Here is a 1,138,534-nt window from a genome sequence, read left to right as displayed (position 1 = left end):
TGTGAATGGCAGTAGCCCCCCCGTGCCTTGCATTTCTGTTCAGTCCACCGTGAGCCCTGCGAATGGCAGTAGCCCCCCTGTGCCTTGCATTTCTGTTCAGTCCATCGTGAGCCCTGCGAATGGCAGTAGCCCCCCCGTGCCTTGCATTTCTGTTCAGTCCACCGTGAGCCCTGTGAATGGCAGTAGCCCCCCCGTGCCTTGCATTTCTGTTCAGTCCACCGTGAGCCCTGTGAATGGCAGTAGCCCCCCCGTGCCTTGCATTTCTGTTCAGTCCACCGTGAGCCCTGTGAATGGCAGTAGCCCCCCCGTGCCTTGCATTTCTGTTCAGGTCACCGTGAGCCCTGCGAATGGCAGTAGCCCCCCCATGCCTTGCATTTCTGTTCAGTCCATCGTGAGCCCTGCGAATGGCAGTAGCCGCCCCGTGCCTTGCATTTCTGTTCAGTCCACCGTGAGCCCTGCGAATGGAAGTAGCCCCCCCCGTGCCTTGCATTTCTGTTCAGTCCACCGTGAGCCCTGCGAATGGCCGTAGCCCCCACGTGCCTTGCATTTCTGTTCAGTCCACCGTGAGCCCTGCGAATGGCAGTAGCCCCCCCTTGTGCATTTCTGCCGCTCTCGTGCCCTTCACCCATGAGTCTTCATGGGAGTCTCACGCCCACCTGAGACACCAGTCAGGACAGGCAATTGAATCCTTGGTCAGCAGAGGCGGAAACAGGCCTGCCATCTGTTAGAGACTGAGCCAGTTGCTGGCAGGGATAAAGGAAATCCCCTTCGCCTGGCCACCCCATCACCCTGGACATGCAGAGGTGCTCATGGGGGTGATTTGGGAGGCATGAATGCGTCCAAACCACTTTTCATTATCACCCACGGTCCACGGTTGACGTTAGGGTTCACTCTTGGTGTTGGACACTGTAGACTTGGATGAATATGTCATGGCACTCATCCGCTATCACATCAGTCTCAGGCGGAAGGGTTTCACTGCCCTCCAAATCCCCTCTGCTGGCCTGTTCATCCCTCCCGCCTCAGGACTCTGTTTTTTAAACTGGAAAATCCAGTTGCAGTTAAATGTATCCCCAACTGAAATCGCCCTGGATCCCTGACACCTTTACTGGAGTCAGGCATTGATGAAAGTTGGGACATGGCCATAGCTCCCATCAGCAAGTTAGTGATCCACATACAGAAACCTGAAATGGCCATAACACCCCATGCATTTGAATAGTCAAGTACTCAGCAAGTACTTACTAAGCACATTATCTGTGCTGGATACCTGCAGGTACTTACAGAGCACGCCCTCTGTGCTGGGCACATGCAAGTACTTAGCATGCCCTCTGTGCTGGGCACACACAAGTACTTAGCATGTCCTCTGTGCCCAGCACACGCGGGAGCTGGAGACATAACTGTGTGCAAGACATAGACCCTGCCCACATGGGGCTCACCTAAAGTCAGACAGCAGAGAAAGTGAAAGGGAGCCCTCCGTGAGGAGCTGATATTTCAGCAGGTCCCTAGACAAAGCTAAGGGATAGCCATGTGAATGAGAGCGAAGTGTTTTGGGAGGAAGGGGGAGTGGTGCAAAGACCTGAGGCAGGACCGCACTTCGCATGTTTGTGGACACCAAGGAGCCCTATGGCTGCAGTGAAGTGGGGGTGCCAGGAATGGGGGAGGCACTGGAGAGGTGACCAGGGACCAGGTCGTATTGGCCACTCAGTAACGCCACTCCTGGGCATCATCCTAAGAGACAGATTAAACAGAAGCAGAAATCCGCGCACAGGCACTGGCAGCACTGGCCCTGAAGCCAGACGTGTACAGGCGGCCTGAATGGCCACCCACAGGGGGGTGTTTCACAGGCGATGGCCTCCACTTCCCAAGCACTCTGAATGACAGGAGATTTTGTAGCAGTGAGGAAAACGGGCATGATATAATAAGTTCAAACTATGGTCTGGCACCTGAATGGAGACAGAGAGCTGTTGGGTTAGGTGGGAGGAATGTGGGGAGCAGTTCTTTTTTTCCTATTTCAAATTTTATATAATGCGGTGGTTGTATTATTTTTATGATTTAAAAAAATTAAAGGAGAAAACGTGTTCAAACCAAACCAATGGCTGAGTGGGGGGGGGGGCAATGAAAAAGATCAGTTTCCCTTCCTCATGATACAACCTCCCACCAGGGTTTGGGGTTTTCTCACCACTGCCTGCTGGAACCCAGCCAGCCCAGGGAGTGCTCTGCCCGGGCCCGGACGGTCCCGCTACTCCTGTGCAGCCCCAGAGGGGCCACATGGTTTCTCAGGAATGGGAGACTCCTGCTCCCTAAACATCCTTCCTACCCAAAGCCTTGCTGGACATCTAGAGTAGGCAGTGGAGTCGGGAGTGGTGGGCAGAAGGCGTTCTTGCACGACGCCTGAAAAATGCCTCACCCCAAAATCCATCCCTAGCCTCCGCTTGAAATTCCACCATCTGAGACGCATTCGGTTCAGCAGGGGCTCCCTCCTAACCCCTAGTGGAGACCACCTGTCTCCCTCTCATGCCCCATGTTCAATCTGCAAGGCTCCAGCTCCAGCCAAGGCCAGTCCCCACTGCCTCCACCCGGGGAGAGTGAACAGGCTCGGGCTGCCCTCCCAACAGCCCTAAAGCTTGATGCCACAGCTTGTGGGCAAAGCAGAGGCTGCCATGGCTATGACACCTTCCGTGGCTGCCCACGGTCCCTCAGCGTGAAGCACAAAGCATTCACGGGAGCTGCGTGTGGTCCTGCCCCCTTCTCGGCCTACCTGCCCTGTCTCCCCAACCCATTCTCCTTCCCCAGGTGCCAGTAGGGCAAGCGGGTTGCTGTTTTTTCAACAACACTGGGCTCCCTCTGGCCTCTGTGCCTTCACCCACACTGCTCCCTGGGCTCCAAGCCTCCCGCCTGCTCTGTTGGGCTCTGCTGGGCTGAGCCCTTGACGCTCAATGCAGAAGTCACCTCCTCCAAGCAGCCTTCCTTAACCTCACTACATCCCACCCACCACGGCATTCATCCTATCCCCAACTTAGAAGGATCTGGAAATTTGACAACTTGAAGGAGATTCCTATCCATGCCTCCACATTTAAATTGCCTGGGCGGCTATTCGTGACACCCTGGCTCCTGCAGACAATAGAATTCGGGTGCAGCCCAGGCAGAAGACTTCAAAGGAACTGATCCCGATGCTCTGGGAGAAGAAGGTTGGGCGTTTCCAGTGGGCTCTGCAGCCATTCAGGCACAGGGAGCTCTGCCTTCCCAGTGAGGCCTCAAAGGCTCTTGAAAAGACAGAGAAGGGGACAGGAACCCAGCGATCCCAACAAGCCGGTTGTCCCCACCTCCACGTGTTTGCTAGACTCTTCGGAGGGAGGGGTGCGTGGCTTCACAAGAGTGCCCGTCCCTACAACATAATGCAGTTGCTGTACTGTTTTATGATTTAAAAAAATTAAGAGAAAACGTGTTCAAACCAAACCACAAGCCTTCCTCCTGGCTCCCCTTTCCCTCTGAGAGCCCTGGACAACCTCAGAGGTCTGGTTCGAGTCCCTTTCTGTGACCTGGGCAGGCAGGGCCCTTCGGGCCGCTGTGTCCTGAGTACAGACGTGGGCGGGCACTGGAGATTCCATTCTAGTTAGTATTTTCCTGATTCCAAGTTGGGCTCATCCAAAGACACGGCACCTTCGGTGAAAACAACACCTCATTAAAGATTGTACATTTTTTTTTAGATAAGGTCTTACTCTCTCACCCAGGCAGTAGTGCAGTGGTGCAGTCAGAGCTCCCTGGGCTCAGGCGATCCTCCTGCCTCAGCCTCCTGAGTGGCTAGGACTACAGGCTTGTGTCACCTCACCCAGCTAACTAATTTTTTTGTAGGAGCAGGGTCTCAGTATGTTGCCCAGGCTGGTCTCAAATTCCTGGCCTCAAGTGATCCTCCTGCCTCGGCCTCCCAAAGTGCTGGGATAATTGGCATGAGCCATCAGGCCCGGTCGAAAGATTGTATTGTATAATAAAATCGCTTGCTCCTTCCCTTACAACTCACTCAAAACAAACCCACCCTTCATGGACCGACAGGCAGAAAACCAGCTATCAAGAAGGTGAGGGCATCTCATTAGGTAATCTCTTTCATTTTTAATCAAAGACCCCAAGAACCATTCCAGCTGGGTTCCGGAGTCTTAACAGAAACGGAGTTTCTGATATTTCTCTCCCACTGTGTTCCCAGCTGCGCTCAGCTCAACACACAACAGGTCCAATTAAACGAACAGAAACTGGCTGGGAAAGGGTGCGGTGAGGGGTGAGGCCGAAGTCCATCTGCGAGGCCAGGGCCTGGGAGTCTGGTGAGGAGCGGGTGGGCCCCCACCTCAGCTTCGGGTGTGGTTTCTGCATCTGCTCAGGCTCCAGGAATAGGATGAGCCCTGGTGTCGTGGAGAATGAGAATGTGGAAGTGGAGAGCTGGAGGGGGGCCTGCAGAGATGAGCAGAGGAAGGGGAGGGTGGTCCTCAGACCCGCCCTCGAAGGGGGCCTGGATGTCACTGGAGCCCTTGCTCACCGTGGGGTCTTAGTCAAGCCACTATTTCACCACCCTGAGCCTCGAGTGTCTTCCTCTGTGAAAGGGACACAGAACAGATGTGTAGGCAAGAGTCCCCCAGATGTCCACAGCCCAATCCCCGGAGCCTGTGACTATGTTGGGTGACTTGGCAATGGGGAATGACGTGGAGGATGGGATGAAGGCAGCTACTCAGGTGACTTTTAAATAAATTATCCTGGGCTTTTCCAGTGGACCCAATGTCATCGCAAAGCCCCTTTAAAGTAAGAGAGGAGAGGACCCGAGGGGTGCGACTTGAGGGCTCGACTGCCTGACACACAGAAGAAGGGGCCGGGAGCCAAAGAGTGCAGGTTGCCTCTGGAAGCTGCAAAGCCAAGAAAGTGCATTCTCCCCCGGAGCCTCCAGAAGAAACCAGCTCTGCCCACGCTTTGATTGTAGCCCAGAGAGACCCACGTTAGACATGGCCTCCCGCACTGTAAGATGCCTTTGTGTTATTCTAGGACACAAAGTTTTGGCCAGGCACGGTGGCTCACTTGCAGTGGCCTGTAATCCCAGCACTTTGGGAGGCCAACGTGGGCGGATCACTTGAGGTCAGGAGGTCGAGACCGGCCTGGGCAACATGGTGAAACCCTGTCTCTACTAAAAATACAAAATTTAGCTGGGCGTGGTGGCACACGCCTGTAATCCCAGCTACTCTGGTGGCTGATACAGGAGAATCACTTGAACCAAGGAGGTGGAGGTTGCAGTGAGCCGAGATTGTGCCACTGCGCTCCAGCCTGAGCAACAGAGTGAGAATGTCTCTAAATAAATAAACAAATAAATAAATCGAAGACACTGAGTCTCAGCAATTTGTCGCTGCAGCAGTTGGGAGCTGCTTGTCCGCCTGCCGGGGTTGTAGGTGTTAAATGAGCACATGCAGATGCAGTGCTCAGCAGCGTTTGGCACATTGGAAGCTCCCTGCAGATGGCAGCTACTTTTATCTCCGAGGGAGTGATGTGGGGGTTGGTGCTGACCGACTGCTTTCCTGATGTCCAGTAGAGCAGCCATGGGAGCAGCCGGCCTGGCGCACCTCTCTCGACGGCCCTGGTCGGTAAGACTGGACCAGGGACCCGCAGGAAGTCATCAGAGCCATTTCTCCCTTGCTCACTGGGCAGAGGTGTAGAATTATCAGTGGAGAAGTGCATTCCTTCCCCCAGCACCCACCAGCCAGCACCGGGTCCTCCCTAACCTCCGGGCCAGCCCAGGCATCCTTTGTTTTTAAAGTTCCCCACGTGATCCTAATGGACGGGGTCGAAAAGTCCTCTAGCCTAGAAAGAATACTGACCAAAGGCTGATGCTCTGACCTTGACCACTAGATAATACCAACGACAACGGTGACAGTGGTGGCCACCATTTGCTGACAGGGTAATGGTTAAACACTTTGTTAGCTACCCAAATCCTTCAACCAGATTTGTGGGTAGTACTGGCACCCCCACTTCAGAGATAGAAAACTTAGATTCAGAAATGCAGAGAAAGTCCCCCACAGTCACTCAGTGATAGAGGGGTGGGGTCTGGATTGAAAATCACAGCCATCCATGCAGACGTCTTCCCCTCAGCCACAAACATGTGAATCCTCACCCAGTAACACATGGTGTGCAGGGTGAAACCACCCTCCCAGGCCCCAGCTCCCTGATGCAGATATGGGGCTACAATGGAAGGAAACACTGCTCTGGTTTCAAGAGACCCGGGTTCAAGTTTGGACTCGAAGGGCGAGGTGTCAAATACGTCTTTCCATCACTCGTAACATTTGACTTCTTGGTCTGTGACTCACCTTGAAAGGAGTGATCTGGAATCAAGCCTTACCACAGTGAATATCTTTGCAAAATAAGTTCCACACACTTTCAAAAAGATGGTTTATTTATAAAGGAACAGAGGTATGTTTTGTTCAGAGAATTCTATACTTTTCAGAGTGTCGTGCCTCCAGCCAAGCCCCCCTGGAAGCCTGTGCTTTAAAGAGTCAGGTTTATTCCTCACTGTAACGAGGGTGGACACTCCCCACAGGAACCCCAGCCTAAGAGGGTGTTGGGAAGAGCCCCTGTAGGGTTAGGGGTTCTGGGGAGTGGTGGGAAGGGGAGGGTCTAGGGAAGTGGGGCTCAATAGACCAGGAGCCAACAGAAAGGGGGTGATTCTCTGGGTGGGGGCCTCAATCACTGTCACCTCCATAAAGGGGAGACCGCACCTGCATAAAGGTGAGATTGGTCAAGAATCAGTCATTCCCCACTTTAGTGGGAAAGGCAGAATAATTAGTGTTTGTGAGTGACACCGTGACCTGGCTTTGTCTCACTACTGTGATCTCAGAGTGGCCTGTGTGCAGCTGGTGTTCTGGGCGATGTTTCATGTCAAACAGGAGACCGATGCAGCCGGCTGGGGTACCCGGACAGTTCCCAAGTGTCGGCAGTTCCTACTTTCCTCCTCGAGAGTAATGAGGCCATGCCACTCCACGTCTGACGTTACAGACTCTGGCTGGATTTCTGCGTTCCACACTCAGGCGGATCACTTGCACAATTACCCACGGTTTTCAAAGCATTTTCCACATAGCACTTGTTTTGTAAACCTCATGGGAGTAATGGAAGAAAAAGGTTCCCTGAACTGCCGAGTTTGGGAAGCACTGAGTTCCTTGCTGCAGGACTTATCAGAGCCTTTAACATGCTCCTGGGCGTTATGAAACATCTGGAAAGAACTGGGGTGTTTTCAAAGCTTGTTTGGCTACATAACTTCCATTTATTTGGCTGAGTTGCAAATGAGGTCAGTATCCTACAGGACAGAGTTTATAAAATGATGAAATAAGGGGTCTAAAACGAAGAAGTCTGACTGGTAGGCATGGGTTCCTGAAGGACCCAGGGAGTCCTCACATGCATTCGCATCTCTGTGATGTGAACTCCGTATACCTGGATGTGGTTCGGATAAATGGGAAGCCCCTGGGATTAGGGACACATTGTTGGCCAAAGCATGACAGAGAATTCAGCACAGCATGTGACATCTACAGAGGTTCCCTGTCCATGGGGAGGAGGGAGAAGCCCCGTGTGCTCTGACCAGTGCTGCACACTGCTTGGCCTCTGCGTGTTCCCTGTGGCCCTCCTTCTTCACCCTCCAGCTAGGAACTGGCCCCCTCCTAGCTCCTCCATGGAGCACACGCCTGCCAGCTCAGCCACTTCCTATGTGCCTCTGACCAGGCAGACCTACTGCCTCCCTCACCCCATAGACGCCCCTCTGCCAGGAAGCCCCCCTTCACTCACTGGGTGAGGTCAAAGCTCCTGCTGTGTTTTCCAGCAGCCCCTTCCCCGAAGTGATTGGCATGTTCTTCTCTACAATTGATTATTGCAGGGAGTGGGGCAGGGGATTCCCTGCCCAGGTGACGGGCAGGACCATGTCTGTTTTGCTCTGTTGCAACCACAGCTCCTAGTATTGGACTTGGCATAGAACAGGTGCTCAACAACCATTTATTGAATGAATAAATGAATATGAGGCCTCTGCAGAGTATTTTAACATGGATTTTATTTTTTAGAGACAGGGTTTCACTCTGTCATCTAAGCTGGAGTGCAGTGGCGTGATCATAGCTCACTGCAGCCTTGAACTCTTGAGCTCAAGGGACCCTCCCGCATCAGCCTTCCCAGTAGCTAGAACTACAGATGCTCACCACTATGCCCAGCTAATATTTTTTTATTTTTACATTTTTGCAGAGATGTGGGTCTCACTGTGTTGCCCAGGCTGGTCCCCAACTCCTGGCCTCAATCAATACTCTCCCTTCAGGCTCCTAAAGTTCTGGGATTATAGGCATGAGCCACTGCACCCGGCCTCTCTTAATATTTTAAAAGGTCCCTAAGACTCAAATGCTGAAAACCACAGGTCGAGAAGAGGCATAAAAGTCTTAACACTTAAAAAAATATGAATAGGTGCGGAGTGAGGGCTTTTGTGGGACGAGAGTGATGACAACGTTCTAAAATTGACTCTGGTAAAACGGTTGCACAACCCGGAACATGAAAGGCCATTGAGATGGGTAAACTGTACGGGGAATGAATTCCGTCCCACGGTTCTCACAGAAAAGCAGGTGAATCTGGGCAAAACACTTGAGAGTGTTCTCTGTATAATTCTTATAACAGTCCTGTACATGTGAAATGATTTCCCAATAAGGTTTTTAAGTGGGTGAATCAGACACCACCTTGAGTCCGTGGGATTTTGGAAATCTTTCTTGCCCTCACCCAGTAAACATTTATTCCGGATTTATTCCAGGCCATGCTTGTCACCATGGTGAGCACTGGATAGGCATTCATTCCCTCGGTCCTCAGTGCCCTCCTGGGAGGTAGGTCCTGTGGATTTCTCCACTGTACAGGTGAGGAAACCGAGGCCACCTGAGGGGCATGGCTGGCCTTGACTTACAGTAGAGAAAGCAGGACCCGAAGTCGGGATGTCTTGCCAGAGGGTCCCTTCCCTACGGGCCAGCCTGACCCAGAGCCACATCCAGGCTTCCATGCTGGTTATGGGGTGTGGGTCCAGAGATGAACCCTGAAAAGAGGCAGGAGGGTGTTTGTGTGCGTGCGTTTTTTAAGGGGGTCTAATCCAGTCACTCACACACGTCTTGCCCACAGCACCTGGGCCAGCTTCTGGCCGGAGGGGCCTTAGAAACCTCAGCCGCGCGTGTTGCAACAGCGTGGCTGCCACACGGCAAGGTGGATAGCTGCTCAGGAAGGTGCGGCGTCAGGCTGCCCGACACAGGTAGCCGAGAGACGGACGGACCGACCGCCCTGGCCACACGCAGCGTGGGGTCCGGCCTCGAGGCCAGCGTGGTGTGGCCGGCCTGCTGGGGGCCCTCACCTCCCCGCTGCCAGGTGAGGGGAGACCCTGAAACCGAACCTGCCCTGACCAGTTCCCCTTCCCAGGCCAACGAAAAGTGGGACTCCCACCAGCGATTCCGCTTTGGGAGTCGCCTGTCCCGTAGAGCAGGACGTGGAGAGCTGGATTCAGGAAGTTGCTGGGCGTCTTCAGTTTTCAACTTCGCGTTTTCACTTTTCTTATCAGAAAGGTGCATGAGTAATACTGTGAGCGCAGCACCTCGCGCGGTGGAACTACCTTGAGGTGTGGCCTCCCCGAAACTTCACTCTTCTCTTCTGTGAGTGTCAAGGTGGGGATCTGAGATGAAACGAAAGTCAGAATGAAAAGGGCTGAAATAGAAACGAGAAGAGCCAGAGCAGGTCCCGGGCTCCGGGTCTCAGTGCGGGACTGGAATGTTCTACATGCACAGTGCACTCTCAATGGCCTCGCTTGGGGACAGCACCGTCCCAGAAATGTACCCAGTTTCCTGAGCCACCTGGACCTGGCTCTGCCCGTGGGCAGCAGCTACCCGACACGCAAAATCACTTCTGTCAGCCTGTTTCCTCATCTGTAAAATGGGGCACCAGGAATGCCCACCTCACCAGGTTACAGAGGGTGAAGTCAGCCTGGCCATCAACTGGTGTTAGTAATTCTAATAATAACTAGGATGTATTGAACACCTGTCTTATCTCTATCAATCAAGTATCATGCAACATTGAGGTGTTTGCAGGGAAACCAGTTACCCTGCTCTGGCAATCACCCCAGTGAGAGATGGTGGTAGCCCAGAGGGAACAGCGCAGCCAGGGGGTGGCATGTGGGTTTCTAACTTCATAGCTATCCTCATCTGAGATACAGGAGCCAGGAGGAGGAGGAGCTTTGAGGTGAGGGGAGAGGGTTGCAAGGACAAACTTGGGTTAAGACATTTTGAGTATGAGGTGCCTGCAGGCTGTCTGGGCAGAGCAGTTCAGAGGGTATTTCTTAGACAGTTCTTAGAATCCATTTTACTGATGCTAAAGAAATGGACTTGTAAGTTGTCAGCCAAGAGTGGCAGCTGCATCATGGGAGTAGATGTGGTCCCATGAGAAGGCCCAGGGCAGGCCTGCACAGCCCAAGGAGATGGCAGAAAGTGACCTGAAATTCCCTCCCGGCGATGCCACCAACACATCTGAGACCACACAGGCACTCTTGGACTAGCTCAGTTGCTTCGGGCTGCCCATCGTCCCCCTTCCCGGGGCCAGCTGGGTACCCTGCCTGTTCTCACCTGGCAGCCTTCTCTGACCACCTGCATCTGCTTTGCTGCCTGGGCAGAAGACAAAACAAGGAATTCACACCCTCTGGGAACGACACTTGGATATGTTACGTTCACCTTCGTAACAGCCCTGAGAAATAGGTACTCTCAGTATCACCCTGCTGTACAGATGAAGAAGGTGGCGCACAGAGACAAGGGGCCCCTGGCCCACTGTCACACAGCTGGTAGGTGGCAGAGCCAGGACTCCGGCTAGGCCACCTGTCACCAGGCAGCACCGATAGCCGGTCATGCCTCCTCATAGTTGTACCCAGCTATGCCCAGCATGGGTGCTCGCCATTCACCTGCCCCGACACTGGGCTGCGCCCAGCCATCTCCGAGGGCCCCCACAGATAGGAATAGCAGCGTGTGTTATGCTGCTGGCGCCGGCCCTGTCCCAGGTGCTCTCTGTGCACTGCATCCTCGCCAGCCCATGCCTGGGGCTTCTCTCATCATGGTTTCCACTACAGGACCAGTGCTGGAGCTGCTGCTTCACTGGAGGAAGCCCCTCTCTTCACACTCTAGATTTGGCATTAAAAAATAAAGAAAAATCTGGGTTCAAAATTAGCACAAGATTCGCTACAAAGAACACAAGACACAATTTCCTGTATGGTTTTTTTCTTCTGTTTTTTTTAAGACTTCCAGAAAAGTTTCCACTGCAAAACTGAGAGCAAAAGGGTAGAAAATGCAAATGTGAGGATCCAGCCTTAAGCCATCATCTGCCTCCAGCACAGGCAGCCACAGAGAGGTCGGGAGAGGGACAGCTGATCGCTAAAGACCGGAGGAGAGAATCGTGGGGGGAATCCAAATGGGAGACGGGGTAGAATCGTGAGAGGTCAGCAAGGCAGTGGCTCCTCCGACCCTGTGCCCTGAGCCTGCAGGTGCTTGGCTCAATACCTGGATGGAGGATGGGTGGGGAGGTGGGGAGGTGATGAGTGGGTAGATAAGCGGATGGTTGGTTGTGTAGGTGGATGAATGGATGATGAATGGGTAGGTGGGTGAATGAGAGTGAGTGGATAAACTGTTTCTGAAAACCACATCACTTAACAGCTAACAGAAACCAGCATGAGAGGAAATGCAGCCAAATGCTTATAATCGCAGTTGTGGGACTCACAGACTCACAGCCAGCTTTGAGTCCTGGCTCTGCCCTGGCTGGCCGGGGACCTTTGGACGGGGCTCCCCCACAGAATGGATCTGCTGGTCCTAGCAGCCCACAGGTCAGAGCTAATGCATGCGACCTAAGAGCCCAGGGCCCTGCATTCAACACAAGAGATTGTAGTTTGCCAACAGTTTTCAGGGGAGGCCAGACTCCAAATAGCTGTTCAGACCCAGACAAATGTGTGGACTAATAAGGAGGCAGAAAACCACTCAACAGGAAAGATCCACTTTTCACCAGCCAAGTCTCTCTGCAATGGAGGAAGCAGCTTTGTGTACACTAGAGCTCCCCATCCTTCAAGGATTCAAGCCCACGAATGGCCAATTGTGGTAGATTAATCTTGGTCACTGATTATCTGACACCCATCCCATTAAAGGTGGTCTGTGACACTTTCTTCAATCCAGTGGGCTCTGTGCCTGCTTTGACCAGCAGTGATCTGAGCTGCTCACTACTCCGGGCTCTTTACCTCGGGAAAGTCCTTTAAAGACGTTAGTGAGTCTGGGCCTCGGTTTTCTTCCAGAGTGCAGTATGGGAAGGGGGAGGAGAGTAACTTCCAGTGGAGAACCCGACAGCCAGCCAGGTGGCCAAGGTCACCTGTGGTGCTTAGCACTGTGGTAGGTCACACGGACAGCGTGGCCATGGGCAGGAAGCCGTGAGAACAGCACTTCAACCTAGAGTCTTCCTCCCAAAAACCCACGACCCCAGTTTAACCATCAGAAAAATATCAGAAAAGCCCGAACTGAGGGACCTTCTGCAAAAGAGTCTACCTGAGTAATCCTCAAAACGGTCAGCATCATCTCAGACCTCTCTGTGCCTCTGCTTCCTCATCTGTAAAATGGGCATGACAAAAATGAGGACCTCACAGCACTGTTTGCAACTAAAAGAGATGACCCAGGCAGTGCTCCAAAGATGGTCAGTGTCACCCAGGAGACAGAAACTCCGTGTTCTGCTCACTGCTACGGACCCAGGCTTGGCATGTGGGTGGTTAGCAAACAGCTGTGGAATTGTTAAATAATTAACCAAGTTTTATAAGACAAAACACTGAGCTGAAGGTTCTGTAGTAGAACAAGACACAGGTTGGAAGAAAAGACTGTGTTTCCTAGAACGTGTGAAATATTTGCCTTGTGGAGTGTGGCAGGTAGAATAATGGTGTCCCATCCCCAAGACCTCCATGTCCTAACCCCAGAACTTAGACAGGTTAGGGTACACGGCAATGGGGGATTAAGGTTGCAGACAGAATCAAGGTTGCTGATCAAATGACCTTAAAAGCAGGAGTTTATCCTGGATCATCTGGGTGGACCCGCTGTCATCAGAGGGTCCTTATAAGTGGTGAAGAGGCAGAGAGTCAGAGACATGGGATGTGGGAGGGACTCACCTGGCATCCCTGGCTTTGAAAGTACAGGGAGGGGCCACAAGCCAAGGAGTGCAGGCGGCTTGTAGCAGGTGAAAAAAGCAAGGACACAGAGTCTCCCCTGGAGCATCCAGGAGGAACAAAGCCCACATCTCGACCTGAGCCCACTAGGACTGACATTGCACACCTGGCCTCTGGCAGTGAAAGAGACTATGTTTGTATGGTTCGTAGGTATAAATGTGTGCTTATCCATTATAGCAGCCATGGGAAACCATACAAGGAGTGTGCAAGAGGCTACAGAGATGGCCAGAGTTACCTGCTCAGCCAGTCACAGGGACGAAAGGGGACAAAGGCTGTAGGCATTTTTTGGGTACAGGGAGAGACTGGTAAACTCTTGGCCACTCAATACTCTTCTCACCACTTTATTTGCTGTTATTTTCAGGTTTTTAATGTTTCGGGTGACTGGCCACAAACTTCAGTGTTTAAAAGCAGGTTACCAAGAGGAAAATGCTGAAAATCCATGCTCTCGGTTCCCTTCCAACCTGTACACTCTCAGACACCAGATAGGCCATCAAAACAACTGAACAGATATCTGGGAGGTGAATTACGGCCCCTTTCGTATACTCAGTCTGTGTCCATCCCTACTCTGTAGTGCATACTTGTCACTAATCTGGACACCCCAGCCTCAGCCCATATGCTCTTTAAAGGATTTCCCCTCCCATGAGAGGAGAGTAGGATATGCCCAACACTCATGTGCCCAGGCTCCTTTGCAGCTAGACTGCAGCCATGTGACCCAAGCTCTCCAAGTGGCCCCGTACCTGGTGTCGACTCTGTAACCAGTGCCCCAGAAGCAAGGGAGCAGAGCCCGGTGTCTACCCACCCAGCATCCTTCTATGAGGTCCTGTGTACCGTAGCCACAGTTGGCCTTTGCTGATTACCACAAACACTCGTAGCTGATGCAGGGCTGGGACCACGCATGGCCCTGCAATGCGGTCATCAAACGGAAGTTCTGCAAATGGCCCACCGGCTATTTGGTCCTCCCTCTCCCCAGGAGGATTAAGGAAGGCTTGGTATTATCATCACCAAATACAATTAAGCAGCACAAAAACCACACAGACTAGCCAAAGGAGAATTAGGAAAAGCCACCCGAAAGCAAAGAGCACTGCCTGTCCATCTCTGTGGGGCGCTGGGTTCCGTGGCATTGCCGGAAATGGCACGATGGGAAAGGTGGCTCACCCTCTCTCACTCTTTCTAGCCCAGTGGCATTCTGAAAGTGCCTTACTTTGCATATGATACCTCGTTTTCACTCCAGAAACACAGCCAAGTGGGCAAGGCAGGAGAGTCCCATTTTACAGCTGAACAAGTGGAGGCCCAGAGGGGTGGGGCCGTTTCCGTAAATGATGGGGCCAGCACGAGAACAGAAGGCTCTAGAGTCCTCAAGCTTTTCTAATTGGCCAAAGAAGGGGTGGGGAAAGAGGTACGGAAGACGAGTCAGATAATGGCCCTCAGGATGCCTCGGGCTGCAAGGAGCAGAGTCAGTTTCCTTGACTCCAACTGGAGGGAATGTCTGCCCCACAAATGGAGTCCTAAATCAGGGCAGCCTGGGCCTAGCACTTCAGGCTCTGCCACTCCCATCTGCATGTGTCAGTGCCATCCTCAGCTGGTAGCAAGATGGTGACCCCATTTCCATCCCATCCTCAGGACATGTCACGTGGCAAGGAAGGAGGGACCTTCCCAGAAGCCCCAGCAGGTCTTTTTCCTCTCAGCTCATTGGCCATTATTCAGTCCCGTGCCCCTTACTGAGCCAGTCACTGTCAAGAGGGTGGGGACCTTAGGGATCAAGATTCATAGGTAACAGTGAGGATGGGGACCCTCCCCTTGAACCATGCAGAGGAGGAATAAACAGCTGACAGGAGGATTAGGGCTCTGTGAGTAAGGAGGAAAGGAGAATGCACAGTGGAGGGGAAGCAACCATCTTCTTTGAGGGTCCTGGACGGCCATCCCTGAGTCTCTGTTTCTGTTTTTTGTTTTTGTTTTGAGACAGGGTCTCCCTCTGTCACCCAGGCTAAAGTACAGTGGTGCAATCACTCACTACAGCCTCAAACTCCAGGACTCAAGCGATCCTCCTACCTCAGCCTCCCAAGTAGTGGGAACTACAGGTGCATGCCACCATGCCTGGCTACTTTTTTTCTTTTTTTTGTGGAGATGAGGTCTCCCTAGGTTTCCCAGGCTGGTCTTGAACTTCTGGGCTCAAGTGATCCACCCACCTCGGCCCCCAAAGTGCTGGGATGACAGGCGTGAGCCACTGTGCCTGGCCTCCGTTTCTCTATCTAAACAGTGGGAACAATGCTCTTGGAAGATGGTGGGAGGTTAGACAGCATGGTATTGTCACAGGTTCTCAGTAACCTTGAGTTCCTGTCCCAATTAGGAAGACACCTGGTTGTCACTAGGACATTCCTGTTTTCTTCCTTGCTCACGGAGTCCTGACTTTGTGCACATGTCCAGTCCTCCTTTATATGACTTGAGGGGAGGGGTCCCTATCCTCATGCCCAGCTATAAATCCCCATCACTCTCTAAAGTCCCCCATCCCCCTTGACAGTGATTGGCTCAAGAAGGGGCATGGGACCAAATAAACACATGGACCTTCCCTGCACGCCAGATGCTCCACAGGGCCTTTCAGTGGCTCTCATCAACGCGTTATGGTGCCTGTGTCTGTTTCTTCCAGACCTGGAGCAGGGCCTGTGTTGGAAGCGTGCTGCCGCCCCGGGCCCTTTGGGTCACGAAACTGAACTGTTTACCCAGAAGTGCCTCTTGGTCCCCATGCAGCAAGAGTTATGGTCACCAGGAATCCCTCAAGGTAATTAGCTCTCACCTGATAAATGGTTCAAAGTCAGAACACGGGTCAGCATTAGCAGAAGATGGTCAGTTCTAGAACATTCCAGTCACTTCAGAATTTGTTGCTCACCCACTCATGCCTTCATCCATTTGGTCATTCATTTGACAGACATCCCTCGGGTGCCCACGCTGTGCCCAGGAGTGGACTGCTCGAGTCTCTACGCACAGGCTCTTCCTATGCTCTCGGCATTTTTAAAGCAATCCCATTAGAAATGCAACAGAAATTGTAAACCTCATTTAGAAATAATTCTTTTCTGGCCAGGTGCGGTGGCTCATGTGTGTGATCCCAGCACTTTGAGAGGCATGATGTGAGGTCAGGTGTTCGAGACCAGCCTGACCAACATGGAGAAAACCCTGTCTCTACTAAAACTACAAAATTAGCCGGGCATGGTGGTGCCTGCCTGTCATCCCAGCTGCTCGGGAGGCTGAGGCAGGAGAATCGCTTGAACCCAGGAGGTGGAGGTTGCAGTAAGCCAAGATCGCGCCATCGCACTCCAGCCTGGGCGGTAAGAGCGAAACTGTCTCAAAAAAAAAAAATTATTTTCTTCCCACACAACCTAAGACAACATGTCTGATGATGTGAGACCTTCCAACTACGAATCACCTTTCATTCAAGCCCAAGAACATGATGGATGGGAAGGAAAGTTTCTTGTGAAACCTCCGCCCTAACCGCAGTTTGAGAGGAAATATCGTCTTGGCTACAACAGCATCATGGTGGAATCTCACACCCAGAGAAAGGAAATGCCGACTTTAACCTCAAGACGAGGAAGAGCAGAACAGTGAAAAAAAAAAAAAAAAATAGACAAAAAACGCCTACCCCAGAAATCCCTAGCCACTGCCCAGCCCAGGAACATGTTAGGAATCTGAGGAAAGAGATGGCTTCAAGGCTAACCCCGGGAAGGTTGAGAGCTTGGGATAGCAGAGAACCCGAGAGGCGGCTCCGGGAGGAAGTGGCTTTGTGAGCCATCGACCTCACAGGGGAGAAGTAGAAACGTAACCAAGCAAGGTGCAGAGCTATTTTCAGCCTTGGGGTTTTTACCCCAGGGTCCCCGAAGTGTTTGGGGCAGAGTACAGCTCCCCTTTGAGAAAGTCGGGGCTCTGGGCTGACTGCAAAGGACAAAAGAGAAGCCAGGTGAGAGGAAAGAGAGTCAGGAGGGTGTGGGGTGGCTCATGCCCTCAGTGGAGCCTTGGGCTCCGGACACCCACACTGAGGGCCTCAGTTTCCTCACCGGCTCACTGAGGTTCTGTGTGAGATTCCTACGGTGACCGTAACAAATGACCACAAATTTGGTGGCTTGAGACAACACACATTTATTCTTTTACGGTTTTGAGAAGTCAGTGTGGGCGGAACGGTTCCTTTCTGGAGGCTTTAGGGGAGAATGTTTCCTCGCTTCTCCAGCCTTTCGAGGCCACCTGCAGTGCCCGGCTCACAGCCATCTTCAAGGCCAGTAGTAGCATCCTCCTGACCTCTGCCTCCCTCCACCATCTCCTTGCTGATGCTGACCCTCCTGCCTCCCTCTCATAAGGACCCCTGAGATGACATGGGGCTGTGAAAGGAAAATCTTTTGGGCCACTTCAAGCTGGGAACTGCTCAGGGCAAATCTCCCTCCCATTCTATTCGAAGTTATCCCTCTGCTCACTGAGACAGATGCATATTCTGATTGCCTCACTTATCAGAAACTCAAAGAATGCAACTCTTTACCTACCTGTGACCTGGAAGCCCCCTTCCTGCTTCGAGTTGTCCCCGGCTTTCTGCCTTTCCGATCGGAACCAGTGTACTTCTTACATATACTGAGTGATGCCTCCTGTCTCCCTAAAGGTTGTAAAACCAAGCTGTGCCGTGACCACCTTGGGCACAGGTCATCAGCACTTCCCAAGGCTGGGTCACGGGCGTACATCCTTCACTTTGTCAAATGAACCTCCTACAGTGACTGAGACTTGTCCTTTTTCTCAATGGACAGGGCCAACCCAGATAACTAGGCTCCTCTCCCCATCTCAAGGTCACATCTGTAACAATCCTTCATGCCATGAAAGGTCGCATATTCACAGGTTGTTTCCTTGAATTCTCTAAGAGTCTCCGTAACATGATGACCCTCCTATGAAACCCGCTATTACTTACAATGGTGGCTAATGTCTATCCAGGGCTTCCTTTCCCCCAGCTGCCGCTCGGTGACCCATGTCATCTACCAGCATCCCCATGGGTTAGATCCTGTCCTCATGTCCCATCCACAGATGGGAAAGCGAGGCTTGGGGTGAGCACACCAAATTACTCATCCCCATTCACACACGGCAGCAAGTGGCAAAGCACGAGCTCTCGACCACATCAACATCCTGCCACTCTGGTGTCAGAGGCAAGAATGGCCTCACCAGCTGAATCAAAACAGATCCAAGGACTGAACGTAAAGCTTCTTAGCAACGGGCGCTGTCATCCACAGCTCCAGGGTGAGGATGCAAGCTGGCACCGCCACCTTAAAAGACAGCCCGTCAGCTTCTATCAAAACTAAACACCGTTCCCATGCAGTCCAGCAACCGTGCTCCCAAGTGCTTACCCAGACGAGCTGGGAGCGTATGTCCACACCAAAACCACACAGATGTTCACAGCAGCTTTATTCGTGACTGCCAAGTGACACGGAGCTTACTGAGATGCCACCAGTGAGCTGTGCAATGCCATCTGAGCTGCTGAATTAAGACAAAGTCCAGGAAGGAAAGACCAAACCCATCACCACAGTGGCCTGGCCTGTTTCTCACTGCCCTCCAGGCATGGTGTTCTCCACCCCTCACCATTCCCCTCACACCACGTGCCCTCTGACCTTGGTCCTTCTCACTCTGCCATGCCCTCTCCCTCCCTGTCATCCTAATTCCTCTCTGTTCTTCAGGTCCTGGATCAAACCCTACCTGCCCTCCGTCTAAATCCCTCTGTGGCCTTGAGATTGGATAAGGAGCCCTCCCCTGTTTGCTTTTTCTAGACCATAAGCTGTGGAGGGCAAATGCAGGAGCACCTGCTGTGAGCCCCGAATCCCAGCTCTGAGCCTGGGCTCCCTGATCTTCAGCAGGTGGTCTGGATACTCAGGGTTCCCACGTGGGTTCCCATCCTCAGTCTCTCCTTTCCCTGCCTAGACATCTCCAGAACGCACCCCTGGGCCTCTAGCCCCCACCCTGACGAAGCCCTAGAACTTACTGAAAATTCATTGAGAGCCACATGTGAGCAGGTGCAGGCACTTACCCAGGAGCCCCACACAAGCATGTGGACCCCCAGAAACTACTACCACCATCCCTGTTTTGCAAATGAGGAAACTGAGGCTCAGGAAAGCCAGGGGACCCATGCATGCTCAGCTGGCTAGCAAGTGTCAGAGCCGAAGTTCACACACGTCAGTCCCGTGCCCTCTCTCATCTTACACCTCTGAAGGCCCCATTGCCAAACAAACCTAACACACAGTGTGGCATTCAAGGCCGTTTCCCACTGTGGCTCATACCAGACCTCGTCATCCCACCCCTCACCATGCCTGCACAGCACAGCCGTCTCCCAGACACGGCCTGCCACGTGGGCCTCAGAGGTCATGCTCTTCTTCCTCATCTGACATTCTCTTTTTTTTTTTCTTTTTAACTTCAAGGCCCAATTTAAATACCATGTTTCTGTGATGCATTCACCCTGGGAAGAGTACAGCCCTGGGATCAAAACAAGGCTCCCTCATCTGGGGAGCATAGATGCAGCTAACCGAGATTGAAGCTGGATTAGGAGGGGATGGCAGGCATGGGCCGGTGTGGTGAGGAGCCTGGGGCTGGTGGTAGAAACTGCCAGGAAGAGCTGAGTGAGCGGCAGGAATTGGCCCCAGGCTGAGTGGTGACCCGGCTCCCTTGTGGAATCCCTGGGAGCCCCACGTGGGACCTGCTGTCATGTTTGAGACTTAGACCTTCTCCAGGTTTCCACCACAGCTTCTGTTTACCAAGAGGGCCCATGCAGAGTAGGCAGAGGTATATTCCTAATGCTTAGCTGCAGGCACCAGCCACTCCAAGCAGAGGCCACCTTCCCGATCCCTGAACACCCAAGTGTCCTCGAGGGGAAGATGAAAGGTAGTGGAGAAGCAGGACGGCCTAAAGTGGCACTTGAGCCAAGACACAGACAACAGAGAGCCCAACTCCACCAGTCATGGGAGAAGCGCCAATTAAAACCACAGTGAGTGCCGCTGTACCCGCCAGGATGGCTAAAGCACGAACAGCAGAAAGTAACACGTGTTCCTAAGGATATGGAGTCACGGAAAAGCTCGTGCTGCCCATGGCCACGTGCACCCAAGCAACCGATGGGAGACTGGCTGGCTCGGGTCAGCAGGTCGTCAGCTGAATGCGCACGCACCTGTGACTCAAATCCTGCCCTGAAACAGATGCACCTGTGCACGACCACTCACTGCCGGTTCCACAGTGGCAGCCAAAATCTGGAAACCAAGCAGGTGCCCCTCGATGGGAGAGTGGGCAGTCATGGCACAGTCACACCATTGAATGCAGTGGTGACACTGAAGGAGTGGTCCCAGCTACAGACAGCAATGGGGGCTCTCCTCACATAGGCCTGAGCAAAAATCAGACACAAAGGAACGTGTACTGTCGACTTGCATTGATATAACCCTCAAAATAACATGAACGTGTTTGGGGACTAGTTGGCAGTCAAGAGTATAGAGAACAGCGGGGTGCTTACCCTAGAAGTCAAGATTGAGCTGACGTCAGCGGATCAGAACGCCTTCACACCAGCATCTCCCCTCGGGGGGTGGAGGGAGAGGCAAGCATTAGGAGCCAGCTTGGCCAAGCAGAAGATGGCGAGGAGGAGTTTCCCCAGGCCCATTCTGCAGCAGCTAAGGCCCTTTAGCAAGAACACATCACACTGTGTCTTCCCACCCCATTTGCCAGGTGAGGAAACTGAGGCTCAGGGAGGAGAAGGGACTTGCCTAAAGTGGCACAGACACAGCAAAGGCAGACAGCCTCCCACCCCACCCACCCCCATTGCCTGCTCCCAGCTTCCCGTGCTGCTGCCCTTCCCGCTCCAGGCTGGGGCCTCTGGGTTCTACAGGCTTTCCTGCCTGAGAGGAAGAGAAAGGATCTCAGCTGACATCAGAATCGGGAAATGAAAGGACCCCTTGAAGGAACGACCTCAGGTTTCAAAAAGGCCCAAGTCCCCACCTTCACCCAGGTCTTCCTATGAGCAGGCTCACCCTCAGTGAAGCTGCTGCTCCTTGGCTGAGTCTGAGCCTTCCCCGGGCTGAGCAGGCACAGCTGTCTGGAATCACTGTTTTCCTAGTGACTGAACAAAAGCCACCATGTTGAAAAGCCCCGAGTATCCCCATCTGCCACCCTGAAGGCACCGAACACCCCCATCTCTCCCCTACTCCAAACCCAGTCTCTAGGCCCCAGCCCAAAGCAGCCACCCCCATCCTGCTCGTCCATCAGGGACCAGCTGATCCCCCCTCTACGGAGCCCTTGTCCCCATCCTCTAGGTCCCTGAAGCCCCTGTCAGGTCCAGCCCAGGTCACTGCTTGCCTCAGAAGTGGGAAGCATGTTTACCAGCTCCTGCAGGCAGCCAGCACTCGCCCATGTGTCAAGAACCATTTATGGAACTCACAGTAGGTGTTGAAGTAATGGTGAGCAAGACAGATGCAGGCCCTCCCTCTGCAGAGAAAGATGCCACTCCGGCCTTTCTCCATCCCAGTACTACTGACACGCGCGGTGGGATCACTCTAGCTGGGCAGGCGAGGGCCGTCGTTTGCTCTATGGGGTGTTAAGCATCGTCCCTGGCCTCGACCCACTAGATGCCAGTAGCACCTGCTTCTTTCCATCATGGCAACCAAAAAGGTCTCCAGACATGGCCAGATGTCCCAACCCCTGGTTGAGAACCACCAACTGACTGGCGGACACAGCTGCACCGCATCCTTAGTGAGCGCACTAAGTAGATGACCACGAGAGGACTGTATCATTACACCTGCTAAAGACTTGCAACCCGCCGACTCCTCTGGCCCTGGGAGGGAGGAGCTCTTTTACAGATGAGCAAAGGGCCCAGTGGTGCCTGCTGTGGGACTTTCCCTTGCTCACGTTATAAAGGGGCAGAATGAGGGTCCCAGCCACAGCCCGCTGCCCTGCTTCCTGGTGGCAGTGCACAGAGAGGTTGGGAAAAGAGGAGTGTTATTGACACGTGCAGGCTTCGGGGACCCTCCTTGCCACAAAAATTGATAAATCTATGAAAGAAGCTTCCTCTACAAAGGACAGGCTGTAAAAATCGGCACTTTGTGCAGCTCAGAAGAGGCACACAAAGGCTCTTCAGAGACCAGAATAGATGACGGGGCGTGTGTCAATCAAGGGGGACCTGGGCACAGAAGCAAAGCAGGGAAACTGATTCAAGTGCCGGCCCTGCCCCCATGAGAACCATCCAGGGTGTTCTGGCTATGGGCAGGGGCATCCTTGGCATGGTCGTCCTGAGAGTGAACGAGAGCAGCTCGGGCCGGAGGTGCCGTGGGGTGCTGGTGGCACGTGCCTCTGACTCTGGAGCTGACCGTCCTCTACTGATCGTGCGGCCAATCTCCTCGAAGTTACTTAGCCCCTCTGTGCCTCCGCTTCCCTATCTGCAAAACGGAGAGAATGAGAATGTTACCAGGCTCACAGGACATCGGAGTGATAGAACGCATGCCGGTGGGTCCCAGGACAGCCCTTGGCATACTCACCCGAGGTTAATTCAAGGAAGGGATTTGCAAAGGGACTAATCTCGTGGGTGTGGGTGGGTCTCACGCAGAGGTCACAGACTTTTCTCTGGAAAGCTGGAAAGAGTCAGATAGTGAATATTTTAGGCCTGGGGGGGGCCACGCGGCCTCTGCTGCAGTTGCTGAATTCTGTCATTGCAGCTCCGTGGCCAGCTTCGGTCTGCAAGCCAGATTTGCTGACTCCTGATCTAAGGGGAACCAAAGGAGAGAGGGCAGGAACCAGGATGAGCAGAGCTGTCACCAAAGGCGGGGGGACCCAGAGGGGCCAGGAGAGAGCATGGCTGCTGGAGCCCTGGAGGAGAGCAGTGGGGGGGCCGCGACTCAGGGAGAAAGTAGGGGAGTCAGCGCTCTGACCTCTCTCTCCTCCCTCGCTCTGGCCTCCTCCTGGGGCACCTGTTGGAGAAGCTGCTCACTGTCCCTGGGAGAGCAGGTGGATGCTGGGGACAAAAGGACAGTGTTTAGCAAAAGAAGCTTAGAGCACGGTCTGCTCAGGTAGGTGCTCCAGCTCAGTCGTAGCTACGTCAGTGAAGAAGGACTTCAAGAAATCTCTTCACTCCATCTGATCAACTCCCCACGCGCTAGACAGCCTCCCACATGGCCGCCTATGTCGCTGGGCCACAGGGAGAGGCTGACTCAAACACCGGGGTGTGCTGGAATTTTAAGCATCCCTCTGTCACTGAGCCAGGGAGACCATTGTTAGGTGGTGGGCCTCTCCCCATGGGCCAGCCAACCCGGGGGCAGTGGGGGGCAACCAGTAGGGTCGAGGACCAAGCCCAGGGGCAGAGGGCCAGCTGGCTTTTGCCATGCCTGAGTCAGCACACACGATTGAATGCCTTGCCACAGAAACTGCACCTGGGAACAGCCCTAAACCAGCAGCCAGGGTCCTCTGTGAAGAGGGGGTTCAAGCCAACAACCCCCAACAGCCACAGTTGAGAAGCAACGCTCTTCCTCCAGGGCCGTGCTGAGTTCTCTCAGCATCACTGTCAGGAGGATCCTCCCCCTAGCAAACACGCAGCCGGGGTTTCTAATGTGCGGGGTGCTTTCTAAGCATTTCACATGCATGGTCTCATTTCATCCCCACAAACACCCCAGGAGGTCAGGACAACGAAGCCCTGCAATATCCGTGTGACGTGGGAAGAATCCATCGCGTATCACCAAGGATACAGAAATTCAGAGAGAAGACGTCATTTTCCAACATCACACAACTCATCAGCAAGGAGTCAGGATTGGAACCCAGGTCTAGCTGACTTCTCAGCTGTACCCTTTGCATCAGCCCACACTGGACCTGGGTAGGAATTCAGGCACATTTCCCAAACTGTCTCCTCCTTCTCCCCCACCTCTCCAAACAGCACCCTCAGTCCCCTACCCCATCCTGCCACCCAGAGCTTCCACCCCCAGGAGTCTGCCTCTGCCCTGCAGCCCTATCTGGTCCAGTGATGCAATAGCCCCAGCCTTGCAGTTGAAATGTTCTGAAATGTACAGTAGACCAGGCCATCTGCTTCCTCCAAGCTTCACCTTCTGCCTCTGCTGGGAGCCGGGGCAAACGTGCAAGGACGCAAAAGCAACAGTCACTTTATTTCTGGGCTCAGGATTTCGAACTGGCCTGGATTGCTCAATGTCTCCTTTCAGACACAGAGAGCAGAGAGGCCAGAGGAAGGCCCTGCAGATGCTGAATGGGGAGGTCACATCTGGAGCTGCTCAAATGCACTGTGATTTTTCTCCCCAGAAACTGGTCAAGAAAACAGCCCAGGCTCTCCAGGGAAGATGAGCATCAATAAAAAATTAGAAACTTTTTTTAAAAAACAGCCAGAGTCCCCTCTGAGAGATTTTTGTTTTCAAGTTTCCTTTTTCTAACTCGCCCTTATTATTTTTAAGATGGAGTCTCGCTCTGTCACCAGGCTGGAGTGCAGTGGTGCAATCTCAGCTCACTGCAACCTCCACCTCCCGGTTTCAAGAGATCCTCCTGCCGCAGCCTCCTGAGTAGCTGGGACTATAAGCGTGCACCACCATGCCCAGCTAATTTTTGTATTTTTAGTAGAGACGGGGTTTCACCGTGTTGGCCAGGATGGACTTGATCTCTTAACCTCATGATCTGCCCGCCTTCACCTCCCAAAGAGCTGGGATTACAGGCATGAGCCACCTCATCCAGCCCCTTATTATTTAGAAAAAAGGAGGAGGAGGTAACTTTTGTGAACCAGGCCTTGGTATATGCATGTAACCCACATAAAGCAAGGAGCCCCAGAGGAATGACCTCTTGAAAAAACATAGCCCAGCAAACAAATGGAACCTCAGGTTAACTCAGACCCTCCATCCGCACAAGTTGAGACCCATGAGGTGAATGCACACAGAGAAGCCACCACCTCTGGAAACAGCCTTTCCTGTCTGTCCTCTGCACCTCCTTCGGGCCAGTCTGGCGACGCCTGGATGCTCCCCGGGAGCACCTTCTTGCCTTTCTCTCCTCCTTCCCTTTCTTGATCCTAGAGTTCAACTTAACCTCTGCCCAGCAGGAACTGACCCCTCCAGGAAAGGAGGAGCAGGCAGACATCGAGCTCACAATCATTTTCTCCTTGGAAGACGGCAGAAGGGAGAGTCTCACAGGGGTTGCTACTGCAAGACTTTTGTTCATTCATTTAACCTCACAGAGAGCACGTAATCTCACTCTTAATGTTTTCAGTGTTTTATCAGGAGAGGATGAGAAGGGAAGCCCGTGTCTGCGCAGCTCCTGCTTGCCAGGCAGCTCTGGGGATGCTGCTTCCGCAGCTGTTCCGGCCTCTCCTGGAGCCCCGTGTTCACGTCCGTGTGCTCGAGTGGCCTCTTGTTCACGGACACCTTCACCCACAGACCCCAACCCCTCCGTGTCCACTCACTGCCGCTCACTCTGCAAGTATGAGCCGAGTGCCACTGAACCAGGTGCTGGGCCAGGGGCTGGGCAGAGCTGGGACACGCCATCCTCACCCTGGCACGAGCACAAGAGCAAATAAGTAATTATTTAATTGTAATTATTTAATAACTGTGTGATAAATGCGCAGCCACTGTGGTATCTGATAACCACATAAGTATACCATCACTTCCATAATCCACATAACTGCGAAATTATATTTACAATTAAAGGTAACCAAACAACTCTATATAATTCTATAGTGATCACATTATTTAATAATTACTAATTATTAAATAATTGCCTGTAGTTATTTATTGAGTTTGTTGACATAAATTACCGTATTCATAATACTTATAAATGTTTAATAGTAATAAGGAGGGTAGGTGTTAATAATATATGCAAACCCACTTTCCTAGTACGTGCTATGTACCAGGCGCTGTTCTAAGCTCCCCATACTTAAGTCATTGAATCCTCCAGTAGGTAACGTAATTTCCCCCTTTGTACAGATGAAGAAACTGAGGAACAGGAAGTTTAACACACACAGCTAATGATCCCTGAGCTGGAATGCAAACCCTGGGTCATCTGTGATTCCAGCCACTACACACACTTCCTTTGAAAGTTGTGACAAATCCTCTCCGCAGCAAACACAGCCCCTCACCCACCCACCCCACCAGCCCCATTCTAGTGTGTGCAGCAGTGGCTCCTCTGCCAGCACATACAGCAGTGGCTGAGGCTTCACCAGTCACCTGAGCCCACCCATGCACACGGGCAAGTGGAAAGTGCCAACTAATTATCACCTCGGGGCTGGCTCTGCAGAGCTTGGGTCTCAGCATTCCTCAGAGATCCCAGGCCTCCAGCAGCCCAGGGTCACTGTGAGAGCCACAGGTCCCCTTCCCCTCCCAGTGCTTCTGAGATCACCTTCCATACACGCCACTTAGCTTGAATCCTTTTGCTCTGTCTCTGCTTCTGGGGAAATCCAAACCCGACTCTACCCCACTTTCCAATAACCACAGCTCACACTGATAAGCTAGGAGTCTCTGCCAACCGCTGTTCTGGGCTGCCTTGATGTGTTAGCACACTCGAGCCTCACAAGTGGTGAAACTGAGGCTTGGGGGGTATGAATAACCCAGCCTCTTTCACTGGGCTACACGTGGTAGAAGCAGAAGTTCAAACCAGGCAAACCTGGCCCCACACAAACCATAACCCATGTCAGGCTCTTTGTTTATCTTGCTTGCTCTTACCAAGAAACTGGCCGAGGCTTAGAGGTGGGGATGAGGAGGCAAGGAAAGGTGACCCTGTGTGCCCTGAGGGATGGGGAATGGTCCGATAGGGGGAAACTTCCCACTGAGCTCTCGCCAGAGCAGCCAGTTCACCAGAACTAAAAAGCACCCTGTGTCGGCCCTGGCAGGGAGGTTTCTTTGTAACATGGTGACATGTCAGAGTCCTGCTCTGAGAGGTCTTCAAAATGGACAAGAAAAGGCTACATTCTGAAGTAGGCAGAGTCGACTGTCATACTCCCAAGACAAAGTGAGGAAAACACTCACCTGCCTGGGACTCAAGGAAGAGGAGCAGAAAGGAGCCAGGATGCCCAGGGAGAAGGCAGGGGATAGCAGGCAGGTGGGATGGTAGCAAAGGAGAGGCTCCGGGGCCCCCATGGCAGGTTTAAAGCATGGCTGCAAATTCCTGGACACCTGTTCCTCAAGAGGTGGAGTTTCTGCCCATTCCTCTTGAAACTAGGAGGGCTTGTTTGTCCAGTTCAGTGATGGCTGGGTCACAAATATCCATTCAGCTTTCCCTTTGTCCATGGGACTGCCCTGACACTGCCATATTGTGAGGAAGCCCAAGCTCCACGGAGAGGCCACAAATCAACATTCTCATCAGTATCCCAGCTGTGCCCAGCCTCACCTCCGCCCAGCCCAAGCACCAGACATGTGAATGCAAAAGCTTCCAGGTGGTTCCTTCTGTAGGCCTTCAAGTCACTCTCAACTATTCCCAGCTAAGATTCCAGACATTGCAGAGCAGAGAAAAGCCAAAACCACCATACCCCATCTAAATTCTGACACACAAAACAAAGTGTTTTTTATACTACTAACTTTAGAAATAGTTTGTTACATAAAAAGAGGAGACTGAAGTCTACCATGCCCATCCCTGGTAGACTCCATCCAGACTGAAAGGTAGCTGAACAAAAATAGGAAAGAAACGATGTACACACTCTCCTCAACCTCTAAGATGTTCCAGTTGGATTCCGATAAAAGACTGAACTCTCGTGGGTACCTCTCATCCACAGACACACTGCAAGGCAAAACAACAAGTCAAATAAGTTTGGGGAATGCTGGATTCAATGAGCGTCTTACCATGAGTGAGACCTTTTCACAGGCCAATGAAAGGAAGTGCTTGAAGGGAAAGCTTGAGATCAGGTGTGCCCTGGGGTCAGGACATGTGTCATCCTCATTCTCCTTGGAGGAGGAGCAGCCAGATTTTCCACTGAGAAACCACCACCTCTGCTCTCAGCACTCTGGGTTGTTAAAATGACAGCCATCAATTACAGATTATTCTTTAGAATTTCTAAACATTTCTGAGTAATTGGATGCAATTACGGAGAGTCTGAATCGTGCACAGGGGTCATCTCTTCCTGACTCCTGCAGCTGCTTTGTGGGGAGAAAGTCTCCCTGCAGCAGACATGGATAGCTTCCCGGTAAAGCCCTTTCATGAGGATTTCCCCAGGATTTCTAGGACCCACCGGCTCCTGGTGATGCTTAGACCCAGGGGTCATTATCTCCAGCCTTCTGGATATTAAGAGGGCAAGCAAAAATACTGCATCCCAGATGGATTTTGCATATGGTTTTGTTTTTTGGGTTGTTTTGAGATGGAGTCTCACCCTGTCACCCAGGCTAGAGTACAGTGGCGCAATCTCGGCTCACTGCAACCTCCACCCCAGTGGGTTCAAGCAATTCTTGTCTCAGCCTCCCAAGTAGCTGAGATTACAGCTGCCCGCCACCATGCCCAGCTAATTTTTGTATTTTTATTTTTTAGTAGAGATGGGGTTTCATTATGTTGGACAGGCTGGTTTCAAACTGCTGACCTCAAGTGACACACCCACCTTGGCCTCCCAAAGTGGGATTTGCAAAATTAATGGACTAAGTGGCAATCGCTCAGAAAGGGATTGTTGAAATACCTTAACTTCTTAAGGCATGTTTGAAATACCAAGGGTGGCAGTGGCTCGTTTTTCGGGATGTCCCATTGGCCAGTCCCCACTGAATTCCCTTCAGGGCCCAGAGCTAACTGGTCAGTGTGGGGTCAGCATCTCAGAAGTCAGTTCACATCCAGGGCCCCCCAGCATTCTCTAGAACACCCAGTTCTTACAGACACATCCCGTCCTCAAATTCCGCCCTTTGCAAATTAAAACCCTCCCCACTCCCCGCCTCTCCCCGAGCTTGCTGCAAGAAGCTGAGTATGAAGAATCTGTCGCCTGTCTGCGTGAGTGCCGAACCTGGGAAGACAACAGACAGTATCAGCTTTCCACGTTTGGCCCTGAATCCACAGGGCAGAGAAGAGCTTGCTTGTAAACAAAACTCCTACTTGCAGTGTATGGACGTTAGTGTGACTCATGGCACAGATGCCGGGGAAAGTGAGCCACGGGCCCAGCTGCTGACCTTTCATGTGGGGTGTCAGCAAGCCCACCAGCTCAAGGACAGCAGTGGGATCTCGTCATGAAGCCTCTCAGGCTAAGCTGTCCTCCTGCGATGCAGATGGCTCTAAGCCAGCCACACGTGAGCCTGTGCCTCAGTTTCCTCATCTGTAAGCTAGGGATAGGAACATGGCCAGTCTCATCGGGCTTGTAGGAGGGCAGAGGAGAGTGAGAACAGGCCTGGCCTTGTGGATGAAGCATGCTGAGGAACATCTCTCCACCTGGGTTGGCCAGCCCTGCCCCTCCCGGAATTGATGGGTTTGGGTCTGTGCTGATGGGTGGGAATGTTCCACTAGACTGGAAGTCATCTCTGTGATGACCAGGCTGGGTCCCTCATGTCCTTGCTGTCTCCTGAGGGCCTAGCACAGTGAGATGTGCTTCCATGGAAGGACACACGTGCCAGCCACGTTTGACCAGGGAGGCCTCCTGCAAATCTCCCCCAGCCATATTCAGGAGAGTGAAATTGGCACAGGATCACGCCTCCTCACACCCTTCGGCACACTCATCGCTCAGCTCGCAGAACCAAACCGGCACCCATTCGGAATAAAGACATTCTCCAGTGTTTCTAGTCCATAGGATCAGTCCAGGTCTCCATATCTCTTTGCTGTTGTTTTGGGGATAGGTTGAAAAAAATCCTTAAAATAGGACCTGCATGAGGTGGCTCACACCTGTAATCCCAGCATGTTGGGAGGCCAGCAGGGGGCAGGTCATATGAGGCCAGGAATTTGAAACCGAATTGGGCAACATGGTGAAATACCATATCTACTAAAAAAAAAAAAAACAAATTAAGCAGATGTGGTAGCACATGCCTGTAATCCAGCTACTCGGGAGGCTGAGGCACAAGAATCGCTTGAACCTGGGAGGCAGAAGCTGCAGTGAGCCGAGATCATGCTGCACTCCAGCCTGAGTGAGAGAACAAGATCTTGTCTCAAAAAAGTCCTCAAAAGCTCAGTGCAATTGCGTTTGAATTCAGTGAACTGAATTAACACAGCACATTGCAGTATCAACTGCCCCTTTAAAGAACCTAGAATCTGGTGAGAATTAGATCGTATCTGACAGTGACTACAAAATACAGTACACATCAGCTTTATAAAAAGAGCATTTTATTTTAATAAAGAATTGAGATCAGTATACCGTTTTAATGGATACAAAAATAAATATTCACTCAGCATATTAAAGATATGTGTCTTAACACTCATTTAAATTGGAGAGCCAAGCCTATGGTTACCTTACGAACACTTCAGCAAACAGGTCTGTCACTCTTAAAAAGATAATGCTCACTTCGTTGGACAAAAGGGAAGAGCCACGTTCCCTGGTCTTGTCCTGTGTTCACGTGTGAACTCATCCACATCTAAAGGACCTCTGGGTCTGACTGTCACCTTCACAGGTATGGCGCTGGAGAAAGGAAATGGGCATTCTCTGGCTTTTCAGATTTTAAACCAGAACCTCCCATGATCACAAATCCACCATAAGACTTGGGAGGTGGGATGAGCCGTCCCCAAGCCACACCACCTTCCATCTTCTCAGAATGAAGGCTGACAGGTGAGGCCCCTGCCTGCCCTCTCCCTGGGCAGTTCTGAATGTGGGGTGGTGCTGACTCAGGCTGGGCTAAAGGGGAAAGAGGGACATGGAAAGTAAAATGTTTCTAGTACAAATATATATATATTTTTGAGACAGAGTCTCACTCTGTCACCAGGCACCAGGCACCAGGCTGGAGTGCAATGGCGCGACCTCAGCTCACTGCAATCTCCGCCTCCCGGGTTCAAGCAATTCTCCTGCCTCAGCCTCCCGAGTAGCTGGGATTACAGGCACGCACCACCATGCCCAGCTAATATTTTTGTATTTTTAGTAGAGACGGGGTTTCACCATGTTGGCCAGACTGGTCTCTATCTCTTGACCTCGTGATCCACCTGCCTCGGCCTCTCAAAGTGCTGGGATTACAGGCGTGAGCCATCTAGTACAAATATTTTAAACATATGTGAAACCCATTTGGAAAGAAGAAAAGAGGTATCTGGAATGATTTAATGACAAAAATGAAAAAAATATATAAATTTAGTTCTGAGCTTCCTGGCAGCAAAGCCCCAGAGGAGAAGGTTTCATTGTCTGAAGATATATCCAGGCGAACAGTGTGTTTTTGACTACGCTCCTGCTCTGAATTCTAGAAAGAATATCCTTTCTTCTAACAACCCAAGAGTTTTTCTTGCACTCTTTAAAGGGGGGGAGGGGCTTGTATCTAAATATTTTTAAATCTTATTAAAATGCTTAAAAGTAAAAATATATTTCACATACAATCAAGCCTACGAAATCATAAATCTATAACTCTAACAAAAGATAAAGACAAAAACAACCTTGCTTTCAGAGGTTGATTTTAAACTCCAGATTCCTCGACTCGGAGCAGCTTCCTGCTGATATTACTGAATGACAAGTCTTTGGAAGTGAGAGTTAACCGAAAATGCAGAAAGAATCATAGCAACTAATGATAATGAAGGGGAATGTAGAAAATGCCATGTTTAGCCACAGGTTGTGGTTACAGCATCGGGGCCGTTCAGTCGGATCCCACCATTGACATCTGATCGGCAGGGCCGCGCCGCCACACCGTCCAACGTCAGCTCCTCCAAGAATGCCCGTACTGAATTAAGTGCAAAGTAAGGCACCCCACCCCGCCAGAGGGATCCACAGCCTGAATGATGATGATGAGGGCCGCGGGAACAGGGAGACGGATGCCGGACGCAGGCGGGGCGCGGCGCCCAAGCGATGCCCTTAGACGGTGATCTGCTGGTTTTCTCTGAAAAACGGTCTCTGGTGTGAGGCACAGATATCTGGAAACATGCGGAAGACCTGGTCGGGCAGGGACTCCTCGGGGGCCTGAATCACGGAGCCAGCGCCGCAGCTCTTCCCGGCCTCTTCTGCCAGGTGCCGGATGTAGAGCTGCTCGATCTAGACAGAAGGTGCAGAAAGTCAGAGGCGGAGGCTCCAAAGGGGGTGGGCCCTGTCTTTGACCCCAGCCAGGTCCTCTGATTACCTAGTGCCACATGAGTCTCAAGTGAATGAGCCAGAACGCGGAGAAAGGGCAGGCAGTACTCCCGCCAAGACTGTCCCATACTCCCCAGTCCTGTCCCAGTTGGGACAGCCAGCACCCAGAATCCCACCATTAGAGATTCACTCCTTGGGCTACATTAAATAAGGGCCAGCAATGACCTAATCTGCCACTTAGACCTTAAGGCAATGGAACAGGTAGAATCTTTCTGGAAAAGAGGTTCAGATTTATAAAAGAAAAGAGAAAACACATACAGAGATTAGGTGCGTCCCAGACACCAGAAGATAGCTCGGAGATGGCAAGAATCTACTTAACCCATATTGAAGGCCTGACTCCCACACAGGTGGAAACCCCATCCTTGTGGCCTCTTCTCCAGCCCAAAACTTGATCCTGACACGAGGGGGCCAGGAGACCAGGCTGCAGGGCTCACAGCTGCCCACACTTACCTGCACAAGAATGAGTTTGGAGCGCAAGGGGGCCATATCCGGAAACTCTTCCCCAAAGCACAGCACCACCCTGCTGTCGGGAAGCCGGCCCTGGCTGTTATAGAACTGCTGCAGCTCTGGAATGACAGGGGAAGAGGGTGTTTGCAAGCAAGGCCGAGATGACCTCCGACTCCCGCAGCAGCAGGGCTGGGGACCAGGAGGCCCGGGCCTCAGCGGGGATGATGCAGCATTCAGGCCAGGGCACTATGGGATCTCAAACTGGTGGCCCTTGGGCCAAATTCCAAGCAAGGAGCTACTGGCGTGGCCATTCCTGGTTGTTGCCGGGATTTTAATGCCGGGTTGAACACCTCTCCGTGAGCACGGCCGCCTGAGGCTCCCTCTTATCTCTCTCTCTGTGCATTACTCTTACCTGCCTGGCCCCTGAAGGCAACTGAGTTTGCAGCCCTACCTGAGGACGCCCAGGGAGGCTTCGGTCCTCACCCGATTCTCTGACAGCCAACTCAAAGGGTCTCAAAGTGGGGTCCGGGACCAGCAACAGTAGCCTCTCCTGGAAGCTCATTAGAAATGGAGAATCTTGGCCCCCACCTCAGACCCACAGAATCGGAGGAGGTGAGGCAGGCCCAGGAATCTGCATTGCAGGATGCCTTTCCATGCTGCTGCTGCTGCCTGCTCAGGGGTGACAGCCCCAGCCTCACATCTCCTCACTGGGGAGACTCCTCAGGGCTTACGCATCTGAGCTCACATACGCACCCGCCCTTCCAGGCCCGTCCTCTGGGAGCTGTCAGGCTAAGAGGCGGCTGAGACCTGACATTAGCTCAGGCCCGCGCTGCTACAGGGAAAGGAGCAGAGAGCATGGGGACATGGAAAAGAAAGCTGGCATCCTGACCCTACAGGAGACACCCAGGCTGCGATCCTACACATTCTCCTCACAGAATAACAAGAGCTGATGGGCAGCGTTTAGTGCGTGCAGCTGCCACCCTGAGCACTCACCATGCGGAAAGTCAGCGCATCTCAAAACCTGCACCTAGATCTCCAGAGACCTTGCTCAGGTGCAGGTTAGGGGCCTGTGACTGGAGCAGGGCCTCAGACTCTGCATCTCTAGCCAGCTCCCAGGACACGGGACCATCCTCAGATGGTCCAGCATGCATGGGGTTAAGTTCCTTAACCCTCCCAACAATCACCCAAGGAGGGTGCCGATTCTGCATCCCCACTGTACACACAGGGAAGCTGAGGGATGGAGGAGCGCCCCAGGATCGCTCAGTGAGAGATGGCAGAGTGAGATTAAAGGAGCTTCTCCTTACTGCACCTGTGCCCCTCGCTCTTCCCCATCCCTCCTTAGGACCACAGGGCTGCCCTGAGCTGCAAACGGCACACGGACAGGAGGCATGATCCCTAAGACGTGAGACGGCACAGACCTCGGAAGAACTGGCTGGTGTCGAAGACCTGGACCATCTCGTCGCGCTCCAGCTTGTTGGGTCTGCCCTTGCACACCACGGCATTGCCGCTGCAGAACACGCGGCCCTGGCACTGCCGCTTGACGAACACACCGTGCCGGCTGCCGTACAGCACCACCCCGCGCTCCAGGTGCCCGAACAGCTTCCGTGTCACCTGCCTCTGTCGCTCGCTGGGGATGGCGTCGGCCGGCGGGAAGCACACCAGCTCCAGGCCCTCAGGCCCACACAGCTTGGCACTGGGCAGCCCCGGCTGGCTCAGGGACAGGAGGCAGCCCTTGGGGCAGGTGGTGGTGGCCTGGCCCACCAGCTTGCCCCCGTAGTAGAAGCTGATCACCATTTGGGAGAACCCTGCGGACAAGAGGGCACAATGAGGGGGCCGGAGGGAGAGGCACAGGGTCCCTCCTGCCCAAGTGCGCAGTCCTCACACCCACACACATAACTGCGTCTTGAACCACTTCGGTATTCTGGGCAAATCCACGTACTGCTTGTAGATGTAATGTTTTTATAAGCATGAAAAAATACACAGAAGGACTAAGGAAACCAATGACTTGAAGAATTGACTGCAACAGTGTTCTCTGTACTTTTTTTTTTTTTTGAGACGGAGTTTCACTCTTGTTACCCAGGCTGGAGTGCAATGGCACGATCTCGGCTCACTGCAACCTCCACCTCCTGGGTTCAGGCAATTCTCCTGCCTCAGCCTCCCGAGTAGCTGGGATTACAGGCACATGCCACCATGCCCAGCTAAGCTATTGTATTTTTAGTAGAGACGGGGTTTCACCATGTTGACCAGGATGGTCTCGATCTCTTGACCTCGTGATCCACCCGCCTCGGCCTCCCACAGTGCTGGGATTACAGGCTTGAGCCACCGCGCCCGGCCTGTTCTCTGTACTTCTTTAGTGACTCTTTACACACGAAGGCCAGGGAAGGTTTGGTAACTGCTGCAGTTTACAAGTCAGGCTGAGGGCAGATGTTCCCACAATCGTCATTCCTTATGATGATACTTGGTTTCAGAGGCACTGCTGAGGACACTGCGGTCTGCTGCCTCCATCCATAACAAAGGGAGGTGCTAAATTTAAACCTGAAGTTACAGAATCTTTTCCTGAACAAATTCAGATTAAGAACCTGGGTTTCAGATAAAGAATCTCTGCAGAACACTTCATCCAAATCTGTTCTCAGGAAAGAGTCTGAAAAACACTCAAACTAAAGCAGGGCTTCCCCAAATGTGGCACCCACAGAATGACGGGGCAGGGGCGAGATGTGTAATCCAAGGATTATTCCATCTTCAGTATTCTCCCAACTTCTGATTACCTCCAAAAGTAAGCCTCCGTGTGGTGCTGCAGCTCTCTAACACCTAAAACCTGTCAAGCTCCCTTGTGAATAATGCACGCAACTAGGGGCCCTAAATTCAGGGCTTTCTCAGAGGTCAAGAAGAACTCGGTGAAAGCCGAATACAATCTTAGTCAATTCCAGCCAGCCAGTACTACCTGCTTACACCAAGTGGCACAGGTCTTCCTTTACAGGCAATGATAGTGGGTTCTCATTTAAAATAAACTTAAGTTTTAAAAAATAAGGAGATTTGAGGGAAAACATGATGTTAATAACAGTCCAGGCTGTGAAAACCCATCGTGACAGTGGACCTCAGGTGACGAAAGTTTGGAAAACACTAAACTAGGGTAGGAATGCAGGTGACGTGTAAATGCAGGGGGTATCTGCATTTTAATCACTTTAAACCAAAAGAATTACACATGCTAGCCGTGAGCCTGAGTTCAGAGCACCTTCTAAGCACCCCAGACTAGCTCAGGGCTGCCTTGTGGAGCCACACAAGTTGGGAGGTGCCCAACTCCATGGTGTCCCTTAGAGTTGTGCAAGGCTCCACATCTGGGAGTGCCCTGAGGCCACCTGCATTCCCTGCTGACACTGCTGGCCACACAGAATTCCCTGGACCCTCCCAGTGGGCTCTGCTCCCTGACTTACTATTTGACATCTGACTGTTCACAGGTTCCATTTCCAGCCACGCTCCAGTTACACAGGTTCTAGAATCATGCAGGGTAGGAAGCCAGAGCTGCAGGAGCTCTGGTCCAACTCATTGACTGACACTTGAAATTGAGGCCTAGATACGTTCACCCAGAAGGAAACGGTAGTGCTGGTCTCACTCTTCCCCACTCGCCATCTGCCTCCCACGCCAGGTCTGCCACATCTGTGCTGCCTGCTGACTCCACACCCTCCCCTTCCTTTACCCTGGAGCAACTTTCAAACTTTGTTCCAAAAGAATGAAATGCTGGCCAGGAGCGGTGACTCAAGCCTGTAATCCCAGCACTTTGGGAGGCCGAGGTGGGTGGATCACGAAGTCAAGAGATCGAGACCATCCTGGTCAACATGGTGAAACCCCATCTCTACTAAAAATACAAAAAATTAGCTGGGCATCGTGGCGCGTGCCTGTAATCCCAGCTACTCAGGAGGCTGAGGCAGGAGAATTGCCTGAACCCAGGAGGCGGAGGTTGCGGTGAGCCGAGATCACGCCATTGCACTCCAGCCTGGGTAACAAGAGCGAAACTCCGTCTCAACAAAAAAGAATGAAATGCTTCAGGCCACTCCATCACCCCTTTGGCCCCTTGCCCTGTCATTTCCGGGGCCTTATCTCGGTACCAGCACCTTCTCAGTCAGGTGATCTGACAGCTTCACCTGGAACAGCTAAGCACTTCAGAGACACCTAATCAGGAGTGTCTTAATGACCACACGCCACAGAACATCTTATGCTGAGAGAAGGTTCCAGCTGTCAAGCTCACACCTGACAGTGGGAAGCAACTCACCAAGGGCTGCCCAGGTGAGACCGGTGGGCCTTCTGTAGCTCTAAGGACTCCACTGTAACCCAGCCCTGCCCTTACAGAGCCACTCAACTGCAAGGACAGCCTTGCTGGGAATGGCCTGGCCAGAGAGGCAGCAGCAAAGACGCCCGCAGCAGAGACTCTGCAGCCCGCCTGCCTCATGTCTGATGTGCAGTCCCCGCGCAGCCACTGCCCAGCTGGACAACCGGGGCAAGCAGCTTCCCGCTCTGTGCCTCAGCTTTGCATCGGCAAAGCGGAGATGAAAACTGCACCCACATCACTGGGCTGCCGTGAGGATGATCGGAGCTTGTGTGTGCGCTTGGCACAGGTCAGCACCAGCTAAATGAGCATTTGTCCCATTACCCAGTTTATCTACACAGATGAGACTCCTGAAGTTATAAACCATAGCACATACCAGGTACCGTGCCCAGGGCTTGGGACCTACCAGCACATTTAACCCTGTAAGGTGGATTCTTAATTATTATACCCATTTTCCAGGTATGGAAACTGAGGCATGGATTTATATAGAGGTGGCAGGCAGGGCTGGACAGAGGTGCCAAAGCCCACAGCTTCTAGAAGGACATTGAGGTTGTTCTGTGCATGGGCAGTGGCTGTGACCCCGCTGGACTAATTCAAGGACATGGTCTTCCCAAATTGTGTCTCTGCATCTCGCCGAGACGGCCCCCACTCTGTGCCCGGCTACTCCCCAGCCCTCGGACAGCATCGGTCAGCAGACTCCCAGGCCACAGCCCAGTGCTAACGAGCCGAGGGTTGGCCCCATGACTCGGGCCTCCCAGAACGGGGTTCCTGTGAGCATGGCGGCTGCCGAGCACAAGGAAGCCTCAAGAACAGGCTCCAGCCAGAGGCCACGTGACCGGGGCGAGCCCCTGAACTCCCCAGCCGCAGTCTCCTCACCTGTGAAGCAGATTGAAAACAACCCCCCAGCTCCCAGGAAACCGACAAGAACTCCATGGACAGGGTGTTGTCATCTTGACAGTTTTCCCGCCTGGGTGAGAAGCAGCCTCCACAACCCAAAAAGCACTGTCCCATGCTGATCTCGGCCAGCATGCTTCTATCCGGGCTGCATCTCCTCCTCTGCCCACAGGCGGGTCTGATGAGACCAGCTGCTCGCCTCCCACAGAACCAGCCAATGGTGGAAGACCCCCGGCTTCCTTGCTCAGAAGATGCTGTCAACATGCCTGAGTATCACCTCCTGACGCAGTTGGCAGAAGTGCAGCCAGGGTCCTTAGCCACTGAGACTGCACACAAAGGCCACCTCTGCCCACTGCAGGCAGGCGTGGGGATGGGACCACCGGGGGAAGCCTCCCCGCTCTGTGGCACACAAGCTGCATGATCAGGGCTCCTGAGCCCATGCAACTGGAACAGCCACACCCACCTAGAAGTGGCCGGCACAGGGGCCTGAGACGAGGCTCCATCATTCCACCTGCAACCCCGCAAGAGAGGCAGTGCTGGGACTGACACCAGCCCATCCCTCACTCGCTCTCCTGCACAGTTATGGCCTCAAAGAGCACGTTGCTTCAACGTGCTGGTCCAGTCCCAGAAAAGGCTCAACAGAGGCCACTCGCCTGCTCCCGACCAAACAGTGAGGAGGAGGAATCGGGCCCTCGACTTCCACACCAGGTCTTGCCCGTCCTGAGAACCAAGACCCTGCTCGGGTCATCTGGGCTTTGTCTTCAAATGGTGCCCGTGCCCTGCGCTCAGCCCGGAGCACCCGTACCTGAATGGTGCGCGTCGTAGGCACTGTACCCCATCACCAGCGGCACGCCTGTGGGAGAGACAGGAAAGCAAGCTCAGAGCCACCCAGGTGTGGGATGCAGGGAACCACCCCAAACGCTCTTTCTCCAAAAGTCCCTTAAAAGGCTGCACACGGCGCACCAGAGGCTCAAGGGAGCACAGGCTTCCGCGGGACTCGGTGCTTTTCCCCACCAGAGCACAGAGCCATTGTTTCACAAATGCAGAAAACCAGAAGGGCAAGTTGGGGGGGCTTCCTCTACGCTGCGGGATTTCTGACCATGTGTCAGTGTGACACTGTGGGGCCACATTTCCTTCCCACCTCAAGCACCTGCCCCCAAAATATCACTGTACTGCATGCCCACCACCCAGGGCTTATCTCTGGGGCAGAGCCTGCAGGTCCACACTAGCTTTCCCAAAGGTTTTCCTGCAGCCCAGACAGAGGCGCCTTTCCAGGGGCCTCTTACTTGACACCCACAGCCTGGCAACCTTTGAGGACTGCAGGGCCAGCTGCCACCTCCCAGACTCCCACAGGGGCTGTGGGGCTGGGGGAAGACCCTGAGGGGGGGAAGCACATTCACAGGCTGCAGAAGCCCGGGCCTGGCGGGGGTGGGGCATTTCTAGCAGCTGGGGGCTCTGAGTGGCTCGTCAAAGGACGAATGCCCCATTTAACCCTCACAACCCATGGCGCAAGTCCTGGTTTCTCCATTTTATGGATGAATAAACTGAGGCTGAAATAAGACACGCAACTTCCCAGCGTGGGATTCAAACCCAGGGCTCTGTGCAACTTCCTATATCTGGTCTGAGTTCTCCTCCCCTCCAAATGCTGTGGGCTATCTTTGGTTCTGAGGGGGTCCTTCAGGTCATAACAGACCAGCCGACCTAAGGGAGCACCCAAGGAAGGGACGCCAGTGTGGCCGACAGCTGCATCTTCCCTCTGCTCTTAAACAAGTTCACCAGACCCTCTCCCCTGGACTGTCCCAGAAGCATGGGGAGAGCTGGCATGGACATCATCTAGGGAACAAGCAGCTTGCATCCTCCTGGGAGGCAGCACAGAGCAGAGAGCAGGGCCAAGGGCACAGCTGGGCTCTGCCCTCATGGTGGAACACCTGTCCGGGCTCAGCCACCTTCAATGAGACACGGATCACCATAGCAACAACCCCCCCGACTCTGTCCCTGGCTGGTGGAATGCCATAAACCATTCAGGCTGTGCCTGCTGACAGTTCTGGGGTGCCCACCCTCACCTGTGCTGGGCTGCTGCGCCCACCAGTCTGGAAGGAGCTGGCTCCGACAGGCCTCTGGCGGGGAAGGGCTCCTTTTGATCATCCCCATGTAATCGTCCACAGAAGGCTGCAGAGTAGGGGAGGATAGGAGAGCAGCTCAGTTACCGAACTCCCACCTGGGGCTCCAATGTTTGTAAAAATGAACAGTTGGTGTGTAGCTAAAACCATATTGTCACCTTCATCTCAAGAGACAAAAGTCAAGCTTCACTTTGCAACCCGAAAGGCCCTAGACCGTAAATCTACCAGGTTTAGCATTCAAACCATGTGGCCAAATTACGAAGCTTTTTGGGGGCCATAATAAGTTTCTTGGCCCTTTCCAGGACCTGCCTGTTGCAGACGCAGTGTTCCAGGTTATCCAACTGCCCCAACGCTGTGCACACGCAGACAAGCTCTGAGACTCCAGTGAATGGGGATGCTGGCCAAAGCCTGCCATGCTTTTAAGACTCTCGCTCAATGGGCCACACAGAGATGTTCAATCTCTGGCCCATTTCTTAAAGGAGGCTGATAAATGCAATTATGACATGTTTTGAAATTGCTTTTCTTGTGACCCTGGTGTGGCAATCCGATTATCTCACTCTCCCAGCTGAGTCAGCAGAAAAGCCTTCTAGAGAAAACAGGACATTGGTGGAGGGACACCAAGCCAAGAATTCACTCCGTCGGCTGCCAAAGACCACCCAGAAGCTTGGCCGCTGCCTCTGCAGAAGAGCAAGGCCATTTTGGGTAGGTTCCATTCTGTTACCTTCATTCTGTGGCAGCCAAGCTACTCCTAAGGACTCCATTATTGTATGTTATTCATAAGAATTTCCGCAGTACCCACACCACCTTCTGCAAAGGCTGGGTGAGATTATTTTAGCTATGCAAATGTCCACCTTGTAATGCCCATAAAAAGCACAGTTAAGAGGCCACAGATAGAAGAAAATGGCATCCCAGTAGCTGAAACGGGTATACAAGGGCCGTGCGTTCCTAAGGAGACCCCAGTGACGCCCTCACTTGTAACCTACTGAGAGTTTAGGTGCGACCCAAACACGCTCAGTCATCCAGTTTTCCAACCCATTAAGGAATAAAACCCACACATTAAAAACGAAGCAATGAAATAGCCACGAGAGCTGGTACAACGACGCACGACATGGTGATGGGCATGGGCAGCAAGGAAGGTTTACGTTTTGTTCTCCATAGCCCACTGAGAGGGCACAGGAATTCATGATGCCGTTGGCAAGACTGCCATCCCTGCCATCCCAAACATTCGAAATGTTTGAACAGTTTGGAGCTGACACGTAACAGGCAGGTCAGGCCCAGCCCTAAGAATAAGGAGGGATCCGACATGGGGGGCGTTGACCGGTTGGCAGAGGCCAGCCTGGGGTGGGTGCCGGCCAGTCCCTCCACGCCAGCTCTGCACAGGTGAAGGTGCTGCTTCCTGGGAAAGCCCGAGGCTCTGGCTGCCTTCACACAGCAAGAATGCTCCCCGTCCCTGCCGGTAGACATGGGACTCCTACCGGCAGGGCTAGACCCCTGAAACGCTGCCTCTGCTTACCTCCTTGATCAGCTCTTCGATGTCAGAGCGACCGCACTCCATCTCTGTGACTTCATTCACGCAGCCAGCAGCTGCCACGCCTAGTTTGCCTACAGAAAACCAGACAAGCACCGTGACATGAGACATCACAACCTTCACTGCAGTCAGGATCCACGTTGTAAATGCTGAGTTTAAGGAAACATTAAGCTAGTGAGTGTCTTCATTGGCTTGGCAAAGGCACAGATTTTTTTTCCCATGCTTCAGTCATCTGATCAGCAAAGTCAAAAGAGAGAAGTTGGTGGTGGCGCTGGTTGTTTCTGCTAACGCTTAAACAATAAACACAGCACTTTGGCCTCTTTCTTCTATTTTCTGAGATCCAAAATGAATCTGTATCAAATATGCTTTACCCCAAGCGTTTGCTAACCTATACAGGTTACATTTACAAGCCAGGGCATTTGAAAACACTCAGATTTCCTGCCAAAATGCGTTGGCAGGTTGGGGTCTTTTGCGTATCGCCAGTTGGCAGGAAATCTCTTTTTGGCCTTTCCAAATATACACGTGTGCATCAGTGCACACAGCCATGCACACACACACACCGCAGCACAGACACTCACTGCTGCCCAGTGGGCACCAGCCATAATCACAAACCCCTAAAAGCACGCAGCGCCCACAGGAGCACACTGGGCCAGCCTCTGCTCTTTCCTATCTCCTGTCTCTTCCTCAGTGGACAACTGACCTTACGAAGTTAATGAGTGTGACAAACACTTACGAAAATTCCTTATTCCCAGTGACCTACAGAATTTATCCACTGTTTCCTCCTGGCTGAATTTTGATTCCATTTCAATAGATTCAAGAATTCACTGAGATGCTACTGATGCGGAAGTAGGGAGTAGATGGGGCGCCTGCCATGGAGCTTGCGAACCACTGAAGTTCAGAGGAGACTGGGCCCATGTCGGCAATTATGCAAATGCCACGTTGCTTCGCCCCTGAGAACCTCCTGAGGCTTCTTGAACCTCACTAGCAGGCGATGCTGGCTGCACCTGGGCTATAAACAAGTCGGGGTCACCTGCGGGTTCAAGCCTGACTGATCTTGGGGGAGGGGACCAAAAGAAACTTCTCTATTTCTTCAAATCACAGTTTACTTTTTGGTGACAAAAAATTGTCGAAAACTGGGAAATGAGGCAGAAAGATGACTACTTAGCCTGTACGGGCCACCCCAGAATGTTATATGGAGGTTTCCTCCTAAAGGGCACCGGATTCTCCAAGGGAAGATCAGTGTGTTGGCCTTACTATTTAGCATTGATTGGGGTTCAGGCTCAGTAGAGTTGGGTGCTAACTGCAGATGATTGGGCTACAAATGCCCAAACCCACACACAGTTGGGCTGTCTGGGCCGGTCCTGTGCTTCGGCTCAGCTTTCTCGTTCAGGGACCGCATCCACCAGCGCCTCAGATTCCCTGTCCGGCATCTCCATCATGCTGCATCCCTCATGATGATCAAACAACTCTGACATTTGAGTCACAATTTTAAATTTTTTTTAAATTCTAAGTCAACACCCTCACGGTGGGAAGAGTGCAGACTTCAAACTTCTGTACAGCCCCAAGAAGTTTTGGGGGGTTCTGTTTCTAACAGGCATCCGTTGACTACTCAGAAGCTTAAAAATGGGAAAGAGCATGCCAATATTCTGAAGTACCTATCGAGTGGCTAAGAAAATCAATGTGTTGGCCGGGCGCAGTGGCTCACGCCTGTAAATCCCAGCACTTTGGGAGGCCGAGGCGGGTGAATCACGAGGTCAAGAGATCGAGACCATCCTGATCAACGTGGTGAAACCCCATCTCTACTAAAAATACAAAAAAATTAGCTGGGCATGGTGGCGCGTGCCTGTAGTCCCAGCTACTCGAGAGGCTGAGGCAGGAGAATTGCCTGAACCCAGGAGGCGGAGGTTGCGGTGAGCCGAGATCGCGCCATTGCACTCCAGCCTGGGTAACAAGAGCGAAACTCCGTCTCAAAAAAAAAGAAAGAAAATCAATGTGTTAAAAGCATGTTCTAAACCAGTGCTGGTAATTAGGTTTTATCCTGTCAGTCACCTGTGGTTCATAGCAGCTGCATAGCACAGGGCTTTGAAATGGATTCTGAGGCCAGATCCCAGCTCAGTAACTTTGGGATTGATTAGTGATATAGGACCAGGGAACCACATGTTTTTGCTGTCCTGCTTGAATCCATCACAAATGCTTTCCTGGGATTTGAGAGCTGGAAGAGACCTCGGGAATGATCGCATCCCAGAGTTCCCAAATAACCATTGGGCTTAACAACACAATGACACACATCCCATCACCAGCAAGGAAGCCCGTGGAACCATCTTACAAATTCATCTGGGAACTTGACTCCCAACCCTCACGACCCAGCCCTTCTGTGGCCACCATATTTTCCCCTACCCTCTTCTGGGAGCTGCTGGAAAATGAAACTGCTGGAGTATGCTTCTGTCTGTCCAGGAAGGCCCTACTTGTGTCTGTGGTCTGGCAGTGAGTGAGGTGCAGGCTGGACTGCACCCAATCTCCTCCGCCGTTCCCTCCAACCGCACTGCCGCACCTTCACCTGCAGCCACCACTTGGACAGCAGACAATGTGTGAAGTCACCGGAAAGAGATCTCAATCTCTGCTTACGTAAAGAAGAGCACTACTTTAACTAAAACCATGTGTCCCAGACCCCGTGTCTACCCCAGACCCAAGTTCTGTGGCTGCAGGCCACAGCAACTTCTGGAAGGTTTCGTGCCCATAAAGGATAGTTACATTTTTGCTCTTCCTCAGGGACAATTCGGTAAACTTTGTAAGGCTCGGAAATGTCCAGCTGGGACCGGTCCGTCACTTCCTCAAAATCTGGGCTCTTATTCAGAGCACAGCGTAACCTCGTCTTCCAAGTGGCTGGTTCAGCTTTGTCTCCTTCTTTAAACTTCCCTTTAAAAACTGCCCAGGCCTGAAGAAAGAAACAGAAACACGTTAAATTCATGGCCGACTACAATCACAAATATTCGTAACCATGACCAGGACCCCACACATAGTTTGCTTCCCATGAGTCTTTGTTGACCGTCAACTCCCATTCAATTTCAGGACCCAAAGACTTCAGGCAGATGTCTTAGACCAGGGTGGGGGTCCCCAGGTTCACACAGCTGAGTCAGAAGTGGAACCCAGGCCCAAGGTTCCTCCAACACACACTCCTCAAGTGTACCTTTTAGCCAAGCCCTTCTCTGGATAAAGAGACACCTGAAGTTTATACAGCACAAAGAGGAAGTTGCACGTGGCTTCATCAGAGCATTCAAAACAAAGAAGCAGTCTTGTTCAGATTGGCCTCCAAAATTTGGCATGAAAAGGGGACATTTGCAAAAAGTCAAAACGGTCCTCCAACACCCTGTTACTTTTAATAGAAACTTTGTTTTACATTTTTGTGCTTATTCTAGACTTTCCCCCAGGTGCTGTTTAAAATATAATGAGATATTTTCCCTTTATTGTTTATTTTTTCAAATAAATCTGTTTTCAGACTTCTCCAAACCTTAGAATCTGAACTGGGACAGAAATTCAAAGCTGAAATCTTAAGGTCATAAAGTAGAATGGAGCAGTATGGATTCTAAAAAAATAAGACAGGTGAATGGGCAGATTTTAAGATGGCAACATTGGAACACAGACACACCAGCTAGGAGGTAACCACAGTCAGGTGAGCATTATCTTCGGTGACAGGAAAAATCGGACCATGTCCTCCGGCCTGCAATGACAGATCTGTTGGGAATTCCCAATCCCATTCGGGCAAATGCAACTCCAAGAGGTAAATAACTCCCGAGGTCATCAGTCTGGGATTAAATGTCACTCTACCCACTTTCAGCCCAGGAGTTTCTCCATCACAGCAAGTGTTCTCAGGCTGAATGCGTATTCCAACCCCCTGCCCTGGGAAGCTTGTGAAAACACAGATTCCTGGGCCTTGCCCCTCAAGATTCCCATTGGGAAGGGGGGTTAGGTCCAGGTGACTGTCTTCAGCCAGTATCCCAGGGATTCAGATTTAGCTGGCCAGGAGACCACACTTCCAGAAACTCCATCAGCCCCCTGTGAGTCCCGGCTGCTTTTCCTTTCCAAAAAGACAGGAATGCTTATTGTTCAAGGCCAAGGCAGTCTGTTCTGTCGATGCAAAATGTCGCACCTCTGCCTGGGGCAAAGAAACTGGAAGAACGTTCCTATCAGTGAGCAGAAGTGGTAGTTTCCTTACATGACGTTGACGTAAAATCCCCTCTAAAATGCTCCTTAGATCTGTGTTCTTCCATCCTCCTTCGTAGCTGCATTGAGTTCTGTTGCTGTTGCTTTAGTACATGCAAACCGTTTACTAAACGAACCGCAGTTTTACATTTTTATTACTTTAAATCGGGGGTTCCCCACCTTGGCTAGCCTGACATGTCAGCTGGGACCCTTCTTTGTGAAGGGGGGTCCCGTGGATTGTAGAACATTCAGCGGCATCTCTCGGCTTGACCCACTGGATGCCAATAGCACCCCTCCCCCCGCAGTGACAACCAAAAATGTCTCCAAACATGGCCAAGTGTTCCCTGGGGGGTAAACTCATGACGTCTCCCCGACGTCTGAGAAGCAGGGGGTTAACCCACATCCCAAATGGCCTTGAAAGGCACAAATTTCACGGCAATGTTGTGATCAGCTGGTACACATACACAACTGCGGGGCCTGCCAGGCACTGCCACGTTCACTCGCTCATGCCAAGCTTACACTCACTCCTCGAGCAAAGCCGGGGCACATTGTCCATCACAGCAGGGCCCATAGCCAGGAAGCATCCAGGGCCACCATCGAGTACCTGCCTTGCAGCCGGCCCGGAGCCCTATGACACACACAGGCACCTGGTTCTCTCCTGGCCTCTCTAGGCAGCACTAAAAGGTCAACTTAGCTGGATGATCTCTTGAAATCCTTCTCAAGCTACAGCAAAAACTAGACATGAAAGTGATCTCAGGGACCCCCCACCCCCACCGCCAGCAACAGTCACTACGGCTCATTCAGCCCCCACCATAACTTCTTTCTCCTGTGGACGCACGGCTCATGCTGACAGCATTAAGCTCGGACCAGGAGGTCTTCCTAATTTGACATTATTGTTTCATATTATGTTTTTTAAATTAAATGCTATTTTTTCCCTTCAAGCCCTGCTGAATTTGAAATATCTGAGCCACTCAGTGAGTTTGAACTCACTCAGGCCTGGAAAGACCACGAATCTTAACCTTCACATAACCAGACGTCCCCTCATCGTCACGTCAAGGAGGTAAAGTACTTTTTAAAAACTAAGTGAGTTGATATCAGTGTACTCAGGGCTGGTACAAAAGGAGCTCAACGTTTTTTCAGTTTCTCACCCGTGATCTACACCATGAGGCCAGCCTCAGGATGAAGCCTGCGGACAACGAGGGATTTCCTGGAAGAAGTGGCCTCTTTTATCATCCACTTATGACGGAAGAAACCAAACTCATACATTTCTCTCTTAACTCTTAAATCGTTGAAAGGTTTTCTTTGAACATTTGAAAGAAACAAGTGTCTACATAACCAGAGAACCCCTGAGATGGCTCTATCTGACCGAGGTTGACTTCATCCAACAGCCGAAGTCAACACACAGGCCTCTCAAAGGGTGGATGGGAACAAGCACAGCTCAGGGACACACCGGAGGGGTTCCTGCTGGTGCCGTGTCTCCACCGGCGCTGATAGCCATCCTGATGGCCTCCCTGCTCCAGCAGGCACCCGCATCTCCCTCCTGGCCCCATTCCTGCTGAGATTGTAGACTCATTTCAGATTGCCACATCGGTGACTGCGTAACCAACGGAAACATTGGGAATCTTGCACATTTTTCTCAACGCTGTTGAAACGGCCATGAAGAACATTGCATAAGCTGTATAAATCTGGGGCTTTATTTCATTACCCCCAGAGCGTAAGTTGAAGCAGGGAATGGGGTGAAGGGAGAAGCTTGATCTCTGTCGGCAAGTCACATGCCAGGGCTACACAGCCTAGTCCAGACCCTCAGTCATGTCTTACAGATGTTTTATGATGCCCGAACTGTATCTGCGCTCTCAGCACCCAACACCCCCAGTTAAGTCTGGGGACCCCGGCAGTGGCCAGCTCTTATCAGGGTTCTCAATGGGGAGGGGAAGACTCTGCCCCCCCAGGAGAAACTTGGCAATGTCCAAGGCATTCTTTATTGTGACAGTAGGGGAGGGCATGCTACTGGCATCTGGTGGATAGAGGCCAGTGTTGCCCCTAAACATCCCACAAGGCATAGGGAACCCCTACAACAAAGAATGGCCCAGACCCAGGTATCAATAGCGCCCAGGTAGAACTCCAGCTTTTGGGGTTATCTCTAATACAGAATTCCCAATCAACTGGATGGGACTTTCACATTGTTTAAATTTGCAGTTCTTGCCAAGAGAAGCTCACCATGATGCCAAAGGTGAAAAAAGAAGGAAAGAAGGAAGGAAAGCTACGCTCAAACAGGAGAGGAATCTGCAACGGCTGTAAGGGAGCAGAAGCGGACACCGGCTGTAAGGGAGCAGAAGCGGACACCGGCTGTAGGGGAGCAGAAGCGGACACCGGCTGTAGGGGACCAGAAGCGGACACCGGCTGTAGGGGACCAGAAGCGGACACCGGCTGTAGGGGACCAGAAGCGGACACCGGCTGTAAGGGAGCAGAAGCAGACACTGAAGCGGACACTGGCTGTAAGAGAGCAGAAGCGGACACCGGCTGTAGGGGAGCAGAAGTGGACACTGAAGCGGACAGACACCGGCTGTAAGGGTGCAGAAGCAGACACTGAAGCGGACACCGGCTGTAGGGGAGCAGAAGCGGACACCGGCTGTAGGGGAGCAGAAGCGGACACCGGCTGTAGGGGAGCAGAAGCGGACACCGGCTGTAGGGGAGCAGAAGCGGACACCGGCTGTAGGGGAGCAGAAGCGGACACCGGCTGTAGGGGAGCAGAAGCAGACACCGGCTGTAGGGGAGCAGAAGCGGACACCGGCTGTAGGGGAGCAGAAGCGGACACCGGCTGTAGGGGAGCAGAAGTGGACACTGAAGCGGACAGACACCGGCTGTAAGGGTGCAGAAGCAGACACTGAAGCGGACACCGGCTGTAGGGGAGCAGAAGCGGACACCGGCTGTAGGGGAGCAGAAGCGGACACCGGCTGTAGGGGAGCAGAAGCGGACACCGGCTGTAGGGGAGCAGAAGCGGACACCGGCTGTAGGGGAGCAGAAGCGGACACCGGCTGTAGGGGAGCAGAAGCAGACACCGGCTGTAGGGGAGCAGAAGCGGACACCGGCTGTAGGGGAGCAGAAGCGGACACCGGCTGTAGGGGAGCAGAAGTGGACACTGAAGCGGACAGACACCGGCTGTAAGGGTGCAGAAGCAGACACTGAAGCGGACACCGGCTGTAGGGGAGCAGAAGCGGACACCGGCTGTAGGGGAGCAGAAGCGGACACCGGCTGTAGGGGAGCAGAAGCGGACACCGGCTGTAGGGGAGCAGAAGCGGACACCGGCTGTAGGGGAGCAGAAGCGGACACCGGCTGTAGGGGAGCAGAAGCGGACACCGGCTGTAGGGGAGCAGAAGCGGACACCGGCTGTAGGGGAGCAGAAGCGGACACCGGCTGTAGGGGAGCAGAAGTGGACACTGAAGCGGACAGACACCGGCTGTAAGGGTGCAGAAGCAGACACTGAAGCGGACACCGGCTGTAGGGGAGCAGAAGCGGACACTGGCTGTAGGGGAGCAGAAGCGGACACCGGCTGTAGGGGAGCAGAAGCGGACACCGGCTGTAGGGGAGCAGAAGCGGACACCGGCTGTAGGGGAGCAGAAGTGGACACTGGTGCTGCAAAACTTCTTGGTGCCCAGGCTCCCAGACCTGGGGTCCTTGATTAGAAAGAGTCTGAAGGGTGGGGGGGCCACCAAGGGACCCCTCAAAGGTGAGTGCAAAGCCTTCCCTTGTGCCCATTTTCCTCAGAGGGGTCAGTAATGGGCATCCGATTCTCTAGAAGATAGCAACCCCAAGGTGCAGATGTAACAGAATTGCAGAAATGCATAGCCCTACTGCAAACCTCGCTCAGGGCAAAGACGTGAAGGACCAAAATGCATCTTAAGCTACCTTTGACCTATTTATGGTCCACTCTGGGGTGAAGGTGTGATCTTTTGTCATTTGTGTTCTCTGGTGTCAGAGATGGTCATCTGTGGCTGGCGTCTGGTGCTGTCACGGGGCTCTGCAGCCTTGACCCCCCTCCAACTTCTCTGCGGTCTCAGGTCTGATTCTGGCCCCTCACAACTCAGTGCCCTTTGCTCCTCTCCCACACTCACTCTCCCCTCCCCATCCCTGGCCCCCAAATGCAAGAACATAAGCTCACAGGGCAATGGCTTATAACCGGGGCTATGACTCGGACTTTGTGTGGTGTCACATTTGCAAATGTGGAGGTCTAGGCCGACCTTGACCTAGGGCTCTGGATCTCCCAGAGGTGAAACCTGGACATCTGGAGACTTAGAGATGCCCACACAGGACTCTGATGACCCACAAGGGACTTGACAGCCCAGCTGGTCTGCAGAGCTGGGCTCCCCCAATTCCTGGTTCCTCTGTCTGAATCTGGGTATAAATGGCAAGAAATCTGTTTATCAGCTATTCTGGGGTTAGGACCAAAGGGTCATAGTTGGGCCATCTGCATTTGAACTGGCTCCATCAGACAGCTGTGAGACCTCAACAAGTCGCTTCTCCTCTCAGTGCCTCTATAGAATGAGGGTGGGAACAGCACCTACCACACAGATTCGTGTGAACGGAAAACAAGCCGTGGGCCAGGCCTGGCACAGAACAAACCCTCCATCACGTCTCTCCACACATGGGAGACCAGTTACTCCCAAGGAAGGTGAGACTAATTTTAGACATCTGCTGCAGGTTCACAACCCCCCACATGACCGAGCCCCCAGAGGAATGACAGGTGGCATCTCGCCCCTGAGCTGGCCCTGCAATGCCAGGTAGAAGTCCCAGCTTTGAAGGAACAAGGACTGAAACCTTCCCTGGTAGATGCATCGCCTCTAATAGAAGCCCATGGGGAGAAGTCTTAGCGTGAAGGTCTCAAGTCTTTTCTCCCACTGGGCTCCTCAGGAAAAGGAAGCGGCAGAGAAGGTAAGAAAGAGTCTTCAATGTCATCGTCAGCACACATGCAACCACAGAAGTGCCTCCCTGATTCAAGAGACATGAAATCAGCTCGTGGACATTTCTGAGACACACTCAGTACTCCTGAACCAATGTTTGCTTTTTAAAAAGTGGCTTAATTTTTGAGTAAATGACAAAGACATCACTCGACATGTCCAGCAGTGCACGAGGGAAAAGGGACACTGTGCCCGCCGGGGCAGGGAGCTGGGGTCTTCACCTTAAAGATGGAGGCATCCACTTCCTGATTGTAATCTTGCTTGCCAGCGTGCTTCCAAGGGATCCGGAACATGCCCTTCTCGTCATTCTCCCAGATCAGTCCTGGATACATGCTACTGTCGATCTGCTCGATCAGCCACTGTCGGAGCCGCCGACCGCCATTCCGGTCACACATCCTTGGAAAGACAGAAACACACACTGTGATGTTACGGACACTGTCTCATTCATCACAGCAACCTAAGAACTGCTCACGGGAAATTCAGAGGTTAGCAGCAAAGGTGCTGGCTTTGGGGGAACCCACACATCCAGGGACTCCGGGCTACCTGCCATGAGAAAGCAATGCTGGTCTCCATGACCTCACAGCCCTAAATGAAAACTGAAAGCTCCGTGGGAAACCTGAAGCCACCAGCAGCCCCATGCAGGCCCCTCCCACCGTGCTGCCTGTGCCCCTTCCAGCCCTTTCTTTTCAGGCAGACACAGCCACAGTAAACAGCTCCAGTTTTAGCATGAGACTGGGAGGGGAGGGGGAGTCACTTTTTTTTTTTTTTTTTTTTAGATGGAGTCTTACTCTGTCACTAGGCTGGAGGTCAGTGGCACGATCTCAGCTCACTGAAACCTCCGCCTACCAGGTTCAAGCGATTCTCCTGCCTCAGCCTACAGAGTAGCTGGGACTACAGGTGCATACCACCACGTCCAGCTAACTTTTTGTATTTTTAGTAGAGAAGGGGTTTCACCACATTGGCCAGGATGTTCTCGATCTCTTGACCTCGTGATCTGCCCATTTCCACCTCCCAAAATGCTAGGATTACAGGTGTGAGCCACTGTGCCCAGCCAGGAGAACCACTTTTACAGCATCAGGTTCCTTCACACCTTTATCAGTCTGTTATCCTTGGAACCAACTGGGTTATCAGATGCCCAGCTGGCCCCATATTCCCCGACAGAATATAGCATCTGTGCCATCTGAGAAAGAGGAGGCCCTCAGGCTAGCCCGTCAAAACAGCTGTTCCTTCCCAGTGACAAGAGCAGGGGTTTGAAAATGAGATAGAACTCCAATCTCATTCAAGTCTCGCCACTGCTCAGCTGGGAGGTCTCAGATCTCATTTAACCAGGGGCATCAGCTACTGGTCCCAGAAGAAACTCAGGAAAACCCGATGGGACTGGGTGTAGCGAGAATTCAGCTGGTACACAGAAAGCAACTGAGACAGAGCGTGGACCTCACATGCCAGATGTCATTATCATCTAGACTTCCTTCCTGGACAGCTCCTAAGGCCAACTGAGAGATGGGGACAAGAGTGAGAAAATAAACTTCAGCTACAGAATAGACAAAGTTCACTGGGGTCCTTTTCCAGAAGATGTCACGCTCTAGGGACCCAACCACCCCAGGGCACCCAAAGACATCCTTTGGAAGGTCATTCTTACCCAGGCAGACAGCTTCCCCACAGCAGAGAAAGAGAGAGAACTCGAATGACCTAGCGACTCAGAGCCAGCATTTACAAGAATAGTGCTGGAAATCCCCAGACAGCTGGATAGACGCCCACCCAAAAAAAAATAGCATTTCTATTATTCTGATGAAAATGTGACCTCTTTGGGCAAATGAATTTGAAACCATTGGCAGTGACAAGACATAATGTTCCAAAATACAGTAGACCCCTGCTGGTCCAGCAAGCAAAGTAACAATCAGAACCTTTCAGAATGCCCGCAAGAAGTAGGCATTCTGGAAACTCCAGCCACCCTGCAGGTGGCTGTGAGATGGGAAAAGGGGCCAGGTCTCAGGGAGGAGGAGGTGGGATCCCTTAAATTCTCCATCCAACAACCTCAGTTGTATATTTATGGATTTAAAAGGTGAATTCATTTTTTTTAATTTTAGAGACAAGGTCTTGCTCTGTCACCCAGGCAGGAGTGCAGTGGTGCCATCAGAGCTCGTGGCAGCCTGAAACTACTAGGTCCTCCTGCCTCAGCCTCTTGAGTAACTGGGACTACAGACATGTGCCACCACACTCAGATTTTTTTTTTTTTTTTTTTTTTTTTTAGAGACACGGTCTCGCTGTGTTGCCTAGACTGGTCTTGAACTCTTGGCCTCAAATGATCCTCCCACCTCAGCCTCCCAAAATGCTGGGATTACAGATGTTAGCCACTGCGCCCATCCAAATTAGACCTTGGTTTGAAAACTCTGAACTCTGGCAAAGGCTTTTCTCTAACTAGACCTTGGGAAGTCACTTGAACCTCTCTCTGAGGCTTCCTCAGCTATAAGTTGAGAGAATGTATCTCAAGAAACCCAGAATTCTAAAGCAGGCCATTATGTTTATCATAAAGAAGGGACAGATGTGGGAAGAGGGTACCTGAGAAGAGCAATGGAACACCACTAGACAGGACCCCCCAAACAACTTAGCAGCTCTCTCCTGGGACAAGTTAGAAAAATTTCTGCTAGCTTGTGGAATGAGCTGCATAGAGGAAGAGGAGCTGGCCAGAACACAGCAGAGGGGTTGGCATCTGAGAATCTCAATTAAATGAGACACTTCCCCTGATCCCCTTGCTACAAGGTTCTTCAACTAGAATCCACAGTCTCTGAGCCTCCTGCAACCAAAAGTGAAATTTCGTGAACACAGGCATTTTTCTAGAAAGAGGGTCAACACTTTCTCATCAGGATTCATAATCTCTAAACTGTTCAGGACAATAGTCCTGGTGATTCAGAGGAAAAAAATTTTAAAAGGTAAAAGAGAAGAGTGAATTATAGCATCTGAAAGCTGGAAAACGCTTTAGAAATCATCTAATCCAGCCCCCTCTTCATTCAAGAGAGGAAAAACGGAGGCCCAGAGAGGTACAGCGAATACCCAGGCAGCCAGCAGGCCGTGTTGGAACCCGTGCCACCGCCCCAGACTCACCAGCAGGCCATGTTGGAACCCATGCCACCGCCCCAGACTCACCAGCAGCTTAGTTCACGCACGGTACAGAGGAAAGTTTTGGTCACCTTACAAGATCTCTGCACATGTGCAGCCCCATCTGAGTGTCCTTCATGGTCTCCCCCCGAGATTCTAAGTAACATCAAACGCCTGAGATTCTATTACAATTATGATCCATGAGGATTCTTTAAACATTAACAAACTAAGTCCACCAAATGCCCAGCCAGGAAAAATTAATAGTCCAGTCACATGTTTATAACTTCCTCTTCTTGGTTTGAGGTAATCCATTGGCCAAGCCCTATCTGCAGCCCTATAAACGTACCCAGCAGTCAGGCTTTGCAGCCGGGATGTGATAAGCGGCTGCCCTGGGCCCACCTAACCCAGATTGCAGGATACACCTGAGTCGGCAGCAGCAGAACCCACCCTCTTCCCCGCCTGGGAGAGCCTCGGGGCACCTACCTGCTCTGGCCCGGTATATCCTTATCACTAGACCAGAAAGCACCAAAGCCATTTCTCTCTCTGGCCCCAATCTTCCCAAAGTGACTGAATCACTCCCAAATCTTTTCATAGCAGAAGCCGCCATAACCCAAAAGGACAAGCTTAGAACTGTCGTTTAACCACTAGCTCTTACCTTTGGTTTAAAAAAGAAAGTAGGGGGCCATCAGTTGGGGGGACTTCTTAAAATTTTGGAAAATTCAGTGTCTAGTTTCCATCCATAAAGCCCTTCACAGCTCTGGGTAAGTAACACCTCTCACCTTAGGAAAGTCTGTCCTAGCTCTTGGGATTCATTTTACAAACAACGTTCTTTAAATACATTTTTTTCAAACAGTGTTTTTGTGAGCTGTGGCCCGTATACAGACTCTCTTGCCAAGGATGACTTGGCTGAGATTGAAGCAAAGGACTTCAAGCGCAACTCGGAAATCTTAACTGACTGTCATTAATCAGAATTTTTGAACCAGTCTGTCCCCTCCTCCACAATCTCGACCCTCAATATACGACTGGTTATTGGGCAGTTCCACAGTTCTGCCCCTTCAAGCATTATTCCACGTGGTACAATTCCAGTGGGATGACAGACCGGTTTCAAGATAGGGGTTCCTATTGCCCTTCCTATATGAGCTCTCCTAACGTTTTCCACGTAAACCAAATTTTAAGAAAAATGAGATTTTTAAAAAGGCATCTGTCTACCCATCTTTGGAAACAGGCAAACAATAATCACCGACTTGGGCGTTCAGATTGGATTTAGGTGGCTGGAAAATAAGCAAAAAGCAGAGAGAAGGGCACGGGCAGCCACCGAGCTGCGCCTGGGGACATTACGGTAGTTCCAACCTCATGCCCCGCTGGCGTAGGGGACCCCACGGGAAGGGACCGCGCGGGACGCGGGCGCCCTGCCCGCCCAGCGTGCCTACCTGCCGCCGCCTCGACGCCCGCGTTCCACGCTCACGGCCTGCGTTCCCACGCTCGCTGCAGAGCTCTAGGAGATGCGCCAGCGGGCGCGCGACTTTAAAAAGCGCAGGGGGGCGGGGCCGGAGCGCAGAGCGACGGCCGCACCGACCAGTGGCGTGAGGGAGGGAATGGACGCCGCCCAATCAGCTGGGCTCTCGCGTCCCGCCTTCTTCGAAGTGCCTGGCTTTCCGAGAAATCCCTTTCCCGAGCGGCCGTGCCAGGGGGCTCGGGGCCCTTCGGGAGCCGTGGGCCGAGCCCGGCTTCTCACACCTGGGGTCCCGGGACGGCCCGGGAATTCCGGAGGCCCCGCGGAGTGACCTGGAGGCAGACAGCGCGGGGAGTTCGGCAGGTCCGGAGCGAGCCCCCCGCGGTGAGCAGGACGCGGCAGCCCGTGCGGGGCGGCTCAATGATCCGAATCCGGAACCAGAACCCAGCTGCCCGCCAGTCTCCGCCTCCGCGAGTGCTGGGTGTGGGGCGGGGACGGGGACGCGAAGGCCGTTTACAGACCGTCCCGCGTCACCCGTGGCCAAATGAAGCCACGGCCCGCTGAGGCCGCGATGGAAACGGGAGCGTCCAACGCCAGCGGATAGAAGGTCCCCCTGGGGACATTGTCGGCAAAACTCCTTTTCCCCAGAAAGTGGCAGCGTTAACAAGACGTCCCCTGTGGGACCAGCTGCTCCTGGGTGTGAACTGACATTTATTGTAAAACGAGGTGGGGTGGGGAGAACAATGCTGGAAAAAAGCAAGCAATTGTTTCCGCGTTTCGGCGTTCCATCCTGGGGGAGCCCTAGAGTAGTGGGGGGAGGACACGAGGGTCGCAATTGGCTTTTACCGCCCAGTGGAGAATCACACATCGGGGCTGTTTTTTCACTGAGCTTTTAAGGGACCTATGAAAATCATGTTTGAGAGTGAAATGTTATTGGCTGCACAATACAAAAAGTACACTGCAAATCTGAAATTAATGTTTAAATGAAGGTCCTCAAAACATGTTAACGTCATCATTCTAGGGTATTGATTGATCCGTGCTTCATTATTTTCTGAAACCCTACGTCAGCTGTCCCTTGGTATGAATTCCCTAATGCCATGATTGCGGGGAAGTCATAAGCAAGTTCCCCATGATCACATAATTTCAAATAAAACTATTGTTGTAACACTCGCATTAAGAGCATTTAGAGAGTGTGAGAGTATTTTTAATGTATTTGCTATGATGTGGGATGGAACTTCCAGGAATCGGAGCCCCTAGGGCCTCAGGGGCGTTGAAACAGCCTCAGTATATGTTTACTCTCAGATATTGTTGTCCATCTGCCCTTAAGCCTACACAGATCTGCTTACAAATGCTGCGGCTGCACAAAGATGTATTTGGGTTTCCACCAGCCTCCACTTAGATAAAGACAAGGGTAAGTGGATATAGGAAAGCGACAGTGGAAGGGCTCCAGCACGTGTCACTGGCAGTAGGTGTCACTATGTACATTACAGGACTGGCTTGCATTAAAACTCCTCCAGAAACCCCATGTTTTCCACAGGGTGGTTTCTCACTGCCTAGGAACAATTTCTAACCAGATCTGTTTAGTTCTGCTCTTATTTAATGGGCATTTATGAAGCAACTACTATGTGCTAGGTATGGTGCCAAGAACAGGACACCCAAAGAATGAATGTGCTGGCTCATCCTTTGAGACACTCCTTCCCGGGAATGTTAGAATCCAGAACCCAGCCTGCACTGCAGTCTCAGCCTGGAGACTCCATGGAGCCTGCCCCTCGGATATTAGGAGGAGAAAAAAATCATTTCGTGCATGTGTATGTTGTTACTTGTTATATTACAGTGTGGTTCTATTCTTTATTCCCTGGAATTATATTTCCAATTGAAAGACCATTTTTCTGGCTGGGTGCAGTGGCTCACGCCTGTAATCCCAGCATTTGGGAGGCTGAGGTGGGCAAATCACCTGGGGTCAGGAGTTGGGAGACCAGCCTGGCCAACATGATGAAACCCCGTCTCTACTAAACATAGAAAAAATTTAGCTGGGTGTGGTGGCACATGCCTGTAGTACCAGCTACTGGGGAGGCTGAGGCAGGAGAATCACCTGAACCCGGGAGGCTGAGGTTGCAGTGAGCCGAGATGGCACCACTGCACTCCAGCCTGGGCAACACAGCAGGACTCCAGGAAAGGAAAGGAAGACCATTTTTCTGTGTACACCAGATTTCTGCTCACATAATGGAAAGTTTTCTTAGGTTTTAAAGAGCTTCATTTCCATTTTAGTCCACTGGAATCTAGCCCATTCTAACAGCTGCACATATTTTGTTGTACATATTTGCCTTAATTTATGTCATCAGTTACCTAAATTGCTTTGGATGATCGATTTGACCACCTAAATTGATTATTACCTAACTGAGCATATCGAGTGAGCTCAGATCAGCACTCCTGATCTAGGTGGTGTGTAAATAGGTGTGCACATACGGAAAAGTCACCCCATCATTTTTTTTTTTGTCATATAAATGACAACAATGACCACAATGAGGACACCTGGCAATAAATGGTATCTCATGCAATACCATCTATTGAGGCAAAAACATGCAGAATCTGGTCCCTGGTTCTCTGATCATTCCTTCCAGCATCTCGCGATCCCGGTAAACTTCCTCCAGCTCTCGCAGTGGCCTGCCCACCCTGCTGCCTCCTCACCCTTTCTCCACCGATTCCACTTTGCCACTCTGCCTTTCTGTCTTCAGGGGCTTCCCAGTGGTGCCTGCACAGGTCTCCTCCTGGCATCTCGGAGTCTCAGTCAGCACCCTCATCTCTTACACATTCCCACGGGAACCTGTTTCCGTGGCTGGCAGCCTACCGCAGCGGGTTTGGGAGTTACACCCCAGTTCAAATCCAAGCTCCCTGACTCACCAAATGCGTGAGCTTGAGCAAATGACTTAACCTTCCAAAGCCTCAGTTCCCCAATCTGTGTAATGGCCTTGATGGTAGTGTTAGGTTAAATTCTGTGACATCACCCACGTTCCACTTTTTGACCTATAGAAGGGCAGTTACTATGGCTTAACCTGGTCACTCCTGCCTCTTAGGATTGGTGGGCATTGAATGGGACAGTATGTGTGTGTGTGAGAGAGAGTAGAGCTCTTTCCTCCACCTTGCTCATTTGAGCAAGAGGAAGAGGTCAAATCGTCACCAGTGACAGAAGTCTAGAAAATGGACACAGTGATCTCTTACTGTAGGAGTGACCATCGCAGACCAGTAACAATCTGCCTCCGTGAAGGGCAGGAAGGCTTCCTCCAATCTGCTCAGCTCCCTGGCTCCTCTAACACCTGCCTGCCCCTACCAGGTCACAGGTGGGTGCTAATCACTGGTTCTCACCTCCTCACTTATTTTCCTGGCTTTTAGAGACCCTTTCCTCTTCATGGAGTCCCTTTTTCTTTCTTTCCAACCTCCTTAATTCCTACCTTCCTGATCTCCAGAAACCTCCTGTTCATCCTCCCTCCCATCTGTCTTGCTTGGCCTAAGCTGCCAATCTGTCTGTCCAGTTCTTTCGATGGAGCAGGTGCAGAAGTGATGAAGGAAGGGCTCCTGCCACAGCCAACCTCAGGACCAAATCCCTCGGAGGCCTTCTGACTCCGACAGTGCCTGCTATGGACCAGACAATGGCCCCCCAAATACACGTGTTGAGCCCTAACCCCCAAGGTGATGGTATCCGGAGATGGACCTTTGGAAGGTATGAAGTTTCCATGAAGGACTAGGGACACCAGAGAGCTTGTTCTCACTCACTCTGCCCGTGTGAGGACCCAGCAAGAAGGTGGCTGTCTGTAAGCCAGGAAGGGAGCCCTCATGGACTGTGCTGGCATCCTGATCTCACACTCCCAGCCTCCAGAACAGTGAGAAAATATGTCTGCTGTTTCAGCCGCACAAGCAATGAGGTTGTGTGATGGCAGCCACAGCTAAGGAAGCCCGCAGGGAGCGAGTGAGCACAGCACGACTCTTCCGCTGCGTGTTGCTAATGGAATGCCGGCACCTCTTCTCCACTTCTGACAACCTAACAAAAGGCCCTCCTCTATGGCCCTGGCTGTTTTTCCTGGTCCTGGGGAAAGGGCGCTCTTTCTCAAGATGGAAACGAGAGTGGTGGAAATCCATCCAGTCTCACATAAACTCCTTACCACGGTGCCTGACACAAAGTGAAAGCTCAATAGGTTACAGTGAAAGATGTTACATTCTTCTTGGCCCGGCTTCTCCAGACACCAAGTCCACCAAGAGCCAAAGTGTATGAGAGGTGCATGTGCAGATTTACCCCTTGGCCAGAGCAGAGACATAAAATGGGTTCGAGTGAGAGAAGGAGAAGGAGGTGAGAGCCTTTCCAGCTGCGGACCCCCACCCTCCCTTCACACTCTCCAAGCCAAGCTTAGCACGGGAGTTCAAGAGTGCTTGGAAACATGTTTGCTGAGAGCACAGGTGTCAGCTCAGTCCTAAGAAAGCCAGATTCACCTGCAGATGGGGCTCTGACTCCTGCCTTGGAAATCAGCAGGGCCCTTGTGTGGTAGCACCAAGTGCCATCTGGTCTGGGAATGGTGGCACCCCCAGCGTCTGCTGGGCAAGGGGCACACATGTGTTTCCCACCGGCCAGAGCTGGGCCACGCATCAGAGAGCCAGTATGGGGTCCTGCCCTCCAGGGCATCCTGGAAAGGCAGGGGAACCTGGAGAGGCTGAAGTGACTCAGGCACTGGGGGCTGAGTCACAAGTAGCGCTTGGAAGAAGATGCCTCAGTTGGGGTGAAGTCAGGAGACAGGCTCCCAGTGGGGAACGTGGGGGGAGCCCCGAGACTGCCCTGAGTGAAGCTGCTTCAGCCATCCTTCTTCCTGTTACTATGGCTTAAGCCAATTGTTCCTGCCTCTTAGGGTAGTGGGCATTGAATTATTGATGACAACATTACATACTCTCTAGGCCTGGGGGTCACAGAACCACCAGCCAAGTGCAAACTCTCCCAGTGCCTCATCTCGCTGGTGTCTGCAGGGCACGGGGGACGCAGGACTCTCACTAGGATCTGAAGTCTCTGCATCTTCATTAAATCTCCATCAGGGCCCACACAGGCTCATCCATTCCTTTTACTGGTCTCCTCTTCAGCCCAAAAAAAAAAAGCTATGAATCTCATTTCCTAGGGTGGCTGTCACAAATTATCACAAGCCTAATGGCTTAACACAGCACAGGTTTACAGTCTTACAGTTCTGCGGGTCAGAAGTGCAACACGGTGTCACCGGACAAAATGAAGGTGTCACAGCGAACTCCTGGAGGCTGCAGCGGAGAATCCGCTCCCTGTCTTTTCAGCTTCTCCCCAGCTGCCCGCCCTGGCTCTCGGCCTCTTCTTCCATATTGAAAGCCCACAATACCGGGTGAGTCCTTCTCATGTTACATCACTCTTTCCTTCTCTCCTGCCCCCATCTTACACTTATTTTTTTGTTTTAAGAGACAGGGTCTTGCTCTGTCTCCCAGGCTGGAGTGGGCTCAAGCAATCTCCCGCCACAGCCTCCCGAGTAGCTGGGACTGCAGGCACACCACCCTTTTCCCCATTTAAGGACCACGTAATCATTATATTGAGTCCACCTGGATAATCTCCCTATGGTAGGGTCAGCTGATTAGTAACCTTCATTCCGTCCACGACCTGATTTCCCTTTGCCACGTAGCTTCACACAATCCCAGCTTTCGTGGGCTGAGATTTGGACTTCTCTGCGGGCCATTATTCTGCCTGCCACATCATCCGTAAGATCCACCTTCAATCTTCCCCTCTTTCCTACTCCAGCCTTCACTGACCCACGTTTTTTAAACGCTGGACCCCAGTTATGCTGAAATCTTTATAGCATCATTTGGTACTTGCTCTATATTATGAATTATTTCACTGGATTATTCTTGAGGTAAGGGGGAGAATCTTCTGCAGTTGCAGTGCCCCTTCTTATCCCAGCACTCAGTTAGAAATGCCTTAAATAGACACGGTGTGGGTTTATTGGAAGAGAAAATCTCAGGGAAAGAAAGTTGGAAGAACATTGAGGTGTGTTAATTTCTATCCGTTTCTGAGTTGAGGCCCCAATAACACCCCAGGCTCAGTGATTCCGCAGGAGGAGGGACCACAGGACTTGCCATACAATTGCACTCATTTACTGCAGCGAAAGAGATGCAGAGCAAAATCAGCACAGGGAGAGGATGCATGGTTGAGGTCTGGAGGAAGCCAGGCCCGAGCTTCCACAGTCCTCTCCAGTGGAATCCCAGAGGAAGCACATAATCTCTCCATCAATGAGTTGCAACAATACATGTGAGATGTTGCCAACCAGGGAAGCTCACTAGAGATTCAGAACCCGGGTTTTTATGGCAGGCGCTGGCCATGTAGGCACCTTCTGCCTGGCATGTTCCGAAAAACTCCAGACTCCCACAAGGGGAAAGCAGGCGTTCAGCATAAACCACACTGTTTGCACAAATTATTTAGATACAGTGAGCCACTTTTATCAGTGAGAGTAGAAGGAACCCTCCTGAAATCCAAGTTCCAGGACAGCAGCCAAGGGCCAACCCCGGAGCAGGCCTTCTGGGAGGCAGCAGTCCCAGCCTGCAGTGCGAAGGTCCTGCACTTGCTCCTGATTCCAAGGAGGCTCCGATGTGCCACACCTGCTGCTGGTTCCAAAGGTGCCTGTGGCTACTTCACCTGCCGTTAATTACCTGCACGTAGCCGCCTGTAACTAGGGCAGGCTGCATCTTCTCGGGCTTCATTGACTGGGAGGCCCAGGCTTAAGAACGAAGTAGCCACCACACACCAGCGATTCAGAGGAAGGTTGGAATGAAGGCAGGAAAGCCCTCACGTCTGCTGCGGCCCCTCAGTGGAATCGCCCTACCGGATGTGGGTGGTCTGTAAACCGGTGTGCACATCTGGAAACGTCATCCTGCAGTTCCCTTCAGGTGTGTATGATAAAAATAAACACAATGAGGGCACCTGGCGAAGATGTCGGCTCCAGCAAAGACTTAAGTATACCTTCTCTAAGTGGAGAGCTAAGATGCAGTCACAAGCACAGGCAGCCCTGGGGCTACAGAGGCTGGAAGGTGTATGACTCACGTGGGAAAACCAGAGTATTTGAAAGGTGGCAGTTTACCCTGGCAGATAAGATTCGTTTATGAGTTTACTCAACACAGAACAAATGATACGGTTTATCAGGCAGTTTCATACACAGGGTGTGTGTGCGTGTGAGTGTGTGTGTGTGTGTGTGTGTGTATATATATGTGCACAACAAGTGGTAAAGTTTCCATGTAAGAAGCTATCTTACAATAAAAGTGAGATCTCTAAAAGGCAGTAAGTTGGTACTGACTCGGGGGATTTAGGAACAGAAATATTGAGAAACTGGGTAAAATGTATCTGCCCTAAAGACATGAACTTCGACCCCATTTCACTTATAGTCATTTCTCTTTTACTGAATCAGTTTGCTCTATCTGTTCCCGGTGGGTTTGGATGATCTGTTTCTTTACCCTAGAAGGATTACAAATAAAAATCTGAGATAGCTGGGGGGTTTTTTAGTTATAAAATTCATTACTTTTAAATGCATTGACATTCGTTTATTGGGTGTTTATTAAACAACTGCAATGTGCTAGGTATTTCATTCATAACCCTCCTCCAAGGAGTGGCAAAGTGTGTAAACATTTAGTGTAAAGAAAAATAAGCCCACAGAGCCAAGTCAATTCTAAGCAAAAAGAACAAAGCTGGAGGCATCATGCTACCTGACTTCAAACTATACTACATGGCTACAGTAGTCAAAACCCAACATGCTACATGGTACTGGTACCAAAACAGAGATGCAGACCAATGGAACAGAACAGAGGCCTCAGAGGCAACACCACACATCTACAACCATCTGATCTTTGACAAACCTCACAAAAACAAGCAATGGGGCAAGGATTCCCTGTTTAATAAGTGGTGTTGGGAAAACTGGCTAGCCACGTGCAGAAAGCTGAAACTGGACCCTTCCTGACACCTTACACTGAAATTAACTCTGATGGATTAAAGACTTGAACATAAGACCTAACACCATAAAAACCTTAGGAGAAAACCTAGGCAAAACCATTCAGGACATAGGCATAGGCAAGGACTTCATGACTAAAACACCAAAAGCATTGGCAACAAAAGCCAAAATAGACAAGTAGGATCTAATTATACTCTAGAGCTTCTGTACAGCAAAAGAAACAGTCATTAAAGTGAATCAGCAACCAACAGAATGGGAAAAAAATTTTTCAATCTACCCATCTGACAAAGGGCTAATATCTAAAATCTACAAAGAACTAAAACAGATTTACAAGAAAACAAACAAAGCCATTCAAAAGTGGGCAAAGGGCATGAACAGACACTTTTCAAAAGAAGACATATATGAGCAAACATATGAAAAAATGCTCATCATCACTGGTCATCAGAGAAATGCAAATCAAAACTACATTGAGATACCATCTCACGCCAGTTAGAATGGCGATCATCACAAAATCTGGAGACAACAGATGCTGGAGAGGATGTGGAGAAATAGGAATACTTTTACACTGTTGGTGGGAGTGTAAATTAGTTCAACCATTGTGGAAGACAGTGTGGCGATTCCTCAAGGCCTTAGAAATAGAAATTCCATTTGACCCAGCAATCCCATTACTGGGTATATATCCAAAGGATTATAAATTATTCTACTATAAGGACATATGTACATGAATGTTCATTGCAGCACAGTTTACAATAGCAAAGACCTGGAACCAACCCAAATGCCCATCAATGATAGACCAGACAGGGAAAATGTGGCACACATACACCATGGAATATTATGCAGCCATAAGAAACAATGAGTTCATGTCCTTTACAGGGACATAAATGAACCTGGAAACCATCATTCTCAGCAAACTGACACAAGGACAGAAAACCAAACACCACATGTTCTCACTCATAGGCAGGTATTGAACAATGAGAACACATGGACACAGGGAGGGGAGCATCATACACTGGGGTCTGTTGGGGGCGTCTAGGGGAGGGACAGCAGCGGGTAGGGAGTTGGGGAGGGATAACATGGGGATAAATGCCAGATATAGGTGACGGCGATGGAGGCAGCAAACCACATTGCCATGTATGTACCTATGCAACAAGCCTGCATGTTCTGCACATGTACCCCAGAACCTAAAATGCAATAAAATATGTATATAAAGCAAAATAATTGCATTAATCATTCAATAATATTTTGCCTTTCAGATATAAATTTTATCCACATGTATTACTAACGGAAGAATTTGAAACAGTTCTTGTAGGGAAAAAAGTCTTAAGAGTAAAAGGTTTCTTAAGCATAGATCAAAAATATCCTGAACATTTAGGGCTATTGCCAAAAAATACTGGTTTATGAAAAATATAAATTCTGGGCTGGGCCCAGTGGCTCATGCCTGTAATCCCAGCACTTTGGGAGACCAAGGCAGGTGGATCACTTAAGGTCAGGAGTTCAAAACCAGCCTGGCCAACGTGGTGAAACCATCTCTACTAAAAATACAAAAACTTGCTGGGCATCATGGTAGGCACCTGTAATCCCAGCTACTCAGGAGGCTGAGACATGAGAATTGCTGGAACCTCGGAGGCGGAGGTTGCAGTGAGTCAAGATTACACCACTGTACTCCAGCCTGGGCAACAAGAGCAAAACTCCATCTAATATATATATATGCATACATATATATACATGTATATATGTGTGTGTATAAATATATATAAATTCTATATATATAAATTTTAAAAGATATATATGTATATGTATATATATAAATTCTGACATGGGACACAGACAAGTGTTTTTAAATTTTAGCATGAATAAGCAACATCGGGACACTTATGAAGAGGTAGCTTCTCGGAAGTACCCTTTAGAGATTTTAACTCAGTGCCTCTGGGGTGGGGTCCAGGAATCTCTGTGCTTGGCAGCAGTGCCCCATAATCTGGAGCGCTCGCCCAGGTTTATGTCCTTGACCTCTGCAGACGTGCAGCAGCTGCACCTCTAAGAAACAGAGGCAGAAGCACAATGCAACCTCACTGCAGCAACAGTGACTCACCTCTAAGGAGAAGCGCACATTTTGAGCAGGGGAAGAGATTTTTTTTTTTAATGCAATGCTAGAAGTCCATTTTTACCTGGCACTTAGAGACAAGACTGCCAGTGTTGTCATTGTCTTCATTTATAAGCAGGTTTCGCTTCAGATTTTGGTGGCGTATGGTAGTTGTGTCAGTGGGCAGGATTTGCCCCCATGCTTACCTCGGTCCTCTTACTCATGGGCTGGGCTTTAACAATCTTTCTACAAATGGGATGAGGTGCCTGGTGATGTGGGGCCCCCATCCCTGGAAGCGTGAAGGGAGCGCACGCTGGGTCACCTGTTAAAGGTCATTGCAGTGTTGCTGTCATTTGGGAGAGGGTACTAGTTAGTCCATAATCTTCAAGTCCCTTCCAATTTTAAGATTCTGTGATTTGAGGTCGACTTCACTGCCATGGAATAGGTCTTTTGTAAATGTTTTCGGAATGGAAGCAGTCAAATGCACCCCAGCTCGTGATTCCCTTCTGTTTCCTTTGGCTGTGTTTCTTTCTCTGTAATAGCATGGTTGGCTGGGATGCATCCAATGATGACCTTCAGAGGAAGGATGCCAGGAAGGGTTCTGACGCAGAGTGGGTTCCCCAGGCTCAGGGATAAAGAGGGATCCTTTGAGTCCCAGCACTGAGTTCTAGAACTCAATGCAGGAAACGAAGGAGACCAATTTGCTAGGCAGCTTTGAGGGGGACTAGGAGTAGCAACTCAACGTTGCAGCTTGCTTTCTCTTTTACAAAATACTTGCTCTTAAATCATCTCATTTGCACTGCCCAGTGGGGAGGGCAGGCACAGTTATCCTCACTTGACAGATGGGGAAACTGAGGCTTGGGGGCTGGGGGCTGTTGCCTCCAAACGCAAGACTCTTTCCATTCCTCCACATTGCTCTGCTCAGGGAGTGGAGGTGTGCAGCCCGGGGCGGGGGGGGGGGGGGCGGGTACCATTCACACCTCTATTTCCTTTTCTATGAAATGAAATGGTTGAACAAGTGAAGCACTCGGGTTTCTCCCAGACCCGAAAGCTTATGATTGTACACAATTTCTCCAGGAAGAGTTGTTTTACAAACTGAAAATGAACCTACTGGGAACTTGGTGTGGGAGTTGCTGGGGACAGGATACAAATGGCTAAAATTTCTTGACAAGTTAGTCATTTCCTTCCTGACAGCCTTCTTCTGGTTCTGGTCTCATTTTTACCCCTGTCACCCACTCATGCAAATAAATGCATCATCACTTTCAAGCCAAGCCAGATGAGTGTGCGAACAACATCTGCTTGTGAGCCGCTTATGGGACGTCCATAAAAGTCAGGTTGAGGTAGGTCCGCATGGAGCTTCTCTTTCCTGGCTGGGTATGATGGCCCATACCTATAATCCCAGTACTTTGAGAGGTTAAGGTGGGAGGATCCCTTGAACCCAGGAGTTGAAGACCAGCCTGGGCAATATAGCAAGACCTCATCTCTGCTAAAAATTTAAAAATTAGCTCGGTGTTGTGGTGCGTGCCTATGGTCCCAGCTACTCCGGAGGCTGAGGCAAAGGATGGCTTGAGCCCAGGAATTCAAAGCTGTACTGAGCTGTGACAGCAATCACTGCACTCTAGCCTGTGTGACAAAGAAAGACCCTGTCACAAAAATTCTTTTTTGTCACCTGGCTCCATTTCTCGGGTTCCTCTTGGAACCTCAAGGAGTTTGGGGCTATAATTTTCAGGGACTCCTTTTTCGATTTAAGTAAATGGAAAACTCGTTTGTTTCACCCCAGTATGTAGTGATTCTGGAGATAACAGTGAATGCTGTGTATCATGGCTGAAACTCCACCACGTTGCCTGGAATATTCATCTTTATCTTTTTGAACTATGAATGTCAGATTTCATTTCCCTGAACCTTATTCTTAAGCTTTTATTTCCTTATTTGTTGCTTAGATTGGGTTATTTACTGTTTTGTTTTGTTTTTCTTTTTGTTGTTGTTTGTTCTTGTTTTTGAGATGGAGTCTTGCACTGTTGCCTGGGGTGCAATGGTGCAATCTCAGCTCACTGCATCCTCTGCCTCCTGGGTTCAAGCAATTCTCCTTGCTCAGCCTCCCAAGTAGCTGGGATTACAGGTGCCCACCCCCACCCCCAGCTAATTTTGTATATTTTTAGTAGAGACAAGGTTTCACCACATTGGCCAGGCTGGCCTCAAACTCCTGACCTTGTGTTCACCCACCCCAGCCTCCCAAAGTGCTGGGATTACAGGCGTGAGCCACCATGCCTGGCCTATTTACTGTTTTGACACACAAATTTCCTCAAATGACTGACGTGATATGTCCATTTATCATTGAGTACTTAACCATGACCAGACCCCTCTCTCTTTTCCTGCAGTGGCATGGGAATAAATTTCTCTTCAAGTGTCTTGAGTCTACATGATCTAAAGAAGAATATGTGGTCTAATACAGAGAAATGGCTAGTGATGGGAGGAATTCGTGACAGAAGGGCGTAGGGGTTTGGGACAACAGGACAAACACGATCGATAGTGGAGATGATTTGTCACGAATCCTGAACTAGTCTACAGGAGCCATCCGGTTTTTTGATTGGGAGGAGTATGATGGGGAGAATGGGTGAGAATTAAAATCCTGGCAGCCGAAAGTCGGGAGATGAAGGGCTTGAGCCCCGTAATCATGGGGAATGAGGGGACACGCTGGGACCACTACCTAGTGCTTAGGGTTCTTCAGTGAAGTTTGGATTGGAGAATGGCGGGTAGCTATTGCGGGGAGATTACTGTTCCACACTATGGGGTTTACTTGGCTGAGGAACTGGGGATTTAAGTCTGTTTAATGTTGAGTGTCTGAGGAGGGGTTTTGTTCTTGACATAATAAATAAGCGTGGCTTTGGTGTAGGGTCAGTAAATGAATGATTCCTCCTAGTTTCTGTAGAATGTCCCTTCCTAATAAAGGAACGGGACAGTGAGGAATGACCACGAAAGCCTGGGTGACGGTGACTTCCTGAAACGGGCAATAGAGTGGTGGTGTTTCCTGTGGTGTTTCATGTATGCCCTTCAAGCCAGCAACAGAAACGGGTGATTGTTCTGATGGGCCTTGATGTCTGTTAATACCGATGGGCTTGCCCCAGTGTTCAAGAGAGAGGAAATAATTACCATCCCAATTACCCTGGGTTCCATGGGCTCACTAGACCTGGGAGTGGAAAATCCCCGGCACCCTCAGTCTTCTGCGGTCAGCACTAGCCTTGAAGAGGTCTCCTCCTGTGATGGCCAGAGGGGCTTGACGATGAGTGGCACCTGAATGGGGAAGGTGACCCCATTGGGGGCGGTCCATTTCTCGGTGTCCACAAAAACCACAAGTTGGGCATGGCTTGGTTGGGGCCAGGGCTTAAGACAAGACTTTGTCCAGTGTCCAGGGTTGCCCCATTGGAAACGGACTCCCAGAGACATGGAGGAGCTTTCTTTTGGGTTATCGGGAGTTTGACTATTGGGAATAATATGCCTTGACAATTGCCCAATTCCCCAATACCTATTTCCCCTCAGACAACAGATAGAAGGTACATTCGTGATTAGCTAGGGCTAGGGATTGTGAAGGGAAGCAAGGAGGGACTGCAAAGGCATGTGGGCTTTCTTTTTGGGGTGAGGAGATGGTTCTAAGATTGATGGTGATGATGGTCACACAGCTTTGTGAATGCACTGAAAGCCATTAAGGTGGACACTTAAAATGGATGAATTGTATAACGTGAATCATTTCTCAATACAGCTGTTTTCAAATATTCTATTTACCTGGATAATTCACAGATTTTTAAAAATTCCAAAAAGCCAATTAGCACAGAGAAAGATGCTCAATTACGATAGTGATGAGGAAAGAGCAAGTCAGACGATGGCACAGACTCTCAGCCCGTGATCAGCAGGACTCACAGCCTGCCAGTGCCTAGCACGCCTGAGAAAGCAGAGAAATTGGGAGCATCGTATTCACTCAGTCACATGTTGGTGGAGTGAAGCTGACAGAACCACATGGAAATTGCTGGCATTGTCTCCGAGGGTAAAGATGTCATGCTCAGCCAGGCACGGCGGCTCACTCCTGTAATCCCAGCACTTTGGGAGGCTGAGGCCGGTGGATCACTTAAAGTCAGGAGTTCAAGACCAGCCTGACCAACATGGTAAAACCCTGTCTCTACTAAAAATACAAAAACTATCTGGGTATGGTGGCATGTGCCTGTAATCCCAGCTACTTGGGAGCCTGAGGCAGGAGAATAGCTTGAAAACACGTACCCCAAAGTAATGTGTATGAAATGACATCAGCAGACGTAAAATAAATATGTGTATGAGGATGATACTGACTGACTTGAAGGTAGCTGTGATCCATGAGGAGGAGGAAGTAAATGACATCCATGAGGCGTGGCCAACAGGGTCTCGGCCATATCTGCTCTACCATACATAACAAAAGCAATGAGAAGTGAATATCGCACAGGGTACAGACTGATGAAACTGGAGGTGAACATTCACTCTATTTTTCTCTTCTTTATGCTTCAAAGGTTAATGACCTTTGAGGAAAAGCGTTGATACGCAGCGCTGTCTTGAAATGTTTACATGAATACACTCGTGATAAACTTGCAGGTTGGCAGGTAAACTCTTCAAAGCAGTATCCAGAAAGATCACCCACCCAGAGGCCTGGCTGTACAGGCTCAGGGTCATGGATGGATGGAGCAAGGGGAGGCTGCTGCCAGGCAGAAGCCAGGAATTCCAGATTCAGACCTGAGGACTACAGAAAGCCCAGAGCCAGGGCGCCTTAGTGGGTGGACCCTATGATGAACTTGCAAATGGAAACGTGTCTGAAGGTGAGAGCCAGAAACCAGAAGAGGTTAAACTGAAAACAGAAAGTCAGGTGAAGGCTGAATCCAGAGAGGAGCGGGTGTAGGAAAGGAGAGGGCCAGGTAAGAGCCAATGCATACAGTGAGAGGAAGCCACTTAGACAGCACTTACACCGGGACACAGGGATGAGGCACCACCGAGGGGCAAACCCAGGACACGGAAGGAGTTATGCTTGGTCCTTGAAGCAGGACTAACCTGTTGACATAGCTGTTCACAAAACAGCCAGGAGCAGTGGCTCACACCATTGGGATCCCAGCATTTTGGGAGGTCCAGGCAGGTGGATCACCTGAAGTCATGAGTTTGAGACAAGCCTGGCCAACATGGTGAAACCCCGTCTCTACCAAAAATACAAAAATTAACAAGGTGTGGTGGCATGCGCCTGTAATCCCAGCTACTGGGAGGCCGAGGCAGGAGAATCGCTTAAACCTGGGAGACAGAGGTTGCAGTGAGCCAAAATCTCACCACTGCACTCCAGCCTGGGCGACAGAGCAAGAATCCATCTCAAAAAAAAAAAAGAAAAAAGGAAAGAAAATGTGTGCAGTGTAATCAAATTAGAACTCAGGATTAAGAAACTCACTCAAAACCGCACGACTACATGGAAACTGAACAACCTGCTCCTGAATGACTACTGGGTAAATAATGAAATGAGGGCAGAAATAAAGATGTTCTTTGAGACCAGTGAGAATGAAGACACAATGTACCAGAAAACATACCGGCACAGGGTGTGCTAAATGCCCAGGAGGTGTGAAGAAACCGGCAGCCTCCCTAGTGGGAAAATTCTGACAGGTGTACAAATCACTACAACTCAGAGCAAACAATCCATGTGGTTGAGAGGATTTGAACTGGGCAGGCGCCGCGGGAATTCACAGGGAAAGATACTAGGTCTATGCACAGTGCACAGGAATAAAATCCACGAAGCTCTTTCCCCGGGGCTATTGTCGGGGCTTCTCTCCAGCCTTGCGGGCAGCAGGCCAGCCCCAGGCAGAGGCCAGCCCCAGGCAGAGGCCAGCCCAAGCCCACATGCAGCAACTGTGATGCAGAGAGGTGAAAACAGGCCCTCAGGACACAGCGAAGGAGCAGGGGAAACTCCAGTGTTTTGGTGTGAAGTGAGTGGGGCTTATCCCACTGCATCAAATTTGCCCTACATGGGAACCACCAGAAAAGGCTTTGTGGGGGAGGCAGCAGGTGCAACGGTGTAAGGGATAGAAAGGCTTTCCACAGCTGGCGGGAACAGACCCAAGCAGGAAAAAATGTAGTGCAGGAATGCCAGGGGGCAGTGGCCCTGTGTGTTCTTGGATTCTGCAGCTCACACAATGAGCCGTGTGATCCTGGACCTTGAGCATACCAGGGGGGCAGTGGGAGGCACAGCCCACCGCAGCCATCATTACAGGAGGAAGGAGCACACAGGGTGGTGGGAGCCTGGCCTGGAAGGACTCTGCGCTAGAACAGGGACTGTGAGTGGGACAGGACAGGCACTGCTTGCTGCTGAGCACTGAGAAACAGCAAGAGATGTCCCTGAGGAGCAGCTGGAACAGCGGAGGCATCCCTCGGGAGAATAAGGAGGGGACACAGGGGAGGATCCCTCGGGAGAACAAGGAGGGGACACAGGGGAGGATCCCTCGGGGGAACAAGGAGGGGACACAGGGGAGGATCCCTCGGGAGAATAAGGAGGGGACACGGAAGGATCCCTTGGGCAAACAAGGAGGGGACACAGGGGAGGATCCCTCGGGAGAATAAGGAGGGGACACAGGGGAGGATCCCTCAGGAGAATGAGGAGAGGACATGGGGGAGGCAGCCCTCAGGAGAATGAGGAGAGGACATGGAGGAGGCAGCCCTCAGGAGAATGAGGAGGACACAGGGGAGGCAGTCCTCAGGAGAATGAGGAGAGAACACCAGGGAGGCAGCCTTCAGGATGTTGAGGACACAGGGGAGGCTCCCTCAGGAGAATGAGGAGAGGAGTCAGGAGAGGTGGCCCTCAGGAGAATGAGGAGAGGACATGGGAGAGGCATTCCCTCGGGAGAATGAGGAAAGGACATGGGAGAGGCTCGCTCAGGAGAGGGTATGGGGGGAGGCAGCCCTCAGGAGAATAATGAAGAAATGGGGAAGGCATGCCTCAGGAGAATAACAAGGGCATGGGGCAGGTGTTCCTCAGGAGAATACTGAGGGGACACGGGCAAGGTGTTCCTCAGGAGAATGAGGAGAGGAAATGGCAGATGCGTCCCTCAGGAGCGTCATGGACCAGGGAACTTCCTTGGTCATCTTCCTCTCTGGCTCTCCGTGGAATTCAGGAAAGTTTTCCGTCACGGTGTCCCATTCTCGCCACTAACCTGGGGGTTTCCACAGGGCAGCCCTCTTCCTGGCTGCTCCTCCCGCCAGCCTGGCAGATGCCCATCTGGCTTCTCACCCCTCACATGTGTCTCTGTGCAGGAAATATTCGTTTTTTTACATCCTCTATTTGTCAAATGCGGTGTCGACACTGTTACTATGGTGAACGCTACACATGCTGCAGGCGAGGGAAGAAGTTAAGTCTGTGCCTCGGCATCGCCAGGCGTTCTGAACGCGACGTGGGTCAGCCCTGGAGACATGCCAACTTCCGCCGAATTTTACCTCTTAAATTGGGCGATTTTATAGGACGTGAATTCTACGTCCATCAAAAGAAATGAAGACAAGCATCAGATAGCATCAACAGGTTTAGAAACAAAAGCTGTTTAAACTCAGTGTAATGGTCTATTTTTAGCCATCGTGTTATTTCAGAGAAATTGTCATTGAACATTAAAACTAAAATCACCAAGACTCTACTCTTCATGTCTCCTAAGCTATTGAAATATGGTTTTCTCCCAAGGTTTCCCACTTCTCTATTCTGGTTTTGACTTGAGGAAATTTAAAAATTATGTCATCAAAGAGATTGAGGTCCCTTTACTGTGCAGATACCCAAAAAAGACAAAGAAGGAAAGAGAAAGGAAAATGCAAGGACCTCAGGGCAGACAGGGTGATCAGGCGGCTTGGAGGTGACATTTAAGCTGAGACTTGAAGAGCCAGAGAAATTGGCTGTAAGCTGCGGAGAAACATGAAGTCATGTGGGTGAAAGTGCTTTCTACACGGCAAAGCTCTCAGTCGGCTCTGACCCCACCGTGGCTTCAGATGTCTCTGGAGAAGTGGCAGGGGCCGGGAGTGGGTGTCAGTCTTGAGACTGACCTACAAAAAATAGAGCCCAAAGCTGAGAAGCATCAGCCCAAGCACTGTGGGATTTTCCACCTGCCAGGAAGGCGTTATGTGAGTGTCAGGCTGCAGCATGTCCATGGAGAGACTGTAAATCACCCTCCATTCAGTGGATTCCGTTTATGAGACGAAAAGAATGCCCTCGTCAGCCTTCGCCATAGTTGAATCCTGTACAGAAGCTGTTTAAACAGAAAAAAATGCATCATCATTTTCCATTTACAAGACACATACTTCACCTGCTTATAGAGTGAGGAACGGAAGCAAGTTACAGGAGCAAAATTCGTGACAATGGGAAAGTCTGATAGGATAGACAAGATCGTGGAGCGTCATAATCTTTCTGTGTCATAGATTCTGTAGTGGGTTGAATGGTGATCCCCTCCTCTAACCAAAAGCTAAATCCACATCCTGAATTCCAGAACCTGTGAATGCGACCTTATTTGGAGAAAGAGTCTTGGCAGATGTGATTAACCATCTTGAGATGAGATCATCCTGAATTTAGGGTGGGCCGTAAATCTACTGCATGGTGTCCTTCTGAGAGGAGAGGACATGGACACTCAGAGGATGCTGTGCAAAGACAGAGGCAAAGACGGAAGTGACGCCCCCAGCCGAGGACCACCTAGGGTTCCCAGCCGCTTCCCGAAGCCGGGAGGCAGACAGGGAATGGATACTCCTTCAGGGCCTGTGGGAGGACTCAGCCCTGCTGACCCTTGATTTGGGCATTCTGACCTCCAGAACTGGGAGAGAATGAATGTCTGGTGTTTAAAAGCCCGCCCCAACCCCTGACCTCTCAGTTTCTGGTCACTTTTGCAGCAGACGCAGGAGACTGATACCAGCTTCTTGGGCAATCTGCTGAGGCCTAACAGACCCTTGTCAAGAATAATGGGAGTTTGGCCAGGGGGCTTCTTTTTGAGTTTTTTTTTTTTTTTTTTTTTTTGAGGCGGGGTCTCACTCTGTTGCCCAGGCTGGAGTACAATAGTGATCTCAGCTCACTGCAACCTTTGCCTCCTGGGCTCAAGTGATCCTCCCACCTCATCCTCTGGAGTAGCTGGGATTATAGGAATGCGCCACCATGCCGGGCTAATTTTGGTATTTTTTTTTTTTTTTAGGGATGGGGGTTTCATCATGTTGCCCAGGCTGATCTGGAACTCCTGAATTCACCTGCCTCAGCTTCCCCAAGTGCTGGGATTATACAGGCATGAGCCACCACACCTGGCCAAAAATAATGTTTTTAGCTGCATATAAGAAAATAAATAGAATGAAAAGAAACCGAATGTGTTGAAATGCGCTTCTTGGTGGAGCCCGTACAGTCCCACTGAAGAAAGAGGAGACACTTCTGTGACTCTTGGTGGAGAATCTCTTAGAGTTTGTCTCTATTTGGTAACAGGGGACACCCCCAAGAGCCCCACTAATTTAGCACCTTCCACACACTAGAATTCCTTACAAATTTGTGCGTCTGCTCCAGAGACAGCAGTGTCCTCAGGGTCTCTTCCGGAAAGTTCGAACCAGAGCACAATTCCGAGCTTCAGTGCACGTGAATAACAGGGTTTTAATTAATGTGAAATGTAAGCCCCAACCAGTGACTTCCAATAGAAATGAAGGAATACAAAACACGGCTCTTGGGCATCTTCTACTTAACTGTCTGTAAGAGGAATGACAGCACCATACACCACGCTCGTTTCAGCGGACAGACACAATGATGCCAGACTCTTCAAGAGGGCTGGGTGGTCCTCTAACATGGGATCTGCTCAAATTCCAGATGGGCCTGGAGGGGTCCTGCAGCACCTGCTCCAGGTCGCTGTGCTCCTAGCCGCATGGGATCCCATCCTCACCACCAAAAAGTATATCTATATATACTTTTGAGTGCGACTGTGGTCCCAGCTACTTGGAAGGCTGAGGCGGGAGGATCCCTTGAATACAGGAGGCCAAGGCTGCGAGTGAACTGGGATTGCACCATTGCACTCCAACCGGGGTGACAGAGCAGACCTGACTCAGAACAGACAAAACTGGCGACATTTCCTCCACCCATCCTAAAGGACTCGGAGGCCTGGGTAGTCCTCAACAGCAGGAGATGCTGAAGAGTATTCTCAACTATCCAAGAGGTGGCGATTTAAGGGTGTGGCGCCATCCCTCGTAATCACTCACTGTTCCTCCACCAGTCCAAAGACACTCCATCACATTTTACACCCATTTCTATTTCTCCTGAAGCTGTCCTCCTCCTTAGAACAATTTTAATCCATTTATAAGTCAGCGTTTATTTTGTCCAGCATGCTGGGTTCTAAATTCCTCCCTTAGAAAAGCCATTCTTACAATTGCCGTGCCCACCATCCAGGATGTAAGGCTCTGCCAAGCACACCACCTCCCAGAAGACATCCTGGGATGGGTCTCAGGGCTGGAGGTCAGGGGACGTGGAGTAGGATTGGTGGGGAGATCTCCAGGGTCATGTTTTGAAATGCATTCTATATTTGCTTTGGTAATAACATGTGACACCCTTTGTTCCTTCTCAAAAAGTTTTGCTCCAAAGCTGCTGACCTCGCTGACATGGACAGTGGCCTCAGCGGGGAACTAGGCTCCTTCCTACAAATTCCAGGCTAGGCTGAGCGTGACTGACCCAGGAGAACGTGCTTCCTCTGGGTCACACGACCGAACAAGGGTGACTGTGGGACGGGAAAAGATAGCATGCTTCACTCAAGTCCCCAAGTTCTCCACAAGCAGGTTATCATGTTTCTCGCGTTGCGGTTGAACCAGCATTCCTACGAACATAGACACAAAAGTCCTCATCAAAATATGAGCAACTCGTAGCCAGTACAGCAAGGCTGTACATCAGCAAACAGCATGGATGCCTGGAATCCAGCTTTGGACCAGCACTAAAAGGTGCATCAGCGTAACCCTCTATACTAGCAGACTGAAGAATGAAAACCACACTATTATCTCCATAAATGTAGAAAATGCATTTGTCTAAATCCAACATTCATTCATGATTTAAAAAATAAAACGCTTTCAGCAAGCTAGGAGTATAAAGCAACTTCTCTAACCCAATAGAGAACACCTGCAAGTAGCCTCCCACTAACCCTCCAATACATGTTGAAAAACTAAGGCTTTCCCCAAGTACAAGAACAAGGCAGAGAGATGTCCACCCTCGCCCTACAGAAGTGAAAAGTTCTGTCTCCTCAAAAACCTGTACAGAAAACTCAGAGCAACTTTATTCATAGTCACTAAAACTCCAAAACAACTCCAATGTCCTTCAGTGGGAATAAATAAACAAACCGTGGTACATCCATAAAATGGAATTCCACCCAGCAAATGCAGCGAACAACAGGCACGGGCAACAACACGGCAGGATCTGAGCACCTTAAGCTGAGTGGAAGAAGCCAGACACAAAAGCTTACATCATGTACACTTCCAAGTCTCCGACGTTCTCTAAATGGCAAAACGACAGGGAGAGAGCTCACATCCTGCCTGCCAGGCGTGGAGGGAGGCCTGGCTGCAAAGGAGCCACAGCAGGAACTCGGGGAGGTAGAACGTTCTGTACCCTGGTGCATCTCCACCAGGGCATGCCACCCCGAGAATGTGTCAAAACTTAAAGAATCGCACGGCAAAACACAAGTGAATCTTACTGCATGTAAATTTTGGAATAAAATTTATAAAAGCTGACAAAGTACATACATTTCCTGGCCATCCTCCTACGTGTAGTCTTAAAAATAAACTTGAGAATAATGTGTTAGGAAGACAGAGAAAGAAAAAAGAGAGAAAGGGAAAGAACGAGAGAAAGAAAGAGAAAGGACAGGAGAGGAAGAAAAAAATGAAAGAAAAGAGAGAGAAAGAAGGAAAGAGAGAAACAGAAAAATAGAGAGAAAATCAGAAAAAGAAAAGGAAGGTCATAGAACGGCATTACATTTATAGAAAATTTATGGCGAATTGACATATTTCCCTTGTAAGTCTTTCTCCCCAGGAACAAGTCATCTTTTATGCTCTTCAATGGAGTGTCTTCCATTTTTTTCCCTTTGGGTCCAGCACATACTTTTTGTGAAATTTTCCCTAGTTGTTTTGTTTCTATTGAGAACAAACTCTTTTCTCTATTACAATTTTTGAATTCTCATTACTAGTAAGTACAGATTTGAGTTCCTATTCTGGAACTGGTCGCTTCATCAGCCTCCCTTGTTGTAATTAATATCAGTTATTAATTAATATGATACGACATATGCTGACATCATCCATAAATAGCAACTGACTTTTTCCACTGTTTATATGCCAACTTCCCCTTTCTATGGATGATGACTAACACTTTGAAAACAGGGGTAAGTCATCTCACTTTTCTTTTGAGTTTCACCCGCATATGGAGGATAAAACGGCTGTGCAGCTTTTGCCCTCAAACATCATTTTCTCTGACCTAAAATAGTGAGCCCCGTATAGAGTCATGTCTCTATTTCTCACAACAGTTTTTTATTGATTAAAAATTAGTGGTTCATCAGGATTGAACTTGTAAAAGAAAAAAAGGCAGATCGTTCCCAAATCCTCCAACTCTAACGTATCAGTGGTCTGTACCCTCTGCTGCTCCCTGTCTGAGCTCATCTGGTATGGCATTTCCTCAGGCTGTGATCACAGCCCAGGAAGGTCACTTCCTGGATTTTACATTCAAACTCGAGACAGAGGCAGCCACCTGGCACATTCCCACCTTGCCATCAGATGGGGGTTAGGAGAGTTGGTAACAGGAAAGAATCGGTTAGGAGCGCCTCTAAAGACCAACCAAGATGAGAGGAAAGAAAGGGACTGGGCGTGCCAACTGGCCCTGAATTCCCTCACACGCCCCAAAGACACAAGCAAGGAAAGGAAGAACACACACAGTCCTGGAGCCTGCAGCATGGCCGTTCCGGCTGGGTGATCCAGGAGAACGGCTCCAGGTTTTCCTGTCATCCACCAGCTGTGACCGCCTCCCCTTAGCAGAAAACACAGGATGAACACCGAGGAGGCTTCAGCGCTCGCACGTATCTGTTTCTTTGAGAAAACAGGGCAACTAGGATGGGGGTTGGGCTATCGGAGCAAGGAAAGTGAGAAGCAATTCCAGATTATTCAAAGTCATAACATCGCAGCACCTCTGTGCTGGGAATGACCCAACATAACTCTCCAATTTCTGCAGGCATGCCCTCTTCACAGCATCTCCAAATTATTCCAGTAATAATGAAAGTGCTATCTCAAAAGCAGTGTTTGGACCGTTTGATATTTAGCAAACTCTCTTAAATTGAGATAAAACCGGTTCCCATTCAAAACCTGAAGTGGTGCTATCGTCTGTAGTGAGACAGGGTACGCAGCTCCTCATTCTAGCACAGAGCTCTCTTTTTCTCTCTCTTTTTTTTTTTTTTTTTTTTTTTTTTTTTTGACGTTTGGTGAATTCGCTGCTGTTTATAGAGAATTCCTTTAACATATGGTATATTGTTACGTGGATTTAAGTAGAGAAAAGTCTATAAAAATTCTATTCATAAGTGGGAGGCTCATAACCACGGGTTATATCCAAAAACATTGCAGATTGTTTTAAATTTAAAAACCAATCTTTAAAATGGTGGATAAATTTAAAGATAGTCCAAAAGAAAATAAGTAAGTTTTCAATTCAGTTTTGTCACCGTTCTATTACAAAACAGGAAAAAATGACTAAGGAATGGGAAAATATTACCCTCATTTTCACTTTATATTGCTGCTATAAGAAATCACCAAAAACTGAGTGGCTTTAAACCACGCAAACGTATTATCTTACTGCGGGTCAAAAGTCCAACATGAGGCTCCTGGGTCTAAAATCCGGCTGTGGGCAGGGCTGGTTCCTTCTGGAAGCTCCAGGGGAGAATCTGTTTCCTTGACTGTTCTAGCTTCCATGGGCTGCCTGCAGTCCTTGGCTCGTGGCCCCTTCCTCTGTCTTCAGAACCAGCAGCGCTACCTCCCTGACCCTGCTCCCATAGTCACAACTCACCCTGTCTCTCTCCTGCCTTTCCCTCCACAGCGAAGAGCCTTTGTGGCTGTTCTAGGCCCACCTGGATAACACAGGATCATCTCCCATCTCCAAGTCACCTGATGAGCACCCTTAATTCTTCCTGCCTCCTTAATTCCTCTTTGCCAGGTACATATTCACAAGTCCAGGGATTAAGAGGTGGGCATCTTTGAAGGACCCTTATTCTGCCTACCACAGGTATTTCTTCGATTGTTGATACTTGACAAGAAGATGTAATGAGAGGAAGACAAGCAGGTGCATTGTCAGGAGTTCTGATCACATCTCTCGAGTTCAAGCGACCGTCTGGAGCCTGGCAGGAACGTCGGCGGTGGTATTCTGGTCAGTCCCCGCCTCTGCAGTCTCACTTCAGTGCTCTGGCTTCCTCTGGCCTTGCGGTCATCACTGCTTCTCTCAGCTTCTGAGAGCTTCTCAGTGGGTTTTTTTTGTTTATCTGTTTTGTTTTGTTGAGATAAAGTCTCGCTCTGTCAGCCAGGCTGGAGTGCAGTGGCATGATCTCAGCTCACTGCAGCCTCCACCTCCCAGGTTCAAGTGAGTCTTATGCCTCAGCCTCCTGTTGTCCCTCCGCTGGGATGACTGATGTGCACCACCACACCTGGCCACGTTTTCAGTTTTGGGGTTTCATCATGTTTGGCAGACTGGTCTGGAACTTCTGACCTCAGGTGATCAACCCGCCTCAGCCTCCCAAAGTGCTAGAATTACAGGCATGTGCCACAGTGCCTGGCCAAGAGGGGTTTACGAGTGTGCCTTTGATGTCGCAGGTGAGCAGCAACTATCTTGGGCTGGTGGTGCCGGGTCAAGAAGAATTTGCCAAGACGGTTGTTGGTAAAGAAAAGCAGATATATTAGAGAAAGGATGAAAATATGTTGTAAGGGAACAATGGGCAGGCCAGCAAGAGAGGAGCTGACTGCAGGGAGACAGAGGCTTTCTGGGGCCTTCATAGGACCGTGCTTGCGCTGCGTGCTGGAGAGAGCAACGTGCAGTACTGATGGCAAGGCTGCAGTGCATGGACTTATAGATGTCTGACAATAAGTTGGGTGCAGGAGGGCTACATGTCCTGGACCATGAAGAAAGGCAGACTTGTGGCTTACCTGCTTTTTCTTTTTGCTTTCCCTATTTCCACCAGCCTGACTCTGTTTCCCCAATTAGGATTCCACATTTGAAAAAGAATGGAAGCAACCGAGACTGAAGGAAGCCTCTGGAAGGAAGGCTGAGGAGACCCATGCTCCTGATCCTGCACAGTGGAAGGAAGGACATGGGGGTGGGGGTCTGATGGATGAGAGGCTCCCCACTTCCCCCCTGGGGACATTCACTTCCAGGAGAGGGTACTGGGGCATCAGGTCACAGAGCAGAGTATCCAGTGTTCACTCTCCCTCCTGGTGCACGTGTGTCAGACTAAACTGATGCTGACTTCTAAAAGACCCTGTGGACCGAAGCTGGGAAAACTCTCATTTAAAAATTGTAAGCAGCTGCAGTCTAGAAAAGGGGTATTCTTCACATTCATTAGATGAGGACACAGAAGACAGCAGTAGGGATCACAAGGCACCCTGAGGCCTCTGTGGGGCATCCTGAGGCCACGTGACTCCTGCCCTGTCCATGGGTCTTAAGTGGCAGTTCTAGAATGGGTGTTTAGGCAGAAACTCAGTCTGCGACATTCTTATTTTGGGGGCTAAAATAGCCTTCCTGTTATGAATAATGACGCTACTATACGGTAATTGGTTCTTAAAACAACGTGAAGTATCAACTCCCCCACACATTCTTTTTCTAGTGGTCTCTGAAACACACAAGAATGGGAAGCCCTGGAGCTCCACACTAAACCTGGGGACGCATCACAGACACATCACACACAAAGGCAGAACATGACATGAGGGCGCCCCTGTATTTCCAGGTGTGTGGCAGACTGGGAATATGGAGATACAGTTGGCCCTTGAACAACATGGAGCTTAAGGGCACTGATGCCCCAAGCAGTCAAAACTCTGCGTACAACTTTTCACACCCCAGAAATGTAACTACTAGTACCCCACTGCTGACCAGAAGCCTTACGTCAATTAACACATAATCTGTATGTTATGCGCCTGGACTGTTTTCTCACAACAAAGTAGGCTAAAGCAAAGAAAAGGTTATTAAGAAAATCATAAGAAGGAGAAAATATATTTACTGTTCGTTAAGTGGGTCATCATAAAGGTGCTCATCCTTGTCATCTTCAGGTTGAGTAGACTGTAAGAGGAGGGGGCTGTTCTTGCTGTCTCAGGGGTGGCAGAGGTGGAAGAAAATGTGCCTATAAGTGGACCCGTGAAGTTCAAACCCTTGCCGTTCAAGGGTCAACTTTATGAAAATATGGGTTTTAGGCCTGGTACAGCGGCTCACACATGTAATCCCAGGACTTTGGGAAGCCCAGGTGGGTGGATCGATCACCTAAGCCCAGGAGTTCAAGACCAGCCTGGGCAACACGGCAAAACCCCATCTCTTTAAAATTTAAAAAAAAAAAAAAAGGAAAAAATTATACAATAAAATAAAATACGGGTTTTAGGCTGGATGTGGTGGCTCACACCTGTAATTCCAGCACTTTGGGAGGCTGAGGCAGGCGGGTCATCTGAGGTCCAGAGTTTGAGACCAGCCTGGCCAACATAGTGAAATCCCATCTCTACTAAAACTACAAAACTTAGTCAGGGGTAGTCCCAGCTACTTGGGAGGCTGAGGCAGGAGAATTACTTGAACCCACGAGGTGTTGGTTGCAACGAGCTGAGATATCACAGCACTGCACTCCACCTTGGGTGATAGAAAGAGACTCCATCTCAAAAAAAAAGAAGAAAAAAAAAAACCATGGGCTTTAGGATGATAAGAAACTGCCTTTTTGCCTTTTTTTTTTAGCATTGTTACATTGTTTTTTAGCATTGTTACCTTGTTTTTTAGCATTGTTACCTTGTTTTTTAGCATTGTTACCTTGTTTTTTTTAGCATTGTTACATTGTTTTTTAGCATTGTTACATTGTTTTTTAGCATTGTTACCTTGTTTTTTAGCATTGTTACCTTGTTTTTTAGCATTGTTACCTTGTTTTTTTAGCATTGTTACCTTGTTTTTTTAGCATTGTTACATTGTTTTTTAGCATTGTTACATTGTTTTTTTAGCATTGTTACATTGTTTTTTAGCATTGTTACATTGTTTTTTAGCATTGTTACATTGTTTTTTTAGCATTGTTACATTGTTTTTTAGCATTGTTACATTGTTTTTTCGGCTGCATTTGGTGTCATTGTTTCTCCCAAAAGAAGCTGTGTCTTACTTTTTCTAGTAAACAGAATAGACTAAAAACAGAACCCCACATAAATACCCAGTGGATTTTCTGCAAAGATGACAAAGCAATTAGTTGAGGAAAGAATCCTCTTTTCAGCTGATAATATTAGATGCGATATTGAGTATCCCTATAGGAAAAAAGTAAATCACAGCTCTCCTATTGTATGCAAAAGTTAACTCAAAATAGGTCTAAGACACAAATTTAAGAGCTACGATTATAAAACTTCTAGAAAAAACACAGGAGAAAAATCTAAGTGACTTTGGATTAATCGAAGATGCCTTAAATAGGACACAAAAAGCACAAACTATAATATTTAAGAAATTGGAATTTGTAATTTTTTTAATTTTTGTACTTCAAATGCCACTGTTAAGAAAATGAAAAGGCGGCCGGGCGTGGCGGCTCACACCTGTAATCCCAGCACTTTGGGAGGCCGAGGCAGGTGGATCACGAGGTCAAGAGATCGAGACCATCCTGGTCAACAAGGTGAAATCCCGTCTCTACTAAAAATACAAAAAATTAGCTGGGCATGGTGGCGCGTGCCTGTAATCCCAGCTACTCAGGAGGCTGAGGCAGGAGAATTGCCTGAACCCAGGAGGCGGAGGTTGCGGTGAGCCGAGATCGCGTGATTGCACTCCAGCCTGGGTAACAAGAGCGAAACTCCATCTCCAAAAAAAAAAAATGAAAAGGCAAGCCACAAAAAATGTTTGCAAAACACGTATCTGACAAAGATGTGTATCCAAATATGCAAAGAACTCTTTCTGCTCAATAAAGAAAACAACCTAATTTTTTTAATGACCATATGATCTAAACAGACACTTCATGAAAGAAAACATACAGGTGGCGAGGAAGCACGTGAAACCGTCATCAGTTCTCAGGCAAATACAAATTAAAACCACCAATCAGTAACTCACTCTGGTCACGAGGAAGGTTAAAATTTTTTAAACTGACAATCCCAAGTGCTGACAAGGATGTGAATCAACTGAAACACTCACATGTTGATGGCAAGATGCAAAATTGTGCAGCCACTTTGGAAAACGGTTTGGCAGCTCCTTATAAAGTTAGACATAAGTTTACCCTGTGAGCCAGCAGCTCCACTCATAAATGTCTACTCCTACCTGCCACCAAAAAAAAAAAACAAAAAACATATGTCCACATTAGTACCTGTTTTTGGTTTGGTTTTTCTGTGAGTCATTCTCTTTTTGTATTTATTTTATTTTACTTTTAATAGTTTTTGGTTACATGGGTAAGTTCTTCAGTGGAGATTTCTGAGATTTTGGTGCGCTCATCACCCTAGCAGTGTACACTGCACCCAACATGTGACCTTTTAGCCCTCACCCTGCTTCCACCCTTCCCCACCTCATCATTCTCAGGCTTTGTCATTCTCATAGTTTAGCTCCCACTTGTAAGTGAGGACATACGATATTTGGTTTTCCATTTCTGAGTTACCTCATTTAGAATAATGGCCTCCAACTCCATTCAAGTTGCCGCAGAAGCCATGGTTTCATTCTGCTTTGTGGCTGAGTAGGATCTCCATGGTATATATGTACACATTGTCTTTATCTGCTGGCTGGTGTGTGGGCATTTAGGCTGGGTCTGTTTCCATGACTGGAAACTGTGCTGCTACACAGACGTGTGTGTGTCTGTTGCATATAACGACTTCTTTTCCTCTGGGCAGGTACCTAGGGGTGGGATTGCTGGATCAAGTAGTAGTTCTGCTTTTAATTCTTTAAGGAATCTCCGTGCTGTCTTCCATAGTGCACACCTGCTCATGTGTTTACAGACGCTTTGTTCATAATGGGCAAGGGAAACAACCTCGCTACCACCTGGTGAGTGAATAAACACATTGTGGCTGCAGTGGTCCATTTTCATGCTGCTATAAAGAACTGCCGAGACTGGGTAATTCATAAAGGCAAAAGGTTTAATCAACTCACAGTTCAGCATGTCTGAGAAGGCCTCAGGAAACTTACAATCACGAGGGAAGGCGAAGAGGAGGCAAGGCACCTTCTTTATATGACAGCAGAAAGGAGAAATGCCAGGTGAAGGGGGAAGAGCCCCTTATAAAACCATGAGATCCCGTGACAACTCACTACCATGAAAACAGCATGGGGGAAACTGTCCCCACGATTCAGTTACCTTCATCTGGTCTCTCCCTTGACATGGGGGGGTGGTATGGGGATTACAATTCAAGATGAGATTTGAGTGGTAACACAAAACCAAACCGTATCAGTGGCATCTACATACCCCGGAATACTACACTGAAATAAAAGGAACCGACTACTTACACCAACGTCAGCATGGCAATATGGATGGCTCTTCAAAGTGTTATATTAGGTGTAAAAAAAGAAGAGACTAAATACTGTAAGACTCCATTTGGCTACAATTCTTAAAAAGGCCAAACCAATGATGAAAAGCAGATCTGTGTTTGCAGGGCACTGGGACAGAGCGTGGGTTCATTACAGAGGGGAATGACTGGACCTCTGGAACTGTGGGACCTTCTGGAACGGTGGGACCTTCTGGAATGGTGGGATCTTCTGGAATGGTGGGATCTTCTGGAATGGTGGAATCTTCTGGAATGGTGGAATCTTCTGGAATGGTGGGAACTTCTGGAACGGTGGGACCTTCTGGAATGACTGGACCTTCTGGAATGAGGGCACCTTCTGGAACAGTGGGACCTTCTGGAATGATGGGAGTGTTCTAGGTTATCATTGTGGTGGTTACACAACCGGACATGCTTCTCAAAACCCTCCAAATAGTACACCTAAAATTGGTGGGTTCTGGCTGGGCGTGGTGGCTCATGCCTATAATCTTAGCACTTTCGGAGGCCGAGATGGGCAGATCACCCGGGGTCAGGAGTTCAAGACCAACATGGTGAAACCCTGTTTCTACTACAAATATAAAAATTAGCCAGTCATGGTGGTGTATGCCTGTAATCTCAGCTGCCCAGGAGGCTGAGGCAGGAGAATCGCTGGAAATCACGAGGCAGAGGCGCAGAGTGTAGTGAGCTGCACTGTACTCCAGCCTGAGCAACAGAACAAGACTCCATCTCAAATAAATAAATACAATTGGTGGGTTTTATTATACATAAGTTATACCTTGGCAGAGCTGAACCCCAAAAGCACCATGCAGTGGAAGCCACTGACACGCCATTAACCAAGGCCAAATCCGTATCCTGTGGCCACCAGGAGGCTACCAGGGGCAGGGGCAGCGGGTGGGGCGGGGAGTAAGATTTCAGTTTCATTTTCCCAAAGGATTCCTCTAAATTTAGGTGAGCAAAAGCAAAACATGCTGCAGAATTTTTAGAGCTTTCCTGACGCCTCCTCTACCCCTGTGCTCCGGCCAGCCCATGGCAGCTCTCCCATCACGAGCATCTCAGTTTCTCTTCTTCCGAGAGAGGTCTGACCATATGGTCAAAGGGGTGTTGGTTCTCAGCCGCCACATCAGCGTGTACTTTCCAAGCTGCATTCTCTGATGGGCAGCTGGGACCTGTCACCTGGGCCATCTGTGTCTGCTCCCGTGAATGCTGACCTGCATCCTTTGCTTCCACATGGCTTATGGCAGAAACGTGCATGCAGGGCAGATGTGGCAAGAGCAAGGTCCTGCGTGGGCAGCACCCGTGGACGGGAAGGGAGCATCAGACCCAGGAGCACAGCTAAGACCGCATCTTCCAGGAAGCCGTTGCCACCCTTGGAAATAGCACAGTGGACCCCAAGACGGGGCCTGCCACTGTCCCTGATTGCTCTTTCCCGGGAACAGAGCTGCCCCGTCACCCAGTCTAACAGGAGAGTGTGTGACCATCCCTCTGCTGCGAAACAAATGAACATTTTCTGGATTTCTTTACTGTTCCTCATACCAGGGGAGTCTTCACCCCTTCGCTTCCTTGAACACGCAGACTAGACTCTCCTTATCCATCTCCCCTGCTCCAACATCTGTTCCTGACTTCCATAGCGGCCAGGCCCCAGCCCCACCTGGAAAGGCAGAAGTTGGCCAAGACAGTGAGGCCCACCCATAGACCCCACAGAAAGCTGGAAGGTGCCCATGTGGGGCCAAGTCCTCAAGGGACAGCTCCCAGCGGCGAGATGCCTACCTCCGCGGTGACAGGCCAGTGGGTGGGGATGCAGGCGTGAAAGTGCTCCACATAGAGAAGGCAAAGTCGGGGCCCAGAGCCTAGCCATGAGCCTTTCCATTTCCAAAACTCACCCAAAGGCCCACTGGCCATGCCGTGCGCCACTAGTCACAGCTCAAGAAAATTAAAAATGGGGCTTTTCCACTGCAGAAATTCCGAGTCAAAGGAGGAGTTTTCCCGTAGAGCTTGAGCGGAGGTGACACGACCCGCATCCTCCCAGCCTCAGCCACTTCCTGAGCAGCATCAGGCCCTCTCCTCCGTGGCCCTGTGGACACTGGGGACCGGGTCATTCTCTGTGGTGGGGCTGCGCTGGGCACAGTAGGATGCTGAGCAGCATCCTGGCCTCGACCCACTGGGTGCGGCAGCACCCCTCAGCTGCGACAACCGAAACTGTACCCAGACGTTGGTGAGTGTCCCCTGTGAGGGACTGTCACCCCCTGCTGAGAACCCCTGATTTATGCTTCTCCTTTTATGTCAGTCTCCTTTCAGTCCTTTTCCCTCTGCTCCCTACAGCCTCTGCTCCCCAACCTTCCAGCCTGCACCCACACTGCAGTCCCCCTTGGCACGTTCTGCAGCCTGCAGACCCAGAGGGGAGGGAACCTCTCAACAGTGGCAAAGACAAGAGTCATCCCACGTGAGGGCTCCCCAAGGCAGAGTCCCCAGGAGGCCTGGTGACATTTAACACAACGGAGTGCTGCTGTCCTTGGGGAGGTGGCAGTCCAGCAGAGAATGGCCCTGGCCTGCCACCTGCCTGCTCTGAGTCACCCACATTTCCTCAGCACGAGCTGGGGGCCTTCCAGCTCAGGGGGCACCCACCCTCTCCCACTGATCCTCAGACTCCACAAAGTCTGACTGGCAAAGCCCCACACACCAGCCATTTCTAGGAAGGGCTTTTCCCTGTCACATCTTTAGATACCAGAGTCACTGAATGCAGAAGAAATGATTTGAAAGGAAACTGAATATCAGGCGCCACTTCCCATCAGAGGGACCCTCCCATGCATGGAACTGGGGAGTCCCTTGTGCTGCCTGAGTCACATGCATAGCCCATAAAAGGCCTTGAAGACACACCTGTCAGATCAGCCCACAGCACAGACAGAAACTGGGCCTGCAAACCTCTCCTTCCCTGGTTTTTCCCAAACCAGAATGGGTCACAATCCCCAGGTCTGGATGGGAAATAGCTTCTGAGCTGGGTGGCTGTGCTCCTGCCTCAGTGGACCTGTTACAGCCTGGGGTTTCTTTACTTAGGTTGTGAACCCCGGCCTGTCTGGTACATGCGGCTGTGATGCTGATGGTGCCTCGCCCTCTGGCTTGGGGTTGTGGGTAGCGAGTGCTATGTTCAGACAGTGGTCCCGAGTGGAAGAGCGGGTCTCAGGCAAACAGCCCCACGGCCTGGACATTCATGCCTCCTCCCCTCCTGCCCCTTGGCACTGCCACCTGAGACCACATTAGAGCTGAGAACAGCCATGGAGGAGCGCGAGGCCATTTACCTGGGTTCCACTGAGAATGCTGGAGATGTCCTGAGTGTCCCTCAGCTCCTCCGCTCCCTCCTCCAATGTTGCCACCCTCAGTCCACAGGAGGAGGTCCCACCCCCAGTGCAGAAAAGGAAGGAGAACCTCTTCCCACAGAGGCTTGCCAGCCTGCAAACGCCAAGCCTGGGGAAAACCACTCTCTCCCTCCACACCACTGCCCAGTAGCTGGACACAACCAAGGGATCTCCCTCTGCAACAGGACCTTGGCCCCCAGAAAGCCTTCCCGCCCTTCCTCTGTCCTAGACAACTCTCCCCCAGCCTCCAGCAGCCCCGTGGCCTTACTTTTGTTTCACCGAGAAAATAGAAGAAGCAAAGAAGAAGGTGCATGGCGTCCCTGAGACCCAAGAGGAGTAGCAGGGCTTGGCCGATGGGCTGGGGCCCACCTGGAAGCAGGGTCTTCAAGGAAAGTTGCTTCCCCAACCCCACGCTACTCTAGCACCAGCTCACCAGGCCTGGCACTGCCCACAGCATGACATCACGTAAAGAGGCCTTGGTGGTCACGTAAGTGCCACCTTGAGATGGGCTGGAAAGCCCTTGGGTTTAGAGTATGATATCTGTCTTTATTCCTCTCTTATTGGACAGATGCATGCCCAGGAAGGGGAAGGAAAGGATGAATGGAGAGACGTTGGGGAAAATCCAGCCCATTCCTTTCTAGGTCCCAGGAAGGCAGCAATGAGGAAAGAAATGGAGTTTCCCACACAACTGCGGAGTGAGACGTCCAACACACGTCTCACATCTTTGGTAAGGTCCAAACTTACCCCAGAAATGGAGAAGAGGACAACGGTGTGCTGATGACCTGTGCAGAATGACAAACATGTCCTTCTGTGAAGGGCAGGAACAGGGCAAGTGGAGGAGGGAAGGAGGAAGACGGAGACAGAAGACAGGAAAGAAAAGCAGAGATGGAGACAGGATAAAGTGAAGGAACCTGAGATGGGAAGTTACCCTGGAATCTCCAGGTGGGTCCAGTGTGCCTGCAGGGTCCTTATAAGAGAGGCCAGAGAGCTGGAATCAGAGGAGATGTGGGAGGATTCAGAGTGCATCGTGGAGCTGCCGCACAGCTGGCCTTGGAACGGGAGGGAGGGCCACAAGCCAAGGCATGCAGGCGACCTCTAGAAGCTGGGGAAGGTGGGAACAGAAAGCATGCCCACTTGCTGGGCTTGCGTTTGTCCTATCCGAGAAGAAGAAAGACTGACGTCATGCTCTCAAGGGCCGCCAGAAGGAAGGAGGCCCTGCCAGCACCTCGATCTTAGCTCAGTGAGACCCACGCTGGACTTCTGACCATCAGAAATGGGTGAGGACAAAGGTGTGTTGTTTTAAGCCACAACGTCTGTGGCCATTTCTTACAGCAGCCACAGGAAATTCATGCAGGACCTTAAATGCCTCTTGTCTCAATCCATTCCTTGAATGACAAAAAAAAAAAACTGAAGAAGGAAAATCAGGGGCAGTCCAGTGTGGTGGCTCATGCCTGTAATCCCAGCACTTTGGGAGGCTAAGGACGGTGGATCACCTGAGGGCAGCAGTTCGAAACCAGCCTGACCAATATGGTGAAACCCCATCTCCACTAAAAATACAAAACATTAGCTGGGCATGGTGGCACATGCTTATAATCCCAGCTACTTGGGAGGCTGAGGCAGGAGAATCACTTGAACCTGGGAGGCGAAGGTTGCCTTGAGCCAAGATTTCGCGACTACACTCTAGCCTGGGCAACAGAGCCAGACTCAGTCTCAACAAAGAGAGAGGGAGAGAAAAGAGAAAAGCAGGTGGTATCTCAAGGCTGCACCTGCTAACTAGGGGCCACATCAAATGCACAGGTGGAAAGCCCCACCCGGACAGCTGGCAAGTCTTGTCATTCCCAGCTGGAGTTCAGCAAGAAACGTCCCGGACTGCTGGGACAGAAATGTCTGGAACCAAAAGAAACACAGATCTCCCAGGCCCCAAGACAAGAGCTGTTTGTCTGCCTGTTATGACCAGCAAAGCCACAGGAAAAGATGAAGTTTAGTGTAAGGTGTCAGGAAGGGGTCCAGTTTCTGCTTTCTGTGCCATGGAATACTATGCAGCCATAAAAAATGATGAGTTCCTGTTCTTTGTAGGGAAATGGATGAACCTGGAAACCATCATTCTCAGCAAACTGACAGAAGAACAGAAAATCAAACACGGCATGTTCTCACTCATAGGCGGGTGTTGAACACATGGACACGGGGAGAGAAGCATCACACACTGGGGTCTGTGGGAGGGAACTAGGAGAGGGACAGCAGGGGATGGGGAGTTGGGAGGGATAACATGGGGAGAAAGGCAGCAAACCACACTGCCATGTGTGTACCTATGCAACTATCTTGCATGTTCTTCACATGTGCCCCAAAACCTAAAATGCAATAAAATATATATTTTTTTAAAAAAGGTGAAGTTTAGGGACCAGGTCAGCACCCACAGATAATTGTTCTAGGTTTAGTAGGAGTCACACTTCTTAGCTGTTGGAGTATTTCCTGATAGACTCTCTGCTAGGAGGAATTCTACACACAGTCAACAATTAGGAAACATTTCCATTTAACCAAAAGAGATTTTGAGTTTCTGTGACCTATGAGCCAGGCCCTAGGCAGGCCCGGGTGGGCGATCCCAGGCCAGGTTAAATGTTATAAAATGCTACAGAGCAGCGTATAAACAGCAAACACTGGGCAGGCCAGGGGCGCCTCTGTGACAGAGGACAGGTTGGAGACGGGCTCTGAAGGTTGGGCAGAACTTGGGCAGGCAGAGAAGGTGGGGTGGCATCCTGTAAGACTTGAAGCCCCTTGCAGAAGCCGGAGGCCTGACACTCGCTTTGCTTAGCAAGTCAGGGCATGAGCAGTGGGCCCTGTAGCAGGACTTCCTGTGGCAGGACGGCTCTTCCTTCCAAATGCACACAGCCCGAGAGCAAAGCATTACTCAGCCATCAAGGAGGGAAGCACCGGCACACGCTGCACCACCGAAGAACGTTAAAAATGCAATGCGGAGAGAAAGAAACCATTTGTCTTTGCAGATGTCAGTAAGTGAAGGACCTCGAGGTGAGAGCAGCCTGGATCACCTGGCTGGCCTGAAACCAAGCAAGAGATGGGTTTTTTTGTTGGTTTGGGTTTTGGTTTTGTTTTTTTGAGACAGAGTCTTGCTGTAGCTGCCCGCTGGAATGCAGCGGTGTGATCTCAGCTCACCGCAACCTCCACCTCTCGGGTGTCCCCCCTGGAACTCAGGGGATGTCAGGACCGGCTTGTTGAGGATCTGCCCCTCCACTTTGGACCCATTAGAATCATTTTTCTCATCTGGAAAACAGAGCATCAGCACTCCCCTCACCTGGTGACTGAATGGGATGTTTGGGAGGCCAGTAGCCCACACTTACTTGATCCATTTTCAAAATTCTCTCTCCGTAGTGTGCATTTCTTCTACCTCAAAGGCACAGGTCATGTGCTTATTTTAGTTCAGCACCTATGCGTAAGATAAATAACACATATACCTTGTCGAGAGAAAGTACACCCTTCTGCAGAGGGCCCCTTGTCATGGCCAAAGTACCTTCAGCAAATGTGGAACTTGTGCTTTGAGGACAAAGAATATCTCTCATCCTTAAGAAAGGCTGCCAGTGAATGTCTGCGCCATGCAAAGTATCTCCGCAGTTATGCTCTATTTCCCTGCAAATTACTGAAAGTATTGCGTTAGGATAATACACTCCAAAGTCCGGTAAAGCAGACCTGCAACCTGCATGTGTCTCGATGTGCAGCCCACACAAGTCTCAACATGCAACCATGGTGGAGTTTCCCCTTTGCCCTCAGGGTCTTCTTTGTCCTGCACATGACACTTGACATCTGACAACCTCGCAAGAACCAAGGGAGGGTGCTGGCGTCTCCCTGCTTCTAAACATCTTCAAACTTCATTTTCTTCTTAGACAAGCAGAAATACAAGTGGAAGTTCAAATATGTTATTCTCTGACTCCAATGGGTCGTCTGCCCACTCTGGAGTGAGATAGATTGGAATCCTCCCAACCTGGGACACATTGGAGGAATGGGGTGGTTAGGGGATGACAGGATGGTCACTTCAGTGTGAGATCATCATCTCCTAAAAATCAGGATACCAGGAAGGGACACTGGTTCGCAGTCATGAGCATAGCAGGGACACACATGGTCTCTCGTTGGTGCTCGAGCAAGCCTGTCAGTAACGTAGGGATACTCCTAGAAAATCCAGGAGCTTCTAGGAAGTCCCGTGGGATGTTAGAGCAGTGTCCTGTCAGAGAAAGGAACAAAATCTGGAGTCCTGGGGTCAAGCCCTGACTGCTAGGAACTGGCCGTGTCTCAAGGTAGATTGCCGCAACAGTGACGCCCTCCCCCGACGTGGTTCATGCTTCCCTGTATTCTCACCCCTTGGTCATGTGGCTTTGCTGCTCCTCCCAGCAATAAATGAGGTCTTGGCCAGGCACGGCAGCTCATGCCTATAATCCCAGTATTTCGCGAGGCTGATACAGGTGGCTCACCTGAGGTCAAGGAGTTCAAGACCAGCCTGGCCAACATGCAAACCCCTGTCTCAACAAAGCATACAAAACTCAGCCAGGCATGGTGGCACACATCTGTAATCCCAGCTATTCAGGAGGCTAAGGCAGGAGAATCACTTGAACCCAGGAGGCGGAGGTTGTAGTGAGCCGAGATTGTGCTATTGCACTCCAGCCTGGACAACAAGAGCAAAACTCTATCTAAAAAAAAAGAAAAGAAAAGAAAGAAATGAGATCTAGGCCAGATGCTGTGGCTCATGCCTATAATCCCAGCACTTTGGGAGACTAAGGTGGGCAGCTCACCTGAGCTCAGGAGTTCAAGACCAGCCTGGCCAACATGGCAAAACCCTGTGTCTACAAAAAAGTACAAAAATCAGCTAGGTGCGATGGTGCACACCTTTGGTCCAAGCTACTTGATACACTGAGGCAAGAGAATAGCTTGAACCCGGGAGGCAGAGGCTGCAGTAAGCAGAGACGGCATTGCCGCGGCGGGTGAGGACGGCATTGCCGCAGTGGGCGGAGAAGGCATTGCTGCGGCGGGTGGAGACGGCATTGCTGCACCCCAGCCTGGGAAATAGAGCAAGACTCTGTCTCAAAAAAAAAAAAAAAAAAAAGAAAAAGAAATGAGGTCTATTTCCCATTTCCCCCACTCCTTGCCCCTCTGGGGTAGCCTGTGACATGCTTTAACCAATAGGATGGAGTGGAAATGTCCTGCAATTTCCAAGACTAGAGAGCTCCTACTCTGGTCCCTGGGAACGTTCTCATCATCATTTGAAGATGCTGGGATGAAAGCTTCTCAGTGGCTCCTGCCACACGAGTGAGCCCAGGTAAGCCTGGGTAAGATCAGCTGAAGAATCATCCAGTCAAGCCACAGAATCTTGAAAAATAATTCATCATTGCTGTTTTAAGCCATGAAGTTTGAGGCTCATTTGTTATGCAGCAATGCTGACGGATATACCTTCCCAGTCTGTTTATTCCTTTTCTGTGTGTCTCAGTTTCTTCATCTAAAACATGAGGTTGAATTAGGTGATCTCTAGGTTCCTAAAGCTCTGATGCTCAGTCATGGGGAAAAGAGAGAAATGTTTGCCACAGCAATAAATGAAAAGACGGAAAAGATGCCAAGTCAAAGAGAGCAGTGCCTGGGAATGGGCCTTGTCTCCTCCTGGCTGAACTGTCCCATTCCATAGACGCTGCCAAGGAGGGCATAAAGTTTACTCCAGCTGCACACATGGGAGCGTTGCACCCCCTAGGACATGGTACAAGACAGAAGTGATCTCAGACATGGGCCACGCAGTTCTCCAGCCCTGCACTCACACCTCGCCTCCAATGTGCCACCCTCATGACCTGACCCAAAAGTCCCTTTGATCCTGAGCCTGCAACCTCCATTGCACACTGCAGACACAAGTATCCGCCTCAAAGAGCTGCCACAAGGATTAAATGGGCTGTATGAAGCTGGTGCCTGGCAGGCAATGAAAGTGGCAACTACGGTCTTCCCGCTTCAACCCACAGGTGCATGGAGATGACCACCTCCAACAGGCAGGAGGAAGAACTATGATGGGACAAGCAGACAAGGAGTCAGGGCGCTTTCTATCATGCCTGCAGCTTCAATGACTAGTACTGTTACGTGCAGGCGGCCTTCATACAAACTCTGAGTGCTTGTGGAGGCAAGACTGTCAGCGGGTGGCACCCCTACCCCTGCACCTACAGGGACTGGTGCAAACAGCTGAGTCAGTCACGAGGCAGACTCCAATGTTGGTTGTACATTCCTCAGGACCATAAGCCAGTGACCCTCGACCTCCCCATTTTAAGCAAAAGGGCATTTCAAAGTAGCAGTCCAGGGTCACTGCACTTCCCAGTGGTAGGTCATTCTATTTTCCTCTAGCCCTTCTCTAAACTCTTAACTTCCCCATGAGAATCTCATTGAGTTGAACTCTCATTTCAGCCTCATTTCCAGAAGGATTTAGGCTCTCAGTTCTTCAAGTCTGTCTCATCAGAGTGCATATTGAATGACTTCTATGATGCTTACCTTGGCTCTCTGTGCGGGAATCACGGATCAGCTCTAAGTGTGCCCTGCTGCATTTGACTTCCAAATTACAGCTGCCATGAGGGCATGAAGTCCAGTCTCTCCACCTAAATGTCTGCATGTTGTGAAATCGGGGTATAAAGGGATGTTCAGAAAATAGCTTCTCCAACAGGGCTTCCTTCCTGTGGCCAATTTCATGTAGACATGTCACAATTGCAGGGAGAAAAAAAAAAAATGAGAGGTTAAAAAAATACACTGGATTTGCTGAAAAGTTATTTCTTGTAAAAGCTTCTCCCTTCCACTCAGGGAGAAAACAAACAAGCAGATTCCCCTTTGGTTTCCTAAGCTTGTGAAGCTTCAGAAAAACCCTCGCTTCAGCAAGAATCCTGTGACTAAGCCTGCAACCCCCTGTCCAGCCCAGAGTCCATCAGACCAAGCCCCATGTTCAAGTCCCGTCCAGCCAGTTCTATTTGAACACTTTCCATGACCTCAGAAGAAAAAAAAAAAAGCAGAGGACTGGGCTCCCTGCTGAGCTTGGGTGAGATTTCGGCAGGTGTTCATTTGCCCTGAATACGGCCTTTACAAAGTATTCTACTGCACGTCACTCGTGGCAACCCTCTGTTAGTTGCTATCTGAAATGTCATTGTTTCACTATCACCCTTGAGTGACAGTTTAGCTGGGTTTATTTGTTTTTTAGTTTTTTGGGTTCTTTTTTTTTTTTTTTTTTGAGACAAGGTCTCACTCTGTTGTCCAGGCTGAAGTGCAGTGGCGCAATCTCAGCTCAGTGTAACCTCTGCCTCCCAGGTTCAGCCATTCTCCTGCCTCAGCCTCCCAAGTAGCTGGGATTATAGGTACTTGCCACCATGCCCAGCTAATTTTTGTATTTTTAGAAGAGGTGGGGTTTCACCATGTTGGTCAGGCTGGTCTCGAACTCCTAACCTTGTGATCCGCCCTCCTCGGCCTCCCAAAGTGCTGGGATTACCGGTGTGAGCCACTGCGCCTGGCTGGTTTTTTGTTTTGGGTTTTTTTTGTTTTTTTGGGGGGGGCGGGTTGGTTTTGTTTTGTTTGTTTTTGCTTTTGATTTTGTTTTGAGATAAGAGTTTTGCTTTTGTCACCCAGGGTCAAGTGCAGTGGCCCAATCTCAGCCCACTGCAACCTCCGCCTCCCAGATTCAAGCGATTCTCCTGCCTAAGCCTCCTGAGTGTCTGGAACTACAGGCACCTGCCACCACTCCTGGCTAATTTTTGTATTTTTAGTAGAGATGGGGTCTTCCCATGTTGGCCAGGTTGGTCTCGAACTCCTGACCTCAAGTGATCTACTGGCGTCAGCCTCCCACAGTGCTGGGATTACAGATGTGAGCCATTGCACCTGGCCTTAGCTGGGTTTAGATTCCATCTTGCCAGTCATTTTATGCCTGTCTTTGGAGACTTTCTTCTACTGTCTTTTGCATCTAGAGGTGCAGATAAGAATCCATGGGACGCTGATCTGCGTGACGCTGGGGAGGTTTTCCCTCTGGCTGCTGGCAGTCATTTCATTGTGTTTCATGTTCTGCAGTTTTGCTGCAATGTGTCTAATCGTGGGTTTCTTTTTATTTGTCCTGTTTTGTACTTGCTGGATGGAAAAGTCACGTCCCTATGAGATCTGAACCTGTACAGAGGTTCCGTCTCTCAGCACTGTCCTCTCTCTCCCGGAACTCTGATGAGCCCGATGCCAGACTCCAGGACTCTGAAAACTCTCTTGAATGATTTTTCACACCAAGTTTCTCATTCAGCTTCTGTCTTATTCCGATAATTGTTTATTTTCTTATATTTTTAGTTTCTTTTATGTATTTGAGCATTTAAACATACTTATCATCTATCAGATTGCCTGGTTCTCTAAAGTGACTAAGGATGTAACCCTGTATGTAGTGTGTTGTCTATCATCAATTGCCTTACGATTGTTGGAGACGGTTACTGCCCTGACATCTGCCAAGAGAATTCGTGCAGTACTTGATTTATCTAAACGTTTTCACCATTCTCATGTTGTGAATGAAGCGACTTACTGGTGGTTAATGTTTTAAAATAATTATAAATTTGAGGGGAAAATAATCTCCCTCAGTTTATGGAGATAGTCATGCAGAGGAAGCAAAGGTAAATTATTAACCAAATTCAAGCGAAGGAATAAATTTGAACGATCATCTAATCTTTAGCTCTGGAAGGATCGGAGTGTGTTAGGCTCTGCAGGCCACACTGTGTCTATCACAGCTACCCGATTCTGTGCGCCGAAGATGCCATAGTGGCTGTCGACCAGTGAATGTGTCTGCGTCCCACTATACTTTCAAAAACAGGAGGCAGGTGGAATTTAGCCCACGAGCCATAGTTTGCCAAACCCTGATCTAGTCTTGTGTTTTACTCAAAGCAGGAACATTTTCCTCAAAAATTCCTGGAAGCCTGTTTGAATACTTTAAGTAGGAGCGTTAGTGAGAACAGACACAACAGAAACCAATATCCACGTCCTTCAAATGATCCTTTTTCAACGATCATTCATGTCTGTGAAGGAATTCGATTTTTCAAGGATCATTCATGTCTGTGAAGGAATTCGATTGATCTCATACATCTACGAGTCCCCAGTCCATCTGCAGTTGACAAATGGGAAAACAGAGGCTCAATGAGGTTAAATGAGGCACCCACCGTGGCACAGCGGGCTTGCGGCAGAACTGGGTTTTGCCCCCAAGTCAGTGTTTATTTCCCCACACCACCTTAACAGGACTTACTGGCCAAAGATCAGGGACGGAGATTATGATGGTAATGATGGAGCATGTGCGGCCCGGGAGAGGGTTGTAGTGGGAAAACGGGGACGAAACCATGCTTCTGGCCACTAGTTTCTTATTCGATTACTCATCTGTAGAGAGATTTGAGACATGTCACCTGATCTGTCAGTCACTCCGCATCTGACATCTAAAAGCACCAGAGTCAGTGCGGGGAAAACACTGTTTAAAAAATTCCCAGTTTCACCTCAATATCCCAAGCTTCGTCGCTCAGTGGGTACTAATGAGACCGTATTGACACGTACGCCAAAAGGTTTCCAGCTCAACAGTCCCGCAACCTGCTTGTCTGCAGGACCCAGCCCTCCCTTCGAGGATGTCTCTAACACACGTGGGGGCCCCAGCAGACACCTTACAGAGCGGCCCAGGCTTCCAACTCAGTGGGTGCAAAGTGGTGTCTCATCACAGTCCAGAGCTGCACTCCTCAGCCATCCTCCCGCACACTCATTGGCATAAGCACTCTGTCTTCCATGCGATGTCTGTTTCTGCCTTTTGCCCCTTTTTTAATTTGGCTGTTTATGTTTTCTTAGCACTTTGCAAGAGTTCTCTATATAGTCTTACTGCCAAACCTTCATGTGTGTGAAGAATATCTTCTCCCAGTGGGTGACTTCTCTTTTCCCTTTCTTCGAGGTTCTTCTGAAGACTGAAAGTGCTTCGTTTTAATTCAGTCAAATGGCTCCACTGTTCTGGTGAAATATATTGTTAGGCACTCTTCCCACTCTGGGTTCTGCTGAATCGCACTGCATCACAAACAAGCCGCTATAGTCACAGACGTTTGTCGTCCTAGCTCACAGTCTGTGGGTTGCCAAGGGCATCCTGTGTAAGGCTGCAGGGTAGCTCCAGATCTGGTCTCCAGGCCTCCCCCGGGGCTGGTGTCTACCTGGAGCACGCTGTTCCCATGGTAAGTGGCAGAAGCACCGGCGATCAAGCCAGATCGTGCAGACGCACTTAGGACCCCAACTTCTGTCACCTCTGCCAAACTTTTTTGGTCAAGCAAGTGTCATAGTGTCATAAAGAATTTAACCTTTAGCCGGGTGTGTTGGTACACACCTTTAGTCCCAGCTACTCGGGAGATTGAGGCAGAAAAATCACTTGAACCTGGGAGGCAGAGGTTGCAGTGAGCCGAGATCACGCCACTGCACTCCAGCCTGGGCAACAACAGAGCGAGACTCTGTCTCAAAAAAAAAAAAGAATTACACCTTGATGAAAGAGATATCTGGCCTTTGCCCTCAACTTCTGGAGAGTCACTGCTAAGCCCTTGCGGTGCCATGCCTGGTAAGAGTACCTGTTGGCAGGAGAGCCTTGGAACAGCTGGATAGGGACAAAGTGATTAAGGACGGGGGCTTTGGGTCACACAGTACCAGTCAATCTCCAGAGGGGCTGGAAGCCGAGGTCAGCCATGCAGGCTGTCATCCAGGTTTGTGCAATGGAGCCCAGTCTAGACTCTGGACACCAAGTCTTGGGTGAGCTGCCCTAGTTGGCATTACTCTCCCTGTGCTCTCACACATCGATGCCAGGAAAGTAATGCTGTCTCACACCACGTTTGGAACTTCCCCGGACTCTGCCCACATCTCTCTTCCCTTGGCTGATTTTCATCTGTAACCTCTCTCTGTGATAAACCATAACCATGAGTATAACAGCTTTCAGGGAGTTCTGTGAGTCCGTCCAGCAGTTAGCAAACCTGACAGTGGTCCTGGAAACCTCTGCACCTGCAGTTGGGGTCAGAAGTGTGGACTCTGTTTTCTCTAACCTGCACATGGCCAGGTTCAAAGCCAGTGAGGTGGGTACTCAGCTTGCTCCGTTGTGGGTGCTGCAAAGGCATCTGGCAAACACAGAAGCAGAATTCCATGACAGGGAGGAGAAAAAAACTGGAGCTGTGAGCCAATGGACCACATTTTCTTTTCTTTTATACATTTATTTATTTATTTTAATCATTGCATCTTAGGTTTGGGGACAGATTCTTACACGTGAAGAACATGAAAGATAGTTGCATAGGTACACACATGGCAGTGTGGTTTGCTGCCTTCCTCCCCATCACCTATATCTGGCATTTCTCCCCATGTTATCCCTCCCCAACTCCTCATCCCCCACTGTCCATCCCATTTCCCCCCCACAGACCCCAGTGTGTGATGCTCCCCTCCCTGTGTTCACCTGTTCTCATTATTTAACACCTGCTTATGAGTGAGAACATGCGGTGATTGATTTTCTGTTCTTGTGTCAGTTTGCTGAGAATGATGGTTTCTAGGTTCATCCATGTCCCTACAAAGGACATGAACGCATCGTTTTTGATGGATGCCTAGTATTCCATGGTGTATATGTGCTACATTTTCCTGTCCGGTCTATCATCAATGGGCATTTGGGTTGGTTCCAAGTCTTTTCTATTGTAAACAGTGCTGCAGTGAACATTCGTGTGCATGTGTCCTTATAATAGAATGATTTATAATTCTTTGGATATATACCCAGTAATGGGATTGCTGGGTCAAATGGAATTTCTATTTCTAGGTCCTGGAGGAATCGCCACACCGTCTTCCACAGTGGTTGAACTAATTTGCACTCCCACCAACAGTGTAAAAGTGTTCCTACTTCTCCACATCCTCTCCAGCATCTGTTGTCTCCAGATTTTTTAATGATCACCATTCTAACTGGCATGAGATGGTATCTCAATGTAGTTTTGATTTGCATTTCTCTAATGACCAGTGATGATGAGCATTTTTTCGTATGTTTCTTGGCCTCAAATATGTCTTCTTTGGTAAAGTGTCTGTTCATGTCCTTCACCCACTTTTGAATGGGCTTGTTTTTTTCTTGTAAATCTGTTTTAGTTCTTTGTAAATTCTGGATATCAGCCCTTTGTCAGATGGGTAGATTGCAAAAATTTTTTCCCTTTCTATTGGTTGCTGATTCACTCTAATGACAGTTTCTTTGGCTGTGCAGAAGCTGTGGAGTTTGATTAGGTCCCATTTGTCTATTTTGGCTTTTGTTGCCAATGATTTTGGTGTTTTAGTCATGAAGTCCTTGCCTATACCTATGTCCTGAATGGTTTTGCCTAGATTTTTTTTCTAGGGTTTTTATGGCATTAGGTCTTATGTTTAAGTCTTTGATCCATCTGGAGTTAATTCTAGTGTAAGGTGTCAGGAAGGGATCCAGTTTCTGCTTTCTGCACATGGCTAGCCAGTTTTCCCAACACCATTTATTAAACAGGGACTTCTTTCCCCATTGCTTGTTTTTGTCAAAGATCAAATGATTGTAGATGTGTGGCATTGCCCCCAAGACCTCTGTTCTGTTCCATTGGTCTATATCTCTGTTTTGGTTCCAGTACCATGCTGTTTTGATTACTGAACCCTTGTAGTATAGTTTGAAGTCAGGTAGCGTGTTGCCTCCAGCTTTGTTCTTTTTGCTTAGAATTGACTTGGCTATGCGGGCTCTCTTTTGGTTCCATATGAAGTTTAAGGTGGTTTTTTCCAGTTCTGTGAAGAAGGTCATAGGTAGCTTGATGGGGATCATGTTGAATCTAAATTACTATGGGCTGTATGGCCATTTTCACAATATTGAGTCTTCCTAACCATGAGCATGGAATGTTTCTCCATCTGTTTGTGTCCTCTCTTATTTCCTGGAGCAGTGGTTTGTAGTTCTTGAAGAGGTCTTTACATTCTTTGTTAGTTGTATTCCTAGGTATTTTATTCTCTTTGTAGCAATTGTGAATGGCAGTTCGTTCTTGATTTGGCTCTCTTCAAGTCTGTTATTGGTGTAGAGGAATGCTTGTGAGTTTTACACATTGATTTTGTATCCTGAGACTTTGCTGAAGTTGCTTATCAGTTTCAGGAGATTTTGAGCTGAGACAATGGGGTCTTCTAGATATACAATCATGTTGTCTGCAAATAGAGACAATCTGACTTCCTCCTTTTCTAATTGAATACCCTTTGTTTCTTTTTCTTGCCTGATTGCTCTATCTAGAACTTCCGATACAATATTGAATAGGAGTGGTGAGAGAGGGCATCCTTGTCTAGTGCCAGATTTCAAAGGGAATGCTTCCAGTTTTTGCCCATTCAGTATGATATTGGTTGTGGGTTTGTCATAAATAGCTTTTATTATTTTGAGATACGTTCCATTGATACCTAGTTTATTGCGGGTTTTTAGCATAAAAGGCTGTTGAATTTTGTCAAAGGTCTTCTCTGCCTCTATTGAGATAATCATGTGGTTTTTGTCTTTGGTTCTGTTGATGTGGTGAATTACGTTTATAGACTTGCATATGTTGAACCAGCCTTGCATCCCCGGGATGAATCCTACTTGATTGTGGAGGATAAGCTTTTTGATGTGCTGTTGCAATTGGTTTGCCAGTATTTTATTGAAGATTTTTGCATCTATGTTCATCGTGGATATTGACCTGAAGTTTTCTTTTCTTGTTGAGTCTCTGCTGGGTTTTGGTATCAGGATGATGTTGGTTTCATGAAATGATTTGAGACGGATTCCCTCTTTTTGGATTGTTTGGAATAGTTTCAGAAGGAATGGTACCAGCTCCTCTTTGTATGTCTGGTAGAATTCAGCTGTGAACCCATCTGGACCTGGGCTTTTTTTAGTGGGTAGGCTATTAATTGCTATCTCCACTTCAGGCCTTGTTATTGGTCTATTCAGGGTTTCAACTTCTTCCTGGTTTAGGCTTGGGAGGATGCAAGTGTCCAGGAATTTATCCATTTCTTCCAGGTTTACTAGTTTATATGCATATAGTTGTTTGTAATAATCTCTGGTGATGCTTTGTATTTCTGTGGAATCTGTGGTGATATCCCCTTTATCATTTTTTATTGCATCTATTTGATTATTCTCTTTTTTCTTTTTTGTTAATCTGGCTAGTTGTCTATTTTGTTGATCTTTTCAAAAAACAAGCTCCTGGATTTATTGATTTTTTGAAGGGTTTTTTGTGTCTCTGTCTCCTTCAGTTATGCTCTGATCTTAGTTATTTCTTGTCTTCTGCCAAGTTTTGAGTTTTTTTTTTTTTTTGTGGTTTCCAATAAATTTATTTAATCAGAACTTCAAAGGGTTCTAGAAACTTGCATTTTTAACAAGCACTACAGATGATTCTAGGTTTTCATTAAAAGTGTGATTCAGGTAAGCAACTTTACCCTTAATTGTGTGTCAGATTACATATAGAGTCAAACAAAAAGTCGTGTAATGGAACAAAAAATTGCTTTAACAAAATAGTAGTAAATACAATTGGTCTTAAAAATAAAATCATATATATATAGTTGTATTCCTAAGTACAGTAGTGCCTCACTCATTCCAAGTTTCCTTTCTGTGGTTTCAGTTACCTGTAGTCAACTACATTCGAAAATAGGTGAGTACTGTACACTGTATAAGAAGGTATTTTGAGAGCAACAAAGACCAACCACATTCATGTAACTTTATTACAGTATGTTATCATTGTTCTATTTTATTAATCTCTTGTTATGCCTAATTTATACATTACACTTTATCATCGGTGTGTATATATAGAAAAAAGGTGTATAAAGGTTTGGTACTATCTGAGGTTTCAGGAGTCCACTGGGGGCCTTGGGATGCATCCCCTGAAGATAAGGGGAAACTACTGTATGCAAAATCGAAAGCTATACAACAATTAAAAACATTGAGAGAGCAAATCTAAGTATAAGTGAAGACATTCCGCTGAATTCCCAGGTTTCATCGAGCATCAAAAACGACCACTGGATTAATCTCCACAGATATATATCATTGGTTGCTGCTTCGGAGGTTGAACGTCCTTCTGAGTGTCCATTGTTAGCCCCCAACACGGGAAAGTTTCTCCGCGTTTCCAAACACGATCCCGAGTTTTTTTTTTTATCTTGCTCCTCTAGCTCTTTCAATTTTGATGATAGGGTGTTGATTTTCAATCTTTCCTTGCTTCTCATATGGGCATTTATTTCTATATATTTTCCTCTAGACACTGCTTCAAATGTGTCCCAGAGATTCTGGTATGTTGTGTCTTCATTCTCGTTGGTTTCAAAGAACTTCTTTATTTCTGCCTTCATTTCATTGTTTATCCAGTCAACATTTAAGAGCCATTTGTTCAGTTTCCATGAAGCTGTGTGGTTCTGAGTTAGTTTCTGAATTCTGAGTTCTAACTTGATTGCACCGTGGTCTGAGAGGCTGTTTGTTATGATTTTCATTCTTTTGCATTTGCTGAGGAGTGATTTACTTCCAATTATGTGGTCAATTTTAGAGTAGGTGTGATGTGGTGCTGAGAAGAATGTATATTCTGTGGATTTGGGGTGGAGAGTTTTGTAAATGTCTATGAGGTTTGCTTGTTCCAGGTCTGAGTTCAGGTCCTGGATATCCTTGTTAATATTCTGTCTCGTTGATCTGTCTAATATTGACAGTGGAGTGTTAAAGTCTCCCACTATTATTGTGTGGGAGTCTAAGTCTCTTTGTAAGTCATTAAGAACTTGCTTTATGTATCTGGGTGTTCCTGTATTGGGTATGTATATATTTAGGATCGTTAGCTCTTCTTGTTGCATTGATCCTTTTACCATTATGTAATGTCCTTCTTTGTCTCTTTTGATCTTTGTTGGTTTAAAGTCTATTTTATCAGACACTAGGATTGCAACTCCTGCCCTTTTTTGCTCTCCATTTGCTTGGCAAATCTTCCTCCATCCCTTTATTTCGAGCCTATGTGTATCCTTGCATGTGAGATGGGTTTCCTGGATACAGCACACCAATGGGTTTTGGCTTTTTATCCACTTTGCCAGTTGGACCTACATTTTCTACTAAAACTTTTCAAGTTTTGTTTCTGAAGCTCATTTTTTTATATGGTGTGAGGTAGGGATTCACTTTCACCTTTTTCCATATAGCTAAGCATGCCCCCAGCTCTGTCTTTGTAACAGTCTCTTCATTCCCACTGACCTCACTTGCCACCTCTGTTGTATGACAAAATCCCATCATGCATGATCTGCTTCTGGTCCCTCCATTCTATTCCAATCACCAATTGCTCCTTCTATACAAATTCCTTACTATTTTAATTGTGTAGTTTTGTAGCAAGAAGCAAGACATAAAACCACAAGCCTCCTTCTCTGCTTTACTTTCTCAGAAATGTTCTAAAGAAGTGCAGGCCCTGTCAAGGATAGGAAAGTCACCCCCCAAATTGGGCTAGAGTACTGAAAGACTAAATCCTAACAGTAAGGGTAAATAAAAAAATAAAACAATGTTCATACAGAAGAACTAAGATACCCTCGAAGAAGAAAAGAATGGCAATTTTTTTCCTTACCAGCTATCAAGATTTATTATGAAAGATATAGTAACTAAGGCAGTATGGCATTTGTGTCAAAAGTACAAAATGACACAAGGCACAGACTAGAGAACCTAGATCCATGCATGAGTCAGCACCATATTTATGATAAAGATTGCACAGCGTAGAAGTGGGGAAGGGTCATCTTTTTAATAAATGTGCAGGGAGAATTGGGCATTTGTATAGGGAAAAAACTGAAATTGGATCCCTACCTCACAGAATACACAAAGTCGGTTCTATGTGAATTACAGATCTACATGGAAAAGCAATGCTATAAAGTGTTCAGACTTAGTATAGGAATCTCACTTCATAAACTTGAGGTAGAGAAGGTTTCCTTAAGACAAAATAAGTCATTAACTATAAAGGTAAAGATAGACAAACTCAACTCTACTGAAATTTAAAACTTTTATTTATCAAAAGATGCCATTAAAAAGGTGACCAGGCAATCAGAGTGAGAGAAGATGTTTACAGCATATGTACCAAACAACTGTTCTTATAATATATAAAGATCTCCAATAAATCAATAAGAAAATGATAGACAACATAACTGAAAAATGGGCAAAAACCTTGAACGTACTTTTTCACAAGAAATCCAGAAGGCCAATATAATTGTGAAAACATGTTTGACCTCATTAATAATCAGAGAAATACAAATTAAAACCACAGTGAACTACAATTATGTATACTTTATGATACACAATTCTGCATTTAACATATGCTGATAGAAATGCAAATGCCAGCCTCAGCATGGTGGTGTCTGTAATCCCAGCACTTTGGGAGGTCCAGGTAGGTGGATCCCTTGAGCCCAGGAGTTTGAGACCAGCCTGGGCAACATGGCAAAATCCTGTCTTTACCAAAAAATACAAAAATTAGCCAGGTGTGGGGACATGCACCAATAGTCCCAGCTACTTGGGAGGCTGAGGTGGGAGGATCTCCTGAGCCTGGGAGGTCAGGGCTGCAATCGCTGTGATCCTGCCACTGCACTCCAGCCTGGGAGACAGAGTGAGACCCTATCTTAAAGAAGAAAAAAGCAAACACCAGGATGCATGTACCCAAAGGTGTCTGTGGCATTATTGTTTGCAATCTCCAAAGTCTAGAAGAAAGAAAAAATGTTCATCAACATTAGAATAGATAAATAAATGTTGGTGTATTCATGCAAAGAAATAATATACAGCAACAAAGATGAATGGCCCACAGCTATATACACATGCATCTTTAATAACACATTGCATGGAAGGAGCCAGACCCATCCATTCCCAAAACTAAAAATATATATCACATGATTCCACTGATATCAATTTGGAAACAAATGAAATCTTACTAAATGGTAATGTTTAGGGTCACACGCGGTGGTCTGCTGGTCAAAGCAGAAGGCAAAACGAGACCAAGGCCGTAAAGCTCAGGGTGGCTCTCCTGGGCAAGGAGTCTTGGGATGCAGAAGGGCATGTGGGCACTTCTGTATGTGGGCAGAGTTACTTCTTGATCTAGGGGTGCTTCCTAAGAACGCATCCACCTGTACATTTTTATTTTATGCACTTTTCCTTAAAAATATGAAATAATAAAAAGTTAAGGGTAACTGCTAAAATAATAGAAACACAATCTCTATCTTCCAAACAAGGAGATTAAAAAAAAAAAAAAAACAGGGCTGGGGGAAGTGGCTCACACCTATGATCCCAGCACTTTGGGAGGCCAAGGCAGGTGGATCACCTGAGGTCAGGAGTTTGAGACTAGCCTGGCCAGCATAGTGAAACCCCGTCTCTACTAAAAATACAAAGATTAGCCGGTCGTGGTGGCAGGCGCCTGTAATCCCAGCTACTTGGGAGGCTTAGGCAGGAGAATTGCTTAAACCCGAGGGCAGAGGTTGCAGTGAGCCAAGATCATGTCACTGCACTCCAGCCTGGGAGACAGAGCAAGAGTCCAACTCAAAAAATAAAATAAAATAAAAATAAATAAACAAAACAGGAACAGGGCTTTCAGGGGTGTCAAAATACTTACCAAAGCTGAAAGCAAAAAGTGGGCTGGGGGGAGGGGGGTAGACAGAAAACACACAACACAACGTGAGTGTCAGAGGCAGGAGGTTAGTTCAGTGCATCAGGGGTTAGTGAATTGTCTGAGACCATGCAGGGCAACTGCCACCTCAGCACTCACCTTACCGTAGCAAGAGGAGAGGAAGGTCCCACCCCAAGGCAGTGTTCCATTCTGACTGTGTTTAAAGTAAATATATGCTAATGGCGGCTGTGTATATACGTTAAAAAAAGTTCCGGGGATTATTTATCAAAATGCCAAACAGTCATTATTCTGGGCGGTAACACTGTGGGTAGTTTTTTGATTTCCCACTTTCTACCTCTATTTCTAACTCTCAACAATCGATTTGTGTTACTAAGACTGCCCTTTAGGAAGTGGGGAGTGAGTGGAAAGGTAAGATGAGACCACGGTGTGTAGATCACTGTGGGCCAAGCTGAGTTTAGACCTCATGCAATAGGGAGCTATTCATAGTTCTTGAGCAGGGACGTGATGAGACAAAGGCTGGGTTTGGAGAATATCTGCCCCCCAGGAGCAGAAAGGAGTGTCGTGGGAGGCCAAGAGCTCAGCCAAGAGGTACCGAAATGATCCTGAGGGAAGATGGGGGAGAGGTGGATGGGGAGAGCTTGATGCAAGAAGGAAACGAAAAGGGTAACCCTTTGAGGCCGAGCACGGTGGCTCATGCCTGTCATCCCAGCACTTTGGGAGGCCGGGGTGGGCAGATCACTTGAGGTCAGGAGTTCGAGACCCTGGCCAACATGGTGAAACCCCATCTCTACTAAAAATACAAAACTTGGCTGGGCGTGGTGGCGCACACCTGTAATCCTAGCCACTCAGGAGGCTGAGGCAGGAGAATTGCTTGAACCCTGGAGGTGGAGGCTGCAGTGAGCCAAAATTGTGCCACTCTGACCTCACTGCAACCCTACAAAGTAGAATGATTGTTGTCCCTGTTCTGTAGAGGGGGACAGTGATGCTCAGAGAGGTCGAGTGACTTGTCTGAGACCATGACCAGGGGGTGGCGGGACTAGAACTTGAACTCTTGCCTCTACTGTATCTTGGGAGCTTCCTTGAACCCGGGAGATGGAGGCTGCAGTGAGCCAAAATCATGCCACTGCCCTCCAGCCTGGATAACAGAGCAAGACTCTGTCTCAGGAAAAAAAAAAAAAAAAAAAAAAAAAAAGTGAGCCTTTGGATTCTTTCAGGACACTTGGGAGGGAAAAAAATGTGAAACATGGTGAGTTTCAGGTGGATGAGTAGGACCGGGAAGGGGAGGGGAGGGGAGGGGAGAGAAGGGTGGGGAGTGGAGAGAAGGGAGGGGGGAGGAGAGAAGGGAGGGGAGGGGAGAGGAGGAAACTGGTACAGATGATGCTGTCTGCAAACTTGGCAACCAAGTGAAGGAGAAGGCAGAGGATGGAGCAGGTAGTCTTGGAAAAGAGACCTACTCCTGTGTGAGCAGCAAGGACACAATGCATTCTGTCACCTGCTGCTAAGGGGAGACATTGAACTATCCTTCCTCCCTCTTGTAATTGAAGAGTCAACAGTCCCAAGTGGTACCCAGCTCCCAAGATACAGTAGAGGCAAGAGTTCAAGTTCTAGTTGCCTCTGAGACATCCCCTGGTCATGTCTCAGACAAGGCACTGGACCACTCTGAGCATCACCCTCCTCCTCAGCAGAGCAGCGACAGGAACAGTTCTACTTTGTGGGGTTGCGGTGAGCTCAAAGTGCCACAGTTTTGGCCATCTCCAGATTCTCTTCATCCTGTAGAGCTGAATCTCTGTCCGGGTTAAACACTGGGTCCCACCTCCAGCCCCCAACCCCAGCAGCCAGCATTCTACTTTCTCACGCCACACCACGTTTGTACACCTTTGAGACACCGCAGGATGCGGGGGGTTGCCAGACCCAGGCTGCGGGTTTGCTGAGAACCCATGGTCAGGAAGGTCCTCTCCTGACCCATCTGAATCCACAGTGCCCGCTGCATCCCTGGGTCTTGCTGGGAGACAGCCGGCGGGCACTGTGTGGGGGTGATCAGGTACTTATTATCCCACCTGGGACACTTTCCCCCCACACTTCAGCAGAAACGTCTCAAACTCGCAGCAAAGCAGAGATGAGCTCACAGTGCAGCTCCTGCCCTCACCACCCGGAGGCCGCGTGGACACTGGCCCTCCCTGCCCGGTCAGGCAGCTGTCTGCCCATCCTCCCTCACCCAGCCATCCGTCCACTTTGGCTTTTTGACAAATGTCAGAGCAGACTCCAGACGACTCCAGCCCCCTCCTCTATCCAGTAGCTTAGTGTGCATATTGCCAGCTCATGGCCGACATCCGTTTACAGCTGCTCAGTACTTGCTGAGTTCGGGCAAAGGCGCGCACCTGTATAACCCCAACCCCCATCAGGGTCTATGTTACCACATCCCGAAGCCCTCCCTGCTTCCTGCCATTTCCTGCTCAGTCGCTGCCCACGCACACAGTGACCACCGTTCATCTGGGCTTTTCCACCACGGGGGGATCTGCCAGTGTGGGACTTGGCAGACATGGAATTGCACAGGGAAGCCCATCCGGGCGGGGCTTCCTCCACTCAGCACAGCCTTGCTGAGCTTCACCCACGTTGTCATTTTTCCCCTTCTGCTGCTGAGTGACATTACACTGCACAAAATGCCACAGTGTGTTCATCCACTCTCCCTTGGGTGGGCGCCTGGCCGGTCTCCGATCTTGAATGAAGCTGCTCTGTCCATTCTTGTGCCAGCTGCTACGCCTTTAAGAGGAAAAGTGAGCATAATTAATTCTTTGCTTTGTTTTGTTTTGTTTTGGGGACAGGGTCTTGCTCTGCTGCCCAGACTGGAGTGCAGTGGTGGGATCTCAGCTCACTGCAACCTCCACCTCCCAGGCTCAGCTGATCCTCCCATCTTAGCCTCCCAAGTAGCTTGGATTACAGGTGTGCACCACCACATCAGGCTAATTTTTTTTTTAAGTTTTTTTCTAAAGACGGTTTCACCATGTCGCCCAGGCTAGTCTCAAATTCCTGGGCTCAAGGGATTTACCCACCTCGGCCTCCGAAAGTGCTGGGAGGGAGCACAGTTTAAAGTGAAGCGGCCACCACTGGGTGAGCTGGGACTGCCCAGCATGCTGGCACCCCGGGCAGTGCACAGAGCACCCGGCAGGGCCCACTTTCCATCACGTGAGTGGGAACCTCCCAGTTCCGCCCCTGTGGCATGGATGCTCTTCCTCTGCCTCCTCCCTGAACTCAGAAGTGAACGCTCATCTTTCTGCTACCTGGTTTCCCTCCAGACCTCGGTGCCAGGCCGTCTGGGGCTCCAGCAATATCTGCTGCTGATTTCTTCTGCTCCTTCCCGACACTCTTCTGGAGCGTCACGTTTCCAGGTTCCCCTTGCCGGCTGTGAGACCGTCAGCTCTTCCATTTGCAGAGAATCTTGGTGTCTGAAATCAACCACATCTTAGAGATGCTCCCTCCCAGCTTGGCCTTCTCCTGTGACCTTGAGTGTTCTCCCCACCTGCCCTCTCGCTGGCCAGCTCCAAGGCTCAGTGCAAAGAGTCAGGCTGCCCATGGCTGCCAAATCTCCATCTTCCTGTCATCTTTCGCAGAGAGCCCTGCTGGCCCGCACACCTTCTCCTGTGCCCTGCAAACCATCGCCAGACCAGGGCTGTACACACAGGATGTCTCAAACCAATCCGTTTATCCTGCATGAAGTCTCAGCGTGCAACGTCCCGGGGGAGACCCGGGAGCCCAGCCAGCCTGAGTGACTCACACAAGCCAGAAGCTTCTTCAACAGGTAAAACCTGCCTTGTCCTAAGAGAGGTCACCCCGTATTCACTTTCTAGCCTCGCAGCGACTTTGGGTTCCAGTTAACTTGGGCTCTGACATCCGAAGCTCCGGGAGGCATATTTATATTTACATTTAGCTTTTTCGTGATCCCGGCTGTGTGTGGGCCAGCACGCCTTAGCCACAGAAGGACTCCGATAAATATTTGTGGAAGAAAGAGAGTGAAGAAGGGAGAGCAGGATAACGGCACGAAGGAAGAGAAAGACCCAGGGGGTCTCCTGCAGGCGCACTGTTTGCCTGGCCGCTGTGTAAATATGTGAGTACCAAAACTATACACATATTTTTTTTGAGGCAGGGTCTGCTCTATCACCCAGGCTGGAGTGCAGTGGTGCAATCTTGGCTCACCATAGCCTCAACCTCCCAGGCTCAAGCCACCCTCCCACCCCAGTCCCCGAAGTAGCTGGGACCACTGGCTTGCATGACCACAGCTGGTTAATTTTTTTTTTTTTTTTTGTAGAGATGGGGCCTCACTGTGTTGCCCAGGCTGGTCTTGAACTCCTGGGCTGAAGTAATCCTCCCGCCTTGGCCTCCCGAAGTGCTGAGATTCCAGGTGTGAGCCACTGTTCCAGGCCTACATCTTTTTTTCCTTGATAATAACTCTAAGGGCAAAGCCATAAGGAAAAAGAAAAACAGGCGAAGGCGCTTGGGCAAAAATTGGGATTCAAACAAGGTGCCTACAGGAACGAGTTCAGCATCGCTGAGCTCAGAACACAAGGCTGCCTCCCAGCTGAGGAGCTTGTGACCTGTGTTACACATGTCGGGATGTGACGGCAGCCTCGCCAGGCCAGGACGGGAAATCCACGCGTCCTCACAAATCAGCAATGCGGCCAGCGGCGGTGCCTCCATCCAGCCAGCGTCAGCTCCCTCCACACGCTGCTCTCAGCCGTGCACCATGGGCCATTCTTGACCAACTCAGAGTGCTGAAGGCAATGCCGGATTTATTTTACAGGCAAATGTATTTCAATGAAACGAGCCCGCCTCCACCCCCCAAATCCTCTGTCAGCACTCCAGAATTTAAAAGTGGGAACTTTTTAAAAGCCACAGCACACGGCAGATGTTCAACCTGTAACAAGTCTGTAGCTAGACACGCGCTCACTATATGACCCAGAGCTCCCGCCGCCCATCCGTCTCTCCCAGCCCACATGAGACTTAACCTTCATTTGACCTTCAAAAACCCACAGACGCATAAACAGCGTGAGATAACACACAGCCCTGAGACGTCCGCTCTGAAGGGAGGCTGGCGGAGAACCTCAGAGAGGGAAGTGGCTGCATTGTTTAAATAGAGCATGTTAGTCACCGAGTTCCAGTGCAGCCTCCTCCCAGCAGCTGCCTTTTGCTGTATCATTAGAGCCAATGTGCTCTTGGCTCCAGAATCACAGGAAAAGAGTGCGATGGAGGGTCAAAGCGGTAATACCGAGGAGCACGAAGCAGAAGCCGGGAGGAGGTGGCGTTCGGGGAGCACACTTGCAGAGCACATGCTGCCGTGTGCACAGACATTTCCATCGCCTAACAAACTCGAGAGAGTGAAATGCAACAGAGAAATCAGCTGATTTGGGCCAGGCATGGTGGCTCGCCTCTGTAATCCCAGCACTTTGGGAGGCTGAGGCGAGTAGATCACTTGAAGCCAGGAGTTTGAGACCAGCCTGGGAAACATACAAACTCTACAAAAAAAAAAAAAATTGTGATTGGCCAGGCCTTGTGACTCACACCTGTAATCCTAGCTACTCAAGAGGCTAGATGGGATGATCCTTGGAGGCCGGGAGGTTGAGGCTGCAGTGAGCTGTGATTGCCACTGCACTCCAGCCTGGGTGACAAAATGAGACCCCATCTTTAAAAAAAAAATAGAAGAAAGGAAGGAGGGAAGGAAGGAAGGGAGGGAGGAAGGGAGAAAGGAAGGAGGGAAGGAAGGAAGGGAGGGAGGAAGGGAGGAAGGAAGGAAGGAAGGAAGAGAGGGAGGGAGGAAGGGAGAAAGGAAGGAGGGAAGGAAGGAAGGGAGGGAGGAAGGGAGAAAGGAAGGAGGGAAGGAAGGAAGGGAGGGAGGAAGGGAGAAAGAAAGGAGGGAAGGAAGGGAGGGAGGAAGGGAGAAAGGAAGGAGGGAAGGAAGGGAGGGAGGAAGGGAGGAAGGAAGGAAGGAAAAAGGAAAAGAAAGAGGGAAGGAGGGAAAAGAAAAGGAAGGGAAGGAAGGAATCAACCTATTTATACAAGATCTGGAATTAGGCATTTCTGCTGAAAAGGGCCAGAGTTGAACCAGTGACACCAGTGAGAGACTTAGTCCCTGTGCTAGGTAGTCTGATGAGGGTATATGGAAGTATACGGTGGACACATGCAATAAAACGATGACAGAAATTCCAAATGAAGACGAGGTGGAGGGAAGCCAGCATCAGGAAGTCAGTAACCCCGTGGTAACGCACGGACAGGACTTTCAGGAACCAGAAGCAGAGCATGGGAGGCCAGCCCTGAAGAGCTGGGATGCTGAGGTGGGGGCTGAGAAGTTCCACACTACCAAATCCTGAGGCAGCGTGGCCAGAGGAGTCCAAAGGAGTGGCAGAGGGACCCAGCAACATTGCTGCTCGGGGAGAGTTCACATAGCAGCCCAAGACCCTGCCCCTGGAAGGCAGCCTCCAAGGTCGGCCCTTGCCTGGGAACTTGGACCTGGAGGGTTCCCACCATTTCCAGAGGTGACATGAGTAGCTCCGTGTGCCTAAAGCGGGTCAAGAGTTGACCGGAACGGTCAAAACCAAGGTGTTACTAAAGCCACACCAGGCTTCTTGACAGGATTTCCAAAATCAATGCATCCTAAGTGTAAACTAGATCGATTACCAGCAACGGCAGCAAAAAACCAGGATTCACTTGGCCTCTCTGTTTCGCGTTGAACTGTGACTCCCAAAAGGATATATTGACCCCTAGATCCTGTGAATGTGAAGGGGTTTGGATAGTTCCTATATGATCTTTGCCGATGAAGTCAAGTTCAGATAATGTCGTGCTGGATTGGGCTGGGCCCCCACCCAGGGACTGTGCCCTCATAAGAACAGGGGAATCTGGACCCAGGGAGGAAGGCCCGGTGCTGACGCAGGCAGGACTGGGGTGACGCATGCACAAGCCAAGGACTGCTGGCCACCCACGAAGAAAGGAGAAAGGCAAGGAGAGACCCTCCCCTGGGGCCTTCAGAGACAGCATGGCCCTGTGCACAGCTCAGCTGTGAACTGCCGGCCTCCAGATCTGTAGCCGAGCACAGTTCCATTGTTTTAAGGCATGCAGTTTGTGGTACTTTGTTTTGGCAGCCCCAGGAAACCTACACTGAGCGACGTAGTGGGGGCGGAATGTCCCCTGCGTCCTCTGATGTCACGTCCAAAGCTTTCTCCCTACTCCAGGTGTTTCAAGGAGATGCACACGACCCAGCTTCCCTCTGTGTAGAAGTGAGTTGGCTTCAGCCAACCAAGTGGCACTAGCCGTGGTTTCATGCACCCTCCCCATCCACCGGCCGCTTCTCTTCTCGCAAAGCGGAGCCTCTGGCACTCAAAGTTGGGGCCGGATCCATCAGGGTGAAAGGACACCCCCCATGACAGGTGGGTTAGTTCTCCGTCACTGACGGCGTGGCTTAACAAGAAGCCCATAGAAACCCAGGCTCCTGCCAACGGGGGATAAACCACACAGCTTCGAGCTTCACGGGAGCTGTTCGTGTGTGGGAAAAAACTAGTCTTAAATTCTATATGGGAATCAAAAGAAAAAAGCCTGCACCTCCAAAGCCCTTGTCCCGGGTGCTTTAAAATGTCCAAGACAGACTTTGGAATCTTGATACCACAAAGCAGACTTTTAATTCTCATCCATGCCCAGAATCACCAAAGAACTCACGGCAGGGTCTACAGCAAGTTGGCGACATGGACAAGGGGACAGATATTCACGACCCCATAAAAAGCTCCAAAAATGTCTCACTTGCCTGTGGCCACAGCTCTCCAACATCGTACATAGAGATTCTTAGGGCCTCTCAAAGCGGATCTTAGAGCCCCCTTCCTCCATTCGAAGGATTAGGAATTTTGTAGCCAAAAATGTGAACTGACAGTCTCCAGGCTTCACAGACAGAGGGGCAGAGCTAAGCTCCTGGCTCCCTTTCCCTTCCTCGTCCACGTCCAACCCAGCCCAGTGGGCCTGCAATCCCCACAAGAGCACTCTGTGTATTTTTTTCTTAATTGCTACATAAGCGTACATATCTATGGGGTACATGTGACAGTTGGGTGCATGAACACAGCGTGTATGATCAAATCAGGGTAACTGGGATATCCACCACCTCCAACCTTTGCCATTTCTTGCGTTGGAAACATTCCAAATCTTCTCCGCTAGGTATTTTGGGAATGTACAATAAATGACTGTTGACTGCTGTGCTACAGAGCACGGGACCCTATTCCCTCCTGCCTGGCTGTATGTTTGGAATGAACTCAGTTGTCTTCTCCCGCCGCCCCACCCTTCCCAGCCGCTTTGTGCATTTCTGCACTCAGCCCATTTGACAGGTGGGAAAAAGGGCTCAGGGAGGCGAGTGACGCCTCAGCACACGGTGGAGTTGGGCCGAGCATCCAGATCAGCAGACGTTCTCCCAGGCAGACTGTGCCTCTGAATTCTGGGCAAAGGGTTTGATCCAGCCTGGAGGGCATGTGAGCAAAGGCTTTCCTTGGGCTTCAGCGTGGGATATCTGTGACCAGGTGGAAGGGGGGGGCCTTCATTTTGGCACGAAGAAGGAAAGAGGGGAGGGAAAAGGAACGCATCTCATGCACTAGCCCTGGAGCCTAAGTCTCTGATTCTTGGTGCAGCAAAGCCAGGCCAGGATTTGGGGGCGTCTGTGATGATAATTCAGATGAGGGAGCTCACCCCAGCTGTTGTCACAGGAAACAGTCCAGAACCTGGCTGCTGCACGGGGACGCTCCCATGAGGTGTAAGTTCTCCCCAGTGGCTCTGCGCTCCCCAGCAGGCCAGTGCCCAGCTGGGCTCATTCCGGGTGTTAGCCTTCGCCTGGCCAAGGCCCATCTCCTGTGTCTCTACAGGATTTTGGGGACCACTGTGGATCACCAAGTCTTCTGCACACCAAGGACATGGAGCAGGGGCTGTGACCCTGCGATTTGAAACTCTGCCCAACGCGGGAACCCTGGAGGTCATCTGGGCACCTCTGCCAAGGTAGGGACGGGCTTGTGGACTCTGAGGTCCCCATGATGAGACAGCAGAAGAGACTGTGCCTGCCCAGGTTGGGAACTTCTAGAAATGGGTTCAGACGTAGAACGCTTTGGGGAGGAGAATGATTTCGGCCTTGCTTTGCACTTGCTGATACCAGGAATGTACCTGAGCTCACACATGTGGGGACTTCCCTCGCGGTCACCCTGAGCTCTGGGTGTGGGGCGTGGTCAGATGAAGGTTGGCAGAGGGGATGGAGGGCACGGGAGGACTCCCTCCACCCTTCTAACCCTCGGTGACTTATGGGGTCGTCGAGTCAGATGGGATCCCCACAAAGACCCTTTCCTTCAGCACTTTAGGAAGCGCCCCTCTTCCCGCAGTCCCAGCATGGCTCAGGACACCTTAGGGCACAGGGCCCAGCTCTGTGTGCAGAGAGAAGAGCCCAGAGGGAAGGGGCCCAGCTCCTCCGAGTTGAGGGAGGGCAGTGACTCCACAGGGAAGGAAGGGGGCAAAGTCAGAGGTAGTGAAGGCCGTGTGAGGGGAGGCCAGAGACAGTGAAGCCAGGGGTGTGCTCCAGACCAGCTTGTGCTAAGGAGTTCAGGCATTTTGTCCCATTGGCTCCTTCCATCCATACTCCAGTGGAGATCATAAGGCCCTGCTTTACAGGGTAGGATCAGAGGAGCTGGTGACTTGCCCAGCAACACACAGCATGGGGCTCAGGCCAGGGCAGCATCACGGACACCCTGCCTGCCCTGCACCCACAGCCTGTTTGAAATCCAGCACACACACTGGGCCGCCCTGTGTCTGCGTCCCCATCCAGCTGGGATGTGGCCATGCACGGTCGGGCAGCCACTGGCACGCACAGCCCCACTTCCACACTCCCACGGAGACCACAGACCCGCGGCTGGGCCTTCCAGCTGGGCTGGGCCACCTCCTGCTCCCCCAGCAGCAACCCTGGGAACAGAGGCTCCATGGGGAACTGAAAACCAGTGGCACGGTCCAGCTGGAGTGGGGGAGCTCGGCTCATGGGGACTCCGCCTGGGGACCCAGTGGAAGCCACGTCTATGTTCACGTTTTGCTCACCAACCATTCCTCCAACACCTGCCTTTCCTGGTATCAGCACGCCCCTTGGGGGCCTGACCATGTCTTCGCTCCCCACCTGTCTATCCCCGGGCTTCCCACAAAGCCTGGATACTATGAGACAGTGGGCTTTCCCCTGCCAACCAGCTCACTGCAGCTACAGGCTCGGGGCTTGGGGGCACTCAGAGGAAGACTGAGGGAAGAAGAGAGGGGGCCTCTGGGACCTCCTCTGAGGACCAGGGGCACTGTCCCACTCTCCCTCCCCTCAGCTCTGAGCTTCACATGGTGTGCTGAATGCTGGACGCAGGGGATTCAGTGGTACTCGGGAGGACGAGTCAGGAAACACGATTCTGCCCCACCTACCCTTGCCCCACATGGGCACCTGAGATGCACCCCAGCAGCTGAGATGATCCTTCAGTAACATGTCACCCCTCTTCTGGGACCCCCATCAATGCTCAGCCTGCATTCAAGAACTGAGGAATCCTGTTTCACTTGGTCTCAGGGGCACACCGGGCACCATGCCAACTGCTCTTGAGTGTTCTGGACAAGCTTCTGGACCTGCTCTGCCGGGCACGCCGAGGCTCACCAACAAGGATGGCAGGCCGGGTGCTCCTGGCCCAGAACGGAGTCTCAGAGCAGCGCCGGAGCACAGCACAGCCCGGCCACCCTGCTGCCCTCCCCGCCTGCCATGGGGTCTCACTCATCTTGGTCCCCACTCTCTAGTGACCCACCCCAATTTCCATCCCGGAAGAGCTGGTACCCATCACTCCATGGGAAGCCACCTGTGAACATGGCTCAGTGGCTTCAGAGTATTCAAGGATAGGAACATCAGCGCCCCGCCGCCCACCGAGGGCCTCAGGAAGAGGACCCCAGGCCACACTGGAAACTAAATACCCAGGCCCAGCCTGTGATTTATCAGCCATGTCACCTGCCTTATCACCCCTGTGGCTACCGGTGGCCTGAGCAGTAAGCCAGGGCCCAGGCCTTCTCACAAGGGTAGGGAAAGATTGAACTCAAGGCCTCCCCAAGTGGCCAGGCTCGACGATTTATGATTCTGACTTACAAAACCTCGAAGGGCCCACTTCCTCATTCGAAATGGAGGGACTTGCTGAGGACCCCAAGGCACTTCCACTTCTCCACGTCAAAGCCATTCTCTGCAGAAAGCATCGGGGGGACGCAGGCGAATTCCTGGGAGCTCCAGGACATCCCCTGAAAGCTGAGGTTCCTTCTGTCCTTCCGATGCCTGATGTCCACGCACTTTCTTATAATTGGCCTCTTTCTTCTAAACATAGAATTTTCCTAATTCTCTCATTTGAGGTTTTACTTCACGGTGAATTCTAAGAACAGCATTCACTCGTATTTTTTCCAGGAAACACTTTGGACTTCAAAGCCAAATACAAAAGCACTTCCACCCGAGTCCCCCTGGTCCTGAGAGCTTGGATAGAAACTTAAACTTCTGGCTCAAAAGCCAGAAACCTGTTTTGAAAATTAGGTTTTCTGCCTTCCTCCTATTGGCTTTGAAACTTGGGGAGCTAGGGGGTCTTTTAATTTCAACTTTTAGATACAGGGAGTATGTGTGCAGGTTTGTTACATGGATATACTGTACCCCAGTAGTGAACATCACAACCCATAGGTAGTTTTTCCTTTTTTCTTTTTGAGACGAAGTCCTGCTCTGTCCCCCAGGCTGGAGTGCAGTGGTGCGATCTCAGCTCACTGCAGCCTCCACCTCCTGGATTCAAGTGATTCTCCTGCCTCAGCCTCCCAGGTAGCTGGGACTACAGGCACCTGCCACTATGCCTGGCTAATTTTTGTACCTTTACTACTAAAGACGGGGTTTCACCATGTTGGCCAGGCTAGTCTTGAACTTCTGACCTCGTGATCCACCTGCCTCAGACTCCCAAAGTGGGCATTACAAGTGTGAGCCACCATGCCCAGCCTCCTGAAAAGCCAATAGGTAGCTTTTTGACTGATGCCCCTCCTTTCCCTCCCTGGCAGTAGTCCAGTGTCTATCCTTTCCATGTTTATGTCCATGTGTATTCAAGTTTTAGCTCCCACTTACAAGTGAGAACAAGAGGTATTTGGTTTTCTGTTCCTGCTTGAACTTGCTTAGGTTAATGGCCTCCAGCTGCATTCGTGTTGCTGCGATGGACAGGATCGCATTCTTTTTTATGGCTGCATACTATTCCATGGTGTACACGTACCTGATTTTCTTTATCCGGTCCTCCACTGACGGGCACCAAGGTTGGTTCCATGTCTTTGCTATTGTAAATAGAGCTGTGTTGAACATACGTGTGCGTGTGTCTTTTTGGTAGAATGATCTGTTTTCCTTTGGGCATATGCCCAGTCATGAGATTGCTGGGTCAAATGGTAGCTCTGTTTTCAGTTCTTTGAGAAATCTCCAAACCGTTTTCCACATAGCTGAACTAATTTATGTTCATCCTTTTCATAGTAGCCTTTAAAATAATCTTTGAAGTCGAGAGTTTCACGGGCATTGATTGCGTCTGCTCCTCCTAGTTCCAAGGTGGGGGTCACGGTCCCCATTTGACAGAAGAGCCACTGGTCTTAGGGACAGTCCCTGGGCCATGACACCACAGCCTCCAGTGCAATGTGCCTCCCAGCTCCGTCTGGTGTGCTCCCTCCTCGGAAGCCCTGCCCCGCAAAGGCTAATTCCAGGGTCTGGGCTGAGACCAGCTCTGGGGAGCTGTGCCTTCCACTCCCTCCAGCTGAGCTGGCTTCACACACCTTGCTCACCCCTCTGACCTGTTCCACAGCCACTGATACTGTTTCTAAAATCCGGTCTCAAAGAACAGAGCATGGGGTTGCAATGGCTTCTCGGGCCACAGAGTGGTGGTTCACCCCTCCTTTCCACCCACTCTTCCATATTCGAATTTTACTCAGCTCACCCAGTGAGCTGAAAGATTCAGAACTGGAGTCAGAACAATTGCAGTGAGGCCACTGGATGCTCCTCCAGTGCAGCAGGTCTCGGGATAGGCGGCACAGACAATCTGGCGTGGTCACTGCCGGTCCTGGCGCTCCCGGGAGGCTTTCTGGTAGACCTGTCTGCTCCCACGACTGCAATCTCTTGTGTAATTGTGACATAAAGTTGTCACACCCAGCAGTGGATGCCATAACTCCACCACATGTCCTCTGGGGTGGCACACCTGTGGCAGGCTTCAAGATACACATCTACAACTTTCCTAAGGGACCTTTGATCCTGGTTTCCCTGGGTAGGGAGTCATGTCCCCAGCACATGTGTGCGCTGCATCACAGAGAGAGGGCAAGTGACCTGCAGCACAGCTGATTACGTTTCTAGACCCACAGGAGCCATGAGGGCAAGGCAGCCAGCCTCGGCTCCCAGCCGCTCACCAGAGCCCATTCTGGGCCCCTCATTCCAGCTGCTCGTCAGTGACATGGCGGCAGTGACGTGCAGTGGGCCATGGTGGAGGATTTTATTCGCTGTGATGAGCAAGGGCTGGTCTGCATTCCTCTCACCTGTCCACAGAGAGGTGGGCTCCATGAACCCCCAAACCCCTTCTGGTTTCTGAACCAGTCTACTGCACAGCAGACAGGAGCTCAGAGGAAGGGCCCGGAAGCCCAGACTTGCTGCCCGGCTTTCCCTCAAGAGCTGCCTCTCCTCTTCTCCAAGATGCATCAGCCCCCCACAGGGACAGGGCCTGCGGCTGCTCAGCATCTGTGCGGGGCTGTGTGACAGGCCCACTGAAACGGAGCCCCTCGTCCTCTCCCTGCAGCCAAGCGGGACTCAGTCTGCCCAGTGCATTCCTGGCTCAGTATTCATTTTCTGCTTACGATTTATAAGGGACATCCTGTCTTCCAGAAAGGCCAGGGGGAGCCTGGTACCCCGACAAGCAGCACCTGCCACTGCAGAGAAGAATCTGGAATGAGGGCCCCGGGGTGGCTGGGGATCCTGTCATTCTCTCCAGGAGACCTCATGGGGTGACATTTGGTCCCCTGTTCCCAATCCTGCTCCAGAATCTGCCAGCCTCAAAGATGCAGAACTGAGTAGAGACCCTGATCCCCTAGACCTGCACAGGGAGCCAGGACGCCGACATGCTGATCAGCACTGAACATTCTGCATGTCACGGCCTGGAACACACCTGCCAGTGTTGCCTGCACAATCTCTTGCTTTGAAATACCTGAACAGGCGGCTTCCTGGCGAGCTCAGAGTTAGACAGCAGGAGCTGCATGAGGCAGACACCCACAGCCTCTGCTGAGACGCCTGGGCCTCCCTCCTACGATGTCCGGTCGCTCACAGCCAGTACGCCTGGGACACCGTGCAGCAGAGCTGAGGCTGAGTCCCTGCGCCTCTGCTCTGCCCGTGCCTTCTGTGGTCCTGCCAGACCGTGCGCGCCTGGAGCCCGCTTCCGACGTTGGCCGACCTTTGTCTCTGTGCTGGTCCAGTCGCCTGACGAATGTGTGAGTGCTGGTTAAGGCTGCCCAGGTTCCAGCGCTGGCTCTGCCTCCTGCCAGCAGGGGACACAGGACACACCACAGACTGCCGCCCACCTCTGTGTGCTCAGCCTCAGGTCGGGAGGGTGCTGGGCTCGCCCGCTGGGCCTGGAGGGCTGTGTGGGACAGCACCCAGCACAGAGCCGGGCGCACCACAGGAGGACCACGGCTCCTGAAAGGGGCCGGGGCTGAGCTCAGAGGGTAAAGCTCTTTCCTTTCACCCTCCCCTCCAAGCGGTTCAGGACCTCCTCAGTGGACAGGTGCTCCTGAGCTCTCAATTCTTGGAGGTACATTGAGGTGCAGGAGGTTCCCCCACACCCGTCCCAGACACCCAGAGAAAATCCATTGCACCGCCCTGTTGGAAGCTGCTGGTGTTGAAATGGCTCCTGCGCCTTCTGCCCTGGGCCCACAGCCACTCAGGGTCCTACTCCCTTCTCTGCAAGGTGGCCATTGCAGGACTGAGGGTCGCAGCCCTCACCAAGCCCCTTCTCTGATGAGCAGCTCCCATTCCCTTCGCTGCTCCTCACTCCTCACCAGCTTGCTTGGGTCTCTGGACTCCAGCTGCACCCTCGCTGCTCCACTCCTGGTAAGTGGAGGAGTTTCTCCATAGACAGAAGTCAAGAGTGCCGCCCCATCTCTAGCCCAGCGGCCCCCACCATTAAGCACTGAACCAAATGACAGGAGAGCTAAAGTGTGGTCTGTCACTTCCATACGTTCTCCTAAAAGCAAAAGAGCTGGCTCTGTCTCCCCTCTCCCCCTCTTGCTGACTTGAATGCAGACACGATGGCTGGTGCCTCTGCAGCTGTCTGAGCCCCTGAGGTGCTGTGCTAGAATGGCAGAGGAGCATGAGAAGGCAGGCACTGCAGACCATGCTGTGGTCAGCCCTGAGCTGCTGCAGATACCTGTAGAGCTTTCTTGTTTTACTATGTTGGGCGGGGACAGGGGGGCGGGGAATGGCCTGTCTAGAGAAAAAAGAACTGTTCCTCTCTCTTTTTTTCCCTATCCATCTCTCCTTTCTTTCCTCTTTCCTTTTCCCCTCTCCTTCCTCCAGCCCTGTCTGCCTCCCTCCCTCCTTCCCTCCTGTGGTGCAGCCAAATGTGACTCTGATATCAGCTGGCACCGTTTCCCTCTCTTCTGTCGGGTGGACCAAGTGGAATAAAGTGAGTGGAGCCCTCCCAGCACCTTCTCTGCAGAACGCCTCCCGTCAGAAGAGGCAGGCTCCTTCCACACAAGCCAGCCACCTGCTGCGGAGGAGCAGGGACCCCACCCTGAGTGGGAGGACAGCCCATTCCTCTCCCACCAGCCCTGGCTGGGACAGGCCCAGTGAGCTTGGCCCCCCACCTCAGGCAGGCCTGGCTGAGGGCAGAACAGCCCTCTCCCTCACTGACTCACTCGCCGCTGGGGTGAAGGGGACCCATGTGACCTGTGCTGGAGCTGCATGCATCTGATTTCCAGAGTGGGAGGAGTTGGGGGAAGGTGGCAGAGGTAAGCCGAGGCCTGGTCTGGAGCCCGGGTGTCACGCAGCCGCCACCCCCAGTCTCATCTGGGGCTTGGACAGCGCACTAAACCTCGGCGCCAGAATCTCCCCTGACTCAAAGGGAAGTGAGGAACAGGATTTAGCATCAGCCCAAAGTGCCTCTCCCCAAAAGCATCTTAAAACAAAGGGAGGAAGTGCATTTACTATGGAGGAACCCAGCTGACACATGGAAGCCAGAGCCACCGGCTGGACAGGCCCCACTGTGTGCCCCGCAGGTGCACTGGGAATATCTCGCTCCCTTCCGCGCTTTCCCAGCCACGGTACAGCACGTGGGTCCCCTCGTCAGGAAACATCAGACAAAACCAAACTGAGGGGCCTTTGACACTAAACCAGTCTGTGAGACCCACACAGGGGGAAGCCACAGACACGAGGAAAGATAGGACTATTCCAGGTGAGGGAGGCGGAGCTATGGGGTCAGCCAGGATGGGACAGGACTACAGCAGCAGGTGCCCATCTATTGGGAAATCCAAATGGGGTCGCTGGGGATGGGGATGGGGAACACAGGTGTTTGAAATACTCTTTTTATTTCTTGACACAGTTTCCCTTTTTTTGCCCAGGCTGGAGTGAATGGCACAATCTCGGCTCAGCACAACCTCTGCCTCTGGGTTCAAGCAATTCTCCCGCTCAGCCTGAGTAGCTGGGATTACAGATTTGTGCCACCACCACGCCCGGCTAATTTTGTATTTTTAGTAGAGACAGGGTTTCTCCGTGTTGGTCAGGCTGGTCTCAAACTCCCAACCTCAGAGCATCCTCCCGCCTCGGTCTCCCAAAGTGCCGGGATAACAGGCCTGAGCCACCACGCCCAGCCTTCTCTCTGAAATAATCTTACAACCTTTCTGTAAGTTCAAAAGGGTTTCAAAATAAACAGTCGCGATAAATGGAAGGAGAAAAAAAAAAAAGACATACAGAACAGAGAGCAAAGGAGCTGTGGTACCTCCTGAAAGGACGAGGGGGACAAACTCTGCTTCTGCCATGTCCTCGCTGAAAGCTGGCCCTGAGTCAGGACGCCTCGGGGACAGACGGCCAACAGGCACCTGGGAGGTCCCCCACTCACATCCCGCGTGCAAGGCGGCCTCCAGACACTGGCCCAGCTTCCTCAATGAGCAGACAGCTAGAAAGAAAGAACTGAAGGAGGTTTAAGACACACGTCGACCTTTTTGCATCTGAATTCAAGTAAAGGAACAAACCCACTTTAGGAAGACATTGATGATTAGATCAGCGAAGCCTGACTGTTGCCCGAATGTTAGATGATGTGAAGGAAGCATTGTTCAATGGTCTACATGGAATGATGATATGGCTGTGAAGGTTTTTTTTTTTTTTTTTCTGAGTTTTGTTTGTTTGTTTGGGGTTTTTGGTTTTTTTGAGACGGAGTCTCACCCTGTTGCCCAGGCTGGAGTTCAGTGGCATGATCCCAGCTCATTGCAACCTTCACCTCCTGGGTTCAAGCAATTCTCCTGCCTCGGCCTCCCTAGTAGCTGGGATTACAGGTATACACCACCATGCCCAGCTGATTTTGGCATTTTAGTAGAGATGGGGTTTCACCATGTTGGTGAGGCTGGTCTCGAACTCCTGACTTCAGGTGATTAGCTTGCCTCGGCTTCCAAAATTGCTAGTATTATAGGCATGAGCCACTGCACCTGGCCTGTTTGGTTTTTTGAGACAAGGTCTCACTCTGTCACCCAGGCTGGAGTTTAGTGGTGGGACCATAGGTCTCTACAGCCTCAACCTCCTGGGCTCAAGCAATCTTCCCACCTCAGCCTCTTGAGTACCTGCACATCACCTCACCTGGCAAATTGTTAAACTTTTTGTAGAGACAGAGTCTCACCATGTTGCCAAGGTTGATGTCAAACTGCTGGGTTTAAGTGATCTGCCCGCTGCAGTCTCCCACAGTATTAGGATTACAGGATGAGCCACAGTACCTGGCCAGGTCTCTTTTTTTTTTAAGTTTTCTTCTCTAAGACTATTTAGACACATGCACGGATGAAAGAAGACGATGTTTGAAATTTGCTTAAAAACACAGGGGTCACACTGCACAAATGTCCATCAGCAGCTGAATGAATACACAAAGTGATATATTCAGACATTCAGATGGTGGAATATTATTCAGCCTTGAAAAGGAAATTCTGATACACACTATGACCTGGATGGAACTTGAAACCGTTATGCTCAGTGAAAGGAGCCAAACAAAAAGGACAAATACTATCATTCCACTCACATGAGGTTCCTAGAGCAGTCAAAATCATAGTGGCAGAAAGCCGAATGGCGGTGTGCAGAGACGGGGAATGGGGGTGAATGTCTAATGGGGACAAAGTTTCCATTTCGAAGATGAAAAAGTTCTGCAGATGAACGTGGTGCTGGTCTCACAGTAATGTGAACGTGCTTAATGCCAGAGGTGTGCACTTACAGATGGTTGAGGGGGCCCGGCACAGTGGCTCACTTTTGTAATCCCAGCACTTTGGGAGGCTGAGGTGGGCGGATCACGAGGTCAGAAGTTCAAGACGAGCCTGGCCAACATAGTGAAACCCCACCTCTACTAAAAATACAAAAAAAAAAAAAAAAGAAAAATTAGCCGGGTGCGGTGGCACACGCTCATAGTTCCAGCTACTCGGGAGGCTGAGGCAAGAGAATTGCTTGAACCTGGGAAGTGGAGGTTGCAGTGAGCCGAGACCATGCCATTGTACTCCATCCTGGGCAATAGAGCGAGACTCCATCTCAAAAAAAAAAAAAAAAAGATGGTTGAAATGGTAAAATTTAGGCTATTTGCCACAATAATTTTTAAATACCAGGGTGGGTGAGCGCTGTCAATTACCATTGATACTGGGCCTGGAAGCGTGGGGAGATCTTTGAGTACCCACTGCATTTTTCTGTGTGTTTGAAATTTTCCATACAGAATGCTTCCTTTAAAACTTCATAGTAGAGCTCAGACTCTGTCTCAGGAAAAAAAAAAAAAAAAAAACCTGAGAGTAAACAGCAATCCAAATCCATCAGGGCTAATGAGGAAATGCAGGAAACAGCGGCATGTGAAACTCTCATGGGATTGTGGGGTGCAAAATCTGACTGCCCACCTATGTCTATGATATTATTTCCATTATATGCAAAACAGGCATTAGGGGGAAAAGTCTGGAAGGAGATATACCAAAATTACAATAGCTATTCAGACAGTGGGGTGAGCAGTCACGGCTCTTCTTTTTCCGAAGCTTCTCTGGTAGAGTTCCTTGTAGAGTTTTTTTGTTTGTTTGCTTTTGTTTTTGAGACGGAGTCTGGCTCTGTCACCCAAGCTGGAGTGCAGTGGCGCAATCTCAGCTCACTGCAACTTCCAGCTGCCAGGTTCAAGCGATTCTCCCATCTCAGCCTCCCCAGTAGCTGGGACTATAGGTGCGCATCATCACGCCCAGCTAATTTTTGTATTTTTAGTAGCGACGGTGTTTCACGATGTTAGCCAGGTTGTCTCAAACTCCTGACCTCAGGTGATCTGCCCACCTTGGCCGCCCAAAGTGCGGGGATTATAGGCATGAGCCACCACATCCAGCCCCCTTTTGAGTTTTATAAGTAAATTACATCCACCCAAGGTAGGAACAGAAGAGAGGATGTCAGGAAGTAACCAGGGCAGGGATCTGGCAATACCACTCTGGAGAGCCCGGCGGCTTCCTGAGAGAGGCAGGCTGGCAGTCCACCAGGACAGCCACAGCCCAGAGCAAGGAGCTTGCAGGGCTCTGCTCCAGCTGTCTGGCCCTCAATTTGAAGGCTCCCATCCCAAATGGACACAATGCTGGTCAAAATGGCAATGAAGGAGGGAGCCAGTCTGCAAAGGAGCCGGTCCACCTTCCCACGTGGGCCTGCACCTCTGCTGCCCAGGGATCCCACCACGGGCCTTCAAGCCTCCCCGTCCTACCCTCTCCTGCCCACATTCTGTTCTCTCAGGGGTCCACCCTTTGCAGCCACAGCTTGTTGAGGCCAATTGCTGCTGGCTCCTGGGGGTGCGATGGGCCAGGCCGGTCCCGAGAAGGGTCCCTGGCAGGGAGGGGACCTCAGCACCCACCCAGCTGCAGCAGGCCCTGTGGAAGGCGCTTCCTGCCCCTTCGCCTCCCGCTGCGGCGTCCATGGGCTTGTGGTTGCCTCGGCCCAATCTGGACTCCGAGTTGCTCAACCAGCCATGCTTTTCCTGTTCCCCTTTTCCCAGGCGGGTGCAGCTCCTGCCGGTGTGGTCCTGGCCTCTGCGGGCTCACCGCAGGGAAGCACGGCCCCATGCATGGCGGCCCCCAGGGCTGTTTCCACGTCTCTGATTGCTTTTTCCCTCCTGGGTTGCCAAACAGTTGATGAAGAAACCCCTTTCATTTGCTTTTTTATTTTAAGGAAGGAGCCCAGGCTGTCTGTCTGGGAAAACGCTATAATGGTCCTAAGGACAAGCCCCCAGCAGACCCGAGAGCCGCTGGAAGCACCTCTCCTGCCTGTCCCTGGGTGATGGTGCCCAAGCAGGGCTGTGCAGTCATAACCGCTGGTGTTTAAGGCGACTTCCTGTTGACCCGAGGAGCGAGTGCTAGCCCATCCCACCCTCCCGGGAGTCCTCCAAAGGGGTGTCGCCGTGACCCTGGTGTGCTGACAAGATAATTGTGCTGGGCTTAGGAGGCGGATGGCACCACTTCCCCGTGCAGGACCACCAAGCACTGTGCCAGGTGTCCACAGGTGTCCACGTATGTCCCAGGCCACACAGACGTGGCGGAATCCTTTGGTGAGTGGAGACTCACTCCTGAATTCACCCTTTTCAGAAGGAAATGTCAAGGGGCAGAGAAAAACGCCTGCACCCGGGAGACTCCCTTCCGGGGGGGCAGGGCAGGATGAAGGCGGGGTCCCGGGTAACGTGGCATTCTTACGCCAGCTGATGGGTCCACAGGGGCTCGCTGTGTCACCCTGGACACCGTTCTGAGTGCTGAAATCTTTTATAACATGTTTAAAGCTGGGTCCACAGGGGCTCACTGTGTCACCCTGGACACCGTTCTGAGTGTCTGAAATCTTTTATAACATTTTTAAAGCAAAAAATGGTAGTTTTCCTCCCTAGAACTGAGGAAATGCATGGAGGAATGTTAGCCGTGTGGCTGGTGGTCTATGTATGGAAGACACTGGGCTCCACCATTTATCCCAGAACACACTTTCAGGACCCCAGTACCCAGCACAGAGCGTGAAGGCGAGGCGAGGCCCACCCTAACGCCTCACGTGGAATTGGAATCGCGGGTTGATGGAGAGTCCCACCACAGCCCCTCCAGCCTCCGAGGGCCGTCTGACCCCACCCGCAGCCACAGCCTGTGCAGGTCACTCCTGAGGACCATCCCTCCCCTCCACCAGCTGTGTAGAAGCAGCAACCCTCACTCGAGGAACCTGCTATGCTTTTTAAGCCCAGAGAAAGAAAGCCGCAAGCTGCTCAGACACCTGAAACAAACACCGACTTGGCTTTTGTGACCCCGAGTTCCACAAGGATCTTTATTACATAAACCTCTGAAAGGTCCGTTCTCTGGAAATGGACAAAATACTGACTCACTCACAGCATCAAGAGCCCAGCATCCCACTGCTCCAGTCTGCAACTGTCAATCATTATTTTTATTTCAAAAAATTCACAGAGGGTTTCATGGCCAGTGACCAACACTCACCTCCACGAGCAGGTGGGACGGCGGCAGCTCTGCAGGGAGAGAGTGGGAGAGACTGGACTTGGCATGATAACTAGAGGGCCCTGGAGGTCCCCATGCCGTTGCCCACCCCCAGCCCTCTTCTGTGCATCTGGTGTGGGCTGGATTCTGAACGTTAAAATACTGAGATTGCTTCAAGTTGAAAACACTTTTACAGGACAGGGAACTATGCTTTACAACTCACGTTTTTTGAGCCGGTCTCAGTCTGTTGCCCAGGCTGGAGTGCATTGGTGCGATCTGGGCTTGTTGCAACCATCACCCAGGCTCAACAGATTCTCTTGCCTCAGCTACCCAAGGAGCTGGGATTGCAGGCATGCACCACCACACCTGGCTAATTTTTTTTTTATTTTTAGAGACAGGCGTTCACTATGTTGGCCAGGCTGGTTTTGAACTTCTGGGCTCAAGTGATCCACCCTCCTCGGCCTCCCGAAGTGCTGGGATGACAGGCGTGAGCCACCGCTCCCAACCTGCTTTACAGGTCACCTCCGTGAGCCTGAGGTCTTTCTGTCCATGACACGGGTGGGTGGACTGGATCAGTGCAGAAAAGGTCACCTCACAGATCCCAGGTGTCCACGGTGACCCTGTGAAGAGCATCGAAGTTAGGGGTCTTTTGTCCCAAGTAACGGAAACCTGCCTAGGCTGATGAAGCCAGGGAAAGAGAGATGCATGGACCCGCAGAACCAGGAAGTCCCAAAGTGGATCCACTGTGAAGGGGAGCAGAGACTCAGCAGTGTGTGTACACATGTGTGCCTGTGTGTGCATGTGTCATGGGCATGTGTGTGTGCTTTTCATGGGCACACATGCATGTGTACATATGTGTATGTATGTTTGTGCCTGTGTGTGCTTTGTTCATGGGTGTGCATGCGTGTGTGCTCTGTTCATGTGTAAGCATGCATGTGTATGCACATACTGTGTGTGTGCTCTGTTCATGTGTAAGTATGCATGTTTATGCACATACTGTGTGTATGCTCTGTTCATGTGTAAGAATGCATGTTTATGCACATACTGTGTGTGTGCTCTGTTCATGTGTAAGTATGCATGTTTATGCACATACTGTGTGTGTGCTCTGTTCATGTGTAAGTATGCATGTTTATGCACGTGTGCATGCTTTGTGCATGAGCGTGTGAAGCCCACGGCCCAGTGAGGCCTCTGGACACAGGTCTCCTGGGGAGTTCGTTGTGCTGCCCGGAGCCAAACCCTGCAGGAGAGTTTTTCTGTGTTTGCTTCAGAGAACGAAAACATCTCAGACAAAGCCGGGCCCCTTCATTCTCACAATCCTCCTCCCTGCCCTCCTTTCCCACATGCCTGCATTTCTTCTGCTACGGCGGAAGGCTCTGTAGGAACTGTCTGTTGCCACCTTCTCTCTAACATTTGTCCGAAGAGGCTTCGTACGGCGCAGACCCTCAGCAGCCTCTCTCCTCACGCCCTGCATGTTTCCAAGATCCTCCCGGCTGACGGAGGTACATCTGCTGCTCCCAGATTCACTGCGGGATGCGACTCTCGGGTGTAGCCCTGTCGCAGCTGGTTTCTTCTTTCCTCCCAAGATAAACGCTCGGGCAGGGACCTCCACGCACAGCTACGCCTGGCATGGCCAGAGAGCATGGTCATATCCGTTCACTCTCCTACCACCTGCATTTGAGACTGGGGGACATATTTCTACTCAAAACAGGGTGGGCAGGGGACCTGCAGTGACGAATGATGGAGAAGAGGAAGGATCCCACACCGGAGCAGGAACTGCGGGCACGGACACCCCACACTTGCACTGGCGCGGGGATGCCTGGGAGGAAAAGCCAGGCCAGCAACAGCCCGTCCCATCCGGTCTCCCAGCCCGGAAAGACTCAATACTTCCAGTGCAGGCTTCCAAGGACTTTTTAAACATTTTTAAAAGTAAAATTTAACCTGAGATTCCTGGCACCTTGAAGGTCCATGAAAGAGATCCATGGGCCTGACAGCCTGGGTGCAGGAGATTCTGCGAGCCAGACAGGCTGGGTGCAGGAGATTCTGCGAGCCTGACAGCCTGGGTGCAGGAGATTCTGCGAGCCTGACAGCCTGGGTGCAGGAGATTCTGCGAGCCTGACAGCCTGGGTGCAGGAGATTCTGCGAGCCTGACAGCCTGGGTGCAGGAGATTCTGCGAGCCTGACAGCCTGGGTGCAGGAGATTCTGCGAGCCTGACAGCCTGGGTGCAGGAGATTCTGCGAGCCTGACAGCCTGGGTGCAGGAGATTCTGCGAGCCTGACAGCCTGGGTGCAGGAGATTCTGCGAGCCTGACAGCCTGCGTGCAGGAGATTCTGCGAGCCTGACAGCCTGGGTGCAGGAGATTCTGCGATCTTGCCCATACTTCTGGAAGACGGCCGTCAGCTCTTATTGGGTTTTCAGGAGCTGGGAACTCTGAAAGTCAGGATCTGTGTATTAGGTCAGGGCTCTTTCTGTTATGAATGGCAAAAAAAATAATAAAAATAAATAAATCCAACCTAAACTGGCTTGAGTGAGAAAGGAGAACGAATAGAAATGATTGGCTCACATAAGCAGAAGGTCCAGGGCTTGCCAACCACACCAGAAAACAGGCTCTCAAAGGCTTCATTGCCAGACGAGCGCCCTCCACCTGGGGTCTGCCACGAAGTAGAAACTGCTGTCCCTCGGTCCCTCCAGCAGAAGCCCTGGAGTCCAGTGAACCCACTCAGGTCATGTACCCATTCATGAACAGTCCCTCTCACGGAAAACTGGGATGAGCAGGTGGGTTCTGGCTGGGTGCCACGCCCACCTGGCCTGGGGGATGCTGAGTCACCTGTCCCCACGTGGCTGGACATGGGAAGTGCGAGTCCCCACCAGAAACGCACATGATTCACTGCAGGAGAGGGTACGGAGCAGGGCGGGGCATCGAACATCTCTTGTATTCTGGACAGGCACACTGCTGAGCCTCAGGCCAAGCTCTGGGCAGTTTGCTATGGCCAGTCTGGTCGAGGCCTCGTGACCCTGGTGCCATCTGCAGGCATATGCTTTTGGTGGGGGGGATGGCAGTGCCATCTGTCGTGGGCTGGATTGGGTCCCCCCACCCCAGAAGTATGTTAAAGTTTTGGAAGTCCTAACCTTATGGATATGCCCTTACTAGGAAATAGGGTGTTTGCAGATGTCATCAAGTTAGGATGAAGTCATGCTGGACTGGGGGATCCTAAATCCAATGACAGCTGTCCTCAGAAGAAAAAGCAGAGAGGGATTTGCAGGCACCAGGGAGACGTCCTGGAGACAACACAGGCAGAGACAGGGGTGATATGACTGAAGCAAAGTAACGCCAGGAAGCACCAGAAGCTGGAAGAGGCCAGGCAGCCCCCCCGGAGCCGCAGAGAGCGTGCCCTGACAATGCCTTGACAAAGGGCACACAGGACCATGGGGAACACACCTCTGTTGTTCTAGCCCCCCAGTGTGGGGCTGTTTGTCACAACAGCCCCAGGACACTGTCACACCCACTGTCCAGTGGTGCCGTTGTCTCCGACAAGGCAACGCGCCCAGGCACCCCAATGCAGGTGCACGGTCACCCTGGCTCATATCCCTCACAGCCCCAGACCACTGGCTCCTCCACGCCCATGACGATCCCAACCTGGGGTTTTCCAAAAAGGCCACGAGGAGGTTTGAGGAAGTCGTGGCCCCAATGGCTGGGAAAGTCCTCTGGGCAGCCTCATGACTCTGCTTCCCAGGTGACCCCAGAGAGTCTGAAGACGTGTCCTCCTCCAAATCCCCAGGAGGCTCCTGATCAAAGGGAAAACCCCAGGGACCCCCCCCAGCCCAGCACACCCACTGCTTGTGTGGGACGCCTGAGCAGAACCAGAAGCCTATACAGCCATCAGCCAGGAAGCCCAGACATAGAATGACTGCCTGAGTCCCCTGCTGGCGAAAGCCTCTGACCACACATGGTCACCTGCAATTGGCACTCTTTGGTATCTGGACATGCCTTGTCTCAGCATCCAATGGAGGAGCCAAGCCACAGCCATTCCTGGCCAAGTTGGCGTCAAGGGCTCGCACGTGCTCAGCTCAACTCTTATCTGAAGTCTGTGCTATCAGCCAGGCTACGACGGCTCAGGGCTGAACGCCCAGTCTGTGGAAGTAGACAGACCTCAGTCTGAATCCTGGTTCTAGCGGGATTGGCTGTTTTCAAAGGCAGACACTCTTTGGAAGTTGTTCTGCCTTTCTTGGTGTGTCCATCTGGAACAGAAAACCGTACTTCCTATCTGTTAGGACGGTAGGAAGAGGTGAGATGATGCACAACACAGGTGTTCACAGGATTGCGTGAGTACGAGGCACTCATGCAGCAAGTGTGGACCGAATGCCTAATGTGTGCCAGACAGTGTCCTAGGAGCTAAGTGTACAGGAGAAACAGACGCCATTGTCTTTACGCTTATGAAGATGATGGCGGCGATGAGGATGAGGGTGAAGATGATGCTGATGCTGAGATGATGATCATGGTGGTGATGATGGCGATGGCGATGATGGTGGTGATGGTGATGATCGTGGTGATGGCAGTGCTGAGATGACGATCATGGTGGTGATGATGGCGATGATGGTGGTGATCATGGTGATGGCGGCGCTGAGATGATGATCATGGTGGTGATGATAGTGGTGATGGTGATGATCGTGGTGATGGCAGTGCTGAGATGACGATCATGGTGGTGATGATGGCGATGATGGTGGTGATCATGGTGATGGCGGCGCTGAGATGATGATCATGGTGGTGATGATGGTGGTGATGGTGGTGATGATGATGATCATGGTGATGGCAGTGCTGAGATGATCATGGTGGTGATGGTGGTGATCATGGTGATGGCAGTGCTGAGATGACGATCATGGTGGTGATGATGGTGGTGATGGTGGTGATGATGATGATCATGGTGATGGCAGTGCTGAGATGATCATGGTGGTGATGGTGATGATCATGGTGATGGCAGTGCTGAGATGATGATCATGGTGGTGATGATGGTGGTGATGGTGGTGATGATGATGATCATGGTGATGGCAGTGCTGAGATGATCATGGTGGTGATGGTGGTGATCATGGTGATGGCAGTGCTGAGATGACGATCATGGTGGTGATGATGGTGGTGATGGTGGTGATGATGATGATCATGGTGATGGCAGTGCTGAGATGATCATGGTGGTGATGGTGATGATCGTGGTGATGGCAGTGCTGAGATGACGATCATGGTGGTGATGATGGTGGTGATGGTGGTGATGATGATGATCATGGTGATGGCAGTGCTGAGATGATCATGGTGGTGATGGTGATGATCATGGTGATGGCAGTGCTGAGATGATGATCATGGTGGTGATGATGGCGATGATGGTGATGATCATGGTGATGGCGGTGCTGAGATGATCATGGTGGTGATGATGGTGGTGATGGTGATGATCATGGTGATGGCAGTGCTGAGATGATGATCATGGTGGTGATGATGGCGATGATGGTGATGATCATGGTGATGGCAGTGCTGAGATGATGATCATGGTGGTGATGATGGCAATGATGGTGGTGATCATGGTGACGGCAGTGCTGAGATGACGATCATGGTGGTGATGATGGTGGTGATGGTGATGATCATGGTGATGGCAGTGCTGAGATGACGATCATGGTGGTGATGATGGTGGTGATGGTGATGATCATGGTGATGGCAGTGCTGAGATGACGATCATGGTGGTGATGATGGTGGTGATGGTGATGATCATGGTGATGGCAGTGCTGAGATGATGATCATGGTGGTGATGATGGTGGTGATGGTGATGATCATGGTGATGGTGGTGCTGAGATGATGATCATGGTGGTGATGATGGCAATGATGGTGGTGATCATGGTGATGGCAGTGCTGAGATGACGATCATGGTGGTGATGATGGTGGTGATGGTGATGATCATGGTGATGGCAGTGCTGAGATGACGATCATGGTGGTGATGATGGTGGTGATGGTGATGATCATGGTGATGGCAGTGCTGAGATGATGATCATGGTGGTGATGGTGGTGGTGATGGTGATCATGGTGATGGCAGTGCTGAGATGATGATCATGGTGGTGATGATGGCGATGATGGTGATGATCATGGTGATGGCAGTGCTGAGATGATGATCATGGTGGTGATGATGGTGGTGATGGTGCTGATGGTGATGATCATGGTGATGGCAGTGCTGAGATGATCATGGTGGTGATGATGGTGATGATGGTGATGATCATGGTGATGGCAGTGCTGAGATGATGATCATGGTGGTGATGATGGCGATGGCGATGGTGATGATGAAGATGAAGCCAAGTCTACTCTCTAGACCACAGGATCCTCCTGAACAGGAACTGTATCTCACATTTTCTGTCCCCCTCAGCATGTAGCACAGTGCCTTGCACAGAGTAGGTACTCAAGAAACGTGTGTTGTTGGATTTATCCTTCTTCAAGTTGCTTTCAGCAAAGGAGAACCCTCTGCCCAGAGTAGCTCCAGCTGGCCTGCATGCAAAGTTCTTTGAATTTGTGTATTTTAAGATTGACTTGGGCTTTTTATTTCATTCTGCTGTATATCCATGTTTGTTTTACTTATAAACAACAAGAACGTTTTTCCAAAACTTTGAGTGAAAACGATGCCCCCACAGAAACATGGCTTGTTTATATCTGTGGCTTTTGTGACACTAACCACCCCCACACACTCACTGACCCTCCCACCCCCAACCCTGCAGGCCGCCACCGCATGTGTCTGGAGATTCGTGGAGCCCGGGGCCAGATGCACAAACCCAGACCGCTAAGCTGCTCTGGAAAAAACACTTCTGTCTCCCGGTGATGCTGGGGTGCAGCGAGCCTTTGAAAGCAGGGGTCTCTTCTGCCAGCTCAAGTGCCTCTCTGCAATCCGAAGAGACAAGGCCTGGACGAAACCACTGGATTCTTAGAGCCAAAAGCATATCCAAACAAGAAGGCCCTGAAAAGGTCTCTGGAAATTTGGCTTGCCCTTTAAAACCGGGTGTTTCCAGCATAGGGGCCAAGTAATGGGGCTGAACAGCCGCTGGGTGGCTTGGATGCCCCGTGTGGGTTCTGGTATCACCCTCGCCAGTCGGCCAGGAGCCAGCACCCTGGGGCCGGCTCTGGAATCCTCGCAACTCCCAGGTGCCAGAAGGTCTCTGATTAGGCCACTTCCCAATGGTAGAAGCGAACAGGAAGTGGGCAGGGCCCTCACCCAGGAAGTGGGGCAGCCCAGAGCTCCGTGCAGAGCTGGGCCCACTGTGGCCCCCCGCCGCCTGCCCGGCAGCGCCCAGCCTCTCTGCCAATTCCCTGTGTTTCTATTTCCCAGTTCCTAAAGTGAGGCCTTTCTTTACTCGACCGCTGAGATGCGTTCCGCTCTGTCACACACGCTCATCTTCAGAAGAGTGGGAGTGGAAAGCGCAGCACGGATCATTTGATAACAACACGTGCTCAGAAGTAAATTGAAATTTACTGTGCAGATGAGAATGCTCTGGCTGGGCCCAGAGGATGGACGCCCCATCCTTCCCTGGCAGAAGCATGACAGAGACGGGGAGACAGGGGCAGAGAAAGCCCACCATCTCATTTTCTCCCTCATAAGTCGGGAGGGAGCCCTACAGCCCAACCACGTGGATTGTGCCTCTCTCACCAAGGAGGCTTGGTCTGCCTCCGAGGGTGCGCGGTGCCAAGAAGCCTGTAAGGCCGGTGCGTCTTTGGGAGATGTAACTTGTGGAATTTATCGAAATACTTTTATGTCTGTGTTAAACACAGCAGTGTCGTGGAGCAAAATGGGAAATTTCCATGAATTTTCAAGATCAAGCACAAGACTTTTAAAGGAATTTGACCTGCGTGGTAGGACAATCGGGTCACTGCCCCGTAATCCAGAGGGAGCAGGCTTCCCCTCCTGCTTCTCAGCAGGTGGTTTCAGAAGAGCGGTTAATGGAGGGAAGGAGAGCAGCCGCTGCGGCTCCAGGACAAGCGCGGGGCCCTGGCGCCACCTGGTGCTCATGCGGGATATGACCGTCCGCTCCGCGCCACGGGCCGGGAAGGTGGCCGGGATTCAAACGCGGACAGGTGGGTACAGTCCTGGGGGAGGGGCTGCTGTATGGAGGGCAACCTTGCCTTAGGGACCTTCCCCTCTGCGACCCCTGCAAGCCTTTTTCAGAAGTTGGGCCCCACCCCTTTATGAACAGTTTCCTTTGGCCTCAAGGTGCTCACCTGTGGGCCTGGTAAGCTCAGACCCCTTCCCCTGGAGATTCTGATTCAGTAGCTCTGGGTTGGGGCCAAGAGATTTGTGTTTCCAACCAGTTCCCCAAGTGACGTTCTTGATCAGGGTTGAACCTGCATTAGAATCACCTGAAGAAACTGGAAACTACAGATGCGTCTGGTGCGAGCGCCTTGAAACAGTTGCCCAGGTGATTCGAATGTGCAGCCTTCACTGAGAAACACTGGAGAGAAGGCCTTGGGCCAACATGCTGTTTTGTTTTGTTTTGTGACAAAGTCTTGCTCTGTCACCCAGGCTGGAGTGCAGCAGCGCAATCTTGGCTCACTGCACCCTCCACCTCCAGGGTTCAATGGTTTTCCTGCCTCAGCCTCCCGAGTAGCTGGGATTACAGGCACCCACCACCATGCCCTGCTACTTTTTGTATTTTTAGTAGAGATGGGGTTTCGCCATGTTGGCCAGGCTGGTCTCAAACGCCTGACCTCAAGAGATCGTCCCACCTCGGCCTCACAAAGGAATGGCATTACAGGCATGAGCCACCACACCCAGCCTGGGAATGGGATTTTTTTTTTTTTTTGAGATGGAGTCTTGCTCTGTCACCAGGCTGGCATGCAGTGGCACAATCTGGGCTCACTGCAACCTCCACCTCCTGGGTTCAAGTGATTCTTCTGCTTCAGCCTCCTGAGTAGCTGGGACTACAGCTGCCTGCCACCATGCCCGGCTAATTTTTTGTATTTTAGTAAAGATGAGATTTCACCATGGCCAGGATGATCTCGATCTCCTGACCTTGTGATCTGCCTGCCTCGACCTCCCAAAGTGCTGGGATTACAGGAGAGCGCCACCGCACCAGCCTGGGAATGGCATTCCTAACACGCATCCCAAAATGAGGTGCTGGCCACAGCACAGGTCTCAGAGTGGCTCAGCAGGTGACTGGATAGTTGGGGACTAGTGGGCGTCTGAGTTAGCTGCTCTCACTGCTGACCTTTGGTTAGGTTTGGAGTGGTGGCAAAGGGGCAAGAGGTGAGGAAGCTGTTTGAAAAGACCCTCAGAGGCTGCCCCAGGCCTACGGTTGCACGTGCTTGTTGACTGAGTAAATACTATGTGCTCGGTGCTCTCGAGGTCCCACTGGACTGGACTGACTGAATTCTGGTGTAGGCTGATGAAATTCATATCCCAGCTCTACCTTTATTGGCTGTCTGGCCTTGCGGAAGTCACTTAACCTTTCTGTGCTTCTGACCCTTAACTTGTGAAATGGGATAATAACCCCAGGGTTATTATCTGCCTCGGTTATCCTGCCGAGGAGATGACGCACGCAAGGCAGCACATGGGGGCTCACATCAGGTCTGGCGAGTCCGCGACCCTGCACTTACCCTGTGCCAGGTGACTTCAAGAATAAAGTCCTGGCCAGGCACAGTGGCTCCAGTCTGTCACTGGAGGTGACATTGGGAGGTGTCATTGGGAGGCTGAGGCAGGCAGATCACCTGAGGTGAGGAGTTCCAGACCAGCCTGACCTACTTGGAGAAGCCCCATCTCTACTAAAAATACAAAATTAGTCGGGCCTGGTGGCAGGCTGAGGCAGGAGAGTTGCCTGAACCTGGGAGGTGGAGTTGCACTCCAGCCTGGGCAACAAGAGTGAAACTCTGTCTCAGAAAGAAAGAAAGAAACGAAGCCCTGGTGCTGAGTTAGGGCCAAGCAATGCCAGAGGCCACATGCAGCTGAAGCTAGGGAAAGACATTTTTCCAGCATTGTGAGCCCGCAGCAGACCCTTATAAACAGTGTGCTTGCTTTCCGGGGCTGTGCCAAGTCAGCGTCTGTGCAAAGAATTCTTGGTGGTGAGATTATGTTTCCAGGCTGCGGAGCTGTTACCTGCTGTAAGACACTCCTGCTGGCAACGACCCTGGCAGCTAGAGGAGAGGGAATCACAGCAGCCGCCCGGTGAGTAATGTGTTTATCCGGAGCCATCCTGCAAGTCCCCTGCCTGTAGGCAAAGTGCCGCCGCCAGAAGCGATGCAGTCGGGCACAGTGGCTCATGCCTGTAATCCCAGCACTTTGGGAGGCCGAGGAGGGCTGCTCTGTCGAGGTCGGGAGTTTGAGACCAGCCTGGCCAACATGGTAAAACCCTGCCTCTACTAAAAATACAAAAATTAGCCAGGCCTGGTGGTGCATACCTGTAATTGCAGCTACTGCAGAGGCTGCGGCAGGAGAATCACTTGAACCTGGGAGGTGAAGGTTGTGGCAGGCCGAGATGGCGCCACCGCACTCCAACCTGGGTGACAGAGTGAGACTGTCTCAAAAAGAGAGAGGGCGGGGGAGAGAGATGCATGTCTGAGGGAAAAATAAAAGAGAAAGAAGAGATGCGTGTGTCCCTGCCTTGCTCTCTGGGCTGGAGGAAGCTTCAAGGAGAAGGAAGTTCACTGAGCCGCGGAACCAGTTTCTGGACATTCCCGGCTCTACAAACAGGACGGTTTTGTCTCTGTGCGCCCTCTGCTGTCCAGAGCTGAGAATGCAGCCCAGAGAAATGCAGGTCTAACTCCAAGATGCAGGTCCCAGTGCCTCCCATCGCTGAGGTTTGAGATGCCTGCAAGCCGGAAACAACGCTTTAAAAGGCATCTGAGGCCGGGCGTGGTGGCTCACACCTGTAATGCCAACATTTTGGGAGGCCAAGGCAGGTGGATCACCTGAAGATCAGGAGTTCAAGACCAGCCTGGCCAACATGGTGAAACCCTGTCTCTACTTTAGAAAATACAAAAATTAGTCAGACTTGGTGGCAGGCACCTGTAATCCCAGCTACCCGGGAGGCTGAGGCAGGAGAATCACTTGAATCCAGGAGGCGGAGGTTGCAGTGCACCAAGATCACGCCACTGCACTCCACCCTGGAAGACAAGAGTGAGACTGAGTCCAAAAAAAAAAAAAAAAGGCATCTGAGCCCCAGTCTGGGGCAGGAACTGGGGATCAGAGGTGATGAAGGACACAAACACAAATGAACCTCCCGTGGTGACACTCCCTTTTGGCGAGCACAGTGTGACCCCCAGTGTGGCCCAGGGATCTCTTAGGCTCAGAGCCCCGCCTGACACCTGATGGCCACAGAACTGCATTCAGGTCATGAGGACACTTCTCAGCATCCTCGACCTTGCTGCAGGCTGTTCCCCGCCTGGGCTGGGACTTCTCAAAGAAACAGGAACCACACCAGCTTGATAGTGGAAATGTAAAATGGTGTAGAACACTTTGGAAAACAGTTCAGAAGTTTCTCCAAAAAATTCCGTATAAAACTGCTCTATGGGCCAGGCACAGTGGCTCAGCCTGTAATCCGAGCACTTTCACCTGAGGCCAGGGGTTCAAGACCAGCCTGGCCAACATGGTAAAACCACTTCTCTACTAAAAATACAAAAAAAAAAAAAAAAATGGCCAGGCGCGGTGGCTCACACCTGTAATCCCAGCACCTTGGGAGGCTGGGGCAGGTGGATCAGTCCAGCCAACATGGTGGAACTCCGCCTCTACTAAAAATTTTAAATTAGCCAGGTGTGGTGGTGTGCTACTTGGGAGGCTGAGGCAGGAGAATTGCTTGAACCTGGGAGGTGGAGGTTTTGGTGAGCCGAGATCGCTCTAAAGAACCGAGGCCGGGTGCGGTGGCTCACGCCTGTAATCCCAGCACTTTGGGAGGCCGAGGTGGGTGGATCACAAGGTCAAGAGATCAAGACCATCCTGGTCAACATGGTGAAACCCCGTCTCTACTAAAAAAATACTAAAAATTAGCTGGGCACGGTGGCGCATGCCTGTAATCCCAGCTACTCAGGAGGCTGAGGCAGGAGAATTGCCTGAACCCAGGAGGCGGAGGTTGCGGTGAGTCGAGATCGCGCCATTGCACTCCAGCCTGGGTAACATGAGCGAAACTCCGTCTCAAAAGAAAAAAAAAAAAAAACCGAAAGTAGGGGCTCCCACAGATACCTGTGTACCTGCGTTCCTAGCAGCGTGATTTGCCAAAAGGCAGAAACGACCCAATTTCCATTGACAGATAAATGAATAAAGGAAATGTGGTATATTTTACAAAAATGTGGTTTGTCTGTTCCATGCAGTGGAACAAGAGCTCCCACGGGGGTTGTTTTCATTTGAGGCTCAAAAGCGTGGGCCTGGCCTCTGGGATTTCAGGCTCTCTTCACTTTCCCCATGAGAATCTGGATCTTGCCTGTCCTTTCCTTGCCTGTTCTGGTCGGTCCCTTTCCACTCCCAGCAGTTTCTCTGCAGCGTGGGTCCCTGCCCCAGACAGCAGCCCAGGACGGTGGATGTAGAGAGCGCTCCAGCCCCTTTGGGACCCACTGCGGAGCCCTGCAACCATCTGTTTCTGCAAGGGGTGGCCTCCCAGCTTCATGGGAGGGTCACCGTGCTTCCCAGGGAGTACACTGCTGCTGTGTCCCAGGCCCACCCCCTGTCCCCCAGGTTCATCTGCTGTCCCCTTGCTTCCCTTTGCATCCTGCTGCACCAAGGCAGATGCTGTGCCAGGCTGTGGCACAGGTGACTTGTCCCCACCTATTTGCATTCTGCAGATCATGGGGGGTTTGTGGGATATCTCCTTGCCTTGTATTGTCCATTGGGTTTACAGTTTTGCTATCAGTTACTCCATCTTTACATGGGGATTCAGGGAGATTCACACACTCTGCCCCCATCTTCCCTGAACCCCCTCCCCTCTGCGTTTTAAACCAATTGGCCACTGTTGTTTTGACTGCAGTGTTCAGCCAGTGCTTGAGCAACTTTGCCTTCACAGTTTTCAGCTCCTTTGCTCGCCACTTCTCCTGGCGTCTCACTGCTCTTTGAGCTCAGTTTTCTTCTTGCTGGGCCACATCCTTTAGCACTCTTCTCCACAAGGGCTTGGTAGTGGCAGACACTCTCCATCTTTGCCTGGAAATAACTTTATTTTTTCTCTCTTCTTAGTTAAGAGCTTAGCTGGTACTATGAATCTAGAGGAAAGCACTGCTCCCTTGTCTTCCAGCTCCTAGGACGGCTGTTAATATGTCTGCTGTTGTCCTGCCCTCTACAGGTAATCCTTTTTTTAAAAGCGGTCTTTTTTTTTTTTTATGAGACAGGGTCTTGCTATATTGCCCAGGCTGGTCTCAAAACTGCTGTCCTCGGCTGAGCACAGTGGCTCACACCTGTAATCCCAGCACTGTGGGAGGCCGAGGTGCGTGGATCACCTTAGGTCGGGAGTACAAGACCAGCCTGGCCCACATGGCAAAACCCTATCTCTACTAAAAATACAAAAATTAGCCAGGTGTGGTAGTGTGCACCTGTAATCCCAGCTACTCTGGTAGCTAAGGCAGGAAAATCACTTGAACCCAGGAGGTGGAGGCTGCATTGAGCCAAGATCACACCACTGCACTCCAGCCAGGGCAAGAGACTAAGACTCCGTCTCAAAAATAAAAAAAAACTGCTGGCCTCAAGCAGTCCTCCCACCTCAGCCTCACAAGTAGCTGGGATTGCAGGCACAAGCCACCATGCCTGGCCATGAACTTTTACATTCTGGAGGGTAAAAAACTGCCAGCTGGGAAGAAGGTAAGCAGAGTTAAGAAGGAAGACGAGTCACAAAGAGGGACAATGTATTTTAAATTGCAAGGGGCTCTCCAAGTTTAGGCTGAGGGATGGGGTCTCTCATGGCCCCACATGGAGATGCCGTGTGTGGACGGGTCAGGAGGCTCATCTCTGAGGATCTCCCCTTGAGGCCTGGGCCTGGGGAGACAGGGGCTCCTCTGGCCTCCAGTGAGCTAAGCTCAAAGGGCTTGCTTGGCTCAAAGTCCTCCTGCTCCAGTTTCATGCCTTGATAAAGAGCCTCGATAGTCTCCCCGAGCACCCTGGGAGGGGCGGGCTGGGGTAAAATGAGACCCCACACATCACCCAGAAAGGGCTCGGTCTTCCACCTCCTCCTGTGTCTCACAGTCCGTGTGTCCTGGCATCTGAGAGCTCCTGCCTTGCCCCCACTCTGCCTCCCCCACTCCCCACAGTGGTTCTGCCTGGTGGTCGCCTTGCCGTCCTTTGAACACACCCCGCCCCGTTCCGCCTCCCGCATTGCACCTGCCTTGCCTGCTCGGTGCTGTGTCCACCTGGCAGCTCAACCTCCCCTCAGGTTTCAGCTTGAGTGTCTCATCTCATCTTCACATCTCAGCTGAAATGTCCTCTTCAGTGACAGCTGCCCGACCAACCCCACCCATAACCTTCTCTCCCTGCCCCGCTTCCCTCAGCCCTGCTGGGTCCTCTCCTCTGTGCCTTTGTTTCACTTGCTGTCTGCCTCCCTGTGAGCCTGGGAAGGTGAAGGCCTGGGGTCATCAAGTCAGCATCACATCACCATGGCATGTGGGTCGTGACTCATGAAGGACTGTGGGCTGAACCCAGCCATGAACCCCTGCGGCCTCCCAAATTCCCACTAAAATGGCAGGAAAGGGATTTTTTTTTTTTTTTTTTTTTCCAGCATGAGGAGGACAAGGAGATCAGGGCAGACAGCCACGTTTTAGAAACTGAATCCAATGGCCAAATGGCAGTTCTCTTAGCAAGGTCGAGAGCACGGGTTCCTAAGCAGTAGGAGGGAAAGGCCAGGAAAAGCCTGACTGTTCTCAAGTGGATTCATTCGGAGCCACTCCAGGCTAAAAGCAGAGGGCTTGTGCAGCAGGCCCAGTCCCACAGGCAGACACCTCTGCCTGCATCCTGGGGTGACAGCTCCTTTCTCCCTGCCTGTCCTGAGGGAGATGCGGGTGGTGATGAGCCTGGCCTGCTTCCTGGCCCAGGGCAGGTGGCTGTGGCTCCACCAGTGCTCGCTGAAGGGTCAGCAGAGCCAGACAAAGAATGGGGGCCCAGGTCGAGCACTTCAGCTGCCACCCCCCACCCCCAGGGAAGGAGCTGAAAATGACATCCCCCAGAGGGCGATGTGGGCTTTTACAGTTAAGCCATCAAGGGGCTCACACTAGTCCCCACGGCAAGACTTCACAAGGCCCTGTAGCACGCCCCCCTCCCCCGCCCCCGCCCCCGATCCCACTCTCCCAGGCGGCTCAGCTGGCCCTTGGAAACATGGGATCAAGGGCGTTTCTACTGCACTGGAGGAGACGCTTGATTGAGGTGTATTTGACCTGCTCTTGATTTTGAACTTAGCCCAAACTTTCCGGCCAGCCAGGGTCCTAGTCCTGTGCTCTTCCTCTTGTCAAGCTCTAAGGGCCCCATGTCCCTTCCTGGCTAAGGCTGGGCCCCCTGGCCGCATTCCCGCCCACCAGTGCTGGCAGGACAACCCTCTCTGCCAGCCGTCACTGCTACTCCCAGCACACGTGCTATATTCCAAGATTTGTTCTCTTCTCCAGACAGGGTCTCCAGTTTTGGAACTGGTGCTTGGATGGGACGGGTAACAAGACGAGTCCTGGAGGGAGCGTGCCAGGGACCAGGATGATGCTGGTAAGACCACCTTATTTGACATCAGCTTTGTGACTACATTTTAGGTCAAAGAGCTGTGAGTAGGCTACAGACAGGCCAAAGCAGATGGGCCAGCACCCACAACTCGGTCAGAGCTCAGTGGGCTGTCCACCCCAACCAACACGTCAGCTGCAGGGAGGGAGGGACAGCCCCAGAAGAAAAGGGGTTCCTAGGCTGGGTGCAATGGCTCACACCTGTAATCCTAGAACTTGGAGAGGCCGAGGGAGGTGGGTCACCTGAGGTCAGGAGTTCAAGACCAGCTGGGCCAACACAGCAAAACCCAGTCTCTACTAAAAAATACAAAAATTAATTGGGCATGGTGGCGGCCACCTGTAATCCCAGCTACTCAGGAGGCTGAGGCATGAGAATCACTTGAACTGGGGAGGTGGGGTTGCAGTGAGCCAAGATTACACCACTGTACTCCAGCCTGGGCGATAAAAGAGAGACTCCTCACCAAAAAAAAAAAAAAAAATTGGTGTGTGGTAACTTCCGCCGGTGTGCCCACTATAATGGGATTTTACTCATGCAAAGATCTCTTGCCAAAAACCTCAAATTCCCCACATCAAAGGATTCTATATTTTCAGTTTGTAAATGTCTCCTTATGCAATTTAAGACACTTGATTTTTGCTATTTCATGTGTACCCAAAGTATATTTACTCCAGACCCCTGGCAGACACCTACTGCTTTACTTGGCTTTCAAGCAGGCTTCATGAAAGACCCGATGACAAGGGTTTCAGGTAAACTGGTCATTTATTAGCAGTGGTACTGTTTGGCATAACAGGTTCCCAGTACAGAGGCATGGGGTCGCACGGAGGTGACACAGCCTGGCTCGGCACAGGCCAGCATCTCTCACTTCTTCCACTCCTTCTTGTCGTAGTCCCACTTGGAGGCGAGGCCATCGACGGGGTTCACCTTCAGGTCCAGCATCCTCTTGGTCTGCATGGCCACCCACTCTTTGTCAAAGGTGTGCGGGAGGGGGCCGTACACTACAGGGCGAGACGAGGCTATGGGCAAGACTGTCCCAGCAGCTTGTGTCTAAGCCAATCCCTTCCAGGTGAAATTCTCCCGACACGGCAGCCCCCAGGTCAGCAGAGCCGCCTGCCACTCAACACCGCTCACACACACGGTTTCTATTTCTGACCACTGACAACCACGGGATTTAAAATTATCCCTCTGTTTGTAAAAAGTTAGCAATGGGGTAAGCTAAAAGCAGGTCCCTCTAAAGGCTCTGGACAACAAGGTCTAACGACAGCCCATGGTCACCTGGGAGATGAGACTCAGGTCTGTTACTAACCCACGTCCGCATTCAAACCAAAAGTACGAGAATATACCTATTGAGAATGCAAAAACACCTGCTCAGCCTGAACAAAAAGAACCATGAAGAGCCGACAGTGCGTGCGCGACCCAACAATGCCTAAACAGAAGCTATCAGGTCGGAAGCCCCAAATTCCGGCTGTTGAGATGTGGTCCTCACGACAGTTGACATGTCATTAAATGACAGAGTCCCCTTCGTGCTCGAACCTCCACAAAGTCATCTTTTGATAACTGACTGGTGAGTGTATAACCGCAACTGAAAATGCGGTATGCTGTACGTAGAGTCTTTCACCGCCAACCGAGTCTGCCCCCCGATGAATAATCGGATGCTGGCGTATCAGCTAACCCCCATGACTTCCATTCTGCAGGCCGCCAAGGCCCGGAAACCAGTCCTGAGATGAACTCTGGAATGGAATCCCTATCTCATGGCCTCAAGGTGGGGGGTTCCCCCACAGCCCACCATTGGGTACTGCAGGCTGGAGCCCCAGTCCAGGCACCCCATACTTTCCACCATCTCTACTCACCATAGCGCTTCTCCAAGATGATAAGAATTGCGGTGAAGCCGATGAAGAACATGGCAGCACCCACAACCGTCTTCCACTCATTGGAGCCCCTGTTCATCTCAGCAAAGCTCTCCTTGAACTGAATACGATACACTGCGGGCAAAGAGGACAGCCATTTACAGGCACAAAGTGGGTCGGCAGCTCCCTCCTCTGCAAGGTTCAACCGCTTCTCCCCAAAACCACACTTGTGAAGGAGAAACCCAGAGGTGAAGGACAGGCAGCCGGGGCCACATCACGTTCACATGCGTGCGTCACACATGTGGCTGCGCAGGCATGTGACGGGCAAAGGAGAGGAGAGGATGCATGGAGTTTGCTTTAGGTGGAAATTAAAATTGCGAAATTATTTCTTATTTGAGTGACAGTGTTAGGGTCTATCCCATCTCGTTATTTTCATGCTCCTCTCACACCGAACAGCAAGCATTTTGCTGAGTTTCTTTCGATAATTTCCAGTAAACAATGTCCCACCCAGCACAGAGAAGGGAGCCAAGCAAAAGAAGTCAGCTGGCAGAGCACGCAAACTGGGGCCCTGGGACAGTGACCCAGAAACCCAGCACAGCAGCCCCACTGTGCAAGACTGCTCTCTAGACAGCCCAGAAGTGAGCAGAGGCTCGCTCGCTCGCGCAGGCGCACACACGCACACTTCCGGGAGCTGCTGGGCTCGCCTGTGGGTCCCTTCAATACCCACACTCGACTTTCTCATCCACAGAGAGGCTGCTCCAGGAGGCCTTCTCCTTCTCCTTCAAGGCCTTCTGGCTGGCCGACAGGTGCCTGACATGGGCCACATCGGGCAAGGGATAGTCACGCCGATCCATGTAACTTGGGAGTGCATAGTCTTCGCTCTTCACAACACTTCCTGAAAAACACATTGGATAAATCTTTGAATCCATGTAAATTGAGAGTCACAAACAAGGTGATACTTCTGAAAACCAAAACAAACACACGTGTGCACACCTTGAAACCCTCAGTCATCTCAGGGGGTCACAGCCACTGTTTGAAACAGGTGCAGGACTGTGCTGGAGGGTGAACAGAAGCACTTTTCATCACTGCAAACAAAAACCCACCGGGGGCAACTGCTACTGAACCCTGGGGCCAAGGTGGCCGGGGGCAGCTCTTCCTATGTTAACAGTTATCCCCTGCCCTGAACAGGAGACTGGTCAAAATGAGGCCCAGCTGCAAGGGACTCAAACCACAAGGAAGAACAGGAACAGTGCAACACCCAAAGCGCTTCCCGTTCAGAAACAAAGGCACTGTTCAGGAAAAACCTGTGTCCAACCAGGACTGAGGAAGAAATCGTGCCAGCTCTGTGAAACGAGGACCATGGAGCCACTCGTTCAGAGAGTGTTTACCAAGCACCCTCTACAGGCAAGGCAGGGCTCTAGGTATCTGGGTTCATCTGTGAACAAATCAAATCAAACATTCCTGCCCAGTGGCACTTAACATTCTAAGAGTGGCAAACAAACAATAAACATAATGTGCAAATCACATGTTTAGACAAAAGTACTCTGGAGAAAGAAGAGAGCAGGAGGGCACTGGCAATGTGTGGATGGCAGGAACCAAGAGGCAAGGTCCACAGGACCGGGCAGACCTAGAGCCCGAATGCGACGGCAGAGTGCACTCAGCCACAGAACAAGGACAATGCTGTGTGCCTCCTTATGGAAGTCATGCACACATACTCACATACACATAATCCACTCACACTCTGACAAAGCAAGCTTCAAGCCGCCACACACGGGAGGCTGGGAGAACCTCGCGAGGATTTCTGCTCTATCTGCCTGTGATTTTAGTGCCTTCCAACCAGCCGGTATCACGAGGAAAGAAGTCCAGAAATCAGACAGCTAAGGAGTATCTTGCTTGTAGTGAGTCTTCCCCTGTTAAAAGCTGTTTCTCAATTCTGTCCCACACCTACCTGCAAGAACTGTTAGATACTGATCTGGAGGCCTTATGCCCTGCGACAATGCTTCCCCTCCATTAGCTCAGTCCCAGTGATTCCCATCTCCCAAATCTTCTTCTTAGTAAATCACGTTAAGCTTCAAGCAAAGTCACACATAGAGTTCTCTAGATGTTTATCTTAGCCATGAAAATGACTAGGATACTTTCAAACTTATACCTGACCTCGTCCCAAAAATGAGGTGGGATTTAAGGGACATGAGGTGGAAATGGCCGGATTACTTTCTAATTTTAAAGCCCTGATTCGATGAGGTGATGTGTGAACTAAAAAGAGCAGTTGTATACCGAATATTTTTATCAAGTTTAGCACCCTCCAAAAGTTTCTAAAATTTAAAACACTCAGTTACACGAGTTATTCAAAATAGATGTAAATATGGGTGATGAAAATGTTCTAGAATCAAACATTCATTGTGGTACTAATGACAAAACTCAATGAATATACTGAAAACCACTGAAGCCTACACTTTAAAAATGGGCGACTGTTACATGAATTGCATCTCGTAAAGCTGTCGTAAATGACATGACAGGAAGACTGAGGGGAGAAATGTTGTAATGATGTAAACCCTCAAAACCTTGAAGCAGGCAAACCTTAAAATTGCATCTTCCAGAATAAGAATAGCCAATTCCTGGTTTCAGGGGTTCTTCAGAGCTTCAGGCCTGGTCCCCCAAGGAATGAAGGGAAGGCAATGGTTACTTTACCAAACATTTTTTTAAAAATAGAGAAAAACAAGACTCCAGATTCTAATGAATGTCTGTCACTGCTTCCACATGGATGGGTTTCTGCTGAGCCTCCCCTGGGGAGGTCTGGTACATCTGGGCGCCCCTCGCTCAAATGTGTCGCCATGCAAATATCCCAGCGGACTTCAGTGATGGCTGATGGTATTCCAGACGGCTGTAATATCTTCTGCTGAGAACAGATTCATGTATTATTCATGAATGATTCACATAAGTTAAAATTTAATAGGCAAGACTTGTCTAAGAGCCTGCAATTCGTCTTCATCTGCCTCCTAGGTGCTAGAGATACAGCAATGAGGAAGACAGCAAGGTCCCTGGCCTCAAAAGGCTTACACTCTAAGAGGCTGAGACAGCGATACTCAAATAGACACGCATTCAGGAGGCCCCCAGCAAGGTGAGGTGACAGGGAGCTTCCTGCAGAAGGGTGGTGAGGAGAGGCTGTTCTAAAAGCACATTAGTATCGAGGGTGAATGATTAGACAGGAGCGACCATCCACAACTTGGAGCTCTACTGGAGAAATGGAATAAGACCAGGGGGCTGGGGCAGGGAGCAGGTGGGGAGGGGCAGTTCCGATAGCAATTCTTGGTTTTTGAGTACATTATGAAGTAATGAGACTGGAAAGGCAGGCAAGACCAGCTCTAACCAGGCAGGGCATAGACTTTACTGAAGCAATGTAAAGACCATGGAGATTCTCTGCAGAAGCCCTCCGTGAACCCCGCACCGGGCAAATGTTTCTACCCAGAGCCATCTCTTAGTAATTAAAACGCTGCCTTCATCCTTCTGTTCCTCCTCATGTTTCCATGAGGCAAACAGCCTCATGGAAAGAGTGTGTATTTCATATTCTTTTCATTCTCGGTGCCTAACAGTGCCCCATACAAAGTAGATAGATGCCAGATACATGCAAAACGAAATGTGCTGTATGCCAGACACAGAACTAAGCTCTACATATACTTCAGGTGAGGAAACAGATTCCTAAGCTTCAGTCCTTGATAGAAATGAGATGAAAACCCAGCTCAGGCTAAGTCCAGGCTCTTTTGTTTTCATTGCCGCTATAAACAGATGTGAAGCAGTGGGGGTGAGGTGGGGAGGGAGGTCATTAAGGTCAGTTCTGGTGCAGAAGATCTTTTCAAAGGGGTAAAGTTTGAAGCTTGGAAAAGTGGAAAGGAAGAGAAGGATAAGGGGGGACATAGCAGTATAACCAGAGATCCAGAAGAGATTCAATCTGATTCGTAAACATTACTTCATCTAGAACCAAGCCTGTGGGAATATCTGTATCTCTGCTGAAGACCCCCTAAGAGCAGAATTAAGGTCTTTAAAACTCCAGCAAAGGGCCTTATACACAGCAGGAGCAAAATGAAATTAGCTCAGCCTATTTAAAAGTGAGAAAAGTCACACTTACCGTGTGCTCGTACACACACCGAGGTGGAAATTGCTCGCTTGCCAACTAGGCTAAATACCCTGGTAGCCAACATTCTGAAAGATAAAAATGTACACCTTCTCTATGAATAACGGCAAACAGCCAGGAATGAGTCTTCTTTTTTGCCCCAGAGCATTTTGGACCTAAATTCTTTTGTTTGCTTCTCCCCAACACAAATGATCCATTCTTTATTACTGACTCATCACAAAATAATCTAGGATGAGGCTTTTCTTAGTAGCTGGCATGCTTTTAAGGAGCTTCATTACAAATCTACTGCCATAACATATAGGTGCTTCAGGCAATTAACACAACATTGGTCTTTTTAAAAAACAAGGAGGCTGGGTGTGGTGGTTCACACCTGTAATCCCAGCACTTTGGCAGGCAGAGGCAGGAGGACTACCCGAGGTAAGGAGTTTGAGAGAAGCCGGACCAGCACGGTGAAACCCCGCCTCTACTAAAAATACAAAAATTACCTAGGCATGATGGTGCATGCCTGTAATCCCAGCTACTCGGGAGGCTGAGGCAGAATTGCTTGAGCAGAGATTGTGCCATTGCACTCCAGCCTGGGCGTCGCAGCGCAACTCTGTCTCAAGGAAAAAAAAAAAAAAACGAGAGGCCGGGCACGGTGGTTCACACCTGTAGTCCCAGTACACTTTGGGAGGCCAAGGCAGACGGATCACCTGAGGTCAGGAGTTCGAGACCAGCCTGGGCAACATGGTGAAAACCGTCTCTACTAAGAATACAAAAATTAGCTGAGCATGGTGGTGGGCACCTGTAATCCCAGCTACTTGGGAGGCTGAGAAAATCGCTTGAACCCGGGCGGTGGAGGTTACAGTGAGCCGAGACCATGCCATTGCACTCCAGCTTGGGCGACAAGAGCAACACTCCGTCTCAAAAAAAAAAAAGGCAAGGAGGAAAAATGTTAACAAGGTGACTGAAAAACCTAGAGAGCATCAAAGCACTGTGCTGCCGTGACAAGCTCCATTCTTCAGGGCTTGGTGGGAGGAGGTAACAGCTCACCGGGACGGTGACACACATCACAATGAACTGAGTATTTATTTAAAACCTAATACCGTATGTATACAGACTAGAAGGGGAAATTGGAGAAGGCTGCCAGCACACCCCGGTCTACTTCCAATCCCTGAAGAGAGCGGATAACCTAGAAGACCCCCGCCTCTCCAGGGCCTTCCTCGATTCAGGCCCGTCTACCTTACACCGCCCGTTTTAAATCGACCCTTCGGAAGACCGGGGAGAGCGATTTGGGAAAATACCATCCTTGGGGCAGAATAACCAAGCATGACGTCAGGGCTGAACGCTTGCGTCCAGGTTCTCTCCTCCGGCCTATCCCCGGCGTGGGCAAACAACTGGCAGGTTCCAGGCTGGGAAGCCGAGCGCCGCCCGAGAGCCTCGCGAAACCCGGGAGAGGCTGCAGGGACCGTTTGAAGGAGCAGGGGAGGAGGCTGCAGGCACAGAACGCGAGCCCGGCTCCCCGCAGCTGGCGCCCTCGGCCAGCGGGCGCTCCAAGGTCAGAGCCCGAGGTCAGCTCGCAAACGCGGCGCGGCCGGGTAAGCCGGACCGGGCGTTTCCTGGCGGCCCAAAGGCCGCCGCGCAGCGGCCTCCAGAGCCTGGAGCCCCCGCGGGCCGGCCTCAATGTCACCCGGCTGGAAGGCCCATCCCGTGCCTCCGGCCGGCACCGGGCTGCGGCCGTGCAGACTCGAAGGCTCCCGGCCCCCGCCCCGGCCCGGCCCGGCTGCACGGCACCGGTCACCCACTGCCTCACCTGCCGTCGCTGCCCGCCGCGACTGCCCTCTAGCCCGGTGTCCCGCGACCGGAAGAGAGCAAAGCCACGCCGCGGAGCACCACGGGATCGAGGAAGACTCCGCCCGCACCCGGCCGCGCGGAGGTTTCAGTGGAGCGGAAAGAGGGGAGCGCCGCCAGCGTCGTAAAATGCCGGGCCGAGCTGCTTTCCGGCAGGCACTGGAGAGGCCGTTTTCCGGCGGCGCCGGGCGAGAAGCGCAAGTGTAGTCCGAGGCTGGGGCTTCCTAAGGGCGCGGGTCCCTTTTCCAGGAGCCGAGGCCCGAGCGGGGCCGGGACTGAGGGGCCCCCACCAGCCCGCGGCCGTGCCATCAGTTGTCGCCGCCTCGTCCCGCTTCTCTGTTGAGGCGCCGCGCAGCCGGGCAGCAGGTCCAGGCCTCAACCGCGTGCCCAGGGGCCTGCGGGGCCCTCCCGGGTCAGCATGCCCGGGGTGAAGCTGACGACCCAGGCCTACTGCAAGATGGTGCTGCACGGCGCCAAGTACCCGCACTGCGCCGTCAACGGGCTGCTCGTGGCGGAGAAGCAGAAGCCGCGTAAGGAGCACCTCCCCCTGGGCGGCCCGGGCGCCCACCACACCCTCTTCGTGGACTGCATCCCCCTCTTCCACGGCACCCTGGCCCTCGCCCCCATGCTGGAGGTGGCCCTCACCCTGGTAAGCGCGGAAAGGGCCCTTCCCCGCCCTGGCAGGCAGCCTGGCCTCCCCTCAGTCATCAGAGAGGAAGCTGGCCCAGCGGCCGCCCTCCAGCAGGATCCTAGGACCCACTCCCTAGGGTCGCCGTGGCCAGCAATGGATTCATCCGCGGTGGCGCTTGGGTCTTGGCTCTGAATAAATAGCGTCTCGTAGTAGCGTGGTGGATGCTCTTAGAAGCGCTTTAAGGCGACTAGTTACACATTCGTTTCCTGAAATCAGTAGCCTTTGTAGAAACTCGTCGTTAACTTTGTGAGGATTCGACAGTTTCCATTGAGGATTTCGAGTTGCAGGAAGTTTTCACGTTAAACGCTTAGCGTTTGGTTCTTCACACCTTCACAGAGGCGTTTCCTTTCCCGGCAAAGTGTAAATGTTGTGGTTCTTGGCTGTCGGTCCTCGAGCACCCCAGAGCTCAGACACTTTGAGAAAGGTGGTGTAGCATCGGCATCTCAGGCCTCGCTCCCCTTGAATGTGCCTGAGCTTTGTGTAAGGAAAATTTGTTCCAGTTTAGAGATCAGCACCTTATCTAGAATGTTTCCATGGCTTTTAAAAAGTTAAGGAATTTGTGTGCAATTAAACAGCAGAGCAGACGGTCTATATCCATCACGCTTTTATGTTTCCGCTTGCAGTGACCGCTTTATTGAAGTACAGTGGGGAAAAGCGCAGCATGCAGGCGGACTAGCCCGTGATTGAATTTTAGGCAGCAGCCTTTCAGTGACAGTGATCGGGGGAAAAAGACCGTCTATAAATTCCGTCAAGTTGTTAAGACCTGAAGGAGGAGTGAGCTGTGGCCTCGTCCCTGCATGCCTGAGCTGAGCTGCTGTTTGTTTTTCGTTTAAGAGTAAACTGCGATGCTAAAAAATAGTAGCTAATTCACGCAAGAAGTAGCTAAGCTTGAGAAGGTCTAAGTAAAATTTCTTTATCTGTGCTCCCCCCACCAAGTGAAACGAAGCCATTTCATAATCTGCCATTTCATAACTTAACCTAATGATGACACCCAAGTCAGTTCTGGGCAAGCAAGAAGTATTTTTTGGCAAACAGTCCTGGCCAAAGGTTACTGGGCACATCTTTGAGTGCCTGTTAAAGTTACACTTCATATCATTTCCAGGTAGGATTCAGATGATTCTGATACTTAGACGATATTTATAAAGTCAGCCATTTTCGCTCTAGAAGAAATGTACTGTCGGTACTGCAACACCGCTGGGGAGTGTGTGTATATGTTTCAACCCAGGTCTTTCCAACCATCTTTTCTTTTTTTTGGAAATAGAGTTTCACTGTTGTCGCCCAGGCTGAAGTGCAATGGCATAATCTCGGCTCACTGCAACCTCCGCTGCCCGGGTTCAGGTGATTCTCCTGCCTGAGCCTCCCGAGTAGCTGGGATTGCAGGCGCCCACTCAGCACCCGGCTAATTTTTGTATTTTTAATAGAGGCAGGTTCTTACCACGTTGGCCAGGCTGATATAGAACTCCTGATCTCAAGTAATCCACCCACCTTGGCCTCCCAAAGTGCTGGGTTTACAGGTGTGAGCCACCCGCACACCTAGCCTTTCCAACCATCTTAATTTTTCTGTTCAAGAGAATTATTTGGATCTGTGAAATGCTTTGACCTGCAGGGAGCTAGATTCATCAGCAGCATTTACGCAGGATTATTCACTTCTCCAGTAAATGCTTTTGAGTTTCTGTTCTGTGTCAGGCCTGTGCTCCAGAGGGTATGGCTGTGGATGAAACACGCAGTACCTGTTTACCACTTGAAGGCGCAGCACAGTTCCTAAACCTGACAGGCAGCTAAGTAAAAACTGGCAAGGGATTCGAGAGAAGTCAGCCAGCCTAGCCTTGGGCCATCAGGGCAATCCTGTTGCCCAGATAAGGGGGGTGTAAAGGGGCATCGGGCAGAGAGAGTTGAGCGGTGGACACATTGCTTTATAGTGACCTTGTAGATCATGCACAGGCATTTGGGCACCATCCTGAGGACAGGGAAGCCACTGGAGGAAGTGGCATGGTCAGATCTGTGTCCTCGAGTGATGGCCGCAACCTGCAGCAGAGAGGATGCTGGAGACAGGATTACACCCAAGACTAGAGGCAGGGAGATGGCAAAACTGAGCACAGCGTGTGTGCGTAGAAGGGGACAGACAAGGGAGAGCAGGATGAGAATCCAGAGGTCTTGGTGACTAATTGTACACAGACCTAGGAGAAGGAAGTGAGGGTGACGCTGGTTTGCTGGCTTGTGTTCTGGGAGGACGGTGCTCTGGGAGGATGGTGCAGGGGTGCCATTTGAGGGAAGAGGCAGAGAAGCAGGTCTGGAGGAGAGGTGATTACTTCCATTTGGGGTATGTTAAGTTTGAGATGTTCAAATGAAGAAGTCCTAGTGTTGAAAGGTGAGGAACAGGTCTGGGTACAGAGGCCAGTGGTGTGCCAGGGACTTCTGGAGCCAGGAGAGTTTGTCCTGTCTATCGCTTGGGGACTACACAGGGAAAAACTCTCCATCCACATGCTTCTTCTCCTCTCAACACAGAGGAAGCCCTCTGTGATCTAACGTATAGGAGTTTTCCCCATACACCAAGCAGCGGACAGCAGCTAGGCATCCCCGCATTGTGTTCTGCCACTGCCTACCTGGAGATAGTGTCACATCCCATCCCACAGGTTGAGGGCTCTGGTGAGTCCGGGCCTCTGGAACTTCTGGCTCACCAGCTTCAGGGTGGGATTTCCGTGGCCTCCTGGAGATAGTGTTACATCCCACAGGTTGAGGCCTCTGGAACTTCTGGCTCACCAGCTTCAGGGTGGGATTTCCCTGGCCTCCTGTTTGGGTTTGATTTGTTTGCTGGAGCGACTCAGAACTCAGGGAAACCCTTACATTACGGGTTTATCATGAAGGACCCTGGAAAGGTTACAGATGAAGAGACACGTAGGGCGAGATATGGGGAAGGGGCCTGGAAGCCCCCGTGTTCAGCTGCCGGGGGCTTTCATGTCCTCTTGGGTTTTATGGAAGCTTCATGATACCAGCATTTTTTCCCCCAGGATCTAGGGGGGACCCTCTCCTGGGAGGGTCTTAAGACCCACTGTCAGCAAGGGAGAGGGGGATAATGGAGTGGAAGGAGGGCAGGAGAAGGTGAGGCCCAGCAGCCCTGAGGCTCACGCACCTGGCATTCTAACAGAAGACTAACCAGGGCCGTGAGGAGCCAGGAATGGGGAGGAAGACTGGTATCTCTTACCACACCCCAGGAACATGGCCTGGGGGACGCTCTGGCTTTTATGGGGTGAGTGGAGGAGGAGTTACAGAGCGACTGAGGACCAGCCCAGGGGTGGGAGAAGAAGGTGTGGCTGCCAGCCAGGTAAAATCCTGTCAGAAGGAGCTTCTTAAAGAACTTGAACCTCACTTGGGATATCAGCCATCACTTATTCTAAGCATTCTTACGTAACCTTGACAGAGTTAAACACTTGTGTTCCTACGATGGGATACGAATGCAGTACTTGACGGAATTAAACCCGGGGCCTGTAAACAACTGCATTTGAATCACCTGTACGGGTATTTTCCCCAGGAGAGCCGGGCTGCCTCCCAAACCACTTACTTGGCAGGGAAGATGCCCAGAGGGGACCTTGACTGCCTCCTACCTGAGCGTGAAAGGGCACCGCAGGGGGCCGCTCTGACCTTGCTCCCTCACCCAGCTCCGAGTTAGCTCCGCACTGTAGACACCCAGCTTCAGCACCTCCCCTGACAATGAGTCCCCGCCCAGCAAGTTAGGGCCACACTAGGTTCCCTCAGTAGTGAAAACAAGCAGCCCAGGTTTATCCTTGCCAAGCAGTAGTTGTTCATACTGACTCTTTTTTTTTTGTAATAGAGACAGAGTCTCACTCTGTCTCCCAGGCTGGAGTACAGTGATGTGATCTCAGCTCACTGGAACCTCTGCTTCCCAGGTTCAAGCATTTCTCCTGCCTCAGCCTCCCAAGTAGCTGCGACTACAGGTGCACGCCACCACGCCTCGCTAATTTCTTTTGTATTTTAGTGGAGACGGGGTTTCGCCATGTTTCCCAGGCTGGTCTTAATCTCTTGACCTCAGGTAGTCCGCCTGCCTCAGCCTCCCAAAGTGCTAGGATTACAGGTGTGAGCCACCTCGGCTGGCCCTGACTTTTCTTTTGTTGGCAAAAACTCATTGCCTCAGCAGTTGACAGATGTGAAAAAGACACCAGTCCAGTGCATGTGGAATAACTTGCAGAGGAAAGTTACAGAGGAAAATTTGCAGTTGGAGTCCATCCAAAAATTTTTTAACTTCAATTAAGCTATTTAAATTTCTATTTAACTTTTGACTTACTGACTTTCTAACCTGAATGCAATGAAAAATCTCAGTGTTTACTGCCACAGTTTATCAGGTTCTCAGCTACGGACGATGCAATTTTAACAAAGCATCGGCCAGGCGTGGTAGCTCACACCTGGAATCCTAGCACTTTGGGAGGCCGAGGCAGGTGGATCACAAGGTCTAGCGTTCAAGACCAGCCTGGCCAACATGGTGAAACCCCGTCTCTACTAAAAATACAAAAAGTAGCTGGGCATGGTGGCACACGCCTGTAGTCCCAGCTACTTGGGAGGCTGAAGTGAAAGAATTGCTTGAACCCGGAGGCGGAGGTTGCAGTGAGCCGCGATTGCACCACTGCACTCCAGCCTGCGCGACAGAGCGAGACTCCATCTTAAAAAAAAAAAAGGCATGTAAATCCATGCATCTGTGTAAGTGAGGCCTTACTCTCATGGCTCTGTTCTATTCAGAGAGCTTTGCACTGGAATTATTTTTGATAAGTGGAAAGACATAGGCTGTGCATCAAAGGGCAGCATTAGATTCCTTTGAACGGCTTTTCGTTATTTTCCATTACAAAAAAATCCTTGTATTTCTGCATGCTTTTTTTTTAAGTACTTAATGCCTATTAACTTATTTATCCTTATAACCCTTTGACGCAGATAGTGAAGGAATTATTTCTAAAAGCAGCAACCCATGAAATGCTAGTAGGAAAATTAGCTTGAACCTGTTTCTCTGATCCCTTTTTGTCCTTTCCCCGGTTGATTTGTGGAGCAGCTTTCTGGGTGTTCTGTTCCGGTGACTTGCTTGCCTGCTGATTAGCCTCATCACCATGGTTTCAGGCCAGAATTCTTGCTGTGGCCTCCATGTGGAGGCCCTGTGCTCCTCTCAGTGGCTGCCCTTGAGCTCTCCCATGCCCCCTCCCTCCTGGCCTTTGTTCCTCTCCAGAATATTCACGTGCTACCCTGGGCATGGGGAGAGGGCTGCTCCGGTTCCCGCTTTGAGCCCTTCCCCCTGAACTTCATCTTCCATCTCCATCCCATTGACTTCCCAAGCTTTTTCATGGTTCCCACTCCTCCTCATTTCGTAGAGAAATCAGCAGCTGACTTGAGAAGGAGCGTTCCTTCTCAGTGAAAATAGCAATCCCTCTACTTCTCAACTCCAAGGCCTACTTTGTGCTACAGACAGGAAGACTCAGCAGGTTACCCTCAGCTTGTGGGTAAGTGGCAAGTTGCGGTCCCTGCCTCGCCTTCTGCACAGTTACTGTACAGTGACGGGGCGTTGGGGGATAGTGTGGGTCTTAGCAAGGCTGCTGCAGGAAGTTAGTGCCTCTGGGCAGAGCCCCGCTGGGAATGAATGGAAGGGCCCCAGCCCTGTTAATAGTTCTCTCCCGTGTCTGGAACAGAAGGAGCTAAAAGGGCGTTGAGCAGAGGGTGGTGGACTCCTGCCAAGGTGAAAATGACCTTTCTCTACACAAAGTAAATGAAACTGCATGAGCAGATGCAGAATGTGGAGCTGTCTGTATGTATTGTCATTTTGACTACAGTGACAATGGTCTCCACAGTTTCTGCCTGAATTTTTATTTTCATCTTGATATTTCACAAGATGCACATCAGAGTGTGGGGTGTCACACAGAAAAACAGGGACATGGAAATAGATCTGTTGGGGACAGAAGTTGAGTGGCTTCTCCACCCTTGCCTTGCCTTGCTTTGGAGCAAGCTAGTTGCGTTGACTGTAGATGCCGCTTAAATCCTCAAATGACCCTCCCATGTCAGCCTCCCAGGTGGCTGGGACCGCAGGTGTGTGCCACCCTGTCCGGCTAATTTTTAGTTTTTTTGTAAAGACAAGGTTTCACCATGTTGCTCAGGCTGATCTTGGACTCCTGGGTTTGCATGCAGGAACCATTTGGGCTGAGGGCACGATCTTGCAGCCACTGGAGACCTGGCTGCCCCACCCACACCCACACCCCCAGCACGCCTCATCTTCTTCTACCAGCTCACTCCACTCTCACCTGACATCTAGTTCCAAATTCCAGACCATCAGAGGAAGCTGCCCTTCCTGTTAGAACTTGTTCACCCTGCTGCTGTGTGCTGAGGCCTGGCCAAGTCTTTGTTCCTCCCTTCGAGTTCTCCATTCCCTAGTTGGTGAACCGGCTATGTGTGCCCCTCACAGGCATACATAGAGCTAACTTGGTTATTCTTGTTTGTGCCATTCTAAAGCCAGGCCAGCGCTTCTGTGACCTGATTCACTTTAAGGGCAGGGCGGCCTCTTCCAAGAGGTTTGCTGGAAGTTTCAGGTCATGACGTTTTTCTGCTGGAATTTGGTTGGGCTCTTGGAGTTTTTCTTACAGGAATTTGTCCCTCAACAGGCAAAATCTAAATTGAGAGGTACATAGTGTTTGTCACAGGAATCATCTTTTGTACCAAGTGCTTTCTGTACTCTGAGAGCAGGTACAAGGTGACACCATATGTGTTTACTGGGCTACACGTCCTGACCGGGTGGCTCCATCACCCCAGGAAGGCGGTGGAGGAGCCAGCTGAGACTGCTGCTGGGGGTCTTCAGGAAGTTGTCTGTAGCTAAATAAAAATAAAATATGTCCTGTGCTTTTCCTGGAAAACTTTGTATGGTGTGGTCAGCTGAGTAGTAACCCCCCAGATAATGTCAACGTCCTAATCCCCAGGCCTTCCATAGCAAAAGGGACTTTGCAGATGTAATTAAGAACTTGGGGTGGAGAGATTATCCTGGATTATCTGGGTGTGCCTCATGTAATCACAAAGGCCTTTGTAAAAGGGAGGCAGGAAGGTCAGAGTGAGAAGAGAAGGATGGTGGAAGCAGAGGTCAGAGTGATGTGGCTGTGAGCCAAGGAATGCAGGCAGCCTCTAGATGCTGAGAAAGGTAAGGAAAAGGACTCTCCCCTAGAGCGTCCTGAAGAAGCACCGCTCTGCCGACCCGTACAAACTTCTGACCTATAATATAAAAACATTTTGGCTGGCATCATCCTTAGCAAACTAACACAGGAACAGAAAACCAACCAAACACCTCATGTTCTCATAACTGGGAGTTGAACAATGAGAACACATGGACACAGGGAGGGGAACAACACGCAGCAGTGCCTATCAGAACAGGGGAGCGAGGGAGGGGAGAGCAAATAGCTAATGCTCGTGGGGCCTAAAACCTAGGTAATGGGTTGGTGGGTGCAGCAAACCCCAAAGCACATGAATACCTACGTAGCCACCTGCATGCTCTGCACATGTGTCCCGGAACTTAAAGATTTAAAAAAATATGCTTAAATCAAGTACAGTTTACCTCAGAAATGGAAGAAGTTAGGGAATTAGAAGTTAGAAAATCAAAAAATGTACACATTAAAAATTCTGAGAAGAAAATCATACGATAATCTCAATGGATGGCGAAAAAAGCCCTCAATAAAATGTATTACTTTCCTTAAAAAAAAAAAAAAAAAATGTTTTGTCTGGGCATGGGGGCTTGCACCTGTAATGTCAGCACTTTGGGAGCCAAGGCTGGAGGGTTGCTTGAACCCAGGAGTCCACGATCAGCCTGGGCAACATGGTGAGACCTTGTCTTTACAAAAAAATTTAAAAATCAGCCAGACAGGGTGGCACACACCTGTAGTCCCAGCCACTAGGGAGGCTGAGGTGGCAGGATCACTTGAGCCAAGGAGTTCAAGGTTTCAGTGAACTGTGATCTCACCACTGCACTGTAGCCTGGACAACGGAGCGAGACTGTCTCAAAAAAAAAAAAGTGTTTTTTTTAAGCCACTAATTATGTGTAACTTGTCACAAGGGCAATAGGAAACTAAGACAGTGGCCAATCTATGAAAATAAGGGCAGCCTGCACTGGAGAGCATGGATAGGGACTCCTCAAGGGAGGACACACTCAGGAGGCCGGCTCAGGATGGCAGATGAAGGCTGGGAGCATGGTGCGAAAGGATCAGCTAATCAGGGAACCCTGACCAAATTTAGAGCCGGGCCCTTTGATAGTGGATAGAGATGTTTGCTATAAGCAGCAATAGAAAGCTTCTGGAATCTGTTCCATTCAGAGGGGATAGAAACAGAATATGAGTCGTTTGAGAGCTGTTTTCAGCAAAGTGCCAGTGATAGCACCATTATAGATATTTTAGGGGCATAATCCTGATCTTTTATGTGGATAACCAGAATGTCTAGTTGATTCACTGAGCCCTAGTTTTGACCCAATATGGTAATTCATGAGCTCTTAGGAGGCCAGAAATGTCCTAATCCTGTGCAAGCCAGGGACCCTTGGACTGTAACTGTCTTGTCTGCTTTTGGTCACGAAGGAGACTTGGAGGCCCAAACCAGAATTCAAAAAAAAGAGCAGTAGGATTGTGTTTAAAAAACATGCACACGTTTTTAATCAGTTAATTTACTGCAAAAAAAAAAAAGGGTACCAATTTTGTTTCCCCTTGTGCAGACTGAGAATAGACTTTATTGCAAGGTATTAAAGTCCTTACGACAAAACAGAATAGCCTTTTGTTGTTTTTAATAACAGTCTTAGACCTGCAGGAAGCTGCATCTGATAAGAAACGTGGTATCATAAAAGCAATGCCAAAATGTCAGCGGTCCACCCCATGCTCCCATTTCAGAGCACACTGTAGAGAATGCAGGACATAGGCATATGTGCACCTTCCTAACTTTGTGCCTCTTTACCCTACACCCCAGCTGAGGGGGATGTCATGACGTGGTGCTCAGAGTGCTGAAATGGCGTATTAACAGACTTGCTTTGGCCGGGCGCAGTGGCTCATGCCTGTAATCCCAGCACTTTGGGAGGCTGAGGTGGGCGGATCACCTGAGGTCAGGAGTTTGAGACTAGCCTGACCAACATGGTGAAACTCTGTCTTAAAAGAAAAAAAAAAGACTTGCTTTGAAAGGTACTGAGATTCCCCTTCATGCTCTACTCTTACCTGGTTGTGCAAACTTAGAACCTCTCTAAGCTTTGTTTCCTTAACTATGAAGGATTGATTTAAATAATTTTAAGGATTTCTCAAGCCCCAGAAAGCCCCACTTATTTATAAGAGAAGGTGGGTAAAGATGATCTCCCCTCTGACTCTCCACAGCACTGGACTGATTTAGCACCTGTAGACAAAAGGGCCTCCTGCTGGGACTGAGGAAGACGCTCATTCCTTATGTTCAAAGTCCTGCGCTTCCTGACCGTTATTCCTGAGTCCCAGCCTGTCTTCTGGGGAGCAGGGTATGAGGATTAAGATTCTGTCCTGTCTTGTCCCAGCATGTGGGGTGCGGTCTTGATGCTTGATATTTTTTGTGACTTGATATTTAAGGGAGAATCATTCATCTTTTCCCGGTTTTTGTTTCTCTTTCAGATTGATTCTTGGTGCAAAGATCATAGCTATGTGATTGCTGGTTATTACCAAGCTAACGAGCGAGTAAAGGATGCCAGGTAGGTGGATGCGGAACCCTCTCTGGGCAGGAAAGTGTGCGCATGATGGGCAGAGCCCGTCTCTCTTGTGCTTTTCAACCAGATGTGAAACCTGTGGGCCCCACGCCCCTTCCCTCTGTGCTTGTTTATAGTATTTGAGGTGAACTGTGGTGTGGATAATTCCAAACATTTCTATTAACTTTGGGTTTCTATTTTGTATCTTCTTTATTTTGCTTGAAGGGAGTTCATACAATGAAGGTGACATTCGGGGCTCTGGTTTCTGTCCCTACTCAGCTCTGCCTTGCCTCCCCTTCCCAGACCAGGGACGGCGTCAGGTGGAGGAGCACTGGGACGGAGTGCTGCTCTAGTTTCTGGTAAATAGAACAGCCTTTAGGTTTAGGGTCAATACTCTGATGAAAATGTGGTATTTCTGCCCCCTTTATACTGGCTCCAACTTCCTTTTATCAGGATCCTTCCCCCACCGAGGCTCTCACTAATAATGAAGCTGAGAATTTTTCTGTGTGTCTGCGTCATCTTGGCCCCAGCAGGAAAGGAGATGACACACACAGGTTGGGATAATCTGAGAAGGGCTTAATAAACAGGCTGTTGACAAAGGCGTGGGCTGTAGAGAAGAACGCACAGGGGTCGTGGAGTAACCATGGCTGGCGACAACAGCCCTGGCCGTCCCTCGGCTCAAAGGGCAGGGAGGAAGGAGCTGGTTAAAGAAGTCCATCTTGAGAAGAACAGTGCCCTTGGGCAGGTAGCCACAGCCAGCCTGATGTGGCCTCCCATCGGGAGGTGTGGCCCACAGCAGTCACTACGTCATGTCCCTCTTCCATTTTCCTTTGGCTGAACCCAGCCAGAAGTCAGAGGGGCAGCTAGAAAGAGTCCACACGGTACATCACGGGGGTATGTGTCAGGCTGCCCTGACGTGGCTTACTCACACTGTCAGATAGAGCCGACCCTCCAGTGTCTGGGGAGATGGGTCCTGGCGTTAGGTCCACTTGCTCAGTAAAGATGAGAAGGTGAGCTTGAGCACTCTGGAAATAATACAGTGAGCTGGTGGCAGCATTGCAATCACCAAAGAGGCACCATTGCACTTTAGAAACACAGTTCTCTTACTGTGGAGGGCTGGGTCCAGGCACAGCACCTGAGGGAGACCGATGTCCTAGGAGGTGCTGGCTCAAAGTAGTCCCTGGAAGCGCCTGCCGGGTGGTCGGGAGCACATGGGAGCCCCGTGCACGCTGGCTCTTCTGCTGCTTCCTCTGGGCCCACGGGCAGCACTTGCCTGCCCTCCTCAGCGCGTCTCTTCTGCCTCTCACTTCTGGGACGCTCTCTGTTTGATACCACCCGCCTCCCTTTGTCGATGACTTGGTGTCTTCTGTCCCTCGCTGAGCGACAGCCTGCCCACAGGGCCACATCCATCTTAGTCTTTGTTAGATGAAAGACTAGGCGTGGGCTGCGCAGGGCTGAACTGTGTGCTGAGGAAAGCGCAGCACTCTGTGCCTTGCCCTCGCGTGGCTAAGGTGAACATGAAGGGCGGTGCAGGACAGCCACCCCTGCAGGGGGCTTGGTGGCAGGGGCCCGGAGACTTACGCGCTGTGGAACGATCCAAGAAGCCCCAGGGCATAGTGTCCTGTAAAGCAGGCCCTTGAGAGTGGGCAGCGTCTTGTCAAGTGCAGACGTGGAGACTAGGAGCCTTCCAGCTGTGGGACAGCAGACACGGGGGGATGGGGCAGGGGCAGGGGCTGGAGCCGTGCCCACATGGAGGGAGATGCTAGGAAGTGAGGCTGCACAAGTAGGTTGGGCCACACATGAGGGCTCCTCCGTGCTCAGAAGCATTTTGAACTTCACCCTGCTAGCAGTGGGAAGCATGCTCGGCAGAAAGGTGGTCCTAAACCAAGCAGCGTCTCCCACAGCTGCTCCTGCAGAAGACAGGAGACTGGGCAAGTGGGAATGGCACCAGGTTGCCCAATGAGTGCAGGGGCCTCCCTTTCCTTAACCCCCAACCCACAAATTCATGCCTGGCATGGTCGCCCCACACAGACCTGTGCAGGGTCTCCCGTCCTCTTCTATGCCTGCGCCTCATCTGGCTCCCAGCCCTCATGTTCTTGCTTCTGTGCTGACCTCATTACAGCCCAGCCTGGAGTTACCCTACTCAGACACAGTTTTCCTGCTCTCCATACGTTCTTCTAGATTGTCCTCCCCGTCCTCACCTAGTCCACATCCTTCCGCGTCCTCCAGGAGATTTTGCAGTCCTTCGTGAATACTGACTTTTAAATGCATCCTGAGCAGCCATTTGTCAGATCCGTAGAGAGGGTAAACCTCAGCTAGGGGTCTGCCACCCTGGAATTGGCAGTCCAGCCCTGGTGTGCCCCGGTGGCCGAGGAGTAAGCCTAATGCTGTCCTAGCCTTGGGCTCTGTTGGGTCGTTTTATTGAAGCCTCACAGCATTGCACAGGTGAAGAAACTCCAGCCAGAGAAAGTGGCTTCACAGAGGCCATACCGCTTAGGAGCTCAGGAGCTAGGATCTTGCCAACTTCTGACTTAAGTACGGTTTTGCTTCTGTCTAGAAAACTTCACTTCTCTTCAGCCAGACCTAGCTGAAAATTTGCTCTTCTTATTCTAGAACTGTCGCCTGATTCACAGTATCTTGCAGCATGACTTGGAGGTGGGCAGACCTAGATTAAAATCCCAGGTGACTTTTAACCTCCCTGGGCCTCCGTGGCCCTGTCTGTGACATGGAGCTGAGCTCATGTCTCAGAGAGTGACCATGAAGACAGAATGAAATGGCGCACAGCGTGTTTGGCCTTGTGCATGCTTTACCGCAATGGCGGGGACTGTTATTAGTGCTGCGATTACTTTCTCAATGATACTGCTCTACTGTGGTGTTTATACCTTTTATGAATTTCCTAAACTCTAGTTCATTCCCTCAAGTTTTGTTCTGTGATTCGTTGTCCTGGGGTTTTGCTTCATAGTTAGCATTTTACGTGGGCAGGTTTCAGTGCCCGGCCCGGGCCTGAGGCAGACGCCCAGGAAGAAGCTTTTAGATACACAGTGTAATATAGCACCTCCATGCTGGCCTGCCATGGTGCTGGTGGGAGGGGTGAGCAGAATGGTCTGCCTTCGGGGTGCCGGCAGTTTTGGCTGGCAGCTGCCTCTCCTGGGAACAAGGAGTTACCAACTAGCGGGACACAAAGTGTGGCAGTCTCCATTAGGGAATGAAGTGGGTCAGTACTGGAAATTTAGTGTCTAAGACAGAAATGCAAAGTTGGCAGCTTTTTCAAATACTTGGATAGTTCATTCACTACAAATTTGTTTTAAGGGGGTGGGGACAGAGTCTCGCTGTCACCCAGGCTGGAGTACAGTGGCACGGTCTTGGTTCACTGCTACCTCTGCCTCCCAGATTCAAGCAATTCTGTCTCAGCCTCCCAAGTAGCTGTGATTACCGGAACCCACCACCACACCCAGATAGTTTCTGTATTTTTAGTGGAGACGGGGTTTCGCCATGTCAGCCAGGCTGGTCCTGATCTCCTGACCTCAAGTGATCCACCTGTCTCAGCCTCCCAAAGTGTTGGGATTACAGATGTAAGCCACCCCACCCAGCCAACTACAATTTTTTACACTCCTTTTAAAATAATAAATTTCAAGCCAGGCATCGTGGATCACACCTGTAATCCCAGCACTTTCAGAGGCCAAGGCGGGAGGATCACTGGAGCCAGTTCAAGACCAGTCTGGGCAACATAGCAAGACCTTATTTCTACAAAAAAAATACGAAAAATTAGCTGGACATGGTGACGCACGCCTGTGGTCCCAGCTACTGGGGAGGCTGGGGCAGGAAGATTACTTGAGCCTGTGCGGTTGAGACTGCAGTGAGCCATGGTCTTGCCACTGTACTCCAGCCTGGGCAATGGAGCAAGACCCCATCTCAAAAATCGGCAAATAGATAGGTAAATGTTAAGAGTTCTTGCACATCTAAAATGGTAGTTTTTCCTTTTAATGAGTATTTCTTCACCCTCTTCCCAATAAAAATCACCAAGCACACGCAGCGTTAAAAGTGTGAGGGAAAGGACTTTGCAGGCTCTTTGTAGCAAGCGTGTTCCTCAGCAAACGCGGGAGCAGGCATAGGTGTGCATGGGCACCCTGAGGGCTGTGTACCCGCTCCTCCGCTTCTCACCATGTGCTGTCGGTGCCATGGGGACCTGGCACTCACTGACTCCTGATCGGCACAGTGAAGCACTGCCTTGTCTGCACTAGGAGCTGCCATGATGCTGCTTTCTTAAATACGATTTGCTTCCACCTGGAAAACTTCCCCTTCCCTCTTAAGTCATATTTTTCTTAACACTGCAGACCATCACTTTGTCAATTTTGAAAATAAAAATAGAATCATAGAAGATAATTTGTTCTCATAAAACATTATTAATTTTTTAGCCTAATCACAAGGGAAGGATTGTAACTATATGTAGCGTGTGTTGTTGATTAACTTAAAAAAATTCATGTATTTTTGTGGCTGTTAAATAGGATGGCTCTCGGTTCCTGCCACAAAAAGCTGAAACGCTTAATTTTGCAGGGCAGATAGGTTGCACAAAAGGAAAGCTGCACATTACACGGACTCCGTGTTGGAGCCTCTTAGAAATAAATCCTCAGAACTCCAGCGGGGCGGGGGTTGGGGGTGGCTCATCCAGGGTGATTTGGCAGGGCTTTGTGGCAAGGGTGGCATGTCTTCTGGGCACTGGAAGAGGGGAAGCAATTCAGTAAGGAGAGCTTGGTCTGGAGAGCCAGACAGGGAACAGTGTGAGTAGAACAAGAAGGGCATGTGAGGGAGAAAACACAGGCAGATTTATGAAAATCAAAGACACAGCATTGCTCCTGCAAATAAGCATGGTAGTTCAGTTCACCGTGAGGAAGGCCCGACTGCCAGCTGAGGATGGCAGCCTTCACCTTGCAGGCAGTGGTGAGCAACGGTCTGTGGGGCTGCGAGCACCGGGGGACGCGACGGAAGTTGTGTTTTAGGAAAATTCAGTTAAGGAAACTTTTCAGGTTACATCGGATAAGAAGAGCCTAAGCTTGACTTGATGGCATGTGGCTGTGGTCCCAGCTCCTTGTGAGGCTGAGCAAGGAGGATTGATTGAGACCAGGAGTTTGAGGCTGTGATCACACCTATAAATAGCCACCATGCTCCAGCCTAAGTGATAGAGCGACACTCTTTCTCTTTTTTTTTTTTTTGACATGGAGTCTCACTCCGTCAGCCAGGCTGGAGTGCAATGGCACAATCTCAGCTCACCACAACCTCCACCTCCTGGGTTCAAGCGATTCACCTGTCTCAGCCTCCTGAGTAGCTGGGACTGCAGGTGTATACCACCACGTCCGGCTAATTTATGTATTTGTAGTTAGAGACAGGGTTTCACCATGTTGGCCAGACTGGTCTCAAACTCCTGACCTCAGGTGATCCACCCACCTCAGCCTCCGAGAGTGCTGGGATTATAGGCCTGAGCCACTGCACCCAGCTGACCCTGTCTCTTTAAAAGCAGAGCAAGAGTCTAGAAATTATGAGACTCTTTAGGGAGCAGTTCCAGAAGCCCCTGACTAAGGTACAAGTCTGAAGGAAATGAAGGGCAGGGAGAATGCAGGAGGGAAGGGCAGAGAAAGGGAACACTGCTGGGCAACTGGGCATACCACGCAAACAGGCCTTTGCCTCCCTCCAACCAGAAAGCCCTGGTGATGGGGATCTTGAGAGGGCATCTCCTAATGAAGTCTCCCAGGAACCCAGCGGAGAGTGGTCTGCAGGGTGGGGAGAACAAAGGGAAAGGCAGCCTCAGGTCCGAGAGGCTGGAAGCAGAATGGGTTGGCCTGAGCTTGATAGGTTCCCACAGGGAGGCTTTTAAGAGGCCAGCGAGCTTTCCACCATCAGGCAGTGCTCAGGAGACTTCCAGAGTGCTGCTCTGCAGGCCAGTGGGTAGGCGGCAGATTGTGCAGAGCTGTGGGGAGGACGTGCAAGACTAGCAGCCTGTTAAAGAAGTTCAGGAAACAGGCTTGGAAAGGAGGAAGGAAGCTGGACAGCAGCCAGAGGGAACCAGTTAGGTGCCTTTGGTTTTCCCTGAAAACAAAGACTTGCACAGATTTGAAGTCAGAACTGGGGCCAGGCACAGAAGGAATATAAGTAAGGCCCCAAGGAGAAGGCCCCTTCCTGCCATAGGTGAGAAGAAGAACTGTGTTTGGAGACGTGGAGCAGGGATGGCGTGGGGGCTGCTCTGTGATCCGCTCCGTTAACTTCAGGTAGAAAGGTATCACTCAGCGTTCGGTGGTGGCAGCGCCAGAGCCAGCTGTTGAAGCTCATGAGCATGGAGAAGATGTGCAAGGCTGAGGATTCCTAAAGCAGGATGGACTGCCAGCTGCCCTGAGGTCGCTCTTGTTGCAGTGGACAGGTTGCTTTGCTAGCGTGCAGATGGAGAAGGCGGGCCCAGGAGGCTTGGAGTTTGGCCCCGGGGCTGGCAGGCACCCAGCAGCGCAGTTTATCTGCCTGCTTCAGGCCACTCTCCGCTGGGTTCCTGGGAGACTTCATTAGGAGATGCCCTCTCAAGATCCCCATCACCAGGGCTTTCTGGTTGGAGGGAGGCAAAGGCCTGTTTGCGTGGTATGCCCAGTTGCCCAGCAGCGTTCCCTTCCTTGCTGGCCACACCCATCACAGTGCGGCTGTAGTCACCAGGAGCCACTGGAAATGGGCGAAACGTATTTACCTGGCAGGAGAGCCCCCACGATCACAAAGCTGGCCTTCCCACAGCAAGGCTGATCCAGTGCACTCCAGATGCGTGACCCCTGTGGTTTCTTCATATGCGGGGAACTGCACTCACTTTCCCCTGCAATAAAAATGCTTAAGTAGGCTGGGCACAGTGGCCCATGCCTGTAAGCACCTTGGGAGGCCAAGGTAGTAGAATTGCTTGAGGCCAGGAGTTCAAGACCAGCCTGGGCGACATAGCAGGACCTCATCTCTACCAAAAAAATAAAATTACTGGGTGTGGTGGCATGTGCCTATAGTCCCAGCTACTCAGGAGGTTTAAGTGGTATTGCTTGAGCCCAGGAATTCAAGGTTACAGTGGGCTGTGATTGGGCACTCCAGCGTGGGCAACGGAGCAAGACCCTATCTCTACCAAAAAATTCAGTAATAAGTAGACAGGTGAAATGAGCACCTGCAGCACATTGGCTCTGCCAGTCTCTCTGTCGTTGCTTGTTAAGTCTTGGTGGTGTGACCGTGCCTTTTGTAAACAGTGTTGAATGGCGTTGACTGGAAGGTGGTGGCCTGACTGTGTTTCTTTGGCAGTCCAAATCAGGTTGCAGAGAAGGTGGCCTCCAGAATCGCCGAGGGCTTCAGTGACACTGCACTCATCATGGTAAGTGGCTTCTGTGCTGCCGGCGAGGCCCTTACGCCTCCTCTGGCCCACGTGGAGCTTGCTCTGCAGCAGTTTCCTTCCCGCTAACCCCTTCACTCATTTATCTGCTTGAGACCATTGCCGACTCTTGCAGTTTCTCCCAGCTGCAGACCTAGGGCTGTCAAATCCCAGGCCATGGCTCATGTGCTCCCGCATCACCACACGAGTGGGAGTGGGGTCCCCTGCCAGCTGCGCCACCACCTGGGAACCTGTTAGAAATGCGAATTCCAGGCACCCACCCCAGATGCCACTGAATCAGAAATGGGGGGGGCGGGGCCCAGCAGTCCGTATTAGCACACCTGCCGGATGATTCTGATCCGAACACGCCAAGCGTGAGAAGCCCTGGATTAGAACAGCCAGCACAGCCTCTGGGGCGCAGGGAAGGAAGGCGCTTGTGTGTGAGCTGATGACCTCGAGGGCCTTGCTGAACAGCCTTGATTCAGACAGAATCCTGGGATGAGGGAAGAAGTCACGTTTGGAAGCTTCGCTTTTGTGAAAAAACAATGAAGGACTTGCCATTTTCCTGCATAACACAACAGGTTTTCTCAGGCCACACCCTCATGCCACACCACAGACCGGCTCTGTGGGAAGAGTTCTGCCTAGCCAGCGTGGGTGCTGCTGCAGGGAGAGCTGAGGAGGCGCCTGCCACTACTCCTCAGCTAGCATTCTGTTCACTCTCGTGTCCTTTGCCTTGTGCTCAGGTGGACAACACCAAGTTTACGATGGACTGCGTAGCGCCTACGATCCACGTGTACGAGCACCATGAGAACAGATGGCGGTGCAGAGACCCACACCAGTGAGTGCCGCCGCATGCTGCCGCGCTGGCTGGGCTCCATCGGCACCCAGCTACGGGAGAGCTGTTCTCACCCGCCCCACCCGTGTTTTCAGTTAGTGTTTTCTCCAGAGGCGTGAATCCGAGCAGATTCCCTGACACCTGTGGGCCCCAGTGCTCCAGTGCTTCCAGGCAGTAGAGGGAACTTCCCTCCCTGGGCCCTAGGGCACAGACATTCTTCCCAGGCCTTTGCTTTGATGCATCTGTGGCCACTCAGAAAGCTTCAGCCATTTGCCTCCAACTTTTTCAGAATGCCATGTGAGGGGCATCCCCTCCATGTCTTAACCATGTTTTCTGTGCTCCACATACGTCTTCATGCGGTTACAGTGCCCATGGCTGTCAGTACCCTGCATCCTCCCTCCTCATACCACTGCATGTGGCTGGCCTTCTCTCCTGATGCTGTCTACAAGCCGCCCGTTTTCACTGTTAGATGCTCACTTCTTCATGTTTGACCCGCAGTGACTACTGTGAAGACTGGCCAGAGGCACAGAGGATCTCAGCCTCGCTCCTGGACAGCCGGTCCTACGAGACGCTCGTGGATTTCGATAACCACCTGGACGACATTCGGAATGACTGGACAAACCCAGAGATCAACAAAGCTGTTCTGCACCTGTGCTAAGCAGGCGTCGCCGCGGCTGCGCTCTGGGCACTTCCACCACGTCGAAGAAGAAAACCTATTTTTAAATGTAAATAAAATATCTTGTATCCTGTGTGGAAAGCTGACCATTTTAAGAAGTGGCATGTGCCTTGAAAGGGGGCAGAGTGTTGAGTCGGTCATGTTGGTGACACAGAGTCTCTAGGAGAGGTGCAGCCATCCCGTCTGACTGTCCCTGTGGACTCTCTCTCTGTTGTATGTTGCGCTAATCCTCCAAATCAAAGCTCTTTCTGCTTGTGCAAGATTGTTCCTATTAAACACTTCTAACTACCCTTTTATAATCTGGAGAGAATACTTTTTAAGGTTTGTCAACTATCTTTTTTAGATGAAAAAAAAAAGCCCACATCTTATACTCCAATGAGTGTGTTTGTGAGTTTTTATCCTGTTTGAATTTTGGTGTCATCCAGGCACCTGGGATTAGGGTAGACCCGTGGAGTGCTGGTCCTGAGCTGTTGGAGAAGCTGTGCGTGGGTGTTTCTGTGGTAGGCTAGGCTGTGAACAGCACTGCTCGTGGAGTCGGCTCACAGAGCCACTGCAGCTCCGTACCACGGAGCCACGGAGTGACACCACTGTTGTGGAGAAGCCTGTATCGTTAGGGGCAAAAGCGAACATCTCTGGGAACAGGAGCTCAGTGCAGTGCTCCCCAGTTACCCAGAAAGCTCACGTGCCTGCAGGCCCGGGAGAAGGGATGATCATTTCTTTTGTATTAGGAAAAACAATATGTAGACTTCCTGAGTTGTACAGAGTAGCGTCTGTGCTTTTATACTTAGAACATTTGGTCAAGTTTTCTAACCAAACCATAGAAAATTGAGAGGGAATCTTTATGGTACCTTTACCTTTTTCCTTTTTATATGAATTATTTTGTACACGTTCAGAGAGTGGTACCTTTCCTGTCTTCTTGGACTGCGTGGAGGAATGTGTAACGATTGGTGTGGCGTATTGAAAGGGTTTGTGATACAGCAGTCACTATTTTAGCACATAGGAAAAAACTGAGACATCGCTACAATAAATGTGCTTTGTTTAATCCACCAAATTCTCTCTTCCCCTTTCTTCTAATACCTCTTACTCTTGATTGTTTAAGCTGGCATTCTTTCACGTGGGGAGCACAGGAAAGGGTGAGCTGCCTGTGGGCCCCCTTCTCTCCCCCGCCCTTAGATGCCACAGCGTCACAGCTGGAACAAGTAGGCAGTCTTGTTCAGAATGGGCTTGGGTTTGTTTCATAAAGGGAGAAGAATCGCCTCCAGCATTTGCTCATAAGAAGCTGTTCTGTCCTAAGACTGCAACAGGAGCATAGGCTACCTACAATGAGAAGTCCGGGGAGCCGGCAGAGCTGCTTGGAATGCAGCTGTGCTGAAGGTTAGCTAAAAATACACCCTTCCGAAAGCCCTGCAAGGCGGTTTCCCTGTGTCGCCTCCCTGTAGAGCTGTTTTCCTTGCTTCTCTTGCCTCCCAGGAGCGTACGCTGTTCTCCATTTTGGATTTAGGCCAAAGCTTAAACTACATACCTGTTCCCTGTCTGTGGCTGAGTCAGGCTTAAATTTTCTAAAGAAAGTTTATGAGATACCCTGAAGCAAAGGATATATTTGTGAATAAGGCAAAACAGATACTCGCTCCTGTATTCCTTGTAAAAATAGCAGAAGCCTCTGCGGAGCCCCTAGACCCTATGCTGAGACCTCTCTCTCTCTCTCTCTCAGTCTCCACATACTGTGCTATGTAGTCTCTGCTGCCTCCCTCTTACCATCCCCTCAAAACATAGAGCCTGGCCCTGAGCTTAGGTTCTGCCTTGCCCCACCCAGGATGAAAGAACAAGCCTGTTACAGAGCCACCTGGAACTTCACACTCTGCCTTTTTGTGGAAAAGACTTGGAAGGAGCGACACAGTATGTTTGTATGTTATTTCGCCTGACAAAATGTTGAAGCCAGGTCCAGCAGTGTCCACCTGGAGTTCCGACTACTCAGGAGGCTGAGCAGGAGGATGCTTTGAGCCCAGGATTTTGAGGCCAGCCTCAACAACTGGCAAGACCCTGTTGCTTAAAAAGCAGATAAATCTGAGAGGGGTCGCACCTATGTTCACGAACATTTAGAGACACCTCCGTTTAGAGCCAGCCATCTGCTTCCAGTCACTCTGGTGGCCGTTTCCATCTTTCATAGCATCCATCCATTCAGTGAGATACGTACATTATTAGTTTGTATGACAATGTCATTTTCCGTTTCTAGGCGGGGTTGCCTTTAAGAACCGAGGATAGTAACCATGAAAGAAAGGCAGTCACTGCATAAGTACTTTAGAAAGCAGTGCACTTACTGCAGAAAACGCTTGCTAATGCAAGTGAAATTGGATTCCTTTAGAATAGAAAACTAAGAAATCTTAGTTAATTTAAACGCTCCAGTCAAATTTCCAAGGATCTGGTATTTGTAAGCCTCCTCGACGTAAAAAGTCTGTGTGTAATCAGCTCGGGTTTATTTTGTTTTTAGACAGGGTCTCATAGAGGCAGGACCGTAGCTCGTTGCAGCCCTGAGCTCCTGGGCTCCTGTGGTCCTCCACTCTCCCGGCATTACTTGAATAGCTTGTTTCTGACGGTTGCCTTGAAAAACTTGTTGTCTTTGCACACTGTGTTTCCTGGCTTTCCACGCCTGCCTTGCGTTGTGTTGCGTTTGCAAGCCGGCGTTTCCAAAACCTCCTTTTTGGCGGCTTCTCTTGCCACAGCAGCTACTCACTGGCGACCTGGTAAATGGAAGCAGAAAATGCCTTGAGCAGCAAACTGTACACCCCGTAGACATTTTTAGCAATTTCAGTGAAGAGAGCTGAACTTAAAAATAGGCTTCCGCTTCAGGAATTGACATTCCTTGAGGCTTCCCATCAACTCTTAGTGCCTCTTAGGCATCGGACTTTTTTTTTTTTTTTCAGTTCAATAAAAAGCCTGGTAGGAATTGTTAGGGTTGCCCTTGCCAAGGGCTCAGGTATGTGGTGTCTTAATCTGACTTCATTTCCATACCTCTCGGAAGCCAGGAGATAATGTCAATATTTTTATCCTCACAGAGTTGACTTGTTACTCCTTAAAATGTTCACAGTATCCTTGAATGGGACAGAATATCTAATCGAGTTTGCTATTTCTAATCACTGGCTGGGCGCAGTAGCTCACGCCAGTAATCCCAGCATTGTGGGAGGCCGAGGCCGGTAGCTCGCCTGAGCTGAGGAGTTAGAGACGGCCTGACTAATATGACGAAACCTCATCACTGCTAAAAATACGAAAGCTAGCCAGGTGTGGTGGTGTGCGCCTGTAGTCCAAGCTACTTGGGAGACAGACAGGAGAAGCGCTTGAACCCAAGGGAGGTTGCAGTGAGTCGAGATCACACCACCGCACTCCAGCCTGGGCAACAGAGCAAGATTCTGTCTCAAAAAATCTCCATTCTTCTGAGGAGCCTTTTTTCCCCTTAGGATTAACTTCTTAGAGAGGACGTTGCAGGTTTCTGAAGTGCTGCCATTGGAGAAGTGATCTGAAGACTTCTGTGGAATATGAGATCTAGCCCAGCTGTAGAACAGCCGAGAATCGTGTTCTTGTCTTTTGCTTTCAAAGCCGAGGACAGGCACCCGCACAGCAGCCACTTGAGTTTGACTAGAGGAGCCCTTCGGCTCCCACTTGCTGTGCTACTACGTAAAGCTGAATAGCATCCGGTATTTGGTGCCGACTGAGAAGCTCTAGACTCCATCAGTACACCTAGAGAACTGCAGTTCAGAATTCTCATGACACCCTGTGGGCCCCCGGCGTTCCCCCAAGCACCCGGGGTGCCTCCCCTCACTGACAGTTCAGTGAAGCCTCAGGTGGCCCAGGATTTAGTAGCCTCCAGGTTCTCTTCTCTGCATGGCCTTCAGTACTAGGAATACAGACTCTTCATGGCAGGATTTTCTCAAAAAGAATCTTGCTCTTCGTTCCAGCAGTGCCTGTTCCCCATTCTTTCTTCTTTTTCTTTTTCTTTTTTAGACAGTCTCTGTCTGTCACCCAGGCTGGAGTGCAGTGGTACAATCTCAGCTCACTGCAACTTCTCCCTCCCAGGTTCAAGTGATCCTCCCATCTCAGCCTCCCGAGTAGCTGGAATTACAGCCGCCCACTATCACGCCCGGCTAATTTTTATATTTTTGGTAGAGGCGGGGTTTCACCATGTTGGCCATGTTGGTCTTGAACTCCTAACCTCAAGTGATCCACCCGCCTCAGCCTCCCAGAGTGTTGGGATTACAGTTGTGAGCCACCATGGCCACCATTCTTAACATAACCAAGCAGAGCTGTGACAACCCCTGCGGTTTCCACCAGCAGAGGGAGCTAGTGTGATGCGGCTTAGAGTCCTGCTCCCAAAGCCTCCTGGGCCACGGGTGTGAATCCCAGCTCTACCACCTTCTAGTTCTGCAGCCTTGGGCAGGTTACCTCCTCATGCTAACACCTGCTGCGTGGGGTTAACGGAGACCCAGAGGGAAGATCACTTTTGCTAATACTTAGCAGAAGATTAGAGCCGCGATGAAAAAAGTTCTTCGCTGGTTCGTTGTTTGGTAAATGTAGAACATTCTGTGGGCCAGAGTGACCTGAGAGGTACTTATTCATAGCAAACCTTCAGTGAACGTTTATTGCATAAGGGAATCAACCAGTTCTTTCCCAAATTCGAGCAGTTTACAGTGGTCTTCCCAGCAGCCCTGTGACGTTTCTATTCCACAGACAGACGGAAACCAAGGCCCAGGGAGCAGATGCCATCTCTTCCTCAGCTTCTCATACTCCCCCCGTCCCCATTCTTGCCCACCCTCCACTCCGGTTTTAATACATTTTCTTACTTTCTACAAAATCGATGTATTTCATGGTAGAAAATCAAAGAGAGATGGCCAGGCACAGCGGCTCTTGCCTGTAATCCCAGCACTTTGGGAGGCCAAGGTGGACATATCACGAGGTCAGGAGTTCAAGACCAGCCTGGCCAACAAAGTGAAACCCTGTCTCTACTAAAAATGCAAAAACTTAGCCTAGTGTGGTGGCAGGCGCCTGTAGTCCCAGCCACTCAGGAGGCTGAGGCAGGAGAATTGTTTGAAACTGGAAGCTGGAGGTTGCAGTGAGCCAAGATCACCCCATTGCACTCCAGCCTGGGCAACAGTGTGAGACTCTGTCTGAAAGAAAAAAAAGTAAAAGGGGCCAGGCACAATGATTCACCCTTGAAATCCTAGCACTTTGGGAGACCAAGGTAGAAGGATCACTTTAGGCCAAGTTCAAGACCACCCTGGACAACATATCAAAACCCCGTCTCTACAAAAAATATTTAAAATTAGTCAGAAGTGGTGGGGCGCACTGTAGTTTCAGCTACTCAAAAGGCTGAAGTAGGAAGAGAGTCTGAGGCTGCAGTGAGCCATGATCATACCATGGTACTCCAGCCTTCAACATGGGTGATAGAGGAAGACCCCCCCCCGCCTCCATCTCTCTCTTTTTACTTTAGGTAGCAGGGTCTTGCTAGTCTTTAAGTCCTGGGCTCAAGCGTCCTTCTCTCTCAGCTTGGGATCACCTGATAAACCACAGCCAGCACCCTGTTCCTTCTTCTGTTTTATTTTTTGAGACAGACTCTGGCTCTGTCACCCAGGCTGGAGTACAGTGGCACAATCTCGGTTCAGTGCAGCCTCCACCTCCCAGGTTCAAGCAATTCTCCTGTCAGAGCCTCCAGAATAGCTGGGACTACAGGAGCACACTGCCATGCCCAGCTAATTTTTGTATTTTTAGTAGAGACGGGGTTTCACCACGGTGGCCGGGATGGTCTTCATCTCCTGACCACGTGATCCGCCCGCCTCGGTCTCCCAAAGTGCTGGGATTACTGGCATGAACCACCACGTACCCAGCCAGCACCCCATTTCTTAAAGAAAAAAAAAAGACCTAAGTACCAGTAAAATATTAGAAAACTTGTGCAGATTCCTGGGCTCAGGTCCAAAGAATTCAGGTTCACTGAGATTCGGGGCTTAAAACCTGCATTTTAGCTGGTGGATTCAGGCCATGCTATAAATACCCCTGATCTTTAACCAAAACCTGCATTTTACGATGGAGAACTTCATTTTATTATTATTATTATTGAGACAAACCTGCTCTGTCACCCTGGCCGGAGTGCAGTGGCACAATCGACTCACTACAGCCTCGGCCTTCCAGGCTTAAGCCATCCTCCCACCTCAGCCTCCCAAGCTGGGACCACAGATGCATACCATCACACTGGTTAATTTTTATAGAGACGAGGTCTTGCTTCGTTGCTTAGGCTGGTCTGGAACTCTTGGCGTCAAGCAGTCCTCCCACCTCAGCCTCCCAAAATGTTGGAATACAGATATGAACTACCCAACCACGCGTAAGAATTTCAGATATGTAGAAATCAAGCAATTTGCCCAATGGCACAAGCTCAGCCAGGAACTGAAGAATTGGGCCATACGGTTGAACCCTATGAAACTGCTCATTGGGTAGGTCAAATCCTCAAACATCAGCAATTTCAGAGGGGTCGACCTAACAGAATTCAGGCCTCCTGAATGAACCCTGTTATCTGTCTCCATGAGAGGCCGTCTGATTTTCTCCTCTTTCAAAATGTGTTGCACAAAGAATGCCCAAACGTGATCTTGCTGAAGAACACTGGAGCAACATGAAGCAGAGTGTGAACCGTCTCAGCCCTGGAGCCAGGATAGCAAGAAAGCGCAGGGCTTTACCCTGCTTTCTGTCTCCCAGAGCGTCCTACTCGTAGAAGATCTTGTTGTTTCTCGGGGTTTTTTTTTTGTTTGTTTTGTTTTTGTTTCTGAAACAGAGTGTCGCTCTGTCACCCAGGCAGGAGTGCAGTGGTGCAATCTCAACTCACTAACCTCTGCCTCCCGGGTTCAAGCAATTCTGCTGCCTCAGCCTCTCAAGTAGCTGGGACTACAGGTAGGTGCCACAACACCCAGCTAATTTTTTGTATTTTTAGTAGAGATGGGTTTTCACCGTGTTAGCCAGGATGGTCTTGATCTCCTGACCTCATGATCTGCCCGCCTCGGCCTCCCAGGTGTGAGCCACTGCGCCCAGTGTTTGTTTGTTTTTTTTTTTTTTTCTAAGACGAAGTTTCACTCTTGTCACCCAGGCTGGTGTGCAGTGGCATGATCTCAGCTCCCTCCAACCTCTGTCTCCTGGGTTCCAGTGATTCTCCTGTCTTTGCCTCCCAAGTAGCTGGGATTACAGGCACCCATCACACCCAGCTAATTTCTGTATTTTTAGTAGAGACGAGGAGGGGTTTCACTATGTTGGCCAGGCCGGTCTCGAACTCCAGATCTCAGGTGATCTGCCCACCTTGGCCTCCCAAAGTGCTGGGATTACAGGCCTGAGCCACCGTGCCTGGCATATTTGTTATTTTTACTTAATTTTTGAGAAGTTGAGTCTCTAATCTGTCATGTATTTCCCGCTTCCAGCAGGCAACTCTGTGGCAAGACCTCTCTGGTCTCTAGGGCCCTGTCCTAGACCCTGTGTATGCAGCTCATGGCCCCAGAGACATGCTCTTGATCCCTGTTTCTTTCAAAATAGCTCTACCTTTGTCACCAGAATAATGACTTGTTGGGTTTTTGTTTTTTTTTAAACAAAGGTACAAACTAAAAAAGCAAAATCACCTAAAATCCCCTCATTTGCTGAATATCCTTCTAATCGTCTCTCTCCGGAACGTTGGGATTCTTTATTTCTGGCTTCTGAGCTTGAATTTTAATTTGTTGCTAGAGATGTATGGTGGAATTTTCCCTGGCAAGACTGTAATTCATATTTTCAGGATTATGTAAACACTTCATTTCCGAAACTGCTATTTCCCTACTATGTGAATATCCTAAATTCTGTTTGTGTCCTCCTCTTAGATGGGTTTGGCAGAGAGCGTTTTTGAAAATGAAACTTACAGCCGGGCGTGGTGGCTCACGCCTGTAATCCCAGCACTTTTGGAGGCCGAGGCGGGTGGATCACCTGAGGTCAGGAGTCCGAGACCAGCCTGGCCACTATGGCAAAACCCCATCCCTACTAAAAGTACAAAAATTAGCCAGGTGTCGTGGTGGGCACCTGTAATCCTAGCTACTCAGGAAGCTGAGGCAGGAGAATAGCTTGAACCCAGCAGGCAGAGGTTGCAGTGAGCCAAGATTGCGCCACTGCACTCCAACCTGGGAGACAAGAGAAAGACTCTGTCTCAAAAATAAAATAAAACTTACTTATTGACGTTTAAGAGGTACGCAGAAAAGGACACAAATCACAAGTGTATAGCGCAGTGAACCTTCACGAGGTGGACAAAAGAACAGGCTCCTGGAAGCACCGGCAAGCTCATAAAACGATCTAAGACGCCCCGGCCCTCAGGAGCCCTGGTGCCCACACCTGGACTGGCTCTGCCTGGCTTTCAGCCTGTGTAAACGGGAGCAGACGATATGTGTTCTTCCTGTGTGTGTGAGTCACCCGTGACGTGTGATGTAGCAGTCTTGTCTTCATTTTCACTGCTGTGTGTTACTTTGTTGGATCCGTGTACCCTCATTTATCCATTTCTGTGTTGATGGCTATTTGGGTTATTTCCAGCTTTTGGCTGGTACAGGTGGGGCTGCAGTTAACATTCCCGACATGCCTTGCCACCCACCTATGGAAGCTTTTCTTTCAGGATATGTAGACGTGGACTTGCTACGGGGTGTGCGCTCACGTTTCAGGATATGTTGCCAGCTTTACAAAGAAACGGTACCAGCTGAACCTCCACCCGCAGTGTCTGAGCCTTCCCGTCTCCTCCGACCTCAGGACTTTGTGCTGTTAGTCTAGGGTCTCACTCTGCTGCCCAGGCAGGAGTGCAGTGGTGCAGTCATGGCTCACTGCAACCTTGACCTCCTGGCTCAAGCAATCCTTCCACCTGAGCCTCCTGAGTAGCTGGGACTACAGGTGTGTGCCACCACACCCAGCTAATTTTTTTGTAGAGACAGAGTTTTGCCCTGTTGCCCAGGCTGGTCTCAAACTCCTGGGCTCAAGTGATCCACGTGCCATGGCCTCCCAGAGTGCTGGGATTATAGGCGTGGGCCACCAGGCCCGGCCATCCGTCTTTCTGATTTTAGACATTTTGGGGGTAGGTAGTAGCAGTATCTCACAGATGGTTGGTCTAAATATGAAAAGTAAAACAATACAGCTTTTAGACATTACAGGAGGATATATTCATGACCTTAGGCTTGGCAAATATTTTTAAACAGGACACATACATGAGAAGCGGTGCTACATTAAAAATAAGAATTTTGTTCATTAGAAAACACAGGATGGTGAAAAGGTAAATCACACAGCGGGAGGTATTTGTAACATGATTATCCAACGAAAGACCTCTTTCCAGAGCCGGGTGCCATGCCACACGCCTGTAGTCCCAGCTAATTGGGAGGCTGAGGCGGGAGGATCATGAGAGCCCAGGAGTTTGAGGTTGCAGTGACCTATGATCACACCACTGCACTCCAGCCTGGGTGAGACAGTAAGACCCCATCTCAAAAAAAAAAAGTTTCTTTCCAGATGAGGCACATCCCCAGTAAACATATGAAAATGTGTCTCACTAATGTGATCAAAAAGAAGCAAAGTGAAAACATGAGTCTGTTTTTGTTTTTGTTTTTTTGAGACAGGGTCTCCCTCCTTGGCCTAGCGTGGAGTGCTCAAGTGATCCTCCCATGTCGACCCCGCCGCGTGCTGGGATTCCAGACCGAGACCATGGGACCAGCCATGAGTCTGTTTTCTTTTCTTTTTCATTTTGTGCTGACAGTCTCCCTCTGTTGCCCAGGCTGGGGGGTAGTGGTGCAATCTCAGCTCACTGCAACCTCCGCCTCCCAAGTTTAAGCAATTCTTGTGCTTCAGCCTCCCAAGTGGCTGGGATTACAGGCACACACCATCATACCCACCTCATTTTTGTATTTTTAGCAGAGACAGAGTTTCACCATGTTGGCCAGGCTGGTTTCCAACTACTGACCTCCAATGATCCGCCCGCCTTGGCCTCCTGAAGTGCTGGGATCACAGGCGTGGGCCGCTGGACCCACCCATGAGTCTCTTTTGTTTTTTTGTTGTTGTTGGGTGTTTTTTTTTGAGAAGGAATCTCACTCTGTCACCCAAGCTTGAATGCAGTGGCACAATCTCAGCTCACTGCAACCTCCGCCTCTCATGTCAAGGAATTCTCCTGCCTCAGCCTCCCAAGCAGCTGGGATTACTGGCAAGCACCACCACACACAGCTCATTTTTTTGTATTTTTGTAGAGATTGGGTTTCACCACGTTGGCCAGGCTGGTTTCGAACTCCTGACCTCAAGTGATCTGCCCACCTCAGCCTCCTGAAGTGCCGGGACTGCAAGTGTGGGCCATTGCACCTGGCCATGAGTCTGTTTTTTAATGGGAAGAAAATGTTTAGAAGCAGAATCCTCTTTCTGTGCACAATTCCAGTGCCCTGGTCACCCCAGGACAATTTCACATGTTTAACTGAGTATCAGATGCCTTCAAACGAGCAGCAGCCTCCATTACCGCCTTCAGTCCTAGGTCTGAATATTCTTGAAACTCTTGGCTTCAGCTCTGAATGAAGAGACCTCCCAAACAGGCTTTGTGTGAGCAACATGGCTGTGTATTCACCCGGGTGTGGGCGGGCCGGGTCAGAAAAGAGTCAGCGGAGCGCGGTGGGACAGGAGTTGGTTTTATAGGTTTGGCGTGGGCAGTGGAAAGTTACAGTTCAGGGTGGTTTCACAAGCTGGGAGGGGGTCACAGGGTCTGAAGTCCCAAGGTTGACCAAGGGCAGTTACAACGTCCAGTTGCCTTATTAGTTGAGGCGGGAATTAGGAGAAATAGAAGAATGTCTCAAAGTTAAGTAGGCGCCACAGGGGGTGATCATTCTTCCTTTCTTTGTGGTCTTCCAGTTACTTCAGATTTTCTAGGAAGGCCTCTGGAGTGTCCGTGCAGGTCACAGATGTTACCATGCCATCCGTGGTGCGGTCACTCAGCCTAAAAGACCTTACAAGTACCTGGCCTGGGCACATAGGCAGCAGTGGTTCTTGGGCTGAGGATTTCAGCCATGGATTTCTGCTTCACTATTGAGTGACTTTTCTCTGGGGGGCTTTTAAGAAAGGCTACTGCAGTCCCAACCTGGATGTTGTCACCTGTTGCCGCCACCAGCCTGGCCTCCCGTCAGTCCTGCCCTGGAGCACAGAGAAAGACCTCCCAGAATCCAATTGTTCTGTTAATCACCTATGATGCCTGGAATTCTCTCAGTGCCAGCTTTCCGAGGAGCTCAAAACCATTTGCAGATACTTCTGGTAAAATGGCTGCCCTGAGGTCAGCTGAGCTCTGTGCTAAGTTACTTTTGCAATATGAGGCCGTTTTCCAAACTGTGCCTGAGAGTCCCAGAGACTCAGAACTCTGCATCCACTGGAGGCTCTGGGAGAAAGGTGCTATTCAAACAGACATTCTGGGACTCCCCTGTCAGGGTGGCGGTCTCCATATTTACAGGGATGTGCTTCACGGCGGGTAGATGCATCTGCACACGCAGCCACTCCACCTTCACACCTGGGCAGAGGGAAACAGGCAGGACTCGGTCTGGGCAGGCAGGTGGGCTGGAAGTAGAGAAAGAAAGAAAGGATGCCTTTTCATTGGGGGACCCCTGGAGCACAGCAGGTGGGGAAAAGTCCGGGACCCAAAGAAAGTGCCAGCTTACCTGGGTATCTCCCCATCTTCAGCAAGGGGTCCTTTGGCTCACTTCCCATATGCACTTCCCAAGCAGCCCACCCTGGCACAGCCCCGGATGTCCTGAAGAGCCCATGTCTTCCCTGGGCCTCCAGGAATATTGGGCATAGCTGCTCTGAGCTGCCCCACCCAGACTCCACCCTCGAAGATCTTACCCACGCTGATTCACTGTCCTTCTGTTACTCAGCCTTTTTGGGTGCCGTGTTTGGGATAACGGAAAACACGAAAAATAGCCTGGGGGCTTCAGGCAGTGTTGAGACTAACAGGGTACAGGGCAAACCACAGATGGGAAGGAACCTGAGTGCCTGGAGGGGTGGGGAGGTATCCTGGGGAGGATGGAGGCCCCAAGCAAGAAGGGTAGCAGGTGGGGCTCCCAATTACCTGTCCAGGTGGCAGGGGCATGACATCCTGTGGGAATTGGGCAGAGAAGGTCAGGCGGGACAAGAGAAGCAGCTGAAACAGCAGGAAGCCCTTCCTGCCCCTAGCCACTGCCCACTGTGCCATGGTTCCACAGCTCCTGGGGATGAACAGAGTCTGGCAGTGGGCACAGGAGCACTCGCCACAGTGGGCGGCCCCCAGGGTCTAGGGCTACAGGCGACACATCTCATTCCATTTGCACCCCTGATGTTTCCTGTGCCTGGACATCTAGAACAGGCAGGGTCCCCAGTGTTTGCATGGCAGAAGTGTGGGTGCTGCCTGTACAGGCTCCACCGAAGGGGGCTCCAAGGAAAGAAAGTCACGCTCCATGAACCAAGCGGCCCTGTTTACACACATCCCTCATCGATATGCCGATGACCTAAGGCCCCGAAAATGTGGGGTTTGGGGCAACGCGCTCCCTTCTGCCCTCACTCAAGTTTGCCCACTTCCCACATTGCCAACGTCCCCCGTGAAACCCCCGGTCACGGGCAGCCGAACCACCTGGGGGCACTGATGAAAGACAGACCCCACCACCTGTGCTCCAGGGCCCCTGGGAGACCTGGGCTTGTGCGGCTCCAACCTGCCTCTGGCAGCCCCTGGCTTTCTGCCTCATCTCGGAGGGATTTGGGTGGGAGCTGGAGCATCACTGGCCAAGCCTAGAGCTGAGATGAAAGCTCGTCATTTATTCTCCCTGTTCCTAAGGGTGTTGTTGGCTGGGGCAGGAGCTCTGCGGGGCTGGCCCATGTGGTCGGTGGTCGGGATGCCCAGCAGTTGCTGTGTCTCTGGGAAGGAGCTACACAGACCGGGCAGGTCCCCCAGCCATGGCCTCCACCTGGTGTCCCTCCATCACAACTCACCATCCCACCAGCCAGGAGGCCGTGTTTTCCTGGTGGCACACTCAACTGCTTGGCCAGAGCCTGTCTTTCCTACCCCACAGGACCGGCCTAGCCCCCCAGCAACCCAGCCTTTGTCAGGATATGCTGTCTGCGACCGGGAACGTGGGGGAACTCCCTCCTCCCAGGTGCCTGTAGCCTGGGAGTGAGCAAAGTCACTAGGGCCTGGGCTAGCCGACAGCTTGGTGCTCAACACTGCAGCCTCCGCCTCCTGGGTTCAAGGAACCCTCCCCAGCCTCCCGAGTAGCTGGGCTTACAGGTGTGCAGCAGTATGCCCGGCTCCTGGGTTCAAGGAATCCTCCCCAGCCTCCCGAGTAGCTGGGCTTACAGGTGTGCAGCACCATGCCCGGCTCCTGGGTTCAAGGAATCCTCCCCAGCCTCCCGAGTAGCTGGGCTTACAGTGGGCAGCAGTATGCCCGGCTCCTGGGTTCAAGGAATCCTGCCCCAGCCTCCCGAGTAGCTGGGTTTAGAGGTGGGCAGCAGTATGCCCGGCTCCTGGGTTCAAGGAATCCTGCCCCAGCCTCCCGAGTAGCTGGGCTTACAGGTGTGCAGCACTATGCCCGGCTCCTGGGTTCAAGGAATCCTCCCCAGCCTCCCGAGTAGCTGGGCTTACAGGTGTGCAGCACTATGCCCGGCTCCTGGGTTCAAGGAATCCTCCCCAGCCTCCCGAGTAGCTGGGCTTACAGGTGTGCAGCACTATGCCCGGCTCCTGGGTTCAAGGAATCCTCCCCAACCTCCCAAGTAGCTGGGCTTACAGGTGTGCAGCACTATGCCTGGATCCTGGGTTCAAGGAATCCTCCCCAACCTCCCAAGTAGCTGGGCTTACAGTGGGCAGCAGTATGCCCGGCTCCTGGGTTCAAGGAATCCTCCCCAGCCTCCCGAGTAGCTGGGCTTACAGGTGTGCAGCACTATGCCTGGATCCTGAGTTCAAGGAATCCTCCCCAACCTCCCGAGTAGCTGGGCTTACAGTGGGCAGCAGTATGCCCGGCTCCTGGGTTCAAGGAATCCTCCCCAGCCTCCCGAGTAGCTGGGCTTACAGTGGGCAGCAGTATGCCCAGCTCCTGTTTTGGTATTTTTAGTAGTACCCAAACTGCTAGTCCAGGGCTCCTGAGACAGGCGCTTGCACTTCTGGCTGGTGGGTGGGTGCCCTTGGATGTAAGAACTGGAGAGGCCAAGGAGCAGACAGTTTAGGCCTCACCAAGACCAGTTGACAGCCCAGGCCCCCGGGAGGGAGGACGCAGCTGGCCTGATAGCGGGATGTTTGCTGCGATCTCCCTCCCTCCCAGGCGTCTGGCTTTCAGAGCCATGTGGCTGAGCATCGTCGCCTCCTGGCTGGCAGGGTTTTGTCTTTCATCCTCTGAGGCTCCCTCCTCTCTAGCTTCTCCTGTCCTTGCCTCCCTGCCTCACTTGGCCGTGACATGTCAGGGTTCCCTCTTCCTCCCAGAAGTGAAAACACCTGTCCACACAAAAGACTGTGCTGGCCGGGCGCGGTGGCTCACGCCTGTAATCCCAGCACTTTGGGAGGCCGAGGCGGGTGGATCACCAGGTCAACAGATCGAGACCATCCTGGTCAACATGGTAAAACCCCGTCTCTACTAAAAATACAAAAAGTAGCTGGGCGTGGTGGCGCATGCCTGTAATTCTAGCTACTCAGGAGGCTGAGGCAGGAGAAATGCCTGAACCCAAGAGGCGGAGGTTGTGGTGAGCCGAGATCGCGCCACTGCACTCCAGCCTGGGTAACAAGAGCGAAACTCGATCTCAAAAACAGACTGTGCTTAGGATTGCCCGCATGTGCACAGCAGCAGCAGGACCCACAATAGCCAGAAAGTGGAAACAACTCAAATGTCTGAACTGCTGATGGATAAACACCACGTAGTCCATCGGCACCGTGGAGTCTGCTCAGCCGCAGAAAGGACTGAGTGCGGATCCGTGCTGCGACACGGCCAGCCCTGAGAGTGGCGTGGGGGGAAAGCAGTCAGCTACGGGGGGCCGCTAGCACATAAGGCCCCTCATACAGACTCCCTCTGTCTGAAACAGGCCAGTCCACAGAGACAAAGCAGACCAGAGATCTGCCGGGGCTGCGGCGGACGAGGGCAGCAGAGGGCAATGGCCAGATGCCGGGGTTTGCTTTGGGGGCGATCGAAATGGTCCAGATTTAGAGAGTAGTGATGGCTGCACAATTCTGAATACACTGAAAATTACTGTAGACTGAAAAAGAGTGGATTTCATGGTACATAAACTTTATATCTTTTTGTGGGGGGGGCGGTTTGAGACAGTCTCACTCTGTTACCCAGGCTGGCGTGGTGTGGTGTGATCTCAGCTCACTTCAACCTCTACCTCCTGGGTTCAGGCGATTCTCCTTCCTCGGCCTCTAGAGTAGCTGGGGTTATAGGCACGTGCCACCACGCCCAGCTAATTTTTGTGTTTTTAGTAGAGATGGGATTTCATCATATTGGCTGGTCTTGAACTCCTGAACTCAAGTGATCCACCCACCTAAGCCTCCCAAAGTGCTGAGATTACAGGCGTAATCCCACCATGCCTGGCCATGAACTTTATCTTAATTTTAAAATAAGGTGGAGCACGGTGGTTCACACCTGTAATCCCAGAATTTGTGGAGGCTGGCAGATCACTTGAGGTCAGGAACTTGAGACCAGCCTGGGCAGAATGGCAAAACCCCATCTCTACTAAAAATACAAAACTGAGATGGGTGTGGTGATGTGCATCTGTAGTCCCAACTACTCAGAGACTGAGGTGGGAGAATCACTTGAGCCCAGGAGGTCAAGGGTGCCATGAGCCATGATTGCGCCACTGCACTCCGGCCTGTGTGACAGAGCAAGACCCTGTCTCTAAATAAATAAGTAAACAGTGGAACATCAGGAATGGAAATCTGGGAAGGGGGCATAGGGAAGGGGGAGCCCTCCTGGGCCACCTGAAACCCCAATATGGGGATCACCACCAGCCACCACCTCTCTCCCACCCCCATGTTGAGGGTCCCCAGTTGGGTATGGAGGTACTGCATTCTGCTTTTCCTCCCTAAGGTCCAGCCTCAAAGAGCCAAGGCCACGCACAGCTAGTTCTCATGGGAAGACTGGAAACTCTCCTCTAAGCCTCTCAGGTTTGCAAGGAAGTGAAACCAGCATCAGAACCAACCTCTCCAATAAATCCAGTGCAGCGATCAGCTCCTGCCCAACCCCCAACACACAGGGAACTCACTGGGTCTTGAGCAGCTCAGCCCCACTACAGACTGCCAGAAATTCCCCCCTTTTGGGTATGGAAACCATTTCCTGAATCTCCCATACTGACCCCAGGGCCACCCCTAGGGTCCCCCAAGATCCCCGCCCATGCCTTCCCCGGGACACACTTCCAGAACTGGGCTCCTCTTCCCCGGGTACATGCTGCTGTCAGTGTTCCTCCTAGGTGGAGGCTTGGTCCCCCCACCACGTGGGCGTCTCTCTTCTGCGTGGGCTCCAGCTGGTCCATTTCCTCTAACCTCAGGCAGACGCTGGGATATGGAAAAAGGGATTAAAGCTTCTGACAGCCACCGGGGCAACGGCGCGGACTGAGCTTAAGGATAATTTCCCTTCTCTGCAAAGGCCAGGCATTTAGTCCGAATGGTCAGAGTCTGGACAGAGTGGGCCAGGAAGAGTTGGGGAGCAGCCACGGCCCAGATGGCCCAGAAGAGCGGGCGACGGTCCACAACCTGAGTGAGATCCCTGAGGCACAAGGCAGACGCGGATCTCTTATCAGAGGTAGGAGGGAAGGTGGGTGGGAGCCTGGGAGGGGGCTCTGGGCAGAGCTGGGGGCAAAGGAGCCTGGTCTTCTGCCCTGCCCCAGGTCCCTGGGAGGTGTGAGGAAGAGCTTCCTCCTCTTTGCCCTCACTCTTCACCTCAATACTTAATGCCACCTTCTGGGTGCCCACTGTGTGCCAAGCACTTTCCTCTACCCCTTCTCGGTGAATTTTGAAAGATGTTATCTTGAGTTTCTCATAGCAGAAGTCATATGTACTCCAGTTTGTTTGCAATGTAAAGATGACAAAAATCTATACAGAGAAAGCAGCGGCTATGCTGCTTTCCCTCCCACCGCCACCCCCGCTCCCACCCCCGCCCCCACTCAGGCACGTTGGAGTGTGAGTCATTCCAACTGAAATTAAATGGCATGTAGAGAAGAGAGTTCATTTTCTTCTCACCGTTGGCTGGCAGCGCCTAGAGGGAAGATTATGTTCATTTGATGCACAATTCACTTGCTGGTGGAGGAGAATTCACTGCCGGGAGAGAATTTCTGAGCATCCAGCTTTTCTCTGTGGAGCTGCAGGGGAGCTGTAACCACCCTCCATCCTCAGCTGAGGCAGCCAGGGACTCCTGGGGAGGTGAGCTGGCTCTCCCAACTCCCAGGACAACTTAAGGGTGGACACTAGGACTCAGGCTGCCCCCTTCTGTGCAAATGCCACCCTGTCAAATATATATATGTATATTTGAGACAGAGTTTTGCTCTTGTTGCCCAGGCTGCAGTGCAATGGCTCGATCTTAGCTCACTGCAGCCTCCGCCTCCTGGGTTCAAGTGATTCTCCTGTCTCAGTCTCTGAAGTAGCTGGGATTACAGGTATGCGCCACCGCACCTGCCTAATTTTTGTATTTTTAGTAGAGACGGGGTTTCACCATATTGGCCAGGCTGGTCTCTCGAACCCCTGACCTTGTGATCTGCCCACCTTGGCCTCCCAAAGTGCTGGGATTACAGGCGTGAGCCACCGAGCCTGGCGTCAATTATTTTTATAGCTGGAAGATGGAAAGATGGGGCGTTGGGTTGTGAGGTCCTCAGCAACATTTATAAGTAGATGCACCCTGGTATGCTGGGCGTGCCCCTCCAGAGAGATGGGGCCAGCTTGGGAGAGGGCCCAGCCCTGAGGCTCGGCTGTGAGCCATCAGCAATCCGCGCGGATCCCACCTGCCTCTCGAGGAGTTAGCGCCCACTGTGGGTGATCTGGCACCTGTAGACTAAAAACAATTTTCAATCTCTGGAAAAGGAAAGAAATGAGCATCACTTAGAGGCAGTAAACAGAAGGGGGTAAAAATGCAAATCTGGAGCCTGACTGAGCTCAAATCCTGGCAGCACCACTTGCCTAGCTGGTGACTCTCGGCAACTTCCTCAACCGCCCTGTGCCTCAGCGTCCTGGCTGTAAAATGGGACCATAATGAGTGTCTACATTTTATGCGTGTTGTGCTTAGGTGGCTTTTTGGTGTCCAGCCCGTAGCCAGCTCTCACTGGATGTCCACGACTGCTAATAATGAGGGCCTTCCGTTCCCAGATGCTGCCCATTAAAACTTGGAGGCATTTTTGTCCCACATCAAAATAGTACCGCCGACACAGGCACTATCATCCCGTCGTTCAGATTTTCAGATGTGGAAACTAAAGCACAGGGAAGTTGGGTGGCTTTCTCAAGGTCATTCATTCATTCTTTTTTGTTTTTGAGACGGAGTTTCACTCATTGCCCAGGCTGGAGTGCGATCTCGGCTCACTGCAACCTCCAGCTCCTGGGTTCAAGCGATTCTTGTGCCTCAGCCTCCTGAGTACCTGGGATTACAGGCATGTGCCAGCACAGCAGGCTAAGTTTTGTGTTTTTAGTAGAGACGGGGTTTCACTGTGTTGGCCAGGCTGGTCTCGAAATCCTGACCTCAAGTGATCTGCCTGCCTCGGCCTCCCAAAGTCCTGGGATTACAGGTGTGAACCACAGCACCCAGGGCTAATTCATTGCCTTAATTGAGAGGGGTTTTCAGTTTTTATTGTGAAATACTTCAAGAATGGGAAAGTACAAAGAAGACTTTCGTGTCCACCAGATACTTACCAAGGGTACCATACATTGCCATAAGCTGCTTGATTGCTTAAGGGATGAAATGCTCTGAGAAGACCGTCTTTGTCTTCTCTGACCTGGGTTGTGGTTTTTTTTGGCGGTGGGGAGGTTTCAGACAGAGTTTCAGTCTCTTCACCCAGGCAGGAGTGCACTGGTGCTATCTCGGCTCACTGCAACCTCCACCTCCTGGGTTCAAGCAATTCTCCTGCCTCGGCCTCCCAAATAGTTGGGATTACAGGTGCCCTCTGCCATGCCTGGCTAATTTTTGTATTTTGAGTAGAGATGGGGGTTTTACCATCTTGGTCAGGCTGGTCTTGAACTCCTGACCTCAGGTGATCCACCTGCCTCAGTCTCCCAAAATGCAGGAATTACAGGGGTGAGCCACCGTGCCCAGACTTGACCTGCCTTCTTCCCCTTCTCAGAAGCACCCCCTCCTCTGCAGCCAGCCAGTGTCCCTCCCGGGTGGTCCTTAGTGTTTCTGTGTACTGAATGCTGCTGTGTGTCTCAGACACGCTCGTGCCGGATGTCACTGTCCAATTCTGCTTTCCCCCACCCATGTCCTTGGCTGTTTCCTGTGGGTTCAGGCGGACCTGGCCTGTTCCTTCTGGCTTTGCAGTGGGCTTCCACCGTGTGAACGGGCCATGATAACAGGCCACAGCTGGTTTATCCGTGCTTCTGATGAACATTTACTTCCAAGTTTGCAGTTTCACCAGCGATGCTGCAGTTGCATCCCGTGCCCGCCTCTTTGTGCTTGGGTGTGAGTTTCCTGGGGAGAAGGACCTTGAAATAGAGTTGCTGGGTCCAAGGCATGGGCTTTCCAGAGCTGCCCGATGCTCTGCAAGAACTGCCCCCCTGCCACTCCCAAAGCAGAGGGGAGTTCCAGATGCCACAGCCTCAGCTCTCTGGCAGGGTCTAGCTCTTAATTTTGCCAGTTGATGAGCATGGAGTGGAATCTCGTAGTGGTTAATGCATTAAATGCTGACTAGCATTCTGCAGCTGGCCAGGCCCAGCGTACAGTTACCAAGGGACAAACCAACAATCCCAGATAGAGAATTCTAAACAGGCCCATCTCTGCTCTCCAGCGCTGTAGCATTGACCAAGCCTGGAATTAGATCAAGGTCAGCTTCCCAACTAGGCAGAAATCCGTTCAGTAAAGGATCTGGGTTTCACTGTATTTTGTATCTCTAGACCTAAACTGTCCTGACTGGCAGCCACCAGCCACAGGTGGCTCCAGAGCCCTTAACCCCTGGCTGGCTCAAGTCAAGGTGTTTTTTATTTTTATTTTTTGAGATGGAATTTCACTCTGTCACCCAGGCTGGAGTGCAATGGTGCAGTCTCAGCTCACTGCAGCCTCTGCCTTCTGAGTTCAAGCGATCCTCCTGCCTCAGCCTCCCGAGTAGTTGGGATTACAGGTACCTGCCACCACGCCCAGCTAGTTTTTTTGTATTTTTAGTAGAGATGGGGTTTTACCATGTCAGCCAGGTTGGTCTTGAACTCGTGACCTCAGGAGATCCACCCGCCTCAGGCTCCCAAAATGCTGGGATTACAGGTGTGAGCCACCACGCCAGGCTCAAAGTGTGTTTTAATGTAAAATACACACCAGCTTTCCAAGACTTCAGACAAAAAGAAGAGAAATGGAAATGATCTTATTAATAATTTTAATATTGATGGCATGCTGAAATCATAATTTTTTGATAAACTGGGTTAAGTGAAAGATGTTATTACAATGAATTTCACCTATTTCTTTTTACTTTTTTTTTTAACGTGGTTACTAGGAAATTGTAAGTGACACTTGGGGCTCAGGCAGATTTTTATTGGACTTGGGCCTTGCCGGCCTGGCACCCCACAGGAAGTGCCCAGGAGAGCTTCATAAACGGACAAAAAGATGAATGAATGAATGAATGAATGAATGAAGCGAATACCTAAGTGAATGAAGGAGTGTGGGAGTGGCCAGACCCTTGAGAACAGGACCACGGTGCGTCAGAGTCCCCGCTGGCCCCATTCCTGGTGTTCTCAGACTGTGCAGAGAGGCAGGTCCCTTGGTGAGGGTCTGACACCCCAGGTGAAATGAGTGGACTCATTGGGGTAAATGAAAGATGTTATTACAGTGAATTTCACCTGTTTTTTTTTGCTGTTTTATTTTATTTTTAGTAGAGACGGGGTTTCGTCATGTTAGCCAGGATGGTCCCCATCTCTTGACCTCGTGATCCAGCCGCCTCCGTCTCCCAAAGTGCTGGGATTACAGGCGTGAGCCACTGTGTCCAGCCTACATTTTTTTTTAACATGGATTTTTTAATGGGCTGCAGGAGCTGTGCCCATGAAGGACGGCCTGAGCGTCCTCCAGCCAACCTACCCCCTCCCCTGGGCAGGGCCTCACAATAGCCGGGAAGCAGCATCCTGCAGAACAGCTCAGGCCCCTCTGGGGTCTGGTATGCACCCCTGGCCCCTCCCAACCACTGACCGATGCATGTGACACCCCCACACTTCTAGCACTGATTCCAGTGTGTTCATGCAAAGCCCATGGGGGCCAGGACCACACTGTAGCAGGCTTTGAGCCAGCTGCTCTGCCTGCCCCTGAGGCCTCACGGAAGAAGAATGCTGAAGCCGTGCTCAGCCCCCAGGACGTGGTGCCCAGGCCAGCCCAGGCAGGGGCCTGCACACCACAGTGCCCGCTCTGATGCCCGAGAAAGGTTAACTAACTTTGAAGCTGCCAGTCTGAGCGGCTGAGCCAGGCAGGCTTTTAGTAAGAGTGCGAAGGCTTCTAACCCTGCAGCCTCTGGTTCACCCAGGCTCAGATGGGGCACAGGGTCCGAATTTCGGGGAGACACTCGCTGGACTCAATAGCACTCCCCTCTCCTTTCAAAGATGTGCAGAAACCCTGCCCATTTGGAACTCTTGGGAAAAAAGATTTTACTTCAGCTTCCAGGTAGCTGACTTTTAGCCCTTGAAGCACGGTGCTCAATTGACCATGGTAATGGTTCAGGAGAGAAGTGTCTAACAATGGCATTTATCCTTTTCTTTATGACAAATGGTGGCATAGGGAGGTCCGAGGCTAGACTCTGTTGGACCAAAACACTCTTGGCACTACTGGGCGTGGAACACTGGGCTGGGTGTCTCTCCACAGCTCTCCCCAGCAGCCACACCGTTTGGATGCTGGGTCTCCTTTTCACAGTTCTTCATTCTGGCTCCTGCTGCATCAGGGGAGGGCGTGGTGTTCAACCTCCTTCCCTGCGGCTCCTTCCCCACAGCCCACCTAAACCACCTCAGACAGCTGCTTCTGCTATGCCCAGCTGGAAAAGCCAAGCTTATTCAGTATATATACAATTAGGCAGGGCGGCTCACACCTGTAATCCCAGCGTTTTGGGAAACTGAGGCGGGCAGATCATGAGGTCAGGAGTTCCAGACCAGTCTGACCAACATGGTAAAACCCCATCTCTACTAAAAAATACAAAAATTAGCTGGGTGTGGTGTTCCTCACCTGTAATCTCAGCTACTCAAGAGCTGAGGCAGGAGAATCGCTTGAACCCAGGAGGCAGAGCTTGCAGTGAGTTGAGATGCCACTGTACTCCAGCCTGGGTGACAGAGCAAGACTCCGTCACAAAAAAAAAAAAAAAAAAAACAGAAAGAAAGTTTGGGCCAGCTCTTGCCTCTGATTGCTGGGTGGGCTTTGAGGCCAGGCTTTGAGTCCCTCTAGACTCCTCTGCTGCCTCCTGATTATCTGTCGAGGTGCTGACAGGTGCGGTCCCCAGGCGTGCCCTCACATTAATGGCATTACTGTCCTTGTCAGGATGTAATTGGTCTATGAGCAGAAATGCCTGTTGCTCGAAGGCAGCAAGTTCCCTACAGACAGCAAAGTACCAATCTTAGTGTTTTTGAAATGGTTTCAGCATCTGCTACTTCCTGAATTTGGCAGGAAATAATTCAACAAAACAAGCTCACCCATGGGCTGAGGGGGACACAAGGCTGAAGCCTGGGACCTGCACTAAATCCCTATCCACTTGGCCACAGACCCGCCCCACCTATACCCCACCCACCCCACGTCACAGGGACTCACTTTACCTCCCCACTCCATACCCACGGCGTCAACCCATAAGCAAAGCTGGGGCCTCCCACTCTCTTGTTTGGGGAGGTCCCACTCCTGAGCCCAGCAAGCTTATAAAAAAAACCCACCCACTTACGCCATGAAATACCATTTGTTCTGGAACATGTAAAGAAATTTTTTTTCCCATTTCCTATTAGAGTAGCAATTTGATAATATATATATATTTTTTTTTAATTTTGCATTTGAAATTATTTGGCTATAGGTAACTTATTCAATGTAATGGTGGGCCGGGCACAGTGACTCACACCTGCAATCCCAACACTTTAGGAGGCCAAGGCAGCCGGATCACCTCAGGTCAGGAGTCAAAAAAAGTGACAGGATATAGAAGCTTTGTCATTCTGTGTGGGGGTGTTTTTTTTGTTTTTTTTTTGTTTTTTTTGAGACAGAGTCTTGCTCTGTCACCTAGGCTGGAGTGCAGTGGCACAATCTCCAGTCGCTGCAGCCTCCACCTCCTGGGTTCAAGCAATTCTCCTGCCTCAGCCTCCCAAGAAGCTGGGACTACAGGCTTGTGCCACCTCGCCCAGCTAATTCTGTGTATTTTTAGTAGAGATGGGGTTTCCCCATACTGGCCAGACTGCTCTGGAACTCCTGACTTCGTGATCCACTGCCTCAGCCTCCCAAGAAGCTGGGACTACAGGCTTGTGCCACCTCGCCCAGCTAATTCTGTGTATTTTTAGTAGAGATGGGGTTTCCCCATACTGGCCAGACTGCTCTGGAACTCCTGACTTCGTGATCCACTGCCTCAGCCTCCCAAGAAGCTGGGACTACAGGCGTGAGCCACCGCGCCCAGCTAATTCTGTGTATTTTTAGTAGAGATGGGGTTTCCCCATACTGGCCAGACTGCTCTGGAACTCCTGACTTCGTGATCCACCTGCCTCAGCCTCCCAGTGTGCTGGGATTACAGGCGTGAGCCACCGCGCCCAGCCGCCTTTCTTTATCTCTTTATGGTTACAAAGCAGTCTTTTGCTTTTAGTTTTGGGGGTTTTCCCTTCTGTGGAACCCCTCTATAGGTTCCTGGAGAGCTCACCAACCCAGGCATTGCCCACCTCCCGGCGCAGCCCCCTCTCCCCTGACTGAGTACTCTGTGCCCCGCCAGCCTTGCTGAGCACCCACTCACCCCAGCAGCAGGTGGAGCCAGCTTCCCAGGCAGCCACTGATTCTGCCCCCTGCCCCTGCTGAAAACACCTCGGTAGCCAGCTCCTTGCATCAGCAGAGTTGGGAGTCCAGACTCCAGAATGGGACCCCAGCGCCTGCAGGTCTCCGAGGACCACACTGCCCACGCCCTTGGGTCCAGCCCGCCGGCCTCCTAACTGGCCGATCCTGCCCTCCGGGCCTGCCTGCTCTAACCCCAGCCCTGCCATCTGCCCCTCTGGCCTCTCCACTTTGCTTCCACACTGGCCTCACACTCACCGCCAGTCACAGTCTCTGCCCGGGGCCGCAGACTCCGTGAGTAGGGGAAGAGGCCTGGGGGCAGGGGTTCTTGCTCGTGTGTTCCCCAAACTGCCAGCACCTGACTGAGTGTCCAGCTCGTATGAGATGCTCAGGAAGCAATGTCAGGAATGAGTGAGGAGAGTGAGACTGCCGTAGTTCTTCCTGTCCCAAGTGTGGGCTGGGAAATTTGAGACCTGACTCCTAATCCCAAATGTCCCCTAACCCACGGGGGACCTCCGGCAGCTTGCTCCCCACGTGACAGCTTGACTCTCCTCACCTGCAACACTGGGGCACCCTCCAGGACCCAGCACGGCTCTCCCGTCCTCTCCAGTGCCCCGCCCGCCTCTTTTCCTCCCCTTCATCTCCTTCTGCTGTGTGGTGGCTTCTGCTTTCTGGCTTCCTTCCTCTTTCCATGTGAATCTTCTTGTTTTCTTAGCACCCACTTTGCCCTTGTACCTCCTTCCCACAGGAGACTGCCCTCCCACAACTAGGGGCCAGGCTGTTCCTCTTTTTGTGTGTGTTTTTGAGACAGGTTCTCACTCAGTCACCCAGGCTGGAGTACAGTAGCTCGATCATGGCTCACTGCAGCTTTCACCCCCTGGGCTCAAGTGATCCTCCCACCTCAGCCTGCCAAGTAGCTGGGACTACAGACACGCATCACCATGTCCAGCTAATTTTTTAATTTTTTGAAGAGACGAGATCTTGCTATGTTGCCCAGCTGTGCGACTCCTGGCCTCAAGCCATCCTGCCTAAGCCTCCAGAGTGCTAGGGTCACAGGTGCACACGCCACTTATGTTCCTCTCTGTGCTGCAGAGCCAGCCACTGGGACTGCAGGGCCCATGCACCCTTGGCTCTGCCGCAGCAGTGGGGCTGCCTGGCATCTGCGGGTGATGCAGAAATGCCAGGGTCTGGCTGCTGTGCTGGGTGAAGCACCCCTCCTCCTTTGTCCCTCATGGCCACACCTTGGGGGTGTGGCCATGGTGGCTGTCGCTGTTGTCATTATTGTTGTATTACAGCCTCACTGAGTAGGCATTTCATGCCATAAAATTCACCTGTTTTGCCAGGCATGGTGGCTCACGCCTGGTATCCCAGCACTTTGGGAGGCCAAGGCAGGCGGATCACCTCAGGTCAGCAGTCCAAGACCAGCCAGACCAATGTGGAGAAACCCCATCTCTACTAAAAATACAAAAAATGGCCAGGCACAGTGGCTCACACCTGTAATCCCAGCACTTTGGGAAGCCAAGTCACGTGGATTATGAGGTCAGGAGATCAAGACCATCCTGGCTAACACAGTGAAACCCCCTCTCTACTAAAAATACAAAAAATTATCCAGGTGTGGTGGCATGCGCCTGTAGTCCCAGCTACTCAGGAGACTGAGGCAGAAGATTGACTTGAACCTGGGAGGCGGAGGTTGCAGTGAGCCAAGATCATGCCACTGCACTCCAGCCTGGGCGACAGAGCAAGACTCCATCTCAAAAAAAAAAAAAAAATTAGTCGGGCATGGTGGCGTATGCCTATAATCTCAGCTACTCAGCAGGCTGGGGCAGGAGATCACTTGAACCTGGGGGGTGCAAGTTGTGGTGCGCCGAGATCTCGCCATTGCACTCCAGCCTGGGCAACAAGAGCAAAACTCCATTGCAAAAAAAAAATTCACGTGTTTTAAGTATACAATTCAATAGTTTCAGGGAACGACAGGTCTCTCTGCCCCTTTGCAGGCCCTCTTCCTTCCCAGCCTTGGTCCCAGGTCACCACCCATCGGCTCTCTGTGTGTAAACACTTGCCCGTTCTGGGCATTCCATAGACATGGACCCATCCAGTATGCCGTGTTGTGCGACTAGCTTCCTCAGCATCATGTTTTTGAGGTTTATCTACATCGTGGCATGTATCGGCACTTCGTGTGTTTTTATGGCGGAACAATGCTTCACTGTAGTCCGGGCATGGGGGTTCACATCTCTAATCGCAGCACTTTGGGAGGATGAGGCGGGCAGATGGCTTGAGCGCAGGAGTTCCAGACCAGCCTGGGCAACATGGTGAAACCGCGTCTCCGCAAACAATGCAAAAATTACTGTATCTTTGTATACCAAAGGCTGTGGTGGTGCAGCATGCCTGCAGTCCCAGCTACTCGGGAGGCTGAGGTGAAAGGGTCACTTGAGCCTGGGAGGTTGAGGCTGCAGTGAGCCGAGGTCACACCACTGTGCTCCAGCCTGGGTGACAGAGAGACCCTGTGTTCTGGCTGAATCATATTTTGTTTATCCACTCATTCGTCGACCCACACCCCACGGTTGTGTTGTTTCCATCTGTGGCTACTGTGAGTCCAGCACCGTGAACACGTGTGTCCAAGTCTTTGTATGAGCATGTGTTCTCTTCGGTGGTACCTAGAAGTGAAATTGATGGATCACGTGGCAAATAAATGCTCGACTTTTTAAGATGCTGCCAAACCGTTTTCCAAAGTGGCTGCATCGTTTCACAGCCCCGGCGGGAATTGAAGCGTTCTTACACAGCCCGGCTGACATTTGTACTTTTCTAAGTCACAGCCCTCCTCGTGTGTATGAAGTGGGGTCTCACTGTGGTTTTGATTTGCATTTCCCCAATGACTAATGACATTGAGCATCTTTTAGCGTGTGTCTCGGCCATTTGTATATTTTCTTTGGTGAACTCTCTACTGAAATCTTCTGACCAGTGGTGTTTTTGTTTTTAAGACAGGATCTTGCTCTGTTGCCCAGGCTGGAGTGCAGTGGTGCGATCATAGCTCACTGCAGCCTCAACCTCCTGGGCTCAAATGATCCTCCTGCCTCAGCCTCCCGAGTAGCTGGGACCACAGGCAGACACCACCACGCCTGGCTAATTTTTTCTTTGTTTTTGAGACAGAGTCTTGCTCCGTCACCCAGGGTGGAATACAGTGCTGTGATCTTGGCTCACTGCAACCTCTGCCTCTGGGTTCAAGCAGTTCTTTGTCTCAGACTCCCAAGTGGCTGGGATTACAGGCACTAGCCACCATGCCCGGTTAATTTTAGTATTTTTAGTAGAGACGGGGTTTCACCATTTTGGCCAGGCTGGTCTTGAACTGCTGACCTCATGACCCACCCACCTCAGCCTCCCAAAGTTCTGGGATTACAGGCGTGAGCCACTGCGTCTGGCTTGCTTCGCTAAATTTTTACTTTTTGTAGAGATGGGGTCTCCCTTGTGGCCCAGGTTTGTCTGGAACTCCTGGGCTCAAGCTTTTCTCCTGCCTCAGCCTCCCAAAGTGCTGGGATTACAGCTGTGAGCTACTGTGCCCAGCCCAGTCTTTTTGTTTTTCTAAAGACAGGGTTTTGCTATTTTTATGGCATGGTTGACTATTTCTGCGACTTCCCCTCCATTGGGAGATGCTTTTGTGCTGGGTGCAGTGGCCTAGGCTTGCTCAGGTCTGTTTCCTGTCGTCCCCTTAACACCTGGTTGGCCACAGTGTGTGACTCTGATCCATGTCCACCGAGGAACAGCACGGTGAGTGTGTCTCAGATCAGGCTGCCTCGGCGGGAACCCACGTTCTGACGCCCACTCACCTGGGGCAAGTGAGGACATCACTCCACGCATCAGTCACTTCCTCTGCAAAAGGGGAATCAAAATAGTCCTGGCCTCTGAAGTCTATGCAAAGTTCGCCCTTGAAGCAGTGCCTGGAACTTAGGCAGCTCACAACAAACACTAGCTAGGATTCGTCTGGTTGACTTAATTTCACGGTGAATTTACGCTCACGCTCACCCCGTCTTCACAACAGTCCTCTGAGTGGGGCTGCTCAGCCCCTGTCTGAGACTCAGAGAGGCCGAATAGCTGCCGTGGCTTCAACCCAAGCTGGGGGATTCCAGATCCCCTGCCACCTCGCTCCCCCACAGCTGCTCCCAGGAAGACAAAGTGAGGTTCACTCCATCCATCTGAAAGCTCAGGCAGAGGCTGTTCTGATGTCCCTGGCCCCAGGCTGATGCCGCTGAAGAAACCAAAGCGTGCCAGGGGCTCGGGCGTAGGGCTCCGTCATGACAGGCCCAGCTCCCAAAGCGTGCCAGGGGCTCGGGCGTAGGGCTCCGTCATGACAGGCCCAGCTCCCAAAGCGTGCCAGGGGCTCGGGCGTAGGGCTCCGTCATGACAGGCCCAGCTCTCAAAGCGTGCCAGGGGCTCGGGCGTAGGGCTCCGTCATGACAGGCCCAGCTCCCAAAGCGTGCCAGGGGCTCGGGCGTAGGGCTCCATCATGACAGGCCCAGCTCCCAAAGTGTGCCAGGGGCTCGGGCGTAGGGCTCCTTCATGACAGGCTCAGCTCCCGCTGCTGCGAGAGGAGCCCTTGGCCCTGAGGGAGGCAGAGCTGTGAGGACGTGGGGTGGGGTTAGAGGGCCCTGGGGTTTGGGAACACTCAGGAGGCTGGAGAGGGGCATGAGGACAGGGCATGAGCCTCCTGCATGGATGGGAGCGTCCCTGCCTCTATGACCATCAAAGTCCCCCACCTGACTCTCCTGAGGCCTGTCTCCCCAGAGCCTGTATTTCTTGTTTGTTTGTTTGAGACAGAGTCTTGCTCTGCTGCCCAGGCTGGAGTGCGGTCGCATGGTCTCAGCTCACTATAACCTCCACCACCCCGGGTTCAAGCAATTCTCATGCCTCAGCCCCGCGAGGAGCTGGGATTACAGGCATGTGCCACCAGGCCCAGCTAATATTTGTATTTTTAGTAGAGACAAGATTTCACCACATTGGCCAGGCTGGTCTCGAACTCCTGACCACAGGTGATCTGCCCACCTCAGCCTCCCAAAGTGCTGGGATTACAGGTGTGAGCCCCTGAGCCTGGCCCTGTACTTCTTTTTGTTTTCTTTTTGGCTTTGTTTATTTATTTTTTGTTTTTGAGACAGGGCCTCACTCTGTCGCCCAGGCTGGTGTTCAGTGGTGTGATCTGAGCTCACTGCAACCTTGACCTCCTGGCCTCAAGCATCTTTGCACCTCAGCCTCCCAAGTAGCTGGGAGGTGCCATCACTTTTTTTCTTGAGTTTTAATAGCGATGAGGCCTCTTTATGTTGGCCAGGCTGGTCTGGAATTCCTGAGCTCAAGTGATCCTCCCACCTTGGCCTCCCAAAGTGCTGGGATTATAGGCGTGAGCCACCGTATCAGGCCTTTCTTTTTTAAACTCTGACTTAGGGAGTTTTCAAACATATATATGGAGAGAGACTGGCACAACAAACTCCACGTGCCCATCACCCACCTCCAGCAGTTACCACTGTGTCTGTTCCCCCCAGGCAGAGTACATTCCTGGCACCCTGTCCCCTCGGGCCTGGGCCCACCCCTCTGGAGTCCCTCAGTACAAGTGTAGCACACATCTGCACACGAAAGTCACCCAGAACCAATGGAGCCGCCTGCCCTTGACCTGCTGTCTGCCCGTGTGTTGGGTCCTGACCACAGAGGCAGCCTACCCCTTTCCAGTTGGGTGTCCTTGGCCCAACCATGTGGCCTCTCTGAGCCTCAGTTTCCTCACCTGTACAATGGGATCCCAGTGCCTACTCCCTTGCATGGCGGCCAAACAATAAAAGCAGAGCAGGGGGCAGCTCCAGAGTCGGGGCAGGGAAGAAGGGGAGGAATGCGGCAAGGGTGAGGGGCACACACAGGGCTCTGAGCATCTGTAACAAAGAATTCCTTTTTCTCTCTCTTTTTTTTCTTTTTTTTTTTCTTTTTTTGAGACAGAGTTTCACTCTTATTGGCCAGGCTGGAGTGCAATGACATGAACTTGGCTCACCAGAACCTCTGCCTCCCAGGTTCAAGCAGTTCTCCTGCCTCAGCCTCCTGAGTAGCTGCGATGACAGGCATGCACCACCATGCCTGGGTAATTTTGTATTTTAAGTAGAGACGGGGCATCACCATGTTGGACAGGCTGGTCTCAAACTCCTGACCTCAGGTGATCTGCCCACCTCGACCTCCCAAAGTGTTGGGATTACAGGCATGAGCCACCATGCGTGGCCTCTCTTTTTATTTTTTTTTTGAGAGGGAGTCTCACTCTTTTGCCCAGGCTGGAGTGCACTGGCGTGATCTCGGCTCACTGCAGCCTCTGCCCCTCAGGTTCAAGGGATTCTCCTGCCTCGGCTGCCTGAGAAGCTGGGATGACAGGCACCTGCCACCACACCTGGCCAATTTTTTGTACTTATTTTTTTTTTAGTAGCAGCTCCACTATATTAGCCAGGCTGGTCTTGAACTCCTGACCTCAGTTTATCCACCCACCTCGGCCTCCCAAGGTGCTAGGATTACAGGTGTGAGCCCCCACGCCCAGCCTATAAGGAAGAGAAAAATGTCTTCTCGAAAAAAAACCTCAAGCAAATATAACAAATTGGTTTGTGATCGTTGGGTGAAGAGGTGAGCATACCTTTTCTCATGCTCTAGAATTTTTCTGGACATTTCAAATAATTCAAAATCTAACTACAGAGAAAACGAATTTAGAAATCTAATTAGTCTTAACAAAGCTCAAAGCAAACGTTAACTCAGAACATGTCTGTGCCGCATACTTAGTAAGAGCTTGCTACCAATCTATTGCTGTGTAACAAAACATCCCAAAACTTTGTGGCTTAAGACAATCACCATTTTACATTTTCTCCCAGTTCCATGTGGCCTAGGCTCTGCCAGGTGGTTTCTGGGCACCTCATGACACTGGCTGGGGCTGCTGTCACGTGATGGGGCTCTCCTGGGCTGGGCCTCCAAACTGGCTCCACACATGGCCAGTGTGAGTGTGCTGGCCCTCATGGGCAGAGTGCTCAGCTTCGGGTCCCCAGCGAGTCTACGCCCAGGCCCTCCTGCTGGCTTGGGCATCTCAAGGCACAGTGGTTAGGGTCCAAGAAGGAGCCCCCTGACTTGGTCTCTTATGGGCTTCTAATAAAATGCTTAGACCAGGCCATTTCTAAACAATAGGCACTTATTGCTGACAGTTCTGGACGTTGGGAAGTTTAAGATGAAGGCAGTTTTGGTGTCTGGTGAGGTTTTGCTCTCTGAATCAAAGGTGGCACCTTTTGGCTGCATGCTCGAATGGCAGAAGGGTCAAGTCCGAATCACCCCAGGCTCTTTTATAAAAGCAAAAATTGGCGGGGTGCAATGGCTCATGCCTGTAATCCCAACACTTTGGGAGGCTGAAGCGGGTGGGTCACAAGGTCAGGAGATTGTTAGACTATCTTGTTAGACTATCTTGGCTAACATGGTGAAACCCTGTGTCTACTAAAAATACAAAAACTTGGCCAGGCATGGTGGTGGGCACCTGTAGTCCCAGCTACTCAGGAGGCTGAGGCAGGAGAATCACTTGAACCTGGGAGGTGGAAGTTGCAATGAGCCGAGATCACACCACTGCACTCCAGCCTTGGTGACAGAGCAAGACACTTTTGAAAGAAAAGAAAAGAACGAAGGAAGGAAGGAGAAAGAAAGGAAGAAAAAAAGAAAGAGGAAAACTGAATGTCACAGGTGCACCGCACATTGGTGGAGACGTGGGGAATTGTGAATGGAAAGAGGGTCTGCCTCCTAGCCCCACTCCCCACCCTGCAGGACCCCTGGGAGGTGATGCAGAGCCCCCGGGCTCGGGTCCCTGCTGAGTGGGTGTGGCTGCGGGGTGCTCCCTGTGCTGCATCCTGAACCCGGAACTTGCCTGGGAGTTTTTTCCCCTTGCACCTGCCCGGGCTTCCTCCAGTCACTGGCTCCTAGAGGCTTTTTCTTGCCCACTCTGTCTACAGTTTTGACTCTCCACCCTCACCCACTGTAGCCTCTGCTGTAAACGTTTTCTCTGCAGCAGTCAGGCGCTGGTGCCCATGAGGCAGGGTTTGGTCTGTCTTGCTCAGCCACTGTTTTCTCAGGGCGTGGAGCGCTGCCTCATGGGCACCAGTAAGTGCGTAGAGCTCTTGTGGGACTGTGTGCACACGAAGCTGCTCTCCCAACCTTTACTCTCCAAGGGGAGAGGAGGGGAGAAATTGCCCTAATTCTTCTACTTCCTCTGCAGACCCAGAGTCTCCCAGGTCTGAAAGGGAAGGACGGGACTCAGAGGCCAGCTTCCCGCCCCGCACCCACACCTAAAGAATCCCAGTCTCCAGCACCTGCCCTTCCCCGCACTCCAGCGGATTCTGATCACAGCAGGTGTGGGGCTGCCCCTGGCCTCATCTCCAGGTCTGCAGGTTCTGCACTCCCTGCAGCTCTTCCCAGGTGGCGGCGCAAGGTGAGGCTGCTGAGCGGAACTCTCCTCCCAGAGCCCCTGGGTCCCCACCAGCGGCTGCCCACCACCAGCCCCACCCCAAGATCAAGACCAAGTTCCTCGGGCAGGCACCTCTCCTGGCTGCCAGGAAAGTGACATGCAGGTGGGCCCTCTGATGCCAGATTCAGACTTCTCTGTCAGAGGCGACTGTTAACATCACCCAGGTCAGCCTCAACCTCCCAGGCTCAAACAATCCTCTCACCCAAGCATCCCAAGTAGCTGGAACTACAGGCGTGCGCCACTATACCTGGCAAACTTTTTGTATTTTTGTAGAGACAGCAGGGGTTGTGGGGTGGGAGGTGTCTCACGATGCTGCCCAGGCTGGTCTCAAAGTCCTGGACTTGAGCAGTCCTCCCGCCTCAGCCTCACAAAGTGCTGAGATTACAGGCATGAGCCACCACACCTGGCCTCACCTGGGGTTTTTACATAATACCCATACCTGGGTTCCACCTGGGCCAATTAAGCCAGAGCCCCTGGGGTGACGCCAGGGCCTGGGTATTTGCTCTATTCACTTTTATGTATGTATTTGTCAGCTCGCCCAGTGATCCTGGCATTCAGTCAGGGCAGGGAACTATTGGGAAAGACTCAGGGGCTCTCAGCCCGGGGCATGGTGCTCCCAGGGGACAGGTGGCAGTGTTGGGAGATATATTGGTTGTCATGACTTTGAGGGACGGTGCTCCTGGCACCTCGGAGGCAGAGGCCAGGGATGGTTCTCAGCACCCACAGTGCGCAGGACAGCCCCAGCACAAAGGGTGACCAGCAGAGATGCCCACGGCGCAGACACTGGGAAACTGATGCGGGAGGGCAAACCCACTGTTCTCTCGGCAGCAGCCTCCTGGGGGAGGAGGCAGATTAAACCGGATTCTTTCCATTCCTCATCTCAGTCTGTATAGTTGACAAAACACATCTTCCTTGGCCTTGGCTCATTAGTGCAGCATCCCCTCCCCCAGGGCTGAGGCAGGAGCCAAACTCCCCAGGGATGAGCGACTCCTGTCTCCTCCGCTGGGGGCAGGAGAGCGCAGGAGTGGAGACCGGCTGTCTCCACTCCTCGATGGCTGGGAGACCCACAACCTGTGACCTCCCTAAGCCCAGGGCACCACACCTGGGAGGGTTGCCACGAACAGGCCACCTGCTCGGTGAGGGCTGCCTGCACAGTTGGCGTCAGGTTAAATACAGAACCTGATAAATAAGTAAATCCCAGGTTCTCTTTTGAGGAAACTGAGGCCCAGAGACAAGCTCATCTTCATCAGTGTCACCCCTTCTGCATCCTTCCAGAACAAGAAGGCAGGGTGAGGGTGCCTGCCTGTCTGTCATCCCTAGGGACTTCCGCGACACTATTAGAGGAGACAGTTCATAGTGGCTCTGCCTCAAAGCTCCCTGGGGAGGAGCAGGACATGCGACCCTCAGCAGCCCAGGAAAAGGCCCCTTGGGACCTTCAGGAGGGGCTGCACTTTCCCAGAGACCCGCTGACTCCTTGAAGGGCTGGGGCACAGGGAGCCCCTGGGAAGGGCAGGAAGCAGCAGTGCAGGGAGACAGATATTAAGCACATCTTTGCCCAATCCCGAAAGGGAACCTGGCTCCAGGGCAGGCACAGCTGGGTTGTGAGGTGACCCATGGAGGAGGGAGTGCTGTGCTGTAGGGTCTCAGAGCCTTGGTTCTTAGTCGCCTAGGTTTGTCCATCTCAGTTCCTCAAGAGCCTAGATCTGATCACTGCCTCCCCACACCCAAAGGGTCGGCACACAGCCAGGCATGATGATTTGCCCACAGCCAGCTTGCTGAGCCCCCTCCCCCTCGTGCCCTGAAGCCTCTGAGCTCTTCCTGGCTTTCTAAGCCCTCCCCCAGGGATGTGCCCTCAGCAGGGAGCCTCCTGCACCCCCCCAGTCCTGCAGCTGGGGCAGCAGCTTTCATGGGCACACCCACCAGCCCAGCACGGGCCAGCGGCAGGTCCCATCCTGCCTCTGGAGGGTGGAGATGAGTAGAAGGAAGGTCCTGCCCCAGGCCTACCCTTGTCTTTGTTAGAGGGATGGGAGTGGGGCCCATGATCCATTTCTGCCTGTCAGGGTAACCTGAAGATCACCCCATTTTTGGCAATGGCTCAAGCAGCAGTACACGGCTAAGACGATGACTCCATTTCCTGCAACTCTTTGCCACATTCACTAAGGCAATGTCACTTTCCTGCTCTGTGACTCAGTTTCCCCTCCTAAGACTCCAGAAATATACAGGGCCCAGGGTGTGGAGACCTTGGGCTTGTAGGGTCGGGAGGGTACCACAGGCTTATGACAATGACATGGAAAGCACAGGGCAGGCATCTTTGTGTTCCTCCTACCCCACTGGGCAGATGTCCGCAGAGGCCTCCACACAGGTGGGGCTGACTGAGGGTGTGTGCCTCCTAAGAAGCCCATCTGGACAAAAGACTTCTGTGTCCACACTGCGGGGAGCTGGGGGTTCCTCTCGCGGGTGCTCAAGGTCAGCACCAAACACCTGCAGCCGCCCAGGGGGCTCAGAAGCAAGCCCTGACCTCCTTGTAGACTGGACCCCCAGGTTTACCCGAAAATGGGGTGCAAAGGCTTGCGTGGAGCAAAAGGGAACGCGCACAGCTGGAGCGACAGGGAAGGGGCACTGCCTACCAGTCCCTGGGGTCATGCACCACCGGAGGGCGGCTGCAGATGGCCAGATGGGGGAGCTCCCTGTTCTCGCCTCCACTCTTCACATCTGGGCGGCGGGGTTCACTGAAGCCGAGACCCCCAGTATAGAAGAAACCCTGGTGCTCCGTTTCACCACCCAGGGCTGGGCAGGGTCGCAGGGAGCCCGGCACCCAGCCCCGGAGAGGGGCGCACCGTGGGGAGCCCTACGGACCGCGGTCCAAACTTTCCCCGGGACGGCCCAGGGCCTGGCGGGAGGAACCAGGCGAGCAGCGAAGGGTCGGGACAGCCGCCGAAGGCTCCGGGCGGGTCCTGGCACGCTCCAGGGAGGCGGCGGGCGGGTCCGCTCCGCCCCGCGCCGGACCGGTGCAATCCCGGCGCCCGCGGCCCGGCGGCTGCAGTCAGCGCCGCCCTCCAGGAGTGGGGCGGGACCGCGGGAGGCGCGCGGCGGCCCGAGCGCCGGCCGGGCCATGACCCCCGCTGTTCTCTCTTGCAGGCTCGTCGCCGCGGCCCCCCGAGCCCGGCCGCAGCCGCCACCGCCACCAGCGCCCGGGCGTGCCCCGCGCGCGGCTCCGCAGTAAGCCCACCAGGAAGGAAGTGGTGAGTGCCCCGCGCCCGCCGCCCCTTCCCCGGGACGCCCGCCTCCCCAGAGCACCGCGGCCCGGGCCGGGAGGCGTCCACGCCCAGCAAGGCAGCCCGGGGCGCTGTGGGGGACCCACGCGGGCCCTGGCGTCCCCCCAACTTCTTGCAGACTTTGCCGCGGAGACACAGGCTTTGGGAAACTTGGGTCGGCCGCACTGCAACTTACACCGGCGATGGGGGTGTGTCCCCGCGCGGAAGCCTCTGGCCCCCCCATTCCCCACGGGCCACCCCGCGCTGTCACGGGTTCCTTGGGAATGGACCAGAACGCCATTCCTGAGAGCTGGAAGCCAGCCCGGCGGGGGGCGGGGGCAGGAGGCCTCCCGAGGAACCATTTCCCCTCGATCGAGTATTTCCAAATCTATTATTTATAAACCGCCTCACTTAGGGGCGCCCTGCGCTCCCAGGGCATCAAAGCAGGTTTGCAACCGCAAAGGGCGACCCGTGTGAATGCACCCGTGCCTTCTTCTGGCTGTCTGCGCTCGGGTGGAACTGGGGGAGGCCTCAGTAAAAAGGGTACCCGCAGCTCCCCCCAGGGATAGGCGGTGGGCGGGTTACGGGGCAGGCTGCGACTTCTCTCACAGTCTCTGGCTGCGGGGCCCGCATGGAATCAAGAGAAAATCTGTGCAGCTGGACAGCCTTTGACGCCCGAGGAAGAGGGAGGAAGGGAAGGCAGTGAGGCAGAGGCACTTCTGAGTTAGTGCAGGCCTCGGGAAACGAATGCCTCAATGTACAGGTGGGGAAATTGAGACTCAAGAGAGGCATACCCTGAGTCACAGGCGCTGGCGTTTCCTGCCTAGACCCCACCCACCCAAAGTGGGACGAGGCCCCTGTTCTGGGCTGGGTTCACGCCAAAAAGCACCTCACCTGTGCAGGCCACGCCCTCCTTGGGTTCTGCGCCCCCACTGCTCGGGACCAGGTCCTGTGGAGGGGAGGAGGCCATGTATTTATGGAAACACTTAATCCCTCTGCCAGCCCCAAGGAGGCTGAAAGCTCACCACCTAATCTCCTCTCCCTGGAAGCGCCTTCCCATGCCGGCCATGTGCACCCCAAACACAGAGAGTGCATTTTCCCAGCCCGAGGTGCAGTTCACCTCGGGAGACTTGAAATGGGAGCGTCCCGTCAGTGGACACTGAAAAAGAGACCGTGGTATTCCATGCTTACCAAGCGTTCCTGGTGCACCAGACCCTGTGTTTTCCGTTTTAATCTCCTAACCAACTCTCCAGCCAAATACTGTTAGCCCATTTTAAAGGTGAGGAAATAGGGCTGGGCACAGTGGCTCACGTCTGTAATTGCAATACTTTGGGATGCCAAAGCAGGAGGACCGCTTGAGGCCAGGAGTTTGAGACCATCCTGGGCAACATAGTGAGACCCCGTCTACAAACAATTTTTAAATTAGCTGGGTGTGGTGCACACCTGTAGTCCCAGCTACTCAGGAGGTTGAGACAGGAAGATTCCTTGAGCCCAAGAAGTTGAGGCTGCAGTGAGCTATGATCACACTAGTGCATTCTAGCCTGGGCCACAAACCCAAAAACGTGGTGGCTTATGCCTGCAGTCCCAGCACTTTAGGAGGCCGGGGGCGTGCGGGGGTTGGGGGGGGAGTGGCGAGCGAATGGTGAGATCGGAAGATCGAGATCATCCTGGCCAAAATGGTGAAACCCCGTCTCTATGAAAAATAAATAGCTGGACCTGATGGCATGCACCTGTAATCCCAGCTACAGGAGAGGCAGAGGCAGGAGAATTGCTTGAACCCAGGAGGCAGAAGTTGAAGTGAGCCGTGCCCCTGTATTCCAGTCTGGCAACAGAGGGAGACTCTGTCTCGAAAAAGAAATCCAAATAATTAAAAAATTAAAATGAGGAAAAGAGAAGTTTGTAAAGGCAGAGTGACTGACGCAAGGTCACATGGCTGGAAAATGGCAAGGCCAGGCCTGGAACCCTGAGCCATGGCACTGAATTGCTCTTACCTAGAGTGGAGGCCAGGCTAGGCCTCTGGGTCTGCTAAGTATCACTCCCCCATCTTTACAAAGATTAGTAAGTGGGCTGGGCATGGTGGCTCATGCCTGTAATCCCAGCACTTTGGGAGGCCAAGGCAGGCATATCAAGAGATCAAGACCATCCTGGCCAACATAGTGAAACCCCGTATTTACTAAAAATACAAAAATTAGCTGGGGTGTGGTGGCTTATGCCTGTAATCCTGGCTACTTTGGAGGCTGAGGCAGGAGAATCACTTGAACCTGGGAGGTGGAGGTTGCAGTGAGCCAAGATGGCGCCACTGCATTCCAGCCTTAGTAAGTGATGGGGCCCAGGCACAGTGGCTCATACCTGTGATCCCAGTGCTTTGGCAGGATGAGGCACAAGCATCATTTGAGGCCAGGAGTTTGAGACCAACCTGGGCAACACAGTGAGACTCCTATCTCTTTAAAAAAAAAAAAAAAAAGATTAGAGATTGTAAACGAAAAAACAAAAATAAGAATTCTAAGCCTCCCAACCATCTGAATGGAGCACTCCTCTAGGCTAAGGACATTCCAAAGCTAACCTGAAACACGAGTTCAGGCCATGATGGGAAGGAGCAGTTGCATGTGCCTCTTTATACCCTCTTCCGTGCTGAAATTCAGGCCCAGTGGACCAACACTGACATCAGTGCAGAACTTAAGACTGATGGGACAGACCCTTTAAGTCTGATAAGAAACATTTACAGTCTGTTCTCTCTGAAGCCTAACACCTTATCCTAACCCACACATTCCTTTCTATTGACTCCAGGTCTTTAGATAATAATTCCTTCAACCAATTGCCAATCAGAAAATCTTTGAGTCCTTCTATGACCCAAAAGCCAAGTCCCAAAAAACACCCCATCCCACCTACCCTGCACCAGTTGTCCCACCTTGCCGGACTGAGCCAATGTATATCTTACATGCACTGACTGGTACCTTGTGTCTTCCTAATGTATAAAACCAGGCTGTAGCCCAGCTCTCTTGGATACGTGTTCTCGGGATCTCCTGGGGCCTTCTGGGCACTCATATTTGACTCAGAATAAAGCTCTTCAAATATTTGACAACTTGATACTTCCTGTGGGCAAGACGATATGACCATTGTCATCAGACTTCCAGCCCCTGGACACCCCAGCCACCCCTTCATGCTCCTCCCAGCCATGGTTTCCCTTTGGGTAGCCGTTAACCTGACTTCTAAGGGTAGACCCCTTTTATTTATTTTGAGACAGGGTCTCATCTGTTGCCCAGGCCAGAGAGCAGTGGCATGATCATGGGTCACTGCAGCCTTACCTCCTGGGCTGAGGCGATCCTCCCAGCTCAGCCTCCCAAGTATTTGGGACCATAGGTACGTGCCACCATACCCAGCTACTTTTTGTATTTTTTGTGGAGACAGGGTTTTACCATATTGCCCAGGCTCGTCTCAAAGCCCTCTTATTTTTTGGTAAATGTTTTTCTTGTTGTATGTACAGAAAGGCTCTCGAATCCTAAGGTGTTCAGCTCTGTTATTTCACAGTGGCCCAGAGGGGACAGTAGGCAAGTATTTTGCTGTAAGTCACATACTCGTGGGAAGCCAAGCAGGTAGGGATTTCGGTGGGCATCCTGCCCCGACCCCATCCTGTTTTGCTTCCTGCTGGTGAAGGCTTCCCGTGGGCCAGGTGGAGGTCGCAGCTACTCAGAGAGAAGCTCACTGTCCCTGCAGGACCCTGGCTAGGCTGCAGGCAGCACCCCCATCTCCCACTCTGCGGACCAGGATGGAGGCATGTGAATGCGCTTCCCAACCCAGTTCCTCTGGCTGGAATTGCAGGAATTCTAATCCTGCTGCAGAAACAAAGTGGCTTTCCTCAACAAGAAAACCACCGTGTGTGTCATGAGCCTGCTGGGAGCCCAGCTTGCCCACACTCTCTTCCCTGTTTGCAGGCCCAGAGAGCTGCAGGTGCTTACCCAGCCTCCCCACCACCCTGCCCCACTGTGACTGGAGCCCACTCACCTGGCAAACTGTCACATTCCTCAGCTGTGACTCCTCTTCATTCCTGCCCTCTCCTGGGTCCTGCCAGGAGGTCTTTGTTAGGCAGGCAGGGCAAGGTGCCACAGTGACTCAGGACCTCCATGGGGTTACTCTGATTTCATCTGGGAGGTGGCTCTGAGGGGACCAGTTCATTCACTTTCCCTGTCTGGTTCTCCAGGTCCCCATTTGGGACAGCCAGCTGTTAGAAATCAGATGACCTTGCATAGGGTGGCCAGATTCAGCAAATAAACCCAGGATAACTAAGTTATCCAGCTAAGTGTTTGTTTGTTTGAGGCGGAGTCTCACTCTGTCACCCAGGCTTGAGTGCAGTGGTGTAATCTCCACTCACTGCAACTTCTGCCTCCTGGGGTCAAGCGATTCTCCTGGCTCAGCCTCCCGAGTAGCTGGGATTACAGGCGTCCGCCACCACACCTGGCTAATTTTTGTGTTTTTAGTAGAGACGGGGTTTTACCATGTTGGCCAGGCTGGTCTTGAACTCCCGGCTTCAAGTGATCTGCCTGCTGCCTCATCCTTGCAAAGTCCTGGGATCACAGGTGTGAGCCACCGCGCCCAGCCCCGGCTAAGCTTACTTGCAGATAAACAATGAATGGTTTTTATGAGTGTGTCCCACGCAATAACTAGGCATCCTGTATTTTCCCTGGCAGCCCTCTCTGACTACTTCCAGCTCTAGATTTGTGTGACTCTCTCCAGGATGGGTGTATCTCATACCCTAGAGTTGAACTTCTGTGATCCACCGAAGTGGTCGTTGAAAGGCATCGGCAAACGTTGGAACCCGCTTTGAAAAGCAGGGTCCCTCTGGCCGGCGGGAGACTGCGTGTCTGACACGCAGGGCCACGTCTTGGTGGCTTTTGACTTTGTGAAAGAGCACGTTGTTCTCGTTTCTCTTTGCACCGAAAACCTGTAGAGGGTGAGCTGGCAAGCACTCATGCTGTGGGCCGGTAATCTGTGGCAGCTGCCTTCAAGTCTGTCGAGAAAACAAACATGGCCACAATGGAAGTGGGACCTGTCCCTGGAGATGCTCTCAGGCTTAGAGAAGCGGTGCGCTGTGCGTGACGTCTGATGTCCTTCCATCTTGCTGCCCCTCGGGAGGAGGTGGACTTCTGCTGAGGAAGTCAGTTTTTATCCTTGTTCATCCCTGCCATCAGAGAGAATCTCATGACTATTCGGTCATAGGGAGTTTCGCTTTTGTTGCCCAGGCTGGAGTGCAGTGGCGTGATCTCGGCACACTGAAGCCTCTGCCTCCCGGGTTCAAGTGATTCTCCTGCCTCAGCCTCCCGAGTAGCTGGGATTCAAGCATGTGCCCCCATGCCTGACTAATTATATATGTATATAATATATAATATAAAAAACATATAATATATATTATATATAAAAATATATATCTCTCTCTCTGTTTTTTTGAGACAGAGTCTTGCTCTGTCACCAGGCTGGAGTGCAATGGTGTGATCTCAGCTCACTGTAACCTCTGCCTCCCGTGTTAATGTGATTCTTCTGACTCAGCCTCCCGAGTAGCTGGGACTACAGGCTCACGTCACCACGCCCAGCTAATTTTTGAATTTTTAATAGAGATAGGATTTCACCATGTTAGCCAGGATGGTCTCAAACTCCCAACCTCAGGTGATCTGCCTGACTTGGCCTCCCAAAGTGCTGGCATTACAGGTGTGACCCACTGTGCCCATCTGACAGGGAGACTTTTATGCCAGGGTGCAAGAAGGAACCTGTTCTTCTTCAAGCTGTTGTTCAAATAATTAAGAATCTAATATTTCAGAGGGAACATAAACAGAGCCCAATCCAATATGAAACGGAAGTTTTTCACACCCCTGCAAATGCGTGAAAAGGATAGAACATTTATACCTAAGCCAGCAGTTCTTATGGGCCCAACTGCTCCCAAACCATCATGCTAGGCTAAGGGTATCCTAGCCTTAAATCTTTTTTTCTCTTATTACATCTTTATTATTTATTTATTTGTTTTTATATTTATTTATCTTGAGACAGGGTCTCTCTCTGTTTCCCAGGCTGGAGTGCAATGGCACGATCTTGGCTTACTGCAACCTCTGCCTCATGGGTTCAAGCAATTCTCCTGTCTCAGCCTCCTGAGTAGCTGGAATTACAGACGTGTGCTGCCATGTCCAGCTAATTTTGTATTTTTAGGGGTTTCACCATGTTGACCAGGCTGGTCTCGAACTCCCAACTTCAGGTGATCCACCTGCCTCTGCCTCCCAAAATGCTGGGATTACAGGCGTGAGCCACCACTCCCGGCCTAAATCTTTATTTTCTAGTGACAAAGATATTATGTCTTTGTTTGTAACAAACTCAAACAGTCTAGATCCCCAGCGTGTAGAACGGAACCCTGAAGCCCAGTGCAGTGATGTGGGCTTGGCTCTGGTGTCTGGCAGCCCCGCGCTGCAGCTTGCTAGCCCTGGGTGCTGGGAAGTCACTGGACATCTGTGGGCTCCAGCCCCTCGTTTGTGAAACAGGGTAGTGATCATGTTTATCTCTTAGGGCACTGTTAGGGTTCAGTGGTGTCGTTTTTATAGCAAACTTGGCCCAGAATTTGGCATACTGAAAACATTGGCTGGATGTCTCTCAGCCGATGTCATGTTGGTGATGGTAAGTTTAAGGTAGAAACAGCTGCTCTCCGGGGTTAGACAACTGTATGGCTCCCATTCAGACAGATGCAGAATCGAGCTGTAACTCCGTCTCAGATACTTCAGCTCGTCTTACGGACCGTCTCCCATGTCAGCATCTGCGGTCTCTGCAGGGCACTGACCCCTGATCTAAAAAGGAGTGAACAGGGCTCTCTGCGCTCCCACGCTGTGGAATAGGGGTCATGTAGTGGGGGTGCCCTGGTGCTGTCTAGTATCGATCACGCTGATGACGATGATAAGGAGGATGATGGTGAAGGTGGCAGCAACAATGACAATAACGAGGATGACAACCGTGAGGTGACATCTGTCTTCGTCCGTTTGTGTTCCTACAAAGGAACATCGATGGCTGGGTAATCGATAGAGAAAAGTGGGGTTCTGCATGCTGCACAGGAACATGGCGTCAGCATGACGGCCTCGGGCTGCCTCCACTCACGACGGAAGGTGAAGGGGAGCCACAGAGATCACGTGGCGAGTGGGTGGCAGCAAGTGGGAAGCTGGGAAGGTGCCAGGCTCTTTTGTTTGTTTTTGAGATGGAGTCTTGCTCTGTCACCCAGGCTGGAGTGCAGTGGCATGATCTTGCCTCACTGTAACCTCTGGCTCCTGGGTTCAAGCAATTCTCGTTCCTCAGCCTCCCGAGTACCTGGGATTACAGGTATGCATCATCGCAGCCGGCTAATTTTTATGTTTTTAGTAGAGAGAAGATTCTGGCATGTTGGCCAGGCTGGTCTCGAACACCCGGACCTCAAGTGATCCGCCCACCTCGGCCTCCCAAAGTGCTGGGATTACAGGCGTGCGCCACTGCGCCCAGCCCCCAGGCTCTTTTTAACAACCAGCTCTTGCATGAACCAATAGGGAGTGAACTCTTTCATTACCGGGAGGTGCCAAGCAAGCTGTTCATGAGGGATCCGCCCCATGACCGGACACCTCCCACCAGGCCCCACCTCCAGCGCTCAGAATCAAATTTCAGCGTGAGGTCTGGATGGGACAAATATCCAAGTTATATCAATGAGAACGATGAGAATAATGACAGTAACTGATAATGATGTGATGATGATGAAGACGGTAGTGACAGTTCTGTCCCAGGCTGTCCTGGAGGCTGGTGGCTCGATGCCTATTTGACGGAGGAGGACACAGTGCCTGGGGGACCAAGCCCCAGCACCTGAGACTCGGAAATGACTTGCCCAAGGTGATGCAGCTCCTCTGGACTCCTGATTCTTTCTCTTCCCCTCAGCCAGTCCTGTGCCCACTGCCTTCACACTGTTCATGGAGGGAGACAGAAGCAGGAAGACAAGGGCAACTGCAGGGACACTGTGGGGGATGAGAAAATGTGATGTGTGAAAACTCTCATACACCCCACGAGTTCCACACACCCCACATCCAATTGGCATATGTGGACCTGACCAGCCTCCATGCTGCACCTGCCTGCCCCTCACAGCTCCTGCCCCCAGTGTCACCTGAACCCTGGCTGGAGCTGATCCTGGCCCCCCCATCCTCTGGTTTGCTCCTTCCCTCCTTCCCTCCCCGCCTTCCTTTATTCCCCTGTGTGTTTTGAGGTAGGGGTCTTTCAAGTTGCAAGACAGCTGTTCGGACAAAACCTGTCAGTTCCAGACACTTCTTCTGGGAGGGCACAGCATAAGAGAGAGGCTTTGCTTGGCCAGAGCCTGGCCCCAGGAACACATCCCACCAAATCACAGAAGCTGCTAGGAGGAAAACGGGATCTGATGCACGGCTGCAGCCCGCGTCCCGCTGTGGGAGACCGTGGTGGGGAGCCCAGGGGTGCGTGGACTGAGCTCTTCTCTCTTCTGGATGTTGCCTTTCTTTCCTTTTTAAGCCTTTTGCTTGGGGCAGTTTCAAACTTAAAGAAGAGTTGTGAGACTGTAAAGAGCGCCTGCAAATATCCTTCATCAGAAAACCTTCAGCTGCAGGCTCGTCCTCACCTCTCCCTGCTTGTGTTTGTGCATATCGTATTTTCCTGCTGAGCAATCTGACAGTTAAGTGATGACTCTTGACCCCAGACATGCCAGTGTATATTTTCTTTCTTTCTTTTCTTTTTTGTTTTTGAGGGTCTTGCTTTCTCACCCAGGCTGGAGTGCATGGCACAATCTTGGCTCACTGCAACCTCCGCCTCCCAGGTTCAAGTGATTCTTCTGCCTCAGCCTCCTGAGTAGCTGGGATTACAGATGCCTGCCACCACGCCTGGCTAATTTTTTGTATTTTTATTTTTATTTATTTTGGGATGGAGTCTCACTCTGTTGCCTAGGCTAGAACAGTGGTGCAATAGCTCACTGCAACCTCTCCCTCCCAGGTTCAAGCAATTCTCTGCCTCAGCCACCCAAATAGCTGGGACTACAGACACCCACCACCAAGCCCAGCTAATGTTTGTATTTTAAGTAGAGACAGGGTTTCACCATGTTGGCCAGGCTGGTCCCAAACTCCTGACCTCAGGTGATCTGCCCACCTCAGCCTCCCACAGTGCTGGGATAGCAGATGTGAGCTACTGCACCCGCCATCAGTGTCTCTTTTCTTTTTTTTTGAGACAGAGTTTTCGGTCTTGTTACCCAGGCTGGAGCGCAATGGCGCGATCTCGGCTCACCGCAACCTCCACCTCCTGGGTTCAGGCAATTCTCCTGCCTCAGCCTCCTGAGTAGCTGGGATCACAGGCACGCGCCACCGTGCCCAGCTAAGTTTTTGTATTTTTAGTAGAGACGGGGTTTCACCATGTTCATCCTGGTTTCACCATGTTGACCAGGATGGTCTTCATCTCTTGACCTCGTGATTTACCCGCCTCGGCCTCCCAAAGTGCTGGGATTACAGGCTTGAGCCACCGCGCCTGGCCTCAGTGTCTATTTTCTAAGAGCAAGGATCATTGCTTTTTCCTTCCTTCCTTCCTTCCTTCCCTCCCTCCCTCCCTCCCTCCCTCCCTCCCTCCCTCCCTCCCTCTCTCCCTTCCTTCCGAGACAGTCTCCCTTTGTCGCCCAGACTGGAATGCAGTGGTGTGATCTCGGCTCACTGCAACCTCCACTTCCCAGGTTCAAGCAATTCTCCTGCCTCAGCCTCCTGAATAGCTGGGATTACAGGCATCTACCACCACGCCTGGCTAATTTTTTGCATTTTTAGTAGAGATGGGGTTTCACCATGTTGGTCTCGAACTCCGACCTCGTGAGAGCAAGGATTATTTCTCACAGAACACAGTACAATAGTCAGAATCAGAAAATTTAATACTGACCCCAAACTGTCACCTAGAATACAGTTGTTTCCCTTCTGATCGTTTTATTACTTCTTATCTTTTCTTTTTTGAGACAGGGTCTCGCTCTGTCTCCCAGGTAGTGCAGTGGCACGATCATGGCTCACTGCAGCCTCCACTTCCTGGCCTCAAGTGATCCTCCCACCTCAGCCTCCTGAGTAGCTGGGATTCAGGCATGCGCCACCACAGCCAGTTAAGTTTTGTATTTTTTGTAGAGATGGGGTTTCGCCGTGTTGCCCAGGCTGGCCATTACCTTTCAGACAAGCACAGCAGCACGTCGTGCTCCCCATCTCCCGGTCCCAACAGTAAACAGCATTCCGCTGCTGTCCTGGCCGCGCCTCCCCGCGCCTCCCCGCACCCACGCCATTTTGTTGTTTTGTCCTTCTTGCTGTTGTTGCTGATGTTTTACTGGAGTATTTTACAGCGAATTCCAGACATCATTCCATCTGTGAGAACTTTCGTACAGATCACTGGGTTTCAACCCCTGGGTTGAGCTGTGTCATAAAATCCGCCAGGTGGGCTGTGATCAGTGCTAACAAAGACAGGCTGGAAGGCACTGGACAATAAAATCGGAGTTTGCTGTGCAGGGCCTGCCCGCTCTTGGTTGGGATGTTGAGTGTGTGTCTTACAGGAGGCCGCAGTCCAGGCAGGTTTGGGAAGCTCAGCCAGCAGAGGCCCTGGGGCCTCTTGTGGTTGATCCTGATGTCAGGGCTGCAGGACCCCTCGGCAAGGCTGGCGGCAGGAGAGCCAGCATGGGCACAGTTGATGAGGGATGGAAATGAGGTCTGCTCCGCCCTCCCCTGTTCCTGGAAGCTCTGTCTTCCGGACTCCAAGACATTCCAAGTCTGCCCGGTCACGGAAAGCGTGGGCTCCAGAGTCCAGAGTTCTGGCTTCAAATCCCTGCTCTGCCACTTGCTACCCATATGAGCTTGGGCAAGTGAACTTATTTCTCTGTGCCTCTGTTTCCTGTGAGATGGGGACGGGAATGATCCCAACTTCCTGGGGCTGTCGTGAGGATTCACTAACCATGAACATACACAAAGGGCTCTGGACAGTGCCGGGCACATGGTGAGTGCTAGGAAATGTGCCTGTCACTCCCGCTGGCCCGGGCTCTCTTCCCCTCCGACCCAGCCCCAGCTCCTCTGCTACCCCTCACTCCCCCCTCCCCACCCCAAGGAAGGATTCTCTCTCCTGCATGTTAGAGTCCTGCCGGGAGCTTTTTAAAATCCCGGTGCCGGTCCGGACACGCTGGGTCACGCCTGAATCCCAGCACTTCGGGAATCTGAGGTGGATGGATAACTTGAGGTCAGGAGTTCGAGACCAGCCTGGCCAACATAGTGAAAACCCGTCTTTACTAAAAATACAAAAATTAGCTGGGTTTGGTAGTGCATGCCCATAGTCTCAGCTACTAAGGAGGTTAAGGCAGGAGAATCGCTTGAACCTGGGAAGTGGAGGTTGCAGTGAGCAAAGATCGCACCACCGCACTCCAGCCTGGGTGACAGAGTGAGACTCCATCTCAAAAAAAAAAAAAAAAATCTGCTGCCAGCCACACACAATTCTGGGACCAACTGCCCCAGAATCTCTTAGGGTGGGACTCAGACAGCAGCTTTTTTTTTTTTTTTTTTTTAAGAGACAGGCTCTTGCTCTGTCACCCAGGCTGGCATGAATGGCACAGTCAAGGATCACTGTTGCCTCAGTTTCCTGGGCTCAAGTGATCTTCCTGCCTCAGCCTCCTGAGTAGCTGGGACTACAGGCACAGGCCGCCATACCCAACTAATTTTTAATAAATGTTTTATAGTCAGGGTGTCCCGTGTTTTGGCTTCCCTGGGCCATATTGGAAGAAGAAAAATTGTCTTGGGCCACACATAGAATATACTAATGAGAGCTAATGAGCTGAAAAGCAATTCTCAAAAAAATTCACAATGTTTTAGGACAGTTCATGAATTTGTGTTAGGCCGCGTTCAAAGCTGTGCTGAGCTGCAGGCGGCTCGAGGGCTAGGGGTTGTACAAGCTTGTTCTATAGAGACAGGGTCTTCTTATGTTGCCCAGGTTTGTCTTGAACTCTTGGCTCCAAGCAGTCCTCACGCCTCAGCCTCCCAAAGTGCTGGGTTGACAGATGAAGCTCCTGGGTGACGTGCAGAGGCCGCAGTGCCCAGCTCTTCTTGGCTGTAACATGGTGCAGGTTCTGAGTGCGCAGGCCCAGCTCAGGCCTGAGAACCTGTATGCACAGCTCTCAGGAAGCCTGTGCTGCGGTTCCATGGGCCACTCTGGGAACAGCAAGGCCCTGGAGAAAAGGCCTAGCTGGAAACCTCGCCCTCCCTTCCCTCCCTCACTGTCATAAAGGACAGCAGCAGCTGATGTTGCTTGGATTTTCCTCTGTCCCCAGTGCAGATCACCTCCTGACCCTCAGCCCTCACTGCTGCTCTCAATGACTGTTATGTGCCTCATTCCATTTTTTTTCTCTTGGGATGGAGTCTCCTTCTGTGGCCTGGCTGGAGTGCAGTGCTGCAATCTGGGTTCACTGCATCCTCCACTCCCGGGTTCAAGCGATTCTTCTGCCTCAGCCTCCCAAGTATCTGGGACTACAGGTGCTCGCCACCATGCCTGACTCATTTTTGCATTTTTAGTAGAGCCAGGGTTTCACCATGTTGGCCAAGCTGACCTCGAACTCCTGACCTCAAGTGATCCACCCATCTCGGCCTCCCAAAGTGCTGGGATTACAGGCGTGAGCCACCACGCCTGGTTACCTGATCCCATTTTAAAGCTGGGGAAAAGGAAGTCTTAAGATAAACTATCCGCTGTCACATGGCTGGGAGCTGCCAAGCGGGGGCCTGGCCCAGCTGGTGTGGTGGAAGCTCTAGAGACCGCTCCTAAGTCGGAATGGCCGCCTTTCATATGCAGCTTGCCCAAGCCTGTTCCCATCAGTGTCTGTGGCCCTCCCTCCCTTCCCCAGGCCCTCAGTCTCTGTCCTGGTGGTATCTCCCATCCATGTCCTGCTAGCTCCACCTGGACTTCCAGCTCCTTCTCCCTCTGAACCCTTCCTGACCGCTGTCTTCACAATCACCTTCCTGATTTCTGGCCCAGAGCAAGCATCTGTAACGTCAGCAGGCACAGGAATCCCTGGGGCCTTGTGCGCCTGGGTGGGCCTGAGCAGGCCTGAGCAGCTGCCTTTTTCCCCAGTCCCCAGGGTGCTGATGCTACAGCCTGCAGGCGAGGGCCAGGCTCAGGGTCTCCTCACTGGCCCCAGCCACACTGCCCTCTAGAAAGCAGACTTGCTCCTTGGCATCCTCAAAATAAGCTCTTAACTCCAAGCCAGCCTGAGACCCCAGGTCCGATCCATCTTTGGCTTCTCCCCACCTGTTCCTGCCTGACCTCCCACCCCCTGCTTCCTTCTACCCCCTGTGCCTTTATCTTCCTCTGGACCTCTGGACACTACAGGTCTCTGTGGGGTGGGTCTCCAGCCTGGGGATCAGGACAATCCTGGGTTCCAGTCTCAGCTCCACAATCCCTAGTAAGCTGGTAGCCTCGGGCACATGCTGCCACCTCCATGAGCCCTGATTTTTGTGTCTTTGAAGTGGAGACGGTAATAGTACCTTGCAGGGCTGTTACTGAGGAGTGAGTGTCAAGAGCACGCGGGGACCCTGCGCCACTGGCTGCTGCTTTTACTTTACTTTTCAATTTCCCAGAACTCTAAGGATGCCTCAGGTGGAAGGAACATCATGAGAACACTGGTTGGGACAATTCTAATATCCTGTGGGCTGGGGCCACGCGTCCTCTAGAGCTCAGGCTATTAGATCTCGAGAGAACCTGCATTAGAAAAAAAACGGGGCATATTGGAAGGGGAGGGGCACCTGCCTTGGGGGCCTCTGGGCCACCCCCAGCCCCGGCTGGCAGGTCTTCACACCTCCGCAGCAGCAGCCCTCCTGTGGCTCTTGAAAGGAAAGGCTCAGTGGTGTCGGTTCCCCCCTCGTCAGTTCATTGCAGCCTCCGCCTCCTGGTTTCAAGCGACCTCGCAGAGCCGGGGCTGCCGTCGCCACCTTGGCCTCCTGTATATTTAACTTTGAGGCACCCTCAAGCTTTTTCCACCAGCACAGACTCCAGCCCAGAGGTTGACAGGTGGTGTGGCCTAGAGGCTGGTGGTTTCTCTCCACCACAACCTCCTGTTTTGTACTCACCAGGGCCGGGGTGGGGGCCTGGCCACACATGGCCAATCCAAGCAAGGGGCGGCCGCTCCTCTCTGAACACTCTCCTCCCTCCACAGGCCTGTGGAGACGCCGACATGGGGCTCAACATGTCCTGCCTGAAAGGTAAGGCTTGGCGTCTGCCCCCGGCAGCTCTCGTGGCAGGGGGTGGGCTGGGCTGGGGGCAGGAGGGAGGGGGATGAGGCCATCTACCCTGCAGAGGAAAAGGGGCACCATCCCTTAAGCAGTGCCGTACACAGCAGGTGCTCTATAAATGCTTGTCCTGACTCTGAGCACCCCTCCAGGCCTTCCATTTCACTATCAGTGAGTGACTGGGAAGGTGGCAGTGCCCTGGTGCCTCAGTTTTCCTCTCAGGGGGACTAATTTCAGGCTATGGAGAGTGAGGGAGGGGTGGCCTTTGCAAAGAAGCCAGGCACACATGGGGCTGTTTGCTTTCGCAGGCACACCCGGGACTGTAAACACCCAGATAGGACATCCAGCGTCCTAGTGCTGAGAGAGTAGGTCAGCAGGAGAAAGTTCTAGAAAGACACAAAACCACTGATGGGTGTTGTGGGTGTTGGTGAAGCCAGTCCAGACCTCTGTCCTGTGTGTAGATGGCCTTGGGGGACCTCAGACCAATGTGGCGGAAGGCCTCCCACTCCAAGTCCATTGCTGCCCCTCTTCTTTACCTCAGTGACAGTTGCCCTGGTCTCCCCAGCCAAAAATCTGGGAGTCACGTGGGCGGCACCTGGTCCGGGTGGGCGGTGCTTCTTGATTGACAGCTCCTCCAAGACTGCTTGCAGAGACATTGGTTCCCTGGTGAATTGGTGTGTCTTATGCTAAGTGGGATGGGATACCAGACAGGCACAGTCTGCATCCCTTGCAGGGCCTGGTTTCCTCTGAGACTCCAGGCTCTGACTTGGGGCCCCACTGCCTGAGACCGACTCTGGCTCCAAGTGTCCTGTGGCCAGTGGCGTGAGGGCCAGGCTCCTAGCCTGCCCCGGGGCAACCTGCCTGACCTCAGCAGCCCCTTCCAGGTGGAGGCCACCGGCCCACCTGGAGAGGTGGCCGGAAGCTGAGCTTGCCTGGGACTCACCTGCATGGTGTGAGTTCTGGCCTCCCCACTGCCTCTGTGGGACCTGGAGCAAGGGAGCGCGAGAGCAGGGCCTGGCACACCCGGGCAGTGGCTGCTGTTAATTGCATTATCTCCTTCATCAAATTCATCGGGCTCTGTAGCCCTCTTTTGGGTTTAGGCAGGCTTAGGGCTTTTGGATGCAAGCTACAGAAGCGGAAACAAGGAATTTACTGGAAAGTCGAGGGGAGCCCACAGGAACAGTAAAATACGGAAGTGCGCAAAGGTCCCCGCTGGGAGCCAGGATGAACGGACCCTTCAGCTTTCCAGGTTGGGAGGAATCCTCTCCAGGAGAGCATCTGATTGGCCCAATGTAGGTCTTAGGCCCACCCCCTTAGCCTGGAGGGCGGTGCATCTTGATTGACAGCTCCTCCAAGACTACTTGCAGAGAGATTGGTTCCTCTGACGAATATCCGGGTGTCATTTGCTAAGTGGGATGGGATGCCGGACAGGCACCAAGGGCCTGTGTCCCCTCCAGGGCCTGGCTGCTTCTGAGACTCCAGGCTGAGCCCACAGAGGAGTGAGGAGATGTTTGTTGAGTGAGTGCGTGTGAGTGGCTGAGGTTGATCCAGCAGCAGACGGTAGTTGAGAGGACCTAGCCTGAACCCTTGAAACTGGAGGACTTTCTTCTCTTAGACATGAGTTTCCCAGTGCCTGACAGACACCACGAAGGCCATTTTTCTTCTTTAAATAATTATATATAATAGCATAAAACTTGGCATTTTAACCGTGAAGCTTACTAGCAGCAGCATTAAGCACCGCCATCTTCAGAATGAAGGTTTCATCATCTCCCACTGAGACTCTGTCCCCACTAAGCACTAACTCCCCGTTCCCTCTCCCCGCCCTTGCCAACCACCATTCTACTTCCCATCTCTAGGAATCTGCTCTTGGGACGTTCTGTAAGTGGAATCACACAGCATTTGTCCTTTCGTGTCCGGCCTCTGTCACTCAGCGTGACGTTTTCTAGGCTCCTCCACATTGTAGCATTCATCACTGCTTTGTTCCTTTTCACGGCTGAATAATATTCCGTCCTGTATACAGACCACATTTTCTGTATCCGCGTATCCGACGCCGGACACTGGGGTGTTTCCACCTTTTGGCAATTGTGTCAAGACATCTTTGATGAAGAAACCAGGCCCTGGAAGTGTCTCTGGACCACTTTCCTTCCAGCCCAAGGCTGGGGCTTTACCAGAAAAGTAGACCAAGATGCTGCAGATCCTGACAGTACCTGGGAAATGCACTCCCACCTTCAGCCCCCCCCCACCCCCACCCCCACCCCTCACGAATCAATGCCAGGCAGCCAGCTCAGGGCCCCTGGGGCTGGGAGCTTTTAAAAGGACCGCCTTCCTGTCGGCCCTGGAGCTGCTAAGTGCTGGAACGGCTCCTGCCCCAAGCACCGCTTGTTCATCCATTTTTCATGGCTGGCTCTGCTGCTGTTGGCTCCTGCCCACTGCCACCCACCCAGCCTGGGTCTCTGGTGGTGATGAGGCCCACACAAGCATGGGCGTGACTCAGGCAAAGGGGAGCGTGCGGGCTAGGACTCTTTTAGGGGGGAACAGAGTCTCGCTCTGTCACCCAGGCTGGAGTGCAGTGGTACAATCTTGACTCACTGCAACCCCTGCCTCCCGGATTCTAACAATTCTCCAGCCTCAGCCTCCAGGGTAGCCAGGATTACAGGTACGTGCCACCACGCTCAGCTAATTTTTATATTTTTAGTAGAGATAGGGTTTCACCATGTTGGCCAGGCTGGTCTTGAACTCCTGACCTCAAGTGACCTGCCCATCTCAGCCTCCCAGAATGCTGGGATTGCAGGTATGAGCCAGCACGCCTGGCCCAGAGAGACACATTTTAACTCGACGTTTGAAGTAGCCAGGAACTCTGTAACATGGGCTGCCGTAAGTGAGAGATTACCCTAACCTAGGTGGTTTAAAACAGTTCTGGAGGCCAGAGTGTGCCGTCCGGGTGTGAGCAGACCTTGCTTCTTCCGGAAGCTGTCAGGGGGCTCCAGAGCCTCTAGTGGCACCACCCATCCTTTGGCTTGTGGCTGCTTAGCTCCAGCCTCTGCCTCGTGGCACATGGCTTTCCTCTTGTCTTCCCTTCTCTTTTAGGGACAACTGTCATTTGCTTTAGGGCCCACCCTCTTCCAGGATCATCTCATCTCAAGATCCATAATTCAATTATATTGGCAGGGCTCCCAGGTGGTTCCTGCCCATCATCCCAACACTTTGGGAAGCTGAGGCAGGAGGAGCTCTTGAGCCCAGGGTTTCAAGACGAGCCTGGGCAACGTGGCAAAACCTCATCCCTACGAAAGAATACAAAACTTTTCTGGGAATAGTGGTGTGCATGCCTGTAGACCCAGCCACTTGGGAGGCTGAGGTGGGAGGATCCCTTGAGCCCAGGAAGTCAAGGCTGCAGTGAGCTGTGATCACACCACTGTACTCCAGTCTGGGTGACAGAGTCAGACCTTGTCTGAAAAAAAAGAAAATTCCATCACAAAGGTCCTATTGTCATAAGGTCAGATTCCCACTCACAGGTTCTGGTTAGATGTATCTTTTGGAGTGGGCACCATTCAACCCTGGGTACAATTTCTCTCATTCCCTGGGGCCTCAACACTGCATGCTGCCCCAGGCACTGGGAGGAGGGACCCGGCAGGACCCTCTGTTCCTCTGCTCTAGCCCCACAGCCTAGCCCAGGGACTCAGACCTGCTCGCGTGTTTCCAGGTGACCCTCCCTGTACTGTGCCCCCAGCTCCAGGCCTCCCTAGGTTCAGATCCCAGCTCTGCCCATTAACAACGATTTGGCCTTGGAGCGGGGCCAGCTTCACGGGCGTGTGACCTCTGCAGCTGTGCAGGGGCCCGTGCTCAGTTTAATGCTCTTAATATATATTGAACCGTGGGCTCACATGTTCATTTTCCACTGAGCCCACAAATGACATAGTGGTTGCTGCCTTAGGGCGAGTGACCTTGTCTCTCGAGGACTCCGTTTCCCCTGGGGTAAACTGAGGCATCCTGCATCCAGCCCACAGGTTTTATTGAGTGCTGGGTTTTGGAGAGGACTTGAGGGATCATAAAGGCAGGACTCTGCCCAGGGACGTACTACCTAGAGCCACCACCCAGTAGAAATGGGTTGTCACATTTCTAGCAGTCCCATGAATAAGGTGAAAAGAAACAGGTACGATTGATTTGACTGTTTCATTTCATTGAATCTATTCCAAACATCGTGTTAACGTGTGGGTCCAGTTCACTGGTCTGGAAGATCCAGTTAGCTGATCTGGGGAGGTTCAGTTGTCTAGGGGATTTAGTCTTACGGGTCGGGGGGTTTCGTTGTCTGATCTGGAAGTTACATGGCTGGGCTGGGGGCTTTACCTGGCTGGTCTTGGAGGGTTTACCTGTTTCATGTGGAGGTTAATTGGCTAATCTAGGGGTTCAGTTGGCTGGTCTGGGGGTTCACTTGCCTGGTCTGGGGCAGGTAGTTTGCTGCCCTCCTTTCCCTTCCCCTCCAGTCTGGGAATCTCTTTCTGAGGCAGCTTGGCACTCATTTTGCAAAGCCTTACGTTACAGATAGGGAAATGGAGGCCCAGGGAGAGGAAGTCACCAGGTACAGTCATGCCTACTAGAAGTGAGACCTGGGCTCCTGGACGGAGGCAGCTCGGAGACCTGCTCTGGTTCCCTTAGGAGGAGTGGTTATGGGAGACGTGGACTGAGCCCACTCAGCAATGTGAGGGTCACAGTGAAGCCCCAGCCCTCGCTGCCTTCTCCTTCCTCAGCTCCCCCATGGGCTCTGAGGCCGTGTAACTGCCCAGGAAGACGCAGGCCCCTTCCCCATTGGGCTGGCTTTGTGTCAGTGGCACCTGATGTGGCTGGCCGGGCTGGGGTCCGCCCACTGCCAGGCTGGCTTCCGTCTCTACTATGCATACCTGCTCATGGCTGCCGTGACAGATGACCACACACTGGGGGCTTAAAACAGCCATTTTTATTCTCTCCTAGTTCTGAACTCCACGCCGGCAGGGCCACCCTCCCTCCTCAGCCCCAAGGGAGGAACCTGCCTGCCTCTTCCCGCTTCTGATAGCTTCAGGCATCCTGGGTCCAGGCTCTGCCTCCAAATTCACGTGGCCTTCCTGTCTCTGTGTCACCCTGTGTCCAGTCTCCCTCTTCTCCACTTCTGAGGACACCAGGCGTGGGATTTAGAGCCCCTCCTAAATCCAGGATGAGCTCATCACGAGATCCTTAACTAATTACATCCGCAAAGACCGCATTTCCAAATGAGGTCATATTCTGAGGTTCTGGGTGGATGTGAATTTTGGGGACACTATTCAGCCTCCATCAGATCAGTTCGCCTCTGAGCTTCCCCTGTGTGGGGTAGGAACGTGCTTCTCCAGTCTGGCAACAAAGACTCAGTCCAAGGGTGGTAGATATTCAGAGGGTGGCATGGGAGAAACACGGCTGGGCCAACACCCCTTTATTTCCGAGTCCGAAGGAGAGGGGCTCCATTGGTGGACCTTAGGCGGAGTCCCTCTGCTCAGGGACCTGGTGGTGGTGACTGTGACCCATGGAAGTGTCCCACAGGCCAAAGAACATCTCCCTCCATGCCTCACCCTATAAGGGATGGCATGTCCTGGCATCAGCAGGAGCTGGGCACGGCTCATCCTCATCACAGCTGAACTCTACAGATGGAGAGACTGAGGCACAGGGGATCTCCCGCTGGCTCAAGGCCACATGGCCAGTTAGCAGAGGTTGGCTCCACAGACGGAAGGGGAAAGGGCAAGTCACCTCCTTGGTTCCTAAGTGCACCCTCTCCGGGCTCCAGCAGGGCGGCACAGCCAAGGAAATGGTGTGGCCCTGCCGCGTGGTTCTCAGTGGGGTCTGGGACCTTCTGCAGAGGCATCCCTGGGAACCAGTCGGACCATCAAATTCTCAGGACCCACTGGACCAACTGAGTTAGGAGCTCAGGGTTTTCAGCATGTCCTCTGGGGGATTCCAGTGGCTGTGTAACTTTGAGGATCAATGGGCAGGTGGCTCTGGGGTCCGAGATGTGAGTTCACATTCTGAGTCTGCCTCTGATTGACTTGCAACCCTGTGCAAGTCACTCCCCATGCCCAGGCCTCATTTTCTGTGTCTGTAAAATGGAGTGGCAACTGGAAAGATCTCCTGGGTCAGGTCTCGAGGGTTTTCTGAGATCAGCACTGAAGATGGCACCCAAGAAGCCTTTGCAGCTTCCTGCCATGGAGCTGTCTGCAGGTGTGGGGGGCTCCTGGAGACATGGGCTTTCCCACTGGAGTGGCTGGCTGGGGCATCAGGGCTACCTGGGAGGACCCCTGTGGTATCTGAGGTTCTGTGGGGGCTGGGGGGTGGGGCGTCAGCTCCAGCATCACCACAGATACAGGCTCCTGGGAACGAGACTGGTCCCGTCACCTGTCCTGGGAAGGTCCCTTGGGGCTGCCTGGGGCTTGGTGGGAAAGATGAAGGCTTTGTCTGGGGTTGGTAGTTTGTTATTTATTTATTTTTTTTAGTAGACTTTATTTTTTAGGACAGTTTTAATTTACAGAAAACTTGAAAAGATAGTACAGAGAGTTCCCACATGCCGGCTTCCCTGTGACTAACATCTTACACTCACACGGGCCACTCATTACCACAAATGAATCAATACAAATCCATCGTTATTTATTTTTTAGTATTTTATTTATTTCCTTATTTATATTTTTGAGACAGGATCTCATTCTCCCTCTGCTGCTCAGGCTGGAGTGCAGTGGTACAGTCACAGCTCACTGCAGCCTTCATCTCTGAGGCTCAAGTGAGTCTGCCTCAGCCTCCCAAGCAGCTGGGACTATATGTGTACAGCACCATGCCCAGATAATTTTTTTTTGTAGAGAAGGGGTCTTGCTTTGTTGCCCGGGCTAGTCTTAAACTCTTGGCTTCAAGCCTTGGCCTCCAAAAGTGCTAGGACTCAGGCATGAGCCTCCGCACCTGGCCAAATCCATTATTATTAACTAATGTCCACACTTTTTGTTTTTCTGAGACACGGTCTGGCTCTGTCGCCCAGGCTACAGTGCAGCGGCAAAATCTCAGCTCACTGCAACCTCCACCTCCTGGGCTCATGTGATTCTCCCACCTCAGCCTCCCGAGTAGCTGGGACTACAGGCAAGCACGACCACACCCAGCTAATTTTTTTTGTATTTTTAGTAGAGATGGGGGTTTTACCATGTTGCCCAGGTTGGTCTTGAACTCCTGCGCTGAAGCTATCCTCCTGCCTCAGCCTCCCAAAAGTGCTGGGATTACAGGCGTGAACCCCCATGTCCGGCCAGATCTGTTATTATTAACTAATGTCCACATGATTCAAATTTGCCCCATCTATTTTTTCTGTCCCAGGACCCCACGTGACATTTAGTTGTCACACCTCCTTAGGCTCTTGGCTGTGACAGTTTCTCAGACTCTCCTCGGCTGCCAGGCAAGGCTCTCACTCCCTTGCTCAGGGGGCTCAGCCTAGGGGCGGTTGGTGGTTGGCCATTATAACACCCGTTTTTCTGATTTGCCTTCAGAGGCTTGCGTCTGGCCCCTGGTTAACCCCAAATCTAGAGTCCCTCCCTATGGTCCCATGACAGTGTGAATGCCTGGCTCCGCTGGTGGAGAGCAGCAGGCCAGAGCTGCATGAGAGGCTGTTCCTTCCACAAACATGTATGGCATCCCTACTGTGTGCTGGGCGCTGGCCCAAGTCCTGGGGCTACAGGGATGAACTAGGCAGTGTTGTCCCGGCCACCAGAAGGGTACAGAGGCGAGGAATGACCTGAGTGCCAACTCAGTGCTAGATGGAAGCTAGCACTGCCTACCCAGGGTGGCTAGGGGTGGCATCACCCAGGAAGCAGCCTAGCCTGAAGAGCTGGCCTGGTACAGAGTGGGGAAGGGGTGGGTGTTCCCAGTAGCAGAAACTCATGGGCGCAGGCTGGAAAGCAAGCAGGAGCCTGGCGTGCATGGTGGAGGAACTGCCAGGGCCACAGTGCCGGAAAGGATAGGAATAGCCAGCTGGAGCCAGGCAGGGAACGTGGAGTTTCCACCCCCAGGGACAGGAGCTCCATGAAATGGGAGGGCAAAGAAAGTGTCCGTTCCACTAATACATCTGAGCGGTTTTCAGAAGGAATTGGGAATTTCATACGTTGGAAGGGAGGTCACATGGTAGAATCCAATCCCTGCTGCAGACCAGGAGTTAGAAAATAGCCAAAGTCAAGGGCCAGGCGCAGTGGCCCACGCCTGTAATCCCAGCACTTTGGGAGTCTGAGGTGGGTGGATCACCTGAGGTCGGGAGTTCAAGACCAGCCTGACCAACATGGAAACACCCTGTCTCTACTAAAAATGCAAAATTAGCCAGGCATGGTGGCACATGCCTGTAATCCCAGCTACTCGGGAGGCTGAGGCAGGAGAATTGCTTGAACCCGGGAGGTGGAGGTTACAGTGAGATGAGATTGTGCCACTGCATTCCAGCCTGGGCAACAGAGCAAGACTCCACCTCAAAAAAAACAAAAGAAAAGAAAATAGCCAGGGTCAAGTACCCCACTTCCCTGAGCTTTCCTGTCCCTGTCTGTAAAATGGGCTGCAGGCTCCTGCCTGCGGGGATCCTGGCTGAGGTCCCCGCCTACTGCCTGCCAGTGCCACCACCATGTTCCAGGGGTCCTTGTCTACTCTGCTGACCTCCACACCCACACATGAACAGGGGCCAACACACAGTAGGTGTTCCAGGGTACCAGTTCCCTTCCTCTGTGGGACAGAGCCCAGATGAGGGTGTGTCCCAGGCAACTTCTCACATGTATTGAGTACCCGAGGCACGCCGGGCAGCACTCTCTGCTCTCGGGATGCAGCAGTGAGCGGCGCAGAGCTCCTGTCCGTGTCGGAGAGACGGAAACCTCAAAAAGCGTGTATGGACAAATGCACACCCAGGCTGGATGTCGTGGTGAGCACCATGAAGGGAACCGAGCAAGGGGATGCAGTCGAGGGGATGAGGAAGGGTGACGAGCTCTCTGTGGTGCCAACACCAGAGTCAGCCATGTGGATGCAAGGAACAGTGTTCCAGGCAGAAGGAACAGCAGATGCAAAGGCTCTGAGGCAAGATCAAGAGTGCTGAGCTGGTGAGCAGCAAGGAGGCAGGAATGGAGGCCAGGCTGAGCTGGAGGAGCTGAGGTCCTGGGGCCAGCAGGTGGTAGAAGCTGAGGTGTGATCCGAGAGTAATACAGGCCAGGCACGGTAACACAGGCCAGCACTTTGGAAAGCCAAGGTGGGTGGACTGCTTGAGGTCAGGAGTTTGAGACCAGTCTGGGCAACATGGCGAAACCCCATCTCTACAAAAAATAGAAACATTAGCTGGGCATGGTAGCATGCGCCTGTAGTGCCAGCTACTCAGGAGGCTGAGGTGTGAGGATTGCTTGAGGTCAGGAGATGGAGGTTGCAGTGAGCCAAAATTGCACCACTGCACTTCAGCCTGGGCAACAGGGCAAGGCCCTATCTGGAAAAAGAGGTAACGCAGAGCACTGGGTCATTCTAGCCCAGGAGCCTAGACCTCTGCCGCACACGAGACTCTCCCAGAAGGCTTCAAACAGAGGCAGCCCCGGCCGGTTCCCCAGAGGTTCCAGGCACTGGTGCTCCAGGGGGCTTCCTAGTGATTCTTCTGGGGGGCCCAGGCTGACAGTCAAGGCCCTTGCCTTGTAGATGGGGGCTGCGGTGGGGACTGACAGCCCAAGGTAACAGGGAGCAAGTCAGCCTGGCTGGGGACCCAGGTGTGCAGGCTCGGTTCCAGGGCTGTTTCTGGAACCTTCTCAACAGATCTCTCCTCAGGAGGCAGGAGCTCCTGAGAGATATCCCCTCCAGCCTCCCTTCAGCTCAGGGGCGTGGTGCGGACCATCAAAGCCTGTTTTAAATGAGGGAGCAGATGGCGCCTGATCTCGCCCCCCCTCCGCCCAGGGCAGCGGGGGCAGCCCTCCTGGCTCACAGCAGGGACTTAGCCGGTCTCCCCATCAGTCACCCATGCTTAAGCTAAACCTCGGGCCCCTGATGTCCTCAGGAAGGAGGGAGGCGGGGCCAGTGACGCAGCAGGTGGGAGCCGAGGCATTGTCCCCAGCTGTGCCTGGATAGGTCAGCCCAGCTGGTCTACACCCCAGCACTCAGTGTTGGTATTCCGGTGACAGTTCCCAAGGACATTCTCCTCCTCCTCACACTCCTGGCTCTGCGGGATCAGGAACCACGCTGCCTCACTCATCCCTGTAGCCCTGGCACCTGCCCAATACCCGGTTACCTGACACAGAGGCACTACAACACAATGAGTGTGCTCTCAGCCTCAGCACGCAGACCCTCCCCAAACTGACCCTCCCGCCGGCTGGGGTGGCTTCCCCATCATCCCCATCATCCTACAGGGAGCTCAGCACTCCCAAAGCTCACACCTCGCCATGCAGTTCAGCTCTTTCCCTCAATGTCCTCTCATCCGCACAGCAAGGCTTCCACACTGTTCGTTTTCCCCACTGTAGATACGGAAGCTGAGGTGTTGGATGGTAAAGGTCACTCAGCCAGAGTGTGGCTGAGCTGGATTCCTGGGGCCCTCGGGAACACAACCCAGCCCAGCAAAGCCACAGCCCGGCCGCAGCCTCCTCGCCATTCCCTGCAGTTTCCTCAGGGCCCGGCAAGCGCCACGTGCTCTAGAGGTATCCAGGGGGCAGGGGAAGTGCAGAGTGAGCCTCCAGGGAGACAGGTGGAGAGTGAGGCGGGTGCTGGCACCCACAGTCCCATCCGGGGTCTCCCTGGCTTTCTGCTGCTGGAAACTCAGAAGCCAGGGCAGGCTGGGTGCAGTGGCACACGCCTTGAGACCAGCTTCGGCAACATAGACTCCATTTCTACAAAATAAATGTAGCCAGTTGCCACTACGTTCCAGCCTGGGCAACAGAGTGGGACCCCATTTCTACAAAATAAATGTAGCCAGGTGCCACTGCATTCCAACCTGGGCAACAGAGTGAGACCCTGTCTCCGAGAAAAAAACCATAAAAGGAAGTTAGGGCGGTGCTGACCAACTACCAGCTGCTGGGCGTGGCTGGGCGTGGCTGGGCGTGGCTGGGCATGGCTGGGCACTGGCTGGGCATGGCTGGGCACTGGAGCAGACCAGCCTCATTATCCCAGGCTGGGCCCTTGCTGCTTCCCTCCCAGGGGCCTGGTTTTCAGGGAGCAGATGTGCATCTGGGCCCCGGCCTGCTCTTGTGCCCTGTTCTTGTCACCCAACAGCATAGACCAGGGATGGCTCCTGTCACCCCCGTGGCAGTGCCCACCTTCTCCTGCAGCTGCACAGCACTGCCCTCAAACCCAAACCTGGCTTGCCGTGCCAAGCAGGACTTCCATAAAAATCCTTCTACAGACCATCCACTCAGAAGGCATCCTAGGGTGGAACATTCTAGATGGTTGGAGGGTGTGCACCCTTTACATTTTGACAGTTTTGCCAATGACCCTCCTGAAGCCACACCAGCAGCCCTCCCCCTCCCCCTGCGGAGATGACGGAGGCCACAGCGTTAACGGCCTTCCCATTTTTGCCAGTCTGATGGGTGCAAAACGGTCCCTCAGGGGTTCATGTTTTCTCTCTTTTTAGCAGGAAACATTTAACTTTTCTCTCCTTTTTTTTTTTTTCTTGTCCCAGTATAGATGGGATCTTGCTATGTTGCCCAGGCTGGCTTCATATGCCCGGCCTCAAGCAGTCGTCCTGCCTCGGCCTCCCAAAGTGCTGGGATTACAGGCGTGTGCCGCTGCACTTCTTTATTCTTTTCATATTTGAGACAGAGTCTCGCTCCATCACCCAGGCTGGAGTACAGTGGCATGATGTCAGCTCACTGCAGCCTCCACTTCCCAGGTTCAAGCGATTCTCCTGCCTCAGCCTCTGGAGTAACTGGGGTTACAGGCACGCACCACCACAGCCAGCTAATTTTTTGTGTTTTTAGTAGAGACGGGGTTTCGTCACGTTGGCCAGGCTGGTCTTGCTTGATCTCCTGACCTCAAGTGATCCACTGGCCTCAGCCTCCCAAAGTGCAGGGATTATAGATGTGAGCCACTGTGTCCTGCCTGGCCTAACTCCTGACTGAAGTGAAACATGCAGGAGAAAAGACCCGGGTCATAAGTCAGCCGCTCCATGCATTTTCACACTGACCAACAAACAGTTCAGCTCCCCAGAAGCTCCTCAAACTCCCTGCAAGGAGCCAGGCTCCTGAGTCCTAATCTTGACCTGCATGTGAGCTCCACGTGTCTCTTGTTGAGCAAGGACCTGGTACCCACTCACACCACACCTGAAGCTCTTCTGAGACCCTCCTCTGGAGGCTCAGTGCGCCGGCCGCATGAGGGAGGGGTGTGCCTCCGGCCCATACGTGAAAGCTGTGGTCTCAGCTCCTCCACGCCGAGAGACCCTTGGTCTGCACCTGAACTTCTCCCAGCCTCAGTTTCTGTGAAGTGAGGGCTGACCTGCCTCTCTCAACTCTAACACTCGGACTGCATGAGATGCTCTAGGTGAGGTCCCATTTCCTGGCTGTCACCCTCGAATGTCATTTGTTGCCAAACAGAGCCTCACCCTTTACAGGTGGGACACTACCCCTGGTGGATGGGCTGTGTGTCCTTAGCTGCATGATCCTGGGCAAGTGGCTCAGCCTCTTTTCGCCTCCGTTTCTTCCATTATCGGCTGGGCCAAATAACAGCAGGGGTTGTTGAGATTGTTTTGGAAGCCAAGCCCGAAAAGGCACTGGCTGCTGGAGCGCCCAGGCCACCATGGAACACATGGAGGAGCTGTCACTGTGCTTGTCTCAACACAGGGGCCCTGGGCCAGGGCTTTCCCGCTAGCAGTGAGCCCCTCTGTGAGGTTCGCTGAGGTTGCCTGGGCAACAAAGGCCGGTTCCCAGACCATGTTGCTGCTGTGGGAGCCCAGGAGAGGCCTGGTCCCTGATCAGGGAGCGAGCAGGGCACGGCAGCCCCGGGGCCCAGGTCCCACCCTGGAGGGAGCCAGGCCTCCGCGGAGAGCCGGCGGGGCAGAATGCTGGGAGCTGAGCTGTGAGTGACGTCCTTGCTTCCGCTCCTGAGAGCTGCTCCTACCCGCAGCTGAATGTCCAGCCCCACCTTCTGTCTGCTCTGCTCTCTGGCTGCGTCCTCTCCCTGCTTCAGCTGCCCACAGGGCCCAGGTTCTCTGGGAGACCCCCAGTGTGCTCAAGTAGCCCTGTCCACCTCCTTTCTGTGGTCCTAACTGGACTCGACCTGCTTATATGACCCCTTTCATAGCAGTCCTAATAGTACTAATAATACGGCCTCTCTAAGAACCTGCCCTTGGACACCTTCCATTTCATGTCATGCATCCTCCAACAGCCCTGCAGGATAAGGATTATGATGTAGGGCAAAAGTTACAGGCAGGGCTGGCCACAGTGGCTCACACCTATAATCCCAGCTACTTAGGGGGCCCAGGCAGGAAGATCGCTTGAGCCCAGGAGTTCAAGTTCCACCTGGCAACATAGCAAGACCCACATCTCTTAAAAAAAAAAAAAAAAAAAAAAAAAGCCAGACAAGGTGGCTCACATCTGTAATCCCAGCACTCTGGGAGACTGAAGCGGATGGATCACCTGAGGTCAGGAGTTCGAGACCAGCCTGTCCAACATGGAGAAACCCTGTCTCTACTAAAAATACAAAATTAGCCAGGCATGGTGGCGCATGCCTGTCATCCCAGCTACTCAGGAGGCTGAGGCAGGAGAATTGCTTGAACCCAGGAGGCAGAGATTGCGGTGAGCCGAGATCGCGCCATGCATTCCAGTCTGGACAACAAAAGCAAAACTCTGTCTAAAAAAAGAAAATAGAGGTTAGAATCTCTGTCCCAGTGAGAGAGCTGCCCATGCATAGCGATGTTAGCCTCCTTAGCCCGCTTTGCAGCAGGCGACAGAGAGGGTAAGAAACTTGTTCAGACCACACAGCAGGTCAAGGGCAGTCTCTGGCTTGGGCCATCCTGGAGCCCCTCCATGTAGCCCCAGGCACTTCGGCCACATGGGGACAGAGGAAGCCAGTAGCTCCATGCCAGGCGTGTAAGGCCAGCCCTGAATTGCCTAGTTATTGTTGTAATGAATGTCAATTACCTGTGTGGTTCAAGATCGGGGGTGACTGGCCTGGTTCCCCCACAGCCCCGTGTAGAGTTGCCAGATTGAGGAGGACAAAAACATAAAAACAGGATGCCTGGTTATATATGAATTTCAGATAAACAAGGAATAGTGTCAAGCAGAAGCATGTCCCAAGTATTGCATGGGGCAAGGCTCTACTGAAAAACGACTTGTTGGCCAAGTGCAGTGCTCATGCCTGTAATCATAGCACTTTGGGAAACCGAGGCAGGCGGATCACAAGGTCAGGACATCAAGACCATCCTGGCTAACACAGTGAAACCCAGTCTTTACTAAAAACACAAAAATTAGCCAGGTGTGGTGGCATGCGCCTGTAGTCCCAGCTACTCAGGAGGCTGAGGCACGAGAAACACTTAAACCTGGGTGGCGGAGGTTGCAGTGAACGGAGATCCCACCACTGCAGTCCTGGGCGGCAGAGCAAGACTCCATGTCAAAAAAAAAAAAAAATGGGCCGGGCGCAGTGGCTCAAGCCTGTAATCCCAGCACTTTGGGAGGCCAAGGCGGGTGCATCACGAGGTCGGCAGATCGAGACCATCCTGGTCAACATGGTGAAACCCCGTCTCTACTAAAAATTACAAAAAATTAGCTGGGCACAGTGGCGTGTGCCTGTAATCCCAGCTACTCAGGAGGCTGAGGCAGGAGAATTGCCTGAACCCAGGGGGCAGAGGTTGCGGTGAGCCGAGATCGTGCCATTGCACTCCAGCCTGGGTAACAAGAGCGAAACTCCGTCTCAAAAAAAAAAAAAAAAAAAGAAAAAGAAAAACTGTTTGTTAACCTGAGATTCAGATGTGACATGACAGATGGCCTGCATTTTACCTGGTGACCCTACCCTCCAGGGACAGTTGGCAATGTCTGGAAGTGTTTTGGGTCATCACAGCTGGGGGTACTACAGGATCTAGAGGCCAGGGACACCTGCTAAACATCACGTGACACAGAGGACAGCCCCACCACAGAGAATGACAAAAGCGTCAGCAGCGCCGATGCCAGGGACCCTGGGCCACACGCGAGCATTCCCATGGCCAGGCAGGGTGCCAAGTACCTGGCTTGTTTTTTTTAACTTCAATTCTCATGGTCGTCCTGCTCTTGTTTCCATTCTAGCGGTGAGGAGATTGAGGGCTGGGGGAAGGGCTGGACCTGGGTTTCATTTTTTTGGAGACAGAGTTTTGCTCTTGTCGCCCAGGCTGGAGTGCAATGGCATAATCTTGGTTCACTCCAACCTCTACCTCCTGGGTTCAAGCGATTCTCCTTCCTCAGCCTCCCAAATAGCTGGGATTACAGGCACCCAGCACCACACCAGGCTAACTTTTTTTGTATCTGTAGTAGAGTTTTGTATTTTTAGTTTCACTATGTTGGTCCAGGCTGGTCTTGAACTCCTGGCCACAAGTGATCCGCCCGCCTCAGCCTTCCAAAATGGTGGGATTACAAGCATGAGCCCCCACACCGGACCCTTTTTTTTTTTGAGACAGGATCTCACCCAGGATGGGTGCCGCGGGGTGATCACAGCTCACTGTAATCTTGAACTCCTGGCCTCAAGCAGTCCTTCCGTCTCAGCCTCCCAGGTAGCTGGGACTACAGGTACACATCACCACGCATAGCTAAGTTTTTTTTTTTTTTTTTTTTAGAGAAGGGGTCTTGCTATATTGTCCAGGCCAGTCTTGAACCAGGATTGCTGGACTCAAGCCATCCTTTGTCCTTGTCCTTCCAAAGTGCTCAGATTACAGGCATGAGTCACTGCGCCCGCGCTGGAACCGGCCTTTGGAACCTGGGCTCTCCGCACTGTACCCTCACCTTCCACAGCCATCCCAAACACACAGCGCTAGGATGAGCAGGGCCGGTGCACGGGAACTGGGAGAGCCGGCCGGGAGGGAAGAAGCACAGTCAGTGCTCAGGGCAGGAAGGTGGACTGGCTGGGCAGAAGCCTCAGGGGCATCTTCCCCCCACTTGCTGTGTCGAAGCCTCCTGTCTCCAGCTCCTCTCAGGTTCTCTCTCCAGCAGCTCATCCCTGACGCAAGCTAGGGCTTTTTCCTTAATTAAAAAGAGATTTAAAACATCCACTGCTGTCTCTATTAGGCCTGGGATGCCTCAAAAAGGTAAAACCACCAGAGCTGCCCCAGCCTCATCCATAATAACACAAGGCTTTCCCTGTAATTGGAATTAAAAAAAAAAAGATTAAATGCATCTGGAACCCTTGGAGGAATTTATCAGTTTGCTTTGGAAAGACCTACACTAAATCCAGATACCCAGTCATCTCTGAGGGATTGTGTCAGCCCCACTCAGCCCCTGTGGCCCCTGTGTTCCTGCCCCAGGCCCTTTGCGTGTGCTCTGTGCTCTGGGTGCCTCAGGAATCTCTGCTGCTGCTTTCTCATGGTCCCTTCTGGGAAGCCTTTTCCAGCTCCTAGTCTTCCCTAAACCCTGCTTCTCCCCGCTGTGAGTGGGCTTATCATCTGCCCCTCATCCCTACTAGAACTGACCCAGGCTCTTGGAAATATCTGTGTGCTTCTAGCCCCCAGGGCACAAGGGCCCTGACTGTTCTGTGCCTCCGTTTACCCATCTGGAGGATGGGGTCTGATGAGTGTGCAGAGACACTCAAACAGTCCAGCCTCCGACAAGCCCAAGTCTCAAAGCTCAGCACCGTGGGCCCCTCCCAGTGATGGCTTCAATCACCAGAGACCCTCCTTTTTTTCCAGCTGACCCTGAGATCTTTGGGGCCCCATCCCTGCGACTGGAGCTGGGGCAGGAGGTGTAGAGGAGAGGCACAGATAAACCTCTGTAGAGGCCGTTCTTTCCTCAGCAGCGTCTGCAGCACCTGGGGCCGTGCGGGGCACACAGCAGGTGCATAATACATGCCTGTTGGCTGGGCACCTTACTGACCCAGGCTCAGAGCTGGGGCATTACACCTGTGCCGTAAAGGAGCACGTGACATAAGCTGGCTCTCCAGGTGAGAAAGCCCAGGCCAGGGGCAAAGCACAGCAGGAAACAGAAGTGAGAGTCAGATGGGATTTCCTCCTTCCCAAGCCCCTAGCCTTCCCAACAGTGAGGGAGAAGTGTCCCCCGAGAGTCAGGTTGGAACCAGGAATATTTTGTGCGGCATCCATTCCAGCTGTGTGACCGCAGCGGGGAGACAGGCCCCAACCCACACTCACGGGGCTGTCAGTAGCCGGTGGCATCCAGTACGTGTTGCATATTGGCAGAACCAGTGAATGAGGGCCCTGACTCAGGACAGTTACACCTGTGGTTCAAATTACGTGTATCAACTCGTGATGTGAATGACAGCTTGTGTTTACTGAGTGTGCACAGCAAGGCCAGGACTGGGGTTTTCTCTTCCACAAAATGCATATGTAATCATCGTACCACCTTGCCTGGACACCAGTCTGGGGCTTAACCTCTCGTGCTTGCCCACCCAGACCTGGGCACTGTTATTTTACCCCAGTTCCGAAGGTGAGGAAGCAGAGGCCCAAACAGGTGGAGCCACTGCCCCGGTGGACTGTGGCCCAGGTAGGCCTTCTGGCCGCTGGTGGGTTGCGTGGTGGGTCCGACAGGCTGGAGTCCTCTGTGTGTATGACGGTGCCCTGAGGAAGAGGGTGTGGTCCCATTCAGGGCCTCCAAGTGGAACACCTGGGGCTCCAGCCTGACCACTGTTTTGTTTCTGAGACAGAGTCTCGCACTGTTGCCTGTTGCAGTGGCACCATCTCGACTCACTGCAACCTCCATGTCTCGAGTTCAAATGATTCTCTCACCTCAGCGTCCCAAAGTAGCTGGGATTACAAGCACCTGCCACCATGTCCAGCTAATTTTTTTGTATTTTTAGTGATGGGGTTTCACTATATTGGCCAGGCTGGTCTCGAACTCCTGACCTTGTGATCCACTGCCTCAGCCTCCCAAAGTGCTGGGATTACAGGCGTGAGCCACAGCGCCCGGCCCTGAACACTTTTTAAAAGCATCAGTCTGCATGGGGTGTCTCGTAGCTGTAACCCCAGGACTTTGGGAGGCCAAGGCAGGAGGATCCTTTGAGCCTAGGAGTTCAAGACCAATATAGTGAGGCCCTGTCTCTACAAAAAAAGTTTAAGGCTTAGCCAGGTGTGGTGGAGAGTGTATGTCATTTTAACCAGCTCTTTGGAAGGCCAAGATGGCAGAATCGCTTGAGCTTGGGAGGTCAGGGCTACAGTGAGCCTCGGCCACAGAGAGAACCGGTGTCAAAATAATCAAGCAATTAATTTAAATGAAATGAAGAAACACCAGGAGAGGGCGCCTGTGAGCCGTCATGCCAGAGCTTGCTCCTCTGTCCAGCGCCTGTCAGCAGTGGCCTCAGGGCAGCAGGGAGTTCACCAAGAGCTGGCACAGAGAACGGTGCCCTGACCCCAGGGACCTGGGCATCCTTTGCAGAGCCTGGATGTGGTGTCTCGGCCACGGGCTTGCCAGGCTCAGTGCTTTTGAAGGATGAGAAGTAGCAGCAGATCCCAGCAGTGGTGAGGGCAGTGGGGCCTGGAGCCACATCAAGCCCAGCCCTGTTCCCCAGCCTCTGTGTATTCCCAGCACGCTGGGAATTCCTGTCTCCACAGCTCAGTGTTCTCTGTAGCATGGGCATCATCCTCGATTGCATGCAGGAGTGCAAACGGCAGGCTCAGCCCAGAGCACAGCCCCAGATGCTTAGGAAGGGGTGGTCTCAGCGGGGAGGTGAAATGGCACCCCCAGCTCAGGACCCCGCCAGGCCCCAGCCAGCTGGCTTGCTGAGGGCCATTTCTCCCCACACCTGGCCTTTTCTGCAAGGCTGGTGTAACATTTTTACAGCCAGGGAAACTGAGGCTCCAAGAGTAAAGCCGCCCGTTTCCATGGTGGCCCTAGCTCAGGGGTTCCCAGCCCTGGCTGTTAGAGTCACCTGGGAGCTTTTCAAATTCCTGGCGCTGCTCGCAGAGCCATGAATCGGCTCCTCTGGGGCGAGGTCCTACATGGGTAAGTGTTAACTTCCTAGGTGATCTCAATGGGCAGCCTCGATGGAATCCACCGTCCTGGGACCAGGGAAGCACAGAGCCGGGTTTCCACACCTGTCCGACCTCACCCTGCCACCGCCTGCCTGTGTAACCTGCGGGGAAGGCTGGCTCCAGGGTCCCGGGTTCTGTGGTCTGGTCTGCGTGGCTTGCCCTTAATGCAGAGGACAGTGCAGGCCGCAGAATGGGGGTCAGGGCCTGGTGACCCGGAGCGTGAGACTGGGCTGCCTCCCTGGAAGAGGGAAGGAAGGGCTTCCTGCACAAGCTCCATCCCTCTGAAGACTTGGGTTGGGGCTGGGTCCCTGGGATCTGCTCCCTTCCTACTGGAATCCCACGCTCAGAAAATAGGCTTTTAATAGCCCGAGGCAGGCACATAATTACCAAATAACGATTCCGGCCTTAGCACAAATGAGCTCCTTGTCTGGGGCTGGGGCTGGCATTTGGTTTCTAATCCCCAGCGTTGGCCTGATCCTACTGAGAGCTTTTCCCTCCTGTTTGCCACCTCTGCTGCTGAGGCTGGCCAGTGCAGCCCCTGGGGATGTGAGAGGGGCCAGGTCCCTCCCTCCTCCTTGCCTGCCCTCCCCTCTCCCTCTGGTCCTCCTCTCCCCTACTTGTCCCTTCCTCTTCCCCTTCCTCCTCCCTCTCCCTGTCTCTTCCCTCCTTCTTTCTTCTCTTTCCAGCCCTGTCTTTTCTCTTCCCTCCTTCTCTCCCTCTTTCCCTCTCCTCCTCCCTCCCTCTCCTCCTCCCTCCCTCTCCCCCTTCTTCCCTCTCCCCCTCCTTCCCTCTTTCCTCCTTCCCCCCCTCCTCTTCCTTCTCCCCTCTCCTCCCTCCCTTCCTCCTCCCCTTCCTCCCCTCTCTCCTCCTTCCCTCCTCTCCCTTCACTCCTCTTCCTTCCCTCCTTCCCACCTCTTCCTCTTCTCCCTCCTCCCCTCTCTCCTTCTCCCTCCATTCTCTCCTCCCTCCTCTCCTTCCAACACTCTCTCCGAGCCTTCTGCCTCTCCTGGGCTCACTGAGAACCTGATGCTTCAGATTATATGTCTGGGTTTATCCTCAAGCTCCAGACCATGTTAAAATGCAAATGTGGTGTGTTTTATTTTAGAATGTTGGAGTATGCACCGAGGAAGGGGTTTGGAGACTGAGCAGGGAGGCTCCCTCCTGTTACAGATATGATCATCAGCAACTCCTTTTGTCAGGGGCCTCTGCAAGGAGCTCTTTACGGATGATAATAGAGAACACTTAGCTGGCTGGGCAAAGTGCTTCCGTGATTTCCTTCATTTCCTCATATGCAGCCCTTCAAGAGGGGTCTGCCCTGCCCACCTGCAGCCGGGGTTTTGGCTGTGGCTTTTGTTTTTGGCATTAACAAGCCTCAGGCTCTGGAGGTTCTAATATTGCCAGTTATGACATCAGGTGTGTCCTAGATCCCAAGTCCCCTCTGCAGCCAGTCCTGGATGTGCTCGAGCAGGGACGGCACCACAGCCCTGGCACCCAATCCTGCGGATGCTGCTCTGAGAAGTAAAGTTTTATTGAGACAGAGTTACACTCGTTCATTTCCACGTTGCCTCCGGCTGCTTTCAGGCTGCCGTGGCAAAGCTGTGTGTAGTTTGTGTGGGCACAGAGACTCCTGCCTGGCCCCTTGCAGAAAGTCTGCCAGCTGTTCCCTGGGACGATGGCTACGGGAAGCACCAGCTCTTAGACTCAGCCGGCTCCCAGTGTGGGGACGGGTCCTGGCTCTGCCTCTCCCTAGCTGTTCGGTTGTGTGCGGATGTTACTCTCTTAGGTCCCCAGTTTCCACGTCTGCGAGATGGGGCTGGTGACACCCAAGCTACTGGGGCTGAGAGCATGGAACCTGAAGGACGCATGCTCTCGGCCCCATAGCTTGTCTGTACGGTGGCAGCACGTGCCTTTGTTTGGGGTTGTTTGGGGTAGGGGCGCCTCTCTCCAAGTGGCTTCCTTTGAGTTGTTTCACACTCTGGGCTTCTGTGTAGGAGAAACGTTCTCTTCTCTAAAGAAGGTTTGGCTGGGCGTGGTGTCTCACACCTATAATCCCAGCATTTTGGGAGGCTGAGGTGGGCGGATCCTCTGAGGTCAGGAGTTTGAGACCAGCCTAGCCAACGTGTCAAAACCCTGTCTTTTCTAAATATACAAAAATTAGCCAGGCATGGTGTATGTGCCTGTAATCCTGGCTACTCAGGAGGCTGAGACAGGAGAATCGCCTGAACCTGGGAGGTGGAGGTTGCAGTGAGCAGAGATGGTACCAGTGCACTCCAGCCTGGGTGACAGAGCAAAACTCTTGTCTCGAAAAAAAGAAGGTTCAAAACCCACTGCATTAGGCCTGCTTTGGAGGGGCCGTGTGGGGGCTAAGCATTGCGTCGGGGAAAGGTCGCCTCTTCCTACAAACTCTCCAGTTGGGGCCAGGAGTCTTCCAAAGGAGGGAACAGGGTTGGGGTTCAGAGGGTGGGAAGGTGACGGTGGCGGGGGAGGGCAGTGGCTGGGGGGAGAGGAGGATGCTGGTCACTGTGGGTTTGAGAATGAGGTCAGTGACCGTGCATAGAATGAAGGTGGCTCGTCACGGTCACCTCACTCCGGTCATGTGTGCCAGGGACTGTGGCAGTCTCTCCCCAGCCCAGGTAGTGGCTGATTCCCCCACTACCACCCTGAGCTTGTTGTCCATGAAAACAAGAAGTCTGTGAAGAGTTAGACTCACTGTCACGTGGAGGGGTGCATAAGACCACCTACCCTTCTGCCGCCAGCTGCAGGTTTGGGGGTTCCCCAAAACACCCTCCTGTTTGCTCATTTGCTGAAAGGACTCACAGAACTCACTGGAGGCTTTGATTCTCGGTTATGGCTCATTCCAGGGAAGGGACCCAGGTCAAAGAGGAAAGGGAAGGTGCTCACAGGGCAGATCCCAGGAGGCCCCAGGCACAGGCTCCTACCGTCCCTCCCCGTGGAGCTGTGGACAGCGCCCACTCCTCCCGCCGATGACGATGGTGTGTGATGGCACGGAGCATCGCCAGGTGGGAAGCCCCTGGCCTCAGTGGCCACAGTTCTTATGGGGCATTATGGGCTGAACTCTGTCTCCCAAAAATTCCTAAATAATCCTCCTGGCCCCAAGGGCCTCAGAATGTGACCTTGTTGGGAGTAGTGTCTTTGCAGGTGTACTGAGCTGAGATGAGGTTATTTTAGTAGTGTGAGCTCCTAATACAAAAGGACGAGTGTCTTTATCAAAAGGGGAGATCTGGGCCGGGCTTGGTGGCTCATGCTTGTAATTTCAGAACTTTGGGAGGCCGAGGCGGGCGGATCACCTGACGTCAGGAGTTTGAGACCAGCCTGGCCAACACAGTGAAATTCTGTCTCTACTAAAAATACAAAAATTAGCTGGACGTGGTGGCACATGCCTGTAATCACAGCTACTCGGGAGGCTGAGACAGGAGAATTACTTGAACTCAAGAGGTGGAGGTTGCGGTGAGCCAAGATCATCCCGCTGTACTCCCGCCTGGGCAACAGACTGAGATCCATCTAAAAAACAAAAAGGAGAAATCTGGACAGAGACAGGACACAGGGAGAAACAGTATGAAGGCAAGAGGCAGAGGTGGGTGATGCTTCTACAAGCCTAGGAACGCCAGATTGTCAGCAGCCACCAGAAGCCAGGAGAGGGGCCTGGAACAGTCTCCCTTGCAGCCTCCAGAGGATCCAGCCCTGCCGACACCTGGATCTGGAACTTCTGACCTCTGGATCTGTCAGACAATGAATGTCCTTTGTTCCAGCCCCCCGGTTTGCTGTGGCAACCGCAGGAGACGAAGGCATGGGGGCTTCTCTGGAGGCTGATTGATTGCTCACTTGGAGCTCAGGCTGCAGGCTGCCGTCTCTCTGGGCATGACCCAGGGCCCCCACCATCAATCACATCTTTGGAAGCCAGGTATAACCAAGGCCCCGGCAAACAAAGACTCTCCTATCAAGCAGGATATTCCAAGGGCTGAGAGAGCACCTCCCAGAAACTGCGGACAGAAATCAACCTCTTTTTAGGCAAGGTTAAATTCTTTTTCTTTTTTTCTCTTTTTTGAGATGGAGTTTCGCTCTCGTTGCCCAGGCTGGAGTGCAGTGGCGCGATCTCGGCTCACTGCAACCTCTGTCTCCTGGGTTCAAGTGATTCTCCTGCCTCAGCCCACTGAGTAGCTGGGACTACAGCCACCTGCCACCATGCCCAGCTAATTTTTTGTATTTTTATTAGAGATAGGGTTTCACCATCTTGGCCAGGCTGGTCTTGAACTCCTGATTTCAGGGGATCCATCTGCCTCGGCCTCCCAAAGTGCTGGGCCAGATTCTTTACTATGCACAGGGTCCAGAGAGGAGATGCAGTGCACCCAGGGTCACACAGCTGGTGGCCTGATTCCAAAGTCAGTGTGTGTGCTGCCTTCAGTTTTTCTGAGCCTACAGCTTTCATCAAGGGGCAAGTGAACCAAGAGTTTGGCCTGAATGGCATGGCTTCAGGTCCCCTAGGTGCACATGCTTTCTGTGGATTCAAACAGACTGTCCCGGACAGCCCAGAGGTAACCTGCCCCTCAGAGGAACACCCCTTTGGTGAACAAAGGTTGCCCTGAGAAGCCCCCTGTGATTTCACATACCACAGCCAGGTATGCGATCCCCACTGTGCACCTGCCATCCCTTCCTCCCGAGGTCAGGGAAAGATTTGCTGACTCTGTCGGTAATCTATCATTGCTTAACAAACTATGCCAAAACGTTGAGGCTTCAACATCAAGCTTTTATTATCTCAGAGTTTCTGTGGGTCAGGAATTGAGGAGTGGCTTAGCTGCCTGGTTCTGGCTCAGGGTCAATCAGCCAGGGCTATAGTCTCATCTGGTGGCTGGACTGGGGCTGGAGGCTCATCTGGTGGCTGGACTGGGGCTGGAGGCTCATCTGATGGCTGGACTGGGGCTGGAGGCTCTGCTGCTGAGGTGCCTCCCTCATGGCTGTTGGCTCAAGGTCTTAATTCCTCACCCGCATGGGCTTCTCCATAGGCCACTTGAGCATCCTCATAACATGGCGGCTGGCTTCCCCAAGAGCAAGCAGTCTAAGAGAGAGCAAGAAGGAAGTTGCCATGTCTTTCATGACCTCACCTTGGAAGTCTCGCACCATCATGTCTGTCCTATTTTGTTTGTTGGAAGCAAGTCACTAAGTCCATCTTACACTCCACCTCGTAGGGCCGTAGTTTAGAACCTCCACACTGACCCTACGATGGTCACTTAGGAACATTGCCCTGATGGTGGTCACGGGAGGCCTGAGAACATTAGGAAAAATAGGTCCCCCCAACCCCTTATACTCAGCGCCTCCTGTTGGTCAGGGGCTCTGGTGCTTGAGCTAATTTAATCCTAGCCTGGCACTGTTTGGGGCAATCCCCAGAGTGACGGGTGTAGAGACAAAGACTGATGGTTTTGGTTGCATTTAAATGTTATTTTATTTTTTTTTTTTTTTTTGAGATGGAGTCTCACTCTGTCGCCAGGCTGGAGTGCACTAGTGTGATCTCGGCTCACTACAACCTCCGCCTCCCAGATTCAAGCAATTCTCCTGCCTCAGCCTCCCGAGTAGCTGGGACTACAGGCATCCACCACCATGCCCGGCTAATTTTTGGATTTTTAGTAGAGATGGTGTTTCACCACTTTGGCCAAGATGTTCTCAATCTCTTGACCCCGTGATCCACCCACCTTGGCCTCCCAAAGTGCTGGGATTACAGGTGTGAGCCACCTCAACACCCCCCCCCCCCGACTTTTTTAAAAAATTAAGACAGAGTCTTACTCTGTCACCTAGGCTGGAGTGCAGTGGAACAATCTCAGCTCACTGCAACCTCCACCTCCCGGGTTCAAGTGATTCTCTTCCTGCTTCAGCCTACCGAGTAGCTGGGATTACAGGTGTGCACCACCACACCAGGCTAATTTTTGTCTTTTTAGTAGAGGCAAGTCTTCACCATGTTGGTGAGGCTGGTCCCCTACTCCTGACCTCAGGCGATATACCCACCTCGGCCTCCCAAAGTGCTGGGATTACAGGTGTGAGCCACCACTCCCGGCCAGCATTTAGAATGTAAAGCACTCCTACTTACTCTGTCATGAGCATGTCCTAGGCTCAAGGGAAACACAGGTGAATGAAGTAGTGACTGTCCTCCTGGTGTTCACAGCAAAGAGCGACAGAAACGAAAAAAAAAAAAATCATTGATGAATGAGTGAGTGCAGATGGGCAAAAGCGGGAGCCGCAGGTCTGCTGGGGTGCCTTTCCCAGGGAAGAGCCTGGCGCACTGGGCTTTGAAGGATAAGGAGGAGCTTGTTACTCTGGCAGAGAAAGAAAGAGCGTCCCAGGCCAGGGGAACAGCATATGCAAAGGCATGAAGGGGCCCAGGGAGCCGGGGAGTCTGGGGAAGTATGAGTGCTTTGGAGTATAGGGGCTGATGGCTGCAGGTGAAGCTGGAACTAGCTGGGCCACATGGTGAAGGACGAAAACTGGACCCAGAGGCTGACTGGCCTGTGAGCCGCATTTCCCAAAATCTGTTTCCCGACTCATGGTTCTGTGAGATGTGACAGGGGCTCAGTTAGCATTCCTGAGACTCGGGTTTTCATCTGTGGGGCGGGGACAGCGGCGCCCTTTGCTGTGAGGCGTCAGGACTCAAGTGACGGTGAATGGGGGGGCGGCCCACGGTTCCTGGCGGCCACTGATCCTGTCTCTCTGTCATGTGTGTACGTGCGTGTGTGCTCCACGCCTGGCTTCTCAGGCTTTAAAATGTGTGTCAGCAGCAGCAGCAGCAGCCACGACGAGGCCCCCGTCCTGAACGACAAGAACCTGGACGTGCCCGACATTATCATCACGCCCCCCACCCCCACAGGCATGATGCTGCCGAGGGACTCAGAGAACTCAGGTGAGGCCGCCCCCTGCGCCAGCAAGCCGGGTCGGATCTGGGGGCCCAGCAGAGACCGCTCTCAGGGGCATGCTTCTGGGCACGGGACTGAGCTTGCATCCTCGCCTCCCCCGGGTTCATTAACCATTTAGTGTCAGACTTGTGTACACTGCAATGTGAGCCCCCCGCCAAGGCGCCAGCCTCAGCGCAATGTGGCGTGTTAAGTAATTAGTAGACAGCCCCTGCCAGCCAATTGATGGATGGAGCCAGGCTGGCCCGCCACGCCAGGGCTCCCGCCAGCCAAGGTAACTGATGGATGCTCCTTCCCCTGCCAGCGGGAGGACCACTGCTCCATCTTGTTGGCCGCTGCCGTGTGGCTGGACAGGACAGACTTGGAAACACAGCCCACGCCCATGCCAAGGCTGGGGCTGGACCCTGGGCCTTCCAGATGCAGCTCACTGCCGGGAACGGGGAGGAAGTGGAGTTCTTCCCAGTGAGAGGGTGCGGGGGTGGGAGACAGAGCCCCAAATCGCGCTCCCACCTGCCCCTCTGGAGCTGGTGGAATGACTCGTTCACGTGTTCAGCGAGCAGAGATTTATTGAGCTGGGCCTACGCCAGGTACTGAGGCTGCTGCTGTGAATAATAATAACAATAATGGTGATACCAGGTCGTGATAGGTAGCACCGTACTGAGTGTAATGAATGGATTTCCTTTTGTCTTGTTTTGTTTGAGACGGAGGCTCACTCTGTCACCCAGGCTGGAGTGCAGTGGCGAGATCTTGGCTCACTGCAACTTCCAACCTCCAACTCCCGGGTTCAAGCGTTTCTCCTGCCTCAGCCTCCCCAGTAGCTAAGATTACAGGCATGGGCCACCATGCCCAGCTAAGTGTTTTGTATTTTCAGTAGAGACGGGTTTCTTCATGTCGGTCAGGCTGGTCTTGAACTCCCGACCTCAGGTGATTCACCTGCCTCGGCCTCCCAAAGTGCTGGGATTATAGGCATGAGCCACTGTAACTGCGCTATTTTTATTTATTTTTTGAGATGGAGTTTGGCTCTGTTGCCCAGGCTGAAGTGCAGTGGCGTCGTCTTGGCTCACTGCAACTTCTGCCTCCTGTGTTCAGGTGATTCTCCTGCCTCAGCCTCCTGAGTAGCTGGGATTACAGGCAGCCACCACTATGCCTGGCCAATTTTTGTATTTTAGTAGAAAGGGGTTTCACCATGTTGGCTGGGCTGGTCTCAAACTCCTGACCTGAGGTGATCCACCCACCTGGGCTTCGCAAAGTGCTAGGATTACAGGAGTGAGCCGCTGCGCCCAGCCACACCCCCATTTTAGAAATGGGTAAACTAAGGCTCAGAGAGGTTGAGACACTTGCCATGCTGCTGGTTGGTGGTGCAGCAGGGATAGAACCCCAGGCTATGTGATCTGAGCTTCGTCCCACGGCCCCCAGGCCGGACGCTCTCCCTGCGGGTGGCACCAGTCAGCTGATAGCCATCATGACATGGGTCCTCCTGGACCCGTGCAGGGCACACAGCACCCATGAGGCTTGTGTAGGGTTTGTGGAAGGCTGTCTGGGAGGGGGACTCCATAGACCCTTCCACATGTCCTGAGTTTGGGTCTCCCCTTGCTCAGTAGAGCAAGTGACTGGGAGAAAGCTGTCAGGCCCCCTGGGCTGGGCCAGCGCAGGTGTTATGGTGGTTGCAATAGGGGCACATTCCTCTGTGACCTTTCCGAGTGCATGGCACTGGCTAAATGCTTTTCATAAATCTCATGTAATTCTCATTCCAACTGTGAGGTGGTGAAGACCACCCTTATCTCTAGTTTAGAAATGGGGAAACAAGCCAGGCTCCATGATTCACGCCTATAATCCCAGTACTTTGGGAGGTCGAGACGGGCAGATCACCTGAGATCGGGAGTTCAAGAGCAGCCTAACCAACATGGAGAAACTCTGTCTCTACTAAAAATACAGAAAATTAGCAGGTATGCCAGGGGGCGCCTGTAATCCCAGCTACTCTGGAGGCTGAGGCAGGAGAATCGCTTGAACCCACGACGTGGAGGCTGCAGTGAGCCAAGATCGTGCCATCAAACTCTAGCCTGGGCAACAAGAGTGAAAACCCATCTCAAAAAAAGGAAAAGGAAAAGAAATGGGGAAACAAACAGGTCCAGAGAGGGACAGTGCCTCACACAGGGGCACACAGCAAGGTGGGAGAAGAGCTGGGCTCCGGCACCACAGTGGTGCCTAATCAGAGAGCCAAGTGTGGGCAGACAGAGGCCCAGTCCTTAGCTCGGCTCTCACAGTCCCTTCCCTCTCTGAGCCTGTGCCCTCACCTATAAAGTGGGATCATACCATCTTCCCTGCTCCCAGGACCAGTGTGGGCACAGCGGAGACACAGGGTTACTCTCCAAGGTCCAAGCCCCAGGGAGGTTCCTGAACCCTGGGACAGGTTTCTCTTAAATTTAAGCATCTCCAGGGTCTGATTCACCCAGATGGATCCACCATCACTGGGTCCCATCTCAGCCTCTGGCAGCACCAGAAAACAAGGACACCCAGAGACCCCTGCCCTGCAGCTCCCAGGGAGGCGGGCCTGGGTGTGGTGGGGGCAGGGTGCATCCAGGTGTCCATCCCTCTTTCTCCTAGTCTGGCTGGATGAGACAGGGTCATGCCCAGATGACGAAGAAATGGACCCGGAAGCCTGAGGCGGTGTCATCCAATGATCTGGTGGACTCTCACTCCAGCGTCCTGGCTTCAGGTGTCCGGGGGCGTGGCTGCCTGGGGAAGGTGGGCCGAGCACCATGGATGGGAACAGCAAATCCGGGCTGCCGCTCAGAAGGACGTGGCAGGACCAGCAAGGAATCCGGCCTGCCTGCTTCTACAACAGGGTTTCCCAGGCCCCGCTGAGTGGACGCACCCCTGACGCCTCCAGGTTCTTGCCGACTCTAGCCTGGTAAGAGAGAGCGCCATGGTCCTGGCTGTCGGGGTCCCAGGGAAAGGCCTTTTTCTGGACAAACACACCCTCCCAGTCCCCTGGGCCGGGCAAACATGGGTCTCTGCCATCAACACAAACAAGAACGTCTTGCAGGCGTAAAAGTGTTCTTTTACAGATATGGAAACAGTCCAAAATGGGATTTATAATTTCTTTTTTGCATATAAATAAAGATCCTCTGTAACAAATGGTCAATCCTTTTCTCTTTTTTCTTTTTTTTTTTGACGTGGAGTCTCCCTCTTGTCTCCCAGGCTGCAGTGCAGTGGCATGAACTTGGCTCATCACAATGTCCACCTCCCGGGTTCAAGTTATTATTTTGCCTCAGCCCCCTCAGTAGCTGGAATTACAGGCAGGAGCCACCACACCCAGCTAATTGTTGCATTTTTAGTAGAGGTGGGGTTTCCTCATGTTGGCCAGGCTAGTCTCGAACTCCTGACCTCAGGTGATCCGCCCACCTGAGCCTCCCAAAGTGCTGGGATTACAGGCATGAGCCACCGCACCTGGCCTCAAACAGTGACTCCTGCTTCTTGGGTCAGGAGGCGGCGGTGGATGGAGCACACGAGGCACAGCGTGGGTGTAAGAGAGACACTTAACACGGAGGAGCGGGTCTGGTGTGCAGGCCGTTGTGGAGGTCTTGAGCCCCTTCTTTTTCAGCCTGTGTGGAGGCTTCAGCATGGCCCAGGCCTGGGCTCTGAGGTCACATGGACCTCGTTTGAGTCCCAGCTGTAGGATCCTGGTGATAACACACCTGTAGGGTGAGAGGCAATATTGTGTTGGTTTTTCTAACAACCTCACATCGGTGCCAGGTGTGGTGGCTCACTCTTATAATCCCAGCACTTTGGAGGCTGAGGCAGAAGGAGCTTGAGACCAGGAGTTTAAGACAAGCCTGGGCAACATAATGAGACCTTGTCTCAATCAGTCTCAAACACTAAATGGTCAGTGTTCCCAGCTTCCCACAGAGCACTCTGACATTGGTGTGCATATGTGTGTAGTGTGTGTGTGCATGAGTGGGTCTGTGCAGGTGTGTGCATATGTGACATGCATACATGTGTGCATGTACGCATGTATGTGCATGCATGCGTATGTATCGTGCATGTGTGTTTGCACATGTAATGTGTACATGTATGATGTGTGTATATGGGTGCAGTTGTGTATATGTGGGTGAATGTGCATCTGTGTATGTAGGTGTGTGTGTATGTGTGTATGTGTGATGTGTGTATGCATCTGTGTATGTGGTATCTGTGTGTACATCTGTGTGCATGTGTGATTGTGTGTGTCTGTGTCCATGAGTGTAGGTGTGTGCATGCGAGTGTGTGTGGTGTTTGTGTGCAAGTGTGTGATGTGTGTATGCATCTGTGTATGTGTGTGTACGTGTGTGCATGTGTGATGTGTATGTGTATCCATGTGTGTGTGCAGGTATGTGTGGCTGTGTGTGTGTGTATGGCGTGTATTCATTTTCTGTGGCGTCTCCTGAGTTTGGTTTTTCTTGTGTCTCAGGGTCCCCAGAGCAAGGCCTGAGCTGAGGCTTTGGGCGTAAGGGGGAGATTTGGAGGCGGTCCCAGGACACCCATGGGAGTTGGGAAAGGCAGTTCAGGGGTCCCCAAGACCACCCCCAGGTCTAATCATCCACCAGAAGAACTGAGAAAAGCCATGTGCATCTTGTTGATGGCTTATGATGGCAAGCAGATACAGATTAAAATCAGCAGAGGGCAGGAGACCCCAGGACAGGACAGGCGCAGGCTCCCAGCCATCCTCTGACCGCTGAGTTGTGGAGAGTGGGCAAGTGCTAACTTTTGACCACGATGTGGGACCACACGCACAGAGCATCACCAACCAGAGACACCTCGAACCTCAGTGTCCAGAGGCTTCATCGGGGCTCGGCCACATCGATGTGGCAGACACCGCATGGCTGACCTTAGTCTCCAGCTTCTCCAAAGGTCAGCTGACAGCATGTAGCCCCAGGCCCCACCATAAATCCCATGCTGAGCCTAGGCCACCCTGTGTAGCCCACGACCTCGGCAAACAAAGACACTCTCATCAGGCAGGACTCTCTGAAGGCTACAAGTGATGGGGGAAAGGCCAGGCCTGTCTCTGGACATGGCTGATCTTTTGTTGTGCAAGAGGCCAGGCAGGGTGGGAAGGAGCTCGTAAGGTGCCATGGAGGCCTCTGGGGAGGCAGTGTGGATCCCTTCAGTGAGCGGGCCCCTGAGGGGTGAGATGTGGGGTGTGTATCCTCCCACTCCCACTCATCACTGGCCAAGAGCAGCTTCCAGAGTCACCCAGCATTCCCGGCCTGTCCACCCACGGACAGCAGTGCTCACAGAGGATGTGTGTGCACGCACCGGGCTCTGAGTCCTGGGGATATGGCGGGCCCCGTGGCTAGGGCCCACTCTCTGGATACGTCCTGCACGCGGCCACAGGGCCAGTCTCAAAAGCCCACGCTGTGTTCAACACTCTGTTGTCGCTCCTTGAAATTCTCAATCAGGGTCCAGCATGGTGGCTCGTGCCTGTAATTCCAGGGCTTTGGGAGGCCAGGGTGGGTGGATCACTTGAGCCCATGAGTTCAAGAGCAGCCTGGGCAACATAGAGTCCCATCTCTTCTAATTTTTTTCTGAGACAGAATCTCACTCTGTCACCAGGCTGGTGTGCAATTGTGTTGTCTTGGCTCACTGCAGCATCTGCCTACTGGGTTCAAGTGATTCTCCTGCCTCAGCCTCTCGAGTAGCTGAGATGATAGGCATGTGCCTCTACACATGGCTAATTTCTGTTTTTTGATGTGGTGATGGCATTACAGCCACCTGGGGGCCTCTGCCTACCGTCCCCCTCAGCCCATCCTCCTTACAGGTTCACACCTGTTGGAGGAACCGGTCCACATCCTGGGAAATGGGGAATCTTTTTAGCTGCCTGGCAGTGGCATCTAAGCTGCTAAGCCACCAGCCCATCCTGCCTCAGTGTTTTTGTTTGTTTGTTTTTGTTTTTGAGATGGAGTCTCACTCTGTCATCCAGGCTGGAGTGCAGTGGCACAATCTCCGCTGACTGCAGCCTCCGCCTCCTGGGTTCAAGCGATCCTCCTGCCTCAGCCTCCAAGTAGCTGGGTTACAGGCACCCCCCTCCCCACCACGCCCAACTAATTTTTGCATTTTTCGTAGAGAAAGCGTTTCACCATGTTGGCCAGGCTGGTTTGAACTCCTGATCTCAAGCAGTCTGCCCACCTCGGCCTCCCAAAATGCCGGTGTGAGCTACTGCACTGCCTCCAGCTTTTAAACTTCGGTATTAAGGTATTACCTGGACAATTAAGTCTACTCCAAAGTCAGTGTGCAGCAAAGTCAGGTGCACGTGTGTGTCCACCATGAAAGCACCTCCCTGATCGAGAGAGGACGTCGCTGTGACCCTGGCCACAGGCTTCCCTGGGCCCTTGGAGAGGTCGTTGCTGTCCCCATCCCTGGCCATGGTTCCTCTGTCCTGTTCTTGCCCTTCATGTACATGGAATCTTCCTACGGTGGACCGCCTTTGCTGAGTAACTGTTGTTCCTGCGGGCTACAGAAATGCCTTAGGCTGGGTAATTTATAGACAGTAAAATGTATGGCTCACAGTCTTGGAGGGAAGAAGTCCAGGAGCAAGGTGTCAGCAGATTTGGAGTCAAGTGAGGGCCTGTTTTCTGCCTCAGAAGAGGGTGCCTTTGTACCACGTCCCTGCCCGGTGGAGCGGGCGAGGCAGCTCACTTTACACCGCACCCTCCTGACTTAATGGCTCCTCTCGGGGCCTCAACTCTTAATTCTGTCTCACTGGGGTTGGGTACTGTAACTCACACCTGTAGACCCAGCACTTTGGGAGGTGGAAGCAGGAGGCTCACTTGAGCTCCGGAGGGGGTCGAGACCAGCCTGGGCAACATGACGAAACCCCGTCCCTACCAAAAATATAAAAAATTAGCCAGGTGTGGTGGCACGAACCTGTAATCCCAGCTACTGAGGAGGCTAGGGCAGGAGAATCACTTGAACCCAAGAGACGGAGATTACAGTGAATCGAAATCATGTCACTGCACTCCAGTGAGTGGGCGTCAGAGTGAGACAAGAGAGAGAGAGAGAGAGACCAGAGAGGCGAGAGAGAGAGCACTGAGACGTGTATGTCATCTGGGGCTAGAAGATCCACTTCCAAGATGGCACATCCACATGGTGAGGCACCTACCAGGTGGCTGCCGACTTGGGTCTGGGCTCTTGTTTTTCTCCACAGAACTTCTCCCTGGGCAGCTTGGGCTTCCGCACAGCATGGCAGCTGACGTCCAAGTAACAGCATCTCCGGACAACCAGGTAGAAGCTGTATGGCCTGTGAGACCCAGTCTCTGCAGCCACATGACATCACATCTGCAGTAGTCATGGGCACCCTGATTACAAGGGAGGGAACATGGGCGCCACCTCCTGAGGGGAATAGTGTCAAAGGCATAAGTATAAACAGGTTGAGTGAGGTGGCGTCTGCCTATAATCCCGGTGCTTTGGGAAGCCCAGGGAGGAGGTTCACTTGAGGCCAGGAGTTTGAGACCAGCCTGGGCAATGTAGTGAGATCCTGTCATTACAAAAATAAAAAATAAGCCAGGTGTGGTGGCTCATGCATGTAATCCTAGCACTCTGGGAGGCTGAGGCGGGCAGATCACCTGAGGTCAGGAATTAGAGGCCAGCCTGACCCACGTGGAGAAACCCTGTTTCTCCTTAAAATACAAAATTAGCCGGGCGTGGTGGCATATGCCTGTAATCCCAGCTACTCAGGAGGCTGAGGCAGGAGAATCACTTGAACCCAGGAGGTGGAGGTTGCACTGCAGCCTGGGCAACAAGAGCAAAACTCCATCTCAAAAAAGAAAAGAAAAGGAAAGAAAAATACAAATAAACTCGGTGTGGTAGTGTGCACCTGTAGTCCCAGCAGCTGGAGGCTGCAGTAAGCCGTGATCACACCGCTGCACTCCGGCCCGAGTTACAGAGCTTTAAGACCCTGTCTCTAAAAAAACGGGAGGAGGAGGAGGAGGGGGAGGAGGAAAGAAGAAGAAAAGAGGAGAAGAAGAAGGAAAGCAGAAGGAGGAGGAAGAGAAAACAATGTGGGATGGGAGATGTTGTGGCCCCATTTGGAATTACAACTTGCCACCCGGTTCAGGCAGTTCTTCTCCCTGAAATGCCTTTGCCCCCAATCCCAGTCTCTCTGTAAGATCCAGTTCCATAGAAGCCTGGTGCCCCCCTGTGCCAGGCTCTGCCAGCAGAAAGCCTTGCTGCCCTCCGGCTCCCACAGCAGGTGTTCCCTCCCTCCACTGTGAGCAGGATGCCCTTCTGGTGTTTCCCAGTCGCCGATGTGCAGGACATCACAGGAACGGGTGCCTTGTCCCTGGGGCTCAGGGCCTAAGGTTCAGCAAGTCACCAACATGCCAGGAACTCCTGCCACTGGCTCTAATAAATACATTTCCCAAAGGTGCTGACTTAGTCTCACGCTTCGGTGTATTCCCAGCACCTCTATCATAGCTGCTAACGTATTTATTTAGTTTTCGGTTTTTGTTTTGTTTTGTTTTTTAGAGACGAGGTCTTACTGTCACCCAGGCTGATTCTCTCAGGGGTCTGGGCTGAGTTCCCTTATCTCCTCGAGGAACTGGGGCCCAAGGCGTCCATAGCAATCCCCGGCTTTGGGCCTGGTGTGGCCAGAGGCCTCAGCCCTGGTCAGCATCTCTGGTGAGGTCAGCATTTGGGAGGTGTGACCCCATGATGGTGTCTGCTAAGTAACGGCAGAGAGAGTCTTCCTGGTGACAGCTGACCCCCATGCTGCCGTCAACCCTGTGGCATACCCACTGTACCGCTCCTCTGTCCCTCATGCCTCTGCCTCCCATAAGCTCTGCCTCCTCTAGGAAGGGAGGGGCATGGCAGAGAGGGGCCTGCTCCGGGCAAGCTCTCACACAGGAAGGCATGGGAGCTAGGGGAAGGGCCCCCACTGCAGCCCTGGCACCCCTCCCCTGAGCTGTGACAAAGAATCTGGGGAATGGGTAGGAGCAAGGGCTTTGGTGTCAGTTAGCTCCCTGTTGTGCTGTGTGATCCTGGAAAGTCACTTGACCTCTCTGAGACTCTTCTTCACCTGTGAAGTGGGGATGGTAACTACCCACCTTATGGAAGCACATGAGGATTTTGTGGCTTCATCCACGTAATCCCCCCACCACGAGGTTTCGTAGCTGCCCAGAGGTTCCCAGTGGGACTGAGCCCTGCTTGCCAGCAGTAGAAACCTGCTCGCTAACCTGAACCGGCTCCTTCTCAAGGTCCCGTCTCAACCTCCCTTCCTGGGACTGCCTTCCAAATAAACCACTTCCATTTGGATCCTGTTTGGGGACCCAGCCTCAGGTGACATTCCCATATTCCACCCATCAGCTGGATTGTTGTACCCGAGCGAGTCATGGAACACGCCACACTCTGAGATTGAATTATGAGTCCTTTATTATGCCAGCGACCGAGAGGCAGTTAATGCCCAAAATTCGCCCGGCCCCTAAGAAAAGGTTAGGTGGTTGTTTATACCCTAGTTTTGAAGGGGAGGAGGAACCTAGCTGAAGCAAATTTTTCACAAAAGCAGAGTAAGCAAGAAGTTAAAAGATAAACTAGCACATGAGAAATTAAACAGTGCCAGGTGCGAGGGGTAAACTCATACAAGACATCCAACTTAGAGATAGCGGGGGCTCTGGGCGCGGGACAGCACCTGCATTCCCAGGCTCTGCTGGTACCACTTAACTCGGCCTCTTACCAACAAATGCATTCCTGGAGGTGCCCAGGGTCAGCCTTCCCCAGCCACATACTATAGTTACATACTCAGTGGTGGGAAAATAAAATGAAGAAGCTAAGATGGAGTGTGTCCGGCTCGGGAAGCTAAAGCCTGAACAGCTTTTAATCTGAGAAAGACGGAGTTCGGCAGGTTATCACAGGGTAATCTCGAGCAAGTCACTTGGCCTCTCTGAGCCTCAGTTTCCTTAATCTTCAAATGGAGACAGTAACCAGGTTGTGCAGAGGAGGATGTAACTGAACACACGCGGGGAACTGGGAATGCACCAGCGCCGATGTTTGCACAGCTGTGCAGGAGAAGAGCAAGGCTGATTTGTGTGTCACAGTGTTGCTGGGGTGTTGGGTTCTCAGTGAACCGGACCCCTCATCAAAGGCCGGGATGCTCTGTAGGTGGGGTGGGCGCCTCTTTGGAGCAAGTCCAGAGTGAGGATTTATGTTGAACCCAAAACATCCCTCCCCTATTTTTTTCTTTTTGAGATGGAGTATCTCTCTGTCGCCCAGGCTGGAGTGCAGTGGCGTGATCTTCGCTCACTGCAACCTCTGCCTCCAGGGTTCGAGCGATTCTCCTGCCTCAGCCTCCTGAGTAGCTGGGACTACAGTTGCGCACCACCGTGCCTGACTAAGTTTTGTATTTTTAGTAGAGACGGGGTTTCACCATGTTGGTCAGGCTGGTTTCCAACTCCTGACCTTGTGATCTGCCTGCCTTGGCCTCCCGAAGTGCTGGGATTACAGGCGTGAGCTCTTGCGCCTGGTCCCCCATTCTTATTTTTTGTCTGTTTTTCTTTAAACACATCCTGGAGGAATGGTTCCGAACGTCTGCAGTTTATTTTTCGTTTATATCCAATGCCAAAGCCAACCATACTGACTAAAACCAACAATAAAAACGCTTTGTGAATGGTTACCCCGAAGTGTGTGTTGGGGGAGCGTGGGGCCACAGTAAATGGCAAATGTAGAGGAAATAGACGGAAATCAACAGCACCGGCTGCCGGCAAAGCCCGCTAACCCTAACCCTGGTGTGTCAGGAAGGTTCCTGGGTTCCAAGACGCGAGGGAACGTTCTGGTCTTGAAACTTGGGATTCATGTTGTATTCCTCCAGGAAGGGAGGCTGGGAGGGAGAAAAGTGTGAAAACAGATGGAAATGTAATTTTTTAATGGCAGCAGCAGATGGCAAAAAGACACAAGAGTGTATTCACACCATGTCGGAGCCATTTGAGAACGCCAGGCCCAGCCATAATGTGCACGACGGGGCTGTCATGATGGCTCCCCGGCCAAACCCAGGAGCTGCAGGCAGGAACATGCGGGTCCCCCAAGGAGGCGTGGGACGAGCTGCCAGGCGGCGGTGCAGAGCTACAGGTAGATGGGGAAATACCTGTGGCCACCCGGGTTGGATCTGGGAGCTTCCCTGTGCCTGGCTTCTCTGGGCAGAATGTAGATGGTCCATGGGCTCTAGATTCAGACAGACCCCGCTCTTTGCTGCCTTGGCTGCTCCGCTCACCTGCCTCCAGGTGAGTCTCCTGTGGCTACACTGCATCCTACCCTCGACTTCGTGCACCCTAAGTTCCCTTCTAGTGTATATCTAGGCTGGTCATGGTGGTATGCACCTGGAATCCCATGGCTTTGGGAGGCTGAGGCAGGAGGATGGCCTCAGCCCAGGAGTTCGAGGCTGCAGTGAGCTGTTACCATGCCACTGGATTCCACCTGGGGAACACAGCAAGACCTGGCCTCTAAAATAAAATAGCCTGGGTGTGTTGGCTCACACCTATAATCACAAAACTTTGGGAGGCTGGGGTGGAAGGATTCCTTGAACCCAGGAGTTTGAGACCAGCAAGGGCAACAAAATGAGACTTTGTCTCTATAAAAAAAACTCAAAAAATGAGCTGGGTATGGTGGTGCATGCCTTTGGTCTGAGCTACACAGAAGGCTGAGGCAGGAGGATCACTTGACCCCAAGAGGTCAAGGCTGCAGTGAGCTGTGATTGCACCACTGCACTCCAGCCTCGGTGGCAAGGTGAGATCTGTCTCAAAAATATTAATAAGATAGGCCGGGCGCAGTGGCTCATGCCTGTGATTCCAGCACTTTGGGAGGCTGAGGTGGCCAGATCACGAGGTCAGGAGATCGAGACCATTCTGGCTAACACAGTGAAACCCCGTCTCTACTAAAATACAAAAACTTAGCCAGGCGTGGTGGTACACACCTGTAGTCCCAGCTACTCGGGAGGCTGAAGCAAGAGAATTGCTTGAACCTGGGAGGCGGAGGTTGCAGTGAGCCAAGACTGAGCCACTGCACTCCAGCCCGGCGACAGAGAAAGACTGTGTGTCAAAAAAATAGATAATAAATAAATAAATGAGATGGCTTGCCTTAAAGCGCTTCCCACTGCCTCAGGATCAAGTCCAATTTCTTCAAAGTACCTTGCAAGAGCAGGCCCCTTCAGGCTGGCTCCCACCCGTCTTTCTGGCTTCACCAGTCGCCCCTGCCCTGGTGGGAAGCTGCGCTCAGCGGGAGAGGACAGTCTTGCAGGGCTGGTGAGAAACAAGCTCTGCTGCTGCCTGGAGGACGAGCCACTGTCCGCTGAGCAAGGCTGTGCCAGACACCCCTGAGGACTCCACCGGTGTCAGTCCCTTTAAGCCTTGCAACAGCTCCAGGAGAAGGTGATGCTCAAAATAGGCCACAGGGGAAGTGACAGGGACCCCGTCCATCCGAGCTACTGCTGCTGGCCAGAAACACTGGGCCATGGGCACCAGGTGGAATCGGCCTGCAGGAGGCCACACGGTCACCCGCTCCCAGACCGAGGCATAGTGAATGTCCAAGTCCCCCAGCAGGAGCCACAGAGGTGTCCACTCTCCGGCCCCCAGCGCACAGTGGACGCCCCGCTTGCAAAGTCATCCCTTTCCGTTCTCATGGTCCTGCTCCGTGCCACAGGCCTGCATTCTTTCAGTGGAGGCAGGGCAGGAAGATGGGCTCCTGAAGACTTGTTTTCCATTCTGTGTGTCTTTTTGGCTGTGTCACTGTTTTTCTAGCCCCCTCCTCCACTCAGTAATGACACCACCACCTGCTAGCTACTGCTTTCCCCTAAGCTCCCCCAGGAGGCCCCGGGAGACAGGCTGAGCTCACTTTATGCCACAGCAGTGGCTCCAAAGCTTGGCTGAGGAATCTGGAAAATTGTTTCCCCAGCCCTGCCCCTATAGGTGCCCATTTCTTTGGTCCAGGAGGAGGCCTGGATGTGGGGCAGGTGGTTCTACTGTACAGGTGGAGCTGGGAGGGTTTTTTTCTTTTTTTCTTTTCTTTGAGACGGAGTTTCCCTCTTGTTGCCCAGGCTGGAGTACAATGGGTTGATCTTGGCTTACTGCAGTCTCTGCCTCTCAGGTTCAAGTGATTCTCCAGCCTCAGCCTTCCGAATAGCTGAGATTACAGGCATGCGCCATCACACTTGGCTAATTTTGTATTTTAGTAAAGATGGGGTTTCTCCATGTTGGTCAGGCTGGTATTGAACTCCTGACTTCAGGTGATCTACCCACCTGGGCCTCCCAAAGTGCTGGGATTACAGGTATAAGCCACTGTACCCAGCCAGTATTTTATTTACTCAGTTTTTTGAGATAGAGCCTTGCTCTGTCTCCCAGGCTTGAGTGCAGTGGTGCAAACTTAGCTCACTCCAACCTCTACCTCCCAGGTTTAAATGATCCTCCTGCCTCAGCCTCCCAAGTAACTGGGATTACAGGCACCCACCATCATGCCTGGCTAATTTTGTATTTTGGTAGAGATGGAGTTTCACCGTGTTGGCCAGGCTGGTCTCGGACTCCTGACCTCAAATGATCCGCCCACCTCAGCCTCCCAAAGTGTTGGGAGCCACTGCGCCCGGCCACTCCCATGTTTATTACAGTACTATTCACAATAGTCAAGATATGGAATCAACCTAAATTCCCCTCAAAAAATGAATGGATTAAAAATGAGGTACAAGCCAGGTGCAGTGGCTCACGCCTATAATCCCAGCACTCTGGGAAGCCAAGACAGATGGATCACCTGAGGTCAGGAGTCTGAGACCAGCCTAGACAACATGGTGAAACTCTGTCTCTACAAAAAATACAAAAAAAAAAAAAAAAAAAAAAAAAAAAAGCTAGGTGTGATGGCACATGCCTGTAATCCTGGCTACTTTGGAGGCTGAGGCAGGAGAATCACTTGAACCTGGCGGTTAGAGGTTGCAGTGAGCCAAGATTGCGTCACTGCACTCCAGTCTGGGCAACGAGAGCGAGACTCTGTCTCAAAATGAACAAAAAAAGAAAACATTTCCCCAATAAATTTAATAATTTATTTTATGACAATAAATCAAAACCTAGAGAAGCTGGCACACATATCTGCAACTGCCAGAGGGACTTTCTATTTTGGGAGGGACCAGGTGGCCCACAGCTGCCCCTCAGCCGCAAACACTGCAGGCTCCTCTTCCTACTTCATTTTGAAGATGAAGAGACAGGGGTTCAGAGTGGTCACTTGCCCTTGGTCACACAGCAGCCAGAGTGACCTTTTATTTCTTCTCTTTGAGCATACTTGTCTTTTCTCTTTTGTTTTTGTTTTTATTTATTTTACTAGAGATGGGGTCTTGGCATGTTGCCTAGGCTGATTTCGAACTCCTGGCTTCAAGTGATCGTCGTGCCTCAGCCTCCCAAAGTCCTGGGATGACAGGCATGAGTCACTGCACCTGGCCAAGAGTATTTGTCTTCATACATGAAGGTAACTCAGTGAAATCTACAGGTCTGTAACGGACAACTTCCAAGGCAGATACACAACAGACACAGCCTTGTGAGCAGCCCTGTGGGCGGGCGGAACGTCATTAGGCATTTATTTCGTTTTCATGAGGCTTCAGGGAGGTCAGAGAGGAGAGCACCCGGTTAGTTCGGAGGCAGTGGTAGCTTTCCTGCTGGAATTCCAAGCCCTGGAATCCTCTTGTCTCCTGTGATTTTTCTCAGGGCCTGATGATCAGGGTTTCCAGTTCGAGTGCGGTCTTAGACAACTGTTTCCCCCTCGGGAAGCTTTTCCCACCATGACCACTCCATCAAAATCACCTGGCCCTGGATGAAATTCAGCTTTCTGTCCTCCCCCGGACTCCTGAATCCCAACTCCCAGCAGTGTTCACACGGACAGTGGGCACCAGCTAGGGGATTTTCACACAGGTGCGCTCCAGCCACCGCTCGGGCTTCACCTGCGCCCACTGTGCGGGGGCAGCTGTCCAGCGAGCAGGTATTTGCTCAGGTGGTGCAAACCTGCCACTCCTGTGTCATCTGGGGCTCCTGCCAAATTGGTGCAAATTCCGAGCCCCTGCCCTGAAGCGTCCGAACTGGAAGCTGTGGGGTGGGATGGAGGAACCTGCATTTTAATAGATTCTTTAACCAATGTGTGCAAAAAGGGCAGAAGAGTGTGAAATCAATGGAAACAACCTCTTCCCTCATCCCGGTATCTGTCAGCCCAGGTGACGCTGCATTCCGGGCCGGGTGCTGAGTTTGGGCCAATAAATGCATTTACTCTCTGCCTGGCACAAGGGCTCACACCTGTAATCCCAGCACTTTGGGAGATCGAGGTGGGAGGATCGCTTGAGGCCAGAAGTTCCAGGCCAGTCTGAGCAACATAGGGAGATCCCAAATCCACAAAAAGTTGTTGAAAATTTAAAATAAAATTAACACGTTTACTTTTGGCCCCATGCGGAACGGTGTTTACGGTGGGCGCCGGGCGCAGGCGACGGGACAACGAAGCTGCCGCCGGCCGCTAGAGGCCCTGACAGCGCCAGGTGCGCGCCCACGGGCGGGGCGGGGCCTGTCACGGGCCGGGGCGGGGCCGGCGCTCAGCCTCACTCGGACTCGCCAATCCGCGGGCTCCTAGCGACCGTGGTCTCGCGTTCCTATAGGCTGGCGCAGGCCGTCTTCCGGTCGGGGCGGGCTCTCGCTGTGGCGGGAAAACGGCGGCCGCGGCACCACCTCCGGGACGTAGAGGGGCCAGAAAAGCCCGTGAGGCCCTGGCTGGCTACTCGCGGTGCCATGGACGCGGCCGAGGTGGAGTTCCTGGCCGAGAAGGAGCTGGTTACCATCATCCCCAACTTCAGCCTGGACAAGATCTACCTCATCGGGGTGAGGCCCGGGCTCACCGTGGGACGCGGGGCGGGCGTGGCCGGGGCTTCCGCGCGGCTTTCTGAGCTGGGGTCGCGGGCTCGCCCTGCTCCCGTTTCCGCGGAAGCCGCCGCTCGGGGCTGCACTCGGGCACCGCCGTTGCCGCTTCGCGAACGAGGAAAACGAGGCTGTACGCCATTGCCAGTGGCCCCGAGCGCCCGGCTTTACGGGGTTTTTGTTTGGTTTGCTTTGGCTTTTGAGACCGTCTCTCTCTGTCTCCCAAGTTGGGGTGCAGCGGCGCGATCTCGGCTCACCGCAACCTCCGCCCCCCGGGTTCAAGCGATTCTCCTGCCTCAGTGTCCCGAGTAGCTGAGGTTACAGGCATGCGCCGCCACACCTGGCTAGTTTTTGCTTTTTTGGTGGAGACGGGGTTTCGCCATGTTGGCCAGGCTGGTCTCGAACTCCTGACCTCAGGTGATCCACCTGCTTCGGCCTCTCAAAGTGCTGGGATTCCAGGCCTGATCCACCGCGGCCAGCTACTTTATTGGGTAGAGCTGGGGTTCTCCCTGTGTTGCCCAGGCTCGCCTGGAACTCCCGGGCTCCCCGAGGCGACCCTCCCAAAGTGCTGGGATTATGGGCAAGAGTACGCTTTGCGTTTGCTTGTTTTTGTCTTTATTTTTTGAGACAGAGTCTTGCTCTGTCGCCCAGGCTGGAGTGCAATGGTTCGATCTCAGCTGACTGCAACCTCCGCCTCCCGGGTTCAGGTGATTCTCCTGCCCAGCAGCTGAGATGACAGGTGTGAGCCACTGCACCTGCCCAGCTTTGTGTTTTAAGTATAAAGGAGGCGCCGGGGTGCTGAGAGTCTAGAGAAGGAGTACCTGCCCGCACTCACCTCCGGGCACCCGGGACGCCAGCACTGGGTGTGTGAAGCCTGTTCTTGAGTTGCAGGGTGCAGGCGGGAGAAGGAGAGGGGAGCGCCCCCGCCCGCTCAGGGGGACCTTGCATGACTGCGCCCCAGCTCGCAGGTGTCTCGGAGCTGCTTAGCAGGGGCTTTGTTGTGAGTCTGAGAACAGCTGGGCTCTTGTTTTTATTTGCGTTTGCACTTCAGCTTCTGCGATGGCCGTTTGATACAGTGACACACAGTAATGGTTTTTGTTCTTTTTTAATCTTACGGGGAATTGTTTTACTTTTGACAGGGGGATCTGGGGCCTTTTAACCCAGGTTTACCAGTGGAAGTGCCCTTGTGGCTGGCAATTAACCTGAAACAAAGACAGAAATGTCGGCTGCTCCCTCCGGAGTGGATGGACGTGGGTAAGGATGCGTGAGAGACGCGTGCGTGGCGCTGGGTTGGGGTCATGCCCTCTCCCACGGGTGGAGGCATGGGGCCTCCTTCCTAAGTCTGGGCTCCCTGTGCTCCATTATCCACTGAGCAGCTGAAAAGAGTACTTCCAGATTCACCTCTCAGCAGAGTCTAACCACTGTTACTAACATGTTAGGTTTTGGGATTTGTGAAAATTGTAGTTTACTTTTTCAGACAGGGTCTAATTCCATCGCCCAGGCTGGAAAGCAATAGTGCTATCTTGGCTTCCTGCAGCCTTTATCTCCTTGTCCAAGTGATCCTCACACCTCGGCCTCCCAAGTAGCAGGGACCACTGGTGTGCTCACCACACCCTGCTAACTTTTGCGTTTTTGTAGAGACGGGGTTTTGCCATGTTGCCCAGGCCGGTCTCAAACTCCTGGGGTGAAGCGAACTGGCCGCCTTGGCAGATCTGCTGGGATTACAGGCGTGAGCCACTGTGTCCAGCCTATATTTTAATCTAAGATATTTCAATTTGCTTTAAAATAAATGACTTAAAGAAGCACTGGTTTTAAAGTTTTAAAATTAAGTATAGATTAGCCTGTAGAGAAGCAGAGTAGTTATAGAGAATGCCTGAAAATACTACATCACAATAGGGTTGAATAAGATTCAGCTATAAAAGGCTGAAATTGTGACACAGCCTGCTGCGTGGATGAACCTTCAGCTTCTTGTTGAACGAAAGAAACTGGGCACGAAGACTACACGTGGCATCATCACGTTTATATGAGCTGTCTGCAGTAGACAAATCAATAGAGACGGTATGGATGAGTAGTTGCTTAGGGATGTGAGTGTTGGGGGTGAGGGAGGAATCGTGGAGTTTGTTTTTGGCACGATGAAAATTGGGATAGATTGAGGTAGTGATTGCACAGGTCTGAATGCACGAAATACCATGGACTTGTACCATGATATTTGTTGTGGTTCCTGAGATGGAGTCTTGCTCTGTCACCCAGGCATCTCCGATCACTGCAACCTCTGCCTCCTGCGTTCAGGTGATTCTCATGTCTCAGCCTCCCGGGTAGCTGGTATTACAGGCGCATACCACCACACCGGGCTAATTCTTGTGTTTTTAGTAGAGATGGGGTTTCACTATGTTGGCCAGACTGGTCTCGCACTTGTGACTTTGTGATCTGCCTGCCTCGGCCTCCCAAAGTACTGGGATGACAGGCGTGAGTTACCACGCCTGGCCCCATACACTGCGTTTTTAATACTCCATAGTTCTACTAAAACTTACATACTTTAAATGGCTGAATTGTGTGATACATTAATTATGGCTCAATAAAGCTGCTAGGAAAAAAAGATGCAGACATTTTTTGTTCTGAGCCTTTGCAACCTTTTTCCTCTTTTGGAGATGAGTAGCTCATTATAGGGAAAAAATTTTAATTTTACTATTTTTTTGTGGGAAAGGGATATAGTCATGTGGGATTTGAAAAGACCCTGAATGATTTTTTTTCTTTTTTCTTTTTGTGTCAATGGGGTCTCAGCCCTGAGTGATTTTTGACTGCCCCTCCTTACTGGGAATCACTGGGGGTACCTCCCTCCTAGAAGCAAGAACTCATTGAGCTAGCCACTCTCGGGTTTGTTTAAGACAGACTGCTTGGTGTATCTGGGGTGCAGTGGTACAATCATGGCTCACTGCAGCCCTTCCCATGTCAAGTCATCCTACTGCTTCAGCCTCCTGAGTAGCTGGGACTACAGGTGTATACCACCATGACAGATTGACTGACTGACTGATTGATTGATGGAGATGGGGTACTTGCTATGTTGCCCAGGCTGATCTCAAACTCCTGGACTGGAGCAGTCCTCATAGAGTGCTGGGATTACAGGTGTGGGTTGTTGCCTCTGGCCTGAAGGCTTTTTTTTTTTTTTTTTTTTAGGCAGAGAGATCCACGAGGCCTGGCTCCATTAGTGCAGCATCCTCTCCTCTCTAGGCCCCTTATTTAAAATCAGTCTCTGGCAATTTGGGCCCACTCAGACCTGAGGTGATACATGGTAAGGGCCTGTCTCATCGCAGGCTAGAGTCAGAAGGTGTGGAGAGCTCTCCTTGAGTTTTCTCCCTGGGCTGGAGCTGTTTCGTGGGAACAGTGAGGCACCACTAGCCAGTTGGTAGACCCTATATATATATGCCAGCAGCCTGCTGCCTCTGACTTCTCCACCATAGATAAGTTCTGCCGCTTCTGGGACTGCATACAAATGGAATAATCTAGCATGTTGTTTCTGACCTCCTACCCAGCGGCGTTTCTGAGATTCACTGATGGCTGCCTGTATCTTTTTTGTTTTTTTTCCAGACAGAGTTTCGCTGTTATCCAGACTGGAGTGCAATGGCAAGATCTCGGCTCACTGCAACCTCCGCCTTCTGGGTTCAAGCAATTCTCTTGCCTCAGCCTCCTGAGTAGCTGGGACTACAAGCGTGCACCACCATGCCCAGCTAATTTTTAGTAGAGATGGAGTTTCACCTTGTTGACCAGGATGGTCTCGATCTCTTGACCTTGTGATCCACCCGCCTCAGCCTCCCAAAGTGCTGGGATTATAGGCGTGAACCACCGCCCCCGGCCTGCCTGTATCATTACGTACCTCCATTGCTGGGTATTCTCCATCATATGAGAATACCACATATTTGTTCACCCATTCTGTTGGTAAATATTTGGGATTCCCATTTTTGGCTTTTAAAAAATTAGAAGCCAGGTGTGATGGTGCACGCCTGTAATCCCAGCACTCTGGGAAACCAAGGCGGGTGGATCACCTGAGGTCAGGAGGTCGAGACCAGCCTGACCCGGTAAAACCCCGTCTCTACTAAATACAAAAAAAAAAAAAAAAAAAATGGCTGGGCGTGGTGGCACATGCCTGTAATCTAAGCTACTTGGGAGGCGGAGACAGGAGAAGCACTTGAACCTGGGAGGCAGAATTGCACAACTGAGATTGTGCCATTGCACTCCAGCCTGGGTAATGAGCAAAACTGCGTTGAAAAATAAAGAAATAAAAATACGTAAATAAGAGACTGGTTTCTCTCTGTTGCCCAGGCTGGAGTGCAGTGGTTGTACATAGGTGTGAGCGTGGTATGATTACTGCAGCCTCCAACTCTTGGCTTCATCGATCCTCCTGCCTCAGCCTCCCTTGTAGCTGGGACTACAGGTATGCACCACTGTGCCCGGCTCACTTTTAGCTTTTCAGACAGTCTCTCTCCGATGCCCAGGCTGGAGGGCAGTGGTGTGATCATGGCTCAGTGCAGCCTCCACCTCCTGGGCTCAGTTGATTCTCCCATTCAGCTTCTCAAGTAGCTGGGGCTACAGGTGTATACCATTACACCCAGCTAATGTTTGTCTCAACAGTTGCCCAGACTGGTTTTGAACTCCTGGGCTCCCACCTCGGCTGCCCAGAGTGCTGGGATTACAAGTGTGAGGCACTGCGCCTGGCTCATTTTTCACTATTCTTAAGGCTTTTGTGAATATTCTTGTCCAAGGCTTTTCATGGATACATTTTTTCCCCTTGGGTAAACAAATACGTAGTAGGACGGACTTGCTGGCTCTTAGGACAGGTAATGCTCAGCTTTGAAAGAAACTGCCACCTGGTCCTCCAGAGCAGCCAAGCCTTTACCCTACAAGAAATGTATATGAGTTCCCGTTGTTCCATGTCCTGGCCAAAAATTTTGATTGTGTCTTTTTGACTTGCTAGAAAGTTGGACCAGGGGTGTTTGATAAGCTGACTGAGATGTTAGTGAAAGGGGACTGTGCTGTGTAGAGAAGGTCGGCGTGATGGGAGTGGAGCAGGGATTCATCCCAGAAGCACTGAGTAGCCTCTAGCTGATGGAGGTGGGAGACCTGGTGGGTGTGTAGACATGTTTTGAAGGCAGAAGCACCCAGATTGACTGAAGGACTAGCCGTGGGGTGTGAGGGAGAAGAGTGAAAGCTGATAGGCTGTTGGCTTGAGGCCCAGAAGGAGACGGAGTTGCTGTGTCCTGAGGTGGGAGGCTGTGGGAGCAGGGCGTGGGCTGCAGCGGGTACCAGGAGTTGTGGTGTGAACTGTTGTGCTTTTTGGGTATTCAGGGGGAAGTTACAGCAGTGATGAGGTACTGAGTCAGGAGTTAGGACTTGCGGCTGATGGGGGCGTACATTGGGAGGTCTTTCTGAGCACGAGGTGATATTTGGACATGAGGTAGTGGAGAAAGGGGTTGGGAGCTGAGCTCTGTACCGGTGTCGAGAGGTCAAGAGGAATTGGCAAGTGACAAGAAGGGGAACCTACTGAGGTCAGAAGAAAGCTCAGAGGGGTGTCCTGGTACCTGGAGAGGGATTTGGATGAGGGAGGGCCTTCTTTGTAAGGCAGGAGATGTTAGTGTGTTTGCGAGGAGGGTCAAGCAGGGAGGGGACAGTGGCCATCTGAGACAATCAGAGCTGCTGGAGTGCCTTCCTGTGCAGGTGAGAGGAGGGCCCCAGGACTCCTGGAAAGCTGGTCCTCTAGTGGGTGGGAGCTACGAAGGGAGGTTGGGGGGTGGGGTGGCATGTGGGTCACACTCAGCTGGGTGTCAGGGGTGAGGCAGTGCTGATGGAGGTGGACAGAGGGTGAGTGGACCGGGGAATTGGAGCAGGATTGCTGGGTAGCAGCAAGGGCCCTGGGGACGGGTAGCTGGCCCTTTATGCTGCTGTCCTGCAGCAGAGTTGTGTTGCATGCTTGTCCCTCAGCTACATTCCACAGTCCACACGCAGGACAGGTTTCTCCGCAGAGGGGGAAGGCTGAGGGAAATGGGCATGTGTGAGAACAGTGCTGGTAATGGTGGAATTGGACACAGCTGCTTGATTCTAGCTGCTGGGCTTTAACAACTCTAGGATCTTATGCCTCCTCCTGGGGTGGCTTCACTGCCCCCCGCCCGCCCCCCCCACCCACTGCAGGATGTTGTATCACGCCCGGGTCTGGGTGGCTCTAGTTTTGTAAGCTGTCTTGCTCTTTCTGAGTGAGGCTTAGTATAAATAAAGTCACTGACTACTTTGATTACTTACTGCATGAAAGGTAAAGTACTGACCAGGTATAGACCCACTCCTGTAATGCCAGCACTGTGAGAGGCTGAGGCAGGAAGATGACTAAGGTAAAGTACTGACCAGGTATAGTGACCCACTCCTGTAATGCCAGCACTGTGAGAGGCTGAGGCAGGAAGATGACTAAGGGAAAGTACTGACCAGGTATAGTGACCCACTCCTGTAATGCCAGCACTGTGAGAGGCTGAGGCAGGAAGATGACTAAGGGAAAGTACTGACCAGGTATAGTGACCCACTCCTGTAATGCCAGCACTGTGAGAGGCTGAGGCAGGAAGATGACTAAGGGAAAGTACTGACTAGGTATAGTGACCCACTCCTGTAATGCCAGCACTGTGAGAGGCTGAGGCAGGAAGATCACTAAGGTAAAGTACTGACCAGGTATAGACCCACTCCTGTAATGCCAGCGCTGTGAGAGGCTGAGGCAGGAAGATCACTAAGGTAAAGTACTGACCAGGTATAGACCCACTCCTGTAATGCCAGCACTGTGAGAGGCTGAGGCAGGAAGATCACTAAGGGAAAGTACTGACTAGGTATAGTGACCCACTCCTGTAATGCCAGCACTGTGAGAGGCTGAGGCAGGAAGATCACTAAGGTAAAGTACTGACCAGGTATAGACCCACTCCTGTAATGCCAGCACTGTGAGAGGCTGAGGCAGGAAGATCACTAAGGTAAAGTACTGACCAGGTATAGACCCACTCCTGTAATGCCAGCACTGTGAGAGGCTGAGGCAGGAAGATCACTAAGGTAAAGTACTGACCAGGTATAGACCCACTCCTGTAATGCCAGCACTGTGAGAGGCTGAGGCAGGAAAATCACTTGAGCTCAGGAGTTTGAGACCAGCCTGGGCAACACAGACCTTGTCTCGACAACAAATAAAAAAAAATTAGCCAGTTATGGTGGCATGCACCTGTGAGCTCAGCTACTCCCTGGGAGGCTGAGGCAGGAGGATTGTTTGAGTCCAGGAGGTTGAAGCTGCAGCGAGCTGCGATGGCACCACTGTACTCCAAGCCTGGGCCTCAGAGAGACCCTCTCTCAAAAAAACAAGTAACAGTAAAGGTAAAGTACTTTGTTTTTTCCCTTAAAAACCAAAACAAACATTGAGCTTTTGACTCTGACATTCTTTTTAGGGATATGCACTACAGGCCGAGGCAGCAAGAAAAATGTACCTTTCTTTTGGAGAGAGTTTCAGGGAGGTGATCTGGAATCATGTAGTTAATGAGGCAGATGTTTCCCAAAACATTTTTTCACATATTTGCTAGTGGATAATGTATTTGCTAGATAATGTAGGCCCTTGGCAAATGTGGCAGGTTTAATATCTTATTTATAATGATGGTAAAATGTATTAACTTCTGAATTTCAGAAAAGTTGGAGAAGATAAGGGATCATGAACGAAAGGAGGAAACTTTCACCCCAATGCCCAGCCCTTACTACATGGAACTTACCAAGCTGCTACTAAATCAGTAAGTGGGTACCCTGTCTTAGGGCCACACCCGAGGCTGGACTTACCATGCTCCTCCTCTCACCCTCACCTTTCCTCTCCGCTTATTGCCATAGAAAGTGGCAGCCGAGGCCCCGTTAGGTCCGTGACAGTGAGGTCATCTGTGTGTACACACCTGCCAGGCGTTCTCTGTCCATCGTGTCATTTCTCTGTTCTTTCCCTTTCTGTCTTATTTTTCTTTCTCCACCCCCCAGTGAAGCCCCTGGCTCTCTTTGTTCTGCCTCACGTCACCCTACCTTGGGCCAGCAGCATCCCGGCAGTAGCCGTCCTTAGTCACGTATGTGTTCTGTTTAGCACAGCTTCACTCTTGGTTTTCCTTGGAATATGTGGATTTGAGTTTTTGGGTGTCTTTCACAGGAAAGGCCAGAGGGCTCCCGTTTGCCTCTGCCCTTGAGTAACAGGCAAGCCCCCTGCCTGGCAAAATCATGATGTAGTAACCTGGTACTGGCTCCTGTCAGCCTCCCGTTCATTCCTCACATCACAGCCAGAGTGGCCTTTGAAAGGCAGAACTGCCATCTGACTCCCTGCTTAAAATCCTCAGTCTTCCAGGGTTCTGGTAAAGTCCTGTGCATGGCATTCTAGCAGTGTGTAGCCTGGTGCGTGCTCCTCCTTCCTCTTTGACCCCTCTCTGCGGCTCTTTCCTCTGCTTCTGGAGGGCTCAGGCTAACACTGGCCTGTGTCACTTCTCGTAGCATTCTGACTTTGCATGTACTGTTTTTTGCCCTGTGAGTCCGTCCTTTGCCTCTGCCTCTGGTCACCTCCTCAGGTTAGCGTTATATGTCTCTCCCAGGTTAAGTATACATGTTCTCTTGGCAGCTCTATATGTTACTATGGCATTTTCCAGTTGTGATTTTCTTGATTGGCTGTGCCATCACATGTACCCATTTTGAATGGGCAGGGGCTGGCTGCTGTATGCATATGTTCCCAGTGAGATGCCTGAGGCTCATGTTTGTTGAGTGAAAGAGTGAAACAGGTAAAGGCTGACAAGTGTGGATCATCTTGCTTGGGAGATATGTAGAATGGAATTGATACAAAGTAAACTTCTGAGGCTCCCCAAGCATCCTTGAGCTGGGTTCAGGAGCAGAGCTAGAATAAAAAATTGGGACCCTAGTACTACTGCATGTTGCAGAGCAGTGGGAAGGGCCAGGCTCACTGAATGGCACTGCTGAGTCTAAAGGAAAACTTGAGGTATGCAACATGGGCTTGTGTGTAGCCAGCCATGCATTTCATAAAAACTGAGAACCAGCAATGCACCAAGAATTCAACTCAGCAGTGGAATTTGTCCTGTAGGTCTGGTTCCTGGTGTGATGTGGGTTCCTGGTGGCGATGTAGGTCTGTGAACCCACAGTGAACCTTCATCTCGAAAGTCCATCGGGCCGAAACAAGGCCAGGTTGTGGCAGAGAAGGCTTCATAGAGTTTTGCCGGGACCACAGATCTGCAGGGGTAGATGGGAGGGAAGAGGGCGGTGAGGCAGGAGGAGCTGATGAATGTTGAAGGCACAGAGTGTGAAGGGGTCTAGGATGTAGCCAGGCAAGCAGAGGTGTTTGAGCATGTTGAGTCCATTCGTGGGAGCAGGGGAGAGGAGCCCTAGATTCTCCTGCCATGGCCAGCCTCTGGGAGGGGCGTGCCGCCTCAGAGGGACTTGAGAGATTGCAGTGGCAGTGGGGATAGTAGCTGGAAGTTAGAGGATCTATCACCAGACTAGGGAAGAATTTGCCATTAGCTAGGTGAGGGGGCCTATTCCTTTTCCATTTTTGAAGCTAAATATATTATGTATACAGTCTTTATCAAAAACCTTGTTTAATAATTCATTCAGCTGAGGGACTTAATTTTATGTTTGTTCTGCAGTTCAGTTGACAAGGAGTTGGGGTCCTTTGTTTAACCTGCTGTTCAGAGCACAAGCTCTGAATGTCGGGGTTTATAAATGAAACTCACTACATAAATTTTGTGCCAGTGACTTGCCACCTAATGGTCGTGAGTTAATTGTAGCACATGGAGAGAGGATGTCCAGCATAGCGTGGAATGCCTAGTGATGAACAGTATTAGCTTCTGCTTTTATCTTGTAGTTTTTCTTCAGAGGTTCAAAGTGTTTCAGAAAGGGAGCCTGGACTTTGTGAAAGCCTTCCTTCAGCCCTTGCTGACTTTGAACTTCCAGCCAGAATTCTGCTGTGCGTAGGTGTGCTCACTGGATACTAATTTGCAGTTTCTTCTGTGAGTTTTGAAAGTTGGTTTTGTCTTTTCTGAAGAGCAGGAGAGCCCCTTCCCTTCAGGGCTTTGGTGAGGACAGAAATGCCAGGTAGTGCACTAAGCTGAGTACCTGGCCCAGAGCTGGTGTTTTCCTTCTCTGGACTGCGAGCCCTGGATTCCTCGTGGGGTATAGGGACCCTCCTCAACACTCGGTACATAAGGAGCAACAGAACTTGACCTTTGAGCCAGCCCTTGAAACCGATTCCTTGTAGATGGAGGCTATGCAGCAGGGAATGCTGTTCCTCTGAGAGGGAGGCTTCTGACTTAGAGCTGGTTCGCTACTCATTCTTAGGTAAACAGAGGTCCTGTTCAGCAGCCTAACACAGGGTGGTTAACGTGAGCAAAAGATACTCCATGTGGATCACTGCCAAGTGCCCTTGGCACCAAGCTTAACTGCTACACATCTTTACATCTTAGAATTGAAAACAAAGCAAAACAGAGCTTGTGGGTCTGGAATGGCCAGAGTATTTTGCCTGGAAAGAGCCACTCTGTCCAGCGCTGCCTCAGTTAATGGCGTGTTCCCTGACTGACTCTCCCCCTTGCTACTTCAGTGCTTCAGATAACATCCCGAAGGCAGATGAAATCCGGACCCTCGTCAAGGACATGTGGGACACTCGTATAGCCAAACTCCGAGTGTCTGCCGACAGCTTTGTGAGACAGCAGGAAGCACATGCCAAGGTAGGTGCCACCTTGCCTGACTGCTGGTGGCCTTGATGTTGCAGAATTTCACATGGCAGAATTTCTGAGGCTATCGCGGGCAGGCATTGCTAGCTGTGCTTTTTAAAAGGTTCATTGGTTTCTTATTTTTATTCGGTAGAGTTTGCCTTTTTCTCAAAATCAGAAACTCATTTGCCAGCTCTGTCTGTTTTCTGTTTTAGCTGGATAACTTGACCTTGATGGAGATCAACACCAGCGGGACTTTCCTCACACAAGCGCTGAACCACATGTACAAACTACGCACAAACCTCCAGCCTTCGGAGAGCACCCAGTCTCAGGACTTCTAGAGAAAGGCCTGGTGCAGGCGGCTCGCTGGGCATGTGAGTGCTCGGGACATGAGGTCCTTGTAGTTCCGGAGCGCTCTAGATGCTTTTGAATGCATGAAAAATGGGTGAAGGTGCAAGGAATGGAGTTGTGACATTGCTGGAGAAGCAACAAGTTTGTGATTTGTCCCTAAAACTTAGCTCCCTGGGACAGTCTTCAGTTCCACATCTGATTCTAGAAACTAGCTTTTCCGCTGCCGCGCCCCGCGCCCCTCCTCCCCCAGCTCCCTTGAGAAATTAAAAAGCTTTAGGCAAGTAAGTTATTTTCCCTATCAGAGTCACTTGGGTCTCCTGTGTAGAAACCGCCACACTTGGGTAAGTGTTCAGTGACTGTTAGGTGTAAATACAGCAGGAGCGGCCATGTGGCCAAGGGCTTTTTCCCCCCTTCTTGATCCTGATTTTTTTGGGCTAAATTTAGACTCTCCCACAGAAGTGGCTCCCAGAGGATGGCAGATGGTTCAGCTAAGGATGCTGACCGCAGTGAGCCCGGACCCACAATAAAAATGGACTCGGCTCTGACTCTTAAGTTTGTAACTACCAAGTCAAAGGACTGAGCCCTGTGGCTGAGGTGACCCCGTCAGCTAAACTGAGGTGCACAGCAGTCCACTGGAAACTGCAAACCAACACCTGGGTGTCTCGTGCTCTGGGCTGTGTGTGGCTCAGGTTAAGAGAAGAGTCGGGAAAATACAATCTGATGTATTAAGCACAAGTGACATTTAAGACGATGCTAGAAGAAAAGCAGACTTTTTTTTGTTTTGTTTTGAGACGGAGTTTAGCTCTTGTCACCCAGGCTGGAGTGCAACGGTGCGATCTTGGCTCACCGCAACCTCCGCCTCCTGGGTTCAGGCAATTCTCCTGCCTCAGCCTCCTGAGTAGCTGGGATTATAGGCACGCGCCACCATGCCCAGCTAATTTTTTGTATTTTTAGTAGAGATGGGGTTTCACCATGTTGACCAGGATGGTCTCGATCTGTTGACCTCGTGATCCACCTGCCTCGGCCTCCCAAAGTGCTGGGATCACAGGCTTGAGCCACCTCGCCCAGCCCGAAAAGCACTTTTAACGCTGTTTTTCATGGACTTAGGACTTTTTTTTTAAAGACGGAGTCCTGCAGTGGTGCAATCTCACCTCACTGCAACCTCTATCTCCAGTGTTCAAGTGCTTCTCTGCCTCAGCCTCCTGAGTAGCTGGGATTACAGGTGGTGTCCAGCTGATTTTTTTTGTATTTTTAGTAGAGATGGGGTTTCACCATTTTGGCCAGGCTAGTCTACAACTCCTGACCTTGTGACCCACCTGCCTCGGCCCCCCAAAGTGCTAGGGTTATAGGTGTGAGCCACCATGCTGGGCCAGGAAAGGACTCTTTGTTGTAGGTAACCGTGGGCTCAGGGAAAATTAACATGATTTGTAGCATTTTGGAACTGCTAGGTCCTTTGTAGACATGACATTACCTTGAGGTGAAGTTGTCCAGCATCGTGCAATGGATAGAAGTTTCTGTAACTGGCTTGGAAAGACTTTCAGACAGGGTCTCGTTTTTTTACCCAGGCTGCAGTACAGTGGCGTGATCGTAGCTAACTGCAGCTTCGAATTCCTGGTCTTAAGCAATCCTCCCCCCTCAGCCTCCCAAAGCACTGGGGTCCTAAGCAAGTGACCATGCCTGGCTTATTTTTGGCTGGGTGGTGTCTGGAGAGCTCTGAGAACGCACACGTGTGACAGGCTGAGCCTAAAGACGAGCACCCAGGGTCTGCCCTCTTGCGGTGTAGTTTGCCTGTGTACTACTGCTCCATGTTGTTTCATGTGGCCCTGCCAGGCAGGTATTGGTTGGTATTCGGACCCTGAAGGGTCAGACCTGGAAGAGTGGGGGACCAGAAGATGAGGTCTCCATAACTTTAGGTGCTATTCAGCGTTCCTTCAGGTCATAGGACTTGTTTCATCTCACCCTTCCTCGGAATCCTCCAGCTTTCACCTGGAAATGACACCACTTGTGGAGGGCAAGGGACCCTAATGCCCTGCTTTTGGAGGCAGTCTGCGCGTTTTAGCTGTGGAGCTTTTTATTGTTTGGCCTTGTTTTATTATATCATAAAAGAGATTTGCCTCTTAACATGATTTAGGAAGATTTTATTTTTTGGATGTCAGAAATTACAGCAATATATTCATAAATACCTAATTACTACATTCAACAAATAATATTACAATACAATTAATTCAAACAAGTACACTTAGAACAGGTTTAATTTCACAGCATCTAGACTGCCCCCAGAGTGACCGAGGCACCGGTGGCCTCCCTCCCACCTGTGTATGGGTTTACTGTTCTAGAATTAAGCACAGGGTACGTACAAAACACCACCAATGAGCATGGTCTTCCTCAGGTCAAGGCAGAGTTTAAGGAGTTTTCTAGGTTAAGCACTGCATTGAAACTTGGGGAGAGGCTACTGCAAGTATTAAGAAAGCCAACAGCTTGGTTACTTGAAAGAGTATAGAGACTGCTAAGTGGCTAATACAGTTTAAAGAGGAGCAGAATCGGTTGTGCTGACCATCTCCATCTTGTGGTGGATCCCTGGAATTTTCTACACTTGTGTGAAACGTGTGGTTCAGGGAAAGGGGAGTATCTGGTTTGAAATTCAGCTTAATTTTTGAGATTTGGCAGTATTATGAGCTACCTGAAGAAAATACCATTCTGCTACAAACTGGACTCCCTGTGTCAGAACCCTTTGCTGTTGCAGGTGTGGGCTCCTTTAGATACTCTGAATTCTCTTATGGGTGCAACCTATGCAGATGTTAGTGCCAATTCAGTGTGTTGTTCCTTTAAGCTTAGAATATAGACAGTGTGGATAATACTGGCTGTCGCCTATCTGAGACATTGGCTTTTATGTCAATCTGGCTCTGATTATATGAAACAAAGAATAATAAATTGTTTCAATGAGAAACCAGATAATTTACTATTAAAAGGTATCCCTCTGTGGAGGATAGATGGCAGTTCCCTTCCAGGTAATATAGGAAGATGGTCAAAGGGACCAAGCTGAGGGCTTCATGGATAGCCTGACACCCAAGTGGCATAATCCTCTCTGGAGTGGACAAAAAGCTTCAGAGATTGCATCTCAATTTTTAAGCCCGACTGAAAAGAGATTTAGATGCAACTGTGTTGAGAATCATCTGAAAGTAAGTTTGCGAAGTATGAAAGGAATTGTCGGATGGGAGAACCATGACCGGGTGCTGTCTTAGTGGTGTGCTTTCATTTTTGAGAGATGCTTCTTACCTTTTTCTTAGTTTGTGTTGTCTTACTGGTTTGTATTCTGATTGTCGTATTACTTAGGAGTACTTGGAGATCACCACAGTAGGTGGAAGGATGGGGAGATAGGAGAGAAGCTCAAGGGCTGGGCAGAAAGCAGCTATTGCTAACTACAGGGACATGGCTCCCCTCCCCGGGCAGACCTCTGAGTGTGCCACCTGTCCCCTGTGCCGTCACAGAAAAGCCAACCAAGGGAGTGCTCCTTGGATGGTAAGGGATGGGCTGTGTTTTTAAGTTGGCAGATCTCTTTCCCTTTTACTTCAGCCAAGGCCCTTACCAAAGCCAAGCAGCAAAAGCATCAGACGCCTGTGATGGAGGCGGCGGCCTGAGCGGAAGTGCTAGCTGTGACTCCTAAGCCTTGTTTTCAGTGGAGAAATCCAGTGAGATTTTGTCCTGATTGTTGGTAGGGGACTCCCTCTGAACACCTGTGGAACATGCTGACCTCCCCGTGTCTTTTGGTGGGGGAGGCCTGTAGCACAGCCCCCCGAGTTCTCTTCCAGCTGCTTCTGTGGAGAGCAAGGCGCTTGCTGACTGCTGATAATACTGGTGGTACATTTATCTGAGTTTGCTAATAACTGGAAGATTCTTGGCAGACTTACAAAGCAAACTGTGGGGGCAGATAAAGTGACAGGCTGCCAGCTGCCAGCAAGCTGTTCTGCACAGCAAGGGCTGGGGCCAAGGGCTTGGCTGCTGGTCTCAGCAGTGAGCAGTCTGCACACAAGTCAGGCACTGCCCGGAGCTCAGGACTCCCAGGTGACCAGTCAGTGGGGGCCCTGGCCTCTGGTGAGGGCCCATGGGAGCAAGAGATGCCTTTGTGATCTCAACACTACCACCACAAGCAGCACCTGCAAGGAGGACGCGCCTAGTGCTCTGCCTTGGTGTGAGGAGCCCAGTTTCTGGCTGTTCTGTGCTTGTCACAGGAAGTTCAAAAAGGAGGGGTTCAGCTCAGACCTTGTTTGCCCTACTTTAGGCTTTTACAAAGCTTTGCATTTAAAGCCTCTGAAGTTCCTATTCTGTACCTGCTCTCAGACACCTTAGACTTTTATCGCAGAAATCATTTCGTTTCTGGAAGGCTTTTAAAAGCCCCCGCCCATGTGTGCACATGGTTGTCACACGCAGGTCCTACACATCACCCCTCCTCCCTTGATAGCAATGGGCGATACTAGCTTGTCCTGATGCTGGGGGTGGGGAAGGGGGAGTGGAGGAGGTAAGCAGCACCCCATGGCTTTCTACGGTAGCTTCTGGTGCAACCCAAGCTAAAAATGAAGTGATCGCATAGGCGCCAGTGGTAAGCTCTTTTACTTTTCTTCTTCTTTAATTTTTAAAAACACTTCAATATTTTAACGTCCTGACCAGCAGCAGTACAAACACTAAAAGCAAGGGGTTTTTTTTTTTGCCCAAAAAAAAAAAAACAAACAAAACCCCCAACAGGAAAAACAAACAAAAATCCCCCAAACCACATATTAAAAATGGCAGGCTTTTTATAACAATAAAGTAATAAAAACATACAAAACTTTGTTTTTTAATATATATACACAGTACAAGGCTGAAGCACCTTTGACTTTTCTCTCAAAATTGACGTCTGTATGAAAACCCCACCCCCTGTAGTAACAATCTGGTGGGTGTGAAGCTGTGTATCCACAGAGCTCTGTACATGCTCCCCACGGAGTAATAAAAAGGTACCTTCAGTTTGTGAATTCATTTTCTCTTTAGGTAAGAGCTTTTCCAGGGAAAAGCCTTTGTGTGCTCCTAGGACTTGTTGCTTTGAAGAAAATTTTGCAGGAAAGTAAATGAAACAAATAAGCCCTTTTTACTTACAATGCGCCCAACCTTCTTTTCAGTGGAGCAAGTTTCACTCCTGGGGAGGAATGAGACTGACCCCATCGCTGCCGCAGAAGCAGACTTGGCTTGAGGCATAGTAACATGGCAACACAAGAACGAACAGAACCGGTGTGACCCGCTCATGTGCACGGGGGCTGGAAATCAAAGTTTTAGTGTTGGTAATGGAGCCTTCATATTCAGACTAAAAAACAATGTGGGAGAGGAAGAACTAAAACCACCTGTAAAGGAACTATGGCATCCTACATTGGTTGCTCGCTGAATGACAAAGGTATTCAGTTGCATTGAAGTCAAGGTGAGTTCATTCTTTTTTTTTCTGGAGCCTGGAATCCTTTGCTTCATGCATGGCACATTCTCATTTTTTAAGCTTCAAACCTCCCAGTGAAAAATATTAAATATTCAAGGTAATAAAATAGATAATATTTCTATACTATAGGTTCGGCCTAGTGCAAGGGAAACCGTCACCTGGGGTATCCCTTCAGGTAGCCCCTAGGCCAGTGCATTGCAGGCAAGGCAAGGCACTTTCGTAAGTGGTCCAGTTCTGCCTGGAGCCGCTCGCGTTCTGAGACCATCTTCTGTTTCTGGCTCCTCAACTCCTGGAGAGAGGGAAATCTGTGTCAAAACCAACCCCTTTTTTCTGTAACAACAAGCAGGTGGTGGAAGGAAAGGCAATCCCGGTTAGAAAATGTCTTGGCTGGGCATGGTGGCTCCTGCCCTGAGGCGGGTGGATCACCTGGAGTGAGGAGATGGGGACACCAGCTTGGGCAACAGAGCAACACTTACAAACTCCCCCGCTCAGCCTATGTTCTCTGCTGAGCTCTTCTAGGGTCCTAGAGAATTGGTATCTGCTGCGGTCTTGGCTCAAACTTGGGAGTCCTTGGAACCCCCAGATGTAAAACCTTTGGAGGGATGGGGGACCTCTTTGCCCAACAAGGACCTCTGCTGGACCACTCCTGCTAGTGCGGCTGGGAGCTAATGGGTGCTGAGGTGGTTTCAGGTGATTCAGCTTTCCTTCTCTAAGACAGTTCCCTGCTGCCCTCCCCTAAAGTGCAAATCACAATAGGGGAGACTGGTACAGGCAATAATTCATTCTGGAAACAGCATCCCTACCCTTCCAAGATCAAGATGCTGTAAGTTAAAGGTATTTCCCTACTTATAGCTAAATCCTAGATAGTCAACTGCTGCCTGAATTTTCCCTTTAAAAAAAAAAAAAAATGGAAACAGTGCCGTTGCTCTGGTACCCGGGCTGGAGTGCAGTGGCAACTCCTGTGATCCTCCTGCCTCAGCCTCCCCAAGTGCTGGACTTACAGGAGTGAGCCATTGCACACAGTCCAAATTTTGCTCTCTTAAGAGCACATTACCTCTCTACACCACCTTCATGGGTGCTTTTGAACCCAAACTCAAAAGGCTGTGTGTTTTAAGATTTCTGTGCCTTCCCAACTCACCGCCACACTGTGGGAGAGTTGCTCTGCTGTCAGGCTGAGACTGTAGTGCCGGGCTTCCAGTCGTCTGCACTGCGTCTGCAACACCTGCCGCTCCAGATTTTGCTCTGAAAACACGAGAGATGGTGATGTGTCGTCTGCGTGCAGGGGCCCTAAGGCCTGGTGAGTGCTCTCCTCTTCCCACACTGCGCTGCAGTTCCCAAAGCCCCGGCTATCAGCCACAGTGGCCCCAGGCCTAATACATAAACATCACTAAATCAGATCCAACCTACGGGAATAAGGACAAAGGAGCCAGGACCTACAGGCAATTTGATACAGATTAGGAAGACATTTTACGGCCTTAAAATGCATCTTTAAAAAAAAGCAGGCTTTCAGTTTATTATGGCCTTTTCCCAACAGTCTAAACTTGGAGCAGAAACTGTTTTACTAAATAAATCTGTGTTCTATCAGAAGATACCAGGCCTAATTTTCGTAGAGTGACTCCCAACCTTTAAGTCCCTATTTTATGCAGAGTGTTTCAGAGACTAACTGCGAAGGTGACAACAGTCTGGACAACACAACAATAAAAGTAAAGACTGCAAATACAAATCCACCAAGGACAGAGCAACAGCCAGAAACCTGCGCACGGGCACCTTTACAGTTTCACAAATGGGGGCCCATCCGTGCCTGTCTTCGGCAGCACCAGCGTGACAAGACAAATTCAAAAGGGAAGAACCAGAACTTGTATTTGCAGAAGGTTTGATAAACTGTGATTCCTGTGATCTAAGGAATAACCATAGAGGAAAAAATCCTAAAGCTTTCTAAGCTACAGTGGTTTTTGGAAACAGTCCCCAAAACCTATGTGATAGCTGAAACGGAGTCTAGTCCCAAATGATCACAATGACTTCATAGTTTGGTACCATATCCCCAGACAAGGATGCCAAGATGCCACAAGTCCATAACTTCAGTGCGACTGAAAATCCTAACCGGACTCAGGGGGGAACAGAAGGCAATCCTAAAATCTCTGGGGGAAAGCCATGGCCCAAGACCTGAGGAACAGCAGCTTAGGAAATGTGTTCAGGGCAGGTCATGCCCCACCCGGAAGGTGTAGAACTCCTTGTCTGGGTGGGAAAGATGCAGTTAAAATTTCTACCGTCCTCTGTACACATGAATCTTACGCAGAACAGCCTTGGTGTGTGGAAAGAATTCTCAACACCACACCAAGAAACCCAAACCACCAGAAAAGATGGAAAGATTTCATCCCAGGAGAGTTAAAAATCACTCTGCATCTTGCTTCTGGATCGTTATAAAGAACAGCAATGTGCGGCCGGGCGCTGTGGCTCCTGCCTCTAATTCTGAGCATTTTGGGATGGCCAGATCACAAGGTCAGGAGTTTGAGACCAGCCTGGCCAACATCCTGAAACTCTCTACTAAAAACACAAAAATTAGCTGGGCATGGTGACTCATGAGTAATCCCAGCTACTCAGGAGGCTCGCTTGACCTGGGCAGCAGAAGTTGCAGTGAGCCAAGATCACGCCACTGTACTGCAGCCTTGGCTACAGAGCAAGACTCCATCTCAAAAAAAAAAAAAAAAAAGAAAATTAGAAACCTGTAGGGAAGTAGTAGGTAATAAACTGGAAAGATTCCACGGGAGGAGGAAAGGAAGCCAAATACAGGATTTGCCCTGGTTGTGGCTACATGGGCATTTGTTTTTAGTTTGGAGAACACTTTTCCAAAGAAAACTACTTTTCAAAGTATGTGAAAAGGTTGACATTCACAATTAAGTCCTATTTACAACATTGTAACACGTGATGATAAAAAGTCATCTAGGATATGCTGATAAACCACTTGTAGGCGGCTGCCGAGTATGCCTCCTGCCTGGCTAAGGATTACTCGGGGGCCAGTGGGGACCAGTAACGTTTTCAGCTACCTTTAGCCAGGTGTTATGCCAGGGGAGACAGGCTCCTGGCAAAGGCTTAGTCGAAAGCCCACTGCCTCTCAAAATACCCAGAATGTTTTCATTCCCCCTGGGAATGTACAAGCCACCCCCCCCCCACCCCCCCGGAAGCCACAGCACCAGGCAGACTCCATCACATCTCCTCTGCCAGGGAACAGAATCATGAAACTGGCTGCTGCAGTTATACAGCAGCCCACCTCCAGCCTCTATGCCTCAGTTACCCGAGGATAGTGCCAAGGCCCATTTGGCTTGGCCCCCAGGTGCCCAGCCTTCATTTTGCACTCACCATCCTTACTGCATGGGCACTGCTGGGCAAGGGTGCAGCCACCTAGAAGTGGTTATAGGTGTGAGCCACCGTGCTGGGCCAGGCTCAGCAAATCAGCCAACTATGTCATTTGCCAGGGCCCTTACCTGAAGCTGAGGCCGACATCCACACTGTTGCTGGGTCTCCTAAAGCAGAGCCCACATGAAGAATGACAGGTGCCATGAAAATTGGCACCTTGGTGCTTGATGCCCCAGTAAGACTGGCCTCAGGTTCCACCATAGGGCATCACCACTACCAGAAGCCAGAGCAACCTTCTAGTATTTATATCTACTGTGCCTCAGGATGCAGGAACAGTCCTCAGGCTGGCAGAAGTCTGCATGAACTTGTCACCTTTCCAAAGGTCCTGTACCTCCTCCCCTCTTCCATACCAACCACATACCTTCTATGTGTTCCTGGTAAGCTTCAAAAACGGCCTCAATCCCTTGCCACTTGCGCCTGGGGGCTTCCTCATCCTCTTCTCCATCTTCATCCTCTTCCTCCTCCTCCTCCGAGTCCTGGTCCACCTCCTGCGTTGGGGGCCCCTTCCTTGAAGTGGGGGTCTCCTGCTGCCCATTGTGCTGGGGTGGACGGACGTGGCTGGAGGACTGCAGCTCGGGAATGTTGTAGTGGACAGACGCGTCTACCTTATGGTTCTGCTCTGCGGATAGCACAGCCACGCTCCCTGCAGAAGGGACAAGGCTTGCATCAGTGTGTTGGGGGTCACAGAGTGCTGTCTCAGAAGGCAGCTCTGCCTTTGCTGCAGAGTCAGCATGACTGCAGGTCTCCAGGGGCCAACATGACACTGTGCAAAGAGGAGGGAATCTAGCCAAAGGCCTCTGGGCCACAGACCCAGCGTGACAAGGTCTGAGACAGCCCAGCCCTGAGTACCAGCCGATCCTGGTACGTGGACCATTTTAATGAAATGCATCTCTGAGCCTCCATTTTTTTTTCTTGAGACAGAGTCTCACTGTGTCACCCAGGCTGCAGTACAGGACCTCCTGTGAATACCAAAAGCCAAGGATGTTCAAATCCCTAACAGAAAATGGCATAGTACCTGGACACAACGTAACACCCAGTATATACTGCCTACACTTGTACCTGGAGTACTTGTAATAATATATTGCCTGTACTTCACCTGATTTGCATGGATTCAATGTATTACTGGTGCTTGGCAAATCTGGAACATTGTGGAATTCCACCCCACCCACAAATATTTCTAATCTGAAGGTGGTTGAATCCAAACACATGGAACCCATGGATCCAGAGGGCTGGTGGTGACATCTTTGCATACCACCAGGAAGGAAGGGAATCTCTACCCTGAGGAGTAGCAGCCATCTGAATCTACCGAACATTCTGTCTTGAAAAACACGACTCTTTCAAATCAATGCTGGTAAAAATCCAATCACGCACTCTTCCTGCCTTTGGGGAACCTTTCTTAATCTCAGCAAAAACCAGTGCCTGCGGCTCTCCTCTCTTACCTCCTACGGATCGATGCACCCCTGCTCACAGCACAGCATCAGCGCTGGTACCTAAAAATGCTTTTCACCTACAAGTTCAGGTTTTAGAGTGTAGAGTAAAACAAACATGGTTTTGGCACGGTAACAACCTTATTTTCTTCTGGTGATTGCAGTTTATAAAAATTGGTACCCACAGCTGAGCAGCTGTGTCCGGCCTCAACCACAGGCAGGAGCTGAGTGAGGACTGGCAGCCTCATTACCTTTATGCTTCTGCAGGGCCTTCTGGGTGGACTGCAGCACTGACTCGTGGAACTGATGGGCAAACTCTTCCGCCACAAAGGGCTCCCATGGCTTGCTCTTCCCGTTGGTGCTGTGGGACAGCGGCACAGGAATGTCCTTGGGTGCAGCGCCCCGGATGTAGTGAAGCATGCTCAGGTTCTTCTTGCCTCCAGGGCCCTCGCTTAGCCTGGCCCTCTCCGCACTGGCAGGAGCTAGCTCCTGGACTCTTGACAGCTCCTGGGGCCGGACCTGTTCCAGCTTCCCAGGCTCTGTGGCCTTTGGGACGTCAGACAAGGAAGCAGCAACACCAACCGGCTTCTCCACGTCCAGAGAGGCTTGCTGCGTGGCTGGTTCTTTTAGAGACAGAAAGCCAAGGAAAACATTAAGAGATGTAGGTTAACAGGCTGAGGGGCGAGCACACAGACCCTGGTCTCTAGAGCTTACTCTTAACAAGACCTAGTGCAAAGAACCAACACCCGGGGAACATGTACATAGCTGCTGTGCACGTGGCTCTGAAGATGGTGGCGTTTGGTTGCAAGTCCATCCTCGAAAGATAACTCAAGAAGTAAGAAACAGATCTGCAGGAAGAAGCAAGTCCCCCAGCCAGGGGACTTGCGGGGAGAGGGATTCACTCCAACCGGATGAGAGACTGCAAGTGGAGCCGAGAACCGGGATGAACTGTATAGATTCCCTGCGACTGGACAGGACAGAGGTCGCTCGACTAGAGATGTAAGAGGAGGAAAGCGGGCAGGAGGTGCCGGCAGGGTCCAGAGAGCAGAGAAAGACGAAGATGCAGGAGAGCCAGGGCAGGCAGGCCAGTGGCGGGACCAGGGCGCAGGCACGGAGCCTGGAGCACGCCCACCCTCCTGGGATGGGGCCACTGGAGTGGGCTCCATCTGAACTTCAGTGCTATAACTGAGGGACAGGTTACTACCACCACACTGGACCTCACACTGAGCTCCACAGAAGCTAGACCCTCCCTTAACTCTGAGCCTGCCTTCAAACTGATGTTCTGTCCCCAGGACCGTCACAACTGTGCAAGAATGGTACACTTGTGCAAGAAGAATGGCAGAAGACAGTCTGCAGGAGGCCATTTTCACAACGATGAGGACCTCAAGTGGTCGCCTCCAAGCTGGGGCAGCCCTCGGGATGATCCTAAGTGGTGGCAGGTGGGGCTATCCTTCCCTTACCACTCAGGGAGACGGCAGGACTGTCCCTCGGAGAGTTTGTCAAGGAGCCGGCCACTGCTGGTGACAGTGCCTTCTGCTTCATGGCACGGAGCATTTCAACAAGCCTCTCTTTGTCTATGGGAAAAGCAGCCTGAGATTAACGAGCCAGTTGCATCATTTTTTTTGGAGGGAAAGATGGTGGGATTCTAGCCTTGATGGGCAGGTAAAGCGCTAAAGCCAGAAAAACCAAAAGCAGATGTGACGAGGCAGGCCCGGTTTAAAAGAAGGCACCACATTACGGCGAGCCCAGACTAACACGCATCTACCACACAGAGTCTTAGACGTGCTCCAAAGACAGCTGTCTGTGCAGTGATTACACCTCTGTGAACACTGTGCCCACGGACCTCGGTGGTGATGTGTGGATATATTTTATTTCAAGTGAGAAAAGGTGGCCCCAACACCAGGAAATGCCCCAAAGGCCCAGGCCTGGCACTCAAGCACATCCTGGCTATCATACTGGCACTTCCTGAGAAGGAAAGATGACCCCATGCTGTTACACACAGCAGATTCCTGGTGTCACACAGCCCTTCTTGACTCTGACACTTAAGGGCTGCATTGCTCTGAATTTTTTTCCTCTAAAAATTCAGCCACATCAGAAGATGCTTTGTATCTAGGACTTTGGGTTGGCAAGCAACAAAGCACCAGCCCGGTAAGAGAAAGGAGAACGCCTCCTGACTGGCACAAAGCAGAAAGGGAACGGCTGCGCCCTGACAGACACCTTGAAGGAGCCAAAAGACCGAGAAGTAACTCTGCTTTCCTTTCACTTTCTCCCAGAGAGGCGGCCAGGGGTACCCTGAGGACTTGAAGGCTCGCCAAGGGGCAGGGCCAGGAACGTCATCATGCGGGCACCTAGCCAGCCTGCGTTGCAGGCCAAGGAAGCCAAAACACTAAGTGGGGGTTGTAGCCGCGTTGTCTCTTCTGCTGTGTGGACTCCAGCCCAGAGGATTTGTTCCCAACGTGGCCCTGTGTGGCCAGACTAACTGGAAGCATCTTTCAAGGCAAGCCATCTGCTCTGTGCGCTGCCCTGCCTGGCAGCTTCCCCAGGCCTTTGGCCACCAAGACAACGCCCAGCTGACCACCTAAGTAGTCCAGCAAGAGGAAAAGCCTGCAGCAAGATGAACCTGAACGCCTGGCACCTCCCCTCATGCCTTGTGCAGTCCCTGGCACACTTGGCTCAAAGAGCGCCTTCTCGGGCGCTGGGAGATGGATGAGTGACAAGGGTAGTACTCCGCTCAAGACGGTGGGGGTCTCCAAGCAAAGCCTGCCAGGTAAGGGCTGCTGTGGAGGGCTTCCGGGAGCTGGGAAGAGTGAAGGGGCAGCCTCCAGCCGAGTGATCCCAGATCCTGCCTGGTGTCTGCTGCTTCAGAAACCCACGCCCACCCCATTGAGCCCCCGCCTTCCTACCCGGGTGAGGCCCCACCTTTCCTCTTCTCAGCGCTAATGTGGGTCAGGTTGAAGATGGTCAGGAACTTCTTCTTCTCTTCGAAGTTGGGGCTGTTGTTCATCTCGTCAGGGCTGTAGCGGGTGGACAGCGCCAGTCTCGGCGAAGGCGTCTGCCGCTTGCTCTGAATTGTGGGGGGCGACGGGCTTCTCTCTCTCAACATCCGCCGCCGCTTCCTCCGCTTCTGGGCCACCAATTCCTCCTTCTGCTGTTGGGTGGTCAAGCCAAAAAGTTGCAAAAACTCTAGCTTCTAGATTGGGAAAGAAAACAAAGGAGTTGGAAGCCACTGGTAGTGGTATTCTTTCACTGTCCCGGGCCCCCTCCTGGGGTCCTCGAAGTCTGTGCCATGGCTGGCTGTGCCTGGCTACAGCGCAGCTTGGTGTGACCAACCCCACCAGGACTTCTGGAGGAACCCAGAAGCAGTGGGAAGGGGTGCGGGGTGTGGAAGCTGGGAGACAGGCACTGATGTGGGGGCCCAGCCCAGCCCAGTGTGAGTCAGTGGGGAGGAGAGCCCAGTACCTCAGAGGATGTGTCCAGTTTGAGGGGCGGCTGCTCGGCCACGCAACGGAGGTGGGCCCTGACCTCCTCCTCATCGCTCTCGTCATAAGAGTCATCAAGGTCATAGTAGTACCCTGATGAAAAACGGTTGGATGTAGCTGGACAAAGAGCCTTCATCTGTCCAGCAGACATGCCCTTAAGGCACATGACTGCAGCCTACCCATCAGGCCAGGCCTGCTGGCACCTGAGCACCCCGAAGGCCACTTCCTTTCCACCCAGGTGGAAGCCACCATTAACCCAGTCCTAGGGCTCTGTGTGACCGCAGGTCCCAGGCTTCCCTGGGATCCAAGGCCCTCAGAGGCCTCCAAGTGGCTGGGTGGTCCCCTGGGCTGGCAAGACCTCCTTCCTCCCCCCTGCAGGGACCATCCATCACACAGGCCTGGGGCCATGTGCACATGCACTCCCCCCTGCTGTGGCCATCTGGGTCCAACCCCTGGGAGGGGACGACAGGCACAGAGAACAACAGCAGAGTCCCTGCCCAGGGGCACCAGGGTAGCCCGCTCCTCCTTTCCAAAGTGAGTAGGGGAGAGAAGCCTAGCTGGGCCCTCCATCCAGCCTCCCCGCACCAGGAAGATGGCCTGTACCCCAGCTTCTAGTAAAGGGGTGGCTGAGCTTTGGCATGGGATGGGACCGAGTGTCCAGCAGTAGGAAAGAGATGGGGCTGGAGCCCTGCTCTCTCCTCACACCTGAGCCTGCTGGATGCTCTTCCTGGCTCTCTCAGGGACTGCCGGCTGAGGACTCCCCAACCCAAGCAGAAATGGGAATGAGGTGCCTGACCTCTTGCCCCGACTTGGGGCAGTGCCAGCTGCCACCTCCTCCCCGCCCTGGCCCACCTGCTGCAGGCAGCCCCGGGTGTGGAGCCCCTGCTGGGCCCAGGCCGGACCTCCTGTTATGCTGCACTATTAATATTTAAACCATCTTCTTAGTCTCTGCTCATCACTTATTCATCGTGCATGTCTGCAGAACTGTCTTTACAGGCAGGCTTTGATTTGGCTTTTTGGGACAATTTGCACGGAGGCAGGACAGGCATGGGGCCTAGGGTCTGTCTCCCCTACAGGGGCGTGAAGCTGCTACACAGAAGCCAGTGCATTTGCCACGTGGGGCCTGGGACTACCCCAGGTGGAAAGCAGGAGGGGCGGGTGGCTGGCACGCAGGCTCCCCCTCCCCACTGTGCGGCTCTCCCTGAGCAGGTTGGGGCCCTCCGGGCAGCAGACCTTTCTCCTGGGCCTCCCGCCGCCTGCGCTCCTCCAGGTCCAGCTTGCTGACCAGCTTCCGGCGCTGCTGCAGGAACTCATCATAGATGTAGGCAGGGTCAGGGCCCCGTGGTACTGGGGACCGGTAGGGCGAGCCAGGCTTCAGGGGTCCACTGAGCTCCCCAAAGGTGGCTGCCTGTGGGAGGGAGGCCCGCTGCTGGCCCAGGATGGTCTGGGTGGACTTCTCAAGCTCAGCGAGGAAGGGCCCAGGCCCGGGTGGGAAGGTCTGGTGTTCCAGGGTCCCTCCCTCTCGTGGTGGTGGCGGAGGTGGTTGGTACTTGTCCACGGGGGCAGGCTCACGCTTCCGTGGCCCCTCTTCCGCTTTCTCCGGGCAGAAGACCCGCTCCACCTTCACCAGTGGCACGGCTGCCTGGCGGCTAGGCTCAAATGCAGCCGAGTGGCTGTGCAGAGGGTGGCTCTCAGGGCGCCGCGTCTCCAAGGTGTTGTCCATCAGGGACACAGGGTTCCAGAGGGCTGTAGGTGCAGCATGGAGCTGGGGCTTGGGCGAAATCAGAGGTGGTGGCCCCCCAAAGTGCTGCGGAGGGTCACGGCCACCTGGCTCGTGACGGTTCGGTCCTGGCCTAGGGAGTGAGACCAACCTGTCAGGGAGAAAAGACCCCTCAGCCCCCCACGGGCTTCCCCAGCAGCCTGCACTCCTAAGATGACCCAGATGGCACAGCCCCGTAGAGCACTGCTGCCAGCAGGGCAGCAGGGAGAGGGCACACACCCCACCCCAAGGACCATGTTTTCCATCCTCCATTTCTCTTCATTTTGTTTTCTTTGAGATGGAGTTTTGCTCTTATCACCCAGGCTGAAGTGCAGTGATGTGATGTCAACTCACTGCAACCTCCGCCTCCTGGGTTCAAGTGATTCTCCCACCTCAGCCTCCTGAGTAACTGGGATTACAGGTGTGTACCACCATACCCCGCTCATTTTTTCCATTTTTAGTAGAGATGAGGTTTCACTATGTTGGCCAGGCTGGTCTTGAACTCTTGACCTCAAGTGATCCACCTGGCCCGGCCCCTCATTTCCTCTTTAACACCCGTGGCAGGTATGTGCAGGCTGCTCCAAGAGGACAGGGAGGCTCTAAGCCTACACTGCTCAGGAAGGCGGACCTGCTCGGGCCCAGGACAGACCCAACTGTGCTTGAGTTTCCCACCCTGCTTGTGCAAATCCCCCCAAGGGCAAGTGTCATCCTTACTTTCCATGGGAAACCCACTCTGTGCTAGGCTGCAGCCCTGCCACCAGTACCTTCCTCCTGCTGTGCTTTGTAGGGGCAGGCTGGTCACGTGCACAGGGCCAGTGCTCTTCCCTCCCCACTGCCCTTGCAGGCAGCCACAAGCCACAACCCTCCAGTGCCTGCCCAGCCCAACCCAGCCAGAGCCAAAACCAACAGTGAAGTGCCAGGATGGAGCCTGTGCCAAGAGTGCCCCGCAGTGGCTCCTGTTAGAACTGCAGCAACCCCAAGTGGCCAGTGGCAGAGGCCAGAAACTGTGTCTTCAAAGACCCAGACTCAGGCCTGCTGAGGCAGGGAGGGAGGAGGGGTTTCTACCATCAGAGCCTTCCATTAAGCAAGAAGCTGCCCTTAGTTGCACTAACTGACTTGTTTCCTCGGTGCATTTAAAACGAGATTAAATCTACTCAAAGGGCTATTTTTAGTATTGTTTTTCCAAAGTTTATCTTTTTCAATAGAGATGGGTCTCGTATTGCCCAGGCTGGAGCGAAGTCGCTATTTACAGGTGCAATCCCACTACTGACCAGCATGGGAGTTTTGAGATGCTCCATTTCCAACCTGGGCGTTTCGCCCCTCCTTCACCAGGCAACCTGCTGGTCCTCTGCTCCTGGGAGGTCACTGCATTGGTGCTGGACTTGCCTTGCATACCCAATAGGTAACAGCGCACTACTGCCCCTAACTCCTGGGCCCAAGGGATCCTCCCACCTCAGCCTCCAGAGCGGCTGGGTCTACAGGCACGTGTCACTGTGCCTGGCTTTCTTTTTTGTAAAGAAAGATGAACTCCCAGGATGTTTGGACCCATACTCCCCAGTGACCCTGTGCAAGCCTTGAGGGGAAGGAAGAGACAGAGGCCATGGCAGGCACGCGGCCAGACTGCCCCAGTGCCATTTAAACACAGCCACCAAGGCCCTCCCTAGTAGTTCCAGACTCAGGGCTGGGGACAGATCTGGCACTGCCGCCCCCTTAGGAGAATACAGCAGGGAAGCCCAGGGAGAAACCCTGTCCTTAGTGAACTGCAGGAAAATAAGTAGTGCACGTGCCACACCAAGCATCAGACACTTGACCAGGGGAGGCCTGGGCCCTGCTTCCCACCATGCCCAGGTCCAAATGGGACAGCTGCCCTGGCTGGAAGCAGTCCATGGGTGGGCGAAGTCACAACACCTATACAGGGGCCCTGGGGAGCTCTGAGGAAGAAGATGCCTGCAGGAGTCAAGGCACCCCCATGTTATCAGGCCATGCCAGTGGGGAGCCAGCTGCCTTGAGTCCTCTGGGTAGCAGGCAAGGCTGAGCCTGAGAGGCCTTGGGGGTGGAGGCTGGGAGAGGCTAAGAGGCAGAGGGGCAGTTGGCAGAAGGGGCCTCCCTTCAGCCATGCTGGACAGCATGAGCCGCAGGGAGATGCTGCGGTGGGCCTGGTGACAGTCACCCCTGATCAGCAATGTGCATTTCCTCGATGCCCTACTGGACAACGGAGGCAAATGGAAGGGGGGTCAGATTTTACATAGCAGCACACCCCCGTCCCAGAGCCGGAGGGTTTCTTATTCCACGACAGCACCATGGCCCTGAGAGCTGGAAAGAGGCTCAGAAAACACGCCACTCTCCTCCGTTGAGGAAACTGAGGCTCAGGGAACAGAAGCAGTGTCCCTAGGTCCCAGAGCTAGAGAAGCCTGGCAGGTCATCCCCACCCACTCCTGCTGAGAGTGAGCCCTAGGGGGCTTCGAGGCAGGAGCTGGGACCAGCATAGCACCAGGGCAGGCAGGCCGGGGGGCACTCGGGCCCAGCTCGTAAGACTTGTGTCTGCAGCTGGGGTCCCAGGTACCGCCACAAAGCCTCCTGGGGATAAAGGGCTAGAAAATGGGCATTATCTTATTAATATGAAAGCAATAAAACTCATTTTTTCCTTAAAATCAAAAGCCATCCCCTTCTCTTTAAAAAAAAAAAAAAAAAAAAAAAAAAAAAAGCCCAGGCTCAAAAGCAGAGGAGGATGGAGAGGACAGGTATTATGAGTAATTAAAGCTTCCACCTTGCGCTCTCAGCTGCTGTGAATGGCCTCCTGGGAACCGGGCCAGGCTGCGTGGGCAGGGCCCTGGCTCTCAACATGGACCTGATTGGTCTCCTTACTTACTGGTGGGGATACCTCTGAGCAACCATTTTCCTCCTCGGTCTCAGCTTCCCCACAGTTAAGACAGGCATTGTAACGTGAACATGAAAGAGCAGAAATGCTGGGGCGGGACGTCGGGCAAACAGCAGGTGCCCAATACACACTGAACAAATCTGAACATGAAGGCTCATCCCTCCTTCCCTCCCCGGGCTCACACATGGGAATCCCTGCTGCCCAGGGCCCACCTGGTGGTGCTCTCAGGCCTGTGCTCCGCCTCTGCAGGCACTGGGGGCCGGCCCATGTCCAGGTGCTGCTCCAGCACCTGCTGCCGGAACTCGGACACCTGAGACTGCCGGTCCTCCTTCTCCTGCCGCAGCCGCCGCTGCCGCGCCAGCCACTTTTCCTCCTCGTTGGTGCGCTGGATCAGCAGGGCTGTGGCAGCGCTGCTGCTTGGCAGAGAGAAGATGCCATGGTTGGAGATGAGGCTGGGCACCGCGTGGTGTGGGGTGGGCACCGGATGCAAGGGGTGCTGCACGGGCTTGGGCGCCTGGAGGCCGGCATCCTTCAGCTTCTCTGTGGGGGAAACATGGTCAGGCAGGGTCTCAGCCATGAGGGCCAGCATGCTCCGTCCCCCGCGTCTCTCACCCAACTGCCCACAGAAACCAGAGCCCTTCCTAAGGGTTCTTCCCACAGCCAGAACCAAGAGATTCCAGAGGGCCTTATGGGAGCTTTCAGGAAGCATGCCTTGTCCCTAGGAGGCAGCGCTCCATGGATGGCTGGCACACCTTGCCCAGCCAGTGGGGTGCCAGAGCCAGCTCACACTGGCTCAAAGAGCAGACTGTTAAATTTTCAGGAAACATGCAAAAGCCGGTTGTTACAACTATGTGACAATTAAAGCACTCGAAACCTATCCCCAGTACCCTGGCTACATTTCACAGCTGTGCTCGTGGGGTCGCCCACATCCCGTGTCTGTGTCGTGTGTCCAAGTGCCTCTGTTCCCTACTCTGTATTCAGCTATGAAAAGCTTTTAGGGTGAACTCAGCAGGGGAGCATTTACACCATGGCAACTGGCACATGCCGTGGATTGGAGCTCCTCCCCATGGGTGGCTGAGACCTTGGCCGGCACAGCCCACCCGTGCCCAGGTACCTGCTCGGGTTGGGGTCAGCTGCTCCGAGGGCTTGCCCCGCTCCTCGGTGGCATGGCCACGCAGCCCATGCAGCTCGGCCACAGGCAGGAAGGCGGGCTCCAGGGCCTTGGCGGCCAGCAGCTCCTTCTCCCGGGCCCGCTGCTCCCGCTGACGCTCCAGCTCCCGCTCCCGCTCCTTCTCACGCTCCCGCTCCTTCTCCTGCTCCCGCTCCTTCTCACGTTCGCGCTCACGCTCCTTCTCACGTTCGCGGTCAGCCTCACGCTCACGCTCACGCTCCCTCTCCCGCCTCAGCTCCTCGTCCATCTGAAGCCTGCAGTGTGGGGAAAGAGTTGGGGCTGTGCTGCGCCAGGAACAAGAGGGGGACCGGGGGCAGGCCCTTAAAAAGCATGCCCAGGAACGAGCCAGGGCACTGATCCAAATTGTACGGGAGGTGAGCAGCATCTCCCTCACTTTTACTGGTGCAGGAAGAACTTAAGGTCCATACAATCAAAGCGGCTTACAAAACCCCCAAGCGCCCCCGAGAGCGCCTCGCCTGTGGGCTTACAGCAGGAGTCTGGCTGCCGAGACAGGTGCTGTTTCAGAGCGTAGAACCCCAACAATCACTGTCCCATTTGGCAGGCGGACAAACCGAGGGCAGGCACGGCCCAGGACCCAGTCAGGCTCCAGCCCAGGCTTTCTGCCTCACTGCCATCTAGGGACAGGAAGGGTAGAGGGGCTCCCTGGGCCGGGACACACTCACCTCTCTGCACTGAGGCCGGACATGCGCTCGGAGTGCAGCGCCGCTAGGGATGAGTGGGAGAGCTCGGGTGGGTAGCGGACCCCGGAGAGGTGGAGGTGCATCGCTGATGGGTGCAGTGGGGGCAGGGAGCCGGGGGTGGGGATGGGGTAGAACGGGGATCTCAGGGCAGACAGGCAGTAGGAGTCATCCATCCTGTGTGGAAAAGACAAGGCTGTCAGCACCAAACTCTAAAACCAAGGGGAAGACCCAGCCCTATCAACAGGTGCGCCTCGGCCAGGTCCGCACAACTGCCTGAGTATGGGGAACGTGGCAAACTGGCTGGACGCGAAGGCTGCACCTGCTATTAGCCCCAAAGCCCCTTAATGCCAGAAGCTGCTGGGTGCCGACAGCTTGGGGTTCCAGAATGCTACTTCCACCTCCCTTGGCTCAGAGTGAGCCAGCGCACAGGCCCTTCCGAGGCCGGCCAGCAGGCTGGGCTGCCCTGACATGGGGCAGTCTGTGTCGTGACTACACGCCTCCCTGGCTAGGACGTGTGGAGCTTCCCCATGGACCCAGGCTCTCCCACCACATGGCCAAGCAGCACCCCTCCCACAGGCAAAGCCCTGCTCTCAACAGTGACAGCACAGTCACCAAGGGGACTGTCCACCAGTGGGCCATCAGGGCTGAATTTGAGCTCAAAGCTGGGGATGATTTCAGAGGCCACTCTAGATGCTCCCCTGGGCACCTGGCCTCCAGGCTGTAAGAAACCCCTTCCCTCCAGGTTCTGTCTTGCCAGGAGTAGACTAGCACCTGGATGAGAAGGCACGCGGGGGCCACCTCACCTGAAGGCCGGATGGGGGAATGGGTGCGGGGCCAGGTAGCTGGGGTGGTAGTAGGCTGCGGCAGTGGCCGGGTCCAGGCCGAGGGGAGGCAGTGAGGACACGCGGAGGTCGTCAGTGGTGTGGTAGGGCCGGAAGCTTCTCAGGTAGTCCTCGGTCACAGTGCTGGGGGGCACCACGTGGTGCACAGGCCGCTGGAGGCTGCAGGCCGGGACAGTGGGCGAGGTGGGAACAGGTGAGTGGAGACCTGCTCCTGCTGAGGGGATGGCTAACCTCCCGGCGTCCCCACTGCCGCTCAGCCGGCACCCAGAACCAGAACGGAGCTAAAGCAGTGTGGGCAGTGTGCTGCCATCACCACCTCAGCGTGGAGGGGCACAGACAGGGCTGCAACCCTAGGGCTGAGCGGCTGCAGAGGCCGATGACCCTCTGGCGGGCCCAGCCTCAGAGACCGAAGGCTGCCTGGGGACCCAGACCCTGCCTGGCTGCCTCACGAAGCCCCCGCTGGCTGACTTACTTGAGTGGCGGGAAGCGGGAATCCTGCACAACCGAGCTGGGGGAGAGGCCGAAGGGGTAGGGAGTGCTGAGCAGGTGCGAGGGGATGGCTGGGCCCCCTGCCTTCTCCTGGGGGAGCGGGGGCTCCACAATGAGGCGTTCCCGACCACCACTGCTGCTCCTGGAGCCGGCGTCCTGCAGAGGAGAGTGTCTGGTCAGGGTGGGAGCTGGTACAGGCCAGTACACACGGGACACAGCCAGGTCTAGATTTAGTTCAGGTTCTAGAAACATCCTTTCCCGAAGGCTTTCTACACAAAACATGCTGCAGGTGGCGCGGGAGGTAAAACCGTAGGAAGGGGACATGGCTCTGCCAGGTATGGGGGGAGGCCCGTCTCAGGTCCTTCCTGTCCCCCTCCCTGGGCCTCCTCAGGCCAGTGGAAGAAGTAGAACCGCCCCTCCCCTCACCAAGAACTACAGCGTGCGCAGGTGATGCAAGCGGGGTGACAGGAGCTCCTGCCTCCTACCCGTCCTGGTGCCCACACCCAGGGAAGAGGTTGCTGTTGGCACCTAGCACACGTGAAGTGAGTGCCATCATGTAGCCAAGATGTCAGCTGTGCCAGCAGCTGCCCACCCCCATCTCAGACGTCCTGCCCCTGGTGCCCATGTGGAGGGCAGGGGCCATAGGAAGCTGGTACTGGCCCCTGGCTGAAGGTGCTGGTCTGCTCCCAGCCAACTCCTGGGGTGGCCCTGGCGCCCAGCAGGGCAAGGTGGCCCAGGGGACTCAGATGAGGAGTCTGCTCCAGGCACAAAGCAGGAGGAGGTGGTGGCCCAGGGCCCACCTTCCTGGTTGAGGTCCCCTCCAAGTCCACGAATGGGCCGTGCCAACCCTAGCCACTCGGAAGGCTGTCCCCCTCAGACCCATCCAGAGTCCAACCCAGAGAAACCAGAGTGGGAAAAGCCTTGCTTTTTCCTGTTATTCGTGTGACTAAGCAGGGGCGGGGCAAGGCTTAGGGTGGCCCAGACTGGCGCTGTGCTCTGGACTCCAGGCTGCCAGCCCAGACATCACTCTATCACCAGGCCAGCTGCTCTCAGCCCCAGCGCCCACCCTGACCTGGGGGTATCTGAGAGCTGTGGCCACACTGGCCCACCGAGCTTCCCTGCCCTTCCTCACATCCCATGTGGCCTCATCAGAGTAATGAATGCTGATGAGCAGGCAGCGCTCTGCTCTGCCTCCCTAAGCCACAAAATGCTAAATACTTGGAAAACAAGGGGCCGGTGACTGTCTCCCTACCAAAGCGGCAGGAGTGACGGTGCAGGCCTCTGAGACCTGCCCCAGCACGGGAGACATCTGCCTCCCAGAAGCTGAGCTGTGTCCCTGACCCTCCAGCCCCTCTTCCTGGCCTATCCATCTTCATGGTGGCAGACGATGACCCAGCAGTGGCACATGGCACCCACAAAGGCAGCGCAGCCAGGCCTGGCCAGCGCCTCCCAAGCTCCACCCTCCAGAAGACAGGCAGCGAGGATTAATAGGAGGAGCTGCGGCCACCTGGAATCTTCAATGAAAGGCAGCATCTGCTCCCTTCCCGAGAGCTCAGCCCGGGCCCCTGCTCTCTGCAGGGTCCTCCTGGGTTCACGACCTCTGACCCGCCCTTCCAGGGTGCTGGTCTCAAGGGTGGAAGGCACACACAGGCACTGACACCCTGCAAGGGGGCAGGAACTTCCAACAGAGGGGCTAGCACCTGGCCTTGGGGTCAACTTGGCCTTGGGAGACCTGGCCATCCTGGAATGCCTTGTGCACAAATCAATGGCATGCACCCATCACGGCACCCTCTCAAAGGGCAGTGGGGGTCGATAGCACAGCTGGGCACAGGCGAGCTGGGGATGCATCAGCAGGGTGGGAGCCGGACAGAGCAGGCGAGCCACCAGGCTCACCCGCCTACAACGGCCCTGTGAGGCCACGTCCAGGCGGGACTTCTAGGTCATCCCACACGCCTCTATCCTACCTGGAACAGGACTGAACAGCTGAGGACCGGATCCGAGGAAGGACACGCCCTGTCCCTAGGGGCTGGGATGGGCTGGACAAGATGGAGTGGCCCCTGGACCCCAGCATCTGGGTAGCGCCCCAGTCAACACCAGGCCCAAAGCTAGTGGGCTTCCGGACTCCCAGAACCGGCTCTCGCCTGCTCAGCCATGGGGGGGACCTGGGCTCCCTCTCCCAGGCTGGTGCTAAGGCCTCCCCTGGCCAGGGCATGAGGGAGATGACAGCCCAGGGGCTCAATCAGCATCTAGCTGATTGAGTCAGAAGAGGGCTGGAGGACAGACCTTGACCCCAGGACGGACCCAGGCCTGCCACCCTCCTCCACATGCTCCCCACACTGTGGGACACATCAAACAGCAGAGCACAGGGCCCCAGCCACAGGGAGGGGCCTGTCCTCACTCCAGACACGCCCTTAAACCCCTGCTCCCCTCAGCCGAGGACAAAGCCCTGCTTCCAAGTGGCCAGGCCAGATGGCACCTTCCTGGCCTGGCTGAGGACAAACGGAGTCCGGGAGGCAGGCGGGGGGGCAGCCAGCAGGCAGGGCAGGGGCCTGGCAAGCCAGACACACACGTCTGTGGCTTCCGTCTGGCTGGCACCCAGCCAAGCCTGGCACAGACACCTGGGAACTAGGTCAGCAGGGCCTGGGGCAAGGCAGAGAGCTGCCCCCCAACCAGGAAAGGCCCGGGAGGCCCGGCAGCCACCCCAAGGCACCCTGACAGCAGCAGGCAAGGTCCCACTTCCGTCTCGACAGACAGGCGCATCACGGCGCATCTGCGGGCAGCTTTTCATTTCTGAGCAGCGGCTGCAGGCGCAGCTGCAACGATGAAAGAAGCCGGTGCGGGTGGGAGGGGAGGAGGGGCAGAGGGGGCTGAGGGGAGGAGGCAAATCCGTCATTCTCGGGTGATTAGAGCGAGGGTTCCACAGTCAGACAGGCAGGACATGCCCTGTTAGCCTTAAAATAGGCTTTTTCATCTCATCTCTCCTCTCGCAGCTCCCACTACCTGGGAGAGAGGGGTGACCCCGAGAAGGGGCCAAAAAGCCTCCCGTCCGGTGACCCCCGGTGGCATCTGCAGCCTCAGAGGCCACTACGATTCCTGGTCGCAGCTCTGGGAGGGGAATCCTCTCTCCGCCTCCCTGCTCCCTGAGAGGATTAAATTCCCCACTGAGCCTCTGTGCCCGAGCGAGGAGCGAGGAGCCGTACATCACCTGCTAATCCAGCTCCCATCCCCGAGCCCTCCCCAGGGGCACCATGTTGCATTAAGCGCCATGGCGGTAAACTGCCGGAGCAGATCTGTCACTCCCCTGCTCTGCTCTGGGGCTGCTGAATACTCCCCAGGCGGGAAGGACCCCCTCTGAGGAGAGGGGCCAGCTCAGGGCACAGGAGTCAGTGGGAAAGGCGCTGGAACCTCCTTGAGGTGTCCTGGGCCTCAGCCCAGAGCTCTGGTCGGGCTCAGGGCAGTGGCTGGGTATGCGGTCCCAGCCGGTGGAGGCTCCTGATCCAGGCTGGGGCAGGAAAGTGCCCTCCTGTGAGCTGCAAGCTCCGGTGCCACCAGCCAGGCCCCACCACTGGGGGTGCATGGAGTCCCGGCTGTTTGCGTCAGGTGACTCAGGGCCCCTGGGGTCAAGACTGACCGCTCTGGTGGCCTCTGGAGACAAGGGAGCTGATGACAACTCCCTCATCCTCCCTCAAAGCAGGACCAGTGCTGCCCTGGGCTGCTCCATGCCCCACGGGGTGTGGAGGCCTCTCTGGCTCCAGACCACACAAGGAGAAGGGAAACTAAGATGGAGTGGCTTCACGGGAAGAGGGGTCCAGCAAGGTGAGGACCCTGGGCAGGTTTGTTCCCTCAGCCAGAGAAGACGTGGAAACCAGCAGAGATAATGCCAGGTCCTGGGGGTCCCACTCCAGAGCTCTTAGGGACCCCACAGGGACCCTGGATCAGGGCCTGCCCAGGGGTGTCACCTGTGGACTGAGGCTGGCTCTTTTCCCACCTCTGGGGGTAGAAGACAGGCCCTGGTGATGACCAGGTGGCTCCGACACCCACGTCCCCCTGGGGGAGAAGGCCACTCTCTCCCCTTCCTCCTCGTCTTCTCTGTGGTTTAATTAGCATTTCCAAGTGGGGCTTCCCTCTCGGAACTCAGCAAAGTCCAGGCGAGAGTGGCCACTGAGAATCGTTCTTAACTATGGAGGGCCCACTCCAGGCTGCATGCGGCATGGGGTACTGGGGAGCCACGTGGAGCTGCAGGGAGCCACCTGAGGGTGTGTGGGCCCCAGGCAGGGCAGACAGCAGCTCCCAATGCCAGCTCCTTCCACGTGAGCAAGCGCCAGTGCAGAGGCAAGGGGCCCACTAAGAGGAGCCCTGAAAACTTGGGGAGGAGCCTCTGCTGGGAGCCCCAAAGTCAGACAGAAACAAAAAACCCAGCAGATGTCTTGTTCTGATGGCTTCTGCGCTGGCCTCTTTCCTAGCTCAATTCCTTGCTCAGTGCACAGACTACAGCTCCAGTCTGCAGTCTTCTGCAAACACCACCTTAGGACACCACAGCGTTACAGCGTGAACCGGACCCCCCAGCCCCGCCCAAGCCTGCGTGTCAAAGCCTGAGGCCCAGGACCTCAGAAGGAAGTGCATTGGAGACAAGGTCTTTAAAGAGGCGATTAAACCAGGATGAGGCCACCAGGGTAGGCGCTAAATCAACTGACAGGTGTCCTCACGAGAAGAGGAGACCACCACCCAGACATGGAGACATCACAGGCGACCCAGGTGCAACCCAGGAGACGCCTCTGGGGAAGCCAGCCCTGCCAGCCCCCATCACGAACCTGTGACCTCCAGAACAGGAGACAGTAACTGGGGACGCCCCCTAGCCCGTGGTTTCTTCCGACTGCCTGGGCAGACTGACGTGTGGGCCGCTGCCCTCACCTGCACAGGGCCTCCAGCCGGGTGACGTCAGCCCCACATGGCAGAGAAGGAGACGGAAGCTCAGGCTGAGGGGGCTGTGTCTTTGGAATTTAAGCTCAACCTTGAAAGCTCCAAAGCCCCCAACAAATGCCGCATCCAGCCTCCCCTAGAGGATGCCGGGCACCCCGTCCCGCCCTGTCCCGCCCCGGGTCACTCACCTGCCGGCTCTCGCTCCTCCAGACGCCATTGACGGTTTTGGTTGGGGCGATGGTCACCACTGGGGGTGTGCTAGGCACACTGTGGCCCCCAGGAGGGACAATGATAGGGCCCATGGGCACACGCTTGGGTGTGCTGGCAGGGGAGCTGTGGTTGGTAGCCGGAGAGGACACGGGGGACGACTCGCTGCTCAGTGAGGACCCTGTGGAGGAGAAGAAGGTAGACTGAGCAGGAGCCATGGTGACAGCCACTCGCCATGCCAGCTGGGGACCCAGGCTCCAAGTGAGCCCCCAGAGCACCAGGTCTACCAGCCTTGTGGGCCCCTACCCAAGACCAGTGGATGGTGGAGACACCCCTCCTGAGGCTGGATCGGGCCAGCAGCTTACCCTGCCCCAGGCACTCCCTATCCCTTCACCCCACGGGCCCCGGTCACTCGGCAAAAAGCACAGATGCTCCAGTGACCAGGGCCACCCACTGCCACCAGACAGAAAGGAGTCGGGGCAGGGCACGCAGGACCCTGAGTGAGAGCCAAAGGTGGCACCTCCCAGGCCAGACACAGAGCCCCAGAGGAGAGCACACGTTTCTAGGTGGTGTCATGAGCCAGGGGCTGTGGACGTCCTGGGACACACAGGCCAGCTGGGCCAAGCACCCTGCCCTGCTGAGAAGCAGCCTGCATGTGAGCAGCCAAGACCCCGAGCCCGAGTCTTCCCAGAGAGCCCCGAGTGCGTGGAGGGTGTGGCAGTTACAGGAGAAGGTGCCCCTCTGGGGGTTCTTTGGGCTGCGGAGACAGGTGGGGATCCAGTCAAGCAGGGACGCAGCACGGTGGTAGCTGAGGAAGCCGAATGGCAGCCACTCAGGGTGACCCTGGCAGAGTTTTCTTTAAAGATGAATTTGTTTTTAAATGTCAGACACAAATATAATTCACTGTCTTTGAGAGTATACTCAGGGGTTTGAGTATGTCTGCTGATCAGATCCACCACCACCTACCCTAGAACTCGCCCACCACCTCAGAAAGAACCCCTCAGCCCCGCAGACGCCGTGGGGACCAGAGAACGGGTGGCTGCGGCCTGGCTGGTAGTGGGGGGAGGGCACAGGGAAGGCAGGAGGGCTCGGGGCCTGGGTGACTGGTAGCTGCAGCCAAGAGGACACCCCAAGGGCAGGGGGTGTGGACGGGCAGGGGGCATGGACGGGCAGGGCCATCCCGCTCATCTGCAGGTGCAGTGGGGGCAGGGACGGGCAGATGGGGAAGAATGTTCCCAGGCCCTAGGGGAGGAGCTCCCACCATCCAGAGCAAACTGCCTTCTCAGACCAGGGCTCCGCTCCGCTTGCTGCCTGCCTCCCTCCCTCCCCGCCTCCCCAGGTCAGAAGGGGACCGAGGGTGCGTGGTAACGTGGTAACGGGTGGGAGTAAGGATGTTCCAAGAGTCCTCCTGTCCCCACGCAGGCATCACCCTCGCTTCCAGGGGGTCAAATATCCGTGACTGAGCGGGGAGCAGCTCCCTAGAGGCTGAGGCCCCGGAAGCTCTGCGGTTTAGGGGTCCACGAGAACCCTGCCCAGACTGATGAGACCCAGGGTGTGCACGGTCACACACCCACACACACAACCACTCACACGGCTGTGGATTTGTCCACAGGTCAGCGTCTGGCTCACCCTCCCCACATTCCATTCCCCGGCCCTTGACACAGGCCTGGGGCAGATCTCCACCCTCAAGAGCCACACACAGCCCCCAACCAGGGTTCAGCAGAGGCCAAGGTTCCCAACAGGGCAGGCGGAGAGGTGCGCCGGACCTTATGGTGCCACAGCACAGAGTCCACTGGGGCAGGCTCTGGCAGGACCAGGCACACGTCCACCCACCAGCAGCAACAAATGTCCAGGCACCCAGCTGCTGGGTCATAGGGGCTGGGAGAGCTCGCTCGCGGGCTCATGGGGATCAGCGCTGCCCTCTGAGGAGGTGTGGTACAATTGAGCACCATCTGTTTGCAAAAGTCCCACTTGGGAGGCACCTGCAGCCCAGCGCATGGCAGAAGCAGGGATCAGACACCCTTCCCAGAAAGAGAATCCAGGCCAGGGACTCCCGGCATCCTCCCCAGCTTCTGCTCAGAACTGGTCTTGGTTCCAGGGGCAGAAGCAGCCTCACGTCCCCTTCACTGCATCCCGAGTGTGCACACGTACATTCACCAAAGAAAACTGCTCCTCACACGGCTGCTCAGAGGCCTCAGCCAGCCAGTTGCCTCAGTGGGGTGAGCAGGAGACAGAGGTTCTACCGGCACCCCGATGTCGAAATAGAGCTGTGCTCTCCAAAAGCTGCTACCTTGGAGTGGGGCAGGTGCCTCGTCCCCAGGACACAGTCCTGCTGCCTCCCACAGAAATGCTATCCGGGCCTCTCTAAGGCGGATTCCCAGGCTTGTGTACAGCCCGCACAACTGGACAGGGAAGCTCCATAGCAGACAGTCAAGCCAGATCCACTATGCCCAGAGCAACCCAGATACATTCACACTGTGCCCAGCAACCCCTGAACTGCCCAAGCCAAGGCTCCCCTGTCATCACGCTCCCACCCACCGGGACCTGGCCCTGAGGCGTGACCCACCCCGAGACCCCCAGGATCGACCAGCAGCTCCTGCTCACACCGAGAACTCCACCGAAAGTCGGCTGGACCAGCCCCTGGGACTGGGCACTGTGCCCAGCGGGCTACTAGATCCACTCAGGGAAGGGACACGCCGGCGGCAGGGCAGGGCTTCACGCCCCTCACCTCTGGGGCAGAGGGTGGGGAAGGAGAATGAGCCTCAGCCCTCCCGATCTGTGGGTTCGCTCCCAGACGCTGGTGGGTATGTCCTTTTCTGCACATATTTAGTTAGTGAGAAAAAGCTCGCTTTAGGTTTTCTGGGGGAAAAAAAACTAAGGAAAGGATCTTTCTCTTTAAAAAAAAAAAAAAACTGGCATGGAACTTCCATGGCTCTTCGGTTCCAGCTGTGATGGCCTCACTGCCCTACGATTCTGCCCCATAGAACTCGCCCGTCGATCGCCCGGCCCCAGGGTTCCCACACTTCGAAGCTGCGCAGGCTCACCACAACCCGTTTTAGGGCATTTCCGTCACCCCAAAAGGAACCTTTACCCACACGCAGCCAGTCCCCTCTCCCTCAGCCCCGACACGCGGCCGGTGGCTTTCCATCTCTACGGAGGGGACTGTTCCTCTGGACACTTCCCGTCAAGGGAGTCCCATGCTGTGTGGCCTGTCCTGCCAGGCTTCTCTCACTGAGCGCTGTGTTTTCATGAGAATCTCTCTCCTTCCTGTGGCTGAGGGACAGTCCACAGTGTGCCTTGGTTTACCGGCTCCTTGCTCTTCTGCCCCACAAGCTGGGCCCCACCTTGTGGACACTGTGAACAGCCCTCTCTTTTTTTGGGAGACAGTATCTCACTCTGTTGCCCAGACTGGGCTGGAGTACAACGGTGCAATCAGGCTCAAGGCAGCCCCAGTCTCCTGGGTTCAAGGGATCCACCTCAGCCTCCTGGGGAGCTGGGACCAAGGGCGGGTGCCACCAGTTCCAGCCAGTTTTTTTTGTTTTTGTTTTTGGTAGAGACAGAGTCTCGCTACGGTGCCCAGGCTCGTCTCAAACTCCTGGACTCAACTGATCCTCCCATGTCGGTGGCCCACAGTGCTGGGCTTACAGGCGCGAGCGACCGTGCCTGCCCCACCACCCTCCGAGATGCTCACGCCCGGCCCTGGGACCCTTGGAAGCCCTCCTCTGCACCCGGCCCAAACCCAGGGTGCCCCTGTCCAGATTCCAGCGGCTGGGCTGTGAGTGGGGAGAATGTGGACATTTGTGCTCTGGAACTGAAAAAGGAAAGCAACACACCAAGAGTGGCCACCCATCGAGGCGGACGCTGCTGACAGATCGGGACCTGGGCTCCTGCTGCCCAGCGGAAAAGTTGGGAACAATGGCCAAGTGTGCTCGGGGTTCTCCCTGGGACCAGACAGAGTGGGAGCTTCGGAGCCACACTATGTGCCAAGCCCAGGGACCTCACAGACGTCTCTGTACCCCAACTCTACAAAACCCCTGGCGTATGAGGGCACACAGAGACCGAGAGCTGCCTGCCTCCAGACTCTGCTCTGCTCCAGCCCTCTGAACCCCACCCTCCCAGAGAGAACCCTCACCACGACATGAAAGTCTCTGAGCCTCGTTTCCGAGCACCAGTGAGTGAGAAAGAGAGAGACGGGAGGGGAGGGCAGCCTCTCTGGGCAGGGACTTGCCTGGGGCCAGGGGAGGCCATCGACACTCAGCAGCCTAATCCCTGCTGGAGGGGCTGCTCACAAGTCAGCTCAGCCTCGATCGATGCCCCCACAACGCCAGGCCCATTAGCGAGGCTGGCGCTCGGCCCTCGAACCCTCATTCTCACCGCGTGGCTGGAGCAGGAAGCTCTGTGACTGCTATAATTAACTGCCGGTATTCAGCCAGGAGTGAGTCAATGAAACGGATCTGGATTGGGGATGACAAGAGGCAGCGCGTGTCCGCGTCACCTCTGCTGTATGACCTCGAAGATTAGCGCCAAGGCCCACGGGCAGATGTAATTAACAGCTGAGACCCCACAGTCAGCCGGGGAGCAGATCGAGGGCGAAAACGCGACCGGAGCGCCGCAGCAGCACCTGTCAGCCACCCAGGCTCGGCCCACCCCGCCAGCCGAAAGCCACGGCACCCCCTGGAGGGTGTCCACAGCCAGTGCCCACCCCACACTGCCAATGGAAACACAGTGAGGGGCAGCTTGAACAGACAGGTGAGTGACAGAGCTCCGTCTCAGCCCCATAGAAGGAGGGTCCCCAGCTGCATTTGCCTCCTGCTTTCAACCATGCGGGGGCAGGTGCTGGCCAGGGAGGGAGCCCAGGGGATCCTGTGGGTCCACTCACCTAGGGGCTCTTCCCTCCTGCCTTCTGTTCTGTCCCCAAGTCAGTATTCAAATTTTTTTGAGACAGAGTCTCGCTCTGTCACCAGGCTGGAGCACAGTGGCTCGATCTCGGCTCACTGCAACCTCCACCTCCCAATTCAAGCGATTCTCCTGCTTCAGCCTCCCCAGTAGCTGGGATTACAGGTGCCCACCACAGCCAGCCAATTTTTGTATTTTTATTAGAGATGGGTTTTCACTGTGTTGGCCAGGATGGTCTCAAACTCCTGACCTTCTGATCCACTTGCCTCAGCCTCCCAAAGTGCATGAGCCATTGCGCCCGGCCTAGTTTTTTTTTTAATTAAAAAATATTTTTAGAGGCAGGGTCTCTCTCTGTCGCCCAGGCTGGAATGCAGTGCCGTGATGGTGACTCACCGCAGCCGCAACCTCCAGGGCTCAAGTGATCCTCCTGCCTCAGCCTCCGAGAAGCTGTGACCCCAGGCATGCAGCACCATGCTCAGCCCCCAGCTCAACCTTTAAGCTGCCTCTGGGCAGAGGCTACCCAGCAGAAGCCTTGGTGTACCATGTGCCACGACTCTGGAGCAGCCACGCCCATGGCGATACCAACGGCCTCCTAGGCCTCACTCTACCAGCTGGGACCTCTGGTGTGGGCTGAACAGCTGGAGGGAGGGGTGGGCCCACAGAACCTGCACCTCTCGGGGCTCCTCCTCCACTCGCTACCCTCACCTGCCGACCTGTTTCCATCCAAAACCTGGGAACTGGGCCCTGGCGGACTTGTCCTGACGTGGACATGGAAAGGAGCCTGGCTGGAGGTCGGGCAGGTCCACGGGGGCCATAGGAAGCCGCCAGCCAGTGAGTGGGTGAGTGGGACAGGGGCTGAGTCACCCAACCGCCTTCCTTGAAATCTACCCAGCAGACCCCAAAGGAACGAGCCAGTCAGCCCCGCTGCCCGCTGGGAATCATCCGGGTCCAGGAGGTGGAGCCCCCATTGCCCAGGAGACGAGAACAGCTGGGGAAGCCTTCTGGAATCACTGACGCCCCAGCACACAGGACAGCGGGCATGTCCAGGTGCAGTGCTGAAATCACAGCCGCGACCTCTGCGTTTCAGGGCGAAATGGCCAGATGAAGGAGCAGTGGCCGCCCTAGGAGGCTCCCCAGATGGGGGTCTCCAGACCTGCAGGCTGTGTCCACCCACAAGACCCCACATCACAGCCACAAAGAGTGGGAGGCGGCCGGACCGTGGCGGGCTCCTGTGACCACCCGGCCATCTTGTGCCACAGTCATCAAACCCAAAGTGACAACGGGAGGTGTGGGATCCTGGTTTGAAACGTATTTTCCTGAGGCCGATTATCTGCTGAACAGCGTGAGGTGAGATGCTGGCCCCGGGGAGCTGGATGGGGCTGGGAGAGTCCACGTGGGGCCAAAGGAGCTGAGAAGGGAACCCCGAGGGAGGTGGGGTGTTAGGGTGAGGAGGAAGACAGGGGTGGAGTGGCTAGGGAGGCCTCGCCTCTGTCATCCCAGGACAGGCCAGTCAGCTTGACACGCCAAGTCCTGGGCCCCACCACCCCACCCACACCCCCCTCTGTGCTATGCAGAGAAGGGGCCAGGATAGGTGGTAAGGTCTTCTCGGGCATTGATCCCCTGGCTCTGGACTCCCCTGCCCACCAGTCCCCTGCCCCCTCCCCGCCCTAGCCAGGAGCACGCAGGGGCAGCATGAGGACGCTGAGGCACTCACACCTGCGCTGGAGACAGACGGGCTCCAGACGCCTGCGGAGCCGGGAGCCCCTGCCGCAGACTGACACCCACGCGAGGCCCGCCTGCCAGGCGGGATCCTTCCTCCGTGTTTGTTTTACTGAGAGGCAGATTTCCGAGGCAGCGGCAGAAAGGGGAGCCTCTCCCCCGCCTAGGCTGGCTCCACGGCAGCTCATGGGAAGGCTCCACGCTCCCTGCTCCCTCGGGCAGGAGCTGGGTTTCCGGTGGCACCAGGGACCGAACAGTAACCAGATCTGCCACCCCTCTTGCCTGCAAAACCAGTGACAAGACGAGGCAGTCAGCCAGCTGACACCGAACGGCCCCTTGGGCCTTGATGACAAAAGAGCAGTTCCAGCTCCACCACCACGCCCCTCAACCCTTTCCCTGTGGCCCAAGCCAGGCTGTGGGTGGCTGGGCCACACTTGCTTGGAGAGGCCCAGGGCCACTTCCAGGGCGGGCACCACAAGGCCCCCTGGCTGGAGTTAAGGGAGCAAAGTGTGGGCGGGAAAGCCATGAGTCCTGGCCACTAGGCTGGTGACAACAAGGGGGTGGGAACAAGCTCAGCCTTCTGTGCACCCAGCCCCAGCTCGCTGCACCATGGGTGGCGCTAGAGGCGAGGTGGAGCTTCCTCTCCAGCCAGGACCACCTGCTCAGAACCGTCCTCCAGACGGCAGCTCCCCCGGCCCAGCTGGGAAGGCTGCGGCACCACTCTGTTCCCGGAGCAAAGGCCAGCAGCACGGTCACCCCTCACTGTTTCCCAGGGAGAGGTGCCCGGCCTCAGGTGCTGCCTGTGCCTCCCGGAGCAGCTGAGGACACTCGAGGCTCCCCATACCTCCGCCCCTGCCGCCTTGGCAGACGGGCGCTGCATCCCCGTGGGAGGCTGCTGCCTCCTGCGCACGGCAAGCAGATGCCACACAGCTTTCGAGGGCGCCTGGCAGCAGCCTTGGCTTCATCGCACGCCGGTGGGGGCGGTGGTGGGGGCTCCAAGGCCTGTCCTCTGCAGGGGCCAGACTCAACAGGCAGCCCCCAGCCTGGACAGTTCCGGGGCAGGCCCGACAGCTGGCAGACCCCTGCCTGGCTCACGGCTGCCTTCAGGGTGTGGGGCTGGTGGGGGCTTGAGGCACAAGGCCTGGTTCCAGGCACAGGTGTTCCTGGGACACCCTCAGGGCAACAAGCATCTCCAAGGACAAGGGATGATGTGGCATCCCAAAACTCCTGCTAGGCCTGGCGCCCGGGAGGCAGAGAGGGGTCCAGCGCGGTCCAGGGCAGGGGGTGGGACAGAGGGCTGGGGCCCACGGCTGGGACCCACCCTCTAGTTTTGGGACTCCTAGGCTTGGGTTTCAGATGCCTGTGGGGGTGGTCTGGTCTTTGTGAGAAGAGATCCTGGTAAGCGAGGCAGGGAGGGAGGCGGTGGCCAGGCCTTCATCCCAGGAGTGGAGAGGGCCCAGCTTGCACCCGAGGAGGCTGGGCTACGGCGGGAGATGTCCCAGCAGCGTGCAGGGGGAGGCAGGGAGGGCCGGGCTGCCCCAGGGAGGGACATCCCTTGGTGGCTGCCACAAGGTGGAAGAACAAAAAGACCAAGAGCCACCAGGGTGGAACAGGGTCGGGGACGCCTGGGCTCAGACCAGAACCCTGGCTGGTTGCAGGGAAGGGGCCGGGGGTGCAACCCAGGATCAACTCGGGCTCACACCCAAACCTGCAGCCCAAGGCTCCTTGCTCCGCGTGGGCCTTGGGTACTCCCAGCCCCTCTTCCAACCAAAAAGTCAACAGGCAGCCACCGGGCCCTGCCTGCACCCCACCTGAACCCCGCACCATGGCAGACGCCGCCCAGCGCCATCGATGGAGGGAAGCCTTGGCGGATACACACCTTCCAGGGCAGGGAGGGGTGGGGCAGGGTGCAGAGGGCAGCGTAGCAACAATAAGAAAGGTGACAGGAGACAGCATTAGGGTGGGGGACAGGAAAGGGGAGGCGGGGAGGCAGGAGCGAGGGTGGGGGCCTGCATTTACGCTCCTGCCACTCCTGCACCCAGCTGAGTACACCCACTCAGTCCCCACGACTCATGAGGTAGAGACCTGCTCCTCACCCAAGAAAAGCCAGAAGCTCAGACAGGTGAAGCGGCCCGCCCAGATCACACAGCAAGGAAGGAAGGTGTCAGGGTGTGCATCAGCAGTTCCCAGGGGTCCGCCCTCACCCCAGGAGCCTCAGCCTCGGGAGAACATAGGCTGAAGGGTCAGGCTGGCCCTGGGGATGGGCGTCTGGCCCTGCGCTAGTGGGCTGGCGACTGAGCTCTGAAGGTGGGGACACGTCTCAGCGCCGCCAGAAAAATAAATCCCAGCAGCGGGCCTCCTCTTCCTCTCTTTCCCAACCTTTCTCCCGGGCTACGCACGCCATGGCTTCGTCTGAACTGAATTTTTAAACCGCACCCTTGAGACACGCTAAGAGGAGAGAGGCGGAGGCAATCGCCGCCGGACACTGAAAAACGAGAGGCACTTTCCGAAGTCGGGCGCATGCTGGAGAGGAGGCTCAAGGCAGGTGAGGAGGCTGCGGCAGGCGGGGCCAAGGGCACCCCCGAGGAGGGGCCTCGTGGGCAGCACAGCCTCTGCGGTTCCCTGGGTGCCACCAGCCTGCCACCTCCCCCTGCAGCTCTGGGAGCTGCCCTGCTTCCATCCTGCCCCCTCTGCCCAGGACGTGCCGTCGCCAGGAGGCAGCCCTGGCTGCAGGCCTGTGAGCTCATCAGCTCAGCTGCTAGCCTGCAGGGGCTTGGTGCCCTCTTGAGCACCTGGCAGACACCAGAGGGACTCAGCTCCCCGGGAGGCCTGGCTTTCACAGAGGCCCAGGCTCCCTTCCTGCAATGGCGGGGAGGAGGCTACGGAGTCTCAGGCACGAGTTGGGGGTTGGAATTCCCCACGCCACCTACAATGTGGGACCCATGTAGGAGGCTCAGTTCCCGTCCACTAGAGGCAAAGGTTGTGTGAGCATCACCGTAAGACTGCCAGGTGCAATACACAGCCACTGTGTGTGATGAACGTGGGGAGGCCCTTGCTGGTCCGCCCCCAGGATGCAGCTTCAGGTTGTCGGCCCCACCCAGCTCTCCCCGGCCTGAAATGTCCAGCCAGGAGAGGCGGTAAGGGCTGTCATGCCACAGACGACCCACGAGCACCAGGAGACGTCACACTCAGAGAAGCCCAGACACGCACCTCGGCAGCCTGTGTGTACCAAACGCCCAGTACAGTCTACAGAGGCAGAAAGACCAGCCGCCAGGGGCTGGGGGAGGGCGTGGGGGCTGCTGGCAAGTGCAGCTGACGTTCTACTCTCAAGGGTGACCCGAATGTTCTAGAATTAAGAGAGCTGACGGTTGTACAACTGCACGAAATCACCGAATCACGCGCTTCTACAGGGTGAATTTCACGGCGTGTGAATTATAACTAAAAAATTTTAACAGACCCCTCCCACTGCCAAGTCCACTGAGGATCCTCCCTGTTGCCCTCTGGTGCAGGTGGAGAGGTGCCGCAGGGAGCTGGGCGCACAGGGAGTGGGCCCCACACGTCCCTGCGGTCACCCAGGATTCCACACCCCCAGGAAGGCAGGGTCAGTGAGCTGATGGCCAGGCAGAGACTCTTTGGTGCGCTCAATGCCAGCTCCCTGCACCATGGCTCCCTGCACCATGGCTCCCTGCACCATGGCTGGGAGGGACCTTGCTGGCGGCGAGGGCTTCCTCTCCAGCAGGGACCACCAGGACCCCCTGCTCAGAACTGTCCTCCTACAGGCGGCTGTCCCAGCCCACCCAGGAAGGCCCAGCAGCAGCAGAACATGGGCACAACCCTACCCGCAGTGGCCACCGTCTTGCAACTTGACCTCTGAACCTCGGCCTTCGCACCTGCATGAGGGGCCCAGGAGGGCTGCCAGCCAGTTCCAGACGGGGAAAGGTGAGGTCAGGGTCGGGGCGACTCCATGAGAATTGGGACCAGGTGCACTAAGTGGCTGAGGTCACGAGGAATAACCCGGTCCCTCCTCATCCAGACCAAGGCCGGACCAGGGCTGACCCGATGGAGACTCATCAAGACGGGGTGGGAACGCCTAGGGCCACAAACGCTGCTCCACGTCCACAGACCCCGAGCCCTACACACCTCAGCTTCTCCAGTTCGACAGGATGTGACCTGCATGAGTGACCCGGCAGGCACAAGGCTCAGGCAGCAGCACTGCCACTGCTCACCTGCCCTCCCAAGACCCTGTGCCACCCAGTGCCAGGCATCCATCCTTTCCTGGGGGATCCTTCCCAGAGCCTTTTTCCAGTGCCCAAGTCACAGCTGGGAGGGGAAGGGTCCCAAGGCCACAGTGTCTGGCCTCCCGCCATGGGCGCCCAGCAGCACACTCTGTTCCCAGACAGTGGGAACCAGCGGCCTCTGGCTTTCAGGCTGCCCGATGGCTGAGCAATCAAGCCAAGTGCTGGGGCCAGGCTGGGGCCACAGAGAGGAAGCCCCACAAGGCAGGCTCCTGCTGTGACGCCCGTGACCTGCTGGGCCCACGGAGGGAAGCTGAGTCTGAACACCTCTCTACCATGTTCCTTGGCAGGCGGGGAAACCTGCCTTTCCTGACCGCGTCCCCTGCAGCGTTACCCAGGGTGGAGCCCAGATGCCCCAAAGCGGACACAGCTGCTTGCTGAAGCCAGGATGCAGGGGTAACCCAGACCCAGCAGCACCAGCGCCAGCCACATGTCACTCGCAGCCTCGGAAATCCCATGCCAGCCCTGCCTCTCCCTTCTAAGCCGTCCCTCCCTTCTCTCCGCCTCTCTCAGGAGAGCCCGAGTCTCAACTCCAAGCTCAACTTCCCCCAGGTATATCCTTAGTTGCCTTGTTCACCACCCCAGAGAGCCCAGGATGCCAGGCGGAACCAGGCAGGGCGCCTGCTTCCTCTGAGCCATCTGCCTGCAGCTGCCCAGCCTCTTGACACAGGTGGGGCCCGTGCAGCCCGGCTGCTCAGGCATGGCCAGGGAGTCCCTTGCCCAAGACATGGAGGGTTTTCTGGTGATCCCAGCTGTCCCTGGTTCAGCAGGAGGACCCAGGAGGCAAGGGGGTGCCCCCTGGTGACAGAGAACCCAGACCCACCTGGCCTCCCTTCTGGGCCAGTGCCCTTGTCCTCTTGCACTCCCCCATCTCCAATGAGCAGAGGCAGAAAGGATCTGGGAAGGAGACATTCACAAAGGAGGAGACCCCTAGCCGCCCTGGTCAAGGCAAGCGTCCCCTCTGCCAAGCTGGAACCCCAGCATGTAAAGACGGACACCACTCCTGCACACGCTGCTCTCTGGCCTCGCAGGAGGGCCCTGGAACCCGGGATCCTAACCCTTGGGCCTTTGAGGGGAATGAAGCACGTGAATGATGGGCAGAGCCACTGGGGTCCCTTCTTCCTCAGCCCCTGCCCATAAGCAGCGGGGCCAGAGGGCGTCCGAGGCCTGGCCAGAATCCACAGCACTAAGGCCCCCTGCAGCTCCAGCCGCCCACTGCCCCTCCCATTCATGCCAGTAACAACCCGGGCACAGGGAGCCAATGGTGATAATGGGCCCCAAAAAGCGCCCCAAAGTCAGATCCAAAGGGGGCCTCTCTAGAGCCTCACTGCACAGACCAAATAAATGGAGCTCAGAGGGTCAGCACTTGCCCAAGGCACACAGCACATCCCACCCCGGTGATACCAGGAGCCAAGGCTCAGGACCCCCGGAGGCCCTCATCTGCGCCCCCTGGAGTTAAACAGTGGTAGGGTCCGCTGTGCCAGAGACCCCCGCTCCAAACCAGTGTTTCCAGGGACGCCACGTCCTCTGCCATGTCTGGAGCGGGTGTTGAAGCCTGAGCAAGGGGCCACTTGGGGAGCAGCTCTCCCTCTGGAGCCTCTTGGGGCTCCCCTGGTCCATGGCATCCACCCTCCTGACTGAGCCACAGGGCTGGCAGGAACACCTCGCTACGGCTCTGGGGGCCGAGGAAGGAGAGACGGGGAGCAGAGGCGAAGCGGAGGTGCTGGGGCGGTGGGGCGGGCGGGCCCAAGGTCTGCAGCTCCCACAGTGCTGCCTGCTCCAGGCGGAGCCCACGGCGTGGGAAAACCAGACTTGTTATGAGCGTGCACGTGCACAGCGGGCGGGAGGCCGAGTCCCCGCCTCGGGAGCCGCCGCTCCCCCCACGCACAGCCTGGCGGGCCCCCTTACCTCTGGGCTCCTCCGCCTGTTTGGCGAGCTTGCGCAGCGCGGCGGCAAAGCTGGAGGATGGCGCGGCCTGGGCCGACAGCGCGCTGCTGGTGGCGGGGCTGCCGCTGGGCACCAGGGCGCCATTGAGCGGCGAGGGGGTGAGGGGGTTGACGGTGGCGGTGGTCCTGGTCGCGGTGGAAAGCATCCCTAGCGAAGGGGACTTGGGCTCATGGCTCATGCCTGAAACAGGAAAAGAAGAACCAGAGGTCACCCAGAGAGCAGGAGCGCCCAGCACCAGAGCAGGGTCGGCAGGGCCGGTGGGGGGGCAGGGGGGGGCGGTGTCAGCAGCAGCATGCAGGGAGCAGGGGCGGCCCCGGGGGCTCCAGAAGCCAAGCAAGAGCAGACAGAGCCAGTGCTGCAGAGAGAACAGACCCCGTCCCCACAGTCCAGCTGGGACCTGACATAGACCCCAGGGGCCTCCAGGATCCCAGATTCTGAAAGGCTCAGGCCAGCACCACCCTCTACCTCTCCAGGGCAGTCCGGGCTGCGCAGGCCCTAAAGGATCGCACACGCCAACCACAGATCCCCAGCCATCAAAGGGTGTGGGGAAGGAGATGGGCCCAGGGTGAGGGGGCGTTTGGCCGCATCCTCAGGACAGAAGCACGCTGGCAGAAGGCCCAGGGATGACGGGAACCAAGACAATTGCTGTGGCCACCGACGCAACATGTACACAGTGCCAGGCATACATGGCAGTGCCCTCGGGAGGCTGGCGCCAGTACTGCCCCACCTTACAGAAAAGGAAACTGAGGCCCCAGCTTGGCCCAGTCCACACAGGCAGTCGGCGCAGACCCCTGGCCTCCCGCCACCCAGGAATCCCGTTTGTCTCTGTCTGAGACGGGTCCCAGAGTTTGGGCCACACAGGCAGGCTGACGAGGAGCGCTGGGGAAGAACATAGTCATCCCGAAGACCCCACTGTGGCCCCTTGCTGGGCACAGATTCTGCCATGAGAGGCTGCAAACAGACAACCGCAAATCCAATCCACGGTCCAGCATGGAACCCTCCCCTTCCTCCCGGGCCAAGTTCAGGCCGACCTGGCCCAGTGACGGCTGACCGGGCCCTCCTGGCTTGGGGTGGCAGCCACAGCAGCAGCAGGAAGAGGTCTGAGCCCAGGTGCAGCCATCCAGGTGACATCAAAACCACTAGGGGAAAGGCACAGCCACCTCCAAACATGCCCTCAGTCCTCCCACCCCCTGTGTACAATCAATAAAAGTCCAACCTGGTCAGAATGTTTTCCACCAACATCCCTTCCCTCCCCAGAGACGCCCCCAACCCCCACATCAGCCACAGGCCGGGTCCCGGCTTCCCCCTTGTGGACACATCTCAGGGGAGGGGCCTGGGACCACACACAGTGTGGCTGGCATCTCAGAGATCATGGTGGGGGGGACACGCAACAGAAGAGGGGCAGACTGTGCGCTGCCTAAGGGGCCAGGGCAAGGGGGCCCCCAGGCTCTCTCCCTGGGCTGTGGGCCCACCCCCAGGAGGCTGCCCTGGCCTCAGAGCCCAGCTCATGTCTGCCAGATTCTGTCACACTGAAAAGTCTGGCTGGAACCTGCTCACATGGGCTGCAGGCTGGGCGCAGAGTGGGGAGGACCCCTGGAGGCTTCCTTTGTCCACCTGCTACCCCGCCAAAGGCCACGTGCCCTGGGCGTGTATTCAGGGAGCCACGCTCCCCCTCTCCTGAAAGAGGGGCTGCAGGGGAAAATAACTCTTTGGGGCTCTGAGGGGAGGGCCCGGGACACTGACCGTGAGTGGGGCTGCCAATGAGAGATCAGCGAGGCGGGAGCGAGCTCACACCTCATGAACAAAGGACCCTGAGAGCCCCGCGCCTGCCCAGCTGCCAGCAGTCAGGAGGCGGCATGGCCAGGCCCTGCAGCAGCGGGCCCCATCAGGCCAGAGGGCCAACCCTAGCCCGTCCTCCCTTGGCTCTTTCTGGAGGGGCCGGGGGTGGAGGGGGGACCTGCATACCACACACTGCCTTTCCAAGGCCACTTCAACCTGGCACAGACACCCAACCACGCAGGAGAGCAAGGGCATCTACCCAGCAGCCTGGCTTCCAGAAAACAAGGGCTGCCAACAAGAGCCCTTCCTCGGCCAGCCTGGTCCCCGCCAGCTGCTCTGTGCTCCCTGCCGCCGGCTGCACTGCCCCCGAGGCTGGCCTGGCCTCCGCCTGTGCCCCGCAGTGGGCTGCTGTCAGCGCCTCTGCCTGCGCACAGAGATGGAGGGAGGGAAACGCATCTGTGGCTCAGACCCAGGCTCTGCTGCTTCTGGCTGAGCAACCCTGGGTGAGTTACTTCACTCCTCGGGGCCTCGGTCTCTTGATCTACCTAACAGGGTAACAGCTCAGCAAAGCTGACCTCATGAGGTCACTCCCCGAGCGTAACAGGGTAACTGACGCAAGGGGCTTTAGAGCCTGTGGGGCGCCCCAGGGCTGTAACCAGACAGTGCTCCAGCGACGACAGTCCCAGCAGGCAGGGGGGCCGGCCACGGGCACGCAGATGTCCCAGCGAATGGCACCCACACGCTGGGTCCGTGCTGCCCACCCCACCTGGGGGCTGGAGCTGCAAAGAGGAGGGCACAGGGCATCCAGCTGGCGGGCATCCTGCCCAGGAGCCCCCTGCCCTGGGCCCATGAGCCCATATACCTCCCGCAGAGGGCCAGCCCATGACCCCAAAAAGGTTGTGGCTGGAGAAAGGTGACTGACAGGACAAAAAGGGTGGTGGCTGGGGAAAGGTGACCGACAGGACACCAAGGGGTGGGGGAGACCAGAGCTCTCGTCCTGCTGCCTGCAGGGGACACTAGAGGACGTGGCCCATAGGGGGGCTGCCAAAGGCCAGTCCAGAGGACCTCCAGGTCCCACCTGTCACCAAAGCACCCTCAGCCCCACATGCAGGAGGCTACAGAGTATTTATGAGGGAATGTCTAGAAAGACCAAGTGGCACAGGACCAAGCTCCACCCTCACGGGGAACCAGGAGGATATCTATGAACAGGTCCTGGTGGTCCCAATGAGGCACTGAGGCGGGTGGTGAGAGGAGGGCTGCCTGGAAGACAGGACGAGGGCCACGGGGACCACAGAGACCACCCTCCAGGGAAACCGCAGCAGCTCTCAGAAGTCACAGACCAGTGGGGGACCTCCCAAGACAGCCTCACCATGAACCTGGGAGAGCCCACGGCAGCCGTGCTGTCACCATCATCCCAGCCTATGTCCCACCCCTCACAGCCAGCACCCAAGCCCAGGAGGTCTCAACTGTAGATGGGGAAACTGAGGCCGGGAGATGACCTAAGCCTGGTCCAAGGTCCTCCGGGTTCCACGTCCAGGACTGGAACTCAGCTTCCTGGGACCCCACTGCTCACCACCAGCGCCTGCCCACTCCATGGCCCAAGCAGGGCACAGGATCAGAAGGCATGAGCAGTTGGTCTCACGCACACGCACACACGCACACGCACACACGCACACGCACACACACGCGGCTAAGATATACTGGACTGTAACAGTTAAAACATTCATCCTGGACAAGGCAGCTCACACCTGTAATCCCAGCTAAGTAGGAGGGTGAGGTGGGAGGACTGTGTGAGGCCAGGAGTTCAAAACCAGTCTGGGCAACATAGACCCTGTCTCTATAAACTACCCTTCAACTACAAGTGCAAACCTGTAGTCCCAGGTGTTTGGGAAGATGATTTGAGCCCAGGAGATGAAGCTACAATGGGCTATGATCATATCACTATACTCTAGCCTGGGTGACACAACTGTGTCACTAAAAAAACCAAAAAACAATGTCTAGAGAGTCTTCACCCATCATGCTTTCAGGAGGTAGAGACTAATTCCCTTTCCCGAGCACGGGCCAGACTGTGTAACTCATTTCTGATGAACAGAGTATAGTGAAGCCGCCAAGGCAAGCGCACCGGACACTGTAGCTCTCTCCTGGACCTCTTGAGTCACTCCAGTGGAGTGGGGGCAGCCGCCATGTCATGAGGATGCTCAAGCAGGTCGTGGAGAAACCCACATTTCAAGGAACCAAGGCCTCCAGCCAACAGCCATATGAGAAGCCACCTTGGCAATGAATCCTCCAGCCCCAGGCTGGCCTTCTGATGAGACTGCAGCCCCAGCCAACACCATCATCACAGACCCTAAGCCAGAACCACCCAGCTAAGCCACCCTCCAATTCCTGGCCCACAGAAACAGAGATAACAAAGGTTTTGTTAAGCCACTGCGTTGCAGAGAGTGGGTTACACAATTCTAGATAACTGATACGGTCAGCATCTCCACACCCTCTACTCATCAAGGATGTCCCTTCAATCCAGCAGAAAGCCAAGAAGTGCAACTGTCTGCACACAGATACTCTGCACCTTCACCCAGTCTCCAAAACATGACCCTGCAATGCCAGAGACCATCAGCAACCCCCTTTCCCATATTCCTCAGAGAGCCAGCCACTCTACATGTTGGGCACGCTGTGAGAAAGGTGTGACTGGGCCCATTCTCCCAGATGGGCAAGGCAGGCTCAGACCCCAGAGCCAGAACAGAGCAGGGCTGAGATGACCTCCGCACAGTGCCCGCGTGACAAACCAGCCAGGGCCCTGGCTGCAGGAGGGGTGATCTCCACTGCGGGTTGGGTTGCTGTGTGGTCCACACCACATGCTGCCATAGAAGAAGGGGGACATGCGGTGATGTATGGTCGTTTCACCTCCAGGTGGCACACTCTGGAGGTCTGGGAGCAAGATGCCAATTCTCTGTCCCCTGGCCTTCAGGACAGGCTGGCTGGCCACCCAGGCAGATGTGCTGTGACCAGCAGCCAAGGGCATGGGTTGGGTGGTTGGACGAGGCTGTTTGCGCTGCTATGAAGAGTAATACCTGGTGCTACATAATTCATAAAGAAAAAAAGGCTTTTTCTGGCTCCTGGCTCTATGGGGTGTACTGGAAACGTAGTGCTGGCATCTGCTTCTGGGGAGTCCTCAGGAAACTTCCCATCATGGTGAAAGGCGAGGGGAGGTGACATAAGACGGAGCAAGAGTGGGAGGTCCCAGGCTTTTCAACACCCAGATCCGGTGAGGCTCACGCGAAGAAGTGTTATGTCTCCTGGACCATCCGGGTTTGATGGCAAAGGTGATGGGGTAACCCCTTCATGAGATCCAACCCCACGATCCAATCCGTGCACCAGGCCCCGCCTCCAACACTGGAGGTCCCATTTCCATGAGACACATCCTAACCCTATCAGTGGCACAGAGGAGAGGCCACGGCACGAATCCCAGGCCAGACCCTAAATGGCACACACACCTTGGGGCTACTGGCAGTGCATTCGGATAGCAGAAAGGGGAGCTGTGTTCTTTCCCTTTCATCATTTTTCTCTCTCTGCATTCTAATTCTTCTGCAGTGGACCAGGCTTTTAAAAAGGGGCTGTTCAAAGGGATGGCGGTTTGACGTAGGAAGTCGGCACCGCCAACAAAACCATGGGGCAATCCAGCCCTGGGGCAGGAGGGGAGGGAACTGGGGTGTCCCCGTGGGAGTCTGAACCTGAGCCCTCACCCACAGCTCCTAGCCCTTCCCCGGTGACCAGGGAGGCCCCCTGCAGGCTCCCTCCATGCCCAGGTCTGAGGCTACCTCAGTCTCACTATCACCAGCCTGCTGGCATCCTGAGAGCAAGCTCCCTACCCTAGCCTCTGACAAAGCCCAATACCTGCTCCCCAGGCCCCGCAGGCCCCGCAGGCCCCCTCCAGCCCCAGGTATGGTCTCCCTGGCTCCCTGGGGGTCCCCGGCAGGCAGCATCCCTGCCCGGTGTCAGCTGCAGGCTCCAGAGGAGCTGGGAGCCTGGGAAGCAGCTCTGCTGATGTCAGGTCACTTAAAATAGAATTCCAAATGAGTGGCTTCATTAGAGCAATCTAAAATTAGCGCTGCTGCTCAGTATGTGTGCACTGGGCGGGCGGGGCAGGGGCTGCGTCTTCAGGAGGCAGCTCCCTTGAGGCCAGGACCAGAGGCCGAGCACTGGGGAACCTAGAGATCCTTGGAGGGGTCCCCTTGGGCCTGCTGCGAATGAACACGGCCTCCAGGGCCCACCTGCCTCCAGCCCCTCTGTCACCTGCCTGGTGAGGTCACTTCAAGGCTGCTGCCCCCCAGGCCTCGGCACAAAGCCCCCAGCCCTCTCCAGGGAGGCAGATGTGGGCCTCCCCCCCACCACAGGTGTTCTCTGGCTGAGGCCAGGGCAGGTGCCAAGGTGTCTGTGGGGGACCCGGGGCAGCCAGGCAGAGGGGAGAGGGAGGCCCTGGGAGAGTGCACCACCTGCTACCCTCATTAGAAAGGTATTATTAACTTGTGCGCTCCTGGACATTGACTGAATTCTTGTCTACATCATCAGCTCATGTAAATTCATTATCGTAACAGCTGGGAATAAGCTCCACCGTGTGAAGGCCTGTGATGGATGAGTGCCGGGGGGCTGGGGGCTGTCTCCGCACCGTACAAGCGCTCTTGACATGTGCAGCTCAGCAGGCGAATACGAGCCAGGGGTCTAGGTGGGTCATATCTGCGAGGCCCCCACCCACGCCCAACCTCTCATTCACATCACATGCTACTCAGGACAGACCCCTTTGGGCCACTGTCAGCTGCCACCTTTGCTCCCCCGGTGGCCATATCCATACCCCTAACGGCCCCTCAGCCCTGGGCACCCTTAAAACGAGGATCCAGGGGACAGACCCCTTTTCACGTGAGCCTCAACTGTCTGCTCCCTGAACCCTTCCAGAAAGAAGCCACCTGGTCTACACCCAGATCTCCAGAGAGCTCAGGCTTTTCAACACCCAGATCTGTGTGAAGCTCATGCACTCACACAAAGCAATTTTTTTGGCGGGTGGAGGCAGGGGAGGGGGCGGGAGACCCCAGGGGGAGGTCTTCTTACTCCAGATGCAAGAGGGTAAGCCTGCTTCTGCCTTAATTTTTTTTCCAAATTTTTTTCAGTCCTCCTGGCAGAAAACAGAGAATGAGGCAGGCAGCCACGGTACCCCAAAACCCTCAGCCCCACATTTCACCGATGGGGAGGGTCTGGGGAAGGAAAGACCACAGTCGTTGGGGTGAGGTCCCCTGCCCTCCCCGCCCCCGTAACAAAGCACCGCTTTAATCAATAGTTTTTCTCCTATTCTCTGCTTAGCTTTCTAATATGGTCAGAAGCAGCACAATGCTATTAATAAAAAAAAAAAAAAAGGCAAGAAAAAGAGGAAGCAAAGTCCCAGTGGGGAGGGGCACGACTGGCCGGCCCGGGGAGCCCAGCTTGTTCCTGGTTCTTCAGAACAGACCCCAAACGGGCTTGCCTGCTGTCCAAACGCTCCACAGCAGGATTTCAAAGAGGGGGGAGGCCTCTCTACTCCATTAAAGACGGTGTCCCATCCCTCGCTCCCCCTCCCCGCGAGGGTGGAGGGCTTATTAATCAGCGTGCCAGCCGCCCTCCCGGCCTCCCGCCGACCCTATAATTACTGCTTCCTTTCATCCCTGCTCTTCCCGGCACCAGACCTCAGGCCTGCTCCCTCCGTGCTCTGTAATTACAAGCTAATAGCTGAGATGAATTTTCTGCTGGGTCCCGGTTCAAGCACCAATCCGCCCCTTCCCCCTGACAGCCCCCCGTGGGGTAATTACACCCCGTGGGGCTGGGCCCAGCAGGGCTTCACTTTCAGGGCCCGCACGCACAATCTGGACCTGGATTCTCTAATCACCCCTCTTGGTAATTTTTCATTACCGCAGAAAGAAATGTTTGTGAACAAATAAAGGGCATCCCCCAGCTCAGAGACCGATGCCCGCCCCCATGATCCCCGCTCCCCAAAAAGGGCAAAGCTTCCGTGGCCCTAAGGAGGACGGGTCGCCCTGCTACAGGCCCTGGCGGCTGAGGCTGCCTGGGCACCACGTGATCCTGGGCAGCTTCATAACCAATTCATGATCATATCTGCCCTCCACGCGTTCTGAATGCACTCACACAAAGCAATTTTTCTGGGGGGTGGAGGCAGGGGAGGGGGCCGGGAGACCCCAGGGGGAGGTCTTCTTACTCCAGATGCAAGAGGGTAAGCCTGCTTCTGCCTTAATTTTTTTCCAACTAAAAACACCTCCCCCAGGCTGCCCTGAGTCCTCACATTGGACTTCCTTCCCAAGCTCTATGCCCCAGAAACTGCCCAGGGCCATCACTCATGGCTAGGGCAAGGGGCAGCCATCACAGGTGGCCTGGATCCTGACTTGGAACCAGAAGGGCCAGGAAAACACAGGCAGGTGGGCAGAGTCAGCCTGCACAGCCTCCAGAGCCCCTGCCCCAGGAGGAAAATGAGCAACGCAGTGCCTGACCCACACAGACCAGTGCCTCGGCCACGCTCACTGAGCCACGGCAGGAACCCCCAGACACTGCCCGCCAGGGACCCAGTAAACCACGCAGAGCCACCTGCAATGAGCCAGCTCCAAAGCAATGCGTAGGGTCTCCAGCAGCCACCCTGAACCCCATATTCTGCCCGAGTCCCCCGACACTCTCAAAGCTGCAGTCCTGCCCACGGCCATGCTGGGGACACAAGGTGGGCCGCGTTCTGCAGGAAAACACAGGGTGCAGAGCTCTCAGAAGGCCCTCACACAAGGGCACTTGGCAGTGCCAGGGGCCAGGTAAAACCCAGGGGTGTCCCCGGTGGGGATGCGTCATCTGCAGGAGCTTCCCAGATTGGGCGCCACACTGCAGTTCCTCCGACAGTAGCGGGGCTCTGCACGACGGTGCCAGACACTGGGGTTGCATCCTGGGGCCAGCAGACTGCGGCCTCCTAGGAGTCGACAGTCCTACGACAGGTTCACGGCCACAGACGTATCCTGGAGGTTCCCGGATGGAGGCGAGGGACGGGAAGTCAGGCAACAGATGGTGGCAACATTTGACGCGATTATCCTAAGCGGCTGCTGCGTGTGCGGAGAAGCAGGCCGGGCAGATGAAGGGCTGGAAAGGAGGGCGGCGGGAAGGGTGGGACTGGCAGATGTGGGCGGCAGCCTGGCCTCGGCAGGGAGGTGGCCTCCTAAAGGGGCACGACAGACCAAGGGGAGGGCGGGGCCCTGGGTCAAGGCTGGAGTCTGTGTCCAGAGCTGGGACTCCGGGGTATCAGAGGGCGACTTTTACACGGTGCCGGCTGCCTGTGCCCTTACTGCATATAAGCATACCCCAAAAACCAACCCTGCACAAAGAGCAAAGTAACGCCGGCTGCAGGGGCCACATGGCTCAGCTGAGACTCACCCATGCTGGCTAGTTCCCAGCCCCTCTGTCACCCTGTGCCCTTGGCGGTCCCTGGAGTCCCCGTTGCATTCTCCCCACAGGCCGCTTCTCGGAGGCAGTGGTCCTGGCGGTGCCCGGGCCCAGGAGCCACCCTCCACCCAATTATTCCACACAGCGGGATGCTCACTCCCCGTCTACATGGGGTGAACAGAGGCTGGAGATTCATACCCTCAACCCAGTCAAGACTGGGGCCAGAGAGACCCAGCCGTCCTGGCCACGGTTCCGGGTGCCTCCCTTTAACGTGAGAAGAAACTGCAAACGACTGGCGTCACCTGGGGTCCCCTCCCTGCTGCAGCTCTCACCCTATGGTGCTGTTTGAGTACCTACCCGTGTGCTGTACCTGTTTTACAGATGGGTGGGGCTGGGGGCCTGGGCCAGCAGGAGGAAGGGGGCTGGAGCTGGAGGCGGAGGGGTCAAGGCCACGTGCCCTCATCACGTCCTTCAGGTGGACAGAGCCGGAGGGAGATGCAGAGACAGTTACTCACAAGGACCCTCTCCAGCTCCCCAGTGTGGAGGAGGCTGAGTGTTTAACAAGCTCCCTCAGGTAAGCAGGAGGGACAGAGGACCCAGGAATGTCTCCTACACATGCCTATCCTGCTAGTAAACCAAGTGACTGCCGACAACACCTGACTATGGGTCACCTGGGGCAGCGAGGACACTCCCCCTGCCCAGGGCCCTTCGGGACATGGCTGGGCTGTGCAGGGGCTGGGGGGCTGGGCTGTGCGGGGGCTGGGCGTCAACAGGTGCTGAGAAGAGTAACGCAGGGGCCACGGTAAACGGGGCGGGGGCAGGAATCGCCACATGGCCTTGGAAGGGCCCAGGGTCTCCAGCTTCAGAGGCAGAGAGATGGCCACGACTAGAAAAGGTCCCTTCCCTCCAGCAGGGAAGACACTCGCACCAGCGGAAATGGGCCCCTTGAAGTCAGAAAGTGCTCTGTGGCCGCCTGTGGGCACCGGGACCCTCACATCCCACTCAACCTGCCTGAATTTCCACTGAGAGCTGTGGAGAGGGAGGGAAAACACTATGGGGGCTGAGCTAAAAGGGCTTGGTCCTGAGCTGGAAAACCCAAGGAGGCTGGGGTGGTCTGAGGCTGACTCACGCCCAAAGGCTCCATGCAGACATGCAGGGCAGTGCATGACCCGAGCCTTGGTTCCCCCGTCAGTACCATGGAGAGAGGGTGAAAGTGATTAGGACCAGAGGGTCGGGGAACAGAGGCTCATGCCTGGAATCCCAGCGCTTTGGAAGGCCGTGGCTCACGCCTGGAATCCCAGCGCTTTGGAAGGCCGAGATACCACCTGAGCCCTGGAGGTTCAGACTCCGTGAGTCGTGATTTCACCACTGCACTCAGCCTGGGTGAAGAGCAAGACCCTGTCTCAAAAACAAGCAAACGAAAAAAAGAGTAGACGGGGGCAAGCCTCTTATCCTTCAACCTGTTTTTATCCGACCTCAAGTCAGGCTATGTTAAGTGAGAATCAATCCACCACATTCTGAAACAGGCTTCGAGTCAACATGAAGGCATCCAGTTTCTCTTGAAAAATCGAAGCTATAAAAATCCCAATCCCTTGAGTGGCACCTGTCCCTTAGTTTGTCCCTAGGTCTCCAGGTTGCCAGAGTTGCCCCCCGCCCACCCCCCGCTGACTCCCTATGGTCTCAGGCCTGCCAGCTTCCTCAACACCAGCCTAGTCTCCCCAGTTCTGAGCCACTAACACCAGCCCTGCTGGAGCCACAGCAGCGAGCCTCAGTGCAGGGACGCAGCTCAGACGCTACCAACACGCTAACTCCATCAGGTGTAACCCCTTCCCATGCCCAGCTTCGGGGGACACCTACGAAGGCCACAATTCTGGCGCGTGTCAGTCCCAAGGTGGGTCCCGCCTGAATCTAAGTCAGCTCACCAAGCCAGGGCTTGTCCAAGTCATAAGCAGTCACATCTGCTTTTGCAAAAAGGTCCATTCTCACTGGGGTTCAACGTGGCAGAGCAGACCCTTTCCCCAGGAAAACACACCTACTGCATGTCACGTAGTTTTACCAAGTTCACAGAACCTACCTGTAAACCCTGTGGGCGTACACGTGTGAAGACGGATAGCATCTGCAAACCCAGTCCACTAACTCCTACAGCACAGGATTCCCCAAATAGCAACCCATGAGCATTAACACCCTCCCCCCCATATGACCCACCTAGGCAGAGGAAGCGCAGGATGAAAAAGAAAGGGCCCAGAACGCTCCAAGTTCTAATGCTGTTTCCTCATCCAGACTCATCTCCCATTTGCAAAGCCCCACATGCTGTGCCCCGACATCACTAAATGTCTCACCGGAAAAAAACCAAGGACCCCACAGCCAAGATGGGGGTTTGAAATGGGGTCATCGGGGAAAAGCTCCCGGAACAGTCACGTGCCAGGAGTCCTGCACTCCCTCATCAAACCCAGCCGCCGAACAGGGCAAACTGGTCACGATCATCCCGTCAACTGCCGACTGGCTGACTGCTTAGGTCTAAATGAATATGTAATTCCCAACATGCCCACGTACACACCCCTCCAGAATCCCAGTGAGGAACTTGCAAGTTTCCCAGTGAAGTCCAGCCCTGGCTGTTGGGAGCTGGCAGTCTCTGCCCACTATGACTGGTAACAAGGCTCTCCCAGAGTGCACCATGACAAGAAGTCCAGGGCATGTCTCCGGTCTTGCAGGCTGTGGGAGCATGTGGGGGGGGGGGGGCGGGGAGGGAGAATGAGCCCAGGTTAGGCGGGTAAGCAGAAGTGGGCAGGAGCGCCCTCCCCACCCCTCTTCTTCAAGGGTAATCTGGCAAAATGAACACAACAGCCTCTCCAGTGGGCAAAAGACACAGAGGACACGAAATCCCACCGTCCACGCTGCCGGCCGTGGCTGGAGAAACTCCAGCTCCAGCATCCCAGCGGATGTGGTCCTGTCATTAGTGGATTCAGAGTCACTCCACAGGATCCTACCCGTTGCCACCTGGAAGCCAGCTGCTTGGCTGAATGTCCTCCCTGTGCCCAGGAGACAGGCTCCAGGGTCCACCATCCCTGCGAAGGATGGATTAACTGCCTTAGTCCTACGGAGTCTTAGAAGACACACATTGAGGTGGAAACAAGTTGTGAAACGTTAAGACGACGTGTTCAAAAGGCTTGATTTAGAACAGACGCGATCTCAGTGCACACCTCCACTCCCCTGCAAACTCAGGCACAGAGCAGGCCAGAAACCCTTTTCCAGAGGGTTCCCCAACAGCTCAGAGACTCGGGGCCTAGCGGTGCGCCGGCCCAGGCATCCCACAAGGGCCATTCCAAAACCCTTTTCGTATCTCTTCTTATCTGTGGTTACGGGGTGACGAACCACAGTCTCCTGGCAGGCGGCAGAGACACAGGATCCACGAGGACCCGCAGCCTCTGGGAGGCGGAAGTCTCTCCAATGCGCCCATCTGGCTGAGAATTTCTGCTTTTACCGTATTCCACTGTGTCTTCAACACCCAGTATAGCTTCGGCTGTCTAGTGGGTCCTTGTGTATTTAAGTGAATGGAAAAAATACCACATGTCAAATGCAAAAACATTACAAAAATACACTCAAAGAAAAACGTACACTGGGAATGCAGTTGGAAGAATCCACTCCCATCCTGAGACTGGGTGAGGCAACTCAGTTTAATTTTGTTTTGTTTTCTGCTGAGACAGGAGTCTTGCCGTCACCCAGGCTGGGGTGCAGCGGTGTGAGCATAGCTCACAGCAGCCTCGAGCACCGGGGACTCGAGCGGTCCTCCCTGCTCAGCTTCCTGAGCACAGGCCGTCCCACCCGCCTGGCTAGTTTGTTTTTTTTTTTTTTTAATGTTTTGTAGACAGAGAGTTATGAACTGCAGAGCTCAAGCCGCCCACCTGCCTCAGCCTCCCAGAGTGCAGGGATGACAGGGAGGGAACTGGATAAGGAGGCTGGACTGGGAATCTGACCACACGGATTTCTGCTCCTCTACCGATTACCAGCTATGTGACTTCAGGCAGGCTATGGATCCCCAGGGCCCCTTTCTTCCCGGTTGATGGTTAAATGGGGATAATCCCTACCTAGCAAGCCAGGCCCTCCCCGGGGAGGAGGAGAGTGCTGGAGCAGGAACATCCCCGCACCGTGCCCGGCGCACAGCCCACCCTGCGGCCCTCACAGGCCGGGCCGTTGCGGCACCTCTGGATACGCGCATGTAGTCTTTCCCATCTGGTTACTAAATCCCAGAGACAACCCCTTAAGTGGGATCAAGACCTGGCCAGCGGGCCATCTGGCCACAGATGACACCATGGAAAGGCGCCTGCCACCCCTTCAGGCCCCCATGGGGCTGTGGGGTGCCACTTGGCATTCCCCAGGCTCTGCCTCCCACCTCAGAAGAGAAAAGACTCCGGGTTAGCACAGAAGAGGCCCCTCAGGCTGTGGCTCCCACCCTCCCCACTCGCGAGCTGTCCTGTGCTCAGTTTGACACATAGATTTTCCTTCGGGACGGCTTAACCTGTCCATCATCAATACTGCTCGACCAAAAGCCAGGCGATCAATACCGTTCATTGCTGCCTGCAGCCACAGACCCGCCATCCGAGAGCAGGAAGGGCAGGGCTGGGGTAGACAGTTTGTTAAAGCACCTCCAGCGGAACCACCAAGGAGGAGGCAGCAGCGTGTCCCTGTGAGCCTGAGGGGTGCCGGCGCTGAGGCTCCACAGCAGAACCTCTGGTTGCCGACCCAGCAGAGGGCTCGGCAGGGGCTGCTGGGGTGCCTGGAGCCTCGGGGCAGAAGAAGCAACTCCAGACTTGGCGGGAAAAGGGCCTGCAGCCGGTCTCCCACCCCCAACACTGCAGGTGAGTGAGCTGAGGGTGGGGAACAGAGCTTGGAGTCTTATTGATGAACGCTAAGCTGGACGCAGCGGCTCACGCCTATGACTCCAGTGCCTTGGGAGACTGAGACAGAAGGATCACTGAAGATCAGGAGTTTGAGACCACCCTGGGCAACACACTGAGACCGTCTCCACAAGGAAAATTTTTAAAAATCAGCCAGGTGTGGTGGCGCACACCAGTGACCCCTACTTCTCAGGGGGCTGTGGCAGGAGGCTCACTGGAGCCCAGGAGTTTGAGGCTATAGGGAGCTGTGATCGTCCCACTGCATTCCAGCCTGGGCAACAGAGCAAGACCCTGTCTCTAATTAAAACAACAGGAGTAGCCCAAAGGCTTGCGGAGCCTGCGTCAGGGCTGTACTAAGCACTAGGTAAAAAAGCCTTTAACCAACAGCCTCAGGACACAGATGACCTCATCGTTCCCATTCTTCAGATTAGAAGAGTGAGGCCCAGAACACAAGTGCCCAGGTCACCGAGGCGACGCAGGAAGCGGATATGAACTCTCAGATGTGCCGACAGTGGCCAGGGGATCACCCTGCACTCCAGGCCTTCTCAGCCCTCACCCGCATCTGTCATTTACTGTCGGGGCATGGGGCAGCCATTACAGCATCTCATCCTCACCCTCAACTTACAGATGAGAACACCGGGGTGGGGGTGGGGCTCTGTTGATCAACGTGGGAGGGTCTACGTCACCATTCACATGCACCGCCCCACCCATCCAGCATCCAAAAGACACAGTAACACACCTCCTCAGACACACCAACTCCTCCAGCCAGAAGGACCGGTTCAGAACAGGAAATCTACCCATGTCAACTGGAGTCTGCATTTGAAAGCCCCTCTGGAAGGGCTCCAAGCACACCTGGGCCAGGCACAAACCACCATCAGGATTCTGCCCGGGGCTCACACAAGGCCCAGAGGCATCCAGTGCCCGGCTGGGTGAGAGGTGCCTGGTCCTACGTGCAAGGTGAAGCAGGGGGGAGATGTCCACGCTCAGTCACTAGGGTGCTCCATCCGACCCCGGGGGAAGCAAGGTGGTCTCTGGCTTTCCAGGTGGGAAGCCTGCTTAAACAGCATCAGCCCATCTTGCCCAGGGGAAGGAATTCCTCCCCACACTGACTCCCCGCAGAAGAAGGCCCTTCCGGAGTGGGGAGGTCAAGTATTGGAAAGCTCCCACCCTGGCTGGGTGCAGTGGCTCATGCCTGCAATCCCAGTACTTTGGGAGACCAAGGTGAGTGATTTGAGGTCAGAAGTTTGAGACCAGCTTGGCCAACGTGATGAAACCCGTCTCTACTAAAAATACAAAAAAATTAGCCAGGCGTAGTGGCAAGGGCCTGTAATCCTAGCTACTCGGGGAGGCTGAGGCTGGAGAATCTCTTCAACCTGTGAGGCGGAGGTTGCAATGAGCTGAGAATGCGCCACTGCACTCCAGCCTGGGCAGCTGAGCAAGACTCCGTTCCAAAACCAAAGAAAAACAAACCAGCCTCCCGCCCTGGCCCCCAGGTGACTAGAAAGCAAAGCCAGGGTCTCAGCGACAATCAACTGGGGGTTTCAAACATGGACGCCCAGGCCTCATCCTGAGAGGTGGGCTGAACTGCCTGGAGGAACGGCCTGGGCGCTACTGCTTTTAAAGCTTCCCAGGCGATTCAAAGGTACGGCCAGGAGAGACCACTGCGCTAGAGGCTCCCCATTCCTCCACCTGCCTCCAGCTCCTTCCTCCAGGCCTGGACTCGGCCCCAGCCTCCCAGGGGTGGCTCTCACTTCCCCTCTGAACTCCTGTTTGCAGACACGGGGGTGGCGTGCGGGTATCGGGTCAGGAGGAGCAGGTGGGCTGTCCTCAGGAACAAGTGGGCTTTGGGGCAGACGAGAATCCCAGGCTGCTGGGACGGCCCATGGTAGGACAGGGACGTGGCCAAACTCAGGTGTGTGGTACCGTCTGGCTGGAGCCGAGGGCGTGAGAGAAGAGGCTGGTGGGGGATCAGGGCTGCAGAAGCAAGATTAAAAGGCCCCCGAGTGTGCGTTTGGCAGGCGTGCAAAGGGCTGCTTTTGGCCACGCTCCTGTTTTATCTGTCTGTACACCTCCCAGCAGCAAGCACACGGCTGGGTTCAGAGGAGGAGCTCAATAAATTCTCACTGACAGGGACACTCAGAAACGTCACCTCCCAGGCTGTGGCCTCAGCCGGGGGAGAAAGGCCAGCATGCGGAAGTGGAGCCAGCAGTAGCACGGCGTCCCACACCGCACGGAGATCTGAGGCTGGGGGGGGGCCGGGGGAATTAAAGCCAGCCGGCCTCAGCACAGTCACCAAACTGAAATGTCATCTGGAACATGCATCTCTGCAGGTTAAAATAACAGCTCTCCTGGCACACCAGGAAAGGGAGGGAAGCCCTGTGGTTTCAGAGGACCCTGCTGTTAGCCACAAGAGGCAATTCATATGCTACCCAGAGACGATTCCCATCCAAGCCCAGCCAGATCCTGGGGTTCGATCCTCAGACTTCAAAAAACCCAGGCTGGGAATTCCAAGGCTTCAGACAGGGCCAGGAAAAACCGGCCCAGCTAGCCGGCTCCACAAGCCCCTGCGAGTTCCCGGGGGCAGGGAAAAGGTAGCAGCCAGGCTTCTGGCTTACCAGCACTCTTCCAGAAAAGTGGGAGTCACCAGTTCCTGATGGTATCTGCCCCAGGGGCGCTCAAGGGGAGTTTAGGACTCCAGGGCTGGCAGGAGTGGGCTCCAGCTTGGAGGTGCAGAACCCTGGTCTGCCACAGAGTGGCGCTGTGCAGACCCGGCGCTTCCTCGGGCCAGAGATGCTGAGCCCACAGGCAGGCCTGGCTTCGGCTCTAAACCACAAGGCACTCAGCTCTGCAGCCCCTGAACTTCCCCCAGAGACGGGGAAATGACTGCTGGAGGGGAGGGCTCAGCGGGGCCTTCGGAAGAGGCTTCCTGCTTTGAGAGCGCTGTCAGCCCCGCTCCTGGCCCCAAGCCTCAGTCTGCCCCCAGTCTGTGTATTAGGATCACCTAGCGAGCTCTGAAAACCATCCCCCAGGACCGGGTTCAAGAACGCAGAGGCGGTGGCTTAATTGGGCCCTTTGCAACAGTGCAAAGACACCTAGTTTGGAGATCCACAAGCCTCTTTGAACGCGGACACGCCAGGGTCCTAAAAACTGCCCCAAACAGCTCAGGGCCTGCTCCAGCGCACACCTTGCTGCCTTCCTTGTCTGGAGCGCAGCCTCACTCTGCCTAGAACCAGGACCTCCCCGGCTCCCTTCCCAAGGCGGGGCTGACCCCAGGCCACCTGGCTGGTTCCCCCCCCAGCTCTGGCAAGGCACCGCCCCCAAGGCTCCAGGAAAGAAAACCTGGAGCGTCAAAACTTTGGCTGGCTCCAGCTCCCCCGCTTCCCCCACTGGCTTTGGTGTCTTCTGCCAGAGTGACAAAAGCCATCCTTGCACCCGGCCCACAGGAGATCAGGAATGCTGCCAACACGAGGCTCTCGGAAAGTCTCTTAGGAAGCACAGAGGGCGCTGCCCTCGCAGGTCAGCGCCTCTTCCAGTCTCCCCATTACCTGGGCGGGGCGGCTCCCTGCACAGCCGGCGGCCGAGATGACACACTCCGCTGCCAGAGCCTGCGCCCTGGGCCCTCACCTGTGGCGTGGCGGCTGAGTCAGGCGCAGCCTGTGCCTCAGGTTCTGCCGTCCCTGCTGACGGAGGCGGCCGTAAACACAGGGTGAGCAAGGCTGAGATGACTCGGGCAGAAGCAGCACCAAGGCCGGCCGGGGATGGCAGCTCACCTGGGCCCCGCCACCCTTGCCACCCCTGCTGGGGAGTGGGCGCGCGGAATCCCGGGGGAGTGGATGAGGCGGCCGACCAGGGGACACATTTCAAAGCGCCCCACCAAGACCTTCTCTCTGCCCCTTTGTGTCCCCCCCCCCCCCATCGCCTCCTGGAAATCGGCTTAGGCGGGGACGCTCCCACCCGGAGCGCGGCTGGGCCTTTTGTTCAGGCACCGCTGACAAAAGGAGTCCTCTCTCCATTTGGTGGTCCCGCTTTTTGTTTCCAAACCCCAACCTGTGTGGGCCCCTACCCCTCAGGCCCCAGATAAGGCACCGCAGGGGTCAACAAGGGTTTAGTGTATTTTAAACGCACTTTACAGACAAAGGCTAGTTTGTTAGAGCCAAAGCGACTCAACTTCGGCTGGCATCCCCCGCCCAGCTGAGAACGCGGCAGGTGCTCCCCACCGCCAGCACGCTGCCCTGGAACTCAGAAGGGCACCGGAGCCAGGCCCTCGGCCCACCACATGGAAGGGGCACAGTCTCCAGCCCCATCCACTGGGTATCCCTTCCCCTAATCTGGGAATCCCCTCCCCAAGGCCTGGGCCTCGAGTCTCCACTACACATTTCTCAGTGGCCCCCGGTCCCCACCCGGTGCTGGGGCGGGGAGGCGGGAAGCTGGGGGGTGGGCGGGCGCAGGGAGGGTGAGCTCCACTCCGGCTCCGCCTCCATGAAGGGAATTTAATTAGCCTGCTGGAGAGGCAGGCGGGCGGCCGAGGTGTCTCTGGTGCTGGAATATAATTGAATCGGCTCCACTCGGTCGGGCCACTCGCCGCCCATCAGCGCGGCCGCAGGGCCCGGGAGGGCTGGGGGCGGGGAGACGCATCCAGGCGGAGCAGGAAGGGCCGGGGAGGGAAAAAGGCCAGCGCGGGTGGGGGGCGGCGGATGTGCAATCCCTCTCCCACCTCCCAGGCTGGGGCAGCCATCTTCTGCGGGGGGAGGGGAGGGGCAGGGAGCTGCTCCGCCACGGGAGGTGGGGGGGAGAGGGAGGAGAGAAGCAGCCAAGCCCGGGGCGTGCCCTTCCTTGGGAAGCAGGGCGTGGGGGTCACAGACCCGGGAGGCGCGATCCCGCCCTCCCGACCAACTCCCCCGGAACGAGGGGTGGGGGGAGGGGAGCAAGACAAAACCCCCAACCGGCGTGGACCCAGTGGCTAACCCCCCCCCCTCGCCCTCCTGGGCCATCGCCAGCACCTGCCGAGGGGGTGCCCAGACACCCCCTTCACTCCCTCCCGAGCTGCTGCAAAGTTTTCATCCAGCTCTAGAGCACCCGCAGCTCTCAGAAACACCCCCGCCACCCCCATCCCCCCACTTTATCAGTCCTCTAGTCCCGGCGCACTTACACATCCCCCCCCACCCCCCGCTGAGCCCGGGGCCCCTCCGTCCCCGCCCGCAGCCAGGCAGCCCAAGCCGCGACCCGCGGGCGGGGGAAGGGGTGGCCTTTGGTCGCCTGCCCGCCCTCCCGACTCTTATCGCTGCTCACACTCCGGGGAAGTTGCCCCGAAGCCGTTGGCGGCCACCCCCGCGGAACCCGCGAACTTGAGGGGGAGAGTGCCGTGGGGTGGGGGGGGGAGGACCCGCGCTCCCGGCCCGGTGCGGCGCGCTCACCTTTCATGCCAGGGCCCCGCAGCTCCGCTTCGGCTGACACATGCTGGAGCCACCGTCGCCCAGTGTTTGTCTAAACTGCTTATCTCACCCGGGGCTGCTCGGCGGCGGCAGCTCGGGCCCGCTGGGGAGGTGGAGCTTCCGGGGCCCCGGCCAAGAAACACCTGCTGCTGCCGCTGCCGCCGAGGACACACCCAAACGCAACGCCGCCCACTCTCGGGCCACTGGCTCGCTCCCGGCTCCCTGACCTCAGCCAGCGGGAGGTGTCGGGTTTCAGCCGCAAACACACAGGCGCGCGCGCGCGCTCCGACAGGCGCCCGGGTCCACCCGCCCAGGCACACGCCCCTCCCCAACCCGGCCCGCCAGGTGAGCCGAGGACACCAGAAGGGCCGCGGACGTGCCACCCCCACGCTCCCGGGAACCCCTGGCTGTACTGCTCGGGGGTCCCAGACACTTTGGTGGCAACGACCGGCCACTAGACTCTAAAAGTAGGGAGCAGCCACAGCACGCTCGCCACGTGAGAGGAGCCCTCCCACTTCTCGCAGCTGCGTCCCGGGAGCCTAGAACAGTGCCTGGCAAAGAGCAGGCCCAATAATGGGCGGACGGATAACTCCGTGTCCTGGAGGCCTTTTGGAAGAACTTTCTTGGCGCGTGGGGTGGGATGAGGCGACACAAAAGAGGCTGAATACCCAAGCCCCCTCCCCATGCCTGACCTTATTACCGCAACTAGAAAAGCTGAATACAAGAACTTGGCCTCAAAATTCCGTAAGGCACCCCATCCCCCCGTTTTAAGTAACTTTTGGGAAGGCCCCAGTGCGGGCCGCTGCAGGGGGTGTTTGTTCTTTAAAGAACCCACGGCCCAGAGGCTGGAGAGCCCATGGAGGCGCCGCTCCGCCAGGGGGATCATTAAGTAGCTGGGGTTGCGGTCAGAGGCGAGGTCGCCCGCCTCCAGAAACTGGCACGACCCACTGCGCTTCTGGCCCCAGCGCAGCGCCTCCCCATTCCTGACACCCCCCCCCACCCTACCTCACCCAGGCACTTGACTGGAATGACTCAGGGAGCGTCCTGAAATTCCTGGGCACCCACAGGCGGCGCGGAGAGGGACTGAGGGCCCCAGCTTCCCCACCCCCGGCTCCGCCCACCCGCCCCGCCCCCACCCCATCGCGGCGGGCGCGTCCCCAGGAAGCCCGGGGTTAAAGGGGCGGGCCTCAGGGGCCGGGGTCGCCAGGCCTCCCCCGCCGCCTTCCGCCGCCCGGGCTGTAAACCCCAACGCGGCTCCGGCCCCGGGGTAGCTCCCTCCTCGTCCTCTTCCAACACCCGTCTGATCTGGAGCGTCCCTACTTCTGAGACCGAAGGCAAACCCGCACCCCCAGGTCGGCCGCCCCAGCGCTGCGCTGCGGGTTTGGACTTTCGGCCCCCCGTGCCAGTCCCAAACCTGCCCCGGGACATGCCCGCGCCAGGCTTGGCAGGCGCGCACGCTGCCGTCCTCGCGGGCCCGCCTCCCCCGCCTTCCTCCCTCCCCTTCCCCGCGCCAGCCTGGATTGCGACGGGAGCGAGCGCTGGGCGCCTGCCACCCCCCATCCATCTGTTCCCGATGACGCTTGCCCGCCTAGAGCATTCGGGGCCCGCGCCAGCGGGGAGCAGAACCAGCCTGAGTGCCCTCTGGGGGGCGGGGTCTGGCGGGCGCCCCCAGGCCCCGCGCTCCCCGCTCCACCTCCGACCGAGCGCACGCCAGAGCACGGCGATGGGGGCGCACGCGGGTCGGCGTCCCCGCCTTGCACAAGGCTCCGGGCCGACCACAAACGAAAAAGGAAACGGACCGGCGAGGCCGGGTCGGGCCGTTACTGGCTCCTACCTGCGGACGCCGGGCGGCCCTGGCACGGCGCGGGGGGGGGGGGCTGCTTCCCCGCACGACCCGCCAGCTCCCCGGCGGCGCCCCTCCTTGCGGCCTCGGCCTTGGCCGGACGCTGTAATTTACGCACCACACGGTGGCTCGGCCTCGCGGCCCCGGGTAATTTATACCCGCACTGGCCGACGGATTCACCCGGCCCCAGGCGGCCAGGCTGGGAGGGGGTGGGGCGCCTCCACCCGCCCGGAATCACGGGCGGGGGGAGGGGAGGATAGGGAGGTGTTAGGAAGGAAAGGACGACGACTGGCCCCGAGCCTTAACAACAAAAATTCACCTCCGGGACTAGTCCAGCCCCTTTCCCACCTGGATTACAGGCTGCGGGGGGGAGGGGAACAGCATGCAAATGAGCCTCTCGCACCTGGCCGGGAGCTGCCTCCGGCCTAGTTCTCCAGGTAGACCTAGGCCCCACCTCCACGTCTCTCACCGGAACAAGGTGCCACCGCCTACTCCCTACTTCCTCGGAGAGACCCTCGGGCCAGGGGTGAAGGCGGGGTGAGGTTTCTCCACCTGTCCGAGCAGGACCACGGCAGCCAACCGCAAAAGCATGTGGAATGGCCACAGAGGTGTAGAGCTTGGCTACCTTTAGCGCTGGGCAATCCCTCTGGCGTGTACATCTAGCTCCCCTGGATTACGAGATGGGTGGTCTGCTCCCCGATCACAGGTGAGGAAGTTGAGGCCCAGAGTTGCTCTAGATCACGTGCAGGCAAGCTGCGCCCACACTGCTCACACCTGGAGTCTCTCCCCTTCCCAGCCCAGTAGGCCTAGGAAGCGAGGAGCTGCTGGACACCCCCGCGGCCGCCGGGGGGCAGCAGCGAGCCGCTCTGTGAGTCCTGCCCGGGAAACGCTGGCGGCCACCAGGCGGGCTGGCACAGCGGAGATGGATGACACTCACTGTCAGTGCGCCCGGCCTCCGGAAATTAGTAATCCGGAGCACGGCCTCGGAGTTTAAGGGTGGGAATTGCTCTCCTGCAGCCGGGGCGCTCCTCGCTAACGAGGTTTGTCGTTTGACTCCTAATTTCCCGGCACTGGGGCTAAGCCTGGCCTCCCTCCATTTCCCTCCAGGCTTGCTTCTTCTCCTCTCTCTTCCTAAGCCGCGCCATACCTACAGCCCCACACCCCCAGATAGTGCTAGCACTTCTGGGCACATCTCTCCTTGCCTGGACCTCCTCCCCACCCTCCACTCCCATGTGCCTGGAAGGAGCTAGCTAGGTATGTGGCAGGGCCAGGCCTGAGGAGGCATCTCCCAGAGCCAGACACCTGTCCTGGTGAAGCTGCCCGAGATGCTCCTTACCATGGACTGTCCTCTGTGCCAGGGCAACAGGATGCTGGCTGGTGCATGCTTGCTCGCACCCTGCCAAGCTAAACTGTGCCTCCAAGAGCGGGAGGCCGGCTCTCAGCCCCTCACCTGGCTCAGGAACCTGCATCAGTGACACCTGGGTGCAAACTCCAACCCTCCCTCCACAGCCCTGGAACCGATCAGACCTGCACCATAGAAAGAGATTTAAATTTTAAAAGCTGTCTGACAGGGCATGGTAGCTCACCCCTGAAATCCCAGCACTTTGGGAGGCCAAAGCAGGCATACTGCTTGAGATCAGGAGTTTGAGACCACTTGGACAACATGGCAAAACCCTGTCCCGCTAAAAAAGTAAAAAAAAGAAAAATTAGCCCGGCAGGGTGGTGTGTGCCTGTGGTCCCAGCTACTTGCGAGACCGAGGTAGGAGGATCACTTAAGCCCAGGAGGCAGAGGTGGCAGAGGTGGCAGTGAGCTGAGATTGTGTCAGTGCACCACACACTGGGTGACAGAGTAAGACGCTGTTCCAAAGGGGAAAAAAAAGCTTTTCGACTCAGATGAAAAGGAGCCACATTAAACTTTCTCCGTGAGCCCAGGAGCTTAGAGGGGTGTCTAGAGGCATGAGGTCGAGCAGGATCCCCCAGAAAGAAAGGGAGGCCTTGAACCACAGGGGTGGGTGGTTCTTCACTCAACACACACACTAAACCCCAGGCTCTGTTTACGCTTGATTTTTCCAGAAACAAAACTGAAAATTCCAGCAAGCGCCTCACAGAGGCCAAGGTCAGCTGGGCCTGGTGGTGCAAGCCTGTGATCCCAGCTACTCGGGAGGCTGAGGCAGGAGGATCATTTGAGCACAGGAGTCTGAGGCTGCAGTGAGCTATGACTGTGCCACTGCACTCCAATGCCTGACCCACAGAGACCCTTTTTTTTTTTTTTTTTTTAAAGTTGGGGACAAGGGATAAACACCAAAGGGCAGATGCTGACAGAGGAGACAGCTCAAGGCAGCAAGGAATTTGGAAGGCCAGGGGCAGGCTGACAGCACAGACCATCACCACTGCCAGGGCATTCAACCTAGGCCACGTCAGGTGCTCCGCGGTGAGGGTGCCACATGTGACTGTCACTAGGTCCTAGCACAGGGCCTAGTCTTGGTTGAGGACGAGTCCTGGACACATGCTTTACGGTTCTGCTTCCTCTAGTGCCCAGCAGAACAGCACACAGCCCAACCTGAGGTCCTTCACCCTGGCCAGTTGTTCCCAGCACGTAGGGACTATGTGTCACCTTCATCATGCTGCCTGGGCATCCTGTTCAGCGCCTGCATCCGCAAATAAGTATCAGGGACCTGGATGTCTGAAGCCTGGGAACTAAAGATCACCTCTGCCACTCACCAAGCACCTAACAAGAACAAGCATCGCTCAGCACATGTCACTGGGAGCCCTCCTGGCCCTGCAAGGCAGGCAATGACCTCCATTACACAGCTCGAGTGGGGAGACCTGAGAAGGTTAATTGACCTGCCTCAGGCACACACATTCCACCACTAGTCTCATCCAGACGTGGCTCTCACACCTGGCAGCATTTCTCGGTAACCACCTGCCATGGTCACTCTGATTATTAAGAAAGATACACCTGCAGGGGGGTGACAGGTCTTAAGCGCCTTAAGGTCGATGCTGTCACCTCTGGCCAGCTGTCCAGTGCCTGAAAACCATTTGGGTTGGGGGCCGGGGGAGGGGGCCATTCGCTGCCTAGAGCTGAGCACCCTGGGATTCACCCGGGTCCTCTTCATCTGCGGCCCACCCTCCCCAAGGCTACCGGCCCTGGTGCAGGGGTAAGGGGGACCTAAGTCCAAAGAGGGCACTAAATCCTGGGGGCATGACAGGCCGAGGGGAGGCAGAAGGCTGCTTAGCCCCCCAGCCCACCCTACGCCTGGGTGAAGGTGCAAGCCCCCGCCACTTAGATTCCACCCTCCTCTCTGTTTCCTGCCCTGCTGCTATCACTGGCCCAGAAATCCTCCCCATTCTTCAAAGCCCAGCTTACATCTTATCTCTTGCAAGAAGGCTTTTCCCATCCCTGCCCCTGGAATTCATCTCTGCAGGCTGCAGCCCACTCTTAGATAGCGATCACCAGTGCAGTGGGTCTTAAATCATGGGAAGTGGGGAAGGAAAATACAGATCCCCAGGCCCCTCCCCTTACTGAGCGAAGGTCTCCAAGCGGGTCCTGAGAAGCAGCATCCTCCACCTTGCAGGCCAGGCCACAGCGTGTCTGCTGCAGTCCAGGCTCCCTGCTCCCAGCGGCTGTCGGGGCCTCAAGGGAAGAGGGCCTGCTGTCTCCTAGCAGGGACAGGGTCCCCAGCCGCTGGACTGAAGATTCCACCGAGGTCTGCTGAACTGATCAAGGCTGGAGGGGGAGAGGGGAAAGCAGCCCCCGCCTCTCCCTGCCTGCCCCTCTAGGGGAGGAACCAGATTCGCCAGGGATGCTGGGGAAGCCCCCCCGGCAGCTCAGGTGGCCCTCAGTAGCCCAGGTCATCCCCAGGGGAACAGGAAAGGAAGGGTTAAGGCCCGGCCAACTCCCCCCTGAGGAGTTTTCCTCTTAACCCCGGGCTGCCCCACACTTCCTGCCCTCTCAGCGCCTGGTTCCAAGCCGCACCCCGCACACAGCTGCAAGGCTTTACAATCAGTTAACAGCTGTTTTGCATAGATTTTCAATTCTAATTGCCTTGCTTTGTGAGCGCGGCGGAGCCCTGGTGAATGGGGACGCTGCCGGGCGGGAGAGGGAGTAAAAGGAAGCAGTGTGCATCGGGGCGCCGGCTTTTATTTTTCTAAATCAGGAAAGAATACCCCTGCCACCAGCCTCCCCCCAGCTCCTGCCTCTCCTCCTGGAGCAGGGAAATCTCAAATGGGTGCCCCTACCTCTGGAGGGGCACCCACCCTGTGACCTGGGCTCCCTGACCCCATCCCAGATACAGGTCCCAGAGGGCAGCTTCCAGCTCCAGAGCTGGCCCAGGAGCCACGGGTCCCCTCCTCCTCCTGTCCCCCACTTTCCTCCAGCAGCTCCCCTGCCCCCTGCCGCCCCCTCCTCCCTCCTGTCCCCCTCCTCCCTCCTGTCCCCCTCTTTCCTCCGGCAGCTCCCCTGCCCCCTGCTGCCCCCTCCTCCCTCCTGCCCCCCCACCCCAGGCTCTCCAGTATCCAGATATGGGAAGCTAATTGGACAATAAAGTTGAACAGCAAGGAAACGCGCTCTCTGGAGACAGCTGGCATCTATAAAAGAGAAATATTTGCATTTAAAACCTTTAAACTTTATATGGTGGGGCCAGGCTGAGGCAGTGGAAGGGGGACGGGGGTGGGGGCAGTGCTCGGACCCTTGAGAGAGGCAGAGAATCCTTGGAGTTGTGCACCTTCTGCCACCAGTGAGTCCACCCACACATATGCCCATTGCCCTGTTACTGTCTGGGGTCAAGTCGGCCCCTGCTAGCTGCATGGCCCTGGTCAAGGGCAACCATCCAGGGGTCTGAAATCCTGGGAAGAGTTTGCGTCCACTAGGGCTGCCAAAGGCAAGCCAGGGGGATGGTAGGGCATCCGAGCGGGGTCCTGCACCCTGGTGGCAAGTCTGGCTCAGCTGTTCTCCACAACCTGCCCCTCTCCGAGGTCACCCAGAAGCTCCAGGGCCCAGTGGAGGGCAGACTCAGTGGGAAAGTGGCCCCTTCCTGGCAAGGACACGTTCCGCCAGGAACCTCCTCCGGTGGCCTGAAGCTCTCTGCCCCGTCCCCCACACACCCAGACGGCGCAGCTATGTGAGGGCACCTGACCAGGTCGGCGTTCAGGGCCGTGCGAGCGGGCACCACTGCAGTGCCCAGATGAGGTTGCAGAGGCTCAGAGAACCCGCCCTGCCTTCCCAGGGCTCCTGCTGTCTGGGGTGGGGATGCCAGGCTTTCATTTCCTCGCATGCCTAGTTCCCATTTTTCATATTTGAGAGAAAACTGGCCAAATTCTCCTACTGTCAACATTGGTGATGTAAAGCAGGGAGAGCATGTGTTCCCGAGTGGTCTCATTTTAGCAGGCTTTTAGAAAATCGCGGCACGCCGAGAGCCCCGTCTACCTGGCAGGCCTGCTGGAGGGCACTGTGCCATGCAGCCTTCAAGGGCAGGGGTTGAAACTTCTGTGGTGGAGGGAGGAGGAGGGCAGGGGATGACAAGTCAAGCCCAAGGGACACACGATGTCAACTGGACAGAAGCCACAGCAGAAACAGGTCCACTTCCCCGCAGCTAGAGGGAAGCAGTGTCTCCTCCTCGTAATTTCTCTTCCCATCAGCAAAATATCTCCAGTCCAAGCCACGCGGTCTCAGCTCCTGGGCCGCCACTTGAGGCTTCCAGTCACCTACAGAGCGGCCTTCAGTGTGTCTGGCTGTCTCCCTACAGGCAGCACCCGCTCTACCCCTTACCACCCCGGGGCCAGACGTGTTAACCCCATTCAGTGACCACCCAGAGAGCAAACATTCAAATGTGGGTTTGCAGAGCACACAGGGTGCTGGTGGGGAGGGTGGACACAGGTCAAGCTGATGCACCGGGCACATCGCCCACCGCGCACCGGTTTCCTTAGCTGCTGCCCTGCGAGGAACGCGCCCCCTGCCGCCGTGAGGACCAGACAAGAGAGACAGCCACGTCCCGGGCCTGGGATGCAGCTGGAGCTCAGAAGCATTCCTTTTCATTTGCTGTGCGGAAGGGTAGCGGCACGTACACATAAAGTTTTACGAGGAAGCACTTCTAGGCGCCAGACCAGACGGGCAGGGAGGTCAGTCACTTGAGACCACTTCTGCCCTGGGACATCAGGCCTGGAATGAGGGCAGCAGAACTCCTTTCTCCTCCCCACAGACAGGAGAGGCCTTGGAATGTCACATACACTCCAAGAATCACACCAGCAGAGTGCATGAGCCCAGCCCCTCCGGCCACTGGCTGGTCACAAGGCAAGGGGAGCAGGACAGCAGGTGGGGCCTGGCCGGCCACCCGGGGCCCTAGCTTCTCTGAGTATGAAGATGCTGACAGCAGGCCTGGGCAGTGGCTCACACCTGTAATCATAGCACTTTGGGAGGCCTAGGCGGTGGATCACCTGAGGTCAGGAGTTTGAAACCAGCCTGTGCAACATTGTGAACTCCTGTCTCTACTAAAAATACAAAATTAGGCGCGCATGGTGGCACACGCCTGTAGTCCCAATTACTCGGGAGGCTGAGGCAGGAGAATCACCTAACCTGGGAGGCAGAGGCTGCAGTGAGCAGAGATTGTGCCACTGCACTCCAGCCTGGGCGACAGAGCAAGACTCCGTCCCAAAAACAACAGCAACAATTCACAGAAAGAAAAAAAGACACTGACAGCACCCTGTCTGGCTTTCCCTCTGAGAGACATAGGTTTTCTTTTGAGACAGAATCTCACCCTGTTGCCTAGGCTGGAGTGTAGTGGCACGATCACAGCTCACTGCAGCCTTGACCTCCTCATCTCAAAGATAGGATCCTCCCGCGTCAGAAGCTGCATCTTTAAAGATTATCCAGTCAACTCAAATGACCATCGACGGGGGAAGAGGTAAACAAAGTGTCCTGTGTGCACACTGGAATGATTCAGCCACAGAAAGGGGCCCGAAACACAGTGAGCCGTGAAGCATACCCTCCTATCCACGCCAAACCTGTACAGACATTCCCATGGGCATTGCTCATCAGAGCCAAAAGGTGAAAACCTACATGTCCACCAGATGATGGACAGAGGAAGAAAACATGGTTGATCCGTGCAGTGGACCATTACTCAGCCAGAGAAAGGACGGAGGTGCTGGTCCGCGCCACAACTGATGACCCTCCAATCAGAGGCCAGACACTGGAGGATTCCATCTGCATGAAATGCCCGAAACAGGCAAACCCAGAGACAAAAGGCAGAGCTGCTTCGGGCTTTGGGAAGGGAGAGGGGAGTGGCTGCTTATGGCTCTGAGTTTCCTTTCGGAGTGGTCCATTGGTCCCTCTATCTTGTCCTTGATGTGCCGGCCCCCCCTTTACTTCCCCCATGATTGTTAACTTTCCTGAGGCCTCCCCGGAAGCTGAGCAGTTGTGAGCCTCATGCTTCCTGCAAGGCCTGCAGGTCCGTCAACCAATTACATTTTAAAAAAAAAAAAAAAGGAAAACGATTTGGACCAAGACAGAGGCGAGGGCCGCGTATCATGAATGTTCTAAATGCCGCTGAACCGCACCCTTTAAAACGGCTAATTGTATGTTACGTGACAATTTCACCTCAAATAAAACCAATCCAATCTGGCTGGGGCCCAGTGGCTCACACCTGTAATCCCGGCATTTTGGGAGGCCAAGGAGGGAGGATCGCTTGAGCCCTGGAGTTTGAGACCAGCCCAGGCAATATAGTGAGACTCCATTGCTACAACAACTCAAAAAGAAATTAACCGGGCATGGTGGTAGATGTCTGTGGTCCAGGTTACTCAGGAGGCTGAGGCGGGAGGATAGGTTTGAGCCTGGGAGGTCGAGGCTGCAGTGAGCCATGATCGCAACACCACGCCACAGCCTGGGTGACAGAGTGAGACTCTGTCTCAAAACAAAACAGAACAAAAAAATCCACTCTGAAGGCCTCCACCTGTCTCCAGGAGAGGCCACATGCAGGGCAGTGCCTGCAGTTTCCAGAGAAGCCTCAGGCAGATGAGGCCTTAGGAGAAGCAGCCCCTGGAAATCCCCTTCCAGGCGGTGAGCATAACCCTTGGGCATTTGAGGCTGAAGCTCACGGAGAAGCCAGCCATGCGCCAGCACATTCTGCTTCCAGGGAACTTTCCCCGGCCAGCCTCCCACCCTCTTACATGGACAGGGTGCCCTCTCTGTGGACCCAAGCTCTGAGATGGAGGGGGTGACAACATCCCCTCACCCCGCTGAGCTCCCCCAACACTGATCTATTTTTGGCCTTGCCCACAGCTCTCCCATGCGGAAGGGGCAGGCCTTGCCACCTCCTGGGCTCTGAGCAGCTGAAGGTGGTGACACTGAAGGGCACACACCTGTCTCCAAACAAGGCTGCAAGGCGGCTCCTGCCACCTGGAAAGCGGCCAGCTGTGACCCTGGCAGGCCTGGAGGGGATGGGATGGCAGCCCAGGCAGGGGCACAGGGAAGCAAGACCTGCAGAGCTCACCAGCTGGCCACAGAGCCCCCAGTCCTGGACCCCTGACCTGAGGCCAGTGTGTAGGGCCCCAGCGGGGGAGGGAAAGGGCAGCCCCCGTAGCCAGGCACATCTGTGGCAGCAGTGAGTACACGTCCACCTGTGGAGCGTGGACACCAGTGGACCAAAAATCTGGGTGGTTTGCTGAAAAGCCCGGGAGGAACTGTCCTCCTTGGTGAAGATGAAGCGGCCGTCCTCGGGCAGGGTGCGGGGCCTTCCTGTGGCTTCCTAGTCCATCTGCTGACTCAGGACACCACGCCACAGACCCCCACCAAGGTCACCACCCAGGGACGGGCTACATGCAGAGAGAGCACCCGGGAGGGCAGGTTCTGGAGCAGCTGGGCACCCTAGGCCAGGACAGACGTGGGTGGGGCAAGGCAGGGGGAGTGGGCTCACACCAGGAGGCACTCCAGAACCCCAGGCTGGCAGGGCAAGGTCTCCGTTAGCCCCCAGGAAGTCTCCAGGGATCCTCAGACACTTATTTCTGAGTCCCTGTTTCCTGATTTTCTACCACATGTTAAAAGCCTTCAAAGTTCTCTTACATATCAAATAGCACAGGCTGGGGACACACAGGCCTGTGGCTTGGTCCACAGGCTACCCCGTGCCTCTGCCTCCAAACAAGCCCCCGGGCGCTGTGTGCTGCTGACGCGGCCCTGGCAGCAGCCCTGGCTGCTAAGAATCAGCATTTGTCGAGTGCCCGCTATGGCCCGGCCTTCTGACTTCATCCTTCTCCCTGGACGCCCTGAGGTGCTTCTTCTAGAACAGCACTCTCTCTCCTCCCAGGCCATCTCCTCCCACTCCCTTCCTGCCACCTCCCAGTGCTCCTGACAAATGTCTTGATTACTACGCTACTGCTTGTCATTAAAATCACAAACTGTCACTTGGACAATCAAATCCCAGTTGCCTTTATCACTTGCAGCCTTGACAAGCGACAGAGGCAGACAGAGGAGACCCTGCTGTCCAGGCAGCACCTGCCCTCGCCTACTGCAGGAGAGGCGGGCCCTGGGGACATGGACACGGTGGCAAGGCCCAGGCTTGGGCCCCCTAGCTCAGGATGGCTGCTAGAAACCCTCTGCTCTGGCTCTTGCTGTGTTTATCTTTATAATTTGGTCACAAATTAAAATAATCCAAAAGGGAAGATTGGATGGACAGTTGTTTTCACCGAGCGAAGTTCCTGGTGTTGAGATTTTAGCCAGCTGCCTGTGGCCCTTCTGGGTGTCTGCCAGCCCCGAGCTGAAGGTGAGCCCGGAGGCAGGGGTCCACAGGTCATGCCTGGCCTCATTTCTACCTGTTTGCTCTGCCTCTTCCCGCCTAGCCTGGCCTTCCTCGGGCCTCTGTCTGCGAGCTCCCGCCCTGAAAGGCCTCCTCCCCACTGGCCTGGCCCCTGCAATCCCTGCTGGTGCCTGAGAAATTGCTGCCAGGTTCCCTGACTCTGCCGTGAACCTGGCAGGCACCCATGGCTGCCCCACCCCTGCTGCCCACATCTCCCGACCCCTCCGGCCATCCCTCTCCCTCAGCCTGCCTCTGGGGCTCCCACAGCTTTGTTTCCCCTACGAGGCTCCCTCCTGGCCCTCAGGACTGCACTGGGCTTCCAGAAGTGTCTCGGAGTCTCTCTAGACTCACCCAGCCCCAACACCCTTCCCTGGGCCTGCTGTATCCTCCCCAGCACAGCCTCATCTCTTTTATTCAAGCCCTAACCTCTTCCCTCAAGCCCTGGCTTAAAATTCTGCCTCCTCCAGGGAGTCTTCCTGGATGGCAGCTCTAACTCCCGCTGGTGGAAGCCGACCCTCCCCCCTCCCACCCAGGGGTGGCTTTGGCATTCTCGCTCCCTGCCAGGCACTCACTGAGCCAGGCTGTTGGAGAGGAAACTGAGCTAAATGAAATCAAGAAGCCCCCAGGAGGACAAAAACCCTCATCAGCGCCAAGCAGCCCTCCTGTCCCCAAAATAAACCCAGCCGAAAAAGGACACGGGAACCTCCTGCAGGATACACACCACGCTGTCTTGTCCAGGACTGCTGAGTGCCTTTCCCCAATTGACAAGGATGGGTTTATTTCATCAGCCCTCAGAGTCCCTACATCTGCGACGCTACGCCAGCCCCTCCCCGCTTCATAGCTGGAGTGTTTTGCAAAGAGCCACCTGGGTTTTTGGTGTGTGTGTGTGTGTGTGTGTGTATGTGTGTTTACAAGGCTCCCAAATGATCTTAAAAGCAGCACACAGACACACACACCAGAGCCTGCCCAGCCACAGCCGCCACCTCTCAACAGTAGCCTCTCACCCAGAGTTCAAACACCCTCCTCTCCCACGAAAGACAGTGGCCTTTAAGAGAGCCCTTGGCCTGGCCTTCACCATCAGGACCGGGTGATAGCTTCCCAGCCCCTCCCCTTGGCCTGCATGAGGCACCGCAGCGGCCCAGCCCCCTCCTCCCAGCTCAGCTCCCTGCACAGACCGGCCTGCCTGACAATTTGAGCACAGGGCGATTGCAGCCCGGCTCAGGTTCTATTCCTGGCTCAGCCAGCAAACTGCTTCTCGACTTTGGGAAGTCCCCACACCGCTCTGCCCCCACATCTGTGAGTATTCCCATTAATAACCCAAGGTGGCACCTTAAAAGCAGGCTCAGCTCAGAGAAGCCACATGGATGGATCAGGCCTGGAGAAGGAAGGTCCCGGTATCTCTGGCTGTACAGAGCTGTGGCAGCACATGCCTGGAGAGCACCTGCAGCCACCCTCGGAGGCCACAGAGAGCTAGAGGGATAGCCAGGCACGGCTTCAGGGGGCCCACACAGGAGGGGCCGTGCCAGGCCCCGGTCACAGGGAGGACATCTGCTGCCTTCCCATTTTAGAGAGGAAGGGTCTCAGAGCCCGTGGTAGCAGCCTCATTTGTCTTCTAGGTGGCAAGTCTGTTGCCCAGACTGGGGGGCAGTGGTACAATCATAGCTCACTGCAGCCTCTAACTCCTGGGCTCAAGCAATCCTCCTGCCTCAGACTCTCAAGTAGCTCACGCCTATAATACCAGCACTTTGGGAGGCCGAGGCAGGCGGATCACGAGGTCAGGAGTTTGAGACCAGCCAGGCCAGCACAGTGAAACCCCGTCTCTACTAAAAATACAAAAATTAGCTGGGTGTGGTGGCACGGGCCTAGAGCCCCAGCTACTCGGGAGGCTGAGGCAGGAGAATCGCTTGAACCCTGGTTGGGGACTGCAGTGAGCCAAGATCACACCACTGCACTCCCGCCTCGAGATACAGCAAGACTTGGTCTCAAGGAAAAAAAGGACAGAAGGAGAAAGAGGAAGGAAGAGAGGGCAGGGGCTGTGCTAAGCGTCTCTTCCATCTCCTCCAACTGCCTCAGCGTGTTTCTGGCAATTCCTCAGGTTGAGAGAAGACCAGAGGTGAGATGCAAGAGGCTGTGGTTACAGGTGGCCAGGGCAGCATGTGGCCAGGAAGCCACATCCCAACATGCACCCCAGCGCCACTTCCACTCACACAATCCCCAACCTTCACTTTGCACAAGAACCGGCTGGTCCCGTGTCACTGCCCCCACCTCCGTCACCCACATTCCAGACTGGGGGCAGGTCCAGTGTGGAGCCCAGGAACCAGGGCTGTCCACAGGGGGCTCCTGCCCTGACTCTCAGGGGGTGCTCTCAGGCTGCCCGGGAGCACCACCCCGTGACGCCAGCTCACCTCATCATCTGGCCTGTGGCATGATCGTCTTTTAGAAATTAACTGTAATTCATTTATTCTCCCAGCCTCTCTCTCCAAAAGAATCTGAAGCAGCATCGCCAACCTCTGATGCCGACGTGTGTTTATTATTTTTATGGTTTCCCCAGGAAGCTCCGAGTAACTCGAAGGGGAATCCTATTCAGAGAGAATTGGGTCCCTAGTGTAAGTCAACATTATTCATTTAACAGCTTCTATCGGCGTACGAAGATGTGAGCGGGCCTTACCCGAAGACGTCTCCTGCGATTATTGGAAGATTGAATTCACAACATCCAAGAAAAATAATTAAGGGGGAGGAGGAGAGACGAGGGTACAGAGCAGGGCCTGTGGCTTGGCAGTTTCTCGTACCACCCACTGCCCGACGCTCCCGTCATCGCCTGCGGGATTTGTCACTGATCACAGGCCACGGGTCCGTGCTCCAGCCAACAAGGGGCCACCTCCTCATCCAGGGGTGACAGACACAAATGAGGGGGCCAGCGCCACAAAGCCCATCTGGACAGCACTTTTGGAAGAGGTGACAGCCAAGGTCCAGGCAGCCGAGCCACCTCCCAGCACTCAGTGGTTGGGGGGGGTGCAGCCCTTGTCCCATGCCTACTTGGGGGACCCACTTGGCCTGGAGCCCCCGCCTCCTGGTCCGGCTGCCCAGAAGGCACCTTCCCTTGCCTTTGGGAGCGTGGGGTCCGAGCACTAGAGATTAAATGCCCCGGCTCAGCTATCTGCAGTGCTCGTGCTTTCTTAAGTACATTCATTGTCAAGTACACTGGCAATCTCTGAAAGATCAAAGTTGGTTTCTTTTTTTCTTTTTGCGACACAGTTTCACTCTGTCACCCCAGCTGGAGTGCAGTGGTGCAATCTTGGCTCACTACAAGCTCCATATCCTGGGCTCAAGCAATTCTCATGCCTCAGCCTCCCAAGTTGCTCGGATTACAGACACACACCACTTATGCCCCGCTGATTTTCTGGTAGAGATGGGGTTTCGCCATGTTGTTCAGGCTGGTCTCGAACTCCTGTACTCAGACGATCCACTCATCTCGGCCTCCCAAAGTGCTGGGATGACAGGCAGGAGCCACCGTGCCCGGCCAAAGTTGGTTTCTAATATGCATAATTTGGAGGCAGGGTACTGAACACAGAGAGCCAGACACACGGCTCTGGGACCGTGCTGGGCACTCCCCAAAAGCTGATGCCCGCAGACAGGCCTACCGAGGCGCGGGGACAAGCTCTCACGGGCAGCCTGCCTGAACTGCCCTGTGCAGCTGGGTGCTGGCAAAGCCAAGCACAGCACGTGGGTCCCGGAGAGCAGGAGCCAGCTGCAAAGAACCTTGTGGGCCCTCTTGTCCACCCTCTCCTCTGCTGAGAGAGGAGAAAGTAAAGGAAAAAAACAAACAAGCAAACCTCAAGCCCGGAAGAGAGAGACAGAGAGAGAGAAACATCCTTGCCTCACTGTTCTCTCCAGACGGGATACACTTTCTCCCTGAAGCTGTCCAGGGTCAGGTTCCGGGGTGTCTCGTCTCTCAGTGCGCCAGTCATTTTGGCGTTTTACGTTCCATTTTCCACTCTCCTCTCTACAATCCAAAAGAAGCAAGGCACCCCAGGGCCGATCTGTACTGGCCAGAAAGGTTAAACACCTGAATCAGTCACACAGCAGCAGAGAAGATCAACATTCAAATCAGATTCCCAGCTCATTCTCCTATAGGGAGAATGCAAGAAGATGCAACCTCAGACCAGTAATGGCTGAGGGTGGCCCATCTTTTAGTTACTGAAGAATCCGGCCAGGCGCAGCGGCTCATGTCTGTAATCCCAGCACTTTGGGAGGCCAAGGCAGGCAGAACACTTGAGCCCAAGAGTTTGAGACCAACCTGGGCAACATGGCAAAACCCCATCTCTACAAAAATTAGCCAGACGTGGTGGTGCCTGCCTGTAGTCCCAGCACTGGGGAGGCTGAGGTAGGAGAACTGCTTGAGCTCCAGCAGTTGAGGCAGTGAACGGTGACCTCACAGCTGCAGTCCAGCAGTGAGACCCTCTGCCTGCTTGACAGAGGGAGATGCCACCTCAAAAAAAAAATTATAAAGCCATTCTTCTGCCTCAGCATCCCAAGTAGCTGGGGTTACAGGTGTGTGGAACTACACCCAGATAATCTTTGTGTCTTTAGTGGAAACGGTTTTGCCACGTTGGTCAGCCTTCCTTCCAGCTGTGATGCAGCAGCGGGAGAGGCAGCCAGTCTCTGCCAGAGAAAAGAGCCCACCTTTAGACCAAACAGAGGGACTACAGATAGACGGCGGATGAGTGCATGGGTGGAGGGACAGGTGGGTTCATGGGCGGATGGAGGAATGGGTGGGTGGATGGGTGAATGGGTGAACCGATGGGTGGAAGGACAGATGGGTTCAGGGGTGGATGGAGGAATGGGTGGGTGGATGGAGGAGTGGGTGGGTGGATGGAGGAATGGGCGGGTGGATGGAGGAATGGGCGGGTGGATGGATGGGTGGAGGGACAAATGGGTTCAGGGGTGGATGGAGGAATGGGCGGGTGGATGGGTGAATGGGTGGATGGATGGGTGGAGGAACTGATGGGTTCAGGGGTGGACGGAGGAATGGTCGGGTGGATGGGTGAACGGGTGGACCGATGGGTGGAGGGACAGATGGGTTCCGGGGTGGATGGAGGAATGGGTTGGGTGGAGGGTGAATGGGTGGACCGATGGGTGGAGGGACAGATGAGTTCAGGGATGGACGGAGGAATGGGCAGGTGGATGGAGGAATGGGTGGGTGGATGGGTGAACGGGTGGAACGATGGGTGGAGGGACAGATGGGTTCAGGGGTGGATGGAGGGATGGGTTGGATGGAGGGTGAACGGATGGACCAATGGGTGGAGGGACAGATGGGTTCAGGGGTGGACGGAGGAATGGGCGGGTGGATGGAGGAATGGGTGGGTGGATGGAGGAATGGGCAGGTAGATGGGTGAATGGGTGGACCGATGGGTGGAGGGACAGATGGAGGAATGGGTGGGTGGATGGGTGAATGCGTGGGTGGATGGGTGGAGGGATGGGTTCAGGGGTGGATGGAGGAATGGGTGGGTGGATGGGTGAACAAGTGGACCGATGGGTGGAGGGACAGAGGGGTTCAGGGGTGGATGGAGGAATGGGTTGAGTGGAGGGTGAATGGGTGGACCGATGGGTGGAGGGACAGAGGGGTTCAGAGGTGGATGGAGGAATGGGTGGGTGGATGGGTGAATGCATGGGTGGATGGGTGGAGGGACAGATGGGTTCAGGGGTGGACAGAGGAATAGGCGGGTGGATGGAGGAATGGGCGGGTAGATGGAGGAGTGGATAGGCAGGTAGATGGAAGAATGGGTGGGTGGATGGAGAAATGGATGAATGGAAGGATGAAAGGATGGATAGATGGCTGGGTGGATAAGTAAATGAATGGGTGTGGGGATGGACAGAGGAACAGGTGGATGAATGAGTGGGTGGGTAGATGGATGAGTGAACGAATGGATGGGTGGTTGGAGGGATAGATGGGTTCGGGGGGGATGGAGGAATGGGTGGGTGGATGCATGGGTGGGGAGATGAGTAGGTGAGTGGATGGATGTAAAGGTGAGTGAGTAGATAGAGAAATGAGTGGGTGGATGGAGTGGGTGGAATAGATGGGTGATGGATGAGTACATGGATGGAGGAATGGTGGGTAGATGAAAGAATGGGTGGGTGGATGGAAGGATGGGTGGGTGGGTAGATGGCTGGGTGGATAAGTGAATGGATGAGTATGAAATTGGATAGAGGAAAAAGTGCATGAATGGGTGGGTGGGTAGATGGATGAGTGGATGGGTGGGTGGCTGGGCAGATGGAGGGGGGATGGGTGGAAGGAAGGAAGGGAGGACAGATGAAATGTAGATGGTAGGTGATGGATGGATGAATGTTCAAACACTGAAGAGGTGACATTACAAAATCCCGAACGCTTGGAATGTGTCGTGGAGGTTTCTCAACAGGCAGCAGCAGGTTTGCACATACTAGCATTTCCTGATCGACAAGACCATGAGGTCTCTGAGCCAGCCATCTGCCCTGAGGGGTTTTCGGCCAGGAGGCACAACCCTCCCAGCAAGCCTTGGTCTCTCAGTCTCCACAGAGCGGCCTTGAGCCTTCCGGCCGCCTCTGTCAAACTGAAAAGGAGAAGCTGGGCTCCCAAAGAGAAAGGATGCTTTCTCAGCTTCTCCAGAGGCAATGCTAGAAGACCACAGGAAATAAAGACACTCAGGTCAGCCTGTGAGGCCTGGGCACTTCCAGGAGAGAACACCGTCTGGAGGGGATGCGGCGGACAGAGCAGGGCCATGCACGTGCTGCTCTGAACACAACAGAGTCGGGAATGCCCTGGCCTGTGCGGGCCCCAGAGGACCTGCCCTCCCTCGCTGCCCCTCTGCCCTCCACCTCTGCCCCCTGGTTTCTTTCCAAGGCTTCTCAATCCTGGGCCCTTCCCACGGCACTTGGTACCTCTTCCATCTGCGCATTCAGCACAGCCTCATGGGCCTCCAACAATGGCCAAGGTGAGCGGCGCTGGTGCCCTCCCCAGGAGCAGCCACGCACCGGCCAACCACAGGCACTGTGCGTGTATTTAGTGTGGGTGTCCCCAGACTGACGGTATCCACATCCTGTCCTTTGATCCTCCTAACAAACCCATCAGACAGGGACAATAACGGCTCCTGCTTCACAGAGGAAGAATACTGCTCCGAGAGGCTGAGAATCTTACTCACATCACACAGCGGGCGTCTGACCCACGGGGACAAAGTTAGAATCTGCACTCTCATGTAGGAAGAGGCTCGGTGGCTGTTTGCTGAATGAATGAATGAATGAATGAATGGGTGTGTGAGGGAGCCAGTGAAGGAAGGGCAATTTTAAACAGTTCCTGGAGTCTAGGGGCCAAGAGCTCACTGGAGGGACAGCATGAAAGGTCAGCAGCCCGGAGGAAGGCCCTGGCGAGGCAACCCGTCCAGCCCAGGAGCTGCAATTCCCTTGGAGACTCAGGGCTCACAGATGGGGCCTGAGGCATGGAAAATAAAGAGCCTTCAGTGGAGAGCAGATGGAGAAGCTGACCGTGGCAGGGCAGGGAGGTCTGGCGGTTCCAACCCCTGCCCGCCTGTCCCCTCCGGCCCCCCTACCCCCCAGGGATTGGATCCAGGCCCTCCACAGCAGGCCTCCTGCCCTGGCCCGTCAGGGCCACCCGACAACTGCCAGGCAGGCCAGGCCTTGGGCAGCCCTGGCTGGTCCCCCTCCTCCCCGAGGCCCCTCCCCTCCCTCCCTTTTTTGCAAAGAAGTCAAATTTGCCACTCTGATGCATTAACCAAGCCGGGTAATGAATGGGGAGTGTGTGGCGCGCCCGCTCGGAGAGAGAGAGGCACAGGCCAGGCGCGGACCCCAGCAACTGGGCAATTTTCCAGGCTCTGCTTCCGAGCCCCTCCATGCAACCCCCTCCGGCCCCCCCCAGATGAGAGAAGCAGCATGCTCTGTCATCAGAACCGCATTGTTCTGGCCAGAAGAAAAAACGGGTCCAGCAGATGGCAGGTGTAACAAAAGCAGCTTGCTGTGGCCAAACCAATTATTTATCTAATTATGATTTACCACTTAACCACATGATCTTTCTGCAGAGTTGTGGGCAATTAAAACCAGGGTGACTGTGTGGATTATGCAAATGGGCTGGAGCCCAGCGAATAAAATTGGAGATTAGACATTCACACAGGCAGGCGCTAGCACAGGGCAGCCGGGGGGTGGGGGTGGGGGGGTGGGAGCAAGGGGAGGCTAAGGGGCTGGGCTTGGGAGGGCCAGGAGGGCCGGGGGTCAGGACATGGAAGCAGGAAGGAGAAGGAGAAGCAGGGAAGGGGAGGGGAGGATGGGAGGAGGCAGTGGGAACTCAGCCTCCCTCAAGCTGCCCCTGAATGATGGCATCAGGCCTCTGGGAGAGGGAAATCAAGGCAGTTGACCAAACCGGCCCTGAGAGAGCCAGCCTCGCTGGGCCCTGGACGGGAAGCACCCTGCAGCCTCCAGAGCTTGTGCTGGGCCCGGTGGGGCCAGGGCACTCTCTCCTGTGGAGGGGTGGGGCAGGGTGACCTGGGCTCGTCCCTCCAGCTGGCTGCCCCACGGTGAAAGCTGCCCCATAGGACTAGGTTTGGTCAGGTAGTTGGCAGCCACCACAATGACCCACTTGGTAGACCAGGACGCCCATGGTTGCCCCCAGCTCTGTGACTGACCCAGCAGCTGTGTGAAGCCAGCCAGGTCACTTGTGGTCTCTGGGCTCACTTTCCAAACAAAAGGCCCAGAGAGGATCATTCCTCCACTTCCCTGCAGCTCTAAAATATGGGGTGATGCTCTCCAAAAGCCAAATACAATCCAATTCTCCCAAAGTTGGCTGAACAGAGGCAGTGGGGGCCTAAAGAGAGAGGCGGCCATGAGGGTGTCCAGGCACCCCCTGGTCTCCACACAGAGCACCCCCACCCACACTGCTCTGAATGCTTAGGGTGACTCATCCAGGTAAGCCTTCCAAAAGGTCTGTGAGGGGTGCCATCGCCAACTCTATTGACTGAGGCACAGAGAGGTTCAGTAACCTGCCCAAGGTCACACAGCTTATAAACGACAGAGCAGGAACTGTCACACATCTGTGTCTCAGGCTTCCCTGAAATGCCAAGCTGTGGTGGAAATCAAATGTAAAAAGCAGTGTCACCAAGACCCCCATCCTTGAGGGGCTGCATTCTCCAGGAGTGATTATTTCTGGATCCGGCACGTTTAGGCAGAGGAGGGGCCGCAGGTAGAAAGTCTCCTCCCGCCCCACCCTTGCAAGTGCCCAGGCAAAACCCTCCCAGACACGTGTGAAGGTTCCTGTGACTCGACCAGGGTCAGCAAAGGAAATTGGCACAGGCCGGGCACAGTGGCTCACATGCATAATCTCAGCAGTTTGGGAGGCCGAGGTGGATGGATCAATTGAGGTCAGGAGTTTGAGACCATCCTGGGCAACATGGCAAAACCCCATCTCTACAAAAAAATTAAAAATCGGCCAGGCTCGGTGACTCACGCCTGTAATCCCAGCACTTTGGGAGACCGAGGTGGGTACATCACAAGGTCAGGAGTTCAAGACCAGCCTGGCCAACATGGTAAAACCCTGTCTTTACTAAAAACACAAAAATTAACCAGGCGTGGTGGCGGGCACCCAGGAACCCAGCTACTTGGGAGGCTCAGGCAGGAGAATCGCTTGAATCCAGGAGGCAGAGGTTGCAGTGAGCCAAGATCGTGCCACTGCACTTCAGCCTGGGCAACAGAGAAAGACTCCATCTCAAAACAAACAAAAAAATTGGCTGGGCATGGTGGCGCACACCTGTGGTCCCAGCTACTTGGGAGGCTGAGACAAAAGGATCACTTGAACCCCGGAGGTGGAGGTTGCGGTGAACCAAGATCATGCCACAGCACTCCAGCCTGAGCAACAGAGAGAGACTCCATCTCAAAAAAAGAAAAGAAGAGCAATCTGCACAGTGAAGCTCTTCCTCAGGTGGCGCTCCTCCCCCAGCTCTGTACTGACCAGGGGTGCCCTGGCTGCAGGTGGGCCTTAGCCTTAAACTGACATGAATTAAAGTTAAATACAAGGAGAGTATCTGTTCCTCACTGCTGCAGCCACATTCTGAGCACTCCATGGCCACATGTGACCGGAGGCTCTCGATTTGGACATTGCCAATCTAGAACATTCTATCACTATAGAATGTGCCAGCAGACAACGCTGCTCTGGAAAGTTGGCTCCAGGAACACAGGATTTTGGTCTTGTGTTGGCGGTGAATTCCCAGCACCCAGGACAGTCCCCGGCTGTCCATGATGGAGTGAAAGAAGGAACGAAATGCTTCTACCATAAAGAACAAGGGTTGATTTTGAAAAGGAGCCTGCGGAGTCCTGGTGAGGTCCGGACCCTGACTGGCCCGTCTGCCTGCAGCCAGGAGCCCCCAGCCCCGCTAGCCCGTGCCTGAAGCCTAGCCCATGCCCATCCCAGGGCCAGAGGGAGGGCTCTGTCTTGCTACGGGGTGGCAGCGGCGGGGGGGGGCTGCCGACAGCCAGGTGACCGCCTCCAGGATCCCTCCCCTGCGCCCCTGAGCCAGCAAGGCTGTGAGGAGGAAAGGGTGGCTCTGTTTGCAAAGAACCGTTCCCACCAAGGCTCCACCTGCATTTGTCGGGGGAGAAAAGTTAGGGACACTGGGCTCCCAAATCTCCCTTCTCTTAGCCCAAACTGACCATCCTCATCTCCCCACTTTCTAAGTTGGGGCGCTCAGTTCTAATGCAGTCTGGGGTGCCAGGGTAGCAACTGGAGAGAAAACTACAGCTAAACAATTAAATTCCTGGGTACCTCCAGGAGCCCTGGAAATAAACCAGGAATGCCCCATAGGGCCCCTACGCCTCCACCCCAGGGTCAGGCGCTGTTCTCAGGATCCGATGAAAATCGTAGGCCTTCTGCTAGGACTATGGGGAAGGACCCCAATTTTGCCACCAATGTCAGGGAGTCCTGATGCCCCCTGCCCTAGCATCTCTTCCCACATGAACAAGAGGAAGGCAGAAAGGGCAGGGTGGCCATTGGGACACATGCCTCAAATGCCCTGCTCCCCTGGAGGGCACACAGCTGTGGGCTGCCTCTGGTCCAGCTCCGAGAGCACATGTGCTCCCCTCCATCACACATCAGCACCGAGCGCAGCCCGAGCACCATCCCAAGAATCCTCAGCCAGCCTTGGGGAAAACAGGGTTCCCGGTTTACAGTACAGAAGAGAGGCCCCAAGAGGCAGAGCGAGCTGTGGAGGGTCACAGAACCCAGCGGGAGTGCAGTGTGGCCAGGTGGGAGCCCCACACCTACTTCTTCCACAAAGGGACCGCCAGACGTGCTCCACACACACTGAGCCCCTCCCCACCCCCACGCTCTCTCACACATGGTCACGTATCACGCGTGCTCAATCACACATGCTCACACACGCAGGCCCACACATTCACACACAAAATGTCACACATGCACACACTCATTCACATGCAGGCCCACACATTCACACAATGTCACACATGGTCACACACTCATTCACAGGCAGGCCCACACATTCACACACAAAATGTCACACATGCACACACTCATTCACATGCAGGCCCACACATTCACACAATGTCACACATGCTCACACACTCACACACACTCATTCACAGGCAGGCCCACACATTCACAGATACAATATCACACATGCTTATTCACACAAATCACACGAAATCTCACATTCACACACACACACACCACTCACACTCAGTCTCATGTTCACACACACGTTCACTGACATTCACACATGTTCACATTCAGGCTCACTCAGATTCACAATCACACATTCACACATACAATGTCTCAGTCACACGTTCATAGTCTCTCACACAGGTTCACACATTCACACATTCACACCCGTCTCACACGTTCACATAAGTTCACGCAGTCACGTACCTCACACATGCTCATGCAATCATTCACACACACATACACTCACAATATCTCACGTTTACATTCGCATTCCATACACACACATTTGCACTCACATTCACACACATTCGCATGCACACTCACAAACACTGGATCACAAACACACACGATGCTTCAGAAATGTTTTACACTTGGAGACCTGGTAAACAAATACCAGGGACCCCCCACCTTCCAGAGACGCCAGAGAAAGTCAACACGCCAGGTTCCTGCCATGGCTCCTCTGGAGTTCCTCCAAAAATGCCCAGGCCTTGCCCCATCCATGCCAAGGCTCCTACCCAGTCCAGGCCCTGCCCACCCAGCATCCAGGCTCTGCCCAACATCCAGGGGTCTAAGGTCCACAGCCCCCTCCACCTACATCTGCAGCTGAGAAACCAGGCCACACCCGAGCTAGAAGCACCCCCTCAACACTCCCCACCCCAACAGGTGCTCTGGTGGCATCCTGGGTCTCCCATGCCCCAGGTGAGAGGTCTGGGTGCAGAATGGTTGTCAACACTCCTTTTACCTCCTGCTAGGAAGCAGGTGGGGGCAGGGGCTGAAAAGTCCCCAGCTGGACAGAGAGAAGGGAGGGAGTGAGGGGAGAGGCGACGTACATGGCGATACCAGGAAGGAAAGCATTTGGAGCCTGGAAGTCAGGACAGCCCATGGCCCTCCTAGCACGCAGGAGGGTACCCCACCCTCAGATGTGTGAGAGTATGAATATGTGTCAACATATGTGTGACTGTGAGATGCTGTGTGTGTGAACATGTGTGGGTGTTAAAGTGAGATGCTGTGTGTGAACATGTGTGGGTGTGAATGTGAGATACTGTGTGTGTGAACACGGGTGAGTGTGAATGTGAGATACTGTGTGTGAACATGTGTGGGTGTGAATGTGAGATACTGTGTGTGAACATGTGTGGGTGTGAATGTGAGATACTGTGTGTGTGAACACGGGTGAGTGTGAATGTGAGATACTGTGTGTGAACATGTGTGGGTGTGAATGTGAGATGCTGTGTGTGAACATGTGTGGGTGTGAATGTGAGATGCTGTGTGCGTGAACACGGGTGGGTGTTAATGTGAGATGCTGTGTGTGTGAACATGTGTGGGTGTGAATGTGAGATACTGTGTGTGAACATGTGAGTGTGAATGTGAGATACTGTGTGTGTGAACATGTGTGGGTGTGAATGTGAGATACTGTGTGAACATGTGTGTGTGAATGTGAGATACTGTGTGTGAACATGTGTGAGTGTGAATGTGAGATGCTGTGTGTGTGAACATGTGTGGGTGTGAATGTGAGACACTGAACATGTGTGAGTGTGAATGTGAGATGCTGTGTGTGAACATGTGTGGGTGTGAATGTGAGACTGTGTGTGAACATGTGTGGGTGTGAATGTGAGATGCTGTGTGAACATGTGAATGTGAGATGCTGTGTGTGAACATGTGTGGGTGTGAATGTGAGATGCTGTGTGTGAACATGTGTGGGTGTGAATGTGAGATGCTGTGTGTGTGAACATGTGTGGGTGTGAATGTGAGATGCTGTGTGTGAACATGTGTGGGTGTGAATGTGAGATGCTGTGTGTGTGAACATGTGTGGGTGTGACTGTGAGATGCTGTGTGTGTGAACATGTGTGGGTGTTGAGATACTGTGTGTATGAACACGGGTGAGTGTGAATGTGAGATACTGTGTGTGTGAACACGGGTGTGAATGTGAGATACTGTGTGTGAACATGTGTGGGTGTGAATGTGAGATACTGTGTGTGAACATGTGTGGGTGTGAATGTGAGATACTGTGTGTGAACATAGTGCAAATGAGAAACTGTGTGTGAACATGGGTAGGTGTGAATGTGAGATACTGTGTGTGTGAACATGTTTGAGTGTGAATGTGAGATACTGTGTGTGTGAACATGTTTGAGTGTGAATGTGAGATACTGTGTGTGAACATGAGATACTGTGTGTGAATTGTGAACATGTGTGAGTATGAATGTGAGATACTGTGTGTGTGAACATGTGTAAGTCCCTGGGGGGCCTCTCATTCCCCCAGAGTGTGCACGGCTGCTCCCCGCCCCCTCGGGGGCAGCAGGTAGAGGGGCTGAGGGTCATTCAGAAGGTGTCAGGCCGTGGGTGCTTATCCGGGCTGTCCTTGGCCCTCCCAGCCTCCCCGGGGCCCCCTGAAAAAGGCCCTCCTCCCTCCCAGAAAGTGCTCCTTGTTAATAATGGCCACCGCAGATTTCGGCGCCTGCCCGCGTTGACAGGAGATTTATGCAGCCCGCCAAGTCGGGCAATACAGAATATTCCTGATAATGCTTCTTGCCCCAGCAAAGGTCATGGACAGGGCCTATCCACCCTGAGAAAGAACCCCCCGCTCTTGCTCGCTCTCGGCGAGGCAGGAGAAAAGAAGAGCCCCCCGCTCTTGCTCGCTCTTGGCGAGGCAGGAGAAGAGCCCTTTCCTTCACTGCCTCATCTGGAGCACTGGCCGGGGTTGTATGTCACCCAAATTACGGATTTAGCAGTAATTTACCAGATGTGGGGGCTCTTGCAGGGCGCTTGAGGATCATAAAGCTGTTCCCACACTCAATTAGCAGCCTAGCAGGCCCAGGCTGGGACATGGGTCCCCCAAAGCCCCCGGCAGGGAAGGGGGAGCAGCCAGCTAGCAAGCATGTGCTGCCCTTCTCAAGGCCCAAGGACCCCCTCAAGAGCAGCCAGGCTGGTAGTGGCCGATGCCACGTAGGGGACGCTGTGTTCTGGGAAGCTGGTGGCCGCCAGCAGTGGGTACAATACTTGGCTGGCCCTCTCCTGTCCTACTAGTAGAAAACTGAGTGAGATGCAACAAACCAGCTGGGGCGGGGGGTGGGGTGTCACCCCAGTGAGGTGAAGCTGGCGAGGATACCATCACCCAACACCAAAGGGGAAGGTGCAGGCCTGGCGCGGTGGCTCACGCCTCTAATCCCAGCACTTGGGGAGGCTGATGCAGGTAGATCACGAGGTCAAGAGATTGAGACCAGCCTGGCCAACACGGTAAAAACCCTGTCTCTACTAAAAATACGAAAATTAGCTGGGTGTGATGGCTCGTACCTGTAATCCCAGCTACTCAGGAGGCCGAGGCAGGAGAGCTGCTTGAACCTGGAAGGCGGAGGTTGCAGTGAGCCAAGATCAGGCAACTGCACTCCAGCCTGGGCAATGGAATGAGACTCCATCCCAAACAAAAAAAAAAAGTGGGGGGTGAGTGCAGTAGTGAGTCCCCTGGCCTCTGGAAAGAGGAGGACGCAGAGGCACTGCCTCCTCTGTAGAAAGATGGGGGGACAAGGACGGCCAGGTGACCAATCACGATGATGGAGGGCATCCACAGGGGTAACGTTACATTTAACCCCCAGCAAGGCAGGGGCTGAAGCAGGGTCGGGCCTGACTGTCGTGCAAAACCTTAACTCTTTCACTGCCCAGTCATGGGACGGTCGGCGGGGGGTGGCCAAGGGTCCGGGAAGGCCTGTGGGTAGGGAAGGTGAGGAACAGGCTCTTTACCATCCAGCACAAAAGTCCTGCAACGTTTTCTCCACCAACCCAGACTAAGTATCCGGCCCTCAAGCACCGGCTCCCTGAGAAGCAGCTGGGTGAGGAGAGGGCTCTCAGTGGCAGAACCTTCCTGGGTCCTTGCACACCATGCTCTGGCCTCTGCTCAGTGATTGGGTAAAACCAAAGGGGCCTGGGCTGAACCACAAGCCCCAACCCCGCCCAGGTTCATACCTAGGTATACCTGGGCCAAAGGTGCGAAGCCCCTGGTGCGTCCCCAGGAGCCCAGCAGGTACGCGGTGCTCCTCGCCCTCCCGCTCCAGAGCCTGACCACCCAGAGCCCCACACGCACCACCTCACGCTCAGTTCTGCTGTGATGTGTTTTATGAACATGCAGATGGCACGGCCAGGGCCAGGGGGAAGGTTTTACCTTGGGATAAGAAATTAACACTGGCAAATAGCAAATTTACTGCGTGTATTTTCATTTTCCTAATACCTACACCATCTGCTAGCAATTGGGGCTCCACATCGCCGTTTTCCCCTTTATTTCTCCCTCCCGCTCTTTCCTGTTTCCATCTTCCCCATGCCGGGCCCTCCAGACGCCGCCGGGGGTGGGGGTTTCATCCTCAGACCAGGGTGCCCACATTGAGACCAGCACCCTGCACCCCTCCAGCCTGAGGCCGAGGTCCATCCCACTTCTGTCTCCTCCATGCGGCAAGAGACAGAGGTGCCCCCACCACACACACAGTTCCATGCCTTAGAGGCGTGGTGTGAGCCTAGCAAGGAAACAGCCTTTAACCAACCCTCACTCTCAACCACGGTAGTGCAATCACAACAGCTCTATCCAGCCCCTGGCAGCTGTGGGCACTTACTCCTCCCGCCCTGCGTGCTGGAATTATTTAAAATACAAAAGTTAGCTACTGTGCCTTCCGCACGGAGCTCGCCTGGACTGGGGGAGTAGGGAGGGGCTGCAGGGGGGTCTGGGGGCACAGAGGAGAGACCAGGCTCCAGGGTTTCCTGCCGCCCAGGAGAAAGGGGCCCTCCAGGCTGGGGCTGTGGATGGGGGCCTCACACCGCTGCTCTCAGAGGTGGGAGAGGTGATGCTTTCCACATGGGAAGCCACGGAGCAGGGCAGTCAGGGGGTGCAGGGGGCTCGTAAGCACGTCGTAGGAACAAATGGTTCGACTCTTGGCTGTGCAGCCTGGCAGTGGGACAGCTGGTGTGGGCCAGCTCCCGGGAGGGACTAGATCCATCCTGGGAGCCCCTGGAGAGCAAACAGACCAGGGCGAACCGGGCTGATGGCATCAAGAACCAGCCTTCGGGAGGAGCCCGCAGGGAGGTGAGATCAGAGGCACGGGGCTGGAGGAGAGAGGCTGCCCCTCCCGCACTCATTCGGGAACCTCATGGAGAAAGGCACTCCAGCCAGGGCCCCTCTGTCCAAGGCAACGCTGACGTCATGGGCCGACCTGTGTCCCCCAAATTCATACACTGAGGTCCTAATCCTCAGTGCCACAGAATGTGCCCTTATTTGGAACTAGGGTCATTGCAGATGGAATTAATTAGTTCAGATGAGGCCACACCGGGGTAGGGTGGGCCTGAGTCCTTCTAACAAGGGGAAATCTGGACACAGAGACAGATGCAGACAGCAGGAAGAGGATGCAAGAAACACAGGGAATGGACGGCCCAGTCGGGGAGAGGCCTGCCTGGACCAGACCCTCCCTCCCAGCCCTCAGTGGGAGCTAGCCTGGGGTGAACCTGCACCTCCCACCAACACGCAGGCTCTTCTGTTATCCCCACTTTACAAGTGAGGGAATTGAGGCACAGAGAGGTTGGCTGACTTGCCCAAGATCACACAGCTAACAACTGTCAGAGGCAGGAAGTGACCCCAGGCAGGCTGGCTCCAAGTCCATACTCCTGACGCCGGCTCCAGCTTGTACCTGCAGCCACAGGAAGTGTATGTGGATCAGACACTCGGCTTGGACCCTCGCTGGGAAGCTCTCAGGGTGGGATAACGCTGGTGTCATCACCGTCAGCTCTACACAAAGGAAACTGAGGCCCAGAGAAGGGAGGGCACTTGCTCACCGTCATGAGGGGAGAGATGCCAGAACCAGGCTGGGCCCCTGGAGCCCTGCAGCTGACTGCAATGATGGGAAGTGTCTAAAACTTGGGCTGGGACAGGGCAGGAAAGTCTCCCCTCCCCCCACATGGAGACACAGCTGGGCAGAGAAACACCCCAAAACCAACCGTGTGCCAAAGCGAGCATCTGGAGAAGCTGTGAGTGATGCAGAAGAGAGTCCTGCTGCCCTGGGCATGCTCCATGGGGTCTTGTGGCACGGGCCTCCAAGCTCAGGGGCCACACATGGGCACCCTGAAAATGCCCTCTCGGCTGCCACACAGAAGCAGCACCAAAAAGGGAAGAGAAAAGGCAGGTCCCCAGACAGAGTGGGCCCTTCTGGAAGCCTGGCATGAGGGCAGGACTTGGAGCCATCCTGGTTGGGCCTCTGGTCCCTGGAGCCCTTGGGGAGCAATGGGTAGAAGCCTCCCGACCCCAGACGCTGGCGACACGCAGTGTGGCAGGCAGAGCTGGGGTAGGGGCTCCCGAAGGCCAGGCAGATTTGTATTGTCCCTTCCTCTGTGGCCTCGCCAGAGACAACAGCAGGTGGAAAGCGGCACGCTCAGCAGCTGATCACGCCTCTTTTTCACCTTTTAAAAAATGTCCTCACAACTTTTCTTTCCCATCAGTGAAAGCTCCCGCCTCACACGCTGGATCTGGCCTTAAAAGACAAGGTCTTCCGACTTTCCTGGCCATCTATGGCGGGTCCCGTCACTGAGACAACCTGGGCCAGGCGGCCCCACAGTTTGCCTCCTTAGAGGTTGTGGATGGGGCTGGAAGGGGTGGGGGAAGGAGTGCAGGGGGCAGGGGTCTTGGCACCCGCACCTTGGCACGAGCTTCCGTCCCACATAGCCACCCCCACAGCCTGCTCAGCCGAGCTGCTCCCACCAACTTTTCCGGCCGGAGGGAAGCCAAAGCATGAGATTGGAGGATAAAATTTGATTTGAAAGAATTTTATCGTTCAGCCCAATGATGGTTTTAAATATTAAAAAGGCATAAAACGGAGGGGGAACGGAAAAGCAGCACCAAGTACCAGCCTCAGATGGCTTTTGCCAAATAACACTGCCATCTGAGAAAGAGCGTGTGCAGGGAGAGGGAGGGGTGGGGGAACCGCTCCACCTCCCCGATCCTACTGCTTCACAGGCGTTTTCAAAGCAGCATCCCGGGTCTCCCAAACCTTCCCGAGACAGGTAATACATTCATTATTGATGGATCAGTACCCGGAGAGTGTAAATTACTGAAACAAACACGGCATAATTAGGGCATTAGAGGCAGCATGGAGGGAAGGCGGGGCGTGCTCCGCTTGGCTGTGGCTTTCATCTTTGCAGGTGTTCATGTTGGTGGTAGCCAGCATCCCAGCCTGCCTACCATATGCACATCCCAGCTAGCCAGTTCTCAGCTGGGAGGCCCACTGGGAACTCCCTCCTGCCCAAAAACAGGGGAGCCAGGGGCCCCGAACCAGCCTGGCATCTCGGAGAACACGCAGAGAGGGAGGAAGCGGGTCTCCAGACAGGGGCCCACGCACCCACATGCACGCACGCACACAAAGACCCAAGGCCAGTCTGCGGGCTGTGCAGCTGGCGAGCCTGTGTCCCCGTCCCCATGCGTGCCCTCAGGATTTCATGACAAGAATGAAACTGATCAGGCGGCCTCCAGCTCCATAATTAGGGCCAATTGAAGGAGACAAAGAAATCTATGGAGATCGCAGTGGGAAGTGGTAGTGATGAACGCTGGCTTTGAAACGGCATTTTGTACTTACTGGACCATCACTGTCTTTACATAAAAGCCGCCTGCCTCCTTTCCCTCGCTCCCCTCCCCGGGAGCAGAGGCCGCCGGAGAGGCAGGCTCCAGACAGGCCCTCCACCAATTGCCTTTTCTGGGTCAGGCCTCATTTCTCGTGGCACGACAGGAGGAGGATGGGGGGCGGGTGAGGACTCCTCTTCTGTTTTTTTGTGTTTTGGCAGTGGGAAAAGACAAAAGGCAGGCATGAAAAGCCCCCGATCCCACGTGCATCTGAATTATGGGGGGCTTGGGAAGGTGACTCACTCACTGGCACGCTGGGAGAGCACAGGGCCCGGGTGTGAGTTTGCGTGCGAATGTGTGAGCATGTGTGAGTTCTTGCGTGTGTAACTTCAGGCGTGTGTGCATGTGTGCGTGTGTGTGTGCACGCGCTGGAATAGGGGGGTCCTGGAAGGGCCAAGAGACTTGGAATCTGAGGATTCTGCAGCCCATTCTTGCTATTGCTTTACTTTCTAAAGTTATGACAACAAAACCACACTGGGGCCCAGACCTGGAAGGCCTCAGCTGTGGAGGAGCCTGGAGGCAAGCAGACAAAGGTGAGTCTGGGGGGGACAGGGAAAAGGGCACAGAGCACACCCGGCCAGGGCTGCCTGGACACAGCTCACTCCCTGGGGATTCTAGAAGGAGATCCCAACTGAGAATCACTGCATGTCCTGCCTGTTACCCCTAGAATCGAGGGTGGGGGGGTGGGATCAAAGACAGGGCCCGCGTGCCCTGCTGCCCCCTAGTATTCCAGCAGGAGACCCCCAGGACACCCCTCTCACAGGAAGGTGGACACTGGAGAGCTGGGGGTGCACCCTGTGGGGAGGAATTAGCGGCTCCAGGAAGCCACCCTGGCTGGCATCCCCGAGATGGTGCCAGCCTGCTCAAGCACGCATGTGTGGCTTCCCTCCCCGTGCCCACAGTAATCCTCTGACTTTACAGCAAATTATTAAAACTCACTTATATTTAATCTGCCTTCTGGAATTAATTGAATTTTTACGCTCAGCAAATGCCACAGTTTGTGCTGCCTCCTGATCGCTGGCTTGGAACAGCTAAATGACAAGGCGGCCGACCAACCGCAGGCTGTGCAGACGGGCTCTCGGGGGTGAAAAGGCATTATGAGGCGTGGGGGGTGCTGCGCAGGACGGCCCCATCCCCACCCCAACGCCCTGAACCATAGAGAAGAGCAGCTCAATTTATCAACACAGGGACGCCTGAGCTCTGGGCGACCCAGGGGGCTGTGTGGGGGGCACTGGGTGTCAGCTCTGGGGATGCCACCGGTGCTGCATGGGGACCACCAGAGGGAGGAGCCACCCAAGAAGCAAGCCAGGCAGGGCTCGTCCCCTCACCAAGGGGAGGTCCTCCCAGGTGATGTCGGGGCCAAGGAAACTTCACCCCTTCCCAAGTGACCAGGCTCTGGCCAGTCCCAGAAAAGGCCCTAAGAACACCAATTCCTCCCAGCACTTAGCATTCCTGGGAACCCAGCACATGGGGGCTTCCCCATCCCCCCTGAACCATGGCCCGCTTCCGCAGTGAAGTTCTACCCTAAGGCGAAGGCGTGGAGGAGCCAAGGTCACACTGAATACTGGCACGCTCCCTTCTCACCGAGACACATTAATCCAGGGGGTGCCAACACCTCGGGGGAGGAGGGGCAATGTTTTCAGAGCCCTGTTCGGGTGCTAAGTGAATCATCTTGCATTTGCCAGGTTTGGAGTTTTCAGTGAGATGACACCAGGGCACCTGCAGAACTGGCTGTGTCTCCTCTTGCCTCCTGGCCCACCCAGTTCCGCCCCAGGAGCCCAGGGATGGAGGCCCAGGAGACCGATCCCACAAAAGCCAGTACCCACTCCACCCCAGGGAGCCCCACACTGGCGGTATCTGCCTCTTCAATCTGACTGATCATCCACTTGGGATGGGGAGCTTTGGAAAATGCAGACTCCCAGGTCCCACCCAGGATCCTCTGGCTGGAATGTGCTGGGTGGCAGAAAGCCAGGGAAATTTGTATTTTCTAGAACCCCGTGAGATTTGGATGCAGCCAGTGGGGACCAGGAACCTCAGCAGGAGAAGCCGCAGCCTTGGGTGGAGACTCCGTCCGCTCATGCCTGATGCAGCCCTCCCCGGGAGGAAGGGCGAGCTCACCGAAGCACACTGGTCAAAGGTCAGCCCAATTCACCCTGAGCACAGAAACACACACTGCGTTCAGCACAGCCGGGCTGCTGGACCAAGCCTGTCTCTCGCCCTGCGTGCATGTGGATGCGCACGGACACACACAGGCTGAACCTCTATGGAAGAGAAGAGCAGGAGGAAGAGAAGACCCCAGGGCGGCTTGGGGTCCCTCCCCACAAATGTGGCATAAACCTCTCTCCAGAAACAGAGGGCCTGATAATCCCCCCAGCTCCCCAAAATCCTAATTCTAAAAGGCACTCCCCAGGGTTCACCTGGCTTCAGCAAAGACCTCCCACCCAGGCCAGAGCCCCATATTCCAGTCACCAGGGACACTGCAGTGTGGCCCCTGCAACATGGAGACATCAAGGTCTCATTTTCCTGCTTCAGAGCTGCCAACCTGCCTCATTTCCTGGGCAGTGAGTAAGGGGTGGGGGGATTCGGGCAGAAAGAGATCCTCTCCCTCTCTCAGGGCTTCTCCACCAGCCCCCTCCCCAGTGAAGCTCCCTTCAGAAGGAGGCTGGGGAGCAGCTTCGGGGAGGAAAGCCCATGTGTGACCCCTGCCCCCCACAGGCTGATCACTTCACCAAATCCTTATTAAAACCAACCCTGCTCAAAGGCAAAATCAGCCAACCACTCATGTCCCTCTGACCTAATGCCCAGCAGGACAAGAGCCCAATGCCCGGTGTCAGCTCCAGAGCCTCAGCAACTGTGCCCCTCTGCCCAGGCTGCCAACAAAACACCCTGGATTTCGTGGCTTAAACACAGCAATTTGTTTTTTCATAGTTCTTAAGGCTGGGAAGCCAAGATCAAGGTGGCGGCAGGGTTGATTTCTGTGGAGGGCTCCCTGCTAGTGTTGCAGACGGACACCTCCTGGGCTGAGGGCTCATGTGGTGGGGAGAGTACGCTCTCTGGGGTCTCCTCTCATGAAGACACTAATCCTAGCAGAGCAGGGGTGCCCTTGAGGACCGCCCTTCACCATAACTTCTTTAGGGGCTCCATCTCTGACTGTAGCCACCCTGAGGATCGGGGCTTCCACATCTGAATATGGGGGAGCACAAACATTCAGTCTGTGACAGGGGCCCCGACAGATGTCAGCCACCACAGCCAGGCTATGTGTCCCAGCAGGAGGACACGGCCTCCCTGGGCATGGTTGGGGCATGTCTCAAATGGGTCTAAACGGGTCCCTCTGGCTGAGAATGGGTCTGAGGGGCTCAGTGGCAGGAAGGAGCCCAGTTCAGTGGCAGAGAGCAGGCCCTCCGTGGCAGGGGTTCAGATGCTGCCCAGCTTGCGGGGGTCACCGGCTACTGCCTGAGGCCCCCGCTTCTCCAGGAAGCGGTCCCTCCTTTGCTCTCTCCCTCTCCCCATATGCTTTTCCACTGTGAGACTGGAGCATCAGGGGACAGCCAAAACCTCCTCTTCCCCTGCAGGAGCTCAACAGACTTCCGTGGAATGGACATACAGAGCAGCACAGTCCAGGAGCCACGTTCCAGCCATGAAGCCTCTGCACCTGCCATTCCCTTCCCCTGGCCTCCCCTTCCCCCAGAAATCTACCCAGCTGGTTCCCCTCCTACCATCAAGGGTTCGTTCAGAGAGGCCCACTCTGCTCCTCCCATGGAAACTCCCCCTCCGAGCTGTATCCCTTCTCTGCAGCCCTAACATGGATTCCACTTCATTCACCGTGTCTCCCGGATTCCACTTCATTCACCGTGTCTCCTGTCTGCCTCTCTAACTACTAAGTCAGTGCCAGAGGCCCCGAGTTTTGTCTGTTTAGTTTAGCCCTGCTTCCCCAGGCCCTTAGTGACTAGTACGCAGTGCCTAGCAGCTAGCAGATGCTCAATAAATGCCTGCTGATTGAACGGGATGAGCTCCCCGTCCACGGAGGTGTTTCAAGCCAAGCCTAGATGATCTTTGAGGGCTAGTTCTAACCTAAGACGGTAGTTCCACAACTTTCTTCCTGGCCCAGACCAAAGAGGAAGTTTCTTCGGGAACCCCAGGCTGGGATCTGAGATGGGGCTCCTTGGAGGACTCTGGCTAGGAAGAGAGACGGGTAGGTCACCCAAGCTTAGGTCTGGGGAAATCTCCCAGGCTCCAGGCCCCTCAGGAGCGACCCTGCTGGCCCTGGATCTCCAGGACACGTCCCTCTGACCTGCGTACCCCGCCTGTGAGTCCCCAGCAAGCACTGCAGACACAGGCTGCCCGGCACCAGGGCCAGGCTGGATTATCATACATTAAGACATAATTACTCCGCGGAAATTTACAATACAAAGCGCCCTCCCCAAGTTGGCTTCAGAAGGATTCCGAGGATACAAAGCCCTGCTCTGTGTCTGCCACGACCCACCCGAGCCGGCCCACCCGACCCACCCGAGCCACCCAAGCCACCAACCCACCCGAGCTGGCCCACCCGACCCACCGACCCACCAACCCACCCGAGCTGGCCCACCCGACCCACCAAGCTGGCCCACCCGACCCACCGACCCACCAACCCACCGAGCTGGCCCACCCAACCCACTGACCCACCCAAGCCAGCCCACCCGACCCACCCGACCCACCAACCCACCCGAGCCGGCCCACCCGACCCACCAACCCACCCGAGCCGGCCCCAGCCAGAATTTCAAAAGAAGTGGGTGGGTTAGTTTTTGCAGAAACCCCATTCCACCCTCTAGCCAGAAGCCCTGCCCCAAGAGGAGGGCCCTCTGATACCCCAAGCCCCACCCAGAGGGGAGGGTCCCCTCCATCTGCACCAGACTTGCCCCTAAACTACTCGGGTTCCCCCAAGCCCAGAAGCTCCAACCTGACACCGCCGAGGTCACCCCACTTCTCCCAGCAAGTTCTCCCTTTTTAGGCTACTTGGGCCTAAGGACGGAAAGAACCTTAAATCCCAAGATGACAGCTCTCGATCTGCTGTGAGGTGTGGCATCCACCTAACTGACATTGACTGAGCACGTGCTGTGTGCCTGGTACTGTGTCAGCTTCGGCTTTAGGGTGCCACAGAGGACAAGACTAAACAGATCACTCTGCTGCGGGGAGCTCACAGTCCAGTGGGGAAAACACATTAAGATGCTTAAAAAAAAACTGCGGGTCACATGTGCTGGGTGGCGGATGTCTGATTCAGGGGACACTGGGCCTGCTGTTCTGTCCCCTCCTGGCCCTGGGATGCAGAGCAAGTCAGTTAACCCTTTAAGCTTCTGTTCCTCCCTGCAAAGTCAAAACAGGGACAACAGCTAACTTGGACTTGTTAGAGTCGGGAAAGGGAGGGTCACGCATGTGAGGGGCGGGGGAGAAGCTCTCTGAGCCTCAGCTGCCCCATCTGTGAAACGGGAACCAGCCCCTGCCAACAGGAAGTCTAAAGGCCCAGTGATTTGTGCTTTGTCATTTGGGGAGCCTCAGCTCTTGGAGCCCAGAGTCGGGGACAGGCTGACACCGTTATCCAAGGTATTAAGGTGAAAACACTGATGAGATGGTTATTTATCCCTCTGGCCATAAAACCCGGGGACAGCTGCACAGCAAGCAGCTGTCCCGGTGCCGCCCTTCCAGGTGTCGGCGCGTAATATCTGGGGCAGCTCAGGCGGTCCTGGGGAGAGACCCTGCCAATCACCTCCAGCCTCCTGGGTGCCAGAGTGGGGAGCTGGGACCGGCCCGCCCTCAACGGAAGAACTGCAAGCCTTTCAGCAGCCTCCTGCAGGAGAACAAAGGCCGAAGCCTCCAACACCAGGTGGCTGACATCGAAGAAAGAGGCTCAGAGAGGGCAAGGGGCTTGCCTAGAGCCACACAGCACGCCGGGCTCTGCAAAGGCACAGCCATCAGGCGTCCGCACCTGCGCTGCTGACTGGCTTGGAAGGCTCGGCTTGGCTGAGAAATGCAAAGTGCTGGAACCCCTGGAAGATGAAGAAGGAAAAGGGGAACCTGGAGGCCAAGCGGTTATCTGTGCCGCTGGCGGTGGGGACCGAGACTTCTTCCTGACACTCCGCGCAAGGGTAGAAAGAAACATCAGTTCCAAAGTTAAGCGTAGAGCCCGTTCACCCCATCCTAGGATTGGTGATCAGGACCTGCCGGGTCACCCTCCATCTCTGTGCCACGCTCACACCTGGGGAGGTGACTGTGCCTCTCCGGGGCTCAGCCCCTTCTCTGTGAAAGGGGGATAATCACAGCACTGCCTCCTGGGCGAGTGAGGAAGAGGAATGGGTACTGCATACAGAAGCTCTCAAAAAGCTTCAGCTCTGGCCAGCCCAGGATGGAGGACTCTCTGGAGGTCCTCCAGTTTCTGGGTGGTGGGGGTACCTGTCACAGCAGGCCTATCCTGGCAGAGACCCCTGCAGAGACAGCAGAGAAAATCCAAAGGGCCCTGAACGTACACCCACTTCCCTGAGAGGCCCACTTGGCAGGCCAGGCACCTCCGCTTTCTGAAACCCCAACTTCAAGGACATCAGCCACCACCTACCATGAAGAGAACCTCAGAGAAGACCTGCGTCTGCCCCTAGCCAGGTGCCAGGGGACAGATCAGCTCACCTCCGGGACCTCAGCATCCTGACTGTGACGATCAAGACAGGGCCACCTGAAGCCTTCATGCAGGGCCCACAGTCAGGGAAAGGCCTGCCTGCTCCTGTCAACAGTGTTACAACACTGGGGTGGGGGAAGCTGAGAGCCCAGTGATAAGCCAGGGTATAACCCACAGGCTTTGCGGTGGCAGAGCAAGGCAGAAGCACCATAATGTCCCCACGGACAGACCAGGGCACCAGTGCCCAACCGAGCCTGGAGTCCCCATTTGCAACCCCAGGACACAAGTGCTTTTAGTCCTTCTGGACCAGTTGGGAAGGAAAGGCATTTCTAAAACTCTACATCAAGAATGGGTGATGCTTCAAAACACCCCGTAATGCCCATAACATACCCCTGCTCTTAGCACTGCTTAGTTAGAAAGAAAGGGTCTGGGCTGGGCGCGGTGGCTCACACCTGTAATGCCAGCACTTTGGGAGGCCAAGGCGGGTGGATCATGAGGTCAGGAGTTCGAGACCATCCTGGCCAACATGGTGAAACCCTGTCTCTATTAAAAATGTAAAAATTAGCTGGGCATGGTGGCGTGTGCCTGTAGTCCCAGCTACTCAGGAGGCTGAGGCAGGAGAATCGCTTGAACTCAGGAGGTGGAGGTTGCAGTGAGCTGAGATTGTGTCATTGCAGTCCGGTCTGGGTGACAGAGTGAGACTCTGTCTCACAAAAAAAGAAAAAAAGCAAGAAAGAAAGGGTCTGGGGACAACATCCCCCTGGGAGAGGGGACAGTGAACCGGGGCTCGCTGGAGGAATGTGTGCTGCTCACTCCGGGCCTCTGGCAGAAACCAAGACCAGCGTGCAGGCTCCAGAAGCGGTGGCAGGGGCAGCTCTTAAAAAGCAAGCCGACCTCTACGCTCATTTCAGTCTTTCCTTAAGAGATAAATTATTTCCTCTTAGAGTCTGTAAAACCCGTTGATTTTCAAATTCCAGTTCTACCAGAGACGACGTCCCTTTCAGTGAGCCTTCCCCTCCGGAATCCAAGAGACTCTGAAGCATTTGGTAATATTGTGTATTAAGGACGCACCATAAAAATAAATTGCGTTGTGAAAGTGGCCTCTTACCAGACAACCTTAGCTCCAGGGTTAAATGTCTAATTCCGTACTATTACCCACAGAGAGATGAGATAAATCAAAGGGCACCGGCATTCCGGCCATGCCCCCGGGAGCCTCTGGCCTGCCACGGAACGGGTAAAGCAGGCCCCAGGATGAGAAGCCTCTTCCAGGTAACACGCCTCATCACTGCTGTAATATCAGGAGCATCTTCAGAACCAAATGCTCCCAAAGACAGCTGTCAGACACATTAAAAAACAAGAAGAAAAAAAAACCAACAAAAACGAGGCAGCATACCAAATGCCAAAATAAAATGAAAATTCAAACAGCTAAAACAAATAGAACCGTAAAAAGACTGGAGCCCTGGAAAAGCGATCTCTACAATTCAGCAGATTTCTGCTAGATAGTGATAATCACCTAATTATACTATTAATGACAGTTCAACCTGCTTTGAAAGAAAAGGACATTCTTCCATAACAGGGTGCCAGCTGTTAGTTACAGATGTCACACATCTTTAAAGCATTATTATTAAGGGGGAGGGAAAAGAACCCTATAAAATGAACACATCCATATTCCCCGGCTCCATGAAAAAGAAATCACAATTAGCCGTGTGCTTTTGCAGTGCCCAAGTGAAAAAATAAAATTAAAACGTGAAAGCCCGAGGAGGAGAGCAGAAGAGAGGGGAGACGGTCCCCCTTCCTCAGGCCCATCCTCGGGGCGCACAGCAGCGGAACGTCGCTAGGATGGTCTGTGTATATTTTAACGGCCTCTTTAATTCCTTCCAATGAAATAATCTCCGGAACCAGGATGTTTATGCCGGATAACAGATCTCCCAGCGATTCCGCCAGAACTCCCCGGGTCCATCGAGTGCCTCGCAGGGAAGCTGTTGGCCAGAGCCAAAGCTGGGAGCAGCGCAGGTCGCAGAGGTGGCTACAACCTGCCTGCCCTGGCCCTGCAGACATATGCTCGGCCTCATTCCCTGCCAGTATTTCTTCAAACTGTGCGTGCCTTTGACATTCTGTAGCGCCAAGGTGTGATAAATATCCAACTTTGTCTTCTGACAATAGGCAGCCACATTTAATTAACTGGAGCGTAAAAAGCCGGGGGCGGGGGGGCGGGGGGGTGGGGGTGGGAGGGGGGTGGGGAGCCCACTCCCGAGTGAGGGGATTAACCTTTGAAGCAAGCCGCTGGCAGGGCAGGGGGGCTGCCTGGCTTTGTCGGAGGGTGCGAAGACAAGCTGGCTCCATCTAAAGAGGGGGCGCTCGGGGTTAAATCCCCTGCCTGCCAGGAGTGCAGATCCCGATATAACCAGGGCAGGCTCCAGCAGGGAGCCCCCGAGGGTCTGCGACTGATGCCTGCTGCCTACCACCCTGGCTGTAGGTGGGTGAGGAGGAGACCCAGGGGGCCTGAAGCACAGGAGGAGACCAGCCAAATCTCAGCAGAGCCACTGGCGGACAGGCTGGCACGGTGCTTTCTGGGGGAAAAAAACAAACATCTGGCACACTCCACACCAGCACCCTCTTGGGCTCTTGGCATCATGGCCCAGGTGTCCTCTGGAGGCCGGGCAGAGAGGCTGAGATAGGAAGGACCTGGCTTTGGGTATCTTCTATGAGGTCTTCTCCCTGTAACTTCCTGACTCCAGGGCCTTGTCAGAGGCAGAAGGAACAACTTTGCAGAGTTCAGCTACTGCTGACATGCAGGGATAAGCCTGGGATTTTAATGGGATAGCAGACGGGGCAGACTGCAGAGCCCCTGAAAGGCGCAGCCGGTGTCAAGAAGAGCCCTCCTGGTCTGGCCTCTAACTGTCTGTGTGACCCCGGGCAGGTCACTCGCCCTCTCTGGGCAGCAACTGAATAATGAACACTGGGATTTTCCCAGGCTGGCTTCTCACTGCGGAGTGGAGGAAAAGCATTCTGGGGGCCGCTACTGAGGGTCATTTATCCAGTTTACAACTTCCAGAGCCGGCCCTCAATGGCTTCCTTTCTCTCCCACAAGAGCGCTGGGCCAAGCCAGCTCTGCACCAGTTGGACGCCCTCCAAGAAAAACTCAGGCTCCGGGGGCTGCTTGTCAGGACCAGATGGGAGGCCCGGCGCCCCCGCCCGCCATGTGTGGGGAGCGGGCCTCTCCCAGGCTAGTCCCCGCGGGGGCTGAGCTGATGGGATGTCCCGCTTCTTCCCTGGCCAAAGAGATGGCGCCACATCTGCCGAGTTCTCCTGAAATTCCCACCCAAGGAGGGTGGCAGCTGTCACCCGCCCTTCCTAACTTTGGTCTCTTTTTCTGTGGAATTCAACTTTGGAGAACATTTTCTTGAATTCCCAGGAAGTTCCCCAGAAACACATGGAGGACACTCACTCACAGTAACGCCAATCTCAGCAACTGGTGGCTGGAAGAGGAGAACCGCTTCCCTGGCCAGAGTGCCACCAGCCAGCGCGCCTGCAGGCTCCCACTCCGGATGCGCCCACGGTGACGGCTGGGTGTTGCTAATACCAGCAGCAATGAAAAATACCATTCGGCTCCTTCATGTTTCCAAATAAAATACATTACTCGATACAGAGAACCAGCAGGTCCCCAGGACACAGCTCCATTTCACAGCTGGGAAAACTGAGGCTTGGAAAAAGAGTCTGGCAGTTCCTCAAAAGGTGAAACAGACTTAGCAGATGGAGCAGCAACTCCACTACAGATACAAGCCCAAGAAAACACACAGCCACACCAAAACCTGCACGCCAATGACCACAGCAGCATTATTTCTAACAGCCAAAAAGCAGAAATAACTCGAGTGTCCCCGCCAGATGCATGGATGAACAGAACGTGGTCTATTCACGCCATGATGGACTGCTGCATGGGATGGAGAGGCGAGGAGCCCCACCCAGTGCCAGGTCCTGCCTGCACATGGCATCACCCCCAGCCACAACTCAACTAGAAAAAGGAATGAAGTACTGGCCCAGCATGGTGGACGCCTGCAGTCCCTGTTACTTGGAAAGCAAAAATGGCTTGAGTCCAGGACTTTGAGGCCAGCCTGGACAACATAGCAAGACTCCATCTCTTAAAAAAAAAAAAAAGAAAGAAATAGGCCGGACTCGGTGACTCACGCCTGTAATATCAGAACTTTGGGAGGTCAAGGAAGGCGAATCACCTGAGGTCAGGAGTTCAGGACCACCCTGGCCAATATGGCGAAACCTTGTCTCTACTAAAAATACAAAAATTAGCCAGGTGTGGTGACATGCGCCTGTAATCCCAACTACTCGGGAGGCTGAGGCAGGAGACTCACTTAAACCCAGAAGGGAGAGGCTGCTGCAGCAGCAGAGATCACGCCACTGGACTCCAGCCCGGGTGACAGAGCAAGACTCTGTCTCTAAAAAAAAATGAAGGAATTAAGTACTAATATATCTTACAACAAACATGGATAAGCCTTGAAAACGTGGCGCTAACTGAAAGAAGCCAGACACGGAAGGCCACATTCTGCAAGTCCATCCATGTGAAATGCCCCCAGTGAATCTGTGGAGACAGAGAGCAGAGCCGTGGTTGCCAGTGCCCGGGTGAGGGAGACTGTAGGGTGACTGCCAATGGGTTTGAGTTTCTTCTGGAAGTTAAGCGCGGTGGCTCAAGCCTGTAATCCCAGCACTTTGGGAGGCCGAGGGGATCACGAGGTCAAGAGATCGAGACCATCCTGGTCAACATGGTGAAACCCCGTCTCTACTAAAAATACAAAAAATTAGCTGGGCACGGTGGCGCATGCCTGTAATCCCAGCTACTCGGGAGGCTGAGGCAGGAGAATTGCCTGAACCCAGGAGGCGGAGGCTGCGGTGAGCCGAGATCGCGCCATTGCACTCCAGCCTGGGTAACAAGAGTGAAACTCCGTCTCAAAAAAAAAAAAAAAGAAAAAGAATGTTCTGGAGCTAGACAGTGATGAGAGTTGCACAACTTTGTATTAAAAAACACTAAATTGTACACTTTTTTTTTTGAGACAGGATCTTACTCTGATGCCCGGACTAGAGTGCTGTGACATGACCACGGCTCACTACAGCCTCCGCCTCCCCAGACTCAGGTGATATTCCATCTTAGCCACCCGAGCAGCTGGGACCACAAGCACACGACACCACACCTGGCTAACTTTTCTATTTTTCTGTAGAGGTCAGCAGTGGGGAGGGGGCTCCTCGCTATGTTACCCAGGCTGGTCCCGAACTCCTGGGCTCAAGCCATCCACCCATCTAGCCTCCCAAAATGGTGGGATATGACAGGTGTGTGCCACCATGCCAGGGTGAATTGTACACTTTCAAGGGTGACTCTCATTGTAGGTGAATTACATCTCAGTAATGAGAAAAAAGCATCTGAGGCTAGGGAAGGTGCAAGGGCTGTGCACGGAGTGGTGACTGCGGGTGACGCCGCATGCAGGTGGGGCCTGGCGCTGGGGTGGGGCTCCTGTCTCTCCACACCACACAGCAGCTTTGTACCCCAATCTGGGGTTGGGGGCAATTGGGAGCCTGAAAAACAAGGGGGTCGGCACTGTCTCTGGAATCAGAACGTCAGGGTTCAAACCCTGGCTCCCCCCTTACTAGCTGTGTGAGGCTCTATGCCTCAGTTTCCCCCTGAGGGCTGATAACAGGACCACCTGCCTGGCAGGGCTTTCGAGAGTTGAATGAAGTGAGCCATGAAAAGCCCCTTAAAGTCCTCGCCTGGAATTCCAGGTGCCCCAGAGCAGAGTCCCCCACACTCAGCAGCAACAGAACCGAAACCTCCCCTGCCCAGTCCCAAGCTTCCCGACTGCTGGGCCTATGAATGTTTCTCTCTCTCACGATGCCCTGACTTGTTCATCTGCAAATTCTCCCAAGTGGGCCTTCTTCAGGTAACAGACGAAGGCCCACACCTCTTCCAGAAAGCCCCTGACCACCCTCTGGCCTCCCTCTCCCAGATGAGGTCCCAGAGCAGCAGGGGCCCCTAGGGATGGGGGAGCCCTCGGGAACTGAGGGAGGAGAGTGGGTTCCGAGCAGCCCATCCCAGGCACACCAGTCAACCTGCTCTGGAAAAGAAAGCAAGGCACCTGTGCTCACACACAGGCTGGGGTGTGTGGGGGGGCAGGGTTGTGTGCATGTGTATGTGTGATGTGTGTGTCTATGTGTTGTGTGTGGTATGTGTTGTGTGTTATGTGTGTATTGTATGGTGTGTATGTGTGGTGTGTGGTGCTGTGTGTGGTATGTGCTGTATGTGTTGTGTGTGTGTTGTGTGTGTGTTGTGTGGTATCTGCTGTGTATGTGGGGTGTGTGCGTACGTGATGTGTGTGTACATGGTGTGTGTGGTACGTGTGTACTATGTAGTGTGTGTGCTATGGTGTGTTGTGTGTAGTATGTGTTGTGTGGGTGTGGGTTTGTGTGGTGTGTCATGTGTGAATGGTGTGTGTTACATGTGTTATGTGGTGTTTGTGTGTGTACTAGGTGGTGTGTTTGTGTGGTGTGTGTGTGAGGTGTATGGTATGTGGTGTGTGTGATGTGTGCGTACTATGTGGTGTGTATGCTATGTGTTGTGTGTTGTGTGTGGTATGCAGCGTGTGGTATGTTGTGTGTATATACGTGTTGTGGGGGGGTGTGTGGTAGGTGGTGTGTGTGTGTAGTATGTGTAGTGTGTGTGGGGTGTGTGTATGTGCTGTGTGTGGTAAGTGGTATGTGTTTTTGTGTACTATGGTGTGTGTAGTATGTGTTGTGTGTGTAGTATGTGTTGTGTGGTATGTGGTGTGTAGTGTGTGAATGGTGTATGTTGCGTATGTTGTGTGTTATGTGGTGTTTGTGTATGTACTATGTGATGTGTGTGCTATGTGGTGTATTTATGTGGTGTGTGTGTGGTGTGTGTGTGCTATGTGGTGTGTTTGTGTGGTGTGTGTTGTTTGTGTACTATGTGGTGTGTGTGCTATGTGGTGTGTGTGGTGTGTGAGGTGCGTGTGTTATGTGGTGTTTGTGTGTACTATGTGGTGTGTGTATGTGGTGTGTTTGTGTGGTGTGTGTGTCGCATATGTTATGTGGTGTTTGTGTGTGTACTATGTGGTGTGTGTTGTGTGGTGTGTGTGTGCACTATGTGGTGTTTGTGTGGTGTATGTGGTGTGTGTGCGTGTTTTGTGTGTGGTGTGTATGCATGTGTGTTGTGCATGTGTGCATGTGTGTGTGCTATGCGTTGTATGTGTGCATCGCTAGACACTAGTACTGATGTCCTCCAGGGTCCACCTGGTCCCCAAATCCAAAGCCACCTGCCACTGGAAACCACTCCTTCCTTCATGAAACTGCCACTTGGTGGTTTCTGCCCCACACCCAACTCACTTCCCCATTTCACGGACAGCCAGCGTCTCTCAGATTCCAAATATGCCCCTTGCTGCCAGCTCCTCCCTGGGCCTGGCCACCCACAGGGACCCTCTGCAGCCTCAGCTCTGCCACCACACCTCTGTGTCCCTTGCTGGGGCCTCTTGCGGCCTCTGACCTGTTTCTCCTCCTCAGTCCTTCCTGTGTTTAACATCAAAAGGTCAGTCAGGTCCCTCCTCCAGGTCCCTGCGGCCCCAAACACGGCAACGACCTCCCCTCTGGGCGCTTGAGAGCCTCCCCAGGAAGACCTGGCGATGCTGCCGGGCCTGTGCCAGTATCGCTCCGGGAATGCAGCTTCTGGGCTGAAGACTGGCACAGTCCAGGGGAACCTTCTGGAACAATGGCAATGCTCTACTGCACTGCCCGACTGGGCAGCCTCCAGCCCCAGGTGCTGTTGGGTGCTGCAGATGGAACAACGGTGACTGAGGCACTGAAGTTCTCATTTTATTTTATTTTAATCATTTAGTGTTCAGGTCTGATTGTCATGATCTGTGCTAGTGGCTACTGTGTCAGGAGGTACAGGTCCAGTGTCCTGGCTACCTGACGCAAGGCCTCTGTGCCAGCAGCACTGACGCTGCCCCAGCCTTGGAAGAGTGCACGTGACTCCGGGGCTCAAGGGAGGGAAGTTCCCCTGTGCCCTGTTAGAAAGGCCGAGCCTAGGACCCCTCCCAGACCCGCTGAATCTGAACCTTCCCTTTAGCAAGATCCGGGTCAGTGGAGTACACAGTACAGTTTGTGGCATGCTGAGATAAAAACCACTCTCCTCTTCACACCTCCCCCTGCTTCCCTTTTCAAAACCAACCAACGCTTCAGAATCTGCTTCAAGCACCACCTCCTGCAGGAAGTCCTCCCGGACCACTCCAGCCAAAGGGAAACTTGCCTGGAGTCAGCTGTATCCTTCCAACCCCCAGAAACTTGGAGTCAGTGGCCTGCGGCTGAGCTCCTGCCTCCTCCAGTGTCCGGGAGGGCCTTGAAGAGAAGCCTGTCACAGACTTTCCATCCTCCCCCTCAGCCCCTCCAGAGCCTGGCACCAACAGGTGCTCAGGAACTGCCCTGGCACTTATGCTTGTGAGAAGCTAACGTCTCTTTCCAAACGAGGGCAAGGAGAACAAAGTTGGTTGTGGGCTATTTGCGTTCCTGTTCCTCCCACACAGCTCACCCCACCGGTCTGACACACTGGCCGCCTCTCTCCGAGCGCCCTGGCACCTGGGAGGCGACAGAGCCGTGAGTCAAAGGCATCAGAATCAGATGAAAAGCCAGGCAGGTGGAGTTATGGGTTTCAATAGCCAATAAAACCACACATGCTTTTCATGACTCTCTCTGCAGGCTGGGATCGAGTGCCACGACTTGGTCACACAGCAGGTGTCAGTTCTGGAACTGCCTGCCAGCAGGCCGCTGCGGGAACCCCCAAAGCCCCAGAGAAGCCCTGGTGACGGCGGGTCAAGGCCAGGTCCTTCCTCTCCCCGGGGCACTCCCCCTCCCGTACGCAGACTTGGCAGCTTCTCACGCGCTGGGAGGTGCTGAGGACTTCCAACGCCAAGGCCCACGAAGATGGACACTGAGCAAGCGCCAAGGCCATCCGGAGCTGCCCTCACCCTGGAAGAGGCCCTCAGAACCAGCCTGTGCCCAGGACTCTGGCAGGCAACCTTTCCTCCCATCCAGCCACTCAGCCAGCCCGACGGCTGCGTCTCTAAAACGCTCACTGCAGAAGTGGTCAGCTCAGCCTGGGAACTCAGGGCCGCAGTTCCTATCTCGGCTCTAACCCCGGAAGCCACCAGAAACCTCACTTTTTTCTCTGTCCTCCTCCAAGAGAGGCGGGAATTGAAACCCCAACCGCCCCCCCCCCCCCCCCCCCCCCCCCCCCCCCCCCCCCCGGCTCGAGCTCAGGCAGGAAGTGGCCTCGTCTCCACACCGGGGTGGGCAGTCTCCAGGGCCTGTATTACAAATGGGCCTGCCCAGGCGGTGGGCAGGTTCAAGGCCCCCCAGAGACCAGCAAAACCCGCACGCACAGGCCTGAGGCGGTGCGAGGCTCTCCCAAGGCACACGTGCCGCCGGGCAGTGTAAGCTCTTCGGACCCTGAAAAGCAGGGAAAACACGCAGAACACGAGACTCCAGCCATCCGCACGTGCCCCCGTGTGCTGGCACCGGGCCGGGGAGGCCCAGGAGTTCCTGCGCTGGAGCTTCTGTCCCAGCAGGAAATACGGCGAAGATGAACGGTAATACCAAGAGCAGGTCCGCCCCTCCTGACAGTCCGGGCACCACGCTAAGCTTTCCAAACGTACACGGCCTTCTCATTCTCATACCAGCCTCGGGAAAACTACCCTCCATGTTTACCACCCAAGTAAACTGAGGCCCAGAGAGTTTCAGTAACTTGCCCACAGTCTCACGAGGAGTCAAGGCAGAGCAAGAATTCAAATGTGACCATTTGGCCCCTGGGCCCAGGAGCTCAGCTACTAAATAAATAGTTACAACGGTAGGTCACGCTTGCTCACCATCTACCCAAGCGCACACAGCAGGGAGCAGCCACTCCTAACAGGAGGGAGCACTGACAATTCCCAGACCCTGGAGCTCAGCGCTCTGGGTAGCAGGAACGGCCTGGACAAAGGTGTGGAGAACAGCAGAGAAGGTCAGGCTAGAGTGCTAGGCAAGGTGGGCCTTGGAGGGGAGGAAAGGATCCCAGCAGAACCATCCTGGAAATGCGAACTCACTATTTCAAGTAGGTTCGAGTTTGGGAGGAGCCTCTGTGGCATGCCAGCCAGAAAGTGACCTCAGTGCCACTAACCATGATGAAACTCCAGAACCAAAGACTATCTGCAAAAGGGATCTTCATTTCTAGGAGGCTCTAAGAGGGGACCAGGGGCAGAGAAGCAGGAACTTCCAGCTCCTTCTGCACGGGCATCACGCTTATCAGAGGTCCACAGTGGCAACAGATCGCCGTGAGCCCAGGGGGGACCCAGGGGCTCAAGAACCCTCCGACTTCCGCTCCCATCTTGAGCTGGCCCCAGCCCAGCCCTGGTCTGGCTTCAACTTTGCTAATGAGCTGTGACTTACCAGCCCCACCTCTGGACCAAGAAACTTAGGGAGTGAACGGGGAAGGGTTTCCCAAGAGCCTCCGCCCCAGGTAATAAGCCTGTATCTGGGTCACGAGGCTGGCTGCCTGCTCTAGCCAATGATCAACTCCGTGCTGAAGTTAACAATGAATATTCATGAGCCTATCTGGTTCCACACTTTCATTTCTGGCCCAAATTAATAATTTACCATGGAGTTTCATAAAAATCAGACATAGCTCATTAGCAGCTCCCCAAAAGGCACTCCCGTCTTCCCACTGATCCAGTGAGGGGCTGGTCTTGCCTCTGTGACAAGAAACAGCGCCTTCATTTTCAGAGACAGCCCTCACGGTTATTTCAGAGGGCTGGAGAATCTGAAACTGGGGGCTGCCATGATAGTGGAGGCCCACCCAGGAGGCCTAACAGCCTCCACCCCAGGGCACCAAGGCCTCTGCCCACAAAGCTCCTTGTCACATGACTTCAGGAAACTTCAGAAGCAGACCCTAAAAGAAGATGGAATTGCTTCCCTTCCTCGAGGCAAGGCTACCACTATCTGGAGACAGACCACAGAGGCCGTGGGTGAGTGGAGCACGTGCAGCTGATGACATCTTCCAGAGAGGCAACTCACCCACACCTCCCACAGCCATGCCCTTCTACAAGGGTGCCATTCCGCCATTAACTAGTGGAGCCTAGGTCAGGCATACTGGCTCATGTCTGTAATCCTAACACCATTGGGAGGCCGGGGCAGGAGGATCACTTGAGCCCAGGAATTGGAGATCAGCCTGGGCAACATAGCAAGACTCTGTCTCTACAACAAATTTAAAAATTAGCCAGGTGTGTGGGTACATACCTAAGATCTCAGCTACCTGGGGGGCTGAAGCAGGAGGATCACTTGAGCTCAGGAGGCAGAGGCTGCAGTGAGCTGTGATCACACCACCGCACTCCAGCCTGACCCACAGAGCGAGACCCTGTCTCAACCAACTAAAGAGATGAAGCCTAACTCCCCTCCAGCGGAATCTGGGCAGGCTGGTCCCTCACCTGCAACCAGTAGAATGCGGCGTGGCACAGTTTGCCTTTCGAGGCTAGACCCTGAAGGGCCCTGCAGCTTCCCCGTTGTGAGCTGGAACCCCTGCCTTTGGAGCTCTGAGGCTGCCATGTTGTGAGGAAGCTCATGCCACACTTAGGGGCCACGAGAAGGCGCCCCAACGTGAGAGCCCCAGCTGTGGTCTGGCCAACAGCCAGCGTCAACTGCCAGGCCTGAGTGACAAGAGCCTTCAGACGACTCCAGGCTCCGCACAGCCAATCACCTCGCCCCCTAGTCTTCAGGCGTAGCTGGCCAGAGACTGGTTCGACCCCACCACTCCCTTTCTGAATCTCCAACCCACAGCAGCTGGGAGAATAAACCATGTTTTATGACCACACAGTTGCTCATGAAGTCTTCCTCCATGCCAGGAGTCTGGGTACCCGGCAGACCCACCCACCAGCCCCCGAAATGGTTGGTCTGACCTGCCCACCCACAGGCCAGCACCCTGCGGTGAGTGGAAATCTGCCTGTGAGTGAAATGTTCCAGGAGGGAAATTGGGCAGCAGGGGGGCGGGAGTAACACCTCATCCCTGGGCCCTTAAGATCTAAGATAAAGGCAGTGACACTTCCGACAGAGACACAGGTTTTTGGAGCTGGTGAGAGGCCTGCACGACAGACCGCCCATGCAGTGGCTGGCCCTCCTCACCTCCCCGCCCTTCCTCCCGAGGCGCCTCCGCAGCCAGTTCAATTAAGACCCCAGCATTATCTCCTCCTCCCTTCTTTTATGTTCCCTGCCAGCCCCCCTTTCTCTTGTCAGATAATCACGGGAAACCAGCAAACGGTTGACACAGTTACCAAGACGACAGAAGTTAGGGCCGGCGAGGAGGTCTGAAAGCTAATCCTAAGTGAATTACAGGACAAGAATGACGAGACGTGGGGAGGGTCGGGCCAGTTCAAAGGCCCCAGAGTCTGAGACAAGGTGCCGTCGGCCTCAGGGCACTGGCGGCGGGCTTGTCACTCGCTACGGATGACACTGAAGTCCTCTGGGGGTGGGGAGGTCGAAGAAGAAATCTATTCCAATGAGATTCTCCATGGAAGCCAGGCTGGCCCATGGCATCTTCCGTCCAGTGACTCTGGGGCCTGGGGTTCACGCAGTTCGGCTTTGCTTCCGTGGGAGGCGGTAGAGGGCGGACCGGGACGACCTCAGCAGGGGATTCCATTTCTCCGTTACTTATTCAGATCTTGCTGCCTTGTGACCATGGCGCTGTGCATGGGCCAGGCTGGCTGACAGCCATTTCGGGAGCCTGAGCTCCTCTGAGGCCCTCCCTGCCCAGTCCACTGCCTCCACGTGGAGGACGTGGCCAGGTCTCCCGGGTAGGGCCCTCCTCTTCCAGGCTACTCCCAAATCCAAGACATGGACGGTGTGACACCCATAGCCAGGAGCTGTCACCCCAAACAGTAATTGCAGCTCAGGGTCCTACAGCGCTTGGTCCCTCCAGCCCAGCAGTTAACTCACTGCACGCTCTCAGCAACCCCAGGAGGCAGGCTCTGCTCCTGGTCCCATTTAGCAGATGAGGAAACACAGATCCAGAGAGGGTAAGGATCCTGCCCAGAGTCACACAGCCAGTAAGGAGCAGAGGCAGATGGAACACAGCACCTAGGCAGAACGGCAGCCTCAGAAAAGCCTGCTGCCCTCGAACCCGCAGGGTCTGCCGGAAGACCCAGCAAGGACACCTGGGAACCCTGACCGTCTGGACCCAGCTCCTCCTGGAGCATGGCTGAGACCCAGGGTCCCTCCTGCCGCTTCTCACACCTTCTCTTCAGCCTTAGGCCAGGTTCAAGCACCACTCGCCCCACAGCCCACTCTCAAACCTCCTGCTGGTGGCCGGGCAGGTAAAGGGGTCAGGCCTGTTCTCTCTCACTCCAGCCACCACTGGAATCCTGGAGAGGGCTCAAGAACACGCAGACTCCATAGGAAACAGACTCAGCACCCCCCACACCCTGCCTTCTCTGCAGAGTCTCCCTGGAGGGACCCTTCACCATGGGCCCCTCACCGGCATGGGCACTCCACGAGGACACAGCTCTTGGGACTTCTTGGCAGTGTCTTCCTGTGCCTGTCGTGCTCTATGTGCATTAAACAAGCCCGGGGAGCTGCTTGCCCCCCTTTTTTTTTTTTTTTGAGATGGAGTTGTGCTCTGTCGCCCCGGCTGGAGTGCTGTGGTACCATCTGGGCTCACTGCAACCTCTGCCTCCCAGGTTCAAGTGATTCTCCTGCCTCAGCCTCCTGAGCAGCTGGGATTACAGGCATGCACCACCATGCTTGGCTAATTTTTTTGAATTTTTAGTAGAGACAGGGGTTTCACCATGTTGGTCAGGCTGGTCTCAAGCTCCTGACCTCATGATCTGCCCGCCTTGGCCTCCCAAAGTGCTGGGATTACAGGCGTGAGCCACCATGCCTGGCGGAGTCGGTTGCTTTTAAGAACCCAGGTTCTCACTGACAACAGAATCGAGTTCACATGTCACTGGCTTGATGACATTCAAGACCCTCCAAGACGTGTCTCCTACCCACTCCGCAGCTTCATTCCCACATTACCACCCCCCACCGCACTTTCTCCACCCTAACCTCTGGGCTCTGCTTCCCACCGGAAGCTGTGCCGGGCCCCATCTGCCGCAGCCCCGGCTCTCTGAGGACAAGGGCCGAGCCGAGCACCATCTCTCTGGCCTGCAGGGCCGGGCACATGTGGACTCTCAGTTCCCAGGCTGGCCAGGGAGGAGCGGGAAACAGGCATAGCCGCCCCTTCCACACAGTCTCCTGCAGCCTGCACTCTCTCCTACTGTTCCTCGGCTTCTGGAACCGGCCCTGCTGTGGACGCCCTCCCAGAGTGTCCCCATGGTGTCTCCGCAGGAAGCGCAGGCTTCAGAGCCCCACCCCTAGAGGGTGCTGCTGAGCACGGGGACAGGAGTGCTGGCCTTCCCTCCCAAGTCCCCACTGGTGAGGAATGTGGGTTTCCCCAGAGTAGAAAGGACAGCTCAAATGTCACCTCCACTCTGTGGCCTTCCTGGACACAGCCTTCACCCCGGTCTCAAACCAAACTGTTTTCCTCTGCATACCGAGAAGATCCTACTCACAGCTCTCAGCTCCGGTACTTGTCACCCTGATTACTCAATCCATGCCCCCACACCACCACCACAATGCAGGCTCGGAAGGTACCATGCCCAGCCCTCGGCACACCCGACGTGAACTCAATGTGCTGAGTCTTGGAAGACCAGTTTCCCTATTTCTGCTTATCCCTCCTCACTGTGCTAGCCTCTTCCTTCCAGCCTCACCCACCTCAGAGCTCCAGACTTCCAAAGCCTGCCTTTAGTGCCCCTCCTCCAGAAAGCCTTCCTGGATTCCCTCTGCCACAGTGCTTCTAATAGTTTCCAGAGCATTCCGTTTGCTCAGCTCTCTGTTTGAAGACACAGACCTCCTTTGCTGCTCCTGCCCAGTGAACGGATGCAGCGCAGTACATGGGACCCACTGGCACAGGCCCTGCCCAGCTCAGGGGGAGGCCAGACCAGGAGATGCTCAGGAAGTGGGGGCTTGGTCTGTGTCCTCGGAGGACAGGACTGGGTAACAGGCAGGTATTCTGTGCAAAAACCGACATCCTACCTCGCCACAGTGGCACAGCCCAGTCCCAGCTTGAGGTGACCACGAGACCCCCAAGTCCAACGACAGGAGGGACAGGCCGTCTGACCTCTGAGGTCCCTCCCAAGTCCAATGTTCCGTGACTTCCTGACCCCGCGGGTCATTAAGAAAGCAGCCAAATGCCCACTGGGCGGCGGTCCAGGCCTGGTCAGAGGGTGCTTCCTGTTTCCCTGTGGGAGGGAGAGGATGACAGAGCTGCCCAGAGCCTTCAAGGCCTGGGCTTCCAGCAGGCCTGGGCTCCAGGGCTGGGAGTGACGGCGCTCTGGGGATGAGACCTGGAGTTGGCTGTCCCCAACCCTGCCAGTGCCCTGCCCCCGCAATTCCCCAGCCCCAGCACCCGCTCCAGGCATCCAGGATGGCTGTAAATGGGGCTGAGGGCAGCAAGCAACCCCAACTGCAGCTGCCAAGGGCCTGGCATGGGTGGGAAAAGCCGGAAAAGAACATTTTCCCCTAAAGACTTGTAAGAAAATTCTCACTGATTTTTTTTCCCTTTTACCTCAAGCTTTCACAGCACTAAATATGCCACACTTAGTCATTTTACGAGCAAACCAAACTATACGTTACACGGTTTTATGTTCCTAAATTAACAAAAGGACTTTAAATCTATATGGAACTCTTAAAAGAGGAGGATACCACATAGATTTTTATTCCCTGACCCCGAATTCCCTCTTCCCTTCCAACACACGGCCTCTGCGGCTTCAGAATTTCTGCTGACCCTGCAGCTAGACCACTGAAGGGGGACAATCCCAGAAGGGGACAAGGATCTGCTTTGCTGAGGAGGTCCCCTAAGAGGGGACCCCACCATCCTTCCTGAAAGGCATTTTAGGGGCCACAACAGTCTGATTTTCCCACAAAGAGTATGATGGGATGCACCCCAGCTGATGAAGAGGGTGCCTCTCCTGCCCAGTCTCCCCGAAAGTCTAAGGAAAAGAATGTGAAGTCAACAGGCCCCTCGGAATCTCCTGACCCCTGTGTCCTCATCCACACAATGCCAGGATCCCCCTGGACGCTGGTGAGTGGAAGCCCCGTGGGACTGCTCCCCTCACACATGTCCACGTCCGGGGGAGGATAGCCAAGTGACACGGAACACCAGGTTCGAGGCAGGAGGCCAAGTCCAGACACATCCTCCTCTCGCTGGCTCTGCCGAGGAGCTGGGTGGCTCGGCCCACCCGCGGCTCCCACCCTCAGCTTCCCCTGCGTAGGACACTCATTCCTGCGCCAGAATCCAGGTAACGTAATGACCATTTGCTCCCAGAGTACAAAGAAACGTCTTTTGTCTCCAGAGTCAAGGAGATAAGAAGCAACAGTTTCCAGAGGGACTGTATCAGTTTCCCACCCACGGCGTAACAACAACACACTTAAGCAAGAAAAAGAACCCTAATAAGAACCAAATTGGGCAGGGGGTGGGAACCAGACCAGGCCCCTCAGAGGAGGGCTGGGCTGCAGCTGGGACAAAAGGGCCCCCGGCTTTCCCAGGCGACAGATGGAACCGTGGCGGCCTCCCCATTTCTCAGGGGTATCGGAAGATTAATTAGTGACTGCCTGGAAAGTGTGCTAGATGGAAGCCGAGAGCCTGTCCCCGCTGAGTTTCTGAGCAGTAAATAAGCAGCTTTCTCAATCACAACTAAAATAACCATGTTTTCCTTTTATCTGAGTCAGGTCCCATTAGACCTAACCTGCCCCTGGAGCAGGTCTTGGGTGGTTCCTGCGTCTGGTTCCCTCACCACAGCTATGGTTTCCTAAGTCCCGTGACAAGCCTGAGGCCACGCAAGACCTCCATCCCTGTGGGCGCCCCCTCCCCGCCTCGGCTCCCAGCACCCTGGGAGTTGGGTTCCAGCCTGATCTCACCTCCAGACACCACCCCCAACCCAGGAGGGCCTGCGCAGAGACCATCACCCTGGAGGGCCCGGGGCAGCCTCCCTGGTAGTGGACAGTGATCCTGACAGAAGGCCAGGGTCACCCAGAGTTCAGTGTGGGGCTGGGGTGGAGTCAGCTGATGGCTGAGGAGTCCTCCCTGCAGAAAGGACAGGAACCAGATAACAGGCTGGAAGGGCGCCGCTGCCAATACCAGCGGCCAGCTCCCCTCAACTCGGTCAACAAATATTTACGAAACGGCGACTGTGGAGCCAGACTGCCCGGGGTCAGCCCCTGGCGGCACCATTTACTGCACGTGTGACCTCAACCGCTCCGCACCTCAGTTTCTCCAGCTGTCACGTGGGACGAGAGAAGCCTGATCTCCCTGGTGTGGAATGGGAACAGCACATGAGGCAGCCACTGCCTCTTCCTCTTCATTAATAATTTTTGTGTGTGAGAGAATCTTGCTCTGTAGGCTGGAGGGCAGTGGCACGATCTTGGCTCACTACAACCTCCCCCTCCCGGGTCCCAGTTCAAGCAATTCTCCTGCCTCAGCCTCCTGAGAAGCTGGGATTACAAGTACACGCCACCCAGCCAATTTTTGTATTTTTAGTAGAGACAGGAATTCACCATGTTGGTCGGGCTGGTCTTGAACTCCTGACCTGGTGATCCACCCACCCCGTCCTCCCAAAGTGCTGGGATTACAGGCATGAGCCACACCTGGCCTTTTTGTTTTGTTCTGCTTTGTTTTTTGAGACAGAGTCTCGCCGTCTCACAGCCCGGGCTGCAGTGCAGTGGTACAATCACAGCTACCGCAGCCTCCACCTCCTGGGACCCGGACACCGTCTCACCTCAGCCTCCTGAGGGGCTGGGTCTACAGGCATGCCACCAAAATTGGCTAATTTTTTTTTTTTTTTTTTTTTTTTTTTACTTTTTATAAAGAGGGATTCTTATCATGTTGCCCAGGCTGGTCTCGAGCTCCTGGGCTCAAGGGATCCACTCACCTCAGCCTCTCAAAGGGCTGGGATTATAGGTGTGACATCTTGCCCAGTCCTCATTATTATTATTTTTATTTTTAGGATTGTTATTATCAGTCTGGTACTGAGTTCAGTAAAAAGGAGGCACCCAGACCCCACCAGCATGGGGCTAGATGCCTGGTGGAGTTCAGGAAAGGTGGAATCTAGGCACAAGTACATACAGAGGAAGGGTTGAGAAGGGACCCCTGCTTGAGTTTCCCAGTTGCCCCAATTGCAGGAAGGTGGAGGCCACACCTTGCGCCCTCCCACCCGCCAGCCCCATCTCCTTTCACACACTCCCCCACACCTTGCTCTCCCTGTAGCCAGCGTCCCCTCACCTGCTACCATTTCCCCCTGGCCAGTGAAGCACCACCAAGAGGCGGGCAGTACAACCATGGTGGCAAGAAGCGCAGGCCAAAGACAAGAGTTCAGGTCTCACTACGCAGCTCTGACCTGGCCGGGCATGGTGGCGCACGCCCTCGATCCTCTAGGAGGCCGAGGCAGGCGGATCACGAGGTCAAGAGATCGAGACCATCCTGGCCAATATGAAGAAACCCCATCTACACTAAAAATACAAAAAATTATGTGGGCATGGTGGTGCATGCCTGTAATCCCAGCTACTCAGGAGGCTGAGGCAGGAGAATCACTTGAACCTGGGAGGCGGAGGCTGCGGTGAGCAGAGATCACACCACTGCACTCCAGCCTGGCAACAGAGCGAGACTCCGTCTCAAAAAAAAAGCTGTGACTTGCTGCAAATAATTCCACCTCAGTAACAATAGTAATGAGCATGACAAATAACAGTGACGATTATTACAGGCGTCACTCTCATTTCAAGCGCTAACTTCACCCCGGGCACCATCTTCAGGGAACCCGCTCATTCCATTTCTTGCAACAGAGGGTGGGCAACTTTTCTCCTGTTCAGGACTAGATAGTAACTAAAGATTTTAGGCGTGGCCAGCCCAGATGGTCTCTGCTCACGATTCAACTTGGCCATTATAATGTGAAAGCTGCCAGAGGAACAGGCGTGGCTGTGTGCCAATAAACCCTGACTTACAACAGGCCCGGCCATGGATTGCTGACCCTTGCCTTCCACTGATCCCGAGGGGGATACAATTATGGATCCCATCTTATAAATGGGAAAACAGACTCAACTCAGAGCATCAGTCACCTGCCCAAGGACACAGCTCACAAGGGGCAGAGCCTGATTTCAAACCTAATGCCTAGCCTCAGTCCTCTTGCCTGTCAAACAGGAGGTGCCTGATGCCAGCCTGACTGGGAACTGCCCCCAGGGCAAAGGCTGGACAGGCAGGTTCTAGGCCCTTGCTCCCTGCGGTGTCTGGGACATGGCATCAGGCATGGAAACCAAGTCCAAGAGGCTGCAGAGCACCCAGGAGTCAGGCTGGGTGGGTGGGGGTGGGGGGTCTGCCTGTCATCCAGAACCTCAGGCCTGAAGCAAGCCAGGCTGGCTGCTGCACCTGAGCTCCCTCATTCCCAGATCAGCGTGGCAGATGAAGCCAGCTCCATGTCCCAGCTCCGCTGCTTCCAAGCTGGGCAAACTGCTGAGCCACCGGGCCTCACTTTGTTCATCTGTTAAATGGGTAGATGGCAGCACCTATCTGAAAGAGAGGAAGTGAGATCTACAGAGAGTCCACAAAGCATTTGTAACAGGACCTGACAGCACTCAAGAGGACCAGGCCAGGGCTGGGCAGGTAAAGCCTATAATCCCAGCACTTTGTGAGCCCGAGATGGGTGGATCACCTGAGGTCGAAAGTTCGAGACCAGCCTGTCCAACATGGCGAAAACCCATCTCTACTAAAAATACGAAAATTAGCCTGGCATGGTGGCAGGTGTCTGTAATTCCAGCTACTTGGGAGGCTGAGGCAGGAGAATCTCTTGAACCAGGGAGGCAGAGGCTGCAGTGAGCAGATATCACACCACTGCACTCCAGCCTGAGTGACACAGAAAGACTCCATCTCAAAAAAAAAAAAAAGGAGGACAAGGCCGCTGCTGTTACTATCACTCTCAACGCATTAACCCCAGGCCTGGGAAGCCTGGGCACCTGACTCTGAATATCACACTAAGACAATGAAGCATAATACCCCAGTGGGGACTTTAAATACAACCAAAAAAACTAAAATGCAGGAAAAGCCTGCATCCACAGGCTGAGAGTTGCCCCGACCTGCCTCTCCTCATCTCCCTGGGGGTCAGGGCAAAAGTCACCTCTCCTGCCCGCCCACTGGGGGCTTTACACCAGCCTGGGCAGACCTTCCTTAACGGCTTTGAATTTCCTAGGCTGACACTTCCTCCTCCTCTTTCTGAGACTCCCTGTGTAAATAGAAAAGCGGTCACCTGATGAATAAATATGTACCAGCAGCCTCCAGTGGCAGGTGAAGAGGGGTGTAGATTACAAACACCTGTGCTTTGAAGACGCCCTGTACTTAAGAAGATTCATTCTTGGCACAAGCTTGTCCTGAGCGCCTCCAAGGCAGGCACAGCTGCGGGGGAGGCACAAGCTCTCTGCTTTTCCCCAGCCACAGCCCAGGAGGAGGCAGACAAGAAAAACCCAGATACAGCATGAGGATCTGTTACATTTTGGGTTAAAGGGCTCTGGGGAATGTCACCGCGACTCACACCCAGCCCTCATTTCCCTGGAATCTTCCAAAGGGGGAGATGGCTCTGAGCTCCCATGAGGCTCATTCCGCCCTCGCCTTACAACCTTTATTTGACTAAGTTGGGGGTTCCCGGTTCTAATTTGGATTGGATCCGCTCAGGGAAGTGCGGAGGGGGAGAAAAGCAAGCTTGCTGTTTGTTGATTTGCATTTCCGGCAGTGGAGGGGGGAAAAAGAGAGCAAGGATGAAATGGAAACGCGGGGAAATATTCAATATTCTTCCTATAAAATCAGCGTAGACACCACAAAACTCAAAAAGAATGAAGTACAGAGTTCCTAAAGGCGGAGTTTTTCCTGCCCCTTTTTTTTAAGTCAGTTGGACTCTGGTGACCCTCCACCCAGCTCTATTAACTCAGTGAAAACGTTTGCCCTGGTTAGGGGCAGCAAAGGCCGGATCCAAGGGAAGTGGGTCCTGTCCAGGCCCCTTCCTCCCCCACACACTCCTCTTGGGGACTCCAGGGCCATGTGGAAGCCTCAGCAAAAGTGACAGGATCTTCTGAACAGAGAAAGAAAAAAAAACCTGAAACCGAACACCCGGCCACGTGCACCTTTCCCCAGCAAAACAATTCAGAAATAAAGCTCCAGGGCAGCGTCTTCTGCAGAAATTTATAAGCCTCACCATAGGAAAACTAGGAACTTCCCCTCTCCTCTCTACACCCCACATCACCTCCTCCCCCTACACCCCAACTTCATTAGGTACGGTGAGTCAAAGCTAAGGCAGATCACCTGAGAGGGAGGGAGGAAAAATAAAATCAGCTCATTCCTAGAACCTGCGGCCACAATCCGCACAGCCTTCCTGACCTGCGGTCACGTGGCCCCACCTGGGGCAGGCCGGAGCGTCTCTCCCCGACCCCGGGGGGAACAGGGGTGGTGGTGCCGGGGCGCCGTGGGGGAGGGCCCTGGGGTCCACCACCGAGGGCTCCCTCGCCAGAATTTCTGGATCACCAGCTTCCATTTAGTCTACACTCAATTTTAAGGTTTAGAAGTCCAAATAAGGTGAATTCAGGAGGGGCTCCCCAAACCTCCAGCTGTCAACCCCCCTTCCCTCCCCTCCAGGCTGAAAGCGCGACTAGCCCCGAAACAGAAAGTTACAGGGCGAGCGGCTGTCACCGCGCAGGAAGGTTAAGGAAACAGGAAGCCACGCCAAATACCCTCCTGAGCTTCCCCGGCCCCCTCCTCCGACCTCGGCGGAACAAAACCTTCCAGGGAATCCCAGGCAGGAAGGGGGGCGGCGGGATGGAGGGGGGGACGGCAGGATGGGGGGGCCGGCGAGGGACGCTCGCGCCGAGACCGCGCACAAGGGGTTGGCTGGAGGGAGGGAGATCAGCCCCAGAACTGGGGTGGGGGGGCATGCTACCCGATCGGGGCGGCCTGCAGCAAAGTAACTTCACACCCGGCGCTTAATTCACCTTGGAAGGCTTAAGTGCCTCGGCCGCTCGCCGCGCCGACGCGGCGGAGCCGGCTCCGGGCAGACAAAAGGAGCGAGACGCGCAACCCCCGGCGGCGGCGCGGTGGGGGCGGCGGGCCGGGTGGGCGCTCCCCGCCGCACGTAGCCGCGCACTCCGCGGGCTTCACTGCAGCGGGGAGGATCCGAGGCCGCGCGCGCCCGCCCGCGGGGGGCACGGCGGACCCACTGCCCCGACCCTGACTGGGGGGTCTAGGAGGGGGGTCGGATGAGGGAGGGTCCCGGGCGCGCCGGCGCCGCGCGGGACCCGGGGAGGCGCACGGCTCTCTTACCTGGTAAGTAATACAGAGGCGGTTTCAATCCAAACATGGTTCAAATTAGAATTCCATAGTGGCCAGAGAGGGATGAAGAAGGAAAATAGTATTAAAACCCAGCAATGAACAAAAAGCACCGTTCAAGCCACGGCGCTCAAAAATGTCCAAAACAATAAAATAAAGGCAGAAGAGCGATCCCGAGAGCGACGGAAAAAAAGAAATCAGTCTTTCCCCCACACACACAAGATGATCAAAAGGCTCTCTCTCCGGCCAGCGCCCGGGCAATTTCGGCCACCTTGGCCCTGGCAGATCCACAATGAGGTAATTGACGACCAAGGACGGGCCGGAGCCTCACGGCTGCCCGGGTGTCTTCGCCGCGTGTGTATTTTCTGCCTTTTGGACTTGAGATGCAAATAAAAAAAAGGAGGGGGGAGCAGGCGGGGAGGAGACGCGAGAGAAAAATAAAGGGGGGAGGTGAGGGTGATGAAATTGGGGGGTTAAGATCTTCAGGGATTACTCATTTGAAAGGAAAAGGGGGGGAAGAGAGAAAAAACCAGCCCCCAAGACGTGCGAGTAGCAATCTCTCCTCCATTCAGCCATTTGAATGTCAAGGGCGAGGGTCAAGAGACCTGTTTCCAACAGGGTTTCACGTTCAGAACCAGAAGGAAAAAGGAAGGGGGGGCGGCGGGAGGGGGGTATCTCTTGTTGCCAAGGAGAAATCGGCTTTGTTTTGTTTCCCCTTAGCTACTGGGTGAGGAGGGGCGGGGTGGCGGGGAGAGGAGGAGGGGGCGAGCGGGAGAGGGGAGAGGAGAAAATTAATACCCAAACAGCCAAGAAGTACCGAGGGGGAGATTTCTTCTCGTAAATAAAAGAAGCAACGATTGCAAACAAGTCTCCGGCAGGAGAAAGCAGGCCGGGGCGCCGGCTCCCCTCCCCCTCTCGCCACCAACACCCCTCCCCGCTTTTTTGGTTATCTCCCTGGCCCGGCGTCCCACCACTGACTCAGACAGAGGGGGTGGAAGGAGGAGGAGAAAGAACTCGCGGGGGCTCTGGCGCCTGGGCAGAAGGAGGCAGGAGGAGAGCGGGGAGGCAGGCGAGAGCGCACGGCGGTGGAGAGCCCCTCGATCAATTTTCATGCAAGAATCATTATCGGTAAATTGGAAAGCTGGCTGCCTGACAGCAGATTTGTCTCCCCTAATGAAAGCGAAAGGGTAGGGGCGCAGCGGCGGGCGGCTGAAGGCGGCGGCGGCAGCGGCTCCTTCCGTCTCTACGCGGCATCTTCCAACAGCTCCATGCTTCGCAGGGCGATAATAATAGTTTCACTTGCGAGCTTCCCCCCGCGCGGCCGCCAAGCTGGGCGGCAGATCCATGCGGACGGGAGCGAGGCGCAGGAAGCCGGGCACCCCTCTCCAAACCCTGGGAGGGTGCCGCTGCCGGAGGCGGGGTGCTCCCCTTCGCTCCCAAGCGGGGGCCGTTTGCAAACAGTGGGCGGCTGCGGGCGCCGCTGGTCCCCCCTCCGGCTGCCCAACTCCGCGCTCTGGCCGCCCGCCCGCCCGTCCTCCCTCCCTCCCCACCCACGACTGACAGCTGCGGGAGCCAGGAGTTCGCCCTCCGCCAGGACCCGGGAGGAGAATCCCCACACCGTGACCGGGGGAGTCGGGGCCGCCTTGTGTGGAACCCACGCGGGGCTGCAGCAACGCACACGCCGGCCGGCCCCGGTGAGCTCCTCGGGCGAGCGGTTTGTTTCCCTCCTTTCCCTCTCACCCCTCACCCTACCCCCTAAAAATCCCTGTTGCAAGTGTAATCAAATGCTTGATAGCATCTCCCACACTCTCGGTGCTCTGGTGCATTATCAGATCCGGGAAGGCATGCTTCCAGGCAAATAGACCTAATAAACGCTATTACTGGGATTCTGCAAGCCCCGGCTGCACCATAGTAACGAGAGCCCCGGCTAATTTGGTTTAAGAAAACGATCAACTGCACAGTGTGTGTGTGAGTGTGGAGCCTGTATCTCTCCTCCCCACGCCGCCTCCCTTTCACACCAGCTCAAGAAGGCCCCATGTGATAATTCCCCAAATCGAAGGGGAAAAAACCCTGCCGCCAAACCACATCCTGTGCGCTCATTGTCCAGCCCAGCGATTTTAAAGAGACAGGATCCATTTACCCACGTCCCCCGACCGCCTCCTTGAATGCACGCCGCAAAGCTGCCTCTTGATGTGACAATTTATTTTCAAGCCCTTTTACCTCCTGAAGGGCCCCTCGGTGGCACAACCAGCGGGAATCACGACTTGGTGACACTAAGGGGTCAGCTTTTGACCCCAGATACAATCATGGTTTGAGGAACAGACCTGAGCCCGCAGGTAACGCACGGCGGGGCACCGCGGTCACGCCAGGCTTGGGTTCCTGCCAACGCTCTCCAACCACTGCGTAAATCAGGGGTCCCCAGCGGCAGCCCCGGGGTCCCTGCTAAACGCTGCGGCTTCAAATGACAGCTGAACTCCCGGAATACGATACCCTAGAGAAAAGCTCCGGTGGGCACACTGGAGGAGGATGGGGAGCGGGAGCGGCGTGCCTTTTGACCTCTCCAAGCCACTCGCCAAACCCTCGCCTACCCCGCCAGAAAAAATCTTAAATGAGCTGGGCGGAGCGCTCGCCGCCACGGGAGGGGTGGCGCTCTTCCCCGCTGCAGCCGGCGGCTCGGTGGCTGCCGCGTGCGGGCGGCCGCCTTCCTCCGGGGCCCGGAGGCCGGGGGTGCGAGGAGCGTCTCGGAGTCCCCCAGCTCCCTGCGGGCCCCGCCTGGCGCCCCCTCCCCGCGGGCGGCCGAGCGCACGCGTGCGCAGGGGAGGGCGCCAGAGCTGCTGACCTGGAGGAAACCCGCCGCTCGGGGCCGCCCGCGCCCGCCGCCAGCCTCAGACTGCTCCGCCCCGCGCTGACCCTGAAGGTCGCGCCAGGCCCTCGGCGCCGGCGGCCCTTTGTTTCTGGAGCTGCGTGGTGGCGCGCTCTCTGCGCCTCCCCTTGCACCCGCCGCCGGTGGCGGCCTGGCAAGAGGGGCAGCGGGGTCGGGGTCCAGCACCTGCCCTCCCTGCGCGCCCCGCCAGGCCTCCCCTCCAGCCCCCGCTTCCCCCTCCCACCCATTTATCACCCGCGCGCGGTTCAATCTGCGCCCCTAGGGGGCGGGGGTGGGGGGTGGCGGCGGTCAGGACCTGGGTTAGACCGCCTAGGTGAGCTACCACCCACCCTCTAACCACTCAAATTGGAAAAATCTCCCATCTTACTTAGAGGGGGAAAAAACTATTTTTAAAAGACCCTAAACTATCAGTTTCTGTTGTCATTCTTTTATTGGTTTTTAATTCTCCGGGATTACACGAACAACAGTAGTAATTAATACTAAACCTTCCTCTACTGTATATGCTAATGGCAGGAGCCATAAAAATTAATTTGCAAACATGTCATTACACAATAGCTGTACAGGCAATAAACCTGTAATTATGGGCCAATCACACGCATGGTACAGAGGGAGGGGTGCTCCCCCAATCTGCTGGGTGCCCCCCTTCCCCTGCTGCAGTGGGGAAGACGATGCCAGAAAGAAGCTTGCCTCCTGGGAGCCACCTGCGGGGAAAGGGAAAGGGGTCTCTAGTCCGGAGCTCCCAGCAGCCTGGCTTCCAGGCAAGACCACTGGGGGCCAGCCATGGAGGTCCACCTGAGACTGAAACTGATCAGGAGAGGCAAGGCCGGGGCTTGGAGAGCTCCCCAGGCCTGGCTGGCAGTGGGTAGGCCAGACCAGGAAGGAGAGGAGCGGGCACGCTGGTGGGCCAGCTCCTAGCTGATCTTTGCTTCCTTCTCCAGGACAAGCATCTCCCCCAGTAAGTATTTGAATGCCTGCAGCGAATTACCGAACTGCTTTTGGCCACACCCTTGGGAAAGAGAGCTGTAAGATTCTAGTGATAGCTTAGCCTCCTCTGGCCCTGGGTCTGGACGTCTCAAAGTAGGTTAGTGACATTTCCTGATGACAGGGACCTTTGTAAGGGAGGAAAATATGAGATCCACTATGGGAGGGTGGTTACACCACAGCTGCCGACCCAATGCCAAGCAGCTGAGGAATAGAAAGTAACCCCACCGTGCCCCACCGCGGCCTCCCTGGCAGCTTTCCATTGAATGGCCGCTTGTGTGCCATGATGGGGCTGAACTCGGTCGTGGGAAGGATTTTCCCCTTTCCACTGACCCTTGTGGCTTGGCTGTGGTTTTTGGAAGCCATCACTACAGCCATTCATTTCCAGGGGAGCTGCACCCCCGCCCCTGAGGGTGCCTATGGCCTGGCTAGGGGTCACGGGCCACTAGTCTAGGCCACACCAGGATGGAGTGCCAGGTGCTCAGGTGAGAAGGGCAGGGCCCTTTGTAAGATTTCATCCCAGAGGGATTCTGTCCAAGGAAAGGATGTCTCTATTTCTCTCCACCCACACTTCAGAAAAGCCCAGTGGTGGCAATGCCCTCTCTCCCTGTCCCTGAGCTCACCGCTAGAGAGGAGTCAGACATTTATGGAAAAGAGGTAGGAAACTGGGCAGTCTGGACCACCCAGACCTGAGCCTCCAGGTACCCCCTGTTAACAGCTGGGGACACCACGGAGCAAACTCACCCCACATCTACCTGAGGAACCCTGCCCACGCTGCAAGCCCACCCAGGGTCAGAGGGAAGAGTGGGGCCCAGCAGCTCAGGGCCACATTCTGAACACAGCAGAAAAAAACAGAAAATTCAGTGACTCACGCGTAGGAGGCTGAGGCGGAGGGCGGATCACGAGGTCCGGAGTTTAAGACCAGCCTGGCCAACATAGTAAAACCCCATCTCTACTAAAAATACAAAAAAAATTAGCTGGGCATGGTGGCACTCGCCTGTAATCCCGGCTACTCGGGAGGCTGAGCAAGAGAGTTTCCTGAACAGGGACCTGGGAGCCCGAGGTTGCAGTGAGCCAGGATTGCGCCACTGACCTCCAGTCTGGGCTACAGAGCTAGATTCCGTCTCAAAAAAAAAAATTGCTTCATCTCTTCATCTCTATGGGGAGAAAAAAAAAAAAAAAAACCTCTCAGGAGGTCTCATGTACCCCACCAGATCCCTACCCTGAAGATGCAGGGACCCCAATCATCTTTCCTTCACAAGAGAGAGTCCCCAGACTCCTCTAACGGGGTTGCCTTAGCCACAGCAGAGACAGCCTAGCTGGCCAAGAGAGTCAGCTGAGAGCAACATAAATACCTCCCAGCACATGCTGGGAAAATTGAGGCTGCAGGCTGGGGCCTGGAGTGCATGAGGCGGGTGCCTCGGCTGGGAGCTGTGCCCATGGGCATCTGGGGGTCCTGCAAGGCAAGGCTGCAACCAACCTCTGCGGAGAGGGGTGCTTCTCCCCAGATTCCAGGAAAGGGAGGGACAGGAAGCCGCATGGCTAACCTGGAATGCCCTGTCTGTCCTCGGGTGGGCAGCCTCTGTTTCCCTCTTAGGGTAATAATACCAGCAGATGCTTCCCACGTGCTCAGTCTATGCCAGCTGCTGTTCTAAGCACTTTTCCTGGATAGCGCATTGGATCCTTGGGACAATCTTGTTCAAGGTCACTATGAGTTCCATTTTCCAGATGAAGCACAGAGAGGTCAAGCAACCTGCCCAAGGACACACAGCTAGTGGGTGGCAGAGCTGGGTTGGGAACCCAGGCTGGTTCAGAGTGCATGTTCATTACCATCAGCAAAGGTTTGCAGTCAGACTTCAAATTCCATCTGGGCCCCACCCTCTGCGTGCCCTTGGGTGGTGTTGTCAACATTCTGACCTCAGTCTCTTTACCTGGAAAATGAGGTGAATCACCCCTGCACTCATGGCAGATGTAATGACTGTGGCGATGGGCACAGAGTCCACGCACAGAGCAGCCATGAGTCCTGCCATTCGGATAACAGCGTAAGGTGCTAACAGCAGCTCCCACGGACGGGCCTCAGGCACCGGGGCTCCACGCTGCCAGCTCTCCTGCAATGTCATCTTACTTGGGACCTGCCCCAGCATCCCTTCCTCTTGAGACGGACACCACAATGGCCATTACCCAGTTTTGTGCATAAGGATGCTGAGGCCCACAGAGGTGAAGGCACTCACCAAGGGCATACAGGGAGGGGACACACCCTGTTTCTTTTTCCATCTGGCTCTAGTTCTGAAGTTGATGGACTATCTATGAACATTCCAGGTCTCAAGCCAGTCTGAGGTTGAAAGAGAGAAGGGAATCTCTGTCTGGTCGCACCTCATGGTGACTTCTGCATATGCAGCTTTTGTTTTTACCTTTGCTTGGTGCGAGCTACAGGGCACGCCCCACCCATGTGTGCTGTCTCATCTCAGAGCCAAGGGCTAGCCAGCCTACCCCGTGCAGCAAGAGAATGGTAATCTGCCAAAAGTTATGTCCACATTGCCAGGTACAGTGGCTTATACCCATAATCCCAACACGGAGGCCGAGGTGAAAGGACTGCTTGAACTGCTTGCCCAGCCTGGGCAGCATGGTGAGACTCCATCTCTACAAAAATAAAAATGTTAGCCAGGTTTGGTGGCATGTGTGTCTATAGTCCCAGCTACATGGGAAGCTGAGGCAGGAGTATTTCTTCAGCCCAGGAAATCGAGGCTGTAGTGAGCCATGTTTATGCCACTGCATTCCAGCCTGGGTGACAGAGCAAGACCCTGTCTCAAAAAAAAAAAAAGAAAAAGAGATATGTTCGCCTGGTACCTGTGAATGTGGCTCTATTTAGAAAGAGTCTGTGAAGATGTAATTAAGAATCTCCACGCCAGGCATGGTGGCTCTCGCCTGTAATCCCAGCACTTTGGGAGGCCGAGGTGGGCAGATCACCAGGTCAGGAGTTTGAGACCAGCCTGGCCAATGTGGTAAAACCCTGTCTCTACTAAAAATACAAAAATTAGCACAGCGTGGTGGTGCACCTGTAATCCTAGCTACTCAGGAGGCTGGGGCAGGACAATCACTTCAACCTGGGTGGCAGAGGTTGCAGTGAGCTGAGATCACACTACTGCACTCCAGCCTGGGCAATATAGTAAGACCTCATCCTAAAAAAAACAATCTCTAGGCCATGCACGGTGGCTCACATCTGTAATCCCGGCACTTTGGGACGCTGAGGCAGGTGGATCACGAGGTCAACAGATTGAGACCACTCTAGCCAACATGGTCAAACTCCATCTCTACTAAAAATACACAAATTAGCTGGGCATGGTGGCACATGCCTATAATCACAGCTATCCAGGAGGCTGAGGCAGAGGTTGCAGGTGCAAGATCAGCCAAGATTGCACCATTGCACTCTAGTTTGGCAACAAAGTGAGACTCCATCTCAAATTTAAAAAAATCTCCAGATCAGATAATCCCGGATTATTAGGGTGGGCCCAAACTCAATGGCAAAGGTCTTTATAATGAGAGGAGCCATCTCCCTTCTGCCCCCGTTTATCACAGAACTATTCAAAATAGCCAGAACATGGAGTCAACCTTGTGTCCAACACACATGAATGAATCTAGAAAATCTGGTACATACACACGATGGAATACTACTCACCCATAAAAAAGCATGAAACCCTGTCACTTGCAGCGACATGTGTGGAATTGGAGATTCTTAGGTTAAGTGAAATAAGCCAGACACAGAAAGACAAATACTGCATGATATCACTTATAGGTGGGAGCTGAAAAAGGGGCTCTCATGAAGACAGAGAGTAGATGGTGGCTACCAAAGGGGGAGGGGAGGGCGGGCAGAGGACAAGGTGATTAATAGGTACAAATACACAATTAGATAGAAATAAGACGTAACTACAAAAAAAAAGAAATAAGACCTAGTGTTCTGTAGATCAGTAGGTGACCACAGTTTCTATTGTATACTTCAGAATAGCTAGAAGAGAATAATTTGAATATTTCTAGACTAAAGACAAGACAAATATACAAAGTACACTGATTTTTTTTTTTGTTTTCGTTTTTTGTTTTGAGACGGAGACTCGTTCCGTCACCTGGGCTGGACTGCCGTGGTGTGATCTCGGCTGACTACAGCCTCTGCCTCCAGGGTTCAAGTGATTCTCCTGCCTCAGCCTCCCAAGTAGCCAGGATTACAGGTGCATACCACCATGCTTTTTGTGTTTTTAGTAGAAATGGGGTTTCGCCATGGTGCCCAGGCTGGTCTCAAACTCCAGACCTCAGGTGATGCACCCTCCCTGGCCTCCCAAAGCACTGGGATTACAGGCATGAGCCACTGCATCCAGCCCCAGTACACTGATTTGATCTACACAAATTATATAAATGTATTAAATTATCACATTAATTATATGAATGTATTAAACTATCGCAGTACCGCCCCCCCCCCACATTCTTTTTTAAAAAGCAGCATACAAAAGAGAAGACACACAGGAGAGACGGCCACATGAAAACAGAAGCGGAAACTGGAGTGATACGGCCACAGGCCGAGGGACGCCAGGACCCCCGGGTGCTGGAAGAGGCAGGAAGGAGAGTCCGCTTGAGTCGGGAGCACGGCCCCACTGACATGGATTTGTTTCATTCCGTGAAAGAATACCTTCGTGTTGTGTCAAGCTGCCACCCCATTTGCAGTGATTTGTTAGAGCAGCCGCAGGAAGCTCATACATCCTGTCACTTCTGTCAAACGACCTCTGCCCTACCAGCCCTGGGAAGCCCTGGGCACTGTCCAAGTCTGGAACCCGCATGCTTTGGGCCAGCTGGGTCAAGCTGTCCTTCAGGTGTGTCACAAGGGCTGAGATTGAGATAAAGTATCTTGAGGCCCTGAACAGGGGTATGGTGAGGCTGCCCGCCCTCCACAGAACTCACGTCAACACTCCACTGGGACCTGCCCGCTCTCTCATCTCACCCCCTCGTGACACGCATTTGCCAGCCAGAATTTGGGTGGAAGCCTGGCCCCAGGAGATCGTCGGATGTGGCCATCTGCCCCGGGAAATGGCCCGCCAGCCTTCCTGAGGGTCAGCCTCTAACTGCCAGCCTTGCGCACACCTGCAGGTCCTGTGGGGTCAGGGGGACTGTAACGACAAGAATCTCTGGTAGCCAGCTTCTTACCAAGCCATGCCCTTTCATCCCAGCCTCTAGGGCAATTGTGTGCAGACAGATGACCAAGTTCTCGCCAAGAGAATGTGGTGGGCGGAATAACTGGCCAGGTCCAGGCCTGGCCTGGAAGAGTTGCCTGTGTGAGCCTCTGTTTTCCCTTCCTTGGTCTTTGTAATGGATGCCAACTCCCAGGATGACCCTGAGTGCCGGCAACACCTCCATCAACTCCCCAAATGATGCTCAGGGCAGAGGCACCTGTCCTGGCTCCCCACCAGTCCTACATTAAGTGGGCATGTCCTTAAGAAATAAATATCTACGGTACAAGTTCTATTAGAAGATGCTCCTGCTGTGTCGAGCCTCTCGGTTCCGGGGGCTTGTGTGAGATTAACTAACGGCCCAGGCCGGGCGGGATGGTTCACGCCTGTAATCCCAGCACTTTGAGAGGTTAAGGCGGGTGGATCACTCGGGCCACGAGTTCGAGACCAGCCTGGCAAACATGGTGAAACCCCATCTCTACTAAGAAACACAAAAATTAGCCGGGGGTGGTGGCGCACATCTGTAAGCCCAGCTGCTCAGGAGGCTAAGGCAGGGGAATCGCTTGAAGTTGGGAGGCAGAGGTTGCAGTGAGCTGAGATTGGGCCACCGCCCTTCAGCCTGGCCAAACAGTGAGAGTCTTATCTCAAGAAAAATAAAAGTAACAGCACATACCCGTGGGCCTCCTTTCCAGATGTCTGAGCTATGCCAGGTACTGTGTTACACACTTTAAGTACATTATCTTGTTACATCTTTGCAACAAAAGTAAGCCTATTATCTCCATTTTTTTTTTTTTTTTTTTTTTTTTTGGAGATGGAGTTTCACTCTTGTCGCCCAAGCTGGAGTGCAATGGCATGCTCTCTGCTCACCGCAACCTCTGCCTCCCAGGATCAAGCGATTCTCCTGCCTCGGCCCCGCGAGTAGCTAGGATTACAGGCATGTGCCACCATGTCTGGTTAATTTTGTATTTTTTAATAGAGACGGGGTTTCTCCATGTTGGTCAGGCTGGTCTCGAACTCCTGACCTCAGGTGATCCTCCCGCCTCAGCCTCCCAAAGTGCTGGGGTTACAGGCATGAGCCACCGTGCCTGGCAACTGTTATCTCCATTTTTTAGATGCGGAAATTAAAAAGGCCTAAAGTGACTTGCCGAAAGTCGCACAGCCAGTGAGGGAGAGTGCTCACACTGCATCAGACAGGCCGGAAGCCGGCCCCTGCTTTCCAAACCTCCGTGCGGCCACCCTCATCTCTCTGTGGCAAGAGATGGCCAAGACGCTTTACCCAGAAACCCTTCTTAATTAAAAGCAAAACAAACAAAAAACAGGAAGGGCAAGAACACCGCGCCTGCAGTCTGCAGGCAAAGCTGCGTGTCTGCCCTCCAGTTCAGGCCTGCCCCGGGAGCGGCCTGCCAGCAAGCTCAGGATCTGGGAGCTCTTTAAAATAATGGTTTACAAGATAGCGGCAGCAATATGACAAAAGGCCTTCCTTCCTATGGCTACGGAGATGCCAGAGAAACCAGACAGCGGCCGCGCAGGGGACTGCCCAGGCCACATGGCTCATCCCCGTGAAGGGACCCTCTGCCTGTCCTCGAACGAACGGTGCCCGGCACGCAGACAGGCCACTTCTGGAGGGAGTCCATTCACAATCTCAGACAGCTCTGGTTGGCAACATTCAGCATCGTGCGGAGCCAACGGAGGCCTGGCAAGAACCGCCGGAAGGCACCTCGGAGGTCTCCCGAGGGGAGGAGAAACAAGGGAGTAAATGCGGCTCCGCAGTCCCTGCACGAGCGGCCCACGCCATCTGTGGACGCCGTGGCAGCCCGGGCACGGCTGGCCTCGCACATCCTGCTCCCACCACGCTCCTGCTCTGCTGCCTGGGACAAACTGACAAGGCTTTCTTCTCCCCACTGGGGCCGGCCCTCCAGAGATGCCCTGCTGCAGGGAAACAGGCTCTGTGAGCAGCCCTGCCTGCTGTCTGCAGCTGGGGTCTGCTGGGCAAGAAGCCACTGCCAGGCTGTAACTCCCCATTTGTGGATGACACACAGATCCCGCTGTCCCCCCCTGGGCCTGACTGGTTCAGGCCGTGTAGCCCTCTGGCCAACAAGATGTGGTTTCTCCCAGCGGCTTCATCTCTGCCTTTCCCCTCACGCCGGGTGTGAGCTTTTTAGTGCGACAGACTGGAGTGGGGTGTCCGGGGCCCTCTGTGCCCTTCTCTGCCTTTACCTTGCAAAGAAATCCAGAGTCACCCCTGGCCACTTCCTTCCCTATCAGTCTTCCTCACCTGCTCTTTCTGAGCTGTCCCATGGCTTGAACTGTCCTTTACCTGCCCTCCGGCGGGTCATGGCAGAACTGATGAAGGAATTCTTGATATGTCCCCAGCATGGGGTATTCAGTAGAATGGCTCCCTTGTCCTGGCACTTACAAAGCATGGGCATGGCTCAACATTTCGCAGCCTCAGCACAACTGACACTGGGGGCTGGAAGATTCCCCACTGCGGAGACTGTCCCGTGTATCGCGGGATGGTGAGCAAATAAAACAGTATGGTCACGATCACCACTGCTACGGCCTGGCGTGGCGTCTGACACCTGTAATCCCAACATTGGGGGAAGCCGGGGTGGGCGGATCACTTGAGCCCAAGAGTTCGGGACCAGCCTGAGCAACGTGGCAAAAACCCATCTCTACAAAAAAATGTGGTGGCGCATGCCTCTAGTCCCAACTACTTGGGAGGCTGAGGCAGGAGGATTGCTCGAACTTGGGTGGCAGAGGTTGTAATGAGCTAAGATCGCTGCCCTCCAGCCTGGAGGACAGAGCAACACACTGTCTCAAATTAAAAAAAGTTTCCAGTTACAGCCAACTGTCCCCTGAGGAGCAAACCTGCCTCAGCAGAGAACACTCAGATAGCCTAAAAAGCCAGCACCTGGGTGACACCTGCGTTAGACCTCCTTTTCCCACTGGCCTTGAGCAGACAGCTGCCCTGTCGTGGCCCCAGCTTTACCACACACACAGGTAGAAGGCCCACATTGGGGGCTCCGGCCTTCCAGCGGTCTCAGATTCTCCACTGCTGCTTAGAACCAATGGTTCCAAGATGGGGTAGCCTTGTAACTCAGGACAACAGGATCAGAAGGGAAGGGACCCAGGGCCTGCCCCTCAACAGGGCTCATGCAAAACACAGGGAATGAGGTGAGGACAGTATGGGGTGGGCAGCCCTGGTGCCTCTGGCATCTCAGTTTTCTCCCTTTTCTCTGCGGTCCTCTTTCTCCCCAACCTAAACAAAGCCTGCTCTGAAAAGCAGTATCTACTCTTAATCATTCACACTCTAGTATGAGTTAGCCTTACCTCTACTGTCTCTATAGAATCCAGGCTGTATCCCCTGGGGCCACCTCCTAGCCCCTGGAAGAGGTATAGGATGTATTTGGAAAAAGCAGGGCAAAGGAGACATTCTTAAGTGCATTTAAGCTAAAAACAGTGGCTTCCAGCTCATAAGGTCACGTGATAAGGAACACTACTGAGTGCCCTGCATTACAACAGCAGGGAGGGAGGGGTCCAGCCTGGTGCTAGTCTTGGGGGAGGTCATGTGACTCAGAGGTAGCAGGGCCACCCACAAACCAGGTGCTGTGCGCCCAGCTTCCAGATCATCAGTCTCTATGGCGAACACCAGCTTGTGCTGGGCTGAACACAGCACCCAGGCCAGGGCACTCTTAGCAGCCACAGTCCCAGCCCATGTGCCCCAGACAGCCCTTCCGGATGTCTGTGGGGGTGGAGTCTCCCAGAAGCATCTCCGCTTCGGCTTTGCGTTGTGAGGTAGGCTGGCTGTGCCTGGGCAGAGGGAGACACACCTGTTCATGTCGGCATGGGAGGGGGGCTTACAGTGTGGGAGAGGATGCTGGGTCCCGGCATGGCTCTGCCCCTGTGGCAGCTGCAGCCTGGCTCTGGCCTTCAGTCTCCTCCTCTGTAGGACGCTTGGACGAAATGATCCCCCAGGCCCTCCAGCTCGGTGAGCCCATGATTAATAAAACTCAGACACACCATCTGCTTACTCTGACATTTAAGAAACAGAACGGGTTTCCAAAGAGAAAGCTGCCCTGAGCAGCCTGCTCCCCGCCTTCGCCTGCTGATCCAAATGTGGGTTCACACCCTCCCCACATCCCAGCCCTGACTCTACAAATTCCAGCATGCACACACACAATCACATGCAGAGTGGGCTGCCTCTCCTCCACCCAGAAGGTCAAAAACGGATGGGGTGCGGGTGGGGCAGTGCAGCGGAAGGCAGAGGCCTGCCCTAATAAAACCCTGAAACGACTGAGTGTGCTGGGCCTCCCACCCTCCACACTGCGTTCTCTGCCCCAGGGCAAGGATGCATTTCCATAACCACACATCTCCACACTTCACAACTCCCTCAGGCCGAGACAGCTTTCCCGTGTGCTCAGCCCGGACCCAGTGCTGGGGAAGGAGACTGCTTTCCCCTTCTGCAGATGGGGACAGTCAGCCCAAGGTCACACCAGGGACAAGCAGCGAGGCAGGAACGTGGCCCCTGGCAGAGTACACGCGTGTGGAACGATCTGTGGCACGCAGGGTCCACTCCCCCTGTAATGCTCATCACCACCACCCTGCCCTCTGCCCTCCACACAGCCCTTCACTGTGCAATGTGGCTCTGCCTCTTACACAAGGATGCAGAAACGGGGCCTCGGGCCCACTCCGATCCCAGGCACAGAAGCGAACCCTCTGTGCTGTGCCCATGCCTTGCCTTGGCCAGGGAGTGGCTGGCAACTGTGAGTCCTTAAGGCCAGGCTGAGAGGAGGGCAGTGGGGGACAGTGTGGACCCCCACGTGAGACTCTCCCATCAGCCGCACTCAGGAAGGGATTTCACTTGGCCCAGGAGCTGAGCCGGGGCGGTCTTGGATGACTGAGCTCGATCACCCCCAACTCAACTGTCCTCTTGAGGCCCTCCTGGACCCCCCAGATGGTCAGCTCTCACTGTCCCAGCCTTGGCCTATCGGCCTCCCCTGCGGACTTCTAGATTCTTCCTCTGTGCTGATCTCTTCCCAGACACAGCACGCAGCTGCCTACTCCCACCCTGACTGCGCTGGACAAAATGTCTGCTGCTCCCCGCCATTCTCCCTGCAGGCACTGCCCCCAGACTCTCCTCTCAGGTGCTGTCTCCACCCCTACCCCAGTCCCGCTCCACCACCCTGCTTGGAGAAGTGGCCTCAATGTTTTTCATATTGGCCAGTAAGACCAACCCAAACAGCTAGGTAAGAATGTGCCCCAGCTGCTTTTTTTTTTTGAGACAGGGTCACTCTATTGCTCAGGCCAGAGTGCAGTGGTGCAATCACAGCTCACCACAGCCTCAAACTCCTGGGCTCAAGGGCTCCTCCTGCCTCAGCCTCCCTAGTATCAGGGACTACAGGCCCATGCCACCTCACCTGGCTAATTTTTTGTAGAGACAGGGTAGGGTCTCACCACGTTGCTGGTCTCAAGCTCCTGGGCTCATGCGATCCTACCTCAGCCTCCCAAAGAACTGGGATGACAATTGTGAGCCACCACACCTGGGTACCTCCAGCTTCTCAAAAGCACTAAAGAGCAGGCCTGGCTCAGTGGCTCACGCCTGTAATCCCAGAACTTTGGGAGGCTGAGGCGGGTGGATCACTTGAGGTCAGGAGTTCGAGACCAGCCTGGACAACATGGTGAAACCCCGTCTCTACCAAAAATAGAAAAAATAGCTGGGTGTTGTGGCATGTGCCTGTAATCCCAGCTACTCAGGAGGCTGAGGCCGGAGAATCGTTTGAACCCAGGAGGCAGAAGTTGCAGTGAGCTGAGATCATGCCATTGCACTCCAGCCTCGGCCACAGTGCAAGACTGTCTCAGGAAAAAAAAAAAAAAAAAAAAAAAAGCAGCACCAAAGGGCTGTGAAGACTAAAAGGAATCCCCACACCAACACGCATGGGAAGAGGAAACCGCCAAGCTGACCTGGTACAGAGGCCACATTTGCCCAGACGACATCTACAATGCTACGAGATTTGAATTTCTGTTTTTATGGCCTTGATGGTCAAGGCGGAACACAAAGCCAAGCCTCAGGCACTTTGCACAAGTTGGGGATCTGAGAGGAGACCCTCTTCACAGTAAGCTGGGACTTCAAAGAACTACCTGTTCTGCACGAGTGATGGGCAATCGACCAGCCCCTGTGCAGAAGTACAGGCAGGGTGGCATCTGTAGTGCTGTTCAACGGACATCAAGTCCTGAACCGGATGAAGGGGGTCCAAAGCTGTGTCTCCAGGCACCTGCCAGACATGCAAGTCCTCCTGAAGAATAGCACCTTCATTCAGGGCTTCAAAGTACGCCTACAAAAATCTTTCAAATACAATGAGCTGTATACAATCAAAAAGAACCAGGCACACAAGAAACCGCACTTCCCAGTTGAGAATCAGCAGCCACAACAGCTGACAGAAGCAGACCCGTGGTGACTTCAGAAAATGGAATTATACGCACCTGCAAACAACGCCCACTGACTTTGATACAAAATAAAAGACAAGCCTGCAGCTGTCCGCAGAGAACAGGAAATCCTAACAAGAGGAGCAGCACAGTCTCACCTCTCACCGGAGCGAAGGCCCCATGAGGGCCAGGCTCTCCGTTGCTCCCTGCCGTGACTTCCGGAGCAATGCCGTGCCCACATGGGAGCCCAGGAGCAAGCTAACTAAATGAACACACCTTCAGGGAGGGCACAGGGCAGCCATCTGCCTGTTTCAGGCAAGCCTGGTGAATCTTTCTAGTCGGTGAGCAGATAGGTGAGAGGAGGTGATTAACCCCAGATTTCCTTCAACGTGACATTTCTCTGTGTGAAGGCAGGCGCTAATGAAAAAACAAACCCAGCCACAGAATGGCCTCCACAGTGGAGAAAAACAACCCAGAGGTGTAATGACTATTGCAAAAAGCTGAATCCTTTAGGCCAAAACAAGCACCCCCCACCGTTATAATTCCGAGTTATCCATTCTTGATTACAACTCATAGCCTTGGCTTGAAAAGCTTCTACCAGGGATTCTTTCTGTGGGGGCAATTTTGGTGCCTGCAATTAGCTGAACAGGCAGCTTTTGTCCCTGCTAAAGCACTCAATTGCAGGTGTAATTAGGTTCCCTCACCCCTGAAATCTGCAGAGAGCCGCCCGCCTTGACTAACTGCACCCACAATTAAGTGCTTACGGGCATGTGGCTGGAGCCGGGAAACATGTGCACGCAGCTAATCGCAGGGGCACCAAGCAGGTTTGCAAAAATAGACGCTGCGGTGGAGAGATCCAGCCTTTTTGGATTTGTTGTTGAAACGACTCTGTCCAGCTGGGAATAACGAGGAAAGACAAACACACCAATTAGGCTGGGACCATACATAAATACACGACACAGCTCCTTCATTAAGATACTTACAGGAGTGGGCAAAGCTGTGCGGAGGCAGGGAAGGTGAGCCATGCTCCACGGGGCTGGCACTATGCGGGGCACCAGCCTCGGAGAGCACCTAGAGTGGACGCCATGGTGGCTGGGATCGCAGAGCTGATGGCAGACCTGCTCCTGGTGAATGCAGCTGTGGTCCACTCCAGCCAAGGGATACTGAGGCAGGTGGGAGAGATTTAGGGGCTGGAGAGGGACTGATGGGATACGGGGAGGAGCCCAGAGGCCCCCCAGGGCAAGAGGGAGGTAAAGGCAGGAAAGGCAATGAAGGCGGTTTAAATCCAGTGTTCAGGGAATGGCAGTGGGGCACTGAGCCTGCTCCCGGGTCCTTTTCCAAGAGCTGCTTGGTCTGCTGGGTGATCTCCTCCCTGCCCTCTCCTTCTCCACTTCCTCCCCTCAGGGGCCTCCGAAGGCGGCTTCCAGGGCCGGCTCCCCCAGGACACTTTTAATGGAGACCCAGGCCCTTGTCAAGCTCCCTGGCTACAAGCACAGTCAGAACAAGGAAAGGACACATGCGGCGGGCGGCGAGGACGGTAGATGGCAGGAGGTGAAAGGCCGCTGGGGACGGAGGGCGATTTCTGTATTTCTCCCCCTCAGCCCCCCACACTTGTCATTCCCTGCCTCGCTGCCCTATTGCCTGTCAACAAGAAAACCAAGCAGATGATAGTTGCTGCGCTCAGGCCAGGGACAAAAGCTTCCCTCTCCCCACAAGTCGCAGTCACTGAAAGCAATTTGCCTTTTGCGGCGCTCAGCAGTCCTGGCTGAAAGCAAAGGGCAGAGGTAATATTTAGATAATTAAAAACCCACGGCTGTCAGGCCAGCCGGGCGACCACAGGTGGCTCTAGGGTGGCCCGGCAATGGCTCAGAAAGGCCAGCGTGTGTTTCTTCTCCCCCCACTTCTGGCCTGGCTCTCCCGATTCAGCTGTGGCTGCCTGGGGGAGACGAGAATCCAATCCCGCCGTGACCAGTGGGGAATGCAGCCCAGGGAGGGGTCCGGGCCCAAGGCCCTCGTTCAGGAGCCGGCCTCAGCTGCCTTTCCGTCCACTGCTGCTCCAGCCACGCTCGCCTCCCTGCCTCAGGCCTCTGTACTGGCGGTGCCCTCTGCCTGGCTATCCATGGCTCCTGGCTCTATCCCAGTCTGTACACAAACACCACCTCCGCAGAGAGGCCCTCCTGACCTCCCCAGCCTCCTTTACCCTCACTCTCCTGTGGGGCTCTGGGGACCATGTGGTCTGAGTTCACCCCTTGCTTTTCTGTCTTTCATTCATCCTTCTCTCCAGGGCATCTTCAGCCTTCACCCCAGGATCAGCTGTGCAGTGGGCACACAGTGACTGGACAAGTGAGTGGCCAGGCACCTCGAAAGGGAGCTGGGCATGAATCCAGATGGGGACTGTGACCTCTGAACCCTCCGGTAGCTTCCTTCCATGAAGGGGGTCCCTGTTCCATGGCAGCTCCAGGCCAGAGGGCGAACCCTGGCTGAGCTCCACTCCAGCTCTCAGGAGCCCGGCCAGGCAGCCCGCAAGCCTTCACTTAGCTTTGCCTTTGCATTTTTAAAGCTAGACTCAGGATCAGGGGTCGAAGAGCTCCCAGGAGCAGGCAGGGGTCTTCTGTCCTGCCTCTCTCCACTCCCCTGCTCTGAGCAGATGCCCGTGAAAATCAAAATCAGGATCGGCTCCTTTCGCACGGCCCAGCCTCAGTGATCGGTTGTCATGGGGACAGCCACAGCGTGGCCACCACCGTCCACGGCTAACCTGCAGCCCCTAATTCTAGGCCCTGCGTCACCTGCCTTCCGACCAAACACTGCCCGAGCCACTAATGAGCCACCACATGGGCAGCTGGAATTTCTCTCCCGTCTCACTGCTGTGTGGGTTTCACTGGAGCCTTCCTGGGCGACGTGTTGGAGAGGGCAGGCCCACTCATCGGGGTGGGGCCTGCTGGCTGGAAGGCTGGATGACCTCGTCAGGCCTCCTGCTCTTTCTCCAAACTCAGAGTCACCATTCCTCGCCGACTCATCCCAGGTCCTGAGTTTCTAGAGACTTCCCCTGTGATCAGTGATCTATCCTGACAGCTGCCCCATCACTTTGCCTGCAGAAGTGGCCAAATCAGCCACATCTGACCCTTCTTAGGAGGCCTGGGGTGCCTCTTCGCTCCCTCCCACCCCTGGGAGACAGGAACAGTGAGATGGCCATTCCAAGCCAGCCAGGCTTCTGGGGCGGGCAGGGGCCGGGAGCCAGAGGGCCTGGGTTCAAAGCCGCCACCACGCAGGGCCTGTGGCCTCGCGGTATCTCAGCTCCTTGACGCAGAGTGTGGGTGAAGGAGCTGCCTCCTGACAGCATGAAACATAGCAGAGCCCCAGCCGTTCCATCATCCGTGCTAGGCGAGGCCCTGGCCACGGCCCACACAGGCAAGGACTACAGAGGCGCCTGGCGAGCGGCAAACCCCTTGGAGACCCTCCTCCTCCTCCTCCCTGGGAACTGAAGGCTCTTGGCCGACTGTCCTGGCCTCCTGCAGCTTCTGGATGGGGCCGTACTTCTCACCCCCAGGCAGCCAACTCCACTATTGGTTACTGAGAGAAGGTTCAGCCTCTCCATTTTTAAAATTTTTTATTATTTATTTATTTACTTATTTTTGAGTCGGAGTCTCACTCTGTCGCCCAGGCTGGAGTACAGTGGCACACTCGCCTCTCTGCAACCTCCGCCTCCCGGGTTCAAGCGATTCTCCTGCCTCAGCCTCCTGAGTAGCTGGTTTTACAAGTGCCCACCACCACGCCTGACTAACTTTTGTATTTTTAGTAGAGGCAGGTTTCCCCATGTTGGCCAGGCTGGTCTCAAACTCCTGAGCTCATGTGATCCACCTGCCTCGGCCTCCCAAAGTGCTGGGATTATAGGCAGCCTCTCCTTTCTCAGAGGCGCCCAGTCTACACCTGAGCACCAGCCACTTCCCTAAAGGAAGCAAGCCAAGGGGGCCACGGACAGAACTCAGAACCTCCTGGCCTTTAGCCACAGAAGCCTTGTTGGTGACCTGGCCAAATCCCATGAATCTCTAGAGGTGGCTGGGCCTCCCTCCTGGGGACCATTCCCCTAAGACATTTTCACCGAGTTCCTCTGAATCTCTTTCTAGTGGCCTTCTTTGCTGCTGTCCCCTCTTCCATCCCCCGTCCTGATGACTCGGCCCTTACTGTGTCTTCTATCTTTGAATCTCAAAGCCTAGGCCTAGGGCCTCTGTATGGCAGGTGCTCAATAAATGCTTGCCGGGTATACAGCAGGTATCTAATGAATGCCTGTCAGAGACCTCATGCGGCAGAGGCAGGGCTGGGCAGGGCAGGCCTTTGAGACTGAAGGGAATTAAGAAAGAAGATCCGTACTTTGGGAGGCCGAGGCGGGTGGTCAAGAGATCGAGACCATCCTGGTCAACATGGTGAAACCCCGTCTCTACTAAAAATACAAAAATCAGCTGGGCATGGTGGCACGTGCCTGTAATCCCAGCTACTCGGGAGGCTGAGGCAGGGAATTGCCTGAACCCAGGAGGCGGAGGTTGCGGCGAGCCGAGATCGCGCCATTGCACTCCAGCCTGGGTAACAAGAGCGAAACTCCGTCTCAAAAAAAAAAAAAAAAAAAGATGATCCACTGGCCCTGTGGCAATGGCTTTATTTCTGCAGGCAAAGTAGGGGTGAGGGTGGAAAAATGGCTCCCAGTGGGGCCAGGCCAGGGGCTGGTATCCTGACACATGCAGCTCCAGGTCAGAGACAGGACCTACTGGTGGCCCCACCCACTTCTCCTTTCACCCAGTATCACCCCAACCCCCAGGAGCCTTCCTCTTATCAGCCAACTGTCACACCCAGAGGGCCACGGTGGCTTTGCTTTTTAATCCCTCCCTCCCAGGCCCAGATAAGGAGGCCAACCTTTACCCTCTGCTGCTTTCCCTGGCTGCCTGGTGAGGCTCCCAGGTCACAGAGGTCTAGGGCTCCATAAAATCGCACTGACTCTGGAGGTAAGCCAGGCGGTGTGGAGAAGGAAGGCTGAGGCTGGGGTTTCCATCTGGGAGAATCTCATACCCCCGAGACCTGGCTGTGGCCCAGACAAGAGGAGGCAAAGGTGAGCGCCTGATTCCCCGAGGCCCTGTGAGGACGCCTTGTGTGACCGTGGCTCTGGCGCCTGATTCCCCGAGGCCCCGTGAGGACGCCTTGTGGTGTGACCGTGGCTCTGAACTTGGGGCTTTACCATCTGGGCACCATGAGGCAGGAGCCAGAGTCAGCTGGGGGCACACAGGGCAGGCCTTGCTCATGGCTCCCCCAGGCAGGTGCGGCCCTGCTCCACCTCACTGAGCCCGGAGCCCTCTGGGGCAGGGGTCGGGTCTCATTTCTGTCTGTATTCCGGCCCTGAGAACGCCTGGCCCCTGCTCAGACTGTCTCTGCAGGTACGAGACAGTCCCACACAACCAGCTCTAACAAATAGGTGTGTAAGGAGCTGCTGCCATGCTGTGCACACAGGCTACGAGACCACGGGCTGCTCAATCCTCATTCACAAAGCCCCAGCCGGAAGCAACCCAAGCCAAAGAATGGACCCAACCACTAACTCCCCACCACGGAACGCGGCGCAGCGCAAGAAGAGGCCACCAACACTCACAGCAGCGCTGACAGATGTAACAGGCAGAGGAGCAGCGCTGTGGGACTGCATTTCCGTGAGGGTCCCCAGCAGGCAGCATTACCCCAGTCATCACCCAAAAGAGGCGACAGCAAGGCCCCCACAGACACTGCACACCCGCGCTCATGGCCGCACGACCCGCAGGGGCCAAGAGGCGGGTGCAACCCGAGAGTCTGTGGATGAATGACGGGTCCACAGAACGTGGCATGCACACACAGCAGATGACCCTGCCTTAAAAAGGAAGAACATGTGGACCCATGCCACAGGCTGCGTCCCGCACTGGGTAAAGTGAGCCAGTCACAAAAAGAGACTGCAGGATTCCACGTAACGTGACGTGTACTTTGCCACGATCTTCAACGAAAAAGAAACTGGCCAGGCGTGGCGGCTCACTCCTGTAATCCCAGCACTTTGGGAGGCTGAGGGTGGGCAGATCACTTGAGATCACGAGTTCAAGACTGGTCTGGCCAACACGATGAAACCTCATCTCTACCAGAAACACAAACATTAGCCGGGCGTGGTGGTGGTGGGCGCCTGTAATCCCGGCTACTTGGGAGGCTGAGGCAGGAGAATTGCTTGAACCTGGGAGGTGGAGGTTGCGGTGAGCCACCGCTGCACTCCAGCCTGGGAGACAGAGAGACTCCGTCTCAAAAAAAATAGCATAAAATAAAACATAGCCTAGAGTGATGGAAAGCAGGGGGCAGTTGCCCAGGCTTGGCCACGGCAGAGAGCCGAGATGGGGGAGGAATACCTAGGAAGAAAGGTTCTGGAGTAGCGGAGTCGTTCTTGACTTTAGCAGGGCGGGGCTTACACAGACGCATGCGTGTGTTAAACGCCAGTGAGCAGCACCCTCCCAGTGGGTGCATTTTATTGAATGCGAACAATCCCTCAGTAATGCAGAGTTTATTTTATTTATTTATTTGTTTTTTGAGACGGAGTTTCGCTCTTGTTACCCAGGCTGGAGCGCAATGGCGTGATCTCGGCTCACCGCAACCTCTGCCTCCTGGGTTCAGGCGATTCTCCTGCCTCAGCCTCCCGAGTAGCTGGGATTACAGGCACGCGCCACCATGCCCAGCTAATTTTTTGTATTTTTAGTAGAGACGGGGATTCACCATGTTGACCAGGATGGTCTCGATATCTTGACCTCGTGATCCACCCACCTTGGCCTCCCAAAGTGCTGGGATTACAGGCGTGAGCCACCGCGCCCGGCCGAGTTTATTTATTTTTAAGACGAGGTCTCCCTCTGTTGCCCAGGCTGAAGTGCAGTGACTGGATCACGGTTCCCTGAACCCTCCACCTCCCGGGCTCAAGTGATTCTCCCACCTCAGCCTCCCAAGCAGCTGGGACCACAGGTGCATGCCACCATGTCTGGCTAATTTTTAATTTTTTTGTAGCGATGGAGTCCCACTCCCACTATGTTTCCCAGGCTGGTCTTAAACTCCTGGGCTCAAGTGATCCTCCTTCTGCAGCCTCCCAAAGTGCTGGGATTACAGGCACGAGTCACCACACCCGGCCAGTAACACTGACATTAAAAGCTAAAAACATACTTTGAACACCGATCTGCCAACATATGCATATTTATTTAGGAGTTATTTTTATGTACTATATGTTAAAGAGCTCTCCATTATAACATATGCAAACAGATTTTTTTTTTTTTAAGAAGGAATCTCGCTCTGTTGCCTATGCTGGAGTGCAGTGGAGCGATCTTGGCTCACTGAAACCTGCATCTCTGGGTTCAAGTGATTCTCCTGCCTCAGCCTCCTGAGTAGTTGGGATTAGAGGTGCATACCACCACACGTGGCTAATTTTTGTATTTTAATTTTTTTTTTTAGTAAAGATGTTAGTCTTTACTAACATGTTAGTCAGGCTGGTCTTGAACTCCTGACCTCAGGTGATCCACCTGCCTCAGCCTCCCAAAGTGCTGGGATTATAGGCGACAGCCAGTGTACCAGGCCAAACAGAGAAATTTCTAAAAAACAAGATGAACTGAATTCTAGCATTTTCTTCCAGAGCCTGCTGAGTTGCTATCCTCACCTTGGAGACCAGCTCGACACTCTTCACAGGCAGCAGCTGACGCCTCCGGCAGGATAGGACATGGGGAGCGGGCTGGTTTGAAGTGGGCTGGGAGTACATGGGGCATGTTCTGGGGAAAATCTCAAGCCCCTAAAGTCTGCCAATGACAACCACCAAACCTGGGGCCACAAGTACAGGATTTTTGGGGAGACCCGTTTCATGCCGCATGCACTTTGTAGCTTCTGGGGCCCTCTGCCTACACCCTCACATATTACAACAGGTATGACCCCAAAATACACATGTAGCAGGTGGGCCAGAATTCTTCAAAGCAGCCAAAGTCTCCGCCTGGAGCCACAGGCCCATCCTGCCTTCCACCCGACGCTGGACCCTGGGAGCTCTGCTCAGAATCCAGGCAGGGTGGGGGCGACCACTGAAGGCACACAGACGTGGCATGTAGGGCGGTAATCAGGAAGGAGGGGTCCAGAGAAGAAACACCCGGGTTCACATTCCAGCACTAGGCCAGACGTGCTGGTTTATCCCTGTAATCCCAGCACCCTGGGAGGCCAAGGCAGGAGGACTGCTTAAACCCACAAGTTTGAGGCCAGCCTGGACGACAAAGGGAGACTTTGTCTCTGCAAAAAATAAAAAGTTTAGCCTGGCATGGTGGTATACACTTATGGTTCCCGCTGCTTGGGAGGCTGAGGCAGGAGGATGGCTCGAACCCAGAAGGTCAAGGCTGCAGTGAGCCAGGAATGCGCCACAGCCTGCAGCCTGGACAACAGAGCAAGACTCCGAAACACAACATCCCAGCTCTCCACATCTTAGCTGTGTGGCCTTAGGCGTACTCCCACGTGCCTCAGTTTCCCCATGCTTGGGTCATCAAAGTTGTGACGACTAGGAAGCTAATATGCAGAGCCAGTCTACACACTATTAAAACAGAGCGTCTGTGTCCGTGTTTGTGAAGACTAACACGGTCAACACACACAGCCCCCAGAGCAAGCCCAGCGCTGCAGGCCAGCCGCCGTTACTGTCTCCCTAGACACCGGGGTCCTGCCTGCTCCACCCACCCCCCACCACTCGGGCCCTTTCTCCGTGGTCGTCGGCTCCCTGGGGAATCTGTGTTCTCTCCGAGGGCACCAGGGGAAGGGGAGGAGCATCTCAATTTCAGCCAAGAGTCTCTCGCCTCTGCAGCCCAAGTTGCAGTGGGTGTGTGTTTATCTTCAAGTTGTCCTTTCCTGACCTGCGCCCAGCACCTAGCCCCTCCCTGGGCCCATTGTCTCAGGAGCCAGGGCCATCCGGTCCATCCTGGGGGAGAACAAGGGAGCCCCCCGCCCCCATTTCCTCAGACTTCAAGTCCCTCGGCGGAATAAACACAACTGCACACAAAAGACATCCCGGCAGGGCCGTACAGGAGCGTGAGGCCGGAGCAGGGCGGAAGGGGGCAGGCGGAAGCTGCTGTTCCAGAGCATTCTGTGTAAGGTGCCAGCAGAGCCATCTTTGGGTTCCAGGGATTCTTTCAGCAGAGGCTGGGGCATGCCTGTGTGGCTGAGGCCCTCCTACAGGGCTCCTTCCTCCCTCTCTCCTACCCATACCACGCTGACACGCCCTATGAGCATCTACAGATGAGTCTGTGCTGGCCCCCCCACCTGGGCAAGGGCCCATGGCGGGGGTCAGTGGCCCTGGACAACTCGCTCCTCCTCCCAGGCTGTGTACAGCCACCATCTGACCTCCTTGCCCTAGCACTGTGTTTAGGGCCTCACAGGACACAGGATAGAGGGGCACTGGCGGCTCAACACCCAGCCCTCTCAGAGATGAGCCAGGCCCCCTTCCCAATTTCTCCTGCTTGCTCCAGAGATCATTTCCCAAATAAAGCTCCTGCACTGAGATCCTTCAGTGGAGGCCTGAATCCAGGCAGCAAACCAGAGGCAAAGGTGTGTGCATGGCATCGGCTGACAACCTGAGAGCCAGAGATCAGTGCCTGCTCCCAGCACGCAGCTGGGCCTGGTGGGGTTCGGCCCAAGGTGGCAAACCGACAGCGCAGGCCACACAAAGGGAAGCCAGGGCAAGCTGCCATCCAGGGAGCACCGAGGGGCCACGACTCTGCCCTGGGACGGAAGCTGCAGGAGGAGAATCCTCCTCACTTGGGCCTCATGGCTTCCCCTGGGCTCGGTCACGTTCGGGTTTTCCGTCCTCCGAGGAGACCGGACCGTCTTGGACAGAACCAGCTCGCAGGCTGTAATCCTTTCCTGCGTATTCCATCCATTAACTAGAACTTGGATCCCCTGGCTGGCTGCTCCGTGAGGCTTCAGGTAGCAATTTTCCATTTGTGTTTCAAATTTTAATGAACGCCCCTGTCCCCTGGGCCCTCGCTGCAGCCTGTAATCCTCACAGAGCGGGTCGTAGGGGTGTCACCCAAGGCTGGGCTCCAGCGGGATTTCTACAAGGGCTTGATTTCTCCAGGGAATCGCTCCAACGAAAAATGGTCCATGCCACAGACTCCTCCGCCTGCGCCGCCCTCCCCGCTGGCTCAGCGTCGAGCTGGCTGCAAATCGTAAGATTATTATTTCTTTCCGACATCCTCAAAGTATCCTATATCCCAAGATAGAGAGCAAAGTTCAGCTCTGATAAGATTGCATCACTGGGGGGGGGAGATACATTCTTGCCCTTGCTCCCTCTGCCTCTGGCTAACATAATTCCTTTCTGATCTTTCCCAGGGCATCCAGTCAGGCTGGGAGGCAAACAGGATAATCCATTTTAGAGAGATTGATCAATATCGTTAGGAGCCTTTTAAATGGTTCCACAGGCTTCAGGGAGCCAGGGCAGACAGCTGAGCTGGGAATCAGGGGCTGGAGGAGGCAGGAGGGCAGGCGCTACCCTCGAGGATATCCAGACAGTCCTTCCATTTCCTACCAGGCTTCAGGAGCTGGTTCCCATCAGGGCAGGAAGGCCAGGTACATGCAGGCAGGTTGTGCACTGCACAAGGGGCTGGGCAAAGGGGAACACCAGGCTGAAGTCTAGTTGACCTCTCACTCATCTTGCCAGCGCCCCTCCAAAAAGAGAGGGGATCCCTTTTCTAATCTGCAGCAAGATGCCCTAGAGGCCACGGCTGGTCCTGCTGGCAAGGGACAGAGGAGTTCCCTGGCTCCCAGCTGCCCAGCATTCTCAGTCCTGTTTCCTAGTAATTAGGAAGACAGTCTTTCTGACAAATCCCCTCTAGCTAGAGGTTCTAATCGACGAGGTTCTGGAAGCCTCCCTGTTCTGTCTCCACCTATCCTCCACCCACCTACGCTCAAACAGCCCTCCATGTTCCAGCCAGGGACACTTCCAGCCAGGGACACTTCCAGCCAGGGCTTAGAAACTCGGGTGCTGGGAGGACCAGTTAGGCGGGAAAAGGGGCCTGGTGGCAGGGGTGGGGGGTGGCTAGAGCTAACAGGAGGGCGCCTGCCCTGTTAGCGCTGCAGCGGCTGCTCAGCTCCCCCCAACAGGTGCCAAGGGGTGCATAGACCCAGGGTACCCGGAGCTTCAAAGAGATGCGGGGACTCTGGAGTTTAAATGTGGGGAAGAAATTTCTTTGTTTTTAATTTTAAATATTGGCCATACATCTTAAAAAATAAAATCCCATGTAGGAGCCAAGGAAGCATGGCTGCAGGCTGAATATGGAGCCATCGGGGCCTTCCACCAGCTGCAATCTGCGGACTCTGCCCCTGTGTCCCTGACCACGGCTGACGTGCCACGGAGTCACTGATGTGTCCTTCCAGGCCACACACCAATGGTACCGCTTCTCTGCTGAAAACCCCCTGACAGCTTGACACCCCCAGACAGTCCCACATACAATTAACCACCTGCACATATACGGAATTGGACCCAGTCTCACCCGGCCCTGACCGCCTGGGACCACTGCAGCCACGCCTCACTGGCTCCTGCTGCCACCCATGCCCCCTACAGTCCATTCTCAGCACAGCAGTAGAGGAGGCAGGTCCACCAAGATATGGGTGCCTCTGCCCAGAACCTCCATGGCGCCCATCTCGTGCTGAATAAAGGCCCACTTCTTACAATGACCTCTGGGGGCTCGAGCTATCTTCCTCCCACAGGCTGATGTCCTGGCTTTCACTCCCACCCCCGGCCCCCTGCAGTGGCTCTTCACTTTGCCTGTCTAACCTTCTCCATGAGGCATCCATAGGACCAGAAAGGGCTTTATCAATAATCCGCTGGAACAAGAGGTTCACAAGTGCTGCGCACTTCCGCAGAGGACGGGACATCCCCCCACCCTTTGTCTCTTCTGTGCTCTGCCAAAGGGTATCAGAAGGCCCTTCCTGACCACCCATTGGAAAAAACAAAACAAAAAGCAGAAACAGCAATCCACAGCTGGGTGCAGGGGCTCAGCCTGCAATCGCACTTTGGGAGGCTGAGGCCGGAGGATCGCTTACAGCCAGGATTTTGAGACCAGCTCTGGCAAGATAATGAGACCTCATCTCTACTAAAAATTAAAAAAAAAAAAAAATTAGCTGGGGGTGGTGGTGCACACGCCTGTAGTCCCAGCTACCAGGGAGCCTGAGGTGGGAGGATCACGTGAGCCCAGGAGGTTGAGGCTTCAGTGAGCTGGGATCATGCCACTGCACTCCAGCCTGGGTGACAGAGCAAGACCCCGACCCAAAAAACAAACAGAAAGGCCCAGTCCTCCCTGCCCCGTTCCCCAGTCCCTCTTAGTCCGTTACATCTTCCCCATACCGCTTGTCACCATCAAACCTAACACAGATTTATCTATTTATCTGTTAGTTCAAGGCTCTCACTACACTGCACGCTTCACGGGGACAGGAGTCTGGTCTGTCCACCTCACGGCCACGCACCCAGGTTAGAACAGTGCTGGTTGGAACAGTGCCAATGGCTGAAATGTTCCCCGCCAGGCCTGTTCGAGCTGCTTCGACTAATGCTGAGCCCCTCACGCCCCTGCCCACCTCTGCAGCTGCCCCCATCTCTCCCTGTCGTGAACCGCTGGAGTGTGAGAACACACGTATGCACTTGCTCCTCCCTCCCTTCCAGGAACGGCCTTCTCCTTCCCACCTACCAGGCAAAGTCCCATCCACCCTTCAAAACCCAGTGAGGAAATTCCCTACTTTAGGAAACATTCCCTGCCTCTGTTCCCACTTCCACCAGTTAATCCCTCCTCCGAGGTCACTCCTAGATGTGTCTGTGCTGCCATTCATGCGCTCCACACCCATCGCTGTGGGCAGGTCTGTGCTCTCTTCCAGAGCACAGGCTTCGAAGTCAGCCCCCTGTCCCCAGCCCACTACTGACCCCACCTCCCCCGCCAGGGCCGGCTGCTGGTCACGGCACTGCAGTGACTGCTGCAAGCCCTCCCCGAGGCAGCGGGGTTTGGGGTGCATGGGAGGGAACCACCTCCTAGCACACAGTGACTGCCTAAAAGCCGGGAAGAGGGTCAAGAGCCTGGCGCTGGCCCCAGCTGTGGGCACGCTGCCCTCGTCCCCAACCCCCACCTCCCCCATAACACTGGTCCATACCGGCCCAGCTTGTTCCCGGGAGGGGTTCTTCTGAGGGAGAGTCCCTTTAGCATTGCCTTTGTGGCTTCCCACGCTCCCAGCAGGGCCAGCGGCCTCCCCATCAATCATCCGCCTCACATGGTGCCCTGTAATACACGCATGTGCACAGGTGGGCGAGGCTGGACCCTCAGGGAGACAGGCCCGGGCGGCAGCTCCTCCCGAGAGGGAGGCATGAGGAGCCAGGCTGCATCTCCCTGGGCTTGGAGTCAGGCCGCTGCTCAGGAAGACGGAGGAGGTGAGGCGCGGGTCAGGGCTTCATCCGCATCATCCTGACCGGACAGGCGAGGGCAGGGACAGGGTCACCCCCTCCCCAAATCCCTGCACCAGGGACAATATTTTTACAACACGGTTTTGGCACTTCCACTATGAGCTCAATTTAACATCCATATTGCTGCTACTTAATTAAATAGATGAACTCATTTTACATTTACAAGTCTTAATTCATCCTGAACAAAACTGATGTGTTTAGTTCTTTATACACTAGCAGCTCCCTGGAACAAATGGTGACCTTTTCCAGTTAACGGTGGGGACAGGTTAAAAGCTAATTATCGGCTCTGGTCGCCTGTAAGAGAGCGAGCAGACGTCTTTATCCATCATCAGAAGTGAGCGGAGAGGTGGCTGGGTTGAATTCTTTCTTATGCAGCCACAGGCAGCTGGGCTGGCAGGCAGCGAAGAAGTGGGCCCAGATCCCTGATGGTGGGCAGGTGGCCCTGCCCCCTCATCTCTGCTTTCTACCCACATCCCACCCTGCCTATAACAACTGTCCTCTCTGTACTGCTCGAGGCTGCCCGGCTGACCCCGGCCTTGTTCCCAGGCAGCCCCTGCCCTTGGACCCACCTTTCTCTCCCCACAGCCTGACCCTTCCAGACCCCTCTGTCCTGGATGCCAACAGTCCTGGCTGCTGGCACGTGGGGGACTGGCCGTTCTTCTCGCCCTGTGCTAACAGTGGGGCACACACTCTGTACTTTTTCTTTTCCGAGAGAAAGTTTCACCCTATCGCCCAGGCTGGACAGCAGTGGCACGACCTCGGCTCACTGCAACCTCTGCCTCCCGGGTATCAGTGATTCTCCTGCCTCAGACTCCCCAGTAGCTGGGACTACAGGTGCCCGCCACCACACCCAACTTATGTTTGTATACTTAGTAGAGATGGGGTTTCACCACATTGGTCAGGATGGTCTCAAACTCCTGACCATGGGATCCACCTGCCTCGGCCTCCCAAAGTGTTGGGATTACAGGTGTGAGCCACTGCGCCCGGCCTAACACTCTGCATTTCTGTAGCTTTTGACGGTCTGGGGCCTCCAGGGCACTGCTGGAGGCCCCATCGCTACAGATGGCAAAAGGGAACAGAGAGTCCCTATCTGGGGGGGGGCTGCGGAGAGGCTTCTCGAGCTAGTCCCTTGTGGGGAGTAGGTGCCCAGTGAATGCGGCTTGCTGCTGAGCCCAGGGTGTGGGTGGCAGAGTTGTCTGGTTGGTGGGCTGGAAGTCAGGTGTAAGGCTCAGGTGCCTGTCTCTCAGCAGCTATACCGGGTAGGGACTGTCTGCACCCAGGAGCCAGGACCTAGGGGACAGACAGAAAGCTGCATGGTCCCTGGACCCTTGCTGGAGACGCCTGGCAAGTTCCTGCCTTTCCACCCCAGCAAAGTCCATGCAGCCAATGCGAGGCATGCTGGCTGGTGTCCTAAAGGCTGATGGGAGGCCGTAGGGCCAAGGCTCAGGCTCAGCCACCATCCGTGAGGTATCCAAGGCGGCCAGTGCTCCCTCTAGGAGGCAGGCAGGTCCTATTACTACCCCTGCATTATAGGAAGAAACTGGAGCTCAGAGGGGTTAAACAGCTTGTCTGGGGTCACACAGCTAGCAACTGTGGGGACAGGAATTGAGCCCAGACACACTAGCGGCAAAGTCTGTGGTCTCATCACAAAACACACTGCCCCTTGAGGGACAAATGAAACCCCTGAAGGTGGCTAACTCTGTAGCCTGGGCTCTGTGATGTTAATTGGTCCCCAGGCATGTGGGCAGTGACACCCCCCATTTTGGGGATCAGCTCCTACACCATGAGGCATTGGCCCCCAAGGAAAGCCTGCCAGCCTGCCCCGGGCATCGTGAGCAGGGTAGGAGAGAAGGCCCAAAACAAAGAAATGTGGCGGGGTGCGGTAGCACACGCCTGTAGTCCCAGCTACTTGGGAGGCTGAGGCAGGAGAATCACTTGAACCAGGGAGTCGGAGGTTGCCGTGAGCTGAGATTGCCACTGTACTCCATCTCAAAAAAAAAAAAAAAAAAAAAGAAACAAGGAAGTCTGGGGCTGGCCTGGCCCCCACGCTCCTTCTCAGCCCCCTGGATCTCCCAGATGCTGGGCAGATGACAACCACGCCTACAGGTACTCTCCCACAGCCGCCCTGCCCTCAGGCTGAGCCAGCGACACAGTGTCCACAGCGGGGAGAGGGGCGCTGATCCCAGGAGAGGGGCAGTCTGTGGCCCTGGTGGTCACCTCACCATCATTTGGGGGTTCAAGTGGGCCAGAGGAGCCATCTGCAGGCGGGGGGCAGCCGCTGCCAAGTTGCCCCCTGGCCGATGAAACCACTGAGCCGGCCAGGGGCCAGTTACCCCCTGGCCCACTGGCCTCAGGTTCCCTGTGGAGGCCAGGAGGCTGGTGAAACCCCCCAGGCAAGCGGGTGTGGTGACGAAACCATGAGGGCTGATTGCAGCAGAGGCTGCTGGTGGCAGGTGAGACTTGAGGCAGCCAGATCACCCCAGGGGCCAGGTTGTTTGTTTGGGGAAAGGGGAAGCAGGCACTGGGGGAGTCACTCCTGGCAGCCTCCGTGGCCTTGGAGCAATGCACAGAAGAGGCAGGTCTGCTGCAGACAAGCCCGAGACCATGGACCAGCTACCTCAGTTTCCCTAGGTGTAAGTGCCCTGCCCCTACCCCCCACCCATACAGGATGCAATGAGGCTATCAGATAACTCTCGGGAGAAGCTAACTGGCCCCTGTGCCCTCTCCCCTCCTGTTTATAGGCCTGGCCTCAGGCTTCCTGGCCCAGGAATGCAAACAGGTTGGGACAGTGTCCACATACCCGGCTTCCTGGCTGAGGCTGACAGCCCCTCCCCACCCGGGGCATGAGGCCTCAGCATCCCTCAGCTCCTCTTGGACCCTGCCCTCCCATACGTGGCAAGCCCCAGGACGAAGACTGCAGGACCCAGGGGTGCTTCTGGCCCGGGAGCAGGGTCCCATCTGACAACGAACTGCCACAGCCACAGCAGCCGCTCCAGCATCTAGGAGCCCTCATGTCTCTGCCATCTTGTTCTGAGCTTCGCAGGGAGCCCCATTTCTAGACGAGCAGACAGAGGCCCAGAGAGGCAGAGCTCCCTTCCTGAAGCCACACAGCTGGCAGGCAGCAAGGCTGGGCTCGCGTCTAAGGTGCCCTGAGGTCTCAAGACCAGAGCTCTTCCCATCCCCGCCACCCTGCGTCACCCCCGCTGACACACCCACAGTCACATTCATACACAATGCACAATCTCACACACAACATACTCCCACACAGATCAGAGTCACATGCACATACAACATACACAAACACAAAATCACACAACACACAGCCATGCACACAACAAAGTCACAGACAACAGACACCCATATGCACATACAACACACTCACTCCTAAGACACTTATACGTATATCCAACACCCATTCACACCACACAGCACAACCACACACATACACACAGTCAAACTCCAACACTTTGCACAATACACAGACACCCACACAAGCACCCACTCATGTCCTCACACTCACAGACTTGGAGCTGGCCTGCTATGCACCTTTGGCAAGTCATATCACCGCCAGGTGACTCAGTTTCCCCATCTGTAGGGTGCAAATTATCCCCCCTTTGTGAGCCACAGATGAGCTAAGGCTGAAGGCACAAGCAGTCCTCAGAACAGCACCACTGGTTACTCTCACCCCCATGAGACACGCAGGGGCAAGTCGGTTAGACGAGGTGGGCAGGAAGGTCTCCTCTGCAAGGGAGGGGGTCATGCTGACCCCAGAAGGGCATGGGGAGGGAGGGCTGTGTCCTGGGGGCTGGCGGGTGGGCCCAGGCTGTGGACATCTTGTGTTTTTTTTGAGACGGGGTCTCTCTGTCGCACAAGCAGGAGTGCAGTGACTTGATCTCAGCTCACTGCAACATCTGCCTCCCAGGTTCAAGCGATTCTCCTGCCTCTGCCTCCTGAGTAACTGAGATTACAGGTGCGTGCCACCGTGCCCAGCTAGTTTTTGTTTTTTTAGTAGAGACGGGGTTTCACCATGTTGGCCAGAATGGTCTTGATCTCTTGACCTCGTGATCTGTCTGCCTCAGCCTCCCAAAGTGCTGGGATTACAGGCGTGAGCCACCATGCCCAGCCTGTGGGCATCTTCTATACCTCACCACGGCTCGGGCAGGTGTGTGGAAGGGCGCAGTGCAGGGGAAGAGATGGGGATACTGGACAAGCCATCAGTCCAGCCAATCCCACAACTCATCCGAGGCTGTGGGAGGAGGACAGGAGGGAGCCCCGGTTCCTCAGGCATCCACTAAGGCTGGTTGGGTGGGGGCTGGCGATTGTCTCATTAAATTCTTAGTGCCGCCACCAACCCAGATATGCCTGCCTGGCTTCCAAACGCCATCTTCCCATGGGGCTCCTCGAGTTTCTAGGAGGCTCTGGTGAGGCTCCCATGGGAAGCTGCTTCCGCTGCCACCTTTGCAGCTAGAAGATGCCCCTGGCTTCTGTGAGAGGGGCCCAGCTTGACGCTGGCACGCTGTGTCATGGGAACACTTGGCATCACCGAGTCCTCATTAGCAGAGGATCTTAAAACAGTCATGTGGAAACCCTTCACGACCCCCTGGGCCGACTGCCAGCACACTCCGGATTTTATGGGGTGAGAACACTCAGACAGAAGAGGCTGGCCCCTCTCAGGGCGCTTCCAGTGCACAGCCAGGCCCCTGCCCTCTACACAACACCCTCCTGCTCCTCCAGGCAGGAGCTGGAAACCCCTTAGCAGCTGCTCAGATGCCAAGGAAAAGGGGGGCTGCAGACACACGTTACTGACTGCAAGGGAAGGATGCCTGAGCTGGAAGGGGACTCCAGGGACACCACTGCAAAGCAGAAGATACCGAGGTCCACAGAGGACCCAAACATGCCCAGAGCTGAACGATGGCAGGTGAAGCTGGGGCCTGAAACCCCGGCCTCCCAACGCCCACAGGCCTGGCCCTGGACAGGATTCTGAGAGCCCGTATGCCCAGAGAGGCTGGGATGGGAGGACCACATTGGATTGGAGGCAGGAGCTTCGTACCCCATCCTGGCTGCTTCACAAACTTGCTCTGGGCTCCAGCTCCTCTTCTACAAAGGTGAGTGCAAGGTGAGTTTTAAGTGCAGGCACAGGGTCACTCTTCAGGTTTATGTCTCTAAATCTAAACAGAAAACCAGCTCCCAGGCCTGGCGGTGGTGCCTCTGATCTCTGACCCTGCCCTGGGACCACACCAAGTATCTCTGGATGGCAATCAGTGGTCAGGGGTCGAAGGCCTCCGGGCACTGGTCAAGACAGAGGTGCAGCCTGGAGGTTAGAGTGTCAGCAGTGACCGTGTTGATCTCTGAGATCTTCGCAAAGAACCCAGACAAACTGGCTCGCTGGGCTCCCAAATGCTCCTCAACCCCAGCTGAGACCTTCCAGCCCCAAGCCAAGACCTGCTCGACCAGTCTCTCTGCCAAGCCACCTCCATCCAGGACGGTGCTGGCCAGCTATCAGAGGCTGGCAGGACCAGGCCACTCCGTCCTTGGTCCTGCACCTAGGACATGCCCTGTTTCTCCTTCCCCTGAGGCTGGTCCCCATTGTGATCCACAAAGCCCTTTTCTCTGGCATAAAATCAGAAAAAGCAGATGTGGGTGTGTGTTGGGGAGTCTTGGCCTCCGAGAGATTGGGGATGAAAATAGCAGGGGCGGGCACAGTGCCTCACTCCTGTAATCCCAGCAATTCAGGAGGCCGAGGTGGGCAGATCACCTATGGTCAGGAGTTCAAGACCAGCCTGGCCAATATGGTGAAACCCCATCTCTACTAAAAATACAAAAATCAGCCAGGCATGGTGGCAGGTGCTATTCTGGAGGCTGAGGCAGGAGAATCACCTGAACCCGGGAGGTGGAGGTTGCAGTGAGCGGAGATCGTGCCACTGTATTCCAGCCTGGGTGACAGAGCAAGACTCCATCTCAAAAAAAAAAAAAAAAAAAAAAAAAAGCAGTAGGGCCATGAAGATTCCTCAGAGACCCTCCATGTCTTATCTCGGGGATCTATGACCATCCAAATGTTTGTGTCCCCTGCCCCCAATTGCTGTGTTGAAATCCTCACCCTGAAGTGATGGCATTAGGAGCTGGGGCCTTTTGTGGTGACCGCGGCATGAGAGCACACCCCTCATGACGGGATCAAGCTCTTGTTAAAAGCCCCCCCTTCCACCATGTGAGGACACAGCGAGAGGACGCCATCCATGATCCCTGAGGTGAGCCCTCAGCAAACAGCTCATCGGCCAGCACCTTGACCTTGGACTTACAGCCTCCAGAAATGGAAGCAATACACTTCCGTTGTTGTTAAGCCTCCTGTTCTGGGATATTTTGTTACAGCAGCCTGAGCTGAGAGAGGGCCTCCCTGTGCACCCAGAAGGGCTGGCAGCCCCAAAGCACAGTGGGTCATCAAGGGAAGCCTCTGGGACCCTTTCCCAAGTATAGAGAGCATGAGAGAAAGGTACCTTCCTGCTCCTCACCCCCAGCCAGGCTTTCCAAATCCCAGGGAAGCAGCGCCAGGAAGGAACAGGAGCACTTGGACTCCTTAGCCATGAATAATAATGACAATGACAAATGGTAGGTGATGAGGATGCTGGTGATGATGGTGATGATCATGATGGTGATGGCGATGATGATGGTGGTGACGGAGACTGTGGTGAAGGTGAAGGTGATGGAGTCTAGTGATGACGGTGGTGATGGTGATGATGATGGTGATGGGGGCTGTGGTGATGGTGGGTGAGGGTAATGATGGAGACTGGTGATGATGATGGTGGTGATGGGGGCTGTGGTGATGGTGGGTGAGGGTGATGACAGAGACTGGTGATGATGGTGATGATGATGGTGATGATGGTGATGGTGGTGATGGGGGCTGTGGTGATGGTGGTGAGGGTGATGATGGAGACTGGTGATGATGATGGTGATGGTGATGGTGATGATGGTGATGGTGATGATGGTGGTGATGGGGGCTGTGGTGATGGTGGTGAGGGTGACAGTGATGGTGATGGTGGTGATGATGATAGTGATGTTGATGGTGGTCAGGGTGATGGTGATGGTGGTGGGGACCGTGATGATGGTGGTGATGATGATAGTGATGGTGATGGTGGTGATGGGGGCTGTGGTGATGGTGGTGACGGTGATGATGGTGGTGATGGGGGCTGTGGTGATGGTGGGTGAGGGTGATGACAGAGACTGGTGATGATGGTGATGATGGTGATGGGGGCTGTGGTGATGGTGGTGAGGGTGATGATGATGGAGACTGGTGATGATGGTGATGGTGATGATGGTGGTGATGGGGGCTGTGGTGATGGTGGTGAGGGTGACAGTGATGGTGATGGTGGTGATGGTGATGATGCTGGTGAAGGTGATGGTGATAGTGATGGTGATGATGGTGGTGATGATGATACTGATGTTGATGGTGGTAAGGGTGATGATGATGGTGAAGGTGATGGTGATGGTGATGACAATGGTGATGGGGGCTGGGGTGATGGTGGTGACGGTGATGATGGTGATGGGGGCTGTGGTGATGGTGGTGACGGTGATGATGGTGATGGTGATGGTGGTGATGGGGGCTGTGGTGATGGTGGTGACGGTGACAGTGATGGTGATGGTGGTGATGATGATAGTGATGTTGATGGTGGTCAGGGTGATGGTGATGGTGGTGGGGACCGTGATGATGGTGGTGATGATGATGGTGATGGTGATGGTGGTGGGGACCGTGATGATGGTGGTGATGATGATAGTGATGGTGATGGTGGTGAGGGTGATGATGGTGGTGGTGACGGTGGTGATACAGATGGTGGTGAAGGTAAGGAAGGTGAAAACATGAACAAATACCTAGAACCTAAGTGGTCCCAACACCGGAGACCCAGTACCTCATTTAACCCTCATGGATCCCTGTGAGGCAGTGGCTTCATTACTCTGTCCAGAGGAGAGACTGAGGCACGAAAGGAAGGGTGGTCTGCAGTCACACAGGGTGGCGGAGGGGCTGGGATCTGAACCCAGGCGGACGGGCCCAGCGTGCAGTCCTCACCACCACGTGGTCCTGCCTGGATCCAGGTCCACGGAAGAAAAAATTGAGCTGGCCGAGGGACAGCACAGGGTCTGTGTCGGGGGCCCAGGTGCGAGCCTCAGCCGGGTGGCAAGAAAGGCCCTTATTTTCCACATGGGCATCTCACAGTGCCAGGTGCCAGTCTTGTGTAAGGATAGGTCCTTATACCACGGGGGTGCTAAACCCATGGTAGCGGCTCTGGGCACACCTGAGGGCACATCCCTGCTTACCGGGTGATTTCCACGCCACATCTTGGCTTCATGGCCTGACTCTGAGTCTCCTCTGTGCATAAGACACGGTACTGTGCTGTCCCCACTTACAGCTGGGGACACAGAATCTCAAGAGCAACTGTTGGCCGAAGGCAGAGTTGGGGCCAGAAGTGGAACAAGACCCACTCTGAAGCACCCTCAGCAGCCCAGCCTCGGCTCCCAGTGTGTGACCTTGGCCAAGTCATTTCTGTGCCTCAGTTTCCTCTGATGTAACGCGGATGGTTGCATAACAGTGAATGAGATGATGCAGACACAGCACACAGGACAGTCGCAGCCACACGGTCAGGGCACCGCTCTGTGGCTCCTTTCCATAGCTCCTTCCACAACCTGCCCGCCCTCATCACCCAGAGATCCCCTGCATTCTCTTTATTTTTTTTTTTCCTTTTTGTGGAGAATGAGGTCTCACTATATTGTCCAGGCAGGTCTCGAACTCCTGGGCTCAAGCTATCCTCCTGCCTCTGCCTCCCTAAGAGCTGGGATTACAAGCTTCAGCCACTGCGCCTGGTGACCCCCTGCATTCTCTCTCAGACCCTCACACCCAGAGAAAACTGACCCCATGGGGCACACCCAAAGTCCCCCACCATGGGGTCACTGGACCTGGGCCTGCAGGCACAGATGTCTGGGTGGCCAGGGATGGCGGGGCCATGGCAGCGGCCTCTGCAAGGCAGTGATAACCAGGCTGGCACTGGCGGGCTGTGCCCAGTTTCAGCAGATGCACCTGTCAGGGCATCTTGGGCCAGGAGCCACATCCCTGGCTCCCGGCTCGGGGCCAGCAGCAAGAAGCGACAGGAAGGCAGAGTCCCTGACAAAGCAGGCGTCCTCTGTGAGCAGAGATAAACCTCGGAGGGGAGAGAGGGGCTCCATCAGCCTTGCACAAGCCGCCACATGCTGACAGGGCACATGAGAGGCCTTTCGAGGCCACACGGCTCCACGTGTCCTTATTCACGGCGGAGCCTGCTTTATCTCCTGCACAGAATGTGAGGCCACAAGGCGGGCGCTGGCTCCGCGCACGGGGCTCCCTTAGAAAATATTAATATGTAAATGTCACTCTCCGAAGACCAGAAATGAAATGGAATGACCGACTGCAAGATGTTCTGCTGGCGAGATAAAACGAGAAAAGAAAAGGAGAAAAAGCTGCCGGGGCTGGAGGTGGGGGCGAGCTTCGCGCTTAGGCGGTGGGGCTGGAGGAGAGCGTGGGATTCGGGGGCTGGGGGTAAGCCACTTCCACTCTCTCCAGGCAAACGGCTTTGGCACAAGGCCTGAAAGCAGGTGGAAGCTTCCAGGCTGCGGCTCCAGGGTCTTCTCCCTGTACAAGATGACACATGCGGGCACTCGTGTTACTCTCTCCAGGGGTCTGCTGGGAGCTTTTCATGCGCAGAGCTCACTCGGTCACTGGCAGCTCTACTGCCCCATTTCACAGATGAGAAAGCTGTGGCATGGGGAGGCTAAGTGGCAGGGCCAAGGACCCACGGCTATGTTAGAACCGAGGTCCCCAAGTGTGTCCTCGGGGGACCCCATCTCCTCCCATCTCCCTCAGAGACACCAGGAGGGAACCATATGATGGCCTGTGTGCCTAGGGTGCCTTCTTCATCTCCCCAGCGAGGGGGACACAGCCTGCCCTCAGTGAAGGCAGAAGTCCTTACCCACCAGGAACATCAAATACCAGGACACACCCCCACACCAAGCTGCACCACCTGATTAGTGGTAACGCTACAAATACCAGCTGGCTCCTCAAATCGAGGTGGAAAAAAATGGCAGGGGGGCCTTAGAAAGAATCCGGGCCACTTCCTGCTTCATTTCTCTAATTTTACAGCTGGGGAAACTGAGTCTAGGGTAATTTTTAAAACTTTTTTTTTTGGCCAGGCACAGTGGCTCACACGTGTAGTCCCAGCACTTTGGGAGACCAAGGCAGACAGATCACGAGGTCAGGAGTTCAAGACCAGGCTGACCAACATAGTGAAACCCATCTCTACTAAAAATACAAAAATTAGCTGGCGTGGTGGTGGGCACCTGTAGTCCCAGCTACTCAGGAGGCTGAGGCATGAGAATTGCTTGACCCTGAGAGGCAGATGTTGCAGTGAGCTGAGATCATGCCACTGTGCTCCAGCCTGGGTGACAGAGCGAAGACTCCATCTCATCTCTTTTTGAGACAGGGTCTCCCCCATTGCCCAGGCTAGAGTGCAGTGGCGACACCATGGCTCAGTGCAACCTCCACCTCCTGGGCTCAAGAGATCCTCCATGCCTGGCTAATTTTTATTATTTTTTGTGAAGATGGGGGTCTCGCTGTGTAGCCCAGGCTGATCTCCAGAGAATATTTAATCATTGTTGAAATATCTACCACCCGCGGGCCACACCACACTCCAACATTCCCGCCTCACACCCCTTTGAACTCTGGTGACTGGGTGCCGGCACCACCTAAGAGTCTCAGTCATAGTCACAGGTAGAGCAGCAGCCTGCCCAAGATCCTGCGATCACAGGCGTTGGCACCAGACCACAGCCCAGCTCCGCCCCCTTCCCCAGGCCTCCCAGGAGTGAGTACTCCAGGGGGCTGGTCCCTGTGAGGCTCACATGCAACGATCTGTCCCCAGCAGGGACCAGAGACTTAGCTCTAGGGAAGTCTGTCAAGACTGAAGACCAGGACACCACTGCCCCCAGGCCTCCCTTCCCAGCCTCGGCTGCTGCATCTCATTCCTCCTCTTCCCATCTCTTCTCCACCCCTTCCCCCGCTTGCCCCCTGCCCCACGTGTGCAGTGCTGAGACAGCAGAGAGTGGCATCCTGGGCTCTGGGTGGGGGCGCCCACTGGCCAGAGCCAGCGGGGAAGGGCAGGGTTAAGTCCTCGGTAGAAGAGGCAGGCGGAGGCAGACTCTCTTCCTCTGGGTTTCTCGGGTGCTTAAAGGGCTGTGTTCGCGTGTGCTGGGGGCCACTGAAGAGCACTGGGGTGGGTTCCAATGTTCCCACCCCACCCCATCCTAGCCTCAGACCTCAGCTCTGCACAGCCCAGCTGCAGGCGCCCTGGAAGGTATCAGGGGCATTTCCACCTCCAGCCCCTGCCCTCCACGCCGCTGACCTGTTCAGGCAATCTCCCCTCACACAGAAAACTGCCTGGCCCAGCCCGGGCCCCTGCCACCCGAGTCCTGAGAGGGCACAGGCAGAGCGGAGACCAGCCTCTGGCCCTTGTTTCTGAGCTCCTGCTCTCCCTCACGTCCCTCCACCCGCCCGCTGCCAGATCTCATCAGCAGGCTCTCAGGGTGACCCCAGGCCCCGAAGCTAAGGAGCAGTTGTGTTTCTTCGTCAGTCACTGCCAGCTTGCTACTTAACCCCATCAAGCACGGAAGCCCACGGCCCAGGAGGCTGGCAGGAGGAGCCTTGGGGGAGCGTGGGCTGAGACCAGCAGGCTCCTGGCTCCCCAGGCACTGCCCCCAGGCTGGAGTGCAGGCCCCTGGGACAGGGATGGGGGCAGAGGTGAGGCGGGCACCGGCAGATGGAAACAGTGATTTCAGAAAGCTGGAATGCTGCTTGGGAAATATCAGGGCTTGTTCGTCAAAGTGAGGTGCACTGGGAGTGGTGAGGCTGGCTCCTGTGGTCCCCGGAGGTGGAGTGCCCCCGACACGTGTGCGCGTGCATCCAGATGCAGGCATTCATACACACACATGTACACACATCCACCCACACGGACAGTCATGTGTGCATGGGTATGCCTACACACACACACATGCATGCCCACACGCACGTACAGGCAAACACACACACGTGTGCACGAGCACACACATCCCTGCCAAGCCTCTGACTCACCAGCCTGCCCTGCAGGGACTGGGAGAGGAGCCGTTGGGGGCTCAGGAACTTCCCGCCAAGGCCCCGACCACCCCCAGGCAAGGGGCAGGCAGAGGGCAGGCACTTGGGGCCAGGACGTGTGACCTGGCCTTGGGAAACCTCCATCCTGGAATGAGAGGTTTCTGGCAGCAGAGGCCCTTCCCAGGGACAATGGGCGCAGAGCCTCTGAGCTCGGCCGCCTGGGTGAGGAGCCGGCAGGGTGAAGAACGGGGCTGGCTGCCTTCCCAGAGGCCGTGCCAAGCCTTCTTCGGCATTGCTCTCCCAGGCAAGGGGGCTACACAGCCAAGCCTGACACCTCCAGGCCCGACTGCCCTGCCCTCCTTCCAGAGCCAAGGAAGCCCCAGGAGCTGCCCTCTTGGGGGGACTCAAGAGCAGGCAGGATCCTGGGGGCAGAACTCAGAGGGTTCAGGGGATGGGGGGGGGTCCCACGAAGGGGAAAATGCAGGCAGCCAGTAAAAAGGTGTTTCCAGGGAAGCCCTGGGGGCTTCTGGCCCTCCTCCCCTGAGACTCAACTAGAGGGAAAGGAAGAGGAGAGAGAGGGGAAGAGAGAAACAGGGGAGGTAAGAGGGGAGACAGAAGAGGAGGAAGAGGGGAGGAGGGACGCTGAGAGGAGGGAGAGCAGGGGAGGAAAGCCGGATGGGCAGGGGTTCTTCTAGGAGTAGGTGGGGAGAGTGAGTAGCCCTGAGCTATGCACCCAAGGGAGAACCCCTCTTTCTTCCAGCAGAGTGCACCCTGGAAACACCTGGAGACCTTGCGGTCTTCTGCTGTCTTTAGGAGGCGCCAGAGATCGAATGCGGAGTGGTCTCAACGGAAGACTCCGCACAGCAGCCACACCACGTGGGAGCAGAAACGCAGATGCAGATCCCCGGGCCCTGGCCCAGAGGTTCAGAGGCCGAGGCAGGACCCGATTTCTGTGTTGTCCACGTGCCTGGCCCCAGGGGGATTCTGATGTTTGCAGGAGTGTGGGAACCCCTCCCAGTCTGCACTGGAGCCGAGGGGGGTGGCTCCAAGAGCAGCCCTTTCTCAGGAGGACAGGGAAGAATGGCCCAGGGGCCAAGTACCAGGCAGGAGGCACAGGCCCAGGAGAGCTGTGGGGATTTGGGCGGGATTCCTTTTGCTTCCTGGAGGAGGACGGGGAGGCCTGGAGGCAGCAGATTCCCCCAACTCCCTCTAGAAGCTAGGTGACAAGGAAAGGGCTGGCCCAGTGAAGCCTGGCAATGTGTTTTCAGGCTGAGGAGCAGCAGTGGGGAAGAGAAGAGAGGAAGTAGCTAGTGATGGAGGGAAGTCCTGGGTGCCCCAGTGCTGAGGGGGACAGCTGGCACGAGCCCCCACGGTGAGGATGGCTAGCGCTTCTCCGCACCGTTTCAAGCACTGTGTGAAGGCTGTTCTTCCCACACTACTCAGGGGCAAACAGGACACAGAGACATTAGGCAAGTGGCCTTAAGTCACCCAACTGCAAAGTGGCTGAGCTGGGAGAGGGAACCAGGTGGGCCGGAGCCCAGGTTCATGCCCCCAGTCACCACCTCTGAGCCGGGAGAGGGAACCAGGCGGGCCGGAGCCCAGGTTCATGCCCCCAGTCACCACCTCTGAGCCAGGAGAGGACAGGCAGGACACAGAGGTGGCAGGAGTCAGGTGTGGCTCGGGGGTCCCTGCTAGGCCAGTTAAAACGCTGCCCCGATGGCTGATGGACCACAGGACAGAGTGATAGGGATGCCCACAGGGCCCAAAACTCAGGCTTCGGGTCTGGAGAAAGCAGGCAAGGGCACAAGAGTGTTTCCAGGGCTTCCAGAGCTCCCCACGCAGCTGGGCTTCAGGGTCAGGTAAAGCATGGTGGGCAGAACAGCATGGCTGTAGCTGGCCCTTCCGACTCCCCCAAGGCCCTGGCTGGTGATGCGCCACTGCCCAGCTGTCCCTATGACTCAGCAGGCTGGAATAAGCAGGCAAGATTGGGGTCCCCCATCCCTGACCCTCTCAGACCTGTAATTAAATGAGCCTTCGTCTTTACCAACATCGCTGGCTAATCAGCCCCCGCCGCTCCTGTTCCCTGGGTGAGGGAGCGCTTCGGTAACAGAGTGGACTGTGGTGCGGGCGGTGTGAGTGAGGGACCCTTAATTTATTACGAGCCTGTAATTGATGTTTATATAAAGTAGCTCTTACAGCTACTCAGAGTAGGAGATCCACAGCAGTCAATCAGCCATTCGCCTCGGAAGGGAGGGAAGAAAACACCACACATCTCACAAGCAGTCCCTGAAAAAATCCTGGGGAAGGGGCTGGGTTATTAGCACGTGAGCACTTCAAAGCGTGGGGTTCCCACCAGGCAGACGGATGGCACAGCCAGGATTTGGGGAGTGGCACAGGCTGCCCTGGTTCACAGAAGCACAGTGAATGAGGGGTCCCTTCTGGAGAAGCCAGGCCTCCATGCAAGATGCTGTCCTGGAGCCCAACAGCTGTCCTCGGCACCTGGCTGGTCCTGCCACCTACACTAACCCCTTCCCAGCAGCCTGCTGTGTTCCTTCTGGGTCTTGACTCCAGTGAATACTGCCTGGGTCTAGGCTGGGAGTTGAGGGGGCTCTGCTGAGCCTTAGGATGACCCCAGGACCACACCCCTACCTCACAGCTAAGGTTTAACAATGCCCATGGTGGGCCCAGCCGGGCTGTGGACTCACAGAACACTGCTCCTTATACCTTGTGCAAATTCTCTCCTCTCTGCTCCCACCCACACATTGCATCCACCCCGGCAACCTCCCACCACTGCAAAGCAGCTTCCCCCAGTCCTGCATGGAGACCCCAACCACAGAGCCATGGAGAGGCTGGGATCAGAGCAGCCTGCAGGGGTCGCTGCCCTGAGTTGGCTTAAAACAGCAAAACAGCTTCCTCCCACTTCTGGAGGCCAAGAGCTGGAAATCAGTAGCAATGGGCTGACAGCAAGGCAGAGGCAGGGCCCGCTCCCTGCGGAGGCTCTCGGGAGGCACCTTCCTGCCCCTTCCCGCGCCGGGCTCCAGGCATTCCTTCATCTGTGGCCGCATCGCTCTAACCCCTGAGTGTCTCAAATCTCCCTCTGCCTGTCTCTTCAGAAGACGCCTGAGATTGCATTTAGCCCACCTCGATACCCCAGGATAATCTCATCTTCCAATCCTTAACTTAATCCCCTCTGAAAAAACCTCTTTTCCAAATAAGGTCAGGTATACAGGTTCCGGGCATCAGGGTGTGGGCCTCAACTGGGTGGCCATCTTTTGTTTTTGAGAGTCTCGACCTGTCGCCCAGGCTGGAGTGCAGTGGTGCGATCTCAGCTCATTGCAACTTCTGCCTCCCGGGTTCAAGCAATTCTCCTGTCTCAGCCTCGTGAGTAACTAGAATTACAGGTGTGCACCACCATGTCTGGCTAATTTTGGTGTTTTTAGTAGAAACGGAGTTTTGCCATATTGGCCAGGATGGTCTTAAACTTCTGACCTCAAGAGATCTGCCTGCCTCAGCCTTCCAGTGTGCTGGGATTTCAGGCTTGAGCCACCACATCCAGCCTTAGGCCATTTTTCAGCCTATCACACATACAAAGGGAAAAGCCTTTCAGGTTCTGGCTTCTCTAAGTCCAGCTCAGATGGCCACAGAAAGCCAGGTACTGGGCCAGCAACTCTTCCATCCAGCTAATGTTCACGGAGTGCCAGGCGCTGCTCTGGGCAGTGGGGACATAGGAGTGAAGAAAACAGAGCACAGACCCTGTCTTCGTTAAACAGCAATGCACACAGCTGGGCGCGGTGGCTCACGCCTGTAATCCCAGCACTTTGAGAGGCCGAAGCAAGCAGATCATGAGGTCAGGAGTTCGAGACTGGCCTGGCCAACACCCTGTCTCAACTAAAAATACAAAAAATTAGCTGGGTGTGGTGGTGTGTACCTGTAATCCCAGCTACTTGGGAGGGGGAGGCGGGAGAATTGTGTGAACCCGGGAGGCAGAGGTTACAGTGAGCCGAGATCACACCACTACACTCCAGCCCGGGAGACAGAGCAAGACTCCACCTCAAAAAGGAAATAAAAAGTGGGGGCAATGCACACAAGTGGAAAACTAAAGCCAGAAGAGGAACTGCATGTTTTCTGACCCAATTTTTGACAGGGCGGTCAGGTTGGCTGCTTTTGAATAAAGGCCTGGAGCAGTTGGGAACATAAGCTTGTGCAGATCTGGGAGGGGCGCTCCAGGGAGAGGGGATGGCAGGTGCAAAGGCCCTGGGGCAGAAGCCATGAGACCTGTGAGGCAGGAGCCATGAGACCCGAGAGGCTGCAGTTGGGTACACGGTGCGGGGAGCAGGATGAGCAGGAGGCCTGCGGGGGTCTCCGGGAGCTCTGGGGTTCCAGTTGGGGCTCTGACTTTCACTCTTCATGGTGGGTGGGAGCTGTGGAAGCGTTCCTACAAGACCAAAGCTATGTGCACCCACACCTGGGGGCCTGCCTCCCTAAGAAGGCTGGGTTCCCCTCCCTCCCAGTGTTTTCTTCCAGCAGAGCGCCTCGGACCCCTGCTGAGGTACCAAGCCCAGGACCTGTTCCCAGGCACACAGCTGTGGGCACAAAGCAAGGCTGCCATGTGTGCCCCTGCCAAGGCAGGTGCGTGCGGGCCACACCAACACACACACACACACACGCACTGACACACAGGGGCCTGTGCAATCCACACACCGACACACACAGACCCGTGTAGTCCACACTGACACACACTGACACACACAGCTATGCAGGCCACACCAACACACACACACACACACACACACACACACACACACACAGGTTGGAGCCCTAGGTCCTAGGGGCCCTAGGGCCCCCCCCGCCCCCCAGTCCTAGGCTGAGGGAGGCTGTGGGTGAGCCCAGGGGACCCTGGAGCGCAGCTTCCATTAAGAATTTATCAGCCCAGAGGGAAGAAGTCTTTCGTGCTGGGCCTCACACAGTGGGGTCCTCCCGGCAGCAAAACTTTGCTTCTGGGAATAAAATGGAAATTCAGCCCCCGGAGTATAATGAAAAGCCGGCTCACAAAGCATTTTCCTCTGAGCGGCTGAGCGGCCCCCTAATGATGGGAGAGCTGAGGGGCAGGCTGGAGCCCTGGGGGCTCCAGGGCGGGTGCATCTGATGGTGGCTGCGTGGGGGTGCTTGTCGCCCCCGCCCCGGGCCCCACCTGCTCAGTGCTGCCTGGCCTAATAAAGCCTCTCTCTTTGGAGTCACATTCAATGTGGTTCCAACAGGGAGCCATACGTCACCAAATCCAGCAAAAATTTGTGCTAAATTGAATCAATCCATCTTGGAAATGGCTCTTGTCAGCTTCTGTCAGAGAAACCGTCTGCGGGGGACGAAGGGATCAGGATGTTGGGGGTTGGGGGTCTCCTCTCCCTTCCCAACACCTGCAAGGTTTCCACAGTCTCTGACGGAGGTGAGGAAGGGACTCACGCACACATATATACCCTCAAGAATAAGGCTCAGGGCACGCATCCAGGGGACAGGCGGGCAGCGGAGGTGTGCCGGTAACAGCACGCATGTCCCCCACCCAGCATGACCAGTCTGCCCTTGCTCCCCACATTGGCCTTTGGGGCAAGCACACGGCCTCAGATGGAGCCTCCAAGCCCCTCCATTCAATGTCACTCCATACTCATCAGGCACCTGCAAAGCATCTGCTGGCAACAGTGAGGGTCAGGGTGGCTGGCCAAATGGAGCTCGGACCCTCCAGGTGGGTGACCAAGGACGACGGCCCCTTTGTACTCTGGAGCTGGCTGGGAGGGCCCTGGCCTTGGTCTTGGCTCCTCCTAGTATCTGTACACGGAGCTGGGGGCTTCTGACATAAACAGGACACAGTATGGGAGCCAGCCATTCCCCACTGTTCTGAGGGGCAGCTGAGTGAGATTCAGGCAGCCTGTGAAGGCCCCAGCCTTGGTCCCCCCACTGACACTGCCTTCCCATGGCCGGAGCTTGCTACCTCCACCCAAAGCTGTCCCCAGCATGGATCCAACCCTTCCCGCCCCCTTGCTTCCACACGCACCCACACAAACCCGCACACCCATCATGTGGGCAGAACACCTTCTCCGTCACACAGTAACCACACTCTACCCTTCTTCTCTACAGAGGCCACGCAGATCCCTCCTCTAATTCAGGTCCTGGTTCAAGTCCCTCTCCCTGCCGTTCCCGCCTCTGCCCAGCCCTACCAGACATATCCACTGTGTCCCAGACAGCCAGGTGCCAGTGACCAGGAGTGCTGTTGATCCATGAACCACGTGTGCCTGACTGGTGAACATGTGCGGGGTAGGAGAGACCCCGACACGAACGACTGTACATCCCCCAGGACCTGACACCAGGCTGGGCACAGTGACCAACCTTTCTGCTGGACGTCAAGTTCAAGGGCCCCAGTTCAGGTAAAAGACAAAGCATGATGAGCTGCCTGCTTATCTCAGTCTCTACAGAAAAAGAGACCAACACACCAGCTGCCACCAGCATGTCCAGTGCAAGGGCAGCCTGCCCTGAGACACCTGCTGTGTCTCGGTAAGTACTGCCACGTGTTCATGAGGCAGCTGCCTCAGGATGCTTTAGAGGCCTCGGGCCCCACCCTAACACCCACCCAGGCCACAGCCGGGGCATGGATGGCTGGAGGTTAAGGCTGAAGTTCAACCACCTCTCCCCGCTCGAAGGCAGGCTCCTGCAAAGCCCTCCAGGGCCCTGTGCTCCTCCTAGAGCTGGTGGCTTCGCCCCCGTCCAGTCCTAACTCACCTCTCTCCCCTGGTGGTGCAGAAACAGAGCAAGTGCTGGGCGGAAGCCACCTATGTGGGTCACTCTGTAATATGTGTTCCGAAAAATTAAGTGAGGGAGGCTGGGCGCCGTGGCTCCTGCCTGTCTTCCCAGCACTTTGGGAGGCCACCTGAGGTCAGGAGTTCGAGAGCAGCCTGGCCAACATGGTGAAACCCCATCTCTACTAAAAATACAAAAATTAGCTGCGAGTGGTGGTGTATACCTATAATCCCACCTACTCGGAAGGCTGAGACACAAGGATCACTTGAACCCTGGAAGAGGATATTGCACTGAGCCAAGATGGAGTCACTACACCCCAGCCGAGCGACTCCATCTGAAAATTAAAAAAAATTAAGTAATGATCTTAGAAGTCGGGGCACTGGCTGCCTCAGCAGGGGGCCAGAGGGGGCTTTTGGGGGCTGGGCACACTGTTTCTCCTCTAGGGGCCTGTGACACAGTTTGCTCAGGTCCTAGAAATGCACGAGGCGTATGCTCACAACTGTTCTGATGAATAGGACGCATCCATTTCAAATCGAAAAAGAGGGAAAATGGGCCGGGAGCAGCGGCTCACGCCTGTAATCCCAGCACTTTGGGAGGCCGAGGTGGGCAGATCACAAGGTTAGGAGATTGAGACCACCTGGCAACATACTGAAACCCTGCCTCTACAAAAAAAATACAAAATATTAGCCAGGTGTGGTGGTGCACACCTGTAGTCCCAGCTACTCAGGAGGCTGAGGCAGGGGAATGGCTCGAATCGGGAGGCGGAGGTTGCAGTGAGCCGAGATCACGCCATTGCACTCCCACTTGGCGACAGAGCAAGACTCTGTCTCAAAAAAAAAAAAAAAAAAAGTGCAAGGTAGCTCACGCCTGTAATCCTAGCACTTTGGGAGGCTGAGGCAGGCGGATCATGAGGTCAGGAGTTCAAGGCCAATCTGACCAAAATGGTAAAACCCTGTCTCTACTAAAAATACAAAAATGAGTCAGGCGTGATGCTGGGTGCCTGTAATCCCAGCTACTTGGGAGGCTGGGGTGGAAGAATCACTTGAACCTGGGAGGCGGAAGTTGCAGTGAGCAGAGATCCCAGCATTGCACTCCAGGCTGGGCAGCAGAGTGAGACTCTGGCTCAAAGAAAAAGGGAAAATGACACCTCTGATGGGCTGATTCTCATCCTCCCCAAATTGATATGCTGGGATCCCAGCCCCTAGGCCTCAGAATGTGACTGTATTTGGAAATGGAGCCTCTGAGGAGGTGGTAAGTTCAAATGAGGTCACCTGGGCGGCCCTCATCCAACAGGACTGGTATCCCGGTCAGAAGAGGAGGTGTGATCACAGATCTGCACACACACAGAAGGCAGCATTCACAGGCCGAGGCCACAGGCCCCAGAGGAAACCATCCCCGCTCCCACCCTGACTTCAGGCTCCTGGCCTCCAGAACTGTGAGGACCTCCATTTCTGTGGCTGAAGCCAGTGTGTGGCTTTTTGTCATGGCAGCCCCAGCAGATGAACGCAGCACCCCCAGGTAAGGAGCAGTAACCCTGCGGTCCCGAATGGGAATCCCAGCCTTCCAGCTGCCCTCTCCACCCTAGCCCAGAAGTCTGGCTGAGGCCAGAGGAAGAGACAGATGAGCGAGGTTTGGCCTTGTGGGGTCACCTACCACAGCCCCCACTTGGTTTTCAAAGCAGATACCACATACGAAGAACGCTGAGGACGGGCTCTGCTGAGGGACGAATGAGCGGGTGGAGGGGACAAAAGCAATCTCTCCCGACACAAATCTAGATGAACACAAATCAAAACGTGGTTCGGGGCCGGCGAGTGGTGAGGACGCCCGCCGATGGATCCTCAGCCACGCAGCTACGCCAACCAAGTATGTCACCATGACGCGCTCCTGAGAAACCGCAACCCCACACGGACACCCCAGGGCCAGGAAGAGCCGCCGGTCGGCTTACACAGGCCACTGAGGCTATGGACTCCAAGCCTGCGGGGCGGTGTGCGTGCATCTCCGGACCATGCCTTGGGAGGAGGGGCTGTTGGGGCCTCCCCTGGCTCAACAGGGGAGGGTAGCTGAGCAATTGCTGGGTTGCTAGCGCTGTCCCCCCACTAAGCTGTAAGGTTTAGGGGAACAAAGGCTTCCTCTGCTATGATCACCTCCCCCAGCAAGTAGCAGGAGCTCACGAAACGACCGATGAATGAATGAATGACAGTGGATGGCACAGGGCTAATCACTGTTAGCAGTTATGATTACGGCGCCAGGTTAAAATGCACTGAAAACACACCTCATCTACGTACAGGATCACACCCAACCCAGGAGAGGGCGTTTCCCCTACCTGGGGCAACCTCCTGTTCCATCCTCAAAACACGCCTTCTGCACCAGCCACTCCAGCAGTTCCCCGAATTGTCAACAGGCCTTGCTCTTCTGGTTCCTCCTTCACTTAAGAAAAGGACACCCTTTTCCTGGAATAACCCTTCCCTCCCTCCCTCCCCGGTGGACCCACCAGATCCCTCAGGGCCACGCCTGGACGCCATCCATCAGCTGAGCCTTCCACCACCGCGCCTGCTCCTCCCCACCCCAATAGAGCCTCGCCATCCATACGGTAGCCACATGTGGCTATTTACATTTAAATTATTGAAATAAAATCAAAGGAAAAGTTCAGTTCCTGGGCCTCACGGACCACATTCCAAATGCTGAAGCGCCACATGTGGCTGACGGTGACCGTCAGGGACACACCAGACACAGGACATTGCTCCACGGATGCAGGAAGCTCTGCGGCACAACTGCTCGAAACAGCTGGTGCCTGCAGGGGAGCTGCCTGGGGGTGAGTGCCCAGTCAGACTCACAGTGCGCCCTCTTAAAACCTGGCATTCAGGAGGCACTCAAAACTTGCACACAAACTGGTGATGTTTAGGGAGAGCACCGAGTCTTCTTTTTTTTTTTTTTGGAAACAGGGTCTCCCCCAGGCTGGAGTGCAGTGGTGCAATCACAGCTCACAACAGGCTTGACCTCCCAGGCTCAGGCAGTTCTCCTGCCTCAGCCTCCCAGTGGCTTGTACCACAATGCTGAGTTCGTTTCTTATTTTTTGTGGAGACAAGGTCTTGCTATGTCGCCCAACCTGGTCTTGAACTCCTGGCCTGAGCCTCCCAAAGTGCTGGGATTGCAGGTGTGAGCTGCTGCACCCGGTCTACCTTTTGTTCTTAATTCCAGGGAGGAAGTTTCCAAAAGATTTTGTATCACAGTCATGTGTGATGGGTATCTAGACAGGCCAGACCCAGAGCAAGTGCCCCCGAATCCCACCTTCGCCCTGTGATGTGTGATTTCACATCAATTGACGCTGATGCCCTCACAGGCGACGGAGCTGGCACTGGAATGGTGGGTCTGATGCGACAGCAGCGCCTTGAAATCACTGCTGTAGGGCCTGGGCTCCACTCTAAATTCTTGGTAGGACCAGCCAAGGGCCATCCTCCGTGACCTTCCCTGCCACCCAGGCAAGTGATGGGCACCGAGGCCCAGGTGCACTCGCTGTGACGGATGTGGGCATGTGGTAGCCTCAGGAAGACCTCCCAGGTGGGACTCCCAGGCTCATGAGTGGTTGGGGCTTGAATTGGCCTTGGTCTCCCTGGTCACATGGCAGGCCCTGAAAGGTGAGGGAAAGGCCTCAGGTGACCAGAACGTGGGCAGATGCAGAAGCTCATCACCCCATCACCCTATCACCCTGCTCTCGGCGTACCTCCCACCCACAGCGCCACCCTTCCATGTGCGTCAGAGATTCCATCCTTAGGCACACGACAGGGCCAGGCCCAACATTCAGTAAACCAGGGTCCAAACTGGAGAAGGAGAAGGCAAATTTGGCCTGGGTAAGAGATGGGAGTGCTGGGTCCCATGGGAGTGTGTGTGCGACCACGTGTGTGTGCGCGCGCGTCCATGTGTGTGTGTGTGCGTTCGTGCCTGCATGTGTGTGCGTGCATGTGTGTGCGTGGGCGCCTGCATGTGTGTGCATGTATGTGGTGCGTCATCTGCATGTGTGTGTGCATGCATGCGTGTGCATGTGTGTGCACAACTGTGTACATGCATGTGCGTGTGTGCACACGTGTGTGTGCACACAGGATGCCCATGAGTAGAATGGCTGTGAACAGAGGGAACTCTCAGTGCAGCGACTTCATTGTCATTACTTCCTTTCAGGCCTTCCTCTTCCTATAGATTCTTCTTGCACCCAACAAACAACCCCAAGGGCAATGCTCACACAGAGGGGCAGAGCCACGGCCAGCCCCCCCACACCCTAGCTCTGCACCCCTTGCTCTGGGACATTAAAACTCCCTAGACAGTTTAAGCCAATTTGAGTCAAGGTTTTCTGTAACCAGCAGCCCCACCATCCGGACAAATAAATTTACCTAAAATACTTATTATCTAAATAGGCTCACTTGCCATTTTTTTTCTTTTTTATTTACCTTTCTTATTTGTGTTTAAAAATTTTCTTTTTTCCTTTTTTTCCCTTTATTTCCAGTTCCTCCAAAGCAGAATCTTTTTCTTTTTTGAAATGAAGTCTCACTCTGCCGCCCAAGGTGGAGTGCAGCGGTGCGATCTCGGCTCACTGCAACCTCCGCCTCCCGGGTTCAAGTGATTCTCCTGCCTCAGCCTCCCAAGTAGCTGGGACTACAGGCATGTGCCACCACGCCCGGCTGATTTTTGTATTTTTAGTAGAGAGGGGATTTCACTGTGTAAGCCAGGATGGTCTCGATCTCAACCTCATGATTGGCCCGACTCAGCCTCCCAAGGCGCTGGGATTACAGGCGTGAGTCACCGCGCCCGGCCAGCAATCATTTTTTTCACAATTTTAACTACATGGCAATCACTCACTGTTTAACCAGACTGTCCCTGAGCCCAGACACCCAAGGACCCATGGGCTTCACGCAAATACCTTCAAACAGCCATGGGGTGCCTGGTGAGTCAGAGACACACGTGTGTGCCCCGTGACCGCTCTGCAGGCTGCAGCTATCCTCACACCCAGCTTTGGAAAGCCAGACCTCTGGGTCTCAAAACACCTTCCCAGATCCGGGCCCCACCATTCCACCTCTAAGGGGAAAGCGTGTGGGCAACAGCGCGAGCCCAAACCCACTTGCTCACGACAGGCTTTGCAAACCCTCAATGCCTGTCTCACATTGTGGGCTCTGCGGGTGGCCCTCAAGGAGGGTCCATACCCCCACTCCTCATCCCACCTACCCCAAGATGCCCTCCGCTGAGCGGGGTCCCTGCTCCATCCGACCCCTCTTCATGCATGGGGTCCTGCAGAGTGCTACCAGCTGGGAGGGATCAGCAGTAAACACAGGCCTGGAAGAGGGGTGCGGGCGGCGCCATGGGAGGCAGAGGGCGGGCAGCCAATGGCGCTTTTCTGCAGGGTCAGCAGCCCGTGCTCCCGAGACCACCGACACACCAGACCCTCCCTCCTAACAAAGGGAGCAAAAAGGATGGCCATCTATCTTCCGCTCTGCCGGTCCTAATTAAGCGCCGGCGAATTCCCCGGCCTGGCTGCTTTCTGTCCCTGGCATAATATGTTATTTACCTGCAGCTAATGGGTTCACGGGTGACGATAGTCTTGTATCAAATGACGGCCGCTTGGCTTCTGACAGTTTTAAAGACCAGTCTCGGGGACACCACAGTTTCTAATTACAGAGTCTGTCATCGGCGAGGTTTGCTTCGACACTGCCTTCTTCTCCCTCGGGTGACACTTCTGTCCAGATAGGAAATTTAAGTTCAGCCCCGACAGTTAAGGTTAAAAATACTGCTTGGTACAAGGCAAGAGATCATAATTTGGGTCGCTGCCGTGTTTAATTAATTGGACTTCGGCAATCAGAGCTCTGTGGGCCGTAATTACCGGCAGGGCCAGAGGCCCCGCTCCCCCTCGCCGTGTCTTACAGCTGTAATTTTGCAGAGGCTCTGACCTGGCTCCAAGCAAGAGGCCCCGGAGTTGTCTGCAGGCCCGAGGTCCTTCATTAGGGAGGCCGTGATTTGGGAGGAGCTGGAGGAGGAGGAGCAGCAGCAGCCCAGGCCAGTGGAGGCTGGGGAGCTAGGGCAGGGGGGGCTGCACCTGGGCATGCCGTTCCCACCGTGGGGCTGCCTCTCCACCAGGTCATCTTGGAAGCTGACCCTCCTGAGACACCAGTGCGGTGACCCCTGGATGCTGGAGAAAGTCACAGGGAATGAAAATCCAGGCTTCAGAGTCTCCCTCGACCCCGTGAGTGGTTCCCACCCACTCCGGGCTCCTGCTGTTCTGCAAATGGGCTGGGCGCGCTGAGACGTCAGGGCCTTGGCACTGGCCATGCCTCTGCCTGGGACACCCGTCCCTCAGTGTCAACAAGGTTTCCTGCCACTCTCTTTATTCACATACAAGCTCAGTGTGGCCTCCTCGTGGGGCCTTTCCCAGCCTTCTTACCCGCATCACACTCCAGCCCCAGATCCTGCTGTGTCTTCCAATGATCCCCCTTCCTGGGACCATCCTCCAGCCGTCTTGCAAACGGCCTTCCGTGAGGACCCAGCCCTGGCCTGGCCTGGACAGGCAGCTCTTTTTCACCCCACTGCCTGTTCCTGGTCCCTCAGGGCCACTACTGCTCTCCAGCCCAGGCTGACCTTGTTCAAGCTTCAGGGGGATCCCTGGACAAGCCAGAGTGAACACTTTCTGGCTCCCCAGGTGCCAAGATAGCTCTGTCATGCTGGCTCTTTGACCTTGCCCCCGGGCTCCTCTGCAGGTCAGGGGTGGCCTTGCCTCTGACCCTATAGGGTTCCTTCTCTAGCTTCTTTTAGCTCATGATCTCGAGGGCAGAGGCCTCATAGCCAACATGGCGGACAAGCCAAGAACTCGGACCACCACCTGGAGGAGGTCTTGGCTCAGGCCTGGCCCAGTCCAGTGGAGCTCGGGAAGGCCCACTGCCCTCAGAACCTCTCTCCACAGCCTCAGGGTGCACTGGTGATAGCTGGAACTTTGGGTCCAGACTGCCCCCTGTTGAACCTCAGTTTCCCCATTGGTAAAATGGGAAGAGTCCTGTTTCCTCCCTCCTGGGAGTTGTCCTTCCAAGCAGATGAGCTGATGGTGCTCACGGCCAGGACCATGAAGATTCCACGCTATCCACAGTGGAGGTGGGAGTGGCCAGGCTGACTTCCTGCGGAAGCTGCCGGGATCAAAACCAACCATACAGGTCCTACAACCCCACGCCTGAGGCGTCACCAAGGCTGACTCGGGATTCAGCCCCTATGGCCCCCATGGCTGCCCCAAGCTCGGCCGGGCAGGTGCATCCCACCTTGCGCAACCTCGAGCTGCCTTTCCTTGGGCTCAGCACCTGCAGCCAGCACAGCCCCTTCCCACGGAACCCCATCAAGCCCTCCTGCTGCCCACTCCCCTCCTGCCGGGATCTTCCTGCCAGAGAGAGCTCTCGGTGGGCATCCGACTCCCCTGCCAAGACCCCCGTGATGGGAGCAGTCCCTCAACCCCGCCCCCCAAAAATATTCTTAGATGACAGTTGTCCCAGGGCCTGGTGGAAATTCCTAAATGAAATTACTCATATGAAGGAGATCTAGTCTGCAATCGCTGGAGAATGAGCAGAGGAGGCAGGGCCCCATTGGGGGTGGGTTCCCATTCTAAACCCACTCAGCCCAGGGGCAACATCGGTGGGCAGCAGTCTGACCTGGGCGGCTCTCACCCCAAAGGGGGTGTTGTGGGCTGAACTGGCACCTCCAAAAGATATGCTGAAGTCTTGGTAAGGCACGGTGGTCCACACCTATAATCCTAGCGCTTTGGGGAGAACTGCTGAGGCTAGGAGTTCAAGGCCAGCCTGGGCAACACACAGAGACCCTGTCTCTGCAAAAATATTTTTTTAATTAGCTGGGCATGGTGGCACATGCCTGTAGTCTCAGCTATTTAGGTGGCTGAGGCAGGAGATCACTTGAACCCAGGAGTTTGAAGCTGTAGTGAGCTATGATTGCACCACTGCCCTCCAGCCTGGGCAACACAGCAAGACTCCACCTCTTAAAAAAAAAAAAAGGTGAAGTCCTAATCGTAGTGCCATGTATTCTGATTTGGAAAGAGGGTCTTTGCAGATATAAGTTAAGGAGAGGCCATCCTGGAGTAGAGTAGGCCCTTCATCCCAAGACTGGAGTCCCCAGAAAATGAGGAGAAGGGACTCACACACACAGGGAAGACAGCCACGTGCTGACATAGGCAGGGGCCGTCAGGAAGCTGGAAGGGGTAAAGAAGGATCCTTGGCCTGAGAGGGAGCATGGCTCTGCAGACACCTCGATCTGGCACTTCTGGTCTTTACAACATAAAAGAATAGATTTCTGTTGTTGGAACGCCCCCACCCCCGGCCCCTGGTTTTGGTACTTTGTGTCTGCAGCCACGGGACACTGATGGGGGAAAGGGGGTGACACGGAGACGGAGAGGGGCAGAGCAGAGCAGCTGGCTGATGCCCTGGCACACCCTGCTCGGTGCCCTCTATGGCGTGCCCAAATCCATTGCTGTCATGACGCGCCCCTCCCCCCAGACCCTTGGTGCTCGGTTCCCATGGAGCTCGGGGACTCAGGGTGGGGGACAAACGAGGCTGTTTATTAGGAATCGCAGGCTGAGCTGTGCACATCTCAGTGGAGAGCTGCTTTTGAAGTGCCAAGTGATTTATTTTAGCCAATTACTGGTGCACTTCCCCTTCCCCAGGACCACACGTAATTGATTGAAACCTATTGAAAACAAATTAGCCAGCACCAGGATGCAAAGATCTGTTTATCACTTCTCTGGAGGTTTGCAGGAAATCCACGTGAATGACAAAACACATTCCCATTTGTTCTCCCCTTCCCGAGAAGGACAGGAGGAGGAAAAAGAACAAGCCTTTTCCAGACTGAGCAGGCCTCACTCTGCACCTGGCAGCCTGTTATTTTCTAGCTCTTGCAATATCGGGGATGATGACCTGGAAGGGGCCCTCATATTCCACTGTACTGACCGGGTGCGGTGGCTCACACCTGTAATCCCAGCACTTTGGGAGGCCAAGGCAGGCAGATCATGAGGTCAGGAGATCAAGACCATCCTGGCTAACATGGTAAAACACCGTCTCTACTAAAAATAACAAAAAACTAGCTGGGCATGGTGGTGGGCACCTGTAGTCCCAGCTACTCGGAGGATGAGGCAAGAGAATTGCTTGACCCCAGGAGGAGGTTGCAAGGAACCGAGATCACACCCCTGCACTCCAGCCTGGGCGACTGAATCAGAGTCCTTCTCTAAATAAATAAATAAATTTGGCCGGGCGCGGTGGCTCACGCCTGTAATCCCAGCACTTTGGGAGGCCGAGGCGGGTGGATCACGAGGTCAAGAGATCGAGACCATCCTGGTCAACATGGTGAAACCCCGTCTCTACTAAAAATACAAAAAAAATTAGCTGGGCATGGTGGCGCGTGCCTGTAATCCCAGTTACTCAGGAGGCTGAGGCAGGAGAATTGCCTGAACCCAGGAGGCGGAGGTTGCGGTGAGCCGAGATCGCACCATTGCACTCCAGCCTGGGTAACGAGAGCGAAACTCCGTCTCAAAAAAAAAAAAAAATCTGCCACACTAACACCACAACTCTGTGGTGGGGTGGTCCCATGTTTAGGGTGGTCCCATGATTCTGCTGTAGAAACAAACATCTGCATACCCCCGTTTACGTGTCTGTCTGCTGTGACTTGCTTTCTTATAGTAAATTCCCCAGCAAGGGATTTCCGGAATCCAAATGAGGAAACATCTCCACGTGCCTTTTTGCTTTTCCACAAGGGTTTTTCCCACGTATGTGATGTGAGGGTTGCAGAAGTCCGTCCACTTCACCACGACTGCGCCAGCAAGAGGTGTTATCGTGTTATGTTTGGGGCGGACCTAGCAGGTGTAAAATGGTACCGTAGGCTGGCTTCAAACTGCACCTTTTATGTAAATTTTTTTTTTTTTTTGAGACGGAGTTTCACTCTTGTTACCCAGGCTGGAGTGCAATGGCGCCATCTCGGCTCACCGCAACCTCCGCCTCCCAGGTTCAAGCAAATCTCCTGCCTCAGCCTCCTAAGTAGCTGGGATTATAGGTGCCTGCCACCATGCCCAGCTAATTTTTTTTTTTTTTTTTGTATTTTTAGTAGAGACAGGGTTTCAACATCTTGGCCAGGCTGGTCTTGAACTCGTGACCTCAGGATCCTCCCCTCTCAGCCTCCCAAAGTGCTGGGATTATAGGAGCGAGCCACTGTGCCCGGCTGCAAGTGTCACTCTTTTTTTTTTTTTTTTGAGTTTTGCTCGTTACCCAGGCTGGAGTGCAATGGCGTGATCTCGGCTCACCGCAACCTCCGCCTCCTGGGTTCAGGCAATTCTCCTATCTCAGCCTCCTGAGTAGCTGGGATAACAGGCACACGCCACCATACCCAGCTAATTTTTTGTATTTTTAGTAGAGACGGGGTTTCACCATGTTGACCAGGATGGTCTCGATCTGTTGACCTCGTGATCCACCCGCCTCGGCCTCCCAAAGTGCTGGGATTACAGGCTTGAGCCTGTAAATTTTAAAAAATTATTTTTAATTGCAGTAAAATGCACATGAACTTTTTGCCATTTCTAAGTGTGCAGTTCTGGGCTATTAAGAGCATTTACATGGAGCTGCATTCTTAAAGATGACTTTCCTGCCTTCTCTGTGACAGCTGGCAGGCGCCCTCTGGCTGATGGCAATCTGGGTCGTCCTTTATGCCGAAGCTCCAGTGAGCTTCACTGTGCCCTAGCCTTGACCTCAGGAGCCACTCCAGGAGTGTCCTGAGACCTACTTATCCTGACGGGCTACCACCGGGGCCTCCTCCCCTGCTCAGAACCTGCAGTCTCTCTCCTCTGCCTTTCCCATCAGGCCCCAACTCCTCCTGGAGAAAGCCCTGCAGGCCGGGCGCGGTGGCTCACACCTGCAATTCCAGCACTTTGGGAGGCTGAGGCAGGCAGATCATGAGGTCAGGAGTTGGAGACCAGCCTGACCAACATAATAAAACCCCGTCTCTACTAAAAATACAAAAAATTAGCTGGGCATGGTCGCGGCACCTGTAATCCTAACTACTTGGGAGGCCGAGGCAGGAGAATCACTTGAACCCGGGAGGCAGAGGGTGCAGTGAGTCGAGATTGCGCCATTGCACTCCAGCCGGGACAACAGTGTGAGGAGTCTCTGTCTCAAAAAGAAAAAGCCTTGCCTTCCACCAAATGCAGGTCACATGGTAGCCCCACCCTGCCTGTCTCCCCGCTCTGGCATCGAGCTTCCAATTGCTGGACCTGGTATTTTCTCTTCCCAGTCTGTGCGATGTCTCTTACTGCCAGTCTCCAGGGCAGGGTGGCCAGGCCAGACAGTGGTTCCTCCAACTGGCATCCAAGTGAGGCCTGCCTGTGCCACCCCTGGCCAGCTGCACCATTGCCCAAGCTGAGGAAAGTAAAAGCTCCCAAGCCGTGGGAGACCCCAGCCCTGTCCCCTGCTGTCACAGTTACCACTGCATGCCGCCATGTGCAAACATGTGTGAGTGTGGGGGTTGCCTACATTGTATGTGTGGATGTCGGTCTGTGTACATGTTCTTATGTCAGTATCTGTGTGCATGTGTTATGTACATATATGCACACATCTGTGTTTACACACATGTATGTATGCATGTGGGTGCATGCGTAAGTCTATATGCATGGATGTCTGCGTACATGTACGTATCTCTGTTTATGTGTCTGTATGTGTAGTGTCTGTCCCTGTGTATGTGTCTGTATGTGTAGTGTCTGTGTGTATGTGTACAGCTGTATGCAGCGGTATCTGTATATACATGTGTGTGTCTGTGTGTCCGTATGTCTGTACGTTTGTGCATGTGTATGTCTGTACGTTTGTGCATGTGTATGTCTGTGTGTCCGTATGTCTGTACGTTTGCGCATGTGTATGTCTCTGTGTGTATCTGTGCATGTGTGTTGGGGAGTGGGGAAGGGCGCACACTGAGGACACCCCAGCAGCTCAGTGCCATGGAAGGATGGGCACAGGCTGAGAGGACCCCGGGAGAGGAACCACAGCCCGCAGAGCACACATCAGGGTGGGCACCGCACTTCTCTCCCCCACCGGCTCCACCCCTTCTTCATCAGCCAGCACAGCCCTGCCCACAGGCACCAGGCCCCCACCCCCTCACCCCACCCCACTGGGGTGTGGCACTCCTCCATAGCACACAGGCATGGTGGTCAGGGTATGCGGTCCCTAGGTCACCCGCCCCCACCCCCACATCCCAGCTGTCACGCTTCTGGTAAAAGCAATGTTAGCTCCTCATTCCTCAGTTTCCCCATCTGTAAAAAGGGAAGACCAACAGTGCCACCCTCCCAGGCAGGCTGTGGGGATTAACAGCGTTGCCGCACCAGCTGCTGAGAAGGCGCAGGCTCCGGGTGCAGAAGTGCAGCCTGCCCCACCCGGGGGTCCCCAATCTCAGACGTTGAAGAAAGTGCTGGTTGTATCCCCCAAGAAGGCACGCCCATGTCCAGTCCAAGGACCATGCATGGGACATTGTGTAGGGGCGGCGCCTTTGTAGATGTGACAAAGGTGTAAGTTCAACCCACACCATGCTGCTGCCCGGACATGAGAGGCTGGTCCCTTTCAGCAGGTTCCTGTGTGATCACAGTTAAGAGAAAAATAGGTTCCCTTTAGAAATAATGACTAAAAATGAGAATGGGGTGCCTTTCCGGGAATGATGGCTCTGTGCCAAACACTGGCTGAAGAATTCACGCGCATGGTCTTGCCTATCCCAACCATCCTGTGGCCCCCTGGAGAGCTCTAGAGTTTTCCATTCTACAGATGAGGAAACTGAGGCACAGGGCTGAAGCCTCTCCCTCCAGGTGCCACACGTGCTGGGATCCGGGAATCCCTGCTGCCACAAGAGTCCCAACGTAAAGCGCAGAAGGCAGAGAAGGAGGCCTAACACAGAGGCGCGCCCACCCCGCTTCGCCCACCTGCTCCACCCTCAGGAGACCCCGAAGCTTCAAAGAACCAGAAAATCCCAGACCAGGGCTGGGTGCGGTGGTTCACATCTATAATCCCAGCACTTTGGGAGGCCGAGGTGAGTGGATCACCTGAGGTCAGGAGTTCAAGACCAGCCTGGCCAACGTGACAAAACCCTGTTGCTACTAAAAATACAAAAATTAGCGGGGTGCGGTGGCGCACGCCTGTGATCCCAGCTACTAGGAAGGCTGAGACAGGAGAATCACTTGAACCTGGGAAACAGTGGTTGCAGTGAGCCAAGACCGCGCCACTGCACTCCAGGCCGGTCGACAGAGTGAGACTCTTTCTCAAGAAAAAAAAAAGACACAGACCCAAAGGGGGGACATTGAAACCCTCCTGCCACAGGGGCTGCCTTGAGCCCCAAACTGGTTGGTACAGGAATAGGTGAGGGGCACTTTACAGGGCTGCCTGTCCTGGGTCTCTGGTGACAGTGTCTCTTTGCTCCAGCCTCCCTCTCCTGCACCTGTATCCCAACTCACACCCTCTGTGGAACCTGGCCTCTAGTCAGGCTCTGAATCTCCCAAGCACTCCAGCTATCTGTCACGACACCATGGTCCCAGCTCCCTGCAAACAAGTCAATTTCTCCCCAATTCCATGTCCGCCCTCAGCCTGCAAAAGCTGCCCAGTGTTGGGTAGGTCAGCCCCCTGCCCACAGCTGGCCTGGCTGCCACTCCGCAGACACGCCCCAGTGAGGCCTCCCAGGCTGCCCGCCTCCCCAGCACCCTTTGCTGGTCTCCCGGGTGCACTAATGGTTCCCTCTCTGGAAGCTTCCACACGGTTTTATCACTCTGCTCTCTGTGAACCTCGTTTCCGGCACTGTCGGGTCCCAGCGGCGCTTGGTGAAAGCAGCCTGAACACCGTCACTTACACGGCATAAACCTGTTGTAACCGTCCCAGCAGGCTCGCGAGGGGCGGCCCATCGCTCATCCCTGAGGACGGCCTTGGAGCCATGGGGTGGCGGGAGATGGATGGTTCTGGGAATTGCCATCGGCTGGAAAGTGGGCACCTCTCACCTCTGGGGAGTGGGGTCAAGTCACTGTCACAGTAGGCTCAGACCCTGGGGAAATGAAGCTGAAGACCCTGCTTGAGGCCGTGCCCGCAGGAGCGTGTCTGGATGGATTCCACACAGAGATCCAGCTCTGGCTTGCAGAACAATCGATTCCCCTGGCCCCCGGGGCTTTTGACAAATGAGGAGTCTGAGACCCATGGACACTGGATGAATTACCCCAGGTCTCCAGGCTCCTGTGTCCTTTCTATCAGGACAAGCTGCTCTGGCAGGCCTCAAACTCAACCTCCCTCCTCCAGCCTCCAGGAGGCCTTCATTGGGCCCTAACTGCCCTTGCAGGGGTCTAAAATGTTCCCAGCATGGGCGGGCGTGGGGTTTAGAATGTTCCCAGCATGGCCGGGTTGATGGCTCATGCCTGTAATCCTAGCACTTTGGGAGGCCAAGGTGGGTAGATCATCTGAGGCCAGGAGTTTTGAGACCAGAATGGGCAACATGGTGAAACCCCATCTATACGAAAAAAAAATTTTTTTTTTTTTGAGATGGAGTCTCACTCTGTCACCAGGCTAGAATGCAGAGGCATGATCTCGGCTCACTGCAACTTCCGACTCTCTGGTTCAAGCTATTCTCCTGCCTCAGCTTCCTGAGTAGCTGGGAGTACAGGCGCCCGCCACCACGCCCAGCTAATTTTTGTATTTTTAGTAGAGATGGGGTTTCACTATGTTGGCCAGGATGGTCTCAATCTCCTGACCTCATGATCCACCCGCCCTGGCCTCCCAAAGTGCTGGGATTACAGGTGTGAGCCACCGAACCGGCCAATTTTTTTTTTTTTTTCAGTTAGCTGGATGTGGTAGTATGCGCCTATAATCCCAGCTTCTTGGGAGATACAAGAATTACTTGAACCCGGGAGGCAGAGGCTGCAGTGAACTGGGATCCTGCCATTGCACTCCAGCCTGGGCGCAACAGAGCGAGACTCTGTCTCAAATAAAATAAACCAAATAAACAAACAAACAAATAAATAAAATGTCCCCAGCATGTCCTCATCTGAGCTTCAAACCCAGCAAGACAGCATCTGCCTTCGTCGGTGGCCTGAGCAACCTGACAGGCCGGAAGTCCCACTCTAGTGCCCCTCCTCTCCCCATGCCACCCTCTCCCTCAGAAAACATGGTGGGCAGGGGCTTCCAAACTAGCTTGACTCAGGGTCAGGGGTTTCAGGGACCCCAACCTAGGCTCCTGGGGAAAGGGCCCAGCCATCCTGGCCTTTTCTCTCCCTTTCTCCCTTCCTCTCAAAGGGCAAAGAACACTGGAATAGCCACATGTTAAATAATTTAGTGCTGGAAAGAGTCCAGCATGATCACAGCCTGTAGGAAGGCTACCGGCCTGACCTAGAAACTCCTGGGCAGGGCGGGACCCAGCAGGGCTCCGCCCCGTGCCCAGGGGTCCACCTCTCCACCATCCTCCCCCGTTTTCAGGCAGTAGGGGGTCAATGCAGAAAGCCTGCACTGGCAGGGGCAGGGGACAGGGCCCGGCACCTCCTTTCTGTATGGGGGCTGCCATGGAGGCACCTCGCCTTCCTGGGCTGGGCTTCCTCAGCAGAAGAAGGGGCCACACTTGGTGAGCCCTAAAGCCCCTTCCAGCACCTGAGTCTATGCTAGATTTAACAGTGTTCCCCCCAGACTCATATCCACCCAGAATCTCAGACGTGACCTCATTTGGGGCCAGGTGTAGTTGCTTATACCTGTAGTGCCAGCACTTTGAGGGCCAAGGTGGGAGGACTACTTGAGTCCAGGAGTTTGAGGCCAGTTTGAGCAACATGGCAAAACCTCATCTCTAAAAAGTAACATCTCTACCAAATACAAAATACATCTCTACAAAAATACCAAAAATTAGCTGGGTGTGGTGGTCCCAGCCTGTAGTCCCTGCTACTTGGGAGGCTGAGGTGGGAGGATCACTTGAGCCCAGGAGGTGGAGGCTGCAGTGAGCCAGGGCTGTACCAATGAACTCCAGCCTGGGTGACAAAGTGAGACTCTGTCCTGGGGGAAAAAAAAAGTGACCTTATTTGGTAGCGGGGTCTTTGCAGATGTTCTGAGTTACCAAGAATAAGGTCCTTTTGGGATATGGTGGCCCCAAGTCCAACATGACTGGGGTCCTTACAAGAAGACACCCAAAGCCAGAGAGAGACCGCAGTGAAGAGGCCACAAGCCAAAAGACACCCAGAGCCACTAGAAGTGGAAGGCGCACAGAAGCGTACTCCCCTAGAGCCTGCAGCGGCAGCATGCCCCTGCTGATGCCTGGATTTCAGACTTCCAGCCCCAACAACTGGGAGAGGACACGCCTCTGTGGTTATAAGGCCCCTGTTTCGGGAAGGTTCTTATGGCAGCTTTAGGGAACTCATACACAGTCCTGTTTGTTTGTTTGTTTGTTTGTTTGTTTGTTTGTTTGTTTGTTTTGAGACAGAGTCTTACTTCATCGCCCAGGCAGGAGTGCAATGTTGTGATCATGGCTCACTGCAGCCTCGAATTCCTGGGCTTAAGCGATCCTCCTACCTCAGCCTCCCAAGGTAGCTGGGACTACAGGTGTACACTACCACTTCCGGCAAATCCTTTTTTCTTTTCTTAGAGCCAAGGTCTCACGTGCATTGCCTAGGCTGGTTTTGAACTCCTGAGCTCAAGCGAGCAGCTCCCAAGCAGCTGGGACTACAGGTGTCTATCATCACAGCTAATATTATAATTCTTTTGTAATGATGGAGTCTGCCTCTGTGGTATGCTGGAGTACAGTGGTGTGATCCAAATTTACACTGCAGCCTCCACCTCCTGGGCTCAAATAATCCTCCTGCCTTGGCCTCCAAGTGGCCGGGACTACAGATGTGCACCGCCATGCCCAGCTAATATTATTTTAATTTTTTGTGGAAATGGGGTCTCATTATGTTGCTCAGGCTGGCCTTGAACTCCTGCCTCCAAGCAATCCTCCTGCCTCGGCAAACCCAAAGTCCTAAACTTCAAGCCAGGTACACTGGGAATGTACCAAAGCAAAGTTCTGCCTGGGGCCTCTGCATCACCCGTCCCTGGAGATCACAGGGCTCGATGGCTTCCTTCTGCCAGGCCTCTGTTCCAATGTTCCCCCACCAGCCTCCGCTGCCCGACACAGGCGCCAGCCCTGTGGCTCTACGCCCCGCCTTGGCTCTGAGCTCTCTTACTGCACGTTGCCATAGACCGATCACCGACTCTCAGACGTTTACTGTCACCCCCAACACACAGTATTAAGAATATAAGCTCCTCCAGGGCAGGGGTGTCGACCTCTGTCCCCGCTCTGTCCCCAGCTCCAGGTTCACAGCAGATGCTCAGCAAACACTCCTAGGACGAACACATGTAATCTGGGCCCAGCTCCATGCCGGGCAAACTCAGGAAGGAACAGAAAGGCATTGTGAGTTCACGGTGTCAGAACCCCCAGGGACGGCTCCCTCTGGAAAGGAAGAGGCCTGAGTGTGTGTCACCACTGGTAGGCAGCGTGGCCACTTAAGGGCGTTGTATCTGGAAACGGCCTGTGTTCAAACCCACCCTCTGCCACTTCCGAGCTGCGCAGCCTCAGGCAACCTGCAGAGCCTCTCTGGGCCTTAGTGCTCCATCTGTAAAGTGGTTATATGAAAGCACCTCCCCTCGCTGAACTCTCGTGGATATTAAACAAGTAAATGTGGGAGGGGCCCTCAGAACAGGGGCTGGCGTTTCTAAACACCAGGTAAGCACGTGCTGCTGTTGCCGTCATTGCTGGAATTCCAGGGAAGGAATTCCTAAGAAGGTAGATTACAGCAAGGGGAAGGGGATTCAGTTCGAGAGGGAGACTCAAACGGGGAGGGGGCCTGCTGGGTGGAGGGGACAGAATCTGAGTTCCCAAACTGCGTGAGATGGAACCCCAGAAACCTCAGCACAGGATGACAGGGGACCCGGCCAGCGCAGCCCGCGGTCTATTTATAGATGAAACACATTCGCCATCAAGGTCCCTGTGTCCCCGCCAAAAAGCTGGTTCTGACGAGCAGGAAAAGCAAGTCGACTGGAGCCTCCGGCCAAGCCTGTCTGGCACCGCTGCCTCTGAGGGATGGGCGTGGCCAGTGGTAGCCAGCTCTCCAGGCCTGGCTGCCTGTGCCAAGGGTCAGCTTCCTAGCACCTTGGTGCTGCCCAGGTGAGCAGAAAAGATGCACCAGCCCACAGGGTCCCCAGGGCAGCCCCAAGGCCCCGACGGGGGTACAGGGACAGGCAGGCAGAAGGCACCTCCCGCCCTTATAAGGGGAGCCATGTGGTGTCAACACAGGCCACAGCCACCCCCAGGCTGGCCGACCGAGAGGCGCCGTGTCTTCCAGGAAAGGGGCACCCTCCAGGCCGCATCAAGCCAGGCCCAGTGTCACCCCCTCTCTGCCCCTGTCCTTGTCAGACTATGACACTGATACTGGTTTTTAAGCTCCCAGCAGGGCTCGGGCACCCCCTGCCCCTTCCTATAAGGAGACCAGGCTTGGCCACTTCCCTCGCCTCCTCCACCAGTAGGTCTGACTCCTCAAGCAGCCCATGACCTAGCCTGAGCCCAAGCTCCTTCCAGCTGCCACATGGGCCTTCTCGCCCTCCATGCCCACAGGCCATCCCTCCCCTGCGCCCCAGCACCCCTGCCAGAGAGCAGCTTCTCGGCTGACACCCTGGCCCCACCAGTCACCATGCACATATCACCTTCTTGTTAAGCCCTTCCCAACCCACTCTTCTAAAACCATCCCCAACCCCCAGAACACCCACATCTTCCAACACCCCACCTCTCCCGTTCCTGTGGGGGGCTTCCTGCCTGTCTCCAGGGGCAGGGACTGTTCCCCATGGCTCCGGGGCACCCCAGGTGCTGGTAGATGCTCAATGAACATTGAGTGAAGAAACAGATGGCTCCTGGGTCCCTTACTGTGGTCCCAGGTGGCACCCAAGGGGGCCTGAATTAGGCCTGCTGCTGCGTGAACACGACAGTGCCTGCTAGCGGCTCTGGGCTGAGCTGCAGTTAGAAGGTTCTAACACTTTTTCCAGCTGCTCCAGTGCCGCCCCCTCGTGATGGGGCAGGGGTAGCCTAGCTGCACCCTCCCCTGGCGACTTCAGAATGTACCTCAAGGAGGGCTTCGGGGTACCCTGGCAGCCAGGGGCAGGGGGAGAGATCGGGGTGTGGAGTCCAGCCCTGAGGTGGGGAGGCTCCTGAGGACACTGATGGCTGTGCCCCCACCCAGTGGACTCGGCCAGCATTAATTTGACCATATACACACACGCTAATCAGCTGCAACCGTGGCACCCAGCTCAATTCAAATTGATTTACTGAGCCTGGAAATGGATACAAATGTGATTAAAGGCTTTTTATTTTACATAGGTTCTCTATAAAATGATTTAAATCAATTGCCCGGCAGGCCCCGCGCTGCTGCTACACAGCCTTCCTCTTCTATTGATGGATACGCTGCTCCGAGCCAGAGCTGGACTCACAGTGTCCTCTGTCCCTGCCCAGGGATCGAAGTCGGGGCTGCCACAGCATCCACTCGGGGTGCCTCTCTGAGGTGACCAGGCACCTTCTCAGGGCCTCAGGAGCTAGCTCTTGGGTGAGGGGCAGGCTGGGAGCCAGGCGGGTAGTTATGGTGATAGCCTCCTGCACCATCGTTCCTTCTGGCCACAATGCCCTGAGCCTGGGAGGTCAAGTTTAAGATCCAGACCTCTGGGGTACGGGGGTGGGCGGCGGGAATGAGCGCTTCTGTAGCTATCACCTGCCCTGCCCTGCCGCTCCTTTCACACGTGAGGAGACCAAGGCCCAGGGGTGTGCACCAGGGTAGCAGAAGCGGGGACAGATGAGTCCCATCCCCTGGGCCACCCACGGCATCCATGAAGATCCCGCCTGCTCACATGAGCACCTGACAGCTGTTGTTGGTTTATAAAACATTGTCTCCTGCAGTGAACACAGAAAACAGGAGGTGCTCATGGGCCCCTCAGCCTGTGGGAGGGCTCAGCATGGAGCCGCGTGCCACCTAACATCTAGCTCAGGGGAGGCCTGGGCAGCAGCCAGCGGGCCAAGGCAGGTCTCGGCCACCACCCCCATCTGTCTCCTGGGGCCACCATCACACAGGACTGCAAACGGCACAGCTAAAGCCACAGAACTTGCTTCTCTCAGGTCTGAAGCCCAGAAGTCTGAAATTCAGGTGTGGGCAGGGCCGCGCCCCCTTCAGAAGGCTCTAAGGGAGGTCCTTCCTGCCTCTTCCAGCTCCCGGTGGGTGCGGGTGCTCTCTGGCTGCGGCTGCCACAGCTCTCCTCTCCTACCTGTCTATCCTCTTCTCCTGAGAACTACCAATCGGATTGGATTTAGGGCCCACACCAGTCCCATGTGACCTCATCTTAACCCAGTGACATCTGCAAAAACCCAATTTCCAATAGGGTCACATTCTGAGGTTCTGGGCAGACACGCCGTTTGCGGGGACACTCTATTCACCCCAGTCCAGACAGGGTCTGAGTCACCACACTGGGGGTACAGCTGGGAAGAGCCCAACCTCTTTTAAGGCGGAGCGGGCCATTTAGCAACTTCGAGAATGAAGCCCAGCTTGTCGGGTGGGTGCTGGGCCACGTGCCTATGTCCGATAGCTGCCCAGTCCCTGCTCTTTGGAGGGGCGATGTGCCACCACCTGTCTCTGCTCGAGAGCTTCCGCAGCGGTTCTGAGGACTGCAGAGGCAGACGCCACCTAGTTTCCAGGTAGACCCCCGGACCTGGGCTCCCACTGGTATGCAGGGGCCACTAGCTTCTTACATCTCGGTGGTAGGGCCGTGGCTCAGAAAAATCCCACCAGCCTGGCTCAACAGCCCATCCAGGATGGGTAAGGGCTGGCCGGGGCAGGGAGAGGGTCCCTGTCTCACTCTAGACCTGAGCCATCCAGTAGAAGAGCCACAGGTGGTGATTTCAATTCAAAGTTAAACTAATTAACATGAAACAAAATTAAGATTCCATTCCTGCATTGCCCAGGCCACGAGCAGCTCGTGCAGACGCGGACACTTCACAGCAAGAGAGAAAGATCTGTAGGCGGCTCACGCCTGTAATCCCAGCACTCTGGGAGGCTGAGGCAGGTGGATCACCTGAGGTCAGGAGTTCGAGACCAGGCTGACCAACATGGTGAAATCCGGTCTCTACTAAAAGTACAAAATTAGCCAGGCGTGGTGCATGCCTGTAATCCCAGCTACTCGGGAGGCTGAGGCAGGAAAACTGTTTGAACCAGGGAGGCAGAGGTTGTAGTGAGCCGAGATCGAGCCATTGGACTCCAGCCTGGGCAACGAGAGCGAAACTCCGCCTCAAAAGACAAAGCAAAGCAAAGCAAAACAGAAGAAAGCTCTGCGGACGCGGCTCTGGAACCGCTGCTCCTCGTGTCGTGTGTACCATGCCGCCCACGGAGCAAGAAAGAATCCACGCAAACACCAACAATCTAAAAACCAAGCGCCAGGGCTGCTCATGCCCCTTTACCCCAAATCTGACCCGAGGGGGCTGTTAGAATCAGGGGTCTTCTGCTGATTCAGCTTCCCTCTCTGCCACACTGTCCAGGAAATCACCCTCTTCTGATCCCCCGCCCCCAGCCTAAGAGGCCCTTCCCTAATTCTCTGGTCTGCTCAAGCTTCTCCCGGAGGCAGTTCAAGGTCCTCCTCCAGTCTCCAACACTCCATCCTCTGCTCTCCACCTCACAAACTCCTGCACGTCCTTCAAAACCCAAGTCCAACTTCATGACCTCCGGAAAGATTGTTCCTACAGCACCTTGAGCTTCCTCTCTTGTGGCTCTTTTCACCGAGAACCCGAGTCCCCGGTGCGTCTGCTCTTCCGTGCCTGCCTGTGAGCATTTCGGAACCGGTCAGTTCAGCACCTGGCAGGAACAGGGAGCTTGGACCAGCCGAGAGGGCAGTAAGCCGGACTCAACATGACCCTTAGTTTCCAGAGCGTAGCCACGCAGAGAGCCCCGAAGGCTGTAACATGCTGGCTGGCTGAATGAATGAACGCATGACGATCACAGACGGGAACCAGGTCCTATCCTCTGTTGGAACTCTGAGCATACTCGTAAGCATACAGTAGGAGCTTAGTAAGCGGAGGTGGGGAAACGAGCTGAATGCAGCGGAGAGGACTGCAAGGCGATGAGGACACAAGACGGGCAACCGAAGAGCTGGAAGGAGCAGTAAGACAATGAGATGGACAGGGCCTGTGTCCCTGGAAGGAAGGAGCCGCCCTCCAGAAGCCGACCCCATCACTGGGCTTTTCCTCCACCACCTTCCTGGCTGCAGAGGGAATCATGGCCCTGCAAGGTCACAGCGAGCACGACCATGGACTCCAGGACATTCCCCCACGCTCCCCCACTCCACTGCTCTGCAGAGCCCAGAGGAGTGACAGTGGCACTGAGGTACAGCCCTAGAGCTGCCGGGGGCATCGGTGATGGGCGGGTCACCCTTGCCCCAAACCACCCTTTGTGAGGCCAGGAGCCACACAACTGAGGGACCACAAGCTGAGATGGAAAAGGTGACGTAACCATGCAAGGTCACACAAACACCTGCCATTCTGGAGTGACCAGTGGCCTGGAAGTCCCGCCTCCTTCCCTCACCACGCCCCATTTCCCCGAGGGCACAGTCCTGGCCCCAAGTCCCCAGCTCCCTACTTCTATTTCGAGGTCGCCATCAAGGTTATATCGCAGGGTGATTCCCATCTGGACTCGGGGACCTGGACTCGAGGGCCTGGGCCTGCCGTTCCCAGCTATGTGACCTGGGTGGGTCAGCTTGCTGCTCCTTGCCTCAGTTTCCCATCTATAACACAGATAGAAATAAGGGGAACAATGTGGTCCCCGGGGGCTCACATCTGCCCGGCTCATAACAAGGCCTCAGTGTTCAGGAAATCAACCTGCCCAGGTGCAAATACAGACCACGTGAGGGTTCCCAGGCCCCTTGGACCTGCCCGTCACAGCCGGGAAGACTCTATGGTCCCCAGAGCTCTGCTCTGCAAAGATTGGGTTCTGAAAGATTCCTCTGTATCCACGGGACACAGCTCGCCATGTGACCGAGGGAGAGGCAAGGCACTGAGTGCAAGCTGACTCAGTCATTTTGTAAATGCAGAATTTTCCCTGGGGGTGAGGGGGTGGCACCCAGTGAGGCGCTATCAGTATCCATGCTCACTTAGAGCAGGACGGTCTCTTCTGCTCCTCTTTTGATTCCCCCCTTTTCCCAAGTGGAAAGAGAGCCCATCCGCTGGAGCAGGGCAGCTTCTGGAAGCTTCCAGAATCCGTACTTTTCAGCATGGCTCAAAGCCTCCCTGCATCGGAACCCCCTGGGGTACAGAGTAACCACCAGTGAACCCCGAGTCCCTGGTGCTACGGTGAGGTGGGCACAGGGCTAGGCGCAAAATGACCACTTGAGAAATTGGTAAAAAATTAATTTCGCCTGAATCCCACGGCCTGCATTTAGCAACAGCTGAACTCATCCCAAGAAACGCATGCTGAGGCCACGGACCAGTGAGGCCCCAGCCACGCCAGGAGGGAGGGAGAGGGCTCTTTTCCCAAGCAGTGAATGGGAAGCTGGGCACTCCCCCGCCACCCAGAACAGCCCATGTGACAGGGTAGAGGACAGTTAGACCCCCTCAGCAGGGCAGAGGTAGGGAGGCACTCCCCACCATCCTTGCTGGGGCAGGAGTGGGATGAGGCTGGCCAGGCCGGGGTGGCCCCTCAAGGAGAGAGAACTCCACACCAAGGCCTGCTGGCCACGGGAGCTGTGGACGGTTCCACACAGAGGCAAGGCCGTATCAGTCTGGAATCCTGAAATTCTAAAGACAGGAGGGAGACAGGTCACCCCCTGAACGGAGCCACCTGGTGCCACTTAGTGGCTGTGATATCTTTTTGATGCCTGCCATGCCAAGAGCTGGGAGCTGTGCTGCAGGGTGGCAGTGGCCCTGGGCAACCCGGGGGCAACAGTGGGGTGTCCCTGCTGCCCTCAGAAGGCTTCCCGGGCTCTCGTGTGCACGTGAGAACATGCACGTGGGAGCCTGTGCCTGTGTACACCTGTGACAGCAGGTGACAGCGTCCACCTGTGAGTGTAAGGGAGCGTGTGAATGTGAGTGTGCAAATGTGTTATGTGTGAGTACAGAGAGAAGGGAGAGGGAGAGACAGGGAGGGAAGGAGTGGGGAGGGAGAGAAGAGGGAGAGGAGGTGAGGACAGGGGCTGTGCTGCAGAATGACTGTGCGTGGGGTGCCCCGTTGGCAGGGCTGTATCTGAGGGACCCCTCACTGCACTGAGCTGCCAGAACATCCCCATTTGTAGAATGGGGCCATGACACCCGCTAGCAGGCTTCTGGGCCAGAATGGGGCCCCTGCGGAGGGGTGGCAGCTGGTGCAGGCTCATGTCCTCGGGGCCGGGTGAAGGGGCCCGGGCTCCCTCTCCGTGGGTGTTTCCTGGAGCAGCAGCAGCTCCCCGAAGTCCTCATCTGAGGCCTGGGCTGGGCAGGGGCTGCTGGGGGAGGGCTGCTCCCGCCTGCCTGCCGTCCCCAGGGAGGGTAGCATCAGGCTCCCCAGGAGCGAGGTGGCCCAATCACAAGAACAATTACGGCACGCTGATGCACAGCCAGCCGCCTCGGTGCCCACCTCACGAGTGACAAGCTGGCCCGGCGGGCTGCGCGTGGCTTTAATCCGGGGAAGGCTCTCTAGTGCTAATGGTGCGAGCAGGCTCATTAGCTGTAATCCATCTGTCCTTAACTCGGCGGCGGGCGGGGCGGCGGGATGAAGGATGCCCTCCCAGACCTGCGGGCGGCAGGCACCGCAGGCAGGGGCCAGACCTGGCTCCCTCCTTTGCCACCCAGGAACATGAAATAAAGGCAGAGGTGAAGGTACGGGGGAGGAAGAGGAGGAGGACAGGGCTCCCCACCGCCCCTGGTGTGATGGCGGCTGCGCCAGGGCTGCGCAGGACCCGGCCTGCCCTGCTGTGTGACTGCATGCTCCTGTCTCTCCCTCTCTGGACTGACGCTGTCCTCCGGGAAAACACAGGGCCTGGGATCCATGCCTCTGGGCACAGGAACCCATGAGTGGGTGGCCCTGGGGTGCCTGTCTCCGGGCACAGGCTGTCGCTCCACCTCCCCAGGAGGTGTGGTGGTGTGAACGCCGTCCAGAACGTTCCAGATGGTTTTCTGACAACCATAAATCCTGCCTTTGTCTGTGGTGGAGGAAGTAGCCCGACCACACCATCTGGACGGCGGGTACCCTGGCAAGGGGTACTCACTGTTGGGTCCCCAGGGCCTGGCCCCAGGCCTAGGACAGGTGCTGAGGAATCAAGGCTGAATGAGGGCTGAGCAGGCAGGTTCCTCAGGTCAGACCTGGGGGGCAGCCTGTGCCCAGAGCAGGCACAGGGTGGGGCGGTACCCAAGCGGACGTCACGGTGGAGGGCAAAGACTGTGAACTGGAAAAGCAGCCAGGGAGACAGGCAGGGCAGGGGAACCAGCTACAGAAAAGGGGCCGCCTGGGCACAGAATCAGCGCACGGAGCAGAGGTGGCACGGGTGAGAGGTGCTCTGGGCCAGGGCCCCGGTTTGCAGTCCTGGCTCTGCTGTGCAATTGAAGGTTACTTAGCCTTTCTGTGCCTGCATCCCCAGCTGTAAAAATGTGGGAAATAACAGCCCCTCCCTCAGGAGACACATGAGCTACCGTGGGGAAAATCTGTTCCAACAGGCCTGACCCCGAGGCACCAACGGTGGCCCCCGCTGTGCTGCTGGCGTCTCCCTGGCTTCGTCACTCAAGGGCCCTTCTGCAGTTTCCGCCTCGTCTGCATACACCCTGCCCCGTGTTATTTACTGACTCCTTCAAACCCATCTGTTGCTTCTGGTTTGGGTTTTGGAGGGATAATTTATATCAACTAATCTTTAAAAACTAATTTATCTCCAGAAGGAACCTGTCGGTCACTGGCAGAAACAGAAATCCGGGCTCCCATCCGAGTTATGCTGGCTGTGCTGGCTCTGAGCGCAGACCCCTCTCCCGGTTCCCAGGGGACCCGCAGAGAAGAGAGGGAGGGAGGTGGGTGTGTGGGACCCCCCTGCGTCAGAGGACTGTTAGGATGGAAAAACCTCACCGGGGTTCTATGGAGGGGCATAGGCCTGCGCAGCGTAGCCAGTCTGGTAGTCACATAAAGTCACCAAGGGTGGGACGCCCCCGATCCGAGGGCCTTCCAGGGTAAAGCATCACAGCCCCTAGCTCTGCCTTAGTTTCCCCATCTGGAAAACAGGGATGCACCTGCCGGGCACTGTCATGGAGGGGGCTTCGTCCAGCGCTCAGGTCTGAAAGTCCCCCACTGTCCCCGCTGAGGGGCCGGCAGCAGAGCTGTCCCCCTGATGGGCAGGGCCCAGAGACCTGCTGGCAGGGGACAGGAGGACGGTGCGCCAAGGACTGCAGGCTCCCCGACATTCTTCAATTATTCAAACAATAATCACACCCTTATTTAAAGTCTAGCCTTGCATTCTCGGCACCCCGGCGGCAAGCACCGAGCCTGCTGGTAGGTTTACACGGAGACGAGCTCCCGCTCTCAAAGCCAATTAATTAAGCAAACGCTTCTGCCAGCATGTTCTCAGGTGTGCGGCCAGGAGGCCCGTCCGTCTCAGCCCACCGCCTCGGGGACACTTGATCCCACAGGGCCTGCCAAGTGGGCGGGGACAATGGCGAGGGGCCTGGGCAACGCCTGGTGGAAGAGAAGGGACCAGAAACAACTGTTGACAGGGTTCGGGGAGCGCCCGCTGCCTGCCGGGCACTGGACGGGCTCCCACAACACTCTTGGCTGGTGCCTTAGCATCCTTAGTACAGGTGGGGAAACTGAGGCAGAGTGGGTGAGGGACTTGCCCAAGGTTGAAGGCCAGAGAGAAGGGGACTCAACACCACACGCTCCCTTCTGCCCCCACATTCTGTTCTCCCTCTCCCCTGACCCGCCCAGGCAGGGACAGCGGGAGTGACAGCTGAGGCTGCCTCCTCCGAATGCCCGGGACAGAGTGCCTCGGCTTTTTCGGATCTCAGAGTATTTGCATGTATTAACATGCAGCGAGATGTCTTGGGGCTGGGACCCAAGTCGAAATGGGAAATTCATTTATGCTTCATATACACCTGATCCACGCAGCCAGGAGGTAACTTACACAACATTTTCAAAAATTTGTACACGAAATGAAGTTGATGTGGGGTCCTATGTGTGAGTTTTTCTAGCTGTAGTGTCGCATTGCCACTAGGGGAGTTTTGTATTTTGTTTTTGTTCTTGGAGATGGAGTCTTGCTCTGTCGCCCAGTCTAGAGTGCAAGGGCGCAATCTCAGCTCACTGCAACCTCTGCCTGCTGGGTTCAAGTGATTCTCCTGCCTCAGCCTCTCAAGTAGCTGGGATTACAGGCACCCGCCACCATGCCCGGCTAATTTTTGTATGTTTAGTAGACACGGGGGTTCACCATGTTAGCCAGGCTGGTCTCAAACTCCTGAGCTCAGCCTCCCAAAGTGCTGGGATTACAGGCGTGAGCTACTGTGCCCGGGGTTGCTTTTGTATTTTGGAGCACCTTGGATGTTGGATTTTCAGACGGGGGTGCCCGATCTGTACACACAAGCTTCGAAACAGAGGTGGGTACTGAGATGGGGGGCCCACTACATCACTCACATGCATTTTCCCATCAGGCCCCAGGTAAGGACGATTGTTACCAGCATTTCAGAGAGGGAAGACACTGAGTCACGGGGAGGCGGAGGGACTTGCTCCAGGTTGCACGAGCTGTCAGGGATGGGCTGGGGGTTTGAATCCAGACCGCCTGACTGGGCCCCTGCTCTGGAGCCAAGTAGGGCCTTTCTAATCCACTTGCAGGGCAGCTCAACTCACCCATGCCCTCCTCCAGGGCCTCCAGGCACACAAGTGTGTTCTCTTGCCTGGCAGGACTGGGCACCCACCCGGATACCCCCAGCAGCAGTGGGCGCCAGCATGTTCTGGAGGGTCCGGGAGCTGGACCCTCACTGACAGTCTCCCACTGTCCATGGCTCTTCTCCAGCTGACGGTACCAGGCATTATGTGGACACACTGAGCATCGTGCCAAGGCCTCCCTCCTGCAGCCGCCTGAGCCCAGAACAAACATGACAAGGTGCGTCTTCCACAACAGCAGCTCCCTTTACGGGTGGGGACATGAAATCCAAAGGCTGAATGCTGATGCCAGATGGCCCCACCTGCAAAGGGGGTAGAGCCACTGAGGGCTTAGGCCACCCTGCCCCCGGGGCCTCGAGGAGCCGGCCTCTGTGGCCCGCAGGCAGCTGAGAGTGTGGATGCCGGGTTGAGGGCTGCTCTGCACCCCAGCTCTGCCACTTCCGTGCTGTGTGACCTTTTGGGCACATCACAAGTAACATCTCTGGACCCCAAAATGTGGTCTCACAGGACCATCTTCTCTCACCTTTCCATACTTCTCGCCACGTCTCCCAAAGTGCTGGGTAGAGTCCTCCTAAGGCACTTGCTCTGGTGGCAGAATGAGCGACACCCAAGGTCAAAAGGGTCTGCTGGCTCCACCTGCGCACGCCAGCTCCTGGAAACTGACCATGCCGAGTGCTTCCAGCAAATGGACATCAATTGCCCAAACCCTGGCACACACACAGGACAGAAGATTCCAGCCAAGCAAAAGCATCTCAATCAACTCCCCACCCAGATGGAAGAGGAGCCATCCACAAAGAACTACCTTCAACTCCCTGGCAAGGTTCCTCTTATGTGGATTGCCCTTCTCTCCCTACCATTGCCTTCCAGAAAACTCCTATCCACCCCTCAAAACCCTTCCTAAGCCCATCTGTCCCCACCCAGAGTTAACCACTGTCTCGTCCCTTGGGAGCCTGGTACAAGCCTCTCTCATGACAAAAACAACTGACTGTACTAAGCACTTTACATGGTTTATCTCAGGAAATTTTTCAAAAAGGGAGGTGTCTTTTATCTCCATTTTACAGAGAAAGAAACTGAGGCACAGAGTGGCTATGCCGTGCACCAAGGCTGGGTGTAAAGCTGGGAAGTCCGGCTCTGACCTCAGCTGCTCTGGGATGGAGCGGGTGGGGAAAGGAGCAAGGCGTGGCTGCCCCAGGAAGAGGTGTCAGGGCAGGCTGGGGAAACCCCGAAACCAAACGGCCCAGAGAGGGAGCAAGCGCAGGTTAAAAAATTAAACTGAAATCAGAGCAAAGGCAGCACATGCTGTTCCGGGAGGGGGTGGGGCCCTGTGGTTTCACACGCGCTGCTCCCTGGGGGCCCCGCCCATGCTCAGGTGCTCACTCAGCGTGGAGCCCAGCTGCGCTGGAGTATTATTTCAGGAGTGCTGGGAGGTGAGCGGAGGTCTCTGAGCCTCAGGTCGCAACTTCAGAGAGGGGGCACTGGGATGTCAGAAAAATCAGCCAGTGGGGATGCGGGTCCTTGAGCTGACCAACAGCACCAGCCACCCAATCTGGCCCCACTCTTCCCAGGGGCCCGGCCACCCTGCCACCCGCTGCACCTGCTGGGAAGGTGACACCCCTGGTGGGTTGTTCCTGCTCCATCTCGCAGGACGGCAATTGGACACCACTTAGAGGAACAGAATCTGATGGGCTGTGTGATTTGCTCTGGGTGGCTGAGGACGGCAGGGACCCCATTGGGCCTCCCAGGACAAAGAAAGACTGTCCCATTAGCAGTCACAGGAGTGTCGAGGCCCAAGTGGGCTCTGGAGCAGGGTGGAGTGGAGGTTGTGGCAGAGCTCCCTGGGGACCTGGGAACAGGTGGAGGGGAGTAGAGGCTCACGGAGGCCCTGAATGTGCCCCACCGCATGGCCAGGAAGCAAGTGAGACGCAGAAGATGTCACCTAGGAAAATTGACAGTCCCAGTGGGGACTTGCCCAGTGGGGCCCCAGAATTTCCCCCCATCCCCATCCAGACATCTGCTTCTCATGCAAGTGAGGCAATGTCAGGGTCACGCTGTAGATTCTGAAGCCAACCGCCTGAGTCCGGCTCCTGGCTGGGACCCTTGAGGCTGATGGCCCTGGCTCCTTACTGCACCTCTTCATGCCTCAGTTTCAACATCTGTTAAATGGGAACAGGACATTCAGGATGTTTTGAGAGTTTAGTGATTTCAACCAAGTGATGGAACTGTCCAGAAACATGGGCAATGCCAGGGAAACATCTCCTGTCACGCCTCGTGACTGCTGTGTGGCCTCAAGCACCCAGGGCCTCTGAGTTTTGGGTCCTTGGATCTGGAATCTGAAAACCAGACATGGAGAGCTTCGAGGAGAAAACAAATCCGGATGCTGCAGAACTATAAGCCACTGGTCCCAGGCCTCAGTTTCCCCACTCTGTACTGGGAGTGATGACAGTCCCGCGGGAGAGCTGCTTGAGCTTCTGTGAAGGGTTCGGGCTAGCACCTAACACACAGTGACGCCCAGAAAATGTTCACTCCCCCACAGCAATGTGACATCCACAGCCAGCCCCTCGCTGCACTCAGTGTCCCCAGCATCCACAGGAGGTCCCCTGCACAGAGAACGGACGGTAAGCCAAAACCTCAATACTCAGTGAATCAAAAACATAGCATGCAAGCTGGGAGCGGGGGTTCACACCTGTAATCCCAGCTCTTTGGTAGGCCAGAGCAGGTAGATCACCTGAGATCAGGAGTTCGAGACCAGCCCGGTCAACGTGGAGAGACCCCATCTCTACTAAAAATACAAAAACTGGCTGGGCACAGTGGCACATGCCTGTAATCCCAGCACTTTGGGATAACTTTGGGATAACAACAGGAGGGAGGCTGAGGCAGGTGGATCACTTGAGGTCAGAGTTTGAGACCAGCCTGGCCAACATGGCAAAACTCTCTCTGCTAAAAATACCAATAAATAAATAAATAATAAAAAGCCGAGCAGGCATGCTGGTGCAATCCCAACTACTTGGCAGGCTGAGGCAGGCTAATCGCTTGAACCCGGGAGGTGGAGGTTACAGTGAGCTGAGATAATGCTACTGCACTCCAGCCTGGGTGACAGAGCTAGATTCCATCTCAAAAAAAAAAAAAAAAACGTACACAAGAACGTTCATGCCAGCGTCATTCTCGATACCCAAATGGCAGAACTGGCTCAAATGGCCACCAACTGAGGAAAGGACACACTGATCTGTCCGTGCCATGGAATTTTTTTTTTTTTTTAGATAGAGTCTCACTCTGTTACCCAGGCTGCAGTGCAGTGGCATGATCTCAGCTCGCTGCAACCTCTGTCTCCTGGTTTCAAGCTATCCTCCTGCCTCAGCCTCCCAAGTAGCTGGGATTACAGGCACCAACAACTACGCCTGACTAACTTTTGTATTTTTAGTAGAGATGGGGGTTTCCCTGTGTTGGCCAGGCTGGTCTTGAACTCCGGGTCTCAAGTGATCCGCCCGCCTCAGCCTCCCAAGGTACTGAGATGACAGGCCTGAGCCACCGCGCCCAGCCCCATGCCACGGAATATTACTCAGCCACAGGAAGGCAGGAAGCACTGAGGCACACTGCTGCACGGATGAACCACGAAAATGCATGCTTGATGGAAGCAGCTGGCCACAAAAGGCCACACGGTGTGGGAGTCTGTTTCTCTGAAACGGGGAGCTCCACAGACAGAAAGCAGAGGAGTGGACATCTGAGGCTGGGGCACAGAAATGAGAAGTGGGGAGTGACCGCTAGTGGGGAGGGGAATTCTTTCTGGGGTGACAGGAACGTTAATGAGGGTATAGTGACTAAACGACATGGGCCTGTACACTTGAAAAGGGTGGGCTGGGCACAATGGCTCACGCCTGTAATCCCAGCACTTCGAGAGGCCGAGGCAGGTGAATCACAAGGTCAGGAGTTCTAGACCAGCCTGACTGACATTGCGAAACCCCGTCTCTACTAAGAATACAAAAAATTAGCCAGGTGTGGTGGTGCGCTCCTGTAATCCCAGCTACTCAGAAGGCTGAGGCAGGAGAATCGCTTGAACTCGGGAGGTAGAGGTTGCAGTGAGCCGAGATCGAGCCATTACACTGCACTCCAGCCTGAGTGATGGAGTGACAAAAAAAAAAAAAAGGAAGAAAAGGGTAAACGTGACATGAGAACTTCATCTCAATAATACTGTTTAAAAAAAACACTCTAAGACCTTCCTCCGCACCTGGAAAGTGACCACAGAGAGCCCAGGAGGCAGGAGGGACTCACAGCATTCCCGAGGAAGAAGCTGAGGGGTGTGGGTAGTGCCAGGAGGCTATGGGCATGTCTGTCCGTGGCTGGGGGCACCCCCCTGTGTGGGCAGCACACAGAGGAAGCAGCTGGGGTTTCAGGTTTGACTAGTCATGACATGGACCTTCAACACAACAGTCTTCACTGAGCAGCTCCCATATATACAAGTTCCGGGCACCAGGGACAGGCTGCTGCGCCAAGGGGCCCCCCAGTCCCTCCGGGTCAGCTCCAACTCAGCAGGAAGCTGCACAGGGACCAAGAGCCACACATGCCTCCCAGCACTTTGGGAGCCAGGGCAGGTGGACCAAGTGACCAGCCTGACCAAAATGGTGAAATCCTGTTTCTACTAAAAATGCAAAAAGGAGCCAGGCATGGGGGTGCGCCTGGTATTATCCCAGCTACTTGGGAGACTGAGGTGGGTTCAATCCCTTGAACCTGGGAGGTGGACGCTGCACTGAGCTGAGATTGCACCACTGCACTCCAGGCTGGGCAACAAAGCAAGACCCCGGCTGAACAAAAGGAACCACATTTAATGCCAGGCACATGGTGGCTCACACCCGCTGCCTTAACACTCTGGAAGGCCAAGGTGAGAGGCTCACCAGAGCCCAGGAGTTCAAGACCAGCTGGGCAACATGGTAAAACCTTGCATCTACTAAGAACAAAAAAATCTGTCAGGCCTGGTGGTGCATATCTGTAGTCCCAGCTACTAGGGGGCTGCAGTGGAAAGGGCCACTGAGCTGTGATCATGGCACTGCGCTGCAGCCTGGACACAGTGACCCTATCTGAAAAAAAAAAAAAAAGAACCACATAAACACGCTGGTCAGCCAGGAACAGCATTCCAGATAGTGGGAATAGCATGTGCAAAGGGACAAGGGGGATGGGATACAACGAACCAAAAATGGCTGGTCACCCGGGGAACAAAAGGCAAGGGCAGAACCCACCACGAAGCCGAGACACGCGGAGTTTAAAGCAGAACGTGCGGTCCAGGTTTGTGCACTGCATGCCTTATTTGGGACTGTCATATGCATGTGTGTGGGGGGATGAGACACCTCGCCATGCATGAATGTCACCCCAGCCTTGGCAGGTGCTGGTGCTGCCAGGCTGCCAGAGGAACTCCTACCTGATTCCACTGAGCACCACCCCGGGCCTCCAGGAGCCCACCGTGTTTTTAGGAGCCCGAAGGCCTCAACAAAAGGTAAGACACGGTAGCTCGTGCCTATAATCCAACACTCCGGGAGACCAACGCAGGAGGATCACTTGAGCTCAGCAGTTGGAGACCAGCCTGGGCAACACGGCAAAATCCCGTCTCTACAAAAAATTCTAAAAATTAGCTGGGCGTGGTTGTGTGCAACTGTAATCCCAGCTGCTGGGGAGGCTGAGGTGGGAGAATCATCTTAGCCGGGGAGCAGTGGTTGCAGTGAGCCAAGACGGTGCCAGTGCACTCCAGCTCGGGTGACAGAGACAGCCGTGTCGCAATAAGAATAACGACAAAGGAGGAGCTGGGTGTGATGGCTCACACCCGTAATCCTGGCACTGAGGAGCTGGGTGCGACGGCTCACACCTGCAATCCTGGCACTGAGGGAGGCTGAGGTGGAGGCATCACTTGAGCCCAAGAGTTTGAGACCAACCTGGGCAACATAGGGAAACCCTGTTTCTGTAATTAAAAGAAGAAGAAAAGCAATTAGAAGGAACGGTCCCACGGCTCCTGCCTTCTCTTTCTTCCCAGTATAAGCAAGATGCCCCAGCTCCCTCTGGAGAGGGCCCCTGGCCTGAGAAATCTCAGACCTCAACCCCCAGACAGAGGCCCTGCCACTAGATTTACAGGCCCAGAATTGCCCGAGCACTGCAGACTGTACTGAGCATGCTACAAATAATCCAGCTCCTGAAGGCCGGAGCCAGCGTTACGATAAATCATCACTCCTCAGCACAATTACAGGCTCCAGGCAGAAGACGGTCTCCACCTCAGTGTGGCCAGGCGGGAGGGACAGAGCCTGCCCTCACCTGCTTCAGGACACCAGGGGCCTCTAAGAGGACAAACACCGCCCTCCGCCTGCATCCCACCCCAGCGTGTGGCCCACAGGCTGGTGATGTCCTGCCCCACCCAGGTACAGGCAGCCCCGAGGGCCCCCAGCACTGATGACAGATTCAGCAACGTGCTTGTCTACACTTGCACTCCTCTACAGACTGCCCCTCCCCTGCTGCCCCTGGTTTTCAGCGGATGGGGTGGGGTCTGGCCTGCTGGTGGCAGGGAGAAGGGGAAGGAAGGAGATGGGAAAGTTGGGACCCTGTCCCAAGGGGCAGGAAGAGAAGGGGGCCAGCGGGGACCGCCCGTCACAGTGGGGCCAATTAATCCATCGGGAAGTGTTACAGCAAGGCACAATTGATCGTCCCTGGGCCACATTAGCGGTGCTTGGGGGACATGGGGTCGCCCGGACTGCATCAGGAGATAAAGTGGAGAAGGCTGCAGAACAGCGTCGAGGGGCAGATTACACTGAGATTCAGACGCCAAGGTCCCGGCCACGAATCTGTCAGCGCCACAGGGTCCGTCCAATAAATTAGAGAAGATAAGGATTGAAGGATGGAGTATTAAAAGCAACATTCATTTCAGAAACTGGCACTAGGGCTGCTGGGCTTCTTCCTTCCCCAGGCTCCCCCCTCCAGGGGTGCTGGAGGCTCCAAGGAGAGCTTGTCCAGAAGGGGAAGGTGGGGGGGGGGTAAACAGGGAGGGGAGGGGGCAGAGGAGAAGAGAGGGAGGAAGAGGAAACAAAGGAAAGAAGGGGGAAGAGAAAGGGGGGGTGGCAAGATCGAGGGGGGCTGGGGGAGGAGAGAGGGTGAAGGGGATGGACGTGCCCCAGGGAAGCACTTTCCCCAATGCTGGGTCAGGCTCTGGGCACAGGCACTCACGTTTAATTGTGGGAAATGCCACAGAAAGGGAAATGAAATGTGATTCCCCGCCTGGGCTGGCCTGGCCCCTCTGGCATCCCCCTGTGGCCTGAGGTCCCCCTCCCAGCTCCCTTCATGCACCTCCAGCTGTTCTCCTCCAGCTCCCAGGAATAGCAGCTGCCAGCGTGGCAGGATGGGAAGGAGGGTGGAGGGCAGGACAGGCTGCTTGGGGGAAAGACAAGGCAATCAGGAGCCCATCCGAGCACGGCAGGCAGGGTGGGCAAGGCGGGCAGGCAGGGTGGGCAAGGCGGGCAGGGTGGAGGCTGCTCCAGACGCGGGCTCTCCCCGCATGGAGAGACCAAACCCACACCCAGGTCCCTGGCCTGGCCCAGCACCTCTCACCTGGATGGGTACAGGAGCCAGCTCACTGGTGTCCCTGCTTCTGCCTCAGCCTTCAGGCCCCATCCTCCATGTGGCGGGAAAGGACCCATCAGAAGAGGCATGGGCACATGTCTGTCCTCTGCTGGGAACCTTCCTATGTCACACCCTGCCTGCCCTGCTGGTTTCAGGACTGCTGTCCCCGGGCCTTGCCCCCCCCACCTTGCTCCCCCAGGGCCTTGTCCCCCCACCCCCGGCCTTGCCCCCCAACCCCTGGCTTTGCCCGCCCCCCCGCCAGGCCTTGCCCCCCGGAGCTGTTTCCCAGACATCAGCACTTTCCCAGCTCCAGCTCATTTTTGAATTGGGTCTGGTCACACTAACGCCTGGGAGAGTGTTCCAGACAGACCCGCCCCTGCAGCTCCCTGCTCCCCACCACAGCCTTCCCAGAGAGGTCTCCACTATCCTCCTGTCTGGCTGAAGGGTGACCCCCCAACAAAAGACAGGACCACGTTCGGCCCTGGGAATCTGTGTGACTTCTTTGGAAAAAGGCTCTTTGCGGATGAGACTGAGTGAAGGCTCCTGCAATGAGGTGGCCCTGAATTATCTGTGTGGGCCCTCAATCCCATGATACGTGGCCTTATACGAAGAGGGGACGAGCAGCAAAGGCCACATGAAGACAGAACAGGGAGATGGAGCCACAAGCCAAGGACCACAGTAGCCAGGAGGAGCCAGCAGAGGCAGGGAGGGAGCCCGCGGCCGGATTTCACACTTCCAGCCTCCTGAACTGAGACAGAACAAACATCTGTGGTTTTAAGCCCCTCAATGTGTGATGCTTTGATCTGGCAGCCCCGGACTCCCACCCCCCGCTCTGAATCCTGCAGCCTGCCCACCCCCCGCTCTGAATCCTGCAGCCTGCCCACCCCAGCTCTGAATCCTGCAGCCTGCCCACCCCTGCTCTGAATCCTGCAGCCTGCCCACCCCTGCTCTGAATCCTGCAGCCTGCCCACCCCTGCTCTGAATCCTGCAGCCTGCCCACCCCAGCTCTGAATCCTGCAGCCTGCCCACCCCTGCTCTGAATCCTGCAGCCTGCCCACCCCCGGCTCTGAATCCTGCAGCCTGCCCACCCCTGCTCTGAATCCTGCAGCCTGCACACCCCCCGCTCTGAATCCTGCAGCCTGCCCACCCCTGCTCTGAATCCTGCAACCTGCCCACCCCTGCTCTGAATCCTGCAGCCTGCACACCCCCCGCTCTGAATCCTGCAGCCTGCCCACCCCGTCCGTAGTTCTCAGCCCTTCCCCTGGGCTAACTTGGTTTCAACAGCACTTTGCACCTTTCAGCTCATCACTTTTCCTGTTTATTGCCTGAAACAAGCTCCCCAGGCGGGGACCTACACTTTTTACTCAAAGCTGTCTCAGTGACGAGGACAGCAAATGGTGCCGTCGGTGACCAACGAACAGGCTGTGCTTTCTGCACCGCCCTCCTGCTTCCTGCTCATCTCTATTCAGAGGTCCTCCCTGAGAGGCCTCCCCTGTGCCCCGCTCCTGGCATCTTGGTGCCGAGGTCACACCCTGGCCCTGAAAGGCTTAGCCCCCTTCGCCTGTGCCCACGTGGAGAGAAGCCGAAAGCTGCGGTGGAAAGCTCTCTGCAGACACACACAGAGCAAGTCTCAGCCAGAGAAGACACAGCATGGCAGGGGCTTCGGGGAACCTGGGAGGAGCCATAGCCCCACCTTGCCCCCGTCACCCTGCAGCACCCTGCTCCCCACCAGAGGTGCCAAAGTCATCTCGCCTGGATCCATGTAACGATGACAGCTTCCCAGACCTCGTCCTTTGCCTTCAGGCTGTTTAAAGTCGTTTCCTGGCAGCAGAAGCAGACAGCAGCGCACAGAGCAGCAGGGTCAGACCAAGACAGGCCTTGGGCTCCAACAGGGGGAGGCCAGACTGGGCCCTGAGCTGCTGCTGAACTTGGGGTTGTGCGGGGCTGTGCATGCCTCCCGTAACACATGGCCACCCTGTGAACACGGCCTTAGCTGGACACAGAGTCCCTGCAGATACCATTAGGTAGGAGGAGGCGACACGGGAAGGTGGGCCCTAAGTCCAGTGAGCTGTCCTTCCAAGAAGGACATTAGGACACAGAATAGCACATAGAGGTGCACACTCAGACAGAAGGGGTTGGAGGAGGAAGCAGGACCACAGCGATGTAGCCATAAGCCAAGGAATGCCAGGAGCCACCAGAGCCGGGAAGAGGCAGGAAGGATCCTCCCCCAGGGCCTCCAGAGGGCAGCCCTGTGCGTACATTGAGTTTAGACTCCTGGTGTGTCCTCGTGGAATTGTCTGTACGTGTGCATGCATAATAAAACCACTCTCTCACAGTTGTGGAAATCACTGACGCGCACCTCCTCCTATTCATTTTTGTAACCCTACTGCCTGGTACATAATATACCCTTATAAGTGTTTGCAGAATGAATAAATTTATATTTAAAGCCAGAAAAACAAAAAAAAGAATACATTCCTATGGTTTCAGGCTACCCGGCTTATGGCCGTTTGTCACGGCAGCCCCAGAAACAGATGTGCACCTTAAGGATTTCTCAAAGGGGACATTTTGCATGCTCCCCAGTCTCCCAAGAGACACCTGGCAGTGCCTGGGCAGTTGTCTGCTTGTCACACTGGGCATCTCGTGGCAGAGGACAAGGTCAACCTACAAAGCACAGGACAGCTCCCAGGACAGAGAAGTAACTGGCCTGAAACCTCAACGGCGTTGCGGTGTGAACACTCGTCAGGTTTCTCCCATCAGGGGCCACCACAGGCTCCAGCCAGCCACAAATGGGCACTTAACAAATGTGGGCTTTGCCGGGCACAATGGTGTGTGTCTGTAGTCCCAGCTGTCTGGGAGGCTGAGGCAGGGAGACCACTGGAGCCCAGGAGGTCAAGGCTGCAGGGAGCTATGGTCACACCACTGCACTTCACCCTGGCCACAGAGTGAGACTATCAAAACAAGTAAATGAAGAAGTAAACAGGCTTGGCACAGGGGCTCCAAGTAATCCTAGCACTTCGGCAGCAGGGCGGACTGCTTAAGCCCAAGTTCGAGACCAGACTGGGCAACATAGTGAGACTCTGTGTCTACAAAAAAATGAGCTGGGCATGGTGGTGCCTGTAGCCCCAGCTCTTCTGGGACACTGAGGCAGGAGGATCACCTGAGAAAGGGAGGTGGAGGTACAGTGAGCCATGACTGCACCCCTGCACTCCAGCCTGGGTGACGGAGTGAGACCTTGTCTCAACAAATAACAAAGAAAGAAAATCAAATACATATGGGTTGAAAGGCCTTTGAGCCTGGCATATGGTACCATGCAACCAACATGACAATTTTCACCTTAAACTGTGACTAAATGAGCTTGGAGCTAAGAAATCCTCAAATGAAATAAGGTGGCCTGGCACCGGCAGATCCCTGCAACCAGCCACCCCTGGGGCTGGGGACCTGCCCCCATCAGCAATGCTGAGAGCCCAGCTTCTTCCTCAGGTCAGCAGGGAACGGGTATCTCTGGGCAGGCGTCAGGCTGACAGTGCCCAGGGCAGATGGGGGAGGACTGAGCCGTGTACCTCCGACGTGGCTGGGCTCACAGACATGCCGTGGAGCCGTCCATGGAGGGAATGCTAACAGCTCCTGCTCTGGGCTGGCAGCAGATGCCCCCAGCGTCCCCCTCCCTGCCGGTACCAAGCTTCAGTGGGTGCGTGTCTGCCAGATGGCAATGCGCTGTGTGTCAAGAGATAATCACTATTAAAAATTCACTGGGTTTTATCTTTTTATTTTTTTTTAGGTTCTGTCGGGGCTCTCTGCTTCCTCCTAAAGCAGCTACCAAACTGCCAGGGTTCCACTGTTTTAACCGCCACTCATTAAACACTGACGGGGTCATAGCATTTCTCCACCACAGCAGCTGTGGGGCGAAAGCAAGCGGCCAGGGACAGGGGCTGGCTCCCTGGGCAGCTCAATGGCTGCAGGCCCTGCCTGCCCACTCACGCCTGTGGAGGAGCCCCGCAAGGCACAGCCCCTTCCTGGGGCACCCACACAACCCTGCCAGACTCCAGCTCCCTTGAGGCACGAAGCAATCACTCTGCTACCCGGAAAGGACTGTGGCCCCGTCAGATGCAGGTTGCCAGCGAGAGGCGTTTAGAACCCCAACAAGGGTACCCAAGAAACTGCACACGGAGCATCCCTGGCGCAGTGGCCGGGCATGAAGGGGACCCCGACTGGCCCTGTTACTCGGGAAAGAGATGCAGATCCCAGCTCTGTGTCCAGGGCCTCAGGCAGGCCCTGACTTTCCAGGCCTGAGTCCCAGCTCTGCCCGGTGGTGTGCCAAGCTTGGTCTGGCTATAGCTGGATTGCCAAGGGGTGCCGAGCCCCACAGAGGCACTCCAAGTCGGTGGGAAGACCTCCCCCCACGGCTGGCCCCAGGTCCCCTCTCATGTCAACCGAGGATTCAGGCACCTCTTAGTCCCAGCAAGTTCTGAGTGTCGTGGGCACAGCATGAACCGCCCAGCCGGCTCCAGCTGCTGACTTTGTAGAGGGGTAGGAGGTGATGAAAAGCAGAACGTGGATGTGGCTCCCACACCCTGGAGCCTCGCCCTCACCCACAGAGCGAGCATATCCCAGGGGGTGCCTTGGGGCAGAGGAGGGGTGGCCTCTCAGGCCTGGGGTGAGCGCACCCTCCGTTGCCGCTTCTGGGAATCGCAGTGAGGACGGGGGTCCCAGGGTACCTGTGCCTGGCTGGGGACTCTGATGGGCCAAGGTCCCTGGCTCCCCTCCCACTCTTGGTGTCCCTATCTGTGGTTAGGTGACTCGCTTGGACTGCTTCTGGGGAAAGGGCTGGATTTTCACAAGGTGCATTTTGGACAGGAGAACCACCTTTCTCCAGTCAGTCCGGCTGATTGCTCTCACCTGAACAGGGTATCAGAGAGAGAAAGGGACTTCCCAGCCTCAGGAAGCGGCAGGACCCAGGTCCCTGAAGCCAGGTCTGCATCCTCTTGGCTGCCCCACAGTACTGGGGGCCTCAGAGTCCATAAGAAGCATTAGACGGTATTTTTAAGCATCGCTCATTTTAAAAATATGTAAGGTGGGGAAAAGGCAATGCCTGTGTCCTAGCACTGCCTGAACAAATGGCCACCAAATGGATGACTGAAAACAAAGAAATGCGTTTTCTCACAGTCCCAGAAGCCACAGAGGCTCTTCAGGAGGGTCCTTCCTGCCCCTTCCAGCAGCCAGTGGGCGCCAGCACCTCCTGGCTTATGGCTGCTCCGCTCCCATCTCTGCCTCCTTTTTCGCACAGCTGCCTCTGTCTGTGTTCTCTCCTCTTCTCTCATAAGGGCCCTTGTCATTGAATTTCAGTCACGCTTTTGTTTTGTTGCTCAGGCTGGAGTGCGACGGCCAGATCTCGGCTCACTGCAACCTCCGTCTCCCAGGTTCAAGTGATTCTCCTGCCTCGACCTCCCAAGTAGCTGGGATTACAGGCATCTGCCACCATCCCCAGCTAATTTTTTGTATTTTAGTAGAGATGGGGTTTAGCCGTGTTGGCCAAGCTGGTCTTGAACTCCTGACCTCAGGTGATCCACCCACCTGAGCCTCCCAAAGTGCAGGGATTACAGGCATGAGCCACCGCGCCCGGCCTCAGGCCGACTTTAATACAGGATAATTTTAAGCTCAAGAGGCTTAGTTAATTACACCTGCAAATAAACTAGTTTCACATAAGGTCACATTCCGAGGTTCCCAGTGGATGTGAATTTTGGGGGTGGCCCTATTCAGCGCAGTGCAGCTGGTCAACACCACCAGCACACTAAGATTAGCCATTCTTCCAGCTCATACTCAGACATCAGTAGATCGGGAGAGACAGCCACTCTTGCCAACATCTGTTTTGTGCGGCTCCAGACAGGAAGGGGAGGGAGACGGCCCTCCCTCTCCCAAAGCTCTCCAAGATGACGCTTCTAGGTGGCACAGGCTCAGAAGGGCCCTACAAGGCTGGGTGTGGTGGCGCACGCCTGAATTCCCAGCTACTCAGGAGGCTGAGGCAGGAGAATCACCCAAACCTGGGAAGTGGAGGCTGCAGAGCTGAGATTGTGCCACTGCACTCCAGCCTGGGTTTCAGTAAGACTCTGTCTAAAAAAAAAGGGGGGGGGGAGGGGGAAGAAGGGCCCTAGGAGAAGCTGGTCCAGCCCTTCAAGGAGTTAGGGAGGCTGAGGCCCTGAGAAGCTTCATACCTTGCCCAAGGTTCTGGAATATTTCCTGTTCCTCCTGGGCTTTCCCACCTTCTTGTGGTCCAAGGAACCCCAAGCACAGAAACAGCTGAGACCCGACAGGTGAGAATCAATCTCCCATCAGGACCTCTGTCAAGAGGTTCAAGGTGGGCCATGGCTCTCAGGAGGAGGCCAGGGGGTCCCTCCAGTAACACAGTGAGGGATGGGCAGAGAAGGAGCCCTCCCTGGCACGAGAAAGTGAGTCTGCACCCACTGACTCCCCACCCCGCGTTCTCTTCCGTCCCCTCTGTGTAGCTTCCGATTCGGACCCTGCCTCAGGTCCCAGCTCAGAGAAGCGCCGACACTCAGTAAGTACTCCCTGTGTTGTGACCATGGTTCACATGAATCAACCATTCACTCCAACACCCCGAGCAGGTGAGTGAGACTCCTGAGAGCAACCAGAAATTCTTTGACACTCCTCCCAATCGGACGGGGTATCTCCGCACGGGCTTTGGTGACTGCCTCCGTAGAAGTGATGCCACGTGACCCATGCGGCTGGGTCAGGAAAGGCCACACAGCTTCTGTGGGCCTCTCTTGGGACAGTGGTTCTGGGAGCCACGTAAGATGTCCAGCTAAAGTCACCAGGTTGAGAGATTTGGGGGGTGAGACCAACCCAGCATTCTCACCCCACTCATTTGAGTCTTCCCAGCCCAGACACCAGGCACAAGTACAGAATCGGTAAGATGACCCCTAACCCAGCTCCCATCTCACTACAGCCACCAGACCCCCAAGAGAGCTGTTACCTGCACCCCCAGTTTCACGAGCAAACAAAACGTTCATTCTTATTTTATGCCCATGTCTTGGGGTAGCTTGTTACACAGCAATAGCTGACTAGAACAAGACAGTTGCCACCTTATTTCTGCTTTTATAGATGAGGAAACTGAGGCACAGAGAGGCTAAGTGTCTTGCACACGGCCAGTAAGAGGCAGCAGCAGGCAGCAAACCCAGACTGGCTGGCTCCGGACCCTCGCTCCCAGTGGCTCGGCCAGGCAAGGGTGAAGACATGGGTGTCTACACCATCCAGCAGCGGCCTGCACACTCACCCGGCTGCTGGAGGCCAGGACCCGGGGCCAGTCTACGGCCCACCCTGCCCTGCTTCCTGCCTGGCCTCTTCTTCTTCTTTTTTTTTTTAAAGATGGAGTTGCCCAGGCTGGAGTGCAGTGGTGCGATCTCAGCTCATTACAACCTCCGCCTCCCAGGTTCTAACAATTCTCCTGCCTCAGCCTCCCAAGTAGCTGGGATTACAGGTGTCTGCTACCATGCCTGGCTAATTTTTTTTGTATTATTAAGTAAAGATGGGGTTTCACCATCTTGGCCAGGCTGGTCTTGAACTCTTGACTTCGTGATCCCTCCCAAAGTGCTGGGATTACAGGCGTCAGCCAACATGCCCAGCCCAGCCCTTAATTTCAAAGCACAGTGAGAGGCTGGCTACCAGCGCCTGGGCCCTTGAAGAGCGGGTCAGCTGGCAGGCAGCCGGGTTACTCTGACCTGGCTTTGGGGATGATCCACCCGTGTCCTTCCAACACTGACTACGTGTTCCACCAAAGTGTCCGTGTTCTCACATTCCCACAGCTGGCCTCCTGCTGTCAGTGAGATGTGAACCTGCCCTCTGGGCCCCAGAGGAAAGCTGAAGCTCCTAGGCTGGGTCCACAGTCCTGCCAATGAGCTCATCCACCCACGGGACCTGCAAACAATTTTAAGGCATCCCTAAGTACAGACTGACTTCGTATGTGACTCCACTAACATTAGAGCAAAGTTCTCACCGAGTATCTGGGAAGTGGAACCACTCATTGGTCTGGCCAGAAAAATGGTTATTCTCTATTCATCTGACAAACACTTATTGGGCACCTACTGCATACTCAGCAGCTCGGAAGATTCTGAGATGAGAATGTAAAGGATCTTCTCTCGAGGAATGTCTATCTGACGGAGAAAAAACAGCTACAAAATTCTACTGAGAAAAACAACACAGACCATGAGGAGGCAGGAGAGATGACTTATGGCTGGGCAGAATCTGAAAGGCTTCTTGGAGGAGGTGGCATTGAAGCTAGGCTTTGAGATATGGGGAAGCAGGAAGGGACTTCCGGATGGAAGAAAAAATAGCAGCTGACATTCATGACACTGATAGTGTAAGATCATGAACTGTACTGATGCACTTTCCCTAGCAGGGCGATACTGCGGTCCGCACGGCACGAATGGGAGAATGCGGCACAGAGAGGTGAGGTCACTTGCCCCAAGTCACACAGCAGGAATGAAGAAGAACCCGGATGGGAGCCCAAGCCTGGCACTCTTCATGGTTCTATTACAGGCTTCCCTTACAGCCCAGGCACCAAGCGGAGATGTGGAGGGCCAGGGCATGACACAGAAGAGGCACGAGATTCAGCTGGCAGGAAAGCTGGGGAGGCATGAGCTCCAGGAGGGTGGGGGGCAGCCCACAGAGGAGCCCAGACTGCCCACCCAACTGCTGCATGCTCCCAGGAACCAGGGCCCGTCCCAGACTCCTGGATATCCAAGTGACTGGATCTTTCTGGAGCTGAAGGAAGAGGTGCCAATGGCCACAGATGGCTAGTTGGAGGTGTGACCCTGAGTGGCACTGCCCAGGCTTCCCCCAGCCTCTTCCCTTTGCACCTCACTAGTTGTGTGACCCTCAAAGACGAGCACCGTTTCCTCACTTGCAAAAACAAGAGGGCACGAAGCCATTGCCTTCCCCCTGATGCTATCATGAGGACCGAGGCGCGACCACAGGGAAAGGACACAGGAGGCCCCATTCTATCTGTAAAAGGTCCCGTCCGGCAACCACCCAGCACTTAACACAGGCCTCTCCAGCTGGTATCCTCCTGACTCCACTAGCTGGGCTTCGGAAACAAAGTGAGGCCCCTTCCAGCTCCACGCAAGTCACCTCTGCACCTGGACAGGGGAGCCGGGGTGGCAGAGGGGGAACGGCACGGAATCTAACCACCACAACCTGCAGGCCAGGTACGCCCTCCGCCTGGGAGACGGTGGCGCATTCCCAAGGCTTTTTGAGTTCCCTGTGCAACCCGCGTGACCATCACCCCTGGGGAAAACAGAGACTCCCAGACACCGCATGACCAGGCCAAGGTCACACAGCTGGCGAGGGGCCTTCTGGGGCGGCTGAGGCCCTCCTCCACCAGCCGGGCACCAGGAGGAAGGGCGATCAGAGGAAGCCAGGCAGAGGGGAGCAGTGATCAAACACCCAAATATGAAGAGAGTTTTGCAGGTTCACTTAGCTTCAAGGAAAAAAAGCCTCCCCTTTTCTCTAAGCGGCTGCCCCCCACTCCGGCCCCCCAGGAGAGCACTGGAAACCGCTTAAGCCGACATCTGATGGACAGGGATTTGTTTTAAGCTCTTTCTACCCACTGGACTATAATCATCAACCGTTCTCGACCTCTCCACAAATGACTCTTTCTCCCCCTGAGTTTTCAAAAGGCAAAAAGCTTTAAAAGCTGCCGTTCAAACAGGCAGAGAGGTGCACACAGAGAGAGGAGGGGCGGGCAGGCGGGCGCGGCAGCCGGGAGGGGCCAGGCATGGGGGATGGCGTCCTCCCCCAGCTGCTGGCCTGACTCACCTGGAAGAAAGGCCTACAGGTAAGGTGCCCAAAGGTCAGGATGGGAAGCAACAGTCCTGAGGCCAGTGTCCTTGCCCATTCTGTCACTGGAGCCACCATGAAGGGACCTTGGTAGCCAGAGTCATATTCATTGAAGCCTCCTCTCTATTCCTCGCTCTGGCTGCCCCTCAGCCACAGGACCTCAGTGGTCCGCTGCCAGCTTCACATCTTCACCTTTGCGGCACTGCCCGGCACCTCAGAGTCCCGCTCACCCTCTCTCTGATGGGACTCACAGTGTTACCCACTCTGAACAGGCTCTGTGACTCTGACCCTCTCACTGCCCAACTGTGCCAGTGATATGAGGGCTTGATGCCAGGAGTTCTCTTCCCAAGGGAGCTGATGGGGCCCAGGAAGGGGGATGATTGGGCAGTTTGGGGAGGGGCAGGTTGAGAGTTCTAGACCCACAGCCCACCCCAGGCCCACCTGTGCCAGCAAGAGGGTGCAAAGTCCACATACAAAGCCCCATTTCCCGCCTCCCAGGTCCCTGCAGGCACAAGGGGCCCTGCCCAGGTTGCCACCCACCTCCTGGGGCCACATAGCCAGGCTAAGACAGAGCCTCGCGGGTCAGCAAGGCGGTGCCCACTGGCCACATCCCACACAGGCTCTGAGGGCAGCCGCTCTCCCACACAGGCCTAGAGGCCACCCGGGCGCCGCCAGACAGCGGCAGTCGAGGCTTTTCTACTTGAGGAAACCAACCCATGGCTTTTGAGTTGACAGCCTGAGGAGGCGGCGCTGGGGAGCACGTGCGTGGCCTGCAGGTGACGGGGCTGGAGGGCGAGGCCGGGTGAGTGCGGGGCCGGGTCCCAGCCCCGGGGGTGGGTGGCACGCCCTGGAAAGTTCCACCCCGGACCCCCCCCTCCGGTCCACGGGGCGGTGAGCCCGGCACTTACTGAGGTTCTGCGGCAGAGACGACCAGGTCTTCATGCCCAGCATCCTGCCCCCCGCCCCCGGCCGCGGGACCCGGGGACTCTAGGAGGGGCTGCCCGGCATGGCCCGCAGCGGCGGCGGAGAGCAGGAGGGGCGTCACGAGGCGGCCGAGGGCGGCCCGGAGGGGGCGGGGGAGACGGGATGGAGCCGCCGGGCGTCCCTGCGCGATGCGCCCTGCCCGCGGCGCGGAGCCCGGGGAGGGGCCGGGGTGCCTGGGGACCCCGCAGCCGCTCACGCCGCCCCCGGCCCCGCGCCCCCGGCTTCACGCACCGCCAGCCGTGGCCGCCTCGCAGCCGCCACCTCGTCCCCCGCCCGGCCGGCGCCGCCTCCCGCCTCCCGCCGCCCTCCCCCGCCCGCGCTCCCCGGGCAGCCCCCGCTCCCCTGCACTTGATAACGCGCTTGTCAAGACTGCTGAGTTGTTCCTGACCTCTCCCCCGCCGCTGCTAATTAAGGCTCCGCCGTGACAGTTCAAGTGCCGAGCATCAAGTTTGCAGAACCAAAGCCTCTAATTGGGGCCGCTTTTCATTTCTCCATCCCCCGGGCTGGGGCTCCCCAGACCTGGGCACTGGCGCATTTTTCTTTTGTATTTTTCATCAGGGAGGAGGGGGAGGAGGAGAACAGGCACCGGGAGAGGAGGGCAGGCAAACAACCAAAAGGCTGAGGGTAGGGAGGGTGGAGGGCCCCCTCCTGCCCCACAAAAGCCAGGTGGCGGCCACAGGACACCTCCCTACCAGCCGACCTCACATCTCTTCTAAGCCAGGGGTCTCTGTCCCTGACTTGGGCTTTAAGGAGCTGAGTCCATCCTACAGGAGTCGACCGCAGGGAGACACCCCTCCCGCCAGGCCCCCGCCACACACACACCCTCTGCTTGCCTGGCAGGGGGGGCAGACCCGAGACTGGGCACTGGGGGCAGAGGGTGTGTGTAGCTCTGGTGCCCACAGCTCTGCAGAGCACAGCCTCCCTGCCCCAGTGGGGAGGTGTGCTCAGCCTCAGTCCCACTCCCCGGGGCCGCTGGCCTCTGCTTTCCAGATAAGTACTGTGAGCACCGAGCCTCTAAGTGACTCTTCAAGCTGCCTTTCTCCTCCACCGCCTACTAAATCAAGCTGTGCTGAGAGCCACGGGCTGGGAGGAGAGCAGGAAGGAGGGGCAGGGCTGCCTGCTGCTCTCAGGAGCCAGGGCCGGGTGAGGGCTGGGAGAAGGTCCAAGGGGAGGGGAGCGGTGGGGAGGAGAGGAGGAGGCCCAGCCCCTGGGATGGAAGAGGGGAGCTGCAGGAGGTCCAGAGAGGCTGGCTGTGGAGGCCTCTCAGCACCGGGATTATGGCTTTCCCAGCCTGCTGAGGAGCCTGAGAATTCCAGGTGATCCTAATTAAATGGGGGACTTTTCATTTGAGCCACTATCCAGGTGATTCTTACACGAGTCAAGTTTGAGAAACAACCATGTACACCAGGGGGTCTCCAACCCCTCGCAACAGATTAGAACCACCTGGGTGCTTTTAAACCACACCCACCCCTTGCCTGGGCCTTCACCCAGACCAATGACATCACACCTCTGGGCACGGACCCAGGCACTGGTATTTTCTAAAGCTCCCTGGGGGGTTCCAATGTGCAGCCAAGGTAGAGACCCTTTGTTCCAAACCAGTGGTTCTCAAAGAAGAGGGGGGCTTTGTACCCCAGGGCGTAGTTAGCAACCAGTGTCTGCAGACATTTTTGATTGACACAACTGGGGGTCACAGTGCTGCTGATACTTCTAAACGCCCTGCAGCGGACAGAACAGCCCCCACACCAAGGGAGCAGCCAACCCCATATCAGTAGTCCCAAGGTTGAGAAACCCAGGGTGAGCCCATCCACCACAGGGCAAAGACCCTTTGGGAACCTCTTCCACTGTGTCCGGCTCAGGGCTTGCCCGAAGCAGCTGCCCCCTAAGAGTGTGGGCAGAGAGGCTCTCTGAGTCTCTTCCCACACTGAAGCTCACTCCTTCCCACCAGGCTGGCTGCTGTCAGCCTGTGACTGCTTGGTTACAACTGCTTCCTGTGTTGTGCTGAAATCTCCCTAACTTTCACCCCACGGGCCAATCCCGTTCCCATCTGTCATCAGACCTCACGCTCTTATTTGCAGACCACTCTCACGGTCCCCTGGGTGTGAACTGCCCCAGCAGACTCTCCTCACCCCCACCCCAGCTTCCTCAGCTCCTCCTTGGATGTCCCTGGTTACGTGGCTGTGAACATCCTCCTAAGGTTCGGGACCGCAGGACCGCGCCTGCCCGTGGGTGCTTTGCCCTGGACTCCCACACCCCCCATCTCTCCAGGCCTTAGAAGTGACATTAGCTCAGGCAATGAGAGGTCACTGCCAGCTCCTGCCCAGCGTGGAACAGTTGAGGCCTCATTCACCCAAACTCTTGACAAGTGAAGACCCTCACTTTCTGCTTGCCAGTTTTCTTCTGAAACAAAGTGCTTGGCTTTCCACAAATGACCTTGCAATTTACCAAGCGCTTTCTTCCCATTGTCCAGCAGATGAGCAAGATAATGCGGTTTCTGAGGCTGAGTCTTCCAGTGTCCCTCTGTTGAGGGTAGGGCCTGGTGGTCACCCCCGATGGACAGGACCATCTGGGGAGTTTAATACCAGGCTGGGCTGGGCGTGGTGGCTCATGCCTATAATCCCAGCACTTTGGGAGGCTAATGCGGGCAGATCATGAGCTCAGGAGGTCGAGACCAGCCTGGCCGACATGGCGAAACCCTGTCTCTACTAAAGAGACAGATTAGCTGGGCATGGTGGTGCGCACCTCTAATCTCAGCGACTCGGGAGGCTGAGGCAGGAGAATCACTTTAACCTGGGAGGCGGAGGTTGCAGTGAGCTGAGATCACGTCACTGCACTCCAGCCTGAGCAACAAGAGTGAAACTCGGTCTCAAAATAAATAAATAAATAAAAATAAAATACAATACCAAGCTGGACACTACCCCTGAGCAGCTGCATCAGAATCTCTAGGGAAGGGGCCCAGGCACCAGTATGTCTTCACCCGGGTGGTTCTAAGGTGCAGCGATGGCTGAGAACGGCTGCTGGAAGGATCAGGGACTCAAGGCCCTTCCCCAGGCCAGCCCGTTTGACCTTGAACACACTTGGTATTTCAGGCTGGAGTGTCTACAGGGAGTGTTTATCTGGTCAAGGGATGTGGGCCGGGAGCCGGCATCCCCAAAGGACAGTATGTCCTTGCTAGTCGGAGGCCTGGCGCTGGGTGAAGGTATGTGCACTGCTGAGCCCTGGGGGGGTCACGCACCCCACCGGGAGGACGGGATCCCAGGGAACAGGGTTTGCTTTCTGGCAGAAACTCTTTGAGAAGCTGCTGGGAGGAGCCAGGAGCCTGGACTGAGCTCCAAGCAGGCCACCCACTCACTGTATGAGCTGGGGGAATAGCTCAGCTTCCCTGGCCGTCAGCAGCCTCCTCTGTGAGGGAGGGGTGAATGCTTGTTCAGCCTTGCGCAAAACAAGTGCTCAAGACCAAAAAGGGAAAGCCACCGGGAAGGAGAAACGGGTCTTCACAGCGACTTGCCCAAGGCCACATGAACTTGCAGGGCCTCAGTATACTCATCTGCAGGACGGGCAGACTGGGCTCAATGAGCCCCTGGACTCCCCTACGTCTCAGCGAGACCTTGGCATGAATTAACAGACCACAGCCACCCCTCCACTAAGCACATAGGCAAAGGAAACCCAGCAGAGCGTGAAAATGGATGCCCTGGCCTCTCTGGGGTGAAAGGGCAGCTGGGTGGTTTGTGCTCTAAGCCCCTAGCAGCCAATGGGATGGTGATGGGAGCCAACAGGAGCCCAGGGAACAGGGCTGCCATGGATAGTTGCCCAGATTGTTCACTGTACGAGAGCTCCTGGAGGAAATGGCAACAGGGAGCTGAAACCCAATGCTCACTGTACTTCTTCAACAAGCACCTGGGCATGGGATGGGTCTGCCTGAAGTAAGGGGCACCTTCTAATTTGCACAGAGGAGCTGTATGGGCAGGTGGGGGCCCTGTGGAGGGGCAGCCGGTGGCTTCCCAATTCCTGCCCTCCCGGCTCCAAAGCCCTTTCCGAGGAGAACGTTCCCTTAAGCAGACTAGACTTATAGCCTCCCAGGAGGGACACAGACTCTTACACTCATGGGAAGAGCCAGATGCCTGACACCTACAACTCCCGGACGCATGTGGAGACACAGACGGTGCCTGGGAGGGCATTTGGGGTTGGCAGGGTAGTTGTTCTAGATAGATTCCGCCTGCCTCCTGATTCTGCCCTGATGCCATCTTTCTGGGTGAGTGCAGGTGGCATCAGAGGCCACTGTGTAAGCAGAGGGTATGAGCCAGGCACCACAGGCAGCAGCTGACAGAAAGCCTCAGTCCCTGCCCAGGCCCTGGGCACAGGGTGGTGGGAGTGAAAGCAGTTAATACTCCTGAGAGTGTGGAGGGCACTGCTTCCTCCACCCAGGCCTGTGGGCAGGTGGCACGGTTTCTCCGGGGCAGGAGGCTGGGCACCTCCTTGCTGAAGGTGAAGGAACACATCTCCCCTCTGGCCTTGGATGGAGGATTAGCAGCAGCATGAGGGGGCCCCAGGCTCCCTGAACCCGAAGTGACTTAATCCCTCCTGCAGCACAGGGGGCCTCACGCTTTGAGAAGCACCAGGGGTCAGGTGCGGTGGCTCATGTCTGTAATCCCAGCATTTTGGGAGACCAAGGCAGGCGGATCACCTGAAGTCAGGAGTTTGAAACCAGCCTGAGCAACGTGGAGAAACTCCGCCTCTACTAAAAATAGAAACATTAGCTGGGTGTGGTGGCAGGCGCCTGTAATCCCAGTTATTCGGGAGGCTGAGGCAGGAGAATCGCTTAAACCCAGGAAGAAGCAGATTGTGGTAAGCTGAAATGGTGCCACTGCATTCCAGCCTGGGCAACAAGAGCAAAACTCCATCTCAAAACAAAGAAGCAGCACTAGGATCCCCAACGGGGCTTGGGAGAACACAGCCTTGCTCTGCCGCCCAACGTTTCTCATTTAGCAGGTCTGGGGTGGGGCCTGAGAATCTGCGTTCCTAATGAGTTCCCAGGGGGACCCCACTTTGGGAACTGCTGCTCTGGTGTGATGGCCACCTGCAATGTGGAAGCCCCAGCTAAGCAGCAGCCCATCAACAGGAGACTGCCCTGGACCCTGGGCCTCCATGCTCAGCTCAACTGCCCTCTCCATCTGGGCATCCTGGTACTGGGGACAGGGCCTCCATCTCTCCATGCCTTCTTCCAGTGCCCTCCTGCTAGGGCAGCATCTGCTCAGCTCTGGCTGCCATGGGGTGTGTCCTTCAGCTCCAGCTGTCAAGGGCTCCCCTCCAGGCACCTGCACCAGGAGGCCCATTTGTCCAAGTGGGGCTTCCTTTACCTGTGGCCTTGCAGCTTCTACTGCAGCGGTGTCCCCAGGGCTGCACTCCTACCTCCTCCTTGAGGGCAGGACTCTGCCTTTTCTGGAATGTTCCATGGCATCCAGCTGGAGCCTAGGCAAGGGGTCCCTGGCACTGGAGGGGGGTCCAGAAATGGCTGGCTCAATCCCAAGCCCTGGGAGGGCAGGTCAGTGCCAGCTGGGGCTGCAGAGGGGGCTCCAGGGAGGCCCAGAGCAGATGGTAGGGTATAAGGAGTAACTCCACCCGAGCACCTCACTACAAGACAAGAACCAGGGTGTACCAGGACGGGTCACTGCTGTGTGCCTCAGTTTCCTCACAGGTAAAATAGGGTCAATAGTAGCCACTTCAATCTCAGACAGGCTCAGGGCAGAGACACACATGCTCCCCTCGCTCTGGGGTCCTGATCTTGCCCAGATACTCTCGGACAGGCCTCTCCCCTTCTGCTCTCCCCACCCTTATCTGGCTGTGTGTGATGCGATCCCAGCAGCCTCTAGGGCAGACCCTGCTGCCCTTTCTTTTGGGGTCAGAGGAAAGTGAGAGGCAGGAGGTGCCTGGCTCATCCCCACAGCCACCCCAGGCAGGCAGCAGTCTCAGGACACCTACTTCTGAGACTCATTTGTCAGAAGATGCTTTCCAGCCCAACTGGCCAAGTCTTCCAGAAAGGAGGCTGCGGAAGCCCTTGGTCAGCTTTTCTGTTGGGAGTGGTTTCTTGTGACTCAGCAAGGCAAGGCCCGTTTTGTCCTGGGCTGTTCTGCGAACGGCATCTTCTTTGGAGACATAGCCTGCCCGTGGTCTCCCCTGTGAGACCCACTGTCCCTGGCAATGGCGGGGCTTGGGATGTTGCAGGGCACAGAGGGCAGGTTCTCCCTGCCAGGACCTAGTGGGGCTCTCACACCAACGCTCGCCCGCTGCAGCCTCCCTCCCTCGAAATGCTTAATCTTCTTTAAATCCCACTTAGCTGCCTCAAGTCCTTTCTGGATGCAGAGCAAAAAATCACAGAGCACACACACACACACACACACACATACACACCACACACACCACACACACACCACACACACACATACACCACACACACCACACACACACCACACACACACCACACACACACCACACACACACACACACATACACACCACACACACCACACACACACCACACACACACCACACACACACATACACCACACACACACCACACACACACATACACACACACCACACACACACACCACACACATACACACCACACACACATACACACACCACACACACACACCACACACACACACCACACACACCACACACACACACCACACACACCACACACACACATACACCACACACATACACACCACACACACACATATACACACACCACACACACATACACACACCACACACACCACACACACACATACACCACACACACACCACACACACACATACACCACACACACACATACACCACACACACACCACACACCACACACACACATACACCACACACACACACAACCACACACACATATACACCACACACACACCACACACACACACACCACACACACATACACCACACACACACCACACATACACCACACACACACACACACCACACACACACACATACCACACACACACCACACACATACACACACCACACACACATACACACACCGCACACACACCACACACACACATACCACACACACCACACACACACACATACACACGCACACCACACACACACACACACACACACCACACCCAACAGGAAAATGACTGTCCCCTCCCTGTCCTCAGGGTGCTTGGGGACTTGCAGCGGGGACGGGTCCCTGCCCCACCAGCCTAGACTTCCCAGCTGTGTGAAATGGTGGACTGCCTGCTGCTGAAGTACAGTTTGGAAATCCCAGAGCATAATCTGGAAGGCAGAGGGTGGTGGAGACGGCTGAGCCCCCGTTGTTCCAGAACAAGCTGGAGGGTCCCAGCCCCAGGTCCTCCCTCCTGCAGGCCCTCCCCACTGGAATGCCCTCTCTCCCTCCCACCTTGCCTCGCTGGGCCCTGACACCCAGCTCCACTGCTTCTCAAAACCAAATATCAAGCTGTCGACAGACCCACTTTGAACCCCATTACAAGATACCAGGGGTCTGGCCCAGGTGTCCTCCAAAATACTGTCCTACCCCTCGGTGAACCTCCTCTGAGCCAGGACTGGGTTAACTCGGGGAGGCACAGCTTCCTGTGGACACAGGTGAGGATGAGTTGAGTTGAGAGGGAGGGCCAGACGCCCAAGTTCAAATCCTAGCTGTTACTCACAGCTGGGTATCCTCAGGCAAGTCATTCACCTCTCTGAGCCTCAGTTTCCTCATCTCTAAAATGGGGACACTATGAGTTTATCTGTAAGGCGCACAGAGCAGGGCCGGACCTCAGGGGTGGGGTGGGTCCCTGGGAGGGAAGGGCATTTGGCCACGATGGTGTCAGGCGGCAGGATGGGCTCCTGGCCGGCATGAGATTGGAGAGAGCGCGGGACACCTTCACAACCAGACAGCTGCCGGCACGCCACGGGTCGCATTTCCCCCGAGCTTGTCAGAAACTGAGAGCAGAGCTCCCCAGCGTGGGAAGTCTTGGCCACCTGAAGTCTCCTGCGAGGGAGGCAGCTTGCAGTGCGCCAGGCTCCCCGAGTCTGTCTTTGATCTGAGACTGAGCCGTCAATTCCACACGGGGCTGAGTTGCAGGGCAGATAATCGGGGGACCCCAAATGAGCAGAGGCTCTGCTTGCCCTTCTGTGTCCTGGGCAGCTGCTGTAAACCCTACACTAGCCTGAGCACGGGATGTGAGTCGGCCACGGGGTCTGCTGTTAGAATACCCCAGCTCCACCCCCAGCTCCACACTGAGTGTGGAGTTTCTTTTTTGTTTCTTTACGCCAGGTTTTGCTCAGTCTCCCAGGCTGGAGTGCAGTGGCACAATCTTGGCTTACTGCAGTCTCAAACTGCTGGGCTCAAGCGGTCCTCCGGCCTGTCTCCCCAGTAGCTGGGATGATAGTGGAGTTTGGAGTCTGTTTTCTTACCTGTAAAGAGGGACCCTGGGGTCACCTTGGAAGAGAACGAGGGCCTGCCCTGAATAACCATCACCTCACCTCCCTCCTCTGACACTTACGAAGCCTCGTGGGATGTGCCTGTGTCCCCATTTAAAGAGGCGGAAATGGAACATGAGGTGCCTGCACAAAACCTGGCACCCGGAAGGATCTGCCCACACCCTCGCAGGTGACCTTGCTCGGAGGCAGGGGTTCTGAAGAAGGGATGAACTCGAGGCTCCTGAGATGAGCTCGTTCTTGATGAGAATGGGCTCCACGCCTAGGGAGGAGTGCCCTTATGAGACACAGAGGAGACCCTGACCCAGGGAAGGCCGAGTGATGACGGAGGCAGAGCCTGGAGGGACCGTCTAAACGGCGAGCAGTGTCAAGTGTGGCCGGCACGCCCAGCGGCTGGGAGGGAGGCTGGAACAGATCCTCCACCAGAGCCTCCAGAAGGAGCCCATCCTGCTGACAGCTTGACTTTGGACATCTCCAGAACTGCCGGAGAATCAGTGCATGTTGTCCTGAGGCCCTCAGTTTGGGGCGATTCATTACAGCAGCCCCAGGAAACTCAGCTGGTGTCTGCCCAGGAGCCTGGCTGTATGGACAGATGCTCCAGGAAAATGAGCCCAGCCACAAAGGCACTGTGGGCTCACTGGCCCCTGACCCTGCTGGCAGCCGGGGGAAACTGAAGCCCACAGGCATGCCTGGCCAGCCACCCGTCCGGAGCCATTCTGCCTTGGCTTGGGGCCATCTGCTGGCTGCTCCCCTGCTGCACAGGCAGCCCTCCAGGGTCACTGCCACCACCAGGGCTGAGGGTGAGGAACCAAGGGCCTGGGGCAGCCTTGGAGAGGCTTGGAAGAGCAAGAGTGCCAAGCGAATGGGGCCAGCCCTGGTCAGACACACGCCTGAGGGCCCTCCCAGAGCTGGGTGGGGTGTGATCACCTTGTGCAGGGTGAAAAAGGGTCTAGAGAGGGAAGGGGCTGAATGAAGCAGGATCACCCACAGGGAAGGCAGCGCTGCCCCCTCTTCTCGGCCCCCAGGGTTCCAGACCTCAGATCAGGAACTACCCACTGAACCTGGCCTTACTGGGGCGGGGCAAAAGCCAAGCCCTAAGCTCAACAGCTGGGGCTTCAGGAGCCACACCAGCCCCAGCATCACCACCTGAGGGACCTGCTACCTCCACCACCAACCTCCTCTTGAGGAAGGAAGTGTTCTCACACCTAAGCTGGGACACCCCCCCCCCCCACTGCAAGCAGCCCCATCTTTCACCCTCCCCATGGCCTCGCTTGCTACAGCCAGCCACCCTGGCCTGCAATGTCACTGCCTCGGCCTGGCACGCCCTGGAAACCCCGTGCTGAGCCCTTCGTACACACTGCCTCCGTGCACGGTGTAGTCTGCCTGGACTTCGCGGAGGGAAGGGAGGTGGAGGAGGCTGGGCGGGCTGCCCAGGGTTCCTGGGCCACCGTGTGACTTTACCGCAGAGCTCCCCAAAACAGCTTTTCTTCACACTCCCATCAGCCGTGCCAGTGTCTAAATCTAGAACCTTCCTTGGATGTGGGAGCCGGAAAGGACTGCCTTGCAGTGGCTAACCCCTTGCCCCCATTTTACAGGTGAGGGACCCAGGCCCAGGGGCTTCTGTGACTCATCTATCCAAGATCATACAGAATCCCAGGGTCCCTCCACCCTGGGCCTGCAGCATCGGGTACACAAAGCCAAAACACAGAGGCAAACTGCCAAACCACACAGCCAGAGACGGCCAAAAGCTCCGGGAAGGACCCTCAGGGCCCGCAGGGTGGGGTTGGAGGCACGGAGTGACTGCCCAGTCCCACACCCAGCAATGCAGCACTAACCTAGCCCAGTGCTGGCAGAGGGAGGGGCGCGGTCCCTGTTAACAAAATGATGGGGGAGAGAAAACGCCACACGCTGCCACTACTGGAAAAGACACCCAGCATTCTGGCCACCACCCACCCGGGGGTCCTCTCTCCAGGGCCTGTGCTGAGGGTCTCTGGCTTCAAATCCTTCTCTGAGTTTCAGTGAGGCCTAAGGAGGAGAAGACCACAGGCCTCCCGTGGGAACAGCCTGGGCCCACTGGGGCAGGGGACTCAGAGGAAGGAGGCCGTTCCAGCGGGCCGCAGCTGCAGCCCAGGCTTCCGGGAGAACCTGTGTTCTTCAGATCAGGGGTTTCTGGGTCCCCCCCAGGGTAGTTTTGAAAAATCCCAGTGGCCTTACATCAGTCCCAGATCAACTAAGAGTCCGTAGGGGTGTGGCCTGGTCGTCAGCATTTGTTAGAGTGTCACCAGATGACGGTCTGAGCTGCCAGACAGGGAGAGGTGGGGGACGGAGTGGGAACACACAGGCTCAGCACTGCCGTTCATTACCGGGGCCTACTGGCACGTCCCAGCTCAAGAGAGTTGGGTAAATAAATAAATAAGTGCACTGGCAGGGCCATCAAGCATCGTCTCATTAGGGACGCGAGGAGTCAGACAGCTGGACTCTCAAAACACAATCGGCTTAATTGCAGGCCCTGGTGCAGGCCGGGGTGGCAAACGGCTTCAGCACTCCCATCGTTTCATTAAAATGCAATTATTCACGCCGGACACGGGTCTCTCTGGCAGGGACAAAGATGCATCTTCAGCCATGGTCTAACCTGACACCGAGACATGGGCCTTGGGTGGGGACGCTTCTAGCTTACAGCACATGGTGTCCCGGAACCAGAAGCTCAGTGAGGGGGGCAGGCACAGTCGGGCCTCTTGGGTGGCCTGTTACGAGGAGCCTGGCAATGTGACTGTGGGCTCCAGTGTGTCCAACGGGAAAACCATTTGTGGTGCATCCACACAAGAGTGCCCTTCTGCAACAGGAAGGAATCAACCACCATCAGCACACACCAATCACCACCATCAGCACACACCAATCACCACCATCAGCACACACCAACCACCATCAGCGCACACCAACCACCATCAGCACACACCAACCACCATCAGCAACCACCATCAGCACACACCGACCACCATCAGCACACACCGACCACCATCAGCACACACACCAACCATCAGCACACACCGACCACCATCAGCACACACCGACCACCAGCGCACACCGACCACCATCAGCGCACACACCGACCATCAGCGCACACACCGACCATCAGCGCACACCGACCACCATCAGCGCACACACCGACCACCATCAGCGCACACACCACCATCAGCGCACACCAACCACCATCAGCGCACACACCACCATCAGCGCACACACCACCATCAGCGCACACACCACCATCAGCGCACACACCGACCACCATCAGCACACACCGACCACCATCAGCAACCACCATCAGCACACACCAACCACCATCAGCACACACACCAACCACCATCAGCACACACCGACCACCAGCGCACACCGACCACCATCAGCGCACACACCGACCACCATCAGCGCACACACCACCATCAGCGCACACCGACCACCATCAGCGCACACACCATCAGCGCACACCGACCACCATCAGCGCACACACCACCATCAGCGCACACCGACCACCATCAGCGCACACACCACCATCAGCGCACACACCACCATCAGCGCACACCGACCACCATCAGCGCACACACCACCATCAGCGCACACACCGACCACCATCAGCGCACACACCACCATCAGCACACACCAACCACCATCAGCGCACACCAACCACCATCAGCGCACACCGACCACCATCAGCGCACACATCGACCACCATCAGCGCACACCACCATCAGCGCACACCAACCACCATCAGCGCACACACCACCATCAGCGCACACACCACCATCAGCGCACACACCACCATCAGCAACCACCATCAGCACACACCAACCACCATCAGCACACACCAACCACCATCAGCGCACACCGACCACCATCAGCGCACACACCGACCACCATCAGCGCACACCACCATCAGCACACACCAACCACCAGGGCACACACCAATCACCATCAGTGCACACACCAGCCACCACAGCACACACCGACCACCATCAGCACACACCGACCACCATCAGCGCACACACCGACCACCATCAGCGCACACCGACCACCATCAGCACACACCAACCACCAGGGCACACACCGACCACCATCAGCGCGCACACCGACCACCATCAGCACACACCGACCACCATCAGCGCACACACCAGCCACCACAGCACACACTAACCACCAGTGCACACACCAACTTGGATGGGTCTGAACCCTGGCACACTATGCACAGGAGTCTTTGTACTGAACGCCTCCACCTACATGACATCCTAGCAAAGGTGACACAACAGAGTCAGAAAACAGACCCATGGCTGCAGGGGCTGGAGGTGGGGAAGGATGGCGAAAGGACACAGTGGGGTTTTCTGGGGTTGGACACAGAATTTTGTAAACCGAGCTGTAGTTTTGCTACTGTATATGTTTGTGAGAATTCACCAAATGATACACTCAAAAAGCGTGAATGATCTTGTGTATAAGCTGTATCTGAATAAACCCACGTTTTTTTTTTTTTTGAGATGGAGTTTTTCTCGTCACCAGGCTGGAGTGCAGTGATGCGATCCCGGCTCACGGCAACCTCCACCTCCTGGGTTCAAGCGATCGGTGCACGGCCTGAGCCACCATGCCCAGACAAACCTGGCTTTGAAAAAATATGGAAGGTACCTAAAATAGAACTGGCCACAAAGTCCTCACCATGGTAATGGGGTGGCTGGGTGCAGCTGTGCAGTTCCGATTCTACACCAAGGGGCTAGAGGGAGAAGGCCACTGGGGCTGAGACCAGGCCCTTCCTTCTGGGCCAAGCTGGGAGCCCTCATGGGCACAGTGTGGCCAGAAGGGGAGCGGTGGGCAGAGGTAGCACAGCACACTTTCTGTTCTGTCCCCACCGGGGAAACGCTTATTATTGCCGGCACCATTGTCATGATCAGATTCACAAGGTGGATCTTTAAAAGCAACCCTTATATTTGCAGGCGACAGGATCAGAGAAGTCAAGCGACCTCTCCAAAGTCACACAGCAGCAATCCAAACCCCAGGCACGCTGGCCCCAGAGCTCCCAGCTCACAACCGCTACACCTGGCCCCCTCCTCAAAGGCTACCAGTGTTTCCTGAACATATCTCAGCTGGGCTGAGAAAGAGGCATTTGGGCTTCATAAGTGTCCATTCCGGGAGAGAGGGCGGGAGCCGCCTCCCACTGCGATTTCCAATCAATCTCACTTGGCAAGCGTCGCTCACCTCATCTGGGCCTTATGGAAATTGGATTCTCAGGTGACCCTGTGGCCAAAGGTGGCCAGGCCGGGCCATGACCGCAGCTGGATATGGGAGCCGGGCTCTGTTCTCCCGTGCCCCTGTGCTGCCTCAGCCCTGAGGTTTCCCAGCCACCCCTTGGCTTTGCTTTTCTGAGCCCTTCCAGGCCCAGAACCATCCAGAAAAGTCAGTTAGGCCAGGAACAGCTGCCTGGTGACTCTTGAACAGCTCAGATGTGGTGCACGGTGAAGACCCGCGCCAATATGCTGCCCCTAGGTGAATCGGGCACCATTAGAGTCACAAAGACCAATTAAAACAAGAGGAAAAACAGCCTTCCTTCTCCCAGGGCGCCCCGGCCAGCTGCTCCCTGCTCCCACCTCACTGGCCCCAGGGGCTGCTCCCGGCCCAGTTTCCAGCCCGGTTCCCTCCTGTGCCCGGCCACCTGCCTTTCACAGAGTCAATATTGACGCCTGAGAGGCCTCCCGCTCAGGCGAGTGAGGGCCGAGGGGGTGGAGGCGTGGGGAGAGGCAAACAGCTCCTGGATTTTCAACTCAATTGCTGCGAGGAGAGATGAGAAATTGCCTTTCTGACCCAAACCCGGAGTTCACAGCTGCACTTCATTACCGATTTCTCCAGGAGGCCCTGGGAGAGGCTGGGCTCCGGAAGGGCTCACCTGTTAGCAGCAGCTGCCGCCTGCCTCTTTCATAAACACGTTGGTGGTTTCCTGCCCAGGGTTGCAGGGCCGGGGACGTGGGCGGCGTGGGGCGGGCTGCCAGCTGTGCCCCCGGAGCCCCCCCGCCATCGCTCCTGCCAGTTTGCATTAACTTGGCAGATGGAGGGAGGAAGAGACGCCAGATAAGTGTGCAGGAGGGAGAGGAAATGGCCACAGGTCTGGGTCGGCTCTGCTCGCGTTAGAAGGGGCCAGAAGGTGAGGAGCACGTCTTCCCCCTGGGGTCCCACCTCAGCTCTCTGTCTCATGTGCACCACACAGGGCTAACAAGAGCATGGCAGGTGACTGGAGCATGTCCAGGTACACAGTAGGTGCTCAGTAAGTGCTCTCTCCCCTCCTCACTCTCTCTGCTCTCTCTGCTTTTGAAACACCACTGTTCAATATTTGGTCATCACTCAAAGAGCACAGGGTCCGGCACCCCAGGGGTCCTCCACTCTGGCTGTACAGCAGAATCATCTGAGAGCTTCCAGAAAGGTCCCGAAGCCCGACTGTTCCTCAGAATCCCTAATCTTTGGCCCAAGTATGTTTCCAGAGCTCCCGGGCAGCTGGAACACAAGGTGAGGCTGCCATGCTGTCTGGGGTCATTGTCAGCTGGCCCTTCATGTCTGCACATCCTTTTCCAGAGAAGGGGATGCGGGCAGGGCAGGCAGAGGAGCCCAGAGCCGGGTGCACTACTGGGAGGAGGCCTAGGGCTGATGAGCCCTCGCTGGCCGCCAGGCGCTTTCTTCTCAGCTCTGCTTCTCCCCCTGACATTAAGATTTGCACTCCTGTTCCCTGCACTAAGCCACAGCAGGCCCTGAGGTAGCAGGAGGAGCTGGCAGTGAGAAGCTGTGTGACTCTGGGAAAGTCACTTGAGCTCTCTGGACCTTTGCTGATGAGCCTGGAGACTGAGCCAGATGGCCTCCGAGCTGCGCCTGGAAGGCATCTCAGGCTCTGACCTCACGCCTAAAGGTGCAGATGGCTGCTACCTTTGGAAGGCTCAGCAGCTCACTGACAGCCTTTCATTTCTTCTCAGTCTCTACTGCTGCATACCTGCGTGATCCTGTAAGCCCAGAGCCCCACAGAGCCTCGGTGGCCTCATCTGGTGAGTGGGAAGATGTGACACCCCACAGGGTTGCCGTGAGGGTGAAATGAGGAAACAGGCATGGAACAGGCGCCTGGCCCATGATGGCGACAGCTGGTGACAGCTGGTGTGTGTTGTGCACCTGCGTGAGCCACCTCTGCAGCCAACCAGCGTCCTCATCCTCATGGCACGGCACTGCTGCTGGTTCCTTTGGCTGCCCCGTTTTTCAGATGAGAAGGTCACAGTCCAGAGAGGTCATCTGTCTAAGGTCAAATAGTGGAGCTGGAACTTGAACTGTGAGCCCCAGCTCCTGGCCACTACACGCTTATATGAGCCTTCTTCTGGTGGCTTCTCAGGGCTAATGGGACCTCAGAGGGGCCAGAACAGACAGTGACCCAAGAAAGAATCCTTGTGGGGAAACAGGGCCCAGACCACGGAGGGCTGGGGGTGTGCATGCACCTAACTGGTGCCTTCTTCCCTGCAGAGCAGGCAAGGCAGCCTGGTGTAGCCCTGGTTGCTGGGAGGGCCCATGGCATGGAGGCCCAGGAAGCAGCAGGGCAGAGCGCCTGACTCGAGAGGCCCAAGCAGGGTCACTGCCCTGGGCAGGGTGCTTTGTGTCCTGGCTCAACAAAGAGGCTCAGTGCAGGGGGTGTGTGTGGCGCGTTGGGCACCTGACAGTGTGCTGGAGGGCTCGGAGGAGTCGGGCTGAAGACGGTGGGGGAGTGGGCACAGACTGCAGGAGAAGGGTGTGTCCAAGCAGAGGGAAAAGAAGGCCAGATGGGGACAGCTGGAGTGGGGTGGAGGGCCCTGGGAGGAACCTTGGGGAGCACCAATGAGGAAACTGAGCCTGAGACAGAGGCGCCAACCTGCCAATATGCCTAGGAGGCCGTGGAACAGGATGCGGGCTACTGCCTCCCATGCCTGCTCTTCCCTGGCACCTCCGTTTCCCAGGGCTGAGCTCCAGTACACGGTAGGTCTCCCCGCCACACAGGCAGGGAACCCACTCGATGGCATTTACCAAGCCCCCTGTACCCTGCAGGGGCCCAGCCCTGCCCCGGGCCACCCTCTGCTCCCAACTCCTACTGCTGTCCTTCCACACAAGCCCAGTCATCACAGAACCCAGAGCTAACGCCGGGCCCACCCGGGGCTCTTGGCAAACAGGACTGCCACCAGCAATGCCAGGGGTGGTCATCTGCCCATGCCTACCACATGCCAGGCTATAGTCCAAGAGCTTACAGTAGATCATCTCCTATAGGCCTCTCAGCAGCAGCATGAGGTTCAGTTCTGTTTCTATCCCTGCTTGACAAATGGGGAAACTGAGGCAGAGTGTTGCAGCTGCTGCCCAAGGTCTCACAGCAGAGAGACCATGAGGTAATCAGGCCATCTGGTCCAAGAGCACCCATCTCTAACCAATGAGTGGAGGACCCAGTAGGGAACTTGTCCTGGGAAATACAGGTCCTCCAGGGAACAGGCCCTGTCGTCCCAGATCTGACCCCAAACAGCTCCCAGGGACGCCAGGGCCAGCGGGGCTCTCTGGAAGCAATACTACTACCAGTCAGGCTGCTGATGGCACTCACAGCAGCAGCTAACATTTACAGAACGCTCACTGTGTGCACCCAGGCACCCTTCCAAATGCGACACACACAGCCATTACCCATGGAACCTCCCAAGCCTGTTAGGTAAATGCCATTATTTGCCCATTTCACAGACCGGGCACTGGCAGCACAGAGAGGATAGGACACCTGCCTGAAGACACACAGCGACCAGGTGTCGGTACAGGGATGTGAAGTCATCAGCCTGACCCCATCAAGCTGCAAGGGGGGGGCCCCAGCAGAAATCCCACAAGTGCAGCATGGCCGCAGGGGCCAATGGGAGCAGGCCGGCCACCCACCGGGGCGTCCGTGGGGAGCTCTCTCGCGCCAGGGGAGGGCTGCTGCTGCTGGCGTGCTCCCCGAGAGGCCAGGCCTTGCAAGAGAAGCAGAAATCTGTCGTTAACACCGTGCCAAACCCGAAGTGGCTGCTCCCAGACTGCAATCCAATAAAGCGCGGCTTGTCTGTTTATCATCCTCGGGGCTTTTCATCGCAGTGCAGATGGCTGCTACCTTCGGAAGGCTCAGCAGCTCGCTGCCAGCCGCCCGCCACGCAAAGCTTAGCTCAACAGAATCTGGGCCTGCACCTGTGAGGGGCCTGGGGACCGGCTGCCCCCAGCCTTGCCGTGCACGGCCGCCAGCGAGCACACTCAGGCGGTCCAGCCCATCTCTCCTGGGCCTCTCCCTGCCATGCCCAGGGCCTGTTTCCTTTGCAGAGGGGGGTCGCCTGAACGGTGAGCAGCACGCCGGCCCCTGCCCTGTGCTAGCCCCAGTGGCGGCCACACCTGGTGTCAGACCCTACCCCATGTGGCAGCTGCTGCTGAGAGGGGAGAACAAGCAGCAAGGGACCCCATGGGGGGGGTTCAGGTGCACGGCACCACAATGCCCAGTGCCAGGCAGCTCAGAACAAGGGGGCCCTGTGGGGTGCCACCAGCAATTCAGGCTGGAAGGAAGATACAACCAGGGAAGATCAAGGGCAAGGCGTGCACAAGAGACAGCCCCGCTCCCCTGCCTGAGTGCGGTGGGAAACCCAAGGCATGAAAAGCCTCACCTGCTGCGGAGCTGGCAGCACACCTGGGCCTCCTGTGACAATGGTCAGCGATGCCCAGCTTCTGCTCCCACGCTGGAAACACTCACTTGGAGGCAGGAGGTGGGGGAGGCACAGCCAGCGCCGCCGAAGGGGGCACGGGAGGGACACCGCAGGGTCAGCGATGCCCAGCTTCTGCTCCCACGCTGGAAACACTCACTTGGAGGCAGGAGGGGGTGGCGAAGGGCAAGTTGGGGCCGGGACCCAGCACAGAGCTGGCACGAGAGGTCAGGCCTGTGCCAGGTGCTGGCTCCTACCCTGCCGGTCGGTCACAGGAGGCAGCTTTTCTAGCCACATGGAGCCTGGCTGTAGCGTGTGTGTACATATGCATGTGTGCACCAGTGTGTGGAGGGCTGGAGGATTTACCCCAACTGGCCGGCAGAGGTCCTGGGGATGGCTGCAACCAGCTACTGGGGCACGGCCAAGCTGGCAGGCCATGACCTTTGCCCTCTGGACTATAACGCAGGAAACGGAACACCCAAGAAGCCCCTGTTCAGGGTTCCCCAGGCTGTCCCATGTCACCTCTCCAACTAAACCAGACTTGACAGCTCTCTATGCCAGCGGCCTCCTGCGTCCTTCCTGCCATCTCTCTCACCTCCCTGGACACGGCCCCTCACGGCCTTTCGAGACTCTGTCCCCTGGTCGCCTTTGCTTATGCCCTTCAGGCTGCCTAGAAAGCACCCCCAGGCTGGGCACGGTGGCTCACGCCTGTCATCCCAGCACTTTGGGAGGCTGAGGCAGGCGGATCACGAGGTCAAGAGATGGAAACCATCCTGTCCAACATGGCGAAACCCCATCTCTACTAAAAATACAAAAATTAGCTGGGCGAGGTGGCGTGTGCCTGTAATCCCAGCTACTCAGGAGGCTGAGGCAGGAGAATCACTTGAACCTGGGAGGCAGAGGTGCAATGAGCTGAGATTGTGCCACTGCACTCCAGCCTGGTGACAGAGCAAGACTGTCTCAAAAAAAAAAAAAATAGCACCCCCCCCCACCAGCTTCTGCCTTCCAGAACATGCCAACCCCCATCTGGGGCCCCCTTCATCACAGAAGCTCTCATGCAGGCCAGCCCGGGGCTTCTGCAGGTGTGCTCTGTGGTCACCACAGGTCACCAAGAGTGGGCACAATCTCAGCCTGCAGCAGAGCCAGGAGGTGAAGCTCTGAGAGGCTGGGGCATCCGGGCAGAGGGCACTGGCACCTTCCCAGCTGGGGCCCATCCACTCCGAGGCCCCTCCATCATCCAAACGTTAGGCCCCTCCCATGCATCCAAACGTTAGGTGCAAGGACTCCCAGCAGGGAAGGCAGGCGGGTGGTGGTGAGATGCAGCGTCACACCTCCTGGTGCCATGCCTCGGTTCCCCGCTGCCCTCGGCACACATCACGGGAACAGCGGGAAGCATCTGTCACCTATGTTTCCCTGAGTCTTTACTTTTTGTAATAATAAAGTTTCTACTTACAATAATAACAGTTAATGCTTATCTACACATTACCACGGGCCTGGTGGAAGCACTTTCCATTCATTTCCTCACCAGAGCTCAGGTGGAGAAGTGGCCACAGACAAGTGAAGACACTGGCCCGAGGTCAGCCAGCGGGAGCCGGGCCAGGCTCTGGGCCATGCACTGCGCTGCACTGCCTCTCGGTGCAGGGGCCTAAGAGAGAGGCAGGCGAGGCGGGCCTGGAGGGGGTGGTCAGGGCCTGGCGGGCACGGTGTGCCGGGGTCAGCCCCTCATGGAGCGGACAGCCGGAAATGGGAGCTTCACTGGGCTGGCACATTCAGGTCCACCTGGAACCTCAGGCTAGGACCTTACTGGAAGGAGGATCTTCACGGATGTCATCAATCCGAGATCTCAGATGAGACCACACCCTGATCTAATGGCCGGTGTCCATGTAAGAAGAGAAGACACAGAGCTCACAGGGAGGACGCCATGGGCGGACGGAGCCAGAGGGTGGGTGATGCAGCCACAAGCCTCAGGACACCATGGGTCACCAGCAGCCACCAGGGCTCGAAAGGGGCAAGGACAGATTTCCTCCAGGGGCCTCCAGGAGGAATCGACCCCACCAACACCTTGAAGTCAGACTCCCGGCCTCCGGAACCGTGAGAGAATGCATTCCCGTGTTTTAAATGAAAGCACCATGGCAACACGTTACTGCAGCCACTAATATGGGAGCTCCTGGGGCGGCCACTGCCGAGCACGGGGCCAGGGACTGCCTCCCTCTCCACCTGACGGGGCGCCTGGCCTGGGGCGTCTGGCCCACAACGCCACGTGGGTGCCCTCTGGGTCTGCAGCAGCAGGCATGAAACCTAACAGCAGTGACGTCACACCCACCTCCTGCCAAGAAATCCCAATGACCCCTTGGCCAGACCCTAGATGCTGTGCACCTCCCAGCCTCAGTATACCCCATGCTTCCCAACACATCATCCCTCCAGCCTGCTTAGGCTCCCTTCACTCTGTCCCTTCATTCATTCATTCAACAAACATTTGTCCACCACCTGATGGACACCCAGCTCTGGGCCAGGACGCAGCAGGAAACAGGGTGGAAGTCTTCCCGCGTGGGCAGATGCTGAGACGGGACCAGGATGGTAAACAAGGAACAGTGTTGCAGCGACGGGGGACCCCACAATGGAATCAAAGCCAGTGACCGAAACAGCAGAACGGCTATGTAAGGAGACAGGGTCAGCAAAGGCCTCTCTGGGGAGGTGATACCTGAGCTCAGGCCCGAAACAAAGGCAGGAGTAAGTTCCGGGAAGACTCAGCGGAAGGCTCTCCAGGCCACCCACAACAGCGGGTGCAAAGGCCCTGGGGCACAAGCAGATCTGGCTGTGTGAAGACCAGCAAGTGGCCAGTGGCGCTGCAGCGGGGCCCACGTGGCGGTGGAGACAAAGCTGGGGAAGGCCACTAGAGGCCAGAGCATGCGAGGCCTTTAGAGTTGGGATTTTATTCCAAGTAGCACAGGAAGCTGGGGGTTTTGGTGAGGGAAGCAAATGGGCTCTGGGATTTTTTTTTTTTTTTTTTTTTTTTTTTTTCCGAGACGGAGTCTCTGTTGCCAGTCTGGAGTTCAGTGGTGCAATCTCGGCTCACTGCAGCCTCCACCTCCATGTTCAAGCGATTCTCCTGCCTCAGCCTCCTGAGTAGCTGGGATTACAGGCGTCCATCACCACACCCAGCTAATTTTTGTATTTTTAGTAGAGACAGAGTTTCACCATGTTGGCCAGGATGGTCTCAATCTCCTGATCTCGTGATCCACCTGCCTTGGTCTCCAAAGTGCTGGGATTACAGGTGTGAGCCACTGCACCTGGCCTGGGCTCTGGGATGTTCCAAAATGGTCCCTCTGGCTGCTGCCAGGAGAAAGCATTGTCGGGGTTAGAGGGGAGGCAGGGAGGCCAGCGGGGAGCCCACTGCCGTCAGTCCTGGTGCCTTTTTCTGGTCCTTCTCTCTAACACAAGAGCCTTTCCTGGAAAACTCCTACACACCCCTCAAGACCCAGTTCAAATGTCCTCTGTTTTATTTTGTTTTTTTTGAGACTGAGTCTCACTCTGACACCCAGCCTGGAGTGCGGCGGCGAGATCTTGGCTCACGGCAACTTTTGCCTCCCAGGTTCAAGTGATTTCAGCCTCTCGAGTAGCTGGGATTACAGGCCCAAACCACCGCGCTCAGATAACTTTCTTATTAGTGGTAGAGATGAGGTTCCACCACGTTGGCCAGGCTGGTCTCCTGGCCCGCCTCAGCCTCCCAAAGTGCTGGGACTGCAGGTGTGAGCCACCGCGCCAGGCCCTGTCCTCTGTTTTGTGGCAGTGTCCCTTAACCCAGTGACTCTCAACTAGGAGGTAACCGTGCCCCCCAGCGGACAAATGGCAATGCCTGCAGACATTTTTGGTTTTCACAGTTGGGGGCACAGGATGGCCCTCACCACAAAGGGGTTCCGGCCCAAACGCCAACAGTGCTGAGGCTGAGAAGCCCCTGCCTGTCCCCACTCTGCAGCCCCCCACAGAGTCTCCTGAAGCCCACACCCTGATGTCACAGCACTGGGATCAGCTGCCACCCATCCCCCCGCCAGCCCCTGGTTCCTCAGGTGTGACCCAGCACATGCGGCGGCCTCCTGAGAGCTGGCTAGACATGTGCAGCTTAGGCCCACCCTCAGGGGGTGGCCCGGGGCTCGCCTTGTCACGAGCCCCTGCGTGGTAGGTGAGCACTCAGGCAGGACCATATCCTCGGGGAAGCTGGGCCGGGGTTGAGCCAGCTGGCCTCCCAGGGTGCAGATGTGGCCTGCCTAGTTTCACAAAGCTGCAGGAAAAGCTCCCAGGAAGACCCCATCTCTGGGGACAGACTCCAGGCTGCGCTGTGCCCCGTGGCGGTTCCTGGGGCCTCAGCATCACAGTTTACCCGACCCAAAAAACGCAAAGGCTACAGAAAATGAGACCCGGCCAGATTAGCGTCCAGCCAACCAGTGACCACGGAGCCCAGCCAGGGAACCCGGTACGTCCCTCAGCAAAGTTAACCCCAGGTCCTCCCAGTGTCAGCTGAAGGCCAGCAGCTGGGCTCTCCCGGTGGGGTGGGTATGAGAAAGAGGATGTCTGGGGCTGGCCAGCTGTCTGTTTCCTGCTCCAGCAGGTTCATCTCAGACACATAGGAAACTTGTGGAACCCAAGGCAGTGCCTCCCCCAGATGGCAAGTGCTTATTCCAGCGGCCGGCAGTCTCTGGGTGGTGGAAAGGAGCACTGTATGAGGAGTCCTGAGGCCTCAAGTCCAGGCTGGTGATTCGCTAGAACAAGCTGTACCTGCAGCTGTCCTTCTCTCAGTGTTCTAAAGGTATTCTGTGGTCCCCAGCAAAGCAGAGGGCTGAGTCCTGATCCCCGCCTCCAAACCCCACTGGTCTCGGTGCCAAGTCACGATGGGATTGGAGCCATCCGTTCATTCACTGACTCAATAAACTACCGCAGCGGGTCCCGTGCTTGGCACTGGGGACATTTTGGAGAACAAGACCCGGGATGTCAATTTGCTTGGGGCTTCAACCTGAAGGGACAAGTGTCTGCCTGTGGATCTCCGCACACATCTGTGTGCTTGTAAATTCATGTGTATATGTGCACATATGTAATCGCGTGTCTCTGCATGAGTGTCTCTGTGTCTACACATGTGTACACACGTGTGTATCTATGGGTGTGCATGTCTATATATGTGTGCGTGTCTGTGTGTTTGTGTGTCTGTGTGCATGCATGCATCGTGCCTGTGGGTCTGTGATCTCTGCACGCCTGTGTGTGCACTCACTTCTGTGTGCATGTCTGTGTGTGTCGGGGAGAGTCTTCACCCGGCGAGGCGGGACCTGCAGGCCCAACAGGAGCCCACCCCCAACTGACACAGACTGGGAATTACAAAGCGCCTCAGCATGGTACCTGGTGTGTGCGTGTGTGTGCGCGCGTGTGTGTGGTACCTGGTGTGTGTGTGTGTGTGTGGTGCCTGGTGTGTGTGTGGTACCTGGTGTGTGCGTGTGTGTGCGCGCGTGTGTGTGTGTGGTACCTGGTGTGTGTGTGTGGGGGGGGTAGCTGGTGTGTGCGTGTGTGTGCGCGCGCGTCTGGGCGCGCGCATGTGTGGTACCTGGTGTCTGTGTGTGTGTGTGTGGTGCCTGGTGTGTGTGTGGGGTACCTGGTGTGTGTGTGTGTGCCTGGTATGTGTGTGTGTGTGTGTGTGGTACCTGGTGTGTGTGTGTGTGTGCCTGTGTGTGTGTATGGGGGGTGCCTGGTGTGTGTGTGGAGGGGTGCCTGGTGTGTGTGTGCCTGGTGTGTGTGTGCCTGTGTGTGTGTGTGGTGCCTGGTGTGTGTGTGCCTGTGTGTGTGGGGGGGTGCCTGGTGTGTGTGTGGAGGGGTGCCTGGTGTGTGTGTGTGGTGCCCTGGTGTGTGTGTGAGCCCATGTGTTTCCCCGCCTGTGAGCGCCTCTGAACAAAGGGCACCCTCTACCTCTCTGAGCCCACCGCCATCTGTCTCTCCCCCTCCTGCTCGGTCATTTGAGCCAGTGAGGGGGGCACTCCTAGCCTCCCAGGCTGAGAGAGCCAGATGGCAGGAATCAAGGCCTCATCCTGCCCCAGGGAGGCCAGCCCCCAGGCCACCCCTAATGCCCCTCCCCAGCCACCTGGGTCACGTCACGGGGCAGACCTCCACCCTCATTCTTGGTGCCTCTTGGCTGTCCTGACCCCTGTTCCCGGGCCCCACCTCAGTGGCCTTTTGCCTCAGCCACATAAATCACCATCCAGGTCAGTGCTGGGTGAGGGGCCAGGGCAGGCAGGGCATGTCCCCTGGGTCTGCAGACAGAGTGGCTGCCGAATGACCCCTGACAGGCCTGCTGGGGGCCTCGGAGAGCCAGAGAGTGGGTAGGGAGGCTCTCATGTTCCCCTGGGCTTTGTGGGTAATCCTGGCTATGCCCCACCATAGGGAGGTTGCCCCTGATCACAGGGCCTGGGACAGAGGTGCAGGCCTACACCTGCTCAGGTGGCCCTGGAGGCAGGAAGGAGGCCGGGGGACCCTCACCCCAGGACTGCACAGGTGGGTTTCCAGGACGCAGCGGTCAGCATGGTAGCACACAGTGTCTGCAGACCTGAGCGCTGTTCTCAGCTCTGCCAGCCACAGCTGAGCGACACAGCACCCTTGGCTTCTTCACCCCAAAATTCAAGTGCTCGCACCTACTTTATCCTAAGTTCCCCCAGGGTCCTCAAGGCAGCTGTCACTCAGTCATTCAACAAACAGAGGCCCAAGAGGCTGTGGCCGGGACAGGCAGGCTCTGGCAGCAACTGCCTGAATTCTGGTGTCTCCCAAGTTCATGGGCAAGTGACGCTGCAGGTGTGGTCTCAGTTTCCCCATCTGTAAACAAGCAGGCTGGCCGCACCTACCTCATGGACTGCCCCGAGGACTAAGTGAGGCAGTGCTTAGAGCAGGCCCACCACTCACAGAGCCTCTCCAGGCGTGGGTATTACCCACGAAGGACCTCTGGGCAGCCCAGGTTCCCAGAACAGAGTGGGGTGCATCCCTCCTGGCCCTCCCCAGAGGCCACCACTCCCGACTCTGCCCAGCAAGGAGCAGCACAGATCCAGAGAGTCTCCACCACGTGGCCTTGCAGGGCCCCTAGGGTGGGCTAAATCCGACAGCATCTGGAGAGTCCAGTCATTTACTCACTCACTCTCATGCCACACATTTGATGGCGTGTCTGCCTGTGTTAGGTACCCTGTGGGGGCTCACAGACTGATGGGGGAGGCAGAGGCGAAAACACAGTATCCTGTCCAGGGGACAGAGAGGCGGGCAGCCCCTGGGGTGTGAGAACAGAACCCATCTCCCGCCATCCCCACATGAGCCCGGAGTAGTTTTGGACACGGAACTGGGTCCTGAGCGGTAATAAGAGTAGTTGGAGATGTCATTCACGAGCCTTCCAGGCATAAGTGACTTAATCACCATGCAGCCCTGATGGGAGGCAGGTGCCACTGTCATGGAGGAGACAGCCTCAGAGAGGTTCAGCAACATGCCAGAGACCCCACAGCTAAAGGGTGGGAGGGAGATTTGAACCCAGAGCCAGTCCAGCCACTGAACATAGCCCCTGCTAGCTCTGGGGGTGGTGCTCAGCCTCCCCTGCCCCCCAGCCCTCATCTGTGGATTCCTAGACAGGAGGAAGTAACCAGGAAGCAGACCGAGTTTAGCGGGGAAACAGGTCCAGGCAGGGCAGGGCACAGGAAGCCGAGCAGGCTGAGGCTCTGATCCCCAACCCCCGAGCTTGCGGCTGCCCCTCCTCGCCCCTCTTTTTGGTAGAACCTGCAGGGCTGTGCAAATACTTGGCTCCCTCCTCCCCAGGGCCCTGTGGGCACCACCTCCCTAGGTGCCATGTTTCCTTACTTCTCCTCCCTGGCACCATGCGGGAGGGTCTCCCCATTCAGCAGGAGGCCCTGGATCTTGGTAACATCCTTCTTTCTAGAAATAAAAATGAGAAGAGGGAAAAAAGCCTTCCAGGAGGCCAGTTCTTCTATTTACATGTAAAAAGGCCTCCTCCGCTCCCTGTCCCTCCCCCACTTCTTCTGGGGGTTGGAGACTGTTTGGAGGGCATGCAGGGGGCCTCTGTGACCCCAGCAGCCTCCTCAGGGAGCCAGGCAGAGGTGTCCACAGGGAGGGAGATCAGAAGGCCTCAGAGGGCTGGGAGGGCTGTGGGGAGGGGCAGGCCACCTCGTCGCCCCACCTCCCTTAATGGGGAATTTCATGGGTGTGGTAGCTTGTGAGACCGGCCGGCTGCGCCCAGGCCCCCGCCTCCGCCATCTGCTCCAAGGCCAAAAGTCGCAGGGGTGGGGAGGAGGCCTCTGCCAGGGGCTCCGGGATCCGCTGCGTCAACCTCAATGGTCACCTCCCCAGCCCCACATTTTTAAGCAGATGTCTCCCGTGATGAGCTCCAGCGTGCCCCACAGTCCCGGCCGCCCACTGCGTGGGATGGGGAAACCGATGCCAGTCCACACTCTGGCCTGCGGGCTCCCACTGCCAGCCCAGCAGTCTGGCAGCCACGAGTGGGGTCCCAGCCCGGAACCAGGCACCTGGCCAGCAGGGGCTCTGCCAGGCAGCTGGCCCGCCCCTTGGGCAGGAGACTGGCGCCCATGGGCCCTCTGGGGTTTGGGCCGTGCCCAGCTGGCTGGGCCTGGGGCTAGAGCTGGCTCCTGGAACTCTCTGGGAGGTCAAATCCTAACCCCACAGGGGTACCGAGGTCCTCGCCTTCACCCTTTGGGCTGAGTTTCACTGTTTGCCCCACGGAGGAAAGGAGGCCCCTGTTACTAGGAAAAGTGAAGCCCACCTCCTGCATTCTAGATAAAGAGTTACCCTAAGTCAAGGGTAGATCAACCAGCGAGAGGGCAGATGGGCAGAACTGCACTGGCGTGTGGGTGACTGACAGAGAGGCCTGGATGCCGGGGCAGGACTCAGGGCTGGGGCGGTCCGGGCCAGGATCCACTGTGGCCTGAGACCACATCATGAGCTCTCTGGCCAATTTCCCTGCTTGCAACACAGGAATAAGAAAGCTGGCTTGCAGGACTCCTGCGCGCTGATGCCTTCCTGGGCTGCTGCCCCAAGAGCAAGGGAAGGAGGGGAGAGGAGTTTAGGGGTGAAGACTTTTAGAGCACAGGAGGTTCAAGCAATTGCCCTGGTAACCCAGGGCTGGGCGAGGCCCCTCAGTGACCCCTGACTCCTAATCTTTCTGGAAGGCTATAGAGGTTGCAGGCGAGATGATGACGCAGAGAGCTTAAAGAAGCTTCTGGAAGCTGCCTGGCAGGGTTCTGGCCCCGGAAATGCAGACCCACACGAACCACACTGGTGAGATCTGGGAGCCCCAGACCCCGCCTGCCTTCTGGGGTGACTGCATGGGGCTGGTGGGACACCAAGGGCTTGGCACAAGTGAGTCTCCTGTGGCCTCCGCTTCCTGCCTGGGCAACATGGGACCCCATAGATCCACCTACAGCCAGAGGGTCCTCTGGGTGCATGGCGCCTGACCAACCCTCAGCCCAGCCTCATTGCACAGATGAGGAAACTGAGGCACACACAGGCGGGGATGGAGTCACAGAGCTGAGTGGAGCTGTCAGGAGAGGGAATTGCAGGAGAGGGAATTTCTGCTCTCTTTTCCAGGCCATCCTCATCCGGTACCATCTCTCTCCCTCTCCCATTCTCTCTCAGACATTCCCATCAAACCCAGATCTTCCTCAAAACCCACTCAAGGGGAGCAGTTGTAGAGGCAGCAGGAAGGCAACAGACCCCTCCCCTCCCTCAGCCCCAGCCCCGCCCCAGAAGTCAGAGGCGCACACCTGCCGTGGGGGCTGTGACAGATCTAGGGCACAGGCTCAGAGGAATTTCCGCCGCAGTTGAGGGAGAGGGAGGGCGGGAGGGTGCAGGTTGCGATCTCTAGAGCTGGGCAGAGGGAGGACCCAGGCCAGGTCCCCCTGGAGGCTGCCCCATGGAGGGCACAGGCTCAGAGGAATTGCCACCATAACGGGGGAAGGGGCGGGAGGGCGCAGGGTGTGATCTCTGGAGCTGGGCAGAAGGAAGACCCAGGCCAGGCCCCTAGGAGATGCTCCATGGAAGGCACCTCCTGCTGCGTGCAGGCTGAGGCTCTGGGCATCCAGGCACTGCTGCGCTGTCAGCCTGCCCGGGCCTCCACCTGACCTAGGCAGGGAATCCAAGGCTGCGGGGCTGGAGGGGCCCCAGTGCAAAATGAAAATGGGTATCTCCTGTTCACAAATGATGAAGAGCATCGAGATGGCCACACCAGGGCCATAAAACCAAGCGTGGGTGTGTGTGGCTGCCAGGGCTGCCCAGACACGAAGCCTCCTTGCTGCAGGTCAGAGAGAGAACAGGGGAAGGGCTGTGACCACAGGGGCCCACCCCAGTAGGATGGGGCAGTAGACCAAGACGGGCAAGCCCAGCACCCTGCCTGTCTTTCGATTCTGGCTCTGATACTTCCCTTTTTTTTTTTTGAGACGGAGTCTCGCTGTCTCCTGGCTGGAGTGCGGTGTTGAGATCTTGGTTCCTGCAACCTCTGCCTTCTGGGTTCAAGCCATTCGCCTGCCTCAGCCTCCCGGGTAGCTGGGATTACAGACGCCCACCACCACCACGCTCGGCTAATTTTTGTGTTTTTAGTAGAGATGGGGTTTCCACCACGTTGGCCAGGCTGGTCTTGAACTCCTGACCTCAAGTGATCCACGTGCCTCAGCTTCCCAAAGTGCTGGGATTGCGGGCGTGAGCCACCGCGCCCAGACCGGCTCTAATACGTCCTAACTGGAGCCTTGGGCAAGCAGCCTTGTGCCTCGGTTTCCTCATCTGTAACATGCGCTGTTGTAATAACACGGTAGTCCTTCCCTTACTGGATTGTTGGGGAACTCAAAGGAGTCACCTTTACAAGTAAAGTGCCATACACAGGAGGCGGGCGGTCCCGGTTTTTATTATCATTAATTATCACTGGCCACCATCCCAGTGACTCCTAGGCCACAGCCTGGATGGTGCTCAAGGGGCAGGAGGGGCTGTAAGGCATCTTTGGGAACCTTAGTATGTCACAGAAATGAGGCTGCAGTCCCGGCCCTGCAGTCAGTAAATCCTGCGGCCAAGGCAAATCTCTTTTCAAGTCTCAGTTTCTTTCCTGGCGAGAGGCTGGGCCAGTCCTTCAGACTCTGATACTGGAGAATTTCTGCTGCCCCCCTGGGGTGGGAAACTGGTGCCCACACAGGCCCTGAGGTTTGCTTTTTGCCCAGGTGAGCAGGCCTAGGGCTGGAGCTGCTAATCCCCCTTTCTACCAGGGATATGAGGAATTATGGCTCTTCCTTCTCCTCCCAGAGCCAGAGATTTCCATCCTCCCATCTAGTCATCTAACATCCATCCATCCAAACCACTTCCATCCATCTGAACAACCAACATCTATCCGCCATCCACTCATCTATTCTCTATCCATCCAAAATCCATCCATCTATCCAACATCCATCCATTCAACCCTCCATCCATCGGCTATCCAACATCCATTGATCCAGCCATCCTTCCACTCATCCAGTTCCATGCAAGTTTCTACCCATTCAACATCCACCCAGTCATCTCTCCAGGCATCTGTTCGTCCATCCGTCCGTCTGTCCATCCATCCAAGATCCTTCTCTTCATCCATCCATCAACACAGACTTCATCAGGTCAGAGAGACAGACACCAATGCCAAGCAACAGGGCCCAGAGCTGTCAGGACTCAGTGAGTGGGCAGCAGAGGTCCCTAGGGGTGACCAGGGATTGTGGCCAGTGGTGTGCCCTCCTGCTTCTCTAAGGCTGGCAGAGGGTAGGGCAAGGAATCTGGGGGAAAGTAAAGGACTAAGGTCAAATCACAGCTCTACTTTTATAATCTGGTAACCTGACCCAGGTGACTAACCTCTTCGTGCCTCTGTTTCTTTGCCTGTAAAATGGGCATAAGAGATGCTTCTTTGGAGTTCTTATGAAGATTAAATGAAATGACATCATAGGCCGGGCGCAGCGGCTCATGCCTGTAATCCCAGCCCTTTGGGAGGCTGAGGTGGGCGGATCACTTTAGGTTGGGAGTTTCAGACCAGCCTCACCAACATGGAAAAACCGCATCTCTACTAAAATACAAAACTAGCCGGGCGTGGTGGTGTATGCCTGTAATCCCAGCCACTGGGCAGGCAGAGGCAGGAGAATCGCTTGAACCCAGGAGGCAGAGATTGCAGTGAGCCGAGAAGGACCTTGGATGGATGGACTCCAGCCTAGGCAACATGAGCAAAACTCTGTCTCAGAAAATGAAAAAGAAAAAGAAAGAAAATGACAATATAAACAAAGCCAGAGAATGCCTGGGACAAGTGTTGAGCCCAAGGCTGGTTGCGTTACTCGCCCACAGCTCGAGGCTGCTGTTGAAGAGGGCACCTGCCTGGGCTGGTGGCTGAGTCTCCCCGATCCCCTGAGCCTCATTCCAAGTTGCCTAGGGGAGTCTCTAGGGGGGGATCTGTCACCACCTGATGCCGAAAGCAGATCTGAAAAAGCACAAGATAAAAACGGGGATCTTCCATCCCCAGTAAGACTGCTCTAGGCCTCTGGGGTGCCAGATTCAGTCCCTATCTGCCATCCCAGTAAGTCCTGGGGCCACAGGATAACCCGTGTAGAGCTGCAGAGAGTGCCGGGGTAGGCAAGAATCCCCAACCACAGACCGAGGTTCAAAGCCCAGCTCCATCCCCAACTGTGCAGTTGGGCCTGCTGCTTAAGCTGTCCCGGCCTCACTTTTCTCATCTGTTAACTGGGGACATTCCCGACATTGAAGAGAAGACCTGGAAAACATCTGATACACATCTGCCCCTCAAGAACGCCTGTTTTCTTTTTCTTCATGAGAGATGTGGGAAGAGGAGAGATTCTGGCACACAAAGGTGGCATGAATTCTGCCCTGCAAATGGCACCTGCTGCAATGTACACATACGTGCTTTCGGGCAGGGCCCTGGAGAGACCAAGCAAACGTGGAAAAAACCGTGTGCAGCTGTGTGTTCTGGGCCTGCAGCTCAGGCTCGGCACCTGGGAGACAGCGGGCTGGGCGGAGCTTCCAGCTCATTCTCGCCCTCTTCCCACCCAGTCTCTACTTGCCTGTGAGGTGAATGCCACTGAGAATTCCCACCTCCAGGGAGGAGGTTTCACTTCAATACAGACTTGAGGGTTGATTGCGAGTGCATCCTCAGTTCCCTAAAATTACTCAGAAGGGACGGCTGTGTGCAGACCCTCTGCCTCCTCCATCTGGGCGTGCCTGCCTTGGCCAATGGCAGAATGTTCTGGAAGCATGGCAATCCATTCTGCCCACGTAGAACCTAATCTTATGACACTCCAAGGGCTTTATTAATAGCCTATTAGCGGGTAATTCATGCATTTTGATGAAAAGTCATCCAGTGGCCGTTTATGGGGGAGGAGGTACGGGGGGGGTGAGTTTGGGCGCGTGGAGCTAGAGGGTCACCTCCAGTGTGCATCCCAGCACCTGCCCAGGCGGCGAGGATTCCACCAGGCGCCCAAGCCGCGGCGTGCCTGGGATGCCCCTCCCACAGCCCCACCACTCATTAATCTTGATGAGTTTTCTGCTGAGTATTCTTCCAGGGTTTTCAACCCGCTCGCTAATTGCAATTAATCACTTACTGAAACAGATGTCAGGAACAATGGGACTGGGAAGGCTGGAGGCTTGATAGAGCTGTCACGAGAGGGTGCGTGGGCGGCTGGGGGGCCAGGGAGGTGAGGCGGCCCAGATGTCCTCTGGGCCCTGGGTGCTCAGGGTACCAGGCAGGCCAGCTCCTGTCCTGGTGGGCTGGGTAGAGCCTCCTGCCATGGGAGGACGGAAGGTCAATGGCGGAAGGCAGGTGCCATGGCCAAGTGTCTCGGGAATCATGGGCAGGGCAACCTCAGAGGCTACCACGGCTGCCACCCCGGAGTTGCTTTCCAGCCCTGATGCTCGAAGGACCAGATCTGGGGCCAGCAGGTGTTAGATGAGAGGAGAGCTCTCCAAACACGGTCGGGCGTTGTGTGTTTTTTGCCCCACGGTAACGAAAAAATTGTATTTTCCCATTAGTTGCCAACATTTAAAAATCAGATAGGACAGAAAAATCTGGACTTCCGGCTTCTCTCTGAAAACACAAAGATTCTGCCATTCACCATCACGCGACACCGCGGGCTGGGCCTGAGCGAGCTCCCGTGTGGATGGGCCTGGATGCGGGCTTCTGCCAGTGACTCCTGCACATTCACCCCACGGGCTTCCCTCCTTGGGTCTCCGGTTCCTGCGCCCCTCACATTGTGCCCTATTAGGCTAGATGAGGGGTTTTGCGGACTAACACCCCTGGGGGCTTCAAGCAATTTCGAGCCAAGCTCAAGAGGGTCTGAATCCAGGACGTGAGAAATCTGCCCCCCCACCCTGCCCACCCGAGGCAGTGGCTTTCAACCTGAGCTGTACATTAAAGTCACTTGGGGAGCTTTAAAAAGTCCTCAGGCCAGGGACCTGCACAGGGGCTGGAAACATTCTCTATCGGCGGCTCTCAAAGTGCTGTCTTCAGAAGCTCCACTCCAGGCCCTGATCTGGGGGCAGCTCTTGCAGGTGTGTGGCTACGTCAGAATTTCCCCAGAGGTGCCCTTCACACCAGTCCCCTCAACTGCCGCCGCCACCCCGTGCCCAGCCCACACCTGGGCCTATCAAGGCAGAGCCTCTAGGGGTGGTACCGGGTGTCCCTGTTCTGTGCGGCTCCCAAGCGCCCGCAGCGTGGAGCCGGGCTATGTGGCTCCATGCTCACCCGCCCCCTCCTTGGCCTGGACTTTGAGACGCAGGGCAAGTTTTCAAGGTCATCACCAGGCCAGGCTCCCTCGGCCACCCTCCCAGCGCAGTTCCCACCTGTGTCCCTCATGGAGTTGTCGCTGGCCCTGCCTGGCTGGGTGGCCTTGGGCAGGTTGCTCAGTCTCTCTGTGGGCTTCTTCCCCTGTCTGTGCCTGGGAATGAGGACTGCCCGAGAGGCTTTCTGTGTGGCCCCCAGTAATCATGGCTGATCTCAGTTCTTCCTTCCGCGTGTGTCTTTTTGCTCCAAACTGCTTTTGGAGCTGAGTCATCCTTCACTGTAGCCTCCACCTGCCTCCTCTTCTGTAAAATGGGCTTCATACCCCACGAGGTTGTGAGGATTAAATATGCTCAAGGGCAGGCCGGGTGCGGTGGCTCACGCCTGTAATCCCAGCACTTTGGGTGGCCGAGGCAGGCAGATCACAAGGTCAACAGATCGAGACCATCCTGGCCAATATGGTGAAACTCCGTCTCTACTAAAAATAAAAAATTAGCTGGGTGTGGTGGCGTGCACCTGTAGTCCCAGCTACTCAGGAGGCTGAGATAGGAGAATCACTTGAGCCCGGGAGGTGGAGGCTGCAGTGAACCGAGATCTCACCACTGCACTCAAGTCTGTTGGTCTAGTGAGAGTGAGACTCCTTAAAAAAAAAACGTTCCTAGCCGAGCCCCTGGGACGTTGTAAGTGCTCCGAAAGTGCTAGACATTGCAGGGACCCTACTCCCACATCACCGGGCTGCGACTGAAGGCCCGATCAATTCCCCAGGATGGGGAAATGCAGAGACGGGAGAACGAATGAAATCCCCTGACCTGTGCTTACTGCACATGTGCACATTTTTACCGAGCGCCTGCTGAATGTCAGGCCCCGTTCACAGTCCTGGGAACAGCATCAAGGAGAACAGGTCACCGGTGGAGCTGACAGCCCAGCAAGGGGACAGAAAATAAGCACACAGCCATGAGTAAGCTAGCTGTGATCCAGAGCTCTGGAGAAAAATGGAGAAGTGAGGAATGCAGGGAGGCCGCCTGGCAGCTGTGGAGGAAGGAAGGGGCCTCAGAGCCATGCATGTCTGTGCAGGCAGGAGCAGCGTTCCAGGCAGAGGGAACCTCGGGTGCAAAGGCCCTGGAGCAAATGTGAGGACCAGGGAGGAGACCTGTGGGACTGGAGCAGAGCAAGGAAGGGACATATTGGGAGGAAGCAAGGACAGGAGATGCCGGGACCTGGGGTCCATGGAACAGATCACACCAGGCTTGGAGGCCAGGTAAGGACTCTGGCTTTTATCCCCAGGGACATGGGAGACAAGGGAAGGTTCTGAGCAAGGAGGGACATGATGACAGCTCATTAGCAGGTTCACACTTATCACAGCTGCGCCTGCCTCCACCTGCAGAGTCCCCGTCCCTGGTTCCTCTGCACTTGGCTTCCTGGGAGGTTTCAGGGCAGGAGTGTAGCCCCTTCCTGGAGAAGTTCTGTCCCAGACCCCGCGGGGAGCTCCTCCTCAGGCTCGGACTATGTGGCATCGCTATGTCACACACCGGCACGTGTGCAGTGCACATGCCCACGGCGGAATGTGCCAGTCATGCATGCCACAGAGAATGTGACTGTGGCATCTGGCACTGCCAGGCATCCTCAGAGATGCTCCGGACACAGGTCCTGCGGGGGGCTGTGTGTCCCGAGAAGGTGCGCATGCCCTGGCTGTCTCCGAACCTGAGCCTCTGCATGTATATTGCACGTGCTTGTGATGAGCGGGCACCTGCAGGGCTGCCCCTGGTGCCTGCTGCTCCTGCGTGTTTACCATGAGTGATGCAGCGTGTGGGGCGTGCATGCAGGGGCTTCAGAGCTGTGGGCGTGCCACATATGTGCACATGTTTTGTGTGTGATGTATACGCTACTGTGTTATGAAGCTGAGATTCTCGAAGGTGGCTGGGCAGAAGGAGCACCTTACAAATGCTACTGCTCACTCCAGCTGCTCAGGATGGCGGCAACAGCGCACTCATCGGTGACAAAGACAGTTTACTGGTCTGCTGTCAATACTAGGGGCCCCCAGACCTTTGTCTACTGGAAGCAGAATCAATTTTTCCCTACCTACCAAGTATCCCCCAGTCTGCTCCCACCCGGTGGACCCCTGGGAACTAGACTGGGGGGTTGGGGGTGGAAGGTGAATTCAAGTAGGAGCCAACAGTGAAATTCATCTTCCAGGGCTGTGGACAGGCCAGCTCAGGGGAGGGCTCACCTTTCAGCAGGGTGTCCCCTCAGAGACAGCTCTCAGAGGCTGGGCTGCAGCCCCACTCACCCGCCCACTCCAGAACCCCACAGGGACCCAAAGCACCTTGTTTATCGAGGCAGGTAACTAAATCGTTAGCAGTGCTGGTTCCAAGTGCTACCGTCACTCGCTCAGCACCCAGTGAGGCAGGGGCTGTTATCGTACCCATCTCAGAGCTAAGCAAGCTGAGGCCCAGCAAGGTTCAATCCCGTATGCACGTCACAGGGCCAGCAGGTGGCAGAGCTGAGTTCTGAAGTCAGACGGTCTGGCTCTGGAGTCTGAGCCACGCCATGTCTGACACTTGCCTCCGCCATCGCTGCCCCTCACCGCTCTCACCAAGGCACAAGGGAGTACTGGTGGTGCAGGAGGCCCAGCTCAGGAGCCCACAGCCAGGGCTGGACCATGTATAGGGCCTTGGCCTAACCTGGTAAGGAGGGGCCGGCCCCTGTTCTCCCTCCTGCCTGCGATCTGGTGAGGCTCAAAGAGATAAGGGTGGGTGAGGCTCACCAGTCCCAGCACTGAAGCCCCTTAAACAAGGGGTCTATCTCAGTGCTGTCCAACACAGCAGCCACAGCCCACGCGTGGCTATGGAGCATTTAAAACGTGGCTGGTTCCAACTGTAACGTGCTCTAGGTTCAAATTCACACTGGCTTTTGAAGATCTGGGACAAAAATAAGGGTGTGGAATATCTGATACTTTTAAATACTGTCCACATGCCGGAATGATAACAGGATATATGGGGTTTGTTAAGACACATTTTTTTAAAAATGGAGTCTTGCTCTGTTGCCCAGGCTGGCGTGCAGTGGTGCGATCTCAGGTCACTGCAACCCCCTCCTCCTGGGTCTAAGTGATTCTCTTGCCTCAGCCTCCCAAGTAGCTGGGACTACAGGCGCGCAACACCACACCCGGCTGATTTTTGTATTTTTGGTGGTGCGGGGGTTCACCATGTTGGCCAGGCTGGTCATGAACTCCAGGCCTCAGGTGATCCACTTGCCTCAGCCTCCCGAAGTGCTGAGATTACAGGCCTGAGCCACTATACCCGAACTGAAACATATTTTAAAAATCAACTTCACCCTTTCTTCGTTGTTTAAGGTGACTACTGGAAATAAGCCTAAGCCGGCACGTGGCTCACGTTTGTGCCCGAGTTGTGTAACCTGCAGATGCTGTCGCTCTGCTTTGACCTCAGGCACCCTGCAGGGTGTGGGAGACGCTTTTCCAAGGGCTGAACCCACCTGAACCTGCAGGACTCCCAGTGCATAGCCGCCATGTGCTGGGAAGTCTGCGCTCACAGGTAGGGATGGGAGGGGGAAGGCTGCCTCACGGCTCCATTTCCCAGGCAAGCAAACTGAGGCGCCCAGGTCACTCAACAGTAAGGGGCACAGTCAGGATTCAAACCACGGTCCATGTTCTATTCCACCCTTCCCAGACATTTTTAAAGCACTTCTCCTTAAAAAATAAAAGATGAGGATCCATGAGCCAGAAGTGGGCTGAAGGCAGGGTTAATTTAGCACACTCCCAGTGACTGGAAATAACACAGGTCAAGGGGATATTTTTCTGTGGCTCATTCATCCATCCATCCTTCCATCTACCATCCATCCATCCTTCCATCCACCATCCATCCAACCCTCCATCTCCCATCCATCCATCTACCATGCATCCATCCTTCCATCTGCCATCCATCCATCCTTCCATCTACCATCCATCCGTCCATCCACCTGCCCATCTACCTACCCATCTATTTACCCATCCTCCCTTCCTCTTCCTTCCTTCCTCCCTTCCATTCACCCATCTACCACCCAAGCATCTACTTGTCTGTTCATTTGTTCTTCCATTTATCCATCTATTCACTAATTCATCCATCCACATTCATTTACCCACCATCCATCCACCATTCAATCATCTATCCATCCATCCATTCATCTACCCTTCCTTCCATCTATCTATGCATCCAACCTACCCACTCACCCTTCCATCCATCCATCCATACATACATACATTTATTCTTCTGTCCTTCCTTCCTTCTACCCATCCATTCATCCATTCACTCACCATCTACAATCCACCCAACTACCTACCCTTCCTCCCATCCATCCATACATTTACTCTTCCTTCCTTCCCTCCCTTCCTTCTTTCCTTCCTTCCTTCCATTCACCCATCCATCCACCCACACATCTACCTATCCATTCATCCATTCACTCATCTATCCATCCACATTCCTTCACACCATCTACCATCCATCCATTCATCCTTCCTTCCATCCTTCCATCCATCCTTCCTTCCATCCTTCCATCCATCCATCCTTCCTTCCTTCCATCCATTCATCCATCCATCCTTCCATCCATCCATCCTTCCTTCCATCCATTCATCCATCCTTCCATCCATCCATCCTTCCATCCATTCATCCATCCATCCATCCTTCCATCCATCCTTCCTTCCATCCTTCCATCCCCCTTCCATCCATCCATCCATCCATCCATCCATTCATCCATCTATCCTTCCATCCATCCATCCTTCCATCCATCCATCCTTCCATCTATTTTCCACTCCTTCTTAGAGAGTGGGGGTTAAAAGTGTAGATTCCAGAGGAGGATTGTCTAAAGTTTGAATCCTCGCCCTACCACTGACCATCTGTGGACAGGAAACTGTCCATGTCTCAGTTTCCCCATCTAAAAGAAAGGGACGATATTAGGTAGCCTCAGTCTAGGATGTTCAGATTCTTACTTGCCTTTTACTTGCCATGGATTTTTGTAAAAGTCCCTTTGCCTACCAGTCTCAGTACCCTGTAAACTGGGAACAAAACTGCTCCCTCCTGGCAGTAAGTGGTCAGGAGCTCAGACTGCTCAGTGCAGTGGGTCAGCTTTCAGCATGGGCAGGGCAGGCTCCCTGGCTTGGCTTGGAGGGTGTGCAGGGTGGCTGTGTGTGGGTGACAGTATTCTTTACTGCCCCTCTTCCCTGCAGCTCAGTCTCGGCCAGGGTGTGCATGGGTGTGGCTCCGCTTCAAACCCCCCTGGGAGGAGACCAACCAGCTCCTTTGCTGCCACAAGATGAATTTTGTCTCACGAGCATCACGGGGCGACTCCCCTTATCCTGACAATGGCGGCCCAAGCCCACCAGCGCAACTCCTCCAAGGTCGCCCCCAGGTCCATCCTCCACCAAGCCTCTGTGTCCAGCACCTCCACCCTTCCCCCTGTGCCCCTCCCCCACCACAGGGGCGGGGCTGCTTCCTGCTGTCACCATCTCACATCACCTGTCCATCCCCTCCTGACTTCTGGGTCCTCCAGCACCTGCTCCGAGGTGCCCTGAGTCAAATCCTCTCCGTCCAAATGCCTGGGGCAGCTTCTATCTTGCCTGGCCCCTGACTGAGACGGTACAGAACAGACAGCTGTTCAACAGCTGGGACAATGCAGGACAGCCAGGAATGCTGGCGGCTGCTGGGACCCCCACCCCCCCACGGAGCACCCAGGGAGGGCCTACCAGAGTACTGGGCAAGTGGCCCAGGGGCCCCCAGCGCAGCGCACCGCAGCACAGCTCGGCCCCGCCTGCTGGGAGCCTGGTCTCCACTCTGGTCCTCTGCCTGCCCCACTCAGCTGCCTGGCATGGGAGGCAGAGCTCTGCCCGCCACCCGGAGAGGCCCTGACACGTGTTAAAATAAATATTCTGCAAATATGATGTTCCATATGTATGACTTCGTGGGGTGATGATTCTTCCACTGATCGTTGTAAGTGACAGCTGCGCGGGCAGCGCTAGAAACACAGGCTCCAGTGGCCCTCGCCATGCCACGCAGCGGGGGTGGCGAGCGGGACGCCAGGGCTCGGAGCATCTGGCAACTCGGGGCTCCAGGAGCCCTCCTGCCTGTCAGGGCTGGGAGCGGGCACATTAGCGATTCCGAGGGATGGTGGGAGCAGGTGCTCCCAAGCAGCCTGTTTGTAATAATTACTTTTAGATTGTTTTAAAGTATGTGAGCTAGATCCTGGAGGGCTGGGAGAGAAGGAAGAGGGTGGAGGTTGCAGGCAGCCGGGCCAGCACAGGGCCAGCCTTGGACATATCCAGGGCAGGGCAGGGCAGTGATGGAGCACGTGGCTGACGGGTTCCCGTGGGGCTCTCATACTCACAGCAGGTTCAGCTGGGCTGGCTGTTAACTGACACCCTGTGGCCCCAGACCCTAGCAAGCTGCTTTCAGAGGCCTGGCCTCTCACCAGGAAACCCCCAGCCACCCAGGACCCCTGGGCCGAACAGGTGAAATGTTTTAAGCAGTGACCCTGCCATCACCAAGAACCTCAAGCCTCAACTTCTGAGTAAGCCTGCCTGGACGCTGGCACCGTAGGGGCGGAGGCTTTGTGCCGGGTTCCATCCCACTCAGTACGTCCTCCAGTGAACCAGCAAACACATTAAAGCCATTGTCACTGTTAGGAGGACAAGAGCCTTCTTTCTGGTTCCTTCAAGAGACCTCAGGACACTCTTCCTCTAACAGGAGCTCCAAGCAGCGTCCCGGAGTCTGGGCTGCGGGAATGGATGCAGGAGGCTCTGGCCTCACCGGTGGACACAGGTGGAGCTCAGGAGGGACTCCGGAGAGCAGACAGTGCCAGTCCCTCAGGTAGGGCACAGGTGCTGGGGCTGACATCCTGGCCAGGGCCTCAGGGGGGTCTCCCGGCAAGAAGTCCCAGGAGGCTGTGAGTCACAGCGGCCAGGTCCATGGAGAGAGCATTTTGGAAGAAGGGAGAGCAAGTGTGGTGTGGGAGAGTGGACAGAGGGACAGATGGACAGATGCGAGGACAGAAAGAGAGGGACACACTTGCTACGTGTGTTCAGTTGGCTTGGTGAAGACTCCCACTCCAGACGCCAGCCCCACCCCCACCCACTGCACCTTCTCCCACTCCAGATGCCAGCCCCACCCCCACGCACTGTGCCTTCCCTCTCTACAGCCCCTTAACTCCTCTCTCGCCGGGGGTCCCGGGCTGATGCACGTGGCTCTCCAGGGGCTTGGCAGCCCCCCACCTGTGCTGAGGCCTCTGGCTGCACTCTGGAACCGCCAGCTTTAAGCAAACCAAACCCTGCTACCCCAGACCAGCTGGTGGGGAACAGCAGGCAGGACTCTGGTGGGGGTGACTTTCGAACACTCCAGGGATCTCAGGTGCAGCAGAACGAGGCCACAGCAGCAGCTGGTGGAGCTCTGGGGCAGCAATGCGGGAGGCCACTGGACATCTCCAGCTGGAGCCTGACCCAGGGCCTGAACTTGCCACTCGGGGAGGACGTCCACGCTGTCTGGGCGTCTGCCCCTCCCCTGCAGAGAAGGGTTCCCCTCACCATTCCCAGCACAAAAGGTGAGTAGAGAAGGCTACACCCCTCAGGGGAGGGGCGGACGACAAGGATCCTGATAGTGGGGAGCTGACTCTGCTCCACTTCAGTGTTTGCGAGGCAGTGCCTGAGACCAGCCATACCTGACGCCCCCTCGGACCAGGGCCTGGGAGCAGTGGTGTTTGCAGTTGCTATTTAAAAGCCGGCAAGTTCAACATTAGCTCTGGGGTTTATGCGATCTGTTCTCAAGCTAAAGCAGCCAGGCAGGTGAGCACGTGGGGGCACCCCGAGCATCAGGCCTGGTAATGAGCAGCCAGGCAGGTGAGCAAGTGGGGGCACCCCGAGCGTCAGGCCTGGTAATGAGCAGCCGGGCAGGTGAGCACGTGGGGGCACCCCGAGCGTCAGGCCTGGTAATGAGCAGCCGGGCAGGTGAGCACGTGGGGGCACCCCGAGCATCAGGCCTGGTAATGAGCAGCCGGGCAGGTGAGCAAGTGGGGGCACCCCGAGCGTCAGGCCTGGTAATGAGCAGCCGGGCAGGTGAGGACGTGGGGGCACCCCGAGCGTCAGGCCTGGTAATGAGCAGCCGGGCAGGTGAGCACGTGGGGGCACCCCGAGCGTCAGGCCTGGTAATGAGCAGCCGGGCAGGTGAGCAAGTGGGGGCACCCCGAGCGTCAGGCCTGGTAATGAGCAGCCGGGCAGGTGAGCAAGTGGGGGCACCCCGAGCGTCAGGCCTGGTAATGAGCAGCCGGGCAGGTGAGCACGTGGGGGCACCCCGAGCGTCAGGCCTGGTAATGAGCAGCCGGGCAGGTGAGCACGTGGGGGCACCCCGAGCGTCAGGCCTGGTAATGAGCAGCCGGGCAGGTGAGCACGTGGGGGCACCCCGAGCGTCAGGCCTGGTAATGAGCAGCCGGGCAGGTGAGCAAGTGGGGGCACCCCGAGCGTCAGGCCTGGTTAATGAGCAGCCAGTGGGTTCAGTTGTCCTTCCTCCAATGCCTGCTTTCTGGAGTCCACTGAGTCCAAACCCCAGGCAGCAGCGCCGCCACCCGTCTCTCCTCTCAAGTCCCCAAGTGCCCTCTGGGCTCCGGGGCCTTTGCACCTGCAGGGCCTGTGCCTGGGACCCCTTTCCTGCCGCTCCTTCAGGCCAGAATGCCACTTCCTGCAGCCAGAAGTCCCCTCTCTCCGGCCCCTTCCTCTCCCCTACGGTTTTTCTTTCTTTTTTTTCCTTTTGGCCAGAACAGGGCCAGGCCCACAGCGACTGCTCCATGAACATGTGTGCAAGGGGACTCCAGCACGGTTCTCCCCCTCCTCCTCCTCCCTTCCCCGCTCAGCCCCACCCCTTCGCTGCCTCCTACGCTGGCCCCAGGCTTCGCCCATCCACCAGGCCTCCAGGGGAGGAACCGACATCCCTCATTTAGTGGCTCCACGGGGGTGCCCCCCCAGCTCCTTCCCGCAGAGGCTCTTACTGTCAGTCTTGCCGGGAGCCTCGCCTGTGCTGTGCGAGGAGGATTCTGACAGCCACCCCTAGCAGAACTCATCTTTTATTCATGCCGATAATGTCAACTGGATTGTGTCTGATGCAAAGTCACTTAACCCATTAGAAGAAGCTGCGGCTGTAGCTCTGCCAGGGATGGGGGATGAGGGGGCCGAGGTGGGGTGGGGGATGACCCGGGCGCACCCTGGGGGCGTGGGGATTTGATGATGGCCTGCCTGGGTCCAAGGCACGGCTGCCCCACGGTTGTTCCTGTACATGGGCCCTGGGGTGGGAGTCCTGCCCGCTGGTGAGGGAGGGGCCCTGGGGTGGGAGTCCTGCCCGCTGCTGAGGGAGGGGCCCTGGGGTGGGAGTCCTGCCTGCTGGGGAGCCTGCATGAGGGAGGGGCCCTGGACGTGCCTAGCACAGCATCCCGGAAAAACGATGATGGCCCCTACCTCAAGGGGGTGCTGTGGGGCTGAACGACATCCCTTCGAAAGCTCTCAGCAGGGGCCTGCCAGGAGATGCCGGCCCTGAAGCCTCTTTTAGCAAAAAGGCCTTAAAGTTGGGGACCCCAGAGAGGCCATTCCCCCTAAAAATACGAGCATGGAAACACAGCTACCCTTTCCCTATTTACCTCACCGGGGTCCTGTGGGAGGCCCTAACCCTCCACCCAGGGCGACAGGAAGCCACAGCCCTTGGAACAAATGGTGCCTGGAAGCACCCCTGATGCCCCCGGGTGGAAACTGTTAAACCATTCACAAGCGCGGCCTGCAAAGGAACAAGACCACAGCCCTGGAAACCCACCTTCTCCTCCCCACCTGGTTAGAAATTGACGAGCAGCTGTTTGTTGACTGAACAACTAATGAGGGAGCCGGGGCCACTGTCCGAGACCGGCTAGGGCTGTGCATCCTGGGGCCAAACCCTGCCCCTCTCTGTGCCTCAGCTTTTTCCTGCTTGAATGAGCCCTGCTGGCTGTGCTCTTCTGTGGGGTGCATCTCCGGGGGCTGAGTGTCCCCAGGGTGTGGGGAATTGGGGTGACCTGTGAAGAGCAGGACCCCTGAAGGATGCCCTAGGCTCCCATCCCCTGCAATCTGGGGCCAGGGCCCGACAGACCCTCCAGGAACCCCTGTCCTGGGCTCAGATTGATGGTGGGAGGCCTCGTCCAGGAGACAGCAGGGTGCCCCCCTGCACCCCCAACTGCCCTGCCCTGCCCTGCCGTTTCCGTTTCTCTCGGTTTAACACACACTTTCACAGCGCTCACTGTGTGCCGGGCGCTGCGCTCAACACCACACATAGCAATTTATTAATCCTCCCAACGCCCCCGGGTAATAACAGTACGTGCTGTCATGATTCCCATTTTACAGAGGGGGACGCTGAGTCCCAGAGCGTCACGTGGCACAGGCGGAGGCGGCACAGACTGCAGAGTGCCCCCTGCAGGACAGCGCGGCCCCACACCGCGGGCGCAGCCAATAGGGGCGCCCCCGTGTGGAGGCCCGTAGCACTGCAGCTCCAGGCTGCGACGGGCTCCCTGCAACCTCTCCGGGGGTTCTGAGGGAGGCCCTAATCCTCCATCTAGGGTAACAGGACGACCTACCCTTGGGTCCCCAAGGGAAGGCAGCTGCTAGCTGGCCACCCTGCAAGCGCTGACAGATCACACACACGCAGTCATGGTCATGCCCACTGAGCCGGGTGGGCTGGCTTCACCTGCTGCAGGCTCTCTAGCGTTGGGGGTCCTGTCACTGGAGGAGGTATGCTGGTGACACAAAGGAGGCACATGGGCCCAGAACGACCAGATAGCAATGCTGCCACCCTTGGCCCTGGAAGCCCCAGGGCCCTCCACAGCAGGGACTTCCTCTGAGGGGACACAGGGACAGGGAGGGGGGACAAGACAGAAGCAAACCCTGCCCGATCCTGTGTTAATTTTCCAGGGCTGCCATAGCAAGGGGCCACAAACTGTGCGGCTTAGATCACAGAAGCGCATCCTTCATGACCCTGGAGACCCCAAGTTCAAAATCAAGGCGACTGCAAGGCTACCCTCCCTCCAGAGGTACTAGAGTGAAAGCCTGGGTGACAGAGCAAAACCCTGTCCCAGAAAACAGAGCACACAAAAAGAAATGGGGTCTCGATAAGTTGCCCAGGCTGGTCTTGAACTCCTGGCTTCAAGTAGTCTTCCCGCTTCAGCTTCCTGAAGCACCGGGATTATAGGCATGAGCCACCGCCCCATCTGGCCCAGGCACACCACTTAGTGTCTGCCAAGGCACCCGTCAGACCCCTCTAGACACCCCAAGGGGAGGTACTGCTCAGAATCCCTGGCCCCTGGTGTCAAGCTCAGCATTCACAGACCCGTGAAAACTGCCAGCTGGGCCTCAGAGGGGCCTTCCCAGCTCAGATTTTGTCCCTGCTGTCCCTCAGCTCTGTTCCACACCCCACCACTCTGGCCTTCCCAGAGCAGCGGTGGTGAGCCCTGGCTGCCCACCTGCCCACCTGCGGAGTTCCTGGCTGGCTCTGCGGAAGTTACACTGGGACCATCTCCATCGGAGTCTCGGGGGCAGGGCTGGCGTCAGAGGGGTTTTGAAAGATCCCCAGCTGATTTGAGCATGCACCACCGGGAAGCACTGCACCAGAAACAAGAGAAAGGCTGGGCCGTTCTGGTGTAATATGTATTGACTTAGGAGACACTACAGCCTTGCCCTGCTCCCAGGCTGGAGCACGGTGACGCAATCTCTGCCCACTGCAGCCTTGACATCAGGACAAGTGATCCTCCCTCCTCAGCCTCCCGGGTAGCTAGGACCACAGATGTGCACCACCGCGCCTGGCTAATTTTAGTTGGCAGAGAGAGTCTCCCTATGTTGCCCAGGCTGCTCTCAAACTCCTGGGCTCAAGCAATCTTCCCGTCTCAGCCTCCCAAAGTGCTGGGATTATAGGCATGAGTCACCACGCCTGGCCATCTGGTATATTCTCAAACCCTGATCCCCACTCTAAACGGTGCCTCCTGAGATGGCCTCTGGCGCCTTCTACATGGTGAACCTTTCGTAAGGACAGGGCCCGGGCACCCTCACTGCTGTCCCTGCAGAGACCAAGGCAGGCTGTGACTGTCAGAATCCCCAGGCTTGGTGCCTGGGCTCCCACAACGTCACTCACTCCCAAGGTGTCTCCCCAGTCTCCCAGCTTTCCATGCCATCTGTGCGCAGAGGACGCCCACATTCATAGCTCCAGACTCAAATATCCAACTGCCAGTTGGATCTCCACAGTGTCTCACGGCAGCTCTCACATGGCCAGGATGGAGCTCCGGCGCCTCTCCCTCCCCCAACCTGCTCCTCCTGGCAACGCTAACCTTCCCGCCGCTCAAGTCAACAGACTTGGAGATGTTCTAAGGTTCTCCCCCTCTCCTGTCCCACCTCTGCTCCGCCAGCAAATCCCGACAGCTCTATGCTCAAAACACTTCCCAAATCCAATCCCTCCCTGCAAAGCTGCCACCCTGGCCCTGCCTGGACCCCTGTAGCAGTCTCCCCAGTGGCTTCCTACTTCGCGGCTGTCCGCCTTTTTCTGTTCCTCATACAGTGGCCGGGGGAGCCTCCACCAGTACCTTGGAAGGACTCTCTCCTTTTGGCACTAGACCCTGTCCTCTTGGGGGTGCTTGTCCCCAATGTCCCACAGACAGAAGTGGCTTCTCTAGGCTGAGATGCTGGCTCTGGCTCCTGGGAGAGGCAGGAAGGCTACCAGCCTGCGTGTGCCTGTTCATAAGCAGGCTGGGCTGGAGCAGTCAGGGAGGGCTTCCTGGAGGAGGTAGCACTTGTACTAAGGGCTGATCTAGATGGGCAGACAGGAGAAACATGGGAGATGGACAAAGAGCAGGAGACAAAATGGGCAGTGTGCCAGGAAAGGCAGTGAGTAGGCTGCATCGTCTTCTGCTTCTGAGGAAGCCATGCCTGGGGTTGCCCTGGGGTCCTGTACCTTGAAGGTTGGACCTTTTAGCCCCACCTCTGTGACCTTGCATGTTACTGGCTTCAAGGCAGCTAAAAAGACTTCTCAGCATGCTTCCCAAGCACATTTCCCCAACCTGCCTCTATCTGGCATGGTGACTCCCAATGTGGCCTTTGGGCCAGCGGTGGCATTGTTAGAAATGCAGCCTCCAGCCCTGCCCCAGACCCACACTGGGGATGCATCTCAGCAGTCGGGATTGTAACGCATTCTTCAGCGAGGCTGATGCCCTGGGACGCTGAGATCCTCTGCTTAGCCCTGGGAATAGCTGGGACCCAGTGCCCCTTCCACTCCCCCTGGCCTTGGGCCCCAGCCTTCCATACTCAGGAACATCTGACCGCTGAAGTGACCTGGGCCGCACACAGGGGAACAGAGCCGCCTAACCCATGGATGCAGACACTCTGGAGGCAGTGGCAGAGGTGAGCTTCCTACCGCTGTGCTGGACACACACCTGGACGGCCCTTCTAAAGCCATACACACTTAGAGCCAGAGGGAGTCAGAAACCGTGTGCTCTGACCCCTTCCAGGTTGCAGGGAGAACACAGAGGCCAAGGGGCTGAGCTACACCTGAACGCAGGTCTTCCAGCGCAAACAAGCAACCTGACAGGTAGTATCGTGGTCAACCAGGGGTGATGGTGCCCCCAGGGGACATCTGGCAATGTCTAAAGATGTTGTGGTTGTTACAACTCGGGAGTGAGTGCTACGGGCAGCTCGTGGGGTTGAGGCACCCAACAGTGCACAGGATGGCCCCACCCATCCAAAATTATCTCACCCAAATACCCACAGGGCTGCCAGGCGTGGGGGCTCACACCTGTCATCTGAACATTTTAGGAGGCCAAGGCAGGTGGATCGACTGAGCCCATAAGTTTGAGACCAGCCTGGGCAAACCATGGCGAAACGTGATCTCTACAAAAATTACAGAACAATTAGATGGGCATCGTGGAGTGTGCCTGTATTCCCACTCAGGAGGCTGGGATGGGAGTATGATCTGAGCCTGGGAGGTTGCAGCTGCAGAGAGCCATGATCGTGCCACTGCACTCCAGGCTTCGGGACAGAGCTAGACCCTGCCTCAAAAAAAAAAAAAAAAAAAAAAAAAAAAAAAAATACACAGGGCTAAGGTTGAGAAGCCTCCGTCTCTGTGCAAGTTCTTGGGCCTCCAAGTCAGCCGTGGCCCAGGGAACCTGTAATTCCACCGAAGTGGATTCTGCCAGGGACTCTTGGGTTCCCATCAAACTCTTAGCAAGAAAAGCTACAATGTAGGCTGCTGAAAGGTACAGAGTAACTTACAATGTAGGCTGCTGAAATGTACAGAGTGTGATGGGCCCCCTGCAAGTCTGGGGGGCCCCACACGTTGCCACCCTCAACCTGGGACCCCCCTGAGGGCGAACACAGAGGCCAAGGGCACACCCCATCCCGCCTGGCAGGGAATGGCGCTCCTTCCCGGAAGGAGCTGGGCAGAAAGCACTGCCCACTGGACTCTCACCTGCTCAGGAGGAGCTGCTCCGAACCCCTGGCCCCGCCCTCTCCCGTCTTGCTCCCACTTGAGCACTGTGAATGGAGAAACTCCACAGAGCAGAATTACACATTCAACCTTGAGAAATTAGGCAGCCCCTCCCAGCTCCCGGCCCCGGGCCCCTCCCTCCTGCAGCACGCTGGTGAGCCGGGTTCCAAGAGCGGTTCATATTTAATAACGCAATTTATATTCCACTCTCAACATAAACTATTGTAAAGGCGCTCTAATGTAAAAATACATCTGGCTTGTCAATAGTTTATCTTCTGTATCTGCATCTGAATCCCTGGGCCTGTTTGACTTATGGCTGCACCACTGTCTAATGAATAAAAAGGTGCAAATTATAGGCCCGGCTTTAATGCTCATCATAAAATTAGACGATAGTCGCAAAAGCTGCATTCTCCTGCCCACAGCGCTGCGATGGCGAGCCATAAATAAAGTGTATTTAATGTATCCCAGGGCTGTGCAAACCCAGGAAACAGTGTGTTATTGCTCGGCCTTCGATGGGTCTGCCACAAGTTCAATGAAGTGATAACGGATCCATCATGTGAATTTATGTTAACTGTCTCCCTGCAAAGCCATGGCCTCAACACTGTAAATAGCCTACAATCCTTCTAGCAGGCCGGCCTGCCAATAAAACTGTCACTGCCAGCCTGGCAGCCAGCACCTTCAGGACAGGGGGAACAAGCCGTTCAGTTCTGGAGGCCAACCCGGGCTGCCCCTCCCACCCTCCCGGCTCTGCTGTGGGGCCGACAACTGCGCGAGGCGTGAATCTTCTTCCAAACAGAGCAGACCCCGATCACGGGGTCAGCAGAGGCCAGCTGCTGTAGAAGGGTTTGCTCACTGCCCTGGCTGGCAGGGGACGGGGGCTTAGAAGGCGGCCATCTGCCTCGCCTGTGGGGAGCAGAGCCAGGGAGCCCAGGTTGAGGACCCGGTTTGCCGGCTCTGCATCTCTAGGATGACAAGTTTGCTGTGGCAAACCCCAGGACCCCCTCAGCACCTGGAAGCCACCAGTGACAGATTCATCATGTAGTCATTCATTCATTCATTCATCATCATCATCATCATATCCCATTTAGCACTCCGTCTGTTGCAGGTCCTCTGTAGACATGAAAAGGAAGAGGACACACTCCCTCCCCAGGGGAACCCAAAAGATGAGAAAACGAGATACACAAATATAAAATTAAGTCCTGGCCAGATGCAGTGACTCACGCCTGCAATCCCAATACTTTGAGAGGCCAAGGCAGGAGGACCACTTGAGTACAGGGGTTCGAGACCAGCCTGGGCAAAATAGTGAGACTCCTGTCTCTAAAACAAATACACAAATTAGCATGGTGGTGCTCACCCAAAGTCCCAGCTACTCGGGGGGCCGAGGCAGGAGGATGGCTTGACCCCAAGAGGAAGAGGCTGCAGTGAGCTATGGGTATACCACTGCCCTCTAGCCTAGGCAACAGATCCTGTCTCAAAAGAAAATAAATAAAAATAAAATTAGGCTGGGTGTGGTGGCTCATACCTGTAATCCCAGTAATTTGGGAGGCCAAGGCAGGTGGATCGCCTGAGGTCAGGAGTGTAAGACCAGCCTGGCCAACATAGTGAAACCCCATCTCTACTAAAAATACAGAAATTAGCCAGGCACGGTGGCAGGTGCCTGTAATCCCAGCTACTCAGGAGGCTGAGGCAGGAGAATCACTTGAACCCAGGAGGCGGAGGTTGCAGTGAGCTGAGATGGCACCACTGCACTGCAGCCTGGATGACAGAGCAAGACTCCATCTCAATCAATCAATCAATCAATCAATCAAAGTCAGGCTAATGTCTCTGTATATGAGAATTACAATGCTGTCTCCCTTCTCCGAAGCCCCAGGGCACAAGCCCTCACACCCGTGTCTCCGAGCATGGGCGCCGGGACCCACGAGGGCGTTGCAATGTCATTCTATGGGTCAGCAGTCTTTTCCCACGGCACAAAACAGAATAGAAAATACGAGAGACGTGCATGTGGAGAAAGGGTGAGCACCGTGGGAAGACGTACACACAGCCTGCATCTGGGGCGCCAACATAAAAACTGGAGAAACAGCTGACTATGGCAGTCATTTAGCAAGCGGTGCAGTTCCCAAGATACCAGCTTTCCCAGCGCTCGAAAGCATCTGAGGTTTCCGAGTGAGTCCCCTAAATGCCCCCTCCCTGCTGTGCGTCTACCTTGATTCCTGGTCCCACAGAACCATGGCGTGGAAGGGGAGCATGGGTCCACGAGGGAGTGCCAGCTGTCCACACCCTCCGTGTGAGTCTGTTCTCACACTGCTATAAAGAACTGCCTGAGACTGGGTTATTTACAAAGGAAAGAGGTTTAATGGATTCACAGTTCTGCAGGCTGGGAGGCCTCAGGAAACGTACAATCATGGTGGAAGACACCCTCTTCACAAGGCGGCAGGAAGAAGTGCCACGCACAGGGGAACAGCGTCTTATAAAACCATCGGATCTCTCGAGAACTCACTGTCATGAGAACAGCAGGGGGAAACCCACCCCTATGATCCAATCACCTCCTCCAGGTCTCTCTGAAAAGCTGGGGATTACAATTCACTGCGGGGTTTGGGTGGTGACACACAATCTAACCACATCACCCCCATGCCCTGGAGGTTCTGGGACTAAGCATTAATGTGAAATTCTTCACCCCCTTTCTGAACTGTTGTATGGGGGGTCAGTTTCATAAGGTACAGTCTGCTAGGTCAGTGGTACATGTATGTAGTGGCACGTGTGTGGTGGTACATGTATGTAGTGGCACGTGTGTGGTTGTACATGTATGTAGTGGTGCATGTGTGTAGTGGTACATGTATGTAATTGATACCTAAGTAAATACGTCCATTCGGGAAGCGTGCACTAAACATGATTTTACTGACACGATCAGAGGAAGTTTGGAGACCACCAGGACCTGAGGCCCACCCTCAGCCTTTGCCACCTGAAGCTGTGAGTGACACTAGCAATGGAAGACGGTGCTCCACACTCACCCAAGAGGGCGGGCTGCCATGCTTGGGGGCCACAGCTGGGGAAGACGGTGCCATCAATCTCCGCATCTTCAGACAGCTCGTCCCTCCTGGAACCCCCTCCGTGGCCCTGCCTTCGTCTTGGGTAAAGTGCTCCAAGCTCCTCAGCTCCTGGCATCCCAAGCCTCAATCCACCTCGTTCCCATGTCCCATACTCTCATGGGAGATGGGGGTCCCTTGGCCCCACTGCCTCGACCTCACCGGCGGTGGCTGCTGCCCAGATGGGAGCGGCACTTTCACGGTGCTTGTTGCAGGGTGTGAGAAAACACATGGGCTTTGAAATAGAACAGGGCGCTCGGCCTGGAAACAGTCAAGACGCAAGCAGAGCAGCAGGGGCTCGGTGGGACGGCCCCTCCAGCAGCAGCAAAGAACCTTCCTGAAGCCAGGCCTTCCTGAGTGGGCATCAAAGGCTCCATGTTAAAACCTGCAACTGAACAGGCACCCAGGCTGGTGGCTTCATGGACACGTGGTCAGTGGAGTCACACAGGGCCTGGGGTGGACTGAATCATGGTCCCCTCAAAAAGATGTCCCTGTCCTCATCCCTGGGACCTGTGAAGGTGGCTTTTATGGCAAAAAGGTGAGGGTGTTTGCAGGTGTGATTAAATCCAAGACTGCACTGGAGAGGTTATGAGGATTATCCAGGGGGTCCTGAGTGTCACAGTGAGGATTATCCAGGGCGTCCTGAGGACAATCAAAGCCAGTTTCTCAGAGGTGGACAGAGGGAGCTGTGACACACACAGGGGAGAGGCCCAGTGAGAATGGCGCAGAGAGGGAGGCTGCAGTGAGTGGTCACAAGCCTGGGAAGCCAGAGCCCCAGAGCTGGGAGAGGCAGGAAAGGGCCTTCCAGGAGCCTCTGCAGGGGGGCAGCCCTGCCCACACCCTGACGCTGGACTTCTGGCCTCCAGACTGTGGCAGAAGACATTTCTGTTTTTATTTTTATTTTTTGAGACAGGGTCTCACTCTGTCACCTGGGCTAGAGTGCGGTGGCAGGATCACAGCTCACTGCAGCCTCCATCTCCCAGGCTCAAGAGATCCTCCCCTCTCAGCCTCCCGAATAACTGGAACTGCATGCATATGCTACCATACCCAGCTAATTTTGTTCTCTTGTTTTTGATTCTTGTACAGACAAGGTGTTACTATGTTGCCCAGCCTGGTCTCAGACTCCCGGGCTCAAGATCCTCCCACCTTAGCCTCCCAAAGTACTGGGATTACAGGTGCGAGCCAGCACGCCCACCTACGATGCCAATTTTATCCTTTCCTTGAAGAGTCGCAAGGCACATTCATTAACAAACTTAACTGACCAAGAAACCCTCATTCCCTGAGCACCCAGTATTGGGGGCAGTTTTGATGAAGCCCCCAGTGACCGCACCTCCTGGTGATCACATCCCTGGGTGGCCCCAGCTCTTTAAGTGTGGGCTGGACCTGGCAACTTGCCCCTAATGAACAGAACATGGCACAGGTGAGGGCCTCACTTCCTGGGTCGGTTACAGACCGTGGCTTCCACCTCCGGTGCCCTCTCTTGCCCTCTCCCACCCCCTGGCTTGCCTGATAGCAAAGGACCCCTGTGGTGAGCTCAGCATGGCTTCCAGCCAGCATCTGGCAAGGAACTGAAGGAACGGAGTTCCCCCAGCAGCCACGGGAGAGGGCTTAAGAGTGGCTCCTTCCCAGCCAAGCCTTCAGCTAGAGAAAGATGATGCCCAGGAGGCCCGGCTGAGCCAGTCCCTGGATCCCTGACCCACACACACTGTGGGATGATAAATGGCGTCTGGAGCCATGAAGTTTTGGGACAATTTTTTTTTTGAGTCAGGGTCTTTCTCAGTCGCCCAGGCTGATGTGCAGTGGCACAATCACAGCTCACTGCAGCCTCCACCTCCCCGCCTCAGGTGATCCACCCCAGCCTCCCAAGTCACTGGGACAACAGGAGCGCACCTCCACACCCGGACAACCTGTGTATTTTGGTAGTGACAGGGCTTCAGTATGTTGCCCAGGCTGGTCTTAGACTCCTGGGCTCAAGTGATCCTCCCACCTCAGCCTCCCGAAATGCTAGGATTATGGCCTTGGGCAGCTGGGTGACTGGGAGGCCCCGTGCTGCACCCCTGGTACCCTTTCTTTGAAGCACTGCCCTGTGATTTCCCAGCCCTGGCTCCACGTGGCTGGCAGGCGGCTCTCTCTGGGTCCGCTCTTCCCTGTCTCCAGCCTCAGCTTTGGAATCAGCCTGGCCCCGGCCCTGAGGGAAACCACGGTGACCTTTGCTGATGGCTCAGTCCCGCGGAGGTTGTGCCCTCCCTTCTGCAGACCTCCTCCTCCCAGGCTCTCACGTCCTCTTCCTGGCAGCTCCTCCAACCAGCCATCCCCCCCGGCGACGCCTCTCCCCCGAGCTCCTCAGCATCTTGAGTTCAGGATGGAAAACGCCAAGGCCCTGTGGACAGGCTGCACCGATTCACCCCCGCCGGCTCACCCGCCCCTGCCGGCTCAGCCCCCTCGCCGGCTCACCGCCCCCGCCACCAGCTTGGGCCCACCCCCCCCCCGCCGGCTCAGCTCCCCCCCCCCCCCCGCACCGGCTCAGTTCCCCTCCCCCCGTCGGCTCACCCTCCCCCCCCCGCAGGCTCACCCTCTCCCCGCCCCCCCCCCGCCGCCGGCTCACCTCCCCCCCCCCCCCCCGCCCCGCCAGGCCGCAAGGTTCCCACGGACTCATCCCAGACACCGCAGGCACCCAGAGTGTGCTGCACGCTGCGCTCTGGGACAAAAGCACAGGATGTGAACCTCTCTGGGCCAGTGGCTCAAACTCAGGCACAGAAAGTCTTGTGAGGAGGTATCGGGCCTCCAACGTCTCTGGGCTCCGGTTCTGAAAACCAGGCACGGAGCCCAATGCCGGCAACAGGGTGAGCTCCGAACGCTGGGCCGCACCTGCAGACGCAGCCCTGGACTCCCCGGACGTCCCGCTCACAGCAGAGCCGCCCTGTCACCTGCACGCGCTCACGTCAGGCACAATTAGATGGCTGGGAACACGGAAAGCACACGTTAAAAAACTCCCGCCAGGAATGGTGGCACCCAGATTGAGAAACACTGCTCTCCACCCTTCCCCCACACAGCAGTGTGGACGGGTGTCAACCCCAGTAACCCGCGTGCAGCGTGGTGTGTACACACCAGGTGCTCAATAAACAGCAGCAGTTAGAAGCTTTTTTTTTTTTTTTTTAAAAGACTCTCGCTCTGTTGCCCAGGCCGGAACGCAGTGGCACAATCTCGGTTCACTGCAACCTCTACCTCCCCGATTCAAGCGATTCTTCTGCCTCAGCCTCCTGGGTAGCTGGGACTACAGGCACGCACACCACCATGCCAGCTAATTTTTCTATTTTTGGTAGAGACGGGGTTTCACCATGTTGGCCACGATGGTCTTGATCTCTTGACCTCATGATCTGCCTGCCTCAGCCTCCCAAAGTGCTGGGATTACAGGCCTGAGCCACCGCACCCGGCCTAGACGCTCTTACATCTGCCTCGTTTGGGCCTCATCCACTTGGCCCAGCCTGGGGAGCCCACCCTGGCCTCGGCAGTCAGTGGCCCCCACCCGTATGGGCTGCCCAGCAGGTAGGAGCCCCCTGCCTCCACCCGGCCCTCCGGACCCCTCTGGGCCAGCTTGTTCTCCTGTCTCCTGAAGCCTGACTTTGCAGGAGGTGCCCCAAGGGAGGCAACTGTGTCCCCTCTTGGGGTCATCGAGCCCAAACGGCTCCTGAGCTCAGATCCCCTGGGGCAGCAGCATTTTTGTCCCTCTGCTGCTGCCCCCGGTGCCCCACCCACCCCACCCATTCTGATGGCCCGGATACTCCCTAATAATAGCAGTACTAAATCTTCCTGGCCAATTCTGCTCCATTTCTATAAATAATGTAGAATCTTTTTATTTACTGACAGGTTGTAAAAGTATCAGGGAGAAGAATGTGAAATCAGGAGCCGCTGAATAATGCATGACATTGGCCTCACTCCCTCTCCTGCAGGGCGGGGGCCCACTGCTCCTCCCCACACTGCGCCCACCCAGCTGCCCACCCACCCCGGCCTCAGAAAGCCCAAGCTGCGGGCCCCAGCACCATGTCCTCTGATTTGGCCTTCGTGGTTTGGTCTCCACGAGGTGGTCTTCACGGGTGGGGTCTCTGGATCTGCACCTGCACTGATGTGGGTGCTCAAACCAACCTCTCCGGCTCCCTCCCCTCACACACAGAGATTTGCAAGGTCAGAGCCAGGTCTCTGCTATAACCCCTTCCAGGCACACACACAGACACAGACCCACAATCACACACAGACACATACACACACACACACACACACACAATCACATAGACACAGACACAATCGCATAAAGAGATACAACATACATAGAGACACACACACCACACACAGATACACACCACATACACAACCACATAGAGACACACCACACACAAACACAATCACACACAGACACAACACACACAGGCACAATCACATACAGAGATACAAGATACACAGTCACAGAGACACAGACACCACACACAGACCCACAATCACACACAGACACATAGACACACACACACACACATAATCACATAGACACAGACACAATCGCATAGAGATACAACACACACACAGAGATACACACACCACACACAGATACACACCACACACACAACCACAGAGACACACCACACACAAACACAATCACACACAGACACAACACACACAGGCACAATCACATACAGAGATACAAGATCCAGTCACAGAGACACAGACACCACACACAGACACACATCACACACAACCACATGCAGAGACATCACATGCAAACAATCACAGACAAAACATACACACAATAACACAGAGACACATAGAGGCACACACCACACACATCACACACAGACAGACACACCACACACATCACAGAGACACACACCACACACAGACACACATATCACACACAGAGACACACATACCACACAGACACAACCACATACAGACACACACACCACACAGAGACACAGACACACAACACATACAGAGACACACAATGCAGACACAACACACAGACACGCAGATACATGCAACATACACACACTTATACACAGATGCATGTATTTCACAGGAACACAACCACACACAACACACACATATGCAACATACACAGGCTCACAACCACACAGACCCACACAACACAAAACTACACGCAGAGACATACACGCAACACACGGACATACAGCCACATGCAGAGACACACACAAAGACATCCACGCAACGTATACACGACCACACACACACAGACATACGCAAAACCACACACAGTACACAGAAACACACGACTCACACAGACGTAAAACCACACATATAAAATCATACACAGAAACACACAACACACATGCACAATCACACACAATCATACCCAGAAACAGACACACAGTTATGCACACACACAAACACACAACATACATGCACAATCATACACAGACACACAGCCTCCCTTGCCCAGAGCCCACACGTCCTGTTTGCCCATCTCTTTGATGATCCCAAACCCCGGCAGGGCAGGGAGGGCCCGTGGGGCCTCTGGCGGTCACTGCCTGTTTTCTTGACTTTGAAAGAAGAAGCATTACTGATTCGTGGTGCCAGTGTCGTGGCAGGGACGCAGGTGTCGGCAGTCAGTAGCTCCGTGTGGCTGTGACACAAGGTCCCTACAGGAGGCCCCTGTGTTTGCGCCGGGCCTGCTCAGGGGCTGCTGAGTGTGACTTGGCAGGTCCCACTGCATGGGGCGTGGTTCCAGGGCACAGCCCCCTGTATCTGGGGGTGCAGTGGTCTGGGGCCCAGGGTCTGCCCTGGCCAGTCGTGACCTCTCAGCAGTATATGTGTGTACACACACACACACACACACACACACACACACACATATATATTTTGAGACAGTTTCGGTCTTGTTGCCCAGGCTGGAGTGCAGTGGTGCGATCTCGGCTTACTACAACCTCTGCCTTCTTCCTTCAAGTGATTCTCCCGTCTCAGCCTCCCGAGTAGCTGGGATTACAGGCATGCGCCACCAAGCCCAGCTAATTTTGTATTTTTAGTAGAAACAAGGTTTCTCCATGTTGGTCAGGCTAGGTCTTGAACTCCTGACCTCAGGTGATCTGCCTGTCTCGGCCTCCCAAAGTGCTGGGATTACAGGTGTGAGCCACTGCGCTCGGCCTCCTCTCAGCAATATCAATGCTAATATTCATACTGGTAACAGCAGCCCACACTCATGGAGCACTTACCACCTGCCAGGGGCTCTTCTAGGCGCGAAGCACATATTCCTAATTCACTCTTCCCCCAGACTCACCAGGATGTACACCCTCCAAGTGTAGGTACCCTCGTCTGTTTCGCTCTCTGCTGTGTCCCCCAGGCCCGAGGCAGTGCTTGGCACACAGTAGGTGCTCCATAAACGTGTGCTGGGTACCCGAGGCTTGATACTGTCATTTCCCCGCCTTACAGGCAAAGGAAGGCGGCAGACGGCTTAGGAACTGGTCAGTTTATCCAGGGGCCTGCAGGGGCTTTTGAAAGCCCGCAAAGATGGCGGGGTGTGACAGCAGGGACAAGCTATAAGCGCATCAGCAACATCCTCTTCCTGAAGCTGGAGAGGGGGATATGGGTGCTGGCTATATTGTTCCTTATACTTTTGGGAATGCATTACATGTTTCAGTTTGACACTCCGAAGGCCATGGAGCCCCTGGGGACTGAACCCCCACTGGAGGCCCACCTTTCCAGGTGCACAGAGCCCCACTTGGTGTAGCCTGAGAGGACTCCGTGCTGGGGGGCCCAGCAGACCAGGCAGCCTCCCATGAGTGCAGGGTCAGAAGCTGATGGCATTGCAACCCTGGAGGGCTCCCCACAGCACCACGCACTTCACACATGCACGTCTATAGGGCCACGTCACATGTGTGCCGGCACCAGATTGCACACACATGCATGCACGCAATACACACATCACACATGCCGCGGGTACGTGCAGACCCTTGCATCCTCACACACATGTACACACCACACACGCATACACGTGTGCACAGAATAGACAATACACGGCACGTGCATACCCATCTGCCAACCACACACAGTACTTACACAACGTACGCACGTGCATGTGAGACACACACTCCACACCCAGAGGGACTTACAAACATACCACACGTGTGGATGCACACTCGACATGCGTTGCACTCTACACACACGCACACACGCATCCCCTGTGCAGGGCTCTACAAGGACCACGTGGGCAGAAGCAACATCTTCCACCCGCCCAAGAACCCGGGGCTGGGCTGTAAAGCTAGCTTCTCTCTCTTCCCTCTGACACTGAAGTTGTAGGAGCTGAAACGACTCCCTCAACCCTAACCTGTCCCATTTTACAGCTGGGGAAACTGAGGTCTAGGGTCATGCAATCCTGCCTGATTATGTGGGAACACCATCAGTATTTGGCCACGTGTGGCCATGTCCTGTGCAGCTCTCCCACGTGTTACCTCCATCTATCTTCGCCACAGCCTCAGGAGGTGGCAGGGGTGTCCCCAGTCTACAGATAGCAGCAGGGCACAGCCACTTGCCCACAGACAGCAATCAGAGGTGGGGAACTGGACCCAGCCCAGCTGACTGGAGGCCGGCACACATCCCCTCCACCTGCTCAGGAGAGACTGGACTCGCGCTGCTCTGACCCCTGGGAGCTCGGCGACTCCTCAGGCCTCTGTGTCCCAAGTTCTGCCACCGCAAATCGTGACAGGCTAACACTCCTTCTGCACTTCCCCAGAGACACCTCAGTTCTTCACCTGCTCACTCCACATCACCCAGTGCTCGCCACCATCCTGGAACTGGTGCTCCCATCATGCCCATTTTGCAGATGAGAAAACTGAGGTACTGAGAGCCAACAGCACTCATCGGGGTCTGAACCTTGGAAACCTAGCTCTAGGATACCCCAGAATGCCCAGATGCATTTTCACCAGGGTTCTCTCCTGCACAGAAACACCTGGAAACTGAGATTACACCAAGGCCTGCAGCCCCCACCCCCACCCCCACAATTCTGAGCTTGGTCTGTGGAGTGAAGCCCAGGCCCCAGGATGCTGTGATTCTAAGGGGCAGCCCAGGTCTGTGGGGCTCATTTGCTTCCAGAAGCTTCACCCCTCCTTCTCTGTGGGCTGGAGGACACGGACCCAGGGGAAGTTCCTGAATTTAAATTAGACCTTCGGGAGGGTGGAGAGGGACGTGCGTCTTCCCTCCACGTTTCAGCCCCAGAGCCCAGGGCCTCCAGTCTGCAGGGAAGCGCTGCAAAGACAATGCAGGTGTAAGGCTGACGCACGTCCTTGAGAGGGGCCAGATGGCTGCTCAGTGGCAGGTGGTGCCTCCCTCGCCCTGGCGCTCCGGGGAGGCCCCAGGCTGAGTCAGAACCTGAAGGCTCCCTGCACGGAAGGTGACTTTGGAACCTCAGGAACTCCACATGACAAATCCAGAAGCTGGTGGCAGCAGCGGGGGGCGGACAGAGAGAGGGCTCAGTCTCCAGATTTAGTCCCGTGACAAGCCTGGGCCAGCGGAGACCACGGGTTCCAGGCAGCGACCATGCGAGGAGATACCCGCGCCATGCGCTACGCCTGGCCCTTGGGGATGCATCACCCATGGGAGACAGCTCAGCTCCCGCATCAGCGAGTAGACATGGAGTGTCCCTTGAGCACCAAGGGTGGGAGCGGGGGTCGCAGCCTGAGTGCCCTGATGTGTGGGCCCGGACCCTGCAGTCTACCTGTCTGAGCTGCTATCTGCTTTGCCAAATGAAAAAGAGGAGAAAAGTGTCTGCTTTGCCACAGGGCTGAGAGGAGGCACCTGAAGCCCTGTCCTAGTGTGTGGGAAATCAGGTCTCCCCCTGTTGTCCTCCCTCCAGGATTTCACATAGGAGATGGGGGACAGGAGCAAGGGAGCTCCCTGGGGTGCTGCCCTGTCTCCTTCGCCAACTGCCCGTGCCTCTCTGAACCCTCTTCCCACCCACCCAGCTGGAGGAAGCCCCATCTCGGTGCCCTGCTCTGCTTTCCACATTTGCTCTCTCCCTCTCTCTGGTCCTCTCTGTCCCTCCTTCCTCTGTCTGGGCGTCTTCCTCTGTCTCTTTCCATGCCCATCTCACTGTCTCTTTGATGCTTTCTGTCTCTGACCTTCACACCCCCCCACCTCACACACACACAGGAAACAGGCGCCTCCCGGCCCACAGCCCCGACCTGCGCTTCCCAGACACCGCCTCCCCACTGCCACCCTCGCCTAGCACTGGGTCAAGTCCCCATGGGGGCCTGCGGCCTCCTACTCGGGAAGCCTCCGGACATCCATTCTGCCCCGTTGTGGGGTCTTAAGAATGGCCTGGATGTCCTGAATGGAGCAGAAATCCGACTCCTAATCAGTGGGAGGAGGAAGCTGCCCCTCCCAGCCAACCCGTCTCTTCCATGGCACCGGGTGGTGGGCAGCCGCCTCTGGCAGAGCCCAGGCACTGGGAGGTGATGGCAGGCACTGGAGCAGAGAGCACCCGGGACAGCGGCTCCTCCACCCAGCATGGAGCTAGACTTGGGTGCTGGGGTGGTGGGAGGGGCATGGAAACAGCCAATGGGAGGTGTTTTGGCATTAAGATCGCAGCTAATCCACACTGCAGGAGTTCAAGCCAGGGCCTGTCTGCATGGAGCCATGGCCTAATATTTCCCATCTCTCCAAACGACACAGCCGCCCACTCCCAACTCCCCCCGCCCCAGGGCCTGGGCAGCAGGGAGAGGCTGAGTGCGCAGGAGACAGTGTTATCCTCCTGCCCCGCCAGGCTTGGGGAACTGGGGAGGAGACCGGCGGGGCAGGAGAGGAACAGCCCGGTGAGTCCTCCCTCCTGCCCACGGGGTCCCAGTGAGTTTTCCTACATGAAGTGTGGGCTGTGGCTGAGCTGGACAGACTGAGGCTGGGAACAGGCCACCTGGGGCTGAAGCTCTCATTAGCCTTGTTCATATCCAAGAGAAGGTTCTAGAAGCAGCAAGCTCAGGAGAAGAAAGCAGAAAAATTCCCAGAGCATCTCGAGGCTCAGAGGACATACCAGCCAAGGAACAGGGCTGCGGGGCCTGCAGGCCAGGGGGGACTCAGGCTGCCAGGACATCCCCATGGAGCCCTTCTGTTGGGGGCTGGCTGGTTTTCCTTTCTCCCCATCGCTGGGCTGGCTCTGCTCCAGGGCAGCCTGGGAACAGGGCAGAGCCAGGGCAGGGTGGGAGGGCGCCAGGAGGAAGCCAGGAGGAGGCAGGCGGGATGATTTAGGAGCTGTTCTGGGCAGGCCCCTTGAGAGCGTGGGCAAGGGAGGGCAGACGTGACAGAGGGAGGGAGCATTTGTTCAGGGTGAGTCAAAAGATGCAAAGGGCTTTCTCGGGAGGCCTGGAGAGAAAGGGAGGTCTGGAGCCGCCGTGGCCAGGGCTGGCATGGTGCCCAGCCAAAGCCAGAGCTTCGGAGCTGGGCGCTGGGAGGGTGTTTCCAGGCAGCAAACACACCAGCATGTGTCCAGCATGGCCAGGCCTGGAGGCTCAGGGATGATGCCCCTTTGCATCTCCGCTCCACGCTTGGCAGCCTGCGCCCACTCTCAGGCCTCGGTGTGCCCAGCTGTGAGATGGGAGAATCCAACAGCCCTTCTCACGTGCGGAGCCTGGCACACAGCAGGGCTGATCATGTCACCTGCTGTTCCTTCCTCCTTAGTTTTTTTGATTCTCACTCTCTTTTGCCCAGGCTGGAGTGCCTTGTGCGATCTCGGCTCAACACAACCTCTGCCTCCCGGGTTTAAGTGATTCTCCTGCCTCAGCCTCCCGAGCAGCTGGGACTACAGGCCCATGCCAAAATATGTGGCTAATACTTTTTTCGTACTTTTAGTGGAGATGGGGTTTCACTGGGTTGGCCAGGGTGGTCTCGAACTTCTGACCTTGTGATCCACCCACCTCATCCTCCCAAAGTGTTGGGATTACGGGTGTGAGCCACTGCCTCTGGCCTTCTCCCTCCTTTTTAACACGCTCAGCAGGCGCCACTGTCCTGAAGCCTCAGCAGCTTGGGACTGGGACTTTTCTGGGTCTGGTATAGATTTTACCTGTCCATTCGCTTCCATTCATTCCCAGGGATTCGGGGTAATGTTCAGGTCCTCAGCCAGGCATGCAGGGCCTGCCCCAGCTTGCCCTGGACCCTCCTTCCTGTTCATCCCCAGCCTGGTGTCTAGACACCCCAGCCTACAACCTTCCTCTGTCTAGGTGTCCCAGTCTCTGCCCACCCTGCCGCCCACCCCTTGCCCCATTCCCCTCATCAAGAATGCCCAGGTGTTTCCCTCCGCAGGCCTAATGCCTATATGTCCTTGTCCTTCAAGGCCCAACTCAATGGCCGCCTCCTCTAGGGAGCCTTCCCTGGATGCCTCTAGCCTGCCCCATGGAGCTTCCAGAGTGCTTCCTCCAGACCATTCATCCATCCCGAGTCTAGGCCAATTTTTGTGCCAGAAACCATGTGCCCAAGAAGCCAGGGCTGGCAGGGAGGGGAATGCCCGGGGAAGGCTGGAATTCTGCAGGCAGCAGGTAACCGGAGAAGAAAGGTTTGCTCTGCTGTAGAAAAAGAGACGCTTTTGGGGGAGACGGACGGGGCTTCTGCTCCAACAAAGACAAATGAGCTAATACGAATCCCCAGGCTTTCAGAGGGAGAAGACCCTGGCTCCCGGCGGGGCCTGGAATCTCAAGGTGATCTTGCAGACAGGAGTGGGAAGGTGGGGGCTGCAGCCCATCCAGGACTAAACCAGCGACCTCACAAATGGGCATGGGGAGGGTCCATAAGGCAGAGTGATTCCTCATCTGAGGAAATCACTCCAATGATGTGCTTTAAAGTGACGCTCCCTGTGAACATCACAGAAGCCAGCCCCGACCTCCCCGATTATTTGAGAATTCTCCCTCTACACCCATCAAATTAGAGCAGCGTCCGGCGGGGCTGCACCAGCACCGACAGGTATTAAACTTTAATGAACACTAATGGCTTTGCCCTACTTTGCAAGTGCCAGGCCTACATTTATGAACATTTAATTTCTCAGGCCTTGACCTGGCTCCCTCCCTGGCTGTCGGCCCCTGGCTGCCTCCCACCCTCCAGCCCCTGGCTGCCTCCCACCCTCCGGCCCCGCCTCTCCCCGGCAGATGTCTGTGTTTTTCATCAGCAGTCAGGGCTGAGCCTTCCCTGACCCCCCACAGCCCAGCCCGAATGTTCATTCTCCCAGGGGGTCAACAGCCTGGAGGCCAGCAGCAAGCCAGAACAGTATCCCCGCCCAGTGACCAGCGGCCCGACACTCCCAGGCAGATGGAAAGTGTCCTGCGGGCCCCCAAGGGGTGCACTCCACACTGCCTGCAGGCCTTGCCCAGGACGCCTGGAGCTCCCCAGGCCCGCCCTGCCCCAGTGGGCTTACATCAGGACTGTGGGGCACAGGCTGGCGGCCAAACCCCTGCTGCCCCCTGGCGGCGAGAAGGCCCACCTGCCCACTGGGGGGACCCCAAGCCCCCAGGTCCAGCCCAGCCACCAGGCTGGGGGGCAGTGGGGAAATAGACAGAGGGGGCCTGAGCAGGGCACCTCACTCTGGACTACACTCCCAGAAGATCAGCGCCCTGGACTGCCTGCTGCCTCCTGGGTGTAAGTCCCGTGCCTTTGGAGACTGGGATGATATCGAAATCACACAGGAGCCTGAAGGCTGTTCCGGAAGGTTGAGGACCTATCTCAGTCAGGGACAGGTGGCTCTTTGGGACTCCGCAGTAGTCTCTGCAAAATGAAGCTGGCATAACACCCAGCTGCTTCCCACCCCTTCAGCTCCGGGAGATGGAGGCAATAGGAGAGACATTTATTAAGCACCTACTGCCTGCTGTTTACTGTGCGGGATGGAGCTGTAATGACATCAGACATTTCTGCTTTTGGGATTCAAGGGGATGGTGCATCCATCACAGACACCAGGTCATTTGGGCTGGGAGCCCTGGGAGCTTGTGGCCCCTGGCCTCCCTGCAGCTCTTCTCTTGCCAGAGGCCTCAGACAGCCTGAAGTTCACATATTTTGCGTCCCTGCCTCCCTTTTCTTGAGACAGGGTCTTGCTATGTTGCCCAGGCTGGAGTGAAGTGGCCTAATCACAGTTCATTGCAGCCTTGACCTGCTGGCCTCAAGTGATCCTCCCACTTCAGCCTCCCAAAGTGCTGGGATTACAGGCACGCACCACTATGCCTGGCTCAGTTTCCCTTCTGACCTCCAAGAGGCAGCTGCCTGTGAGAAGCAATGACTGCAGGCGCCTTGACAGGGGCTCTATCTGATCCTCCTCCCTCTGACCAGCCTCTGGTCCTTATCTGAGGGAGGAGGCCAAGCCCAAAGAGGCAGGGAAAGGATGAGAGCAACCCAGGCTCCACCCAGCCACATTAGGATTCCCTTGCTCAGAGACATGCACTCTGCCTCTGGGTAGATGGAGAGACCTCGTAGGGCATCCCTATACATTCAGAATCAGCCAGCCTGACCCCAACCGCCTTTCTGCCTCTCCAGCCTCAGGCTCCATCTTCCCTGAACACTCCCTACGAGTTAAGGAATCGGCCGGGCGCGGTGGCTCACGCCTGTAATCCCCGCACTTTGGGAGGCCAAGGCAGGTGGATCACAAGGTCAGATCGAGACCGTTCTGGCTAATATGGTGAAACCTCATCTCTACTAAAAAAAAAGATTAGCCGGGTATGGTGGCAGGCACCTGTAGTCCCAGCTACTAGGGAGGCTGAGGCAGGAGAATCACTTGAACCCAGGAGGCGGAGGTTGCAGTGAGCCGAGATCGCACCACTGCACTCCAGCCTGGGCGAGAGAGGAAGACTCTGTCTCAGAAAAAAAAAGAGAAGGGGGCTGGGCTTCTGGGTTCCAGTCCCTTCTACAAGTCCTGGCTGTGATATGTGGCTGGCCTTCAGCTTCCTCATCTGAAACGGAGATAGTGGGAGAACCTACCCCCGAGTAGGATTGCCTGATAAAATGCAGGCCGCCCAGTGAAACTTAAATTTCAGATAAACAACAAATACCTTTTTCAGCATAACAGCTTTGTTACTAGATGACCCACGCAGCCTGTGATGCCACTGAAGGCGCACGGTTGGGTACGCTTTGGCAAACTCAAGGCACCGGGCAGCGACTCACCACGGTTCATCTCAGGCTGTAGGGACTGCTCCAAAGAGAGCTCCACATCCGTCGGCGGTCCCGCTCCCACCCCTCCCCAGCCCGAAGCGGTGGATGTTTTAAGAACTAAGTATAGCCTGACTATTGCACGGGACGCACCTACGTTAAAAGGTAGTTGTCATTTATGTAAAGTTGACATTTAACTAGGCGCCTTGTTTTTTTTTCTTTCTGAATCTGGCGACTCTCCCTGCCAGGCCTGCTGTAGGCCTGAAAGCAGTCAGCTGCCCGTGTGTCGTCGATGCCCTGTGCGGCTGTTCCATTATCAGTATTCATACTGTCTTTGTTCGGGATCCTCCAGAAGCGGATCCCAGGACAAGGATCAAGGGCAGGGAGCTGATCTGGGAGGGAATCCCGGGAAGGGAGGGACTGGGGAGTAAGGCTGGGAAGGAAACCTACAGGGGCCACGCTGAACAGGCCACGAGGTGTCCCTGGGAGAGAAGAGTCCCCAGGAAGCATGGGGATGATGGGGAGGTATCCACCAGCACCTTTCCTTCTTGGGTGGGAGTGACTCCTGGGGACACCCACCACCTCCTGGCACATAAGTTGCAGCCTGCGTGAGTCGGGGGCAGCCCGGGAACAGGTTCCAGCATGGAAGCCCAGAAGCCACCGGGTTCTACAGAGCCATCTGCAGGTGAGCTCTGAGACCAGTGGGGGACATGCAGGTGTGGCCCCACAAGCATCTGCTACAGACAGCCTGGGGAATAGTGTCCCCGCTCCACCACCAATTCACATCCCCCTGGAAACTGTGAATCGGGTCTTACTTGGAAACGGTCTCTGCAGATGGCATCAGGTGAAAATGTGGGTGTATATTAAATGACGGCCGGTGTCCTTATAACAGGAGGGGAACTGGGACACAGACACAGGGGAAAGACGGTCACGTGATGACTGCAAACACCTGTCATCACGTGATGCCGCCGCAAGCCGAGGAATGCTGAAGCCGCCAGAGACCGGAAGAGCAGGAATCACCGCTGGCTGGACCTGCCAGGCGGAGTGTGGCCCTGGTGACCCCTTGATTTGGGACTTCTGACCTCCAGAACTGCAGGAGAAGAAATCTTTCAGCCCCCTGGTTTGTGGTACTTTGTTACCACAGCCACAGGGGACAAATACAGCTAGTCACGACCGTTCTGTGCCTCGGTTTACTCGACCGACAAAAGAGGTAAAAATGCCTGCTTCTTAGGGTGGGCGTGTGTGACATGCATTAATGCCCAGATGTGTTCCCACACTACCTGGAATGTCACAGCTCTGTGCCGTGGGGGCTGCTGCAACCACTCTTGCTGCTGCTGTGGATCTGCCCTGCTCCATCCTGGCCCTTTCTGATGGGTGCTGGGGCTGCCGGCTGGGGGGCCTTGGGAGCTGACAGCGTCAAACCAGCTAAGCAGCCGCAGCCAAGGAGGCTGGCGCCTTGTCCTGTCAACTCCCAGGGCGGGCAGAGGGGCCGTGAAGGCGCCGTAGGAAAGTGAACCGCTATCAATTCCCTGTGGTGCCCGGCCCCTCTGCTCGGCCCAGCCCAGAGCTTGTCTTTCTGCCAGCATGACGCAGCTCCAAAGTGCAGACACAGAAATGTAATGTCATAACATTCGCAGTCCAATAACCTTTGTTTCAGGAGACAGCTCCGGCTGTCAGAGGAGCCGGGAGGTAAATATTTCAGCACGCGAGGCCGGCGCGAGGTTCGGGCTGGGGCCAGGCTCCCAGAGCTGGGCGGAGGGGGACGAGGTGGGGGTGCAGGAGCGCTAGCATCCAAGCTCACCCCATTTAAAATACCCACACAGTAAATCCAAGGCGAGTGAGCAGGAGAGGCCATAGCCAGGATGAAATATGAGCAGACATAAAGCCCGACACCTTTATTGTTCTGAAATGCCTTCCAACAAGTTATGGGACCACAGCTTGACCCTAACCCATCATATTGTTATATGGCAGGACACAAAGCTAGCTCTTTGAATTAGGGCTCGAAGGGGGCCTAGCTGCCCTGGCCAGGCCACAGCACTGGGGGGGCATGGGGTGCCCCCCACCTAGCAGGAATCTGACCCTGATCTTGTTACCAGAAAGCAAAGGAGGCTCCATCCCTGACTGTTGCTGGACAACTCCTCCTGGGCAGGTGAATGAAGACCCCACCCCAACGTCAGCAGAGCTGTGCCCCTGACGGCACAAAGCCACAGGCCATGAGTGTTTTGGAGTACCTACTGTGTGCCAGTGACCGTCCCAGATTCTGGGGACACAGAATTATGTATAGGAATAGAGTTCCTTTTGTATGACTATTATGCATCCATCATAACTACAAATAAACCATCTTATAAACATGGATAAGTAATCCGCACTGTCTAGGCCTGAGGTGCAGCTGAACCCCAGCCGAGGCCCAGGGACCGCTGCTGGCACTTTCTTCTCTCTCTCTCTCTATCTGTCCCTTCTCTGGCTTCAGTCACACCTCAGTTTCCCCTTGGGTAAAACAAGACAAAGAGCCTGACTCCACAGGGTCTATATAAGACCTCAGTGCCCAGACCCACTAAGCATGGGCCCACCTGCCATGCAGCTGTTTGCCAGTGACGCCCCTCCCTGGGCCTCAGTCTGCTTCTCTATTAAATGGGGGCAATACCAGCACCTGCCTGGCAGGCTTGCGGGGATTCAATGGGTTCAGGCAAAGGGCTCCAAGCAGGAAGGGCCTCAATGATGTGTTAGGAAGGGCCTCTCTTCTGTATGTGGAAGAGAGGATCTTGGGGGCTCAGCTGTGAGAGCAGGAGATTGTTCTCTCTGCCTGAGGCTCTCTAGGACAGTGACAAATGGTAGGAGGGATGGAGGATGGAGGCAGACATGGCCACAGGAAGATGCTTTGCACACCCAGGTTTACACCACCTGCATGCAAACCAGATGAAAATAACATGTGATCCCCACCCTCAGTCCCAGCATGACCCTAGCAGCTGCTTTTTTTTTTTTTTTTTTGAGACGGAGTCTTGCTCTATCACCCAGGCTGGAGTGCAGTGGTGCAATCTCAGCTCACTGCAACCTCCACCTCCTGGGTTCAAGTGATTCTCCTGCCTCAGCCTCCTGAGTAGCTGGGATTACAGGTGCCCACCAACACACCCAGCTAATTTTTGTATTTTTAGTAGAGACGGGGTTTCACCATGTTAGCCAGGCTGGAATCGAACTCCTGAACTCAAGTGATCTACCCACCTTGGCCTCCCAAAGTGCTGGGATAACAGACGTGACCAGTGGCCCTGGCCCCTGGCAGCTTCTGAATGATCAGACATAAAGCCGGGCACCTTTATTGTTCTGAAATGCTCTGCCAGAAGGCCTCAGACACTGTCTGGCCCCCACTGCTGGTCAGTCCCTTCTCTCCCCAGGACCTAGCTGGGGGCCTTCAGAGCCTGAGCCCCTTTTCTCGGCCACTGAGGGCCATTCCATGGTTGAGAGATCACCTTGGACGTCGTGCAACAGTGTTCTCTCTCTCGTTTTCCTGATGATAATGTTCCCAAAGACTTCTCTACCTTGTAGGATTTGGGACCTGTGACTCTGCCCAGGGATCCCCCATCTAACCACAACCTCATCTCCAGTCACTTGTCCTGGCTCAACCCAACCCCCAATGCAGAGCCACCAGCTGCCCCACTCCTTCATCAACAGTCAGAACTGAGTCAAGGGAAGGAAAGAAGCTCAGATGTTGCCTGCTCTTCCTTCCCTTCCTCCCTCCCTTCCTTTCTTCCTTCCTTCCCATCTATCTACCCGTCCACCCATCTATCCATCTACCTACCCATTCATCCATCCATTTATCCATCCACCCACCTACCCACCCATCCACCGTTCATCCATCGATCCATCCACCTATCCACTCACTCATCTACCCACCCATCCATCCCTTCATCCATCCACCCATCCATCCACCCATGGATCCACTCACCCATCTACCCACCCATCCATCCCTTCATCCATCCACCCATCCATCCACCCATGGATCCACTCACCCATCTACCCACCCATCCATCCCTTCATCCATCCACCCATCCATCCACCCATGGATCCACTCACCCATCTACCCACCCATCCATCCCTTCATCCATCCATCCACCCACCCATCCATCCATCCATATCCATCCACCCATCCACCCACCCATCCATCCATCCATCTATCCATCCATCCATCCATCCACCCACCCATCCATCCATCCATATCCATCCACCCATCCACCCACCCATCCATCCACCCATCCATCCACCCATGGATCCACTCACCCATCTACCCACCCATCCATCCCTTCATCCATCCATCCACCCACCCATCCATCCATCCATATCCATCCATCCACCCACCCATCCATCCATCCATATCCATCCACCCACCCATCCATCCATCCATCCATCCATCCACCCACCCATCCATCCATCCATATCCATCCACCCATCCACCCATCCACCCACCCATCCATCCATCCATCTATCCATCCATCCATCCATCCATCCACCCACCCATCCATCCACCCACCCATCCATCCATATCCATCCACCCATCCACCCACCCATCCATCCATCCATCTATCCATCCATCCATCCATCCACCCATCCATCCACCCATGGATCCACTCACCTATCTACCCACCCATCCATCCCTTCATCCATCCATTCATCCATCCATCCATCCATCCATTCACCCATCCATCCACCCATGGATCCACTCACCCATCTACCCACCCATCCATCCCTTCATCCATCCATCTATCCATCCATCCATCCACCCACCCACCCACCCATCCATCCATCCATCCGTCCATCTACCCACCCACCCATCCATCTATCCAATCACCCGTCCATGCAAATATCCACTTAGCTGTTTTCATTCACCCATTTGTTTAGCCAATAAGTACTTACCTACTCTCTACCAAGCACTATCCCTAATGTGTTTTGGTGACACAGAGTGAACTACACAGATGAACGAGCTCTCACAAAGCTTATGTTCTAACTAAGGAAGAGAAAGATTTTTAAAAGAAGAAAATCAATGAAAAGGACAGTTTTGGATAGTTGGTGGTAAGTAAGAGGAAGAAAGCAGCCCAAGGTAACATGAGAGCAGGTGAGTCCTAGAGGAGACGGGCTACCAGGTCAGATGATCCTGGAAGGCCTCACTGAGGAGGTGACCTTTGAGCTGAGGCCGTAAGGTCAGGAAGAAGTCAGTCCTACAAAGTTCTGTGGAAAGAGCATTGCAGGCTGAAGGGATAGCAGGTGCAAAGGCCCTGGGGCAGGACCACAGAGCAGGGGCCACAAGGGCTTCAGCATGAGTTGGGGGGTTGAGCCAGGGGACTAGGAAGGAGGCTGGGGCCAGACCTTGCAGCACTCTCAGCGCTCCAGAGGCTGTGGCACACATCAAGGCACCAGGGAGGTAGGGGGCTCTGGGGAGTCACTGGGTGTTAGACTCAGAAGGGACCTGGGGCTGGAACACAGGTACAGGGGACTCCCCCGCTCCTTAGGCCTGGTGTCTGTCGTGCATAGCCTGTGCGGGACTCTGGTACCTGTGGCTTCTGGGCTGGAAGGGCCATCCACGGGCCATGCAGGGACCATGGCAGTCGGGCAGTGGCCGGGGCACCCACTATCCCTCCCTTCTCTCCTTCAAATGGTTCCTGAGAACCTCACATTCAAATTATCAAGAACTCAGGGAGCTGGTGCTAGAAGGCCCTGGGTGATGCTGTGTGACCCCAGGGAGCCCCAGAACCTTCCGAGGGAGCTGTCCAGTTGTCTCTTCCAAAGTCCACCCAGCCACAGGCAGGAGCAGGGCTGCCCCAAGAGGCATCCCAGAGATAGTACCCGGGTGCCCTCCCTCCCTTCCAGCACCCATAGGGTAAAATCTGGTGACAACTCCAGGAGAAGCCTCTGGAAGGAGTGTCCCAGGAGGGCAGTGTGGGTTGGGGGCTGTTTCCAGCACTCACTAAGTGGGGTCATCTTTCCTGACCACCGACACAGGCATGCTCAACACTCAGGTTATAAAACTTAGGCCCAGAGAGGGTTTAGCATCTCCTGAAGGTCACAGAGCCGACACAGCTGGGACCAGAAGCCATACTGTGAGCCCCCACAATGACAATGAGGATGACAGCCACAGATCCCACTTCCGTGGCACTAGGTGCCCAGCTGCCATACATAGCCCGTCATGGCAACAGCTCAGCTTACCATCACAAACCCCTGTGAGTTAGGTTATGTCATGATTATCATCATCATCGTCATTTGAGACGGAATCTTGCTCTGTCTCCCAAGCTGGAGTTCAATGGCGCAACTGCAGCTCACTACAGCCTCTGCGTCCCAGGTTCAAGCGACTTTACAGGCACCCACCACCATGCCCGGCTAATTCTGTATTTTTAGTAGAGACGGGGTTTCGCCATGTTGGCCAGGCTGGTCTCGAACTCCTGACCTCAGGTGATCTACTCGCCTTAGCCTCCTAAAGTGCTGGAATTACAGGCGTGAGCCACTGCGCCTGGCATTATCATTATTATTATCTCATTTTGCCTATGGGGAAACTGAGGTAAGACAGGGCAAGAGACTCATTCATGTGCACAGTAAGATGGTGCGGCCAGGTTTGATCCAGGCGGCATCTGGCTCTCCCGATAGAATCAACCGTCTGTCCTGGGGTCAGGCAGGCAGGCAGGACGTATTGGGCCAGGCACCTGTCACAATGTCAGGGCCTTGTTCGGCTCTGCTGGCTGCAGCACTGAGCCCAAATAGGGGAAAGGCATGTGGGAGGGCTCCACCTGAGCCACCAGCTTTAAACAGCGTGAAAGGGGGTGGTGGTCTCTGAGCCAGTGTCCCCTCAACCCTGACCTGTCAGAGAGGTCTTGACCAGAAGGGCCACTGTCCCATGGCCACAGGAGGCCCAGACAGCCCCGAAGAGTGACACCCACCCTGGGTGTACCCTTGGGGAATGAGAGTTTGCCCCCAGCCACCCCTCCCCCACAGGGCTTGAGCCAGCCCTGAAAACACCCCATGCACCCCTCCACCCTAGGTTCAAGGCCATGTGGCCCGGTCTGGAGCCGGAGCTGGAGCCGTCCTGGCCTGGGGGTCACCCGCGGACATTCTTAATGGCCCCCCTCCCCTGTCCAGCTCTGTCTCCACCAGAGAGTGATATATGACCCCATTACCGCCGAGGCCTCGGAAGGGCTCCAGGATGGACGGCCAGCCACCTCGTGAGAGCGGGGAGGCGAAAACACATGCAGGTGAAAAATGAGCTTCATCAGACTACCCGGGTCTCATTACCATCCGTCAGCAGCCGGGCCGGCCTGGGGGGCCACGGGACCTGCCGGGCTCGGAGGCTGCGGACCCCTCCTCCACCTGGGCTCCATCCCAGACACGGCCTCCACTGGGCCTCCTGTCCTGCTCCCCAGGGACCCCAAGAAGGAGCCATCTGCCATGGGTAGTGGTGGGAGGCAGGTGTTTCCATCCAGCCCGGACCCTGTGTGGCCGTGAGTCTCTGTGCAGGCATCTGTCCCCCTCTGCATGGTGACCCCAATAGTAGGGGCCACACCCCACTCTTCTGGGAGTCCTGGCCTCATAGACAGATGGCGTCAGGGGTAAAGGGCAGCACAGAGGAGCCCTGGCTGTGCCCGGGCCAGAGATGCACAGAGACGTGCCTCCCCCTCTCCTCCCATCCTCCTGCCCCGAACAAGCAGCCACAGGCTGGAGGCACCCACCCCAAAACACCTGCTGCGGGTGCCCTGCCCCGGGCACCTATCCCAAGCCCCGTGTGGCTGAGCCCAGAATGGCACAAAGGGCTTCCTTGGCGAGAACAGGCTTGTCTCCCGATTGGCAGAGCAACAGGGCCCGGGGCAGGGGACAGGGAGCCAGGGAGGCTTTAACGACGGGAAGCGTTTCTGAAAGCATCTGGTGGAGGCGAGGCCAGGGTGGGCGGGGCAGGTGTGCCCAGCACACTCACCCGCTGGGTCTGTAGCCAGATGCGAAGCCAGAACTCCCACCTGCCCAGCTGCTTGCCTGAGGCCCCCAGGGTGCAGAAACGCCCAGCAAGATGCAGTCAGGCCTGCTCTGTACATCCCCCCAGCATCCTGTGCTGGAGGACCTGCTTCCCATCCTCCACGCCTCCATCCATGCCTGGTCGCCTCAGGAGAGCCTGGGCTTCATTAGCTGGAGCTCCTCAAGGTCCCTGAAGAGCAGGGCTATGAGGCATTTAGAACATTCCACCCACACACCTGGCTGTGAGTTCCCAGTCCTTCTGTGGGCTGAGCTGCTGCCTGCACAGGTCCCAGCTTGCAGGAGAAGGGAAAGTGAGGCCCAGGAGACAGGGGATGGTAAAGGCAACCTCCCTCACGATGACAGTCGGCACCACGGGTACAGGCCGGTGCTGCGCACACTGTGGGACTGACACGTCTATCGAGTTTTGGCGCTTTCTTTGGTCCCGTTTATAGATGTGGAAATGAAAGCTCAGAGAGGTCAAGAGAATGGTCTGAGGTCACACAGCCAGTAAACAGCAGGGTGGGAGGAAGCCAGAGCTCCTGTCTCATCTTCCACACTACGGGCAAGGAGGAGGTTCTCCAGCCCGACCAGGACGGGCGGCTCACCAGCCGGCCACATCCACAAAGAGCAAGGCATGTGTCTGTTTCATACTCCTCTCAGAGAGGGTCTCAGGGGCCCCCATCAGGAAGTATGGGCTGGGCAGTCACCTGCCTGTGTTCACAATAGCACCTCCCCCTCTCTGAGTCTGTCCCCTCCATAACGGGAGCAGCACTGCGTGCACAGCAAGGACTGAGGGTGGAGGAAGAGGTACTCTGTGGAGCAGCCCAGAAAAAGGAGGCTCTGCCATGTGGACGTGACATTGGCCTGAAGCGGATTCTGGAGGAAGAGCCAAAGAGGATCTGAAGCAGACTCAGGGGTGGTGGCCACGCCCCTAGAGGACAGCCAAGGACACAACTCTGTGGCCCCCATGCCACCGGCCCAGAGACAGTGGCTCTGACCCCAGCCTCTGCAGGGAAGAAGCATGTATTGCCCTCCCACCCTTGGCTGGATGACTTCCTGCCTGCATGGGGCCCCTTAATGGTAGACCCCTCTCACCCTTACGGGGCTCAGCCACCCTCACGACCCACCACAGTCTCCTCCTGGCCTCTCTCTCCTCCCTAAGCAGACACCCATGAGGCAATTAGAGGGAGGCAGGAAGAGTCTACTGTGGTTGGCCTCTGAGGAAACCCACGGTCACCCAGGATGGCCTGGAGGAGGAGGAGTGTCAGAGAGAAAGACAGAGAGACACGCAGGGGTGTGTGTGTGTGTGTGTGTGTGTGTGTGTGTGTGTGTCTGTGTGTGTGTGCTGGGAGCTCCGCGTGTATGTTCGAGTGTCTGACAGATGGTACGTATATGTGAATTTGTGTGATTTATGTACAGACGCTCTGTGTCTGTGTGTGCATGTGTGTGGGCATATGTGTGCTGTGTGTATGCAGCTATTGGGTGTAGGTGTGTGTTTGTGTGCTGAGGACTGTATGTGCAAGTTTGTGCACATGCATGTATGCTGGGAGCTGTGTGTATGCTCATGTGACAGGCTGCATGTGCATGTGAATATGTGTGTGTATGCACAGAGGGCTGTGTATGAATGTGTGTGCACAAATGAGCACTGTGTGTGCAGGTGTCTACTGTATATATGTATGTGTCTGTGTCAGGAGCTGTGTGTGGGTAGACAGGCATGTTTGCACACTGACTCTGCACACGAGTGTGCACAGGAACCTGCATGTTGTGGGCATGCATGTGTGGGTGCAAATGTGTATGCACCTGTATGTGCAGGAGTGTGCATGTGTGCACGTGTAGGTGTGTGTGTACATGTGTGCAGGAGTGTGTGCATGTGTGCATCTGTGCATGCATGTGTGTGCACAGGTATGTGTGCATGACTGCACATGTGTTGTATGTGCATGTGTGTGCAGGTATGCATGCACGGGTGTGTGCATGTATTGTATGTGTAAAAGTGTGCACACTGCATGTGTGTATGCGTGTGTGCATGAGTGCACAGGTTTTGTGTGCATGGGTGTGTGCACATGTTCTCTGTGTACATGAGTGTACGTGTTATTTGCATGTGTGCACACGTGCACGCATGCACATTTGTGCGCATGTGTGTGCACATGTGTTGTGTGTGCACGAGTAGACGTGTTCATATGTTGTTTGCATGTGTGCACGTGTGTGTGCATGTGTGTGTGCATATGCCTGTGCGTGCATGTGCATGTGCGCAGTGCCCTGCTTCCGATGGCCTGGGGCTTCTGTGGGGTTCTGTTATTTGGACGCACTCTGGATCTGAATCTGCTTCCCTGCTCCCCGTTCTGTGCCTCCCATTCACCCAGCATCCCGGGTGTGGGCTCCCAGTGTAGGCACAGGCAGGTACCCTGTTTTCAAGGGCTCTGCTATCTCATTGAGAGAGTGAGGGGTAGGTCATGTCCATCTTCCCAGGTTCCCTCCCAGCTGTGTGACTGGGAGCGATTTTATCCAGTTCTGCACATGGCAGGGGCAGCAGGTCACCATGTGGCCTCTGAGACAGAGGAGCCCTCATCCAGGGCCTGTGGACCTGATTAGCCTGATGTGGGAAGCAAATCCTGTCCCAGAATATCTGGTGACTACAGGGGGCCATCCCTGTCCCCACCACGGTCAGTTTGTAAGCAACAAAGGAAGGGCCCTGACACCGAGATAAGGTTGGGCTAGTGAGTGACCGGGTGGAAGATCAGGCAGGGGAGACGGCCCTTGAGGGCTGCTTGTGCGAGCCCCAGGCCCCAGCCACACTGTGTGGCCAGGAGATAACCACATTGCGTGGGGGTGGCTGCCCGGCCAGGCGCAGGGCCTCATGATTGATCGCAGTGGAGGAGCCAAGAGACCGCAGGAGATCAGATCAGCAGAAAGCCAGGGCTCTGTGGAGCTCCAGGAGACCCAAAGCCAGCTTGGCTGACAGCCTGCACGCCTGTTATTTATTCCTGGGCCTGGGACCAGACTTCCTCAGGCACTCTGTGAGCAGGCCTGGGAGCCTGGTCCTGGCCCAGTGAGATGCCCCCAGGTGGGTATCAGGCAGGGGACCCTTACAGGGAGAGGCCCCCCTGCAGCCTGCTTTGCAGTCATGTTGGGTCACCCAACAGCCTGTGGAGGGGTGGTTTGCACAGAGGAGCCCCCAGGCCCTGCAACTCTGAGAAGCGGTTCCCAAAGGCCAGTCGGAGCCGGTGGCCTGGATGCCAACCTACTACACTGACTCGTGAAAGCCAGCAGGGTCTGGCTGCCTGGTTCAAATCCTGCCTGTCAAACCCGCCAAGCCTCAGTTTGCTCATCTGTAAAACGGAGATAACAGCACCTCTCTCTCAGTGACATTATGAATATTAAGTTAGCACCCAGCAAGAGCCGTATATGTGTTTGTTAAACAAAACCGAAAGAATACTGTGGCCTATCAGATTCCCTCCGTGGGGAATCCGAAATCAGGTGTTGAGAGACCAACGTGCACACTCGTGTTCACAGCAGCCAAACCCTGGGGACGGCCCGAGCGTCACTAACAGAAGAACGAACCCAACACGCGGGGTCTATCCATACAATGAAATCGTATTCGGCCAGAAAAAGGGAAGCTGTTTGGATTCTGGCAGCAACGTGGATGAACCTGGAAGACACGACGCTGAGTGAAAGAAGCCAGACAGGAAAGGCTATAAAGCTATGCTTCCATTTCTGTGCAACGTCCAGGACTGGCAGATTTATAAAAACAGGAGGTAGATCGAGGGTCACCAGGGGCTGGAAAGGAAGGTGGGGGAGTGAGGAACGGCAGCTAATGGGGCTGGGACTTCCTTCTGTGCTGAGGAAATGTTTTTGCCCCGGACGAAGGTGGTGTTTGTACAGCAACGTTTGCTTATAGTTTTATGTTATGTGAATTTTACCTCAACTTAAGAAAATTAAAGTAACATGCATTGCAAAGACCTGACCAGAGCTCACCGGGTTCCCACGCCCACCTGGAAATTCACAGGTTCCCAAATAAAATGCAAAGACCAGGGAGAAGGATGGTCTCCCAGCTGGGCAGGGCGACACGCCCGTCAGCTGGAGGAGCAGCGGAGGGCCGTTGGCGAGGTCAGATGATGGATCAGGGCTTGATGCAGGACCCCCAGTGAGTATTAATTACATCTAATTAGGTCCAGGGCCACACCAAATGGAGCCAATTTGTTAACCTTGTTTATGTCAAGATTTCAAATAGCTACCGTCTAATGCAGAGCACAGATCAAATGTGTGAGAGGCCACACAAAACCTCAATCATGAGAGCTGGGGGAACCAGGGTGGTGGGGGGCTGTCCTCCCACTTCACCTCACCCCTGCTTCTATCCTGTTTGACCAAATGATTCCCTACACTCCAGATTCATCACTTGCAGAACATTGGGGCTGGCCACGGGGAGGATTTCGAGGGTGGTATCGGCGTTGCCACAATTCAGATGAGGCCCTGGAGTGCCACCTGCTCCCCTCTTGGACTTGTCTCCCTCTGTCTCCAAGAAGACCTCAACCACTCTCCTTTCCGTCCTGGAATCATTCAAGTCCCAGCCTCCGTCTCTCCTCCCCTACGGAGCCCTCCCAGACTGCCTCAGCCATGTGCCCTAGTCCCTGGGGTATGAGAGCCTTGCCTGCCCAGCTGGACTTGATGATCCCTGAGTACAAAGGGTCACAGCTGTTCAAGCTATGGCGAATGCCCAAGTTCAAACTGCGAGTTATGGCCCCTATAACCCATCAAAATGTTCTAGAAATGGCAACGCCTGGGCTTCCCAAGGCCAAACACCTGCTGTCCTTATCCTTGGATTTGGAAATTACAACCCCTCTACCCACCACGCTTGGCAGGGGTGGGGTCTCGGGAGATGTTGTCTGGGCTCTGCCTGGGGCAGCTGGGCATGACTGATGGGTGGTCCAAGGGGCTGGTTACTGGCTATGTCTTAGAACTAGCCAAGGTCTTCTCCTTGGTGACCGTGGATCAGGGAGCAGCAGCTGGGGGAGTAGCACAGTGGTCATCTGCTTTCCAGGACCCCTAGGCCACAGCCTCTGGGCTCTGGTGGGGCAAAGGAAGTGCACAGCCAGGCTGAGGGGACTCCGGGGCTCCCAGTGGCCCTGCAGTGCCCGGGGAGGGAGCAGGGTTCAGGACCAGCCGCCTGACTTGCAATGGAGGGAGGCGTCCCCAGGGAGCTGGGCTGCTGCCTCTAATAAGACCTTGGCTGGTCCAATGAAGACCCAGAGGTCCCGGGAGACCTGAGCCGAGCTCGCCATGGCGTGGGAAAGAACCACTACATGGAAGCACCTACTATGCTCCAGGGAAAGCTCCTCAGATCTTCTCAGGAGCAGGGCGGGGTCCGGGAGAAGAGGTGGGGAACAGGGCTCCGTGTTCTCCCTTCTACCTCTGACAAGGCTTTCCCGAGGGATGCCCCACGGGGCTAGGCACCACTCTAGGCACAGGGGGGATGGAGAGGAGCAAGAGATGGAAATTGGCTTTCTGGAAGCTGCCCAGCTAGTGTGGACACCAGACCAGGAGTGGAGTTGGCTGGTGCCACGCACTTCCTCTGCCAGATGGCACTACGTGCTGAGGAGGCCCGGGGAGGGGCGCACATTGTGTAAGAAGGGGACTGGGACTGGGAAGTCCAGGGAAGTCGCAGCTCGCTGGGGAGAGGCGCATGACCCTGGTGAAGACTGGCAGGTGGCTTGCCCAAGGCTGTCCAGCCAGTGAGAGAGACAGTGGGGATCTGAACTTGAACCTGGATATCTTAATTCTGGAGCCCTCTGGCTATTTGCAAGAGCCGGGGAGCATCCAGTTTGGCCACCCTCAGTACCGGTTCAGGGAAGCTTCTCAAGTGGAGGGGAGGGAGCAGTGGCAGAGCCAGGAGGAGTTCAGATGGCAGAGCAGCCCAGGCGAGGGGACTGGCAGCCATTCTCCATCCCCAGGTCACCTGCCTGGCACTGCCTAGAGACTCGGGGCAGGCACAGGGCCACAGGCGGCAAAGCTTCACCTGGGCCTCAGTCTCCTGGTCTCTAAGATGGGTCAGCAACTGTGCCTGCTTCATGAGAGCCATAGGAAGATTCAAAAAATGAATTGGTGCAGAGCGCGCCAAGCAGGGCTGCCGTGTCTGGTGAGCGCCATACATGGGCATTGTCGTGGTGCTGATGAAAAGAGGGAGAGCCTGGGGTCTCTCTGGGCCTGTGGGGAGTCAGGGAGGCTGAGCAGCCTTCCTGTGGCTCACGGACCTTAAGTGAAAGGCTTCCCACCTTCACCATCCTGCACACGCCCACTCTGCCAGGCGCAGGCTGGTACACCTGGCTGCCTCCTGGCACAGAGAAGAGACTGCCCCAAGCCGCCTGGCCTGGAGTGATGGGCAGGCAGCCATGTGGGGAACATCGTCCCAGCCGAGGGAGGAGCTGGCGGGACCCGAATATCACAGAGTCCCAGAGGGGAGTCTAGAAGCTTGGCCTTTCCCAAACCACCCAGAGCCTGCTGTGGAGGGAGCCCTGCTCCCGCTGGCCTCAGTCCTGCCTGAGGCACCAGGTGGTGGCAGTGGTGGGGTAGGGGATCTGTCGCCAGGAGGCTTGGCTGCCATTCCCAGGGAAATCCACTTGACCACGTGTTCCCAAGCCCACCGGGTGCAGATGATGGAGCCGATAGCGCTCTTCCTGGAGACAGGGCTGTCTGTAGAAGGCTGAGATAAGGCTGAGAGGCTGCTCAAGGAACGGCCGGGTCCTGTGGTTTCCCCTGCCCGGGGCGGGGGGATGGGGGAGGAGGCCAGTGTGGACAAGTGTTGGGGGCCCATGCGCTCCTCCAGCTCCTCCCCAGTTCCTGCATGTGTGGACACAGGGCTGTCTGGAAGGCCGCCCCAAGGAGCCTCCCCCTGCAACCCTGCCTGTGTTTACAAATCCAAGGCTCACCCTGCACTAGACCTGGTGCTGGCCACCCCTGGGGACAACAGAGGGGAGCCCCAGCCTCATCTGCCAGCACCTCCAGGCGCCACAGGAAGGAAGGAAGCAGCGGCTTCTGCCCAGGGCACGTGGAGTGAGAACTGCTGCTCATGCTTGCTTAGTGTTCCTTCTCACAGCGACCCCATCATCATCTCATTTAACTGTCCCCAGCCCTACCCCATATTCTATCAGTCCCTCCTTTGTTCAGATAGACAGCTAAGGCACAGAGAGGGTAGGTAACTTGCCCAAGGTCACACAGCCAGGAGAAGCTTCCACTGGCTTCTCTTTCCCCAGGGCTCTGAGGGAGCCAGCAGCCCAAACCAGAGGCCTCAAGTTAAGAACTTATTTCTTGGCAAGGAGGGCCAGGAGCCAAGGGGGCAAACAGGCCAGACCCAAACCACAGGGGGCCATGCACATGGCACCCCGCAATTCAGACACTGCACAGATGCCTATGAAGAATGGGATGCGTGAGATGCCAGAGAGATGTCCCTCTGTTCCTCGAGGACAGAAACGGCTTCCTGCAGCCACCAAAGCCTCACACCATGTGCAGCCTTCCAGGGGGACCCCGTCATCCACAACTGTGCACGCACGTCAACCCTGTCGGCATTCCAGCCTTACGATAAAGAGAAGAGGGATCAGAATTCCAGAACCAAAAATCAACACGTGGCCGGTGGAGGTGGGAGGTAGGGCTGGGCCGCTCACACGGGGCCACTGCAGTGGGCAACCCGCTGGACAGGACGAGCTGTCGGGAAACACGGGGCCACGTGTGCGGCGTGCGGAGCAGTGTGCAGAGAGGCCTAGGGCCCCACGGACACAGCCTCTTTTTTTTTTTTTTTTTGAGATGGAGTGTCGCTCTGTCACTAGGCTGGAGTGCAGTGGCTTGATCTCCACCTCCTGGGTTCAAGCAATTCTCTTGCTTTAGCCTCCCAAGTAGCTGAGACTACAAGCATGTGTAACCATGCCCAGTTAATTTTTTTGTAGTGTTACTAGTTAATTTTTTTGTAGTTTTACTCGAAACCCCAACATGGGGTTTCACCATGTTGGCCAGGATGGTCTTGATCTTCTGACCTCGTGATCTGCCTGCGTGGCCTCCCACAGTTCTGGGATTACAGGCGTGAGCCACCGCGCTCAGCCCAAACACAGCCTCTTTTCCCAGGACTCCTTGCTGTCCTGTCGTCCCCTTCGCAGCCCCTGCTCTCTGCCTGGAGGCCCCTCTCACCCCCTGAGCAGCAGAGGCACCTGTGGCTTGGCAGAGCTGTGCTGCGGGGTGAGTGCACAGACACAGCGTCCTCTCTCCCTCTGGGCTCGCCTCCAGCTCCCGGCCGCTGCGGTGACAGCCTGCCTCCCACGACTTGGAGAACAGAGCCAGGGCTGTGTTCCTGTGTCCCCAGCCAGGACCACACGCCCGGCAGGAGGGCAGGGAGGGCAGAGCCCCCACCTCAGGCTGCCCACACCACCCGGCCACAGGCTCTGTCTGTGCCCAAACCTGCCATCAGGGAGCCAGGAGGCGGCCAGACCAGCCCGCCCAGCCATGGAACTCACCCCAGCCTGGCCGCCGGGGCAGAGGGCAGGGTTCCAACAGCTGCAGTAATCCTAATGGGTGGGGGTGGGGGCACTGTGCCAGGCACCCAGGCGCCTCCCTGGGACTAGCTGAGGATGAGCTTCTCAATCACCCCCATTTCCCAGAGAGTGAAACTGAGGCTCAGATGTGCCTGCGGGGTCTGGGTCCTGGCCTCTCGGCAGGCCATCTCACCGTGTTCTGCTTGCCAGGGGGTGCAGGGCGTGTTTGCGCTGGGGGTGAAAAGAGGGAAAGCTGGAGTCTGCACCTTCTTTGGGGAGGGGTAGGGACCCTGAGCGTTGGGGGCCATTGCTCAGGCCCAGGGAGAAATCCAAGTGTCAGGAGGGAGGCCAACTCAGAGTGCGGAGTCTGGTTCCTCGTGGGAATTCCAGCTTCAGAACAGCAGGGCTGGAGCCAGACCCCCGACACACCTGGAACAAACCTCCCACCTTTCTGAGCCTCAGTTTCCTCATCTATAAAATGGGGCTAATGGTGGAGCTGACATGTGCATGAGAGCTGGCATGCAGTAGGCACTTAATAAATTATTTCCCTTCCAGTGTCCCGCTTGGTGAAGAGATTTGCAGAGGCCAGGATACTGGAGGTAGGCAGCGTGATGGCAGAGCTGCCCCCAGGAAGGATGGGCAGGCCTCTGCCATTCCCTCACCCGTCCTGGCCCAGCCTGGGCTCATGGCGATCTGGCTGCTGCCTGGGAGGTACCCAGCAAGGGGAGACAGTCAGAGGTGTCCAGGCTCCAGTCTCCACACCAGCTGCCCCACACCTGGTCAAACACCAGCAAACCCATGCTTGGGCCCTGCATGGCCTGAGGCAAGCCTGGGAATCTCAGGGTCTTGGCATCCAGCTGCCTTTGTGACACCTGCTACTTCCTAGATATGGGAGATGGGCTGGGTCCCACCTTAATGGGCACCCTGGGCCTGTTGAGGGTGAGGCGGGAACCTCCCTGCCATGGCTGTGGTCCTGCTCACCAGAGATGCCTGCACTGCTACCCACCTGGCGGAGGTGGGGTGACGTGGGAGGCCCAAGGCACAGGCTCTGGGTGGCCTGAAAAGGTACCTGGGGCCTGGGAGGTGATGCTGGGATCCGGAAGCTCCTGAGCAAGGGGAGTAGCAATGACAAGAGTGACAGTGAAGGGCAGGGTGCCGGCAGCTGGCACAGCCTGAGCTGGGTGTCCTGAGGGCCTGGCACCCTAACTCACTCTATCCCCACAGTCCCAGCCAGAGAGGCCAGCAGCAGTGCAGAAAGGTTAGGTGGTTTATCCAGGTCACACAGCAGCAGTGGCAGTGCCAGGATCAAAACCCAGGACACTGGGGCCACAGCCCCGTTTTCCACCATGATGTTTGGGGGCAAAGGGGTGCTCGGGACGGCCTCGGCCCCACAGGGAAGGCACAGTGTCACCATCTTGGGGAGTGATGAGACAATCATGCCCTTGTCCCTCATTGGTCTACGCCCCACAGAGGACAGGCGCTGTCCGGCCTCAGGGAGGCAGAGGGTGGCCCAAGAGGAGGTTGGTGAGGGTTCTGAAACTCCTGGGTGCCTCTCCTCCTCCAGCACCAAACCAGAGGCTCAAAGGTGTCCACCGGGTCTGTCCACCTCCCACCCTCTCTAGGGTCGTGGGCATGGCTGGCTGCCAAAGCTACTGTCTCCACACGACTGCCCTTAGCCCAGCCAGAGCAGCCACGCACCCAGAGGCCTGAACATCACACCACACTACACACACATACTACACACCCCCACACTACACACACACACCACACACACACACTACACCCCCCCACTACACAACGACACACCCCACATACACACACACACTACACACTGGGAGCTACCTGTGCGCGTACATGCGTACAGACACTACACACACACACTACACACCCCCACACCACACACACTACACCCCCACACTACACCCCACACACACACCACACACACTACACCCCTCACACTACACCCCACACACACTACACCCCACACACACACCACACACACTACATACCCCCATATACACACACACACTACACACTGGGAGCTACCTGAGCGCGTGCATGCGTACACACAGACACTGCACACACATACTACATACCCCCACACCACACCCCACACACACTACACCCCCCCACACACTACACCCCCACTACACCCACACACACACTACATACCCCACACACACTACACCCACACACACACTACACCCCCACACTAAACCCCCCCACACTACACCCCACACACATACTACACCCCCACTACACACATACGCACTACACCCCACACACACACTATACCCCCACACTAAACCCCCCACACACACTACACCCCACACACACACTACACCCCCACTACACATACTACACCCCCACTACACACATACACACTACACCCCACACACACTACACACCCCACACACACACTACACACCCACACACACTACACACCCCACACACACACTACACCCCCACTACACACATACACACTACACCCCACACCCCCACTACACATACTACCCCCCACTACACACATACACCCCACACCCCACACACACTACACCCCCACACTAAACACCCCACTACACCCCACACACACACTACACCCCCACTACACATACTACACCCCCACTACACACATACACACTACACCCCACATACACATTACACACACACTACACACCCACACACACTACACACACTACACACCCCACACACACTACACACACACTACACCCCCACTACACACACTACACGCCACACACCACACACCACACACACTACACAACACTCCATCCCACACACACCACACACACCCCACATGCACACACTACACACACATACACACCCCACAGGCACACGCCACATACTGTCAGCCACACATACCCACACACACACCCCACATGCGAACACTACACACAGAGCCACACATACCCACATACAGAATCACACATGTGCACACAAACGTGAACAGGGAGACAGACACATGTACACTAACACACATTACACACTGAGGACACACGCCGAGGGAGAGGCCTGACAGTGCCTCGGGGGTAACCAGGCGGGTGCCTGGGGCCCAGTGCTCATGAAGGAGACAGAGACTGGCCCTGCTGTGCCAAAAACAACAGTGGGGCACCGTGCGTGGGGCAGGAGCACAATCACCCCACCCTGGGCTGCCTTGGGGATCCAGGGTCCCCAGGCCTGGCGGCAGGAGAGGGTAGTCAGCACCCATTCATCATTCGCTCTTTATCGCTCTGCCCACCCACCACCCACCTGTTCACTACAGAACCCCCGGAGCACCTGCTCTGTGCAGACTTTTCCAGGCCGTGGCCAGCACGCCTGTGGCCCTCCAGACACACAGCAGCGGTGCAGTCACTGAATCCTGCTGCACACAGTGCCCCAGCCCTGTCCTCACAGGGGCCCCGGGAGGCAGCATCCCCACTTCACAAAAGGGGAGACTGAGGCCGGGCTGGAGAGCAGCGGACGAGGGAGATGTTCTTGTCGCCTTCCCTTCCTCTGCTCTTCCCACCCCAGGCTTTCTTTCCGTTGTTTTCTCAGTTTTGTTTGACAATAGAAGACACCAGAGACACCCAAACAGCCCACAACTAAAGACATGAAAAGACACCCAAACAGCCTTGCTATTTGAGACAGAGGGGTGGAGGGAGAACGCGCGAGTGGGGGGGATCCCAGCATGGGGCGCTCTATCCCTGGGAGCACCTGGAGGAGCTGGGCACTCAGCACCCACCCTGGTGGACAAGGAGCTGGCCTCCCATTGCCACCAGGGCTGCTGCTGACCCTGCCTGTCCCGGCAGAGGACCTGGGCCTAGAAGGCCACAGCCCAATGGCCTCCCAGTCAAAACGGTGCCAGTGATTCTGCAGAACTCCTCACACTTTAGAGAACATTTTCCCAATGGGCCGGACTTCCTGGACCCGAGACAGGAGGAAAGCTCTGTGCCGCACAGCCTGCTTGGCAGCCCAGCTCCGTGACTCAGCTGACAGGCTGGGCGACCATCAGCAAGTCATTTGTCCCCTCCTGCCTCAGCCTTCTCATCTGGAACAAGCAGGAGGAGCCTGGCCACTTCACAGTGTGTGGTGAGAATTTGGTGACTTAGTGCCCGCAAACCGAAGGTGGTGAAGAACCTTGGTATACAGTAAGTGCCCACTAAATCCCAGCGGCGGGTCCTCATTACAGTAAAGATGAGGTGCGTGGAGGAAGTAGGATCTGGAATCTAAGACCAAGAAGGAATACAGTCTCTTCTGACCTCCACAGACTCCTTGATCGGTTGTGTGAATCCTGTTTGAATACATCCAGGGATGGGGAGCTCACTACCTGGCAGCCAGCCCACCTGCAGAAGGGCACAGGGTGGGCACCTCTCACTAACGCATGCTTGCTGTTGGTAGCATGTTCCTTTTTTGTTTTTTCAATTTTTTTTGGAGACAGAGTTCAGAGTCTCACTGTCACCCAGGCTGGAGTGCAGTGGCATGATCTTGGCTCACTGCAGCCTCAACCTCCGAGGCTAAGGTGATCCTCCCACCTCAGCCTCCTGGGTAGCTGGGACCACCAGCATGAGCCACCATACTCCGATAATTATTTTCATTTTTTTTTAGAGATGGGATTTTGCCATGTTGCCCAGGCTGGTCTGGAACTCCTGATCTGTCTGCCTTCGCCTCACAGTCATGAGCCACGGCACCCCACCATGTGTTCCCCCATAATAAAATCAAATATGTCTTCCACAGCCCAAGCCAGGGAGTGAAGGGCCAGGACCACAGCCCTGCACTCCCTGTGAAACCGAGCATGACGGAGGAAGGAGAAGGGGAGAAGCCCTCACACCTCACCTGGTAAGGGAACTAGGAGTGCCAGGGCTGGGGTATCCTCTGTACCACACACCCCTGTGCCCTCCTGGCATCTCCTCAGAGGCAGAGCTCCCTGCCCATTTCCTCTCCCGCTCTGCCCGTTTCTGCAGCCAGGGCTGCCTGGCTCCGTTCCCAGCTCCTCCTGCTTCTACAGCAGCAGGTAGCTTGGAGATGGGTCACTCGGGTTCTAGAACTGACACTGTCCGGGGCTGCTGAGCAGCCTCAGTTTCCCCCTCCATGGGAAAGGAGGGTGGGACTCAGTGAGCTCAGAGGGCCATCTGGTACCCATGGGCCCGGTGAGCAAGGAGGACAGCAGACACCCTCAGCTTGCCCTCAGGTGTCTGGTGCCAGGCTCTGTGCCAACCTGTGCCTTGTAAAGGTCTGTGCACAGTACAATAGGGATGTCTGCGTCAGGGGCAGCTGGGATGTGCCCAGGGAGCGCCCCGAGGGCTGGCAGCTATGGCCTCAAGGCCCTGCCATGCCCCCTTAGAATCCTAATACCTGCACCTGGGCACCAGGGCTCAGACTGGGGCCATTACGCCAGTCCCTGGGGTCACTGTCCCCTGGGCCAGCACTCACACTCCTCTGCACCCACACAGCCCCTGCAGCCAGGATGCACACCCCTCAGAGTTGCAGCATGGCCCCCTGTCTTCCTTCCCAGCTCTGTCTTCCCACGTCCCGGTTCCTCCATGGCACTGCGTGGGGCCATCCCCGGGGACTCACCCGGCAGGAGCACTTTCCACTTGGGGCTCTTCTGGTCCATGAGCACTGCCTGGCCCAGCCCCCAGACCCCCTGCCCTGGCCTGGTTGCCAAGGAGCAGTGGGTGGCGGGTGGCCTCGGTCATCAGGCAGCTCCCCTTGGCCTGGATAAGGAAGGGGGGGGGCGGAGCAGCGAGGCTGGGAGGAGAAAGGGACGCCTCTGGCTCCCTCCTGGCTCAGGCCCACGGTTGCGGTGGGGGGGGGCGCAAACTCCAGAGAAGAGAATGTGAGGGTACGGAGCACGCTGCAGCAGCAGCCACCAGGCACAGGCCCTCCTCCTGCCCTCCCAGCCTCCGCCCCGCCCTGGCACAGGCCACCACAAGCTGTACACAGGAGCCAGGCCGGCGCGGAGGGTAGCAGGAGCTGGGAGCTGCGGCGGCCCCGTCTGCCTTGCCTGTCAACTCCGGCACTGCGCTTCTCCCAGCAAGACCCGGGGCCCGGGGCCCTGTCCAGGGAGAACTAGTGCACCCGGGCAGCAGAGAAAGCCCAGTTCCCAAACGGGGTGGCACAGAGTGGCATCCCACCGGAGGCTCTCAGTCATCCAGCAGCACACACGGTACCCACTCCAGGCCTCCCGCCGTGCCCAGCCCTGAGTGGGGGCCTAGAACTCACTCCAGGCAGAAGCCACCGCCCCGTGGGAGGGAGGGAGAGGAGGAGAGAGGGGAGAGAAGAGGGAGGGAAGGGAAGAAGCCCCGTCTCCACTTTCAGGCTCTTCTCCCCTGAGGGGCCTCCTCTGCCCCACACGGGTCTGGATGACCAGGTCAAGTAGTGCTGCCTTCTCCCTGGGGCCCTCCTGGGTTCACCGTGCTCTCTGTTATCCACCTCCTGTGAGAGCCCATGTTGCCCATGTTAGTGTATCTGGGGATAGATGTTGGGCAGTGGCCAGAGGTGAGGACCATGGGAGGCTAGGGGAGGGCAGAGCCTGGCTGGGTCTCTTGGGTGAGTGCCCTTCCCAGTACCCAGGGCGGGCTGGGGCAGGCCAAGGGCTTTGCTTCCGCCCTGCATCCAGGGCTCCATTGCGCCACCTCCTGGGGAAACACTAAACTGCACCTGAGCCTCCAGGGTCCAGCCAGCATCCAGCCCCTCTTCCGAAAGGGTGGTGCAGGACCATCTGGGGTGCCACCCTCCCAGCTCTAAACTTGGGAATTACTAACGGAGGTCACCCTCTCAGGGGGGCTACACCAGCCCCGCGTTCCCAAGGAGGGGATTGACCCAGGATGATGCAGAATGCACCCCCAGGGCTGAACCAGGCAGAGGGACCCAGGCTCCCCTTGCACAGTGACCGAGAGACTGAGGGACCAGTCCCAGCAAACACCTGCAACGGTGCCTGGCACACAGTTGGTGCTCAATAAATGACTAATCGTGAGCATGGACATCGTGCCCCACAGGCTCAGCCAGCTCAGCCCAGCCAGGGAGACGGTGTTTTAGGCTGCAGAACAGCCCCAAAAGACATCCACATCGAATCCCCGGCATCTGTGAAAATGTCACCTTGCAGGGCAGAAGGGACTTTGCAGACATGATGCAAATCTTGAGACGGGGAGAGCATCCTGGACTGTCCAGGGTGGTGAGAAGCATCTGGTGGAGTCACAGGGTCCTTGTAAGGGGAGACAGGACTGGGAGGTGAGAGATGGGAGCACAGGGGCAAGTGGGGTCACGCCTGTAATCCCAGCACTTTGTGAAGCCAAAGAGGGAGGATTGCTTGAAGCCAGGATTTTGAGACCAGCCTGCACACCAGAGTCAGACTCCATCGCTACAAAAATACAAAAATTAAGCAGGCATGGCATGCTATAATCCCAGCCACTCGGGAGGCTGAAGTGGGAGGATCGCATGGTGTCCCTTGCCTGTAATCCCAGCCACTCGGGAGGCTGAAGTGGGAGGATCGCATGGTGTCCCATGCCTGTAATCCCAGCCACTCGGGAGGCTGAAGTGGGAGGATCGCATGGTGTCGCATGCCTGTAATCCCAGCCACTCGGGAGGCTGAAGTGGGAGGATCGCATGGTGTCCCATGCCTGTAATCCCAGCCACTCGGGAGGCTGAAGTGGGAGGATCGCATGGTGTCGCATGCCTGTAATCCCAGCCACTCGGGAGGCTGAAGTGGGAGGATCGCATGGTGTCCCATGCCTGTAATCCCAGCCACTCGGGAGGCTGAAGTGGGAGGATCGCATGGTGTCCCATGCCTGTAATCCCAGCCACTCGGGAGGCTGAAGTGGGAGGATCGCATGGTGTCCCATGCCTGTAATCCCAGCCACTCGGGAGGCTGAAGTGGGAGGATCGCTTGAGCCCAGGAAGGTCAGGGCTGCAGTGAGCCGTGATCACAACACCGCACTCCAGCCTGGGCCACAGAGTGAGATACCGTCTCAAAAAAAGGCAGCAGGAGCCAGAGGTTAGAATGACGCAGGAGATGGAACAGCCCCTAGAAGCGGGAAAAGATGAGGGGACAGATTCTCCCCTGGAGCCTCCAGGAGGGGCCAGTCCTGCCCACACCTTGAATTTAGACTCCTGAGCCCCATGTCAGGGCTCTGACCTCCAGAATTGTAAGGGGATAAGCTTTTGGTTTAAGCCACCAAGTCCACTGTGACTTTTTACAGCAACACAGAAATAATGCGACTAGGAAGAGCGCCATTCCCAGACACAGCACCCAGCTCACAGCAGCTGCTCGGTCAGGACCCCCTCCATGTGCTCAACTCAGGGAGCTTGCAGCCCCCCCAGAGCCATCCACATCCCAGGGAGGGGGACTCATCACTCCCGGTGACCTTGAGGTACCCTTGACCCCAATCTAATCAGTCCGGGAAGCCCCCCGGGAAAGCAGGGTGGTCTGCAGTTGCTGGAATTTTATTTATTTTGAACTTCGTCATCATTTCAAATGGAATTTTAGTTTAGTTCTGTTGTGACAGGGTCTCACTCTGTCACTCAGACTGGAGTACAGCGTTGCAAGCGTGCCTCACTGCAGCCTCAAACTCCTAGGCTCAAGCGATCTTCCAGCCTCAGCCTCTTGAGTCACCGGAACTACAGACGCGCACCATCACACCCAGCTAATTTTTGAATTTTTTATAGAGATGCGGTCTCACTGTGTTGTCCAGGGTGACCCCCAGCCTCAGCCTCCTGAGTAGCTGGGACTACAGTCCTATACCACTACACCAGCTAATTTTCAAATTTTTTTCTTTTTGAGACAGAGTCTTGGCTGTGTCACCCAGGCTGGAGTGCAATGACATGATCTCGGCTCACTGCAACCTCCACCTCCCGGGTTCAAGTGATTCTCCTGCCTCAGCATTCCCAAGTAGCTGGGACTAGAGGCGTGCACCACCACACCCTGCTAATGTTTGCATTTATTTCGGTAGAGACAGGGTTCACCATATTGGCCAGGCTAGTCTTGAACTCCCAACCTCACGATCCACCCACCTCGGCCTCCCAAAGTGCTGGGATTAGAAGCATGAGCCACCGTACCTGGCCTAAATTTTTTATAGAGCTGTGGTCTTACTACGTTGCACAGGGTGAGCTCCAACTCTTGGGCTCAAGGGATCGTCCAGCCTCAGCCTCCCAAAGAGCTAGGATTACAGGCATGAACCACCGTGCCTGGCTGAAACTGTATCTTTTAGAGAAGGCATCCTACCCGCTTCCGAGTTAAGGCTGATCTAATCAGCTGTGTACCAAGGCTGTCCCCTGATGCTCCAGTGGCCTTTGGAGCTCTCCCAGCACAAAGAGTTCTGCCCGGTGAGACCAGACAGCCCCACCCTGGGCCCTAGAGAGAGAACGAAGCCTCTGGAATACAGCAAGAACCTGCCTGGAACATCAGCTCTTGACCCAGGAAACTTGGGAAGACGTGCACCCTCCGCACTTGTAAGAATCTTATTTCCCATGGCTCACACCTGCAATCCCAGTACTTTGGGAGGCTGAGGTGGGTGGATCACCTGAGACTGGGAGATAAAGACCAGCCTGACCAACATGGAGAAATCCCATCTCTACTAAAAATACAAAATTAGCAGAGTGTGGTGGCACATGCCTATAACCCAGCTACTCGGGAGGCTGAGGCAGGAGGATCGCTTAAATCCGGGAGGCAGAGATTGCGGTGAGCCGAAATCATGCCATTGCACTCCAGCCTGGGCAACAAGAGCGAAATTCTATCTCAAAAAAAAAAATCTTATTTCATCTTTACGTTTCTCCTCCCCTGGTCATTTCTCCCAACACCAGCTGACTTAAAAGCTCGTATTCACTCAACAAAGTTTACTGAGCACATATAATGTATACTGTGCCAAATGCCGGAGAGGTCATAAGGAAAGGGAGCCACGGTCCCTGCCTTCATGGTGAGGGCAAGCACGCCGGGCACTGCCTCAGGGCCCTTGCACATGCTCTTTGCTTGGCCTGTAACTCTCTGCCAAATGCCACCTCCTTAGGCCTCTGTGACCACCCGTCTAAGCCACGCCCTCGGGTCTCCGTGTCCCGTGCCCTGTTTCTTCATGGCCATCTCATCGCCTGGCATCACTCTTACCTGCTCATTTGGGAGTTATCTGCCTTCCTTTTGAATGAAAGCTCTGGAGGCAGGGGTTGTGTCTGTTGTTTGCCCCTCTGTGCCCCCCATGCCCGGCATGGTCTTTGGTACACAGGCAGCGCTCAATCAACATTCGTGAACAAAGGCACACCCAGCAGTGTAGCAAGGGAGACAGACGTGCCGGCAGACACTCAGAGCGCGGTGGGATCAGAACCGTGGTGAAGTCGCGAGCCAGGAGAGATGCCCAGCTTTCCCCTGATGTCTGCTCCCACTGAGAAGGTCATGGGTGAGGGCGGGGGTGGCGCTCTCAAACTGCTTAAACCCACATGGTACCAAACGGTCCAGCCGAGTTCCCTGGTGACAGTTTATCAGCTTGGAGCTGTCAAGGGGAATGAAGGACGATGGGTGGGCAGAGGGAGGCCACGGCAGGGTGGTGGCCAGGTGGGCCAGTGCACGGTGGCCCCTGCAGAGATGGTCTGTGCCTGGTGACAGGGCTCTGTCCCTGGGGTCCCTAACACTGTCCCTGGGACACCCCACCCTGAGCTCCAGAACAGCCCCTCCAGCTACTCAGCCAATCTCATCTTTTCCATCTAAAATCTTTATCTCCAACTTATTGGGAAAGAAATTGTAGTTTAGGGTAAACAGATCCTCTTAAAGGCAATTTTGCCAGATATAAAGATCTGCTTTTATTCAATGCTTGGTTTATTGTTTTTTCAACTGCCCAAGTTAAATTCTCTTTCCTTTTTTATTTCATAAAAATCTAAACCAGTCACAGACAGACACACAGAGTCACACGCTGGCCAGGGAACCAGATCCCCGTGAGCAGCAGAGCAGGAGGCAGAGGGCCGGGAGGGTGCCTGGGCCCAGCGTGGGTAATCCACTGCTAAATATTCCAGGAGGCTCCTGGGGAGAGACCCACTTGCAAGGAAAGAGCCTCTCCAGGCTGCCTGGGCTTCTAAAGCTGCCTGCCCCGACTTGCAAGCTCCGTGCTCCCGGCATGACAAGAAGTTCCCGAGAAGGTAAACAGGTCGGTCATGGAGAGAGACAGACTGCGATCCCAGCTCGGCTGGAAACGCAGGAACAGAGGCTGAGACAGAGCGGGTGACAGGAGCCAGAGGCAGTCACACTGCAGCAGGGCCAGGGAAGGGGGGCTCTTGTGCAGAGCCGGAGAAGCCACAGCCAAATCCAGCCCCCCGTGCCCTCCGGAGCAGCTGCCGCTTGGCAGTGGGGGCAGAGCTCTGGGAGCGCCTGGTGTCAAAGCACTCGGCACCGTAGCTGCTCCAGGCAGGGCTTGCCAAGGACTTCTGGAGGCTAGTGCCAAGTACCCAAGCCCAGTCCCGCCTTCCTGGCGATGGAGGCCCAAGCCCGGCTGGGAGCCCATTTGCCCAACAAAGAAGAGACAAAGCCGTCCCAGAGCCAGGGTTTCTGGTGGGCAGCAGCTCTCTCTCGCTGCCAGGGCAGGCCCAGCTCACACACTCCCGTGTGCCAGGCAAGCATCTGACATGGACTGATTCCTGAAGCCCCACAGGAGTCAGGGCATCACCCCTGTTTTACACGTGGGGAAACTGAGGCATGGGGTGCTTATCTGCCACATAGCAGAAGCTCCAAAGGAGCAGAGCCAGGTTTTGAACTCAGAGATAGGGAGTCCAGAGGTACACACTGAGCCATGCACAGCCTAATCACTCCCAAAGAATAACTGATTTAAACACAGGGCTAGAAAAGAAAGAGGGGGAAATGACGTCATTGTAGGTTATTATACCTTCTCCTTCTACTAACCTGCCCCTTCTACAAACCTGCCCCTTCCAGGCAACACACATGGCTGCACCCTCATGGCCCCGCGGTTCCATCTACTGACTGCGGACCCCAGGGACACTCCGCAGGCTCCAAGACATCCTGAGCCGAAGGTTGAGGGGTTGAGCCCCACGGCTATGCTCTGAAAGGAACCTGCCTGCCTGTACTTGCCCCCTGCTGGCTTCCTTCTTTCGGGTTCCCAACCTGACCTTCCCGGGAGGGGCCAGGTGAACCAGGTGCCCCTTTCTCTGCTGGGAAACGAGGAGAGTGAAGGTGGAGGGCCGAGTGCAGGAGTGGGTGCATTGGAGGCACACATGTCCATACACATGGGGCTGAGGCCACAGCCCTGGGCACGTGCTGTCTCAGGCAGGTTTCTCCGAAGCAGACAGAGAGACAAAGATGCTGTGATCTCTAAGGCTGGGCTCTGGGGGAGACTGACAGGGTGTGAGGAAGCAAGGGTGACTTCAGACAGAGCCCCAGCCCTGTCCCAGGGGAGCTCTGGAGGGTGGGCGGCTCCTTGCTCCAGAAGGAAGGCCTTTCCACCCCATAGCTGCTGGTCACTGGCTACATGAGAACTCCCGGCCCTTTCTACAGAGCAGCTACAGGGGCCTGAGGACAGGCCTCCAAAGACGGCCTCAAAGATAGCCAGGGGCTGCCTCGGAACCACAGCACACAGGAACCAGGGAGGGCATGCAGAGCGGGGAAGTGCTTGGCAGCACGCAGACAGCCTCTGACCCGGGCAGCCTCTGACCCACGCCATCTTAGGGATCGTGGCCGTGGATGAACTGTCCAGCAGATGGCAGGACTCGGCCCCTTCTGCTGGGGACAGTGTTACTGGGGAGTGGCTTCTGTCCTGCTCCTCTTACATCTGGGTGGAGCGTGAGCTGGTTCAGACCAACGGGAAGTGAGCGGGAACAGCCTGGGTCAAGGCCACAGCAGGAGAGCATCTGGGGTGTTTCTGCGTGTTGCCTATGCCGACTGGTGATGAGACATCAGGGCACTCTGGGAGTCCCGAGGAAGCAGAGACCAGGGCTTGAAGGGAATCCAGGGTCCTGAGTCACCCAGTCAGGAAGACCCACCGCGAGCCCCTGGACTGTCTGTTACGGCCCCGTGAGTACCTGCCCTGACGCATGCAGCTGACTTTATAAACACTGTGGGCGCAGGCAGAATCATGGACTCCAAAGACGTTCACATCCGGATCCCTGCAGCCTGTGCCTGCGCTACCTTACCCGGGAAAGGGAAATTAAGGTTGCTAACTAGCCGACCTTGGTAAGGCAGATGAGCCTGGATTAGCCAAGTGGGTCCAGCGCAGTCACAGGGACCTTCTAAGTAAGAGAGGGGGCAGGAGAAGAGAGAGAACAAGGTGCGACCTGGAAGCAGGGTCTGAGAGACATGCTGGTGCTGGATTTGAAGGTTGAGGGAGGGGCCACAAGCCAAGGAATGCAGGTGGCCTCCAACCAAGGAAGCTGCAGAAGGCCCAGAAACATTCTTCCCTGGAGCCGCCAGAAGGTACAGACCCGGGCCCAATCCAGGGTTTCTGCACTTGAGGCCCATGTGAGACTTCTGACCTCCAGCGCTGTAAGCACTGTGCGTGTGTGTGAGTGTGTGTGTCTGTGTGCATGTGTGTGTGAGTGTGTGCGTGTGTTTGTGTGCATGTGTGTGTGAGTGTGTGCATGTGTGTGTGAGTGTGTGTGTGTGTGTGTGTGTGTGTGTGTGTGAGTAATGAGTGCTGTTTTAAGCCACTAAGTTTGTGGTCTCATCACAGCAGCCATGGAAAGGAACACAGACCTCTTCCTAAGTAAGCCATGCCATGGAAGTCGGCAAGGCAGAAGTCACAAGAGCAGGTGGAGGGAAGGGACCTTCCGGGCCAGCCCAGAGGCTGGAGACAGAGGGCGTGCTATGTCTTCTCCAGCAGTTCTCACCCACCCTGCAATCCCGATCCTCCTCTCCCCTGCCCCATCCACCATCCCGGACCACCTGGAGAGGCCGGCTTTCCTTCCACAGGTGGTCAACAGAGAGTGACAGTATCCACAAGTAAACTGAGGCACAGCATGGGAAAATTAGGCTTTGCAACTACACCCTCTGGTGGGAAAACAGCTTAGAGCTTTCACTCACTTGGTGACCCTCGTTCCCTCCTTCCTCTGCGGTGTGTGGATGCTGGGATCAGCCGTGCCCTGGGAACAGAGAGAGAAACCCCCGGAAAGAGCCAGAGGGAGGAGAAGACACCACGGGCCCCGGCACCTGTGTGTAGAGAACACAGGCCCAGTCCTGCTTGGCCGGGTTGGAGGTAAGGCCTGGCCTGTGGCTCCCGAAGCCTGGAGCAAGCGCTGCTGAGAACAGGGGCCCTCTGGGCGGGGGCAGAGCAGAAGCTTTTGGGACAGAGGAAACCCACAGAATGTCCCGAAAGGGGCGATCAGCCCCAGCACCCTGTGAAGCAAGGCAACACCCCAGCATGGCAGGTGAGAAAGGGAGAAGCGCCCGGAACATGGGCATGACCAGAGTCAATCTTGGCCCGGTTTTCTGCAACCCCACCCCAAACTCAGCGGAGGGGTCTGTGGTGTCTACTACATCTATTAGTAATGATATTGGCTGGGCGTGGTGGCACTTCGGGAGGCCAAGGCCGGCGGACTGCCTGAGCTCAGTAGTTTCAAACCACACTGGGCAACACAGTGAAACCCCGTCTCTACTAAAATACAAAAAAAATTAGCCAAGCATGGTGGAATGTGCCTGTAATCCCAGCTCGGGAGGCTGAGGTGGGAGACTCACTTGAGCCCGGGAGGCAGAGGTTGCAGTGAGCCAAGTTCATGCCACTGCACTCCAGCTTGGGCGACAGAGTGAGACTCCATCTCAAAAAAAAAAAAAAAAAGATATCAATAACCACTTCAGAAACTGTTTCACAGCTCAGGAAGGGTACCCAGGGCCCACGTGGCACAACTCGGCAGCCCCGATGGCCATGCAGAAAGCGTGTTCACAGGGACCACAATGAGAATGGTGCCCTCTGGAGTTGTACAGTGTGCAACCTGACCAGCCTCGCATGGCAGCCCTCAGCGCCGTCTCCAATGTCACTGACACCATGCTACCAGAAAGATTTTATTTTTACCATGCCTAATCAGCAGTCAGAGCAGCTGAGCCCAGGGAAGGTCCTGAACCCTGAGTCAGCTCTGTGGCCGGGAGGTAGCAGTGCTGGGACTTGGAAACTTGGACCTGAGTCCAAGCTGCTCCCTCCTCTCAGCAGCCAGCGCTGCTTTTCTCCCACGGCAGCTGCGGACAATGCAAAGATAATTGTTCCAGGAAAGCTTCTCCCATCCGCTGATGATAAATGAGGAGTGTCCTCTCCGTAGATTCTACACTGCATGCGACAGCACATGAGAAATGGATCTTCATTTGACTAAAGGACGGAGTATTGGAAGGAGATGAGCCGTGTGCCCCCCACGACATGAAGGAAGGACACTCGTCACAAGGAGAGTTGCACCCTCCTCCCGGCAGCTAGAGACGCCTGGTTAGTCCCTTTGGCCCTTGCCTGCCAGAGGAATCCAGCCCCAGGGGTCCCCACGTCTTCACAGGAGAACAGAGTCCCCAGCCCTGGAGCTGAGCTCCCCGAAGCCAGCAAGCAGCCACCTCCCAGATGGGCACTTTGCAACACCTGAGGACCAAAGCTGCCCACATGCTGAGAGCCAGGCCAGCCACCGGGACCCTTTGCCAGGGAGTGGCCCCACTCTGGACAGGGCGGCAGCTTCTGTGACATGAGTCTGAGAAGCTATGTGGGCTGGCCCGGGAGCCTGGGGTGGGGGGACCCAGTGTCACCAGAACTCTGGGGTCGGGGACCTAGTGTCACCAGAACTTATTGCAGCCTTCCACAACACACACAGCCCTGCCTCTGGGAGAGGCCAAGGCAGCTGTCGGCCATGTGTGTTCCCGGGGGACTCGGCCCAGGCCCCAGCTTGGCACAGCGGCTCCTCCTGTACCTGCTTCCTTTCCCTGGCAAAAGCCGCTGTCCACACATTCAAGGCATTTCCAGGGAAATGGGGGTCAGAAATGAACTGCACTGGGCAGTCACAGTCCCTCCACCTGCCCCGCCACCCCCACCACTGGCAAAGGCCCCTGCCCAAGCCAGTGCCAGGGCGGGGCCACCATGGCAGGGGGCCAGAGAGACAGAGAAGGCAGGGAGGGCTCGGTGCCCCTGGGGCTGTGGCCTGGAAAGAGGGAGACTGTGTGGGAATAGGCATTTGGAATGTACGTCCTGTGTGTGTGCCTGCGGTGTGTGCTTATATGTGTGTGTCAGAGGGTCTTGATGCCTGTGCGTATCTGTGTCTGTGGGGGGCTGTGCCTGTCTCTGTGTGTCTCTGCACCTGTGTGTGTCTGTGTGTTTGTGAGGGAGTCTGTGTATGTAACCATGTGTGTACTGCATGTGTGTATGTGAGGCTGTACATGTATCCACCTGTGGGAGCACGTCTGGCTTCTGGGTGTGTGGCTGTGTGTGGTGTGGACGGGGTCTGTGTCTGTCTGCATGTGGCCCTGTGCCTGTGAGGCTGTGCATCCATGTGCATACCATGTGCCTGGGAAAAACCTCAGCAGGGGTGTGTGTGTGTGTGTGTGTGTGTGTGTGTGCGCGTGCATGCTGTGTCCACTGTATGTCTGCCCAGCTGTGCGTGCATGTGGCCTATGCATGCACCCGTGCCTATGCTGTCTGTGGGCTGTGTCTCCGCGTGCCTGCTTTCCTCTGTGTGTGTTTGCGTGTGTGTACTGCGGCTGTGTCTGTCTCATGCGTCTGCGTGTCTGGACGTGCCCCCTCCCCCTGCGCCCGCCCCGCCGCCCAGCTGGCAGTGCACAGCTGGGCCCGGGAGACAGCGCCCGCCCGCCTGCCAGATGAGAGGTGGCAGGTGTGTAATAAACCATTAGTCACTGTCACGTTTCTGAGCAGCAGTGGCTGCCCAGGCAGGGCCTGACTGTGGGACATGCTTCTAGTGGGTCTCTGGCTGGGGAGCTGGCGGGGCTCAGGCTGCAGCCTGACAGGGAACAGCTGGCAGATACAGGTTTGAGCCCCCACCCTGACCCACCTGCCCCCACCCGGCCACAGGGCAGGAGGTCCTGGCTTCCCAGATCAGCCCTTGTTGCAGAGACATTCATGGGGGTCCCCCATAACCTCTGCACCCTCCTTGGCTTTCGCAGACACTCAGGGGTCCCCCACTGTCCCCTGCTAGTGCTCAGTGAGTGGCAGCAAGGATCTGCTGATTAAACAAGGTTCTCTCCAGGGACCTGGGGCCACCAGGACCAGGGACTCAGGGGTGACCAGCCCCGTTCCCAAAGGTCTCCAAAAAGGACTCCTTTTGAAAATGTCAGCCTGAAAATTCCTGAATTGATTATTTTTAAACATTTTTTTAAATTAAAACACTTTTTGAGGTAGAGTGTTGCTCTGTTGCCTAGGCTGGGGTGGTATGATCATGGCTCACTGCCGCCTTAGCCTCCTGGGCATGAGCGATCCACCCATCTCAGCCACCCAAGTAGCTGGGACCACAGGTGCATGCCACCATGCCAGGCTCATTTTTGTATTGTTTATAAGGAGGCAGACTGGTGCGCAAGGGTGGGGTGAGTTAGGTGTAAAGGTAGACTTCAGGCTTCAAGCCCCATCCCCCTGGCTCACTGCTGTGTGAGTGGAGGCAGATTGCTCAGCCTCTCTGACCTACAGGAGGCTATCTCACTAAAGGAAGAGGACGTGTGTCCAGACATGCGTGGGGGAGGCAGACTCAGTTCTTCCTTGGTGCCCAGCCCTCTTCAAGCATCTCGAAAGCATCAGCTCACGAAGTTGCCACAAAAGCTCTAAGAAGACCTCCTCTGACGGCTCCCTCTTACAGACGTGAGGACAGAGACTCTGGACCACTAATCAATTTGCCAAAGTCTCTCAGATAAGAAGTGGGTGGGCCTGCTCCCCGAACCACAGCCAAACCCCGCCTAAGAGTCTGTCTGGGCCTTGTTTTGCTCCGGAGGGCTCTGGTTTCCTGGGGCTCTCCTAGGACCCAAAGCAGTGGGAGAGAAACGGAGAGAACCAGGCAAGCTGCCTCCTCATGGGAGCCCCCACTGGCCCGTGAGCCCCAGGCTGAGGAGGATGCATCACCAAATGGGGGCACCCAGCCTGCCCCAGCCACAGGGAACACCAGCATCCTCCTCTGCCTGAGCTTTTCCTGCGTGATGTCCTGAGTGATGTGTGGGCCCAGCCTGAGCTGCCACCCAGAGCTGAGCGTCAGAAATCACAAATAAATCCCAACTCACTGGCCCCAGCCGGCAACCCGAACGCTGAGGGAGCCAAGGCCTATCACGAATATGCTCGGGTCCTGGTTGAGTCAATCGCCATACCTGCGCCATGTGCCAGGCACTCCCGTTAGCTGTCCTTCCATTTCCCAAATGGGGAAACTGAGGCACAGAGCAGGGAACTCACTTGTCCACGGCTCTTAGCTATTCCTCCCTGACAACGACCTGGCCTCTGTGATCAGGAGCCGTGATGAGCTGGCTCAGGGCAGTGGCAGGGCAGGTCCTCAGTAAGGCCAGTGCCAGCATTTGGGGGACACAGTTGGGGTAGTAGTCCCTGCCTGGCCGGCTTTGTGGCCTGACCACCCTGTCCTCATCTGCCAGTGTCTGGACACCCTTCAAAGGGCTCAGAGTCCCTAAAGCCCCTGGCCACCCCTTCCCTCCCCCGGAGCCTACAGTACCAAGAGAAAGAGGCCGGCACTGGGGTTGTCCTGCAGATGGAGGTCCCAGATCAAAGTCCAGGGCTAGGGGGATGGGTCCCCAGCAGTCCCCCCGTCTGTCCATCTCCTCCCGGGCTTGGCCCAATAACACGAGGTGCTTTGGGCCCATATCCTCACTGTGGTTTGCTCCGGGGTGGGCTGGGCTGGGGGTCTTCAGTCTCCCTGCTCTGGGGGCAGTGATGGGGGCAGGGCAGAGCCTTGACCACAGCTCCCTCTGGAGGTCATGCTGACGAACATACGGCCTAAGGGGTGGCTTCAGGACAGGGCCATAAAAACGCAACGCAGGGATCACCACATGTCCAAGCCCAGCCAAAGGGTCTGACCTGGCCCAGGTCCCAAGGCCCAGCAGTCAAAGCCTTGGGGGGTCCACACCGAGGAGGGTACAGCTCGCCTGGCCTCAGGGAAGCACTGTGCAAAAGCCCTCAGGAGGTGTCTGAGGATGCCTGTGGTGGGAGGTGTTGTCCACAGCGTGTCTGTGGCTGGCGGGAGTGGGAGCAAGAAGACAGCAGTGGCACCCCACCCCCTTGGCCCCCCTGCGCACAAAGCAGCCTGGTTCCCGGTGCCCCAGTCCAAGGGAACCGCACATGTGCAGCCCAGGACACCGCGCGTTGACATCCGCGAAAACCCAGAAATGACCCTTCTGGGCTCAAGAATAACCATGACATCATTTTTTCAAGTGAATGAATGAACGAAGACAAGAAAGTATATAGGAAATAAACACCGCAAAGGCGGTGTGGGAGGCTGGCGGGTGAGGGGATCGAGAACCAGGGACGTGGGTTAAACCAGGATTCTGGAACCCTAAGGAGTATGGAAAAGAAAACCCAAACTCAGCGAGGAGACCCAGCCCGCACCCAGTCTCTCTCTTAGAAGGTCGAGAACACAAGGCGGAATGGGGTCTGAACTCGACTCTGGGAGCCCTCATCCCTGCCAGGACAACCCTTTCCCAGCCCAGAACCCAGAGACACAGAAATTGCTGGTGCCTACCTGGGCCGGTGAGGTCTGGTCCGTCCTCCTCCCGGCTGCTCTGCAGACACGGTGCTGGCCTCAGCTCCTGGACCATCATGGGGCCTCTGGGCAGGGTCTCTGCAGGGGCACCCGGCCGGGAATCAGACTCCCGGGTGGGAGGGTGAGCAGCTGTAGATGCTTCCAGAGATCCAGAAATAGCCTGAAAGGAAAAGAGGTGGACATGGTGAGCCCAGGCTCCCTGGCCGTGGGTGCCATTCCTCCCCAACTTGGCCACCAGGAACTCAGATTGGCTGGCTGTGGGCAACGGCAGAGCAGGTCCTCAGTAAGGCCAGTGCCAGTGTCTTCCTCGCCCAGCAAGCCCAGGTAGGGGACACCAGGCTGGACCCCTGCTGCCGGGTCCCACCCACACAGCACTGTCTGCCTCGCCATCCAAAACGGAAGCTTGCCAAGTCCTCGCAGCAGCTGGCCAGCACTGCACGAAGCCCAGAGCATCTACGAGGGAACCTGAGGCTGAGCCCAGAAGTCTGACCTTGTCCGGTCCCTGGCGGTGGTGGGGGCACGGTTTATTCTGTGGTCCTTGCCCAGACAGCCCCGAGGGCTTGGCACTTGGCTCAGAGAGCTGGGCAAATCACCTCAGCTGCAACCTGCAAATCAGGGGAAGGTACCCCCAAGGGACGCTCTCTTTCAGACTGGGTCGCCAGGCACCTGAATTACCATCCTGAGCTGTAATTACCAGCGGGTGGCAGCATGCAGGCCCCTCACCTCTCTCAGTAACTGGAGCGCCTCAATTACCACGTGACCAAATGGATACAGGGCCAGGTACGGTGGCTCCCGCCTGTAATACCAGCACTTTGGGAGGCTGAGGCAGGAGGGAGGCTTGAGCCCAAGAGTTCCAGACCAGCCTGGGCAACATAGGGAGACCCCATGTTTACAAAAATAAATACATAAACTTAAAAAGCGAACACAGGAAGGCTGTGATTGTGACATCTTGGATTCTTGCTGGAGAACTGGTAGGGTAGCACCTGGTTTACTGCATGTCCCGGTGGTGGCCAGCTCTACACCACAAGCTGGCCGGAGTCTCACCTATGGCTTCCAGATATTTCTTCTAGGTCCCTGAGGGGAGCACAGAAGTGGCAGGAAGCCCTGGGACCAGGCAGCACTGGCTGCTGACTACTCACAGCAGTGTTCCTCCCCAGGCCCTGTCTTCTGCCAAGAAAGCTGCCCCGTGCGACAGCCAGGACGGCACGGTGCCGCCCCGGGCCTTGGGGTGCTTTTGCAGGAATGGCACAACGTGCCCCTCCATGCTGCTGAGTGCACCTGGGCACAACACCAACTGCCCCCTCTAGGGGCCTACCTGTCCCCCGCTCTGTGCGGAACTCGTTATAGCTAAGTGCCGGTTACAATGATGAGGGTTAACATGGCTAATCTCCAGTCCACGCTGCAGCGGGCTCATCCCATCCCCAAAGCCCTCGCTTTTTTGTAATCTTTATTGTTTATTTTATTTTTAATTTTTTGAGATGGACTCTCGCTCTGCCACCCAGGCTGGAGTGCGGTGGTGTGATCTCAGCTCACTGCAGCCTCCGCCTCCTGGGTTCAAGTGATTCCCCTGCCTCAGTCTCCCGAGTAGCTGGGATTACAGGTGGCTTCCACCACACCCGGTCAATTTTTTGTTTTTTTAGTAGAGATGGGGTTTCACCATGTTGGCCAGGCTGGTTTCGAACTCCTGACCTCAAGTGATGTGCCGGCCTCAGCCTCCCAAAGTGCTGGGATTACAGGCAGAGCCACCGTGCCCGGCCACATGTTTATAGTCTTTAAAATTGTCATAAAACATGCCTAACGCAGAATTTACCATTCTGACCATTTCTAAGTGTGCAGTTCAGCGGCACTGGAGACATTCCCAATGCTGTGCTACCATCACCACCATCCATTTCTAGAACTTTCTCATCATCCCACACAGCAACTCTGTCTCCAGGAAAGGGCTCCCTGCTCCCCGCCCTCAGCGCTGGCTGTCAGCGGCTGCTCTCTGTCACCGTGACAGGCTGCTCTACTTGGCCCATCCCCTTTCCAGGGAGGGTTGGCAGGAGCCTGAGGTCACAGGCAGGGTCAGTCCAGGCCAGGGGCTTCAGAGGTGGCGAGCTATGCCCCAGCTTCAACAACCAACTGCGCTACCCGGTCATGGGGGCACCAGCCACGGTGACCCCCGCTTCCCCAAAGCCCTCACTTTTTTGTAATCTTTATTGTTTATTTTATTTTTAATTTTTTGAGATGGAGTCTCGCTCTGTCACCCAGGCTCGAGTGCGGTGGTGTGATCTCAGCTCACTGCAGCCTCCGCCACTGCAGCAGTTCAAGGGAGGAGCTCCGGGGATGGTGGGGTTGTGGAAAAGCAACTTTCTGTTGATCCAGTTTTTTTTTTTCTTTTGGGGATTAGTGCTATAAAACCCGAGTGCCTAAGTGAGATGGAGGCCTCAGAAGTCCCCGGGCGAGCACAGGCTGCACCAGCCCCACAGGCGGGGGACATAGAAATTACCGTTTGTTTCTGGGAATGTTTTAATTTATGGGATCCATATGGTGACACTGGCCAGACCACAGCCCCCACAAATCCCATGGGCCTGCTGGCGGCTCAGGCTGGAGCCAGGAGGTGGTGGCTTACTTTATTCATTCATGCACTCACTCAGAGCACAGGGTCGGCCCATCAGCACGCAGGGACCTTGGGGCCCCGTAGCGAGGTGGCTCCCACCCTGTGGGAACGGAGTCACTCCTGCAGCCTTGCCCTGAGTCCTCTTGGGAAATGCGGCCGGGTGATGCTAAAGAGAGGCAGGCTTGGGGCTGCTGTGTCTACGATAGGCACGGATGGCAGCTCCAGCCAGCCCCAGAGGCTCCTGCTGCGGGGAGGGCTTATGAGGCAGCACCCAGTCAAACCAGGCCTAATGAGCATTCAAGTCCCCAGGGAACGAGCCGGAGGGGAGCGGGGGAGGGCTGTGCCATGCCCAGTCTCAACCCCTGCCCACCTCCTGGTTCCTCCTGCAGCTGGGGCTGGGGTTCTGCTGGAGGGAGAAGCTGAGAGGCCCCACCTGGGCTGGACATGGCTCCCAGAAGCGGGACGTGAGTGTAAGGACAACTCAGCCAACACGGCTGCAGTGAGGCTGATGCTTCGCTCAGCTCGGAACAAGAGAAAACCCTTTCAGTGAGCACCTACTACGTGCCCTACTGATCTAGGGCTTTATATCGACTAGCACAGTTAATCCTTCCAACAAGGCATGGAGGCAGGAAGAGAAACTGAGCGGTCTGAGCTCACACAGAAACTGCAGAGAGAGATTTGGCCTCAAGCAGTCATCTGTAACCTCAGACAGCTTACAGAGCAACTGGGGGACACAGCGTTTAAGTCGAGAACAGAAGATGGCACAGGGATAGCACCAGGGGAGACGGGAGCGCACATGACAAGTACTACAGGGGCTTAGAGTGGGAGGGGCCCCAGCACTGGGGAAATAAATTCACACAGGCTTCCTGGAGCGGCTGGAATGTGACCTGGGCCTTCAAGAGCAGTAGGGTTTGAAAGGGAGTGGGAACAGGAGCCACAGCATTCCAGGCGTGGGAGGCAGCAGCCTGCACAGGGCGCCAGAGGCAGGAATGCACAAGAGACTGAGCAACAGATACCAGCCTACTGGGCAGTGGGTTTCCGGCACAGGTGGCCTGGATGGGGCTCCCGCCTTCCTCAAGGGGCTTGCAGCCGAGGACAAGAGGTTGAAACACACATCCCCGCAGGGGCCTGGAGGGAATCTCCACAAGGGCACCAAGTGGACGAGACTGCGGGGAGACAGCCACCGCCCTTCCCAGGGTCGGCAGGTGTCGCATTGATGGAGTTGAGCCCTGTCTTGCCAGATCTTCTGAGTTTTCAAGGAGAATCTGGGAATCCTCTTTTTAAAGATGTTTTCATCAAGAGACAGGGTCTTGCCGTGTCGCCCAGGCCTGCCTTGAATTCCTGGACTCAAGTCATCCTCCTGCCTCAGCTTCCCAGGGAGTTGGGACTACAGGTGCATGCCACCACTTTGGAATTTCGGAATCTGTTTTTTAAAGTTGAACACTCCTGATGATGAAGTGTCAGCGACTAATCCCCAGAATGTGAAACCCCTGTGCAAACCTCATATGCTGTTGATGGGAACACACACTAATGCCGCTGCTCTGGAAAACAGCCCGCAGTCCATCAGATGGCCTGACACAGGGTTACCCTGCAACCCTGCAACCCCACTCCTAGCCAAGAGGACTGAAACACCCAGCCATCCGCACGCAAACTTGTATGGCAAGGTGTACAGCAACTCTCAGTCCTACAGACACAGACAAATACTGCCAACAACCCAGCTGAGCGTGGAGGTAGGTCCCTCCCTGGTTGAGCCCCCGTGTGAGACTGCCTCCTGGCTAACAACCCCAGTGAGCATGGAGGCGGGTCCCTCCCCAGTCACGCCCCCATGGGAGACCACGCCCTAGCCAACACCTTGATCTGCAGCCCTGTGAGACCCAGAGCAGAGGGCCTGGTTGAACATGTGATAATAAACATGTGTTGTCCTAAGCTGCTAAATGTGTGATACTTTGTTACACAGCAGTAGAAAACTGACACAGTCCTTCAAGTTCTAGAACAGAGCCTGGCCCGTGTATCAGGGTTCCCTGGCATCAATGTCTGCTGAGCTGTGTGTGTCAGAAACAGAGGGAACCGGGTGCCAGTCCCTCCCCTGGCCTAGCTCTTCCCACCACCGTAACTCTTGTGGGGAGTGAAAGGATTTTATCCCTTTTCTCTGTCAGCAGCTGGCCTGGACTCCTCGGGGAGCCTGTCAATATTAACGGACCGACGAGGTGCGGGGCCCACGGGGTGCTGTGAATATGGATTATCTCACGCTCAGAACCATCTTTTTTTTCTGAGATGGAGTTTTGCTCTTGTCGCCCGGGCTGGAGTGTAATGGCGCGATCTCGGCTCACTGCAACCTCCGCCTCCCAGATTCAAGTGATTCTCCTGCCTCAGCCTCCTGAGTAGCTGGAATTACAGGCATCTACCACCACACCCGGCTAATTTTTTGTATTTTTAGTAGAGATGGGATTTCTCCATGTTGATCAGGCTGGTGTTGAACTCCCGACCTCAGATGATCCACTCGCCTTGGCCTCCCAAAGTGCTGGGATTACAGGCGTGAGCCACTGCCCCGGCCTCAGCACCATGTTGAAGGTGGAGGCAAAGGTTCTCGGCCAGGTAATCAAATAGAGGCAAAGGGCCCCCCTTCCTTATCCTTCCAAGGCCACATGCACAGCAGTCCCTAATGAGTAAGAAGCAGGCCCTGAAACCCGCATATGCGCTGCGCCTGCTTTACCAGGGCCAAGAGTTCCAAGCCCACAGCGCGTCTGGATTTAAAGTACTATTGTGCCTGGGTCTGCGATGCCATCGTCCCCCACTCCAGGGGGCCCGGAGAGCATGGCCTCTCACAGAGGCCCGAGGGGCCCAGGCAGCCCTGGCCTCGGATGACTGGCCAGGCTGGGAAAACGCCATTGTTTTCGGAATTTTCCTGGACCAGAGCCACCACCTTTAAAGCTTTCGTCAGTTAATGGCAAGGGGGAAAGGAGGAAAATTTAATAGGGTTCTTCCAAATAAATGGGGCTTCACAGCCCACTGCTGAATAGCCTAATGGATGCGGCATTGTCTCGCTTTCTCCAGGGAGCTGGAGTGGTTTCTGGAGAAAGCCGACTCCGGGTAGACTCAGGGGAGGGTGTGTGGGGGAAGGCAGATCCCACATGCCTGCTCCAAAGCGGAGGACTGCGTGTGTGCGTGTGTGTGTGTGTGTGTGTGTGTGTGTGTGTGTGTGCAGCGGTGCAATGATCTCCACTCCCTGCAACCTCTGCCTCTGCAGTTTCGTTTTATTCATTTTATTAGTCCATGAATTCCCTAGGTCAGCGAGCCCTGATTTATTTCTTTTTGTTTTGAGATGGAGTCTCCCTCTGTTGCCCAGGCTGAAGTGTACTGGTGCAATCTTGGCTCATTGTCACCTTTGCCTCCCAGGTTCAAGCGATTCTCCTGCCTCAGCCTCCCAAGTGGCTGGGACCACAGTTGTGTAACACCACACCAAGCTCATTTTTGTATTTTTAGTAGAGACGGGTTTCACCGTGTTGGCCAGTCTGGTCTCGAACTCCTGACCTCAGGCGATCTGCCTGCCTCAGCCTCCCAAAGTGCTGGGATTGATTACAAGTATGAGCCACTGCACCCGGCCCCAGTCTATTCTTTTAAATGTTTTATTGAGATATAATTCACATACTATCCAATTCACCGATTTAAAGTGTACCATTTGACGGCGTTCATGTATTTCTAAGCTGTGTAACCATTACCGCCATCCATTCCAGAACATTTTCATCACCCCTAAGAATGCAGCCCACATCCCCACGAGCAGCCCCTCTTAACCCCGCCCTCCAGGTCCTGCAATCACTCATCTGCTCTCTGTCTCTGCAGCCTGACCTCTTCTAGACATTTCATATAAATCCAGTACGTGGCATCATGTGCTGCCTTCTTTTTAAAGTTGGCACAGCGTTTTCCAGGTTCATCGTGCTGAACCGTGTACACCCTGTATTTTGAACAATAAGGGGCATTCCAGTTTGAGGACGAATGGCAGCCCACGGGCTGCTGAACAGAGACGTCAGAATTTCCTTCTCCCGGAGCCTCTTCACCAGGAACTGGTTGGCTGTTCATGGAGTCAGCTCCCTGTCCCTCCTGGGCACCCAGACAGACTCCATCTACTGGCCTCCCCCATAGCAGGGCACAGCTGGTGCCCAGGGCCTGGCCACTCTCCCAGCTGGGAGATCTTAGCAGAGTGACTTTACCTCTCCAGGCCTTGGTTTCCTTTTGAGTACAATGAGGCTGGCACTTTGGGAGGCCGAGGCAGGCAGATCACTTGAGCCCAGGAGTTCAAGACCAAACTGGCCAACACGGCAAAACCCTGTCTCTACCAAAAATGCAATAATTAGCCGGGCGTGGTGGCGGGCACCTGTAATCCCAGCTGCTGGGGAGGCTGAGGCAGGAGAATCGCTTGAACCCAGAAGGTGGAGGCAGCAGGGAGCGGAGATCACAGCGCCGCTGCACTCCAGCCTGGGCAAGAGAGGAAGAGTCTGTCTCAAAATAAAATGAGAGTGACAACACAGTGCCCACCTCCAAGAGGAAATCAAGTGACCGATTCCGCCAAACCACTTGGAACACAGCAGGTTCTCAATAAACCAGCTGACCCATGAACTGAGAGCAGGACCATCAGAAACAAGAATCAAAGCATCACCGTGACCCCACGGCCCCACAAAGCTTGAAGGGGTGTGTGCTGGGGAAGGCGTCTTAGCCTTGGGTGCAGATGGTGAGGGCGGCGCCTGTCCAGTGCCCCTCACACCCTGGCCTCTGGGCAGTTTCGGCTCCAGCTGGCAGGGCAGCCTCCTAGCTGCTAGAGTCTAGGGCCCCTGAAGTCACAGGGGCAGGGTCCCAGGCACGTGCTTTGAACAGCTAAATGTCAGGAGAACTAGCCCCACCCATTCTTCCTGGTCAGCCTGAATCTCTTCATTCCAAGCAAGCTCTAGGTGCACCCGGGAAACCGGCACAGCTGATCTTGAGTAAAACACAGGTGGGCCTGAGTCCACGCTGCCACTCACCCGCCGGTGCGACTGGGAGAAACCAAGCGAGCCACAGCTCTCTAGCTCTGAGCTGACATCTCTGGGAAGCGGGCTAGTAACACCTGCCCTAGGTGTCCTGAGCGCCTACTATGTGCCAGGTGCCAGCTGGGCACCTGCCATCCACAGCCCATTAAATCATCCTAGCAACCCCCTGAATTCTCAAAGGCATGAAAGTCAACTGCCCAATATCACACAGCTGGTCACAGTGAGAGCCAAGAATGCAGGCCAGCATATGTCCCCTGCCACGTACCTAGTCCCCACCCAGTGTCCAGGGCACAGTAGGTGCTCCCTGAGCTCAGGCAGAGCCTGGATTCGCAGCCCCATGCCTAGCAGCCACACAGCAACTCAGGCCCTGCTCTGGGGCAGGCAGGTCTGTGCTGCTGGTGAACGGCAGAGAGGGGAGGTTTGCTGATGGGCTGAGGCTGATTTATCTCAAGAGCAAAGCAGAGATGAGACAAGGAACACAACCGCAGGAGAGGGAAGAGATGCCAGCATCCCTACAGCATGAAAGAACACAGCGTCACCTCCTCTTCGCCCCAAGCAAAATCAAGCACAGGCACGAAGCCAAGGGCAGGGGGAAAGGCGATTCCTTCCCCAGGGTGCTGGCAGGGTGTGTGCATTGGCTAGGGAGGGTGGTGGGCACAGCCAGCCCCGGAGCACCTCCCGGGCTGACCAGAGGCCCCCATCCCTGCTGGGGACATGCAGGTTGCATCCCAAGTGCCGCTGTGTGCCAGGGAGGGAGAGAAGGGAACACAGACAGGCCAGCCCTGCGACAGGAGCCCCTCCTCCTGCTGTCCTGACCCACAGCGCCCCGCACCAAAGCCCACCTACGAAGACATTGCGCTCAACCTGCCCCGATGGGATTTCTTGTTCTGTGCCGCGAGCTAGTGCGTCAGAGGCCAAAAACAGTATTTTACGCCCCTTAATTCCCTGTAATAGCTCCGTAATGGCAAGTAGAGGACTCCAAATACTGCAATAAAGGGAATGATAAGGCTTCGGGTCAGGGGGAGATTGGAGATGCCGAATGCAGAGCCCCTGATAAGCAGACAACTAAAGGGTTATTAAATGTGTGCTACGACCGGCTGTAATTGGAAAGTTATTAGATATGGAATACACACAGCACCCGGCAAACGAGTAATCAGGGACTAATTAAGCACACGCCACACGGCAGATCGCGCGGGAGAGGCTGGTGGCTGCCACATCTGTGACTGCAATTAGGGCCGCTCCGGCTGCAGTGCTCCCGGCTGGGGTGGGGGAGTAGCAGGGCCGGTGGGGGTTATCCATCTCCGGCAGGGGCACCGCAGCGGGGTTTGGGATCAGACCCTCCCCCGCCTCTCAGGGGCCAGAGGGAGGGAGGGAGGCGCTGTGCTCCTGCAGCCTTGGAACAACAGAAGCTCAATGAGACACATGGCCCAGACTTGAAAAAATCAAAAGGTGGTTCTGATCTGTCCCAGGCTTCAAGTTTGGCTAGGTGGTGGCGGGCTGCAGCCACCCGAGCCCCCTGGAAAATCCACGGGACACATGCACAAAAGCACGACCCAGAGCCTTGCAGGTTTCTGCCAGGCAGGCCAGGCAGGAATGATCAACTCAATGTACAGACGGGAAAGCTGAGGCTGAGTGAACAGAAAGTGGGCAGAGGTCACCCAGCCTGGACCCTCTCGCAGCAGGCACAGCACCTTGTCTGGGGTAGGGAAAGGAGCCTGCATCTCCCAGAGAGGCAGCGATCAAGTCAAGCGGAGAAAGAGGGGCCAGGTGCAGCTGGTTGACCAAGAAGAGCTGGGACCCGGGCGGGAGTGACGGTAATCCAGGGAATGCCTGTCTGTGTCATGTCCCTGGCCTCAGGGACATAGAGCTGAGAGTCCCGCCCATAGCTCTAAGCTGGATGGGTGGATGCACAGATGACTGGATGGATGGACACACAGTGGAGAGATGGACAAGTGGATGATGGATGGATGATGGACAGTGGATGGCTGGATGGATAGATGGAGGGGCAGGTGGGTGGATGATGGATGGATGATGATGGATGGGTAGATAGATGATGGACAGACAGATGAACAGTGGATGGATGATGGATGGACAGTGGATGGGTATATGGATAGATAGACGGAGGGGCGGGTGGGTAGAGGATGGATGGATGGATGATGGATGGGTGGAGAGATGATGGACAGACAGATGAACAGTGGATGGATGATGGATGGACAGATGATGGGCAGGTGGATAGAGGATGGATGGATGATGATAGATGGGTGGAGAGATGATGGACAGAAGATGAATAGTGGATGGATGATAGATGATAGATGGATGGACAGTGGATGGGTAGATGGATGAATAGATGGAGGGGTGGGTGGGTAGAGGATGGATGGATGATGATGGATGAGTGGACAGATGATGGACAGAAGATGAATAGTAGACGGATGATGGATGGATGGACGGACAGTGGATGGGTGGATGGATGGATGGATGGAGGGGCAGGTGGGTAGAGGATGGGTGGATGATGATGGATGGGTAGATAGATGACAGACAGATGACTAGTGGATGATGGATGGAAAGATGGACAGTGGATGGGTGGATGGATAGATAGATGGAGGAGTGGGTGGGTGGATGATGATGGATAGGTGGACAGATGATGGACAGAAGATGAATAGTAGATGGATGATGGATGATGGATGATGGATGATGGATGGATGGATGGGCAGCAGATGGGTAGATGGATGGATGGAGGGGCAGGTGGGTAGAGGATGGATGGATGATGATAGATGGGTGGACAGATGATGGACAGAAGATGAATAGTAGATGGATGATGGATGGATGGATGGATGGATGGATGGATGGATGGATGGACGGACAGTGGATGGGTGGATGGATGGATGGAGGGGCAGGTGGGTAGAGGATGGATGGATGGATGGAGGGGCAGGTGGGTAGAGGATGGATGGATGATGATGGATGGGTGGACAGATGATGGACAGAAGATGAGTAGTAGATAGATGACGGATGGATGGATGGATGATGGGCAGGTAGATGGATGGTAGACAAGACAGCTGGAACCGTGTGTCCCATTATATGAATGGGGTCACTGGGGACAGGAAGGCTAGCACACTTGTTGTGTCTGGTCCCACTGTGGGATGGGTGGATGGTGCGTGAATGTTTCCAGAAGCCTCACTAGAAAGCGGGGATCCATGTTGACGGCACACTCAGAGAGGCTCAGGACACGCTCAGGCTCAGAGGCAGCTGACGATCCCTTGCGAGGCTGGGACCGGGCAGGAGCTCACTGCTTCCCAAGGCAAGAGAGCCTCCTCATGGCTGTCAGGAAACAGGTGCTTGGGTGCTGCTGGGGAATCCAGCCAGGCCAGCGTGAGGGCCCCGTGCCCCAAGATGTAGGGGTCCTGAGACCCTGGCATAAGCCTGAGAACCTCCTCCTGGGGGCCCCCTCCCAGCCCCAGCAGTACTCTCCCCCATCCCCAGACTGCCCTGTGCCTGCTCATCTCCTGCCTCCGAGGGAAACAGCCTCCTGCTGACCCTGGGTGTGCATCCCTGCACACCACCAGGCAGCGGCCTTTCTGAAACACCACACTTATCCTGCCAACCCCTTACCAAAGTTCTGATGCACTATGGGATGGGCAGGTGGGGCACGAGTGTTTCCAGGAGCCTCACTAGACATCTAAGAGCAGCATTATTTGGTTCAGTTCAGCTTTTCATCCACATTTCTGTCACACCCTCATATCCACCCACCCAGCCAGCCACCCACCCATCATCCATCCATCCATCACTCACTCACCTGTCCAGCATCCCCTCACCCATCCACCATCCATCCACTCATCCACCATCCATCCATCTACATGTCCATCACCCATCCACCTACCTATCATCCATCCAACCATCATCCATCCACCACTTGTCCACCCACCTGCCCACCATCCATCCACTCATCCACCATCCATCTCTCTGTCCATCACCCATCCACCCACCCATTATCCATCTACCACTCATCCACCCACCTCCCCGCCATCCATCCACTCATCCACCATCCATCTACCTGTCCCTTACCCATCTACCTGCCCATCGTCCATCCACCACTCATCCATCTACCACTCATCTATTCCTCCACCCATCCGACATCCATCTCTCACTCATCCATCCATCTGTGCATCATCTATTCATCCATCATCCATCCGTCTATTATCCATCCACTCATCCACCATCCATCTACCTGTCCATCACCCATCTACCCACCCACCCATCATCCATCCATTCATCTACCACTCATCCATTCATCCATCCATTATCCATCCACCTGTCCATCATCCATCCATCATCCACGCACCTGTCCTCCATCCACCCACTCATCCACCATTCATCGACCTGCCCATCATCCATCCATCCATCATCCATCCACTCATCCATTATTCATCTGTCTGTCCATCATCTGTCCACCCAGCCATCATCCATCCATCCATCATCCACCCTCCTGCCAATCCATCTATCCATCCATCCACCCATTCATTATCCATCCATCCATCCATTCATCCATTTGTCCCTCTGTCCACTGTCTATCAATCTGCCCATCCATTCATCTATCCATCCACCCGCAGAGCCACTGTTCATCCACGCATCCACCTGTCCATTTGTTCATCATCCATCCATCCATTCATCCAGTAAACGTTTACTGAGCACTGACTATGTGTTGGGTGCTGTGCCTGGGATATAGCAGCAAACGAAACAGTCACGAATTCCCGCTGATGTAACAGTCACGAATTCCCGCTGATGTTTTGGCTGCGGAGACACAAAGTGTTCTAGTACCACTACGCATAAACAAAGCGTTCATCTGTCGGTTCATCTGGAAGTGCCAGAAAGACAGACAGCAGGAGAACAGGAGGGAGGCAGGGTGGGTGCGTGGATGATGGATGGTCGGTGGTAGAGATCTGTTTTCATAGGCTGGCCACACTGAGAGAGCATGTTTGTGAATAGACCTAAGGATTGGGGCACAAGTGGTATTTGCTTACCAAAAAAAAAAAGACCTGAAGGGAACGAGGGCACCAGCCACGGAGACACCTGGGGAAGAGTGTTCCCAAAAGCAGGAACAGCGAGCACGATGGCCCAGAGGCAGCAGCACGTTTGCAAACCTTTTCTTAAAAGGCCAGATGGTTTTTGGCTTTGCGGGCTGCATGGTCTCTGTCAAAACCACTCAGCTTTGCCACTGCGGAACCAAAGCACCTCAGACAATACCTAGATGAACATGCATGGCTGTTCTAATAAAACTTTATTTATGGACATTCAAATCTGATTTTCATATAATTTTTATCTGTGGTGAAATATTATTCTTCCTTTGGGTTTTGTTTCTGGCAATCATTTAAAAATGTGAAAGCCTTTCTTAGCTCATGGGCCGTCCAAAAACAGGCAGTCAGCCGGACTCGGCCCGCAGGCCCCTGTTCTAGAAGCAGAGAGGAGGCCTGGGGTTTGGGAGCAGGTAGGAGGTGGGGCACGGTACACGCCGAACTCCTAAACACGAGGAGAGTTCTTACAGGCAAAACCCATCAGGCAGGGGGACCTGGGGAGGCGTGGCTGAGCCTCCACAGATGCTGTGGCAAGGGCAGAGCAGAGGGCAACGGCAGCACCCACGGGGTCACCTGCATCTGTCTGAAGGCGGCAGGTGGCTCGTTCTGAAGCAAGGCAGCACCAGCAGCTCGTCTACACCGCCCGCTCCTCCCCTCCTTTCCCTCTCCTGCCTGGGAACCTGCATCCTGTTGGGGCCGAGGGCACAGACTCAGCCTTGCCTGCTTCAACATCCCTCCCTGGGCCTTGGCTTCCCCATCTGTGAGATGGAAACAGTGACAGTGCCAGCCTTCTGGGCCCGAGTCTGTGTTGTGAAGCTCTGGGTCCGGGCACTACAGAACAGACAGGGAGGAAGCCTGCGCTTCACACCCTCCCCGTGCTCATCCATGTGCCCCGCACACCTGCCTCCTACACATGTGTCCCATCGCAGCTTCTCAGAAGGGCACCTCAGCCCTGAAACAAGGGCTGCTGCCATCCTGGGAGCGTCGGGCAGCCGCCAGGGAGGCTTCTAGAGCAGGGCCCTGCTCGGCCCAGGGTTCCGGGCAAAAGCAACGTGTGGGCCACTTACAAACCTTGCCAGCTGCCTAAGAGTCCCCTCCCATCCCAAAATGCCCCCTGCCCTCCTCCCAGAAATGTTCTCTGCCTCCTCCTCAGCCAAGAATCCGCCCCCTTTCCCCCAAACTCTATCCCCAGCTCCCCTCCCTCAGCAGAGATGGACGCGTCCCCGCCCACGTTCATTCACGCCACATCCAGAGCAAGAGATTCGGGGCTACATATCTGCACCCCCAGGCCATCAGCCCCCTGTGAACCACACTCGAGGCCCTGGCACGGCAGCCCCAGCACAGCTGCTGGAGGAGACATATCTGAGTTATGTAAGGAGCCATGGTCCTAGGGAACAGTGTTTCAGGCACAGGAATGGTCAGTGCAAAGGCCCTGAGACAGGAGTGTGCCTGGCTGCAATTGAGGAAGAGCAAGGAGCAGGCACCAGGGAGGAGCCAGGGAAGCAACGAGTCCCATTTTGGAGGTCCCCACAGGCCCCCGGGAGGACTGTGGCTCTCATTCGCAGTGAGAGGGGAGCCCGCTGAGTGTCCCGAGCTAAAGAGACATCATTTTGATTTTTGCCTTTTTGAAATTCCTACTTTTTTTTGAGTCAGGATCCCACTTGTTGCCCAGGCTGCAGCGCAGTGGTGCGATCATAGCTCACTGCAGCCTCAACCTCCTGGACTCACGCGATCCTCCCAGCTCAGCCTCCTGAGTAGCTGGATCTACAGGCTTGCACCACCATGCCCTGCTAATTGTTTTGCTTTTTGTAGAGACGGGGCCTGGCCATGCTGCCCAAGCTCATCTTGAAGTCCTGGCTTAAAGTGTTCTTCCTGCTCCAAGCTCCCGAAATGCTGGGGTGACAGGTGTGAGCCACTGCGCCCGGCCAACTTTTGAAGCTGAGACGTCTGCAGAGTCACTTGCAGCTGGAAGCAGGGATGGCGCCACCCTGCACCCCACCCCCAGCCTCCCACAGGGGCGACCCGTGATCACTGTATGCCCGCCACAAGCAGGAACTGAGAACCACCGACCTGCTCTCCACTCCAGGACCCTGTCACCTCCAGCACGTTCCGTCAATGGATTCACACTGTGCCTGCTCTTTGGGGCCGGCTTTCCCATTCAGCAGGTCCCCTGGAGATGCACCCACACTCCCCGGGACACCCCTGCTTTGTTTCTATCCATCGCTGAGCAGCGCCACGGTGTGGACGTGCCACGGTCTGGTTTGTTGAACTGCTTGCTGATTTCAGGTTTAACAGGATCAAGAAGCACCTTCCTCCCGAGAGGCTGAGGGAGGCATGTCTGGCAGCTCAGCTGCTCCCCCTGTGCCCCCAGGCCTTCTCCACAGTCATGCTCCCCACTCCCTGCTGCCCACCACCCCCTCCTGTCCTCAGAGACTGTGCCAGGCTTTCTCTGCTGCCCCCCACTTAGCAGCAGCAACCCTTCTCCATACATAAATTGCATGGAGAAGGATGCAATTTGTACATGGAGAGGAGATGCCGCTGAAAATGGGGGGCCAGGAGGGACGTCCCATTTGTTAGGCACCTGTGGGGCACAGTGCTCCCCCCATCCCACCATGGCCTCCTCTGACTCCCAGGCTGGGAAGACTAGTAGCTGTGAGCAGCTAATCCTTAGAGCGTGTTCCCTGCTGAGATGTGGCTCAGAGAAGTTGAGCAGCCTGCCAAAGGTCACACAGCCTGAAGACGACAGACTGGCCCTGGTGTGCCCTGAACTTCACAGAGACAGATCCTTGCCACAGGTGCTCTGAGGAGGAGGAATTAATCCAGCAGGCCTCCCAACAGGATATGACAGTGGGGGCTGGTGGGGCTGCCAAGGCCCAGGCCCTGGGCTCCCAGCTCAACCGTGGGCCACCACAGGTGACATGACATCATGACCGTGAAGGAGCAGAGTGCCTCACGCAGCAGAGTCAGTTTCTCCAGCGCTGACAGGGCATTAGCTGAAGTGATCACTAGACTATTAATTTTTCCCCAGCCCTTGCCAGGGGTATTACAGTGAAAAACGGCAGCTTAGCCGCAGGGAAATTCTTCAGGGTGACAAACATAAAAATTGCTCTAATTGAAGTTGATAGAAATTACACCCTTTAAAAACACACGTCCAGATGCACTGGCTATAATGTGAGTTAACGCCAGGGCAGAGTTTCTGTCACAGGATCATGGAAACACAGTGACAGCCACAGCAAACAGCCTCAGGAGATGTCACTTCTGCTTGGTGGGCCCCGAGGTGTTGGGAGGGTGGCAGTGACAGGCTGGAGGGCTGGCCACCAGGTCCTGCAGACACAACCCCACTGCTCACTGACAAATCCCCGCACGGGGACAGCAGGCAGCACTGAAATAGAAAGACTTCCTGCCAGTCTCTAGCTCACTGTTGAGAGACCGAGGGTCTGTCCCGGGCACCCTGAAGGCCTGGGAACTGAGGCCATCACCTCGTTACCACGAAACGCTGGGATCCAACCCCAGCCATCACCATGAGGCTGTCGTCCCTAAAGCCTGATGCTTTTGAAACTCACACATTAAAAAATGTAAGTAACAGGCCAGATGAAGTGGTTCACACCTGCAATCCCAGTGCTTTGGGAGGCCAGGGCAGGAGGACTGCTTAGGGCCAGGAGTTTCAGACCAGTCTGGGCAACATAGTAAGCTCCTGTCTCTTCAGAAATTTCATTTTTATTCATTTATTTATTTAGAGACACAGTTTTACTCTGTCACCCAGGCTGGAGTGCAGTGGTGTGATCTCTGCTCACTGCAACCTCTGCCTCCCAGGTTCAAGTGATTCTCTTGCCTCAGCCTCCCATGTAGCTGTGATTACAGGCCCCCACCACCAAGACCAGCTAATTTTTGTGTTATTTGTAGAGACAGTGTTTCACCATGTTGGCCAGGCTGGTCTCGAACTCCTGACCTCAAGTGATCCACCCTACTCCGCCTCCCAAACTACTGGGATTATAGGCGTGACCCACCGCACCAGGTCTCTATACAAATTTTAAAAATTCGCTGGGCATGGTGGTGCATGCCTGTGATCCCAGCTAATCAGGAGGCTGAGGCAGGAGGATCACTGGAGCCCTGGAAGTCAAGGCTGCAGTGAGCCGAGATCCACTGCACTCCAGCCTGGAAGACAGAGCAACACACTGTCTCTTAAAAAAAAAAAAAAAGGAAAAAAGGCAACAGCAGAGGCCCTAGAGAGCTGAGAAAAATTCTCATGCTCTTGCACCTAGTGACAAATTGACTTTTAGCAGTCAGGAAGGTTTCAATCGGTGGATGGAAGAATAATAAATATAACGGCAATAAAATGATAATAACACAGGTGCAGCATCTGCTCTGTGCTCTGCCCCGTTCTAAATACTTTCCACATATTTTAATTCACTTAATCCTCGCAACGGCCCATGAGGTAGACACTGCCATTATCATCATCATTTTCCAGAGGAGGAAACGCGCAGAGGCTCAGAGAGGTTGCGTGACCTCCGCACTGAGGGCCAGGGCAGAGCTGGGAGGGGAGAGCTCGGGGCTCCAGCCCACCCTCCCAGCCACCTGCAGAGCCTGTCAGCCTGACACCGGGAGAAACCCCTCGACCCACTGACCTGCAGGAAGTCCCTCTGTTCATTCTGAAACCCGAGCTAGGAACGCACTCACAAAATGGTACTAGGAGCTGGTCCTGAACACTCACGCGACGATGTTTTTTCTTTGTTTATTTGTTTTTGAAACAGGGTCTCGCTCTGTTGCCCAGGCTGGAGTACTGTGGCCGGATCTCGGCTCACTACAACCTCCTCCTACAGGGTTCAAGTGATTCTCCTGCCCCAGCCTCCTGATTAGCTGGGATCGCAGGCGTGTCCCACCATGCTCAGCTGGATCCCTCATAGTGATCAAGACAGGGAAAGTTCTGGCTTCTGTGAGGCTGACATTTACAGGAAGACAGACGATGTACATCCACTCCTTCTGCTGTCACAGACAAACACGAAAGTCACCATAAATGAAAATGCAGACTCTGTTTCCTGGCATCAAGACACAATTCAAGAGTCTAAGAGTCACCAGCAAAGGATTAAGAGTCATTTTTTTAAAGAGAAGAAAAACGTAAAGATTAAAAAGAACCACCTCCCACTCCCACCCCTCGCCCGCCGCCTTCCGCCATCCACGGAATGAAATCTAATAATGTGAGATATGGGGAAGACAGCAATTTCAGCGCCTTTTCACTGCCGCCTTCCCTCAAAAGATCTGAAGGGAATAATTGACTGAAGTGAGTCCCAGTGGGGTGGGAAGGGGAAAAGGAAGCATGGGAAATAAAAGGCAGAAGCTTCTAGAAAGGGCGCAGCATGCAGGCAGAGTTGTGCCAGGGCCCCGTCAGCGCCGTGGCCGTCTGTCCAGAGAAATCTCGGTCAGAGTGAGCAGAGCCCCAGCGAGGATGTAGTGAGCGGGTGCCTGCAGAGCTCCGGGCAAAGACAAATGTGCCACTTCCATGGGAGGTAAAAGACATCCCTGGCTGGAAATCTTGGGTCAGCCAGCTTGGCATCCATGCCAGGTGGACTCCAGAACAGGTCATGGGGAAAACCAATTTGCAACCACGTAAAATAGCACGAGAATTCCTAGGGACCTCGCTACTGGCCTGGCTGTGTGGAGAGGGAAATGACACCAGACCCAGTGACCTCCCTCCCAGGTGACGGCGGCGGTTCAGGGGAGGACAGCAGAATTGGGGGCATCGACCTGCCTGTGACAGTCAAGGAGTGGTTACATGACCAGCTGAGACTCTGCCTAAACACCCACCCCAGCGCCGAAACCAGCAATGCTCTTAGAATGAGACGCCCCGTGATTCCGCCCGCCGCGTGCCAGGCCCAGCTCTGCAGGCACCGGCTCACTGCATCCCTCAGCAGGATCGCGAGAGTAGGGCAGCTGGCAGCAGCACCTGTCCATCACAGCTTGCCCTCCTTCATGCACTGACTCGGTTTCTCTGGGCTATGTGGCCACCGGGAGGTGGCTAAACCTCTCTGGGCCCCAGCCCCCTCATCTGTAAAATGGTCACAATGAAAGTACCTATCTCACAGGAAAACAGTGACCCACGGCAGACACATTTAGACTCCTACCTGGCCTTTGGGAGCTGCTGGATAAAACCCAGCTGATTTTATTTTCCCTCGTGGTAACCCCTTAATTGTTTAATGTCATTTAAGTTATTCAATTTTAATTTAACCACAAGTGCCATGCCCTGTTCAAGCACTCTGCAAATCTCACTTGCTTGATCCACACACGCCTGTGACAGGTTCTATCGTTACACGCCCATTTGATAGAGGCGGAGACTGAGGCAGGGAGGGGTAAGTCAGCTGCCTCAGGTCACACAGAGCCAGCTCTGCACCCAGACGCCATCATCCTCAGCCTGCACTGCTAACTTTGGGGCACATCTACCACTGAGAACAGCCCGGAAGGTCAGGAGGGCACTCGGGGTGGCCCCATTATGGGGACGAGGTTCAGCGGCTGAACCCACCCAGAGGTGAAGGCAAGATACAGAAAAAGCCACATCTGGAGACACTAAGGGGGAGGACCTGCCAGGGCGGCAATCAGAAAGGAGGACGAAGTGGGTGACAATGCCCAGGCAGCCCGCCCAGGCCCAGGGCTATGGGCAGAGCGGGGCAGGCGGTCAGGAAATGGGTGTCCCCGACACAGCCAGGGCCCCTCGCGCTCATCTGGGGCAGCAGGAAACTGCACATGGATGGTCCTCAGCCATTCTCCAGACCTTTATTAACACCCTGGGTTTGCCTTTGGACACTATGAAAAGGAACAACAGCCACCAGCACCAAGGAGGTGGAGAGGTGCGGAGTGGGACGAGCAGGGCCAGTACCCACAGGCCCAGCGCAGGGAAGGTGGGGCCTCTGTGTGTTTATCCCCTTGTTCCAGAGGTGAGGGAGAGCCCAGGGTGTTCCCAGCAGCCCCAAAGCTCGGAGGTGGGAAGAACCTGAAAGTCACCTGCTTGATAGTCTCAAACATCGAGGCTGGGTCCTGCATGAGACCGATACAGGGTGCTCTGGCCAGCGATTTTCAAAAAAGAAAACCGAGGCTGGGCGCGGTGGCTCACACCTGTAATCCCAGCACTTTGGGAGGCTGAGGTGGGCAGATCACAAGGTCAGGAGATTGAGACCATCCTGGCCAACATGGTGAAACCCCGTCTCTACTAAAGATACAAAAAATTATCCGGGCATGGTGGCGCGTGCCTATAGTCCCAGCTACTCGGGAGGCTGAGGCAGGAGAATTGCTTGAACCCAGGAGGCGGAGGTGAGCCGAGATCGTGCCATTGCACTCCAGCCTGGGTAATAAGAGCAAAACTGCGTCTCAAAAAAAAAAAAAAAAAAAAAAAAAAAAAAAAAAAAAGAAAGGAAAACTGAATGGAATAAAAATACTGTGAAAATGCCAGAGGCTGACACTTCCGTTTCAGATGTCAGGTGTATAGCAGCATTGCCAGGCCCTGGACAACCAGGACTCCTGCCCTTGGGCCGTGTCATGAGGAGCCCAGCCCTTGCCACACCCAGGGGCTCCAGAAGACAAGCAGACGCACAGCTCAGGGGAAAGGCCCCCAGCCCATCCCTGCTCCAGGACCCCGTTTCCCTGCTTGAAAGTCCTGAGTGCATGCGCAGGCCTCCCTCCAGGTCTGTCCTCCTGAGGGGGCTGTGCTGCCAGTGAGCCCCTAGGTCCACAGGTCGGGGTGCCCTTAGGCGTGGCCTGGTATGACGGGACACAGTGGCGGGTGAGAAGAGACATAACAGCAGAAGCCTCTGACTGCAGTCTGTCACTGGCCCCTCGATGCTGGGGGCAGACCTGGGGGTGTGCATACGTGTGTGTGCATCACGCGCACTGTGAATGTGTGTGGGTACATGCACTTGTGTATACATCTCTTTGTGTGTACACGTGTATATGTGTGCCTGTATGTATACAAGCATGTGTGCATTTGTGTGGGCATGCATGTACACAATCGTATGTGTGTCTGTGTGAGCATGTGGATGTGTGAACGTGTGAAAGTGCACGCATGCATTTGGGCATGAGATGTGTGTAAATGTGTGTGCCTTGTGTGTGAGCATGCACATACACACATAAGAATTATGAAGGCGAACCTGGGTGTGGTGGTTCACGCCTGGAATCCCAGCACCTTGGGAGGCTGAGGTGGATGGATCACCTGAGGTCTGGAGTTTGAGACCAGCCGGGCCAACATGGTGAAATCCCGTCTCTACAAAACTTAGCCAGGTGTGGTGGCTGTGGCGGCCATACCTGTAGTTCCAGCTACTCGGGAGGCTGAAGCAGGAGAATCACTTGAACCTGGGAGGTGGAGGTTGCAGTGAGCTGAGATCGCACCACTGCACTCCAGCCTGGGTGACAGAGTGAGACTTCACCTCAAAAAAAAAAAAAAATTGTGAGGGCATGTGTGTGTCATGCACACATGAACATGCTCATGCATGTGTGTGTTAGGCTGTTCAGTGGCTCACAGCCCACCAGGCTGGAGAAGGCCACAAGTGTCCTACCCGAGCCACCAAGGCTGCGCGTGGCCTAAACCTGCACCTCTGATTCTGCCCCTTCCATGCTGAACACCAGCGACGAGCCGGCATCGCTGAAGCTGTCTTCAAAAGCGGATAAGCTGGTGCTTAGGCTGGGAGCTCCTGGAGCAAAACCATGTCCACCCCGTGGCTCAGTGCCAGGCTTAATGAACGTTTGTTGAATGAATAATCAAGGGAACAAACAAGGCTCACAAATCCATCAGCCAATCCCCAAACGCTGCTGGAGCGCCACATGTTAGGAGGGCCAATGGAAGCCGATTAAAGCACCAAGGCTTGATGCTGCCCAATCAGCCCCAGTGACCCTGGATAACCGCAGCCAGCTCCCCACCAAGGCTTCAAGGAGGACCCTGGCCTGCACCGGGGCAGCGGCAGCCGCCACACCCTGTCCCACCGTGGCTGGGAGACACCAGGGTACCAGGAAGGCCTGGGTCCCCCATCCTGACACGAGGTCCTGTCCCAGCTCTGTCCTCCTGGGCCCCCAGCCCCAGTTGCTATAAGTCCACTCAGGCCAGCCAGCCAGCATGCTGGGGGCTTCTTTATGGGACATAAAGCAGGGAAGCTCCACACAAATACACACTGGACATGAGGTCTGAAGGGTGTCACGCCCGGCTTCCAGCCTGCCCTGCTGCTCGGAGGCCTCAGACAAGGCATTGGTGTCTTTGGGCATCAGGGTTCCCAACTCTAAAATGGACACAGCTCCCTCCCTTCGTCCTTTCCTTCCCCTTCTCTTCCTCCCAGCAGCCAACATCGTGATTGCTGCTGTCAGTGTTGGTGGTGCGGGGCATGAGGCTGCCACCCTGCCCCAGTGGCAGCGGGTAAAGCTGGGCTCCTTCTGTGCTGCACAGCCTCACCCCATGCCCCTCCTCCTATTCTGGGCCACGTACCCCCTCACCCCAGAAACGCACGCTCAGCACCTACAGGGAGCCCAGCCCGCCCAGCACAGCCCCCTCCTCCTGCCACTGCCCACTCCTGGCTCTGTACACACGACTCATTCCTGCTGGATCAAAGGTCTTGTTGATTAAAAAGCCGATTGAAGTCACTCGCTTGCCAAGGAAACCATGCCAAGTCACGCCCTCTGCCCGAGGCCACTCCGGGCCTCATCAGGGCCACCCGGGGCAAAGGGCTGTGTCAGTGAAAACTCCTCGGGCCACTCACCCCCCCACCCCCCCCACCCCGTCCCTCTCAGAGCTGGGTGTAAGGGAGAGAAAATGACTCCCCTCCATCCCCTCCACCCTCTGAGGTTCCCTGGCTGGGCCGTGAACAAATCAACACGAGAGATTAACGGGAGAAAAACCATGTTTAATTGCATGCACAGGCATGGGAGTCCCACCGCACGGGAAACTCAAACAAGGGTCAGGTGACTGTCGCCTGTATAGATAGCATCCGGGCAGAAGGAAGGAGCAGGGGCCTGGGGCTTCCGGGGCTGCAGGAGGTGAGGGAGGAAGTGTCTGGTGAATGAGCCTGTCTTGCTGTGCAGATGAAGTCTCTCTGGTGATAAAAGTTGTCCCAGCTCTTCCTGGCCACTAATGCAGCTATCTCTCACAGATGCAAATTGCTTTTACAAAAGGACGGCTTTTCAGAGCCACCCCGGCCTGCAGTTTCTCAGAAGAGCCCGCTGGAAATATGCTGATGAAGCATATTTTGGGGTGGCACGTTCTGGTCTCTTACAGCTATATTTTGGGGTGGGGGGTCTTGGAACCCCACATTTAAGGGGAATAAAAATGGCTTCCCTCCATGGGTCACACAGCCCCAATCAGGGGCTACACCCAGCACCCCCAAAGCCAATGCATTACCCCTGAACCTCAGAGTCCACCCTCTGGTGGGGACACCAGGTACTTCAAGGATGAACAGAACTCGGGCGACAGAGACAGGAGAGAAGAAACACAGAGAAGGGGTGCTGAGACAGGTGCTGGGGAAGACGGTGGGCAAGGCCAGAAGCGCACAAGTGCGGGGCCTTGGCAACACAACGGTGACACCAGCAACCCCGATGCAGCTCCCCCACGCAGGCCCTGTCCAAAGTCAGCTCCAGAAACGCGGTGAGGTATGTGTGCCCAGGACTCCCATTTTCCAGATGACAAAATCAAGGCCAGTGAGGCCCAGGTCCACCGGGTGGCAAGTGGCAGCTCCACATCCACACGCTGGATGCGCCCGCTCGACTCCCAAAAGGCCCTCGGGCAGTAGGGAGCCAAGGTGGAGCATAGAGCAGAGGAGCGCCGACGCAGCGTCATCTGCGGGGCAAGGAAGTCTCTGGGAACTGAGAAGACAGCCTGGTACTGCATGTGAGGAGGGCGGGAGCGGGGGTGGCTAGAGAGGGAGTGGGTCTGGGGAAAGCAGAGGGTCCGTGTCCATGCAATGGAGAGATGGTGTTGATCCCAAGGGCTGACAGGGACATTCTGGTTGTCACAGTAGGATCTAGCGAGAGATGCCACGGGCACAGCGCAGCATCTTGCCCTGCACAGGACATCCCCAAATGTCAACCGTGCCCAGGCGGAGGAAGCGTGGGCACGGTGCCTCTGGGTCAGGGAGGGCAGGCCTCAGTGCAGCTTGGGGGCCACTGAGGGACGTGGCCCAAAGGGATGCCCACGCAGAGACAGTGGGGAGCTCCAGAAGTGAGAGGCCCAGAAGAGGTGTCCCGGTCCAGAGCTGAGGACCCTCTTCGAGCCCGCATGCCTGCTGGCCCAGCTCCGAAGGCTTGCTCTCGTGTAACCTGGCAAGTTCCCAGGAGGCTGGTATATTATTGTCCCCATTGTACAGAGGAAGAAACTGAGGACCAGGGCCACACAAAGGAAAGAGGCGGAGCCAGCTTCTGATACAGGGTGGCCTCAGGCACCTGACCTAAGCCCTCCAGGCCCTGAGGGGGTCGGGAGGGCAAAGTGGAAGGGTCCGAGGCCCAGCAGCAGCTATGCTCAGAGGAGCCTGCAGGAGAGACAAGGAGGAGGGTGGGTGGGAGGCTGGACAGGAAGTGTGATGGGCTGGGCTGGCATGGGGTCCACTGCTCCAGGCCTCTGGGGCTGGTGGGAGGGGATTTTGCCTTCTCGGTAAGGGACATTCTTCTAGATGACCCGGGTAGGCCTGCGTGGATCGGCTAGGAGGCCTTCAGAGCCAGGCCGAGGCTTCCCTGAGGAAGGCCAGCCTGCCTGTGACAGCAGCTCTCCCACCTGCCCGCCCCGCCCCTCCTGGCCAGCCTGCCTCTCCACTGTGAAGCCCTCCCTGGCAGTAAACTCAGTGCCCAGCTCCCACCAGCTCTGCAGCTCTGGCCTAAAGCAACACAGCACGGTCTGATCTCTCTAACTCCCCACTAGGTGGCCTGCCTTAAATCCTGCCCCAAAGTGAGGCTCTGAAGTGTGAGCCATTAACAGCTCCCACATGCCTTAAACAGCAAGACAAGAGCAACTGCCACACAGCAGCAGACTTCCCGAAACGGACGTCCCAAGCTTGGGGTAAGGAGGGAGGAGGGAGGAGGGAGATAGGGAGAGATGGGGAAGATGTGTCCCCAGGCCCCAGGGGCTCAGGCTTGGCCACTGACATTTGTCCAATGTCTGAGTCTCAGGGGGACTGAGAGAGGGCAGACTCGGGGACCCAGGCAGATATCATTTCACAGTTTAATGATGAATATTTAAACATACAGAAAATGAAGCATCATGAAGCCCGGCGCCCACCTGCACGCTTCCTGGAATGGCAGAGGGGGACAGCATGGCAGTGGGCTGGTGCAGCCCTCACAGTGCCCAACGCCAGGCGCCCGCTGCAAGGAGCTGTCTCTGTGTCCCACTGCTGTAACAACACATATCTGCCCTCTCTGGAGGTAAGAAGTCCCACTTGGGTCTTGCCGGACTAAAGGCACAGTGTGGCAGGGCTGCTCCGGGGGAGACTGTCCCCCGTCCTTTCTTCCAGCTTCTCCAGGCCCCTGCACCCCTTGGCTGGTGGCCCCCACCCCATGGCACTCCAGCCCCTCCATCTGTCACCACACAGCCCACTTCCTCTCCCACAGCATCAGTTTCCAACACCCTCTTCTGAGGACAGTCACAAGGACAACCCAGGACACTCTCACTGTCTCAAAGCCCCTAGCTCACATCTGCAAAGCCCTGAGGTGAGGGGATCAGGACATGAGCCCTGGGGTCCCTGCTCAGCACAGCACAGCAGGCATTTCACAGATGTGGCTCTGCTCATCCCCCACACCAGGAAGATCGCGTGCGCCGGGGAGCCCACCGGGGAGACTGCAGAGCACCTGGCAGGCGCATGTGCCAGAGGGGAGAAAATAGAGCAGGAAGCATGGGAGACCATGGACGGACGGGTCTCACCCCTGCCCCCCAAAGACCCTTGCCCCCTGCCCCTGAGGCCCGGCCGTGTCCCCTCCTGCCCTCCGCCCTCCCCACACGCTCCCTCCCCTCCCATCCCATCCCCAGCCTTCTTCCCAGGCAGTCCCTGGAGTTACTGTTTTAATGAGTTCCTTGCCCTCTAATTAGCAGGTGCGGCTCTGAAAGGAAGTGCCTGGTGTTTACCCTGCGCGGAGCCTTTAATAACCAAGCCCAAGGAATCTGTGGGCTGGCTCTGGCCTAATCCCCTCAGAACACCGGCGCTTAATGAGCCCTGGCACAGGCGAACCTTCTCCTGTCCCCTCCCCACACCCTGCAGCCCCCCAGGGGCTCCCACAGCCTGCAGAGACCCAGGCCTGGGCCCGGCGGGTGCCCGTCCACCTGCAGGCAGCTCTGTAGCCCCCGTCAGCAGGGCACCAGCTGACATCCTTCCAGCAGCCACTGCTTGCACTAAGTGGCTGACCCTCACGCCCACCCTACGTCTTCCCCACGCCGCCCCTAGCAGAGCCGAGGCCCTGTATTCACAGCTCGAGGGGGCTCTGAAGGTCCTTCCCCACTCATTTCAAACACGAGCCCTGGGGGCAGCCAGCATCCACTCCCCACTACCCACTCCCCACTCCCATTTTACAGATGAGCAAACTGAGGTGCAGAAAAGCTCAGGCATCGGCGAGCTCCTAAAGGGTGATGCTGAGTTTCCAACCAGGCTTGGTTTGATGCCAAGGCTGTGGCTCTTTCTGGGGGACCCAGGGCAGAATTGAGATGTTAAAACAGTGGGTCACAGGAGCTCTGGCTCCACTAAGGGCAGGGCAGTCCATCTCACCCCTCAAACCCCCATGGAACGGTTGGAGGTCCCCGGTCCTGGAGAGGCAGTAGCCAAGCTGCAGGCCCTGTCATCCTCTTCCCCTGCCTGGCTGTGGGGGGTGGGGGGTAGGGGTGCATCTGGGAGGTCTGGGTGGTCTCCTCTGTCCTTGTCCATCCACTCCACGGAGGGAGGCCCGAGGCAGGGACGCCCAGCCGCAGGCCTCTGCAATCTCTGGAGAGGCGGAACCCATGAGGACCTGGCAGGGGCAGGGACGTGGCGACAGGGAGGGACACAGGCCCATCGTCTCTCTCCAATGCCCTGCCCCACGGCAGGCCCCGCAGGGCCCACAAAGGGACCTGCTCTCTGAGGAGGAATATTCTGGAACATGTCACGGCTTTTTCTCTTTTACATAAATGGCTCTGCCTCTGTGCTGCTCGGGAAGCAGAGGCGCCTCCCACCCCATTCTGTGCCGCCGGTGAATAGCCCGCCAGTCGGCCGAGCTTGAAAGGCGCTCGGGTGTTTAGGGGGCGGGGAGGGGGGGACCGCCGAAGGCGTTTAGGGGGTGGGGCGGGGGGGGGCTGCCGCGGGCGTCCTTTGTTGGGAAGCGGCTCCCTCCGGCCCCCGCTGCGCCTTTATCTGGCTCGGCGGCTCTTCCTGCAGCCCCCAAGCCTCGGAAGAGGTGGCTGGGGAGGCAGAACCCTCCAGGCTGTGGGCAGACACTGGCCAGGAGACTCTCCTCTGGGGTGACAGCCCCACCCTGTACAGGGAATTTCAGGCCCTTCCACCCCTTCTGGAGTCGTGCTGTGGAGGAGGAGTGGAAACCCGGCCTGCCAGGCCTGGCCACCCCCCAACTCTCCTGTCCCATGTTCTGCCCTGGCCTGGTGAGAATAAGCTCCCTGGCATAGGTCAGGCATGTGCAGTCAAGCATGTATTGAGCACTTACTGAATACGCTGCTGTGCGGCCAACATGAGGAGGAGAGCCTAAAAGCCTGAGTGACCGTCGGGGCCATGACCCAGGAGGTCCACTTGACCGTAGCCAGCCAGATTGAGGTGTGGCCAGGGATCTGTACCAGGTGATCTGGGGATGGAGGGCAGGAAGGCAAGGGAGACTCACCACCCCCTTCTCCTGGAATGTGGCATCGAGCAGCAAAGACGACATCCTCCCAAATAACCCCTATGTGGCAGGCTATGAGTGATACTAAGAGTGCACTCTCCCCTCGGGACCTCAGTTTTGCTCATCTGTAAAATGGGCGTGTGGAAGGGGTCAGTGACCTGTATGAATCTATGCAACCTCAACCTTCTATGTCATGAGGATGAAACAAACACGATGTGTGTCAGATTATCGTTTCCAAAAATGGCCACAACAGTATTTCTCACCTCACATGCCCTTCCAGAACCTTCCAGGTTTTTGTTTTGTTTTTTGAGACAGTCACACTCTCTTGCCCCGGCTGGAGTGCAGTGGTGCAATCTCTCACCGCAACCTCCGCATCCTGGGTTCATATGCTTCTCCTGCCTCAGCCTCTAGAGTAGCTGGGACTACAGGTATGTGCCACCATGCCTGGCTAAGTTTTGTATTTTTAGAAGAGACAGGGTTTCAACACGTTGGCCAGGCTGGTCTTGAACTCCTGGCCCCAAACGATCTGCCCGTCTCGGCCTCCCAAAGTGCTGGGATTAAAGGCACGAGCCGCCGGGCACAGTGGCTCAAGCCTGTAATCCCAGCACTTTGGGAGGACGAGGCGGGTGGATCACGAGGTCAAGAGATCGAGACCATCCTGGTCAGCATGGTGAAACCCCGTCTCTACTAAAAAAAAAATACAAAAAATTAGCTGGGCATGGTGATGTGTGCCTGTAATCCCAGCTACTCGGGAGGCTGAGGCAGGAGAATTGCCTGAACCCAGGAGGCGGACGTTGCGGTGAGCCGAGATTGCGCCATTGCACTCCAGCCTGGGTAGCAAGAGTGAAACTCCGTCTCAAAAAAAATAAAAAATAAAAATAAATAAAGGCACGAGCCACTGTGCCCTGTACCGGGCCTTAGAACCTTCCGGTTTTGTCCCCTCCCCTTGGAACTCAGCAGGAGATGGCTAAAAGCAATCCAGCTCTTGCTTTTGGGACACCGGTCTTGCGACCCTGCCGCCATGCAGTGAGGAAGCCCAGGCTGCCTAGGGAGACGCTCCTGTGGAAGGAAACAAGCCCACAACTAACCTCGCAGCCATGTGGCAGGTGCTCGCACTATCTTGGAAGTTAACACTCCACCCCTGGGGGAGCTGCCTCCCCCGGCACCCTGGGAAGCAGGACCAGCCCTCCCTGCCAAGCTTTATGCAAATCAAAGGCCTGTGAGCAAAAACAGTGATTGTGCTTTTATGCTGCTACGTTTGGGGTGACTTGTCACAGAGTAGTACATCATCTAAGACACGTTTCTAGGCAGGAACTGGGTCTTAAACTGATAGGGACCCCAAAGAGTCTAGCCCCTTCCAGGGGCCCACACGTGGCTGCTGATCACAGTCTCTACCCTGGACATGAGCTGAAACCACAAAGTAAGCACCAGACCGTATGAGTCTGTTCTCACGCTGCTGTCAGGAAATACCGGAGACGGGGGAATTCATAAAGAAAAAAAGGTTCAATTGGCTCATAGTTCTGCATGTCTGGGGAAGCCTCGGGAAACTTACAATCATGGCGGAAGGGGAAACAGGAGCAGGCGCCTTCACCAGGTGACGGGAGAGAGACGGTGAGTGCAAGCAGAGGAAACGCCAAATGCTACCACAGCAACGGCATGGGGGAAACTGCCCCCAGGATCCACCGATCTACCGTGCCTGCACCTTGTAGGGATTACCATTCAAAATGAGATTTGCGGGCGGTCACAGCCAAGCCATATCACAGGCTAAACTCAATTAATCCGACAACAATCATCCCCATTTTACAGATGAGTTCATTCAGGCGCAGACATGTGAATGAACTCACTTAAGGTCACAAAACCAAGAAGTGCTGGAAGTGAGATTCAAACCAGACGGGTGGCTCAGGGTCCTCCCCCTGAACCCTTAGGCTTACACGCCCCTCCCAGGTGGTGGTGACGGGCCCATATCCTGAACGAGCCAGGAGGGCATGGATTCCCGAGATGTATGATCCCTCCTGTCAAGATCTGGTTGAGTAGACGCCATCTGGCCAGACCTTCTACCCTCGTCAAGTTTTTCATATGAACATACTTTTTTTAATCGGCTGAAGACTGGGCGCGATGGCTCATGCCTGTAATCCCAGCATTTTGGAAGGTCGAGGCGGGTAGATCACCTGAGGTCAAATGAGACCAGCCTGGCTAACATGGTGAAACCCTGACTCTACTAAAAATACAAATAATTAGCCAGGCATGTTGGTGCATGTCTGTAGTCCCAGCTACTCCAGAGGCTGAGGCAGGAGAACCGCTTGAACCTGGAGGGCAGAAGTTGCACTGAGCTGAGATGGCACCACTGCACTCCAGCCTGGGCAACAAAAGTGAAACTCCGTCTCAAAAATTGATTATTTATTTATGTATTTATTTTTGAGATGGAGTCTCACTCTGTCACCCAGGCTGGAGTGCAGTGGTGTGATCTTTGCTCATTGCAACCTCCAGCTCCCGGTTTCAAGCAAATCTCCTGCCTCAGCTTCCCAAGCAGCGGGGACTACAGGTGCACGCCACCACGCCCAGCTAATTTTTTTGTGTGTGTATTTAGTAGAGATGGGATTTCACCGTGTTGGCCAGGATGGTCTCTATCTCTTGACCTCGTGATCTGCCTGCCTCAGCCTCCCACAGGGCTGGGATTATAGGTGTAAGCTATCATGCCCGGTCAAAAAAATATATATTTTTTTTAACTAAAAAAAACTCTTTATGAGATCACAGGATTTTTGGTTTGAAAATCATGATCGTGACACTGGAAGAACCTAGAGGGACAATAAAAAGCCCCCTCCTGCCCCGAGGTTAAAGCAGCCCGGGACGTAAAGAAACACGGTGTCTGTCCAGGCCCAAAGCCTGCCTCCCTCGCCACTTAAGCTTTTTTCTTCTTTTTTTTTTTTGAGACGGAGTTTCGATCTTGTTACCCAGGCTGGAGTGCAATGGCGCGATCTCGGCTCACCGCAACCTCGCCTCCTGGGTTCAGGCAATTCTCCTGCCTCAGCCTCCCGAGTAGCTGGGATTACAGGCACGCGCCACCATGCCCAGCTGATTTTTTGTATCTTTAGTAGAGACGGGGTTTCACCGTGTTGACCAGGATGGTCTCAATCTCTTGACCTCGTGTTCTACCCGCCTCAGCCTCCCAAAGTGCTGGGATTACAGGCTTGAGCCACCGCGCCCAGCCTCACTAAAGCTTTGTAAGACATTGAAATGTGGGCCGGGTGTGGCGGCTCACATTTATAATCCCAGCACTTTGAGAGACTGAGGTGGGAGGATCACTCAGGGCAGTTTGAGACCAGCCTGGGAACACAGTGGGACCTCATCTTTAGGAAAAATTTTAAAAAGTAGCCAGGTGTGGTGGCATGCACCTACAGTCCCAGCTACTCAAGAGGGTGAGGTTGCTGGGCTCAAGTGGGTCCAGGAGATCAAGGCTGCGGTGAGCTGAGATTGTACCACTGCACTCTAGCTGCGGTGACAGAGTGAGACCTTGTCTCAAAAAAACCAGATAAAAATAAAAATAGGCCAGGTGTGGTGGCTGATGCTTGTAATCCCAGAACTTTGGGAGGCTGAGGCAGGTGGATCACGGGGTCAGGAGTTCAAGATCAACCTGGTCAAGATGGCAAAACCCCCATCTCTACTAAAAATATAAAAAAATTAGCCGGGTGTGGCAGCATGAGCCTGTAATCCCAGCTATTCGGGAGACTGAGGCAGAGAACTGCTTGAACCTGGGAGATGGAGGTTGCAGTGAACCGAGATTGTGCCACTGCACTCCAGCCTGGGTGACAGAGTGAGACACCGTCTCAAAAAAATAAATAAATAAAAATAAATTGAGATACAACTTGTACATCATCAAACGCACCATACGAAAGCGTACAACGGAGTGCCTTTCACACTTGACAATGCCGCGCAGCTAACTCCAGAGCGCCTCCATCAGCCTACGTACTCCCTTGCCCCTGGAATCGCCCTCCCCCAGGCCCTGGCAGCCACTCATCCGCTTCCTGTCTGTGGATTCGCATACTGGGCACTTCACAATGGGGCAGACCCGCCCTCTGTGTCTGGCTTCCGGGTCTCCTGGGTCTCCCGGGCCCATCCATGTTGCAGCAGGAGCTGCGTTGGTCTTCGCTGCTGTATGGCCCAGTCATACTGCACTCTCCGGAAAGACCAGATTCTATTTATCCACTCATCAGCTGACAGCTTCTGTGCTGTTTCCACTTAGGCTCTTACAAACAATGCTGCTATGCACATGTGTGCACAAGCTTTTATGGAACCGATATTCCGATGTTTTCTTTCTTTTTCTTTTTTTTTTTTTTTGAGACAGCGTCTTGCTCTGTTGCCCAGGCTGAAGTGCACTGGCTTGATCTCAGCTCACTGCAACCTCCGTCTCCCAGGTTCAGGCAATTCTCCTGCCTCAGTCTCCCAGGTAGCTGGGACTATAGGCACGCGCCACCACGCCTGACTAATTTTTGTATTTTTAGTAGAGACGGGGTTTCACCATGTTGGCCAGGTTGGTCTGGAACTCCTGACCTCAAGTGATTTGCCTGCCTCAGTCTCCCAAAGTTCTGGGATTACAGGCATGAGCCATCGTGCCTGGCCACTGATGTTTTCATTCTTTTGGGTACCTAGATTGGAGTAGCTGGGTCCTTGGGCAACTCTCCAATTCATCATCTGAGGAGCTGCCAGACTGTTTTCCATGGCATATGCGCTCCCAGCAGCAGGGTGGCAGAGTTCCGACTTCACATCCTCGCCAGCACTTGTTATCATCTGCCTTTCTAACTGCAGCCCGGTCACGGGTGTGCAGCGAGACCCTTGTTAAGCTTTCACGTGCAAAGGGATGGGGAGGGGAAGAAGCAGCCCACAGGAAACGCTCCCGGGCTCATGGCAGATCCAGGGTCAAGGGCTTTCCAGACTTGGAAGCTGTGTGGCACTCGGTCAGATGACCAGCCACTCTGCGTCAACCTAAACCACAAGGCGGGACCCCTTCTGATCTAAGGGGAAACTCCTCACTCAACAAGGATGCGGCGCATCAGGCTGATGGCAGTGGAGCGTGGAGCTCCGCCTGGGGACTCAGGTGACTATACACTCCCCTCCTCGGGGCCGGCCCTGGACACAGCTCTCCAGGCCTCTGCGCCCTCAGCCTGGCCAGAGTCAGCGGTGGGGGTGGTTACTGGGCAGGGCCTCTGGGAGTTGGCAGGTTCCCACCACAGAGGCTTTGGGATTGGGTTCCCCCATTTCAGGCCCCACCTCACCTCCCACGAGCTTCCGGACTGTGCCGTCCACCCGGCGACTGCCCCTCCTCCAGGCCGGCGCCTTCCCCCTCAAGATGCCCTGTCTCTCTGGGCCTGTCTCCCTTCTCCAGAATTCGGCTCACCCTGGCAGCCTCCTGAGAATCTAACTGCCAAGGACTGCCCACCAGCGCCCCTGATCACTAAGCTTTCACCCTTTCCAGAGGCAGCCGAAGCAGGCCACTAACCCCATCTTGCCATTTTGTGGTCTCCAGGAACCCTCAGAAGGTTCCGGAAATGTCAAGCCTTTGGCACCGAGCGCTCTCCCCCACCCAGAGACTGCACAAAAACGCTGTGTTGAATCATGTGACCCCTTCTTTGGTTTCAGGCCCACCTGAAGCTGCCTCTCACATCTTGCCCCAAGATTCTGTCTCTGCCACGAACCACAAATGGTCAGAAACAACATACAGGACTGTGTCTTCCCTTCCAAATGCTATTTTGGGAGGTGACAAAATAGGAAAAAGCATGAGCTTTTGACTCAGCCCAACCCACATTTGGTTCCGTGCAGGTCACTGACCCCAAAGTTGTCTGAGCCTCAGTTTCCTCAAAAGCAAAATGGAGGCCAGGCACGGTGACTCACAACTGTAATCCCAACACTTTGGGAGGCCAAGGCGGGCAGATCACTTGAGGTCAAGTTCGAGACCACCCTGGCCAACACGGTGAAACCGTGTTGTATTTTTTTTGTTTTGTATTTCTACTGAAATACAAAAATCAGCCAGGAGCGGTGGTGAGTGCCTGTAATCCCAGCTCCTCGGGAGGCTGAGGCAGGAGAATCACTTGAACCCAGGAGGCAGAGGCTGCAGTGAGCAGAGATCACGCCACTGTACTCCAGCCTAGATGACAGAACAAGCAAGACTGTTTGAAAAAATAAAAATAAAACAAAATGGAGAGAACAGCTCTTTGCTAGCAGAGTCATGAAGGGGGCGGGAAGAGCACTCCAGGGCATGGCCGAGAGGTCCTGAACCCCACAGACCCCTGTAAGTATCCGCTGTGGGCTCACTGCAGTACAAACAGTCCCTTGGTCACTGGCTAACCTCCTCTGATTAGGTTTATGTATTTATTTTTCTTTGCAACAAGGTTTGAAAGTACAAACAGGGTGGCCAGTTACAATGATTCCAGAAGCCTTCTGGGAGTTCTCAGCAACTCTGGGTGGGCTGCTCCCCGCTCACCGCCAACTGTCACCTTCCCCACCCTGCCCGGGGCTTCGTGGGTGCTGACCCAGCTGGCGCTATCAGACCCAGACTGGCCCCCAGGGATGGCAGAGGCTACCCTGTTTCCTGGAACATGTGCCATGTGACGCTGAGCGAGCCGCTGGCAAGCCAGGGGGGATGTTGAACTTGGAAAGGACACTGCTATGCGTGTCTTGGGAAGGTCCACCGCATCTCAGCCCTTCTGACCTGCACGTTGCTGGGTGCAGAGCCTCAGGCACCTTTCCACGCAGGCTCCATGCCAGCCCCTAGCAGCGGTCACTACCCAGGCAGGGAGGAGCTGAAGTCAGGCTCCGTGGGTGGACACGGCCCTGGAGGGCAGGAAGCTGGACTTGGATCTGGCTCTATCCCAACTGGCTCCGGGACTTTCGGCTGCATCTGCTCTGGCCCTTCTTGGAGCCTCAGTGTCCGAGGCTGTTAGTCTGGATAATCCAATCGGCCTCTAGATTATTCTGTCAGTTACAGGCAGAATTCTTTTCATTTTTTAAGACAGGCTCTCACTCTATCGCCCAGGCTGGAGGGCAGTGGCACAAAATGGGCTCAAGCGATCCCCCCACCTCAGCCACCCAAGTAGCTGGACTACAGGGGTGCACCACCACGCCCAGTTACAGTATTATTTACTTTCAGTTTTTTGAGATGGAGTCTCACTCTGTCACCAGGCTGGAGTGCAGTGGCTTGATCTCGGCTCACTGCCACCTCTGCCCCCCAGGTTCAAACAATTCTCCTGCCTCAGCCTCCTGAGTAGCTGGGACTACAGGCACGTGCCCCCATGTGCAGATAATTTTTGTATTTTTAGTAGAAATGGGGTTTCACCATGTTGGCCAGAATGGTCTCGATCTCTTGATCTTGTGATCCACCCGCCTCGGCCTCCCAAAGTGCTGTGATTACAGATGTGAGCCACTGTGCCTGGCCCTAAAAAACATTTTTTTAAGAGATGGGTCTTGCTCTGTCATCCAGGCTGGAGTGCAGTGGCACGATGACTGCTCACTGCCACTTCCAACTCCAGGGCTCAAATGATCCTCCTGCCTCAGTCTCCCAAAGTGTTGGGATTACAGTTGTGTGTTAACATGCCTGCCCTAATTTTTCATTTTTAGTACAAACAAGGGCTTCACTATATTGCCAGCAGAATTCTTTCCCCCCTTCCTTTCAAGCAAAAATAAATACATAATTCAGATAAAAGCAGACCGGCTCAGGTGGAGGAGGGGAGAAAGCATGGAGCGGACTCTGCCTTTGCCTGCCCCTTTCCTTGTGGTGCGGCCTCTGAAGCCCCCGTGCTGAAGAATTCATTATTTCAAGGATCCCTTGGGATTGCACAAGCCTGCACACTTGAGCTACCTGAGCATCCACTCGGGCTACAGCTGGAGTTGAGTACCTACTATGTGCCAGGAACTGTTCTAGGAGCCGGGGATACACAAGGTCCCTGTCCTCCCAGATGCCTGGAGGCGTCAGAGACTGGCAAATACACACACAATATACAGGGGGCGGGAGGGGCTGTAGAGGAAACTAAGGCACCCTAAATAAGAGCAGGGTGATGGGGCAGGGGGTGCAGAGGAAGCTAAGCCTCCCTAAATAAGATCGGGGAGATGGGAGTGTGATTTTTAGGGGGTCATGTGAGCAGACTCCAAGAAAAAGTGAGGAAGGGAGCTCTGGGCGTTCTGGGCAGGAGGGCGGCACAGCATGCCTGCCCTACAGAGGAACGGAAAGAAGGCGGTGCCTCCAGGCAGCCATGCAGAGTGGGGAGAAAGGACGTGGGGGCTGGAACGGCCAAGTGTGCCGGCTGCTCCTCAAAGCTCAGATTCTGACCCTTTTTGGAAATAAGGTCTCTGAAGATGTTACTAGTTAAGTTGAAATCACACTGGATTAAGTGTTTTTGTAAGAAGAGAGGATGCAGGCCAGGCATGGTGGCTCACGCTTATAATCCCAGCACTTCGGGAGGCCGAGGTGGAAGGATCGCTTGATCTCAGGCGTTTGAGACCAGCCTGGGCATCACAGAGAGATCCCATCTCTACAAAAAGTGAAAAAATAAAAAATATTAGCGGGGTATGGTAAGGGTGGTGTGTACCTGTAGTGCCAGCTACTCGGGAGGCCGAGATAGGAATCGCTCAAGCCTGGAAGGTTTGAGGCTGCAGTGCCAGCGTGGGTGACACAGTGACACCCTGTCAGAAAAAAAAAAAAAAAGGAAGAGAGGACCCAGAGATGCAGAGGGGAGGGCCAGGTAAACACACAGCTGAGATGAAGTGATGAAGCCACAGATGTGGGAAAGCTGGCCAGGAGCTGGAAGAGGCAGGAAGGAGCCTCCCTCAGGGCCCTCAGCGGGAGGGGCCCTGCCGCCACCTGGATGTTGACCTTCTGGCCTCCAGAACTGGGATGGAACATGTCTCTGCTGTTTGCAGATGCCCAGGTCTTGGCAATGTGTTACAACAGCCACGGGCAACTGTACACCCAGGCCAGTTTGCTTTTACTCGGGTAGGAGAGGGGCCCATGCGGACTCGGGGCTTGGGAAGGTGAAGCTGACTGCATCATTAAAGGGTCTGGTCACATCATGCTGCGACCCTGTCCATCTGGTCTGTGAGCTCCTGGATTCACCTGGTGAGAACTGGGCGTTTCCTCTCTGTGCGTCCAGGCCTCACAGGAGGCAAACAGACCTGGTGTTCTGCGTGAGCAAAAGGAACACAGCTCAGGCCTCCAGTGACAGCTCTGCTCACCCATGCGCCTTCCAAGGGCCCACTCCCTCCACGGAGGGTGACCAGGGCCCTGCCGGGTGGGGCCACAGCTGCCCACTCTGCCTCCCCGCCATTCTACTCTGGAGGCCCCTGGCAGCAACACGGTTTCCCCGGCCCTGACTGGTTCTCCTAGTGGCCTTATTTCAAGTTTCCCAGACAGGTTTCTCCTGTGAAAACGTGGGGCCTATCATTATCCATCTGAGAACCTGTAATTTGTCTTTAAAGAAATGCAACCCCAAGATGAAGTGAGCTGGCTGGGTAGGGGCAGCCCCAGGCGTTGCCAGTCATAAGCCCGGGAGCCAGGGAAGGCTCACCCATGGACTCAACGAGCATTTATTGAGCACCTTAGTTTCGCCAGGCACCATGCTGCCTCCATCAGCACTTGCTCAGTTCTGGGATGTTGTACTGAATGCAGACCCTTTGTGAGAAGACCCTCGAAGAAGGCATAAAAGCTGTAAGACTTCACACCCACCTGAAATAACTAGGTACAAGGCAGAACGTGCAAATGCCCGAGACAGGCCTCTAAAACATCATAGGGGCTGGGCGAGGTGGCTCATGCCTGTACTCCCAGCACTTTGGGAGGCCGAGGAGGGCGGATCATAAGCTTAGGAGATCAAGACCAGCCTGACCAACATAATGAAACCCTGTCTCTACTAAAAATACAAAAATTAGCCAGGCGTGGTGGCACACGCCTGTAATCCCAGCTACTCGGGAGGCTGAGGCAGGAGAATTGCCTGAACCAGGGAGTTGGAGGTTACAGTGAGCTGAGATCACGTCACTGCACTTCAGCCTGTCGAGAGAGAGAGAGAGAGAGAGAGAGAGAGAGAGAGAGAGAGAGAGAGAGAGAGAGAGAGGAGAGAGAGAGAGAGAGAGAGAGAGAGGAGAGAGAGAGAGGAGAGAGAGAGAGAGAGAGAGGAGAGAGAGAGAGAGAGAGAGGAGAGAGAGAGAGGAGAGAGAGAGAGAGAGAGAGAGAGGAGAGAGAGAGAGGGGAGAGAGAGAGAGAGGAGAGAGAGAGGGGAGAGAGAGAGAGAGAGAGGAGAGAGAGAGAGAGGAGAGAGAGAGAGAGAGGAGAGAAAGAGAGAGAGGAGAGAGAGAGAGAGAGAGAGAGGAGAGAGAGAGAGAGAGGAGAGAGAGAGAGACGGGAGAGAGAGAGAGAGGGAGGGGAGAGAGAGGAGAGAGAGAGGAGAGAGAGAGAGAGGAGAGAGAGAGGAGAGAGAGAGGAGAGAGGAGAGAGAGAGGGAGGGGAGAGAGAGGGAGGGGAGAGAGAGGAGAGGGGGAGAGAGAGGAGAGAGAGAGAGAGGAGAGAGGAGAGAGAGAGGGAGGGGAGAGAGAGAGGGAGGGGAGAGAGAGGAGAGAGGAGAGAGAGAGGGAGGGGAGAGAGAGGAGAGGGGGAGAGAGAGGAGAGGGGGAGAGAGAGGAGAGAGAGAGAGGAGAGAAAGAGAGAGGAGAGAGAGAGAGAGGAGAGAGAGAGAGAGAGAGAGAGAGGAGAGAGAGAGAGGAGAGGGGGAGAGAGAGGAGAGAAAGAGAGGAGAGAGAGAGAGAGGAGAGAGAGAGAGGAGAGAGAGAGGAGAGAGAGAGGAGAGAGAGAGGAGAGAGAGAGGAGAGAGAGAGGAGAGAGAGGAGAGAGAGAGGAGAGAGAGAGAGGAGAGAGAGAGAGGAGAGAGAGAGGAGAGAGGAGAGAGAGAGAGGGGAGAGAGAGGAGAGGGGGAGAGAGAGGGGGAGAGAGAGGAGAGAGAGAGAGGAGAGAGAGGAGAGAGAGAGGAGAGAGGAGAGAGAGAGAGGGGAGAGAGAGGAGAGGGGGAGAGAGAGGGGGAGAGAGAGGAGAGAGAGAGAGGAGAGAGAGAGGAGAGAGAGAGAGAGAGAGGAGAGAGAGGAGAGAGAGGAGACGCCATTTCAAAAAAAAAAAAAGGAAAAGAAAACAGAGTGAACGAATGCTGGGGGCATTGTTCAAGGCCCCTGTGGAGCCTGTTCTGGGTGGAGCCTCACTGTGCTCATCTGTGAGATGGTCACAATAATGTCTGCCCAGGACCTTGCCTGGCGCCTGGCAACTGAAAAGCTCCAATGGGCTCAGCACAGGGACCCCTTCACACAGGGAGTCCTCAGCCCGACGCTTGCCACCTCACCAACTCCGCTGGAACGGAAGGGTGAGGACGAGGAGGTTCCGCTGCCGGGGCGGACACAGGCGAAGGCCCAGGAGCTGGCATCTCTCCCGCTCCGCTGGCACAGCTGCCCGGCTCACTGCAGTCTGGTTACAACAGGACTGGATCTAGAAGCTTCCGTTAGGACTCCCGCTACACTGTCCCACCCAGTGCCCCGGCACCGATCGAAAGCTCCGGGTCACAGGCCTTCTTTTCCAGAATTTTCATCACCAATTTCTGACAACTCGTGGTGGAAAGCTGGTGTTTTCTTTGGCTCTGAGACCCTCAACCTACCCCCTGGGCATTTGCCTAAATGTCAGGAGAGAGGAGGAGAAGGAGGGGTGAGCTACGCCGTGCTGGGCTCCACGGGTTCACACCTAATGTCACCTCCGCCCCACCCTTCCAAGCTACAGATGATGCCTGCTTTCCAAAGGACACCAGACACCAGGCGATGCGCCATTCTGAGCACCTGGGTCCTCAGCCCCGCCTGGTCCCTCAGGACTCCGCCTTAAACGCTGCATCTTCCATGTTACTAAGGGACCCAGGTCATGTGCCAACAGCTCAGCATCACAAGTGGAGCCACCAGTTCAAGTGGCCGAAGAAATGGCAGCCAGGGGGTCTCCCCAACCCATGTCTCCTGTGGCACCACTTCGGGGAGTAATTGGGACGAGAGGCTGAGAAGCCACATCCTCACTGGAGGCTGCTCTGGAGACTGCCCGGACACCTTGATCAAGCCGTGCCAACCCCACCGCCTGACGCGGACCTGAACGACGGTCAGCTGGATGCCCCACGACCACCACTGTTCCAGGACACCTTGATCGAGCCGTGCCAACCCCACCGCCTGACGCGGACCTGAACGACGGTCAGCTGGTTGCCCCACGACCACCACTGTTCCAGGACACCTTGATCGAGCCGTGCCAACCCCACCGCCTGACGCGGACCTGAACGACGGTCAAGTGGTTGCCCCACGACCACCACTGTTCCAGGACACCTTGATCGAGCCGTGCCAACCCCACCGCCTGACGCGGACCTGAACGACGGTCAAGTGGTTGCCCCACGACCACCACTGTTCCAGGACACCTTGATCGAGCCGTGCCAACCCCACCGCCTGACGCGGACCTGAACGACGGTCAGCTGGTTGCCCCACGGCCACCACTGTTCCAGGACACCTTGATCGAGCCGTGCCAACCCCACCGCCTGACGCGGACCTGAACGACGGTCAGCTGGTTGCCCCACGCCCACCACTGTTCCAGGACACCTTGATCGAGCCGTGCCAACCCCACCGCCTGACGCGGACCTGAACGACGGTCAAGTGGTTGCCCCACGACCACCACTGTTCCAGGACACCTTGATCGAGCCATGCCAACCCCACCGCCTGACGCGGACCTGAACGACGGTCAAGTGGTTGCCCCACGACCACCACTGTTCCAGGACACCTTGATCGAGCCGTGCCAACCCCACCGCCTGACGCGGACCTGAACGATGGTCAAGTGGTTGCCCCACGACCACCACTGTTCCAGGACACCTTGATCGAGCCGTGCCAACCCCACCGCCTGACGCGGACCTGAACGATGGTCAAGTGGTTGCCCCACGACCACCACTGTTCCAGGACACCTTGATTGAGCTGTGCCAACCCCACCGCCTGACGCGGACCTGAACGACGGTCAGCTGGATGCCCCACGACCACCACTGTTCCAGGACACCTTGATCGAGCCGTGCCAACCCCACCGCCTGACGCAGACCTGAACGACGGTCAGCTGGATGCCCCACGACCACCACTGTTCCAGGACACCTTGATCGAGCCGTGCCAACCCCACCGCCTGACGCGGACCTGAACGACGGTCAGCTGGTTGCCCCACGACCACCACTGTTCCAGGACACCTTGATCGAGCCGTGCCAACCCCACCGCCTGACGCGGACCTGAACGACGGTCAGCTGGATGCCCCACGACCACCACTGTTCCACGAGCTTTTCGCAAATCGCTAACTGAGTGCCCACTATGGTCAGCCCCATTTTATGGCTGAGGAGGCTGAGCACAGTGGCTCACGCCTGTAATCCCAGCACTGTGGGAGACCCAGGAAGGAATATCACTTGAGCCTAGGAGTTTGAGACCAGCCTGGGCAGCATAGGGAGTTCCTTCTCTACAAAATATTTAAACAAATTAGCCAGGCATGGTGGTACAGGCCTGTGGTCCCAGCGACTCGGGAGGCTGACAGGATGATCACTTGACCCCAGGAGGCTGAGGCTGCACTGGGCCACAATTGCACCAGTGCACTACAGCCTGGGGTCCAGAGTGGACCCTGTCCCCTTGTCCAAAAGAAAAAGGGATGAGGAAACTGGGGCTCAGAGTGACCAAGTGACTTACCTTTTTTTGTTTGTTTGTTTGTTTGAGACAGAATCTCACTCTGTCGCCAGGTGCCAGGCTGGAGTGCAGTGGCACAATCTCAGCTCACTGCAACCTCCACATCCCATGTTCAAGCAATTCTCCTGCCTCAGCCTCCCGAGTAGCTGTGACTACAGGTGCACACCACCATGCCCAGCTAATTTTTGTATTTTTAGTAGAGATGGGGTTTCACCATGTTGGCCAGAATGGTCTCAATCTCTTGACCTCGTGATCTGCCTGCCTCGGCCTCCCAAAGTGCTGGGATTATAGGTGTGAGCCACTTGGCACCCGGCCCCACATCACTTATCTTCCAGATACAGCCAAACTTCAGAGAGATGCCCTTGTCTGTGACAGGCCCCTCAGCTTTGCTGACCCAGGAGTCACGGCTTAGAAAGGACTGAAACCCTTAAGGGGTCTGGTGGTGGGCACCCCATCCCTGGCACCAGATCTGAGGCCTCCTGCCCACCTGGGTGCAGGTCCCTGCCCACCACCATGGGACGGCCTCCACCCCTGCCCTGTGCAAACAAGGCTTTGTCCTGTTGCCAGATCTTTGCAGATGGAATTCTTCCTGACCGGCCTCCCAATCCCTCTCTATGCCAGCTTTCTAGAACCTTCCCAGTTCTTTTGAGACACACTCAGGCCCCACCTCCCCCAGGAATACCAGCCCGAGGCAGATGTCCAAAACACTCGACAACTCACACAACAGAGTTTCTCTGAGTCTGGGGTCTCCCAGAAACGGATGAGGCAAGGGCTGAGCTCAGGACCTGCCCTTAGGAGGAGAGCACTGGATACACGGGTGGGCGGTGGGACAGGAAAGCGAATGAGCCGGTGCAGGGAGCATGAATGCTCACCAGCGTTCACCGTGGGCGCCGGGCACGATCCTGCCGGAGCCTCGGGGACTGTGCAGATCAGGCCTAGGCCATACCACCTGAGGGGCCGGGACTTAGAGGGAGGTCATCCTCCCTTCCTGGGGCTGCTGGCCGAGGCCGGTCCCGGGGGCATGTGTCCACCGCTGGAGCTGAGGGGAGTAAGTGTGGTGTGCACAGCGCACCGGAGAGCCACTGCCCTTCTACGGGAATGAACCAGCCAGAGGGACGCACACCTGCTGTCAACAGCCAAGAGGTCCTGTAGCCCTGACACGGAGCCGGCACTAGTCCTGTCCACACCCAAAGGAGTCGTCTGATGTCACAGTCACTACCACCAAAGGCCCAGTCTTGTCCCCACGTGATGCTCAGAGCCAGGCATGGTACCTGCCCAGCATACAGCAAGTGCTTAGTAAATGCTCATGGTTACATAGACACATAACAAGATGGAGCAGAGACTTTTATGGGAGGGAATCAATGCACCTGCGTCTGCCTTAGGCCCCAGTAGGTAGGGACGGGGCACCGAGCCTCACTTGGCAGGGCCTGCCCATGCCCCACTGAGGCAGGCTCCCCACAGAGCGCCAGGGGGGTCTCTCCTGGGGCTCTCACTCTGCAGCTCACTTGGTTTTTCCACTCTGTGAGGCTGTGCCCTGTGCCACAAGGGGCTGCAGCCAGGACGGGTGGGGTTCCCTGAGCCCAGTTTCAGCCCCCAACACCCTATCGTATTGATGGGGAGACGTCTACTCCCAAGATGCATGGGAAACGGGTCACAGCACCACTATGGATGGCTACCCCTGGGGGTCAAAGGCCGCTGGCTGATGTGCAGCCCTCATTGAGGATGTCTGCTGTCCTTGCAGGTGGCCTGGTCCATGGAGGGCTGAGCGCTGATCTCCACTGCCCCCTACCGGCCACAGACAGTCCAGTCCCCTCACCCCTGTAGACCTCAGTGACCTCTGCCCCAGTGGAAGAGACCTCAGATCAAAGCCTGCAGCAGTGCTCCTCACCCGGGAACAGACACCAGGCCAGCGGCTGGGAGGTGTGGGTGCCAGACGGCTTGGTACCTTATGATGACCTGGGCTACACGTGGCTAGGGAGCCCTCAAAAGGTGCCCCGTGCAGACTGAGACGTGCTATCAGCAGATACACCAGATTCTGAAGACTTGAGAGGAACAAAGGAATCTCTCTGATAATTCAACATATTGACGACATGTTGAAATGATAATATTTTGAATATATTATGCTAGAGAGAATATATTAAAATAAATTTCACCTGCTTTTCTTTTTCAAAGTGTGGCTAGTGGGAGACGGAAAACAGCACAGGTGGCTGGCGTCGTGGTTCTGCACCCAGTGGCTCAGGGGGCTCATGGCGCTATCAGGTTTCTGGTAAATTCCCTCCGCCCTTTGGAAACAGGAGTCAGGCCACATGGCCTCTGCCGTCCATCAGGTGGGACATTCGACAGTTCTGAGTGCCGATGCAGGAGCACCATGAGGGCTCGCACCAGGCCCGCAGCACCAGCCCTGCCTCTCCAGCCTGGCCCGCCCCCACCTGCCCCCACTCCCATTCCCACAAGCGCCTCGCCCTGCTCTGGCCTGGGATGCGGTTGATAACACTTGCTTGGTCTTGTCCCGGCCTGGCTTTGCTCCGAGGCATTTATTCCCGCTACTCAGGGTTGCCAAATACAGCAAATAAGAACACAGGATGCTAGGCTGGGCACAGTGGCTCACGCCCATAACCCCAGCACACTGGGAGGCCAAGGCGGGTGGATCACCTGAGGTCGGGAGTTCGAGACTAGCCTGACCAACTTGGAGAAACCCCGCCTCTACTAAGCATGCAAAATATGCTAGGTGTGGTGGCACATGCACATGCCTGTAATCCCAGCTACTTGGGAGGCTGAGGCAGGGGAACTGCTTGAACCCGGGAGGCGGAAGTGATGGTGAGCTGAGATCGTGCCATTGCACTCCAGCCTGGGCAACAAGGGCAAAACTCTGTTTCAAAAAAAAAAAGAATACAATCATGCCCAGTTCATTCTGCATTTCAGATACACAATGAACACATTCCTAGTGTAAGTATATCCCAGATACTGCATAGGATAGACTTTTACACTAAAAACATGTTTGTTGTGTACGTGAAATGCAAATGAGCCGGCGGCCCCAGCATGACCGGGTGTGCATTCCTCTCCTACCTTGCACACTGTTGCAAGTCTGCACACGCCAGGCTGGTCGCTCCCCCAGGAGGTGAGGGTTGGGTTTCAGTTACTCTTGTCCCCACCAGCACAGAATGAACAAGGGAGCCCAGCACTTAGGGGGCAGCAGCTCACCCGAGGCCCTCTAGACTCTGCCCGCTGCCACACACTCAGCACCGGCTCCTGCTCAGGGCCTCTCCCCAGTCCCGCCCCCCGCCCCCCAGGGCTCTGCAGGGATCACCATCCACATGGTGCCAGGGCCTGTTTCCTGCCTGTTTGCCATCTGAGCCCTGTTCGTAAACAAAACATCCCCCGATCTGACGCGCTTGTAGGAGGGCCCAAGTGAGACCAGGCTGCAGGCGAGGAGGCCTGAAACGCTCCTGTGAGGACGGGCAGAGCTGTGCGGCCTCCCGCTGGGCCTCCCCGACCCCTGCTCCCTCAACCGCCCTAGTCTCCTCCCTTGTCAAAAGCCCACCCCGCAGTGGCGCTCTTGGAGTGTGACAGAGGGAGATGCTGAGGCCCGCAGTGTCCAGGGCGGGCAGGGCTGGGGGGGGTGGGGGGGGTGGGGGGGCGGGACACTCCCAGGTATTTCTAAAACAAGGGCAGATCTCCGCTGGGCCTCTGCTTTGTCCCGGGACACACTGCAGATTTTCTGAACTGGCCCTGATTCCAAACACTAACCAGCTTTCCCCAAACATCTCAATGCCCTGGATGTTTGTGTAAGGTCAGCGAACGGCAAATGCAGGGGCCACGCCCGTGTGTGACCTGATCGACACACGGCCCAGAACCCTTCACTGGGAGGGTCCCAGGATGGTTCCATCTCTCTCCAAGAGGCGGTGGAAGACAGGAAACCCTGCCGGGGAGAAGAGAAACAGCAGGAGAAAGCCCGGGGCCTGCAGGGTGGAGGCAGCGTAGCTCCAGGCTTCTAAGCCAGAGACCCAGCTCACCACGCATGGGGAGCGTGTGGGGAGCAGGTGTTCAGGAGGGAGTGGGGTGAGGAAAGACGGGGCCTGTGGATGTGTTCCTGTGTGTGTGTGTACATGGGCATGTGTGCATGCATGTGCACACACATGGAAGGAAAAGTGGGGTCCAGTCAGCTGCCTCCAGGCCCTCCAGCCTCACCAGTCCCCATTGTGCCTGACATCCCTTCAGCTGCCCCACGGCACCACAGGGATGCAGGACTGGGACATGGCATCCTGCGTGCTTCCCCTCTACCTGTGAGATGCAAGCTGCAAACAGGCACCCAGCGCAGACCCAACACCTTTCCAAGGGACGCCTGGGAGATGGCAGCACTCATGTCCCCACTACTTTGGTGCGGCATGTGCAGGGTCTGGCCGGTTTTTGTGGCACCAGCTGGCAGAATGCCTGCTCCTCTTTTCCTCTTCTTCTCACTCCCCAGGGTCTGTGAGGCACTGCCTGCGGGGAGGGAGGCTGGGGATTCAGGGGCCCTTCTCTGAGCTAGGCTGTGACACACACACACACACACACACACACACACACACACGGCTCAGACCAGTGCAGTAGCATGTCACCCCAGGATGCATCTGCTGTTCAAATACCTTGGGTCCCTCGGCCTCCCAACCCCCCAGTGAGTGTGTGCGAGGGTCCCACAGCCCAGGGTGGACACTGCCAGCTCAGCCCAGGCTGGCGAGTGGCAGAAGCCAGGCCTTGGCTACAGGAGCTGCCCAGAGGCTCCCAGACAGCTTCTGTGGACTTCCTTCCCCACAGCCTGTCCTGACCGCCAAGACCTCGGGCCTGCCTGAGGGGGCCCCAGAATCCTCCTTCCCCACCCCCCAGCCTGAGACCTCTCCAGCGGTCCTGGGGGACCAGCAGGGCAGAAAAACCTCTCAGCAAAGGGCAGGGAGGGGGCAGGAAGGGGATCTGGGTGGAAGTGAAATTATTCTGCTTGGCCTCCTCAGGGCTAACATGAAAGCAGCCTTGTCTACAAGGGAGGAGGCTGAGAGAGCCTGGCCCCCAAGACTGCCACCAGGGTGGCCTCCGGGCAGGGCAGCACCCCAAATACGGAATCCCACTGGATGAGGTCAAGCCAGGTGTCTCGAGGACGCTGAGGAAGGTGCACAGGACAGGGGTCCCCCGAGGGGAGACAGGGCAGGCCTCACCCAGGTGCACAGGACAGGGGTCCCCCGAGGGGAGACAGGGCAGGCCTCGTCCAGGTGCACAGGACAGGGGTCCCCCGAGGGGAGACAGGGCAGGCCTCACCCAGGTGCACAGGACAGGGGTCCCCCGAGGGGAGACAGGGCAGGCCTCACCCAGGTGCACAGGACAGGGGTCCCCCGAGGGGAGACAGGGCAGGCCTCACCCAGGTGCACAGGACAGGGGTCCCCCGAGGGGAGACAGGGCAGGCCTCACCCGGACAGCCTTGGAGCCCTGACCCCACACAACCGCTGCCCTGGGTCCGTGAATGCTCGGCTGTGGTCAGAGGGACAGGGGACCCCAAGACGCCAGGGGCCCCACCTCTCACTTTCTGAAAAGGTCCCCTGGGAGGTCCCACAGGTTTCCCCCCTGCTATGGCCAGAGCTGAGTGTGCCCTGGGGCCTCTGGGCAGTGGCTCCTCCTTCTCTCTCAGGGAAGCTGCCCACTCCAGGGACCTGCAGCTTCACTGGCCCTGAGGCCCGCTTCATCCCCTGCCCCTTGGTCTGGGTGCCCTGGTCACACCTGTCCAGTGATCAGCTCAGGAAATGCTCCAGCCCAGACAGGCTCAGACAGCACAGGGAGAGAACACTTCAGCCACTCCCCTTCAGAGCCCAGGGTCAACCAGGGCGGACAAGACCTCCTCCCCTTCCTCCTCCCCGCTTTCTCCTCTCCTTCCTCCCCCTCCTCCTCCCCTTCCTCGTCTCCTTCCTCACCCTCCTCTCCTTCCTCCCCCCTCCTCTTCTTTCTCCCCTCCTCCTCCCCCCTTTCTCTTCTCCTTCCTCCCCGCTCCTCCTCCCTTTCTCCTCTCCTTTTTCTCCCTCCTCCTCCCCCTGCTCCTTTCCCTCCTTCCCCTCCTTCTCCCCCTCCTCCTCTCCTTCCTCCCCCTCCTCCTCCCCTTCTCCCTCTCCTCCTTCCCTTCTCCCCCTCCTCCCCTTCTCCACCTCCTCCTCCCCCTTTCTCCCCCTCCTCCCCCTTTCTCCCCCTCTCCCCCTTTCTCCCCTTCTCACCCTTTCTCCCACTCCTCACCCTTTCTCCTCCCCCTTCTCCCCCTCCTCCTCCCCCTTTGTCCTCTCCTTCCTTCCCCTCCTCCTCCCCCTCCTCCTCCTCCCCCTCCTCCTTTCCCTCCTCTTCCTCCTCTCCCTCCCTGCCTCTCCTGTGGTAAACAGCATCCCCCCAAAACCCATGTCATTCTAGAACCTGTGAATGTGACACTCTGGAAAGGGGTCTCTGAAGATGTCAGGAAGTTGAGAACATGGGGCTCTAAATCCACTGACTAGCATCCTTATAATGAGAGGCAGATTTGGGGACGCAGGGTAAGGAGGCCACGTGAAGGGGAGGCAGAGAATGGGGCAACGCAGCCGTGAGCAAAGTCACAGCTGGGAGCAGCGGGAACTGGAAGAGGCAGGACGGGTCCCGGAGCCCTTAACGGGAGGGCGGCCAGGCTAACAGCTGACTGTGGGCTCCTGGCCTGAAGAACCATGAGAGTGAGTTTCTGCTGTTTTAAGTCACCAGTTTGTGACAAGCTGTCACATCAGCCTAAGGACCCCCAGTTGTGTTTGGGGTTTGGGGGGTTCCCCCGCAAGAGGATCAGAGAGCCCACAGAGGGGCTGCAGTGTTCTCTGAGCTGGGCACACGGGAGGGGACGGCAGCGGTGGGCGAGGGGGCCGGAAGGAGAGTCTGAGCATCCTGTCTTTGCCCCAGGACTCTGGGGCAGAGGGGCCAAGCTGGCCGGGGCCTCCCTGGTCACGGGGTCAGAGCTGCTCCAGCAGTGTGTGTGCCGCCACCCACGCCTCCAGACATGAGGACGGAGGTGCATGGCTGGGGTGGGCAGTGCCGCAGGGAACCCAGGAAGGCAGGGGCTTCATAACCCTCCTTAAACACAGACACTGGGGTCTGGGGTGAGAAGGACTCGGGCTGGGGCCACAGGTCAGACCATGCGTTTCCATCACCAGGACTGCAAGGTGGTATGTGGGCACTGGGGGTGGGACAGATGTCCCCGGAGAGCCTGCAGCACCTAGGGTCCTAAGACATCTGGGACACGAAGGCAGCCAGGAGGCACGCAGGGCCCCAAGAGAACCACAGACCAAGCCACCAAGCCCAGGTACACAGCCCGAGGGGCTCCCGCAGAACGGCTCCCAGAAGGACCCCCAGGGGCACCAAAGCAGAAGCCCTGACACCCTCGAGGAGGGAGGAGAAGAATCCAGAAAGGAAGCCTCGGGGAAGGCGGCCCTGGCCACTCCTACCCTCCCTCCCCAAGGCCCCAGGGTGGGAGGCAGCCTACGTTTCTGGCCATGCGCTCTGGCCCCAGCAGCTCTCCCGTGGTACCAGGAGTGCGGGTGGCCTCCGAAGCTGCTGTGGACCCGGCTGTCTGCACCGGAGCTGGTTTAGAACTGCACAGGCTTGGGTCCTGCCAACACCGTTTCTGCTCCCCTGCTGCCTGGCAGAGAGGATGACACCCCCCTCTCTGCAGCTTGGCTCTTTGTGCCCGCATCAGTGACATGGGATTTAAGTCTCAGCTCCTCTGCTGGGGGCACCCTGGGAACCAGGGGTATCCGATGGGCCTCTGGAATTTGGGACCAGCTCATGGAGCAGGCCGCCCTCTCCTCGCCCCGCCGTCCTCCATGGCTGTCAGATGCCCTGCCTGCTGGAGGACAAGATAATCCTTCTTGACAGAGCCATGGCCATCACTGACGGCCGCGGAGAGGCGGCTGGGTTTATATTTAGCCTCAAACTGCTCCTGCCTGCTGGTGCTGAAGGATGCGGGGCGGCGGGGGAGCCCTGCTGGCCTCTCTGCTGTGCCTATGGGTGCCCCCTCTGTCTCCGGTCCCTGAGCAGACGCACAGGGCTTTGGCTGTGCACTGCCTAACCCACCTGGCCACACGTGCTGGATCCCGGGTGGGTGTTGAGGGGAGTGGCTGTGCTGGGGAGGTGGGTGGGGAGGGGGTGCAGGCCAGCAGCTGCTCTGAGCACCTGGAGTGGACCCTGACTGGGTGCCCTGCCCTTCCAGAACAGGCTCCATCTCTCCCTGGTGGGCCCCAGTGGGCCCTCCCACTCCCTCCCTCCCTCCCTGCGAGCCTGGGATGGCTGAGAGAGGATGCTCAGGTGCCAGGGAGCAGGGAGAGGGGCTCATAGGCAGAAGGAACAAGTAGGAAGGGCAGCGGGCAGGTGAGAGGGTCTGGGGGGGAAGGGGAAGGGTGAGGAGGGGGGAAGGGGGGAGGGGGGAGGGGGAAGAGGGGGGTTGAGGGGCAAGAGGGGATGGGAAAGAAGGGGGAGGAGGAGGGGTATGGGGGGGAGAAGGTGGGGAGGAGGGGAGAGAAAGTGGAAAGGAGGTGGGAAGGAGGGAGGAGGAGGGGGAGGAGGTGGGGCGGAGTGGGGAGGAGGTGGGGGAGGAGGGGGAGGAGGTGGGTAGGAGGTGGGGAGGAGGGGAGATGAGGAGGGGAGAAGGTGGGGAGGAGGGGAGAGGTGGGGAGGAGGTGGGAAAAGGGGGAAGAGGGGAGAGAAGATGGGGAGGAGGGAAGAGAAGGAGGGGAGGAAGTGGGGAGGAGGGGAGAGAAGGTGGGAAGGAGGGAGGAGAAGGGGGAGGAGGGGAGAGAAGGTGGGGAGGAGGGAGGAGGAGGGGGGAGGAGGGGAGAGAAGGTGGGAAGGAGGGAGGAGTAGGGGGAGGAGGGGAGAGAAGGTGGGGAGGAGGGAGGAGGAGGGGGAGGAGGTGGGGAGGAGGAAGGGGGGAGGAGGTGGGGGAGAGGTGGGGAGGAGGGGAGAGAAGGTGGGGAGGAGGGAGGAGGAGGGGGAGGAGGTGGGGAGGAGGGAAGAGGAGGGGGGAGGAGGGGGGTGGGAGGTGGGGAGGAGGGGAGAGAAGGAGGGGAGGAAGTGTGGAGGAGGGGAGAGAAGGTGGGAAGGAGGGAGGAGAAGGGGGAGGAGGGGAGAGAAGGTGGGAAGGAGGGAGGAGGAGGGGGAGGAGGTGGGGAGGAGGGGGAGGAGGTGGGGGGAGGTAGGGAGGAGGGGAGAGAAGGTGGGGAGGAGGGGGAAGAGGGGGAGCAGGTGGAAGAGAGGGGAGGAGGGGGAGGAGTGGGGAGGGGCAGAGAAGGAGAGCTGGCAGGGATGGGAGGGAGGGAGCAAGACAGGAAGGAACCACTGGTCAGAGCCACGGTGAAAGGAAGGCAGCCACAGTGACATTAACCAGAACGCGGCTTCATAAAAGTAGCTCTGCTGCTCCAGCACTGCCAGCTGCTTCACACGTCAAGGCACCGAACATCACAGTCACCCTTGCAGTGGCCACAGCCATTATTCCCATTTCCCAGATGTGCAAAGCGAGACCCGCAGCAGTTACAGGCCTCACGCCCTCCTCCCAGGTCCTCTCCTGCCACCCAGGCAGGCTGGGTCAGGGCGTGGGGGTGCGGGCGGGAGCAGCTGGCTGGGGCAGCTGGCAGGAGGCCCCGGCCAGCGTGGTGCCCCCAGCCCCAGCTGAGCGCCGGGCGGGGCGGGGGTGAGGCCGTCTAAGTGGCTTATGCCTGGCCTCGGGCAGACTGACAGGCGCTGGATTAACAAAGCCACGCTCTGTTCCCGGGCAGGTCACGTGGAAAGCGCAGCCGTGCCCCCGCCACTTCTCCTTTTTAATTTTTTTGTAAGAAGGGATGTCTGCCCCTGAGCCGGGCATGAGGGGGTGTTGAGGGGACGACCGCCACTTGGCCAGCTGTAACTACATCAGCTGCTGCGGGCACAATGGATGCTTCTTGGCCGCGTCCGCCCCTCACCGTGAAACCCCAACCCCAGGCCACCAGCCGGCCCAGTCCCAGGACTCAGCCCGCCGCCCAGCTCTGCAGCACCACGACAGCACTGAGAACAGATCATTAGCCCTGAATGGCGTCTGCAGAGAAGGGGAGGGGGGCAGGCCCTGGCAGTGCGGAAGCTGCTCCTGGCCAGATCCGGGGGGTGAGCCACGAGCCTCAAGGACCCATGTGTTGAGTTAAATAAAATACCATCTTGAAATTAATCTCAGCTGGTTATTACTTATTTATTTATTAATTATTACTTTAGAGGCAGGGTCTGGCTCTGCCACCCAGGCTAGAGTCCAGTGGTCAAACTCCCAGGTTCAAGCAATCCTCCTGCCTCAGCCTCCTGAGGAGCTGGGACCACAGGCACGTGCCACCATGCCTGGCTTTTACATTTTTTGTAGAGATAGGGGTCTCACTAAGTTGTCCAGACTGGTTTCAAACTCCTGGCTTCACGCAATCCTCCAGTCAGCCCCTCAAAGTCCTGGGATTACAGGTGTGAGCCAAGGGACCTGGCCTCTTTTTATATTTTAAATGTGGCTACTTGACAATTTTAAAATCACATATCTGGCTGGCATTCTGCCTCCTGTGGGTGGCCTGGGTGGAGAGCCTCGCTAGTGCAAAACCAGCTGAGACCAGCAGCCCCTAAGAGCTTGTCAGAAATGCAGAGTCTCAGGCCCCGCCCTGTCCTAGGGAATTGAATCCCAATTCCCAGGCCAACTTTGGAGCCTCCACAGCTGTCCCTGTGACTGGTCACCAACCTAAATGCAGGTGTCCGGCGAATCTGTGCTCCTGAAAAGCCCCCGCCACACTAAATGGCTTGTTGCTGTCACGTGATCTGAGACAGCACAGTCCCAAGCTGGGAGGAATTTCTCCCGTGGGTTGTGACAGTAGATCTGAGAAGGCTGAACTTGACCTGGCCTCTGCAAAGTGGTTTTTACTGCAAACCTCTCTGATTCGGACTAAAAGGAAGGAAGCCTCTCTCTCGCAGAATTCAATAACCAGTGACGGGGCGAGAGCCTTCACCAGGCAACGTGTTTTAAAAATATACGTTCTTCTCTGTGGATATACACAACATAAAGCCAGGCTTCCCTGCTGAAAATCTTTCTGGGGTCGGTATTAATAAATAGATGAGAAAGGTTTCCTGTTCAGAGTGGATTGCAGGGGCTATGGTAAGAGCTGCTTTGAAGGCCCCCGAGGAGTTTGTTTTCTGAAGCGGGTTAGAGGAAGCCGTCCGTATTCCTGTTTGTAATCAGCATTGTGTTTTTGTGTTTTGTGGCTTAAAATGCATGCTGATGACGGAGGATTGCCAGGCCCAGGAAGCCCCGAGCTTGTCTGTTTCAATCCACAGTCTTAAGAAGTAAAAGGCATCCTCTGCCCTGGCTGCCCCAAAAGGGTCCCTCAGGGTCCTCCCGGCGGCTGGACTCGGGGACATGGAACGGTGGGAGAAGTCAGCCTTTCCTGACCCGAGCTCTTGCTCTGAGATTCCAGCTAGGTGGTCTTCAGAGCTGAGGGCTTCCTTTAGGTGTCTCCTTGAATTTCAAAGAGAAGAGCAGCTCAACATTCTGGGTGAAAACCAAGGAAACTGAAACACACTTACTGGGAGTCTCCCGAAGTTCATGGCTATGTCCTTCCTTGGCCCACAGAACTGAACCTGACCTCCCTCCTGCCTGGCGGAAGCTGTCGGCACAGCCCCGGGGGAGATAACCAAGCACTCCCCCGAGGAGCCAGAACTCACTATCAGCTTCACGGCTGATTCCCAAAACTCCCAAGTGCTGGGGGACAGTGAAGGATTAGCTGAGCTCACAGAAAGGCTGGTCTTTGCCCTCCGTTCTTTGGGGCGTCACCTCTTGGCCCCTGAAGGGTCCTGTCTGATGAGTGCGTCTTTGTTTACCTGGGGCCTCAGCCATCATGGGCAGTCTTTGCTAATGATGAGATTCGTGGTAAGACCTTGGACCATGGGGCATCAGCTCAACCTGCAGAGGGGCTGGAGGTTAAGGTCTCATGGTGTCAGCCATGCCCACATGACCAAGCCCCAACAGACTTGTGGCTGTCATGTCATCCGAGACAACACAGTCCCAATCTGGGAGGAGTATCTCCTGTGGGTCACGGTAGCGGCAACATTGGATCTGCGAAGGCTGAACCTGACCTGGCCTGGACACGACGGCTGGGGGAGCATCCTGGTTGGCAATGCCCCGTGTGTGCCATCACACGGGGTTGTCAAGAGGAGTTAATGCTGTCCAGGACATCACGGAGAGGGACAGCTGGAAGCTCTGTGCTGGGAACCCTCCCGGCTCACGCACCCCTCCCCTGGGCTGACTTAAACCTGCATCTGCAATAAACTGTAACTGAGCACAGCGTTCAGCTTCCAGTTCTGCAGTTCTTCTAACAAATGATTGCAGCTGAGCACCACCTCGGGGCCCCCAGAACCGCACAGGTGTGTCAGAAGTGAAGGTGATCTTGTGAGCTGCCTGGGAACCTGACAGGTGGTTAAACCAGAGAGAACATGAGAAAGAAAAAGCAGTGGCCACCAAGGAGCCTGCAGGTCTGACAGGCAGTGGACCTGCCTCTCCACTGTGCAGACCATGTGACGACCTCACGTCAGCAGGTGAACGATGCCTGCACCCCACCCCCATACCGTGGCCACAGCACAGAACACCCTCTGCCCAAACTCAGCGGCTGGCCCGGCTTCGTGGACACCTCCTCACCTGCTGTCACCGCCAGGAGCTCAGGCGGCACCCACACACCTGGATGGCTGGCACTGGGTTTGGGCACAGCACAGTTATGCCCCAGTGCTTAATGGAAATGCGACCCCAGGACACCCAGGCCTGGATGCCCCCGCCTTTTGTGACCGGTACAAACCCTCTGTGGCCTTTGCAAGGCCACGGTCCTTTCTGGAAAACGCTCGCCCTAAAAGCCAATCTGTCAAGTCCACAGCTCCTTCCAATCTGCCTCAGTGTGGCCATGCCCAGGGCCAGCCGTGGCCCACTCTTATTGGTCTTAAATTGCTAGGAACAGCCAGGCGTGGTGGCACATGCCTGTAGTCTCAGCTATTCAAGAGGCTGAGGTGGGAGGATCGCTTGAGCCCAGGAGGTGGAGGCTGCAGTGAGCTGTGACTGTACCGCTGCACTCCAGCCTGGGTAGCAGAGGAGACCCCGTGACTAACAGAAAAAACCAAGTGCTAGAAAATGATTTCCCTACTGAGCCAAAGTCTGTCTCCTGCAACCTTTACCCACAGTCCGAGGGGAGCCCGCAGCTCTGACCGGAAGAAGCCTACTTACGCCCAGGGAAACTCCAACACAAGCAACGGCCACACCCCCTGTGATGGCGCGGCTCCACTTCCCTCAGATGCTGCTCATCCAGACCTGACCCACCGGGTCCACATGCCAGAGTGCCGATGTGACCCATCCATCCTCCTCCTGAGCTGGGGGATCAGGAAACGAGGCTGCTAGGAGCACAGCCAGGGCTGGAGGGTTCTTTAGGGAAATGACACCAACACATTCTTGGAGGAAGGTTCTCTCTCTTCCTCTAGAGCAGAAGTTCCTAACCCTGGCTGCACGCCAAATCACCAGGGGAATTCATTCATTCATTCACTGAGACAGGCTCTTACTTTGTTGCCCAGACCGGAGTGCAGTGGCAGGATCTAGGTTCGCCGCAACCTCTGCCTCCCTGGCTCAAGCGATTCTCCTGCCTCAGCCTCCTGAGAAGCATCACAGATGCACACTACTACCACCTGGCTAATTTTTGTACTTTTAGTAGAGATGGGGTTTTAGCAAGTTGGCGGGGCTGGTCTTGAACTCCCGACCTCAAGTGATCCTCTCGCCTTGTTCTCCCAAAGTGCTAGGATTACAAGTGTGAGCCACCATGCGCGGCCCATCAGGGGAACTTTAAAAAATCCTGATGCTGGGTGGGCCGTGGGGGCTCACACCTGTGATCCCAGCACTTTGGGAGGCTGAGGCAGGCAGATCATGTGAGGTTGAGGCCAGCCTGGCCAACACAGTGAAACCCCATCTCTACTAAAAATATGAAATTAGTTGGGCATGATGGCCCATGCCTGTAATATCAACTATACAAGAGGCTGTGGCAGAGAATCGCTTGAACCTGGGAGTTGGAGGTTGCAGTGAGCCGACACTGTGCCATTGCACTCCAGCCTGGGCAACAAGAACAAAACTCCACCTCAAAAAAAAAAAGAAAAGAAAAGCTGATGCCGGCTAGGCATGTGGCTCATGCCTGCAGTCCCAGCACTCAGAGAGACTAATGCAGGAGGGTCACCTGAGCCCAGGAGTTCCAGGCTGCCGAGAGCTGTGATCACACCATGGCACTCCAGCCTGGGTAACAGTGAGACTCCACCTCCACATCATCATCATCATCATCATCATCATGAGCATCCTGATGCCCAAGGACCATCTCAGAGATTCCAGCTTCATGGACTGGAAGGAAGCCAGGGCGTCAGCATTTTGCGAGGAGCTCCCCAGGTGACTCTCATGTGCAGCCTGAGGGCAGACCCTGCTCCAGTCACAAGGGTGGGGAACCTGGAGACGGCCCAGGGAGCTGCCTGCAGAGCCCACAAGGACACCCTGCAGCCCAGGATGGCATGTGCCCTAAGGAATGGGAGGGCCTCTAGCAAGGGGCTGAGCTGGGTGGGATGGGTCCTAACAGGATGTGCACTTGTGCTGGGCGGTCCTGAGAGGGTTGTGGAGGTGGGTCCCACTCTGGGTGGGATAGTCGAGAAGCAGGAGCCATTCAGTGCTGGACTATCCTCATTTTTTTAAGGGGTTCAAAAGGTTAAAGTGGCCGGGCGCAATGGCTCAAGCCTGTAATCCCAGCACTTTGGGAGGCCGAGGCAGGTGGATCACGAGGTCAACAGATCGAGACCATCCCGGTCAACATGGTGAAACCCCGTCTGTACTAAAAATACAAAAAATTAGCTGGGCACAGTGGCGCGTGCCTGTAATCCCAGCTCCTCAGGAGGCTGAGGCAGGAGAATTGCCTGAACCCAGGAGGCGGAGGTTGCCGTGAGCCGAGATCGCGCCATTGCACTCCAGCCTGGGTAACAAGAGTGAAACTCCATCTCAAAAAAAAAAAAAAAGAAAGGTTAAAGCAAGGTTAGAGCTGTCACAGGCAAAGGAGCAGCTATTAAGGACGCTGGTTGGAAGAGGGGGACGCTGAGTCATTCTGCAGCTGCAGAGTGGCCTTGTCCCCAGTGAAGTCGGGAGGACCCTGGCCTCTCTTAGCCATCGGAATGCAGGCACCCAGCACCTCTGCTAGAGAGCCCCCCACCCCGAGGGCCTCTGACAGGAGAAGAAAAGGACAGGAGGTCACTGAAGACACCATGCAGGGGGCTACTCCCAGCTCTCCACCATGCAGCTGAGTGATCCATCCCTTCCTCTTCCTGAGACTCAGTTTCCCAGCATACAACAGGAAGGCTGGCTGTGTGTCTGTATTTGCTAGCATCGGGTCCAGTGTGGAAAGATCGCTGGCCAGTGATTCTGTTCCCTGACCATGGAGGGGCACGCTGGGGACCTCAGGAGCCCAAGGGGCTCTGTCCTGCGGCTTTTACTGCTGTCTCCTCTTACCCCGATCTCGCTTCTGGAAACTTCTCCTACCCCTAGACCACTGTGGTCCTGTCCTCATTATCTCCGTGGTCTTTGCAAGCAGCTGGGAGGCAGGAGGCCCCGCAGAGAGAGCAGCACCAGCAGCCGGGCATCCCCGGGGCCCCCCTCGGATCAGGGGCACTGCCAGGCGCTTCCCAGCCTTCTCCCATGCAACCCTCACAGCCCCGCCAGGCCAGTGTCTCTGTTCAGCCTTGTTTCACTCGTGAGGAAACTGAGACAGGGCGAGGCCGCAGCCTCTTTCCCAGGTGCCCCAGAGCTCAGGCGGTGGTGGTGGTGGTGCCCATGGCCCCAGCGCCCAGCCCCTGCCCTCGCCACCGTGTTTCCTACCCTGGACTGCAGCGGCCAGCTGTGCAACCCCGGGCTGCCCCGTCTACCTGTCTGAGCCTCAGGGTTCCTGTCAATAAAACAGGAGTCAGCACAGAACTGCCACCCTGAGTTGTGGTGAGGGTCGGATGAGTGAGCCCAGCGGCCCTGGGCTCACAGCAAGCAGCGGACCGCGGCGTGGGTGTGGCGCCCCCTGGTGGCCGGAAGGGCTTCCCGCAGGAGGAGGGGATGCGCGGCAGCATCAGACTCACAGGTGGGAAACCACCGACCGCCGTGTGGGAACATCTGGGTCGTGACCCCCCACCGAGGAATCAATATGAAACCCAAGATATGCTCTCACTTCCAGGGTGCGCCCTGACCTCAGGATGCCTGGGGCTGGGGGTGGGGGTGCCCTGGAGCCCCAGAGCCGAGCCTAACCAGAGTGACCTCTGCAGGCAAGGCAGTGTGCCCCATGGAACCTCCCCCGCACCCCAACCCGTGGCTTGGCTTGGCCGCCTGTCCTGAATGCCGAGCACCCCACTAGGCCTCTGGGCTGGGCAACAGCGGCCAGAGGGAGGCTCACCAAACCCGTTTCCTCGCTCTGGACACATGGCTAAGCAACAGGACTGGCTCCAGCCAGCGCAAAGTGGTGGAGGTGACGTCACCACGGTGCCAGCCTCTGCTCATCATTAGCAGTGGAGACACCGAGGCTCCAGGAGACCGGGGCTCCTGAGTCACCTCGCAGAAGGCCCACTGAGCGCCCCGCCGGACCCCATGTGAAGGGGAATGCACTTCAGCTGCACCAAGCCACTGCAGACACTTCTCATTACAGCAGCTGACCTCGCCCAGTGCACCAACCTCGGCAAGGCTAAGGCCAAGAGCTGACCTTTGGAGCTCACCATGTTCTCGGGTTGAGATGCCTGCCCCGCCCCCGCCCCCGCCCCCAGCACACCAGAATGACCAGGGGTGCTTGTGAAAATGAGATTCCTGGACCCACTCAGCTCTTCTGATTCAGAGGCTCTGGGGGTGAGGTCCTGCAACCCACATTTTAAACCTGGTGATGCGGAGGCATCCCTACCCTTCAGGGCTGTCAGTGTCAGAGCTGGAAGCGGAGGCATCCCTACCCTTCAGGGCTGTCAGTATCAGAGCCGGAAGCGGAGGCATCCCTACCCTTCAGGGCTGTCAGTATCAGAGCCGGAAGCGGAGAGCCTGTCATGCCTGCCATCCTGCCCAAGCCCAGCCCCCCGCCTGCTGTCCCAGAAGAGCCTTGACAGCAGTAGTCTTGGAGGGGGGTCCTGAGACTCATTTGTGGCTAATGGTCATTCAGTAAACTGGGCCGACAAGAGATTCATTAGGATCCTTGCTTAACGCAATGACGAATTCATTGAATTCTGCTAAGGTCGCCCCTTAGCAGGTGGGATAAATCGTGGCTGATCTCTGTCAGGATGACTCCGAGTCACCCCGGATTAAATTAATAATGATTAATTGGGGCTCCTGAAAGCTGAACTGCCGAGCGAAGATTAGAGTGTGCGCTCGAGTCCTCTCTCTCTCTTTTATTTCCTCGCTCCCTTGCTGGGCTGTGTCTCCTCCCCCCAGGTGACATTCGAAGACGGGAAATTGGACGTGGATGATTTTGAGATCTGGGGTGGCCATTAGCAGCTGTTCAGAGGGCTGCCATGCAGCTCAGCGGGGAGGGAGGTCTGGAAACCACCCAGCCTGCAGAGTTCTCTCTGGTTCTCCAGCACTGTGCCCTGTGGGGGTGGACAAAGCTATCTTCCTGGGGCATGGAGCCCAGATAGGCCTGCTCAGGCCAGTCTGCACCCCGGTTTCCGGGCAGGGCTTGACTACCAGAGCCCGAGGATGCAAGGACGAAATGGCGACAAGGTCACGGGCTCCTGGCTGTGCTCATCTCGTGAGACAAACAGCCGGATGTGACAGCCAGGGCCTCTGGGCCACCTGGAAGGAGGGCGCTCCCCCTTGGGGGCTGCTGCCTGTGGGGATGCCCCTCTGCCCTGCTCTGGGAGGGAACCCAGGGAGACGGGATCCAGCTTCAAGGGCACAGAGACAGAGGAAACAGATGGCAACAGGGCTGAGACAAGGGACAGATGTCCGTCAGAAAGCACTGTCCCCATTTAGAAACCAACCCCACGGGGAGGGAGGTCCCACACTGGACCCACCAGCTTTCCTTCTGCAGGATTCTTTCCGGTGCCCATTCGGAGCGGCGTGCCATCTACCGACCGGTGGCCACTGCTGTTTTATTTCAAGCGTGGCTTGCACAGGTGAGGGCAGGAGCCTGTCCGCCAGGGGATTTTTAACAGATCATGTTCCCTGGAAACCTTCCATCGTCCCTGGAACCTGTCTCCCGGAGACCACCCACTCCAGGGCCTTCCTCAGCCACCCCCACGAATCCGACGCATCTCCCCGAGCGAAGGCCGAGCCTGCAGCTGCCTGGGTTATTAACAAGCATTCACTGAGGGCACCACTTTGCTGGGCCCAAAAGACTCATAAAATGAAACACGGCTCGACCTGGGAGGTTTAACCATAAACATCCCTGCAGCGGGCTTGGCAACCGCCCTGACGCTGACCACCATGGCGCCATGTGGGGCGAGGGGACAGAGAGAGCCCCACCAGGCCCTGGGGTTCTGGGGAAGGTTTGGGGCCACTTCAGAGAGCTGGTGGGTGCAACCACACGGAAATTCTGCGTGGGGGGGAAGGTGGCCCCGGAGGAGGGAATACCCTGGACCCTGTGGCCAAACGCTCCCACCCCACGTCCCCACTGTATCTCCGCCTGAGTCTCCCCTCCTCCAGCCTCCCTCCCACTCCCTCAGACTCCGGGAAGCAGGACAGCCTCAAGGTACGGGGCGTGAGTCCAACCACCTGGTACGTCCCAGTTCAGCCACACCAGGTGGGTGGTCGGGGCCGAGTGGCTTGACTCTGCAGATTCTGCCTCCTCTTCCACACGGGTGAGACTGGAAGCTGAAGCCGAGAGGCAGGGAGGTGGAAGTGCCTGGCACACAGCGGCGCTTCACAGTGGAACACTGGCAGATGAAAGGACACCCAAATGCCGCCGGACCACACCACGGATGGATTCCTCAGCCAGAGAGGAATGAGGCGATGACACCCACAACCTGGGTGGACCCTGATGATGCAGCTGAGCGCAGGCGGCCAGACACCACAGGCTGCAGCAAGTGAGTCTGTTCACATGAAGTGTCCGGGACAGGCAGCGCCGGAGACTGAAAGGGACGAGTGGTCACGGGACCTGCTGGGGGGACGGGGCTGACACCCACTGGGCAGAGTTTCTGTCTGGGAAGATGAGGAAGTGCTGGAACTAGACGGCGGTGACAGTTGTACTAGACTGCAAATGCACTCAATGCCACCAAGCTGTACGCTTACAAACGGCGAGCATGGGAACCTGCAGGTTATGTATGTTTCACACACTTTAAAATGCCTTTTTTTTTTTTTTTGAGACAAGGTCTCACTCTGTCACCCAGACCAGACTGCAGTGGTGGGATCACAGCTCATTGCAGCCTCGACCTCCCAGGCTCAAGCTATCCTCCGGCCTCTGCCTCCTGAGTAGCTTGGATTATGCATGCCACCATATTTGGCTACATTTCCTTCCTTCCTTCCTTCCTTCCTTCCTTCCTTCCTTCCTTCCTTCCTTCCTTCCTTCCTTCCTTCTTCCCTCCCTCCCTCCTTCCTTCCTTCCTTCCTTCTTCCCTTCCTCCCTCCCTCCCTCCCTCCCTCCCTCCTTCCTTCCTTCCTTCCTTCCTTTTTGAGATGGCGTCTTGCTCTGTTGCCCAGGCTGGAGTACAATGGCACGATCTCGGCTCACTGAAACCTCTGCGTCTTAGGTTCAAGTAATTTCTCCCACCTCAGCCTCCTGAGTAGCTGGTACTACAGGCGTGCACCACCACACCCGGCTAATTTTTTGTATTTTTAGTAAAGGCAGGGTTTCAGCATGCTAGCCAGGATGGTCTCAATCTCCTGAACTGATGATCTGCCCGCCTCAGCCTCCCAAAATGATGGGATTATAGGCGTGAGCCACCTCGCCCAGCCAATTTTTTCTTATTTTTAATATTTTTTTATAGAGATAGAGTCTCACTTTGTTTCCCTGGCTGGTCTCGAACTTCTGGGCTCAAGTGATCTTCCCTCCTTGACCTTCCAAAGTGCTGGGATTACAGGCGTGAGCTACTTCGCCCATCCAAAAAATGCAATGTTTAAGTCTATAGTTAGAACTCTTAATTTCTGCAGAGAACAGAGGAGGCAGAGGGCTCAGGTGTGACAGGCTGTGCCTGAATCCTAAAAGCAAGACCAAGTTCACTGGAGGCCCAGAGGCTGGCCTACTAGGGGCACGCTCCCTCTGACCTCAGGCAGGTCGCTGGCAGGGAGAAGTGGGCTTGGCAGCTTCCCCGGCTTTCCCTGTGGGCAGGTGAAGGCTGGCAGGGGGGCTGGAGAGGATCTAGAGAAGGCAGCCCGGGATGCAGAAATCCAAGTCCCGCCCCTGGCTCTGCCGCCACCAGCTTGTCACCCGAAGACTGGCCCATTCCTGAGCAGACACAGGAATTTCAACATCCCAGACTCAGCACCGCTGCATTCAGGACCAAACCCCTAACCACTCAGGTGGTATTTGGCCAGCATGTTGCCTAGACTTGCCAGGCCAACCCCAAATGCATTTTCCCCACAAAAGGACAAGATGGGGCCGGGCACGGTGGCTCAAGCCTGTAATCCCAGAACTTTGGGAGGCCGAGGTGGGTGGATCACGAGGTCATGAGATTGAGACCATCCTGGTCAAAATGGTGAAACCCCGTCTCTACTAAAGATACGGTAAATTGGCTGGGCATGGTGGCGCGTGCCTGTAATCTCAGCTACGTGGGAGGCTGAGGCAGGAGAATTGCCTGAACCCAGGAGGCGGAGGTTACAGTGAGCCGAGATCGTGCCATTGCACTCCAGCCTGGGTAACAAGAGCGAAACTACATCTCAAAAAAAAAGACAAGATGGTGCGTACGTAATGAGGTGGGATTTGACTGCCCTAGCACCATGCTACACATTCACTGTGCACATTCACTGACCAGAAGGCCACGCCCCCACATGGGTAGGGGGGCGGAGCGGTGGAAACTACGGTCACAAATGTCAGGGAGCATCCTCACACCTGTCTTCCAGTGGCAAGGACGGACATCCCAGACAGGCAGTCTGGCCTGTGTGCCTATGACTGCAGGCGACAAGGGACAGCTCGAGAATGCCTTTGCCAACCAAGGAGAAGACCCGTCTCCCAGCACACACATAAACACCCAGGATCCCCCACACCCACTCCCAAAAGTTCCAGCCCATTGGCAGTGAGGGGCCCCTGCCCCACCTGTGACGTTCACAACGCGGTCATGGCCCAGATTAACATGAAAGGGCTTGAATCTGTTTCGTTAAAAACATTATGAGGCCTCTGCCAGGTGTGGCGGCTCACACCTATAATCCCAGTACTTTGGCAGGCCGAGGCAGGCAATCACCTGAGGTCAGGAGTTTGAGACTGGCCTGGCCAACTAAACTATGAATGACTATGAAATGGGCGGCCCCGTCGCGAATCTTCAGCCATCATCATGCTTCCTTTTTTGAGATGCTGTCTTGCTCTGTTGAGACAGATGAAAACTGTCTCTACTAAAAATACAAAAAAATTAGCGGGGTGTGGTGGTGGACACCTGGAATCCCAGCTACCTGGGAGGCCGAGGCAAGAGAACTGCTTGAACCCAGGAGGTGGATGCTGCAGTGAGCCGAGATTGTGCCACCGCACTCCACCCTGGGCGACAGAGACTCCATCTAGAAAAAAAATTAATAAAATATGATGAGGTTTCTCGTCAGGGCTACACGTGCTGGTGATACCCTTGCTGAGCTGGGGGACGCAGGAAGGAGGCCACTTTAAGAAGGAGGCAGAGATAAAGCGCTTCCTCCTGGACATGTCAAATTTGCCCCTTGGAGACATCTGGGCAGGGAGGCAGCTGACGGATGGGGCCAGGCTGTCACACTCAGGGCCCTACACCAACAGCAGCACTGCATCACCAGGGAGCTCATCAGAAATGCAGAGTCCCAGGCCCTGCCCCACACTGCGGAATCCGAATCTACTTTTCTAACAAGATCCGACATGTCCCGCGTTGCAGCCTGAGAAGCTCTGGGTGTCCTGGCCTCTCTGGAGAATGGAGATGACAGCCTTTGACATCCTTCCCTTGATGATCCATTCCAACAGCCTTCATGGAAGGCAATCCTTCAGAAGCTGAGCTCAAGACATCTGGCCTGCTCCCCACTCTCATCTCCACCTTTCTGCATGGAAGGCAGGGACTAAAATGCAAGTCACACCGCACCCTGAAGATAAGCCCCACAGGCCACGATGGAGATTCCATGTCCCAGCAACAGAGGGAGACGAGGAAACATAAAACCCAGAAGATGAGGGCCGGGTGCGGTGGCTCACGTCTGTAATCCCAGGACTCTGGGAGGCCAAGGTGGGAGAATCCCTTGAGGCCAGGAGTTCGAGGCCAGCCTGGGCAACAAAGTGAGACCCCACCCCCCGCCGCTACAAAGAAATAAAAAGAAAATGAGCCAGGCAGGCACTGTAGGTGGCATGCACTTGTGGTCCCAGCTATCCCGGAGGCTGAGCCTGGAGAATCACACGAGCCTGGGAGGTCCAGGCTGCAGTGAGCCGTGATCACACCACTGCACTCCAGCCTGGGTGACAGAGCAAGACACTATCTCAAAAAACAAAGCATGATGATGGCTAAGCATTCACGACAGGGCCACCCATTTCATAGTCATTCCTAATTCCTAACTAACATGTCATCCAGGTTCAGATCAAAGTCAGGGATTTCCCAATGCCTTGCTTCTCTGGCTGAGACGGAGAAACTCCCTATCTCTGGAGTTCGTCTGCTGCCCCTGCCCCTCGGTGGGTCACTTCACTGGTGGGCCTGGGGGAGGCCTCTGGCCCTGTGAGCCCCAATTTTCAACGCCCACTGACCTGGTGGCCCAGCTTCTGTGCAGATGCTTCCAGGGACTCCAGTGCGCCCTCTGAAGCCAGGGGAGAGGAAGTGCCGTCTCCTGAAAACCTTCGAGGGTGCCAGCCTGGCCAGGCAGAGGGTGGGCAGCAGGGTCACTGGGGGCACTGGCCTCCCCATCCTCCCTACTCAATCCCCTTTTCTCCACACTGCTCTGAAGCCTTGTGGCTTCCCAAGCCCCATACGTCACTGAAGGAGCAGTGCACACCCAGGAGGCAAGGGCAAGGGCAAATGAGGAAGGACGGGGGAGAGTGCGGGCTTGCGGACAGACCACCTGGGTTCAGACCCCGCCCCCACCCTCAGACTGCAGGACTGTGCCCCGGCCCATGCCTCAGTCTCCCGAAATGCAGCAAGTGGCTGTCCCTTCCTCCCAGGGTCTCTGTAAGGACGGAAGCAGTTAGGATGTGAAAGGAGGGAAGCCAGGCTCTGAAACAGTCCGTGACAGTCAGCGTCAGCCCTGAGCATTGTCACAGCGGGAAGCGGAGGAACACTGAGAAACGGGCTCCCGCCTTTCTGCAGTGGCGCCATCTCAGCTCACTGCAACCTCCACCTCCCGGGTTCAAGTGATTCTAGTGGCTCAGCTTTCCAAGTAGCTGGGATTACAGGTGTGCGCCACCATGCCTGGCTCATTCTTTTGTATTTTAGTAGAGACAGAGTCTCATCATGTTGCCCAGACTGATCTGGAACTCCTGAGCTCAGGCCATCCACCCAGCTCAGCCTCCCAAAGTGCTGGGATTACTGGCATGAGCCACCGCACACAGCCGTTTGTTTTAGTGAAACTACCTGACCCTGCTTTGTGTCTGGGTGTCCGCGCTGTGGAAGGTGGGTAGAGGTCGGGCAAGGGAGGGACGGGCAGTCTTCTCACAGGCTCTTCTGGCGTGCCTTCCATGCCTTGTGCCAGTTCAGAAATCAGCTCCCCTCCGCTCCCACATCCACCCCTCGGCCTTGACCCAGCACATTTCCCACGCTGGCCTCCCAGTTCTCAGCCTGCAAAGCTGATTCAAGCTGACTCCAAGGACAGCAGTGGTGCTGGCTTCCCGGACCGGTCTCCAAAAGGCTGGAGTTTAGGGCAGCAGTGAGTGTCGACCCTCCTTTAAGAAACAAGGGCCCAGAGCAAGGGCTACCATGAAAGTCCCGGAGTCAGGCCGGGCACAGTGGCCGACACCTGCAGTCCCGAGTCAGGCCGGGAGTGGTGGGTCACACCTGGAGTCCCGAGTCAGGCCGGGAGTGGTGGCCCACACCTGGAGTCCCGAGTCAGGCCGGGCTCGGTGGCCAACACCTGGAGTCCCGAGTCAGGCCGGGAGTGGTGGCCCACACCTGGAGTCCCAGCACTTTGGGAGGCCAAGGTGGAAGGATCACTTGAGCCCAGGAGTTCCAGACCAGCCTGGGCAGCACAGAGACCCCATCTCTACACAAAAAAAGTCACAAAGTAGCCCACTGTCCACAGGCAAAAGGAACGATGCGTGTTTCCTACCAGCGTTTCTGTGATGGTCCTAAATCACATCCACAAGTTCTTCCACAGCCCAGCAAGGGGGCTCTCATTCTCCTCCCTGTGACACAGACCAGCCTCAGGCTCACTCGCGACATGGAGAGGGCAAAGGCAGCACACAGCCCTGTGACTTCCACGGCTGAGTCATAAAAGGCCATGAGGCTTTGCACAAGACTTCTGCATAGAGGTGACAGCTGCTGAAAGGTGGAACAGCCCAAACAGCCATCGACGGTGGACATGTGAACAGCACGCGGTCTCTGCTTGGGGTGGAATAACCATCACGCAGGCATGAAAAGGGCTGAGGCGCTGACCCATGCCGCCTCATGCATGAACCTTAAAAACGTGGTGGCAACGGAGGGAAGCCACAAAGGGGCTCGTCCTGCGGGATCCCATTCACAGCGAACGCCCGGCCCAGGCCATCCTGAGGCAGAAGGCGGACCGGTGTGTGCTGGGGCCCTGGGAAGGGGCACGGAGTCACCGCTGGGTGGGTGTGCGGTTTCCTTTTCTGGGCTGATGTTATGCACCAACGTATCCCCCTCAAATTCATATTGAAATCTGAACCCTCTAGGTGGCAATATGGGGGGGGGGGGCAGTTAGGGGATGATTTGGCCAGGAGGGAGCTTCCACCTGTCATCCCAGACCCTTGGGAGGCCTAGGCAGGAGGATGGCTTGAGGTGAGACGCTGGAGACCAGCCTGGGCAACAGAGTGAGACCCCATCTCTACAAAAGAGTAAAAAAAAAAAAACTAAAACCCCACAAATGTCGTGAACATATGAAAAGCCACTGCACATACACTAAAATGGTAAATTCTGTTATTAACCTCAACTCACAAGAGACCCCCGCCCTTTCTCTCTTTGGGCATGCATCCTGGGGTCCCTGAAGCATCCGTGCTGGAGAGATGGAGGGACTGGGGCGGGCGGCGGGGGCAGAGACCAAGAGGGAGAGAGAGAAAGCGAGAGAGGCAGTGCTGGCAAGATCCAGGAAGGCTGATTCCAGCCTGCAACCCTGAAATTCAGCCGCACGCGCTAGAGAAACTGTCAGTCTCCAGCATGAAGCAAAAGAATGGCCTGGGCAGCATCTGTAACAGTAGAACCTGGAACCAACCTCCCTCCATCAGCGGAACATGAACGAGCACACGTCACCCGTGGGATACTACGCAGCTGGGACAGGGGCCAGCAGGACCTGCACGAGTCACTCAGAGTAAACCTCACGCTTTAAGGGCGGACACAGAGGGCACAGGCTCCATCTGACCATTTACCCAGGGTTGGCCAGAGGTGGGCTCTGGCTTAGCCCTGTGCCCCGAAAGTCTAAAGGAAACAGCAGGCTCTCAAGAGTGGGCTGCTCTGGGGTGGAGGGAAGGAGGCAGAGGGGACCAGGGGTCGCGGCTGCGGCTGGAGAGATGCCGGCTAGAACAGGCCGCCTGGTCTGGCTGATGTGTGGAGCCGGGCTGCGCTCCAGAGTCTCTGCCAGCGTTTTCTCTTTTCTCCAGCAGCCTGGGAGGAGGAATCACTGCTGCCATCCCCACTGCACACAGGGTGCCTCGAAGCATGGGAGGCGTCGTGCGGGGCTGGCGGTGTCCCCAGACTTCGGGTCCACCACAGACTCGGCACGTGACCCCCTTTGGAAAGAGGGCCTTTGAGATGTCACTGAAGGTCACTGAAGGTGAGGTCACGCTGGGTTACGGTGCGCCCTCATCCAAAGACTGGCCGCATGAAGACACACAGGTCACCTGATGGCGGAGGCAGCGATCACAGTGACGAAGGTCAGAGACTGGAGAGATGGTGTCTAGAAGCCAAGGAACCCAAGGACTGTGGGCGACGTGGAAACTGGAAGAAAGGCCGGACTAGGCTCCTGCCACGGTTCCGGCAGAAGGAACCAGTCCCGCTGACACCCTGATTTCGGACTCCCGGCCTCCAGAGCTGTGACAGACTCAATCGCTGCTGTTTCAAGCCACCACTTTTGTTTTGAAATGGAGACTCACTCACTCACTCACTCTACCCCCAGCTGGAGTGTGGTCACTCGATCTCAGCTCACTAACAGCTCCGCCTCCTGGGTTCCAGAAATTCCCGCCTCAGCCTCCTGAGTAGCTAGGATTACGGGCCATGCGACCAGGCCCAGCTGATTTTTGTATTTGTAATAGAGACAGGGTTTCACCATGTTGCCCAGGCTGGTCTCGAACTCCTGAGCTCAAGTGATCCACCCGCCTCGGCCTCCCAGAGTACTGGGATTACAGGCGTGAGCCAGCGTGCCCGGCCAAGCCAGCACTTTTGCTGTGATTTGTTACGGGACACTAACAGGATCCAGGACACTAACACAGGCCTGTCCCTCATGCTGTCGCCAACAGAATAAGTACAGAGATGTGGGACAAAGCCGATCCGTGACTGCCAGGGGCTGGGCTGGGGAGATGGGGCCTGACCGTGGGGGCTCAGTGGGACACTGTGGAGTGAGGGAGGTGTTCGGCATCACGGTGGTGGTGGCGGCCACACGACTTAAAAGCTTGTCAAATCTCTTTGAAACAGACACTTAAAATGTGTAGATTTAGCTGGACTCAGTGGCTCACGCCTGTAATCCCAGCACTTTGGGAAGCTGAGGTGGGTGGACCAGCTGAGGTCAGGAGTTCAAGATCAGCGTGGCCAACATGGTGAAACCCCGTCTCTACTAAAAATATAAAAGCCAGGCGTGGTGGTGGGTGCCTCTAATCCCAGCCACTCAGGAGGCTGAGGCAGGAGAATCGCTAGAACCCAGGGGCAGAGACTGCAGTGAGCTGACATTGCAACACTGCACTCCAGCCTGGGCGACAGAGCCAGATTCCATCTCAAAAACAACAACAGAAAGAAAGAACGGATTTTGTCGTATGTATATTATCCCTCAATAAAGCCAACCAAAAAAATAAACAATTTAATGTGTGCGCACACACACACAGCTACTCATCACAAGAGGCAACGCCTCGCGCCATCCCTGTTCCCCAGACGATGAAATGTTCTGCAACCAGACAGAGTGGTGGCTGCACACTCTGCACACTGCTGTGAACGTGCGAAACTCCGTGAACTTACGCTCGGAAACGGTTCACTCCGGACGGGTGCGGGGGCTCACGCCTGTAATCCCGCTTTGAGGCCGGCAGATCACCTGAGGTCAGGAGTTTTGAGACCAGCCTGGCCAACATGTCGAAACCTCACCTCTAAAAATACAAAAAATAGCTGGGCATGGTGGTGGTCACGTGTAGTCCTAGCGAGGCTGAGGTACAAGAATCGCTTGAACCAGGAAGTGGAGGTTGCTGTGAGCCAAGATCACGCCATTGCATTCCAGCCTAGGCAAAAGAGGGAGACCTTGACTCAAAAAGAAGTTCATTCTTTTGTGTGAATTTCACCTTCAATTACAAGAAATTAATCAAAGTCCAGAGAGGTTAAGTAATTTGCCAAATGTGGTGGTGGTGGAAGGGGCGGCACCTCCCAGGCTGAGGGTAGATTTTTTGATCACCTCTCTGCCTCCTTTATGAGGCTCCCAGAGTCAAGGGCAGGGCTGCCTTATTTCTATCTACGTCCCCACAGCCTGACCCGGTCAATGCAAAGCTGGCTCTAATAAAAGCTTGAGGGAAAGAAGGGCCCTTTGTGGAGAGAGGGACGAGGGCAGGGTTTCGTGCTGGCAGGAGTGGAGAGGAAGGCAAACAGCCAGGAGGTTATGGGCCCCATGGAGAGGCCTGGAAAGTGGCCTCTGGCCTCTGGGCCTCCACCCCCAGCCTGACCTCCACCCCTAACCCCCTCAGGGTGAGGGCAGGGTAGGGAGGGCCTCCCTGGGGTCAGGGGCCCAGCTGGGCTCTGTCAGCAGCTGGGGATGGCTGGGCGGAGGAAGGCGGGGGCGAGGCCCAGCCTCCCCACCAGGCGGTGGCCACACACGCTGCACCCAAGCCTTGGCCCTGAGCCCTGTGGGCACGTCTGCCCTGCCAGGGCCAACAGCCCTTTATTCAACCCCATAGGATACCAGGGCATGCAGAGGGGCCGGGGGGGAGGAGGCTGGGGAGGGTGGCGTCCCCTCCAAGGGTGGTAGCACGTCCCGTGAAAGAGAAAGATCTAGAAAATGCCACTGGATTCAGGAAGGAAAAATCCAGCACAAGCCAGATGGGCACAAAGGTGCCTTTCTGCAAAGTGGGCTACCCAGGGGTCTTGCACCACCCTCGGGACAGGGAGGAGGAGGGTGAGGAGGGACACCTGGCTTCCACGAAAGCTCTGAGCAGGCTCGAGGTGGCCAGGAGGCCCCACCTTGGATATGCAGCCCAGTGTCCTGCTCTGTTAAAGAGACCCTACGTGAGGGACATACCCACTCCAGGCCTCAGTGTCCCCTTCTGTAAAATGGGGATAACAGCAGTGCCGGCCTCCCAGGGCTGCTGTGAGGATGAAATGCTGGACGTCATGTGTGTGGGCAGTCTGTGCCAGACCGAGGCTTTGCTGCTCTCGTGATGATACCAGGCCCACAGCCCCATCCCGCGTCCGGCTGCTGTGGCTCTCACACCGAGGATGGCCACCTCCCCGCTGCCCCCACCCAAGGACCCAGCAGACGCTGCCCAGCTGCTTGCTGTCAGGGGAGGCTTGGCAGGGGTTCCCACCCTGGCCCCCTCATGGATCAGGGGACTGCACAGAGAAGGGAATGCAGGACTCGGCCCTGGCCGGCCATCCGGTCAGCACAAGATGAAACAACTCAGAATCTACCGGAGGCTCGTGGGTGGCTGCCTCCCATCTTCATGTGTCTCGGCGACAACAAAGGCACTATGAAGAGTGGGTTATTGTTACAGATGATTACAAACGGGGGTGTACGCTGGAAAAGGTGCTCCCTTGCTCCAGGACACTTGTGTGCTGTGTGGCCTGGATTTCAGTCTGCGTCCTTGAGCAGTGTGTAACCTGCACAACTGCACAGGGCAGCTGTGGAATGAACGAACAGAAGGCCAAGTGAGTGATGGAGGGTTTAAGGCATGCTCCTTGCTCACTAGAGGCCTGCTGTCTACCAAGGTTGCAGGAAAGCCAACTTCTTACATATTATTTACCAACCAAAAGCAGGATGAGATCGGTACCCAACGGAACGGAGCTCACTGGAGGTCATGAGGAGGGATCTTTGAAGGCTGCTGTGCTCTGGGCTGGGAGCCGACGTGGGCATGGCCTTCTGATGAGAAGACAGCGGGGGCCCGGGTCTGCTGAGGCAGGGCAGGCCCGTGTGGGGAAGTGCGGGAGCTGGACAGGCTAGGACGAGCCAGTGGGCTGGCAGGCAGGGCCTTGGCCAGGGGCAGGAAGGCTGCCCTCGGGAGTGCCACAAAGGGGATGACCCTCCCTGCCCAGGGAAGTGACTGACTGTCTGGCAGCTGGCATCCAAACCACTTCCCCTCTTCACCAAAGAAAACCCAAGCAGCAGCTGTGGGAGGGGAGCGGCGTCATCACTTCCCCACTGGGTTCTCCACCCAAGACCTCGGCTCCCCAGGCCCCAAACACCAGTCTGCCCCCGTCTCCCACAAGGACAGGCACTAGGGAGCTGGAAGTCAGGCACAGCACAGCAGAGCAAGGGGTAGAGTCAGCTGAGCCCCCTGCTCTGGGGGACAGCGGGTGCCTGCCATGGGGCCTTGGGGCCCTCAGCCACCCCAAGGGGAAGGGAGGCCTCCACGGTCAGCAGCATGGCCTGCGCTCCCCTTGTCCCTCCTCGGCACCCCCAGGTTTCCATCCTCCCCTCTCCAAGGCTCTGGGCAGCTCCCAAGGATGATGGAACCCCCTCTCCAGGCAAAGCCATGCAGGCCTCGGCTTGGAGGTGGCCTTTACCCCAAACCTCCAGTGCCCCCCCCCCCCCCCGTCCTCAGGTACTTTCCACCAGCAGCGAGTCTCCGCCCCTGGCTGCTCCACACACTGCTCCTGCCCAGCCAGGCCCCAGGGCTCTGCACACCTCCCCGTCTCTAAATGCCCTTTCTTCAGGCCAGAGATGGGGAGTGAAGCCCGGGAGGCAGAGCGGCGTCTACGTCACTCATACAGCTTTCAGGTAGTAATCAATCCAGCCAGACGCAGACATCTGCCGCCTGCTGGGGCTGCGGGCTCAAGGCCACCATGCTGTGGCTCTAGGAGCCCAGGCAGGTTCCTGCTGCCTTCGGGGACCATCGAGCACACTTCCCATCACTTCATACAGCCCCTCAATCATTTACCACATTCTCGGAACGGTGCCATTTGGATGAGCACCAGGCAGGTACTGGACACCTTCATAAGGACCGTGTAACTCTCCCATTTTACAGGTAAAGAAACCAAGGCTGAGAAAAGGTACAGGTCTTGTCCAAGGTACGCAGTAACCCAGCAGCAGAGCCAGTGCCAGAACCTGGTCTCCTGTGTCCACATGCAGATGCTGCCACCAGGCAAGCGCAGCACAGGCGGGACCCCAGGTGACAATGGAATCTCCCAGTTCATGCTGAGATCCTTGGCACCCAACACATACCCCAAGTTTGGCCAGCACTGGGGATGCCTCCCACCAGCCCCTGGACCTACAAAGAGGCGAGGGTGGCTGGGCAAGGTGCTGCTCTTCACATGCCCACCGGCCCACCAATGTCTAATGCCCGTGTCTCCCTGGCTTCTGTTTAGGGGGCTGACGGCGGGGCAAGCTCAGCCTCCCTGCACCCCCAAGCCTCAGCTCTTGGCAGTTCTGGGGAGCCCACGCAGGTTCTAGGAATGATGGCAAGGAGGCGGCTGTCCCGTGTCTGTGAAAGGCCCCACGGGAGCCTGGGCCTGGCCTCTGCTGCAAGTGTTCAGAGGCAGTTATCTCCACGTGACTTGGAACGGAAATGAATGTGGCCAGGCTCAGGGCCCTTCCTGCAAAGTGCCCCTCAGGGAGCTGGGAACCGCTGAGCTTTCCCGCACGTGTGTGTGAGGAGGTGGGACCAATGGGGACCTGGGGAACCTGCTGCCCCTCCGATCCTCTCTGTCTGTGCCCAGACGAGTCCCCGGGCAGCCTCGCAGCTTGCCCTGCAGGGCTGGCTCAGCAGTGGGGCGGCCAAGGGGTGGCGGTCAGGGCTCCTGCCCAGGGCCCCTCATCCTGCTGTGCTTTCTTTCCGTGGAGCTTTAGTGAGGCCGGGAGGGCTCTGCAGGTCGGGAGTGAACAAAGATGCTTCCGCAGTGACCTGTGGGCGGCAGAGTGGACAGCCTGTCCCTGCCTGCCATGGTTCCAGCAGCAGAAACGGGTGCCGGGTGCCCTGGCTGGTGCTGCCCAGGTCTGAATCCTCGCTTTGTTGCTTCTTAGCTGTGTGACCGTGGGCAAGTCACCTGCCCTCTCTGAGCCTCACCTTCCTCTTCTGTACTTGGGGCAGTCACGGTCCCGACCTCCCGGGACAGGGCTGAGGCGCTGGATGAGACGGTCCTCGTAGAGTACGGGAAACTGCCTGGCACCGACCCAGTGCTCAGGAAGCGCCAGCCAATGACCATGAGAATTGCACACCTCGGCCTCCCATCTCCTCTCATTCCCTGTTGCCAGCGGCAGACAAGGACAACTGGCCCCCGCGGGACAGCCGGAAAGGAGGCAGAGGCTTCCACATTCCCGATGGATGGGCACGGCACAAACGGCTCCCAGCACCCACGGGAACCTCCGGCCAGCGGCCTTGGAGTCCACTGCTAAGAGGCAGCGTCCTGGGCACCGGCCCCACCTCTCGGGTCCTCAGGTCCTCCAAAGGCAAACAGGGACAAGAGCCCCTCTTGGGAGAAGGTGTCAGCAGGGCTCAGGAAGAAAATGGGCTGGGCGCAGGCCCTGGCCCCAGCCCAGCTCCCAGGAAGGGTCTGGCTTCCTGCACACCCTGTCTGCAGACCCCACAGGGTCTGTCCTCTGGGCCGCTCTGAAGCCTCTTCGTGTTTCTTCTCTGAGGATGCCTAGGAGGTGGTTTTGGGGTCACCCAAGACAAGGGGCCTCATTACTTGACGCTTGCCCCTCGGCGTCATCTGCGCCCTGGTTTTGCTCCGTGTGGAACCCACAGCCTGGTCCTTAGCAGAGTCACAGACAAACCACGGCTGGCCGGCCATTCTCAGAAACCCAGTCCCCCTCACACCCCAGAACATGGGATCACAAAGCCCCTGAGTGTGACTGTGAGAAGACACCCAAGGCCTGTGAATGCGGGTGTGCTGCGGGCACTGGCAGTGCTGTGTGTGTTGTCAGCACTGTGGGATCATCTAATAATTCATTCTGTCCTCTCAAAGTCACATGCTGGCTTTCCTTTCCTCTGCCTGGAGGACCCTGTCCTCTTCTATCAGGCAGAGGCTCATCAGGGCATCTGTCAAAGGCAACCTCTTCCAGGAAGCCTTCCTGGATTGGCGGACCCCATCAACACCATTGTGCTCCTACAGCAACACTGCCCTCTTCATCCAGGGTCGGGGAGCCCATCTACCCCTTCACAGGACCGGGAGTCACTGTCCCTGTCCCCAATAGGACACAGCCTTCTCTTTCACCTTCCTCTGAGGTCAGAAAGCCTAAGTCTGATCAGTGACATGCTGTTTCCAGCTCCCCTGCATACAAATGGATTTCCTAAGCACCACCCCAGATCACAATGGGGCTAGTTACAATGGGATTTGAGAAGGGAATTGTTCGAAAGATCAGAATTTTTTTTTTTTTTGAGTGGAGTTTTGCTCTTTTTGCCCAGGCTGGAGTGCAATGGTGCAATCTCAGCTCACCGCAACCTCCACCTCCCAGGTTCAAGTGATTCTCCTGCTCAGCCTCCCCAGTAGCTGGGATCAGAGGTGCACAGCACCACACCCGGCTAATTTTGTATTTTTAGTAGAGACGGGATTTCACCATGTTGGCCAGGCTGGTCTTGAACTTCTGACCTCAGATGATCCGCCCACCTCAGGATTGACTCCTAAACTTCTCTGTTCCTTTCACATTACTTTCCCACACCCCATCTCATCAGCCCCGGTGATCATGTCAGTGAAACGTTCTTGTTCCCATGCTGCAGCTAAGGAAACTGAGGCCCAGGGACGGGAGCTGGTTTCCTCAAGCTTCCCCGACATCCAGCAGCAGAGCTGGGGTTAAACCCAGGAGAGTCAAGGTCACCCGTCGCTCCCCAGCCTGGGTGCTTGTTAAAAATGCAGATTCCTGGGCTCCAGCGGATCTAATGAATCTGAATTCCAAAGAGAGGTCAGGCACACACCTGCTCAAAAGCTCTAGCAGGGGCTTCTTTCTGAGTGAAACCCTGGTTTTCCTCTCTGCCCCAATATAGAGGAGCCCCCCAGCCTGGGAGCCAGAGGCTGAACAGTTGAGTGACAAAGAGCAGCCCAGCCTGGGCGCCCCAGGCCCTTGCCACGTCCTTCACCAGCAAACGTGAGTTCCCTACTCCACCCCTCCCCCGCACCTTCCTGCATCCCACCGCTACCCCGTTGCTCACTCTAAGCCCCTAAGCAGGCTGCAGACCGTCTGGCTCCGCAGTTCTCAATGTGTGGTCTGTGGCCCAGCACATTGGCCTTCCCTGGGAGCTGGTGAGAATGCAGTGTCCCAGGCCTCATCCAGACCTGCAGAATCAGGAGCTGCCTTTCCACAAGGCTTTCTAAGGGTTCGTGCACATCGGTGTGAGAGGCCTGGCACTACATATGCGTTACTTAGTGGACACAAAGCAAGGCCTGGACGTGAGGGTGTCAGAAGCAGGAGAGCTGAGCTGGACATTCGTGGCTTTGATAGGTGAGTTCTCGCGGCCAGCTGCTGGTATCACTGGCAAAGCCAGCCTCTCGGGCCTGTGAAAAGCACCCAGCACTGCTGGGGAGGCCAACGGGAGGATGAAGTCATAAGAGCCTCCCGGACTGCAGGGAGGGCACCGGGGACCCTCCCGTGTAGCAGGTCATGCCAGTTTCTACGTGAACTTTGCAACCAAGAGGGGTCAAGGCGACGCCCTGCTGGAAACTCAGGCTGTGACAATGCTTATTTGAAGAGAAAATGAACTTTGAGCCCAGTATCTGATTGCTCAGGGGTAGGTGGTAAGAACGGCTACCCCTCAGACCTCGCAGGTGGAGGTGAGGAAGGCATCCGAGGCTCACAAGAGCCCGAGACCAGCATTTTTTCCCCAACTTCCCCTCCCGGCAGTGTCCCAGTGCTATGCACGGCACTCCTCAGGCCCATAGAGCCAGGCTGGGGTTCCCATCTCAGTTGGCAGAGAGGAGGCTGAATTCATCCCCGAACTCCCTCCCTCTCAGGGTGGTGGCTCCTGCAGACTTTGACAGCCCTGTCCTCCCCACCTGCAAGATTTGCTGGGGCTGAAATGCCCCTACCCCCAGATTCCAACGACCAGCACAGATGCTGCCTCCTCCAGGAAGCCTGCCTGGACCCCATGTCAGTTTTGCTTCTTCCTCTGTGCCCCATGGCCTCAAGGACAGAACAGACTGCATCCTGACCTCTGCTGTCCTAAGTGGCAGGGGTATCTCCCCACAGAAGGCAGGCTCCTTAAGGTCAGAAACTTCTTTGAAACTTCTCTGACCCCAGCTGGGCATGGCACTGACACACACAGTGGGCTCTCAACCAGCTGTCACATTCAACCTCCCCAGCGCCCCCATGGGCCAGTGCAGGCTGAGAGGCGGCTCGGCTTCTAATGAACGGCATTGCCCCGGGGCAGGTGCCTTCTATGCCCTGGGTCTTTTGCCCATCTGCCCAGGTTGGCTGTGTCATCCGGGAGGTCCTCCAGCTCTGGCACCTCAGAGTGAGTTCAGAATCACCGCCTCTCTAATTATTTTTTAAACGTCAAAGGGGATATGGGGGTTGATAGCGCTTCTTTCTTTTTTTCTTTTCTTTTGGAGATGGAGTCTCGCTCTGTCACCCAGGCGGGAGTGCAATAGAGCGATCTCAGCTCGCTGCAACCTCTGCCTCCCAGAGTCAAACGATTCTCCTGCCTCAGCCTCCCGAGTAGCTGGGACTACAGGCGCCTGCCTCCATGCCCAGCTAATTTTTGTATATTTAGTAGAGATGGGGTTTCATCATGTTGGCCAGGCTGGTCTCAAACTCCTGACCTCAGGTGATCCATCCACCTTGGCCTCCCAAAATTCTGGGGTTACAGGTGTGAGCCACTGCGCTTGGCCAATAGTGCTTATTTCACGATGATCTCCATTTCTTTCTTCCACAAATACTTTCGTGCCTACCGCGCGGGCATTCTTCTGCACACTAGGAATGCCGCTGGGAACAACACACACCAGCCCTGGGGCTCCTGGGGCTCCTTTACTCTTCAGCAGTGGGGAGGATGAAAGACTAGAGGCACAAGGTCAGTAGGTGACTCACCTGCCAGTGCTGGGGACACAAGCCAAAAAGGAAAACGGCATCTGGGAGTGGGGTCGGGGCTGTGAAGCCAGGGGCTAGAATTTTAGAAAGTGTGGTTAGGAAAGACCCCACAGAGAAAGTGACCAATACAGAAAGGCCTGAAGGAAGTGAGGGCGTTGCCGTGTGGACATCAGGAGGAAAGGCACTGCAGGCAGAGAGGGCAGCAGGTGCAAAGGCCCCGGGGCAGCGGCATGGCTGGTGCAACCAACGAACAGCAAGAACAGCAGGGACGGAACAGAGCGGGTGCGTGGAGGACATGAAGTCAGAGACGGGCGTGTGGGTGGATCAGGAAGGCCTCATCAGTCACCGTAGGGATGTGCAACGCTGTTCTACTTTGAGATCTTCCACGAGGTCCCACAAAACCCTGGGGTGGGTGGTGCAGGGGGACGGGCAGGCAGCGAGTGCACCGTGCCACAGCTTCTCCCGCCCCGTGCACCAGCCCGAGAGGCCACCCTGGGAGCTCAGGCCTCCGAGCCCCACCAAGCGGTGCATGTCTTGCACCGTTTCCGGGAGCCAGATCTGACAGAGCCATCTGTCTCGAACAGACCCCGGCGCTCGCCTCCAGCTGGCCTCGCGTACGCGCCAGAGTTCTCAGTGACACGGCAGAACACTCATCTGCCGCCGCCAGCTCAGTCCCCGTCCCCCGAGACACGCAGGGAGGCCAGAGGCGCCGGAGAAACAAGAGTCCAGCTGCGGCGGGCGGCACCCGGGGCGGGCAGAGTGACCCGCTGCAGCCCACAGCCGCTGGCGCTTTCCAGGGTGGAAACACATTTTGCAAAGGCTTCTCCTGCACCCAGCTGCTTCCCGTTGGGCCCTAGTCCCGGAAGCACATACTATGGGGCAAAGAAAAACACCGTGTTGTCCTCATTGTCTTGCTTTTGATCCCCTCGCAGGGAAGAAAACATCCCACTCACTGATCATACGAACTCGCCTGACTGTGAACTTCCTAAGTGATACCAGAGCAGACGTTCAAATACCCCCGCAAATCTTCCATCTTTAAAACAAAAATCCCAACCCAATCTGAAGCTGTTGGGCAACTGGACGAATAGATGCGTAAACCGTAGCACCAAATATTTTCCGGGAAAGCCAGGAGCTGCCCACGATGGCTGTTAGAGCTCAGACGCGCCTGCTCCTAATTTATTTCAACAGGCCCCAGCGCCCCGGGCCAGTGGCCTGTGACAACGCACTGCTAACGTGGAGTCTCCGATGGGGAGACGGACGTTCGGAAGACCGTCTTTTGAACGGTCACCAGGCTCACCAAGTCCCTGATTCAGTAACACAGACTGGGGCAGCAATTTTCGGGGAGATGAGGCACCAGCCAGGCACAGACACAGACACCCCCTTTTAAGTGGTCAGAGCTGAGCTGTCACACACTCCCTCGAATAAATGCTCCCATCTGGAATAAGTCACTTGGCAAGGACACGGAGCGCCCATGCCAACCCACCTGAACCCCATATTGGAAAATACCAAGCGGCCACTGTGTCCTCCTCCGCTCACAGGCTCGGGGCACAGGGCCCTGTGCTGGCACCTGTTCTCCACGCCCAGTCTGCTGACCTCCTGGCTGAGCACGGGGCACATATGCACCCCAGGCTATAAACTCAGCAGCTCGGGAGGAAGGAGGGGCTGCAGGCCGGAGGAGGGGACACCTCGCCCCCTGCCAGGCCCAGCCACCAGCCCCCCCATCTTTTCTGGAGAACCGCCTAGCGCCTGAGATAGTGGGCCTCACTCACCCCCTCAGCCTGGCACCCAGTTGCCTTGGCTTGCCTGCCAGAGGCATGCCACAAAGTCCCGTTTTCCTGTGTGGTTCCATGTCATGTTCAGACAAATGGCATCGAAGCCACACTCTGGGAGGAGGAGGGTGTTTTAGAATTAAGCATTCTCAGCCTCTACTGTGTACGTGGATCAGGGCTGGGGGCTCATTAGTATGCAGGTCCTGATTCTAGGTCTGGGGCAGGGCATGAGACTCTTAATTTCTTTTCTTTTTTTTTTTTTGTTTTGACATGGAGTTTCACTCTTGTCACCGAGACTACAGTGCAGTGGCACAATCTCAGTAATCTTCACCTCCTGGGTTCAAATGATTCTCCTGCCTCAGCTTCCCAAGTAGCTGGGATTACAGGCACTCTCCACCACACCTGGCTAATTTTTGTATTTTTAGTAGAGACGATGTTTCCACATGTTGGTCAGGCTGGTCTTGAACTCCTGACCTCAGTTGATCCACCTGCCTTCCCCTCCCAAAGTGCTGGGATTACAAACGTGAGCCACCTCGCCAGGCCGAGAGACTCTTAATTTCTTACAAGCTCGGGGTTAAGGGGGTGCCCCTGCTGCTGGTGTGCAGACCCCACTTCGAGTACTGAAGGGCTGGTCCAAATCCCCCCTATACAGAATCAGCCACGTTGAGAAGCAGGTGCCATGAGTTTAATCAAATGGACTATCTGAGGCAGGAAGAACCCCAGAAATGACACTGGGTTCCCCTTGGTGCTTCCTGTCATGGGCACACGGTGTCACCCCGGAGCTGGTAACACAGATCACTCGGTGTCAGCGACATCTGGCAGGCTTCCCTTGACCATTTTCCCCTTTGAAACTAATAAGTATGTCACAGAGAGGTACTTTGAGACGATGCAGATGGCTGCTTTTCATCACACTTGGGCTCACTGACGTCAGCGGCGCTGATGGGTTTGCCTGAAACGGCTACAGTGCTGTTTGCGAGCGGCGATTTTCTATTTCCATCGTTCCCTCTGGGTTTATTAATTTTTAAGTTCAAATTACACAGACCTACTGTAATACCAAAAGAGCCCAGACACCCTTGAGCTGACATCTCAGCAACGTCTGCCCCTGACTGCGGGGACGGCAGCTGAGCGGGCGGCTTCCTCCCTGGCGAGGTGAGCTCTGCGTGCCAGCCCTGCCCGCACCTCCCAGCCTTCCCCTCAGTGTCCATGAGCCACCATTCCCCCCACAATCCCTCCAGCCTGAACAATCGAATCCTACAGTGGACCACGACTCTCCCAGCAGCAGGCGTTTAACATCCAGTTAGCAGGTTCCCACCACACGTGCGCTGCTCCAACACAGCATCTGCACCGAGTTCCCGAGAATTGTCAACCCACCAAATCCCTTAATTGGTGGACATGAAAATCCAGGGCTTCGTGCTGTAATAACAGAGTCCTGGGGGCCTGGGGAGTTTGTGTCGCTTGGAGCTCAGGTTTCTGGGACAGGGGCTGAGTGCGGGGCAGGGAGGCAGGTCTCACCTGGCACCTCCCGGAGTCCTCACCGAGCAGATGGAAGCGGAGCCTCTCGCGCCCGGCCCCCGCCGGGAGACCTCTCTCTCTTCCCCTCGGCCTGCTCTGCCCTCTCCCGCCTTCTCCCTGTCTGATCCTTCTCTGCTGTCATGTTCTTTGTCCTCGTGCCACACGCTGTGATTACACGCCAAGAGTCACCCTGCAGCGACAGCTAAAGGACGACCCGCCGGGCACATTCTCAATTCTCCCGGCCTCCCGACCTGCCGGGCCTTCTCCTGGGCTGGGGGCATCTTGAAAGCGGAACAAGTGGCCTCTGAAGGCTGGCAGGCAGCTGTCCTCACGAATGCCACAGCCATGGGCATGCATTTAATTGCCGGGAGGGACCATGGAGGCCATGTGCCTCCCTCCCAGCCCTCATCTACTCACAAGAGGAAACTGAGGCCCAGTAGGGCAAAGAGATGGGCCCAACAACAGGCAGGCAGGAGGGAGACGTGGAGGGGATAACAGCAGGAATGCCGCCCCAGACGGCCTGAGATTAAAGTCTAGCTCTAGCATTTCTGAGCGGTAGAGCCTCAGGTAACTGAATCCACTTTTCTGGGCCTCAGTTTCCCCAACCACAAAATGGGTAACACAATGGTCTCTATCCCTCAGGGGCTGTTTAACAGTTAAATGAGTGAATACACTTATGAAGCACTGAGAACAGGTCCCCACAGAATCAACAGCCCTGAGTACCGTTTTATCCCAAGCTCAATTCAGCGCCCTTCCTCGGGCTGCAGCTGGACGGGGTTGTACCACACATCAAATCCTGCCTGCTGGGGCCTACAGAGCATCCCGGGGAGAGCGCTGAGGATGCCTCCAGCCCGGCCCACTTCCCAGAGCTGCGGGAGGACAGCCTGGGTCCCTCTGGGGCCTTCGTCAGCTACTCTGCCTCAATTAGGGATATCTCAGGGTCTGTGGGTCTCACGAACCTCTTCGCTTCAGAACAAGGTGCGTGTGCAGCCCCAAAGTCCAAAGAGAAATTAAGAGTCTCTCGGCCTGGTGAGGTGGCTCACACTTGTAATCCCAGCACTTTAGGAGGGCAAGGCAGGTGGATCGTCTGAGGTCAGGAGTTCGAGACCAGTCTGACCAAAGTCCAAAAAGGGGACACAGCTGCATGCCAAGCAGAGCCAAGATGCTGAGGGCGCGTGGGGTTGGCACCCAGTCTCCGGAAGGCCAGAGTGAGCAGGCCGCTTTCAGCCTCCACCAGTTCAGCATTTGGTTAGGGTGAAGTGAGGAGGGGAGACCCAGGCAGTGGAGAAGGGGCAGGAATCTGTGTGGCCAGGCCCACAGCAGAGGCGTGGCTGCTACCCCCCAGGTGGAGCCATCCAAGGGGTTCCAGCCTCTACTCCTGTCAGCAGCCGCCACGTCATGAGGTGGTCAAGCGGCCTCGTGCAGAGGCTCACTTTGGGGACAGGAAGCCACGCGCCTACCATGGGAGGGAGCTGCCGCCTCTGAAGCGGATCCCCCCGCCCAGCCCAGGCCAGGCTGAGGTGACTCCAACCCAGCCGATATCCAGCTACAACTTCACAAGAAACCCCAAGCCAGAACCGCCCAGTGGAGCCATGCCAGGAATCCTGACCCACAGAAACTGTAAGAGATCGTCGACAATTACTGTGATTGTAAGCCACAAGGTTGGCACTGATTACTTATGCAGCCCAGATAATTAATACGGCAAAGAATTATGCAAATTCCTCAAGAAACAAGACTTCAAGGCAGGTAATAACGTTGAATCTCGACTAAAATCCTGATATAGAAAAAAAGCATCAAATTATGGGCAGAAAGAAAGGAAATCATAATTTTTAAAAATCCTCCAAGGAAAAACAAGTCTCTGAGTGTCCCCGGCTAATGAGCGGCCCCCGATCCTCAGGGCGCTGTGACCTCGCGATCAAACAGTCTGGGCTACCTGCACATTTCCCTCATCCTGTCCAGCTCTGATTTTCCGAGTCAGCCCTCACCAGGTTTGGTAAATGCCCTGGGTCCCCAAAACACACATGAGAACTCTGAACTGGACTTTTGGCAAAAAACAACTTTCAGGAACCTGGAGGAAAAAGCTTTAAAGTCAGTCTACCCCAGCAGGAGGCTGGTCAGTGGCAAACGGATCTAAAATAATCACGAAAACCCAGCAACCCACAGGCTCACCCCAGACGGGGCACAAGGTGGCAGCTGGCACCATCTGTGCCATCTAAGACCCTAGCAGGGGCTCTGTATGTGGGTGGCAAAGCTGGGGACGGTGGGGTTTCTGGCGAAATAACCCCGGCACGCCCTGGTGGCTGTGTCCTGCTCAGATGACGTGAATCTATTCCACACTGCTTCCAGAGCTCCCAAAACCGAGAGCGGCGATGATGGGCCTGGAAGGAACGTTCGTCCCGTGTACACTCTCCAGCCTCCTGCCCCATCACTGGATACCTCCCGTAACCTGACGTGGGCCGACACCCTGGAAACCACACCCACGTGCCTTGGTTTTTGCCCACGGTGACCAGGTAGGAGGACACCTGAATTTTACATTCTTCCAGGGCGTTCTCCTTCTGAAGCACTGCACAGAGTCGTTAGCGCAAAATAACAAAAACGGAGTCCCTGAAAGTGATTGGAGCCTATTAGCCCCAACTAATTAAGAGGCAGCTCCGATGCAGGGTAACTTCTCATCTGGCGTTTAATACGCTCACTCCACCCCCGTGGGCCGCGGTTTAGCCGCCTACAGAGGGGATATGATAATAATTATCTCCTTTGGAGAGGTGCTGTGAGGGTTAATTAACTGGTGCCTGGAACTGCTTGGAGCTGCTGGTAGCCAGGACTTGGAGGGTGCGAGTGCCACTAACCAGAGTGCTGTTCTCAGAGGAGCCATCACCTGCCTGCTTTCAAGAGGGCCTCTTGTATCCCCGGCTAACTGGGACCTGGGACAAATCACAGGGCTTCTGCAGGCCTCGGCTGTCCTCCCTGTGAAGGTTCAGAACTGACAGCCTGGAAAGTCCCGTCCAGCACTAAGGCTCTGTGGAGGCTATGCCGAGAGAGGCCGTTTGCACTGTGGGTTCATTTGCTTCTTGACATTTCTGGGTCCCTGCTGAAGTGACTTTGGAGCAGGGAGAGCCTTTCATCTCAAACTTCTCCACAACCCATCCGCGACCCAGGGCAGCAAGGGCACCTCTGACCTGGCCCAGGTGCTGGAGCAAACCTGGATGGGATGACCTGGGCAGGCAACACTGGGACCTGGCTCCAATTCAGCCTGAGCACCCACGGGACCCTGTCCTTGTCACTGCTGGTGCTGCTTTCCTCCGCACTGGCTTTCTAAGTGATCAGACGCAGTTACACAAAAGAGGGTCCTCAGAGGGCTTGAAAAATGGAGAAACACGGACATAGATGCCAGAGGGTAAAGGTGACATTTTATAAAGAATGACAGCAAAGACGGTGTGGGGAAGTCCCCAAATGAAAGAAACCATGTGGCCAGGTGCTATGGCTCATGCCTGTAATCCCAGCACTTTGGGAGGCCAAGGTGGGAGGATCACCTGAGGTCAGAAGTTCGAGACCAGCCTAGCACACATGGTGAAACCTCGTCTCTACTAAAGATACAAAAATTGGCCAGGTAGGTGGTAGGTGCCTGTAGTCTCAGCTACTTGAGAGGCTGAGGCAGGAAAATCACCTGAACCCAGGAGGTGGAGGTTGCACTGAGCTGAGATTGCACCACTGGGTTCCAGCCTGGGTGACAGAGCGAGACTCTGTCTCAATAAATAAATAAATAGACCATGTGACCCAGTGGGGCAGCCCAGGAGTGGTGCATTCCCTGGGTGGAATCTGAGAGCTTGGGTGCTGGATGGGGCCGCGGCCAGAGAATCCCCGCCCTGGACTGGCAGGGGCCTTACTCAAGGTCACCTGGCCAGGGGAAAGCAGGGCTGGGTACACTTTTTCCAAAACCTCCGACTTCTGGCCCAGGCCCTTCCCACCATCTCAAGCACCGCCTGCTGGGAAGCTGGGTCTCCAAGGGCCAGTTCCATCTGCTCCGAAACAGCATGTGCTTTGGAGACTGCTGCAGACCTTCCCAGCACCGGGCGTGTCGCCAGCAGAACTGCTGCCCTCAGCAGCCCGTGGGTGAAAGGAGAACTTTCTGGAGCCTCGGCAAGGCTCAGCATCCCCCTCAGTTCTGCGTGTGCAGAGAACTGAGTAATTTCACTCAGACGCCCTGGAGTCACCGCTCAAACTTAATGAGCTGCTGTCCCCCCAGCTGATGACACTGCCGGAGTTTGCTCTGAGGTGGCGTTCCTTCCACTGGTAAATGGGCTTTTCTGGAAACAGACAGCCTCGCTGGGGGAGGGGAGGGACAGGGAGTCCGAGAATTCAAGCGAAGACAGAGAAGCTGGAGGTGAGAAAACGCCACCTCCCGCAATGACACAGGGTTTATGGGGTCAGGAGCTTGGGCGGCCCCACGGAGCAGGCAGGGGCAGCACCACCTCACAGGGAGGAAACTGAGGCACTGACCCACGGAGCTACTTAACTTTTTACTTTTATTTTTTTGAAACAGGATCTTGCTCTGACCCCCAAGCTGGACTGCAGTCGCGTCCACATGACTCACGGCAGCCTCCACCTCCGGGGCTCCAGTGATCCTCCCTTGAGTAGCTGGGAACACACATCACCATGCCCAGCTCATTTTTGTACTTTTTGTAGAGCCAGGGTCTCGCTATATTGCCCAGGCTGGTCTCAAACTCCTGGGCTCCAGTGACCCGCTACCTTGGTCTCCCAGACTGCTGGGATTCCAGGCATGAGCCACCACGCACGGCCCCATGGCACAACTTTAAATCAGCTTGTGGCAGGCTCGCCTGGCAAAAGGTATTTCAGGATTCAGAACAGAACCCGCAGAGTTCACAGGAAAATACAGGTTCCCCCTGGGGCCTTGGCCTGAAGCCTCTTCCTCCCTCCCCAGTACTTCTCCGCCCTCTGGCCTTGAAATCTGCCACATCGTTTTTATGTCGTCTGCGTTTTTGTTTTTGTTTTTGTTTTTAATCTGGGCATTTCTCCATCATCTGGGAAGGACGCTGGTGTTGAGGCTGATGTCCCTATGAAGGACATGTCCCTATGAAGCCAAAGCTTCCAGGGCTCTGAAAAACCTCAGCTGCGTCGCCTCCTGGCCATGTCTGCGATTTCCTGTATGGAGCACTGGCTGTCTCTGGGGGCTGCACCTCTCTGCAAAGTCTGCGGTGGCTGAACCAAGAAAGAAGTGGTTCGCAGAGTCCTACGGAAATCAGGACTCCGTGAAACACTCTGAGGACACGAGGAAGGCTGGTGTCTTTCAGAGTGCAAGGCGATTCTGGAATAGAAAAATCTCTTTGGGCTGAGTTGGCTAAACGTTTGTCACTGACCTGTGTCCCTGAACTACAAAACACGAATACGTGATTTCAGAAACAGTTTCTCTTGAGAAATAAGCAACTGGCAAGTACTTTGGACAGGAAGTCTTTGCTAAATTATTCTCATTGATAATGTAAGACGCTTATCTGCGTCAGAATTGGTCTGGGATTTTTAACTGCGTGTTTATGAAGCTTATGAGGCTCATGCAAAAGTATCTGGGATAAAAATATACCCCTGAAGAATCTGGGGGCAAACGAAACCAGAAACAAACCTTGTGAATTCCGCTTACGGGGGCCGACGAGGCTCGGATGGTTTCCTTAAAACCCGCTTTTACTAAAGGCAGTGTCTTTTTGCTTAAAAAAGCTGATGAAAAACAGGCAAACACACACAAAAACAGAGAAGCAACGCACTGCTCAGTAACGGTGCGCAGAGCGCCCTGCATCAGGTGCGCGTGGAGAGGGATGGCCAGCGCTCCCGCCAGTGGCCCCACTACTCAGGAGCAAGAACAGAGGGTCTCAGGCCACGCCCTGCAAAGGGCCTCGGTCAGAGGGCAGCACCCCCGTCCCCTGGCGCTGTAGGAGGCTGAGTCCAGGGGGCCTCACCGGCTTGCATTCAGACCCTGGACTTCAGCCAGGGACATGGGCCCCTCTCCTCCATCTTCTCACCTGTAAAATGGGGCCATGCCCAGGACCTCCCTGGAAGGACAGCTATGAAGTTAAAATTGGCGACACGGTCAGGACACATGCCGCCAGAACTGTGACTCCTATAAACGGAGCTGGGAAGCCTATGTGGCTGCCTGCTTTCCCACCTATTCCCTTCCATGTGCACACATGGGACCCAGGGACCCACAGCAGGAAGGAACCCCGAGGTGGAGGACAGGAGGAATCCACAGCTCAGTCCCAGGCAGAGGCCCAGCAGAAGCTCATGTCCCAGGGCCGGCCTGGGGTCTGCCATGGGCATGGACCACGCGAATGCTGAGGGCTGGTCCAGACAGAGCCGGAAGGCAGGGGCAGCAGAGAAACAGGCCTGAGCTGCTAGAAAGACATAAAGCAAAGAGGAGATGCTTCGTGGGGGTGGGGGTTCCCCGGCAGACCACCACACACCCAGCCCCTGCCAGCCTGCCCAGCTGGAACCCAGGGGCTGTTCTGGGTGGAGTGGAAGGGGGGCTGGATGAGGCACCTGTGTAGGCAGGAGGCCTTCAGAGTGAGGCTCTGACTCAGCATAATGGGCAACACCGGGAGTGTTTTAGAAATTCAGGGTCCCGGGCCTGTCCCCAGCTGCCTCACATACATATCTGAGCAGCACGGGCTTGGCCTGTGCCCAGCCAGCACCCAAGGGACAGGCCCCACCAGACTGGCTGCTCAGCCCCTTCTACCTTTTATGGAGTGGGTTCTGGCCCTCACAGACCCTGAAACCGTGCTCTCTCCTTCAAGACTCCTGTGAAGGGCTCCAAGACACCCCAACTCTCCACATGCAAAATGTGACCCAGCCAAGGCCTGTCCAGAGGCGCTGGCCAGAAACCCGGGAGACTCTCCTCCCCGTGGGCAGCCCCTACAGTTCCCCAACGCCCCTGCTCCGCCTCACCCTGCCCCAGTCTCTTCTCTATTTCTCTCCACTCCACAGACCAGCCGGGGGGTCTCAGGGGCCTCTGACAGACCAGGTGTCCCCTACGCCCCTTCCCCAGCCCTTTCCCCAGATCCAGTCCATTCTGGAGCAGCTATTAGGGACTTTGAAAATGCCATCTGACCCTCTATTCCTGCAACCTGAAACGCCCAGCGTCCTCCTGCTCTCAGAACAAAGCCCCCAGGCCTGGCCTGGCTGCAGGGTCCCCTCTTGGCCACCCACCCTGCCCAGCACCTTCTCTAGAGCCCAGCCTTGGGGGCACTCCAACTTGAATGTGTGTGGGATTGTGAGGACACCTGCCTTTCAGAGCCCCAGTGCGAAGCTCCTGAATCAGGGGGCCTGGGTGGGGCATCTCTTAAGGAGCTCTGGGTGGCATCTGGCTGCTGGGCCACCCCACACCCCTCCGAGGGCCCTGCCCTGGCCCAGGCTGACAGCAGCACAGGGGTCCATCCTGTCTCCCACCACCGCGGCATCCTCCACGCCTTTCCCGGCCACTTGCCTCTGTGGCCCCTCATGGTCGTCATGGGGAGGTCACCCCAAACCCGGCTCCCTTCTGCATCAAATATCCTTAATACTGCTCCCGAGGGCCTGCGCTGGCTGAACCTGCTCAGTGACTCAGGAGCTGACTCCATTTCATTCGCCAGCAGCAGGCTTTGGGGCAGCAGGCAGTACACGGCGGTGCTCAGGAAACCGTGCAGTGGATGAATCACCGACCTGGATGGGCTCGGAGCCAGACTTCCCGGTCCAGTGCGTACTGGCTCAGAGGCTCCCAGGGCACCTTCCTGAGGTCCTCCTACCTCAGTTTCCCCCTCCAAAGTAGCACCCGTTGCAGCAAGTGAGGAGACTGACGTCAGGTGCTTAAACAGTGCACACACAACACTTGGCATGGCTCGGTAGCCACGGGAGGGTCTTCCAGCTGTGCAAGGTGGAAACAACTGGCCTGGCCTGGTGCTCCCAGCTGTGTGACCTTGGGCAACGCACTCAACCTCTCTGGGCTTCAGTTTCCCCATCTGCAAAATGGGGATGCCAACCCCAAGGAAATCTAATAGGACCAAAGAAATCTAATAGGACCCAAGGAAATCCAACAAGACCATCTTCTCTGTGGCTCTGGCTACACCCCAGGCACTGCGCTAGCACAGGTCTCCACTGTCTCTCAGTCCCTGCTTACCCATCGCTGAAAGGGGAACCCTGAGGCCCAAGGATGTAGGAAGCAGCCCCTCTAACTTTGCCTACAGCCCTGCAGCATGCGGCACGGCACCCACCTGTGCAGAAGGGAACTGGGCCAGAGAGCAGAGAGCAGCCAGCAGGCAGGGCTTCCCCCGCCACCCTCCTACCAGCCAAGCCCTTCCCTTCCCAGGCTGAGGGCGCCATCTGCTGGGGGCATGGGCTCGGCACCCGGGTTCATCCCTTTGCTTAGTTTCCACCTCGTCTCGGGCCCCTCATAGGGGGCTGCACCTTTACGTGCCCCTATTCAGTCCCTGGGGTCCCCTCACCCTAACTACCTCCCCACCTCCAGGACAGACCTCTGGAAATCAACTTTGACCCCAAGGGCCCTGGGGATGGCCCAGAGAGGACTCGGCAGGGAGAAGTGTGCAATGGTGGGGCCAGCTCCGGAATCTTCTCTCTTTTCATTGGTGCCATTTGAACGCAGTGGCTTGCCCAGTGAGGCAGGTCTGAGACTCGAAGCAAGGTACTTCTGCTCCTTGTCAGTGCCAAGGGGGTGAACCCTCAGCACCCCCGGCTCATGCTGTCCTGGCACAGCCTTTGCCCCCTCGGTACCCTCTGTCTGGGCTCTGTCCCCTGCCTGCCCTCTGCCCAGCTTTTCTGTCCTGTCCTTCCTTCAGTGTGGAGGAGCGGGGGCTGCTGGAGCCCTGGCTGGCTGTCCTAGAAGGGAGATGTCCCGTCTCCTCTCAGTTCCAAGGCCTGTGTGGTTTGGGAGTAAGACTTCAGGCTGCACGGAGCAGGGGAATTTTCCTCTGAGGATGGGGCCTGCACAGGCCCAGGTCTGCGTCTGTGGATCAGCTGACGCTCCGTGTCACGCTCCCTGGCCAGCCACAGCAGAACAGTGTGGGGCCTCTCACACCTGACAGACTCCTGGCTCTGGGCACCAGTTGTCGAGGAGCTATAATAAGGATTGCTTTGAGTCTCAAGGCTGCTGATGGAGAAACTGCAGAAAACGCCTGGTCTCATTCCAGGAACTGCAGGAGGAGCCAGAACTGGGATGGCGGGCAGTGAGGGCCAGGCCCCGCGTGCATCTGCAAGGCCCAGGACTCAGCTTTCTGCAGCAGCAGGTGACCTGGGGCAGCCTCAGGGTCACCCTGGACCAGCGCTCTGGTCTTAGTTCCTCCCAGTGGCGAGAGGGGGCAGGCGCCTAGGCCCCGTTTAGCACTGCTAAGCCTCAGCTGCCCATCCCACGTGGGAGGCTGGGCATCCCTTCAACCGCCAGGGCCCCTGCCCACAGAAGCCTCACGGCCCTCTTGACCCTGCTGAGGCCATTCCTAAACCCGACAGGTAGCAAAGTGCACAGCTACTGGAACCCTGGGCCCAAAAGCTTCTGAGCCAGGTCTTAAGAGAGTCACTGCAGCCACCTGGCCAAGTACTCGATAAATACACCAACACACCCTTTCCCTCCTTTACCTTTATCTGTTTTATTTTATTTACCTATTTATTTTTGAGATGGAATTTCACGCTTGTAGCCCAGGTTGGAGCGCAGCGGCCTGATCTCAGCTCACTGCAACTTCCACCTCCTGGGTTTAAGCGATGCTCCTACCTCAGCCTCCTGAGTAGCTGGGATTACAGGCACCTGCTGTCACACCTGGCTAAGTTTGTATTTTTAGTAGAGACAGGGTTTCTCCATGTTGGTCAAGCTGGTCTCGAACTCCTGATCTCAAGTGATCCACCCGCCTCGGCCTCACAGAGTGTTGGGATTACAGTTGTGAGCCACCATGCCTGACCATGTTCACGTGTACAATTCAGTGGCAGTCAGGCCTTCACAATGTTGTGCCGCCACTACCTCTCTCATTCCAGAACTTTTTCATACCTAAAAGGAGACCCCATGCTCCGAGCAGTCACTCCTCTAGCCCCTGGCAGCACAAGTCTGCTTTCCGACACTATGGACTGGCCTGTTCTGGAAGTCCCACATGAACAGACTCATAGACCAGACGGCTCTGGTGACTGGCTTCTGCCACTCAGCATGATGTTTTCACAGTCCATCCACGCTGCACCACAGGTCTGCTTGGGCACCCTTGCAAGGATGGCTTCGGGTTCTTTCCTCCCGTGGGTGCCAGCCGCCAGGGGCAGCCCACACTCAGCCGGGCCTCCCTGCACACAGACCCGCAGCACCTCCAGAATAAGCCAGCTCTGAGCACAGCTCCACCCCTTCCGCTGCCTGGACCTGAGGGACCCCAGGCACCATCCCGTGGATATTCAGAAGGTTTAGAATGCCACCGATGGCTGAAGGGTGACATGTAGAAAGATCTCACCAAAACCAGTTTTCCAAGAAAACAGAAACTGCCAGCATTCACCCAAGTAGAGACGCAGACAGATCTGGAATCGGGGCGGAAACAGAAGAAAGCTGTCCAAAGATTCACTCCAGGAATGGCAAAAGCTGACAGCTCCTCAGCCCGAGGCTCCTTCAGACGTGGAAAACCACCATGCACGAAGCCCTTCCAGAGCACAGCCAAAGATGGGGGCCCCCACCCCTCCGTGCCGGGAATCGTGCAGCCCAGACCCTGCCATCCCAAGCAGAGCCTGTGGGCCTGCCTGTGCCCCCAGCTAATGGCAGCCGAATGGGATGACGGCAACGTGGGACTCGGGTCTGGGCCATCTGTGCTCAGGCTGGTGGCGGCATGGCCTGCAGAGCGCAGGAGGCAGCCTCCGCCAGAGGGAAGAAGCGAGACGGGGGCTTGGAAGGGGAACTCTTGCAGAAAGTCATCCTGGAGACGCCGGCCTGCAGTCCCCGAAGGTGCTCCTCAGGTGCCTCCACCCCAGCCCTGGGGCCTCCGGCTGCTGCCCTTAGAACAAGGTGCATCTTACCCAGAACGTGACCCACTGTTGGTGACCAAGAAGCCACCACAGCCTGACCCCAGCTTCCTCATCCCTTGCCTCCCTCCAGGTGGCACTGCTCTCCCCACTCTCACTGTCACAGGCACCCAAGAGAGGGTGGAAGGTGGCAGAGATGGGGGGTCATGGCACCTGTCACAGGCCCCAGCTGGCTGTGTGGCCCCACAGGCCCCTGGTGTCTCTGAGCCTGTCTCCAGCTTTAAGCTCCCGTACGTATGGACCGACTGCCTCCGCCTCTCAGGACACGCTGCCAAGCTGCAGGAAAGCCGGTGCAGGCTGCAAAGGCCTCATCGGTGCTGCCACTCCCGTGCCCTGGCAGATGCTTCAGCCTTTGGGGATGCCTCTCCTTTCACCTCCAAAAGTCCTGCCGCTGATCCAACAATCACAGTCACACTTCCCAGCAGTTCCCAAGCCCTGAGCTTCCCATACCAGATTCTGAACACACCTCCGCATCCCACAGAACCCCCAAGGAGCCTACCGAGAGGAAGGTCAGTGAAGATTCACGTGAGCAGAGATGTCCAACAGGCAGGCGTGCAGGGAAGAGGGGCAGGGGAGGAAGAGGCCGGGACGGAGGGTGGGCCTGAGCCAGACACCCTCGTGGGCGACTGCAACTGGATCCTGCCCGGGAGCTCTGGGACCCACCATGAAAGACATGCGTTCGAGGTCCACCCACAGGAGGGATCTGGGGTATTTATACACCAGCTCCCACGGACATGAGTAAAGGGCTCCTCCCCGGGGCGTTCACCTTCCAGGACTTCTGGCCTCCTCCAGGCCAGGTGGGCTCCTGGGCCACAGAAAGCACCCTCGAAAACAGATCCTTTTGGGGATAAGGTCTGACATCATTCGCTCTGCCTCACTAAGACGGGGTGGTGGGGGGTGGGGGTGGGGATCAGCACCAGTAGAGAAGTGAAGAAACGCTGGTTGAGCAGAGGAGGCAGGTGCCTGAAGCCCGGTCTCTGCGCCCGCACTGGTGCCTTCTTTCCATGTCCGCCTGCCTCCGTCTAGCCTGGGATGGATGGGCTGTCTGAGGAGGCAGACAGGCACATTTAGAAACTGCTCTTTCCTGAGTGGATGGCAGGACCTCACGAGGAACCTCTCCCACCCCGGAAACACCCCGGGTGACATTCTCTCCAGCTGGCGGGAGCTGGGCTTCTGAGGATGATTAAATGGATTTTTCCTCCCTCTCATGTGTGTTTCCTTCAAGGCCGCACGCAGGACAGAGCATTAACAAAGCAGCCAGCCCAGGGCAACATCAATCCAACAAATACAACAGCCCCAGAGCTTTGATTTAATAAAATCGGCCCCCACTGGGCCTCTTTAATTGTTTCCAGATTCTGAAAACATTTGAAAAGAGGATGCAAATGGAAAAATGTACCTCTGGCTACGGCAGCATCCCAGGCTCGCTGTGCCGAACTCTGCAAGGGCTGTGTCCTGGGAGAGCCACCCAAGCAGACAGAGCGGAGCCTTGGATGCTGCCGGGACCGATGTCCAGGAGAAGAAAGACGCTGGGAGGGAGGCTCTCTATCCATCAGACAGGGAGAGCAGAAGGTCACGCCAGTCATCACCTGGGCCTCAAGACAGGCACGTGCTGGGAAACTGGGCGGTGTTTTGTCCCCCAGAGGCCGTGGAGTTGTGCCATGTCAGGCAGAAGCCCCAGGATCTCCTCAGGAGGCAGGAGGTGACCACTAAGTGTCTGTCCAGTCCCTTCTGGCCAGGGTGACCCCAGAGGAGCGAAGCCACACAGGCCCCACAGCAGAAGGCAGCATGGCCACACCCAAGGAGGTACATGGGGTGGAGTCCAGCAGACCTGGATTTGAATCCTAGCTCTATCAACAGTGCGGCCTCAGGCATGTCCCTCACCTCTCAGCCTCGGTCTTCATACCTGCAACATGGGCTGGCTATGCAAACCATGGTAGCCCTCTCAAGTGTCCACAGAACGCAGCTACGTGTTGACACTGCCTCGGGTGCTGCTTGGTCATCAACACAGCGTGTGTGTGTAGCGCACGGGCATCCCACCTACCATGCCACCTCTCTTGACAAGGCCTGGTGCTGCCCCAGGGCAGGAACCCAGAGACTCCAGCAGGCCTGCTACAGAGTGCCAGGCGAAAAGGTGTCTGGGGCGGCTCCTCTTCAGGGACACTGGCAGCTCTTTCCCCATGGCTTGGGCTTCAAGGTGGGCACAGAAGGCTGGGGCTTCGGGGGCTAGGGGAGGGCCATCCACGCGGAGCACAGGAGGCGGCACCAGGGGGACAGGAGTCTCCTGTTCTGTCCTAGGTTTCTAAGAATCTGCCTAACAGGAAAGAGTGTTTGTTACCTCCGTAAACATAAAGGTGAGAACACTCTCTCTCTCTCTCTCTGTCTCTCTCTCTCTCTCACACACACACACACACACACACACACACACACACACACACACACAGGCTCATGCTAACAGGCGCATTCCCACCCTGCGCTGACGCAGATGACAGCCTGCCACAGTCTGTATGTTACAAGTCAATTACACCCGCCTCCCAGCCTGCCTCTGATGCCGCTCGGGAGGTCATCTCACCATCTCGGGACACAGGGAAGGACGTGGGATGCTTCCCCAGGAGGGACCCGGCAGCCCTCAGGAGGCCACCTCCCGTCAATCAAAGGAGTAAATTGGAGGTGGGGGTGGCTCATTTATTTTCATCTCTCCATATTAGATGGTATGGTAATAAAAGGAAAAAAACCGTGTGGTTCTCGTGTGGCCTCGGGCAAGTTTCTGAATGGCCCTGACACTTGGTTTGGCCATCTGTAAAATGGGGGCCATGTCCACCCCAGGGTCATTTTCCTGAAAGGCCTTGACTCAGATAACACAGACCCATCCTTTCCTCCCTCCTGGTGTTTTCTGCAGCCTCCTCCTTCCGTCATTAAAATCAGAACTGGGCCCGGCACAGTGGCTCACGCCTGTAATCCCAGCAATTTGGGAGGCTGAGGCGGGTGGATGATGAGGTCACGAGTTCGAGACCAGCCTGACCAACATGGTGAAACCCCATCTCTACTAAAAATACCAAAAAACACTAGCCAGGCATGTTGGCACGCACCTATAATTCCAGCTACTCAAGAAGCTGAGGCAGGAGAATCACTTAAACCCAGGAGGCAGAGGTTACAGTGAGCCAAGACTGCGCCACTGCACTCCAGCCTGGGTAATAGAGGGAGACTCTGCCTCAAACAAACAAACGAAAAATCAGAACCTGATGGAAGGCAGAGGCAAGCCTAGCCCCTGCCCCGCCACCAAGTAGAAATAGGTCCTATCCTTCAGGTCCTCTGTCTGGGTAGCTTTGAGCATGGAGAGAACCTGGGTGTCCCAAAGTCCACCGGAACGGGGGTGGTTCATGGGTTCTCACCCAGGGGGCTGGGCACCGACAGAGCCAATGCCTGCTGAGGAGGGCAGAGGGTGCCTGGACAGCCGCACCCCTTCTGCTGAGGCTGTGCCGGCAGGTGAATCGTCCAGGCCCTTGGGGAGCTCCAAGGCCGGGTGCACACTAGGATCACAGCGGCAGCAGCGCCCCAGGCCAGCCTCACAGGCCTCACTCCCGTCCTTTACAGCAGGACGGGGTTTAATCAGACACCTGGACGAGGATGAAGGTGCCCCTTGGCTGACACGGCTTGCAGCCCAAAGTCAGCACCCCTGACTTACAACCTCCTCTCCCCACTCCCAGAAGAGTGACAGCATCTGGGGTGGGGGCGAGACAGGGAAGGGGAGCTGACCTGAGTGCACGATGCAGAGGGGGGCACTTGGGGCTGGGCGAGGTCACTCAGTGGGGGCCTGGTGGTGTTTCTGCTATGGCCATTATCGCTATCAGGAGGAGGACTGGTGGGGAGCACAGCCGGCAGCTGAACAATGCTGTGTGTGAAATTAACCTTTGGCGCCAGTGTCCTGCGGAACCCCTGCCTGGTCACGCCCTGTGCCGGTACCAGGGCCTCAGAGAGTCGATGAGCTGCAGGCCCTTCCCTGGAGAATGGCTGGCCCCGGCAATCCCCCAGGGCAGCAGGATGGACAGCACCATGTGAGCAAATACAGAGGCCGCACGGCAGAGCGGGGGGAGGCGGGCACGGTGAACCCACCTCCTTACCTACCGGGGCAAAGCCTGGCAGCCTCTGGGCCATGCCAGGCGGTGACGTGAGCTCTTGACAAGTATCACTCATTTAATCCTGGCAACAACCCTCTGAAGTGGGTGCTGCTGTTAGCCCCATCTCCCAGATGAAGAAACCGAGGTTCAGAGAGGCCACTTAGCTGGGGCCAGCAGTTAGTCTGTGGCAGAGCTGGGTGAATCTGGCATTTGGCTCATGGCTCATGTTTAACCACCACATTCTGATGCCCCTTGCACAGTAGGAGCAGATCAATACAGTGTCCTGGTCGTTTGAGGAGGGGTTGTCTGCAGTGGGTTTTGAAAGATGAATAGGAGTTGGCTGGGCAAAGGAAACAACACAGGGGTCAGGGAAAGCTTGGACGTGCTCAAGAGAATGGAGAAAAGAGAGTACAGCAGGAAGGAAGGGCAGGTCAATGCCCAGCACATAGTAAGTGCTTAGTAAATACTTGCTGAAGCAGGTGCTGGGGGAGATAGCAGCTAGCCGCAAGCTTGCAGGGGTGGCTAAGGAGCGTGACTGTCCTTTAAACCACCTGCACACACGTGCACACAGGCCCCTCCCCATCCCCCACAGTCACCACCCTCCTTTCCTTCCTGCCAGCCCCTCCATGCCAGGTATCCTTGGGAATCCACCAAGGGGGTGACAGAGAAAAGAGGAGACTCGGGCAGGCAGGGGCACGGCAGGGGTGGGAAAGCTGGTCCACTTTGCTTCTGGATTTTTATGGTTTTGGAAAATATGCCGGAGGCAGGGGAGGTCAGCCATCTGCTGCCACCCCCACTGCCTGGGCACTCTGGTGGGGAGGGGGCTGGAGATGCAGCTAGGCCTCAGACAAGGGGTGGGGGTCTCGGGGGAGGCCAGCCCAGGCAGCCACCGCCGCTGCTGCTCTGATAACCTTCAGCCCTGACCTCATTTCCCACTGAGGCTCGTGCAATTTCTTCCAATTTTCCACATAATTAGCTGAGCGGGAGACGCGTCCCCTGCTCTGGAGGCCCAGCCTCCCAGGCAGGAAGGAGCCAGCCACCTCAGAGCCCAAGGGCCTGTGGCTGAGAGCAGAGCCATCCCCCTGCCTGCTCCCTCCTATACCCTGGCTAAGCAGGAACAGACATCCAGAAATGGGAGGGTCAGGGGGGACCAGGGGGCATAGAACGAGGAGGCTGGTTTCCACTCTCCACCGGCTGGCTGTGTGGCTCCAGCTCTCACCCTCTCGGGCCTCAACGCACAGGTCACATATGATCAGTACCTGCAACCCTGTCTCTGCCCACCCCTTCCTGCCCCACCTTCATGCTCACCTTTGCTGGCAGGCCCCAAACCACCCCTTCCCTCCCTGGAGAGGTTAGGGGGTGCAAGGGCTAGGACGGGGCATCTAGGAGGCCCACAGCCCAGCTCTGCACCAGACCCTTCCCTTATCTGCTGGGTGACAGGCAGAAGCTACCTCGAAGAACAGGTCCTCGTGCTGGAGACCCTCAGTACTGGCCCTGCTCCCCGCCTGGTGGACGGTGCCACTGCTGTCCAGTTAGAGAGAAGCCTCAGGATGCTTCTGGAATGCTTGCCATTGGAAGTCTCCAATTTGGCTCCACAGAAGCCGGGAGGGAAGGAATAAAGGTCTCCCTGCTGGGACCCAACAAACACTGATCCATTCCTTGGGCCTCAGTTTTTCTAAGTGAGCAATGAGCAAGGCCACTGAGCTAGAAAGCATTCCTAGAAAGAGAATACACATGCCCAGCAGCCTCACCCGGACCAGGAATGAGGCACCACAGCCCCCAAGATGCCAGGAACAGGGACAAATTTGCCCTTCCTGGTGAGGGAGGCTCCTCTCGGATGAGTGGGGTGGGCACTCCCCTCTGCCTCCCTGGGGAGCCTTGGGCTCCTTGAAACGGCCTTCCTGTGACAGCATGAGCAATTCCCTTCCTCCCTCCCGAGCCCAGCGCCGAGGCCTGAAATCCATCATCCCACTTCGTTTGTCCAAGGACCCTCAGGCCACCCAGCGACTCTTGTAGGGAGTGCAGCAAACATCCTCAGGCAGTACCAGGCACGGTGCACCCAGAAAATGCCAAGGCCAGAGACTACAGAGACCCAGGCCCACCCAGCCCTGCGACAGTGGACCTGGGACCTCACCTGCCCTGGCCCTGGGCTGCTCATCAGGAAAACTCAGTCATCTACATCATCCAAGTGTGGACACCAGGGATGCGTGGGATGCTCAGGAACCCTGTTTCCTGAGCACAGCAGAGAGCCCCCTATGGCCTGATCAAAACATTCATCCCTCATGAAAATCAGAACCTGCCCGAAACATGTGGTCTTTCAGTGCCCGCTCCTAGAAACAGCAGAGGGAGTATCAGCTTCTGGAGTCAGCTGATTTGGAGAGGGCTATCAGGGAAGGCTTCCTGGAGGAGGTGATGCCTAAGATGCAGAATTTGCCCAAGCGACAGAGGAGTGGTCTGTGCAGTTATGAGATACAACCTGGGCATATTCTGGGGCAGGCATGTCAGGGGTGAGTTTTGCAGGGGTGGGCCCTGGGAGGTCAAAACTCAGGAGGAAGACAGCATCTCCGAGCCGTCAGCCCTCCTTAGCAGCGGCCACGTGTGCCTGCGCCAGTGGAGGCGGCTGCCAACTCCTTTCTGTTCTGTTTATGAAACTGGCATGCAGGCATTCAGGATTGGTGACAAGCCCTCCCACAGCAAACAGGCTGGTCTCAGCGTCCTGTCCACACTACAAAGATCCACCCGCAGGCCCTTGTTCTGATTCTGCTACTTGTTTGCCTTAAGAATAAGAATTATCTTCCCCCTTGCACCCCTCCCAGCTCAGCAGTCCGGGGAGCAGCCCCGCGCCAGCTTGCGTTTACTGTTTACTGCACATTTACAACATGGCAGACGCTGCTCGGGGGCCACGGAGATGCCTGCCCGTTCACTGTTCACTGCAGCGCTCTCAGCCTGTCGTGATGTGACGGTCCCATTTCTCAGAGGAGAAAACCGAGGCATGGAGAGGCCAAGTCCTCTGTCTGGCCTCATGCAGCATGGAAGTAGGGGAACGCATGTAAGGACCCAGGGTGTCTGATTTCCAAATGCAAGGACTCAGCCCAGCCCCCTTGCCCCTCCTGGTCCGGGCTGACCACACACTACACACGCCTGACACCAGGGGTCCCTTCACATCCTTTTCCCAACTGTATACACACTGGGAAGTGGAGCAGGGAGAGAGGGCTCGAGCCACGACAAGCACCAGGGACTGCCCGCCGCCCGCAGGTGGGCTTCATGGGAGCCCAGGGCCCGAGCAGTGGCCCCTTCCTCTCGACTCTGGGCTTCTCTGCTGTCGCCTCTTAGATCTCAGCTCCAGGTCTTCGGAGAGAGACTGCTGCAGAGGGTCGGCAGAGGAGGGAGGCGGCGGCACTGGGGAATCAATGTGAAGTAAGACTGGACCCGGATACCTGCGGCTGCCCGGAGTAGAGGCATGGAACCCCCACAGCAGCCTGCCCAGCGTGACCTAGGGCTCACCCCAACCTCGCCCGCTGCCCTGAGGCAGTCTGAGGCAGGGTCCCCTGCAGGGTCTCCTTGTGCTTTTAAGCTGGTTTGGTGGGGGCAGATATCACATTCCACACCAGGGATATCACACTATACCCCACAGGTCAAGGGCCCCTGTGCCCTAACATGAAACCTCAGGCCATGGCAGGACACCTAGCACCCTCTGAAAGGGGCCCACTCATGGCTCCAGCTGCCCCCCAGCCCTCCCCCAATAGGCTGTGCCCCACGAATTCTGACTCCTAATGTCCTTGAGAGGCACTCCTTCTCTTGGAATACCCTTCCCTGCCTTCTCTATCTGGTAGTGCCAGGGGTCTGTGGAGCCCTTGCTGGAGGTGCAGAGGGGTCCCTGCCTCCTGGAAGCCTCCCCAGGCCCAGACTGGCAGGGCCCGCCCTGGACTAAGCTGTGTGCCAGCACTGTCCTCCCTGCCAACCAGCAGCATCGTGAGGCCAGGATGGCAGAGGACACCTGGAATGAAGAATACGAAGGAGACAGTGGCCAGGTGTGGCGGCTCACACCTGTGATCCCAGCACTGTGGGAAGTCGAGGCAGGCGGATCACCTGAGCTCAGGAGTTCCAGACCAGCCTGACCAACATGGCGAAACCCCGTCTCTACTAAAAATACAAAAATCACCTGCCTATAATCCCAGCTACTTGGGAGGCTGAGGCGGGAGAATTGCTGGAACCAGGGAGGCAGAGGTTGCAGTGAGCTGAGATTGTGCCACTGCCCTCTAGCCTGGGTGACAGAGCAAGACTCCATAGAAGGAATGGGAGGGGAGGGGAGAGGAAAGGCAGCCATTTCATCCGGTGTGTCTGACCCTAGGTGCCCCCAAGGTACAAGAAATTCAAGCTTTAATGGAAGAGCCAAGCCCATTTGGGCCTAGACCAGGGATTCTCCAGCCACAGCCACCAGGCCACCCGGTAGCTCCCTGGAGATGCAGATTCCAAGTGGGAAACTCCGGGGACCGCCAGCAACCTGATTCCCCAGCCCTCCGGGGGCCTCGGATGCATGCTCCAGCGTCACAAGCCCTGCCCTAAAAATTGTAAAGTAATAGGCCGTGTATTTCCAACAAGTCAAAACAAGTGTCTGATGATCTTTGCGACTCATCCCTGTAGAGCAGGATGATGCCGGCACGACGATGAGGACATCTCGGGGACGCCTTTTCTGACCACGCTCTTTGAAGCTGCAACTTTCTTCCCTCCCACACTCTCCAAGCCTGGGCTTCCTTCTTCTCCAAGCTCTAATCACTGGCGTTGCTAATTAGCTGTCAGGATCGCAGGAAGCCAGCCCGGCCCCGCCCTCTGTGTGTTATTTATCTGTCCCCCTCCCTGCTAGAAACTCAGCTCCCCAAGGGCAGGGATCTCTGCCCACTTTGGCCACGGCGCCATCCCCTGTGCCTAGAACAGGACCCGGCATACAGACGGGTCTCAATAACACTGGATGGTGGAATGGAGGAAGCCAGACACTTAGCAGGTTCTATTCAGTCCCCCTTGCAACACATTTTCCAACTGGTGCTCACGGCAAACTTGTGAGAGATGGCGCAAGCGTCACCCTTTGTTTTTTTTTCTGAGATGGAGTCTCACTTTGTCGCCCACGCTAGGACTGCAATGGCATGATCTCGCCTCACTGCACCCTCCGCCTCCCGGGTTCAAGCAAATCTCCTGCCTCAGCCTCCTAAGTAGCTGGGATTATAGATGCCTGCCACCATGCCCAACTAATTTTTTTTTTTTTTTTGTATTTTTAGTAGAGACAGGGTTTCAACATCTTGGCCAGGCTGGTCTTGAACTCCTGACCTCAGGATCCACCCCTCTCGGCCTCCCAAAGTGCTGGGATTATAGGAGCGAGCCACTGCGCCTGGCTGCAAGCATCACTCTTTTTTTTTTTTTGAGATGGAGTTTCGCTCTTGTTACCCAGGCTGGAGTGCAATGGCGCGATCTCGGCTCACTGCAACCTCCGCCTCCTGGGTTCAGGCAATTCTCCTGCCTCAGCCTCCCAAGTAGCTGGGATTACAGGCACGCACCACCGTGCCCAGCTAATTTTTTGTATTTTTAGTAGAGATGGGGTTTCACCATGTTGACCAGGATGGTCTCGATCTCTTGACCTCGAGATCCACCCGCGTCAGCCTCCCAAAGTGCTGGGATTACAGGCTTCAGCCACCGCGCCCGGCTGCAAGCATCACTCTTATACCCAATTTCGGATGAGAAAACTGGGCTGTGGGGAGGATCAGATTTGCCCAAGGTCACGTGCGGCCTCGGACTCCCGCTGTGGTCTGAGTGCTAAATCCAGAACCCTGTGATCTGTCGGCAATTTCAGGCTCCAGGGATCAGGCGTTCGGGCCTTGCCTCCTTCTCCTGCTGACAAGACCAAGGTCTAAAGACCGAGGCATGGGCAAAATGGCAACTGTTACCCCAGAAATCACGGACGTGGGGCTGGGAGGGAGGCCACAGCGTGCCTGCTCTGAAGTCGGGGCATGCAGCTTTAGGGCAGTGATGATGATGCCTGCCATCTGAGAGGCCCCCCGGTGCAAAGACACACAGCTAATTAGCTGTCAGAAGCGATGCAAACTCTAGCCTGCCCCCTCCCCGACAATCTCTCCCAGAATCGCCCTCTGCCACCAAGTGTCACCACATGATAAAAGGAAATATGTTCAAAGCAGAACCACTAACAAGAGACAGGGAGGCTCTGTGAGGCAGAGGGAAGCAGATTGCCTCTGACACTCTCCGAGGAAAGGGGGATAAATTAAAACCATTAAAAAAATAATTTGTCATCGTCAGTTTTCAGAAAGAAGTCATTCTTGAAGAGTAGGCTTCTTGTTTGGGGCATTCCAAGCACCCGCTGGGGAGATGCCAGCAAAGCCGTTAAGAGTCTGGGCTCTGGACTCAAAACAGGCTCTGTCCCCTGCTACCTGTGTGACGATGGGCAAGGCACCTCGCCTGCCAGGCCTCAGTGTGCCCAGCCGTAAGGTGGGGGGGACAACCACCCCGACATAAGGCATAGGGAGAGCCTATGAGGAAATACATATACCACGCTGAGTGCGGTGGCTCATGCCTGTAATTCCAGCACTTTGGGAGGCTGAGGCAGGTGGATCATGAGTTTAGGGGTTCAAGACCAGCCCGGCCAAGATGGTGAAACCTCATCTCTACTAAAAAGACAAAAATGGGTTGGGCATGGTGGCAGGTGCCTATAATCCCGGCCTCTTGGGAGTCTGAGGCAGGATAATCTCTGGAACTAAGGAGGGGGAGGCTGCAGTGAGCTGCATTGGTGCCACTGCATTCCAGCCCAGGCAACGGAGTAAGATTCCATCTAGGAAGGAAGGAAGGGAGGAAGGAGGGAGGGAGGGAGGAAGAAAGGAAGGAAGGAAGACGTATCTCATAGGATACCCATAAGAGTTCAGCCCCCCTGGGACAGCCGAAGCGGGCACCAAATCACAGGTGCTTATGCGCCCCGCTGCTGCCCAGCTGTAGAAACAAAGGCATATTCTCAACCCGGTCAGCTCCCTCATCTGTAGAATGGGGATGATGACGGCTCTGGCATATAACGTTCTCAGCGTGCCCACCACTACAGGATGGTGTGCAGGGCTGAGGCTCCCAGCATAGCGCAGGGGTAACAGGGAAGCAGAGGGCAGATGGTGGCACACGGGCAGGGGCACAGCGGCTCCCTGGAGTAGGGAGCATGGGGGGCTGGAAAGGGCCCGTGGATCAGCCCCTGCTGCCCTGGAAACTGCTCCTGCCAGAGGAGTGGCTAGGTTGAAATGTTTGGCCCAGGCTGCGCACGGTGGCTCATGCCTGTAATCCCAGCACTCTGGGAGGCCGAGGCAGGTGGGTCACCTGAGGTGAGGAGTTCAAGACCAACCTGATCAACATCATAAAGCCCCATTTCTACCAATAATACAAAAATTAGCCAGGCGTGGTGGCGGGCACCTATAAGCCCAGCAACTCGAGAGGCTGAGGCAGGAGAATCGCTTGAACCCAGGAGGCAGCATCTGCAGTGAGCCAAGATAGCGCCACCGCACTCCAGCCTAGGCAACAGAGCAAAACTCTATCTCAAAAAAAGAGAAATGCTCGACCTGACAAGCGTCACAGAAATTACAGCCATGGGGTGACCCAAGACCAGAGGCCACCAGACCACCAGGTGTCACCTTGGGAGGACCGGTGGGCTGCCGTGGGTCCCAGCTGGGAGCGCCACCATCAACAACTGGTGAGGCTGCAGGGGGCCTGCCCAGGCCCCACGGGGCCCCCCACCTCCTGTGGGGCTCACACAGGGACACCAGCCCCTCCTCCACTGCCTCAGCTCTGTCCCTTTCTGGAAACTGCTGGCCAGATGGAGTCCTAGGCCTTGGGGTGGTCCTCCTCTTCCAGGAAGCTGGTCGGGCCTCTGTGTGCCTGAGTGCCACCGCCCAGCCCTGCCCTCGGGACTGTCACCCCTCTCACCGCCTGTCTCCTCTGCCACCTGTGTGGCCCCCATCTGGCACCTATGCTTCCACAGGGGACAAAACCCCAGCAGCAGGACAAGCAGCTCCCCCTCCAGCACTGCAGCTCTGTAAAGCTGCTCACCCTCTCTGTGCCCTGGCTGCCCTGGGGCAAAGCGAGCCAGCCATGAGGGCCTCCAGCCCGCACCCTCCAGGGCAGCTGTGACTACAGGCTTTATTCTGAGACCCGCTGTCTGGCTGTGTGTATATCCTTGGCCTCTTTACGCAAAAAAACAAGTCTTCAGGTGCCTGGAGCCCATGGCAGGAGAGGTGGGGCACACGGGAAAGGGTGAGCACAGGGAGGAGTGGGGCTGCACACCATTAGGCTGTGCGATGGGCAAGGACGGGCAGCTGGGAGGCACTAGGTTCCTTGGAGACTGGGGACACGAGCCCCCGCCCCTGGTAACATGATGTTACTTTTCCATTCCACAGTCATCCTGGCCCCTACAGAACCCTCCTCCTCCCTTGCACCAGGCCCCCACCCTCCCTGGGTAGAGGTCAAGGCCCCCTCCTCTCTCTGGGACCTAGAGAGGCCTCTGGGGAACTTCTCTGCAGCCTAGCAGCCCCCGGGGGCCTCCCATAAGAGCTCGGCCCCCAGAGAAGAAAGGGGAACAGTGGGCCCCTGACAGCTGAGTGATCGCCATGGCAACCACTTAGCAGGGCAGCTGGCAGGGGGGAGGCTGGCAGAACGACTAGCCGGCCTCCCATGGGGAGAGGGCAAGGTCAGGCTGGGGCATGGAGGCCAAGAGGGTGGGGGCTTAACTGCCTCAGCTGCCTTCACAGGCCTGACGAGCACAGACATGACAAGCCTGCCCCTCTCACAGGAGTGCATGGTGACCCCGCTGGGCGGTCACTGGCTGGGCGGGTAGGACACCTAGGAACCCTGCCAGGCCCGGCCACTTTGACAACCCTCTCTCTCCTCCTCCCACAGGAGGAGAAGGGGCTCTTGGGATTCCTGATGCCTCGGGAGGCAGAGGAGCCCCTGGCCCCCAGCTCCCCCTCTACCTGGAGGCCAGCCAGGAAGGGGTGGTAGGGAACAGAGGCCATGGGGCCACAGGGTGCAGGAGGGCTGAGCTTGGCTGGTTTCCTGCTGCTTTTCCTGCAGCTCATAGTGGGGACCTGGTGGGAATGCGTTCAGTGGAAGAATGAAGGAATCAGTGGCATTGTCACAACACCCTTACATGGTGGCTCAGGAAGGGCACCTCAGGGGTTCAGGGCCAGGACAGATGCTGGGCTGAGATCAGACTCAGTCTGTGTGACTCCAGCCTGTTGTGCCCCTCAAGGGAACTGGGACATTCCAGGCGGTGTGATGGGCCAGTGGGCCATGTTCACACATGGGGAGCTGGAGGGGACTCAGCCCAACTCTGTCCCTTCTGAAGATTCGTGAGGAGGTCCCTGCTGCCTGCTGGCCTTCCCAGGTGCACAGCCCACCCTGCCCCTCAATTGAGATCCTCATCCAACCCAGCAAGGGTGGTTTTGCCAATTGTATAGATGGGGAAACTGAGGACACCCCAAAGTGAGTCAGGCTGCCCAAGGTTACCCTGCAAAGCGAGGAACTAGTCCAGGCCCTGGCCTCCCAACCGCACCACCCTCCTCAGCCCCTGGAGTCTCCAGGTGAGAGGCCTCCATGTATGTATAAACTGAGGCCTGGAAGAATGACGACAAAACGTCCCAGATACTCAGGCAGACCCTCAATTTCAGCTAGAGTTTTCTTCTCTTTTTTGTTTTTGATACAGGGTCTCACTCTGCTGCTCAGGCAATGGTCCTCCATGGCCCACTGCGGCCTCACTCGAACTGCTGGGCTCAAATGATTCTCCTGCCTCAGTGCCCCGAGTAGCCAGGACCACAGGCGTGTACCACCACGTCCCAGCTACTGGCTGCTTGAGCCCCAGAGTCTGAGACCAGCCTGGGCAACACCGTGAGATCCCCATCTCTACAAAAATTTAAAAATCAGCCAGGTGTGGTCACATACACTTGTAGTCCCATCTGTTCAGGAGGCTGAAGTGGGAGGATGGCTTGAGCCCAGGAGGTTGAGGCTACAGTGAGCCGTGGTCATGCCACTGCACACCAAAAGAAAGAAAAGCAGGCATTGGGCCGGGCGCGGTGGCTCAAGCCTGTAATCCCAGCACTTTGGGAGGCCGAGGCGGGTGGATCACGAGGTCAACAGATCTAGACCATCCTGGTCAACATGGTGAAACCCCGTCTCTACTAAAAATACAAAAAATTAGCTGGGCATGGTGGCGCGTGCCTGTAATCCCAGCTACTCAGGAGGCTGAGGCAGGAGAATTGCCTGAACCCAGAGGCGGAGGTTGCAGTGAGCCGAGATCGTGCCATTGCACTCCAGCCTGGGTAACAAGAGTGAAACTCAGTCTCAAAAAAAAAAAAAAAAAAGAAAATCAGGCGTTGACTGGCTGGGCAGTGTGGCTCACACTTGTAATCCCAGCACTTCGGGAGGCCGAGGCGGGGGGATCGTGAGGTCAGGAGTTCGAGACCATCCTGGCCAACATGATGAAACCTCGCCTCTATTAAAAATAAAAAATTAGCCAGGTGTGGTGGCGGGCGCCTATAATCCCAGCTACACAGGAGGCCGAGGCAGGAGAACTGCTTGAACCTGGCAGGCAGAGGTTGCAGTGAACATATATCACACCACTGCACTCCAGCCTGAGTGACAGAGTGAGACTCCATCTCAAAAAAAAAGAAAAGAATAGAAAGGCAGGGGCCGGGTGCGGTGGCTCACGCCTATAATCCCAGCATGTTGGGAGGCCGAGGCTAGAGGATCACGAAGTCAAGAGGTTGAGACCATCCTGACCAACACAGTGAAATGCCATCTCTACTAAAAATAAAAATAAAAAATTAGCCAGGCATGGTGGCACATGCCTGTGGTCCCAGCTACTAGGGAGGCTGAGGCAGAAGAATCGCTTGAACCCAGGAGGCAGAAGTTGCAGTGAGCCGAGATTGCACCACTGCACTCCAATCTGGTGCCAGAGCAAGACCCCATCTCAAAAAAAAAGGGGGGGATTAAAAAAAGTAGGCACTGACATTACCCCCACTTTACAGATGGGGAAACTGAGGCTAGGAGGGTATCACCAGTGGTCCTGGACCACACAGTCAGAAGGCAGCTGGGGTCTCAGGCCTCCTAAGCCCAGGCTCTGGCCTCTGGGCTCCTGGGTCTCCCAGGCAGCAGGAGTAGGGGGAGAAGCCTCTGGAAGGGCGGGGGAGCGGGTGGGGAGGTGTGGACAGCAGGCTGGGCTTCTGCCACTCGCTCCATCCCTGCCTCTCACACCCGCCCCTCGGGGAGCCGGAAGCTGGCAACAGCGACCGCCACCGCCGCATCCCCTCTGTGGGCCCATCTGCTCTAGCACCAGGAGCTGGCGGGTGGCGGGTCCCTGCAGAGACCACTCACAGCAGCAGAGGTGGGTGCTGCCCCAGCCTCAACTTCTGCCCTGCCTAGGGATCACCGGGGACACAGGACAGTGTTCACGAGCATGCTGTGGTGGGCAGAGCAGGCTGGACGCCCCTCCACCTGCAGCTCAGGGACCTGGGCACGCTTCCCGGGGCCTAGGCTGCCACGGTGTAAAATGGGCACAGCACGCATCGGTGTCCCCATGGACTCTAGGCCACCTCCTGCCCTCTGCCTGTGCCCCTCCCTTTAGGTTTCCTGACCATAGGGTCTGGGTTTCCTCCAATTTCTTTTTCTTTCCTTTTTTTTTTCTTGAGATGGAGTCTTGCTTTGTCACCAGGAGGGCAGTGGTGCGATTTGGGCTCACTAAAACCTCCGCCTCCCCGGCTCAAGTGATTCTCCTGCCTCAGCCTCCCGAGCAGCTGGGATTACAGGTGTGCACACCACACACAGCTAATTTTTGTATTTTTAGTAGAGATGACGTTTCACCATGTCAGCCAGGATGGTCTTGAACTCCTGACCTCGTGATCCACCAACTTCAGCCTTCCAAAGTGCTGGGACTACAGGCGTGAGCCACCACACCCAGCCATTCCCTCCCATTTCAAGCTGGTGCTGCCACCCAGGAGCGCATCCATCCTCGTCACAGGTGTGTGGCCAGGCTTAGGAGCACAGCGAGCAAGGTGGGGGGGACATGTGGACAGGAAGTGAGATTTCCTAATGGCCTCCCCAGTCAGTGGCAAGAGTCCCCAGAAGCTAAGAACCCACAGCCACCTGACCCAATTGATGACACGCATTCCCAGACCTCCTGGGGTCAGGGGACAACTCCGAGGGGGGCAGTCATGCTAAAGGGTCACCTGACAAACAGCAGAATGTGCACTGAGTGCTTGCTGTGTGTGGGGTAATGTGGAGAGGCTAGGGGACAACTTCTTGAGGGTCAACGCATGTCCCAATTCAGACAGCCAAGAGAACCAGGTCTGCAGGCACCTGGGCTGAGGGCAGGGCCAGGTGGAGCTCCAAGGGAGAAATGCTGGGTCGCACAGCCTGCTCCCACTTCCCAGAAGCGGGCTCTACTGTCGGCTCTGCTGTCTGGCTGTGTGACCCCAGGCCAGTCACTTGACCTCTCTATGCATCAGAGTACACCAGGGTAGAAACCATGCCCCCTTCAGGGTGATCCCGAGACATGAGGTGAGCTCCTGCCTGACACAGGGTAAGTGCTCCACACGGGCTGTCAATGGGGCGGGGTTGAGGCTGCGCCCCACAGGGCAGGGTCCCCATTCTTCTCCAGATGGGAATTCAACCTCTATTTTTGCTCCAGCTCCATCCCACACCCTCTCAACACAACGTTCCAGACATCCAGACCTGCCTTTGTCACCTCTGAGTCCACAGCACCCAGCCTGTGCTACCTCCTGGCCTTTGCACACACAGTTCCCTCCGCCGAGAGCACGCCTGCCACCCTCTCCCCACCCCCCGCTAACTCCTCCTCCAGGTCTTCTAGGAGGCTGGGCGTGATGTCCCTCCTCTGAGCTCTCCCAGACTCCTGGAGCCCCCACCAGTGGCATCAATCACACTGTGTCATAAGCCACCGTGGCACAGTAAGCCCTGGGAGGACGAGGCCTCCCCACCCCTCTGCAACACCCAGAAACCAGCGCACAGGAGGGATTCCAGAAAGAGGAGGCCGAGAAACAAAGGGGTCCCAGGTGGAGATCGCAGAGGCAGCTGCAGCACCAGCCCTGTCCCCCTGGAGACCCCACCCCATTTCCAGGACACACAGGCTGCAGCTACACAGGATCTGGCAGGGGACAGTGACACCTAGCGGGCAGCAGGCACAGTGCCCCACCACCCAGGACGCCCAGCACAGCCCAGGCCCCAAGCAGGCGGGGCTGCAGACGCCAGGGCAGGACCCGGGTGCCCAGCAAGCCAGTCGGGTGCGGTGCAGCGCCGGCGGCAAGGCAGGCCTTGGCGCCTTCTCTGCTCCTCCTGCCCCCACCCGTGGGCAGCCCATTCCCGCGTGGCATATGCCCGCCATATGCTCTCTCTGCCACAGCATCTTCAGCGGGCCTGCAAGCAGCCTGCTGGCGGGGGGCGGGGGCGGGGGCGGGGCGCTCTGAGCTGGAGCCGCCTGGCTGCCGGGCCTGCAAGCTGTGGGGAGCGGCTGGGGGCTGCCGAGGGCAGGGAGCCCACCCAGCCTCCATCTCCCTTCCACCTCCCTGTGGGCGCGTGTCAGCTCACCAAGGCCCCTGCAAGGGAGCCAGCCTGTGGTCATCCCACTTTACAGGCAGCCCAGTCGAGGCTCACAGGGGCTGAGCACCTTGCTAGAGGACACAGAACCCACCAGGGCAGGCCCCTCCTGTCACCGGTGCCCTTAGACTGCACCCGTAACTCAGGGCAGGTGGAGGGGGTGACACGCTATGGCGTTCTCTGATGTCGGAGGCTCGAGAGTTCAGAGCTCTGCTGTGCGGTCCCCACACCGGCGTGACCTCCCTTTCCGCCTCCCCTGAAACCAAGCTGGGGCTTCTCTGACCTATTCCCGCTGACAACCCCCAGAAGACAGATCTTCAGGGCACCTCTGGGCCTGACGCCTGACCCTGACTTGAGCTTCTCAAACTGGGTTCCCCAGAGTGCGGGCGCCTGTAGCTCCCTCAGCCGCCCAGGGAGCTGAGGGGATAATTGAGGCGGGACCAGGGCGTTGACCTCTTTAAACCAGAAAGTATGTAGGGCTCAACTCCACATTAAGTTCATGGCACACACATCCTAAGCACCAAGGGGAGGGACGAAGGTTCCAGAACGTTGTGCTGCGGAGGACGTAACACTGAGCCATAGTGACAGCCCCAGCCCCTCTGTCACCAGATTCCCCGGAGCCAGGCCAGGTGGCCCCATGGAGCAGATTCCCAGGCAGCGGACGTTCTGAGCATCTACTCAGTACCAGGCTCGATTTCCAAGCTTCGTTTAATCCCACAATGCAGAAGTCAGCCCTGGGTCTCTGGAGTCAGACTCCAGGGGTTCAAATCTCCTCTCCGCCAACTATTAGCATGGACAGATCAGGCAAGTGACTCATCTCTCTATGCCTCCACATCCTCATCTCTAAAATGGAGCCAACAGCAGTTCCTACCTGTGCATGGCGGCTGGCAGGGTAGTCTCTGACAGCCAGGGAGTGGCTGTGAGCACACAGCAGGGACCTCCTCCCCCAGAGGACAGGGCAGGGTTTCCACAGACCCAGCGGGCGTGTGCAGCCCCCTAATGTGGACGGGAGCCAGGTGCCAGTCCACCGGGCAGCTGCTGCGTTACTCAGGCCCCTTGATGCAGAAACACCTGGGAAGGAGAAAGAGCCGTCTGCGTTTGGAAAATCGGGTCCTATACCAGGCAGCGGAGGCCTGTGTGAATGGGCACATGCCCAGCACGTGGAGTCCAACCGCCCAGCAAGGCCCGGGGGGCACCACCACAGGAAGGCAGGCCCTGGGCCCATCCCTTGCCCAGGGTCACTCTGCTGCCCTCCACAAGCCCTGTCTGGTTTCTGAGTCAGGTGGAGCAGGGTTCAAGCCCCGGCCCGGCCACACCTCCGCTGAATGACCTCAGGCCTGTCTTCTGCTGAGCCCAGGGAAACAGAGAACAGGACTGCACTGCAGCTGGGCCAGCTGGTGAGTGCCAGGCCACATGGCCGCCCACTCACCCACTCACCCGGCACTTCCCGGGCACCTACTCTGTGCTGTCTCTGCTGAGTGCTGTGACACGGTGGTAGAGAAAGCAGACATGAGTCCTTCCCCACAGGGACAGCTTTGTCACCTTGAGGGCGTCATGGGAGGACAGAGCAGCGTGAGGGCAGGGCCTCTGAGAGCTGGAAGGAGCTGCTGTGTGTAGAACACTCACACCCGAGCACCCAGGCACCCGGCAACCCCACACATGCCTGAGGGACAGAAACACACGTCCACAGGCGCCCTCACAGCCGGGGGATTCACAACAGCCCAGAGAGGGAGCAGCCCAAACATTCATCCACGGATGAACAGATAACGAGACCTGGCACGCCCACACCGTGGAATATTACTCAGCCAGGAAAAGGAATGAGGTCTTGGCTCATGCTACATGGATGACCACGGAAATCAGATGCCAAGTGAAAGAAGCCAGACACAGAAGGCCACACGCTGTAATTCCACACAGATCAAATGTCCGGAATGGGCCAAGGCCCGCGGACAGGAAGTAAATGGGTGGTTGTCAGGGACCAGGGAGGCAGGAGGGGCGTGACTGCGAAGGGTGCAGGGTTTCTTTTGGGGGAGGTGGAAATATTCTAGAATTAGATAGTGGTGATGGCTGCACAACTCTGTGAATATTCTCAAAACCACTAAACTCTACGCTTTAAATCAGTGGCTTGCATGATATGTGAATTATATCTCAATACGGCTGTTATAAAAAACCGCACTTAAAATAGCACTTACAAAATGCCATTTTTCATACATTGGGGTATTTCTGAATTATAAAAATGAAAAGGCACAAACACATATTGCTTGGAGGATCAGCAGCGTGATAAAGGTGCTTGGGGGTCTCCACGGCAAGGGGCTTACAGACAGCAGTCGGGGCTGGGGGAGGCCTGGCCCCGGCGCCTCCACCCCCAGCCCTTGCCAAGTGTCCCGGGAACACCCAGCTGGGGTAGGGCCAGCCGAGCACAGAAGCCCCGCCAGCAGCTCTGTTTGTGAACTGCCAGCCGGTCCTGCGGGGGCAGGCGAGAGGGGGTGCGCTGCTGGAGCGAGCAGGGCGCCATGAGAGCCTCCGCCGGGGACCTGGGACCCTCAGCCAGGCCTCCCTGGAAAAGTCCAAGCCCCTTCTGAAAGAAAGGCCACCTGGCCTCCCTCCCTGGTTGGGCAGGGGGAAGAGAGGCCTCTTCGAGGATACAGCCAAGGGCTCGGCCCGGCCTCTGGCTGGGGGATGAAATGAGGAGAGCTGAGCAGAACTGCTGAGGCTGAGGCAGACAAACTCCGCAGGGCCTGTGGCACGTGTGCTGGGTGGGCGCTGCTCCACAAACCCTGCCTGAACCCCAGGGGACCCCGCAACAACTCAGGAGGCAGGAGCCATCCCTGCCACAGACAAGAAAACCGAGGTACGGAGAAGCACCCAGCTGGCATCGCTCTCGGCCCTGCCACACCAGTGACTGCTGCAGCTGTGACATTGCTGCCCTCACAGAGGACAACCTGTGCGATGGACCGTGGAGGGCATCGGCCTGCCACACTGCAGGGTGGCCTGATGCCTGTGCCACTTGGGCACAGACTGTGAGGGGCAGCCCCAACTCCAAGCCAGGCCCTTGAGGCCACCCAAACACCCCCTTCCCAAATGCCCCGCTGCGGGGACAGCTGGACAGCGGGAGTCTCAGCACCAGGCCCGCCCCAGAGCGGCTGACGCCTGCCCCCAGCGTCCTGGCGGGAACCCAGGGCTCTGCCTGCTGTGCTGTTGCTCCACAGAGTGACGATCTGTGAGAAGTCCCAGTGCTGGCAGCAGCCTTCGGAGAGAGGCACCGCCCGGAACCCAGAGGCCTGGCTGGCATCCCAGCACTGCCGTGCAGGGTCCCACTCTGAAACGGGCTGATGGCGGCCTCCCCTCGAGGTTCCTGCCTGCACAGCCCCACTGAGTGCTGGTCTAGCTGGGCCTCCGTAAGTGCCACAGTCCTCGCTATGGACCCCACACCCCCTTCTGCGATGGGTCCCCACTATCCCCCTCATGGGACCTAGGGAAGGGGCCAAGTCGGGGGCGGGCTCTGGGCCCACTAAGGCAGCTTCGTTCCTGCTGGCTGCGTATACTGGGTTACCGGGCATAATGAAATGTGCATAAACGCGGCCGCCACTGCTTAAAAATCTCTCGTGTCTGGGAAAGCCAAGATGTCTTAGTTGTGCCTCAAGCTGGCTGAACAAAAGGGCTTTTGTGGACTTAGAACATGAAGAGTCTGTGCAGGAGGCCTTCAGGCACGGCTGGATCCAGAGGCTGAAAGTATCACCTGGGAGCTGCCTCCTGAGTCTGTCTCCCCTACCCCGAGTTCCTCACTCTTGGGGGCTGTTGCCATATAACACTGCCTGGAGCTCCAGGCCTCCCCCTGCCAGTTAAGCACCAACTCCACGGGGGTGCTCAGTGCCCAGGGCCCCTGCAGGCTGGTCTAATCAACCACTCCCAGCACCGACTCCACCCCTCCCAGGACCTCAGCCTGGGCGCTGGTATCTTCACCCAAAGGGACCAAGCAGTTCCCATTAACTAAAGACCCTCCGAGCTGGTGTGGATGGCGGGAGATGGCACCAGCCAGTACCCCATCCCTGCTTGGTTCCAGCTAAGATAAGGTTCCCAGAGGACTAATGCTGGTGTGTAAATATTAGATACTTCTGTCTCCTTCGAGACCAATTACACAGATCATGGCGGCTCCCCCAGGACTCTGCCTTCCACTCACTGTATCATCATTAACAGCCTATTAGGTAACAGCTGCTCAGAGAGAGAGAGAGAGAGAGAGGCAGAGAGGGAGGAAGAGGCAGAGAAAGGGAAGGGGAGAGAGAGATGGAGGGAAAAGGAGGGAGTGTGAGAGAAAAGAGGAGAGAGAGAAGGGGGAAGAGAAAAGAGAAGCAGGAAACAGAAAGAAGAGGGAAAAACGGGGAGACAGACAAAGGGAGAGATGGAGCCAGTGAGGACGGCGGCCGGGACACGGCCTGCCAAAGCAGGCAGGGCGGGCAGACAGAAACGGTCAGAGACAGGGAAGGACAGAGGCAGGCGGAGGGAGGACGAGGTGGGAGGCAGCTGTGAGGACTCTCTGAGGGGTACAGGGCTCCTAGGGCCTCAAGCCCACCTGCCCAGTGGGGTCCCCAGAGATGAGCAACCGGGTCCTCCGTGTCCTTCCCTGTCTGTACCTGCAGCCCCGTCCACCTGCCACCCTCAGCCCCACAGCAGGTGGACAGAGCTGGGGCGCCAGGCAGGCCTCAGGCGAACTCCTTTAAAGCCAGGGTCACCCCTTGCTGTCCTGAACCTGACCGCACTGAGCAATCGGCCCCAGAGAAATTCCTACAGCCAAAAGTGGCAAGGTGGAGCCTCTGCCTTGTGGAGCCTGGGCCTCTGCATAGAAAGGGCCTTTGGGCACATGCTCGGATGCAGGGGCTGTGGCGCTGCTCAGAAGGGGGCTCGGGTGACCCAAAGCACTCACAGATGAGCCCCCTGGACCCCACGTGTCCAGCCCCTCCCTCCCTGCACCCCTCCTGAGTGCTCACAGGAGCCCCGGGGCAGCGATGAAGTGACCAACGAGAGGCAGGGGCTGTGATCGGCCTGCCCAGGGCCAGCCGGCTGGGGAGCCCCAAAGCTGCTGCTGCTAAACCCTGGGACAAGCAGGCCCTCGGAGCCAGGATGGGAGAAGCGGAAGTGGCAGCAGTGGCTTGAGCCAGGCTTGGAGAGAGGAGGCCCTGTGTGGTGAGCCGGGTCCAGGCCTCCTCCGAGGAGCACCACGTGCAGGCCCAGCCCTCATCCGTCCTCCTCCCTGGCTCAGGCACGGTCCCTGCATGCAGTCACTGGCTTCTGGAGCCTGTGCTATCCTCCAAGCCACCTTCTCCTGCACAGGGACCCCGCTGACCTCTCATGAGCTCCCACTGCTGTGGCGGGTTTGCCACCTATTGTCCATCTGTCCAGACAACACACAATTATCTAGCACTCCCGATCACCAGGTCTTTTCTAGGCGCTGGGACAGAACATGGACAGGGAAGTGCAGACACTCCCACTCAGAGCGCCCAGCCCTGCGAAATCAAGACCAGGACATCTGTGACCAGAGAAACCAGAGGTAAGAGCCTGGGCGGAAACAGAGCACAGAGAGGGGCATTCAGAGGCAGTCAAGGACACCCCACAGCAGCCGCAGCAGCCCCAGGGGTGGGGCAGCAACAGGACAGGTCAGAGAGGAAGGTGATGGTCACATCTAGGGAAGGCCCCTGAGCCACTGGGGCAATGACTTAAAATTGTATTCTAAGAGCGCTGGGAAGCACCTTGGGGACATTAACCAGGGGTGACCCAACCTAGCCCTGCTACTAAGCTTCCCTGGGCTGTGGGGTCGGGGACAAGCCAGCCAGGACTCAGAGAGGGGCTGATTTCCTGAATCCCTGCCCCCTCTGGTGCTCAGCAGGGGCCACAGACATGGAGCGGGGAGCTCCCCCAGGCCTGCCCCCAGAGAGTGCCCGCTCCACTGCTTCCAGGCGCAGTGCCCTCGGCCGCCCCCAGGCCCTCTCTAGGTCACTAGATTTCTGGGGCCTCCAAGGGTGGGAGTGGGGTGGGCCTGGCACCCAGAGCCCCCGCCGCCAGGATTTCAGGCTCCCAGCCCTGCAAAGCGCCTCATTTCCGCTCCTCCAGGGCTGAGCATAATTAGACGACTGGGGACATAAATCACGGCTGCTTCTGAACATCTGCTAATCACATCTCCTGCAGACAGCACATGTGTGTGTGTGCGTGTGTGTCTGTGTGTGCGCGCGTGTGTGTGCGTGCGTGTGTGTATGTGTGTGTGCTGGGTCCCTGAAGCTGGGGCATCCTGCAGGGGGGCCTCCACAGCACCCCATCTCCACCACTCTCCCCAAGAGAACACGGCTGCTGTGTGTGTGTGTGGTCTTAGGTTTCCTGAAACTCACAGGCATTCAGTCACACACAGATGCCCTGCACAGTAACACACACAGACAACTCCATACACACACATGCGTTGCCCCCAACACACATACACACACATGCCTTGCCCTCCACACAAGCAAACACCCCCATACACACACAGATGCCTCGCTCCCTAACAGACACCCCCATACACACACACAGACACCTCAATCCCTAACAGACACCCCCATACACACACACAGACATCTCAATCCCTAACAGACACCCCCATACACACAGACACCTCAATCCCTAACAGACACCCCCATACACACACACAGATGCCTCAATCCCTAACAGACACCCCCATACACACACACAGACGCCTCAATCCCTAACAGACACCCCCATACACACACAGACACCTCAATCCCTAACAGACACCCCCATACACACACAGACGCCTCACTCCCTAACAGACACCCCCATACACACACACAGACACCTCAATCCCTAACAGACACCCCCATACACACACACAGATGCCTTACTCCCTAACAGACACCCCCATACACACACACAGATGCCTTACTCCCTAACAGACACCCCCATACACACACAGACACCTCAATCCCTAACAGACACCCCCATACACACACACAGATGCCTTACTCCCTAACAGACACCCCCATACACACACAGACACCTTAATCCCTAACAGACACCCCCATACACACACACAGATGCCTTACTCCCTAACAGACACCCCCATACACACACAGACACCTCAATCCCTAACAGACACCCCCATACACACACACAGATGCCTTACTCCCTAACAGACACCCCCATACACACACAGACACCTTAATCCCTAACAGACACCCCCATACACACACACAGATGCCTTACTCCCTAACAGACACCCCCATACACACACAGACACCTTAATCCGTAACAGACACCCCCATACACACACAGATGCCTTACTCCCTAACACAGACACCCCCATACACACACATGCAGACACCCCCATACACACATACAGATACCCACACACATACTCCTTGCCCCCAACACACACAGACACCGTCCTACACACACACACACACACACACGCCTTGCCCTCCACACACGCAAACACCCCCATACACACAGATGCCTCGTTCCCTAACAGACAACCCCATACACACACACAGACACAGACGCCTCACTCCCTAACACAGACACCCCCATACACACACAGACACCCCCATACACACACACGGACACCCCCATACACACACGCAGACACCCCCATACACACAGACACCCCCATACACACACACACACCTTGCCCCCAACACACAGACACCCTCCTACACACACACACACATGCCTTGCCCCCCACACATGCAAACACCCCCATACACACACACACAGATGCCTCACTCCCTAACAGACACCCCACACACACACACACACACACGCCTCGCCCCCTACTAACACAGATACCCCCTACACACATACACACATGCCTTGCCCCCAACACATGCAGATACCCCCATACACACACACAATGCCTCACCCCCAACACAGACACTCCCCATACACACACACACACACACACACACACGCACGCACGCCTTGCCCCCCAACACACAACCCCCACAACGGGGCAGACACCCCATACACATACACAAGCCTTGTCCCCCCACTAACCAGACACACATGCCTTGCCCCTCAATTAACACATGCAGGCACCCCGCATACACACACCTCACCCCCAACACGCAACCAACACACACACACACACACACACACACACACACACACACACGGCAGTTCCCCCAGTGAAAAACTGGAAAGAGCAGAGCTGGGCTTTGGCGCCACCTTGAGTCCACATCCTGGAATTGCCAGAGCTGCACAAAGCGCCCTCAGGCAGCGCCTCAGGGTGCCTCGTCCCCCTCCAACCAGAAGACACTTTTTTTCTATTAAAGATCCCTAATCTGTTACAAGTCTCGTTCATACAATTAACTGGCAATGGAAGAGATAGTAAGGACCAGATTAAGAGTTACCATGTTTAATGTAACTGCTTTTTAACAAGATTAGGGCATGTAACTTTACATCTAATAAATCTAATCAAGAGGGGCAAGAAAAGAGGGGAAGTTTTTTAAAACAGTCAGGAAGAAGCTCCTTCTCCAAGGACGACAGGACCATGGCAACAGCAGCAATAATAACGGGACACAAGGGTGGGCATGTGCCAGGCACAGGCTCTGCCTCTGGAGCAGGTGGAAACGCGAGTCACGCCCACGCACAGCAAGCCACCTTCCCTGTGCTCCTGGCAAAACGTCTCGGGAAGGTGCTGCTCTGGCTTCAGCGCCTCTCAAATACTACCAGTCTCCATCTTTAACAGCGGGGCAAGGGCTGAGGCTCAGAGACATCCGCAGCTACAATACCAGGCAGTCCTCACTGGCTGCCTTTTACTTATGGCCAGTGGAGCGGGGGACACCTTGTTTTGCTGTTTTTTGAGACAGGGTATCACTCTATCACCCAGGCTGGAGTGCAGCGATGCAATTATCGGCCCTGACCTCCGGGGCTCAAGCTGACCTCCCACCTCAGCCTCCTGAGTAGCTGAGACTACAGGCATGCGCCATCATGCCAGGTAATTTTTTTTTTGAGACAGTCTTTTGAGCGAGAGTGTCTCCAAAAAAGGGCTGAGGGGAATCCTGTTTATATGAAGAATACAATAAATAATACTATAGCGCACGTGAGTATGAGCGTTCTAACAGAGGGCGGCGAGGGAGGAGGCCTGACACACGCCTCTGGGGGAAGCTGCCTCGCGTGTCCCTCTTCCAGGAGGTATGTGTGGCCCCAGGGGGTTAAGCAACGGCTCACATCACCCAACATGGTGGCAGACCTGGATATGCCAAACAGGAACTGTGGCCTCTGACCATGCTCCTCACTAGGACACCAAGCTGTCCCCTACTCTTACCTCATTACCCCCCGGCCTCCAGGCCGTGCAGTGGGGTCTGGGGAGGTGCACCCACTACTCCCGGGGTGCTGACCCTGGGGTTCCCCTCAGTGTGCCCTGTGACTTCATTTAGCCCTTTGCCCACACTGCCCCTCACACACCTGACCCTTTGGCTTTCCTCTGCAGGCTGGTCACCATCCTGCCCCCACTACAAGCTGCCTGCAGCAGACCTGTGACCACGCTGTGACCCTGCTGTAACGGCACCAGTGTGGCGGGCAGCCCTGGCAGACATGCACAGCTCAGAGGCACAGCAACCTGCATGCACCTGCCATCGTGAGATCTGCAGGGACCCTCCCGCTCCCTCCAGCTAGTAACAAACGTGCACCACCCTAAGGGAACCGCTAACCAGAGAAAGACACCCAGACGCCCCCAATGAACCACACTTATTTCTGAGCTTTGACCCAGTAATCAAGATAATCTCCTGGCCCTCATACATTTCTTTTGAGATCAAAGACTTTCAAAATTACTCAATAGTGAGCCACATTTTTTTGTTGTTGTTGGTTTTATGGTTTTTTTGTTTGTTTTTTGAGATGGTTTCACTCTTGCCCAGGCTGGAGTACAGTGGCACCATCTTGGCTCACTGCAACCTCTGCCTCCCGGGTTCAAGTGATTCTCCTGCCTCAGCCTCCCTAGTAGCTGGGACTACAGGTGCCCACCAGCAAATTTTTGTATTTTTAGTAGAGATGAGGTTTTTCCATGTTGGCCAGGCTGGTCTCGAACTCCTGACCTCAGGTGACCCACCCACCTCAGCTTCCCTAAGTGCTGGGATTACAGGCGTGAGCCACTGTGCTTGACCAACACATGATTTTTAAAAAGCCAAAAGTTAAAAGTGAAGGTTCTTTGGACTCCTCAAAAATAACCACGGCGGACCCTCCCTGTGCATCTTCCCAAAATCTGCTACACATACACGTGTGCATGGATGTGTGCACACACATTCTCACCTGCCCGGACAAACCACAACTCCAGACAGAACCTGCTCCCAGATCCTCCTCTCAGAACAACTCCGGGAGCTCTTTCCACCCCAGCTCCTCCTGCTGCATAGAGGCCAACGCATGGCTTGTGGGGCTGATTTCCCAGCCCTGCCTTCCGGGAGGGCACGTGTAGGACTCCTGGGATTGCTGTGTGCACAGGCAGCGAACGGCCACATGCCACGGCTTCTTCAGCACAGGCCGGGATGCCAGGGACACAGTTCTAGCAGCAAAACCATGAGAAAAGGGGGTGTGCGTCCCATTTGGAGCCAGCCCCATGTCCCCGATGTCCTTCCCCTCATAGGCAGCCTCTAGAAGCAAAGAGATTCTCCCCTGGAGTCCCAGAAAGAACCTGCCCCGCTGACACCCTGAAAGTGACCTGGCTCAGCAAGAACGATTTCGAACTTCCAGAATTGAAGGCTAATAATTGTGTGGGTTTGTTTGTTCCTTTGCTTGTTTGTTTGTTTTTGAGATGAAGTTTTCCTTTGTCTCCCAGGCTGGAGGAGTGCAATGGCACGATCTCGGCTCACTGTAACCTCCACCTCCCAGGTTCAAGAGATTCTCTTGCCTCAGCTTCCTGAGTAGCTGGGATTATAGGAGCCCGCCACCACACCTGACTAATTTTTGTATCTTTAGTAAAGACAGGTTTCACCATGTTGGTCAGGCTGATCTCGAACTCCTGACCTCATGATCCGCCTGGGGGAGATGAGCAGCCTCGGAGGTGACGGCTCCCTCCCCTCCCTGAAGCCACCAGGAAGGGTGGGCAGGCTGCCCAGTGTGGGCTGGGGGTGGCCAGGGAGGGGATTTATAGTGTAGGGCGTGAGATTCCATAAAGGGCATTGGCCACCCTTAGTCCTACAGTGAGCACAGGAGGAGAGATCTGGGGGAGAAAATCCTCTGAATCCCAGTTGGGAGCCACACCACCTCCAGGAAGCCCTCCCAGACCACCCTAGTAGGGCTGAGTACATGGAGTGCAGGATTTCAGATTCATGCAGACCTGAGTTTGAATTCCTGTTGGGGGGCTTACTAGCCAAGTGACATATTCCTAAATCTAGGCACTGCGGGAGCACACTGGGCAACTGACACAGTTTGTTCAGAGACTCATCAACGCCCCCTCCCTGTGGTGTGGGGTAAATGTTTACCCACGGGCTTTCCAAAAGAAATAAACAGCTCCAGCTTTAGCATCCGCCCATTTCCCTGGTGTAAACGCTCCCACCACAGCAGCCTGCAAGCTACCAGCATGACATCACCCAATGCCCACTTAGGAAAAGGTGGGGCAGAAACAGAAAGGTCTTGGGAGGAGCACACCTTCGGGGGGCAACTGCCAGGTGCCCGGGGCTATGCTGGGTGCCTCACCACAGCCCTCTAGGGTGGAAACTGCCAGCCCTGGCTTTACAGACACAAATAACTGAGGTTCTGGGAGGAGAGGCAAGGAGCCCAAGGTCACGAGCTAGGAAGCGTCAGAGCCAGGTTCAAGCTCAGGTCCGTCTGTCTCCAGGGGAGGAAGGACGTTTGCTTCATGGAGAAGGCTGGCTAAAGCCTTGAAAACCACGACAGGAATCCTGGAAGATGACAGCCAGCCTCCCCCAGCCTTCTAGCCTGGACTCAGAGACACCAGGGCCCAGGGTGGCAGCTCTTAAGAGGGCATTTTTAAAGAGGGAGTTAGAGGGATGAAAGCATCTCTCCAAGACCTACAGAAAGGCACATTTCTGCTTCCCTGGGTCCTGCGTCCGGCCTTTCTGCTCCCGGAATGTGCTGGAATCATAGTTCCCAGGGATCCCCTCCACCCAGCACAAGCCCGTGAATACAATTTAGCCAAGACAGAGAAAGGCCTGAGCACCTGCTCTGACACCCTCTGCTCAGGACAACAGCAGTCCTTACGGTGAGCGTCCCAACCGAGCCCGGGGCGCCTCGCAGGGAACACTCATGCGCCAATCCTTCATCTAAGTCCAGGAGATCCCTAGCAGTGGAAGCTACCATCTTCCCCTCAATCCAGGTGAGACTCAGAAAGGCTAGTGACCCACCCATCGCCCCTGCCCAGACTCCTGGGCTGTGAACCCCCACAGGGAAGCTGGTAGGAAGGCCAGCAGCAGCCCCAGGATAGTCGGTGAGGAATGCAGCATCAGAAGTGCTGGGAGCTGACACTCCACTCCCCTCCCGCTTGGTGGGAGTCTGGCCTACCCTGAGGGGGCCTGAGCCAGCTGAGGGATAGGGCTGTGGCTGTGTGGCTGGGGGAGGTACAAGCACCTGCAGGAAAGTTGTGGGACTCCAGATGGGGAAGCCCCCGGGCTAAAGACTGGAGGCACCCACATGGCCTCAGAACAGTGACAGTCCGGACAGTCGCAGCGGCTCATGCCTGTAATCCCAGCACTGTGGGAGGCTGAGGCAGGTAGACCACCCAGGTCAGGAGTTCTAGACCAACCTGGCAGTAAGGTGAAACCCCGTCTCTACTACAAATACAAAAAATTAGCCGGGCATGGTGGCGTGTGCCTGTAGTCCCAGCTGCTCAGGAGACTGAGGTAAGAGAATGGCTTGAACCTGGGAGGCGGAGGTTGCAGTGAGCCAAGATTACGCCACTGTACTCCAGCCTGGGCAACAGAGTGAGACCCCGTTTCAGAACACAAAACAAAAAAGCCAGTGACAGTGGCCAAGAACGACACTCGTGTCAACTTACTTCATCTTCACAGGAATGCCTGGAGGGCAACACCGATGTCCCACTTTACAGATAAGCAAGTTGGGGCTCGGAGAGATTCAGTCTGGCTTAAAGCCACCCCCTGGGGGCACCACAGGGCTGCGGGCTTGCCTCTAGGCCCTTGAGCCGCGGTTCCTCGAACAGGCCAGAGACATTTCCAGCGAAGGGCACACAGTACAATGTCAGGCTTGATGCTCGGATGCAGAAGGGCGCGCCCCGTTACCAGGAGACCAAGACCAAAAACGTTTCCAGCCCTAAATTGGGAAACCAGCTTTCAGATGGTTGGGGACCTGAGATTTTCAGGATTTCAGGATCGAGCACCGGGATGATCAAGGTGGAGAAGAGATTTCTATTGAATCGTGACAAATGGCAGAATCAGTCCCGGGAGGACCCCCAACCCTGGCTGCATCCCTGTGGCTCCCCGAGGTCAAGGACAGAACTCCCCAGAAGAGCACTCCCCAGGAGCTGGGGGCCATGGGGCCGGGCCTGGCTGTCCGGCTCTCACCTCTCCCAGCCTCCTCTCCTACAGTCCAGGTTGGGTGGGAAGGTGCTTAGCCCTGAAAGCATAGTAGTGCCAGGACCCTGAGGCCAGGACCCAGGAAAGGCTTGCGGGAGTAGCACGGGGCGCGCAGGGCACTCAGGACAGCTGTGCAAGGACAGGTCAATATCCCTTCTCAGAGCTCCTGAAACAGACACTCCACCCCACCCCTGCAGCACCTTCCGCCAAGCTCCCCAGGGAGGGGTTTGTGCCGGCTTTGCTCACCTGCCCTGTCTCGTACCTGGTGCTCAATACCTGCCTGTCCGCAGAGGCAGCCACTTGGCACTAGGAGGGTCTTTAAATGCCCATCTCTGGCCACTGCCCCCATTAGCACCCTCAATGACTTCCCTAGCAAAGGCCACTGCCAGGCCAGGTACAGTGACTGATGCCTGTAAACCCAGCACTTTGGGAGGCAGAAGGGGTTGGATCACTTGAGGTTGGGAGTGTGGGACCGGCCTGGCCCACATGGTATAACCCCCACCTCCAACAAAAATAAAAGAACAAATGAACCGGGCGAGGTGGCAGGCGCCTATAACCCCAGCTACTCGGGAGGCTGAGGCAGGAGAACTGCTTGAACCCAGGAGGTGGAGGTTGCAGTGAGCTGAGATCTGGACACTGCACTCCAGCTTGAGCAACAGAGCGAGACTCCATCCCTCCAAAAAAAGAAAACGCCGCTGCCCACCCGGGCCAGAGCATGCAGGTGGTGTCCCCGGGTCCAGCACTCAGTAAGAGCTCATTAAGTATCTATTGAAGGGGGACTGGAAGGAACAGGCCCCGGAGTTGGGGGAGGGTAGCTCCGGTGGCGATGAGAAGAACAAGAGTCCCCCACGCTGCTGAGGGCCCCTACCCTGACCACGCACAGGCCAAGGGCTGGCCCCCACCAGGGAGACCCTGCGCAGGCGGCCCGGAGCCTTCCTCTGCCCTGGCTCCGACCCAAACCCTGCCTGGCTCCTCCGAGGGGGAGCGCAGAGGCTGGCGGCCCCAGTGTGGGCAGAGCTGAGTGAGCAGAGGCAGCCAAGTCCCGCAGGGCGGCTTCCAACGCCCCTTCCCAGAACACACGCCAAGGCCCGGGCTGCCCTCAGGCTCGCTCGGGATTCCGCCCGCAGAGCCCAGGGCCAAGGGCTGACGAATCCGCAGCACCAGCCCCCACCAGGCCGCTGCCGCAGGGGTCCGGGAGCAGAGGAGGTCTCCGGATCGCTGCCCCCCTTGGACGGCTGCCTTGGTGAGAGGTGATGGTTCTGGAAGAACAACAAATGGGCGCTGGGGACGGAGGAGGTGGCGGCAGACGCCGGGGAGACTATCGGGAGGGCGGGGCAGGCTGGCCAGCGCCGGTGCGGGGGAGCCTGGGCAGAGAAAGCGTGTCCAGCAGGACGCCACCTCCCGGGACTCCTGCACCCACGCACCCACCCACCCCCAGGCCTGTCTTGGGTCCGACAGCACCACAGACCAAGTGGCCCAGGGCAGAACCCCAGGTCTCAGCTCCTCACTGCCCTCCCTCCTCCGCGGCCCCTGCCCAGGGCCAATCCCTCTGCATTCTTCCCACAGTCAATCACTCATGCACTCATTCATTCAACTAGTGATTAGAGAACTCCTAGGATGTCCCAGGCCCTGTTCAAGATGCCAGGGCTGGGGCAGTGGATAGGCCCCGTCTTGCCCCGGGGAGCATTCATTCACTCACTCTCAATGGCTCCCCAGCACCTCAGGAATAAGCCAAACCCCAAGCGGGGGGCTGTCGGTCCCCAGCTGAGAATGCGCTCCCAGGACTACAGCCCCACCCCACCCTCCAGGCCCTGCTCAGCTCAGCCTCCTCCTCCACCAGTGTAGGGCTCTCTCATCCCACTTCCACCGTCTGTCTGTTTATTGACTGACTGACTGATTCAGAGAAGACTCTTGCTTAGGTTACCCAGGTTGGAGTGCAGCGGCTCAACTTCAGCTCACAGCAACCTCCACCTCCCGGGTTCAAGCCATTCTCCTGACTCAGCCTCCTGAGTAGCTGGGATTACAGGCGTGCACCACCACTCCCAGCTAATTTGTATTTTTAGTACAGACGGAGTTCCACCATGTTGGCCAGGCTGGCCTCAAACCTCTGAACTCGTGATCTACCTGCCTTGGCCTCCCAAAGTGCTGGGATTACAGATGGGAGCCACCTCACAGCCCACTGTTCTTTCTGGAAGCCTCTTCCATCCTCTGTGAGGTACCAGCTTTAAATGGAAACCCCTGGGGTAGAAGTAGTGGTGATAAATGCACTTGGGGTGTGGGTGACTCACAGTTCACTCAGGAGGAGCTCTGCAAGGGTGGGAAGCTGGAGGTGTGAGGCCTACGGAAGGGATGGGTGAGGTGGGGAGCCAGGCAGAGGTCCCAGGGGGCCTGGTGGGTGCGTGGGGGGCACGCTTTAGAGGCTTGATGGGTAGCAGGAGTTGTTCCCTCATAATCTCTGGGGCACTCCACCCAGGCTGGAGAGAGAACCACGGCCAGGGCTCCACAGGACACTCTCCTGCTCAGGAACTTTCAATGGCTCCCTATGGCTCAACCATAAAGTACAAAGAAATACAGGCTGTTGGGACTCCAGAGCAGGCATTCACAGCCTTCACGGTGGCCCCACCCACCCACAGGCCTGTGCGCACTGTTCTCTCCACACCACGAGACACACGGTGTATCCACCCCCAGGCCTGTGCACAGGCTGTTCTCCCCACAACAGGAGATTCGGGAAGTGCTTGCCTTCATTCTTCCTATGCCCCCGGGGGACCCCACGTCTCAGAGTTTCTAGCCCAGCAGGCCAGAGACCCAGGCCTAGCCAGGGCCACGCAACTCAGGGGATGTGACAGTGAAGCTGCGTCCTTGACCAGGTGCAGATCGTCATCATTTGACTTTTACACAGAAGCAGGATCTGCTGGGACAGCTAGCACCATAGCGACTAGCCAGGGTGCCCCAGGACCAGGCGCCTCATCCCTCCAGGCCTTGGTCTCTCCCTCCGTACAATAGGGGCCCCAAGAGCCCATCCAAGTCCCCACCAGGAGAAACCCTGGCCTGGATGCCTTCTTTTCCGGTCCGGTGGCCCAGCTCGAGGCCTGCTCAGGAGCCACACAGGCAGCCAGGGAGGGAGGAGCCAGGAAATCCGAGAGGGCCTTGCCCTGGCTGCAGCCCCAGGTCCACCCTCGGCCCCAGCCCCAGCCCCAGGTCCACCCTCGGCCCCAGCCCCAGCCCCAAGCCCACCCTCGGCCCCAGCCCCAGCCCCAGGCCCACCCTCGGCCCCAGCCCCAGCCCCAGGCCCACCCTCGGCCCCAGCCCCAGGCCCAGGCCCAGGCCCAGGCCCAGCCCCAGGCCAGGCCCAGCCCCAGCCCCAGCCCCAGGCGCCGGCTGCTGCAGCCCGGCTCTCCAGATGCGCTCTCATTCCTGGAAGGTAGCGCCAGGCCAGCGCGGGGGTGGGGTTCGGGCGCTGCTGCCAGATGTGCATCGCGAACAGCTGCCCCGGCGCCCATAAGGTCAGCTCCTGGCTCCAGCCAGCCGCGCTCACCGGCCGGCGCCTCGCCCGCCTGGCACCCGCCGTGCTTCCTGGGGCGGGCGGGCCCCCCACCTCCTAGTCTGGCTGCAGAGGGAAAGGGACCGGAACGCCACCCAACAGCCTGAGGGAGGGGCCGGAATCCAACCCCACCCTTGGGAATCTGGGGGAGTGGGGTGGACGGAGAGCATGAGCCCCACTCCCGTGGTGGCAGAGGAAGGGCCAGAACACTGCCCCCCGCAACACACAGACACACATACAGTCCCCTTGATCACCTCCTCACCAAGGTCTGGCGGGGAGAGGCCTCTCTGCGGTGGAGGAGCATGGGAGGCCAGAACACACCCCTACACACACACACACACACACACACACACACACACACAGTCTGTCCCCTTCTACCCCGCCCCCACCCCACCCAGGCCATGTCTGGAGAGGAGAGGCCTCTTTGAGGTGTTAGGGGGGTGAGGGGGCCAGAACCAACCCCTACTCGCCAGGGGAGCCGGCATCCCCCAGCAGTGGGGGAAGAGGCCCGCCCATCCCCCACCCCCCAGCAGCCAGAGGCAGCCCAGGGGTGCTGGGCTTGTTCTGATTTTGTTTTATTGGACGTTTCCTTTCAGTAATTGAGAGCCCTAGCCTGGGGATAAAGGACACCCCTATTTCGGGCTGGGCGGAGCTGTCTGGGAGGGGGAGTGGTGAGGAGTCAGGGGTCCCTAAGACCCCTTCCCCGAAGGAGTAGCCTCACCTCCTGCCCCTCCACCTCACCCCACCCCAGGAACACCCCGCCCCCATCCAGAGACATGTGGTCCCCTCTCTGAGGGTCTTGGGGATGCAGGGAGCCAGGAGGGGGATCAGGGCCCAGACTGGCCTCTCTCTCTAGCATCCAGGTCCCCAGCGGGGCCCAGGGCAGCCCCCACCCCTCCGCAGTAGATAAAGGCGCCGGCAGCCGCCTTTGTTTCTTTGGTGTAAACTGAGCCAGATGCCTTCTAATCCCCCAGCTGGGCTGTATTCGCTGGCGGCCTCGGCTCCCACCCCCTCCACGCCGCCTTCCCGCATTCCCAGAGCTGCCGGCCCCTCCCTGCTGCTACAGGGCGAAACTGGCATCCTCAACCTCCCCTGGTCCCCCAGAGGGTCAAGGGCAGTGTGAGGCCAGCGGCTTTGAGATCTGTCCTCCTGGGCCTCCTGGCCTTGGGAAAGTCACAAGGCCTCCCTGAACCTCGGTTTTCCTGTCTGTAAATTGGGAATGAGGACACAGCCCACAGGGATGGAGAGCGCGGGCAGCCGTTGGCTACAGTAAGTGGGAGCCACCAGCTTGGAGCCACCCCACCCCACCTAACCGCCGATCTGTCTCCAGGGCACAGAAGAGCAGTGGCAGTAACTCCACTCCCCGGGGGACATGCCAGGAACTGCTGGAGCCGTTCTTGTGTTTGCTCACTCACTCCTTCCACAAACCGGAGAACTCGGGGAGGCGGTGGTCACATGATCCCCACGGCTCAGAACAAGACCAAGACGATGAGGCCCAAAGAGACCCCAAAGCTGGTAACAGACGAGATTCTGATTTTAAAATGAGGCAGTAGCCCAGAGAGGGAAAGTGACTAGCCGAGGATCATGCAGTAAAGGGAGCCAGGGGGAGGGTTCTCTGAGGAGCAAATCCAGGGGGGCAGGGAGTCCACACCTTCCCGGCCGCACCAAGACTCCCTCGTAGCACTACATGGGTTCTTCAAAGCCCACCAGAGCCTGATGACCACGATGCTTGTTAAAATGCAAACTTCCTGGTCCTGGTCTTGTCCTATTGAACCTGAGTTTCTAAGGGGGTCCTGGAATCTACATTTATCATATAGAGGCTGGGGGGCTGGTTGTGGGGCACATTCAGGTTTGAGGAGCCATCTTCTGTGCCCCTGGCCATGTGATCCCTGCCATGTGTGGAGGGGGGATGGGAGGAGCCTAGGAATAGAACAAGCCTGCGTCAGCTCCAAAGGGGCTTCCTACCCCTCCCCTGGCCACTCGGGATGGGCAGACAACCTCACCTAGGCTGCTCCAGCCAGGAGGCCGGCTGAGTGCCAGCCCAGAGTCTGCCAGGAGCATCTGATGGACACCCACCCCCTTCCAAAGGCCATTAATCATTCTGGGAAAGTCCATCAGTCCGCCAGTTCCTACCGCCTCCATCCCACCACGCACACTCCCCACCAAACACACACACACACACACACACGCGCGCGCGCGCACACACACATACACGCCACACATGCAGGTGCCACGTGGAAACATACCACACACCTCACACAAGCACCCAGTATACAACGTGTGCAGCACATACAGGAACACATACGCACACAGGCACACGTGTGCATACGTGGCTGTCAGAGCAGTTCCCGCCCCTCATGAGGGGAGAACCGGGTGCTGGAAATGCTCTAAATATCCCCAAGGGCTGGACCACCCCGCCCAGCCTCCCCAAGGGCTCCAGAACTGCTCCAAACCTTGATTTTGGTGACAGTTCTGTCAAACCAGCAGGCACTGGGCTGTTCACCCCAAGCAGAGGCCTGGCGGGTGGATAATGATTTCACGGAGAATAAATGAGGCAATAAATGGCTGGCTGGCAAACCAGGCGGGGCAGACACCTCGCCTTTGCAGGCACAGGGTCCCATGAGGGAAGCAGCAAGGGGGATTCGCAGGGATGAGAAGGCCAGGACCAGAGCTGTCCCTGCATTTCACTGAAGAGGACGAGACCCAGCTGGGGGGCCTGTCTGGAGCCAGCAGCCCCAGCAAGGCCACTGGGACCAAAGCCAAGGTCTCCCTGACCTCAGCCTGCTGACTGCCATCTCTGATCTCAGCTGCGCACCTAGACACCCAGGTGGTCCCCCCATGTGTATATTGCCCAGGCTCATGCACTTTGCACAGTCACACCTGGGACCATTCAGTCATTCACACCTGGGGCCATTCATTCATTCATTCATTTGGATCAGAAAGGACACTACCATAGGGTTGAAATCCTGAAGATGCAACCTGGGTGGAAGGAAGCTAAGAAAGCTGGGGTAGTCAGGGAGGCCTCCGGGAGGAAGTGGCTTTTGAACTGACACTTGGAGCTGGCACTCTGGGCAGAAGAGCCATGTACAGTGCAGGGGACTGCTGTTCCACTCACTGGAGCCCACTCACTGGAGCCTAGTAAGGAGCACCTCGATGGGAGGGGGAGGCTACCTCCCCCTGCCCAGTCCTCACACAGGAGCTGCGTCTACTGTGCCTCCCTGGGACCACGTGGCCGAAGACCCGGCCTGGAGGGTCTGTCCATTTTGCTCCCGAGCCCGTACGCTGCCTGAGCAGGACAAGCCACCATGGAGGAGCCCTGTTCCTCCCTCACTCTGGACACTACAGCCTGGGCACCTACTCATCCGAGGATGTCAGAGGCTGCATCTGCCTGGGGCAGCCTGGGCTCCCATACTCCCCATTAGGAAGATGGAGGTCCAAGGGGAGTAGATGTCAAGGGGACACAACATTTACTTTCAGATAAACAAGGGCTGGCCTTTTCAAAGTGAGTCCCCGGGGAAGCTGTGGCCAGAGCTTCTCTTTGGATATTCTCTGGGGTTCAGAAGGCAGCTCCCAAGGAAGGAGTCATAAAAATGCTTTGCTCGCTGTGGCCTTGTTGAAACAAACACATACCTCCCAAGGGATGTCCCAAAGGCCAACGCCTTGCTTCTGATCCGCCTGCCAAGGCAGCCTTCTGCTTTCTATCTCCCCAGCACCGCCTCTCACTGTGGGGAAGTGAGCCTGGCCAGCCCAGGTCCCCTGAGGCCTGGCACTCCCTAAACAGGTAGGGGGAAGCCAACACTGGCATTCATGGCTGTCAGAGAAGAGCCACCAGAGAGACACCCACTAGCTGTCAACGCTGGGTCTCCCTGGAGGCCAGCACCATGATGACTTTTTATTTGCTTTTGCAAGCTCCTCGCCTTCTGCTTCTCTAAGATCACCAGGCATCATTTTATGCTGAGAGAATAATTCTGACATGGAGAAAGGAGCAGAGATAACCTTGATACATAAGTGAAGGTATAGATGGAGTTCAGAGCCCAGGTAGGTTGCTGACCAAGAGGAAGACCCAACATAGTCATTATCACGCAGATAGTTCTGCCCAGAGAGCCCCTAAGGAAGGAAGGGAGAGGGGATTACATCCAACCAGCCACCCCTCTATTCCACACATGCATCTAAGCACTGGTCCAGCTATCATCTACTCATTCCTCCATACTTCATCTGTTGGTCTTGCCTAACCATCTGCTCATTCAGTCATCTATCCACCCATCCACCCATCCTTCCATCCATCCCTCTATCTATCCATTCATCCGTCTGTCCATCTATCCATCCATCTGTCCATCTATCCATCCATCCTTCTGTGCATTCATCATCCATCTGTCCATCCATCCATCCATTTGTCTATCCTTCCATCCATCCATCTATCCATTCATTCCATTCCATCCTTCCGTCCATCCATTCCTATCTATCCATCCATCATCATCCATCCATCCTTCTGTGCATTCACCATCCATCTGTCCATCCATCCATCCATTTGTCTATCCTTCCGTCCATCCATCTATCCATTCATTCCATTCCATTCCACCCTTCCTTCCATCCATTCGTCTGTCCATCACTCATCCATCCATCCATCTAGTCTTCCACACACTCATCTGTAGAAAGGAACTTCCCCACTTTATCTAACCAGCATCTGTCTCTCTCCAACCCAGGGGGACTGTTAGTTAATACACCCCCTGCCCCCTTGATAGACATGCCACATGCCCCAGGGTAGGCCAGTCACGATCTGCCCTGGGATATTTGCTAGGAGTCTCTCCCCTGCCCAGATCACCAGACGTCAGCCTAGGGCTGCCGGTGGCCAGCACACGAGGAGAGCCTGCTGGAGAATGAACCCCCACAGCAAAAGGCAGAGAGCTAAGTGGGGAGAGGCAGAGGCCTGGAGACCGTGAGGCCTGGATCCAGGAGGCTGAAGCCAGCATCACCCCACCGGTTACACGGTTACACGAGTCAGTAAACTGACTTTGCTAGACTGAATTTGAGTTGGGTTTGTGTCACTTGCAAAAAGAAAGGGGAGTGGGTAACACCGGCCCTTTCAATATACTACAAAGTGATTTAGAACCTTCTAGAAGCTTAGCCCTGAGCCAGAGAAGGACACACAAAAGATCAATAAGCCCTGTCCTTGCCTGCCAGTCGGAGCAGCAGTTCTGAAACACAAACAATGAGGTTACAAACCAGACAGCTCAGGCACTCAGTGCCAGCGTGGGGTAAAGGAAGTCAGACAGGACCCCAATCTCCAAGCTTCGGTTCTCCTACCTGTAAAACGGAGACAGCGCCCTGCAGTACAGAGCTGCTGGGAGAACCTGTGATGGAGCAGGGACTCCGCTGCCCACCCGGCAGCCATATCGGCCCAGCCTCCCCACCGCAGAGCCTGAGGAGGCAGATACACTCCCAGAGCCCCTTCAATTACAGGCAGGCATGCGGCACAGCCCTGGACAACTGGGCCTCGGTTTGCACAAACCTCCTGGGAGACACTTTCTTCCCCAAAGAGAAAAGGGCAAGAGTGCCCTCTACCCTTCCCACCCTGCTTTTGGATGCTATCACGGGAGAATGCGATGCTCGGCGCTGTGGCAGCTATCTTGCAACCATGAGAAAAGGACCAAGAGAACCCCACTCGGATTTACTTCGATTTCAGGAAAAGCTCATTGGTTGTCCCCTCAGAGCCGCGAACCGTGCCTTCCACTCTCCCTGGACACTGGTTTCGGGAGGCGGTCTCTTAAGCAGTTAAGAGCATGGCTTCTGGAGCCAACCTGCCTGGGTTCAAATCCCAGCTCTACCTGCTGGCTGTGTGACCCTCAGCAAGCTTCGGAACCTGAATTTCCTTCTCTATTAAATGGGACTCGTGAGTATGAAGTAATTTAGCCACATGAAAACACTTGGCACGGCGCATGGCACACAGACAGTGTTGAAGAGACATTTGATGCTGAATTAGCCAGAGAAGTTAGGGAGGAGTGACAAGAGGGGCCAGGCAGGGTAGGGAAGGCCAGAGGGGCACAGAGACCCAGGCCCCAGGTTGCTGAACATGGCACGGGGGGAGCTGACTTGCGCCGTGTCCGCCCTGCCAAGGCCGGAGCTGGCTATAAACTGCCCCCGACTGCAGGGAGGGTCACACCCTCAACCCCACGTGGCTGCCGGCACCCTACCCGCCCTCAGGCCAGTCCGCTGAGGCCACGCCAGATCCCAGCTGGAACCCACAAAAGGGGACCACAGCCCCCTGCTCCCATGATGACCCCACCCCCACACTGTGGACTGTGCTCCGTGACTCCCCAGCTGATGTGCTTCATCCTCAGTGGGGACGGCGGCTGTCGCAACCCTCCCACGGGCCCGGCGTGGATATCCATCTGGCGAGGCAGGAACAGGTGTTCCCTCCTGGGATGCTTGGGCCCTGCCCAGCTCGGAACAGGCTTCGGGGCTGGGGCTGCCTTAACTCTTTCGGATATGTTCTCCTCCTCCACGGAGGACCAAAAGCCCCAGGGTGCCTTCCAGTGGGGTAAACTGAGGCAGAAGAAGGCCTTGAATCTTGCTGCACAATTTCCTTTTCTAAGAAGATGCTTTCTGCCAACTGGTCTTCTGGGCTCAAGCATATGTCACCACTGGCCCTGTCATTTGCCAAAAGCCACCAGACACGGCAGATCTGCTCTCCTGCCCATCTGTGCCTGTGACCCATAATTCATGCTGTTCTCTCGGGGCCTGGAAAACGGGACCTGTGAGGCATACACTGCGGGCAGGGACCACACTGCTGACACGCAATGCTTCCTGGAATGCCCGTGGCAACTCTAAGAGACGGGCACTATTATCATTCCCATTTTAGAGGAGAGGACACTGAGACTGAGGAGCATGAGCACCCTGGCCAGCTCCCACAGCTCACCCACAGCAGGGTGGGGGTCAAACCCAGACGCAGCTGACCTGGAGGATGGCCTTCGCGGCACTGACTCAGCCTTCTCCGAAGCTCCTAGCCCCAGAGCCTCTCCCTCTCCGGGAGGTATAAGCCGTCTTATGCCCCCTCCTGAGGTATCCCCTCTTTCACTCCCCTGCATGGCGCTCTCTTTGCATTGATCTGTTTAACGTTTGATGCACTTGACTCAAGCGTGAGCCCCATGAAGGTAGTGCCCTGCCTGTCTCGTTCAGTGCCGTAGCCCTGGGTCAGCTCAAGGCCAGCATTAGGAAACAGTGAATGAATGAATGAATCAATCAACCAGTCAATCAATCTCCATCCCCCAGGGCCCAGTGCAGAGCCAGACTATGGTGGGTGCTCCAGAGCCCGGGGCTGTCCTAAAATGAATCTCCCCTCCCACTTCCTCTCTGCCTGCCCTGATCTTCCCCAACCCTCAAGGTTTCCATCAAGTGACCCAACTACCATGCATATTACCCCAACCTGCAGGAACGTCCCCCTCTGCTCTCCCAGACACTGCCCAACTGCCCGCCCCTTCCCACGCTGCCCATGTGCTCCTGCTTCCTGAGCCCTGCCTGTGCTGGTCCCAATACCTGCAGCACCCCTTCTCTCTCCACACCAGCCAACTCCTGCGCACCCCTCAAGAGCCCATTCTAGTACTTCCTGCCTTGTAAGGCAGGGCTGATCACAGCCCCTTCTGGCACCTCATCCTCTGGACATACCCACCGTGAGGTCCGTGAGAAGAGGCCCACATGCAGCAGCCTTCACGGAGCACAGCAGGCGCTCGCTAAACCACGACAGGATGAAGGACGTGTCCGCTCATGCGTGAAGAACACGCCTCCCCAGCCAGACTGGAGCTCTCTGATAGCAGGGGCTGTTTTCTTCACTGCTAATGTCTTCGGCATAAATCCACTGCCTGCTGGATGGATAGATGGACCAGCAAACAGATGGGTGGGCAGACGGACGGATGGACAGACGGAAAGAAGGACTCAGGAAAGATGGGTAATGGCATATAAACAGACAGATGGAAGATGAAAATGGGTGGGTGGGTGAATGGATACTAAGAGGATGCATGGGTGGCTGGATGGGCAGGGGGGCCCTAGGTGTGGGGATGGCCACTGCCTTATTCCTGCATGGAGAAGAATCTCAGTTTTCTGGCCACATGAAGAGCCCTGCAAAGTCTCCCCCAGCCTCACCAACAAGCAGAAGGGTGCTAGCGCCTTCGTCCTCTGTCACCTGCACACACACACAGCGGTCCAGGCAGCTCAGTGAGGCTGAGGCTCAGGCCATCTCGAAGCAGGGGATGCCAATCGTGCCTGTCCCTCTGCCAAGCTCCCTATGCAGACTCTATTCCATCTAAACCTCATAACAGCATGGGCAGCAGCCGGCTCCCTCACTTTGTTAAGGAGAAACTGAGGCCCAGGAGGTGAGATGCCTGCGGCAGACACACAGCAGTAGGCAGCTGAGCCAGGCCTCCGACTGAGGCCGTCTGGCTGCAGACCCACACGCCGCCAGCAGCCCCCTCGGTCAGGCCCCACCTCTGCATCCTGGCGCGTCCCCTCCACTCGTCCTTCACTGTCACTTTACTTAATATTTATTACTGCATGATTAGCCTTAAATCAACTCACTTTTTAAGCTTAAATTAAAAACGTACATGACTATCAGAAAAGGGCAATCAGTATCAAGCAACATAAATAGAACGTAATCCTAAAAAGATGTACTGGGAAACCAAGCAGTGTTATCCCATTTCAGCCAGATGCCATTCCTGACAGGCGGCCTCCCTGCCTCTACCAGAGAGATCAGCAAGAGTGGTGGCTTCCGAACATGTCCACAGATCCTTCGACAGGCCTCCCTCCTTAGTGACGTGTGTCTAATGAAGAGAGTGTGGTGGAGTGGCAGGGTGTGGCTTCTGAGACCAGGCCGTCAGAGGCACTGCAGGGTCCGCCTGGTTCTCTCTTGGTTGACTTGCTTAGGGGGAAGCCAGCGCCCTAATGTGAGGACACTTCAGCAGCCCTCTGGAGAGACCCACATGGCCAGGAACTGAGGCCTCCAGCCAACAGCCATAAAAGTCACCTAGGCAGTGGGAGCCCCAGCTCCAGCAGAGCCTTCAGAGGAGACCACAGCCTCAGCTGACATGCCGATGATGGCACCTTGCTCCAGAGCAGCCAGCTAAGCTGCTCCCCAATTTCTGTCCCACAGAAACAGAGAGATAACGAATATTTATTGTTTTAGGCCACAGTGTTTTGGGGTATTCTGTTACACAGCAATGTATTACTCGTACTGCAAGTATCTGAGGCTCTGAAGACAGTATTTCCACACTAAGACTCTCTGTGCGGTGAGAGAGAGTAGTGGCAGAATGGCCAAAGGCATCTGGAAGTGGGGTGAATGTACTCTGGTGGGGCTCCATGCATCCCCTAAGACTGTTTAACAGCACACCTGGAGACACTCTTTACCCATCAGCAGAGGGACAGGGGTCATCTGGACCAGGCCACATCTCCCTGGGGACTCTCTCAGTGGGTCCCCTTCCCACAGAGTGTGAACTCAGCGCCCCATGGCCCTGCTGACCTCTAAATTCCCACCCCACATACAGCCCCCATCCTCACTGCTCCAGCCCCACTGGCCTCCTGCTCTTCCTAGGAAGCCCCGCAGCTGCTCCCTCCCTGGGACCTCTGCACTGACTGTTCTGCTCTCTGCCAGCTTCACCCTGGGCTCTGCACAGAGGGCCCCAACCACAGGATCAAGATCCATGATGAAGTCCTCACAGAGCCTCTGCTCAACCCAACCCTGTCTTCAGCTTCATGCACACATGTGCGTGCATGTGTGTGTGGGCACAGGTGTGCGTGTGTGTGCCTGCATGTGTGTACTGTGTGCGTATATGTGCATGTGCATGCACGCGTGCACATGTGTGTGTGTGGGCATAGGCATATGTCCGTGTGTCTGCATGTGTGCACATGTGTGTGTGCCTGCATGTGTGTACTGTGTGCGTATATGTGCACGTGCATGCACGTGTGCACATGTGTGCGTGTGGGTGTAGGCATGTGTGCGTGTCTGCGTGTGTGTACATGTGTGTGTGCCTGCATGTGCATGTGTGTGTGTGTCTGCATGTGTGTGGGCATAGGCATGTGTGCGTGTGTCTGCATGTGTGCACATGTGTGTGTGCCTGCATGTGTGTACTGTGTGCGTATATGTGCATGTGCCTACACGTGTGCACATGTGTGTGCACGGGCATAGGCATGTGTGTGTGTCTGCATGTGTGTACATGTGTGTGTGCCTGCATGTGTGTACTGTGTGCGTATATGTGCACGTGCATGCACGTGTGCACATGTGTGTGTGTGTGGGCATAGGCATGTGTGCGTCTGCGTGTGTGTACATGTGTGTGTGCCTGCATGTGCATGTGTGTGCGTGTGTCTGCATGTGTGTGGGCATAGGCACGTGTGCGTGTGTCTGCATGTGTGTACATGTGTGTGTGCCTGCATGTGCGTGTGAGTGTGTGTGGTGTTTGCGATCATTCAGTCCCCTGTGATCCTACATGGTCTATTCACTTATTTCTGCATTCTGCAAACCAACCCTCCACCATCAGAATGTAAGCTTGGCAGGCACAGGGATGGGGCTGTTGTTCACGGCTACACCACCATCACCCAGAACAGCACCCAGCACATAGTAGGTGCTTAGTGAACCTCTATGGAATGAATGAATGAATGAATCTGAATACCGCCAAGAGCTCAGCTTCCAGAAACCCAGGGAGTCGGGCTCCAACAGAATTAGGCCATAAACCCAAACTGGAACCAACCACACTAATTTGTAGAGTCTTGAGTTAAACCCAAATATTAAAAAGTTCCTCAGCTGCCAAGCAGACCAAGAATTTTGTTTTTAATGAGTCTGGCACCTGGAATCCATCCTGTGTGTTCCTTTCACCTCCTCTTCCCTCACCTTCTCCCTTCTCACGCCCATGCTTCCAGGGCAGACTTTACTACCAAGGTCCTGTGCTCCTTTCTGCCCACCAGCATCGTGGGACGGGGCGCCTCCCACAGGAATTGGACAGCATTTCCTTCTCCAGGGGCTTTGAGATGTGCCATGTGCCCAAGAATCGCCAACGGAGGAAGTGTCTCTGCCTCCAGAGTGTCTTAAAAATGGTGCTGAAAATGGGGACGGGGCTTCCTTTTGGGGTGACAAAGTTCTGGAAATAGAGAGAAGTGGTGGTTGCACAGCCTTGTGAATGTGCTCAATGCTACTGAACTGTGGGCATTAAAAATGGTTACAGTGGTAGGCTGGATGCGTTGGCTCAAGCCTGTAATCCCAGCGCTTTGAGAGGCCAAAATGGGTGGATCACTTGAGGCCAGGGGTTCGAGACCAGCCTGGCCAACAAGGTGAAACTCCGTCTCCACTAAAAATACAAACATTAACTGGGCATGATGTTGCGAGCCTATAATCCCAGCTAATCAGGAGGCTGAGACAGGAGAATCGCTTGAACCTGGGAGGCAGACTCTGCAGTGAGCCGAGATCACGCCACTGCACTCTACCTGAGCATCACAGCGAGACTGTCTAAAAATAAATACATTTTTAAAATACAAATAAAATGCTTACAGTGGTAAATTTTATGTCATGTGTATTTTTACAATTGTTTTTTTGAGATGAAGTCTCACCCTGTTGCCCAGGCTGGAATGCAGTGGCGTAATCTCAGTTCACCGCAACCTCCGCTTCCCTGGTTCAAGCGATTCTCCTGCCTCAGCCTCCTGAGTGGCTGGGATTACAGGCTCGCATCACCATACCCGGCAAATTTTTGTTTTTTTAGTAGAGGTAAGGTTTCACTATGTTGACCACGCTGGCCTCGAATTCTTGACCTCGTGATCCACTCGCCTCTGCCTCTCAAAGTGCTGGGATTACAGCCTGAGTCACTGCACCCCGCCTCACAATTTTTCTATTGTTTTTTTGAGATGGAGTCTTGCTCTGTTGCCCAGGCTGCATGCAGTGGCTCAACCTTGGCTCACTGCAGCCTCTGCCTCCCAGGTGTAAGTGATTCTCCTGCCTTAACCTCTCAATCAGCTGGGATTACAGGCTCTCAACACCATGCCCAGCTAATTTTTGCTTTATTTATTTATTTATATGAGATGGAGTTTCGCTCTTGCTGCCCAGGCTGGAGTGAAGTGGCACAATCTCAGCTCACCGGAACCTTCTGCCTCAAGCGATTCTCCTGCCTCAGTCTTCCAAGTAGAAGGGCTGACAGGCGCGCGCCACCATGCCCAGCTAATTTTTTATTTTAGTTTCTCCATGTTGTTCAGGCTGGTCTCAAACTCCTGACCTCAAATGATCTGCTCACCTTGGCCCCCCAAAGTGCTGGGATTACAGACGTGAGCCACCACGCCCAGTCTGTTTTACCACAATTTTAAAAGCGTTTAAAACATGCTTCTGGTTTCATTTGAAGGGACTGAAATCAGGAGTGTGCAGGATTTACAATGACCGTGGGCTTGAAGACTTTTTTTCTTCCCTCTCCTGAGATGAGACAAATGGGCATGGCAGCCTTGACTCTGCCAGCCCCGTACCTGGGAACAGAGCCTCTCCTTCACCCCAACCAGAAAAAACAAAATGAGAAGAAAGCAATCCGGTAAGACTATCCGCAAAACAAAATTCTGAAGGACTCGGCAAGCGTGGTTTTTGGATACACAGTCCACAGTTTTCCATTTTTTTCCCTCTTTTGCATGCAAAACTAAAATAGTAAGAAAACAGAAGAAAAGCCACTGTATGAAGGAAGCTCCACACCGATCCAAACTTCTGCTGCAGGGGAGGCCCGTCAGCAGCGGGAGACCAGCGAGACAGAAAATAAACAAACAAAAGCTCCCCACCCTCGGAGAGGGCGTCTTGAACGGGAAAGAAACAGCTCTCGGCAGTCCACGCACAGACCAAGACACGTTTTTAATTGGGCCACGTTTTCCGTTTCCTGGACTTGGTTTGTGCTCGAGGAGGCAGTGAAATTCATTATGATTTCCAAATTTGTTTGATCCGACAAAGAGATGTTGGTGCACGTCTGGCGGGGGTGGGAATCGGCTATTGTGAAAATAGCTATCAGCCTCCTGGCGGTGTTTTTCCAAGATCTAAAGCTGCTGGTGGCCTGGTGTGAACCGTCAGGGCGTCCTGGAGGACTCCTAACTCAAAGGGACTGGACCATGAAGATAATCCCCAAGCGGAATGTGGCACCCCCATTTCATGCCACCACGGGGCATTGCCTCCACCCTGCCCTGTGGTCTAAGGGACCGCTCCACCAATGCTGAGGCCTGCCTGGGCTAGAGAGCCCTGCACTGGCCCCAGCCCAGGACCTGGGCACCCACCCTGTCATTCTGGACAAATCTGTTGCTAACGTCTGCTGGGCCCAGCTCAGAATAGAGTCAGCTGGAGAGTGAGGCTGGCCTCCACACTGAAGTGTGGGAGGCTGCTCCGCCAGGGCCACAGGGGGTGGGGAGGGACAGTGGTGGCCAGCATCTGTCACCTGGTAAAATAGATGTGGCCCAGAGAACTAGTGTCGTATCCTCTCCCCCAGGCCCTGGGCCTGTGCAGCCCATGCTCCCGGCAGAACCAAGGCTGGTAGATGCCAGGCTGCTGTGGGCCTCCCCTGCCCTCCCTGAGGCCGGTCCAGCTGGTCACAGGTGACCCTGTGGGGACACGGGCCGGGAGGGGCAGCTGAGTCAGCTCCCTCCAATCAACAGAGAGCTGGCCTCTCCATCAGAGGCAGAAAACACCCAGGCTCCAACAGGCCTGACGTGGGCTCTGGCCCCCAGCCCAGGCAAGGGGTGGGGTGTGCCATCTATGACCCCCAAGGTGCCGCAGAGGCTGGGGGCGGAGCACCCACCTGCCTGGAGAGGAAGGAGAGCGTGCCTCTTTGGCCCTGGGATTAAAGAGCTGCTATAGGAGGCCAGGGCCGAGATCATTTAGTCCTGGCCCTGTGAGAGGATGTGGGCAGGGGCAGCCCTGGCTGGGGGGCTGGGGGGCTGGGGCTGGAGCTGAACGGGTGGTACCTGGTCTCGGGAACGTGCTGCCATGTGAACAGGGGATCAGGTCATCCCATTAGAGGGATGGGGATGTGGCATACCCTGTTAATAAGCAGAGTGTATGTGTGTGTACACACGTGAGCACACACATGGATGCATGCATGCAGTGTATGTATGTATGTGGTATCTGTCTGCATATGCATGTGGGTATGTGTAGTCTATGTACATGGTGTGTGGGTGTATGTACGTGTGTGTATGTGTATGTGCACGCACACAGGTGGACGCATACATGCAATGCGTGTGTGGCATGTGTCTGCATACGCGTGTGTGTGTGTGTGTGTGTGTGTGTGTGTGTGTGTGTTTGCTGGGGGAGTGAGAACCAGGCCAGTAGCCTGCAGCTGACCTCCCTGGCAAAGTAGCTGCACAGTGGGGCTCCTCATCCAGCCCAGCTCCCACCCGCCCAGCACAGGAGGGACAGCTGCAGATACCGACCCTGCGACCAGGCCTGCGTCCCCGGCCTCCCTGCCTCTGGGTGGGAGCTGCGCCGCCTGACCTCAGAGGTCTGGTTGACTCCAGGATTTTATGGCCAGGGGCCTGGTTTTCCCAGCCGCAGGGTCTCAGAGAGGGGGCAGCCCAGAGGACGAAGAATGGCCACAAAGGCTTGGCTGTTCTCCCATGTGCCTTGCTGGACCAGGGACGGGGAGGAGGCTGCCCGAGGAATGGTGGTGGGGGAGGGGGCAGGGAGCAGGCAGGGTAGGAGGAAGCGGGAGGAAGCAGTGGGGCGCTCTATTTGGGAAGGTTTCCTGCACCTGGGAGGGATGGGGAGGAAGTGGTGGGAGAGAGTGAATTAGAGACAGAGAGAGACAGAGACACATACTGAAAGACATGGAGAGACGAAGAAAGATAAAGCAGGCCAGGCTTGGTGGCTCACACCTGTAATCCCAGCACTTTGGGAGGCCGAGGTGGGTGGATCACGAGGTCAAGAGATCAAGACCATCCTGGTCAACATGGTGAAACCCCGTCTCTACTAAAAATACAAAAAATTAGCTGGGCATGGTGGCGCGTGCCTGTAATCCCAGCTACTCAGGAGGCTGAGGCAGGAGAATTGCCTGAACCCAGGAGGCGGAGGTTGCGGTGAGCCGAGATCGCACCATTGCACTCCAGCCTAGGTGACAAGAGCGAAACTCCGTCTCAACAAAAAAAAAAAAGAGAAAGCAAAGCGAGGAGAGAGAAAGGGACAGAGGCAGGCACCAGAGGTGCAGAGAGCGAGAGCAGGGACTCCAGGCCGCAGGACGGAGACAAAGCAGGCGGGCCAGGGCCAGCGGGCAGCAGCGGGCAGCAGCGGGCAGGCCCGAGAAACCCGCCTGTGCGGGGTGCTCAAGTTCAAAAGGGAGGGGAAGAGGTGGTTTGACGAGCAAAGTCATTGAAAAATTTTTGGCACAGCTGCCCCAGGCTCCTGGCCGCGGGCCCGGCTCTGAGCTGAACTTAAACAAACCCCTGTTGCAGCCATCTGCTTGATTTTAAAATAAATCAAACAGTCTGCCGAGCCGGCGTGATCGAGTTTCCATCTGCGCCGCCGCCCGCTCGCCGGCTTGGAGCCTCGCTTGCCTCTCCCAGCCAAGGCTCCTGGCAACATGTGGTCCGGTAATTCCGCCAGGAGCAGGGAAACCGGACCCCCGCCCGCCCCCAGCTCCTAACTGAAACCAAGTGCTATTTTCACAACCACCCACCGGAAAGAGGACCAAGAAGAGCTCCTGAAATCCCAGCCGCTTCGGGCCCAGAGGGGTGGGGACATGTTTTGGGATTTCCCCCTGCTCCCTGAGAAAGGGTGAGGGGGCTGTGGGTAGGGTGCTGGCCCCCCAGCCAGGAGGATGCTCTGACATCATGTAAGAACACATGGGCCACCAAGGCTGACCAGCTGTGGCTCACAGGAGAACGAAGGGCACACCTGCAGCAGCTGAAAAGAGCAGCCGGGATTCCCATCGCCAGGCTGGGGTCACGCTGGGAAATGCTGCCCACCTGTTCCAAAGGAAGTCCTATCACGGGCCGGGCCAGGAGACCAGGAGAGCCTGTCTTCTCTGGCCCAGGCCAGAAACAAAGATAAACATTGGCTCGGGAGCCCTTGGTGAACCCATCTGTAAAATGGGCATAAAGCAAGGCTGGCGGTCCCACAGTCCTGAGGTTGTGGCTTGCAGAAGGAAGAACGGGTGGCTCCAAATGCAATTCTGGACAACGCAAGACAGAAGGAAAGGCGCACAGGAGACGGGTCAGTGCATAGACGCAGGGGACATGACGCCACCGCCCAAAGTGCGGCAGGTGGCATTCAGAGGTGGAGGTGGGATGGAAGCGGAGTGAGAACATGTGTCTGTTCTGGGTCGTGCAATGAGTGTGCTTGTGCTGTCAAGAGCTGGCTTTCTAAAGAGTGCGGGGTGGTCCCACACAGCCGGCCTGAGGGCCGAGGCTCCCTGACCAGGTAGGGCCCAGGCTGGCCCCAGGCCAGCAGCTTGATGTGGTAGGTAGGTCTATCACGGGCCCCAAATCTACTTTTAACCACCTCCCGCTAGGATTATTCTGGATCCAACCAAAGTGTGAAAACAAAATTTGTTTTTTTTAGTCCACACGGGCAGCAGTCCTGTTGGCTGGGCACGAAGGCTTGTGCCTGTAATCCCAGCACTTCAGGAGGTCGAGGCGGGCGGATCACCTGCGGTCAGCAGTGTGAGACCAGTATGGCCAACATGGTGAAACCCTGTGTCTACTAAAAATACAAAAATCAGCCGGGCGTGGTGGCAGACACCTGCAGTCCCAGATACTCAAGAGGCGGAAGCAGGAGAATCGCTTGAACCTGGGAGGCAGAAGTTGCAGTGAGCCAAGATCGTGCCATTGCACTTCAGCCTGGGTAATAGAGTGAGACTGTCTCAAAAAAAAAAAAAAAATCCACATGGACTTTCAGAATACATAGAAAGGACATGTGACATTCAATCGGTCATTTGGTCCTACCAAAAATATGAAAGGGCGCCTGGCTACTGTGTGCTGGAAGCTGTGGAAGCAAAGATGCAGAAGCAAGACCAGCTGGACCCACAGAGCAGGGACCCATGGAAGGCAGGTCCCCACCTGGGTGAGGCAGGCGTGGGGCTGGGCCCATCACTCACTGGACTCCCACGGGCCTCTTCTTACTCCCATTTTCCATATGATCTGGAAAGTGAGGCCTAGAGGCAGAAAGCAGTGGCCGGGAGCGGCGGCTCATGCTTGTAATCCCAGCACTTTAGGAGGCCAAGGTGGGTAGATACCTGAGGTCAGGAATTTGAGACCAGCCTGGCCGACACGATGAAACCCTATCTCTATTAAAAATACTAAAAAAAAAAAAAAAATTAGCCAAGCGTGGTGGTGGGCACCTGTAATCCTGGCTACTCGGAAGGCTGAGGCAGAATCGCTTGAACCCGAGAGGTAGAGGTTGCAGTGAGCCGAGATTGCGCCATCACACTCCAGACTGGGTGACAGAGCAAAACTCCATCTCACAAAAAGAAAAAGATAAGAAAAGAAAGCAAGCAAGCAGTTTGTGAGGTCACAAAGGTAGCAAGTGGCAGAGCTGAGCTCAAACCCAGGGTCGCTGCTTCAAAGGCCACATTTTACCACTACGAGTGTCACGTCTCATTTCACATGCAGCCCCGCAGTGTGCCTGGCGCTCTGCAGGTCTCCATAAACATGCACTCAGTGAAGGGGTTGAATTCTCTTCCAAACAATCCTAGGAACTGAGAACTGCAGTGTGCGCTGTGTTTTAGAGATCAGCAATGAAGATTCCAGAAGGTTCCACAGCCTGTCCTGGGTCACAGGGTGACATACAGAGCAGCATACATGGTCCTCTGAGGGGAACACCAGCCCTAGCATGAAGGTCTCAGGCATGGCGGCTTCTTCTGGCCCAGCTGACCGGGCTTCGCTCCCCAACCCCAAATGCAGCACAGAAATGAAGACAAGCTGATTCGGAGAGGCACCGCCCGTCCTGGGCCTGCCCCAGTCCCCTCCTCCTGAGTCCCATAGAGTTGAGGCTCGAACCTGGTGCTCCAGAACCCCACGCTTGAGACTTAGGGTAGAAACCCTCAGAGGAAACAACCCATCATGGTGAGCTTCAGCTGAGGCTAAAAGAAGCCAGTGGTGGCTCTGCCTGTAATCCCAGCACTTGGCTGGGGCAGGCAGATAACTTGAGGCCGGGAATTCAAGACCATCCTGGCCAACATGGTGAAGCCCTGTCTCTACTAAAAGTACAAAAAATTACCTGGGCTTGGTAGTGCATGCCTGTAGTTCCAGCTACTCAGGAGACTGAGGCAAGAGAATTGCTTGAACCTGGGAGGCAGAGGTTGCAGTGAGCCGAGATGCTACCACTGCACTCTAGCCTAGGTAACAGAGTGAGACTCTGTCTGAAAATAAATAAATAAATAAATAAATAAATTCCTGTTGGAAAAAAAAAAGAGGCTGGAAGGACTTCTAATGGGACAGGGAGTGCACAGATGGTGGTCAGGGAGGGCTTCCAGGAGGAGGCAGCAGGGGAGAATTCGGGGAGGATGCGGCAGGGAAAAATGACAGGTGCAACAGGAGGGCTTAGGACAGTCCACTGGGCTGTGTGGCTGTGAGGCAGGGAATGAGCTGCTCCTCCTTGCTCGCCTCACTGAGCACTTGCTCTGCAGGCCCCACCCTAACCCTCTCCACGTTATCCACACACTCAATTCTCACAACCAGCCAAGGACATCGTCCCCCATTTCACCCAACGTCACCTCTCCTGCACTCCCCATGTGGCTTTGGGAAAGTCACACCTGCCCTGAGCCTGGGATCCCTCTGGTTAAAGTCACAGAATGGAGGAGCCGCCGGCTCGGGGACCTTCCAGCTCCCAGCTTCTCACACTCTGCAGGGCACATGGTCCTCTGGGGAGAACACCAGCCCTCCAGTGAAGGGTTCAGGTGTGGCAGCTTCTTCTGGCCCAGCTGACCAGGCTTCACTCCCCAACCCCCAAAGCAGCACGGAAATGAAAATCTGATTCCAAGCGGCGCAGCCCATCCTGCCTCCCACCCTTTTCCCCCATCGTCCCCAACGCACAGCATTTGTCGAGCACCCATTCGAGGCACCGTGTTCCAGGGAGCCTGACACCCGCCCAGACATCTGTGAAGCTGCTACTCTCATCACCCCCACGCTCCATATGGGGAAACGGAAGCAGAAAGGGGCGGAGTCAGTTGCCCAAGGTTATCTCAGGGTTACACGGCACAGCCACGGCCCCAAATCCAACCCGCTCGCCTCCAAGGCCCTTTGTCAACCACGGCGCCCCGCTCTTTCCTCCCACACAAGCATCAGGCTTGCTGCTTTCCATGGGCTGCCTCGCCCATTCCCCAAGAGAACCCAAAAAGGGGGCGCTGCAAACCCATTTGCGGTCGGGGAAACAGTTCTGTAGGCTGCTTGAAACCAGGCCCCCGGCAAGAGACAGGAGTGGGCTTTGAGCAACAAGGGCTGTATCTTCCCAGGGAGAGCCCAGAAACAGCCTGAGGCCGGGGAGTCCCCCACCCCGCACCGAGGCCAGAGGAGGTGAGCACCTCCAAACGAGTGCTGGCAGTCCCACAGCCCAGGCTCAGATGAAGCCTCTACACTCGCTGAGTGCCTGTGTGAAGACAGCTTAACCTCTCTGTGCCTCAGTTTCTCATCTGTCCCATGGAGATAAGAAAAGCAGCAACCTCCTGGGTTTGGAGTAAAGGTCACAGGTATCAGTTCGTGTTCCTGACACATGTAGTAAGCTAAAGGTTTTCTATTTATCATGACTACTTAAAAAATGTTACATTAGGCCAGGCGCATCGGCTCACACTTGTAATCCCAGCACTTTGGGAGGCCGAGGTGGGTGGATCACAAGGTCAGGAGTTTGAGACCACCCTGACCAACATGACGAAATACTATCTCTACTAAAAATACAAAAATTAGGCAGGCGTGGTGGCACACACCTGTAATCCCAGCTACTTGGGAGGCCGAGACCGGAGAATTGCTTGATCCCAGGAAGCAGAAGTTGTAGTGAGCTAAGATCACGCCACTGCACACTCCAGCCTGGGCAACAGAGCAAGACTCCATCTCAGAAAAAAAAATTACATTAGCTATGAATTATTATAATTAGTTAACATGGTATCACTCTTAGATATTGTAATTTAAAGAGCTACAAGTAATAATATTTCACCTTTTTTGTTAGAGGTAGGGTCTTGCTCTGTCGCTCAGGCTGGAGATCATAGCTCACTGTGGCCTCCAACTCCTGGGCCCAAGTGATCCTCCCAAGTCAGCCTCCTGAGTACCTGGGACCTACAGATGCACACCACCAGGCCTGCTAATTTTTGGATTTTTTGGAGAGATGGGGTCTCACTGTTGCCCCAGCTGGTACTGAACCCCTGGAGCACCTTCGCTTACAGGAGCCCTTTAAGGGGTCAGAGTGATGGTGAAGAACAAGAAAGATCAGGGAACAACAAGGGAGATGGGCTAAAGCCCTGGGCTAGGCCGCCCTCCCTCCTGGCCCTGGGACAGGAGGCCCGCCCCTCCCCATCTCCTTTTGACTCTGGGCTGACTCCCTGGACTCAAGGAACCATTTCTCAAGTATGTCTCTGGCCCACCCCACTCACAGCTGGGAGGCTTTTTTTTTTTTTTTTTACCGAGGGGATTCTCATTTTATTCACATTATTCTCTAATTAGTATTTTTGCATTTCAACTCTGATCTAACCTTCAGTAGTATCTTAAAATGCAAATTAGTAAAAAAGAAAAACAAAACGGGGCAGTAAGTTGTTCTCAGACTTACAAATACTACTAGTTCCATTACGACTTGCGTTTGTTTGTTGCTCTTGAAAGAGTAACCCCTTATAAAATCAGATACATCAAAGGGCACAATCCCTTACTGTGCAGGCATCCAGGAATGGCTAAAGTAAAGGAACTCTCATTCATTCATTCCGTTCCCCCAATTTAGGTCCATTTCTAGTTTCCAGAAACGGACTCCAGGGCAGAGAAGAGGCACAGGTCAAGGTATAATGAATCTCTTAAAAAGAAATTCACTTTCCCCAGAAGGCTAGCTTGAAGGGAACTCCGCCCCATCCATTCCAATGCCACAGTCATTCAGGTGACTAAGGGCCCTCCTGTCTCAGCTGGCAGTCGCAACCCAATCTGCAACAGAAGCAGGCACCGGTGGGGTTGGGGTGGGGACGGGGGTGGGGTTAGGCTAGCCCTCCAAAGCCAGCTTAACCCCTAGCATCCCATAATAATCATCCCCCCCAGAATGTGTGCTCTGAAAGCCGTGGCCATCCCTGTGTGTTCACTCCTTGATCTCCACCTGCCTGGAACAGTGTGGGGCACAGAGCAGGCACTCGTGAATGTTTGCTGAATGAATAAACAACAGCCATGTGCCAGGTACTCCTCTAACGGCCTTCTAAGTGACTGTCACCATAGTTTTATAAGGCACATATTATTTTTTAAAATTTTTATTTCAATTGCTTTTGGGAAACATGTGGCTTTTTTTTTTTTTTTTTGCACGAATGAGTTGCACAGTGGTGATTCTGAGATTTCGGTGCACCTGCCACCCGAGTAGCATACACTGCCTGTAATGTGGGGCTTTCATCCCCGGCCCCTCCCACCCTTCCCTTCTGACTCTCTGGAGTCCAGGATCCGGTTACACCCGCCTGAGTGCGCTCATAGCTTAGCTCACACTTACAGGTGAGAACATACGGTTTTCGGGTTTCCACTCCTACGGTGCTTCACTTAGAATGACGGTCAGCATTTTACAGATGAGACAAGTGAGGCACACGGCAGTGAAATGACCCAAATCACAGGGTTTCGAAGCTCAGGAGCAGGGATCCGACCCCACAGAAGAGAATCTGGAGTCGAAGCTCTTTAACCACTCAACTTCTGGCTGCAATCCTACCAGTGTGACTGGTGGCCTACCCCCTAAGTTTCTGGACACCCAGCTCTTTCCTCTCCGGGCACTCTAGCCGGGCCTTGAGCCTGGCACTGTGGTTCCACCCACCCACCCCCCCAATCCACAGAGGTCAAAGCCGGGCAAGAAGGGGAGGGTGGGCGCAGGTAGGGTGCCCTTCTCCTCCCGCCCCATCCCTGCCCACCTGCCCATCCACGAGGGCTCCTGAATCCCCTCACTCACTGCAGACCTATGTTGTGCCAGGCCTGCTGCCAGCCCCGCCTAGGACACCAGGCCTTGCAGAGGATGCTCTAGTCGTCCGAGCCACACGTGGTCTGTGAGAGGGGACAGGGCAGGGCCACGGAGGCCAGACAGGGAGGCCTCAGAAGAGCCGGGCATCACTGTCTCAACTGTGACAAAGAACCACCATCTGGGTTTTTAAAGCCACAGAAAGTCATCCTCTCACGGTCCACTTAGAAGTCTGGATCGAGGTGCTGGCTGGGCCGTGCCGCCTTTAAAGGTTCTGGGACCGGCTCCTCCCTGCCTCTTCCGCTTCTGGGGGCTCTGCCACCACCCTAGGCGTCGCCCGGTCAGTCGCTGCAACACTCCAGCCTGCCTGCTCCTGTGTCTGTCTCTCAACCTTCTTCTTCTCACGGGGACACCAGTCTCTGGACTGAGGCCCCAAATTCACTATGACCTCATCCGAACTTCACGCACGGGCCGAGACCCTAACTCCAAACAAGGTCACACTCACAGGTTCTGGGTGACAAGAACCGGGGGGCCCTCAGCCCAGCACAGTCAGCTTCCCACAGTGGTGCCTCCAGAGCTGCTGCGTCGGGAGAGCAGAGGCCGCCCACAGAGGAGGGGCGACAGGCAGGCCAGTCTCAGGAGCCGACGCTCGCACCATGTCTGTCAATCTTCTTTCCGTCTCTGTGTGCTCCACACAGCCAGGCCCTATTATGGGATATTATGTACCCAGCGGAACGACTCGGGTGCCAGCTCCCAGCCTGGCAAGAGATGCCCTGGGATGGCCTCCGCCTCCCTCAACAGCCCTCTTTCTTTTTCTCGGTCTCACGGAAGCAGCCACAGAAAATCTCTGCGGGGAGGACTGAGGCCTCTGTTCCCACGTGACTGACCCGGCACAGCTGCCAACAGCCTGGGGCCCTCTGTCCTCAGGGCTGGGAGTCTGAGCCGCCTGTGGATACCGCTTCCCACCCCCACAGTGGTGGCCTTCCATGTTCCTTACTCTTTGAGAACTGGCGCACAGCCTGAGCTCAGTTCAAGGTCATGTGCAAGGGCACTCCCGGTGGGTGTGAGTCCAGGCTCCGGACTCCTTGGGCTGCGGGTGTCTTCCTCACACAGCAGGGCCCACCTTGCTGACTCTAGCACATGGGGTGATTGTTGCAATCTGGGCAGCAGCCATAGCCCTGGACACGTGACACCTTGGCCCAGAAACGCCACTCCTGGAAATGTGCCCGCAAGCATGGCAATGATAAAGTGCACAGGGAGGTCCTTTGCACTGTTACAATAGTGGGGGGCGGGGGGCTGTTCTTTTATTTTAAATTTTAGAGACAGGATCTTGCTCTGTCACCCAAGCTGGATGTAGCAGTGCAATCCCAGCTCACTCCAGCCGCTCCCTGCAGGGCTCAAGCAATCCCCTGACCTCAGCCTCCCAAGTAGCTGGGACTACAGACGCATGCCTACATGCCTTACTAACTTTTTTTTTTCTTTTGAGGCAGAGTCTTGCTCTGTTGCCCAGGCTGAAGTGCAGTGGGGGTGATCTCAGCTCACTGCAACCTCCACCTCCTGGTGGAGGCACACGCCACCATACCCAGCTATTTTTTGTATTTTAGTAGAGACGGGGTTGCACCATGTTGGTTAGGATGGTCTCGATTTCCTGATCTCATGATCCACCTGCCTCGGCCTCCCAAAGTGTTGGGATTACAGGTGTGAGCCACCGCGCCGGGCCACCTGGCTAACTTTTAAATTTTTTGTAGAGACAGGGTCTTGCCATGTTGCCCAGGCCGGTCTCGAACTCCTGGGCTCAAGCGATCTTCCCACTTCGACCTCCCAAAGTGCTGGGATTACAGGCACAAGCCACTGTGGCCAGCTAGGGTTTGTTCTAGACGTTCAGCAACAGGCATCACCAAGAAAACAGACGCTCCCTCTTCCTCCGCAGCTGGCCGTCTTCAGCTGTCACCCAGCGAGTGGGCGGACCCCCTCAGAGACGTCTGTGGGGCATCGTATTAGTTTTCTCAGGCTGCCGTAACAAAGTGCCACAAGCTCAGAGGCTTACACATTAGGAATTCATTTTCTGACAGTTCTGGGAGCCGGAAGTCCAAGGTCAAAGTGTGGGCAGGGCTGGCTGCCCCTGAGGCCTCTCTCCTTGGCCTGCAAATGGCCACCTTCCCCATGTACTTACACGGTCATCCTCCGTACAGTATCTGTGCCTAATCTATCCTTCTTATGACGCCATCAGTCCCGTGGTCTTGTGGCTCACTCATGACGCCATCAGTCCCGTGGTCTTGTGGCTCACTCATGATGCCATCAGTCCCGCGGTCGTGTGGCCCACTCTAAACCACCTCATTTGGCCCCTGGTTTTTGTTTTGTTTTGTTGTTTTTTGAGACCGAGCCTCGCTCTGTCCCCCAGGCTGGAGTGCAGTGATGCGATCTCGGCTCACTGCAACCTCCACTTCCTGGGTTCCAGCGATTCTCCTTCCTCAGCCTCCTGAGTAGCTGGTGTTACAGGCCTCTGAAACCACACCAGGCTAATTTTTTATTTTTGGTAGAGACAGGGTTTCACTATGTTGACAAGGCCGATCTTGAACTCCTGAACTCGTGATCTGCCCATCTCGGTCTCCCAAAGTGCTGGGATTACAGGCGTGAGCCACTATGCCCAGCCTCTACCCCAATTATTAACACCTTTCTCGTGGCATCCCACGTGCCTTCTGGCATGGGAAGGGACAGCTTGACCTTTCTAAAAGCCCTATCTCCAGACACAGGCACATTCCAAGGAACTGGGGGGCCTGGGCTGTAACACACAAATTTGCGGGACATGACTCAGCCTGTAATAGGAGTCCTCCTCCAGTCAGAAGCCATTTGATGGGCTATGGCTTAAGCGATGCTGGCATGGAGGTGACACAGAAGGCTTCAGCCCCCCTGGTGCCTTGAAATCCAAGCGCTCCAAGCTCTGCGTGACTTCAGGAAGGAAGCCCTGCTGGAAACCGCTCTGCCCCAAGGGGCGGCATCAAAGGCAGGGGAAGAGCCCAGGTCAGCTCCCAGCTTCAAGATGCAGGCACTGACAACCGTCTCACAGGTGCCTGGCACTCCATCAGGCTCCCTGAGGCGCTCTGGACCACAACTCCCATCCCCAGGTCCTCGCTCCCCTCCTGCTCTCTCCAGGCCAGACGGGAACCACAGATCACAAGTCACCACCTACCTGCAAAGGGCTTGCACGCCAGGGCCCCTCCAGACCCTCAGCCCTGCAGAGAAGCTGTGAAGGTGCTGTGGGGCTGTACAGATGACAGAAACGAGGCTCAGACACGCCAGTGGCTTGTCCAAGGTGACACAGCACGGCAGTGGCAGAGCGGGACAGGAAGGCAGCTCTCACCCTCCACCCAGGCTGCAGTGATGCGTGGCTGGAGTCACCATGCGGGACTCCTCCCTGCATGCCAGTGGCTTGTCAGCAATAATAAAGTACTTAGCAAGAGAGAGATTCCCTTAAAAAAAAATAAGACTGATGGTTGGGCACGGTGGCTCACGCCTGTAATCCCAAGCACTTTGGGAGGCTGAGGTGGACGGATCATAAGGTCAGGAGATCAAGATCAGCCTGGCCAATATGGTGAAACCCTGTCTTTACTATATCACGAGGTCAACATATCGAGACCATCCTGGTCAACATGGTGAAACCCCATCTCTACTAAAGATACAAAAAATTAGCTGGGCGTGGTGGCACGTGCCTGTTATCCCAGCTACTCAGGAGGCTGAGGCAGGAGAATTGCCTGAACCCAGGAGGCGGAGGTTGCGGTGAGCCGAGATCGTGCCATTGCACTCCAGCCTGGGTAACAAGAGCGAAACTCCATCTCAAAAAAAAATACAAAAATTAGCCGGGCACAGTGGCACATGCCTGTAGTCCCAGCTACTCTGGAGGCTGAGGCAAAAGAATCACTTGAACCTGGAAGGAGGAGGTTGCAGTGAACCAAAATCTCCCCACTGCACTCCAGCCTGGGTGACAGACTGAGACTCCATCTTGAAAACAAAACAAAACAAAAACAAAAATTCACTTTGGGCCAGGCGCAGAGGCTCACGCCTGTAATCCCAGCACTTTGGGAGGCTGAGGCAGGCAGATCACCTAAGGTCGAGAGTTCAAGACCATCCTGAGCAACGAGAAACCCCATCTCTACCAAAAATTCAAAAAATTAGCCAGGTGTGGTGGTGTGTACCTGTAGTCCCAGCTACTCAGGAGGCTGAAGCAGGAGGCTGAGGCTTGAACTCGGGAGGCGGAGGTTGCAGTGAGCCAAGATCATGCCACTGCACTCCAGCCTGGGCAACAGAGCAAAACTTGGTCTTAAAAAAAAAGACTGAAGCTGAGACCAGTCTCTCATGGCATCCCACGCGCCTTCTGGCATGGGAAGGGGCAGCTTGACCAGGGGGCCGAGTATCCCTCCAGGAGTGAGGCCCTAAGGAACTCCCAGAGAAGGGATATCAGGAGCCTCAACCTAATAAAGAGTGTGGGTAAGTGTGCCCATGGCTGACAGAGCCCAGTGTCTGCACACAGGAGGCACTCAATAAATGTTCCTTGCGTGCTCAAGGGTCCAACAGCTTGTATCAGCAAAACCTGCATTCTGACAAGGTCAAACAACACAGCCCTCACCTGTAGGAGTCTGGGAGCTTCCTGGCCCAAAGATCATCTTACAGAGAAGGAGTCCAAGGCCCAGAGAGGCAAAGCGACCTTTCCAAGATCACACAGGTCTTGGCCAGAAGAAGGGTCCAGGTGGCTCCTCTCCTGCTGCCAGAGATGACAAGCTCAAGTGACAAGAATGCCTCCCTCACATTGAGTGCTAGGACCACATGGTGACAACATTGAAGGATGTTTCAACGGGCAGCAGGTGGCATCCCCGTCACCTTCCAGTCACAGCCACATGCAGCTTCCCAAATTCCTCCCAGCCTCAACTTACACAGGCATTTTTCTTCAAGGCTGTAATCAGGACGTGTGTACAAGCTGGCATCTGCTTGTGTCCACTCAACATACCATCACTGGGATTTATTTTATTTGTTTTTTCTTTTAAGCCCAGGTCTGTCGCTCAGGCTGTAACACAGCGGTACAGTCACAGCTCACTGCAGCCTCGACCTCCTGGGTTCAAGCAATCCTCCCACCTCAGCCTCCCAAGTAACTGGGACAACAGGCATGCACCATCATGCCTGGCTAATTATTTTGCTTTTGTTTTTTTTTTTTGTAGAAATGGGGTTAGCCATGTTGTCCAGGCTGGTCTTGAACTCCTGGGCTCAAGCGATCTGTCTGCCTTAGCCTCCCAAAGTGCTGTGAACACAGCAGTTTTGTCCATCACACCTTACTGTGGACATGCGGATTTTGCTCCACTCTGGAAGCAGCAGTGCAAAGAACAACTCTGCGTCCTGTCATTTCCTTCTTGCCTGGGTGTTACGAGCTCCTCCTTCAGGACAAATTTCCACAAATGGGACTCCCGGGTCAAAGTAGCCAGTGTTTTTCAAACCCTTGACACCTGCTGACACACGGTTTCAGGAAATATCAATAGGAGGCAGATGTATGCTGCCAGTGGCGATCTGAACAAGCCACACTTCTGCAGTCCACAGCACCGAGTGTGACCACGTTTTGGGATGCTAATAGTTTGACTGTAACTGTCCCCGTGTATTTGCTGCTGTGTCTCCTCTCATTTGAATGAATTACCTGTTCAAATCCCCTCCTAAATCACAGCACCCTTGAAGGTGGGAAAGTCCAGTCTCTGGTGGCCAACAGCGTTAGGTCACCAACTGGTCACTTTCTAGACCAGGTCCAAGGCAGGATTTGGGTAGGGACCCCTAACTCTCTCACAGCGGCCCCCTCAGCCTCCGCTGCCTTAATCACTAGGGCAGGCTCAACAGGCACTGTCAGGCTGCCTGCCAGGCTCTCCCTCCCAGCCTCAGGATCACGTGCCATGACCATGGCCGTATGCCTTGATCTAGGGTTGCAGAATGTGGGCTGAGCCACCGGGGAACACCTCCTGGCCTTGCGAGACCCCTGGGCTGGCTGCAGGAAGCAGGTGCTGCCAAAGCCATTTCGGGAACTCAGAGTTGCTTGCAGGTTTGTCCCTAATGTGGGGCAGTGACGGTGATGGGGGAAAGGGTGGGAGGGGCAGGGGGCCACGGGACACACGCCAGCTGGGGGCCAAGAGAGACGCAGAAAAGGTCAAGAACAGAATGCAGGCTCCTCTGCATGCCAAGTGATCAGGGCAGTGGCGGGGGCACAGGAGCCAGGCACCAATGGCCAGGCAGTGCACACTGAGATCACGCATGAGTACAGAGGACGTTGCCCTGGCCAGCTGTGACATCTTGGGCAGGTTCCCTAATCCTCTGTGCCTCAGTTTTCTCATCTGTAAAATGAGATCATAGTGCCTACCTCACGGGGTTGTGGTCAGAGTTAAAGGAGCCATTTCATGAGCAGCTCTTCAGGCCAGGGCCACAGTGAGCAGAAAAGAGAAACACAGACGGAGTAAACACGCAGCAAACCCCAACACGCGGCAAATCCCAACACGCAGTGAACCCCAACATGCGGCAAATCCCAACAAGCAGTGAACCCCAACACGTGCAGAACCCAACACACGGTGAACCCCAACACACAGAGAACACCAACGCGTGCTGAACCCAACACACGGTGAGCCCCAACACACAGAGAACACCAACGCGTGCTGAACCCAACACACGGTGAACCCCAACACACAGAGAACACCAACGCGTGCTGAACCCAACACACAGTGAGCCCCAACACACAGAGAACACCAACGCGTGCTGAACCCAACACACGGTGAGCCCCAACACAGAGAGAACACCAACGCGTGCTGAACCCAACACACGGTGAGCCCCAACACACAGAGAACACCAATACGTGCTGAACCGAACACACGGTGAACCCCAACACACAGAGAACCCCAACACATGCTGAACCCAACACATGGTGAATCCCAACACATAGCAAATCCCAACACACGGTGAACCCCAACACACAGAGAACCCCAACACGTGCTGAACCCAACACATGGTGAATCCCAACACATAGCAAATCCCAACACACGGTGAACCCCAACACACAGAGAACCCTAACACGTGGTGAACCCAACACATGGTGAATCCCAACACATAGCAAATCCCAACACACGGCAAACCCCAACACATGGTGACCCCCAACACACGATGAACCCCAAAATATAGCAAATCCCAACACGCAGTGAACCAACACATGGCAAACCCCAGCACGTGGTGAACCTCAACACATGGTGAACCCCAACAGACAGCAAACCATAACATGTGCTGAACCCCAACGCACGGCAAACCCCAACATGTGCTGAACCCCAATAAGTAGTGAATCCCAGCACGTGCTGAACACCAACAGATGGTGAACCCCAACACGTGGTGAACCCCAACACATGGCGAACCCCAACATGCGGCGAACCCCACCCCAACCCTCATCCTGCTAGTCTACAGCAGCCCAGGCCAAGCTAACAATGTTTTTCACATTTTTAAAGCGTTGTTAAAAAATAGCAAGGGAGAGTATGGGGCACAGAGCCTGAGGCCATAAGGCCCGCAAAGCCTAAGGTGTTTATGATCTGGTCCTGCACAGAATTTGTGGTCCCTGGTCTAGGGGCACCAAAGTTTTGCTTAGAATTGTGTGCAAGGGGCAGGTGGTGTGGGGGACAAGGACCCAAAGGAGTCAGGAGCTGAGGCAACAGGAAGCCACTGTCGGGCAAAGCATCGGGGAAGGGGCCTGGTCCAGGGTGCAGCTGCCGTGATGCCCTCGAGCCCCAGGTGGGCAGCAGATGGGAGCACTGAGTGGGAGCACCAGGTGAGACGCCACGGGCGACGGGGACTGCTGAGGGAGCACTCTGCTGATTCCTTCTACTGGCAACATGGCAGGGTGTGTCCCCAGCACATGGCGCAGGCTCTCTCCATCTGGAGCTCAAGAACCCAGACCAAACAGGAATGTTGAGACAGCAAAGGCCTGGACACCAGGGAAACTGAGGCTGGAAGAAACAGTGTGACTCATCCAAAGTCACCAGGCCATTGAAAGACAAGAACCAGGTGTCCTGATTCCCTCCTAACGAGGCTCTAACCACACACTGACTGTGGGGTACACCCCTCATGGGCCTGGGCACCTGGCACCCCTCCAAACTTCCTCTGTCCCCAGGCACCCTCATCAGACACCCTCCTGTGAGGTCACCTTGGCCTGGATGCAGGGCCCTTGAGTGAGGCCCCGGGACAGGGACCCAGCTACCCCCTGCAGCATCGTGCCCTTCCAGAGGCAGCCTTCCCTTCAAGAGCCATCCCCAAAAGCCTCCGTGGCTTGCTCGTCACATTTCCAGCATTGACAAAGTGTGACTGAAGTGTGGGTGCACTAGGGCAGCTGGTGAGGTCAGCTGTAAAGTGGTGTCCTCCTGGCCGGGCACCATGGCTCACGAGGTCAGGAGATCGAGACCATCCTGGTCAACATGACGAAACCCCGTCTCTACTAAAAATACAAAAATTAGCTGAGCACAGTGGTGGGTGCCTGTAATCCCAGCTACTCGGGAGGGTGAGGCAGGAGAATAGCTTGACCCAGGGAGTCAGAGGTTGCAGTGAGTGAGCTGAGATTGTGCCACTACACTCCAGACTGGCAACAGAGTGAGACTCTATCTAAAAAAAAAAAAAAAAGTGGTATCCTCCTCCACCCATTCTACAGGTGAGAAAGCAGAGGCCTGGAGAGGTGATGGGTTCATCTGCTGTTACCCCACTGGTCAGTGGCAGAGCTGGGACTCAACCCAGCCTTGTCAGGCTCCAAAGCCGGGAGTCCTCACACCAGCGCCTGCAGGGGATTCATGAAGGGGCTGCATGCAGGCTCTGAGAACACAAGATCTCCCACTGCTGGGGCAGGGTGCAGGGGCCTCTGAACGGCCCTCAGTCACCCCCAGCAGCAGAGGCCAGCCTCCCTAGCTGGGCTGCAGGTCCCAGCGCATCTGTCATGTCCACTGCCATCACCCGGGGGCTGGCACAGACCAAGTCCTCAGCAGAACCCTGCTGGGTGACACAGTGATGGGGCTGGCCTGGCGGCGGGAGAGGCCCCAGTGCAGCACGGCAGAGTCAGCCCTGAAGACCTTTCCAGTTGACTCCAGGAGCCTGGCCTGCAGAGGAGAGCCGGAGCGGGGGGCCAGGCCAGGGCTTGTGGCCAAGAGGAGCAAGTGGGGGTTCTGCTGGGGGGCCGTGCCCTCAGGAGGACAGGGGTGGTCCTAGAGTCAGCTCTGTCTCCCGGAAGGTGGAGATGTGAGGTGGGGAGAAGGCAGGCAAGCTCGGACACAAACAGCCCCGAGCCGCCAGCCTGTCCCCATCACCAAGAGCCCTCCACGGCCCTGCCAAGAGCCGGGCCAGCAGCGGGCTTGGAGAATAAACATGTCACAGCGAGGCCAGCCCGCCGGACCACTGGAGCCAAGAACCGCCAGAGGCTGTAAACAGTCTCTCCTTTTGGCCACCGACGCTGGCCCACCTCTCCGGGCTGGGAATTAGCACTTTGCCTGCCATAAAGAAAGGGCAGGCAGGCTGGGGGGGTTTGGGAAGGGAGTGGTGGGCAGGGAAGCTGGGCTGGCTGGGGGCCAGCACCTCCATCCTGGCGGCCTAGAAGCTTCCCCCTTTCTCCAAGAGGCGCTGGGAAATTGTGAATGAATGGGGCCTGCTGAGGATGCTGGGGGCCCAGGCAGGGAGGGGACAGGCAGGGGAAGGAGAAGAAGGCATGGGGGAGGGGCTGAAGCCAATGCACGGGGGGCCCCCTGGCCTTGGCCCAGGGAGGCAGACGCTTTTCCAGCATGCCAAGCCCCACCTGGCTTGCAGCCGGATCTGGGAAACCTGGGGGTTCTTGGGTAGGGGTGTCCAGGCCCTACCGAGAACCGGTTCAGCCATTCTGAAAAGCCTCTCACACCAACCCTCACTCTGCCCCTGCCTGCTGGTTCCAATAAGGCTCAAAACCAGTTTTCCCTGCTGAAACACAGGCTTCTCAAAGGGCAGATGTGGCCCCACCATCCACAGCCGAGACCCGTTACCTTGCCCCGGCCCTTCAGATCAGGGCCTGAGTCTCCCAGAGGCCTCCAGCCCGGACTTCCCCACACCTGCCTCCTTTCCAAACACAGGTCCCTCCACCACACCCGGGGCTTGCCTCGGGGCCTTTGCTCACGCGCCCTCTCCACCTGGGTGCTTCCTTCCTTCCCAAGCTGGGTTCACTCCCTACCTTATCGTTCAGAAATGGGGTCGGCCAGCATCCCCTGCAGATGCCTCCCAGCCTCCCCAAGGAAATCCCCACCTTCCAAACCCGTCCCGGCAGCATGCTGACATTTGTGTATCTGGCCGCTGGCATCTGTCTCTCCACCGACTAGAAGCTGGTTTTGTACACTATGCTTCTGTCTTGCAGGCAAGTGACGGCACTCAGTAAGTATGTGTTGAATGACTGAAGTGGCAGGTGAATGAATGAATGAATGGATGGACAGATGAATGAATGAGGTGAATGGCCGTGTCACCTGGAAAGGTTACCCAGGGCTCAGTTCAAATGCCCTCCCAGCCTGTGAGGCTTTCACAGACGGGCCCCTGGGTCCCGCTCCCCACAGCTCCCCACAGGGCAAACCCACGGGACACCCACTCACACTGACAAGGGGACACTGTGGGCTGCCCAGGGCAGGGGAGATAGGCAGGGGCCTCCATGGCCGCCTCTTACTCTGTGTAGAGCCCTGGAGACAAGGAGGGGCTGTGGGGATGTGTGTTTGGGGGAAACTAAGTAAGGAAAAAGAAGAAAAAAGTCCAGCCTGCTGTGACCTCAACCCCTGCCTGCTGTGCAGCCTCAGGCCAGTGCTCTAACCTCTCTGAATTTCACTTTCCTTATCAGCAAAACAGAGAGGAGGCTAGGCGGGGTGGCTCATGCCCGTAATCCCAGCATTTTGGGAGGCTAAGGTGGGCAGATCACTTGAGGCCAGGAATTTGAGACCAGCCTGGCCAACACGGCGAAACCCTGTCTCTACCCAAAATATAAAAATTAGCCGAGCGTGGTGGCAGGCACCTGTAATTCCCGCTACTTGGGAGGCTGAGGCACAAGAATCGCTTGAAGCTGGGAGGCAGAGGTTGCAGTGAGCTGAGATGGTGCCACTGCACTGCAGCCTGAGCGACAGAGCAAGACTCCATCTCAAAAACAAAAAACACAAAGGAAGTAGCAGCAGAGGTTGCAAACATGCTGCATGATCCAGTCTCCAGGGCTTAACCCACCCTGGACACATTTAGAGCCAAACACTCCAACTCTGTAAAGCATTTGAAGAGATTTCTTCTGATCCAAACATAAGTGACCAGTGGCCCAGGACAGAGCCCCAGGAGAGTCTGAGAACACCTCAAAAATATAATCAATTAATTAAAAAAATAAAAAACAGAGACGATGATGACAGCATTCACCTCTTCAGGGGCTGTGGGGAGGATCCAGTGAGCCAAGAACATACATGTACGAGCCCCCCAAATCAGAGCTTTTAGGATTCAGGCAAGCCACCTTTCAGGAACATTCTGGGGGGCTTAAAGGATTCCCTTTGGAATATCCCAGCCAGGGTCTTCGACTGCATGGACTCTATAACTCTGAGTCTGTGGTCTGTCCTCAGCCCCAGGCCCCAGCTGGAGGACCCTGTAAATAGCTGTGAGCACACAGCATCCCTGGCTGGCTGAATTGGGGGACTAGCGGACAAGTATGGCATAGCGGGGAATTCAGGGACATGTGAACCCCACCCCAGGAGCTCAGGTTGCTGCTGGGGAAACAGGTTGCTGCTGACATTTGTGTATCTGGCCGCTGGCATCTGTCTCTCCACCGACTAGAAGCTGGTTTTGTACACTATGCTTCTGTCTTGCAGGCAAGTGACGGCACTCAGTAAGTATGTGTTGAATGACTGAAGTGGCAGGTGAATGAATGAATGGCCGTGTCACCTGGAAAGGTGACAGGAAGGACAGAGCCCTTCATCATTCTCCCTGCGGGAGAGGACACAGCCTGTTCAAGCAGAAAACCCACAGTTCAAATCCTTAACCAGGAGACGCCACATCGCACTCGCCAGGATGGCTAGAATCAGAAAGTCAAATCACAGTAGGTGTTGGTGAGGTGGTGGGGGACTGGTACTTCAGACACAATGGTCTGGAAGTTCCTCAAAAATTAAACACAGAATTGCTCATATGACCCAGCATTTCCGCTCCTAGGAACTGAGAATTCCGAAGACAACTGAAAATATCCGTCCACACGAAAATCTGTAGACACATGTTCACAGCAGCATTATTCACGGGCCAAAACCCCACGGGCTGGCGATGGATAAAGAAGACGCGTTTTCCATACAGTGGAGTCTCCCTGGCCACGGGAAGAAAGAAGTTCTGATCACGCCACAGCAGGGATGAACCTCAAAGACCTTTTGCAAAGTGAGAGAAGTGGACACAAAGATCACGTGTTGTATGATTCCGCTGATAGGAAACGTCCGGGAAAGAAAAATCTATACAGACGAAAAAGAAATTCACAAGCACTGGGCCAGAGAGGAGCGGGGACCATGGAGTCGTGGCTTAACAGGCATGGGTGACCTTTGTGAAAGAAAGCGGCCAGGCGCGGTGGCTCATGCCTGCAATCTTGGGGTTTGGGATGCCAAGGCAAGAAGACTGCTTGAGCAACATAGTGAGACCTCATCTCTACAAAAAACGTAAAAAGTGAGACCCCATCTCTACAAGAAATACAAAAAGTGAGACCCCGTCTCCACAAAAAATACAAAGTAAGATCCCGTCTCTACAAGAAATACAAAGTGAGACCCCGTCTCTACAAGAAATACAAAAAGTGAGACCCCGTCTCCACAAAAAATACAAAGTGAGATCCCGTCTCTACAAGAAATACAAAGTGAGACCCCGTCTCTACAAGAAATACAAAGTGAGACCCCGTCTCTACAAGAAATACAAAAAGTGAGACCCCGTCTCCACAAAAAATACAAAGTGAGATCCCGTCTCCACAAGAAATACAAAGTGAGACCCTGTCTCTACAAGAAATACAAAGTGAGACCCCGTCTCTACAAGAAATACAAAGTGAGACCCCGTCTCTACAAGAAATACAAAGTGAGACCCCGTCTCTACAAGAAATACAAAGTGAGACCCCGTCTCTACAAGAAATACAAAAAGTGAGACCCCGTCTCCACAAAAAATACAAAGTGAGATCCCGTCTCCACAAGAAATACAAAGTGAGACCCTGTCTCTACAAGAAATACAAAGTGAGACCCCGTCTCTACAAGAAATACAAAGTGAGACCCCGTCTCTACAAGAAATACAAAGTGAGACCCCGTCTCTACAAGAAATACAAAGTGAGACCCCGTCTCCACAAAAAATACAAAGTGAGACCCCGTCTCTACAAGAAATACAAAGTGAGACCCCGTCTCCACAAAAAATACAAAGTGAGACCCCGTCTCTACAAGAAATACAAAGTGAGACCCTGTCTCTACAAGAAATACAAAGTGAGACCCCGTCTCTACAAGAAATACAAAGTGAGACCCCGTCTCTACAAGAAATACAAACATTAGCCAGGCATGTGGTGCACGCCTGTTGTCCCAGCTATTCGGGAGGCTGAGGTGGGAAGATCGCCTAAGCCCGGTTAAGATCACACCACTGCACCCAGCCTAGGTGACAGTGAGGCCCTGTCTCAAAATAAATAAATAAAGAAGTAAAGTTTTATAAAACGGACTGTGGTGATGGCCACACACCTCAGTGAACTGTACGGCTGAGGCAGGTGAATCGTCTGGTCTGTGAATCACGTCGCGATAAAGCAGGTGCACTGAGGAAACCCCACTGCTGGCCTCGGCTGCCCATCTGTGGAGCAGGGTGGCTCCAGGCCCGCCTGCCGCTCTTCCTCCCCTTCTGAGTCCTGCACAGCTGTGTAACCTCCACCAAGGGCCTGCTAGCTTCCCACGGATGAGAGAGCAGGGTCTCCCCCCATCCGCAGCCCAACCCACCCCCAGAACCACAAGGGCAGGCCATGTTACGTGTCCTGTCCCCAGGCCTTGGCTCTGCCCACTCACCACCGGTGCCAGGGTGCCATACCACCCTGGCATCCCACACCTGCCCCACCTTTAGGCTGGACCTGGATGCAGGTGTGCCTGCTCCAGCCAGGACCCCACCTGCACAGCCTGGCGCTGTGCCCTGCAAAGCTATTATGCGGCTGGTGGCCACCACTCCATCGAGGTGGCCATCATGAGTGGATGGAGGAGGACAGTGGAGAAAGATGGAAAGGGGGTGCCTAGGAGAGCGGCCCCAGTCAGGTGTGAGCTCAGAGCACAGGCACCCCCACAGGAGAGGACCCAGGGCCGAAGCAGTGAGCATCTCAGGAGAAATCCGGCCCCCCGGCCACCGCAGAGGCCAGCTGAGGCCAGAGCAGCATTCCCCAGGAACACACAGATGTTCTGGCCAAGGAGGAGGGGGAGAGGTGGGGGAGAGGTGGGGGAGAGGTGGGGGAGAGGTGGGGGAGAGGTGGGGGAGAGGTGGGGGAGAGGTGGGGGAGAGGTGGGGGAGAGGTGGGGGAGAGGTGGGGGAGAGGTGGGGGAGAGGTGGGGGAGAGGTGGGGGAGAGGTGGGGGAGAGGTGGGGGAGAGGTGGGGGAGAGGTGGGGGAGAGGTGGGGGAGAGGTGAGGGAGAGGTGAGGTGGGGGAGAGGTGGGGGAGAGGTGGGGGAGAGGTGGGGGAGAGGTGAGGGAGAGGTGGGGGAGAGGTGGGGGAGAGGTGAGGGAGAGGTGGGGGAGAGGTGGGGGAGAGGTGGGGGAGAGGTGGGGGAGAGGTGAGGTGGGGGAGAGGTGGGGGAGAGGTGGGGGAGAGGTGAGGGAGAGGTGGGGGAGAGGTGGGGGAGAGGTGGGGGAGAGGTGGGGGAGAGGTGGGGGAGAGGTGGGGGAGAGGTGGGGGAGAGGTGGGGGAGAGGTGGGGGAGAGGTGGGGGAGAGGTGGGGGAGAGGTGGGGGAGAGGTGAGGGAGAGGTGGGGGAGAGGTGGGGGAGAGGTGGGGGAGAGGTGGGGGAGAGGTGGGGGAGAGGTGGGGGAGAGGTGGGGGAGAGGTGGGGGAGAGGTGGTGGGGGAGAGGTGGGGGAGAGGTGGGGGAGAGGTGGGGGAGAGGTGGGGGAGAGGTGGGGGAGAGGTGAGGGAGAGCTGGGGGAGAGGTGGGGGAGAGGTGGTGGAGAGGTGGGGAGAGGTGGGGGAGAGGTGGGGGAGAGGTGGGGGAGAGGTGGGGGAGAGGTGGGGGAGAGGTGGGGGAGAGGTGGGGGAGAGGTGGGGGAGAGGTGGGGGAGAGGTGGGGGAGAGGTGGGGGAGAGGTGGGGGAGAGGTGAGGGAGAGGTGGGGGAGAGGTGGGGGAGAGGTGGGGGAGAGGTGGGGGAGAGGTGAGGTGGGGGAGAGGTGGGGGAGAGGTGGGGGAGAGGTGGAGAGGTGAGGGAGAGGTGGGGGAGAGGTGGGGGAGAGGTGGGGGAGAGGTGGGGGAGAGGTGGACGACAGGTGGGGGAGAGGTGGGGGAGAAGTGGTGGAGAGGTGAGGGAGAGGTGGGGGAGAGGTGGTGGAGAGGTGAGGGAGAGGTGGGGGAGAGGCGGACGACAGGTGGGGGAGAGGTGGGGGAGAGGTGGGGGAGAGGTGGGGGAGAGGTGGGGGAGAGGTGGGGGAGAGGTGGGGGAGAGGTGAGGGAGAGGTGGGGGAGAGGTGGGGGAGAGGTGAGGGAGAGGTGGGGGAGAGGTGGGGGAGAGGTGGGGGAGAGGTGGGGGAGAGGTGGGGGAGAGGTGAGGGAGAGGTGGGGGAGAGGTGGAGAGGTGAGGGAGAGGTGAGGGAGAGGTGGGGGAGAGGTGGGGGAGAGGTGGGGGGAGAGAGGTGGACGACAGGTGGGGGAGAGGTGGGGGAGAAGTGGTGGAGAGGTGAGGGAGAGGTGGGGGAGAGGTGGGGGAGAGGTGGGGGAGAGGTGGAGAGGTGGGGGAGAGGTGGGGGAGAGGTGAAGGGAGAGGTGGAGGGGGGGAGAGGTGGGGGAGAGGCGGACGACAGGTGGGGGAGAGGTGGGGAGAGAGAGGTGGTGGAGAGGTGGAGAGGTGAGGGAGAGGTGGGGGAGAGGTGGGGAGAGGTGAGGGAGAGGCGGACGACGTGGGGAGAGGTGGGGGAGAGGTGGTGGAGAGGTGAGGGAGAGGTGAGGGAGAGGTGGGGGAGAGGTGGGGGAGAGGTGGGGGAGAGGTGGGGGAGAGGTGGGGGAGAGGTGGGGGAGAGGTGGGGGAGAGGTGGGGGAGAGGTGGGGGAGAGGTGGGGGAGAGGTGGGGGAGAGGTGGGGGAGAGGCGGGGAGAGGTGGGGGAGAGGTGGGGGAGAGGTGGGGGAGAGGTGAGGGAGAGGTGGGGGAGAGGCGGACGACAGGTGGGGGAGAGGTGGGGGACAGGCGGGGAGAGGTGGGAAAAAGGGGAGGAGGGAAGGGGAGGAGGCAAAGGGAAAGGACAAGGGCTGGCTCTGACCTTCCCACAGAGCTGGGGGGCAGCCAGGAGGCCCATGGCCTGTCTCCAGGGCGGGTGCAGGACAAGGCCCGATCCCTGGCCTCTGCTCCCCTCTGCCAGGCCAGGCTCCACGCTGGGCTGGGAGCACAGCATCTGGACTCTCAGGAGGGCGCCGGGTGAGAACAGACATACACAGCTGGGTGTGATGGGCCTGGATCTGGCCAGAGGCCCCCGGGTCCCTCCTGTGGGGCCCTCCTGGCACCCTGTGGTCCTGGCCTGGGGATTGAAAGTTCCCCCATGAATGCTGGCAGCCCCATGACTGTGGCAATGGAAAACATCCCCGTGTGGGGTGGGGTTCTGCTCTGGTGAGTCCACAGCCTGGCAGGGAGTCTCAGGCTCTCCAGAGCCAGCCCCTCCCATCAGCAACGCCACGAGCCCAGGAGTTTGAGACCAGCAACAAAATGAGATCCCGTCTCTACAAAAAGTGTCCCATGGGCACCAAGCCCACTCTCTCCCAGCCAAGCCAGGCCCTGTATGCCAGTGCCCCCAGCAATGGAAAGGGCTTCCCAGACCCACTCTGGAGGCTGGGTGTGGCACAAGGGGGGAGGATGTATGATGCAGAAAGTCCCCGGAGACCCAACACTGAGGCCACTTCCTCGGAAGGTGCCAGAATCCAGAAGGCAGTAGAGGCTGGGAAGGAGAGCCCCCAGAATGGGAACAGCCAGCCCCAGCCCTCACTGCCCGGGCAAGTCTGGCCCGGCTGCTCCACATGACAGGCCGCCCCAGCCCTGATGGGCCCTGAGTCGGTCAGCCCCGCCACCTTCTGCCAGCTTTGCCAAGGCCTGGTACCACCCCGCAGGATTTGCACTCACCTCAAGTTTTCCTTTTCATCAACTCACTTTAGAAACTCTTTAAACATTAAAATGCATCTCTCTCTCTTACCATCCACAGATCGTAACTAAAATATATCCAGGGATTGCATTTTAAAGCCCTAGCTTCCTTATCTGCAAACCTGAAATCCAAAAGACCCTAAAAAACTAAAAAAAAAAAAAATCCCTAAGTTGGTGGCAAATCAGTTGGCCGTGAGACTGCACGCTGACAGACAGAGGCTTCCTCCCACATCCCCAACACATGCAGAAAAGCGAAGCCGGAGCCACGGAGCGAGGCGGGGCCTGGCCAGGGCTGAGTCAGTAGTCAACGGCCCAGCCATGTTCACGGTTTTGTTTCATTTTGTTTCTGAGGCGGAGCCCCAGTCTTTCGCTTGGGCTGGAGTGCAATGGCACCATCTCAGCTCGCTACAACCTCTGCCTTCTGGATTCAAGTGATTCTCCTGCCTCAGCCTCCCGAGTACCTGGGATTACAGGCACCCACCACCATGCCCAGCTAATTTTTGTATTTTGGTAGAGATGGGGTTTCGCCACATTGGTCAAGCTGGTCTCAAACTCCTGACCTCAAGCCATCCACCCACCTCGGCCTCCCAAAGTGCTGGGATTACAGGATTGAACCATAATCCTGGGATCATGTTCACTTTCTGAAGTCAAAACAAAAAAAGAGAAACAGAGTTGCAAGGATCATCTGAGCCCAGGAGTTCAAACCCAGCCTGGGCACCACAGGGTGGCCCTGGCTCTTAAAAAAAAAAACAAAATGAAGCCGGGCACAGTGGCTCAAGCCTGTAATCCCAGCACTTTGGGAGGACGAGGCGGGTGGATCACGAGGTCAAGAGATCGAGACCATCCTGGTCAACATGGTAAAACCCCGTCTCTACCAAAAATACAAAAAAATTAGCTGGGCGTGGTGACGCGTGCCTGTAATCCCAACTACTCAGGAGGCTGAGGCAGGAGAATTGCCTGAACCCAGGAGGCGGAGGTTGCAGTGAGTCGAGAGTGCCATTGCATCCAGCCTAGGTAACAACAGCGAAACTCCATCTCAAAACAAACAAACAAAAAAAAACAAAAACAAAAACAAAATAGCTGAGTGGGGCGGCGCATGCCTGTGGTCTCAGCTACGCAGGAGGCTAAGGTGGGAGGATGACTTAAGACAGGGAGGTCAAGACTGCAGTGAGCTTGGATTGTGACACACACTCCAGCCTGGGCAATAGAGTGAGATCCTGTCTCCAAAAAAAGGAAAAACGAAAAGAAGAAAGAAAGAAACACACTAATCTCAAGGGTTTTAAGATAAGGGGTTACGGAGCCACACAATGAAAACAAACCCACTACTGCTTCATCCGTTCTCAACACCGGCCTGCTCCAGGCTCTGAGCCTGTCACCCGGGTCAGTGCGTCGCCGGACTGGACAAACTCACAGAGACAGAAAGCAGAGAGAGGCCAGCGCTGCGGGAAGGGGGTTTCACGTCCAATGGCGTCAGAAGCTCAGTGTGAGAAGACAAGGTTCTGGTGACGGACGGTGGAGACATTTGCCAGATTCCAGAAGGCAGTTGAGGCTGGGGAGGAGAGTCCCTGGGACGGGGACTCCGTAACTGTAAACTTCAAAATAATTTAAATGGTCGATTTTCCATACATCTTATCGCAATAAAAAATGTTGAGGCTTGTCTGACCTACCAGCTCCTGAGATGTCCCCTTGCAATAAGACTAAATGTGGGGCGAGAGAACCATCCTCTTGGGTGACTCGCTGTCAGCGGATGCTGTGTCCGCTGGGCCCCTTGAAACATGTCATCTGGTTCAGCCCACACCTGGAAACAGCTGCCCAGGGCAGATGGGTCGGAATTTAGAGAACAGGGCTCTGAGTTCAGGCTCTGCCTCCACTGGGTACCAGCTGTGCGACGTCGGGGGAACCTCGTGACCTCTCCCGGCAAAGCGTCCTCCTTTCGTCAAGGAAATGGAAGGTACCGGCAGCCACCGAGACAAGCCCTCAGGAAGACGCTCCACAGACATTAATCATTCTCCCAGTGATTCCTCGATTAAAGGTGCGGTGGGCATGGCCCGTCTGATGTGGGAGATGGGAAAAACGTCCAAGGTTCTACCAGGTCCCTGTCCCGAGGAAACCCAAGAGCCCTGGAGGAAAGATAGAAAATGGGTCCCAAGGACAAACCCGTGTGTTATGTGACAAAAAACGGGATCCGTGCATATTTGAAGGTGGGAGGAGAGAGTGACAAGGTGTCAGCGAGCAGGTGAAGGAAGAGGCAGAATTATCCTCAGCACGCAGAGGGAGGGATGACAGAGAAGACGAAGGCAGAAGGCAAGGTGACAGCCCACAGCTCTTTTCCTTTATGGCAGAAAGAGAAGAGAGCAAAGTCAGGCAGGGGCTGGTGGCCGTGTCTTCCGGCCCAGGAGTCTTGCATGTCCCCCTGGTCCTGTGTATCCCACAGTGGCCATTCATGCCATCCCGTCACTGCTGCTCCGACCACTGCAGCAGCCTCCTCCCTGCCCTCCCAGCCACCAGCCTCCGAAAGCCACCTCAGGCTCCACACACAGGTCTGCCGGTCACATCACACCCCTGCTCAAAACCATTCCCCTCTGCGAGAGGCTGAGAGGGCAAAGCGCGCCTTCCGAACGGAATGTCCTAGAGTCATCGGTTTTGGCTCCTGAGTCCCAAACTTAGACTTCAGAGAGAAAAAAAAGGAAGAAGTGCAAGGTCGGTGTTCCGGCCCACAGCACGGCTGACAGGAGGAAACCTGCACAGTCCCGGAGAAGCAGGGCAGGCTTCTGGGAGAACAAATGTGTCTCTTTTCACAGCTAAGTCCATGCATCTCTGATAAAATAAACACAGCCGGACACTCTGTTATGTTCGTGGAGAGGGTGTTTACATTTCAAAATAAACGCATCGCCCTCCTTCAAGTCTTTTGGTCAGAAGACTCAGCTCTGTGTGAGTCCCACCAGTGGACAGAAGGAACCCCAGGCCGGGTGCTGTGGCTGTCACTTGTAATCTCAACACTTTGGGAGGCTGAGGCAGAAGAATTGCTTGAGTCTAGCAGTTTGAAGCCAACCTGGACAACATAGTGAAACCCCAACTCCACAAAACATATGGGCTTGGCACAGCGGCTCATGCCTGTAACCCCAACACTCTGAGAGGCTGAGGCAGGCGGATTATCTGAGGTTAGGAGGTCGAGACCAGCCTGTCTAACGTGGTGAAACCCTGTCTCTATTAAAACACACACACACACATTAGCTGGGCACGGTGGCATGGTGGCTCATGCCTATGATCCCAGCTACTCGGGAGACTGAGGCAGCAGAATCACTTGAACCTGGGAGGCAGAGATTGTGGTAGGCTGAGATGGTACCACTGCACTCCAGACTGGGCAACAGAGGGAGACTCGGTCTCGAAAAAGAAAAAAAAAAATTAGCCAGATGTGGTGGTGCATGCCTGCAGCCCCAGCTACAGGGAGGCTGAGGTGGGAGGATCGCTGGAGCCCAGGAAGTTGAGGCTGCGGTGTGTCATGATCACACCACTGCAATCCAGCTTGGTCAACAGAGAAAGACCCTGTCTCAAAATAAAAAAGAAGGAACCCCACACTCCAGCCCACATTTTCTCAAAACAAGAGAGGCCTGACAAGGAGCAAGGGGCTAAAGGGTCGAGGTGGGGGTGGGGGGTCTCTATAGGGTAGCTCGGAATCAAACCGGGCACTGCAGTCTCAGCAGAAAGAACCACGGCATCCAGAGCTGAATGGGTACGGTCCAGGGCAGATGGCGGCCTGGCAGGAGGCAGCAAGTCCCCTTCCCAGCCCCAGACTCTGGCCAGCACAGCTCAGGCCACCTCCATCCCAACTGTCCCAGCACGTCACCATCGGACGCACCCTGGCTCCACTCATCCAGTTCTTCATGGCCTGTCTCCCCACTGCAAGGTCGGCTCCCGGCAGGCAGGGACTCTGGTCTGTACTGTTCACAGCTACGCACCCCATCCTGTCCCAGGACAGGCCTGGCCCACAGCTGGGGCCTAGAACACATGTTCAAAGGAAACGCCTCGGTGCACTTTGCCAGCCGCTCTCATCCCCGGCTCTGCCCCCTCGTCGGCAGAGAGGACCCTCTCCTCTCCCCCTTTCACAGCCAGGAACACACTGCTCCACTCTCTCTGAGCCCTGGTCCCCATGGTTGGGAGCCACAGTGACACTGAGGGTCCACACAGGGTGTCCCTCAGGGTCAAAGCAGCTCCCAGCCATCCCCAAGGCTGCAGGGAGACATGGTTGGGGCCGGGTGGCGGCCTTCCCTTCTGCCACCCACAGAGGCTGGCTCCCAGCCCCCAGGTACGAGGACGCCGAGGGCCACGCCTGCATGTCCTGGTCACGCTAGGCTGGAGCAGGACTCGCCCTCGCCCAACCAAGGGGCACTTTCAGTAGAAGGTAGGAATTGTTTGCTCTTCGGAGAAAAAACATTTGGTTTGTCACCGATTGGATCTAGAAATTGCCCTGTGCGCTCATCACACATCCCAGACAGAAAGAAAACAAACCTTACAAGAACCATGCTGCTGGGACAAACCCTCTCTCTGCTCCAGGCAAAGGATGCTCAGCTGTGACGATGTGCAGGTGGGGACCACCTCTCTAGAGCCCTTGGCCAATGAGGAGACGGGGCAGGTGGATGAAAGTGCTTGCTTCAAGGTGACACAGAGCGAGAACACCAGGACCAGGGAGGACCTGGATCCTGCAGGGAGCTGCCGAGCTGCTCAGCATCGGGAGGACAGATGTTAGTCCTGCAGAGAGGACAGCGTTCTTGTGACTGCCGGTGACGAGAGAAACACGGTCCCAGGCCCCATCTTCTGGAACCAAGTGGAAGACCTGAATTATTCGGGTTTTAGACCCCAGGCTGAGATAAAAGATCTGGGATTCTAAAGGTGGATGTGAGAGCCTGGGTGTCAGGAACCTTCCTCGCCCCTCCCCAAGCAGATGGAGCAGGGCTCACTGGGGTCCCACAATTGCCCTTCCAATGCAGACCCCCAGGTGGCTCTGGGTCCACTATTCCGAGCCACCCGCCCATGTGTCTGGCTTCTCTGCCAGGCTCTGAGCTCCGTGGGCCCAGGTCTTACTCTCCCTGCGCCTGGCATGCAGCGGGTGCTCAGTAAGTGGCTGATTGATAAGTCAATCACATCCAACCCCTCGTGTGACCCCACAGGAGATACGAGGTGAAGTGGGTGGCCAGAGGCCGCACACCGGGCTCCCCGGACTTCCCGCCCAGCGCGCATCCTCGGACGCGACACGGGCTTCTCCAAACGCCCTGGACACATACTCACAGCGGAGAAACCCAAGCGCAGGGTGACCTTCAAATTCAGCTCAAAATGGATTTTGCTGATCTTAATAAAAGATCCATTTAGCTTCTGAATGAGGGAATGTGAATTCCAGCAGGCCCCCTCTCCCCCTGTCTAAACACGCGGTCTAAACACAGGGCCTACTGGGACTCCCTCCCAGCGCAGGGAGCCTTGGCAAAGAACAACAGCATGTCGCGGGATTAATTTATGGAGCTGCTCGAGGTCTGGGCAGGTCTGGCTGCCAGCAGCCGGGGAAAGAGCACGTCTGTGTCCCACCCATCGAGTAACAATGCTTACCAAAGGCCTCGGACAGAGTCCAGAAAACTCTCCAAAACTCCCCCAGGGCACCAGAGATTCAGCCAGCACCGGCCACACCGAGGAGCCATTTTTTCCTTTTTTCCCTCAGATTAAAAAAGTAACACATACTCATTGTGACAAGCCAAGACGCAGGAGCACACACAGGAACTCACACCGACCGCCCTCCCCGCTCTCCCCCTCCCGTCCCCGGCGGCCAGCGCGTACAGTCAGATGCAGCCCCCTCCGAGCTCTCCATGAAACTCGTGAACAAGATGGAACGCGGAGCCAAGTTCAAGGTCCAGAGGAGAGAAGGGTCTACTCTTCCCGGTCACCTAAACAGAGATTATCCCATGTCCATTGTTCACCATTTCGGGGCCTTGCTCGGGCCGGGACTATAACGCTGGCCCCAACCCTCTTCCCAAAAGCCCCAAGTCCAAAAGCTCTGGAAACTCTAAGTTTTTCTTAACTCCTTTGGCAGCAAAAACTGCCCTTCCCTGCGGCTATTAGGGCCCAGCTTTTCCCCACCGGGCGTGAACACTCCCATGTTTAGCTGTAGAAACGCGGCCGTGTTTGGTCATCGGATGCTGCCTCCACTCCGCTGGGGTGTCGTGTCAAACACAGCATTGGTACTAAAGTCTCTGTCTGAGGGTCTGAGAACTCCTGACTTCTGAGACGTATCTGGCCCCAAAGGGATCAGACCAGGGGCTGCAGGTCACAAGTGATGGGAATAGGAGCCGCTGGCTTTGAGTTGTTTTATTTTTTAACTCCGTGTAAATGGAATTAGGTTGCTGTCTTTTCAAACAGAGGCTCTCATTCTCTCTAACCTTTCCGGGGCATTCTGAGCAGAGCTGTGCCCCGGGGCATCTTCTCCCTCGAGGTCAAGTTCATGGGGTTCATTTTGACCCCAAAGCAACTCTGCAGTGGCCTTCCTCACTGGTGTGTATGCGCCTCCCAGAATCTTTACCTCTATAGGGAATTAACGGGGGGACCCAAATGCTGCCCTTCCCTGCGGCTATTAGGGCCCAGCTTTTCCCCACCGGGCATGAACCCTCCCATGTTTAGCTGTAGAAACGCGGCCGTGTTTGGTCATCGGATGCTGCCTCCACTCCGCTGGGGTGTCATGTCAAACACAGCATTGGTACTTAAGTCTCTGTCTGAGGGTCTGAGAACTCCTGACTTCTGAGACATATCTGGCCTCTATTTCTGAGAAATAGAGGGCAGAGAAGGCAGATTGGACAAGGGTGGCACAGAGCAATACTCCAAGACTCAAAACCCACAGCGCCGCATCCAAGTCCACCCCCTGCGTGACTCAACCTCTCTGGGCCTCAGGAACATGGGAAGCTGTGAGGCTGCTTCCAGCTCTCTCTTGACAGCTGCCACCCCCAGCCCGGTCAGGCTCCATCTCCAAAGTGGTTCTTGCTCGCTTCCTCCTCTCCTTTCCAACTCGCCTGCCCAGTGCCACTCAGAAAACTCCCTCTTGTAAGACGTCTGGTTACGATGCTCTTCACCCCTGCTCCAAACACGCAGTGGCTTCTCAGCGCCCCTGTGAATGGAGCTCAAGCTCCTCTGTGGGATTTTCTAAATCTTACACTGAAAATATGAAAGCACCTGAATCCCACCAACTGTAAGACAGCTGTCTTCACCTACGCCTGCTCCTCCCCCCTCACATGTAGGCAGAGGCACACGCCTGCAGTTGGATGGTGGAGTGTGGACGGGTCTGTTTCTCACCCACAAATCTCCTGAGTGACTCCTGTAATAGGAACAAGTCTTCATGAGTATCTGAAAGCTACTGGCCCCAGGACTGGCCCTGCCTGAGCTACGGCTGCCCCAACACTCCCTGTCAGCCTCCTTTTAAAAAAATACACAGATAGACCTAGGCACCTTGGACCCTGCTTTCTAGACACTTTCCCAGCCTTGGCAACAGAACCTCAGATTCTCACCCCAGAGAGAAGGCCTTTGCAATCATTTCCTGAAATACACTGCACAGAACAGAAGCCTGTCACAGTAGACATCAGTGCATTAAAGGCACTGGTAAGTCCTGCAGCCAAAGCTCCCGCTTAGCTGTCTTTAATCTACTGTTTCCCAAATGCATCTGAGCAAGGGAAAAAAAAATCCCAACCCAACACCCAAGTCACTAGTGTTCCTTGGCACACGTGGGGGCCTGCTAAGTGTCCAAGGTCACCTCCCATACTTCTGAGTCACCTCCTGCTCAAAAACCTTCCAGAATGCCCCATCTCCCTGGTAACCGATCCGGATCCTCAGCCTGGTGTTTGCAATCAACCTCTTTTCACCTCTTAGAAAAAGCAGCGCATTGTGGTTACTGCCTGTGCAGACCTAGAAAAAATAGTGCCAGGTCAGCCTCTGACCTGCAGAGTGACATTTAAGCGAACCTTAAGCCACAGTCTCCTCATCTACGGAATGAAGGAACCAGCACCCAAGGACTAGCATTTCTGGGTTCTAGTCTATGCAGGGGTCTCAGCTCATAGCTGCAGTGGAGACCACAAGGGTGCGTGGACACAGAGTCCAGGAACAACAGCATAGAGAAGGTGCCCACTCTCCTGAAGTGACTCAGGGGCCTGAGTCAGAGCCGAGCTTTGCTACGTACTGGCCGCGTGAGCCTGGGTAAGCCCTTCACCTCCCGGAGCCTCATTTCCTTTTGGAAAACAAACAGGTGGCCAGGCGTGGTGGCTCACAGCTCAGGGCGTGGTGGCTCCCAGCACTTTGGGAGGCCAAGGCGGGTAGATCATGAGGTCAGGAGTTCGAGACCAGCCTGGCCAGTATGATGAACCCCTGTCTCGACTAAAAAAAAAAAACAAAAAATTAGCTGGGCGTGGTGGTGTGCGCATGTAGTCCCAGCTGCTCTGGAGGCTGAGGCAGGAGAATTGCTTGAACCCGGAAGGCGGAGTGAGCTGAGATTGAGCCACTGCACTCCAGCTTAGGAGACAGTCTTAAAAAGAAAAATGAAACAGGCTGTACACAGACGTACACACAGACACACGCACACGCAAGTGCACGCATAAGACCGACGGATTGTGTCAATGTCCTGTGCTGACTGTGACCCTGTACTACAGTGACCCAAAAGGCCAGCACTGGGAAAGTGAAGTGAAGGGTACGCTGGCTCTTCATTACTTCTCACAGCTGCATGTCAGTCTACAACTAACTCCAAGTAAAAGGCTTTTAAAAATGGGCTCAGGCCTGTAATTCCAGCACTCGGGGAGGCCCAGGTGGACAGATCACTTGAGGTAAGGAGTTCAAGACCAGCCTGACAAACATGGCGAAACCCCTTCTCTAGTAAAAATACAAAAATTAGCCAGGTGTGGTGGTCACCTGTAATCCCAGCTACTCAGGAGGCTGAGACAGGAGAACCACTTGAACCCAGGAGGAGGAGATTGCAGTTAGCAGAGACTGTGCCACTGCACTCAGGCTGGATGACAGAGCGAGACTCCATCTCAAAAAAAAAGAAAATGAAGCAGGTGAGCGCAGGAGTTTGAAGCTGAACCAAGATCACATCGCTGTACTCCAACCTGGACGACAGAGCAATATCCTGCCTCTGAAAAAAAGTGAAAGGTAACAAGGAGAATAAATGTAGGCCCGTGCAGTGGCTCACACTTGTGATCCCAGCATTTTGGGAGGCTGAGGCGAGTGGATTGCCTGGGCTAAGGAGTTCGCAACCAGCATGGGCAACAAGGTGAAACCCCATCTCTACTAAAATACAAAAAAATTAGCCGGGCATGGCAGCATGAGCCTGTAGTCCCAGCTACTCGGGAGGCTGAGGCAGGAAAAGCTCCTGAACCCGGGAGGCGGAGGTTGCAGTGAGCCGAGATCGGGCCGCTATGCTCCAGCCTGGGTGACAGAGCGAGACTCCGTCTCAAAAAATAAATAAATAAATGTAGAAACGCAGCAGGGATACTCAGGGAGATACTGCAAGCCTTCAACCGGATGGTGCGTCCATCATTCCCTCCAACGCCTGTACACGTCGTGACACTGAAGAAATGAATGAATGGAGGAATCCTGGAAGGCGGAGTAGGTGTTCAATCCTTTTTCTTACTCTTTTGATGAAGTCTTAATCGTCGAGAAAAGGAAACCCTTTTGAAATCTGACGGCTGAGTGCGCTGTAACCAGAGGGCTCCTGTGGTCTCCCAAGCATCGGACGCCTTACCAAGAGGTGCCAGATGCCTGGGGAGGAGCCGTCTAGCAGGCTCCTAGCCCCCTCCAACAGCCCCCTCCTGCCCTAGTCGGCCAGAAGCCAGGTGGGCACAGGCACACAGCCAGTAGAACGGAGAACAGGGGTCACTCTTGTTCACAAGGACATTTACACAAATCCCACCTTCCTCCCGAAAGGGCGAGGTGGCTTCCAGCAGAGGCCCAGATCCTGCCCTGACCCCCACACCTTCTCCTTCTGCCCTAGTTCCTTCCAACAGCTGGCCCAGGGAAGCCACCCAGAGGCTGCCAGAAAATATCCCCCTCCTGGTCTCACCCCATCTGCCACTGGCTGAGGCTGGCAAGTAGGCCAGGAGGCCCCCAGTCTCCCCAGAGACTGCAAGGTCACTCGGTAAGAACCAAAGAGTGAGGCGGAGGCAGCAAAGGCACAGATGAGGTCCAAGAGGGCTCCTGCAGAGCCGCTCACACCTGTGAAGCCAGACACAACCTGGGCACCCAGCAACAGGTGGCCATATGTAGCCCGTGAAGCTCCTGTTCTAGAAGAACGCTGAGCCACACGAGGCCACCTAACACTTGGCACTTCGCTCTAACACGTCCTAACATACCTAACCTTTGAAACCACCTTACAATAGACACACGGCTATTAACCCTTACAGATGGGGCAGTTATAGCACAGACAGGTTACGTAACGGACCCAGGAACACACAGCTAACAAGAGGTAGAGCCCAGATTTGAACCCCAGCATCTTGCCCTACAGTGGAGAGCCCTAACCCCTCTAAAACTCATCATGCTGTCCTGGTGAAAGAGATCGAAACCTGCAGTGTAAGCCTGGTCCACCCACAGTACTGCCCACGTGGGTGCCGTGCACATGCCTGTGTGCACCAGAATGCGCACGAGCAGAAACAGGCTGGGAGCGCCGGGTGGTGGCACTTAGCTCACTTGGCATCACCTCCTTATCTCCACTGCCTACATTTTCAACATGAGTATCTTAGACTTTGGAAAAAGATTCAAAACTGCTGCCCTTGCCCTCCCTGGTGCCCCGCCAGTCTGCACGTGCCCACCCACACCTGCCCACCCCGGGAGCCCTGCTCATGCATGGCCTGAGTCCTTCAGGCCCCAGACCGTCCCACCACCTGAGAGTCTATCTGTGATGGTGTCAGGGAAATAGTCCAGCCAGAAGCCTGGCAAGTGTCACCTCCCATACGTTTTGCATCAGCACAAGCGGCCCTTCTCACCCAGGGTGCTCACTCTCAGGGTGAGGGTAAGCGCCGGCCTCTGCTTGGGAGCCCAGCAAAGCCATCAGAACTTCGTCCGCAGCAACAGTGGGGGGCCATTCATGCCGGGGCGTTAAGGGAACAGACGCAAGAGGCACAGCGGCATGGAGAGCTCCATCTCGTCTAGAGAGAAAGTGCACACTGAACACGCCAAGGGGGAAGCACGAAGCATCAGCAGTCGCTGCCTCTGAGCTGTGAGGCCGGGCGTGTGGAGCGCCACCCCGTCATTCCACTCCGAACTTTCCAAAATTCCTACAGCAGTAATGTAATAAACATAAAAGTGAAAGCCAACGTGGCCGGGCGCAGTGACTCATGCCCGTAATTCCAGCACTTTGAGAGGTGGAGGCGGGCAGATCACCTGAGGTCAAGAGTTTGAGACCAGCCTGGCCAACATGGGCAAAGCCCATCTCTTCCAAAAATTAGCCGGGCATGGTGGCGCGTACCTATAATCCCAGCTGCTCGGGAGGCTGAGGCAGGAGAATATGGACATACGTTTTTGTTTCTCTTGGGTATATACATAGAAGTAGAATTGGTGGGTTGCACTATAACTTTATTTTTAAATTTATTTTGCTTTATTTTATATACGGGGGTCTTCTGGCTCTGTCACCCAGGCTGGGGTGCAATGGCACGCTCACAGCTCACTGCAGCCTTGACTTCCTGAGCTCCAGTGATTCTCCCACCTCAGCCTCCCGAGGCGCTGGGACTAGAGGCGTGCAGCACCACGCCTGGCTAATTTTATATTTTTTAAGAGGCATGGGTCTTATGATGATGCCCAGGCTGGTCTCAAACTCCTGGGCTTAAGCAATCCTCCTGCATCGGCCTCCCAAAGCGTTGGGATTACAGGCATGAGCCACCACTCCTGGCCCATATCCTAACTTCATGATCAACCTTTTGAGGAACTACCAGATTCTTCTCCAAAGAGGCTGCAACATTTCCCATTCCTACCAGCAATGTATGAGGATTCTTCTGTATGATTTGCTTTTAAACAAGGGGCACAGCAGGTGGGTAGGTAATCTTTACTTACATACAGTACACATTCAATATCTACAAAAGCCCTTTGCCATCCTGAGCCTTCATATCAAAAGATTATTTTAATATATATATATTTTTCATTTTAAAGGTGATAAATCCCAGCTCCTACACTTACTACGTGGTCATGGGCAAGCAGCTTAACTTCTGTGTGCCTCAGTTTCTCCATCTGGAAAACACTTGTGATTGTATCCACCTCAAAGTGGGGGTTAAGTTAGTTAATGCATGTGGAGCACTTAGCCTAGGGTCTCTGGCAGTCAGTAAGATCCCTGGGGTGTTAGCATTTTTTTTTTGAGACAGAGCCTTGCTCTGTCACCCAGCCCAGCCCAGAGTGCAGTGGCGCCCGCGCACCAGCTCGGCTCACGGCAACCTCCGCCTCCCGAGTTCAAGCAATTCTCCTGTCTCAACCTCCTGAGTAGCTGGGATTACAGGCACACGCCACCATGCCCAGCTAATTTTTTGTATTTTTAGTAGAGACGGGGTTTCACCATGTTGGCCAGGCTGGTCTCAAGCTCGTGGCCTAAAGAGATCCACCCACCTCAACCTCCCAAAGTGCTGGGATTAGAGACATGAGCAAGACACCGTAATCCTAATATCTATTTTCTAAAAGCATGCAACTGCCACAGAAGCCGCTCTCAGTGGCTCTGACAGGACCTTGGGCCACCCTGGAGATGAAGGTGCACTGGGTCTCCAGGATGCTGCTCACCATCAGCCTCACACTGGTGAGGCCTGCCCTCTGTGCCCTGGGCCAGGAATCCCGCATAGACTTGGCAACTGGGGCTGACCTCCCACGGCCCCTCAAATTGCTAATGCAAAAATACCAGGATATCTGTTGCCAGAGGGACAGTTTTGGCTGGTGAAGCAGGAATTCCCAGGGCACTGGCCTTCTGCCTCAGCCTCTGACAGGCTAAGTTGTGGGCAAGTCCCTTTCCCTTCCTAGGCCTTGGGATCCTGTTAAAGTGAAGAGTGTTAGACTCAAGTTCACCCAGTTCTGTGATTCTAAACCAACACTCAGATTCATTAAATACAAAGACAAATGAAACTGGAATTTCAGTCAAGGTTACGGATAGAGCATGCTTTGTAGCAAAAGCAGAGAAGGTCATAAATACTGTAAATAGTAGATACTTTGAACAAGAAATTAAATATAACACTATTAAACGCATATGCTCCAAATAACACAGCCACTAACAAGAGAGAGAGCCGGCAATTTTTTACACTCTGTGATTCTGAGATAAAGTAGTTATCTTTTCTGCATTAAACGATATTTCAGTTTAGGATTCTTCCTGCTCATCTAAGTTGTCATCAAATCTACTCAAGCCAAAGGACACACCATCTGGACTTCACCAATGTCCATCACAAGGGCAGGTGACAGAAACTGCTTTAGCCTCCACTGGCTCAATGCAGAGAAGATCATGCCTGGAATGTGTGCCCTTAGGACTGGCTAACTTGGAACAATCCTGAGGTTTTCACACACATTCCTCCTAGATTTGCAAAAGTAGAGCAAGGCAGGTGACAAGTGCAAAAGAGAATACATTTCGAGCCCCCAAAAAACTGATTCAAAAACTTATAAAGAGGTAAATCTCTAAAATATAAACCTCTTGGGAGATCAGTAAAATTCCTATACAGGTTAAGAAAAGAGAAAGCACCAATTACAAGTATCAAGAATGAAAGGGGACATCATTACAGAACCTACAGGCATTGGAAAGGTAATAAAGAAATATCGAGAACCAAGTTGTATCAGTTAACATGACCACCAAGATAAAATGAATACGTTATTTGAGAACAATAAATTACCAAAACTGACGTAAGAAGAAATACACCTGGTGGAAGAATTCTCATTGTCAGTACAAGACAATGGCCGAGTTTCCAATCCACCTAAGAAGGTAATTCAGAAAAAGATTACCAGCTGGAACAGGTTCTGAAATGTGGACAAACCCGGTTTGTTTTGGCAGTGACGTCTCTTAGAAGTTTTATTTACTATGGTTTTTAAAGACACATACTTAATGCCATTTTCATTGTTTTTCCCTAACCTCCCATTTCCACTGAGACTGTGACCTTGCCAGCTGTGATTCTGCCAAGTGCCATGCTTCTCAGGAATGCCACACTCCTATCACTGGCAAGGAATCACTATGTACAATGCACAAAAGAAAAACCGGTGGGTAAAAATTCCAATTTTAGCTATTTTTTCTATGTAGTTGGCGAAACAGGGCTTACACCTGTGAGTCAGTCAGAAGACAACACGAAGCCACAAAGAATAAAGTGCTAAATCATGAGCAAAAGTCACAAACGCTGCCTGTAGACAAGTGTCCAGCTCAGCCAGGAGAGGGAAGAGCAACTTCAGCTGGCAGGTGTCAGGAAAGAAGGCTCCCTGGAACAGGAAAACAGGCAGAAACGTGGAAGAAAGAGCAGGTGCCAAGACTTAACGGTGGGAACAAGCTCAGCTGTTCAAGGAATGGTGAGGAACCGGCTTCCAGCAGCACTAGTGTGTGTGCAAGGAAATGTGGCTATGGCAACGGCTGCTTACATTGTGGGAGTCACATGACCCCCACGAGTCTGATAAAAGCCACTGACCCTCTCCTCCAGAAAATGCACACATGCACCATATTTTACATTAAATTTTGAGGGTTAAGAAAGGTGAATGTGAGAACAGAGGTAGTGTTGAGAACGATGGATTTTTGTAAACTCCCCCCTTTTTTTCTTAAGAGATAAGGTCTCAGTCTATCGTCCAGGCTGGAGTACAGTGGTGTGATCATAGCTCACTGCAGTCTTGAACTCCTGGACTCAAGTAATCCTCCTGCCTCAGCCTCCCCAGTATCTGGAACTACAGGAGCATGCCACCATGCCTGGCTAATTTTTAATTTTGTTTTGTAGAGATGCGGTCTTGCTATGTTACCCAGGCTGGTCTTGAACTCCTGGCCACAAGCAATACTCCTGCCTTGGCCTCCCAAAGTGCTGAGATTACGGGTGTGAGCCACTGTGCCCAGACTCCCCTAGCTCTTTCCCATAACCTGACCTAAAGGGCAGCCCTCCTGATTCACCTGGACTCAAAGGGTCTAGGTCCCCATGTTTTTGATGTCTAGGTGCCAGCTCTCAAGAACAGTGGGAACAGAAAAACAGAAAAGAAATAATAAATAGCCAAAGTAATGCTATTTATTCAAGCATCAATTGAGCACATACTACGTACTAAGGCCTGTGACACACACTCTACTGTAATTCTCATATACAGATAAGGGAACAGGGCCCAGAGACAGACGGACGATCGACTGCTGCCCAGTACCCAGCAACCCCGTGAAGAACCATGTGCCTGAACGCACTTCTGTCTCTTGAATGAGCACTGGGAGCCCACGAGAGTTAAGGAAGCCTGGATCCCAGGTACCCTCCAGCTGTTCGCAGGTTTCCATCCTGCACCTGCCTTCCCTTGGATGACAGTGGCCACCACCTGGCAGACACTGTGAACAGGGCCCAGCACCCTGCAGGTGGTACCAAGGCCCATGGGAGATGTGCCAGAAGCCTGGGGACAGGGGTCCTGCTACAAGGCCAGAGGAGTCCAGGTGGGGACAGAAAGGGTAATCCTAAGGGTGAGGGGCACAGGCCCCTTCATTGCCAGAATTTTTGAGTGGGGCCCTCGGCTACCTCACCCTCCCTTCCTCCGGCCCAGGTAACCACAGAGATCATTTCCCGAGTCCGGACCACAGGCAGAGCCCTCGGTTGTGGCTTCACCTGCACCATGTCCCACAGCCCTGTGAGGTCGGTCCCAAGCCTGTCCCTGTGTGTGGGTGAGGAGCCCGAGGCCCAAAGACCGGAGTGACCTGCTGAGGGCCACCCAGATAGAAACAGGCGGGTGTGAAACCTGCTGAGGGCTGCCCAGAGAGCAGCAGGCGGGTGTGAGACCTGCTGAGGGCCACCCAGAGAGCAGCAGGCGGGTGTGAGACCTGACGTCCAAATACCCTTCACCAAAGCACACCTCTCCGGGTCCAGAGCAGACCAGCACGACTTTCCCTGGAACCTGGGTTTCTCCGACACAGAAAAGGGATGGTACTAGTGCCAACCTCACCTCCTTTTGTAAGGATGGCTTGAGAGCCAGGTGACTCTGAGCAGGAACGGGCTTGGTCATGGAAAAATCTAGGAAGCAAGTTTTTAAAGTCCTTCTTTCTCTTTCCCCAGAGCAGGGCTCTCAGCCCAGACAGTGGGGGCCCCAGTGCTCCCTAGGGCCTTGGACCAGCCTGAAGCTGGCCTCAGCACTGCCTGACTCCCCACCGCCCAGGGCCCCCGAGCCACGGGGCTGCCGGCTCTGCTGCTGCTGACGCTGCATTCCACTGGCCTGATTAAGGCCCTGGAGCTGCTGCAGCCAGAGTCACAAGGGATCCCATCACACCTCCTGGGCCCCGAGCTCTGGGCACCTGGACACCACAGCCGGGCAGCAGGGTCGCTCCCATTAGTCAGCTCCAGACCTGGAGGGGACAAGGGCAAGAGGAGGACCTCCTCAAGGAGGTCCACTCCCTGGAGACACCAAGCGTGGCTGCGTCACTGCACCAAGCCAGGTGCTAGCCCGGCACACGCTCAGCAGGGCTGGCCTCATCTGGTCACGACAGTCACCCTGAGGGGCTGGTGGGAAAGAGGAAGTCAACTGCTCTCATACACTCATAAACTGTCCTGTTTACAGGGTCAGTGAGATAATGTCTCGTAACTGATAACGTGGCAACTGTCACTGTGATTTCCTTATCACCATCACCACCATCATCATCCTTACCGTATTTCACTGATTTGAAGACCCAGACTGTTCAGATTTTTTTTGTTTTTTTTTTGATATAGGGTCTTTCTGTGTCACCCTAGCTGGAGCACAGTGGCACGATCATAGCTCACTGCAGCCTCAAACTTCTGAGCTCAGGGCACTCTCCCCCACAGCCTCCTGACTAGCTGGGACCACAGACGTGTGCCACCACACACGGCTAATTTTTTATTTATTTGTACAGATGGGGTCTCACTATGTTGTTCAGGCTGGTCTCGAGCTCCTAGGCTCAAGCAATTCTCCCACCTCGGTCTCTCAGCTGGATTACAAGCATGAGCCACCGCACCCAGCCTGTTTTACTTGTTAATGTATCTGAAATGTGAAATCAGGACGAAATCTCACAATGGGGGAGGGTCAGTCTCCCAGGCAGCATCTTCTCAGGCCTAGGGGGACAGAATATCAGCAGTGACTGTGGTCTGATGTCACCACCCGGTACAGTCGTGGTCCCTCATGCTGGCTTTCCCCTGCTCTCATCTGGCACACAGTAGGGGCCACGAAACTGCTGACTGAACCCACCCATCACCCCTGCTCAGGCCTCTGCATCCAGAGCCCATGGCAGAGAAGCCCCTCACTATGTCATTTCCCTGTAAATGTCTCCTAGGCAACGGCCCTCCCGGCCCCTGCAGGGCCCTCCAGAGTTTCCCAGAATGCCCCCAGGAGGGCTCAGGCCACGGGCAGCCTGCCACCAGCACGGAGCACCCGAGGAGCTTCAGGCTGCAGCCTGGCGAGAGCAAAGCACCAGGAAGTGGATTTGGCTTAGACTCCCAAAAGCCCATGGAGAGCAGGAAAGCCAGAGACAGGGGAGATTTCTCCTGCCATCCAGAGAAATTCTTATGACATGTGAGTCTTGGGAAGCTCTGGCCAATATGCTCAGAACCATCTCACCAAACAGGGAGACAGCGCCAGGAGTCCCAGAGCTCCAGCTTAGTGGGTTTCCAGCAACTGTTCCAAGCGTGCTCAGCCCAGCTCCCTGCAGGCTGCAGGCCAGACACTGTGCTCTGCGTGGAGGTGACTTCTGGGGTTGCTGGGAAGTCCTCTGCCAAGGGCGGGCAGGGACTCAGCTCTGGCCACCTGGCAATCATGACACCAGAAAGTCACTGGGAAGGGGCGTCTCTCAGACCCATGGCCCCAAAGCAACTGCTAGGGTAGAGACAACGTGTGTGCAGCTGGGCTGAGAAGGGAGCACTCTGCCCCGGAGCTGACACCTGCATGGCCTTGGGCCAGTCACCTTCCCTCTCCAAACCTCAGAGACATCAGTTTCCAGATGTGAATAACTGAGATACAAGAGGCTCCAAGACAGAGATGCTGGCAGAGGGGGAGGAGCTGCAGCACGGCGGGAACAGGGCCAGCTCAGCCAGAAGACACAACTGTCACAAATGCACAGAATCCACAATGAAAGACTGGACAAAATTAAAGGGACAAAAAGACAAATCCAAACTCTCATAGATCTTAACACTCTTTTCTCAGCAACTGACAGACCCAAAAAAAGAAATCAGTAACAACCTAGACAATCGGAACACCGCTACCAACCACCAACCTCCTCAAATTAATTGATATGTAGAGAACCAACTACTGCTGTCTCCATGTCCTTTTCAAGAGCTGGTGGTCCCTTCTTTAAGGGAGTACACTTAAATAGAAAAGGATTAAAGCCTTACAGAGTACCTGGTCACAGAAGTCAATTAGAAATCAATAACCATAAGATATTAAGACAGGCCAGTGTTTGGAAATTAAGCAACATATTTCTAAATAATCCATAGGTAAAAGAAAAAAACACAAGGAAAATTGAAAAATATTTCAAATGAGATGAGAATGAGAAATGACTTATCACAAAGTGTGAGGTGCAGCTAAAGCAGCGCTTAGAGGAACATGCGTAGCTTTAATTGCCAATATTAAGGTAGGGATAATCATCCCTCCCATGCAGAATTTTAGAGAAAAATAAACGAGCTTTCACGGGGAAAAGAGGGATCCATATGGGGGTGCTTAGCAAATATACCAGTGCCTGGCCCCCTTCTTAAATACAATTTAGCAGGTATTGTTGAGGCTAGAAATTTCTCTCTCCATATCCTGAGGGACAACATGACTTTGCAGGTTCCCCTTTGGGAATACTAAGATCAAGAATTTGCCAGGTGTGTGGGCAGCGGGGAGTAGAGACATCAGAAGATACCACCAGCAGAGTCACTGCGGGGGCCGCAGGTGTTGGCTCTGAGACAAGATAATAAACCAGAATCAGAAACAAAAGAAGGGAGGACAGGCCTGGGTCACAAACGGAGTCCCGAAGTCCCTCCTAAGACTCTTCCTATTGACCAGAACTCCCCAGGCAGAAGTCTCAGAGCTGTAGAGGACCCTGAGAAGCTTGTCATTCCTCCCTGACACATCAGAGGTAACGCCTGGCTCCTGAGGGAATGAGTTCTCCATCCCCAGGATTCAAAGGGAGACTGAAGACTCACTGGGGAATAATGAGATGAACAGTTACTGAGTTTTTACTGGGGCTTGGTCTGTGCAGAACACGTCAAAGCTTTGTCTCGCCCTCATGACATCTCTGTGAAGAAAGTTCTAGAAAGGAGGCACAGGGAGGTACTTGGGAGCCAGATTTTGGGCCAGACACACAGGGATCCCGTGCCAGCTCCGCTGCTCCCCAGCTCCGGCCTTGGCACGTGTTTCCGCCTCTCTGAGCCTCAGCCTGCACATGTATGAAATGGGGACAACCATCTCTAAGGCACAGGGAGCATCCACGTAAGTGAGCCATGGTTCCTGCCCCAGCTTTACAGCCAAGCCTAAAGCAGGAGAGGTGACTTACTCAGTGTCGCACGGCAGAGAAGGACAGGTGCAAACATGTATCTGAGTCCAAATGGCCCCAGGGCACGGAGGAGAGTCAGGCCACCAAATCAGAAGGGACCCTCTGGGGCCACAGATGAGAACCCAGAGGACCACAGGGCTTGAGGGCAGAGCAGGGAGGGGTCTGGGTGCCCCCGCTGTGGAACACCAGCCTCCCCACGCCCCGCCCTGCACCTTCCATCCCCAGTCACTGTGCCCACCTCCCTCCTGGTGCAGCCCAGCCGGACTCCAGAGTCTGTGCCAAGCTGTGTCTTAAGACAGACACCACTGTGGCCAAGAGGAAGTGGTGGCACAGGTGAGAGCTAGGCTGGCACATGGACCCTGCCAGATTCACCTCCAGGCAAGAATGTGAGAGTGTGTGCATGAGTGTGTCATGAATGAGAGATGGTGTGCGGGAGTGAGTGTGTGCATACGGTTGTGTGTGAGGACATGCGGGTGTGTCACTGCAAATGACTGTGTGAGTGTATGAGTGAGGATGTGGGGCCGAGGGGGTGAGAGGACAGGTGTGCGTGGAAGAGCAGGCATGTGAGCATGTGGACACAGCGTGAGGGAGGTGTGAGTGTGCGGGTGAGTGATGGGTGTAGGAATGCACGTGACCACACGTGCAACAGTGAGTGCACATACAAATGTGTGGGTGGGAATTTGCATGTGTATGTGTGTGCATACAAGAGTGTGAGCAAGACACATGAGAAGGTGCAAGGTGCATGTGTGTGAGGGAGAGAGGTGGGTGTGCTGGGGTGTACGGGTCAGAGGGGTGGTGCGGGCACAACCACCTCGCCCTGTGGATGCCGGGGGAGGAGGGGCTTCACTCCCATCTGGGGCATCCCTGAGCAATCCGCTGCTGGTCCCAGGCAGGCAACCCAGTAGGCTCGCCAGCTTGGCCTGCCTTACTGAAAACCTACACTGCACTAAGTCTGAAGCCCTAAAGAAAGGCCTGGTTCACTCTGTCACCTGCCAAAGGGACAGGTGAGCAGCCAACGTGCTGCGTGTCTCTCCCGTTAATGGGAAGCGCTCTTGGAGGAGGTATCCGCAGTCACACCCCTGGGCGCTCATACAACCAGACCCTGCACTGACCCCACTTATGAATCAGAAAGAAAATGCAATTTCCGGAAGAGAAAGAGGTTGAGGCACGGGAGAAGCAGCGATTCCCCCTGCAGGGACCAGGCCACCCGGGGAGTGAGTGGCACCTTCTCTGAGTGCCGCCTTTCAACATGGGGCTCACACGTGAGGCCACCCCTGGGCCAGGCCTGACCCTCCTCCATACTTTGGGGCCTGCCCAGTTTCTCAGACAACAGGGCTGAACCCAGAGGCCACTGTGCATGCAGTGGCCCACCAGGTACATTCTGGGCTTCTGCAGGAGGCTGAATGGTGGATACTGTTCCCACAATGGCACCTCCTCCTCCCGCAGGAGCCCTGCCTACCCAGACTCCTGGTGGGGGTGGCTACCAGGAGCCCTCAGTGTCCGCAGCGCATCTCCTGCACCCGGTGTGAACAGCCTTGCCGGGAGCACCACACGCAGCCTGGAGGCAGAGCACAAAGCCGCCTTCTGGACATTCCAGGGCTCCCTTTCGCAGAGGCTCCTGGGGGATCGCACAATTGCATAAAAGAACGGCCTACATCTGTGAGACGATCCCTCTCAAAGGGCAAGGCACACCTGGAGGCTGCGGCAGCTCAAAGGGACCACAGTTTGGAGAGCTGGCACTGCAGCCGTTGCAAGGCGCCACCATGCTCTCGGGATACCTGAGCCTCCACCTGCCCTGCGCTGCCGCCAGGTGCCTCCTGGCCTCCCTTTGCTGCTGGCATGGACCCCAGGCCCCCTCCCAGACCCATGGCCGGTCCTGTCACATCTGGAAGTGTGGAGGCCCCACACCACTTCCCAGCTGCCGCCCTCATCACCATCACTCCCCCACGCAAGCCTCGCAGCCTGCAAACCTTCCCACCCGCAGCGGGAGACGAGGCTGATGGGTGTGGAAGGGTGACTAAAACACCGCAGCAGTGGTGACAGCCCTCTGACCCCCCACCTCCAGAACTGAGAGCCTTCCTGAAAGCTGATGCCAGGGAGCCTGGCGGCCTCCTCCTGTGCTAATCAGGGGCTGGGCCGGGTGGAAGCCAGACCCCACGGGGCTGCACCACCTCCCAGAGGCACCCCTTAATTCCAGGGCGGGGGAAAGGCTGAGGCAGTGGTGTTGGACTGACCACTCCGTCACCTCCCAGCCCTGGCACCTCTACCTCAAACTCCCTTAGCTACCTGAGGCTTGGCCTCTTTACCTGAAAAGTTGGAATGATACCATCTGCCCAGGGGGCAGTTCACACCTCCGTCTGTGGTCACAGGTGGGGAACTGGTGTCTTGCCCAAGGTCACCAAGTTAGCTGGTGGCAGCGTGGAGCCCAGATGGGACCCACAAGGATCCCGGGGCCAGCAGACACAGTGGGCAGCTGCAGAAGCTGGGGCTGACACGGAGCCCAGGTTCACCTGCTCCCAGCTTTCCAACATCACGAAACACATGTTATTTCTAAATGTAAAATATGACACAATCTGAAAATGTCTTTAAAACGTTGAAATGGTTCCTACAGTATAATAATTGGCAGGAAGCATCCCAGCATACATTTAAGGAGTGAAATAAGGACTTTTCAAGGTGACATCACTGGTACGTACATTCCATAAGAGGAAGCTTTTCTACATTCGCCACTTAGTTAAATGCTAAGAACTCACTGGAGACCCCTCCTCCAGGAAGCCTTCCTGACCCCATCTATCTTCATCTCCCTGGTGGCTCCAGCCTGCCTTCCCATCGAGGAAGGGTGTGGTGAGCAGGTCAGAGGGCAGATGCTGGAGCCAGACAACCTGGGTGTGGATTCCAGTTCCGGGGCTTCCCAGCTGCGTGACTTTAGGCGAGTGACTTAACCTCTCTGTGTCTCAATTGCCTTGTCTATAAAACAAGTAAGCCCACTCATAAAACAGAGAGATAGTTAGATGGGGCAGCGCAGGCAAAGCTCTTGCGGTGGTGGCTGGCACAGGCACATACTATCAACACCAGCTGCTGCTGCCACTGGCACTGCTCTCATCAGAGCCCAAGGGCTTGGGAGTGGAGGACTGGAACCTAAATACCCTGTGCCAACAAATGACCTAATAATGGGCAGGATAGTGTGGCCTCAGTGGGTGACCTTTGAGGGGTCACCCTTGGGCCCTGGGCTGCCTCCTCTCCCCAACCCACTCCTGCCAAGTAGAAACAGCTGCAGCAAGAGGCACCGGGCCTGGGCCCTGGCTTGGCAAGGCGGAATACCAACCCCAGCCTTTGTGCCACTCTAACAAGGTTCTGGTTCCTCTTGCAGGAAGCCCAATCCAGCAACCAACTTCATCAAGGGCTCCACGCCAGACAGGCCAGGCAGCAGAGCTCAAAACACACAGTCAGAGCAGCCAGACCCCAGGCAGCCCCAACCTCCGGGATCTTCCTGCCCCACAGCCCCCGCCAGCATGTGCAGAAAGACAAGACAGCTAGCGACTGTCAGCCGCGCAGGAGCTGGGGCTCAGCTAGGACTCTGCAATCCACCCCTACTTTCCAGAGGGGAAAGCTGAGACCCAGCCAGGGTACAACATCTTGCCCAAGGCTGCAGCGAGTGTTGGGGCCATAACCCAGAGCTTCTAATGCCCAGGGTTGTAGCTGGAGCCAGCCAAAAGCCCCCAGAGCCCATGCAGCCCCCTTATAAATTCTCAGTACAGCTCCCCTCATCCTAGGGAGAACAAACATGATCGCCATCTTCAAACACAAATCCACCACCCGCACACCAGGACTAGGAGGACGGACTGCAGACAGAGTGACGAAACAAGGCTTCCAGGAGTCCCCAGCACGACCGTCCCAAACCCAAGCCCCATCATGTTGCTTGCCTGCTGAAAACCCCAACGGGAAAACCGTCCTCAAAGAGTTAAACCTCCAGTGATCCGAGGACTGAGCCACCTTACTCCAAGGGAATACTCAAGGAAATAATACTCCAGGGCGTACTCAAGGAAATAATACTCCAGGGTGTACTCAAGGGAAACGCAGACACCTGTCCACACCAACACTTGCCCATGTGTGTTTTCAGCAGCGTGAGTCAGAGGAGCCAAAAACTGGAAAGCCAGCGTCCTTGCGCTGCCGATGGAGACGCGGATGCGGTCCACCCACACAACGGCACCTGACTGTGACACGGATGGAGTTCTGATCCACGCAGCCCCGTGGCTGAACCCGGATAACAACACTGCGTGAAAGAAGCCAGTCACAAAAGGTCACATATTAGATGATTCCATCTACAGGAAACGTCCAGAACAGGCAGATCCATCAAGACAGAGGGCAGACGAGTGGGTGCCAGGCATGGGTGGAGGGATGGGCACAGGGTCCCCTTTAGGGGTGATGGGAATGTTCTGGAGCTGGCAGTCACGGTGGTGCACAACTCTGTGACTACACTAAAACCCAATGAATTGTACACTTTCAAAGGGTGACTCTACGGTGTGTGAATTAGGTCGAAAAATAACAAAAACCAGAGACCTTTCTCCAGGTCAGCCTCGCAGTCCTGGTTCCTACCAGACAGGTCTCTGGCTGCTGCTACAGTGGACGGCGTGCCCCTCATTCCTCCCTGTCCCCCACATCTCCCTCCTCACTCTCCCTCAGTCCCACCTCAAGACCCCCCCGACAGGACCCTCCTCACTTTGCAGGTGGCAGGCGCCCACCACCCCTCTCTCTAGCCACTCTGCTGGCCACCATCACCACCCCCAAAACCCTGCCTGGTTGCTCACTGCTGGGTCCTGGTGTCTAGAGCAGTGCCTGGGGCACACTGGGCGCTCAGTAAAGGCAGTCTGGGCACGCTGGGCGCTCGGTAAAGGCAGGCTGGGCACGCTGGGCGCTCGGTAAAGACAGGCTGGGCATGCTGGGCGCTCGGTAAAAGCAGGCTGGGCACGCTGGGTGCTCGGTAAAGGCAGGCTGGGCACGCTGGACGCTGGGTAAAGGCAGGCTGGGCACGCTGGACGCTGGGTAAAGGCAGGCTGGGCACACTGGGCGCCTGGTAAAGACAGGCTGGGCACACTGGGCACTCGGTAAAGACAGGCTGGGTACACTGGGTGCTTGGTAAAGGGAGGCTGGGTACACTGGGCGCTCAGTAAAGGCAAGCTAGGCACACTGGGCACTCGGTAAAGACAAGCTGGGCACACTGGGCGCTCAGTAAAGACAGGCTGGGCACACTGGGCTCTGGGTAAAGATAGGCTGGAACTTGCAAAAGCATCTGTTTCCGCAGCCTTCAAGAATAAATCCCAGACTCCCCAGCTGTGCCCACAATGCCCTCCATCGGCAGTTCTCATCCTTGCACTTGAACCTTCTAGAAGCTTTAAAATACCAGGGCCCAGGACCACCCCTCAGAGATTCTGAGTTAACAGGCAGGGGCAGGGCCCTGTGGCTGCTGTTTTAAAATTCAGATTGATTGGCGTTGATTCAAGCCTGGGATCCCCAACACAAACAGGAACACTGGGCCTACCCTTCCCTTGGGCCCGTCCCCTCTTCCCACTCCATGCGGAATGAACAACTGCGCTCCAGCCAATCAACCCCCAAGCCCCAGGCCTCAATACCTGCTCCTCTGCCAGGAGCACGTGGCCCCTACTTGGACTTGGCTGAATCTTTTTCAGTCTTCGGGACTCAGCTTAAATGTCACCTCCTCCAGGAAGCCTTCCCTGCACACGCCTGTTTCTCACCCTGCCACAGTTTCTCAGCAGACCGCATCCTGACCTCAGCACAGCACTCGATGCCCTGCACAGCCATGGCTGGACCTCTTCACCAGCCCCTCGACTTCTCATCGTCCCCCAGCACTTTGAGGTCAGGGGATGCCTGATTCATAGGAGGTGCCCGAAGCGCCAGGTGCTCCCAGAGTGCCCGGCCCAGGGTAGGCAGCATTGTTCGGTCATTGGGTGGAGTATTCGTGTGTTTCTCCGGGGCAGCCATGGATAAGGGTAGGGCTCGCACACGGACAGGAGGCAGGACTGCACTTCGTCCCTGGCCCAGCACTGCTGGGGTACAGCGTTGTCTGAAAGTGATTCTTCCTGACCCTCACATGTTATCCTCCAAGGGACAGAACCCCAACACATTCTGGGGCCCTAGCATCATATACTAAATTTAAAACCAGACCCCAAGACGAAGTCATGCTCCTGTTACCAGCTGCACAGCCGACTGCCAGCAATAGATCACAAGACATTTCCCAGAATCCAGACACAGCCTCAGAACCCTTCTTAACACAGCATGAGACAGAGGAGCGAGACCCCATGTATATACAATGCAAATCGCCTATGACCTCTGAAGAACCGTCCTGCCGTTCTGACAGATAGGGAAGCTGAGTGGAGGTCGCCCAGTGAGGAGGGCTCCTTCCACAACTGACCCCAAGTGTCCTACCTGGGGCTATGTGAAGACAGCGGGCAGGTCCTGCAATGCTATTCTCCAAGGACAGACACGTCACCCTTCTTCCGTGTGCCCACTAGAATAGGGACCTGAGGGGAAAGAGGGCTCTGAATTCTGGATGCAGGGTCTTCCCAGGCAAGAGAATGTGCCCAGAAGGGACACATCTTCCAAAGACGCTCACAGCAGTTAATCTCACAAGGGTGAGATCCTGAGATTGCAGACCCCGCCCCCTCCAGCCGCACCCCACCCCCTCCAGCTGCACCCGGCCCCTCCCGCTTCCAGGGGAGGCTGAGTTGTGAAGACCTTTTGCCTTCACTTCCTCCTTGCCCTGGTTTTCTCCAGCTGCCTCTGGGTTTGGGAGGGGCACATCTGGAAAGCTCACTCCTCCGACTTCAGAAGGGCCTGGCCCCTTTCCCGCTGCTGCCAAGGAGAGGGTACCAGCCCCAGCCAGGCTGCCTCCTTTGGCACCTTCCAGAAGGTCTCCCCTTCCAATCAGTCCTGACCAGGTGTTGTAAGAGCCTGCGCCTGGGGAGGAGGGGCAGCCAGGCTCCCCCGAGGAGCAGGGAACCGCATGGGCACAGATAGCCAGGAAGCATGGGAAACACATGTGCACGTGGCCCTGATGGGCGGGTGACGACAGACGCTCTCTGCAGACCTCAGATGTCCCTGCAGAGAAGAAGGGTGGCTGTAGCAGCAACACCTGTGCTGGGCTCAGAAGCCACACTCGGGGGGGGCCTGGCCGGGGCGTTCCCACAGTGAGAGGCTAGAGTGTGATTAGGTAAACAGCTGCGTGCACCATTAACCAGAATGCTCTCCGGACACAGTTCTGGAAGCAGGAAGGGCGGCCTGCCCGCCAACTGGCTTGCAGGGAAAGCCAATCCATCATGCGGCAGATCCATCCTCGATGGGAGCTCTCCCAGCAACAGAAGGAAGGTGCCGGCTAAGACCTCAACAGATGGGCCACGCTGGGGAGGCAAAGGCACAGGGCGCCACTGCTCAGTGAGAAAAAACTCGGGGGTGCAGCCGAGGCAGCCACGGGGGGCATCTCAGGGCCTCTGCCCCACGAAAGCTAACTCCTGCCCCTGAGCTGTTCTAGCGGCTGGGGCAAGGAGGGGTGGGCACACAGGGGAAATTCAGAGCCACTGCCCCACCTCCAGGGCATGGCCGCCTCCACAACTGGACACCCACGGACAGAAAGACAGGGTTTAGGGAGGCGAAGGTGTGAGGATCACCTGAGACGAGACACGGCAACAAAGTCTCTACACAACGTCAAAAAATTAGCCAGGGATGATGCAGCACACCCATGGTTCCAGCAACCCAGAAGACGGCGGGGGAGGATCGCCTGAGCCCAGGAAGTGGAGGCTGCAGTGAGCAGACAGTGCACCACTGCACTCCAGCCTGGGCAACAGAGTGAGACACTGTCTCAAAACAAGACAAAATAAACCCACTAACAAAAAGGCAAGGCCAGGGAGAGGCTGGAGCAGACTCAAGGGCTGACTCAGGCGCAATGCTACTCCTGGGGTTACTAGCTGAGTGACCCTGGACAAGCTGCTTAACCTCTCTGGACTTATTTCCTTATCTAGGCAAAGGGGACAGTGGCACCTCCTGAAAGTGGGCTGTGGTGAGGCTTCAGTGCGTGTAAAGACTAGTGAGGTGTGCACACCTCCTAGAGAGCACGCTCAGAGCACTTCATAAAGGCATCACCCTCACCATCACGTCCCTAAATGCCACCCCCAGCATCCTGGCCAGCCCTATTTCTAGCTCTGAAGGGAGGGACAACCGTTCACCACCCCAGCAGAAAGGCAGCAGGCAGAGGCAGCACTTTAGGGAGGGAAAGGGGGGCGCCGACGCATCTGCACCCCACTGCAAGCCAGGCGCTCCCACCCAGGCTGGCTCACTAGGTTCCACGACAAACCTTCCAGAGGGAAGAACTCAGATGCAGCCACTGAGGCTGAGGCAGGGCCAGAGTCTTACCCAGGATCACATGGCCAACTCCCAGCAGCATGTAGATTCAAACCAGGCCTGTCTTAAGGCAACCCTGGGGTCTTTCCAGGGTTTAGTGCTTCGGGCAGGGGTGCCCGGCCAGAAAAGCAGGCTTCAGCCATCCCCTGCCCATCCTGGACACAGCCCTAGCGAAGCAGGAGGCACAAGGCAGGTGCCTGCAGAGTGTGTCGCTCCCTGGGGCCCCGCTGGAGGGAAAGTGCAAGTCCTATCCACAGCAGAGGGGACCGGGGACACCTTCTCTCTTCTTTCTTTTTTCTTTTCTTCCCTATTTTTTTCATGTTTCCTCTTGCAGTGTTTTAGGGCTGACTCACTAATGAATGAACACAACACAGGGACAACGGAGGAGTCACAGGAAGCAGCACAGATCATGGTTCTGGGACATGCCACGTCCCCCGCTGAGTGGCTTCCCCACAGCACTGCCCTACTCATCCCACCCAAATTCTCAAACCACCCCCCCAAAACAGATAGGAAGGCGCCCATAAGAATCAAGATCTCAGGGCTGGCATTAGGATGCCAGCTTGGGGACAGCCCCTCTACCCTCTCACTTTCCCCAGGGGCCTTGCAGGTTTCTCCCTGACAGCCCCTGCCCAGAGCCCCAGCTCATTCCCAGCTCCTGAAAGCGCCACCTTCGCAGCCCATGCCCACCCTGGCACTGGGTCCCAATTTTAATCTGTTCTGCTTCTTTTCTGTACTTAGCTCTGCTCGAAGTGGCTCCTTCCCTCCACTCCCCATGTGTGTCCCCCTCCCCCATGACACTGGCGGCTCTGAGCTTGCCACCAGATCCCCAGCATCTGGAACCACGCCTGGCTCAGAGTCCGCGCTCCATAAATATTTGTTGAATGAATGGGAAGGAGGGGGAGGAGGACGGAAGGCCAGAAGGCTGCATTTCCGGCATTCTCCCGGCTGTCAGTCGTGCCTCCCTGGGAGCTGGGAGCTGAGGCTTCTCCTTTCCCTCCATCCGGGGGAGCCTGAGACCTGCAGAGCTGCCCACTCTGTGGGCAGACCTGCCTCGGCGGCCTCACCACCCGCCTGGATTGCTGGCACCGCTGGGCCCTAAGCGGATCTCTTCCCTGTCCGTTCCACTTTCTTTCAAGAAACTGTTATTGCTCCCCTGAGCCTTCAGCTTCAAATCCAACCTCCTATTCCTGATTTCAAGGCCTGGAGTTCACTCCAACCTTGCTTCCTCTCATCCCTGGCAGGCATCTTCTGCCCAAGGAGGCTGAGCAGCTCACCCCGCTTCTGGGCCCGCTTGCCTGCCCCATTCCAACAAATCCTACCTCCTTTCTGAGGCTTGACAACAGGGAGTCAGTGGAAGAGGGCCTAGGAGCAGAAGCAGGTTCGAACTCCACCTCAGACACCCACTGGCTGTGTGTCTGACTGTTCAGGGTCTTGGTGGACTCCTCTATAAAACGAGATGAGAAGGCCTCAACGGCCACATAAGGGGTGACTAGGGAACAGAGCAGACGTCCATACGCATGAAACCTTGTTAAACCCATGCTGACCCCTTCTGGGCAGACACCAGCCTGCCTACCCGTCCACATGGGACTACTCTCCACTCCCCCTTCCCAGCTGCCTGGGAAACTGCGGCTTCTTGCTTCCTGGAGTTCTTATCGGTCAAGGCCAACGGGCAGCATCCCATCAACTCCTGACATATGAGCAAATCCACACGAGAAAATGCATCAGAATTTGAACGTTCTGTACAAAATCCTGTGTCTGAGGCCTTGCAGAGAGTTCTGACTGCCCTGTGACACATGGCTGCCACATGTAAAATTGGTCCCCAGCCTGCAAGCCGGCATCTTGCACACAGAACCAACCACATCCAAGAATTTGCTCCTGTGCATCAGGGCGGAGGGCATGAGGGTCCCACTACAGGCCAAGCACGTGACCGTCTTTGGGACTTAAATTTCCCCCAGTCCATTTAACTCCCACCATGTCCCTGTAAGGCAGCCAGGGCGTTTCCATTTCTCAACCAAGGAAACTGACATTCCAGCAGGACAGGAAACTAACTCACAGGTGCTTAACTAGCAAGAGAAAGGGCAGAATTTCGAAGCCCGCCTCAGACACCTGCTGGCTGAGTGTCGTCTGACCTCCGAGTCTCGGCGGACTCACCTACAAATGAGATGAGGAGGCCTCGCAGCCCCATGGTAAGGAACAAATGAACTGGGGTCAGTCTTGCTCCTAAACTTGGACTCTTCTGCCAGTTTCAGCCTTTTCGGGAACGGCAGCCCTTCTGCTTCCCTTCGGCTGCACTGCTACACACCGCAGAGGAGAGCTTCAGCATCCGTGACGGGGACGGTGCGCTCGCCCCACTGAAGTGACAGGCTAGCCCACCAAAGCCACAGAGACAGCCTGAAAGTCCAGAGCTGTCATCGGTAGAAAGAGAGATCTGAGCAGACCATGACGGCGGGGGCTGCGTACTGGGGGAGGATGGGCAAAGCGTGGCAGAGCCCACTTGCCAGATGCAGCCACTGTGAGTGACTGTGTCCCCCCGATATCCCACCTATGTGCCCCCACACACCCAGGTGGGAGGCAGGATCAGGAAGCTTTCAAGAGGTGGAATGACCCTTTTGAACAGGACAGCGCCAACTTTCCCATCCACAAGTCCCTCTGCCCACCCTTGGCCAGCAGCTGCCGCTACAGTCATTTGGTTAAAGCAAGCAGCACTGACTTCCTTCGGCAGAAATGAGGATCCACGCCCCAGTAGCCAGGATGGTGACCGCCACTCACAGACGCACCCGGGGCAGTTCCTGCTCGGGCCCTTGCAAAGCCAGATCCCAAATTAACTGAGCCCCGTCTGGCTCCTCGAGGGCGGGCAGCGGGAAGGCAGGCGCCTTATAAACAGGGAGACCGCCAGGCCTCCCGTCTGCCTCCTGCACAGCTGACTTGCAGAGAAGAAAGACTCTCTTCCCGCTGGGTGAAGTCTGTTTAGGCCACTGTCCCTCGAATTCCACACCCCCACGTCTGGAACCCTGTTTCCTTCAGCCGTAAAGCAAGCAGAGTCACAAAGTAACAGTGTGCACTTGGGTGGAAAACTCTGGAAACGCCAAGCCGCGCAGGAGCTAGAATGGCAAGGAACTTCCACCTCTGATGTGTTACAAACCGGGTGAGCGCAGACCTCTCTGTGACCCGCACGGCTGGACTAATTACCAATGTTATCAAGCGGATGACAGACATGCCCCGAACTTCCTCTGTGTGACAGATCCCACTGCACACACACCCAAGTTCAGGCCCCTGCCTGCTGTTCTCAGCAGTGCCTTATTCTTTCCTAAGACCACTCCTGACCGGCACTGCTCTGACCGCTGCCCCATGCCTCCAGGGTCAGCCAAGCCAACGTACCCAAGTACCAGCCCAGTGACTCAGGAAAGGTACCTCCCCCAGAACACACCACCCAGAACCAGTGAAAACTCCTCCTTCCAAGTTTTTCTGAGGAACAGAAAACATCTCTCCCTTCTCTGCATGGATTTTGGAGATTAAAACTGCTGCTTACCTTCGTCGATGCTGCCACCGGGGAGCTCCAGCTCACAGGTCCCTGGCGGGTTAGCCCTTGGCCCGCACACACCAGGGTCCCACACTCCATGCAAGCGCCGATGATCAGCTGCTGTCCGTCATCCACCAGCAGGCTGTGGCTTGCTCGAAGGGTGTATAGGAACAGGGGCAGCCGGGCCACCCGCACAGACTTCAGCCCCAGACACCGTTTCTTCTCCTGCTGGCAAAAGAAGCACACGAATGTCTCCACGTGGTACTGCCGGGACCAGGCGCTGACAGCGTGATGGGTGCTGCGGGCCTCGTGCTGCAGCCATTGGGCCAGCAGGTCATGGTAGCAGAGCACACAGGTGGCCACCAGCCCGGTGGAGTCCACAGGCCTGGCACGAGGGGCAGGCGGGTACACAGTGAGGAAGGGGAAGAAGGGCTCCTTCTCGCCCAAGCGGCTGGCGGGGTTCACATTGAGCTGGAACTCCTTCCCGGGGCCCAGTTCAGCCCCACAGATGTAGCAGATGGACACGGGGCCGCCCTGGGCTGATGCAGGCAGCTCGGAGAGGGTAGGGTCAGAGGCGGAGAAGGCCTGGTGGTATCTGCCCAGGAAGCCCTGCACGGAGGTGATGAGCTCCTCCTTCTGGCAGGCCCGGTACAGGGCCCAGACGTCCTCCAGGACGCTGAAGCACTTGGGGCAGCTGCGGACCTCGCAGCGCTTGTTGGGGCCCTGGGCGTTGGGCGGGCAGGGCAGGAGGCTGAGGAAAGGGAAATGCATGGCGCTCCTGGCATTGCCGTTGAGGATCCTGGAGGGCACCGCCCGGGCATCCGGGGTACAGTCCTCCCCGCAGAGGTAGCAGGCCTCTCGCAGGGCCCCAGGGGGCAGGCCCTCTTCCCTGGGGAGTCTCCTGCCCTTGGAGGCCATGCCGGGGGCGTGGCTGTCCAGGGGCACCACGTAGAGTCGCTGCAGGACCGGCACGTTGGCCAGCTCGAAGCTCTGCCACTGCTGCGTGAGGGAGGAGAAGCAGCTGGCGCACACTAGGGTGCTGCCGCCCTCGCTGATGGGCTGTGCCCCTGGGGGCGGGCTGTGCAGCCACAGGAAGGGGAAGAACGGGGCCTGCGCCAGCTTCTCCTGCTTCTGCACGTGGACCTGGTGGTGCGAGGCCGGGGACAGCGGGGACCCGCAGATGTAGCAGCAAAGGCCCTCTGGTGGTGCCGCCCGGCTGTCCGGGAGGACCCGGGGGCCACGGCCACTGTTCTCCTTCTCTTTGGGGTTGCAGGAGCCTTGGAAAGGCGACTCCTTGTGATCCTCTTCCCCGCTGGTGATGTTGATGTCACTGTCCTCGGACGTGCAGAAGCCCCGAAGGGTGTCCCCCAGAGGCCTGCTCTCCAGAGGCTTGGTGGCCCTGCCGGAGGGGGGCCCTTTCATGCCGTCTGCAGGGGCCTGTTGGACAGGAAGGCCCTGCCAAGGATCCTGAATGCCCCTCAGAACGCTGGCCCGGGCCTCGGGAACCCAGTGCCTCCCAACCGCCTTCCGCCGGCGCCTAACCCCGGCCTTGGGCTCTCCATCCGCGTGGACCTTCACAGGGAGTCCCTCCTCCTCCACGCGCCCCTGCACCGGGGCCTGTGCGCCCGGTCCCGGAGGGTGTCCTGGAGCCGATCTCCACTCCTGGCCGCGCCCCCCGCGAGGCCCTGGCCCCGGGAGGACCCGCGGCGCCGGCGCCCTGTCCTGGTGGGGGCTGGCGGCGTCGCGCGCGGGCGGGTCGGGCTCGGAAAGGGGGTCGGTGTCCGACAGCTCCGACAGGTCGGAGTCTCGCGTCCCCTCAGCTGCCCCGCGGAGCCGGGGGCCGCCACCGTCGTCGTCGTCGTCGTCGCCCGCGGCGCTGCCCAGCGCGTAGGCGACGTTCCACTCGCGGGGGGCCCCGGCGCCGCCGCGGCGGCCGCCCGCGCCCGCGTCGCACTGGTGGGGCCGCTTGAGCCAATACATGCGCTTGTCCACAGGCGTGCGGGCGCGCTCGAAGGCGGCCCACTGCTCGCCCAGGAAGCAGCGGCACACGGCGCACACCAGCACGCAGCCGTCCGCCGGGGACAGCTCGCGCGCGCCGGGCGCCGGCTCCTGCTGCTGCAGAAACGGGAAGAAGGGCTGCGCCGGGGCCCCCGCGCCCGCCGCCGGCTGCTTCACCTGCAGCTTCAGCTCCTTGCCGCGCCCGATGCCGCCGCCGCAGATGAAGCAGGAGAGTGGCGCGCCGCCCGCCGCCCGCTCGCCCACGGCTGCCATGAGCCGCTGCTTGCGGGAGACCGGGGCCGGCCGCCCGCTCATGGCCGCGCCGCGCCGCCCGCCCGGGTCCCCGCGCGCCCCGGGCCGCCCTCAGCGCCCGCCCGCACCGCCGCCGCCGCGCCCAACTTGGAGCATGTGTGCGCGCCGCAAAGTTTGGCGGCGGGCGGCCGGCGCGGGCGCGGACGCACGGCCGCTCGCAGCGGCGCCCCCCGGGGCCTGCCGAGCCCCCGGCGGCGGCGCGGGCCGAGGCGGCGCCGCGGCGAGCGCGCCCGGAACGCGGCGGCGGCGGCGGCGGTGGCGGCGGCGGGGCCCAGGCGGCTGGAGCGGCAGCCGCATGTGCGAGCTCCGGCGCCTGCCAAGGCGTGGGGTCATTTAATTGGGGAGGAGGGGGCGGGGCGGCGGCGGGCGGGAGGGGCGGGGAGGGGCGGAGAGCGGGCGCGCGGCGGGCGGGGGAATCCCTCCCCGCGCGCTCCCTCCCCCGCCCTCCTCCTCCCCGCCTCCCTCCCGCCCGCCGCCGCCTCCCCCCGCGTCCCAAACTGCGCACAATAGCGGCCGGCTCCTCTATCTATTTTGTGTCCAGCCGGAGCGGCGCGCGATGATTCATTGCCCCAATTAGGGGCTCTCTCCAGCGCGCCAGGCTGAAGCCGTCTGAAGGGTCTCCTGGGGGACCCGCCGAAACCCATCAGCGGCTAGAGCTGGTCTTTAAGTAAAGGTCAAGCAGGACGCGGGAGGAGCCAGGTAAGGACGCGGTGGGCGCCCTTGGAGACAGAGGAACCCCCCGCCCCAGGGCCGCGGTAAGGGCAGCCCAAACCCAGATGCAGGCACCCTGCCGGGGTTCGCTCAGGGCGGTCCTGCCCCCTCTAAAGGGGTAACCAAGCGAGAAGCCCTTTTCAGTCCCTAACAGGCCTGGGTTGGGGACACCATTCTGGGCCCCATGTTCTAATTATGGAGAGAGCGAAGAGGAGTCGTCCCAGTCTCCCTGGACCCACTAGTGAATGCAGCATCCAGCAGACAGTCTGGGGCCTGCTCTGCCCCGTCCCCACCGCCGCCAGGGGTCACTGGGCCACCAGCAGAGGTAGAAAAGTCCTGTGTGTCCCAAGTCCAGTGACCCAACCTCTCTGGGCCCTGGCAGCAGGGGATTAACTGTTTCCGTGTCTTTATTGTACACGTGTAGAGATCCGTTGTATCTAACAGGCAGGCTGTTGTAAATGCTTCTGCACTTCACTCAATTGCTCCTCCCAGTAACTACAGGTTAAGGGTGGTGATCAGCCTCATTTCACAGACAGCAAAGAAGTGGCATTGACTGCGAAGTTATGCATCCAAAGGGGGCCAAGCGGGGCTCAGACCCAGGCCGTCCGGCTCCAGGCCCTGCTCTTGACCACCGGGGTGAGTAGCTGTGCGAGGCAAATGTCTGGTCCATGTCACCAGTCTGCTGATGGGGACTGTCCATGGCAGGACAAGGCCAGGATCCTGGGTCCTCCCAGATGATCTGGCTCAGGCCCTGGTTCAGTGCAGGCATCACCAGACCTCTCATTTCCCATCTGTGAAATGGCATCTTTTCCAGCTTCAAAATTCTACGAGTCTCTGACTTCTGGGCAGTTTACAGCTTCCTCACACCATTCTCAGCCCGGGGACAAAGGTGCCCGGTGGTCCCCTCCACCCACTGGGACGCTGAAATGTAAGTAAAACTGGGCTTCCTCTTGGCAAGGAAGAGAGCCATGCATTATAAATAAACGCAAGAAGGCCTCAGCGCCGCCCGCGCCGCTCTTCGGAATCCCTGGGGGATATTCCAGGGCTCAGGGTCCAAGGGTTAACAGGAAATCGTCATTGCCAGAGATGGGGGACTTTGGGCCTTCACCCTGGCCCAGAGGAATGCTGTGTCAGCAAAACTGTCCCGAAGGAATGTTGGGGGTGGGGCAGGGGCTTCTTGGCGCCTGGCACTTTTAATACCTGGAGAGAGGAGGGGGGCTGATTAGGAAAAGTTGGAAGGGCAATGCCTGTTGAATTGCATCCTTGCCGAGTTAGAGAGGCTGTTAGGTCCCACACAGACCAAGAGGCTGCTGGTCAGACACTGCCCGGCCTGGGACATCGGGTCCGCTGGTGAGTTAAATGTGGGTTCCTCAGGGCTGCTTCAAATTCGTTTCGGGCTCATCTTTGTGGCCGTGGCCCCGGTGTCACCCTCAGGCCTCCCTTTCTTCTCCTCTACAGCAGGTGCTGTGCCACACTTCGCCATCCCCCAGAATCCTGATTTTATTGATTTTTTCTGTCCACTGCTCCTGTCTGCCCCTTCCCCACCCCCCAGAATCCTAGGTGCTCCCTCCTGAGGGCAGGATCCTGTCTTGCTCACTGGAGATCTGGGGCCGGGCTCAGTGCCTGAGTCCCACACACCTGGGTCTCAGTCCTGTTTCTTCCCTTGCCAGCTGTGTGAGCCTTGGGCAGACTTCTTACCACATGACCTCTCGGTTTTCTGCTCTGCACAATGGGAGTTGTTAAATAAATAGGGATTTGAGCACAGGGATGGGGTGAGTGACCGTGTGTGTGTTGCCCATTCTATTTTCCAGTGGTTAAAGAGGTTCTCTGGCTACCTGTCTGCACTACCGTGTGCTATGGAGGGCCACTGTGATGAGGTGACACGCAGAGTCTGAGGGAAGAGGACCGTGGGGTCAGCCAGACCAAAAGAGAGACGTAGGGTTTGCTTGGCTGACCTGGAATCCTCCAGGAGGTGTTCTGAGTATGCACCATATGTATGCAGGGGTGCGTGTGTGCGTGATTCTGCATTTGTTAGAATGTATACATGTGGGTACATGTGCATAGTTATATATGTATGTGCAACCTACGTGCGAGCATGTGAGTATGCATGTGTGTGTGCATTTGTGTGTGCATGAGTTAACCTGTGTGCTTCTGGGTGTCTGCCGTGTGTGCATGTCAAGTGGGCCAGGAGTAGGAGTGGGAGGCATCCAGCTGCATGTTTGTCTTCCCTTCAATGACCCAGTGACTCAGGAAAATCCCCTGGAACACGTCTTGGGAGCCAGGAAGCAGAGTGAACACAGATCAGAGGAGAAGGCCGGTGATGATGGCCACTCCTCTGGGTGGATGACATGGGGGCAGGGCCGCTGCCCCAGCGCAACACGCCAGATTGACATCACACCTCTGCCATTCACTAGCTGTGGTGGCTTTTGGCTTGCTCCTTTACCTCTCTGAGCCTCAGTTTCCCCATCTGTAAAGCAGAGCCAACTCGACAGTGTGCAGGGAGAGTGAGCTGAGCCAATGCCAGTAAAGCACTTTGTGTCGGGATGCAGAATAGCAGGGACAGAAACACTCGCAGCCTATGTGAACATCAAACATCCAGCACGCACGTTCGGTGTCAAGCACATGCCAGGACCTCTGCTTTGCAGGTGCCGACTCAACGAATCTTTCCCAGAAGCCCATGGGGTAGATTCTGTGGTACCCGTGAGTTTAGGGGTGAGGAGACTAGGGCCCAGGAGAGGGAAGTCACAAGCCCAGGGTCACACAGCATCGTGGAGCTGGGACTGGCTCCCAGGCTGCGTGCCTCTGAACCCCCTGCTTTGCTAGCTAGTGAAATTCACCGTGCTTTCAATCCTAAGACGCCAGGACTGGAAAAGCCTAGAGTCTGATCTCCCCTCTGCTCACATGTGTCCCCAGTTTCACACCAAAGGAAACAGGCCCTCACATGTGCCCGTCTGGATGCAAAACAGGCCAAGTTTATGCCAGGAGATGAGAAGAAATGCCAGGGTGCATTGGCACGAACTTCACACGCCAAAGTAGACTTGAAGTCCCTGTTTCTAATAGAAATGGGCAAAAGGCTCAAACAGGACTAAGCCATCCAAACATCCCTGCCAAGAGCTGCTGACGCTACAGCCTTACCATCCCCAGCAGAGCCATCTCTTGGCTTCCCTCTAAGCCCTACACCCCACCCTGCAGCTGGAGAGAGGGTGCCAGGCTCCCTCCAGACCACACACTGCACAGCCCGGCTCTCCATCCTTCAATCATAGGACTTGAAAAGCATTGACAGACGCTCACAGACAGACTCTGCATTGGGAGCAGGTAAAAAATGCCCACCTGGATTCTGCAGGAGACAGGAGGCCATCAGCAGGGAGTACCTGGACACATCTCAGATCTGCAGCTACCTGTGGGTTCGTCTTAACCCAGAAACCGCAGGACTCTGCCCTCATCCCACCCAGGAGAGCTCATTTCCAGCCTCCAAACTTACCGGCACGTTGTTTTGTGTCTCTGTCTGTGCCTGCCTCTCCCACTGGGGCAGAACCTGAGCTGGCTTGCCTTGCCCTGCCCAGTTTCATAAAGCTGTGGACATGGTTGGGGACCAATCAGTGCTTGAACTAGGGACGCTGCTAGACTCTATCCAAAACCTCTCTCACTATGCCTTCCAATTCCAGAATCATTCAGCTGCCCAGCCAGCTTCTACTGCGCCATCTTTTATTCCTCCTGAGTGCCATCAATCAAGATTAAACTCTGCCATGTGCCCCTGGCTTTTCTCAGCCCTGCAACCCGGCTTCCCTTCTCACTGGGGCCTTTTGCCCTTTTCCTCCTCCTTCTAAACTGCGCCTGTGCCTCTGGCATCCCTCCCAGGACCCACTTACCTTCTTAGGCTGGTCTATCCTCCTCTTTTCAGAGGTGATGTGTGCTGTGTTGGCCTCTGGCTCACTAGGGACCAGAAAAACAAAATATATCATCTGACTGCCCTAATTTTTTCTTTTTTCTTTTTAAATTCTTTTTGCTTAAGAATGAAGCAAGCCCTTCCCTGCTATCCTCAGGAAGAGCTTCAAACATGGCAGACCACTGGCAAAAATATATCCTCCTTCTCAGAGGGAAAGAATGTAACTGTTAACAACAAAAATCGCTGGGATTTGTGGAGGCCTTGGGCTTACAAGCCAGTTCACCTCCATGCACTCACGTGACACAGCGGCACATGGAGGCATCACATCCATTTTAGAGAGAGGGAAACTGAGGCTCCAAAAGGCAGGGGTTTCCCCAAGGGCACCATTCCTGGAGTCAGGAGAAGCTGCCAGCTTCAGGGCTGATGAAACTTCGTTGCATTTTGTATGCATTTACTGTGCTGATTTGTGAAATATAAACATTAAACACATGCAGCACATTTGGTAACCCTGTCTTAGGGTCTTGTTGCCTTTTTATTTTATTTATGCATTTCATTTTTGAGACAGAGTCTCACTGTCACCCAGGCTGGAGTGCAGTGGCACAATCCCAGTTCACCACCACCTTCGCCTCCCGGATTCAAGCAGTCCTCCTGCCTCAGCCTCCCGAGTAGCTGGGATTACAGGTGCCCAGCTAATTTTTCTATTTTTAGTAGAGACGGGGTTTTACCATGTTGGCCAGGCCGGTCTCAAACTCCTGACCTCAAGTGATCCACCTGCCTCAGCCTCCCAGAGTGCTGGGATTACAGGCTTGAGCCACCGCGCCTGGCCACCTTGCATTTTTAAATACAGGGTCTTCTGAACTTGGAAGTGGGTGGAGCATTTTCTGTCTTGGGGGTCTGAGATAACTTGGGCAAAAACAGTTTGTAAACAGCAAAGTGCCTTTTTAAACAATCACGGTTTACATTACACCATTAAGTGTCAGACCACGGGCTACAGATTCATAGAGCAGAATCAGGGGCTCTAAAACCTTGCCTTGCTCCCCTAAGCCTGAAAAAGAACCCAGCAGAGAAGAGCCCAGTCTCCCGCTCCGGGAGACATTGTCCCCCACCCCAGCCGTCACCATCTCCAAATCCGAGGATATTGCCGTGAACTTCGGGGCCTCATAAAACTCCTTTGATAAATGATCACCAGAGCTGACCTGCATCTGGGGTTGATGGGACAAACACTCACATAAATCTGGGGTCCCTTGCCGCCAGCTTCTCAACAGGCCCCTCATAGCAACCATTTATGTGGTGTGTCCCCAAGCTTCCCAGCCACCGAGGTTTCTTGGTGGGGCACAGGTGGGCGGGGTGGGGGCACAAGCAAAGGGAGACAAGCCAGAGCAACCCAGAACTACCATGAGGGTACCCGGCCTGCCGTTGGCGCTCAGTGCTAACCAGCGCACAGCCTGCAGTGGCAATAGCTGACGTTTAACTAGAAGCCAGGCACCGGGTTCAGAGCTGATATTCATATTATTGTCCCATTTGGGTCTCACACCAGCCTAAGAAGTAGGCACGATTACATCGTTTTACAGATGAGGACACAGAGGCTTGGAACAGCAAACCCGTGTCCCCTGTGTCACAAAGCTGGGAAGTGTCGAAGCTGCACTGAGAGCCAGTCTGGCCAGATCGCCTCACTCTCATCCGCCCTGCCGCGTGCTCAGCTCCCAGCCTGTTAGGCCGCCTTCCCAGATCCTTCCCTGTCCCTCAGGGGCTCCTGCCAAGGATGCTAATGGTCAGGCCTTGCTGCAGGCCGCTGAGTCCCGCCTGTGGCTTCATCAGCGGCCGCCACCTTCAGTACAGGTTTCCCCCGCTCTCTGGCACTGGAATACTCAGTGGGCTGCAGCAGGTCCCCCGAGCTGCCTAACGGGAGGCGGTGAAATCAACAGCAGCAGATTATTTCCAGCTGCTGCTCTGAGTCACTGAAGCATGTTCCAAACCCAGCCGCCAGCCCGCCTTCCCTGGCCTCTGATTTATGCAGCGGATAGGTCGTTGCTGGACTCATGGATAGGGACATGAGGTGGGACTGGGGCATGCATCTGACGCTACACCGGGGTGTCACTTTTTCAAAACCTTTTACGGAAGTGTTGCCTCCGTAGAGAGAAGTGTACATCATTATCCGTGTACAGCAGGCTGAATTTTCACAAACAGAACATGTCTGTGTAGCTAATACCCAGAAATAAGGCATGTCCAGACTTCCAGCAGGCCCCCAGGTACCTGCTTCCAGACCCTCCCCTACCCCCGAGGGTAACAACTTAGAGCCAGATTTCCAGGCACCTTGCCTTTTTTTTGAGATGGAGTTTCGCTCTTGTTACCCAGGCTGGAGTACAATGGCGCGATCTCGGCTCACCACAACCTCCGCCTCCTGGGTTCAGGCAATTCTCCTGCCTCAGCCTCCTGAGTAGCTGGGATTACAGGCACGTGCCACCATGCCCAGCTAATTTTTTGTATTTTTAGTAGAGACAGGGTTTCACCATGTTGACCAGGATGGTCTCGATCTCTTGACCCCGTGATCCACCTGTCTCGGCCTCCCAAAGTGCTGGGATTACAGGCGTGAGCCACCGTGCCCGGCCGACTTCTTTTTTTTTAATTTTTATTTGTTTATTTTTGAGACAGAGTCTCACAAGGTTGCCCAGGCTGGAGTACAGTGGCGCAATCTTGGCTCACTGCAACCTCCACATCCTGGGTTCAAGCGATTCTCGTGCCTCACCCTCCCAAGTAGCTGGGATTATAGGCACCCACTGCCACACCCAGCTAATTTTTTATACATTTTTTAGTAGAGACAGGGTTTCACTATGTTGGCCAGGATGCCCTCAAACCCCTGACCCCGTGATCCACCCGCCTCGGCCTCCCGAAGTGCTGGGATTACAAGCGCGAGCCACCGCGCCCGGGCCGGGCATCTTGACTTCTAACACCAAGACCATTTTACTTTTTAGCGGCTTTGTTGAGACAGCATTCAAATACCACACAATCCACTCTTTCAAAGTGTACAGTTCAATGGCCTTTCGTATATTTACAGAGTTTTCAACCACCACCATCCGTTTTAGAGCATTTTTATCACCCCCAAAAGGAACCTTGCACCCTCTGGCTCTCGCCCTCAGCACCTCCATCCCCCGCTCCACCCCTACCCCGCCCAGTCCCTGGAAACCATTCATCCACTTTCTGTCTCTGTGGATCTGCGTGTTCTGGACAGTTGGTCTCAATGGGATCATACAGCACCTGGTCTTCTGTGACTGGCTTCTTCCGCTGGGCATAGTGTTTTCAGACCGAGCCTGTGTCCGCGCAGCTGGTTTTTAACCTTCGCGAAGTGAAGGTAAGCGTCTCATATGTACTCTTCAGGTCTGGCTTTTTGCTCTACGCCGTATCTGTGAAATTCTTCCCTGTTTTTGCAGTACTTTATTCTTTTTTCAGTGCTATATAGGAGTCTGCGGATGAATATTCTGTCATTCATTGGTCCGTTCCGCCACTGGTGAGCTTCCAGGGAGTTTGCATTTGAGACTCACATGATTAAGTGTTTTTCTGAAGATTATGTCATGTCTTCTGTTGCAAACCCAAAATGCAGGCTGGGTGTGGTGGCTCCCATCTGTAATCTCAGCACTTTGGAAGGTTGAGCGGGGAGGATGGCTTGAGTCCCGGAGTTCGAGACCAGCCTGGGCAACACAGTGAGACCTCGGTTCTGCAGACAGATTTAAAAGTGAGCTGGTCATGGTGGCAAATGCCTGTAATCCCAGCTACTGGGGAGACTGAGACAGGAAGATTGCTTAAACCCAGGGGTTCGAGGCTGCAGTGACCTATGATCATGCCACTTGCACTCCAGCCTGGGCGACAGAGCAAGCACCCACCTCCAAAACAACCCCAAAATCCCAAAATACATAATGCATTTCTGTTGAATAAATACCCAGGAGTCAAATTGCTAACCATGGGTCAGTGTACATTTGACTTTAATGCATACTGAGGTGTCTTAAATCACATTCATAGGGGCCGTGGAATTCCCAAGCTTCCCTGCTTCCCAGACTCAGTCCTTCCCGACTCCTCCCCTCTGCTGCCCACCCACCAGCCCGACCTCCTGGGCAGCCTCTTACAGGGAAGCCCCTGCGCTGCAGAGCAGCCGCAATGAAGTCCTTACAAGCTGCAGAGGAAAAGGGCTTGGTGGCCAAGAGTTTGGTTGGGTTTTGCTAGCACACATGGTCTCTCTGCCCTGGCTCTGAAACTGTGTTCCTTTCACGGGCCAGAAATACTTAGGCATGGCTCACTCTAAAAGGGGAAACACATTTTTAAATTCCAATCTGCCTGGGTCTCAGAATGATTTAGAACATTCCAGCTGTCTGAAGGACAGCGCTCACCAGGAACAGTGGCTTAGTTTTCAGACCCCAAGATCAATCACTCACCATTTTGGGTCCTGACTCCTCCCGGTCCTGGGTTCAATGTGCATTTCTTCTGCGGGATCTGGGTTCAAATACTGTGCAGAGTCCCAGCGTACGAGCAGCAGGCCGCGACAGCGGCAAGCGCATGCGCCTTCGAGTGAGCCCGCGTCAGGACAGCAATCCGAGCCCTTAGCCAGCTGAGCTAAATCTGCGCCTATCAACCCGTTCCAGCCTCTCGCTGCCCGATGAGGTGGGTGCACACGTATAATTTGCACTTTACAGATGAGGAAACGGAAGCACAGAAGGGCTAAGCTATTTGCCCAAGATTGCACAGCTTCTAACAGACAGAGCTGGGATTTCAGCCCCGGGCTCTCTGGCTCCAGACGCCACACTGAATACTGCACTTCTTTGCTCTGGATTTCAAAATCTAGATGGAAATCAGCCCTGCCATTTATTATCAGCGTGGCCCCTGGTGAGTGGCTGAACTTGGGAGCCACGTTTCCTTACTCCACGTGGGTGTGGCTCGATAACCACGCCCACGACACCCCCTCTCAGGAGATCCGATGCCAAAGGGCCTCGAACACAGTAGACACTGTGCAAAGGTTCATCTCCCCACCACCGGCACCCCCACCCACTCCCCGAAACAGTTCCTGCCTTCCATAAGCACCTGCCTCTAGAAGCCTGCATTTTTAGAGAGTTGAGACATTGGATGTGCTCCAGCTCACCCCCTGAATTTGAGAGGTGCAGGGTCCGAGGCCCAGGGCAGCCCTGACTTGACCAAGGTCACACACGGTCCAACTGGAACTCGCATTCCTGGCTCCCAGCTTACAGCTCCTTTTGCCCCTTTGGAAAAGGGCCATTTGTGGTTATGAGGCTGAGGAGCCCTCACCCCGTCGTTCAAGAACTTCTTCCTGACTCGTTTCTTCCCGAGAAGGCTGAGGGTTGGCTCAAGGGAGGTCGAGCTCTGGCCTGAAGGGAGAGCCAGAGAAAGTCTGATTCTGGGCTCCCAGGCTCCGCATCCAGTGGGATGGGGTGGGGGCAGGCAAGGAGGCTGGGAGTCAGGCCCAGGTGTCCCATTGCGACTGTAGCCGGGCACCCTGATGTGCCTTCCAGAAAGACTATCTCTCCGTGGGGCCCCCCCTCGACCCTATGTGGCCATTAATATTTATCAGAGCTGAAAACTGAGCTGTTGGAGAAGTGGAAAACAGCCGTGGACAGGTGCCCTGGTGGCTGGCACTCCGGCCCAGGGTGTGGGCAGCTGTGGGGGGCTTAGCGGAGGGTAAGGAGGTGAGCAGGGTGGTGTGGGCTGAGCTGGGGCTTGGCCTTATGGGGTTCGAGCCAGGACTGTCATCTAAAAGGGGAATCAGATGATCAAGAAAGTGGGGGTCTCCTTAGAAGCTGGAGCTCCTCTCCTGCCATGGGGGTCTGAGCCCAGAGGGTGGGGACAGTTGGAGATCCCTGGCCTGGGCTGGAAGCTGGCGAGCCAGGGAGGGGCTTGGCGGGGCAGCCCCGACCTCCAACCTGCTTCCCCTCTGGGGGCCCCTGTACATCTGTTCTCCACCCAGCAGCCAGCATGGTCTTTTCAAAAGCCAGTCCGGTCTTGATCTCCCTCTTGCTTCAAATCCTTCTCAGAGTTCAGAGCTCTCAGGTTAAAGGTCAGAATCCCTGTTTGCTGGCCCTGCCCAGGTCTCCAGGAGCCCCTAAGGCCTCTCAGGACTCCACAGCCTCCTGGTGCCGTGGCCTTCCCAAGAGGCACCAGGCATATTGCACCACAGGGTCCTGGTACCGTGCTGCTTCCGTGGCCTGGAACTTGCACCCCTCCCCTCTGTGCCTGGACCCTGTGTGGCCATTCCTGATGAATTCCTGCCTGTCCCAGGCATACCTCTTTTCTCACCCTTCTGCTCTGCAGGCTGACCCTGCAAACTACATTTCCCAGGCTGCTTTGCTTCTGACTTCCTATTAGGGACAGTTGTCGGAAGGCCCTTGAAGGAGACTGAAGGGCCAGGGAGGGAGGAGCCCTCTTCTCACTCCCTCTCTCTTTCTGTCTTTCTCTCTGCTTGGCAGTGTCTCTGCAAGTGGCTACATTTCTGTGGTTCCAGCAGCAGCTCTAGTAACTCCATCCTCCTCCCTGTCCTGCCCAGGGGTGACAGCAGCTTCCTGCCCTTCTTGATCATGAGTCAGCCTCGCTTCCCGGCTTGCTCTTGCAGCCTCTTCACCTTGCAGCCAGTTCCCTTTGCTGGATTCCTCTCTTGACCTACCTGGCTCAGGTGCCCTTTTTCTTGACCGGCGTTGGTCTCTGCGTGATCATCCAGACCTCACAGGAGTCCTCCCTGGCCCCCGCACCTGGCTCGGGAACCTCTGTGACATTCTGGGAGATTTCTTCTCGTTCTGGGCACTGAGTGGGCACGGCTTGTCATTGCTGTTTGTAATTATGCCTTCATGAGCGTGGCTACTTGGCTAACATCTGTCCCCCCTCACATTTCTGAGTTTCCTGAGGGTGAGGCCCAGGCATCTGTTTTTGCTCGACTGTGTATCTCCAGCACCAGAACCAAGTTGACGTCCGAGACTTCGGGGGCACTCGATAAACATGTGCTGAATGAGGGGCAAATGAATGAATGAGGACAGCTGAGAGGGATGTGTTCCACCAAAGACATTTGCTCCAGGGAAATCTTTTTTTGACTAGATTTATGGGCACCTGTTGGGCACCAGCATGAATGGCCGGATAGATGGGTGAATGGACGATCACTGGGTGGGTGGATGGGTAGATGGATGCATGGGCGTATGGAAGGAAAGGGAAATGAAGAACGGATGGATTGAGGGATGGTTTGGTGCGTGGGTGAATGAATATGGGTGGATGGATGGACAGATGGACGGACACATGATGGCTGCGTTGGTGGATAGGTAGGTAGGTGGATGAATGGATGGAAGGAAAGAGAAATGAAGTATGGATGGATGGATAAACGGATTGGTTGGTGGACGGATGGTTGGTGGGTGGGTGAATGAATGATGGGTGGCTAGATGGATGAGTTTGGGATAGAAGGTTTGGTGGGAATGGATAGATGGATGGATGGGTCGATGGATGGATAAAGGATGGATGGATGGATGGATGGATGGATGGATGGATGGATGGATGGATGGATTAGGACAGGCTGGTGTGTATATGGATGGGAGAAAGGAAGGATTTACTCCTGGGGAAAAAGGCAGGACGTGAAGACAGCAGGCTGAGTTAAGAAAAGCACAGCTTCTCTATGCGGAGCAGCAGAGGGTCAGGGAATGTCAGCGCTCACGTGGGGACTTCGTGTGCTGTCCCACAAAATAGGCAGAAAGGTCAGGCTCTCAGAAGGGAGTGGTCAGAGAAGGTAGTATCCGAACTGACTGGCAGTTCCCTTGTGTTAACCAAGATTAATCACTTTGCTTTGGAGAGGACACTCCCAGCCATGGCTTTTTGGCCAGCAGGACACACTTGACAACCCTGTGGCTGCCCCAGACACATGGGGCTCCCAGGGTAACTGTTAAGGTTGACATGCCCCTGGCAGTGGGGGGCAGAGATCAAAGGTGAGATCCTGGAGTCCCTAAGTTCAAGACCAGCAGAAGCTGGAACATTTCCCTTCACCCCAATCCTGGGACCCAGGACAGAGAATCTCAAGTGAAACAGGACCCAGAATCACCGTGAGCCTATTAACAAGCTGATTCCTGGGGCCCCCCGTCTGGGTCAGGAGGTTAGAAGGGGGCCTGGAAGTCTGCGTTGATTTCTTTTTTTGGGGGGGGGGCGAGTTGTTTGTTTTTGAGATGGGGTCTTGTTCTGTCACCTAGGCTGGAGTGCTGGGGCATGATCTTGGCTCAGCCTCTGCCTCCTGGGTTCAAGCGATCCTCCCATCTCAACCTCCTGAGTAGCTTGGACTATAGGCATGCCCCACTATGCCCAGCTAATTTTTGTATTTTTAGTAGAGACCAGGTTTCGCCATGTTGGCCGGGATGGTCTAGAACTCCTGATCTCAGGTGATCTACTCACCTCGGCCTCCCAAAGTGCTGGGATTACAGGGGTGAGCCACCATGCCCCGCCTGCACTGGTTTTAATGAACATGAAGGGATTCTGAGGCAGAACGTCCGTGGACTACAGTCTGAAAAACAATTACATTAGAGAAATTGCCAACAGCATCCCCCAAGAAGGGGAGGGAGCAGGAAGGTCTCACAGTTTGAGCTGGGCCTTGGCAGCCAGAGATCTAGGCCTCATCCCGGCCTGTCTCCCATGACTGGAACCTCCCTGAGCCTTAATGTCTTCATCCGAGAACAAATTCTCTCCGTGTTTGAATTCAGTACATGGGTGAAACCACTGCAGAGGTCATCCAGCCAGTGTCAGCCCTGAACACACCTGTACACGTGGTTCAGGTCGAATGCACCTCCACCACACCAGAGGACTCCCAGAACTCAGCATATTCTGTAGCGTTAGAACTATGGAATGCTAGGCCGGGCGTGGTGGCTCACTCCTATAATCCCAGCACTGTGGGAGGCTGAGGCAGGTGGATCACGAGGTCAAGAGATCGAGACCATCCTGGTCAACAAGGTGAAACCCCGTCTCTACTAAAAATACAAACATTAGTTGGGTGTGGTGGTGGGCACCTATAATCCCAGCTACTTGGGAGGCCGAGGCAGGAGAATCACTTGAACCCTGGAGGCGGAGGTTGCAGTGAGTAGCGATCTTGCCATTTCACTCCAGCCTGGGCAACAAGAGCAGAATTCTGTCTCTAAATTAATGGGCATCCAGATGATGCTATGAAAACAGTCTAGCTCTGGCTACCTGGGTGTTGACCTGGTACTGTTAACAGTCGTGCTCTGGCTACCTGGGTGTTGACCTGGTACTGTAAACAGTCGTGCTCTGCTACCTGGGTGTTGACCTGGTACTGTTGACAGTGGTGCTCTGCTACCTGGGTGTTGACCTGGTACTGTTGACAGTGGTGCTCTGCTACCTGGGTGTTGACCTGGTACTGTAAACAGTCGTGCTCTGCTACCTGGGTGTTGACCTGGTACTGTTGACAGTGGTGCTCTGGCTACCTGGGTGTTGACCTGGTACTGTTAACAGTCGTGCTCTGCTACCTGGGTGTTGACCTGGTACTGTTAACAGTTGTGCTCTGCTACCTGGGTGTTGACCTGGTACTGTTAACAGTTGTGCTCTGCTACCTGGGTGTTGACCTGGTACTGTTAACAGTTATGCTCTGGCTACCTGGGTGTTGACCTGGTACTGTAAACAGTCGTGCTCTGCTACCTGGGTGTTGACCTGGTACTGTAAACAGTCGTGCTCTGCTACCTGGGTGTTGACCTGGTACTGTTAACAGTGGTGCTCTGGCTACCTGGGTGTTGACCTGGTACTGTAAACAGTCGTGCTCTGCTACCTGGGTGTTGACCTGGTACTGTTAACAGTCGTGCTCTGCTACCTGGGTGTTGACCTGGTACTGTTAACAGTCGTGCTCTGCTACCTGGGTGTTGACCTGGTACTGTTAACAGTCGTGCTCTGCTACCTGGGTGTTGACCTGGTACTGTTGACAGTGGTGCTCTGCTACCTGGGTGTTGACCTGGTACTGTTAACAGTGGTGCTCTGGCTACCTGGGTGTTGACCTGGTACTGTTAACAGTCGTGCTCTGCTACCTGGGTGTTGACCTGGTACTGTTAACAGTGGTGCTCTGGCTACCTGGGTGTTGACCTGGTACTGTAAACAGTCGTGCTCTGATACCTGGGTGTTGACCTGGTACTGTTAACAGTCGTGCTCTGCTACCTGGGTGTTGACCTGGTACTGTTAACAGTCGTGCTCTGCTACCTGGGTGTTGACCTGGTACTGTTGACAGTGGTGCTCTGCTACCTGGGTGTTGACCTGGTACTGTTAACAGTGGTGCTCTGGCTACCTGGGTGTTGACCTGGTACTGTTAACAGTCGTGCTCTGCTACCTGGGTGTTGACCTGGTACTGTTAACAGTCGTGCTCTGCTACCTGGGTGTTGACCTGGTACTGTTAACAGTCGTGCTCTGCTACCTGGGTGTTGACCTGGTACTGTTAACAGTCGTGCTCTGGCTACCTGGGTGTTGACCTGGTACTGTAAACAGTCGTGCTCTGCTACCTGGGTGTTGACCTGGTACTGTAAACAGTCGTGCTCTGCTACCTGGGTGTTGACCTGGTACTGTTAACAGTGGTGCTCTGGCTACCTGGGTGTTGACCTGGTACTGTTAACAGTCGTGCTCTGCTACCTGGGTGTTGACCTGCTACTGTAAACAGTCGTGCTCTGCTACCTGGGTGTTGACCTGGTACTGTTGACAGTGGTGCTCTGGCTACCTGGGTGTTGACCTGGTACTGTTAACAGTCGTGCTCTGCTACCTGGGTGTTGACCTGGTACTGTAAACAGTCGTGCTCTGCTACCTGGGTGTTGACCTGGTACTGTAAACAGTCGTGCTCTGCTACCTGGGTGTTGACCTGGTACTGTTGACAGTGGTGCTCTGGCTACCTGGGTGTTGACCTGGTACTGTTAACAGTCGTGCTCTGCTACCTGGGTGTTGACCTGGTACTGTTAACAGTTGTGCTCTGCTACCTGGGTGTTGACCTGGTACTGTTAACAGTTGTGCTCTGCTACCTGGGTGTTGACCTGGTACTGTTAACAGTCGTGCTCTGCTACCTGGGTGTTGACCTGCTACTGTTAACAGTTGTGCTCTGGCTACCTGGGTGTTGACCTGGTACTGTAAACAGTCGTGCTCTGCTACCTGGGTGTTGACCTGGTACTGTAAACAGTCGTGCTCTGATACCTGGGTGTTGACCTGGTACTGTTGACAGTCGTGCTCTGCTACCTGGGTGTTGACCTGCTACTGTTAACAGTTGTGCTCTGGCTACCTGGGTGTTGACCTGGTACTGTTAACAGTCGTGCTCTGCTACCTGGGTGTTGACCTGGTACTGTAAACAGTCGTGCTCTGATACCTGGGTGTTGACCTGGTACTGTTGACAGTGGTGCTCTGCTACCTGGGTGTTGACCTGGTACTGTTAACAGTGGTGCTCTGCTACCTGGGTGTTGACCTGGTACTGTTCACAGTCGTGCTCTGCTACCTGGGTGTTGACCTGGTACTGTTCACAGTCGTGCTCTGCTACCTGGGTGTTGACCTGGTACTGTTGACAGTGGTGCTCTGGCTACCTGGGTGTTGACCTGGTACTGTTGACAGTGGTGCTCTGCTACCTGGGTGTTGACCTGGTACTGTTGACAGTGGTGCTCTGCTACCTGGGTGTTGACCTGGTACTGTTCACAGTCGTGCTCTGCTACCTGGGTGTTGACCTGGTACTGTTCACAGTCGTGCTCTGCTACCTGGGTGTTGACCTGGTACTGTTCACAGTTGTGCTCTGCTACCTGGGTGTTGACCTGGTACTGTTCACAGTCGTGCTCTGCTACCTGGGTGTTGACCTGGTACTGTTCACAGTCGTGCTCTGCTACCTGGGTGTTGACCTGGTACTGTTGACAGTGGTGCTCTGGCTACCTGGGTGTTGACCTGGTACTGTTGACAGTGGTGCTCTGCTACCTGGGTGTTGACCTGGTACTGTTGACAGTGGTGCTCTGCTACCTGGGTGTTGACCTGGTACTGTTCACAGTCGTGCTCTGCTACCTGGGTGTTGACCTGGTACTGTTCACAGTCGTGCTCTGCTACCTGGGTGTTGACCTGGTACTGTTCACAGTCGTGCTCTGCTACCTGGGTGTTGACCTGGTACTGTTCACAGTCGTGCTCTGCTACCTGGGTGTTGACCTGGTACTGTTCACAGTCGTGCTCTGCTACCTGGGTGTTGACCTGGTACTGTTGACAGTGGTGCTCTGCTACCTGGGTGTTGACCTGGTACTGTTGACAGTGGTGCTCTGCTACCTGGGTGTTGACCTGGTACTGTTGACAGTGGTGCTCTGCTACCTGGGTGTTGACCTGGTACTGTTGACAGTGGTGCTCTGCTACCTGGGTGTTGACCTGGTACTGTTGACAGTCGTGCTCTGCTACCTGGGTGTTGACCTGGTACTGTTGACAGTCGTGCTCTGGCTACCTGGGTGTTGACCTGGTACTGTTAACAGTCGTGCTCTGCTACCTGGGTGTTGACCTGGTACTGTTAACAGTCGTGCTCTGCTACCTGGGTGTTGACCTGGTACTGTTAACAGTTGTGCTCTGCTACCTGGGTGTTGACCTGGTACTGTTAACAGTTGTGCTCTGCTACCTGGGTGTTGACCTGGTACTGTTAACAGTTGTGCTCTGCTACCTGGGTGTTGACCTGGTACTGTTGACAGTGGTGCTCTGCTACCTGGGTGTTGACCTGGTACTGTTAACAGTTGTGCTCTGCTACCTGGGTGTTGACCTGGTACTGTTGACAGTGGTGCTCTGCTACCTGGGTGTTGACCTGGTACTGTTAACAGTCGTGCTCTGCTACCTGGGTGTTGACCTGGTACTGTTGACAGTGGTGCTCTGGCTACCTGGGTGTTGACCTGGTACTGTTAACAGTTGTGCTCTGCTACCTGGGTGTTGACCTGGTACTGTTAACAGTTGTGCTCTGCTACCTGGGTGTTGACCTGGTACTGTTGACAGTGGTGCTCTGGCTACCTGGGTGTTGACCTGGTACTGTTGACAGTGGTGCTCTGCTACCTGGGTGTTGACCTGGTACTGTTAACAGTCGTGCTCTGCTACCTGGGTGTTGACCTGGTACTGTTAACAGTCGTGCTCTGCTACCTGGGTGTTGACCTGGTACTGTTGACAGTGGTGCTCTGCTACCTGGGTGTTGACCTGGTACTGTTAACAGTCGTGCTCTGCTACCTGGGTGTTGACCTGGTACTGTAAATAGTTGTGCTCTGATACCTGGGTGTTGACGTGGTACTGTTCACAGTCGTGCTCTGCTACCTGGGTGTTGACCTGGTACTGTTGACAGTGGTGCTCTGCTACCTGGGTGTTGACCTGGTACTGTTAACAGTTGTGCTCTGGCTACCTGGGTGTTGACCTGGTACTGTTGAGTGGAAGGAGGCTCGTGGATAGTTTCAAAGGCCTCCACCTTGGACCACGAATTTATGTTACTCGTCTGATTTATTTTTAACAATAATAAGTTATTAGTATTAGGTTTCGTTTAGGATTTTCAGGCCAGGCACAGTGGCTCCTTTGGGAGGCCGAGGCAGAAAGATCACTATCACTTCAGGCCAGGCATCCGAGACCACCCTGGTCAACACAGTGAGACCTCGTCTCTACAAAAGAAAAATTAGAAAATTTTCTGGCCTGGCTAGGCAGGGTGTTGACCAAGGTCAAGTTCACACAGGGTCCAACACCTGTGGTTCCAGCTACTCAGGAGGCTGAGGGGGGAGGATGACTTGAGCCAGGGAGGTGGAGGCTGCAGGGAGCCATGATCTCGACCCTGCACTCTAGCCTAGGCAGCAGAGCGAGGCCCCGTCTCAGAAAAACAACCTCAAAAACAGGAGTTTAAAAATATTTCAATGTCCAAAGATTTGGTAAATGACACCTTCAAGGGACAGTGGTGGGATGGGGTGTCAGGGGATATGGGAGTCAGCACCGACCCATGGCCCCACTTGCGGTCTCCTCTGAGGGGTGACCAAGCCCCACTTCCCTTGTTCCACTGGGGCTCTCTGCCTTCCCTACCCTGAGCTTTCGCAAGCCAGGCTCTGAAGAAGATATTTGTCCCCTCATTGCCTGTCCAGCCTCAGTTGGTCCCCTCTCTATGAGAGCCCCTGCCATGGACCCAGCGCAGAACACAAGGAGTAGGTGAGGCCAGCAGGAGGCAGGAGGAGGGGTTGTGGAGGTGCCCCTGGTGGGGGCTGCTGACTTGCAGCCATCCCTTCCACAGGTGGCCTGCCATCTGCTCCGGCTCCCCGCCCAAGCCACATGTCCAGCCCTCTTGAGTTTAACTTTGGCTACGCAGGCAGCCTGAGTTCATACAGCCAGAAAAAGAATTTGCCGAGAGCGGCCAGGCCCAAGGACAGAGTGTGGATCACTTGTCCCCAGTGAGGGAGGCTAAAAATGACCAGGGACCTTGGAAAGTCCCCCTGCTGAGGCCCCAGCCTGCCTTTTACTTCTTTAGTTCCTGGACTTTGGCTTGGAAAGCTTTCTAGAGCTGAACGCTCACAGGCTTCACCCGACAAATGGAAATTCGGGCCCAGAGAAGTGAAGACGCTTGCCTGGAGTCACACAGCGCTGCGGTTCATTGATTCATTCGTTGATTCTGCTTATTGAATGAGCTCCCTGCCCTCTGCAGACAGGAGTGGGAGAAGAGGCGCTGTCTATACAGATGTCTAACGATGCCTCCCAGCTCTGCTGCTGACCACCTGAATGTCCGCGGCGCGCAGAGCCTCTGCTTTCTCATCTGTAAAATAGGAGTAATAATAACAGCACCCCCCTCTCGGAGGTAGCGTGCCTGGCCATGTCACGTGTGTGCGATGAGAGCCCTTTTATTCAACCTCAGCGTCATGTGCTTTTAACTTTGTTCGCACAAACTTCAGGAGTCACCATCACCAGCTTTTTCTCTTTTTTTTTTTGAGACAAGGTCTTGCTCTGTCACCCAGGCTGGAGTGCAGTGTCGCGATCACGGCTCATTGCAGCCTCTACTTCCCTGGCTCAGGTGATTCTCAACCTCAGCCTCCCCTGGTAGCTGGGACTGCAGATGTGCGCCATGATAGCTGGCTAAGTTTTGTATTTTTTTGTAGGGACGGGGTTTTACCATGTTGCCCAGGCTGATCTTGAACTCCTGGGCTCGAGCGATCCTCCCACCTCAGCCTCCCAGAGTACTGGGATTACAGGCATGAGCCCCTGCGCCTACCCACCTGCCTTTGGCAGTGAGGAAACAGACGTGGCGAGTTATTTGTTGGCACACCAGGACAAGCCCAGACTCGGACCCGGTCAGTCTCGTCACCAGCCAGTGATCCCCACTCCCAACCCCCTCCTCCCTGAATCTTCCTCTGCCCTGCAGGGAGCATGTTGGAGCCTGTCCCCCGGGACAGGGCCCAGCTGTCATCCTCCGGCTGCCAGGCCCCTGGTGTTGGACACCTGGTGCCAGGCCTCAGGCCGAGGCTGGGGAGACACACACAGCTTCTGGCCCTTCATGGGCAGGAAGGGAGCCGAGGGGACCGGGCGGGAGCCTCAGGTATAGCATGTTCTATCCTGTAGACTGTCCACATGAGGCCTGCACCCTAACAGGCTCCTTCCTCCAGGCAGCCAGCCCTGCCTGATGCCTGTGGGGAGAACCCAGCCTCTCTTGCCACCACGCATCTCCCTTACACCGGCCTACGCAACCACTTGGAGAGTCACTTGCGTTCGGGGGTTCCAGGGTGGGAGCTGCCCACCGTGGTGGAGTCTCTAGAGCCCGAAGAGCCTGGGGCCAGCAGCTCAGCAGTGGGAGTTGAGTTTTCCAAGAATCAGATGGAAGAACATCGTGTGTGTGTTTCCCGCAGCCTGGCTTTGAGGAGCAAGAGTTCGCGCAGCACACATGGGGCAGCCGGCGGGCACCACGCGCTCACATTGTGGAAGACACCTGTGCTGGGTGTGGGGCCCTCTCTGTGGCCTCAGCCTTCCTGCTATCCTGGTGGGTGGGGGCTCTCACCTCCACCTGGACATGATGGCCTTGAACTTGGAGACTTCCTGTCACTGACAGGGGCAGCTGGGCTATGGCCCCGGGGTGGCCACCTCCAAGTGTGTTTGGCCCGCTGCGCTGTTTGTGTTTCTGAGGAGCCTCTACCGAGGGTTGTTCTGTGGCCTGGTGGCTTCGAGGCCAGCTCAGGCCGGGCATTCCTGGGGACTCTGACTTCCTGGGTCCTCCCAGGGCCGCCACCCTCAGAGCTGTCAGGGGCTCCCCAGGAGCTCATCTAAACTGGGGCCAAGAAACATGTGGGTGGGGAGACAAGGGCGGGCTGATTGCTGAGAGCAGCTGGGAGGATGGGGCCTGGAGGCCACTGAGGGAGGTGGGGCCCCGGCCTCTTCCCAGCCTGGACTCCTGGGCTCCCTGGACTCCTGCAGAACCCGGGGCCATGCAGAGCTGGCTGTGCTCCACGGGGATAGGAGGCAGGGGCCTCTCCCAGGAGGAGGGAATTCATCCTGAAGGCTGGAAGGCGTGGAGCCAGAGGCTGCCTGCTGCCTGCTGCCTGGGCAGGAGCCGGGTGGGCCTTGTCCTGGGAAAGACTGAATGCCTCTTCTTGCTGCCCGGAGGCGCCAGAACGGCCTGAGAATGAGCCGCTGAGTCAGGGCTGGCCTGTCCCCCTCATTCCATCCGCCCGGGGAGGGGCTTTCTTCTCACTCTCAGGAGCCGAGAGGAGGGAGAAGGACAGTGATTCTGGGACACATGCACAGAGATGGAGGGAGACACACACAGGGGGGTGCAGAGAGACAGGAGAGACACAGAGACAGAGAGATACACACAGAGAGAGACACACAGGGGGCTGCAGAGAAACACAGAGGCAGAGATATACACAGAGAGACACACACACAGAGGATCTGACAGATACAGAGACAGGGAAACAGAGACCGGGAGACACACAAAGAGACACACAGAGGCTGCTGAGAGACAGACAGAGATACAGAGACAGAGGAGACAGAGACACACAGGAGACACACACAGAGGATGCTGAGAGACAGAGATACAGAGACAGAGACACACAGAGGGGCACAGAAAGACAGAGAGAGCTACGGATACAGAGATACAGTGTCTCTACAGGGATACAGAGAGACATTGAGAAACACAGAGACACGAAGACAGAGACAGCATATGTCAGAGGCACACAGAGATACAAAGATATACATGCAGAGAGATAGGCACACACAGAGAGAGACACGGAGACACCTGAAAAGAGACGCACACACAGACATGCACACACATGCGGCTACACACACAGATACACAACACACACACACACACACACGCACAGTGATACCAGTGCACCCACAGCCCCCGGCCCTCACAGGCCCGGAGCACACCTGCAACCCTGTGACCCCACCTTGGCCACTTCTTGGGAACAGGAGGAATAGCTTCTGGGGCCATCCCGCCAGCCGTGACCCAGAGCCCAGCAGTCCCCAGAGCCCAGCAGTCCCCAGCTCTCTGCTCCCAGGGCCACATGTCCCAGCAGGAGTGTCTTGTGTTTTGACCCAGATTTGCTCAGAGCGAGGCTCTGTGTGGTGAGAAGCCCACCCAGTGCACACCCTTGGACCAGCTACCAAGACCCATGTGTGCGTCCTGGGACTGCCACCCCTGCTGCGAGACCCAGGGCAAGGGGCTTCAGCTCTCTGAGCCTTGGTTTCCCTCTTCTGTGAGGTAGGTAGAGGCGGTGGCTGACCTGGGGCTTGGGGTGGCTGCAGAGCTGTGGGAGGAAGGTTGATAATGTGACCCCCGCTTGGCCTCGGAGGGGCTGTCAGGCCGCCTTGGCCCAGCTCTGTGGTCTCTAGGAGTGGAGGCATTTGGCTGCCGGCGTGAAGAGAGCAGAGGCATAGATGAGGGTCCAGTAGGGACCCGGCTTCCAGTCCCAGTGAGGGCACCGTTAGCCATGTGGGCTGGGGCTTGGGTTCTAAACAGAGCTCCTCCAGACTGGGCTCTGCCCCGACCAGGGAGATGATAAACCCCGCTCAGTGGCAGCCAGGCCTCCTGAAGAACCTACTGTGTGCCCAGCACTGGTGGGATTCAAAGCGCTGTGCTCAGGCACCACGCAAAATCACGGGAATCCTGAGTGGCGTGGCCCAGGAGCTGGGGCTGAGTGTGGGGGGATGCGGAGAACGGTGGGCCTGGAGGGCTGGGAAACTCGGCTTCTTCTTTTTCTTTTCTTTTCTTTTTTCTTTTTTGTAGACAGAGTCTCACTCTGTCGCCAGGCTGGAGTGCAATGGCATGATCTCTGCAACCTCCACCTCCCTGGTTCAAGCAATTCTCCTGCATCAGCCTCCCGAGTAGCTGGGATTACAGGCACCCGCCACTGCGCCCAGCTCATTTTTGTATTTTTAGTAAAGACAGGGTTTCACCATGTTGGTCTCAAACTCCTGACCTCGTGATCTGCCTGCCTCAGCCTCCCAAAGTGCTGGGATTACAGGCCTGAGCTACCGCACCCTGCCTCAGCTTCTTTTTATAAATGGACTTTATTGAGGCATAATCCATATAATAAAATACATGTGTCTTAAGTGAGTTTGCCACAGGTGTCCACCACCACCATGACTGAAACAGCCAATGCATTTTCCCTTCCCTGCCCGTTCCCACTCCAGCTCTGAACGCCGCTGCTGGATGCTCGGCCCCATAGTTTTGCCTTCCTGGAATTTCATGCCAGTGGAGTCACTCAGCTCGTAGCCGCTGTCCCGTGCCTGGCTTCCTTCATCGCCATCATGTTTTTGAGACCCTTCCAAGCTGCTGCGTACATGGGTCATTCTTTCCTGATGAGGAGTGTCCCACTCCGGGATGACTCCACGGTTTGTTTACCCAGCGCCTGTGGATGGACATTTGGATCCTTGCCAGCTCGAAGTTGTTATTCAAGGTAGCTGTGAACATTCGTGCGCAGGTCTTTGTGTGGACGCGTGTTCTCATTTCTCTTAAATACCTAAAAGTAGAACTGCTGGGTCACAGGGCAGGTGTTGACCCTGAGTGAGGAGCTGGTTTAGCCTCAGTTTCCATTTATTTATTTACTTAGAGACAGAGCCTCGCTCTGTTGCCCAGGCTGGAGTGCAAAGTACCATCTCAGCTCACTGCAACCTCTGCCTTCCGGGTTCAAGTGATTCTCGTGCCTCAGCCTCCTGAGTAGCTGGGATTACAGGCTTGCACCGCCACGCCCAGCTGACACTTTGTATTTTCAGTAGCTATGGGGTTTCACCATGTTGACCAGGCTGGTCTTGAACTCCTGACCTCAGGTGACCCGTCCGCCTCGGCCTCCCAAAGTGCTGGGATTACAGGCATAAGCCACCATGCCTGACCGGTTTCCTTATCTTTATAATGGGAATGAAAAAGTTGGACATGACCACAGCAGGTGAACAAATAATAAAATACGACGTGTCCGCACCGTGGAGCATTATTTGGCCGTGAAAAGGGAAGGTGGCCCTTGACAACATATGCCAGGGGACAGAGGCCAGGCACAAGGCCGCACACTGTCTGATCCCATTGGTATGAAATATCCAGGACTGGCAATCCATAAGGACAGAAAGCAGCTGAGTGGCTGCTCAGGGTTGGGGCCAGGGGGAGGGGAGCGCCTGTACTTGGGGACAGGGTTTCCTTCTGGAGCAGGGCTAGTGTTCTGAGATGAGGTACAGGGGGTTGCACTGCCTCGTGACCACGCAGCGCCGCTGAATTTACCCTTTAAAGTGCTGAAGTTCATGTCATTTGAATTTTGTCTCCATTTTCAAAAGGGAGAGGTTAATCTGCTCATTCTTTTTAGGATTGCTGCTAAGGTTACCCGAGATGGCATGGTGCAGGGAGCATTAGCCTGGCGCCGGGCACACGGTCCCAGGGCCACAGCTGAGGTCTTTGGGGTTCCGTCTGCTCATTCCCAGCTCTGTCCCCGTGCTGAGAACACTGCCTGCATGTGGGAGGCACGCAGCAAGCATCTGTCATCAGGAATGGTTAGCTTCGGGACTGTGATTTCCTTGGGCCTCCAGACAGAGCCCTGCCAGGAACACTTAGTAATGAGAATGTCTGCAGCACGGCTGTGACCTTGACATCCATTATCTTCAAGAAATCTTCACAACAACCCCATCAGATGGGAATCTTTTAACATTTGCTGCCGTTAAATCTTCCCATGTTTACAGAGAAGGAAACGGAGAGGGGTTAAGGAAGCTGTCCAAGGTCAGCCGCCAGCCCGCCCAGCCTGGCAACTCCCGAGCCCGTGGGGCAGGTGAGCAGGCGGCGCGGTCAGCCAGCCCCGACTCCCGCCACGCTCCAAGCCTGGTACAGAGAGGCCCACCCTTGACTGTGCAGAGCGAGGTTCTCTGCCCTACTCTCGGGCTAGATTTTCACAGAGATGAGGCCAGGAGGGGAAATTGTCCCTGTGGGTCTGTCCGGAAAAGACTCTGGGCTCCCAGTATAGGGCAGGATGTGGCCTGCCCCTGGGTCCTCCGGCCGAGCCGGGAAGAAGGCCCCATGGCGGCCTGGCCGGCAGGGATTTCCCAGAGGGTCTGACCCGGAGGGAGAGGAGGAAAGGAAAATGCAGCCAAAACCCAGCCGGGGAAACCTGCTCACGGCTGCCAGGGCCGGCCGCTGTCCCCAGGCAGCCGCAGTGACTCTCCCGGGGCTTCGGCCACAGATTGGCCTCTCTTCCTCAGCCCTCTGTGGCCATGGGCGCACCTGGTTCTCATTCTTGGAATTCTCCCGAGATCTCGCTCTTGACCGGCTCTCAGCCTGGCTGACCCCTCCCCAAGGCCATCATGCTGCTTCCTTCCTGGACTGGGGAAGGATCACCCCAGAGGCTCCCCCTCCTCGCTCCCCATTCCCAGCCCAACCCCCGAAGAATGCTTACCCCAGTGACCCCATGAGCACGCGTCTGCCACATCCAGTTCTCCAAAGCTCTGTTTCATGCATGTCACTCTCCTGCTCTCAAACTCTCTGTGGCTCCCTAGTGCCCTCAGAGAGGCAATTTCAAGACTGGCTAAAAGCAAGGATTCTGGAGCCAGGATGTCTGGGTTTGAATTCTGACTCAGTTACTCTCACGTTGAGCGATCCTGGGCAAGTCACTGACCTTGCCGTGCCTCTCTTGCTCCATCTGTGAAGTGGAATAAGCACTGGGGCCTCCCACACCATTCTTGGCATAGTAAATGACTGTCGGATGGAGCATGTTTAGAACAGGGCCTGCGGGTCGTTGTAAGGACTGTGGCTGCTGAGGGCAGAGCCGGTTCGTCTCCTGGGTCTGGACCAGGCCACAGTGTCTGGGGTCCACCCGGCCAAAACACACGGCCCCCGCTGGCTGTCCCCATCACTGTCATGTCATCCTGAGCCTCCCGCTCCTGCAGTCACATTGTCTTACAAGCTCAGCTCAGCAGATACCCACACCCTGGTCCCAAGCAATCCGGTCACCCAACTTGACCCCCTTCCTTGGGTGTCTACACCAGCGCTTCTCAGACAGGAAGTGCACGTGAAGCCTCCTAAGCCCGCTGGGAGGAGGAGCTGACCATCATCTGAGCTGACCCCTGGACGGGCAACTCTGGGCAGGAGGCCCCTGGCCTGCGGGCTTTGTGACTGCCCCTTCCAGGAGCAGGCTCCACGCTGGTTGGGACCCAGCTCGGGGCCATTTATCAGAGTTAGGGACCTGTCCAGTGAGAGGGCAAGGGCTCAGCTGGGCTCTAGCCTCTGGCCTCCCCTGCACTCATTCATTTGATGGGCATTCATTAAATGCCCCGTGGGGCATCCCAGGTCTCCGGTCCCTCAGCTGTCCTGTGGCTGTTCTCGGGACAGGCTTTACTTTCTCATCTTGTAAAGCAGTCTTGGGATAGGTTATTTCGCCTTCTTTCCAGGCCCCATTTGGGATGCCCCACGGTCGATGCCCATCACAGGTTGAGCACCTACTGTGTGCCAGCCACTGTGTCATGCCAGTTACAAATGTCCTCCCACCGATGTCCCCACAAGCTCTGGAAAGCCCAGGCCTCTTCTGCCCACCCCGCCCCCCACTTGCAGAAAGTAAAGCTGAGAGAGGCAGAGAGGGCTCCAAAGCTTGGGGTTCGCAGGGCCCCACAATACCCAGCCTGTTCGTGTTGGCTGCGTGTGACAGTCACATCCTACAATGAGGCTTTCTGTGGCTCCTCAGTCCCCTTCAGCCCCTGTAGACAGTACCTTCGTCCTGTCCCCCACCCTGACCTCAGGGTCCTGAATCTCCAGCCCAGAAGTGACATCAACCCCTAAGGCTGAATAACAATTCCCAAAGGTGCCCCCTGTCCTAACCCCTCCCTGCGCCTGCAGCTGTGTTAACTTGGGTAGCCAAGGGACTCTGCTGATGTGATTTGGTGAAGGACCTGGATGGTGCGGGTATGTCCTAGATTAGCCAGTGGACCTGAGGATTCCTGGGGCCCTCAGAGGAGCGAGGCAGGGGCATCAGAGCCAGAGGAACTGGAAGATGCTCCGATGCTGGATTTGGAGAAAGAGGAAGGGGCCAGGAGCCCAGGAATTTGGGTGGCCTAGAATCTGGGAACACAAGGACCTGGGCTCCGAAGAGCCTCTAGAAGGAAGCAGCCCCGCCCACACCTGGATTTGGGCCCAGTGAGAGCCACGTCTGACTTGTGACCCGCAGAACCACGGGAGAAGCAGCTGTGATGTTTCAGCCTTGAAGCTTGCGGGGATTTCTCAGGCAGCCATGGGACACTCACTCAACGCCCTGGACACCCCCGGCTGCCCCACCCCCGCTCCCACTGTACAGGGTTCTGGCCACGCCTGCCCTCCTCCCTTCCCTACTCCCAGGCTGATGCAAGATGGCCCCCAGCCAGGCCCAGACCCCAGGCCCGAAGGAGGTCTTCTTGGCTGCCCCAGCCTCTGGGCTCTGGGCCCTGGGCCCTGGGCCCTGGGCCCTGCCTCTGGCCCTGATCGCTTTGCCCTGGGCCATTGTTAGCACCTTATCAGGCCAGCACATCTCGCCTGCATCTAATTGGAATTTCCTCGGAGGCAGGAAACCTGGCTCAGGCGTCTTCGCCTCTCCCACAGCACCCAGCGCGGTGTGGGCTCAGACGACGTCCCCGTGGCCTTCCTACTGGGTAACCTGAGTTGCACACCTGCCCACTCTTGGCTAACCTCCTGGGGCTGCTTGATGCTCTTTCCCATGGCCCAGGAAGCCCTGGAGGTTGGCCCTCCCTCCCTCCCTCCCGCAGGGCCTCTGCCCAGGCAGCTTTCTCTGCCTGTAAGCTCAGCCCCTGGGGTGCAGCGCTGCTCAGCCTTGTTCAGGGCTCCGCATGGCAGGAGCGAGAAGCCACCTCTTCTGAGAGTGCCCCGCATGGCACTCTCTTGCTGGAAATCATTTCATTATTGCTTGGCTTTATTTTTTTTTTTTTGAGTCAGAGTCTCTCTCTATCACTTGGGCTGGAGTGCAGTGGTGCGATCTTGGCTCACTGCAACCTCTGCTCCCGGGTTCAAGCAATTTTCCTGCCTCAGCCTCCCCAGTAGCTGGGATAACAGGCACGTGTCACCATGCCCAGCAAATTTTTGTATTTTTAGTAGAGATGGGGTTTCACCATGTTGGCCAGGCTGGTCTCTTTGGCCAGCCTGCTCTGGAACTGGATAGTCCCAGCTATCCCAGCGGCTGAGGATGGCTGGTGAGCCCTGGTGGTTGAGGCTGCAGTCAGCTGTGATTGTACCACTGCACTCCTGACCTCGGGACCCACCCGCCTCAGCCTCCCAAAGTGCTGGGATTACAGGCGAGAGCCACCTCGCCCGACCTTTTTTTTTTTTAATCCCTGAATCATCTGAGGGCATCATGGTGCCTACACCACTCCCAGGGCCTGTTTTGAGCAAGGGGTCCACGTATCTCTCCCAGACGGGCCAAGGCAGCTGTGGCACAAAGGTGTTCCTGGCTCCAGCTGACCTCAGGGAAGTCAAGTCCCCTCCTGGGCTGGGGGTTGCATCTGGAACGGGCAACGCAAAGGCAGGCCTGGTGAGGACATAAGACGCCTGATGGCATGCAGAGGACGTGCTCAGCTAACAGCAGGTCTGTTTCCCTTGCCTCTCCAATCAGCGTCAAGGTGCCCCTCGATCCGCAGGCCAGGGGAGCCTGTCCATTGATGAAATGTTTCCCCTGGCATGAAAGCACAGTCCACAAGGCCCTGTCCCCCTTTGGGCAGAGCCAAGGGCGAAGGAGACCCACAGCCGTACAGATTCCCTGCTATTGGGGATGGCCACATTGCAGGTGGGAAAACAGAACTCTGGAGGGGGATGCGCCTTGCTCAGGGCCACACAGCTGGCATGTCACAGATTCAGACTTCCATCCTGCTCTGTGTGGCTTTGCCATGGCCCGAAGGAGAGGAGCAGGACTCAGAGGCATCTCAGAGATGGACAGAGACCCCCAATGTGTGTGCAGCGGTTAAAGCTTCCTGTACGCCTCCTGCTGTGGACAGAGACCCCCCTCAGTCTGTGTGCAGCGGTTAAGGCTCCCTGTATGCCTCCTGCTGTAACCAGAACCCCATTGAACAGCTTGTGTCAAGGTCCCCAGGCCGGCCAGGCAGGGCTGCGCAGAGCGAGGTGCGCTGGTCATGGACAGAGGGACTCAGAAGGCTTCAGGGCTCAGAGAACATTCCCTCCAGTTCCCCTGGGGAGAAACCAGGCTGCTGACTTCCACCCCAGCCCAGGTTCCTGCCCCAGTGAGGCCTTCTCATTAGCACAATCCGGGTCCCGTTTGGAGCCAGGTCACAGGGAACACAGAGCAGCGTCGGAAGTTTGGTGACAGGAAACGCTGTGACCTTGGCAGGGTTGGGAGGCTGCTGCTCTTGGCAGGGCAGGTCACACCTCCAGGGGGTTGTGGGCACAGAGCCATGCAGGGGAGGCGCTAGGTTGTGGGTCTGGAGACAGGGAGGCCCCTTCATCCCTGACTAGGTTAGGGCAGCGGTGACGTCTTCTTTCCTCCCCCACTGGCCCCCTGCCCTGACACCCTTCACGGTGCCCCTCTGTCTGCTAGGCTCTGGGTGGACATTATTTGGATAAATAAAATTCCTTGCTGGGCTCGGTGGTTCATGCCTGTAATCCCAGCACTTTGGGAGGCGGAGGTGGGTGGATCACCTGAGGTCGGAAGTTCAAGACCAGCCCGACCAACAAGGAGAAACCCCGAAACCCCGTCTCTACTAAAAATACAAAATCAGCCAGGCGTGGTGGCGCGTGCCTGTAATCCCAGCTACTCGGGAGGCTGACGCAGGAGAATTGCTTGAACCTGGGAGGCGGAAGTTGCTGTGAGCCAAGATCACGCCATTGCACTCCAGCCTGGACAACAACAGTGAAATTCCATCTCAAAAAATAATAATAATAAATAAATTAAAATAAAATTCCTTTTGGGTCTGTGTGGCTCCCCTCCTCAGCCAAGAGGCAGTTTGAGTCTGGGAGTGACAAGATCTGGCCCTCACAGGAGTGGGTGGGGCAGGAGGAGGTGACCTCTGACAGCTCATCCCCCTCCATGCCCTCAGTGAAGGGTCCTGCCTAGCACCGTGAGGGAGAGGGGAATGAGGAGGGGGAGACTGCCTCTCATGTCATTTCTGTCAGCTGCAAACAGCAAGGGAGCCCACAGCCAGCTGGGGCAGGGGATGGTGGCTGCCACCCAGTGAGAGTCTTGCTCTGCACCTGCCAGGGCAGAGCACGCAGGAGAAGGAGGGACTGGGACACATAGGTTGCCCCAAGAGCTGGGAGCTGCTAAGGAGTCCCCAGAGACCCCGAAGCCCCCGCAGCCCCCACAGGCAGAGAGTATCCACCGTCCTCTCCCCTTATCCACGGTCCTCTCCCCTTATCCACCGTCCTCTCCCCTTATCCACCGTCCTCTCCCCTTATCCACGGTCCTCTCCCCTTATCCACGGTCCTCTCCCCTTATCCACGGTCCTCTCCCCTTATCCACGGTCCTCTCCCCTTATCCACCGTCCTCTCCCCTTATCCACCGTCCTCTCCCCTTATCCACGGTCCTCTCCCCTTATCCACGGTCCTCTCCCCTTATCCACGGTCCTCTCCCCTTATCCACGGTCCTCTCCCCTTATCCACCGTCCTCTCCCCTTATCCACCGTCCTCTCCCCTTATCCACGGTCCTCTCCCCTTATCCACCGTCCTCTCCCCTTATCCACGGTCCTCTCCCCTTATCCACCGTCCTCTCCCCTTATCCACGGTCCTCTCCCCTTATCCACGGTCCTCTCCCCTTATCCACGGTCCTCTCCCCTTATCCACCGTCCTCTCCCCTTATCCACCGTCCTCTCCCCTTATCCACCGTCCTCTCCCCTCCCACTTGCTTTAAGCAAACAACCCCTGGCCAGCTCCCGGACCTGATCCTGGCCAGGCAGCACAGGGCTCTCTGGGAAGGGTTTTCATAAAGACCTGTCCAGCTCATGGGCCACTGCAGGAAGTCCTGGAGGCCAGCACTACAATGCATTGCTTCCGGCTGCCTAGGGGTCCCTGGGCACAGGAAAGAGGTGCCGGCGGCTCTTAGGCTTTCGAAGCGGGCCGGGCTGGGTGGCCTCCCAGGAGCATCTCGGCCTTGAGCAGCAGTCTCAGGCGGGGGACAGAAAGGCTGCCCTGGGAGGGCAGTGGGAGTTTAGAGCTGGGAGGGACAGCCTTCCTGAACGCCCACTCTCTCACCCTCTGCTCACATACCTTCCATGGCTCCCCATTACCTAAGGGATCACTTCTAGACACTGAAGCTTGGCATGCAGGCTCTCTCGGCGTCTCCGCCTGTGGTAGCCCTCTCCCCAGCAGACCACTGTCTTACGCCAAATGTCCCCATCCGGACTGAGGCCTTTGTCTCGGCCACTGCATTTGCCTGGAAGGCCCACACTCCACTCCACAGAGCAGCTCCAGGGGTCCAGTGTGCTTAGTGCTCGTCATGATCGACTCCAACATTCCTCAACCCCGACAGTGCCTCGGATCTCCCAGGACGGTGCCCAGCTGCTCCCACAGGGAAGATGTGCACAGTGTGATCAAGACACTCCGACCAGGCAGGGTGCAGTGGCTCAGGCCTGTAATCCCAGCACTTTGGGAGGCTGAGGCAGGTGGATTCATCTGAGGCCAGGAGTTCAAGACCAGCCTGGCCAACACGGTGAAACCCTGGCTCTACTAAAATATAAAATTAGCTGAGCATGGTGGTCTGAACCTGTAATCTCAGCTACTCAGGAGCTTGAGGTGGGAGAATCCCTTGAACCCAGGAGGTAGAGGTTACAGTGAGCCAAGATCAACACCACTGCACTCTAGCTTCGGTGACAGAGTGAGACTCTGTCAAAAAAAAAAAGATATTCAGACCAGGCTGGGCACATGGCTCATGCCTGTAATCTCAGCACTTTGGGAGGATAAGGAGGGAGGATTGCCTGAGTCCTGGTGGTTGAGGCTGCAGTCAGCTGTGATTGCACCACTGCACTCCAGCCTGGGCAACAGAGCAAGACCTTGTCTCAGAAAAGAAAAAAAAAGAAAAGACGAAAGAAGTGGTACCCACCGATGGGTACCTGAGGTCAGGAGTTCGAGACCAGCCTGGCCAACATGGTGAAACCCCATCTCTACTAAAAATACAAAAAATTAACTGGGCGTGGTGACACATGCCTGTAATCCCAGCTACTCAGGAGGCTGAGGCAGGAGAATCATGTGAACCCAGGAGGCAGAGGTTGCGGTGAGCCGAGATCACGCCATTGCACTCCAGCCTGGGTGGCAAGAGCAAAACTCTGTCTAAAAAAAAAGAAAGAAAGAAAGAAAGAAAGAAAGAAAGAAAGAAAGAAAGAAAGAAAGAAAGAAAGAAAGAAAGAGGAAGGGAGGGAAGGGAAAGAGAGAGAGAGAGAGAGAGAGAGAGAGAGTAAAGAAATCAGAGCTCCAAAAGCCAGAAAATGGAGCCCGATGTAGAACTTGCTTTCTCTGGAAAAGGACCCCAGCAAATGAGAGTCTGGTTCCGAGTAGAGTGGGCTGGTTAATGTGGAAATGATGGCTGCAGGGCAACGGTGAGCCTCCCGATTCCTGGGGAGCCGAATCCCTGCACCTTCGTGTCACCTTCTGTGACCTTCTCTTCTGCAAACCCAGAGAAGCCACATCACCAACAGCCTCTCAACTGCTGGTCCCAAAGCCCCTCACATCCAGCTATTTGTTTTAAACATTTAAATGTTTTTTTAAAGCTATGTTATTCACACAACAGCTTTAATTGGTTATATATAGGATTTTCTCTTTTAATTTAAAACTCCCTTGTTTCTAGTACCAAAAGAGAGACAGATGCCAATGCCCCATGCTGGGCGATTGTCCTTCCAGGAGTGTGAGTGGGGCCAGGTGTGTCTGATGCAGGTGGGCCGGCCCCTGCCCCCAGCAGACATCAGACTCAGGAGAGACATTTCGAATCAGAGCTCCATGGCGTGTGCAGCAGCTCATGCCTGTAATCCCAGCACCTTGGGAGGCCAAGCCGGGTGGCATCGTTTGAGGTCAGGAGTTGGAGACCAGCCTGACCAATACGGTGAAACCCTGTCTCTACTAAAAATACAAACATTAGGCTCGGCAGAGTGTCTGACGCCTGTAATCCTGGAACTTCGGGAGGCTGAGGCAGGTGGGTCACTGGGGGTCAAGAGATCAAGACCAGCCAGGGCAACGTGGTGAAACTTGTCTCCACTGAAAATACAAAAATTAGCCGGGCATGGTGGCCAGTGCCTGTAATCCCAGCTACTTGGGAGGCTGAGGCAGGAGAATCACTTGAACCCAGGAGGAGGAGGTTTCAGTGAGCTGAGATCACATGACTGCATTTCAGCCTGGGCAACTGAGAGGACCCTATCCGACCCCCTCTCCCGCAAAAAAAAAAAAAAAAAAAGATAAGGTGAGCACTGAGCATAGAGCTGCTGCCTGTGGAGATGCTCAACCTTCTCTCTGGAGCTCTCTGCTCAGGAACAAAAGGAAAGCCAGCTTTCTGCATGACTCAGCTTTCAGCTTAGCTTGTCCTGGCATAACGAACAGGGTCCCCGTGTTTTCTTTTCCTTTTACAGCCCTTCTAGCACGAGGCTCGGGTGCTTGGTGCTGGATTTGGAACATGGGGTGGTTCTGTAGGGCAGCTCACGGAGGAACCTGCTGAGTTAGAACCCCCCTTTTGGGCACGTCTCCCTACCATCCACGCCACCAGCAACCGAGGGAATCTCTGTAAACCACAAATCCGGCAATGACGGTAACACTAAGACTTAACTCCTCCCGTGGCCCCTGGGGTCCTGGAAACAAAGTCCTCCACGCTCTGGGAGCTCAGGCCTGCCACAGCCCCACCCTGCCTCACCTTCTCACTTGTGCAACGGGGAGCCCTTACCTTCTGTAGTCCTCACATGTGTACGTTTTCTCTGGCGTCTGTCCTCTCACACAGGCAGCTCCCATTGCCTGAAACACCGTTTTCTGCCTCCCTGTTCCTCTTTCTTCTTGCTTGTTTTCTTCCTTTCATTTTCAGCTACAATGCCTCCTCCTCCAGGAAGACTTCCAGATTGTTCCAAGACTGGTTGAGTACCCTTAAGGATTTCTGCAGCCTCCAGAGCTGCCCATATGTGTCATATTTCTTACTCTATATTGTCAATACTTGAGTAATTATTCCCTTTGCTAGCCAGCCCCTGTGAGGGTAGGGACCCTCTGACTTCTCCACATCTCATCCTTTATTCCCCACCTCCAGTGTCACCATGCCATCAATGTCACCAGCATCTCCACCTAAACAAGAAGAATCTTCTCCTAGCTGCTCACTCTCCCTCCCCTCACGCCCTCCCACCACCTACCTGGCCAAGGTGTCTTCTTAAAACCTGAGTCAGACCCTGAGGCTCCCCTCCTCAAGCCTACTAGTGACCTCCCCATTGCTCTTAAATAAAGCTCCAAGTCTTTACCCTGCCCCCCTCCCTTGGTGCCTCCATGTCAGCACCCCTCCCCCGGGCCTCAGGGCCTTTGCACATGTGCTCCTGCTGCCTGGAGAGTTCTCACTGCTCCCCATGGGACCAGGCCCTCTCCTCCTGCCCAGCCCAGGTGAAAGGAGCCCCCCAGAAGGAGCCGCATTAGACTCGCGGGCTCCGGCACCTGGCTGACTTCCCTACACCCACCTGCATGACAATCACCTGTATTTACCCACTTGGTTATGTTTTATTCCTCCCATTCCACTAATACGGAGGAAGCGGGACGTTCTGACTTGCAGGCTGCACACTGTTATACTCCAGACGCTTGGCCCACACCCTGACCCCCAAATGGACTCGGGCAATCTTTGAGAAATAAACGGAGGAGTGAAGGGACGCACATGGGGCTTCTCTGCTGTGCTGGGTTTGAGGAGACCAGGGACCAGACCCCTGCCACGCCCCCCCGGGCCCCTGGCTCTGCCAGCCTCCCCAGCCTCTCCTGGTGAAGATTTTCACTTGCAGAAGAGCTGGTGCTTTTAAACAAAACAAACACGCTGTCAAGTGGCCTGGTGGTGGTTTCAGCAGGTGGCGCTCGAGGGAGCCGCAGACAGACGGAGGGACAGAGGGCTGGGCGAGCAAGGAAACCACCAGCCTGGGTCACAGCTCTGCTGAGGTCCGTCAAGTCCTCTCTGCACCGTGTCTGTCTCAAAAATGTCAGCAATCCATCAGCCTCAGGGGAGCTTGGGGCCTGCCGCTGGAGGCCGCAGGTTCGGTTCTCTCCATTATAAAGCTGTGGATCCCGGGCACGGTGGCTCACACCTGTAGCCCCAGCACTTTGGGAGGCTGAGGTGGGAGGATTGCTTGAGACCAGGAGTTCAAGACCAGTCTGGGCAACATAGTGAGATCCTGTCTCTACCAGAAAAAAGAAGAAGAAGGAGAAGGAGAAGGAGGAGGAAGGGGGGTAGAGAAGGGAAGGGGGAAAGGGAGGGGGAGAAAGGGGAGGGGGAGGGGGGAGGAGGGGGAGAGGGAGGAGAGGAAGAAAGAGAGAGAGAGAGAGAGAATAAGCCAGGCCTGGTGGCGTGTGCCTGTGGTCCCAGCTACCTGGGTGGCTGAAGTGGGAGGATCGCCTAAGCCTGGGAGGGGAGGCTGCAGTGAGCGGAGATTGGATGACTGTACTCCAGCCTGGGTGACAGAGCAAGAACTTGTCAAAAAGAGAGAAAGAAAGAAAGAAAAAGAACCTAAAAGCTGCAGGGAAGGGGAAGCGACCCATGACGTGGGTGGGGGTAGGCAAGAGCGCAGAGAGCACAGCCCCCACCCTGGCCCCCCACCTTTAGAAACAGACAGACCGGGCTCGTCCAAAATCACGCCATTTGTCCAGGCTCTTGCCTTTCAAAGAGAGATCTTCAGAATGTGATCTTCAAGTGGGAAAGAGAAAAAGTTGTGGGAAGGAGAGAAAAGGAAAGAAAAAAGAAGGATGGGCTGGAGAGAGAGGGGAAAGAAAGGAGAGAAGAGGGGAAGAAGGAGGGAGAGAGGGAGAGAGAAAAGAGAGAAGGAAAAAAATGAAAAAAGGAAGGAGACAAGAAAGAAAGACACAGAGAGACCAACAGAGACCTAGAGAGACGGGGAGAGGAAGGGAAAGAGAAAGAAAGGAGAAAAGGAGAAAGGCAGGAGGGTCGGAGGGAAGGATGAAGATGCACATCAGCCTCTAATAAGAGCCCCGGTCCCCTGTCCCTAAGCCACCCCAGAGGCCCCCATCTGCTCTTGGCAGGCCAGGCTTGCTGGTGGGACCCCACCCACCGCCCAGGCCTGCCCTGCTCCTGGACAAGGCGGTTACACAACGGCCTCTGTGGACACCGTCCAGAAGCTGGAGGTCACATGGGACAGCTTGGCCCGGGACGGGGAGGCGCTTCCCAGACCCAGGCCACCCCTCCTCCCCAGCTCCCATTAGCTTGGCTGGGAGTCAGCTCTCCAGCACACTGGCCAGAGTGCTCCCAGATGTGCACCGCGGGTGATAAAAGGCGCACTGGTTCCTGTCAGCAGCAGGGGAGACCCCCAGCAGTCGGCGGCCGGGGCAGATGTTTGCAATGTGTGCGCTGGCGGCAGGGAGGGGAGGCCAGAGGCACTGGGATGGCCTGGCTGGCTCGCAAAGGGACCACACAGGGGAGTGGCCACACCTCCTCTCCTGGGACGCAGAGCAAATGGGGTGGGGTCAGGTGCAGTCAGGAGAAGACACCCCTGCCCTTCCCACCTGGGATTTGCCCTGGGAGTGGCATCCAGTTTGGGGTCACCATGGTCCTCTACCGACTGCCCTGGAACTGTATCCTGGCTTGGAAACGGGCTGCTCCTCCTCATGCCCCTGAGGTTCTGGGGACGGTGCCAGTCCCAGTACTTTGCCCTTGACCCTTGGCAACGAGGGGAAACCTGTAGCCCAGTCCCCACCAATCAGTTTCCCATTCTCCTGGCCACTGCTATGGGCGCAGAAACGGGCCTGAGGCCTGAGCAGGACCAATGGAGTCCTTCCCTGAGAACGAGGAAAGTTCCCTCCTGTGTCTCAGACCAGGCGAGGGGTGATTCTGGAAGGCCACTCATGGCCACTGGACTACCCGGCAGGCCCGGAGATTGGGGTCTGGAATGGGCCTTAGAGCTGAAGTCATGCAGCAAGCTGGGGGGAGGGTGAGTTTAGGAGAAGAATCAGCCAGGCTCGGTGGGAGGGGCTCTGGCAGTCCCAGCAGCGTGGGAGAGGAGAGGGGAGAGGAACAGCCACCCTGGGCGACCCAGTGACCTTGAACATTTGAGCACCGTGAAATCAAGGCAGCTGGATGCGGAGCTCAGGGGCAGCTGGGGCTGCCACAGTGCAGCGGGAGGGACTGCCCCTGCTGGGTCCTGCAGAGAGGAGCCACTTTCTGCTTTAAAACGCAGGCAGAGGCCAATCCAACCAAAGCACCGAGGTGCCTCCTGGCAGAGATGGCTGTAGGAAGGGGTTAAACAAGGGCACAGTTAACTGGCCAGCTCAGGACAGGAAGTGCGGCCAGGCTGAGGCCAGGCCGGGGAGGAAATGCAGGATTCTTCCCCTCAACCCTCAAACTGACCTCTGCAGATCGCCCGGATCTTCTTCCTTTTTTCCCAAAATGTTCGGGCACCAAGCTGCCCTGTGATTTGTGGTGGTGGCTTCTCTAGGTCTCAGGGCAGCCACGGGGGGGAGGAACTATGTTTTGCTCACTGTACAGATGAGGAAACCGAGGGTCACAGTGGTGATGCAGCTGCTGACAGGGCTGAGGCTGAAATCAGCCTCCTCTGACCCCCCAGCCAGGGCTCTTTCTTATTTTTCTTTTAGAGACAGGATCTCCCTCTGTCGCCCAGGCTGGAGTGTGGTGGTGCAATCATTGCTCACTGCAGCCTCTACCTCCCGGGCTCAAGTGATCCTCCCACCTCAGCCTCCCAAGTAGCTGGGACTACAGACGTGTGCCACAACACCTGGCGAACATTTTTAAAGTTTTTGTAGAGATGGGGTCTCACTGTGTTGCCCAGGCTGGTCTCAAACTCCTGGGCTCAAGCGATCCTCCCACCTTGGCCTCCCAAAGTGCTGGTATGCCAGGCATGAGTGCCATGCTGGGCTTTCCAGACCTCTTTCCTTGACAGCTCCGTGGCTGCCACTAACAGGGCTCTGCCATGGGCTGAGCAGCTGCCTCTCTCCTTCGCCCTGTGCCGGGGTGACCCATAGACGCCCTGATCTCCCCACCCTCTACCCCATCTCCTCTCTCACAGAGCCCAGCTGTGAGTGGGTATCTGTCCACCACACACACACACACACACACACCCCACAGTCTCTTCTGGAGAAACGTCAGAAGGAAGGGACATCACAGCTTCTAGTCTCTGCTCTTGGAACTGCTATTTAGGCAAAGTCCCTTCTGACTTTCTGGCCTGTCCAGGCATTTCGCTGGCTGGTTTGGAGCCGGCTGAGGGAAGGGCTGTCTTTTCTGATTCCAGCACAGTTCCCAGAACCTCCTCCAGGTGCGAGGGTCCCAGGTGCCGCTTCAGGGAGGGCTGAAGCCCACAAGCCCTGCTGTGTGCTCGTCTCCAGCGGGAGGATGGCGGTGGCTCTCCCTGTTGAAGGTGGATATGCCCAGGCTCAAGCCCTGCCCTGCCTCTGCCATACACTCAGCTATGTGACCCTGTCAAGTCACATAACCGCAGAGAGCCTCAGTTTCCCCATCTGTGAAGTGGGGATAACGATACCCTTAGGACCGCTGAGTGACTGGTGGACTCTTGCCCGCTGGCTGTTATACCAACAGGCATTGCTGTCCCCAGAGCTGACACACAGTGAGCACAGCGCCACCCCACTCTCACGCCCCAGGCCAGCAGCCCTGGAAGGCAAGGGGTGGGGTCAGGCAGAAAACGGAGCAGCCTGGCCCGAAGGGTGGGGACCGGAAAAAGAAGGGGGCGGCTGCAGGAAAGGTGTGGCCGGAATCCCGGGAGCTGGAGCCGGCAGCTGGAAGGAAGGAGTCGCCAGGTGGGTCCCGCCCTCGGCAGGCTTGCCGGCAGGCACGAGGCCAGGGCGTTTGGCTGGGCCATTCCCACCTCCGGAGACCCCGGGATGTCCTTCGGGACAGAGGGCCAAGCATTGTGATGACAAGAGGTGCTTGCTGGTGGCTTTCACACGGCTCATTGTATGCTGGGGCCTCGGGAACTGACTTCAGAGCCCCTGGAACAGTAGGGTCTCAGATCGTGGCCTTCCATCTGCCATGTCCCTGAGCTTGGTGTCATGTGGGCTTCGGACCAGGATGTGGCGGGAAGGGAGGAGGACTGAGCTCTCCTGCCTGCTGTCAGCCATTCAGCCTGTGTCAGTGGGCGCCCCTGGGTGTCTGGCTGTGGACTAGTACCTGAAGATAGGGGATAGAAGCTCTATGCGATCCCCGTGTTCCAGGAGCTCTGGGGCCAGGGGCTGGCCAGGAGCAGCCACATGCACAGTGATTCTGTGGGTGTCCAAGAGCAGCACATGACCTGGCCATGGGGAGATGAGGGAAACTTCCCAGAGGAGGTGGAGGCTGAGGCCGGAAGGAGCAGGAGTCGGCCAGGCTGAGGCGGTAGAGAGAGAAGCAGCATACCAGGCCAAGGTGGGAGCAGGTGCAAAGGCCCTGAGGCCAGAGACTCTGTGTGACACACAGAGAGGCAACCAGAAATAGGGATGAGGGAGAGGAGTCAGGCTTTGGGGCTGTTCTAAGCCCCTTTAAAGTGTTGGGTATGAAATGCAGTGTCTCAGGGCACTGCAGAGGGTCACACGGCTAATAGGAGCGGGTTAGGACTCAAACCCAGGTCCAAGTCCCTTTGATCCATGAAGTCACGCACTGAACAGAGTCTTTCTCAGGCCGAGGGTGTGTCCCTGTCCCAGCGAGTTCCACAGACCAAGACAGTCCAATCAGAAACCGAGCCACAACTTAGAACCTGACCTTTGGAAACGGACAGCCGGCGCTGGCCAAGGGCGTCATGGAGAAGGTGACCTGAGGCTGAGCCTGGAAGGATGGGCGGGCTTTAGGTTCCCAGTAGGTGAGAGGAAAAGAGGACATAGCAGAGCGTCCTCTAAAAAACTACAGGCCTCCAGGCCACCTCTCATCTGTACTCCCCGCCCCCAACTCCGCTTATTTTATTTTATTTTTTTAGACTAAGTCTTGCTCTGTCACCCAGGCTGGAGTGCAATGGCATCATCTCGGCTCACTTTAACCTCTGCCTTTCGAATTCAAGTGATTCTCCTGCCTCAGCTTCCTGAGTACCTGGAACTGCAGACGTCTGCCACCACGCCCGGCTAAGTTTTGTATTTTTAGTACAAGGTTGGTCACCAGGTTGACCAGGATGGTCTCGAACTCCTGACCTCAGGTTATCTGCCCACCTTGGTCTCCCAAAGTGCTGGGATTACAGGTGTGAGCCACCACACCCAGCCCCCCACCTCCCCTCTGCACCCCCTGACCACCTTCTCATCTGCCCACTTTCCTCCCTCCTCCAGCCTCCGTCTCTGCATCACAAGGAGAAAGGAGGAGACCCAGGCAAAAAGGGCCAGGACAACTTAGGGACTCTCAGGAGCACTCTGGGGTATCTCCTCCCCAAGGAGAGGGGAGGGGGAAGGGGCCCAGGGTCAAGGCCCCAGCCTGGTGCCCTGCACTGCCCTCCTGCCAGGACTCTGAACAATATCTCTGGAAAGTGGTGTTACTAAGACCCTCCAGGGGCATGAGTGAGGTGCCAAGGGGTGCCTGGTACACAGTAGGTATTCAATAAATGATCGTGAGCCCTCTGGGTGCTGCCCGTTCCCCTGACAAGAAGCAGCTACAGATCCACAATGAGTGGGGCAAAGATGAGCCCCTGTGGGTCCCAAACGTCCAGTGCTAAGCAGACTCCACCTGAAAGCAAGCCCTGCCCCTCTCAGTATGCAGCTGTGCACACACAGAAACATGCGCACACTCAGACACACGTGTGTACACACAAATCTGCACATGAACAGGCACACACGTGTACACTCCGACACATGTGCACACACAGAAACGTGCTCACACTCACACATGTGTACACACAAATCTGCACACGAACAGGTACACACAGAAATGTGTACACTCTGACACACGTGCACACACAGAAACATGCACACACTCACACATGTGTACACACAAATCTGCACACGAACAGGTACACACAGAAATGTGTACACTCTGACACACATGTGCACACAGAAACATGCACACAGACACACATGTGTACACACAAATCTGCACACGAACAGGTACACACAGAAATGTGTACACTCTGACACACATGTGCACACAGAAACATGCGCACACTCAGACACACATGGTACACACAAATCTGCACACGAACAGGTACACACAGAAATGTGTACACTCCGACACACACGTGCACACACAGAAAAATGCGCACACAGAAACATGCGCACACTCAGACACACATGGTACACACAAATCTGCACACGAACAGGTACACACAGAAATGTGTACACTCCGACACACACGTGCACACACAGAAACATGCGCACACTCAGACACACATGTGTACACACAAATCTGCACACGAACAGGTACACACAGAAATGTGTACACTCCGACACACATGTGCACACAGAAACGTGCACACTCACACATGTGTACACACAAATCTGCACACGAACAGGTACACACAGAAATGTGTACACTCCGACACACGTGCACACAGAAACATGCGCACACTCACACATGTGTACACACAAATCTGCACATGAACAGGTACACACAGAAATGTGTACACTCCGACACACATGTGCACACACAGAAACATGCACACACTCAGACACACGTGTACACACAAATCTGCACACGAACAGGTACACACAGAAATGTGTACACTGTGACACACATGTGCACACACAGAAACATGCGCACACTCAGACACACGTGTACACACAAATCTGCACAACAGGTACACACAGAAATGTGTACACTCCGACACACATGTGCACACACAGAAACATGCGCACACTCAGACACACATGTATACACACAAATCTGCACAACAGGTACACACAAAAATGTGTACACTCTGACACACACGTGCACACAGAAACATGCGCACACTCGGACACACATGTGTACACACAAATCTGCACACAGATACACACAAATGTGTACACTGACACACATGTGCACACACAGAAACACAAACACAAGCACACACAGAAATGTGCACACTCAGACACACGTGTGCACATACAGCATTGCAAAGCCCATCCCCCAGCCAGGTACAGTGGCTCATGTCTGTAATCCTAGCACTTTGGGAGGCCGAGGTGGACAGACTGCCTGAGCTCAGGAGTTTGAGACCAGCCTGGGCAACATGGCAAAACCCCGTCTCTATCAAAATACAAAAATCAGCCGGGCATGGTGGTGGGCACCTGTAATCCCAGCTACTCGGGAGGCTGAGGCAGGAGAATTGCCTGAACCCAGCAGGCAGAGATAGCAGTGAGCAGAGACTGTGCCACTGCACTCCAGCCTGGGCGACACAGTGAAACTCCGTCTCAAAAATAAATAAATAAATCCCATTCCTCATCTCTCCCTCCACGAATTCACCCTTGAATCCCCAAGGCCCTGCCTCCTGTGTCCTGTAACCAGCCATTCAAGGGTTCCAGTGCCCCGAACCCCAGGACCAAGGAGAGTTCCCAGAGCTGAGCACTTCCTCTCCCTTCCTTTCGGACTAGTGGCTACAAGCTGGGGTGGGGCCTCATGGCCAATTAGGTAATAGAGTAAGTGGTACCCAGGCTTTGGAGAGGCAGCCCCAAGTTCAAATTCAATTACTCATCAGGGTTCCATTTTAATTATTTATTGATTTTGAGGCAGAGTCTCACCCTGTTGCCCAGGCTGGAGGGCAGCGGCACCATCTCAGCTCACTGCAGCCTCCACTCCCAGGTTTAAGCGATTCTCCTGCCTCAGTCTCCCCAGTAGCTGGGATTACAGGCACATACCACCATGCCGGGCTAATTTTTTATATTTTTAGTAGAAACGGGGTTTCACCACGTTGGCCAGGATGGTTTCGATCTCCTGACCTCGTGATCTGCCCGCCTCAGCCTCCCAAAGTGTGGGGAGTGAGGCATGAGCCGCTGAGCCCGGCTTTAAAATAGTAGTTGGAGAAAGAGGTGGCCTCTCAGCTCGTTTCCACATCTGTCTTCTGGGCCTAATGGCTCACCCCTCTTGAAATGTGCCAAGGGTACAGGAAAATCTGTGTGAAGTTTGTGATGCCCTGTAGGCCCTCAGCCAGTGGCACCTGTGATTCCTGTCTTCTGATATGCAGTGCTCCTGGAAACTTGCTCTGCAGGGTGGAGGCATTTCACTGCCTCAGTTTACCCACCTGAGAAAAAGAGGCAGCTCTCCCCAAGATCAGAGGAGGCTCAGTCATCACAGAGTCCTGATCCTGCCTCAGCTGAAATTCTCACCCCTGAGCTTCTCCAAATTTGGTGCTGCCCAGAGTCCTGACCCTGTTTCCTGTCCCCCCACCCGCCCCTCCATCCTGGCTGCCAGAGGGGCCGCCACTGATGGGTCCCTCCCTAGAGTCCCCAGAAGCTGCCCAGAGAGGAAATCCTCTTCTTCCTCTTACAGGCTGGACGCTACAGAATGTTTCTTTTGGAATTTTTTGGCTTCCACATTGCAGAACGTTCTAGCCTCGTCAGCCACAGGCCCCCCTTCCCTCTCAGCCGGTAATTCTTTGGCCACACAGGCAAGCTTGGACCTCACCTCTCCTCTCCCTCCTCCTCCTTTGCTGAAGTTTATTGCAAACAAAACAAAATATGTCGAGGAGCTCAGAAGATCTGACTGGGTAATTAACGAAACTCACCCGACAGCTGATGCTTTCCGAAAATAGAGACACAAGCTGTCCTGCTCTGCTGCCCTGGCCCCAAAATGACAAAAATCGGGAGGGCAGGGGAGATTCTGAAGGGATGTTTTGGGCCCTGCCTTGGTCTGGAAGAGAAAAACCCAGCTCTTTCCTCATCTAGCTCCTAACCCTCCCTTCTTGGCAGCGGAATAATTAAATATTCATGCCTTTTCTCCTTTCCCTAAGAAAGCGATAAGTCAGATTTCTGCACACACGCAGAAAAAGTGCCCCAAGGTGAGGGGCTGGAGCCAAATTTCAGTTGGAGACAAAGCCTTCACTTCAATTTACGAATGAAAACACCCTTCACCTTTGCTGCTGCGAATTTCCTAGATACACATGGTCAAGACAATCTGAGAATTATGAGGCTCCAGGACCAATTAGGGCTGTTTGTGTTGACGTCAAGTCTGGGGGAATTTTTTTTCTTCCCCTTGCAAGTATTTATGATACTGACAGATGCAGCAGGGAAAAAAATCCCTGAACAGGAATGAGCCTCATGGGGCCACGTGGGTAAGGATTCAGCGTGAAAAGCAGTCCCCGGGTTGCTTTAAGCTGCTAGATCTGTGCCCTGTTTTGCCCGCATGAAGACAGGGAAAGAGAGCAATTATTGTGCGCCTACTGTGTGCTTCTAGGCATGTTACCAAGACTGCATGGTTGGGTTTTTTTTCTTCTGAGACAGAGTTTCGCTCTGTCGCCCAGGCTGGAGTGCAGTGGTACGATCTTGGCCTTATGTGTAACTGACTTGTAACTGAGTGTGTGACCTCATCCAAAGATGGCCCCCCTTTGCTTTGAGAAACGGAGGCTTTCTCGGTCACCCAGGCTGGAGTGCAGTGGCAGAGTCTTGGCTCACTGCAAACTCCGCCTCCCGGGTTCAAGCAATTCTGCCTCAGCCTCCCTAGTGGCTAGGATTACAGGTATGCACCACCATGCCCAGCTAAGTTTTATATTTTTAGTCAGATGGATTCCACCATGTTGGCAACGCTGATCTCAACCTCCTGACCTCAAGTGATCCGCCTGCCTTGGCCTCCCAAAGCGCTAGGATTACAGGCGTGAGCCACTGCACCTGGCCGAGGGCATCGTTTAATCCCCACAACACACCCAGGGAGAAAGAAGTCAGCCCGTTCTGTGGGTGAGGAAACGGAGCATCCGTCATTTTCTCAAAGGCCAGGGATGGGATTTCAATCCTGGCTCGTTTAGCAATTTTTTTCTTTTTTAGATGCAGTTTCACTCTTGTCGCCCAGGCTGGAGTGCAATGGCGTGATCTCCCCTCACTGCAACTTCTGCCTCTCAGGTTCAAGGACTCTCCTGCCTCAGCCTCCCCAGTAGCTGGGATTACAGGTGCCCGCCACAACACCCAGCTAATTTTTTTGTTTTGTTTTGAGTTGGAGTCTTGCTCTGTCGCCCAGGCTGGAGTGCAGTGGCGCTATCTCGGCTCACTGCAACCTCCACCTCCTGGGTTCAAGCGATTTTCCTGTCTCAGCCTCCTGAGTAGCTGAGACCACAGGCGCCTGCCAGCGTGCCCGGCTAATTTTTGTACTTTCGGTAGAGATGGGGTTTCACCATGTTGGCCAGGATGGTCTCGATATCCTGACCTCGTGATCCACCCGCCTCGGCCTCCCTAAGTGCTGGGAGTACAGGCGTGAGCTACCTCGCCTGGCCTAATTTTTCTATTTTTAGTAGAGACGGGGTTTCACCATGTGGGCCAGGCTGGTCCTGAACTCTTGGCCTCAAGAGATTTGCCCACCTCAACCTTCCAAAATGCTGGGATCCCAGGCATGAACCACTGTGCCTGGCCTAAGTTAGCTTTAAAGATGATCCTACTGTTTGCAATTCCATTGCACTTAGGTTCTCCCTAGGCAAAGCACAGTGAGGTTTGCCAGCCCGTGGGAGGCCGAGGTTGCAGCCTCCAGGCTCTGGCCAGAGTCACGTCTCTTCTGCACACCAGGAAAATCAGAAGAACCTGGAAGGGTGAAGGGGCTCCACAAGGAGTAAAGTCCCCACCCAGCTGTCCCTTACAGAGCTACCTGGACTGAAAAACAGAGGGTGAAAAAAAAACCCTACCTGGAGAGGGGCAGGGCTGCTCTAAAACACACATTGATCCAGCACCTGCTGTATGCAGGGGACAGCGTGGTGGTAAAAGCAGCCTCTTATCGATGCCGGCCCTGGATTAGGGGTCGCTGCCTCTGGACCTCAGTGTCCACATCTAAAAAATGGGGACAGGGAGAGAGGCCCCTGGTAAGGTTGCTGTGGGGACTGAGATAAAGCAGCAGAAACCCCCTGTGGGTTTCTGCAGCCAGAGGCCTGGGTTCAAATCCTGCCTCTGGGTGGCTGTGGTGGCTCATGCCTGTACTCCCAGCTTTGAGAGGCTGAGTCAGGAGGATCACTTGAGACCAGGACTTTAAGACCAGCGTCGACAATGTAGTGAGACCTCATAGTGCTAAAAAGAAAATCAGTTGTTTTAATTAGCAGGGCACAGTGGCACGCACCTGTAGTCCCAGTTACTCCAGAAGCCGAGAGGGACACTGGAGCCCAGGAGGCCAAGACTGCAGTGAGCTGTGGCTGTGTCACTACACCCCAGCCTGCATGACAGAGAGAGAGCGAGTCTCAAAACAAATCCTGCCTGCTCCTCCCGTGTGACCTCGGCCTGCAACTGACCCTCGCAGCGTCTCCGCTTCCTCGCCTGGAAACTGGGGTGGCAACAGTGGTTACCTCACACTATTGTCGTGAGGGTTAAAGGTGTTTGTTTGCACGGGGAGAGGGAGGGGGGGTCACAGTGACTCACGCCTGTAATGTCAGCACTTTGGGAGGCCAAGGGGGGTGGATCACCAGGTCAGGAGATCACCACCATCCTGGCTAACACAGTGAATCCCTGTCTCTACTAAAAATAGAAAAAATTAGCCCAGCATGGTGGCACGCACCTGTAGTTCCAGCTACTCAGGAGGCTGAGGTAGGAAAAGTGCCTGAACCCAGCAGGCAGAGACTGCAGTGAGCTGAGATCTCGCCACTGCACTCCAGCCTGGGTAACAGAGTGAGACTCTGTCAAAAAAAAAAAAAAAAAAAAAGCATTTGTTTATAATTTGGTCACAGGGCCGGGAGCTGTGGCTCACACCTGTAATCCCAGCACTTTGAGAGGCCGAGGCGGGTGGATCATGAGGTCGGGAGTTTGAGACCAGCCTGACCAACACAGTGAAACCGATCTCTACTAAAAATACAAAAATTAGCCAGGCACGGTGGCACACGCCTGTAGTCCCAGCTACTTGGGAGACTGAGGCAGGAGAATCGCTTGAACCCAGGAGGTGGAGGTTGTGGCGAGCTGAGATTGTGCCACTGTACTCCAGCCTGGGCAGCAGAACAATACTCCATTTCAAAAAATAAAAATAACGAGTGTGTTAAACAGTACATATATCTCTTATGTAGTTTTTTTGTAGATCTGTTGTTTCATAACCTAAGAATTGCCTGCGGCGGTAGAGAAGGGGCATTACACACACAACCCCTTAGCACAGTCCCGGCAGACAGGCCATCATCAGGAAACGTGCTGCTGCTGTTATTATCCTGGAGGTGAGCGGAGCCATGGAGCCTCTTGGAATGAGAGTCACATTGAGCAAAGTTCTATTTTAAGCGTGTTAGAAGTAAAGATGTAAGAGCTGAGACCACCAGCTCATGAGCTACCTGTGTGTGTGTGAGGAAAAGACGTCCCCCGCTGGGCAGACAGAGCCCTGTGCCGGGGCACATGGCTGATTGGATGGAGCCAAGCACCCTTGCAGTGAACAACCTGCCCAACAGTACCTGGCAGCTTTGGCCAAGAGGACATAATGGAGTAGTTGTTCATTGGCGCCTTTGCCACCAAATCTCTTTGCCTCTCTTGCTCAGTGTCCCCCCGCCCCTCCCCGCCCCCCCCGTCCCCCCCACCCCTCGCCGCGCCCCGCATAGAACAGGCAGCCCTGAGCCTGGAAGCCCACGCAGCAGATGGAAAGGCTCCCAGCTGGCCCCGGGACGGGCATGTGTGTGGGTGGGTGGAAGGGGGTGGGTGGAACGATTTCCTGTGCCCCATCCCAGCTCACTGGCTCTCTGACCACATTTTTCCAGCTCGCTTTTTTTCCTTATAATTCGCTCACACATCTTACAATCTGGATTGTTTTTTGTGAATGGAATGTAACCTGAGCGCTGGGGAGGAAAATCCCGGTGAAGCCGCGCAGATGGAGAAGGCGCCCCTCTCTGTGTGAAAGGGGAGCCGGGGCAGGCACTGTGGGTTCCCTGGTGGCCAGGGCAGCCAGCAAGACGGCAAGATGGACAGGGCCAGGTGGGAAAGGTCACGGCGCCCTGCAAGGCCGAAGAAGCAGGCGAGGCTGGGACTCCCCCACCCCCTGCCGCCCAGCAGCTCCTCCAGCGTTTGCTGAGCAGGCCACCCAGGGAGAATGTGACCCCGCTGGGATGCGGCACTGGCGGCTGTGACCTCTCCTAGGAGGAGTCTGGTGACTTCCAGCAGTGGATCTGAAGTCAGTGCCCAGCACCCGGCACTAAGTAGCACTCCTTCACCAATTCGTTTGTTCATTAATTTGTTCAAAAATATTTGTTGAGTGCCATGTGCCAGGCACTGCGCCAGCTCCGGGAACTGCTGTGAAGGAGACAGCTGAGCCCCTGCACTCGAGGATGGTGAGGAAAAGCAACCAGCACACGCCTCTGAACCCGACGGGCGTCAGGGATTCCTTCATGAGCTGAGCACTTTGCATGTGTTACGCCAGTTCATCCACAAGCCACTCTAGAAGTGATGTTGTCACTGCCCATTTGACATACGGGAAAAATCAAGGCCCAGAGAGAATCAGTAACTGGCACCAGAACAGAGTCAGGAAGGCGAGACCTGGTCCTGCCGACCCCTGGCCTGAGGGTCTAAGCACTGTGCCTCCCACAGCTGAGCCCCAGCCTTGGACGGGTCCTGGGCTCCTGGGGCTCCCTGGGCTGGGAGGTCTGGGGCGGTAGAGGCTTCCGGGCCCTTCCCAGGGGCAAGGCAGACCTTGCTTTCCTGAAGACCTGGAGCCTGCCAGGGTTGCCCCTGACGCAGGCAGGGAGAGTGTGAATTTGAGGGACTCAAAAAGCTTCCCAAGGCTCCTGCCTTCAGGGCTGAGGATAATAACTCCCTCACCAAAGAGTGAGTGTGAGGAGTAAACAAGGTTCAGTTTAGGCAAAGCGCTCAGCATGCTTTCTGGCACGTAGTAGGTGTTCAACAAATGCTGCTTGCACAGTGAACAACCTGCCCAACAGTACCTGGCAGTAACCTTCCTAGTTTCTTTCATTATAAGGTGATACAATTGAACTGAGAGGTCCAGCAAGGGCTGGCGTTGAGGCCAGATGGATTTGGGTGGTGCTGAGAACTCTCGAGAGAAGCCAGAAGGTGGCTGTTTCAGACCCCGCCTGCCGCTTTCAACACACCTGTCCTTTCTGAGCACTCCCTGTGTGCCAGCACTTTCCCGGGGCAGCGCAGAGCCATAGAAATAGTCCTCAGCAAGAAGACCTTGAAGAAGGCGCCATGGTCACTGCCTTCAAAAGCCTGGAAACCTTCAAAGGAGCTAACACCGTATATGCCTTCCTGGATTTCTGAGCCGAGAGCGCCCGCATGGATGGAAAGCTTCTGGCCCTGGCCCTTTTCCCTGCTTAAAAAAATGTAGGTATAATCCATATGCCAGAGAGTTAGCAATTTTAGGCCGGGCTCGGTGGCTCAGGCCTGTAATCCCTGCACTTTGGGAGGCTGAGACGGGTGGATCACAAGGTCAAGAGATGGAGATCAGCCTGGCCAACATAGTGAAACCCGTCTCTACTAAAAATACAAAAATGAGCTGGGCGTGGTGGCAGGCGCCTGTAGTCCCAGCTACTCGGGAGGCTGAGACAGGAGAATCGCTTGAACCCGGGAGGTAGAGGTTGCAGTGAGCCGAGATCACACCACTTCACTCCAGCCTGGAGACAGAGCAAGACTCCATCTAAAAAAAAAAAAAATTAGGCTGGGTGCAGTAGCTCACGCCTGTGATCCCAGCACTTTGGGAGGCTGAGGTGGGTGCTGACGAGGTCAGGAGTTCAAGACCAGACCGGCCAACATGGCGAAACCCTGTCTCTATTAAAAAAAAAAATACACAAATTAGCTGGGTGTGGCGGCTCATGCCTATAATCCCAGGTACTTGGGAGGCTGAGGTAGGAGAATTGCTTGACCTGGGACCTGGGAGGCGGAGGTTGCAGTGAGCCGAGATCGCACCACTGCACTCCAGCCTGGACTACAGAGCAAGACTCCACGTAAAAAAAAAAAAAAAAAAAAAAAAAAACATTTAAAAACTGCAGTTCAGAGGTTTTTCGTATGTTCGCAAGGGTGCTTGAGTATCACCACTGTTACTTCCACAGTACTTCCATCACCCAAAGTCCCATGCACGTGACAGTCACCCCTTCCCTCTCCCCCCACCCCAGGCTCTGGCAACCACACATCCACTTTATAACTCTATGAATGCTCTTCTTCTTAACAGTTCTTGTAAATGGAAACATGTGATGCAAGTCTGCTGTGAACTGCTTCTTTCACTTAGCACGTGTTCATGATTCATCCGTACCGTGACATGACTCAGCACTTTATTCCTTTGCATGGCTGAATAATATTCTACTGTGTGGATGTAACATACCATATGTCTTCCTTCGTGGATGGATATCTGGGTGAGTTCCACTGGTTGGCTACTAAGAATACTGCTTTTCTGAACATCTGCAGGCTGGTTTTAGCGTGGAGGGATGTTCTCATTCTTCTTGGGGAAAAGCCTAGGGGTGGAATTGCCGGGCTGCATGGTAACTCTGTGTTTAAACCTTTTGAGGAGCTGCCAGACCGTTTCCACTGCAACTGCACCATTTTCATCCCCAGCTGCCACGAGGATGGGTTCCAGCTTCTCGGTATCCTCACCCACACTTGCTGTGGTCAGTCTTCTTGGTCCCAGCTGCTGTCCTGGTGGGAGTGCAGCGGCTTCTCTGTGCCATGTGGTCCTTCACTGGCATGTGCTTGTCTAACTGGGGCTCTCTCGAGACTGTGGCTCCAGCAAGGCAAGGCCCACCCATGCCTGTCACCTGTCATGGCCACCACTGAGCCCCCAGAGCCAAGCCCAAAGCAATTGCTCAATAAAAAAATGTGTTAAATGAACGAGTAGCTCAAGAACTCCTCAAGTGTGAACGCAGGCGTCCCTACTGCAAGTGGCTGAGTTCCAAAGATTCTTTACCACTTAGAGAAGTCCAAGGAACCGTAAAAAAGTTGCCATCGTGTGGAAATTTCCCAGGGCCCATCTGATGACCTGTCCTTGCTTCAGGCCCCTGGAGCTGGATGTCATCCTCAGCGGGCACCCTGGCAGGGACTTGGTACCGAGGGCGGGCAGGCAGCTGGGGAGTGACTGCGCCAGGCCCACGGGCAGCAGTGTCTTCTTCCTGGACGGCACCCCGGCCTGGCTGGGGCCCAGTCCCCCGCCTTGGCCTCTGAGGTGGTCGTCACGGCCAAATGCACGAACACGTCAGCTCATTGGAGCGGATGTGCCCAGGCCACTCTGGAGAGAGGAAGCGCACAGCTCAGCACTTACCGTTTAAAGAAGAAGGTTTCGCCAAGTCGGGAGGCCAGGCTGCGAGTCGTTCCTGTAGAATCAGGGAGCCTGCAGGGAGGTCACTCTTTGTCCCCTCTGACAGAGGCGGCTTGGCCGGTGGCTGTGGCCTCAGCGGAACCCTGAAGTCAGCAGAGCTTGTATTGGGCACCCTCCCACTTTCCTCGCTCACACTCCTGGCCTCCCCTCCCTGCGGGAAGGCTCCCACCCCAGGCCCAGCCTGCGCCTCCTCTGCAGGACAGGCGTGGAGGTGGAAGAAGCAGAGTAAAGCCGGCCATCACTCAGTGAGCAGGCTACACCCCAGGCCCCAGCTAAGCACCGCGTTATTCTCTATTTCCGCCGGGGAGGGGAGGGGGGCTCTGACTACTCCCATTTTACAGATGAGGAAACTGAGGCCCACAGCAATTCAGAACCGGTTGGTAGTCCACAGCTGGTGGGTGGCAGAGCTGGGGTTTGGAACCAAGCACTTTGGCTGTGGCAGTCCCTAAAAGGTGGGCTGGGGGTCGGTGATGACCTGGGCTAGAGTTATCAGGAGCCCAAGACACAGGAGCAAAATAAGGGTTCCCAAGCCAGGTGTGGTGGCTCATACTTGTAACCCCATCTCTTTGAGGCCAGGAGTTCGAGACCAGCCTGACCAGCAAGGAGAAACCCCGCCTTTACTAAAATTACAAAAAAATTAGCTGGGTTTGGTGGCGTGTGCCTGTAATCCCAACTACTTGGGAGGCTGAGGCAGGAGAATTGCTTAAATCCAGGCAGTGAAGCGAGAGCATGCCACCGCCTGGGTGACAGAGCAAGACACTGTCTCCAATAAAAAGGAAGAGTGGGGTTGGCGGGGGGGATCGGAGTGTTTATTTTATTTAATTTTTATTTCAATAGATTTTGAGGAATAGGTGGTGTTTGGTTACAGGAGTTAAGTCCTTTAACTTGAGCTTTTGGTGCATATGTGTCTAGACTGGAAGAGGTAGGGCAGCTGGTCTTTCTTCTAAGGTGTTTTTTTAATTGTTATTTTTTTCCCCTTCAGGAGTTTCTAAGGTTATGCCCTTTTTCCTTTTTTTCATTGGTGTGACAGTATCCTTTCTTTGAATAAAATAGTATGATAGGGAGATTTCGCTTTATGGAGTTTTCAAGAAATGTTTTTTAGTACTGACTTTTAATTTTTTTAGCCAGAGTCTTGCTCTGTCACCCAGGCTGGAGTGCAGTGGCACAATCCCAGCTTACTGCAACCTCCTCCTCTGGGGTTCAAGCAATTATCCTGTTCTTGGTACTGATTTTTAAATCACACACACACACACACCCCTGGTTTTTGGTCAAATAAAAAGTTGTCAAGTTGTTGGTGTCCCCACATTATTATTGCTTAATTTTTCTGCTTGGTGAAGTCAGAATCCAGTGTGGAGGGGAGGCCACGGGCTCTGGGGCTCATCTCTGACCTCCTCGGGCACCAAACACAAACCACCCTGTGCCTCAGTTTCCTGGTTCGGGAAACAGATGAAGATTCTCCCAGCACCTGGCAGCCCAGGGGTTATTTTCCCCTCTCCCTACTGGAGAGCTGGGCTCACCTGTCTCCCAGGCAATCACACCCTCCTGCTTTGGGCCTGGGGCCTGCAAAACTCACACAGGGCTGATGCCCAGGCCACAGGAAACACCCCATCCCTGGAGGCTGAAGGAGCTTTAGGTCACAAACATTGTGACTCTCTCCTGTCTCTGAGCTTCAGGTCAGATACAGGAAGGAGTCACCATGAAAGGCAGGCCGTGGCCTGGGCCCTCGGGTTGTCCCCACTCTCTGAGATGGATGGGACCGTCCACAGGACATCTGTGGACCCAGGACACCTCCAAGCAGTTTCCACTTTTAGACTGTGTGGGGTAGTCATTCTGTTTTTTCTTCTCAGTTTTGGGGACCAACATAGGGTTGCCAACTTTTTTGATTTATCACGAAAGAACATTTGTTTTATTATTTATTTATTGAGACGGAGTCTTGCCCTTTCAAAAAGGCTGGCATGCGGGGACACCATCTCAGCTCACTGCAACCTCCACCTTCCGAGTTCCAGCGATTCTCCCGCTTGAGTCCCCTGAGTAGCTGGGATTTCAGGCACCTGCCACCACGCCTGGCTAATTTTTGTATTTTTAGTAGACATGAGGTTTCACCAGGTTGGCCAGGTTGGTCTAGAACTCCTGACCTCAAGTGATCCATCCCCCTCGGCCTCCCAAGGTGCTGGCATTTAGGAATAAGCCAGCATGCCCAGCCTTATTTATTTATTTATTTTATTGGCAGGGTCTTACTCTGTGGCCCAGGCTGGCATGCGGTGGCGCCATCTCAGGTCACTGCAGCCTCCACCTCCTGAGTTCAAGTGATTCTCCTGCCTCAGCCTCGAGAAGAGCCGGGATTGCAGGCACCTGCCAGCAAACCTAACTAATTTATGTGGTGCAATCTCAGCCCACCATAGCCTCCAGCTTCCGGGATCTCTCTCAGCCTCCTCAGCAGCTGGGACTACAGGCCTACACCACCACACCCAGCTAATGTTTTAACTGTTTTGCAGAGACAGGGTCTCATTTTGTTGTGCAGGCTGGTCTCAAATACCTAGACTCAAGAAATCCTCCAAGACATAAACAAAAACAAAAAAACACTACCATCTTGTACCCAACAAGAAACACGAGACCACCAAAAATGAAGACGAGTCCCTACATTCTTTCCCCACCCACTTTTTTTTTGTGTGAGACGAAACCTTAGTCGGTTGCCCAGGCTGGAATGCAGTGGCACAATCTCGGCTCACTGCAACCTCCGCCTCCCAGGTTCAAGCAATTCCCTGCTGCAGCCTCCCGAGTAGCTGGAATTACAGGCACCTACCATCATGCCTGGCTAATTTTTTTTTGTATTTTGTAGAGACGGGGTTTCACCATGTTGTCAGGCTGGTCTCAAACTCCCGACCTCAGGTAATCTGCGTGCCTTAGCCTCCCAAAGTGCTGTGATTACAGGCGTGAGCCACTGCACCCGGCCCCTAAATTCTTCTAAAAATGGAACAGGCCCCACTTTGTCAGTTTGCATTTTCCACGTTCTTCCCAGTTCACCGTGGACCGTGGCAGTGCCGACCCACGTCGTTTGGCCGTGTGGCTGGCTTTCGGGGCCCCTGGGCTGGGGGCCTAGGACCAGCATCCTACCGACAGATGCTTGGTGCTGGGCATGCCCCAGCAATTTCGTACTACTGAGGAAACAGGTCTCAAACTGTTGGCCAAAAAGCCTTCATGGAAACCCTTCCAGCATCCCCAAAATGCCCAAGTACTAGGGAGGATGGACTGACCAGAACACCGCCTTCCACCCTTGGAAATGTCACTTCTCCCATGCGGAAGGGTTCCTCCGCATGTCTTCACGCTCCCAGATGGACTGTCCTTTCAGCAAACACCTGACTGTTTTGTTCACTGGTGTGGCCCCGAAGCCTGTGAAATTGCTGGGCTCAGAGTGTGTGCTTAATACACACTCATCAGTAACTGACGGCCCAGGCACGTGTGCCCTAGTGAAATACTCCACAGCCACTAAAACGAGCTGGATCACTGTGCAAACGCCAACAACATGGAATCCAGACGGTGGGCACAAATTATATGATCTTTCTTTTTTCATTGTTCTACATATTTGAAATTTTTTAAAATAAAAAGGTAGAAAAATAACAAATATTATATTAGCACATGAGAACGCCTGTGATGCCCATATTATAAAACCATAGAAATTATTTCCTAAAAAGACTGTGGAGACATGCATCCTCTGTCACCCACAGGGCTCTCTGGATGTCTGGATGTGGGATTATGCACTTTTCCTTTTGTACTTTCTACCTGTATTTCTGGATTTACTATATAATTAGGGAGGGAAAGGCTGGGTGCAGTGGCTCACACCTGTAATCCCAGCACTTTGGGAGGCCAAGGTGGGTGGATCACCTGAGGTCAGGAGTTGGAGGTCAGCCTGGGCAACATGGGGAAACCCCGTCTCTACTAAAAATATAAAAATTAGCCAGGCGTGGTGGTGGGCACCTGTAATCCCAGCTATTCAGGAGGCTGAGGCAGGGAGAATTGCTTGAACCTGGGAGGCGGATGTTGCAGTGAGCCGAGATTGTGCTACTGCACTCCAGCCTGGGTGACAGAGCCAGACTCCATCTGAAAAATAATAATAATTAAGGGGAAAAACAGCTCTGTAAAACATGCGACTTCAGGCTTACTTTCCCCACCATCCTTCCCTTTATTTCCTTCCTGGGGAGCTGCTGATTGCTTCTAAGTTGCCTTCTCTTTGCTTAGGAGGGGAACGGGCGTTTTTCCTGTTCCATGGAAACCTGTGAGCTGCCAGGAGCCCAGCAGAAGAGAGGCAGGAGAGGAAGGCGGCCCTGCACGGTCCCCGGGGCGGAGGTTTCGTGGGCAGCTGCTAGCTGGGAGCAGAGGCCCTTCCCGTTGCTCAGAGGCTGCCTGGAGGTCAGGGTGAAAGGTGTTCTGAGATGCAGTGGGGCCCCAGGGTGTCAGCGCTGGGAGGGCACTGGGCGTCAAGAGGTCCCACCCTCTCCTTCAACAAGAAAATGAGACTGGGTGGGATGGCTCACTCCTGTAATCCCAGCACTTTGGGAGACTAAAGGGGGCAGATGGCTTGAGCTCAGGAGTTCAAGACCAGTCTGGGCAACATGGCGAAACCCCGTCTCTACCAAAAACGCAAAAAAATAGCTGGGTGTGGTGGTGTGTGCCTGTGGTCCCAGCTACTTGGAAGATCACTTGAGCCCAAGAGACAGAGGTTGCAGTGAGCCAAGACTGCACCACTGCACTCCAGCCTGGGTGATACTGTGAGACCCTGTCTCAAAAATAAATAAATATATAAGAAAATGAGATTCACAGAGATAGAGTGAGCTGCCCAGAGCCACACAGCACACCCGAGGCTAAGGTGAAACTTGATCCCAGGACTCCTGAGCCACCCCCGCCTGGCTCCCCAGGTCCCATTCACCTTTCTCCAGGGCCTCCAGCCCCAGACTCTGTTTCGTAAACCCACATGGCAGCGATGCCAACCACTCCCTGGCTTCCTGTGTCACCAAGCTCTGACATCATCACTGGCTTTTCCAAAAGGAAACATACTTTGGTTTTTCTCTGTCTTTTTTTCTGCTCACTCAAAGAAATCCAAGCACCCTTCCTGACTGCTTGGTGGAGACTGCAGACAGGCAGCGAGGCACACCGAAAACTCAATGACAACCCCAGGGAACCTGGGTCACCACTGGCCTGGAGGAAGATGGGATACCGGGCCTGTCACTGGGGTGTGGTCAGATCCCGAGCCCAGAGGTCTCAAGAACAAGGGGCATTGGCGAAGCTCCCCAGTCCCTGATTTCAGTCTCCTGCAGGAGGGGCTGAGGGAGTCTACGCAAAGCGCTTTGAGGCCGGAGCTTCCGCAGCTATGAGTGCCGACAGAGCCCCTGAGGAAGTAAATGGCCATCAGCCCAGCCAGAGTGGAGCCCTACGGCCTGGACTACCCTGGACACAATCCCCGATTTGTACCTGAGCCTGCACCTGAGGTTACATTTTCCAGCCTCCTTTGCAGCTAGGGACAGCCATGTGACTCAGCTCTGATCGATGGGATAGGGGCACAGAGCAATGTGCATAGCTTCAGTAAAGAAAGGGGCATGACCAGGTACGGTACCTCACACCTGTGAGCCCGGCACTTTGGGAGGCCAAAGTGGGTGGAGTCTGAGATCAGCCTGGCTAACACAGTGAAACCCCGTCTCTACTAAAAGCACAAAAATTAGCTGGGCATGGTAGCGCACGCCTGTAATTCCAGCTACTAGGGAGGCTACAGCAGGAGAAATGCTTGAACCCAGGGGCAGAGGTTGCAGTGAGCCCAGATCGTGCCACTGTGCTCCAGCCTGGGTGACAGAGCAAGACTCCATCTCAAAAAAACAACAAAGGGGCATGGCCTCCTTTGCCCCTCCCTTCTTCTTGCTGGCTAGATGGTAGGTACAATGGCTGGAGTTCCAGCAGCCATTTTGGACCATGAAGCAATCCTAGGAATAGAAAATGATAGAAGAATGAGATAGAAGAAGCCTGGGTCCCAACATTGTGGAGCCTCACAGAAGTGAGAAATAAATTCCCATATTTTTAATTTGCAGTCATTTGCAGAGAGGTTGTGAGGGGACCTGCTATGGCGAGGGGCTGGGACAAGTCCTGAGATGAGGCTGGTAATTATTACATATAATACTAACTGCTGATGGGCATCTCTGAAACTCTTAGCCCAGTACCCAGCACAGTTTAAGAGCACAATAAATGTTATTTTATTTATTTTACTTATTTTCTGAGACAGAGTCTTGCCCTGTCTCTCAGGCTGAAGTGCAGTAATGTGATCTCAGCTCACTGCATCCTCCACCTCCTGGGTTCAACCAATTCTCTTGCCTCAGCCTCTTGAGTAGCTGGGATTACAGGTGCATACCACCATGCCCAGCTAATTTTTGTATTTTTTTTTTTTTTTTTTTGAGACAGAGTTTTGCTCTTGTTACCCAGGCTGGAGTGCAATGGCGCGATCTCGGCTCACCGCAACCTCCGCCTCCTGGGTTCAGGCAATTCTCCTGCCTCAGCCTCCTGAGTAGCTGGGATTATAGGCACGTGCGACCATGCCCAGCTAATCTTTTGTATCTTTAGTAGAGACGGGGTTTCACCATGTTGACCAGGATGGTCTCGATTTGTTGACCTCATGATCCACCCGCCTCGGCCTCCCAAAGTGCTGGCATTACAGGCTTGAGCCACCTCGCCCAGCCAATTTTTGTACTTTTATTAGAGATGGGGGCTTCACCATGTTGGTCAGGGTGGTCTTGAACTCCTGACCTTGTGATCTGCCTGCCTCGGCCTCCCAAAGTGCTGGGATTACAAGCGTGAGCCACCACGCCTGGCCTTTATTTTATTTTATTTTTGAGACAGAGTCTCACTCTGTTGCCCTGGCTGGCGTGCAGTGGCATGATCTCGGCTCACTGCAACCTCTGCCTCCTCAGTTAAAGTGATTCTCGTGCCTCAACCACCCAAGTAGACGTGACTAAATGTGTGTGCCACCATGCCCAGCTAATTTATGTGTTTTAGTAGAGCTGGGGTTTCACCATGTTTGCCAGGCTGGCCCACCCCAAATTCCAGGTGGTGGGCGGCCTCTGGGACTGACGCTCTGCAGATGGGTGTTGGGGAGGAGGCTGGATATTATGTCACATGGGGGAAGGTGGCCTGGAAGTGCCTAGGGAAGGCAGCCTTATAAAACAGAGGCAGGGCCTGGGGCAGCTCCAAGCCATCCTGTCATCCATTCAGCCTGAATCGGTGGGCAAGGAAGGGGCACCAAGGGACATTCCCCAAAACAACTTCTCGGAGTCCCCAGAACGTCAGTATCGTGCCGGCTGCCGGCAGCGGGGTGGCTGCCCTGGGCCAGGAGAACATGGTTTTTGCTCGTTTGCTAAAATGGCACCATGGAGACAACTGCAGAATCAGGATGAAGTGTGCAGAGGAGGGCACAGGACATCGCAGAGTGAACTTTCTGACTGTGATGCTTGTACTGGGTTGTGTAAGAGACTGGGCTTGTTCTTAGGCAAGACTGAGGAAGTATTTGGGCAAAGGGGCTTCAGGTCTGCAACTGCTCTCAGAGGTTCAGAAAGTGAAATACACACGAGAGAGAGAGATGGGGCAGGGAGGATGAGAAACAGTCGTGGTAACATGTCAGCAACCGGGGCATCTGGCTGATGGAGTTCTTGTATTATTGCTACACAACTGAAATTATTTCGAAATAAAAAGTTACAAAAATTAAAAGAACCAAAGTCAGTTTCAAGAAAGAAACAAGTCTGAGAACACGTGCTGACTGCAGGAGACTAGGCGGACGCGGGTAGTCAGGGCGGACCCTCCTGGGTCCCGGGAAAACCAGCTGCCATGACGGCGGCAGCTGGACGCAGCAAGTGAGCCTGGGCAGGGTGTCAGACGCCAGCACGGCCGTGTGAATTTCCTGCATGTGGAGTCACAGGCGGACTTGCGAGAGGTCCCTGCTCTTTGGAGGTGCTCCCTGGATTTCACGATGTCTGCAGCCCTCTCATGTGGCTCCCCAAAAATACATTTATAGGGCCAGGTGCAGTGGCTCACACCTGTAATCTTAGGACTTTGGGAGCCCGAGGCGGGCAGATCACCTGAGGTTGGGAGTTCGAGACCAGCCTGACCAATACGGCAAAACCCTGTCTCTACTAAAAATACAAAGATTAGCTGGGCTGTGGTGGCAGGTGCCTGTAATCCCAGCTACTCAGGAGGCTGAGGCAGGAGGATCACTTGAACTCGGGAGGCAGAGGTTGCAGTGAGCTAAGATCGTGCCACTGCACTCCAGCCAATGTGACAGAGGGAGACAAAAAAAAAAAAAAAAAAAAAACCATTTACAGGAGAGAAGGGTGAGGGGAGAGCCCACGGGATCCGAACGGGGATACACAGGGGTTCATGCACCCTGAACTTCACCCCAGCCCCGTCTCTCAATTTTTCTTTCTCTAGCCACTAGATGTCTCTGTGCTGCCCAACCAGGCGGTGGCTTTTTCTTTTCTTCTACCTTTTTTTTTTAAGTAGAGATGGGGTCTCACTATGTTGCCCAGGCTGGTCTTGAACTCCTGACTTCAGATGATGCACCCACCTCAGCCTGCCAAAGTGCTGGAATTACAGGTGTGAGTCACCATACCCCAGCCTTCATTTTTAAAAAGCGCTTAACGTTTCTAAGATGGCGAATCAAACCTTTGCCCTTGCTCTCCGACCCTCCTCTCTCTCACCCACCCCGTGTTAAGGTGGCCTCTTCTCAAATGAGCTGCTTCTCTGGTTTCTCGGGGGCCACCCAGCCCACTTGACCTCTGCGGCAAGGAATTCTCCACCAGGTGGGTCTCTGCTGCCCCCCCGTGGCCATCGGCAGTAGCGCAGACCAGGCCACCTGGAGGGCTGACACCTCGTGTTCTCTCCTGCCCTAGATAATCCGGGTTCTGTAAAGACGCAGAACCAGTCGGACATGGATTTACCTAAAGGACTGGCTCACAGGACACAGAGAAGACACTGCAGGAGGCCGGTGCATGAAGGGATTAATTCACCAAGGGGGATAATCCAAAACTCTCTCCAGGACCTGGCTGTTCCTCAGGAAGTTAAAACACATCCCTTAAAGGGGCCGGGTGCAGTGGCTCACGCCTGTAATCCCAGCACTTTGGGAGGCTGAGGTGGGTGGAGCACCTTATGTCAGGAGTTCGAGACCAGCCTGTCCAACATGGCGAAACCTTGTGTCTACTAAAAATACCAAAATTAGCTAGACATGGTGGTGCGCACCTGTAATCTCAGCTACTTGGGAGGCTGAGGCAGGGGAATCGCTTGAACCTGGGAGGTGGACGTTGCAGTGAGAGGAGATCTCACCATTGTACACTCCAGCCTGGGCAACAAGAGTGAAATCCATCTCCAAAAACAAACAAACAGAAAAAAACACAAACAAAACTGCATCCCTTACGACAGACAACCCCAAATGCCAGCAGAGCAAAGCATCCAAGCAAGGAAGACTTGGGGGGAGTGACGGGGTGCTGGAGGAAGGGAGAGGGCAGGAGGGAGGTCAGGTGCCCCAGAGAGACCCTGTGGGGACCAGGGGATGCTTTGCTCTCTTCGGAGCCTGTGGCTCCTGTGGCTTCGGAGCCCCTGCATGTCCTGGGGCTCCCATATCAAAATTACCCCAAGCTGGGGGCTTAAAACCACAGAAGTTTCTTCTCTCCCAATTCTGGAGCCAGAGTCTGAAATCAAGGTTCTAGAGGGCTGCACTCCCTCCTGGCATCTCCCCGTGCTCCTGGCTCACACTGCATGGCTCCTGTCCCTGCCCTGGGGCCACGTGGCCATCTCCCCTGGTGTGTTGCCATCTCTTCTCCTCATGAGGACCCCAGTGGGGGGATCAGCCACCCTCCTCTGGCATGACTCAGCTGATCACACCTGCAATGACCCTGTTTCCAAATAAGGCCACACTCTGAGGTCCCCAGGAGGATATGCATTCTGGGGGCACACTCTTCCCCAAGAGGGAAGGAAGCAGAGAGCAGAAGACAGACTTGCCTGGGGCCCAGTGACAGCTGCATGGCATAAAGGGGACATGGGACCCCCCCCCAACAGCCTGGCACAGAAAGGGAGGAGCCACGCTGACCATGGAACCCCAGGAGCTACTTAGAGCCATCCCGTGGGAGGTTGGGGGGTTCATGCCCAAACAGAGAATGGGGACCCAGCAGGGACGGAGCTGGGGTGGTCCATACATTGTTCAGTGTCTGCAGGGAAACAGGTCAGGACGTCTGCAAAGGGACGATGGAGACAGTGTGAGAAGGGGCCAGTCAGCCGATGCAGCCCAGTGAACACCTGGGGACGGCCACAGAGGGAAGCTACCACCAGCCGGGGCCTGTGTGCCGGGAATTTCAATGAGTTCTGGGTCTCAGCCCCAGCCCCTGTGTCTGTCCCTTCACCCCCATGCCAGGGACTTACTTCTAATTAAGCACTGTTACGATCCCATTCTGCAGGGGAGGGGACTGAAGCCCAGAGAGGTCAGGGGACTTGCCCAGGGTCACAGAGCAGACCGGGGTCTGGGGTTTGAACCTGTGTTTAGCTGACCCTAAAGTCCTTGCTTTTATATATGCTTTAAAAGAAACCCCTTTCCATGTAAACCTCCAAACATACAAGGTAACAGAACGGCAGAGCAAGCCTGTACAGCCACCAGCACCGCTGTCCCCGCTTCCTCCACCGCCTCCCACCCCTGTTCCTCACTGTTTTGATTTTTATGCTTCTTTTCTGAAAGTAAGGTGTCTACACATTGAGATTCACAAATCTTACTGTCAGTGGAATGTACTGGACTTGGGCTAGTAAGTTAGACATGTGAGTTTATCTTTTCTTTCCGTGGTATCGTACCTGTCTTACTTCACTCACAGTGAACAGAGAGTGCCTCTATAACAAGGAAAACACGATGCAATTAGGATAAACCGTTAAAGATGCTCCAGCCAGGCGCGGGGGCTCACGCCTGTAATCCCAGCACTGTGGGAGGCTGAGGCGGGGGGATCATGAGGTCAGGAGTTCGAGACCAGCCTGATCAACCTGGTGAAACCCCGTCTCCACTAAACATACAAAAATTAGCTGGGCATGGTGGTGCACGCCTGTAATCCCAGCTACTCGGGAGGCTGAGGCAGGAGAGTCCCTTCAACCTGGGAAGTGGAGGCTGCAGTGAGCCAAGATCATGCCACCGAACTCCAGCCTGGGCGACAGAGCAAGACTCCATCTCAAAAAAAAAAAAAAAAAAGACGCTCCTTTGAGCTGGATCTTTGCCCCACCCTCAGGACCCCCGAGTTTCCTCTGTGTGTAGGCACAGCCCCCCCTGAGCTTTCCCATGACCCATCCACCTGAACCTAGACCCCAGGAAGGCCCGTGGTAGCAGCCTCCCTGCAAGCAGGAAGGAGCCCAGTGGGCGGGACCCACACACGTGGCTTCGTGCAGGCCTGAGACCCTGGCAAGCTGCCCTCTCCCTGCTGCCTCCCAGGGAGCCCCAACCACTGCCATGTTCCACAAGAGCCCCCGTCTTCAAAGGGAGAACGCAGGCCTCTGTGGGATGCCCTCTTCTGTGAGTAGCCCCTGAGCCAGTGCAAGGCTGGGGAGGACAGCCTCAGGGAGGCATTGCCCAGCGACCAGCTCCTCCCAGGGCCTGCTGTGAGCGACCCTGTTGCCTGGCAACCAGGTGGCAGCGTCCCTTGAGCCCAGGCCACATAGCTGTGCCCAGCCCTGCCCGGCTCCTCCCAGGCCTGCAGGACCCCTCCCTGAGGCCTTGTCCTTATTCCCCACCACCAGGACAGCCGCAGCTCCGGTCACAATGAACGTCGTCTTCTCCAGGTGAGGGGGCCGGCGCCGCCTGTGCCAGGGAGATGGAGGCAGGGTTTTGAGGCCCAGTGCACCAAGAAAGATGAGGGCAGCAGAGCCTGCTGATGGGGGAGGGTAAGGGGAGCTCTCCCTACCACACCGCCTGCACCTCCAGCTCAGGGAAGACAGGGCTTGGGACCATAGAAGCTTCCAGAATCTGGCCTCCATCTGCTTCTCAGCATTGCCACCTGTGGCTCTGGGGTTGCCAAATTCATCTCCTTTCCTCTCTCACCTCCACCTGGAAAACCCTGTTTGCACCTCAACCCCAGCCACGCCTCCCCTTCATGGAGGCCCTGTCCACACGGCCCAGCCCAGCCCTCCCCCGCTCTCACCGCCTGCCTGCCCTGCCTGGTCATATCCACACCTGGTTCCTCCAAGGTTCGAAATCCAGGGAACCTCTCAAGCACCCAATATGCTTTTCTTATTTTTTTTTTTTTTTGAGATCAAGTCTGACTCTATAGCCCAAGCTGGAGTGCAGTGGTGCAATCTGGATCTCAGCTCACTGCAACCTCCACCTCCCGGGCTCAAGCAATTCTCCTGCCTCAGGCTCCTGAGTAGCTGGGACTGCAGGCGCCCTACCACACTTGGCTGGTTGTATTTTAGTAGGACGCGGTTTTGCCATGTTGCCCAGAGTGGTCTTGAACTCCTGAGCTCAGGCAATCCGCACACCTCGGCCTCGGACAGTGCTGGGATTACAGGTGTGAGCCACTGTGCCCAGCCCTGATGTGTTTTTAAAACACAGCTTCTCAGGCACACTCCTGGGAGCCCCAACGTCTGACTTCTGTCCCCTGTGCTGCTGAGTCAGAAGCTCTAAGGACGCCGCCTGCAGGAACAGAGGCTGTGTCTGGCTACGTGACCTGCAGCAAGATGCTTTACCTCTCTGGGCCTCAGTTCACTCCATGTTCACATGGTGATACCAGCAGCACCTCGCTTATAGGGCGATGCATGCAGAGTGTTTTGCAATGAGGGTGGTGAGACAGTTAGGGTCTACTGGGACAGACGGAGGCTCCTCAGAGCATTTCTTGCATCAGGGATTTGATGAGAGGGTTGCAAGAGGGCTTTGGTCAAAGGGAGGGAGGCAGGGACACTGACATGCTGGGAATAAGGGAAAAGAGAGGGCATGAGAGGGCCCAGGAGGGAGGCAGAGGCCGGGCCTCCATGGCTGTCTTAGAAGCCTGAAAGCGGCAGGTCAGTCATCGCTGACCTGCTCTGGGGAGGCGCCGGGCTGGGAGCATGTAAAGGTGAGTCAGGGCAGGGCACAGTGGCTAATGTCTGTCATCCCAGCACTTTGGGAAGCCAAGGTGGGCAGATCACCTGAGGTCAGGAGTTCGAGACCAGCCTGGCCAACATGGAGAAACCCTGTCTCCTAAAAGTACAACAATTAGGCAGGCATGATGGCGGTGCCTGTAATCCCAGCTACTCGGGAGGCTGAGGCAGGAGAATCACTTGAACCCAGGAGGCAGAGGTTGCAGTGAGCTGAGATCACACCACTGTACTCCTGCCTGGGCGACAGAGCAAGACTCTGTCTCAAAAACTATATATATACATATATAAGAATTTTGACAGCTTATGGGGAAAGACAGCACAGGGGACTTTCAGAGGGCAGAGGCCTTCGCAGCCAGGGACTGTGGAGAGAGTGAGGAAAAAGGCCAGGTCTGGAGCCAAGCGTGTGTTTGTAACCCTGTGGCCCAGGCACGTCCCCCTCCTCAGCCTCGATGGCCCTGACGCCGTCACCTTGGGCAATAGCCTATGGCATGTGCATGCCACACCGGTGCTGACTGGTGGCAGCTCCTGTTTTCACAACCATTGTCTGCTCCTGGCATGACCGGGGCCCTGCCTCGCTGCCCGGAACGGCCACTCAGGTCCCCGCGTCACAGGGACAGCCAGGTGAGGGTGATGGAGAACACCATGACCAATGCTGAGAAGTACTTTGGGCAGTTCTGCTCGCTGCTGGCTGCCTACACGCGCAAGACCGCCCGGCTGCGGGACAAGGCGGACCAGCTGGTCAAGCGGCTCACCGACTTCGCCAACTCCGAGAACCCTGAGCTGCGCGCCACCATGAGGGACTTCGCCGAGGACCTGGCCAAGGTGCAGGATTACCGGCAGGCCCAGGTGAGCATGGTCGGCCCCGGGCCAGGATGCTGAGGGGCACCCGGGCCCCAATGCCAAGGTCAGGCCTCAGGGCAGCAGGAGCCCTGCTGTGGCCACAGCCGACGGGTGAGTCTCCAAAGACATCCACCAGGGGTGGACAGTTACACGGTCCCCAGGGTCACACCTCTGCCTGCAGGAGTGACAGCCTAGGAAGCCTTGCTGAGTCAGTTGAGGGGTCAGCCACGCAAGGAAACCCAGGAAGCCAGCCCTGGGGCTCCACCAGCCCCTGAAGGGGACACATCCAGGGCCTGTGAGGGCCTCCAGAGGGACAGAAAGGGGAGTCAGGGGCAAAGGGGCTGCAGGGTGTTTAGGAAATAATTAAAAATAGAAACTCCTGCCAGCCCAGAGAAATCCTCCATGAATTGTAGAAAAGAATGGAAAACGGTTGGGTGCGGTGGCTCAGACCTATAATCCCAGCACTCTGGGAGACCTAGGCAGGCAGATTGCGGGAGCCCAGGAGTTCAAGACCAGCCTGGGCAACATAGCAAGACCCCATGTCTATAAAAGTATAAAAAAGTTAGCCGGGTATGGTAGCTTGCACCTGCGGTCCCAGATACTCAGGAGGCTGAGATAGGAGGATCATTTGAGTCTGGAGGTCAAGGCTGGAGCCATGATCGTGCCACTGCATTCCAGCCTGGGAGACGGTACAAGCCTCTTCCTCACACCGAAAACAAAGAATGGAACAGCTTTACAATTGAGTCCGCTTTAAACCAGGCAGCAACGCCTGTCACGGGCGATCCAAGACAGAGACGGCACTGTCCGCTCCAGGCAGGCAGACACAGCACCCGGTGTCCGTGTTCTCAAGACAAATGACAGGTGTCCCCCAGGAAGAGGCCTTGGCAGCCCCATTTCTCACAGTACATCCTAATCTCACCTGGTAATGGGGGTGGCCATCTGTGCTAGCTAATTATCTTTGTTTGTTTTATTTAAAAAAATTTTTTAAAGAGACTGGGCTGGGTGAGGTGGCTCACGCCTGTAATCCCAGCACTTTGGGAGGCCGAGGCAGGTGGATCACAAGGTGAGGAGATCGAGACCATCCTGGCTAACACAGTGAAACCCCATCTCTCCTTAAAATACTAAAATTAGCTGGGTGTGGTGATACATACCTACAGTCTCAGCTACTTGGGAGACTGAGGCAGGAGAATCATTGAACCTGGGAGGTGGAGGTTGCAGCGAGCTGAGATCATGGCACTGCACTCTAGCCTGATGACAGAGCAAGACTCTGTCTCAAAAAAAAAAAAAAAAAAGAGAGAGAGAGAGAGATGGGGTTTCGCCATGTTGCCCAGGCGAGTCTTCAACTCCTGTGCTCAAGCCATCCTCCAGCCTCAGCTTCCCAAAATGCTGGAATTACAGGCGTGAGCCACCATGCCTGGCCTACCTTATTACCTTTAACCAAAGGAAAAACAAAACTTCTCATGGATCTGTGACAAACAGGTGGCAGAGCTTGGTGCCAGGTGCTTATGCTAAACTCCCACCGAGACCAGAGGAAGACCAGGGCACCAGGAGGCAGGGCACCGTCTTCCTTGATGTTTACGTGTTCGAAGACCCTCATAAAGCCATTTTCGATTGTAAAACTGGCCAAGAGGCTGCTTTAGTTTTTTGGGGTGTTTTTGTTTTCCTATTTTTCTTTGAGACAGAGTCTCACTCTGTCACCCAGGCTGGAATGATATGACACCATCTCTGCTCACTGCAGCCTCCACCTCCCAGGTTCAAGCAATTCTCTTGCCTCAGCCTCCTGAATAGCTGGGCCCACAGGCATGCATCACCATGCCCGGCTAATTTTTTGTATTTTTAATAGAGACGAGGTTTTACCATGTTGGCCAGGCTGGTCTTCAACTCCTGACCTTAGATGATCCGCCCACCTCAGCCTCCCAAAGTGCCTCACCCAGCCCTGCTGTGACTCTCAACAAAAATATTGTCCCCAGAACGAGGCTCAGTTTTCTCATCTGCAAAGTGGGGTTGTCATAGCCACCCTGTGTGGAAGTTGGGAGACAGGACCAGGCTGTCGTGTAGAGGGACTGAGCACACACTGGGGACCTGTCTTGCCTCCCCGGTGTTCTGAGCCAGGCACCATCTCCCTACTGTCCTGAAACCCTTAGTGGGTACACCCATGGCCTCATTTGACAGGTGAGGAAACGAGGCTTCGAGAGACTGAATGTGCTGCCAGAGCCCTTGGGAGGCAGAGCCGGGCCCTGAGCCCAGGCCAATGTCTCCAACATACCGGGAAAGGGAGGGCATCTCACGCTCCCCGTCCCCCGCACGGCTCTAGACATGCGGCTCCTGGGTGTGGGCTGTGCTTTCTATGCCCAGGTGGGAGGCAGGCAGTACCCTGCACTCTTTGCTCAGATCCCTTAGTGTCCCCGCCCACCCCCCCCCAGGTCGAGAGGCTGGAGACCAAGGTGGTCAACCCCCTGAAGCTCTACGGGGTGCGGATCAAGCAGATGCGGGTAAGCGGGGGCCCCTTGGGTGGGCGGCATCCCAATCTTGCCCTGGGGGTTCCCAGGAAACAGCCCTCCTCCTTTTCTGCAGGCTGAGATCAAGAAATTCAGACACGTCCGAAATCATGAGATCAAACAACTGAAAAAGCTGGAGAAACTGAGGCAGAAGTTACCCTTGGATCAGCAAATGATCGTATCCTTCCCTGAAAGTGGGGCCTGAGGCTGCTGGGCAGGGTGTCCACTCTTATGGATGTCCTCTGGGGTTTTCTGGGTGGGGGGTGCGAGGCGGCAGACCACCCCAATGGGGCTGTTTGGGCTTAACTGGGTTCCTTAACAGCACTTTTTCAGTCCCAGGTGAGTGTGACATGTCTGTCTGGGGCATCCAGAATCAGGACCTCAGGTGGGCTTTCCCTGGGCAGAAGCAGGTGTAGGCGGGGCCCTGTGCTCAGGATGGGAAAGCCAAAGGTACTGGTTAAAAGGGCCGCTGGGGATCTGGAGGCCTGGGCTCTGTCCCATTCTTGACGCCATCCCAAAGCCACTCCCCCACGGGCTCAGTTTCACCGCCAGTTACTTGTTCCATGCTCACCTCAGGTGGGTAATGCTACCCTCATCCCTATTGTCTAGGGGAGGAAATCAGGCTCACAGGGACACAGTGAGGGAGCTCATGGGGCACAGCAGGGGGAGGGGACCCTGCATGCTCTCTGTTGCATTGTCCTGCCCCGTGGGAAAAACACAGGGGCCTGGAGGTAGGGTGAGAGCTGGAGGAGGGCTAGTCACCTCTGCTGTTTGTGTAACTGAGTGTGTGACCTCATCCAAAGAGCGCCCCCTCCCTGCTTTTTTTTGAGATGAAGTCCCACTCTGTCACCAGGCTGGAATGCAATGGCACAAACTCATCTCACTGCAACCTCCGCCTCCCAGGTTCAAGTGATTCTCCTTCTCCTGCTCCAGCCTCCCTAGTAGCTGGGATACAGGCACGTGCCACCATGCCCAACTAATTTTTATATTTTTAATAGAGATGGGGTTTCGGGTTTCACCATGTTGGCCAAGATGGTCTGGATCTCTTGACCTTGTGACCCGCCCTCCCCAGCCTCCCAAAGTGCTGGGATTACAGGCATGAGCCACTGCACCTGGCCATGCCCCCCCGCTTTTTTTTTTTTGAAAGACAGAGTCTTGCTCTGTCGCCCAGGCTGTAGTGAAGTGGCACAGTCTCGGCTCACTGCAACCTCTGCCTCCCGGTTCAAAGGATTCTCCTACCTCAGCCTCCCTAGTAGCTGGGATGACAAGTGCCCACCACCATGACTGGCTAATTTTTGTATTTTTATCAGAAACAGGGTTTCACCGTGTTGGCCAGGCTGGTCTCGAACTCCTGACAATCTGCCCACCTCAGTCTCCCACAGGGCTGGAATGACAGGCTTAAGCCACCGTGCCCAACCACAGAGAATGCCCCTCAATGGAGCGAAGTCAGCAGTCCTCACCTGGGCACATTTCACCATCTGGTGACGTTTCTGGGGAGCTCTGCTGGCACATGTTAGGTTCTTCCCGCTGTGGGGACAAATGACCACAGACTCGCCGTTCAGGAGGTTGGAGGTCCATCGTGGGCCCTCTGGGCTAAGTCACAGTGTGGAAAGGGCTGGTTCCTTCTGGAAGTTCCAGGGAGAGTCTGTGCCCTCACGTTTTCCGGCTTCCAGAGGCCACACACATCCAGTGGCCGTGGCCGTGGCTGGCAGCCTGCCCCTTCCCTCTGCAGCCACGTCTCTCCTCTGACTCTCCTGCCCGCCTCCCTCTTCCACTTGTAAGGACCCCTGTGATTGCACTGGGTGTAGCGGATAATCCACGATCATCTCCCACAGTAAGGATGGCTGATTACAACCTTCATTCACCTGCTACCCCAACTCCCCTTTGCCTTGAAAGGCGCCGTATGGACAGGTGCCAGGGATTAGGATGTAGACGGCTTCGGAGGGCCATTATCCCTCCTACCACCTGGCATCCAGTGGGGAGAGGCCGGAGATGCTTCCCTACCTCCCACAGAGCCCCGGACACTTGTGCCGAACGCCGGGAGTGCTGACCTACACCAGTGTGGGTCATAGCCCCGCCCGAGCGTCCGGCTTCCATCCTGGTTCCTGCCCGGGTCACCCACCGTCTTTGCAGCCATTTGAAAACAGCTTTCCCTTCTTTCCTGGGGCTTCCTAGATGCCAGCCCCCAGCTCTCTTTCCTTCTTGGACATTACACAAACATAAAGGTGGCATTTAAGTCCCCATTTTAAAGAGGAAGCTGAAGGTGAGAAAGGTGACTTGTCCAAGGTCACACAGGCAGTTAAGTGGCAAATTCTGAATACAGCTCCAAGGTGCTCTATTCCAAAAGCCAGATTGTTCGCGTCTGGGCTTGGCATGGGGTAGGCATCTGTGGATGTTGATGGAAGGAACGAAAGAGTGAATCAGCTAAACACGTTGCCCATGCCAGAATGAATGATCAGTGAACGCGGAGCACCTGTCCTAAGGGCTCAGCGGGTGCCACCGTTTAACTTATCCAACAGCCTTCCAAGCAAGTCTTATCACTGTGCTCTGTTTACAAGAAAGGAAACTGAGGCTCCGAAAGGTTAAGTGACTTGCCTGAGGTCACACAGCCAGCAGGCAGGTGCGTCTTTCTCCGGTGACTGCTCCTTCAGCCGTGGTCCTACTCAGCCATTCCTCTGATGACCAAATTGGCAAGAGACGTCCCATGAGGCAGGAGAGCAGGACTGAGAGAGGGTTTAGAGACAGAGTGATTCAGAAAGGTGGCTACGGGCCAGAAGTGCCCCCATGACACTTTCTACCTCTGTGTCCCTGGGGCCAGGCGGAGACCAGCGTGCAAAGGGCTGCCGTGGACTCCAGCCGCACTGCCCTCCAGCTGGAGGAGACGGTGGACGCCTTCCAGAGGCAGAAGCTGAAGGACCTGCAGGTGAGGGCTGCCGGCCGGTGTGGGAGGCACGCTGGGCTGCCTTGTGTGAGTGTGCACGCATGTGTGTACATGTGTCTGTGTGTATGCATTGGTGTGTATGTGTGGGTCCACGTGCATGTGTGAGCATTGGAAGGGGTGTGTGAGCTGGTGCCCACACAGGCTCCTGGCACAGTTAATCCTGGCCACAGGGCATCAGACGCCATTGCTCAGGGCAGCTGTCCCAGCACAGGAAGCCATGGGGTGGCCCTAGGTCCAGCTCCTAAGCAGGAAGAGTTTGCCTCCCCTCAACACACACTCCCTGCTTCCTCTCCACACAGCTTTGCCCTAACCTTTTTTTCTCCTCGAAGCTCCCAACACCATTCCCTGAACAAGCCACGCTGAGGCCCAGCAGGTGGGTGTGGATGCATTCCTCCTTCCAAGACCCCACCCCAGCGCCACAGAGTCCTGCGCCCAGAGCCCCAGCCCTTACAAGAGGAGCTTAGAGAGTTGGGTCTTTCAGGACTAACTGATCGCAGAGACTCCTTCCCCAGCTCTTGAGCCCTCCCTAGTCCGTTTTCCAAAGGTGCACACAGACTGGCTATTTTTTTTTTGAGACAGAGTCTCACTTGGTTGCTCAGGCTGGAGTGCAATGGTGCGATCTCCGCTCACTGTAACCTCTGCCTCCCAGGTTCAAGCGATTCTCCTGCCTCAGCCTCCTGAGTAGCTAAGTTTACGGGCACGCGCCACCACACCCGGCTAATTTGTGTATTTCTAGTAGAAACAGGGGTCTCGCCATGTTGGCCAGCTGGTCTCAAACTCCTGACCTCAAACGATCCACCCACCTTGGTCTCCCAAAGTGCTGGGATTACAGACATGAGCCACCGCACCTGCCCCAGGGAACTCTTAAAAGGCAGGTCCAATTTATCATCACTGGGCTGAGCACCCTCTGGTGGCTCCCCTTGTTCTCAGGATTGGAGCCAAAATCCCTTCAAGGCTCCCAAAGCCCCAGCCCAGCCCTGTGGCCTCAGCCTGCCCACCACACTCAAGCTCCAATGCGCAGAGCCGGTTCCTGCCCAAGGTCTTTGCAGGGCTGCGCCTGGCTCTGCATCAGGTCAGTGCCTTCTTCTCTCTTGGCTTCAACCTCATTCTTTAGGGAAAGTCACAAGACCCCAGACTGGCCTGGTGAAGGGCTCTCGAAGGGCGTGTGAACTGGGAGTTCCCTTGTCCCCTTGTTTATGCACTCTACTCTGCACCCACCAGGCTGCCATCCCAGGTGGAATAGTTAATTGTGTATTCACTTCACGCATTACTTTAACAAATGTGGAATGCGCACCTACTGTGTGCCAGGTACTGTGCCTGATGCTGGGACACCGTGCCCACCAGAGCAAGGTCCCTGAGCTCATGGACTGGACCTGTTGGGGCGGGAGGAGATGGACGGATCACGTGGTCCGTGATGTGCTGTGCACCATTTATCACGTTCATCACATCATGGGGAGGAAAAGCCTGTGAGGTGACTGTGTAACACATTGCATGTGAGTGCCAAAGGACAGGCCCCTGCTGGGCCCCAGTCACCAGGCTCCAGGCCCTGGAACCTAGTGGGTATTCAGTCAATACTTGTGGAATGACTGAATGAGTACATACATGAATGAATGAGTGAATGCATACATGAATGAATGCACAGGCAATGAGGCATCGGTAATCAGTGCTCAGGCCACCTGCACGGGAAGGGGGATCTCAAACAGCCGGCAGACGTTGTTCAGCACGTGATGTGATGGGCTGTGTGGGTGGCATGAGGGGGCGTGGACCACACTGTTCTCGGCCTCCAGGTCAGGGGCCAACAGAAGCTGGAAGTTTAAAAGTGGGCAAGCTTTCAAGCTCTGGGATTAAATTCGTGAGAGATGTGAATCCAAACCATCTCTGAAAAGCCCTTCAAAAGAGATACAAACAAAAACATGAGCTAATGATTACCACCTGTCAGTGCATTCAGCCTGCGCCCAAAGAACGCTTGAAGCTGGGTGATTTATAAACCACAGAAGTAAAATTCTCTCCCTGTTGGAGGCTGGGGAGTCTGAGATCGGGGATCTAGCAGACTCAGCATGGCGGGGGGCGGGGGGTCCTGTTCCTCATGGCGTCCTCATGTGGCAGAAGGGGTGGAAAAGCTCCCTGAAGTCTTTCCAAGGCCACTCATCTCATTCACGAAAATGAAGCCTTCCTGCCAATCACTTGAGGTCAATAGTTTGAGACCAGCCTGGCCAACATGGTGAAAGCCTGTCTCTACAAAAAAATACAAAAGTTAGCCGGACACACTGGCTCATGCACTTCGGGAGGCAGAGGTGGGCGGATCACTTGAGGTCAGGACTTCAAAACCAGCCTGGCCAACATGGTGAAACCCCATCTCTACTACAAATACAAAAATTAGCTGGGTGTGGTGGTGCACACCTGTGAAAGAAGGGAACAGAAAGAAGGGTGAAGAGCAAGTGTCCTCAGACTATTTTGGCACAGTCTGTCAGTATGTATTTACTTACCCAGTTATTCAGTTAGTAGAGACAGGGTTTTGCCATGTTGCCCTGGCTGGTCTTGAACTCCTGGGCTCAAGCCATTCTCTTGCCTTGGCCTCCCAGCGTACTGAGATGACAGGCATGAGCCACTGCTCCTGGCCAATAGTTTTGATTTTGGAACCATGGGAATGTGTTTTCCATCAACGTGTCAACAAAAAAAATTACATGTCGAAATTCCCCACCTAGGGCCTGTCCGCACCTGGACAGCTCCGCACCCCCACCCATCTGCCTGTGTCCCAGGGTACCTTGGGCTCTCCTTCTCACTGCGCTGCTTACATTCATTGGGCTTCTCTCCCCACAGACTTTTTTTTTCCGATTTTGTAACTATTGAGATGGTTTTCCACGCCAAAGCGGTGGAGGTGTATTCCAGTGCCTTCCAGACCCTAGAGAAGTATGACCTGGAGCAGGACCTGCAGGTGGGTCACAGACACCCCATTTCCTACTTGGCAGAGTGGGGCAAGGTTTCATTTTGCCTCTGTCTTGATAGAAGCAGTTTTTGTTAGTAACATTTTATGACTTTTCTAAGACTCATTCTGATGAAGCGTTCTCAGTATCTGCCTCAGGTGCCCAACGGAGGATAATTTTTCCTAACGCTGTTTGGAATATCAACATATTCATCATACAATGTTTAAAAATGAATGGATTGGCTGGGCATGGTGGCTCACACCTGTAATCTCAGCAGTTTGGGAAGTCAAGGCAGGCAGATCACGAGGTCAAGAGTTTGAGGCCAGCCTGGTCAACATGGTGAAATACAAAATTTAGCTGGGCGTGGTGGTGTGCACCTGTAATCCCAGCTACTCGGGAGGCTGAGGCAGGAGAATCGCTTGACTGCATGAGGCAGAGGTTGCAGTGAGCCGAGATTGTGCCACTGTACTCCAGCCTGGGTGACAGAGGGAGACTCTGTCTCAAAACAAAACAGAAAAAACGAAAGGATTGACAACAATGAAAACCATTTCCTGGGTGGCGCTTGGTGTAGTTTTGAAGTAGGAAGAAGTGCTTTTTATCCCGATCTGATCTGATTAAAATCCAGAATGAACTGTTTGCACGGTCGGTAACGCCCTTCTGCAGCCCAGTGTTGTAAATTCACAGTCACTGATCATGACTCTCTCCTGTGGGTCTGCGGTTGTTGGGGCTCACCTGGGCAGGTCTCGGGTCGGCCTTCCTGTGGTTGCCGTTGGTCAGAGGCTGGGGCTGTCATCTGAGCACGGGACAGGCCATGTGATTTGCAGGGCCCAGTGCAAAATAAAAACGTGGGGCCCTTCCTTCCAAAATCACTAAGATCTTCAGGACAGCAGTGTCAGAGCCCTAAGCCACGCACAGGGGCCTTCCGGGCGTGGAGCCCTGGGCAACTGCATGATCTGCACCCCACAAAGCCTGCCCTCCCTGGGTCTTCCTCCGGGTCTGCAGCCAGAGCACCTGCCCACGGCCTTTTCATGGGGCCTGGGCTTCCTCACAGCAGCTGGTTCCAAGAGGGAGTGTCTGGGGACACAGGTGGAAACTCGATCACCTTTTATGACCCAACCTCAGCAGTAACACGGTGTGGCTTTGTGTGCCGTTTGTTAGAAGTGAATCTCTGAGGCTGCCTGTATTCAAGGGCAGAGGAATTGGATTCCAGCTCCTGATGGGGGAAGCATGAGATCATCTGAGTTACCAATCAGCCTTAAAACCACCACACGAGGTTTGGTGCAGGTCACAGGGGCTCTCTCGCATTCACTCACTTTACAATATTATTTTTTCTTTTTTTTTTGTTTTTGTTTTGTTTTGTTTTTTGATTCGGAGTCTTGCTCTGTCACTAGACTGAAGTACAGTGGCACGATCTCAGCTCACTGTAACCTCCGCCTCCCAGGTTCAAGTGACTCCCCTGCCTCAGCCTCCCAAGTAGCTGGGACTACAGGTGTGTGCCACCACGCCCAGCTACTTTTTTGTATTTTAGTAGAGAGGGGGTTTCACCATGTTGGGCAGGATGGTCTCAATCTCCTGACCTCGTGATCTGCCCACCTCGGCCTCCCAAAGTGCTGGGCTTACAGGCGTGAGCCACCGCGCCCGGCCTACAGTATTCTTTTTAGAGGCAAGGGCGATCTCGAATCCAGGTGTTCTCCTGTGTGACTATGGATATGTGACCTGGCCCTTGGGCTTCTCCCATTTATAAAATGGGGTGATAACCCACTGACAGGGCCGCTGTAGATTACGTGGAATAAGAAACAGGAAGCTCCTGGAGAGGACCGTGGTGTTGCAAGGGCGTCGGCTGTGGCAGGCCTTCCCATCCGGCCATCTTTCCATCCCACTACCCCACCCCAAGTCATGTTTTCCCATTGGATCCAACCCAGCCTGGTCTCTCCTGGCAGGATTTTAGAGCTAAGGTGCCAGGAGTTTCTGGGCGTCATGACACGTGGCCGCTTGCCAGCACCAACACCTCTCCATCTGCCCCTCATTCTCTCGCCAGCCAGGTGAGTGTATGGGAGGCTGAGGCTACACTTGAAATGAAGTGCACAGCCTGGGAGACCCCGTGGTAGGAGTCCCAGGGATTAGAGGAGAGGCAGCTGAGAACTGAAGTTTGAAATGAGAGGCTGAGGAGGCGGGGGTGGTGGGAGTGTGGGGTGGTGGGAGGGTGGAGGGCTGCCCCAGGGTCTGACCAGGACTTTGCCTTGAAATGGCTGGGTGTGGTGGCTCATGCCTGGAATCCCAGCTCTTTAGGATGGATCACTTGAGGTCAGGAGTTCAAGACCAACCTGGCCAACATGGTGAAACCCTGTCTTGACTAAAAATAATGCAAAAATTAGCTGGGCGTGGTGGCGTGTGCCTGTAATTCCAGCTACTTGGGAGGCTGAGGCAGGAGAATCGCTTGATCCTGGGAGGCGGAGGTTGCAGTGAGCCAAGATTGCACCATGGCACTCCGGCCTGGGCAACAGAGTGACTTGGTCTTAAGAAAAAAAAAAAACAACGTAGAACCAGTGAAGCCACGTCACCCAGCATGGTGGGCCACAGTCCCCGCCGTGGCAGCCACGAGTCCTGAGCGCTCCCTGGAGGCACTCTGAGGTACTGCCACTTGAGAAACAGGCCCCCAGGCAGGTCTACCTACACCTGCGTCCCAGCCTGTGGGCCCGTGGGTTCCAGGAACCAGGATTCCTCAGAGGTTAGGGAAGTGATCAGGTGCTTACATTGCACGTTTCCTTACAGCCCAGGAAGGCCCGCCACCAGGTGCATTTCTATTTCTGCGGGACCTTTGCAGGTCCAGCTGAAAAGGGCAAATAAAGGCCCTGAATAGCCAGATGCCAATCGTGGCAGGTTTGGTCTCCGTGAGGAGGGGTGAGGGGCAGCCAACCCACTGTGTGTGGCAGGGTGGGTGTCTCATGCGCCCAGGACAATTCTCTCAAAAGACGGTAGGGGAGGTGCAATCCCCAGCTGTTTAATCCCAGACTGCCCGGAGGCTTTTTTCATATTTTCCTGTTCTTTTCTCTTTGTCTTTGTTGCATTGGGTTAATTCGAGGACCTTGTCTTCGAGCTCTGAATGTCCTTCTTCTACTTGTTCAATTCGATTGCTGAGACTTCCCGGAGCATCGCGCACTTCTGTGAGTGTGTCGGATGTTTCCTGAAGTTTTGATTGTTTTTCTTTATGCTATCTGCTTCTTGGTCCGAGCCCACTCCTCCTGGCAGTGTGAGCCTGGGAAAGTCACCTAGCCTGTCTGTGCCTTAGAGTCCTCGCCTGCAGAGTGGCTCAGAACAGTAACCTCTGTGCGCGGCTGTGCCGAGTGTCCACGAACAGATCTACGCCACGCGCAGAAAACCCGGCCTGTCGCACAACGGACCCTCCAGACTTGTTGCTGCCGTTATTATTATTGATGCCACTGTCGTTTTATTATCATTATTATTTAGAGTGCTCAGAGCACCATAGGGGGCCCAAGAAAAGAAGAGGAGGAGAGTGAAGACGACTCCATGGAGGAGGCCCCTGTGGAGGACCTCAGGGCACTGGGGCAGGAACCCCATAAATAGGAAGAGAACTGCCCACAACAGTCAGAAGAACTGAGCCGGCCTCGGATCCTCAGGTGGGCTCTGCTGTGTGTCCTCAGACAAGCCACCTGTCCTCCGAGCCTCAGTTTCCTCATCTGTACCGCAGGACCGGTATCACTCACCTCAGAGCTTGCTCCGGGGAACTGCTGCGCCTGGCACATAGCAGGTGTTGAATAAATGCTCCTGACTCTCAGCCTGACCCCAGTCTCTCATCCTGCCTTTTGTCTGGGGGCTCAGGTGTGCTGGCGCCTGTGTCCATGTCGCCAACAGTGGATTCCTTTCCTGGGCTGCCTTGACAAAGCACCTGCCTGGGTGGCTCAAACCACAGAAAACGCCTCTCCTGTGTTCTGGAAGCCAGAAAGCTGAGAGCGAGTTGTCAGCAGCGCTGGTTCCTTCTGGGGGCTTGGAGGGAGCACCTGTCCCAGGCCCCTCTCCAGCTTCCGGCGGCTCCTGTCCTTGGCGCGCCTGGGTGTACAGCCACATCCACCGGCTTCCGCCTTTGTCTTCACATGCGTTCTCCCGGTGTGCCCTTGAGTCTGTGTCAAACCTCCCCATCCTGTAAGGACGCCCATCATCAGAGGCCCACCTTCCTCCATGATGGCGTCATCCTGACTAATTATATGAGCCATGACCCCGTTTCCAAATAAGGTCACATTCTGAGGTATGGGGGCAGGTAGGACTTCAACATAGAGCTTTGGGGGCAAAATTCAGCTCATAACACGGGAGGTGATATGCAGGGATATTCTTGGGACCAAGATTGTCACAGAAGTCCACAGAGGCTAAAGTGGGGTGGAGGCATAGGAAGGCCGGGGCATGTGGACTTGAGGGGGCTGTCTGTTGGGGCCCCTGGTGCGCAGCCGAGGAGTGACTCCTCCGACCATCTCTGAGGGCAGCCGGGGTGAGCCCACTCCTCCCGGTGACACTGAGGCTTGGTGGAGACATTTGTGTCGAGTGTGGCTATCTGCTTCTCAAGGCCACAGACCGCCCAAACGTCCCAGGTTAGAAAGTGCACCTGGAGCCTGCAGGTACAGGCTGGCTCCATAGATTCCAGCACCCCCCACAGACCACCCCCCGGCCAGGGGTCCCAGCAGCTCAAAGCCGGAAAGCACCTTGTCTCTGTAGAGACGATGGAAGCCAAATTTTCAGATGAGGAGATGAAACAGCACAGAAGCTTCTTTCTACCAACTAGGTAGGATCACAAACCTTCCACCCCCCGGGGGCCTGTTCCAGCTGCAGAATCCCCTCAAGGGCCCGGGGTAGGGCATCCATGCTGTCCAGGGCTCATCCCTGGCTAGCCTCCTGCCTTCTGAAGACCTCAGCTGGGAATGTCCACTGGTGGCCTCTCTCACTGGCCTGGTGGATACCTGCTGAGCTCTAGAGCCACACAGCCCTGGTATCACATGCCCACGTGGAGTGCCCTGGTTATTTTCATCAGCAAAGTCGGGGACACACATTTTCCTCACAAGATCAAGGTAGGGTTGGCGTCTTCATCACCGTGATTTTTTTTGAGACAGTCTTGCTCTGTCACCCACACTGGAATGAAGTGGTGCAATCTGGGCTCACTGTAACCTCTGCCACCCAGGTTCGAGCGACTCTCATCATGGTCCACACATGAAGGAGCTGAGGTGCAAAGAACGATCCAACAAAGGCATAGAGTCAGTTGGCAGGAGGTGGAGCTGGATCCGGGCCCTTCCTGGTCCTGCCTCGAGTTGCCCAAGCTCTTTGGGGTCTTTGCTGCCTTTCAGAGGAGTTTCTCCCCTCCCCAGAGTTTACCTCCGAGTCTAGCCCCTCACCTCCTGCGGGAGGAATCCCTCAGCACCAGAGATAAGCCCAGATGCGACACCCCAGGGCTGTGCACCCACCAGCCATGCCCGCCCTCTGTGTGTGGCTAAGAGAGGGCAGAGAGAGATCTGGGGACATGGAGGCTGCCCCATTATTCCTCTGCCTGGGTGGCAGAGAGTGTCCTCGGTCCACGCAGGCAGCTAGGGGAGGGGGACCCTGCATTCCACCCCTGAGGTCTGGGGTGTGCCCATGTCCTGCTCCTTCCCCGGGCATGAAGGGGACCCTGCACCTCACACCTGGGGTCTGGGGGGTGCCCCTGTGTCCTACTCCTTCCCAGGGCTCATTGCCCATCTGTTTAGGCCAGAGTATCAGAACATGGGTGTGGACTTCTTACAATCACAGAAAAGGAACCCCCTCCCAGTCCCAATTTTTGAAATACTTTTGTGGAACGGAGTTGGAAAGAACCAATGCAGGTGCCCTGCTTGTCAGGTAGGAGGCAGCGGTCAGGAACCGCTGGCCCCCACATGCCCCATTGTAAGAGGTAAGGTGGTTTTGGCTCCGAGGAGCAGGGTCAGGAGTCCAGGTGAAGGGGTTCAAGGCGCTTGTGTAGCCTGGGCTGAGAACTGGTCCAGAGTGGGGGGTCCTCATTCACAAATACAGACCCCCAGTGGCCAGGCAGACTGACATGGCCAACGTGGTTGCTCAATCTACAGAGGAAGGCTCCTTTTTCTAGTGTCTCCCACACACCTGCCCATCTGACAAGACCTGGCTGCTCAGCCTACATAGGAAAAATGTCTCTTTGGTCTTAGAAAAAAAAAAAAAATGGTTTTCACTGGGCACAGCGGTTCATGTTTGAGGTCGGGTGTTTGAGACCAGCCTGGCTAATGTGATGAAACCCTGTCTCTACTAAAAATACAGAATTAGCCAGGCATGGTGGCACATGCCTGTAATCCCAGCTACTCAGAAGGCTGAGGCAGGAGAATTGCTTGAACCCGGGAGGTGGAGGTTGCGGTGAGCCAAGATCGCACCATTGCACTCCAGCCTGGGTAACGAGCGAAACTCCGTCTCAAAAACAAAAGAGAAAGAAAAAATGGTTTTCTTCTGAAAGGCTGCGATGTTACTGAGATTACAGATCCTGTAGAACGTCCCCACGGATGTTATTAAAGAGTTACTATGTTTTTAAAAGAGTTTATTTCAGTTTCCACCTTCTGATCACTTAAGGTGTGACATATATACATATTTTTTTCTTCACAGCAAACACCCTTGATTTTAGCGCTGTTTTGAGATCTTCACCCTTGAAACTTTCTCAACCTCAAAACAGTTTGTAGAACATCACTGAGTGGGGCACAAAACTGCAGAAATGGAAGAGATAAGATACTGGTGTCACTGCACTCCACTTGGGGGCTACCAACAAGGCAATGTCTGGATGTGACCACGGCGAGTCTAGGAAAGAGAAAGCAGAGGGTGCGCACGTGGGAGATGCCACCGATAGTCCCGACGGGCTGCCAGGTCCACGGCGCAGGTCAATCGTGTTGTGATGCATTTACACGTTTTAAGGGATCCATGTGTGTTGTTGAGTTTCTAGCATTTCCTAGTGTTGACATGCTTGCCTTATCTTTCTCCGAGTGTCCACCCAGAAGAGCCTAAGCGACAGCCCCAGGTTCGCCGGAGACCGCATGAGCTCCTCCCTGCAGCTGAACCCATGTGGAGCTGAACTCTGTCTCTCACTGGGAGATCTGGAATCCACGCCTTAGGGCTGCACCTCCCTGTGGGCATGCCTCCTCCCCCACCTCTATTTCATGGAGAAACCATCTGGGATCAAGCACGGAGCGGGTACAGCCGCCCAGTTCTAGTCAATGCACAGTTCTAGTCAATTACCGACAGGCATCCTCCTTTCAGTTAAAGTGCAAAGTCCCTTAGAGCGCAGCTCAAGGGAGCTCCAGGCTACAGCGGGCTCAGGCTCTGACTGTTTTGTCAGGTCCCAGAGTCCACAGATAAAGTGGGGAGCTAGGTTCTTCCCAAATCGCACATTGTCCTGTGGGAGGGGTGTAGAAGGGAACTCGGGATGAACAAAACCAGCCCATCCTTGCTCCCAGTGGACATGGTGAGTTTTTCCCTTTCCAACAGTAACTAAGAAACCCTGTGCCCACCCTCAGTCCCTGTGGAGCACTGTCCCATTGAAATCCTTTGGCCACATGCGTCCCCAGGTGCAGCTGAGGCAAGGCTGCGCTCCCACTGGCTCTCACTCATTGCACTCTGTAGGCTAAACCCAATCCCTTGCCAGCACCAGGAGGCGGGGCTCCCCCGGCAGCACCCATTCTTGTGAACCTGTTGGTCACATGATTGATTCTGTCCCCTTCCTGGAGAGTATGTGACACCCAAGCCCATGGACGCATGGGGGACTGAGGTGCAGAAGGCAGGCTCCCTGAGAGCCTGTGTGGAAGGTGGCTTTGCGGCCAGTATTGGCCACAGGAGAACATTCTGGACGTGGGTCTTCCATTGGGTGTTTCAGGCACCAACACATTCCTGCTCCTGGCCTGCGGAGGGTCCTGGGGTGTGTGGCCCGTGTGGCTCCAGGAAGCCCTGCTCTGTCTTTAGCCTTAGCCCGTGCGAGCCAAGCAGGGTGCAGCTGGCATCCGACCGCCCTTTCCTGCGGGACACAGCTGGGAACTTTTGAAGCAAAACCTATCTCCAAGAATCATCGACGTGAATACACGATTTATAGGACAAGGGAGTGAAACGGCCTTGTCCTAAGAAAAATGGTTCAGCAGAAGTGAATGGCTCACCGGGACTGGAAACGGGACAGGGAAAAGAGTGAGAACGATCCTTGAGAGAGAACCTGGCAGCTCTGCCTTGTGGCTGCGGAAACTGGGGAGACCAGCCTCAGAACACCTGCCCACCAGGTCCAGAGGGGCTCTCCCTCTCCTCTCTCTGAGGCTGGGGCTGGGCCATTGCCACCCTGTGAGCATCCTTTCCTCTGTGACAAGGGACTCTCTAATTTGTTAAAGTCCCCTTTCTCAAGCTCCACCCTGTTCTTGGAAACATATTGGGCTTCCTGGTTGTGCTGTGGTCTGGTTTTAGGTGATTCAGTAACAAAGCTGATCTAATCACACAGGCCCACCTGCCTCCTTCCTAATTAAAAAGCCAACAGAGGCCGGCACAGGGGCTCGCGCCTGTAATCCCAGCACTTCAGGAGGCTGAGGCGGGCGGATCACCTGAGGTCAGGAGTTCGAGACCAGGCTGACCAACATGGAGAAACCCCGTCTCTACTAAAAATACGAAATTACCCAGGTGTGGTGGCGCATGTCTGTATTCCCAGCTACTCGGGAGGCTGTGGCAGAACTGCTTGAACCCGGGAGGCAGAGGAGTCAAGATTGTATCACTGGAGTGAAACTCCATCTCAAAAAAAAAAAAAAAAAAAAATAGCCAACTCATTGTGGGAGCCAGGAAGGTCAGGCCTGCAGCTTACAGCCCCGGTTCCAGCTAAGGAACCCCAGTTAGACTGAAACCTCTCACAGACTCTTCATGGTGTGAAGCTGCATTCCTCAGGTCAGGGGTCTGGAATAGCAGTGCTCCCGAGTGATACGGTAACCCATGCAGAACAGCCCAGGAAAAGATGAATCTCACAGCTCTAGCCTTCTTTCCTCATAACTGAACCCCACGGCGTTACTGGGCTTGGAGGAGGGAATGAGAGGCCCGTTTGATTTTAACTCACAGGAGGAGAGGAGGAGGAGGATCAGCGGTGTCTGTGATTCCCACACTAGGCCTCAGTGCTGGTTCTAAACCTCACATGTGTTCCTTGCATTAACCTGAACATTCGGATTTTGATTTGGGTACAGGCTCAGAAACCAGACCCTCCCTCTAGCCCGTTTTTGGAAATGTCAGAGCTCTCTGGCCCACTTTTCTTTCGGCAATAGGAAAAGCATAGCATCGACCCCAGTTCAGTTACAGATACCTGATGACATCAGAATTCAGTCCTCTGGCCTCTGGTTGAACGCGCGTGTGCACAGTACATGCAGGCAGCAGGTGCAATCTATGCACGGGGTCCCTCTTAAACACCTGTTAGTGTTGCTAACATTGTAACCAAGGCTAAAAACATACAGTGCCTCATCTCAACACGTCCTGTTTTCAAAGCAGGGAGCTTTGCATTTGAGCAAGTGGTGTGCATTTTGGTTCACTAGGATTCACACAGCCCTCGAGGTTGGGGGGCAGAGTGCCTGCAATGCCCCTGTAGGCGACAGCCCTTCGTGCTCCTGGCTTTGGGCACTCTGCCCGCTGGGACTGGGAACCTCTCCCAAGGAATCACCTGACACTTCCTGAGTTTACAGAGGGCCATCAGAGCTCCTACACCAGGTGGCCCTGGGTGTGCCACCTTCCCATGCAGGGACCTTTGAGCCACGTGGCTGGGTCTGCCTGTTCCACACCAGAGCCCAGCTCATGCCTGCTCTGCTCAGGCCCTGGGGGAAGAGAGGAAACCTGATGGCAGGCAGTCAGCCCTGTCCCAGGCACACTGGGCCTCCTCCAGGAGACCCCGGCCAGAGCCACAGTCGGCAGGAGACCGGAGGCTGCCTCCCGAGTCCGATTGCTCTGCTCACAGCATGGGAGGCTGTCTCTTGGGTGGCGTCCTGTGTGGGGGAGTACAGAGGGGACCCTTCCCTGTCAGCCTTCCTCCAACTCTGAGCAGCTAGATCTGTAAGAACAGGTAGTGAGGGGGAAAGACAAAACAGAACCCTTTCCTCTCCCCGAAATGGCTATTTCAAGAGGTCTATGTAGACAAAAAAGTGTGGAGATCATTTTCAAAGTTAAAGTGCTTGGGAAAAAGCCCGAAGAAGTCAGCGCCGCTTTCCTTGCAGAGGCTGTGCACGCGCTCCAGCACCCCCAGGAGAGCCTCGAAATCAGTCTACCCAGAAACCAAACAAATCAAAACTTCCATATAAAAATCCTATCCTCACAGTGCAAGTCTTAGCCCATTTCAGCTAACGTGAATCATAAAGACCAAGAACGCCGACGATGAGACGGCTGAAGGGAGCGCCCGACGGTCAGCCCTGAGTGTGGCTTGAGTTTCACCGGGGCAGGGAGGAGGGTGCATGCCCTGGAACCATGGCTGGACACGGTGGGAGGCGTGTAGTATCTGCAGTTGGCATCAGAGCAATGGGCATCCACACAGCCCTCTCTCTGGTGTTTCTCTGAATGGATTTGCTGGCGAGGCGGCCGTCAGGGCCCAACCATGGGAGGGGGCAGCCCAGCCGGCACAAGCCCCCGCCCCTGCCCAGCACATGGCTACGCTCCGGCCAGCAGCATCACTAGGCTGAAATCGCTCACATGCCATGCAGTCAAGGGCCTGAGCCCCAGCTCCCCGGTTCTGGAGACTGGCAGCATGGGGCCCAAATGCATCAGATGACACCACGTTTCCAGTAATGCCCCAGACACACGTCTGTGATGCAACCAATCTGTGCTTGTCTCTGGAACATTATGGGGAGCATTCCCCAGAGGAAAACCTTCCAAGCAGTGGCCAGGTGACTCTCAGACGCTTCTGTGGTGCTGACAGACAAGACGGGACTTATGTGACCCAATGTCAGAGGAGGTAGCCAGGAAGGACAGGAGGGGAGGATGGCAGGTGGAGGGAGAGCCCCAAGGGCCTATTTCACAGTCAGTGACCACAGCGGTGACGGGCAAAAGGCAGGGAACCCCAGGCAGGCTGGCAGCATCCACGCATGGGGAACAGGAGGCTCTGGAGCCAGCCTGCAGTTGCTGGGAGTCAGGCCCCGGGCCCACAGGCTGGCCTGCAGTGTGTGGTACAGACCCACAGAAGAGAAGGGGCATGGCTCCCAGGCAGCAGGTGTAGGGTGTATCTGCAGAGGCTGGAGGAAGGAGCTACAAAGCTCTGGTGGGAAGAAAAAGCGCCTTCAGGAGCCCCTGGGGGCAGGGACACAATGCTCAGCACTTGGAGGCGGAGTTCGTGCCACTGGCTTGCCCTGCGTGTCGTTGCCCAGAACGAGTCTCTCCAGCAGCTGTGACTCCCGACTCAGACTTTCCTGCCTTGTCTGGAATAAAGAGCAGCACTGTTTGCCTTTAGAAAGGGGCGTTGTCTAGCAGCTATTAAAGAAGCTTCTTTCCTGCACTTCTTGTGTGGGACACACGGCACAACGCTGGTCATGACTGTGTGGGACACACGGCACAATGCTGCTTCATGACCGGAGAGCCTTCTCTGCTTCAGAAGGGAGCTGTCGGCCAGGCGGGCGCATTTCACATGGTTTGCGTGGTCTGCTGCAGACACCTCGGCACTGCTGTGACTGACAGACACACAGATCCCAGGCCGTCTGCAGGGCACACACACATCCCTCTGGTGGTGCCAGGTCTTGCTCTAGCCAGTCAAGAGCGTCCTCTACACCGCACCTGCCCTCTCCCTGAAACAGGCATTTCCTCCTCAAGGTTGGAGAGGGCCGGACGGGAGCCCTGTTGCAGGAACATGGCCCAGGGCCACCCACTGTGAGCAGCAGTGCCAGTCCTCTGCCACTGGAGGGCTGCAGCCCCCCCCCCCCCGCTAACCTGCCTGTGTCCCTTGCCCGCCCCTACCCTCACCAGTCCTTGGCCCTCAATGGCCCATGGCGTCCTTCCCCTCCTCCCTCTTGGTCTCTTCTCACAAGCCTGGCACTCGGAGTACAGCTGGTCACCTCAGCTTTAGCCGTGTGCCCCAAGGGACACTTGGCACATGGATGGGGGGCACAGACACAGGCAGAGGAGAGGAGGGAGGAGCAGTGGATTCTTCTAACCGCTAGTTCTAGGGCAGCGGGAGCGGCTCTGGGTGCTGCTGGTTTCATGCAGGTCATCGGGTGGGGTGGCAGCCGGGCGTCAGGCCCGGGAGAACAGCACGTGGCCTCGGTCCTCCTGCAGAGTGCAACCTCTGGAGCCTACTCGGTGGCCATTTGCTCAATGTGGTCACTAAGTAGCTTGTATTGCTCTGGAAGAGAAAATGATGTGATTTCTCAGATGAAGGATGGTGACAGGGACAGGTATGTCCTGCTCTTGTCACTCAGGCAGGGACAAATCAGTGCCTCCCTGGGAGCAGGGCTGCGACTTCCAAACCACACTGCAATCCTCAGGCCACACTGCTTGTGTGCTTCAGGGCCGGGCTGTGCCATGAGGGCACGGTGCATACACAGCCTCTTGACCAGCATGCCACCTGTCGGGCACAGCAGGTGCCTGGAAGGGGCCCTTAGAACTGGGAATGTACATTCTTAGGAAAATGGTATCATGGGGTGCAACCCCTGCAGCCTGTGAAAGGCACAGGGCGATCAGTCTAGCCAGCCTGGGGACCAGGGGACACACATCCTCCTCTGCCCTTTGCTAGTGAGGTGGGGCCGCTGGCAACATTTTCAGATGGTCCAGTAGCCACTGGCACTGTCACACCTCCTGTGGCCACTCCACCGCAGATCCCTTGAATTACATGGAGAAGGGGATTCCCTAAGGAATACATGTCAATCCGTATCCACGCCTGAGCGTGAGGCCTTTTCCATGAAGAGGAAGCAGTGCTTGTGGCAGATGGGGTGGCACACAGGGACCGGCCCCGCACAGGAGGGCACCAGTGTTGCAGAAGCTCGCTGCTGTTATGGAGGCCAGAGATTCCAGAGAAACCTCAAAACTCCCTCCCCACCTCCCCTGCCCCTCGATACTTGTCATGGCAGTGAGGTCTGAGAAAGAAAAGGAAGCCACGTGGCCGCCGTTCAGCAGGGAGCAACTCGGGGTTGGAGTCTGGCTCCCTGCAAGCTCTGGGCCCAGGTGCTGTGTCCCCCTCCTTTGCCCCGACTGTGAACACCAAGGCTGTAGCCCCAACCCCGGCAATCCCATCTAGTAGAAATGGATTCCAAATGGAATGAGAGGTGTCCTGTGTGTGTGTCTGCACAGACCAGGGAGACAGGAGGGCCGACCGCCCAGAGAGCTCAGCAGCACATTCCTGATGGCCACACGACATACCTCCTGGCAGTGCAGAAGCACCAGCGGGCACAGCCCTGCCTCCGGACCCCAGCCCTGCCTCCGGACCCAGCCCTGCCTCCCGACCCAGCCCTGCCTCCCGACCCAGCCCTGCCTCCGGACCCCAGCCCTGCCTCCGGACCCAGCCCTGCCTCCCGACCCAGCCCTGCCTCCCGACCCAGCCCTGCCTCCGGACCCCAGCCCTGCCTCCCGACCCAGCCCTGCCTCCCGACCCAGCCCTGCCTCCCGACCCAGCCCTGCCCTGCCTCCGGACCCCAGCCCTGCCTCCGGACCCAGCCCTGCCTCCCGACCCAGCCCTGCCCTGCCTCCGGACCCCAGCCCTGCCTCCGGACCCAGCCCTGCCTCCGGACCCAGCCCTGCCTCCCGACCCAGCCCTGCCTCCGGACCCAGCCCTGCCTCCGGACCCCAGCCCTGCCTCCGGACCCAGCCCTGCCTCCCGACCCAGCCCTGCCTCCGGACCCAGCCCTGCCTCCCGACCCAGCCCTGCCTCCCGACCCAGCCCTGCTCGCCTCCCGCCAGCGGCCTGCGCAGACGCACCTTCGTCCAGGTTGCCAATCACAGCCTGCTTCTTCAGGAAGTCATTGCACAGCTTCTTGTTCAGGCCGAAGGCGAGCATGTTGTGCGTGAACGTGCTGCAGGAGAAACCCCCTGAGCATTACCCACCAGCCTCCCGGGAAAAGGGCCGGGGAACTGGGCCCTTGTCTCTGGGACGCTCAGCATGGCCTGCCTGGAATCATTGGCAAAAATTGAAATGCACTGCTGCTTAATTAGGCACCAGCGACTCAGTGCGGCACTACCAGGGGTCGTGTAGGAGGCGGATTAATTACGAGCTGGCATGGAAGCCACGTGTGATGAACCGAACACCTCATAGCAGGCTGCCATCGCACCCCAGGGCATGACATCGGGAGGGACAGCTCACAGGGCAGGCCCTCCCCCTGGCTCCCCTTCCCCTTTCCCACTTCCAGCCCTTACCCCAGCTGCCCAAAGGTGATGTTCTCGTTGAACCGGAGGCTGTCGTCACGCTCCTCCTGGGTCATGTGGCACCACTTCTCCCTGCAAGCACAGGAGGTGACAGGAGCAGGGCTCACATGGTGCTGTCCTTGCCCCGGCTCCTCACCCTTCTCTGACCCGAGGGTGCTGGCAGCACCATGCACGGCCCCCCAGGGGGAAAAGGGGGGTACCCTCCACTGGACAGCTATGTGCTGGGCCTTTCCACAGGCCTGCCGGGACCCTGACACCGCGCTTGGGGACCCTAACATTCACCTTACTCTTCACAAGATAGAGATGTGGAAACTAAAGTGCTCTTTACGCCCCAAAGGCGCAGAGGACCAGGTCTACCCAGGCGTTCTGCAGGCAGTGAGGCCGGCCCCAGGGCTTCACTATGGTTGGAAAGTAGGGTCTGGGCCCATCCCAGGGGAAGAAATCTCCAGAAAGGGAGGGGACCTGCAGGTCTTAGTGGCCCAGGGGACGTTCTCAGACTCACGCCTGTGTCTCCTGGGGCCAGCTGTGGATGGCAGCTGTGACAGAGGCCGAGGGTGCTGAGGGCCACACTGTCCCCTGTCTGCAGAGTGCTGTGCCCTGCTCTGCTGCAGTTTCTCCATGATGGCTTTCTCGAGGCCCTCAACTCCCTCTCTAGTCCACTCCCTAACTGACAGAGCAGACCCCCACTCTTCCTGCCGGCTTGACTGTGGCCCTGTGTGCCGAGGCCCATGGCAAAGGGAGCACCCAGCCGTGAGAACAGTGCTGAGAACCCAATGACACAGCACTGGCCGAGGTCTGCGTGAGCTTCAGGAGCCGGCAGGGACCCTGCCGCGTTCTCTGCACAGGGCCTGGGGTGGGAGGGTGTTCTGAGCGTTCACGGCCACAGGCTTAGAGGGAGCGCTGCTAATCCTTCACCTTCCGGGCAGGACAAGGGGGATCCCCACCTCTTCCCCACCCCTCACTGCCACAGAGCCTTTCTGTGTTGCCAGCTCCTTCCTGCCCCTCCCTCCAGGGCCTGTGGCCTCCCTGACCCTTACACAGCTCCCTGGACACCACGTCCATCTGAGAAGCTACCTGCAGGAGCAGCTGCAAACGTGGAGTCATTAATTTGAGCCCATTTCCCCCTAAGAAGAAAACTGGATGAATGAGTGACTAAAATAAAGTTGAGAGGAAGATCAAAGGGAAGAGGATGGTGTGAGGGGTGAGAGGCTGGGGCCACGGAGAAGCCGGAGGGAGAGAAATGAAACAAAGGAACATGAACTCCTGGCTCCTCCCCACCCGCCCGGCCCACGAGACGTCACTGGCGCTGCTGCAGCTTAGCAGGGGTCACCGGACATCGGGGCATGATGGGGGTGACTAACAAAGGTCACTCCCGGCCTCCTCATGCCGATGGCAGGGTGCCCTTGAATATACTTTCAGGTGCCCCCAGAGTCTGTCCCATTTCCTTCCTACTGTCTTTCCCCCGAAGAGCCGCCCTGAGGACTGTGCAGACACACAAACCCCTCACCACTCCCAGGCCTGCTGTGTAGCTGGGCAGTTCGGGCCCTGCACAGCCCCGGACCACACGGGAACGGCGCCCTTGGAGTTGTGGAGCACAGCAGCCCTGACCCCTCCTCTTCCTGAGCCAGGTGAGGAGACGATTCTTCTTGCCACGGTGAGGATGAAAACTGGGACATTTAACCTGATGTCTGAAGAAAGTGACTAACGCCTGTCATCCCAGCACTTTGGGAGGTCGAGGTGGGCAGATCACCTGAGGTCAGGAGTTCAGGACCAGCCTGGCCAACATGGCAAAACCCCATCTCTACCAAAAATACAAAATTAGCTGGGTGTGGTGGCACATGCCTGTAATGCCAGCTACTCGGGAGGCTGAGGCAGGAGAATTGCTTGAACCCAGGAGGCGGAGGTTTCGGTGAGCCGAGATCGCGCCATTGCACTCCAGCCTGGGTAACGAGAGCAAAACTCCATGTCGAAGGAAAAAAAAAATGAGCCAGTGGTGGTGGCAAGTGCCTGTGATCCCAGGACTCAGGAGGCTGAGGCAGGAGAATCACTTGCACCTGGGAGGTGGAGGTTGTGGTCCGCTACGATAGCACCACTGCACTCCAGCCTGGACAACAGAACAAGGCTCCATCTCAAGTTCAATTTCCAGTACTGGTCAAGCTCTTGACACTGCACGGGGAGCTGAACATGTCTCCGCTGCCATGGTGGGAATCTGGACAGGACTGACTGCCTGCTGAAGGGGAAAGTTTCTGAAACGGAGAAACGTCTGCCTCTGTGGACAGAGAGGATGATAATGGCACCTTGCTGTCATCAGAGGTTACCAAAAAAGAGATGTCACGTTGGAGGCCTGAGGTTGCTGGGAACCTGGAGGCAACCTCGACCCCTGCCCCCTGCCACCTGCCACCTGCTTCAACCTCAAAGCAATACTCTGCCTTCTTCTGGGGAAGGCCCAGGGGTCCTCAGAGATGAGGAGCTGGTGCAAAGCTCTGTGTGGTCAAAGCTGATCTGCCCTGGTGAGAAGGCCCAGGAGGCCACGGTCCCCTCAGGTGCGCTCAGGACAGGCCACACCTCCCCCGCAGCGCTGGCCAGCTCTCAAGAGGATGCTGGGATGCTCCCAGACCTCCTCGGGCCAGGGCTTTGAGGCTGACTGGCTCTGGAAGTCTGGTTAATCACACGGTCACCCAGAGAGTCTGTGAAAACCCAGAGGCTTTGTTCATGAAAGGAGGTGTTTGTTAGGCCTGAGCATTCCCTTGAAAGCTATAACAAGTCTGCACAAGAAACTCGAGTGCTACCGACAGTAAATGCTACAGACGTGTCACTGACTAGAGGAGGCAGCCTCATGAATCCTCCACGGAAAGACATCGAATCTGGGACTTTGTTTGAAGAGGCAGATCAGCAGCTCTAAAAACACATCACAAAGGATTCTAGCCAACTGAAAGGTAAACAGGGAGAGTCAGACCCCTCTGTGGGCTGGCAGGAGACAGCCACGTTCTAGGATTTCCTTGGGGACCCCTCGCACCCACATCTCCAAGTGGCTGGAAAAGTGGGAGTGCTGTCTTTCTTCCGTGCCTCCCTCAACCTAGCAGCCCCAACACACCGGACAGTGGGTGGTGTTGAAAACAGGACAGGCTCTGCACCCCACCCACAGCTTCCCAGATGAACCGAGACCCACTTCTCCAGCCTGCACAGTGAGGCCAAGGGCAAGGCTGCCAGGCCTGTTCAGAAGGGGCCAGAGTGGCTGGTGGAGAGCACAGCTGGCTCAGAACCGGAGCCGGCTTTACCCAACGTTGCCGCCTCCGCCCCTCTGAGCTCACGCTGTCGCCAGGGCGTCTCCAGGTGTCACATTTGTTTTCTGACTATTTTGGAGTGCTGTGGCCTCAGGAGGCTCCCACCTGCCCAGTTCTGGGACGTGTCGCCAGCCTGCCCTAGCGCTGGCCTCACCTCCCCAGGGCCGCCCTCCCCGCTGGCCGCCAGGCTGCACCTGCGTCTGGACTGTGCCCGCTGCAGCAGCTCAGCACGGTGCACAGCCCCGACGCTGCATGGCCTTCGCAGGAGCCCGCACTGTAAAATGGAACAGTCACGTGGACACACACACCTCTTCTCCTCCTCCTCTCCAGCATCCCCTCTGGAGCGGCAGCAGAAACAGGTAAACAAAGGAACATGTCAAAGTCATGCAAGATATGTGGATGGTCAAAAGAGAACAAGCAGAGAAGGAGGGTTATTACAGGCAGAAACGGAGCGGGACAGAGAGAGACAGGATATTCGAAATAAATTCACTTCCTGGAAGTCTGAGAGCTAAAGAGGAACGCCCACCCGCCCAGAGGCATCTAAGCATTTCCCTCGTTCTGCTGTCCTGGTAGAGCGGGGTCTCTCTCGAGGGTCCTCAGGCAGTCTCAGTGTCTTTCCCTCTCCACCAGCCCCTCTGCCTCCCCAGGAAATGTGGCCATGGCAGAATGCTCTGGGCCCCCCGCCCCCAGTACGGTTTTAGCTGCCCCCAGAGATAAGAATTTCTCTTGAGACACTCCAAGTGCTGGTAGACGAGAAACTTCACCCCAACAGCAGCCATCTGCTCACCCTCCCAACAAGGGTTGAGAGTAGGGGGTCTCTCTGGGGTTACAGAGGGAGGGATGTGCTTTATTAACAAGGAGACCAGTGCCCTGAGAGGTTCAGAGACTTTAGTCCTGCGACTGGAAGGGGCTCTCGCAGGGGCTGCTGTCCCTCGCTGTCACATCACTGCACGCGGTGGATGGCACCTTTCCTTGCTATGGCCAGAGAGAGAACGCAGCATCGCCCCCAGGGAGTGGGTGCCAGCCCTCCCCCCCACCGCCAAGTGTGAGGTGGCCTCCGCGAAGCCAGGAAGGTCTCGTCAGGCTGCAGACCACGAGGTGAGCTGTGAGCGGCAACTGCATTCCCCAGGCGAGCTCTCAAGGGCACAGTCTTGGGGGCTGGCCAGCCCTTCCTCCCAGGACTGCTCTAAGGGTTGGTCCCCAGGGTGCTGATTTTGTACAGCAAACAGCAGGGTGGGCCTGGGAGGGGAGGTCCTGGTGTCTAACTCAGTGGGAGGTTGCATTTTTAGGAGGGTCAGGCCAAGTCATGCCAGAGCCCCAGGACAGAAAGCGCTCATGCAAGCTGAGCACCCCCCATGAAGCTGTGAGCCCTCAGGCGGCTTGCAGGGCACCAGGGCCACGGGGGTGAAGGAAAAACAGACAGGTCCACTCAGCTCTCTTCGGCTCTCCTCTTCCAAAACCGGGAAATAAAGCCACTCCCTGGTCCTTTTTCCTGAGGCCAAATGGGGCCACACTTTGCTCCTACCTGGTGGTGGGAGATCGCTTTGTCCTCTCACAATGGACAGCGTCAAAAAAGGCTGCGTTCCAGAACCTCAGCGTGTGCCTGCAAGACAGAGACCCGCGTCAGCCCTTCCCAGGGGAGGTGGGAGGACCCGGGCCGTGGGCCTTGAGGGATAAGCAAGGGCTGTGTCTCAACCTGTCTGAGCTTCTGAAGTCTCAGAGGTAGGGCTGAGAAGGAAACACTGAGCATGTGACGTGTCTCCCTGGGGCTCCTGGCTGCAGCTGTGCAGCTCTCTCAGGGAAGACGGCGCAAGTGGGAGGGAAAGCTTTATGACCCTGGCTGCAGGAGGGAGCCGGCGGCCAGAGCCCGAGCCACCATCTGTAGGACACAGGAGTGGGACGTTTTCTTCTTCTGCCCTTCCCGTTGGGACTCCCAAGACGAGGCAGAGGGCTGGGAAGATGTACTTTTCTACGATGGGGTCTAGTAACATAAATGGGAACCCAGCAGGGACACACCACATGCCGAGCAAACTAACGTTCAGAGGGACACTTGGGCACTTGAGGAAAAACATTCTTTTTTTTTTTCCTTTTTAAGACGGAGTTTTGCTCTTATTGCCCAGGCTGGAGTGCAGCGGCGCAAATCTTGGCTCACTGCAATCTCCGTTTCATCTGTTCAACCAATTCTCCTGCCTCAGCCTCCTGAGTAGCTGGGATTACAGGCACCTGCCACCATGCCTGGCTAATTTTGTATTTTTAGTAGAGACGGAGTTTCACCATGTTGGCGAGGCTGGTCTGAACTCCTGATCTCAAGTGATCTGCCTGCCGTGGCCTTCCAAAGTGCTGGGATTACGGGCAGGAGCCACAGCGCCGAGCAGAAAAATTCTTAAAGCACATCAGGGGTTGGCAAATTATGGTATGTAGGCTGAAGCGGGCCAGCGGCCTGTCTCTGTAAATAAAGTTTTATTGGAACAAGCCAGGCTCATTCATTTATGCAACATCTCTGGTGGTGTTCACGCTACAGCAGCATCGTGGGGTAGCTGCAGCAGAGACCATCTGGCCTGCAAAGTCTAACATATTTATTATCTGGCCCTTCACAAGAAAGTTTGCCAAGTGACAATGAAGAGACAGCAACGAAGTCAGGGACAGAGGAGCTGAGCTTAAACTCCAGGCGGCAGGACACAGCAGGCCAGCTTCTCCCCTCTCTCTGCTTCCACAGGGACCAGGTCCAGCCTCCTCAATGGCCTTCCTGACGACCCCAGCCCTGCCCTCTGCCCTCTGGGTCCCCGCAGCACTGCCTGCCCAAGGTCCTCACATAGCCCGTGCTAGGTTACCAGCAAAATGCAGCACAGCCGACTGTGATCCTCAGGGCAGGGAGGGCGTGTCTGACACTGATTCCAGGTGCTAGCAAAGCTCCCTAAAAGATGGCGAGGAGGCTTCAGAGAGACTAAAGCAGTGTGACGATCGTCTGCAGAGCTGGGCCATATGCCAGGGCGGGCAAGATTTCCCCTGCAACAAGTCTCACACTTCAACCGCAACCTTCATTCGTTTACATGTATGTAATAGCTTAATTAGGATATAATTCATATGCCATGAAATTCACCCTCTAGGCTGCGCGTGGTGGCTCACGCCTGTAATCCCAGCCCTTTGAAAAGCTGAGGCAGGTGGATGGATCACGAGGTCAAGAGATTGAGACCAGCCTGGCCAACATGGTGAAATCCCGTCTCTACTAGAAAATACAAAAAATTAGCTGGGCGTGATGGCCCACGCCTGTAGTCCTAGCTACTCGGGAGGCTGAGGCAGGAGGATGGCTTGAACCTGGGAAGCAGAGGCTGCAGTGAACTGAGATGACTCCACTGTACTCCAGTCTGGTGAGAGTGGGATTCCGTCTCAAAAAAAACAAAAACAAATTCACTCTCTAAAATATTCACAGAGTTGTGCGGCCACCACCATTTCCACAACATTCCCTCACCCCATAAAGCCCATCCCCATCAGCAGCCACTTCCGGCTCCCACTCCCTGCCCTCTGCCCTGGCAGTCAGCCATCTGCTCTGTCTCTAGGAATGTGGCTGTTCTGGACACTGCACAGGAATGGCACAACGCAAGGGCTTCTGTGTCCGGCTTCTTCCACTGAGCTTCACGACGCTTCCCAGGTCTATCCGCGTTGCAGCGTGGAGCAGCACGGCATTCCTTTTCAGGGCTGGGTAATATTCCATGCAATGCATGGACCACATTCCGTTTACCCATTCATCAGCGGACAGCCATGAAGACTGTTCCCACTTTGGGGCCGTAATAAACGACACCGCTGCAGTCTTTTGTGGACAAGGTTTTGTGAGGAAACACGTTTTTGTTTCTCCTGGGCGATTCCCAGGGGTGGAGCTGCCAGGTTACAGAGGAACTCTGTGTTTTACCATTAAAGGAAGTGCCAGGCTGTCTTCCACAGCGGCCACTGCATTTACATTCCCACCAGCCGTACAGGACACCTCCAATTCCTCCATATCCTAAACAACACCCGTGAGTGTTCATCTTTTTATTCTGCCACTCTGGGGGTATGAGAATTCTGCCATTCTGGTGGGGACGAAGGCAGCTAGAAGTGATCCCGGGGAGTGACTGCTGGCCCCATAAGTAAGGGTGACGGGAAGTGGTGGGCTCGGCCTTACCAGATGGGCTGCTGCTTCAGGTGTGTGTACAGGTAGATCTTCTCCCCCTTCTTTTCGTCGTCGGGGCTGTACACAGTCACTGCGGGAGGAGAGAGTAAGGCTGAATGCAACTCTGGCTGCGCACCTGCTGTCGGCAGTCCCCAGGCGACAGCCTCCCGGCAGCCAGTTTCTACTGAGGTCACAGAGACACGGGTGGAAATTCTACCATGGCTTTTCTGTAATGATGCTATTTCCGTAATGATGCTATTTCCACCTGGCAACGAGGACGTCTTCTGAGAGAACGCCCGGAGGCCGTGCGCCTGCATGTATGCTGGCTGAAGGGCGTGGGCCGGGCATCTCCCCCTGCTGCCTGGGCAGACTCACCAGCCCTGGGCCGCTTCTCCTGGGGTTTGTTCTCGTCTTCCCTGAGGGAGAGAAGGCACCACAATAACACATGTGACTCACACCACACTTTCTCAAATCACTCTTCTGGATCCCTCAGGTGGGACTGGTGCATTTAACACAGCCTGCGCTCAAAAGCTTTTTATGAAATCCAGGCTCTATTGGTCAACTGCCAATGTTTCAAAATTGAGGAAATGTGGCATTGAGGTTTCCTTATGTCATTTTCTTTGAATCCAAAGCTGAATGGGGCAGAGGAGGAGGCCAAGACCAAGGCACCTGGCTGCCGCCCAACCGTGGGTGGGAACAGGGGACCCCAGGGGCTTGCTCTGGCTGCCACAGCCCTCCTCCCTGTGGAAGTTGTAGCTTCTGTGTGCCTACTTCTGATGTGCCCGTCCCCAAAGGGGTTCCTGGAGTGCCTGCCAGAGCCCTGCTCTCCTGGGGACAGTATTTTTCCTCCTGCAACTCAAGACTGTGTTCCACAAGCACGCACTCTTGGTCCAGCCAGGGGATGGAGGCAACAGACAGGACAGAGGGGACAAGGGATGGAGGGGACAGAGGGGAGGGGCTGCAGTTCCCTCTGTGATCTGACAATCCCTTGGGCTCCTCATCAGTTTCAGGGAGTGTGGCCCCCAGGAACATCTCTGCATGTGGGTGGGGGCTCGGCTTTAGAGCACAGCAAGCGGTGGGGGTGGCGGCGGCTGGGCAGTGCTGTGCTCCTGGCAGTCTCTGGACCTCTCCCGCACCCTCCCTGACGCCCTTGCCTGAGCTCTGTGCCACCCTCTCCCCCAGTCCCCAGCAGGTGAGAGAAACCCCAAGGCCACACGTACTCATTCTTCCTGACCAGGGGCCCCTTCAGCTTGGTCTCCAGCCCCCCGAAGAAGCCCTTGACGTTCTCAGTCCTGGCCGAGGTGTTCTTCAGCAGGCGCTCGGCGATGTCCTTCTTCTCGGCCAGCCAGCTGTTTGCGGACTTCAGGTAGGAGTCAATGCTGCCCGCGGGCTTCTCCCGAGACTCTGGGGGCTGCAGCTGTGGTTTTCCTTGGACAAGAGAGGGAACAAGACAAGACCAGTGAGGCCAGGGTCTGCGCCTGCTAACTGTAGAGGTCCAGACGGAGGCCTGGGGACACAGGAGCCTCCCTCCTTAGCCCAGGACAGGGGTGGAACAGGCTCAGCCAGCCCAGGATGAGGAAGTGGGGGCCCTGCTCCCCATGAGCGCCCCCAGCACCTGCTGTGCACAGAGAAGCCACCAGGAACAGGGAGGGAGCAAGATGCAGGAGGGAACCAGACCCAGGTGGCAGGGTCTGCAGGGAGGCAAGGGCAGAGGCCTGACCACGCCAGCACCAGAGAGGCAGGAGCCAGCTGGGCACCGACCCTGGAATGGGAGTGTGGGGACAGCAGGAGGGGCCCTGGAGGAGGAGCCTGGGTAGCACCCAAACTCCCTTAGCCAGAGGATGGACATGAGGCCCTGATACCCCCACAGGATGGGACATCCCCACAGCTCCCAGGGCCCACCATAGGTCAAAGGCCCTCTGCAGACCCCGGCAGGGCGTCCTCACAAGCTCAAGCCGCTGTGCATAGCCCTGTCTCAGGAAGCAGCATCTACTCGTTATGTGTCTATCTGTTCTTTGAAAAGGAAGAGGTTGCACTGGGGGCTCCCGCCCCACCCGAAGCAGCTGACGAAGGGCCTGGCAGGAAGGGCCTGCCCACTGGGACACTGGCCGTGGTAGTCAGACCAACTGAACCGAAGGGTGCGGAGAGGATGGCTGTGGGGCGGGGAGGGGTCACAATCAACCCAAGAGCAAGCACGCAGGTCCCAAGAGAGGATAGCAAGGGGGGCTGGGACCCAGCACCTCCCTGCCCAGCTTCAGTCCAGGTGGAGGCTTCCAACGACCTTCCACTTAGGGTGACCTGAGTAAGTCCCGTTGCTGCAGCCCAGGGAGAGTCACACAGGAAGCCCCTGAGCTCCAACGCACCAGAAAGTTCCAACGCAATGAGGCGGAAGAGATGCCACAGCCTCGGCATCAACAACAGTCCGTACTCCTCATGCGCCATCTCCAGCCCAGCCCAGGAACCCTTTGAGCTTCAGATCCCAGACGGCTCCTCCCCGCTGCCCTCCAAAAACCGAGTGTGCCCTGTTTTGCTAAAATGTAAAACTGGGATCTTCACATCCAGCAGTCCCTGTCTCCACCACGCGACGTCCTGCCCCACGTTTCTTTCCTCATCGCCTCACAGCTCAGGAGTCTCCTTCGTATCCTGGGCTGTCAACCTCCCACCCTACACGATTCGGACATGCTTTCTCCTCCTCTTTTAGAAGTCTCACTCCTCCCTAACATCAGCTTCCTCTGTTCTCTGGAGGCCCCATAGCCTTTGCTCTTCATCATGAAGAAAGCTTCTTCTGACAGCACGATGGCAGCTGATGAGCCTCAGGGTGACCCCACGTCTTACCGATGTGGTAGTAGGTGAAGCACATGGTCATGAGGTTCTTGGCAGGCCCAAAGTCATCCATCTGATGGCACCTGAAACGAGAGGCAAGGCCCACAGCTGAAGCCCCCTCCACCTGTCTCTCCCTGCAAGTTGGCCAGACGCCAAGAGACACTTAATGCACGTGCCCCAATTATCCCTTCTCCAATGGAGAAGCCACAAAACTATCCCCGGGTTCCACTGGGAGAGCTGCCCACAGCACACGGCCCGGGACTGACTGTAGGAAGGAGTCTGTGGTCTGCCTGCCTGGCTTCTTTCACTGCAAAGGTGAAAGCCAAGGCCCAGGAAGCTCAGCTCAACACCCAGGAGCAGAGCCAGGAGGAGAAGCTGGGGTTTGAGTGTCAGTGCAAACCTGTGGCCCAGGCCACCCGGTGCTCCAGCACTCATCTTGGGGAGGAGGGTGAGGCAGGAGGTGGAGCCTCTCACTCAGCAGGTCTCGGTCTTGGGTGGGGCCATTCCTTTGGATTTCAGGCTTCTTTACTTTATCTGTGGTTTTTTTTTTTTTTTTTTTTTTTTTTTTGAGACAAAGTCTTGCTCTGTTGCCAGGCTGGAGTGCAGTGGTGTGATCTCAGCTCACTGCAACCTCCAACTCCCTGGTTCAAGTGATTCTTCTGCCTTGGCCTCCTGAGTAGCTGGGATTACAGGCATGTGCCACCACACCTGGCTAATATTGTATTTTTAATAGAGATGAGGTTTCTACATGTTGGTCAGGCTGGTCTTGAACTCCCGACCTCAGGTGATCCACCGATCTCTGACTCCCAAAGTGATGAGATTACAGGTGTGAGCTACTGCATCCGGCTGCTTCTCAGCCTTTCTATCCTGATCTGTTTCACACTTTTTTTTCCTGTTTAGGTTTTAACCTTGGACAACTATTACAAGTCAAAAGAAATTATCTAGACCGTGGTATTAAGGGCCATTTTATCTTTTTCCATAAAAAAACTAATCAACTAAACTAGTAATAAAACTGTAAAAGACTAAAAGTGAAAACTAAAGAAAACCCATATTGTCTAAATGTTAAAAGCGTTTCTGCTTCACTTTGTTCTGAAACTGTACACACATATATGTGCTCAGGGACCAAGTGATGGGAAGAAGTTTTGTGTTTTGGCAGGGTTAGGACTTCAACGCCCCCTCCCCAATTTTACGTACGTAAAACAAAAAACTCAAAGAAAAACGGAGAATTACTTTAGCCTAGTGCAAATTAAGAAAAAGAAAATGGGGATTTAGAATTATGCACATTCGGGGTTCATGAAAACACCTATGATGCAAAGGTTTGGAAACTGAGGTATCTTAACTGCATGAATGTTTCATAAAAGGCAATCTGGAGGGTCTGTTTCAAACCAGGGCCCTCCCGGCCAAAGGTGAGGGCTCACTCAGCCTCCTTCAGCCAAGGTTTCTGAGCCCCTCCCCTGGCCAGCTCTGAAGCCCAGACCCCAGAGGGGAAATGGGTCTCAGACTTGGGGGTATCCTGAGAAAGCAAGAAAAATAGGGATCTTCCTTTTGTTGGTCTTCTTCTTCCAGTATATGCCCAGGTTTAAAGGACAAGAAAGAAAGGGGAGAGACATGAAGATGCAGGAGAACTGGGACTCAAGAGAGCAGGCTGGGCGTGGGGCACACCTGCAATCCTAGCAATTCACAAGGCTCAGGAAGGAGGAGCCCTTGAGCCCAGGAGTTCGAGACCAGCCTGGGAAACATAGCGAGACCTCGTCTCTACTTAAAAAAATATATATACATACGTGTGTGTGTGTGTGTGTGTGTGTGTGTGTGTGTGTATGGAATATGGCCAGACATGGTGGCTCACTCCTATAACCCCAGCACTTTGGGAAGCTGAAGTAGGTGAATCACCTGAGGTCAGCAGTTCGGGACAAGCCTGGCCAACATAGTGAAACCCCATCTCTACTAAAGATACAAAAATTAGCTGGGCGTGGTGGCACATGCCTGTAGTCCCAGCTACTTGGAAGACTGAGGCAGGAAAATTGCTTGAACCCAGGAAGCGGAGGTTGCAGTGAGCTGAGATACCATTGCACTCCAGCCTGGGAGACAGAGTGAGATCCTGCTTCAAAGAAAAGATAAATTAAAAATTTGCCAGGTGTGGTGGAATGCACCTGTAGTCCTAGCTTATTTGGGAGGCTGAGATGGGTGGATCCCTCAAACCCGGGAGATTGAGGCTGTGGAGAGCTGTGATTGCACCACTGAACTCCAGCCTGGGTGACAGAGCAAAATTCTGTGTCAAAAAAAGAAAGGAAGAAAGAAAGAAAGGAAGAAAGGAAGAAACAAAGAAAGGAAGGAAGGAAGGAAGAAAGAAAGGAAGGAAGGAAGAAAGAAGGAAAGAAAGAAAGAAAGGAAAGGAAGAAAGAAAGACAGAAAGGAAGAAAGAAAGGAAGGAAGGAAGAAGGAAAGAAAGAAAGAAAGGAAGGAAGGAAGAAAGAAGGAAGGAAAGAAAGAAAGGAAGGAAGGAAGAAAGAAAGGAAGAAAGGAAGGAAGAAAGAAGGAAGGAAAGAAAGGAAGAAAGAAAGGAAGAAAGGAAGGAAGAAAGAAAGAAGGAAGGAAAGAGAAAGAAAGAAAGTGATTCAAGAGAGCAGCTCCCTTCTGGTTGGGAGACAGGGAAGTAAAGGAGGGAGATTTTTCAGGCTTGGAAGGACAAAAACACAGTGATGAGGGGAGCTGGTGATGGGAGGAGCCAGGACCAGGAGAGGGCGCGGGGTCCAAAGCAGGGGCTGCCTGGAGGCCTTCTGCAGGCAACAGGGATAGTGGGTTGCAGATATGCCCCCAGGCTCCCAGCCCCAGAATCTGCCTCTTGAGGCTCCAGGTTGGTCAGGCCACTGCCCAGTCTCCCCAAGGCCGAGAGGTATCCCCTCCATTTCATACTTTGGAGGCATGAAGCTGGTCTGGTGACCCCAGAGAGTCATGCTCCTGAGAAGGGGTCTGTGCATTATGGAGTCTGGGTCCCTAATCTCACAAGTAAGCAAGGTCAGAGATGGGATTTGGCCCCAAATCTCCAGCTGGTGGCCGTGCCCTTTCCACCACCCATCACTGCCTACCACGGGCTTCTGTGATCAAAGGCCCCAGCGGTGCCTCATCAGCACACGCAGGGAAGGCCACAGTCGTCCCAACGTATCATTGAGTGTTTATTTGCTCATGGGATGGGCGGTTATTGAGTCTGAAGTAATTCACAATAGGAACTGGAGAAAGTGCCAGATCTCCGGAGGGTAGGGCCCCAGTACATCATCATGACGTGGCTCTGAGGACCCGCACAGAGGATGCTCCTCACACCCAGCTGCAGTCCTCTCATTCTACTGCCGGCTAAGGACCGCCAGCCCCGCTCCCAGGAGATGCTGGTCACGACTGTGCCTTTTAGCTGATGCTGGGTATAGCAGAGCAATTACATCCTGATGACTACTGTGGATATGACTCACGGCCGGGTTGTGACATGGCTGGGCGGGGAGGGAGGGAGGAAAGGGAGCTTGCCAGGACAGAGGCTTTGAGCAATGGCCTTACTTACTCAAACAGCACCACTGCAAAAGACTGCACCAGGCGGTAGAAGGTTGCCTCGGAGACACACTTGGAGTTGCAGCGCTGTCCAGAAAGAGGCCAGACACATCACTGAGGTTCGAGGTGACACAGGCAGCACTCAGCGAAGCTGCGGGCTTTCCACTCTGAGCGTTTCTAAATGCAGCTGGGATGGGGGCCCAGGATGGCCGCTGCCTCTGCACTACAGAACCCCCCCCCCCGCCGCCAGACTCGGGCAGAGCGCAGCCACCTGCACCCAACCATCCCTGGGCAGGGCACACCCAAGTGTTCCCCTCGGTGTCCTTCCCAGATTTTTCAAAGTAGGACCTTCATACACATCCACACACGGAAAGGCATGAGAAACAAAACCCCACAGTGACAATGCTATTTCCAGGCTGTGGATTTGTGGGTGACTAACTTCTCTTTGCTTATCTGCATTTTCTAATTTTTCCATGAAAAGTAAATAATTTCTGATAAAATACTTAAAAACTAAGAACTTAGGCCACTCAGGAAAAAAAGAAGCACCTACTGGATATTTACAAAATTTAATTCTTTCCTAAACTTCATTAATATACTGTTCTTCACATGGCTGTCACGGTCTTGAAATTTTTCATATTTCTTTTTAACAAAAACCCAGTATTGTGGATTAATAAAAATATGTACGCACATAACTCACATGCTTGCCTTTAAAAAATGAGCTTTACTGGAATTTCATGAAGTTGAAAGCCCAGTTTCTTACCCCTTCCCTTAAAGTTCGATGTCCAAATGGGCTGCTTACTGTTTCTCACTATTCTTTTTCAATTTCTGGAGATGGGGGAAGGAGGGGGTGACTCACTATACTGCCCCAGGCTGCTCTCGAACTCCTAGGCTCAAGCGATCCTCCCACCTCGGCCTCCCAAATTGCTGGGATTACAGGCATGAGCCACCGTGCCCAAACTGTCTCTTGCTCTTCTAAACACTCCTTTTCAGAACATTTTTGGGTAAGTTTAACTTTTTTTTCTGTTGGGTCATTTCCCTTGACCCTTTTCTCCAGAGTGTCATTACAGGATAAGGTGAAATTTGTTGTACATGAAGATTCTTCATAATTTGTTCTGTTAAGATTCTTCCGTAAGAGTAAGTGCCCATCCTCCCATCACCTCTCCCTTACCTGGGCACTCACGTATCGGGCAAACCACTCCCGGCCTTTTCCATTTTCACTGCTGCAGTACTCTCCAAACTTGGCTTTCTCCTCCTGGTCCAAGTCCTCTCTTAAAAAAGAAAAAAAAAAAAGAACAGAGGAGAAAAAAAAAAAAAAAAAACCCTTTTCAATCCCCTGGAGCCATAGTGGAAGAGAAAGGAGACGGAACTAACAAAGCATTGCTCTCCAGCCCAGCGCAGGCACTGGGCTCCTGACAGCCTCCGGGCAGTCCCATGAGGAAGGGGCATTACTGTTATTTCAAAGGCGAGGAGCTGGCCTGGAGAATCAGATGCCAGGTTGAGAGTGGAGAACCAGAGTTCCATCCAGGCTTCCCGGTTCCAAAGCCTGTGTCCTTGCCCCTGCACTTCCTGACCCCTGCCTGGGGAGGTCTGTGCCTGAATAAGGGCATGAACCCTAACAGGTCTTGGTTCTCCAGCTTTCTGACTTCCCACTAGTTTTTGATGATGAGGTCAGCATGGAACCGGCCCCTGAATCTAAGACTTCCTGAATTTTCTGTCTCAGCATACTCATGCCGAGGTCTGATGCCATGAAGAAAATCATCTCCCACTGGTCAGCGGGGTGCTCACTGATCCTTCTGCACTTCCAGAGCAAGGCTGTTCACGGCTGGGACCGTCCCCTGCTGTGTGTGTGAGGGATGGAGACTGGGAACCTCCACCCGGGTGTCACCACCACTAGGATAAATGCCATACCCACTGATCTCAGGCCACTTCTCCTCACTCTTGGTAAGGGGCCGATACCCTTCCCCAAATTTAAAGACTCAAACATGAAGCCGAAGCCTGAAGATCACTTGGCTTGTGGGATCTTCATTCATTCAGGGTTCTGTAGAAAGTACCTTGGTTCTCAACTACTCTAAATACCAACATCAGATAAATGGGTGTCTGCAGGCTTTTGCAGTAGTTTCTGGAATGCGTGTGAAGATGCACCTGACTCAGGTGTCCGCATTCTGTGATGCCGACAGGCTGCAGATACAGACTGCCTTTCCCGGCAAATGAGCAAACTTCCGGGCGTTCTCCCTTTTCATTAACTGGGGTGTGCTCAGAGAAAGCGCCCTCCTCTCAGTGTTGGTCAAACTAAACAAGTAGGAAGCAACATCTGCTCTCCTAAAACGCATTCAAATCAAAGATCACTGCATTCTTATTTTGTTGATTTTTTTTTGAGACGGAGTCTCGCTCTGTCTTGCCCAGGCTAGAATGCGGTGGCAGAATCTCTGCTCGGTGCAACCTCTCCCTCCCAGCATCAAGCGATCCTCCTGCCTCAGCCTCCCAAGTAGCTGGGATGACAGGCGCGCACCACCACGACTGGCTAGTTTTTGTGTTTTTAGTAGCCATGCGCTTTCATCAAGTTGGGCAGGCTGGTCTCGAACTCCTGACCTTAGGTGATCTGCCCGCCTCTCAAAGTGCTTGGATTACAGGTGTGAACCATTGTGCCCAGCCCATAAATGCATTTTTAGATAGTCAGATATTTGGATTGTCATATGATGGCTCCCTTTTCTAACCACATAGAAAACTGAGCTGGTCTCCACCAAATGGAAAGCAGGCATGAAAAGCACGAAGTCAGCCCTTGCCAGTATCCATATGAGGGACTTCAACCACGGTGGGAGACAATGGACTATGCAGGCTCAAAAGGCAAAATCCTCTTTTTTTTATCCTTTGAGACAGGGTCTCCATTTGTCACCCAGGCTGGAGTGCGGTGATATGATCATGGCTCACTGCAGCCTGTGCCTTCCTGGCTCAAGTGATCCTCCCACCTCCGCCTCCTGAGTAGCTGGGACTATGGGTACACGCCACCACGCCTGGCTAATTTTTGGGTTTTTTTTTTTTTTTTGGTAGAGAAGGGGTTTCACTATTTTTTCAGGCTGGTCTCAAATTCCTGGGTTCAAGTGATCTGCCCGCCTCAGCCTCCCAAAGTGTTGGGAATACAGATGTAAGCCATGTGCCTGGCCATAAATTCTAATTGCCTTAATTAGACTGGAAAACTTTCCCTTGGCCAGTGCCTCTCAGACACTGATGTGTGTATGAACCGTCTACTGACCTTGTGAAAGGCACATTCTCACTTGGTGGGGCCTGGCAGGGCCCAAGACTCTGCATTTCCAACAAGCTCCCAGGAGTTGCCAATACTGCTGGCCCACACCCAACACAGCAGCAAGCCCATCTGTATCTAGTGCGCTGCTGTGAATGGTGGGAGACCCATGGCCCCGGGGTCTGTCCGCGTCCTCCTTCCCGCCGCTGAGATGTTAAGAGGCCGTGAAGCGGGAGGGAAAGATCAGGTCGATGCACAGACCCCGGCTTTCTCAGTGGATGCCACAGCCTCACACTGTCCCTTCCTGCTGCTCCAGTTGTCAGTACTCTTATTTTACCCTCAAGAACCACAAAAGAAAGGCCATCCAGAGGCGCAGGGAAGGGCCCCATGCAAACAGCGGCTTCAGAATCAGCTGCTGGCCAGTGTGGTGGCTCGCCCCTGTCATCCCAGCACTCTGGGGGGTTGTGGCAGGAGGACTGCTTGAGGCCATGAGTTTGAGGCTGTGATGAGCTATGACTGCAGCACCGCACTCCAGCCTGGGTGACAGAGTGAGACGCTGTCTCAAAGAAAAAAAAAAAATTAGCTGGGCATGGTGGCATGTACCTCTAGTCCCAGCTCCTTGGGAGGCTGTGATGGGAAGGCTGCTTGACTCTAGGAGGCGGAGGCTGCAGTGAGCCATGACTGTGTCACTGCACTCCAGCCTGGGCGACAGAGCAAGACCCTGTCTCTAAAAAATAGAATCTGCTAATTATGAGCACGTGAGCATGGGTAACCACAGCTTTATTATCTTATGTTGCCCTATATTTAATTTCAGTGAGTAACTACAACCTCTTAGCCAACTATAGCTCTGACACGGAGTGCTGGGAGTGGCTAACCTACAAATGCTCAGGTGCAGAGCGAGTGCCCTTGTGTTTAGCTATGAAGAACTGAGACGAGCGTGGCGGAGTGATCAGAGCGATGAGTAAGAAGGAAGAAGTGCTGACTGCCAGAGACAGCCCCTTCCAAAGCTTCACTTAAGAATGCATGAAACAAATTCAGGAACAACATGCATCAGAAGGTAACAGAACTACCCCAGGTGTGGGGGCTCACGCCTGTAATCCCAGCACTTCGTGAGGCCAAGGCTGGCATATCATATGAGGCCAGGAGTTCGAGACCAGCCTGGCCAACAGGGTGAAACCCTATCTCTGCTAAAAATACAAACATTAGCTGGGCATGGTGGCAGATGGCTGTGATCCCAGCTACTCGGGAGGCTGAGACACGAGAATCGCTTCCACCCGGGAGGCAGGGCTTACAATAAGCTGAGATTGCACCACTGCACTCCAGCCTGGGTGACAGAGCCAGACTCTGTCTCAAAAAAAAAAAAAAGAAAAGAAAGAAATAAAACAAACAAACAGAAAATAATGGAGCTCACGGGGACGACGGGAACCTGTGAGCTGGGGCCTCTGGAGTGCGCCCTTCCAGGGGTTCTCTGCACGGCTGCCCTTCCAAATCACCTGGGAGCCGCACATACTGTGTTGCTGGGCCCCACCCTAGAGAACTGTTGTAATCGGTGTGGACTGAAGTCCAGACTCAGGTATTCTTTAAACGTTCCCCACGTGGCTCTGCGTGTAGCCTGGGGTGGAATGAGGCCCCTGCAGTGGTCATCCCTGGCGGATGAGGAAATGGAAGCTCTGGCCCCAGGTGGCACCCTGAGGAGAGGCAGAGCCAAGGGCAAGAGGTGGGTCCCCTTGGGCCCTGTGGCCATGCCAGGATGCCTCTTCTACACGGGCCCCTTACCCTCCAGAGAAGATCTTCTCCACGTAGCCACGCATGAAGTCCCTGAGTGCCAGGGTCTCCTCATCCTGGGTAGACTCGGTGCTCTGGTTGGAGGAGAAGGACTCGTTGGAGGAGGAGCGGCGGTCCTGGTCCCAGGACGGGTGTGAGGGCGACTCGCCCATGTCATTTTCACTGTCCGCAGACTCAGTGGTCTCACTCTCTGACGCGCCGTCCCCCAGGGAGCCATCCTTGTCCTGCAACGCAGGGGGCGGTGTCTCCAGGGAAGAAGAGGTGGGTGCCTCAGGCCCAAAGTCGATTAGGGAGCCCACAGGGACCTCTGGGGCCTCCATGGATGCAGGAGCTGCTGGGGAGGATGCCTGGCGGGGAGCCCAGCAGACTGGTGTCCCAGTTTCGTTAGCAGGAGTCCACCGAGCTCACAAGCCGCTGGTAACTGCGGGCCACTGCTGGCCACCAAGAATGAGTCCTCCGAAGCAGCTCACCTGGGCCTACAGCATCTGGAATGGAAACACAGACACGGACGTTAGCACTGATCCTTAATCACACACTCCCCTAAAGAGAGGAATCTCTGCTCTTCCAAAATTTGGGGTGCCATCATCTTCCTGCCATCCACTTTACTGTTCAATACCTGCTACGTGGTAGGCCCTCAATAAATACTTGTTAAATAAATGAACAAAAAAACATGGACAGTCAGGATTTCTCCCAGCTCTGCAAACAGACTGTCCAGGCATTGCGTCTGCTGGCCTCCTCTCCGTTCCAGCCCCAAGACTGAGCCCACTGCCAGGACAGAAAAGGCCCATCCTGGGCTGGAAACGGAGGATCACCGGGGACGATGCACCTGCCCACTTGCTGTCACTGGAATCGGTGGCTGTGGAAGAACCTACCTGCTGAGTGACAGACACCTCACCTCCTGGGCTCTGTTCTCATATAGACCATTCCCAGACTGTCAGAGATATGTCCCCTCTCAGCATCCTTCTCAAACCCTCTGATGGTTGCTAAGCATGACATTTGTCATCTGGACCTGTCCCTTCTCCCGGCACTGCAGCCGTCCTGGACGATGACACACCCCCTGGCTCCTCAGGCTGGGCAGCCCTCTCCTCCACTCCCCTCCTCTTTCGTCCGCCATTCCCACATGGAGTTCTATTCATCCCTCCAGGCTCTCCACGGCCGCATCTTCTGAGAAGCTCCACTCTGCTCCTATTCAAAATGAATGTCTGATTCCTCCGCAGACTCCAGCAGTTTATTCAGCCTCGTTTATCATTCTGCTTGCTTTACTGACAGACAGCAGTATCTCTGTGGATTTGAATCTTCAATTCTAACCCAGGTCTCCTGGCTGCTGGTTCAGGAGGTACTAGGAAACCTTCCTCGCCAGTACAGAGGCAGACAGCTAAGGGGGAAGGGGACACCCTCTTGACAGCCCCTCAGAGAAGAGCACACCTCTAACCTCAGCCCTATCTCTATTAGAGCCCAAGTATCTAGGACAACGCCTGCCAGTGAGGTAGCTGTGAAACTGCTGAACGCATCTTCAGAGGACAATTCAATAGCAGAATGGCCTTTTCTGCCTTGTAAGAGCTTAATGCTCACCGATCAATTATGGATTCCTCCAAATCCCCCAGCCTGGGGTATTTTTAAATACCCTGAGTCAGACGGAGAAAAGGCTGGCTGCGGGTCACCAGAGTGATGAAGGGCATGTTCAGGGAAGCCCCACACAGCAAGCCTTGGTCTGGAAGAGAAGCACGACCTCAGCTCTGAAGACCTTTCAAGCTTAGGACAGCAACAAGCGCCCTGATGAGCTCAGAAGGCAGTGGCCACAGCTCAGGGGGCTGGAGAGCGGTGAGTGGCTGATCGGCGTCTCCCCGTGCCATCTGCGTCCCCGGCCAAAGTCCGTACTCTCTGATGGGTCTCCAGCTAAGGCATCAAGATTGGCTCAGAGACTCAAGGCCCTTCCAAGAGCACATTCTCACTCGCCACAGAACAGAAAGCCACACCCACAGTAACATGCCTGGCATGAGAAACGAGAAACCACACTAGGAAACATTTATAGTAAATGTGAGAGGACAATGGAGTCCGTGGTATCTGTATTACAAATTCACACAACTCTAAGAAATCTACATTCTAACAGCTACACAAACCACTCAAGTCGGCAAGACACCCAAGAGGAAATACAACTACAGGCCAGGCTTGGTGGCCCTCGCTGTCATCCCGGCACCTTGGGAGGCTGAGGCGGGTGAATCACCTGAGGTCAGGAGATCAAGACCATTTTGGGGACATGGTGAAACCCCGTCTCTACTAAAAATACAAAAATTAGCCAGGCTAATTAGACCCCCCGAGAGCGCTGAGAACTGGCTCAAGGAGGTTGGGGAGGTAGACCTCTGAGCTGAGACAGAAAGAGGGAGAACCAGCATTGAAAAGACCTGAAGGTGACCTGGGCAGTGGGAACATGAAGCACACAGCCCTTAAGGTAACCGCTCTAGAAAGTTCAAGAACCAAGGAGGCTGGGGAGCCACTGCTTTTGGAGAAGAGGCCGCAGTGGTCTGTATTCTGGAGGGGGTTTCCTTACCTCCTGCTGCAAGCCCCACCGCCCCACTTCTCCCACCACTTCCTCTTACCCCACAGCCTCCGCTATAGAAGGAACTCACGAGATTGCCTGGTGTGGCTGCTCCGCCACGTCCCCATGGAGCTGTGCTCACACTGATTTCCCCAGCATCCCAGAACAACCAGAGCTGTGGCTTCCCTAGCAGGCTGGCCTTGGGCAATCAGACAAGGGCTCCCTGCAGGGAGAAGGTGGAACTTTCTGTAAGCCTGCCCCTTGCCATCAATCTCAAGACACTCCTCTCTTTTAGTGTCTCCAAGAACCCCAAATGTCCTTCTCCTCTCACCCAGAGTCTTCAAAACCTCAGGCAACACACAACACACAACACACACAGCATCACAGCATCACATGCGGTGGTGCGCGCCTGCAATCCCAGCTACGCGGGGGGCTAAGGCAGGAGAATCGCCTGAACCCAGGAGGCGGAGGTGGTAGTGAGCAGAGATCGCGCCATTGCACTCCAGCCTGGGTAACAAGAGCGAAACTCCGTCTCAAAAAAAAAAAAAAAAGAAAAGAAACACAATTAATAAAGGCTTAGACAATTCTTCAACCCATACGAATAACCACAATATAAAAATGCAAATTAAAGTCACAAGGTACCATCCTATACTAAATTAGCAAAAATTTAAAAACTATCTAAACACTGCTAAAGTTATGGTAAAATTAACATTCTCAAACACTGCTGGAATAGGGATAAATAGTACTCAAAAGGCAATTTCTATTATTTGTATTTTTATCTCTTCTGATTAAGGAATTCAAATGCTTGGAATTTATCCTAAGAAAATAATTCAAAACACTCAAAAACAGTTATGTGGAGAAAAACGCTCACTGCAACACTATGTATAATCCTGATTAACTGGGGAGGAGAATCGAAAAAATATCTAAATATAATAAAATGGGCCGGGCATGGTGGTTTATGCCTATAATCTCAGCACTTTGGGAGGCCGAGACAGATGGATTACCTCAAGTCAGGAGTTCAAGACCAGCCTGGCCAACATGGTGAAACCCTGTCTCTACTAAAAATACAAAAATTAGCCAGGCGTGGCGGCGCGTGCCTGTAATCCCAGATACTCGGGAGGCTGAGGCAGGAGAATCGGATGAACTCGGGAGATGGAGGTTGTGGTCAGCTGCGACAGCACCAATGCATTCCAGCCTGGGCAACAGAGCAAGATTTTATCTCAAAAAAATAAAAAAATCAATGCAGTAAAATGACAAATCCATGTTAAAAAGTTGAGGCAGCAGTGACGAGTATACGACGCAGTTAGGAAAGCGCTCCCTTTCTAGGCAAGTTCACAGAAGATTCTGCAGTTGGCCAGTGTTTACCGGACGCTGCTGCCTGCCGTCCCCGTTCTGGGTGCCAGGGATTCTGAAGTGAGAGGAAGTGCGTTTAACTCTAATTACAGTCACGTGCACATATGCAAACGCATGGGAAAGCATGCCGACGTGTCTGCCGGTGCCGGCATGGGGTGACGTTCTCTTTCGTTTTGTTCATTATCCTGACGACGCGTGGCAAACACTCACGGTTCAGAGGCCAAAAGGAAACAGGTCACAGTATCTGGAAGCCGCTCAAGTGGTAGCAGGGCCGTGTCTCAGCCCACACACAGGAGGTTCAAGATCAAGCTGGGGCTGGGCACAGCGGCTCCCGCCAGTAATCCCAGCGTTTTGGGAGGCTGAGGCAGGTGAATCACCTGAGGTCAGGAGTTCACGACCAGCCTGGCCAACATGGCAAAAGCTTGCCTTTACTAAAAATGCAAAAATTAGCCAGGAGTGGTGGCAGGTACCTGTAATCCCAGCTACTCGGGAGCCTGAGGCAGAAGAATCTCTTGAACTGGGGAGGTGGAGGCTGCAATGAACTGAGATCACATCCCTGCACTACAGCCTGGGCAACAGAGCAAGGCTCCGTCTCTAAATAAATAAATCAAGCTGGATGATTGTGGCTATTTCTGATCCAGCCTCAGGCACTCTCGGGTTGGTCAGATGCTCTCACAAGTCACCCTCTCCCAGAAGCCCTTAGAGCTTAGTGCCGCCTCCATGGGCAAGCACAGAGGTGACATCACAGGAGAGGCACAAAGTGAGAAGAAGCAGATGGGTAGCAGGAGGGCTGGTCCTGCGTGCCAAACAGTGGCAGTTTGCACCACCCCGTCCCCAGACCCCTCAGCTCAGGGATCTCAGCCATCACAGCAGTGACTGTGTATGGACATGGCAGAAGAAACCCCACCCTCTTCCTTTAGGAAGGAAAGGTCATCATGGGCCTCCAGGCAGGACAAGCGATGGCCACTGTCACATGGCAGGGTCATAGTCTCGGGTGCCTGCCTACCTGCCTGGGCCAGCTGGCGAAAACAGAGGGGGTGGTTCAGCAGGCGGCCCACACTGCCCCTGCTCAGAGCCAGCCCAGTGCTGCTATTCAGGAATGCAGACTTCAGGGCATCAGGTCTTCCACAGGTTTCTAAGGGATGCTGCAATCTCATTACGTGAAATCTTCCTATTTTTCAATACCGGTAACCCATTTAAATTTATTTCACAACACTTTGAGGGTCAAAAAACCCATCTGTGGATTGCACCCCAGCCCATCTGCTATGGTCTACATGCAAAAAGGTACTGAAGCCCACCTCAGGTCCCAGACTCTGAGAAATGGTGTTTTCGGCCACAGAGGACCCTGTGTCACTGGAGATATGAACATGCCTGAAGCACTGCAAAGCCCCCTGAGGTTACACTTTGCAATTGGTGTCGTAGCCCCCATGATGAAGGTTTCCCCAATCAAGTTAGGCTAAAATTCTAAGTCAACAAACATCCATTCATTCTGCAAACATGTACTGAGCATCTACTATGCACCAGTTACTGTGCAAGGGGCTAGAAATAAGGCTATGAGTGAGACCTTATGGGTGTGTTTGTGTCTGTGTGTGTGTGTCTGTGTGTGTGTGTGTGTGTACCAGGGGCGGGAGGGGAGAAGAGACAGTCAACAATAAAAAACAAAACAGCACTAAGTGCTACAGAGGTGATCTCAAAGCCACAGCCCTGAGGGGGCTGAGAAGTGGCTTCTTTGGATGGGGAGGTTGGGGAGGCAGACCTCTGAGCTGAGACAGAAAGAGGGAGAACCAGCATTGAAAAGACCTGAAGGTGACCCGGCCAGAGGGAACATGAAGCACGCAGGCCCTAAGGTAACTGCTCTAGAAAGTTCAAGAACCGAGGCCAGGAAGCCACTGCTCATGGAGAAGAGGCCGCAGTGGTCTGTATTCTGGAGGGGGTTTCCTTACCTCCTGCTGCAAGCCCCTCCGCCCCACTTCCGCCACCGCTTCCTCTCACCCCAAAGCCTCCAGCTGTAGAAGGAACTCATGGGATTGCCTGGTGTGGCTGCTCCGCCACGTCCCCATGGAGCTGTGCTCACACTGATTTCCCCAGCATCCCAGAACAACTAGAGCTGTGGCTTCTCTAGCAGGCTGGCCTTGGGCAATCAGACAAGGGCTCCCAGGGGAAAGAACCTGGAACTTTCTGTAAGTCTTCCCCTTGCCATCGTCCTCTCTTTTAGTGTCCCTAAGAACCTCAAATGTGCTTCTCCTATCACCCAAAGTCTGCAAAACCTCAGGCGACAGACAACACACACAACATCACACGCATATGTGCCTGGATTGTCTCCCCTGTGAAAGCTGTGGTAAGGCAGGGTAGGGAGAGGCCAGGAAGAGTCTGGGCGAGGAACACAGGGCAGCTGGAGAAGCAGCGCTCCTGACCCCATGTCACCCGCACGTCTTACAGCACCATCTCGGATGCTTGAGGAGGCATTTCTAGGTGTCGACTGCGGGCCAAAGGGTGTGCACGTTAGTAAGGCTTGTGATCGGTATTGCCAAGTTACCTTGCCAACATTCTGTCTGTGGCAATACATACTCGGCGAGCTTTTACCTGAGACTTTTATTATTATCATTATTATTATTATTTTTTTTTGAGATGGAGTCTTGCTCTGTCGCCTAGACTGGAGTGCAGTGGTGTGATCCTGGCTCACTGCAACCTCCACCTCCCAGGTTCGACTGAATCTCCTATCTCAACCTCCCAAGTAGCTGGGAGTACAGGCTCCTGCCACCATGCCTGGCTACTTTTTGTATTTTTAGTAGAGATGGGCATTTCACCACATTGGCCAGGTTGCTCTCAAACTCTTGACCTCAGGTGACCTATGTGCCTCAGCCTTCCAAAGTGCTAAGATTGCAGGCATGAGCCACCGCACCCAGCTTTTTTCTTTCTTTTTTTTTTTTTTTGAGATAGATTCATACTCTGTTGCCCAGGCTGGAGTACAGTGGTGAATTTCAGCTCACTATAGCCTTGACCTCCCAGGCTCAAGTGATCCTCCTGTCCAGCCTCCTGAGTAGCTGGGACTACAGACATGCCCTACCATGCCTGGCTAACTTATGATTATTTATTTATTTTTGCAAAGATGAGGTCTCACCATGTTGCCCAGGTTTGTCTCAAACTCCTGGGCCTAAGCAATCCTTCCAACTTGGCCTCCCAAAGTGCTGGGTTTACAGGCGTGAGCCACCTGCCCGGCCTGAACCTTCGTTTCAACTGTAAGATGGAAACATCACTTAACCCCAGCCCTGGAGCTGGGTCTCTGTGTTTTGCTCCAGCTGTCCATGCAGGGTGCTGTGCAGGAAGGGCAGGTGCACTGTGGAGGGGGGCACCGGAACCCGAGACAACACTTGTGTCTCTGAGGGAGGCCTGAACTTGCCTCCTCCCCACCCCTCTGATTAAGGTACCTGGTTTGCTGACTCCCTGGTGGCCCAAACAAGGAAAAACTTGCCGCTTTGTCCTTGAGTCTCAGCTCCATCACAAATCAACCTAAGAAAGCCAGGCAGGGTGGCTCATGCCTGTAATCCCAGAACTTTGACAGGCTGAGGTGGGAGGATCATCTGAGGTCAGGAGTTCGAGATGAGCCTGGCCAACATAGTGAAACCCCATCTCTACTAAAAATATAAAAATTAGCCAGGTGTGGTGGTAGGTGCCTGTAATCCCAGCTACTCGGGAGGCTGAGGCACAATAATCACCTGAGCCCAGGAAGCAGAGGTTGCAGTGGGCCAAGATAGCACCACTGCACTCCAGCCTTGGCGGAAGAGTAAGACTCTGTCTCAAAAAACAAAACAAACAAACGAAAAATCAAAACGGGAAATCATTTGAATCTGTATCCCATTTTCCTCTTTGAAAAATGTGAGGCCAGGCGTGGTGGCTCACGCCTGTCATCTCAGCACTTTGGGAGGCCAAGGCAGGTGAATCATGAAGTGAGGAGTTCAAGACCAGCCTGGCCAAGATGGTGAAACCTCGTCTCTAGTAATAACACAAAAAGGAGCCGGGCGTGGTGGCATGCACCTGTAGTCCCAGCTACTCAGGATGCTGAGGCAGACAGTTGCCGGAACCCAGAAGGTGGAGGAGGCAGTGAGCTGAGATCACGCCACTGCTCTCCAGTCCAGGGGACAGAGCGAGACTCTGTCTCAAAAAATAAATAAATAAAATTAAAATGTGAATGTGAATTGCTCTTTTCCCTAATCAGTAGGATTATCACAGTAAGTGAGGCACTATATGAAGGGCCTTAGAAGAAACAAGTTAGGGAAATGTGTTATGGTCCTCCCGGCTCAAGGGGCAAAGCTGAAGATGTCCCTCAGCTGTGCTCAGCAGACTGCTCAGAGGAGAAATCAACGACCCTAGTATCAGAGTAGCTCATACCTTTCAAGGAGTAAAACTGTACAAAACATTGCATCCTGAAAAACTTCACACTGCTGGGGCAGCACTGTTGCTTTCACTCCCAGTTTGGAGAGGAGGAATGTGGGGCTGGAGGGGAGGGGTGTATGCGGGGACCACCTCCAAGCAGACCTTGCGTGTGATGGCGGCTCGGGCACCCGACTCTTTCTGGAGCCGCCTTAGCTGGATATTGCCTCCTATGACTAGAGGAGACAGCCGGGCTCAGGGGAACCCCAAATCCTCACTGCACGAGGCACAGCTCAAGGGGCTGGGAACGCATTTAAACTAGGGTTGTGGTTCCCAAATTGGCACCGGGGTACCCCCAGAACACCTAAGCAACCTTACAGAGGTACCACAGGACAGGTGACTTTCCGAGGGAAACACGGCAATACCGGGTACCTGCAAGAGAGCATGTGAGCAGCCTGAAGCAGTTCACCTCCACCAGGAGGCCGTGCTTTTGTGTCTTCTGAAGACAGCCTATCTGAGCCAGAGAGAGATTTTTGGCGGCTTGGGTCTACTAAGTAACAGGTGGTCTAATAGTTGGTCCAACAGTCCATGTCACGTCACAGGAAATGTCACTGCGTCCTTTTAGATGTCGATGTGTTTGGGTTGCTGTCCAGACACAGATTCACGCTCAGTCGACATGGACAGTGGAATCAGCCAAATTCATTACTGCAGCTGGGCAATGGATTTAGTTGAGTTTCCTGGCAGCCAAAGCAAAAAAGAAAAGCATCCTGGGTCAAAATATTCTCTTGATTCTCACAAACTCATCTGCAGAGTAGTGTTTTCCAGATACTGAATTCAGACATGCATTTGTCAGGAAGGTCCTCATATGCAATGACACTGATTAGCCACTGCACCTGGCTAATTTTATGTTTTTAGTATAGATGAGGTTTTACCATGTTGGCCAGGCTGGTCTTGAACTTCTGACCTCAGGCGATCCACTCGCCTTGGGCTCTGAAAGTGCTGGTATTACAGGTGTGAGCCACCACACCCAGTTGAAACAGGCATGTTTTTAAATGACTCAGAAAATCTGAAGGCATACATGAAATCAATTCGGTACAGGTATTTGGCTGGCTGGACCTCGCTGCTAGGCGAAGAGACGAGCTCCCTGACCCATGAGACAGGACAGCGAACATGCCCGTGAGGGCGCCTCTCCCTCCACTGCCAGATGTTTCAAAAGGGCTCTGACAAGTGTCAGACCACAGACCATTCATGCTTGAATTCTCTGATGAGGACCCGAAGTGCCAACGTTCTGATTCCATGCGCTGGAGTCACCAGCAAGGGAGAACTGGCATTCTGCCATGGACAGAAGAGCCTGGCTTTATCCCCTCAGACGCAGAGAGCAGCAGCATCTTAGCCACCTGTATGGGCTCCTCCTGTGGGGAGCACTGCCCAGTGAAGACAAAAACGTCAGGGTCACCAATGGAGGGGGGCAGCACCAGCCCACACCAAGCCGTGTGCAGACACGCCAGGTCCCACACAGAATGACCTACTCACATGTGCGGCTTGAGAGGCATCCTCAGCACCATGGGAAAGTGAAAAGAGAGAGGAGAAAAGAAGAAGAAGAAGAAGAAAGAGGCAGCCTCTGCGACAGACATCCTCTGAACCAGGCACCGGCACATGGGCTACGCTCTGGCTGACTGTCCCTCTTCATGACCCAGGACTGAAGATCTCAGGACGATACTCCAGCACAGGTCCCTGGGAGTCAGGGGTCTTCTCTGCTTTATTCACGGCCAGGCCCATAAGAGATGCTCAGTCAATGTTCTTAAAAACTCACAGTGCAACAAAGGTGAGCTCCCCCCAGAGGGGCTGCATGTGAACTGCTCCTTCCTCCACGCCGGCCTCAGTGTGAAGGTCAGCTGCTCAGTCCAGCCACTGGGGTCCCAGTCACACCCCACACTTCTTCTTGTCGCCCTGTACACTCAGCGACGGGAGAGAAGCAGTTTAAGGAAGACTGTCAGGAAAATGCCCTGCTGCTGATTTATTTTGTAACTAAAAGGAGAAAAAAACTATAGGACCATTTACTGATCTTTTGATCAATGAAATGCATAAGCGTGGACTCGAAGCCACTCTTCCAAGCTGCATGAAAGCATACACAGCATAATTCCAGACCACAGTGGGTTTACAGGACAACCAGGAGGCAGAGAAAAACGCATTCAACAATTCAACCGACTCAAGGCGAACGCGCTTTCTGGGGAGGTGCTACGTACAGGACACTCTGCAAACGAGCAATTTGCAGACTCAATCTTCAGACGCTGCGCACAGTAGGAAGAATGAGATGAGTACCTCGGCTAGGCGCAGATCCTAGCACTTTGGGAGGCTGAGGTGGGAGGATCACTTCAAGCCAGGAGTTCATGACCAGTGTGGGCAACAAAGAGAGATCTTGTCTCTACAAATACTTACAAAATAATTAGCCGAGCATAAACACACAGTCCCAGCTAGCCGAGGGGATGAGGCATGAGGACCCCTTCACCCCAGAAGTTCCAGGCTACAGTGAGCTATGAGTGTGCCACTGCATTCCAACCCGGGCAACAGAGTGAGACCTTGCCTCGGAGAAAAGAAAAAAGAAGTATCTAAATAAGCAGGCAACTGGGCAGAGGGGGCCACCACCGTAACCAGTGAACAAAGGGCTGTCGGCGAGGGGGCTCGGAGGAGTGCAAGAGCGCACCCAATGGCAAGGAGATTCTCAGGGAAGAGCTGGGCAACTGTGTCTTGGAAGGATGGGTGGGTTTTAAGCGGAGTGGGAAAGGGAGGCTTTCCTGGAGAGAGACCCACATGGAGAAAGTCAGGCATTTCCCATGGGGTGGGCCGTGAAGCCACGCTGGCTCCCTCTGGCTGATGTTCTGCGTGACGGAATGAGCTGCTGCTACAGGGTGGCACCACCGGGAACTTACTGAGCGGCTGGTCCTGACCTAACTTCCAGGGCATTTGAGAGACTGCTTATGGCAGTGTTGAGAGGGGGCCTCAGAAAGGTGGGCTTTTCTAACACTGCACTGATTGGGAGGCTAAGGAAGGCATGGGGCCCTGCCACAGCTGAGGACCCGTATTCGGGACCCCGGATCCCCACCGCAGACTCTCATGCCATCCGTCGCAACCAACTGCCAGCTAGCCTGAGTTCAAGGTGCCTGCTGGGACATGCTTGTCACATGGACAGGAGAAACTGCTGTGGCTTCCAGGAAGGCCTGGGCTGAACTAGAGGCACAAGCAAAGCACAAAACCATTTGGAGCACAGAGACGGGCTGAGCTGCAGCACTGGCAAGGCCAGGAGGGGAACTCGGGGAGAGATGGGAGGGAAAGAAATGGCACAGACTGCCCCGCAGTGCCATGCAAGCACCAGCTCAGAGGTCTGGGTAGGCCCAAGAGCCCACACTTGTTGGGAAGCTGGCTCCCAGCACTTGGCTGTGGCACTGATGAATTACAACTCACAGCCTTTACATAGGAACTCTGTGAATCACGATTTCTCATCTCTGAGAAAACCAAGATAACAGGCTGGGGGAGAGGTGAGAAGAAGGGCAAATGTACACCTCCTTTCAAAAGGAGAAGGTGGTGGATTCTGTGCAACAGATGTCAGGTAAGTATCTAGAAAGAGGTCATCAGCACGACGCTCTGCAAGCACCAAGAAGGGGAAGTGCTGACGGCTGAGGTCAGGAGCTGCTGCCAGACTGAGCCCTGCAGCTAGTTGTGTGTGTCTGTTATAGACTCAAAGATCAAGAGAGATCTCCTGTCCTGTAGAATGAAGAATAGTACACTGGGTTTCAGCAAGAGACTTAAACACACTTTCTGTCTTTGAAGACAAGACAGAAAAACACGGCCTGAACAAAGTGCAATTAGATGGATTTAGAAACGTTGTGTTTCATTATCCCAAAATGCATCTTATTTTGTTTTGTACTCTAAGATATCTGAAATCGTATGTGTCTCATCACTGCTCCAAACCAGCCCATCACATACTGTCTGGAGGCAAGAATGGACACTCCTTTTCTATTTTTAAGCAATCAAAACATACACATGTGGGTGCACACGCGCACACACACACACACACACACACACACACACACACACAGAGGCTGGGGATGGTGGCTCATGCCTGTAATCCCAGCACTTTGAGAGACCGAGGCCGAAGGCTCAGTTCAGTCTAGGAGTTTGCGACCAGCCTAGGCTAGGCACAGAGTGAGACTCTGCCTCTACAAAAAAATAAACAAAATTAGCTGGGTATGGTGGCACACGCCCGTAGTCCCAGCTACTCAGGAGGCGGAGGTAGGAGGATTGCTTGAGCCCAGGAGTCAGAGGCTGCAGTGAACCGAGATTGCACCACTGCATCCCAGCCTTTGTAACAGAGCAAGACCCTGACTCAAAGATAAGATAAAATCCAAAAGTGCATAAACCCTAATGCTGCGGCTCAATGAACCCTCACAAAGTGAGTACGCCCGTGTGACTGCCATCCTCACCAAGATGGAGAGCACTGCCATCCCCTTAGGCCTCCCCAAAGGTAGATGGACAGCACGGTCTGAAAAGGGCACACTGCTGGTGACAGGATGATGCTGTATAGGAACATGGATTTCGGCCAGGTGTGGTGGCTCATGCCTGTAATCCCAGCACTCTGCGAGGCTGACGAGAGGGGGTCATTTGAGGTTGGGAGTTTGAGACAAGCTTGGCCAACATGGTGAGACCCTGTCTGTACTAAAAACACAAAAACTAACCAGGCATGGTGGCATGTACCTGTAGTCCCAGCTAGTCAAGAGGCTGAGGTAAGAGAAGCGCTTGAACCCAGAAGGTGGAAGTTGCAGTGAGCCGAGATTTCGGCCATTGCACTCCAGCCTGGGCAAGAGAATGAGACTCCATCTCAAAGAAAAAAAAGAAAGCAGCATGGATTTCAATGGCATTGAGATAACTTCAGAAATATGGGCCTCTGAATGTGAAGAAGCTTTTGAAGTATTTTAAACAATTTATTTTGCTATATTTTCTTCTTTATTATGGACCAAGGTGATACAATGATAATAATCTATGTCTAAGTGATTCTAAATGACATTCTTTCAATAAGGATAGAATAAAAATTCTAAGTGACAAGAAACATGTAATAGTTTAAATGGCAGTGTTTAATCTTTAATTTTAAGACAGTGTCTCACTCTGTCACCTGGAGTGCAGTGGCACAATCATAGCTCACTGCAGCCTCCACCTCCTGGGCTCCAGTGATCCTCCCACCTTAGCCTCCTGAGTAGCCAGGACTGTAAGCATGCGCCTCCACACCCAGCTGATTAAAAAACATTTTTTTTTTGTAGTGACAGGGTCTCACCATATTGCCTAGGCTGGTTCTGAACTCCTGGGCTCAAGTAATCTTTTGTAGTAATGCATAAAATAAAGATGAATCTTAGAACTGATGAGTTGTTCAGTTTGATAAAACATGATAGCTGAGTTGCCTCACCCAGAGAGTCAGCCTGGCCCTAACGGGGCAAACTCTAGTCCAGGCCTAGTCTCACATGCTTCTTAATTATTCAGATATGAAAGCAAGTAACATGTTGATAGAGAATGCGGGGAACATGAAACCAAGAGATACAGTTAACTTACAGAATGACACAATCGAGACCCAGAAAAATTTGGGCAGACTGCAGCAATGTGCTGGGTCTAAAAGATGCTTCTGGCTGGGAAATTCATTCATTCACTAGGCATTTGCTGAGTACCTTCCGTGTACCAGGCATGATATGGAAACAACATGGTATCTGCCCTCCAATAACTCATAAATGATTAGCAAGTTTGTCTAAAAATTTGACCCAGGTTGGGCGTGGCGGCTCATGCCTGTAATCCCAGCACGTAGGGAGGCTGAGGCGGGCGGATGACCCGAGGTCAGGAGTTTGACATCAGACTGAACAACACGGTAAAACCCCGTTTCTACTAAAAGCCACAAAAATTAGCTGGGCATGGTGATGGGGACCTGTAATCCCAACTGCCCTGGAGGCTAAGGCAAGAGAATCACTTGAACCCCGGAGGCGGAAGTTGCAGGGAGCTGCACTCCAGCCTGGGTGAAAGAGCAATACTCTGTCTCAAAAAATAGATACATAAAAATAAAAATCTGATCCGAAGTCACACAAGCACAATACTGGCAGGCAGCTTGCTTCTTGATGGTGAGCTCTCGCTGAGTCAGCATGTTTGGAGCTAACAAAACCAACAAACTCTGGACTGATCTTTAGATGCATGTCCAAAAGCACTGGACCCCAAACCACAGTGATGTCACTCGCTCTGCTTCTGCTGATCAGAATGTTCCTGGAACAGTCTGTTCAATTTCACGCCTCAGGAGAAATGACCAACATTCCACAGCAATACTGTGGTTAGCCACGTCCAAGAATCTATACTGTTACCCTCAATCCTTGAGCCCAAAGAAACCCATTAGGATCCATCATTTTATTTACATATTTATTCATTTCTTTGAGACAGGTTTTTGCCCTTGTTGCCCAGGTTGGAGTGTAATGGCACAATCTCAGCTCACTGCAACCTCCGCCTCGTGGGTTCGAGTGATTCTCGTGCCTCGGTCTCCTGAGTAGCTGGGATTATAGGTGCCTGACACCACACCTGGCTAATTTTTGTATTTTTAGTAGAGATGGGGTTTCGCCATATTGGCCAGGCTGGTTGCGAACTCCTGACCTTAGGTGATCCACCTGCCTCGGCCTCCCAAAGTGCTGGGATTACAGGCATGAGCCGCCACGTCTGGCCAATGCATCGTTTTAAAAAGGATAACCTTATGAAGGCATTTTAATTTAATAAGTGCTTTTCATACTTAAAAAATGATGAAAGGAGGCCAGGTACAATGGCTCATGCCTGGAATTCCAGCACTTGCGGAGGTGGGGGCAGGAGGAGGGCTTGAGCCCAGGAGTTTGAGACCAGCCTGGGCAACACAACAAGACACCATCTCTTAAAAAAAAAAATGATGAAAGGGAAAAGGCAAGAGCTACCAAGAATCCGGAGAGCATCCAAAGAAATCCCAAACAAACCCCGCTGGTACTGTTAGGGAGTCTAATAATCACATCACACAAGCAAGGGTGAGAAAGTTGAAATTTACCATGGGGGTAAGTAACATAGGAGACAAGATGGTGATCCTTTTTTTTTTTTTTTTTTACAGATTCTTGCTCTGTCGCCAGGCTGGAGTGCAGTGGGTGATCTCGGCTCACTGCAACCTCTGCCTCCTGGGTTCAAGTGATTCTCCTGCCTCAGCCTCCGGAGTAGCTGGGATTACACGGGTGCACTACCAAGCTCTACTGATTTGTGTATTTTTAGTAGATGGGGTTTCATCATGTTGGCCAGGATGGTCTCGAACTCCTGACCTTGTGATCCAACCACCTCAGCCTCCCACAGTGCTGGGATGACAGGCATAAGCCACCATACCTCGCCAGGACGGTGGTATGTTATGTGTTTAAACGTGTGAGCGTCGCTGTTTAATGAGGTGGTATGATTCTATGTGGCTCAGAGTGGGAGCTGAGTCTGCCGGTGGAGCCCCAGCAAGGCGGCAGCCACGGCCAAGCGGAACCGTCCTCTGAGGGCTCCTTGTGGGGGAAGTGGGGAGCGGAATGGGGATGTCTGCTTGCTAACACTTTATTAACAGGGAAAGGCCATTGGACCTCTAGGGTTTCTTGCCATTTCCCTTCTGAGATGACGTTTTACAAAGCTTAATGAGGTTCGTCTCCACTAAAACTGTCCTAACGGTTATATCCAAAGATAGGTCCTATTTTATGACCTCTGGGAAGAGGAAAACAACTAAATTTGGTTCACGGTTCACAGGAAAAAGAGATAAGGGGCCATCTGCTGGTTCTCCAACCCAGTGGGAGAATAAAACGTGTTAAGTTCTCCACAAAGATGACCTCACTAAACTATGGCTTCAACTGAGTCCTTTTTCTTCCTTTTTTAAAAGACAGGGTCTCACTCTGTCTCCCAGGCTGGAGTTCAGTGGTACAATCACAGCTCAATGTTAACCTCAAATTCCTGGACTCAAGTGATCCTCCCACCTCAGCCTCCCAAGTAGTTGCACCTGGCTAATTTTTTAAACAATTTTTTTGTAGCGATGGGGTCTTACTGTGTTACCCAGGCTTGTCTCAAACACCTGGGCTCAAGTGATCCTGCCACCTTGGCCTCCTGAAGTGCTGAGATGACAGGCATGAACTACTGCACCTGACCCACTGGGTCCATTTGTAAACCCTTGTGAAGGGCAGGTTCTGTGCTAAGTGCTGGGGACATGGCTGGCAGTGCAGGGGACACACTCCCCACGGCACGGAGCACACAGCAGTCTACTGCTACTGCCCTCCTGGACTCAGCAACAGAGCAACAGGCTCCGAAACAAACCGTACTCTACCACACTGCTGAGAAACAAGGGGGTGAGTCAGCCCCGAGTGGATCAGGGAGGGAGGAAAAGGAATTCCGTGGTTACAAATCAACAGCTCAGCCAGGGGCGGCAGCTAATGCCTATAATCCCAGCACTTTGGGAAGCCGAGGCAGGAGGCTCACTTGAGGTCAGGAGTTTGAGACCAGCCTGGCCAACATGGTGAAACCCCATCTCTACTAAAAATACGAAAATTGGCTGGGCGCGGTGGCTAACGTCTGTAATCCCAGCACTCTGGGAGGCCAAGGCAGGCAAATCATGAGGTCAGGAGTTCAAAACCAGCTTGGCTAGCATGGTGAAACCCCATTTCTACTAAAAATACAAAAATGAGCCGGACGTGGGGGCCTGTGCCTGTAGTCCCAGCTACTCCAGATGCTGGGGCAGGAGAATTGCTTGGACCTGGGAGGCAGAGGTTGCAGTAAGCTGAGATTGCACCACTGCACTCCAGCCTGGCAGAGTGAGATTCCAGAAAAAAAAAAAAAAAAAAAACAATAAAAATAAAAATCAATCAACCAATCAACAACTCCTCCGGAGTAGGAGTCTTTGAAATTTCTTGTTTCCTTAAAAGTTGTTCTAAGTCCCAACTCTAGTCACCTCCCACAAGCACCTAGATGTATACTTTGCCCTTTAGTCATTGTTTAATTGGTCCTAAGTAACTCCTGAGTGGAGGGTTGGGCCCTCGAGTTTCAGACACTGAGACTGATGGGTTTCAGCACAGGCTGCTGGATTGTTTACCATCAGCTACCACCTTTGGCTGAGCTGGTTGGTTGATGGACAACCCGGTGTTAGAATCCATCTCAAGGCACTCCCTCCCTGGGTGACCAGCTGCACTTCTTTCACCAAAGGAGCCAATGGCCGACTCTGGACAGCTGAATTCAATTCGAATAGAGACTAACCTGGCTCTCCGTTCTTTCCTGTAATTTGGCAAAATAAACGAATATTGCCCCAACCCCTTGGCATGGAGACGGTGGCACTAAATCAGAGGACAGGGTGAGGCTCCCTAAAAGATGCAGGGTTCAGGCTCTAACAATGCAAATGAGGCCAGCCTGGCTGACACGGTGAAACCCTGCCTCCACTAAAAATACAGAAAAATTAGCCAGGCGTGGTAGCAGCCACCTGTAATCCCAGCTACTCAGGAGGCTGACGCAGGAGAATCATGTGAACCCAGGAGACACAGGTTGCAGTGAGCCAAGATCATGCCACTGCACTCCAGCCTGAGCAAGACTTCGTCTCAAGAAAAAAATGTAAAAAGGAATGTAAATGAGGCCACTCTGGCACTGCTATAAAGAAATACCCATAGCTGGGTAATTTATAAAGAAAAAGGTTTTAATTGGCTCCACGGGCTGTGCAGGAAGCACGATGTTGGCATCTGCTTGGCTTCTGGGGAGAAACTTATGAACACTGTGGAAGGCAAAGAGGGAGCAGCCAGGTCTTACATGGCAGGAGCGGGAGCAAGGGAGAGAATGAGGGGAGATGCCACACGCTTTTAAACAAGCAGATCTCATGAGAACTCACTCACAGTCTCCAGGACAGTGCCAAGGCGGATGGTGCTAAACCATTCATGAGAAATTTGCCCCCACGATCCAATGCCTCCCACCTCCAACACTGGTGATTACAATTCGACTTGAGATTTGGTGGGGACGCAGATCCAAACTGTATCAGAAACCAAGGTAGCTCAGCGGGGAATGGAACCAACCTCCATTCTCTTTGAGCTTGGTGGTTGGCTCCCACTGGGCCCACGAAGGGCCAAAGCTAAGTGCTGTGCGCCAAGGACACCTGCGCCTCTGTGGGAGGAAAGACTTGGGCAAATTCTCCTGGATCCAGGGATGGCCTGGTGGGCCACAGTGAGCCCTCTGCTCAAGAGCCACTAGAATCTGTCACCGCCTACCCGTGACACCTGCCATCTCTGGCTGGGCGCCAAGGCACTCTACAATCTGGAGCTGCTCAAAGCTGCCCACGCAGTTCTGCAGGGGACAAAGGCAGAGGGGACAAAGCCACGGTGCAGGAGTAACCTCACAGATGCACTCGGCCCTGGTTCCTTCAAGACAAAACATCTGCCCTCTTCAGGCCGCTTTTCTCTCTCTCCCGCTCACACACACCCTGCACCTTTGCTGAGGCTTTCTTAATTCCCCCCAACACTACCTACCTCCCTATGGGCCATGGCCAACCCAAAGCCTGCCCCTCAATGCGGAGAAATCAGAATATTGTTACTGTGTTCTACTGTTTTCTACAGGTCGTTTGTGGTCTGAAATCCTCCCTTATCTGGGTGAAACATGCTTAACAATATTTGATTAGTATTATTATCACCATTACTATGATTTAGAGACACAGTCTCGCTCTGTCGCCCGGGCTAGGGTGCCGTGGCACAATCTCGGCTCACCGCAGCCCTGAACTCCTGGGCTCAAGCCACCCTCCGATCTCAGCCTCCCACAGTGCTGGGATTACAGGTGTGAGCCACTGTGTCCAGCTTGAGAAAGTCTTTTAACAAAGCAAAAATCTTTCTTGCAATAAAAGCTTTGCTTTTCGAGAAAAAGAGGGAAGAGAGAGAGAGAGATCTGCTTTGAGACACTGAATTCTTTATCAAGCCCAGATCCAGTTCTGCAGCATGAGGCTCTGCACATGGGGGACTACCTGGATACAGACACTTGATATCACAGATTAAAGACTCTTGGGCTGGGCACAGTGGCTCACGCCTGCAATCCCAGCACTTTGGGAGGCTGAAGCAGGCAGATCACGAGGTCAGGAGTTTGAGACCAGCCTGGCCAATATGGTGAAATCCAGTCTCTAGGAAAAATACAAAATTAGCTGGGCATGGTGGCGCATGCCTGTAATCCCAGCTACTTGGGAGGCTGAGGCAGGAGAATCGCTTTAACCTGGGAGGCGGAGGTTGCAGTCAACAGATATCATGCCATTGCACTCCAGCCTGGGCAACAAGAGTGAAACTCCACCTCAGAAAACAACAACAACGGCAAAAAGACTCTTGACTCTCAGAAACCCCCTTCATTTCTCCATCCATACCTTTTCTGACACTCCCCATAGAGAGGATAGGCTCTTGGGCTGCCAGCTGAAGCCTTTATCTCAACCTGGAAGGCGGGGTGGGTGCGGAGGGCTTCCCTCCACCCTCTGCAAGGCGCACAAGGTAAGGAAAGACGGGCGCGGGAGTTGGGGGACGGCCCTGAAGCCCAGGTAATCCTGCATATCAGGTGCCCCCGCTCCCTCTCACCTAGTCACTCCCCCTGTCTGATTCCTGACTCCCTCATTTCTTTAATAACATCTGGGTTAAACAAAGAAGGGAGCAGGTCAGGAATCAGACAGAGGGGGAGTGACTAGGTTCTGGCTTCCTTATGGTCGCTCCGCAGGGAGTAAGCGCAGCCCCCGGACCCTGCCCTGCCCACTGACGGTGGCTAAAAGGCTACACAAAGACACACAGAGTAGCTTCTGAGGCCTCTGAGAATCCACCAGTAGCAGGTAGAAGGGGGTTGATGACCAGAATTTGAACTGCCATCAAGGCTGCGGTGAGTTTGCCTTTTCCCTGACCCTGGTATCCCCTTCGTGCACAAAATACAACCTGAAACCCAGGAGCGTGCATGTGTATGCCCGGGGGCTCCAGGAGAAGCCTCTAGTAACAGGAGAGGGGTCACCTGCTTCTGAGACAGTGGGCCAGATCGCTGGGTTTTTTCCTTTCTCCCTGTCTCTCTGGTGTCCTGGTCCCCAGGCAATTCTACCGCAGCAGTGGTGAGCCTGCAGGTGTCTGAAGCTCTGGGAGAGGGAACCTTCCTTTCCAGCTGGAGGACCTGCGGTCCGAAGAGGGTGAAAACCTGCTGGCTTTTTCTATGTCCTCTTCTTCCTTGGCCACAAAAGTCAGCTGCGGTGGAGCCGGTAAACTACAGCCCTGCCTCCTGGCTACAGGGGTGAAGATGGGAGGCCCAGGGCCCCACGAAGTACTAGGGAGACTGCAGAGACGGAGGAGCGTGGGAAAACAACCCCGTAAAGTTGTTATGAGCTCCTGGGCTCAACCCTGAGCGAGGCGTAAGTAAACAGAGCCCTCAAGCACAGATCCTGAGTGCTGAATGCCCAGGGCCCAGACAGGCCATGGAGTGCTACACAGCAGACAGATCAGAAGCGCGGACACAGGCTTGGAAAACGGCACCAAAACCCACAGCAGAACGGTAGGGACTGAGAACCTGAACCCAAGCTGCTGCAGCGCCTGCTGAAACCACGGTACCAACAACTCTCCGGAGGACTGAATCAAGACCCCCAGCTTCCTAAGGTCATATTCACCATGTTCAGGACCAATCCAGAACCACTCAGCATACAAACAAGATGAATATCCTCAACTCGCACTGGAAAAGATGATCAACAGCTTATCTGACCTAACACAGTGATCGAAAGTCTCAGGAGAGAAATAGAAGGTTAAAAAGGGAACCAAAGGGAAAACTTCAAACTAAACACACAGTAACTGAAATTGTAAAAACCCACTAGATAGGCTCAACCCAGAAACGTGAAGACAGGCCTGGGCTGCATGCCTTCCTGACGAGCGCAGGCTGGACCTAGGCTTCCTCTCAGTGTGTGCCATCGGCTGGCCTCAAAGGATGGCACCAGCCTATAGACAGGCTGTCCATCTGCAGAAGGAAAGGGATTCTTTTTTTTGAAACAGAGTTTTGCTCTTGTTGCCCAGTCTGCAGTGCAATGGTACGATCTCAGCTCACCAAAACCTCCGCCTCCTGGGTTCAGGTGATTCTCCTGCCTCAGCCTCCGAGTAGCTGGGATTACACCACCACATCCGGCCAATTCTGTATTTTTAGTAGAGATGGGGTTTCTCCATGTTGGTCAGGCTGGTCTTGAACTCCCAACCTCAGGTGATCCTCCCAGCTCGGCCTCCGAAAGTGTTGGGATTACAGGCGTGAGCCACTGCGCCTGGCCGAAAGGGATTCTTTCTTGAGAGAATGAGGAACATGAAAAATAACAGAGGGGGAATAGAATTGACGAAGGCAGAGCAGATGGGCTTCCAGTGGGCTGATGCTTATCAGCGGCGGGCTGAGCAGCAGGGTACGTGGGAGAGGAAGTGGGGGAATTTAGGGAGTTCGAAGTACCAGAGCCCTGAGTTTTTCCATCCTCTGTAAGGAGAAATGAGTCCAGGCATGTAGAAAGCACTCTGGGTCAGGAAAGATGTTTGTTTTAAACGGCACAGGGTAAGAAACTGCTACGAGAATGGCCACGTGTAAAAGGAGCAGCTGCACAGCAGAAAGAGACATGGCACGTGGACAGACAGACCTCACAAGAGCAGCCCCACACAATTGACTCCTGTGCTCTCTACATAAAGTTCAAACAGCCAGAGACCAAGGGAAGGGGTGAAGCAACCCCCTCAGTGTAGAAAGCCAGAACACAGGCAAGATCGACGGCGACACCCCAGCTCGTTTCCAGGGCTGTGACACGACCCACCGCCTGTGACATTTCCTACAGACCCTTCCTCGGTGGCTGTCCTTTGAGATACATGTTAGCGGTTCCTGTCATCTGCCTGGCCCCGCAGCAGCACAGCCATGTGTCCAGGATAAGTACAGAAAGTCCAAGCCAGACAGACAGACGGACAGATGGAAGTGGGCTACTCACAGGAGCTCCACAAAGCCTTGTGAGGTGCCTGCTGGTGCTGAAGGTAGCACTTGTCCACATAGCCTGCATAGGCTGGAGCAGCGGCCAACATACAGGGTGGAACCTGGTCCCTTGCCTGACAGGGACTTAGGACCACCAACTCTTCAAAGTAGATCCCAATTCCAGGAATTCCCTTTCCCATTCTTAAAACCTGGTCTTTGGGGCTGGGCATGACGGCTCACTCATGTAATCTCAGCACTTTGGGAGGTCAAGGCGGGCGGATCATGAGGTCAGGAGTTCAAGACCAGCCTGACCAACATGGTGAAACCCTGTCTCTATGAAAAATACAAAGATCAGCCAGACATGGTGGCTCATGCATGTAACCCCAGCTACTCAGGAGGCTGAGGCAGGAGAATTGCTTGAATCTGGGAGGAGGAAGTTATAGTGAGCTAAGATTGCGCCACTGCGCTCCAGCCTGGGAGACACAGCGGGACTCCATCTCAAAAAAATAAATAAAAATTATCTTTTGCACCACTTGTTTATAAACTTCGTAGTTGTTAAAAATAAAGAAAGACATTTATCCCACCCATTATAGAAGCTACATACAGTCACAGTTTTCTAAAACATTTTTTCCTTAGGAACTTATATTTGAATAAAAGGATGACACTTCCAGACATTGCAAAAGTCTCTGCTCCTCCCTCTCAGGGAATCTCAGAAGGCTGCCTGTCTCCAAGTGCCATGCTGAGGCCTGGCACGAATGCCCTATAGAAAGGCAAAGCCGACTACTTCCTGCTGCTGCCTCTGCACATGGCAGTGCTGGTAGGGAGCCATGCTGGTCCGGACTGTTCTTTTTCACAACGCTCAGCATTACCATTATTTACTACCTTTTAATAATTAGATAATAACTACAACTCACGTTTATTGTATATGCCCTACACGCCAGTCACTAATTATCTGATTTCATTCTGCAGTAACGTATGAGCGAAGACTATTATCCTCACTTTATGGAGGAAGAAACTTCAAGGCTTAAAAGGGTTAAATAGTTGCCTAAGGCCAGAGAACCAAGATGGAAGTGTCTAGATAAACCCACACAGAGCTGGAGTCCACAGTCTTGCAATCTTGCGGGTATGGACAAGGACCCTGCCCCCTGTTTGCTCATTTGGTAGATGGATAAGGACCCTTCAAATAGCTGTAGTACACTGGGGTGGACCAATACTCCCTCTACCAGGAGCCATGGGGAAAGACTCAACCTATAGGTCTCCGCATCTGGGAGACACACAGGCCATCTGTGATCAGCAATTTGACTTTCTACTCAAAGTGTATGAACTTCTCTATTTCCCATGTTAGGAGAGGCTGACAAACAAGGAGGGCCTAGCACTTTCCACCCGTAAATCTGGGCTTTCACAGAAGTTACTCACGGCCAAAAGAACAGAGATGAATGTTATTCAAGAGACTTGGTATTCTAGAGAATAAAGGCTGCCTGCAAAGAAGCGGGAACAAAACAGCTATGTACTAAGGAACTCGAGACTTTGTGTCACTCAAATAAAGTCCCAAGATGTTAGGGTCACATGCGACTTCCGGCTTCTGGCAAATGGGTAGGAGCTTGGCGGACAGATGAGGAAGGGACAGGAATGCAGGAGTGGGCAATGAAGGGGATTCCTGAGAATCGTTTCAAGAGCAGGACACTGGAGCCCAGAGGGTGAAGTGACAAGGCAAAGCTGTATCTCCAAAGTCATGTGATGGTTTCCTCACATGGGGCCAGAACCCCCACTTCCTGCCCACTGTGTCACCAGCTGGGTAACAGAGACAACAGGGGAACCCAGCGTCACTCCTGCCCCTGGGTGGCTTGTCACCTCCTGATCAGTGCCAAGTCCAGGAATGTCACCACCTGAGGCTGAAGAGGACGGCTGCTGCCTTTCTGCCACTCTTGCCTCACAGGTGGAGTCAGCACCCGCATAGAAAGATGAAAGTTGTTACTTTGTTGAGTTCAAGCTATTCACTTGACAACCATCTTTAAGCCCCTACCAAGTACCAGGACCATGATAAATCTTAGGAGACAAAGATGAACAGGACACGACACAAGCACAATCCACAATCCAGAGAGACGCATACAAAAAAGATGACAGCCACGTGCTCTGACTCTGGGACGCAGGTGCCAGTGGGAGCCCAGAAGTAGAACTCCATTCTGCCTGCGGCGGTTTCAAAGGGCTGCGTTCTTTGGGTGACATCTGGTAGAAGCCTGGACCTGCCAGTCATATAACGGAAGATATTCCGGACGGAGGAAACAGTTGGTGCCAAGTGGCAGGCGTGAGGTGGTTTGCCACCCCCCACAAGGCTAATTCAGACTTATTCCGACCTAGTTGGAGACTCAGGAAGGTTTAAAAAAGGACTGCCTCGTCTAGCACAACTTCAGTTTATATTTGGAAGTATTCCCCCAAACCGTAAAGCTGAAACACACATAACCAACCACTTTTCTACCATAATAAAATGGGAGCTGAATTCTTATTTAGGGGACCTTAATATATAACAAGAATTAAAATACATCACATTCTGCACTCCAGTCCTGCTCTGCAATATGCAAATGCATTTCTGAGGAGCCTGGAAATGGTGGAGTTGGCACATGTTTACTTGCATGTGAGTGAGAAGAAAGGTTTCTGCGGCTGTTTTGCTCCAAGGCTACCTAGACAGGCTCAAGGGCTGCTTTAAGTGTACTGATCCAGTTCTCAAGGCACCCGCTTCTCTACACGGCTTCTCTGCAAAATTCTCATCTGTAGTTGAAAAGTAGAGCCAATGTTCTTTCATCTTAAATGCTTTGGCTGCTGGCAGCTCCCATTTGGCCCATGCTTTTAGGAAAAGCAATGATAGGGTGGGAAGGGTTTAACCTGAATGGAGAGAAGAGACTGAAAAGATGGAAACCTGTCAAGTTTCCTGAGACCAAAAACCTTCCTGAATTCCGAGACAGCAACAAATGTGGAGCTGCTACGATCGACAGTGGGGTTTCTTTCGAGACAGAGTCTTGCTCTGTCACCCAGGCTGGAGTACAATGGTGCAACCACAGCTCACTGCAACCTCTACCTGCTGGGTTCAAGTGATCTTCCCACCTCAGCTTCCTGAGTAGCTGGGATTACAGGCGCACCCAGCCAGCAATGGGGTTTCTCGACAATGGCACTGTTAACATTGGGACTGGATAATTCCTTGTGGTGGGGGCTGCTCTGGCACTATAGGATGCTTGTGACTATCCTGGCCTCCACCCACTAGATGCCAGAAGCACCCACCCGAGTTGTCACAACCGCAAATGTCTCCAGCTGAACAATCCTGATCTACATTAACACCAATCCAAAGAATCTCAATCTCTGCACTTGTTTCTTGCTGAAAATCCTTCTCTGGCTAGGTGTGATGGCTCACGCCTGTAATCCCACCACTTTGGGAGGAAGAGGTGGGTGGATCACCTGAGGTCAGGAGTTCAAGACTAGCCTGGACAACATGGTGAAATCCCGTCTCTACTAAAAATAAAAAAATTAGCTGGTGTGGTGGCACATGCCTGCAATCCCAGCTACGCAGGAGGCCAAGATAGGCAAATGGCTTGAACTTGGGAGGCAGAGGTTGCAGTGAGCCAAGATTGTGCCACTGCACTCCAGCCTGGGCAACAGAGAGAGATTCATCTCCAAAAAAAAAAAACACAACAAACAAAAGAATACCCTTCTCTCTTTCCTATCACCATCACCCCCCCCCCAAAAAAAAACCCAATAAAGATTAATCATGCCTTTGGGAGGCTGAGCAGGGGGATCACTTGAGGTCAGGAGTTCGAGACCAGGCTGGCCAACGTGACGAAACCCCATTGCTACGAAAAACACAAAAATTAGCCAGGCATGGTGGTGCACATCTGTAGTCCTAGCTACTCAGGAAGCTGAGGTGGGAGTATCACTAGAGCCCAGGAATTCAAGACCAGCATGGGCAACCCCATTGCTAGTGAAACCCCATCTCTACAAAAATGAAATTAGCTGGGCGTGTTGGCACACACTTATGGTCCCAGTTACTCAGGAGGCTGAGGCAGGAGGATCACTTGATCCCAGGAGGTTAAGGCTGCAATAAGCCCTGATCGTACAACTGCACTCCAGCCTGGGCAACAGAATGAGACCCTGTCTCAAAAAAATAAAAAAGAGTAATCATACGGACCTTTGATGACACGTAAGTCCCTACATTAAACAGTGTTTTGGGTTACAAGGAACTGACATTAAATGGCCCTAGCTAAAATAGGCTCCCAATGGTACTGACTACCCAGTGGCCTCTAACGCAGCCTGAGACCCGAGAGTTTGTGTTTGGCCATTCATCCATTCAATCACTCAACAAGTATTATCGAGCATCTACAGTGCACCAGGCATTGCTCCAGGTGAAAGAGACAAAAGCCTTGCCCTCAGGGAGCTCATGTTTTAGTCAGAGAGCAAAAAGCAAACTAAGATATTATAGCCATCATCTGTGCTATGAACAAAATGAGTCACTAGCAGGTCAGAGCTGTGCCGACCACTGTTGGAGCCACTGGCCACATGTAGCCCGTGAGCCTGTAAGTGTGGCTCGTTCAACCTGTGACCTGCTGACCACACCAGATTTCAGACTTTGGACAGAAAAGAGAATGTAAACTATGTAAACTATCTCATTAATAATTTTTATATAGATTACATGTAGAAATAACATTTTATATATATTAGGTTAAAAATAATCTATTAACAAATAGATTCTCTTTATTTTTGAGACTGAGTCTGGCTGTGCTGCCCCGGCTGGAGTGCAGTGGCACAATCTTGGTTCACTGCAACCTCCACCTACCATGTTCAAGTGATTCTTCTGCCTCAGCCTCCTCAGTGGCTGGGATTACAGGCAACCACCACCACACACTGGTAACTTTTTCTATTTTTAGTAGAGATGGGGTTTCGTCAAGTTGGTCAGGCTGGTCTTGAACTCTTGACCTCAAGTGATCCACCTGCCTCAGCCTCCCAAAGTGCTGGGATTACAGGTACAAGCCACTGCGCATGGCCAACTAAAAAGTGGATTCTATCGCTAGATGACTTTACTTGTTTAACATGGCTGCTAGATTTAAAATCACACACGTGGAGTGCCTTATAATTCTGCTGGATTGCGCTGGGTTAGGGAAAGTGGCTGGCAGCAAGGGGCAACTTCAGCCTGAAAAGCAGGGAGGTCACTGCGATCCAGAGGCCTTGGGGCCTAGCACAGGGAAGAGGCAAAGTCAATGCTCTTCAAGGGAATGAACCTGGCCCATTGTATCCACAGTGAGGCAGGGTGGACGGAACTGAGACTGGGAGGCTACAGGGACCAGCCCATGGAAGCAGGGACTTGCAGGCCAAGTTACAGACATGGGAACACATCCCAGGAGCAACTAGAGAGTTGGAACCTGGGGAATGACCTGAATCTGATTTTGGAAAGATGCTGCACTCCGGCCACTGTGTGGAGGGCGGGCTGGCGGGCTGGCAGGAGCAGACACAGGACCACAGGTGGGAGGCGTGGCCTCACAGGGCCGCTCCAGCTCACTTGGCAGGTTCCCCGGATGAGGGAGAGATGATGTCAGAGACGCTACTTCTCTCCCATAGCATAGATGACTGAGCTAATTCTACTTCCATCACATTTCTCATTATGTAAAATACCGCTTCCTCCTACGAGAGCAGACTGATAAACGGTGTTTTATTATCCAAAGCGAGCCTTGGGCTTCCAGGAGTGGTGCTGTCATGTGTAATGAGTTCAACATCATCCGCCTCTCACTGAGGAAGGCAAGGACTACACTAGCTTCACTCTATTAACTGGTTTTCTATTTCCTTCCAACCACCGCAAATTAAGTTTTTTAAAAATTAGGGGGAGGGAGTCTTAGGTTTGACACTGACGTTGGTCTCACTGAATTATTTTATCTCGCTCCTGATACTTCCTACTCACTTAAAACATGGTTCTCTTCCTTCAGGAGGCTTCGCCCTCCTTTCTGAGCCCCATTTTGTATCCCAGCTTCCTAGGCTCACCGGCGTCCCCTGACTCGAGGATGCCAGCGTCACAGCAGCCGTCCGCACGCACTGACTCTGGCATTTTCCATTTGTTCCACTGCTCCCAGATTCTCATTTTTCGCTAGCAAATTGGTCACTTTTGCCACTGTGAGTCATCTGCTTGTGAGTCATGCCTGGCTGTGATGTAAAGGCCAGGACAATGTCTCGGAACACACCTGGCAGGGAGAAGGACGTCACTGAAGAAGATGGTCTGCCAGGCACCTGCTTTCCTATGTAGATTCAGTCATTAAAAGAAAAACATAACCCCTTCTCTCTCCTTTCTTTCTTCTAATTTACCGTTCCCATCAGCCTTGGCTAGAAATTGTTCCTGCCGTGCAGTGGGTCCTGGCCACGCATTCCTGATATTTAGAGGCAGGAGAACATTTCTGGAATAACGCCAGAACCCCTGCAGGAATGAAAGCAGGATTTCCTCAAGTAAGGGTCTTCCTCTACTGTGCACGGCGGCCCTCACACGCAGGCGGCCGCTACCGCACTTTCCTTTTGTTCCACGGGAGCTATGAGATCCCGGGTTACACGGAGACCACCACACCACGTGTGAAACGAGGGAAGGTGACAGCTGTGCCAGGGCAGGGGTGCCTGGTAGATGTGACCACATGCAATGTGGTGCCCGGGACTGGATCCCAGAACAGAAAGAGGACAGTACCGAACACCGCAAAAGTCCAGCAAGGCCTGAGGCACAATAAGCACACCCAGGAGCGCTATCGCCGCTCACCCACCCCACGCACAAAGATGCCATCTGCAAGAGGGCAGATGGAGTAGCGTGCAGAGGGCCAGAAGGCATGGGCTCTCCTTCCCAGTACTAGACAATCACCACAAACATCTACAGTAAAAAGGAGCGGAGCGCAGACACGTTTGCAACAGCAAAGAACTAAAAACGAGCCTATTACAAGGCCACATACTGGATCATCCTTACGAAATGTCCAGAACGGTGATTCCAGAGACAAAAACTGGATTCGTGGTTGTCAGGGGCCAGGCATGGGAGGCGGGGGCAGGGACTGCTAATGGACCGGGGCTTTGTTTACGGGGTGATGGAAACGCTGTGAAATTAGATTACAGTGAAAGTTGCACCAGTCAGTCAAGTTACTAAGAATCACTGAATTGTACAATTGAAATAGAAGAATGTGATGACATCTCAAACATGCTCAATAAGCTGTTAAAGAAACAAAGAAAGGAAGAAAGAAGGCTGTTTAAACACTCTAAGCAGGCTGGGCGCGGTGGCTCATGCCTGCAATCCCAGCACTTTGGGAGGCCGAGGTGGGTGGATCACGAGGTCAAGAGATCGAGACCATCCTGGTCAACATGGTGAAACCCCGTCTTTACTAAAAATACAAAAATTAGCTGGGCATGGTGGCGCGTGCCTGTAATCCCAGCTACTCGGGAGGCTGAGGCAGGAGAATTGCCTGAACCCAGGAGGCGGAGGTTGCGGTGAGCCGAGATCGCGCCATTGCACTCCAGCCTGGGTAACAAGAGCGAAACTCCGTCTCAAACAAACAAACAAACACTCTAAGCAGGCCAGGTGTGGTGGCTCATGCCTGCAATCCCAGCACTTTGGGAGGCTAAGGCAGGAGGACTGCTTGAGCCCGGGAGTCTAAGACCAGCCTGGCAACATAGCAAGATCCCATTTCTACAAAAAATAAAAATAAATTAGCCGGGGATGGTGGCGCACATCTGTAGTCCCAGCTACTTGGCAGGCTGAGCAGGCAGGACCGCTTGAGCCAGGGAGGTCGAAGCTGCAGTGAGCCGTGATTGCACCACTGCACTCCAGCCTGGACGACTGAGCAAGATCTCATCTCTAAAAACAAAGAAAGAAAAAACGAGACAAACAGTGTAAGGTAAGTGAGGGAGATTGTGAAGCCAGAAGACTTGAGGTCAAAGCCTTCCTTTTACAGCCTGGGAGAGGAGGGTCCCCACAGTCAGGTAGAGCCCAGGGCTCCCTCAGCCACGAGCTGTTTGTGCCCCCAGTGTTTCCTCATCACCTGCTCCGCGCTGGGCACTGGGCTAGGCCTGGGGAACAGAAGAACCAGCAGGACAGCACAGGACTTGCAGAACCGCTTCTGACCTGCTCAGGGAGGAGTGGGTGGTGAAGAGGGCAAGAGACAGGCACCTGCCACGGGACGGGGAACACATCCAGCACCGCCGTGGCCACACTCAGAGAACTAGGGTCTCGGCAGGATGTCCTGGTGCCCGGGGCTTTGAGGCAGGGCTTAGGGGCCCAGTGCCCTGTACAGCACATGTCTCCGGCGTGCACTGATGGGGGGGTCTCAAAGGTGACCTGCACTCTGCCAGGGGAGGCAGCTCAGGGGAGAGGCGGAGAACCCAGGCCCAGAGGCAGGCTACCCCGACCCCTGCGCTGCCCTCACACATTGTGTGATGGAGGCACGTTACTCCGCCTTTCCATGCCTCCGTTTTCTCATCTGTAAAATGGAGACAGTAACTGTGGCTATCTTATATCGTTTTTGTGAGGGCTAAAGTGACAGCCCCATAAGGCACTGGGCACATAGCTGGGTGTTGACAGAGGAAACCCTCTAAATATGAGCCATGATAACGACCACACTATTTTTATACCTCAGCCACCTAAGATCAATTGCCCCCATCACCTTCCTTCCCGTGAGCCCTCCGTACTTGTCCTGGACAGGGCGAGCCCTTCCTAGTGAAGTCTAAGGCACAGGACTATGAAACCACCCCAGAAATAAAAGCACTTTGCCCGCACTCTTGCCCCACTTACCTCTGCAGACTCACTTCTGCTAAGCACCTTCCTTTCCCAGATAAACTCCTTGGCAGGGGTACAGTCATCTTTCTTTTCCTTTTTTTTTTTTTTTTGACATGGAGTTTTGGTCTTGTTGCCCAGGCTGGAGTACAATGGCGCGATCTCAGCTCACTGTAACCTCCGCCTCCCAGGTTCAAGAGATTCTCCTGCTTCAGCCTCCCACGTAGCTGGGCTTACAGGCATCTACAACTATGGCTAGCTAATTTTTGTGCTTTTAGTACAGAGAGGGCTCCACCATGTTGGCCAGGCTGGTCTCAAACTCCTGACCTCCAGTGATCCACCTGCCTCTGCCTCCCAAATCCTGGGATTACAGGCGTCAGCCACCACACCTGGCCTCATCAGCTTGTAACATGGGGAAACAAGTTATCTGTCACAACAGTCAGGAGCTGTGGCAAGGCTGGAGGAAGCAAGGATTGAGAGGAGGGACGGTGAGCACTGCCCATGGGGTGAGGCAGGTGATAATCAGGGACATTAAAAGGACATCAGATCTCTGGAGGGGGACAGAAGAAACAGACAATGGGGAGAGGAACCAGGAAGCTGGGGGGTACAGGGAGGGACAAACTACTTTTCACTCGACCTCTTTCTGTATCATTTGAATTTGGTACCATCTGCACATATTAGTCAAAAATAAAAATAAAAATGGGGGCATACTGGGTATCTGGGTGACAGAGTCAGGAAGTGAGGCATCTCTAGGTGCAGGTGCCAGTCACCAGATAAGTCAGCTGGCACCTGTCCTGCCCTATCCACTCCCGCCCTTCCCCTCCCCCACCCCCAGCCCAAAGGGAGAACAGTTGCTCTGTGAACTCCCTGAGGGCTCATCCTTGGTAACACCTCAGTGGCAGAAGCCTAGCACTCTGAAGTCCTTGGTAAACAGCCCTTCTGAATGGCCGAGAGGAGGCTTCTATTGACGCCACCGCCTCTGGGCAGCATCGCCTAAGTGGGAGACCATCTTATCAGCCCGGGCCATTTCTTTCTCGGATCACTGGCCACCAGCAGAAGCTGAGAGCAAGGCACAGAGTCTCCCTCTGAGTCCCCAAGAAGGAACCAATCCCGCTGATGCCTTAATTCTGGACTTCTGGGCTCCAGAACTGTGAGAATACATTTCGGCTGCTTTAAGCCCCCACTTGGAGGTTTTTGGTTAGAGCAGTCCGGAGAGGAATGAAACCTGGCATTACTGTGTATCCAGTGCGTGGATTCTCTTGCCCAGTGGTCTGCTAGACAGGCTAGGTTAGACCGTCTCTAGTAAAAGCATTCTCCAATAAACAAGGTCATTTCTAATATTATTATGAAGAAAATAAAACACCGTAATATGACAGAGTGAGTGGGCAGGACCAGAAGAAAAAGGAACATTCTTTTGACTATTAGGGAAGGTCTCACTAAGGATATAATATTACAGCAGTGACCTGAGCGGCAGGAAGCTGGCCATGGAAATGGGAGGAACAGCCCGTGCAAAGGCCCTGAGGCAGAGTCATCTTGGCACTCAAGGCCCAGGAGGAAGGTGGAAGCTTTGTGAAAGACAGTGGCAGTCGATGAGGCTGGAGAAACAGGCAGGGTCAGTCAGCACCTGCACAGTCAGCCTGGTTGACTAAGGTCCTGGGATGCTGCTGTGAGAGACACGATTTAACTCAGAGTTTCTAAACGATCACTCTGGCGTGACCACGTTCTTAAAACTAAAGGCCGGGGTGCAGTGGTAAATCTCGGTTCAGGGCAACCTCCACCTCCAGGGCTCAAGTGATCCTCCCAGCTCGGCCTCCCTAGTAGTTGGCATTACAGGTTTGCACCACCATGCCTGGCTAATTTTTGTCTAATTTTTGGCAGAGACGGGGTTTTGCCACGTTGCCCAGGTTGGTCTTGAACTCCTGGGCTCAAGCAATCCGCCCCCCCTTGGCCCCCACAAAGTGCTGGTATCCCAGGTCCAGCCACCAAGCCCGGCCAAGGCCAAGTCTTTCTATTACTTTTGTCCTTTGGTTCCTGGAACCTTGGGGCTCTGCAGGATGAGCTCGATGAGTCACAGTTCCCCAGCGTCTCCAGGCTTATTCCATCGACTTCATTCACCACTGTAGTGGTTTCTAATGAATATGCTTATTTTTTTTTACCCTTCATGACACGTGATGTCCAGAAAAGAACACAACATTCGAAGCATGGAGCAGTTGGGAACTATCACCTGTTTCACGCAGACCTACACTTCTGGTTCCTGTGCCCAGGACTACCGCGGCTTTCCACTGTTTCCACCACTAATGTGCCAAAACACCTACCGGCCAGCCTTCCCCTGAAGTTCTTTTTTTTGATGCCCTGATTTTTAGAAAGTGGGATTAAAACTTGTCCTTTCCTCACGAGAACAGCTATGCCTTTTTTTTGTTTGTTTGAGATGGAAGTCTTTGTCACCCAGGCTGGAGGGCAGTGATGTGTCTTGGCTCACTGCAACCTCTGCCTCCAGAGTTCAAGTGACTCTCCTGCCTCAGCCTCCCAAGTAGCTGGGACTACAGGTGTGCGCCACCATGCCCAGCTAATTTTTATATTTTTAGGAGAGACGGGGTTTCACCATGTTGCCCAAGCTGGTCTCAAACTCCTGACCTCAGGTGATCCACCTGCCTCAGTCTCCCAAACTGCTGAAATTACAGGTAGGTGAGAGCCATCGCGCTGGCTCTAAGGCTTATTTTTAAGTGTCGCCATGACCCATACAATGCCACATAGAAAAAGTGGTTTAGAATAAAGTTACTGGGTCCGCTTGCCTGGTTTCACAACCACTGCATTTCTCTTTCGGGTGGAGGACAAGAAAAATGATTGTAGCAGGCTTCAGGAGAACAGCCGCGCTCTCTTGCCTCACACAGCTGAAGACACCTAGGCTATTTGGAAACACGGAGCACTTAAGCAAAACACACACTTAGCAATCACACTTCCTACTAGATTTCTCAAGGACCTCTAAATAAATCTGAGTCCATGCACACTACCTCAAGCTTGGGGCAGGGGCAGGAGTGATGCGGCCGACACGGTAAGCCAGGCAGTGGTGGAAGACAAGGATGTTTTGCAAGCCCTTTGGAGAGCCCAGGACCCCTGGCGTGCGGCACGATCCACCTGGGTCCACCCCACTCTCCACCCCGCAGGGTGGCAGGGGCTGCTATATCCAGTGAGACGGCTGTGCTAAACACTTCACTGTGCCCCCAGTAGCTAAGCGACCCTGGGCAAGTCACTCAGCCCCAGTTTCCTCACCTGTGACATGGGAACGACAACACACCCATCATTGCCAAGCTTATAATGAAGATCAACCAAGAGTCTGCGAGGGAAAGCCCTGTAAGGTATGAAAATGAGGGTGATTATGGGCAATGGAGCTTTTACTCCCACCTTTCCATCTCTCCTGATGTTGGCTGACTTCTCATGACTTTTTTTAAAAAATTGCCCCGGGCTGCTTTCGGTGTTTCTTTTAACCTGATTACTTTTGCTTTATGAGAGAAAGGAGAGAGGAGGTGGGAGGAGAGAGGCACGCAGCATGACTCATCCCACCCCAAACCTTTCCTGGAGACTGTCCTAAAACATACTCCTCACAGCCACTGGGGCTACTATAAAGCAACTCACTTTTGAAGAAGAAGTTATTGTGAAAAGAGAACTGCGTCTAATATCTGCGGACCCTCCACTTTCTGAGGCTCTGCAGCAAATGATTTAAAGCTTGTGATTTACTCAGTCACCCAGTGGCTTCTCACTGCCTTTGGCTGTTACATCTCAAGTAATGCAAACCAACCTTCACACTAACTGACACGTCCCATACAAAAGGCAAACACAGCCAGAAACGTCAGAACCTAACAGAGGCTAGTGATGATCTGATCGCTGAGGCTGCCTACATGTCAGTCCCACGCCATCTTCATCTCTTTAGTGGAAAAAGAAAATCTCATGAGTCAACTTTTTCATTGCAAACCAATCTCAATAGCCTTTCGTCCTGTGCTTCAAAGGCATAAGCAGTCCTATTTCTGAACAAAGTGGAAATAAAAACAAGTGACAGCCAGAGACACTGAACAATGGAGAACATACCCTTCCCAGGAGAAGTGGGGGGAGGCAGGAAGGAACGCTCAAATGCAATACAATCCGAATCTTTTTCCTTTGCACCACTGAGTGTTAAGCATGTCTCTGCCTGCTTTTAGGTTGAGGGTGGGGGTAGCATTTAAGGAAATCAATCTGAAACATCAACATCAAGTCGCAGCCTGGCTAAAGCAGCCTCGGCCCTGACAGCTGTCAGCCACACTGACTCACCACAGCCACACTACCTCCACGTCAGGGGCGCCTCACCTGTGCCAGCTCAGAAGCGAGTTCCTGCTCAATCTGCAGGCTGGGACTCATGCCTGGCCCTTACCTAGAGAGGAAGAGGAGCTGGCCAGTGCCTCTGCAAAGTCTTTTTCTCCTCTTCCCCTTTTCATCTTCCGAAGTCGAATCAACCTGCTACCCAGGGAAGCACAAACCAAGGGCAGGGGTGGGAAGGGTGGGGGGGCACGCATCCAGCTCCAGAACACTCAGTTCTGTCCTTTCCAAGATCCTGGAAATGGGCTCAATTCCACCTCAGCCAGCTGTCCTAAACTGAACTGCTAAAACCACATTTTCAATGCTATCCTCCCCTTTGCTTACCGGCCCATCAAGAGGAGAGGGAAGAAGCAGAATGGACAGGGGAGGTCACCGGGGCCAGGAAGCCCCTTTCTGTCACCTCCCCACCCCCCCGCCAGCCCCGGGAGCAGTGAGGCAGCTACTTCACACCCCGCACACACGCACGACTCCCCAATGTCTTTCTCCCCTGGGTCCCTGCACCCTCTCCCCAGCTCGCCCTTACAGGAGTCCGTGTTTTCTTCTTTCCCCAAGACTGGGACACCAGCTCTAACCCAAAGCCGCCTGCTGCCACGATCTGCCCCGGGACTGGGGGCGCCTCCTCCTCCAGGCGGCGGCCCGGGCTGCACTCATTCCCAGACGTCCGCACTGCCTCTCCGCCCGTGGGCTCCCAGCGCCCTTACCCTTTTCCCTTGGCGTCCCAGCAGGCGAGGAGCCAGCGGAGATCCCCGATCCGAGCCCCAGGCCCGCGAGGCCCCGCCCTCGATGCCCCGCGAACCCCTCCTCCCTCCCCGCGCCCCCCGCCCACGGCGCTCCCAGCTGTCACCCCTCGCAGACCCCCGCCCGGGTCCCCGTCGTCCCTCCCGAGTCATCCTCTTACAAGCCTGTCAGGCCAGCCTGAGGCCGCCCCACCGCCCCTCTCACCGCGGGCGGACCGGGCAGCGGAACCGGTGCCGTCGGACTCCGCGGCTGCGGCGACTGCGCCGCCCGCGAGCAGCCGGGTCCTTTCCTGGCGCCGCGGCGTGAGCTGTCAGTCAGCGGGACGTGCCCGCCTCCGGTCCCTTCTGCGCAGGCGCGAGACGGGCTTTACCCTCCTCGCAGGGGGGCGGCCCGAGGTGGGCGTCACGTGAAGGGGCGGAGCCTGCGCGGCCCGAGGGCTGCCCCGCCCCTTGGGAGCGCGCTCGGGGACTCCGGGAACCTTGCTGGCTCGCCCGGAGGCTGCCTGTTGTCGGGCTCTTGGAAGAGTGGGTGGGGCAGGCCCCGTGCGCACAGGTGAGTGAGTTATTCCCCGATTTTGTTGCGGGTAAGGGAAGCGCCAGCAGGGAGGTAGGAAATACCGTCTGATTCTGGTTGCTTCCCGGCCCTGGGTTTCCCTACCTTTAAAACAAGCGTGTCACTTGCCCGCCCTATCCCCTAGTTCCAGTGAAGGCATGACATTAACCAACATACCTTTAAAATTAGTCCGGCGAGGCTTTGAGCTGGAGCTAAAAAGAATAATGATAATAAATTAAAATTTTTAAGTAATTTGAAAAGAGATTTAAAGAAGAAAAAAGTCCGGCGAGGATACAGGTTATGGAAGAGCAATTGGAGGCCAATTTACTTTTTAAAACGGGGCGTCTTCGAGACTGGTAGATTCCAAATCAGCTGCTCCATAAATTCTAGGCCAGTCTGCCTTTGTTCAGCAAATACAATAAATACAACGTTCAGGCTATTCCGTTTCTTCTGTCTCTTCAATTCAAAGGAAAAAAACTTTTTCAAGTACAGTGCTGCCTTTGGACGCCTTTTTGGCTGTGAAGTAGAGAAACAAACGGCCAGCCCCTCCCTGTGATTTGGGGTTATGGCAGACTCGACTCCAGCACCTCCCAAAGCAGAGAATCTGGTTCTGGAGTGTTGTCTCCAATTTTCTGTGCACATTTGTACAACTACATTCCAGGGCTGCAGTGCTCCCTCTGGTAGCTCTTTACATGAAATGATGAAGCCCTCTCTCTAAAGAAATGCAGTGATGGGCCGGGCGCGGTGGCTCACGCCTGTAATCCCAGCACTTTGGGAGGCCGAGGCGGGTGGATCACGAGGTCAAGAGATCCAGACCATCCTCGTCAAAATGGTGAAACCCCATCTCTACTAAAAATACAAAAAAAAATTAGCTGGGCTTGGTGGCGCGTGCCTGTAATCTCCGCTACTCAGGAGGCTGAGGCAGGAGAATTGCCTGAACCTCCCCCCAGGAGGGAAGGTTGCGGTGATCGTGCCATTGCACTCCAGCCTGGGTAACAAGAGCGAAACTCCGTCTCAAAAGAAAAAAAGAAATGCAGTGATATCTGAAATAGGGCTGAATGTCAATTTTAGAAAACGGTGGGTTTTTTGAAGTTACGGGAGTTATGCAGGAGAAGCAAGTTCTACCACTTAAATGATGACATATGGATTGATGATCAAGTATCTGTCTCATGCCCCAAGCAGAAGTGATAGTCCTTGGAAAGATGGAGACTTGAACTGTAGACTCCTTGGGAAAGTTTAAGGGAACACAGCTGGGAGCTGCAGTACCATGACGGTTATGGAGTCTTCAGCGCCATAGCTCCTTCTGGTTCATTCCAGATTTGTTTGACCAACTGGGTGTGGCCACCATGCACGTGAGGCTGGAACTCAGGGTGTTTCCAGTTTGGAAACCTTACGTGGATGCTATAGACAAGTGGGTATGCTTTTGGTCTTTGCAGGGTTCTGCCCTTAGTTCAGCAGAATGCAAGTGCTAGCTTGCAGAATACATGGTAATGGAGGAGGATGGATGCTGCGGCTGAAGGAACTCCTCCCCTAAATCAGCAAGTGAACCTAGCACAAGGCACCGACTTGTGCCATCCTGACCTGACATTGCATTACCAGCTGTTCAGGAGAATTGAAAAAAAGTGACTCATTTAGAGTCAGATTCTGTTTTAGGGGAATATCATGCAGACCCTCTCCTGACTGCATGGAAGGTTTTCTGACTTTGTCAGAAGGTTAGAGAGAGGTAGATGACATGACCATTTTTTTAAAACAGGAGGATAGCTGGGCGTTGTGGCGTGCGCCTGTAATCCCAGCTACTTGGGAGGCTGAGGTAGGAGAACTGCCTGAACCCAGGAGGCGGAGGTAGCGGTGAGCCGAGATTGCGCCATTGCACTCCAGCCTGGGTAACGAGAGCGAAACTCCGTCTCAAAAAAACAAAAAAACAGGAAGAGAGTGAATTCTGCAAACCACAGATCAGTAAACTTGACATTGGGCCTGGAAAATCTTCAGGACAGATGACTTAACAAAAAAACAATTTGTGACCTCTCCAAAGAGGAAACACCAGAGACAAAGACCAAGTCACACTAGTTTAACCTTATTTCTTGTTGTGAATTATATAAACTGGTATATCAAGGAAATATGGTGGAAATATGCATCTGGACCCAGAAGGTGTATTTCCCAGGATTCTTTCAATTATAAGTGTTGGAAACTCAATTCAAACTGGGAGGCTGAAGGCTCGTGGATCACCTGAAGTCAGGAGTTCAAGACTAGCCTGGCCAACATGGTGAAAGCTCGTCTCTGCTAAAAACACAAAAAAGTTAACCAGGGTGGTGGTGGGCACCTGTAATCCCAGCAACTTGGGAGACTGAGGCAGGAGACTCGCTTGAACCCAGGAGGTGGAGGTTGCAGTGAGCAGATATCGCGCCAGTGCACTCCAGCTTGGGCAACAAGAGCGAAACTCCATCTCAAAAAAATAAATAAATAAAAATAATAAATAAATAATTGAATAAGTTACAGGCCGATTTCTTGTATATTTTTTCTGATTCTGTTCACATTGTATATTTTTGAGAGGCTGTGCACATAGGAACATATATAAAACATATATAATCCACAACTATTCTTTTTTACGTAAATACACAGTTCTATACGACTCAGCATACCTTGAGGACTATTCATATCGATTCACAAAAACGGTCTCATTTTCTTTTTACAGTTGCAGACACAGTATTTCATTTGAGTCCAACATATAGGACTTTAATATATTGATGGGCATAGAGGGTGATACCAGTTGTTTGCTTCTACAAGGATGCCACAGGAATTCATCCTACACATAGAGTCACCCATCTGCACAAAGATGTTTGCATCTGGGATTTTCCAAAGAGAGGAACTCCTGCGTCAAGGGGCATATGCACTTACACTTTTGTGACTCGTGTTGCCAACTTACTCTGCAAAGGGTGCAACAAATGTGCAATTGTACCTATTTGGTTTGCCCTGCAAACATAGCGTACTTGTATTACCAAATCTTTACCCATCTGCTAGTGAAGAATGGTATTTAGGGCTAGGCACAGTGGCTCATGCCTATAATCCCAGCACTTCGGCAGGCCAAGGTGGGTGGATCACCTGAAGTCAGGAGTTCGATACCAGCCTGGCCAACATGGTGAAAATCCATCTCTACTAAAAACACAAAAATTAGCCAGGCATGGTGGTTAGACCCTGTAATCCCAGCTAATTGGGAGGCTAAGACACGAGAATTACTTGAACCCAGGAGGCAGAGGTTGCAGTGAGCCAAGATTGCACCAGCCTGGATGACAGAACAAGACTCTGTCTCAAAAAAAAAAAAAAAAAAAAAGGTATTTTCTTATATGTTACATTTGTATTCAATCCTTTCTGAATGTGGCTTAATATCTTTTCACATATTTGAATAAAGCTTCTACTTTAATTTTTTTTCTTTTTTGAGGCGGGTTCTCTATTGCCCAGGCTGGAGTGCAATGGTGCAATCTTCGCTCACTGCAACTTCCACCTCCCGGGTTCAAGTGATTCTCCTGTCTCACCCTCTGGAATAGCTGGGTCTACAGGCACGTGCCACCACGCCCAGCTACTTTTTGTATTTTTTTTTCTTTTCCTTTTTTTATTTAGCCCTGCATAAGCAGGACATCAAAAAATTTGGTTTTAAACTCATAATTGTTCCTCTCCATGGAAATCTTTAGTAAAAGGTGAAAGACTTATTCGTTATGACGAGAAACCAGAGGATAATTTTTGCTTTTTTAATAGAGATGGGGTTTCACCATGTTGGCCAGGCTAGTCTTGAACTCCTGGCCCCAAGTGAGATGCCTGCCTTGGCCTCCCAAAATGCTGGGATTACAGAGCCTCTACTTTAAATCGGTATATTTCCTGGAATGAGGGTTTAGCTGGAAACAGCTCCTGAAGATTTGGTTTTTGCCTGAGGGAGAATCAAAATTAATCCTGTAAATGGGACATTCTGCATCTCTACACCATTAGGAGATTTTCCACTCCTAGGCCTTGAGTGAAATCAGAGAGAGGCAAAAACAAAGACACAAACAAAAAAACACAAACTGTGTTAAATCAATCTTTAAAGAGGAAGAAACCTTAGAAATCAAGTCTAGGCCGGGCATGGTGGCTCATGCCTGTAATCCCAACACTTTGGGAGATCAAGGCGGATGGATCATGTGAGGTTGCAAGTTCAAGACTAGGCTGGCCAACATGATAAAACCCGGTCTCTAATAAAAAAATACGAAAAATTAGCTCGGTGTGGTGGCAGGTGCCTGTAATCCCAGCTACTTGGGAGACTAAGGCAGGAGAATCTCTTGAACCTGGGAGGTGGAGGCTGCAGTGAGCTGAGATCATGCCACTGCACTCCAGCCTGGGAAACAACAGCAAAACTCTGCCTCAAAAAAAAAAAAAAAAAAAAAAAAATCAAGTGTAATCTCATACTGTAGAGATTATTTTTGTGTAAAGCTGAGGCATAGGGAGGGAAATGACTTGCAGAAGATCACATATCACTTCCGTTGAGAAACAGATGGAGATCCTTGATAACAATGGAATTATTTTTGTCAACTGCCAGCTTCTTCTCCGTTAAATATTTTAATGAGCCAGGTGGGGAGGCTCATGCCTGTAATCCCAGCACTGTGGGAGGCTGAGGGAGTGGATCGATTGAGGCCAGGAGTTCAGGACTAGCCTGGGCAATATAGTGAGACCACTACCATCACCCCCCAGTCTTTAAAAAAAAAAAAAATTAACCAGGTGTGGTGGCAGGCAGCTGTAATCTCAGCTACTTGGGAGGCTGAGGCAGAAGGATAGCTTGAGCCAAGGAGTTTGAGGCTGCAGTGAGCCATACCAAGGCTACTGCACTTCAGCCTGGGCAACAGAGCAAGACCTTGTCTGTGTCTCTAAATAAATTTTAATAAATGATTTTATTGTTCTGTCTTCTTTAGCAAGGATACCATTTTACACAAGCTATACAAGTAACTAAAAGCACAGGCAATGCAGATAAGTATAAAAGAAACTTGCAGGACTGTAAGCCAAAATAAATTTTAGGACCAGTGTGCTGGTGCATGCCTGTAATCCTAACAACTTGGGAGGCTGAGGTGGGAGGATCACATGAGCTCAGGAGTTCGAGACCGGCCTGGGCAACATAGTGAGATCTCATCTGTATACGTTTAAATAATAATAACAAAATTTTAAAAGTTAAAAAAACAAAATTCTAAGCCTCCAGCCAACTGAACTGACCCTTCCTCTTGGGTCATCAATGGAAAAGGACATCACAAAGTTAACCTGAAAATCAGTTCAGGCCATGATGGCGGGGGTTGGAAATGCCTCACCATCTCCTACTGTTGGAATTTAAGCACAGCTGACCAGAACTAACATTGAAACAGAGGTCCTAAGAGACGCCAAATTCCAGCCTGACCCTGGTAGAGCATCACATGACAGGTAGCAGGCCCCGAGAGAAATCAAGTCTTTCTTCTCCTTTCCTTTTCTTTGAGACATGGTCTTGCTGTGTCTCCCTGGCTGGAGTGCAGTGGTGAGATGATCAGCCTCAACCTCCCTGGCTCAAGCAACTCCCACTTCAGCCTCCTTCAAGAGCTGGGACTGCAGGGAAGCACCACCACGCCGAGCCAATTTTTCCATTTTCTGTAGACAGGGTCTCACTATATTGCCCAGGCTGGTTTCAAACTGGCCTCAAACTCCTGCCCTGGCCCCTCAATATGCTGGGATTGCAAGCGTGAACAACTGTGTATGGCCCAAAGGATATTTCTTTGGCATATTTTGAAATGGCCCTGCAAAGCCGTCTCCTATGGGGAAAGTCTACATTCTGTCAATAACCCGCTTTTCTATTCAGGCGTTTTCCTTGATCCGGGAGAGAATTTACTAAGAATCTGGCACCTTTTTTTTAGGTCTGTTAAGAGCTCCGAGGCCAGGTGCAGTGATTCACACCTGTAATCCCAGCACTTTGGGAGGCTGAGGCAGCCAGATCACCTGAGCTCAGGAGTTGGAGATCAGCCTAGCCAACAAGATGAAACCCCGTCTCTACTAAAAATAGAAGAAATTAGCTGGGCATGGTGGCGCACGCCTGTAGTCCCAGCTACTCAGGAGGCTGAGGCAGGAGAATTGCTTGACCCTGGGAGGCGGAGGGTGCAGTGAGCCGAGGTCGCGCCACTGAACTACAGCCTGGCGCCTGGTGACAGAGTGAGACTCTGTCTCAAAACAACAACAACAACAAAAAAAACTGTCTCCAAAAAAAAAAAAAAAAAAAAGCTCCGCAGCCTGCTACCTGAGGCTTCACATGCACGATAAAACCAAAGTCTCCACAACCCCTTAACCAACACGTTCCTTTCTACTGACTCCAGGTCTGTAGATAACTCTGCCAACTAATTGCCAATGAGAAAAATCTTTGAATCTACCCAAGACCTGGAAGCGCCCCTCCCCACACCTGATGGCCTTATTTCAGTTGTCCCATTTTTCCAGACTAAACCAGTGTCCACCTTACATGTATTCATTGATGTTTTGTCTCCCTAAAATGTCCAAACAACTGTAACCCAACCACCTTGGGACCTGTTCTCGGAATCTCCTGGGGCTGTGTCCCGGGCCACTGGTCACTCATATTTGGATCAGAATAAATCTCTTCAAACAGGGTTTGATTGTTTGGCTCTAAATTTGTCAAGGGGTAAGTTGAGCCCTGGAGACTAGATGATGTAGCATGCTTGCAACTTCTATTTTTTTTTTTTTTTTTTTTTGAGACAGTCTTGCTCTGTTGCCCAAGCTGGACTGCAGTGGCACGATCTCGGCTCACTGCAACCTCTGCCTCCCAGCTTCAAGCGATTCTTCTGCCTCAGCCTCCTGAGTAACTGAGACTACAGGCAAGCGCCACCACACCTGGCTAATTTTTGTATTTATAGTAGAGACAGGGTTTCACCATATTGGCTAGGCTGGTCTCAAATGCTTTTTCTTTTTTTTAATTTATTTTTTTTAAAGATGGGGTTTCACCATGTTGGCCAGTGTGGTCTCGATCTGTTGACCTCATGAGCCACCCACCTCGGCCTCCTAAAGTGCTGGGATTACAGGCGTGAGCCACGGTGCCCAGCCACAACTTCTGCTTATTAGACTATAGATTAACTCTCTTCCTCACTGTTCCTGTTCTGTAGTTGACTAGGAGAGAGACCTCCTCCCCTTTCAATCACTTACCTTTGTTACAGATTAATTGCCTTCTTTATTGTCCTGTACCTAAGTCAGACCAGATGCCACAAAGACTCTACAGCTGTCACACCTTCACTGTGGAACCTTTTCTAAAAGAAAAGGAACACCTTGACTAATCAGATTGTTATAACTGTGCATTGACCCTGCTAGAGAAAGATGGTGAAATTCTCTTAAGCTTCCCTAAACTATGTCTTTATAAACCATCCCCAAACTTCTGTACTCCATACACTGACTTCCATTCTTCAGAATCGACTTCTCTGGTGGCCATTCCCAAACTTTGAGCTCCAACATACCCTTTTTAGATTCCAATCCTTTTGATTATTTTGGGTTGACAAAAGTGTGGGGACTGAGAATTATGGGGTGAGGGTCCCCTCACTCTTCATTTTTTGAGGGACTTTAAAATAGGTCCAAAGATTATTGGGGGTGTAGGGGAGAAGAAATCTCCTTTCTGCTCTTTTAAGTTCTTGGCTGGGGCCCCTGTAACAAAGACAAATTTAAGGTGGGTGTCGTGGCCCACACCTCTAATACCAGCACTTTGGAAGGCTGAGACAGTAGGGTCACTTGGGGTCAGGAGTTTGAGACCAGCCTGGCCAACATGGTGAACCCCTGTCGCTACTAAAAATACAAAAATTAGCCAGGTGTGGTGGCGTGCCACTGCACTCCAGCCTGGGTGATACAGAGAGACTCTGTCTCAAAACAAAACAAGTCACACAAAAACAAAAAAAACCACACACACAAAAGAGAAAGACAAATAGAAGTTTATGAACATGTAGATTGATATACACATGAGAGAAACTTGGGAAAGTGTAACTCAAAGAGGTGGCTTAGAAAGTGATTTCACATAGTATCTTCGACAAAGAATAATAATACCTTTGGCTGGGCGTGATGGCTCATGCTTTTAATCCCAGCACTTTGGGAGGCCGAGGTGGGTGGATCACTTGCAGTAAGGAGTTTGGGACCAGCCCGGCCAGCATGACGAAATCATCTCTACTAAAAATATAAAACCCAGCCGGGCGTGGTGGCAGGCACCTGTAATTCCAGCTCTTCGGGAGGCTGAGGCAGGAGAATCACTTAAACCTGGAAGTGGAGGTTGCAGTGAGCTGAGATTGCACCACTGCACTCTAGCCTGGGAGATAGAGCGAGATTGCATCTCGAAAAAAAAAAAGCAGTACTTTTGTAGAGAAATGACAGGACAAAGGAGTTTTCAGCTTCCAAGGGTGGCAAATGGTGGGAAGATTTATACGTGGGAAGAAACTCAATAGAATGAGGTTTGTTTGCAGATTCCTCTGGTGTCCTCTCTGGGTTAAGAAGACTCTAGAGTGTCCAGTAAAGGTGAATTTACACTTAGCCTGTAAACAGAAAAGGCGAAGGATAAAGAGAGCCTTTCCTGCATTTGTAGCTTCTTAATTGCCTTCAGCTGAAAATAATTTTATGTCAAAGAGGCATATTTTGCAGTGTTACCTTCTGGTTTTCTTTAGGGGTCTTCACTGAACAAGTAGGTGTTGTCTGGATACCGTTCTTGGTTATCTCATGAGGTGTTCTTTGTGCCTTTAAGCTTTCTAGAGCTCTAGTGGAGCACTGTATATATATCACCAGTAATGAGTTAACTGACATCTTTGACATCTGTTCATTTTCTATTTGTGTGAGAGTCATTTTATCTTTTGTTTTTTGGAGACTGAGTCTCACTCTGTCGCCCAGGATGGAGTGCAGTGGCGCGATCTCGGCTCAGTGCAACCTGCGCCTCGCGGGTGCATGATTCTCCTGCCTCGGCCTCCAGAGTCCCTGCTGGGATTAGAGGCGCCCATCATCACATCCGGCTAACTTCTGTGTTTTTAGTAGAGACGGGGTTTCACTATGTTGGCCGGGCTGGTCTCGATCTCCTGTTCTCAACTGATCCGCTCGCCTTGGCTTCCCAAAGGGCTGGGATTCTAGGAGTAAGGCACCACGCCTGTCCTTAAAATACTTGTTCCTACTTTCAAACACCTTAGGGCTTGCTATGAGGAAGGGACCGAGGCGATGCTCTGGTGTCCAGGTCCCTCAACGAGGAGGGAGGCGGATCCGCGCGAACCTCAGGAGTCAGGCTTCCAATCTCCAGTTTCACCATGTTGGCCAGGATGGTCTCGATCTCTGGACCTTGTGATCCGCCCGCCTCGGCCTCCCAAAGTGCTGGGATTACAGGCCACAACTTCTGCTCCTTACACTATAGATTAACCGTCTTCCTCTCTGTTCTCGCTCTGTAGGGAACTAGGAGAGAGAAGACCTCCCCTTTCAATCACGTGCCTTTGTTCCAGACTAATTGCCTTCTTTATTGTCCTGTAATTAAGTCAGACCAGGGCGCCTCCCTCTGGCTTAGCCATGTCCACTCCCGCTCCCTTACTTTCCCATTTCCGTAGGTCCCATTCCCGCACGTGGTACAGGCCACACCTGGAGCTGCTTCCGAGACGCCGCGGGCGCGGGTCTGCTCTGCCCGGGGAATTCCCGACCCCGTTCCGCAGCCTAACGGCGTGGCTTGAACCCTGCGGCAGCCCGTAGCCCCCGTCCTTTCTCCTTCGGACTTCGGTTTGGCTGGATCTCTGTCTTCGTGAGAGGGGCTGTGACTAAAAGCTGCTTTTTGTCAGTGAACTGCCAGTCTGTAAGAGCCTCCGTCCCGGAGAAATGCCGGCCCCCGAGTCCCCTCAAACCGCCTCAAGCACCCCTCTCCGCCGGAGCGGCGCGGCCGGAACTGCGCAGGCGCGGCGTCCCTGACCTCCCCGGGTTAACTTCCGGGGGTCGCGCCGCCCCGCTCTCTAGCCGGGGCTCGGGGCTCTGGGCTCCGGCGTCTGCTCGGCGGCAGCCTCCCCTCGGACCGGCCCGGCGGGACCCAGGGGACCGAGCCGAGCCGCGGGGCCCGCTCCGGCCCGGCCATGAGCGCGGCCGCATGATGCGTCCCTGCCTCGGCCGCTGCAGTCGCCGCCGTCGCCGCCGCAGGCCGGGAGGAGCCGCAGCGCCGGGCGACCCCGCCCGGGCCTCGGGTGAGTGCGGCGTGCTGGGCCGGGCGGCCTGCTTACTCCTGGGTCTCCCGGCCCCGGGCCTGCCCTGCCCTTCCGTGGGTTCCGCTGCTCCCTCTCCTGCACCCTGCTGCCCACCTGAGACCTGGAGTTCCTAGGGGCACCTCCGTGCCCGCACCTGACTTCCCTCCCGGGTGCCCTCTTGTCATTCCTTAGTTACTCTCGGGTTAGGGCCGGGATTGCAGCACCAGCTTTTTGCCTGACCTTGGGCGTGACACTCGGCTCTCCGAACCCTAGTTTTCCGTGCGGCGGATGACGGGGTGGTGGTTACAGAGCAGCTATAAACCCTGTGCACGCTGTAAAGAGTGTTTTATAGGCACGTATTACAATGAGCGGTCTCGCACGTCGTGTTGTGGCTTCTCTTCCTCTTCAGTTGTAAACTTTTCTCTGTTTCCTCTCTGCCCATCTTCCTAGTTACCTTCCCTCCTGCTCCACGTCAGTCATCGTTGGGTGTTAGTTACCTGAAAGGGCATCTGGGACAGTCAGGTCAGCTCTCAGGGCAGTAAGGTCATCTCTCCCGGTGTAGTTCCTTCTGCAACTGGGTCCCTTTTTTGATGGTAGATAGACGCACTCTTTATTAGCTTATGAATAACCAGTTTATTGTGGCAGTTAAATTGGACGGTAAGAAGCAGTGTTGTTGGGGGGCGACCTGCCTTGTAGCTTCTGTAGTGCCTGAGCTGTAAACAGTGCTGGTGAAATCGCTGCTACAGTGTTGCGTTTGCAGTCTGCTTAGTGTGCACTTAAACGCACACGTATTTATCTATTGTTACTGTCTCAAGTGGTCTAGAGGTTTAGGTCAATACGTATTATATCTTTCTAAACTCTTCACACAGATGACGAATCTCTCTCTCTGTCTCTCTCTCAATGTTTTTCAGTGTTTACATACCTGAAATCAACTTTTAGTCACTTTGTGGCTTTGCTTGCAGTGGCTCATGCATGTAATACCAGCGCTTTGGGAGGCTGAGGCAGGAGGATTGTTTGAGCCCAGGAGTTGGAGAGCTGCCTGGGCAACATACTGAGAGCCCCATCTCTACAAAAAATTAAAAATTTAGCCGGGTATGGTGATGCACGCTTGAGATCTCAGCTGTTTGGGAGGCTGAGGTGGGAGGATCGCTTGAGATCGAGATCATGCACTCCAGCCTGGGCAACAGAGTGAGATCCCATTAAAAAAAAAAAAGTCAATTTGTTAAATTTGCTTGTTATAAAGTCAGAACTTGGTTAAAGTGAAAGGCTCTTGGGATATTTGAAATGCAGAATGGAACAGAGTATTAACTAAATTGCATTTCTTGCACGCTCTGAAAAATAGGCAGGGTTATTGGAGTTAACTTGCATTGTGTATTTTTTGGAGTTAGACTGGTAGGCCCACATTGACTTCTGATTTGAGAGTTGGAGGAGGAGACGACTATTCAAAAAGGTAATTTCCTAAAGGGTCCGCTAAACAACAGGGGGAACTCTTCTGCTCCCATTACCATTGGCCCAGAGCCTGCCTTACTTAACACATTACTACACTGGAGCTTTACAGCCCTGCTAACCAGTGAACTGTAAACTCAAATCCTCGTTAAGAGCGGAACATTATTAGCCTGAACAGATTGACCCTCTCAGTGAGAGAGAAAAGCACTGGAAGGAACTGTATGTAAGAATAGTCTTGATTCAGTCAAAAGTATGAATGTACATGTACATTCTTCCTGAAACTTAACTGCTGGCTTGGACACTTTGGTGACACAAATAATATAATCTTTGTTAAAGTAACAAAGGGACTGCAATAAATGGGACTGGAGATAAGTTCACATGGAAGGTTAATATTTGGGATGAATTGAGTAGTCTTCCTGATTGGACTATATAAGATTATTTTACTAAAGCAGCTTTTTGAGTATGTTTCTTTAAAATATTTTAACTGTAGAAGTACCTTTTTTTTTTTTTTTAAACCTTAGAGCATAAAGTCAAAACTCATTTTCACTGGAAATACTTATTCCCAAAGCTAGTCTCCAGGGTCAGTGTTTGCAACTAGCTGTGTGGCCCTTCTGTTGTAACATCTGAGAAGAGTGTCCGTGGGCTCTGCCAGTTCGCTAGCTGTGCAGTGTAGAGGAAACAGTGCCGGTCCACACAGCGTGGCCTCACTTCTGATTGCTACTGCAAGTGCTTGTTACTGTTTTTTGGGTGGAGGGGATGATTCCCAAAAGCACCCTTGGGTGGAGTCCGGGGAACCAAAGGCACAGTTGTCCTCTCCCTGTGGAGTCAGAACATGTTACTTTCTTGGTCTTGATGTGCGACAATATGTACTGAGTACTGCCAGCCTCAGAAGCTCACCTGAGCCTTGGTGGTCAGTTCTTATTGAGGCTCTATTATGCAGGCACGCTTGATTGCCCACGAGGTTGATCTTAGTTCCTGGATAGACTGCTACTCTGAAAAAGACCGCCCTCACCCCCACCCCTTCCCCACACCCCTCCCCCACGCCTTGCCATCATATTCTTAGTTGAGGACAAAGGCCAGACCTCTTTTTGGGTGAGATTAAATAAGGTTAAGTTGTGTTTTCTGTTTGTTGGCTTTGAGACAGGATCTTGCTGTTCTGCTCAGGCGGGAGTGCAGTGGCACAATAATGGCTCACTATACCCTTGATATCTTGGACGCCAGTGGTTCCTTCTGCCTCAGCCTCGCCATTAATTGGGACCACAGGTGTACGCCACCACGCCCAGCTTATTTTTTTTGTAGAGATGGGGTCTCACTGTGATACCCAGGCTCTGAAAGCCATGGGCTCAAGCAGTCTGCCTGCCTCGCCCTCCTAGAGTGCTGTGATTACAGGCGTGTTACACTGTGCCTGGCCTGTTTAAATTATTTACTACATATCATACTTCTTTCCTGGTCCCTTCCTACTTGAAAATACTGTATACTACTTTGCTTTGCCATTGACAAATGACTGTCTCTTCTAGAACATGGAGACACAGGCCACAGGGAGAGCTCTCAGCCTTACTTTCGTTCTAACTCAAATGTCTTTGAATATCCGTCAGTCATTTTCTTCTGCTTTGCCTTCGAGGAAGAGACAGTCCCTCCTTCCTGATGTTAACTCTTGTGTCTGCTTTGGTGTGCTTGTTATGGGACCGTGAATTGTCATGTACTATCACTTGCCTTTTTGATGGTTTTTTCCATTTGCTTGTTTCTTCGCTTCTATTTACAAACGTGTTCTTGTCTTGCTAATCTTAGTCTTGCTTGCTACTAAGTTCCATTCCATTCCATTCTTTTTATGTTTTTGAGATGAGGTATTGCTCTGTTGCCCAGGCTGGAGTGCAATGGCGTCCTCTTGGCTCACTGCAACCTCTGCCTCTCAGGTTCAAGTGATTCTCCCGCCTCAGCCTCCCAAGTAGTTGGGATTACAGGAGTCCGCCGTCATGCCTGGCTAATTTTTGTATTTTTGTGGAGCTGTGGTTTTACCATCTTGGCCAGGCTGGTCTCGAACTCGTGACCTCAGTTGATCTCCCTGCCTTGGCCTCCCAAATTGCTGGGATTACAGGCGTGATTTTCAGTAGAATCCTATTAATCCTTGAAGCACACCCAGACTCTGTATGGGACCCACAGTGCCTTATTTTGGTTCCAAATCTTATGGTTTTGAAAACACTGCATTCTTCTACAGTGTCTTACGGTAAAAGGTGTTTGAAAACTGTTGGGTGAATGAATAACTTGGCAAGGCAGAGAGAATTCTAATTGGAGGAAATAGCAGGGGCAGAGCCACAGAGGTATGAGAGGCCAGGTAAGGGGAATCCAAGGGAGTACCATATGGAATAGGGTGGGGAATGTTGAGCCAGGAAAGTTTGGGAGAGCTGTAAAGTTTTGTAGCGGGTTGATTTCGTGACCTGTGCTTTGATTTTGTTTTATGTATTACTACTATTTTTGAGACAGGATCTTGCTATATCACCTAGGCTGGAGTGCAGTGGCATGATCTTGACCTGCTGCAGCCTCAACCTCCTGGGCTGAAGCAGTCCTCCCACCTTAGCCTCCTGAGTAGCTAGGGCTACAGGTGCACACCGCTGTACCTGGCTCTTTTTTTTTTTTTGTTTTAATAGAAATGGGGTCTTGCCATCTTGCCCAGGCTGGTCTTGAACTCCTGAGATCAAACGATCTGCCCATCTCAGCCTCTTAAAGTGCTGTTATTATACGTATGTGCCACTGCATCTGACCCTATTTTTTTATTATTTTTTTCTTTGAGATGGAGTTTTGCTCTTGTTGCCCAGGCTGGAATACAATGGCGCGGTCTCAGCTCACCGCAACATCTGCCTACTGGATTGAAGTGATTCTCCTGCCTCAGCCTCCCGAGTTGCTGGGATTAGACACCTGCCTGCTAACATGTGCCACCACGCCTGGCTAATTTTGTATTTTTAGTAGTAGTGACGGGGTTTCTCCATATTGGTCAGGCTAGTCTCGAACTCCCGACCTCAGGTGATCTGCCTGCCTTAGCATCCCAAAGTGCTGGGATTACAGCCATGAGCCACCGTGCCTGGCCTATTTTGAAATTATTTAATTAATTTTATTTTTCAATGAATTTTTATTTAGGTGTGTTTTTTTTGTTTTTGTTTTTTGAGACAGGGTCCGGCTCTTTTTTTTTTTCTTTTTCCAAAGACAGGGTTTCACCATGTTGGCCTGGCTGGTCTTGAACTCCTGACCTCAGGTGATCTGCCCACCTCGGCCTCCCAAAGCGCTGAGATTACAGGAGTGAGCCACCGCGCTTGTCCGGGTCTTGCTCTTTCACTCAGGCTGGAGTCCAGTGATGCAGTCACAGCTCACTGCAGCCTCGAGTGCCTGGGCTCGAATAGTCCTCCTGCCTCATCCTCTAGAGTAGCTGGGACTACAGCTATGTGCTACAGTGCCCAGATACTTTTTAATTTTTTTTTTTTTTCCAGACAGGGTCTCCCTGTGTTGCTCAGTCTGGTGTTAACTCACGTGTTCCTCCTGCCTTAGCCTCTCAAAGCATTGGGATTGCAAGTGTGAGCCCCCACCCCTGGCCTGTGCTGTGATTTTGAAAGATAACTCCTGCAGCCACGTGTAGAGTCATTGGAATCTAGTGACCCTTGAAGTTCGTGTTCTGCAGAGGTACAGGCTAGAAACAAGGGCTACCTAAACTTGGGTTGTGGGAAAGGTGAGAAGAGAAGAATCAGAGCTGTAAGTGGAAGTGTCGTCGTATCATAAACGTAGGAATGGAGGAACAGGAGGAATTTTGTGTCCAGAGGCTAAAAGGTGCTGAATAAATCCTGGTTGCATGAGGAATGTCACTGATTTGAAAAAGACGCTAGCTCTGTGTTCAGCTGGTGGTTGCTTCCCCGGGAAACACTGCATTGCATTAGCAGCACCCTGGGAGGGGCAGTCAGCTAGAGAGGCTTCCAGTCTCATTGGAGACGGGCTTTTCCAGTTCACTAAAATGTTTTGAATCCTTAGCTTCCTTATTTCCCACCATCAGTTTATTCATTACAGAATGCACTTTCTAAAACCGAGACCTCTGGAAGCCAGTGTGTTTTAATGTAAGAACACCGGCTTCGGAGTCAAAACAGTTCTGACTCCACCTAACTGGCTGCGGATCTGAGCAAGGCACCTAGCCTGGAAGATTCAATTTCGTCATCCTGAACACGAGCTGATGAATGCCTGGCTTGTAGGGTGGTGGTCACATGTGTAAATCTCCTGACACACAGTAGACGCTCAGTAAATAGCCTTTCCTCTCACTCTCAAATATTTGACGTTGTCATTAACTTGTAACTGAGAGCTAAATACATTATTAGGATGTCATATTTTCTTAGTATTTTGAACTCTGGTTAATCTAGCATAAAAGCTGATTTTGTATTAGACAAGCACACTCTAGGAAGATAGGGAAGGAGGTTGGGAATCCCAGTCTGATTCAGGCTCAGCTGTTCCCTGGGACAGGACACTTAATGAGGTTTGGAACTGTAGAGTTTTTTTTATTTCTGGATTTAGATTTCTGGAGGGTTTGGTTACCATACTGGGATTCTTAAAAACAGCTGCTCTGTTTGACTGTCAGCGTTAGGTTGTGGCTCTCGTACAGGGATGGAAGGGGAACCTTTGGGGTTCGAGTGAGCATTCCTTGGAGACTGCCTCATCTGGCTGTGTGCTGTAGTATGATCTCACACACATGTTTTCTGGGCCTGGAGTTGTGACTTCCCTACAGGTAGGGGTTTTTCTCTTCATCCCCTTTTCCCTCTTTCTTCTGTAACTCTGGTACGTTTCTCTTCTACTCCTCTTCTCCCAGGCTCCTTTGGGCCTCTAACCCACTCCCATGGCAGATCTTGCCACACGCCCCTGTCATTTGCCTCCAGGCTTCCTTTCTACTTTTTCTTGTCTGCTTCAAGCACCCTCCTTCCCTTACTTAGTCACTCAATGAATGTTTGTAGAGTGTGGCGAGGCTCGCGAGTGCTGGGGATGCTACGAAGAACATAACGTTGAGGTGATGGCAGAACGAGGCTGCTAGGAAGGGAGGCCAGCAGGCTCCAGATGGAGTGGGGCTTTCTAGGCCATGGTGGTAGGGTGGAGGTGGGGGGAGGATTTTAGTCTAACTGCAAAGGCAGTGATTGCATGGGCTTAGGCAGGGGAATGACATCTGATTTCTCTCTGTAGAAGACCGTGCTGGGTGCCGCATGGGGGACTGGATTGTTGGGTGAGCAGAGGCATGAGAGTAGAGAGAGGACTCCCCAGATGATGTGAGCACTCCCCAGGTGAGAGCTCATGGGACCTTGCTGGTTGGGGGGGAGATAGTTAGATTTTGGGTGGGTTTAGAGGTGCACCCTATAGGACTTGCTGATTAGCTAGATGTGGGGAGTTGGGGAAAGAGATACACAAAGGGTGGGTCCTTGTTTTTTGACCTTGGTATGCCATTTATTGAGAATGGAAAGAGTGGGGTTGTTACTGATGGGGGGAGGTTCTGCTTTGATCCTCCTGCAGTGGGGTAGTTGGGTGGCCAGCTGGATATACGCACTGAGTGATGTATTGTCAGCCTGACAGTTTTCCAGATATCATTTTCTTCTTTTTTTTTGTGAGACAGAATCTCTCTCGCTCTCTTGCCCAGGCTGGAGTGCAGCAGTGTGATATTGGCTCATTGCAACCTGTGCTCCTGGGTTCAAGCAGTTTTCCTTTCTCAGCCTCCCGAGTAGCTGAGATTACAGGTGTGTGTCACCATGCCTGGCATATTTTTGTATTTTTAGTAGAGATGGGGTTTCACCATTTTGGCCAGGCTGGTCTCGAACTCTAGACCTCGTGATCCACCCACCTCAGCCTCCCAAAGTGCTGGGATTACAGGCGTGAGCCACTGAGCCCAGCCCTTTTTTTTTTTTTAAAGCTTCATGAGCCTGAGGTCCCCATGAGCTCCTTTGTGGAGAGTATATATATGAAGGGAAGACCAAGGACTAAGCCCAGGTGCTCCTGGCATGGATCTGAGTGGAGAAGTATCCAGGCAGAGACTTGCTGCGGCTGGCGGGTAGGAACTTAGTGTTGTCCCCCAGGCCCCTCACTCCTGAGACTGGCATTCCCTGTCCCACTTCCGTGGTTTATTGTGTGCTGTGTATGTTCCCCAGTTTGCCATGCTTTTGATCTGCAGTGTCCACTTCCTGTTGTAGAGTGACTAAGTATTTTAATATGAAATGCCCTTCTAGAAAGGTCAGGCAGGGTTACTATTCACAGAGCGGCTTATGCGCCAGCATATTGTTGAGACTTGGCTTTAGTTAGGTTAATATTCTGGTGTGGATTTTTTTTTTTCCTTAAAAGTTAATATTCCGATCTTTGGATTCAGTAATTTAAGTAGAAAATCGCGGTTTCTTAGAGCATACATTATTTCTTATGGTAGGATTTGAAAGGACAAACTGAATATTTCCTGATTGCCAGTTGTTGGAAAGAGCACTTAGGAGTGTGGTCACCGTCGGCCCACTGCTGTGGGTGAGCTGAGAGCTGCGCTCCTTTTCCAAGTTGAGTGAGGATATGAGCTCCCTCTGTAGCCTTCCCCACACCAATAAGGTTCCCTTGCTCGTGCAGGCTGGCCACGTGCCTGGGATGAGGGTGCCTTCGGCCCTGCTTCTGTGTGACCCCCGTTGGCAAGGCCCATAGGAACCCTTGTGTTCTTCCGAGTGACTCAGAGCTCCCCTTGGACCCAACCTCAAGTGCCCCTTCACTTTCTCCGAGTCTGTTTCTCAGGGTCCTCGGGTCTTCAGTGCCCTGAGTTCCGGTCACCTGGCTTATGAGGCCCTTCCTCCTGCCCCCCTGGACTCTGAGGTCGGCCTCTCCAGCTTGCATCTTGGTCTTGCCTTCGTTCCTCTGCTTTTCTGTCCCATCATCCTGGCTAATCTCCAGCCCAGGGTAAGTTTAGGGTGCTGGGCTGGGCTTTTGGATAAAAGGACCAGCCATTCCCGTCCTCTGTGAGACAGTGAAGGTGTCAGCATTGTCTGGGCCCCACAGGGTTACTGTTGGCTTCTGCCTCTCCACCCCATTTCCATTTTGCAATCTCCTAGGCTCTCCCAGCCCGCAGCCCCGCCCCTGCTGTCCGCTGAGACTGCACTCATCTTCTGAGTGTGAACTGCTTTCACTTCTCTTCATCCCTGGGTTTCTCTGTAAGCCCCCCTTTCTTCCTGTAGGGAGGAAGGATCGTTCTGCTTTGTCGACCATCCCCCTACTCCACCCATGCTTTCTGTCTCCTGTCAGTACAATTCACACTTGATTCAGATGTCCTCAGCTTTTCCTTGATGTCCTTCTGTCCCAGAATCCCACCCAGGGTCATGGAGGACATGAGTGGGCCTGTCTCCTTAGGCTCCTCTTGGCTGTGGCACTTTCTCAGAGGTTCCTTGTTTTGGTGATTGGGCAGTTTTGAGCAGTGCTGCCGGTCAGGGACTTTTTGTAGGATGCTTTCAAATTGGGACTTGTTTGATATTTTCCTCAGGACTAAACTCGGGTGACGAGGTAGAGGGCCTGCATCATCACAGTCTGTCAAGGCTGGATTCTGTCCACACAACTCATTGTTATGGATGTGGCCTTGAACACCCGGCTGACTGAGGTGGTGTTTGCCCAGTTTTTCCTCATTAATGTTCCCCCTTTCCTCACTCTGCCTGTTAGAAACTGTCCCTGTGCATGGCTGTACTTGAGGGGTGGGGAGCCACGTCTTCCATCCTTCCAGAAGGAGGCACGTGCTTTTCTTGGATTTGCGGTACAGGGTGTTTGTCTATTTTCTATTTATTCAACTATGTCTTTACGTCAGTCTGGACTTGTGCATGTTTACTGTATGCTTTGGGTTATAAAGCAGTACTGTTTTATTTTGTTGCTCGGGCTGTTCCAGCTTTGGCCATTGGAAGCTGTTTCACTTGGTTCCTATGTCCTTTTCACGTGCCCCCAGTCCCCATGATAGTGTGTGTGTATTGTGAGCACTTAATTACTCTCCAACGACATAAGATGCTCCAGGTTCTTCTTGTATATATATATGTTTTGCCTCAGTCCTGGTTCCTTTTATTTTTATTAGAGAATGGTATTAAAAACCAAGGTCTGTAATGGCTCACACCTATACTCCCAGCACTTTGGGAGGCTGAGGTGGGAAGATTGCCTGAGCCCAGGAGTTCAAGACCAGCCTGGGCAACATAGCAAGGCCCCATCTTGAATGGTAACAACAACAACAACAACAAAAAACCCAAGATCTGGGAATTAGATGTGCTGGTGGCTGTTGGGGTGTTGCTTCTAGGCCCTGTCAACTGACAGAGCAAGTAAATATACATGTGGATGCTCACCTATGTGTGTGTCCATATCTATAGATATTTCTGTATGTAACTGCCCGTATCTGTCTTAAACCAAAAATGAGTTCATAGTCAGGTCTCCAACTCTAATCCATTACCATGTGGGTCATTCCAGCTTCCTCCTCTTCTTACCTGGAAACTTGCCTGTCAACAGTGAGACTGGCTCTTGCCATCCATTTACTGAATTGTTTTTTTCTTTTGAGGCAGGGTCTTGCGCTGTTGCCCAGGCTGAAGTGCAGTGGTGTGATCGTAGCTCAGTGCAACCTTGATTGCTTGGGCCCAAGTGATTCCCTTCCTTAAGCCTCCCAAGTAGGTGAGACCCAGGTGTGTACCACCATGCTTGGCTAATTTTTGTTTAAAAATTTTATTTATATTTTTATTGTAATTTTTTATAGTTTGAGACAGAGTCTTTCTCTGTTGACCAGGCTGGAGTACAGTGGTGTGATCTTGGCTCACTGCAACCTCCGCCTCCCAGATCAAGTGACTCTCCTGCCTTGGCCTCCAGAGTAGCTAGGATTATAGGCGTGCAGCAACCCGCTGGGCTAATTTTTGTATTTGTAGTAGAGATGGCGTTTCACCATGTTGGTCAGACTGGTCTCGAACTACTGACCTCAGGTGATCCACCTGCCTTGGCCTCCCAAAGTGCTGGGATTACAGGTTTGAGCCACGCTGTGCTCGGCCTATTTTGTTTGTTTGTAGGGACAAGATCTTGCTGTGTTGCCCAGGCTGGTGTCAGACTCCTGCGATCAAGCAGTCCTCCTGCCTCAGCCTCCCAAAGAGCTGGAATTACAGGCATGAGCCACTGCATACTTGACTGTTAAATTCCAGAATGTAAGTATTAATATAATGGTTTCAGAATTGTTCATCATGCCCCATGGGAAACTACTTTATCCACGAGAATAGGTGCATATGGCTCCTGTTTACAGTGTGAGACCGAAGTCTTACAGATTCCACTCACCACTCAAGTTTCTTAGGTCAGCACCTTCCCGATGCCCTCTGCAGTACAGTTTTTTGTACATTGATACATTTGTAATATAGGTAGATAGGTAGGTTCTCCTGTCATAGCCTGCATTCCGTCCTGACATCTCTGACCTCCTAGATGATTTTCCTTTACACTTGCATGCATTAACGTTCACTGTGTTACAAAGTTCTGTGAGTTATTGCAAGTTCATAATGTTATGTCTCCACTTTCACAGGGTCATGTAGTTACACTGCAGGAAAGCAAACCCCCTGTGCTTTACCCACTCTCCACCCCCTGGCAACCACAGATCCGGTTACTGTCATCTCGGTAGTTTTGCCGCCTTCAAAATGTCATATAATTGGAGTTCTCAATATGTAGCCTTTTCACTGGCTTCTTGTACTTAACAATATGTTTTTAAGATTTACCCATGCCATTGTGTGTTAATACTTAATTTCTTTCTATTGCTGAATTGTATAGATGTGTCACAGGTATCCATTCACCTACTGAAAGACGTCTTGGTCGCTTTCACTTTTGAGTGAGCATGAATAAAGCTGCTATGAATATCCCTTGCAGGGTTTTGTGTGGATGTTAAAATTTCACATCAGTTGGGAAAATGCCTAAGAGCGTGATGCTAGATCTGATGGTAAGGGTATATTTAACTTTGTAAGAGGCTGCAAAACTGTCTTCCAAGTGGCTGTACCATTTTGTGTTCACGTGAAATGAGAGGAGAGTTCCTGTCGTTCCGCATCCTCTCCAGCAGTGGATCTGGTCAGTGGTTCTTATTGTAGCCATCCACATATGCAGGTAGTGGTGTCTCATGGTCTTAATTTGCAGTTCCCTGATGACATATGATGGTGAGCATGTTCAAGTGCTTATTTTCTTCTTGTATAACCTTGTTAATGAAGTGTCTGTTTGGATCTTTTTGCCTATTTAAAAAATTGCGTTTGTTATTTTTGAGTTTTAAATGTTCTTTCTGTATCCTCTATATGAGTTCCTTATCAGATAAATGATTTAGAAATGTTTTCTTCCAGTTTGTCGCTTATATTTTAATTCTCTGAACAGTTTTGTCTTTCCTTTTTTTTTTTTTGATATGGAGTCTCAATCCTTTGCTCAGGCTGGAGTACAGTGGTAAGATCTCGGCTCACTACAACCTCTGCCTCCAAGGTTTAAGCGATTCTCCTGCATTGCCTCCCAAGTAACTGGTGTTACTGGCATGTGCTACCACACCTGGCTACTTTTTGTATTTTTAGTAGAGATGGGGTTTCACCTTGTTGTCCAGGCTGGTCTTGAACTCATGACCTCAGGTGATCCGCCTGCCTCGGCCTCCCAAAGTGCTGTGATTACAGGCATGAACCATCACACCAGAACCACACTGGCCAGAATCTCATTTTTTAAAAAGAGAAAACTTCAGTGAACCTATATTGCATTCGTAGTTGTAAGGAAACTTCAGAAAAGTACAAAACGAGAAAAAGCAGGACCAGTGTGGCAGGGCCTCTTAGCTTATGTACTGTTAGTCTCATAGCTTAATTGGCTTAACTAGGCGGAAATTCTCGATTCTCTTTCCATTAAATCTACTTTTGGGGCTATCCTAGGCTTTTTTTTTTTTTTTTTTTGTGAGACAGAGTCTTGCTCTCTCACCACGCTGGAGTGCAGTGGTGGGATCTCTGCTCACTGCAACTTCTGCCTCCTGGGTTCAAGTGATTGTTCTGCCTCAGCCTCCCGAGTAGCTGGGACTACAGGTGCGCCACCACACTAAGATAATTTTTGTATTTTTAGTAGAGACAGCGTTTCACCATGTTGGCCAGGATGATCTCGATCTCTTGACCTCGTGATCCACCTGCTTCGGCCTCCCACAGTGCTGGGATTATAGGCATGACCCACCGCGCCTGGCCTATCCTAGGCTTTTTGAGTGTGGCATGGTGGGACTTGCATGGAGTTAGAGGGACCCAGGGTTGAGACTCTGATACCTCATTGACTGTCACTGTGGTGATACTTCAGTCCCATGGGGCCAATGAGCTCCTTTGTAAAATGGGGAGACCAAGAAGGTCTTCAGGATTGTCCTAATCATTAAATGAGATAATATACGAGGGGAAGTTTAAAAAAAGATTTTCCTCCGCTTTCCCCTCTAGCTACAGATGTCTGTCACTTAGCTACGGTTTATAAACCTGGCTTAATTTTCTCACTACCCGGTCTCCCAGTCTTGTAGTACTTACTGAAACTGTCAGGAGAAGGTACCTGCTAATCCCATTAGCCTCTCCCCAGGATTATTTTGGGTTGTCGACTCCTCCAGCCTTCCCTTCCTTCCGCTTCCCTCGACTCCCATCCCTTCCTTTCTTGGCTTCCTTCTGTTAATGTCTCTGCTCCCCAGGGTCCCAGCCTGGGAAGCTCATCTGTTCCCACTTTGGTGCCACTTTGCCTGTCATCTCTGTTCTGGGGCCTCTCATTCTGGGTTGGAGCATTCGTTGTCTTGCCATGCAGATACCTCAAATTCGGTGCATCCCAATCTTGGCACTCTCCCTGAGTCTGCAGCCCCACATCCCCAAAGTGTGTTCACCCCAGGGCAGAAATGCTCCACATCCCTCTTTGCTGTAGTGGCTGTGCTGTGCTCCCCTCTGTTCCGCCCCATTGGTCTCTGTATTGCTGTTATCTCCGTGACTGTTTCTCAGATGGTCACCAGCCTTAGAAGGGGCCCTGCTGCTAGGGCAGCAAGCTCCTGGGTACCAGTCTTCCTCCCGCCAACCTAGTCTCCCTTTGTTTCCAGTTATCCTTCATTTTTATTTTTTGAGATGGGGGCTCGCTCTGTCACCCAGGCTGGAGTACAGTGGCACGATCTCAGCCTCCCAGGTTCAAGTGATTTTCCTGCGTCAGCCTCCCAAGTAGCTGGGATTACAGGCACCTGCCACCATGCCTGGTTGATTTTTGTATTTTTAGTAGAGCTGGGGTTTCGCTGTGTTGGCCAGGCTTGTCTTGATCTCGTGACCTCTAGTGGTTCTCTTACCTCGGCCTCCCAAAGTGCTGGGATTACAGGCATGAGCCACACTGTACCTGGCCCCAGTTATCTTTTAAATCATCTAGTTTACCTAAGGTTTGGTGCCTCCCGTTCCAGCAGAGTGATGTCCAGAATTCCAGACTCCTTAGGAATCACAGGCTTGTCCTTCTGGTGACATTTCCCTCTGGAATGCTGAATTCCCTTCTGCCTCTGCACTGTCTCATGTGATTGTCTTCTCTTTTCCATATCTTGCTGGTCTGTTTGGGACCACCCATGCTATGTCGTCTTTCTTGGCACTTTCTCTGGTTCCTCCAGAATGAGCTGTTTGATCTCTCTCCCTGATGACGCTTTGCTCCTAACTTGGGGAAGGCACTTTGCATATTGTTTACAGTCTGATTCCCACCTCCCTAGTCTGTGCGTGGCTGAAGCTGTCATAGGCTGCACATCCTTGGGGCCTTGCACAGAGTATGTGCTTGGATGCCCACCCCCACCTCCCCAGCCTGATGTTTGAAGTAAGAAGACTGTTCCTGGCAGGGGTTGAGTTTGTTTCTTATGCTACTGTCCTAAAACAGGTTTGCTTATTTTTGTTTTTTTGAGGGGTCTGAGTGGGTGTATGAATAGTAAAGCAGTGACAAGTTTAAATAGTGTTTTAATAGAAACATGGACACCAGGCTCTAGGGTGGACATTCTTAGCAGGGAAGTGGTAAAAACAATTGTCTTGATTCTTTTTTTGTAGTAACTGATCACCAGCGAATACTGGTATCTTTTGTTTACTTGTTTTCAGTGTGTTCCTGAGAAATACGTTTTCTGTTGATAGCCTCGGAAAAAAGTGAGGGGAAGAGCTTAAGAAACTTGCTTGAAATTACAGATACACGTACATCCAAGACAGGGTCTTGACTCAGGAATGCAGGTTACACGGGAAGAAAAGTGTCTCCACCGTGCTGGGACTGGCCTTGTGCCACACCCTTGCACGTTCACACCTGTCATGCATACCTGTGCTGGGTGTTTTTCCTCATTTTTAAAATTTAGGAATGACTAATGAACAGTGAAATGCATTTTATTTTATTTTATTTTATTTTATTTTATGTTAGAGACAGTGGCACGATCTCGGCCTCCCAGGTTCAAGTGATTTTCCTGCGTCAGCCTCCCAAGTAGCTGGGATTGAGTTTGTCTCACTCTGTTGCCCAGGCTGGAGTACAGTGGCACAAACGCGGCTCACTGCAGCCTTGACCTCCCAGACTCAAGCAGTCCTCCTGCCTCAGCCTCCCGAGCATCTGGGAGTTCAGGCTGTGCCTGGCCAACTTCAAAAAAAACATTTTTTGTAGAGACAGGGTCTTGCTGTGTTGCCCAGGCTAGTCTCAAACTCTTGGGCTCGTGATCCTGCCTTAGACTCCCAAAGCAATGGGATTATAGGTATGAGCCACTGCACCTGGCCCCACATTTTAAAGTATATAGTCCATCTGTTTTTTTTAAACAGTGAATTGTATTTTGTTTTGACAAATGCACATGCGTGTGTCACCCACTTCCATCTCAAGATACAGGCATGCTTATCAACTTACAGTTTGGCCCTCTCCACAGTCACTACCGCTTGTGCGCAAACACTTACTCTGATTTCTTTTTTTTTTTTCTTTTGAGATGGAGTTTTGCTCTTGTTGCCCAGGCTGGAGGAGTGCAATGGCGCCATCTTGGCTCACTGCAACCTCCGTCTCCCTGGTTGAAGTGATTCTCCTGCCTCAGTCTCTCGAGTAGCTGGGTTTACAGGCGTGCGTCACCACGCTCGGCTAATTTGTAGTAGAGTTGGGGTTTCTCTGTTGGTCAGGATGGTCTTTAATTCCCAACCTCAGGTGATCCGCCTGCCTTGGCCTCCCAAAGTGCTAGGATTACAGGTGTGAGCCACCGCGCCCGGCCTGATTTCTTTCCAAATAAGTGAGTTTGCCTCACTCAGAATATCATATCCATGGAATCACACTATATATATTCTTCCGTGTCTGGCTTCTTTCACTAGCAGAATATTTTTGAGATTAAGCCATGTTGCTTGTTTCAGTGATATTTTCCTGCTTTTTGCCCAGAAGTATGCCATTATAGGAATACACCACTGTTTGTTATCTGTCCCCTGTTGATGGGTATTTGGCTTGTTTCCACTTTGGGGGTGTGATGAGCACAGCTGCTGTGAACTGTCCGGTTTGGGGTGTGATGAGCACAGCTGCTGTGAACTGTCCGGTTTGGGGGTGTGATGAGCACAGCTGCTGTGAACTGTCCGGTTTGGGGGTGTGATGAGCACAGCTGCTGTGAACTGTCCGGTTTGGGGTGTGATGAGCACAGCTGCTGTGAACTGTCCGGTTTATGGGAGTGATGAGCACAGCTGCTGTGAACTGTCCGGTTTGGGGTGTGATGAGCACAGCTGCTGTGAACTGTCCGGTTTATGGGTGTGATGAGCACAGCTGCTGTGAACTGTCCGGTTTGGGGGTATGATGAGCACAGCTGCTGTGAACTGTCCGGTTTGGGGGTGTGATGAGCACAGCTGCTGTGAACTGTCCGGTTTGGGGGTGTGATGAGCACAGCTGCTGTGAATTGTCCGGTTTGGGGTGTGATGAGCACAGCTGCTGTGAACTGTCCAGTTTATGGGTGTGATGAATACAGCTGCTGTGAACTGTCCGGTTTATGGGTGTGATGAGCACAGCTGCTGTGAACTGTGTCATACAGGTTTTTGTGTTCATACTTACTTTTCTTGGGTGAATACCTGGAAGTGGAATCTCTGAGTCACAGGGTGGTGGTAGTTGTTAATTGTGAGAAAGTGCCAGACTGCTTTCCAAATTCGTTGTTGTGTGGTTACTTTTTAAAATTTATAAAACTATTGGCGATTTCATCTCACTGTAGAAATCTGGTGTAGACCTGATGCTTGCAATTCTCAGTCTGGGATTTTGCAAACCAGTTTTTGATTTTAAAACACTGCTAAGATAAGCTCATTGGAAAACAGTTCAAGATATGACTAACCATTTCATGTTTCTGGCTGGTGCAAATATACTTGAATAAAGTTACTATATAGAAATAGTGCACTTAGGCTGAGGCGGGAGTTCAAGACCAGCCTGGCCAACATGATGAAACCTTATCTCTACTAAAAATACAAAAATTAGCTGGGCGTGGTGCTGGGTGCCCGTAGTCCCAGTTACTTGGAAGGCTGAGGCAGGAGAATCACTTGAACCCGGGAGGCTGAGGTTGCAGTGCCCACTGCACTCCAGCCTGGGTGACACAGTGATAGAGTGAAACTCAGTCTCAAATACGTACATATGTGCATACATACAGCATTTAAAGTCATCTCCATTGGCTTAAGTACCACGGGGTTCCTGGCCAAGTTTGTTATTTAAAAGCTCAGTTGGGAGGCCAAGGCCGGTGGATCACAAGGTCAGGAGTTTGAGACCAGCCTGGCTAACATGGTGAAACCCTGTTTCTACTAAAATATGAAAAGTTAGCCAGGCGTGGTGGTGCGTACCTGTAACCCCAGCTACTCGGAACGCTGAGGCAGAAGAATCACTTGAACCCGGGAGGCGGAGGTTGCAGCTAGTCGAGATTATGCCATTGCACTCCAGCTTGGGCAACAAGAGCGAAACTCCCTCAAAAAAAAAAAAAAATTTCTCAGAAGGGCCTGAGAGCTGGAACTGGGTTGGGGACCAGTACTATGTCAGTGTTTGTCTAGGGCCTGGGCAGAAGACGGAGGGAGAACCAGTCCCTGAGGGATCTGGCAGTGGATGAGGTGGGCACAGGGACCTCCATAGAGCTGGCCCAGGTGGAGGTGTGGCACACTTGAGGCAGGAGACAGCGCCAAGACACCTGCCATCTCCGGCTATTGGGAGACAATCCAGAATATGTTTGCAGAAACTGGGGACACTTACCTTACCCACCTCTTGGTCCTGCCTCAGCCCCCTGGCCCCCTGCCCTCTTCAGCCCCAGGGGCCTCCTGGTGTACTAGTCAGGGCTCTTGGTTTCAGACAACAGACAGCAGCTGAGGGTTGACTCAAGCAGGAAAAGCAGTGTGGTGGAAGCTTATCAGCTACAGATGGAGCAGAGCAGCCAGGCAGCTGCACTGGAGCCAGAGCTGAAGCCCACCACAAGGAGCTCTGCTTGCCCTTTCTTCTGGGGCCTCCTTTACTCGACCTCTGTTTGGAAGGTGGACCTCCTGACCTGATCTTCTAATTTTATTTTACATTCTCTCCTCATGGTTTTCTCTCTGCCCTCTCATTGTCCTCTCTGGGACATTTCTACTTTTTTGTGCAATTCTGTTTAAGAAAATTTAGAATCTATACATGGTTGTATTTTCATCATTTAATAATCAGGAAGTTATTAAATTCTTCCTTTTTGTTTCATAGATAAAATCTCTTCTTATTTCTAAGAGTATGGATTAGTTGTGCCTTGCTGACATTTTCTTCTCTGTGCATCACGTATGTTCTGGATTCTTACTCATTTCTGCTCTTTCCTGAGGTGTGTTTGGACTTTGGTTTTGTATAACAACCACAACAAGCACTTGAAACCTCTTTGTCCGTGGTGGGGGTTGGGGGGTTTCTCTGTGGCCCTCCTCTTAGGGAGGTCTGACGGTGAATCTCCTTTTTGTTGGGTTTTCCCCGCCGCACTGAGGAGTCTTCAGATCTTTCTCTTGGGTCATATGAGTGCTAGAGAAGATTCCTTGACCCTCCAGTCTGCCAGGGTTTGGGGAGCCACGTGGGAGATGTGCGCTGGGAGTCTCTACTCTCATTGTGTGGCCCTCACTGGGTTCCTGTGTCCCTTCAGCTCCTTGCTCCTCCCACAGCAGGGCCTGCCCTTCAAGTCCAGCCCCTCCTGCCTCATGGGCTCTGTCTCTGTTCTGTGGCCGGTAAATCAGTTTATTGACGGTAGAAGCGCAGGCTAGGCAGATTGGTCTGCCCTAGGGGATTTTTCAGCTTATAGATCTATATTTAACACTGGGGCTAAAAGAGAAGGAGGGTAAATGGAAATATTTAGAACAAATTACTTAATTTCCAGGATTGTGAATTCACCTAGTAATTAAAACGTAGAAGAGCAATAATGTCATCCTTTTTTTTTTTTTTAATTTTTTTTGAGACAGAGTTTCGCTCTTGTTACCCAGGCTGGAGTGCAATGGCGCGATCTCGGCTCACTGCAACCTCTGCCTCCTGGGTTCAGGCAGTTCTCCTGCCTCAGCCTCCTGAGTAGCTGGGATTACAGGCACGCACCACCATGCCCAGCTGAAATAATGTCATCCTTAAGGATAGTTCTGAGTGACAGAACTTGATGCGTCAAATGTTACATTGCTTATATACACTCCAAAAATTAATCGTACCTTAAGAAATATACATCTGTTGTAAATCACTTTTCTAATCAGATTCTGTTGTCTTTCAGATCCAATCACGTAGGGCAGTATGCACCTTAAGATCCTGAAGAAAAGGCACAAAGCACTCAAGTGATGTTTCGGAAGGGTTTGTGAGGTGAGAGTGTAATTCTTTCGGGTCTCATCGCTGTTACGTTTCTCACAGCTCACACTAACTTGTATGTTACTAAAAAGGTAACCTGTGCGTGCGGCAGAGCAGAGGTGTGGTGCAAGAGCTGACAGGCACGCCTTCGTTTTCAGTCCCTGCCTGCCTGTCCTGGAAGGAGTGGGTATCTCTGGAGGGGACTTCATGAACTGAATTGATGAGTGATTGGCCAGTATTACAAGACAAGGGGAATACTCAGCTTTACACTTGAAGCAGAAAGTGTATTTTTTTAGATGGAGTCTCCCTCTGTCACCTAGGCTGGAGTGCAGTGGCATGATCTCAGCTCACTGCAACCTCTGCCTTCCGGGTTCAAGTGATTCTCCTGCCTCAGCCTTCCTAGTAGCTGGGATTACAGGCAACCGCCATCATGCCCGGCTAATTTTTGTATTTTTCGTAGAGACAGAGTTTCACCATGTTGGCCGGGCTGGTCTCAGATGGTCCTCTCACCTTGGCCTCCCAAAGTGTGGGATTACAAGCATGAGCCACCAAGCCTGGCCTGAATTGGAAAGTTTTTGCTTGTGTGGTTGTCCCTTTAAATACAGAGATCTGCAGTGTTGCTTTTGGTGTTCTGGGAAACAGGGCTCTATTTAATGTGCCGATAAAGAGCTTAGGTTCAGGAGTGTTGACAAAATCCCATTAAATAGGCCATTAAAGTAGAAGAGCGATTCTGGGACATCTGTCTGACAGTGCACAGTGTTTTCATGGCTCCCTCAGAAACTGTCTTGAGTCCGAAGTCAGTAGCAGTTTTGGAATTCAATGTAGAGTAAGGCTGTGCCCTTACTCTTAAGGAATGTGTGCATTTTGATACTGCATCTCAAATGGCCGTGCTGTTTGCTCTTAGATTAGGTTTCATGTAAAGGATGGTTTCGATTCTGTCCCTTCCCTTCCTGTTGCATTACTCAAGTGTAAATACAGTGACTCAGAGACATGAGTGCACTTTGTTAGTGAGAGCTGTATTTGTCCAGCCTAACCCTACTATATTCATTTGTTGGTTTCTTGAAAATAAAGCAATTTTTGGATCTCAAGTTATTTTCATGTTGACTTACAATGGATCTTACAGATATGGCACTAAATCCCTGCAGTGTTATAAGTCACCCTAATCTGCCCTTGTAGGAACATCCTGCCATGGCCAGTGTTGGGTGTCTGTGGGCACTCTCCTTACACAGCTGTGCCTGCCATCCACACCCCAAGGTCAGGCATGGCACTCCAGCAGCAGCCTGCTCTCCAGGGAGGTCTCACCAGAACCTGAACCAGGAAGGCGGAGCTGAGCTGGCTCAGGTGTCACACGTGTGCCTTTAGAAGACTTTCAAGGGGCCCTGCTTTCTGGAGAGAGCTCAGACTGCCCAAACACTGCACTCTGACGAAAGTATAGCATGTTTTACTGCCTGGCAAGCACCCTTCCTTTTCTCATGGAATGTGTCCTGTTAGAGAAGTCACCATAAAGTGGTTCTGATCAGAGGAATTTGTCAGCTTAAGGCCTTTATGTACTTGGGGCCACAGATAAGATGCACCAAGAAGCTTACATGGAAATCAGCAGATTACTGGACTCTGAGAGAGGGACTGCTTGCTCTTCATTGCATCTCCCTTTTAACAAACATGCCCTTGCTGTGTGCCAGACAGCATGGAGGGCACAAGGAGACCAGAGGGAGAGGAGACCCACACCCGCCTGGAGGGGCTGACATCAGGTAGGGAGGTGGGACCTGCAGGAGCTCTCAGGTAGCAGGTGTCAGTACCCGGGGGGAAGAGCTGGTGAGCGTGCCCAAGGTTTCAGGGGAGGCAGAGAAACTTCCAGGTACTTTCTCAGCCTCCTGACAGTCAGGCATTACTAGTGGTGCAGGCAGAAGCAGTTCCAGCCTTTAGCTCATGTCTGATGTTTAGAGACCCTGACCCCTTTACAAAGAGCTCCTCAGAAGAAACAGAACTCCCTTTTCAGAGTGGCTTGCCTAGAAGTGAGAAAAGTTAGGACCTGCAGGGTGAATGGGGTTTGTGGGGGAAATGGGCACTGTCGAGGTGTTTGCAGGGATGCTGAGCAGACAGAGCTGGAAGGTGCAGGTTCAGTCAGTGCTGACGGAATGGCTGGCTCAGGGGGCTGTCCACATCCTTTTCATTGTTAGTTTCTTCTAATTCACTTAAACACTTACTTTATTTTTTTATTTTTATTTTTTGGTTTTAGGGAGCAGAGAGTTTAATAGGCAAGAAAGGGCAAGAAGGAAGAGGCTCCCCTGTATAGAGACAGAGGGAGGAGGGCTCCAAAGCCAAGAGAGGGAACCCCCAACACTTACTTTAAAACCTTTTTTTTAATTGAAACAATTTTGTTGACACCAGGTCTTACTCTGTTGCCCAGGCTGGAATGCAGTGGTGGGATCATGGCTCACTGTAGCTTCAACCTCCCCGGCTCAAGCGATCCTCCCACCTCAGCCTCCCAAACAGCTGGGACTACACGTGCATGCCACCACACCTGACTAATGAAAAATGTTTTTTTTTTTTTTAAAATAGAGATTGGGTCTTCCCATGTTGCCCAGGCCAGTCTCAAACTCCTGGGCTTAAGAGATCCTCCCACCTTGGCCTCCCAAAGTGCTGAGATTACAGGGGTAAGCCACTGCACTCAGCCTTGAGCATTTTTAATTTATTTTTATTTTTTGAGACAGGGTCTTTCTGTTACCCAGGCTGGAGTGCAGTGGTGTGATCATTGCTCACTGCAGCCTCAACCTCCCAGGCTCAAGCAGTCTTTCTACCTCAGCCTCTCTAGTAGGTGGGACTACAGGTGCAAGCCACCATGCCTGGCTAATTTCTTTTTTTTTTTTTTTTTTTTGTGGGGATGAAGTTTACTCTGTTTCCCAGGCTGATCTCAAAATCCTGGGCTGAAATGATCCTTTTGCCTCAGCCTCCCAAAGTGCTGGGATTACAGACGTGAGCCACTGCACCCAGCCTTAAGCATTTCTTAAAGCTGTTTTTATCTGATGGAAAAACAGGGTTATTTGACTGACTTTCAAGAACAGTTTCATTTTGCTCTTGTACCAGTCAGCATTTTTGTATCTAGAGGAGCTTTTGTAAAGTATTTGGCGAATGAACTCTCACCAGCATGTTCATTCAGCAAACGTTTTCATAATTGCTGTGTTCCAGTCGTATTTAAGAAAAGAAAAAGTCACATCCAGATTTGAAAAACGGTGCTGTTACTTTTAATAGTGACCTGAACTCTGAGAACATCCTATTACTCTTCCTTATTCACATTTCAGAAGCCACGGTTTCTGCACTCTGCCTGCTTAAAAGGTGAGCGCTCCTGCTCTGAGAAGGTGCTGGGGTCAATTTGTTATAATATTTGTCAGTGTTTTCTCCCCCTGGGAAGGCTAAGGGGAAATTGACCGTCTCTTCCTTTCATGAGTTACAATATTTGTCAGTGTTTTCTCCCCATGGGAAAGCAAAGGTGAAATTGACTGTCTCTTCCTTTCCCTGGTTCTTTATCTGTGGTACTATAACTCAGAGCCAACACCAATGAGAGAAGGGCATACAATCAAAGAAGCAGTCAAAACAGTTATGGAAAATTGGACTTTTTTTCTTTCTTTCTTTCTTTTTTTTTTTTTTTGAGATGGAGTCTCACTCTGTTGCCCAGGCTGGGGTACAGTGGCGCCATCTCGGCTCACTGCAACCTCTGCCCCCTGGATTCAAGTGATTCTCTTGCCTCAGCCTCCTGAGTAGCTAGGATTATAGGTTCCTGCCGCTGCGCCCAGCTAATTTTTGTATTTTCAGTAGAGATGGGGTTTCACCATGTTGGCCAGGCTGGTCTTGAGCTCCTGACCTCGTGATCTACCCACCTTGGCTTCCCCAAGTGCTGGGATTACAGGCGTGAGCCACCGTGCCTAGCCTACTTTTTTCTTTAGTTTCTTTAGATCCTGTATGCTCTTCGAAATCAGATGCTATTGGAAATAGGGAAGAAGTGTCAAAAGGATGGCTTGTGAAAGAAAAGATTAATAAATGAAGGAAAGGCAGGGCATGGTGGCTCATGCCTGTAATCATATCAGTTTAGGAGGCTGAGGCAGGAGGATTGAGTTCAGGACTTCCAGAGCAGCCCAGGTAACACAGTGAGACCTTGTCTGTGAGCTATGATTGTGCCACTGCACTCCAGCCTGAGCAACAGAGGGAGACCCTGTTCCCCCCAAAAAGGAAAAAAGGAAACTTTAAAAGATGAAAAAAGAGGCTGGGGACGGTGGCTGATGCCTGTCATCCTGGCACTTTGGGAGGCTGAGGTGGGTGGATCACCTTAGGTAAGGAGTTTGAGACCAGCCTGGTCAACATGGTGAAACCCCGTCTCTAGTAAAATTGCAAAAAAAAAATTAGCCAGTTATGGTAGCAGGCACCTGTAATCCCAGCTACCCGGGAGGCTCAGGCAGGAGAATCACTTGAACCAGGGCAGTGGAGGTTGCAGTGAGCCAGGATCATACCACTGCACTCCAGCCTGGGCAACAGAGTGAGACTTGGTCTTAAAAAACAAAGACAGCGGAAGGGTATGCTAGAAGCAGGGTAGAGTACCAAGGAACAGAGATACAAAAATGGGAGTCTGCTACAAAAGCATCAGGGAGAAGTGAGAAGAAACTGAGAATCAAATGGAGAAAAAACAGATAAGACCAATGAGGTCCCTGTGTATGAGGCAGTGTAAAAATGAATAGAGGACCATCATGCTGTTGGCCATAGTCTGTGCTGAGTATCTGCTTGGGAGCGTTCAGGTGAGCTGCTGAGCAGAGCAGGGATGGGTGGGGCCCTGGGGAAGCAAGTGCAGCAGTGATACGGCACAGCTCCTCTCCACCCTGCTGGGAACCCGGCGCTTTGACTTCACATCTAGCTGTGCTTTGCATCATCTTTGTATGTGGCCATGGCTGGCTGTAGGTGACAGTTTTGTGTATGTAGGTGTGACCTGTACTGCGGGACTTACTGTGTTGTAGTAAAGCAGTCAGTAAGATCAGAGATTTAAATGTTTAGATCTCAGTTACGTTTTTCTGTTCTTTCCCACTTTGTGATTTAGACTAACTTTATGAAATGGCCAAGGACAAACCGTAACACATCATATTTAAGGTGTCTTGTGAGCTTCGTGAGCCTCACCAGCTCTGTGTCGTCCCCCTCCCCAGGGTGCGTCAGGGAAATCATGCAGCCATCAGGACACAGGCTCCGGGACGTCGAGCATCACCCTCTCCTGGCTGAAAATGACAACTATGACTCTTCATCGTCCTCCTCCTCCGAGGCTGATGTCGCTGACAGGGTCTGGTTCATCCGTGATGGCTGCGGCATGATCTGTGCTGTCATGACATGGCTTCTGGTCGCCTATGCAGACTTCGTGGTGACTTTCGTTATGCTGCTGCCTTCCAAAGACTTCTGGTACTCTGTGGTCAACGGGGTCATCTTTAACTTCTTGGCTGTGCTCGCCCTGTCGTCCCACCTGAGAACCATGCTCACCGACCCCGTGAGTGCTGGCTGCGTCACTGGGGACCCTCTCGTGTCTGGACTAGTGTCGCACACAGACCATGTGGTGAATGGCCTTGGGTTTTTATTAATTCCTGGACGCAAGCTTGTAGCCTTTTCATGTCTTAACTGGAGAAGAAATTGCTTAAATAGTAGTGATACCATGCTATACTGATGGAAAGTATTAGCTCATTGGGCTGGTTATTTAAAGGAAGAGATTGTGCTAGATAATTTCTTTCTTTCTTTCTGTCTGTCTGTTTATTTTTTGAGGTGGAGTATTGCTTTGTCGCCCAGGCTGGAGTGCACTGGTGTCATCTTGGCTCACTGCAACCTCTGCCTCGCAGGTTCAAGCTATTCTCTTGCCTAGCTTCCTGAGTAGCTTGGACTACAGACATGTGCCACCACACCCAGCTAATTTTTTTTGTTTTGGAGATGGAATCTCCCTCTGTCTTCCAGGCTGAAGTGCAGTGTGCAACCTTGGCTCACTGCAACCTCTCCTTTCCAAGTTCAAGCAATTCTCCTACCTCAGCCTCCTGAGTATCTGGAATTACAGGCACCTACCACCATGCCTGGCTAATTTTTTTGTATTTTTAGTAGAGACAGGCTTTTGCCATGTTGGCCAGGCTGATCTCAAATTTCTGACCTCAGGTGATCGATCCGCCCACCTTGGCCTCCCAAAGTGCTGGGATTACAGGCATGAGCCACTGCACTGCGCCTTTTTTGTTTCTTTAGTAGAGATGGGGTTTTGCCATGTTGGCCAGGTTGGTCTCAAACTCCTGACCTCAGGTGTTCCACCTATCTCAGCCTACCAAAGTTCTGGGATTACAGGCATGAGCCACCGTGCCCAGCCTGTGTTAGGTAATTTCTAAAATCCCTTCTTGTTTAAATACTTTGTTTTTTCCCAAGGATGGACTGAAAGCTGGGAAGCCTGGGTTCTAGATGTCACCACTTTGCCAGTGTCCTCAGGTGTGGCTGACCCTTTGGAGGAAGCAGTGCACCCTGGAGTTGAGGCGTAGTGCACAGGGAACAGATTGACAAGGGGGTGGATTGAGCTCATTTTTGGAGCAGATTCCCTTTAGGCCGAGAATAAACATAGGCCAGACCTAGCACAGTGAAATATGCTTCATTCCTGCTGCGTTGCAGGCCACCAGATTCTGCTCCCACCTTGGCTAGGCCGAGAATAAACATAGGCCAGACCTAGCACAGTGAAATATGCTTAGTTCCTGCTGCGTTGCAGGCCACCAGATTCCACTCCCACCTTGGCTTTTAGGCTGTTCCTGAGTTTAGAGACATCCTTCAGTCAGGGAAGGGCATTAGGGCTGATCGTAGATTCTCGCAGCTCAGCCATCCGTCACCTGCAGTCAGTGAGTTCCAGGCTCCCTGTAGAGCTCGGAGGAGATGCCCAGCAGCTGCAGCCATGCAAGGCCAGGTCTTAGCAGTCAGTAGATTTTCATTTAAAAAAGTTATTTACACTGCTTTAAAACAGTGGTTTCAAACCACGGTATAGGGATTCCCAATATGTCCATTTAAAATCTACTGGGTTCTTGTCTGTTTCAGCTTTCTCTAAAGAAGGTACCCAGAAGTTAGTAAGATTAGGACTCTTCTTTTCAAGTGATTTTTCTGGCTCAGCCTCCGGAGTAGCTGGTATTACAGGCATGGACCACCACACCCAGCTAATTTTGTATCTTCAATAGAGACAAGGTTTCGCCATGTTGCCCAGGCTGGTCTTGAACTCCTGACCTCAGGTGATCCACCCGCCCCGGCCTCCCACTGTGTTGGGATTATAGGTGTGAGCCACTGCTGCCAGCCAGGAGTCTTTTTCGAGAATTAACAGATACTGATCAGCTCACAGAATGTAGTCTACATGTGGCTTTATCTGAATTAATGATTCAGGGTTTGGATGTACATTGTTTACTGTCTCCTCTTTCACTAGTAGAGGTCTTGGGAAGCTGTCCGGGGAATGGGACAGTATTACAGGCCCTACCCACTGGGCAGCTGGGGAATGGTACCTTGGGGACAAACTCGGAAGCAAAGTCTGCTAGTGGCTTTGTAGCCTGGCCTGATGGTGTGGACTCTTTGACCATAACTGGGTCTCTTCTCTGACGGGTTTGTGCCTTTGGAGGAATAAAGGCTGGCTGGTCATTTCCTTTTACGCAGCAAGTCTCCCTCCAGGAGCAAACCCTGCTCCTGATCCCTATGTGTCTCTGCCCTCTCCTTCCTTGGGTGCAGCTGAAACCCCCTGTAGTCAGACACTTTGACTAAGGAGAGTGCCAGCCTCAGGGCCAGAGCCGGCTCAGCGATTTCTACTGGATTGTTGCCTGGTAGGAAAAATCCATGAATGTTGACCATCTGCCCGCAGAGCGAAAACTGGGCTGGACCCATCCCTTTGGGCAGTTGTGGTGACGGAACCGTGTCTGTGCAAGGCTTCCTGCTTGTGAGTGTGGGGTAGGCATGGGGAGGGGCAGCCCAGCTCGGACTCCTAGGCAGTTTGCTCCTCTCCACTGACAAGTGCACTTGCCCCTTCCTCCTCTCCGCTTGGACTCCTGTTACTCAGCAGCCCAGCTCCTGATCCCACCCTGCCCCTGTTCCTGGGGAAAAGGGCCCAGAAGCCCAGAGAGCTGGAGGTGGCCAGGAAGTAGGGGTAGAAGGTACGTGCAGGCCATGCTGCTGCCCTGATGGGCACATTTCTTTTGCTTGTTGTGTCACTGCAGAGAATGTTGAGTGGAACGTTGTGAGGGAGAGGTTGGAGATCTTGGATGTCAGGGATTTTTTGAATGAGATTTAATTCACATAGCACGAAGTCCATCCTTGTAAGTGCGAAGTTCTGTGGTGCTTACGCATCCAGTGTCCACCCACCTTTCAGCTTTAGGACGTTTTTATCACCTCAGAAAGGAACCCCACCCCCCTTAGCCATCACTTCCCAACCCCCAAACACCCCGGCCTCTGCCCCTGGCAATCACTCATCTGCTTTGTCTCTGTGGGGTTTGTCTGACAAGGGAATTTCATATGTCATCGAATCTGTGGCCTTTTGTGGCTGGCTTTCACTAGGCACGTGTCTTCAGGGTCCATCTGTGTTGTGGCATGATCAGCGCTGTGTTTTGTTTTAGGGCTGAATCCGTGCTCTGCATTGACCCACCTTGCTTAGAGCCATCATTAGTTGCTGGGCATTTGGGCGAGTTCCGCTTTTCGGCTATTACGAATCATGCTGCTCTGAGCATCCGCGTACAAGTGTCTGTGTGGACGGATGTTTCATTTCTCTGGGTATATACCTAGGAGTGGAGTTGTTGGAACATATGGTGACTCTATGTTTAACATTTGTGGAACTGCCAAGTAGTCTCTGAAGTGTCCCCACTGGGGGAAAAAAAGAAAAAGGAAGAAACTTCTTGTGGGGAAGGGAATGATGAAAAACCCAAAACGCCAGCATGTCCACACCATTTTACATTCCCACCGCAGTGTGTACACACCTATGGCGTGTTACTGCCCTTCTCTTGTGACGTGCTATCTCACCGTGGCTTTGCTGTGTCTAATGACCAGCAGTGTTGAGCATCATCTCATGTGCTTGTTGGCCATTCGTGTGTCTTTGAGGAATGTCTGCTTGAGTTCTTTGTCTATTTGGATGTCACCGTTTCACCTGTGTCATGTATTAAGACTCTGGTGGCAAGTAACAGAAACCACTGGGAGTCACGGTCAGTGAAACTGAGGAAGGGGAGGATGTGGAGCCCAGGGCAAGGATGCCTCTGGCTGCTGGCAGGCTGCGGAGTGGACGGTGGACAGAGGGGAGAGGCTGGCAGCTTTGTCTATCCCTCTAGGTTCTGGCTTTCCTGCTGCCCAGCGAAGAAGGGCAGTCCCCAGAGCAGGTGGGGCGGCTGTCACCGACGTCCAGATCTACCATTCTGAAGGGGAGAGTGGGCGTGGCCCAGCAGGGTCAGGCATTGAGTCTGTCCTCCCAGTGGGGAGTTGATTTCTTGTCTCCACAGGTCATGTCCTTACCCTGCCAGGGTCCAGTCTGGGCTGAGCTAGAACCATCACATCACCTCTGAACTGAACAGTTGAGAGGCTGGGCAGATACCCCAGTGGGATTTCATGTCATTTTCCTAAACTAACAGGACTGGGCATTCCTCACTGGGATTGGCTTGGGTTTGTATTGACACTTGAGGAAAGTCATTGGTGCTTGGAGTGAGGGGTGGAGGGGAAGATGGGGTCCATGGCATTTGATGGTCAGAGGCCTACTCTCTTGATAGAGCAGGACCCTGCTGTGGAAGGATGAGACTTTGATCCCAAGCTTAACTTTGGAGATTGTTAGAAGGCTGGGAGGGAGGAAGGCCCCCCCCAGTCTGGGCCCTGTACCCCTTCACCTGGATGGAGCCTGTGTCTTCAGAGCGAGCCCCGCTGATGCCCATGAGCCTTTTCAGCAGCCGTGCGGGTGCCTTCTGGAGGTGCCCTGCGTGGGGCTGCGGCTGCTGTCCAGGAGCTCTGCCAAAAGCATGCTTCCCTTCCACCCTCACAGCAGAGCTGGGACGTAGGTGGAATATCTTCGTGAGAACACGAGGCCTCGCTGCCAGTAAGAGGCCAGGCTGGGATTCGAACCAAACTGTCTTTCCAAAGCCCCAGCCTTTCAAATTTCACTTCTTATGGGAAATTTCAAATGTACACGGTGGAAAGAAAAGACCACACAGTGTTGAGCTTGTCACCACCTCACTCGCTGTCAGTGGTGGCCTTGCCCACACCGTTCTCCTCCCCAAATAACATGCCTAAAGCTCACTTATTCTTTTGTTTCATTTGTAAATATGTGTATTTTTTAAAAGGGGTCTTTTTGGGCTGTGCGCAGTGGCTCACACCTGTAATCCCAGCACTTTGGGAGGCTGCGGTGGGCAGATGACGAGGTCAAGAGATCGAGACCATCCTGGCCAACATGGTGACTCTGTCTCTACTAAGAGTACAAAAAATTACCTGGGCATGGTGGTGCGTGCCTGTAGTCCCACCTACTCGGGAGGCTGAGGCAGGAGAATTGCTTGAAACCAGAAAACGGAAGTTGCAGTGAGCCGGGATCACACCACTGCACTCCAGCCTGGTGATAGAGCGAGACTCTGTTTTCAAAAAAAGCGGGGGGGGTCTTTTTAAAAACATAACCTCAATACTGGTAGCTCATGTAAAGCAATGTAATACTTAATACTAGCTATCCTATTGGAGTTCAGATTTTCTCACTTGTCTCATTTCTTTTTTTTTTTTGAGATGGAGTCTCACTCTGTTGCCCAGGCTGGAGTACAGTAGCATGATCTTGGCTCACTGTGACCTTTGTCTTCTGGGTTCAAGCAATTCTGTCATTTCAGCCTCCCTAGTAGCTGGGATTACAGGCGCCACCACGCCAAGCTAATTTTTGTATTTTGAGAAGAGCCGGGGTTTCACCATGTTGGCCAGGCTGGTCTTGAACTCCTGACCTCAAGCAATCTGCCTGTCTCGGCCTCCCAAGGTGCTGAGATTACAGGCATGAGTCACCAACCCTAGCCTGTCTCAATTCTTTTATAATTTTTTCCCTTGAATCAGGGTCCAAATAAGGAGCCACCCAATGTGATTGGCTTATGTGTCTCTTAACATCTATTTTAATTAATCTTGGTGGTCCCTGCAACCTTTTTTTTTTCCCTTGGGATTCTTTTTTGGAGACAGAGACACCAAAAGAAGACACGTTCTTCTTGCCCAGGCTGGAGTGCAATGGCGCGATTATGGCTCACTGCAACCTCCGCCTCCCAGGTTCAAGTGATTCTCCTGCCTCAGCCTCCCAAGTAGCTGGGATTACAAGGAATGCACCACCATGGGGTTTCTCCATGTTGGTCAGGCTGGTCTCGAACTCCTGACCTCAGGTCATCTGCCCACCTTGGCCTCCCAAAGTGCTGGGATTACAGGCGTGAGCCACCGTGCCCGCCCCACCTTGGGATTTTTTAAGTTGGAGAAACAGTTGTTTGTCCTGTAACAGGAGTTTGCAGTTTATGTCCCTGTACTGGGTTTTGATGTGCTCCTCGTTCCCAGCATTTTCCATAAGTTAGGAGGCAGATCCACAGGCCTAGCCCCATTCTTATCTGCCTTTTAGGCCTGGGGATCCAGAATGCATGACAGGGAGCTGGGGTGAAGGTGGAGAAAGGACAGGAAGCGTGAGATGGGGTGGTTGAGAGTGCTTTGCCCAGGCCTACCTGGCTGCTTTGTCTCACCAAGGCAGACTGGAAGTGGGATGTGGGCAGGGGCACTCGGAGAGGCAGTAGCCAATCAGGAAGCACCTCTGAAGGGAGGCAGCTGGGCATTTGGGGTAGGAGGGAGGAGCCTGTGGTCAGTCATACAAGAAGATGGGTGGGAAACATTCAGAAAGTATTTTAGAAAAAACCTCCCCAAAATGGCTAAAATGGGAACTGAGGGCTGAGCAAGGTACTCAGATACCTGGGGGTTTGTTTTGGTGGGAAGAAGAGTGCCCCGTGGGAGTAGGGCAAACAGTGCTCCAGCCTCTGCAGAAGTCGTTGTGGGCACATCCTGGCAAGGCCCTTTGAAATGGTGCATACATGCACACTCCCTCTGTATATGGTCTCTGCTTCTGCCAAACCACAGCTCGAAAGGCTCACAATGAAAATGTAGGTAATAGACTCGGGGCCTCAGGTGGATGGCCTTGAAGCCCCCGGGAGACCATACCTGTGAGAGTTTCACTGTCTGCCCAGGGTTCTGAGAGCCCAAAGGAAGCCCTAGACCCAGCAAGTGCCTGAAATCCCAGCAGTCTCAGGTCCCTGAGGATCACCCAGTGTATACCCTGTTACCCCTTTGAAGGGCCTTTCCTGGGTAACATCATAGATGACCAAAAACTGGAGTAGCGTTGGGGTGGCCGCTTTCCAGAAGGGTATCATGCCACATCATACCACATTTGCTGCTGCTGTGGAAAGTGCATGCATGGCTCATGAAATTAAGGTGTTTGGAGTTTAAAATCTGGCCCATTTCTTCTTCTTGAGATATAGAAACTCGGCTGTCAGCTGGGGCCTGTGTGCAACATGTGGGATTTTACAGATCAAAGCAGTGTTAAGATCCCTGGATTGCTGGAGGAAAGTTGGTGACAAGACTCCGGCCGGGCACAGTGGCTCACGCCTGTCATCTTAGCTACTCGGGAGGCTGAGGCAGGAGAAGTGAGAGAGTCTTGCTTTGTTGTCCAGGCTGGAGTGCAGTGGTGCGGTTTCAGCTCACCGCAACCTCTGCCTCCCGGGTTCAAGCAATTCTCTGCCTCAGCGTCCCAAGTAGCTGGAATTACCACATGCACCACCATGCCTGGCTACTTTTTGTACTTTTAGTAGAGACGGGGTTTCACTATCTTGGCCAGGCTGGTGTCGAACTTCTGACCTCATGATCTGCCTGCCTTGGCCTCCCAAAGTGCTAGGATTACAGGCGTGAGGCACTGCACCCGGCCAGCAAAATGTTTTATTTAAGTTTTCAAAAATGAGCTTAAACAACTTCTTTAAGGAGGCAGTGTGTTAGGAAACACTTTGATCTTGAACAAAACAGCTTCCCCATACTGGGGCCATGGGAAGGACAGGGCCTTGTCTGGAGGAAGTAAAGGTTCGGTGGAGGTTTGGGGAGTGGATGCTCACATTTGTCCTGCAGCCTCTCCCATCTTCACTTCCTCGTCACCCCCGGGAACCCCTTGCCTGTGCTGCCCAAGACTCAGGCTCTGGCCCACTGGTAGCCCTGAATCCAGCGGGCAGCAGTCTTTGGCTCCGCAAGGCATTTACCTGCTGAACTCTGTAAAATTTGGATGTCAGCCCTCAGCGTGCAGAGGTTCAGATCTGTGGCTCTGGAGCCCAGCCAGGCACCTGTGTTTTAAGGAGCTCCAGTGGGAGCATCTGTTGGCAGAGCCCATTAGCTCCCACCTTTCCATTTGTCCTGCCCCCTTGTCTTTGTACAGTCCCTGCAGCCCCAACTGCTGTTCCCAATGTCTGTGGGTCTCATCCTCCAGATCTGTGATTTCTACATGAAGTACAAGCTCTGGGCTAAGAGGCAGACACAAGGCCTTGTTCCTATTCTTGAGGCACTGGAAACCCCAGGCAGGTCTGCCTATCTTATCTCACCCTGCCACAGCTTCCAGAATTATCTCCTACAAACATGGTTTTGATTACATATCTCTACTCCCCAAAGAACAAAGCCTCTGCGGTTGCAGCCAGCTCAGGCCTCACCTTCCCTACATCAGGTCCTCAGTTGACATGGCGCCACTAGGGTGACTCTTGGCCTTCAGCTCTGCCCCTTACCGTCAGCTCACGGCCTTCCTGACGCCTCTTTCCGCCGCTTCACCGTTGCTCGTCTTGTCCAGCTCTTCTAGCATTTGGAGCACAGATAGATGCACGTTCAACTTGCTGGTGCTGCCCCTGCTGGGCTGCCTCGTTGCCAGACAGGAATGGGTCAGGTGGTCTGGGCTGCCGCCTCCAGGTTTGTGTGTGGATGCCTTTGAGGAGGTTGGCCAAGAGACAAAAGTATTACGTCACTTTAGCAACACGAGATTAAAGTCCTTTTTGAGATTGTTTTTCCTTGTTCCCCAACTGCCCGATAAGAAAACTCTGGGCAGTGCTTATCAGTCACCTCCCCATCAGCAGGGGCTACAGGGAAGTGGTGTGTACAGAGGCTCCCTGCCCCCCCGGGACACGCAGGGCCCCTCTCTGGGGACAAGCCTTGCCTCCAAAAAATGCAGGTGGTTAAGCCATTTATCAAAAGGATAATAAGGTAGTTTTTGTTTGATGATAAAATATATGAATTTCTACTTTAAAAAAAAAAAAAAAAAAACTTTCCTTTTCCCCGACTAAAATACATTCTTCTTACACGGTAGGGGGCGGTACCCAAAGGAAACGCTACAAAAGAATACATGGAGAGCCTGCAGCTGAAGCCCGGGGAGGTGATCTACAAGTGCCCCAAGTGTTGCTGCGTTAAACCCGAGCGCGCCCACCACTGCAGGTACGGCCCGCACCCGCCAGCAGGCACAGGCTGGCCCCGCGCCTCTGTCCTGGGGGGAGCCGAGAGGAGCCAGTGCCCTAGAGTCAACCAGTATGGACTTCGGGATCCTCTCCTTCCCTAGGGATTTGCTGTGGCATGACAGCCAGACGAGGTTCTGAGGTTCCCGCCTCTGTTCCTGGCACACATGCCATGGGCCAGCACGTGTGTGGTCACAGCCCTGGGCACATCCTGTGTGGGGCCAAAAGGGCTCAGAACCTTTGCCTCACTCCTGCTCTGGGGTTCTCCAGCCAGCCGAGGGAGGGGCTGCGTACGTTCGCTTTTGTTCTTACCTAGGGTGGTGCAGTGCACAGGCCAGGCTGTTTTGGACATGCTCTCTTTATTTTTTTTAAATTTTATTTGGTGTGCTCTCAAACACCAGTTACTATAATTTTAAAAACCCACAGTTCAGTCATCTGCCTGGCTCATGTAGCCTTCCTGGCCCTCACGCCCCACCCCTGCTGGTCTTGGTTGCATTTTATCTGCTTCCCCCACATGTGCCAGCTCCTGACTCCTTTGTCTGCTCCTGGAGGGGTGACCATTGATTTCACGTGCTGAAGTGTGAAAGCCTGGGTGTATTTCTCCATTCCTTGAAATAGTTGCCACACATCCCTGTGCTGTGAAACTGCTGGGGTGTGGTTGCACCTAGACAGTACCTTCTCCCAAGGGTCGTGCCCTGCTCGGATAAGCTGGGTGCCACTGATGACCTCCAGTGGGAGGAAACAGAGATAGGGGTGCTGACTGCTTTATGGCTGGAGTGAAAGCTTTAACAGGTTCATATCTACATAGTTTGGCCAGAAAGTGAAGAAAGGCGAAATGGGATCGGGGAGTAGATGGGTGATTGTCTTGAGCTGGGGTGACCGTGGAGGGGCTGAGGTTTCTTTCTGGGGTGGTGGAAATTTTTTTTTTTATTTTCTGAGACAGAGTCTTGCTCTGTTGCCCAGGTTCAAGTGATTCTCCTCTCTCAGCCTCCTGCGTAGCTGGGATTACAGGTGCGCACCACCACAGCCAGCTAATTTTTTGTATTTTAGTAGAGATGGGGTTTCACCATGTTGGCCAGGCTGGTATTGAACTCCTGACCTTGTGATCTGCCTGCCTTAGCCTCCTAAAGTGCTGGGGTTACAGGTGTGAGCCACCATGCCCAGCCGAAATGTTCTAAAATTAGATGGTGATGGTCTCACAACTCCAGATAGAATAAAAACCATTGAGTTGTACAATGCAAATGAGTAAACTTTTATGATACATAATTTTTTTTTTTGACATGGAGTTTTGCTTTGTTGCCCAGGCTGAGTGCAGTGATGCAATCTTGGCTCATTGCAAACTCTGCCTCTTGGGCTCAAGCACTTCTTGTGCCTCAGCTTCCCTAGTAGCTGGGATTACTGGTGCCCGCCACCACACCCAGCTGATTTTTGTATTTTAGTAGAAACAGGGTTTTGCCACTTTGGCCAGGCTGGTTTAGAACTCCTTACTTCAGGTAACCCACCTCCCTTAGCCTCCCAAAGTGCTGGGATTACAGGTGTGAGCCACCTCGCCCGGCCTATGGTATATAAATTGTACTTCAGTAGATCTGATTAACAAGATAAAATGGGAATGTTTTGGAAGTCAGGTGCTGTGGCGGTCAGGCAGGGAACCCAGGTCAATGAACAGAAGCTGACACTATGATAGCAAGTCTGCCTGGAGCAAACCTGATGCCATAGATGTCTGCTTGATGTAATTAATTGGTAAAAGGTATTACTAAAAAATAATTGATACCTAATCAGTTATTTAAAATTGGACATCCAGCGTGTTTTGGGCGAAAGTAAATTACAGCTGGGAAAACAAGATGACTTAAAGCGTGATTCAAGGTGAATATACATATTCATCAGTGAATATGGGTTAAGTGTAGGAATTATTTGAAGATACGAAGAATGTTTCTTTCCCTAAAGGTAAAAATTCTATTTTTGTTTCTTATTGAAATAGAGTTGTAACTTGTAAGCTTGCAAAATCGGGAACATTATTGATAGGTGTCCATGATCCAGTTTTATGGGGGGAGAGTGAGAACTCGTGAAGTATGGCTCAGCGTGGTCTTTTGCCTCATCCTGTTGGTCCATTGACTATTTTCCTTAGGAAACAGGAGACATTTAATAGGAATATAGTGAGTGGTACGATGTTTCACATGGTATATTAGGATATGTTCTCATTTCCTCCACCTTTGATTTTATTTGGTTTTGTCACTCTGGTTTCCTCAGAGCATGGAATACTGAAAATCAGACTTTTCTTTTCAGTATCTGCAAAAGATGTATTCGGAAAATGGACCATCACTGCCCGTGGGTGAACAATTGTGTAGGAGAAAAGAATCAAAGGTTCTTTGTGCTTTTCACTGTAAGTAAAAATACTTCTGTAGTGACTTACCCTGAACTTGACATTCTGTAACTGCATCTTGCCTGGAGCAGGGAAATCTGGACCAGCGTCAGACCAGTTTCCCTCCATCCTTTTCTCCAGGGTTCGCGTTGTAATGAACCTCTCACTGTGCTGTCGTGAGAGGACGGTAGTCCCAATACATAAATGTGTTGCTTGTATTACTTCAGGTCTTCACTGTAGTTTCATTCTCTCCCAGATGTCCTCAACCACTATTGTTTATCAATAACAACAATAGGAATCTTCCTAAACTGTATTAGAGCTTATTTCCCTATTTGTTTATTTCCAGATGGAGTTTTGCTCTTGTTGCCCAGGCTGGAGTGCAATGGCGTGATCTCAGCTCACCGCAGCCTCGGCCTCCCTAGTACCTGGGATTACAGGCAGGCACCACCACGCCCATCTAGTTTTATATTTTTAGTAGAGATAGGGTTTCTCCATGTTTGTCAGGCCGGTCTTGAACTCCCTACCTCAGGTGATCCACCTGCCTTGGCCTCCGCATGTGCTGGGATACAGGCATGAGCCACTGTGCCCGGCCTTTTTTTTTTTTTTTTTTTTCAATAGACGGGGTTTTGCCATGTTGCCCAGGCTGGTCTCAAACTCCCGAGCTCAAGCGATTTGCCTAACTTGGCCTCCCAAAGTGCTGGGATTACAGGTGTGAGCCACCATGCCCAGCTGTATTTTTTAATAAAATTACTTGGTGTTATATGATCTTGTGTAGGAAAATGTCCACCACTGCAATTTAATCCTTCCCTCATTTTTCCCTGACATGAAAGTTTCAACGTGATGCTTCATCAGCCTTTGCTCCTAGAAAGATGTAATTGTTTCCGTTACTAACTGGCCAGGCCCCATGTCTCATGCCTGCGCTTTGGGAGGCCAAGGCGGGTAGATCACTCGAGGTCAGTAGTTCCAGACTAGCCTGGCCAACATGGTGAAACCCCATTTCTACTAAATATGCAAAACAATTAGCCAGGTGTGGTGGGTGCCTGTGATCCCAGCTACTTGGGAGGCTGAGGCAGGAGAATCGCTTGAACCCAGGAGGTGGAGGTTGCAGGGAGCTGAGACCACACCACTGTGCTCCAGCCTGGTGACAGAGGGAGACTCTGTTTCTAAAAAAGTGATTTGAAAAGTGACTAAGCACTCTCCCCTCGTTGTAGATGTATATAGCTCTGTCGTCAGTCCACGCTCTGATCCTCTGTGGGCTGCAGTTCATCTCCTGCGTCCGAGGGCAGTGGACTGGTGAGTTCCCTGGTCCTGCATCATTCTTGGCGCATGCTGCTGCTGGGTGGAAGGGGAAGGCTTTAAAGGAAGAACCAGCTTTTCCATTTTCAGGGAAATCACTGCGGTTATTTTAGGAATTGGATTTTAAAGAATTTAGTTAAGTTTTAACACCACCATTTTGCTAGTGTATTGAGACTGGGGAAAACAACAGGAATTTCCCACCAAAGCTTGTGTCTGTCTTCTGGTCAGCTGGCTCGCCGTTGTTCAAAGCAGGCTTCGCCTTGTCTCTGTGAGTACTGACCCTAAGCAGGTGTCGTGAAAACAGGTGCTCATTGTCTTACCTGAGATATGCAGAGAGGTCTGGACAGGCTCATCCCACCGCCGGGAACGTGGGGAAACGGACTCCTGTGAGCACTGCTCACAAGGAAGGCTGCACGCAACCCTTCTGGTCTGGCCTCAGTTGCTATTTAACACACAAATACAGTGTCAATGGAAACCTCAGAAAATACAGAACCTTTGAAGCCACTGGCTGGGAAGTGGTGGTGTGAATTTTTGCTTGGAAGGGTGGCCCTCCTCTGCTCCTTGGAGAACAGTGAATGTGCCCATTTAGAAAGTGAACAGCTCCTCCACGCTGGAAGCTGGCCGGGGACTGGTCCCAGTGGGTTCTTCTCTGAACCACACATTGTGCCATTCCGGGTGTTCAGGGCCGGTTATAACCAGCTTCCTCTTGTTCACAGAATGCAGTGATTTTTCACCTCCAGTAACTGTAATCCTGTTGACCTTCCTGTGCCTTGAGGGTCTTCTGTTCTTCACTTTCACTGCAGTTATGTTTGGCTCCCAGATCCACTCCATATGCAACGATGAGACGGTAAGTTTTGTTCTCAGCCGTGTGTACTTCATACGTATTCGAAGCTTGAGTAAACGGAAGTCCTGCTGTTAACAGCAGGTGCCTGTGGACCGACTCGGGAGAGTCCTGGGGCGGCCATGACAGCGCCAGCCTTCCCCGTGTTTGCTGTTGCTTTCATTCTGCGCGGTGCGTAGTTCTAGTCTTCGTTTGATTTGCGAGTCAGCAGGGGACGGCAGACCCCCAGCTCCCAGCACATCACTGAATTTCAGGGAATTGGCTGCTTTCAGGGTCTGGCTCTGCAGGCCTGGAGCGGCGCTCAGTAAATGTTTGTGCACAGTACCTGACAGGTGCAAAATGTTGGTGATTGGCAGTCTGGGCTGGCCGGATGGCTGCAGCTGGGGTTGTGCTCACATAGGCCATCTGGATTGGGGTGGAGCTGGGAAGGAGAGTTCCACGCTGTGCTTGGACACAGTGCGATTCTGAGGCTCCGTGGGGTCTGCCGAGCTTCCTGGAGCCGCTGCCACTTGCTCTTCTTTCTGCTTCCAGGAAATTGAGCGATTGAAAAGTGAGAAGCCCACGTGGGAGCGGAGGCTGCGATGGGAAGGGATGAAGTCCGTCTTTGGGGGTCCCCCCTCACTCCTCTGGATGAATCCCTTTGTCGGCTTTCACTTTAGGCGACTGCCCACGAGACCCAGAAAAGGCAGCCCGGAGTTCTCAGTGTGAGGCCTGGTTCGACAGGCTGGAACTTGCTCACAGACTTCCGCTTATTTATTTGGGGTCTGAAGGAGATCAACGGCTCATCTGTGACCAACAGGGCAACTGGAACCTACACACACCAACTGCTTGCAGCAAGCAGAGTTTTATCTATTTCTAGTCACAGACAGCAGATTCTCCACACCGGAAGAGGCGCTCGGTCGCCACCTGTACAACGTCGGAAAGGTGTGTGGCCAAGCAAAGAAGCCAAATGTCACGGCCTTCCTGCAGAGTTAGGATTTTTGTTGAGGATATTTGCATTTTCTAAGTCGTTTGGGTTATTACATGGGTTATTCAAATCCTGTGTACTGAGCTGCTGTTTCCAGTCATGAAGACAAACAGTCAATCCAGTGAACAGGCATTCTCCGAGCAGTCATTTCCGGGGGCCCTGCTGACTCCTCTCAGCAGTGCACTCCCCGGACCACCGCAGGGCGTCTCCATAGAAAGACGTTTTGGTCTCCATTAGCTCTGATGCTTTGCACCGAAGTTGCAAAAGATCTGTGCACTGAACAGTGAAGGTGGCTTCCAGCACAATCCCCCGGAAGAGACATCCTTTGACCCTCTCAGCAAGTGTGTGTGTGTGCGCGTGTCTGCGTGTGTGCATGTGTGTGTCAAAATTGCCAGTGTTGTTGAGGCAGTGTAACATTTACCGGCTGCATACAGCAAACAAGCTATTTTTCAGGGAAGAGGGGGGAGAGGCCGCGGGGTCCTCTCCGTGATTACTATGAATGTATTGCTACTGGAGGACATCTCGATCCAAAGAACAGTTGTTCCTGTGCGGTCCTTCATTGCCCTCCTGCTTTAATTTTAAAAAAAAATCTTGAGTGCTTGAGGGCCTTGGAACTGATTTTTTTGTTCCAGCCAAATATAGCAGTGTCTAAATGGCTCCTGCGGAGGGGCAGAGCCGCAGCTCAGTGACCTGATCCATTAGGCGCTCCATGCTGTTGGTGTGTGGGGCAGGGGAGGCGTTCCAAGTGGAGAGGCAGGCCCTGGACCTTGGGCACCTCTGGGAAGGTGAGGGGACCATGAGGCAGACATCCCCTGTCCGGGGCGACTGTGCCACCACGCAGGCAGCGCTCAGGTGGCAGTGGTCAGGATGGCGCCTTCCTGTTGCATTGTTTTGTTAGCTTTTACGTTTTCTCTACCCACGGCACAGGTGATAAAATAGGATCCTTGGTGTGGAGCTTAAACTTATGCGAGAAAGCCAACAGCTCCCCTCCGTGGGGACTTGCCTTAACCTTGCCTGGTTTGTACATTTTTTGACAGATGCATCGAGAAGCAGTCTGTGACAAAGTCCGAGGGTCTTCCTTTAAGCTCGCCCTCCAGCCTGAGAAGTTGGCGTCCCCTCCTGGGAACTGTTTGCCTGTCTGTTCATCTGTGACCTGTTCTCTGTTTTTAATTTCTCTCTACCACACCTGAATCAGGGCTTCTACCACTGCTGATGCAAAACCACAAAGGGACCTACCTGAGCCACCGTCCTAGCCAAGCGAGCAAGCCTGCGGGGGTTTGGAAGTGGACTCTTCACTAGGTGAAGAAGTGCGTCACAGCCGGACGGACAAAGCATAGATCGTGCGTGATCCTGGAGACGAGTTTTCAGAGACCGTTCTGCATATTCATTTGCACTTGTCTGGGTGGGACACGTGTATGGGCTTCAGCGTGAGGCTTTTAATATGTATATCCTGTTACCAATAAAAATTACCCAAGTGGTTGAACCCTGTGAGACTTGGCAAGTGTGTACGAATCAAGTATACTTGACTTTCAACCTCTTCTTTCAATGTAACTTTTATATGAAATAAAGTAATCCATTGACAGTTCTCAAAAGGTTTCCAAAGCGCCTGTTCTTCATGGATGGCAGTGTTTTCAGGGGGGTAGCCTTTCCGTGGTTCCTGGACCCAGCCCCAGGCTGTTAAGGTCGCTCCCAAGCAGTTTCCAGAACCTTTAAGTGCATTCGTGCACGACTCAAATGTTGCCTCTGAGGGCCGCCGCTCTGTGAGGGCCGCTGCTTGTTGAACATTTAATTCAACTCCCATCGTTTTTTTTGTTTTTTTGTTTTGAGATGGAGTCTCACTCTGTTGCCCAGGCTGGAGTGCAGTGGCATGATCTCGGGTAACTGCAACCGCCACCTCCTGGGTTGAAGCGATTCTCCTGCCTCCGCCTCCTGAGTAGCTGGGATTACAGGTACGTGCCACCATACCAGGCTGATTTTGGTATTTTAGTAGAGATGGGGTTTCACCATATTGGTCAGGCTGGTCTTGAACTCCTGACCACAGGTGATCTGCCCGCCTTGGCCTCCCAAAGTGCTCAGCCAGCTCCCATAGTTTTAGTTCTTTTCATTGCATATTAAAATAAAAACAGTGTTTCAAAAATCTCTCTCCATGGTCCGGAATCTCAAATACCTACAATTTGGTTTTAATTCATTGACCAAATTTGTCTAGTATTTGCACTGTGAGGGAACCAACATGCCCACTTACCTTCCAGAGGCCAGATGGTTGGTGTGTGCCACAGCCCTGCCTCATGCATGCTGTGCCTTGGGGTGCCCGGTGGCATTCCAGAACGCAGAAAAGGGAAGGAGACTCGAACTCAGAGGCGTGGACCTGAACCGGGCCACTGCGTGGACAGCAGCTCTCCAGCTTGTGTTTGTGTCTGTGCCGAATTTTGCTGCAATGTTATTTATATTCCTTAGATTAAGCAGGCTCATTATATAGAATTGTGACGCTTATATTAAAACACAAATATCCCCCAAATAGGAAGGTGGCTAAATCCCATCTTCTATACACGTGAACAGCCAGGTAAGAAAAGCCGGGGAAGAAGCTTGAAGGGTAGGTAGCCTGGGAGCTGCGCACAAAAAGCAGGATGACCACAGAAAAAGTGCACGTGCCAGCCGGGCACGGTGGCCACGCCTGTAATCCCAGCACTTTGGGAGGCCGAGGTGGGTGGATCACGAGGTCAGGTGTTCAAGACCATCCTGGCCAACATGGTGAAACGCTCTCTACTAAAACAAAAAATTAGCCGGGCACGGTGCACACCTGTAGTCCCAGATACTCGGGAGGCTGAGAGAGGGGAACCGTTTGAACCAGGGAGGTGGAGGTTGCAGTCAGCAGAGAACCCGCCACTGCATTCTAGCCTGGCAACAGAGCAAGACTGTCTCAAAAAATGAAAAAAAATTGCAAGTGCCCTGCAACGTCTCCTCTTTAAAACTGTGTTGCTCCTCATCCAGCTGCTAATTTTAGCTAAGACACCTGAAGACGCCAAGGGAAAGTAAGTTGTGACAGGCCTGTGGCTGGTTCTGGGAGCTGAAAGCTGAGCTGCTCTCTGAGCTGTAAGAACGTGTGGCTCAGTGACCAGGCCCGATGGGCGCCTGCAAGCAGCTTCCCAAAACGGCCAGCAAGTTTCCCAAGAAGGTTCTAGGCACAGCACATCTGCAGTCCAGAGAACTCCAGGTTTCCTGCCTGCTCTCCCCTCCGCATTCACCACATGTACATACGTCCCGCATTTTGTACATGATCAAGTTTAGTTGTGATGACTGAATACTCTGCTTCTAATCTAGATAGGGGCCACTGATTTTTTTTTTTTTTTTTTTTAAGACAGAGTTCGCTCTGTTGACAGGCGCCAGGGTGGAGTGCAGTGGCAGGATCTCGGCTCACTGCAACCTCAGCCTCCCAAGTAGCTGGGAGTACAGGTACACACCACCATGCCCAGCTAATTTTTTTTTTAGTAGAGACGGGATTTCACCATGTTGGCCAGGATGGTCTTGATCTTTTAACCTCGTGATCCGCCCGCCTCAGCTGGGATTACAGGCATGAGCCACCACGCCTTAGCCTGGGGCCTCTGATTTCTTTGTCTAACCTTTTGCTTTTACAGAGGTGAAGCTGCCTCTTGTGCGCCCGTTCCAGCTGTCACTGAGTGCCTGCAGCCAAGCCAGCCTGTGCCGCAGGCATCAACCTGCCACCACCCCCATTCCCTGCTGAGATGACCTGGCTTCTCCAGGGTTGCTGGGTTCAGGGCGTGGCCTTTCTGTGCTTCCGGATCCCACCAGTGGTAAAACATACTCCCTGGGAGCCGGTGGAGAAGGGGTGCCTTATTCTTCACGTCTCCAGTGTTTTGGCCCACCTAAACTGCCTTATTCTATCTCACCTTTGGTTGACGGCATAGGTAAATACTTTACACTCAGCCTGTGAGTGTATTTCAGCATCTTCCGGCTCCCAGAGCAGCCATGGAGAACCCATGCTCTCCTGCTCCCTGCACTATGTGACTGAAAATTTTCTTTTTCTTTTTTTTTTTTTTTCAGAGAGGGCCTTTCTCTGTCACCCAGGCTGGATCTCAGCCCAGACTGGAGTGCAGTGGTGTGATCTTAGCTCATTGCAATCTCCCCCTCCTGAACTCAAGTAATTCTCATTCTTCAGCCTCCTGAGTGGCTGGGACTACAGGTGCTTGTCACCACACCCAAATAACATTTTTGTATTTTTGGAAGAGACAGGGTTTTGTCATGTTGCCCATGCTGGTCTCAAACTCCTGACCTCAAGGGATCCACCCGCCTCAGCCTCCCAACGTGCTGGGATTGTAAGTGTGAACCATCGTGCCCGGCCCACATCCTCTCTTTAGTCCTTGGGCCTCAGCTCTCCCCTGGCTGTGCTGGTGCTCGGTAGAGCCTTTCCACCTGACACTCAGCTTTCTGCTTCTGGCAGATGTCCTGTGTTATGCCTTTGGGCATCCCGTTTTCTCCATTTCCTTTCTATTCTAACTTTAAAATTACATGTTGAACCGTCTACAGTGATCCTCTAATTTTCTTATCGTACACTCTGTTTTCTGGAAAATCTTTTACCTTTGCTTTTAAAACAAATGTTAAGATTGAGGTCTTGCTCTATGCCTCAGGCTGGAGTGCAGTGGCAGGATCTCTGTGCTCTGCAACCTCTGGCCTATCAAGTTCAAGTGATTCTCCTGCCTCAGCCTCCTGAGTAGCTGGGATTACAGGCATGTGTCACCAAGCCCAGCTAATTTTTGTATTTTTAGTAGAGATAGGGTTTCATTCACTACGTTGGTCAGGCTTGTCCTGAACTTCTGGCCTCAAGTAATCTGCCCGCCTGGGCCTCCCAGAGTGCTGGGATTACAGGTAGGCACCACAGCACCTGGCTAATTTTTTGTATTTTTAGCAGAGATGGGGTTTCACCATGTTGGCCAGGCTGGTCTTGCCTGACCTCAGGTAATCTGCCCACCTCAGCCTCCCAAAGTGCTAGGATTATAGGTGTGAGCCACCAACCCCGGCAGCTGCTGGCTTTTCTGGGGCTCAGTAGACAAGGGCCCAGAAGCTTTGCTGGGCAGTTAACAGACTGGCCCCTCTCTCCTTTTCTGCTCGAGTAGTGCCTGTTGTCCTTGACCCCATGATCTTCCAGGAATAAGCTGCCCCTCTCCTTTGGGGTCCAGGGATGGTGCCCAGGAGTCTGACCTCCTCCTTGGGAAAACTTTCCCCATCCTTCATATCCGGGAACCACTTGTCAAGCTCTGGTCGTCCTTAGCACTCCCTCACGTCCCTGGGAGACAGTGTGACCGAGGTGGTCATTTCACAGGTGGGGAAATGGAAGCCAAGAAGCTTTCTGACATGTCCAGTGGGGTGAGTAACAGAGCTGACCCCTCCTGGTATACCAGCCCACGCTCAGGAGAAAATTTCCCCAGATACTCACGACAGCCCTTGTTCATGGGAAACCTGCCTGTCCTGTGCTATGATTTAACACGCAGTTTCCCTTAATTCTTGCAATCGTCATAGTTTTCTCCATTCTCTCTCATAGATGGAGAAACTGAGGCTGAGAGAGGCTGCTCAGGGACCCTTAGGTAGCAAACAGTGATCACATTATGTTTACACTATCAACACTTAGCTGCTTAATAATCGTGCCATTAACAATGTGAACAAGTGTAACAGGGACTTCGCTCCAACTCACCTGGTCATCCAGAAGCACACGGCTCCACGGGGCCAAGAGCTGCCACTTTGTGGATTTGCACACGTTACTGTGGGTGGTCACATGGGAGGTGAGTGCCAGGAGAGGGGCAAACCCTGCAGTAAGAGAAGGGGTAGGCACCTGAGCATGTGCCTGCATGACGGCCACCAGGGGGCGCCATGAGACAGCAAATGCCCACCCACTGCTCAGGCCGCGTGAACAAGTTCACAATGACTGGCTCCTCTGCTCAGTCGGTCCACAGATACTTAGAGAAGCCTCTGACCTCAACAGACACTAACTAGCTGGGTGCGATGGCTCATGCCTGTATCCCTAACACTTGGGAGGCCAAGGCAGGTGCATCACTTGAGGTCGGGAGTTTGAGACCAGCCTGGCCAACGTGGCAAAACCTCGTCTCTACTAAAAACACAAACATTAGCTGGACATGGTGGCTCATGTTTTTAATTCTAGAAACTCAGGAGACTGAGGCAGGAGAGTCGCTTGAACCCGGAAGGCAGAGGTTGCAGTGAGCCAATGCCCTCCAGTCTGGGTGAACAGTCAGTCTTGAAAAAAAAAAAAAAAAGACACTAACAGAAAAAATTAAATATGCAGTTGGTAGACTGTGATTTCTGCTGAGTGTTGAGAATGGGATGTTCGCCATCAGCGTGGATATTGAGGAGGAGGAGTTGTCAGAGAGGGGCCCTGGGGGGGAGGTGAGGGGCCTGCAGCTGTGGTTACCATCCATGCGAAGGCCCTGGGGCAGGGAAGACCTGGGTTTGTTGGAGTACATTCCTGCGGGCAGCTGGCTTTAGTCTCTGTAATGTCAATGTGGAGTCAGAACTGGTTAAGACCCCCGAAAGCTGGGGCTGTAAGCTGCAGAATTCACCCAGCTTCGCCTGCCAGGCTCGGAGAAGGTGCTGAGCGGTTAACACCACACAGAGGGTCAGCAGGCTCACCAGGAGGGACACTACTCTAAGCTGGCTTTCTTAAGAGTTGGGGTTCCCCCAAAGCGTAGGAGCAAAGCAAAATGTGGCTAAGAAAAGCGACTTCGAAGACCTTTCCCTCTTGGGTGTGTTGTGAGGGCTTCTCAGGTGGGAACGCTGAGGTCAGCGGTGGAGGGGCGGAGGGGTGGTGTGAGAGGCCGGGCGGGGTCTGTGCATGGTCTTTCTTTGGCCTCTGTTGGGTGAGGCCCCACCATCTGCAGCACTGGGGACACTTGCTTGCTGGGTGGCCTGGAAGGCTGACCATGGACCAGCTCCATGGAAAGCTTGGGAAGCCCCCACCTGCAGCCACCAGCACTGGGAAGCTCCCTGTTCTGACCAATCGGTGCGCTGCCCCTGGAGAAGTGGGGAGGGGTGGGACTGTGGCTGGGTCCCTGGGGTCAGAGCAGCATGTGCAGGCCTCTTGCTTTATATAGCCAGGCAGAGCAACCCCACACAGACACACGTGTGATTCAAGTGGCCCCGCTGCAGCCGGGCCAGGGATGAGCAGCCAGGACTCTCTCTGCACCCCCTCCTCCTCCTCTGGGCTCTGGGTGTGACGAGTGGGAGCTGGGAGGGTTTCCCTCCCTCAACATGTCCCTTTGCACAGTGGCTCATGCCTATAATCCCAGCACTTTGGGAGACAGAGGTGAGCAGATCACCTGAGGCCAGGAGTTCGAGACCAGCCTGGCCAACACCCCATCTCTACTGAAAATGCAAAAATTAGCTAGACGTGGTGGCGCACACCTGCACTCCCAGCTACTTGGGAGGCTGAGGCAGGAGAATCGCTTGAACCCAGAAGGCGGAGGTCGTAGTGAGCCTTCACGCCAGTGCACTCCAGCCTGGGTGACAGCAAGGCTCTGGGAAAGAACCAAACCAGAACAAAAGAAGATACAACATCCCTTCCTTTCCCACCCTCAGCCTCTGACCTCCTGCTGGAGTGTCACATCTAACTGGAGGAAGGCTCGTGCGTGCGGAGGCTGTTATCAGTCCCCTGCACCTTAGTGTGAATGAACTTGCTGGTTTCTTTAGAATAGTGGCTTTCAGCCCGTTCCCCTCCCTGGACCAGGAGCATGGGCGTCACTAGGAACTTGTTTAGGAACGGAGATTCTCAGCCCTGCCCCAGACCTCTCGCATCAGAAGCTCTGATGGCCAGCCAGTGATACCTGTTTTAACAACACGCTCCAAGTTGAGAATCAAAGCTCTGGGACCCGGGACTGGAAACAGTAGGGGATTCCTGAGTGGAGCGGAACAGGCAAGCCCAATGCAACCAGAAGCCACCAAATCTGGTCATCTGCCGGCTATTCAGGATCCCAGCGGCAGGCTCAGCAGCTGTGAGGCCCGGAGCAGGCCACCTCCCGTCTCGGCATCTGTTTGCTGGTCTGTAAAATGACTTCTGCCTCATGCAGCCGCTGGGAGGATTAACAGTAACGAATCCTGAAGGGTGAGAGGATGCTAGGCACGCAGTACTTGCTCAAGAATGATAAGGAGCGGCCGGGCGTGGCGGCTCACGCCTGTAATCCAGCACTCTGGGAGGCCGAGGCGGGTGGATCACGAGGTCACGAGATCGAGACCATCCTGGTCAACATGGTGAAACCCCGTCTCTACTAAAAATACAGAAATTCACTGGGTGTGGTGGCGTGTGCCTGTAGTCCCAGCTACTCAGGAGGTTGAGGCAGGAGAATTGCTTGAACCCGGGAGGTGGAGGTTGCGGTGATCTGTGATTGTGCCATCGCACTCCAACCTGGGTAACAAGAGCGAAACTCCATCTCAAAAAAAAAGAAATGATAGGGACTATCATGGGATGGGCTGCGCAGGGGCTTGGCAGCCAGGCCAGGCGGCAAGGCAGACCCATGGAGAGGGGGCGGGAAGCCCGATTCCCTGCCCATCTTGTTTTCCCTTTACTGGGTATTTTGGGATAACGTGGTGCTCAGTTAGGATGGTCTAGCAGTTTTTTGGGTTTTTTTTTTTTAAAAAAGAAAACAAACAAAAACATAACCAACCAAACAAAACCAAGTCCATTTATAACAAGATCCGCCAGAGTAAACATTTACAACCTCCCCAGAAGGCGCTCTCAGTGGCAGGAGGCCGGCGGGCTTTTAAAAGGCTGCAGCTCTCCTCTTTTACAACCACCAACATCTTGGTCTTTGTCTGGAGCTTTTCTCTCTGCCTGGAGGGACTTTTCCATCTGCCCTCCCTTCTCCCAGTAAACCCCAAGGAGGTGAGGGGTGGCGGTCTCCCGGGTGCTAGGACCAAGCCCGCAGATGCTCCACCCCAGGTCATCTTGGGTTAAGACTGACAGCTGGTAGCTGAGACCTGCATTTGCCTCCAATGGCCTTGACAAAATACCTTTAGTCAGTTGCTAAGATCTACAAGTCAGGAGACTTCACCTTGAAATTCAGATTTACTGCTTCCCTGGGGCCCAGTTCTTCCGGCCACGCTGGCTGGAGCCGGGGGCTGTGCCTGTGCATACCCACCCAGGACAGCATTTCACTTTAGAAAAATAATGCACTGAGGTAAAATTCACATGACTTAAGAGCAAGTAATTTAAACCCAACAAGGCACTTAGTGTCATATATTTGCAATCTTGTACAAGCTCCATCCTATCTTGTTCCAGAACATTTGAATCATTCCCATTAGCGGTCAGTCCGTATTCCTCCTCCTCCCCACTCCCCCGGGCCCTGCCGCCACTCATCCACTCTCTATGAATCTGCGTGTTACGGATATTTCATCTCAATGGAATCTTGCAAAATGTGTCCTTCTGTGTCTGGCTTCTTTCACTCCACATTACGCTTTCAGGTTCCACCCACGTGGCAGTGCATGTCTAGACTTAATTCCTTTTGTTTTTTTGAGACGGAGTCTCGCTCTGTTGCCTGGGCTGGAGTGCAGTGGCATGATCTCAGCTCACTGCAACCTCTGCCTCTCAGGTTCAAGCCATTCTCCTGCCTCAGTCTCCTGAGTAGCTGGGACTATAGGTGCACACCACCACACCCAGCTAATTTTTGTATTTTTAGTAGAGACAGGGTTTCACCATATTGGCCAGGCTGGTCTTGAACTCCTGACCCCTTGATCTGCCCATCTCAGCCTCCCAAAGTGCTGGGATTACATGCGTGAGCCACCACACCCAGCTGAAAAAAAGCTTTCGACTTTTCACTTTGAAATAATGTCAGACTTACAAAAAAGTTGCAGATAGAAGAGATTTCCTACTACCCTTTATGCAGCATCCCCCATTTTTAATCATCCAGCCCAAAATGTCAAGTGTCCCCAAATGCTAATGTCTCATCTAACCACTGGGCAAGTATTTTTTTGAGATTGTGTCTTGCTCTGTCGCCCAGGCTGGAGTGCAGTGGCGCAATCTCGGTTCACTGCAACCTTTGCCTCCAAGGTTCAAATGATTCTCCTGCCTCAGCCTCCTGAGTAGCTGGGACTATAGGCATGCACCACCACACCCAGCTAATTTTTGTATTTTGAGATGGAATTTTGCCATGTTGGCCAGGCTGGTCTCGAACTCCTGACCTCAGGTGATCAGCCCGTCTTGACCTCCCAAAGTGCTGGGATTACAGGTGTGAGCCACCACGCCTGGCCTAACCCCTGGGCAATTATTGAAACTAGAAAGCTGGCATGGAGGCACCACTGTCAACCTGCCCACAACCTTTTCCAGATGTCACTATTCTCCCTCGGTGCCCTTCTCCTGGGCTTGCTGCATTGTGTATCTGTGACTGTGTGTGCACGTGACTGTGCATGTGCATGATTGTGTGCGCCTGTTCATGTGATTTTGTGGGCATGATCATGTGAGATTTTGGGTGCGGTTGTGATTGTGTGCATGATTTTGTGTTTGTGTGCTTGTGTGTACGTGATCGTGATTGTATGTCATTGTGTATGTGATTGTGCGTGAATGTGTATGTGACTTCGTGACTGCACGATTGTGCAGGCAATTGTGTGCGAATGCGTGTGTGATTGCGTGCATGATTGTGTGTTTGTGTGACTGTGTCTGTGATTGTACATGTAATTGTGTGTGGCACTCTGATTACGAAAGTGCAGTGTGCATCCATGTGTGGCTCTGTATGTGATGTTGAGTGACCATGTATGAGATGATTGTGTGCACATGTAGTTGTACATGGCTGTGTGGGTGGGTGCAGTCTGTTGTGTGTGGGTGTGCTGGGAACCAGCCTGAATTCAGGTCTCTGAAGCTGATTCCAAGCTGCAGTGGGAAAAGCCTTGGAGCCATGGGAGGTGCCCAGACCCACGGAGGGTCGTGGCTTCCCGGCTCTTTCCCATCACTCAAAGGGGTGCGGGGGCAGGGAAAGTGACCGTGACACCAGCAACAGCAGTAAACCCTTGCTCTGCCAGCTCCCAGCCCACTGCCCCTCATGCGCTGACCCCTCACAGAAGCGCCAGGGAATGGGAGCAGTGAGGGAAACTGAAGCAGGCTCAGCTTCAAAACCTGGACCCCATAAAGCCAGGCTCTTTGATGTTTTTTTACTTCTATTGATTGAACAACTAGTAATTTGATGTTTTGAGTGGGTGGTCCCCATGCTGGGCCTAGACAGTCTCGGAGCGTGTTCAAGCTGCCAGGTGCGTTTGTGTGTGCATACACACACATCTGCTCTCCAGTGTGTTTGTGCACTAATGGCGGCTAGCCTTCTTCTCCACTTCGCTGTTCTGTGCGTCACAACACGGGGGATCGGTCCCTATCAGCAGTCACAGAGCTATATCTTTTCCTTTCCCCCACAACGCAGCCACACCACACCAAATGGATGAGATCGAGGACCCCTTGGCTCTGTCACCCGGGGGGGGCAGCCCTGCCCACACTCAGCCTGGCCAAGCCCTGGACCTGACACTGGCCCTGAAAAGAGGTCAGAGATGTCCTCTGTTCTCCTGGCCATACCTCGCAAGACAGGACCTTTCGGGTGCTTGTTTTCCACTCAGTGCAGCCTTTGTACTTTGCACACTTGGAACAGATGCCTGTGAGCCAAATGAATGAGCAGATGAATGGCTCCTGCTCACTCACCATACCAGGCCTGGCTCAGACTCCACTACGCAGGGAGCCTCCGTGGTCACCCCAGCCAGGGTTCGTTCCCATCCTCCAGGTCCTCGGGCCCGCACCCTCATACCAAAACTTAAGCCCCGGGTGTGTGGGCATGTAGCTGAGAGGCATCTGTCCCTGCCCTAACCCTAACCCTACCCTACCCCTACCCCAACGCTAACCCTAACCCGGACATGTGGCTGACAGGCATCTGTCCCTACCCTAACTCCTAACCCCTAACCCCTAACCCTAACCCCTAACCCTAACCCTAACCCTAACCCTAACCCCTAACCCTAACCCTAACCCTAACCCTAACCCTAACCCTAACCCTAACCCCTAACCCTAACCCCTAACCCTAACCCTAACCCTAACCCTAACCCCTAACCCTAACCCTAACCCTAACCCTAACCCTAACCCTAACCTGGGCATGTGGCTGACAGGCATCTGTCCCTGCCCTAACTCCTAACCCCTAACCCTAACCCCTAACCCCTAACCCTAACCCCTAACCCTAACCCTAACCCTAACCCTAACCCTAACCCCTAACCCCTAACCCTAACCCTAACCCCTAACCCTAACCCCTAACCCCTAAACCTAACCCTAACCCCTAACCCCTAACCCTAACCCTAAACCTAAACCTAACCCCTAACCCCTAACCCCTAACCCTAACCCCTAACCCCCTAACCCCTAACCCCTAACCCTAACCCTAACCCCTAACCCCTAACCCCTAACCCCTAACCCTAACCCCTAACCCCTAACCCTAACCCCTAACCCTAACCCCTAACCCTAACCCCTAACCCTAACCCCTAACCCTAACCCCTAACCCCTAACCCTAACCCCTAACCCTAACCCCTAACCCCTAACCCTAACCCCTAACCCCTAACCCTAACCCCTAACCCTAACCCCTAACCCCTAACCCCTAACCCCTAACCCCTAACCCTAAACCTAACCCCTAACCCCTAACCCCTAACCCCTAACCCCTAACCCTAACCCCTAACCCCTAACCCCTAAACCTAACCCTAACCCTAACCCTAACCCTAACCCCTAACCCCTAACCCTAACCCTAACCCCTAAACCTAACCCTAACCCTAACCCTAACCCTAACCCTAACCCGGGCATGTGGCTGACAGGCGCTGCATCCGTCCCTGCCTCCCGACTGGGTCCTCGTGGTATCGCCTCCTAGCGGGGTGCAGTGAATCAACAGCAAGTGAGTGCCGGCACAGGGTGAGGGAATTCATGATGACCTGCTCGTGAGCCCCACACCTGAAGCGCACGGAAGGGCTCCAGATCCCACCGTGCCCTGCGAGGAGCTGGGAGAGCTCATCGCACCCATTCCAGGCAGGAAGCCCAGGCTCTGAGAGGTTCAGCCTGTCACTGGAGGCCGAGCCCACCCCTCTGCTCTCTGCCCCACCCAAATCTTGCTCCCACTGTGTCATCAACAAAGTGACCTCCAGGTGCTAGAGGTGAGGATACAGGTCAGGGCAAGGGTGGGCTGGGAGGGTGGGCAACACCTCCTGGCATCCTGGGGCTCTCAGGAACGCCAGCGTGGAGGATGAGGACCGGTGGGAAAGAAGGGGACCGTCCGGTGTGGCTTGATTGGAACACACACACTGAAAGTGCTGAGGCTGGGGGTTAACTAAGGGCCTTCAGCGACGGGGTGAAGACTGGAGAAAGAGCAGCCACCGAAGACCACCCGCCCACACCCAGTCTCCCAAGGCTAGGGCCGCCGCAGTGTTCTGGCCACAAAGTTGAGGGCATCCTTCATCCCTCCTCAGCTCTCCTTGGGTAGAACGGGAGGGAGAAAGAACAGGCCCAGCCAGGGCAAAGCTCTAAAGACAAGAAAAGGCTCCAGCAGAAGAGGAGAGGATGACTGGGCCGAGGGGACCGGCCACAGGGCAGACAGACAGGACGCACGAGGGTGCATGGTGTCCGCCACCTGGCTTCCGCTCCTCCTCCTCTGCTCTCCAAGGGGACCTCTGCCTTTCCCAGGCTGGTTCCACCTCAGACAGAGCTGGGGAAGGGGCAGCGGGAGACAGGACCTAGAGGGGAAGGAGGAGACGCACGAGGAGGCTGTCCCTTATGGCGGAGAATCCGGTTCTACATGAGGCCACCAGAAAACCAGCAGAAGTGGGTAGAGGAAGCTCCTCCCCCTAAGCAAAGCGAAGGCTGGGGGCGGCGACGCGAGGGAGAGAGGCAGAGATGAGGGCTGGATGTCAGGGCAGTTCTGGCGACTAAAGAAGGTTCTGGAACCAGTGCAGGATCCAGGAGGAGCAGGGATGAGAGGAAGCAGGATTTCAAGAAACGTAATTGTGGGTTAAGGAGTGGATTCCTTTCAGTGTTCTAGAGATGCTGGTCAAACCCTAGACTCCTTTCCAACCATTTTTAGTGGCTGAACTGTGCTTGTCTGTGACTCTCTCCAGCCTGCCTTATATTAGGGTTACCTCCAGAAAGCCTGTCACTACACGCAAATTGTTAGGAAATTGTCTAACAGGCAGACATGAGCAAGGTTAAGAAAGTCCCCCCTCTTCTAGGAGTATCAGGCGACCATCAGGTGATAGTGAGGCAGTGGCTAAACCGTCTCTCTGAAATAATAATAGGCTGGGGTCGGCGCCAGGGAAAAAGCTCCCACGAGATAAAAACATCTGGTGGCTCACACCTGTAATCCCAGCACTTTGGGAGGCTGAGGCAGGAGGATCATCTGAGGTCAGGGGTTTGAGACCAGCCTGGCCAACATGGTGAAACCCCATCTCCACTAAAAATACAAAAATTAGCCAGGTGTGGTGGTGCATGCCTGTAATCCCAGCTATTCTGGAGGCTGAGGCAGGAGAATCTCCTGAACTCAGGAGGTGGAGGTTGCAGTGAGCCAAGATAGTGCCACTGCAGTCCAGCCTGGGCAACAGGGTGAGACTCAAAAAATGAAAAGAAGAAAAGAGAAAAGAGAAAGAAAGAAAGGAAGAAGGGAGGAAAGGTGGGAGGGGAGGGGAGGGAAGGGGAGGACCGGGCCATCTGGAAGACACCTAGAGCTGGTGACAGCAGCTTCCTGGTAGGAGCTGAGGAGTGGCGTTGGGGAAGGGAGGGGAGGAGAGGGGGGGAAGGGAGGGGACGGGAGGGGAGGGGGGGAGGGGAGGGGAGGGGGGAGGGGAGGGCCATCTGGAAGACACCTAGAGCTGGTGACAGCAGCTTCCTGGTAGGAGCTGAGGAGTGGCGTTGGGGAAGGGAGGGGAGGAGAGGGGGGGAAGGGAGGGGAGGGGGGAGGGGAGGGGAGGGGAGGGGAGGGCCATCTGGAAGACACCTAGAGCTGGTGATAGCATCTTCCTGGTAGGAGCTGAGGAGTGGCGGCCAGCGGGCTCGAGCAGGCACACAAGAGGTGAAACGGTGGTGTTGAATGAGTGGGCAGCTGTCCCTCCTCTAGGAGCAGCACTCTCTGGCTCCAGTCACCTGAGGTGAGCAAACTCCCCTTCTAAGTGCTGACAGGCCACTGCGCATGCAAATAGCCCACCCCAAGGAAAAATCCAGAGCCATGCCAACCTACAAAACCCCAAGTTAGAGGTTCAACAGAGCACTTGCATCTCTCAACGCCTCTGGCCTGACCAGCCCTCCTTCCGAGTGGACTTCATTCTGCTTGCTCTAAAGCTTTGAACGAACCTTCACTCCTGCTCTAACAGCTGGCCTCTCAGCTGTGCCCCTCCGCCCAGTTCCTTCTTCCAAAGAGGCAAGACAAGAGTTGCTGCAGAGCCAGAAGGATTCAGTGCTGCTAACAAGATAACCGAATCCTCACCACAGCTCAGAGGTTGAAGTGATCATTGTCCCTCCTCCAAGATAGGGAAACTGAGGCACAAAGAGGTCGTGTGAGTTCCCAAGGCCACAGCTAGAAGGAGCCGAGACAGAGCAAAACCCAGGTCTTCCTGCCTCCAAATCTCACCCCCTTGTCTCAGTGCGGCCGTCCCCCGGGGAAGGAACCTGCACCATGGAATTGTCTCTTTTTCAGAGTTTAGTATTTCAGGTCACACTGAGTGAGGCCTGCTGTTTCCTCTGAAAAGTCTGGCCTGACCTTAGGCCACTGCTGACTGGTCCCTGGCACGGTTCCCTGTTGGCGGTGATGGGCCCGGGAGAGGCTGCTCTGCGCAGCACTGAATGGAAACTCAGATAACTCAACAATTCTTGTTTATCTTTGTGGCACAAATATACACGACCGTTTAAAGATATAAACTGCGAAAATGCCTGGTGCTGGCACGGACGGGGGAGATGAACACAGCTGCTGTGTGTGCTGGAAGTTTAAATCTGACCTCTGGAAGGCATGTTTTTTCTGTTTTTTTCCTGAGACAGGATCTCCCTGTGTTGCCCAGGCTGGACTGCAGTGGTGCAATCATGGCCGACAGCAGCTTCGGCCTCCTGGGCTCTGGAGGGCAATGTGGCACTCAGCCAGAGGTCCTGGAAATGCCGAGCCTTTCACTCAGCCTGTAGGAACACAGTTTAAGCAGAGTCCCACCTTTGGCGTTCACACATCGATTCCCCCAGGATCAGCTGCTGTGTGCTCGATGGCATTCAGCCCAATGAAGAAGAGGTGTGTCCTCCCCGAGCAGCTGCTGCGTCCCCACACATAGGAAAGCATCTGGACTATTCAGAAAAATAGCCTTAGCCGGGAGTGGCGGCTCATGCCTGTCATCCCAACACTTTGGGAAGCTGAGGCGGGTGGATCACGAAGTCAGGAGTTCAAGACCAGCCTGGCCAAGATGGCGAGACCCCGACTCCACTAAAAATATAAACATTGGTCAGGCATGGTGGCAGGTGCCTGTAGTCTCAGCTACTCAGGAGGCTGAGGTACGAAACTGCTTGAACCCAGGAGGCGCAGGTTGCAGTGAGCCGAGATCGTATCATTGCACTCCAGCCTGGGTGACGGAGTGAGATTCTGTCTCAAAAAAAAAAAAAAAAAAAAGCCTCTGATTATGCACATAAAAAGTTTCTATTTTGTGAGTTGGCTTCCCCCTGTTAAAGCCTCAGAGTTTTCAACGTAGAGGCCTTCAGGATTTTCCAGTCCAACATTTCCCAAAGTGTCTCCCGTGGGAAGCTAAAGGCTGCATGGAAAAGGGGCTTTCATGATTGAACAAGCTTGGGAAAATGGAACATTTACTTCCCTGCAGGGCTTCTCAGAGCGTTTGCTCTATGATGGCCGTTACCAGACTCCACAAAGCAGATGGAGGATGTGGTGTTTTGCACCCATGTTCAGCCACTGCATTGGTTTACTGTGGCTGCTGTAACAAAGTCACACACCACGTGACTTAGACCACAGAACTTTCCTCTCCCGCGTCCTGGAAGCCAGAGGTCTGACACCAAGTTATCTGCGGGGCCGCGCTCCCTCCGGGGACCCCTCCTTGCCCCTCCAGCTTCCGGTGGTGGTGATAACCCTTTGCGTTCTGTGGCTTGCTCCTGGTTTCACCCCCTCCTCTTTTCTGCGTGTCTCCCCAAACTCTTCCTTCTGCTTTCTTATCAGGAGACAGGTGACTGCGTTCAGAGCCTATCTGGATAACGCAGAGCCAGCTCCTCCTCTTGGGATGTTTAAAGTAATCCCATCTTTTGCCATATTGCATAAACACAGGTTCTGGGGATTAGAATGGGGACATATTTAGGGGCCACCACTCAGCGCCCTGTAGCTGTCATCCTTTTTGGGTGCCGCATGTGAAGGGTGGATGCCCCAAGGAACACCCCAAGAGAAACAGCTCGAGTCCAACCCTCTGCGTTGCAGACAGAGAAGCTGACACCTTCGGTGAGGAAGGGACTTCACCAAGTTCCAGAATGTGTCTGCATCAGGGCTGGGTCCCACCCCTCCGTCAGCTGACCACACAGCCTCCTCGCTAAGTGTGTGAGTGTCCCATGCAGGATGGCACCAGGGCTGCGCAGTCGTGGTCCCCACCTCCACAGGGCAGCTCCAGGGACCACCACACCTCCACCCCCACGATGCTTGGGCATCTATCCCAGGCTGGCCCACAGCCTTTACACTGGCCTCCAATGCCCCCCTTCCCCGAGTCACCCCAGCACTCCACTCCAGGAGCCCCACACTCCTTTTACCCCAAATACACTGCACCTCCTGCCATGCCTGCAGGATGGGTCTTGCCTCTCTGTCATTGTGGGTGTCAAATAGCAGGGACTGTCAGCAGAAGGAATTTCTCCTCCCAGGACCTCAGTGTCCTCTACTGGATACCAGCTCTGAGGATGTGAAGGTGGCTTTGGGTCTCATGGGCATGGCTGGGCGGTGCCATCCTGGCCCCGGGCAGCTCTGCCGATGTTGCCCCCACACATGTTCTCCGCAGGGCCTTCCCAGCAGTGGGTGTGTGCCTGGGGTGTTCCAGGGAGGGCCAGGGTGGCCATACCTGGTCTGACCTGAGCCCTTCCTGGGAGGGGCACTGAGCGGGTGCTGCCAACAGACAACAGTGCAGGAGTGTGGTCTGCGTGGAGCAGAGGAGGCCGCCTGTGGGGGGAGGCCTCTGTGGCTTTTGGTAGCTGCACGTCCCAGGCTGGGCCAAGCCATTGGGCTCATTGAGTCCTGCGGGCACAACCTCAGGCCCAGAGCCTGCTTCTGTTTCAACAGGGCCGAGGCTGAAAAAGGACCATGTTGCCCAGGCCAAAGCCACCCGCCAGCCCGCCGGGCCGCAGCGTCCCTTCCCAAGCTGGCCACGCAGCAGGTTACAGAGCCAGAGTGAACCATCCTCATTTGAGCTTGAAAATTCCTTGTGGACCTCTCCCTTTTACCAGAATTCAAAGGACTCGTTCCAACGTCTGGGCAAGGAGGGGCTGACCTGCTTCCATGCAGCTAGTGGAACTGGTGGGGTAAGCTATGGCAGTAAACTGGGCTCCTTCCTGTCCTTGCAGGGGGCCCTGGGCAAGGACTGCTATCAGCACCTCAGTTTCCCCATCTGTAACCTGGGACATGACATCCCTATACCTCTCAGCCTGGGGAGGCTCCTGGATGGGGGTGGGTGGGAGGGGACTCTGAGCCCTCCCCTTCTCCTTTCCATCCCTTTCTGCCTCAATCAGAGCAATTCAGGTTGGTCTTCCAAGTAAAAGTTCACTTGAAAATATGTCCAGAGGGGCTGGGCGCGGTGGCTCACGCCTGTAATCCCAGCACTTTGGGAGGCCGAGGTGGGTGGATCACGAGGTCAAGAGATTGAGACCATCCTGGTCAACATGGTGAAACCCGTCTCTACTAAAAAAAAATACAAAAAATTAGCTGGGCATGGTGGCGCGTGCCTGTAATCCCAGCTACTCAGGAGGCTGAGGCAGGAGAATTGCCTGAACCCAGGAGGTGGAGGTTGCGGTGAGCCGAGATCGCGCCATTGCACTCCAGCCTGGGTAACAAGAGCGAAACTCCGTCTCAAAAAAAAGAAAGAAAATATGTCCAGAGGCTAACAGATGTGTGAGGAACCCATGACCAGGAGTCCAAGATATCATGGCCTTGACATCCAGTCCAGGGACCCTTGGGTTTCTGTCAGACAGCGGAGAAAAGGGAGGCCTGGGACCACCCCACTTCCTTCCCAGCCTTCCAGGAGCTCATCTGATTCTAGTCATGTTACACCAGCAGAGCTGCCAATCACAGGGCCCCAGCCCCGGACATGCATCTGACCCAGGCCTAGCCAATGATAGGGATCCCACCCAGTGGCCACTGTAATAGTTCCCAGGGCTAGGCACATGACCACACCCAGTCAATCAGAGTCCTTCCCTGGGTGTTTCTAATCTGAAACGGGGGAGAGAGGCCTATTCAGAACTTTTTCCACCAAGGTGAACAGACCTAAGCCAGGTGCCTGCATCATGTTTCCCACTGCTGGGAGAAAAATCTGCCCACTTGGGGAGAAAATGAGGTCCCTGCAGAGCAGCCAGGAGTTTCGAGCTTCTGGAGGGCAAGTGTAAATAAAGACTTCTCTTTCTATTTACTTATTTATTCTGTAGTATCAAATGCGGGTTGGGGCACCCCACCCATGCTGGATAGGCTCAAAGGATAGGGAGAAGGGAGGGGGAATAGCAAGGAGGTGGAACCAGTTCATATGGGACTTGGCAACTGGCCAAGAGTGACCATCACTTCAAACTACAGGGGGATTGTAAGACCCTAAGGGCAGAACCCCTCACCCAGAGTCACACACCGGGCCTTTGAGGCAGAACCTGACCCAGAATCCAGTTCTCTCGACTCCAAAGCCCATGTCTGCAGGCTTTTGAATTTCATAAAAGTGCAGAAGAAGCCTTTGAGAATGATCAGCAGATAGAGACCTGAAGCCGTCCCTGACCATGGTCCTTCCAAAAAATGACAGCTTGGCCCCCAACAAGGAAGGTCATAATCTGTGAATACAGGCCAGTTCTTGAATTGGGATTTGTCGAGAGACATCCAATTTTCTTGTGTTTCCTCAAAGCATCGACTACTGGGCAATGGTGACAGTGAAGAGAATGTGTCTGCATCAGAGCCGGGTCCTCCCCCTCCGTTAGCTGACCGCGCAGCCTCCCTGCTAAGCGTGCAGCGGTCCCAGGCAGGTTTGCACCAGGGCTGTGCTATCGCAGTCCCCACCTCCACTGGGCAGCTCCAGGGACCACAACACTGCCACCCCCACGATGTCAGGCTTGGGGATCTCTCCTCAGGAGGCTGAGACACAAGAATCGGATATCAGCAAAACACAAGAAAATCGGGCATCCCTCAGTGAGCTCCTGCTCACTGTCAGTGATCCTTGTCGTTTTCTGGCTTGCAGACATGTCACTGCAACCCTGCCTCCATCTCACATGGCCTTCTCCCCATGTTTGTGTCTAAATTTCCCCTTTCAAATTTGAGATGGAGTCTCTCTCTGTCACCCAGGTTGGAGTACAGTGGCATGATCTCAGCTCACTGCAAACTCTGCCTCCCGGGTTTAAGTGATTCTCATGTCTCAGCCTCCTGAGTAACTAGAATTACAGGCTTGCGCCACCGTGCCCACCTAATTTCTGTATTTTTAGTAAAGACAGGGTTTCACCATGTTGGCCAGGCTGATTTCGAACTCCTGGCATCAAGCAATCTGCCCACCTCAGCCTCCCGAAGTGCTGGGATTACCGGTGTGGGCCACCACATCCAGCCAATTTCCCTCTTCCTGGAGTGCAATGGGGTAATCTTGGCTCACTGCAGCCTCTGCCTCCCGGGTTCAAGTGATTCTCCTGCCTCAGCCCCCCGAGTAGCTGGGACTGCAGGTGTGCACCATCACACTTGGCTAATTTTTGTAGTTTTGGTAGAGATGGGGTTTCACCATGTTGGCCAGGCTGGTGTCAAACTCCTGGCCTCAAGCGAACCCCCCGCCCAAAGTGCTGGGATTCCAGGTGTGAGCCACTGCACCTGGCCCAGTTTCCTTCTGCTTATAGGAATCAGTCACTGGATTAAGCTCCAACCTACCCCAGTATGACCTCATCTTAACTAATTACATTTGCAAAGACTCGATTTCCAAATAGGGTCACATTCACGGGTTTTAGGGATTAGGACTTAAACCTATCTTCTAGGGAGCACAATTCCACCTGCTAGAGTGGGTCAGCATTGTGGCTGCCAGCAAAGTGTGAGACAGACAGAGGCAAGGAGCCATTCCCTCCTGGGCTGGGAGTGCCGCTGGGGACCCCTGGGCCATTCCACTTTTCCTGGCAGCCGTAGGCTCCACATTTCTTTTCCAAGGAGCAGCTGCCCTGAGGTTGGCCAAGACCGGAACACAGAGCTTTATGGCCAGGCCAGTACCAAAGCTTCCTGTGGAGGGAGCCCAGAGTCCCAGCCCCAGTCTAGGAAATGTGCCTAGCCAAGAGAGGAGAAAGAGCACGAATTCATGGTGAGAGCAATCTGCATCTTTGCCTTTTGGAAGCAGAGTGCAGGCGGGTTTGGCCTTGATTGGAGGCTCCAGGGCACCTGCCAGGCCGCAGGTGCTGACATGCAGCAGCTGCCAGCCTGACCTGATCCCCAATGCCCAGGCAGGGACCGCAATGGCTCCCAGGTGGCTGGTGCTGCAGGGACCCGTGGGAGCTCTGCCAACCCAAACAACGCATTTTCCAGAGAGGTGTGTGGACTGACCTGAGGTCACACAGTGATCAGTCAGGGCCAATATGAGTGGCTGGGGCCCCAAGCATAGTCCTGCCAATGAGAGCCTTTTAGCCTTTTACTAAGAGGGCACAGGGAAGGGCAGGTGGGTAGTTTTTGCCCATGGGAATCCAGGGCTGATTTTATTTTAAGACAGTCTTGCTCTGTCGCCCAGGCTGGAGTGCAGTGGCGTGATCTCGGCTCACTGCAGCCTTGACCTCCCCGGCTACAGTGATTCTTCCACCTCACCCTCCCACGTAGCTGGGACCACAGGTGCGCACCACCCTGCCCTGCTCATTTTAAAACCCTGTCTTTGTAGAGATGGACTCTCGCTATGTTGCCCAGGCTGGTCCCGGACTCCTAGCCTCAAGCAGTCTTCCTGCCTTGGCCTCCCAAAGTGCTGGGATTACAGCATGAGCACCCGCACCCGGCCAGGGTTGATTTTGTAATAGTTTTGTAGTGGCAAGCAGAAGGAAACTGTCATCCAATTAGCGGCCAGACTGGAGCTGTGATACCGGACATCTGGGAAAATGGGCGAGAAGACCGACATTGCTCGTACCCCTGCTATGCGCTGGTACTTCACGCACAGGCCATCACCAAGCCCCAGGCCTCTCCCCTGAGAGGCAGCTCGGCACAAACCTCACCTGTAGGCAGCCGGAGGCCCAGGCAGCTTAGAGTGAGCCTGGAGTTCCTGTCCCCGCTCAGGTCCCCGAGGGGTGTCAGTTCATCTCACAGAGCCTCAGTTTCCCCATCTGTAAATTGGGGATCCCAGGCCCACTCTCACAGGTAGTCACGAGGATTAGGAATCACATCCCAGGAATTGCCACATAGGCTCACTCAAGAAAGGCGAGGGGTGGCTTTTCCATGGCTTCTGTAACAAACGCCCACGGACTTAGCAGCTTAAACCACATGTCATTTACAGTTCTGCGGGCCAGAAACCCAGCCTGGGTCTCACTGGGCTTAGGTCAAGGTCGACAGGGCCGGTTCCTTCTGGGGACTCTGGGGAGAATCTGTTTCCCTGCCTTTTCCAGCGTCCAGAGGTCCCTGGCATCCGGCAGCTCCCAGCCTCTTCCTGCACCATCAGGGCCAGCAATGTGGAGCCTCAGCTGCTGCTTTGGTGGTAACAGCTCCCTCTGACCACAGCTTGGAAAGGTTCTCTGATTAAGGACACGTGCTACTCGATTAGGTCCACCTGGACCTAATCCCCATCGCAAGGTTAATTTCATTTTCCCTCGTCAGGTAGCAGGCACAGGTGCAGGGAATTGGAGCGAGCGGACTCGCCGGACTCATCCGGCCACAGGTGAGCTGAGTTGAATTCTGTACCCCGAGGGAGGCCTGGGCTGGTCTCTGGCGGTTCTTTTTGGAAGAAGAGGATTGTGCTAAACCCAGCTCATTCTAGGACCATTTCCCATCTTTCTGCTGTTTTTGACTCTTTTCAAAGAGGCCCTGTCTAGCCGAGGAGACTGGATCACGTCTGCCAAACCTTTGCTTCAAAATAAACCCTACTAGGAAATTTCCATGGGACTGGAAATGTCTTCCCCCAAGGACCTTTTCTTTCCCCACAGACCTGCTTGAAGCTCAAAACCTGGCGGGCTTCTGTACAACAGCGCCCGGTTGTTCCGCAGCCCCGGAGCAGCGTTTCTGTGGTTTGTGTGGTTCTGTTTGCTTTCGCCGTCCGTGTCTCTCCACCCAGGGGGGCCATAGCAAAACGGTCACCTCCGTCACCTGCCCCGTGTCCCTCTCACAGCCGCGTCCTGGCTCAACAGCACCTTTCTGTCCTCGGGGCCCCATCCTGCACATGTCCCCGGTCTGATTTCCACCATGGTCAGCTCATGTGTGGCTCTGGGGATTCCAGGACAGCCTGGCTTTCAAGACCACAGGCTCATCAAAGATTAAAAAAAAAATAACCCTCAAAAATCTATTTTGATGATCAAAGCCGAGTGTGGATTCCTCTGTCCCTGTGCTCTTCCCTGAGCAAGAAGCCTCATTTCGGGGCCTGGCTGTGATAGGAGAAGAGGTGCTGAAGGCGCTGGGGGCCCGCAAAAGACACGTGCGGAGCTATTGCATAACATCCTTTGCCTCTAGCCATCGAGGCGGTGGCCAGCAAGCGGCAGTCCGTTCACGGGACAGCCCTCTCCAGGCATCTCTAGGCTCATACGTGCAGCTCAGCGCCGGGGCTCCCTGGAAGGACAAAAGACACCAGCAATGTGGAAGGGAAATGGGGCTTTGGGATGACAGCCAGACTCCATTTCCTGACCCTTTTGTGACGCTGGGCATGTGTCTGAGAGCTTTTTACTGAAGGAGGAAAAATTGCGTCTCTTGTCTCTTTCCAGAAAAGGTTGAGTGGCTCATTCATCTTGTTTGAAATGAAGAAAACAGCCGATGGCAGTCTTTTGCTGGCAGGCTGTACTTTGGGAAGTCCCCAGGCCATGGCTGATAACGGGCCTGTGACCTGTGATGCAGTCTCCAGCAGAATCAGGCCACAGGCATGTGCGGGAGGCCCTGGCCGTGGGGCCCCTTTGTCTGGCTCGTGGAGTTGATCTCCCTTCCTGGATGAGGATGCTGGGACATCGCTCCCGCGGCCTTTCTGCCCATTGGCTGGGTGGCTGCCTGAGTAGTGAACCACACATATCCTCATCTGAGGCCTGAGATCCACCAGCCCTGCACGAAGATTATGGGGATCAGGATTCCACCCCCTTCCCTTACTCAACCTCTGAGGTCAGGCCCGGGCCAGGCACCCGCTGGAGAAAAGCCAGGCTAGCCCGACCTCGTGCCGTCTGGGTCTGCTCCACGCAGCGCTGGCCCGTCTGTCTTGTGTCTCCTGGAGAGCATGACTTGGTGGTGTGCCATCTCAGATGCCTCCTGCCAGCTGGAGACTTTGTTATTGCCTTTTGTGAGTGGCGTCCACCCAGCATTAATGGGCGGCAATCTCTGAAGGACAGCAAGGAAGGCTTAGAACCAAGCCCAGGACGGGTTGGGGAACAGTAACTGCAGCCTGGAGCTGCCCACGTACGTTGAATGCCATTTCCTAAAAGACCACCAGAGGGCACTGCCCAGATCACGCCGCGGCTGCCCTGCAAACCCTCCGTGGCTCCCCATGGCTCCCAGGATGAGGGCCGGGCTCGCAAGCCTGCGGCCAAAGCTGTATAGGAGCTGGCCACTGACCTCTCCAACTCTATCTTTGTGCTCTGTGCTCCAGCCACGCTGGCTTCCTCACAGTTGCTGGAAAAGATGACATTTCCTGCAGCCACAGGTCTTTTGCACATGTTCTGCCACTTCTTTTTTTTTTTGAGATGGAGTTTCCCTCTTGTTGCCCAGGCTGGAGTGCAGTGTCACGAACTCAGCTCACTGCCACCTCCGCCTCCTGGGTTCAAGGGATTCTCCTGCCTCAGCCTCCAAGTAGCTGGGATTACAGGCACCTGCCACCACGCCCAGCTAATTTTTGTATTTGAGTAGAAACAGTGGCACAGAGAAGACAGGGACCTGGGTCGCTCTGAGTTAAGGACTGATTCAGAGAGTCAGACTCTGAAAGTGAAGATGTTTAGGACACTCTGGCCGTCCATTCCACTTGTGTTTTCCTTTTTTATGTGTGGCCAGAGTGTCATAAGAATCTACGTAAGTCTCACATAACTCTTTCAGCAAGTGTCAGTAAAAACTAAGGGCTCAGCAGGCCCCGTGCTGGAGGATTCGCACGTCCTTTCTCAGGGGCACAGTCTGGTGGAGAGCTCAGGACGTGTGTCCTGTCCCAAGGAAGATGGCGGCTTGCCTGTGCTGCTGACTCCATTTATTGCAATAACTGAATTGATGCACCCAATGAGCATCTCTGCATTTCCAGGTTTAAGAGATTCCTGAAGGTGCCCCAGGCCACAGGTCAGGAAAAAAGCAGAGCAGGGTTGGAAACAGACCCCCTGACCTGCCATGCCTGTTCCACACCCCCACACCTGTTCCACACCTCCCAGGCGCTTCCTTTGTCGGTGGGGGTGGGGGTGTCCCCACAACTGTCCTTTGCACAGGGCTCTGTGCTTTCCAAGAGCTGTGTTGCTCGGGAGAAGATTTACTTCCAACCTCACTGGCTGGCCCCACACCTCCCTCCCACCTGCCTAATCAGCTCAGAACACCTGGAGAAAGCCAGGCCTCCCTGGTGGAAGGTCAGAGGGAGGGATCTCATCAGCTGTCCCCCCTGCATTGTCAGTGGATTTCACCTCCCTCCATGACACTCACCACGTCTTGAGGAAGGGTTGAGGCTGCTATGAGAAGGGTTTGTCCCTGGGGCCAACCTAAGGCATGGTCCACTCAGGCCACTGTCCACCTTGTACTGGTGCCTGCTGGGGAAAATGGGTCAGGCTCAGACCCCAGGTCTGCGACTTACCACCTATGTGCCCTGACACCTGCTCCTCCCCTGTAGAAATATGAGAGAGAGGCACGCCCCACCACACTCACAGAGACACACACAGAGAGGCATCTGGGCACACACGCACACACAGACAAAACCACAGACACACACATTCACACAGACACCAGAGACACACACACAGATAAAAACCACACAGACACACACACACTCACACAGACAAAACCACACAGAGACACACAGACAAAACCACACACAGACACACACACAGACAAAACCACAGACACACACACACACACAACCACACAGAGACACACACACACACACAAAACCACACAGAAACACACACACAGACAAAACCACAGAGACACACACACATAGGTTAAAAACCACACAGAGACACAGACAGAACCACACAGAGACACACACACACAGATTAAAAACCACACAGAGACACACACACACACAAAACCACACAGACACACACACAAAACCACACAGAGACACACACACACACACAAAACCACACAGAGACACACACACAAAACCACACAGAAACACACACACAGACAAAACCACACAGAGACACACACACAGGTTAAAAACCACAGAGACACAGACAGAACCACACAGAGACACACACACACACACAACCACACAGAGACACACAGACAAAACCACACACAGACAGAACCACACAGAAACACACACACAAAACCACACAGACACACACAGACAAAACCACACAAAGACACACACACACAAAACCACACACAGACACACACACACACACACACACACACAGACAAAACCACACAGAAAAAGGCACACAGCCACAGCACTGCCGGGCACCCAGAGTTCCAGCTGGCACACAGTCGGTGCTCAGTCAGTGTCCACTGAGTGATTAAAGAAATCAGGGCTGCCCTTTATGTGCTATAGTGTCAGGCACGGGGGAAGAGTCCCAACCCGTCTCAGGTGGGAGGCCCCAGAGGCCCAGTCCCAGGTGAGGACCCGTGTGCAGGCACCGTGCAGTGCCCAGGCCCAGCGGGCTTTGGGTGCAGAAGCAGGGCAGGCTCGGGCCAGAGGAAGCCTGGCAAGGGGCCCGTTTCACCCCAGCCTGATTCGCAGGCAGCCAAGCCAGAGGCAGGCAGGCCTCAGGCCAGGGAGCGGGGCCTCTGACTCTGCAGCCACAGAGTCGCCCGGGGCACTTCGGTCAGCTGTCTGCTGCGGCCTGAAGGCTGTCCTGGAAGGAGTGTTGCAGCTGCTGGCCACAGGAACAACAGCACTGAGAGATCCCTGGGGACCTCTGTGGGTCACCAACGCCATCCACAACACACACGAGGTATGCCCGGCTAATTTTTGTATTTTTAGTGGAGATGGGGTTTTGCCATGTTGGCCAGGCTGGTCTTGAACTTCTGACCTTGAGTGATCAACCTGCCTCGGCCTCCCAGAGTGCTGGGATTATAGGCATGAGCCACCACACTCGAACCCCACCTGCTTCTTGATAACGAGAGGTGAGCATGGAAGAAAATCCCTCACAGAGGGCAGGGGGGCCTATGGTGGCTAAAAATAGGCCAGAGCAGGGGGCCAGGCCCTCTTTTAAACAGCCAAGTCTCGAATGAGCAGGCAACAGGCAGGAGGCCTGCCCTGAGCCTCTTTGGGCTGGAGGGCAGCTTCCTGAGTGAACGGCAGTCGGCTCTGAGAAGACACAGTCCTCGGAGAGAGGCCAAGTCCCTCCTTGGCCAGCAGCCTCTTACCTATAAATCCTTCAGTGAACAATTTCTGAAAACAGGGATGTTCCCTTAACATAGCCACATAGAATCACCAAACTCAGGAAATCACGTCGCGCAGCTGCATTATCTTGTCCATTCTTGTTTTAGCTCATCCTCTAATCTAGTTCGTGCTTGTAAGCCATTGACTGTCCCAATAAGGTCCTTTATAGCTGTATTTTCCTTTCCATTTTGAGTCTACAATCAGACCCAGGCTCACACGCTGTGTCTAGTTGTTGTGTCTTTTCAGCCTCCTTTGGTTCTTTGCCCACACGATCCACCCCACTCTCTTTTGTCTTCCACGATGCTCACATTTTCATAGTACATGAAAAAGTTCTGTAGAATATCCTTGGTTTGAGCCTGTCTCTCACTGAGACTTGGGCTACACATTTGAATTAGGAATAGCACAGAAATGGGGTTATATCCTCCCCAGAGCATTGTATCCGCAGGCCCATGGTGTTGGCTGGTTCCAATTTTGATGACGTCAGTTTTGATCCCTTAAGTGTGTATCTGTGAGGTCGTCCACTGAAAAGTCACTATTTCCCCCTTTGTAAATAATAAATAATCTGTGGGGAAATATTTTGAGACTACAAATTTCCTGTCACTCAAAAAATTGTCAGCCAGGCATGGTGGCTCATGCCTGTAATCCCAGCACTTTGGGAGGCTGAGGCAGGCAGATTGCTTGAGTTCAGGAATTTGAGACAAGCATGGGCACCATGGTGAGACTCCTTTTACAAAAAAAAACACACAAAAAAAACAAAAAACAAAATTAGCTGGTATGATGGCATGCGTCTGTAGTTCCAGCTACTTGGGAGGCTGAGGTGGGAGGACCGCTTGAGCCCAGGAAATCAAGGCTGTAGTGAGGTGTCATGGCACCACCACACTTCAGCCAGGAATGAAACCCTGTCTCAAAAAGAAAAAAAAAATCACTAGTCGTTGGCATGCTTGGATGACCTGAATCCATCATCCCTAACTGTATTAGGCTGTCCTCACACTGCTATAAAGAACAAGCCGAGACTGGGTCATTTATGAAGAACAGAGGTTTAGTTGACTCGCAGTTCTGCAGACTTAACAGGAAGCACGGCTGGAAGGCGTCAGGAAACGTGCAATCATGGTGGGAGGGGAAGAGGAAGCAAGCACCTTCCTTACATGGCAGCTGGAGAGAAACAGAGTGAGGGGACGTGCCGCACACTTTTAAACCATCAGATCTCGTGAGAACTCACTCTCACAAGAACAGCAAGGAGGAAATCTGCCCCCAAGATCCAATCACTGCCCACCAGGTGCCTCCCCAACACCGGGAATTACAGTTCAACATGAGATTTGGGTGGGGACACAGCGAAACTGTATCACTGATGTATTTGTTCCCCCATGATCCAATCACTGCCCACCAGGTGCCTCCCCAACACTGGGAATTACAGTTCAACATGAGATTTGGGTGGGGACACAGAGCGAAACTGTATCACTGATGTATTTGTTCCCCCATGATCCAATCACTGCCCACCAGGTGCCTCCCCAACACTGGGAATTACAGTTCAACATGAGATTTGGGTGGGGACACAGAGCGAAACTGTATCACTGATGTATTTGTTCCCCCATGATCCAATCACTGCCCACCAGGTGCTTCCCCCAACACTGGGAATTACAGTTCAACATGAGATTTGGGTGGGGACACAGAGTGAAACTGTATCACTGATGTATTTGTTCCCCCATGATCCAATCACTGCCCACCAGGTGCTTCCCCCAACACTGGGAATTACAGTTCAACATGAGATTTGGGTGGGGACACAGAGCGAAACTGTATCACTGATGTATTTGTTCCCCCATGATCCAATCACTGCCCACCAGGTGCTTCCCCCAACACTGGGAATTACAGTTCAACATGAGATTTGGGTGGGGACACAGAGCGAAACCGTATCACTGATGTGTTTCTTAGTTGGAAGAAATATTAGTTGTTAAAGAGGAACTTCCTTTAACAGAGAACTTTCCCTTCTTTCTCATTTGTTTATTCTTTCATTTGTTTGCGTCAGGCTGGACACAAGGATCTTATTTTGTTCAGTGGGTTATAATTCCTTACCATATTTATTTTGAAGTTCAAATTGTTCCAGATTGGGGCAGGCTGGCTTCTTTTTGACATGTCCCCATTGTTCTTCGAAAACTTCCTTTCTGGGGCAATAAGATGTTCTCGGCTCCTCTTTTGTCCTGCTCCAGCCCTGGAGTCAGCCTTTTCTTCAAGGTTCCCTAGTCCCCTAGAGAGGACAAGCATTGCGTTTTATACACTCGAACCAGCAGATCTTCACCTGAGAAGGGCTCCCTGCTCCTGTCCTCCACCCAGCCTGTGATTCCTTTCAGTACCCTGCAGAAATGTGCTTTGCAAATCTTGGCATGGTCTAGCCCACTGAGAACACGACTCAACAGCAGGTGCCGCTGGCGTCGGACGTGGTACAGTTCTTTTCTGTTTGGTATTACTGTGACACCGTGACAACCATCCCCCACCACATTTCCAACACCACCCCCGCACTGGTCAAGAGCCACCGTAGCTGAGTGTGATGAATGATCCAAGATGGAAATCCGTGTGGCGCTGTGAAAGTGGGAGGGCAGGACCCGAGGTCAGGAGTGCAGAGCAGAGCCGGGAAGAACTTCCTTGAGGAGGTGATGTATTTTGAAGAATAAATAGGAATTGATGAAAGGTAGAAAGAAGCATTCCAGGCCAGACTGACACACAGGACGTGATTAGAGGAACTTGAAAATTCCTTCCAGGAGCTTAAAGCTGGGGTGTGTGCGTCTGAAGGAGATAAGAGACAAGCCCGGAGGGTTGGGTTGCAGCCATGTGCGTCAGAACGAGAACCTTGGATTTTGTTCCAGAAACCACATGAGCCATGAAGGATTTTCGGTAGAAGCGGAGGGATCTTTGAAAGGATAGTTCCAGCTGCTGTGGGAAGAGTGGGTGGGGTGGGTGTATCAGTTATCAGTGGCTGTGTAACATATCACCCCAAAGCTGAGTCAGAACATTTACTGCCTCTCAGGGTCTCTGTGGACCAGGTATTTGGGAATGGCTTGGTGAGGCCAGTTGTGGCTTGGGTTTCCCGGGGTCAAGATGTTGGCCTGAGGACTTGAGCACAACCGGAGGACCCGCTTCCAGGGGAGCCCCTCCCACAACTGCTGTGTCTGCACCTTGGTGGGAGGCCTCAGCTGCCTTCCACATGGGCCTCTGCACAGGCTACCTGAGCGTCCTCATGACATGGCTATGGCTTCCTCAGAGCAAGGGAGCTAAGAGAGGGAGCCAGACACAGGCTGGCCCTTGTAAGACTAACTTTAGGCCGGGCACGGTGACTCACGCCTATAATCCCAGCACTTTGGGAGGTCAAGGCAGGCGGATCACCTGAGGTCGGGAGTTTGAGACCAGCCTGACCAACATGGTGAAACCCCATCTCTACTAAAAATACAAAAATTAGCTGGGTGAGGTGGCGGCTGCCTGGAATCCCAGCTACTCAGCGGCCTGAGGCAGGAGAGTTGCTTGAATCTGGGAGGCAGAGGTTGCAGTGAACTGAGATGGCACCGTTGCACTCCAGCCTGGGTGACAGTATGAGACTCAGTCTCACAAAAAGAAAGGAGATGAAACACTGATCCAGGCTAAACAGTGTGGACGGACCCTGAAGGCATGACACGAGACCACACACTGTGGGATGCCATCGAGATGGAACGTCCAGGTCAGGCCAGTCTGCAGGGACAGAAACCAGACTGGAGGCTGCCGGGGTCTGCAGGAGGCAGAAATGAAGAGAAGCTGCTTACTGGGTCCAGAGTTTCACCGTGGAGTGAGGGAAATGTTTTGGAGCTAGATGGGGGGGGTGGTTTTACAACATCGTAAATGTACTAAATGCGGCTGCGTGCAGTGGCTCGTGCCTGTAATCCCAGTGCTTTGGAAGGTCAAGGCAGGCGGATGTCTTGAACCCAGGAGTTCAAGACCAGCCAGGGACCCATGGCAAAACCCTGTCTCTACAAAAAATTAGCCGAGCATAGCGGCATGCGTCTGTAGTTCAAGCTACTTAGGAGGCTGAGGAGGGAGGACTGCTTGAACCTAGGAGGTTGAGGCTGCAGTGAGCCAAGGTGGCACCACTGTACTCCAGCCTGGGTGACAGAGGGAGACTCCATCTCAGAAAAAGAAAAAAAGAAAAGAAAAGAAAAGAAAAGAGTGCCAAACAGCAATTAATCATTTAAAATGGTTATTTTTATATTATATGATTTCACCGAAATACATTCTTTTTAAAACCCCACAAATGAAACATTTCAGTGGACAAGGCAGAACCAGGAGGACCAGCTGGTAAATCATACAAAAAGGAGGGCCGAGGGATGGGGCTGGGGAGGAATCTGGGGTATGCAGAGTTAGGGTGACAGGCACCATCCGAACGGTGGGGTCAGCAGGAGAGGAGAGGACAGAGATGCCTAGCATCCGGAGGAAGGGTGGATGTATCCAAAGCACAAAGGGTTCCAGAAGCTTCTGGAAGGAAAGAGGACCTGTTTGTGTGTCGGGTCTGCGGTGCCTGAGGGCCTCCTGGGCGGGCAGCTCATGTGAGTGTCTCCTACTGAATGAGTCAGGCGGAGAATATGCTGGAAAAACATGCCAACGTGTCCTGCATGTCACCCATCCCTGGCTCAGCCGGTGTGTGTCACTCAGTCCGACAGCAGCCGGGGAAGTGTGTCTGCTGAGGTGCGGGTGGGGTAGGGGGAAGGTTGCCCTCGTCCCGCTGGGCTGCAGAGCGGGTGTGCTCACGTCCAGAGGAAAGTCTGGCCCAGGAGCCCCAGTTGTCTGCACAGCGATGTACCTCCCATTTTACTAGGGGAAGAACGCAGACCCAGAGGTCCAGGTCATGGGAGGTAGGGGTGAGTCGGGGCCGCCTGCCTTCTATACCCATGCCCTTGCCCTTATTTCATGCCCTCACCACGTAGGTACCTTTTGGAAGCACATTCCAGGAAGTCCCCTTCTAAAAGTGGTCGCAGTTTGGGAGCTGAAGGCAAAGCCGGCCTCACAGGCACACTCGAGGTGTGATAATTTAGGGAGTGCTCATTAAAGGACTGTGCACAGAGGTGCAGGGATGGGTGGGCTCTGGGACCCTGCAGGCGGTAGGCACAGGGGTGGCAACAGGCCCAGCAAATGCGGGAGTAGTCAGCGCTGACACCCGAGGGTGGGGTTGTGTTACAGAGTATCCAGGAGACCGGAGAGACCCATGGGTGACACAGGCGGATGAGATGAAGGTGGCCACCTGCTCAGAGGATTAGCGTCCCAAGTCTGAGCTCTGGAGAAAGAAAATCGGGTACTTTCAAAGCCCCAGGATGTAGCAGCTAACAGGTTTACAGAAGTCAGAACAAAGAACAGTTCATTAATTTGTAACATGTCTTGTCATGTACATTACATTTGAAAAATAGCATTTTGAGAAACGCACTGTGCATTCTTTGGGTGTGATCTTGCCCTGCGACCTTGCCGCTGGTCAGCAAGAGAAACAGGAGTCTTGAGATAGCTGGGAGCTTTGCTGAGAATGTGGGGAGAAGAGATACGGTGGGTTTTACAGGGAGGTAGTTAATTTTAAGCAGAGCTGGGGGTTAGGTTTTCTATTAAGCAGCACACAACGCAGTAGCAAAATTTACCTTATTATATAGGTAAATGATATATAGGTAAACTACAAATGATAAGGTTTTGTTTTCACTATTACTGCTGTCATTTAATTCCCTTCTTCAGTTGGGGACATGGGATGCAGCTGGCCCCTGCGGCCCTGCAGAGAGGAATTCGGGAAGTGGCTGCGACTCACCTCCTCCAGCCCCTCCGGTCTCTTGCTGACGCCTCCCACCTGCCACATGCCTCCAGAGGCAGGAGGTGGTGGGGGGTGGTGGGGGTGGGCAGGTGGCCCAACAGGGGATTTCCCAAGGCCAGCGTCCATGGCTGGAGAAGCGTGGACGTGGGCCCCAGGCTCTACGTGTGGACTTCAGGTGACACTGGGTGGCATCCCCCAGCCCTGAGCCCCCCGCAAGCACATGATCACACACAGGGGTCCCGGCCACCTGTCAGGAGGGGCCCCTCAGCCTACTGTTTGTAAACTCCAGAAAGCCAAACAGTCCCTTGGAGAAGCTGGGCCTGGATTTGCTGCAGACATCTGGAACAAGTTATCCTATTTCTCAATCTCCTGCAGTGGTTCCCTGCTGCCCTTGGTGGACAGGGATGGGGACCTGTGGAGAGGGGCAGCCCCCACAGGCCGAGGCTGGTGAGGCAGGCATGGGGGCCAGGTGCTGATAAAATGTCATGTTTGAGGCAGCTCTCACCTGGGCCTGTCTGATGCAGGGCCAGACCTGGAGAGGGTGGTGGAGACTGTGTGCGGGCAGGAGTTCCAGAACTTTCCCTGAGGTGCATGGGGCCTCACCGCAGGCCATCTCTCCAGATTTCTGCTCACCCCGTCCCTGCGCTGTTGCCTTTGTCTGGAATTCCACCCCAGCCTTCTGCCTCAAGCACGCCCCTCCACCCTTCAGATCTCATGGGCACAGTCCCCATCTTCCTAAATAGGGTCAGAACCCCCGGTAATCATGACGAGGACCCTGTCCTTGACCAAGCTTTGCTCAGGGTCCTCTGAACCCTCTTCTCCAGGAGACTCTGGCCTGTGGGCTTCTGCGCTGGTGCTGCCTTTGTCCAGTTTTCGTGAGAACACACAGAGTCAATTTAGCCAAACTCCCCAAACCCAACATGTGATCAGTTCCTTGCGGGCACCGCCCCTCAGGGAGTCTGATCACGTGGCCTGCCTTCAGCAAGAGGCCTCTACAGCGGTTTAGCCAGAACTTCCCCTAAAACTAATGTTTCCTCTTAGTCATTTTCTTCTTTCTTTTTTTTTAAAGACAGAGTGGCACATTGTCACCCAGACAATGTGTAATCGTGTGATCTTCCTTACTGCAATCTCCGCCTCCTGGGTTCAAGTGATTCTCCTGCCTCAGCCTCCCAGGTGGCTGGGATTACAGGTGTGCGCCACCACACCTGGCTAATTTTTGTATTTTTAGTAGGGACAGGGTTTCACCATGTTGGCCAGGCTGGTCTCGAACTCTTGACCTCAAGTGATCTGCCACCGTGTCCAGCCTCCTCTTAGCCGTTTTCCATGCACTGAGCCCCTGCTCCAGGTGATATCCGCACCTGTCACCGCTGTGTTCAGAATGGAGCCCAGGTCTCTTCCTCTATTTCAACAGTTCCTCAATGAAATCTGTTTTCACTCCTCACCTATTGTCTGGCACTCTGTCTCCCCTGCCGTCAGCTCCAGGTGGGCAGGGCTGTGTGTGTCCAGTTCCTGCTTGTCCATACCTTGTATACGGTGGAAGCTCCAGAAAGAATTTTTTGAATAGGCCGGGTGCGGTGGCTCACGCCTGTAATTCCAGCACTTTGGGAGGCCAAGGAGGGCAGATCACTTGAGGTCAGGGGTTCGAGACCAGCCTGGCCAACATGATAAAACTCTGTCTCTATTAAAAATACAAAATTTAGCCAGGTGTGGTGGCAGGAACCTGTAATCCCAGCTACTCAGGAGGCTGAGGCAGGAGAATTGCTTGAACCCAGGAAGCAGAGGTTACAGTGAGCCAAGATCACACCACTGTACTCCAGCCTGGGTGACAGAGCAAGACCCTTCAGCAAGAGGCCTTTACACCGGTTTAGCCAGAACTTCCCCTAAAACTAATGTTTCATCTTAGTCATTTTCTTCTTTCTTTTTTTTTGGATGGATAACTGAAAACCTGATACAGGGTTTTTCTTGACTCACCAGTTTCTCCTGACGTAAATGGATTTAGAACATGTGGCTGACACAATCCCAGCCTTTCCCTCTGTGTATTTTTGATGTTTTGGGGACAGGGCAGTAGAAAGAAGTCATCTGTTGAAGGTGCAGCAACTTTGGAAGCTGCGACGGCCCTTTCCTAGTTCTCCAGACGCTCTTACAGCATCCGAGGTTTGTGCTCTGGGCTGGGGACTGCTGCCCACTGGGTTGCGCTGGGGTCAGGGTGGCCAGAGTCCTCCATCAGCCCAAGAACCCTTTCCTCAGTGAACTCACCCACGCAGTGGCCGCAGCGCCTACCTGGGCTCAAGCAATTGTGGTGCACGATTCTGTCTTCTCCCAGAGTCCCGGGATTAGAAACGGACATGTAAAAAGAGGAGAAAGATGTGTTCAAAAGAGCTGGAATCAATTTGGGGTTAAACGCAGCTGCCCACACAGATAGTTTTTTCGAGAGAGTCTCACTCTGTTCACCCAGGCTGTGGAGCTGCAATGACGCAATCTCGGCTCACTACAACCTCTGCCTCACGGGTTCAAGCCATCCTCCTGCCTCAGCCTCCCGAGTAGCTGGGATTACAGGCTCCTGCCACCACACCTGGCTAATTTTTATATTTTTAGGAGAGAAGGGGTTTCATCAGGCTTGTCTCAAACTCCTGACCTCAGGTGATCCTCCCGCCTCAGCCTCCCAAAGTGTTAAGATTACAGACGTGAGCCACCGCAGCCGGCCTGCCTAGGTATTCTTTAAGAGAGCAGAAGGTATAAAATGGGGGTGTGTCTAAACTCAGATTTCTGAGCCTCCTGAGGAGGAGGTAAGGGTTGGGGATCCTAACAGGGAGGAGTTTCGGGGGCCCAGGCTGACAGAACGTCTTGTGGCCTTGCTATGGGAGGGGCCCCAGATCTGGAAGCCTGATGTGGGGAACCGTGATGACTACAAGACATGCGGACAGACTCCCCGCTGCCGTGATGGCTTTGCCTGAATGAAGACAACGGTAAGCTGGGTGGCCCTTCTGCTGGGGGTCAGCGGAATCGTCCGGCTCGTCAGCCTCTCAGAAAGCCTGGTCTGGAAAATTGGTGCTAGAAAAAAAAAATGGAAACAGAGGGAAAAGATGTTTTCAAAAGAGCTGGAATCAGTCTGGGGTTCAACGCAGCCGCCCACACAGATTCATTTCACTCTTCAGCGTTATTCTGTATGATTTCCTGCTTCAGCATTTGACAACTGTTGTATAAACAGTTTCCATTTATTCTGGAACTACATCGTTTCCTGCTTTGGGGACGTTTTACCAGAACCCAACTAAATCCAAACAACGACAACCGCTTTTGATTTGGAAAAACCAAACCCACAAGAAGACATAAGGCTCAAATAAATGCTGACTCCAAAGTCACCCAGGGCATCTCTGGCCTCCCGGAAGGTGTAGGTTTGATTCTTGCTGTGTGCTCTCGGGCAAGTAACTTAACCTCTCTGAGCCCTGTTTCTTCATGTGTAAAATGGGGACAGTAATCAGCTCCCCTCCTAGGGATGTTACCAGCATTAACTGAGACTGGACATGGTGCATCATCAACACTGGGCAATGGTAGCAGGTTGCCACTTGCAAGTGGGAGCTCAACAGCAAGAACACACGGACACTAGCAGGGAGCAGCTGGGGGAGGGGGGAGGGAGAGGGAGGGAGGGAGGAGGGAGCAGAGCAGGAAGAATTTCTGTTGGATACTATGCTTACTAACCACGTGACAAAATTATCTTTTTTGTTTTGAGACGGAGTCTCTCTCTGTCGCCCAGGCTGGAGTGCAGTAGTGTGATCTCGCCTCACTGCGACCTTCACTTCCTGGGTTCAAGTGACTCTCCTGCCTCAGCCTCCCAAGTAGCTGGGACTGCAGGCACCTGGCACCACACCCAGCTAGTTTTTGTGCTCTTAATGGGGACAGGGTTTCACCATATTGGCCAGGTTGGTCTTGAACTCCTGACCTCAAGTGATCCACCTGCCTCAGCCTCCCAAAGTGCTGTGATTACAAGTGTGAGCCACCATGCCCAGCCCAGGTGACAAAATTATCTATACACCAAACTGCCATGGCACAGTTTGCCTATATAACAAACCAGCACATTTTGCCTATGCAAAAAACTAGCACGTGTACCCCGAACCTAAAATAAAAGCTAAATTAAAGAAAAATCGTAACAATTACTGTTCTTTTTTGTTTTTTTTTTCTTGAGATGGAGTTTCGCTCTTGTTACCCAGGCTGGAGTGCAATGGCGCAATCTCGGCTCACCGCAACCTCCGCCTCCTGGGTTCAGGCAATTCTCCTGCCTCAGCCTCCCGAGTAGCTGGGATTACAGGCATGCAACACCGTGCCCAGCTAATTTTTTGTATTTTTAGTAGAGACGGGGTTTCACCATGTTGACCAGGGTAGTCTCGATCTCTTGACCTCGTGATCCACCCGCCCGGCCGTTACTGTTCTTTCTCTTAAGTAAATTTTGTAATGTTTGTGGGTAGATAGTAGGTGCGTGTATTCACGGGATCCGTGAGATCGTTTGACGCCAGCACACAACATGTAATAGTCACATCAGGGTAAATGGGGTACCTGTCAGGAGTTCAAGACCAGCCTGGCCAATGTGGTGAAATCGCATCTCTACTAAAAATACAAAAATTAGCCAGGTGTGGTGGCACACGCATGTAGTCCCAGTCACTCTGGAGGCTGAGGCAGGAGAATTGCTTGAACTAGGGAGGCTGAGGTGGGAGGATCGCTTGAGGCTGGGAGGTGGAGGTTAGAGTGAGTTGAGATAGTGCCACTGTACTCTAGCCTGGGAGACTGAGCAAGACTATCGAGAGAGAGAGAGAGAGAGAGAGAGAGAGAGAGAGAGAGAGAGAGAGAAGGAAAGAAAGAAAGAAAGAAAAAAGAGAGAAAGGGAGAGAAAGAAGGAAGGAGGGAAAGAAAGAAAGAGAGAAAGAAAGGGTGAGAGAGAAAGAGAATGAAAGAAAGAGAGAGAGAAAGAGAAAGAAAGGAAGAGAAAAAGAGAGAGAAAGAAAGAGACAGAAGAAAGGAAGGAAGGAAAGAAAGAAAGAAAGGGAAGGAAAGAAAGAAAAAGAAAGAGAAAGAAAGAAAGGAAAGAAGGAAAGAGAAAGAAGAGAAAGAAACAAAGAAAGAGAGAGAAAGAAGGAAGGAAAGAAAGAAAGAAAGAAAAGAGAGGAAGAAAGAGAGAGAGGAGGAGAGAAAGAAAGAAGGAAAGAAAGAGAGAAAGAAAGAGTGGTTTGTAAACCTCCAGTCACATCGTTCCTTTATGGCCATGACCAAAAAATCAAAATTGTTATTCAGCTAATTCAGTGAAGTTAGTTGGAGAAGAAAAGAATGTTCGGTGAGCTGACCTGGTGCAGGACGGAATTCAGGTGGTGGGAAAGGGCTTCTGGAAAGCTCGTTGGAATTAGAGCTGAGTGAGGACAGTTTTCCTGCAGCTCCCCGCAGTGAGTGCCAGGGTCTGGGCTGGTTGGAGGGAGGCTTAAGTTTTGCAGTGAATGCGGGGAGGTGACTGCAGGTGTGAGGCGTGGCTGCAGGTGTGAGGCGTGGCTGCAGGTGTGAGGCGTGGCTGCAGGTGTGAGGCGTGGCTGCAGGTGTGAGGTGTGGCTGCACGTGTGAGGCGTGGCTGCACGTGTGAGGCGTGGCTGCAGGTGTGAGGCGTGGCTGCACGTGTGAGGCGTGGCTGCACGTGTGAGGTGTGGCTGCAGGTGTGAGGCGTGGCTGCACGTGTGAGGCGTGGCTGCACGTGTGAGGCGTTGCTGCAGGTGTGAGGCGTGACTGCACCTGTGAGGCGTGGCTGCAGGTGTGAGGCGTGGCTGCACGTGTGAGGCGTGGCTGCACGTGTGAGGCGTGACTGCACCTGTGAGGCGTGGCTGCACGTGTGAGGCGTGGCTGCACATGTGAGGCGTGGCTGCACGTGTGAGGCGTGGCTGCAGGTGTGAGGCGTGACTGCAGGTGTGAGGCGTGACTGCACGTGTGAGGCGTGGCTGCAGGTGTGAGGCGTGGCTGCAGGTGTGAGGCGTGGCTGCACGTGTGAGGCGTGGCTGCAGGTGTGAGGCGTGGCTGCACGTGTGAGGCGTGACTGCAGGTGTGAGGCGTGACTGCACCTGTGAGGCGTGGCTCAGGACACCTCGAGGGCCATGTGCTTGGTGTATGGGGAGCTGTGCCCCAGTGGCCACGGTTTCTGGGGGATGTGATCATGCAGCACCCCCCAGGCTTGGCAGAGAACAGCAAGGGCCACCTGGCTGGCTGGGGCAGGCCATACTGGCCCAAGTCTGACTGACTAGGCAAAAGCCCCTGCCAGGCCAGGGCACAGAAAAGGGTCTCATGCCGCCCTGCTAAGTTCATCATCTCATCTGGCCTCTCCCTGGCAACAGAGAGAGGAAGGCCAGGGGCTGGAGGCCAAGAAAGCAAGTTGAGGTCAGCATCGGCAGAGCTGGGCAGAGGAGACAGAGCAAGTGCAAGCTAGGCTGACAGACCAAGCAGCTTAGGACAGGCCGGAAGCCACACCAGGCAGGCAGGCAGGCAGGCCAGAGTCAGCACTGAGAGGCTGGCCGGGTGTCAGATGGCCTGGCAGCAGGCAGGAGCCACCCCCGAGCCCAGGGGTTCCCAGCAGTGCGCTTGAGGACACAGACAGCTCTCCGCAGCTGTGACCCGGCCACCTCCTGCTGGGGATGGGCTGTGGAAGGGCCAGAGGGCAGGGTGGCTGTGGCAGAGTAGCCGGGGTGACCTCAGTGCTCAGGAGGCACGGTGCTCCTGCTTCTCAGCTGTGATGTGCTCTGACTCGAGGCCAGGACTTGGCACAGGGCTGGAGGGACCTCACAGCGGGGACAGCCCAAAATTCCAAGAACCTTTCTGACAAGTCAGGGGCAGCTCAAAGGGGTGGCCTAGACCCCCCCAAATATTCATGAGACCTTCTTCCTTGTGTTTTAGATTGGATCCCCCAGAAGCACAGCCTGAAGCAAGGATTTGGGTACATATAGTTTAAGGGGAGGGAGGTGCACCCCGGGAACACAGGTGAGGGAATGGGGAAGTATGGTCGGGGGGTAAGGCAGTAAAGAGTGGGGTGCCCGCTGGGGACCCCAGAGGTGACTAGAGCATGCCTCAGAGTCATCCCATATACAGGCAGAGAGCTGGGGTTTCTATGCCTATTCTTTTTTTTTTTTTTTTTTTTGAGATGGGTTCTTAATCTGTCACCCAGGCTGGAATGCAGTGACATGATCTCAGCTTACTGCAACCTCCACTTCCTGGCACAAGCAATTCTCCAACCTCAGCCTCCTGAGTTACTGGAATTACAGGTGCGCGCCACCAACACCTAGCTAATTTTCGTAATTTTTGTAGAGATGGGGTTTCACCCTGTTGGCCAGGCTGGTCGCAAACTCCTGAGCTCAAAGCGACCTGCCCGCCTCGGCCTCCTGAAGTGCTGGGATTACTGGCATGAGCCACTGCGCCTGGCCACCCACACCTGTGCCTGGCCTTCATTGCTGGAGGGCTGCTCTGGGGACATCAGCTCCTCGTAGAGTGACCGGCTGTCACAGGTTACCTGGCACGGAGGGGTTGTCTGGGATGTGTGACTTTCAATGCAGAAACCAGGAATGCCCTGGGCGAACAGGAATGAGTTAGGCGCCCGCCTCTCCAGCCCTTTTGGCTGGCCCCTGACGGACCCGAGTGCAGTCAGAGAAAGCCCTCGGAGACTGCAGGAGAGAAGCCGCTGGCGTGAGCCACACTGTGCGTTCAGAGGCGTCTGCTAGGCCGGACCAGCTGCTCCCGTGACCCCGTGCCTGCCTGCTCTCCTGGCGCCCTTCCTGCCACTCCCCTTTCTCCAGCCAGGACGCTCTGGCCAGCCTCGAGGTCTGGCAAACAGCAGGATGCTGTGACCTCAGGTCCTGCACCGGCCGTTCCCTCTGCCTGGACAGCTCTTCCCTGGACATGGACACAGCTCACACCCTCCACTCTTTCTCTTCTGCTCAATGTCATTGTACCTGTGGGGCCTTCCCCCTTCTTCCTTTTCCAGGAAGCCCCCCTTCCCCTTTTTTCCTCCGGAGCAGGCGTGTCCTCTGACGCACCGTGTGTTACCCACTCCTTGTCTATCTCCAGCACTAAGATGCAGCCCGCAGGAGGAAAGCTGGCTGGTTGTCACCAGTGGGGAATTCTCAATACAGAGATCAGTGCCGGCAAGAGTAAGCATCCAACCACTGAATACATGCATTGAAATCACCTAAAACCAACACCGTCTAAGAGAAATAACGGTCTCAAATGCACCTGGAGACGAGACTCCATGGAACCTGCTTCCTCCAAAGGAAGGTAGGGAACTGTCAGTCGCGGCTGTACGAGACGGAGCCTGGGCTCCTGCAGCCCGCTGCAGCCGCTGCCTCTGCCGCCTGGGGCTGTGAGCCTCCAGCGCTCCCCAGAGTGAACATCAGTCAGGACCAGGACTTTCCGACTTCTATACTTAAGCAAATTAATCTTCTGCAGAACCCCGTTAAATAAAACAAAAATGTGGAGCAGAGACGGAAGTCTAGACCTGCCTACTCCCCGCTTCCCTCATGGGGGCCTGGATGGCCCTAGCGGTTTGGGGTGCCACTGGAAGTGCAGTAAGTTGGGGTGGGAGGAGTGGGAGGGGACAGGGACAGATGTGAAACTCTGCAGAGCTGAGCCGGAGCTTCTCCAGTGGCGATGTGCACGCCTGCTGGTCGAGGCTTATTATAGTTCGAAGGTCGATGCACGAGGCTGGAGCTGGAACCAGCGTTTCTAACCAGCTCCCAGGAGGCCCACAGCTAGTGCTGCAGTTCTGTGGCCAGGGCTGTGGGCAAGTCTCCCTCTCTGCCTGAGTCACAGGAATTTCATCATCTTGCCTGCACTTTCCGCAAGCTCAGCAGTGGTGAGGAGCAGGAGAGGAGGCAGAGGCCCCGGGAGTTCACTGGAGGCTCATCTCAGACACAGAGACCCAAGGGTCTGAGCTAGGCACTGTGTAAGCTGTGGTGAAAGAGAGGTCCTGTAGTACACGATTCTAAATAAGATACACGCTTGTTTCTCTCCGATAGCACAAAGAGAGGTGGCCCGGGGCTGGTAGGGCAGCTCCACTAGCTTCAACACATGGGGTTTTCTTTGTTGTTATTTTTAATTTTAAAAAATTTCTCCCATGTCAGAATCTAAGAGAACAACACATGGTTTTTAACCTCTGGATCCAAAGTGATTGCCTCAGCTCCTGCCATCATGTCTACATCCCAGACAGTGGGAAGGAAGAAAGGCAACTGGAGCTCATGCCCATTCTTTTTAAGGGCCTAATGTAGAAAGTGAAGCAGACTGCTTATACTTGAACTCACCTGGCGAAATCACAGGTACGTGGGCATCCCTCCCTGCAAAGGGGGCTAGGAAATGTAGTTTAAACCAAATTGTCTTCTGCCCAATGAAAAGCTGAGACATTCTATCACCAAGGGAGAAGGGGGTGTGGGTATTAGTGACAACTCTGGGAAGAGAGGTTATTATCACAGCACCGCAGCTGACGCCACACGGATAAAACTCCAGTGCATTCATCAGATGGAGGCTGCTTGAACCAGCTCTGCAGGTACAGCTTGTGTAGTGTGTGCTCGTTGGAATGATGGCCCCAAACCTGTCCATGTTCTCATCTCCAGACCCGTGGATATGGGATATTATGTGACAAAAGGCACTTGGCAAATGTGACTAAGTTGAGGACCTTTCGATGGGGAGATTTTCCTGGATTAGCCGGGTGAGCCCAGCATCCTCACAGGGGTCCTGTGTAAGAGGAAGGGGAGGGCACCAGGGTCAGAGAGGAGGTGGGACCACAGAATCGGAGGTTGGAGGGAGGCATTTGGAAGATGGAGGAAGGGACCATGAGCCGAGGGATGTGATCGACCTCTAGGAAGCTGGAAAAGGCAAGAAAGGGATGAATCTTACCGACTCGGCATAGCCACGCCCATGCTCACACTCACTAACACCCACCCACAGCCACTCACACCCACACACGTACCACACCCCGTCACGCCCACACCCACATCCACAACCACTCACCCACACCCACGCACACACCACGCCCCATCACGCCCACTTACCCACACCCATGCCATGCCCTCGTCACACCCTGCTCACCCATACCCATTCCCAAACCCACACCCATACCCACGCCCACTCACCAACACCCACGCCCATACCATACCCTTGTCACGCCTACTTACCCACACCCATGCCCAAACCCATGCCCATCGCCAGGCCCAGTCACCCGTACCCACTCATCTACACCACCCACTCACCCACACTCACTCACCTACATTCACACTCACCAACACCCACCACACTCACCCCACCCACCCCCACCTATACCCACACTCACACCCACTCACCCACACCCACTCAAACCCACACTCACACCCATACTTTTGCCCACACCCACCACACCCACTCACCCACCTACACCCACACTCACCCACCACACACCCACACTCATCTACACCCACACTCACCCACACCCACCACACACCCACACCCACACTCACACCCAAACCGACTGACACCCACGCTAACCCACACCCACACTCACACTCACACCCCCACACACCCACACTCACACCCACTCCTACATTCACACCCATGCTCTCTCACATCCACTCCCACTCAGCCTGGCACCACGCAGACTTGTCATTTTCCATCTCTGAAGGAGGAGGAAAGCGGAATGCCCCCAGAAAACCCACACACGAGAACGTGCAGACTCCACAAACGCGGCCGCGGCCGGAAAGCGATTTCCCCCCTTAAGGCGGTCCTGACGTCACACTGAACGACGTGCCCCGGGGCCTTCCATGTGCTTAGGCTGGTTTTAGCCACTGCATTCGCAGCAGTTGGCTGGGGCGGCTGAATGAATTTATACACGTCCTGGGGAACACACACCCCTGCTTAACCCCAAGGCTGCTTCTGGCTTGAGAGTTGGGGGGCGGGGGGTTCGGCCACCTGGGCTCTGCATGACTCCTCTGAGTCCTGATCTGAGTGTGGGGGCTGCACCTTGACTCAGACCCAGCCCTTGGTGTCTTTCACCCCTTTTGGGGTCATCCACCAGGCCTTCCTACCAGCCGAGGACAGAAATGGCAACCCGGATCATTCCCAGGGCCCACAGGTTCAGCTCTTGTAGTCCTCAAAGAAATAACCCAGCAGCCAGCAGAAGCTGAACAATTTCAGTCTCTGCTCTGCAACTGCCAAGGAACTCCGAAAGAACATCCAGGTGGACTCAACCTCCAGCCACAACAGTTCTTGAGAACCCCCTTCCCCCTCTGCTGCTCTATGATGGGACCGTGTCAGAGGTACTCAGGCTCACTGACTCCCCCAACCCCCTAAAAACCTCTCAAATGCCCCCCACATCCCTCAGATTGGAGGCCCATGTGGCCTTGCTCCTTCCTCCTCTCCATGCCCCTCCCCATGCCGGGCACCAGCCACCATCCTGCTGGCCGCCGGGGTCCCACCCTCGCTCATGGCCACAGCATCCGGCTCCATCACATCCATCCACTTCTCCTCCTGCTCCTCCCTCACCGAGAGATCCCCCAGGAGCCCCTGCGCTGCCAATGCGGTTTTCTCTCACTCTGCCTCTCCCTGCAGGATTTCCAGTGAATTTCACCAATAAGCAAGCTTTTAAAACATAAGTGACGCGCATCAAGGACTACTTACATGTCTGGCACTGTGCCCAACCTTTCCCAGACGACACAAACCCTTTATACATCCTGATTGCCCTTCAGAAAAAGGAGAATTATTGAATTATTAGGCAGCCCCTTCTCCATTTTGTAGATAAGGAAACAGCTGGACGGGTTCCCAAGGTCTCCCAAGGTCATGGTGTCGGGGGCTCGAGGAGCTGGGCGCAGGCTCAGGTCCAGCCTGGCGTCAGAGCCTCTGGGCTGCTCCACTTTCTGTTTTGGGGCTGTGGCAGGAACTGGCTGCAAAGAACCATCCCCTCCCACTGGCTTGAACAGCTTGTCTACACTTTCCTCCCTGAGTGGCCCTCAGGGTCCGGGCCACTTTCCTCTTTTCCTAGCAAGTAAGATAAACTGAGCCACAGCTGTGGGCCTGAGGCCCGGCCAGGGAGGCCGAGCGGCTCTGGCTCTGGCCAGATGCTGGGCCTGGGACCAGGACTGAGTCAGCTAACCTACAGCCCCACCCTTGGGATGGGCCAAGCCAGGCCCAGGGAAATGGGACCGCTCGCCCTGGCTGGGCTGGGAGGCTTTGTTTAAAGGGTGTCCTTTGGAAGGACTGTTCTGAGTAATGGGGCATGTGGGGCGGTGGACAGCCCCACAGTTAACCCCTGGCCAGCGCCCCTCTTCCACCATCTTGGAACCCCATGGAGCTGAAGGGGAGGAGAGGACTGGCCTGGAGCAGGGCTGTGAGCCTCTGTTTCTCACCTGTAAAATGGAGCAGCAGCCGGTCTGCCCGCTCCAGGTGCTGTGAAGACCAAATGAGACAAAGGAAGGAAAAGTGCTTTGGAAACACTCCATGAAGCGTCCTCGTGAAGAGCTGCGATGGGCCAGGCTGGCGAGGGGTGTGCAGAGGGCTCTGTCGGGCGGCAAAGTCATGCCCAGATGAGACTGGGAGCCCCAGAGTGCCAGGCCAGCTCCCAGGAGGAGCTGCAGCTGGCAGGGCAGAGGGCAGTGAGCTGGAGGAGGAGCCGTCCCAGAGGCTGGAGCCCGTAGGAATGCCAGTTCAACCCAGCTTTGGACTCGGGGCCGGCAGGCTTTAGCTCACAAGCTCTTGTAAACAGGGGGCTAAGGCCCTGGCAAGGGCACTCGCCAAGGACACATGGCTGGGGTCTGGTGGAGCTGGGTTTGACGGCCTGAGCGGAGGCCCAGAGGCACCTGGGAGTGGGAGGAGGGGGCAGGGCGCACAGATGGCCAGGGGTCAAGGCGGGGAACCCAAAGGCTACCCTCTGAGCCTGGAGGCCAATGGGATGGCGAGGGGACCCTGTGGGAGGGTCTGAGTGAGGGTGGGGACAGAAGACGCAGGGTCCTTGTGTCAGCAGCCCCATCTGTTCATCTGTGACTCTGCCAGGGCTGGGCCGGGGATGCTTCCCTCTGATCACTGATGGCTTCCCCTTCACTTTTGGGGACCCTGGCTGGGCCTTCGTCTTCTGGACAGACACTTGGAGTAGGGCGAGAACATATCGTCTTGGAGATAAGTCCCGGCCAGGCTCAAGGCCAGACCTCCCTGGAGCTGGCTTCGTGGATGGCTGCAGGCCCCCGGCCTGGCTCTCTGGGATTGGAGGTGCCGGAGTTTTTTGATGATAAGTTTGCCTTGAACCCCTAAGGAACTCGGGGGGGTCTCAGCTCACTTCAAGGACTGTATGGAGTTTATAGACAAATCCGACAGGAAAGTCTGCGGCCTTTAAACTAAAATGCAACTCTCAATGCCCTGCTTTGCTTTGTGTTATGAAGGCCCGGCCACTTGAAGGAAGGCTCATGACAGAGCCCCTAACCTGGACATGGAATTGAGCTCAAGCACCTGTTATTTTTGTCCTTGTCCTTCTTCTCTCTGTCTTTCTTTGTTTTGAGATGGGGGTCTTGCTGTGTTGCCCAGGCTGCAGTGCAGTGGCATGATCCTGGCTCACTGCAGCCTCAACTTCTGGGCTCAAGCAATCCTCCTGCCTCAGCCTCCCGAGTAGCTGGGATTACAGGCTTATGTCACCATGCCTGGCTGATTTTTAAAATTTTTTGGTAGAGATAAGGGTCTCCCCATGTTGCACAGACTGCTCTCGAGCTCCTGGCCTCAAGCCATCCACCTGCCTCAGCCTCTCTCTCAAAGCACTGAGGTTATAGGCGTGAGCCACCGCACGTGGCCTCAGGCACCTTTTCTAAACTATTTTGCTTAGGGATCAGTTTGGGAAAAATTAAAATACTCATGGGGTGCACCTGCTTTCTCTCATTAACAATTAAAATAGCTGTAGAGAATCTCACGGAGAAGCGTGGATTTTTTTAACACCTTTTTTTGAGATATAATTCACATTCCACACAATTCACCTGTTAAAAGCCCACAATTCAGTGTGTTTTTCTGGTGTATGCATAGAGGTCCGCAGCCATCACTACAATCCTCTTTAGAATATTTTATTTCCCCCCCAAAATCCCTGTACCTTAGCCATCACCCCCCATTCCCCAACTTCCTCCAGCCCCTGCTAACTACAGACCCACTTTCAGTCGCTGGATTGGCCTGTTGGGGACACCTCTTATGAATGGCATCATGCGGTCTGTGCCTCTCCGTGTCTGGCTCCTCTCACTCAGCATCAGCTCTTCAGGGTCACGGGCGCTGCTGCACATACCTGAACACCCTTCCTTTTTTACGACCGAATCATGTTCCATGAGGGTTGTTTCCGCTTTGTTTGGCTGCTGTGAGTAGTGCTGCCAAGAGCATTCTTGCACACGTTTTTGTGTGAACGTAAGTTTTCATTTCTCTTGGGTTTCAACTCACAAGTGGAATTGCTGGGTCCCCTGGAGACTCTATGTTTCACCTTTGGAGGATCAGCCAGATTGAGAACACAGGTTTTTTACAACAAACATGACTTGCTTATTAAGAAAATTTGCTGATACTGGTGAATGTTTACTACGGGCCAGGGTGTCCCATGAATGATCTTATTTTGTCCCCACAACAAGTTTATTTGGTCAGTTCTGTTACTGTCCCCAGTCGACAGGGAGGGAAAGCTGGGGATCAGAGAGGTTGTGACACCGGGTAGATTCAAATCGCAGCTTGGATGAATCAGGGGTTTGAATCCAGGCAGTGGGGTCCCCTCCCTTCTGATGCTTTACGACGAGTGGCCTCTACTTAAGTGCCCGGTCTGTGGAGCACTGGAGCCCCTTTTCAGCCACAGAAGTGCTCATGTGGGAGAACTGGCAACCCTGAGGCTACGTTTAACTCTTCCTTCTAGATCCTTTGGGAGCTGCGTCATGGGCACTGTGTGTCCAGAGGCCGCCACCGTACCTGGCTCATTCATCTGTCAGGACATAGGAACCACCTGCTGCAGCCGGCACAGGCCGGGCCACAGAGTCCAGTCCCTTGTTCCAGGCCAGCCTCCATGTCATGTAGGGCACTGCCACCACACCTTGGTGTCCTTGCCGATGGCAGCATTGGCATGGGACTGTGCAAATGAAAGCAGTGGGCCTGTCTGGCCTGATTCATTGGTTCTCATATCTGAGCTGCATCAGAATTTCCCAGACGGCCTCTTCAAACCCACCTTGCAGGCCCTCTCCCTGAGAGTCTGAATCTCGTGGTCTGGGGTGGGGCCCGAGAATCTGCATTTACAGCAAGCTCCCAGGTGAGGCTGCTGCTTCTGGCCTGGGGACCCCACTTTAAGGCATTCAGAAGTCCCCAGGATGGTGGCCGGGCCTAGGAGGCTTTCTTGGATAAGAGGTCAAGGAGCTGTTCAGTCACTACTTGGGCTAAATGGCCTTTAAGAAACAGGTTCCTGCTTCCCTGGAGGCCTCTCTGGACCCCTGGGATGCATGGATGAAGCACATATTGGACTGGAAGGAAGAGGGGCTGCCTAGATGGGTTGGGGTTAGAGGCATCCTTTCTCACCCCTCCAGGGGGCCATAGAAATTGGTCCCTGGTGCTCTGCTGCCCCCTCGTGGTGGGCAATTCTGAACTGCCCCCTTTGAGGGGGAGGAGCCCCTTGCGTGCTGCCTGAAGCCAGGGTGCCCACTCCCTGGACCCCACTGCCAGGGTCCTCATACTTGTTCTCTCTTGGAAACTGATCTGCTGTCAGTCATATGCACTTTAGTGGGAATATACCCAAGTCCTTGATTCTCATCTCCTGGGGGAGATTTACACATAAAGCCCATGGCTTGTGGCTAAAGGACAGGAAGGCCCTGCCTGTGGCTTGGAGCTTCATGCACCAGGGAAGGAAGGGGAGGGTCCTCCCAAGAGTCTTGCTGAACAGCTGTGTACCCTGACCCCTGACCCTGGCCGCGGGCCTGCTCCCCAGTCCTAGCCTCCTCCACCTCGAGGGGAGCGGCCGTGCCGTTTGCACGCGGCCTTAGAAGGCACCATCCTCAGACCTTCCACGCTTACCACGTGCTGAGTGTCCTTGCTGTGGCCTCCTGCACGTGGCGGCCCTGCAGAGTCATCATGATTTTACAGGCCAGGAGCCCAGACAGGCTACAAGGCATCAGCCAAGGCGTGGAGATGGCTGTTGGCCAGTGGGCTCCGTGGACCTGGGCCTCAGAAAGGCAAGAGTGGAAGTCGATGTGGCGTGGTGGGGGAGGGGGACACAGACAGATGGAGTGTAAGGCAAGGGATGGGATGAGTCTGCAGGGGAGAGGGAGCCTGGGGAGAAGGGAAGAGGCCCAGGGTTGGCCAGTTACTGGGGAGACCAGAAAGGGAGCGGGGCAGAGAGGCCGGGGAAGGAAGAGAGAAACAGCGAGGGCGTGAAGTGTGCACGGGGCTTACAGGCAGACCATAATGGAAGGTTTGTGACCTTTAAGAAAAATCTGACCATTTGATTGGCTGCCCTGCTTGGCTGTAGTACAAAGCCCGCCCACTTTGAAAAGGGGCCCAGAGGCAGCCCGAGGCTGCGTTCTCCGGGGAACTTGAACGCAAATGTCTTTCCTGTGTTTTTTGCTTGGAGTCCAATTTTCAAACTTGTTTTTTCCCCTTTTTTTGGTAGACATGGGGTCTCCCTTTGTTGTCCAGGGTGGTCTTGAACTCCTGGGCTCAAGCGACCCTCCTGCCTCTGCCTCTCTAAGTACTGGGATTGCAGACATGAGCGCCTGCCTGACAAGCTCCAGTTTTCAAAGAGAATATCGATATTCTTCAGAATAGTTTATATTCTTCGGGATAGTCTACATCAAACTAATGTAAATTACTAGTTTATCTCATACAATTGTAGCAGTTTCAATTGTCAAAAAGATCCGTCCACGTGCTAACCGCAAAGAACTATGACCGGGACCTCATCTGGAAAAAGGGTCCTTGCAGCTGTGGGGAAGGATTTGCGATGGATCATTCTGGATTAAGTGGCGGGGGAGCACATTCAGTGGCAGGTGTGTTCTTATAGGAAACAGAAGGGGAGAAGGCCACGTGAAGGTGAGGTGGAGACTTGTGTGTCCTGGGGTACATCGGTATCTGCCATCCATCCATAGGTAAGTAGATAGGTGGCAGCTATGGAGAAACATATCTAGATATAAAATATCCCTTGCGTAGAGTTCATGTGCGGTAGAAAATGAGAGCGTGCCATCTGTGTCCGTGTTTCTCAAAGTATGGCCTGAGAATCTCCTGCAACAAAGATGCCTGGGACTTTGTAAAACTGAAGACTCCTGGGCCAGCTTTCACAACTCCGGGAGTAGACTGTGGGCAGGTCCCAGGCATGGGCATTCTAGACACGGTTTCCGGGTGATTCTGATGCCCCTGGTGGTTCCCTGGTATGGTGAGGATGGCTTGGGAGCAGGTGGGGGGAGGTTTGCCAACCAGAAAGGACCAGGAATGTGCCCAGGCAGAAAGGAAGGGGCGGTGTGGACTGTTCTGGCTAGGGGGAGCTCCTGGCACACCTCCCTCGGGGGCTGATGGACAGCTGGTGTGTGCTGGGGGCCCAGATGTCTGGGGTCATAGGGACCCTGCCCCACCCTGCTGGCACTGGGGCCCCCACCGCCCTCTGGGCCCAGCTGCTGTTAGAGAGGCCAGGAGTGCACAGAGGCTGCTGTCAGCTGCTCTCACCCTTGGCGCCCCCGGCCTTCCTGGCGTTTAGACGGCTGCTTCATGTCTGCCTGCTCTGGGAATTCCGGGGCCAGGGAAATGGCCGGAGCTGACATCCCAGGAGCAGCCGGTGGGGTGGGCCACAGGGCCATCTGGAAGTTTCCGGGCCTCAGGGAACACTTATGTAACTGGTTTGGATAGTAGATTCGCTGAGGGCCAAGAACAAACTGAGCCTTCCCCGGACGGGCAGGTCCCCTCCCGCCAGCAGGCATCTCAGCCACTCTGGAGGGCCCTCTCAGCCCAGCTGTGAAAGCCAGAAGAGCAGACGATGGGACTGAAGCTCTCTAAGGGAACGACTTGTCTGTTTTGCCTTGTCACCCTCTGTGCTTAGCACAGCACTTGTAGTGAGTGCTGAGGAGTATTGAAAGAACATGTACTCATGTACATGACAGAATTTCCTCCAGGGAGGAAGGACTGGCCCGGAGCAGCAGCTCGCAAAGCGGGATTCCCTGGGCCAGCCACATCAGCATCCCCTGGGAGCTTGTTAGAGGTGCAGGTTCACTGCCAGGGGCGGTGGCTCATGCCTGTAATCCCAGCACTTTGGGAGGCCGAGATGGGCAGATCACCTGAGGTTGGGAGTTGGAGACCAGCCTGACCAACATGGAGAAACCCCATCTCTACTAAAAACACAAAATCAGCCAGGTGTGGTGGCGGGTGCCTGTAACCCCAGCTACTTGGGAGGCTGAGGCAGGAGAGTTGCTTAAATTTCGGAGGTGAAGGTTGCAGTGAGCTACTGCCGTTACTGTTACTACCACCACTGCTACGGTTACCACCACTACTGCCATTACTGTTACTACCACCATTGCTACAGTTACCATCACTACTGCCATTACTGTTACTACCACCACTGCTACAGTTACTATCACTACTGCCATTACTGTTACTACCACCACTGCTACAGTTACCACCACTTCTGCCATTACTGTTACTACAGCCACTGCTACGGTTACCATCACTACTGCCATTACTGTTACTACAGCCACGCTACAGTTACCATCACTACTGCCGTTACTGTTACTACCGCCACTGCTACGGTTACCACCACTACTGCCGTTACTGTTACTACAGCCACTGCTACAGTTACCATCACTACTGCCATTACTGTTACTACCACCACTGCTACAGTTACCACCACTTCTGCCATTACTGTTACTACAGCCACTGCTACGGTTACCATCACTACTGCCATTACTGTTACTACAGCCACGCTACAGTTACCATCACTACTGCCGTTACTGTTACTACCGCCACTGCTACGGTTACCACCACTACTGCCATTACTGTTACTACCGCCACTGCTACAGTTACCATCACTACTGCCATTACTGTTACTACCGCCACTGCTACAGTTACCATCACTACTGCCGTTACTGTTACTACCACCACTGCTACAGTTACCATCACTACTGCCATTACTGTTACTACCACCACTGCTACAGTTACCATCACTACTGCCATTACTGTTACTACCACCACTGCTACAGTTACCATCACTACTTCCATTACTGTTACTACCACCACTGCTACAGTTACCATCACTACTTCCATTACTGTTACTACCACCACTGCTACAGTTACCATCACTACTTCCATTACTGTTACTACCACCACTGCTACAGTTACCATCACTACTTCCATTACTGTTACTACCACCACTGCTACAGTTACCATCACTACTTCCGTTACTGTTACTACAGCCACTGCTACAGTTACCACCACTACTGCCGTTACTGTTACTACAGCCACTGCTACAGTTACCATCACTACTGCCGTTACTGTTACTACAGCCACTGCTACAGTTACCACCACTACTGCCGTTACTGTTACTACAGCCACTGCTACAGTTACCATCACTACTGCCGTTACTGTTACTACAGCCACTGCTACAGTTACCACCACTACTGCCGTTACTGTTACTACCACCACTGCTACAGTTACCACCACTACTGCCGTTACTGTTACTACCACCACTGCTACAGTTACCATCACTACTGCCGTTACTGTTACTACAGCCACTGCTACAGTTACCATCACTACTGCCATTACTGTTACTACAGCCACTGCTACAGTTACCACCACTACTGCCGTTACTGTTACTACCACCACTGCTACGGTTACCACCACTACCGCCATTACTGTTACTACCACCACTGCTACGGTTACCACCACTACCGCCGTTACTGTTACTACCACCACTGCTACGGTTACCATCACTACCGCCGTTACTGTTACTACCACCACTGCTACGGTTACCACCACTACCGCCATTACTGTTACTACCACCACTGCTACGGTTACCATCACTACCGCCGTTACTGTTACTACCACCACTGCTACGGTTACCACCACTACCGCCGTTACTGTTACTACCGCCACTGCTACGGTTACCACCACTACCGCCGTTACTGTTACTACAGCCACTGCTACGGTTACCACCACTACCGCCGTTACTGTTACTACCGCCACTGCTACAGTTACCACCACTACTGCCGTTACTGTTACTACCGCCACTGCTACAGTTACCATCACTACTGCCGTTACTGTTACTACCGCCACTGCTACAGTTACCATCACTACTGCCATTACTGTTACTACAGCCACTGCTACAGTTACCATCACTACTGCCATTACTGTTACTACAGCCACTGCTACAGTTACCATCACTACTGCCGTTACTGTTACTATCACCACTGCTACAGTTACCATCACTACCGCCGTTACTGTTACTACAGCCACTGCTACGGTTACCACCACTACCGCCGTTACTGTTACTACCACCACTGCTACGGTTACCACCACTACCGCCGTTACTGTTACTGCCACCACTGCTACGGTTACCACTGCTACTGCCATTACTGTTACTACTAGTACTATTGTTACTACTTCTACTCCTGCTAGTGCTATTGATTAAGCTGAGGCAGAAGACCTGGGTTCTCCATGCATGGTCACTCCCCTTTGATTGTAGCCGAGTCCCTGAAGGTGGGGCACAGGTGCTGAGATGTTTCCAGGGACTCATGGGCAGCTGCTGGTCTGGACGAAAGGGCACTCAGGGCCTCTAAAGTGACACAGATTTGGATTCATGTCCTGGTCCTGCCTCTTTATTTATTTTTAAGACAGAGTTTCATCCTGTCGCCCAGGCTGGAGTGCAGTGGTGCATTCTGGGCTCACTGCAGCCTCAATTTCCTGGGCTCAAGTCATCCTCCCACCTCAGCCTCCCGAGTAGCTGGGACGACAGGTGCATGCCACCATGCCTAGCTAATTTTTTTGTATTCTTTGGAAAGATGGGGTTTTGCCATGTTGCCCAGGCTGGTCTCCAACTACTGGACTCAAGTGATGTTCCTGCCTTGGCCTTCCCAAGTGCTAGGATTGTGTGGGAAGTAGAAAAGTCCCTCTTTAAAGTTTCCTTTCTTGTTAAATAAAATATCGTAAGCGTGCTAAGAACTCTTTGTTAAGCCCTGTCCTATGCAGCTGTTGGACATGCCATGCTTACAGGCACGTGGCACATTCTATGTCCTTATACTTTAACCAAGATATCTGTGCTGGACGTTCTCACAGGTGTGTCCCAGCTCACCGTTGCTTTTACCTGGTTAGAAAAATTTGAAATTGTTAGGTTTTAGTTCAGATTGTGAGGTCTGGTTCCAGCCAATGGAGATCAGACAGAGCAGTAAGGACAATGCCAAATGTGTAAGAGATAAATATGTCTGCTTTTCCTTTGTTCGCCGTACTCTCGTGGCAACGTGGCTAGTGAGGGTCCCCTTCCTGCGGTCCAGGAAGTAAAAGAGGAAAAATTGCTTTGCTGTGAGATCCTCTGTCTTGGTGCGAATTTTCCTTTGCAGCACCAAGCATCTGTTTCCAACAGATGACCAGAGTGAGCCACGGCGCCTGGTGGCCCTGTCTTTCCCTTAGTGGGGAGACCTCGGGCAAATCACATACAAGCCCCGTGCCTCAGTTTCTTTATCTGTGAACGGAGGGTGGTGACAGCTGACAGCACTGGCTTCCTCGTAGCTGTCTTGGAGAGTGAATGCGTTTGTGTCTGAACATGCTTGCGAAGGTTGTCTGGGATGCAGTGAGCACTAGCGCTAGTGAGGCCGGTGCTGCTGTATTACGACGTCCATTATCACTACCGCTGCTCCTACCATTTTTACCAGTTCCGTTATTACTAACACTCCATGACTGTCAGTACTAGGATTATTACCAGTAATAGCAGTGTTACTCCTATGGCCGCCACTTACTGCGATCACTGCTGCTCTCATTATTACTACTGTCACTGTTACTATTACGAACGTTACTACTACTTCTCCTATTACTATTTATGTGGTGGAGGCAGGTGGAAGAGCTTGGCCCTCCCCGCGTGGACAGCCACCTCCCAGGCCTAGTGACTTAGCTCTGGGCTCTGGGAACTAGAACCTAAGTAAAGCCCAGAGCAGCTGGAGGGCTCAGAGGCCTGGGGCGGTGCCCTGGAAAGACGCAGCTGGTCGCCGGCAGTGCAGAGGCAGGGCTTCTGCTAATTACAATATCAGACATGATGATTAATGAATTTGGGACATGGTCAAACGTAGAAAGAAATCAGTCTCCTGCTCAGAGAGCACTTCTCTTAGTCTGTAGTAAGTTTCCTTTCAGTCTTTTTCTGTACGTTGTAAAATGAAGATGATGTCATATCACAGATCACCCTTTTTTTTTTTTTCTAAATTTACTATGACCACGATTTTTCTTTCTACCTCCTTACTCAACTCAAAGGTACCTGGATTGATTGACACCACCACCAGTCCGGCTTTATTAAGCCAGATAACCAGAAGGCATCTGACCCTGCCTTCTCCCTCTCCCCAAAGCCCGTGTGCTCCCAAGCCAGTGTTTTTGCCTCAGTGTCTCTCTACCAGCTTCTCTCCATCCCAGTAGCCACCACCCTAGTCTGAGCTGCTGAAATCTCTCACCCAGGCTGGGAAACAGCCTCCAACAGGTCTCCTTGCCTCTATGCTGGCCCTGTCTACCCATTCCATGCTGCCATGAGAAGGAGCCTTCGAGGATACAGAAGGCTCATCCGGCACCGTGGATGACTGTGGCCATTGCTCCTAGGATACAGACCAGATTCAGAAGGCTCATCCGGCACCGTGGATGACTGTGGCCATTGCTCCTAGGATACAGACCGCATTCAGAAGGCTCATCCGGCACCGTGGATGACTGTGGCCATTGCTCCTAGGATACAGACCAGATTCAGAAGGCTCATCCGGCACCGTGGATGACTGTGGCCATTGCTCCTAGGATACAGACCGCATTCAGAAGGCTCATCCGGCACCGTGGATGACTGTGGCCATTGCTCCTACGATACAGACCGCATTCAGAAGGCTCATCCAGCACCGTGGATGACTGTGGCCATTGCTCCTAGGATACAGACCAGATTCAGAAGGCTCATCCGGCACCGTGGATGACTGTGGCCATTGCTCCTAGGATACAGACCGCATTCAGAAGGCTCATCCGGCACCGTGGATGACTGTGGCCATTGCTTCTAGGATACAGACCAGATTCAGAAGGCTCATCCGGCACCGTGGATGACTGTGGCCATTGCTCCTATGATACAGACCAGATTCCTTCACCAGGAAGCCTCCCTGTCTTTACACACAAAATCCCCTGCTTCAAAGCCACCTGCCACTGACTACTGCTACTGTTTGGGGGACTCTTGTCTACCCCACCCTGACTCTGGGAACCACTCTATCTCTGTGCTCAATCCAGAGCATTCACTTGAGAACTCACGTGTTGACAGAATGAAAGAGGGAGCTCTCGTTGCACTTCCGAAATCACGGTGCTGGGGTGGCATCGTGACTCACGTGTGGATGCGTCGCGCTTTCTTAGTCATCCTTTTATCTTTTTTCATTGTCTTTTTGTTAGAATGTAGGGTCCATGACCAGCTAGCATGATGCATCGCTGTACACCCACAAAATTCTGGCATCTGCCATCCGAAGTGCTGAGAACGGCACCATCACTCTCATTCTGCTATCAGAGAAACAGAGCTGGTTCTTCATCTAAAGAGAGATACGGGGGAAATCACTGAGCAAAAAAGGGGACCCCTCCCGGCCTTGCTTCCTGAGCTGGGAGGGTGACTGTGGTTGCCGAAGGCAGCCCCAGCCCCTGGTGATCTTCTGCTAGGTAACTCCCAGCCTGCAGTCACGCCCACACCTGCCCACTCTTATGATTGTCGAATTGTATGTTGTCACCCACTGGTGAGTGAACTACCCAGGGCAGTTCTGTGACAGCTGGCGAGGTAAGCCGAGGCCACACAGGCTGCCGGGAGACGCTGGCAACGTCTAAACTCCCTTTCCTTGACCACACTTTGGGGTTAGGTCCCCCAGTCCCTGGGGCAGTGCAGAAATTCCACACAAAGGGGCCACTGAGGTTCAAACAGGAGCACCTGCGGCCACTCCAAGCTGGGACCCATCTCTGCTGACACCTCTGGGTGGCCCGCTGTATTTGGTGCCCTTTTGTTTCAAGAAATAATTTTCCTCTTAGTTCGTGGCACATGGTGAGATTTGTCGCTCTTGAATTGGCAAAGCAGCTAGAGGAAAAACCAACCCGCACAGTCTGGAGGGGAAGGAGGTGTCAAAAGCTTGGATTCGCCCTCCTTAGCATCAGGGCAGCGGGCGAGGAGTGAAGCGTCTCATCTGTGAAACGGTTGCCACTCTGATCCACATCACTGCCGTTGGGATAAAGTTTGCTGAGCACAGAGCCAGTGATTAGGGCACTATGAGTATCTGCATTTCATTGAATTGAATTATTTTCTTGAGACAGAGTCTTGCTCTGTCACCCAGGCTGGAGTGCAGTGGTGGGATCATAGCCAACTGTAGCCTCCACCTCTCGAGGTCAAACCACCTTCCTGCCTCAGCCTCCTGAGCAGCTGGGATTACAGGTGTGCACCACCACACCTGGCTAATTTTTTATATTTTTAGTAGAGATGGGGTTTCACCATATTGGCCAGGCTGGTCTTGAACTCCTGACCTAAAGTGATCCACCCGTTTTGGCCTCCCAAAGTGCTGGGTTACAGGTGTGAGCCACGCACCCAGCCTACCGTTTCCTCTTGATGTTACTGTTACTCTGTTTGATGCAGAAGGTTCCATCCATAACATGTACACATTGAGTGAGTATCCCACTGTATCCCACCAGGTGTGGTTTGCAGTACTGGCCGACTTTGGCATGGCTGGAGCCTGTGTGCCTGCAGCTCACTATGGAGCCAAGACGAAGTGCTAGAAAGAATTGCCTCACCTCCGTGGAGCTCATGGCTTCCGTGATGGAATTGCGTCAGTGAAAGTCTGAGAGTGTGGAGAGGCGTAAACGTGCATGGACCTGGCTATCTTCGACCTTGCGCCGCTTGCCATTTATCGCTCAAGGCCCCTGTGTTTGCTCAGCCATTTTTAGAACTGTTCATGTATTATCTTGCTATTAGCAAACACGTTTACGTGCCTTCCTTGTTAGCATATTATTCAGCAGTCTTGGGTCCGAGTCCCGGTGAGGCACTTTTCATACACTGCCTCATTTACTTCTCATACCACTCAGCGAGGCAGGAACCATGATGGTCCCCTGTTTACAGATAAGGACTCTGAGACACAGAGAGGTTAAGGAACTTGCCCAAGACCACACAGCTAGAAGGGACTGCCCTGGGACTCCACGACATGAGCTCCTGACTGTTCAGTTACCCGCTGTTGTCTGGTGATCCTGGGTAAAGTGTCCTGAATGGGGCGGGTGACTCAAATTTGAGGACTTGGTGGCGGGGGAGGGTGACAACCTCAGAAGGGCAGAAACATGGAGAATTTGTGAGATGCTGGGGGGAGCAGAGTGTCTGTGTGGCAGGGAAGCCTGGCTCAGGCACCTACCAGCCATGTGACCTTGGTCTCCCACTGGGACTCAGAGAGGGACCTTGATGGCTGATGACACTCAGCAGCAGGGGTGGAGCTGGGATGTGGGACTTCTGATTCTTGCTGTGCACCTGGATAGCTCTGCAAGTGTGTTCCAGGTGTGATCACCACGTCCACAAAGGGTGGCTGGATCAGCAGAGAGACCCAGGATCTTGGCTCTGCCTCTTAACTACTGTATCTGAGCCAAATGATTTAAGTCAAGCCTCAGTTTTCTCATCTGAAAAATGGGTGCAATAATGTTCTTATGTCATGGGGTTGTTGGGAAGACAAGTTATAATGTTTTAGCAGGCTCAACTCAATAAAGAGCAGACAGTCGCACCAGATCACATGTGGGACCTTCCTGGAGTGAGTCCAGGAGAGAATGGAGGTGGGGGCGGCGTGGCTCCAGGAGAGAATGGAGGTGGGGGCGGCGTGGCTCCAGGAGAGAATGGAGGTGGGGGCGGCGTGGCTCCAGGAGAGAATGGAGGTGGGGGCGGCGTGGCTCCAGGAGAGAATGGAGGTGGGGGCGGCGTGGCTCCAGGAGAGAATGGAGGTGGGGGCGGCGTGGCTCCAGGAGAGAATGGAGGTGGGGGCGGCGTGGCTCCAGGAGAGAATGGAGGTGGGGGCGGCGTGGCTCCAGGAGAGAATGGAGGTGGGGGCGGCGTGGCTCCAGGAGAGAATGGAGGTGGGGGCGGCGTGGCTCCAGGAGAGAATGGAGGTGGGGGCGGCGTGGCTCCAGGAGAGAATGGAGGTGGGGGCGGCGTGGCTCCAGGAGAGAATGGAGGTGGGGGCGGCGTGGCTCCAGGAGAGAATGGAGGTGGGGGCGGCGTGGCTCCAGGAGAGAATGGAGGTGGGGGCGGCGTGGCTCCAGGAGAGAATGGAGGTGGGGGCGGCGTGGCTCCAGGAGAGAATGGAGGTGGGGGCGGCGTGGCTCGAGGAGAGAATGGAGGTGGGGGCGGCGTGGCTCCAGGAGAGAATGGAGGTGGGGGCGGCGTGGCTCCAGGAGAGAATGGAGGTGGGGGCGGCGTGGCTCCAGGAGAGAATGGAGGTGGGGGCGGCGTGGCTCCAGGAGAGAATGGAGGTGGGGGCGGCGTGGCTCCAGGAGAGAATGGAGGTGGGGGCGGCGTGGCTCCAGGAGAGAATGGAGGTGGGGGCGGCGTGGCTCGAGGAGAGAATGGAGGTGGGGGCGGCGTGGCTCCAGGAGAGAATGGAGGTGGGGGCGGCGTGGCTCCAGGAGAGAATGGAGGTGGGGGCGGCGTGGCTCCAGGAGAGAATGGAGGTGGGGGCGGCGTGGCTCGAATCCGATGTTTACCTGCAACCCCATCCAGTATTGAATGGCGAGAGGAAAAGGAAGTGTGGTTTCTTTTTTTTCTTTTGAGACCAAGTCTTGTTGTCACCCAGGCTGGAGTGCAGTGGCACGATTTCTGCTCACTGCAACCTCTCCCTCCTTGGTTCAAGCAATTCTCCTGCCTCGGCCTTCCAAGTAGCTGGGATTATAGGCAGTGCCGCCACTTCTGGCTAATTCCTGTATTTTAGTACAGACAGGGTTTCACCAAGTTGCCCAGGCTGGTCTCAAACTCCTGACCTCGGGTGATCCACCCGCCTTGACCTCCCAAAATGCTGGGTTTACAGGCTTGTGCCACTGCATCTGACCACAAATTTATTTTTCTATAATGAAACTTGACCTCCTCCCCCATTGCCAACCAACTTGATGGAATAAAGCTTTATCTCCTCGTTCAAGCAGATGCATCCTGGTTTTCCTATTATTTCAGGTTTAAATCAGTTAATTCGGAATGCTCTCCTTCCACCTTCTCCTTGGGCTGGCATTTAATATTCGTTAAAAACAGAAGTCAGAGCCTCTCGGCCAGGCGTGGTGACTCACGCCTGTAATCCCAGCACTTCGGGAGTCCGGGGAGGGTGGATCATAAGGTCAGGAGTTTGAGACCAGCTTGGCCAACATGGCAAAATCCCTTCTCTACTAAAAATACAAAAATTATCCAGGTGTGGTGGCATGTGCATGTAATCCCAGCTACTCGGGAGGCTGAGGCAGGAGAATCGCTTGAATCCGGGAGACAGAGGTTGCAGTGAGCCAAGATCGTGCCACTGCAGTCTAGCCTGGGTGACAGAGTAAGACTCTGTCTCAAAAAAGGAAAAAGAGAAGAAGTCAGAGCCTCTCCCTCTCATCTCAGAACTCACCTCACCCACAGCTCCCAGTTTCCTAGACTTGAGGCCTAAGTCCTTCCCACAGCTGGACAAACAGCCGTCTCTGACCTGGCCACCAGTTCTCCCTCTCCCTCAGCCACTCTGTCCTTCCACGCTGGCTTCCCCTGAGCCCCTGGCCAAGGCACCCCCATCTCAGCAGCTTGAGGCTCACAAGGCTCACTGCTTTCTCCATCAGAGCTCTCCTCTTGGACTCCTGTGAGCTTTTCAACCATCCCCTTCTTAGCAGTGAGGTCTTCCCCATCATCTTATTTAAATAGCCACACCCCCTGTGCTGGTGCCCTCCCCTGTCCCTTTCCTGGGTTCTTTTCCCCCACTACCCTTCCCACCACCTGACACAGGATAAGTACAACCTGTCCTCTTGTTTACTGCCTGCCTCCCCCCACGTGGAGGATGTAAGCTCCATGTGTGAGCACACACATTCGTGTCTGCTTTCTTTTCATTTGTGGTATGTCTAGGAACTAGGACAGTGCCTGGAATGCAGTCGGTCATCAATAAATGTCAATTAGATGGACAGATAGATGGGGATGATGGAGGAATGGATGGAAGGAAAGATGAATGAGTATATAGATGGTTGAATGAATGAACGGATGGATGGATGGTTGGAGAAAGGATGGATAGATGGGGATGATGGATGGGTGGGTGGGTGGAAGGACAGATGGATGAATACATAGATGGCTGAATGAATGGATGAATGGATGGTTGGAGAAGCAATGGATGGATGGGATAGCTGGAAAGTGGATGGATGGATGGATGGAGGGATGGATGCATAATTGGGATTAGGGTGCATGTAGCATCCCTGGTCTTCAGGGAGCTATGAGATTATGGGTACCATTTGTACAGGATAGCACCAGCTACAAGGTATCGTTGCTGTGTTCTCTGTGGTGGCATCTGCTAAAAGGGCTGGGTCTCCCATCCACGCCCTTTCCCTGCAGGGAGATCTCCTTCAGGATCTTCTGGGTCTCTCTTTTGGAGACACGGGAGCTTCTGCCTCCTCTCCCACACCAAGCCAGGACATTGCTGCATCACTGGGCAGCTTCAGGCTTGCTCTGCCCTGGACTTCCTTCCAGCCCCTTCTTCCAAGGGTGCTTCAGCTTGGAGCATAGGGAATAATGCAAGTTCTGAGTGGAAATATGAAATAAGACCCTTCTACTCTTGGATTTTCCACAACTGACCTGAGACTTTCTCCCTTATTCCTCAGCTGGATTTGGCTCTGTGAGACGTGGGAGCAGGTGACTCTTTCCAGAAACTTGAGTTCATTTAAGCAGAAAAAGGATCTGTTAAAAGGACCTTGAAGATCCTACAGAATCTCAGGGAGAGCTGGAGGGCCAAGTGGGGAAGCTGTGTGGCCAGGAATAGCTCCCAGGTCCCGCTACGGAGCTGCCTGAGGGGCCCACTGGCCTGGTGGCAGGGCTGTGGCTCTCTGCAGCCCCCTGGGGTGGGAGCCCAGACTCTCCGGTTAGACTCACACCAGGGGTACCATATTAACAGAAGGTCAGTTCAACAGGAACTGCAGATAAGCGGGAAGTCGGTTTGGGGGCTGTGTCCCATGCCATATTTTATTGTTATTATTTTATTTTGCCTAAATTTGGCATTTCCACATGCTGCTCCTGAAGCCCCCACGGCTCCCCTCAGAGCTCTCTGGACCCCACTCCTTGGACATGGTGCCCAAGCTGCAAGGGAGTCTGGGAAAGCAAGCGTCAGATACTCAAAGCTTCTACAAGGGGAGGGGGCCCCTCAGACCATTGCCAGCATCTGGGTTTAGGCTTTTGCTCTCCATCATCAGGTCTGGATGGGGTGAGGAACGAGACTCACCCCAAATCAGACTCTTCCCAAATCAGACTCTCCCCAAATCAGACTCACCCCAAATCACTTTCCCCAAATCAGACTCTCCTCAAATCAGACTCACCCCAAATCAGACTCTCCCCAAATCAGACTCTCCCCAAATCAGATTCTCCCCAAATCTGTTGTTTCTGGGATACAAGCATCTCTTCTCTCAACCTGTTTTCTCTGCCAGAGTGTTGTAGTTTTTTTTTTGTTTGTTTTTTGTTTTTCCTATTTAGACACCATTCTCCACTAGAAAGAACCAGGGAACCAGGGCTCCTTGGAGAAATGGCTGATTCCAGGGCTGGGCAGGGGAAGTACAAGATGAGCCAGGAACATCTTGTGCCAGAAAATCAGGAAGTTCTCGAATTGTGGGGCTGAGCTGGAAGGAAATGGAGCCAGCTGGACAGAGCTCTCCTCTCCAAATCTGGGACAGTTGGAGCATCCAAATAAAACTGACAGGAAAGCATTTTAATCCACTGCATAAAATAAGATTCGTGAGTCCATGCCAATGTATATATGTGTATATATGCATGTGTGTGTACATCACAGATCAATGATATAATTGTATCATATGTGTATCTATATCTCATATATACATATAGATCTAGATATAGATTGTATATCTATGACATGATACAAGCATAAAATATGATATATATCAATTATGTAACATATACATACATATCAGCATACACACACATATGCACGTGTGCATCTGAATAAATAAATAAATAGACAAGGGAAACCTCCTCCTTACTGTACAATGCCAACGAGTAAATGTGGAAACAGTAGTGGACTTAGAAAGTTCACTTTGGCAACCATCAGAAAACACTTGTCTCAAGCAAGTATCATCAATAGAGGCAGAAACGAGCGGGTAAAGTTTTTATGGGGAATAGGCTATTTGCATAGTCTCAACATATCTCTCCAGAAGATAATCACTTCGTTTTTAAAAGACAGAAGCCAGGCACAGTGGCTCACGCCTGTAATCCCAGCTACTCAGGAGGCTGAGGGAGGAAACCACTTGAACTCAGGAGGCAGAGGTTGCAGTGAGCCAAGATCATGCCACTGCACTCCAGCCTGAGTGACAGACGGAGACCCTGTCTAAAAAAAAAAAAAAAAAGGTAAAGATAAACTAAGGAGCAATTCCAGATGCAAGGATACTAAAAAGACTCGAAAGCTTCCCGCACGGTGGCTCACGTCTGTAATCCCAGGGCTCTGGGAGGCCGAGGTGGAAGGATCAGTGGAGCTCAGGAGTTGAGATCAGCCTGAACGACATATCAAAACCCCACCTCTATAAAAAAATGAAACCAAAATTAGCCGGGCACGGTGGCACACACCTGTGGTCCCAGCTACTCCAGAGGCTGAGTGGGAGGATCGCTTGAGCTCAGGAGGTTGAGGCTGCAGTGAGCCCTGACAGCGCCGCTGCACTCCAGCCTGGGCACCACCAGATTAAGACCCTGTCTCAAAAACGAAAACCAACCAACCAACAAACAAATGCAAAACCAAAAAAACAAAAAGAAAACATGAAAACTGAGTGTACCTCACGACCTGAGGTTTTCTTTTGCCGTAAAGGCCATTACTGAGACAACTGGTAAAATCTGAACAGTCTATCAATTAGATGATATAGCGCACCAATGTCAATTTCCTGATTTAGAAAATTATATCATGGCCATGTGAGAGAATGTCCTCATTCTTAGGAAATATACACTCAAAGTATTGAAATAAAAGGAGTGTGATGCCTACAATTCTCTCAAATAATTTAGAAATGAGAGAGAGAGGAAGAAAATGAGCAATGCAGTCCAATACTACAATACTACGTGTGGGCATCTGAATGAAAGGTATATGGAAATTCTTTGTTCTTCTCACAACTTTTCTGCCAGTCTGAAATTACATCAAAATTAAAAAGTGAAGAAACAAACAGCTGGGGTGTGGTGGCTTGCACCTGTAATCCCAGCACTTTGAGGAGCTCGAGTCCAGAAGTTCGAGAGCAGCCTGGGCAACATGGCGAAACCCCACCTCCACAAAAAATATCAAAATCATCCAGGCGTGGAGGCATGCACCTGTGGTCCCGGCTACTCGGGCGGCTGAGGTGGGAGAATCGCTTGAGACCGGGAGGCAGAGATTGCAGCGAGCCTACATTCTTACGCCACTGCACTCCAGCCTGAGTGACAGAGCAAGACTCTGTCTCAAAACAAACAGACAAACCAGAAGTCAGTGTAGAAACTCGAAAGATGACATCAACCCATTTGTTCCCTCTGTTCGGCTGTGACCTCCGTTTCCTGGGGTAGAAGCCAGGACAGCAGTGGCTGAAGCAGTGAAGGCCTGGGGGACAGTTTGAGAGAAGACGACGCAGGGAATGCCAAGCACATTGGTCGAAATAACCATAATCAGAGCAGTAGCAACCTGCAGGCGGCAGGGCAAATGCCACGCGCAGAGGATGCTTCGGGCAGAGCTGGGAGGATTTCGAAAACTTCAGCCACTATTAACCAATCTTGCGGGTCTTCGCAATTGACCTGCACAATCTGAACTTACTCAACGTTTTAGAATCAACATTGTAAAAGCCTGGTATTTATCAAAGAGGAAAGCTATCCCCATCACACGTGGAAAAGGGCCGCACTAGAGAGCCTGGGAGGAAGGCAGCCGCATTCACTGCGTGCCCCCAGATTCCTCTGGGGCTTCGGCGCACTGAGGCACTCGGGCAGATGTGACCGTGCTTGGGTGGAAAGGGGCTGCCTTTGGACTGATGCCTGGGATGAAGCTGACTGTTATGAACTAAGTTTCCCCACCCCGAACGCATAGGGCTTTACTTATTTATTATTTTTGAGATGGAGTCTCACTGTATCACCTGGGCTGGAGTGTAGTGGCTCGATCTCGACTCACCGCAACCTCCACCTCCTGGGTTCAAGTGATTCTCCTGCCTCAGCTTCCTGAGTAGAATTACAGGCATGTGCCACTATCCCCAACTAGCTTTTGTATTTTTAGTAGAGATGGGGTTTCACCAGGCTGGTCTCGAACTCCTGACCTCAAGTGATCCGTCCACCTTGGCCTCCCAAAGTGCTGGGATTACAGACATGAACCTCTCACCGCACCTGGCCCATATGGCTTTGAAACGATTCCAGACACGTCCACAGGTTGCTATGTGAGTGGCGCGCTCTGCTGCACTAAGAACCCGTTGTCCTCTTCTTCCTTGGAGAACGTGACCTTGCTCCTTATCGCACCCTGTCTGCGAGCTCCTGACCCTCACGACTGCGCTTCCAAACACACATAGACATGCGAGTGTGACGGACCCTTGGGAGCTCTGGCTGCACCCTCCGCCCTTTTTCCCCAAGGCCAGAAGCTCCAGCTGTGACAGGTCATCCTGCCAACCTTGGAGCTACTGTCAGAAGCCTCTAGCCAACGCTGGCACTGCCTTCCAGGGACCAGGGACCTTATAGCGCTCCCAGGAACAGCTGGCAGAGGCTACACCTCACACTGAGGACTGTTCCCCTGCTAAGTGAGCAGCTAGACTTTCTGGAACTCATTCACTACGGGGTTCATGGACTTTGCCTGTTGAGTGTATTCTTTGTGAAGTTTGCTATCATTCTCTCCCTGTTTAAGCTCTGGGAACCTACAGGAAAAAAATCTTTTTGTAAGGCTGGGCCCAGTGGCTGACACTTGCAATCCCAGCACTTTGGGAGGAAAAGGCAGGTGGATCATCTGAGGTCAGGCATTTGAGACCAGCCTGACCAATATGATGAAACCCCATCTCTACTAAAAACATAAAAGTTAGCCAGGCATGGTGGTGGGCGCCTATAATCCCAGCTAGTTGGGAGGCTGAGACAGGGGAATATCTTGAACCTGGGCAGCAGAAGTTACAGTGAGCTGAGATTGAGGCATTGCACTTCAGCCTGGGTAAGAAGAGTGAAACGTCTCAAAAAAAAAAAAAAAAAAAAAAAAAAAAATCTTTGTGTAGCAATAAACTGTGTGATTTGTGAAATCATACTTAGATCATTTCCTTATTGTTACCACACAAAACAAGCCCTAACCCCCAAGATGACTGTATTTCGTGTGTGTGTCGGTGGGGGGGGGGGTGGAGGGCAGAGTCTTGCTCTGTTGCCCAAGCTGGAGTGCAGTGGTGCCATCTTGGCTCTCTGCAACTTCTGCCTCCTGGGCTAAGTGATTCTCCTGCCTCAGCCTCCCAAGTAGCTGGGACTATAGATGTGCACCACCACGCCCAGCTAATTTTTGTATTTTTTTTGTAGAGATAAGGTTTCCCCATGTTGCCCAGACTGCTCTCAAACTTGTGGACTCAAGTAGTCCTCCTGCCTCAGCCTCTCAAAGTGCTGGGATTACAGGCATGGGGCAGCCTATATATTTCAAGGTAGGGCCTTTAAGGAGGTAATTGAGGTTAAATGAGTCCTAAGGTTGGGGCCCTGACCCAATATGACCGGAGTCCTTGAGAGGGAGAGAGAGAGGCACCAGGAGTGTATGTGCCCAGAGGAAAGGCCGCATGAGGAGGCAGCCACCTGCAAACCAGAAAGCGGCTGCAGAGGGGACCAACCCTGCTGGCACCCTTGTCCTGGACTTGTGGCCTCTGGAACTGTGAGGAAGACATGTCTGCGGGTTAAGTCACCCAGGCTATGGTAGGGCATAGGTAGGGCAGCCAGAGCTTAGACAGTGGCAGAATGGCCTTCAGCCCGCCACCACTCAGAGTATGATCTGGTAACTGGCATCACCAAACCTTGTGAGAGACTCACAGCCAGGGACTGTGACACTGCTGATGCCCCCCGCCCCCCGCAGGACACGGGTCATATCGGGTCAGGGCTGCACCCTTAGGACCCCTTTAACCTGAATTAACCTGAATTACCTTCCTAAAGGCCCTACCTTGAAATACACAGGCTGGCTCACGCCTCTAATCCCAGCACTTTGGGAGACCAAGTCAGGAGGACCACTTGAGCCCACAGGTTTGAGAGCAGTCTGGACAACACCGGGAAACCTTATCTCTACAAAAAATACTCAAATAGCCAGGCGTGGTGGCGCATGCCTGTAGTCCCAGCTAACCTGAAGGTGCATTTTGGCAGGCTCCTCCCTCCTCCCCGCGGATGGGGTGGAGGGCTCCGGCAGGCCCCGGCTGTCCGCACCTCTGCGTACGTGACACAGCCTCGTGGAGGCAGCGAACACAAAACAGTCCAGAGCCTGAGGGAAGGTTTTAAATGTTTTATTTCACAAATTGTTCAGATTTGTTCATAAAAGACATGTTAGAGACGTGTTAGAAACCAAAGCAGCTCTACTGAAATATCTGCAACACGGCCCCTGTTCACGCGAAGCACAAAACACATTTACAACGAAACTTTGTACACAGGAAGTAGCAAAATACATCATTTTTCATAGAAAAAAGCGCACACACAAACTGCGGGCTGAGTAAGCCTACAGACAAAGTGAGACGCCAGCACACGCTCTGTAACAAGGCTGCGCGAAACTCCGACAGAAGCTGAAATGTCCCTTCTGGGGCAGGAGAGCCAGGAACGCCGCTGGCATGCTGCGAGACCTTTTTAAACAGGGGTAGGTGCGATATGGCATGAGGGGCTCTGCTTCACACAGGAGACGTGGCGCTGCGGACACGGCTTATAATTTGTAGTCCCGCTTCCCTTTTCTGAAGACAAATGTTCCAGTTTCAAAATGTTTGTGAGGATGATAAAGACAGCCAGGTCCATGGCAGGGCACGGTGGCTCATGCCTGTAATCCCAGCACGTTGGGAGGCTGAGGCAGGTGGGTCAGCTGAGGTCAGGAGTTGGAGACCAGCCTGGCCAACATGGCAAAACCCCATCTCTACTAAAAATAGAAAAATCAGCTGGGCATGGTGGCTTACACCTGTAGTCCCAGTTACGTGGGAGGCTGAGGCGGGAGAATGGCTTGCACCCGGGAGGCAGAGGTTGTGGTGAGCTGAGATCACACCACTGCACTCCAGCCTGGGCAACGGAATGAGACTTGGTTTCAAAAAAAAAAAAAAAAAAAAAAAAGACAGCCAGGTCCCGCTCTGGGCAAGGACCTCCTATCCTGCCAGCCTCCTGGCAGTGAAGGAGGCATTACAGAACCTGGGGCCTTTACTTTTAAATGATGGCACCAACTCACACTGGAAATTCCGACTCTCCCTGGGGTGAGATGCTTCAGAAGTGAGCCCACTGGGGTTGTCCTGGTCTCTTCACTGATTCTGCAAACCCCACAGGGCGATCTGATTTACCTTGAAAACACGGCCACAGCCACTGAAGTCTGGCAGCACCCAGAAGGTTCCCAGATGTTTGCCGGTAACTGGACACACGACCTGACAGGCTGACCGAATTCCTCTCTGACATGTGGGGCTGAAGAGTCAGTACCTATGAATTACGACCACCCTACGACGCACAAGCACAGACACCATCCTGCGAAGTTTAGCTTGGTCAGGCTAAGAGCTGAGCTGCTTTTCACCAAACTCCTGAAGAGGTGTTTTTCTTTGTTTGTTTTTTGTTTCTTTTTTTAAAGCTATTTACCTTCAGATTCTGCATTTGTTAGGAAGGCATTCAAAGAAAGAAGGCGTCCCCTGAGTCCCAGGTAGAGCTTCCTGTTCAGCCTACGGTATCTTAGTCTTTTGTTTTCTGCTAGTTCTTTTGTCTAAGAAATATTTTGAATCAAGTTTGAAACTAGCATTCGCCAAGTGATCTATTGGCTGGCCTGGCGGTAGAGAGTAGAATTTTCACCTTCTGCAAAGAAATGCTATTTACAAAAGGATATTTTTCACTGCGGGCTTTTGGTCTGGGTTCGGTTTTATAGAGTGAGGGAGCCAGGGCTACTACAGAAGCCCTCGGGAGCATTTGGCAGGAGTCCGTTCACAAAAACAGGAAGAGAGAGCCTTCTAGTGTACCCCCATCTCTCGCTGTCATGAGGCCGCAGGACGGTTTCTTAACCACAAACTGAGCTGCTAACTTTGGTGAGGAATGTACCAACGACTCCATTCCTCCCATGACTGAAAAAGCAGGTCACTGGGTGTGCAGGGAATCTGCACACTTAGTTGTCATTTTTAAAAAGCAGCGAAGAGCAGCCCTTCTTTGGTTATCCTCAGATATCTCAGTGGAGCCTGATGAGACCTGGAGTTAAGAAGTGGGCTTCAAACAGGATGGCCTGTAAAGCTAAGTCCTGGGCGCGAACCAGGACATGTAAGCCAGTCTGAGGCAGGGCAGGAGCCACAATGGGTAGGGGGTAAAGAAAGGGGCCTGGCCGGGCGCAGTAGCTCACGCCTGTAATCCCAACACTTTGGGAGGCTGAGCTGGGCAGATCACCTGAGGTCGGGTGTTCAAGACCAGCCTGACCAACAAGGAGAAACCCCGTCTCTACTAAAAACACAAAAAATTAGCCAGGCATGGTGGTGCATGCCTGTAATCTCAGCTACTCAGGAGGCTGAGGCAGGAGAATCACTTGAACAGGGAGGCGGAGGTTGCCGTGAGCCAAGACAGTGCCATTGCACTGCAGCCTGGGCAATAAGAGCACGACTAGGCCTAGGAAAAAAAAGAAAGAAAGGGTCCTAATTTCCTAATTTTTAGTCCTCAATGGGACCAAAGGTCACGGCAGAAATGGGGGGGGGGCACAAAGACAAGGGGCCTGACAAAGACAAGATACTTCGCTTGAAGTTACTGCTGAACTCTACAGAAACCAGCACTGCTGTGTATAAAGCCGGCCTGCATACGGCCACTGAACGGCACCCGTGGCAGGTCACCAGCAAGGACACGTGCCAGGGCGGAGCTGGGATCTCTCACACTCCCAGCCCTGTTGTTCCAGCCCATTTGTCTGTCTGACCAGCAAACATTAAAATCATTTTCCTCTGTTGGTAGGGACGGACTGTGTTTTTTATTTTTAAATAACTACCTTCTACTTCATTCCTGAAACTCAATGGAAGTTCCTTGAAAGGCCTCTTTTGACACTGTGAATGCTTCACAATGGTGAGCTCCAGAAGGTTTGGTCTCTTTGCAGGGGATGGGGGGGGTTAAAATCAACTTTCCCCACCAACGGAAGAACACATAGCAAGTCATATTTTGGCAACTGTCCCCTTTAAAAGACAGGTCAGGTGTCTAAAGGAGAGAGGGCACCCAGACGGAGACCCCTGGGCCACAGCAGGATTGGGCAACAGGGGTCCAGCTGAGCACCCCGGGATGCTGCTGCTTTAGTGGGGGGATGAGATGTCACCTCACCAAAAGGCCACGGATGGACACTGAACACCGGTCAAAGGGAGTTTCCTGACTCTCCATATAACCCTCCCCGCAATGACAAAATAAAAGTAAAAGCGAAACCCCAAAGCCCTCTTGAAGATGCCCCTTCTCCTGTGCTGGAAATTCACTGCCTCACAGCAAAGATCCGGAAGGCTTTTTCATTTCGAGGGGTCTTCAGGCTGACAAAGAAGAGAGAAAGCCCATTACTGAGAGATCCGGAGGGCCTCCTGCAGGGACTCTGGCTGGGCAGGGAGACCTGGGTGGCCCCTGCTCATTCCCATAGTGGAGGAGCCATGGCCAAGGGACACTGCCCCGCAGCCACCAGAAACAGAGCACGGCTTGAGTTGAGAACAGCTGGCAAATCCCATTTTCTTTGCAAACGAGCAACCGTCTGATTCTAGGTCAGAGCATCTGTCTGATTGCAGGTCATTTCCTTTTCTCAGGGATTTGCTGGCCCCAGTCTGTCTGGACTGGACTCACCCTCCCAGACTTCTGCCTGGTTTCACTCCCACCTGTTGACCCCAACACTGGTGTCTGGGGCAGATTAGCAGCTGCTATCTCAGCATTACTGCATAAGCCAGCTGCCTTCACTGCCTCCCGCCTTCCTCCTGAGGGAGGTGTTATTCCTTCTTCACAGTAAACGGAGACGCCAGGAAATCAAGTCACTTACCAGGGACCCACAGCTACTGAAAACTGCCCTCTCACAAGAGGAGTTAAATCCTTCAGCTAACCAAAGATGGATTTTTAAAAAAAGCTCTATTGGTCAGGTGTGGTGGCTCATGCCTGTAATTCCAACTTTGGGATGCCAAGGCAGGTGGATCATTTGAGGTCTGGAGTTTGAGAGCAGCCTGGTCAACATGGCAAAACCCTGTCTCTCCAAAAAATTAACCAGGTATGATGGTGCATACCTCCAATCCCAGCGACTTGCAGGCTGAGGCAAGAGAATCACCTGAACCCGGGAGTTGGAGTTTGCAGTGAGCCGAGATCGTGCCACTGTACTCCCACCTGGACAACAGAGTGAGACTCTGTTTCCAAAACAACGACAAAAAAAAAAAGCAAAAACAAACCAGCTTTATTAACTATAACATACCATGGAAATTCATCTTTTCTAAGTGTACAATTTAATGGCTTTTAGAGATTTTATAGGGTTATGCAGTCACCTCCACAAACCAGTGTTAGATAATTTTTAAAAATGATTTTAGACACAAGGTCTCTCTGTCACCCAGGCCTGAGTGCAGTGACACGATCATGGCTCACGTCAGCCTTAACCTCCTGGGCTCAAGCGATCCTCCCTCCTCAGCCTCCCAAAGTGCTGGGATTACGGGTGTTGCCTAATGGTGTCTTTAAAGCACAAAAGTTTTAAATAGAATTCAATTTATCCGTTTGTTTTCATTGCTAGATTGCGCTTTTGGCATCGTATTTAACAAACCATTGCTTAACTCAAGGCCATGAAGGATTTATACTTGTTTTCTTCTAAGACTTCTGTAACTTTTAGCTCTTATACTTTAGCCTTTGATCTATTTTTGAGTTAATTTTTTATGTATGGTATGAGAAGAAGGTCTAACATCACAGTTTTACATGTATACATCTAATTCCCTTTGCACTACTTGTTGAGAAACTATTATTTGCCCACTGAATGGTCTTGGCACTCTTATAGAAACTGATGGACTGGAAGTGTGATGGTTTACTTCTGGACTTCCAATCATGTTGTCTTTCTTTTTTCTTTTTGAGACAGAGTCTCACTCTGCCGCCCAGGCTAGAGTACAACAGTGCGATCTCAGCTCACTGCAACCCCTGCCTCCCAGGTTCCAGCGATTCTCCTGCTGGGCGTGGTGGCAGGTGCCTGTAATCCCAGCTACTTGGGAGGCTGAGGCAGGAGAATTGCTTGAACCTGGAAGGTGGATGTTGCAGTGAGCCGAGATCGCACCACTGCACTCCAGCCTGGGCGACAGAGCGAGACATTGTCGCAAAAAAAGAAGAAATGGGCCAGTTTGCCAAAAAATAGGAGACATACAGCAGCAACAACCAATCAAAAGGGCCGCAGTCCCTCTGGGCCAGGATAGTGTGCTCCCCACGTTTAATCCTACAAGGAAAGTAACTGAGGTGACCCATTGGAATGTTACTGTTTCTACTCTCTGCAGCCTTTTGCTGACTCATGGGAGCACCTTTCTATTCTGTAGATGGGATGTTGCCTGATACACAAATTGCTAATAAAAGCCGATCAGATCTTGCAAACTCACATTTGTAGGAATTTTGTTCTAAAAGGCAGCATGGTACCTTCTAGACCCCAAAGTGCCGTTTACAAAGTGCAAAAAGGGCCGGGCACAGTGGCTGACCCCTGTAATCCCAGCACTTTGAGAGGCTGAGGTGGGGAGATCACTTGAGGTCAGGAGTTCAAGATCAGCCTGGTTAACATGGTGAAACCCCGTCTCTACTAAAAATACAAAGAAAAAATTAGCCGGGTGTGGTGGCAGCTTCCTTCAATCCCAGTTTCTTGGAAGGCTGAGGCAGGAGAATCATTTGAACCCAGGAGGTGGAGATTGCAATCAGCCAGGATCATGCCATTGTACCCCAGCCTGGGCAACACAGTGAGACATCCTGTCAAAAAAAAAAGAAATCGCAACCAGGAGTGTTCTTTCCACATCAACATTCCATGGAAAAGACTGATCTAGCATCCATTTGCCAAAGACAGTTTGGTTAAAATGAAAAAAAAACAAAACAAAAACGAAGACTGATCATAGCTGCACATTTTATATGCACCAATGGTTTCAAATACACCATTCTTGCATATTATTGTAGATTTTAAAGGCAAAAAACACTCGCCCTCTCAAGTCTGTCTTTCTGCACCAAGTTCTCCTCCCCAAAGGCATCTTGTACAGATGCAAACAATTAGCATATTTTTCCCTCACCCATTTTTTTCACACAAATATTATACATGTACTACCAACGACATACCACTCTGCACTCTGCTTTTTTAGCTTAATAATGTATCTTGGGATTTGCTGCTTTTCTATACAGAAATAACTCATTCCTTTTATCAGCTGGGTCCCTATTGGTGGACATTTAGTTCTAATTTTTTTTTTTTAGTATAGTGATGCCATCACAACTCACTGCAGCCTCAACCTCCTGGTCTCAGGTGATCCTCCCACCTCAGTCTCCTGAGTAGCTGGGACCACAGGTGCATACCACCATGCTGGGTTAATTTATATATATATATACATACATACACACACACTATACATATATATATATTTAATCTTTTTCTAATTTTTGTATTTTTTAGAGATGGGATTTCACCATGTTGCCCAGCTGGTCTTCAATGCCTGGGCTCAAGCGATCCTCCCGCCTCGGCCTCCCAGAGTGGATTACAGGCACGAGCCACTGAGCCCGTGTTTTCTAACTTTTTGCCTTTGTTAACAATGTCACTGTTGCCCATGGGACTTCCTGTGTCTGTGTGAGAGTATCTGAGAGTGAGCTTCTAAGAGTGGGATTGCCGGACCAAAGGACATGCATTTGCATGGTGACAGCGGCCAACCTGCCCTGCATGAAGATAACACCAGCCGGCTCCCGAGACAGTGACAACAGGGCTGTGTGACGCCCACTACCCCCCCACCCAGCACCTCGCGAAGTGTCGCTTTTGGTTCGTGACCAATGGAAGGTAAGGAGTGGCATCCAGGTATCATTTTAGTTTGCATTTTGCTCATGATGGAGGAGTTTGAGCATAAGATTTACAGCCAAGTTATGATTTACCAGCAGCATTTCCTTCAGGAGCCCCACTCCAAACAGAGTCCCCAGGCCAGGCGCGGTGGCTCACGCCTGTAATTCCAGCACTTTGGGAGGCCGAGGTGGGTGGATCAGGAGGTCAGGAGTTCGAGACCAGCCTGGCCAAAATGGTGAAACCCAGTCTCTACCAAAAATACAAAAAATTAGCTGAGTGTGGTGGCACACACCTGTATGCACCAGCTACTTGGGAGACTGAGGCAGGAGAATCCCTTGAACCTGGGAGGCAGAGGTTGCAGTGAGCCAAGACCATGCCACTGCACTCCAGCCAGGACAATAGAGTGAGACTCCATCTCAAAAAAAAAAAAAAAAGAGAGCCCCCAGACTGGAAATGCCAGACTCGCCAGGTGACCCCGGCCCTCTCAGACTCGCCAGGTGACCCCAGCCCTCTCACACTGCTCAGTCAGATCTGCAGTCCTCCAAGAGCAGGCTGCTTGGAATGTCTGGTTGTTTTTCAGCCTTTCTCCATGGCAGCTTCATGCTTTTGGCTACCCTGGGATTGAACTTTTGAAACGTGTATCAGATGGGAGCACTCGGAGAGACGGAGCTGTGAGGAAATGCCAAGAGCCAAGGCTCGGGCAGAATGCTCGGCCACAGGTGGCTCCGGACCAGGAGGAGGAGACAGTGCAGCCACCCAGAGGCAGGGGTGACCCTGGCAGCCCCGCTGGTTTCTGGAAAGCTCAGATCCCAGGGCCCTCTTCAGGCCTTGGGGGATGTAAGATTTCACTGGATGCTCTGCCCAAATCCTGGGAGGACCAACCAGGACCACAAGGTACTTGGTTATTCCGCATGGGGGGCCAGCCACGTGGGGAAGATTGCCAGGGGTCTGTGACCTTCTTGACTAACTATGGGTCCAAAGAGTCTACGGATGGCGCAGTGGTTCTCATGTTCTCAGGGTCTGAACAATCCAGGGACAAGGGAGCCATTCAGGCTACTGTCCAGATGTGGACACTGCCAGCCCAAGGTCTTGCCTGCACAACCTGGGTGTCAACGCACCCCCTTTAAACAACCTGCCCACCTTGGAAGTAAGAGCAGGTGCCACCGAGCTTGGCAAGTAATTCCTAACATATCAAAGAGTGTGCTAACACCAACCCAGGGTGCCACCGGGCAACTGGCACTGGCAAATATTGGTGCCATCCACTGCCGCAGGTAAGAATCCCACAGGTTTGGGCTGCCAAGAAAAATTCCCCACGTTCAGGTGGGTCCCCAGTTGTTCACGCCTCAAGCGGTTTTTTTTTTTTTTTTTTTTTTGAGATGGAGTTTCGCTCTTGTTACCCAGCTGGAGTGCAATGGCTTGATTTCGGCTCACAACAACCTCCGCCTCCCAGGTTCAAGTGATTCTCTTGCCTCAGCCTCCTGAGTAGCTGGGATTACAGGCGTGCGCCACTATGCCCGGCTAATTTTGTATTTTTAGTAGAGATGGGGTTTCTCCAGTTCGGTCAGGCTGGTTTCAAACTCCTGATGGATGATCCGCCCACCTTGGCCTCCCAAAGTGCTGGGATTACAGGTGTGAGCCACTGCACCCGGCCAACCTCAAGCAGTTATTAAGCTCCAGGTATGCTGGGGAAGTCGACAGTTGTAAGCGTCGAATGAAGACCAAGTGTGGCTTGATAATTATAAAATACCCTTCCTTTTCCAAATCTTGCCCTCTGATTCTCTTTTTGGATTAGCTTGTAACTCCCACACATGCCCGAAAGCAGTATAAATTGCTACAGTATTTCTGGGTAATTTTCACAAAAAGTATTGGACTTTTTATAAAGTGTATCAAACAACTTTTATAAAGAGTATAAAAGTCTCGCTCTGTTGCCCAGGCTGGACTGCAGTGGTACGATCTCCACTCACTACAGCCTCCACCTCCTGAGTTCAAGCAATTCTCCTGCCTCAGCCCCCTGAGTAGTTGGGACTACAGGTATGTGCCACCAGGCCTGGCTAATTTTTTTTTGTGTGTGTGTATTTTTAGTAGAGACAGGGTTTCTTTGCCCTGTTGGCCAAGCTGGTCTTGAACTCCTGGCCTCATGTGATTCTCCCACCTCGGCCTCCCAATGTGCTGGGATTACAGACATGAGGTACCGTGCCTGGCCTAGAAAGGCCCCTTAAAGGCCAGAGTGAAGAGGCAGGAACATTCCAGGGACTCTCTAAAGAACTCTCCGGAAACACCGGGGCAGACAGGGTCAGGCTCGCCGGGCTGCATTCCCCTTGGTTGCCTTGAATATGACCCGGAGAGGGAGAGCTTGACTCTTGGCATCGCTTGACACAGACGGGATTAAGGAGAGTGGACGGCCAGTTCTGGTTCAGGAGCAGACAAGGAAGCTGCTCCGTGGAGTCCTGAACCCAGTATTAAAAGGACGGCAGAAGAGGAACCCCTGACTGTTAGTCCTCTGGCTTTTAAAAAGTGTAATTTCTAGCCCAGGTATAGTGACTCATGCCTGTAATCTCAGCACTTTGAGAGGCTAAGACAGGCGGATCATGAGGTCCGGACATTGAGACCATCCTGGCTAACACGGTCTCTACTAAAAATACAAAAAAATTAGCCGGGCATGGTGGCATGCGCCTGTAGTCCCAGCTACTTGGGAGGTTGAGGCAGAACTGCTTGAACTCAGGAGGCAGAGGTTGCAGTGAGCTGAGATCATGCCACTGCACTCCAGCCTGGGAGACAGAAAGAGACTCCATCTCTCTTAAAAAAAAAAAAAAAAAAAGATGTAATTTCTTTTTAATTATTAAGAAATATTACTTATATGTACATAACTGTCTCTATATGGATGAGTGTACCCACATGACTGTGGACACAGATGTGCCCCAAAGTACAATGTGTTGGACCCTGATAAATCCACCGTAAGTCAGAAATACACACTAGAAATGCACTGACTACACCTCACCTACGCCACAGCTCAGCCTCGCCTGTCTCGCGTGTGCTCAGGACATGACCTTACCCACAGTTAGGCAAACGCACCGGACACCGGCCTGTTTTACAAAGAAGTTAGTATAAAGAATTTTCAATCAAAATGCGAAATTTGAAGTATGGTTTTTGCTGAATACGTATGGCTCTCACACCATTATAAAATTGAAAAGTCGTAAGTTGAATGATTCTAAGTGTCTAGGACTGTGTGTGTGTGTGTGTGTGTGTGTGTGTGTGTGTGTGTGTGTCTCTACCTACCTACCTACCTACCTACCTGTGTTTTTTTTAAAGGATTCCAATCCTGGCCAGGCGTAGTGGCTTACACCTGTAATCCCAGCATTTTAGGAGGCTGAGGTGGGTGAATCACTTGAGGTCAGGAATTCGAGACCAGCCTGGCCAACATGGTAAAACCCCATCTCTACTAAACATACCAAAAAAAAAAAGGGGGGGCCAGGCGTCCTTAGGGGCACGCCTGTAATCCCAGCACTTTGGGAGGCCGAGGCAGGTGGATCACAAGGTCAACAGATCAAGACCATCCTGGTCAACATGGTGAAACCCCATCTCTACTAAAAATACAAAAATTAGCCGGGTGTGGTGGTGCGTGCCTGTAATCCCAGGTACTCAGGAGGCTGAGGCAGGAGAATCACTTGAACCCAGGAGGCGGAGGTTGCAGTTAGCCAAGATTGCACCATTGCACTCCAGCCTGGGCGACAGAGCAAGACTTCATCTCAAAAAAAAAAAAAAAAAAAAAAGTTAGACAGGTATGGTGGTGGGCACCTGTAATCCCTGCCACTCGGGAGGCTCAGGCAGGAAAATCACTTGAACCCAAGAGGCAGAGGTTACAGTGAGCCAAGATCATGCTACTGCTCTCTAGCCTGGGTGATAGAGGAAGACTCTGTCTCAAAGAAAAAAAGGATTCCAATCCCGTTCTCCCAGTCTCCCCGCTCTATTGATCCCTCAAAAAAATTTAAAAGTCAGACAGATACAGGTTCAGCTCTCATCTTTAGGACCTTGGGCTGCTTAAGCCTTTTCTCTGAGCCTCAGTTTCCACAACTGTAAACTGGGTTCATAAAAGTGCCCAGTCCTGAGGGACACTGTAAAAAGTCCTCTCTAGGGAGGCATCTGGTCCAGTGTCGAGCATCCAGCAGGTGCTCAATTGCTGGGAGCTATGAATGCCATCGCCCCTGCTAGGTTTAAACCTGACCCACCTTCAAAGTGGGAATGTGGGCAGTGTGCCCAGGTATGCACCTGTGCTGACTGAACAATCCTCACAAAACTCGCACCCTAGGGAACTGTCAAACCTCTTCATCTTATTTTATGAAATACATCATTTTTAGGCGGTAAAAGTTTCAGACTGGCACATATAATACTATTTACGTGTGCGTATAATATGTGGCATTTGGATTTGTACGTGTGTTTTATGTGTATGGGGAAAGACAGGTCAGGAAGTTCTAAATCAGCAGTTAACAGGTTAACAGGGCACCTGCTGGGACTCCTGTTTTCTGCTCTCTGGATGGATTATTTAAATAATAAGTATAGGCTGGGCACGGTGGCTCACGCCTGTAATCCCAGCACTTTGGGAGGCCGAGGTGGGTGGATCACAAGGTCAACAGATCAAGACCATCCTGGTCAACATGGTGAAACCCCATCTCTACTAAAAATACAAAAAATTAGCTGGGCACGGTGGCGCGTGCCTGTAATCCCAGCTACTCAGGAGGCTGAGGCAGGAGAATTGCCTGAACCCAGGAGGCAGAGGTTGCGGTGAGCCGAGATGGCACCATTGCACTCCAGCCTGGGTAACAAGAGCGAAACTCCGTCTTAAAAAAAAAAGTACATATTTATTCTAGTGTAAGTATTTTTAAAGATAAGAACAAGTGTACCTTGGCATTCAAGGTTCTCCCTGGCCCCTTCTTGGGAAGGGTCTGTGTCCCAATCTCAGTGTGCTGTCTGGGCTGAAGAAGTCAGGAGTGCTGCTTAGAAGCATTGATTGTGGTACAGGTTGCCTAGGTTTGAGTCCCAGCTCTGCCCCTGGTAGGCTGGGTGACCTTGGACAAGTTACTTAACCTCTCTGTGCTTCCCTTTCTTTACTGATAAAGGATAATGACTGGGCATAGTGGCTCACACCTGTAATCCCAGCACTTGGGAGGCCAAGGCAGGCAGATCACAAGGACTAGAGTTTGAGACCAGGTTGGCCAACATGGTGAAACCTTGTCTCTACTAGAAATACAAAAATTAGCCAGGTGTGGTGGCACACACTTGTAATCCCAGCTACTTGGTAAGCTGAGGCAAGAGAATCACGTAAACCCAGGAGTCAGAGTTTGCAGTGAGCTGAGATTGTGCCACTGCACTCCAGCTTGGGCGACAAGAGCAAGACTCCATCTCAAAGAAAGCAACAGGGGTAATGACATATCAGCAGCTCCTCTGCACAGCACAGAGAACCTCACATCCCAGCCTTGGTCCAGCCTGGCTTGGGGGACAGTGCAGAGCTCATCAGATCTGGAAATAACAGCTCAATAATTTCGGTTTCTCAGGATTTCTGGACACATAGTAGTGAGATCTTCAGTCATCTGACGCTGGAGACTCTCGGCGCTGAGCTATCTAACACAGTAGCCACCAGCTGCGGGAGCTCACTGAGACCCAAAATGGGCTCGTCCAAATGGAGATGTGCATAGTGTGAAACACGCACCAGACCTCCAAGGTTTTATACCCAAAAAACAATGTACATTTCTTATTACTACTGATAATTTTCTACTGATCACATATTGAAATAGTATGGATATAGTGGGTAAGTAAAACGTGTCCTAAGATTTCCCTTCTGTCACTTCTTCCTTTGGCTTCTGGAAACTTTAGAATCTCACATGTGCTCAAATCACATCTCCACTGCACTTGCCACAGCAGACTACACCCCTCTGAGGACAGAGATTTTTCTCTCTTCTCTTCCTTGCTGTGTCTCCAGCTCCTACCACAGGCGCTGCCCTGAGTTTTAGGTGAATGAACTTGTGATTCAGATGGAGGTCCACCTATATGTTCCTTTGGATAAAGGTGACAGTTTAAAAACACAAGTGACCAAGAATGCTCACTGTCATGGTTGATGTATTTCCCAATCTCTTGCAAAATCTGTGTTAAAAAATGTTTCTGGTCTAAGAAAAAATTATGAACTAACACTCATCCAGATGTCCAGCATTTCCCCAAGAATATTCAGACACCTTCTTCCTAATACTGACGAAGGTGTCTGAATATTCTTGGGGAAATGCTCTTCCTGATGTCTTTTCTTTCCTTTGCTACCCCGGCGGGCAGGGGTGAGAAAACAGGTGCTTGTCTCTTACGTTGTCTGCACGATGCCTTTCAAAATTTCCAGGAAGTCCTCTCTAGAAGAGGACCATTGCTAAACCAAAACCACTATGAAGCAGAACAGATTTCTGGCCCTGTGTGTGGAGAATTCTGTTCGGAGGGTTTGGTTGCTTGTGTAATTGAAGGACTCCCTACACGTAAAAAACAGGTTGCTGTGAACTGGCCACAGTGTACACAACATCTATGTCTCCCCTGGGACTGCCTGTGACCCCTCCAGGGCCCAGCAGCCATCAGGGACAGAGCCAGCCTTTGGCTCCAGGCTGGATTTCCACAGACCCTATTGGGAACAAGCTCCTGGGAAATTTCCCAGCCCTGAGCTTTGTGTAGAGACAGAGGCTGAGGTCCCATAAAAATAAGGAAAGGACAGGGCATGGCCACGCTCAGCTGTCTCTACAGGATTCTCTTGGGAGCCATGTCACCAAGGAGTCCCCTCTGGGGTAAGACTGGCCCTCTCAATGCTTCCCTGAACGGCCCTCCAAAACAGTGACCCCTGGGCCCCGCCACTGAAATCGTTTCTGTACTGTGTCCTCACAATAGGTGGCAAATCCCATGAAGGGAGAGATCCGCTGTTGTGCTCCCCGTGGGATCCTGGGTGCCTGGGACATTGTCAATGCTCCCTAAGTGCGTGACACCTACATGGACTGAGCATCGGAAGGATGGAGGCAAAGATGAAAGAACGGATTCCTTTGAGACCCTGACCCCTTATGCTGGTCGCTCACTCACGTAGGCCATTTCCTACGACAGAGCCATCTGACCCGATGAGAAAGGAACCATGGCATCTTGAGGTTGTGACAACAGGTGGGGGTTTTATATCATGCTTACTGTGAGCCACTGGCCAAGGGCTTGACACACACTCTCTCACGTAATTCTCATGGTGACTCAACAGACAGAGGAGCTGCCAAGGCTTGGGGAAACTGCCTGACCGAGGTGACCCCGCAGGGGAGTGTAGAGCAGCATCCCCAAAAATATTGGGGTAACTCTCCCAGCTAGCAGTCTGTGGGGGACTCCAGTGCTCACTCCCCTTCTGAGCTTCGAGTTCTGTGGACTTGATCATCTGCATCCCTGGATCCCAGCGCAGGTGCACGATGAATATTCAGTAAATGAATGACTCTTTTTTTTGTTTGTTTTGAGATGGAGTCTCGCTCTGTCACCCAGGCTGGAGTGCAGTGGCACAATCTTGGCTCACTGCAACCTTAACCTCCTGGGTTCTAGCGATTTTCCTGCCTCGGCTTCCCAAGTAGGCAGGATTACAGGTGTGCACCACCATGCTTGGCTAATTTTTGTATTTTTAGTAGAGATGAGGTTTCACCATGTTGGTCAGGCTGGTCTCGAACTCCTGACCCCAGGTGATCCACCCATCTCAGCCTCCCAAAGTGCTGGGTTTACAGGTGTGAGCCACTGAGCCTGGTTGAATGACCCTTAATAGCAAAATAATATGAGAATCAAGGGTACAAAACCTTGGAGATGCGTGTATATTTCACACTGACGCACATCTCCGCATGGACTCAGGATAAGCCCATTTTGACCCAGTGCCTCTCCCACCGCACCCCCTCCCTACCTCCTGAAAAAAAATTTAAAAAGAAGAAAAAGGATAAGCCCATTTTAGGTCTCAGTGAGCACCCAGGGCTGGTGGCTGCTGTCGTGGACAACTCAGTGCTGAGAATCTCAAGGGTCAGGTGACTGAAAATCCCTTTATGTGTCCAGAAATCCTGAGAAACAGAAACTACTGAGCTGCTATTTCCAGATCTAACGGGCTCTGCACTCTCCCTATATGCCAGGCTGGACCAAGACTGGGACGTGAGTGTCAGGTTTGCCAGGTTCGTGTCATTCTTAGAACAGCGGACCTGCTCACACAGAGGCTGCTGGGACCCTCGCAGAGAGTCCGATTCAGCAGTGCGGGGTGGGGCCAGAGGATGTGCTTTTCCAACAAGCTCTGGGTTGATTTGGACATTGCCGGCCTGGGGACCCCATCTGGAGACCTCCTGCCCTGCCCACCACCCCAGGGGGCAGGTAATATGTTTCCCCTTTACAGGTGAGGAAACTGAGGCACAGAAAAGCTGAATCTAAGCATTATCACAGACATCAGTCCACAGGACGAAGGAACACACATTCCACGAAGGAAGAGAAGCCAAGTCCCTACTCCGGAAACGCTGCATAAAATCAGTAAAACCTTTCTAGAGTGCAGAAGGCACCAGTGACATGTGTACCTGGGAGGGATGCCTGCAAGGTATCTACAGAGACAGTGACAGTGGCGATTTGGGTGGGTGTCACAGGAAGAAAGACCGACAACCCCCCACACCCTGGGTGATAGCGGGAGAGGAGCTGCTTCGGGGGGCCTTCTCTCCATCCCTGCCCTCCGAACGCACCCACGAATGGGGCCCCACAGTGAGGCCCCTGTCCCCAGCCCACAGGGCCCTGCCGTGATGCTCTCATGAATCAGCCCGACAGGGAACAAAACCCAGCAGGCTGCGCTGCTCCGGAAGACTGTTTTCTCTTAAGGAAGGTACAAAGAGCTCAATAAATTGATGCCCTGGGATTTCTTTCCAGCCCGGCCAGGAAATTCCTCCTAATCAGCTGCTTCATTACCCTCCCATTAAATCAGTGGAATTTCCCTTCATTAAGCTTTTCCCAAACAAAGCCTGCACGTGCTAAAAGAGAAGGCATGGACGCTGTCTACTTGGGCTCTTCAGGGCTGCCAATGGCAGAGTCATCGGGCAGAGATCCCAGGAAGAACGGGTATCATCTGGGTACAAGTGACGCTGCGGCGTCTTCAGAGACAGGGCAAGCCCAGGAGGCTGGTGGTAGGAGCATGGGCCGTGTCCTAGGGGCAGGAAGGTTTGCACATCTGGGGGCCCAGGGCTCATTACAGCCTTGATTTCATTTCTTCTTTAAAGAGGATACCTCAAATATGAAATCTTCAACATCACCCTGTTATGAGCTCACGTGTGGGCTCTCAAAATCCGTATGTTAAAGTCCTAACTCTCAAGTGCACTTCAGAATGTATTTGGAGATTTTCAAAGAGGCTGGGCACGGTGGCTCACGCCTGTAATCCCAACTCTTTGGGAGGCCAAGGCAGGCGGATCACCTGAGGTCAGGAGTTTGAGACCAGCCTGGCCAACACAGCAAAACCCCATTTCTACCAAAAATACAAAAATTATCCAGGCATGGTGGCACATGCCAGTAGTCCCAGCTACTTGGGAAGTTAAGCCAGGAGAATCGCTTGAACCCAGGAGGCGGAGGCTGCAGTGAGCAGAGATTACACCGTTGTACTCCAGCCTGGGCAGCAAGAGCAAAACAACAAAACAAGATCAGAGACAATCAAGGTAAAATGAGGCCTTGAGGGTGGGCCCTAATCCAAGACACTTGGGGTTCTTAGAAGGGGAGATTAGGGCCCAGCACACACAGGGAGGACCACCTAAAGACACGGGGAAGAAGACAGCTGTCTGCAAGCCAAGGAGAGAGACACCAACCCTGCCGGCACCTTGACTTCAGACTTCCAGTCTCCAGGGCTATGAGAAGCCAGACTCCTGTTGTCGAAGCCTCCTGCCTGGTCTGTGGTCCTCTCTCATAGCAGCCTGAGCTGCCCATCACTCCCCCAAGCAGGATCTGCCCCCAGACGGATGTGACAACCATCCACACTTTATAGATCAGTGAACAGAGGCTGAGGGCCAGTGTCTTCTTAGCAGCTGTAAAGCTCTAGAGAACCCCAGAACTGGGCGTGGGTCTCTCGGACTCCCAGGCCAGGAGCTGGTCTATAAGAGTGAGTGGCGTGAGATAGGGCATGGACTGGCAGCCCCAACGAGGGTGGGGCCCTTTTTGAAGGACACTCTGGAAAGGCCCCACCCAGAAATTTCACTTCTAGGAACTTTTTTCTTTTTTTTCTTTTTTTGAGATAGCATTTTCTTCTTGTCACCCAGCTGGAGTACAATGGTGTAGTCTCATCTTACTGCAACCTCTGCCTCCCGGGTTCAAGCAATTCTGCCTCAGCCGCCCCCCCGAGTAACTGGGATTACAGGCATGCAGCACCACACCCAGCTAATTTTTCTATTTTTAGTAGAGTCGAGGTTTAACTATGTTGGTCAGGCTGGTCTCGAACTGCCAACCTCAGGCGATCCATCTGCCTTGGCCTCCCAAAGTGCTAGGATTACAGGCATGCCCCATTGAGCCTGACCGCCCTGATCTTATATAATTGTGTGTAACTATATTATGACACAGCTTTATATGGCTGGTATGTAACTATCATTTCATCCCATTTTTTGTGGGAAAAAAATGCACGCGTGTACATACACACACACACACACACACACACACACACACAGAAAAACAGCTGGAAGGACGTGCGCTAAGAAGTCTAACAGTGACTCTCCCAGCTGATGGGTTATGGGTGATTATCTTCAGGCTCATCCAATGTTCCTACAGATTTCAAATTTTCTACAAAAATGTTCATTGGTAACAGGGGAAAAAGTTGTTGGTTTTTTTTTTTACTTAATCCCAAATGTGATAATAGGGAAAAACATGCTTATTTTGAAAAACAAGAAAGAGAAAAAAAGGCTCTTACCTGGGCGTCCTGGTAAGGATTTATGCAAGTCTACCCAAATTTTATTCTAAAGGATAACGACTTTGGGCCTCTTCCCAGGCCCGCCGAGGGAACACTTGCAGCCGGGCTTGGGCTTGGGTGTCAAGGGTTGGAGAACACCGTCCTACCTGTTGGACTGAACTCCGTTCCTGAGCGAGCCCACGTAGGTCTTCTTTTTATCCACGGGCATCACATCCACGTAGCCCCCGCTCTCGTCACTGATGACTCCTGCGTGCACGGCCGTCTTACAGATGCTGGAAGTCTGGAGGCACAGAAGCGCTCTGATCAGTGATGGCGATTCCAGCTCATGGGTCAAGCCGCCTGGGGCTCAGCCATGCAGTGCCTGGTGACGTGGCTGGTGGGGTGTCAACCCCATAACCCCTAGGAAATAATCATCACTACCTAGATTCCTCGGTGGTCTCTCCAGAGAGACTTGGCATTCACTCATTTGTTGAACAAGTATTTTTTAAGCACCTATTATACACCAGGCACTAGATTAGGAATTAGGGAAATTTGGCAGGGAACAAGACAAAGACCTCGGCTTCATGGAGCTGAGTGAGCAAATAAATAAATACACAAATGAGGTAGCGTCCGTTATGAAGGAAACAAAACCCACTCGCAAGGCTAAATGCCTGGGTGGAGGGGCTACCTCAGAGTTCAGCACTGCTCGGGGAAGACTGAATGACAGAAAGGAAACAGCAACCACTGTGGGAATGGCTCTGCACAGAGCATCCCAGGGGAGGGAAGGCCTTATGCAAAGGCCCTGGGGTGGGTGTGCACTCAGTATGTCTGAGAGACAGACAGACAGACAGCCAGGGTGGCTGGAATATAGTGAGTCTGGCAGAGTGTGGTGGGAGGGGTGGGCAGGGGCCTTTCATGCCGTGTACACCGGACACAGGGTGGGGTCTGGACTGTTCTAGGTACCAAGGGAGCAGCTGGGTACCACCCAGAGGCAGGAGGTGCTGCTTTCTGACATCATCGAGGAGTTCAGTTCCTGGCTGATAAAACCTTCAAGTTAAACTTACTTTTCTCTTTTCTTTTTGAGACAGAGTCTCACCCTGTTGCCCACACTGGAGTGCAATGGCATGATCGCAGCTCACTGCAACCTCTGCCTCCTGGGTTCAAGCAATTCTCTTGCCTCAGCCTCCTGAGTAGCTGGAACTACAGGCACGCGCCACCATGCCCAGCTAATTTTTGTATTTTAAGTAGAAGTGGGGTTTCACCATGTTGGCCAGGTTGGTCTTGATCTCTTGACCTCATGATCTGCCTGCCTGGGCTTCCCAAAGTGCTGGGATTACAGGCGTGAGCCACTGCATCTGGCCTAAACTTTCATTAGCATCTTAACCTCTCCAGTAGAAAAATGGTCCTCAGGATGGGTTGTCAGAGAGGAACCAATCCACAATTCTCAAAGTTGAGGGCATCTTTCAGCGGCGGGTGACAGCTGGGGCATGCTAAAGATGCAGATTCCTGGGCCTTGCCCTGGCCTACTGATTCATAGCCTCCCGGCCGCGGGCCACAGAGTCAGATGCACACTCAAGGTTACGAAGGGCAGAGGTGCCTCCCTGACCTGGGCTACGATCTGTCCCTCTGGCCTGTGCTGAAATCCGACACTGGCTTTGGTGGTAGTCTCTACCTCTGCTGCACCCCACAGCCACCTGCGGGATATTTCCACGATGACCATGCCCAGTCCCCAACCCCCTCCCACGCTCAGGGGTGCAGCCTGAGAGTTGGCATCTTAAAATCCTCCCCAGCCGGTCCTCCCATGCAGCCAGGGTGGCAGGTGGTGGGCTGAGTAGATTCCCTTGGCATGAACGGCCTCCTTCACAGTGAGCAGGGCTGGCATGGATTCTGAGTGTATGGAATACCAGGCCCTGTACCAACTACCTTTCGATTATTATCTCACTTAATCCTCAAGCAAGGTGACCGGCTACCCTATTCCCACACAGCCTCGGTGAGGTTCAGTGACTTTCCCAAGGCCACACAGGCAGTGAAGGGATTGTGAGACTCCAGCTGGGGTCCGGCTAAGGGTGAAGTCCTCACTTCTGCGGTCAGCAGAACAATGGTACCCAAAGATGTGCACAGCCTAATCCCCTGACTGGTCACTATGGAACCTTGTATAGCAAAAAAGATTTTGGAGACACAGCTAAGTTAAGGACCTTGAGGTGGGGAGAATAGCCTGGATTATCCTGTGGGCCTCATGTCATCCAAGTGGGGGTCCTTAGAAGAGAGAGCTGGGAGGGTCAGAGACAGAAACATGATAAAGACTCTACCAGCCACTGCTGGGTTTTTTGTTTTTTGAGGGGTGTCTCACTCTGCTGCCCAGGCTGGAGGACAGTGATGCCATAATGGCTGACTGCAGCCTCTACCATCCAGGCTCCAGTGATCCTCCCACCTCAGTCTCTCAAGTAGCTGGGACCACAGTTGTGTGCCACAATACCTTGCTAACTTTTAAAAATTATTTGTAGCCAGGAGCAGTGGCTCATGCCTGTAATCCCAGCACTTTGGGAGGCTGAGGCAGGCAGATCACAGGGTCAGGAGATCAAGACCATCCTGGCTAACATGGTGAAACCCCATCTCTACAAAACATAAAAATTAGCTGGACGTGGTGGTACACACCTGTAGTCCCAGCCACACAAGAAGCTGAGGCAGGAGAATCGCTTGAACCTGGGAGGCGGAGGTTGCAGCAAGCTGAGATTGTGCCCACTGCACTCCTGCCTGGGTGACAGAGTGAGACTCCATCTCAAAAATAAACAAATAAATACAAATTATTTCAAGATCTCGCTGTGCTGCCCACACTGGTCCTGAACTCCTGGGCTCAAGCAATCCTCCCGCCTTGGCCTCTCAAAGCATAAGCCACTGCACCCAGCCCCATCTTTATTTCAAAGATGAAAGAAGAGGCCATGAGCCAAGGAATGCAGGTGGCCTCTAGAAGCGGGAAAAGGCAAGAAAACACATTCTCCTCTGAAGCCTCTAGAAGGAACCAGCCCTGCTTCCACCTTGGTTTTAGCTTGGTGATGCCTACATTGGACTTCTGACCTCCAGAACTGTAAAGATAAAAATGGGTGGATCACAAGGTCAGGAGTTCGAGACCAGCCTAGCCAACATGGTGAAACCCCATCTCTACTAAAAATACAAAACTTAGCAGGGTGTGGTGGTAGATGCCCGTAATCGCAGCTACTGGGGAGGCTAAGGCAGGAGAATCGCTTGAACTTGGGAGGTAGAGGTTACAGTGAGCCAAGATTGTACCACTTCCCTCAAGTCTGGGCAACACGGCCTGACTCTGTCACAAAAAAAAAAAAAATTTAAAAACTAGTCAGATGTGGTGGCACGTGCCTGTAGTTCCAGCTACACGAGCAGCTGAGGCGGGAGGATCACTTGACCCAGGAGGTTGAGGCTGCACTGGGCTGTGCTCACACCACTGCACTCCAGCCTGGGCGACAGAGTACGAGACTTCCTCCGAAAAAAAAAAAAACAACGAGCGGAGCCAACATTCCAACATTAACAGTCATAGGCCTGTTCAGAAAAATAAAAAACAAAAGAAAAAAGTGGAGCCAACACACACATTCGTATCAAAGACCTGAAGAGTGGATTTCCTGCTTTCCAGGATCCGTTTACTGAGTAGCCGATGGCTGCTTCTTAAACACCCTCAACTCACATGTCTTCATCTTCAGTGAATAAACGGAATGGATGAAGGCCGGGTTCCTGAACCCAAAGCGGGGTTTTGGGAATCCGGGAGGCCGTGGAGCTGCAGGCAGAAGGCCACGAACCTGCAGGGCTGGTGTTAGTGCAGGGCCCGGGACACCCCTCAGTCCCCGGCAAACCGGGGTGGCCAGCCTCCCTGTGTGAACAAGGATGCGTGTTCCCCCTTTGGAGGAAAGATCCACAACTGCCCAATTCTCAAAGAGCTTTGTGCCCCCCTAAATACTAAGGAGCAGTCACTCTGCATCCATCTCAAAGAAAAGTGAGGAGACTTCTGAAATGAGGTGACAGCTTTAGAATTCCTCTAAAATCGCCGTGCCTGGGTCGAGTTTGCTAAGTGAACACCGTGGCGCTCACTGCTCTTCCCGGCAGGCGAAGCCTCCATGCTTGGTAAGTTCTCACACATGTGCATGTATCAGAATCTATCCCTGCTTCCACCTGAGGGCTGGAGCAGATTTCTAGGCCCTGGCCTCATCGTTCAGGATCAGTGGGGTTGGGTGGAGCCAGAGAAGCTGCATTTCCAACAACAACAAAAAGATTAAATAAGACCTCCAGGCTTTCTGTCTCCCTGGCCATTTCCCAACGGAGCGCCAGGAGGGACCCATCCCTCCGTGTCGCAAACTCAACGTCTAAAATCCCTGGCCAGGGAGGGACACCCTCCGGGCTGAGAGCAGCCCCAGAGGCGGTGCTTTGCCTCAGTCCCTGGAGGATTTCTGGACACCAGTGACAAAGTGTGCTGTGACAACATCAAGCTGCAGGCCGTGACTATGGAAAGCTCACATGCCACCAGCCTCATTATCAATACACATCCCCCACGCAAACACCTTCCCTCCTCTCCCCTTCCTTCCGCCCACACCTTTCCTCTCACCAGGCTTCGGTAAAAGGGACGAAAAGGGTAAAAGGGTAAAAGGGAAAGCAACCACTTTCTTTTCTGAGGGCCTGTTGCAACAGGAATACCTGGTATTTATTAACAATTGCTGTCTGTGAGGCTGGTAACCAACCTGCATGCGACACTTGCTGACTGTGTGACCTGGGATGACCTACGTGAACCCCAGACCCCTGCCTTTCTCCGTATAAAGCAGGGAACGTCACAGGTCACTTCTGTGCACATCTCTTCTAAGCATTTCACATGCACGGACACAGTAATCCCGATAACTCTACCGGGTAGGTATTATCATGATTAATCCCTTTCAACAGACAGGCACACTGATGGGGAGGGGGCTCATGCCTTGCCCCAAATCACTCAGCTGATAAAGATCAGAGGTGGGACTGCCATGTGGGGCCAGCAAGTTGTCCACTGTCCTATCTGGGGTGATGACAGTGAGGAAGAAGAGTGCCACTGTGGAGATTAAATAAGGGCTGGGCTCACGCCTGTAATCCCAGCACTTTGGGAGGCTGAGGCAGGCACATCACTGGAGGTCAGGAGTTCGAGAGCAACCAAGCCAACATGGAGAAACCTCGTCTCTACCAAAAACACAAAGATTAGCCAAGTGTGGAGGTGGGCACCTGTAATACCAGCTACTCAGGAGGCTGAGGCAGGAGAATCGCTTGACACCGGGAGGTGGAGGTTGCAGTGAGCAAAAATCGTGCCACTGTACTGCAGCCTGGGTGATAGAGCGAGACTCTGTTACAAAAGAAAAAGATTAAATAAGACCCCAGGCTTAACGCACGGTGGCACACAGCACAAGCTCAGTAGATGTCAGTCAAGACAAATGCCACTGCCATGATTGTCACGATGGAAAATTCCCAAGGCATTGTCATCACTAGCCCAGTGGTCCTCAACAGGCAGTCCCAGACCAGCAGATTCTCTGGCTCCACCCAGCCCCAGTGATCCTGAAGGCTGAGGGTGAGGCCTAGAAATGTGCTCCAGACCTCAAGCAGGCTTGGGGGTGGATTCTGATACATGCAGGACTGTGAGAGGCATCCAAGCACTGAGCAGGGCGGGTAGGACACAGACTGAGGTTCAGAGGAGGCAAAAGGTTCCCCAGCTTCCCACAACTGGCATGGCATCGCCAGGGCTGGGCTCTCCCAGCCACACCTCAATGCTCCGTCTGCAGCTCGCCACATGGTGAGGGGTCTGCCAGGAAATGCACTCCTGGTGAGCAGGCGGGAGCCGCGGGCATGAACAGGCCGTTAGAAGGTCTGAAGACAACGCCCCCAAATTCAGTCTCTTAACTAAACAGACATTTTCCAAAAGCCATCATCATTTCCCAGAATACAGAGTGACCTAGAAACCAGGGCCAGAAAAGAACCTCTCACACGGAGGTGGCTGTCTTTCCCTCCTTTTCTCCTTCCCTCTTCTCTCCTTCATTCTTTCTTCCTTTTCTTTTTTTTTTTAGAAGAGCTGTTTAAGTGCTGCCTACCGCAGTATCTCCATTTATTGATTCCTCCAGCAAACAGTGATTACGTGTCAAGCCCTGTCATGAGCACTGGGGTCCCAAAAGCTCAAAATCCTAGAGAAACTTGTTAATGAAGACTGCATGTACCGTTTTACCTGCATGCCAGTTCCTGTCAGTGCAATATGAATGCTTTTTTTTTGTTTTTTCAGTAGAGACAGGGTTTCACCATGTTGGTCCCGTGATCTGCCCACCTCGGCCTCCCAAAGTGCTGGGACTACAGGTGTGAGCCCCCGCGCCCAGCCCATAAATGGTATCTTTTGTGTCACGTGTAACATTACTTCGTCTCATTTGGTGTTTAAATTCCACTTTTTCAGAGAGTAATATTTCCACTCTTGCTTCTCATGTGTGTGTATTTGGCTGGGATAGCTTTGCCCAGCTCTTCATTTTTAAATCATTTGAAAACCTCACCCTCTGTCTCTTAATGGTAGAATTTGGTTCAAACATTTGGGGTAATAATCGACGTGTATTATTTTACTCCCTCATACAATTTTTAACTCTTAGAACTTAATTTTAGCCGAATCACTTTCAAGAAGAAAAAGAGACCCATTTAAAGAGGAAAGAAAAAAGATGAGGGGAAGAGCTTAGTCATGAAGCCGGCTCTGACCTTACCGAGCCCAGTGACCTCAGATTTACGGGAATCTGGAACAAATGAAGGCAGGCGGAGGCAAAGGTGGTGGTGGGGTGGAGGGCTGGGGGACAGCTGTAAAGCCCTAGCCGTGTGTGCTGGCTCACTCCTACCTACAATCCCAGCACTTTGGGAGAGCCCAAGGCAAGAGACTCGCTCCAGCCCAGGAGCTCAAAATCAGCCTGGCCAATGTAGTAAGACCCTGTCTCTGTTCAGAAAAAAAAAAAAAAAAAAACATTAGCTGGAGATGAATAATGCTGCCCTAATCATGAAATTTTAAATCTAGAAGATTCCCTGGATGTCATACCAGTTCTGGGTCATTCCACCACAAGGAAACAGCTTGGCAAGATCACACAGCCTGCTGGCAGGAGAACTGGGACCACAATCACCTCATCTGGGTCACCGTGTCCCCAAAGCCCGGACAACCAGAGGGAACAGACTATGCCCTGCAGGATTCACCTACGCAAAACCAGGCTAACGCTCCCTGGTTAAAATTCGGAGGGAAAAATGGAGGAGGAGCTTCGGATAACAAGAGTGGTTACTAACTAGTAGTAGATTAGGGTAGCCTGTATTATTTTCTTTGTGCTTTTAGCTAAGTGTGTGCAAAACTGAGAAGAAATACTGTGAGCGGGCATTTCTTTAAGTGCCTCCGCAGAGCTGGGCAGACGTCTCAATCGTCGGAAAAACGAAGTATCTGAAGCATGGGAATCTTCACACTATTAAAACGCTTAAGGCCAGGCACACCTGAAGCAGGTGGAAGAGCTACTGTCTCTAGAAATGGGGAAATGGGGGCAATGTCTGCAGAAACGAGTGGTCTAAACTTAGATAAGACGTTGGCAGGGTGCGCTGGCTCACACCTGGAATCCCAGCACTTTGGGAGGCAGAGGTGGACAGATCATCTGAGGCTGGGAGTTCCAGACCAGCCTGGCCAATGTGGTGAAGCCCTGTCTCTTCTAAAAATACAAAAATTAGCCAGGTGTGGCGCTGAGCTCTGTAATCCCTGCTACTCAGGAGGGTGAGGTGTGAGAATCATTTGAACTCAGGAGGTGAAGGTTGCGGTGAGCCAAGATCAGTCCGCTGCACTCCAGCCTGGGCAACAGAGTGAGACGCCATCTCGAAATAAATAAATAAATAAACTTAGCTAGGAGGCACTGGAATAAAGTCTCGAGGGTGCAGCCCTCGGCTTGCCTGCTGAGGTCTTAACAGGCTTTGAGGGCAGTCGTTGAAAACGCATCCTACTCACATCTGCATAGATGTTGGTTCCAAACACCGGAGCCCAGTGGGACGGTTGGTCTCTGCAGTGCGCCGGACAATGGACTCTGGAAAACAGGAAACATTTATGTGACGGGTCTGAGCACAGAAAACCAAACTTCTTAAGCTGGCTCTCTTCATTTGAATTCCAAGATTTAAGCATTTAGATGAAAGGAAACTGCCATACAGTTTTCCTCTTTAAGAAAAAAAAAAATTACTTTTCAGCTGAGGTAAAAATATTAATATTTTTGCTTCTATTAAACAGTACAGGGCCAGGCGTGGTGGCTCACGCCCGTAATCCCAGCACTTTGGGAGGCCGAGGCGGGTGGATCACGAGGTCAAGAGATCGAGACCATACTGGTCAACATGGTGAAACCCCATCTCTACTAAAAATACAAAAAATTAGCTGGGCATGGTGGCGCATGCCTGTAATCCCAGCTACTCAGGAGGCTGAGGCAGGAGAATTGCCTGAACCCAGGGGGCGGAGGTGGCGGTGAGCCGAGATCGCGCCATTGCACTCCAGCCTGGGTAACAAGAGTGTAACTCCGTCTCAAAAAAAAAAAACACAAAAAAACAAAAACAGTACAGATAGCACTTTTAAAAACATACATACATATGCCAGGCGCGGTGGCTGACAGCTGTAATCCCAGCACTTTGAGAGGCTGAGGTGGGTGGACCACAGTTCAGGAGTTCAAGACCAGCCTGGCCAATACAGTGAAACCCCATCTCTACTAAAAATACAAAAAAATTAGCTGGGCATGGTGGCGGGAGCCTGTAATCCCAGCTACTTGGGAGGCTGAGGCAGGATTGAATCGCTTGAACCTGGGAGGCGGAGGTTTCAGTGAGCTGAGTGCACTCCAGTCTAGCGACAGAGCAAGACTGTGTCTCTAAAAATAAACACACATACACAAAAGACATGCACAAACCAAAGGTAAAGGGAATAAAATCTCAGAGAGGAGAGTGTGGAACTGTGAGGCCGCCCCTCCCACGCTTGGGTGTTGGCCAGTTCATGCTGTGGGTACATTGTGGAGATTAGTATCGAGAGACTTTTTCTGAGGCCGCTTCCCTGTGTGGAGGAGGAAAGGGTGGAGGGCCCTCACCTCTCTGAGTCACAGAATATTCCAAAGAAGGGACACTGATAACCTGGGGCAGAGGGGTTAGATCACGATGTGTCAGTCACCACAGCCCTACAGATGCCCCAGGGAATAAGGAAAGTGCCTCTAACTGGAAATGGGTGACCCCTGGGCGGTATGACAAACTCAAACCAGGAAAGAGCAGGGCCTTTGTGTAAGGAAAGGTCTTCTGTGTTTCTCAGAAACAGCCCACGTGGGCTGGAGCCCAGGGACCAAGAAACCAAAATGGCAGCCGAAGGCCATCTGGCCCCAGACGGGCAGGATGCGGGGAGGGAAGGAAGCCAGGCAAAGGGGCAGAGAAGTTCAAACAGTTCTGAGGGGCGGGGAGGCAGGGAAATGAGTAGGTAGAAAGAAAGGGTGTATGTGTGGATTGAAGGGGGAAAAAAAAAAAAAAAGGCCAGGCGTGGTGGCTCATGCCTGTGATCCCAGCACTTTGGGAGGCTGAGGCGGGTGGATCACCTGAGGTCGGGAGTGCAAGACCAGCCTGACCAACATGGAGAAATCCTGTCCCTACTAAAAATGCAAAATCAGCCAGGCGTGGTGGCACATGCCTGTAATCCCAGCTACTCCGGAGGCTAAAGCTGGAGAATTGCCTGAACCTGGGAGGCAGAGGTTGCTGTGAGACGAGATCGCGCCATTGCACTCCAGCCTGGGCGACAAGAGCAAAACTCTGTCTCAAAAAAAAAAAAAAGAACTGGGGAGAGTCTAAGAACATTCTCTCCTACTTCTTTTGGAATGTTGAACGCAGGTCAGAAATGAACTTTTTAGATACTGTACTCTGTCATGTTTTTCTGTTTGTATTTTCTGAAATTCTTTCCGTCTTCTTCTAATATTTAGGGAAAATCTATTAAGCCTAAGTGGGATGGTGGCCGAGGGAAAGGAGTCTGGACCCCTCCCCAACTGGTCACCCTCCCGGGGCCTTTCCCTGCTCCAACCTTGGTGTCACCACCTATTGTCCCTTACAGAACTCACAGGCCTCCAGCCCAGGACAAGGGCTCACGAGGCCTCGCCACTCAGCCTCCAGGGCAGCTGTCTTCATCCCCACAGCATTTCCACCCAGGGTCCTGGGACCTCACTATATTTCTCATTCTGCAATGGAGCTAAGTCAGAAAGCGTACTCTGTCTGAAGCACAGCTGAGGATCACAGATGTATCATAGAATCTGAACCCTGGGGAGCATCTATAGAGTGGGTACGCCCCCAAGACCTGTGACATTTTCCATCCGAGAAATCCTCGGCTGATCCAAATAAGAGGGAGTTTCCTGTGTTCTCTTTCCAAGAGGATCTGCCAGGAACGTTAGTGGCACGTGCTGCCAGCACACCCCTTATTTTATGCTGGGAGGCACCGCCCCCCAAGGATCAGTCATTTGGGGTCAGCTGCCTGTAGAACCTACTCCTGGGACAAACCCATTGTCATGTGTCCACAGAATGGAATGCTGCGTGATGATATGAAAGAAAACACCACTGGCACGCTTCCCAGCAGGCTGAGTCTCAAACATATAACGCAGAGCGAGAGAAGCCAGACCCCCAAGGCCACACGCTGCCACGGCGCCATAATCTTGCAGAAAAAAAACAAAATCAGAGCAACAGAAAGAAGCGCCCTGGTGGCAGGGGTGTGGCTGGGAGGTGGAGGGAGAGGGACTGACCACCAGGACAGTGATGATATGGGGTGGCGACAATGTCCTGCACTCGGATGGGTGGCGGCTGTGCAAATGTATACCTTCACCAAAACACATCCTGTACTTCTAATGGGTAGATCATATTGTGTACCTCAATAAAACCAGTTATTTTATTTATTTATTTATGTTGGGACAGAGTTTCACCCTTGTCACTCAGGCTGGAGTGCAGTGGCATGATATCACCTCTCTGCAACCTCTGCCTCCCGGGTTCAAGCGATTCTGCCTCAGCCTCTTGAGTAACTGACATTATAGGCACCTGCCACCACGCCTGGCTAGTTTTTGTATTTTTGGTAGAAATGGGGTTTCAACATGTTGGCCAGGCTGGTCTTTAACTCCTGACCTCAGGTGATCCACGGCCTTGGCCTCCCAAAGTGCTGAGATCACAGGCAGGTGAGAGCGACCCCGCCGCCCCTGTGGCCAAAGCTGATTGTTTTAAAGCTCCCGTTGTTTGTTGTTTTTTTGTTTTTCTGAGACAGGGTCTTGCTCTGTCACCCAAACTGGAGTGCAATACTATGTTCTCCACTCAGTGTAACTGTGCCTCCCAGGTTCAAGCCATTCTGGTACCTCAGCCTCCTGAGTAGCTGGGACTACAGGTGCACGCCACCGCACCTGGCTAATTTTTTGTATTTTTAGTAGGGATGGAGTTTCACCATGTTGGCCAGGCCCGTCATGGACTCCTGGCCCCAGGTGATCCACCCGCCCTGGCCTCCCAAAGTGCTGGGATTATACATATGAGCCACATCACCCAGCCTAAAAAGCTACTTCTAACACCTCCATAGAAAAGATGACAGATCAGGCCCGCCTTACCTTGGGCAGTGGGTCGCTGGCTTTTCAAACGGGCACAGCTGAGCGACAGTGGTGAAGCAATCCAAATCCTGCACTGTGAACAGGAGCAAGGGAGAAAGTGTCAGGTCCCGGCATGCCTGGGCCTCAGGCTACCAGGCTGTGAAATGGGCTACTACACTACCAGGGCCTGTGGGTTCCCTGAGCCCTTGAACAGAACTGGGACTAGGACCCAGTGGGCTCCTTATACCCCATGTAGGGTGCTCGAGAGATGAAACAAAACCCAGGGCCTGCGTGTGTCTGTGGGTTGAGGGCATTGTCACCCCCAGTCATTTCTCTGTCAGGCTGATGGTGCTTTTCATCTGAATGGTGACTGTCTTATTTGGAAGCTTGTCGTGACTTGATTATCTTTGTTTCTTACAACAGGTATTATTCTGAGTATGTAGATGAGGAAAATGAAGCTCAGAGAGCTCGGAATGGTCTCCCGAGGCCTCCCAGGACTGAAGTGGGAGCCCAGGTTTCCCGTGCCCGCTCTAGAGCTCTTTCGGACCTGCTACTGCTAACCATGTCACATCCATCCCTGCCAAGGGGCGAGGAGCTTTTGTCTTCAAGGTCATTAGTTGTGTTTAAATGGAAGAAGTAAGGAAACAGCTCTAACACTGGCCACCTGTGATCTCTGACAGCCTGTCTTTATTTAGTCCAGGGCTAGGTAACCTTTTCCTTTTTCTTTGTTTTTTTTTTTTTTTTTGAGATGGAGTTTTGCTCTTTTTGCCCAGGCTGGAGTGCAATGGCATGATCTCAGCTCACTACAACCTCCACCCCACCGGGTTCAAGTGATTCTCTTGCCTCAGCCTCCTGAGTAGCTGGGATTACAGGTGCCTGCCACTATGCCCAGCTAATTTTTGTATTTTCAGTAGAGACGGGTTTCACCATGTTGGCCAGGCTGGCCTTGAACTCCAGACCTCAGGTGATCCACCCACCTCCGCCTCCCACAGTGCTAGGATTACAGGTGGGAGCCACTGCACCTGGCCTGTTTTTTTTTTTTTTGAGCCGTTGTCTCACTATGTGGCCCAGGCTGGAGTGCAATGGCAAGATCTCAGCTCACTGCAACCTCCACCTCCCGGGTTCAAGTGATTCTCCTGCCTCAGCCTCCTGAATAGCTGGGACTACAGGCGCCCAGTACCACGGCTGGCTAATTTTTGTATTTTTAGTAGAGGTGGGGTTTCACCGTGTTGGCCAGGCTGGTCTGGAACTCCTGACCTCAGGTGATCCAAACTCCTCTCAAAGTGCTGGGATTATAGGCATGAGCCACCATGCGTGGCCAGGTAAATTTTTTCTTAAAGGACTAGAGAGTAAACATACTTGCTTTTGTGCTCCTATGGTAAATGTCAAGATTCATCAGCCCTGGGGTTGTGAGAGAGAGGAGCTATAGATGGTGTGTAAATGAATGGGCATAGCTGTGTTCCAATAAAACTTTATTTACAAAACCAGGCAGCAGGCAGGATTAACTCGAGTCACCCTCCACTGTACCCTGCTGGTCCAGTCTATCACTCGAACAGGCCATGGTTCTATACAGCTGTCTGACAAAGGGCATTGGTTTACTACAACAGGGAACTTCCATTCAATGGGGAGATCGTTCAGATTAAGTTTGGAAAACGTTTAAAGCAAAGGTGTCCAGGCCAGGTGCGGTGACTCATGCCTGTAATCCCAGCACTTTGGGAGGCTGAGGCAGGCGGATCACCTGAGGTCAGGAATTCAAGACCAGCCTGGCCAACGTGGCAAAACCCCATCTCTACTAAAAAAAAAAAAAAAAGTATAAAAATTAGCTGGATATAGTGGCAGGCACCTGTAATCCCAGCTACTCAGGAGGCTGAGGCAGGAGAATTATTTGAACCCACAAGGAGGAGGTTTCAATGAGCCAAGATCATTGCATGAGCCACTGCACTCTAGCCTGGGTGACAGAGTGAGACGCTGTATTAAAAAAAAAAGAAAAACTAGGTGGGGCACAGTGGCTCATACCTGTAATCCCAGCAGTTTGGGAGGTCAAGGTGGGCAGATCATGAGGTCAGAAGTTCAAGACCAGCCTGGCCAACATGGAGAGACCTCATCTCTACTAAAAATACAAAAACTAGCTGGACACGGTGGCATGTTCCTGTAATCCCTGCTACTCGGGAGGCTGAGGCAGGAGGATCGCCTGAACTGGGACCCAGGAGGTGGAGGTTGCAGTGAGCCCAGATTGCTCCATGCACTTCAGCCTGGGCTACAGAGCAAAACTCTGTCTCAAAAAAAAAAAAAAAAAAAAAAAATGCAAGGGTGTCCAGTCTTTTGGCTTCCCTGGGCCACTCTGGAAAAAGAATTATCTTGGGCTACTGCACATAAAATACACTAACACTAAAGAGAATAAGCTACAAAAAAAAAAAAAAGGTCCATGTGTAAATCTCATGTTTACAAATTTGTGTTGGGTCGCATTCAATGGGCCCCAAGCAGCCCATAAACCGTGGGTTGGACAAACTTGATTTAAAGGCACAAAAATGTATTTCGGACACATACATACATGTTTTGAAACAGGGTCTTGCTGTGTCCCCCAGGCTGGAGTGTGATGCCACGATCGTGACTCACGGCAGCTTTCCCCTCCCAGGCTCCAGCAACCCTCCCATCTCAGACTCCGCACTAGCTGAGATACAGGCCTCTGCAATCCTGCCCAGCTAATTTTGTGTATTTTTTTTGTAGAGACAGGGACTTGTGTTGCCAGGGCTGGTTTCAAACTCCCAGGCTCAAGCCATCCTCCTGCCTCAGCCTCCCAAAGTGCTGAGATTACAGATGTGAACTACTGCATCAGTCAGACATGTAATTATTTAAGAAAAAAATCAGGTTACCAAAGTATATGTAATTCTATTTCAAGTTTTAAAAGTCATCAATGTATATATGACCATGTACATACTTTTAATTCATAGAGAAAACAAACTGAAATATTCGCCAAAGTGTTGACTGCTGGAATTCAGGTTATCATTACAAACGGATGTTCCACTCCATGTTTAAATTATCTGGAACAAATTAGGCATTCTTTTTGCAAGAATAAGAAAAGCTATTTTAATAAAGATATCTAGCTAGAACTTCTGCATCGAGGGCAAATGGTGAGAGTTGTTTTCCCCAAGGAAAGGCATGGTTTGCAGGTAGAGCTCTGGGGAGGAAGCTGGAGTGGCTCCTGAATCCCTGCTTGCCCGAGATTATTCCAGTCAAAGGTACAGTGTGGGCAGCTATAATCCATCCCCCTACTTCTGGTTGGAGTGTGTCCCCCCATCGTGCATCCCACCTTCCAAATGAACATACACTGAGCAATGTAAAAAGCTGGGCCAGAATGGCAAGTCAGTGCCACGCGATTCCCTATCCCTCCCTTTCTTGCCCATGGCAGACATTACTAATCTATCAAGCTCTGTTTTCTGCTGAGCCCAGATGGAGGCCTCAGAATCCTTAACACAACACCCCAGGTAGCCATTACCCATTGACAGAAAGTGGCACTCCCAGTGAAACCTCTCAGACACTCTAGCCCTAGCCGTCAGTACGTCTGTGGCATTCAGCTGGCAGCCTCAGCCCTGTGTTTCTGGCTCAGTGATCTTGGGCCAATTTCCAGTCCAGATATTCTTAGAAGCTGGTTCAAGAAATGACCTCTTGAAAAACCCTTGACAATGATGAGAACAGCATTCACGGGCATGACACACATTAAATCAGTGATTAAAGGAAGTGAAATTTCCAGGAAAATCTGAGATAACCCAGGTATGACGGTCACAAAAGAGACTGGCCAGCAGCTTACCTTTAACTTTTGACACCATGAATGAGCCAGAAGATTTGTATTTGCTGTTTAAAAAGAAAAAGCCATTTAGGTAAATGCAAACAGAATTGCTTCTAAAGTGAACACTTGCTCCTGCGCCCATCTTATTTGCAGTCTCGACTGGACACTTTTCTATTTGTTTCCTGTCAGCCTGAGGGCTGTTAGAATGTTCTAGAGCACGGCATCTTAACTTCTGCACCAAGGATGCTTCTGGTAGCCTGGTGAGGCCTATAGACCCTTCTAAGAAGAATGAGTTTTTCAAATGTTTAAGATAAATTTAATCTAAGCACAGCTGCAAGATAGAGGAATTTTAAAAAGATAAATTTAAAACATTACAAAGGAAGTTAGTTATTTTTAATATTATGATCAAATCATAAAAACACATTTGCAGCGGAGCTGTGGGTTTTCTTTTTTCTTTTTTTTTTTGAGATGGAGTCTTACCCTGTCCCCCAGGCTGGAGTGCAGTGGCACTATCTTGACTCACTGCAACCTCTGCCTCAGGCTTAAGCCATTCTCTTGTCTCAGCCTCTTGAGAGTAGCTGGGATTATAGGCGCCTACAACCACGCCCAGCTAATTTTTGTATTTTTAGTCAAGATGGGGTTTTACCACATTGGTCAGGCTGGTCTTGAACTCCTGACCTTAGGTAATCCACCCGCCTCAACCTCCCTAAGTGCTGGGATTACAGGCGTGAGCCACCGTACCCAGCCTGCTTGATACTTTTCGGTTTCCACAACACTGTCATAAACAGGAAAACTTTCACGGAACCCTGATCACAGAACAGTTACCTGAGGGAATGCACACCGTTTCTCTCAGACTTCACGAAAAAGGGGACCTTCCCGTTCCTGGTGATGTCCACTAGGCCTCCCTTGTTGTCCAAGACTCCGTAGTGGATGGCGGCGCGGCATATGCTGGACGACTGGAGGGAGGGGAGGGCAACATCAAAGATAGATTCTCAATTAACGTTTGTCAGCAGTTTTCATCAGAAATACCCAAACGTTTGTCCTCAACTCACTAAAAGCCCAAAGGACGGGCTGAAGTTCACCCCGCTCCTGCTTCTCGCCCCTGTCCATACAGCACATTTGCTTCTGGGCTTGCTTACCTTACAGACTCATCCGAGCTGATTCAAACTAAGAACAGTGACAAACAAAGCCCTTTCTCCACACTCAGTCCAGCGTGGGAACGCTCCATCTAAGACAGAGACCGGCCTGCAGGAGGATCAGTCCCCGAGAGTGGCTTTGCCCGTTTGTCAGCCCTTAAATATACACCTGTACCAGTTCTAGAAACGCCAGGTTTGACTAAGGAGTGGAAAGAAAATCTTTTCCTACTAAAGTCAACCACCTGCTTTAAACATGTGTGATGGGATTCCACACTAGCCACGTAGAGAGGGGCTGGGCACTCACGCTCTCATAGAACAGAGTTCCAAAGATCTTGGCCTTGTGGTTCAGGCAGCCTGCCGGGCACTGGTACCTGGGGAGGAAGAAACCAAGTGGTGCTGAGAGAGAAGCAGGTGGACCAGATCTCACCGTGACTCATCACGCTTTTCACCGCCAGCTCTGTCACTAAATAGAGAAAAGCTTCGCTCTTGCGGATTGCATTGTTTTTGGACAAGTCACGATTTACCCAGGTGCAGCGTGAAGCTCATATTTGCACAGTCACAACGCGGTCATCCGTCTGCCTTGCTTCCAGATCCTCCCCAGGATTCCAAAGCCTGCGGATGCTCACGTCCCTTATGCAGTGTCCCAGTGTTTGTGTATAACCTTGCGTCGTTCCCGTACGCTTTAAAGCATCTCTCGATGATTTACAATAACTACCACAAGGTAAGTGCTGTGTAGGGGCTTGTTACACCACATCGCTTCCAAACTCTGTACCATTCTTATTATTGTACTGCAATACCATATACCTTTTAAAAAAATATATTTTTGATCTGCAGGCAGTTGAATCTGAGGTTGGCTGAATCGGAGGCTGGTTGAATCCATAGAAACAGAAGATCAACCATATATTTTTTCATTAAAAAAAAACAAACAAGGGCAGGCATGGGGGCTTCATGCCTATAATCTCAGCACTTTTGGAGGCCAAGGCAGGCAGATCACCTGAGGTCAGGAGTTCAAGACCAGCCTGGCCAACACAGTAAAACCCCGTCTCTACTAAAAATACAAAAATCAGCTGGATGTGGTGGCAGGCGCCTATGGTTCCAGCTACTCAGAAGGCTGAGGCAGGAAAATCACTTGAACCCAGGAGGCAGAGGTTGTAGTGAGCCAAGATCATGCCACTGCACTCTGGCCTGGGCGACAGAGCAAGACTCTGTCTCAAAAAAAAAAAAAAAAACCAAAACAGCGCCTCACTCCATCACCCAGGCTGGAGTGTATGGCACCATCATAGCTCACTGGAGCCTCAACTTCCTTGGCTCAGGTAATCCTCCCACCTCAGTATCCCAAGTAGCTGGAACTACAGGTGTGCCAACCATACCCAGCTAATTTTGGGAGTTTTGCCATGTTTCCCAGGCTAGTTTCGACCTCCTGGGCTCAAGCGATCCACCCACCTTGGCATCGCAAAATGCTGGGGTTACAGGCACAAGCCACCATGCCTGGCCTGCGAGGACTTTTTAATAGGGTAAAACTCAACGATGGTGGTGGTGTTCGTGGAAGTACAAATCACTCTGATGCTTAAGAAAACCTTTAAGAAAGGCTTGACCATTCATATCCATTAGCTCTTCGGTTTCCCTTGTAAATACATATTCCAAGCAAACAGTCAGAAAGCCAGACCTGCAAGGATATTCCCAACTACTTATTTATTTATTTTTTTTAATTTTTGAGACAGGTTCTCGCTCTGTCACCCAGGCTGGAGTGCAGCGGCGCGATCTCAGCTCACTGCAGCCTCCACCTCCTGGGTTCAAGCGATTCTTGTGCCTCACCCTCCTCAGTAGCTGGGAATATAGGTGTGCGCCACCACACCTGGCTAATTTTTGTATTTTTAGTAGAGAAAGCGTTTCACCATGTTGGCCAGGCTGGCCTCAAACTCCTGGCCTCAAGTGATCCACCCACCCCAGTTCTGTCAAAGTGCTGGGATTGCAGGTGTGAGCTACCACACCTGGCCACAACTGTTTCTAATGGTGAAAAGCTGGAAGTTAGCCAGCAGGTAGCAAAGCAATGGCTAAACATGTTCATGTGCATCTGTGTGGCAGAGCATCATGCAGCCACTAAGCATGAAGTATGTGAGGCATATTTAGTGACTCTGGAAAATACTAAGCTAAAATACATAAGAGGCTGGGCGTGGTGGCTCATGCTGTAATCCCAGCACTTTGGGAGGCCAAGACAGGTGGATCACCTGAGGTCAGGAGTTTGAGACCAGCCTGGCCAACATGGTGAAACCCCATCTCTACCAAAAATACAAAAAATGGGCCAGCCGTGGTGGCACGTGCCTGTAGTCCCAGCTACTTGGGAGGCTCAGGTGAGAGAATCACTTGAACCCAGGAGGCAGAGGTTGCAGTGAGCCAAGAGGGCGCCACTGCACTCCAGCCTTGGAGACAAAGCAAGACTCCAACTTAAAAAAAAAAAAAGACCAGAAAATACATAAACAGCATTAGCCTCATCCGTGCACAGAAAAAAGGACTGGAAGGAAACACATCCAATTGCTACTGGTATTGATGAGATTCCGGGACACATTTTTTTCTTTCTACTTTTTTGTTGTTGTTATTTGCATTCCTGAATCAGTATTAATGAGCATGGATCCCGCTTCAAGTCAGAAATAAAAGAGCCCACTGACTATTATTTTTGTAAAAGCACCATGTACAGAAAAGAGGCATGGCAGACTGTGGGGCAGCTTCTACAGCAGGACTAGGCGTGGTCCTACAGTTGCAGATTGGGGCTAACATTTCTTGACCGGAGGCCTCTAACAGCCTTCTCCCTGCACGGGGGTGCCCCACCCACCCCAGCTCTGGAACTGCCTTGACATTGTCTGACAAGGAACGTTCTCCAACACCTGTTCACTTTTTTAACTCGGTACTACTCAGGTGTGACGGTCTCAAGATGTGCTGAGCGTTCAGAAAGACGCATCACCACAAAAGCACAACTCCAGCTCCTCAGCAGCCCCGGATACGGCAGTGCACACGGTGGATGCCCCTGCCAGGCGATGCCTGCTTCCTCCCAATTCACCCGGCACAGAGACACGCCAATGGCACCCTAACCCTGATCTGGAGGTTCTAGGCACGATTACTCCACTGCTGACTGTTGATCCGTCAGGCTCCTCTCACCACAGTAACACGTGTGAGCGCACTGAGCTGCCTCATCCCGGCTGCTCCAGTCCATCTCATCAGCGTCCTGCTGACACCTAGGTAAGGTGTTCTCCTGGCAAGCAAATCCCAAATCCTTGTGATGTAAAACCGCAGATTCCACCTTCTCTTTTTAACGTGGGCTTTAAATGACTCAATTCAGCTTTCAGCAAACTGAATGAATTTGTAGGAACACAAGCAAGGCCCCCTCCCCCAATGGCACGGTTTTCCCACCTCCACCCTGAGGGTGTGCGAGTGGCGGCTGCACCTGTGGGCTGTTCGCTACCAGGGAGAGCAGCCTGCAGTCACACAGCTAAAACCAAACTCGTTCTTTTGGTTTTTTTTTTTTTTTTTTTGAAATGCAGTCTTGCTCTGTCACCAGGCTGGAGTACAGTGGTGCGATCTCAGCTCACTGCAACCTCCACCTCCCAGGTTCAAGCGAGTCTCCTGCCTCAGCTTCCTCAGTAGCTGGGATTACAGGCACGCGCCACCACGCCCAGCTAATTTTTATATTTTTAGTAGAGATGGGGTTTCACCATGTTGACCAGGACGATCTCGATTTCTCTTTTTTTTTTTTTTTTTTTTGAGATGGAGTTTCGCTCGTTACCCAGGCTGGAGTGCAATGGCGTGATCTCGGCTCACTGCAACCTCCACCTCCTGGGTTCAGGCAATTCTCCTGCTTCAGCCTCCTCAGTAGCTGGGATTACAGGCACGCGCCACCACGCCCAGCTAATTTTTTGTATTTTTAGTAGAGATGGGGTTTCACCATGTTGACCAGGATGGTCTCGATCTCTTGACCTAGTGATCTGCCCACCTCGGACTCTCAAAGTGCTGGGATTACAGGTGTGCGCCACCACGCTGGCCCAAACGCGTTCTTTTTGACAGACAGTGTTCATCATGTGAATGACTGCATCGGCTAAATGGATTTATTCACCTACCACAGGGGACACACCGGTGGCCCGTCTGTCCAGTGGGGCCCACTGGGAGCAGCCCTGCTCAGATCCAGCAGCAGTCCCATAGGATCTGCCAATGCCCGAGGCCAACACATGCCCGGACACTACCCAGCCCTAACCCCTGCTCTGCCTAGTGAAAGCAGCTTGGTAAATTAGCAGCGGCAGGACAGCCCAGCCCAGCCCTGGCTCACCTGTTACACGTGGACCCTTTGCACCTGTCCTTCATCTTGGTGTCACATCTGACGACTTGCGCTAGGAGAGAAATGCAGAAACACACATCACGGCACAAAGCGGGAGGGTAAGAAGACCTTTCCCCACACTGAGAGACATCCCAGAGCATTCTGCAATCCAATCCCTGCTGTCCTAAGAGCAAGGCCCGCCTGATGGTTGCAGGCTTCCACTGGGGGCTCAGGGCTCAGACCCCAGGCCTACCGATCTACAGTAGCAGCGTGACCATGGACAAGTTACTTCCCCTGTCTGAGGTTCATTTCCTGCATATGAACAAGGGGACAGTGACAGTAACCCGCCTTCAATGACTTTTGTGAGCACTGAGTGAGAAAGTGAACCTGGCCTTGGAGGGTGCCTGCACACACTGTGCGCCTGTGGTCCCACAGGGCTCTGCAGAGCAGGACTGACAAGGGGCAGGGAGGCCCCTGCTCCAAGCTTGTGGGGCGGGGGACCCAGCCAGGCTCACCCGAGTCATCCCATCCACTGCCAACATGCCTTCTGCAAAGCTTTTTGCTTTATTTTATGGGGACATATCAGAGTGTCGGAGTCCTGTTATGGTTGGAAAAGGGACTTAACTGTTGTATGTCATTAAGAGAAACAATGGTGCTGTTTTGAACTCCTGGACAGACAAGGGTCTCAGGATATCTCCTGGTGAAAGCAAGCTACAGAATGATTCAACATCACGGCAAAGACGTTTGAAGAGGACAGAGAAACTGGTGGGGCGGGGAGAAGGTACTTATGAAAAGAAGAGAGAGGTTCTAAGGAGGTGAGTATGAGGCTGCTCCTCAAACGGGGCCAGGTGTAGGGACTTTGAGGGTTGCGGGGCAAACAGAGAGCCAAGGGCATCCAGCCCAGGCCCCCAGCCACGCCGAGTGAAAACGCCCCTCCACAGCCCAGGTCCCCAGCCACGCCGAGTGAAAACGCCCCTCCACAGCCCTGGCCCCCAGCCACGCCGAGTGAAAACGCCCCTCCACAGCCCTGGCCTGCAGAAAGGGTGGCTGCGATCGAGGTCCCGCAGTAGTGTCTGGGGAATTGGAAAGGGAGCTGAACTCCACCCTGGGGAGGTGAAGACGGCGAGAACAACAGCTGGAGGAGCTGAGGTGTCCGGGGAGCCCAAAGGGCAGAGGCAAGCAGGGGAACAGTTGATATTTGGGGGATTCCCAGAAGTCTCAGTGAGGGGGAACCATCTCTAGGGGGATTACAGGCAACTCTGCAGTGATCTCAACGTACAGGGAGGCCTCAGCTGGCCCCGGGTGACTCACGTTGCTTTAACTCATCCTCTGGGCAACGCCGATGTGGCATCACTGCCCCCACTTCATGGATGAGCCCACTGAGTCCCAGAGCCGAGACCCGGTGAGGAATGAGTGGAGCCTGCCAGAGCCAGGAGGGACACTGCCTGCCCTCAGCAGGGCCAGCACTTCCCAGAGGAACCCGACTTCAGCCCAGGTCCCTTGTGAAAGGACCAGGGAAGGTCTAACCTTAAAATACCTGCCTGGGGGAAAAACAATGCCACCCAAGCTCGACTCCTGTAATGCTTGCTTTTGAAATGACTTAAAAATATCCCTTTTGAAAAACGTCTTAGGGTTGTGCTCCCATGAGCTTCGCCGCACCCTGTTCCCCAGTGTTTGTGGACTTGGAGACCTAAATCCACTAGCTCCCCTCCAACACCCACCCGTCCCCTTTGGAAGTGGCCAGGAGAGCAGGCGGCTGTAGGCAGTGGCCGGGACTCACTCATGTAGGTGACCACGGAGGCTTTCTTGGGCTTGGTGGGTCTGTTCACCCTCGGCTGGAGCCAAACATGGTTTTCTTCAGGAATGGGAGCTGTTTCCACCTCGTTCATCTCGTCTGTTTCAGGTTTTGGGGTGTGGGTCTCTTCTTAATAGTGGAGAGGAAGGAAAAAAGAAATCACACACTGGGATTCAAGAAAAACGCACTTTGGGGGGAAAAGCCATCTGAAAACTAAACTTGTTTGAGGTTTGGTTTTACAAAGAATCATTTCAGTGGCAAAGACAAAGATACGTTTCAGAACAGAACTGGCCAGGTGGAATTCTCCCAGCCCAGATGGGATGGGGACGTTTTCTGCTCACTGTGTTTGCTCTGGACCCACGATCAGCCAGGCTGCCCAGAGGTTACCAGGCCCCATGCCCACACCAGGCTTATCACGATGGTTTCTTGTCCCATCTCCTCCTCTACTTGACCCTCTGCCCCAGGAAGCGACTTCAAGAAGCTGCCTTAGGCCCGGCGTGGTGACTCATGCCCATAATCCCAGCACTTTGGTAGGCTGAGGTTGGAGGATCACCTGAGGTCAGGAGTTTGAGATCAGCCTCGCCAACATGGCAAAATCCCATTCCTACTAAAAATACAAAAATTAGCTGGGCATGGTGGCAGGCGCTTGTAATCCTAGGTACCTGGGGGGCTGGGGAAAGAGAATTGCTTGAACCCAGGAGGCGGAGGCTGCAGTGAGCTGAGATCATGACATTGCACTAGTGACAAGAGCAAAGCTCCGTCTCAAAAAAAAAAAAAAAAAAAAAGCAGCAGCAGCAGCTGCCTCAACCACTGGCCCAAAGCCGTAGCGGCCCCCGGGCGGTCCCGTGCCCTCGGGTTTACACTGGCGGAGGGGGTCTTCCTCATCACGCTCTCACCATGCTGCACAAAGGCCACCGTCACTGCTCTGAGAACCCAACTGCACGTCATACCAGCACACTTATGTCCATCCCTTCTCTCCCCCTGCGAGTCAGGGCCACTGAACCAGCTCACTCGATCTTCTGTGCTGGAGTTTTGCTGCCCAGTCATGTCAGACTCAACATGTAGAACTATCCAAAGACCCAACTCCTGGTTTTTAAAAAAATGTAGTTCAGCAGGTCCCCATCTTTTCCTCGCTCACGACACTGTACATTATTTCTCCAACTATGACCGTGACCCATGTTTTAAACATTTTAATTAACCAAACGGATTGCACTTATTAACCCTCAGTTAGCTTCTCTTCCAGTTTTCATCCCAAAAGACAACTATAAACTCCTCACCAGCATCTGCAATTAGACCATAAGGAGACCCATCTGTACATTTCAGCTGAAGCAAATAAACTGACTGCTGTTTCCTGATAAGGCCTGAGTTGCCCGATCAAGGGCAAGGTCATGAGCCTCTCTGCTGGCCCCCTTCCCACCTTCATTCACGGCATGCACCTCCCATGCTACAACAGAGGTCTCTGGACCAGAGTGGGAAACCTGTGGCCTCCAAGCTCCCCAAACAAAACAGGTAATAGATGTGTTTGGGGGAAAACAATTTCAAGGAGAATAACTAGAGCACCCTCGCAGGTCTCTTAGTGATTTTGGATTAAAGTCCAAGTTTCAGGGCCAGGCGTGGTGGCTCATACCTGTAATCCCAGCACTTTGGGAGGCCAAGGTGAGAGGAATGCCTGGGGTCAGGAGTTCAAGACCAACATGGCCAAATGGTGAAACCCCATCTCTACTAAAAACACGAAAATTAGCTGGGCATGCTGGTGGGTACCTGTAAACTACTCGGGAGGCTGAGGCAGGGGAACTGCTTGAACCAGGGAGGCGGAGGTTGCAGTGAGCCGAGATCACGCCACTGCACTCCAGCCTGGGCAACAGAGCGAAACTTTGTCTCAAAAAAAAAAAAAAAAAAAAAAAAAAATTCCATCAAGTGTTCCTCAGTTCCGAAGTCTTATTTCCACTCCTTAAAATACATAAGCTTTCTCTGCTGAAGGACAGACCAGGTATTGTGTCTACACAACACCCAACCCCCAAATGAGGGACAAATGAGTGACTCCCTGATGACTTCCCCGGCCAGGGCACCCTGTAGCTGCTTCACTGGCCAATCTCACTACCCTACAACCACTGCCCCAGGCTGGTCCTGTCCCACAGGGGAAGGGACGGGTTTAGGTCAGAAGGTGGGAAGCCATTCTGGTCCCAAGGTCTAATGTTGGACGTGTTCATGGGTCGCCCTATACTGCTCCCCAGCAGCTTGCTCATGGCTGTCATTTCCCCATCACCTGCCCCATCCACCAGCTGCAAACTTCCAGACGCCAGGGGCCAGCCTGCTTCACACCTGGCACCCAGCACACAGCAGCCGCTCAACAAATTCGTCAAATACATGAATTATTGGGCCGGGCACGGTGGCTCACACCTGTAATCCCAGCACTTTGGGAGGCCGAGGTGGGTGAATCACGAGGTCAAGAGATCGAGACCATCCTGGTCAACAAGGTGAAACCCCGTCTCTACTAAAAATACAAAAAATTAGCTGGGCATGGTGGTGCGTGCCTGTAATCCCAGCTACTCAGGAGGCTGAGGCAGGAGAATTGCCTGAACCCAGGAGGCGGAGGTTGCGGTGAGCCGAGATCGCGCCATTGTACTCCAGCCTGGGTAACAAAAGGGAAACTCCATCTCAAAAAAAAAAAAAAAAAAACCCTAATGCATGAATTATCAAACCCCCCAGAGAATCCTGTCACCTAAAGAAAAGAGCGTATGTCCAGCAGAAGAGCTTAAAGACATTCAAGGTGGGAACTCTGGAAACACCTCTGGCAGCAAAAGCTACCAGTGGAAGCTTCAGGAAGACCCCAGGTTGGCACGTCTGTTCTCCCCGTCAATGAGGCCATTCAGGCTTGCCCTCACTGAGAGCGGGAGCTGGCTGGAGGATACGCCGGGTTTTCTTCCACTGGCCTTAGCATGTTTAGACCTCATAATCGCAGCTTTATTTAGCCAAAGAGAGTTTGGTCAAGCGGTCTAAAGCATTTGAGGACTCTCTATTTAAGAAAATGGGCAGACAGGCAGTCCTGGCCCTCACACCCACACAGGAAAAGGGGAAGGCTTCACCCGCAGGATGGGCTGGATCTGAGTACCTCCTAATTAAGGCACCTTGTAGGGCCCAGCACGGGCCTGGGGAAATTCCGTGCAGAGGTCACGGCAAGGTTATTCTATGCTCCATCCCGCTCCGGGCTGGGGGTCTCAGGGCCCAGGGCATTGATTGTTTCACTCTGCAGATTCCCACCTGGTTCTACACAGTGCTGATGTTCACTGAGCACGGGCCAGAGGCCGGCTGGGCCCTCCCCGCGTTTTCTCCCGTCAACCTCACGTTGCCTTCAGAGGCATGACTGGCTGCATTTCACAGGCGAGGAAGCAGGCCCAGAAAGGGTAAGGCCCTGCCCAGGCTCACACCGCTGGGGAGCAGCGGGGATGGGAGTCAAACCGCCTTTCCCGGAAGCCTGTGCCTTCGGTCACCATCACCACACCGGCAGGAGTGGGAGGGGAGAACCCTCTTTTTTTTTTGAGATGGAGTTTCGCTCTTGTTACCCAGGCTTGAGTGCAATGGCGCGATCTCTGCTCACCGCAACCTCCGCCTCCTGGGTTCAGGCAATTCTCCTGCCTCAGCCTCCTGAGTAGCTGGGATTATAGGCACGTGCCACCATGCCCAGCTAATTTTTTGTATTTTTAGTAGAGACGGGGTTTCACCATGTTGACCAGGATGGTCTCGATCTCTTGACCTCGTGATCCACTCACCTCGGCCTCCCAAAGTGCTGGGATTACAGGTGTGAGCCACCGAGCCCGGCCCAGAAACCTCTTTTTTAATATCCTTACGCCTGCTTCTTCTCTGTGAGAGGTCAAGACCTTACCAAGCCCCTGGAAATGCCCCTGGTAAGTAGCTTCTGCAGATAAGCTGCTTCGGAGGAGACGTGCTGCAGAATCGGCTCTGAAAACTGGGATGCCAGCCAAGGGAAGCTGAATATTCCCACCAAAAATTTAAAGAATCAGCACACAGAGCTATGTTGGCAGGGGTAGACTGGCATCTAAGGTATCTGTACACATTCATTCTTTGAAAATGCCCCTCTGTGACTATTGGCATATTTATTCAAACAACACGTAGGGCACCCATGCCATGTGCCCCCGGAGACCCCGGAGTGAGCTGACAGCTGAGGCAACAGGACCATCAAGGTTCCCAAGGAGTCTGGAGGGTGATGAATATAGGCAGGTGCACTGTCTGTGAAGTCCAGGAAGGCTCCCCGGAGGCGAGGGTCACACCAGGACTGCCACACATGACACATGACCCAGAGGACTGGGCACAAACTGATTTGTCATAGCAGATTTTGCAGAAAAGACCCAGATGGTCTGTCTCAGTGTCCAGATCACTGCTTCTTCTGTCCCCGTCCCTGCTGAGGATGTCCCTTGTCCCCAGCAGGCAGAGTCAGCCATGAACAGCTGGCTGGGACAAGAGAGCCTGGCTCCCGAGAGGGTCTGGGACCCCTGATCGAGCCCACCTGTTCTCCACTTCAGAGCCTGCCAGCCTGACCCTGTATCTATCCCACCCTCTCCTGCCAGCGGAGCTAACCCAAACCTCTGCAAGGCCCCTCAGTCATGAGAAGGCTGCTGATGGAGCCATGCAAAAAAACAAGCCTGGGCTCGTGGTCAGCCCCAGCCCAGCCACGCCACACTGGGGACACAACTTCTGGGAGCCCGAGGAAATATCCCAAAACATAAGAAACCTGTGTTTTTATAGTAGCAGAAGACGTGGACACATCCTGATTGGAAACCAATAAAGAAATGGTGAGTGCCTGGAATCCCAGCACTGTGGGAGGCTGAGGAGGAAGGATTGCTTAAGCTGGGAGTTTGAGACCAGCCTGGGCAATATAGTGAGATCCCATCTCTATAAGAAACTTAAAAAATTAGCTGTGGTGGCATGTGCCTGTAGTCCCAGCTACTCGGGAGGCTGAGACAGGAGGATCGCTTGACCCCGGGAGGTAGAGGCTGCAGTGAGCCGAGATTGCGCCCTGCACTCCAGCCTGGGTGACAGAGCAAAAGTTCATCTCACTCCAGCCTGGGCAACAAAGGGAGGCCACGTCTCAAAAAAAAAAAAAAAAAAAAAATGGTGAACTAGGTAGAAAATCACACTGCTTCCAGCAGCTCCAGTTTTGACTGCTGTAGGAGTGGGGGACAGAAACCTTTAGCACAGTTGGGGGAGCATGAGCAAGACATGCCTGATGGGAAGGCCAGAGGGGCAAGAACACAGTAGGAAAGGCCAAACAGCCCGGGAGGAATGATCCTGCCCAGCCATCCTCGTTGCGGGTGCTTCCCGCTAGTGAGTGCATTTGGAATATCACGTTGTTTGCTTTTACTTTCTTGTTCGAATGTCTGTTTTATTGTTTTATTTTTTTAGCGTTGGGGTCTGGCTGCGTGGCCCAGGCTGGAGTGCAGTGGTAACATCACGGCTCGCTGCAGTCTCAAACTCCTGGGCTCAAGTGCTCCTCCCACCTCAGCCTCCTAGGTCATAGCCTGGACCATAGGTGTGCATGACCACACCTGGCTAATTTTCTATTTTACTTTTTGTCGAGATGGGTTCTCGCTATGTACTCCAGGCTGACCTTGAACTCCTGGCCTGTGATAGTTAATACTGAGAGTCAGCTTGATTGGACTGAAGGATGCAGGGTGATCCTGGGTGTGTCTGTGAGGGTGCTGTCAGCGGAGACTAACATTTGAGTCAGTGGACTGGGAAAGGCAGACCCACCCTCAATCTGGGTGGGCACCATCTAATCAGCTCCCAGAGTGGCCAGGATATAAAGCAGGCAGAGCACTGTGAAAAGGCTAGATGGGCTTAGCCTCCCAGCCTCCATCTTTCTCCCGTGCTGGATACTTCCTGCCCTCGAATATCGAACTCCAAGTTCTTCAGCTTTGGGACCTGGACTGGCTTCCTTGCTCCTCGGCTTGCAGACAGCCTATTGTGGGACCTTGTGATTGTGTGACGAGTTTAAACTCCTTAATTAACTCCCCTTTACCTATATATCTACCCTATTCTGCTCCTCTAGAGAACCCTGGCTAATACAGATTTTGGTGCCAGGAGTGGTCCTAGAGGAAGAGAATATTAAGGATGGAGTTCTTTCATTGGTTTCAGGGTCTCTGGAGTTGGCTGCTTAATATGATTAGACCCCAAAATGCTAAAGACTCTACTTCTAATCGTATGGAGAACGCCGACAGTCCTTGGCATGACCTGTTTTAGAAAGTCATGCAGAATAAATGCATTTGACACTCCTGACTCAGTGCTCGAGAGGCGAGTTTAGTGACTCTATACAGAACACCTTTGACCATATACGGAGAACCAAGGGACATAGTGAAGCTGGTTGGTTGCTCCTGAGTTCACTGGGCAAAGTGATGAAAGAAATGGTGACCTCAGGGGTCCTAACTCCCGGCTGCGGAAGCAGATCCTGAGCCTCAAATCTGCTAGGATCCTCCCAAGTACGCCTTATCTCCTGTAGAGGAAGAGCTGAAATTGTGGGAAAACAGACACAGGCTCTTCTCATGCAAGTGGTTGACCTGCAACCAAGGTGTATGCACAGCCTCGCCAGGTGTCCGCTATTAAAGTGAGGACACTGATTGGAAAGGAATGGGAGCCCGCAACTTAGAATGGGGACATGTGGGAGGACCCTGTTGAAGCTGGGGACACTGAGCTTGTAAATGCTGATGAACCTTTTTTTTGCCAGAAGAAACAACCCCCAACCCCAGTAGTGGCAACATCGCCTCCCTGACACATGCCGCCATCAGCCTTCCCACCTCTGTCTAAGGGGATAAACCCTGCACTGCCTGAGGCAACATGATGGCCTCCCCTGAGGCTGATGCCAGGCAAGACAATGTTGATTTGGCTCAGGAGCCACTCCCAACACCCCTGTCTGTTTCCAGATCTGTAACTAAAGTCCTGGTGGGCACCTAGAGGTGAGGTTCAGAGTGGGACACACAGGAGGTGTGCTACACTCAAAAATAACTGCTTGAGTTTTCTAACGTATATAAGCAGAAATCTGGAGAGCAGGCATGGGAATGGATATTAAGGTGTGGGATAATGGTGGAAGGAACAGAGAGTTGGATCAGGCTAAATGTATTGATTTGGGCCCACTAAATAGGGATCCTGCATTTAATGTGGCAGCTAAGGCAGTCATAATAGATTCTTCACTTCTTTATTTGCTGGTTAGCTGAAATGTAGATTAAAAGGTGGCCCACTGAGAGCAAACTGGAAGTGCCTGATCTCCCTCGGTTTACCGTATCGGATGGTGGAGGGGATGAGTCACTTTGGGCCTACGCATCCCAGTGGGGAGAGTCCAGAATATATACTCCTGATGAATGCCTTGTGAAACAGATTTGTAAAGGCAGCGCCTGCATCTGTGAAGAGCCCTGTATGTCAGATCTAATGGTGGGAACTGCAGTCACTCAACTACAAAATTTAAATACAATGGTGGGAATAACTGAATCCCAAGGTGGTAAGGGCCAAGTGGCAGCACTGAATTGTCAAAGGCAAGGTGGGTACAGCTACCATAATGGAAAGCAGAGGCAAAGCAGCAGTCAGAGTAGTTTGACTCGTGTAGAGTTCTGGCACGGGCTAATCAATTGTGCTGCTCCTAGAACTGAAACTGATAGGAAGCCCACTGCATTCCCACTTAATTTACATAAGCAGAAAACTTCTAGGTCCAGTGGACCAAAGACTAATTTGAATTATCAAAACAGAGAATCACGGCCTCTCTATCAATTTCCAGACCTGAGCCAGTTTACGGACCCAGAACCCCTTGAATGAAGGGGAAGCTGGGTCCCCTTGAGGAAGAACCCCACTATGCTACCAAAAATTTATGTTGTTACTCTTTCTCCCATCCTTCCCCAAGGAGACCTCTGCCTTTCATCGGGGTGACTGTGCACTGGGGAAAGGGAAATGATCAGACATTTTGGGGACTACCGGACACTGGCTCTGAGCTGACGTTGGTTCCAGGGGACCCAAAATGTCATCGTGGTCCTCTAGTTAACGTAAGGGCTTACGGAGGTTAGTGATTAATGGAGTTTTAGTTCAGGTCTCGCTTACAGTGGGTCCCTGGACTCATCCTGTGGTCATTTCCCCAGTGCCAGGATGCATAACTGGCATAGACATACTTAGCAGCTGGCAGAAGCCCCACATTGGCTCCCAGACTGGTGAGGTGGGGCCATTATGGTGGGAAAGGCCAAACAGAAGCCGTTAGAGCTGCCTCTCCCTAGAAAAAAGGTAAATCCAAAACACTGTCACATCCCTGGAGGGACTGCACAGATTAGTGCCACCATCAAGGACTTGAAAGACGAAGGGGTGGCGATTCCCACCACATCCCCATTCAACGCTCCCATTTGGCCTGTGCAGGAGACAGATGGATCTTGGAGAATGACAGTGGATTATCATAAGCTTAACCCAGTGGTGACTCCAGCTGCAGCTGCTGCAGCACATGGGGTTTCATTGCTTGAGCAAGTTAACACGTCTCCTGGCACCTGGTGTGCAGCCACTGACTTGGCAAATGCCTTTTTCTCCGTTCCTGTCCATGAGGCCACCAGAAGCAACCTGCCTTCAGCGGCAAGGACAGTGATATGCCTCTACTGTGCTGCCTCAGGGGCATATCAACTCTCTGGCTTTGTGTCGTAATCTGATTCAGAGAGCACTTGACAGCGTTCGCTTCTGCAAGATATCACACTGGTCCCCTGCACTGATGACATCATGCTGGCTGGATCCAGTGAACAGGCAGCAGCAAACACGCCGGACTCACTGGTGAGACATTTGCATGCCGGAGGATGGGAAATAAATTTGACTAAAATTCAGGAAACTTCTACCTTAAAATTTCTAGGGGTCCAGTGGCATGAGGCCTGTGGAGATATTCCTCCTAAGGTGAAGGGTAAGTTACTGCACTTGGCCCCGCCTACAGTCCAGAAAGGGGCACAGCGCCTAGGGGCCTATTTGGATTTTGGAGGCAACACATTCCTCATCTGGGTGTGTTACATTGGCTCATTTATCGACTGACCCAAAAGGCTGCAGTTCTGAGTGGGGTCCAGAATAGGAGAAGGCTCTGCAGCAGGCCCAGGCTGCTGTGTGAGCTGCTCTGACACTTGGGCCACAGGACCCAGCAGCTCCAATGGTGCCTGAGGCGTCAGTGGCAGACAGGGATGCTGTGTGGGCCCTTTGGCAGCCACCACAGGAAAATCACAGCAGAGGCCTCTAGGATTTTAGAGCAAGGCCCTGCCATCTTCTGCAGATAACGACTTTCCTTTTGAGAGAAAGCTCTTGGCCTATTACTGGGCTTTGGTGGAAACTGAACCACTTGATGGCTATGGGTCACCAAGTCACCATGCGACCTGAACTGCCAATCATGAACTGAGTGCTTTGTGACCCATCTAGCCAGAGACCTTGGGCACACAGTAATTATTATTATTATTTTGAGACAGAGTTTCCCTCTTGTTGCCCAGGCTGGAGGGCAATGGCATGATCTCAGCTCATTGCAAATTCCGCCTTAAGAGTTCAAGTGATTTCCCTGCCTCAGCCCCCTGAGTAGCTGGGATTACAAGCATATGCTACCGTGCCTGGCTAATTTTTTTTTTTGTATTTTTAGTAGAGACAGGGTTTCATCATATTGGTCAGGCTGGTCTTGAACTCCCGACCTCAGGTGATCTGTCTGCCTTGGCCTCCCAAAGTATTGGTATTACAGGCATGAGCCCCTGCGCCTGGCCCCCAGCCTATTTGATATAAAACTATGAACACTAACAAGGGTGAGCAGTGCGTCTGCGTTTAATGCCGTGTGCAACATCCGAGGAGCCAGGCACAGAGACGCCCAAGAGAAGCCACGTCTCGGGGTAGTGGGGCTTTCCAGGGGCCTGGAAGCTGAGCCCAGACCCTGGAGGTGAGGCTCAGCTCATCATGGAGCCGAGAGGAATGTGCTAACAGTGTCTTCAGTAAGGCAGGGTAGGGCTGACTTTTACTTCGTTCATTCCCCCATTATATGTAACGCTGTTGCATGACTCAGACTGAGGGCAAATTGTTTGTGAAAGCGTTGGGAGTGAGTTTCCTACCTCGGTAACACAAGTTGTTCTTGCAGCCGCCTCCGTAGCTGGGCGGGCACTCAGAGCAGGGCCGGCCATTCTTATAGGGGGCTTCTCCAATCCAGTTCCCCCTGAGAACAGACCAAAAACAACCATCAGACGGACCCACCACGTGAGGCCCTAGTCCTCTTCCAAGGCCGGCTTGAGTCCCTGACAGGTCAGGGAGGAAGGCGCATGCTGTGTGAAGCAGCAAACGCGGCTGTCCCAGCTCCGCCCCTGTGCACAGAGAGTCTAGAGAATTCCAGAATCCCAGCGAGTCTGCAGAAGTGAGCTACAAGATGCCTTTCCACCCAGTCCCTTTGCCCTGGCTGGCTGTAAGCCCCCAGACACCCCCATGGCCCCGCTTCCATCAACACTGCTCTGGACACTGTCAGGGCCCCCAGATCCCAACACCTTAGCACTGAAAAGCTGCCGGGACCCCCTTTTAAGGCATTTTTCAAATGTGTAAAGCCAGCCTGTGTCGAAGATGGCTTGTGCCTCCCCAGTTCTTACCGCATGCCATCCCTGGTCTGTGTTCCTCACCCCATCTCCCCAGCAACCCAGGAGGGAAGAGCTGGAATTTAATACTTTTGCAGAGAAGGAAACCAAGGCACAGTGAGGTTAAGTGACTTGTTCCAGGTCACAGAGCAAGTGAATGGCGGGCCTGGGATTTGAACCCAGGCTGTCGGGCTCAGAGCCTTATTTAGGCACATTCTACTCTAGGGGCTGGGTCAAAGGTCTCTGTTGGGTCATAATTGCTCTCTGCCTCCCTCTGGAGTTCCCAGGGGCAGGAAAACTGGAGGCTGCACCATAGGTTTTCTCCAGGGGCCAGGTAGCAGTGACGGTCAGAATCCCCAGGCCCTTCCTGCAGCTCCTGGGCTGTGAAGAGCGGGCTCCCCTGGTTGGGCCCCAGGCTGCCAGCCTCCTCCAGCCCCAGCCCCAGGCTCAGTCTCCCTCTCTGTAAAATGGGGACATGGCAGCAGGGGTGCTATGAGACGGTGGGAGTGACCTTGGGAAGCCCTTGGTCACCTGGCTCATGGGGAAGGCCGTGCTCTGAGCACTGGTGAAATCCACAAGCTTGTGGGGGGAATGCTCTGATGCTTTCCAGGGAAGACGGGGAGGGGCCCGGCCAGCATTGGCCAAAGACAATCGGCAGGAAACACGCTGGGTCTGACAGGATCCATCCTTACAAGAACGGTCTAGAACCTCCCATGGCCCCAGAAGCAACCTGGCCTCACCAAGGGGCCTGTATGCCGTGCGGTGTGGCAGGATGGGCTGGGCACTCTCTGGTGCTGACGTGCACACGGCCTCTCCCACGCTCCCACGTTCTGGAGGCAGAACGACTGTGCCCATGCCATGCCACGAGGCATCCCCGCTCAGACACCCTCTGCTCAAATCCCAGAGGACTTCGGGATGACTCCTGGACAAGGACCGCCACCAAAGGACCGAGAGGGCCCAGGGCCCGTCCTCTCTGTGGGTGAAGCCCAGTCGGTTTCTCCGATGACTGTGGCCCTGTCATGGTATGTCCCACTGCTGCTGCCAAGCTTCCCCTTGAGTCTAAGGTTCTCTATTTCCTCAGACAAACCACACCACCGACACTTCCAGCTCAATCCCCCTCTAATCCTCAGGGTTGGCACTGATGGAAGGCCGGCTGGGCACTGGACCCTGCAGATGAATGGCCTCCCTAATTTGTGAGATGGAGTCCTGCTCTGTCACCCAGGCTGGAGGGCAGTGGTGTGACCACAGCTCACTGCAGCCTCAATCTCCTGGGCTCAAGCAATCCTCCCACCTCAGCCTCACAAGCAGTGGGGAATACATGCATGCACTGCCACACCCAGCCTCACAAGCAGCGGGGAATACATGCATGCACCGTCACACCCAGCCTCACAAGCAGCGGGGAATACATGCATGCACCGCCACACCCAGCCTCACAAGCAGCGGGGAATATGTGCATGCACCGCCACACCCAGCCTCACAAGCAGCGGGGAATACGTGCATGAACCGCCACACCCAGCCTCACAAGCAGCGGGGAATACGTGCGTGCACCGCCACACCCAGCCTCACAAGCAGCAGGGAATACATGCATGCACTGCCACACCCAGCCTCACAAGCAGCGGGGAATACATGCATGCACCGTCACACCCAGCCTCACAAGCAGCGGGGAATACATGCATGCACCGCCACACCCAGCCTCACAAGCAGCGGGGAATACGTGCATGCACCGCCACACCCAGCCTCACAAGCAGCGGGGAATACGTGCATGAACCGCCACACCCAGCCTCACAAGCAGCGGGGAATACGTGCGTGCACCGCCACACCCAGCCTCACAAGCAGCGGGGAATACGTGCGTGCACCGCCACACCCAGCCTCACAAGCAGTGGGGAACACATGCGTGCACCGCCACACCCAGCTAACTTCCTCTATTTTTTGTAGAGATGGGGTTTTGCAGTTGCCAAGGCTAGTCTTGAGCTCCTGGGCTCAAGTGATTGTCTTGCCTCAGCCAGAGGAGGCTGGGATTCCAGCATGAGCCACCTCGATGGCCAGTCTCCTTAATTTTGAATAGCACTGTGAAGTACCCACTCTGCTTCCCTCACATGCAAAGCCCTCTGTGTACACACCCACTCCACCCTTGTCAGGCTGGGTATCCCCCTCAAGGGATCTGAGCCCCCACCGCACCCACTGCCACCCTCCCTACCCTGGTGCCTGGGACAGTGTCCTGAACAGCCCAGGGGCTCAGACCCTCTCTCTAAGAAAGAGGCCGTGGACAGCACACAGTGACACACAGTGGTCAAAAGGAAAGAACCGGTGACCACCCACAGGAAACCTCACAGATGTGATGTTGAGCAAAAGACCATTTGGGGGCACAGGGAGTGTGCTGTGTGGCCCCCGTCATGTGAGGTCCCACACCACACACCACAGACCCACGGGGAAGATGCGGAACGGTGGTCACTTTGCGGGGCACGAGGAGCCTCTGGGGCATGGGAAACACTGTCGATCCCATCTGGATGGTCGCTACACAGGTAGAGAGCCACTGCCATGGACTGAGTGTATGTGTCTCCCCAAATCCCAGGGTCGAAGCCTGAACCCCGGTGTGACTGTACTTGGAGACAGGGCCTTGAGGAAATTAGCTAAGGTTAAATGAGGTCAACAGGTGAAGGCCTGATCTAATAGGACGGACGTCCTCATGTCTCATCGCCATGTAAGAAGGTGGCCGTCGGTGAGACAGGAAGAGGGCCCCGACCGGAGCCTGACGCTGCCGCACCTTGATCCGGGGGACTTCCGGCTTCCAGAATGGTGAGAGACAAAGGTCTGATGTGGAAGCTGCCGAGGGTAGGGCATCTGTTGCTGCAGCCCCAACAGACTAATGCATTGTGAGAATGTGTTAGGCTGTATGCTTAAGATGAGTATATGGTCAGGCACGGTGGCTCACGGTGCTTATAATCCTGGCACTTTGGGAGGCCAAGGCAGGCAGATCATGAGGTCAGGAGTTTGAGACCAGCCTGGCCAACACAGTGAAACACCGTCTCTACTAAAAATAGAAGAATTAGCTGGGCGTGGTGGCAGGTGCCTGTAATCCCAGCTACTTGGGAGGCTGAGGCAGCAGAATCACTTGACTCCTGGAGGCAGAGGTTGCAGCAAGCCAAGATCACAGGCCACTGCACTCCAGCCTGGGCAAGAGAGCGAGACTCCAGCTCAGGAAAAAAAAAAAAAAAAAAAGATGAGTATATTTTACCATGTATAGATTATTCCTTTTTTTTTGAAAAGGAGTCTAATTCTGTTGTCCAGGCTAGAGTGCAGTGCTGTGATCTCGGCTCACTGCAATCTCCTCCTCCCGGGCTCAAGTGATTCTCTTCCCTCAGACACCCGAGTAGCTGGGACTACAGGCCCACACCACCATGCCCAGCTAATTTTTGTATTTTTAGTAGAGATGGGGTTTCATTATGTTGGCCACCATGGTCTCAGTCTCCTGACCTGATGATCTGCCTGCCTCAGCCTCCTAAAGTGCTGTGATTGCAGGTGTGAGCCACTGCCCCTGGCCAGTTATTACTCTTTTTAAGGAAGCAGGAGGCGGCTACAGAAGGAAAGAATTTCATTTTTGATAGGACCATATAGTGTCTATTTTTTATACAGAGGCAAGTCGAATGATTCCTCACTTCCACCTGCTGCTGAACGGGGAACTGCACCACTTTGGACCAGCCTGCTGCTCTTGCCTGGTGCCTGCGTCCCTCCTGGGCAATGACATACCCTTGGCTTATCCATGTGGGCTGCCCAGTGGCCCTGCCACCGCAGGCGTGCCAGATGGTTTTGGGAGAGCTTCTATTTTTCCTCCCAACCTCAGCAATTCCCCCTTCATCCCACCTTTTCACAACTGCTTCTGACCCAGAACAAATAAATGACTTTTCATTCAGTCACTAAGCAAACATGCCCCGGGGCCCACTCTGAGCAGAGCACAGGGGAGAACAGTGCTGGCCAGCAACGTGCAAACCTCAGGCCGTGAGCAGGGGACGGCTCGCCAAGAATCAGCACATATTTGTCCCATGAGCAAATGGGTCAGGATTGGATACCACATTGATGATGTGAGCTATAGGCAGAGGAGGTACTGTGACTGGGAGGCTACCAGCCGACCCTCTTCAGGGAAACAGAGAAGCTAGGCTTTGCGGGAACGTGTATTTTCTAGGGTGCTGTCTACTGCACGTTTTCAGAGAAAAATAATCATACAGCCAGGGCCGGCCATGCCAGGTGTAAAGCCAGCAGCTATTCCCGCTTCTAACTCTGTTCAGCAGGTCCCAGAGGATGTGTTGAAAAGGCAGTCGGGGCAGTCTTGTCCCCTCGCCTATGATTGGTCTCATTCTGGCCAACATAAGGAGAAAGTGTGTCCGTGTGTGAAAGACCTAAGAAGTGAGGCTTTTTACCATCCTTTCCTCTGCTTGAGGAGATGTGATGTTGGTGCTCTGCAGCCATCTTGGGCCCATGAGGAGAGAATGGCACGACAGGAAGATGAAAAGGACCTGAGTCCTTGTTGTCACTGCTGAGCTATTAAGCTAACTCAGATGCACCAAAGTCCAGACTCCTCGTTATGTGAGATAATAAAGACTTCGCTGCGTAAGCCGGTTTTAACTGGGTGCTCCATGGCAAGCAAACACATCCAAACTCCCACCCATACAAACACGTCAACTTGTCTTACTTGGGAGCATAATTGCAGACGAGGTAGACCGCATTCTCCCAAACCTCTCCCCAGACGGTCATCCTCCGGCAGGTGTTCACAGCACAGCCAATCTTGTTGGTGGTGGCCCAAACAATCTGAAAAGATGACATCTGTTTGTCACAGCTCAAGGGACAAGGCACAAAAGGGTGATGTAATCTGGCCTGGATGGATGTGTAAGGTGCTAGCACTGAAGAGGTTTGTGGTGAAGAGTTGGGGAGGCAGATATTAGTCCCTAGCTCATTGAAGATAAATGGATTTTCTTAAAAAGCAAGCAAGTGGGCCAGGAGCAGCGGCTCACGCCTGTAATCCCAGCACTTTGGGAGGTTGAGGCGGGTGGATCGCGAGGTCAGGAGTTCAAGACCAGCCTGACCAACATGGTGAGGTCAGAACTATTTTTAGTAGAAACCCCTTCTCTATTAAAAATACAAAAATTAGCTGGGCGTGGTGGCACATGCCTGTGATCCCAGCGACTCGGGAGGCTGAGGCAGGAGAATCGCTTGAACCTGGGAGGTGGAGATTGCAGTGAACCAAGATTGCACCACTGCACTCCAGCCTGGGTGACAGAGCGAGACTCCATTTCAAAAAAAAAAAAGCAAGCAAGCAAGCAAACAAACCGCCACACAATGACAATGCCCCAGCAGTGTCAAATTGCCATTAAAGTTGGTTGGGTACAGTAGCTCACACCTGTAATCCCAACTCTTGGGGAAGCTGGAGGAGGAGGCTCGCAGGAGCCCAGGAGTTGGAGACCAGCCTGAACAACATAGCCAGACCCACCTCTACAAAAACTACAAAAATTAGCTGGGCCTGCTAGTGCACACCTGTAGTCCCAGGTACTCAGGAGGCTGAGGTGGGAGGACTGTTTGAGCCCAGGAGCTTGGTGCTGCACTGAGCTAAGGTCATGCCACTGCACTCCAGACCAGGTGGCAGCGAGACCCTGTCTCCAAGCCAAAAAAAAAAGAAGAGTTTGTAGTGCTCACTCTCAGTTTCTGGCCTTGCCAGTAACACACAACTTATTCCACCAGCTGTAGTTGGCATAGAACTGAATTTTTAAAAGTTAAGGCAGTAACAGCACTGAGGTTTTACAGATTTGGTCAGTCCATTAGGGGCAGAGCATAAACGACTGGGATTAGGGTGCAGGGCTGAGGTCGCGGCCAGTCCCCAAGGTACCTGTGTGTAGTGCGTGCACATGGGTCCCGAGCACCTCTCTGGACACCAGGGATTGCACTCGCTCGGGTAGGGGTAGGTGTAGTCCTTCACCTCGTCATACCAGGACTGCACGTGGAACCCGGGAGAGCGATACCTGCAGAGCAGAAACAGCTGCGTCCCAGCCCCTCCTGCCACCCGCCAATGGAGACAGCAGCAGCTATGGGCGGGTAGGAGGGAGGGAGGGCGAGGTGGGGGAACAGCCCCCAATTCCAGCAGCAGCCACGGGCAGGTAGGAGGGAGGGAGGCTGAGGCAAGGGAACAGCCCCCAATTCCAGCAGCACCTGGTACAGGTGCTTAAAACCATTATCAGTGAGGTGCTCACCTGGGGTCTCTATTAGGCTCCCCAGGTGGCCCACATATCACCTGCATGTGCAGGAAACTCTTAACTTAGCTAGCAATGAGTCCTTTTTCATGTCAATTAGGTGTTTGTTTTCAGGTACATTGGAGAAAGAATACCCAGCCCATGAGCCCGTATTTCACAGATATTATTGCCCAGGACCAAACCCGGTTAGGACGTGAGTCCATTTGAGGCTGAACGTGGTAGCTCAAGCCTGTAATCCCAGCACGTTGGGAGGCTGAGGCAAACGATCACCTGAGGTCAAGAGATCGAGACCAGCCTGGCCAACATGGCAAAACCCCGTCTCTACTAAAAAAAATTTAAAAATTATCTGGGTGTGGTAGTGCATGCCTGCAATCCCAGCTACATGGGAGACTGAGGCAGGAGAATCACTTGAATCCGGGAGGTGGAGGTTGCAGTGAGCTGAGATCGCACCACAGCACTCCACCCTGGGCAACAGAGCAAGACCCTGTCTCAAAAAAAAAAAAAGGGTGCCAACCTTGGCAGCTGAGGCTGAAGCAAAGGGGTGGTGGGCACAAAGTGATGACCTCATGGAGGATGTCCAGGGGCAGGTGCAGCTGGTGGCTGCCCCAGGAGCTGTTGATGGTGCCTGGGATTCTTCTTGGCAGGGAGGAGCCCAGGGTGGTGCTCCAGCTGATAAAATCTTAAATAAGAAGTTTCTGGCTGAGTGCAGTGGTTCACGCCTACAATCCCAGTATGTTGGGAGGCCGAGGCAGGTGGATCACTTGAGGTCAGAAGTTCGAGACCAGCCTGGCCAACATAGTGAAACCCTGTCTCTACTAAAAATGCAAAAATAAGCCAGGCATGGTGACACATGCCTGTAATCCCAGGTACTTGAGTGGCTGAGGCAGAGAATTGCTTGAACCGAGGAGGCAGAAGTTGCAGTGAACTGAAGCTGAGATCATGCCACTGCACTACAGCCTGGGAGACACAGGGAGACTCCATCTCAAAAACACAAAAAAAAAGAAAAAAAGAAAAAAGAAAGTTTCTTAGGCCGGACACAGTGACTATCCCTGTAACCCCAGCACTTGGAGATGCTGTGGTAAGCGTATCACTTGAGACCAAGAGTTCGAGACCAGCCTGGCGAACATGGCAAAACCCAGTCTCTACAAAAAACACAAAATTAGCTGGGCGTGGTGGTGTGCATTTCAGCTACTCGGGAGCCTGAGGCAGGAGAATCACTTGAACCTGGAAGGCAGAGGTTGCCGTAAGCCAAGATGGACCATTGCACTTCACCCTGGGCAACAGAGCAAGGCTCCATCTCAAAAAAAAAAAAAAAAAAAAAGAAGTTTCTTAAAGTGTTTGCGCACCTGACTGCAAAGCTCTGTGCACTTGGAGGCTTCTCTTGAATGAGCTTTTGGCTTTGTGTCTGGGTTTTTGGGTCCCCCAGCAGCTGAGGAAAGCAGCTGGCCATGACAACACTGAAACCTGAGGCTGGACGCTCCTCTTCACGGGGCGACAGGGACCCCTTTGCCCTGCCCTCCGAGGCTGGATTTGTTTCCAGCTTTCACTCTTTCCTGCTACAGGGGGTGCCCTCTCTGTGGTTTAGTTCATATTTTTCTATACACAGTCTTTTTTGTGGGGGGAGGTTAGGATTACAGGTGTGAGCCACTGTGCCCGGCCTTTTTTTTTAAACTAGGGGAATAACTAAACTGGGTGCAAGTCCAGTCACACTGTCACCAGCAAGTATAAACAAAGTGGTTTCAATGGAGAAAACGCTCACGGGGGAAATGACCGTTTTTAAGGGCGATGTGGTGAGGGAGGCAGTTCAAGGTCTTGTAACAATTACTGTCTGGGAACCGAGAGACGGCAGCGGGCAGCGGGCAGCGGCGTGCCCTGGGGCACACAGGGAGGAGGTAGGAGCAGAAGGCTGCTGGCCTCTCATCCGCTTTCCCGCAGACTCACACAGACTCAAGGCTGGCGCTGGCATGGCCGTGGGGAAAGGAGCCCACGGCTGCCCCAGGGCACCTTGCAAAGTCGGGGGCTCTTTTGCAAAGCAAGTTAGCAAAATTCCTTAAGAAGGGGGAAGTCTCTGTGCCCTTTGGCCCGTCAGGAGTAATCCTAATGCAAGCCTTCAAGTGAGACAAAGCGAAAGCCCAAACAAAAACGAGCCTGCAAGAGCCGACGTGTCAACTGTGGTCTGTCCACGGAGGGGCCATTAGGGCATTTGCAGGGCGAGGCTCATGACCGCTGTACCCTTGAAAATGTCCCGATATTGTGTGAAAAGGAAAAAAGAAGAAAGAGATTTCAAGGCGATCCAGGCCACAGTCGCAAGGCTGTAAAACTATGTCGGCGCCCAGCCAGGTGCCACAAAGGAGCCCCCGAAAATGCGAAGAGCCAGACCAGCTGGTGGACTACAGACCTCCTCGCTTTAGACACTTTCCTTTCCTATTACTGTAAGATGGTTTTTATAAAAGCTAACTTCAGCAGAGGAAAACCACGGTGAGGACCTGCCTCTGTGCAGTCGCAGCTGCTGATCTGCCGTGACACCTGCCGGGTTTGTCCCGGAAACGCACGGATGCAGAGGAAGGAGTGGCTGCCTGTGGCCGGATGAAACCCGGGCTAGGAAATCCCTCTGTGTGAAGGGAAAGCAAAGCCTCACCTACATTTTTAGAGGCTGTCTAAAGGCATTTTAGAGGCAGTGCAACTTTTCAAGAATTAGGGCAAAACAGACGTTGGTCCACATCCCGGATGGGTCTGAGGATGTGCATTCTGGCCCTGGGCATGGCACACGCACTGGTCTCATGTGGTCATTAGTTGTTGTCCTAGGTGTGGTCAAAGACATTTTTCCACTTTCCCCAATGAGACCAGACCTCAGCCCCCAGGAGGGACTTCCGGCCTCTTTGAGAGCATAGATATGTGGTCCAGGTGACTTTGGGGAAGGCTAGTCGGCTGCATTTAATAGACAAACATCAATGCCTCCTATGGGAGACAAACCACTGCCAGACACAGCAGCCTCAGGGGTCTGCAGAAGTTAATGAGTCCCCTGATGGCTGGATGACACGGGAAAGGCAAAGGGCGTCTTCCCAACACGGTGGAACGAACCTGGCTCAGCCTGAAACAGTGTGCAGAGCCAGACAGAAATGAGCCACCACGAACACAGCAGCTCACCCCACAGGAACAGGGACTCAAGAATGCAGCACAGGAGATGGAATGGAAAACCCAAACTACAGGCTCATGCCTGTCATCCCCACACTGGAGGAGGCCGAGGTGGTGGATCACTTGAGGCCAGGAGTTCGAGACCACCCTGGCCAACATGATGAAACTCTGTCTATTAAAAATAAGAAAAGTAGCCAGGCATGCTGGCACCTGCCTACAGTCGCAGCTAATGGGGAGCTGAGGCTTGACAATCTCTTGAACCTGGGAGGTGGAAGTTGCAGTGAGCCACTGCACTCCATCCTGGATGCCAGAATCAGACCCTGTCTCAAAAAAAGAAGAAAGAAAACCCAAACTATACACTTTAATCAATCCTCAGTGTCTGGGGTCAGCCAACCAAGCTTGAATACATTTTGTCAGTTACTCAGGAGTGTTCCTGGGTGCTGAGCCTCAGTTTACCCGAATATCGATGGGAGGGATGGTGTCTTTGCAGGGTGAACTTGATAATGGGCACAAGTGCTGAGCCTGGCACATGGCAATGGGGACCTTCAGCAGCTGCAGGGGAGCTTGTGGCTCTTACCTGCCCCAGTGGGCGGCCAGGTTCTGCCCGATGGACACCAGAAGACTTGTGGGCCCGTGCTCCCAGATGCACTGGCTGGCCCACGCTGCTGCTGACTTCTCCAGCTCATCATCCCAGGTCTGCAGGAGGAAGAGAAACAGGCACCAGGAGGTGAGGATGAGGGAGGGGCATAAGAAACTTAAATGCAGCAACGCCCCAGCCTGGGTCCCGCTGAGCCCACAGCCAGTGCTCTGTTGCTGTATCTCAGGCTTCCTAAATTAGCCAGGGGGGCGTGGCAGGCCAGAGGTGCCAGCTCCAAACCTGTCCTCAGGCCTCCTGTTGGGCCTCTCACTTGCCAGAGGTCCTGGGCAGATGTCTTCTCTCTGGGCCTCAGTGTCTATGACACAGAAGTGGCCCTGCTGAGTGACCTCTGAAGCTAACACAGCACACTGTGTGGAAGGAAAGGGGGAGGTCAGCAGCCATCTCCAGGAACGGGCTTGGCCTGGGAGCCCATCCCGATGACCACGGCTTCCTCTCCTTACAAGTGTTCCACGCACACCAGGCCTCGGGCTTTACCCCAATCTTTTCATTACATCCTAACAGGGGGCCTCTGAAGTAGACCCTTCTTATCCCCATTTCACAGGCAAGCAAATCAAGGCTTGGAGAAGCATGCCAATTTCCCCGGGTCCCACAGCCAGCTGGCTGCAGAACCAGGACTTAACCCAGGTCTTCAGGACCCTGGAGCCGGAGCTGTCTCCATGTATGCAGCTGTGTGTGGTCCACACAGGTAATAAGTTGATGCTATTCCTAGACCAAGGGCTGGAAATGATAAGTTATCTGTGTGGTGCAGGATCAGCGCTCTGAATGCAGGTCCTGGAATGGCTGTGTGAGCCTAGGCATGCTGTTGCCCTCTCTGAGCCTCACTGTCCTCATCTGTAACGTGGGCATGTCCACAGCCCTCAATGTGCGCAGTCATGGGGATGGGAAACCCAGGAGGGGGTGCCCAGCCCAGGGCCTGGCTGCAGTCAGGGAGGCTTTATCCACATCAGCCGCACTCAGACCTGCAGGGAAAAGCAGCTGAGGTCCCCTGCAGGGGATTTTAGACACTTGCTGGCCACCTGTGGGGCCACATGGCAAGAAGGGCCCTGAGATGAATGGACGCCGCCTTTCAGTTGGAAGATAGAAAGTGCCCGAGATGGACTGGGGCAGTGGCTCATGCCTGTCATCCCAGCACTGTGGGAGGCCGAGGAGGGCAGATTACTTGAGGTCAGGAGTTGGAGACCAGCCTGGCCAACGTGGTGAAACCCGTCTCTACTAAAAATACAAAAATTAGCTAGGCCTGCACGAAATGAGACGAGAGAGAGAGAGAGAGAGAGAGAGAGAGAGAGAGAGAGAGAGAGAGAGAGAGAGAGAGAGAGAAAGAAGAGAGGAGAGAGGAGAGAGAAGGAAGGAAGGAAGGGAAAAGAGAGAGAGAGAGAGAAGGCAGTGCCAGAGATGGACGGCAGGGACGGCCGCAGTGTGGATGTACTCAACACCACAGAATGTCACCTTCAAAATGGTTAAAATGGTCAATTTTATAGTTTGTATATTTTTCCACAATAAAAACAAATTGACAAGTGACATCTTCAGCTTGCCCAGCCCTGCTTACCTCCCAGCACGGCCCATCCTGAATCAGCAGGACCTGGGCAGGGGTCTGGGCAGAGACTCTGAAGACAGGCTCTGCAGCCCAGCCTCCCCAGGAACAACCAGGTGTCCTGGGATAGAACCCCGTGAACAGCGCAAGCATGTCCTTTCTCCTCTTCAGAGGACAGACTCCAGAAAGCCCCGATGGCAGCAGGCAGCTGATGCTTTGCTTCCCCTGCAGTCCTCCGGACCGAAGCTCCAGCTCTGAGCAGGCAGAGGCTGGCCTCCCTCCCTCTGCACACCCAGCCCCAGGTACACAGCAGATGACCGTGGAAGCATCTGCTTAGCCCTGGGAACCCCCAGCAGGAAGTACCTGCCCAACACAACGGCACCCACGCTTCCCTCTCTCCCTCTGTCCCACCAAGACTCCTCAACCGGCACCCACCTTCCCTCTCTCCCTCTGTCCCACCGAGACTCCTCAACCGGCACCCACGCTTCCCTCTCTCCCTCTGTCCCACCAAGACTCCTCAACCGGCACCCACGCTTCCCTCTCTCCCTCTGTCCCACCAAGACTCCTCAACCGGCACCCACCTTCCCTCTCTCCCTCTGTCCCACCGAGACTCCTCAACCGGCACCCACGCTTCCCTCTCTCCCTCTGTCCCACCGAGACTCCTCAACCGGCACCCACGCTTCCCTCTCTCCCTCTGTCCCACCGAGACTCCTCAACCGGCACCCACGCTTCCCTCTCTCCCTCTGTCCCACCGAGACTCCTCAACCGGCACCCACGCTTCCCTCTCTCCCTCTGTCCCACCGAGACTCCTCAACCGGCACCCACGCTTCCCTCTCTCCCTCTGTCCCACCGAGATTCCTCAACCGGCACCCATGCTTCCCTCTCTCCCTCTGTCCCACCGAGACTCCTCAACCGGCACCCACCTTCCCTCTCTCCCTCTGTCCCACCGAGACTCCTCAACCGGCACCCACGCTTCCCTCTCTCCCTCTGTCCCACCGAGACTCCTCAACCGGCACCCACGCTTCCCTCTCTCCCTCTGTCCCACCGAGATTCCTCAACCGGCACCCACGCTTCCCTCTCTCCCTCTGTCCCACCGAGACTCTTCAACTGGCACCCACCTTCCCCTCTCTCCCACTGTCCCACCAAGACTCCTCAACCGCCAAGGGACAACAAACCTTGAGTCTCAGAGAGGTGAAGTAACCTGCCTGAGGTCACACAGCCAGGAAGGCGTTGACAACCCCCTCTTGTCTGGCTACAAAGGGGGCTCTTCCTGCTTTGCATACTGTAACCAAGTGCCAGACCCACCCCGCCAAAATAAGTTACTGAAATATGCTAATGCAACATGCGACATACATATGCAACACACTAAATGATAACAGTGCTAACGTCGCTTAGAACCGCTCATGCGTCACCTCACCACCCCTCCAAACAGCCCTGTGAGAAAGGGGTTCTTGTTCCCATCGTGCAGGTGAGAATATAAACAGACAGGCTAAGCAATCTGCCCGAAGTCACACAGCTGGCCAGGGACAGAGCTGGAGAGGCAGGCGGGCTGGCTCCAGAGCCTGTCCACTCATAATACGTCAGAACAGGCTGCTCAACTCTGGGGTTTTAGAATCCACCTTTCAGTGCTAAGGCTGTTTGGAAGGACTGTGGCGTGAAGCCACAGTGGGCAGGGTTTAGCAGGAAGCCACGCTTCGGAGACGCTCTCTCAAGTCTGCATTGCTATTTGGGTGTGAACAAGAGCAGAGGGGAAGGCAGTACAGGGCTGAAGGCACCGGGCTGAGGGCCGGGGCCTCTGCCTTCCCTGCCTGTTCCAAGGCAGCCTCAGTAACATCCATGAAGGCTCAGCCTCCCCAGCAGGCCAGCCTTTTAGACCAAAGGCCCCAGATCTCAACTCCACTCCTGAAACATCACCAAGTCAGCAAACAGGAAAACATGCAAGGCCCCTGCGGCTGCCGGGCAGCCTGACTTTCCCTGCTGCAAAGAAGCTCCTTCCACTGGTGCTAAGTCTGGCGTGAAACTGGAGGACCCCGCAGTGCAGGGAGAAAAAGACCCGCAGGAACCCGGCCTGCTCCAGACCGGGAGGCAGGAAGCATCTGGGATCCCAGGGGCGGCAGCTCAGTCACGCTCCAGTCCCAGATGCCGACAACCTCTCCAGAGAGACGTGGGGCCTCCTTGCCCCACAAGGACCAAGGCCAAGCCACCAGGGTTGCACGGATGGGACATTTGATGGGTCTCAACGTTCCTGTGGCCCCTTTCCTTTCATTTCTTGTAAAGCAACTCTTCCAACAGCATTTTCCAACCAGCCCCCTCTGCTCTTAGAAATTGGAGGTGAAAAAGAAAAACTAGCATTGGGCACGGTGGCTCATGCCTGTAATCCCAGCACTTTGGGAGGCTGAGGTGGGTGGATTGTTTGAGGTCAGGAGTTCAAGACCAGCCTGGCAAACATGGTGAAACTCTGCCTCTACTAAAAATACAAAAGTTGGCCAGGCATGGTGGTGGGCGCCTGTAATCCCCGCTACTCAGGAGGCTGAGGCAGGAGAATCACTTGAACCTGGGAGGTGGAGATGCAGTGAGCCGAGATCGCGCCATTGGATTCCAGCCTGGGTGACATAGTGAGACCATTGAAAGAAAAAGAAGAAAGGCAGAAAGGGAGGGAGGAAGGGAGGGAGGGAGGGAGGAAGAAAGGAAGGAAGGAGGGAGGGAAGGAAGGAAGGAGGGAGGGAAGGAAGGAAAGAAGGGAGGGAAGGAAAGAAGGGAGGGAAGGAAAGAAGGGAGGGAGGGAGGGTAAGAGGGAGGAAGAAGGGAAGGAAGGAAGGAGGGAAGGAAGGAAGGAAGGAGGGAAGGAAGGGAGGGAAGGAGGGTGGGAGTGTGGGAGGGAGGAAGGGAGGGAGGTGGGAGTGAGGGAGGGAGGGAGGGAGGGAGGGAGGGAGGGAGGGAGGGAGGAAGAGAGGACTTAGAAGAGGAAGGGAGCCTGTTCAGGGGAAAGCAGACAGGAGGGAGAGCTGGTGGTTCTGGGGGAAGGCTTGCAGGTCTTCCAGCTTCTGCTCCACCCCTTCAGAAGCAGCCCCTCGGGCTGGGTGGCTCTGCTCCCAGGAGCCTTCCACACAGTGCCTCCAGAGCTTGGAGCAAGAGAGAAAGCCCAAAGAGAAAGCTCAAAGAGAAAGCATGTGTTGCCCAGACCCATGGACAACGCCTCCCAGGTCTTTGGAGGAGCTCTTGTTCTTCACTCCCCATCTCCCACCGAAGTCCTGCCCCATCACCCCTCACCTGCCCATCACCTGCCTGTCAGAGCCACCTAGCAGCAGCCTTGCTGCCTCCCACTGGGCCCTGCAATCCTCTCCCCTGCACAGGAGATGTCCTTCACTGCTGGCTGAGCTCACGCCTGGAATCCCAGCTCTTTGGGAGGCCGAGGTGGGAGGATCACTTGAGATCAGGGGTTCGTGACCTGCCTGGCCAACATGGTGAAACCCCATCTCTACTAAAAATACAAAAAATTAGCTGGGCATGGTGGTGGGCACATGTAATCCCAGCTACTCAAAAGGCTGAGTCAGAAGAATCACTTGAACCTGGGAGCTCGAGGTTGCAGTGAGCGAAGATGGCACCATTGCACTCCAGCCAGGGTGACAGAGAGAGACTCTGTCTCAAAAGCAAATAAACAACAATGATATATATGTATTAACAGCTACTACGTGCAGGCGGGGCAGCTTTGAATCACAGCCTCACCATTTGTAGCCGCATGGTTTGTGCAAGTCCTTTAAAGGTGAACCTCTCTGAGCCTCAGTTTTCTCCTCCGCAAATTCACGCGAAGACTTTGTTTTCCAGGGTTAAAGAGGACACAGTGCAAGCAGCACAGAATAGCCACTCAACACTCAGGCCATGACCCTCCGTGGCAGCACTGTTGGGGAGACAGGGGTCATCACCTGGGCCAGCTCAGCCTGTGACAAAGGAACGTGACCACAGCTTTAAAGATGCAGATGAGGCTGCATCCTGTCTACCAGAGAAGTCACAGCAGGGACCACGGGTGACAATGTCTGTACCCAAAGTGGCAAAGACTCAGACTCTGGGAGAGATGTGGATTTTTTTTTTTGAGATGAAGTTTTGCTCTTGTTGCCCAGGCTAGAGTACAATGACGCAATCTCAGCTCACAACCTCTGCCTCCCCGGTTCAAGTGATTCTCCTGCCTCAGCCTCCCGAGTAGCTGGGATTATACACATGCGCCACCACGCCTGGCTAATTTTGTATTTTTAGTAGAGATAGGGTTTCTCCATGTTGGTCAGGCTGGTCTCGAACTCCCAACCTCAGGTGATCCACCCACCTTGGTCTCTCAAAGTGCTGGGATTACAGGCGTGCCCAGTCTGTTTTTTGAGACAGGATCTTGCTCTGTCACCCAGGCTGGAGTATAGTGGCACAGTCTCAGCTCACTGTAGCCTCAACCTCCTGGGCTCAAGCGATCCTCATTCAGCACCCACCCCTCAGTAGCTGGAACTACAGGTGTGCACCACTGCGCCCAGCTAACTTTTGGATTTTTTTGTTTTGCCATGTTACCCAGGCTGGAACGTGGGTTTGTTTAAAAAGCCATTCATAGCTGATGGATGGACAACGTGGAGGCTCCTGGTTGGTGAACAAGGAGTGACCCTAGAAGACTGTGTTCCATTTCCCTGTCATTCTGGAAAACCAGCCAGGAAGGAAGTTTCCACACTGGAACTGGGGGATAAATGGCAGCATCCTCCAACCACACCTAGAACACCCATAACAAGCGCTCAGGAGGGTTGACCTTGGCTGTCTTCTGTCAGCATTGGCTCCTTCCTGGTTAGCAAAGACTAGGGGTCAAGGGAGGCAGGGTTAGTCCGTACTGGGCCTTCACAGCCTCAACTCATCTCACCGTAATGGGAACCACGCGAGGAAGTACTCTCAAAAGGGAAAGTGAGACTCACGCTGGCTAAGGAGGTGTCGAGGTCATGCAGCTAGCCTGTGGCAGAGCCGAGATCAGCAGCAGCAGAGCCCGGGCTCCTCCCCACTCTGCCTCCAGGAGGGCCTCCAGGTAGGAAGAGCTGTTCCCAGTGGAGCTACCAAGAGTGACATGAAGGCAGTGAGGGAGGCTCTGCACAGGGAACCCACGTGTATTGTTTTGGCAGCACGTTAAGAGCACAGCCAGAGCCAGACATGGTGGCTCGTGCCTATAATCCTAGCACTTGGAAAGTCTGAGACAGGAGGATGGCTGCAGCCTAGCAGTTCAAGACCAGCCTGAGCAGCAGAGCAAGACCCTCATCTCTACAAAATATTTAAAATCTAGCTGGGCGCTGTGCATGCCTATAGTTCCGGCTACCCGGGAGGCTGAAGCAGGATCGCTTAACCCCAGAAGTCTGAGGTCTCAGGGCATGATGATTGCAGCATTGCACTCCAGCCTCGGTGGCAGAGCGAGACCCTGTCTCAAAACAAACAAACAGAATAGAACAGAGTCAGGACGCTCGCCTGCCAGAGGAGACCCCAAGCCAGCCGTCCCACACTGGCTGGGGATCAGAGCAGGCTGGTGGCCTGGCCCCACCCCCCGTGCCAGCCTCTGTGGGCAGAGCCGGCTCTCACCATGTACTCCATGTTGGAGGCTGGAGGCTGCACCTGGCCCCGAAGCTTGTTGTGAAGCATGAGGATCTCCTCCTTGTCCTCCCTGGGGATGGCCCTGCGGATCCGCGAGTGAGACTCGTTGTGCTGGTATCTGCTAAGCAGCTCCTCTAAGAGAGTGACGTTGGGCAAGAGGTAGCCTTGGGATCCGCAGACCAGGAACAGCAGCCCCAAGGGGACAACACGGCCTAGGACACAGCTCATGGCTCCACTCCTGTGGCAACTATGGCACTAACAGGGAAGCCTGGGCTCCTGGGGCAGAGCTGGGCACTCGAACTCTGAAAGGAAGCAGAGGGTGGTGGGAGAAGTTGCGTTAATAGGAGTCAGTCACAGCGCAGGCTGGAGCAGCGAACACAGCGCGAACGACACTCTCCATTTTGCAGATATGGAAACGGAGGCTCACAGAAGCTGAACAGCCAAGGTCCCACTGACAGGAAGTGGTGGAGCTGGGATTTATGCCAAGGGTTTCCAGCGAGGCGAGCTGTCTGGATTCCAAAGAGGATAACCCAGAACAGGTCCTCCCAGTCTCAAGTTTCCCTTGAGAGAGTCCCTGTATTTTCTAATTCTGAGTCAGCATTGCTTCCTCATTCAGGACTCAGGTGAATCTCTGGCACAAATTAGCTTCTATCTCCTGCCCCCAAGGGGATTGGTAACGTCATTTCCCATCACCAAAGGGTGCTCCGTGACCAACGTTGATAGCAAATGTCTAGTCCCTGTGTAATGAGGCTTGGTTTACCAATAGTGATTGACAGACACATGGCTTCTCTTATCACAGCCCTCGCCGCTTGCCCTGGGCCCACCCACACATCTGTCGCACACTAAGACACAGCTGCCCCGAACAGAGTCCAGCCAAGGACTCAGAGTTTTGTTCCATTAGAAAACCCTTCGTAAGCACCTAGGCAGCCCGGTAGTTTATGTCATTCCCTGTGGGAAATAAAAAACTTTCTCTTCAAAGTTTCCTTTCTTGTTAAGGAATAAATTTGCTGATAACTCTTTGGTAAGCCCTGTCCTATGCAGCTGTGAGACATGCTGTGCTTACATGCACGTAGTCCATTCTATGACCTTGTACTTTAACCAAGATATCTGTGCCGGATGTGCTCACAGGCATGTCCCAGCTCACAGCGTATGCCCTGTACCTGTTTAGAAAAGTTTGAAGTTGTCAGCCAATCAGGTTTTAGTTTAAATTGTATAGTCTGGCTCCAGCCAATGGAAATCAAACACAGCAGTAAGGACAACCCCAAATGTGTACAATGTCTGCTTTTCCTTTGTTCATTGTACTTTCGTGGCAAGATGGCTAGCAAGGGTACCCGTCCTGCAGTCCGGGAAGTAAAAGTTGCTTTTCTAAGAGATCCTCTGTCTCAGTGCTAATTTTTCTTCGTGGCACCAAGCATCTGTTTCCAACATTCTCAATCACCATGACAACCCGTCCCCGTTTTGCAGATAGGAAAGCTGTGGTTTAGTGTGGTGACATGACAAGCCCAGGCCCAGCATCCTGGTAAGCAGAGACACTGAGATTCGAAACGATGATTCCAAAGATCCAGAATGTTCTGGAAGCTACCTTGGCTCCTATATCCCTGAGGGCCAACTATCTCCCCTCCATGATAGGGACACGAACTGCAGACCTCCTCCTCCTGGCTTGCCATCTGAAACATGTATGTTATTGGTCCAAGAAGACAAACAAGGGCTTGAACAAGTGTGTCCACTCACACCCCCCCATCTCCTTTACTCCCAGGGGAGAGGCAGGGCCACCCAGTCACCTCCATCCAGCGGTGTGCTGGACTCTGAGATGAAGTCTAGGGATGCGAAGATGAAGAGGACTCTGCCCCTGGCCTCAAGGAGCGCACACTCAGGTCAGGGAGAGAAGAGGAAACCCGTAGTCCTCACATGGCAGGACAAAGCTGACTATAAAGACAGGGCCGGGCCCTCAGGGGCCAGAGGAAGGGGCTCTGTCTGGAGGCGGGGGGGTGGCCGTGCCTCAAGCTGACCCATTGGAACTCTCCGGGGCTCAGTTCTTCAAATGGGAGTCTTCCCTAATCTTCACGCCCATAGCATTGACCGGTGTTTACCGATCAAGTTGGCTGGGACAGTGCCAGTACAAGGGGAGACATAGATTAAGACCCAGAGGGGATGGAGGCCAAGGTGGGCATCCCAGGAAGCAGAAACGTTGGCACCAGGCAGCAGAGATTGAGCCAAAGAGCTATGGGAACGGTGTGGTTCCCATTCCTGACCCCTGGAAACTCTCCAGGGTCCTGACTGAGGCTGTGCCCCAGACAAAAATAACCCCGTGTGGAGAGGAGAGGCTTGGCTTGCTTTGCAGTGGGCAGACAGGGCTGCCCTCCTCCGAAGCAGAGCCTGAGACTGCGGGGGAGGACCTCTGCATGCTCACTCGTCCCCCTGGGAAGCAGACCAAGAATGCAGAACTTCTCAGGATCCCTGATGACTCCCTCAGGTTAGTCATACTACCATATATGAGCATTCCCAGCTGCAGGCGGCCAGGCTCAAGGAAGAGATGTCAGAAGACTCTGACGCTGGGCTGAGGTTGACAGCGCAGTATCAGCGTCATGGGGCGTCCCCCTGGTGTCTGCACGATGCTCTGCTTGTTTTGCTCCACACTTAGGCCACAGGAGGAGCAGGGACTCCCGAAGGCACGAAGTATGAACTGCTGCTGACGCAACTCTGCTGTGACCCCATGAGATGAACACCCCGTTCTGGTCTAAATCACTGGTAGGTGTCACACAGATGGTTATCAGTAGGGGGACTGGTAAACACAGTGTGCCTCGAATGCGGGGCAAGAGTGCGTGGTGGAATATTACACAGCGGGTAAAAGGGAGGGCTCGGGCCGTGCAAGCATCGGCATGAAGAAATCTCAGCGTAGTGTTGAGTTTCCAAAGCAAGCTGTAGAAGATGCTGCTGCTTCTGCTATCTGTGCATATTTTAAAACATGTAACTATTGTTTGTGTAATTCTAAAGTAATCAACACAGAGCACAGATCCATTTCAGGATGTTTAGCAAGTGACAGCTACACCGGGAAGGCAGCAGGGTACCAACAGCCAGGGGAAGGGTCACGTGGCTCCTCAGCACAGGGCAAAACCGCACGTCACATTACAAGCCAGTGTGGAAACAACGAGGTATAAACACAAAAACTTCTGGGGAAAGAGCCACAGACGCTACAGGTGTACGTTTCCTACCTTCACTAACACAGAGGAAAACTTTCATTCCCATTTGGGTGCTCGCTATGTACTAGCCTCCGAGGAACAGAGGTAAAAAGAGCAACAGGGGCCCTGGGCCGGGGGCCAGGAGCTGGGAGAGGAGAGAAGTCGGGCAGGGATAAAAAGAACACGTTTAATTGCTGCAGTAGAGACACTGGTACAGGCTGCTGAGAGTGGCTAGGATGGAAAGGGGGGCCCGACTCAAGAAACAGAAGAATCCAGAGGATCCCGGTAATTGGAAATGGAGGTGGGGGGTGAATGGACCCTTGTTGTGGCCTGAGACACAGAGGTGCAGGGTCTGAGAGCTGGGGCATGTGGGTGATTTCCCTGTGTGGACAGGGCGGGAAGAGGCGGGTGAGTCCCAAGGAGGGAGGGAGAACAGCCCTGCCCCCTGTACCATTCGAAGGTCGGCAGATGTAAGAGGAGAAGGGCGATGTGGCCAGGGGTGGACACACATGTATATGTACAGATAAACATGTATGTGTGTTTGCGTACATGTGTTTGTATAGGTATAACGGTGTGTATGTGTGCGTCATAAGACCAGCACTGAATTCAGAGAAAGTTCATGGTGGGGACGGACTCTGAAGCAGAGGATGAGAAGCAGGGAAGAGAAAGCGAGAGCCTTCGTCTCTACCTTTAATAGCTTATTCCATTCTTTTCTTGAGACAGGGTCTCGCTCTGTCACCCAGGCTAGAGTACAGTGGCACAATCACAGCTCACTGCAGCCTCGACTTCCTGGGCTCAAGTGATCCTCCCACCTGGGCCACCTGAGGAGCTGGGACTACAGGTGTGTGCCACCAGGCCCAGCTATTTTTTTGTTTATTTTTTGCAGAGATGGGGGCTTCACCATGTTGCTCAGGCTGGTCTTAAACTCCTGGGCTCAAGCAGTCACCTAGCTCAGCCTCCCAAAGGGCTGAGATTATAGGCAGGGGCCACTGCGCCTGGTCTTTATTTCTGTTTTTTAAATTTTAAGCAAACATGGCAAGATGCTGACATCTGTTCATGTTAGGTGACGAGGCGGAGTTGCCAGGAAGTGTGAGATGGCAGCCGCGGAAGCGTCTTCAGGACCTCCGTGGTAGGCCTATGCTTCGTACTTGGCTATTTTCTATTTTTTTTTAAGTATTACAGGCTGAGTATCCCCCCTCCAGAATGCTTGGGTCCGGAAGTGTTTCGGATTTTGGATTTTTCAGATTTTGGCATATTTGCAAGTTCATAATGAGATCTCTTAGGGACGAGACCCAGGCTAAACACGAAATTGGATTATGTTGGAGAGACCCCTTACACACAGCCGAAGGTAATTTCATCCAACACGTCAAAATAATCTGTGCACGGAATAAAGTTTTGCCTGTGTTTTGAGTGCAACCCATCACGTGAGGTCAGGTGTGGAATTTTCCACGTGGCTTCAGGGCAGTGCTCAAAAGTTTTGGATTTTGAAGCATTTCGGATTTTGGATTTTGACGTTAGGGAGGGCCAACCTGTGCTTATCAGAATAAAACAAAACGCCGAAGCGTGAAAACAGGAGACAAATGCTGTCTTCAAATGAGTCCTCTGGCACGTCCCCCTGAAACAGCGTGAGCAATCCCTAGAGATCCACCTTCGTTCTGGATGTTAAAGGGACTTCCATGGCTCAGAGGCTGGTCCTGCTCTAAGGATTCCAAAGAGAATTTATGAAGTCTCAGCTGGAGCTTGAGAGTTGGGAGAACCACGGGATTTAGGCAAACATCCACACTGGAAGAGAATAGAAGGAAAAAGAGAGAAGAACTGGGGGGTGGGGGGGGTAGGGTTCTCCAAGTGCCCTCGTGTGTCCTACAAAAGCCACCGACCTGGGCAAACTCAGGCCTGCCATGTTGGGTGGCTTGCTGAGTACTATTGGGTCTGAAAGTAGTTAGGCCTGACTTCAGCCCAGTGGGCCTGGGGGTGGGGGTCCCTGCTGGGCAGGGGACGAGGCGCCTCCAGATCTGGATGGCTCCTGCCCCATTCGGGCTGCAGAACACAGAAGACTTGAAGCAGCAAAGCAACCATAGGCCAGGCTCGGTGGCTCACGCCTGCAATCCCAGCACTTTGGGAGGGTGAGGCGGGTGGATCACCTGGGAAGCTCGACACCAGCCTGGCCAACATCGTGAAAACCCGTCTCTACTAAAAATACAAAATTGGTCGGGCGTGGTGGCACATGCCTGTAATCCCAGCTACTCAGGAGGCTGAGGCAGGAGAATCGCTTGAACCTGGGAGGCAGAGGTTTCGGTGAGCCAAGATTGCACCATTGCACTCCAGCCTGGGCAACAAGAGCAAAAATCCATCTCAAAGGAAAAAAAAACGGAAAAGTAATCATTAAAGGGCCAGCGCCTCGTTCCAGCCTGTACCCCCAGAGCCCAGTGCTGGGCCACAGGAACGAGCACACAGGAATGGACTGAGCTGTACTTCCCCGAAGTCACACATTGGATCCGTAATGCCCAGGACCTCCGAATGTGACGCATTTGGGGACGGGGCCTGTATGGAGGTGATGAAGGTCACGTGAAGGCACGAGGCTGGGCCCTAACCAAGCTGACTGGTGTTCTTACTAGAAGAGAGTAGGCCAGACTCATGGAGAGGACGATCGCCTAAGGACAGGGAGAAGACGCCATCTGCCAGCCACAGAGAGAGGCCCTGGGAGAAAGCAGCCCGGCCAGCACCTTGTTCTTAGACTTCTGGCTCCAGAACTGTGGGAAACCAAATTCCTATTGTTTAAACCTGCGGTACTTTGCTGTATCCGGCTTAGCAGACCCACACACATCAGATAACACATGGGTGGACAGGACTGCTTCCAAATATGCCCCTGGCTGTTACAAAGAAGGGGCAGGGAAGCCACAGGCAAGTTAGGAGGCCGAGGCCGGGGTCCTGGCCGGAACCTGGCCGTAAGCCATAAGCCAACCGCCTGAGGCCCAGTTCACAGGGGCAGTGCCCACAGCCCTGGCCCACACTGCCCATCCCACCCCCGCTGCCAAGACAGCTCAGTCCGAACCGGGGCTGAAGAACTTCTGCCCCTTTTCCACTGACAAGGAAAACTCTTTCCAGATGGGACAGACCTCCAAGGGCCCCAGGTCACCTGGGCTTGCCAATTCCAAGCCAGCAACCCTCAGGGTGAAGGGGGCCTCGGAGAAGACCTGCCCTTCGCCAGTGGCGGTGTGAGCGCCTGACCTCCGTGACCCCTCCCACCCTCCGTGACCTCCTCTTACCCTCCTGAATTTTCAGAGCGGGGCTCCATCACTCCCACTCTACAGATGAGGAGACTGAAGCCCCTGGAATTTTTTTTTCTTTCTTTGAGACAGAGTTTTGCTCTTGTTGCCCAGGCTGGAGTGCAATGGCACAATCTTGGCTTGCAGCAAACTCTGCCTCCTGGGTTCAAGTGATTCTCCTGCCTCAGCCTTCCAAGAGCTGGAGTTACAGGCATGTGCCACCAAGCCCAGCTAATTGTATTTTTAGTAAAGATGGGGTTTCTCCATGTTGGTCAGGCTGGTCTGGAACTCCCGACCTCAGGTGATCCGCCCGCCTCGGCCTCCCAAAGCGCTGGGATTACAGATGCAAGGCACCGCGGCTGAAGTCCATGGAATTTAAGGAAGCTGCACAGGGCGAGCGGCAAGTCTGGAGCGCAGATGCAGCTCTTCCAATCTCAGGGCCCACGTGTGCCCCGGCGTTGTGGCCTCCTTGCCTCCCCGGAGTGGGTTTCCCACTGGATTTGAAAATCCCAAGCCTCTCCCAACGCATGCAGGGGGAAGGGCTCTCCAAACAAAACAATCGAATTTTGCCCTCAAGTTTTCCACCCTCTTCTGCCTGTTGGGATGGCTGCTGGGCAGGGGAGCTGGGGTACAGACCTCCAGGGTCACGTGGTGCCTCTGCTGATGAGAAGGTACCAATGTGCCACCCCCCATGGCAGACAAAGGCCCTCGCATCATGGCGACATCCCACCAACGCAGACACGCCCACCCTCACTGGTGCTGCCCACTTGCCTTTGACCCAGCTGACCAACCTCTGACCTCGGGCAGATGGTTGCCCCCTGCAGAGCGCTCTCCAGCTGCCCTGGCCCACGCAGTTTTCCTAACATCCTGGAAGAGTTCACGCTTTGACTCCAGCTCTGCTCTCCTAACCCCGGTGCTCCCAGGTGGGGCCGAGTGCACACATCACTCCTAGAGACAAGCCCCTGCATCCTGTCTGCGGCCACTCACTGGTAACGAAATATGTGCTGGGGACCGAGGAACAAAACAGCAGAAAAGCTCTCTGGAAGATTTTGTTCTCTTTTGCCAGAGTTGCAAAACTGAGTCCACAAGACCACAAATCAGATAACGGCTCCAAGTTCTCAGGAGAACTCACCAGATTTCAGCACGCAGCAGAGGCTGGGACGGGAATGGACAGAGCTTTCAGGTCCCAGGGTCAATTGTGAAACCCATGCCTGGCAGATCAAGGCGGCGGGAGCCAAACTCCTCCAGCATCGCCCAGAGCCTTGAGATGCATTTGGACTCTACCAGGGAGGTGGCTGTTTTCAGTCCCATTTTACAGAAAGTGCGACTGAGTCCAGGAGACTGCCATTTAGGAGAATGTGTGGCTACAGTAGGACCAAGACTTGAAATCAAGCTTTCCACAAGTTTGGGGGACTTTCAACACAGCTTGTTTGCACTACGAGCTCTCCACCTGCACCCCTCTACCCTGGCCAAAGCTTGGTGGACATTTAGGGGATCAGCAAACCATGTGTCCAGGTCTAGCGAGGAGTCTCCCTGATGGTTATGTCTTGGGCGCCATCATGCTCCACACTCAGAAGTGAGTGAGGGGGAGGGAGCTGGGCTGAGGCTCATTGCGTCACTGTCCCGGGCTGTGAGTGCTTTGTGTTTAGGAGAATCTGCCAGAAAGATGAATCTTGGGACTTAGCCTGTCAGCCGTCGGCTCCCAGCCTGTGCCAACTCCTGCTTCTGCACACACTGTTCCCACAGCTCATCCCATGACCCCGACGTGCCCCCCTCCTTCACTGGCCCAGGCCAGGGAGGTGAATTCCTGCTCATCGCTAAGACTCAGCCCAAGGATCACGGCTTCCTAGACGCTTCCAGCTAATCAGGCCGCAGACCTGTGCATCTTGTTCTCCGGCCGAAGCGCTGATGTCTAACTCAGTGTTCGATAAATATTTATGGGATGACTGTGTGGCCTGTCCTCCTCCCAGCTAGGTCAGAGAAACCATATAAGGACTACGTCTGATTCGGGCTGCCTCTTTAGTGACTGCAGCATGGGCTCTTGGGGAAGAGAGACCTGGGTTCAATTCCTGAACTTGCCCCTCACTGCCCCTTGACCTTGCCCAAGCCTATGTGGTCTTGGACACAGCACTGAGCTTCTGAGTTCGTGTCTGTAAGGTGGAGCGGAGCGACAGCCCCTGTGGCTGTGAGGAAGGAGCAAGGTCCTGCACGTCGGTCCCCAGTCAGTGCACTGCCTGCTGTAATAATGAGGATGTGCCAGAGCCTCCAAAAACGCATCATGTGGAGGGATCTTAGAAAGCGGGAGTGAATAATGTAGAATGTGACAAAGAGACAATTCTCTTAATATTATTTCAAAGCCCACCTTTGCCTTAACAAAATCCAGTGTATAAAAATCCGGCCGGGCACGGTGGCTCGCGCCCGTAAATCCAGCACTTAGGGAGGCCAGGTGGGCAGATTCACAGTGTGAAGTCACTGAACACGGAGTTTCTAGAAAGATCCAGAAGCACGCGGTCACACAGTCTTTCCATCGCGCAGCTCCCGTAGACAGACGCCGATAATCTCAAGAGCAGAGATCACGGTTAAGTGCAGAAAGAAAGTCACAAGTGATAGTTTTCAGTACGACGTCCATTTTAAATATGACTTTTTTTTTAAGATGGAGTCTCACTCTGTCGCCCAGGCTGGAGTGCAATGGCGCAATCTCGGCTCACCACAACCTCCACCTCCTGGGTTCAGGCAATTCTCCCGCCTCAGCCTCCTGAGTAGCTGGGATTACAGGCACACGCCACCATGCCCAGCTAATTTTTTGTATTTTTAGTGGAGACGGGGTTTCACCATGTTGACCAGGATGGTCTCGATCTCTTGACCTCGTGATCCACCCGCCTCGGCCTCCCAAAATCCTGGGATTACAGGCTTGAGCCACCACGCCCAGCCGACTTTTTTTTTAAGATGGAGTCTCACTCTGTCGCCCAGCCTGGAGTGCAATGCTGCAATCTTGCTGCATCCCAACCTCCCCTGCCTGGATTCAAGCAATTCTCCTATCTCAACCTCCTGAGTAGCTGGGACTACAGGCTTGTGCCACCAAACCTCGCTAATTTTTGTATTTTTAGTAGAGACGGGGTTTCACCATATTGGTTAGGCTGGTCTCGAACTCCTGACCTCAGGTGCTCCACCTGCCTCGGCCTCCCAGAGTACTGGGATTACAGATGTGAGCCACCATGCCCGGACTTTAAATATGACCTAACTAAGTTTTTATAACCTAATGTTTAATGATGGTTGTGTTTAATTGGTTCACAATCCTTCTGAACTCTTATTTTTTACTGATTTTTATTTATTTTTTTGTTTTGAGGCAGGGTCTCACTGTTACCCAGGCTGGAGTGCAGTAGTGCAATCACGGCTCACTGCAGCCTCAAACTCCCAGGCCCCCCGAGTTGCTGGGGCTACGGGTGTGCACCACCAGGCACAGCTAATTTTTTGTTTATAGTACAGAAGGGGTTTCACTCTGTTGCCCGGGCCAGTCTCAAACTCCCGAGCTCAAGTGATCCTCCCACCTCGGCCTCAGAAACTGTGGGGATTCCCGGTGGGAGCCACGATACTGGTCCTGAAAATGTAACTCTCAGCTCTCAAGAGCTGCTATGAGCCGGTCCAAGCTGGCTGCAGTTCACCGCCGGCCGGCACTGAGCCTCGTTCAATCAGCTTTGTGCCCTCAACAAATGTCCATCACCAAACCCCCCACGCCAACGCTGGGTAAGGAAGGGACTGCCACAGGCGTGGCCGGGGGTCTCTACTCCTGCACTGCACATATCATGTGGTCCACGAACTGGTAAGGTCAATTCGACAACAGCCCTCTTTTACAGATCAGGAAACCAAGGCTCAAAAAGCATAAGCAGCTTGGCTGTGGTCATACAGAGGGCCTGAGGACAGTCACTCATTCACCACACGCTGGTTCATGCAGCGACTCTCCAAAAAATATGGACAGTCCTGACCGGTGACCCCACACCCCTCAGCTGAGGCCCACGGTTCACGGAATAGTAGCTGACCCCAAAAGGCTGGGGGCCGGGTGTTCTCTAGGTTCTACTCTTCCTCGGAAGTAGCTAAGGAGAACTCAGACCTGAGCAGGAGGCCCAGGGCAGATCAGAGTCATATCCACAAGCCACCCAGAAATTCTAGGAATGAAGTGGTGGCTGGAAGGAGGGGTACTCTATTCCCCCCGCCTGCATCTCTGGCAGATCCTGGGACTGGGCAGGACATCCCATTAGAAGCGCCTGGGTAAGCACCACACAGTGAGCGGGGCCCTCTCCCCTCCTCACTGCAGCCTGGTGGTTTTCCTTAAACCCTTTCTTGGCAGGATTAGGGCCAGACCCAAGGGTGGCCACAGCCCAGCTCCAGCTCCTCCCGCAGCTGCTGCCTGCACCACTCTGAAGTCCCCATATCCCCAGGACGACCAACGGTCCACTCAGCTTAAAGGCGACAGCAGCCCCACAGGCACCTTCTCTCCTCCTGTCCCCTCAACAAAAGATATATTCTTATGGGGTTTCTGAGACAGTACGTCTGGATGCTTAATGGAGCAGATACAATCTAAACAACGCTTTCCATGGTTTACATACTATGCTAAGAATATACAAAATTTTGGACAAAAAGAAAACAGTCATTCAACAAACTCTTATTTAAAACTGAAAAGCAGGTGCATTGGATGCAAGCCAAGATGATACATAAGAAAAGTCACTTTGGCCGGGCCTGGGCACTCATACCTGTAATCCCAGCACTTTGGGAGACTGAGGCGGGCGGATCACCTGAGGTCGGGAGTTTGAGACCAGCCTGACCAACATGGAGAAACCCTGTCTCTACTAAAAATACAAAATTAGATAGGCGTGGTGGTGTGTGCCTGTAATCCCAAACTACTCGGGAGGTTGAGGCAGGAAATTCACTTGAACCTGGGAGGCGGAGGGTGCAGTGAGCCAAAACTCTGTCTCAAAAAAAAAAAAAGTGACTTTTCTTTTTTTTTTTTTTAAGACGGGGTTTTGCCATGTGCCATGTTGGCCAGGCTGGTCTCAAACTCCTGACCTCAGATGATCCACCTGCCTCAGACTCCCACAGTGCTGGGATTACAGGCGTGAGCCAAGAAAAGTCACTTTTAAGGGACCAGGTAATAAATACATTCTTTAAAAACCAAGGACATAACTCCTGGGACTTCTTTCTCGTTCTTACAGATGTGTGCATGTTTCACCAGAAACAATGTTCCCAGAAAAGCTTTAAAAGATAAACAGCAGGATCCCTCCCTCTCTGAAGAGAAAGGAATTATGGCTTCCCAGAAAGCAATGCGGAAAGGCATAGAGAAGAATGGCAACCCTGGGTTCGAATTCCGCCTCCCCTGCATGCAGCTGAGCACACCTCAACTTCCTAAGCCTCTAATTCCTCACTCATGGTGAGGCCCTGAGTTTCTTCCATGGCTGGGGAGGGAGGGGGCAACGATCACCCAGGATTATGTTTAGAAACAGCCCAGTGACAAAGTCCCAGGAACTTAATGGTATTTAATGATTTTCCTTCCCTTCTCCTCCTGAGTGAATTCAGGGCCCCAGATCATCTCTGCGCCAGGCTCCCGGGCTAGCAGCCTGGGCCTGTCTCCCTGCCTGAGAAGCATGATTCACTGACGGATGGCATCCTCGAAGGTGAGTCAGGAGCCGGCTGCGGAACCTCCCCATCGCTCTGCAAGTGAACCAGACCAAGTCTGCCCTCAGGACTGGGAGGAGACAGACAGCAGACAGGAAACATGGCAGTGGACAGGTAAATACAGAAGGTGTGAGCAGGCTAGCCCAGGAAACGGTTGGCAAAGATGGTCAGAGGAGAGGGCAGAGCCACTCTGGTTGGGGTAGACAGCAAGTTCCCGCTGAGCTCTTAGAGAAAGGGCACTGTAGGCTGGGCACCGTGGCTCACACCTGTGATGCCAGCACTTCGGGAGGCCGAGGCAGGTGGATCACCTGAGGTCAGAAGTTCAAGACCAGCCTGGCCAACATAGTGAAACCCCATCTCTACTAAAAATACAAAAATTAGCTGGGCATGGTGGCACACGCCTGTAGTCCCAGCTACTTGGCAGGCTGTGGCAGGTGACTTGCTTGAACCTGGGAGGTAGAGGCTGCAGTGAGCTGAGATTATACCACTTCACTCCAGCCTGGGCAACAGAGTGAGACTCTGTCTCAAAAAAAAAAAAAAATGAAAGGGCACTGCCTGGTCACAGTTGAGGCGTGACCGAGGATGGGCAAAAAGCCTGTGAAGCTGGGGAGGAATGGGGTCACGGAGGCAGCCAGGGCCAGGTGGCGAGGGGCCCTGAAGGCCACAGTGAGGACTCTGGGTTTTATTCAAAATGCAGAGGGCCCTGGAGGGAAGGAGGGAAGGCGGTGACAGGGTCTGATTTCTGTCGTGAAAACCCTGTATCACATAACAGCACAGACAAACCCCGCCGACGCGACATTAAACAGACGGGGCCAGACTGTGGCGATTCAACACGCATGGTTTCATTTAGGTCAAGTCCAAACCAGGCCAGACCAGCCCGCACCCTTAGAAGTCCGGAAACGGCTCCGCTTCCGGGGCAGGGAGAGGGGCCTGAGGGCTTTCTGGGGGCCAGCCAGGCTCTGCAGTGACCAGGTGACGGCGCTTTGTGAAAATCGTCTGAGGGGACAGGGACAGCTGTGCCCTCCTCCGTGGTATGTTAAGCATCAACAAAAAATTAACGACAACAAAAAAATGGATGTTGCTCTGACCTGTTTGAAGACAATGAAGAGGGCGGGAGTGGCCCAGGGAGAACACGGCACTATGTGGAAGGGGCTTTCCCTCGGGGGTCTCAGCCATGAAACTGGCCTGGCGCCCCGGCTCAGCAGCCTTCAAAGGGAACTGCGATGTGTCAGAGCCCAGATAAAGTCCGGCCAGCGGCGGGGCCTCCCACACGGACCAGCGCGAGACTCTTCCCAGACAGGGCCCAGTTCATCCCATGTCTGAGAGGGCACTTTGTCCTGCGATGCCAAGGCCCCGCTGAAAATACCTCCTAGTCCCAGAACGGCCCCAGCCTCGCAGGCCCTGAGGAGTAAACAGTGTCTTCAGCGTCAGGGCTGCCCTCCCGGGGAGAACAGGCTGGCTGTGTGGGGACCAGGCCTGGGGTGGGAGGAGGGGCGGCAGGGACGATGGGTACACAGCACAGAGGTGCCGTCAATGCCCTTGAGGAAACAACCCACCCTTCAGGGGTTATAAATAAACGTGCGTGGCTCGCTGTCCCCAGGCATACGGGGGCATGAAATGCGCTCCGAAGAAAGGGTCTGGAATCCTCAGGACACTGGCTCAGGCCCCGGAGCACTGGCGAGTCGCAGCCTCAGCCCAGAGTGCCAGCGGGCTGAGTGTTCTTCCGGAAGAAAGCCTTCTAAATATGCCAACCACCTGTGCTCACGGGGCCCCCTCATTCTGGAGGGAGGTGGTCTTTCAGCTCCCGGGTCCCACCAGGCCCTACAACCAGAACCGTCCACACAGCTCCACACTGACCCCAGGGCCCCAGTGGGGCCCTCCCCGCCCCACCTTTGTGCCAGGACCCGGGGCATGCCTTCCTTAGCTTTCTAGGGCAGTAGCCCCCACACATGAGGCTGGGCAGAAAGGGCTGGATGCTTTGTTACAGCAGGCTGCCAGCCCCGCCCCACAGCTTCTGACCCAGGCGGTCCCCCGTGGAACCTGAAAACCTGCATTTCTAGGAGGACGAAGGCTCTGCTGCTGCCGGGCCAGGAACCCCACTTTTTATTTATTTATTTTGAGACAAGGCCTCACTCTGCTGTCCAGGCTGGAGTGCAGTGACGTGAATACTGCTCACTGCAGCCTCAACCTCCTCAAGTTTCTTACCTCCCAAGAAGCTGGAATTACAGGTGTGCACCACCACGCCTCGCTCAGTTTTTTCTTTTATTTAATTAGTTTATTTATTTATTTTTTGAGACGGAGTTTCGCTCTTGTTACCCAGGCTGGAGTGCAATGGCGCGATCTCGGCTCACCACAACCTCCGCCTCCTGGGTTCAGGCAATTCTCCTGCCTCAGCCTCCTGAGTAGCTGGGATTACAGGCACGCGCCACTGTGCCCAGCTAATTTTTTGTATTTTTAGTAGACAGGGTTTCACCATGTTGACCAGGATGGTCTCGATCTCTTGACCTTGTGATCCACCCGCCTCGGCCTCCCAAAGTGCTGGGATTACAGGCTTGAGCCACCATGCCCGGCCTAATTAGTTTATTTTTATTTATTTATTTGAGATAGAGTGTCGCTCTGTCACCCAGGCTGGAGTGCAGTGGCATGATCTTAGCTCACTGCAACCGCTGCCTCCCAGGCTCAAGTGGTTCTCCTGCCTCAGCCTCTCAAGTAGCTGGGTTTACAGGCGTGCACCACCACGCCCAGCTAATTTTTGTATTTTCAGTAGAAACAAGGTTTTGCCATGTTGGCCAGGCTGGTCTTGAACTCCTGTCCTCAAGAGATCTGCCCGCCTTGGCCTCCAAAGTGCTGGGATTATAGGAGTGCCACCATGCCCGGCATTTTTTCCTTCAGTTTAGAAACATTAGACACATTGAGAGGACAAAGGGTAATTATTAAATTTGTTGTAGAGACAACTGGTAGTGACCCTGCCTCCCCTATTTTTTTGAATAGGGCCCAGGCAGTGCTCCCACCTGGGCCTCCCAAAGGATTAAGGTTACAGGTGTGAGCCACGGTGCTCAGCTATAGGCCCCCACTGGGAAGCACTTCTCTAAATTATAACAGCTTCTCAGTTCTCCTTCCCCACCTTGACCCAGCAGCTCCCAAACCCCGTCCTTCGAATCCTCCCTTCCCAACTTTGTCTACCTTCATGCTGTCTTCCAGTACGAGTACATATTTTGTATTTTATTTAACTTGGCTTGTGTTTTGGGCACCAAGAAATGTAAAAAGGTAACTTTCTATCACTTCCACTGGCAGGGAACCTGATCGCTGGCACTGCGAACAGAAGGCAAGAGCGAAATTAAACACGAGGAATGTAGAAATCGGTTATTTCCTCCCAGCCAGGCGCGGCTACCAGCCAAAGGGCTTTGTTGTAGAGGGTGCTTGCTCTTTGTTGTGAAAAGAGACCGGGGGTGGGAGAGGTGTTAGGGACGCCCCTCCACACCCCCGTGACTTTCACCTTGCCATAAGCAGCAGCAGGACCGAAGGAACAGAGAATGGAAAGAACACCTCTCGGATTGGGGAGGTTTGCTGCTGAATCTGTGCACGTGCTCAGTTGCCTTGGGGACCTCTAGGTATGGGCTCTGCACACTTTGGGGCACACAGTTCATTCTAAAGCGAGCTCTTCTCAAGTGCAATGCCACCGTGCTACCCTCTGTTCATCTCGATGGTGCCCACGAAGTGGTACAGCTCATCACAACACCTGCAGGCCAGACCCTTGCCGCCCTGAGCCCGACGCGTAGACTTCGGGCACAGCAAACTTCCTGTCATTCTCCAAGAGTCCCGGGCCTGTCTCCACCTTCAGGCTTTGGCACACACACGGCGCCTCTGCCTGGTGCACCCTCGCCAGCTCCCGACCCACCTACTCTCATCTTCAAAACCCTGCCTCTTGCCTCTAGGAGTTACCAGGCTGCTCTCAAGTCAGACTCAGAAGATGCCAACTCCATGCCAGCTCCCCAGTCCTATGGGTCTTGGGTTGAGTTTTTTCCCCTTTCAAAAAAATTGGGGGGCAGGTCTACTACCAGATCACTTGATTACAAGCAAAATAGGAGCATGACTTTTTTCCTGGAATGTTGCCATTCTTCTCTCAAAATAAAATACGTTCCAGGAATTGGGATTGAAAATGTGGGATTTCATAATTTGTAATTTTTAAAACGATGGTCCGGAGATTGCGCAATCCTCATCAGGACGTTTTTTCCCTCTGACTCTGTGGTTTTTGTCTAAGCTGACGCAGCACTCCAGACAATCAAAGATAAATCTCTCTCGGCTGGACCATGATGTCCTCGCAGCCTTGAAAGAGGGACACCTGGGTAGAAGGCAGGGCTCCCCCAGGGTGACGTCTCAGGATTCCCTGCCTGCTGCTGCTAGGACCAGGGTGGCATGTCAACACTGCCCACAAATGCCAAATGCCAGGCTTCCCTGCGCCCACGGAGAAGGCCAGCCACGCATTCTGGAGTGACACAGCCTGAGGTGATGCTTCAAGAAGGGAGTCAAAACAGAGGCCACCGTCTCCTCAATGAGTCAAACAGAAAGTTCCCATGTGACCCAGCAGTTCTCTCCCAGGTAAACACCCGAGAGATATGAAAACATACACCCACGGGATACCTTGTACACAAATGTTCACGCAGAAACCTTCAGCCAAAGGTAGAAACAGCAGCCCAGGTTTCCTTCAGTGGAAGAATGGATAGACAAAATGTGGTCTATTAATACAATGGAATATCACTTAGCCATAAAAAGGAATGAAGTCTAACACGAATTACAACATGGATGAACCCTGAAACCATGCTGCTGAGTGAGAGAAGCCAGACACAAAAGGCCACACGTTGTATGAGCCTATTTATATGAAATGTTCAGAATAAGCAAGTTGATAGAGACAGAAAGGAGATTAGTGGCTGCCAGAGGGGCTGAAGGGAGGAGAATGGGGAGTGACGCCCAGAGAGAACGGGGTTTCCTTACGGGATGATGAAATGTTCTGGAAGGAGCGGGGGTAGTTGCACAATGCTGCAGTGTCCTAAATGCCACTGAACTGTACACTTCGAAATGGGTTAAATGGTAAATTCTATGTTTATGTGTATTTTTACCACAATACATTTTTTTCAGGGAAAAGAAAAAAAGAACATGTTCCGTCCTATCAGCCACCACCCAGATCTTCCTGTCCCTTGCCTGTCCCAGAACTAGGCGTGCTCTATTTAAGACTTTACAAGGTGCTCTGGGTTCCCGTCCCATGAAGGTCTGAGTATCTGTTCCGCTCAATGAACTGAAGACCAAGTGAAATAAATTATGCCCAGATTGAATTTTCCTTTCTTGACAAGTCATCAGCCCCTTTGAGGAATCCTGGGTTTGCACATCTGGGACTGATCAAAAACCAGTGCGTTTGCAACAAAAAAGAAAGAGAGAGAAAGAAAGAAAGAGAGAGAGAGAGAAGGAGAGAGAGAGAGAGAAAGAGAAGGAGAGAGAGAGAGAGAAAGAAAGAAAGCAAGAAAGAAGAAAGAAAGAAAGAAAGAAAGAAAGAAAGAAAGAAAGAAAGAAAGAAAGAAAGAAAGAAAAGAAAAGAAAGAAAGAGCGAGCCTCCTGGGTCAGGCACAGGCAGACATGCAGGCACCTCCCACACACAGCAAATGACGCCGGTGACAGAGGAATGAAAAGTTCCAGTTCCCACAGGCCAAAGAGGTCAGTGCTCTGCCTCCAAAAACTTTCAAATGCAGCCTACAAAGGGCCAGATACTTAACTTGGGGTCTTTGGAGGGATGAAGTGCAGGGGCTTTAAGGGACCTAGAGGTCTTCTTCCCTCGCTCAGGCCTTCCCAGTCAAGCCAACTCTCCTCTCCAGGCCGGAGGGAGGACTCTGGGAGCCACCACTGATCTGGGCTCTCAGACAGGGTTCTCAGGGCATTGGTACCCATACCTGCCAGCAGGGTTGAGCCCAAGCCCAGGGTCAATTTATCCCCTTCCAGCCTCACCCCAGTCGGAACCAGAGACCCAGATCCCTGCCAACGTTAAAAAAGCCCCACATGGCACGAGAAGCCTAGTAGCCAGCTCTGCCGTGACAGCTATGTGGCCGGTGATTAGATGGGCACCTCCCCCTAGAATCTGGCACAGGGCCCAGCCAGGACGGCAGCTGTACCCACCCTGGCTGTGTCATGTTGGGCACACACCTTAGTAATTCTGAGCCTCGACTTACTCCTTGTAAAAAGCACCCAGCTCATAGAACAGGCAGTGAGCTCTTCCATGGCACCCCTGCGCATGTCTGGTCTGTAGCAAGCACCATATAAATGTCAGCTGCTTGTATGATTACAAACGGTGTTATTACTATTCCTGCTCTTACACCTTAAGAGACTCTGCAAAAATCAAAATCGCCTTCTTGGTTTCTCCTCCCTGGGTACATGGTCCAGCAGTTTCACCTGGACCTCCTCTAAGATGAAACGTGTGTGTTTCAGGTCAGGTGAAGGTCAGGTTCACATGTGGAGGTGGCAGTGGGCAGACAAGTGTCTCAAAGAAAGCAGTGTCAAGAGTACAGATGGGACCCCCGGGGGGGCGACAGCATTCCATATCAGCGGGGGAACCTTAGGTAGGCACTTCACCTTGCTGAGCCTCAGTTTCCTCAGCTGTGAAGTGGGCATCAAGAGGCCTACCGCCCAGGGGTGTTGCAGCGATGACAGGAGAGGTAAAGTGAATGGGCAACACCCACACCTGCTCCTTCTCCTGAGTGGAAACAGCCAGAACAGGGGCAGAAGCAGAAAATCAGGTGCATGCAACCTGGACCCAGGATCCCTGGGACCAGACAGCGGACAGTCACAACTCATGGCCTCAGTCTACCGGAGAGGGCCACGCCCCAGTCCTGTTCTGCAGGCTCTCTTCACCATCACACTCCACACCCGGGATGGGGAAAGCAGGCTTACCCCATTCTACCAGGGCAAGGGGTCCAAAGGCCAAAAGAGGAAACTCACAGCCCCACTCTTAGCTGCAAGGCAAGCCAGGCATTGCACAGGTTCCCAGATGCTTCTCTCAGCCAGAGCAGCAACTCGCATTTTGGCTGAGAGACGCCCAATTCAAGTTGGACTGCGAGGAGCAGGCATCAGCAAAGTCTGCCCTGGCTTGTCCACCAGCCCAGCCTTAGCAAGGGAGGCTCTGGGTCTGCACCACGTGAGGCACCAGCCCTGGCTCTGTGGGATGGCTGATCTCCCCCACACTCCAGAGCGAGCCCCCAGCTTCCAGAGTAACTCTCCCCACGCAGGAGTTATGCGGGTGCGCACTCTGGCTAAAGAGACCCAGAAACGTGTCCCCCCAAACTGCAGAACCGTGACATGGCCCCACGTCTCTACACATCCATTTGAAGCTCTGGAGACAGGCAGAGCTGGGTTCCAGCCTGACCCTCAGCATCTTCATCTGAAATATGGTAAGGCTACCTTGCAAATGAAATCATAGAGGGGCGTGACCCTCTAAACTGCAGCGCTGCGTGCACATGCCACGGGGTCACCCTGGCTCTCCTGCCACGAGTAGGACACATTCTAATGTCTGCCCTAGCCTTGTCATCAGCTTTCCAGTTACTGACACCCCCTGCAAACACAGGAATGCAACAAATGCTAGTGAACCGCACAAGGAAGGCAAGAGAGTAAACAGCCTCCTAGGAGAAGGGGTCTGCACCCATATCATTGTTGAATCCCGGCTCCCCGGCGTCCTGGCTGTAAGGTCCTGGGCAAATGAGTTGTTCTCCCTGAGCCTCAGTTTCTCCATCTGCAAAAGGGCATGCCGCAAAGCTAGGTTCCGCAGTGCAAGCAGAGCACTCAGCGTGGTGCCCACACACAGTCAGCCCTGCGAGGTGGCATCTGCTCTAGTTACTCCAGCTTCTCTGAAGGGTAATAGTTTGCAAAAGGGAGAGGGGCACGGAAGTCACACTTACTCCTCAGGGCTCCAATTACCAGCTCGCTGGCGTCTCCCGCGTCGAGCAGCGGTAGCGGCGCCGACAGCACGGGCAGGGCAGGCACAGCGGGCACAGCGGGCAGACAGCTCAACACGGACAGCTGGATACGCCCAGGGATGCGAGTGGGTGCCGGGGTTCAGCGCACGGCCTCTTGTAGGCTGCCAGGAGTCCCCGAGGCCACGCCCCCAGGTGGCCGGCAGCGCTGATAGGACAGAGCAGCTCCGGCCCTGCCCCCCCGGCCACGCCCCACAGGCTCCACGGGCTGAAAGGAGGCGGGGGCGAGGCGCGGGCGCCGGGTGGGCGAGCAGGGCGGGGCCGCTCGCCTCCTGGGCCGGCTGGGGACAGGGACGCCCTCAGCTTCATTGGCCACACAAGTGTAGCTTTCACTGAGCGCTTGCTTTGTGCCTGGCGCGGTGCCAAGCACTTTCCACCAGGGGCTTGCAAATTTACCAAATCCCAGCTCTCTACAGCTCAACTGGAAAATGGGACTTGAGAGGCGACCTCCCAGGATTTTAGCAAATGAAATCCGCAAGGGCTGGGCGCTGTGAACTGTGGCGCCCTGCAGAGTACACGGTTGCTGAGTTGACTCCCGCCCTCTACACGTGCTTCGAAAACTGACCCACACTCTTCCCAATTTGCAGAGGAAGAAAGGAAGGCTTACCACAGGATGGGGGC

At 54.3% G+C, this 1,138,534-nt stretch overlaps 11 protein-coding genes, 1 long non-coding RNA gene and 1 other non-coding gene across 64 annotated transcripts; 7 read left to right on the top strand and 6 right to left on the bottom strand.

The window, feature by feature from the left end:
• Nucleotides 1-30,443: 30,443 nt before the first annotated feature.
• IRF8 (interferon regulatory factor 8) lies at nucleotides 30,444-55,450 on the bottom strand. 2 transcript variants are annotated; one of them, XM_035281826.3, is made up of 9 exons: nucleotides 55,382-55,450; nucleotides 51,077-51,251; nucleotides 44,452-44,635; nucleotides 41,686-41,774; nucleotides 40,116-40,221; nucleotides 38,858-38,905; nucleotides 34,256-34,642; nucleotides 32,841-32,956; nucleotides 30,444-32,294 (listed from the first exon to the last, which is right to left on the bottom strand). In XM_035281826.3, the coding sequence occupies exons 2-9, from the start codon at nucleotides 51,248-51,250 to the stop codon at nucleotides 32,118-32,120; spliced, it is 1,281 nt and encodes a 426-aa protein (XP_035137717.1). In that variant the 5' UTR covers nucleotide 51,251; nucleotides 55,382-55,450; the 3' UTR covers nucleotides 30,444-32,117. The 2 variants fall into 2 exon arrangements, with proteins under 2 accessions (XP_035137717.1, XP_035137716.1); XM_035281825.3 differs by lacking the exon at nucleotides 55,382-55,450 and adding an exon at nucleotides 54,000-54,185.
• An 89,783-nt stretch (nucleotides 55,451-145,233) lies between these two features.
• On the bottom strand, nucleotides 145,234-152,315 carry COX4I1 (cytochrome c oxidase subunit 4I1). Of its 2 annotated transcripts, none has more exons than XM_008986326.4 (5): nucleotides 151,750-152,315; nucleotides 150,461-150,534; nucleotides 147,065-147,232; nucleotides 146,341-146,472; nucleotides 145,234-145,488 (listed from the first exon to the last, which is right to left on the bottom strand). In XM_008986326.4, exons 2-5 carry the CDS (start codon nucleotides 150,531-150,533, stop codon nucleotides 145,352-145,354), a joined length of 510 nt encoding a protein of 169 aa, XP_008984574.1. In that variant the 5' UTR covers nucleotide 150,534; nucleotides 151,750-152,315; the 3' UTR covers nucleotides 145,234-145,351. The 2 variants fall into 2 exon arrangements, with proteins under 2 accessions (XP_008984574.1, XP_002761277.1); XM_002761231.7 differs by having other exon boundaries at nucleotides 152,259-152,315.
• A 153-nt stretch (nucleotides 152,316-152,468) lies between these two features.
• On the top strand, nucleotides 152,469-172,613 carry EMC8 (ER membrane protein complex subunit 8). 2 transcript variants are annotated; one of them, XM_002761230.7, is made up of 5 exons: nucleotides 152,469-152,945; nucleotides 162,617-162,693; nucleotides 169,990-170,059; nucleotides 170,800-170,894; nucleotides 171,390-172,613. In XM_002761230.7, exons 1-5 carry the CDS (start codon nucleotides 152,715-152,717, stop codon nucleotides 171,547-171,549), a joined length of 633 nt encoding a protein of 210 aa, XP_002761276.1. In that variant the 5' UTR covers nucleotides 152,469-152,714; the 3' UTR covers nucleotides 171,550-172,613. The 2 variants fall into 2 exon arrangements, with proteins under 2 accessions (XP_002761276.1, XP_008984575.1); XM_008986327.5 differs by lacking the exon at nucleotides 170,800-170,894.
• Nucleotides 172,614-188,213: 15,600 nt separating this feature from the next.
• Nucleotides 188,214-250,870, top strand: C20H16orf74 (chromosome 20 C16orf74 homolog). The gene is made up of 5 exons (XM_002761233.6): nucleotides 188,214-188,345; nucleotides 207,331-207,434; nucleotides 221,641-221,686; nucleotides 247,579-247,722; nucleotides 250,337-250,870. The coding sequence occupies exons 3-5, from the start codon at nucleotides 221,659-221,661 to the stop codon at nucleotides 250,393-250,395; spliced, it is 231 nt and encodes a 76-aa protein (XP_002761279.2). The 5' UTR covers nucleotides 188,214-188,345; nucleotides 207,331-207,434; nucleotides 221,641-221,658; the 3' UTR covers nucleotides 250,396-250,870.
• A 12,514-nt stretch (nucleotides 250,871-263,384) lies between these two features.
• GINS2 (GINS complex subunit 2) lies at nucleotides 263,385-280,283 on the top strand. The gene is made up of 6 exons (XM_017966791.4): nucleotides 263,385-263,580; nucleotides 264,756-264,870; nucleotides 271,301-271,400; nucleotides 274,238-274,364; nucleotides 274,565-274,723; nucleotides 279,851-280,283. Exons 1-5 carry the CDS (start codon nucleotides 263,491-263,493, stop codon nucleotides 274,688-274,690), a joined length of 558 nt encoding a protein of 185 aa, XP_017822280.1. The 5' UTR covers nucleotides 263,385-263,490; the 3' UTR covers nucleotides 274,691-274,723; nucleotides 279,851-280,283.
• On the bottom strand, nucleotides 276,824-788,638 carry GSE1 (Gse1 coiled-coil protein). 17 transcript variants are annotated; one of them, XM_035282459.3, is made up of 17 exons: nucleotides 786,030-788,638; nucleotides 588,976-589,156; nucleotides 314,261-314,479; nucleotides 301,424-301,623; nucleotides 296,299-296,471; nucleotides 295,788-295,985; nucleotides 294,967-295,158; nucleotides 294,227-294,537; nucleotides 293,325-293,652; nucleotides 289,709-290,346; nucleotides 288,456-288,568; nucleotides 287,916-288,186; nucleotides 286,457-286,570; nucleotides 285,248-285,619; nucleotides 283,931-284,212; nucleotides 281,294-281,397; nucleotides 276,824-280,444 (listed from the first exon to the last, which is right to left on the bottom strand). In XM_035282459.3, the coding sequence occupies exons 1-17, from the start codon at nucleotides 788,331-788,333 to the stop codon at nucleotides 280,310-280,312; spliced, it is 6,135 nt and encodes a 2,044-aa protein (XP_035138350.3). In that variant the 5' UTR covers nucleotides 788,334-788,638; the 3' UTR covers nucleotides 276,824-280,309. The 17 variants fall into 17 exon arrangements, with proteins under 17 accessions (XP_035138350.3, XP_035138351.3, XP_035138353.3 ...); XM_035282460.3 differs by having other exon boundaries at nucleotides 289,709-290,328; XM_035282462.3 differs by lacking the exon at nucleotides 286,457-286,570.
• LOC128930307 (uncharacterized) lies at nucleotides 673,329-680,933 on the top strand. The gene is made up of 2 exons (XM_054248736.2): nucleotides 673,329-673,460; nucleotides 673,711-680,933. Exon 2 carries the CDS (start codon nucleotides 679,752-679,754, stop codon nucleotides 680,931-680,933), a length of 1,182 nt encoding a protein of 393 aa, XP_054104711.1. The 5' UTR covers nucleotides 673,329-673,460; nucleotides 673,711-679,751.
• Nucleotides 788,639-788,863: 225 nt separating the features above from the next.
• Nucleotides 788,864-793,437, top strand: LOC103789540 (uncharacterized). 3 transcript variants are annotated; one of them, XR_013530242.1, is made up of 5 exons: nucleotides 788,864-789,029; nucleotides 789,534-789,677; nucleotides 789,856-789,969; nucleotides 790,853-791,022; nucleotides 791,284-793,437. It is a non-coding gene; the product is annotated as an uncharacterized LOC103789540 (long non-coding RNA). The 3 variants fall into 3 exon arrangements; XR_013530243.1 differs by having other exon boundaries at nucleotides 789,574-789,677; nucleotides 790,853-793,437; XR_004737325.3 differs by having other exon boundaries at nucleotides 788,864-789,677; nucleotides 790,853-793,437.
• A 58,137-nt stretch (nucleotides 793,438-851,574) lies between these two features.
• On the top strand, nucleotides 851,575-865,259 carry CIBAR2 (CBY1 interacting BAR domain containing 2). The gene is given in 10 exon segments (XM_078357910.1): nucleotides 851,575-851,645; nucleotides 853,550-853,784; nucleotides 856,202-856,270; nucleotides 856,353-856,454; nucleotides 856,610-856,615; nucleotides 859,095-859,216; nucleotides 862,038-862,152; nucleotides 864,082-864,182; nucleotides 864,953-865,036; nucleotides 865,038-865,259. Coding segments are annotated over 10 exon segments (963 nt in total). The 5' UTR covers nucleotides 851,575-851,625; the 3' UTR covers nucleotides 865,147-865,259.
• A 3,441-nt stretch (nucleotides 865,260-868,700) lies between these two features.
• Nucleotides 868,701-931,681, bottom strand: KIAA0513 (KIAA0513 ortholog). Of its 23 annotated transcripts, none has more exons than XM_078357893.1 (15): nucleotides 931,563-931,681; nucleotides 929,588-929,666; nucleotides 904,000-904,304; nucleotides 895,299-895,792; nucleotides 891,453-891,552; nucleotides 890,298-890,371; nucleotides 886,763-886,833; nucleotides 885,148-885,355; nucleotides 884,303-884,343; nucleotides 883,940-884,018; nucleotides 881,309-881,386; nucleotides 879,978-880,121; nucleotides 876,491-876,571; nucleotides 876,056-876,150; nucleotides 868,701-874,487 (listed from the first exon to the last, which is right to left on the bottom strand). In XM_078357893.1, the coding sequence occupies exons 4-15, from the start codon at nucleotides 895,625-895,627 to the stop codon at nucleotides 874,438-874,440; spliced, it is 1,350 nt and encodes a 449-aa protein (XP_078214019.1). In that variant the 5' UTR covers nucleotides 895,628-895,792; nucleotides 904,000-904,304; nucleotides 929,588-929,666; nucleotides 931,563-931,681; the 3' UTR covers nucleotides 868,701-874,437. The 23 variants fall into 23 exon arrangements, with proteins under 23 accessions (XP_078214019.1, XP_078214025.1, XP_078214023.1 ...); XM_078357899.1 differs by having other exon boundaries at nucleotides 880,092-880,121; XM_078357897.1 differs by having other exon boundaries at nucleotides 931,607-931,681.
• A 165-nt stretch (nucleotides 931,682-931,846) lies between these two features.
• Nucleotides 931,847-982,906, top strand: ZDHHC7 (zDHHC palmitoyltransferase 7). Of its 8 annotated transcripts, none has more exons than XR_013530241.1 (9): nucleotides 941,910-942,156; nucleotides 961,286-961,371; nucleotides 966,540-966,871; nucleotides 975,710-975,834; nucleotides 978,135-978,231; nucleotides 979,422-979,503; nucleotides 980,223-980,353; nucleotides 980,879-981,271; nucleotides 982,352-982,906. XR_013530241.1 is itself a non-coding variant. In XM_078357909.1 (9 exons), the coding sequence occupies exons 4-9, from the start codon at nucleotides 966,557-966,559 to the stop codon at nucleotides 981,053-981,055; spliced, it is 927 nt and encodes a 308-aa protein (XP_078214035.1). In that variant the 5' UTR covers nucleotides 941,910-942,156; nucleotides 948,802-948,899; nucleotides 961,286-961,371; nucleotides 966,540-966,556; the 3' UTR covers nucleotides 981,056-982,906. The 8 variants fall into 8 exon arrangements, 6 of the variants coding, with proteins under 6 accessions (XP_035138158.1, XP_008984568.1, XP_078214035.1 ...); XR_004737401.3 differs by having other exon boundaries at nucleotides 966,540-966,937; XM_078357909.1 differs by adding an exon at nucleotides 948,802-948,899 and having other exon boundaries at nucleotides 980,879-982,906.
• LOC118149833 (U5 spliceosomal RNA) lies at nucleotides 935,568-935,684 on the bottom strand. Its single transcript, XR_004737543.1, has one exon. It is a non-coding gene; the product is annotated as a U5 spliceosomal RNA (small nuclear RNA).
• Nucleotides 982,907-1,013,401: 30,495 nt separating the features above from the next.
• CRISPLD2 (cysteine rich secretory protein LCCL domain containing 2) lies at nucleotides 1,013,402-1,137,983 on the bottom strand. 2 transcript variants are annotated; one of them, XR_013530240.1, is made up of 16 exons: nucleotides 1,137,839-1,137,983; nucleotides 1,117,781-1,118,094; nucleotides 1,110,583-1,110,701; nucleotides 1,106,510-1,106,642; nucleotides 1,105,322-1,105,437; nucleotides 1,100,128-1,100,228; nucleotides 1,090,019-1,090,162; nucleotides 1,088,251-1,088,311; nucleotides 1,084,240-1,084,306; nucleotides 1,083,625-1,083,755; nucleotides 1,082,821-1,082,864; nucleotides 1,079,034-1,079,106; nucleotides 1,075,409-1,075,484; nucleotides 1,067,571-1,067,704; nucleotides 1,017,277-1,018,047; nucleotides 1,013,402-1,014,483 (listed from the first exon to the last, which is right to left on the bottom strand). XR_013530240.1 is itself a non-coding variant. In XM_035281684.3 (15 exons), exons 2-15 carry the CDS (start codon nucleotides 1,118,018-1,118,020, stop codon nucleotides 1,052,964-1,052,966), a joined length of 1,494 nt encoding a protein of 497 aa, XP_035137575.3. In that variant the 5' UTR covers nucleotides 1,118,021-1,118,094; nucleotides 1,137,839-1,137,983; the 3' UTR covers nucleotides 1,049,805-1,052,963. The 2 variants fall into 2 exon arrangements, 1 of the variants encoding a protein (XP_035137575.3); XM_035281684.3 differs by lacking the exons at nucleotides 1,013,402-1,014,483; nucleotides 1,017,277-1,018,047 and adding an exon at nucleotides 1,049,805-1,053,018.
• Between the last annotated feature and the right edge of the window lie 551 nt (nucleotides 1,137,984-1,138,534).

This window comes from Callithrix jacchus, chromosome 20, assembly GCF_049354715.1.
Source record: "Callithrix jacchus isolate 240 chromosome 20, calJac240_pri, whole genome shotgun sequence".
Lineage (NCBI taxonomy): Eukaryota > Metazoa > Chordata > Mammalia > Primates > Cebidae > Callithrix > Callithrix jacchus.
Note: the sequence above shows the minus strand (reverse complement) of the source record. Positions and strands in the feature narration are given on the sequence as shown.

Bases quoted from the DNA above. Each gene is read 5' to 3' on its own strand.
- C20H16orf74 (XM_002761233.6), top strand. From the start codon at position 221,659: ATGGGGCTCAACATGTCCTGCCTGAAAG. The intron at 221,687-247,578 runs GTAAGGCTTGGC...CTGGCTTCTCAG, and splicing joins CAACATGTCCTGCCTGAAAG to GCTTTAAAATGTGTGTCAGC. The intron at 247,723-250,336 runs GTGAGGCCGCCC...TCTTTCTCCTAG, and splicing joins GAGGGACTCAGAGAACTCAG to TCTGGCTGGATGAGACAGGG.
- COX4I1 (XM_008986326.4), bottom strand. From the start codon at position 150,533: ATGTTGGCTACCAGGGTATTTAGCCTAGTTGGCAAGCGAGCAATTTCC. The intron at 147,233-150,460 runs GTAAGTGTGACT...TGTGTTTTTCAG, and splicing joins GGTGTGTGTACGAGCACACG to GAAGTGTTGTGAAGAGCGAA. The intron at 146,473-147,064 runs GTGGGTATTGAA...CTTTGCCCGCAG, and splicing joins TGTGGATGAGAAAGTCGAGT to TGTATCGTATTCAGTTCAAG.
- LOC128930307 (XM_054248736.2), top strand. From the start codon at position 679,752: ATGGCAAAAGCTGACAGCTCCTCAGCCCGAGGCTCCTTCAGACGTGGA.
- ZDHHC7 (XM_008986320.5), top strand. From the start codon at position 966,557: ATGCAGCCATCAGGACACAGGCTCCGGGACGTCGAGCATCACCCTCTC. The intron at 978,232-979,421 runs GTAAGTAAAAAT...CCCTCGTTGTAG, and splicing joins GGTTCTTTGTGCTTTTCACT to ATGTATATAGCTCTGTCGTC. The intron at 979,504-980,222 runs GTGAGTTCCCTG...TCTTGTTCACAG, and splicing joins CGTCCGAGGGCAGTGGACTG to AATGCAGTGATTTTTCACCT.
- GSE1 (XM_035282459.3), bottom strand. From the start codon at position 788,333: ATGAGCGGGCGGCCGGCCCCGGTCTCCCGCAAGCAGCGGCTCATGGCA. The intron at 286,571-287,915 runs GTGGGGCCTCAC...CTTTTCCCATAG, and splicing joins TAGCGCTGAGAAGAGGAAAG to ACAAAGAGAGGCTTGTTGAA. The intron at 285,620-286,456 runs GTAAGGGAAGGA...TGTCTCTAAAAG, and splicing joins TCCTGCCGTCTCCCTGAGTG to AACCAGCCACGCAGCAAGCC.
- KIAA0513 (XM_078357893.1), bottom strand. From the start codon at position 895,627: ATGGAGGCCCCAGAGGTCCCTGTGGGCTCCCTAATCGACTTTGGGCCT. The intron at 890,372-891,452 runs GTAAGGGAGAGG...CTTTCTGGACAG, and splicing joins CCCGATACGTGAGTGCCCAG to CGCTGCAACTCCAAGTGTGT. The intron at 885,356-886,762 runs GTAAGACGTGGG...CTCTTGTCCAAG, and splicing joins CTTCACCTACTACCACATCG to GAAAACCACAGCTGCAGCCC.
- EMC8 (XM_002761230.7), top strand. From the start codon at position 152,715: ATGCCCGGGGTGAAGCTGACGACCCAGGCCTACTGCAAGATGGTGCTG. The intron at 162,694-169,989 runs GTAGGTGGATGC...TTTCTTTGGCAG, and splicing joins GAGCGAGTAAAGGATGCCAG to TCCAAATCAGGTTGCAGAGA. The intron at 170,895-171,389 runs GTGAGTGCCGCC...TTTGACCCGCAG, and splicing joins CGGTGCAGAGACCCACACCA to TGACTACTGTGAAGACTGGC.
- GINS2 (XM_017966791.4), top strand. From the start codon at position 263,491: ATGGACGCGGCCGAGGTGGAGTTCCTGGCCGAGAAGGAGCTGGTTACC. The intron at 271,401-274,237 runs GTAAGTGGGTAC...TTGCTACTTCAG, and splicing joins ACCAAGCTGCTACTAAATCA to TGCTTCAGATAACATCCCGA. The intron at 274,365-274,564 runs GTAGGTGCCACC...TTTCTGTTTTAG, and splicing joins AGCAGGAAGCACATGCCAAG to CTGGATAACTTGACCTTGAT.
- CRISPLD2 (XM_035281684.3), bottom strand. From the start codon at position 1,118,020: ATGAGCTGTGTCCTAGGCCGTGTTGTCCCCTTGGGGCTGCTGTTCCTG. The intron at 1,088,312-1,090,018 runs GTGAGTCCCGGC...TTTCTCTCCTAG, and splicing joins CTCCGTGGTCACCTACATGA to CGCAAGTCGTCAGATGTGAC. The intron at 1,075,485-1,079,033 runs GTAAGGCGGGCC...CCTGTTTTCCAG, and splicing joins CCAGCGACCCACTGCCCAAG to AGTCCATTGTCCGGCGCACT.
- IRF8 (XM_035281825.3), bottom strand. From the start codon at position 54,118: ATGTTACTTAGAATCTCGGGGGGAGACCATGAAGGACACTCAGATGGG. The intron at 41,775-44,451 runs GTAACTATCCTT...GGTTTTCTGTAG, and splicing joins CCCTGAGGAAGAGCAAAAAT to GCAAACTAGGCGTGGCAGCT. The intron at 38,906-40,115 runs GTGAGGGTGGGC...TCTCTCCCACAG, and splicing joins GGCGCAGCAGCCCAGCACAG to GCGTGCCGCTGGTGATGGGG.